At 42.5% G+C, this 950,369-nt stretch overlaps 5 protein-coding genes and 2 non-coding genes across 22 annotated transcripts; 3 read left to right on the plus strand and 4 right to left on the minus strand.

Moving 5' to 3' along the window:
- Nucleotides 1-4,465: 4,465 nt before the first annotated feature.
- SENP8 (SUMO peptidase family member, NEDD8 specific) lies at nt 4,466-20,632 on the minus strand. 4 transcript variants are annotated; one of them, XM_047861629.1, is made up of 2 exons: nt 20,512-20,632; nt 4,466-6,200 (listed from the first exon to the last, which is right to left on the minus strand). In XM_047861629.1, the coding sequence occupies exon 2, from the start codon at nt 6,162-6,164 to the stop codon at nt 5,526-5,528; it is 639 nt and encodes a 212-aa protein (XP_047717585.1). In that variant the 5' UTR covers nt 6,165-6,200; nt 20,512-20,632; the 3' UTR covers nt 4,466-5,525. The 4 variants fall into 4 exon arrangements, with proteins under 4 accessions (XP_047717585.1, XP_047717584.1, XP_047717587.1 ...); XM_047861628.1 differs by lacking the exon at nt 20,512-20,632 and adding an exon at nt 19,296-19,444; XM_047861631.1 differs by lacking the exon at nt 20,512-20,632 and adding an exon at nt 18,954-19,258.
- On the plus strand, nt 19,933-293,084 carry MYO9A (myosin IXA). Of its 7 annotated transcripts, none has more exons than XM_047861621.1 (43): nt 19,933-20,063; nt 66,346-67,256; nt 80,112-80,206; nt 86,909-86,971; nt 96,198-96,297; nt 97,771-97,827; nt 101,980-102,077; nt 106,561-106,687; nt 113,954-114,043; nt 119,406-119,522; nt 122,357-122,491; nt 131,425-131,546; nt 136,724-136,865; nt 142,597-142,792; nt 150,891-151,010; nt 162,051-162,126; nt 171,080-171,223; nt 172,805-172,844; nt 179,000-179,122; nt 181,970-182,050; nt 183,825-183,935; nt 184,826-184,948; nt 186,724-186,873; nt 187,699-188,018; nt 188,610-190,211; nt 194,138-194,237; nt 194,742-194,957; nt 204,268-204,380; nt 209,903-210,045; nt 212,668-212,891; nt 213,405-213,521; nt 215,036-215,224; nt 216,490-216,537; nt 229,480-229,591; nt 232,679-232,740; nt 242,447-242,639; nt 244,157-244,285; nt 245,103-245,208; nt 246,042-246,173; nt 247,154-247,277; nt 285,555-285,757; nt 287,557-287,699; nt 288,371-293,084. In XM_047861621.1, the coding sequence occupies exons 2-43, from the start codon at nt 66,417-66,419 to the stop codon at nt 288,832-288,834; spliced, it is 7,890 nt and encodes a 2,629-aa protein (XP_047717577.1). In that variant the 5' UTR covers nt 19,933-20,063; nt 66,346-66,416; the 3' UTR covers nt 288,835-293,084. The 7 variants fall into 7 exon arrangements, with proteins under 7 accessions (XP_047717577.1, XP_047717580.1, XP_047717583.1 ...); XM_047861624.1 differs by having other exon boundaries at nt 194,745-194,957; XM_047861623.1 differs by lacking the exon at nt 19,933-20,063 and adding an exon at nt 20,164-20,390.
- On the minus strand, nt 130,416-130,522 carry LOC125169159 (U6 spliceosomal RNA). The gene has a single exon (XR_007153491.1). It is a non-coding gene; the product is annotated as a U6 spliceosomal RNA (small nuclear RNA).
- Nucleotides 293,085-297,216: 4,132 nt separating the features above from the next.
- Nucleotides 297,217-302,845, minus strand: NR2E3 (nuclear receptor subfamily 2 group E member 3). Its single transcript, XM_047864292.1, has 8 exons — nt 302,738-302,845; nt 302,096-302,222; nt 301,814-301,917; nt 301,474-301,722; nt 301,179-301,354; nt 300,050-300,296; nt 299,683-299,788; nt 297,217-297,349 (listed from the first exon to the last, which is right to left on the minus strand). The coding sequence occupies exons 1-8, from the start codon at nt 302,829-302,831 to the stop codon at nt 297,217-297,219; spliced, it is 1,236 nt and encodes a 411-aa protein (XP_047720248.1). The 5' UTR covers nt 302,832-302,845.
- A 24,587-nt stretch (nt 302,846-327,432) lies between these two features.
- THSD4 (thrombospondin type 1 domain containing 4) lies at nt 327,433-892,373 on the minus strand. Of its 7 annotated transcripts, none has more exons than XR_007153141.1 (18): nt 857,845-857,920; nt 855,926-855,995; nt 808,136-808,509; nt 778,300-778,747; nt 763,630-763,732; nt 639,416-639,552; nt 427,212-427,416; nt 367,026-367,201; nt 364,546-364,642; nt 359,697-359,969; nt 353,062-353,191; nt 352,053-352,257; nt 351,300-351,473; nt 343,692-343,865; nt 336,822-337,001; nt 335,620-335,764; nt 329,050-329,404; nt 327,433-328,730 (listed from the first exon to the last, which is right to left on the minus strand). XR_007153141.1 is itself a non-coding variant. In XM_047863578.1 (18 exons), the coding sequence occupies exons 2-18, from the start codon at nt 867,961-867,963 to the stop codon at nt 329,262-329,264; spliced, it is 3,063 nt and encodes a 1,020-aa protein (XP_047719534.1). In that variant the 5' UTR covers nt 867,964-868,042; nt 892,133-892,373; the 3' UTR covers nt 327,433-329,261. The 7 variants fall into 7 exon arrangements, 6 of the variants coding, with proteins under 6 accessions (XP_047719534.1, XP_047719536.1, XP_047719535.1 ...); XM_047863578.1 differs by lacking the exon at nt 857,845-857,920 and adding exons at nt 867,935-868,042; nt 892,133-892,373 and having other exon boundaries at nt 327,433-329,404; XM_047863580.1 differs by lacking the exon at nt 857,845-857,920 and adding exons at nt 867,935-868,042; nt 871,597-871,639 and having other exon boundaries at nt 327,433-329,404.
- On the plus strand, nt 513,341-513,425 carry TRNAQ-UUG (transfer RNA glutamine (anticodon UUG)). Its single transcript has one exon. It is a non-coding gene; the product is annotated as a tRNA-Gln (tRNA).
- On the plus strand, nt 632,363-632,889 carry LOC125168447 (profilin-1-like). The gene has a single exon (XM_047863583.1). It carries the CDS (start codon nt 632,401-632,403, stop codon nt 632,785-632,787), a length of 387 nt encoding a protein of 128 aa, XP_047719539.1. The 5' UTR covers nt 632,363-632,400; the 3' UTR covers nt 632,788-632,889.
- Nucleotides 892,374-950,369: the final 57,996 nt, after the last annotated feature.

Here is a 950,369-nt window from a genome sequence, read left to right on the forward strand (position 1 = left end):
AAGTTGCTTATGAAATATCCAAGGGAAATGTCCAGTAAAAGGGTATACAGGTAGAATTTTGGAAGAGTTCAGGAGAGAAGTGTCCAACTCTATCATTAGCCTGGTGAATGGCTGGGAGAGCCTAAACCCTGAGAATCTCTAACAAGTTGAGAAGAAACTGGCAAATAAGAAAGAGTGGTCAGCGAAGTACTAGGAAAACTAGGTGTCACATCAATTAAAGGAAGAGTGGTTTGAAAAGGAGGGTTTAATGTTGCTAGGAAGACTAGTCAAATAAGAACCGTAAGTGATCTTATTGAGAAGTTTTTGTACAGTGGTGGGAGCAGAATCTAGATTAAAGTGGTTTGAGAAGTGGGAGGGAGGTGAGAAATTGTGACACTTTAGATTTGGCTGTTAAAGAGGAGGAAAGCAAAAGGTCAATATCTAGAGGGAGACATGAGGTTATGCTTTTATTTATTTTTAAAGATGGAGATATTTAATACATCTATACATCCAGGTGCTATTGGAAAGGAGCCAGCAGAGAAGAGTGGACATGATGACGATGGTGTGTGTGTGTGTACGTGTGTGTGTATGCCGTTTGCACAAGGTCCTGTGTACAGGTTAAGGGATTAGCCTTTTCCTTATGAGAGTCACTGCAATAGGAGTGAAGAATGCTCAAAAGTGGTATAGATACAGGTAGGTTCATAGATTTGGAGTCAGGAACGTTGAAGGGGTACATGGTAGTTCCTGTTTTCTTTCTGAAGTTGCAGAGTGCAGGAGGAGGTAAGGGCTTTGCAGGCTTGTGGAATGTAGACTGAGGTGGCAGCAGTGGAGAGCCGGAGTGTGAGCTGGCTGGGGAAGCACAGCCCAGTGCAGAAAACTTTGACCCAGCTTGTGTCATGGGGAGAGGGTTCCAAACAGGTTTCTTCGTTTGGGTATCCAGAAGGAAAAGAGGCACAAAGTAATCCTTCTCTCTTGTCTTTTAGCACAAACCACAGGATCTAATTATTTTCTTCTAGTTTCCTGATAACTCTTCCTACTGCTGACACTGAAGTTGGCTTCCATTTCCTTTGACACTCTGACATGTTAGCTTTTCCCTACATAAGAAAACTTCATTTACATGCATTTAGCACCAGATTTTTCCTTAGTGGAATTTCTTTTGTCTCATTTTCCCCACTTGCGTACAGAGTGCTCCATCTTTGCTTAGTTTTATTTGTTGGTTTTTAAAAAAAATTTTGTTTACATTTATTCATTTTTGAGAGACCGAGAACAAGCGGGGGAGAGGCAGAGAGAGAGGAAGACAGAATCAGAAGCAGGCTCCAGGCTCTGAGCTGTCAGCACAGAGCCCCACGCGGGGCTCAAACTCACAAACCACAAAATCATGACCTGAGCCAAAGTCGGACGCTTAACCGACTGAGCCACCCAGGCGCCCCTTTGCTCAGTTTTACTTGTATAAAATGAAATTCCTTTAAGCTCTTTTTTATGAGATACCCAAGGCTGCTGTTCTCTTTCTACTTCCCATCTTTCATATGCATGGAATGTGAAAGGAAGTACAATGTAGGGCTTTTAAAATGCATTAGATCGGTAGATCAATGTCAGGAGCTGATCCAAACATGACCTAACATATGAAGCAAAGCCAGTTATATAGGTTCTGCTACCCAGCAGTTAATTGAGATGACAATTTCTCAATATTGCTGTCTGTAATATACCAGCTGAATTTATGAAATGTATAAAGTGAGAGATTACTTAAAATGTTCAAGTAACGGGGCGCCTGGGTGGCGCAGTCGGTTAAGCGTCCGACTTCAGCCAGGTCACGATCTCGCGGTCCGTGAGTTCGAGCCCCGCGTCAGGCTCTGGGCTGATGGCTCAGAGCCTGGAGCCTGTTTCCGATTCTGTGTCTCCCTCTCTCTCTGCCCCTCCCCCGTTCATGCTCTGTCTCTCTCTGTCCCAAAAATAAATAAAAACGTTGAAAAAAAAATGTTCAAGTAAGGAGTTCTGGTCACTCTCAATCATGTGACTGAACTTCTCTGAGTTTGTTTCTTATCTATGACTAGAATAATGATACCTGGCAAAACATGACAATTAAGTGAGATTATATAATTATAATATCTAGTAACAAAGTAACTTGTACATTATAAAGTGATAGGAAGATTAGTTGTTGCCATTTACAATCCTTGACTAAGTTTTTAACTATCAGGCCATTTTTTATACAGCTGTTTAGTTACAATATAACTAAGTTTTCAGGTGCACCTGGTTGGCTCATTTGGTGGGAGTGTGTGACTCTTTAATCTCAGGGTTGTGAGTTTGAGCCCCACATTGGGTGTAGAGATTACTTAAATAAAATCTTAAAAAAACAACTAATTTTTTAAACTTGTTGCTAGACTTAAAATGGAACTCGGTAGTGAGATAGATGGCAATAGGTTTATTTTAGTGTCTACTGTATGCTTTACCTAGAATATTGAATCCTTATAGCACTTGCTTAAACACACTACTACTTTCATTTTGCAAATGAGGCTACTTAACCTTTTTTTTTTTTTAAGTTTATTTATTTGTGAGAGAGTGAGAGAGAGAGAAAGAGTGCAAGTGGGGGAGAGGGGCAGAGGGAGAAAGAGAGTATCCCAAGCAGGTTCCACACTAAGGCTTGATTTCAAGAGTTGAAATCAAGAGTTGGCTGCTTACCAGACTGAGCCACCCAAGCACCCCAAGGCGACTCAATCTTAAACCTGCCTGAGGCTATACATTTATAACAGATGGGGCTTGAATTTGATTAAAACACTCATGTTCTTTCCCATGAGCACAGCATGTAAATTTTTGTATTTTCTCCTTTTCTATTTTAAGTGATGGAAGAAAAAAACTTCAGTATCAGTAGATAACCAAGACTAAGAAATTCTATTTTGTCATTTTAATGAAATATGTTTTATTAAAACATATGGTTAATATGGAGATAGTAAAATTTACAGTAAAAATAATAAGGTATTCTGATTATATCAGAAATATAATCCACTTGTGGTTTTTTCATTATTCTGATCCAGTTAGGACTAGTGTTTAGGAACTTTAACAGCCATCTAACAAAAGAGGAGAAATATTTATGATTTGAACGGGATTAAATATCTGTATTAATATATTACCTGTATTAATATTAATCTGTATTAATATATTATCACTGTATACCTAAAACTAATGTAACATTATGTGTCAGCTATACTAAAAAAAAAAAAAAAAGCCCATTGATAATTTTTTATTTTTGACCACCATCTATAGCTGGGTTTATAAGTGGTAACTTTTCTAAATTCCAAGAGACATGGGTTGGACAAGTATGAATATACTTTTGGAGCAATACATCAGGGTATTTGAAAGCAGGGAAGTTCAGTGTAACAATTGCTCAATCCAGTTCTAAAAATCTTGCTTTCCTTTTGAATATTTTGAAGCTGCGTTTTGCAGACTGGATTCTTTTGACTCTGAGAAAAGGAAACAATACCACAAAAGATCTTTTCCCTATTTTGTATCACATAGCATCAATGGTGTATGGTCAAGCAAGTACATGACCTATGGCTATTAAAGTATCTAGTGAAATGTTACAAGTCAACTCTTAAAGTCTCCTGTCATTTATAATGCTAATACTTAAAAATGCCATACTCAAAAGTTTTATAGAAGACTAACTTGTGGCACAGTCCAATCACGTTATTCATTTGGAAAAGGAGACCTTAGATTTTTTTTTTTAAGACTTTACTAGTTTAGTTCAAAATGTAATTTATTTCTGGTATGACTTTTAGGGAGTCAGGAAAGATTGCTCTCATATGTATTAACTTATAAGAGGGAGACAATCTGACATTTAAACAGACATACTTTGCATTATAGAAACAACTTTTCCCAGAGAGCATTTGCCTTTTTCATAGTCTAGACTAGATACCTAAGTCAACAGTTACTAAAATAATATTGTCTTCTTATCTTTATCTACAATCATGGCTTCAGCATTCCATGTCACTTCTCTTACTCCCCTTCCCTCCCTATTTCACCTCTATGGCTGATTGCCAGTTCCTAATCTTTTTTTTTTTTTTTTTTTTTTTTGCCTGTTCCCATCTTCATTAGGTCTCCTTTTTATCCAAAACATACTGACTTGAAATGGAAACTTTTTCTGTAGCTTTCTCAGACTTTCAGTTTCAACTCATGTTCACTTGGGCCTGCTATGTAACCTGTATTACTTACACTGTGGTTTCCCCCCACTCCCCTGACTAAAAAGAATGGAGTTACTGCCTTTGTGGTTACTGAGTGGTGAGATTATTTTGGGCTATGAGGGCTGGGGGCAAGGTTAGGTTGGGGAGGGAGGTGAAATAAATTTCACAGCTGAAACTAATCTTTGGTTTTTAAGTCTTGTAAGCACTGCAATCTAGTTTTCATTAGGAATAGAATTAATGTGTGTACCCAACATATCGGGTTGTTAATTATTTGAAACAACTCAGAAAAAAACACATCAATGATTTAGGAGGGATAGCATTTCTTTTTATTCTTGGTTCCATATTTTAAAAATTACATCGTCTGCATTTTGAATTAAGTGAAAGGGTTGAGAAAGCTCACTTTATCTGCTTTATAACTGCAAAAAACAAAAACAAAAACAAGCCAACTTTCAGTTTGCAAGTTTCAGATATGATAATAGTCCTGAAATCACCATGGTTGAAAACAATTCTGCCAGATTATGGATAAAGAGGAAAGGAAAAACTATGACTATTAGAAAGCAGCAATATTTATTAGAAATAACAGGCAACCTTGGGAAGTTATTGGCTATGAGTTTTAAAACCACAGAACTTTGGATATAAAAGGAAGGAGTGTTGCATGGCTAACAGACAAGGTGAAGAAAAGCTGTTATCAATGCAGAGGAGCAAGTCAACCCATTCACTGAGCAAACTAAAAGGTCCAACAGCCATTTATTTTAATGAAGTTAAAGATTCCCCCTTTCTTAAAACACTCCAGGAATAGAGTGGGGGAAGATGGGCTAACATCATCTTTATCAAATATCTGCAAAGGTTACAAAGATAGCTGGGAAAGCCTCTGCACGGAGAATGGAAGAGGTATCACAGAACTGAATAACTGATTCTTAGAATATTTAGATCTTGAATTAGGTTAGATCTTGACCTGCTTCTAGCCAGTTGATCTCTTTAAATATGCAGGGCTGTGCAATAAGTTTTTGATTCTTCTATAATGTTCTTCTTGCATTCTTCTGGATATGACATACACTTGGTTTCTTTAAAGATCACTGCTTTTCCTTTGAATAAGCCAATGGGAATAAGGGAGACAAAAAGGGAAATAATAAATGTTCAGACAGCGTGGTTTTAAGGTTTTGATGCATAACTTCAAGACATTTTCACAGAGCATATTGCTCTCAAGTTAGGGTTAAAGTGAAACTTTCCATGTGGATAATGCAGAAGATGACATTCTTCCAGGGAAAAATAAGATACCAGGCATCTTCTTTCAGGCACTGAGATTACAGCCATCCAATAGATGGGGATGGGCAGAAAGAGGAGACTTCAACAGCCGCAAATATTCTTTGATAGCTAATTTTTGGCAAGTCTGGCAATGAGATCTTTCCATTCCCCCCTTTTCTTTGTGATGTATGTAGGAGTGAGTAGCTGCAGTAGTGATTCTGGTTGTTGCCTAAAGAAGTTCTGACACAAGGCCTCAGTGTTACATATCACATACATCCCACAGTCATAGCTGTTTTGTTGAGCAGGGGCTCTCTCTTCCACAAAGGCTAGTTTGTCTCCTTTTCTGCCTAAGAAAGCCTCCAGTTTCTCTGCTACCTGCTTTGCATGAACTGAGTTGCTTCTGCTATGGGAATCATAATGAAGAAAGCTATTTTTATCTTGGACATAAACCAACAAACTCCAATGGGTTCCCCCAGCTGCCTCATTGGAATTATCATTGATGGCTAAAAATACAACTCTCTTGTTGGGGAGGTCTAGGGGTTCAAGGAACATGGCAATCTCTGCTTGGTTGCTAGCGCACTTGATGAACTGGGTAACTTCGGGACTGATGAAGCAGACATGGTCAGAGCAGTCATGAAACTGACTGTTGGCAAAGTACTCAAAGGCAAATCCAATAATATGGTCATTGAGCCAGCTTGGAGGATCCAACAGCGAGACATCTGATTGCCGCAGTAGACTGTCCATGTAACTCAAAACTACAGGGTCCATCTTGTCCTGACCAGGGCTGATCAGAAATTCCAGTAGCTGAAGGAGAGGCAGAAGATAATATTTACTGTTGAATATGATACCTTGCTGTAAAATGGGGATCATAAATAGTAGCTACTCTTACAGGTTTTTTTAAAGATTAAATATAATTGTAAAGTTTTTAGCAATAATGCCTGCCTGAGAGTAAACATCCAACAGACTCTAGCTTCTGGATTGTGTGTTAACAATTAGTTAAAATGAAAACTTTGGAAAATTTTCATGCTGAAACAGTAAGCATGAATTTTTATCTTCCTCTTTAAATGCAGAGATTGGTTAAAATTATAACAGACATTTATCAAACTTCCTACCATTAACCCTATATTTGGTCCTTTAATGAATATGCATGATAACAATGGCAAGTTATTTTTACGTTAAAGTGAATTTTCAAAGAGTCTGAAGAAAAATGTTGCTTATTAACAAGGGAAATAGTTTCCATTTCAACATTTATTTTTGAGATAAGATAAAAATATTGCTTCCTCATTCCATAATGGAAAGTGACAGTGATTAGAGCTGTAGTTAAAAGGAACTACAGGGGTGCCTGGATGGCTCAGTCGGTTAAGCGTCTAACTTTGGCTCAGGTCATGATCTCATAGTTCATGGGTTTGAGCCCTGCGTCGGACTCTGCACTAAGAGCTCAGAGCCTGGAGCCTGCTTCAGGTTCTGTGTCTCCCTCTCTCTGTCTGTCCTTTCCCTGCTTGTGCTTTCTGTCTCTTTTAAAAATAAATAAATAAACTTGAAAAAAAGATAAATGAAATAACATTTCAAGAACAGAAAATCATGAGTTTTACAAATGAAAATCATTCCTGATTCTGCTCAGTTTTGAGTATGAGTGATCTAGTTTTCCTCATCCATTTCTCATCTTTAACTTCAAGGGGTAAGATAAAGACTATGTAATGTTTATAAGTTAGAAATTTTTATCATTGAAAGGTAGTTAGGCACAGGAATCAGGAGACCTGGATCTAGCCCTAGTTTTATCACAAAATTTAAATGATTTTGTCTTCGCTTTGTTGTCTGTAAAAAGGGCATATATCTGCTTACATGCCTCAGTGAGTTGCAGAAAGGCCAAATAATTTTACTTGAAGTTATTAAAAGAATATAAAATGTTGTTCCAATAGCATTTATATTATTAATTAAATGGTATTAGTAAGATGATCAGAACATCTACATAGCGCTCCACACCAGTGAAAGCAAATGAAGTTTGGAAGCAAATATTATCTTTTCCAAACAAAAGCATGACTAACTTAGAGTACAGCAACACAAAGTATATGATAAGATTAATATGCTCATGATCACCGAAGGTAAGGTGCTAACAAAGACAAGAAGTCTGATAAATGTGCAAGATAACATAATATTTAAGCCAGAGAGAGTTAACTGCTGTGCATTGACCTGACAGCATTACAACATCACTAAAAATCCAAAGCAATAAACGATCACATGCAGATTGAGAGTATAAAACAAAGCATATTATAATAATATCATTTCTGTGAAAGACTGGGCTAGAATAATCAATTAATTCTAGCCATTAATAATCAATTCTGGCCATCAGACCAGGTATTTTACCATTTGATTACACTACTAAAATAATAAAATTTTGTGGCACAGACATTTTTCTGTAATCAAAAGTCTGAAAAACCTGTAAGAAAAAATAAATATACCCCTCAAGAAAAAAGACCCTAAAGTAAGTGAGGTAATTAAGAAGCACCAAAGATGGTTTTATGTGCATATAGTATATAATAATCTGAACTATTTCAGGAACGATATAGGGCTGTTTATGAGAAATATATGTATATACACATACATATTAATATAAATATACAACATAAGATCGAATGAAAATATCTTAAGATTTTCTTTTCTTTAAAAAAAGGTTTTTTTAAAATGTTTATTTATTTTTGAGAGAGAGACAGAGTGCAAGTGGGGGAGGGGCAGAGAGAGGAGACACAGAATCCAAAGCAGGGTCCAGGCTCTGAGCTGTCAACACACAGCCAGATGCAGGGCTCAAACCCATGAACCATGAGATCATGCCCTGAGCTGAAGTTGGATGTTTAACCGACTGAGCCACCCAGGTGCCCCAAATCTTAAGATTTTCTTTTTTTTTTTTTTTTCAGGGGGAAGGAAGGGAAGGGGACGCCGGGTGGGGTGGGTTGCTGGTCCCTCAAGGCAGACCCCGGGTTTGGCCTCCGTATCCAGACCTGGACATTGGGGGCGACCAAGCTTTTAAGAGGAGCATTGAGGGTGGGCGGCAGCTGGGTCAGGGTTTGGGAAGGCGAGGTCTGGGGGCTGCAGATACGGAACACCCAGGGGCCAAGGGAAAGAGGGTACTCTAAGATTTTCTTAAGAAAAGAGAATAACTTCAGGAGAGACATAAACTAGAGCCTGGAACAAAGTTTAACGAGGCATAGAGCACATTTGCTATGGGTGGGCCACAAATTTGGCTCTAAGATTTTTGGCAGCTAGCCAGAGACTATAAAGTTAAACATTCACAATGTCCGTAAGGTAAAAACAAAGCAATTGCTCAGGAGAGGTAAAAACATTCTTTGTATTAAGGTTAGGCAGTTTTTTTTTCAAGCAATTTTCATAAAAGACAAGGTGTATCATAATGAATAATGTCCCTCAATATTCTTATGATAGATGAAGTTGTTTCTTATAACGATCCTTCATATCCAGTCTGATGGCAAATGAATTAACAGCAGTCTAGTAAAAACAAGTCTATGGAGGGTAGGTTCTCAGCTTGCTGCTGATGTGACTTAAGAGTAAATTAATATGAAAATGGAATGACTGCTTGTGCATCAAGCAAAGCTCCCCCAATCTCTTCCCCCTGCTCTCAATGAATACTATGTAGTGGTGAGTACCAGATTTTACTGTCTGGCAAATACCTGGAGACCTACTCTCTACACTGAAATCAGACCCACATATTAATAGCCAACCCAACTAGGGATAGAAGCCTATAAGGAGAAGAGTTCCTGAAAAGACAGGCATCTCACCTTGGAAGGAGTGACATAAGTGGCCAAGATTTCCTTCAGAATATATAGTTCTTTTTTTTTTTAAGGGCTTAAATTTTTTTTTTTAAGGTTTATTATTTATTTTTGAGAGAGACAGAAACAGCACAAGTGGAGGAGGGGCAGAGAGAGAGGGAGACACAGCATCTGAAGCAGGCTCCAGGCTCTGAGGTGTCAGCACAGAGCCCAACACGGGGCTTGAACCCACAAACTGTAAGATCATGACCTGAGCTGAAGTCGGACGCTTAACCGACTGAGCCACCCAGGCACCCTCAGAAAGTGGTTTTAGTGTTCTGTTTGATTTTGAAAATATCCAACATCCAGACAATGGGTCAGTCAAGGATCTAGGTCTATTCCACCCACCATGCTAGCAATAGTTTAACCCCAACAATTCTAAAGCAAATGGAACCAAAGGAGCCTTTGGCCAAAGCATTGTTAGCGAAGAAAAACTCTAAACTTAGCATCTGAAGACTTGAATTTTAGACTCAATTCTGTTACTCATTGGCCGTATGATCATAAATAAACTACTCAATTTCTTTAAGCCTCAGTATCCTCTTCTGTAAAGTGAGAATATTAATACATGACCTTTATCCTGGAGTATTTGTTAATATAAAATGAAGAAACATTGGTAACTAATATTTTAAAAAATATAACATAAAGTAGTATTTCCAGACATCTATTGTGTCTCAAGGAAATTTATATCCCAATAACTGATAACTGTGATGTATTTTATTTAACAAATGCTTACTGAGTGTTTCCTTTGTGCTAGGGGTTGAAAATACAGAATGGGAATGAAATAGTCATAGTTCCTACCCTGACTGAGCATAAGCCTATTATGTTATAATGAATACATAGTGAATATACAATTCTTTTTACTCAATAAGCACCTACTGAGTACCTAATAGCTGTTGTGGGAGATACCAAGATGTATAAGATGGCTTATAGTCAATAAGATCAGAAACCCACAAGGGGCAGAAATAAAATGTATGGGAATTCAGAAGAGTGAACAATCACCTCTGGCTAAGAAAGGGAAGGAGACTTGAGATCAGGAGAGACTTCCAGGAAAAAGTGGCATAAAAGCTGGCTCTTGAAAGGCATATAGAATTAGATGCATGGAGAAAGGCATTAAGAAGGTAAGAGAGGCAAGGGAAGTGCCCCTAGAGGCTCATTCCAGTCTGGCTGGAATGAAGTAGGAATAGGGGTACAGATGAAGGTCAGAGGAAAATTATTAGAAGCTAAATGGTAACAGACTGAAGTCCAGGTGAAAGAATTTGGAATTTATACTGAGGAAATGGGAATCCATTAATGGCAAGGCTGGTGCTTTAGGAAGTTTAATAATTCAGCCATAGTACATAGGATTAATTGGTAGGGAGAGCAACTGGAGGAAGAGATCAAGTAGATTTTTATTGAAAGTGAAAGTAGGAGGAAATGGCCTAAATCAGGGGAAATGGTAGAAATGGGGAGGCAAGGAGGAAAGGTATTGTAGACAGAGACTCAATAAGTGATTAGAGAACAGTTGGGTGAAAGAGAATCATTAGGAAATTGTCTGTGGGTTTTAGTTAGGGTGACCATAAAGGATGACGATCCCATTACTAATGGGGTGGGGGAAAAGGAGACAGAAGGGGATCCAGCAAAAGAACCAAGAACCATCTAGAACTCTCCTAGGGATATTTCCTTTCTATACAGGGAGCACTGTGCATGGCACATCTGAGGTACAATAAATATTTGCCAGATGAATGAAACATTTCAAAAAAGGAATCAGAAAATATAGATTCGGGGTAAAAAGAGAAATAAGTCCTCTTAAGACGTTTGCATTGTTTGTAACATCCCCCTTTCTGCTTTGGTTTTGTGTTTTGTCTTTTCTCCTCTTCACTTAATAGTAAACTCCTTCAGAAATAAGAAGACCTATGTACTTGGCCTTGGTGGATGGTAAGGAAGACTGAAGAGTGAACTGGGGAGACAATAACCTCCTCATAGTTCTATTTGTAAAGTTCTACAAAATATATTTTAGTTCTACGTTTTGGGGCTAGGAGGCTTTGGGTCCAGGCTTTACTTCACCACTTGCCTATCTGTGTGAATCTGGGCAAGTTATTTATTCTCTTTCTGGGCCTCATTTTCCTCATCTGTAAAATGAGGTAATAATAACACCTGCCTCATAGACTGTTACACAAAATAAAAACATGAGTGAAAACACTCAGCATGTCATCTGACATATATAGCGGACTCAAAAAGAGTTGTCTTCCCTGCTCCCTATATTTGGGGTGGTAATAATGGGCCTGAGAGATTTCTTGAAAATAAAGCACATCTGTCTTTTTTATAAGGCCACAAAGTCATCAAAGATAGATTTAGCTAGGGCATGACTCTGCTCTGTGCTTTACCTTTGGCAGAAGAAGGGTGAATGCTAACTCCAGAGAAAATTGTTCTCTCGACCTGAGTGGAGCAACGATGTTAATTGTGTATTGTCAGAATACACAAACCCTGCAGTAACAGTTTATAACATCTTCCAACTTCTGTAGCTAAATGAAGTTAATATTGAAATCATAGTATAGAACAATTCCTAAACGAAGGCTTAATTTTAGCAAAAGGAAGAGACTACTTTTTCATCTTAATCGTGAAATCCTTAAAATGTATATTACTGGAATATTTGTTGTAAAAAACAACAAGGTAATTACATAAAAGGTAATAAAAACTACCTTAAAGGGAAAATTTACAATTCAATGGAAGCCAATCTGATACAAGTAAGGGAAGAAGCTGCTGGTTCAGTAGAAAACCAATAGGTTGGGAGTCAGTTTCAATGAACTGTGTTCTAAAAGAGTGCTGTCCAATAGTACTTTTGATGATAATGGAAATGTTCCTTATTGGCAATGTCCAATACAGTAGTCACTTGCTACATGTGGCTACTGAGCACTTGAAATGTGGCCCATAAGACTGTGGAACTGAACATTTAATTTTTAAGTAATTTAAACTTAAATTTAAATATCTACATGTGGCTATTGGCTACTATTTTGGACAGTACACTTCCACAGATTTCAAAGGTATTTCTTGAAAGAAAAAAAATAAGATTATATGGTTAAATAAGTTAGGGAAATGCTTCATCCTAAAAGTCCTCATTGGAGGCTCATAATGCACACAATCATATTAGAGACTAGAAGTTTTGTAATAAGGAAATGTAACTTTTCTTGGTCTTATTTTTTCCCCCAAACTCATTTGACCACGAGACACTTTTTTTTTCCTTTTAAACAGAATATCTATTAACACCTTATTGGCTGTGCAGTGAAGTTTGGGACGTGCTTGCTGAGTTACTTAATAAATGGCAGTGAGGCAACATGTTAATCATTTGATAAAAAAAAAAAAAAGAAGTTAGATCTCTGCCTCATACCTTATATGAACTCATATTTTAAGTGTAATAACATTTAAATGTTAAGAAACAAAAATATTAGAAGAAAATGGAGCTTAATACACTTACGTGGCCAATAAATGCATGAAAAGATACTCAACCCTTTACTAGTAATCAAAGGAAATCAAGTTAAAGCAAGATTTAATTTTTTACCTATCAAATTAGCAAAGATGAGGAAAACAGGTAATAACTAGCATTGCTGAGAGACCATGGGAAAAACAAGCATTCTCATTGTTGACAGGAGTATATAAACATATGCAAGCTTTTTGAAGGGTAATTTGCCATTATATTTTAATTCTTAAGAAATGTCTATGTGAAGGTATGACACTTTCAGAAATTTATCTTAAGGGAAATATTAAGGATGTGTGCAAAAATTTATGAAGGATGTTCATCACAGCAATATTTATAAAAGAACTACTGAAACAATCTGAAAGTTCAAAAGAGGACTGATTAATTTTAAATAATAGATTTTCATACAATGAAATATTTTCAGTCATTAAAAAATAAAGTTGTAGATACCAATGTATTGACATGGAAATATGTTTATGATATGCTACGAAAAGGAAGTTTATATAAAAATTTATACAAGAAAATATACACGAAAAAAATCAAGAATGATAGCCAAAGTTTAAATATAGTTTTAAAAAGAGAATTATTAATGCTTCTTAACACTTTTTTCCTTCTACCTTTTAATACTGTTTGCTTTATATTTTTCCCCTTTCTTTTTATAATAAGCATATAACCAATAAATACAGCTATTTCCATTCAGGAAAAAAAAGGATATACCATCTCCCACTCTTACACTGACCTAAAATATGTCTATTCTTTCAACTCACTGGTCTCTTCTGTCCTCTGGAAAGAAAAGAAAAAACAAAACAGAGAAAGTCTAATATCTCTTCTATAAATATTCAAACACAAAGATGTAAAATTAATCTATTTACTAAAATTAGATTATGTCCAACTTCTAATGTATGATTCCATTTGCAATTTCACAAAAAGAATCAAATCCAAAGACCAAATGTGCTTTTCATGGCAGCATAAGCAGAAATATTTTCAGGAAGGAAGTTCAAACTTTTTTTTTTTGGTTTCAATTTCCCCCTATTAAACGTTTTCTTTTAATGCTAGCCTAAACCTAAATATATGTATAAAGTAGAATGTAAAAATTACCATCAAGATTTATATATCCCTCTTGAGGGCAGAAATTATTAGATTTTATGCATCCCTGTTTCTTTAGTGCTTGACAAACTGGAGAAAATTTAATAAATGTTTCTCCTGAATAAAATATAGAAGTAAAATACATTTTGAAAAACTCCTAAAAACACAAAATTGTTATAAACAGGAAGATTTCTCAATTGTATAAATTATTTATAAATTGAACAATATTCCTCTTGACATCAATATTTTACAAATAGAGGAATTCAGCTCTCAAAGTAGAAAAACTACTTGGTATGATGATGATGCCTGTTAACTCTCCTACCAGAATACTTAACTTTAAAGTATTTTAAGTATAAATTCCATTTGGTCCTGCCTTGGGCCAGGAAGATAAACTAGAAGACTTTCTAGAATTTCTTCTAGCACCAAGGTTCTCCATTTACTGTTCTGTTACTAGGCATGGCTATCAATGGCTAAGATGTCATTGACCATGAAAATAATTTTATTTTCAGTCTACTGTTTCTAACTCAAAGGTTCCAATTCTAATTGTACTACAATTTTTTTCCTTACTATAAACTTGATGTAAACACCAGCCTTTCCTTAAGCTGTGTTTTGCTTAAAATCTTCCGAGAAATGACTTTGTACAAATGCAAAATTTGAAATACCTGGGGTTGTAAAGACAGTGTGTAGGGAGGCCAAGAGGTTCAATGAGGGGTTTGAGTAAGATAACATTTTGTGAAGGAGTGGACAGAATTTTATCATACGTATTACGTATAAACAAATTAAAGCTAATAAGGTGTGATCAAGCTGAAGTTACGATCTGCCTGATTTCATAAATAACCACTGTGTTCAGCACACAATAGCTATATGCAGACACAGTTTGAAAGAGTATGAAAAACTCATCAAGTTTTAGTCTTATTTGTCCTGTAGATTTCAAAGCCTGGTAAAGTATTTTTTTTCATAGATAGTTAAGAGGTAAATTGTTATTACAAACTCCTAATTAATGAGTTTCAAAAATGTGCTTGGCACATAGTAGGGGCTCAATGAAAGTTTTTAAAAGTTTTTTTATATATTGCTCAGAGACAGAGCAAGTGGGGGAGGGGCAGAGAGCGAGAGAAAGAATCCCAAGCAGGCTCCACAACTGCTAGTGCAGAGCCTGACTTGGGGCTGGAACCCACGAGGCTGAGAGATCATGACCTGAGCTGAAACCAAGAGTCAGCTTGGTTAACTGACTGAGCCACTCAGGGGTTCAATAAATAATGAATGAATGAAAAAAATAATGAATTTATGTTTTACTGTATTGTGCTGATAGGAAAGCAGGATCTGAAGGGATCCAATAACATAGAGAATTTTCTGTCTTAGCAATTTGTCTTTAAATGTTAATTAATACAAAATATTTGTGAACTACCTAACCAAATTTTAATTATATGCTATTAAGTAGGGCTAAACATTTCCAGCAACTATTTATTTTAGCTGCTAATGTAAAGTACCAAGTTGCTACAACAAATAGTAGTGAGAAAATTAGAGCCAACTAAGGTCAGAAATCTCCAAGCCATTGCTTTGATGGAGGACTTGAACCTACCACTCTACTATGAGAGAGTATTCATTTACTCACTGGCCATAAGGGAAGGAAGTCCTCAAGTTTTTTAACCTGTAATCTAGACGCTCGAAAATAATAATTGTAAATGGGACAATTTTTTTCAGTATCAGGACTGTGTTTGGTGCTTTCATAACAGATAAAGGTGTGGAAGGGGTAGTAGTCACTTAATCAGAAGCCAGAGAAAGGAAATTTCAGAGATCTTTTGTAATAAAAATTCTTAAAAAGCTTCAAAAATTTCCAGTATTCTTTCTGCTTTCAGATAGACCTGTTTCCTGGTTCCCCTAAAAAGGAGACAGACAGATGAACCTTAGCCTCTACATAAACTTGATTTTCAGCCTGTTAAACCATATCACTGTCCAAATGTTCTCCAAAAGTTAGACGGACAAGATCAGTATAGCTAGTCATGCTGAAGAAAGTAGTCTCTCAGAGAATCTGGTTCAGAAAGTTAACTTCACATTACTTATTTGGATTAGTAATATTTGGATCCCATAATTAATTTTTTGAATATATTTAAAAAAGCACACAAGTTGGGAACTAGCTGAAATCTGCGCAGTAAATTTCACATAGTTTGGTATTGATCAATTTCTAATGAGACAGGTTATCTGGGCTTCAAGGACTTCCTTCTTGTTTGCTAATGCATTTTACTCATCCAAGAGGTTTAAGGGATTGACAAGGAGAGAGAAATCTTGACCTTAAAAAGTCAGAAACGTAGGATTTAACACGTGTAGATGGAATTTAACTAAGAAAGGCCTTAGCAACACCTGGGAACCTATATATGTGGTAAAGCCACTGCCTATCAAAAATACTAACATTATCACTTATAATACAAAAGAATGGGCTGGCCTCTTGACATGTAAAATGCTAATGGACCTCCACACTGGTAAGCACATCTCTGTAGAAAGGTATGTAATTTAGTTCAATCTATGTTTCTTTAGACTGGTCAGTCACACTGGGGAAACAAAGTAACTTAACAGACCCTTTAGAGATCACTTTATAGTAAAATTTAGTTAAAGATTATTTATTGGTCTAGTCTCTTCATTCCTATCTTCTGACAATCCAACCTACACATTACTTCTAGATTAATTTTTCAAACAGAACTCTAATAATTACATTATTCTACTCCAAAGATTTTAACATCTCTCCATTATCTACCAAATTAAGTTCAAATTACATCTTGACATTCAATGATTTCCACAAAAAGAGCCCCAGCCTATCTTTCCCAATTTATTTCCTAGTACTGCTCCTACATACATAGGCACAAGTACAGTACTCTCGCAGGCCCAAATTATTAGGCAACAGTGGATTAATTAGTACTGGTTGCTGCCCCTACCGTATAAGAGGAGAAGAAAATAGCCAGTTCTCTACTTCCACAGAGAGGCTGGGAAGTGAAAACTACTCTAGTATTTTTCTGAAACAGAGAAGGGATCTATCATGCTCTTGTTTAAAAAAAAAACTATTACAGTCAGCTTTTTATAAATCTAGGGTCCATGGGCCAGGATGCAGCTAGAATTAGGGTTCCATGAACTTGGACTGGGAAAAAAATTGCATTCTGGATTTTTAATAATCTCTAGCTGAAATTTAGCATTTTCTTCAATAAGTATAGGCAATAATCCACAGCAGTATTAGCAGTCCCTATGTCTTTGTCACCAATAGAAATATGGTATTTTAATATCACATTGAAGTTACTACGAGTATCTCAAAATATAATTTCTATGCATCACTATTTTGAAATTACATAATTAGGCCTGCTGCCAGATATTATTTAATGCATAAAGAAGCACATATGTAACTACATCATACAGTTGTTTGAATATTTTAAAACTTCCAATAAAATTGATTTTATTTCTATGCATTTTATTTTATATATTTAAAAATATTATTCTGAGATAGGGTTCATAGGCCAGGCTGCCAAAGAAGTCTGTGGTGTAAAAAAGGTTATTTTATCTTTGTTTTTTATACCTATTAATTGCTTATAGATTATCTAAACACTTTAGCATGGAATTCAAGGCTCTTCATAATCTATTCACACCCACTTTATCGCCTTTATCTCTGCCCCACCCCTACTCTCCATATTAAGCCCTAGTCATACCAGACAACAGTAACTGTCTTTTATCTGGAGGCAGATAGACTGGTTTTTGAATTAGCCCTAGTTAATAGTCAGTAGCCTTGCACTCACTGGCTTTGGCATTGCCTTATACAGACCTCTCTGCTTGCCAAGTGAATTATTCTTTTTAAAGATTTGTTTTCCCTAATACTATGAGGTCTTAATAGGGCTATATCTTTAAAATTTTTTAATTTTTTTTTTTCTTTTTGAGACAGAGAGAGACAGAGCATGAGCAGGGGAGGGGCAGAGAGAGGGAGACACAGAATCCGGAGCAGGCTCCAGGCTCCGAGCTGTCAGCACAGAGCCCGATGCGGGGGTCAAACTCACAAACCGTGAGATCATGACCTGAGCCGAAGTCAGACACCCAACCGACTGAGCCACCCAGGTGCCCCTGAATAGGGCTATATCTTAACTATCTTTATATCTTATTCCTTAAATGATTGATGAAATGAATAATAAAAGATTCTAAATTGGCAAGGCACTGTATGCAGTAATTTCCAGGGGAGTAAAGTTAGTCTTTGAATCTCAAATTGACTTAGCACTGATCTTTTTTGAGGACATAAATAAAGATACCCTTGATTCAGCCCTAAGGTTGGATCCCCAGCTGATAAATGCTGGATGGTAGGGAAAGGGAGAGTAAAGAGAGCCCTAACTGAGGTGGACTTCATTTTACATCCTCAGATTGAGGGATGTAACTGTGTTGAAGGGAAAGGCAAAAATGACACTTTTTTCCCATTTCCCAGAGTGGTTACCCAAAACTTCCATCACTCTGCTCAAGCTTCTCATTCCAGCCCCAACTCTTTCATCAAATAACTCCCACCTTAATGTTACAGAGCCAACACCATCAACTTCCTGCCCCTCCTTACTTTCCCATCCTTTATTGGTTCTCAACCGTCAGCGTTAGTCACCTCAGAAACTTTTTTTTTTTTTAAACACTGATGGCCTGGGCCCTAGTCCCGGTTTATTCAATTGGTCTTGGGTGGAGCAACAGCATTTTTTTTTTTTTTTTAACTTCTCAGGTTATTCTAACATGCATACAAGGTTGAGTTCCACTAGTGCTCCTGAAGCTATCAATCAGCCACCCTTATCCATGAATTGTCCACTTCGGGTTCCACGGTGGACCACTTCTATGCCTAAGTCTCCCATCTTTAAAGAAAACATTCTTGCGGCCCACATTCTCGCCCCTTAACTCTCTCACAATCTTACTATGATGCTTCTTTAAAGGGTAATCTACACCTATCGCTTCCGCCAGCTATATTCTATTCCTCTTTTTACTCTTAACAGCCAATACTATGATTGGCTTTTGTGCCCGTCATTCTCTCTGCTTGTCTCACGTTTCTCTGACCAGCTACTGCTCACTGGCCTTTTAACACAAGAGTGGCCAAAAGGTCACCTTGGAAAAGGTTTCCCCAAGTCGTTCCACACAAGCAGGGGCCCCTCTTCTATGCTCAAAGAGGACCCTGTGCCTTTTTTTTTTTTTCTTATAATTTTACTTTATTACCACTGCGGATTCTCTCAAAGTCTCCCATGTAACACAGCACTTCAGAAAGCTGAAACGGTTTCATTTGCTTCTGACTTCCTGGAGTCTAAAGCACCAGAAAGCACTCAGTGAAAAGTCTGAGGAATGAATGGAAAGCGAGACTAGGAAAAGGAGGTCGGGGGCGGGGAAATGCGAGGGGAGAGGGCGTGTGTGTGGGAAGGGGCGGGGGCTAAGAGGGGCGGCGCTGAGAATCCTGCACCAGAACTGGGGAGGGGGCAACACGTTAAGTCGGCTAGGGCCGCAAAGCAGCTCCCCGACGGGACACACCGCCTTACCAACCAAAGTGGGGAGGCGGCTTCTTACCTGCCTCGGGCCTCACCACCCCAACCAGCCTTCAGGCACCTCAGTATTGGCCGGAAAGCGAGAGCTACAGTCGTAAACTCAGAGTTTTCTACCCCAACCTTGCGACATTCCTCTCTAGTGGAGTGAGAATCTGAGGCAGCGTTCCGAGCTCTGCCGTAAGGTGAGGAAGAAAAGTTTGGGCGGGGCCGCCTGGGGCGGACGAATGGGGCGTGCCCGCGCAAGCGCCAGCCGTTCTCTCCGGCGGCGTCACGTGCGGGGGCAGGGCCGGCAGGCTGCCCAGCTCCGGTAGGGGGCGTGGGAGGTAAGTGCGCGCGCGCCTGCTCGTCTGCAGCCGAGGAGTCGCTCGGGGCGGGGCCGCGTGCGCGGGGTCGGGGGCGCGCGGGCCTGAGCGGACGAGGGACGCGGCGGCGGTTGGCGGTGGCTGCTGAGGGTACCGCAAGGACTGTGAGAGGCGGCGGAGGAGGCACCCGCGGCACCGGCAGAGGCGGCGACAGCGGCTGAGGCGACGGTCCAACGCGTGCTCTCTGGGCGGGGTGCGGCGGGGGATGTGCCCTCGCGGGCCGGGCGGAGTCTCTCTGACAGGGCGGGGGATGCGCGGCGGCCGCTCTCCCGGACCCTGAGGCAGCTGGGCCCACCCTCCTGGAACCGTTTGACTCTTGGTGGCCTCAGCCTCTGCGGTCTCCGGCGCCCTGACCCTGGGGCCGCGGGTAGGAGGTGGCGTTTCCCGAAGAGGAGGGGGCTGCAGTGGCCACCGCGGCGGAGCCCGAGGTAAGACCCGCCCAAGCCGCCCAGAGGCCCTGCCGCCCGGCCCGGCCCACGTCTCGGTCTCGCTCTTTGGCTCCTTTGGGGCAGCCCCGCCCCAGCGGAGACGCCCCGTGAGCGGGTCTGCCTAGGAGCCTCCCAGACACCAGATCGCTGCGCTGGGTCCCCGGTAGACCCCACCCATCGTATCTTCCATTGGTCAGACACCACTCCGGCCCGCCAGCTCCCGGACGGTTCTGTCACGGCCCCCCATCCCCAGCACAGCCCGTTAGAACCCCCTTCGGACTCTCTTAGGACTCCTCGTGGAGCCTCCAGACTCCGTTACGGCCTCCCGTAAGCTGACCCGGTCACAGTTCCTCTGACACCCAGGCGCGGCCGCCCCCTAACCCAGAGCGACCTTGCAGCCCACCCCCTGCCTGCGGACCCCTCCCAGCTCGCTTCCCGTCAACCCTACCCTCCTCGCCTTGCGGATAGTCTGTTCTTGATGCTCTCTCCTCCTAGTGGATCTGGTGTCAGCCCTTCTGTAGACACCATCAGACAGCAGCCTCTCCCCCAGTCCTCTCAGGCAGACCTTGTTATCTTTCTCTTTTCTTTGGTTGGAAGAGTTTTGCCTTTAAATCCTGGAGGGGTGTTTGCTTAACCTAGTGTACTCCCTACCCCCCCCCCCCCCCAGTGGGACCTAAGGGGACTAACTGACACCCAAAGGAGGGAGGGGACAGGGAAGAGTGCGGGCCCAGGGCAGGGGTGTGTGTGCTAATATAAGGTCATACATCCTGCTTCTCATCTCGTCTCTTCTGTAGAACGTGTGAGGTAGTCCAGTCTGACATTTAGGGACCTCTATAAGAATTAAATCACATTACATTAAGGGATGTGACTGTGTCTCCATGTAGTATCATTTGCTTCCCTTTCTGGAAGATTTTTACACATTTTTTTGTTTTGTTTTTGAGTGACACAAGGCGATTGTTTGTTTTTGTTTTTTTAACGTGTTTTTTGAATTTTCCGGAAAAATAAGACTTGTGGCTTTCCTTAATCCCTGAAGATTTTAATGTCAATTTAGTAATAAATTTATGCTACCTGGTGCTGCTCCTTTTCCAAGGAGCAAGTACAGTTATCATGCAGTGTTGACTGATGTCATTACCAACAGCCTTCTCAGCAGTAGTGAAATAGTGAATAAAATCTTGTTTGTGGAAGTTGAACTCCTGAGTTGTCAAGAAGGAAACGTAATGATGCACTAAGTGATCAGTACCTAGGGATGAAGTATATAGTGAGGTTTTTGTAGTTAGTACTTTAAAATTTTTTCTTTTGTGTGAAACTGAAGCGGGAGAAAATCATATTAAAATTACAGGTAATAACTAGACATAGTATACAAGTCAAAAGGTTCTAAAGAGTATGCAGCAAAAAGTTTCTTTTCCCCCTTTATCCTCCAACCACCTGTTTTTACTTTTTAGAGGCAACTATTTCCATCTTTATGTGGGTCCTTCCTGTGATTTTTAAATTTATATTCTCAAATATATTCTTAAAATGCACCACAAATGCTTGCAATACTATACACTCTATACCTCCCCTCACTGCCCCTCACTTGATAGTAGAGCCTAGAGCTCATTCAATTAGAGTACATATGGACATGCCACATTCATGGGCTGTATAGTATTCTCTTTTTATGATCTTGACATTATTTTTAGTCTTTGCTTTTACAAACGGTCTCATTTGCTTTTCTTTTAGTGTATCAGCTGTTACATGTATGTTGTAAATAATTATCAGGATTTAAAAAAATTTCCTGATGATTCTTTTGTATTGAACCTACAAAAAAGGGTATAACTAAAGTTCTCATTGAACCTCCGAGCTTTCACGGAGTGATTCATTAGCTTTGATGGTGATTACAATATTTATCAAATAAGTTATTGAAGGGTATAAAGTCGGGGACTGAAATGATCAGATTTGCATTTTTAAAAGGTCACTGGCTGCAGTGAGGAGGGTGGATTAAAGGGTGGTCTAAGGCTAAGGGCAGGAATATTAGGCAAATGATGATAGGGAGTCTGGATTTGGGTATTGGGAGTAGAGAGGACTTGGTGATTTCATTGGATTTGGAATTAGGGAGAAGGTTCATAGAAGATTTAGGTTTCTAGCTTTTGCCTTTCACTGAAGTGGGAATTGATAGAAGGGAGGAATGGGATTTTTATTTTTGTCAAAAAAGAATTTGTGACAGGTTGGATTTGGGTGATTATATTTCTGTCAGATACTGATGGCCAGGAGGCAGCTGGATTTGTGTCTTAAGCTCATTATCAAATTCTGGATTGATAGTAATAGATTTGGGGGCAAAAGGTATAAATGAGAGGAGAAAAGATTATAGGACAGAAATCCAACATTTACATACAGATAGAAATTGAATGTCTAAAGCTAGTAAAGTAAGTGATTAATTTTTTTTAAGTTTGTTTATTTTGAGAGAGAGAGCCCACAAGCAAGGGAGTGGCAGAGAGAGAGAGAGAGAGGGTGACAAAGAATCTGAAGCAGGCTCCAGGCTCTGAGCTGTTAGCATAGAGCCAGATGCTGGACCCGGCTTGGACTCACGAACTGTGTGAGATCGTGACCTGAGCCAAAGTCAGATGCTTAACTGACTTGAGCCACCCAGGTGCCCCAAGTGATTAAGTTCTTTAAAAAATCTTATTATGGTTTACGTATCAATAGTGAGGTTCACGGTCTAATGTGATTTAATAGTTTTTTCCCTTAGTTAACAATAATGCCTTAGTTTATGAGGGAAATGGGAGTAAAATTAGATTTTTTTAAAAAGTAAAACCTCAGTAGAAATTAGTACTATAAACCCATCCTTTCTAATCATTTGAATTTTACTATTGTAGATGTTTGTTCAGTCTTGTTTGTAGAGAAGTGTAGGATATTTGAAAATATGGTTTACCAAGAATAGTGTTTCCTAGTTTGCATGATTTTTTAGTTGTATTAACTTAATTTAAAATAAATATTAGTCAAAAAATTTTGGTTCATGTTTAAAAAAATTTTTTTTAATGTTTATTTATTTTTGAGACAGAGAGACAGAGCATGAATGGGGGAGGGTTAGAGAAAGGGAGACAAAGAATCTGAAGCAGGCTCCAGGCTCCAAGCTGTCAGCACAGAGCCCGATGCAGGGCTCGAACTCATGGACTGTGAGATGATGACCTGAGCCGAAGTCGGATGCTTAACCGACTGAGCCACCCAGGCACCCCTGGTGGTTCATGTTTTAAAATCTAACATTGACTTTTTTTTTTTAATGTATGTTTATTTTTGAGAGAGACAGTGACAGTGTGAGTGGGAGAGGGGCAGAGAGAAAGGGAGACACAGAATGCCAAGCAGGCTCCAGGCTTTGAACTGTCAGCACCGAGCCCGACGTAGGACTAAACCCATGAACTGTGGGATCTCACATGAACTGTGAGATCATGACCTGAGCTGAAGTCAGACACTCAACCGACTGAGCCACCCAGGTGCCCCCTGACTCTATGTATTTCTAAGTTTAGAGCTGCTGTATAGATCTCTAACTTTTCCTTATGAATCACTGCTAATGGATATCTCCTCTTGGATTCACATTTCACAAGCACTTCAAATGTGTGCAAAATAAAAACTCTTCTCTGCTTCTCTTTCTTCCAAAAAGGAGAGGGGAGAGGGAGACAAACTGCAACAAAAATTTTTGTTTTTGATTTCCTATCTTGGTGAATGGCACCACTCTCTCCTCGAGAAGTCTTCAGGAACCTGTGAATCATTGTCCACTCTGTACCTTACTACCAACGTCACTAAGTGCTCCACATTCTCCCTCATGATAATTTCATATTTATTGTTGTTTTTGTTGTTTCTATTTTATTTTAACCAGAAATGTCTCTGGTGCTCCTGTAATGTGTTCTAAGCAGTCTTGTTGCTTTCTCTTTTCTGCCTCTTGTTTTGTCTTACCCTCCAATTCATTCTCTGCACTGCTGCCAGATTAGGTGTTCTAAAATGCTCTTTTAGTTAGAGTCTTTCATTTGCAAAGAGACTCAAGTTACAGTAAGTAGTGGAGTGCTTTTTAAAAGGAAACATGCAGAAAGGAACCTAGGAAAAGTTAAACACCTTGGTCTCAAGAAGAACAGGAGTTTAATAAATAAAACTAAAAGCAGAAAAATACATATTTCACTCCTAGTGCTCTGTGGTTAATGTGTCTTAGATACTTTTACGATTTCTCTTTTTTTCTCCCTACTCCAGTTTTTCCTCTCACAGCTTCCCTTTATTCCCAATTTATGCCTCCTTATAACTACTGTGTTACTCCTGTGCCAACATTTTGCCTCCTGGATGCTGGCATTTTAACTTGAGCTGTTTGTTAACTTCTTCCTTTTCCCTAGGATTTTCTGGTTTGAATTTCTAAGAAACCATCTCTTGGGCTCAGCTCTTTTTCTCATGGGCTACTAGTAAGCCTGTGTACTTGGGACATGTGATCACTCCTGGCCATTTAGTGTTGGCCATGTGTTTATTTGTGCATGTGGGTGTGGGGCAGGATCATAATGGTGAAAAGCACAGGGCAGTGTGTGGGCTAATTTCTCACAAAATGGGATTGCAAGCATGGCAGACCCAAAGTTGACATTTGTAGTACAAATACAAATCTGATCATGTCCTTTCCTATTGAAAGATCTTCAGTGTCTTCTCATTGCTTTCAGGATAAAGCTTAATTGTAGCATGGCATGTATGTGAGATTCTTTATGACCTATTACTTTTCTAGGCTTTCCTCCCCTGCTCTCTTCCTTAAATTCTTTGATCCACCTTTATTGAACTTAGGCTTCCGCCCAGATAAGGTGCTTTTTTCTCTTGTCTTTGCATCTCTCTTCCTTTCCTGTCTTTCCCTTCACCCATTCTTTGCTTGGCTAATTCCTATCTGACCTTTAGGATTTGTTTCAGGTATATCTTCAGGAAGATTTCTTTTACTTCTTCTAGATTGAGTTAGATGCCACTCCTGTGTGCTCCTACTTAGTGCTTAGGTCTATCATAGCTCTCAAATGAAATTCCTAATTACTTGTGTATTTAACTTCTTTTTTATCCCTACTATATAGGAAGGAAGACTTAGATTGGGGATTTAAAAAAAATATGTATATGTGTGTGTGTGTATAATTTTTTTTTTATGAATTTGAAAGTATACAAAAAAGTACACAGATCCTAAGTGAATTTTCACCAAGTAAACACACCAGTGTAACCAACACCCATGGTAAAATGCAGAATATTTCTACAACTCCGTAAGCTACTTCATGCCCTTTTCTAGTTACTAATCCAGTTCAAACAGGATTTAATTTTAAATGGGAAAACTCTTTTAATGTTTTTTTCTACATATTTTGTGTGTATCTTTAGACATACGAGAGATAGGTATCGGGATTGTGATCCTGTAGAACGAATATAATTTGTTATATTACAGAAATGTAATTTTCACATACTTACACGCAACAGACAAATTTGAAATCACATTCTACTAATATTCTAATATTCTAATATTCAGTTGTGGGATGTTTATATTTAAGTAGATTTTCTTGTTTATAAGTTTAATATTTCAGAGTGGTAGAAAATAATATGATAGATCAAAGAATATTTGTTGAAAATAGCCTATTAATTTTGAATGGTGAACTTGCTGAAGATGTGTATAGTAAACATGTAAAGCACTTTCCAAATGGCGTTTGGCCTCTGAGTTTTAATGTGAATTATGTTGCTAGCATATTTTGGCAGTGGGGTCATCCAGCGGGCAACTGGAGTGTAATTTTACATGTACAGTGAGGAAAGTACTAGCTGTCCTATGTCATAGACAGCTGGCTTGCTAAGAATTTTTTTTTTTTTTTTTTTTTTTTTTACAACCAGCAGTCATTTTAGAGTGTATTTTTTCTTTTTCTCAGTTTTGATTTTTCTTTGACATTATGTAGCTCTTTGAATATGAAGGTATTCTTTTAAACATACTTTTTCCTTAGGTGGGGTTTTCTGTCTGTAAATATTAATTTAAGTCCATTAAGGCCAATCAAGTAGAAAGAATATGGACTTTCAAACCTGGATTTCCAACAACCTCAATTCAGTTTCCAGCCTCATCATTTATAAGCTGTCATTTATAGGCAAGTCACTTAACATTTCTGAGCTTTAAGAATGTGCATCTCTAAAATTGGAAATACTTACCTGACACAAGATTATGATTTAGAGTTAAAAAAACTTTGTGTAAAGCACTAGGCACATAGTTGATATTCAACAAATTTTCCTTTTCTCCTGCAAATATGTCTATTTCTTGTTATATTTAAATATGAGGTCAGGAATTTAAAGAATTCATTGTGTGGCATTTAGAATAAATGGCTAATCAAAGTTTGTTGCTAATAGAAGTAAATCATAGAAAGTCGGCTAGCTGTCTTTCAACTGTGATAATATTTTTGAATTCAAGAAGTTTCAAAGAAATGCTTTTCTTCATTTCTTACTATAAGTTTAATGGATGTTAGAATGTATTTTGATTCAATGTATTATGATACTTCAATTGAGGTATCATAAGACAATGTTCTGTTTGCCAATGACAAACATTCCTTAAATCATTGACAGATTGTAGTACTATTGCTATTTGTAATGTGTAAGTATTTGTTTGAAATCTGTTTACTTATATTGATTAGATTATAGTGGGTTGAGTAATCTCTGGATTTTTTTTCTTTAAAAAAATTTTTTTTAATGTTTATTTTTGAGAGAGAGAGAGAGAGAGAGCGAGAGAGAGCGCGCATGCACGCTACTTGGGAAGGGGCAGAGAGAGACGGAGACACAGAATCTGAAGCAGGCTCCAGGCTCTGAGCTGTCAGCACAGAGCCTTTGGGAGGCTTGAACTCATATCACGATCTGAGCCGAAGTTGGATGCTTAACAAGACTGAGCCACCCAGGTGCCCCTTTTTCTTTTTAAATATAAAGAAGAAAGTTCTTCAGATGACTGTGTGGATATGTGTTTATAAATGATTTTTAGATCGTATTTTTTCCTTACTTTCTTTTGAAACTCTACCTTCTTTTGGTTCTCTTCCAGCCTCTCCCCTACTTTTTTTTTAATAATAAAAAAACTTAGAGAATAATGAAAAAATTGAATGATTAGGACAAAGAACATTGATATGTCTGCCACCTAGATTCAGGTTATCAATGGCCCATCCGTATTTGCTTTATTGTTCTTTATATGTATGGACATGTGTATACTTTCACTGAGCCTTTTGAAAGCTGTGACTATTATGATGTTTATCTCAAAATACTTCAGCATATATCTCCTAAGAAAATAAATATTCTTGGGGTGCCTGGCTGGCTCAGTTGGAAGAGCATGTGACTCTTGATCTTTGGTTTGAGAGCCCCATGTTGGGTGTAGAGATTATTTAGATAAAACTTAAAAAAAAAAAAAAGATATTCTCTACATCACCACAGTGCCATTACCAACACCTAGAAAAATAAGTCATTTCCTAATAGCATTTAATATTCAGTCTATATTTAAAATTTTCCCATTTGTCCCATAAAATGATTTTTTCAAACCAGAATTCAGTCAAGATTTTTGTATTGCATTTGATTATCCTTTTAATCTCTTTTAATCTAGAAAATTTCCTTCCTCCACTCCTGTTTCTCTCATGATATTGACATTTCTTTGAGAAGACGAGATCATTCTTGTAGAATGGCCTGTTTTCTAGAGTTACCTGATTGTTTCTTTGTGCTTTTGTTTAACTTATTCCTTTGTTCACTGTGTATTTTGTAAATTGGAAGTTATATTTTAAAGGCTTGAGTTAGATGCATATTAAAGAAGTTTTGGCAAGAATACTTCATAGGTGATGTTATATTTCATGTTGCATATTATGGGAGGTACATAATGTCACTATTAGTAATCTAAGTTTTATGAAGTTTAAAGTTGGTGTTTGCTGACTCTCCATTGTAGAAGTGTATTTTTCCTGCTGTGATCAAATACAGTAATTTGTGGGGGTGATACTTTGGTACCATAAAAAATTACATTATTCAGTGTGCCTTACCTCATAATTTTAGCATCCTTTGTTGAACCTTAGGCAATTCAGTTATTTAATTGAAACTTGAAAATTAGTGATTTTTCTAATTCTATTATTGTTTTTACACTTACTAGCTATCATTCTTCAGTTAACAAGAGCTTTATAACCTTCCAGCAACTGGGAATGAACTATAGTTCTTCCTAAAGGGCAGAGTAAATACATGCTTAATTCTTTCTCATCTAATTTTCAGAGTGAGGAGTTGGTCTATGAGTTATTACAATGGTAACAAATGAATGTTGTTATGATCTCTTGGATTTTACTTTGTTGAATTACAATAAGTTACAGACATTGTTCTTTTTGGTGCTCAAATGGTCTCAAATAAGGGCATTGGGAGCCCCTCCAAGCATAGCCCTCAGTTCTTTTTGCATAAATGCATTATTAGTCATTGAATGAGTCCTTACTTTTGAGTATTAGATACCTTGGCTCACCATGGACTTTTCCTGCTTTAGAGTTCAATTAGCAGTTTCTCTTCAGGAGCTCTGTCTCCTTATAATGGAGGATGATATTTAGAAACCAATATCTGGATGCTAAATATGCTCCTTTTTATGGGGCTGTCACTACTTCTAGGCCTTGCCTTGTCTGGAGGGGAAAAAAAAGCATGAGGTCATATTGATAATTCTAATTCAAATTTAACGCTGTGGGTATTTCTTTCCTTTTTTTTTTTTTTTTAAGTTTAATCTCTTTTACATTGAAAACCTTAGTTTTTCTTAACCTTTATGTATATGTATATATTTAAAGTACACCTTAAATAGTTTCAAGATAAATAAACCTACTCAGCGAAGCTTAAGATTTTTTTTGCATTTCATTTTGTCCTTAGAATGTGTCCCAATAAGGATATACTTATTGTTAGTACTATATTTAAAAGTCACTTGAAATCATTATTTTCTCAGTGTGATTGTTACCAATTTGATAGGTATGTAGTTAGATCCATTTGTTTTTCATTTTAGGGTTTGCTCCCTCCCTTTTTTTGTTTTGTTTTGTTTGTTTAATATTACTCTTTGAATATATGAAACACTTACATAGTTCAAAGGAGAAATCAAATGAAAAGGCATATATAGAAATCTCATTTTTATCCCTGTCTCTTCTATTCTGTTTCCTCCTTGCTCCTGTAAAGGTAACATTTTTGTGAGTTTTTGATCAGTCATTCCAGTATTTTTTCTCTTTGAAAAATAAGATGTGTGTGTGTATTCTCCCTTCATATGCCAAAGGTGTGTGTGTATGTGTATGTGCACGTGCATGTGTGTGTGAGCAATATCTATATATACTGTTCTGTAGCTTTTTTTTTTTCTCCACTTAATATATTCTGGAGAGCACTTCATATTGGTACATTCAGATCTTTCTCATGGAGGCATAATCTGTGCTGATATACCATAGTTTTAATGAATCTGGATCTGATGGATATTTGTGTTTAATTTTTTGGAATTAATTTTATGGAATAAATTAATTAAAAAAAAAGTGTCTTCCCCAAGTAATTGAGAAGGAGTTGATTTGTTCCAGAGAGCTGTAGTTTGAGTGGGCTTTGTTGTGTTTTGTTGTTGTTGTTGTGAAGAGAATTTCATGGTATGTTTTGGGACATAGTATACTTTCTTCCCCTTATATATTAGGTCATTGGTGTTAATGTTAATCTGCTTTTATTGTTGTATGATACGAGGGTCAGACAATAGATGATTCACTTGCTTTTTCTTCCTCTGCTTCTTGGTTTCTTTTAAAGCATTGGAACTAAAAACCTGATGTCCTGGGTGTTTTCATGTAAGGATAATTCAAGTTTGTCTTCACTTTTTTTCTACAACTTCCCCCTCCCTCACTTTAGCCTTTCTTCTTCTTTTCTGCCTTAAATCTCTCAGATTTTGGGATTCCAGGCATTTTGTGACAGTTGCTTATAGTCTGATGTATAATAAGATGTATATTATGAGTATAAATAAAAAGTAAGAGATCAAGAATACCAAAGGGAGAGGGAAGGGCACCTGTTAGGATAGAAGGAATTCAAGCTCTGGGGCTTGTGAAATAGAAATTGGAAGTTAGGGAACCTAGCCATTCAGATCTAAATTGTCTTTTACTCCAGTGCTTGAAAGTAATGTTTCGTTTATTGTCTTTCTTTTTTAACTGGAAGTATAGTTAATATGCAATGTTGTATTAGTTACAGCTGTACAGCGTAGGTGATCCACTATTCTATGCAATTACCCATTAGGCAGTGTTCACCATGCTAAGTGTGTTTATCATCTGAATTTGTTTCATTTACTGAACAAAATTTTTCAGTATCTACCATAAGCAACTTCGGGGAAATACTAAAAATTATATAATTTAGTAGCCTTTTTTTTTTTTTTTTTGAATGAGCACTAGGTACCAGACTTACATAGGTTGCTTTATTGTTTTTTTTTAATTCTTTAAATGTGTTATTTATTTTTGAGAGAGAGAGAGACAGAAAGTGAGCAGGGGGAGGGGCAGAGAGAGAGGGAGGCACAGATTTGGAAGCAGGCTCAAGGCTCTGAACTGTCAGCACAGAGCTCCGTGTGGGGCTGAAACTCAGGAGCGGTGAGATCATGACCTGAGCTGAAGTCAGATGCTTAACCGACTGAGCCACCCAGGTACCCTGTGCCCCATAGGTTGCTTTATTGTATTAAATTACTATAGCAATGGTATGCAGTTTACTTTTCCTTTTATTCATATATATAGGAGAGTGAATAAAACTTGCAATTTGAAGAAAATTTTGAAGTAAATATTTGTGTTATCACCCAGGGCAACAAATCAGGATTGCCTCTCCTTTCCCTTTTAAAAAAAATTTTTTTTTAATGTTTTATTTATTTTTGAGACAGAGAGAGACAGAGTGTGAGCAGGGGAGGGGCAGAGAGAGAGCGAGACACAGAATCCAAAGCAGGCTCCAGACTCTGAGCTGTCAGCACAGAGCCTGATGCAGGGCTCGAACTCACGGACTGTGAGATCATGACCTGAGCTGAGATCAGGAGTTGGACGTTTAACTGACTTAGCCACCCAAGTGCCCCTATTCATTCTATTTTTGATGGACATTTGAGTTGATTTCATTTTCTTGCTGTTATACAAATAATTTGGTGGTAAGTGCTCTTCTACCTGTTTCATATTTTCAAGTGTATAAATGTTTCTCTAGAATTTATAGGAATGGAACTGCTAAGTTGTGAGGTATGCACATGTTCAGCTTTGATAATGGCAACGTGTTTTTCAGAATTATTTTAATTTATACTTCCTCCAACACAGTATATAAGTTCCCATTGCTCTGTTGTTGTTGTTGTTTTTTTTAAAGATTTTATTTTTAAGTAATGTCTACACCCAGTGTGGGGTTTGACCCATAGCCCCAAGATCAAGAGTTGCATGCTTCACTGACTAAGCCAGCAAGTTGCCCCTCCATTGCTCTACATTTTTAACACTTGGTATTATCAGACTCTTAATTTTTGCCAGTGTGAAGGGTGTGATGGTATGCCATAATTTTAATTTATATTTCCATGATGGCTCATTAAGTTGAACATCTTTTCATAGATTTGAGTTTTCTTTCTCTCTCTTCTCTTTTTATTTTTAAAGTTTATTTTGAGGGTGGGGAGGGACAGAGAGAGAGGGAGAGAGAATCCCAAGCAGAATCTGTGCTGTCAGCATGGAGCCCCACATGGGGCTCGAATCCACAAACCATGAGATCATGCCCTGAGCCAAAATCACGAGCCAGATGCTTAACTGACTGGGCCACCCAGACACCCCCATTTGAGTTTTCTTCATATGATGTGCCTGTTCAAGTTGTTTGCCCAGTTTTTTTCTGCTTTTCTTACTGATTTTTTTTTTTTTTTAATTTTTTTTTCAACGTTTATTTATTTTTGGGACAGAGAGACAGAGCATGAACAGGGGAGGGGCAGAGAGAGAGGGAGACACAGAATCGGAAACAGGCTCCAGGCTCCGAGCCATCAGCCCAGAGCCCGACGCGGGGCTCGAACTCCCGGACCGCGAGATCGTGACCTGGCTGAAGTCAGACGCTTAACCGACTGTGCCACCCAGGCGCCCCTTTTTTTTTTTTTTTTTTTTTTTTTTAATTTTTTTTTTTTCTCAGAGTGATTTTTAGGAATTCTGTATGTGTTTTGGAGACTGGTCCTTCAGTTATACCTGTTACAAGTTACGTTTTTGGCTTGTTGGTGCTTGTTGATCAACAGAATTTCTCAGTGTTAACATAGTTGAATTTATCAACTTTGGCTAGTACTTATTGAATCTTTTTAAAGAAACCCTTTTCTAGGCTATGTTAAAGATGTTCTCGAATATGATCTAAGAGCTTTCAAGTTTTAACCTTTCACAGATTTGCTCTTTATTTGGGATAGACTTCATGTATAATGGGAGGTCCCATCCCAATGGATACTTCCCATTCTTTCCCATCCCAAATGGATACTTGATTGTCCTAGCACTGATTTTGAACATTTCATCTTTTCTATACTGATCTCAATGCCACATCTGACCTATATCAAGTATCCATATTTGTGTAGGTCTGTTTCTGGCCTTGTTCCTCTGTTCTATTGGTCTGTTCCTGTACTTGTAACATACTCTTTTTTTTTTTTTTTTTTTCAAATTGAAATTCTTTTATTAGAATACTAATAATTGAAGATAGAAGAAAACCATACACACGGAAAAAGGAAAATACTCAGAAATGCTATTTATAGATTAGGCAAATTACAGAAAATTTCTTCAGTGTATGCAAAACATAAACATTTTCCCTGGGATTCCTCACAGATGGCACAGTCCACAAAGACTTATTTGGAACAAGAATCTATCAAGTAGTCTACAGTATAGCCTCTAAAATGTTTCTTGAGTAAGTAAAATGTCTTCTTGAGTAAGTTTTGCTGAGTTAAATATATTTCTAGGGTATTTTTTCCATTTCATCTGTATTAAAAAAAAATCCTCTTACTGTTGTAATGTTTGTAGCATTGGTAGTTTTTGTCCCTGTTGTCATTTCTGATCCCTTTCCCTTTCTTTTACTCAGCATTCTTGCCAGAGGATTGGCAACTTACAGTTTTTACAGAGACCCAACTTCTGGCTTTGTTGGACCTTTCCAATATATATTTTCTTTTATTTTTCATTTCTATTATTTTCCCATACTTGTTGTAGGTTTATTTTGCTATTCTTTTCCTATTTTCTTGAATAGACAATTCCCTATTTTTTTTGTTATACCTATTTAGGGTTATAAATTTCCCTGTCAAATATTGCTTTAGCTGCATCTCATAAGTGTCTTGTTACAGTCTAGTTCAAAATATTTTCTATTTAGTTATTTGTCACATGGTTTATTTAGGACTGTGTTTTATTTTTTATTTTTTTATTAAAAATTTTTTTAATGTTTATTTATTTTTGAGAGAGAAGGAGACACAGAGAGTGAGTGGGAGAGAGGCAGAGAGAGAGGAAGACACAGAATCCGCAGCAGGCTCCAGGCTCTGAGCTGTCAGCACAGAGCCGGATGCGGGATCGAACTCACAAACTGAAAGGTCATGACCTGAGCCGAAGTCAGATGCTCAATCGACTGAGCCACCCAGGTGCCCCAGGACTGTGTTTTAAAATTTACAACTCTTCTGAGGATTTCCTTTGTATGTTAATTATCTGTTGTGGCATAACAAGTTAAGCCCAGAGCGTAGTCGCTTATTACAGTTTTTGTGTGTCAGGAATTCAGGAGCAGTTCAGTTTGGCAGTTCTGCCTCAGTTCCTTTCCATGTGGATTTTTCCGTGGAGCTTTTAAAATGTTGTTATAGTATGACCACTGGAATTCCTGAGGAAGAAAATGCTAGGTAGCAGCCATGTTACTGTTTTTGAATTAATCTCAGAAGTCACACAGCCTTACTTTGTTGCATTTTGTTGATGGAGACAGTTACAAAAGTCCATCCAAGTTCAATGGGGAAAGAACATAGGGAAGAGTGTGAACATTACATTGTAGAAGGATATGTGGGATGGGATATATATTGGTGTGAAGGATACCATTTGTTACTCCTAGTCATCTTTTTATTACTGGCTTCTATTTGAAAAGAACATGATATTACAATTTCAGGAGTCTCTTCTTTTCTGGATCTCCAATTTACTTGTCTATTAACTTTTTTTCTTACGTGATCTTTTTAAAAATATTTTTTTTCTTTTATTATGGGTAATTTCTTCTTCACTGTTCCAGTTAGTTTCAACTGTGTTTTACAATTTTATAAGCTGTTTTCTGTATCTTCCAAGTCATTTTGTATAGTTCTTGTTCCTTTCAAATATTTTCAAGCATGTTTATTGCTTTCAGCATTAGTAAGCAGTTATTTTATGTTTTGTGTATGATCATTTACAATATCTGATATTTTAGTACATCTGGTTTTTTTTGATGAGAATATTAACTTTGTTGTTTTTTTTTTAAATATAATTTGTTGACAAATTGGTTTCCATACAACACCCAGTGCTCATCCCAACAAGTGCTCTCCTCATTGCCCATCACCCACATTACTCTCTCCCCCACCCTGTAGATCTGTTTCTAACCTTTGTTTTCTTGTTGTCGTTCATGGTGTTTTGCTTTCTTTGTGCTTGGTCTAAGTAATGCCCTTTCTTGGGACATTATTTGTGACATTTGCACAGGCATGTTCTAGATGCCTATAACCTGTTTTTTTGTTTGTTTGTTTGTTTGTTTGTTTTTGGTCATACAAGTGATGTGAATTAGGGCCACAAATCTGTGTGTGTAGTCTAGTGGTGCCTTAGATGGTGGTGTGTCTTATGGTTACAACTCAAGGCAGACTGTGCTCTGTGCCACCTGGTTTTTGTAAGGTTGAAAGCTAAGAATGGTTTTTACATTTTAAATGATTGGCAAAAAAAGAATATTTTGTGACATGTGAAAATTATATGAAACTCAAAATTTCAGTGCCCATAAATAAAGTGTTATTGGAATGTAACATGCTCATTTGTTTCTGTATCGTTTGTGGCTGTTTTCAAGCTATAACAAAGGAGTTTGAGTGGTTGTAGCCTCCAAAGCCTGAAGTACTTACATCTGGTCCTTTACTGAAGAAGTTATAACTTGACAGGAACTCTGCTTTCCCCTTTTCTGTTACAGTTCAGTGCCAAAGCAACTTTCTTTGCAGTTTTAAGGGGATGGGTTAGAATGGAACAGGTTTTCTTTGGTTGATTTAATGGGTTCCAGTTGTATGGTATAGGGTATCCTATCAGACTTACTGCCTTGGGTGGGCCCTGGGCTACTATCTTTATAAGACTGTGATAGTCAAAGTCCAAGTTTGGTTTTGATTAGCGGCTAACCTGGCTTCAGCACTCTGCTTTCTTCTCTGAATTCCTGCCCTTTCTTATGTTTTGACCTTATGGTTCCCTACTATCTTGTCACTTTTTGATACTTTTAAGAATATGTGTTTTCTGTTTTATTTAGTTTTGAAAATCTCATTGCTTTGTTCCAAATAACTGGCCATATTATTGGAGATTGATGTTATTTTTTATTTTTGGCTTATTTTGAGAGAGAGAGCGAATGGGAGAGGGGCAGAGAGAGGGTGACCGAATCTCAAGCAGGCTCTGCACTGTCAGCACAAAGCCCAATGGAGGGCTTGAACTCATGAATTGTGAGATCATGATCAGAGCCGAAATCAGGAATCAGATGCTTAACTGAATGAACCACCTAGATGCTTCAATATTATTTTTTGAATATGAAGAAATTAATGCTCAGAGAGCTAGGCTAGCTTGCTTCAAAATTATATTACTAGTAAGTAGCAGACAGAGACTTTGACTTTAGAAAGCTTATTTGTGATCTAGAGTGTGAACACTTAGGTTTGTACGTTCTTTTCCATGTTCCCAGTACGGTCTTAGGGATTTCAGCTGCTTGGGCCATGCAGGAGAAGTCTCAGTTATAGAGGACAAGAAAGGCATAAAATACTCAAAAGCTGTTTGTTGGGAGAAACTAACACCATATGTAGATACACAGAACTTAAAAATGTTGAAAAAGAAATGGAAAATTTTGTTGGCTGTACAAAAGGTGATAAAATTCAGCAAATATGCCACATTAACGTCTGTAAATCAAAGATGAAAGTACACCTTTTAATTGTGCACCTACTTTGTAAGAGTCATTGTGTTTTTTTGTGAATTTTTTTTTTAATGTTTATTTACTTTTGAGACAGAGAGAGACAGAGGATGAACGGGGGAGGGTCAGAGAGAGAGAGGGAGACACGGAATCTGAAACAGGCTCCAGGCTCTGAGCTGTCAGCACAGAGCCCGACGCGGGGCTCGAACTCATGAGCCATGAGATCATGACCTGAGCCGAAGCTGGACGCTTAACCAACTGAGCCACCCAGGTGCCCCGAGTCATTGTTTTTTTTATGTCTAGTATCACATTTAACTTCATAGCAACTGTGAATTAGGTGATCATGGTGATGTCTTTTAACTGCATGCAAACTTTTGGGGAAGATGGCTTATTATTTATCTAGGACTCTACAACTAGTAAGTGCTAAAAGTAGGATCTGAACCCCTGTGTGACTATAAAGCCCATATTTCCCCCATAAAATTATTTTGGAAAAAGTCTCTAAATGGTTAATGGAGATTTCATGAAATCTGTGGTTAACATTTCTGTACTTGTGTGACAATCCCTTAGGTTTTCATTTAGAGGTTAGTCTTATTTTAGACAATTCAAATAAGTATTTGGTTTCTAAGGCCGCATGGATTAGAAGCAGCAGTGAGAACAGAGGGGCATTTGTAGGTTGTTAGGCTGAAAGCATGAAAAGCTTTTCTAGGGGCGCCTGGGTGGCGCAGTCGGTTAAGCGTCCGACTTCAGCCAGGTCACGATCTCACAGTCTGTGAGTTCGAGCCCCGCGTCGGGCTCTGGGCTGATGGCTCAGAGCCTGGAGCCTGTTTCCGATTCTGTGTCTCCCTCTCTCTCTGCCCCTCCGCCGTTCATGCTCTGTCTCTCTCTGTCCCAAAAATAAATAAATGTTGAAAAAAAAATTTTAAAAAAAAAAAAAAAAAAAAAAAAAAAAAAAAAAAAAAAAAAAAAAAAAAAAAAAAAAGAAAAGCTTTTCTATAAACTAAAAGTAAGCCAATCTGTTGATACTGAGATAGGGACAGAGAACTTTGCTTATGTGTGTCAGTAGTTTTTATGAATATCACTATCATATAAAAATTGACATTTACTACAAGATTCCAGATTCTTAAGAAATGTGTGAATTATATTCAGTATACTCTGCTTTAAAAGATATAAAGTTAGAAATATGTTGTGGAGGGGTGTCTGTGTGGCTTGGTCGGTTGAGCATCCAACTTTGTCTTAGGTCGTGATCTCACGGTTTGTGGGTTTGAGTACTGCATCAGGGTCTGCGCTGACAACTTAGAGCCTGGAGCCTGCTTCAGATTCTGTGTCTCCCTCTCCCTCTCCCTCTGTCCCTCCTGTGCTCGTGCTTTGTCTTTCTCTCAAAAATAAACATTAAAAAAAAATATGTTGTGGAAATAATTTCATCCAGAGTATTTGAAAACAACTTCTAGTGCTTAATTAAAGAGCTGAAATTCCAGTGTTGGAAAAGTTGGATTTCTAGAATGACTTCTCTAAAAATTCAGAATAGCTGAGATTTTACTGATGTACTGGTAAATAATTTGTGACTTGCTATATATCTAATTGCCATGCAGTAAAATAATGATTAACTTGAACTTTTATTTTTACATAAAACTGTTAACTTACCATGAATACTTATTCCTTATAAGTTATTAATTTAGAATTGTTATCTCACAGCATAAAAAAAAAAAGAATCCCACTTAAGTCATTGGCACAATATGGTTTTTGACACATAGTGAATGAAGGCACCCTTTCAATAGGATCAAAACCTAATAAAACTTTTAAGATTAAACTTTTTTTTTAATGTTTATTATTTTTGAGAGAGAGAGAGAGAGAGAGAGAAAGAGATGGAGCAGGAGCAGAGGAAGGGCAGAGAGAGAGGGCAGAGCCTTCAGCACAGAGCCCGACGCAGGGCTTGAACTCATGGACCATGAGATTATGACCTGAGCTGAAGTCGGAAGCTTAACCGACTGAACCACCCAGTTCCCCAAGATTAAACTTTTCTATAAATGATCTGGCAATATTGTGTTGATAAAAGTCAAGATCTTGAAGGAATAAAAATGATACATTTTTCCGTAACGTTTGACTTTTGAGGCAATAAGGCAATATTTGATGAGTGCGTATTTTGAAGTATTAACTTAGTTGTTTGCTGTACTACTGTTCTAATGAGAACAAAATTTTAGGCTTTATTCTTGAGCAAGTTGGTAAGGGATGCTCTTATCTGAACATACTTGTATTTTTGGAATGCTATTTCTTTGTAGAAATGCACCACATTGGTCAGAGAAGGGAGACTGGATAACTATGGATAAATGAGCACAGAGCTATCAATGTAAGTAGAAAAATCAACTTGTAGCACATGTTTTGTTGATGGAAATCAATAAAGCTAGTCTCTTTGTAGATAATATTTGAAGAGCAGAGGTTTTCACTTTAATAAGCTTACATAGAGTTAAACATTTGAATTTTCCCAACTCAAGGAACAGTTGCAACACTCAGAGAAAATAGCCTACTGGTGTGGGCAAAAAGATAAATAATAGAAAGCACCATGTTATTGTTTTGTTCATGGACCAGAAGTGCTCTCATTGGTCAGTGATACTTCTGAATGCCTTATGTCAGTAGTGCCAAGGCTGAGAAGTGTATGTGATGCAGATTGTAAAGGGCTGGGTGAGAGAGGGGAAAAGGTGTCAGAGTGGCAAGTGACAAATATGTCAGGTTACATTTTTGAGTGTGCTGGAAAGGAGATGACTGACTGTGGTAAGTAAGAGTAGAAATCAGAAATTATCACAGTTGAAGGGATGGAAGAGAAAGGAAGTTGTGTATATTTCAAGCTCTGATGGAAAAAGAAAGCCATGCATATATTAGGCACAGAGGGATGGCATTGTATTTCTTAGGCAATGGCAGAAAACTAGAGTAAGTATCCTATAGAGTTCATTATAATACAGTGTCAAGTTTTAAGGTGTATTGGTAATTGTATATCAAAAACTGCTGTATAGTTGTACTAGTTTGCTAGGGCTGCCATAAAAAAATCCCACAGACTGGGTGGCTTAAATAACAGAAATTTATTTTCTCACAGTTCTGGAGGCTGAAGGTCCAAGATCAAGGTGTTGACAGGTTTGGTGTCTCCCGAGGTCTCCTAAGCTTGCAGATGTCTACCTTTTCACCGTGTCATTGCATGGCCTTTTTTTTTTTTTTTTTTTTTGGTGTCTCTTCTTTTTTTAATAAGGATGTCAGTCCTATTGGATGATCTCATTTAACCCTAGTTACCTCTTTAAACATCCTATCTCCAAATATAGCCACATTGGGGGTTAGGGCTTCAGCATATACATTTTAGGGAGATACAATTCAGCCCATAATAGTAGTGTAAATCCAAATATCAGAACAGATTAGAAGCTAAATCTTGTCTAGAGAAAGCCATAGTGGAAAAGAGTATAAGAAAGAGAAAACAAGTATAGGATAGTTTTGATGGATTGGTATATTAGTTTATTCATGTCATAATAGCATATCTCATATCAATTTTTTGCATATTCAGAAATAATGGATGCTGTTGAATGTTGTATTATAGATTCACTATTGTCTCTCAGGGTGTCAGACTCTATACTAGGTTTCTTTGTGGGTTTTTTTTTTTTTTTGAGGGGGTATCTAGGAATCAGCTAAGTAGTGAAAGAGGAGGGTGCAATGGAAATACCGTAAGCATTGTAAGGATAAAATTATTGATAAACAGAAATCAGCAAATAGTGGTTTTCTTTGCCCAATCACAGTTGAGCAACTTAAAATTTCTTATAGGTATGAAAATATTTGCAGATAAATATGTATGTCTAATGTTAATTTATGCCATGGCTGTGTACTGCTAAAGGTTTAGAAAACATTTTGAAATTTGAGTTAAAAAATTAAAGTTATGTTTGTTTTCTTCATTTGTACAGATTGAAAAGGTGGTATCCTATTAATTAAAAAAAAGTTTATTTATTTTTAGAGAGCTAGTGAAAGTGCATGCACATGTGGTTAAGGGGCAGAGAGAGAGGGAGAGCGAGAATCCCAAGCATGAGGTGCTCTATCCTACCAACCGTGAGACTGTGAACTGAGCCGAAATCGGGAGTTGGCCGCTCCTCTTAACTTACTGAGCAACTCAGGCACCCCTCTATTAATTAATAGTATTAACAAGTTTATTGGTGTGGCTGTGTGCCTTAAGCTTTGCTTTCATTCTCATTTCTAGTGAAGATGACATAAACTATATGGAACATGATTAATTTTTTATTATTGTACAGGAATGTCTAGTCAAATCTAAATTTTCATTAGTTAATTTTGGATTTCAGCTTTTATGAGTAAAGGGCAGGTGATATGAGGGTAAGTTTTTATTTACAGTTGTTTTTGGGCTACAAGGGCAGAGTTGGGTAGTTGGGAAAGAAACCATAGGACCTGCAAAGTTTAACATACTTACTGTCTGGCCTTTTACAGAAAAAAATTGTGGACCTCTGCACAGACCATGATTAAATGCCAATGAATAATATTGTGAGTTAAATAATTTGTACAGGTCACACAGCTACTTTATTTTTGGCTATCCTTTTTCTTAACTTTTTGGAGAGTCTTTTAATTTCAGCAGACTGTGGTACCAAATTTACATATTACTTGTCATTGTTGGCATTTCCAGTTTGTTGCTTTCTGTTAGAAAGCACCTCAATTCCATCTGTAAAAGGTCACCAAAATAGAGGAAGATTATATCAGTGCTGGGTTTTGTTTGTTTTTCTGGCTCCGTAGGGAGCTTTTGCTATAAAATCAGTGCCATGCTAGACTCTTGCTAAACAGCTAATCCCAGCTATAGTTCATGTATTTGTTTCAATCAAATGATTTCTTTGTCTCTTCCTCATCTAAATTTCTTTTTTCAGTTTTTATGAGACTGTCATTGATATTTTAATTTAGATTCCCTTGAGATATGAATAAAAGTGATACGTTGGCTCTGTGGAATAAATTTAGAAGAGCAGGGGGTATGCTTAGATCTAATGACTGTAGCCAAATGCATGACTTGGCTGTGCTTTTTTGATGTTCCATGGATCCTTATTGCAGTGGTAGTTGGTTGAGGTAAGTATACTTTCTAATTGATTCATCATTGATTTTTAATTATCTGTGGTAAATGTTGTAAGTTGTTGATCTTGATATAGGTACCTCTTTAGAGGTAAATACAAATTTATGTAAGATCACTCTTGTTGGGTGGTTAGTAGTGGCTTAGCTTTAACTTCTGGGAACAAATGGTTTGCTCTATCTCCATAACGTCTTAAATATTTATATTATTGGAGAATGATCCTATAAAAATAGATTACTAACCATGAATGATTTATAATAGGAAAGATGAGTTGTCTGTTTATAGGTAGGTAATGGAATACTCAACAATAACTTATTTATCTTTCACACCTCACCCCATGAGGAGATTGGGGTAACATGCCCAGATGCAACTAGTCACAAACATCAATCAGATCTAGAATGGTCACAGATGATTTCCATGGTTTCAAATCCGTAGGTCATTTCTCTATTCAACTTCATTTGCTGCTGCTTGAAATACTTTTCCTTCATGAGCCTTCATTTTTCTGGTGGTTTTCCTCTGCTTCGATATACCATCTAAAGCACGTTGTTTATCTGCTGTTCTTCAGTTTCTTCATTTGAAAATTGTGATAATAGTGCTGTTTAGCTCCACAAAATTGTTCTAAGATTGAATGACTAAAATGAATAGTTTGGCACATATCAAGTATTGTTTTTGTTTTTTTTTTAATTAAAAAAAATTTTTTTTAACGTTCATTTCTGAGAGACTGAGAGAGAGCCCAAGTAGGGGAGGGACAGAGAGAGAGGGAGACACAGAACCTGAAGCAGGCTCCAGGCTCTGCGTGCACTGTCAGCACAGAGCCTGACGTGGGGCTAGAAGTCACAAGCTGTTAGATCATGAACTGAGCCGAAGTCAGACACTTAATCAACTGAGCCACCCAGGTGCCCCACATATTAAATATTCTAAGGGTTAACCATTATTATTATTATTATTATTATTATTATTACTACTACTATTGCTGTTATTAGTGTGTTTTTAAGTCATTAGCTGCTCTTTTTTTGACTCTCATTCTTCTCTGCAGGACCCCTAACCACTGATGACCCACAGGCCTAGTCATAGTTCTTCTCTATCTGCTGTGTGTTTATACGTGAGTTCATCTAGTCTGATTGCCTAAAGTGCCATCTATATGCTGATGGTTAGCAGATGTGCCTTATCTTTAGCCCTTCCCTCATTTGTTTTCCAGACTTGTCTATCTAGTTGCTTTCATAATATTTTCACTTGCATATCCTGTTAGAGTCCTAGACTTAACATGGCCAAAGACATATCACAGCCCCCAGCCCCTAACAGCAACAAACACACCAACAACAAATGAACATGAACAAACCTGTTTTTTCCCCAGGTTTCTATTTCTATTTTAGTAAATAGAACCACTATTTACCTGGTCCCTTTCAGTCAGATGAACCTAAGTGTTGTCTTTGTTCCCACATCTAATCAATTCATCATTGAGTACAGAATACATACCCAATCTGTCCACTTCTTTCTATCCCCAGCTGCTATTTTATTCAACAACCATTACCTTTTGCCTAGACTGCTATAATAGTCTCTTAAATGGTCTCCCTGCTTCTACTCCTTCTTCCCTCCCTCCTCTAATCCATTCTCTTTCAAGTAACTGGAGTAACCTTTTAAAAACATAAATCAGGTTATATTATTCCTTGTATATAAACAATAAAATAAAACAATACCCAGAGGCTAGTACATTAGAATGAAATCCCAGACTGTGAGGTATGATCCAACTCCTCTCTCTGACCTCAACTTTCTCACCATTTTCCTTGTGGAATACTTTGTTTCAGCCATACTACCCTAACCTCCTTTCTGTTCTGCAACCATACCAAGTTTGTTTCTGATTTAAACATTTTGCATTACGTATTCCTCTTAGCCTGGAGTATTTCTCACATATGTTATCATAGTTGGCTTCTTCATTTCATACAGGTTTGTTACCACCTCCCTGAGGCTTCACTGCATGCTACTGATAACTAAAATAGCATACGTAAGTCCTCTAGTATAATGATAGACAAACTGCTGTCCACAGGCCAGATCCGGCAGGTGGCCTGTTTTTGTTCTGTCTGAGAGCTAAATATGGTTTTTACATTTTTAAACATTTAAAAGAGTAAAACAAAACAAAAACTCCAAATATGTGATCCACAAAGCCTAAAATATTTATACTCTGGCTCTCTATAGAAAAAGACCATACGGTTATCCAAAATTAGTTTGTTCATTTGTTTCTTTGTTTTTGTTATTTATTTATTTATTTATTTATTTATTGTTTTGTCCTCAGGATGCTTAATTGTTGAAGAGTTTTAGAACATTGGTTAAATTATCTGGAATGGAGGAATTGAGCAATAGTTAATACAAGGAACATTAGTATTATTGAAGAGTAGAAAAACAGGGCAAATAAAAAATGTAGTAGGGACAAAGACTAAAGAGACTGTGGGACATCTCCCAAAGTGGACAAGAAGAGATGATCTGTTAGAAGGGTCTCCTGCTCACATGACTCTGAAAGCCTCTCAGAATCATTCATGCAGAGGATTCAAATCTGAGTTTAAAGTATGCCTGTAAAACTACTCAAGTGATTAAGAGTATGGTTATCTGAAAAGTCATTCAGTACCTGAAAGATGTCATATTATAGAAGTGTGTTTCATAAACAGAGTAGTAGGGTTGAAAGATACCCCTAGGCCCACCCTTATAAATAAATGCTGAATTCTTATTCCTCAAGCTTAAGAATGTGGAAAGTGAGGCTGAATCGCAGCATTTTGTATTTTACAGTCATTGAGCTTATCTACCTTGTCAACAAGACCTTCAAAATATTTGGACATTTATGGAGTTTGTAGGTGGATCAACTCCCCAAGTCTCTAATTCTTATTGAAAATTAAAGGAAGAAGTGCTCAGAAGAAGGTTATCTTAACTGAAGGGATAAAAATTTATGAATGTGTAAATTAAGAAAAAAAAGTCTCTCTGCTTTGTTTTCATATTTACTACTGGGTATAAATAACATATGTTGCTACTGTCTTATATGTTTCTATTGTCTATCACTACCTTTCCCTGCTTTTTTTTCTACTTCAACAGCCTGATAAGTGGTTTATCACAAATTGTAAAATTGCTTCTGAATCTGTTTTATATTATTGATTCTATTGATAGTGGCTATTGTGAGGTAAAATACTTTATAATAGTTTCACATATTTATTCAACAAACATTTTTTGAGTACCAAACATTGTGTAGCAGATATAAAGACAAATACTCTGCTTCATCAAGCCTATAGACTGGTAGGGGAGACCACCAAATATGGACTAAGCAGTTGACAACACAATTTGGGAGTTCAGTGGCAAGGCTAAACTCAAACATCACTATTGCAAAGAAGCCTTCCTTCGGACCCCAGTGTGCCTCCTAGTCTCCCTTTATTATTACCAGTTCCTGTGCTAAAGAAAAGCTAATATTGAGCTGCAGTGGAGTCAGAATTGATCTCTGCTCCATAAACAGATTATGATTTCATAGAGGAAATATGATGTGTAGCTTTTCAACTATAACATGAAGCAGTTTATGAAAGGCAAAGTAGGATAGTGTTTAAGATCACCAAGTCTAGGGCTAGACCACTGAGATCTAAATCTTGGCTCTGCTGTGTAACTAGCCTGTAACCTGAGAAGTGTCAATCTTCATGTGCTTCAGTTTCTTGATTCGTAAAATGAGGATAGTAATATACATTTGATTAGGATTGTTATGAAGATTAAATGACTTAAGCACAGAGTAAATGCTGAGTGAGTGTGTTGCCATTATTGTCATCATCATGTTTCTTATTTGTGCTAAGTGTAGCATATTGGTTAAGAAATTGGGACCTGGTTTCTTTTTTTTTTTTTTTTCTTCAATATATGAAATTTATTGTCAAATTGGTTTCCATACAACAGCCAGTGCTCATCCCAAAAGGTGCCCTCCTCCATACCCATCACCCACCCTCCCCTCCCTCTCACCCCCCATCAACCCTCAGTTTGTTCTCAGTTTTTAACAGTCTCTTATGCTTTGGCTCTCTCCCACTCTCACCTCTTTTTTTTTTTTCTACCCCTCCCCCATGGGTTTCTGCTAAGTTTCTCAGGATCCACATAAGAGTGAAGACATATGGTGTCTGTCTTTCTCTGTATGGCTTATTTCACTTAGCATCACACTCTCCAGTTCCATCCACGTTGCTACAAAGGGCCATATTTCATTCTTTCTCATTGCCATGTAATACTCCATTGTGTATATAAACCACAATTTCTTTATCCATTCATCAGTTGATGGACATTTAGGCTCTTTCCATAATTTGGCTATTGTTGAGAGTGCTGCTATAAACATTGGGGTACAAGTGCCCCTATGCATCAGTACACCTGTATCCCTTGGGTAAATTCCTAGCAGTGCTACTGCTGGGTTATAGGGTAGGTCTATTTTTAATTTTTTGAGGAACCTCCACACTGTTTTCCAGAGTGGCTGCACCAATTTGCATTCCCACCAACAGTGCAAGAGAGTTCCCGTTTCTCCACATCCTCTCCAGCATCTATAGTCGGGACCTGGTTTCTAACCCCAGATCATCTGTATCATCTTGGGAACATCACATAACCTTTCTGAGCTGGTTTCTTCATCTTTAAATGAGGATAATAGCACACATTTCTTATTAAATGGGGTAATGCATATCAAGCATATAGCATAGTGTCTAACTGTATATTATCAATAAAGAGGCATTAGTCTTCCTAAAGCTGTGAATGAAAATGTTGTAGACTTTTAAAGAAATGAAGTGCTGCTGAGATGTAGCACATTCCTGAGCTCGTAAGAGTCATTAAGTGTGTGTTCACTTAAAACATTAATTATTTAGAGATTGGGAGCCTAGAGAGAAAGCTGTTTGATGTACAGTTTTCTTTCTGTGAGGACTGTGGAAGGGTAATTTGATAATCTTATAGGCAAATATCATTGAGCTAGTAAAATAAAATATATGAATAAATGATCTGGATAAAAAGCATGTATAGTTTTTTTTCTAATTACAAATAGAATTTTTTTTTTTTCCAGAAAGAGAGAGTGCAAGTAGGGGAGGGGCTGAGAGAAAGAGAGAGAGAGAGACAGGGGGAGAATCTTAAGCAGGCTCCACACCTAGCATGGAGCCCCGTGCGGGACTCAGTCTCCCTGACTGTGAGATCATGATTTGAGCCGAAATCAAGTTGGATGCTTAACTAACTGAGCCACCCAGGCACCCACAAATATAATTTTTTGTATTTTCATTAAGAATTATAAAGAATTGTAAGATTCTTTTTCTGTAAAACTTTGTGCATCATATTGTAATTTTGAGTCAACTAGTTGGGTTTTCTCAGAGCAGAAACTTTGCTGTGTAAAACTATATAAAATTTTTTTTGTAGCCTTAAAAGATTTTTATTAGAATGAATAAACATTTTGAAGCTTTTGGAATTTTGCTAAGTGGATAAAAGCACAGAAACATCATAATTATATCATCCATATTGGTGTATTAAGAAAAAAATCTGAAACTAAAAATAGAACTACCCTATAATCCAGCAATTGCACTATTAGGTATTTACCCAAAGGCTACAAAAATACAGATTCAAAGGGGTACACTATGGAGAGAGCCCAAGTGTCCTCTGGCTGATGAATGGATAAAGAAAATGTGGTATAGGGGTGCCTGGGTGGCTTAGTCAAGCATTCGACTTTGCCTCAGGTCATGATCTCATGGCTTGTGGGTTTGAGCCCCATGTCGGGCTCTGTGCTGACAGCTCAGAACCTGGAGCCTGCTTCAGATTCTCTGTCTCCCTTTCTCTGCCCCTTCCCTGCTTGTACTCTGCCTCTCTTTCTCTGTCAAAAATAAACATCAAAAACAAAAGAAGATGTGGTATATATGTATATACAATGGAATATTACTCAGCAATGAAAAAGAATGAAACCTTGCCATTTGCAGTGATGTGGATTAGCTAGAGTATATTATGGTAAGCAAAATAAGTCAATCAGAGAAAGACAAATACCATATGATTTCACTTGTATGTGGAATTTAAGAAACAAAACAGATGAGCATATGGGAAGGTAGGGGAAGAGAAGAGAGGGAAACAAATCATAAGAGACTCTTAATGATAGAGAACAAACTATGGGTTGATGGAGGGAGATTGGGGGGAGATGGGCTAGATGGGTGTTGGGTACTAAGGAGGGCACTTGTTCTGATGGGCACTGGGTGTTGTATGTAAGTGATGAATCACTGAATTCTGCTCCTGAAATCAATATTGCATGGTATGTTAACTAAAATTTAAATAAATTTATTACTTTTTTACATTTATTTATTTTTGAGAGAGAGTGGGGAAGGGGCAGAGTTTAGAAAGGGAGACAGAGGATCTGAAGCAGACTCTGCTGACAGTAGCAGGGCTTGAGCTCAATGCAGAGCTTGAACTCAAGAACCATGAGATCAGGGGGTACCTGGGTAGGTCAGTTGGTTAAGTGACTGGCTTTGGCTCAGGTCATGATCTCATGGTTTATGGGTTTAAGCCCTGTATCAGGCTCTGCGCTGACAGCTCAGAGCCTGGAGCCTGCTTTGGATTCTGTGTCTCCCTCTCTCTCTGCCCCTCCCTTGCTTATGCTCTCTCTCTCTCAAAAATAAATAAAATTAAAAAAAAAAAGTGTGAGATTATCACCTGAGTCGGGCTTGAACTCATGAACCGGGACATCGTTACCTGATCCAAAGTCAGATGCTTAACCAACTGAGCCACTCAGGTGCCCCAAGAAAAAAATACTATTTACAAACACTGGAGAGCTATCTTATAGAGGGAGTGATTTTAAGTTATTTATGTGAGATTATGTGAGATTAATTGTTGTTTGTATCAGCAGTTCTTTTTTATTGCTGTATTGTATTCCATTAATTAATTTTATTGTTGATAAGATTTTGATTGTTTTTATTTCTTTGGCTATTTTTGAATGAAGTAGCAGTGAACATTCTTGTATGTAGCTTTTAGTGGACATAGCCAATTTTGCTAGAGGTTTGGTAATATCCCATTGTGGTTTTTATTCTCATTTCTCAGATGACTAATGATGTTATATTAGTCAACTGATAATCCTAAACAGACAATTTGAAAATTGCCAGTGGTGTACAATAATATTTATTTGTTGGTCATGATTTTGTGGGTCTCCTGGCATAGCTCTTCCTTGTGTATCTCATCTTCCTACAGGGAGTAGTAGGCTAGATAATGCATATTTTCATAGTGGTGGCACAAATGCAAGAAGGCATACCTAACTGGGCAAGCATATTTTAAGATCATCACGTCTCCTGACCTCTCACTCTTGAAATTAAGTCATGTGGCTTAGCTCAGTTCAAGGGATGAGGAGGTATACTTGACTGGACTTGAGGATAGGTAGTGAATAATTTTTTTTTTTTTTTTTAAAGAAGCCTCCACACCCAGCACAGAACCCAGAGTGGGGCTTGAACTCACAACCCTGAGAGCAAGACCTGAGCTGAGAACAAGAGTTGGACACTTAACCGACTGAGTCACCCAGGCATCCCAGGTAGTGAATTTTTTGAACGATAATCTAATTCACTACAGATGTTGAATTCTTTTTCATATCTTTATTGGCCATTTAGGTATTCTCTTAAGAGCCATCTTCTTTTTTTTTTTAATGTTTGTTTATTTTTGAAAGAGCACAAGCGGGGGAGGGGCAGAGAGAGGGGGACAGAGGATCCGTAGTGGGCTCTGCTCTGACAGCAATGAGGCCAATGTGGGGCTCGAACTCACAAACTGTGAGATCATGACTTGAGCCAAAGTAGGATGGTCAACTGACTGAGCCACCCAGGTGCCCCAAGAGCCACCTTCTACATATATTACTAGGCACACTTACTCTATCAGCAACATTGATTAACTCCTTAGGAAAGAAATTTGATACTCATTTAAATTTTTAAATTTTATTTATTTATTAAATATTTTATTTTTTTTTTTTTTTAATTTTTTTTTTTTTCAACGTTTATTTATTTTTGGGACAGAGAGAGATAGAGCATGAACGGGGGAGGGGCAGAGAGAGAGGGAGACACAGAATCGGAAACAGGCTCCAGGCTCTGAGCCATCAGCCCAGAGCCCGACGCGGGGCTCGAACTCACGGACCGTGAGATCGTGACCTGGCTGAAGTCGGACGCTCAACCGACTGCGCCACCCAGGCGCCCCTATTTTTTAAGTAATCTCTATACCCAACGTGGGGCTTGAACTTACAGCCCCGAGATCAAGAGTCTCCTGTTCTACCAACTGAGCCAGCTAGGTGCTCCTACTTGCTCCTATTTTTAAGGCCAGATATTGTTAAATTATTGTTGAGAACAGCTCTTACAGGAAGTTAAATAAAGTGGTGTATATAGATGAAAATAGATGAGAAGGTAGGAAAAAGGGAAAACAAACTATTAATAAAATGACTGCCTTAAGCAGTAAAAATGATTTCTAAAACACATGAATTAATGCGTATGTGAATTTATTTCTTTAACAAATATATTTTTGAGCTGTGGATACCTATGAAGAAAAAGACAAAAACGTTTTAGTGGGGAAGTCTTCCAATAGACAAAAAAACAAATAAATAGTAATATAATTCTAGGTAGTGTATCAAGTTCTATGATTAAAAATAGATCAGGACAAGGAGAATATAGCAGGGAAAGGGGGTTATTTTACATAGGTTAGGAAAGAAAATCCTCTCTGAGGAGTTGGCATTTGAGCAGACACCTCAGTGAATGAAAGAAGGTCCAGGTAGAGGGGGCAGGAAGCAAGTGTAAAGGTCCTAAAGCAGGAATAAGCTTAAATTAAAAAAAAGACCAGTGAGGGTAGAGGTGGAGTAGAGTGAGGGAAAGATGAAGTTAGGCTACAGTAAGAGGTTACAGTTTTATTCAATTGTGTTACGGAGAGACATTGAAAATTTTGGTAAGAGAGTGACGTGATCTGATTTACCTTTAAGAAGGGTTGACTCCCCTGTTAGGTGTAAACTAGACTGTAGTGGAGCAATGGATACAGGCATATCACACTCTTTCACTAATTCAGATGAGAGAATGATAAGGGGCTTGAACTAGGTGGTATAGATGGGAATGGCAAAAATGGTTCGATTCGGGATATATTTTAATGGCAGACCAATAGTACTTATTGTTGGATTGGATATTGAAGAATTTCCTTATGGGGGAAGTTAGAACATTTCTTTAGTAATGTGTTAGTCAGAGTAGACTAACTGCTATTACTAAACAGCCTCCAAATATCAGTGATTCTACACAATAAAATTTTATTTCTTTTTCCATCATAGTCCAATGTAGATGGGTGAGGATGGGGTGATGGTGGGTGTTCTTTGTGTGGTCATTTGGGACCAGGGTTCTTCCATCTAGTGGCTCTGTATCCCATAGGACTTTAGAGCTTTCCCCTGGATCCTTTCCATTTTCTAGTAGACAAGGAAAGGCAGGCCCTCCCACCCCCTTTATTTAGGGGCTCTTATTGGCTTAGCCTGAAAGGACATCACCCCTGCCCACTTACCATTGGCCAAGGATTCAGTTGCATGGTCCCATATAATTAACTGCAAGGAAGGTTGGGAAATGCAGTCTAGCTGTGTGCCCAGGAAGAGGAGGAAATGGGTTTGTAAAAAGAGTAGAGACTTTTGAAAAAAAAGAGTATTGTAAAACACATAGTTGGAAAAGTTTAAAAATATAAATATTTACATATTTAAGTAAGTTACATATTTACTTGTAAATTCAGTTTTAAGTACTAAAATATGAAGAAACATGAATATTAGCTCTTGAACACCACTTCCTCCAAATTATTTTTCTAAAATAAGTTCAAAATATTTAATAGCTTTCTCCCCATGACATTTACAACTGTATACAAATCAGTATTGTTTTCTCGAATAGACCCTGCCTTGATAGTAGAATGTTCTCCTTTTAATATCTACTGGTGAGATTTTTGCTTTGAGTTATTTTCTGTGTAGTGAAGCTAGATTTTTATTTTTTAGATATGAATTTGCCTGATTTATTTTTCTCTTGTTACTGAATGTTAGTGTATGATCTTACTAACATTCATTTGTAGATCCCTGTGATAAAGTAAATATAAAGAGAAAGGATACTTCTTTTTTTTCTTCTTGGAAAATGACCTTGAGAACTTGGTAAAGAAGTAAAAGCAGCTTTTTTTTGAAAATTTTTTGAAAATTAAATTTTATTAGTACACAGATGCAAAATATGACATTAAAAATCTTTAGTTACTTCTTTTTTTTAAATGAACTTCTAATTTAAAGGAAGCTCTGTATTCCCTATTTTCATTCTTCACCACAGTTTTCCTCTATAATTAGTTTCTTCTCAGACCACTGAATAACAGCATAAGCTGGCCTATTCTGAACCACACCCTACTGACCACAGCAACTGTCTGACCGCATTGTTTCCCTCTGTTAGCATATACTTTTGAAATATTACTTTGGGATAGGGAAAAAACATATTAAATAATTTTATTTATAACTGGTACAGCTATGTGTAATTGCTCCATAAGTGCCAGTAAAGTGCTTAATTCTTTATATGCATAATATAAGTTATTTTATTCTCTCAATCATTTATCCATACTCTTTTTATATGCTGGTTTGAAATGCTATCTTTATCATAAGGTAAATTTACATAGACTTTTTTGCTCTGTAAGCCTTAATTTTCTTTTTTTTTTTTTTTAATTTTTTTTTTTCCAACGTTTATTTATTTTTGGGACAGAGAGAGACAGAGCATGAACGGGGGAGGGGCAGAGAGAGAGGGAGACACAGAATCGGAAACAGGCTCCAGGCTCTGAGCCATCAGCCCAGAGCCTGACGCGGGGCTCGAACTCACGGACCGCAAGATCGTGACCTGGCTGAAGTCGGACGCTTAACCGACTGCGCCACCCAGGCGCCCCTGTAAGCCTTAATTTTCTAATTTGACAGGTATTAACTTGTTACCTGTCTCAGAGATTTCCTGTTCAACTCAAATGAGGTAATGCACATAAAACTTATTTTTGATGAAAACTATAAAAAGGAATTTTGAAGATTACTCAAAAGTCTAATATATTTGTCCTTATTTAATATATATATGCCTTTATATGTAGTTTTATATTTTAAGTTTTTTCAGTTGACATCATATTATATATACATCCCTTGCCATATTTCTTCTGCATGACTGGCATTACAGGTATCATTCACCATCTAAATCTGTTTTACCCAATCTTTAGTTTGGATAGGGAATTTGGATGTCAGGGGGTGTTGCCCTATTTGAATCTATTTGGTTCCCCAAGTTTGGATAGCAAATAGCATGATTGTGAAGTAAGCACCTAAAAGTTTATTCAAATATATTTGGTTCCTGAGCTTAGACTGTGAAATTTAAATTAAAGAAATTTTTTTTAATGTTTATTTATTTTTGAGAGAGAGACCGAGACAGAGCACACGCGGGGAAGGGGCAGAGAGAGAGAGGGACACAGAATCTGAAGCAAGCTCCAGGCTCTGAGCTGTCAGCACAGAGCCTGACATGGGACTCGAACTCACGAACTGCGAGGTCATGACCTGAGCTGAAGTCAGATAATTAACGGACTGAGCCACCCAGGTGCCCCTATTTAAAATTTTTTTTTAATGTTTACTTTTGAGAGAGACAGAGTGTGAGCAGGGGAGGGGCAGAGAGAGAGGGAGACACAGAACTCCACATGTGCTTCAGGCTCTGCACTATCCACACAGAGCCTGATGCGGGCTCAAACTCACAAACTGTGAGATCCTGATTTGAGCCGAAATTGGATGCTTGACCAACTGAGCCACCCAAATGCCCCTAGACTGTGACATTTTTAGATATCAGTAATTTGGATAACAAGAGATACCTAAATTGTGAAAGGGTATTGCACTGAAGTGTTACCTATTAAAGTGAGTTCCTTTGATTGCAGAGAACAGAAACCCAGCTCAAAGTAGCTCAGGGTAAAAGGGAATTGATTGTCACACTTAAGGAAGTTCAGTGGTGGAGTTTATTTGAGGCACAGCTAGCTTCAGTAGCCCAAACAATGTTGATTAGGTTTTGCTGTATGTATTTGTTCATTTTCTTTTACTGTGTAAGGACTTCTGTGCATTCAGGAAAGATGGCTGCAAACAGTTTTAGATTTACATATTTCTGGATAACCAGCCCAGCAGAAAAGAAAATGCAGCAAAGTTCCAATATGGAATCTCTATGAGCAGCCGCTGGTGCCAGGGGGAATGGAATAATTGATTAGCTGGGTCTGGGTCACGACTAATACCACCCTTCCTCCCCTAGCTAGGGGATGAGGTTGGTCTATTCCAAGTGTGCTGTGTCAAATGGCAAGGGAGGAGTAGTAGTTCTTCAAAGGCAAATGCAGTACTGTACTTTCATTAGAAGGGCCGGATTACCTACTGCACAGATGAAACCGGTTAGCTGTTCATGTACCTATCTATAGTGTGTCATCTGGTAACTAATTTATTCCATCACCTTTTCTTTAGTTGAAATATTACAAAATGTATTTTCTTTCAGCACTCAATTTGGCTTTTACTTGGCATTGACCTACTATAAGTAAAACTGGGCTCCTAATGTGCTATCTAGTTGTGAAGATGAGCTAACATGCACATTTGTCACATCTTACCTAAAAAGCTTTTTCTCAATCTTTTTTTTTTCTTTAAATTCTTTAAGGAAAAGAAAAGAGTATGTTTTTTACTTTCTGAGAGATGCACCTGTCCATCTTTGACCTAAATCTCATTCTCATTTAGTTTGTCTTATTGAAGAACCTTGGCTCATCAGATAGACCTTCATTTTCTTAAGTTTTCAGTTTCTGCTTCTCTACTTGATTCTATTTATAACCATAAAGATGTGCTCCCAAGCCCCCTAACAAATGATTCACTCATACTTCTCCCTTTTTTCTTTATAGCAGATTTGACCAATGTCTGCTAATTTACTTGCCAATCTGTCTTCTCCCACTTCTTCCTTAACTTCTTACTTCCTACTTTTCAGAGTCCCCAGTAATATCCAGAGACCTTCATTTCAGGCCTAAACCTAGAATTACAGTATGTAAGGACTAAAAGGGACCTAAGAGATATTTAACTCCACTTTCTTTTTTTATTTTGCTTGATGTTATTTTGATTGTACTGACTTTTTTTTTTGTCTAGAATTTAGATGGTATATGGAATTTTTTTAAACTTTCAGATCTTGATCAGATCATAAATGCATGTTTATTAAAAACAATATAGTTGGATTTTAAAAATCTCTTGGTAATCTTTTTCTTTTAAGTGGAGCATTTCCATTTAATGTAGTTATTGATACATTTAGTTTGCTTTCCATTTGTTCCATCTGTTCTGACTCCACCCAGGATCCCCTTCCTTTTTGCCTTCCTTTGAATTGATTATTTTTTAATCATTCCATTTTTTTCACAGTGTTAGTTGGGAAGTTATACCTTTTTTCTAATTTTTTTAGGGGTTAGCCTAGAATAGAAGTTGGCAAACTTTTTTTTTTTTAAGTTTATTTATATATTTTTGAGAGCAAGCTTGGGGGAGGGGCAGAGAGAGAGAATCCCAAGCAGTCTCCATGCTGTCAGTATGGAGCCTGATGCGGGGCTCAATCTCATGAACTGTGAGATCACAACCTGAGCTGAAACCAAGAGTTGGTTGCTCAACCGACTGAGCCATCCAGGCACCCCTAACCTGTTTCATTTAAGGGCCATATAGTAAACATTTTTGGCTTTGTGGACCATATGGTCACTGTCATTGTAGTGCAGAAGCATCCATTGATAACAGGTAGTGGTATAAATTTCAGACAGTGGATTAGGTAAAGTCATTTAGATAGAAGAGCACTGGGTTGAGACCAGAAACTGGGAGATTTTGTTGTTGTTGTTGTTATTTTTTTTTTTTTTTTGAAATTGAGGTCATGGACAAGAAGCTCTGAGAGTGAATCAGAAAGAGAGTGAGCCTATCAGGAAGATTACAAGAAAAATAATTATCATGTGAGGGCAGTTTCAAGAACGAGAAGATGGCTTTCTTAGTCAAATGCTATAGAGTGCCGTGTTAAGATGAGGATTCAGAAGAGGCCGTTGGATTTGGCAACTTTATGGTAATTGGTGACATTTTCAAAGAATATTGGCAGAGCTTGCTATGTGGGAAGAGTGGTAAAGGAGTGGAGAGTGGAAACATAAACCATTGATTGTCAAATACTATTTTTTGGACCAGCAACAACAGAAGTGCCTAGATTTCCCAATCTCAGAACCATTATTGGGCTTAGAAATGTATATTTTTAAAACATTGCCCAGATGATTTTGATAAACGCTAATGGCTTGCTGTCAAGATGTATTTGTTAGTGATATTTTGAGGCAAACCCTCTTTTCCAAACACAAAGCTATGATTGATGAAGCAAAAAGAAAAATCAAGTTGACATAAATGGGGTGCAGAAAAGGTAAACATTCCTATGTTTCAGAAAGGCAGTAGAACACAAAGCAGTGAATAGGGCTGTGGCTGGGACCTTGCAGGTACAGAAGCTGAGGTTTGAGTTTCCTTGAGTGTAGGACTTATCTTCTGATTTGAACAGACCACCAGTAAGAAACATATTTATGAGATAACGGGAAATTGAACATTGACCAGTAATATTAAAATTGTTAATTTTTAAAGGTGTGATTAATGGTATTGTGGTTATATTAAAACAAAGTAGTAAATAGTAGGTTCTCAGTAAATGTTTATATGAAAAACAAAAAAAAATTTCCATCAGAAAGTACACCTGTACATCTAAATTTTCAAACAAATTAGCCATCTAGTGCCGAGAATGATATGAAATAAATCTGAAGAGCAGTTTACTTTGGATGACATTAAAATGCTTCACTGAAAAAAATAAAATTTTATATTTAGTATTTTCAAGAAGAAAAGTGAGTAATATCCCTTAAATTAAAACAATTATGGGGGCAATGGGGGGGCGGGGCTCGGTTGAGCATCTGACTTGATTTTGGCTCAGGTTATGATTCCAGGGTTGTGGGATCGAGCCCTGATTCGGGCTCTGTGCTGAGTGTGAAGTCTGCTTGGAATTCTGTCTCTCCTCCTTTACCCCTTTCCCCCACTTACGCTCTTTCTTTTTCTAAAATAAGCCAAACAAAGCAAAAAAACCCAGTTATGGCACTTAAGGTAGAAAAAAGATCAGATGGATATGAAAATGACAGAAACTTTAGAAGTGAAAGCTAGTGTAAAACAACAGCGTGATTTTCATGAAAGGGAAGTCAATAGGATGTCTGTTTTCCCAGTATTAATCTATGAAATCAGTGTAGTGTCAGTCAAAATATCAGAAGGTTTTGGGGGTGCCTGGGTGTCTCAGTCGGTTAAGTGTCTGATTTTAGCTTAGGTCGTGATCTCACAGTTCATGAGTTCCAGTCCCATGTCGAGCTCTCTGCTGTCAGCACGGAGCCTGGAGCCCCTGCTTCAGATTCTGTGTCTCCCTCTCTCTGCCTCTCCCCAGCTTGTGCATGTGCGTGCTCTCTCTCTCAAAAAAATAAACATCAAAAAATGTCAGAAGTTTTTCTTTTTCGTGGTAGTGGACATGCTGATCTTAAAATTCTTATGGTAAAGAATCAAAGTAACATTAAAGAAGAACAAATTGAAATGATATGCCTTCCATCAAAACTTATTATAGAGCTATAGTAATTAAGATAGATTCAGGGATGGACAGATAGACTACTGGAAGAGAATACAGAGCCCAGAACACCTTGATATTTATCTTTTTTTTTTTTTTAATTTTATTTTTTTTTAATGAAATTTATTGACAAATTGGTTTCCATACAACACCCAGTGCTCATCCCAAAAGGTGCCCTCCTCAATACCCATCACCCACCCTCTCCTCCCTCCCACCCCCCATCAACCCTCAGTTTGTTCTCAGTTTTTAACAGTCTCTTATGCTTTGGCTCTCTCCCATTCTAACCTCTTTTTTTTTTTTTTCCTTCCCCTCCCCCATGGGTTCCTGTTAAGTTTCTCAGGATCCACATAAGAGTGAAACCATATGGTATCTGTCTTTCTCTGTATGGCTTATTTCACTTAGCATCACACTCTCCAGTTCCATCCACGTTGCTACAAAAGGCCATATTTCATTTTTTCTCATTGCCACGTAATATTCCATTGTGTATATAAACCACAATTTCTTTATCCATTCATCAGTTGGTGGACATTTAGGCTCTTTCCATAATTTGGCTATTGTTGAGAGTGCTGCTATGAACATTGGGGTACAAGTGGCCCTATGCATCAGTGCTCCTGTATCCCTTGGATAAATTCCTAGCAGTGCTATTGCTGGGTCATAGGGTAGGTCTATTTTTAATTTTCTGAGGAACCTCCACACTGCTTTCCAGAGCGGCTGCACCAATTTGCATTCCCACCAACAGTGCAAGAGGGTTCCCGTTTCTCCACATCCTCTCCAGCATCTATAGTCTCCTGAGTTGTTCATTTTGGCCACTCTGACTGGCGTGAGGTGATACCTGAGTGTGGTTTTGATTTGTATTTCCCTGATAAGGAGCGACGCTGAACATCTTTTCATGTGCCTGTTGGCCATCCGGATGTCTTCTTTAGAAAAGTGTCTATTCATGTTTTCTGCCCATTTCTTCACTGGGTTATTTGTTTTTCGGGTGTGGAGTTTGGTGAGCTCTTTATAGATTTTGGATACTAGCCCTTTGTCCGATATGTCATTTGCGAATATCTTTTCCCATTCCGTTGGTTGCCTTTTAGTTTTGTTGGTTGTTTCCTTTGCTGTGCAGAAGCTTTTTATCTTCATAAGGTCCCAGTAATTCACTTTTGCTTTTAATTCCCTTGCCTTTGGGGATGTGTCGAGTAAGAGATTGCTACGGCTGAGGTCAGAGAGGTCTTTTCCTGCTTTCTCCTCTAAGGTTTTGATGGTTTCCTGTCTCACATTTAGGTTCTTTATCCATTTTGAGTTTATTTTTGTGAATGGTGTGAGAAAGTGGTCTAGTTTCAACCTTCTGCATGTTGCTGTCCAGTTCTCCCAGCACCATTTGTTAAAGAGACTGTCTTTTTTCCATTGGATGTTCTTTCCTGCTTTGTCAAAGATGAGTTGGCCATACGTTTGTGGGTCTAGTTCTGGGGTTTCTATTCTATTCCATTGGTCTATGTGTCTGTTTTGGTGCCAATACCATGCTGTCTTGATGATGACAGCTTTGTAGTAGAGGCTAAAGTCTGGGATTGTGATGCCTCCTGCTTTGGTCTTCTTCTTCAAAATTCCTTTGGCTATTCGGGGCCTTTTGTGGTTCCATATGAATTTTAGGATTGCTTGTTCTAGTTTCGAGAAGAATGCTGGTGCAATTTTGATTGGGATTGCATTGAATGTGTAGATAGCTTTGGGTAGGATTGACATTTTGACAATATTTATTTTTCCAATCCATGAGCAGGGAATGTCTTTCCATTTCTTTAAATCTTCTTCAATTTCCTTCATAAGCTTTCTATAGTTTTTAGCATACAGATCCTTTACATCTTTGGTTAGATTTATTCCTAGGTATTTTATGCTTCTTGGTGCAATTGTGAATGGGATCAGTTTCTTTATTTGTCTTTCTGTTGCTTCATTGTTAGTGTATAAGAATGCAACTGATTTCTGTACATTGATTTTGTATCCTGCAACTTTGCTGAATTCATGGATCAGTTCTAGCAGACTTTTGGTGGAGTCTATCGGATTTTCCATGTATAATATCATGTCATCTGCAAAAAGCGAAAGCTTGACTTCATCTTTGCCAATTTTGATGCCTTTGATTTCCTTTTGTTGTCTGATTGCTGATGCTAGAACTTCCAGCACTATGTTAAACAGCAGCGGTGAGAGTGGGCATCCTTGTCGTGTTCCTGATCTCAGGGAGAAAGCTCTCAGTTTTTCCCCGTTGAGGATGATGTTAGCTGTGGGCTTTTCATAAATGGCTTTTATGATCTTTAAGTATGTTCCTTCTATCCCGACTTTCTCAAGGGTTTTTATTAAGAAAGGGTGCTGGATTTTGTCGAAGGCCTTTTCTGCATCGATTGACAGGATCATATGGTTCTTCTCTTTTTTTTTGTTAATGTGATGTATCACGTTGATTGTTTTGCGAATGTTGAACCAGCCCTGCATCCCAGGAATGAATCCCACTTGATCATGGTGAATAATTCTTTTTATATGCCGTTGAATTCGATTTGCTAGTACCTTATTGAGAATTTTTGCATCCATATTCATCAGGGATATTGGCCTGTAGTTCTCTTTTTTTACTGGGTCTCTGTCTGGTTTAGGAATCAAAGTAATACTGGCTTCATAGAATGAGTCTGGAAGTTTTCCTTCCCTTTCTATTTCTTGGAATAGCTTGAGAAGGATAGGTATTATCTCTGCTTTAAACGTCTGGTAGAACTCCCCTGGGAAGCCATCTGGTCCTGGACTCTTATTTGTTGGGAGATTTTTGATAACCGATTCAATTTCTTCACTGGTTATGGGTCTGTTCAAGCTTTCTATTTCCTCCTGATTGAGTTTTGGAAGAGTGTGGGTGTTCAGGAATTTGTCCATTTCTTCCAGGTTGTCCAATTTGTTGGCATATAATTTTTCATAGTATTCCCTGATAATTGTTTGTATCTCTGAGGGATTGGTTGTAATAATTCCATTTTCGTTCATGATTTTATCTATTTGGGTCATCTCCCTTTTCTTTTTGAGAAGCCTGGCTAGAGGTTTGTCAATTTTGTTTATTTTTTCAAAAAACCAACTCTTGGTTTCGTTGATCTGCTCTACAGTTTTTTTTAGTTTCTATATTGTTTATTTCTGCTCTGATCTTTATTATTTCTCTTCTTCTGCTGGGCTTAGGCTGCCTTTGCTGTTCTGCTTCTAGTTCCTTTAGGTGTGCTGTTAGATTTTGTATTTGGGATTTTTCTTGTTTCTTGAGATAGGCCTGGATTGCAATGTATTTTCCTCTCAGGACTGCCTTTGCTGCGTCCCAAAGCGTTTGGATTGTTGTATTTTCATTTTCATTTGTTTCCATATATTTTTTAATTTCTTCTCTAATTGTCTGGTTGACCCACTCATTCTGTAGTAGGGTGTTCTTTAACCTCCATGCTTTTGGAGGTTTTCCAGACTTTTTTCTGTGGTTGATTTCAAGCTTCATAGCATTGTGGTCTGAAAGTAAGCATGGTATAATTTCAATTCTTGTAAACTTATGAAGGGCTGTTTTGTGACCCAGTATATGATCTATCTTGGAGAATGTTCCATGTGCACTCGAGAAGAAAGTATCTTCTGTTGCTTTGGGATGCAGAGTTCTAAATATATCTGTCAAGTCCATCTGATCCAATGTCTCATTCAGGGCCCTTGTTTCTTTATTGACCGTGTGTCTAGATGATCTATCCATTTCTGTAAGTGGTGTATTAAAGTCCCCTGCAATTACCACATTCTTATCAATAAGGTTGCTTATGTTTATGAGTAATTGTTTTATATATTTGGGGGCTCCGGTATTTGGTGCATAGATATTTATAATTGTTAGCTCTTCCTGATGGATAGACCCTGTAACTATTATATAATGTCCTTCTTCATCTCTTGTTACAGCCTTGAATTTAAAGTCTAGTTTGTCTGATATAAGTATGGCTACTCCAGCTTTCTTTTGGCTTCCAGTCGCATGATAAATAGTTCTCCATCCCCTCACTCTCAATCTGAAGGTGTCCTCAGGTCTAAAATGAGTCTCTTGTAGAGGGCAAATAGATGGGTCTTGTTTTTTTATCCACTCTGATACCCTATGTCTTTTGGTTGGCGCATTTAATGCATTTACATTCAGTGTTATTATAGAAAGATACGGGTTTAGAGTCATTGTGATGTCTGTATGTTTTATGCTTTTAGTGATGTCTCTGGGACTTTGTCTCACAGGGTCCCCCTTAGGATCTCTTGTAGGGCTGGTTTAGTGGTGACAAATTCCTTCAGTTTTTGTTTGGGAAGACCTTTATCTCTCCTTCTATTCTAAATGACAGACTTGCTGGATAAAGGATTCTTGGCTGCATATTTTTTCTGTCTAGCACCCTGAAAATCTCGTGCCAATTCTTTCTGGCCTGCCAAGTTTCAAAAGAGAGATCAGTCACAAGTCTTATAGGTCTCCCTTTATATGTGAGGGCACGCTTACCCCTTGCTGCTTTCAGAATTTTCTCTTTATCCTTGTATTTTGCCAGTTTCACTATGATATGTCGTGCAGAAGATCGATTCAAGTTACGTCTGAAGGGAGTTCTCTGTGCCTCTTGGATTTCAATGCCTTTTTCCTTCCCCAGTTCAGGGAAGTTCTCAGCTATGATTTCTTCAAGTACCCCTTCAGCACCTTTCCCTCTCTCTTCCTCCTCTGGGATACCAATTATGCGTATATTATTTCTTTTTAGTGTATCACTTAATTCTCTAATTTTCCCCTCATACTCCTGGATTTTTTTATCTCTCTTTTTCTCAGCTTCCTCTTTTTCCATAACTTTATCTTCTAGTTCACCTATTCTCTCCTCTGCCTCTTCAAGCCGAGCTGTGGTGGTTTCCATTTTGTTATGCATTTCGTTTAAAGCGTTTTTCAGCTCCTAGTGACTGTTCCTTAGTCCCTTGATCTCTGTAGCAAGAGATTCTCTGCTGTCCTGTATACTGTTTTCAAGCCCAGCGATTAATTTTATGACTATTATTCTAAATTCACTTTCTGTTATGTTATTTAAGTCCTTTTTGATCAGCTCATTAGCTGTTGTTATTTCCTGGAGATTCTTCTGAGGGGAATTCTTCCGCTTGGTCATTTTGGATAGTCCCTGGCGTGGTGAGGACCTGCAGGGCATTTCCCCTGTGCTGTGGTGTATAACTGGAGTTGGTGGGCGGGGCCACAGTCAGACGTGATGTCTGCCCCCAGCCCACCACTGGGGCCACAGTCAGACTGGTGTGTGCCTTCTCTTCCCCTCTCCTAGGGGCGGGATTCACTGTGGGGTGGTGTGGCCCCTCTGGGCTACTTGCACCCTGCCAGGCTTGTGGTGCTGGGGATCTGGCGTATTAGCTGGGGTGGGTAGGCAAGGTGCACGGGGGCAGGAGGGGCAGGCTTAGATCGCTTCTCCTTAGGTGATCCACTTCAGGAGGGGCCCTGTGGCAGCGGGAGGGAGTCAGATCCGCTGCCGGAGGTTTGGCTCCGCAGAAGCGCAGAGTTGGGTGTTTGCGCGGAGTGAGCAAGTTCCCTGGCAGGATCCGGTTCCCTTTGGGATTTCGGCTGGGGGATGGGCGGGGGAGATGGCGCTGGCGAGCGCCTTTGTTCCCCACCAAACTGAGCTCTGTTGTCAGGGGGCTCAGCAGCTCTCCCTCCCTTTGTCCTCCAGCCTTCCCGCTTTCCGAGCAGAGCTGTTAACTTATGACCTCCCAGACGCTAAGTCGCGCTTGTTGTGGGAACACAGTCCGTCAGGCCCCTCCGCTTTTGCCAGCCAGACTCGGGGGCTCCGCTTGGCCAGTGAGCTGCCCCTCCGCCCCGGCTCCCTCCCGCCAGTCCGTGGAGCGCGCACCGCCTCGCCGCCCTTCCTACCCTCTTCCGTGGGCCTCTCGTCTGCGTTTGGCTCCGGCGACTCCGTTCTGCTAATCCTCTGGCGGTTTTCTGGGTTATTTAGGCAGGTGTAGATGGAATCTAAGTGATCAGCAGGACGTGCGGTGAGCCCAGCGTCCTCCTAAGCCGCCATCTTGCCGCAACCTCACACCTTGATATTTATATGGAATTAGCTACATGACAGAGGTGGCATTATAAATCAAGGGAGAGATTGGACTCTTCATTGAGGTGCTGATTAAATTGCTAATCTGATTTGGCATGAAAATAAGAGCGCTATGAAAATAAATTCTGTATGGATTAAGTACATAAATGAGAAAAGAAAAACCTTAGGCCTTTTCAAAGAAAATGCAGGATGGATAACTTTATGTCTTCAGGATGAGGAGGGATTTTTAAAAACTATACCAGGAGATAACGCCATGTAGGTTTTATAGCCAGACGAACTGCTTCAAATGTCAACTTTCTCACATGCTAGTTATGACTTTGGGCAAGTTATGTAATCTTTCTTGTTTTCTCATTTATAAAATGAGGATGATAATGGTAAAAACAGCCCTCAGGAATTGTGAGAAATAAAATGTGAAATGCTTAGAAAAATGACTGGTATAAATAAACACACAATAAGAGTTAACTACAATTGTTGTTACTGTAATTTACTAAAAAAGAAATCATAACCTGTAAAGGATTGATAAATTTGACTATTAAAAACTCTATGACAAAAGACATTGTGAATAAAATAGAAAGCTAAGGCACTAATAGGTAGGAGATAATTATCACACATTTAACTGAAAATTGATTAGTATCCAGGCTATATGAAAAACTCATTTAAACCAATAAAGAAAAGACAACTCAAAAAACAGAAATGAATAAGCAACATAGTCCAAATGGCAAATGGTAAGTGTTGCTCATCCTCATTCTAATAAACAGGGAAATGCAAATTAAAGTAATGAGATACCTTTTTACACTTATACTGGCAGAAACTCAAGTCTGACAATACTTTTATTGGTAAGGAGGCAGAGAAACTTGAGCCCTTCCTACACTTGCTGTGAAATAGTTGGTACAACTACTTTGGAGAGTGTTTTGTTAATATCTAGTAAAGTTGAATGTGCTTAAAACCCAACGATTCTAGGTGTAAAGCCCAGAGAAATTCTAGGAAAGACATATAAAGAGACATGTGTGAGATCTGCAGCATTGTTTTAATAGTGTAATATTGGAAACATTCCAAGTGTTCACTAGAAGGACAGTGGATTGATAAATTGTGGTATAAATCATCCAATGGGATTTAAAAACAAAGACCTTGCTTTTAAGAGCAGTTTTAGGTTAGCTTCACAGCAAATTTGAACAGAAGATCCAGAACCCCCCAACCTCCCCCCATACATACATAGTCTCCCCCAATATCTATATCCCCCCCACCCCAGTACATTTGTAACAATTAATAAACATTAATTGGCATATTATTTGGCAGTTAATGAACTTTTACATGTATCAGCACTTAGAAAAGACAATGTTAACTTGAGATGCAGACTATTAAGTATGGTATGACACCATTTTTTTAAAGCCTAAAAGACTGAAACAGTACTATCTATAATTCATGGAGACCCACATGTGTAATAAAAATATAGAAACAGGACAGTGGTTCTCTCTGCAGAGCAAAAGAAGGAGCTTTATCTCTAATATGTTGTTTGTAAACTGATCTGGAGTAATTACAGCAGTTTTCAAACTTGTTGAATTCGGTGGTAGCTATATGACTGCTTTTTATATGTTCCATAATATTCTCTGTGTTTGAAAGGTCATCTAGGAAAAAACAAAACAGAGTTTCTTCATTTGAGAACTTTTACAAATATGTAATATTATGAGAGAGAAGTAACTGAAGGTATTTAAAAAAAAATAACAGCATCTTTGTATGTTAAAGGATGAAATAAAAAAGGAAAGTGGTAACATGTGAGGATGATTCTCTGATGGGGCAAGTTTGATGGAGATGATAAGAAATAGGTTTTATTAGCCCTGGAAAGGACATGGGATATATTTTCTTTGTAGACTAGAATGGAAAAACTAAGATGAGAATAAAATAGGGATACATTTTGAGTTGGAAAATGCTATTTTCTCAGTGGGATGCCAAAGTTGAAATCATTCTGGAGGTGTTATGTACATGGGGTTTGAGAAGATTGGAAGGATATGCAGAATACGTGTAAGAAATGAAATAAGGTTAGATAAAAAGGTAACCTTGAAGGAAAAGGGAAGGTTGAATAAAAGTTATAATAGTATCAGCTATATAATTTTATCAGCGAGCCGGGGGCAGGATCTTTTTGTTGTTAGGAGAGGTAGAGAGAGAGCCCAAAAGTCCTTGAAAATATATCTATTCTATAGCAGGTTTCTCTCATATTTTCTTAGTTATAATTTCATTTAGTTTGATTTTTTTATTTAATCTCATCTTCTTAATGGTTTTTTTCAAGCTTTTATTTAAATTCCAGTTAGTTAACATACAGTATAATATTAATTTCAGGTGTAGCTTTTTTGTGATTCAGTTCAATACCTAGTGCTTATCACAAGTGTCCTCCTTAATTCCTATCACCTATTTAATCCATCCTCCCCACCCATCTGTTTCCTGGTAACAGTCTATTCTCTATAGTTTAGAGTCTGTTTCTTGGTTTTCCTCTCTCCCCTACATGTTCCTTTGTTTTGTTTCTTTAATTCCACTTATGAGTGAAATCATATGGTATTTGTCTTTCTCTGACTTATTTCACTTAGCATAATACACTAGTTCCATCCACGTTGTTGGAAATGGCAAGATTTCATTCTTTTTTTATGGCCGAGTAATATTCCATTTGTGTGTGTGTGTGTGTGTGTGTGTGTGTGTGTGTGTGTGTGTGTATCTCACATCTTTATCCATTCATCAGTTGATAGATATTTGGGTTCTTACCATAATTTGGCTATTGCTGATAATGCTGCTGCAAACATTGAGGTGCATGTATCCCTTTAAATTAGTATTTTTTTATCCTTTGGGTAAATAGTAGTGCTGGATCATAGCGAAGTTCTATTTTTAATTTTTTGAGGAACTTCCATACTGTTTTCCAGAGTGACTGCACCAGTTTGTATTCCCACCAACAGTGTTAGAGGGTTCCCCTTTCTCCACATCCTCTTCAACACCTATTATTTCCTGTGTTGTTAATATCATCTTCTTACTGTTTTTAATTTCACAAAAATTTGGCTTCATTGATGGCATTGTTTTGTGTTTTTGCTTTATCCATAAGAGCTTTTGGGTGCAGGGTGATTTGTATGATTATTCTGCCCTTTATAATCTAGTCTTTGGCAAGTCTCTTTAAATATAAAGAAAGAACTTGACTCTAATCTCAGGTACTTTGGAAACATTTGAGATAGAGTACAAAATAATTTTTATTTGCACTCTGGATTTTGCGTTATTAGTATGATAAAACATGGAAAAATCTTTGGCAAGTTGCTTTTGGAGAAAGTGTCCAGATTTGGGCAATAAAATGTAATATTACGTGGTCTCAGACTGTTTTCAAGACTTTCTAGACTAAGAATTAGGATATTATGTTCTAAAAGATGTAATCAACATGATTTAAGCCTTTCTTTCTTGAGCATCAGAAGCTAAAGATTGTTTATGTGATTTCTAAATGTTTCACATCTTTTATGTTACAGTTCTTTTGCCATGAAAATGGTTTGCAGGGTCTTGGACACATACTATCCATGCTGATGGGACAGGATCCAATATGAATATAAATGATGGAGGAAGACGACGCTTTGAGGATAATGAACATACGTTACATATATATCCTGGGACAATTTCAGAAGGGACTATCTACTGTCCAATTCCTGCCAGAAAAAACTCCACAGCTGCTGAGGTGATTGACTCTCTTATAAACAGACTTCATCTTGACAAAACAAAATGTTATGTTCTTGCAGAAGTAAAGGAATTTGGTGGAGAAGAATGGATACTCAATCCAACAGACTGTCCAGTTCAGCGAATGATGTTGTGGCCCCGAATGGCTCTGGAAAATCGCCTGAGTGGAGAGGACTATCGCTTTCTTCTGAGAGAAAAAAACCTTGATGGATCAATCCATTATGGTAGTCTGCAGTCATGGCTACGGGTAACAGAAGAACGTCGTAGGATGATGGAGCGGGGTTTTCTTCCACAGCCTCAACAAAAAGACTTTGATGATTTATGTAGCTTACCTGATTTGAATGAGAAAACTCTCTTAGAAAACCTACGAAATCGCTTTAAGCATGAAAAAATTTATACCTATGTTGGCAGTATTCTAATAGTTATTAACCCATTCAAGTTTCTTCCTATTTATAATCCCAAATATGTCAAAATGTATGATAACCACCAATTGGGAAAACTGGAGCCCCACATTTATGCTGTGGCTGATGTAGCTTATCATGCCATGCTTCAGCGCAAAAAGAATCAGTGCATTGTGATTTCAGGAGAGAGTGGTTCTGGGAAGACTCAAAGCACAAACTTTCTTATACACCACCTTACTGCACTCAGTCAGAAAGGATTTGCCAGTGGAGTGGAACAAATTATTCTTGGAGCTGGACCAGTACTTGAGGTAAGTGTGTAGAAATACTTTTCTTACTCTTAAACATGTCTTTGAAAAAATTTTTTGTAAATGTGAGAAAATGTAATGAAACCACAAGTATAGATATCATTTTTAGTTACCAAGGAAAACTGGAAGATGGGAAAGCAAAAAAGGCAGCGTGGAAGATTAAAGGGTATGACAGTGGCAGTATATTTTTCAAAGGTGTTTTTGGGTCATAGTGATGAAGTAAGAGATGATTGGAGTCGTATGTATCCCCCTGTAAAGGGAAATAGCCAGCACAGGACTCCTATCTGTAATTGGGTTGTGGAATTAGGTGTTGGGGAAAATATTCTCATCAATCTATTTGTATCTTTGCAACTTTAACGTGTGCCTAGTATTGAATTCTAAGGGTTCAGAACGTTTTGAAAATGTAGAGAATATGGGAAAAAAAGTTTTAGTTCTATAATGTTTTAGAAGTAATAGTACCAAAGGTAGAAAGGAAAAAGAATACACTTTTTGTTTTAGAGTTGAAAGGAAAAGGTAGTATTACCTATTTTTTTTTATTAAAATAATTTTTTTTTATGTTTATTTTTGAGACAGAGAGAAACAGAGCATGAGTGGGGGAGGGGCAGAGAGAGAAGGAGACCCAGAATCTGACGCAGGCTCCAGGCTGGGCTGTCAGCACAGAGCCCGATGTCAGGCTTGAACCCATGAACTGTGAGTTCGTGACCTGAGCTGAAGTTGGTTGCCCAACCAACTGAGCCACCCAAGCGCCCCAATATTACCTATTTTTTAAAAGAGATTTTGTGAGGTATAACTGAGATACAGCAAACTGCACATATTGGAAATGTACAGTTTGATAAAATTTGACATGTATATATACTAATTAAGCCACTGTCACAGTCAAGATACCGAATACATCCATTATTCCCAAAGTTTCTTTGTGATTCACAAAGTGTAAGTATAGTGTAAGAAACCACTTACACACTTAAACTATAGATTAGTTTGTGATTTCTATAATTTTGTATAAATGGAATCATATACCATATACTCTTTTATGTTTGATTTCTCTTGGTATAATTATTTCAAGATTCATCCAGGTTGTATGTGTCAGTAATTCATTCCTTTTGCTAAGGTGGAATTCCACTGCATGGGTGCATGATGCTTTGCATTTATCCATTTACCTGGTAATGGACTTTTAGATTATTGCTAGTTATTCACTGTTGCATATAAAGCTTTATACAAGTCTTTGTGTGGACATACACTTTACTTTGGGTGAATACCTAGGAGTGGAATGACTGGGTTATATGATAGGTATATGCTTAACTTTTTAAGAAGCTGCCAACTTTTTCTACAGTGTTTTTACTTACATTTTATATTCCCACCAGGCAGTGTGTGACAGTTCCAGTTACTCCATATCCCTGCTAACCCTTGATATAGTCATTCTTTTAAATTTTAGCCATTCAAATATATATACAGTGGTATCTTACTGAGGTTTTAATTTGCATTCTATAATGACTAATGCTGTGAGCACATTTTCATGTGTTTATGTGCCCTCTATATATCTTCTTTGGTGAAGTATCTGTCAAAATTTATTGCCTAATTTTTTATTGAATTTTCTTAAATTTTTTTTAATGTTTATAATTTTTGAGAGAGACAGAGTGCCAGTTGGGGAGGGACAGAGAGAGAGGGAAACCCAGAATCCGAAGCAAGCTTCCGGCTCTGAGCTGTCAGCACAGAGCTCAGTGCATGAGATCATGACCTGAGCCAAAGTCAGATGCTTAACTGACTGAGCCACCCAGGCACCCCTCTTGCGTTTTTGATTTTAGCCATTCTGATAGGTGTAAGGTAATATCTCATTGTGGTTTTGATTTGTATTTCCCTGATGATGACTGATGTTGAGCTGGATTTGATTTGTATTTCCCTGATGATGACTGATGTTGAGCATCTTTTCATGGCCATTTGTATGTCTTCTTTGGATAAATAAAATGGGTCCTCTGCCCATTTTAATTTTATTTTTGGCTTTTTGTGTGTGTGTTGAGTTATATATATATATATATATTTTTTTTTAAAATATATTTTAGATATTACCTTATTGATATATTATTTGCAGATATTTCTCCCTCTCAGTAGGTTGTCTTTTTGTTTGTTGTTGGTTTCCTTCACTGTACAAAAGCTTTGAAAAAAAAATTTTTTTTTTATTGGTGTGGTCCCAATTGCTTATTTTTGCTTTTGTTTTCCTTGCCTTATGAGACATACCTAGAAAAATGTCACTTTGGCTGATGCCAGAGAAATTACTACTTGTGTTCTATTTTAGGATTTTTATGGTTTCAGGTGTCACATTTAGGTTTAATTCAATTTGAGTCTATTTTTGTGTATGGTGTTACAAGGTGGTTCAATTTCATTCTTCTGCATGTAGCTGTCCAGTTTTTCCAGCACTATTTATTGAAGAGAATGTCTCTCATTATATGTTCTTGCTTCCTTTGTCGTAGATTAATTGACCATATAAATGGTTTATTTCTCGGTGCTCTATTCTGTGCCATTGATCTGTGTGTCTGTTTTTGTGCCAGTACTGTACTGTTTTGATTATTACTCCTTACTAGTATATCTTGGAATGTGGAATTGTGATACCTCTAGCTTTGTTTTTCTTTGTCAAGATTGCTTTGGTTATTCCAGGTCTTTTCTGATTCTGAAGAGATTTTACTATTATTCTAGGTTTTAAAAAAAATCCTGTTGGTATTTTGATAGAGATTGCATTGAATGTATAGATTGCTTTGGGTAGTATAGACATTTCAACAATATGAATTCTTCCAATCCATGAGCCTGGAATATCTTTCCATTTGTTTGTGTCATCTTCAGTTTCTTCAATCAGTTATTTTGTAGTTTTTGAGTATAGGTCTTTCACTTCTTTGGTTAAGTTTATTCTTAGGTACTTTATTATTCTTTTTGGTGCACTAGTAAATAGTCTTGTTTTCTTAATTTCTCTATGTGCTGCTCTGTTATTAGTGTATAGAAATGCTACCAATTTCTGAATATTAACTTTGTATCATGCATCTTTACCAAATTCATTTATTATTTCAAATTGCTTTTTGGTGGAGTCTTTAGGATTTTCTGTGTGTAGTATCATGTCATCTGCAAATAGCAATAGTGTAACTTCTTTACCAGTGTGGTGCCTCTTCTTTTTCTTGTCTGATTGTTGTGGACAGGACTTTGAGTACTGTGTTGAATAAAAGTGGCAAGAGTGGACATATTTGTCTTCTTCCTGATCTTAGAGGAAAAGCTCTTTGTTTCACCATTGAGTGTGATGTTAGCTGTGGGTTTTTCATATATATAGTCTTTCTTATATAGATGTATGTGCTCTCTAACCCCACTTTGTTGAGAGTTTTTACCATGAATGGAATTTAAATTTTGTCAAATGGGTTTTGTTTTCTGCACCTATTGAGATGATGATATGATTTTTATCCTTTGTTTTGTTGATGCTGTGTATCACATTGATTTGCAAATCTTGAGCCATTCTTACATCCATGGAGTAAGTCTTACTTGATTGTGGTGAATGATCTTTTTAATGTATTGTTGTATGTGGTTTGCTAATATTTTGTTGAGGAATTTTGCATCTATGTTTATCAAGGATATTGGCCTGTAGGGGGGTGTGTGTGTGTGTGTGTGTGTGTGTGTGTGTGCGCGCGCGTGTGTGTGTGTTGTTTTTTGATTTTTATCATCAGAGTAATGCTGGCCTTGTGAATTTATTTGGAAGCTTTCCTTCCTCTTGTGTTTTTTGGTATAGTTTGATGAGAATAAGTATTAACTCTTTTCTAAATATCTGTGAATCTGTCCTGGACTTTTATTTTTTGGTAGTTTTTTGATTACTGATTTACTTGTAATTGGCCTTAGATTTTCTATTTCTCTTTTGTTCAGTTTTGGAAGATGATATGTTTCTAGTGATTTATAGACTTCTAGGCTGTCTAGCTTGTTAGTATATAATTTTTTGTAGTATTCTCTTATAATTCTTTACATTTCTGTGATAGTTGTTACTTCTCTTTCATTTCTGCTATTACTTATTTGGGTCCTTCCTCTTTTTTTCTTGATGAGTCTGGCTAAGTGATTTTCAATTTTGTTTACCTTTTCAAAGAACCAGCTCTTGGTTTTATTGATTAAAAAAATTTTTTTAATGTTTATTTATTTTTGAGAGAGAGGGAGACAGACAGCACAAGCAGGGGAGGGACAGAGAGAGACAGAGACACAGAGTTTGAAGCAATCTCCAAGCTCTGAGCTGTCAGCACAGAGCCTGACGTGGGGCTCGAACTCACAAACCATGAGATCATGACGTGATGCTTAACCGACTGAGTCCCTCAGGCGCCCCTACTGATTTTTTTTCTATTGCTGTTTTTAGTCTTAATGTCATTCATTTCTGCTCTGGTCTTAATTATTTCCTTCCTTCTATTTACCTTGGGCTTTATTTGTTGTTTTTTTTTTTTTTTTTTTTTTTTTTTTTTTTTTTTCCTGGTTCCTTTAGTTGTTAATGTAGATTGTTTGAGCTTTTTCTTGTTTCTTGAGTTAGGCCTGTGTTGCTATATATTTCTCTCCCTTTCTCTCTTTCTCTGTCTCAAGAACCAGCTCTTGGTTTTATTGATTTAAAAAGTTTTTTTTAATGTTTATTCTTTTATTTATTTATTTATTAATTTTTTTTTAAATTTTTTTTTCAACGTTTTTTATTTTATTTTTGGGACAGAGAGAGACAGAGCATGAACGGGGGAGGGGCAGAGAGAGAGGGAGACACAGAATCGGAAACAGGCTCCAGGCTCCGAGCCATCAGCCCAGAGCCCGACGCGGGGCTCGAACTCACCGACCGCGAGATCGTGACCTGGCTGAAGTCGGACGCTTAACCGACTGCGCCACCCAGGTGCCCCTTTAATGTTTATTCTTGAGAGAGAGAGAGAGAGAGAGAAGGGCATAGGGAGAGAGAGAATTTCAAGCAAGTTCCTCAGTGCAGAGCCTGATGTGGAGCTCTATCCAATGATCCCCGTATCATGACCCAAACAGAAGTCAAGAGTCTGATGCTCAACCAACTGAGCCACCTAGGTATCCCTAATTTTAAAAAATGGTATTCATCAGGCACTTATAAATATTTGTAGATTGCTTTGGGGTAGTGAGGACATTTTAACAATGTGAATTCTTCCGTGAGCACATAATGTATTTCAATTTATTTGTGTCGTCAGTTTTTGTCATTAATGCCTTTTGGTTTTCATTGTACAGATCTTTAATCTCCTTGGTGAAATTTCTCTCAAATACAGCCATCTCTCAGTAGTACCTTTTGAAGAGCAGAATTTTAAATTTTGATGAAATCCAGTTTAACCATTTTTTTTCTCTTATGGATTGTGTTTTTGGTGTCATATTTAAGAAAACTTTGACTAAACCATGGTTGCAAAAGTGTTCTATGTTTTGTTTTGTTTTTTCATTAGTTTTGTAGTTTCAGTTTTGCATTCAGGTCTATGATTAATTTTGAGTTTATTTTGTATATGGTGTATAGATCCAGTGTTTTCCTATGAGTATCTAATTGTTTCAAAACTATTTTTTGTTGAAAGACTATTTTTCCTTTACCTCGTTTGCCTTTGTGTCTTTGTCAAAAAAAATTGTACATATATATGTGGGTTTATTTCAGCATTCTGTCTCCTGTTGATTCGTTTTTCTTCATGACAATGCCATGCTACTTTCATTATGCAGCTTTATAATAATTTTGAAATTAGGTAGTATTAATCCTTCTTTTGCTTATTTTGGATATTCGAGGCCTTTGCATTTCCATATGAATTTTAGAACTAAATTGTCAGTTTTTCTATAAAAGTTTTTTGGGACTTTGGGATAGTGTTAAATCTATAGTTTAATTTTTAGAGAAGTGATATGGTAACAATATTAAGTCATCTGACCCATGAACAAGTTTATTTCTCTACTTATGAAGATCATCTTTAATTTCTCTGAGCAATATTCTGTTGTTTTTAATGTATAGGGCTTGAACATGTATAGTAAGATATATTTGTCAGTATTTATTGATGCTTTTATAAACAGTATTTAACATTTTTCAATTGTTATTTTCTAGTATATAGGGATACAGTTGAAATTGGTACTTTGATCTTGTACAAGCTGGCTAGGTACAAATATTAATTTCAATTTTTTAAAATTTTTATTGGATTATCCACATAAGAAGTCATATTTGTGAACAAAAAGGCAGTTTTATTTACTTTCTTCCAGTTGGAATTTTTTTTCCTGCAGATTTCACTAGTTACTCCAGTATGAAGAGATGCGGTGAAAGTAACATTCTTGTCTTGGGGGAAAGCATTTAGCCTTAAACATTAAGTGTGATGATAGCTGTTGGTTTTGTGTAGATGTTCTTTATTAGATTGAGGTCCATTCCCTTTCATTCTTACTTTGTTTAGAGTTTTTATCAGGAAAGGTTGGATTTTGTCAAATGCTTTTTCTGTGTCTATTTGAGATAGTCATATGGTTTAAAAAAGAATAGTTTGTTAATATGGTAAATTATATTGATGGATTTTTTAAATTTAATTTATTTTTTAAAATTTATATCCAAGTTAGTTAGCATATAGTGCAACAATGATTTCAGGGGTAGATTCCTTAATGTCCCTTACCCATTTAGCCCATCCCCCCTTCCACAATCCCTCCAGCAACCCTCAGTTTGTTCTCCATATTTATGAGTCTCTTATGTTTTGCCCCCTCCCTGTTTTTATATTATTTTTGCTTCCCTTCCCTTATGTTCATCTGTTTTGTATCTTAAAGTCCTCATATGAGTGAAGTCATATGATGTTTGTCTTTCTCTGATTTTGCTTAGCATAATACTCTCTAGTTCTATCCACATAGTTGCAAATGGCAAGATTTCATTCTTTTTGATTGCTGAGTAATACTCCATTGTATATATATACCACATCTTTATCCATTCATCAGTCAATGTGCACTTGGGCTCTTTCCATACTTTGGCTATTGTTGATAGTGCTGCTATAAACATGGGGGTGCCTGTGTCCCTTTGAAACAGCACACCTGTATCCCTTGGATAAATACCTAGTAGTGCAATTGCTGGGCCATAGGGTAGTTCTATTTTTAATTTTTTGAGGAACCTCCATACTGTTTTCCAGAGTGGCTGCACCAGTTTGCATTCCCACCAGCAGTGCAAAAGAGATCCTCTTTCTCCACATCCTCGCCAACATCTGTTGTTGCCTGATGTGTTAATGTTAGCCATTCTGACAGGTGTGAGGTGGTATCTCATTGTGGTTTTGATTTGTATTTCCCTGATGATGACTGATGTTGAGCATTTTTTCATGTGTCGGTTGGCCATCTGGATGTCTTCTTTGGAGAAGTGTCTAGTCCTGTCTTTTGCCAATTTCTTCACTGGATTATTTGTTTTTTGGGTGTTGAGTTTGATAAGTTCTTTATAGATGTTGGTTACTAACCCTTTATCTGATATGTCGTTTGCAAATATCTTCTCCCATTCTGTCCGTTGCCTTTTAGTTTTGCTGATTGTTTCCTTCACTGTGCTGAAGCTTTTTATGTTGATAAGGTCCCAGTAGTTCATTTTTGCTTTTGTTTCCCTTTCCTCTGGAGACGTGTTGAGTAAGAAGTTGTTGCGGCCACAAAGAGGTTTCTGCCTGCTTTCTCCTCAAGGATTTTGATGGCTTCCTGTCTAATGTTTAGGCCTTTGATCCATTTTGAGTTTATTTTTGTGTATGGTGTAAGAAAGTGGTCCAGGTTCATTCTTCTGCATGTCACTGTCCAGTTTTCCCAGCACCATTTCCTGAAGAGACTGTCTTTATTCCATTGGATATTCTTTTCCTGCTTTGTCAAAGATTAGTTGGCCATATGTTTGTGGGTCCATTTCTGGGTTCTCTGTTCTCTTCCACTGATCTGAGTGTCTGTTTTTGTGCCAGTAACACACTGTCTTGATGATTACAGCTTTGTAATACAGCTTGAAGTCTGGGGTTGTGATGCCTCCTGCTTTGGTTTTCTTTTTCAAGATTGCTTTGGCTATTCAGGGTCTTTTTTGGTTCCATACAAGTTTTAGGATTGTTTGTTCTAGCTCTGTGAAGAATGCTGGTGTTATTTTGATAGGTATTGCATTGAATATGTAGATTGCTTTGGGTAGTGTTGACATTTTAGCAGTATTTGTTCTTCCTGTATATTGATGGATTTTTGATTGGTAAACCATTTTGGCATTCTGGGAATAAACACCAATTGTCATGATACATTATCCTTTAATGTATTGCTGGATTTGGTTTGCTAAAATTTTGTTTAGAATTACTGATATGTGGTCATGAGAAATATTGTTTTCTTTAATGCTTTTTTTTTTTTTTTTTAAATCAGGATAATTCTGGCCATATGGGAATGAGTTGGGGTGTTTTATATTTTTGGAAGAGTTTGTGTAGAACTTCTTTTTTCCTCCTACTATCAGTGTTAGGATTGATATGATGGAATCCAGGCCTGGTGTTTTCTTTGTAGGAAAGTTTTATGTATTTATGTATGTATGTAATTATCTATTTAGAGAGAGAGAGCAGGGAAGGGGGACAAAGGGAGCAAGAGAAAGAATCGTAAGCAGGCTCCACACTCAGCATAGGGCTCCATGCGGGTCTTGATTCCACAATCCTCGGATATATTGGAAATTCAACTTACTGAACCATTCAGCTACCCTGCAGTAAAGTTTTAAACAAAGTTTGAATTTTTAAAGTAGATACAGATCTACTTTGAACCTGTTTGTGTCTTTGCACCTGAAGTATGTCTCTTGGGGAAAGCATGGAGTTGGATCATTTAAAAAAAACATCTTTTCTGCCAGTTACTTGCTTTTTGACTGGAATGTTTAAGCCATTTACAGTTAATGTAATTACTAATGTAGGATTTGTGTCTGCCATTTGATTTTTAATAATTTTTTTAATGTTCTTGTATTCTTCCATTATTATCTTCTGTTATGTTAAGGAGATGTTTTCTAGCATACCATTTTAATTTTGTTATCTCTTGTTTGTTTGTTTTAGCAGTATTCATGAGCATTCCAGTTAACATAACAATTCAGTTTGGATTACTACCAACATGTGTTCTTTTTCTCTTCATATAGATTTGCTTTATTAAGTGTCCTTTCATTTCAGCTTATATTACTTCATTTAGTATTGCTTTGTAAGGACCATTTGCTGCCTAATGGATTCTTTTGGTTTTTGTTCATTTAAATATCTCAATTTCTCCTTTAATTTTTAAAGACGGTTTTATGGGACACAGAATTCTTGGTTGACCGGCTTGTCTCAATGCTTTGAATATATAGCTCCACTCTCTTCTATTCTTGATGTTTTATTTGGAGAAATTCGATGTTATGCTTATTGAGGAACCTATATATGGTAATGTGTTGCATCTCTCTCACTGCTTTTAAGAAACACTTTTTGTCATTCAACAGTTTGATCATTATTTGTCTAAGTACTTATTCTTCATACTTTGAATTTGTGAAGTCGTTAGATATAGATTAGTGTTTTTCATGAAATTTTGGAAGTTTTGGGCTATTCATTGTTAAACTATTGATTCTGTGTTTTCCTCTCTATCCTCTCCTTCTGGTGTTCCCATTATATGATATATTGGCATGTTTGATGGTGATCCACCCGTGTCTGAAGCTCACTCTGTTCATTTCTTGTTTATCTCCCCCCTGCTATTCCTTAGGTATCATCTCAATTGATCAGTGTTCAAGTTTCGTGATTTCTTCTACTTGTTCATATCTCTACTTGAGCCTCTTCAGTGCATTTTTTATCTTAGTTAATTACTTTTCAGTACTGGAATTTTTATAATTTCTCTGCCTTCACTAATATTCTCTACTGTTAAGGCATCTTTGTCATATTTTCCTATAATTGTTTGAAAATATTTAAAATAGTGATGTAAAGTTTTGGCTTTGGAGGTCCAACATCTGGGCTTTTTCAGAGACAATTTCTGGTTATTGTGTTTATAAAATTTTTTTGTGTCCCTACTTTCTTTCTTTTTTGCATGTCTTATAATGTTTTGGTGAAAAGTGGGCATTTTTATTAATACAATGTGGCAGTTTTGGAAATGAGGTATTTACCTCCTCCCAGGATTTGTGGTGGTTGTTTTGTTTTTGCTGTTTGGTTGTCCATGACTTCTTTGAAATTAGTCTGTGAGGTCTGTTCTTTTTTTCTGTGAGGGCTTTACATTCTCTCTTCATTTAGCTTAGTGGTCAGGTAATAATTGGACAAAGATTTTAAAAAAATGTCCTGAAGCAATAAGGTTTCCAGTTTGTGTGTGTGTGTGTGTGTGTGTGTGTGTGTGTGTGTGTGTGTGAAGTTCTTAAGTTGTTTGGTTACCTCATTTTTTGCCCCATTCTCCTATTCATATCTTAGGCAGTTGCAGTGTTCTAATCTATTGCCTCTGATCGATTTTAACAAATATACATGGGTGAAAAGGCTGTTCCTTGTGAGTGCTTTCCAAGTCATTTCAAGTAAAGATAACCCTTTGAGTGAGGTTTTCCAGTGAAATACCATGTAGCTCAAATTCTGACAGTTACTTGTGGGATGGGGCTTTGGCTATAATCCTGTTTTGATCCTTCAATGGCTTTTAGGCTGCCTTTGAAACAGACTGTAATTATAGGGCATTGCTTTTCTCTTCAGCATGGAGCTAGGGAGAGGGAGATGGTAATTGGCTAAGTTAAAATGCCACAATGCCTTTTTTCTTACTGAGATTCATCTGTTTTCCCCTCAAAGGATTATTGCAAGCCTTTGGTTAATTTCTAGAGTTGTCAAAAAGTTGATTTGGATAATTTTTTTGGTTTTATTTCTCATATGAAAAAGAGAATTTTCAGAGATCTTTATCATTTCTCTGACCTTACTTTCAATGATCTTTTCAGGAGATTTAAGTAATAAAAAATTCTTTCTATATCTACCTTTCTGGTTACCATTTCTGCTGTTCTCCATTCCTTCCATATGTTGATCCATATTTGAATATGATATTTTCCTTTTGCATTAAGGACTTCCTTTAATGTTCCTTTTAATGTGGTTTGGCCTATGATGAGTATTTTCAGATTTAGATGTCAGAAATTGTCTTTCTTTGGCCTTTAAAATTAAAAGAATAACCTTATAGTAAAATTGTATGAATTTTAAAACCTGTTAATTTTTGTATTGTATACAATCTGAGTACCCATTACCTCTTGGAACTCCCTCACACATTCTTTATCTTCAAACCCTCTGACTTGCCTTCAATACTCCCATAATCCGTGAAGACTACGTGTCCCCTGTTGTTGTTGTTTTGAAAATGTCACAGAAATGGAATCACACGCTAAGTACAGTTTTGGGACTAGCTTCTCTCATTCAGCATTATGTCTTAAAGATTCATTCAAGTTGTTGAATATGTGAATTCAACCGGGGATTATTTCTTTTAAATATAAATTTTAATAAATTTTATTGGGATGTAACTTAGAATAAAATGTAGCCATTTAAAATTTATACTTCAGTGATTTTTGATAAATGTGTATACACTTAACGTAACCATCATTATTACACAATGAAGCTGTAGAATATTTTCATTACTCCTTGTGCCCTTTTGTAGACATTGCCTAACCACACCCTCATTCCCAGACAACTCTGATCTTCTTCCCATTACTGTTTTGCCTTTTCTAAAATTTCATATTACAATATGTACTCTTGAGTCTGATTTCTTCTATGTGGCGTAATGTTTTGATATTCATCAGTGTTGATGTATCATCTTTATTGCTGGGTAATATTCACTGCATTGTGTATACTTTGGTAACAGTATATTCTTTTATAAATAGTACTATAACTTTATTTTAAGTTGATGTAATAAAGTGCAATACATTATGTAGTGAAACCTTATTTCATTTATACTATTCCAAAATTGCGATTATTTTTTTTTAATGTTTATTTATTTTGAGAGAGAGAACACACGTGAGCAGGGGAGGGGCAAAGAGAGAGAGGCAGAGAGAGAATCCCAAGCAGGCTTTGTGCTGCCTCTGAGCTCAGAGCCCAGCATAGGGCTCTATCTCATGAACCATGAGATGATCATCTGAACTGAAATCAAGAGTGGCCACTTAACCGATCGAGCAATCTAGGCACCCCTAAAGTTGTAATTATTTTGATGTAATTATTCTGCTTCTATCTCCTTGTTATTTAATTTAGTTAGATCTAAAAAATTATATATTGAAATATAGTAAGAAAGTTTGCTGGCTCTGGGATGTAAAAGTTAATTTTAAGGAGTGTTAAATCTTTATAATTAAAATTTATTTATTAAAATTTTTAAAAAAATATTTATTTTTGAGAGAGCATGAGCTGGGGAGGGGTAGAGAGAGAGGGAGACAGAATTCGAAGCAGGCTCCAGGTTATCAGCACAGAGGCTGACGTAGGGCTCAAACTCTTGGACCGTCTGAGCCAAAGTCTGACAATTAACCGACTGAGCCACCCAGGCACACCTACTTAAGATTTATTTTACTGAAAAGCATAAAATACTTGTTTTTTCAAAAATTTTTTTCAACATGTATTTATTTTTGAGAGACAGAGCGTGAATAGGGGAGGGGCAGAAAGAGAGGGAGACACAGAATGTGAAGCAGGCTCCAGGCTGTCAGCACAGAGCCTGACATGGGACTCAAACTTGTAAACCGTGAGACATGACCTGAGCTGCAGTTGGACGCTTAACCAACTGAGCCACCCAGGTGCCACTCTTCCTACTTGGTTTTATTTCGACTATTAGTTTTTCTCTTTTACTTTACCTAAACCATAGGAGTCTGAAGTTAAAGAAAATTGCTTTTCTACTGTCTCTTGCATTTTGTATCTTTGAGCTGACCTAAGTAAGATTTTCCATTTTTAAAATGAAATTAACAAGAACTATTTATTTTGACAGGCCTTTGGAAATGCAAAGACAGCTCATAATAACAATTCAAGTCGTTTTGGCAAGTTTATTCAAGTAAATTACCAAGAAACTGGCACTGTACTTGGGTAAGTAGCAGTAATAGGCTTTGGAGTATGTTTGTATTTTTACCATTGTCTCTTCATAATCCGTAGATTATTCATTTACTCTTTTTTTTTTTAAATTTTTTTTCAACGTTTATTTATTTTTAAGACAGAGAGAGACAGAGCATGAATGGGGGAGGGGCAGAGAGAGAGGGAGACACAGAATCGGAAACAGCCTCCAGGCTCTGAGCCATCAGCCCAGAGCCTGACGCGGGGCTCGAACTCAGGACCGCGAGATCGTGACCTGGCTGAAGTCGGACGCTTAACCGACTGCGCCACCCAGGTGCCCCTATTCATTTACTCTTAATGAGCATAGTGAAACTGGTGTCTACTAAGTTTTTTCTTCTAAACTTTTTTTTGTTTTGGAAAAGTTCAAGCCTGAGAAAAGTTCAAAGAATAGTGTAGCGCTTATATACCTTTTTTAAAAAAAATATATAACTTATTGTCAAATTGGCTTACTTACAGCACCCAGTGCTCATCCCAAGTGCCCTCCTCAGTGCCCATCACCCATTTTCCCCTCTCCCCCACCTCCCCACCCACCCTCAGTTGGTTCTCTGTATTTTAGAGTCTCTTGTGGTGTGCCTCCCTCCCTCTGTGTTTGTAATATTTTTTTCCCCTTCCCTTCCCCCATGGTCTTCTGTTAGGTTTCTCAAGATCCACATATGAGTGAAAACATATGATACCTGTCATTCTCTGACTTACTTCTTTCACTCAGCCTAATATCTTCCAGTTCCATCTACGTTGCTGCAAATGGCATGATTTCATTCTTTGTCATTAGCACTTACATATCCTTAATGTAGATTTATTAATTATCAACAATTTGCTGCATTTGTTTTATCTCAGTGTGTTATGCATACATTCATTTTTTAAAATTGTTTTTGAGTAAGTTGGGCATATAATTTGACCCCACACAGGAATCACAGCCACATTTTCCTATATAATACTTTTTAAGAGAAATTAAATATGTTACAATAACATTAAAACAATTTTTTTGTAATGTTTGTTTATTTTTGAGAGAGAGAGAGAGAGAGCCAGAGTGCAAGCTGAGGAGGGACAGAGAGAGAGGGAGACACAGAATCCGAAGTAGGCTCCAGTTTCTGAGCTGTCAGCACAGAGTCTGATGTAGGGCTTGAACTCAGGAAATGTGAGATCATCACCTGAGCCGAAGTTGGACACTTAACTGACTGAGCCACCCAGGTGCCCCTCCAGTAACATTTCTTACATAGTGTGTAATCAGAGTATCTCTGGTTGTGTCAGCAATATACTTCCTAACTTTAAAATAACTAATAAGCTTTATTTTTAGAGCAGTTTTAGGGTCACAGCAGAAATGAGTAAAAAGTACAGAGTTCCCATATACCTCTTTACTCTATCCCCCAGTTTCCCATGTTAAGAACATCTTGCATTGGTGTGTTCCATTTGTGTTGTATATTCTGTGGATTTTGACAATTGTATAAAGACATGTATTCACCATTACAGTATCATATGGAGTAGCTTTACTGCCCTAAAAATCCTGTGTGTTTTGCCTGTTCATCCCTTTTTACTCACTAACCTTTGGCAACCACTTATATTTTTATAGTACCCCTAAGTTTTGCCTTTTTCAGAATGTCATATAGTTGGAATCATATAGTGTATGGTCTTTACAGTTTGGATTCTCTGCCTTATTCTTAAAAAAAATTTTTTTTAAATGTTTATTTTTGAGAGAGAGACAGAGAGAGAGGGCGGAGCTGGGGGGGGTGGCAGAGTGTGAGAGGGGGAGGAGCAGAGAGAGGAAGACACAGATTCTGAAGCAGGGTGTAGGCTCTGAGCTGTCAGCACAGAGCCTGACGCAGGGCTCAAACTCATGAACCTTGAGATCATGACTTGAGCCGAAGTCGGATGCTCAACTGACTGAGCCACCCAGGCACCCCCTTTGCCTTAGCACTTTGTATTAAAGTTTGTTCCACACCTTTCATGCTTGATTTTATTGGGCTAATGTTAAATGTATGTATTAATTTGGAGATAATTGACATCTTGGGCTATTTAGAACTGCTTTTAAGTTTTTGTATTTCTTATTTATTCCTAAGTATTTTAATGTTGTTATTAAAAGTGTGATTTTTCTCTTGCATTATATCTTCTAGTTGTTTGAAGATATATATGAAAGTTACTGATTTTTATATTTGTATCTTATTATCTTATTTTTTTGCATTTTACTGTCGTATCTCTTACCTTTTCTTGGTATATATGCAAAAATAGATATTTTTACCTTTTTTTCTGCTCTTACATCTTTAGTAATTTTTTCTCTTGTCTGATTCCAAGTAATTTTGTTTCAGACCTTTATATGAATGACTTTACTTTTTTCCACTAAGTAAAATGCTGGTTTTAGGACATTTTATCACATTAATGGATTAGTATCGATTTAAATTTTCTGTGAGTGGTTTTCTGAGTAACAAAATGATATTGCATTTTATCAAATGCATTTTTCACATTTGTGGAGATTAGCATAATCTTCATTCTGAGATATATCAGTGTTATCATTATTTTCCTAATATTGAATCATTTTGTGTTCCTGGGAAAACAGTCTCACTTGGTCAGTACAAAATGATACATACACACACACTCACATACATATGTACACAAACATATTTTTGTAGACACATATAAATTGGTTCTATTCTGTTTTCTAGTTTTTATTTATGATTTTTGCGTCCATATTAATAAGTGAGATTGGTCTTTTTCTTTTTTAGGCTATTTTAATTATGCTTACTATTTTACTTCTTTTAATTTTAAAATTTTGACCAAAACTATGTACATTCTCCCCCTGCCAACAAAAACAAAACAAGAAGGATAAATCCTTCTTCAGTGATAAGTTTCATAACTTATTTCCTTTCTTATTAAAACTATGTTTCCAAAGGTACAGTTGGTACTTTTACTAATAAAAATGGGATGCAGTCAAGTTGTCAAGTTGTACTTTTCTAGTATTTATGATTGTGATGCAGGAGAGGTTGATAATAGGTACAGTAGTATATATTGCTTTGTAACTTACAAAATATCATTATATATATTCATTGATTCTTTTTTTTTTTTTTTAAACTTTTTTCAAAGTTTATTTATTTTTGGGGGGGGACAGAGAGAGACAGAGCATGAACGGGGGAGGGACAGAGAGAGAGGGAGACACAGAATGGGAAACAGGCTCCAGGCTCCGAGCCATCAGCCCAGAGCCTGACACGGGGCTCGAACTCCCGGACCGCGAGATCGTGACCTGGCTGAAGTCGGACGCTTAACCGACTGCGCCACCCAGGTGCCCCAATATATTCATTGATTCTTAAGACAATTTCATGAAGTAGGAATGGCAGATGTTTATTTTCCCATTTTATGAATGAAATCCTGGCTCTTACATGTTAAGTGATTACCTAAAATGGTTAATCTCTTCTCTTACAACAGTGATGAACAAAAATCTTTATCTTGAGTAGTAAGTCAACAGATACATATTGAAAAAATTTTTTTTCATTTCAAAAATTTCTAACTCTTAGCAAATATATGTCAAACATTTTTCTTTCATTTTATCATTCATTGGGCAAACATTTATGGAATTCATTTCTAGTACCAGGCACTGTGCCAAGTGTTGAGGACAAAAAAAAATATATACACTTGTCCTCTGCCATTAAAATTCTCATAGTCTTTTTGGGAAGACATGTTTACATAAGAGGATTACAGTAAGTGAGGTAAGTACAGTGATTAAAGCACGCATCTGGGAGAGTTCACAAAAAAGGATTTTTATCTTGGGTCTTGAAAAATTACTAAGAAGAAAAAGTGGTAAATCACATTATTGATTGAGGAAATGAATGGAATCATAAGAGCTTGGTGTACTTGAGAAGTTCAGAGGCTATAATGGTCAATTGGTTTCAGATTCTGAATAAAGCTCCAATGTTTATAATTTACCCTTTTGACATTGGGAAGGAGATTTTAAAAATTTTATTATATAAAATGTCAAACATAGAAGTAAAGAGAATAGTACAAGGAATGCCCATTTGATTAAACAGTTATCCTGTCTTGCCATATATACTTCATCTATTTTTTTCTTTTTCTTTGCTGATGTATTTTAAAAAACAGTCCCAGGTAGATATAACATCAGTTTACCCATACATACTTTAGTATGACCAGCAGTGAAAGAGGAATAAAATGAGTAGATCTTATTTTATAGGTAAATAACTCTCAGAGCAGTATAACTTATGGATTGGAGGGGAGGAAGGAGAGATGTCTAGGAGTATGTTGGTATAGCTGAAAGAGAGAGGCTTTTAGTTAAAATAGATCTGGTATCCAGTCATAGTTCTGCTGTTTACTAGCTGCATGATCTTAATATCTTTGAGCATCAGTTTCTCCACTTATGAAATAGGCAGTAATATTTGCCATGCAGAGTGGGTGTAAGGATTTCATATACTATGTAGAATCTAAAACACAAATGAGTAAACAGAAAGCAGATTTATACCTATAAACACACAGAACAAATTGATGGTTGCCAGAGGGGAGGAGGATGGTGGAATGGGCAAAATGAGTGAAGGCTGCCAGTTATGATTGAATAAGTAAGTCATGGGACTAAAAGGCATTGCATAGGGAATATAGTTAATGATACTGTAGTAGTGAGGAACCGTAGCTACACTTGTGGTGAGCATAGTATAATGTATAAACTTGTTGAATCACTATGTTGTGTACCTGAACACCTGAAACTAATGTAACATTGTCAACTAAATGTTGACATAGTCAAATAAAATAAAAGAATTTAACATACTAGTTTATGTTAGTTCCCTTTGTCCCATCTTATACAGATAAGACCCTGTTTCAGTAGTTTAGAGGTGATGATGTTTATTCAGAGGAAATGATGCATTTTAATTGCTGGTAGTGGTAGTGATAATGGGCTTACAAAGAAGGCACATTTGAGCTTCATTTTCATTTTCATTTCCATCCAATGGATGGAACCTATTGGATAAAGAGTGGGTATAGACTGTAGAATTAAAAGTGGAAAGAAGAGCATGAACAATGCAGTCAGGAGTGAATGGTGTGCTTGTGGAAATAACCTGTATGTGGGAGTGACTGAAATACTGAGCATGCAGTGGGACGGAAGTGATGGCAATAAAAGCTCCAAAGTCAGATTTTGACCCCACAGAGGTTTGTGCTAAGTAATTTGGATTTAGTAGGCTAAAGCTTTTAAATTTCAGACCATAGGAGCCTCTTTTGCAGTGGGAGCTTAACTAATTGCTTCAGTTTGGTAATAGGTATTGAAGACTTGAAGTGGTGGGGTACAGGCTGGATAAAGAGAATAACGTATCAGATGTTTATGTTTCAATTCCTCATTACTTTTAGGGTAAAATCCATTCTTCTGGCATATGGTATATTGGTTCTTCTTGATCCACTCCACTTGTCTGTCTCATTCTTTAGCCATGTTAACTAATTATCTTCCTTGATGTTAAGTACCCTCCTTTTATGCGTTTATACAATGCAGTTCTCCTTGCCTTCTTCTGGTCAGTCTTTCAGATTTTAGAGTCATTTAGTCAGTCATCAAATAGTTTTTGTGAATGTTTACTATGTGCTGGGAACTCACCTCTATATGAATTGTTCCTTATGTAATTTTTTCCTTCTTGGATTGAGTCTTACCTATCTCTCTTGGTATATCCATAATATCGTGGTCATTGCTCTATAATAAACCCTATACCAACTCAGTATGATAGCTCCTTGTTTACATATTTCCTCCACTAGTTTGTAAGCCTCTTGAGAATAGATAGTACATCAGTATTTTCATATTTGAACAGTGCTTAGTACAGTGCCCAATTAATGAATACTTACTGAGTAAATAATAAATGAATAGATTCCAGAATGTGGTAGTAGCATGAGTATGTTAAGAAATGTGTCTTTGAGCCTTATTTAGGCATCTGACGAAAGTATAATATCTGAAAGAATGTGCAGTGGCATGGTATCTGGGTGGCTGAGTCAGTTAAGTGTCTGATGTCAGCTCAGGTCATGATTTCACGGTTCGTGAGTTCGAGCTCTGCATTGGGCTCTCTGCTGTCAGCACAGAGCCCGCTTTGGATCCTCGGTCTCCTCTCTTTCTGCCTACCCCCTTCCCTGCTCACACTCAAGTGTGTGTTCTATCTCTCTGTCTCTGTCTCTGTCTCTCTCTCTCAAAAAATAAACATTAAAAAAAACACAAAGGGTTGCCTGGGTGGCTCCGTCAGTTAAGCATCTCGACTCCTGGTTTGGGCTCCGGTCATGATCTCACAGTTGCTGAGTTCGAGTCCCATATCAGACTCCATGCTGAGAATGTGGAGCCTGCTTCAGATTCTCTTTCTCTGCCCCTCCCTTGCTCATGCTCTCTCTCTCTCTCTCAAAATAAATAAACTTTAAAATATTTTGAAAAGAATGTGTAGTGGTATATGAACCTGGAAAGAAAGTAAAGTCTATGCCATGGCTGGGTCTTCTGTGCCATGTTTTGAACTTGTGACTTTATTTTGATTTATTGACTCCCCTCTGCCAAAGACTTAACGAGTTTATGAATTTAACGCAGGTAACATTGCCAGCATTTATAAAACAGTTGTAATGGTAAATGTACTAAAATGATATGGATAGTATTCTTTGTACTTTTGCATCTTCTATGAAACAGTGTTTATCTACCTTAAGCTTTATTGTTTATATCAACCAATTTTATTTTTCTTCTAGTGCCTATGTTGAAAAATATCTACTGGAGAAGTCCAGACTCGTTTATCAAGAGCATAATGAACGGTACAGATTTTTATTAGTATAATTTAATTAAGTTAACATTTGTATTATGCAGATCAACTTTTAGGATGTTTGTATATTATGACTTTTAATTCAGTTTATACTGTGTAATCCCTTTGTGTATAATTGCTGTTACTATCACTGGCAGAACATTGCACTTTTTCAGAGGCTGCTAGGAGTTTTTTTTAAAACAAGGTATGTTTACAAGCATACCTTGTTTCATTGCACTTCATAGATACTGTGATTTTTACAAATTTGTTTGTGGCAACCCTGTGTTGAGCAAGTCTTTTGGCACCATTTTCCCAGTAGCATTTGATCACTTTGTATCTCTCTGTCTCAAACTTTGGTAATCCTTGGAATATTTCAAACTCTTACATTATTATTATATTTGTTACCATGATCTGTGATCCATGATTACAACTAGCTGAAAGCTTGGATGATGGTTAGCATTTTTTTTTTTTTTTTTGGCAATGCAGTGCTTTTAAATTAAGGTATGTACATTGTTTTTTAGACATGATGCTATTGCATACTGAAAAGACTATAGTGTAGTGTAAACATAACTGTTATATATACTGGGAAACAAAAAAAAAATTATTTGCCTCATGTTATTTTGATATTTGCCTTATTGTATGTAGTGGTCTGGAACTGAAACCCACAAACAGTTATCTCCGAGGTGTGCCTGCACGTGGAACTGTTGCCGTTTCTAAATTCTAGGCAAACTGTCCAAACAGGAAAACAGTGGTATCTCAGATTATTGCTTTTTGTGAGCATTGTGCCTTTGGGCTTTTCCCCATGTCTTAGTGTTCTATTTCTAATTTGAGAAAATTTTTAATAAGGCACTTAATTTTGTTATATGAAGTATACGGGACTTCAGAGATGATATCTGTAACTTTGTACGGATGAAGAAACCAAATGTCAGGGGAAAGAAAGACCCCAAATATAAGAGCAGTAAATGATTTGCTTCATGCTACAATGAGACAAAATAAAGTTAAGAATCAGAGTTTGAAGTTAAAGAGACCTACATTCAGGGGCACCTGGGTGGCTCAGTCGGTTAAGCATCTGACTTCAGCCCAGGTCATGATCTCACAGTTCGTGAGTTAGAGCCCCGCGTTGGGCTCTGTGCTGACAGTTCAGAGCCTGGAGCCTGCTTCAGATTCTGTTTCTTCCTCTCTCTCTCTCTCTCTCTCTCTCTCTCTCTCTCTCCCTCTCTCCTCCTCCTCTACTCATGCTCTGTCCCCCTTCTCTTTCAAAAATAAATAAACATAGGGGCGCCTGGGTGGCGCAGTCGGTTAAGCGTCCGACTTCAGCCAGGTCACGATCTCGCGGTCTGGGAGTTCGAGCCCCGCGTCGGACTCTGGGCTGATGGCTCAGAGCCTGGAGCCTGTTTCCGATTCTGTGTCTCCCTCTCTCTCTGCCCCTCCCCCGTTCATGCTCTGTCTCTCTCTGTCCCAAAAATAAATAAATAAACATTGAAAAAAAAATTAAAAAAAAAAATAAAAAAATAAACATTAAAAAAAAAAAAGAGAGACCTACATTCAAATATTGACTATGCCTTTGGCATCTGTTTCTTTGATATTTATTCCCATTATACAGATAGAAGACAAGAGTTATTTGGAGGAGTAAATGAAATAACATTTATAAAGTGTTTAGGAGCAGCTTGGTGGCTAAGTCAGTTGAGCGTCTGACTCTTGATTTTGGCTCAGGTCATGATCCCAGGGTTATGGTATTGAGCCCTGCATCAGGCTCCATGCTGAGCATGGAGCCTGCTTGGGTTCTTTCTCTCTCTCTCTCTCTCCCTCACTTGAGCTTGCTGTCTCTCTAAAAGTAAAAATAGGGACGTGTGGGTGGCTCATTCAGTTGAACGTCCGACTTCACCTCAGGTCATGATCTCATGGTTCCTGAGTTCAAGCCCCACATCTGACTCACTGCTGTCAACGCAGAGCCTGCTTCAGATCCTCTGTATACCACTCTCTGCCCCTCTGCCACTCTCAAAAATAAATAAATGAAACATAAAAAAAATAAAATAATTAAAAAAAATTTAAAAAGTAAAGTGCTTAGTGTGGTCCTTATATAATTAAAGTTCAGTAATTAATAGCTAAAATTATTGTAATGAGTACCTTCCAGGTTAGGACTAGAACTCAAGACTGTTAATTTTTCTGTGGCTAGCAGATGAGGAAATTTAAATTAGAAGTTTTTTGAAATGAGGGGAAGGGAGTTTTAGGAAGAGAATAGCTTCATAAAGATTTGTAGAGCTAAAAGATACTTCCATGAGAAGATTATTAGTAACTTTTTCTAACACATTTTAATGGAATGGTAGGGATATAGCATGGTTTCAACAATGGGAGGGAGATAAATAAGATCCAGAGTTTATAAACTAATTCACTATTATTTTGCTGGATTCTATTTGTGGATAGATGTATAATCTTTATTATGTGTTGCTGCGTTTGGGTTGCTAGTATTTTGTTGAGGATTTTTTTATGTCTGTATTCATAAGGGATATTGCTGTAAGTTTTTTTGTTTTTCTCCTGATGTCTTTGGTTTTGGTATCAAGATAATACTGTCTCATAAAATGAGATGGGAAAAGTTTGGGAAGGATTGGGTTAATACTGTTTTAAATGATTGGTAGAATTTACTAGCGAAGCCATCTGGTTCTGGGGTTTTGGGGGAAGTTTTGATTATTAATTCAAACACTTTAGTTATTATAAGTCTCTGTAGATTTTTTGTTTCCGTTTTAGCCAGGTTTGAAGATTTTTATCTTTCAAGGAATTTGTCCGTTTCATTTAGTTCATCTAATTTGTTGACAAAAAAAAATTACAGTATTCCCTCATAATATTTTTTATTTCTAAAAGACTAGTAATGGGGCGCCTGGGTGGCGCAGTCGGTTGAGCGTCCGACTTCAGCCAGGTCACGATCTCGCGGTCCGGGAGTTCGAGCCCCGCGTCGGGCTCTGGGCTGATGGCTCGGAGCCTGGAGCCTGTTTCCGATTCTGTGTCTCCCTCTCTCTCTGCCCCTCGCCCGTTCATGCTCTGTCTCTCTCTGTCCCAAAAATAAATAAACGTTGAAAAAAAAAAATTAAAAAAAAAAATAAAATAAAAGACTAGTAATAATGTTTTACCCTTTTCTTCTTGAATTTGAGGTTTACTCCTATCTTTGTTTGGGCTGCTATAATAAAATACCTCAACGTGGGAAGGGTATAAACAATAGGAATTTATTTCTTAGAGTTCTGGAAGCCGAGAAGTCAATGATCAAGGTGACAGCATGGTTGCATTCTGGTTAGAGTTCTTCCTGGTTCATTACTCATACCTTCTTGCTTGGTCCTCATGTGGTGGAATGGGATAGGGAACTCTGTAGGACCTCTTTTATAAGATTACTAATCCCATTCATTAGGGCTCTACCTGTCATGACCTAATCAACCCCAAAGGCCCCACTTCCTAATACCATTATCTTTTGGGGTTAAGATTTCAAGATAGGACTTTGAGGCGCACACATTCAGACCATAGCAATCTCCCCCACCTTTTGGGTCAGTTTAGATAAGAGTTTGTCAATCTTGTTGATTTTTTGAAAGGACCAAGTTTTGGTTGATTTTTCTGTTTCCTGTTGCCTATTTTATTTCCCTTCTCATGCTTATCACTTTGTTCTGCTTGCTTTGGATTCATTTGCTCTTATTTAAATTAAAAAAATTTTTTTTTAAGCTTCTTAAGGTGAATGGTTAGATTTGAGTTCTTTCTTCTGTTTTAATATGGGTTTACAGCTAGCTATAAAGACCCACTGAACATTGCTTCAGTGGTTCCCATGTTTTGGCATGTTGTATTTTTGTTTTCATGCATCTCGGTGTATTTTCTAATTTCCTATGTGATTTCTTCTTTGAACCCATTGTTATGTAGGAGTGTGTTTGTGAATTTCCTTCTGTATTTTTGAATTTTGGAAATTTGTTATTGGTTTTTTATTTCATTGTAAGGTCATTAGAGAACATAGTTTGTATGATTTCAGTTTCCTTACGTTTATTTAAACTTTATTAAAATTTTTTTTAAGGTTTTTTATTTTTAAGAGACAGAAACAGCACGAGTGGGGGAGGGACAGAGCGAGAAGGAGACACAGAATCCTAAGTAGGCTTCAGGCACAGAGCATGATGTGGGGCTCAAACTTACAAGGTGCAAGATCATGACCTGAGCTGAAGTCGGACACTTAACTGACTGAGCCACCCAGGCAACCCTATTTAAACTTTATTTATTTATTTTGAGAGGGAGAAAGAGAGGGAGGGAAGGAGGGTGGGAGGGAGAGAGACAGAATCCTAAACAGGCTTCGCATTGTCAGCACAGAGCCTGATGTGGGGGGCTCAAACTCATGAGCTGTGAGATCATGACCTGAGCCAGAATCAAGAGTCAGACACTTAATGAACCACCCAGATGCTACAATCCCCTTACATTTATTGAGACTTGTTTTATAGCCTAACATTTTTTTTTAAGTTTATTTATCTTAGAAAGAGAGAGTGAGTGCACAAGCACGCTTGGGCAGAGAAACAGGGAAGAGCAGAGAAAGCGGGAGACAGAATCTGAAGCAGGCTTCAGGCTCCAATCTGGCAGTACAGAGCCTGACCTGGAGCTTAAACTCACAAACCGTGAGATCATGATCTGAGCCGAAGTTGGACACTTAACTGACTGAGCCACCCAGGCACCCCAGATAGTCTAACATTTTCTAACCTGGAGAATGTTTCATGGGTATTTATCCTGCTGTTGTTAGATGGAGTATTCTATAGATGGCTGTTAGGTCTGGTTGGTTGTTAGTATTTTTCAGGTTTTCTTTTTCCTTGTTGATCTTTTGTCTTGTTCTGTTTATTATTGAAAGTGAGATGTTGGAATATCTCAGTACTATGTTGAATTGTTTTTTTTTTTTTCTCTTTTTTCAGTTCTTTCAGTTTTTGCTTTATGTATTTTGAAGCTTGTTTTTATATGTATTTATATTTAGAATTGTTACATCTTTTTGACCAATTGACCCTTTTGTCATTATAAAATGTCCTTTGCAGCTAGTAATAATTTTTGTCTTAAGGTCTATTGTATCAGATGTTAATATAGACATTTCAGCTTTCTTTCATTTATTTTTTTTGCATGGTATTTTTTCCATCCTTTTTACTTTAAGCCTTTTTGTATCTTTTAATCTATAGTGTGTCAGTTGTAGATAGCATATAGTTGATTTTACTCATCTTTGGACTCGAGTGTTTAATTTATACTTAATATAATTGCTAAGATAGGATTTATGAATGTTATTTTGCTATTTGTTTTATATATTTTTATGATGTTTTAGTTCTTCTATTCTCCAGTTACTGCTGTGTTTTGGATAAATAGATGTTTTCTGTGTACCGTTGGCATCTCTTATTACATATTTCTTAAGTTATTTTATTAAAAAAAATTTTTTTTACATTTATTTATTTTTGAGAGACAGAGAGAGAGCACAAGTTGGGGAGTGGCAGAGAGAGAAGGAGACACAGAATCCGAAGTAGGCTCCAGGCTCTGAGCTGTCAGCACAGAGCCTGATGTGGGGTCTGAACTCATGAACCGTGAGATCATGACCTGAACCGAAGTTGGATGCCCAACCGACTGAGCCACCCAGGCGCCCCTTAAATTATTTTCTTAATGCTTCCCCTGGCAATTACAGTTAACATTTTATCAATCTTCTTTGGAGTAATAACTTGATTTTGATAATGCACAAATAACTTTGCTCCTGTGTAGCTCTGTTCCTTTCCCTCTCCTTTGTACTATTATTGTCATGTAAATTACATCTTTATAATGGTAGACCCATCAATACAGATTGGTCATTGTTTTTTGGCTGGTGTCTTTGAGATCTAATAGGTGGGAAAAGAATGACAGACAAAAAACTTAAATACATGCTATCTTTTATATTTACTTACATAGTTGCCTTTTTAGTGCTATTTATTTCTTCATGTTTAATTGAAAATTGTCTGGTCTCCTTTCATTTCAGCTAGAAAAAGGCCCTGTAGCATTTCTTATGGGACCCATCTGCTAGCTATAAAGTCTCTTAATTTTTGTTTATCTGGGACTATCCTAATATCTCCTTTATTTTTGTAGGATAGTTTTGTTGGACATATAATTTTTGATTGATAGTGTTTTTACTCTCAGTACTTAAAAGTGTGTTATCCTTCTGGTGCCATGGTTCCTGATGAGAAATCTTTTATTAGGATTCCTTGATTAGCATATCTTTTCATGGTGCTTTGAAAATTTGTCTTTGTGTTTAAATAGTTTTGTCTAAATGTAAATCTCTTCAAGTTTTTTTCCCTGGAGTTTGTTGAGTTTCTTGGATGTGCAGTTGTTTTTTCATCACATTTGGAGAGTTTTTGAACATTAGTTTATCAGATATTCTTTTTGCTCCTTTCCTCTCTTTTTGGGACTCCTATTGTGCGTGTGTTGGTGTCTGCTTAATGGTGTCCCACAGATATCTGAAGCTCTGTTCAATTTTCTTCGTTAATTTTTCTTTCTCTTCAGACTAGTTTCAAATGACCTGTCTTCAGGTTCACTGATGCCTTCTGCCCCCTCAGGTCTGCTGTTGAGTGCTTTTAGGTAGTTTTTCATTTCAGTTATTATATTTTTCAATTCCAATTCCTTTTTGATTTTTTTAAGTTCTATATATTTATTGATAGGCTCTATTTGATGAGACACTATTCTACTTTCCTTTAGTTCTTTCACATGGTTTCCTTTGGTTCTTTGAACGTATTTAAAATAGTTGATTAAAAATCTTGTGTACCAAGGCTTCCTCAAGGACTGTTATTATTGATTGTGTTTTTTCTTTTGTATGTGCTATACTTTGTTTCTTTACATGCCTCATACATTTATTTGAAAATTGGACATTTCAAATAATAATTGGACATTTAAAATAATTGTGTGGCAGCTCTCGAAATGAGATTCTCCTGTTCCTACTGTTTGTGGTTGTTTTTGTTTATGTTTGTATCATGACTTTTTAACTAATTTCATGAAGTCTCTGTTCTAAGTGTGGCCATTCAAGTATCTGCTTGGTTAGCTTAGTTGTCAGCTAGTGATAGAACAGAGATTTGATTAAATGCTTGGAAACTAAATCTCTTAGTCTTTGCCTCAGGGCATTCTGTTTGTATTGATTCGTTCCTTTAATACTCAGGCATTTTTTTTTGATATCAAAGTAGATTTTATTTTTTTATTTTTATTTTTTAAAATTAATTTTTTAATTTTTAAAAATTTACATCCAAATTAGCATATAGTGCAACAATGACTTCAGGAGTAGATTCCTTAATGCCCCTTGCCCATTTAGCCCATCCCCCCTCCCACAACCCCTCCAGTAACGCTCAGTTTGTTCTCCATATTTATGAGTCTCATCTGTTTTGTCCCCCTCCCTGTTTTTATATTATTTTTGTTTCCTTTCCCTTGTGTTCATCTGTTTTGTCTCTTAAAGTCCTCATATGAGTGAAGCCATACGATTTTTGTCTTTCTCTGACTCACTAATTTCACTTAGCATAATACCCTCTAGTTCCATCCACGTAGTTGCAAATGGCAAGATTTCATTCTTTTTGATTGCCGACTAATACTTCATTGTGTATATATATACTACATCTTCTTTATCCATTCATCCATCGATGGACATTTGGGCTCTTTCCATACTTCGGCTATTGTCAATAGTGCTGCTATAAACACGGGGGTGGCATGTGTCCCTTTGAAACAGCACACCTGTATCCCTTGGATAAATGCCTAGTAGTGCAATTGCTGGGTCATAGGGTAGTTCTATTTTTAGTTTTTTTGAGGAACCTCCATACTGTTTTCCAGAGTGGCTGCACCAGTTTGCATTCCCACCAGCAGTGCAAAAGAGATCCTCTTTCTCCGCATCCTCGCCAACTTCTGTTATTACCTGAGTTGTTAATGTTAGCCATTCTGACAGGTGTGAGGTGGTATCTCATTGTGGTTTTGATTTGTATTTTCCTGATGATGTACACTCAGGCATTTTATAATTCTGCCTTTGCCGTTACTTCCTGCATGTGTATCCCTTCAAGGTTAGCCAGAGGTGAGAGTTCAGTACCCTCTTTGGTCTTTGCCGAGAAGACATGAAGCCCTGGGCATGTGCACAGCCTTACGTATGTGCATGGCCTTCTCGATTCCTAGGAATATAGAATTAGAATTAGAATATAGAATTAGAATATTAGAATATAGAATTAGAATATTAGAATATAGAATTAATTCCAATTTTAATTGGAATTAAAAGCTGGTGTGGAGATCACATTTCCCTTTAAATTTTTGTTAACCCGTTGTTTGCCCCAGCATTTATTCATTGTTTAATGTAGCTGATATGTTTCAAAAAATTGCCTATAATTTTCTACCAATGCCCCTGGAGAAAAGGTTTTCACACTGGGCTAAGTGTGAGTAATGTCAATAAAGGCAGTTTTGAACTGTCTGGCTTCTTCCAGGGAACCACCAGATAGTTTAAATAATGATATTTCTCAGAGAATGAGGCTTTTCAATGAGCTCTAACCCTGTTCTGCTCTCTTTTGAAAGCTGCCAGGCTATTGGGGTCCATCACCATTATAAGCTAGTGGTTTTGAAGGCTACCATGGATCTGGTGAACAGGAGATGGACTAGGGCAAGTTAAAAGGCTACAAAGGTTGGATTTTTTACCGAGATTGGGCTGTTTTTCTTATGTAAACACTCCTTGGATTGCTTTAAGCTTTAAGGTATTTTCTAGAGTTCTGAAAAAGTTGATTCTGACAAATTTGCCAGTTTTCTAATTGGTTTTATGAAGGAGAGAATATTCAGGTCTTAACCTTTGCCATATAGCTGCCTTCACTCCTCTCTTTTGAATTTAGCATCCAAAACATCATTTATTTTGTAATACTTAAAATATTGAACTTAACACTTTTGCATTAAAAAATGAGGCAAAGTCCAGGGCGCCTGGATGGCTCAGTCAGTTAAGCGGCCGACTTCAGCTCAGGTCATGATCTGACAGTTAGTGAGTTTGAGCCCTGCATCAGGCTCTGTGCTGACAGCTCGGAACCTAGAACCTGCTTCAGATTGTCTCCTTTCTCTCTGCTCCTTCCCCGCTTTCATTCTGTCTCTCTCTCTCTAAAAAATAAATAAACACTAAAAAAATTTTTTTTTAAATGAGGCAAAGTTGAAACACTTTATTAACATTTGCTCTTTTTTTCTGATAAATGACGACTATAGATCACGTCCATTCTAAAGCCATACTCTGTTTCCAACAGGAACTATCATGTGTTTTATTACCTCCTGGCAGGAGCAAATGAAGAAGAAAGATTAGCATTCCATCTTAAACGACCGGAAGAGTATCATTATCTAAATCAGGTGAGGATTCATGAAAAGTATTTTGAATGTTGGGCATTATTAAATTTTAGCTCTTGAGAAAAGTTTTTTTCCTAATACTTTGTTCTCTGAACCTGGTAATAGACATTAACTAGCATTTTCATACATGCCGCCTAAAAGTTTATGTGATGCGCTTCTCAAATTTAAAAATTATTATTACTTTCAGTTGTAAGAAGTTAGTTATATGTGTGCCCTTTGCTTTTTGTGAGACTCTTTCAGAGAATAATAAACTGTTTATATACATACCTACACCTTAATAAAATGGGTTGGTCTTTTCAAAGTGATTTGCCTTTTATCGACAAGAGCATGCTAAATGTCACTAATAATTAATGTTTGTCCTTCGCATGGGATTACTTGAAACCTTTTTTGTATGTTTTGAAGTCTAATACATATGCCTCTTTGCATGATATTATGATACTAACTTAAAGTATGATTTTTTTTAATTTAGTGAATGATCCTAATTAGTATGAAATTCATCAAAAAGAATGACTTACAGAATTTGTATCTTTCTCTGAAACTCAAATATTCACCCCTAATTAGGGAGTAATTTCTCCCAGTTTTTCATTACAGTAGTTTCTCCAATTTTATTACTTCTCATATTAACAAAAATTCTAGAACCAAAATCAATGAAATTGGTATGACAGTAGATCACTTAACAGAAAGACATTCCTTGTTTTTTTGGATCAAGACAAGATGTAATATCCTTGGAAATAAATGTCTTTATGGTAATTTTAAAAATGTTTATGGAGCTTTTGTAAAGAAATTGACATTTGATGATAGTTTGTAGTAAGGTTATGAAATGAGTATCCTAGACTTTTCCCAAGATACACAGCATGCTGTGTAATGATTTTTTTTTAGTTTTGAAACTACCTATTTTATATAAGCTAATATAACTTTGTTATCAAATATATCAGTTTCAAGATGATTTAAAATTTCACTTCTTGATATAAATACTAAACATTTCCACTGCATAAAAATTAAGTAGATTTAAAAAGTTACTGATTTAGCTTCTGACCTTTTTCTTTCCCCTGTTTAAACAATTTGCATATATTTGGGTGATTAAATATTTTCTTTTTAAAAACTAATAATTACCCATAAATGAGCTGATAGTATTATAGAAACCCAGAGCTTATTAATTCTTCTTCCAGATTTTTTTTTTTATCGGTGCCCATACCACACATATTCTTGTCCTAAAGGGGTCAGTATTCATAGAACGTAAGATTGATCTATTAATACAAATCTCAGAGTTGCTGGACAACAGCATGTATGGATTCATTGTAATGATATATGATCTCCCAGAATCTGAATGTTCACCTAGTTGTTTCTTGTTTTATGCTGCTACACAAAATAACTTTCTTTGGGTAGCAGCAGTGCTAACTGAATATTATTTCTAAGAGATAATTAGAGAAGAGTAATAACCATTACTTCTACCTAACTAATCTGCCTTACTTTCAGATAACAAAGAAACCCCTCAGACAGAGCTGGGATGATTATTGCTATGACTCTGAGCCGGTCAGTACAAGTACCTAAATATTCTGTGTTCCTGTTAAAGGACCCTCACTCACCTTGCTCATTTGCATCTATCTCATGACTTAGAAAGAAAATCAGCTGAAATACAAAGACTCTAGGAAAGAAGAGAAATTAATGTTTAATTTCTTTGAATTGATTTATTTGTATGTGTATAGTGTGTGGATTAAAAACCAGTCAATTTACTTTTTAAAACTTTATTCTTTTGCTGCTCATGTTTAGTCTATATTTATTTTGACAATAAATTGATTTGCATTCCTGATTTCAACATTGATGTGGATTCTTATGAACTACAGGGTGTTTTTCCTTGAGATATATTTTTTTCAGTATTTTTTTAGTGATTTCATTACTCACATGTTGTGAGTAGTATGTATTGTTTATTTTAAAAAGTTATAGTCTTCCTGTTTTATGTGTCAGTTAACAGTCTTTTCACATGATGGATGCATGTACATTTTTCTTTGAATTTTTTTTTAATAGCAAGAGAGGCTATCATTTTCCAAATATTAAGAATTGAAATTCTTATAAATAAGATAAATAGTGTTTAAATTAAGTGATTTAAGGGCATATATGATGTAGGGCATATATGATGTATGATTTAAGGGCGTAAAATGAGTAGGTAAATTTAATTTTATTTGTTACATTTTACAAAGGCAAGTTTGTAATTATAAAGAACATAAAAAATCTTTTTCCTGCCATTCCCTTTGTAATGAGGTCAGATATAAAAGGCTGAGAATCTGCACTCGTCTATATCTATTAACTAATGAACTAATTTATTAACTATTCCCTCTGGAAACATAACTTATCTTCATCCTTGCTTTAAATAACCATGACTTTAATTTTCACTGCATGTGTTTACAACCTCCAGTAATTATAAAACTGTTTCAGAGAGTTGAGAAGGATCAGGAATTATGGACATTAATTTTTTCCTTCATACAAAGTTTAATTGCATTACCTTTTCATTATATATCAATTAATTTATGGTTTCAGATTTAACATTATGGAAAATTAAATTTAGACATTTAAATTTATAGATTCTGATAAATTTTAGTAGAAAAAATTATGCTGTTTTGCCACTCTTGAGAAGTTTCCACCTTTCACCTATTATATCAAGTGACTGATCTGTTGGGAAGTAGGTAGGAGACTGGTAGACTCATATAGTAAATGTAAGACTTGATTGCCTGTAAAGAGCTTATTGTGACGTTATGAACTGATCTGCTGTTATTTAGTCTGAGTCATGCTTCAGGATTTGGGCTCTGAAGCAGACAGACCTGCCTTGATGACTGGCTTACCCATTTACTAGATTTGAGAACCTGAGCAGGTCACGTAACTCTTGTTTCCATCGTCTGTCTAAAGGGATAACAATGTTCTTTAACTTTTGTGAGTATTAAATTAGTGCAGGAGTGCCTGGGTGTTTCAGTTGGTTGAGCGTCCAACTTTGGCTCAGGTCATGATCTTGTGATCTGTGAGTTCGAGCCCTGCGTCGGGCTCTGTGCTGACAGCTCAGAACCTGGAGCCTGCTTCCGATTCTGTCTCTCTCTCTCTGCCCCTCCCCTACTCACACTCTGTCTCTCTCTCCCTCTGAAAAATAAACATTAAAAAAAATTTAAAAATAAATAAATAAATTAGACAGTGCATCTAATAAACAGCTTGATAGAGTGCTTCTTAGTACTTCATAAATGTGCAGTACATGTTCCCAATGTTGCTGCCACCTTTGAGATCATCATTATCTCCATCTTTTCTTTTTAGCATTTTATACCCAAATTCTTCTACTCCTTTTATATCTTTCTTCTTTTTAAAAAAATTTTTTTTTAACGTTTATTTATTTTTGAGATAGAGAGAGACAGAGCATGAGTGGGGAAGGGGCAGAGAGAGAGGGAGACACAGAATCTGAAACAGCCTCCAGGCTCTGAGCTGTCAGCACAGAGGCTGATGCGGGGCTCGAACTCACGGACCGTGAGATCATGACCTGAGCCGAAGTCGGACGCTTAACTGGCTGAGCCACTCAGGCGCCCCTGTCCTTTTATACCTTTCATCACTAGCCTCTTGCTGATGTTTTCAGTCTATTATAGTTTGAATAATTTCTGTTACTTTTTCTTACAAGTTAATTGATGAAAGCAAGCAGTCAATATGAGAATCTTTTGGTTTATCTTCCTAGCCCTCCTCAGAGTATATTTGGGGCCAAACTAAACTTTGTGTCCCTCTGAGTTATGAGAACTTATGTGACTTAGCATTATAAGAAGAGAGATGTTTTTTTTTTTAATTTTTTTTTAAATTTTTTTTTTCAACGTTTATTTATTTTTGGGACAGAGAGAGACAGAGCATGAACGGGGGAGGGGCAGAGAGAGAGGGAGACACAGAATCGGAAACAGGCTCCAGGCTCCGAGCCATCAGCCCAGAGCCCGACGCGGGGCTCGAACTCACGGACCGCGAGATCGTGACCTGGCTGAAGTCGGACGCTTAACCGACTGTGCCACCCAGGCGCCCCGAGAGATGTTTTTTTTTTTTAAAAATGTCTTATTTATTTTTGAGCCAGTGCAAGTGGGGCAGGGGCAGAGAGGGAGGGAGACGGAGGACCCAAGGCGGGGCTCTGTGCTGACAGCAGTGAGGCTGATGTGGGGCTCCAACTGGCAGAATCATGAAATCACGACCTGAGCTGAAGTTGGACGCTCAACTGACTGAGCCACCCAGGTGTCCCGAGAAGAGAGGATTGTTAAGGATTGTTTTGTAATGTGTTCTGTATTATCATACATGTAATGGAGTAGTATAAATGATCCTGAGGAGAACTGTGATGAGAAAATTGCTTTTAACAAGGGACCAGTTGTTGCCCATTTTATGTTGGTTTAATTCCTATTAAGAGGTATCCTATTAAATAAATAAGCTCAAGCAACTGGTGTTGCATGAGGGAGTGCAGAGGATTTAGAACTGGATAGATTTTCATTTGGCCACTCCTGTCATTTAGGTGAATTATTTAATCTCTGAGCCTGTTTTCTTCCCAATTGAATGTATATACCCCTAAATGCCTCCTTGTGTTTATATTTTAAACTATATCTAGTTTAACTCATTCTTACAGGGTTGAAAGCAGGGTGTACATGCTAGATACTTGATAGTCTAAAAATAATAAATGAGTACTTTCTCAAAAAGGAATATTTCATCTAATTCAGTACTTGTTCAGTAATTCACTGACTATATATTTACCTTAATGATTATCCACTTTTTTCTTGGCACTGACTTGATGCTAGAGATCTTCAGTGAATAAAACAGATTAACAGTTAATGCGTGTATTGAAAACTTGATGCAACCTTCTACAGTATCTTAAAAAAGTAAATATGTGTGAGGAGGTGTTTGAAAATGTAGGTGTAAGGGAATGTGAGCAAATACAGTAAAGGGCTCTAAAAACCTATTTGTTATTTTAAAGATACAGATTATATATATGTTTGACTTTTTTGGTAACTGAAATGCAAGGATTACCCGAAAAAAGTAGTATTTTTTTTATTTGGTAGTTCACAGCTATTTTTATGCACTAATATGTATTCTTTGCAGATTTTTAATTTTCATGTATACTTTTTTTGCTGATTGATAATCATGTTTATATTATTTCATTAGGAACTATTTTTATATCTAATACTGATATAAACATCTTTATATAAAACTAGGCTTCATTTCTCAACTAAATTACTGCCTCTTCTAAAATTTATTTTTGTGTCTCAGGATCTTGTTTAGCATCTTGCATAGGGATAGGCATTTAGTAAATATTTGTTGATTAAATAACATTTGTTTGTGGAATTGAGCTCTCTTAAATGCTTTGGATCTTCAGGACTCTTCACCATTCAAAATCAAACTTGATATCAGAACATTTTATATTGCTAGCTCTTTATCTTAAGTTGCTTTGAGATCCTTGCCTTGGTGATTTGTGAAAAGAAGAAAAAAAGGTAACTTAATTGTTATTTTGGTAGGTATGTGTTTAGTTTGCAAACCTGTCATAAGAGTTCTAATGAATTTGGCTGTGTCTAAATATTTCCCCAGCTCTAATTTTTATACACAGGTATACTTACCTAGAGTTACTATTATTTCTGAGTGGCCTACCTTATATTTCAATAGGTAATCTTGATTTCTTCCCCTTTTTTCTTTAATAAGCAGGATTGCTTCTCCGTAGAGGGGGAAGATTTGAGGCATGACTTTGAACGCTTACAACTGGCCATGGAAATGGTAGGATTTCTTCCCAAGACACGAAGACAGTGAGTTTATTTATTGTACTCTATACCATTGGTAGAGAACAAATCACAATGTATGGTTAAGAAGTTCCTCTTCCTTGGTCCTTTGAAAGAATTTTCTAATGGATATTGCTGAGCTAGTGCTTCCTTCTCCCTTGTTAAGCATTACTTAAAAGACCTGTTATGAATTCCTTTTTTAATTATAAATTCTTTGAAAATCTCTTAAAAGTTGGAGCTCTTCTTCCTGTAAAATGTGCATCCATAAATATTTGCATGCAATTGTGGGAATTCATGGTGCTCCTAAAGCCTGTCCATGGACCTTATTTAAAAACTTGCTTTATAATGCTATTTTTATAGTTTCTTATTTTCTGCGTCATTGAGCTCTAATCCTAAGGCATGTGTACCTCTCAATAAAACATAATTTCCCTGCTTTTCCTCTGTAAATTTATGTCTGTACTATTGTACTAAACATATTTTGTTCATTATAAACAAAATAGAAATGTAAAAAGGTTGAAATAAAGATGAAGCAAATTATATTTAAAATAAAACAAACTTTTTAAAATTAAAGACAAATAACCTGACTCTCACCAGAAAAGAAAAAGTAACAGAACTATTTTTTTGAGACAGGAATTGAATTATGTCAGATGTGATTATATTGTCAACTTTTAATCTTATACTAAAAGTAGAATAACAGCTCTGCTGTTTTCTTGCTTACTTGTGATTACATCATTAGTATGATCTTCAGTTAGATTATTTGCCAAAATGATTTTTTGCCAAATAGTACAATATGTAAATATGCAAGCCAATTTAATTAGTCACATAAACTGCATTTCACTGAAAGTTACTAAGTAAATGAGAGTACCACTATAGTTCCTCCATGCTATATTATATTCGTCCCTCAACATACCTCATGTGATACCTGATTGACATATATGGACCAAAGTGTCAGTCTATATATTAAATAATAGTGAAACTTAATTTCATTTTTTTAAAGGTAACATACATTGGAAATAAAATATTTCTCATACACCAAGGGATTGTGTGTCTTTTACACTTTCTGATATCACTGTATTTCATATTGGAAAACACTGGAAAAAGTAGGTTCTTAGTAGCCTGGCCTTAATTTGACCTTTCTTTATCTTTTAGTATTATCTTCAGATACTCCCTAACACAAGTTTTGCATTTTAACTAGGCTGATGGTGTGTCCTAAAACAGTATGTTGTATTCTGAATGTTCAGTATTTTCCCAATTCCTGGAAGGACCCATCTTAAAAAATTGTTTTCTTCATTTTATTTTAATAATAATAATAATGATAATAGTTATGTTTATTTATTTTGGGAGAGAGAGAGAGAGAGTAGGTGGGGCAGAGAGAGAGGGAGAGAGAATCCCAAGCAGGCTCTAAGCTGTCATCGTGGAGCCTGATGGGGGGCTCGATCCCACAAACTGTGAGATCATGACCCGAGTGAAATTGAGAGTCAGATGCTTGATTGACTGAGCCACCCAGGTGCCCATTCATTTATTTAATTTAGAGAGAGAAAGAGAGAGAGAGGGAGGGAGAAAACAAGCTGGGGGAGAGGGACAGAGGGAAAGAGAATTCCAAGCAGACTCTGTGCTGAGCACTGAGCCCAATGTGGGGCTCTTATCCCATGACCCCAGGATCGTGACCTGAGCCAAAATCAAGAGTTGGATGCTCAACCAACTGAGCCATCCAAGTGCCCTGAAGGACACATCTTTATCTCTTTTTCGGTCATTCACATACTTTCAGTTCTTTTTTTGATAACATATCATATGTACTGCTATTCCCCTCTCCTGTGACCATGATTAATTATCTGCTGATAATTCACAAAATTCTTTTCCACTGCACTCAGATCTAATCCAAAATTATTCTTTTTTTTTTTATCAGCAGCTTTTTTTTAACGTTTATTTATTTATTTATTTATTTATTTATTTATTTATTTTCAAAGTTTATTTATTTTTGGGACAGAGAGAGACAGAGCATGAACGGGGGAGGGGCAGAGAGAGAGGGAGACACAGAATCTGAAACAGGCTCCAGGCTCTGAGCCATCAGCCCAGAGCCTGACGCGGGGCTCGAACTCGCAGACCGCGAGATCGTGACCTGGCTGAAGTCGGACGCTTAACCGACTGCGCCACCCAGGCGCCCCTAACGTTTATTTATTTTTGAGAGAGAGACAGAATGCGAGTGGGTTAGGGGCAGAGAGAGAGGGAGACACAGAATCCGAAGCAGGCTCTAGGCTCTGAGCTGTCAGCACAGAGCCCAACATGGGGCTTGAACTCATGAGCTGTGAGATCATGACCTGAGCCGAAGTTGGTTGCTCAACCGACTGAGCCACCCAGGCGCCCCCAGAATTATTCTTAACACAGCCCTGTAGGCAGCCCAAAATTTGGTATATTAATTGAAACCTGTTTGCTTTAGAGTACTGTACATGTCTTCCCTTTTTATTTTTTTTAAAGTTTAAGTAATTTCTATACCCAGTGTGAGGCTCAGACTCATGGTCTTGAGATCAAGAGTCACACTCTTCCTACTGAGCCAGCCAGTCACCCCATGTCCTGTCTTTTTGGTGAAATTTTTCTTAATTGTGTATTGTTTCTGCCTTCAGTATTTTAGTATACCTTGCCTTACAGTTTTTGAGTCTGTGTTATCTCCTATTGCAAGATTATAAGCTTTCTGAGAACAGGAATTCTTATTCATATTTGTAAATCTTTTTTATGTTTAATCATTGTACATGAGATTGTTATGTAACATTTATTATTGGAGACTATGCATTATGTATTTGTGTGTGAGAAAACGTTAATATGCAGATTTTTGAACCCCATATTCTGAAACAATGTAATTAGCAACTATGTAAACTCCTACTAAAAATAGTTTTTAATAAATGGCCCATGAATTTGTGTTTTTATATTTTTTGGCTTCCATTAGTCTATATAATGATTCAGTAGATACTGAATTTCCTTTCTAACCCAGAGTACTTTTATAAATTATTCCTTTATAATTGACCTGTGTTTTATTTGGGTCGTATTAATGATTCAAACATTTAAAATTTTAAACTTTATTTATTTTTGAGTGAGAGACTGAGAGAGTGAGCAGGGGAGGGGCAGAGAGATAGGGAGAGAGAAAATGTCAAAGGCTCCATGCTGTCAGCACAGAGCCCGATGTAGGGCTCGAACTCACAAACCACGAGATCATGATCTGAGCCAAAACCAAGAGTCGGATGCTTAACCATCTGAGCCACTCAGGTGCCCCTCCAACATTTAAAATTTTAAATTGTTTGAAAAATTAGATCAACTAGTTGTTGATTCAGGGATTTTGAATGTATAGGTTAGATTCCTAAAGCAGTATCTTTATTTTATTTAGAACACTTAGTAATTTTTGGAAAACACACTAGTTAAAGTTTTACAGGTAGGACAGGTTTATTACAAGGAAACAATGGGACAAGCCAGAAAGATGTGTATATATGTATGGATTTCTAGGAAGGGCTTTTAGATGGAAGGTTCAGCTATGTTAAATGCCTTTGAGGGGTCAGGTAAGTTAGGACACAATATACTTTTCGTGGTTTCATGGAGGTCATTGGTAGCTTCAATGAGATATTTCAATGGAGTCAGATGCCAGAATGTGATAGTAAACAGGGAATGACAAAGTGAAGACAAGTGTGTAAGTTAACAGTTTAAAAAGCCTGTTTGTGAAGGGAAGGAGAAGATGTAGGATCTAGGATGGGTTATTTAAAGAGAAAAGTGAACATGACATTATTTTGGTAGGAAGTTCTTGTAGGTTCAGGTAAGATATAGGAAATAGGTATATAAAATTCCTGAGTCACCTGGAGTTCCCAGGATGTAGAGCACAAGTAGAGGTTTAGTTGTTGACTGGAGAAGGATCGTGTGTTCCTCTTAGATGGGAGGGAAGAATGGAAAGGAGGGCCAGATGTAGATGCTGTTTTTATAGGAGGGGCCTGATATCAGGTAATTTACCCTAATGCCCTCACAGTGTTTGTTTTAAAAGCATTTATCAAGGGCACCTTAGTATGATGTAGGAAAACATTTCAAAGATGTAACTAATAATGAAAGATCACCTAAGCTACTTAGTTAAAAAAATACAGATTCCAAGGACTTGCCTTTAAAGTTTCTGATGCAGTACATCTGAATTATACAATGTAGGGAAAGGATACAATTCCAGGCAGGATGAAAAACATTTAGAAAGGTATGGATTTTGAAACACTATAGCAGATTCAGGCAATAGCAAGTCCTCTTCTAACAACTATGTTTGAAAAGTGATATAGTACTGAAAGTAAGGTTATGTAAAGCACTTTGTGAAGTACCTGACATAATATACATAATTTTTATTATTATAATTAGTATTCCTATATTTTTTATTTTTATAATGATTAGATACTTCATATTTGTAGTGGTTAATGTGCTTGATTAGAATTTTGCAGTGAAGTAAGTGTAGAGAATGCACATAAGCAAGCTGTAATTTATGGTTTTATTTTCACAGGATTTTCTCTCTTCTCTCAGCAATACTACATTTGGGTAATATCTGTTATAAAAAGAAGACATATCGGGATGACTCCATAGATATCTGTAATCCTGAAGTTCTGCCTATTGTCTCAGAATTATTAGAAGTGAGTGATTATATTTTCAGTTGTCATTTCTCAAATACTGGGGTAACTGCTCACTTTTAATTTTGTGTAACTATTTGGTTAGGTGTAAATGGGTTAATGCTTTTTATTATGGTGTTTGTTGGAAAGATGGAATTTTTGCTATTACCAGAATCTCTAAAAGGCTTGGGTTTTCTTGCCTGTCTCCCTTTGGCCAGATATCCATAATCCCTCAATTTGCTGGATAGGATCAGTATTTCGCTCTAGACTGTATCATGTTCTAAGCCATTAATAGTGTTTCTCCCTCTATATTTGAGATTTGTTTCTCATACTAAGATTTTGGTTAGATTATTTATTTGAAGATAGAATATCTGGATGAGTGAAGACAAAACGGTACTTACCTTTTTTTCTATTCATGTCTGAATAGGAGCCAAAGGTCTTAATTTCCTACCATGCTTCTTCCTATAATCAAGGTCTTTATTGCCTCATTCTTCCGGGAGTGATGATTTCCCATGTTTTCCGAGCTCACTTCTCATCTTGCCAGATTCATCTCAAAATCATTTTACAGGCCTTCTCGTTTGACAGAGCAAGGAAATACATGTGTGTTTACTAATCCATGTATAGTCACATACTACAAATGTTTTTATATATCCATGTATATCTATATAAAGGTAAACCTGAGGTCATACTGATGTTTCTGACTAATACGTTATCACATGTATCATCCTAGCCTTCTCCCCTTGTATAGAAACTCCCACTTTAACAATAAGGAAGCTATCTCCTACCATCTGCCATTCATTTATTTAATTATTCAATTTCAGTATACAGTTGACCCTTGAACAATGCAGTGGTTAGGGATGCCAGATCTCCTGGGCAGTAAAAAAATCTGTGTATACTTTTTTTAAAAAAATTTTTTATTTTTAAAAATTTACATCCAAATTAGCATATAGTGCAATAATGATTTCTGGAGTAGATTTCTTAATGCCCCTTACCCATGTAGCCCATCCCCCCTCCCACAACCCCTCCAGTAACCCTCAGTTTGTTCTCCATATTTATGAGTCTCATCTGTTTTGTCCCCCTCCCTGTTTTTTTATTATTTTTGTTTCCCTTCCCTTATGTTCATCTGTTGTCTCTTAAAGTCCTCATATGAGTGAAGTCATACCATTTTTGTCTTTCTCTGACTCACTAATTTCACTTAGCATAATACCCTCCAGTTCCATCCATGTAGTTGCAAATGGCAAGATTTCATTATTTTTGATTGCTGAGTAATACTCCATTGTGCATATATATATATACACACACACACACACACACATATATATACACATATATACATATACATGTGTGTGTGTATATATATATATATACACACACACACACACACACACACACACATATACACATACACACACACCACATCTTCTTTATCCATTCATCCATCGATGGACATTTGGGCTCTTTCCATACTTTGGCTATTGTCGATAGTGCTGCTATAAACATGGGGGTGCATGTGTCCCTTCGAAACAGCACACCTGTATCCCTTGGATAAATACCTAGTAGTGCAATTGCTGGGTGGTAGGGTAGTTCTATTTTTAGTTTTTTGAGGAACCTCCATACTGTTTCCAGAGTGGCTGCACCAGCTTGCATTCCCATCTGTGTATAACTTTTAACTCCCCCAAAATGTAATAGCCTGTTGTTGACCAGAAGCCTTATTAAACAGTTGGTTAATACATATTTTGTATGTTACATCTATCATATACTGTATTCTTACAATAAAGTAAGCAAGGGAAAAGAAAATGTTAAAACCATAAGGAAGAGAAAATACATTTACAGTATTGTATTTATTGAAAAACACCCGCATGTTAAGTAGACCCATGTAGTTCAAATCCACGTTGTCAACTGTCCATGTATAGGAATGTACATATATGTATGTACACATACACTGATATGGGAAATGACTATCAACTAGAGTATGGTGTTCCTTCTGCTTTTAGTTTTTCTGACTCCATTCATCCAGAATTAATTTAGGTTAGCACCTTTTTCTCCCACTCCCTTCGTTTAGGTTGTTTGATATATTTGTCATACAGTTAGATTTTCTTGTCATGGTCTGCATTCTTTCCTAGGATCCCTCAGTGTCTGAAATAATTTTCTAAAAAATTTGTGCTTTGTGCTTTATGGGTTATGGCAAATGCATAATGTCATATTCTTCCATTATGTTACTATTGGTATAGAATAGTTTCATTCCTAAAAGCCTCTTGTATTTCACTTGTTCAACCCCTCTCCGCAAACTCCTAGCAACCAGTGATCTTTTTACTATGCCTGTAGATTTGCCTTTTTCAGAATGTAACATAATTGAAATTATACAGAATGCAGCCTTTTCAGACTGATTTGCTTCACTTAGCAGTATGCATTTAAGACTCATTCATATCTTTTTTGTGACTTGATAGCTCATTTCTCTTTATTGCTGGGTAATATGCCATTGTATGCATGTACCATAATTTGTTCATTCATTCACCTATTGAAGGACATCTTGGTTGTTTACATTTTTTTGCAGGTATAAATAGCCTGCTTTTTTATGTTAAAATATTACTTTCAAATTTTGGTTCATTTGCCTCTTCATAGAGATTAACCTTATTAAATGCTGTAAGCTGACTCCATCAGGATAGAACATTTGTGTCTGCTTAGCCTAATTTAATTTTGGTTTTGTAGCAGAAAGTTATTTAGTGGTTGGTGTTCATTATAAGGCGGCAGTGCTTTTTGAGGGCAATGGATGCCTCTTTCTTATTTATCTAACCTTAGAATGCTTATTTTGCACGTGCCTGGGTGTTGCTTATTAACTTAAGTGAAATTAGTTAGTCTGGCAGAAGGGGCAGAAGAGGATACACGGAGTTGAAACTAGACTCATTCATTGAATGAAGTTTTACTAGGATGTGGAGTGTGGTATTTGAAGGTGGTAATTTTGAAGGTCATGAGGTTGACAATAGGTGAATGAATAAACAATTTCAGTCAGGCATTTTAGGTGATATTTTAGTCAACATGTAGTCAGTAAAAACACTTATGAACAGGTTCTAAGAATGGAGGTTTGGTAGTAAGTAGGAAGAAGTTATCTTCAAAGTTTGAGGAGCTATAGAAGTACTGACAGGACCTACCATAGTATCATGCCTGTATTTAGTTCTTAGAAATTATTTTTAAGATGATTTCCTGTAATTGGTTAAAATTGGTAATAATAATTGCAACCTTAAGGCTTTTGTTGAGATAGAATTCAAAGATAGGAACAGTAACTGGTTTAATTAAAATATAAACTCTTTAGTTAAGATTTTACTTTAATTCTTCTCCTCACAGTGGTTCAGTTCAATGATAACTTTAGATTTATTTATTTTTTTAACTATTAATGTTTATTGATTTTGAGAGAGAGAGATGGAGAGGGTACAGAGAAAGAGGGAGAGAGACTTTTAAGCAGGTTCCATACTCAAGCTGGAACCTGAGGCGGGGCTTGATCCCATGAACCATGAGATTATGACTTGTGCTGAAATCAAGAGTTGTACGCTTAACTGTCTGCGCCACCCAGGCACCCCTATATTTATTTCTTTGGAGGAAATGTTTCTGAAATAATGATTTAATTTTATTTTTTTAATTATTTTTTTGTAGTTACCTCAGGCAGCAATGAATATTTTCAGTCATCTGTTTACTAAATTCTGTTTGGGATATATACTTGTGAAATTATTGAAAGGTGAACAAGCTCCAGTAGATTAATTGTAGAGCATATTTTTGAGCACATTAGAACAATCATCATTATCAAAAACTGTTCAGTTTTTAGCAGGTTTATGTGTTTTGAATATGTTTTAACATCTGTTAAAACAATATAAAGAATGGGTTTTTAACACACATATCAGTTTCTCAATTATGTGAATATGAGAAACATTGTAGACTAGATATTGAGCTATTCATAGTTATTTTGTGTTAATAAAACTAATTTTTTAAATTAAAAGTCATATGTACAATTAAGGATATTTGGGAAATTACAGAGATGGCTGATTAAAATATCGTGAATTCAGTCATTTTCTTCAGGATGTTTATCAAACATAAGCAAGATTTGTGTGTTTTGTGTGATTGTGCATATGTGTGTAGATCTGTGTACGATCATTATCATTACTAGGTTTTAGTGCCAGTATTAAGCCAGCTCCTTAAAGTGAATTGTGTAGTTTTTTATCCTTTCAAAATGTTTTCTGCACTTAAAAGAAGAATAATTAGCCAAGAATAATATGTTCCTTAAAAATTTGAGAGATATCAACCCTATATTTGTGATCAACAATATTTGTGTCCTTCCTGTTTGTTTTTCGTTAATTTTTTAGGATGTGTTTTTCTAGGAAATCATATATTGATTAAATGTTTAAAACTTTTATTTTGCATTCTTTGTAAGTATTCTGTTAATGTTTAAAAACATTTTCTCTATTTTGTTAGGTTTCTGTTTGTATTTCTTTTTATAATTTTTTTTTTAAGTTTATTAACACTGAGAGACAGAGATAGCATGAGTGGGGGAGGGGCAGAGAAAGAGGGAGAAAGATAATTCCAAACAGGCTCCCTGCTGCCAGTGCAGAGCCTGATGTGGGGCTTGAACTCATGAAACTTCAAGATCATGACCTGAGCTGAAACCGATAGTGAGATGCTTAACTGACTGAGACACCCAGGCGCCCCTCTGTATTTCTTAATGTTTTTTTGATTTGGTAAAAGTTGTCTTTCATTTCTTATTTTGAAATAATTGGCCTTTAGATTTATTACTTCTGCCATTTTACTTATTATGTATTAATTTCTGTTTTAATATATCTTCATTTTTCTCTGTTAAATTATGAATGGTTTTCTATATACAATATAATAAATACCTGTGTACTCACAACCGTACCCATGTAATAAAATACTGCATATAATTGTAGCTCATTTTGTACTCTGCCACACCATAAGTAAACACTATTATGAATTTGGTGTTTATAATTCTCAGTTTTGTTTTTATATTTTCAGAATAGATGGATGTTTACATAAAGAATATATAGTTTTTAGGGCACCTGGGTGGCTCAGTCAGTTAAGCGTCTGACTTGGGCTCAGGTCATAATCTCACGGTTCGTGGGTTTGAACCCTGCGTCAGGCTGTCTGCTGTTAGCTCAGAGCCCGGTGCTGCTTCGGAATCTGTGTCTCCCTCTCTCTCTCTGCCCCTCCCCCACTAATGCTCTGTCTCTCAAAAATAAATAAACATAATAAAAATTAAAAAAAGAATACTTTTGTTCTACATATTTTTGTACTTTATATATGTAAATGTTTTAATGTATCATTCTAAAACTTGACTTTCTCATTCTATATCCTGTTTTTGAGAATTTTCCATACTGATTTAAATATTCTAAATGATTCTTTTTAGTTGCTTTATAAAATTTCATTATATGAGTAAAACATCTTTTTTAGTGGAGATTGAGATTTGTAATTTTTCATTTATAGATAGTATTATAATAGACATTTTTGTACATGTCTCCTTGTTAACATGTGTGGGAATTATTCTAGAGTATAGTCCAAGGAGTATAATTTTTGGGTTATGGTATACTCACATATATAGCTTACTGATACTGACAGATTATTTCTATAGTGGTTGTACCAGTTTATACAAGTGTATGGAACTGACTTTTGCTCCACATTGTTGCCAGCTTACGTTTGTTTGTTCCTTTAAAAAAATTCCTTGAGTCTACTGCCTAGATCATCTATTTAATAATACTCACTTTTAGTAATAATTGCTTAACCTCACCAAACAACAGTGGTTTTTATCACATACGTTTTTTTCTTAGTTTTATTAGCTTTGTCATATTTGTGTAATCTGGAATTGTTTAATTTTTGTTTTTCAAACTATTTTAAATATAGCTAAAAGCTTGAGGTCTTTTATTTAAACTTTGGTTATTTATTTGTAGTTTTTCTGCATTTTGTAAAGGTAATGGTCCTCAAATTTTTTCCAATTTGTTTTGAATTTGAAGATTGAGCAGTGGATGCTCCAAAAGAAGGTATATTTCCTTTATGGTATCGTCACATTAAAAAAAAAATGATTGATCTATCATGAATTGCTGGTGGTAGGGTAATGCTTCACTCTGTTGTTTTGTAACTCAGTTTCTCTTTATAATCAAATCTTTTTTGCTTTTTATACTTTATATCACACTGTCTACATAAAATTTTGTGAGTGTTTTATCTTTTTTATGTATGGATGCTTTTATAAAATGCCCTTGTTTTGCCATTTCATGATCTCAGTGTGGCAAAAATCAGCAGTCTGATAATACCAAGTATAGTCAAGGTTTGAAGAAATAGGAATGCTCATTGCTGATGAGAGAACAAATTGGTGAAAACCACATGCAATAGTTTGGCAATATCCTTTAAAGATGAAAATGTGTATGCTACAACCTAGTAATTCCCCTTTTAGGCTTGTACTTCAGAGAAACTCTTGAACTCATATGCAAGAATATTCATTTCAGTTTACTTCCTAATAGTGCAAAATGGTGGATAGTGTAAACTCCTACACGTAGGATAATGGGTTAAACACTGGAGTAATTTATATACTGGGAATCTGTACAGCAGTTAAAATGAATAAGCTTGATGTAAATTATTAACATAGATTCAAAAACTTATGGGCAGTATGATGCCATAGATTTAAGAGTTAAATAAACTTGGCAGTATAATGTATTTACAAATATGTCTAATATATATAACGTCAACTGAACTGAATGATACTGAACTTAAATGATGACATGTCAAATTCATGATCATATTTGCTTCTAGAGAGAATGAGAACAAAGGAAGCATTAACTTTCTTTTAAAGTTTAAATGTGCAAATAAATATCAAACCTCTGAAACATAAATAAGTACTCACTGTAATGCTTTTTGAATTCAAGAAGTGTTCTCACTTTTTAGTCCTTGCCTGCAAGTTGTGGCATTATTGTTGACCATCTTAAAATGTTTTTTTGCACTATTCTGTATTTTCCATATTCTGCACAAAGAAACATGTTTTTCCATTATGGTCAGAAAGAAAACTTTAAAAAGACACATCTGTCTTACGCCCCTTCTCTTTTTGGAGGTGGGCACTGGGAAGTGGGGTGAGTGGAAAATTTAACTTTTACCATGGCCAATATTTAAATTACCCAATGTATTGTCTTTGTTTTTTCGATTGTATATTTGCTAATCTCATTAAGCATTTTTTTCTTTATTTGGCTTTTCAATAAATACATTGTCATAAATCTTATACATTGAATTTACTTTTCTGTTGTATAGGTTAAAGAAGAGATGCTATTTGAAGCATTAGTTACAAGGAAGACTGTGACAGTGGGAGAAAAACTTATTTTGCCATACAAGCTGGCAGAGGTATGAAAAGATTTTCTTCTCCTTTTTTTCTATTTTTTCTTTTTTTTTTTTTTTTTTTAATTTGAGAGAGAGTGTGAGTGGGGGAGAGAGAGAGAGACAGACAGACAGACAGACAGACAGACAGACAGACAGACTGGGAATCTTAAGTGGGCTCCATGCTCAGGGCAGAGCTGTCCTTATGATCCTGGGATTATGATCTGAGCCAAAATCAAGAGTTAGAAGCTCAACCAACTGAGCCATCCAGGTGCCCTTGAATAGATTTTCTTGAGATCAGAGTACTCTGAACAGTTTTAGAAGTTTGAGTTTGTTCTTTCTTTTAACAGAATGAAAATAGCAAAAAAGAGTATTGATTGAAATATCTTCTGAGCCCTTGAAATTTGGTTGTGAATTTTCCCTTAACTTGAAAACTTACTTGAATGTGATTTTAAGCAGTAGGCATATATTTTTCTCCAGAGATCTTAATTTGTTCACCATTCTTAAGTTTTATATTATTAATATAGGGTGAACTAGATAGTTACAAATGAGCAGTATTTGATCCAGTTGATTATTTCTTCTTCAAGCAGTTTATCTTCTAGTACATCATACTTTTCTGGTTCATTTTTTCATTGTTGGCCACTCATTTGTAATTCTTTTTGTTTGCTGTTTCTTTTCCACCTGACTTCTAAAAGATGTAGTGCTCCCTACACAGTCCTTGTCTTTTATTCTCTATATTCCTTATCTAGGTTCTCTCACCTAGTCCCATGGCTTTAAGTATCATCTGTATACTGAGTATTGCTGTCTTTGCCATTATAATTATAATAATATACTATTCAGGTGTATATGAGTGGGAAAATTATTGAAAAGCCTACTATTTTATAGTACAATTTAATGAAAATGATGAGAAATGAAACTATGACAGTTATTATAAAAATAGGACAGGAATGTGAGATTAGAAGACACAGAGGTGGGGAAATAGTAATAGAACTATTTCTATCTAGAGAATGCTTTTTAGGCTGACATTGATCTATTTATACCATCTTTTCGGGTCCTTCTAAATGTACCTTCAAGTCTGTATTTCTTCATTATGTCATGTATCTTACGTCATAGTCTCCCAACTTTTAGAGCTCTTTTCTTTTTTTTCTTTTTTTAATTTTTTTTTAATGTTTATTTACTTCTGAGAGAGAGAGAGAAAGCAGGGGAAGGGCAGAGAGAGAGGGAGACACAGAATCTGAAACAGGCCCCAGGCTCCGAGCTGTCAACACAGAGCCTGACATGGGGCTTGAATTTGCAGACTGTGAGATGCGGACCTGAGGTGAAGTTGGATGCTTAACCGACTGAGCCACCCAGGTGCCCCCAAAAGCCAGACCTTTTACAGGGTTTTGCCCTTCTTTTTGCATAAAGGTTTAGTACTTTTATATTTTGTTTTACAACTTTTTTCAATATAAAATATTTCCTTATGTTTATTTACATTTTTAACTTAAAATTGAACTTTCTCAGATAATTTTTATAGCTCCTGACTTATTTTTGTTTGCATTTGTTTAGTGTATTTATTTAGTAAATATTTGAAAATCTTATTTGTGTCCAGAAATGTATTACGCATTAAAGGTAAAATTAAGGAGCAGTTCTTAAGAATTTGTGTATTTTAAGGGGCAGCTGGGTGGCTCAGTCAGTTGAGCATCCGACTTCGGGTCAAGTCATGATCTCACGGTTTGTGAGTTCGAGCCCCACATTGGGCTCTGTGCTGACAGCTCAGAGCCTGGAGCCTGCTTCGAGTTCTGTGTCTCCCTCTCTCTCTGCCCCTCCCCGCCCCTGCTTACACTCTGCTTTCTGTCTCTCTCAAAAATAAATAAACATTAAAAAAAATTAAAAAAAAAAAGAATTTTTGTATTTTTTTTTTAACTTTTTTTTTTTTTTTCAACGTTTATTTATTTTTGGGACAGAGAGAGACAGAGCATGAACGGGCGAGGGGCAGAGAGAGAGGGAGACACAGATTCGGAAACAGGCTCCAGGCTCTGAGCCATTTGCCCAGAGCCCGACACGGGGCTCGAACTCACGGACCGCGAGGTCGTGACCTGGCTGAAGTCGGACGCTTAACCGACTGCACCACCCAGGCACCCCGAATTTTCGTATTTTAAGAGCAATGGAAACTTCTTAAAATGTTATCAACAAAAAAGGTGTCTTTGATTATTTTTTTTTTTAATTTTTTTTTTTTTCAACGTTTATTTATTTTTGGGACAGAGAGAGACAGAGCATGAACGGGGGAGGGGCAGAGAGAGAGGGAGACACAGAATCGGAAACAGGCTCCAGGCTCTGAGCCATCAGCCCAGAGCCTGACGCGGGGCTCGAACTCACAGACCGCGAGATCGTGACCTGGCTGAAGTCGGACGCTTAACCGACTGCGCCACCCAGGCGCCCCTTTGATTATTTTTTTAAAGGATCAGTCTCACAACAGTTTAAAGAATTAGAGGAGAGTGTATTGGTTTTCTATAATTTTGTAACAATCTTAGCAACTTAATGCAACACAGATTTATTTTCTGACAGTTTCCATGGATTGGCAGTCTGGGCACAGGTTTGTTTTGTCCTCTGCTCATGGTTTCACCAGGCTGAAGTCAGGATGTCTGAAAAGACTGTGATCTCATCTGTGACTCAGCATCCTAGTTCACAGGTTGTTGACAGGATTCAGTTCCTTGCAGTTATAGGTTTGAGAGCCCTAATTTCTTGTTGACTGTCAGGAGCCATGCTCATCAGAGTCTACTTGTGGTCCTGTATACAGTATAGCAGTTTGCTACTTCAGAGGCCAGCAAGGGAATCTCAGATGGAAAGGCTCAGTCTCTTTTAGGAGATTTCTCTGGATACTTTCTTTGATTAATTAAAAAAATCAGCTGATTTTGGGCCATAATTATGTCTTTTAAATCCCTTTGTCGTGTAACAAGATAGTTACTGGAGTGAAATTCATCATATTTACAGTCCTGCCCATGCCTAACAGGAGAGGGTTATTCAGAACGTGTACACAAGGGGATGGGAATCTTGAGGACCATTTTAGAATTCTAACACAGAGGACAAGAGTGAATGTGGAAAGATGAGTTGAGGAGAAAGAGTTTTATTGCTTTGTCTAAAATGGTGATATATTGATAGGGAGAAATGGATATTTAAAAAGAAAGAAATTTAGATGGTAAAATCAACAGCATCTGGTAGTGATTTGCTTAATGGGAAGCAAGGAGAAAGAAGGAGATGTTAAGGATAAATCCTAATTTTCTCGTTCACACAACTGTAAGAGTATTGGTACCATTCACTGAGATAGGAAACACTCGATGAGATCTTGTTTGGGTTGGAAAATGTTAATTGGCATATGGGTTTATTGAGATTAAGCTGTGAAAGGACCACATTTCAGAGAAAAAGGGCTAAAAGTATATTGGGAGTTATGGGGTAAATAAGTATTATGTTGGTATAATTTGGTATATCTGGATTCTGTCTGACTGTTACTTTATAAAAATAGTGGTTGTTTAATGTAAACCATAAGTAGATGGGTTGTAGTTTTTAATTTAATATGAAGGTCTGTCTTCTCACTAAAAAATTCAACCCATTTGTATATTTTATGCTAATATGTTTTCTTATTCTGTGTTTTTGCGATTTATGCTTGTGTATGTAGTTTTAAATCTTTTGGGGTGCCTGGGTGGCTCAGTCGGTTATCTCGCAGTTTGTAAGTTTCAGTCCCACATTGGGCTCTCTGCTATCAGCAACAGAGCCCACTTTGGATCCTCTGTGCACCCCCCCCCCCTTCCTTCACTTGTGCTCTCTCTCAAAAATAAATAAACATTAAAAAAAATAAAACTTTTTACTTTTGCTAAGCTAGATCAGATTGTCTTCATTTTGCACTCTGGGAAAAATTGAATGGTTATTCTCCCTGTATATTCTATTTGATTTTTTTGAATTTTAAAGATAACTTGCCTAAGTATAGAATTCTAGGGTCACAGTCCTTTTTCTTTCAGAACTTATAAATGTTTTCCAAGTATTTTCAAGTTTCTGGTGTTAAAGGTAGAGAATTTGATAGCCATCTTTTCTTTTCTTTGCAGGTAATGGTTTAGGTAGTTATTTTTTGGTCTAGAAACTTGAAACTTTTGTTTTTTTATTCACCAAAACTGAGAAATTAATTCATCATTTCATGTGGTAGATTGTAGTATTATCTACACTTTACAAATGCATAAGCTGTAGCTTAAGAGTTTCAAGTATCTTGGTCAAGGTTACACAGCTAGAATAAGTAGAGAAACTGGGATTGGATGATAGCCTAGCATTTAATCATTATTGTCTATTTCTTCTAAAGGTTAGGACAGATATATAAATATGTACCTGATTTAGCTTCAAAATAAGTCCCTAGATAGCAAATATATGTTATTAGGACTTACATTCTTCTAACTACTAGGACTCAATTCTCTATGATATGTGTCCTTCCTTTTTAGCCTGTAGTGCTTTCTAAATGTTGATTTTTTTTTGGGGCGCCTGGGTGGCGCAGTCGGTTAAGCGTCCGACTTCAGCCAGGTCACGATCTCGCGGTCCGTGAGTTCGAGCCCCGCATCGGGCTCTGGGCTGATGGCTCGGAGCCTGGAGCCTGCTTCCGATTCTGTGTCTCCCTCTCTCTCTGCCCCTCCCCCGTTCATGCTCTGTCTCTCTCTGTCCCAAAAATAAATAAACGTTGAAAAAAAAAAAAAAATATTAAATGTTGATTTTTTTTTAACTAATAGATGTTATTTTTTTACAATTCTGGACTTACAGAAAAATTGAGCATATAGTACAGAGGGTTTCCATAAACTGGGGAAAGTTTGAAGTGAGGGGAAATATAAATTGTATTACTCCATAATGAAATCATTACTTTGGTGATGGAGAAACCCTAAAGGTTAAAATGGGTGACAAGTTGAAGACGACTAGGAATGTCATTGTTTTGATTATGTTTTAAGAGTCTGACTCCGACTAGGATTCTACAGATAACTATAACTGATGCCTGTTTTCCAACAGATTTATTCCTCTGCTTGGAATAGTCTTCCCCACTTCAGCTGGCAAAGTTCATTTGTTTGTAAACTTCCTATAATACCTTCTTTACTAGATAAAATGTATACCCCAATTTTCAGTAAAACTGTTTAGAACTGACCTATATTTTGTTTCTTGTACCTTTTAGTCTACTTTACCTGAGTTGGACTAGGTAAATGAGTATATGTATATGGAAAACTTCAATTATAGGCTATTTATGTTGACAGAAAATTAAATTTCTTATTCAGGATAAGAATTCTTGGATATTTCTTGATTGATCGAGAGAAAAACACACTTTGTTATAGTATCTTAGATTATTGCCATTTTCATTTGTTCTCCAACCCTTTTTCTTTTTTTTCAGGCTGTGACAGTGAGGAACTCCATGGCTAAGTCTTTATATAGTGCCCTGTTTGACTGGATAGTTTTTCGGATTAATCATGCACTTCTGAATAGTAAAGATTTGGAGCAAAATACGAAGGTAGACATACACTACATTATTATATATTTTTCTTGGAAAGCTATTTTAATAAAATAATTAAAAGATGAAATTTAAAAACACAGAAGTATGTAGAGTAATAAGTAAGAATCTGTGTTTATATGTATTCCCTGCTCTTTCCTCTTTATTTCTGTTTTTATAGACATATAAACCCTGTTCAAGGAAACTACTGTTCTGTTGTCTTTCCAGACCTTTTTCTTATGTACATTTCTATGGATATAGACTATACAGAGTTGCTTTTCAACATAAAAATAGAATTATGCTATCTGTGTTGTATCTAACTTGTATTTTTTTACCTGGTATGTCTTGAAATATATCTGGACCTTATTATTTTTAATAACTTTGTAATATTATATAGTATGATACCTGTATACCATAAATTTCCCCATAAAAATGTTGCCTTTTTTTTATTGTTAGAAATTATGGTGTAACAAATATTCTTTGTGCACATTTCTCTAGGATAAAATCCTTAAAGTAAATTGCTGGATTAAAGAATATACATTTTCAATTTTTGGTAGCTACTGCTAAATTGCTTTTCAAAAAAGACTACACTCCACTGGTAGTGTATGAAACTGCCTGTTTCCCTACACCTTTACTCATATTGGATATTATCAGTCATTTCGTCTATGCATCTGATTAGGAGGAGTATCCCATTTTATTGTCTGTTTTTTCAATGATAGATTAAAATTGAGCATCTTCTCATGTTTTTTCATTATTTCATTATATATTTTGCCTTTTTGTTACTCCTTTTTTGGAGTCATTGTGGATATTGCAGAGACTTATAGTTTGATACATATTACAAATATTTTCTCTTAACTTTTATGTTTTATTTATGTTATATATCTGGGCCTGTATTTTTTTTTTTTTTTCTTTTTAGAGAGCCAGTGGCCAGGAGGTAGGGAGAGGGAGAAGGAGAGAAGGGGAGGGAGAGAATCTTAAGCAGGCTCCACACCCAGGGTAGGAGTTCAACGCTGGACTCAGTCTCACAGCCCTGAGATCATGACATGAACCAAAATCAAGAGTCAGATGCACAACTGACTGAACCACTTAGGTGCCCCTGGCCCATATGTTTTAAGTTTTTGTGCAGTTAATTCTGTCATTCTTTTCCCTTATTTTCCAGAGTTGTATTTATTTTTCTTACATAAGAATGCATCTTTCACCTCAAGATAATAAAAATATTTATTCTCATACTTTTAGAATTTAATTTTTTATATTCAGGTTATTTATCTGGTTGGAATTTATTTATTTATGTATTTTTTAAGATTTTATTTCTAAGTAATCTCTACACCCAATGTGGGCTCAACCTCAACCCTGAGATTAAGAGTCACCTGCTCCACCAACTGAGCCAGCCAGGTGCCCTTGGAATTTATTTTTTAATATGGCAGATTTTAGATATTTAAATTATTTTAAATCCATTTTTATTTCTCAGCAACTTTATGGAATAGTCTGCATATTCAGGGTAATTAAAAATATCATCTTTATTACTTAATTCTCCTGTCTTAAATGTGTAATTGCTTTTATATTAACTTTTTATGATTTGAGTAAGCCCACAGCCATAAAATTAATTGTAATAGTTATCTAATTTACCAAATTGACATATTTTTAAAGTTCATTACTTTCACTGTTTTTCATAAGGGCTTAGAATTAGAATCAAAGAAAATACTTTTTTTTAAGAGAGAGAGAGAGCATGAGTAAGGGAGAGGGGCAGAGGGGAAGACAGAGAATCTTAAGCAGGCTCCATGCTCAGCGTTGAGCCTGGTGCAGGGCTCGATCCCATGACCCTGGGATCATGACCTGAGCCAAAATCAAGAGTCGGACACTCAGCTGACTGAGCCACTCAGTTACCCCAAAGGAAATATTCTTAATGGAGAATTAAATAAATCTCTCACTATTTATCACTCATGACATTAGTTTGCCCAGTGGCTCTCTTAGCAGCGGTGGAGAAAAATTGTTTTCATTTAACCAAAATTGTCTTGCAACTCTATTTTAAGAATGAGGTGAGGTGGTGAGAAAAATGTTGGTTTGGGGGCATTAGAGCTGAATCCCTATTATCCATAGTAAGAAGTTAGAATATAATTTGTAGAAATAAAATATCAAGACATAGATGAATGAGCACTTGTATACTGTACTCTACTATTTTATACCAAATAGCTAAAAGATTTGAGTGTGTGGATTTTAGGGAGCAGAAGTTGACATTGAAGAAGGGATTGCTATTTTTTGTTACAACCTTTTAGAACTTTTTAACATCATGAACCTTGTATAATTTTTTTGATGAAAACTAAAATTTGAAAAAACCATATTCTGATACCCAGTTTCATTTTTAGTTTGCACAAGGCTGATGAAACATACTTCTTAGTTTGGTTTGTGAAGCAGAATTCTGTTAGGCTTTAGAAGTCAAAATAGTGGAACTTGCATGGTGTTCTTTGCATAAACATGAATAATCACGAGCAACCTAGCTTTAGGTTATTTTTTACTTCCCCATTGGTGGTTCTTTCTATTTCCTTGTCTCTTGGAGTTTAGGAATTTCTGAGATTGAGGTAACAGGTCACTAACCCTGCTTCAAGCATTTCTGTAAAGTAATCAATGTATTACATGTGTTAAAATTTTGTATGTATTTTTATAATTGGGATAAAAAGAAAAAAAATGAAGATAAAGAGAACTAAGATGCCCTTTATTTTGTGGAATATTTTGGTTGAACATTGGCCCCCCAGAATTTCCTCTCCACTGCTCTAGAAGAACTTTGAGCATTTTGTTACTTATTTTGTGGATATTATTTATGAAATAAATTTGAGCATATTTTTTTTCCTGTTTTATAGACTTTGTCCATTGGTGTTCTTGATATTTTTGGGTTTGAAGATTATGAAAATAATAGCTTTGAACAGTTCTGTATTAATTTTGCTAATGAACGTTTACAACACTACTTCAATCAGCATATCTTTAAATTGGAGCAAGTGAGTACCTAAATTGCATGTATGCTTGTCTTAACCACTTAACCTTCACTCACGTGTATACACATAACATTTTTGAGTCATAGTTACAGGCATTTTAAGTCTTGTACTTTCATGCAGATATTACAGTCTTCACATAAGTGTCAGCAAATTAATACTCAGAGCATAGTTTTTGAGCCATGTGATACAGGGTTTCCTATATTTTTTTTTATAAACCTCAAGTAGATTCAATAATATGTGCTTTCTTAAGTATACCTTTCAATGTAAAGATGCTTGGGTTTGGTTTGGTTTGGTTTGGGTTTCTCTTGATTTTTAATTGTTGCCATGTGCTTGGTCAATTTGTGTAATGCTAAATATGCTTGTTTGATTGCTTTGGTCTCTTAGTTTCAACGCAGTTGCTTGCTTTGGTCTCTTATGTCTTTATCTGTGGGGTGGAGGAGCTTATTAATAGAATCTTGAATCAATTTAGAGTATGGATACAGAGAAATGGGATAGTTTACAGAGACCAAAATAGGGAACTAGATATTTCTTGTGAAACACTCAAATTGATTTAGAGTTGAAAGTGCGATCCATCAGTTTCCCTGAGAATACTTAGAATAAATACAGGGTCAGAGAAAACGTGGTCTCTTTCTCCAAGCCAGATTTCAAGTTAGTAACGAGTTGAGTTGTGGCCAACAATTTCAGTTTGTATAGGAAGATACAAGCAGAAGCAGGGTTCACTTTGAAATGCTGAAGAAATGAAATGGACAAGAGGATGACAACACGTCTACAAAACAGAAAAAAAGAATCTTTCTGTCATTGAGGCTTTTTACATTGGGTCCTAGCTTTAAGCATATTTACCTTCTTAAAGGGTTAGGACAGTTGCACAAGCAGCACTAGTCCTGGCCATCTTGATGGTGCTTAAAATGTTTAGCATATTCAACCTTTTAGCTAGACTCTCTGACGGAGCTGTTAAAAGATAGTACAGTATTATTTGTTACAATGTTAGCTAACATTTATGTAGTACTTACTATTTATCAGGCAGGTACTATTTTTATTCTAGTTGTGCAGATGATACCTAAGCCTAGTATTCAAACCTTAACACTCTGGCTCCATAATTCTTGCTTTTAAAAAGCTGAGCTGGGATTGATCTACTAGACTCAGTCTAGTGTTCTTTTAACTAGATCATGCTAAATTAGTTTTTAAATGGATATATGTATTGGAGGGGTAGAGAAATGTGTTTTGTTGACTGTGTGCTGTATTTTACAAAGCAAAGCGTCAGTTGCTCTCTGGATCATTAAACAGAAGAGTAAGTAAATTGCTTTTGAAGAAAAAAGGTATTCTCTTACAATTATTGAAATTATTCTTACCTTTTCTAGAAGTGTAGGTTAGACATGGAGGAGCCACAAGAAATACTTTGACTAGAAACATGTATAAAAACATGCCTCACAGTTCATGGAAAATGTTTTTGGGACTATTTGGCTGGGGGTGATCTTTATGTATTTGCTACTCTGAATATCATAGTTTTGGGCAATGTGGTGGAATTATGGATCAGAAGATTTAGATTCAAAGATACAGCTTTTTCCTTTCAATTTTTAATATCCCCTTCTGTAATTTAGTGTAATGGGTATACTTTTGCTATAATTTATAGAAAGTTTGGAGACCTTACACCTCTTTGCCATCTCATCTATTTTATTCTTCCTTTCTCTCCCTTCTTAGATTTTTCCACTTAAAATGGATTTGCTGGGCCATAAGAGATTTAAGGCAGATTAAATATTGAGTGTTTTGTTGATTTGTGTATCATTGGTACCTAGAATAAGATGGGTACACAGTGACTGTTAAATTCAATTGAATACAACATCAGTTAAGTAGATAAAATTTGTTGAAAATGAGGATAGAAGTAAAAAGCTATCAAATATGCTTAGGGAGTAAACATCTGTACTGAAGTAAATTTTGTCTAAAAATTGTGTATGGACACATAGGATGGGAGACAGGTATAATAACTGCCCTGTAGGATGGTAAGTGTGAAAATCAGGTAGAAGGTTAAAGTAGCGATATAAAGGATGAAGTTGATTAGAACTTCATGAAAGTCTACAAACATTTCCCAGGGGTGATTCGGGTAATATAGTTTTGAATAGAAGATTGAGTTTACCAGATTGTCAATGGGGAAAAGATATTTTAAACAAAGGTAACCATCTCTTTAAAACTGTGAGGCATAAAACAGCATGGCACTTTAGAGGAACTGAAAATAGTTCAGTGTAAGCTAAAATACAGGATATAAGGATAGAGACAGGGAGGAAGATTAGTTTATGAAATAAAGGGTCATATACTTGTGAGCTTTATATGTCATGCAGAGAAGATTGGAATTTTTCTTTTGGAAAATTAGGAGCTATTTGAAGTATATTTAGCAGAGGATTTGAACTGTGTAAGATAGACTGGTGGAAGTGAAATGGAGGGAAGGACGTAATCCTTGAGTTAAAGTAGTATGCGTGTGATTCTGAGTTCTGAATCAAGTTATATGTAAAGATAATATGGAGTAGGAGACCAGAAAAAGTTTCTGTGATTTGAAAATATACTTACAGTTGTCATTTATAATACTGTTCTCTTATTTCCGTTACTTGCTCAGAATTATCCTTGAAGTCATTGGCTCATCACTAAATTGAATAACAGTTGTGTGTCACGCATTGTGCTAGCCACTGAAGACAGCAAATTTAGAGCACAGGGATCTTATCTGAGGAATTTATAATCTAGAGAGTTTTTCTCATCTCTGTTGCTTCTGGGGATATCAAACTAGGAAATTTGCCTTTGTAGAACACCTAAAAAAAATGAACAAAATATATTTAAAGGCATTGAGTTACATTTAAATAAGTGATATTCTACAGGGCTTATTATATCTGCAAGAGGGAAACCCAGAGAGACGAGACCAGCATTTTTGGACACCTTTGCCTCTAAAGATATTTTTCTATTCTGGTAGAGGGCTGCCCAGCCTTAAGAATCTGAGAAGCTGAACAGAGTTTCTTCAGATTTAAGAACAAGGAAGATACTCCTGGTAATTCCTACAGGCTTTATGCTTGAGACCTTAAGGATTATGTCTTAGAAGTAAAGATAAACCAGAAATAGATCATGCATCATAGGGACTGAAGCCCAGTTTAAGATATTCTTAGTTCCAGTTTGGTTGAAAGAGTATAGAATTCCTAATGTTCTCAGCCACGTGCAAAGAGCAAATTCACTCTCCAGTGGAGGAAGAGATCATCCAAGTGCTAAAATTATCTGTATGATTTTTCATATACAGGAACAAGAATTCAGTTTTTTTAACTGAGAATTCTTTTTTAAAAAACATACAAGGAGAGAAACCAACATGAATAAAAAACAAGAGAATGAATAGATTATTCCACAGGAGATCCAGGAAATGATGTTATCTGACATGATCTTTAAAGTAATAATGGTTTCAAGAAATTTTTTTTAAAAGCAATATTTTTATTGAAGAACTACAAAGATCCCAAGTTTAGGAAAATCTAGAACTAAAAGGGAGAGTGAAATTAAGAACATAATGATAGTTTTTAACAGTTAGATATAGCTTAAGAAAAGGTTAGTGATTTGGAAGATAGGCCAGAAGAAGATACCTAGTCTGATGAAAAAATAAAATACAAGTAATAAAAGGGACATATGGGGTACAGTGAAAAGGTTTAACATAAGTGTAAGAGGAATTCTGGAAAGATGTATGTGAGGAAAGAGAGAATATGGTAGGTGCTATATTTGAAAAGATAATGGTTGAGAATTTTTCCAAAACTCAAAACAAAAAACAAAAAAAATCCAGTAAGTGCACATTTGAAAAACTCTAAGAATTCAAAGCATGGCAAGTATAAAGACAGTCATATAGTAAACCAAAGACAAAAAATCTGAGAGGCAGTCAGGGGTTGAGGGCCAGGCATTAAATGCCAAGCGATAGAAGATTTTTTTTTCTCCCTCTGTTAAACATTGTTAAGTAAAGATATGTATTATGATTTTAGGATAACCACCAAATAGTAAATGAATATAAAATTGTCAAGTTAATATAGGGAACAAGTAAAAACTCCAGCAATCCAAAAGAAAGCAAGAAAGAAGAATAAAAGCAATACTGAAGCAGGACAGATAGCATATGGTAAAATGGCTGATTTAATCCCACAATTATCAGTGATTGTGTTAAATATACATGGATTTATTACTCCAAGTAGAAGTGAAATAGTGTCATACTAGATATAAAACAAAGGTAAATTGCTGCCTATAAGAGAGATTCTTTAAATATAAACATATTAAAAAGTTAAAAATAAAAGGATGGAAAAAGCTTTAATAAACCTGAACAAAAAAGAGCTAGTAGGTAAGTATATTAATATCATGCTTTAAGCATTGCCGGAGATCAAAAAGAATATTTGATAATGCAAAAGGACGAGTTCATCAGGAAGTATACAATTCCAAATTTATAGGTTACTGATAACATAAATTCAAAGTATATAAAACAAAAATTAAAAGTAAAAAAGAAACATGTAACAGACCTTCCTGAATAGCTAACAGAATAAGCACACAAAAGAAAAAAACAGTCAGGGTATAGACTATTTAAAGCACCCAGAGGATGTGGCAGATGCTTTTGTGGGTGCTCAGCCCTTCTTGCCTTTAGGTTTGAATGCCAGTTTACTTGGGCCTGTATCAAATAAGGATATAGAAGGTTTTTTGTTTTTATTTTTGTTTTACTTTTGGATATGGAAGATTTTTAAAGCAAATACTTATTTGACATGTATAGTTAACTAACTGCAAATTTACAAAATGTATAAAATCTGTCCTTGTACTGGGCCATAATAACAAAGGTCAAGTTTTGGGATTGAAATCACACACATTTTAGTACCATACAGAAATTATGCCTGAAACCAACAACCAAAAGATAACTGGAAAATACTTTTATGGGTAAAAATTAAGAAACGTCCTTCTGCATAGACTAGAAGTTGAAGAAAATAGAAAATATATTGAACTGAGTGAGCATGTTGCATACTAAAACTTGTGGGATGTAACCAAAGGTGTATTTAGAGGAAAATTTTATAGCTGTTAGAAGATTTTAAGATTGAAGAGCAATGATAAAAGTACCCCTCCCAACAAATTGGAAAAAGATATAAAGGAAGTATAAACCAAAGGAAAGTATAAAGAAATAATAAAGATAAAAGAGGAAATTAAATAAGAGTGAAAACAAATATGCCATGGAGGAAGATCAACAAAGTCAAAAGTAATATACTGAAATGATGAATTTTAAGACCCCTCAGAGGGGTGCCTGGGTGGCTCAGTCAGTTAGTTAAGCGTCCTACTTCAGCTCAGGTGGTGATCTCGCGGTTCATGGGTTTGAGCCCTGCATCAGGCTCTGTGTTGACAGTTCAGAGCCTGAAGCCTGCTTCAGATTCCGTGTCTCCCTCTCTCTGCTCCTCCCCCGCTTGCACTCTGTCTCGCTGAAAAATAAATAAAAACATTAAAAATGTTTTAAAAAAACCCTCAGAAATTCATCCAAGGGAGTGACAGAAAAAGAGAGGGATATAAATAATCAGAATTCCAGTTTATAAAGAGGACATCACCATGGATCTTACACACATTAAAAAGATAATAGGGTACACTAAACAACTTTATGTCCATAGGTAGACTTATCAAATGATACGAAAAAAAAATTTCAAAACTGACACAGAAGAAATGCAAAATCTGATTCTTATAACTATGAAAAAATTTCAATATGTAATTGAAAGCCTTTCCATAAAGAACATTGTAAGCCACATTGGCTCCAGTGGTAAATTCTGCCAATACTGAAAAAATTAGTATCAGTTTGACATAAATTCTTCTGTGGAGTAGAAAAAGAGACAATTCACAATGCGTTTGAGGGGCCCAAGATCTGTCCAGATCCAGATCTGTCAAGGATATTATTAGAAGTGGAAATTGAAGTGAATTTCACTCATAAACATAGATTCAAAAATTTTAAACACATATTATCAAATGAAATCCAGCAAGATACACAAAAGGATAATATAGAACCAAGTGGAGTTTTTTCCTGGTGTGTGTTACATCTAATCATCAATTGATTTAATTCATCTATAAACAAAACAAGAAAAAAAAACTTATGGTGATCTCACTAAAAGTATAAAAATCAGTTGATAAAATTACATAACCATTCATGTTAAAAAAAAGTCCTTAGCAAATTAATTGTAGAGGGCATTTACAAAAACCTATAGTTAATATTATACTTAATGGAAGTAGGCTGAATGCTTTCCCCTAAGGCATCTCCTAAGGGAGTTTTCCTCAGAGTTTTTTATTATGAATGTAGGCATGTGAGGACATCCAAATGGACTGACTGTAAACATAAGAAAAGATTTTTCACTTATTATCAGGGAATTAAAATGAAAACCACAGTCAGATACCCCTATGCATTCATCAGAATGACTATAATGAAACAGACTGATAATACAAGTATTAGAGATACTGTGCATGGGGGAAAGTCCCATTTACAGGTGGTGGTTACATAAATTAGTACATCTGCTTTAGCAAGCTGTTTGGCAGTATCTGCTGAGGTTATACATGTGTAGTTTATAAGCCTGTGTTTTCACTCTCAAAATGCATATACACATACCAAAAGTTTTGTGCGTAAATGTTAACAATGGTTAAAAACTAGAAATAACTGTAATGTCTATCAGTAGTGCAGTGGGTGAATAAATTGTATGTAAATACTTTACAGCCAATCAAAAGACAGGGTATCAGAATGGATAAAAAATCAAGGTCCATCTATATCCTACTTAAAAGAGACTCACTTTAGACCTAAAGACACCTACAGATTTAAAGTGAGGGGATGGAGAGCCATTTATCATGCTACATGTTAATGGATGTCAAAAGAAAGCTGGAGTAGCCATATTTATATCAAACTAGATTTTAAAACAAAGACCGTAACAGATGGAGAAGGGCATTATATCATAATTATGGGGTGCCTCCATCAGGAAGATCTAACAGTTGTAAATATTTATGTCCCCAACTAGGAATCATCCAGGTATTTACATCAATTAGTAACAAAAGTAAACAAACTTACTGATAATACCATTAAAGTAGGAGACTTTAAAACCCCACTTACAACAACGGACAGATCATCTAAGCAAAAATAAACAAGGAAACAATGGCTTTGATGACACACTGGACCAGATGGACTTAACAGATATACTGAGAACATTTCATCCTAAAGCAGCAAAATACACATTCTTATCAAGTGCACATGGAACATTCTCCAGAAAAGATCACATACTCGGTCACAAATCAGCCCTCCGCAGGTACAAAAAGATTGAGATTATACCATGCATATTTTCAGATCACAACACTATGAAACTTGAAGTCAACCCCAAGAAAAGATTTGGAAAGCCCTCAATATATGGAGGTTAGATAACATCCTACTAAAAATGAATGGGTTAACCAGGAAATTAAATAATTTTTTTTAATGTTTATTTTTGAGAGAGTGAGAGAGAGAGCACAAGCAGGGGAGTGGCAGAGACCGAGGGAGACACAGAATCCAAAGTAGGCTCCAGGCTCTGAGCTGTCAGCACAGAGCCTGACGCAGGGCTTAAACCCACAAACCATGAGGTCATGACCTGAGCCGAAGTCGGATGCTTAACTGACTGAGCCATCTAGGCACCCCTGTATGGTTCTATTTATATTTGTAAACATATGAGTCTTAACAGTGGTATGAAAAGTTAGGAAAATGGTTAAATTTGGCAAGGGCGTCTGAATTGTAATTGGGAAGAGGAGATGGGAAGGATTTTGGACTGCTATTAATGTGTGTAAGAATCCATATGTTCCTGTTAGGTAGCGTGCTTGTTAACCAAAAGAGAAGAAACAGAATCATACAACTCCTTGGGGGTGACCTTCATTTAGCAATTACTTCCTTGTGAAATTATTAATTAAAAGGAAATAATAAATTATCTTTTCAGATTTGCATGTCATCTTTGCACATGTGCCATGCTAATCTTCTCTGTATCATTCGAATTTTAGTATATGTGCTGCTGAAGTGAGCATAAGCATATGCCTTTCCCAATTAGCATAACTATCACTTATGCACTACCATTCTTCTTTACAGGTTAATAATAATAATAATAATAATAATAATAATACCCAAAGAATGATAAAAATCACAAAATCACCAATTTGCAAAACCACCATATTTGCAGAGAAGTGTGTGAATGTTATCGGTGTATTTCCTTGGTGCCTAAATACTGCTGTGTAGAAACTTATTCGGGGGCCTCATTTTGAAAAACAGTTTAAAAGCAAATATTTCCCAGTATAGAGAAAAAGTTAAAACCAATAGGGGCTTAATGACATCGTTTTAGTTGCTCAAGGCCTGCGCTTTGACTTTTTTAAGTCTTGAAATTTGAAACTTTTTTTTTTAACGTATTGTAGGAGTTCCCTCCCCCCCCCCAACTCCACCAAGGGTTTTATTTTACCAAAGTACATTGTGTATGAATTCCATATGATATCAGTGATCACTGTAGGTGATGGTTTTTTTCTTTTCCCAGACATTGCTTCATTAAATTCATTGTTGATAATCCAACAAATACTCAGTTCTTTTTGATGATTTAGGGTAATGTGGGAGAAATTAGGCTTCTTCGTTTTGCATTTTTCCTTAGTGCAGTCCACAGATAAGGTGGCTAAAACAAATTCAGCCCTAAATTTTCACCTGAGTGGTATTACAAATAGCATTCTAACAAAAAAATTTGGTTACATGTATGTTTTAATGAAAACAGACATAGCCTGTATGAAGGTTTTATACCACCAAAATTAAACATTCTTCTATTGTGTAGATTACCAGTTTAAAAAAGAAAAGTTTAGAAAGTTCTTTTAAGCCTGGCAAAAGCTTTCCAGTCTTTATTATATACCAATTATTTTCTGCGAGATGAATAAATTATGAATTTATTTCCTAGGAGGAGTATAGAACTGAAGGTATCAGCTGGCACAATATAGATTATATTGATAATACCTGTTGCATCAATCTTATTAGCAAGAAACCAACAGGACTACTCCATCTTTTGGATGAAGAAAGCAAGTAAGTATGATTCTTTCAGTTTTGCTGTTGGCCATTTGGTATTTTCATGTCTTTTTATTAACTGTGAAGTTTTCTTCTTACATAATGAAATAATGTGCCAAAGTTTCCCTTGTATGCATTTTATTATGTGTGTGTGTTTCTAGGAAAATTGGATGCACTTCAGCATTGAATGCATTCTTTCCTTGAGTTTTTCCAGATTTCTTCTACTGAGTTTCTTTGACGTTAAATTTGTTAGCATATTTTTTGTTGTTTTCCATGTTCTTCTCTTCCTGAATTGGGTTTTATATAAGATATGTTTGTAGTTTTCATGTTTATCAGCAAAGAATATCATGATAGATTAGTGATGTCTGTCACAGCTGTGCAAGTGTAAATAGCAATATAGGCCAAGTATTTGGCATCCTTTTTACCACTGTGTAGTATACCAAACTTATATATAAGCTTCAGAAATAAAACGTCATATAGCATCCTCCACAGTGTTTTCAGTGCTCTATAAGATATTATCTAAAGTAAAATTATCTTATGAGATGGCAAATCTAGAACTGGAGAAACTGAAGTGATGGGGAGTATTTAAGTTTTTTGTCACTCTTCAGTAAAATGTTTAGTAATTAGGTCACCTGATGTCTAGCTTAACATTATACCCATTGAACTAAGATCTAAAATATTGGGAATTCACTATCATAGATGGGATGACTATACATCATCAGGCTTGAATAGGACAATCTGAAGTTTATGCCTGTTCAGTTTAGTTACTAAAGGTGCCTACTTTTACTTACAGACATCCTGGTTTGTATGGTAGGTTGTAGGTTACGCTACTAATATGCCATAAACATTCAGAATTGCTATCTACCAATCTCATGGTCTTTAGATTGAGCCTGTGTCAGCCTCCAGGCTGAGCGTGTAACTTGTTAGGGATTCTCTATCCTCCTCTCTCTGCCTCTCTCCTGCAACTAAGTGTTCTCTCTCTCAAGATAAACATTAAAAAAAAAAAAAAAAAAAAGAATTGATACCCAAAAATATAAAGTAATACAGCAGATTGCAAAATAAATTGAAAAGGAGAATGTTTCCAGTTACATCTTCCTACTTTATCACTAGTTTGTTTCCATTAATTTAAATGAATTAAAATACAATTAACACAAAAATATTTTATATCCAAAGTTGCGTAAAAGTTTTTTGTATTGCTCTGTATGTCCTGAAACATATACTATCTTTTATAAAATTGTAAGGTCAGTGGTTCTTAGCTGTGCTGACATACCTTACCTCTGGTGTATTTTATTTTGGAAAGCTTCATAGGTGAGTATGATATTCGGTGTTGAGAACTACTGTGGTTGATGTTAAAATGCAGTTCTTTTTTTGAGGTATTTTATGATAACAAAAAGAACAAAGTGTAAGCAATTCTAGAAAAAGATTATACAGGTATCAAATGATGGATTTGAGATTCAGATACTCCAGGTATTTCTAACTAATTAGCTTGTGCTTTTAAGTATTGTCCTATAAAGCTTCTTCATAATGCTCAGGCTGTAGAGTCAGAATTTCAAGGTTGCATTCCATCTCTATTAACTGCCTTTGGCAAATCTCTGAATGTTCTTGGTCATTGTTTTCTTTTCATGTGAAAAGCAGATGATGATGAGAAATGATAATGCTTTGTGCTATATATCTTAAGGTGGTTGTAAGTAGCAGTTGAGATAGTGGATAATTAAAACATGGGAGAAAAGGGTTGTTGCCTGGCCTATCATTCTTTACTCATTTTGAGTTCATATCTTACTTTACAAAGACTGTATTTTCCTGGTCAGTTGCTACCTCCCATAGATATAAATATTACCCAATAAGAGACTGTCAACTCTTTGCCATTACTCAAAAGTTCCTGGGTGTAAGCCATGTGGCCAGAAATTACAGAGAGACGGATTTTGGCTCAATGTAAGGAAGAACTTACTAGTCAGTAGAGCTGATTAGCAGCTGCTTTATAAAGTAATAAAATTTCCCCAAATCATAATTATTTTGCATCATCTGTAGTTGGGAGACTGGACTGAATAACCTCTTAATTGTCCCTTCAGCTATACTTCTATATTCAGTCCTCCACAAAATTTTTTTATAAACCCTAGTATAATTTTCTTCATTTCTATATCAGTCCTGTTGTTCTTACCTCCTTTTGTAAATGGACCAACTTTGTCTCTATGCGTTAACATCCCAGAAGATGCAAAGGCATGAAATGTTTTCTCTCTGCCAAAATGGGTTGAAAACAGTCACATTTAAGAAGAGCTATTTGGGGACCACTTTATAGAGTAGTTTTCTTCTAAGAACTGTTTTGTTCTATAGGTAGCGTATAACTTGAAATCTATCCTTAGTGGTGTTTCTCCTTCATTCAGTGTTATTTTACTGCTTTAGGTGAATGGGTTTGAAGTCAGAAGTCTTGTTTAATTTTGTCTTGCTATCTCTGGGCTGTTTGACCTGGGCAAGTTATTTAAGCTTGATTGTAAAGGATGCAGTGCGAAGTTTAGAAAGAAGGAGTAGAATAAGCAAAGTTAGGTATGAGCAGGATGTTAGGAGTGTTACCAGTCTTTCCTACAGTATTCAAAGTGTGATCTGTTGATGGCAGGACTCGCAGCACCTTGAAGCTTGTTAGAAATGCAGAATCTGAGACTTCGACCCCAGACTCTTTTAACAAAATGAAGTTAAGATCAGAGCATTCATTTAGGACAGCATTTCATTAGTCTTGCCTGCCCATAAGAATTACCTGGAGAACTTGGAAGTAGTACTGATCATCACCACCCTAGGCTCAGTTCAGTAGAATCACAGGAATGGGGTCTAGGCCTTGGTATTTTTGCAAGCTAAAGACACAGAGAGGCACTAAGGCTATCCTGGCAGATAGCCTTTGGGGAACACTAGATGGAAGAGCTTTGACATGCACAATAATGTATGATATTTATCTCTGTTCCAAGCTCTTTTGCTTGATATTGTAGTGTGTATCCATAGGTGTGTATTGAATGCAGGAAATATGGAGAGCTTCCCTTTCTATCTTTCCTTGTTTGGAATAAAAACTGTTTTCATGTATGTTTTCCTTTGAAAAATTTTTTTCTCCATTTAAAAGTAGGAAAAAAATCATAAGCTTTTTGATTACCCAGGGGATTATCCAGAGACCATGAGGTGTGAGTATCCTTTCTGAAGAAAAGCATCCTGTGCTGTGGATAGTGAAGCATTAAGTTTGCAGAGTTTGAGTTTGTCTAGGGTTAGGAGCTTGGATTCTGTCTCTTTGCCTTGGTGATCCATAAATTTTCCTGAGTAGGGGAGGCACATGATTAAAGCAGTATTCTAGGAAAATTTGTTATTTTGGTTTGGTGACTTGAAACAAAGTTTAAAGTCACTGACACTTGTAGAGGCTGTTGCTGTACTCTCTGAAATTGTAAGAGTTATAGTTCATTCTAGAATGGCTTTAGAGTTCTAGAATGGACAGGAAGAGGTGGATGGTGGAGATGTTTTGAGGAAGGGTTGGTATTGAATGCAAAAGCAGGCCTAGGTGGATAGAAAAATGGCAGTGTTGGCAACTTAAGAAATGAGGTGACATTTGTGTCCTTCCTATAGGATGCCAAGCTAGTGTTAGATGTTTTTACTAGTTTTATTTGATTCTGCTAACACTGTGATACCTCATTGTACTCATATGTGGAAGCTAGCTGGTTCTTGAAGCTTACTGAAGGTCACTGACAGAACTGGTAATCTAAACAATGACTAACACCAAAGGCCATTCTCCTTCTTCATTTTAATACATTTACATAATTATTTTCATTATAATTTTGGAATCATTTTTACACATTAGATTTTGTATTCATCATCTTTACAACCTCATGTCACATTATTTCTCATTACTTCAGCTACTATTAAATGAAACTACTCTCTGAAAGATACTTGCTTTTTCCGTTTTGTCAGTGATATTTCCTTTATTAAGAAACTCCACCTTGGGGCTCCTGGGTGGCGCAGTCGGTTAAGCGTCCGACTTCAGCCAGGTCACGATCTTGTGGTCCGTGAGTTCGAGCCCCGCGTCGGGCTCTGGGCTGATGGCTCAGAGCCTGGAGCCTGCTTCTGATTCTGTGTCTCCCTCTCTCTCTGCCCCTCCCCCGTTCATGCTCTGTCTCTGTCTGTCCCCCCCCCCAAAAATAAGTAAATGTTGATAAGATATACTCAAATATGGAAAAAAAAAAAAAAAAGTAAAAAAAAGAAACTCCACCTTTAACATTTAGCTCATAATTGCCTCCTGTATCTTCGTTAAACCTTTCCATTATTTCCAACCACTAGTGTTTTTTTCCTCTTCTGAACTTTTATATTCTTGTATTTGCCATCATGTATTTATTTCTTTTTCTTTTTTTTTTTAAATTTAATGTTTATTTTTGAAAGAAGAGAGAGAGAGAGTACGAGTGAGGGAGAGGCAGAGAGAGAGAGGGAGACACAGAATTTGAAGCAGGCTCCAGGCTCTGAACTGTCAGCACAGAGCCTGACGCAGGGCTTGAACTCACAAACTCACGAACTCATGAACCGCAAGATCATGACCTGAGCCAAAGTCAGACGCTTAACCGACTGAGCCACCCAGGTGCCCCTATCATGTAATTATTTTTAATAGGTATCATTTGAATGATCCCTAGATATGAAATGCTCATCAGTGAGTATAAACCCATTGATGTGTATTTGAAATAATAATAGATATAGTATAAAATTATATAGTAACTGGTATAGGTATGAAAATTGCTACTTAATTTATATATCAAGAAATAGGAAAACAGAAAATGACTTACGGATTTAAAGGATCTATCAAAACTGGGAGATCATTTTGTTTTTGGAAGTTCTTGGCCCCAAACAGTGGATCATTTGAGTTTTATTTGGTGAGTTTAATGGTAGTGTCACACAATGCAACCTAAGCTAAAAGTTTAAAGACTTGAGTTTATTTCTCAGTTCTGCTACTTGCCAAGTGTGAGTTTGGGCAAATCATGAATTTTGATCCCTCATCTATAAAACATCAATCCTTGTTACATTCACTTTTTAGCTTGTTATAAGAATCAGATTAGAGAATATAATTTGCTCTTTGTAATTTGCTAAATGTGTTAGATGGCAATGTAATTATAAGGGTTTTTTTTTTTTAAGATTATTAACTGTTGCATCTTTCTTTAGTATTTTTGCTTTTGTTTTTAATTCAGCTTTCCACAGGCTACAAATCAAACATTGCTAGATAAATTTAAGCATCAACATGAAGAGAATTCTTACATTGAATTTCCAGCTGTGATGGAGCCCGCTTTCATTATAAAGCATTATGCCGGGAAAGTAAAATATGGGGTAAAGGTCAGTAAATTTCTCATTAAAATGCCTTCAGGGTAAAAGTGTGTTTACTGTATTATCATTCCTGTCACACTGCTTTCTTTGTAGTTTATGGAAGCTCTTGATACAATTAGAGACATTTTGTAAGAATACTACTAACCCTCGTATCCTACCTTGCAATATATTACTGTCTTATGTGATATTTTTCTTGGCTTCTTCCTATAGATAAATTTGATATCAGTCCCTTCAAATAGTTTTTTGAGTATAAAAGAATAGGTAGCATAAATATCTCTTAAACCCACTATTTCATTAAGTGGTTTGATGAATTTTTCTCTTCCCTACATCCATGAAGCTTGACAGAAGATTTTGTCTTCATGCACCATTAGGTATTTGTGAGTTTGCATTCCTAATGCATATATTGAAACTCTTAACTCCTGCAGAGGGGAACCTTCATAATTGTGTCCATTTCCTGTTTGTAATTAGTGAGCCCATTACCCTTCAACCACTTGATGTTTAAGCCTACCATTTAAGATAATTTCCCAGGCAAGGCAGTGATGTTTTGGAGAAAAGTGGAGCAATAAGCTTTCTCTTGGGTCTTGAGATTAGAGTCACAACTGAGATCACTCATTCATTCATCAATGATTCACTTATTTAGGAAGTGTTTGTTAAATACAGGCTATGTGTCAGACACTGTCCCTGGTGTTTGGAATGGCTTAGTAATAAACTAGACAGTTATTGGCTCAGTGTGTGTGTGTGTGTGTGTGTGTGTGTGTGTGTGTGTGTGTTTGTGTGTAATATAGATAAATGGGTATTGCTATAAATAAATGAATGAGTTCTATGAGAGATAGTAGTCATATAGTGGATTTTGAATTTGGAGATCCATGAATACCTCTCTGAAAACTTAAATATTGAGAGTTAACCTGAAACAAGCATTACCTTGGTGAGGAGTTGAGATGATGAATATTCTAGGATATGAGGTGGGAAAGAATTAGTATGTTAAAATAATTGAAAACAGGCTAGTGTTACTAGATTTTGGTAAGCAAGGGAGATAGTGGCATGAAATGAATTTAGAGAATGGACAGCAAGTTAATTCATAGCTTTTAGGACAAGTTAAAGGTGTTTGTTTTTTGTTGAACTTATTATGGGGAGCAATAAAAAGATTTTAAACAGGATGTGATTCGTGTTTTTTAAAGATTGCTTTGATTCCTTTGAGGAGAAGGAATAGCAGAGGATGAGAGAGGAAGCTGGGAGATCAGTTAGGAGCTTTTTTAAATAGTTGAGGTGAAATGTTAAGGTAAACTGAACCACCAGGGTGACAGTAGAGATGTAGGGGATCTAGATGATTAAGAAAAAATTTTGGAGGTGTAATCAGTAAAACCTGATTGATTTATTCTAACCTATCAGGTTGAAAGTAAGTGACTTCTGACTGTAACTGATGGGTGAATTTGAGGTGCTGTTTCCTGAGATGGAAAAGACAGGAAGGAACAGATTTTAGAACAAACATAAAGAATAACAGAATAGGGGTGCCTGGGTGGCTCAGTTGGTTAAGCACCTGACTTCGGCTTAGGTTATGATCTCACAGTTCGTGAGTTCAAGTGCTGCGTGGGGCTCTGTGGTGACAGCTCAGAGCCTGGAACCTACTTGGGATTCTGTGTCTCCCTCTCTCTCTGTCCCTCCCCTGCTCACACTCTGTCTCTAAAAATAAATAAATATTGAAAAAAAAGGAGTAACAGAATTGAGTGGTGGCTACCAGGGCTGGGGATGGAGGGATTGAGATGTTGGACAAAGGATACAGACTTGTAGTTAGAAGATGAATAAGTTCTGGAGCCCTGATGCACAGCATTGCAATTATAATTAACATTGTAATAATAGCATTGTCTTCAAAGTTGTTAAGAGACTAGATTTTAGATGGTCTCACCATAGAAAAGAAATGATAAATTAAATGACCTGATGGAAGTGTTCAGTAATGCTATAGCGGTAATCATACTGCAGTGTATAAATGTATCAAATTAACATATTATATACCTTAAACATTACATGTCAGTTTTATCTTATGTAAAAAAAAGATTTTAAAAATACAGTTTAGAACAAAAACCAGAAATCTTGAGCTATATATAGTGAGGTACATAAAATACATAAATCTAAAGTGTACAGATTTCTATCAGGCCCCTCCCCAGCTCATTCTCCCCCACTTAGAGGTAGCCACTATCCTCATTTTTTATCCTTTGTTTTACTTGTTATTAAATTTCAGATAAATGGAATTATATATACACTTGTATGGATTGTTCATCCATATTATCAGATAGGTTGAAATTAAAAGTATGGAAAAATATATACCACACAAACCCTAACTAAAAGAAAGCTGATGTATAATTATGTTATTATCAAAGTAGACTTTAAAGCAAGAAGTATTACTAAAGATAAAGAGGCACATTTCATAACAATAAAAGGGGCCAGTTTGACAGGAAGACACAGTCATCAAAAGTTGCATGTACCTAATGATTTGATTCAGTACATAAAAAGCAAAGTGAGAACAAAAGTAGAACTAGAAAAATCCATCTGGCTGTAGATTTTTATACATATCTCTTAGTAACAGAATAAGCAGACACAAAATCAGTAAAAACAGAAAAATTGAAAAGCATTGTTAAAAACTGACCTGCTTGGTATATTATAAGGATAAGTAGGCAGTCTTTGGGTGTTCAGAAATTAAGCACAGTCCTTCTATGTAACCCATGAGTCAAAAAAGAAATTACAATATAATACTAAGTTCAAACTGAGCATGAATGAAAATACAACATATCAAAATTTGCAGATTTGATAGTAATTGGTAGGATGCATTTAAAGCAGTGATTTATAACTTTAATGCATATATTAGGAAGAATGGTTGAAAGTAATTAACGTTCTGTTTCAAGAAACTAAAAAAAGAACAGGAAATTAACCCTACTCCTCCAAATTAGAAGGAAATAATAAAGGGAAGATCAGAAATCAATGCAGTAGAGAACAAACATACAAGAGGGAAATTACCAAAGCCAAAAATTAGTTTCTTAAAAAGATAACAGAAAATAATTTAAGTAAAAGGTAATAGAAAATAACTGATAACAGAAAAATATTTAAAAATTACAAATATCAGAAAAAAAGAGGACTTAACTACATACTCAACAGATATTAAAAATATCTGAACATATTTTGCCAATAAACTTGTTAACATGAAAATGGAAAATTCCGTGGAAAACACACATCATCAAAACTGACACTAAAAATACAGGCAAACCCGGGATTCCCACTTCTGTTAACAATTTAAATCAGTAGTTTAAATCTTTCCCACAAAGGAAATTCCAGGCCCACATGATTTTACTGGTGAATGCTTACAAACATTTAAGTAATACTAGTCTTGCTCATTCTCTTTCAAGTTTGAGATCCCTTTAAGATGTATAAGTGGATCTCAAACAAGAAAGATCTGAGGTAGAAATACAGATTTGGGCCTCATCATATAGATAGTGTTTAAGGTCATTATTATGGTTGAGATCAATCACCTTACATCAGATAAGAATTTCAAAAATGGAACCAGCAGTAGGGACTGAGAATGCACAGCACAAAAGGTAAGTAGTAAATCACAAGATGTGTTGTTATAGAAACCAAGAAGAAAATGTCAAGAATGATATGATCAGTTTGTGAATTGTACTTAGAAATCTGGAACTCTGAAGACATATGAGACCATTGCATTTGGAAAATGAAGGTCTCCCATCAATATTTAACAGTCATCATGGAAAAGATTTCTAGAATTTTATGTCGTACCATATAGTTATTAATAGGTTGGGATGGTCTTTGGTATAGAACAGACTAGTGTTTCAGTTCCTGTAGTTTGACCTTCTTTATCTATTTACTTATCAGTAAAGTGTGGTTTATAATTATTCTGTGTTATTAAGTACTTGTTAGAATTGAATAAGTTATGTATAGTCCTTAACTTAGTGCCTGGCATCTTGTCTCCCATTGTAGGTATTAGCTGCTGCTGGTGGTGGTGGTGATTTGAATTTGTAAATTCTAACTCAGTTTTACTAACTTTTATAATACATACTTTTGCTTAAAAGATGGTTAGGGGAAAGCCAAGGACCAAGATTTCTGGCTTGTTTTCCCTCTTCTATTCTCAAGAGAACAAAGAACAGGAAAAGAAACCCCTAAAAGTTAATAGGATGAGTCCAAACTGCCTTCTAGAAAACATCATACTAGGCGTGCTCCTCGTAGAAGTCTGAGTTAGAGCTGTTCTGTGAAGTTGCACCAACTCCAGGTGATTTACTCACCAAGTTTTAATCCTTTAATCTGGGTGTTTTGGACTATACATATCGGTCTAGAACCTTCTTCCATGAGTATAAGCTTTTTGTCCTCTTTATCTTTGTGTGGAGTGTTTTAACCCATTTTCTTCTGATATTCCCTCCGACCTCTATTGGCAGGTGGTTTTTACTGCCTGTTTATGCTCTTTAGGTAATACTATCCTGCTTTAAAAAACTCTGGATAATGATATCCATATGTATTTTCTGAAGTCTGTATAGGATTCGTAGATGCATATATTCATCTGCCTACTTGATGTCTGTATGCAGACATAGTACAGTGGTTATGAGTGGTTGTCTTTGAATCCCTGTTCTACTTATTGTGTGATAGGGACCAAGATAGTTAACCTCTCTGTGACTGAGATTCTTCATCTATAAAATAGGAATAATAGTAATATTCTCTATCTTAAGGAGTTGTTAGGTAGATGAAATGAGCTTAAATGAGATAGCACATGTAAAATGCTCAGAGGAGTGCCGTGTACATAATAACCATTCAATAAATGTTACTTACTGCTATCTTTATCCTCACCATCTCAGACTTCACTTGTACAAAACTAATCTCTTGGTCTCGTTTCCTTTCCCTAAACTTTCTCTTTTCTCTGTGCTTATCCATATCAATATGACACCTCTCTCCACCTAGTTACTTAAACCCAAAATATAGGTGTTACGCTTATTCCCTCATTTTCTCACTGGGGCCTAATCCCCCAGCAAATTACCAGCCTTACTTCCAAAACATATCCCAAATGCAATAACTATTTTCTCTTTACAGTATTACCACCAATGTAGTCTAAAGTCACAATTAGCTCTTACCTGGAATATTGTAGTAGCTGTTCTCCTTTTTTTAATTCTTTGCACAAATTCATTCCCTCTGCAACATCCAGTGTTGTTTATAAAACAACATTTAGCTTATGTCATTAGCCTTCCATTGGCTTTCCTTTACACTTGAATAAAACCCAAACTCTCAACTCAGGCTTACGTAACCTATTTATTTCCCAAATCTTCCACCACTCTCACCCTTGCCCAGAATGCTCCAGCCCCTGGTTTTACTGCTTATCTCCTAACTTGTCCAGTTCATCACCACCTATGGGTAGTAGGTGTTTCCTTTGCTTAGAACACTGTTCCTTGTCTTATGTCTGCCTCCTTTTTATTGTTCAACTCTCTGGTCATTTTATATAATACCCCTTCAGAGAGGCTCAATGTTTAACAAGCTGCAATAAAATAATTGAATATTCACTCTAAATGAAATGTATTATAGAATTCAGTAGTTTTAGGGTTGGATGGGACTTTATAGAAGGTATCTGATCCAGTTAGCTACCTAGAACAGAAATCACTTCTATAGTCCTTATTTAGCCACTTTTCAGACATGTCACCCATTGTCTTCTTGGTTTAATATTTTTTTCAGAAATAACATTGGTACTTTTTTCATGTAGGATTTCCGGGAAAAAAATACAGATCATATGCGCCCTGACATTGTAGCTCTTCTAAGAAGTAGCAAGAATGCATTTATCTCTGGGATGATTGGAATTGATCCTGTAGCGGTTTTCCGATGGGCAGTTCTCAGAGCTTTTTTCAGAGCCATGGTTGCTTTCAGGGAAGCTGGGAAAAGACACGTGCAGAGAAAAACCGGTAAGCAGTAGATATTAGTATTCTACCATATTTCATCTTTTAATTTTTTACCTTTTTAAAATAGAGATATCATAATTTTGTTCTCTTCTGTTTTCTTACCATATCCTAACATCATTTTCAGATCTTATTAGTTCTAGTGAACTTTATATGATTAAGTGGATATATGGTGTTTGTGTGTATATATGTGTTGGTACATTTTTATTAATAAATCCTGAGAGGAGTAATGTATGTAAGACACCTGGTATTTAATAGGCATTTAGTAAAACATTGGTAAAATTTTTAAACAAAAAAACAAAATGATACTTACCATTATTTATATAGAATTAAATATTGATACCTTTTTCTATTTTCTTCTTAGGCCATAGTTTTTACTCCAAATGAAACATAATTTAATGTGAAAGAATAAATCAGGAGATAGGAAAATTGGGATAGAGGTAGGGTAGTCTAGTTAGAGATAACCTGGCTTCAGTAATCAGTCAAGTGTCATTTCTTCTCTTGAAGAAGGTTTTGTGACTATTTGAAGAAGTTTTTCTTCAAAATATTGCCTTCAAAATTGTGGGGTAAAGTCAGATAATAATGATACATATAAAATACCTGTTTACAAATGTTAAATTTCTTTTCTTCCCACTCTTTAGTTCATTGAATTTTACTTTGAAATTTAGAAATGAATGAAGCAGGATACTTTTTCTGTGTCTTTTCCCCTTAAATCATAAAATGCCATATTTCACATTCTGTGGGAGGACATCTTCATAAGCACTTGCCACTTAATGGAAACCACACTGTTGCTTGCTGTAGCTCTAGCCTTAGATAGACCATTGCTGCATAGTGAGGATTTTCTAATATATATGTAGTGATTTAAAATAAGTTTTTCTGCCCAGAGAAGCTTCAGTAGAAGTTCTCTAGGACACATCTGTGCTTTCAGGACCCCCAGACTTACATATATGGCTTTTTGGTATGTGTACTAGCAGTAAAACTTTTAGGTTCAGCTTTTATATATTTCAGGTGAATACACATATTTGGGAGATTGTATTTCTAAAATGAGAGAAAAATGCTAATTGAGCTTAGCTTCTGTTTTTCAAATTATAATACGTGCAAACTGGCCTTTGTAGGTAGAGAAATACAGTTTTTTGGAAAATAAAAGGAATATCTTAAACCTGCTTTGTCTTTTACAAAATTATTTCTAAGAGGCTCTCTTTGAAAAACGCTTTAAGGAAAGATTTTTTTTCCTTTAAGATATGTTCTTATTTATTACAATGGATTTATTAATTTTGAAAATTTAAAAAATTGGTAAGTATCCTGCTAAGGTATAACTAAGTGAAGAAACTTTTCTTGTATTTACTATTGAAAATACTGCTTTCTGTAAACATTATTCACATTGTTTGTATGTTCCTTTGGCATTTAAAATATTATTTATGAAAGCTGATTGTAGGTTTATTATTATCAATTTGTACAAAGATATGTAATGTTATTAATGATCAGCAAAATGATACTGTGTTATTTCTACTTTGATCATTTCTAAATTCTTCTTGTTTTTTAATCTATTTTTCCTTTCTGGCCAGCACAGAGCTTCCATATAATAAACTTTTTGAAAGCTCTTTTATTTTGGGATATAACATGCATGCATACCGAAAAGTGTGCCCCCCAAAATGTATAGCTCAATGAATTATCACAAAGTGAAAACACCCCTGGAACTACCACCTAGATTAAGAAGTAGAATATTACCAACAACCCAGAAATTGCATTCGATTAACTTCTTAAATTTCATTTTTTCTCAAGAAAAAGAAATTCCATAGTTCATTTGTATTTTGAGGCAATGATGGAACAGACTTGTTACAGGAAATAATTGTATTACAGTATATTAGTGTCAGTGCAAATATTCAGCTTTTTTGCTCCTTCCACATCTCTCACCATTTACTGTTCTCTGATGGGTTTAGGATAAAAGGATGCCATTAAATTAGAACATTGTAGCATTGCAAAATGAAAACTATTGGAATAACTGAAAATGGATTAGTAGTAGATTCAGAACTTTTATAATGACCATAAATAGTGTGCAGACATGTGAAAATGAAATAGGAATTAGAGATTATTTAAGTAGAAGTGGAATATATGGATGGCAGAAGGTAATCAAGTTCAGATTCTGAATAAGAGGTCAAAGATAATAATACTTTAATGAAGAAAGAAGATGTAGACTGCAGAAGTACAATATATTTTTCACTTCCTTTGAGAGTATCTGTATAAAAAAGTTTTAGTGGCTCTTAGCTAAACTGGCAACAGTTTAACTTGATTGCCAACAATAGTTGATGGTAAACTAAAAAATTTTGGATTTTCTTATGGAAATCCCTGACATTCTTTTTCATCATCAAGCAAACCAAACACAAATGAGAATATTAAATTAAAATCTGCTTTTTGACTATTGTATACAGACTTCCAAATTAAAGGACACAGTGCTATTTGTTTAATACTTTTAAATAAAAACTAATTCAATTTATTCTTTTCAAGGATAAATTTGTTAAAATTGTGTAATGTATATTATGGTAATCAGGAAACCATAAAATGTCCTTAATGGAGTCATGTAAGTAGGCCATCTGAGTAAAGGTACATGTTGGCCCTGAGAAATAGTAATGATTTGTCTGGTCAGCAGTGAGGTATGAGAGAACAGACATTCCAGTAGTGTCATTCACCTTGCCTCTTCCTGAATAAGAAAGATTCTGGAAGAGAGTAGGAGAGATCATAACTTGACCATGAATTATGCTGTATGTAGAAGCGAGTGCAGTGATGTTTTATGTAGCTCTTTTGGAGAATTTTAATCAATCTAAAACAGCTAGACAGAAATGGGGAGTTCAGTTGTGGTATAGGGAAAAGAGGCAAGAACAAGAGAGTTCAAAGTGTCAGTTTTTTCTTCATCTACAGGAGAGAAGCTGAAGTCATTGATATAGTTTTCACAGAGAGCTATAATGGTTTCCACATAACCTGCCCCACATAACCTGTTCCTTTTCCCCACCCACTCAGTGGATTGCATGACTCTAATGTGCTATCATTTCTTTCTAAGTGGGAGAAGGGTAAGGGTTCCATGGACCATCTATTTCCAGAAATGACCAGGTACTAAAACTGATTTTGATATCACCAAGGGTCTAGGATCTCTATGCAGTACTCTGAACACAGTTCTTTCCCAAATTTAAATGTACCCTTAATTTAAGACAATTAAATGGATTTTTATGAACAAAATAAACTCTGAATATTTTTTATAAATCACTTCTGTATCAGGCACTGTAGTATGGTGGTTTAAGAGTAGTGTCTTAGATGGAATGTCAGTGAAATGGTAGAATAGGAACCTCTTCCATAAAAGCAACACAAATACTTGCAGAAAATGTCAGAATAACTTTGTCAGAACTCAGGAAATTTATCAAAGGCCTGTAGTAATCTAGAAAGTGTTTATACAAGAAAAAAGGCTGAATATTGGTAAAGACAATGCACTTTGTAGCCTTTTAATTTACACTGTTTGCATTCTTCCGTCCCCAGCTCCCCATGATAGCCTTGAAAACCAATAGGTCAGAAACACATTGAATATCAGCAGTTTGACAGCCATTACAGGTAGTAGATGGAGGCTGGAGGTCCTTCAAAAGCCCCATTTCCAGAGAATTATATTCAGCATATTAGGTGGTTCCCTGGAAAACCTGACACCCACTTGCTTCTTTAACCTGACTCAGAGCTTGCCCAGTGTGAATAGCCTTTTATGTAGGGGTGATGTCCAAAAATACTCAGAAGTACTTGTTGAATAGTGCAACTCCCTGCTAGTAGTAGATAGCAGTTGGGGCAAAAACTAACTAAAAAACTTAAAAGGAAAAGCTGGGAAATGAGGTCTCCATAGTAATGGCTTTGAAAATGTCCTGTATCTTCATGGAAATCTAGATAGTTGTGTACATACATAGGGCTGTGTACATGCCCAGTCCTATGCATATGCTCAGGAAAGACCCAAGAAGATCCTTCTCTCTCACTTCTATGACCTTCAGGCTCTGTGCAAGCAGGAAGCAAAGGTGAGATCATATAAGACAGTTGTAAACTGCCTAGCAGATTAGCAGGGTGTTGAAGGTGTGCCCCAAAACACATGCACAGTGAACTTTGACAAAGAGGGGGAGGTTTATTGCTTCCAGGCATGTAGAAATATCTGCCTTCAGTAGTTAGCCGAGCACCAAGCAGACTGATGAGAGATTTCTCTGTGGTCATATATGACAAAGAATACAAACTTTATAGAATTGGTTCAGGAAAGTCCCAGATGATAGCAACAGTTACATGAAACATTAAATCCTGGGAAGAAGGGAGAATCTGATTTCCAGAATTGCCGTGTTATATTTTTAAAAATATTTGTGTTCCTACTCTTAAAAGTGTGAAGATATAAAAATATGAAATTTGTTATAAATTTGTTGCAAATTAAATGTTTTAATAAAACTCACAAAAATAATTCCTGTTCCTTGAGTGACATGTAAATGTGAAAAGAAGACCTTAAATTATTAAGTAAATAATTAAAAATATTGTTCAAAAAAATAAAGATGTTTTTCCACTCTCAAAAAAAAATCTGCTGTTCTATACACAATTATGGGATGTGCAAAGAAAAAATATGACTATTTTAAATATGTTCAAAGGCAACCATGTCTGAAGACTAATGCAAATTTTGAGAACAATGTCTGACCAAATATAAAATATTAATTTATATATGTATGAGAAATTCACTAGATTCAGCAACAGATTTGAACAGGCAGAGGCCAGAATCTGTGAACTTGAAGACAGATCAGTTGAGATGATCTGTTCTAAGGAACAGAAAGAAAAAAGAATGAATAAGAATGAAAAGAGCTATGGGACACCAGAAAGTACACTGATTTCTGGTAGTCCAGAAAGATAGAGAAAGGGGCAGTAAACATTTCAAGAAATAATAATGGCCAAAAACTCCTCAAATTTGATGAGGAAACTAATCTATATATCCAAGAGGTTCAAACTACAATGGTGAATTCAAAGAGATCCAAACTTAGATACATCATAATTGAATTGGCCTGAGAGAAAATATTGAGAGCAGCGAGAGAGAAGTAATTCATCATGTACAAAGTATTCTCAGTGAGAGTGACAGTTGATTCATCATCAGGAACCATTGAAGCTAGAGGGCGGTGGCTTGATATATTCAAAGTGCTGAAAGATAAAAGAGAGTCAGTCAAGAATTCTGTATTCAGCAAAATTGCCCTTCAAAGTGATGGTGAAATTAGGACATTCCTGGATAAACAAATCCTGAGCTACTGTTACTATCAGATTTGCCTCACAGGAGATACTACAGTGGGTTCTTCTGGTGGAAATGAAAGGAAACTAGACAGTAACATGAAATACTAAAGAGCACATTAAAGACAACTATAGAGTTAAATAAAAAATATAGTAAAAGTATATTTTTTACATTTTGTAACTCCCCCCCCCCCCGCCCCAATCTGATTTAAAAGACTGGTACAAAGCAATAATTATAAATCTCTGTTGATGGGCATGACATTTAAAGGTGTAAATTTGTATGATAACAGCATAAAGGAGGAGGAAGGGAATGGAACTATATAGGGGAAACATTTTAAAAAATCAATCAATTAATATTTTTGAGAGATAGAGCATGAGCAGGGGAGGCTCAGAGAGAGAAAGACAGAATCCCCAGCAGGCTGACTCAGCATAGAGCCCAGCACAGCGCTCAATTCCACAGCCATGAGATCATGACTTGAGTGGAAACTAAGAGTCAGAAGCTTAACCGACTGAGCCACCCTGGTGCACCCTGGGAAACATTTTTATATACTACTGAAATTAAGTGGTTTTTAATCCAGACTTGATTGTTATAAGATGCTAATTCTATATTCCCTTGGCATTTGTTATGAAAATAACTAAAAAATGATGGTAAAATAAATGACAAAAAAGTAAGAATATACTAGAAAACATCTGTTTAATACAAAAGAAGATAGTAATGAGAGAAGAGGAGTGCAAATAATATGTCGTAAGACATATCTGGAGGGGCACCTGTGTGGCTCAGTAAGTTAAGTGTTTGACTTTGGCTCAGGTCATGATCTTATGGTTCATGAGTTTGAGCCCCGCATCGGGCTCTGTGCTGACAACTCCGAGCCTGGAGCCTGCTTCAGATTCTGTGTCTCCCTCTCTCTCTGGCCCTCCTCAACTCACACTCTGCCTTCCTCTCTCTCAAAAATAAATAAACATTAAAAAAAAGACATATGGAAACTCAACAACACACTTCTAAAAGTTTATTTTTATTTTGAGAGAGAGCACATGAGTTGGGGAGAGGGACAGAGAGAGAAGAATCCCAAGCAAGTTCTGCAGAGCTGGATACAGGGCTCAAACTTACAAACTGTGAAATCATGATCTGAGTTGAAATCAAGAGTCAGACGCTTAACTGACTGAGCCACCCAGGAGCCCCAAAGGAAGAGTTCTTGTTTTCTTTTTTTTCTTTTTCTTTTTAAAGTTTTATTTTGAGATGGGTTGGGGGGGGGGGGCAGAAAGAGAAGGAAGGAGAGAATCCCAACCAGGCTCTGCAGTGTCAGTGTGCCAGTCTCTTTGCCTAAGCATTCTTTCTTCATGTAGCCCATCAAACGTGGTGGGGAGGATTATTGGTAAAGTACAGGCTAGTCTGAACCTAAGCATTCTTTCTTCAAGTAGCCCGTCAAACATGGAGGGGAGAATTATTGGTAATGAGTGAAGAATATTTTTACTGAGGTATTCTTTGACCTAGAAATGATAGATAACTTGATAATATTTGTCTCTTTTTGAAACATTGAACATTTGCAGCTGTGGGCTATCCACAGTGGATGAGATAGTGTGTTATTCGTTTACTCTTTTAATATTGGATGTGAAAATAATTTTCACATCTATTTCATTTTTAAGAGCCTGCTATTTATGTGTTTATTCTTATATAATGTATTGTAAGATTCCATGTCTTCAGCTAAAATGTAGATGCCTTTTCTCTGGATCCAGTTTAAGGAATTATGGTTAGACTAAACCATGCTTTGCCAACTTGTTTGAACTACTCTGCCTCTGTTTAACTTTTTAAATGATCCTGTATTGAGAACTGTTCCTATATAGTATCTCATTCCAAATTATAGAGTAAATATGCACTAATGAAACTTTAGTTCATTGTGTTGCTTACTTTGCCTCTGTTGTTAAACCATTCCCTTTTCTCCCCCCTTTTGTTTTTTAAAGGCAAACCTACACAAATTTGAATATAACGTCTTATCTCTAGAGATGTTCTTTGAGTAAATGATACTCAACACCACCTCCCAAAATTGGCGGTGCCTATTCTCTTTTAAATCCGTCTGTTGCTAATATTAATGGTACTGACATCCCCCAAATCCTCATCATTGCTAGAGTGACTCATGGTTTCAGTAGCACTAATCTGGGGCTTTGGTCCTTATGTGAACATGCTCTCTTCCGTTTCCCACCAGTAGTTGATCCTGTCTCACTTGACTAAGAAGTGGTGGTGAGGTACATTTTCCAACTTTCTTTTCAGATTTATAAATACCAAAGTGCTGCTGGGTTTTCCTGCTCTGTTTTGCTTTTCTTCCTGCTCTTTAAACATTGACACACTTGTTGGAATTCCTACAAGTGTGGTTTATTGCAAGATTTGTGAAAGAATTGTTTAACTTTTGGTAAATTGTTTTGGGTATATTTCTCTTTGGTGTTCCATCATTGTTCCTTGCATTGTTGCCAACTATATGCTAATTATATTTCAGACCTGATAAAAATGGGTCTATTAAAAAAATAGCTAAATCATACAAATTGTTTTGAAATTTCCCTAATATTTTAAATTAGAAATTTTCAGTGTGATGTTATCTCACAACACTTTGAATACTGATAAGGATACTTGGAATATCTAAAAAATACCTTTATGTTTTCCTTTTATTTTTGTGTAATTTCCGCAAATCAATTTAGAAAAATTATTCACATTTAACTCCTATTACTTGATACACTTATATATATTCTTAAGATAGTTGGCAGCATTGTCCTTGAATCTCTATTGGTTTGGGCTTATGTAATCTTTTTCTTTTCTCCATTTTTTGTTTTTCTTTTGCTTCCTAAGGACATGATGATACAGCGCCATGTGCAATTTTGAAAAGTATGGATAGTTTTAGCTTTCTCCAACACCCAGTCCACCAGAGGAGCTTAGAGATTCTGCAGAGGTGCAAGGAAGAGAAGTACAGTAAGGCTGCAAATCCTGATAAACTCTGTGTCATCACATATCTGTTTGGAAATGGAAACCAGGAGCATTTTGCACCAGGGTGGGACATAAATTGCATAGGCAATGTCACCTCCATAATCGTTTGACCAGTCTCAGGATTCTTCCATTGAGACTTAAGTTCTTTCTTTTGAAAAAGTTGATATACCTCTTCTTTGAACTTGGACGACTCTTTGCCTGTGATCCATGAGTTGTTGATTATACTTGGTTATAGACTCTGAATTAGTTTCCACTTTTGTCTTTAAAGTAGCTGAGTGATGGGTAAAAATGAATAATGATTTTTTCCCTGCTAATTTTTAAAAAATGCTTTATTGAAATCTAGTTGAGATAAAATTGCATGCAAAAGCATAGAGTTTGGTAAATTTTGACATATATATGCACTTGTGAAATCATTAACATGATATAGATAATTACTATATCCAACACTACCAAAAGTTTCCTCTGCCTCTTTCCAATTTTTGGCTGATTGTTATGCTTGCTTATGCTTGAATTTCAACATCAGCAGTGTTGCTTTTGTGTATCATTGCTTAATCCACTTAGTTTGATTGCAGTTCTCCTATCAGACTTTTCTGTGTCTGGTTTAGAGAAAAACCACCATATTAATGTTTTGGATTAAGGAAGAATGATAGAATCATAGTGGATATTTCTTTTTTTTCTTTTTTTTTTCTTTTTCTTCTATTTCTTTTTTTTTTTTTTTTTATAAAATTGGTGTGAAAAGATGCCCGTGGTCTCCATTTCCTCCTTTCTATTTGTTATACTCATTCTGAATGAAAATAGATTGTTTTGCTTATTGTGGGATTATAGTTATTTTGCTACTGCTATAGTGAGAATAAAGAGATCCTTCAGAATACTCAAATACTCAAACCCCAATTTAGCAGTTTCCATATAATGGACCTAAATTACTTACAGATTCTGAGCTTTTTACAAATTACCACAGATTTACTTTGTTGATTTTATAGTTTTGTGATTGAAATTCCATGAAATTTTAGTATCTAATTATCAGTGAAAGGAGAATGTAAGTAGAATTTGTAAAAGCAAATGTTGTGGATTCTTTTTTCAGTTGTTCTTACTTTTGCTGTCTTGGTATAAGGAAATGTGTAATGCATTTTGAAAACTATTAAAAATGTTTTCTCATTTTAGAAAGAACAAAGGTAAGTATTTCATTTTAAAAAGACCATCCTTAAGTGTTACAATGAATTAATTGCTATTGTTTCTAAAAGGTGTACAATAAGTTTTATTTCAAGTACTCATCTTCCTTTTTAAATCTTTTAATCCATGGGACATTATTTAAACCAGTTTACAAATCTTTTTGGGAGTTTAATTCTTTTTAACTTTTAAATAGTTGCAAGTGGTTTATTTGCTTTGTTGATTTTCATCATGTTCTGACAACCCTAGGCCTGATTGTATTCCAGTTTAGTATATATGGGTTCGGGAATAGGAAGGCACCATGTACAGTATAGGCTGCGTGAGGAAATCGTACATTTGTTCTGTGTTTACATGCAAATTGATTTTTACATTTATGGAAGTTGGAGCTTTTCCATTATTTTAAGAAGTTTATTCCATTTTATATTATAGTACTACCAATAATTAGAATTTTATACTCTATAAAATTACAAATTGAATTTTGCGAGATTGTTCTTAAAAAAACAGGGGACTACCAGCTTTAGGTAATGGATAATTGGCAAGGTGAATGAACCCTTCCACAGGTAACAATGATAAAACCTGGAAAAATTTTTATTTTATTTATTTATTTTTTTCCTATGTAAAACTTTTTTTTTTCAGTATATGAAATTTATTGTCAAATTGGTTTCCATACAACACCCAGTGCTCATCCCAAAAGGTGCCCTCCTCAATACCCATCACCCACCCTCCCCTCCCTCCCACCCCCCATCAACCCTCAGTTTGTTCTCAGTTTTTAAGAGTCTCTTATGCTTTGGCTCTCTCCCACTCTAACCTCTTTTTTTTTTTTTTCCTCCCCCTCCCCCATGGGTTCCTGTTAAGTTTCTCAGGATCCACCTAAGAGGGAAAACATATGGTATCTGTCTTTCTCTGTATGGCTTATTTCACTTAGCATCACACTCTCCAGTTCCATCCACGTTGCTACAAAGGGCCATATTTCATTCTTTCTCATTGCCACGTAATACTCCATTGTGTATGTAAACCACAATTTCTTTATCCATTCATCAGTTGATGGACATTTAGGCTCTTTCCATTATTTGGCTATTGTTGAGAGTGCTGCTATAAACATTGGGGTACAAGTGCCCCTATGCATCAGTACTCCTGTATCCCTTGGGTAAATTCCTAACAGTGCTATTGCTGGGTCATAGGGTAGGTCTATTTTTAATTTTTTGAGGAACCTCCACACTGTTTTCCAGAGTGGCTGCACCAATTTGCATTACCTGGAAAAATTTTTTAAATAACAAAATGATTTGAAAGCATTGGAAAAAGACCAAAACACCCCCACTAAAATACCATAAAGAAGCAGAAACCAGAGGAGAGTTTATTCTTTGGAGTAAGTAAAGTAGTGGATAAGAATTGTGAATCTGTGGGTTTTTGTACAAGGTGCTTCCCCACTCTCATAGCCCCAGAGACGGAAAACCACAACCATACTGACTTGAGGTATCAGAGAACAAAGGTGAGGACTGGCAAAACAACTTGGAATTTAGGAGGAAAATCTGAAACTGAGAAAGCTGCCAGAGGGCTAAAACCCAAAGTTAGAGTATGAATTCTGCCAGCTGTACCTGGCTGACAGCTATGAGTACACAGGGAAGCCTGTCAGCAAAGCAGTGCAAACCAAATAGGAGACAAACTTCGAAACACACAACTGTAGTAGGTGAGATTTTCAAGTTTGCTGCTTTTTTGACATACACTTTTTGTATCTGTGTGTAGCTCCTGTGGGAGAAAAGCTGAATTCTTCCTGCCTTAGTTGGAATCCCATAGGTAGAGGGGGGGAAAGAAAGAAGCAGAGGAATATTTGAAGAAATAATGGCTGAAAACTTTTCCTATTTGTTAGAAACCTGGCTTAGAGATCCAAGAAGATTAATGATATTCAAGTAGAATAAATACAAAAGAAAACCATAATTAGGCACATTGTAGACAAACTGCTAAATGTCAAAGACAAAGAGAAAATCTTGAGAGCAGTGAAGAGAAAATATGGCCTATCAAATACAGGGGAATAATGATATTAACACCTGACTTATTAAAGCAATGGAGATGAAAAGATGTTGAAAAATCATAATTAAAATCTCACCCTGGCCCAAAATAAACCAGAACACAGCTGTCTCCTACCTCCCAAACAAATCCCAACTTTCAGGCAAAATTTCTATATTTTTAGTTTGGGTCCAGACAAGTTAACTATCTGTTGAAAGAAAAATCAACAGTCTTCAGAAGAACATAACAGAATTTAGTGTTGGCACAATGTATTATCCATAATGTTAAGCTATCAGCAAAAATATTCTTAATAAATGAACCTTAAATAAATATGTTTTCAGATAAAAAGTATCTGAGAGAATTTGCCACCATAATGTGTATTCTATGAGAAATAATAATGGAAGTTCTGTAAGCTAAAGGGAAATGTCACCAGGGTGCTTGGGTGGCTCAGTTGGTTAAGTATCTGTTGATTTCCACTCAAGTCGTGATCTCATGGTTCATGAGTCTGAAACCTGCGTCGGGCTATGCACTGACAGTGCAGAGCCTGCTTGGGATCTCTCTCTGCCTCCCGCTCTGCCCCTGTTCCACTTGAGTGTACATGTGCTTGTTCTCTCTCTCTCAAAAACAAATCAACCAACTTAAAAAAGTAAAATAAAGAGAAATGGCACCAGATGGTAATGTGGATGTGTAGTAAGTGTTGGTAAACTTTGCAAAGGGCTGGAAAGTAAATATTTTAGCCTCTGTGGGTCTTATGGTCTCTGTTGAAACAACTCAGTTCTACTGTGAAAGGAGCCATAGATAGTACATAAATAAATGAACATGGCTATGTTCCAATAAAATTTTACTATGAGCACTGATATTTAAATTTCATATAATTTTCACATTTCACAAAATTATTTTTCTATTGATAATTTTTTTCCTTAACCATTTAAAAATGTAGGGGGCACCTGAGTGCCTCTGTTGGTTAAGTATCCGACTTCGGCTCAGATCATGATCTCATGGTTTGTGGGTTTGGGCACTGCATTGGGCTCTGTGCTGAGAGCTTAGAGCCTGGAGCCTGCTTGGGATTCTCTCTCTCCCTCCCTCTGATATACCTCACCTTGCTGACAGTGCTTACCTTAATGTCCCTGACCTCAGGCCCACAAATGTGTGGGGTCCCATAAATGATTGAAAATTTAATCTGGCCAAATACAATTAATGGAATTCCATTGTGGAATTTCAAATGAAATTTAAGTCTTACAAAAATGGAATTAAAATAGAAATAAGTAATAGATATCTGAGAAATACATGTATATTTTTTAACTAATCTCTACACCCAGTGTGGAGCTTGAACTCACAACCCTGAGATCAAAAGTCACATGCTCTTCTGACTGAGCCAGCCAGGCACCCCTCAAGAAATCCTCAAATATTTTGAAAATAAACAACATGTATAAATGACTCATGAGTTAAAGAAAAATTTATAAGGGCAACTTGAAACTACTTCGATCTGAATGAGAATAGAAATAACATAACTTGCATAATGCAACTAAAGAAGTACCTAGAAGAAAATTGATAGCTTTAAGTCCTTATGTTAGGAAAAAAGGTCAAAAGTCAAGGATTTAAGCTTTTACCTTATGAAGCTACAACAAGAAGAGCACATTAGACCCAAAATAAGTAGAGAGAAGTGACGAACTACAACCCATGAATACAAAGCAGACCAACAGTAGAGAATATCAGTGGAAACCAAAAGCTGATTTTTCTTTTTTTCCAGTTTTAGAGGGAGAGAGAGAGACCACACATGTGCATGAGTAGGGGAGAGATGCATAGGGAAAGAGAGAATCATAAGCAGGCTCTACACTTAGTGCGGAGCCTGATGTGGGGCTTTATCCCAATTCCCTGGATCATGACCTGAGCCAAAATCAAGAAATGGAATGCTTAATCAACTGAGCCATCCAGGTGCCCCCAAAGGCTATTTTTTCAAAAAGAGCAATGAAATTTTTAAAGCTCTGGGTCAGTCCATTAGAACTTTCTATAAAGATGAAAATGTTCTCCAACCATGCTATCTAAAAGCCACATATGGCTGTTAAGCACCTGAAATTTATTTAAAATTGAGAAACTGAAGTTTTAATTTGATTCAGTCAAATCAAACTTGAAAACCACATGTGGCTAGTGACTGCGGTATTAGTGCAGTTCTAGCCATTCTGATCAAGAAATAAGAGAGAAGAAGACACAAATACTGTTATCTGGAAGGAGCAAGTGGACACAGTTATATATGATAGGGACCTCAAAAGACTGAGGAGAGATTATGTCAATAAATTAAGCAACTTAGATGAAATGGACAAATTCCTTGAATGTCAATCAAAATTGACCCAAGGAAAAATACAAAATTTGATCACTCCTATAAATGATATTGGCTTCATAAGTAAAATCTTCCCCCCACAAAAAAGTGTAGGCCTACATAGCTTCAACAGTAAATTTGATTTAAGAGATGTTTAAGAAAAGAATAATACCAGTTCTCTTCAACTATTTCAGAAAATATAGGAGCAAGTAACCTTGTACAAATCTTATGAGGCCAGTATTATTACTCTAATACCAAAAGCATACAAAAACATTACAAGAAAACTATGGACCTCACAATGATGGGTGTAAAAAGGCTTAACAACATAAGGGCTGACTGAATTCAGCAGTATAATAAAGGATAATACATGAAGCCCAGTGGAATTTAAGGTTGAATGAATGAATGAAAGGAATGAAAGTTTGGTTTGATAATAGAAAATCAATCATTATAATTCACTATATTATCCTTCTAAAAAAGAAAAAGCATATGATACCTCAGTAGTTGGAGAAAAAGATTTTTTCGTAATTTTTCACTCATTTAAACACCTTTAGGAGCCTTGGAATAAAAGGCAGCCTTCCTCAATTTTATAAAGAACATGCATGAAAATCCTACGGCAGACTTCATATGTAATGATGAAAGATTGAACACTTCTCTGACATTGAGACAAGGCAAAGATATCTGGTTTTGACACTGATATTTAACATTGTACTGAAAGTCATACACAGTGCTATAAGGCAAGAAAAAGAAGTAAAAGGTGCATAGCTTGAAAAGGAAGATGTAAACAACATACGATCCTCTATATACGAAGTGTTAAGGAGTTTGATATATGCTCTTTGATCTAGGAAGTAGATTCAACAGCCTCTCATGATACCAGGTAAATTTACAAAATTATACTATTTTAGCCATGAAGACATAGAAAATTAAATTTATGAATTTTATGTATACATCTTTGGCAGCCAGTCTCCTAGATATTCTTGTTATCCCCATATTATGGTATTTACAACCTTGTATAGTCTTCTGCATTTTTCCTGTCTTGGTCTGTGTGACTTATAGGACATGGCAGGAGTGATAGTATGTCAATTCCGAAATTGAGTTATGAAAGACTGCAGTTTTCATCTTAGGTAATTTCTTACTTGGTAGCTCTATCTCAGATCACTGTCTCTAGGAGAAAGAAGCAAACTGTCATCTGTGAGTCGCCCTGTTGAGAATCCCACTGAAGCCACTGGTCAACAGGTAGTGAGAAAATGATCTTTGCCACTAACTACATGAGTGAACTTGGAAGTAAATCCTTCAGTTCCATTCCAGTCTTTTTTTTTTTTTTTTTTTTTTTTTTAATTCAAGGTAGTTAACATACAGTATAGTATTGATTTCAGGAGTAAAACCCAGTGATTCATCACTAACATATAACACCAAGTGCTCATCCCAGCAGATGTTCTCCTTAATGCCCATCACCATTTACCCCATTGCCCCACCTGCCTCTCCTCTAGCAACCCCCAGTTTGTTCTGTGTATGTAAGAAGCTCTTATGGTTTGCCTTCCTCTCTGCCTTTATTCTTACTTTTCTTTCCCTTCCCTCTATATTCATCTCTTGTTTCTTAAATTCCACATATGAATGAAATCATATGATATTTGTCTTTCTCTGACTTATTTCGCTTAGTATAAACACTCTAGTTCTATCCATGTTGTTGCAGATGATAAAATTTGATTCTTCTTGCCCCTGAGTAGTATTCCATTGTATATTTATACCACATCTTTTTTATACATTCATTAGTTGATGGACATTTGGGCTCTTTCCATAATTTGGCTATTATTATAAAATAATAGCATTATTGATAGCATTATTGATAAACATTGGGGCGCATGTGCCCCTTTGAATCAGCATTTTTATATCTTTTGGATAAATACCTAGTAGTGTAATTGTTGGGTTATGGGGTAGTTCTATTTTAATTTTTTGAGGAACATCCATACTGTTTTCCAGAGTGGCCGCACCAGTTTGCATTCCCACCAACAATGCAAAAGTGTTCCCCTTTCTCTGCATCCTTGCCAACATCTATTGTTGCCTGAGTTGTTAATTTTAGCTATTCTGACAGGTGTGAGATGGTATCTCATTGTGCTTTTGATTTGTATTTCCCTACAATGAGTGATGTTGAGAATTTTTTCATGTGTCTGTTTGCCATCTGGATGTCTTGGAAAAGTGTTTATTCATGTCTTCTGCCCATTTAGTAACTGGCTTATTTGTTTTTTGGATGTTGAGTTTGATAAGTTTTTTATAGATTTTGGAAACTAACCCTTTGTCAGATATGTCATTTGCAAATATCTTCTCCCATTCTGTCAGTTGCTTTTAGTTTTGTTGGTTGGTTCCTTTGCTGTGCAGCAGCTTTTTATCTTGAAGTCCCAGTACATTTTTGCTTTTGTTTCCCTTACCGCTGGAGACGTGTTGAGTAAGAAGTTGCTGTGGCCAAGGTCAAAGAGGTTTTTGCCTGCTTTCTCCTTGAGGATTTTGATGGCTTCCTGTCTTGTGTTTAGGTCTTTGATCCATTTTGAATTTATTTTTGTGTGTGGTGAAAGAAAGTGGTCCAAGTTCATTCTTCTGCATGTCACTGTCCAGTTTTCCCAGCACCACTTGCTGAAGAGACTGTCTTGATTCCATTGGATATTCTTTCCTGCTTTGTCAAGGATTAGTTGGCCATACGTTTGTGGGTCCATTTCTGGGTTCTCTATTCTGTTCCATTGATCTGAGTGTCTGTGTCAAATTCCTTGATTCTCTTTCTGCGTTTTCATTATTGATATATATAAATGCAACCAATTGCTGTGTGTTGACTTTATATCCTGCAACTTTGCAGATTTTTTGTATCATTCTAGCAGTTTTTTGGTGGAGTCTTTTGGATTTTCCACGTAGTATCCTGTCATCTGTGAAGAGTAAAAGTTTGACTTCTTTGCCAGCTTGTATGCCTTTTATTTCTTTTTGTTATCTGATTGCTGAGGCTAGGACTTCCAGTACTATGTTGAACAACATTGGTGAAAGTGGACATCCCTGTCGTGTTCCTGACCTTAGAGGAAAAGCTCTCATTTTTTCCCTGTTGAGAATGATATTATCTGTAGGCCCTTCATATATGTCTTTTATGATATTGAGGTATGTTCCTTCTATCCCTATTTTCTTGAGGTTTTTTATCATGAAAGGATGCTTTTGTCAAATACTTTTTCTGAATCCAGTAAAGCAGCAGTACAAATTTGAGAGTATAAAATACCAGAATGATACTGAAAATAGGTATTGAACTACTAAAGCACACAGAGGCATAAAGCTAAATCTGTATGAGTTCAAAAAATAGGGGAAATAGCTGAAAATTGAATTACTGATATTGAAGAAACTTCTGGGATTATTATGTTTCAATACACGAAAGAAAATAATAAATATGAAGGATAGAAAGGGAGAATTTGTCATAGGGATAATTGGTGCTTATAACTAAACAACTGATTAAATAAAACAAAAACAATGAATTCAAATATATAAGAAAATAAAGTCATTCAAAGTTCTAAGAATTTGTTGATCTCAGGATATATTTCCAGTAATAGTTTATTGGAAATTCTCCTGGGGATTTACTTAGGAGTAGAATTGCTGGGTCATATGGTAATCTTATGTTTAGTTTTTTGATGAACTGCTCAAGTGTTTTCCAAGGTGTCTGTATCATTTCACATTTCAACAGTGTATAAAGGTTCCAATTTTTTCGTGTCCTTGGGAGCACTTATTATCTGTCTTTTTGATTATAGCCATCCTGGTGGGTGTGACGTGGTATCTCATTGTAGTTTTGATTTTCATTTCTCTGATTACTAATGATGTTGAGCATCATTTTGTGTACTTATTAGCCATTTGCATGTCTTCTTTGGAAAAATATTTATTCATATACTTTGTTCATTTTTAAATTGGGTTGTCTTTTTATTGTTCAGTTGTAAGAGTTCTTTTTATTTTCTGGGTTCAAGTTCCTTGTCAGATATTTGATTTACAGACATTTTCTACCATTCTGTGGGTTGTCTTCCTACTTTCTTGATATGGTGTCTTTTGAAGCATAATAGTTTTACATTTTGATGATGTCTTTTTATCCATTTTTTTTCTTTTGTTGCTTATGCTTTTGGTGACATATCTAAGTAATTTTATTGTCTACTTCAGTGTCAGAAAAATTTACTTCTGTATTTTCTTTCAAGAGTTTTATAATTTCAGGACTTATATTTTGATTTTTGGTCCCAACTTCATTCTTTTGCATAAGGATATCTAGTTTTCCCAGCACCATTATTGAAAAAATTATTCTTTTCCCATTGAATATCTTGACACCATTGTCAAAATTCAATAGATCTTAAATGTAAAGGTCTGATTTGTATTCTCAGTTCCTTTCCATTGATTTATTTTGTCTTTGTTTATGTCAGTACCATAATGTCTCAGTTACTCTGTCTTTGTAGTAAGTTTTGAATTCAGGAAGTGTGAGTCCTCCAATCATGTTCTTCTTTTTCAGCATTGTTCTGGTAGTCTGGGTCTTTTGCATTTCCATATTAATTTTAGGGTCAGTTTATTCATTTCTGCAAAAAAAAAATGCTGCTGGAATTTTAATAGAGATTGCATCAGTCTGCAGGTGAATTTAGGGAACATTGCCTTCTTAACAGTATTAAATTTTCCAACCAATAAGTTTGAAAGGCATTCCATTTATTTAGATTTTCTTTTAATGTTTTGTAGTTTTCAGTGTAGACACTTTATACTTTTTAAAATTTATTGTTTAATATTATTTTGGTCTCATTAATGGAATTGTGTTCTTAATTTTATTTTCTGATTGTTTATTACCATTGTATAGAAATAAAATTGACTTTTAAGTACTGATCTTATATTTTATAATTGTTCTGAACTCTTTTATTAGTCCTAATAATTTTTTGTGAGTTACTTAGGATTTTCTACATTTAAGATTGTTATCTTGAATAGATACTTTTATTTCCTCTCCATTGTATTTTACCTATATTAAATGTGTGTTGAAAATTTGTGGCGTTATGTGTATAGAGCATCAGTGTTTATCATATGATTTAAAGTAAATTATAACTTAAAAAATATCGGTAAAGGAAGTAATTTATTGTTTTTGTTTCTCAGTGTCTATATATAAGATTAATTGATCGCTAAAATCTATGGTCCATGTCAGCAATATAATTATTGCTGAAAAATGTTGCAAAGGAATAATTAGGAATTTTTTGAATATTAAAATAAATGAGCATATACATTTCTAGACCTTCAGCCCAGTTACCCTTGATTTTCTGATAATGTTTAAATGAGAGAACAATTAAAAAGATTTATTATTTAATTCCCTAATTGGGTTCATTGTTGATTAAGTCAGATTTGTAAGTAACAGTCATGTGCCTTGGTTCACGTTCTTATTTTGATATTTCTGACATGTTTAGCAAATATTTACTACCAAAGTACATTAATTTCATTTGCCCTTAGAAAAATTGTTTTATGTGTAGTTTCTTTTAGCATTGATTTGAAAATATCTGCTTTTTATATGTTAGGTATAACCCGGAGAAATCCCAGAACACCTCTTTCTGATCTCCAGGGCATGAATACTCTAAATGAAAAAAATCAACAGTAAGTATGTTTGGTTTGTGTTTTCAAAGAGGTATAGAAGAAATAGCTAGAATTCTTATTAATACTTATGTGGCTTTAAAAATATGAAGCAAGGTGTAGTTTGTTTTTCTTTCTTGAAGCTTTTATAAATGGTATAATAAGGTTTGAAACTGGACTAAATATGTGTAACTAGTCATAGTACTCTTTGCAACAGCAGTAGCTATAAGAGGTTAAGACTGAGAGGATTTGAAATGGTGTATAGTAAGTTTGATATACATGTTTAATGGGAAGCTCCTATTCAGTCTTTATACATTAATGTAGACTTTGCTATAAGAGAATATGCAAACACTCATATAATTAGGAAGCACACAAACAAAATGAACCTACCACCCAAGTTCAGAACTAGAAGATTATTAATATTGCTACAGCTACCTTTATATTATCTGATCATTCCCTTCCTCCCACCCCTCAGATAATTGTTATGTAGAATTTTATGTTTACCATTACTGTACTCTTAAAAAAAGTTTTACAGGGGCATCTTGGTGGCTCAGTTGGTTGAGTGTCTGACTCTTGATTTCAGCGCAGGTCATGGTCTCACAGTTGTGAGATGGAGCCCTGCATTCGGCTCCATACTGGGCATGGAGCCTGCTTAAAATTCTCTCCCCACTACTCCTCCCCCTCTCATACACGTTTGTACTCTCTCTCAAAAAAGTTTTATCATAAATGTATGTTTTTTCTAAGCCATAAATTGTCTTTGCTTGTTTTTAAGTTATACAGAAAAATTAGTATATAGTATGCTGTCTTCTATGATTTTTTTCCCTTCAGCAATATTCATCTAAGATTCATCCATCTTGTTGCATACAGTTTATTCTTTTTAGTTGCTGTATAATATTATATGCTATTGGGGGGATAGGGAGTTACTGTTTAATGGATGCAACGTTTCAGTTTGGCTAAAAATTCTGAAGATGGATAGTGGTGATGTTTGTAGAGCAATGTGAATGTACTCATGCCAATATACTCATATACAGTGTACACTGAAAATATTAAAATGGAGAGAGAACAGATTGGTGGTTTCCCATGGCCTGAGTAGGGGGTGGGTGAAATGGGTGAAGGTGGTCAAAAGGTACAAACTCCCAATTACAAAATAAATAAGTTCTGGGAAGTAACAGATAGTATGTATAGTTGCCATAGTTAATAATACTGTATTGTGTATTTAGAAGTTACTAAGAGAGTAGATCTCAAAAGTTCTCATCACAGAAAAAAATTTGTAACTGCATATGGTGACAGATATTAACCATAGTTATTGTGGTGATCATTTGGCAGTATATATAAGTACTCAGTCAGTATGTTGTAATATAATGTGTCAATTATTTCTCAATAAAAAAGTAATAGTTAAAATGGTAAGTTTTGTGTTGTGTATTTTTTAATCACAGTAAAAAAAATTATTTTATCACATTAAAAAAATTATTGTGTTGGGGCGCCTGGGTGGCGCAGTCAGTTAAGCGTCCGACTTCAGCCAGGTCATGATCTTGCGGTCCGTGAGTTCGAGCCCCGCGTCGGGCTCTGGGCTGATGGCTCAGAGCCTGGAGCCTGTTTCTGATTCTGTGTCTCCCTCTCTCTCTGCCCCTCCCCCGTTCATGCTCTGTCTCTCTCTGTCCCAAAAATAAATAAACGTTGAAAAAAAAATTATTGTGACACTAATATACCATAATTGATTTGTCTCTCAGTGGATATATGAGTGATTCTTTAACTATTAGAAATGGTGCTACTTTAGGGATGCCCGGATGGCTCAGTTGGTTGGGCATCCGACTTTGGCTCAGGTCATGATCTCATGGTTTGTGGGTTTGAGCCCCACATCTGGCTCTGTGCTGACCACTCAGAACCTGGAGCCTGCTTTGGATTCTGTGTTTCCTCCTCTCGCCCTTCCTGTGCTCATGCTGTATTGCTCTCTGTGTCAATAATAAATGTTAAAAAAAAAAATTAAAGAAATGGTGCTACTTTATTATTAAAAATTTTTAATTAAAAAAAATTTTTTTTTAATGTTTATTCACTTTTTGAGAGACTGAGACAGAGTGCGAGCAGGGTAGGGGCAGAGAGAGGGGGAGACACAGAATCCAAAGCAGGCTCCAGGCTCTGAGCTGTCAGCACAGAGCCTGACACGGGGCTCAAATTCACAAACCGTGAGATCATGACCTGAGCCTAAGTCAGATGCTTAACTGACTGAGCCACTCAGGCACCCCATATAATATTTAATTTTTTAATGTTTATTTTGAGAGAGAGAGCAGGTGTGTACACATGTGTGTTGGGGGGGTGGTGGGAAGAGAAAGGGGAGAGAGAGAGAGAGAGAGAGAAGCCAAGCAGGCTCCGTGCTGTCAGCACGAAGCCCAATGTGGGCTTGATCCCATGAACCGTGAAATCATGACCTAAGCCGAAATCAAGAATCAGATGCTTAACCAACTGAGCCATGTAGGCACCCTGACTAATGGTGTTATTTTAAACATGCTCATACCAGTCTTCTGGTTCACCTATTATTACATTGCTAGGATATGTACTTATTAATGGAACTGTTAATTCAGTGGGATATGTGCATGATAGTTTTGTAAGATAATCCCCAGTTTTTCCCCCAAAGGAGTTGTACTAATGTACACTAAAAGTGGCAGCTAAAAGTTCCCTTTGCTTCGTTCCTTGCCAGCACAACTCAGCTGACTGTCTTTTTAACTTTTGATAATCTGGTGGTTATAAAATGGTATCTTAGGATTTGCTTTTCCCTGCTTATTAATGTTGTTGAACAATTTATATATATTTCATGGCTATTCATGTATTTTGAAATATCATTTATTTGTCCATATTTCTTTTTTAAAAAGTATTCTTTATAAATTTTATGTACTGGTGCCATTTCACTTATGTTTCAAATGTATTCCCCCAATTTGTAACTTGTCTTTTTACTTTCACCATTTTTAGCAATCTACACGTCCATATATAGACTTTTGCAATTGTATCCCATATATACAATTATGTAATCAATGCCACAGTCAAGATACATACCTTTTTCATAATCACAAAAGAATTCACTAATGCTGCCTATTTGTATTTACCCCTCTCCTTCCCTGTCCTATCCTCTAGCAACCTGTGGGCCTCTAGGGCCTGTGAATTAAATTATGAAAGACAGATTAACAGGAGAAAAAGTATATAATTTTTATTAATGTTTTACATGCATGAGTATTCACAGAAAAGAAGTGAAACTTAAAGAAGTGGTGTCATACTTGGGGGCTCATATACTCTTTTTTTAAAGGAAAGATGTTTTGGGCTTTAAAAGGGATTATAAAATGTCGGGTAGTGACTAGGGAATAGATGGGGGAACTAATGGAAGATGAGGGTTATTTTAGTAAGGTTTATTTAAGCAAACTCCTTTCAGTTTCTAGTCTCTTATTTCAGGTGATAAAAGCTGCTCTTCTCTTCCTTATAGGGGAGATGGGGACACTTTTCACGAAGGGAAATTTATGCCCTACTTTTAGGAAGTTCAGGGGACGGGAGAGAACTGACTCTTCCTGTATCTGTTGATTCTTAGTTCCCTTATGTAGTGTAATTTGGGGTGACATGTCCTAATCCCCTTCATAACTTTGAGATTAGCTCTTTAACGTTAAACGTGGTGCTTAATTCATTAGGTTCTTAAATGTATCAGTAGTTCATTTCTTTTTTTTTTTTTTTTCTTCAACGTTTTTATTTATTTTTGGGACAGAGAGAGACAGAGCATGAACGGGGGAGGGGCAGAGAGAGAGGGAGACACAGAATTGGAAACAGGCTCCAGGCTCCGAGCCATCAGCCCAGAGCCTGATGCGGGGCTCGAACTCACGGACCGCGAGATCGTGACCTGGCTGAAGTCGGACGCTTAACCGACTGCGCCACCCAGGCGCCCCAGTTCATTTCTTTTTATTTCTTGAGTAATCTGTTTTTTAGTTGGGTTGTCTTATTATCAGGTTGTAAGAGTTATTTATATATTCTAGATCTAGGTCCCTTATCAGATACATGATTTCAAATGTGTTATTGGAAGTGTGAAGGTTTTAATTTTGAAGAAGTCTAATTTATCTATTTTTATTTTTTGCTATACTTTTGTTGTATTTAAGAAATCATTAAGCCTAAGTCACAAAGGTTTACTCTCTCTGTTTTCTTTTAAGAATTTTATAGTTTTAGCTTTTAAATTTAGATCTGTAATTGATTTTGAGTTGTTTTGTATATGCTAAGAGATAAAAGATCCAATTTCCTTCTTTCCCATGTGGATATTCAGTTGCCTCAGTACCATTGGTTGAAAATACTGTTAATTTCCCTGTTGAATTGTCTTGATGCCTTTGTCAAAACTCATTTGACCATAAATAGAAGTGTTTATTTCTGGATTCTCAACTTTATTCTATTGATTTGTATGTATTTCCTTATGCCAGTACCGTGTTGTCTTAATTACTATAGCTTTATAATCGGTGTACAAATCAGGAATTGTAATTCTTCCTAGCTTTGTTTTTTTCAACATTGTTTTGGCTATTCTGGATTCTTTGCATTTCCGTATGAATTTTAGGATTATCTTGTCATTTCTGCAAAAAAAAAAAAAAAAAACGGCTAGGATTTCGCTAGAGGTTATATTGAATCTATAGATTAATTTGAGGAATATTGTCATGGAATATCTTTTCACTTCTTTAGATCTTTAATTCTTTTAACAATATTTTTTAGTTTTTAGTGTACAAGCCTTACACTTCTTTTCTCAAATTTACTCCTAAGTATTAATTTTCATGCTTTTATAAATGAAAAATTTTTTTGCTTTCATTGTCAATTGTTCATTGCTGTTATATAGAAATATAATTGAATATTTTAACCTTGCTTAACTCATAAGTTCTCATAGTTTTTTAGTGGATTCCTTAGAATTCTCTATATGTAAGATCATGTCATATGTGAATAAATATAATTTTACTTCTTCCTTTTCAACTTGGATGTCTTTTATTTCTTTCTCTTACATACTGCCCTGGCTAGAAACTTCAGTACAGTGTTGAATCAGTGTGGCAAGAGCTCACATCCTTGTCTTATTCCTGATATTAGTGAGAAATCTTCCAGTGTTTTTTTGTTTTGAATCATGAAGCATGATGTTGACTGTAGGTTTTTTTTTTTTATAGATGCCCTTTCTCTGATTCTTTTTTTTAAAGCTTATTTATTTAATTTACTTAATTTTTAAAAGTCTTTTGATGTTAATTTATTGTTGAGAGAGAGAGGGGCAGATTGTGAGCAGGGGCAGGGCAGAGAGTGAGGGAGACACAGAATTTGAAGCGGGCTCCAGGTTCCGAGCTGTCAGCACAGAGCCCGACATGGGGCTTGAACTCATAGACTGCAAGATCATGACCTGAGCCAAAGCCAGATGCCCAACTGACTGAGCCACCTAGGCGCCCCAAGTTTATTTATTTATTTTGAGAGCGAGACAAAGTACACGAGTGGAGGAGGGGAAGAGAGAAAGGAAGAGAGAGAGAGAATCCCAAGCAGGCTTTGCCCCACCAGCCCAGAGCCTGAAGTGGGGCTCAAACCCATGAACTGTGAGATCATGACCTGAGCCAAAATCAAGAGTTGGACGCTTAACCAACTGAGCCATCCAGGTGCACCTGATTCTTGAGCCTTTGTAATACAAGTGACATCTCTCCTCTGTACTTAAGTACCAGAATTTTGTATGATCTGTCTAGAAACTCTTTTGTTAAGTCTTGAGTCTACTTGATTGATCTATTTTGGTAATGATTTTTCATGTTGTTTTGCTTTATAAGTGATTTCTCCCACTTCCTCATCTCTAAATCTTCTCTTACTGGTTTAAAATCTTGAAGTCATCCTTAATTCCCTCTGTCTCAGACACTCCCCATTCAATCCATCAGCAAGTTACATTGGCTGTACCTTAAAATGATATCCTGAATCTCACCATTTCTTACTACTTCCACTGCTATTGCCCTGGCATAGATTATTATAATAGCTTCCTAAAGTAATGTCCCTGCTTTTGTCCTTTGCCCCTCAAACAGTATTCAATATAGAAACCAGATCATTTTAATATAATATGTAAATATATGTAATATAAAATACATTTTAATATAAAAAAGCTGATTCATGTTTTGCTGAAAATCCTTCTTTGTCTTTCTTTCTCATTCTCATTAAAACCCAAAAATTCTTACATTTCCTAGAGGGTATATGTGACATGGTTTCCTCCTTCCTAACTCTGACTTGATCTACCATTTTTCCCCTGTTTACTCCACTCCAGCCTTGCTGATTTATTTAATATATCTCAGACTCATCAACAAAATTCCAGCCTCCCAAACTGTGTGTTTGCTCTTCTGAGTAGAGTGCTCTTCTTTCAGATAATTGCTTGAATTGCTTTTTATCTCCCTTAGATCTCTGTTTAAATGAAATCTTCTCCATCATGCATCTCCTTGACTTCCCTATTAAAAAGCCTCGTGTCCTGGCATTCTTCTTCTATGTTTAAAATTTCTCCTTGGCACCTATTATCTGACATACAATGTGTTTTTTTATGTGTTTGTTTTCTTCCATTTGAATTTAAGTAATATGAAGATGCTAGAAAAAATTGACACTATTTGGTGCTCAATAGATACTTTTGAATGAATAAGTATATTCTGCATTTTTATTGGCGTTACATCTTTAATTTTTAGGACATTTTTGTTACTTTGTTTTCTCAATTTTTTAATTTTTCATAGCATCTTATTTTATAGATGCAATATTTTCTCTCTTCTCTAAGAATAGTACTGAGGGCTTAAAACTTTTTTTTTTTTTTTCCGCCTGCCTGATCCTTTTTTCCTTTAAGTTGTTTATGTCATGATAGTTTGTTTTGGTCTCTGTTTTATGCTCATGGCTTTACTCAGATGTCTGATGAACCTTGGTTGACTGTTAATATTCATTATTGAAACACTGAAAGACTAATTGCAATCTGATTAATTGGGTGTGTTGGCAATGTATAGAACATATTGGTATCTTTGGGTCTTTCTTCCTGGGATGGCCACATTGCACACAAAAGTTTATTCCGATTTTCTCCCTGGAGGATATAGTCCTAGCTGCTAGCATTCTGGAGCCAGTGGGGTAAGAGGGTTGAGAATCTATTTTCAGTATTACCTTTGACTTCTATATGGTATACTCATCCTCTGTTGTGCCTGGTGCTGCCTAGTCCATGGTTCATGGACTCCTCTTTCATCCTCTTGCTTAGATAAGGGATGGCTATTAGGCTTCATGGAGTTCTAAATGCTTCTTTACACACACACACACACACACACACACACACACGCACGCACGCATATGTGTGTGTGTGTGTGTGTGTGTATGTATATATATATATATATATATATATATATATATATACACACACATATAATTTATTGTCAAATTGGTTTCCATATAACACCCCGTGCTCATCCCAGCAGGTGCCCTCCTCAATGCCCATCACCCAATTTCCCCTCTCCCCCACCCTCATCAACCCTCAGTTTGTTCTCAGTATTTAAGAGTCTCTTATGGTTTGCCTCTCTCCCTCTCTGTAATTTTTTTCTCCTTCCCCTCCCCCATGGTCTTCTGTTAAGTTTCTCAGGATCCACATATGAGTGAAAACATATGGTATCTGTCTTTTTCTTCCTGACTTATTTCACTTAGCATAATACCCTCCAGTTCCATCCACGTTGCTACAAATGGCCAGATTTCATTCTTTCTCATTGCCAAGTAGTATTCCATTGTATATATAAACCACATCTTCTTTATCCATTCGTCTAACTGCTTCTTTTTTTTTTTTTTTTTAATTTTTTTTTTTTTTCAACGTTTATTTATTTTTGGGACAGAGAGACAGAGCATGAACGGGGGATGGGCAGAGAGAGAGGGAGACACAGAATCGGAAACAGGCTCCAGGCTCTGAGCCATCAGCCCAGAGCCTGACGCGGGGCTTGAACTCACGGACCGCGAGATCGTGACCTGGCTGAAGTCGGACGCTTAACCGACTGCGCCACCCAGGCGCCCCTCGTCTAACTGCTTCTTAAACTGACTTTCAACTAGTGCTCTTGTTTTTAACCCACCTTTCCCACCACTTCCACAGGTACTTGATGGAACTCCAGAAACTCTGGAGCCTTTGAGAGTTCTGTAAATACAGATGCTTCTCATTCTTCCTCATAGCCAGTTTCAGATTGCTTTCTGTATTCCTCTGTTTTCCATATTTCAAAACTGTGTTACTCTTGTCTCTTAGTATATTTTCTTTATTCTTAAGTGTTTATTCCTTTAAAAGTTATTTTATTAATGTTTTTATGGGTTTTATTAATATTTAATGTGTTTATGGGTTTTTATGGGAGGAATCAAAAAATGTGGTCCATTTGCTGCTTTACCTGGAAAGCCCTCTATTAAGTCCTCATATTGTAATCACTGATAATTTTATCTGTTTTGTTCACTCCTCTATCTCCAGTGGCTAGAATATTGCTCAGCCCATAGAAGATACTTAGTAACTTTGGTGGATGTGTGTGTAGTGAGTGAATGTGTGAATAAGACCTCCCAGGAAGAAATTAAATATTCCATAGAATGGGACAGCCTATTAGGATTGTAAATTCCTTCAATAATATTTGGAAGTTCTAAAATCTAACAAAGACAAAAACCATTATATTACTATAATAACCTTATATTATTTACTGATTGTAAATAGTTAATGGATTAGATTTAAAGATATTAGCTGTATGATGTGCTCATCTACATGCACATTTGTATGTGAATGTGCCAGAATCCATAGAAATTCTTTGTTCTGAATGAGGAAAAGATTAGATTGATTGGTAATCTCTGTGCTAAAACCATTTTTTGCTGGGTTAGCTCTTTTTATAAATTTTAACTTCAGTGTTGAAAGTTTTAAAATTTACTTATTTAAGCAATGTGGGGAGTATTGTAGATGTCTCAGTTAACTAAAGCAAATTATACCGTATTTAACTTTTTACAGTGATACATTTGATATTGCCTGGAATGGCAGAACTGGGATTCGCCAGAGCAGACTGTCAAGTAGCACCTCCTTGCTTGATAAAGATGGGATATTTGCTAATTCAGCTAGCAGCAAACTCTTGGAAAGAGCGCATGGAATTCTCACGTTAGTATTGATCAGAAATGTGGATTGGTTTTTATGACTGGTTTAAAATTTCTGGCTAAAAAAAGAAGAGGGGTGATGGTGAATCATTATTTTCATGAGGAGAATTTTGAGTGAAACAAGTGAATCAAAAATAGTATTGAGAGCTGTGAATCTCCTGCATTAAGAAGCTTGGCGGTTTGTTTGTTTTCATCTCCCCAGGAGAATCATGGTTGGATGTACTTATGGAGATAATTCTTCATTAGTCTTTGACAGACCCTACATACAAATAGAGTAAAACTGTTCACACTTTTTATGATTCTCAGTCTTGAATTGCACTTGTCCTTTAATTTTGACAGTCCTAACAAATTGGGCAGTAAAATCCCCTATGAAATGGGGACTGAGACTATATATAGTGATATATAACCTTTATCCAGCCTGCCATTCTTCATTACCTAATTATAGGACTGCTTTGAGGGTATAGGTTTAACTATGCAAGGTGGACCAGTAAAAAGTTCTTAGCTACCTGTATCCATGTATTTCAGGCATTATTTCAAAACATATTTTTTGACCGCTAGCTGGTATGACTGAATTGGATTCCTTAATCCCTAAGTCATCACTTAACACTGCTAATAGGCTCAATTTATTTAACTTTTGCAATGCTTCAGAATTATAAATTAACTCATTTAATCCTCACAACAACCAAGAGGTTGGTGGTATTATGATCTTCATTTTACATTATTACATTCTATGTTATCACATTAGTGAAACCAAGACTTAGAGAAGTTAAAACTCCTACACTAGTAAGTGCTAGAGTTTTAGATTCAAGCTTTGGTCTTTCTGACTCCCCAGCTTATGCTCATGAGCTCTGGGCATTATTCCTTATATTTCTTTAGCCGTTAAAAAAAGTCTTGGTGTGAATATAATATTGGGTTATAAAGAAGAAAAAGAGCAGAAGAGAATTTTTTTTTAAATTTTTTTTTCAACGTTTATTTATTTTTGGGACAGAGAGAGACAGAGCATGAACGGGGGAGGGGCAGAGAGAGAGGGAGACACAGAATCGGAAACAGGCTCCAGGCTCTGAGCCATCAGCCCAGAGCCTGACGCGGGGCTCGAACTCGCAGACCGCGAGATCGTGACCTGGCTAAAGTCGGACGCTTAACCGACTGCGCCACCCAGGCGCCCCGAGAATTTTTAATTCAAAAGGGAAAGATAAGAATTTTTTGATACGTACATTTTAAAAATCTATGAAATTAGACATCTCTTTAAAGTCTTAAAATGACAGAAACAAAGTTTCTGTAGGTATAGGAAAGCAGAATTCTATTAACGTCCAAAAGGAAACAATTTTAGTTTTGAATGTACAACACTATGTTACTGATTATCAGGCTTGAATCTGTTTATACCTATATTGTAGAGCAGGTATCTCTTGTTCCTTTTCCCTGCTTATTTTTCATTCCTAAAGGTGCCTGCTTAGTTGAACTAGACAGTGTTTTCATATAGAGGACCAGTATCTTGGAAGTGGGTATATAATCTATTGTTTTACCAGAGACCTGGAAAGGATTCATCTGTACTGTCGTTATTTCTAATATATGATCTGTCTTATAGGAGAAGCAAAAACTTCAAACCCAAGCCTGGACTTCCAAAGGTGAGTATTATGAAAAAGAATTTTTCTGTTTGTGCCCTATTCTGTAATATTTTTTTTTATTCATGCAAACAATCTTTATAAACAATCCCAGATAAACAGTACCTTATTTGTACCCAAAGTAGGGATTAATTTTGTATATTCAGTTAAATCTGTTTTAGAAATAACACTGGATGTTAGGAAATGACCAGGCTTAATGGTTCAGGTAAATATTTGTGATATATCTCATATTTCAGTGTTTGAAAGGCTTTTGAATTACAACTGTTTTTTGTTGAGAAATTGCATCTTTACATTAGATCTTTTCATTTATCGTTAAGCCAGGCTAAGGTCAAATTTTGAATTTTACCTGATTTTAAATAGTTTCTAATTAGGGGCACCTGGGTGGCTCAGTCAGTTGAGCGTCCAACTTCAGCTCAGGTCATGATCTTGTGGTCTGTGAGTTCAAGCCCCGCATCGGGCTCTGTGCTGACAGCTCGGAGCCTGGAGCCTGTTTCAGATTCTGTGTCTCCCTTTCTCTCTGACCCTCCCCCGTTCATGCTCTGTCTCTCTCTGTCTCAAAAATAAATAAACGTTAAAAAAAAATTAAAAAAAATAGTTTCTAATTAGTGTTTGTCTAGCTTATCATCATTAGCATTAGTTAGCCAAGTTTTTCTATAAGGGCCCAGATAGGCTGCAGGTCTATGTTGTAACTACTTAGCTATGCTATGGTAGCACAAATGCAGCTATAGACATTATGGAACTGAATAAGTGTTACTATATTTCAATAAAAGTTTATTTTTAGACACTGAAATTTGAATTTCATATAATTTTACACATGCCCTTAAGTATTATTTTAATGTTCTTTTAACCATATAAAATCAGTGAACAGGATTTGGCCCATGGCTGTAATTTGCCCACCCTGATCTACAAAGTTTATGCTGAGATGGCATTCCAGAAGTATTTACTTAATTTACTAAAGAAAGAAAAGTCTTACTCTTTCTTCCTCTTGTACCCCCCTAAAGAAGTTCTGTCACTTGTAACCTTTTTGGTGAATTTCAAAATTTTAAAAGAACTGAGAAAGAGCTATTTATTCTCAGATTTTCTAGTTCAAAAAACAAAAAACAAAAAAATGAAGTTATTATTTCCTTCTACTTAAGCCTCTTTGGCTTCTAGAGAAAAGGTAATGCAATGCTTCTGTGGTTTCTGGTAGTGGTAAATAGTTTTAAAGCACAAAGAAAATTTATGTTAAGTGGTCTGTACTTTGTTCTTATCATGAAAAGATTTTATGTAGAGAAAAAGGCTACTACTTTCATTATCAAACATCTTTATCTGTTCATTTGTGTTTCCTTTTTCCTTCATTGTCTCTTTAGCCATTTAATATTTTGTTTTTGTTTCAAGTTTTTATTTAAATTCTAGTTAATTGACATATAGTGTAATAGTTGTTTCAGGAAAAGAATTTAGTGATCTATCACTTACATAGAACACCCAGTGCTCATCATAACAAGTGCCCTCCTTAATACCCATCACCCATTTAGCCCATCCCCTGCTTCCCTCCACTCCAGCAACCCTGTTTGTTTTCTATAGTTAATCTTATGGTTTGCCTCCCTCTCTTTTTTTCCCTTCCTTCCCCAATGTTCATCTGTTTTGTTTCTTAAATTACATGTATGAGTGCAATCATATGGTATTTGTCTTTCTCTGACTGAATGACTTCACTTGGCATAATACACTCTACTCTAGCTCCATCCATGTCATTGCAAATGGCAAGGTCTCATTCTTTTTGATGGCTGAGTAATATTCCAGTGTCTGTGTACACATACACATATATACAAGATTTATATATATACATACATATGTATATATGTACAGTGTGTGTATAAATATGTAAGTATATATATTATATATAAATGTATATATATACAATGTGTGTGTGTGTATGTGTATATGTATGTACTTTAGTATTTTGAATGCCAGCACTGAGTCTAGCTATTTGTACCATTCTTTTTACTCTCCTCAAATGGATAACCTCTCTTTAAACTTCATATGGTTTAAAAATATTCATGTTGGCTACACCTGAAATAAAAAATTCTATTCAATTATCAGTGACAGGAATCCCATCTATTTCTCTATTTTTATTTATTTATTTTTATTGATGTATATACAGTGTTATATTAGTTTCAGGTGTACAACATATTGATTAATTGATTCTATACATTACTCAGTGCTCACAACCTGTCACCAACAATGTTATTACAGAATTACTGACTATATTCTTTATGCTGTACTTTTCATCTGTGTGACTTTTATTTTATCACTGGAAGTTTGTATTTCTTAATCCCCTTTATCTATTTTACCCCTCCCCTCCAGCAACTATCACTTTCTTTTTTTTTTTTTTTTTTTCTGTATTTGAGTCTGTTTTTCATTCATCTGTTTTGTTTTCTGGATTCCACCTATACACGAAATCATGTGGTATTTGTGTTTCTCTATCTTACTTCACTTGACATAATACCCTCTAGGTCTATCTGTGTTGTCACAAATGGCAAGATCTCATTCTTTTCTATGGCTAAGTAGTAGTCCCATTGTGTGTATATGTGTGTGTTTGTATACACACACCCCACATCTGTATTCATTCATCTGTTGATAGACACTTGGATTGCTTGCATATCTTGGCTGTTGTAAATAATGTTGCAGTAAACACAGGGATGCAAACATCTTTTGAAATTAGTGTTTTCATTTTCTTTGTGAAAATACCCAGTGGTGGAATTATTGGATCATATGGTATATCTGTTTTTAATTTTTTGAGGAACCTCCATACTATTTTTCTTAGTGGCTGTACCAATTTAGATTCCCACCAACAGTGTGTAAAGGTTCCTTTTTCTCCACCACCTTGCTAAATATTCACTTGTTATTTCTTGTCTTTCTAATGCTAGCCATTCTTATAGGTGTAAATCAAAACCTCATTGTGGTTTTGATTTGTATTTCCCTGATAATGAGTGATGTTGAGCCATCTTTTAATGTGTCTGTTGACCGTCTGTATGTCTTTGGAAAAATGTCTCTTTGGTTTTGTGCCCATGTTTTAATTGGATCACTTATTTTTTGGCATTGAGTTGTAGAAGTTCTTTTTACTAACCCCTTATTAGATATATCATTTGCAGATATCTTCTCCCATTCAGTTTGTTGCCTTTTCATTCTGTTTATGGCTTCCTTTGCTGTGCAAAAGCTTTTTATTTTGATCTCCCAGTAGCTTATTTTTGCTTTTGTTTCCCTTTCTTGAAGAAACCTATCTAGAAAAATGTTACTATGGCTGATATCAGAGAAATTACTGCTTGTGCTGTCTTCAAGGATTTTTATGGATTCAGGTCTTACATTTAGGTCTTTAATCCAATTTGAGTTTATTTTTGAGTATGGTGTGAGAACGTGGTCCAGTTTCATTCTTCTGCATGTAGCTGTCCAGTTTTCCCAATACCATTTATTGAAGAGATGGTCTTTTCCCCATTGTATATTCTTGTTTCCTTTGTCACAGATTGACCATGGAGTCGTGGGTTTATTTCTGGGCTTTCTATTCTGTTCCATTGACTTATGTGTCTATTTTTGTGCCATATTCTTTTGGTAGTACAGCTTGGTAGTATATCTTGAAATCTGGGATTGCGATATCTCCATTTTTGTTCTTCATTTTTCAAGATTTCTTTGGCTACTCAGGATCTTTTGTGGCTCCATACAAATTTTAAGGTTATTTGTTCTAGTTCTTTGAAAAATGCAGTTGGTATTTTGATAGGGATTGCATTGAATCTGTAGATTGCTTTGGATAGAATGGGCATTTTAACAATATTAGTTCTTCCAATCCATGAGCATGGAATATCTTTCTATTTGTGCCACCTTTAGTTGCTTTCATCAGTGTTTTTTAGGTTTCAGAGTATAGGTCTTTCACCTTCTTGGTTAAGTTTATTCCTAGTTATTTTATTCTATTTGGTGCAATTGCAAATGGAATTGTTTATTTATTTTCTCTCTCTGCTACTCATTATTAGTGTATAGAAAGAACTGATTTCTGCATATTAATTTTGTATTCTATAACTACTGAATTCATTTATTATTTCTAATAGTTTTCTGTTTGGAGTCTTTAGGGTTTTCTATATGTAGTATTATATCATCTGCAAATAGTGTCAGTTTAACTTCTGCTTTACCAATATGGATGCTTCTTATTTTTTTTCTTGTCTGATTGCTGGGGCTAGGACTTCCAGTACTATGTTGAATAAAAGTGATAGGAGTGGACAGGGTTGCAAATATTTTTCTGTGTCAGTAAATACAGGTTACGGTATATTTATAAACTGTATAGAATTTAGTTGTGTGACTAAAGCATACTTTATGAAAATAATTCCTTATAATTACATATCTCTGTTGTTTTTCACTGTTTTCTGAAGCATTGTCAAAAATAACTTTCAGATCTTGTTTGATAATCTCCTTAAATAAATATCTAGATGTGAAATTGTTTATCAGGAAGGCTATACTGATTTGCATTCTTAAGAACAGTGCATAAATATGTCTTTCTTCACAACCTCATGAATATTGGGTTTTGTCAGTGTTTATTATGTTTGCCAATCTGATATGCAGAAAATCTCTTTAAAAGAAATGTGCTTTTTTTTTATTATAAATCAGGTTGATTGATTGTCATCATGTTATATGTCATTTATACTTTATTTGAGAATTGCCTGTTTCATGTCTTCTGTTCATTTTAATTTCAGGATGAATTTTTAAAGGAATTTTTACATTTCTTATGTACAGATAATAAGTCTGTCATTTCTAGAAAAATTTTATTTAGTTGTATCTGTTAAAATATGTATTGTACCTGTTGCCACTTGAAGGTTTATATTTTTAGGTGTTTATATTGTCAAAATTAATATTTTTAAGACTTTTAAATTTGTTGTTTTTAACTCAGTTCTGTGCTTCTCATACAATAAAATTTTTAGAGCTTTTTGAATAACATTATATAGTTGTACATATGTATATATATATTCTTTCCATGGGCAAGCTCACTTCCATAAATATGGTATGGTTTAAAAAGTTGGGGCGCCTGGGTGGCTCAGTCAGTTGAGCATCCGACTTCAGCTCAGGTCATGATCTCATGGTTCATGGCTTTGGGCCCTGCGTTGGGCTCTGTGCTGATTTGGAGCCTGCTTCAGATTCTATGTCTCCCGCTCTCTCTGCCCCTCCCTTGCTCGCACTCTGCCTCTCTCTCTCAAAAATAAATAATAAATATTAGAAAAAATTACTTTTAATTGTAATTGGCTGCAAAAGCTCTCAAATACTTTATTAACACCCCATTTTGTATTATTTGTATTTGCTTTATGTGTAACTCCTATCTTATTATTAAGATTGATAATTAATTTGCCAGGATCATGGTTAATAGGGTTTATGTTTTATTTTGTTTCTGTGTGTGTTTCTGGCATACCCTCTGTAGCCCTGGGATTAAATTTATTGTCTCTGTGAGTCAGGATTCAGTTACAGTTAGCAATAATAAGTGTAGATATTTTTAAGTAGAAAAAGACTTAATTCAAATAGGCACTTACAAAATCATTAGAAGTTTTAGAGTTTCAGAGTATTAAAATAGCAGTGCAGAACTGACCCCAGCTGTAATCAGCTAAGAAAGCAGGAAGCTGCCATTCCAGCTGCTGCTTCCAGGTGCATACTACCTGTGGTGTGATCCAGGAATCAGGAGGAAGCTGCCACAACTATTGGCTCCAGGGTTAAGGTGCATTTACTAGAGTTGCAGTAACAACACAAATTCCCTGTGCTCTGCCTCTCAACTCACAAAGGTGGTGCCTGGACATTAGGATCCATTTAGAAAGCTAAAGTACTTGGGTATATATGGTTGTCAGAAGAAACAGAAGCTAGTAGCCAAAGTCTGCCTCAGTTATACCTTCCCAATTTCATGCGTTAGAATTTAAATGATAAACTTAAATCCTATCTGGAACCCAGATGCAAGAGAGTTTGAGAAATGCAGTTTTCTTTTTACCTGGAAAGCTTCTGCGAGAAAGCAGGAGGGTGAGATGGATATGGAATATCAATTTCTAATATTCACCACAGTCATTATACATAGGTGATAATGAAAACTGGCTTAGAATTTTGGTTTCCCTGTTCTTTAATTAATTTATGTGAAGAATTTGATTTTTCTTGCTTGTTTTCAGCACTTGCTAGAGGTAAATTCTTTAAAGCACCTGACAAGACTGACACTACAGGATCGCATTACCAAGTCTCTTCTTCATTTGCACAAGAAGAAAAAGCCTCCCAGCATCAGTGCCCAGTTTCAGGTTATTTCTTTAGTTATCTTTTTATAAAAAAAGTTTTTAAAATCAGGAATCTGTTTCATTCAGATCAGCATTGAAAGGTCAAAATGATCTGCAAGGTACCTGAATGGAATATGATTCATATGACTTAAAAGCCATTTTATGGTGGTCATTTTGGAGAAAAGTTACAGTGGTGGAAAAAGTCAGCTGCCTTTCTTTTTCATTGTTGTATCTGTGGATAGTGGAGATCCCAAAGAGTAATTCATTGCTTTCAATGTGAGGAGACAGGCAGCAGGAAATTGCTATTATAAACAAAATCTTCCTTTTACCCTATGGCCCAGATATAGTCACTGTTAACATAAGGTGTATGTTTTTTTTCCTATATGTATTTTTAAACTTCATGCTTCTGCTACCGATATTTAACTAAATGAGATTGTAGGTTTTTCTGGTTTTATTTTAACTTTGTGTACATAGATCCATTTCTTTTTGTTGTGACTGGGCATTTGTGAATAAATATCACCATAAATTAAATAACAGTTATATATAATTGTCAAGCTGACTTTTATTCTTTGAACATACATCTGTGTCTTAAGTTTTTTACAGTACCTTCACATTGGTTTTATAATCAAAGGAAAATAAGTCTAAAATGGGCTATTTTTTTCAAAGATGGTTTGTTTATAGCAGCAGGAATCAGATTGGTGGTTTTCTGGGACTGTAAGCAGGAAGAGTTATTAATTGCATATGGGCAGGAGGGAACTTTCTAGGGTAATGGAAGATTTCTATATCTCATCTAATGTGATGTTTGCACAATTATGTAAACTTACTGAAAATCATTGATCTGTACACTTATAATGGGTACATTTTTATAGTATTTAATTTGTATTTCAATAAAGTTAAAAACAAAACATCACTCTTAAGAGAATGAAAGTGCAAGGTACAGGGTGTGAAAATATACTAGCAATATATCTGAAAAGCACCTTATATATGTAGAATAAATGAAGAACCACAAATCAATTTTTAAAAAGACTGACACCCTAATACACATGGTACAAAGCCTTGTGCAGTCAAAACTGTCTGAAATCAAAAGATGTAATCCAAAAGGCCAGTGAGCCTATTAAATACTGGCCCAACATTATTATTCATCAGAGAAATGCAAATTAACTACACACTTGCCAGCATGGCTGAAATAAAAAAGACTGATTATACAAAGTGTTAGTGGGGATGTGGAGCAACCAGAAGAACTTTCATACACTTCTATTGAAATATAAACTGATGCAGGTATTTGGAAATAGGTAAAAGATATGTTGAAGAATGTCCACAGCAACTTTATTTATGACAGCCCAAACTGAAACAAACAAATATCTACCTTAAATGGATTATTTAATTGTGGTATAGTCATATAATGAATCATTACTATATAGCACTGAAAATGTACATAATATATGCAACAAATACAAGCTAGTACCTAGTATATCTTTTTTTATATGAACTCATATAGCAGACAAAACTAAGTTGCCATCTTAGAGATTAGGGTAATGGTTACCCTTGGTTCAGGTGTGGAGGTAGGTAATTTATGTACAGTGACCTTGCTAAATTCAATGGGATGGGATAGAAGGGCTTCTGAATTTCTGGTAATATTTTGTTTCATGATTTGGGCTTTGGTTGTAAGAATGTGTTCCCTTTGTGAAAATTCATCAGACTGTATACTTATGATTTAAGCATTTTATGTATCTTGTACTACAATAGCATATACAAGAAAAAAGAACACTTAAAAGTAAAAAAGTTGTATGTTGCTTATATATGATGGTAATAATAGGAGTCTATATGGTTGTAAGGCTTTTAAGTTTTACTTGAAGTCATAAAATATTAACCCTAAGTAGACTATGACAAGTTAGGTTTGCATATTGTAATCCTTAGAGTAGCCACTGAAAAATACTACAAAGAAATATAACAGAGAAGCCAATAGATGGAATACTAAAAAACAAAATATGTTATCTGAGCATAAGATGGAATGAAACTAGAAATCAATAAAGGAAAGATAACAACCCCCAGGTATTTGGAAAATAAAAAGCAGACATCTAAATAATACATGAGTCAAAGAAGGAGGAAGATTTTAAAAATATTTTAAATGAAATGAAAATATCAAAGTTTGTGCAGTGCAGCTAAAGCAGTGCTCCAGGGTTCATTGATAACATTAAATGCTTTTAATGAAATGAGAAAGGTCTCAAGTCAATAATGTAAACTACTACTTTAGGAACCTAGCCAAAGAAAAATATGTTAAACCCAAAGCAAGCAGATGGAATGAAATGATAAAGATAAAAGAAGTCAATGAAATTGAAAACAGAAAAATAATAGAAAAAAATCAACGAAACCAAAAAGCTGGTTCTTTGAAAACATAAAAAAATTATAAACTTCTAGATAGACTAGTCAGGAAAAAAAAAGAAGTAAACTACAAATTATCATATTAAGAATGAAAGAGGGGATATCACTGACATGAACACTGAAAGTGGGAGAATATTAGCTAGTGGATACCCTACTGGATGATTTTCCAAGTTGTTCTAGGAATGCATGAGTTTGAATAAATTGCTTCATGAAATGTGAAGAAAAGTCTAGAATTAGGAGGTTATTCTGTAATATATATGCAGTATTTACTATTGCCAAGTTATAAGCTTTAAGATTAAACTACCATTCTTAAATTACTAAATTACCCTTAATCAGTATGGAAATAAATTTGCTTTTCAGAAAGAAAGCTATTCCTGTGTATACCAATCGTTTCTGCATAGTTTGCCAACATTATTTTTTGTACCTATAAATTATTTCCTGCCAGTTTGGAATGGGAGAAAATGCTAATTACATTGCTTTGTATTGCAGGCCTCATTAAGCAAACTGATGGAGACACTTGGTCAAGCAGAACCATATTTTGTGAAATGCATTCGCTCTAATGCTGAAAAGGTAAAAATGTCCTGTAAATGAGAGCTTCTAGCTCAGCTTACTTCAAATCAGGCTTTACATTTTTTTTTTTTTTTTTTAAGGAGAGCAAGTGGTAGGGAAGAGCTATCTATAATCTTTTTAAGGAAAACCAGGTTCTGTATTTTCTGTGGATGTCCTTTTATTTTCTGTATCTACTTGCCTATTCCGTGTTTACATGCACTTGATTCAGTGTTTCCTAGAATCTGAGAAGCAAATATGTTTTGAAATTCCATCATAAAAAAGAGTTTTATGCAACTTTTGTTACCCTGAGATTAATCTTTCTTGTTTGTATATAACCTGTCATTCTTAAAGAATTTGTTTAGAGCTTTTTGCCTCTGTAAAATAAGGAACGTACTGTGGACATTCTTGATTCCTTCTGCTTTCGATAATAGGTCTCCTAATTACAGCTTTGCAGAATATACCTAATAAATACAAACATTTGTCATATTCCTTTATGTTCATCATAGGAAAATATAGTTCCTAGGCTGAACAGCTAAAAATGTGTAGTTCTATAGTACTATAAATGTATAGTATGAATTGTGTCCAGCTTTCTTAATTTTTAGGAAGCAGTCTTCAACTGCTGTTTACAAGCTTTGTGAACTTAACCATTTCTGTGACTTTTAAAAGTTTTCCTCTTTGTAAGAATATACTATAATTATAGGACCAGACTCATAGTGTTTTGGAACTAGTATACCTGAGTCACTACCTGCAAAGTACTTAAAATGTTACTGGCCCATACTAATTGTTCAGTAAATGTTATCTGTTCTTTTATAGTAACAAAAAAGGACACCTTTTTATTTACAGTTAAATAGAACCTTTGAGTTCTTATTATTAATGAAGACCTTGTTATACAGAGAGTTCAATTAATGAAGTATTTCAGGGCACAGAATAAGTACTAAATAAACATTGACTATTATTAACATAAGTTGCATATTTGATTTTTTTTTCTTTGATAGCTGGTATGCCCCATTTCCCTGCAGGAAAATGTTTGGGATTGCCTTTGTGAATCATTAAAAATAGTATTTAGAGAATAGGGAGAAATATCAGAATATCCAAATATATCTTTTGAATATCGGAAAACATGCCTACTGAGATACCTACAAGTGACAGGGTGTTGTGACTGGTGATGAGTGACTGCCTCCCATTAGCTTCTTCCTTATCAATGCTTGTGCATTGAGGAGGTCAGTTCTCAGGGACTGTAGGAATTTTTTGTTTTTCATTGTATCCTACTGGTATTACTAGCAAAAAGTGTTTAGAGAAAAAACTGCTCTTAACCTTGTACTAGTCATTAAATGAAGAATCTGTCAGCTCTCCATTAACCAAGGCAACTGGTAGAGTGGAGTGGGTGGTTTCTGATTGAAATTATAGAGAGAAATCTTAATTAAAAACAAAAATACAGACACTCTTGACTACATATATGTAGATTAATCTTGTTACAGATTTTTATAGGGACTAGACTATGTCTGCTTCTCCTGTGGGTAACTACATTCCTTTTTAGCTTTGAAGGTCCTCTCCCTCTACAACTAGAGAGAAGCTGGAAGCTTGGTTTCTCCTTTTTCCCTAGGGTCAGGCATTTAGAACTTTTCTGAAGCTACCAGCTGAGGAGGTAGATTTTCCTGTCACCTCTGTTGTGTCTTAACCTGACAATCTCCAATTTTTAGATACTCAAAAGTTGACTATACTTATGAGGAAAACATTAATTTGGAGATCTCTTCTTCCGGGTTAATCTGTTTTTTTTCCATTTGCTTTGATTTAGCTGCCATTAAGGTTCAACGATGCTTTGGTACTTCGACAGCTTCGGTACACTGGGATGCTAGAGACAGTTCGAATTCGCCAATCTGGATACAGCTGCAAATATTCTTTCCAGGTTATGCTTTTATAGTGATATTTAAATTTATATACACATAATTAAGTGATTCCTGTGTCTTGTTTTTCATTTGGGGCTCACTTGTTTATTTCTCTTATTTCTTCCTTTCCATTCCATCTTTTGTATACAGAATTGAAGAGGGATAGAAAGTACTCACTTCCATTGAATGGCAGCAATCTTATTTATGTGTTGTAATCGAATCCAGTTCCTGGCTATTCTCATTTTATCTGAATGTTTACTAATACTAAGTTTACTTGTAACATAGTAGTTCCTCCTGCTGATTACTCCAGTAATGGAAATAGTTCAATCAGAGCTACCTGGTTCAAGAGAAGATTCTATTTAGGTTTATGTAAAGTTTTCTCAGCAAGATTTTCTTTTATAGTAAGCTGCCAGCAAGGTTCACAGTTATTCTCATCAGCTATTTGCTGCTATGGGTATAGAAATTATGTTGAAGCTTTTCAGCAGCTGAACAGATTCTTTGCTGTTTCTGGGCGGGAACGCTTTGTTCTCAGTTATACCCTGTAATAGCTGACACCTTTGCATGTTTTTTTGCTAAAAATTTCAATTCTTATTAAATAACTTTTTCTTTGGTCTTTAACACAACTTTCTCAAAAGGGATAGTTTCTGCTTTTTTCTTCTTCCATTCCCTTTTGATAACAAAATATGTAGAACTCACTATCTTCTCTCCACCCCACCCCCATTTTACAAATTAACTGTTTTGTAGTTTTTTTAATTAAATACTTCATTGGTTTCAGTCTGTTTAGAAGATGAGAAAAGGATCAATAAAAGGACAGCTAGCTAATTTAGACCCATGTTTACATTTTACACATAGTTTAGACATGTTTATAATTTTCTTGTGATTTTACAACATTTTTCTTTTCATTTTTCAGGATTTTGTGAGCCACTTCCATGTACTTCTTCCCCGAAATATTATTCCATCCAAATTTAACATTCAGGATTTCTTCAGGAAAATAAATCTTAATTCAGATAACTATCAAGTTGGAAAATCCATGGTAAATATAATATATACACTCCTTGTCAAATTTGAGTGAATTTTTATACTTAGATAATAATGGCGATCTTTGCCCCAGAGAACTATTCTGAAAAAGATACTGTACCAGTTATCATAAGGAAATTGATTAGGGCAAGATTTTTACTTAATATAGTCAGTATTAACCAAAGAGCTTCTGGCCAGTGCTCTAGGTCTGCTTAAGGTTTTTATCTGCCTAAAAACAATGACTCCCTAGGTATTCTACTGTAATCTTCAACTCAACTTGCCCAAAGTGAGCTTATCCAAATTACCCTACTGTCCTTAATTTTCATCTATTCTTTTCTCTCTCATCCTTCTTCTAGGTTCTTAGGCTAAAAACTGTAATGCTATTTGGCCTGACCCTTCACCTTAATCCTTTTACCAAGTTCTGTGTCTTGTCACAAATGATTCTCACGTCATGCCCCTTTTGTTCATTCCTGCTGCTGGCATTTTAGTCTGTTCCTTTGCTCTCAGTTATAGTTCTCTTACAGTAATTCCTCATCCGATTTCAGTCTATTTGTCATTCCATTTAAGTCACTCTACCCATAGTATCAAAACCATCATCTTAATATACTTTTCTTTTATGTTGACTTTCTGCTGAATAATAATCACCTGATAACCTCCCGTTAAATTCAAACATCTTTCTCTTCTCCAAGAACCTCCATATTGTGACTTCATATCATTTAATATTTTCTTTATGAAGATTATTTGGTTGTCTCCTGTACATGCTGCCATGTACGTGTACATTTGTTATTATTTCCTGCTCCTTGTTTTGCTTAGGTAGAGCCCTCTGTCTTTTGCCTTACAGTTTACTATTTTCCTATTTGTGTATCTAATATCTCTTCTTTTTTAAAATAGTGTTAAATTTTTGACAGAAGGGGGAGGTGATGGATATCAATTAGTTGGTGGTAATTACTTCATAATGTATACATACATCAAAATATCACATTGTACACCTTAAAGATACATATAGGTTTTAATATCTACCTGCTTTTAAGGGTGAAGTGCAAATTCTGTTTTCAGAGGGACTATGTTTAAGTTATATTTGTTTCCTCCTAAACCCCTAAAGATTTATTAATGGCATGAAATAGTAAATAAATTAATAGCTTTGGGTAGCAAGAAGCCTTTGATGCATACTGGGTTTCAAAAAGACTGTTATTATTGATTTATTCATATTATGATCATCCCCCCACCCTAACATCCTTGAACAATATGACCTTTTACCAGTGGTACAAGTGGTTCATGATAGCAGTGAATCTCTAAAACTGGGAATTTTGTATTTGTGTTCACTGTTTCATTTCCCCTTCTATGTTCTAATGTCTCTTTCTATATTCTAATGGCTATTTTTTTTTTTTAATTTGAGAATGACTTCTTTGGATATATTGATAGAAATATTTATCAGTACTGCTTTTCATTTCTTCCACTGTATTCTTCTCTAAAGAAGCTTACCACAGAGGGGCGCCTGGGCGACTCAGTCGGTTAAGCGTCCGACTTCGGCTCAGGTCATGATCTCACGGTTCATGAGTTCAAGCCCCGCGTCGGGCTCTGTGCTGACAGCTCAGAGCCTGGAGCCTGTTTCAGATTCTGTGTCTCCCACTCTCTCTCTGACCCTCCCCCGTTCATGCTCTGTCTCTCTCTGTCTCAAAAGTAAATAAACGCTAAAAAAAAAAAAAAAAGCTTACCACAAAAAGATGATTCATGAAATAAATTTCTCATTTCTTCATAAGCTGTATTCCTCATCTTTCTTCTTTTTGGTAGGTGTTCCTAAAGGAGCAGGAACGACAGCACCTACAAGATCTGCTTCACCAAGAGGTGCTGCGCAGAATCATATTGTTGCAGCGATGGTTCAGGGTCCTGCTGTGTAGGCAGCATTTCCTCCACCTGAGACAGGCATGCATCATTATCCAGGTGGGAAGTAAAGGATTTCTTGCATGAGATTTGCTAGTTTATTTGGCTTTTATTTTAGTAACTAGAATTTTACTGTGAAACATTTGAATAAGAATATAAACTTCTTCATTGATGACAATGTGTCCTATTCATTTTTGAAATGTTCATACCATCTAAAAGATTACCTGGCATATACTAATAGACCATTGATAAACATCGATGGAGTTGAAGTTAAATTGAATTTATAGCTGTAATGTCTTGTACACTATGGTTAGGGGCAAAGGAATTATGTGCCTTACTTTTTGTTGCCTTAGTTATTTTTATTTGATTGTTTCCTGAGTGATATTTGAGAGTTATATATACATTGCTCTTGCTCTGTACTCCTCTTGGATGATAGGTATCTTATTTCATATTTTATCTGTTTTATTTTTTCCTTCACTGATTTATATGATGACCGTTCTGTTCTCCTCCATAGGCCCTTTTCTTTTAATACAAGAAAATTTTTAGAATATTTATCTTTGAAACATGTGCATGTTGACCTTAAACCCATTAATATTGGCAAAACTATAGCCCGAGAAGATAATGTAATTTGTTAAAGCATCAAAAACTGTTAAATTATTTTAAGTTCTATAATTAACTTCATTGAGGTTATATTCTCTAAGAATTGTTTTAGCCAAGCATATCTGGAAAAGAAAGCTTTTTTTTTTCACTTTAATCAGGCGCAATTTAGCTATTTAGCCATTTAATCTCTAATTACAACACAATACATTTATTTTTTTTCTTTTTTTCTGTGAAAATGTGGTATAAGATATGACAGCCATTTCTATTGTTTTGTCTTCCTCACAGCGATTCTGGAGGAATTATCTAAATCAGAAGCAAGCCAGAAATGTAGCTGTGCAGAAGGATGCTTTAGTTTTGGCTAGTGCAGCCACGCTTCTCCAGTCTTCCTGGCGTGCTCATGTGGAGAGGCAGCGGTATTTGGAGCTCCGGACTGCAGCCATCATCATCCAGCAGAGATGGAAGGAATGCTATAGGCAGAGGCACATGGCTGCTGTCTGTATTCAGGCAAGATGGAAAGGCTACAGGGAAAGTAAGAGGTATCAAGAACAAAGGAGCAAAATTATCCTTTTGCAATCAATATGTAGAGGATTCAGAGCAAGACAAAGGTAATCTGTATTGTTTTTGATACTCCTTTTCTCTTCAGCTATTTTGTTTATATCTTTGCTCTTAACACTTGCCTAACTTGTATTAGAATTGGTTATGTACAATTTCGTCTTCTCCACTAGGCTGTGATGTTCCTAGCAGTTTTAACCCACATTGTATGGTCTCTAAAAGAAGCTAAACAGATACTTACTGAATTAAATTGGATTGAAAACCTGCATGGTCTACAGTTACAACCACTAAGAATTGATTTTACATTAGGTTGAGTCTTTAAAATTTGTCAATATTCAGTTGTTTTTATCTTCAGAAACTTTAATTTCATTATTAACGTTTACCTTAAAATAAAGTTATTTTTAAAATGAGAGCTTTACTTCTGAGTTAATTTATGTTTTGACTAGGGTGACCTATTAGGATTAATGTACTTAATAAAGTATCTCACTCATAGAAATAGAATTATGAAATGTGCATCCAAGTTAGTTTAAGAAGAAAATTTTGAAACTTTCAAATTATTTCTTAAATTCTCAGTAAAGTGTATTCTCTCCAGTAGTAACTAAAAAATCATTCTAACCCATTTTTTTTTTCCTGTTGTTATATAGATTTAAAGTTTTAAAAGAACAAAGACTGAAAGAAACAAAACTAGAATTTGGATTGGCAGATCCTGAGCCATATGGAGCTCTGGAAATTCAGGGCTCAGACCCTTCAGAATGGGAGGATTGTTCCTTTGACAACAGAGTGAAAGCTATAGAGGAATGTAAATCTGTGATAGAGAGTAATCGAATTAGCCAGGAGAGTTCAATGGACTGCTTGAAAGAGTCCCCAAACAAGCAACAGGAGAGAGCCAGAAGCCAAAGTGGTGTGGACTTGCAGGAAGAAGTGATTGTAAGAGAGAGACCTAAGTCCTTAGAGGATCTCCACCAGAAAAAAGTAGGTCGGGCCAAAAGAGAAAGTCGGAGAATGAGAGAACTAGAGCAAGCTATATTCAGTTTAGAATTGCTAAAAGTTCGTTCTCTTGGTGGCATGTCTCCTTCAGAGGAACGTAGATGGTCTACAGAACTGATGCCTGAAGGTCTTCAGTCTCTACAGGGTACACCTGACAGTGAAAGTTCTCAAGGAAGTTTGGAACATCTGAGCTGTGAGGAAAGCCAGAAGAGCAAACTTGAGTCCATAATATTAGATGAAGGAGACTTGCAGAGTCTGTCACCTAAAATATCTAGCAGTCCAAAATTTGATTCACAGGACAATGCCCTCAGTTCCTCAAGTGAGACTAACTATACCATGATTGAAAAGGGAACACCCTCTGACTCAGTGCATTTGAAGAATGGGACTGTGAAGGAAAAATTGGTTTGCAGTTCTGAATCTATTACCTGTAAGCCACAGCTGAGAGACCCCTTTATTTCAAATAGTCTGCCTACATTTTTTTATATTCCTCAACAAGATCCACTGAAAACAAGTTCCCAACTAGACACAGGTATCCAGAGAAACAAGCTATTAGAAAGTGAAGAAGCACTTTCAGCTCTTACTTTGGATATCAACAGGGAAGCCAGAAAGTACCACTCCTCCGGAGAAAATCAAGTTGTCATGTCTTTGAATACAGATTCTTCTAATACTGTGCTGAAGAAGTTAGAAAAGCTAAACACTGAGAAGGAAGAAAGGCAAAAGCATTTGCAGCAGCAGAATGAAAAAGAGATGATGGAACAGATTCGTCAGCAAACAGATATTTTAGAGAAGGAGCGTAAAGCCTTCAAGACCATTGAAAAGCCACGAACTGGGGAGTTGTTCCTGGCACCATCTTTCCATCCATCAAAACAAAGAGTAGAGAGGCCGTCCTCTCTCCTCATTCTGAATACCCCAAATAAGGAAGAACCCAATGTACTAGGGCCTCCATTAGTAACTGTAAAAGATGCAGTTCTTCCAAAAGACAGCGCTTCTGCTCACCTGTCCCAGAAGGACCGACCTGTCACCTTATTCTTTGAAAGGAAAGGAGGCCCATACCAATCTGCTACTACCAAGGAATTATCCAAGACAGACAGAATGTGTACCCAAATGAATGTAGCCTGTAAACTTTCTAATAATCGTGTTTCCAAAAGAGAGCATCATAGGCCAGCTCAGTCTTACATCCACAAATCTGATGGCCCTTCCAGAGATGGAACTACTAGGGTCATTTTCTTCACACCAAAGGACAATATGAGTATTTCCCTGTAAGTGAAATGATATTTATTTTCTGTGTAAATGGGAAACTTTTTGGAGAATTTTACTAAGTTGCTTTAATCTACCTCAACTATTTGTATGGGTGCTGCCGAAATGAGCCATTTTCTCTGTGTAAAAAAATTCCCTTAATGTTGACTCTAGCAGGGTTCCTGAAATTGGATATAATTATACCATAGGAATCTTTGACTAAGCATAGATGGAGTTTTTTGGTTTCTCCTCATTAAGTGAGAAAGCATTTGTGAAGGTCAATACAGTGCCTATAAACATAGTAGGCTAAGCATTCGGCAAATGCTGGTTGTCTTAGATTTTTCATGTGAGGCAAGTCCAGGTTTTTATTGTCACACTTTAAAGTTAATGTACTTTGTCCCAGCTCTTGGCCTATTGGGTCTTCACTGAGTACTTTATACATTTTTGGTGTGTAGTAAAAAACACAAAAAGAATAAAATTTACCATCTTAACCATTCTTAATTACATATGACAGTAGTGTTAACTATATGCACATTGTTGTACAGTGGATCTCTAGAACTTTTTCATCTTGCAAAAGAAACTCTATTACCTATCAAACAGCAACCAGCCCTTTCCCCTTACTCCAAGCCCCTGGTAACCACCATTTTTCTTTTTTCTTTTCTTTTCTTTTTTCTTTTCTTTTCTTTTCTTTTTCTTTTTCTTTTTCTTTTTCTTTTTCTTTTTCTTTTTCTTTTCTTTTCGTTTTTATTTTGAGAGAGTGTGCATGTGTACTTGAAAGCAGGGGAGAGGGGCAGGAGGAGAGAGAGAGAGAGAGAGAGAGAGAATCTCAAGCAGTCTCCTTGTTCAGCACTGAGCCCAATGTGGCTCAATCCCAGACACTCAACTGGCTAAGTCACCCAGGCGTCCCTCCTTGTGACCACCATTCTACTTTGTTTCTAAGAGTTTGACTACTTAAGTGGATGCCTCATATGGGTGGAAGTTCTTTATACTTTTAAGTTTTCTTAACTTGTGGTCATCATGAGAAAAGCACTTTTTAAGTGGAACATAAAAACAAAGATGATAAAATTTAAGAAATCTTATTAAGTCTTTGTTGTATAGTGGATTCTTTCAGTTCTCCTGGGACAATGTCAGTGTTTTGTTTTTAAATATTTTTTGAGAGAGAGAGAGAGCAAGCGCACAAAGGTGGGGGGGCAGAGAGGGAGAGAGAGAATCTCAAGCAAGTTCCACACTCTGTGTAAATGTGGAGCCCAACATGGGGCTCGATATCACAACCATGAGATCGTGACCTGAGCCAAAATCAAGAGTCAGATGCTCAACCAACTGAGCCACCACGGTGCCACAAGAATGTCAGTGTTTAAATGAAAGGAGGGTATATATCTTAGAGCTAAAAAACATTAAATGTCACATTAACTATGAAAATAACCTTTTCTCTCTTATCATAGCTTGAGCTTTTAAATATTTTTGTCTTTAAAATTACATACAGATTTTATAGAAACTCTTTGTAAATACGAGCAAAAAATCATTGGTATTTTTTTTTCCATTAGGGGTTTCTGTATGGTATTATGAAACGCAGTTGGACTAAATGACAGCTTAAGGTCCTATACCTGCCCATTAACCTAGAGATTGCCCAAAAGTTCAAAGACTTTGTATAAGCATATATAAGCCCATCAGAGTGTTAAAAACATTATTTCCTGTCATTCTGATTAAGTTTAGTGATGGGAGGTGTGTGTGTTGTATGTTTGTGTAGTTGTTGGATCCATGAATCAGTTCTGTGAAAGGCTTACTTATAGATTTCAAAAACATTAATCATTCTTGTGAATCCTTGTAAATTACTTTTGTCATTTTCCAAGATAAACAATCTTAAGGGTACTTGATCTAGTTTGTTTTGCCTCATTAAGATCTATTTATCTTCAAAATGATTATGTGTTAGGTTGTTTCTGTGAAAGCTTAAATAAAATTCATACTTTAAGTCTTCTTTTATTGTATAAGTAATACTATAAACCTTAGCATTTTATAGAATTGCAAATGCTGGTAATTCTAAACTATTTTGTCCAGTTGCCACACTATTATAGATGAGCTCACTAGGCCTATAGAGATGAAATGACTTGTTCAAAATCACATACTGAGAGAAATAGCTGGGAATGGAACTTGAGTTTCATGATTAGAAATCACCATTGGATTTCATGATTAGGAAGTAATTTTAGATTAGTGTTCTTTCTATAGAAAAGAAATGCACTTTCTATAGATAAAGTGCATTGTGGCCTTCATCTGGTTAATGAAAGAGAACAAAAAAGAAATCATGGAGAAATATAAAGAAAATGCTGTGAGTTTAAAAGTTGGCTAGGGCAGGGGCGCCTGGGTGGCGCAGTCGGTTAAGCGTCCGACTTCAGCCAGGTCACGATCTCGCGGTCCGGGAGTTTGAGCCCCGCGTCAGGCTCTGGGCTGATGGCCCAGAGCCTGGAGCCTGTTTCCGATTCTGTGTCTCCCTCTCTCTCTGCCCCTCCCCCGTTCATGCTCTGTCTCTCTCTGTCCCAAAAATAAATAAACGTTGAAAAAAAAAAATTTAAAAAAAAAAAGAAAAAAAAAGTTGGCTAGGGTGTTCAGATGCTATCAAACATTGTTCCTTGTTTTGAGAATAAATCAAAGGCCAATAGGCTTAACTGTGGCAAGACAGATTTTGATGAAAGGGAATCTTTTAGGATAGCCTAGGATTGCTAGGTTTGATCGTGCGTTGGTCAAAAAGGGAGATACCTGAGACGCCTTTAGCTAGGAAAGGTTGCCATCTATTTTGGTTTGTTTAGGGATTTATGCATAGGGTAAAGGACAGTATAACTTTTATGGCCCTTTGGTCTTATAAAAATTAAATGGAAGATTTTGCATGAGAGCAGTTAGTCTGCCAACTTGTATTATAAGTTAGTATGTACTTTAAACCCATCACTATGTTAGAAGGTAAGGTATGATTCTCAGTGAGCTTATAGTTCTAAGGAGAGGATAATGGTATGTTGATAAAGTTTAAGATTCATGGTTCTGAGTTAAGGTAGGTAACAGAATTTAATGATAAAGTAGTCACATCATGTGGTTATTCAAGCAAAATTAAATTTTCATAAACTAACACTGTGCTATCTGTATGGCATACCTCTTTTAACTTAATAACAATTTCTTATCCTTCTAGTGTTGACTTTGTTCTGTATAATAGTTAAAAATTTTTTTAACGTTTATTTATTTTTTAGAGACAGAGTGTGAGTGAGAGAGGGGGAGAGAGAGCGAGGGAGACACAGAATCCAAAGTAGGCTCCAGGCTCTGAGCTGACAGCACAGAGCCTCACGCGGGGCTTGAACTTATGAACCATGAGGTCATGACCTGAGCCGAAGTTGGATGCTTAACTGACTGAGCCACCCAGGCACCCCACTGTTTTGTATAACAGTTTTAAAACTAAGATAGTAGATGAAAGCTACAGAGGGATTTCAGAAAGGAAATTTGCTAACCAGGAGAAACCATCTCAGTATCAAACAAAGTAATGGGATCTTCATCACTTAGTAGCTACTTATCAGGTATTTTATAATGATTAGAATAAAAGGTCCCTTCTAAGACTGATTTTAAAGATTTGGGGATGTAGTATTTTCCCTTATCAAATCCATCTGTTTTCTTGAGCTAATTCTGCTGCTACTATTCTTAAACATATATCATAGTAGAATATACCCAGTGATTATCAGGGACAGGCTTCTAATTCAGTCTCATATGTTAATTCTTGATAATGCTATTAATTAGGATAGGCAGAAAAACATTGATAATGTTGTTTTAGGAATTGGATAAGATCTGGAAATATTTATGTGATTTTCTAGAATTCTTTGACTTGGCTTGTTAGGCTATATTTCATGTTGTACTTTAAGACTGTTGCCATGGGATGTCTGCTCGGAATTGAAATGTAATCCTGTTGTTTTATCTTAAGTGTCAACAAGGAAGCCTTAAACAGTGGAAATCCTCTACTCCATAAACAAGATGAGCCAAATTGGAAACCTGTGAAATTAACTGGGCCGGGCCAAGGAGAGGTAAGTATTGAACTTTATCTCTCTTATGCAAAATAGATGCACCTATTTTAGAAATTATTATTCTTATAAGTAGAGCACCTCATTTATGCATTTACTCCCAAGTGTTTATGGGAAAGAAGCAATGAGTTAAGTCTGTTATACTTAGGGAAGTGTACTTTTGGGAGGGAATGGTGACTAAAATCCCAGATTATGTTTACAAAAAAGATGTTGCTTAAAGAAAGAAGGCAATTTATGCAAGTGGCTTTGGTGACATATTATGGCGGTGAAAGATGTCTTCCTTGGCTATGGAGAACAGTGTAGACTTAGCTTCCATTTGTGTTTTGTCCAGAGTAATGTATATGGATTGCTTTTGGTTATCTCTGTCACTTCTAGAAGAGAGGATACAGTGGGGTGGAGGGATGTTTCAAGAAATTCATGAGCTCTCAGATGTCTTTCATTGGCATCGTCTCCAAAAAAAACCAAAACAAAACATTGTTGTGTTATTTGTTTTATCATTTGGTCAAGCAGGTTGCCAGACCGGCCCATAAAAAGAAAGCTCGAATGGCGCGGACGCGCTCCGATTTCTTGACTAGAGGTACTTTTGCCGATGGGGAGGGGGATACAGAGGAAGATGATTACGATGACATTATTGAGCCCCTTCTCTCCCTTGATCAAGCGTCTCACTCTGAGCTAGGGCCTGCACCCAGCCTGGGTCAGGCCTCTCACAGTGACTCCGAAATGGTAATTTTACAGCAATATAAGAAATATAGGGAACAAGCAAATCTGATGGGAATAGTGAGTAGTTTTTGCTAATCTAAAGCTAACCTTCGCGGCTTCTTCCTTGTATAGTGGTTTGTACACGGGAAACCTCAGTGAACACAGCAATAAAACTAAACTTTAATTTAATAGGACCAGATAAAGGGCACTTTAACAGCATATATCAAATCATAAATTAGGGGAAATTAGGGTTATTTAATTTAGCACTAATGTAGAGTTTTTCTATTATATCTTAAAAGGTCTAGATCAGGGGCCGCCAAATTGTTTTCTGTAAAGGGCCAGATAGTAAATATTTAGATGTTGTTGGTCAGCTCTGCTGTTGTAAAGTGAAAATAGCCATAGATAATAAGTAAACAAATAGGACTGTGTTCTAGTAAAACTGTTTACAGAAACAGTGGGCTGTATTTGACTTGCTGGCCGTAGGTTGCTGATTGATCCTTGTGTCTAGTGAATAGTAGGGTATGTTGTTAAATAATCCAATTGCTTTTAACTGAAATGGTACTCTCCTTTTTTTTTTTTTTTTTTGGCCTTTAAGCTTGCTTTCCCTCCACCATTATTTAGTAATAGAAAATAAACATGATTTTTTTTAAGTTTGTTTATTTTGAGACAGAGAGAGAGAGCACACACAAGCAGGAGAAGCTCAGAGAGAAGGAGAGACAGAATCCCAAGCAGGCTTCTCACCATCAGCACAGAGCCCAATGCAGGGCTTGAACCCACGAACTGTGAGATCACAACCTGAGCCGAAATTGAGTTGGACACTTAATTGACTGTGCCACCCAGGCATCCCTAAACATTAATTTTTTAAAAATGTAATGAACAGTGCCAAAAATGTTTTCTTGGACCAACCTAGCCAGGCCAGAAGTCTGTATGTAATGTGAATTTGAATTAATCACAAATTATAACATTGAAGTTATGTTTGAATGAAGCTACACTTAGTCACAATATTTGACCAGGAGTATAACTTTATCATCATATTTCATCCAAAATTAGGTATATATAGTTTGACAAGTATGAATGTATTTATGGATATAAAGTATTTGATTTTGGAATTATCCTGGAAAATATACTATATAAAGAGTCTGTTATGTCTAGTATGTACTAAAACATTATCACTTGTCAAGTGGAGTGATATATATAGTTTATTTCCATGCATATCCTTAATTAAGTTGGGTTTCTAATGTTATTCTTTAGTATATATTCATTACGGGAGAAAAATTTTAGGTTGGTCTTTTGACATATTAAATATTTCATTTTTGAACTGTTGTAAGCTGTTTGTGCCAAAGAATTAAATCTTCTGCTAATTTCTAGAATACCCTCCTTGTCTTTATCTTCCGTTAGATAGACCCCATTTTTAAATGATAATATTGATAATCTAAGAAGAAAAAATAAAATAAAAATAGAAAACTGTATGACTAGGTCTCTAATTAGACAAATGAGTCTTTACCCTGAGCTAAACCTTAGGGCTATAAAAGTTAGAAACAATCTGTGTATCTATTAATATATATATATAATATATATATATTATATATATATATTAATATATATAACTAGAGCCAAGGTAAAGTAACTCCATTTTGGAGGTGCCCTGTTTTTGAGTTATAAATAATGAAACTTACTCTACCATATGATTAGTGGTTAAAGCTGAAATTATGTTACAGAGCAACTAATTTTACTAAAAAGTATTCTTTTTTTTTTTAGTGTAAATAGGGAGCATACTTAAATTATTCTCTAAAATGTACATAGATTTTTCATTTGTGGAAGAACTTAGCATTGTAATTGCTGTTTTGTTCCTGAGAGTTTGCTTTGTTACAAACCTTAGTCCTTTTGGTGGTAGAATTCTTCCTCACTGAAAACTCTTACTGAGATGAGCTGGAGGTTGGGCTTTCTGCTTGGAGCATTTGGCCCCATTAAGGGTTCTAGCTGGTGGCCTCTGCCTATGATTCTGTTCACCTGCTTTTGACGGTCACTGCATGCCAGTAGTTGTAGAGCACTCTGTATCCCTGCACAGTGTATATAGCCCCCTTTCCAGCTTTCTCACTGTCCTTCTGTTTCATCACTAGCTATTTTAGGAACAGGTGGTGGTGTTTGTTTCTGTGGACACTTGCATGAAGCAGCTTTGCTTTCTAGAATATGCTGATAGATAGTATTGGGGTTGGGGGTGGAAAGGGTAGAGACAGTTTAAAATGTGTTTCTGTTTGTTTATCTTGAAAATATGCCGTGTTCTAATGTTATCTGATATGAAGATGAAGACTAATTGTTTGTAAATGGGAATTCTCAAAAATTCAGGTATCTCCAGGATTTTAAATAGGCTTGATTTTCTAGACACGTGGGTTTTTAAAAACTGGATTTTTTTTTTTTTCCTGGACAAAGTGATCCTGTCACTTGCGACATTCTCTAAAAAGAGTGTCATTCAATCTTGGAAGAAGCCGTCTTACCTTTCCACTTGCAAAATAACTGATCCAATGGGATAGAGACAGTTATAAATGAATTACCTGAAGAGGATTTGATAAGCACTACCTCCTGAATTCATCAGTGGTTAATTAAATTAACATTAATTAATTGTTACCTGCTAGGAGGAGTGGAAAGAGTAGCAGTTTCCTTTTTTTTTTTTTAAACTTTCTGCCTTTAATTCTGCCATTTGAATAACTATTTACTCTCTGTATGCTGCTCTCACTCAGTTCTTCTATCCGTTGTGTTGGCTTTTACCCAAGAAGAATATGTTCTGTCACATAATATTTAAAAAAAAGTTTATTTAATGTTTTTATTTATTTTTGAGAGAGAGAGAGAGCGCACAAGTGGGGTAGGGGTAGAGAGCGAGGGAGACACAGAATCAGAAGCAGGTGCCAGGCTCTGAGCTGTCAGCACAGAGCCTGATGTGGAGCTCAAACTTGTGAACCGTGAGATCATGCCCTGAGCTGAAGTCGGACACTTAACTGACTGAGCCACCCTGGTGCCCCTGTCACGTAGTATTTTTAAAACCAATTTTTATATAGTTTTTAGTTTCTCAATATTCTAGATGGTAAGTGAGTTAGTCACATCATTTCTATTCCTTATTAGTAGGGTTGGTATAGGTAACGTTATAGTTTCCTCTGTCATTCCCTAGATGGAAAATAATCATCTCTGTGGGCATGATTCCTAAATAGCTCTCCAAAATTTGTCTTCTTTATCTCCAGTATGATAAATTTCTCATTTTACCCCAAACCTGCTGTCACTTCCTGTTTCTGTTTGTTATTCTCTGAGATATTTACTAGTCCTTGTCTTTGAGAATTTTCCTTCTCACCACCACTCTCTCCGCAAAAAATTGCCAGAAAAACCTGTAGATAGAGCAATGCTAAGGTTTTTAGCTTATTTTACAGTAAAGGAAAATCTACCTTGGCTAGGCCTCAGAAAGGGGAAGCCAGGAGAGGATGTTTATAGAATTTTAGAACCTAGGCTGGTGATTTTGAGATGGGTCTTGCAAATTAGAAATCTGGTTGATATTGAACAGTTCATAACATGAAAGGTTTGGATTGGCAGTCCCAGCACAGCAGCCATACTGTTGAATATACTTAGTATTTATACATGTATTTCCCCTCCCAAAAGTTAGGGATGGTTCATAGCATCGCAACTCTCTGCTCTTTATTTTTTATTTATTTATTTTTTTAATTTTTTTTTCAACGTTTTTTATTTATTTTTGGGACAGAGAAAGACAGAGCATGAACGGGGGAGGGGCAGAGAGAGAGGGAGACACAGAATCGGAAACAGGCTCCAGGCTCCAAGCCATCAGCCCAGAGCCTGACGCGGGGCTCAAACTCACGGACCGCGAGATCGTGACCTGGCTGAAGTCGGACGCTTAGCCGACTGCGCCACCCAGGCGCCCCAGCAACTCTCTGCTCTTTAAAGATTTGGTAGAATTTCCCTATGAAACCATCTTGGATTGGTACATTTTTATGGTGTAATTCGTTACTTCCTATATTTCTTCTAGAGAAATTAGTCTTATAAACTTTCTATCTAAAGGGGTCAATTTTGGTAAATAATTTCTCTTATGAAATTATTCATTTCATCTAATGATTCAGATTTATTTGCATAGAGGTCTGGAAATAATCTCATGATTTTTAAAAATTTTGTTTCAATGGTTATTTCCCTTTTGTCATTTCATATTTTATAGAGTTGTGTTTTTTCATTTTTTTCTTTAAGTTAGCCAATCATTTGTCTTTGTTACTTTTTCCCAAAACAACAGGATTTTTATTTATGATACCTAGTTCCCCACCGCTTCCCCGTTCTCCACTGATTTCTGCTTTTACCTTTATTATTTATTTCCTTATATTTTCTTTTGGTTTACTGTCTTATTTTTCTACATTTTTCGTGGGGAATTTAATTCATTTATTGAAGTTATTTTTATTGATACAGGTTTTTAAGGCTGTGAATTTTCTTCTGATCACTACTTTAGTTATATCTTGTTTATTCTAATGTGTTTAAGTCTTCAATTACTTTTTGGAAATCTGTAATTTCAGTTTATGTTATTTTTTACCCAAAACTTGCTCAATAAAAATCTTTTAGTTTTCAGAGGAAGAACCTTTTTCTTTTTTAGCTTTTTTTTAAATTTCTAGTTTTATTGTATTGTGATTAAAGAGTATTTGTAATGCTTCTAGTTGATCAAATTTATTGGTTATATTCTTTGTTACTTAATATGTGGTTAGTTTTTGTGAATGCACCTTTTGCATTTTTTAAGAAGGTATATATTATGTGTTCAGAATGTAAAATTTCAAAATATAACCATAATTTCTTCCTTACTGATTAGGTTGTTTACCTTCTATATACTTACTATTGTTTATACAGCTATCTTTTACAGAGACTGTTATGTTAAAGTTTCCTATTATTCATTGTGAATTGTGGCTTTTGGTATCAAAAAGTGTCCTTTGTCACATTCAGTGCTTGTTGCTTGAATTCTACTTAAATAATAGTATTATAGCCTCTGTTTTCTTAATTATTTCCATTTGCCTAGAGTACTTTTACTCATCCCTTTATTTTTAGCCTTTCTGAACCCTTTTGCTTTAGATGTGTTTTGTATGTATTATAGTTGCTTCCTACTTTGTGAACCAAATTAAAATTTTTTTTACCATATCGATGAGTTAAATCTATTTATATTTATTGATACAACTGATAGCTTTGGTCTCAACTCTTATAATTTTATGTTGTTATTCTGCATTGTGTTAAATTTGCTGTTTGTTACTTTTTTATTTCACTTTTTAAAATTTATTTTGATATGAGGTGGTGTGTTCTTTTCTTTGGGTTTGTATATAACTTTTAAAAAATGCCCTTAATTTACCATATTTTATTTTATTTTTATTTTTTTATTTACTTTTTTAACATTTATTTATTACTGAGAGACAGAGGGAGACAGTACATGAGCACAGGAGGGGCAGAGAGAGGAGGAGACAGAATCAGAAGCAGGCTCCAGGCTCTGAGCTGTTAGTACAGAGCCTGACATGGGGCCCGAACTCACAAACCATGAGATCATGACCTGAGCCGAAGTCGGACGCTCAACTAACTGAGCCACCCAGGCACCCCTAATTTACCATATTTTAATCTATTATTCTCCAGTTAGTCATTTATAAAAAGTATTTTTTAATTCTCACCTGTTTTGGCACAACTATCAAATTATTCTGGTCTCTACCTTTCCTCTGTTTTTTAGGCTTTTACTTCTACTTTGTCAGAACATTTAATTTTACATATTCTTTCACTCTAGTGTCCATCTTTATTTTTTGTCTTAGATCTATTAAATATCTGAAATGATCACATCAAATATTTTGCTGAAGTTTCCATATTTATCTCTTGATTGGTTGTAGCTCTGCTCCTAATACTTTACTCAGGAAGGCTCATAGCTCTGGCATTCCCTTGATATTTGAAGGGACATCTTGGCTACATATAAAATCCTTGATTCATACTTTACTTGATTTATACCTGAGGTTTTGAAAATGCTATTTTATTGTCTCACTTTGTTATTTTTGGAAGTCTGTTACCAGACTAATTGTCTTGCTGTTTCAAAGAGTTATTGGCTCTGTTTACTTGGAGACTTCCAGAATTTTTTTTCTTTATATCTAAAAGTTAGGATATGTCTTCAACTTCATCATCACAGGTGAGTTATCCCATATACCTGCAGGACTTGTGTGTGTGTGTGTGTGTGTGTGTGTGTACGCATGTGTGTGTATAAATTCAGGTTTTGCCTTATTTTTGAAACACTTTCTTGGATTACAGTTTTAGATATTGTGTTCCATCCATTGTTTTGTTTTTCTTGTGTAGGGACCCCAATTATTTTTTCTTTTCTTGTCTTCCAACTCAACTACCTTCTCTTCTGACTCTTTTCACTCATTTCTTTATATCACTTTACATTCTTTATTATCTTTCTTTATATCAAAAACAAAAACATTTCACTCATTTCTTTATATCACTTTACATTCTTTATTATCTTTCTGCCTTTGTTCAGTCCCTTTTAAATTTGCATTTGTGTATTTTCTCCCTTGGGCATCTTCTAAGTATTCTTTACTATCTTTTTATTTCTTTCCTGAGTTCATTTGACTCTTTTCACTTCTTCCTGGTTTTTCTAGGAAGGGGGGAGCTCATTTCTGTTTTTAATTTTTGAATTTCTGATTAATATGGTATTTCATATATGAAGTTATTAAATTCATTTTTGATTTACAGTTTTCTACTTCATGCTTGGTTTTGGTCAGTGGGAGATGGGTTAATCAACTGCATTGTTTTGGTTTTAATTTTCTTTGTTTTCTTATTGTAACTTGTGTAGATTTTGTATGTCTTAATTTCTGCATGTTCATTTGGGATAGTTTATAAGTAACTTGATTTCAAAGGCTTCCTCTTCTGTCAGTGTAACAAAGAAAAATTTATTTTACAGGCAGCCTCTTTTGGGTCTGGTAGGTGTGTGAGTGCGTGTGTGTGTGTGTGTGTGTGTGTGTGTGGTGAAGGCATTGTTGTGTCTTTCATTTTTTACTTCTTTTTTGCCTTGCTAGATTCTAAATTTTACCCTTCTGCTTCTTTTCCTTTTCACTACTCAATCTCCAGAAGGCACCCCTTCCTTCTTTTTTACCTTCATTTTCCTCAGAAGCAGTGATTTTAAAAATATGTCACCTTGGTGGCACCTGGTGGCTCAGTTCATTAAGCGTCCGACTTTGGCTCAGGTCGTGATCTCGCGGTTTGTGGGTTCGAACCCTGTGTCAGGATCTGTGCTGACAGCTCAGAGCCTGGAACCTGCTTCGGATTCTCTCTCTCTCTCTCTCTCTCTCTGTCTCTCTCTCTCTCTCTCTCTCTTTTTTCTTTCTCTCTGCCCCTCCCTCACTCATGCTCTGTCTCTCATGCAAAAATAAACATTAAAAAAAAAAAAAGTCACCTTGAATCCCATGCAGTTTTAAGTCCTTTCTTTTTAGTCAGTTCTCTGATCTCCTAGTGCTCAATATTTGTCAGTTTTGAGTCACTATAGATGGATTGATTTTTTTTTTCCTCCTTGTCAGTCATATACTGTTATTTCTTTGCGTGCCTAGAAATAGACATTATTGGATGCCTGACATTGTGAGTTTTGTCTTACTGGGTGCTGAATACTTTTGTATTTAATTAATATTCTTGAGACTGTTATTTCCAGTAATGTTCTAGAGCTTGGTTCCAGAAGCAATTTGTTCCTAAGCAATCAGGTCTTCCTTTTAAGATTTGTTAGTTACACTGTATTGAATATTGGAAATTTTCTAAAAGAGTAGCTTTCAGGTGCTCTCACTGCCAAAAAACAAACAATGTGAGGAGGTGATATGTTAATTAGTCTGACTGTAGTGATTTTAATATTTATATGTAAATTGAACTATGTTCTATACTTAATATACAATTTTTATTAAATAAAACAAAGATTTGTTAGGCTTAAACAGAGCAATAGTTCACTTAGGGCTCATTATTGACTATTGAGGCAAGATCCTCTGTGTACTTCACCCAGTGCCCTGGGAATCATAAAGTTATGTATTCTGACTCTTGGGTACAGGCACTATTACTGGGATTTCATAGGTGTGGGATTCTATTTCCTTTAAACCTTTCAGGTGATCCTTTGCCTGGTCTTGGGTAGTTGTCTGACACAGAAGTATTGATAAGTACTCAGCTAAATAGTTTCTGAAGATCTCTAGAGTTCTTTATTTGTGCATCGCTTTCCTCTTCAGTACTCTGCCTTTTGGTCCGTAGTCAACCTTGGTCTTTCTGGACTTCAGCTTCATGTGTCCGACTCAGAGAGTCTGACAGGGTTCACCTGGATTCCCCCTCCCTGTGTAACAGCCTGGAAACTGTCTCAAGGCATTAGGCTGGGGAAAATGAAAGACTTTACTTCCTTTGTTTCCCATCTCTCAGGGATAACTGTCCATCATCTAGATAACTGCTGGTTCTTACTATTTTGTGGGAATTTGTGTTTTGTTTTTGTTTTTGGTTGTTTCAGACAAGAGGATAAAACAGGTCCCTGTTAATTCTTCTTGGCCAGAAGCAGAAGTCTGTTCTTTAAATTTTAGCAACCCATGTTATTTTCTATTTATGTTGATAAGGCCATAGTCAAGCAGACTAAAAGGCTAAAGAAAAGTACTATAATTATAGAAAAATGAAATACTAGGAAATGATTTGAATAGGTAACAAGAAATTTTCTCCTCCAAATTTTAAAGGGGCACATTGTAAACAAATGGAACAAAAATTGCCGATTGAAATTCAGGCCCCCGTTTGATAAAGCTATGTAAGTTGTTTGTATAGAGCATTAGTGGTGATAATGATCTTTAATTGTTTGGTCTTTGTTTTTGCTTTTGTTTTTTTTTTCCTTCTAGATTTTTAAAATCCTTGACTGAGTATAATAAGAATCTATAATAGCAAGTTAGGCCATAATAATTATTAACTTATAGGGACAAATAAAAGGCATGAAAGACTACTTAGTATTCTAGATTTATCAGATCCTGGATCTTTTGTCTGTATCTTTAGTTGGCTTTGACTTCTTTCATACCTTTCCATTTGATATTCATTGTTAAGTTGTCAGAAAACATGAGCTGGTAGGTCCTATTCAGCATTTCATTGACCCAAGTTCTTTTTACTTCAGATTAGGAAGTTAATAGAGTTTTTACTAGGTTCTTTTATTTCAATGAATTGCTAAATAATATGAATGTATTTGTATATATTTTTCATAGATATAATTCTCAAATTCTATAACTTGAGTTTTAATTACAGTGCTGTTATAGTTACTTGGTTTTAAAGTCTTCCATATATGTAATTATTACAGACATCACAGCGATTTTCTTCAGTTGATGAAGAAACAAAGCTTCATAAGACTATGTCTCAAGGAGAGATTACAAAATTGGCAGTGAGGCAGAAGGCTTCAGATTCGGATATAAGGTATATACACTGAGTTAATAGGGGTGATATCATTTTATTTACTAATCAACTATAGTTTATGCTTAGCCTCTTTTAAAAAGCATAGTTGATAGAGCAGCTAGTTTTGAAATTTATTTTTCAACAAATATTAAGTACTTACTATGTGACAGGCATCTGATAGTTCAGATTTACATGATGAGCTTTATGTTTCTGTATGTTTAGCAGTGTGATTTGGACAAAGTCTTTAAATCATTATACAACTTGTGATTTTTTTTGTTGTCAGAAAGGGAGATTAGACCAGATGAGAGTGACCATATTTTCCAGCTTTGGATTTGGATTCTGTTCTCTGAGTTAAAGTGTTTTACAAACAGAACTGGAAAAGACTGTCAGGAAATAATTCTATTCCCTTTAAGAGAATATATGGAGTTCTTATTTGACAAGTAAATATCTTTGTCTCTTATTGTGTTACAGAAGGCAATTGGGCCTTCACTGAACACCTGAAGATTACATTGAAATCTTTCTGGTTCTTAGTCCTACTAAAGACCACTTCCTTAATGTCTGTAGAGGCATAATCCAAGATAATGCAAATCCTGACCAGATTATGTTAGAGATCAAATTTTGGGAAAAAGATATACCATAATAGAAAGAACATATGGCTGGAGATAGCAGATTAAATATATAAATTTAATTTCTACTTCCTCCTCCAAAATTGTAAAAATGATAAAACCTGTGCAGGTCAAACAACAACAAACAATAAAACAATGAGAGACAACAATAGTAAAATTGTGGAATCCAAAAAGGAAATAGACAAATTTTAAATGTCTTAATAGAAGAAAGCTGAATCATAAACCAACTGGGTAGACCTGAGAAAGAAGCCTCTGGCTGACTGATCTTCCCCAATCATAGCAGAAAGCTGGAAATTTATTCTCTGGAAAGGATAAAATAGAAGATCTCTTTACTTGGAGTTCTCAGATACATTTGAGGACTGGGGTACATATTTGGAATAAGGAGATTTAATGAATGTTTACATACTGAATATTAAGATTCCACTCAGTTTCCACATTTCACATATCCCCTTGGCAAATCGTTCAAAAAGTCTTTGGGACATTTGTACAACTCCTAGGAAAGACCAGAGGTATTGGTATCAGAGGCTCGCCCTACAAAATGGACTAGCCAGATAACCATACAAGGAAGACCAGTTTGGAAGCTCCACCAATGCACACTAGAACTTCCAAATAGTGCTTTTTTTCAGCCCTGTATTTTATCACTGCATTTGAAGAAACATCTTAATTTTTTTTTTTTTTACATGTATTTATTTTTGAGAGACAGAAACAGAGCACAAGTGGGGGAGGGGCAGAGAGAGAAGAAGACACAGAATCCGAAACAGGCTCCAGGCTCTGAGCTGTCAGCACAGAGCCCGACGCAGGGCTCAAAGTCACAAACTGCCAAATCATGACCTGAGCCGAAGTAGGACATTTAACCGACTGAGCCTCCCATGCACCCCTGAAGAAACATCTTATATTAAAGAAACTAAAACTAATGGATATAATACAACTTGGAAGAAATAAACTATGCAGGGGAAAGGGAACTTCAAGACAGACAAGTGAAACTAATCAGCAAACCTGCATAAATAAATATAACTGCATACATGGAACCAAACAAAGTGCATGAAAGACAAACATTCATTATTAAAAGAGCCTTCGAAAACTAAAAATATGATAACATAAAGAAAGAACTAGAATAGTTGGAAAGAAAGTTAAGGACATATCTCAGAAGGTTGAAGAAAAAGACAAAGAAATGGAAGACACAAGAAAAGGTTAAGAAAATCGCTTTGGGCTGTAATCATCAAAACAATATGGTACTGGCTCAGGAACAGACACATAGCTCAGTGGAACAGATAGAGAACCCAGAAATGGACCCACAAATGTGTGGCCAACTAATCTTTGACAAAGCAAGAAAGAATATCCATTGGAAAAAAAGACAGTCTCTTGAGCAAATGGTGTTGAAAAAGCTGGACAGCAACATGGAGAAAAATGAACCTGGACCACTTTCATATCATACATACAAGAAAACCCAAAATTAGTGAAAGGCCTAAATGTAAGACAGGAAGCCATCAAAACCCTAGAGGAGAAAACAGGCAACAACTTCTTTGACCTCGGCTGCAGCAACTTCTTACTTGACATGTTTCCAGAAGCAAGGGAAACAAAACAAAAATGAACTATTGGGACCTCCTTAACATAAAAGCTTGTGCATAGTGAAGGAAATAATCAACAAAACTAAAAGGCAACCTATGGAATGAAAGAAAGTACTTGCAAATGACATTATCTGATAAAGGGTTAGTATCTGAAATATATAAAGAACGTATATAAAACTCAACACTCAAAAAATGAATAATCCAGTTAAAAAATGGACAGGAGAAATGAATAGACATTTTTCCAAAGAAGACATCCAGATGGCTAACAGACACATTAAAACATGCTCAGCATCACGGATCATCAGGAAATACAAACTAAAGCTATAAGGAGATATCATCTCACACCTGCCAGAATGGCTAAAATCAACAAGATAAGAAATAGCAGGTGTTGGTGAGGATGTAGAGAAGGGGGAACCCTTTTACACTGTTGGTAGGAATGCAAACTGGTGCAGCACTCTGGAAAACAGTATGAGGTTCATCTAAAACTTAAAAATAGAACTACCCTATGATCCAGCAATTGCAGTACTAGGTATTTACCTAAAGGATACAAAAATGCTGATTCAAAAGGATACATGCACCCTGATGTTTAAAGCAACATTATCTACAATAGCCAAATTATGATAAATAGCTTAAGTGTCCGTTGATGATTAGATAAAGAAGATGTGGTATATATACGCAATGGAATACTACTCAGCCATCAAAAAGAATGAAATCATGCCATTTGCAGCAATATGGATGGAGCTAGAGAGTACTGTGCTAAGTAAAATAAGTCAGAGAAAGACAAATACTGAATGATTTCATTCATATGTGAAATTTAAGAAACAAAACAAATGAGCAACAGGGAGAAAAAAAAAGGGAGACAGACTAAGAAACAGACTCTTAATTATAGAGAACAAACCAGTGGTTACCAAAGGGAAGGTGGGTGAGGAATGGGCGAAATAGGTGATGGGATTAAGGAGTGCACTTGTTGTGATAAACACTGGGTGTTATATGGAAGTGTTGAATCACTGTATTGTACACCTGAAATGAATATTGCATTGTATGTTAACTGGACTTTAAAAAAAGAAAAGATCAGAACATAGAGCAGTTCAGAAGATCCAGTGACCCACATTAATAGGAAGTTCAGAAAGACTGAACAAAGAAAATAAAGAGGACCAATCATTAATAAAGTAATTTAAATAAGTTTCATAGAACTGAAGGACATGGGTTTCTAGATTGATAGCACCCAATGATTGCCCAACATAATGGATGAAAACAGACCCGTACTAAAAGACATGTCATTGTAAAACAATAGGGACGAAAGGAATTTACATAATGATGATGGATGAAAGTAGCTTTTCAAATGATGTTTGTACAAGTACTGAGGGAAACCATGCCAGATTAGAGCAGATTAGAAGGCTCTGGGAGAGATTTCTTAAAGAAATGGAGTACTTACTGTGTTTGAACATGTTGAAAAGAGATGTACACAACTAGGAAAGCATTTCGAAGTGAATTGTATGTGGATAAGTGAGCAAATGTAAAGCAAAACATTAACTCTAGAGAAAAAAATAGGTTATACAGGGAATTACATGCCTTAGTTGTGAATATTATTTGTGTAATAAAAAGTGGCTGTTACTACAAGAAAATATTATATATTGAGCTAACTCAAATTGCCATTTGATTCTGTTGGGGGCATACCTGTCTGTGGAGAGTGTAGAACAGGAGTGTTGGAACATGCTTAATCATTACTTGTGGTCACAAGGATGGCAGCAATATAAGTATGGTAAATATTAAAAAGTTAAATCAATTCAAAAGGGTTGCCTCCAGGGATCAGAAAAGGAATGAGATGGCAGAAGGATGCTGTCCTTTGTAATAAGCCTTGTAGAACAACTTCTCTTTACAGTATATGGATGTGTAAGTTTAGTAATAGGCTTTAAAGAAAGGAACAAAAGAAAAAAGAATGTGGGTTTCAAAACCAGATAGACCTGTTTTTAACTTTCAGCTTCATCAGTCCTCTGAGCCTCAGTTTGCTCATGGGTAAAAAGTAAGGATGATAATAATAGCTATTTATCATAGTAGTTGTGAAAATTAGGTATATCAAAAAGGCATATCATGCTTGACTCCTGGTAGATGCTTATATTTATTTTGATTGAATGAACATAAAAGGTAAAAAAAGAAAAAACAAAAAATGAATGCGCAAATAAGCTCTTGGGGTATGGGGTTAGGACACATGATGTATGGTCAGTAAATGTGCACTGTTATTATCCTATGGTTTTTTTTTTTTTTATTTATATGATAGAAAGTATATAAGCAATAATAATGAGGCTTATATATAAGCATTAAGAATAAGGTAGTATAACAATCAATTATAGTTATGATTTTCAACTTTATTACTCACTGGCTGTGTAGTCTTGGGAAAGTTACCTAATGGTTAAGCCTCCAGTTTTTCACTTATAAAATGGTTTTTGTAGTTGAAAGTAAACTTGTTTTTATAATTAAATAAGGTAAGCCAGTGTAAGCACTTGTGCCTAGAGAAAAATAACTCAAATAAGTGGTAGCATTTGTTAAATAATAGTATTGATAACTTCTACATATAAATCACATTAAAATATTTTTTATATAATGGTAAGTGGAAAGGTTTAAAATTGTATCTTCATCGGGGCACCTGGGTGACTCAGTCAGTTAAGCGTCTGACTTCAGCTCAGGTCATGATCTCATGATTCAAGCCCCGCGTCTGTGCTGACAGCTCAGAGCCTGGATGGACCATGCTTTGGATTCTGTCTTCCTCTCTCTCTTGCCCCTCCCCTGCTCATGCTCTTTCTCTGTCTCAAAAAAATAAAAAATAAAAAAAATTGTGTCTTCATCATGATTACAGTGGTGTAAAAATAAATGGGCATTCTTATGGATAAAGACTTGAAGGGAATTAACAAAAAAAAAACCAAAAAACAAAAAAGGTAAACTGATACATTTTAGAGTGATGGGATACCAGTGAATTTTTAAAAGGTATTTTCTTTGTTGTTGTTTATGTGCTAAATCCAAGCTGGAAGGAGGACAAGAGTGAAAAGATACCAGTTTAGGAATCAGAAAACTTTAGTTAGAATTCTAGTTTTACTGCTTTGTAGCCATTTCATTTTCAGGAATTGTTTAACATCTCTGGGTCTTATTATTTCCTGTATTCAAGATGAGGAAACTATCTCCCTTCCAGAAGAAGTTTAAATGTGAAATTGAAGGTTAAATATGATTAAACTTAAGTGTGAAGGTTATATGAAGTCATACACATGAAAGGTTTATATGGGTTAAAGTGATATACAGATATTATCACTGCAACATACTAATTTCTTTCCATTTTTACCTTTATTTTTAAAAATAGACCTCAGAGAGCTAAGATGAGATTCTGGGCCAAAGGGAGACAAGGGGAGAAGAAGACTACCCGAGTGAAACCTGCCACCCAACCAGAGGTGTCAGCATTCTTTGCTGGCTCAGATATGATTCCAGCTCATCAGTTTCCAGATGGTAAAAACAGATAGAGGGTGGAGATTGTCTTTCTAATTTTCTACTCTTTCTGAGACTTTACTGTTCCTGTTGGTCAGATATTCTATGAGATAGGACCAGGATTGTTAAATCCTTCCTTAACTTTATAAAATTACATTGTACCTATAATAGAAGTTCCAAGGAAGTGTACAAAACGGTGAAGTAACAACTTCAAGAATGATGGTGAATCTTCGGTTAGCCTCAGTTTTCTACAGTGTAAAAATTTAGCTGATACTCATTCACTTAACAAATTTGTGTTTTAGTAAAAATTAAGATAATAGCAGCTAATATTTGAGTGCTTACCATATGCAAGGCACTGTACTAAGGATGTTGTATGTATTAACTCAGTTGATCCTCACAATTTTTTGAGGTTGGTATAATTATTATTCCCAATTTATAGATGAGAAAGCTGAGGCACAGAGAAGTTATTTGCTGATACACATATTGTAGTTGGCAGAGCTGAGATTTGAATTTAGGTAGCCTAGCTCCAGGGGCTAAACCCCTGTGCTATATATTAAGTATGTACTATACTGTCAATGTCTCGGACCTTATAAATGTAGCTGTTATTTTAACATTTTGGACATCAGTCACAACACACTTGGAAGTACCCAACAGTGAGTTCATCTGTTGAGAAAACTGGCCTTTCTAAATGCTAGAATTACTAACTTTCCAAGGATTCCAGTAATTCCAGCATTAGATGATTATGCCATTTCCCCCCAAGCCTTTGCTCAAGCACGTGTGAGAGTTTTTTAATCATTATGTAAAAATGCCAGCTATCTTCAGCAGTGATGGGCTATATACCAGAGATGAGTGTGTGGTAATGAGTGGATGAAATACCAGTGGGTAAGTGAAATATCAGGATTGAATAAAATAGAAAGTGGATCTAGGAAGAAAGTTATTATCTCTAAAGGAAAGATTGAGCAGACCCAGTTAAAATAAGTAGACAAAACTTCTCATATCGAGGGTAAGATAAAGGGACAAGGAGAAAAGATCATCAGGTTTCACATAGGAATGGATGAGCCCAAGCAGAGGCAGTTGTGCATCAGGGGAAAAAATGGTAGAGCTGTAGTTAGAGCCCTATTTTTGCATGTTGTGGCTTTGCTCCTATCAGTTAGCAAACTGATATGGATAAAACCAATAATAAATTAAATGAATACTACAAGTTCAGTTTGGAAATTTGGGAAATTCTTACCATTACATTACTAAGAGGTTCTCTTTCCTATATCTTATCTGGTTTATAGTAATCATTCTAAATTTTTCATTTTTCACAGCTCTATTCTCAATGGCTAATTCTCAGGAAGGAAGCATAAGGCTCTTTAGTTGATGCATATATTATTAGCAGGCTTCACTGTGTGTTGCTCCTTAAGGATATGTATATAAAAATTAAAATTGTAGCTTTTTACTCATCTTTGGGTAGCAATTTATTAAGGTAGCCCTTGTTTTTAATACTGAAATAGTATTATAATTTCTATAGTAATCATTATTTTATTTAAAAAAGATATTGACTTTGCTAAATGAAATAATTAGATACTTATATGTTTAGGTTATATAATGGAATTAAAGTCAATTGATACTAATTTGCACATACATATATCCTATATCTTTATAATTTTTATTGTGGTGCCATATCTTAGATTGGGTTTGCCTTTCTGCTTGAAGTGGCATTTAGCATGTAGGAGGCTACTTTTTTCTTTCATTATCAGAATTAGCTTTTAGAAGGAATGAGGACATACTATTGGATAGGTGAACATGTGTCAGACAAACTGAAATGTGAAGTGAGAAGGGGCCAACATTCTTATCAAGCCCCAGGTAGGGCTTTGGCAAACCCAGTATAGTTCTGGATTGTGATGGACTTACATGGAATCTAATTTCGCTGTTGTAAATAGTTATTAAGAAGATTTGTTGGGCCTTCCAATATTATATACAAATCTAATGCATTCCAGGAGATTTCTCAGAGAATTCTAGGAATCCTAGGATTCCTGAGAAATTTAGTTATTTGGGAGATATGTAAGACAGTCGTAAATACTAAAGAGACCAGGGAGAAATGAGCCAGTTGACTTACCTGGCTCCCTAGACAGGTTGCCAGGCTAACACCAGATAATATAACTGGAACATTTATGGCTTTAGACCCTAGTAATGAAATAATAATAATTAACGAATTTCACTGGTTTGCTGGACTCATATATATAGCTGAATGTTCATTCAAACTAATATAGTAAAACTATGACTGGGTTAACAGCATGTAATGTGCCAGGGTGATTACATCTTCTTTTTTTTTCTTTGGGACTGTGGTATCTGATTCCAGGCTTCGGTTCTACCAGACCCCTCTATCCAGGTTTTTGGTATCAGACCTTAGCCCCTTGGGAGACATGGTGGCATTTCCTTTCGAAAAGTGATAATTTTAAAATACATTTTCTGTACAAATATGCAGTCTGGATTTATTGCTTAATTGCCTAACCTCAGACATTAATGTTACTTGGCTTTTCAGATACTTACATATGTTTCCTTCAGTGACTTACTAAAGAAAGTTAAACTTAGAAGAATATGGAGATTTCAATATTTTCACTAAAAAATTTTTTTTTGGATACTTATCTTGAATTGTAGAATTAGTTCAGTATCACTCGACACCTCCTTTGAGCCCAGACTTGCCTGGTAGTTGCCGGAAGGAATTCAAAGAGAACAAAGAACCTTCTCCAAAGGCAAAGCGGAAGCGAAGCGTGAAGATCAGCAATGTGGCTTTGGAATCTGTGCACTGGCAAAATGACTCTGTCCAGATCATAGCAAGTGTCAGTGATTTAAAAAGTATGGATGAATTTCTTCTGAAAAAGGTACACTCTGCACGCTGAGTTAAGCCCCTGATTGGTTTTGACTATGGAATACGTGTATATATCAGAATATGGCCCTTATAGATCAAAGTTATATATGCTTCAGTAAGTTAGATGGTCTTTTCTTTATCAAAAGGTACAAATAATAGGATATACATTACTCAGACTGGGTGGACAGGATTTAAGGTTTTATGCTTTAATATTGACTTCCATTTTACTATAACTGTCCCATTATATTCCATTGTAAAGGTGAGACATGTCATTGCATACTTGGAGTTTTTTCTCAGGTGACAGAACAATAGAATAATACAGTGTTAGAAGGATCTTAGAAATCATCTAGTAGTAATAAAACATTTGCTTTCTAGTCATGATTTTACCTGGGACCCATAATAGCAGGAGCTTGCACTTTCAGAACCATCAGGACCATCATTGTTGAAGAACCAATCAATATCACTATTGTGTTCACCTGTTTTTAATTAGTTGATTATATGCAAAAACTCTTTCTGTGGCCTCCAGATGAATGACCTAGATAATGAAGACAGCAAGAAAGACACATTAGTGGATGTTGTATTTAAAAAAGCCCTAAAAGAATTTCGGCAGAATATCTTCAGCTTTTATTCATCTGCCTTGGCGGTAAGTTGGACTGTGTTAGGAGATACTCAATAGTTCAACATATGAAAATTTGGCAATGCTGTAGAAGATCATACAGAAGCTGTGTTCAATGAGAGATTTCTCAAATTCTTTGTTTTTGTTTTAGGAATAGGTAGGGAAAAGCATACCTATGGGTCTTAGATTAATACCTTCCTTCAATTTCCTTAAGTAGGTTTTTTTTCTCCTCTTAAGATATTGAATCTTCTTAAGATGATGAATTCAAATATTCTAGATGTGATTCTGTGGCTCTCTACTATTTTGACTTCTCATAATCCTTTTAGCTCTAGCTTTAGCTTTTAATTTTCACATGTGTGGAATTATATATTTTTCCCCAGTGGAATTAGAGCATTTATGTTTGCTGATTTATATATATCAGTTTATTTCACTTTCAGATTTACCTTATAATCTTATGTGATATTGGTTATGTTTTAGAAAATTTATTTTCATGCTAAAGTATATAATAATTCTTTGATCTCTACAATCTATGAATTCTCACATTGTATAAATAATTGTATTTAATCATTTTTCTTTGTTCAATCTGTAATTTATTGTGAAAAGAGAAACCAGAACTTTCTTGTGTACCCTCTACTTTTTCTTTCTCAATATAAGACTTTTTGATTTTTTAGAAACCTCAACCATGCAGTCTGAGAGAATAGGAATTTCAAGACCATAGTAAGAGTAGTAATCAGGCTATGGCAAATGACTAGGTTTGGGTGGAGACAACATTGGCCGTATTTTTCTAATCCTGCTCAACTGCTTATTATGCTCATGTCTTTCTCTGCTTCATACCTGTATTTCCTAGATTAGGGACTCAGCGTTGTTGCTCCAGTGCACTTAAATTACATAGGAAGAACCAAAATTATAAAGCAGAGCTTAATAGTGGTTTTCTAACCCTAGATCAAAAATGTTCAATTTATTTTGAGGAAGTGAAGGAGAAACAAATTCTAAATGTATTTAACACTTTTTGGTCATTTAAAGCCCCTTTCTTCTCATAAAGATTCCAGACCTTATTTAAATAAAAAAGTTAATTCCATGTAGATTTCTGTGCATGTAATACAGTGTTAGTCAGGGCATATCACTCTTTGGAAAAATAAAATAAAAGTTACCTAATGTATCATTAGACAAGGATTCAGGTATTCATTCTTTCAATTTTAGAGTGGAACTATCCAAACATGGTTCATCTTTGAAGCAATGGGTAATTAAAAGGGATGCAAATAATCTTTATAACTAAATATAGTTTATTGGAAAGTTTCCAGGACTTTTTCAGATTGTTATATTGTTTAAATTGTTAGGTATTTGACTCAAATTTAATAGGTTTTATTTGGCAGACATTCCAAGTAGAAGAGTTTACAAATACCACATGAGTTCATGGGCATGCCCATTAGAAAGGATCCTAATCTTTATTCTAAGCACTACCTAATACAAGTTCAATCAGCTTCTATATTTATAGAATTTCTTTATAAAACCTTAACATTTCTTCTCTTATTGCTTATTAGGTAGATGATGGGAAAAGCATACGGTATAAAGACCTCTATGCACTATTTGAACAGATTCTGGAAAAGACCATGAGACTTGAGCAGCGTGATTGGAGGGAATCTCCAGTCAGAGTTTGGGTTAACACTTTTAAAGTGTTTTTAGATGAATATATGAATGAATTCAAGACTTTGGATTGTATACCCACAAAGGTAAATATAATATGTTTTGATTTCTAAAAAGGATTCAGTTAAGAATTTTTAACAGTCTGTTTGACACAGTGTTTGAGAAGAACATTACAGGAAACATGTCAACTTAGCACTGCTTTAGATTCAGTAAACTTAATTCTGTCTTGTAAGTTTATCAAGCCATTTTATCTAAATCTTCTGCAATTAATATATTCTTTGCTTAGTTACAATATAATATGTGTCCTCAAAATTATACCTTCTACTTTGATAGAGTTCACTACATGAATTTCCTTTTGAAAAGTCGTGGTTAAAGACGTGATTCATTGTATCATTTGATGGCCTTTATGTAAAGAACCACAGGTTATATTTCTTCTTAAATTAGGTTTTGAGAGGATGTGTGTTGCTAGAAATCTATATAACAGTTAATAGTAACATTTATTTATTGAATTCCAGGAATTGTACTAGGAGTTTGATATTTAATTCTTGTTTCAGTCCTATTAAATAACTATTATGAAATCCCTATTGCAGAAAAGATAGCAAGCTTAGACAAAGTTATCAGTGTTTCATTTTAGTACCCCAGCTGAAATAAATAGGTCTCTAATTATTAGTTATCAGGAATATTATTAATCCTTTTTATTGATGGGGCCTTATTTCCAGTTATTCTAGTTTATATGTGTGTAGATTTATTAGCCATTTTAACTCATTTTTGAAGTAGTCAGGTATAAGTAATACCTTGAAAGTTCCTCTGTTCTAGGTCAAAGTTAACTTTATATTATGCAGAAGAAGATTTTTAGTAGGCTTATACTGCCTTTGTTTATAATTTTAAAGGTTAGGTTTAGATTGCTCTATACTGTAATTATCAGGAAATGTCATATATAAAAGAGCTTTCCATATCCCTTGTGATACCTTTTTATATTTAACTCTGAGATGGAGAGTTTTTTAGAGACAAAATATGGAAAGTACAATCTTAAAAGTTAATAATCATTCAGTTAATGATTAAAATAAAATTATCATTTAAATTAATATGGAATGGCTTCTGGACAGAACTAATGTTTAATAAGACAAGAATCCCTAAAGTGTCCTTTTATTCTGTTGTTTTTATGAGCACTGTGTTTTACTAAATTTAAAAGTTTTCTCACATTTGCTTACTAGCACTGCACACTTTGTCTTGAAGAACAAAGAGCTGCTTGCTCTACTACCTGTGAGCAAAAATCTCAGCATTTGCACAGAAGCAAGAAAGTATGTTTGTCTTTGTTGATATTACAGTTTCTGTATTTCTCTCCCATCAGGTGCCAAAAACAGAAAGAAAGAAAAGAAGGAAAAAAGAAACTGATTTAGTAAGTTATAATCTGTTTCTTATGTTAGCAAGAAATAATTTTTAGTAGTCTGACGTATATTTTACAGTATTTCTGTGGATATATGTAAGGAATGTTTATCAGTTGCCTAAGGGGTTATAATTTATGTCTTTACAAAAATTTACAATGGCAAATGTGTCTTGAATTCTGTGACTTGCTATTGGTGGTGGTTTCCTAAAATGGCAGAAAAGTGAAAATGTTTACTCATGAAAGGTACAAATACCTCTTCTCAGACATAGGAGCTGTTTAACTTCCCCTCATTTCTAAAAAAAACAAAAGCAAAAACAAAAACAAACAACTGAGGACTCTTAAGGGTTTTACAAATATAACTACTTCTAATTCAAAAGACATTCTCAAAGTCATTTCAGCATATTTTGCCATTGCTCATGTTCTTAATTTGTATAATGTATCTCTTATTAACTGTAGCCATCATACTGTACATTACATCCTCCTGATTTAATTATTTTGTAACTTTAAGTTTAAATAAATAATAAATTATTTTATAACTGAAAGTTTGTACAGCCTTCCCTGCCATATATTTTAGTAACAGGCAGTGTTGCCAGTCATCATCAATGATACTCTTGGTCTAGTTCTGTTTGCCAGCATAATCTCTAAAATTTTTAACTAGTTTTTATATTTGAGAAATTCATAACATAATTTAAAATGATATTCATTATAAAGGAAACTTCTTTCCCGGTCCTTTTTCCTTAGGGGCACCTGGGTGGCTCAGTTAATCCTCTGACTCTTGATAGCAGCTCAGGTCATGATCTCTCAGTTGTTGGATTGAGCCCCATGCTGAGTAGAGCCTGCCTGGGATTCTCTGTCTCCCTTGCTGTCTGCCTGTCCTCCGCTTGAAGTCTCTCTCAAAATCAGTCAGTCAATCAATTAATAGACATAAAAAATTAAATGTATATATTATTCCCCTTCCTTTTTTAGGATATTCTGACTGGAATTATCTTTTTACTTTATTTATAGTTGATTTGTTTATTATGGAAATACAAATTCACCAGTTTTTAAAAAATGTTTTAAATGTTTTTATTTATTTTGGAGAGAGAGAGAGACAGACAGAGCATGAGCAGGGGAGGGGCAGATAGAGAAGGCAACACAGAATCTGAAGCAGGCTCCAGGCTCTGAGCTGTCAGCACAGAGCCCCTTGTGGAGCTCAAACTCATGAATCATGAGCTCATGACCTGAGCCAAAGTCAGAAGCTTAACTGACCGAGCCACCCAGGCACCCCTCACCAGTTATTTTATGTTTGAGGTTTTTATCTTTCTCAGACAAATAATTATATAATTATTACAAATAATTTTTCACTTTTCCCTTGCCTTTTGCTCATACATTTATTGTTTCATTTGTTTCCTATAAAAATTTTTAATCATCTGGGATTTATTTTAGTCTTGAATAAGGTAGGGATCAAAGTCTGATTTATTTTTAAAAGCATGTCAATTCTCTGAACTGTGTTCAATGATGCATTTCTTTTGCAATGATTTGAAATATCACTTTTATAATATACTTCATTCCAAATGTATTTGGGTTTAATTTTGAACTTTCTCTTTTTATTCATTGATCTGTTTATACACATGTCAAATTTTTTAAATTACTTTTTATGTTATCAAATATATGTACATGTATACCCCCATATACACATGATATACAAGACTCTAAAGTCTTGAAGGCTTTTCTCTTACTTTGACTAAGTTTTTATTTTAATTCCAGTTCGTTAACACACAGTGTTACGTTAGTTTCGGGTGTACAATGTAGCGATTCAACACTTACATACAATAGCCAGTGCTCATCACAAGTATACTTAACCCCATCCCCAATTTAATCCAGTTACCACCCTTTCCCCGTCCAGTAACCATCAGTTTGTTCTCTATAGTTAAGAGTCTATTTCTTGGTTTGCCTCTCTTATTTTTTTCTTCTGTGTTCATTTGTTTTTAAATTCCACATATGAATGAAATCATATGGTAGTCGTCTTTCTCTGACTTATTTTACTTGGCATAATACTCTCTAGCTCCATCCATATCATTGCAAGTGGCAATATTGCATTCATTTTTGTGGCTAAATAATACTCCATTGAATATATACATACCACAGCTTGTTTATCCATTCATAAATTGATGGATATTTGGGCTCTTTCCCTAATTTGGCTATTGGTTGATAATGCTGCTATAGACATTGGGGTGCACGTATCCCTTTCGATTAGTATTTTTGTATTCTTTGGGTAAATACCTAGTAGTGTAATTGCTGGATCATAGAGCAGCTCTATTTTTTTTTTTAATTTTTAAACATTTATTTATTTTTGAGAGAGAGAGAGAGAGAGAGAGAGAGAAAGGGAAGAGGGGAGAGGGAGGGGCAGAGAGTGGGAGACAGAGGATGGATCCAAAGCAGGCCCCATGCTGCAAGCGCAGATCTCACACGCTGTGAGATCATGACCTAAGCCGAAATCAAGAGCCAGCTTCCCAACTGACTAAGCCACCCAGGCACCCTGGGCAGTTATATTTTTAACTTTCTGAGGAAGCTCCATACTGTTTTCTAGAGTGGCTGCACCAGTTTTTCATTCCCACCAACAGTGTAAAAACACCAACTCCTGTTGTTTCCTGTGGTGTTGTTAATTTTAGCCATTTTGACAGGTGTGAGGTGATACCTCACTGTAGTTTTGATTTATACTTCACTGACGATGAGTGATGGTCATCTTTCCATGTGTCTGTCTGTTAGCCATCTGTATGTCCTCTGGAAAAATGTGTTTATTTCTTCTAATTTTTTAACTCAATTGTTTGTTTTTTGGGTGTTTAGCTTTGTAAGTTCTTTATATATTTTGGATACTAATCTTTTGTCAGATATGTTATTTGCAAATATCTCTTCTCATTCCTTAGGTTACCTTTTAGTTTTGTTGATTGTTTACTGTGCAGAAGCTTTGTATTTCAATGTAATCCCAGTAGTTTATTTTTGCTTTTGTTTCCCTTCAGGAGACATCTAGAAAAATGTTGCTATGGCTGATGTCAGAGACCTTACTGCCCTTGTTCTCTTCTAGGACTTTTATGATTTTAGATTTCACATTTAGACTTTGATCCATTTTGAATTTGTTTTTAGTGATGTGTGGTGTAAGAAAGTGGTCCAGTTTCATTCTTTTGCATATAGCTGTCCAGTTTTCCCAACATTATTTGTTGAAGAGACTTCCCTTTTCTCATTGGATATTCTTTCCTACTTTGTCAGAAATTAATTTACCATATATTTGTGGGTCTATTTCTGGATTTTCTGTTCTGTTCCATTGATCTGTGTGTCTCTTTTTGTGCCGGTACCATACTCTTTTGATTATTACAGCTTGGTAATATAACTTGAAGTCTGAAAGAGTGATGCCTCCAGATTTGCTTTTCTTTTTCAAGATTACTTTGGCTATTTGGGGTCTTTTGTGGTTCCATACAAATTTAGGATTGTATATTCTACCTCTGAAAAATGCTGTTGGTATTTTGATAAGGATTGCATTAAATGTGTAGATTGCTTTGGGTAGTAGACACATTTTAACAATATTTGTGCTTGTAATCCATTTCTTTGTGTCATCTTCTATTCCATTTCTTTCATTGGTGTTTTATAGTTTTTGGAGTATGGGGTCTTTCATGTTGTTAGTTAGGTGTCTTACTATTTTTGGTGCAATTGTAAATGGGATTGCTTTCTTAATTTCTCTTTTTGCTGCTTCATTACTGGTGTGTAGAAATGCAACAGATTTCTGTACATTGATTTTGTGTCCTGCAACTTCATTGAATTTATTTTGTCAGTTCTAGCAGTTTTTTGGTGGAGTCTTTAGGGTTTTTCCATATATAATATCATGTGTCTGTGAACAGTGAATGTTTTCCTTCTTCCTTACCAATTTAGATACCATTTATATCTTTTTGTTGTCTGAATGCTATGGCTAGGACTTGTAGTACTATGTTGAATAAAAGTGGTTAGAATGGACATCCTTGTCTTGTTCCTGATCTTAGGGGAAAAAACTAAATATGATGCTAGCTATGGGTTTTTCATATGTGGCCTTTATTTATTATGTTGAGGTATGTACCCTCTAAATCTACTTTGTTGAGGGTTTATCTCATGAGTGGATGTTGTACTTGTCAAATGCTTTTTCTGCATCTATAGACATGATCATGTGGTTTTTTTCCTTTCTCTCATTGATGGGATGTATCACGTTGATGGATTTGTGAATATTGAACCATCTTTTCAACCCAGGAACAAATCCCACTTGATTGTGATGGATGATTTTTTTTCATGTATTGTTGGATTTGGTTTGCTCGTACTTTGTTGAGGATTTTTGCATTTATGTTTATTAGAGAATGCTGGCCTCATAGAATGAATTGGGAGGTTTTCTTTCCTTTTCTATTTTTTGGAATAGTTTGGGAAGAATAGGTATGAACTCTTATTTAAATGTTTGGTAGAGTTCACCTGTGAAGCCATCTGGTCCTAGACTTTGTTTGTTGGGAATTTTTTCATTACTGATTCGATTTCTTTGCTAGTAATCAGTCTGTTCAAATTTTCTATTTCTTCCTATTTCATTTTTCTTAGGTGATATGTTTCTAGGAATTTATCCATTTTTTTCTAGGTTGTCCAATTTGTTGGCATATAATTTTTCATAATATTCTCTGTGTATATCTGTGGTGTCAGTTGTTTTTTCTCCTGTCTCATTTGTGATTTTATTTGAGTCCTTTCTCTCTCTCTCTCTCTCTCTCTTTTTTTCTTAATAAGTTTGGCTAGAGGCTTATCACTTTTCTTGATTTTTTTTTTTGGAGAACCAGCTCCTGGTTTCATTCATCTGTTCTATTAATTTCTTCTTTTATTTTCTGGGTGACTGATTTGTTGTTTAGTAGCATGTTATTTAACCTCCACATATTTGGTCTTTCCAGAGTTTTTCTTGTGGTTGACTTCTAGTTTCATAGCGTTGTGGTCAGAAAAGATGCATGGTATGACTTTGATATTTTGGATTTGTTCAGGCTGATTTTGTGGGCTAATATGTGATCTAGTCCAGAGAATTTTCCATGTGTGCTTGAAAAGAGTGTGTTTTTCAGCTGATTTAGGATGAAATATTCTGACTATATCTGTGAAATCCATCTGTTCCAGTGTATCATCCCAAGCCATTGTTTCCTTCTTGATTTTGTGTAGATGATTTGTCCATTGATGCAGGACGCATTGTTAGCAAAATTGGCATTGGGCCACTAGTTTTATGATGGAACCATGAAATGCTGCAATGGCTGGGGACATGAGGCCTGGTGTGGCAGTGCACTGTGGCTGGGTGTGGTTGGGCCTGATGCTGGATGGTGGCTGGAGGTGCATGGCTGAATGCTGCTGTTGGGTGCAGTAGATGGTAGCAGCAGCACACCTGGTGGGTGGGTGGGGAGCATGCAGCTTTAACAAAGTGTGCCCTGAGCCCTGGGCGAAGGCTGCAAGTGTCTGGGTGTGCAGCTCCTCATCCTGTGGGTGGCTCTGTGTTTGTGCTGGGGGCCAGGGGAGAAAAATGGTGACTGCCAGCTCCCTTGTTTTCATAGAAGTCCCCCAGCTCACTCCAAAATCAGCTTTAATTTATCTGGCTCCCATTTGCCCCCCAGTATTGTGTAAACTGCTATTTTTGTGTCCTCTCTGTGCGGTTACTATCTCTTTAAGGGATAGTATCCCAGCTATCATTTGCCCTCCCAGCTCACCCCTTGCTGAGTCAGCTGACTTTTTTTTTTTTTAATTTACATCCAAGTTAATTAGCATATAGTACAACAATGATTTCAGGAGTAGATTCCTTAATGCCCCTTCCCCATTTAACCCATTCCCCCTCCCACAACCCCTCCACTAACCCTCTGTTTGTTCTCCATATTTAAGAGTCTCTTCTGTTTTGTCCCTCTCCCTGTTTTTATATTAGTTTTCCTTCCCTTCCCTTATGTTCATCTGTTTTGTACCTTAAAGTCCTCATATGAGTAAAATCATATGATATTTGTCTTTCTCTAATTTCGCTTAGCATAATACCCTCTAGTTCCATCTACATAGTTGCAAATGGCAAGATTTCATTCTTTTTGATTGCCGATTCCATTGTGTGTGTGTGTACACACACACACACACAACATCTTCTTTGTCCTATCATCTATCCATGGACATTTGCGCTCTTTCCATACGTTGGCTATTGTTGATAGTGCTGCTATAAACATGTTGGTGCATGTGTCCCTTCGAAACAGCACATCTGTATCCCTTGGATAAATGCCTAGTAGTGCAATTGCTGGGTCTTAGGTTAGTTCTATTTTTTTTTTTAACATTTATTTATTTTTGAGAAACAGAGAGAGGCAGAGTATGAGTGGGAGAGAGTGGGGCAGAGAGAGAGGGAGACACAGAATTCGAAGCAGGCTGCAGGTTCCGAGCTGTCAGCACAGAGCCGGACGCAGGGCTCAAACTCATAAACTGCGAGATCATGACCTTAGCCAAAGTTGGACGCTCAACTGACTGAGCCACCCAGGCGTCCCAGTTCTAATTTTAATTAAAACATTTTTGTTCAATGTTTATTTATTATTGAGAGGCAGACAGCGCATGAGCACGGGAGGGGCAGAGGGAGGGGGAGACACAGAATCCGAAGCAAGCTCCAGGCTCTGAGCTGTCAGCACAGAGCGTGACATGGGGGTCGAACACATAAACCGTGAGATCATGACCTGAGCCAAAGCCAGACGCTTAACCAACTGAGCCACCCAGGTGCCCCTATTTTTAATTTTTTGAGGAACCTCCATACTGTTTTCCAGAGTAGCTGCAATCACTTTGGATTCCCACCATCATTTGAGTCAGGTGACTTTTAAAGATCCAGGCTGATGGGGTGCCTGGGTGGTTCAGTCATTTGAGTGCCTGACTTCTCCTCAGGTCATGGTCTCATGATTCGTGGGTTCGAGCCCCACATCAGGCTCTGTGCTGACAGCTCAGAGCCTGAAGCCTGCTTTGGATTCTGTGTCTCCCTGTCTCTCTGCTCCTCTCCCACTCACATTCTGTCTGTCTGTCTCTATCTTTCTCTCTCTCAAAATAATAAATAAGCATTAAAAAAAAAAAACAACAACACTCCAGGCTGCAAGTCCCACTGGTTTTCCAAAGTCACTGAATTCAACTCCTCCTGGGTTTTAAAACCAAACATTATGGGGATTATTCTTCACCATGTGAGCTGCCTTGGTGTGAGGGCCCATTTCTTTGCCCTCCCTGCACGGGTAGCTCTTTCCCTACTGCAGGCAGCCTCCCTCCACTTTTCTGACTTTCCTAACCTTTCAGATGCAGTTTCTTCTGTGTATCTTGTTGTGGAGTTTGTTCTGCCTGTCTTCAGTTCACTCTCTGTTTATTGACCTGAATGTGGGTGATAACGTAGATGTAAATGTGGGACAGGATGAGCTCAGAGCCTTCCTACTCTACCATCTTCCCAAACTTTTTGTTTGTTTGTTTGTTTGTTTGTTAAAATTTTTATTTATTTATTTTTAGTTTTCAAATTTGTTTTTGAGAGAGAGACAGAGTCACAGAATCCAAAGCAGGCTCCAGGCTCTGAGCTGTCAGCACAGAGCCCAACATGGGGCTCAAACTTGTGAAACGTGAGATCATGACCTGAGCTGAAGTCTGATGCTTAACCGACTGAGTCACCCAGGTGCCCCTGTTATAGACTTCATGCAGATTAACCATCTTTGGTTAGCATATTATTTCTTGAGATGGAATAAATATAGTTACTAATATACAAGCTTTCTGAATTAAACTACAATTCAGTTGTGCTTCCCTGAATTTTAGCAATTAGATTTTGAATGATTATAGAACATTCCTTCTTTTTGTTTAATATTTACAGATACCCATTTATTTATTTTATTATTTGCTTTTATTTTATTTTTTAATTTACATCCTAGTTAGTTAGCATATAGTGCAACAATGATTTCAGGAATAGATTCCTTAATGCCCTTACCAATTTAGCCCATCCCCCCTCCCACAATCCCTCCACCAACCCTCTGTTTGTTCTCTATATTTAAGAGTCTCTTATGTTTTGTCCCCCTACCTGTTTTTATATTATTTTTCCTTCCCATCCCTGTGTTCATCTATTCTGTGTCTTAAAGTCCTCATGTGAGTGAAGTCATACAATGTTTGTCTTTCTCTGGCTAATTTCACTTAGCATAATACCCTGTAGTTCCATCCACGTAGTTGCAAATGGCAAGATTTCATTCTTTTTGATTGCCAAGTAATACTCCATTATATATATGTATATGTGTGTATACATATACATATACATATATATGTGTGTGTATCTACACACACACCCCACATCTTAAAAAAATTTTTTTTAATGTTTATTTATTTTTGAGAGAGACAGAGAGTGAGCAGTGGAGGGGCAGAGGGAGATGGAGACAGAATCTGAAGCAGGCTCCAGGCTCTGAGCTGTCAGCACAGAATCCGATGTGGGGCTCGAACCCATGAACCGTGATATCATAACCTGAGCTGAAGTCAGACGTTCAAAAGACTGAGCCACCACATCTTCTCTTTCCATTCATCTATCAATGGACATTTGGGCTCTTTCCATACTTTGGCTATTGTTGATAGTGCTGCTATAAACATTGCAGTGCATGTGCCTCTTCGAAACAGCATACCTGTATCCCTTGGATAAGTACCTAGTAGTGTAATTGCTGGGTCATAGGGTAGTTCTTTTTTTTAATTTTTTGAGGAACCTCCATACTGTTTTCCAGAGTGGCTGCACCAGTTTGCATTCCCACCAGCAATGCAAAAGAGATCCTCTTTCTCTGCATCCTCACCAACATCTTTTGTTGCCTGAGTTGTTAATGTTAGCCATTCTGACAGGTGTCAGGTGGTATCTCATTCTGGTTTTGATCTGTATTTCCCTGATGAGTGATGTTGAGCATTTTTTCATGTGTCGGTGGGCCATCTGAATGTCTTCTTTGGAGAAGTGTCTATTCCTGTCTTTTGCCCATTTCTTCACTTGATTATTTATTTTTGAGGTGCTGAGTTTGATAAATTCTCTGTAGATTTTGGATACTAAATCCTTTATCTGCTATGCCGTTTGCAAATATCTGCAACCATTCCATTGGTTGCCTTTTAGTTTTGCTGATTGTTTTCTTCGCTGTGCAGAAGCTCCTTTATTTTGATGAGGTCTCAGTAGTTCATTTTTGCTTTTGTTTCCCTTGCCTCTGGAGATGTGTTGAGTAAGAAGTTTCTGCGGCCAAGGTCAAAGAGGTTTTTGCCTGCTTTCTCTTCGAGGATTTTGATGGCTTCCTGTCTTATATTGAGGTCTTTCATCCAATTTGAATTTATTTTTGTGTATGGTGTAAGAAAGTGGTCCAGGTTCATTCTTCTGCATGTTGCTGTCCAGTTTTCCCAGCACCACTTGCTGGGAGACTGTCTTGGTTCCATTAGATATTCTTTCCTGCTTTGTCAAAGATTAGTTGGCCATACATTTGTGAGTCCATTTCTGGATTCTCCATTCTGTTCCATTGATCTGAGTGTCTGTTTTTGTGCCAGTCCCATACTGTGTTGATGATTACAGCTTTGTAATACAGCTTGAAGTCCGGGTGCGATGCCTCCTGCTTTCGTTTTCTTTTTCAAGATTGCTTTGGCTATTCGGGGTCTTTTGTGGTTCCATACAAATGTTAGGCTTGTTTGTTCTAGCTCTGTGAAGAATGCTGGTGTTATTTTGATAGGTATTGCATTGAATATGTAGATTGCTTTGGGTGGTATTGACATTTTAACACTATTTGTTCTTCCTATCCAAGAGCATGGACTCTTTTTCCATTTTTTTTTTTATGTCTTCTTGAATTTTTTTCATAAGCTTTCTGTAGTTTTCAGTGTATAGATTTTTCACCTCTTTAGATAGATTTATTCTTAGGTATTTTATGGTTTTTGGTCCAATTGTAAATGGGATCGATTGGTGTATAGGAAGGCAACTGATTTCTGTGCATTGATTTTATATTCTGCAACTTTGCTGAACTCATGGATCAGTTCTCGCAGTTTTTTGGTGGAATGTTTTGGGTTTTCCACATAGAGTATCATGTCATCTGTGAAGAGTGAAAGTTTGACTTCCTCCTGGCCAATTTGGATGCCTTATATTTCTTTGTGTTGTCTGATTGCTGAGGTTAGGACTTCCAATACTATGTTGAATAACAGTGGTGAGAGCGGACATCCCTGTCTTGTTCCTGACCTTAGGGGGAAAGCTCTCAGTTTTTCCCAATTGAGGATGATGTTAGTGTTGAGTCTTTCATATATGGCTTTTATGATCTTCAGGTATGATCCTTCTGCCCCTACTTTATTGAGGATTTTTATCAAGAAAGGATGCTGTATTTTGTCAAATGCTTTCTCTGCATCTATTGAGAGGATCATGTGGTTCTTGTCCATCTGTTCGTTCTTTCTTTCTTTCTTTCTTTCTTTCTTTCTTTCTTTCTTTCCTTCTTTCTTTCTATGTTTATTCTTGACAGAGAGAGAGAGAGAGAGAGAGAGAGAGAGAGAGAGAGAAAGAGAGAGTGTGTGTGTGTGTGTGTGAGAGTGGGAGAGCGTCAGAGAGAGAGAGGGAGACATAGAATCTGATGCAGGCTCCGGGCTCTGAGCTGTCAACACAGAGCCCGATGCAGGCCTCCAACTCATGAACGATGAGATCAGACCTGAGCTGAAGTTGGACGCTTATCTGACTGAACCACCCAGGTGCCCCTCTTGTCCTTTCTTTTATCGATGTGATGAATCACGTTGATTGTTTTGCAGATATTGAACCAGCCCTGCATCCCAGGTATAAATCCCACTTGGTTGTGGTGAAGAATTTTTTGAATGTATTGTTGGTTGGCTAATGTTGAGGATTTTTGCATCCATGTTCATCAGGGAAATTGGCCTATAGTTCTCCTTTTTAGTGGGGTCGTTGTCTGGTTTTGCATCAAGGTAATGCTGGCTTCATAGAAAGACTTTGGAAGCTTTCCTTCCATTTCTATTTTTTGGTACATCTTCAAGAGAATAGGTGTTAACTCTTTCTTAAATGTTTGATCGAGTTCCCCTGAAAAGCCATCTGGCCCTACACTCTTGTTTTTTGGGAGATTTTTGATTACTAATTTGATTTCTTTACTGGTTATGGGTCTGTTCAAATTTTCTGTTACTTCTTGTTTCAGTTTTGATAGTTTATATGTTTCTAGGGATTTGTTCATTTCTTCCAGATTGCCCATTTTATTGGCATATAATTGCTCATAATATTCTCTTATTATTGTTTTTATTGATCTCTCCTCTTTCATTCTTGATTTTATTTGGGTCCTTCCCTTTTTCTTTTTGCTCAAACTGGCTAGTGGTTTATCAATTTTGTTAATTCTTTCAAAGAACCAGCTTCTGGTTTCATTGATCTGTTCTACTTTTTTTTTTTTTTTTGGTTTCTATAGCATTGATTTCTGCTCTAATCTTTATTATTTCCTGTCTAATGCTGGTTTGGGTTTTTATTTGCTGTCCTTTTTCCGTCTCTTTAAGGTGTAAGTTTAGGTTGTGTATCTGAGACCTTTCTTCCTTCTTTAGGAAGGCCCGGATTGCTATCTGTATTCCCTCTTATGACTGTCTTTGCTGTGTCCCAGAGGTTTTGGGCTGGGTATTATCATTTTCATTGGCTTCCATGTACTTTTTAATTTCTTCTTTAACTTCTTGGTTAGCCCATTCATTCTTTAGTAGGATGTTCTTTAGTCTCCAAGTATTTGTTATCTTTCCAAATTTTTTTTTGTGATTGATTTTGAGTTTCACAGCATTGTGGTATGAGAATATGCATGGTATGGTCTCGATCTTTTTGTACTTATTGAGGGCTGATTTGTGTCCCAGTATGTGATCTATTCTGGAGAACGTTCCATGTGCACTGGAGAAGAATGTATATTCTGCTGCTTTAGGGTGAAATGTTTAGAGTATATCTGTTAAATCCATCTGCTCCATTCAAAGCAGATGACACATAATGGCTGTGTCATTCAAAGCCATTATTTCCTGTTTAGATGATCTGTCCATTGTTGTAAGTGAGGTGTTGAAGTCCTCTACTATTATAGTATTATTATCAATGAGTTTCTTTATGTTGGTGATTAATTGATTTTATTTAGGTGCTTCCACATTTGGAACATAAATGTTTACAACTGTTAGGTCTTCTTGGTGGATAGACTCCTTAATTATGATATAATGCCCTTCTTCATCTCTTGTTAAAGTCTTTATTTTAAAGTCTAGATTGTCTGATGTAAGTATGGCTACTTCAGCTTTCTTTTGTTGACCATTAGTATGATAGATGGTTCTCCATCCACTTACTTTCAATTTGAAGGTGTCTTTAGGTCTAAACTGGGTCTCTTGTAAACAGCATATAGATGGGTCTTATTTTCTTATCCATCTGTTACACTGTGTCTTTTGATTGGAGCATTTAGTCCACTGACATTTAGAGAGAGTACTGAGAGATACAAATTTGTTGCCAATATGTTTCTTGTAGAGTTGGAGTTTCTGGTGGTGATCTCTGGTCCTTTCTAGTCTTCCTTGCTTTTGGTCTCTCTCCCCCCCCCCCCCTTGTCTTTTCTCCCCTCAGGGAGTTCCTGGTAAAATTTCTTGCAGGGCTGGTTTAGTGGTCATGAAGTCCTTTAATTTTTGTTTGTCTAGGACCACTGATTTTTATAATTTAAAATGCTGATTCAGAGTCATGCAAAACAGCTCTTGTATGTTTGTAGCATTCCTTTCTGTTTTCATACAAGTTGATCTTGTTTCTCTACTAGATTGTTAGCTTTTTGAAAGTAGGGACCACATATATTGCCTATTTAGTTTCTCAGAAGATCATATTTACTCCTGGAGTAAATGCCCATTGAAGACTTAACAAGGGATTGAAGGATTTCCCATTGGCTGACTATGTTAAGACAGCATTTGTTATGTTGGCTTTAACATAAATGCTATGTTTTTTTTTTTTTTTTAATTCAGGTAGAAGAGCACAATGGTCACATCTTTAAGGCCACCCAGTATAGCATCCCTACATACTGTGAGTACTGTTCTTCCCTGATATGGATAATGGACCGAGCCTCTGTTTGCAAATGTAAGTATGAGTGATCTTTTTTTTTTTTTTTTAAAGGAATCCATCTATCTTTACTACAGTAATTCCAAACATTTCACCATGAACCTCATTTTTGCTATATAATCTTGTCACATGTGGCAGAACACATGTACTTTGTCAGACACCCATCTATCCGTTCTTTGAAGTGCAAAATAAAGTACAGAGACCTGAACTGACTTCTCTAGGTTCTCAGGGGTCCCACTTTAAACTTGTGGCTAAGAAGGGTCTGGGCCCTGCTGTCAGGACTCACATCGAAAGCCACTCTTCCAGAAACTTTTTATCTACATTTAGTAGCCTGAGGAACCAATTTGTGAGTGTCTCCAAACTGGAAGAGCTCTTCTGAGGGAAGACAATTACCCTCAGAAATTATAGTACTTTTATTTAGCCAATATGAGTGATCTTTGAGAATTTTTTTTAACCCCTTGATATTTCTATTTCCTAAGTTTACTTACATTTTTTTTAACATAAAAGAGTAATTCACACTTCCTGATTCTTTAACCTCATTTCACTGTACTCTTTCACCTACTCCCTGTTGCCAAACCAGATATTTTGGTGTTGTTTGGTCATTGTACTTGCAGGTTACTTTATCTGAAATGCTCTTCTCCCAGACGTTAGTATGATTTACTATTTCAGTTAATCTATGTCTTCACTCAAATGTTACCTCTTACAGAGCTCTTTCCTTACTGTCCTATCTGAATGCCACTCTGTCCCCTAATTTTTTGTCCCTTAATTCTCTGTCTCCTTCCTCAGTTTAATAGTCTTCATAGCACTTCTCGCCACCCAAGGTTATATTAAGTATTTGTTTTCTTGTTTGTCAGGCTGTCCCACTAGAAAGACATATAAGGTCAGGAAACTTAATTGTTTCTTAATACCAGATCACTTGAAACTTAATACCAGATCAGTTCTGGTATTACAAATTTTGATAAATATTTGTTAGGTAGATGGACCTATAGATGGATGGATGGATGAATTAATGCAAATATTATTAGGCTATAACCAAAAAAGTACTTTTTTTCTACTTGTAATCTTCTTTGTTAAACTTTTTTTGTGTGTGAAAGTTTATTTATTTTGAGAGAGAGAGAGCTGATGGGTAAGTTGCAGGGAGGGAGGGAGGGAGGGAGGGAGAGAGAGAGAGAGAGAGAGAGAGAGAGAGAGAGAGAGAATCCCAAACAGGCTCTGCACTGTCAGCAGAGAGCCCAGCACGGGGCTCAAACTCACCAACTGTGAGATCCTACCTGAGCTGAAATCAAGAGTCAGATGCTTTACTGGCTGAGCTGCCCAGGAGCCCCTCTACTGTAATCTCATCAGAATATATAAGTCTGTGAATGTGAATAGAGACTTTTTATAGGTCACCTTGGTTCTGGGTTCTGGCTTACAGAGGACCTTCAGATTCTTTTCCTGTCATGCCATACGTCTACTGTGGTGCTTTCAGTAATTCTTGGAGGTTTTGTTTCCTAGTGGCCTGGAATTGAATGACTGAAGTATTAGGAAGGGCTGTGTCCAGTAGGACAAGGATGAAAGTCATGGTCACCATTGTGGAATCACCATTATTAGATATGTTTATTTGTTCTGTCATCAACAATGGTTTCTTTTTGTTTTATTATTGATAATCTAAAAAAATTACAGTAAGAACAAAATAGGAAGTAGTTTGCCATTAACTTGACTGTTTGATGTTAGTCTGAGTCCAGTAGGCTTGGTATAAATGTCTCTGTGTTTTAAAACTGAAAATGGAAAAAAATCTGCTTGTTTATGACTTGGGTGGGCTTGGTTTGATTTCTAAATAGAATTAACTGACTTTGTGATTATACTGGTGGTTTCACCTGCACAATGAGATAGCCTCCCCTATTTGATCTCGGTCTTGAAAACCTCACAAGTTATGTTTTAGAAGCTCAAAAAAAAATACTTAGGTGTTGATATCAAGGGGTAGAACTGGTGTAGCAAAGTGACACCGGTCAGGTATGTTTTCAGTATTCTCTCACTGCTTCTTCCCACTACCAATTGCCTAACAACCCTTTTCTCTGCAGCTCCAGGGAATAATTTCTCCTCTGAAACTTTTCTTTATCTTTTTTCCCAGTCACAACTGATATTGTTTATATTCTGGTTCCTCAGAACTCTATTCTGGACTTTCTAAGATAGTAAATAAATAAAGCCTTTCTTAGATCTTAATGTGCTACCCAACGTACTTTCATTTCAGCAGGAGTCTTTGGTGGTAATACGTTTCTTCCTCCTTGGAATGATTCTTAATAGGTATTTTTGGCACTTTAATAGATTGCAGAGCCAGATATATTAGGAGAGCATAAAGACTAATTTGTGAGTCAGGTCAGAAAGATAGAAAATATTCTGTAGGAATATGGCAGGTGCAGGGAGGAGGAGTAGACAGTGATGAAAGATTAAAAGCTTTTTCATAGACAGTAGTTAGAAATTTTAGGCATGTTTTTCAGCTTCACTTTTCTAAATAGAATGGGTTAAAATGCTTTTTTATTGTTTTTTTTATATGAAATTTATTGTCAAATTGGTTTCTGTACAACACCCAGTGCTCATCCCAACAGCTGCCCTCGTCAGTGCCCATCACCCACTTTCCCCTCCCTCCCACCCCCTATCAACCCTCAGTTTATTCTCAGTTTTTAAGAGTCTCTTACAGTTTGGCTTCCTCCCTCTCTAACTTTTTTTTCCCCTTCCCCTCCCCCATTCTAATACCATATGAAACATATATATGATATTATAGCAGCCTCAAATTTAAAGAAAATATGTCTAAAACAGAGTTGTAAACTTTTTTTAAAAAATTTTTTTATATTTATTTATTATTGAGAGACAGACACAGAGTGTGAGCAGGGGAGGGTTAGAGAGAGGGAGGAGACACAGAATCCGAAGTAGGCTCCAAGCTCTGAGCTGTCAGCACAGAGCCCAATGCGGGGCTCGAACTCACAAATTGTGAGATCATGACCTGAGCCGAAGTCGGTCGCCCAACCGACTGAACCAAGCAGGCCCCCCTAAAGTTGTAAACTTTTTAAGTTCTTGTCATTGATGTACAGGCTTTTAAAAATACTGCATTCTTAATCTGTTTTTCAGTATGTAAATATGCTTGCCACAAGAAATGCTGTCTGAAAACCACAGCCAAGTGCTCTAAAAAGGTAAGAAATTATCACCTATGAGTAGTAAATAACAGATATATTGGCCTTTTCTACCTCATGAAAGAAAGCAAGTCCTCTTCAATGGTTTTATAGAGCAGTCGTTTTCAAACTTTTTGATCACAACTCACAGAAATACACTTTATGTCGTGATCCAGCATACATATATATATATAGGGATAGGTATATAATTGGATTGATTTTCCTGGAACTATATTTACCTTTACTATTTGGGAGAGCTATTAAACTGGTTTCACAACTGACAGTTTATTAAAACACTGCTTTTAAAGGTTTTCCACTTCATTAAATGCTCATAACTCTTACTAGAAATTGTCTTGAAAGTGGTAGGCTATAGCTAAAGATTTTAACATTAACAGCAAGATTCACCAGCCCAGTTGGTGTTTTTACATAATTCAGTTTGGATACACAGAGATCTAAAAGGTATTAAACATGTACTTTGACACTTTATTTTAAAGGAAGCAATGATTTTTGATAGATTTCAGGCTTTTTTTGCTATATAATCACATTTTTTTTTTACTTATTAGTCACATATGGACAGTTGTAACAATACTATACAAATCTGAACTGTAATATAAATGTGTGTGTGTATTGTTTACAACCCAGGTACAGTATTTGCATCTGTTCCAAATTAGTAGACAAATCATGGCAAGGTGTACAAAGAGAAATTTTATTCAAGGCTTAAAATACAATGAAGGTGGGACATTTGCTTTGAGCTTAGGTGGAATAGCTTGTGACAGACTATTACCCATGCCGAGAATAACTGAAAAAAGTGTTGCTGCACATCAGAGAGCTAGCTGCCCAGGAAAGTTGGACTTTGTTGGAATGTCGATCCTAGAGAGAAGATAATTGCATAGTAGTGAATCTGTGTCTGTGAGATGTTTTTCTCCTAGTAGGAATTTGTCAATTTTTGCTGTAGAACACGAAACCACAATTTCAGGCAGAGTTTTTAAGAGTCAGAGAAGTCAGCACAACTTTTAGGAATCTCATAGGGCAATGGAGGCAAAAGTTGGAATTTGGGATTGCCAAGACCAGGAATTTGGGATTGCCAGGATCATGATCCAGGTGTAACCCTTGAACTCAGAGGTTTTTCCCTCAAGAGATTCTCTGAATTCTTAAGCTATATGGGGTAAAAGGCTAAAAAGCTAAACTGGAAAAAAGATCAGAGTTTTCTGCAATTTCACACTGTTAAGGAAAAAAAATTGGAGTTCTGTGATCCACCTTCAGAGAGGGGCCCTACTGAATGTCCTACACTGGCACTGAGACCTCTGAAGAGCTCTACTCTCAGAAAGGGAGTGAGTCATTAATAGGCTGGACGTTATAAAAGCTGAAGACGAGCTTTAAGGCATTCTTGATTAGATTAAGATGATCTGTTCCTTAATTTGGCTACCCATCAAAGAGAATAGGGTGAACCCTCTCCAAAGAGACATAACATCATCAACGTTTATACTTTATCTATATATAATAACAGATATTAAGAAATGAGACAGAGAAAAAAACACATAGACAATGTCAGTAGACTCACAGATGACCCAATTACTGAATTTTCAGACCTGGACTTTAAAACCTTTTTTTTCAAATATGTTGAAATATAGATAAAAAGAAAATTTATTATTTTTTTTTAATTTTTTTAACATTTATTTATTATTATTGAGAGAGAGAGAGAGCACAAGCATGGGAGAGGCAGAGAGAGGAGGAAACAGAATCTGAAAGCAGGCTCCAGGCTCTGAGCTGTCAGCACAGAGCCGACGTGGGGCTTGAACTCACAAACTGCGAGATCATGACCTGTGCTGAAGTTGGCCGCTTAACCGACTGAGCCACCCAGGTGCCCCGAAAATTTATTTTTTATCAATATCTGAAATATACATTTAAAAGAGAGGCAAATGGAGATTCTAAAAATAAAAAATGCAATTGGAATTATAAACTCAAAAGATGGGCTCAACAGCATATTGGTCATAGGAGAAGAGAAGATTGGTGAACTAAAAGATAGGTCAGTAGAAATCTATAAGTGCAGAGAGCAAAAAAGAAGGGGGAAATACAAAGATAAACACGAGAAACATCTAGGAAAAGATGAAAGGTTCTTAAATGTGGGTAATTGGAGTCCAGGAAGAAAGGAAAGAGAATAAGGGAAAAGCAACATTTTAAGAGATAATGGCCAAGACATCAAGTCACAGGTTCATGAACCATTTTTAACCTAAAGCGGGATAAATACAAAGGAAGCCACACCAGATGGACACTTCTCCAAATGAAAGGAAGAAAAATTCCTTAAAAGCAGTCTGAAAGGAAAAAATAAAAAGCACTGCTAAAGCAGCAGTGAAAAAAAACTGACAACTGGCTTCTCAACAGAAATGATGGAAGTCAAAAGACAGTGGCCTGGCATGTTTTGAGAGTTATAATAAAATGAAGCTAACTCAGAGTTTTGTACCTTGTGACAATAGCTTTCAAAAATGAAAATGGGGGCACCTTGTTGGTTCAGTCAGTTAAGCGTCTTGATTTTGGCTCAGGTCATGATCTCATGGTTCATGGATTGAGCCTCATGTTGGGCTCTTTGCTGACAGTGCAGAGCCTGCTTGGGATTCTCTCTTATCCTCTCTCTCCCTGCTCCCCAACTCGTGCACAAGCACTCTCTCTCTCTCAAAATAAAGAAATAAACATTGAAAAAAAAAGTGAAAATGATGTGAAATTATTTCTAGACAAAGACTCAGAATATGTCACCAGCAGCCTTGCACTAAAAGAAATACTAAAGGAGGTACTCCAGGCAGAAGGAAAATGACATTGGATAGAAACAGAAACATAGGAAAGAATGAAGAAAAATGCAAAGAGTGAATAATATTTATAAATCTAAGTGAATATGACTAAAAATACAATAATGTCTTTTATAACGCTTCAAATATATAGTTGACCCTTGAACAACAGGGGTTTGAACATCATGGGTCCACTTATTTGTGGATTTTTTGATAAACACAGTTATGTAAATGTATTTTCCTTATGATTTTCTTTTTTTAAGTGTTTATTTAATTTGGATAGAGTGCACAAGCTGGGGAGGGGCAGAGAGAGAGGGAGTCAGAGAATCCCAAGCAGACTCCATGCTGTCAGCACAGAGCCCAATGCTGGGCTTGATCTCATGGATCATGAGATCATGACCTGAGCTGAAATCAAGAGTTAGACGCTTGGCCACCTGAGCCACCAAGGCACTCCTTCCTTATGATTTTCTTGATAACATTTTATTTTCTCTAGCAGTGTACTTCATTGTAAGAACACAATGTATAATACACATATAACATATAAAAATGTGTTGATTGACTGTTTATGTTATCAGTAAGGTTTCCAGTCAGCAATAGGCTATTAGTAATTAAATTTTAGAGGACTCAAAAGTTACATGCAGGTTTTTGGCTACATAGGAAATTGGTGCCCTTAATTCCTACATTGTTTGAAGGCCAACTATATAGAATTAAACTGCCTGACAACAATAACAACACAAAAGTTACTTGGGTAAATGGAATTAAACTATACTAAGGTCCCTGGGTTATCTGGGAAGTGGTTAAATTGTTCAAAATACATTAGACTTAAATATGTTATGGATATTTGTTTTAGTCTTTAACCACTAACAGAAAAGCAAATGAATATATGTCTTAAAAGCTAATAAAGAGGGGCGCCTGGGTGGGGCAGTCGGTTAAGCGTCCGACTTCAGCCAGGTCACAGTCTCGCGGTCCGTGAGTTCGAGCCCCGCGTCGGGCTCTGGGCTGATGGCTCAGAGCCTGGAGCCTGTTTCCGTTTCTGTGTCTCCCTCTCTCTCTGCCCCTCGCCCGTTCATGCTCTGTCTCTCTCTGTCCCAAAAATAAATAAACATTGAAAAAAAATTAAAAAAAAAAAAAGCTAATAAAGATGGGAGAATGGAAAAACGAAAAATATTTGATCTAAACGAAGACCAGAAATGAGAGGAACAAACATAAATTAGATCAGAAAAGAAAATACATAGCAGATTGGTAGGTATAAGTCCAAATATATTGGAGATTACATTAAATGTTAATAGGTAAGATACTTCCAGTTAGAAGACTAGGTTAAAACCAACTGAAAAATCAATGATATGCTGTTTACAAGCAACATTCTTAAATATAAAGATACAGAAAGGCTGAAAGCAAAAGGATAGATTTGTATGCAAAGACTAACAAATAGAAAGGTGGTGTACGTATACTAGTACTAAAGTGTATTTTAGGGCAAAAAACATTTCAGATGAAGATGTTTTGTAATGATAAAATGGTCATCCCATCAGGGAGATATAAAAATTCTAACCTTTTTTATTTTTTTAATATTTATTTTTGAGAGAAAGAGTGTGCACAAATGGGGGAGGGGCAGAGAGAGACAGAGACAGAGACAGAGAATCTAAAGCAGGTTCCAGGCTCTGAGCTGTCAGCATAGAGCCTGATGCAGGGCTTGAACCCATGAACTGTGAGGTCATGACGTGAGCTGAAGTTGGACACTTAACTGACTCAGGCACCCCCCAAAATTCTAACATTAGGGGAGACTTGATATTATTGCTTTAATACCTAGAGACAAAAATTTAATAAGGGTGCAAATGATAGGAAAACAAGATGAAAAAACTTGACCTAGTTGATGTGTAATGAATCTTGCAGTCTTTTCAAGAGCACATGGGGCATTTGAGAAAAATTGATTATATGTTGGGTTATAAAGCAAGTCCCTACAAATTTCAAGAGGATTGAAAATGTTGAGAGTACATTTTTTGACCCAAGTGATATTAAGCTCTAAATCAACATAAAGATAACTAGATAGTCTTCAAGTACTTGGAAATTAAGCAATACTCTTATAAATTACAATAAAAATGAAAAAATATTTTGAACTAAATGATAAAGTATGACTAGGTACAAAAGTGTGGGTACAGCAAAAGTTGTGAGTAGAGGACTAATTACAGCTATTTTAAATGCATACAGTTAGAAAGGATGTAAAGAAAGAAATGATCTAAACTTCTATCTCTAGAAGATGGGGAAAAGTAACCTCAGCAAATTTAATCCAAAGGCAGTAAAAGGAAGATAATAAAGAGAAATAAATGAAATCAAATCTACAAAGCCAAATTTTAGCGCTTTGGAAATACTAAAACCATGGATAATCCTGAAAAAACAAAAACCTGCAACCAAGAATATACAGCAAGGCTGTGATTCAGAATAGAAAGAGAGATAAAGAGTTTTCCGGACAAACAGAAATTAAAGGAATTCATCACCCCTAAACTAGCCCTATAAGAAATGTTAAAGGACAGAAATGTTTCCTTTCCTTTGTCTGGAAAGAAAGACCATAAGTAGTAGGAATAAGAAAAATAGGAAAAGCAATAAAAATAAGTATATCTGTAAAAATCAGTCAAGGAACTGACAAAATTAAAGATATAAAATGTGACACCATATACCTAAAACATGGTGGGAAGGAGTGAGGAATAAAGTGTGGGGTCAAACTTAAGTGATCACCAATTTAAAGATTGCTAAATGCATAAGATATTAAATATAAACCTAATGGTAACTACAAATCACAAACTGGTAGTAGATATCCAAAAAATAAAAGAGAAAGGAATCCAAGTATATCACTAAAGAAGGCCAGCAAATTGTGAGAGAAGAGAGCAAGGGACGAAGGGAACAGAGAACTACAAAACAACCATAAACAAGTAACAAAATGACAGTAAGTACCTACCTATCAGTATTTACTTAGAATGCAAATGGACTAAATATTCCAATCAAAAGACATAGAGAGATGGAATGGATAAAAAAACAAGGCCCATTATATGTTTGCTACAACAGACTCATTTCAGACCTAGAAACACCTGCAGATTGAAAGTGAAAGGTAGAAAAGCATTTATCATGCAAATGGAAATGAAGAGCCAGGGTAGCAATAGTTATATTGGACAAAATAGACTTTAAAACAAAGACTGTTAACAAGAGACAAAGAAGTACACTATATAATCATAAAGAGAACAGTCCAACAAGAGGGTATGATAATTATAGGGGTGCCTGGGTGGCTCAGTGGTTAAGCATCTGACTTTGGCTCAGGTCATGATCTCATGGTTTGTGAGTTCAAGCTCTGCGTTGGGCTCTTTGCTGACAGCTCAGAACATGCAGCCTGTTTCAGATTCTATGTCTTCCTCTCTCTCTGCCCCTCCCCCACTTGTGCTCTTTCTCTGTCAAAAATAAACAAACATTAAAAAAATTAAAAACGAAGATGTAACAATTGTATATATTTCTGTGCCTTTCTACATAAAGTAGCTGATAACAACCATAAATGAAGTAATTGATAGTAATACAATAATAGGGGGCTTTAACAACCCATTATATTAAGGGATAGATCATACAAACAGAAAATCAACAAGGAAACAGTGACTTTGAATGACACACCAGACCAGATGGATCTAAAAGATACATTCAGAACATTCTATCCTAAAACAGAAGAACACATATTCTTTTTTTTTTTACACATATTCTTTTCAAGTGCACATGGAGAATTCTGCAGAATAGGTTACATATTAGACCATAAAAAAAGTCTCAACAGATTCAGAAAGATTGAAGTCATACCATGCATCTTTTCTGACTACAATGCTATGAAACTAGGAATCAACAACAACAAAAAATCTGGAAAGAATACAAATACATGGAGGTCAAATAACATGCCATTAAATGATGAATGGGTCAACCAAGAAATGAAAGAGGAAATCAGAAAAACTCATGGATATAAATGAAAATGAAAACACAACAGTCCAAAATCCTTGGGATGCAGCAAAAGCTTTCTAAGAGGGAGGTTTTGAGCAGTACAGGCCTACCTCAAGAAACAGGAAACATCTCAAATAAACAACGTAACCTTATACCTAGGAGAGCTAGAAAAGAACAAACAAAACCCAAAACTAGTAGAAGGAAAGAAGGAAAGATTAGAGCAGATAAAATGAAATAGAAACTAAGAAGACAGCAGAACAGATGAATGAAACTGGGACCTGGTTCTTTGAAAAGATCTAAAAATTGATAAACTGTTAGCAAGACTCCAGAAGAAAGGACTCAAACAAAATCAGAAGTGAATAACCACTGACACCATAGAAATACAAAGGATTATAAGAAAATATTATGAAAAATTATATGCCAACAATTTGGGCAATCTAGAAGAAATGGATAAATATATAACCTCCCCAAACTGAGTCAGGAAGAAATGGAAAATTTGAACAGACCAGTTAGCAACGATGAAATTGAGTCAGTAATTAAAAAAAAACAACAGCAAAAAACAAACAAAACCCTCCCAACAAACAAGTCCAGGACCAGACAGCTTCATGGGTGAAATCTAACATCTAAAAAATAATTAATACCTATTCTTCTCAAACTGTTCTAAACAAGAAAAAGGAAAGCTTTCAAACTCATCCTATTAGGCCAGCAATACCCTGAATCAAAACCAGATAAAGACAGTACAGGAAAAGAGAACTACAGGTCAATATCTCTGATAAATATAGATGCAAAATCTCAACAAAATATTAACAAAGCAAATTCAGCAGTATATTAAAAAAATCATTTGCCATGATTAAGTGGGATTTATTCCTGGGATGCAGGAGTGGTTCAATTTTTGTAAATCAATTAATGTGATACATCACATCAAGAAAAAGTATAAAAACTATGTGACCATTGCAACAGATGCAGAAAAAGAGTTTACTGAAGTTATACCATCCATTCATGATAAAGACCCACAACAAAGTAGGTTTAGAAGGAACATACTTCAACATAATCAAGGCCATATATGAAAAATCTATAGCTAACTTCATAGTCAATGGGGAAAAACAGAGCTGTCCCCCTAAGGTCAGGAAGAAGACAAAAATGTCTACTCTCACCACTTTTATTCAACATAGTATTGGAAGTTTCAACCACAGCAGTCAGACAGATATGGAAATAAAAGGTATGGAAATTGCTAAGGAAGAGATAAAACTTTCACTATTTGCAGATGACATGATACCATATATAAAAAAAACCTAAAGAGTCCACCAAAAAGTTACTGCTAAATAAATTCAGTAGGATTGCAGAATACAAAATCAATCTATGGAAATCCACTGCATTTCTATACACTAAGTAGCAGAAAGAGAAATTAAGAAAATATTCCCATTTAGAATTCTACCAAAAATGATAAAATATCTTGGAATAAACTTAACCAGAGAAGTGAAAGTCCTGTACTCTATAAACTGTAAAACGATGAAAGAAATTGAAGATGACACAAACAAATGGAAAGATATTCCATGTTCACGGATTACAAGAACAAGTTTCGTTAAAATGTCCGTACTACCCAAAGCAATCTACTGGATTTAATGCAATCCCTATTAAAATGCCAGCAGCATTTTTCATAGAACTAGGACAAATAATCTTTTTTAAAAGTTTATTTATTTTGAGAGAGAGAGAGAGAGTGAGTTGGGGAGGGACAGAGCAAGAGAGTGAGAGAATCCTAAGCAGGCTCCACACTGTCAGCACAGAGCCCAATGCAGGGCTCGAACTCATGAACCATGAGATCATGACCTGAGAGCCAAAATCAAGAGTTGGATGCTTAACCAACTGAACCACCCAGCCACCCCACGACCAAGTTAGAAAAAGAGAATGATGCAAGAGAAGGAAAAGAGAAGAGATTTATAAAAAAAGATCTGAGTCTCAGAGATAATACCTGGCATTTTTATCTTCTGTGAATTACTTCAAATAATCTTCAGGATAAGCTGTTCTTTTACAGTCATGTAAACTGTAGTTAGTAGGATTATGATGTCAGATACACTATTTTTTTTAAATGTTTATTTATATTTGAGAGAGGGAGAAAGAGCATGAGTGAGGGAGGGGCAGAGAGAGAGAAAGAGAATCTGAAGCAGGCTCCAGGTTCTGAGCTGACACAGGGCACAAACTCCTGGACCATGAGATCATGACCTGAGCTGAAGTAGTAAGAAAGAGCTTGAACACTAATCATGGGTCAGTCTGTGTGTGCTTCTGCCTTTGGCTATGATATTGTTCAGTTAAACTTCCCTGAAGTTGGGGCGCCTGGGTGGCTCAGTCGGTTAAGCGTCCGACTTTGGCTCAGGTCATGATCTCGCGGTCCGTGAGTTCGAGCCCCGCGTCGGGCTCTGTGCTGACCGCTCAGAGCCTGGAGCCTGTTTCAGATTCTGTGTCTCCCTCTCTCTCTGACGCTCCCCCGTTCATGCTCTCTCTCTCTCTCTCAAAAATAAATAAACGTTAAAAAAAAATTAAAAAAAAAAAAACTTCCCTGAAGTTTACATAAACATTGAAGCATTGTTAAGCCTCAGAAATTACTGGCAGCTCTAATTCATATCTAATCAGACTTTCTATTGGTGCTTGGTAAATGTTTAGCACACAAAGTCTATTCCCTTTCTCCTTTGTCCAAATCCCAACTTTATGTGAAGAACTTTTTAATAGGAAGGGGAACAGTAGCCTGTTGCCACTGTCTTCATTCTCTACCCCATTATATTTTGAGGGGATTCGTAGTGGTAGAGGATTGAAAAGTACATCTCACTTGATATATATTGTCAGTGTTAACCAGAATTCCCTTTCCCTCCAAGTCCTATAACTGTGTTCATGAAACTTCAGGGAAATAAAAAGTAGTTCCTCTTAAGTAACTGGTTAAATATGTTTAAAGATGTTTGAATGTATTTGGAAACAGAAAATTATCTTCCATTTAGTATGATCCAGAGCTGTCATCTCGACAATTTGGGGTTGAATTGTCCCGTTTGACCAGTGAAGAACGAACTGTTCCTTTAGTGGTGGAAAAGCTCATAAACTACATTGAAATGCATGGACTGTACACAGAAGGTATTTACCGAAAGTCTGGTTCAACTAATAAAATCAAGGAGCTCCGACAGGGTCTAGATACAGGTAAGATAGTGCTCTCCAAATCAAGACCACATGCTTTTATTTAAATAGGTCATTTTACACTCTTAAAGTTTTCATTACATGTTGCCTTTTTTTCTCGTAGCCAAAAGAATGCAATCTTTTCTGTGGTGCTTATTCATTTTGTGGCTTTCTAAAGAATCTTTGTTTTTATGTGGTCAGTTCAGCAAACACATATTGAGTGTGTCATTTATACAAGGCATTATTAGGTACCTCAGACAGATCTCATTTAATCTTAACAATTTGGTATGGTCATGACATCTGTAATTTACAAAGAAGAAAATAATTTAAAGAAAATTACATAATGATCTGTTGATGATGATGTAGAGCAGTGTGCCAATGTTTTTATTCTAATCTTCACAACAGTCCTATGATTTAGGGATTATTATCCTACTTAAAGAAACTGAGGCTTACAGAGGATCTTGCCCAAAGACTCACCACCAATAAGTGATCAAGCTGGGATTTAACCCCAGATGTTCTGAATTCATAATCTAAACTATCGCCTATTAGTCTGTTATTTTGACTCCCAAGTGTGCTGTTTCTGATGCATGTTCTCACCTTCCTATATTGATGACATAATTATTTAGTGGATTAAACATGTACCTGTGTAGAACTGTAGCCTCAGCCCCAGAATATATCAGGAGTTTGACTTTGGTTTCATTGTCAACTTCTACTTTTTATCACTATTGGGAAGGAATAGATCATTTTGAACCAAACATAGATACAAAGCTTGTCTCTGTGTCTCCAGGAACCTATCTACATGCTTTTTCTTTCTAGTTGTTTTGTTTTGTTGTTGTTGTTGTTTTAATGGGCAAAAATCAGGGAGAAATTAGTATGGAAATAACAGAAAATGTTTGGTAAAACTCAAGCAGGAACTTCTGCCTACCAGAGACTCCATCTACTCCAGTTTAAAGGCAGTTTCCAACTTGTGTCTTGCACCTTGGGTCAGCACAAATGAAAAATCATTCATCCTGTATCCTCCCAATCATTTCCTTTGTATAACCTTTGGGAGTTTATAAGTGAAACAGAGTAAAGATATGTCCTTTACATTTCCTAAGTTCAGTTATTGCTGTCCTTTCATCTTTAAAAATGACTTAACATTAGCCTTATTTTTAGAAAATGTCTTTGGGCCTTTTCCCCATGTGTCATCCAAAGCATTGCTAATGAAAGTGTGGCTCACAGACCAATCTACAAGATAAGTACAAAAACTGAGTGTAAGCATTTAGAAATACTTACAACAGTATTTAACAGAGCTTTGACATGAAAGCATATGATCTTTTATTTTACTTATTTAGCAGTCTACAACAGATTTGGAAAACAAACAAAAAGCTGTTCCTTTACCACTGTTAGAAGTGCTTTTCTAGAGCAAACAATTAGATTGTAAAAGGTATTAGTTCAATTAAGAACATGAAGGCTTCCTTGGTGATGATAGTTTCTAAAGTGAATTATTTTAATTTCTTTGCATGTTTTGGCTTTGTTATCTAACTCCTGTCTATAAACAGATGCTGAGAATGTAAACCTGGATGACTATAACATACATGTCATTGCAAGTGTATTCAAACAATGGCTTCGTGATTTGCCCAATCCACTCATGACCTTTGAGCTCTATGAGGAATTTCTTCGAGCTATGGGTAAGCACAGGCTTCCTGGATTCCACGGAAGGGCTATACTTGGGAAAGGAATGCTATCTTCATTATAGATTTATTATGTCATCCTCTAGTGGTTTAGTCCATATAGGTCCAAAAGTAAGCTTTTGACAGTCAATACAGAACTGCCACTGTATTCTCACCTATTCATTTGTGGATTTTTGAGAGCTTCATTAAAATGTCAGGATCCCAAAAGTTTTCTGAGTAAGTCAGCTAGTTGCTTCTCACAAAGAGATTGAAAGACTAGATTAAAAATTATAAACACATTAGAAAACTAAATAGATTTAAGGGCCAGCTTATATTCATTTAAATTGTGAATCTAGGCAAGATCTCTGCTATGTATTTTATGCCAGGCCTACTAGATGATGGAGTTTAGTTTTTCAGCACTACAGGTATGTAGGGTGTTGCTGAAGGCCTGCCTAGACGTGTTTAGGCCCTGAGGCATTACTCCTCAAATTCCTATAAGACCAATTTATAAATTACATGGCAATTAATTAATTTTAATGGGGGAATCCACCTGCCACAAAATGCCTAATAAACTAGGCTGTCTCTTTCCCCTTGCTGTAATAAGGATTACTGGGATATAGATTAAAACCAGGAGACTGCTTAGTGAATATAGAATTCAAGCAAAGGAAGATTAGTAGTAACTGTGAGTTGCTTGTTTTCTGTCATACAGGTACAACTGTCTCTCCTAAAACTTTAAAATTTAGAGCCAGGCTGCCCTGCTTCTATCTGTTCAGGAGGAAGATACAGCATATAAGAGGGCGTATTCAATTTTATTTGCTGTCCTTACTCTTTCTAGGCCTTCAGGAGAGGAAAGAAACAATCCGTGGTGTATACTCTGTGATTGACCAGCTCTCTCGAACTCATCTCAATACACTGGAACGCCTCATCTTTCATCTAGTCAGGTAATTTCAAGGAGCAAGGAAAGATATGATAGTTTTGGGGTTTTTTTGTTTTGTTTTGTTTTTGATTCTTTTAAAAGGGAAGAACTCCTTCATTTGGAAAACTGACAGATCTTTTTTTTCCTATTTATAAAGTCAGCGACTCAAACAGGGGCTTACAGTTCCTTGGAGCAGAAAGCCTCAGCTGAGTTGGACTGCATGACAGGTGCTTCTCTGCCCTGTTTGAGCCATGTAACAACTTCAGCCTCATGGTGGCACTATGTAGCCTAACCTCCTTATCTCATTCCTGAACTAGGAAGTAGACATAACCTAATTCAAAGGAGGTGGGTTCAAATGGTGCTTGAGAATTGACTGACCAGAGACTTCAGGAGTGGTCTCTCTTCTCTGAGTATAAATATCTGCAGTAGTTGGGTAGAAAGTTATGTTTATTTTTTATTAGATAAATATCTGGTAAATACTAGATAAATGTTAGATGAATATCTAATATGACTATCTGAAAATGCCTTAAAGTCTCTGCTGTGCATTCTTCAGACACGTTTATCAGGTGTATGGCAGTGGGTCAGAAATTTCCCTTGATAAGCTATCTGCTAGCCTATATTGCTTCAAGTAAGGGACAGAGTAAAAGTGCATTAAAAAATTAAAAAAAGAAGTATATTTTCCAGAGGCAAAGGAATAGCTTTGGGAAAAGTCTACAAGTATCTTCTTTCAACTGATATGTATATCCTTCCAGTACAATGTGCTTGATGTCATACGTCATCTTTTTCTCATATCCTCTGCCTGTGTCCTTACTATTTACCCTTTTTTTCTGAACTTCACTTGGTTTTTTTATTCCTTAGGATTGCTCTACAGGAAGAAACTAATCGAATGTCTGCTAATGCTTTAGCCATTGTGTTCGCACCCTGCATTCTCCGCTGCCCTGATACCATTGACCCACTACAAAGTGTGCAGGACATCAGTAAGACTACCACGTAAGGCCTGTTGTTAACACCTCCACAAGACCCCAGAAACTTCTGAGTCAGTGTAGCCACTTTATCCAGATATCGAACATAGTGAATGATTTCTTAAGTTCAGATGTTTTTAAGAAGATTGTTAGACACCATTGGGTTTTCTTACGCTGAAGATGAAAATTTTTTTTTAGATTCTATTCAACTGAACACCATTTGTTTTGAAGGATCTTTTTAAATTTAGCTTTTCTTTAGCAATGCTTGTAATCTCTAAAAATATTTTAGAATTTCATTTTACCAAATTATGTATACTTTGTATCTTCCCATAATTAGTCTAACTGGCTCCGAATCCCTTTGGCCTTAGTACTTCAGTATTTCTGCATTTTACTTTAACCTTTTTTGGTGGGCCTCTGGTTTCCTTCTAGATTGATGGTTCTTTTTTTTTTTTTTTAAATTTTTTTTTTTTTTCAACATTTATTTATTTTTGGGAGAGAGAGAGACAGAGCATGAACGGGGGAGGGGCAGAGAGAGAGGGAGACACAGTATCGGAAACAGGCTCCAGGCTCTGAGCCATCAGCCCAGAGCCCGACGCGGGGCTCGAACTCACGGACCGCGAGATCGTGACCTGGCTGAGGTCGGACGCTTAACCGACTGCGCCACCCAGGCGCCCCTAGATTGATGGTTCTTAACCTTGACTGCAAAAAGAGCTTTAAAAAAAATCCTAGTGTTTTTGTCCCATCCTAGAGAGTCTAATTTAATTGGTCTGGGGTATGGCCTGGGCTTTGCGACATTTAGTCACTCCTCGGGTGGGTACTGAAGTACAGCCAAAGTTGTGGACCACCATTATATAAACCTTGTCATAGAGCTCATAAAATAAGGAATGTTGGTTTTTCTTTCATTCTCCAGCCATCTGCCACATTTAGCTGAAAAGCAGTCTGTGGATACTACACTTTATTTGACTTACTTCAGCTCCTAACAGTTTTCTCTTTTTCCTCCTGTTTCAGCTGTGTGGAGCTGATTGTTGTGGAACAAATGAATAAATACAAGGCTCGTCTCAAAGACATCAGTAGCCTGGAATTTGCTGAGAATAAGGCAAAGACCAGGCTGTCTCTGATTCGTAGATCAATGGTAAGATACAAGATGTGGAATCACAGGGGAAAATGGGAGCCTTCCTGGGGCTTTAAGTATGCATTTATGGTGTAAAGAGAGATTATTCTCCAAATCTTTTTCACATGGAATGAGTAAAAAGAAACCACTTTAACTCAGGGTAATATAGATGCCTCATGTTTGATATTTTAGCCCTCTTTAGTAATATGTACAGAATATATATAGTTAAATGTGTAGAAGTTTTTAAGTCAAGTATTTGGGTAAAATGCTGGTGGTTTAATAATCTGTCCTGTTTTCTTTTCCTGTCCTTTCTGTGAAAATTTAACCTATCCTAATTTTTTTCTCTACTTCGTTCCACCATCTGTTCCCACCCTCAACCATGTCACCTTTGATGTTCCTGTTAATACTTGTGTGATGTAGAGAACTTAATCATTTGCAAGAATGTGATTCATAAGGAAATGGAATTCCATCTATGAGTCTACTATTCTCAAATAAAGATTTCTTTAAGGATTTATTATTAGGTTTTGAGAAAAGCCTGGCAAAAATTTAATTTGTTTTCTCCATTTGCCTACTTTTCTGTTTAATATCTTCCTTTGTAACCAGTGACCTATAGATAGACAACTTCAGTTCTCACTGACCAGTAATCAGTAGGATCTGGGTAACTGGGATACTACTGCTGCATTAAAGTCCTATCATTTGCTACCATTCCCCTCAGCTGCAAAACAGAATTGTAGCAATGAAGACCCAGTCAGATTCCCAGTAAATCTCTAAAGGGAAGCAGGCTTCCCTGTCATCATGCCCGTGCTTTTCCAGGAGCCCAGCAATACTTCATCTATATCTTCATGATTTATACTTAGATTAACATTAAAATAACTCTGTTTCTTTCTTTAGTGCTTAAACTGCCTGGCACAGAATAAGTCCTAACAAATATGTCTGTTGATTTAAATTAGTGAAGGGTCTTCTCTAAAAATAAGTACAAACATAGACCTTTTCCAGGCAGTCAAGTTACTAAAGAAAGTTAATTGTAGGACACTATCTAAATCTTTTTCCTAGAAAATGAAAACAGAAACACTATTAAAAAGTGAAACCCTTTCTGGTAGTCTGAATTTTCAGGAGCTCAGTTCTAGGATGCCCAATTTAGCAGTGCCCATCTAAGAAGGATGGGGAGAGACCTTTTACTCTCAAACTGCTTTTCAAAGCAGCTAGACAAGCTGTGCTTTTTTTCCCCTGATGCTGCAGAAGACAGATATATTCAGTCCATTGAAAGATTAAACCTTCTCTTTTAATGGGGCAATGACATGTACATTCTAACCTTCTGCTTTCCTTTTCATGTCCTTCCTAATCCAGAAACCTGTACTAATTGCAGTTAGATTTATGAGCATTACCCGCAATTCAGTCTCGGTATGTATTAATATTGCAATGTGTCATAGCCACTTTACATTATTGTCTACCATCCATCCAGAGTTGTTCTGCTCTGTCTATCATCCATGCCTGTCCACCTTCCATGTACAGCCCCAGTTCAGGTCCCACTTCCTGACCAGCCTTCACTTGTTTTTCTCTTACTCTTTTTCTTTAGAACCTTCCCTTTTCTTCCTTTGTATCATGCAGCTGAACAGTGTCCATTTATAATATACTGGTTTTGCTCTTTGTCAGATAAGCCTCTTTGTAGATTTCTTCTTTGGTTGGATCATTAAAAGGTAACATTGAAAGCGGCTTTGAGGTATCAAATTAATTTCTTAAGAACTTTGTTCTCATTGGTCCCCTTCACTTCATTACTTGAAATACCTATTACTACTACTAGCATCCTCCATCATTAGTAATGCTTTTTTGTCCATTCATATCTGTGACTTTAATGGTGACTTCCCAGATATAGAATAATAGCTCTCATCTGCTTAGCATTTTTCAGACAGAGCAGCAAGCAAATGGTAGTGAAAAAATTGACAGACTGGTTTTAGACTTCATAGTATAAATATCATAGTATAATAGAGCTCATACCAGGATTTCATTTATTATACAAAAAAAGGAAAGGAGAGATGGAAAGCTAAGAACACCAGTATATGTGGAAACTAACTTTAGAGGCTATCCATCTGTGGTTAACTAGTTCATTGAGGATCTCAATTTGCTGGGATATAAACACCGATCAGTTTTGCTTTTTACCTAGTAACTGCCTGCCAACTCTACCATGTCTGACTCCCCTTTCTGATTGGATGTCAACTGCCTTCACGGTGTCTTGTCACTATTCTGCAATTTTTAAACACTCTTGTCTCATGGCAGTATTTAAGAATCAGTTTTCTCCATATTATAACTTGAGTCACAGACTTGATTCAGTTACTCTTTTCATTTTCTCTCAGGCAAACTAGACCTTAATCTGGGGCTGAAAACTTTTGGGGTGGATAAGTAGGTTCCTTTTATTACACATGTCGGCCGTCCCTTTTTCTTGTGGTTTTTCTTCCTCTAGTGTTGAAACTGGGAGGAGTGATACCGGGGGCAAAATCCTACGTGATATCCCACTGTTGAGGTGGCAGTCCTCTTTCTTGGTGGTTCAGCACTGCTGTTCTAGCTCATTGTCAATAGCCTAAATGTAGGTGAGTGGGAACTTCCATTTATCCTGCTAACAGATCAGTCCTATCCCATGTTTACAGGCATTGGCAATCCCTTGGAAGATTTGGTTACATCTTTGGACTAAACCTACTAATGGCATTCACACCATGGGACTCTGTATGTCTTTTTTTGCCTCAGGACTTTACAATCAAATCCACCTCCCAGCACCAGTTCTAGGGCCTACAGGCACATTAGGGGAAAGGTTACATTTTTCATACCTCTTGGAACCAGGTTCCAGGAACCAGGCCATTGTCTTTCCTGTCTTACTATCTCTCACTTCCCCCACCATACTCTCTCCTTATTTCTCTTTTCCCTTATGTATATAACAGAGGGGTAAATCAGTAAGTCTTTTGCCTATACAAATAACCAAATAGGGAATGAAATACCAGTCTGACTTTCTTTTAGATGACGATGATTCTTTCCCTCTGGATTTAAATATGACAACTTCTTTTTTCTCCAAAGAGGAAAGGAATGTCCTATTTTCATAAACTCTGTGTTCCCCTTAAAGTCTAGTAATCCTCTTTTCTTTTCAGCCTTTTTAGATTTACATTGAGGGAAGGTGTTAGGATATTGATGGTAGGAGCTGTCTCAATAAATTGGTATCTCTCAGTTAAACCCTTAGAGAAGAGTCTGGTACCAACTATGGTTGGCTTCTTAAGCTAGTAGATGGAATACTTCATTATCCTCAGCTTTGGGCCTTAGCCACAATTTTGAAACAGGAAGAAAAATGCAATGTACTATTGCATTTGCATTTAGCTGTAGTTAAGGCTGTATATAGGCCCAGTTCTTAAGAGTATGACTGTGTCGAGGGCATATTTGGTATTTAGTAAGTATCCGTGGAATTGAATCTAAGAATTAAATCTAGGGGAGATAGCAGTGAGTTTTTAGGGTAACCACTACAAATAGACTAATCAAAATCAATAGTGTTCATTATTCATAGATGAAAAAAATTACTATTCCATAATTAAATATAATAGTGACTTTTCTGAAATGAAGAGTGAAATATATTTATGAAACGTATGTTGTATTATTGCCAATGTGAACAGTCATTTTGAGTTGGGTGTTGAAAGATGAATAATAATTTAACAAATAGAGAAAAGGAGGGGAAAAGAGAATTCGAGAAGGAAAGAAGCATGAAACAACAATCTGTGAATAATAACTACCTTGTATAGCTAGAGCTGGGGCAGGTGGTGTGGAAGTGGCAGAATAATTTGGAAAGCAGATTGGAAACAGATGTGCAACATTAAGAATTTTTAATTTCTGGGGTGCCTGGGTGGCTCAGTTGGCTAAGCATCCAACCTCGGCTCAGGTCATGATCTCACGGTTTGTGGGTTTGAGGCCCGCATCAGGCTCTGTGCCAACAGCTCAGAGCCTGGAGCCGGCTTTGGATTCTGTCTGCCTCTCTCTTTGTCACTCCCCTGCTTGTGCTCTGTCTCTCTCTCTCTCAAAAATAAATAAACATTAAAAAACAATTTTTTTTTTAAATTTCTTGGGTGCCTGGGTGGCTCAGTTGGTTAAGCATCTGACTCTTGATTTTGGTTCAGGTCATGACCTCATGGTTCATGAATTCAAACCCTACATAGGGCTCTGTGCTGACAGTGCAGAGCCTGCTCAGGATTCTCACTCCCTCTCTCTGCCCCTCCCACACTCTCTCCCTCTCTCAAAATAAATAAATAAACTTAAAAAAAATGAATTTTGAATTTCCTGCTTTGAAGCATTTGGGAGCTATGGAAAGGTTTTTAAATGAGGGAGTGTCACCATCAGTGTGTCTTTTAGAAGATAACTGATAGCATTCTAAAGAAGAATAGATTAGGGGTGCCTGGGTGGCGCAGTCGGTTGAGCGTCCGACTTCAGCCAGGTCACGATCTCGCGGTCCGTGAGTTCGAGCCCCGCGTCAGGCTCTGGGCTGATGGCTCAGAGCCTGGAGCCTGTTTCCGATTCTGTGTCTCCCTCTCTCTCTGCCCCTCCCCCGTTCATGCTCTGTCTCTCTCTGTCCCAAAAATAAATAAAAAACGTTGAAAAAAAAAATTTAAAGAAGAATAGATTAGAGATAGGCAAGACTAGCAGTCATGTATCAGAAAGCTCTTGACTCATAAATCACTGAAATAGGTTGAATGCTGATCATTTCATTTTGAAATGATGTGGAAAATCTCTTTCTGCTACCATGCAGAAAGAAGGTCATTAGGTTTATGGAGCATAATCTTTGGCTAGGACACTCCCAGACTAGGATTTCAGAATATGATATGCTTCTAGTCTCATCCAACTATTCCTTTGCTATAAGAAGTGGTTTATTTACTTATTTATGGAATAATTCCAAACATAAATATTGATTTAGCACTATTTATGTTAATATAATATGAAGAATACAATTTGAAATAAATTTTACTAATCTGTAAAACTTACACAAATCATCATCTTGAAAGATGTTACACACAAAAGTTTCCATAACCAAACAAAGTTGGGGATATAATGGATAACACTTCCAAAACTTTGACCATGGAATTCTTTTCTTCATAACGTATCTAGCTGAACAAGCATTCTAAGAAGGGCATTTTAAAAAAATGAACATTCTAATTTTTAAAATCGTATCAGTTGCTACTTTATTTACTTAGTTTGAAATTTATAAATTGCTCTAAGTCTTTTCAAAGATTTTACTGCTGTACTCATAGTGGCAGACCTTGTGAATTTTGCCTTTGTAGGCTTATTAAAGAACTTACCTGCATGTCTCTTTTAGAAGTTAACATACCTTTGATTCTGTATTAACCCGTATAGGTAGATCTGCAGTGTTAAGTTTTGCAGTTGACTACACCAAAAGAAGCTAGAAATGTCCTTCCAAAAGTTAAGTATTAATAATTGGAAAGCCAAAAATCAATTGAAAATTGGCAGCTCTGAATGGTTCCAAAGGAAAGAAATATTCCAAGTGTGGACTTGCTTTCCTTCCAGCGAAGGGTTTTGTCATTTCTTTATGTTAATAATGTATAGTATCTAAGTCTGCTGTTCACATTCAGGTGACTTGACATAATAAGAATCGGATTCAGAGAGTGAAGATTTTCTCAGAATATAGAAGCATTCTTATTGTTTCTGGTACTGACCAGCAGGTATTTTTATATTGTTATCTTTTTTTTTAAAGATATAATTGACATGTAATGTCATGTTAATTTTAGGTATATAATATAACAATTTGCTAAAAGTATATATTGCAGACTTTTGTATGATGATTTGCTATATGTATATATTACAGAATTTACCACAACAAATTTAGGTTACATCACCACACAGTTATAATTTTTTTTCTTGTGGTGAGAACTTGTAGTGTTGTCTTTGATAACACCACACCCAGAAGGACCCTATTCTTTCTATTTCTCCCTAAGCCCTTTCCAGAGATCGTCATGGTATGCATGAGGTGCTACTTAGATCTCTGGAAAGGGGTTGGGGGAAATAGAAAGAGTAGGCTTAGATCTGCATGCAGTAAATGTGCAAGGCCAGTGACAAGGAGGATACACAGGACCTTCTTGGGAGAGTAGGCAAAAGGAGAACAGCATTTGTGTTCTTTGTGTATTTGTGAGAAAAGCACCTCTTTCAAAGCTTTGGAATCTTCTCTCAGATGGGGACAAATGAAAATTATGTAGGGAATTATTGTACATAGAATTGCATGGAAATGGAAGAACTACAGTAATATCTGGGAAGGGAACTTAACCCTTTTCAGGAAGCCTAACAATTAGGTTTGAAGAATAAAAGGCAGAAGATAGGAAGTAAGAAAACATTAAGGATTATTGTGGTTTGGAATGATGGGGTTATATGTGAGAAAAGAGAGGTGAGAAGTTTACAAAACAGTAGAGTGATCCTGGGGGGTTGTGGTTAAAGAATAAAAAGTACAGAATGCTAGACAAAAATGAATGCTGTTGGCTCCCTGTGTAATTTTTGCTGCTAGAAGGGGATTACCTACCATTTATATTCTAAAACTCGACTGTTAAATAGTCTCAGTTCACTCTTGTATCTCCTTTTTTTTTTTTTAATTTTTAAAAAATGTTTATTTATTTTTGAGACAATGCGAGAGACAGAGTGCAAGCAGCAGAGAGGCAGACAGAGAGAGACACAGAATCTGAAGCAGACTCCAGGCTCTGAGCTGTCAGACCAGAGCCCGATGTGGGGCTCAAACTCATGAACCGTGAGATCATGACCTGAGCTGAAGTCAGATGCTTAACTGACTGAGCCACTCAGGCACCCCGCTCCTTTTTTTTAAATGAGATTTGAAGCTTCATTCTAGTTTTGTGTGTGCGTAGTAATGTACTTAGTGCTTTTAAAGAAACTATTTTCTTTTTTCTCACAGAACTTGGAGCTGAAAGATAAACTATTTTGTGTTTACCACTTTCAAATCACTGAAAGGTTTTTTTTGGTTTTTTTGGTTTTTTTGTTTTTTTTTTAGAGAAAGAGAATGTATGCCAGTGGGGGAAGCAGGGCAGAGGGGGAGAGAGAGAATCTTAAGCAGGCTTCAAGCTCACCACAGAGCCCAACCTTGATCCTACAACCCTGGGATTTGATCTTAGCAGAAATCAAGAGTCGGATGGCAAGTGAGCCACAGAGGCACCCCTGGAATTCTTTTATAGCATGTAATGTCTTTTAAAATTAGCCATTTGGTATGTTTAAGATCATATATTTTTATATAAAAGAGATTCACATACTTTTTTCATGTTCATTGTGGAAAATTTTAAACAGGGTAGCGTGTAAAAGCAGGAAGCAAATCATAGATATCTATTAATATTTTAGAATATTTGTATTTCAGAGTGCCTGGGTGGCTCACTTGGTTAAGTGTCCAACTTTGGCTCAAGTCTTGATCTCACGGTTTGTGGGTTTGCAAACCCATTTGCACGAACAGCTCAGAGCCTGGAGCCTGCTTTGAATTCTGTTTCTCCCTCTCTCTCTGCCCCTCCCCCGCTCATGCTCTGTGTGTCTGTCTGTCTGTCTGTCTGTCTGTCTCTCTCTCTCTCAAAAATAAATAAACATTAAAAAAAAGAGAATCCTTTAGAATATTTGTATTTCCCTCGAACTTTTTCTTTATGTATATTTGATGAAGTTATGATAATACTAGGTATCATAGTTTTATATTTCTTTCATTAGGAAGACTTTCGTAGAGGTAAACGTAATCTCAATTCAGTGTTCTTAATCTATTTAGTAAACTTTTACAATTTTACTAAATAAAAATGAGACTACTTTCAATTCGTTTCTTTAAGGATACTTCTCTTTGTAGGCTGCATCTTAGACACATCTTTTTCCCTTCCCATTCTCTTCTGCAGATGATACCTATCCTCCTAATCCCACTCATTCGTCCTATTTCATTTATTCTTATGTTTTCAACAAAAATAGAACAGTTCTGCCATGTTTCAGGCACTGTGCTGGAGGTATAGAAATGACAGTATCTCTGCCTTAGATAAAATAACAATCTAGCAAACAAATACATAATTGCAGTTCAGTTTACTAAATCTCGTCTGTGCAAAAAGCTATAGCAACATAGAAAGCTGGTGACTAGTACTGCTTGTGAAAGTTGAATGAACATCAGAGGCCACAATGGAAGATTTCTTGTTAAGAATGAAGGAAGGGGAGAGTAGTAAGATATAATGAGTTAGTAACATTTTGGGCTCTTAAATTACAGAATCAGGAGTTTGGATTCAATCCTTTTTAGGTCTTGAGAGTCTGTCAAAGGTTTTTAAGCCAGGGAATAATACTACCAAACTTTTACCCATTACCAAAGACTTTCAAACCTTTTTAGGGAAAGGCAATGACTGTACTCAAGGGTAGCTTCCAGAATGTGACTATTAGGTATACATGGAGTAGCCTAAGTTATTGGGTGTTTTCAAAATAATCCTATATAAAAGCACCCCACAACTCATTGGCTTAATGCAAGCATGTATTTATCACTTACACATCTGTGGGGCAGCTGCGGTTTAGCTGATTTAGGGTAGACTGCAGGTTAGGTCCAGCTCTGTTCCACACATCTCTGATTCTTCTTGTACTATTGGACTATTTTTTTTTTCATGATGTCTTCATCACGTGAATTGGTAAGCTCAACTGTGCATGTTTTTGCTCCCATAATGTCTGCTAATAAATGTCCAACTGGTCAAAGCAAATCATATGACCAAACCCCAAATCAAGAAGGGGAGAATATACTTCACCTATCCTGAGGCCATGAGGAGGGTGCAGATATAATTCTATTCGGAAGATTGGAGAATTGGAGCCAGTAATTTAGTCTGTCATGATCTTTGATACTTCTGACAAGGCCAGGAGGAAAGCTCAGGAACATGTTTCTTTACAAAGAAAGCAGAGTTTTTCCTTCATACATCCCCTCAAACAACTTAGTCCTTTTTTCCACCTATTGTGCCTGCTCAGCATCTGCTCATGATCCAAAGCTGAGTTTCCTTCTCCTTCATAGAACGTTGGCCTTATGGAAAAAGGAGCATTAGTTCTGCTTTTACTAAAGGGAATCAGCTTATAGCTCTTTTAAAAATGCCATTAAGAGATGCAATCTTAATTCTTATTAAAATGACTTACCACTGGCTGTGGTGTCTGGAATGAGGGAAGATTTCACGTCTGGTATAGTCAATATACTTTTGATCTTATCCCTCAGATGATTTTGGATACTGTGGTCCTTCACCCAAAAGCAAGAGTTTTTAGTTTCTTACAAGTTAGTTGCAATATAGAATATGAAGCTACATCAACTAACATTTCATATTCTGGAATAAGATATTTGCAAATGACATCTGATAAAGGGTTAGTATCCAAAATCTGTAAAGAGCTTGTCAAACTTTTAACACCCAAAAAACAAATAATCTAGTTAAAAAATGGGCAGAAGACAGGAATAGACATTTTTCCAAAGAAGACACCCAGATGGCTAATAAATACATGAAAAGATGCTCAACATCACAAATGGCTAAAATTAGCAACAGAGGAAAAAACACATGTTGGCAAAGATGTAGAGAAAGGTAAAATCTCGAACTATTGGTGGGAGTGCAAACTGGTGCAGCCACTATGGAAAACAGTATGGAGGTTCCTCAAAAAGTTAAAAATGAAACTACGCTACATTCCAGCAATTGCACTGCTAGGTATTTACTCAAAGGATACAAAAATATGGATTCAAAGGGGTACATACACCGATATGTTTATAGCAGCATTATCAACAATAGCTGAACTATGGAATGAACCCGAGTGTCCCATCAACTGATGGAATGGATAAAGATGATGTGATATATATATATATATATATATATATATATATATATATATATATATATATATATAATGAAATATTACTTGGTGATGAAAAAGAATGAAATCTTACCATCTGCAGTGATGATATGGATGGAGCTAGCATGCATTATGCTTATTTAATAAGTGAAATAAGTCCGTCAGAAAGACAAATGTGATTTCACTCATATGTGGAATTAGGAAACAAAACAGATGATTATATAGGAAGGGGAAAAAGAGGGAAGCAAACTGTAAGAGACTCTTAATGATAGAGAACAAACTGAGGTTGATGGAGGGAGAGGGGTGGGGATGGACTAAATGGGTGGTGGGTGTTAAGGAAGGCACTTGTTGTTATGAGCACTAGGTGTTCTATATAAGTGATGAATCACTAAATTCTCCTGAAACCAATATTACAGTATATGTTAACCAAAATTTAAGTAAAAATTTGGGAGAAAAAGTATATTCTGTGACATTAAAATCCATTGGTTATTTTGTACTTTCAATGGCTTTATAATGTCATAGGTGGGTCATTTGGGAAATATTGGATCACTAAGTTAGGCAGATCTTCCAAAAATTTTTTTTGTTGAAGTATTGTTGACCTATAGTGTTGTATAGTTTCAGGAGTACAACCTTGTAATTCAGCAATTATATACATTACTCAGTGCTCAAATGTTTCCCAATACAGTATCAAAAATCACATTTGTTAGTATTACCACCAGTCTCTTCAGACAATCTTTTAAGTACTGGGTAGCTATCAAACTCACAGAGCAGTTACAAGTTTTCTAAAATTCTAATATTTGTTTGAAATCTTGAAATTTTATTATAGACAACAAATATGGTCATGTATTTCACTTGAAATGATGAGCTCTCCTCATACATTTTTAAAGTAAGTGTCTGCCACATATCTAAGTCTGAATAATCCTACTTTGTTGATTTTTATAAGCACTGTTTTATGAATAAAGCAGTTGTAATTCAGCTTGCATTTGAAACAATTGCACTCATATTTTTCTGAAGATAACTGGTCAGTATGTAGCAAGGTCCTTTATATGTACTTCCCATTTTATCACACAAAAAATAAAAAAAAATAGTGAACTTAAGGGTTAGGAGTTAATAAAATCAATTCATACTACTTGATTAATGAAATGAAATTGACTTTTTAAAAAAGCTGTCATAGTAGCAAAAAATACCATGATTACTAATATAGTTTGGTACTGCTGCCTTGGACTCATGCAAAAATGTTAGTTAGCAGTTTTACCTACAATTGCTTTTGTGCAGTTAGTGCAAATGTTAACAAGTGAGAAAGGCAAACAGCAACTTAGTATCTTGATTTTGATACTGCAGACCCTTTTAAATGGGCTTAGAGATACCACATAACCCCTGCCAGGGATCCACAGACTACTGCCTAGCCTTTGGGAAACCACTGCTCTACATACAATACTGCTGACACACTGCACTGTACAGAAATATTTGACGTGGGTAATTCCTTTTCATGTGCAAGATACAAATACAATCATATACTGGCTGTGTTTAAAGTACTTACTAATTCTTATGATCTGATGAGCCATAATTACAAGCATTGGGATTTTTGATCAGGCCTGTAACCTAATTATAATACCATTCAAAGTAACCAATATTCCAGAAAGCCTTGAATATAGGACCTGTCCTTATCAGGAAAGCAGACTCCTCAGGAAGAGGTCTGATAATTCACATCCTTGCTTCCTATTTTTGTTAAGATCACTCACTATTGATATTTCGTCTTGGCCCAAAGTGCTATTTTGGGGTAAAATTTCTTCCTAAGAATTCTGAAATTTTTGTTTTAGCTAGTTATATACAGTCCTGTCTAGATGATGCATATTTTCTTCTCCTTATATGTTCAACCCTTGGGTATATACTTTCCTTGGATCTTCATAAAGTATAATGACTCCATGGTGAGGGTAGTACATGTCTTTCCTTACATAGTCTTCAGGTTTTGTAAGGGCAGTGCAATCTAGTCCTTTATAACCACCACAAGTATCTCTATCTTCATCTGTCTTTAACTATTTGGGCTTACTTTGACTCAGCGTTGAATTTCTTTGTGTCTCATCGATTGTGCCTTGCCATTCCTTCTTGCATATTTCCGCCATCATGAACCTTAAAGCATTTTCAGAAGATATCAAAACTCTTTCATAGGCCTTATTCATTTTAACAGTTTGATGTACCTTCTAGTCATATTGTTATCTCTTCAAGCCTTGGGAGAAAATGGAAATGTTAGTATCTTTATTTAGATCCTCCACATTAAGGCATTTGGTTCTCAATATTTTTGTTATGGTAAGAAGCCTTTTACAGACTGGTCTCACAGAGTAAAGACTCACAGAATTCTGGACTCACAGAATTTTATGGACTCACAGAATTCTGATCCAAATCAAATAATTAAGGATTTTTATTTCAGAATATCATTCTTAGAAAAAGTAGATAGTAGAATCATATAGACTTTCTCAGATAAAATATGGCAAATGTATATGACTAGATGACTGAATTCGTGGGTATTAGAATGTTTTAAGGGGCTTTTGGGTGGCTCAGTTAAGCATCTGACTCTTGATCTCAGCTCAGGTCATGATCTCAGGATCGTGAGTTCAAGCCTTGCATTTGGTTCTGTGCTGGGCATGAAGCCTACGTTAAAAAAAAAAAAATGTTCTAAAAGAAGAGAGGGAGGGATCAGATAATACTGTGTATTATGTGGTGAGAGTACTGAGGAAGAAATATTTAATTCTGCCTGGGCATACTGGGAAGGCCTGTGAGCCAGATCTTAAGGGAAGGTACAAAGCATACATGGTATAAAATATTTCTTGTTAGAAATTAATTGAAATAATAAGTCTGTGAGAAAAAACCAGGCCACAAGAAAAATCTCAAAGGCACAGAGAAATTATTGAGTAATTTAAAAATAACAATAAAAACACTATCTGAGTCTCTGGGACATGTACCTAAAGCAATGTTCAAATGAAATTGTGTTGCCTTAAAAAACTTGTAAAAAGAAAAAGTAAATAACAAAATTAACTTAAGGAAAGCAGAAAGAAGAAAATAATGAAGGTAAAAGCAGGAAATAAATTAGAAACAACAAAAATGGTGAAACAAACTTGATTCTCTGAAAAACAAATCATTAGCTAATATAATTAAAATGGGAGTAGGCACAAATTTACAAGTAAGAAATAATGATTATCATGGATAACTGAAAATTAAGAGACATAATTAAGACTACTATTGTTTTAGTCATCTATTACTATGTAACAAATTACCAAAAAGCTTAATGGCTTAAAGCAATAACAAACATTTATGATCTCACACATATATTTTTGTGGGTTAAGAATTCAGGAGGCACCTGGGTGGCTCAGTCAGTAAGCGCCCGACTTTGGCTCAGGTCATGATCTCAAGGTCCGTGAGTTGAAGCCCCACATCGGGCTCTGTGCTGACAGCTCAGAGCCAGGAGCCTGCTTCCGATTCTGTGTCTCCCTCTGTCTCTGCTCCTCCCCCACTTACACTGTGTCTCTCTCTCAAAAATAAAGAAACATTTAAAAAAATTTAAAAAAAGAATTCAGGAGCAGGTTATCTAGGTGGTTCTGGTAAGATCTCTCATGAGCTTGTGTCAGAATGCCAGGGCTTCATTTATCTGAAGGCTTGACTGGGGCTGTAGGATTTACTTTCTGTATGTCTTACTCATATTGTTAGCTTATTGGTGTTTGTTGTTGGCAAAAACTCTTAGTTCTTTGCCATATGGATCACTCCATAGGGCTACTTGAATGATTTGACTTTTTCCAGAGCAAATGATCTAAGAGACAGCCTAGGCAGAAGCCTACAATGTCTTTTGTACTCTAGCCTCAAAAGTTACACTGTGCTATTTCTACGATAATCACACACATCAACTCTATTCGGTGTGGAAGGGACTACATAAGGAAATGAACACTGAGAGATAAGAATGATCAGGAACCATCTTGGAGGATAGCTAATGCAATTTTATTCAACTCTGAAATACTTTGAAATACAAGGTTTTCTAAGAAGCTGTCCTATGCCAAAGTGCCTCTAAAAGAAAGACTATCAATGGACCAGTTACCAAAGAAAAGATAAAGTTGTCTGAGAGTTTCCTCATATAAGAACACCAGACAAAAACAGTTCACAGAGGAATTTTACTAACCCTTTTAAAGACATAGTTATAATACAATTTAAGCTGTTCCAGAGCAAAAAGGGAAAAGGCCTTTTTTTGCAAAAAGAGTGTAACATTGGTATTCACTCCCACTGCCTCCCCCCCCCCCAAAGAAAAACAAAAATTGCACACAAAAGAATTAAAGGCAGCGGAGTACAGGATGGGCTCTGGACTACTTTTGTGTATAAATCCCAGCACCAGTGTACTAGCTATTATGTGATGGGCAAGTCATTTAATCCCCATGCCTCAGTTTTCTTTATAAATTGGGGTTAATAGTACCAAACTCCCAGAGTTAAATGAGTTCCTATTCAGAAATCCATAAGAACAGCACTTGATACATTGATATATAGTATGTATGTTTATATGTATGTATGTATGTATCAGTAAAATACTTGATATATAAATGTAGAACTGTGTCATCTGTTACAAGTTAATTGCAAGTTAAAATATTAGCAAGAGTAATTCAGTAGCTCATAAACATAAACCTTGACCAAGTGAGACTTAACCTAGGAATAAAGGGATGATTCTATATTAGGATAGCTATTAACATAACTCACCATGTTAGTTGATCCTCATAGATATTTAAAAGGCATTTGAGGGGCACCTGGGTGGCTCAGTTGGTTAAGCAGTTAAACTTCCAACTCTTGGTTTCGCCTCAGGTCATGATCTCATGGTTTTGTGAGTTCGAGCCCTGCGTAGGGCTCAGCACTGACAGTGTGGAGACTGCTTGGGATTCTCTCTCACTCTTCCTCTCTCTGCCTCTCCCCCACTCATGCTGTCTCTGTCTCTCTCAAAAATGAATAAATAAAAAAAAATTTTAAATAAATAAAAAGCATTTGAGGGGTACCTGGGTGGCTCAGTCGGTTAACTGACTTCAGCTCAGGTCATGACCCCATGGTTCATGAGTTTGAGTCCCACCAGGCTCTGCTGACAGTGCAGAGCCTGCCTGGGATTCTCTCTCTCCCTCTCTGCCCTTCCCCCACTTGTATGCACTCTCTCTCTCAAAATAAATAGATAAATAAAAAAAGGTATTTGATATAAGTATGTAGGTATTTTTTAAATTCTTATTAAAATAAGGATATATCTCTAATTCCTTAGCATGGTAAAATATATCTGTCTCAACCCCAAAGCCTGGATATTATTTAATGGAGAAACACTGAAAGTATTTTAATTAAAATCAGGAAAAGGCAAGAATGTCCATTATCCCCACTGTTATTTGACACTGATTAGAGAGGTACTAGCTAATGCAATTAGATAATAAAAGAGATCACAGGTATAAAATTTAAAAGAAGAGTTAAGATTATCATCATTTGTCGGGGCATCTGGGTGGCTCAGTCAATTGGGTGTCCAACTTCGGCTCAGGTCATGATCTCACATTTTGTGGGTTCGAGCCCCACATCTGGTTCTGTGCTGACAGCTCAGAGCCTGGAGCCTGCTTCGGATTCTGTGTCTGCCTCTCTCTCTGTCCCGCCCCTGCTCGCATTCTGTGTCTGTCTTAAAAATAAATAAACATTAAACACATTTTTTTAAATAAAAAATTATCATTTGTCTTCTGACTGTATATATGCAAAACTCAAGAAAACTAAAAATTTATAGGTTTTAAGAGAATTTAATAAGGTGGTAGGGTGCAATTAATAGTTAATAACTTTGGGGGCGCCTGGGTGGCTCGGTTGGCTAAGCGTCCGGCTTCGGCTCAGGTCATGATCTCACGGTTCGTGAGTTCGAGCCCCGCATCAGGCTCTGTGCTGACAGCTCAGAGCCTGGAGCCTGTTTCAGATTCTGTGTCTCCCTCTCTCTCTGCCCCTCCCCTGTTCATGCTCTGTCTCTCTCTGTCTCAAAAATAAATAAACATTAAAAAAAAATAGTTAATAACTTTGATGTATACAGCCACTTAGATGATATAATGAAAGAAAAATCCCCATTTGTATTAGCATATTTGTACACACACGCACACACACATACACATACACAACAGCAACGTAAAATACCAAGGAGTACACTTAATGAAGAAATGTGGGAAGAAGAAATAGGGAAGGTCGCACAAAGAAAGCCTTAAAACCCCAAGAATTACAAAAGAAGGCTTTAACAATTGCATTTGGAAAAGAAGACTAAATTTTATAAAGGTGTCAGTTCTTCCTAGTCTATTCCCATTCTATTGTTGTTCTAATACCCAACAGCACAGAGAAGGGATATCTTATCAGATGCAGCTTTCAGACTGGTAGGGCTACCATGGGCTACACTTGGCATCAGAATCACTTAGAAGGATGTGGGACAGGAAGCACAGTATGCCACCAGACAATTTAAGGTCTTCTTCTTCTGCCAGAGTCCTTGTAGCAGTCCATGCTGCCATACAACTATCAACGATTTAGTTATCTTTAGCCTCCCAAGTCACATCTCTGAGAAGAGAAGATCTGAATCTAGTGACTGAGACCCATTCTGCCTTAGAAGTTTCATTCCTCCACAGGAATCAATATCTTTTGTAAAATTCTATAGACATAGTTTCCAGGGTCCCTGCAAGGAATATGTCTGATTACAATATACTCTACACTCAGGGAAGTCCAAATGTGTGGCTTCCAACCAGATATTTATAATTTATTATTTCTTCTTCTCTAAATGCAACTTACCAATCAGGGTAATTTTTTTCCAGAGGCAATGTCACTTAATAACCTCATTTTCATGCTGTCTTTACCAGGATTCCAGGGATCCCTCACCTAGAACATTGACCAAAGATCAGATTTTCACAAATAAGGGAAGAGGTTGTTTTTGTTGTTGTTGTTGTTGTTGCTTCTTTAGGTTTTTATTTTAATCACCCAGTGGTCATCATGACAAATGTACTCCTTAATATCCGTCACCTATTTCACCATCCTCTACCCACATCCCCACTGGTAACCATCAGTTTGTTCTCAATAGTTAGAGTCTGTTTCTTGGTTTCTCTCTTTTTTCCTTTGTTAGTTTATTTTATTTCTTAAATTCCATATATTTAAATTCCAAATACTGTATAGTATTTGTCGCTGACTTATTTCACTTAGCAGTATACTCTTCTAGCTCCAAGTTGTTGCAAATGGCAAGATTTCATTCTTTTTTATGGCTAAGTAATAATCCATTGTATTTATATAATACATCTTCTCTATCCATTCATCAATCAATGGACAGTTGGGCTGCTTTGGTATCTTAGTTATTGTAAATACTGCTGCTACAAACATAGAGGTGTATGTATCCCTTTGAATTAGTGTTTTTTAATTCTTTGGGTAAATACTCCATAGTGCGATTGGTGGATTATAGGGTAGTTCTAATTTTTAACTTTTTGAGGAACTTTCATACTGTTTTCCACAGTGGCTGCACCAGATTGCAGTCTCACCAACACTGTACGAGGGATCCTTTTTCTACACATCCTCACCAACACCTGTTGTTTCTTATGTTTTTAATTTTAGCAATATAGACAGATGTGAGGTTATATCTTATTGTAGTTTTGATTTTCATTTCCCTGATGATAAGTAATGATGAGCATCTTTTCATGAATATGTTGACTATGTCTTCTTTGGAGAAATGTCTGTTCATGTCTTCTCCCTATTTTTTAATTGGATTATTTGGTGTTTGGGTGTTGAGTTGTACAAATTATTTATATATTTTGTATACTAACCCTTTATCAGATATGTCATTTATGAATATCTTCTCCCATTCCATAGGTCCCCTTTTAGTTTTATTGATGGTTTCATTGTGCAGAAGCTTATTTTTATGAAGTCCCAATAGTTTATTTTTGCTTTTGTTTCCCTTGCCTCAGGAGATATATCTAGAAAGAAGTTGCTACAGTGATGTCAAAGAGGTTACTGCCTGTGTTCTTCTCTAGGATTTTTATGATTTCAGGTCTCACATTTAGGTCTTAAGTCCATTTTGAATTTATTTTTGTGTATGGCGTAAGAAAGTGGTCCAATTTCATTCTTTTGCAAATTGCTATCTAGTTTTCCCAATACCATTTGTTGAAGAGACTTTCTTTTTCTCACCAGACATTATTTCCTGCTTTATTTAAGATTAATTGACCTTATAATTGTGGTTTATTTCTGGATTTTCTGTTGTGTTCTACTGATTTATGTATCTATTTTTGTGCCAGTCAGCTTTGTGATACAACTTGAAGTCCAGAATTGTGATGCCTTCAGCTTTACTTTTCTTTTTCAAGATTGCTTTGGCTATTTGAGGTTGTTTGTGGTTCCATACACGTTTTAGGATTTTTCTAGTTCTGTGAATAATGCTGTTGGTATTTTGATAGGGATTGCATTAAATGTGTAGATTGCTTTGGTTAATAATAGACAATTTAATAATATTTGTTCTTGTAATCCATGAACATGGAATATCTTTACATTTCTTTGTGTTGTTTTCCATTTCTTTCATCAGTGTTCTACAGTTTTCAGAGTACAAGGTCTTTCACGTCATTGGTTAAGTTTATTCTTAGGTATCTTACTATTTTGGTGTAACTGTAAATAGGAATGTTTTCTTAATTTCTCTTTCTGCTTCATTATTGGTATATAGAAATGCAGCAGATTTCTGTACATTGATTTTGTATGCTACAACTTCAATGCATTTATTTATCAGTTCTAGCAGTTTTTTGGTGGAGTCGTAGGGTTTTCTATATATAGTATTGTGCCATCTGCAAATACTGAAGGTTTTCTTTCTTCCTTACCAATTTGGATGCTATTTATATCTTTTTGTTGTCTGATTGCTATGGCTGGGACCTCAGTACTGTGTTGAATAAAACTGGCTAGAGTGGACATCCTTGTCATGTTCCTGATCTTAGGGGAAAGGCTTTCAGTTCTTCCCCATTGAGTATGATGTTAGCTGTGGGTTTTTTATACATGGCCTTTATTATGTTTGAGGTACCCTCTAAATCTACTTTGTTGAGGGTTCTTCTTATGAATGGATGTTGTACTTTGTCAAATGCTTTTTCTCCGTCTATTGGAATGAACATAGGGTTGTTATCCTTTCTCTTATTGATGTGATGCATCACACTGATAGATTTGTGAATGTTGAGCCACCCTTGCAACCCAAGAATAAATCCTACTTGATTGTGGTGGATAATTTTTTTAATATATTGCTGGATTTGGTTTTCTAGTATTTTGTTGACAATCTTTGCACCTATGTTCATTAGAGAAATTGGCCTGTAGTTCTCATTTTTTAGTGGTGTCTTTATCCAATTTTGGTATCAGGATAATGCTGGCCTCATAGAATGAATTTGGAAGTTTTCTTTCCTTTTTTGTTTTTTTAAATAATTTGAGAAGAAAAGGTATGAACTCTTCTTTAAATGTTTGGTAGAGTTCATCTTAAAACCATCTGGTCCTGGACTTTAGTTTTTTGGGAGTTTTTTGATTATTGATTCAATTTCTTTGCTGGTAATTGGTCTGTTCAAATTTTCTATTTCTTCCTATTTTGGTTTTGGTAGGTGATATGTTTCTAGGAATTTGCCCATTTCTTCCAGGTTGCTCAGTTTGTTGGCATATAATTTTTTATAATACAGTGAAACTTGGATTGTGAGTAACTTGTTCTGTAAGTGTTCTGCAAAACGAGCAAATATTTCTAATAAATTTTCACTTGATAAATGAGCTATGTCTTGCAATATGAGTAGTACGTGATGCCAAACATCTCATGAGCACAACTGAGCCAATGGTTCTTCTCTCTCTCTCCCCTGCCCACTGCGGGATTGTGGGTAATCGTCTCCCATACTTGGATGCTGGGTCTCAAGCTGCGGTGTTTGGCAGAAATCTGTGATTTTTCAGAACATTGGAAGGTGCCCACAACTGGCACTTGTGTATTTTTTTGTCACTTCAGATCACTTATAGACAGTCCTTTGCTTTTCCATACAAGATTAGCTTATGAATGCTTTGCTTCATTCTAGGTCAGGCTGCCTGCAGATATAGACCGTTTCCTCTGCTGCCTTATTGCCAGTTACATTAAATACAGTTTATGACAAGAGTTTATTAATACTGTACTGTAGTCAACATCTATGGGAGCATATACAATGGCCCCCCATGCAGAAAAAGATTGAAATGAAAGGCAGTTAAGAAGAAGGAGATGATTAAGGTGGAAGTTAAGGAAATTATGGAAAAGTATGAATGAGGTATGCAAGTGGCCGAAATTGCAAGATTTTATAAGAAGTCCACGTCTGCATCTCATCTGCAGAGGAGAAAAAGGAGGAGGAATGCTTCATGTGACGTGAGATTAGGGAGATTTGTAAAATGTGGGAAACAGTGAAAGATTTTGTGGAAAAGCACCACCCGAATAAGGCTGTAGCAGTGTGAGCAATGAATCTGTTTAATAACAATGCAATGCTATTTCCGTGAAATCCTTAAAAGGAGGTCAAAGCAAGTATCATTGGATAAGTTCCTTGTTAAAGTTGCAGGAAAAGAAAAAGATTCCATTGAGCCAATGGATAGCAATGATTCTGCTAGTGATAGTGAAAGTTGTCCTACACAATAACCCTCCTCTCTCTTGTCACCCTCACACTAGCCACAAAGGTTTTCAAAGGTAAGTGCAGGTTAATTTGTTTACTTTTCTTTATATTTTGTATTTTCTTTCTTATTTTGTATTACAGTATTGTAATCATTTTTATATGAATATTTTCGAGTTGTGGAGCAAATCATATGAGTTTCCATTATTTCTTATGGGGAAATTCACTTTGATATACAAGTGCTTTGGGTTACAAGCATGTTTCTGGAATGAGTTATGCTTGGAAACCTAGGTTTTACTGTATTCTCTTATAATCCTTTGGAGATCTGTGGTGTTGGTTGTTATTTCTCCTTTTCATTTGTGATTTTATTTGAGTCCTTTCTCCTTTTTTTTCCTTTCTCTTTTTTCCTTGGTAATTCTGGCTAGAGGTTTATCAGTTTTGTTGATCCTTCCAAAGAACCAGCTCCTGGTTTCATCCATCTGTTTTTTTAGTTTCTGTATCATTTATTTCTGTTCTGATCTTTATTATTTTCTTATTTCTGTTTGTTTTAGGTTTTGCTTGTTCTTCTTCTAGCTCATTTAGGTGTAAGTTCAGTTTATTTATTTGAGATTTTTCTTGCTTTTTGAGGTAGACTGGTATTGGTATAAACTTCCCTCTTAGACTCTCTTTTGCTGTATCTCAAAGGTTTTGAATTGTTGTGTTTTCACTTTCATTTGTTTCCATGTTCTTTTTAATTTCTTCTTTTATTTCCTGGTTGACTGATTCATCGTTTAGTAGTATGTTATTTAACCTCCACATGTTTGGTTTTTCCAAATTTTTTCTTTTGGTTGACTTCAGTTTCATAGGGTCAGAAAATATGCTTGGTATGACTTCAATCTTCTTGAATTTTTTAAGCATTTTTTTTACGTTTTTAATTAAATTCCAGTTAACATACAATGTGATATTTGTTTTAGATATATAGTGATTCAGCACTTCCACTCAACAACTGGTGCTCATCACAAGTACACTTGTTGAGGCCTATTTTGTGGGCTAATATCTCTTTTGGAGAATGTTCCATGTGCACTTGAGAAGAATATGTATTCTTCTGTGTTAGGATGGAATGTTCTGAATATATCTGTTAAATCCATTTATTCTAGTGTGTCATTCAAAGCCATTGTTCTCTTGTTGATTTTTTCTTTAGGTGATCTGTCCATGGATGTAAGTAGGGTGTTAAGGTCCCTTACTATTATTGTGTTAGTATCAATTAGTTCCTTTATGTTTACTTGCTGCTTTATGTATTTGGGTTCTTCTAAATTGGGTGCATAAATATTTACAATAGTTTTGTCTTCTTGTTGATTGTCCCCTTTATTATTATATAATGTCCTTCTTTGTCTTCCCTTCACAGTCTTCATTTTAAAGTCTAGTTTGTCCAATATAAGTATTGCTGTTCTGGCTTGCTTTTGATATCCATTTGCATGATACATTTTTCTCCATCCCCACTTTCAATCTGCAGGTGTCTTCAGGTCTAAAATTAGTTTCTTATAGGCAGCATATAGATGGACCTTGTTTTTTTATCCATTCAGTCACCCTGTGTCTTTTGATTGGAGCATTTAGTCTATTTACAAAGTAATTATGGATAGATATGTACTTATTGCCATTTTATTACTTGTTTTGTGGTTGTTGCTGAAGATTTTGATTGATCCTTTCTTATCTGTCTTTCATGGTTTGCTTATTTACTTTAGTGATATATTTGGATTTCTTGCTCTTTATTCTTTGTGTATTTATTAGTTCTTGATTTGTTATTATCGTTAGTTTGTATATAACCTCTTCTGCATATAAAATGGTGGTCATTTAGGTTTGAATCCATTCAAACTTACTCCTCTTCTCCCCATGTTTTGGTATATGGTATGATATTTTACATCCTTTTATTTTGTGAATGCCTTGACTGATTTTTTTTTAAGAAATATCCATTTTTACTGTTTTTGTGTTTCCTGCCTTCATACTGTCTTTTTGGTCTTTCCTTTCCACTCAAGAGTACCCTTTAATATTTCTTGCAGGGCTGGTTTAGTAGTGGTCATGAACTCCTTAAGTTTTTGTTTGTCTGGGAAACTCTTTATCTCTTCTTCTATTTTGAATGATAGTTTTCCTGGATAAAATATTCTTGGCTGTAGGTTTTTCCCATTTAGCACTTTGAATATATCATGCCACTCCTTTCTTGCTTGGGGTTTTTCTGCTGAAAAATTTGCTGATAGTTTTATGGGATTTCCTTTGTATGTAACTGTCTTCTTTTGCTGCTTTTAAAAAGGTTTTTTCTTTATCACTATATTTTGCCACTTTAATTACAATTTGTCTTGGTACAGGTATGCTTTTATTGATTTTGTTGGGGGTCTCTGTGCCTCCTGAATCTGGATCTATTACCAAAGTTTTCAGCTGTTATTTCTTCAAATAATCTTGCCCCATTTCTCTCTCTTCTTCTTCTGGGACTCCAAAAGTTATTATATTTGATGGAGTCACTGGTTTTCCTAAGTCTGTTAATCAATTTGCATAATTCTTTTTTCTGCCCCTTTTGTTCAGGTTGATTACTCGATTTTCTAGGTCTTTAATGTGTTCCTCTGCTTCTTCCAGTCTGCTGTCATTCCATCAAGTATACCTCTCATTTAATGGTCTCACTGATGTTCTCCACTCCTTTCTCAAGTCCAGTGAGTATCCTTATGATCATTGCTTTAAATTCTCCATCAAGCATGTTACTTACATCTGCTTTGCCCAGATCCCTGGCCATGGCCTTGTCCTATTCTTTCATTCAGACAAATTCCTCTGTCTTTACATTTTGTCTAAGTTCCTGTGCCCGTTTCTCTGTGTCAATAAAGTCAGCTGTATCTGTTCTTGAGGGTAATAGCTTTATGAAGAAGAGTCTTTTAGTCCCTGTAGTATAGTGTCCCCTGTTCCCCAGGGCCTGGTGCCTCCAAGAATTTCTCTAATGTGTGCTGCATGCACTCTGTTGTTGTGTGTTGGCCAGTCATCTGCAGATGCAGAGGTTCTGTTTGCCTGTTATAGGCAGTGTTTGTTCCCTGACGTGAGTGTAGCATGTTTAACTAGGTATGCTCTAGTCTGCTAGTGAAATGAGATCTGTAGCCACTGACATGGGAACCAAGGGGTTACAAAACTCCTTCACTGGGAGATGAGGTATTGCCAGGGATTTGGGCCAGTCTTCTGGAGGAAGAGGCCATCTGCACTGAGACAGAGGCAAGTGTGACTGGGTAGGGTGGTTCTTCTGGAGTGTAGAGTGGGTTGGGCGGACTTGATGTAAGCAACTTAGGTAGCAAGTGTTGGTGCTGCACTGGTTCTTGGTGCCCTGTGCTTATGCTGAGGGATGGGGGAGAGAAATGGCACCTGCCAGTTCCTTTGTTCCTGGAGGGGTCTCTCCATGATCACTGGCCCTCTTGGACACACTCGGAGATGAGAAACTGACCTCCCACTGTGTCCTGGTGCTTTTCAGAGTGCTGTCTCCCTGCTATATTTTCATGGGCTGTTTGTCCTGCCTTTTCTGCAAGTGCAGCCCCCAGATCCTCTGAGCTCTCCCAGAGGCAAGAATGTTGACCTTTAAAACCAGGCTTTAAGCCTCACTGGTTGCAATAACTTTAAAAACTCAAACCCTCTCTCTTTAGAAAGAGAGCCAATTGCTATGGGAATAATTTTCTTGGTGCACTCTCCTGTGTGTTAGTCTCTCTCTCACCCTTCACAGCCACAGCTCCTCCCCATTTGCAGCAGCCACAATCCATTTCTCTTCCAAGCTGTGTTTCTGCACTTCCTGCCTCCTTCAGTGTCGTCTCTTCTTTTCCTGTGGAGTTTGTTCTGCCAGTCTTTACATCGATTTCTGGGGATTTTGGATGATTTGATAGCTGTCTAGTTCTATTTGTGAGATGAGGCAAGCCTAGGGTCCTTTTATTCCTCCACCATCTTCCCTCCAAGGTCAAGGAAAGTTTTGTAACCCTTTACCTACAGACGTGATCTGAGTAAAAATAGCAAAATAATATCTGGGGAGACTTTAACAAGTTGATACTAAAATTCATAAGAAAATAAAGAAGAAATATCCTTAAAAAAGAAAAAGAACATTAAAGTGAGTGACATTTTAAAGATATATTATTCAATAAATAGGGAAGGAAAAATGGGTAGCCATATGGGGAAAAAACAAGAATTAAAATACTGATTCAAGTGAATCAAAGACTAAAAAGTACAAACTAAAGGTACTAGAAGTATATAGTTGAGGCATTCTAGTTTTTCAGGGCTGCTCACTGCCCTGCATCCTGCAGTTATTAAAGCATCCTACTCTTTACCTTCACACTGCCAAAATATCCAAGAGGAAATTCAATTCAGCTGAAAGGGTAGTTGTAGAAGAGCCCAAGAGGAAATCAGCAAGGTGGTCAAATAAAACCTCTTCCTACAAAAGTTGAAACCAAGCCATTAAAAGTGGCAGAAAAGGATCGATATTTGGCGGGGGGGGGGGGGGGGGGGGATGCAAACAAAAGGGAAAGGGGGAGCAAAAAGAAAACAGACTGAAGTGGCTAACCAAGAAACTGAAAACATCTTCAGAAAACAAAGAAACTGAGGCTAAGTACAATGAAATTGATAGCATTTATCAGGTAAGTGATCCCTGTATTACACTTCTTGTCCAATCCAGAAGAATTTTTTTAATCACCATTTTGTAAATGTGAGTTTTTTAGAACTCTAAAAACATGTGTTTTTGTTTTTTTCCTCCCCCCCCCCAGCTTTATTGAACTATAATTGACATATAACATTGTGTAAATTTAAGGTATACAGCACAATGATTTATGTATATATCATGAAATGATTACCACAATACACTTAGTTAGACATTCATCACCCCACGTAGTTACCTTTTATGTGTATGTGTGTGGTTACAACATTAAAGGTCTACTCTCTTAGCAGCTTTCAATATACAATATAGTATTGTTAACTGTAGTCGGCATGTTGTATATTGCATCCCCATAATTTATGCATCTTATAACTAGAAATTTGTACCCTTTGACCAGTATTGTCCATTTCCCCTACGCCCTCACCCCAGCCCCTGGCAACCACCAGTCAATCTACTCTGTTTCCATGAGTTCAGTTAAAAACACAGAAGACGGGACCCTGACTAGGACAATATATTTTCAAAACACATATGTGAAGAAAGATTTGCTTGAAAAATATTAAATTAACTGGGAAACTCTACAATAAGAAAACAAACTCTCCAAGTTAAAATAAATAGGGCAATATGAGTAGACACCTTACCAAATAATGTACATAAGTGGGAAATCAGTATGTGTATGTTGCTCAACTTGGGGAATTATTAGAAAATGATATGGATTTTCCATTAAGAAAAAGCAAATTAAAACACTGGTGAGATTCTCTATCCATCTATCAGAATGGCTAAATACCAAAACTGACAATACCACTTTCTGGTGAGGATGTGGGACAAGAAGAAATCTCATTCATTGCTGATGGGAATACAAATGGTACAGCCTCTTAAGACATCTTGCCAGATTCTTTTGAAGCTAAACATAGTGTCACCATATGGTATAGCAGCTGTGCCCCCAGTGCATTTACCCAACAGGCGTGGTAACATGCATCCACATAAAACCACTAAGAGCATATACAAAGCTGATTTATGAAAAGAAGAGAATCCCATTTCCTTCCATTTTGAAATCATGAAATCAAATGCTAGTTTATTTTTTGTATGAACTAATCATGGTGAGCATTAAGTAATGTAAAGAATTGTCAAGTCAATATGTTGTACACTTGAAGCTAATATTATATGTCAGTTATACTGCAAAAATAAAAAAAAATTATATAGTGTAAGAGGGTTCCATTTTCTCCACATCCTTGCCAACACCTGTTGTTTCCTGTGTTGCTAATTTTAGCCATTCTGACTAAAGTGGTGTGAGGTTATCAATATCTCATTGTAGTTTTGATTTGCACTTGCCTGGTGATGAGTGATGTTGAGCATCTTTTCATGTGTCTATTAGCCATCTGTCCTTTGGAAAAATGCTTTTCATGTCTTCTACCCATGTTTTTACTGGATTATTTGTTTTGGGGATATTGAGTTTTGTAAGTTCTTTATATATTTTGGATACTAACCCATTATCAGGTCATTTGCAAATATCTTCTCCCGTTCTTTAGGTTGCTTTTTAGTTTTGTTAATTGTTTCCTTCACTATGCAGAAGCTTTTTATTTTGATGGAGTCCAAATAGTTTATTTTTGCTTTGTTTCCCTTGCCTCAGAAGACATACCTAGTAAGAAGTTGCAGCTGCTGATGTCAAAGAAGTTACTGCCCTCTAGGTCTTTAATCCGTTTGGAATTTATTTTTGCATATAGTGTAAGAAAGTGGTCCAGTTTCATTCTTCTGCATGTTGTTGTCCAGTTTTCCCAACACTATATGTTGAAGAGACTCTCTTTTCCATTGGATATTCTTTCCTGCTTTGTCGAAGATTAATTTGATTATATAGTTGTGGGTTCTTTTCTGGGTTTTCTATTCTGTTCCATTGATCTGTGTGTCTGTTTTGTGCCAGTACTATACTGTCTTGATCATTACAGCTTTATAATATAACTTGAAGTCTGTAATGGTGACGCCTCCAGCTTCACTTTTTTTTTCCAAGATGACTTTGGCTATTTGGGGTCTTTTGTGGTTCCATACAAATTTTAGGATTGTTTGTTCTAGCTCTGTGAAAAATCCTGGTGGTACTTTGATAGGGATTGCATTAAATGTGTAGATTGCTTTGGGTAATATAGACATTTTAACAATATTTGTTCTTGTAGTCCATGAACATGGAATGTTTTTTCATTTCTTTGTGTCATCTTCAACTTCTTTAATCAGTGTTTTATACTGTTAATGGGAATGCAGACTGGTGCAGCACTCTGGAAAACACTATGGAGGTTCCTCAAAAAGTAAAAAATAGGTCTACACTGGGGTGCCTGGGTGGCTCAGTCAGTTAAGCGTCTGACTTTAACTCAGGTTATGATCTTATGGCTCGTGGATTTGAACCCCACATCAGGCTCTGTGCTCTGACAGCTTAGAGTCTGATGCCTGCTTCAGATTCTGTGTCTCCCTCTCTGCCCCTCCCCTACTCACGCTCTGTCTCTCTCTCAAAAATAAATGAACATTAAAAAATATATACAGCTACCCTATGATCCAGCAATTGCACTACTAGGTATGTACCCAAAGGATACAAAAATATTGATTCAAAGGGACACGCACCCTGATGTTTATAGTAGCATTATCAACCAATAGCCAAGATATGGAAGCAGCTCAAGTGTCCATTGATTGATGAATGCAAAAGATGTGGTGTATGTATACAATGAAATAATACTCAGCCATAAAAAAGAATGAAATCTTGCCATTTGCAGTGACATGGATAGAACTAGAGAGTATTATACTAAGCGAAATAGGTCAAAGGAAGACAAATACCATATGATTTCACTCTTGTGGAATTAAGAAATAAAACAAATGGATATGGAAAAAAAGAGGCAAATAAAGAGACAGACTCTTAATTGTAGAGAACAAATTGATGGTTCCTGGAGAGGAGGTGCGTGGGGGTGCGGGGTGGGGGGAGTAGGTGAAATAGGTGATGGGGGTTAAGGACTTGTGATGAGCACCAGGTGTTGTATGGAAGTGGTGAATCACCAAATTCTACACCTGAAACTAATATTATACTGTATGTTAGCTAATTGGAATTTAAATTAAAACTTGGAAAAAATTTTAATGAAAAAAATACATACTTTAAAAAAAAAATTAAAAACAGTTACCTGTCCATAAGTATGATAATGTCTTAAACTGTTCCCTGATCTATGAGAATTGTGTGTTATCTGTGACACCTTTGGTCCAGCTTTTCCTAGGAACTTGGTAGTGGTAGTCCAGCTTTTCCTAGGAACTTGGATTTGAAATTTTGAATATTATATATCATATTAAAACATGGATTAGTCGGATTTCAGACCTAACACTTAATCAACATTTGAAGATAATTATAGTTGATATCCTAATTTTAGGAATAATTTGTCCCTAAAGTTTAAGCTGGAAAATCACTGAAATAAGTTCTCCAAAAAGGACTACAATCTGACTTTGTATTAATTAAATAATAATTAATGCAAATGGGTCCAAATTGTTCATAAAGTATGTGATCAATCCAAACGAATAAAATTCCTTTCGTGATAGAAAAATACACTGTAACCTTGGAGTAGAGAAGGTTTTCCTATTACAAAAAAACATGAAAAGAAAAGTTGATAGGTTCATCAGCATAAATACAAAGTATTGTTACTGAATGATAGAAATGACCATAAGCAAGGCACAAAGGAAATGACACATCCTAAGAAAATAGTTACAACTCATATCACAAGGTCTAATTTTCCCTAATCAATAAGGAGAAACTCCTATAAATAGGAGAAAGACTGGCTACCTAGTGAAAAATGAGCAAAAGATTCTACCAACCACTGCTCAAAGCATTAACTGCTGACTGTTTGAAAGTACAGAAAAGTGTAGAGAATAAAGGATATTATTCCACTCAAGCTACTGTTAATAATGTGGTATGTTTAGATTAAAAAAAAAAAACAAAAGCCGACAGTATACAAATTTATGTCCAGTTTCTAACACAGTATTAGCATTTTCCAGGTTTCTAAAAGCTCTATGTAATCAACTTGAAAACTTAATTTTTTTTTTTAGGCATACACTCATTTGTAATTTTAATATTAAGCTTTGACCTTGTAGGACAACTCTGAGCTGTAGGGGCTTCAATTTCTACTTCATCTTTATTTAATACTGATTAGAGATGAGGCCTGTAAGGTTTGTTTGATTTTCTTCAGCTCTTCTAAGTAATTCCTAGCTAAACCATAGTGAGCTACTCAGTCAGCTAGGTGATGGTATAAACGCTGAACAAAGGCAACTCTTTTTTGAATATTGGTGTGTACCGGGAATAAGTTCATAGTTTTCAGCTTCCTGAGGCTTTTGTATCACATGTTTTAGTCATTCATTTGGCTTCATTAAAATAGTCAAAGTCAAGATGTCCTGGAATTTATAATGTGATTCTGACTGGTCATGGACTGTCAGTGGACTTTAGCACTGTGTTGATACTAACTCTAAACCCCGTTCTCTGCCTCCATTCCACAGTGCCATCTTCTTCCGAGTCATCCTTTGTTAAATTTACAGACTGATCTTCTGGTTTTAAGGGCCTTTTTCTTAATATATTCTTTACTTTTTGAACTCAGAACTGAAAGTGGAATAGCAATCTTGTAATGCTCTTGATTTTCATCCTGTTGTGTGTTTTAGAATGCATGAGTTTGGAAGAGTTAGCATGAATTTCCGTAGAGCTGCCCTCCACTTTACCTTAATACCTGGACTAAATCAGTAGTTTCTCTTTCTTAGACAGTATATCTTTCTTCTTTCTTCCCCAAATCAACTCAGAAATCTATCACTTATTGTCCTGTGCTATTCAAAAGATACTGATATGTTTGCATAAAGTGCTAACTTTGAAAAGGACCTCTTCAAATATCTTTTTTATTGTGAAATACAACACATATGGAAAAGCACAGAAACATACATCTATTAATGAATTATACAGTGAATATCCAAATACCACCCATAGTTCAAGAAGTTGATTTCTAGCACTCCCAGAAGCTCTCCTCTTTCTCTTTCCAAACATAATTCTTTCTCTCCGTCCCAGGGTAAGTGATAACCTGAGTTTTATGTTAATCACTTACTCTGTTTTCTTTGTTGTTGTATGTATCTCTGAACACTATAGTTTTGTTTTGCCTGTTTTAGAGCTTTATAAAAATGGATTCATATAGCACATATTATTTTATATCTGACTTATTTCACTCAATGTTATATGTGTAAGACTTATCTATATTGTTGTGTTTTGTTGTATCTTGTTAACTGTATAGTATTCCAATCCATGTGTATACCACAATTTATACACACAAATGTCCTAATGTTGAAGGACATTTGGCTTGTATTTGGGGGAATTGTGAATACTGCTATGAACATTCTGATACATGTATTTTTGCTGGACACATGCACATATTTTTGTTGGGAGTATATAGGAGCACAATTACTGGGCCATAGATATATGTATCTGCAACGTTAGTAAATAATAGCAAACTTTTTTCCAACATGGTTGTACTATACTAACAGTATATGAGGGTTCCCCGTTGTTCTACCCCAGTATGTATATTGCCAGATTCCTTCATTTTAGCCATTTTAATGGGTGTGTCAGAGTGGTCTAATTTGTATTTTTGTGCTGTGACTCTAATGTGCTTAAGCACCTTTTCATACAGAAATTGGCCATTTGGACAATGCAAACGGTTGCAGCCACTCTGGAAAACAGTATGGAGTTTCCTCAAAAAGTTAAAAATAGAACTACCATACATTCAAGTAATTGCACTACAAAGTATTTACCCAAAGAATACCAAAAAATACAGATTCGAAGGGGTACATGCACCCCAATGTTTATAGCAGCATTATCAATAATAGTCTAATTATGGAAAAAGCCCATGTGTCCATCAATTGATGAATGGATAAAGGTGTGGTGTACGTACACACACACACACACACACACACACACACTGGAATACTACTCAGCCATCAAAAAGAATGAAATCTTGCCATTTGCAATGACTTGGATGGAGCTAGAGTATATTATGCTAAGCAAAATAAGTCAGGCAGAGAAAGACAATTACCATATGATTTCACTCATATGTGGAATTTAGAAGACAAAACAGATGAACATATGGGAGGGGGAAAAGATAAGCAAACCATAAGAGACTCTTAATGTAGAGAACAAACTGAGGGTTGATGGAGGAAGGTGGGTGGAGGATAGGCTAGATGGGTGATGTGTGTTAAGGAGGGCACTTGTTATGATGAGCACTGGCTGTTATGTAAGTGATGAATCATTGAATTCTATTCCTGAAACCAATACTACGCTATATTTAACTAACTAGAATTTAAATAAAAATTTGGAGAAAAAATAAAGTTTTGTTTGCAGAGATTTTACACATCTTTAGTATGAATTAATACTAGAATTTTAATATTTTTAATACAATTTAAATGTTTAAAATATTTATGTTTTTTGCTCATTACATACAGTTGATTTTGGTATTTTTCACCTTGTATCCAGCAGCCTTGCTGAACTCACTTATTCTAATAATTTTTCTGTGCATTTCTTTAGATTTTCTACCTCTACAATCAGGTTGTTCATGAGTCATGATAGTTTCATTTGTTCTTTTATAGTCATTATGCCTTTTATTTCTTTCTCTTACATCAGCTAGAACCTCCAGTACAGTGGTGGTAAGGATCCTTCTTGGCATGTTCCCCAACTCACTGGGAAAGCTTTTTTTATAATTTTTTTTTTCAACGTTTATTTATTTTTGGGACAGAGAGAGACAGAGCATGAACGGGGTAGGGGCAGAGAGAGAGGGAGACACAGAATCGGAAACAGGCTCCAGGCTCTGAGCCATCAGCCCAGAGCCTGACGCAGGGCTCGAACTCACGGACCGCCAGATCGTGACCTGGCTGAAGTCAGACGCTTAACCGACTGCGCCACCCAGGCGCCCCGGGAAAGCTTTTAATAGAACTTTTGTAGTTTGTTTTTGAGATTCAGTACGTTCCCTTTTATTCTTGGTTTTCTAAGAGTTGTTACTATGATTTAATGTTGAATTTTATGAATTGCCATTACTATATGTAGTTTGGTGTTCATGAGACTTTTCTATTTTACTGACATGTATACAGTGAATTTCTAATGTTAAAACTATCATGTTTGCTAGTAAAATCATCTGGGCCCAGAGTTTTCTCTCTGGAAAGGTTTTAATTTTTGGATTGGTTCAGTCGGTTAAGCATTCAACTTCAGCTCAGGTCATGATCTCACAGTTCGTGAGTTGGAGCCCTGTATCCAGCTTTGTGCTGACAGCTCAGAGCCTGGAACCTGCTTCAAATTCTTTGTCTCACTGTCTTTCTGCCCTCCCACACTCACACCCTGTCTCTCTCTCTCTCTCTCTCTCTCTCAAAAATAATAAATAAATATTTTAAAAATGAAAAAAAAGATTATCCACATTTTAAAATATTTTCTTTAATGGTATTAATTACTTGGGTTTTAGTAGAAATTTCTCCACTCCTTATAAAATTTCAGATTTACTGACATAAAGTTGTTCATAGTAGCCTCTTAACCTTTTCATATCCTTTTCACTACTACATATTTATTAGTAGTGCCCTCTGTTTCATTCCTGCCTTTGGTCATTGTAAATTCTTAATTTTTCTTTCTCAGTGTTGCCAGGTTTTATGATTTTTCAAAAAGTTACATTTGGGCTTTGTTTTTCTCTGTTCTGATGTTCATTTACTCTTATCTTTATTTCCTTTTTTTCTCCTTGGGTTTATTTTTTTGTTCTTTATCTAGCTTCCTGAAATTGATGCTTATTACCTCATTAATATTTAGCCTTTCTTCTTTTCTAATGTATGCATGTAAGGCTATAACTTTAAGGTAGACAGTGTTAAACTGTATCTCATGTATTTTGATATTGTTATTTAGTTCAAAATAATTTCTAATTTCCTTTGTGATTTCTTCTTTGTTCATGGATATTTTAAAGTCTCTTTAAAGTTTCTTAATTTCTGAATATATAGGGACTTTTAGTTTTCTCTTTGTGATGACACTTACAGGAAATTATTTTAAGTTACTTTAAAGATAACCCCTTGGAAATATATTGTCTTGGTATATGTACTTTAAAATAATGAGTATTCTGAAGTCGTTAGATACTGAATTCTTGTATGTCTATTATATCACTTATGTTTATCAAGTTGTTCCTTTCTTTAGCTTTTATTGGTTTGTGTGTACACATTTGTTTTTTCTGTGCTGATTATAGCTTGGTCTGTTTCTTTGAGAATTTCTGTCAGTATTTTACTTTAAATTTTTGGAAGCCATTTCTTAGGTACTTCCAAATTTGGAAATCTTCTGTCTTCATAATTTGAAATTTTGTCATTGTGAAATACCCCTCTTCATCACAGGTAACACTTCTTACCTTAAAGTTTACTTTGTGTAAAATTTATATAGTTACACCAGTTTTCTTTTGATTAGACACGATATGTCTTTTATTCCCATATTTTTACTTTCAGACTTTCTAAATTTGTTTGCCTTATAAACTTCATATACTTGGGTTTTCTTTACTAAGACAATCTGACAGTCTTCAGATCTTAACTAGTACATTTAATCTGCTTACACTTAATGTAATCACTGATATATTGGGATTTAAATCTTATTTTATTTTGTGCTTTTTATTTTTCCTGCCTGATATATGTCCCTTTTCTTTATTGCCTTTTTTTGTTTTTTGTGTGTTTTTTTGCCCTTTTCTTCTTATTACTTTTTATCCCATTTTTTTCTTTTGTTAGTTTCAAGTTTTATACTCTTTTTTTTTTCAGTAGTTAACATAAAGATGACCACATAAATATATGACTATCAATTAAGTCTGTTAATTTGTGCTTTTATTTTTTTTCTCAGATAATGCAAGGACTTTAATGTGCTTCAGCTATTTTATGGTATAGTTGCTAATGTTGTTTTTAATTTTCTATATACCTTAAATCCAACACGTTATTTTTATGTTTTATGCAGTCAGTATTCATTTTAACTTGCTCATATTTTTACTCTTTTACTGTTTTCCTTGCTCTTCATTTATCCCCCGACTTCTCTTCATTTTTTATATGCCCTTTAGTGCAATTGTGCTGGGGACAGATTCTCTGTCTTAAGTCAGTCTGAAAATGTGTTTATTTCAACTTTGTTCTTGAAGGTGGTTTTGCTCTCTGTAGAATTCTAGGTTGGCAGTGTCTTTTTCCTTTCATCACTTAAAAATACCATCTATTGTGTTTGCCTCCCATTATTTCTGTTGAAAAGTAACCTTTGAATCCAGTAGTTTCTTCTTTTTGCATATGTGTATATATTTTTCATTTCATAATTCAATTTAAAAGTTTTTTGAGTATAATTGACACATAATGTTACGTTAGTTTCAGGCATACAACATAGTAATTCAACAATTATGTGTTGTGTTATGCTCACCATGAGTGTAGCCACCGTGTCTCATCATGCAGTGCTGTTACAATATCACTGACCAGATTCCCTATGCTGTACTTTCCAACCCTGTGACTTACAACTCCAAAGCTGGAAGCCTGTATCTCCTGCTTCCTCTGACCCATCGTACCCATCCTCCCACTCCCTTCCCCTCTATCAACCACCAGTTTGTTCTCTGTATTTATAGGTCTGATTCTGCTTTGTGTTTATTCATTTGTTTTGTATTTTAGATTCCACATATAAGTGAAACCATGGTTTTGCCTTTCTCTGACTTTTTCACTTACCATGATACCCACTAGAGCCATCCATGTTGTCACAAATGGCAAGATCTCATCCTTTTTTATGGCTGAGCAGTAGTCCACATATGTGCGCACGCGCGCGCACACACACACACACACACACAACATACCACATCTTCTTTATCCGTTTATCAGTCGATGGACACTTGGACTGCTTACATAATTTGGCTATTGTAAATTAATGCTGCAATAAACACAAGGATGTATGTATCTTTTCAGATTAGTGTTTTCATTTTCTTTGGGTGAATACCCAGTAGTGGAATTACTGGATCATATGGAATTTCTACTTTAAAATTTTTGAGGAACCTCCATACTGTTTTCCAAAGTGGCTGTACCAATTGACATTCTCACTCACCATCAGTGTAAAAAGGTTCTTTTTTTCTCCATATCCTCACCATCATTTGTTATTTTTTGTCTTTAAGATGCAAGATGATATCTCATTATGGTTTTGATTTGTATTTCCCTGATGAATAATGTTGAGCATCTTTTCACGTGCCTGTAGGCTGTCTGCCCGCTTTGGAAAAATGTCCATTCAGGTCCTCTGCCCATTTTTAAATTGGATTATTTTGTTTTTCTGGTTTTGAGTTGTATAAGTTCTTTATATATTTTGGATATTATCCCCTTATTGGATATATTATTTGAAAATATCTTCTCACATTCAGGTTGACTTTTTGTTTTGTTGCTGCTTTTCTTCACTGTGGAAAGGTTTTTTATTTTGATGTAGTCCTAGTATTTAGTTTTGTTTTTGTTTCCCTTGCCTTAGGAGACATAACTAGAAAAACGTTGCTATGGTCATTGTCAAAGAAATTACCGTGTATGTTCTCTTCTAGCAGTTTTATGGTTTCAGTTCTCACATTTAGGTCTTTAATCCATTTTGAGTTTATTTTGGTATGCTAGAAAGTGTTCCAGTTTTTTCTCTTGCATGTAACTGTCCAGTTTTCCCAGCGCCATTTGTTGAAGAGATTCCCTGTTGTGTATTCTTGCCTCCTGGGCTCTCTGTTCTGTTCCATTGATTTATGTGTCTCTTTTTGTGCCATTACCATATTCTTGATTACTACAGCTTTGTAGTATATCTTGAAATCTAGAATTGTGATACCTACAGCTTTGTTCTTCTTTCTCAAGATTGCTTTGGCTCTTTGGGATCCTTTATGATTCCACATAAATGTTAGTATTTGTTTTAGTTCTGTGAAAAATGCTGTTGGTATTTTGATAAAGATTACATTGAATCTGTAGATTGCTTTGGGTAGTATGGACATTTAAATATTAAATTTTCCTATTCATGAGCATGGGGTATATTTTCTCATTTGTTTGTGTCCTCTTCAGTTTCTTTCATCAGTGTTGCATACTTTTTGGAGTACAGGTCTTTCACCTCTTTGGTTAAATTTATTCCTAGGTACTTTTTTCTTTTTGCTGCAATTGTGGATGGAATTGTTTTCTTAATTTCTCTTTTGCTACTTCATTATTAGTATATAGAAATGCAACTGATTTTTTAATATTAGCTTTGTATCCTTATTTCAGGTATATATATTTTTCTGACTTCTTTTAAGATTATCTCTTGTCTTTAGTTCTTAGCCATTCTGTTTATGTATGGACTTATTTTTATTTATCTTTCTTAGGGGTTGAAAGCTTTCTTTCAGGTTGATAGGTTGATATCTTTAATGATTGGTTTTGAAAATGTTCTGCCATTATCTCTTTAGTGTTCTACAGGATCCTTTTCCTCTTCTGGTATTCTTTATATATATAGTAGATTTTTTTTTATTTTGCTCTCTCTTTTACCTTCTTTTCTGAATTTTTGCAGGAAAAGTTTTGTTTCGCGTTCTCTGCTTGATTCTTTATATTTTCTTCTGACATAATTAACTTCCAGTCTACTATTTTAGCGATGTCTTTATGTCTCCTTCAGCATGGTTATTTTAAGTCTGTCTGATAGCAACAGTATCTGGAGTCATTGAGGGTTTCTGGGTTTTGTTATTTTCACTTACATTGTCTTGTCTCCTTTTGTGCTTGGTTACCTTTGATTATGTGTCATACATAGTATTTGAAAAACTATAAAAATATTTTGAAGCCTGAGGTGATATTACTTTCTTCCAAGGTGTTTCTGTTTTTTCTCTCAGGTTCTAGGGTACTAGCAATCTGGGATTACTTTAATCCAGTTTTAGGAATTACAATTTTCTGGACCATTCAAATGACTGGAAGCTAGGCTACAATGTCCACAAAGACTGTTATTTCAGTTAACTCATTTAGGTTGCAAACATTGGGGATCCCAGCATCAGGCATGGAAGTTTTACCAGGCAGCAGTCCATACTCTTGCATGGGTCTGAACTCCAGTTTTTATTCTCTACCCCAGGGGTTGGCAAACTTTTTCTATAAAGGACCAGAGAGTAAATAATTAGGCTTTGTGGACTATACAGTCTTTTGATGCAACAATCAATGCTGCCATTGTTCTTGAGAAGAGCCACAACGTGGGAATTAATGAGCGTGAATGTATTTCAATAAAGCTTTATTTACAAAATCAGGCACAAGGCCAGATTTGGCCCAGGGCCATAGTTTGTTAACCCCTGCTATAGTCTGTCAAAAGCTCTGCTCAGATTCTCAGCCACCTCTTCTTAAATTTAGGTTAGCCCTGAATGCTGATCTAGCCTCTCTTTGGTCTGCTGTGTTAAATAGCTCTCTAATGCCTTCAAGAATATTTTGGGTTTTTTATGTTTTGCCGAGTTGCTGTCAGCAGGAGGTTTAATCTGAAATACCTAGTCTGTGATATTATCAGAAGCTAAAGTCATATACAAAGTTAACCAATTTAACAGCAGTGAGATTTTGTTTCCTCTTTGATCTCAGGAAGGAAATTTCCTGAGGTGTTCTCAGAGAATCTCTCTCACTGACATCCTTTGATATATAAATGACTTTTTCTTTAATGAAACTGACTTTTCAAGACATGTTTCTGTAGTCTTCCTAGAGTGATTGTGTATTCCAAGGTTAAATTTATAGAGCACTGTTGTCCATCAGAACTTTTCTGTGATGATGGAAATGTTCTATATCTTGCACTGTTCAATATGGTAGCTACTAGCCACCTGTGGCTATTGAGCACTTGAAATGTGTCTAGTGCGAATACCAAACTCCAATTTTACTTTACTTTTATTTAATTTTAACTAATTTAATTTTAAATAGCCATGTGTGGGTGGGTACTTAGTTTGGAGTGGATAAAGCTTAGATTAAATGAAGAATCTACTCTCAGTGCAAAATGTGTTCTTACAGTCTCACCCACCAAAGTGTCCATTTTCTAGTGCTTTTGCAAGAAATACTTAACCTAAATATATTCAATGGTCAGTAGTATCTCTCTAAATATCTTAGGCCTTGCAGAATGTTTCCATGTATTCCTACCATTCACCTGGTGTGATGGAAGTACACTTGCTATCCTCAACAGGCCACATAAAACCAATGCAGTCACTCAACTTAGTTTCTAACACATGTTTTTCTTTGCAGGGAAAGGGGCGACTTCGCCGAGGAAACTATCCAAGTCCATCCTCTCCTGTTGTAGTTCGGTTGCCCTCTATGTCTGATGTGCCAGAAGAGACCTTGACTAGTGAAACAGCTGTGGAGACTGACATCACAGAACAACAGCAAGCAGCTATGCAGCAGGAGGAGAGGGTACTGACTGAGCAGATTGAGAACCTACAGAAAGAGAAGTGAGTTTTCAGGAGGAAAGGGAGTGACCAGTTATTACCTGTTTTCCTTTCCTTCATTCTGTGCTTTCTTGATTTTTCCTTACTTAGTAAATATCTCCTATGTGTGAAGCACTGTATCAGGTGATACAGGGCATGCAGAGAAGACAAAGACATGTTACCTGGACTCGGGTAACAGCGTGAAAGTTGTCATTGTATTGACGGAAGCTCCATGAGCAGGGAGACCTGGAGAGGCTGAACTGACACACTGCAACACGGTGTGTCAGTCTTAGCCAAGATTCCTCACAGGTCTGAGCCCAGCCTCACTGACTAAATTGGTCTTTAAAAGGAGGAATGAGGATTCCTGGGTTAAGGCAGAGGCCCTTTCAAGAATGGGTATTACCCAGAACTCCCTAAAGGAAGGTTATTATCTGAAGATCAGTGTAGCCATGAGGCCAACAATTAGATGGTCAGGATAAGGCAGCAGCTCTAGTGGGCACTGGGATACTATGTAGGGAAATTGGTTGCAATTTAGGAGAGAGACAAATAGTCAATTCTGTGCCCTCCACCATCACTGGAGAAAGGGTAGGCAACAATAATACTATATTTGGGGGGATAATGTGGACAAGCTGTGGCTCTTTTTGAAGGTACTGTGTACTGGTTCTGGTTGAAAACGAAGACTCTTAAGCTTTAAGGGCATTTTTGTTCCTCAGTCTCACGATCCCAGGTCTGAGAGTTTGATGCATTAGGGAATATGGGAGTCTGTTGAAGTACTTTTTGCCTATCAGGACTGATTCTAGAATTTAGGCAAGCTAAAAAAGCAGCTGGGGCTCAGATATGCAGAACATGATAAGGCAGAAGTAGTATACATTGACCAGGGGCTGGTATTGGAGGTACTGAAGGATGAGTAGTTCAAGCTTGGTAGAGTAGAAGCAAAGCTAAGAAGGCCCTGAAGGAGAAGAGACTTGATGTAAAAGGGAATAAGAATTGGAAGGATAAGGAGGCTGTGGGCTGATGTATTTCCAGGTGTAAGATCTGCCCATTGGAGAAAGTTGCCCACATAATGTGGAGGAAAGCTGGTTAGAAGTAGCAGACATAGAGGAACTTTTGTCTTAGAGGACTGAAGTGAGCTTTTACGAAGACGTTAATTGACACAGATCTGGGTGACATCAAGCAGTAGTAAGAAAGCAAGATTAGGAGCCATGTACCAAAGACGTGAGAGAACAAGGGGGCTGAGAGGCAGGTGGGTGACTGATGAAGAGGAGCAGAGAATGCTGTGAGTGGGAGCAGCATAAGCTGCAAAGAACAGAAAAGATCAGTCAGCATTTGACTTCATCAGAGGCCTCTCTGTGTTTAAGGTGAGGATATCATCTATAGTGTAGTTAGTGCCTGTTTCATGGGAAATAGTTTAAGAGCTAGAAGGAATGTTAAGAGTTTATCTCATTAAATCTCTTTGTTTTGTGGATGAGGAAGCTGAGGTCCAGAGAGAGGAAAGTACACTCCTGCTGCATTATGTATGAGTTTAGAGTGAATTTAGAACCCTGATCTGATTATCAGTCCCAAGTTCATTTTACCAAAATATCTTATAGCTGCAGCATCTTTTCCTGCCTCACTCTTTGCTCTATTATAGGTCCCAGACTTTGCTGTTTTCAACCTTCATCATTACTGTGGCTTCCGGGTCTCCATCGCCACTTTGGTTGAGAACAGTAGGAAATGTGACTGTTTTTGCTACTTAAATTTCTTGCATCATAGGTCTTTTTTTCCTGTTGTCTTCGCTCCACTTCTTATCAAATGCTGGTGGATTTCTTGATTATATCTTACAGGGAGGAGCTAACATTTGAGATGCTTGTATTGGAACCCCGTGCCTCTGATGACGAAACCCTGGAGTCTGAGGCCTCCATTGGGACTGCCGATAGCTCAGAAAATTTGAATATTGAGTCTGAAGGTGCCATCTCTGAGAAATCAGGTAAATGAACATACTAGACCGAAGTCTCCAGATTTTTTTTGTGAAGGAGGAGTAAGGATTCCCAAGCTAATAAGACAAAATCCCTTTCAAGAATGCCTAACCTTATGTGAGAAGGTGACAAAGTCCTAAGGAGTTAAATATGTACTAATCTTTGTGAAACTTCCATTATATACTGTTCATTAGACCAAGCCTTTAATGCAATGCAGCTTTTTGTCAATTTTAATGTTTTCTCCTCAATTTACCACAGAGAAAAACCCATAGTAACAACACATGTCGTCTTACCCATGATCCATGTTCCAGAGGTGGTTACAGGCATTGTGCCCTGCTGAGAGATGGGGTTATACCAAAGGAGGTATTTAACCACCTGGCATGTCTCAGGGAGACGAAGAATTACTACATACCCTGGCAGTTTTTTAAATGATAGGAGAGGCAGTTGTAGGCCTCTCCTAATGGCATAGTCGAACTCCAGACTTCTTGGGGTTGATTCTGAAATGACCTACATAGAAATGGATAGCTTCTCGAGTTGTGACTGTGCACAAAGTAGGTCAGCTTGGACCCTTCAGACCTCAGCCCACCCAATTTCACATGGGAATGGTGAAACTGATTCATTATGGAATGATTTGCTTTAGAGAAAATTGTCATTTATAGCTTTGATCTCTTCTTTGAATTAGAGAGAAGCTTAGCCCTTAGCTCCCTGAAGGCAGCTGGCAAGTCTGAATCTTCAAGCAAGTTCCGAAAGCAGCTAAAAAAGCAGGAAGACTCTTTGGATTCAGTGGACTCTTCAGTCTCTACTTTATGTTCGTCTAGCACTGCATCTTCTCATGGGACCAGAAAACGATTTCAGATTTATTCTAAATCTCCATTCTACCGAGCTGCCTCAGCTGGGGAGGTCCTGGGAATGGAAGGGCCACTGGGCCAGAGCAGATCCCTGGAAGACAGGCCTCAATTCATCAGCAGAGGAACCTTCAACCCTGAAAAGGGCAAACAAAAATTAAAGAATGTGAAAAACTCACCTCAGAAAACCAAAGAGACCCCAGAAGGGACAGTCTTCTCTGGCCGCAGGAAAACTGTGGACCCAGACTGCAGCTCCACCCAACAGCTAGCACTCTTTGGAAATAACGAGTTTATGGTCTGAACTGGCAGCTGTATGTCCCGTCATGGCTACAGAGTGGTAAACACACCTCCTCTTCGGGGCCTCTTCTCATCACCTTGTCCACAATAGTCCATCTAATTGTGGTCCTGCCTCTTGCCCAAGCATACAACTGAGAACTTGTGTGCTAATTTCCTGGGCCTCCTGCAGAAGCAGAAAAGCCCCTTTGAAGCCTGCTGGGGATGGTGCCAGCTGTGCCTTGGCTGCTGTATTTGACTGGAGATTCCACCAGACAGAGCCACCAAGGGCCTGGGGATTTGGGCCAGTTGTGAGGTCTTTGTAGTTGCCTCTCCTCCGTCTTCTTTTCCTTCCCAGATGTGGGTGTTGAACTGGAGGGGACATGGTGGGCCTGAGGGACCCGCTGATTTCTGACATTGAAAGAAAACATATAAATCTTTCTTAACCATGAAAGCAAAAGCCTTTGGGTTTATTTTGGGATAGTTAGGAGCTGGAGCAGAATATAATTTTTTTCCAAGGATTTATAAACAAAAAGCCTAAGCCCTCTATTTTAAGATTTTTGAGAAACACTCCATGTTATATTTTGGGGAAAGTAAAAAAGTAATTGTTTCCATGAAGCCATCAGAGCATGCCTCAGACATCTGGTTACACAATGAAGAAGAGAGTACATGTTTTGTTTTTTGATGATGTTCAGTGTCATAATAATCAATGCTGGTTTCACTCCTGGTTAGTTCTTGCCAAACATACTGCATGGGCTAAAGTTTCAGTAGCCTACTTTTCTCATATTTCCTGGTCCTAGGATTAGGTTCCTCTGATTTTTTTTAAAAGTCTCATCAGAGACATGGTGATCCCTAAACATGAGGGTTTCATCCTAATCCACCCAGGCCTTTCTCTTCGTATAGATTAAATTGAAGATCACAAACGAACCTGTTCATTTGCTGGTGGATTTCCACCATAAACTCAGACAAATAATGTGACCATTTAATCACTTCTCCCAAAACATTTATACACAACACTGCATGAATAAGTGTTAACAGAAAGCTGCCAAAAAATAAAAAAGTTTTTAATATAACCATCTAACTATTATCTTCTTTTCCTCAGACCATCAGTATTAAATAGATGAAAGAAAAATCAAGGACTACTTGAAGCTATTTTTGTTAATATTCTGGTTACTGAAGTTTACTGTAAATATATATGTATAGTATGCATATTTCTTTTTAACTTTATGCTTCCCTCCTTCCCATGGAGTTTCTTCCCACAGATTAGGGGCCATTGGATAGGGGTGAGAGCCACTATCCCTGAGTTGAGGGAAAAATCAAACCATCTTTTTCACCACTGGGTGTCTCCACACACCTGAGCTATAATAATAGTATTTTAAGCTTCTTAGCATTTGTGGGATTAGAAATCTGTTTTTGCTATTTATAATATATGGAAAATGAAACATGATACTCTTTCTTGAGATAAGTATGTGAAAATGTTTATTTTTAAAGTTACTAAATGCATCTTGTCTAACTACCACATGCACTGTTCTGAAAAAGAGCCTTTACCATCTGTAACCTGAATTTTGGTTATTCTTTCTTTTCATACTTCTTCAATTTGAAGTTATGGAAATATTTAGACTTTTGTTAAGGCAGAGTCTCTCCTGTTACACAACACTGAACCTCATGTCACTGCCTCAGTGGTTATTGTCAAGCCCCAGAGGTCGGACTTGGAACATCATTCTGAGTGGCAGCTAAAGGTAGCAGGAGTCTTACCTCTCCCTGGTTTGGTTTCAGAAATGAGCTAGGGAAAGGAATCTTTTTAAATCTCCAGAATGATGATGGCTGTGAGTAAATGTTAGATTTTATATCCCGCAAACATCTGCCACCTTGTTTGTGCCGAGGAGTAATAAATTTAAAGCCTTTAAAAATCTGAATTTTGGAGAATCTCCTAGAGGAAAACCCAGCCCCTCAGCGTGGTCATGTCCAAGTGGGATTGCTGGAGCCTCAGGGCCCCTTGCCGGGCCACACAGGTCTGCTTCAGGATTCCGGGGAGAGGAGTGTCCTCCTGGGCATTCACAGCTACTCTCCACTTGCTCCAGAACATTGGTTAAATACTATACAAAAAAGATATTACCCTTGTCGGATAGTCCTTTGGCCCTGAGGAACAGCCTGGAGGACACATCTCAGCATATGTTCTCCCTTCTAAATCTTTGCGGATTTTGTTTGTTTGCAAAGTAAGTTTTTGGCAGTTAAAAAAGAAACTACTCATTATAGGTAGGTCACTTTATAGGAACTAGGCAGTGGATGATAAGAGACTTTATAATTTTTCTCAGGGACCTGAAACCTGAATTTGGATAAAATTAAATAAAAAATACTTGTTTTTCAGTTGCTAGATTTGTGGATTTCTAGTTATTTAACAAACTGCCAGAATGGAGGATGGTGGGGAGGAGAGATCCACACAAATGTTAAGAATGGAGAGCAGGTGTGGGACCCTCCCTTTGAAGGAAAGAAAGCTTTTCTTCTCGTAGGATAACAGGTGTTGTTGGCCTGATAAAGAGTTGAAGCCATAATTCTTAAAAGCTGTCAGAACCAAGTGCTGTATCTTCTTCCATCTGATCTTAACTGGTCCTCTCCATGGTTCAAGTTGTCACCACAAAGCGACGCTGTATTACAGTCACTTACAATGAAGATGTTAACCCTTAATATGTGTCAAAGTCATGCTTCCTATTGCTTCTCCTTTGCTTTTCTCTGCTCTCAGATGCCACAAACAAAATCCCTGCGTGGCATCAGTGGGGCAGCCCCCCATCTGGAGCCCGTACTCCAGAATACAGAGAAATTCTGTTCATATCACACATTCCCAGCCCCAAACAAAGCCCAGATTTTCACTTCTCCCCATTAAAGCCAACATATCCTTTATCATGGAAAATGTAATAAAAGCAGAGAAGTATAATTTTAGGGTTATGCTGTGTATCATTAAGTGAAGCAAATCTGTTCAACAGCAAGGATCAGGCAGGTGGCATGCTTAACGCACTCTGTACTTCCTGCCATTTTATTTACTTTGCCACTCTGGCCTTCTGGAAACACAAAGAGAGATAGAGAGTTCCCAGTATGGGCCTTGCACAGACAGGGACCTGAAGAAGGGATGGGATACCAGACCCCTACCTTCTCATGCTTTGGAAACCTGGTGCAGCTCTTACCCTGCTGGGAGGTTAGTGGAGACTTCCTGTGTTCCGTGACAGTAGGGTTGTTTTCATTGTCAAAGACCGAGGACGGGGGGCCTAGAAGAAAAGAGGAGCTCCGGCAAGGTTCTGCAGGCCCACTTCAGTGACTGTGGGCCACGATTTTTTAACTGTAACTAACGAATGTGTACCTTTTATAAGCACTTTGGTGAACTAGAGAAGAAAGTATTCTCAGGATGTGTTCAAAGCTAAGAGGGTTTTTATTTTAAAATGAAACACAGTCCAGATGGCTTTGCTAATCCTCCTCTCTTCTCCCCTATGGTGGGAGCTAGGCATGGGGCATGCGTCATTCTGTGTTGACAAATGTGTTATGTCTGTCCATATTTTGTGACAGTTCCCCAGCACTGTCCCCCAACAACACCATGCTAGCCTTGGTGGTAAAAGTCCCTGGTGTTTGAGGAAGTCCTCTGTTCTTCTGTGCCCCTAAAATATTTCTAACCACTTTTCTCTGGAACCACTCCCACGTTTGATTTGGTGTTAAAGGAAACAGCAAGATGAAGAATGTGGAGATGGATCTATTTGGTCTTGTTGGTCTCTTGGCTAAAACTGTTTAAGGGGCCTGTCACCTTGCTATCCATCTATATACTTAATGCCTGTTTATCAGCCCTCTTAGGTCATATAAAAGTTGCACCTTTTGAACCAAGTAATTGTATTTACTAGGGGAAAGGTGTGGATTACAGATTAGTATTATATTATTTTAATGGATTTAAAGTAATTTATAAGTATGCTGAGTGTAAATTTTTAAGACTATGTATTGTAAAAGGACATATCCTGTGAAATATATCATTTTACTGTTTAACAGAATAATTCTATAAAAAGAATGATTTATCTCACCCACGGAACTGATTACATTCCTGATGCAATCAACAGGCACTTTGTAATTTCCTTTTGGGTTGGTTGTTTTTTTTTTTTTTTTTTTTTGGAGGTGGGGGAGCAAGACATCATCTGTATGAAGTGCAGTTTGTGTCACTCAGAATATGCACTGTATAGCTACACAAAAGCAGCTTGATGAACAAATCACCCCGTGGCTCATTAAAGAACAAAGCTTCCAGAAGCAGCAATCCGTGTGGTTTGTTTTCTGACCATCCTGGCTCCCACCCTAACTCACTCCAGTCCCACTCCAGTGGTTTTTGTTTAAGGAAAGGACTGAGCAGTTGGCAACGTACAGAAACAGTAATTACTGGAACTCAGCTGAATTCAAGTGAAGGGTGAGATTCAAGCTGTTAGTTTTCTGTAATGGATGCTAGCTGCCAGCTGTTAAGACTTCCATGTAATCAGCTCAGAGCTAGGTGGACAGCCAAGACCGCAAGTCTACATTTAGGATCCTCACCAAAAAGACTGTGAAGAAGTAGCAATATCTGCTGTGGGCCCAGGAATTCAAGCCTAGATTGTGCTTTTTGTTCTGGCTGTGATTTGGAGAAAGTTGAGAGCCCTTTCTGGGTGTCAGTTTTCTCATCTGTAAATGAGTTCCCTTCCTCGGGTTTACTTCTCTGTATAACTCCTGCTGACTCTCAGGTGTCCGTGTAAAGGGAAGTTTGCTGGAAATTTACGCCTCCCCCTTGAACTGGGTTAGATGTCTTGTATTCTCAACAGAGCCCAGTATTTGTGCCATCAAAAATCTGTTTGATTAAGCTTCTCAAGGCAAGAAGTGTGCCTATCTTGCTGACTCTTAGATCCCCAGCACCTAACAAAAAGTGCCCTTGCTTAGATATTGGATGAGCAACGTGAAGGAGATTGGGGGTTCCCAAATGCCAAACCAGGTCGAAGGTGAAATAGAAAATTGTTCAGTTTTTAGTTAGAATTCTGAGATCATCTTCCCATTTCTTTTTGCATTGTTTATATTTACATTTTTGCAATAAGTTTACATCAAAATAAGGATGGTGAATTGTTTCTTAAAATGTCTTTCGTTGGCCAAATAAAACCTAGAAATGCCATTAAAAAAATTTTTTTTAATGTTTATTTCTGAGACAGAGAGAGAGAACATGAGTGGGGGCAGGGGCAGAATCCAAAGCAGGCTCCAGGCTCTGAGCTGTCAGCACAGAGTCCAACGTGGGGCTCGAACTCACACACCGTGAGATCATGACCTGAGCTGAGGTCGGTCGCTGAACCAACTGAGCCACCCAGGCACCCCAAGAAATGCCATTTTTGAGACATCCCCTGTGATAGCTGAATCTACAACAAACCTCCCAATTATGAAGAAAGCAGAAAGGTGTAAGGAGACAAGTTCTAAAGAGACCAGAGCCTTGTGTTTTTGTTTTTTGTTTTTTGTTTTTTTGGTTTTTTTAATTGCTCTTCTATATTGGGTAGCAGTACAGTGTCTAAGAGCCAGGGACATAACCATGAAAGCAAATCAGACCCATGTAATATCTGATTGTTGAGTCTGTGGGCATCTCGGATTCCTATCTGAGTATGTCTCCTCCCAGTTCTGGGTGGCCATTTATCCATTCATCCAACAAATATTTGCTGAGCACCCATAAACACTGTCCCAGGTATTTGGAGTAAATTGGTACAAACAAAACAAAGCTCCCTAACCCTGTGGAGCTTGAATTTTGGGGGAAAACAATGTCCACAAGATGGAGACTAGTCATCCACAACACCTGGATTCCACAATCAGGTTATATTTATTAATTTGAATGGTGCTTCTTGGCATCTTTGGGTCTTTCTCTGCCTTTCTTACCATGAAAGTCCCTTAAGGGTGCAGGAGGATGAGTGTCCCTCCAATCTGCAAACTGCAGTTGAAAAGAAAGGCCCAGATAGGCCCACAGAGACTACCTCCATGTGCTTCATAACCAAAGACATTTCTAGATTTGGGGGCAAAAAAGCTTTCACAGTATCCTCTTCCCTAGCAACAGCCCTAAATGCAATGAAGGAGAGCTCTTTTCCATCCAAATTTCAGTGGGGCCAATTTACAGCAAAATGTTGAGTAAATCCTTCAGATCAACTAAGCTCTATATTGTATTAGGAAAACAAGAGCCACTCAGTGTATTTCAGGTGAGAAGGATTTAAAAAGGAATCAGGGTTAAGTTTAACAATAAACATTGGAAGGACTGGGAAAACAAAGATCAGAGAAGCTCCTGCAGAAGGTAGAGAAAGCCAACACAGATCTCAGCCAAAAGATCCAAAGTTAAGAGCTTGCCTCGAAGCTACTGCAGTTCTAAGGAAGACTGCCTGAAACCTCCGTCTTCCCACACAGCTGGCTGCAACTGCCTCCAGAGAATAATGGCTTCCTCCTTTACCTTCCTAGGCCCCTGTGAGTGCCTGCCTTTCATGAGCGAGCCTTAGGCAAAGGGATCCTGGGAAATGTAGTTCCTGGCATCTCCGCAACCAAGACAAGACCTTAGAAGGGGGGGTGGTATTGATGCCGGTTGCCAGCAGATAATTCAGTTTATGTAGCTCCTCTAATTCTCCATGACTTCCTCCTGGAGATCTCACTCTCTCCCAATATAGAATTGCTGTGCTCACACATCCCAGACACCAGCCTGTGAACTTCAATAGGCCACCTCTGCACTCCTTTATGTTCTCAGGAGCATGACTACAGGGTACATGTCCGGGGCGTATCTGGTCCTATTTCATCCTTGTGTCTTGCTACAGTGCCTTTGCTCGGACTTTCTGTTTACAGGCCTTTTAAACCCTATGGTTAAAACTTTTGATAAGCAATTAGATAGTAAAATGACACTGTAGACATTAAATGGCCTACATAACTGAGGCATATCTGATGCTTTTAGAAGACCCAGAGTAGTTTGAGTGCTCAAGTGGGAAGGGCTTAAGCTGGGCAATATTTGCCATACTCTTTCCTCTCTGGGCACCGGCCTAGCTATTGTCATTTCCAGAGCAGAGTGTCCTGAACCACCTCCTTCCATCAAGGCAGGATATCTCTGCAAGCTAGAATTCATAACACAGGCCAAAGGGCAGGGAACCCCTAGGATTTCACATATTTCTCACATGACCTTTTCCTTCTTGACTTCAAGCATTTCTTCTGTGGGGACAGGAAATGCAACAGCGTTGTTCAGCGATTCCAGGAGTGGAGGGGTGTGGTGGGGCGGCAGTGCCGACTTCAGAGGAGTTGAGTCCCACTAAGGTTTGTGTTCCCTCCAAGCCTCAGGGTTTTCGTTTATCAATGGGGATGATAGGTCCCTGTCCCGGAGCTAATCTGAGGATTAAATAACACGGGCATTCAGCGTTTGGTTCACTGCCTGGTATAAAGTAAAGCAAACTTTACTACCATTTTGTAGGTCTTTTGCATCTGCCTTTGAAAAGGATGAGGCTTGGCTGAGCATTTCTCCCTAAGGAATTAAGAAGTGTTAGAGATTCCCCCTCCCCAAAAGTGCCTGTAGCTGCCTGGTTTTGAGTCAGATGGGCTCACCTTTGTTTCTAGAAGGGTGAGGAAGAACAGGAAGAGAAAGGCTGAGCGAGCCTGTGGGCTGGCGGGCCCCCATCTGGAGAGAGGCTGGCCTTTTTGCTCCTGTGGGAGTTTCTGAAGCTAGGCTTGAATTTGTTGCACCTGGACTCTGCCTTGGCATGGAAACCAGATGGAACACAAGTCTGTGCTCATTCCTTCCATGTCCTCAAAGGGAGAGCCTTTTCCACATGTGTTTTCTTTTTTGTTGTTGTTCACTTTTTTATTGAGATTTAACATAATACAGTAAAGTACACAAATCTTAAGTGCATGGCTCAATTAATTTTTATGAATTAGTAGATTTGTGAAACCACCACCTGGGTCAAAATAAAAACCATTTCTAGCATGCCAAAAGCCTCCCCTGGGTCCTTTCCCAGCCACCCACCTCCCTCCCCCTGAGGTAAGTACTATTCCAGCTTTTGTCACCATCCGTTAGTCTTGCCTGTTCTTGAACTTTGTATAAGCAGAACCTGTGCCTGGAAGGGTTCTTCGGTTCCACTTTTATGTCTGTGAAATTCATCCATGTTGTCACATGTGTTGGTAGTTCACTCTTCTTTATTGCTGTTTTCCATTAAATGAATAGATCACAATTTATTAATCCATCCTATTGCCAAAATACAGTTTGGGGCTATTAGGAATAAAGCTGCTATGAATATTCTTATAATCTCTTTTAGTGGACATTTCTGCCTGGTACGTGTGTACCTACAGGTGGAATTGCCGAGTCACAGGGTAAATGTTTGGCTTTGGTAGATTGTTTTCCAAAGTAGCGGTGCCCATGGTAGTTCCACGTCTCTCAGTTTTTGAACATATCACAGAGGAGCTTCTCCATTGGAGTATTCCCTATGGTCTTGCGGAAAAAGAGGAGCTCAACCCGTTCAGAAGTGATAAACCTCAAGGATGGGAGGAGCAGGAGCAACTTCCCAAACCTGAACGGGAGAGAGAACAACATCAGTTTTATCGGCAGCTTCTGAGCACGAGTCATGGGGGCGGTGGCATAAGAAAGAGTGCGTGAATATTGTTTATTATGTGTAAAGATTGGAAAGTGAGGAGTTATTTACATTAATACTATGTATGAATATATCAATCACATATATGATTATTATGATAGCTGTGGTCAATACTATAGATATTTGAGTAAGAACATAAATTCCCCTGTGTAAACCCGTTAGGATGATAGAGTAGCCATTAGTGAAAGTGTTCTGAAGTTGAAGCATCATTTTTGTGATGAGATACTCCTCCAGAAGCAAAACAACTGCAGTTTTCAGTAAGAACCATTTGCCAGGGTGAGGGTCCCCAGCGCAAAGAAGGAAGGTGGATGGCGAAGCTCCACAAGACAGACGGGAGGGATCAGCAGGGTTCAGTGCCCAACATCAAGGAGGCCGCTCCAAAGTGGGGCAGCTCCACCCTCAACTCCCACCATGGAGGTCTGTGGGAGGCCTTCCCTCATGGGCCAGGTATCCGTGGGACTTGTTCTGCCCACCCAACCCGAGGGCTTCCTTTCTCTTGCGGGCGCCAAGTGGGTGGCACCCCGCAGTCCTGCCCCTCTCCCTTGCTCCTTCCCTTCTTGTTCATCTGAGTTGGGGAGTTTCAGGAAGAAGTAACTAGAAAGTCAAGTTGAGAAACTGTTTTTCAAACTGCAGGAATTCATCCCCTAGTGGGTCTGAAATTAAATTCAGTGGGTCACCACAAGCCTTAAAAAAAAAAAAAAAAAAAAAAAAAAAAAAGAAACGGAGTAAATTACTGTCTGCAAAGTAAGTGAGGTACTTTTCGGTGGGACTTTGTTTCAGTGTCTGTGTGTGGACTGGGTTGTGATGGGAACTGTATTTCTTCCTGCCTATTGCAGTTTCTAAAAACTGAAATACACGGACTTAGAGAACCGAAAACCTCTCTGTCACTTCTGTCTGTAGTTGATACTGAACTGCTAAGAGGTGACGTAGGAAATCTTAATCAGAATTGGAAATCTGACACCAACCCAATATGCCCAGACATCTCTGGGAGCTGATCCCAGTAGAAAGTCTGGGAGGGCTACTGGATGTGTTGAGTGTCTGGGATGACTGTGCTTAGGACACTCTGTCGCACCTTAGGAACAGCTGTTTCTCCCCATGCTCATAGGCAGCAGAAATCTTTCTGGACACCATATATATTCCTTGTATACTTTGACTCCTTTTAAAGGGAGGTTACCTCCTAACATCATTTCTCAGATCAGAGGTGATTTGAAGATGTTCATGTTCACCTAACTTCTTCAGAGACAGCCACTGATCACCCCAAAAGAATGCAGATAATAAGGTCTAAAATAGCCAGTAGATGCCTGGAGGTCAAGTGGCCCAATCTATGCCGAGGCTCCACTGCATCTACTGGTGTTGAATGAACGTGGCCCCTGCCCCCACGCTCCCCCAGCCATGCTCTCAGCCTGGAGCTCCTGCCCCCAAACCCAGCCAGGGCCGGGCCATCATCCATGCACGTGGCTTAGCCCAGTGCATCCTGACAAGATGTTACCCTGCAGCTCCAACAGACCTGGTCATATTCCCTAAAAACTATCTCTGCCCGACGTCCCTTTTATTTCTTGACTCCTTCTTCTGCCCGATAGCACCTCTTCTCTGGCTCCAAGTCCAACCCATTCTGACTCCTAGAGGCTCCTGCCACTGTCCTCTCCCTTCCACTCCCTATGGCTACTTCTGGAGAGCAGGACCCCAAGGACTCCCCCGGATGAGGTCAGCGTGCACCGCCCTCCCCGATCATATTCTCTGTACTCACTCCAGCTCTGTGCACAACACCCTTCTGCTCAAACACATACGGTGGCTCCGTCTGCCCGCCAAATCACATATGGCCTTTGGCTGGCATTCAAGTCCTGGACAGACTGGCCCCAGAGCACTGTTCTGGCCTAATCTCCCACCTCCTCACTTGGCAGCAACCTGGTACACCTTCCGAACTGGGCTCCTGTCCTAGATACCCACATAGATACATACATAGAGATACAGGTATCTGAACTTCAGTATCTGACTAGGGTGCTTCTCGTCTTCAGTGTGCTCACTGGGCGGGGGGGGGGGGGGGGGGATCCTTGGAAGGCAGCAACTTTGTCTTACGCTCATTTTGGTCCCTACTCCTGGGGCCTGGCACATAGTGGATGTTGGATTCGGGCCGGATGAACTCAGACCTTTGGGCCATCTGATCAGTGCAGCCCAGAGATGATGTCAAAGCGGTGGGGGGAGGGTGAAGAGGAGAAGGGACAGGTGGGCAGGGAGGCACGCGCTCAGGTCACCTCACAGGCTGGCTGGGGTGGTGCGCCTTGCTGTGCTGGCTCAACATCACTTGGGACTGGTCCTGCAAGGCCTCCACGTGCTCAGGATCCTTCAGGCCTCGAGTTTCTGGAGAGAAACAAGCATCGGCAGTGAGCTCCTCTCCCAGCCTGCCCTCCGGTCCCTCCGCCCCCACAGTCAACCAGGGCCCTTAGGAGGGATGAGCCGGGCTGTGCCTCTCTCCTCCTGCCCCCCCAGGGAAGAAGCCTCCGCCCACCTGGGACTATGTGGGGCCATGGAAGCAGAGCGAGAGGCAGAAGGAAATCACTGGCATTGTCGTTCTTTGACCCCAACGGCCTTTCTTTAAGGCCTGGGCAAAGACTGGGCTACCTGGTTTGAAGAGGACCAGGGCCTTCATGCAGGCGAACTCCGTGGGGTCCACCGCCAGTGCTCGGAAGCGTGAGATGGTTTCTTGCAGCACGCGACTCTCCGCGCTGGCCAGTGCCAAGCGGCCCTGGGAGCTGCTGGCAGCGGAGGCCTCAGGTGCGGCCAGCAGCGGGCAGCTGTCCAGAGGCAGGGACCACTGTATGGCTCCGAGGAGGAAGAGTTCACTCCATGCCTCTTCCAGCAGGATCACCTGTGCTCAAGAAGCAGCGTGATGACTGAGAAATGACCTGTCCGGCTCAGCCTGCAACCTCCGCCACCTTCTCTGGGGCCCTAGGAAAGGAAGGGCTGGTCCCGAATGCCCAGACCTTCTCCTGACCTCTGCCCGACACTGGCCAGGGGCCCAGAGTTCTAGGATTTGGTATGATCTGGCCCAGCTGTGTAGGCTCCAAGACACTATAGCCTCCACCCAGAGGCTCAGCTGGAACATTTGGGAAGTTCCGAGAGCCGAGGGAAGTTGGGCCGCCTCGTGGGCACACCCCACGAGCATCCCAAGTTGAGTGCGTTCAGCAGGCTCTGCCTGACTTCTGAGCCGCTCCTTGCAAACCGCCGGCCAAGGACTCAGACCCTCAGTGTGCCTCCCTTCCTGGGTTTATCGTGACACCTCCGCTTGCCCTTGAGACGCTCAGAGGGAAGTCCTACAGGTGAAGAGGTTAGGCGGAAACTGGAGCTTTGAGGTCAGAGGCACTCGTGCTCCCAGGGAGCCCAGAGTCACCTGCTCACGCTGCTGACGGGAGGGCAGACTGCCCTGTCACACAGAGGGACTGTAGGACCTGAGGGTGTGTCTAGGGGGAGAGAGGACCCAGGGGGCCATAGGCATTGCCTTCAAATCCCTGGTCTCTGCGTCACCTCCTAGCTGCACGTCCCACCATCATCTCTGCCCAGAGATGTGAGCGCCCCCAACGGTCACGTCCCTGAGACGCGTATCCCTGACCAACACGGACCCAGAGACATGTGCCCCCACACCGTCACCACCATCCCCAGGTTTCAGGCCCCCCGCCCCCAACCATCGCCTGCACGACAGTGTATGTGCCCCCAACCCGGCTGACCCAAGTGCATCCCCTGACACGTGTACCTGATCCCGGAAGGGCAGGTTGGAGAACACGGGCAGGTTCTTGGCCCACTTGACGGCCATAAAGAGAAGGCGAGCCGATGTCTCATGGATGCTGTCCAGGCCACACGGGGATGAGGAAGAGTATGGGGATGAGGGAAACTCGGGATCATTGCTGGTGACATCAATATTCTCATCGGCTGTTGGAGGAGGAGGCTGCTCTGTGGCAGGGGCAGGGGGCGCTCAGGGCCACAGGGGTGAGGCTAAAGCCTGCTGCGGCAGCACCCAGCAGCCAGCACCCAGCCGTCCCCCCACTTACCGTCCTCTGGCTCCAGCTTAGCACACGTTTCGGCCGTTATAAGGCTGGCCATGAAGTGGTGGTGACCTGGAGGTGTGAGGGCCCCGGGCCCCAGGGCTCTGGCTGCAGAAACAGGCGTGGGGCCCCGTGGACTGGGCCCTGCCGGGGCCAGGGGGGCCCCCAGGGGCTCCAGCCGGCGCTCCGGATCTGACTCCATGCTGGCCAGCCGGACCTGGGCTGTGCTTCGCGGCTGGCGTTCATTCTGCACAGCTGGGGAGGCAGGAAGGGTCAGGACCCCCCATCAGTCCTGTGCCCCCGTCTCTTCTGCCATATAGCTCTCCGGGCCAGCTCCCCGACTCACCGTCCTGGTTCATGCCCTCCTGCAAGCACTTCTTCAGCCGGCAGGCCTGGCACTGGTTCCGGTGGGCCTTGTCCACCTGGCACATCCCTGCCCCCACCTGGCACCTGCAGGAGGAGGCGAGCCCCAGGGTGTCAGTGCCCCACCCAGGCCCTGGACTTGGCTTTGGGACACGTTTCCCCCAGTCCCTTCATCCCTGGACATCCTCCACCCCTTCCCGGCGCCCCCCCCCCCCCCCCCCCCGCAGGGCTCACCCCAGTGGGGGTCCTGCCCCGCCCCCCTCACCGGTAGATGAGCCTCCGCCTCACGCTTCTCTTGAAGAAGCCACTGCAGCCGTTGCAGGCGTAGATGCCATAGTGCTTCCCGCTGCTGCTGTCACCACACACGCGACACTGGAGCGAGGGGCCCACGCCTGAGGGGCAGGGGCAGGGCTGGGTCACACCCCTCCCTCCCACCTTCTCTGGGAGCCCTCCCCGCCTCCTTCCCTTTCTGGTCCCCACCCACATTTAAACACACTGGTACTCTCTCCTCCTTTACCTACACACCCCCCCACCCCCCCAGCCAGCTTCTGCCCTCCCACCGCCTCCTCTGGGGGCCAGTTGGCTCCAAGAGCACGCTCTCTCCCTTCACTGCCCTGGCTCCCATCCCTTCTCTGCAGGTGACTTCAGGCTCTGGCATCCCACAGAAACGTTCCTGACCACATCCCTGGGAGCTCGGCTGCCACACCCCAAGGCTGCTTCTCCCTCTTTTCCCATTAGTTCAGCTGTCCCATCCCGACTCTGCTGCCTCCCACCCCCCTCTTTCTAGGATTGTCCCCTCACTCTTGCCCACAGACCTTGGGGCTTTTTTTCGTGGTCTCTGCAAATCTCAGGTCCTCCACACTCCACTCCCCCAAGGGCCCAGATGCTGCCTCCAGGAAAGCCATACCTGCCGGCTCCTCTCCCAGGCCCCATGTGCCTGGAGACTCCTTCCGGGAAGCAGCCGCAGTGGCTGGCACAGCTGCAGCCATGTTGGCGCTCATCCGCAGGCAGTGGGCCTGGTGCTAGCGGGTCCCCCGCTTCCTGCCTGAGGGAGGCCTCCTGAGGGGGCGCAGCCGTGCTCCCCCTCTTTCCACCTCTGTCCCTCTCTTGGTGCCCCCGTCTCTCTTCTATTTCGACTTCTCTGTCTCCCTGGCCCTGGTGGTCTCCCTCTGTCTTTGTCTCCCTCCCGAGTCTTTCCTCTCTGTTCTGTCTGTCTGTCTGAACTCAGGAGCTGCCCCAACTTCCCCTCACAGCAGCGGCTCTGGATCTAGGAGATTTCTCCCAGGGCAGCACTGGACGCAGCTTATGATCCTCTTAATCTTTACTGTCTCCACAGGGGATCAACCAGCCACACCTGCAGCGTCACCAAGGTGCCCGCTGAGCCGGTCGATCTTGCTGCCCCCACACCAGCCCCCAGGCTGCCCAGGGTCCCCTGGTCCCTTCCCCTCTGTGCCCTCAACCTGCTCGCCGTTCAATGCCAAATCTTGAAGGGAAGTGTGGACTCCAGGTCCCCTAGGATTTTAAACCTCTTGGAGCTGCTTGGCATGTGTCTGGGAGCAAGTGTGTGTCTGGGAGGTGTGTGTGCGTCTGTGTGTGTGGCGCTCACTGTGGCTCCAGCCTTCCACCCTCATGATTCCCACCCAAGCCCTCGATAAGGGACTGTTATGGCCCAGAATTTGAGGGTCTCGGGCCCCCTAGAAGGGGGCTCTCCACACGTCCAGCACAGAGGTGGCTCCCGTCACGCATGGGAATGGCTCTAATGTAGGGTCTGAGGCTGGCCTAGAGGCAGGGAGGCCTGAGGCCCAAGGTGGAGAGTCTCCTTCAGGTCTGTGAGGAGCAGAAGAGGAGCCGTAAACATTTTCCTCACCCTCCCGGGGAGCAGGGCCTGCAGGTTGGGAGGTGTGAGGACAGAGCTCCTGAGCCTGGCAATGGCGTCTCGGGTGGCCTCTCCTCCTTTCCGACTTGGCCTCACGGTCCTAGGCAGGCTGGCCTCCCTGCTGTCCCCAGATCCAGGCTTCCCAGCTCGAGCCCAGTGTGGTTCTGAGGTGAGGAGATGGAAGGAGGGGTCTGCGCCTCTGTGAACCAAGCCTGGGGTTCAGAAGGAGCGTGGAGAGAGCCCAGACAGAGCCAGATGTAACCCCTGCTCCCGCACAGGCCAGCCATACGTCCCTGAGCGAGTGATCTAGGCTTTCTGAGCTTCAGATTCCTCGTCTGTGAAAACAGGTGACAAAACTACCTGTCTTGCAGTGTAGTGGGGAAACCAAGAGAATTCCCAACGTGTTTCAGTGCCTGGTACTCAATAAGAGCATAGTAAATGATGGGGGCTGTTATTATTATGATTTCTCTGAGGAGATCACAGAGCAATCCCCAAGAAATAGCCTTTCCTGTCCCCTGTCCCCACGTCCATTCTTGCCTCCTTCCTGGGATAGAGCAGAGAGCCCTGCATTGGTCTGGAGGGGACCACCCATCCTCAGCAGACCTGCTCACCTCTGGGGCTTAGAGCCCAAGGGGAAGGGGGACAGTGAGAAGTTTCTGGAAGGATCATGGAGTGAAGGGGATGGGGGCGGGGGGGCGGGGCCCTTATGTATGTGGGGTTAACCCTCACTGTGACAGAGAAGCACTACTGGGGATTTGGGAAGTCAGCTCGAGGGGCTTTGCAGGGTAATCCGCTTTCCCAGGCCTCAGAAGATCGAGGCCACCAGGCCGAGGCCCCACACCTGACCTCCTCTGCCTCTGTGCTCACCTGCACCCCTTCCTGGCAGGCAGCCCTCAGGGCCCTCTACTGCACAGTCTGCAGCTCCACCTAACCTCCAAAGCCACGGGCATCTCCCTTGAACTTGACTGACCGGTCTCTCCTTTGGAAAGCTTGTCTCTCCCACTCCAGAGCATGTCTTTACCATCGCCCTCCGCACCCTGAATGGTCATCACTCAGGGCGCCCCAAAGCACGCCCCAGCCGACCTTTCCACCCTGTCCTTGGGTGATGATCTCGCATGCCTGTGCAGCTTCCACGACCCCGTCACACCTGCCTGGATCTGGGCCTTCCACCCACAGACCCACTCAGGTGGGTCTGTTCAGGTGTGGAGACCGACTCCACACACCCCAACGGGCTCATACCCGGCTCGTCCACAGAGACGGTCACCGAAGGCCCTGGATTGAGGGCCTGCCCTGATCAGGCATGTGCAGGGAGGAAAGCACCCTAGGCTGAGCTGAGGACCTTTGACCCTGGAGGTTGGGGCCAAGGAAGAGCCCCTGGGAAAATCAGGACAGCGTGGGGTGTGGGGACCAGGGAAGGGGAGGATTCGAGGGTGGAGCCATCCATCCACCAGGCCAAGTGTCCTGTGATGTTTTTGCACCAGCGCTAGTGAGAAGGAGACAGCGAGCAAGAAGAGTGCTTGCACAAATGCTTGCAATATCCTATGCAACGCTCACAGCAACCTTCAACCCAGAGGTGAGGAAACTGAGTCTCAGAGAGGTTAAGCAAACTGCTTCAGGCCACACAGCTGCAGAATGGTAGAGGAGCCTGGGGAAGGAGACAGGGCTCTCAAACCGGTGTCAGGTCCCCACACTCCTGCTTTCCACCATGGTGCTCTCCAAGGAGACCGAGCGTCTCTTTGGCTTTAGCTGGCGCTGACGACGAGCGAGCGCTCTTCCCAGGAGAGGGAGAGAGGACCACCCTGGGCGGGAGAGAGAAACTCCAGGGCCGGATCTTGTCCTCACCAACACTGATGAGCAATAATGACCAACCGCAGGTCGTCTTTCTCTCCTCGCTCAGTCGATGGAAGATTCCAGGGACGGGGTTTGGAGCCACAGGTCAGCCGGGCATGTGAATGACAAGGTGCTTAAAGGACACTGGCTCATTTTTAACTTGTCTTTGCTTTCCTCGTATTCCGGAGCGAGTATGTATTACTTAGAATGGAAAAAATAAATCCATCAGAATAAAAGATACTAGCAATGTTTGACGTGCCTGTTCTTAACACTGTGTTGACACCTCACATTATTTTGGTTTCGGGCTGGCTCCTCCGTCACCCTGGCCCTCCGTTCTTCGGGTTCTTTAGCGGGTTGGCCCCAGCCGGAGCCGGCACTGTGCTGGGGGAAGTGTGGGGGGAGGATGACAGCCCAGTGGGGCTGGGGGCAGGGGCTCTCTCCCGATTTGTGACCACCAGCTGCTGGGGCAGACGCCAAAGGATTACCCGGCCCAAAGCCTCGAATCTGCTGACGAAGCTGCCAGGGGCCACCTTATCACTAATACAATTATTCCCCCAGGGAACAGGTCAGCAACTTCCTTCTGACTCCCTGGAGGTCTGGGGCAGGTGGGGAGGGGGTGAATGGTAAAGGCTGCGGAACTGACTTTTTCCAGGTAAAGCCCCCTGCCCCAGCCTGTCTAGGGCCTGCCATACCCTGTGTCACTGAGAGATGACCCGGATGTAGTCAGGAGGACGAGTGGCTTCTGGGATGAGGTCTGGTTGGCTGGGCTGAACGCCACGGTTCCAGGAGCCACGGGCTTCTGGTTTGGGGCAAGCTGCGCTCATGGCATTTGGTCCTGGGACCACGTTTCCTGGGAGTTTTCAAAAATTCTCTTTATTCCCCCACCCATGCGTCTTCATGACCTCAGAGAAGGGATAGCTAGTGATGTGTTCACAGGCTCAGGAACTCAGGACGCCAGTTCCACTTCCAGGAAACTATCCCTTGGAAAATTTCACAAAGAGTTAATTGTGGGGCTGTTCCCTGCAGCAACTGTCGTAAAACACCCCTCTGGAGACAACTGGCCGAATACAGTCTGCTCCATCCCGACAGCGGAATGCTGAGCAGCCTTTGCCGATGGTCACGTTTCTATATTCATTTACATGGAAATATGCCCAGTGTTTGAACTTGAAAGCCAGCTACAAAACAGCATGCACGGTTTGAGTTCATGTGTCTCGGGGGAATTTCTGGCCAAAGATCATGAGACTCCTTTCTCGTTGTTAGGACCTAAATTCGTCAATAGTTTCTTTTTCTAGAGCAGTGAGCGGAAGATTCAGGCCTTGGAGAGGCAGACACCAGCAGGAACGTTTGTCAACAAAGCCTCTTTCTTTTCTTTTCAAGATAACATTTAGAAATGATCAGATAGTTCTCCCAGCCTTTGGCTTGTGAAGTGCTTCTCCCAGAATCGTTTTAGAGGTCTGAGCAGAAGTGGAGAGGCTCCCTCTTCCGTCCCAGGGGAGCAGACAAAAGGCGGTCTGTCCAGGACGCGTCTGATCTGCAGCTCCAGCTAAGGGTGACCCCTTCCTCTGTCCCTGATGACCGGTAGTGAAGGATGCCTGTTTAACTTCTCCCCCTGGCTGCTGTGAGAGGTGGGCTTCTCCCGTCTCTAGCAGAGCTATTATAAAGATGCCACAACCAGAACTTCTCACCACAAAACAGAAGTCTGGCTGTTTTGTTTGAATGTTTAATAATGAACATGTATTACAATTAGAAGCAAGGTAAAGCTCTTTTCATTAAAAGAAAAAAAGAATGGCTAATTTGAAATAAATACTAATACTACCACTAACAATAATTAATAATAGGAAGTGCTTACGAAGAAATTGTTCAGCATTTCTATGTGTAAGAATGAAATGCTTCTCAGGCCCTCGATTTCGCTCCCTCATTACTGGAGGGGAAGGTTAAAATCTTGAACAGCAGGTTGGGCCTGAGCCCTGCCTCATCAGACAGCTACAGGTGGGTGCAGCCTGGTCCCGGAGGCGCCCTTTCTCTGTCTACACCTGCCTTAGCCCCATCCATGCTGTGCTGGGGAGGCACTGGAGGCTCCCTGCCCGGGCGGGGGCAACTGGGCTGGGGAGAGCTCTTGGAAAACCAGTACAAAAGTATTTTAAAAGTTTAACAAGAGGTAAAACCATACCAGTGTATTCCAGCTGACTGACTCCTGGTTCTAATATTTATCATCTCCGAGAAATGAAACAACCTAACACAGGGGTTTTCAACTTGGGCCCTATTGACATTTGAGCCAGAAAATTCTTTGTCGTGGGGGCTGTTCTGTGCGTTGTAGGGCATTTAGCAGCACCCCTGGCCTCTCCCCACTAGATGCCAGTGGCGTCCCCTTCTCCCCAGTTGAGACAATCAAAAATGTCTCCAGACATTGCCAAAAATGTCCCCCGAGGGGCAAACTTGTTCTTGGTTGAGAATCACTGGGTCTAAGCCATGTTATTTCCTGCTTTCCTGGAGACAGTTCGCCAAGTCTGTTTTTACAGATGCAGGAAGCACAGCCCAAGACAAATGTCCATGAGGAGCCCCAGGCCGTCGGGCATGTAACATTATCTTCGGTATGCAGACTCAAGAACTATCTGGAAGGACGCTCAAAGTGTTGACAGAGGTTTCTCTGGAGGAGAATTTTACTATTTTGTTTTCTTCTTTATATTTGTCTGTGTTGTTTGAATGTTTAATAATAAACATGTATTGTAATTGTAATCAAGATAAGGCTTTTCGTGTTTGTAAAAGAGACCAGCTAATTTGAAATAAATATGACCTGTAATAATAACAAAAATGGGAACTCTTTATTAAGAAATTGTTGTGTAGCAGCCAGAGTTCTAAGTGTTTTTATGTGTGAACTTTTTAAATCCTCCCAATAGCACCATCAGACCGATGTTATTGCTCTTGTCCTCTCGTTACAAAACAAGAATGACAGAGAGGTTTAGCGACTCATCTAATGTCACACAGCTAGTAGGAGATAGAGCTGGGATTCAAACCCAGGCAGATAAAGTGGTTATTTTAGGAGAATGTGTCTGCCCAAGGGTAAGGGGGGAAAAACACGGGAATATCGTATTTCCGAAAAAAAAAAAAAACCAAACCCCAAAACAAAAACCACCCTCATACATTTAATAAAGAAAATCTCCTCCAAGACACATTCTGTCTCCAGGTAAGTTGAAAGAATAAAGTAGATATGCTGGGCTATGGAAAGTCACTTTGAATTGGCACTTCTGTTCCCAGCTTTTCTATGGGATGCAGAGTCTTAGATTCAAACTACAATAAAAATCAAAGAGGAAAGTGAAAGAATTATTCTACAGGGAATGTCTTTTTTTTTTTTCTATGTTTGCTTTTAATACGATGGCTGGGGGGGGGCGGGGGGGGGCTTCACCAGGTATGACGACATGATTAGTAGTGCGCATGCGTGAAGGTGTGTGTGTGTGTGTGTGTGTGTGTGTGTGTGTGTATAGAATCCGGCCCTGCTGTGACAAAGGCAGGCTGAGATTTGCTATATGGACGCAAAGATGCTGTCTCTCCCCATGTCTGTTGTGGTTTATTCTTGAGGTCCCAGACAACGTCATGACAGCGGCACACGCTTCTAGAAATTTCCCCCAAAACAACTCTTCAGACGAGCAGCTGTTCAAATGTAAACTTGGCACATTTTCCTTCTTGACTTTTGATATGGACGGAAGCTGTATTTTCTGACCTTAGCTATACTTATTAATTGGTGAAAATGCTAAATTGAGGTAATAAATATCCAGTGTCTCTCCACAGAGACGAAGGAGGTATTCTTTAGAATGGCATCATAGAAAATGCATACGCTCCACGCAATTCTCCCTACGATGTCATGGTACAGGAGGGGTCCTGGAGTAACTGGCCACTGCCCAACTTGTCAGCTGGGCCGCGAAGGTCTCCTGGGTCCCTGAACACAGCACATTCCCTCACGGCCTGTGGTCTGTGCATATGCTGTTCTGGCTCCCCAGTTATCTCCGAAGGGGTTTGAAAGACCTGCCCTTTAGCAGAATTTCTTACACAGACACTACAACGTGATATGTCAAGATGTTGCTTTCAGTCATCATGCATTGGAAATAGCTCAATATATATATTTTAATGTAACAAATTATGGCACTTTTCCAAAATGGCTCTTTGCCACTGGAAGGGGTTATATGGAAAAATGTTATGATGAAATAGCAAGCGACAAAATGCCACAAACACTAAGGCATTTGTGAACAGAACTAAGCTAGTTCTGCTAAGTCAGAGGCATTCTGGTTATTAAATTTAATATATTTAAATTTTAAATATAACATAGCATTTAATAGAAATTAGCATTATTTTACTGAGCTTTTATGTTGTCATACTGTTTCTTCAGCATGCTTATCTATTTATTTGATTGTCTATTTCCAAAGGTAATTTCTTTAAAAACATTTTTTTAATGTTTATTTTTGAGCGAGAGAGACAGAGAGAGTGAGTGGTGTGGGGCAGAGAGAGAGGGAGACACAGAATCCAAAGGAGGTTCCAGGCCCTGAGCTGTCAGCACAGAGCCCGATGCAGGGCTCGAACTCATGAACCATGAGATCATGATCTGAGCCAAAGTCGGACACTGAAGTGACTGAGCTACCCAGGCACCCTCAAAGGTAATTTCTAACTAAGGCTGTGATCTATCATTTTGTTCCCAGACACAATTTCAAGGTGAGATTTCTGAATAAGACACTGAAATTTAAAATAACTTTTCTGGAAGTCTGAACTTATTTCAAAAATAAAATGTTAAAAAACACATATGTTAAGGACTTGTTTTAAATGTGGCTTGTTATGACAGGGGTATCGTGCTTATGCTTAATGAAAAAGCACCTTGGTCTTGGTTAGAAGCTATCCCAAAGTATTTACTGGTGAGGTGATTCAGTGTGTTGGGTTTGCTTTTTAAAAAATATAGCACAAAAATTTTGTTTCATAAACGAGTGAACGGAAGGAGGAAGTGTGTCAAAGCAGAACTAAAGTTCATGGTTGATGATGTGGGAGATGGGTCCGTGGTATTTCGTTGAACTATTATCTATAATTTTGTCTATGATGGATGTTTTATATAATAAAAAGTTAATTTAAAAACATACACACACATTTTTCAACACGAAAACTGAAACAAAAAAAATGTGGTTGATGGCTTTGGACATACCCTCCAGCCTAAATCTTTTTGCTTTCTCCCTTTGCTTACACCGCTCCCACCCTAAATCTGTCTTCACTGACCCTTTCGATCTCGCTATGTAGTTTTGAGGAGCTAAGTTGAAGGGGGTGATGCCATAGAGGAAAATTCCAGGTGCTGGCTTTGGATGAGGTTGGCTATTACACGCATCAGCGCCCCCTCCTGGAAGGAGAAAAAGGCAGCGGTACCCTTGAGCTTTCTCACTGCGTCAGAGTGCCTGGCTTTAAAAAGAAAAAAATATTGGGGCACCTGGGTGGCTCAGTCGGCTGGGTGTCCAACTTCGGCTCAGGTCATGATCTCACTGCTCGTGAGTTCGAGCCCTGCATCGGGCTCTGTGCTAAGAGCTTGGAGCCTGGAGCCTCCTGCAGATTCTGTCTCTATCTCTGTGTACCTTCCTTGTTCGCTCTCTGTCTCTGTCTCTCAAAAAAAAAAAAAATAAATAAATAAAAATAAAAAAATTAAAAAGAAAAAATATTATGGTGCAAGTTTGATTATTTATGTATTCATTATTAAATTTTTTCCAGCTTCGTTAAGGAATAACTGACATATAACATTATATAAGTTTAAGGTGTACCACTGTTGATTTGATACACTTATGTCTTGTGAAATGGTTACCACAGTAGTGTTAATGCCTCCATCACCTCACATAAGGACCACTGCTTTTCTGTGATGAGAACATTTGAGATTTATTCTCCTGGTCTTATAACTGGAGGTTTGTACCCGTTGACCAACATCTACCCTCTCCCTCGTCCTCTAGCTGACCCTTCCTCACACTTTGAGACACAGCTCCAATCCTCTTCTCAGACCAGACTCTCTAACATCTCTCCCCACGTCCCAGTCACAATCAGAAATAAGGAGAGCTTGGGTGGCTTTGTCGGTTGAGTGACTCTTGGTTTCAGCTCAGGTCATGGTCGTGGGATCAACGATCCTAGGGTTGTGAGGTCAAGCCCCACGTTGGGCTGAGCATGGGGCCTGCTTAAGATTCTCCCCACCCTCCCTCTGAAGTAAATATATTTAAAAAAAGAGAGAGAGAGAGAAAAAAAAAAAAAGAAACTAGTCATCTATTTGTTCAATTAGTGTCTGTCTTCTTCAACCAGAATGTAAGCTTTATGAGACCAGAAATCTCATGTATCTTGCTTAAGGGTTTGACACATGGAAGGAGTCTGATAATTATCTGCTGAACGGCCGACCGGATGCATCAGTGAAAGCTTCCCCTATCTCTCTGGCAGAGTTTGCTGTTCCTTTCAGGTATAGGACAATGGTTTTCAAGGTGTGCTGAGTAAAGGGGCTGGCAAGGGTGAGCCCTTCTGTGACTTCAACCAGAACACCTCCAGATTTGTGTCTTATAATTGGTAGAAACTAGTTTGAAGAAAGGTTTCTTCCTAAAAAGTGACCAGAGGATTGCAAGTAACCTCAGGTAAGATACTCTGTTAGCTGTGTGGCCTCGGACAAACCTCTTAGCTTCTCTGGGCTGTTATTTTTTTTTATTATTATTATTATTTTTTTAATTTTTTTTCAACGTTTATTTATTTTTGGGACAGAGAGAGACAGAGCATGAACGGGGGAGGGGCAGAGAGAGAGGGAGACACAGAATCGGAAACAGGCTCCAGGCTCTGAGCCATCAGCCCAGAGCCTGACGCGGGGCTCGAACTCACGGACCGCGAGATCGTGACCTGGCTGAAGTCGGACGCTTAACCGACTGCGCCACCCAGGCGCCCCTCTCTGGGCTGTTATAATAAAGTAATAGTGGTGTTCATAAGCCTTACCTGTTTGCAGGTAACTGAAATTAGACAGGAAACTGAATTAGAACACTTTTCAAGTCCTCTCCCAGATCTGCGATGGTAGCAGTAGTCAAAATATTAAGAGGCAGCTCGATCTACTTGCAATAACCAGAAAGACCACAAGATGGAGGTGTTACTCCATGAGAAAAGCTCTTCCTGCTCCCTGGAAATTCTAGCAGGAGCGAGAGATTTGGGAATTTCTTCTTTGAAATTACAGAAAAGAAGAAAAAACAATCATTAGCACTCTCAACTTCAGGCAGAGGATTTAAAATCTTTTAGCGATGAACCCTGGCAGAGTTACCCAGTGTGGAATGCAAAGTTTTGTTCTACCAAAGCATCCAAGAGGAGCTTCTGCGATGGAGGAATGAGCTAAATTTGGTTCCTCTGTGTTTTAGAGGCCATCGCCTCAAGAGTCTGGGAGGCACTGAGCAGGAAGGACATTTTCTGCATTAAGGTTTTGGCAGGAATCTTTGTCGTGTCATGCCGTATTGGTAGGAAAAGAAAGGGTGAAAGCACCAGATTAGGCAAAAATACAGTTGATCCAAGAGGACACGTCTCACTCAGCAGACCTTTGGGGCAGAGGCGGGATGATGCGGAGGAGACTAGAGTGTTGACTGCTTGCTGCCGTGGAGACAGGGAAGCTGGAAGGGTGCTCAGAACAGGTTCGGAAGAAGGCGATGACTGACATCCCCTGGGAGAGGGTCTGCGAGAGAATGAAGAGTGGAAGTGAGCCTGTAGATCTGCCTGTTGTTTCCCCCAGAATGTGGTCATCAGAATAAATGAGCTGAACATTCCTGAATCCAGGCCAGACCCACCTGTCAGGCCTGCTTGTGGATGGAGGAGGCTTGGTGACCTTCATGCGGAGACCTGGGCCCGTCTGCTACCTTGCCGGCTCTCCCACGTGCCTCCTGTAGCTGGGGAGCACCCCCTCCCTACCCCCCCACCTTCCCGAGGGCCCGGCCAGAGAAGGAGCACCAAGGCTGCTTGGAGTCACCCCAACATCCAGGCTGCTTGCACTCAAGTAACATGCACACAGCTTTTTATTTTATTTTAAAAATGTTTATTTATTTAGGGGCTCCTGGGTGGCTCAGTCGGTTAAGCAGCCGACTTCGGCTCAGGTCATGATCTCGCGGTCCATGGGTTCGAGCCCCGCGTCAGGCTCTGTCTGACAGCTCAGAGCCTGGAGCCTGTTTCCGATTCTGTGTCTCGCTCTCTCTGACCCTCCCCCGTTCATGCTCTCTCTCCGTCTCAAAAATAAATAAACATTAAAAAAAAATTTTTTTTTTAATGTTTATTTATTTATTTATTTTGAGAGAGAGTGTGAGCAGGAGAGGGGCAGAGAGAGAAAGAGACAGGAGAGAGACTGCCAAGAGAGAGCCCCAACACAGGGCTCGATCCCACAAACCATGAGATCACGACCGGAGCTGAAATCAAGAGTGGGGCGCCTCACCGACTAAGCCACCCAGCGGCCCCTAGACAACTTTTCAAAGGAACGTCACTGTTTCCCTAACCTCCAGTGTGGAATCAAATAACCTCATGTTTTATTATAATGCTATAAAAATTGAACTAAGTGGAAGGATAGAACTCTTAAAGAACTGTATAATCAAAATGAAACTGCTAATTACTTGAAAACACTGTTGCGAGCACACAGAATTAAAAGCAACAACACGGATAGGACGGATGATGCTTTGCTGGGACCCAGCGGCCGCTCAGGACGTAGAAAGAGGAACCAAGTGTATGATGGAGATTCTTTTGGGTTTGGTGTGGCTTGTCCAAGGAACTCGCTGCACTGCTGCGGGTCTTTTGCCTCAAATGGCAGGTGTTTGACACACTCTGGCCTTTGCTTTGTGGACATCCACTCTTTCACACCAAAAATGACCGCTTATTAGCTCCACTCGTGACAAAGCAATAGCACCTGGTCCCAGTGCTGGACCCAATGGCGGTGTTGGACTGGAGGGAGTCAATCAGACGATGGAGTATTTGTACGTGCCTATTTTTTTATTATTAATTTTTTTAATGTTTATTTATTTTTGAGACAGAGTGTGGATGGGGGGGAGGGGCAGAGAGAGGGAGACAGAATGTGGAGCAGGCTCCAGGCTCTGAGCTGTCAGCACAGAGCCTGATGCTGGGCTCGAACTCACGAACCGTGAGATCATGACCTGAGCTGAAGTCCGACGCTCAACCGACTGAGCCACCCAGGTGCCCCTGTACGTGCCTGTTTTTAAAAGATTATTATTAACATAAAAACACAAAATGAAAAAAATTACTATTGGAAACACTCCTGAAAAAAAACAACCACCATTTAATTAAGTTCTCTCCCCAGGATGAATTCCCAGTCATGGGATTAAGTGAAAGGGTGTGGTCAGCGTTGTGGCTCTTGTTACACTGTGTCAGTGGACTTCCTTAAATCAACATTTGCAGTGAAATGGTATTTCTCAGCTTGCCTCAGAGGCTGATGGCTTAACCCAGGAAAATAAGTGTTTGGGGCACAGTTAATGCACATGCACAGCTCGTGTCAGGCTGGAGACCTCACTCGAACCCCGTCACTCCTCCCCACAAATGTCTGATTGGCTTCTTCTCTCACCCAGGGTGAAACCAAAGTCTTCCCCAGACCCCCAGGGCACCTGACCTCATCTCCTGCTCCCCAAGTTCTCCCACTGCCTGCTTTGTGCTCTCCTGGAGGCAGAGCTCTTGCACGTTCCTCTGCCTGGAACATCCTTACCCAGGTAGCCACGCGGTGGGCTGGCTCCTGCACCCCCTAACCATCCCGTTTAAAATAGTACCTCCCGCCCATCCCTCCCGCTCCCCATCCATCTTCCCAGCTTTGCTGACATATCACTATCTGACATGCCACACATCAGTTACCTGTTTACGTCTTTTTTCTGCCTCCCCCGTGAGCACGTAACCTCTCTGAGGTCTTATTCCACTTGGTATACTGCTACATATTCAGCCCCTAGCAGAGTATCAGGCAAAGAGTAGGTGCTCAATAAATATTTGTTGAATGAGTGAATGAATGACTGTCATGACTGGGGAGGCATAAAGGCAGGTGATAGAAAGTTAATTTCACAAAAATGAACTATTGGGACCTCATCAAAATAAAAATCTTCTGCACAGCGAAGGAAACAATCAGCAAAACTAAAAGGCAACTGACGGAATGGGAGAAGATATTTACAAATGACATATCAGATAAAGGGTTAGTATCCAAAATCTACAAAGAACTTATCAAACTCAAAGCCCAAAAAACAAATAATCCAGTGAAGAAATGGACAAAAGATTGGAATAGACTCTTTTCCAAAGAAGACATCCAGATTGCCAACCAACACATGAAAAAATGCTCAACATCACTTATTATCCAGGAAATACAAATCAAAACCACAATGAGATACCCCCTCACACCTGTCAGAATGGCTAACATCAACAACTCAGGCGACAACAGATGTTGGCGAGGATGCGGAGAAAGAGGATCTCTTTTGCACTGCTGGTGGGAATGCAAACTGGTGCAGCCACTCTGGAAAACAGTATGGAGATTCCCCAAAAAATTAAAAATAGAACTACCCTACAACCCAGCAATCACACTACTAGGCATTTATCCAAGGGATACGGGTGTGCTGTTTCGAAGGGACACATGCACCGCCATGTCTATAGCAGCACTATCAACAATAGCCAAAGTATGGAAAGAGCCCAAATGTCCATCGATGGATGAATGGATAAAGAAGATGTGGTATATATATATATATATATATATATACAATAGAGTATTACTTGGCAATCAAAAAGAATGAAATCTTGCCATTTGCAACTAGTGGATGGAACTAGAGGGTATTATGCTAAGCAAAATTAGAGAAAGACAAATATCACATGACTTCACTCATGAGGACTTTAAGAGACAAAACAGACGAACATGAGGGAAGAGAAGCAACAATAATATAAAAACAGGGAGGGGGACAAAACAGAAGAGACTCATAAATATGGAGAACAAACTGAGGGTTACTGGAGGGGTTGTGGGAGGGGGAATGGACTAAATGGATAAGGGGCACTAAGGAATCTACCCCTGAAATCACTGTTGCACTACATGCTAACTAACTTGGATGTAAATTAAAAGAATAAAATAAAATTAAAATTAAAAAAAAAAAGTGAACTTCAGGGCGCCTGGGTGGCCCAGTTGGTTGAGCATCCGGCTCTTGATTTCAGCTCAGGTCATGATCCCAGGGTCATGGAATTGAGCTTTGCTTTGGGTTCCACACAGAGTGTGGAGCCTGCTTCAGATTCTTTCTCCCTTTCTCCCTCTGCTCCTCTCCCCTCTCATGTGTTCTCTCTCTCTCTCTCTCTCTCTCTCAAAAAAAAAAAAAAAAAAAAAAACAAGTGAATTCCAAGGGAGAATGCCTGAGTTCTGAGGTCAGGAACAGGTTGAGGGGTCTGCCTATGTCCCTTCCCTTGAATCTGGGTAGGCCTGTGGCAGGCTTTAACCAACAGAAAGAGGCAGGAGTGATGCCTAGCACTTCCAAGTCCAGGCCTTAAGAGACCTGGCAGCTTTCTCTTTCTCTTGCAGGCTCTTCCTTCTCCACCTGCCACGTTCGAGAAGCCCAAGTCCCTGTGGACATCACTCGGAGAAGGAGCCGTCCTCAGTGGGCCCTGAATTCTTGACCCACGGAATTGTGAGAAATAAGAAAATAGTTGCTGTCCGAAGCCACTGAGTTTTGGGGATAGTCTGTTACGCGGCAACAGATAAGACAGACAAGGTCATTACCTGAGAGTGTAAATTGGGTATGAGGGGCGCCAGAGTCCGAGCTCACGTGAGCCACGGGGCAAAGATGACAGAAGTCAGGCCCCTCCGGGACTCAGGTGAGGAGCCAAGAATTCTGTCTTGACTGGGTGAGAGTAGAGGCTGATTGAGGGTGTCGAGTTCAGGTCGATTTGATCTTTTGCGTCTCACTGCTGTGCCCCTCCGGCCCTGGCTGGCCTCCAAACAGGACTGACTCTGGGCTTAGAAAAACAAATGTTTGGAATCCACTCGGGAAAGCAGGACAGAGAAGTAGAAGTGCTTCCTTGGAGGCAATGGTGTGTGTGTGTGTGTGTGTGTGTGTGTCTTTGTGTGTAACTGTCAGAGAAGCATGTCCCCGGGCTCTCCACCTGGAGCCGGAGAATCTTTGTGAAGCCAAGGTCATCAGCAACAACCTCTGTGACGCCCACCACACGCTCAAGGGAGTAAGTTCTGGCCCACGTTTAGTTTTAAAGGGACTTTCGTCTCGCAGATGCGTTTATGCAATTCTTGCGGAGGGACAGTGCCACGCGGAGGAACAGGCACAAACAATGAAGGTTAGATGGACCTGGGTTCGAATTCCTCAGCCACCAGGAGCTGTGTGATGGTGAGTAAATTTCCTAAACTGGTGAGACCTGGCTTCCCCAGCTGTAAAATGGAGAGAATAGTACCCAGCTGTCAGGATGACTCCACGTATTAAATACTGCCGCGCGGAGGAGGCTGTTGCATCCACACGACTCCTGAAACAGAATGTTACGGGCACCAGTGACAGTCACAACAAAGTTTAAGAGAGGCAAGGCCGACCGATCGGGACCAACACTCTTGGTGAGAGTGCGGCCCCGAGCAGCTGGGGTACAGAGTTTTCATGGCCGATCACACCGTTTTATCATCACCTGGGAACAGAACAGAGAAACAGTTCCCAGACGAGTCAGAAACAGTTGCTGGATGGGGTGATTATTTTAGACTTTTTGCCGCTAAGTTGCAACCAGTGGATCTCCTTGACCTTGCCTCTGATGCTCTTTTCTTTGAGCTTTTGTTTCCTTCATTGGCGAAGCCTGATTTACAAGAGTATGAAGCATAATTTACAAGAGTAAAGCAAGGCTGTTATCTCTTGACCTTCAGTGTCAGAACAAAGCTGTTGTTTTTCAAGCTGCACGTTAGCCTTACGCTACAACTTAACCCTTACAAGGCTAAGCGTGAGTTCCCTGCCGGTTATTAAGTAGAGCCCGCACAGTAATACCTGTTACGGCTCTTAGAAAGCTGAGAGCCGGGGCGCCTGGGTGGCGCAGTCGGTTAAGCGTCCGACTTCAGCCAGGTCACCATCTCGCGCTCCGTGAGTTCGAGCCCCGTGTCGGGCTCTGGGCTGATGGCTCGGAGCCTGGAGCCTGTTTCCGATTCTGTGTCTCCCTCTCTCTCTGCCCCTCCCCCGTTCATGCTCTGTCTCTCTCTGTCCCCAAAATAAAAAACATTGAAAAAAAAAAATTAAAAAAAAGAAAAGAAAGCTGAGAGCCAAATCTGATGTCCGTTTATTTGCAGCTCGTTGCAGAAGTCTGGCCGCATCCACTCCGTCTGAACCCTGTGGGCGCCTCCCTATCTGCAAATGTTCCAGGTTGCACAGCATTTTGTAAAGTCCACGGGACTGATGTATCCCCAGTGTCCAAAGCAGTGCTTGGTGCACAGCGTGTGCTCAGGAAGTACTTGTTGAATAAACGAGATGGACAGCCTAAGCCCATTTGAAGGAGTAGCCCTCTAACAGGCCAGAGATGAGCTGAGGCTGTGTGTTTGAACTTCCATCACTACGGTCTGGAAGTCGGCACTCGCTAAGGGCGGACATCATTGGTGACCTCATCCATGTTTGGCCCCTCCTGCGTCTCTGCTCACAGAATCGCAATTGTGCCCAGAGCAGCGGTGTGTCCAGCCCCCGGTGGTGGATCCTGACTGGTCCACACTAGTCATGACGACCCTTCATCTTCCCAGCCTCCTTTGTGGCTAGGAATGGCCATGGAGCCTGTTTTGGCCAATGAGACCAAAGTGGAAGCCTATTGGTTATGGGAAGGGTTTCTGGGAAAGTGTTAGCTTTCTTGGTAGATGGAGGCCAATGCAATTGCACCTGTCCTTCCTCCTTCCTCCGCTGAAGGTGGATGTGATTGCTGGAGCAGGAGAAGCTGTCTTGTAACCACGAGCAAGAGGCCAAGAGAACTGCAAAGAAGCTCTGAAACTTTTTATAACTTCTTGTTATATAACAAAAACAATTCCCCAAGTCAGTATAGTCAGGTTTTCTTTTACATGTGGCCAAAGAAAGCCCAAATGATACACAGGTTGTCTGGTTGAAAAAACTGAGTCATGTATGACACATGAGCACGAGGGCTTAAAAGAGTTTCAGAGCCCTTACATGGCCTTGATTGAAGGGGTAAACTGGTAGATTAAGTCCAAGAAACTGAATTTTATAGAAGACTTTTATAAAGAGTGTCAGGAGTCATGTGCTCAGCTTGTCAATAAAAACAAGAAAATCTGCAACTTTCTTAAAGTGTTGATTACCTCATTTTCTAATCAAGAGCTTTCCCCAGGAACTTGTTAGAAATACAGAATCTCAGGTCCCACCCAGACTTCGCCGGCTCAGAATCCTAAATTTAACAAGAGCCCAGGTGATGCAAACACACGTTAAAGAGGGAGATGCGCTATTCTTGGGGGTTCTCGGCCCGAGCTAGAATTTCTTGCGAATGCCTTAAACCCACCGATGCCTGGTTCTCACCCCAGTCAACTGGAATATCTGGGAGGGGGGGGGGGGGGGGTCCCAGCATCACTTAAACAAAAGTTCCAGCTGATCTCATTACACAATGAGGTCTACAGAAAACCCGAGACCGCCCCTGGCCACCCAATAATCATGTCTTTGGTCGGGTTACTTATTCTCTTTGAATCCCAATTTATTTATCCATAAGGTGGCCACAAAATGAAGCGCTTGCTCAGCAGCGTTGCCATGGAGATTAAGTTATGGGGTGTGAAGGACCTAGGGGACGCGTGGCACACTGCAGGTGCTCAGTAAATGGGGGTGTCTCCCAGCCTCGGTGCTGATGAGGTTCTTTACCTGCACCCGTCTCTTTTAGAAAATTTCAAACCTCAGAGAAGCATAATAAGAAGAATACCTCATACCCTTCACTGCTACTCACCAAAGTGCATTTTGCTTGATTTGCATGTGCTCGCTCGCTCTCCACCCATGCGCGTGCACACACACGTGTTCTGACCTACCTGACAGTGAATTGCAGACATCGTGACCTCGATCCCTAGATACAGCCGCAGGCACCTACTCCTGCTTGACCAAACACTAACATCACACCCAAGAAGTTTTCCATGGATTCAACTGCATCATCTTAAATACACTCCATATTTGAATTTTCCCTACGCTCAAATGTTCCTGGTTGCTCTTTTTTGAGGGTCTCATTGTCTGTTGAAAAACCTTTTCCGATCGTTAAGCCTCCCTATCATGGAATCACGCCTGACTCGCTGTGCCTTCTCTTTGCTGACCTGCTGGAAGTATCCAGTTTCTTTTCTGCTCCTAACTGCCCTTGGGACGTCTGGAGAGGGCGGAAGACATTTTCCCTTCCAGATCCCTCCCACTGCTGTCCTGGTCATCATCATCTGGGCTCTTGCCTGGTGGTCAATGAGCTTGTATGGCATGTGGTGCCTAAAATTAGAGACCGAGGTTTCCAGCTTGGGTCTGACCCCCTTGAACAGAGCAGAATTGTTGCCTCTCTCTTGGTTTCATTTGTGCATCTTCAAATGTAGCCTATTATCCCGTCGGTCATATTGAGCCTGGGGATCCTACACTTTTTCATCAACAGCTAAGCACACCATCTAGTCCTTGTGCAGTTACGTCCATAGGTTGGAGTTGACGTGGGAAAAGAGCGGAACTAATATATGCTGGGACCATAGAACATGCCAGGCCCTGCAGAAATGGAGCTGGGAGAGACAGAGCCCGCCTCGACAGGGAGCTGACTGTAGAACCCTAGAGCCACCGAGGCGTAGCTGGAGACGGAACCCCTCTGAGTGTCAACGCTCTTGTTTCCAGAAGAGGATAACATTACAACTTCCTAGGTCTGCTGTGAAGACTTAATAAAAACCCTCACTCAGCTCAGTGTCTGGCACGTGGTAGACTTCTGGTTTTGGTGTTGAAGAAAAAAATGGAATTTGGGGGTTAAGGAGAATGTTCCAGTGATGGCTGTGCCACACTGTGACTGTATTAAAAATCGGTGAATTGTACACTTCAGAACGGTTGACATAGTGGGTTTTATGTTAAGTGAATTTTACCATAATCAAAAAGAAGAGAGGCTATACGTGGAGATGTTCCAGGCTGAAAAGGTGGGTGGGAGGTGTGGGAAGCACATTTCAAGGCAACATAGTAAGTTTCTGAGAGTTACTGATGCAATACTGTGCAGGACAGAGTCAAGGACAGACTCCTCCAGAGACTCTCTCTAGTCTGGGACGGCTCTCACCGGGCATTCTGACCTAAGTCATACTTCACTTTCCTATGCACCAAGAGAACCTGAAAGATTTTGTCAAACACTTGGCTAAACCCAAGACCAAGGTGAAGTCAGCCCAAGGGGAGCTGGAGGAGGGCTTATCCCATTGAGAGATGAGCCAGATGGAATCTGCCCAGTCGGCTCCAGTCTTTCCTGTCTCCTGGGGGGAGGTTTAAAGAAATACCCGCAAACGAGCAATCCTGGGTGGTGCACGTGCCTGAATATTTTATCTGAAGCTCCTCAGGCGATTCTAGCATACAGCCGAGGTTGAGGACCAGGGTGAAGCTAAGGTGCTGTGTAGCCAAGGTGTTCCCTGTGGCGAAGCGGCCCCGCCCTGTGCAGAGCGCTCAGAGCCATTAAGACAAGCCAACGGGGCCGCTCCAGGGCCTGGTTCTTTTTTAAAAGGGGCTGCTTGAAGCAACGTGAGCAGACGCGGAATCAGGCCCGAGAAGGCACAAATGTGTTCACAAAGCTCATCTTTTAACCAGTTTATTGCATCTTTACAATAATAAAAATAAATTAGTCATACACAAAAATAGTTGTCATTTTTGCCGAAAACAGACTGCATTTGCTCACATAATTCACCCTCTCCCCCTCACCTCCTTAAACAATAATTTAACACTTGTAAGGCCGACATGGTGACAGTGGAGTATTTATATTTAGTAGGTAGGTTCCTTGCTCCTGGCTAAGCAGGTGGCGGGACAGCCCAGTGCCCCTACCCCAGCGGTCCCAGCGGCCACCCTGGAGGTGTGGTCAGAGCTGTGAAGGAGCCACACCTCTTTAAGCCCCTCCCAGCCCCTGCCAGCGGACCCTGCCTCACCCACTGCTCTGACCAAGCCTCCCCGCAAGTCAGTGTTGGCGAGCCTACGAAGGAGGCAAGACGAAGAGAAGGGACGAAGAAAACCCTCCTGATTCCTTCTCCAGTTGGGACGAGGAGAGGGCAGATTATATGAGCAAACATAATATTTAAGATGGAAAGGTGGCGATGCAGACAGGCTTGTGTCAGGTACAATGCCAGGGGTAAAAGTCCCTCCCTGAACGAGTCAAAAAGCAGAGTAATTTATATTCGATCTTAAAACCCAAAGAATTTGGCTAGTCAGGATACTACATCGTAACTATGAACTTAGAATAAGGCATCATGTAGCAACTTTGCAGGAAGCTGGGTTAGTAGGATCAAATGATTTTACACAAATGTGGATTGCATATGTAAATAAATACCTATTAGGTCCCTTTAAAATTAACATATTCTAAATAATAGAACTATTTTGGTGTAGTGACTCATTCTGCCCATACAGTTCAGAATACACATTTCCTATAAACATCTTGTATTTACAAAGAACAAAATAATAAGTTATAACAAAGTATATCCTTCTGTCAAACTGAACCAGGGGTCAAGGACGTACGTGGAAGTTCGCTTATGTAACAGAATGGCTTTCCTCTCACTGAGGCAAGGGGCTCACCCTCTGGGAGATGCTGAGAAAGTTGGCTGCGAGTTCCCACCCTCTCGTGGCCACGTCGATTCTCCAACTGTTACCCACCGAACAGAACCAGGAGTGTGGGATGGTTCGGGGTGGAGAGAATTACTTTGCTCCAGTAAAGGTGCAGTAAAGTGAGGCGAGTTGAGAAAGAGAGCAGGTATTTGGAGGGTCCTAGTCTAGTCAAGATACTTCCCCAGCAAGGTGCTTGACCCTTCCTGGGCAGAGAACTAGCCATCGGAATGTTCGGTTACTCGTCTACAAAGCAGGACTTTACAGGGCAGCTTTGGCCAAGTTGCTAGTGGTTCTGAGATATGAGGCCACATTCAGCTCAGGTGAGGATGCACCACTGGGTTCAAAATGGGGGACCCAGAAATGGGAAGTCCACGTGCCGTGGTTCAAAATGGGGGACCCAGAAAGGGGAAGTCCACGTGCATGTACTTGCCATCCCAGACCAGGTGAATCATTCAAAGCTGCTCTACCGACAGAATCACCAAAGCCTAGACTCCGAAGGGACCTTAGACATCATATTGCCCGAGCTGAGCGCCTGAATCCCCTCTCCAGCATCCCTGACAAATGGCCATTCAACCTCCACTGAGACCTCCCAGTAACGGAAGAGCCCTCTACCTTCAGGGAGCTCTCGCCTTGGTTCTTCTCCAGGAGCTCAAGTCTGCTTTTACTTCCTGGTCTTAGGGTCACTGTCCTTATAACACGGCCCCATGTCTCTTCTCCAGGCTACATGTTCTCATGACGTCCTCTCCACCGTTCCTAACTGTGTGCACCCCTCCTCGGGATTGGGCGTGCTCATCTGAATGTTACACACTACCAATACTCTCCAAGTGTGGTTGCAGCAATCACAACGCAATGTGGCAGACGGTCACCAATGTTTTCTCCTCATGTAGCCTGAGTGTCTCATTTCGGGTTTGTGCGGGGGTGGGGGTGGGGGGTGGGGTGCTGGAGGGGAGCCTCCACCCCTTTCTTGACTCACTGAGCTTAGTCGACTGGAATTCTCACGTCTCCTCCACCTTGTATTTGTATAGTTTTTGGTTTTTTTGAAGTTTACTCATTTATTTTCAGAAAGAGGGAGAGAAAGAGGTAGAGAGAGAGGGAGAGAGAGAAAATCCGAGCCTAACATGGGGATCTAACTCAGGAACCAAGAGACCGGAACTTGAGCCGAAATCAAGAGCTGACCGAGCCACCCAGGCACCCCAGACTAGTTTTGTTTTGTTTTTTTTAATCCAAAGGTTGACTTATGCTGCTTCCTCGTGAATTCCTAAGATCCGGGTTTTGTTCTAGTCTCCCAGATCTCTTTGGATCCCGAGCCTGTCACTGTCACCAATTTCATGTCCTCTACCAATTTCATCAGTAAGGTGTCCATCTTCCCATCAAAGCCATTTAAAGATATGGCAAGGGTCAGATGTTGGCCTCCACCTGCCAGACTGATACAGGTTCCTTCAGGTTTGATTATTCAATCTGTTTTAAGGAAAGACATCTATCTTTTTATCGCTTATATTTATACCTTCTACACTAGAAAACCAATATTCAAATTCTAAAATGGCTATATTAAAAAACAAAACAAAACAGGAGAGCCACTGGTTTAGAAAGGTACTAGTCCTATCCGGATTTCTCTCTCTGTCACACAACTTGGTGAGAATAAACTTAGTATCTCCCACCCATTGTTCACCTCCTTGGTAAGGCCATTCTTTAAAAAAGTTTTTTTTAAATGTTTATTTAAACATTGAAAGAGAGGACAGAGTGTGAGCAGGGGAGAGGCAGAGAGAGAGGGAGACACAGAATCAGAAGCAGGCTCCAGGTTCTGAGCTGTCAGCACAGAGCCCAATGCGGGGCTCGAACCCACCAACCGCTAGATCATGACCTAAGCAGAAGTTGGACGCTTAACCAACTGAACCACCCAGGTGCCCCAAGGCCATTCTTTTTAAAGGCAAGTGTCAAATGCTAAAGACTTTGAGGATAAGCAGATGACATGTACTCAAGGAAATGAAGCAGTCACAACATTCCAAGAGCCCTGAGCAGAGAGGCAAGGGGAAAAGGGACAGATGGGGACAGTTCTGAGAGCTCCTGCCAGCAGTGTCGCTCCTCGAGGGTGGGGACAAGCCTCACTCCTCTTGGTTTCCTTACTAGCGTGAAGGCAGTGGCCCAGACGCACCTGTAAAGTGCTCAGCTGACTCCTGTCTCCACCTAGTGGCCAGGTTGACAAGCTTTCTTTAGTGTCTCTCATGCTATTCTGGGGTGGGGGAATCTGAGCGTGAAGGTGGGAGACTGGAGTGCATTGAATGTCCTTTGCCTGGACTGCAAGGAAAACACTTTCCTTTTCTAACGAGTGAAGCAAAATAGCAAACTCCTTCTGTTTGGAGATTGTTGGCTTTTGTGAGAAAAACATAGAACATCTTCGATTCGTCTAATTTTAAAAGTCAGGGCAGGGAACGAGGCGATTCAGTACACAGGAAGAAGAAAAGCAGAATTAAAATGGAACTTTCAATTCTGCACGTCCCCGGTTGAGGGAACATGAGTGGGCGGAGAAGGAGCCGGCAGATAATGGGAGAAGGGGGGTGAAATAAGGGAGTGCCAGGAAAGGGAGAAAGAGACCTATCTGCGGGGAGAGTCATCAAAAGGTGAGCTTTCCTCTGACCCCCTCCAGGAACTTTATCGCTGGAAACACTGAGGGACCTTATCATATGTGTTGTGCCAAGGACAAAGGCGTTCAGGTGTTGATACAATAAACCAGGAAATGAGCGAAAACTGGATTTCGAAGACAAATAAGCCGCTAACTCCCTGTTCTAGTAACTTATAACCTTTCCAGAGATAAATGAATTCCAAGAACAGCTCAACTATTTGTTGGAAAAGAAAAAAGACGCTTAGTTTAGGTACGTTTTCTCCCTGAAGACAAAGGACTGACCCATTTGCTCCTACTCAATTCCGCCAGAGGCAGGATGGCCATTCTCACAGGAAGATCACGGTCTCTAGCACAGCTATTAGGTAACGTTTGGGGGCCCCAGGACACCAAAGAGATGTCAAAGAGACAAAGCCAGCATTGATGCAGCCAGTCATGAGAATCTGGAGTTGGACCACCCTGGGGTGGTGACTTGCTTGATGAAGAAATCCCCGTTAGGACGGAACGTTGCCCATGTAGGGTGGTCCAGACCTCTGCGGGGCAGCCTGGATGGCTCCAACGTTTCCCCTCAATTTGAGTGAAATCAGCCTTTCTGCTCTTTGACCCACTGATCTTGCCCTCCACCCTCCAGCATGTAAAGAAAGCTTCCTCCAAGGGACCCTTCCAATCGGGGGCTTGTTCCTCAAGGTCTGAGAGCAGCTGCATGAAGGCAACACTTCTCTTGTGACAAAATGCAAAAGTAGGTGGTTACAGGGAGAGAGAGGGCTCTGGACAGAAACCACCCGAATGCTTGGCTTCTCTGGTCCTGCTCTGCTTGGTGGGCATGGGAACCGGGGTCTCTGCCCGGCAGCTCATTGCACGAGTTACACTGTGTGGAGATGAGGAGAGATGGGTGTGCTTTTGCAAAATGGCGGCTGGGCTCTCCAAGAAGAGAATAAGACCCAACAAAAGGTCACACAGAATTTCTGAAAGCCCAGGGGTAGTGGCAACTGAACACAGTGTGTCAGAGTGGGCTGGCCATACTGTTTCCAAAAGCTTTAAGTGACTGTCAAATTAGCAGATTTTTGGGTTAAAGGGCTCATGGGAGAAACTCAGTTACTGGGAATCCAGGTTTGCTTTGAAAGGGAAATAAGCCCAGGACCACGGTACTAAATAAGACAGATTTTCTATGAGCTTACAGTTTGTTTAAGCCTGAAGTTTTTCTTAATTGGTGAAAGAATATAAAACCCTTGAACAACATGGGTTTGAATTGCATGGGTCTGCTTATACAGAGATTTTTCTTTCCGATAAATACCGTACAGTATTGTAAATGTATCTTTTCTTTCTTGTGATTTTTCTTTTCTTTCTTTAAACATTTTTTAGGGTTTAATTTTGAGAGAGAAAGAGAGAGAGAGAGAGAGAGAGAGAGAACGAGTAGGGGAGGGGCAGAGAGAGAGGGAGACACAGAACCCAAAGCAGGCTGCAGGCTCTGAGCTGTCAGCACAGAGCCCGATGTGGGGCTTGAACCCATGAGCTGTGAGATCACAACCTGAGCTGAAGTTGGAATCTTAACCCACTGAGCCACCCAGGTGCTGCTCTTGTGATTCTTCGAAATGACATTTTCTTTTCTCTAGCTTACCTTATTGTAAGAATATAGTATATAATACACGTAAAAATATGCGTTGATTGCGTCATGGGTAAGGCTTCCAGTCAATGACAGGCTGTTAGTAGTTGAGTTTTTGGGGAGTCAAAGGCTACACAAGGATTTTTGACTGCACAGAGGGTGGCTGGCAGCCTAAGCCCCCTAACTGTTCAAGGGTCATCCATATATATATGTATATATATATATATATATTCTTTTTAATTGGCTTTTCAGGTGGTTTACCTTTCCCTATGCACTGCATCCCCCTTGCTGCCCGAGGCCTCTAGAACTGCAGAGTCAGGTGAAGGGCATTGGGGAGGATCCTGCCACTGCGGCCGTCACTGAAGGAGCCCACTGAAGGAGCCTCTTCCTGGCTGCTGTATGAATGCAGATCTTAGTGCTCAAGTCTGGGATGGTGCGTATAGGTTGTGAGTCACAGTGGGAGGGAGGGATGGGAAGTCAAAACAGAAACCCATAAATCCAACTGGAAAAACCAAAGGGAGACTCTAATATAAACACAGGTTTTATGCTGAGACACGTTGGTTAGACTCTCCACTGGGTGATGTGTGGTGAACATCCCAGAAGTGACTGCGAAAGGAGAGAAAGCCCAGAGCCCAGAGATAGGAAACAAGGGCTCCGTGGCCAAAGGGACCCTGGTGTGCAGTTCCCTGGGGGCGGGGGGGAGGGCACATATCACTGGGGAATGCACTCGGAATTTCAGGCATCACCTTGCTACCCCATTGACTTTCTTGTCTCATGGACAATTCCGTTCAGGACGGGGTTTCACAAAACCTGCGCAGGGTCCTGTAATGAGGATCTGTGACTTTGTCAGGGAAGGGACAGACGGAAACGGACTTTGGAAACAACAGAGTGCAGTGGATACAGTCTTGACCTTTGGCCAGAGGAAAGAATTCAGAAACTGGGTTTTGTTTGCTGAGCGGGGAAATTTCTCAGTCACTTGGTCTGAAATGAAGCCATGTCCTGTAGACCTAAGGCTTCTGGGCAGGCCTTGGGGTGACTTTTATGGTCAGATGACAGGGGTCGGACTCAACTCTGCCACCGAACGGGTGAGTGTACCTGGCAGGTCAGTTACACAAATTGAGCCTCAGTTTCCTTGTCAGTAAAATGAGGATGATGATTCATTCCCTGGCTTCCATTCTGGGGCTTCGTGGGCCGCTAATGATCTAGTACCTGTGAATACACCTGTGAAACAATAAAGCACTATATTGACATGAGATATTTGTGTCATAAGGCAGGAAAAAGCCTAATGTCTTTGAGAATAAAAATAGGCACAGCCAGGCTGAGGTAAGAGTGGGAAGCAGGCGTCTCAGCAAGGCTTGGTGGGGCTCCGGGGTGGGAGCTGCCTCTTCTGACTCTCCAAGGGGCCCCGATATTGAAAAGGGCAGTAGCACCATGGACGAGGCAGCGCCCCTCCAGTGACTTAGAAAGTGCTGGCACGGGAGTTGACTGAGAGCCACATGCACCCCGCCCCCCCCTGCGTGGTTTTCAGATGGCACCTTACCAGGTGCCAGGTTTCCCAAGGAGGGATCATCAGTTTATGGTGATGCTAAAGGACAACCGTGGCTTGGCTCCTGGGCACGACGTGTCCGCTTTGGCGAAGGTGGGGTGGTGACTACGCTGGCTGGCGGCCTGGAAGCCTCTGGCGGAGCAGCGGCCAGCCAGCCCCACCGCCGACAGACTCCCCGACCGCCCGACTGCCGCGGGGCGGGCGTGTTATCTGCTCCCCAGGAAGCCCGGGTGCCTGTTGGCCACACGCGTGCAGGAGGCACAGCAGGCCGTCTTGTAGTAGTTGTAGACACACAGTCGCGCCTGGACCACCACGTTGCAGTTGTAGTATCTGTCCTTGCAGTTTTCATCTGCAGCAGAAGAGAACAGAAAAGACCCTCTGAGCACAGAGCCAGCCCGGACCCATGGGAAGAGAAAGGACAGTGGACTTGGCTTTCCCTCCTGGTCCTGCTTTAGTACCCATGGGAGGTGCAGGGTGGGCGAGGAGCTTATGTTTATCTTTTCTTTTTAAAAAAAAATTTTTTTTTTAACGTTTATTCATTTTTGAGACAGAGAGAGACAGAGCATGAATGGGGGAAGGTCAGAGAGAGGGAGACACAGAATCTGAAACAGGCTCCGGGCTCTGAGCTGTCAGCACAGAGCCCGACGCGGGGCTTGAACTCACGGACCGCGAGATCATGACCTGAGCCGAAGTCGGACGCCCAACTGACTGAGCCACCCAGGCGCCCCTATCTTTTTCTTTTAAACATGGTAACAGAATGGACGGTGTCCTCCCTGCTCCCCAATAGAGACACAGTTCCCAGAGTTCACTCCGCGGCCACCTCCCCTTTCTTCTCACCTGCCCCCGAGGTCATCAAACCCCACATTTGGTATTTATTATCCCCAATCCTTTCTTCATACGCGAGCTGTGAATGATCGTGCCCCAATCACTATGTGGCATTTAAACTTCAAAAAAAAAAAAAAAAAAAGATACAGATTGTATATATTCCTTGGCAACGTGCTCTACGTCGACTTTGTGTGATTCGCTCATGTTTAACGAATGCTCTGCGGGAGTTCATTCTCATCCTACGTGCTGCAACTTACGGACCCATTTTCCACTGACAGTTGTTTTCCATTTTTTAAGGCCGCAAACACTGCTCCTTTCTTTATTTTTATAAATTTTTTTTTTCAACGTTTATTTATTTTTGGGACAGAGAGAGACAGAGCATGAACGGGGGAGGGGCAGAGAGAGAAGGAGACACAGAATCGGAAACAGGCTCCAGGCTCTGAGCCATCAGCCCAGAGCCCGACGCGGGGCTCAAACTCACGGACTGCGAGATCATGACCTGGCTGAAGTCGGACGCTTAACCGACTGCGCCACCCAGGCGCCCCAACACTGCTCCTTTCAACAACTGTTAACATCCCCTTCTCTGGGTCCTGCCGGGTCACAAGGTAGATGCAACTTTACTGGATCCCATCCGATGGCTCTCCCAAGTAGGTGCAACAACCGACATTTCTGTCAGTGGTACAGACGAATTCCCTTTGTGCCGCATCTTTTTGCTGATCTGGCGGATGTGACATTATCCCCAAAGGAGGTCGAACGTGTTGTCATCATATGCATAGTGGCCATTCGAGTTTCCTTTTCTGTGAATTGCTTTTCCCATCTTTTGACCAATTGCTAATTTGGTTAACTTAAAACAAATGATTCAAGGACATTCTTTGCATAGAATGGATCTGATCCTTTTTGTTCATTGTATGTGTTGCAAATATCTTCTCCACGCCTGAGGCCTTTCTTACCAGTTTGCCTAGTGTTGACTGGCAAATAGATTTTATTTTTTTTCCTTATTTTATTTTATTTTATTAAAAAAAAATTTTTTTTTTCAACGTTTATTTATTTTTGGGACAGAGAGAGACAGAGCATGAACGGGGGAGGGACAGAGAGAGAGGGAGACACAGAATCGGAAACAGGCTCCAGGCTCTGAGCCATCAGCCCAGAGCCTGACGCAGGGCTCGAACTCATGGACCGCGAGATCGTGACCTGGCTGAAGTCGGACGCTTAACCGACTGCGCCACCCAGGCGCCCCTTATTTTTAATATAATAGGCATTATAACATTTTACTTTGCGGTTTGGGATTTGTGTTTCTCATCGAAGAAATGATTCCCTATGCTAATGGACATATTTCTGCATATTCTCTTTTAAAAGTTACAAAAATTTCTCTTCACGTTTATTTCCCTAATTCACCCAGAATTGATGCGTGGGCATGTGCGGTGACAAGGAGGAATTCAATTTGGATTTTTTTCTCTGTGGGTAAACAATTGTTTCATTACCATTAACTGAATGTTCATGTTTCCTACCCAGATTCGTAATGTTAACTTTGCCCATGTATCACAAGCCACGCTATGCTCGGGTGTATTTGGGGAACTCTATTCCGTTCCTTTGGTTTAGTTATCTATCCTTGGGCCAGTATCTCCTGATACATCGTAGGATATGTTCCCCAACATTGGTCATTATCAAAATCACCTTGCCTATTATTACTTCTTTGCTTTTGCTCTTCTGTGTAAACTTTAGACACTGTTAGATTTTTCTATGAAAAGCCCTGTCTAGATTTTGATTAACGTTGCTTGAACTTACAGATTAATCAGGGAAATAACTGACATAATTTCAGATGCTTGCTTTTTGATATGCCTCACAAGTATATTTAATCCATTTATGCATCATGACATACAGCTTTACCACATTCTTTTCAAGACGTCAATTCTGTCCTATGTGCAGTAGCATAATTAGCCATTTCCTTCTCCCGGTAGAAATGTAATTGCTTCCGATTTCTATGAGTCACAAGAAATTCTACAATTCAGTCACTTATCAATTCTACACAATTTTCCCAGCCCTGTTACTCATGTATGTGCATATCCATACATTTTTGAGAGCAAAGCTTGAGTGTAAATTTCCGGAAGTAGAGTCACTGAGTCAAAGACACCGAATACTTTGTGTATTGAATGATAGTGCCAAAGTTCTCCTAGAAGATTACATTCCCCCCACAACTTTGCCAACAGCGAATACTGTCCAATTTTTAAAAGTTTTCCAGTCTTAGGGAAAAACACAGACTACCATTATTTTTAAAATTTGCCTTTTTGATGTGCTAGTGAAGCTGATTACTAACTCCGCCTCTTCCAACTATGTTTGTTCTGTTCGTATCTTTTATCCTTTATAAAATTGGATCACTTGTCTTTTCAGGTACACAGCAAAACTGAAGGAAAGGTACAGAGGTATAGGGATTCTTTTCTTTGTGAGACAGAGAGAGAGAGAGAGAGAGAGAGAGGGAGAGAGAGAGAGGGAGAGCACAAGCGGGGGAGGGGCAGAAAGAGAGAGGGAGACACAGAATCCTTAGCAGGCTCCAGGCTCTGAGCTGTCAGCACAGAGCCTGACGCGGGGTTTGACCTCATGAACCGTGAGATCATGACCTGAGCTAAAGTCGGATGCTTGACTGAGCCACCCAGGCGCCCCTCTTATCTCTTCTTTTTAAACTAATTTGTGTGAGTTTTATGTATATTAAGGATTTGACTCTGCTTGAGTGGCATTTATTTGATTCTTTGATTCTAAGATACGGTCAGTTGTGAGGTGATTTAGTAACGGCTCTCTGGAATTAAGTGAAAGATTATAAAAATGTATGTAGATTTCAAAAACCTGATAACAGCATACATTTGCCCATGTACTCACACACTATTTTCTTCTCGAGCATTATAACCAAATGTGCACCCGAGTCATCTTTGCTCTCCCAGTGTATACAGATTCTTGCTGGGTGCAACTGTCTGGGATACACTTTGTGCTTCATAACTCTGGCTCACAGCCTGGACATTTTTAGTACCTTTAGCTCTGATGGTATCGATCGGGATCAACCTGAGGCATATGAAAGAATACCACGGTCTTGCTTACATTTTCTCTTTTGTTAAATCTCATAGTTTCCCTTTTCCTGAATTGAATTTTCTATAATTGGAAACTAAACAGTATTTTTTTCGTGTCCTTGCAAAGACACCATAGACAAGTGGAAAAGACCAAAACAGACTGGTAAAAAATTTCTATCACATCAAATTAGTTAGAAACCTGGAGGAGATGTCTGCTAGCTGAGGGCTAGCCCTTCAGAATACACGAACCGTTTATGCCAATCACTCCCAGCTTGCAAACTGTACAATCAATTCTATGGGTCTGGTAATTTTGGCTGTCTTTAATTATCTTGGGCTGGCCCGAGACAAGTAGACAAGTTTATATACACAACTTTTCTTTCCAGTGTTGCATTACTTTTTTAAAAAAACAATTTACCTAACAATTTAGGATCCACATTTAAATGAATGCTTTAATTATGTGCTGCCAATGTAAGTAAGTTGATGGAGGCGACATCTAGGTGAACATGTTTGTGTGCATGAATCGGCAATGGTACTTCTGTCACTCTGGGCTCTGGCTCCTGGCTGGACGGTTTCCTCTCATATTGATTGTGTCACATTGCAGTAAGGTATATTTCACATTGTCTCACAATCGTTCCTCATTCTCTCTCTCTTTTCCTTTCTTCGCTTCTTTCAACTTGGGTTATGATGTCTGTGATGGTTCCTTTTGTGTGTCAACTTTACTAGCGATGGGGAGCCCAGATTGAAAGTGATTTCCGGGTGTGTTTCTGGATGAGGTTGCATTGGAACTGACGGGCCCCGTAAAGCAGGTGGCCCTCCCCATTGCAGATGGGCCTCATCCACTGAGGGCCTGAACAGGACGTAAAACAGAGGAAGGAGGACTTTGCCCCTTTTCTGTCTCACTGCTTGAGCTGGACATTTCACGTCGTCATCTCGGCTCTTGGACTGAGATTCATGCCATCAGCTCCCCCTGGTTCTCAGGCCTTCAGACTCAGATTGAATTACACCAGCAGCTTTCCCGAGTCTCCAGCTTGTGACGGGTAGATTGTGGGGCTTCTCAGCTTCTACAGTCATGTAAGCCAATTACTCATTTCTCCCTTCTTTTCTCTCTTTACCTATCTATCTATCCATCTACCTATCTATCTATCCATCTCTCTCTCTCTCTCTCTCTCTCTATCATCTATCATCTATCTATCTGTCATCTTTTGTCTACCTACCCACTTATCCACCCGTCTATCTTTCCTATTGGTTCTGATTCTCCAGAGAGCCCTAATACAATGTTCTTAACAGAAAAATGTTTTTAATTAATTATGTTTTTACATTCAGCAATGAGGCCTCTGAGTTTTGGGTCTAGTTTATGAAGACTTAACCAACTCTGAGATGTATTTTCTCTGGCATTTTTACAGTATGTTTTTTTTTTATGTAAGGATCTTCAATCCATTAGGCACTTGTGCTTCTATATGGCATAAGGCAAGATTTAAGATGCTTTTCTTTGTTTTTTCAAATGGATCTTCAACTATCTGAATACAGTGGAAATCTCTCCTTTCCGTACTTCCTTAATATTAGACTATCATACTTCACTTCCTTGGTATAAAGGAATCTGTTTCAGAATTCTGTATTATAACATCGATATGCCTGTCTCTTCCTGAATCAGTAGCATATAGTTTTAATTTATGTAGGTTTATAATATGTTCAAGTATATGATAAGGCAATATATTAAATTTTTTTAATGTTTATCTATTTTTGAAAGAGAAAGGGAGGGAGAGAGAGAGAGAGAGAAGCACAAATGGGGAAGAGGCAGAGAGAGGGAGACACAGAATCCGAAGCAGGCTCCAGGCTCTGAGCCGTCAGCACAGGATCTGACGCAGGGCTCGAACTCACGAACTGTGAGATCGTGACCTGAGCCGAAGTCTGATGCTTAACCGACTGAGCCCCCCAGGCGCCCTGGCAATCTATTTGAACATATTATTGCTGAACCCCATGAACCTTATTTTATCCTCTTTATAGTACTGAGGAACAGTTAGCCTCTCTATCCATTCACATTTCCTTTTATGTTCTATACCAAGGTTTTCTTACTTTTAATTATTATTTAACATTAAAAAAATAGGTTTAGACCTTTCTTATTAATTTTCTTCCTTACACTGACTTGTTCCTACAGTTAAAAGTTGAACTCTCACTACTTTGACCTTAAAGATAATGGAACCGAATCTCTGAAACCATTAGCATTTTAATCAGTTCACATTTAAGTTTGGAGGGTGTTTTGGATCGCCATCCCTGCTATGAACAGTCATCTTAAACTGTGAAACTTGGGGCGCCTGGGTGGCGCAGTCGGTTAAGCGTCCGACTTCAGCCAGGTCACGATCTCGCGGTCCGGGAGTTCGAGCCCCGCGTCGGGCTCTGGGCTGATGGCTCAGAGCCCGGAGCCTGTTTCCGATTCTGTGTCTCCCTCTCTCTCTGCCCCTCCCCCGTTCATGCTCTGTCTCTCTCTGTCCCAAAAATAAATAAACGTTGAAAAAAAAAAAAAACTGTGAAACTTATCACACTGAAAGTATTTTGACCCCCTGAACTCCATGACTATGCACAAGGTCATGGAGAGATCTAGATGGGCTTGGCATTTTCATACCAGAGAACTTGATGGAGTTTAAGAAGGATGTATCTCTTCTCCTAGAAAGGAATCCCTACTCACCAACTTCAGGGACACAGTCCTGAGGGTTACAAGATTCTTTCTCTTCTGGTTTCAACTGAGGGTCACAGAGATTGCTTAGGGTCATGTCATCTGACAGGCAGCGCACTTCCCGGACCCGGAAGCCACCCTGGCAGCTCTTGGAGCACTGCATGGCGACAAAAGGAGAGCGTTAAGAGATTTTTGACAGTCCATTAGCCTAGCACATTGGAGGCACAGATTTTGGAAGATTTGAAACATCTTCAAAAGGAGACCAAATACTAAAACAAACTCCCATGCGTCCAGCAGCATCAACAACCATCAACTCACAGCCAATTATGTCCCAACTATACCCCAACCACATGCCCTGTACAACAGCATTTCTCAGAATGTCCAAGGATACCTGCATCCAACTCACCTAAGGAACTTGTTCAAAATGCAAAATACTTGGCTAGGGTGGAGCCAGAATCCGATCTTTCCAAACAAAAGGCTGGTTGATTCTTTTGCACACACTAAAACTGATGGGGTGCCTGGATGGCTCAGTCAGTGAAGTGTCCGACTTTAGCTCAGGTCATAATCTCCTGGTTTGTGGGTTCAAGCCCTGCATTGGGCTCTGTGCTGACAGCTCAGAGCCTGGAGCCTGCTTCAGATTCTGTGTCTCCCTCTCTCTCTGCCCCTCCCCCACTTGCATTCTCCTTCTCTTTCAAAAATAAATAAACATTAAAAAAATTACTGGGGCACCTGGGTGGCTCAATCGGTTAAGCAACCGACTCCGGCTCAGGTCATGATCTCACAGCTCGTGAGTTTGAGCCCCGCGTCGGGCTCTGTGCTGACAGCTCAGAGCCTGGAGCCTGCTTCGGATTCTGTGTCTCTCTATCTCTCTGCCCCTAACCCACTTGCATTCTGTCTCTGTCTCTCTCAAAAATAAACAAACATTAAAAAAAAATTAAAAAAAATAAAAATAAAAAAATTATTAAAAAATAAATAAATCAAATTGAGAGTCACTGCTTTATGGCCTCTTCAGTTTAGAGATCAAGATGGTCCCAGCCTCTGGCTCCTCCCACCAAGCAGGCCCCAACAGCCACTGTCTAGAGTAGGTCACTGTAGGGAATCTACTCCAGGGCTGAGCCCAGTGCTTGCACACAGTAGGTGGTTTGGCTGTCTATGGGAGGAAAACAAAAGCGTGATGTACTAATGTGATGTCTATAAAGAGCACCATGACTTACCATGCTCCATTCTGTGCTAAACCATTTGGCCCCACAAGGCTTGAGGTGGCATGACTGCTGGCTGGGGGGTCTTTCCAGGAAGGAACATTCATATGGGTCCAACACTTCAAAGGTGTCTACGTTCTTCCTAACACAAATCACCTCCCTCTGTTGGGTCCCGCTCCCACACTCGATGGAACACTGGAGAAAAATCAGAGAAGGATGGGTGTCACATGGCAGAAAGGGGACGAGAACATCATGTGGTGTCTGTTTGAGTGCTTTTTATCATCAGTTCAGTGGGGATGAGCCCGACGGCACCTGGAAAATATTACTGGACGAAAAGTTGCAGATGGATTCCAATTTTCCTAACAGCTCTGTGTTTGGAATGGAGAGTAGGTGCCCTGGGTTATCACAGCGCCAGGGTCGTGGTGCCCTCTGTGGTGAGAGTGAAATGGTTTCTTTTAGACCACCTCTTTCATATAACCCCTCCCCGGGCGCACAGGCAGGAACACATCAGCCTGTCAGTTTGGTTGTCCCTGTCCAGTAGATTCTGACACTGCTCATTGTAAAACAATGAACCAACATTCTGATGGCTTTGCCAGGTCTCAGTGCGTGGATACTGGGAATGAAGTAGTCTCTTAGAGCCCACACACCTGTGGATGAAGGGCTAAATTAAAATTCTTCGGGATGCACGAACGTGAGAAGATCCAAGACTGGGGACAATGCCCCCTGTGGTCAACCCTCCCCTCCCAACAGGTGGCCAGCAGGAAGCTTTGATGTTGGAGTCCAAGCCTTTCACTTCCCACCTTGGTGGGAAGTGTGCAGGGGGTAGTCACACAAAGAGGTGGTCAGACAATTACATGCGTTGGCGTATTTTGTTAGTTTCCACGAACACGATGCATATAACTGCTCACCAAGTATTCTATTTAAGTATCTGTTACTTTGTAAAATGTTTTCTGTTCACGTTTGGTTGACTCTTAACACTTCTTGATTACAAAAAGTTTAAACTGTGATCTATATTCTTCTAGAGACTTTAAATAATCTACTACCTGTATAAGAGCCTCTAATAATTTCTTCAGTTGAAACTCTTAACATTACCTTTACTGTCTGTATGCAGGAACATAATCGAATTAAAAAAACGGGGGAAAACCCACACATATCTTCAGAAAAAAAAGACAACCCCCAAACCAACAGACTATGAATTAAGCACACAGGACATCATAAGCATCACCCTCAGCAATTTCCCCTTTGTGCCCTTTTTTGGGTGGGCGGGGCATCCTCATAAGACATGCAGAGAATACGTCTTCTTAGTTTGTTTTTCCTATTTTTTTTCCACGTTAGTTTATGATTGATTTGGAGTATATTCAGGTTTTGTCCTTGTCTTACAAATGCTGCAGACAATGACAGCACCGGAGGCAGGGGAGGAGTGACCAGGCTGCCAGGCAAAGGTCTGGCCTCCCCTGCAGGAGGAGTGTGTGTGTGTGTTAAAGCAAGGGTGGAATAGGAGACATGGAAACTAGTCCAGACATCGTCACTAAATAGCTCTGTGACTTTAGCCAAGATATTGCACTTCCCCATGGCTCTACTGTCTTACTTGCAAAGTGGTGGTTTGGAAACCTAATCAGAAAGACTCCTCCCCGCCATGACTGCTCTGAGGGTCTGTGTCTGTACTGAGTGCTTGGCAGAATAGCAGAGTACAAACCTTGACCAAAACCTGAAGTTATTTGATGCTATTTTTAGAAAGTCCTTGAAGAGATTAGGTAATTAAGGGAGAATGAGTACATAGCTCAGCCTTCTACCCTCAATGCCCAGAAATGGCAGAATATTTGTGTTAGGAACAAGTGAATGTATGTGTGTACGGCAGGGGCGGGAGGGGGTTGATATACGTGTGCATGCACGAAATAGCATTTGAAAACAGGAAAGGATACTCATCCTTGGTGGAACGGAAGTTATGGGGGATACTAGAATGGTGAAAGGCAGCTGAGACTAAATTGAAGAAGCCCATCATAGTTCAAAATGCACACGCAGGAGGATGCCTGGCAACGAGGAGAGTTCAGGTGCTCTGGGTGAGAAGGAATATGAGGAGCAAGAGAGAGGACTCAAGGCAGTGAGAGAGTGGCCGCTAAGGTACTGACCAGGAACAGCTGGGCTGGCCTGACTGTGCCCGGGTGCCTGACAGTAAAGACATCTGCCCCTACTGTCAAAGGGCAAAGTGAAGGCATTCTCAGCTTTTCAATGGCTCAGAAACTTACCACTCATGATCCTATTTGAAAGACTTACTGACTAACGGTCTCTAACCAGATAAAAAAGAACCTGGAAGAAGACACACCAGCAAGGACATAAAGCAGAAGTTGGCAAAAGCTGTTGTTAATAATGGTTTCCAGGGATGATGAAGATGTTCTGGAATCAGACGGTGGTGGTGGCTGTACAGTTTTGTGGATATACTAAAAACCACTGAATTGTATACTTTTAAAAGGGTGAATTCTGGGGCGCCTGGGTGGCTCGGTCAGTTGGGCGTCAGACTTCGGCTCAGGTCATGATCTTGCAGTTGGTGATTTCGAGCCCCACGTCAGGTCTGTGCTGACAGCTCACAGCCTGGAGCCTGCTTCGGATTCTGTGTCTCCCTTTCTCTCTGCCCCTCCCCCGCTCATGCTCTGTCTCTCTGTCTCAAAAATAAATCCACATTAAACAAATTTTTTTAAAGGGTGAGTTTTATGGTATGTGAATTATATCTCAATAAGAAGATAACCTTTGGGTGGGAGAAAGCTATTTTTAAACCTAAATTTTCTCGATTTTCAGTATTTTCTATAAAATTAGTTAACATTAATATGGAGCTGGATCCAGATGATCTCAAGATCTTTTGGGAGCTATTGTGGATTGAGAAAGTGGAGATAAATAAATGAGGACTTAAGGTTTCTGTTTTCTTTTGGGGGAAGATGTAGGATAACACAGATAGAAACATAAAACTTTAAAACTGCTAAATATTTGAATGTTATTACGAAATGAATAAAAATAGAATTTATAGCTTCCAAAATGTTAGAGGGAAAAATGGAATTAGAGAAACCTAATCCATGAAAATGTGCAGAAAGTTAAGAAGAAACAGACCCAGAAAGCATGGCAATAACCTAAACAGGAAACACAAGTTAAGATGGCAGGGGAAAGTCCAAACATATAATTGATTGCAATAAATGTGAATGGTTAAATTTTAACTCTTAAAAAAACAGAGACTTGCTTGGGGTGCTTAGGTGGCTCAGCTGGTTAAGTGTCTGACGGTTTCAGCTTAGGTTGTGATCTCACTGTGAGATCCACTGTCAGCATGGAGCCTGCTTGGGATTCTCTCTCTTCCTGCCCCTCCCCCACTCCCTCTTGTTATTTCTTAAAATAAATAAACATTAAAAACAACCCCAAACCAAACCAAACCAAACCAAACCAAAACTACAGAGACTTGCAGACTGGGTAAAAATAAAGTCTTGCCTACAAAACGCATACCTTGGAAAAGTACATAAGAAGATGACAAAAATGCACTAGGTGAAATTCGACAACGAGAAATGACAGTAATGCAAATATCAGGTAAAATATAATTCATGGAGAAAAGCCTAGAAGAGCAAGTGGTATTTAACAGGGATAACTACTTTCCACTGAGCAGTGGGAGCGATTATGTGTGTTTGTACACCTGAAGAATTCCTGCAGTTGTACATTGGTGGATCACTGATCCGAGACCAGATGAGAATGGAGATATCTGCTCAAGATGCCAGTGAAATCCAGACAGATAGGCAGACAAGAGGGCTGCTCTCAATGGCTAGAGACTGTGAAAGACCCCCCAGAACAAAGACAATGTACAGGTGAAGTAAACCCAGAACTGGTGGGGAAGATAGGAAACATCTGTGATCCGTCTAGGCACTGATCTAGATACTGGTGGAATACCCTGAGTAGGAGTTGGGCTACTTTGGCTGCAGGTAGAAAAGAGACTCCTTAAGCTTGACAGGTCTCCTTCTCTTGGATTGGCTTTCTCCACAAGCCTCAACAAGGCCGCTGCTAGCACCCGTGCTCACGACTTCCCAGGTAGTCTCTTCCCCCAAAGCCCACACTAAAAGTCCCAGAGAAAAACTCTGCTTGGCTTGGCTTGGGTTACACGTCCACCCTGGACAATTCACTGTGACCAGGCTAGTGGGGTGTTCCAGATGCAACTATCGTTCAAACCACATGGATGGAAGCAACATTTATTTTTATTTTAGTTTCAATAAATAAGCATGCTCTACTTCATTTTCTCTGGGGACAACATCAGATTCCCAGGGTATGGAGGTGCCCCCAGACTCCAACATCCTCATAAATCCAGAACGAAAACCTTGTCACATTCAGTCATGTCCTGACCCTTTTGGACAACAGGGCAATAAATTCTGTTTCTAATCCTGGCAGAAACAAACACTGCCTTCACCCAGATTCACATCACTCTCAGTTCTCTGAGTAGGTCAGGAGTCAACAGGAGGCCTGCCAGGAAAAAGGACCCTGAGTCCTGCTCCCCTCTCGTCTTGGGAGATTGGTAGACATTCGAGTTGAATTGTACTGCTCATCCTCACCATGTGAGGGCTGTTACAATTTCCCATAGGGCTCTTCCCGTTGCCTCGGTTTCTGTGGGTGCATTGTGTAATGCAGCTCCTTCTGAATTATCTTTGGGATTCAGGTCCCACGCCCTAAGTGTTTTGCTATCAATAATGACACAGAAATAGCCGGCAGACAAAATCATAACCATGGGGAGAAGGGAACTACTATTTACTAGCTGGTATTCTTATCCTCATGTTTGGATGGGGAAACAGGCCCACAGAGGTTAAGCTGACTGCCCCGAGTCAGAAGAACTACAGGGAAATAGGGCTGGGGTCAGTTATCAGGTGTTATCTGCCTCTGACGCCCACTCGGGTAGCACTGGAAGTACTTGGATTCTCTTTCTTTCTGAATTTTCTATATTTTACAGTTTGTGTTATAAAAACATGAAAGGAAACTCGAGAAGAAAACATTTCCCCCTGTTGTTCGTCTAAAACCCCATTCTTTGAAGCGGCTGAGATGACATTCATGTATTTTCATATTCTGGTTTTCACTTGCCACTATATCATGTGTGCTTTCTACGTCTCCCTAATTATCACTGTTGTTGTTACATGATAGTCTAATGAGTTGTGATATACCATAATATCCCTACGTGCCCTGCTGTCATGAACACCTCTGTCAAAAATGCCTTTTTTGCCCCCCTTCTGGTAATTATTTTCTTAAAAAGAATCCCCAGAAGCAGAGTGACTGGTTAAGGCAAATGAACATTTTTATGGTTCTTGACTTTTATTGCCAAACTGCTTTCCAAGGGGGTTGTATCAGCTTACAAGGACGGGGCAGTCCATTTTTTCAGGGTCTGTTTTTAAGGATACTTAAAAGAAATACAATTCTATATGGAGCCAGAGGTCCTGATAATGTATAAATCATGATCACCAGCCAAAAACGCCTTGGAGAACCAGCCAGCCCTGAGAGCCAAATGCTTAGGGGCCCAAGAACTCAAAGTACTAATGTTAATCATAATGGGGCAGTAAGAAGGAATGATCTTTTTTCCACATTTTCTTAGGGAGTCTGTGTTCAATTCTGGAACACTGAGGGGGGAAAAATCAATTGATCATTTCAGTTGCTTTCTTAAAGTATTTGGTATTATCTGTTCTTTATAAGGAACAGCCTCAACTTTTTCTACATGAGCTTCTATTTTCTCCTGTTATTGAGACATAATTGACAACAATTGTAATATATTTAAAATGTACTCATGATGGTTTGATGTACATATGCATTGTGAAAGGATTCCCACAGTCAAGTTAATCAACCTCCATCGCCTCCCATATTTCTCTCTTTTGTGTGTGAGAACACGTATATTGTATCCTCTTAGCAAATTTTGACAATACGGTATTATCATTATCCTCATCGTGTTATACGTTAGATCCTCAGAACTTTTTTTATCTTACAATTGAAAGTCTGTCTGTTTTACCCACCTTTCTCTATCTTCCCCACTCCACCCCCACCCCCAGGCCCCGGCAGCCACCGTTCTGCTGTTTCTCCAAGTTCCAGGTTTTTTTTCAGATCCCACATGTGAGTGACACCATGCACTGTCTTTCTCTGTCTGGCCTATTTGATGTCCTTCAGGTCTACCTGTGTTGCAACAAAGGGCAGGATTTCCTTCTTTTTTATGGTTGAATAATATCTATACTACATCAGTTATATGTATTACATCTTCTTTACCCATCCACGTCTCAACAGACACTTAGGTTATTTCCAGATGTTGGCTACGGTGTATAATGCTTCTACGAACACAAAGGTGCAGGTATCTCTTCGAGACACTGATTTTGCTTCCTTTGCATATATCCCCACAGGTAGTATTGCTGGACCTTATCTATTTGTGCTTCTGACACTCAAATACAGAAATACAGACAAAACTGGCTTTACTGACGATAATAATGGCAGCGGCAGCTATGATGTAGAGTGTATGTGTTGTATGGCAAGCAAATGCACTGCATTCTTTATATACATTTCCTTCTTCATTTCTTCTGAAAATAATCTCATACAGTGCGGTCATTAGCAGCATTTTATAGACAAAGAAACCATGCTAGACCATACTCTCCTGAGGGCGGGGATATTTGTTCTGTTCATTGATGTAATTCATGTGCTTAGAAGAGCACATAGTAGGAGCTCAAGAAACACTGTTGACTGAATGCAGCTCCAAGAGCATAAGTAGCCTCTCCAGGGTCACGGGCAGCACTGCTGGGATTCAAGCCCAGGATGCCTGGGCTACTCCCATTCCTGGTTCCTGACCCCTCTGCTACGGACGCTCTTACCAGAGACAGACAAACACAGCCAGTTCTGGCCACTCACCTGGCTCCAGCTCCCCGCAAACCATTCCACCTTGCCCGTGCAGGGCCCATTGTCACACGGGGTGGCCTCCGCTGGCCGGTTGTTCCCACAGCCCTCCAGGGGCAGGCTGCTGACGTGGTTGGTCATGCACACCACTGAGCGTGTCCGCACTCCAGCCCCACACTCCGCTGAGCACTGAGAGACAGGAGATAGTTCCATTAGAGGGGACACCCCTACAGGCTCGGAAACCACTTTCAAATGATGTGAAGGAGAACTGAACATCTCATTTCCCTACCAACTCTTTCCCTTCGGAGTCTCTGATCACTTTTCCCGCATAGCCTACTCCATTATGGTGTACCAGTACGGCAACCCCGCCCCCCCATCTTAGATTTTCTGGGACAGTCTTCTTTCCAAATATCCTGTCCCACTATTGCGATTCATATGCTTACACACTTGTCAGACTGCCTGTCTTGGCTTTTGCTTTTGAAAACATATCCAGTAGCAGAAGAATGAGAGCATGAACACTTGGGCCTCTGTCTACCTGCTGGTAGCCGACATTGGGCTAGTCTGGGGAGACTGGGGAAGTGAAGTCTGTCACCTCATCGTTGCCGCCTGCTATTAAGTCCCTGAAGGCCACAGCTGTGACAGTGTTAGGAGACAGCTTGGTATAGAGGGAGAGCTTGGCCCGGGAACCAGACACATCGATGTTAATATGTCTACTAGCTGGGTGGCCTGGGGCAAGTGACCCAGCCCCTCACGTGTTTGGCATACTCACCTGGACAGCTGGCATAGGACAGGTAACGAATGATGTGCTCTGCGTACAGCAGATGTCCAAAAAATGGTATAAGGGGCTTTAAAGAGTCAAGTCCTATATCTCCACTCTAAAATAGAGAAACTGAGGCAAGGTCTTCACTTACAGCCACAGAACCACCAGTGATTTGTCTCCTATAATCACACTGTTCTCATCTAGTGCCTAGTAAACACATTCCTGAGCCATACCCTAAAGCTCAAAGAGCGTTCTCCATCTGTCTTGAAATACTTTGGAATGCTGCCTTATTTTGCTTCTCATCCTGTACATGCAGACATTTTCTGGACCTCTTTGAGTGTTCCCCAGATACCTCATGTCCAGCATGTAAAATAATGGAACCCTGCCTTCACCACCAACCCCATTGCTACTCTTGGTTTTCCAAGTTGTGCTCAAATTTCTACCAGGATTCAAAAGTTGACTGTTCTTCTGAGTTCTTGCTTCCAACATCTAGCCAACCATCAGGTCTCACAGATTCTGGTTTGACCACATTTTTTCCTGTCGTGTTCCTTTCTGCCCATGGCTCCCAGCACTACTAATGTTCTTCCCCTGGACTGTGGTCACAGCCTGTTACTCAGCCTCATCACCCTTTCTAATTTGTTGGGCTTCCAGGTGTTGGGACTGCCATGCTGAAAGTCCCCCTGATGCCATCCCATTCCAGCATGGATTTCCCCACCTGACATCAAAGCTTTCCTAGAAGATGACCTCAGTCAACCTCAGCCAACCTCAGTCTTCTAGGCTAACTCACCATTATTCTATCCCACACACCTCATGCTGGACAGAGCCAGGGTCCTCCATTCGCCATCGCATGAAGGGCTCACTGGACCTTGGCCATGCTGTTCCTTCTATCTACCTAGAGCGCTCTTCCCCTTCCCCAGGACACACCAAAATCTGTTAAGGCTCAGCTCAGATGCCAGTGAAAACTCCCTGCATTGGCTGATTCAATACTCTCTTTCCAGCCTCAGGATTCTCAAGGCACTCTGCATTCTACCGCCTTTCTCTACTGTTACTTATGTCCTACTTTGCTTTATTCTTTCCTTTATAGAAGTAGGCTCAGTGAAGGAAAGGACTATGGAATCATCTTTAGTTCCTTCTCAGGTCAGCACCTAACTTATGGGCAAATCCATGAATATCAGTTGAAGAAATGAATACAGAGTTGGGTCCTTCCTTGCTCATTTCTCTTCTGTAACCAGCACCTTCCAACCCGGAAAGTGGCCCTTCAGAGCTCAACCAAAGCCTGTTCTAACGGTTTCTGCTGGGTCTTCCCTTAAAAACAGAAGGGAAATTTGTTTCACTAATGTTACTGTTTTAAGAAAAGAAGCAAAAGCGATGTGATTTAGAAAAAATTTGAGGAAAGAAAAAAATACAACCCTGTTTCCTTATCAAAATTTTCATTTTCTTTTTTTGTACATTGCTGTCTAGTCTTGCAAAATCACAGCCCAGGATGAATAATCAAACATTTATATGACCACTGCTGGGCTGGGCCTGACTCCTCAGGGAGGAAACTCTTTGTAGCTTGAAGGGGATTAGAATATGCCACCCCAAAATATGCTGCTTTGACCTATTTTTAATTGAAGGTGATTGAGAAACATCAGATCCAGGAAGGGCTCTCTGCCTTCCCCCTTCCTGCCTAAAAGCAGTGCATAAGTTTCCTGTGAGAAATTTCGGCCTAGAACCAGGAAGAAAACATTTTTTGTTTTTGAGGGAGGGTACAGAGACAGAGGGAGAGAAAAAGTCTTAGCCAGTCTCTATGCCCAATGTGGGGCCCAACGAGGGGCTCGATCTCATGATCCTGAGCCGAAACCAAAAGTCAACACCCAATCGACTGAGCCACCCAGGTGACCTAAAGAGAACATTTTTATAACTGCCATTGCGGAGCTAATGCCAAGAGGAATGTAGACAAACTTTACTAAAATAACTCTAACCCTCCATTAGTTTCCCCCATATACAGACAAACTTAACTAAAATAACTCTTATCTTCCATTAGATTCTCCCATATATTTCTCAGCCACTTTCCTACAATTTACTGTCCTGGAAGCCCCAACGCCTTTCCTTGGTCTAGTCACTTCTTCAAAATTTACCACTCTTTGTTAAAATGGTATATAAGCCCTCACGTCTAACTGCTTCTTTGGGATTTTCACTTCTTTCTTATTAAGCTCCCTGTGCCATGTAAAAAAAAAATTAACATTAAATAAAATTTGTTGGCTTTTCTCTTGTTAATCTGGCTTTTGTTAGTTTAATTTGCAGGCCTCCATTGCAGAACTCAAGAGGGTAGAGGAAAAGAGCCTCTCCTACAGGCTCACAAATGCTTTGCATGACTTATACCCTATCTGCACTGTTACTGGGAATTTGAGCTAATGAGTCAGTCCTTTTTACAAAAAAGAAAATCTTTTCTTAGAGTAATTGGAATATTCTAGGCTAAAGGGGTTTTTTTATTTGTTTGTTTGTTTCAGCTGTATATTATCTGGTCTCTTTCTTAGCCTCAAACACTCAAGATAGTTAAATCTTCCTGAAGAATACAAGGTGAATTGAATCTAAGTTATCTTCCTGTTTCAAACCCTAAGAATATTTCTTTCTATGTAGTTTCCATTTGCCCTACTAACTTAATTTCTGCTTTCCAAACCAAGTCATATACACGCATCTGGGAAAATGTCCTCAGACCCCCATGTGCTTAATTTAAAAGAAGAATGTTACGGGTCGAGCCAAGTACCCAATGAGAGAACATTACAGGGATGAACCGTGTAGAGGAGCTTGACTTTAGCATACAACCGCAGCGAAAAGCACATTTCAACTTGAAAGTAGCTACCCACCCCAAACCTGGCTCAGGAAGTCTCTCAGCAGGAATCAGGGGGAATCATGGATCCCTACCAGGAAGCACAGACTACCCTTCAACTTGAGGCACCGAAACACACCCACTCACTGTCCCTGAAGGATGTGCCTAAAAGGGCCAGATCCTCTTGGTAGTCAGAAAAGGACCTGACTCCTAACTGAACCTCTGGGCTGATAAAACACTGAGAGGCATCATGAAATGCCTAAACAGCCCTGTGGTGAGGACTGTCCTCTCTCTCCAGCTACAGCCGAAATGCTAAGGCTTGAGGGACTAAGAGGCCATAATGGCTATTCCTGAACTTCAGGTTCCTGTATCATCTTCTGTAACTAAGTAACAAAAAGCTCAATGTTTTGTTTCTTCTCTTGGAAAATATCCTTAAGATATGAGGGTGGTGGACTTAAAAAAGTTAAAAAAAAATTTTTTTTAAACGTTTATTTATTATTGAGAGACAGAGAGAGACAGAGCGTGAGCAGGGGAGGGGCAGAGAGAGAGCGAGACACAGAATCTGAAGCAGGCTCCAGGCTCCGAGCTGTCAGCACAGAGCCCAATGTGGGGCTCGAACCCATGAACCGTGAGGTCACGACCTGAGCTGAAGTCGGACGCTCAACCGACTGAGCCACCCAGGGGCCTCCCCCCAATTTTTTTTCTGTTGTGACTAAATATTGCACGTGTGTTTAAACTTGTCACTAAAGTTTACTTTTTGAATTAAAAAGTCAATGATGCCGATGTCTCATAAGGTCCACCCTCAATTAAAAGGAGCTGCAAGGATATTTTTAAGGTGAGTCAGTGAGTCAGAAAAACTATATATCCCTGGAAGTTTAAGAGAAGATTCAGATGTGAGTTTACAACCTCAATTCAATCAGGTAGAGATTAATTAACTTTATTTGCAATCGGGCAATAGGATGTGTTCTGGGTCCTTTAAGTGTTTGTAAACTTCAGTCACACTTTCTCTAATCTCTCCCACTTGAGCTAATTAAATGGAAGCTGGATCTCATTCATGCCTGGCATTATTAAGTGCTCAACACATGTTTCTTCCAGTTGCAAAAAAAATTGCGTGGTTGAGACTACAGCTCAACAGGGTTGATTGTGAGACAAAGCCACTACTCACATGTGAAAGACTGCCACCAGCTGGTCATTCCTGGGGTCTGACCCTTTTTGTGAGGCTAAGTCGTGACTCAAAAACCCACTCCAAGGTCCCAGTCTCATCTAGGTCATGGTTTCGAATATGTTACCTCTTAATGCTCATTCAGCAACGTTACCAATGAGGAAACTGAGGGTCAGAGAGCAGCTTGCTCAAGGTATAATGAGAAATAAGCCCTTGGGGGAAGTGATACCACAGCCAGTGCACTTTCCCTAAAGCCACCTGCACCCCCTTCCCACTCATCTACTCCAAGCACAAACATTCAGGAATAATGACACGTTCTAGGGGTAGATAAACCAAATTTCTTACAACACAGGACTAAACTCACATGGCTTAAAACATCTTTTCAAAAAAGAACAAAAAAGTTCTAACAGAAGAATGAAGTGGTCACCCCTTCCTCCATTTAGAATTTTAAGGCACGAGTTAGATCCATCAAGTACTTATGTTAAAATGCAAAGTAAATTTACATTAGAGGGAAATTTACAAGTCTTTTTTGGAGGGGAAATAAAGAATAGGGGTCGATTCAGTTATAGTAGACAAACAATAGCTGAGTCTAATTAAAAGTCATGCTTCAAAGGTTTCTAATGCCATCAACATGTTTATAATTAATACATACGTGAAAAAGGAAGGCTACCAAATTATACATATGTAGTATTATGATTTGTATCCTTCAAATATGAATGAGTACAAAAGATTTATGTATAGAGGGTGCCTGGGTGGCTCAGTTGGTTAAGCTTCTGACTCTTGATTTCCGTTCAGGTCATGATCTCACGGCTGTGAGACTGAGCCCTGTGTCGAGCTCTATGCTGAGCGTGGAACCTGCTTAAGATTCTCTCTCTCTCTCTCTCTCTCTCTCTCTTTCTCTCTCTCTCAAAAAAGAAAATTCTCTCTTTTTTCCCCTCTCCCCTGCTTGCATCTTCTTTCTCTCTCTCTCTGAAAAAAAAAAAAAAAGCTATGTATGTAAGGTATGTATGAGTAGGAAAAAGCTTGACAGTAGCTTTTTTTTAAGCTTACAACTCTTAAATTATTATCTGCTAGTGAAGAGATTATTGGTATACTTTTCTGATTTTTTTCATATTTTTTATAATAGTATATGTTACTGTATGACCAGAAAAAGCGAATGTTATTATTTTTTGTCCATAACTACATTAGCTCTTTAATTGGAAATACATATTATTTTTTTTAAAGTTTATTTATTTTTGAGAGAGAGAGAGAGCCCACATGTGTGAGCGGGGGAGGGGCAGAGAGAGAGGGAGAGAGAGAATCCCAAGCAGGCTCCACACTGTCCGTGAAGAGCCCGACATGGGGCTCAATCCCACAAACCTTGAGATCATGGCTTGAGGTGAAATCAAGAGTCAGATGCTCTGCTGACTGAGCCACCCAGATGCCCTGGAAATCCATATAATTTAAGTGAAAAACTCTGTGAGAGAAAATGTTGGCAAATGCACATTAAAAAAGCAGAAAATGGCATTTTTACTATTTTATTAAGTGGAGGTAAGTTATTAAGTGTGTAGTCATATAAGAACTTTGATTAAGGGGCGCCTGGGTGGTGCTTTCTCTTTCTCTCTCTCAAAACAAATAAGTGAACATTAAAAAAGGAACGATGATTAAATATTTTAGATTAAATATTTGAAATGCATTAGAAACTCAGTTGTCTTGCATTGCCTATCTTTGCATATATCCTATTATTAATTACATAGTTTTCTGTAAATAATTTTCTTTGCATTCTAGAATAATGATTGATCAAGATGAAGCATTTCCTGAGAAAATAATTTCAGCTATTTTAGCCTTTACACAAGCATTCTGAAACTTTCGTTTGCTCTAGGGAATGTGAACCTTCAGAAAAATTTCTAAGTTTCTAGTCTGTTTGGACATACAAGTCATTGGATATTCATAGAAGAACTTATTACCTTGAGCACTGCATATTCTTCATGAGGTTACATACAATGGATTAAGGATTAAAAGGGTTTAAGTGCTCCAGACTTCAAGCTATTTTGTTCCTTTGTTTCATAACTTAAATTGGTATCATAAATTCTGTGTTTGTATCATAAACTTTTATATTATAGGACACCGATATTTTAGCTGAAGGTTTTATGTATATTTGACAAAAATTATTTTCATCTAACGTTATTAAAAATTTTTTTTTCAAGTTTATTTATTTATTTTGAGAGAGACAGAGACAACGTGAGTAGGGGAGGGACAGAGAGAGAGGAAGAGAGAGAGAGAGAGAGAGAGAGAGAGAGAGACAGAAACCCAAGCAGGCTCCTAGCTGTCAGTGCACAGCCGGATGTGGGGCTTGAACTCACAAAACCGTGAGATCATGACCTGAGCTGAAACGGAGTCAGATGCTTAACCGACTGAGCCACCCAGGTGCCCCCATCCAACATTATTTTAAAAAGTCTTCCCTACAGAAAAATGAAAGCCCAGCGTCATTCTTTTTATTCATCTGCTTGTGCACTAAATTTGCCCACTTTACTCTGAACACAAAGGAGTTCTGGGATGGTTAGAAATCCAATAGTAAATTCACTATTTAATATTCATTGGGGTGCAAAGGAGAACTAATATTCTTTCACACCCAGTGCTCCCTCTTGGAGCCCCTCGGTCTTCCTATAAGGATAGAAAGCCTGCGAGAGGTTGTCTCTGGGCCTTTTCCCCAAAGTCAGAAATTACCCACGTAATTTTTAGTAATCCTAGTGATTTCTAGTAAGTCTAGTAATTTGTAGTAAGTCTCATGGTTTCTAGTAAGTCTAGTAATTTCTCGCGGGCGATTTGTCTTGGTGGTGTTGGGGCGCCCGGTAACACGTGGACCCCTGGGCCCGGCTCCAGAACCCAGTGTGCGGCCGCCATGCTCACCCTTTCCCCCCACTCGGTGAGGAACCAGCTCTTCGCGCAGGGCCCCATGTCGCAATTCTCAATGTCGTTGGGTCGCAGCTTCATGTTGCACTCCTCATCATCAACCACGTCCCCGATGTTGCTCACACACTTCACGTCACGAGTCCTCTGTCCCACCCCACAGGGCACTGAGCACTAAAACACAGCAAGATCACGTCAGCGGAATGGGTGGTGTTACCTCCGGGGGCCTCTCTAGCTGTGGTGCCCTCATCCTGGTCACCTGCCACCTGAGCAGGGGACCCACTGTGTGGCTGAGTTCCCCTTTCCCCCTCCCCCGCCACGCAGTGCTGTCCGAGGGGAGGGGGATCCCAGCCCTGAACACTTCACAAGTTTTTTCCCTAAGACCTTCTCGGATGTCCTGCCTACTCTGCTGCTCTGGGCCTCAGTTCTGTCATCTGTAAAACAGGGGCGCAAGACGGGAAGGACCTGGCTTCTCATGACACGCGAGAGCGATGAGACGTGTATGCACGTGACTCGCGTGGGTTCACCCTTCAGGTTGGCCGTGGGTGGCTGGAACACTCTCCCAAGCCATCGGTCTATTCTGTGGGTTGCACAAAAGTGCTTCTGGAACCACTCGGGACGGGTTCCCTCCAGGAGACCTCAGGGCTGTCCTGATAGGTCTCGGGGTGGGGGCGGGGCGGCGGGGTGGGGGTGGGGAGGCAGTGAGCGCTGCAGGGGGAGCTCTGGAGCGGCGCCCCGCCCCGCCCCGCATACCGAGGTCCAGTCTGTCCGGATCTGCCACTCGCTGCAGATCTTGAGCTGGCAGGTGCTGGTGGTCTCGGGCTTCTCCAGGTGCTGGCAGCGGTAGGGCTGCACCGTCAGGCTGCGGTTGGCATACACCTGGCGGCACAGAACCTGGCGATGCTGCATGCCCAGGCCGCAGGTCTTGCTGCACTCAGACCACTCTCCGATGTCCCAGCTAGCTCGGGAATGACAGAGAGCGACAGGGACGGGTCAGCGTCGGTCCGCAGGAAGACAGTCAGACCCCGCCCGAGCCAGCCTGCAAGGAACCGTCAGAATCCTTCCGGGTGAGGCTCGTCCTAGAGCATTCTTAATGGTCGGCCCAAGGGCCATTGGGCTCCGTAAAGGAAAGTAACCCACTTTGGAACTTAGAAATCTTTTTCCAGTATTCTTTTTTTTTTTTTTTTTTTCTAGTTACTCGTCAGTTTCACAATCCTCTCCTGTCCCCCTGCTTTGTCATTCAGTTAAATAAGACATGGGCGCATGCTCATTACCTATGAGAATGTATCTGTTACTTTGAAGATTACGTTTGGACCCTTCTTAGGGCCCTTCCCCTGTCCTTCCTTCTGCAAGTGTCCTATTTATCATTCAATAGCCAGCCCCGACCTCTCCTGAGACTCTACCCGACTCCTCCTGGCTGCTGTCTTTGTGACTCGCGTTATTCTGTGTACACAGCTCACCTACCACACTGACCACGCTGGACTGTAATTCTCTGCTTCCCTCTCTCCTTTCCTCACCGGGCTAAAACGTAATGGCTCCTGATTACCAAAAGCTGGCTGGTCAGGGCTGCAAGTTAACTGTGTGCATCCCGAGACAGGTGCGCGTGTTGAACAGACTGCAGCTTATGCACAGACCAAGTCTCATGTTCCTAAATCAGATGTACACAGATTTAAAAACCGGATTGTTCTGCGACTGAGGCCCTATGCACGAGCAAGCAGAAGTGACCCGACAAAAGGCCACCTGCACCGAGAGGCCATCTTACAAGGCTGGGCAAGGGAAGATGTTGCAGGGTTCCTCCTCGGGGGTCGGCTTCATGCTGGAGTCACAGTAGCTCTCGGGAACCTCTTCGTGGGTGTTTCTGTGTACACAGCGAAAAATCGGGAACTGCGATCCTGCAAACACAAGAAGAACTTCTGAGGGACCATCCTGCACACTTGAATGGTGGAGATGCACAGAGATACCCAGGTACCGATGAAGAGAGGCCACAGAAACGGAACAATCCATATGCACACACACGGGCCACCAGGCACTGTGGGTGCAAAGAAGGGTAGGAATAGTCACTGCCCTCGGAGAGCTTACGATCTCTTTGCGGACACGGCTGCTAGAGGCAGGCAAAAATAGTTTTCGTAACAGTTCAAGATAGCACTAGGCAGGAGAGAGATTGTGAGCACTAGCAATAACCGTTTGCAGGTTTTCTGGAGACATCACAGAGAAAGGGTCCCAGAAGCCCCAGCTGGATCCTAGAGAACGGTTGGGTTTGGGCAGCTGTGTGCACATGTGTCTTGGAGGGAGGGGGCCGTCCAGGCAGCTGAACCTGTGCCTGTATGATGAAGAGGCAGGCTGAAGCAGAGAAGTAGGAAGATTTAAGAGAGGCTAGAGGAGCAGCTGGCTTCCCCTTTGTAAAGCATCTCACACATTCCCCGAATAAAGTACTGATCCAATGGTATTTTTAGGTATTTGAGTGGATGTCTGCTTCCCATGAGACAGTGAGCTTCTCAGAGACAGAACTCATTCTTGTCCATCCCTGTAATCCCAGTACGTAGCAGAATAACAGCTGCTCAATAAAAATGCTGAGTGGCTACTTATCAGAGATCTAATATTTGTTTTTATTACTTTGCTACAAAAAATCATACTAACTTCCTCGGGGTTTTTGTTGTTGTTGTTTTGTTTTGAACACTTTTTTTTTCAACGTTTTATTTATTTTGGGGACAGAGAGAGACACAGCATGAACAGGGGAGGGGCAGAGAGAGAGGGAGACACAGAATCGGTAACAGGCTCCAGGCTCTGAGCCATCAGCCCAGAGCCCGACGCGGGGCTCGAACTCACGGACCGCGAGATCGTGACCTGGCTGAAGTCGGACGCTTAACCGACTGCGCCACCCAGGCGCCCCTGTTTTAAACACTTTTTAAAAAAAGTTTTTATTTATTTTGAGAGAGAGAGAGAAAGGGAGAGGCAGAGAGAGAATTCCAAGTGGCATCTGCACTGTCACTGAGGAGCCAGACTTGGGGCTCAGAGTCACAAACTGTGAGATCATGACCCGAGCTGCAACCAGGAGCCAGACGCTCAACCGACGGAGCCACCCAGACGCCCCTGTTGTTTTGTGTTAAATACATAGCTGAGTTTCACTGGCTTCATGTGGCTAAATCTGTCTTGGAGAGAAGGTCAGAATTTGTTAAGTGAGATCTGTCGCTTTCAAAAAAATCCCTTTCAATTCTGCCTTCCTCTCTCTGCTGCTCCCTGGTGGCAGCCCTGGAGTATTACTAGTGAAGGTGTACAAAGAGAAATGTCATCAGGCCAAGCAACGGTCTGAAAAATAAGATGCTTCTTCACAAATAATTGCCTGTCCCCACAGCCAACCCCCCAGTCGAGGCCACTACACAATTCCTGCTGGGCAGAACACTATCACTTATTCTACAGCTCTGTCTTAGCTCTGTTGCTAACTGGCCAGGCGTTCAGAGTTTCTGAACTTCCAACTTGCTACAATTTAATTGAAACTGGAGGGATAACTTTTAACATAAAGGCCCCAATATTTCATCAGCCGTGAAAAGTGTGTCAATGCTTGTTTCAGCTGATCTTGTGTGATGACCGAGCCAGAGGGAAGTTCTCGTAAGAAACTCGACAGTTTGTAAGACAGTTTTGAATCTGAAATGGTCATGTGTTTCAAAACCACTCTGCTAGTAAAAATTTCTAATGCGGCTCTTCCTTGAGACCATTATTTAAAATCATGTCTCAATTAAGTATAATTGTTAGCTCAGTAAAAAAGCAGTGCTGACTTTTCCCTTAAATTAATTTAATTAATAGGAAGCAAACAATTTTTGTGGAATTGAGTTTTGTCTAGTGACATACCTGCTTCCTTTAAGAAGAGATTTTTAATTAAGTTCAACGAACATGAAGCACATCATGCTCACTTCACAAAGATGAATAAGATTCCATTCACGCCTTGCAGGGTATCCATTTGGGACCCAGCCATTAAGGGATTAAGTAAAAATCTTATTATTTATCCCTTCGGACCATGTGGGTCTAACTTTTCTGCTAGCAAGTTTGTGAACTGCAAAGCAAAAGTAACTATTCCAACCCCACGGCACGCAAATGAGGGGGCAATTTAATATCTTCAGCTAGAAGGATGCAGGTAACCATAGGAATGCTCTGTGCCTCGGAGAGATGGGTTCTGCTTAGGGCTGTTAGCACATGGCCACTGCCTGCCTTCCCCAACCCCTTACGGCCTTTACAGAGCGCTTGTCCACCATGCAGCTCCCGTGTTCAGTCGAGGACCTGGGTTCAGAGGCTCTCTCTCTGATGGTGAGAAAGCACCAGAGCTCTAGTGACTCCAGTGACCACAATGGTTTCTTTCTTTGTTGATCTCCGCAGAGAGGGGGACTGTCACTCAAAATGGCACCTGGCCATCTCTTCACTGTACAGCGTGCCATTCAATTATGCCTCTAATTGCTGGCAAGCAAGAATGGGGTGGTGAGGTCAGGTGCTGGCTGGGCTTCAGGCAGCAGGGAAAATCCGGGATCGTTTTAGTTGGGTTTTGTGTTGTGTGTGTTGATCAAAACAGGACTCTGTTATCCTGGAGGAGGGGACGGTGCCGCAGGTAATCCAAAATGAGCAACTGAGGCAAGTCAGTGAATTCAGGGGACAGTATATAGAGGCCGGCAAGGCACTGTGGAGAGAGGGACAAAATACGGAGCAAGAAAAAAATTAAATCACCCTAGTCTTGGTACCTTAGGAATCAATGGGGCCAAGCCAAAATTTTGACCAGAGGTCTGGGCAAAATGCTGGATGGAGTACAAGCCATGTGGGATGCTCGGGGCGGGGCCCCTCTCTGTGATGGTGATATCGTGATGCTGAAAGCATTTCCCCAAAAGGGAGGTTTTCACATGAAACCTGTGGAAACGTGTGGTCTGGTGAGCTCCACCAGGACTGGAGGAGGTCTGTGTAGGGACAAGTGGTGAGGTTGCAGGGGGCGTGGATTTGTGTTGTGCATAAAAGAGCTGGGCGGCACCAGTAGGCTCAGAAGGTCCTGGTCCCAGCACATCTGTCACTACTGCTGAGCAAAACACTGCCGCATCCACGCTGCCTCGTCTGTCCTGCAGGTGTGGCCACTGCTGCCGGGAGCAAACCTTCCAGGGAGCCAAGGGAGGGGCACCCCCGGCTGCTGCCATTTGTCACGAGGGAGAGCAAAGGGGCTGGGAGTACAAGTTGTGGGGGTGGGGGACAGTACATCTCTGCTCTTGTTTGATTTCCGAGGCACGTCTTCCGTGTCTCTTTGACTGGACAAGCCGTGCTGTTTATCAGGGTAAAGAAGAGAATGCACACGTCATCCCGGGCATCCGAGGGGCAGATGACGTGTGTGTATGTGTGTGTGGGTCCACAATGCAAAAGAGAAAGACTCTATTAAGGACGTTAAACAAGATAATATGGAAATCTAGAGAAAAAGAGTCTTCAGTTTCGAATACATAAATCCACGCTCTTTCAGCTACGGATAAAACACAAGTAAGGCAACACTAGCCTTGCGTATCTAAGATATAATGAAGATGTAAAAGCCACTCTCACACGCTTTCTAAAAGCTGTCTACACCCCACTTGAGATGTGGTGACAATATATTCGTTAATTCAAGAATCACCTGAGGGGTGCCCCCGTGCGTGCTTGGTACGATCCCAGGTGCAGGCAACGCAAAGTGTGTGTACATGCGGAGGGTCCGCTAGGCCACACGGAGCTGGGACAAAAATGTGTCCCGAATTGCCGGGAGGTCCCATGGAATAAGTGGGACCTTGCAGAATTGGGAAGGGCTTCCCAGAGGAGATGTAGCTGTGCTCAATCAGCAGGTCTAAACAGTTTGCTGGCTCCATACCAGAGAATAATCAGGGAGGCAGATTTTTTATCTCCGTGCGGATCACACAGACTGGGGTTGGCTGGGGGGACGATAACCAGAATCTTTGGAGATGGGGTCCCTCCATCATGCCTGGTAGAGAGCAGATAAGAGACCTGTTGAATGACCACCAGGGTAAGTGGCATCTATTCAGTGAACACAGGACCGTGTGAGCAGCATGAAGGGGCAGCTGGCAAATGGCAAAGCTATGTCCTTATCCTATTAAGTCCCCAAGGCAAAACCGAAAGGTCTCTGGACAAGGCTACATCTCACCCTCCTGGAAAGGCTGGGCCAGGCGATCTTTACGGACGTGAAAGGGAAGAGAATCTCCCATACGTGCCATCCTTGATATAAAACCACATGACAACAATTTTTATTTTTATAACTTTCCCTCATTTTTACCTAGCGCAAATGTAAGCAGTTCCTCTAGTGGGTACCATACCACTAACTACAGAGTATTTGGTAAGAACACATTTGGACCCTGAGTTCCTACGTCACCTGCATTTTGTACTGCTCACCTCTTCAGATTCATGGCTGGGTCCTCACTAAAGTGGTTTTGGCCTTAATGTGTAATCATCTCTAGCTTTCTGCCTCTGTTAAGACACATTCTATAGGCATTTCATTTTTCCTCACAGAGCTTGAAAAAGAGCTTAGCCCGGCGAATCTCCAGTCCATGTTCTTTGCACATCAACTAAGTAAAAGCACGATAAAACCTGCACAATACCAGCCCCATAAATCAGTTCTCCGGTTGTCGATCATCATGGGACTGGTGGGGTTCCAGGAGGGAGGAGCTCCAGCTCCCGTGAAGAACACCCAAATCCCATTCTCAAAAGCCACTAAGCCAACGTGCTTGGGAAAAAGATAAAGGCTTTGAGGCGGTGGCGAAAGGCTTTTCCATGCACAAATTCTGTCAAAGTTTCCGGATTTTGTGCCTTCAGGTACAAGCCTCTTGAAGAAAAGAAAAAAAAAAAAAAATGTCCCCAAACCAATATTCTCACTGTGTCAGTTTCCTGTCCGCAGAAACTTTCTGAGATACAGCCTCCCCGTTTCTGTGGTAACCTCCCCTCAAAGCACAGCTCTTCCAGGGTCACCAATAGGACTTCATTACAAACAGAAGGCTATTACTATGCATTTGGTATCCCTGGAAAACAGTTCCTGGATGGTCACAGGCAAATCCTTGCCCTGGGGATCTAGGCCACCTTGAAACTGGGAAACAGCATCCATTTCCAACCAGGTGCCACAGGTTTGAGAAGGGGTTTCTGGACACCACATTCCACATCTACCTTAGCTTTGGGGCTTTCCAGAAAACAGGGCCCTGGATCGCCTTCACAGTTCAGACCGAGACTGATACTGACCCGCTCGCACACAGCCACGCTTTGTTTTGAGCCTATCACGACCAGCTTTACGTAAATTTCACCTGCACACCATCCACTCTTCTCCCCAGTCCTGTAACTCTTCTCTTTTCTTTGGTTTAGGGAGATGCCCCGTGTGCTCTCTGGTGTGCGGTCTCCCTTCCTGCCAGGAGTCCACAGAGCTGGCGACGTTGGGCTGCAGGCTTGTCCCTGGGGTCTCAGCCGACGGGGTCGGGATAACAGGATGATACAGGATGAGGATTTTACAGAAAGGAGAGAGCTGTGAGTGCTGGTGAGCCTGAAAGCCAGCTAACACCTCAAGCCCAGTCAGCATGCTTTTTTCTGGAATCTCAGATGTGAGAATGAGTTTTGTCTGGTATTTGTGTGACCTTACACTTTGTGAGCACATTCTGTGGCCATTAATGAGTGTGGCATGCAGGAGAGGGTTAACTCAGGGTGCTCAGACCCTGCACACTCCAAAGAAAGGCCCATCTTCAGGACCGGCCCCTTGAGCCCGTGGAATATCCGGCTGACAGGGGTGTTTCTCTATGTCTTGGGACCACGCTGTATCAGTGTGACAAGAGAGTTTATGCCAACAATGCGATTCGGGTGAGTGCCTGTTTTTCTGTGCCTGAGGTCTCGGGCCATGTCCTGTCTCTCAGTTTGACTTCTGGGTGCCAATGTCGGTAATGTGGGGGCTACGTGCCGATGCGACTGAGCCACAATAAGCCCCCTGGACACCAAAGCTCGAGGGGCTTCTCCGGTTGGCATTACTTGGCTCCTGCGGTCACCCCTCATTGCTGGGAGAATTCAGTGCATCCATATGCAACTGTCTTGGGATGGGACACCTGGAAGCTGGCCCCTGGTTTCTCCTGGACCTGGCCACACACGCGTTTTCCCTCTGACGATGCCCCTCTGTATCTTCTCACTGTAAAAGTTGCAAGCCTGGCAGCTTCTCTGAGTCTTGCATGTCCTTCTTGGGGATCATCAGGCTTGGGGGGGGGTCTTGGGGAGCCTCAACACAGTGTCACTCCAGTGACCAATCCCACAGTCAAGCTCAAGGAGGGGAGGGTTTGCCGCGTGCCTCGAGCCCAGCTACGCGTTCCTCACCGGGTGGCGGGGGCGGGGGGGCAGGGATCTGCGGACACCCTCCTGGCCCACACTCGAGCTCACCTTTCCCACAACTCGTTGAGCATTCTGTGGTCCCGAGCTGCTTCCAGTTGTGGTCCCGGCTTCGCCGTGGGGACTGCGGTGCCGCCGGCACCAAATCGTCCGGTCGATGGGGAGAAAATCCATCGGGATGCCTGACTGGGAAGGCCTGCGCTGATCCTGAGGTGAATACTTCAGGCGCCCCACCATCTCCTTCCTTCTCCTCGGTCCTCTCTTTCTCTTCTCGCTCCTCCTGGCTCCTCCCATCCGTTACCAGCTGGCCGTTGAAGGGCTCCCCTAGGAGAGGCAGGTGCACACACAGAAGAGAGATCGGTCTGGACACTGAGTCCCACGGAGGAGATCCCTTCAACATCAGAAATTATGCAGAATGCCACCGTTTCTAATTCACAACACGCGTGTTTAAAACATGCAGACGCTCATTTCCCTAATATCCAAACCATTATTAAAAGCGAATAAGAGAAAGACGGATGTCTCAGGAGGAGAAGCAGGCAAGGGCCAGGAAGAGGCAAGTCACGCAAAAAGAAATACAAACAGCCCAAAAGTCACACAACAACGCTCAACTTCACTCATAGTGAAAGAACCACATGGGAAAAACAAAAACTACCGCCACAACGTTATTAGCCTGACAGTAAGTATCAGAAACTTTGGAGACCCTAAGATCCCTAAACCCCTCATGGAAAGTACAGGGAAATACACCGGGGAAGGGGAGGGTAGATAGCCACAAATTTTTGGAGGGCAATTTGGTCACATCCACCCTTGTTTTACACGCACGTGCCTCCTGACCTAGTGATTCAGTTTCTAGGACCTTCATCGTGCAAATATTCCCATTCTTTCGCATAAAGCTGCATGTACAACCATGGCCAGTAAAGCGTTATTTGAAATAGCCCAACAGTGGAGTGGATTTAAGTGTCCACCAGGGTCCTGGTTAAAAACCATCAGGCTACAGCCATGAATGGATGCTAGGTTACCTTTTTTTTTTTTTTTTTTAAGAATGGAACAACAACAACAAAAAAAACGGAGAAAATATATGTTGTGATATGGAAAGATGACCGTATGTTGTGATATGGAAAGATGACCGATTTTTTTTTTTTTTTAAGAATGGAACAAAGGGGCGCCTGGGTGGTGCAGTCGGTTAAGCGTCCGACTTCAGCCAGGTCACGATCTCGCGGTCCGGGAGTTCGAGCCCCGTGTCGGGCTCTGGGCTGACGGCTCGGAGCCTGGAGCCTGTTTCGGATTCTGTGTCTCCCTCTCTCTCTGCCCCTCCCCCGTTCATGCTCTGTCTCTCTCTGTCTCAAAAATAAATAAACGTTGAAAAAAAAAATTTAAAAAAAAAGAATGGAACAAAAAAAAAAAAACGGAGAAAATACACGTTGTGATATGGAAAGATGACCGATCTGTTGTTTGACGAGAGGAAAAAGCACGGCAGAGTTTAGCCTGCATACACATACATGCTGAGGTGTGGCTGGACACCTCTGGAGATTAAATCTGCTTTCTGCCCCTTGCGTCTGTTCCTCCTCCTCTCCCAGTCCAAGTGGCCAAGCCCTTAGGTTTTCTGGCCTCGGAGTTTTGCAGGAGAGAGAGTACAAGCTGCTGAAAGTCAACAGCTCTTCCTTCCTACAGTGAAAGCCTGAGTTCTCAGGAAGGATAAGGAGGCCCAGATACCCAGCTAGTCGAGGGAAAAGAGGAAAAGAAAGGAGGGAAAGGTGGAGAGCATTTTTTGAGAGACACAGGGAGAGGGAGAAGTATTTCCAAGGCGAGGAGAGGGTGGAGTCAGGGGGCTGGGGCTTCCTGAGCACCGCAGACCTTACTCATGGTGACCTTCACTCCTATCGGGGGTGTGTGGGGGGCCCCCATATGGACTGAGATCGAATTTTCTACAAGTTTCAAATAGGTTTGCAGTTGAGGTGAGATCTCAGTTAGACTTCTGGAAAAGCCCAGCATGCAATGTCCCTTGTACACTTGGATTGCAGGCAAAGGTTCCAAGTGGCTGTAAGCGTGTTTCTATGTGCACAGGAAAGGGCTGTGTGGAATCCCACCAAGTTGTAAAGAGATATCCCCTCTTGGGATGGGGTGGGAGGGATGAGGTCGGGGCATATTACCTTTTCTTTTTTTTTTCATAGACCTTATTCTTTTTTTTAGAGCAGTTTTAGGGTCACAGCAAAATTAAGTGGAAAGGTTCCATATCCTCCCTGGCCCCACACACGCACAGCCTCCCCCATCAACATCCTGCACCAGAATGGGACAGCTGTTGCCATCCATGAACCTGCATCGACACACTATTGTCACCCAAAGCCCATGGTTTACATCAGGGCTCAGTCTGGTGACGTACAATTTATGGGTTTCGACAAATGTGTAGTGCTATGCACCCACCATTACGGTAGCATTGAGAATAGTGTCACTGCCCTCAAAATCTTCTGTCTGCCTATTCGTCCCTCCCTCCCCTTGCCCCCTGGGAACCTGTTTAACGTCCTCATAGTTTTGCCTTTTTCAGAATGTCGTATGGTTGGAATCATGCAGCGTGGAGGCTTTTCAGATCGGCTTCTTTCACTTTAATAATGCGCACTGACCTTTCTTCCACGTCTTTTCATGGCTTGACAGCTCATTTCTTTTTGTGCTGAATAACATTCCACTGTCTGGAGGTACCAGACAGCTTATTCATCCATTCGCCTAACGAAGGATATCTTGGTTGCTTCCAAGTTTGGCCAGTTATGGAGCACTTGTATCTTACTTTATATATTTCTATTTTGACCGAATATTGTTCAAGTTCGATACAAACTAAGGAGGCAGATCCCAGAGTTACTGTAGAATCCGGTTAAAACTTAGGGCTCTCCCACCCTTCACCCGTATTTCTTATTTAGTTGGCTACTTAAAATACTTCATGGCTTAAATTATATGCAGTTTAAATCAACAGAATCAAGACTAGTCATCCCGCCATAAGTGAGACTAAAATGCTACCAGACAAAAACATTTTAAAATCATTTGCGTACCTCGCATACACTGGGCACCGTGCCGGGATGGATACCTGATATTCAATCCTTTTCCACTGCCTGTCGCCTCCAAAAAAATCCTGGGAGTGTAGGGTTTTTTCCCCCTCACCATTTTGTAGACTGGAGATGTGCTCAGAGAGTTCCTGACTTGTCTGAAGCAAGCCAGCAGAAACCAGCAGAGCTGAATTTGAGTTCATGGAGGGTAAAGCCGACTCCCAGAATGCCCCTCCTCACCAACTTTCTACAACTGACTCCTTCTGGGCCTGCCTGTCCCAGGTCATCAATCCTATGCTACCGATCAGCTGAGACTCATCAGGCTTGTTATCAGTCATCATCACCTTATATGATTTCAAGTAGTCTGTCCAATCGCCTTATCGATCAGCATCAGACCTCAGTAACCTCAATATTCTGCCATCCGCACTTGGTTTCTCAGACTATGTGTCGTTCCTGCTGTGCTGATTTGCTGTTTGGACAACACGGGCACCCCATAGGCTGGGCACACACCCTGTTGTCTCCATGCAGCCAGGTGGTTTCTGCCTGACCTGTGACAATCCGATAACCCGGTTATCCATCTGGTGGGCTGGAGAAGGATGGTGGGCCGGGCCTCCTGTGCCCTCACTTCCCAGGACAGTTGTCAGACCAGGTAACTCAAAGAAGCGTAACAGTTACGTAGTCACACAGGCTGGCCTGAGGTCCCTGTGAGACCGGGGCAAATAAGTCAATCTAAGCTTCCATTTCCTTACTTTTAAAATGAGGCTAATAATAGCACCTTCCTCTGAGCACTATTGTGATAATGTGATGAGTTAATCTGTGTGAAGGGCTCAGCAGTATCTGGCACAGAGCAAGGACTCAGTGTGTGGGTGATGATACCATTAATATTTATGCAGACCTTCCCGTTCAAAAGATGGAAAAGAAAGTCTCCGTTTGGGTGGTGGGCTCCATTATCATTTGGTAAAGAAATATCTGTGGAGTCAGAGGGCTGCCTGCTGTGTCTATCAGCAAAGCCCACGGGAAAGAGGTAGACAGCTAGGCGTGAACTCATTATTCATTTCTTATAAGTCAAAGCAGTGTTGACGGAAGCAAAGGGGACCAAGAGAAAAGGCATGAAGTAGACAAGAATAATGGCCCTCTGAAGATGTTTGCATCCTAATCCCTGGAACCTGTGAATATGTTACCATGTATGGTAAAAGGGACTTTGCAGATGTGAGGAAGTTAAAGATTTGGGGATGGAGACTTGTCTTGGATTGTCTGGATGGGCCCGATGTTATCATTTGCATGCTCACGAGCAAGAGGCAGGAGGACGAGAGTCAGAGACGGAGATGTGATGATGGAAAAATGGGGTCGGAGCCCAAGATCCGAAGGTGCTACTCAGCTGGCTTTGAAGATGCGGGGGCCCAGAAGCAAGGAGTTCAGGAGGCCTCTTGACGTGGAAAGGGCAGGGCGACAGAGCCCCCTAGGGCCTCCCATAGGAGCATGGCCCACCGACACCTTGGTTCCCGCCCAGCAAGACCCGTTTTGGACAGACTCTGACCTCCTGAACCATGTGATAGCAAATTTGTGTGGTTCTGAGTAACTAAGTTTGCAAAAATTTGTTAGGGCAGCTGTAGGAACCTAATACGAGGTGCTTCCAAATGTCGAACTGGAAAGATAGATTCAGGATGTCCACCTCATTTTTGAATCAAGTGAATGAGACACACTCATCAGCAAAGGCTCAGACAAATAGTAAAGCATTCTCTGATATCAAGTGCGTGCCCATGGGTTTTCTCCATGTTGACTGAGAGACACAAGGGAGATGCACAGGAAGAGACAGGGGGGCTTTAGAAGGAAATAGCAGGCATGCTTGGCAGAAACACAAGAGATTTTACCTGGTCTCCTGTGAGGAGGCACCTGGGGGCTGATGGCGTTGGTCCCCATGATGACGTACTCATAGTGGACTCCAGGATTAGGCTGCTGGTGTATCATCTGACAACACAAAGGTCAATGTCACTGCACTGTCACACACACCTTGCCTGTGGGCCAAGTTTCCGTGGTATAAATGGCACTATCTATTAATGAGTGGGTTGATTCAGATCTAATCATATTAGTGAACCTGTGGCAGATTAAATGAAAGCTCTTCCTGGATTGTTTTTTGTTCTTTGCTTTTGAAGAATGAAGAACTTGGAAGAAAACTAGGGGGAAAGTCAAGATTTTATACATTCCAAATAGGAAGATGGGACCAGTGGTAGAAGAACCTTTCTGTTGGCTCTCAACCATCTTATACCATAGCTTAGTTTGTGCTCAGTGCTCTCAAAATAGCCCAGACAGCCATGTCTACGCTACAGGGGAACACATTTGAACACTAGGTGGCGAGAGAAAATCATGCAAAGAAGAGCCAGCCGCCTTGGGCAGAGCCAGCCTGGCATCCCTGAGGTTACTTCAAAGAACCCTATCTGGCCATGAGGCTGGCTCAGGAAAGGTCTGCCCCACCCTCTCCCTCGTTCACGCTCTGGATCTCATCCCCTCTCATCCATGGAAAGCTCCAGAGCCACAGAGAGTTGGGGGGGCGGGGGGGGGGCAGGAAAACAGGTGTAAGGCAAGTAAGTCTCCCTGGTTCCTGTTCTCTCAGGAACCAATGACAAAAGCAGGATATCAAGCAGGAAGCAGCAGAAGTCAGGAATTAAACACCATCTGGGACAAAAACCACAAAATCAATCAGCAGGCCTTTGCAGAAAAAATCCCTCCCTATTGGCTTTGGAACACAGAGTCCTTTGTGCCTATGGCCTTCCTGGCGAGGGGCAGGGCGCTGGGCTAAATGGAGCAGCAGAATGGGAATCCTCAGTGTAAATACAAGCCAGGCAAGGAGACACTGTCCCTACTGCTTTATAAAGGGGCTCTCCTGTTGGCCAGTTGTATACCCTAGAGCAAGTCCCATGGTCTCACGGTTTTTGATTTCTTCATCTGGAGCAAGAGGTTAGAATCACAGCTATCTCTTGGAATCTTTAAGCCACAAGCGTCTCCAAGTCACTCCTGCATGGTGGGACCTGTTTTGTTCATGAAAGTGTCCATTCTGCCCGCCATCATCCCTTACCTTCTTCCTACATGTGAAAAGGGGCCTCCATTCTACAATCACCCGTGGGAAGGCAGACATGAGAACCACTGACCTCCCTACACCCAGGAACCATGGTGGTGAGCACAGAGCCCCAAGGGGGGAAGTGGGGTGACCTCTGTTTCCCACCATCTACCCCTAATTCTCTCGTTTCTCTTTTAACAGTGGGTCTGAGGCTGGAAACCCTCCCTGCCTCCCCCATGCCTCTTCTGCATGAGCATTCTGCCAGTGCAAACCCTGTCCCATTTATGAAATTATTGTTGGCCACCGAATCCCAGACCACCCACACCGGGCCTTTAACAACCTGGGTTTTTACCCCTGATGCCATTGGAAACTTACCCAGAGCCCAACAACCAACTGGACAGTCTTAAAAAAAAATATTCAAAATTAACTATAACAAGGCTTCTTTTATAGTTTCTAGTCTATGAGCCACTAGGCCCAACAGGAATGAACATGTAACTGTACAGCTGGAGAACGAGTATTTATAGAATCCTAAGACAGCAAATAGCATGTAGATTAGCATGGCTTTAGAGATGGGAAGAGAGTACAGGTCTGTGGCTGAGCTCCTCTTTATCAAAACCTGATTTGAGTTTTATGTCTTGTCACCTTTTTTATTTCCTGAGCATTTTAAGAAGACTGGATTTTAGTGGTTTCTTTGAAAAATAAGGACCATTTTATACTCTTGGGCAACCTACTAATTTAGTTTCTTGTAAAATAAATCCCGAATTGTGTCTTCTGTAAGGCAAGGAACTTGTAGTAAACGTCTGTATTGTTCCTTCAAGCTTTATTGCACATCGTCTGGAGTACTCTGCAGTTCTCGTTTCTTCCTTTGCTTTCATAGAATTTGAAGAGGGCTGGGAACTTGAGCGGTCTTGTCTTGCCTTGGGCATTTGCTTTCTTTTGCCATAAAAAGAAAACATGCCAAATTAGCATTAGGAAAAAAGTGCCGGGAGCGGAGCCAATGCTCATGAAATAAAGGGTATGTTTTGCCTCTGATTTGGTTCAACAAGTAAAAATGGTTTTAGGGGGTCAATAAACTCTGAGGGTAATAAGCATCTGGCAGAGTTTAAGGTTTCTATGAGCTAGGTACATTCAGAGGTGAATGGTAGAGGTGAACGCCAAGCATTTAGGCACCTCAAAGGCTCAGCTCAAATGGTTTTATTGAGCACAGGCAATGATCTGTTGCTTATTTGCACTCAGGGTGGGACTTAGAAGAAGCAAGATGCAAAATTCAAACAGTCCAGAAACATCCAAACTCACATAGACATCCAAGATCTCATTAGTGGGGCCTTCGGCCAAAAAGGATTCTCCAGCGGTGCTCGAAATCTCATTTGGACGCTTGTAGGTGAACATGGTCCCTCCGCCTTCGTATTTTCCTGGCCGGTCAATTGCCCAGTTCCCGTTGATGATGGAGCGGCCAGAACGACTTCGCAAAGCTGTTGAGAAAAACGAGATGATTCCTCGGGTAAGGGCAGGGTATGCACAAGAAAGTGAAGTGACTCCACGTCAAGTGTTCCATTAGGACCCACTATGTGCTAGGCACTGATCTAGGCCTTGAGGGAGGTGAGGCATCTAGATCACATCCCTTCGGGTTTCTTCAACTTCTTGGTTCACTTCTTCAACCCATTCAATGCCTTCCACCCCTTGAACTTAGGATAGAAAAGAGGGGCAAGAGTAGTCAGGAGAGAAGAATGTGGAAATAGAGAGGGGGGTGGGGAAAGTTAGAGGAAGAAGAGAAAAGGATGGGGAGGGAAACCGTAGTATATCCCATTATCTAGGTGAGAGGTTGCACATTGGCAGCCCGTGAGCTGATTTTGGCCCACAGATAGGCTTAGTTTGGCCGTCATAGTGTTTTGTTTTGTTTTGAAATAATTGAACCCAAATTCAATTTGGGTTCTGTAGCTTCTAGCTTCTCTTGTAACACAAGAAGACATGTTACCATTGGCTCTACAATCTGTCATGGCAGGAACCAGCTGGAGCTGAGGAGGACCGCCCGTTAGATGGGGTTTGTGTGCTCTGCTTTGTCCTAACGCCCCACTCCCTAATACTCCCCCACACTGAGGCTGAGTCTCAGTGTACTGTCCATTTATTGACGGCTATGGGTTATTTATTCCATTTATATGATCATGCCCGCATTGTTATTTGTCTTACGGAAATAGAAACTTGCTTATAATTCTTTCGACTTGTGTGTCTACTAAAAGTGACAAAACTAAAGATAGGTCAAGAGGGTCACACGATTCTCTCCCACCTGATCACCTTCATTCATTTGTATGACCTTCCTGACCTCTGTGGGCTTTTGAGGCTGGGAGCCATGCTGACCCTCCCACATACACGGTTAAAATTAATCCTCATGACACAGCTAGGCAGGCGCATGTCCCCGTCAGAGCGTTGATCAGGGATGGGAGGGAACTTGTTCAAGTTGGCGAAGGTGAGAAGTGACAAAACTGTGTCTGTGCTCAGGAGGGGAGGTAAGAGAGGAGGAGAGTGGCAAGGAACAAGGTGCTTGTGTTTATGAGAGGACAAAGGACAGCATGTGAGAGCTGACTTTCCTCCCTTAGGGCATCTGACACCTTGACACTCAGAAGCCAATGGTGGATTGGGTTGAAAGGAGGCCCCGTGGTAAGTGTCATATACACAGTGGGCCTGTGATGGTCACTGGATCTCTGCACCCTCACTTTCACAGACTTACTAAATTTAATTTTGTACAATGTATTATGGAAAAATTTATATAGAAACAAAAGCAGTGAGAACAGTGTAATAAACCGTATACCCATCACCCAGCATCAATAATTATCAACTCATGGCTTATCCTGTTTCCCTCTGCAAATCCCGGACCCCCTTTACCCTTATATTTTTCAGGAGGTGTCTCAAAAATATAAGGACTCTTTGCTTCTTTTTTTTTTTTAATTTTTTTTTTAACGTTTATTTATTTTTGAGACAGAGAGACACAGAGCATGAACGGGGGAGGATCAGAGAGAGGGAGACACAGAATCTGAAACAGGCTCCAGGCTCTGAGCTGTCAGCACAGAGCCCGACGCAGGGCTCGAACTCACAGACGGTGAGATCATGACCTGAGCCGAAGTCGGCTGCTTAACCGACTGAGCCACGCAGGCGCCCCAAGGACTCTTTGCTTCTTAAACACATTTTCAGCAGCGTTTCTACAGTGGGTCTCTTGGGTCCAGCAGAGTCAGGCTGCTCCAAGGGGTGGCAGAACCTCCTGTTTAGAGGTGGGTATACCCCCATTCTCCCCACCCGGCACACTCCATCCCCGGTTGGCTGGTGGCCATGGCTACAGGGAGACCACACCTGTGGAACACCGAATACCAAATTATAAAATCAATTCAGCTTACTGAGTGGCAAAGAAGGTCAAGAGTAGAGACTAAGGAAGAATAAGTTTAGAGCTGTTTTCTCTCAAAAACCACACTTGAAAGTGGTCCATATTGCCTCTCCATTTCCTCACTTGCCATTCACTTCTCAACATCTCCAACCTGACTCCTGCCCCCACTATGCCACTGAAACAATTATAATTAATGTCACCAGGACCTCCATGTTGCTAAATCCAATGGGCATGTTCTAGGCCTCCCCTTGCTAGATGTTGCAGCAGCATTCGGTCCTACTGGCCTTTCCATCCTATTGGAAACATTCTTGGTCTGGGACACCACACTCAGCTTGCCGTCCTCTGGTTCTTAGGCTGCTCATCTGTTCTTTCATTTCTGTGTCATCTTTCTCTACTCAGCTAATGAATATTAGCATTCCTTGAGGATTAAGAGTAGACCTGATTTGGGTGCCATACTTTCATGGGCAAGTACACCGATGCCATGGCTTTAATTACTGTATTCCGCTGGTTTCCAAATTTCTGTTTCCAATCCAGACTTCTTTCTCTAACTGCCTACTTGACAGCTGCCCTCAGATGTCTGAACTCGCCCTTGACCTCTTCCAGCATTTTCTCTGTCAGTAAGTGGTACTACCATCCGCTTCATTAGAAATGGAGGAATTACCCTGGACAACTCTCCCTTCCTCCTCTCCTGTATCCAATCCATCATCAAATTTTACTTGACCTCCTCCATATTTCTTGAACCCATCTATTTCTCTCCATGTCCACTGCCATTATCCAGGGCAAGACTACCACCAGATCTCATCCAGACTAACTCAAAACCTTCTAATTGGTCTACCTAATTTCCCTTCTTCTCAGCCAGAGTAATCTCTTCAGAATGCAGATCTGACCATCAACTACGGCTCAACATCCTTCAGTGGCTTTCTATTTCTGTCAGGGAAGAAGCCCTTAATCCTTAATGGGTGACGTGGTCCACGGTGATGTGGTCTAGCTTCATTGTGCACCACTTTTATTTTTCTCTCTGTGCTCTGCTCCCTGGCCTTCTTTTAGCTCATCTAATACCTCATGTTCCCTCCACAATCTGTTCCTTCTTCTAGAAGTGTTTCTCTGAACCCCAAATCCAATTTGTTCTTTAGATGTCAGCTCTTCCCCAACCCCCAGTCAGGTCTGTCTTTTCTTTCACATGTTCTACGAGATGCGAAAGCCTCTCATCCAAGGCACTGAACTCTGTACATACATCCGTTCAGAGTCTGACTGGACTAACATTTGTCTCCCGGAACACTGCCGGCTCCAAAAGGTGTTTCCTCACTGTTACAGGTCTAGCGATCAGCAGAGAGCTTACCACCTAGTAGGAATTCATATTTGCTCAAGGCAAAGCTGGACAGCAGAGAAAGGCACCAGCTCAAAAGAAAGATAGGCAACGAATGATCAACAGGCAATTTAAAGAAAACCAAGTCCCGATATTTCATAAGCAAATGAAAAGCTGCTCTGCCTTACTTGTAATTTAAGAAATGCAAATCAAAACCACGATGGGATATTCTTGACCCACCAGAATGGCAAATGTTTGAAAACCTTTACTATTGCCGGAATTGGTAGGTGTGCGAGTGAGCAGGCATCCATAACATTGTTGGTGGGAATGTAAGCCAACTCAACCATAGTGGAGGGCAGTTTGGTTACATTGCTAAAACTTTAAGTGCCTACACACTTGGCCCAAGAATTGTACTCGCATGAAACTACTTTGAGGGATATACTTTTATAAGGACACAAAAGCGTTTGTAACAAGGATATTCTCTGCAGATTTTTTTAAATAGAGAAAACCCCCAAACAACCTAAATACCTCAATCCTCAGTAGAGGATTATTTACATAATTTGTCATACTGAATGTCCATGCAGTGGGATGCTAGGTGACCGTAAAAACGAGACAGGTCTGTGTGTGTGGGTATGAGAAGAACTCCGTGATAAATTTTTATTTAAACTTAAAAAAAAATTTTTTTTTTCAACGTTTATTTATTTTTGGGACAGAGAGAGACAGAGCATGAATGGGGGAGGGGCAGAGAGAGAGGGAGACACAGAATCGGAAACAGGCTCCAGGCTCTGAGCCATCAGCCCAGAGCCTGACGCGGGGCTCGAACTCACGGACCGCGAGATCGTGACCTGGCTGAAGTCAGACGCTTAACCGACTGCGCCACCCAGGCGCCCCTATTTAAACTTTTTAAATGTTTGTTTTATTTTTGAGAGGCAGACAGAGCATGAGTCGGGGAGGGGCAGAGAGAGAGGGAGACGCAGACTCTGAAGCAGGCTCCAGGCTTTGAGCTGTCAGCAAAGTGGGGCTCGAACTCATGAACTACGAGATCATGACCTCAGCTGAAGTTGAATGCTTAACTGACCAAGCCGTCTGTTTTGTTTAAATGAAACAAAATGCAACGTAGTGTGTTTGGTATGATCTCATTTGTATATACTTTTAAAAAAAGGCATACACATAAAACACATATGCCCATGCATAAAGCTTTTCAGAGAAAGTCATAAAACTGTTAACATTTGGGGACAGGAACAAGGGTTTAGGTTGGGATGGGAGATGAGAAGGGAAACATTTATTTCCCATTTTATATCTTTTTATTACCATTTAGAATTTGTTTTACCATATGTGTATATTACCTTCTTTAAAGCTTCAACATTTTTCAGTTAATTTAAGGGACATGGTACAAGCAGAAATACTCCCGAGGGATATACATATTTTCCCCCTTTTTACTGGTTCTTCTTAAAATCTCATTCAGAGCATCCAAAGCTCAGAACTGATGTAGGTTCTGGCTAAGGTTTTATTGCTCTTAATGGCAATATCGTAGAAGAGGTTGTTATCTGGAAACCAAAAAGTCCATTAAAAAACCATCTGAAATACCGCGTAGGAGGGAACTGTGAGGGTTTCCCAGGAACTAAAACATGGGGACCCCAAATCTTTTTACCATCTACTACTGTTACCCCTGCCCCTGCTCTCCGGGTTTAGGTGAATCTTTCACCATATAATAGCAAAGCATTAAAAAAAGCCATGTGAGGTTTTTGGCAGACATGGGCCTGATTCCATATGCCCACAGGTTAGCTTCTGAAACGGTTCCAGAACTAGTCCCACCTGGGCTTGCATATTGAAAGCAGCTGCACCCACAATTTACGTGCCTGTAAGCAGTTCCAGGGCTGCGTAAGGGTGTCCAGAACTACCCCACAAAAAGGTGCAGGTGACTCACGGCTCTCGCTAGCGGGTGTGTTCATGGAAGGTCAAGCTTTGGCGAAGCTTGTCGCAACTGTGTCAATAAGGGGAAACCTCCACTCTCGTTTGACATACGCCTTTCGTTCGTTTTAGCTGCCAACTCTGGGCATCTACGTCTGGCCTAAACTATCTGCGCCAACAAAGCCCTTCTCCAAGATTCACATAGGAATCGCTTATAGAACTAAGCCCTGCTTCTCAGGCACTTTATCCCACAATCTTAACGCCTGCTGCCGCCGGCCGAAATGCCAGGCCCTGCGTCCCAAGAAAGGTGGCCTCCTGACAGCCAACAGATCACTGCGAGCTTGTCGTGTTTCTCCCTTTGGGAAATGAGAACGGAGTTCCTCCTAATAAAGTTCCAAGCTTCTCGATGTTTCGGCAGTTCTAAGAAGCTGTCTGGGAAGTGGCAGACCAGGAGCAAGGACGAAAGGGTCAGACATCACCGGCCGCCTCGTGGAGGTCTGCGGCCCTGCCATCGTCGCCCTAGTCTATGGGCTTCCACGGAAGCTCACGTGTGGGCACAAACCCAAGTGAGTCTCAGAATATGCTTGCTCATCTGGATATCCTGAAAACGGAACACACCTACTCACCTCGCACTACCACCTTGGAAGGGTCAGTTACATCCTAAGTGTAGCTTTCCTTCTATGATAAATTCAGCCGCCAATCCTAACAGTATCAGCAGTACTTTGTGCGCTGTATCCTAATGGAATTAGCAGTTTCTCTGGGGACTTTGTCACCACTAGAAATCACCTATGCATTCATAGGACATTACAGATGTTACAGGTAGTCTGAAATATTGTTTAAAAACCTATCACTATCCTGCAACGACAGTGATGATTAGACTCCCCGTGAGATCTCCTATCTTAAAGACGCCCATGCTACTAAAAATTACTGAGAAGCAAGTCTTTTTCTAAAAATATTTTGATAATTATATTTCAGTGCAATTGGTTTCCGCTGTAGTCTTCTGTATCTTATTTTATGGATTTAAAATCAGTGGTCTGAGAGGGGATCTGAGAAGGGAGTCCCCGGCACAAAGAATTGAAGACCTTCTGGTCTAATGATTTACGGTTTTCAAAACAGAAAGGAATTCACGTAATACCAAAGCCAGTTGCATAAGGCAAACAGGACACATAGTACCTTTGTTACACAGAAGAGGAAAGAGGCTCAGAGAGATTAAGTTGTTTGCTCAAAGTCATAGATTATTAGTGGAGTTCAGGACTTGAGCTTTGATGCTCTGATTTCATATTCTTTCCATTCTACCGGTAGTTCTCAAAGTGTGGTCCTTGGACCAGCAGCACCAGCACCCCCTTGGAAGCTGGTTAGAGGTGTAGCTTCAGACTGGCTGAACCCCAGGCTCTGGGGTGGGGTCCAGCATATGGGTTTCACAAGCCCTCCAGGTGGTTGTGGTATGTTGAAAGTTGGAAAACCACCCTTACTTTATTATATTTTAATTTTTATTATAACCATCTCTTATTTTCGAGTCCTGATTAACAGGGAAAGCTTCTCGATCAAGGCAGGAATGGTTTCATGTCTCATATCTGGCTTTGCCTGGACAACAGGGCAGACGCTGAGAACAGGGAGGACAAAGGGCCAGTCTGGAGGTTGTGGCTGTATTCCACCCTACCAGTGAAGCTGTCACCACGACACCCGCCCTCCCCGTCTGTGGGCATTGAGGATTCCCAGCGCCAACCTTTCCAGGGATTTCGTTATCATTATTTGATCCTAGAGGGCACCTAGATTCATGTGACTTTATTTACAAGGCATAGGCCATGACGGGTTTGAGCGATGACTGGCCCTGGGTGGGGTACGGTGTAGAACAGAGTCCAATTCAGCTCAACAATCAAAAATTATCTCAAGACACCGGATAAGCCTACACACTGTGTTGTTAAATCCTAGGATGCACGATTCTCCCCATTCTTACATTATGGACATGGCATGCGTCTTACAACAGAAAAGCAGTAGCTGCCAGGCAGATGATTAAGCTCTGATGCAGTCGTCATTTCTTGAACACATGTGAGATTTGTTTGATTAATTCATTTCAGTTGAGCGAATTTCCAGCAACCCAACTGGTAGCTGTATCAATTTTTTTAAAAATTAGGATATAATTCATAGAGCAAAGTATTTAAATTCTATGTTTATAGCCCGATGACTTCTTATCTTGGTATTACAACTGTGTTACTACAACCCAAATAAAGATATAGACCATTCCAGACCCCCATAAGGCTCCCTTCCTGCTCTGTCCCCACAAGCCTCCAGGGTTATCACTACTCTGCCCTCTAGCACCATTAATTTTGCTCGTTTTTGTATTTTGAGTAAATGGAATACTATTCTTTTGTGCTGGACATCTTTTACTTAACATCATGTCCATGAGATTCATCCAAACTGCTGCATTTATCAGCAGTTCATTCGTTTCCACAGCAACTTAGTATTATATGAATATGCCACAATTTATTTGCTTTTTCCATTATTGACTGGTCTGGGGGTTGTTTCTAGTTTTTGGCTCTTATAGGTAAAGCTGCTATAGACATTTGTGTATGCTTTTGCTGGACATAAGTCCTCATTTCTGTTGGGAGATGTCCCCAGAAGTAGAATTTCTGGATCACGGGCCCATGTATGTTTAATGAGAGTTTGTACTGCCAAACATTTTTCCAAAGTGAGTACCCTAGAGTTGCTGTTGGAAGCCAGGGATCTCGTTGTGGAGAAGGAGACATAGATATGGAATGGGAGAAGGCCAGACAGAACACTGTGGGATGGATTTCACTTTCAGATAGTGTAAATTCATGATCTTGAAATTATGTACGTGCGTGTTTATATGTACTTGTGTGTGCACACATTTTTATGTGTGTGTATGCATCTGTACATATACATGCATATACCTCCTGGCTCTGTCTGTCAAGAAGGCTAAGAGGCAGAGACATGGGGCACCTGGTGGTTCAGTCAGTTAAGTGTCCATCTTTTTTTTTAATTTTTTTTTTAATGTTTATTTACTTTTGAGACAGAGAGAGACAGAGCATGAACGGGGGAGGGTCAGAGAGAGAGGGAGACACGGAATCTGAAACATGCTCCAGGCTCTGAGCAGTCAGCACAGAGCCCGACGCGGGGCTCGAACTCACGGACCGTGAGATCATGACCTGAGCAGAAGTCGGACGCTTAACCGACTGAGCCACCCAGGCACCCCAAGTGTCCATCTTTTGATTTTGGCTCAGGTCATGATCTCACAGTTCGTGGGATCGAGCCTCATGTTGGGCTCCGTGCTGACTGCGGGGAGCCTGCTTGGGATTCTCTCTCTCCCTCTCTCTTTGCCACTTCCCTGCTCATGCTCTCGCAAAATAAATAAATAAACATGAAAAAATTAAAAAAAAAAAAAGAAGCAGCAGAAACATGCTACTAGCAACAAGCATTACTGGTATTACTTAATCTTGATGACCCCATCTACTTTTCAAAAGCTTCAAGCTACCTTTTAGGAGATAATAGCTAGAAATTTGATTAAGGGAAAACAACGTGTATAATCAAACAAGAAATTGGGTCAAAGCCCCAGCATTCTTTGACATGCTTTGAATTTCTACTGCCAGGTATAAATATGCTAAAGGAAGGCCGTGTGCACAGCTCCCACAAAATCCTGCCACCCTGTCACTGTGATGCCCCACAAAACTGCCAAAGGCTGAAGGTGGTTCCGAATACGTTTTAGGATTTGAGTACGAATAAAGCTGAGAGTCCAGATCTGATGGGGACAGAAGGAAGTAGCATCTAGACAAACATGTATGTCATGGCTGGTTTCTATTATTAAGTTTATGTCCCTGCCTTTTGCTAGAAGGTGAGTGCTTTCAAAACAGATACTGTGACATATACATTTTTGCCCACTACTTGGTGCTTGGGTGGCACTTAATAAATGCTTGTTGAATAGAAGTAAATTATGAGCTGTATTCTTCTGATCTATCATATTTTAACCTTGGAGTTGAGATAAGAGATTCTTGGAAACTCCTTAAAGTCCTATTTGTGTCTGAATATTCCTGTTTAAGAATTCCAATCTCAAAAATGCCCTCCCTGCCTCCTGACCAAAATGGTAAATACACGCAGTGATGCATAAAAATGCTGTAAAAAAAAAAAAAAAGAAGCACAAATATTTCTTTTTAGGTAGGATCCAGGTCCAGCTTAATATAGTATCCAAATTACAGTTTCTGTTAAGCAGCTATAGGCACATATCACCCAGTAATTTTTCAGTTCAGATTTGCTTTGGCATTTTGGAAAGAATTGAGCCTGTGTGATTTTCTAGAACATGATGTAACACAGTTGGACTGAAAATCAGAGTATGAGAGAAAGAAGGCTGGCTCTCTCTGGCACTCTATGATCACAGGTTGAATAAAGGGAAATGCCAAGTCTTTGTTCTTCTTTCATTGCTAAATTATAGTAAGTAAGGTGAATTCTTGTTCTTTAAAGTATTAACATTTGATTTATTTTGACTCCAGATTTCCTTTGATACTTACTAACTATAAATAAACTTTATGTGTTTTTAGGTCTCAAATAATGTATGAAATAGATTCCGCCTATGGTTTAAGTAAGAAAATAAACTGGGCAAAGCACTGGGGGTGGGGGTTATAAAGCTAATACAGCCGACAGTTTCGGGAGCTCGGACACGTGCTGATACATGTGAACTGAGAGGCTGTCAAAATTTCCTTGGGAGTGTAGAGAATTTAGGAGAGGAGGTGACATATGAGCAGGAATTGGCATGGTGAGGAGTTCACCAGTCAGAGGACAGGGGAAGGGCATCTGGGGACAGAGAAAGGCATGGACAAAGGCAGGGACAGGAACGGGCCTGACCTTGGAGGGGTGGGGGACAGTGTGGGGGTGCTACAGCAGGGGCATCCTGGGGTGCTAGGGGCTAGAGTGGAGTGGGTGTGCAAGGAGTGCCCTTGGACATGAGGTGGGGAGGGGCGACTTTGGGCAGACTGTGGGGCTGGGTTGTGGGCACTGGGGAGCCATGGAAGGATTTAGATCAGTAGTGACAGTTGCCATCTGGTGCTGGAGATAACACTGGCTGTTGAATAAGAAGTCCCAGAGTTCATTCACACCACATTTCCTGAGTACCTATCATGCCTCTTCCCACCCCCAGGGGGCAGCAGGTCTGCCCCTGGGGTCTGCCCAGGGGTCTCAGGGCCACATTCCCCTTCTCGGCTCCACTGTCTACTCCCAGGAGCAGGGAAGCACCATGTTTAGGACCTTCCTTTAGAACTGAATTCCAGGAATGTTCACCATAGCTCAGTTTATCTACGGATAAACCCAGTATCTTTGTCATCCTAAATGATCCTGCTTCCTAACCCCTCCATTGAAAACATTATTCTCCCATTACTCAGATTCAAGTTTTGGCAACCATCTTCTGCTCTTTCCTAGCTGTCTTCCTGTTAGCTGATTGCTCATCAGGGGTATCATCCCCTTTGCTTCCCCTTTGGGCCCCTCCTTCCCTCTCCTGCTCAGCGGCCTCCTGTCTCATTCTCTGTTTGCCCCATAGCTGGACCACAGCAGAGAGTCAAGGATCTCCCTGCATGCTACTCTAGAGGTGCCTTGGTAGAGCCCCTTTCCTCCAGTCTCCCCACCGTCTCTAAATTTCCAACCTAAAGGATAAAGCCCAGCCCCCCCCCCGATTCACAGTCAAGATCTTGTATGATTTGCCCCTATCTGTAACCACTTCACAGACCCCCTTGTCTGCATTCAATCAAATGTGGGAAATACCAGTAATTTGTATGTCTGCTTTAAAAAAAAAAAATTCAGTTGTGCCCTGTCTTATTTATACCTGACAAAAAGACCCTCTGATGTTGCTGAGTATGGCTAGCAGCCCCCTGCTCATCCTGAAGTTCCCATTCGAGTGTTGCTATTTCCTCTCTCCAACCTCTTAACCCTACTCTTTGTGTCTATGCCCTGTTTTCTGAGACTTAATCCATTGCTGTCTTATTTATTTATTTATTTTATTATTTTTTTTAATGTTTATTTATTTTTGAGACAGAGACAGAGTATGAACAGGGGAAGGGCAGAGAGAGAGGGAGACACAGAATCTGAAGCAGGCTCCAGGCTCCGAGCTGTCAGCACAGAGCCTGACGCGGGGCTCGAACTCACAGACCGTGAGATCATGACCTGAGCCAAAACCAAGAGTTGGATGCTTAACCAACTGAGCCACCCAGGCACCCCCGTTTTACTACTCCAAACGCTGATTCTCAACTCTGCAAGATTTTTTTTAACTTCAGGAGCAGAAGGTTGAATTAATCAGACTCTGCAGCTCATGACACTTTTGCTTCACATGGCTTACTTCTCTTGCCTTATTTTGTTTTTCCCTTCATGCTGGATTCCCATTGCCGTCACCCTGCCAGCCCCAGCAAGAATCTACACTAACGTGACATATATGTGTATGCATAATTCATGAAAACATTACGGTGTTTCCAATAACCCTTTGCTTTTAAAATCTACCTTTGTTTCTGTAATGACTGTCATTGCTTTCTAACTGCTGCATAATATTCTGTGGTATGCACCTATGTCAGTTTACGTAGCCGATCTCCGAGTCCTGTGGGGACTGGTTATTAAATTTCTTTTTATGGTCCATAGTGTCAGCCGAGAGCTGGCACTTAGAGAAAACTCAATGAGTATTTGTTGACCAAATGCCCAAGCCAAGAAGGTCTATTTTTAAAGACAGCACCCCTATCAATAGCAAGAAGAGAAGCATTTTATCAGGGCCCACGTATGTTGGTAAAAGGCAGTAACGTGTTTGCAAGAATGCATCCTCCCCCTGGCACAGACGGGGAACACTGGAGCTGTCTGAAAAATAATTCTTCCGAGGTGAGATTAGAACCCAGCTTTTCCTGCCTCCTGGTCCTCTGGTCAGCTTTGCCCCAAAAGTTCTCACTAAGGAACATCTGCGGTGACCTCACGGAGTTGCATTAGGATCCTACATTAGGATTCCGCGTGGGTGATCATAACACACAACAAAGGAGCATCTGCATGTGCAGTGAGGGGTGGAACCAGCTTGGTCTGAGGGAGGAAGGCCACGGCAGTCAGGTGGATGGTGCTGTGTATGTAGGATGCTAGCCCGCCCGCTGGCCTGGCACCAGTCTAACAGCAGGCCGCTAGGATTTACAGCACTGGTCACTCGACTGCAAAATAACCTTCCCCCCTAAAACCACAACAAAGAAATGCAACGACAGCACAAGCACATGTGCATGCGCGTGCACACACACACACACACACACACACACACACACACACTCTATAAAACAGAAAGTACCCTAGGAACAAAGAGAAGAATGTAATGAATACTACTGGGCAGGTGGACATGCTTCACATTTGCACAGCCACATAGACAATGCACAGCGTCTGCCCAAAACTCATGTCCACCCAGAACCTGTGAGTGTGATCTTATTTAGAAATAGGGTCTTTACAGAATTAAAAATAGAAATACCGTATGATCCAGTCACTCCACTACTGGGTAGAAAGCAAAAGAAAACAAAAACACTAATTTAAAAGATACGTGTACCCCCCCATGTTTATTGCAGTATTATTTACAACAGCCCAGATATAGTAGCAGTCCAAGTTTCCAAGGATAGATGAATGGATAAATAAATAAATACACACACACACACACACATATATATGTATATGCACACAATGGAATATTACTCAGCCATAAAAAAGAATGAGATCTTGCCATCTGCAACTGCTAGATGGATCTAGACAGTAGTACACTAAGTGAAATAAGTCAGACTGAGAAAGACAAATACCGTGTGATTTCAATTACATGTGGAACCTATTAAACAAATGAACAAAGAAACAAAGAAACAAAGAGACAAATAAAAAACCAGAATCTTAAATACGGAGAACAAACTGGTGGTTGCCAGAGGAGAGGTGGGTGGGAGGATGGGTGAAACAGATAATGGGGACTAAGAGGTATAAACTTCTAATTATAAAGATAAGTCATAGAGATGAAAAGTACAGCATAGGGAATACAGTCAATAATACTGTATGGTGACACATAGTGCGTACAATAGCTTTGCATGGTGACAGATGGCGACTACGCTTATGAGGAGCACTGAGTAATGTATAGAAATGTTGCATCATTATATTGTACACCTGAAACTAATATAATAACATTGTATGTTAACTATACTTCAATAAAAGAGTTGGTGACCAAAAATAGGAAGGTTCAAGCATGACTTGAATCCAATGAAAAGATTCAAGAATGCAAGAGAAATTCCCAACAGCTGATCTGATGGCATTGTTGCCAAGGGTTCCAGGATGGTGGCACTAATTCATCCCTAAGTAGAGAACTGGTAATGGCAAAAGAAGTTAATCTAAAGAACACAGGATGTACTTAGATACTAATTTAGTCTAAGGGTTTTATTGTACAGAAACAAAGAAACATTGGTATGGTTTTTGAGTATGAGAACTCAGAGCAGTGACTGTATATCAGTTTTAATGTCCTTGGAGAGCAAACGTATGGAAAGAAACTCCTGCTTAATTATTTTGACTGTTGAGCATGATTCTTTCATGTGATACTTACTCTAAGACTGAACCACTTGTGCGTCTGGGGTTCTAAGGGTTACGTATCTAATGATGGCAGCTTGTCCATCCATGAGTTGAGTAGGTGCCCAAGGAAACATTTTCCCATGATGATAATAATTTAAAACATGATCTCTCGATGAAACTAACATTCCGATGTATGTTCACATTTGGCAGATAAAACGCAAAATTTCAAAGAAATTTGGACTTGCAGTAGAACAACACTGGGCCACTCCCTAGTCTCTAGAAAGCATTTCCTAGGCTAGTAGGGGCTTAAAGAGAAAGTCTAAGAGGCCCTGGTGAAGTGGGTTGTTCTCCAGCCATCTTGAGAATTTGAAAATAGCATTTACGTTCTCCTCTAGCACGCACACGTTCATCTTTTGCTGGGCCCCTCTACTTTACATTCTCAGGAGACTCTCTTAAAAAAAGCACTTTGTTTAAAAAAGTGGAAATGTCAAACAGATTAAAAATAAACAAAGCAGTACAATAAAATCTCATGTACCCATCAGCAAACATCAAGAATGATCAACTTAAGCCATTCTTCATCTGTGTCTCTCTAATTGCTTCCTTACCTTTCTTACTTTTCAACACTTCTCCTGCGGGGGGGGGGGGGTGATAGTTTTGTTCCTTCTTCCTGGAAGTAGTCACTCGGTTCAGATTCCAAGAATACAGTCGATTTTTTTACTTCTCTGCTTTAATTTCACTTCCAAATTGGGTTAAGGAATGCAGCAGAGAGCTCAGAATGGAATTAACCCCATTTGGTTAAGTGTCATTGTGCTTGGGGTATCGAGCACCAAGCGAAGACAGAGTCCAGTTTCGGTGGCACAGGTCTAGAGCGTGGTTTCCAAAGCACGATCCCCGGCCCAGCAGCATCAGCATCAACATCAGCTGGGAATTTGTTAGAAATGAAAATGCTCACGCCCACCACAGACCGCCTGAATTAGAATCTCTGGAAGCAAGGTGTCCAGGTGATTCTATTGCAACCTCAAGTTGGAAGAGCACTGCTCTAGAGGTTGGGTTAACTTGAGACATGAACAGCAGTAAGCATCAGGGAAATGACATTCAATCTACACTCTCTGAACACCTGTGTGAGTGTGTGAGTACACGCATGTGTACTCACGCACACCTTGCACGTAAGCATATTCTTATTTAAGATAGCCTAAAAATTTATTTCTACGTGAAAAATGGGACACAAGCTTGATATAAACAATGTGATGCAAACAGATGGAAATCCCTGGGCAAAACTTAAGCATCCTTGTTCTATATTTAATCTTATTAATTCTGCTTTCAGATTGTATTGTAAATTATGTGCAATAGACAATTTTGACACGTTGTGTTTTCACTTTCATTCAGTTCAAATTATTTTCTAGGTTCACATGAGACTTGTGGTGTTTCATTTCTATGCGTTGTTTACTTCAGGTATTTGGGAAATGTACAGATCTCTTTGTAACTAATTTCTAGTTAAATTCTATAATGGTCAAAAAAAGCACATTTTATATGATGACAATTGCACTAAATTTGTTAAAGTCTGTTTCGTGGCCCAGAATATGGTTTATCTTGGTGATTGTTCCATGTGTACTTGGAAAGAAAGTGTGTTTCTGCTGATGTTAGATGAAGTATTATATAGATGCAATGAGGCCAAGATATCTACTTATTCTATTAATTATCTTGAGAGGAATGCTGAAGTCTCTGAGTACAATTATGGAATTGTCTGTTTCTCCTTTTAGTGCTATCAGTTTTTGCTTCATGTGTTTGGGGGCTTTTGTTTAGGTGCATATGCATCTAATACTATTATGTTTTCCTGGCCATTTTCCCTTTCATTATTATGTACTTTCCCACCTTATCTCTGGTCATTTTTCCTCGCACTTAAGTCTACTTTGTGTAATGTTGGTATTGCCACCTCTGCTTTCACTTTCTTTTGATTAGTATTTCCATGGCACATATATATATATATATATACACACATATATATACACACATATATATATACACACATATATATATACACACATATATATACATATATATATACACATATATATATGCATATATATATGTATATATACATATATATATGTGTATATATATATATACCTTTACTTTTAGTCTACTTATATCATTACAGTTAGAGTAAGTTTCTGTAGATAGCATTTGGTGTTTTGCTAAAAATCCAATTGGACAATATTTATCATTATTTGGTATTTTAGGCTATCTACATTTAACATAATTATTGGTTGGATTTAGCTCTATCATTTTATTAGTGTTCTATTTGTTTCCTCTGGGTTTTGTTTTTGTTTTTGTTTTCTTTTGTTCTTCTGTCCGCCCTTTTCCTTCCTTCTTTCGGATTTGAATAATTTTTAGATTTCCATATAATTTATCTATTGACTGGTCGCATCTCGTGCTATTTTTTAGTTGTTGTCTAGGGATTATAATATACAAGCCTCATCTGTCACAGTGTACTTAAAGTAAATATTTACCACTTCAAGTAAAATAAATTGTACAGTTCTTGAAAGCATATAGGTCCTTTTATGCTCTCCTATTTATGTTATATGCGCCATAGGTATTACATCTACATACAATGAGATCCTTCCAATGTTACAGTTTTTGCTTTGAACAATTGTGCATATTTTACACAACTTAAAAGGATATGACCTTGGCTTTTTTTTTTTTAATGTCACACTCCGCAATAGGTAGCAGGTATTATGAGTTCCATTTTAGAGAGGAGGAAATGGATAAGTTAGGTGACTTGTCTGCATGTGTACAGTTGAATGATAGCAGAACCAGGACTCCACCCCTTTACCCCCATCTCCTATCCCTTTCCCTTCTACTAGGCTGCGCTTTGCCGTTCACACGTAAGTTCTAGCTTTGGTACAGAAACTAGAGTCTGCACAATGCAAAGCTTGAGAACTTCCAACAAATACTGTTTAAGCATTCCTCCTTTTGGAAACACCTCGGTGGGCTGGAGGAAGTGCCTCTTACATCTTATGTGTGGCACCAAGATAATAAGCAGAAAGATCTGGGTCTAGCTTCCAAGGCACTGCATTAACCACACACTGGCTGATGCCCCTCATGTTCCCAGCTAACAACTAATTTAGGTCCGTGGTCATTTACGTTGGCTCTCCTCCCTTTGGAATCTGCTTTCTAGCCATCACAATAATCAGGATTCCAGCTACAGATGGCTGAATGCAAATTTCATTTCTGTGGAAGTCCTATTTCCCTTCCCTTAAATTTGTGGTTTTTAAAAATTGTGTGTGTTCCCTGGAGTCCTAGAGATTTTCTTTAAGTTCCCAGATTTCCATGAAGTCTTCTCAGGGGTCAAATGGACTTGGGTAGGTGGATGGGGTCGTGGGGAATCCACTTCCTTCCTCTTTTGTTTATTTTGAATATTTTATTTCATTTGGACAAATAGTTCCTTGGAACTGTAAAAGGAATTTGAAAACCTTCACCTCAGACCCTGGACCCAGCAGCCTCTCAGGATGGAAGGGAATTTGAGGTTTGTCTACTTTAGCCAGCCATGGAAGGCTTGAGCTCATCACCACCATGTGACACCCAGCCTGGGTCTGAGCAGGGAATCTCCACATCTCTAATAGCTCACCTCTTCTGTGCTTGGTTCGGACGTTCTCAGCCCTTCTGTCCACCACCGCTTGGTGAACTTGGCTGCCCACTGCAATCCCCCGAAGAGTTTTTGAAAATACTCATGCCTGGGCCCCACTCCCAGAGCCTCTGATTTAATTGGTTTGGAGTGCAGCCTTGGTAATGGGAGATTTAAACGTTTCCTAGGTGATTCTCATTTGCAGCAAAGTTCAGGAAACACTGCCTCAGACGAGCTGAGACCTGTACCTGTGTGTGTGTCCCCACCCTCTCCTGGAAGACACCTGTCACCAGAGCCATCTTCCGGACTCCTGCTGCAACATGTTATCTGGCTGTTCCACGTATCTCTTAGTGAGGTGCCTCCCTGGAATGGGATAGGCTGGGATGGATCCGATCATCACACAGGAGTAGAACCAGATATCCCTCCTCCATACTCGACTTGGATTCCTGCGTTGCCTACGTAGCCCCAGCACCTGGGTGATTTGATAAAGAGCCTTTTTAAAAAAATTTTTTTTTTTATTTTTGGGACAGAGAGAGACAGAACATGAACAGGCGAGGGGCAGAGAGAGAGGGAGACACAGAATCGGAAACAGGCTCCAGGCTCTGAGCCATCAGCCCAGAGCCCGACGGGGGGCTCGAACTCACGGACCGCGAGATCGTGACCTGGCTGAAGTCGGACGCTTAAGCGACTGCGCCCCCCAGGCGCCCCATATAAAGAGCCTTTTTTTACGAAGATGCTGCTGCTAAGCTCCTTTCTCTCACCTCGCATATCCACATGAACTATTAGTTACTGACCATGGCCTGAGGATAGCCCCAAAACCAAATTAGCAGAGCCTGCAGCTAAGTGAGGAAATACATCTCGCAGCCTTTTACAGTTCACAAAGTGAGTTCACACACCTCATTTCAATCACTCCTCCCCCTCAGCTGCCCTTATTCCAGTTCTACTGTTCAGGTAAGTGAGGTGGTTGTCCCACAAAGAGACAGACCCCAAACTACCAAACCATGAGGTTAGTAAGTCGCAGAGCCGGGGTGGGGGCGGAGGGTGTCATGCAAAACGCCTGCTTCCACAGTCAGCAATCTGTACACCAGGCCACACTCCCATGCAACCTCACAGTCCACGGCAGGCCAGGAACAGGACCTCATGGAATGTTCGCCTCCGGTATCGCTGCTGCTTGGCGTGGCAGCGTTCCAGGGCCACCCACGCTCTCTGCACCATGAGTGTGCAGCAGCATAACCACAGGACAAGGGTCCCTGCCACAGCGCTGAGAAAATAAGGCCAGGTTTCAGGCAACATTAACATACCCCTCGCTCCAAATGCTGACAGAAATTACGTGGTGGCTTAAAAACCTCCTTGGAGAAAGACAGCCATATGCATGGCTGAACCAAAACCAGCACCAGATATAAAAAAAAATTCGCTCCCCGCCTTCCCCCCCCGCCCCCAACAAAAACCAGACCAGGCCAGAGAGTTGCAAACTGTGTGGCAAAAATTCATAATCCATCTCATGATGCATTACTTCCTGTATATACGTGTGATGCTTCATTCTTTTGGTTCCTGACTCACCTTTGCCCTGGGACTTAAAATCTCTTCCAGCAACTGACACTTTCACTATATACCCTTTTAGTTTCGGGCTCAGCTCCTACTCAGGACTTTGGTTTTCTTGTCGCTATTTGAATATTCTCAGGACTTTCTCCTTTCTTTTTTATTTAAAAAAAAATTTTTTTTTTTAAGTTTATTTATTTTTGAGACAGGGAGAGACAGCATGAACGGGGGAGGGTCAGAGAGAGAGAGAGGGAGACACAGAATCTGAAACAGGCTCCAGGCTCTGAGCTGTCAGCATAGAGCCCGACGCGGGGCTCGAACTCACGAACCGCGAGATCATGACCTGAGCCGAAGTCGGATGCTTAACCGACTGAGCCACCCAGGTGTCCCAGGACTTTCTCCTTTCAAACTCACACTACTGACCCAACTCTGGGTCTTAATTTTACCTATTTCATTGATTGGACTAAAGACAGTGGGACATCCGTTAGCTGGGCAGTGGGCAAGGTCTGTCCCAGGTGCAGGCAGTAAGAATGTGCATTGTCTGTAGAGGATTTGATTAAAAAAAAAATTTTTTTTTTAACGTTTATTTATTTTTGGGACAGAGAGAGACAGAGCATGAATGGGGGAGGGGCAGAGAGAGAGGGAGACACAGAATTGGAAACAGGCTCCAGGCTCTGAGCCATCAGCCCAGAGCCTGACGCGGGGCTCGAACTCACGGACCGCGAGATCGTGACCTGGCTGAAGTCGGACGCTTAACCGACTGCGCCACCCAGGCGCCCCAGGATTTGATTTAAAAATGGCAATGCAATGAAAGCATCTAGAAGTTGATGCTGTTTATCATTACCATGATGAAATGCTGCCCTCTGTGGGTGGGAGGACTTCCACTGTCCCTCCTTTCCTGCCTTGGTGTGCCACTGGTAACATTCAGTCACAGATGTCTATCCCAACCTGCCTTAGATGTCCTTCCCAACGTGGCCTCCATTTCTGTCCTGTCTGTTGGGCAGGACAGAAGTCACATCTAACAGGCTTAGGGGGCTACTGCAGAACTTCCTGCACAGTTAGTTGAAAGGGAACTCTGTTAATTCTGTTAGAAATAATATGCCCCTAGAAGATAGGGCAGCTTCTATGGCAGAAGTTGAAAACCAGAGAAAACGGGGTTTTAAACATCTCTGAGAACATAGTCTTAGATGACACTGGTTATTTCCAAGCACTGAGAAGTATCCTGCTGGAAAAAGAGGGCACGGAATTGTTTTTATGTGAAAGGCATTTGTTTGAGAAAACGATGCTTTCTCCAAGCAAAATGTTAGCTTGCCTGGTTAGAAGTTAATTACAGTATTTATTGCTTAAAGCCAGCCTGGAATTTTGGCTCGAATTCTTACAAGCCTATGATTCAAGGGGGGAAATTACCTATTCAACCCAAGGCTAGCGAGCTAAAGGTTGATCTGATAACTGCCCATTTCAAAAGGACCCAAGAGATAAGAAGTAAGACCCTGAGGGAGGAAAAAACAAAACTGAAGTTTTAAATCCAGGAACGTTATCTCCGAGCTACGGGAACGTTTGTTATCGAGGATGCAGATAAATGAAGAAATGACGTAAAGGAATAAAGTGATTAGCTGCCTTGGTTCTCGAATTAATAATGACCTTGTTCTTTTGATGTCTTCACTAGTCACATATTGGTTTAATTATAATATTTGGAAGTGGAAGTCCAGTGTAAGCAGAGAAATCATGCATTTCATATACTGCTATGGACTTGAGCTTTAAACCATTCTAACTTCACTCAAAAGCAAACGTCATCCTTGTTGGTCATCCTCCTTCAGCTCTGTCTTCAGGGCTGGGTACCACTGACTGACTTGTTTGTGCCTCTGGACACCACGACGATGTTTTCCAGCTGTCCCCTCCTTGGTGCCTATTTGACCTTGAACTTTGAGCCTTTCCCAAGGTTCCGGCCTCAGTCCTCTGATTTTCTTTCTGCACGACCGAATTGATCGGTGGGGCTTCGGTGCTCACCCCTGTGTGACTCTCCAGCCTCTCCCTCCCACCGCAGCTCAGAGACTTTAATTCCAAATGTCAACAGGTCATGTTCTTGACCTTAATCCCTCCTGCCTCCTTCCGCCCTCCACCAGGCCTTCTTTCTCCCTTCCATCTCTTATCTCTCCCTCTCTCTGCTAGCTCTCTCCATCTTCCAGGAAACATGTTTAAGTCTACCCTAGCCTTAAAAAAGGAAAGAAAACCACATCTTGCCTCAGCCCTGGCACCCCTTAATCTCTCTCCTCCTCTTCACTGTCAAATTTCCTAAATAACATTGACTCTGGCTGCCTTGCACCTGCCAAGGTCAGGGGTAATGTTCTAGTTGCTGGATCCAGCTGTGTGTCATGTTTGCAGCGTGTTAACCCTTTGTGCTAGGACAGAGACTGCTCCCTGTGGAACCTCTCCCATCCCTCACCTCTGGGGTTTCGTATCCCCTGACCCCTGCCTACCTCTGACCACGCCTCAGGTCCTCCTCTGCCTCCTGCTCTCCAAAGGGTGCTGTTGCTATATAGTCTTTGGTCAGCTTCCACTTGCCCTCCATTCCATCCCTTGGGCAGGCCCAACTCTCCACTCTGAAGAGATGACTCCCAATGTCTATCTTTGGTCCTGATCTCCTTCCTGAACTCCAGCACCTGGTTTTCCATGGCCTGCTAGAACTTTCTCTGGTATATTTCACGAAGGCTTCAGTTCAACACGTCTCAAATCACACACACCATTTTTTCTCCCAGGCCTGCTTCCTCCCTGTCCTGGCCCAGGTGTCCTCCCAGTCATGGGCTGGACCCCTTCATTTCCCCCCAGCTTTTCCTTTAGCCCTGGTATCTAATCAATTATGAAATCCTATGTTCTGAGCAAACTGCGAAACTTATTCTACCACATGCATCCAGAACTCTCACACCTCCAGGCCCCTGCTACACTCTGCTCTGTCTGGAAGGCCTGCCCCTTGTGTGGACAGAAGCTGCCTGGGCCTACTAAGCTAGCCTGGGGCTCAGACTCCCCACATGCAAGATAAGGGGTTAGAAAGACAATCTTAAAGCTTTGCGATTCTCTGGATGAAATTCCTCGTCATGTCTACATGTCCGCAACCTACTTCTCTTTCAAGATCCATGGCAGCTGCTGTCTCCTTCCAAAGCCTTCTCTGACTCCCTCCCTGCCCCGTCTCAACTAGAAGTAACATCTCCCTCTCTGGATTCCTGTAACACTTTATTATATATTTCCTTTAGGGAATTTATCACTGATTACTTCTTATCTCCCTCATTAGATTAACTGAGCACATGCTCTTGGAAGGGAAAGGAGAATGTCTAGTGTTTTCTACTTTAAATCCTTCTTGTGTATAGTAGGCGACCATGAAATAGTCGTTAAGTAAAGATATGAATGAGTACAGAATCCTTTCCCTTGGAGAAAACCCACAATAGCTTCTAATTTTTTTTTTTTCTGGCTGCTGTCCTGAAATAAGGCTGGAGTAGCCGGCCTGCCCTGAGAGCTAGAATGAGGACTGGGCCGGCCTGGCTGCTGCTCGGGATGTTAATGTACAAGGAGCTGGGAAACATCTCTAGGGCAGCAACGTCTTACCAGAAACGTAAAGAGGATGGGCACCCACCCTTCTGGCCCTGCTCCTTCCCAGCAGGAGCCTTCACTCACCTGTCCTGCCAGCATCCTGACTGCCCTTCAGTGGCTTTAGGACTGACTACCTGCACTCTTCGGCTTCTGCTTTTCCCTTCCAAATTCTCCCCTTCCTTCAAGGCTTGACCCATGTTCCTCCGTGTCTCCCCCTGCCCGCCCCCCCCCCCCCCCCCCCACTGACGATTACTCTACCGATCACTGCTTTCTTTCTTCTTTGAAGACCCAAAGTAGACATTTTATACCCAGGCCAGGCTCTTTAACTTAGAGCCCACGAAGATGGCATCACTATCCACTTCTCACTCGGAGCTTCTCTTGGAGTAAGAAGCTAATAACTAACAGGCATTGGGGTCTGGGTTCAAAGCCAGGTTTGGGGCCCAGCGCTCTTGTGACTTTTATTTACTACTACATCGTGCTTCTCCCGGTTCCATCACGTAAGTCATGGCACGTAGGGGCTGTCTCGAGCAGCCTTTGGATCTCCAGAGTCCAGTACCTGGTTCATAATGGTTGCTGGATAAATGCAGAATAACTAAATACTTAGCTCCCAATGATATCATTTGATTTAAACTTATGCACTACCTTCATCTTGTCGCTTGGCAATTTCACGGTAAGAGAACCGTGGTTTTTTTTTTTTTTTTTTTTTTTTTTTTTAACGTTTATTTATTTTTGAGACAGGGAGAGACAGCATGAACAGGGGAGGCTCAGAGAGAGAGGGAGACACAGAATCTGAAACAGGCTTCAGGCTCTGAGCTGTCAGCACAGAGCCCGATGCGGGCCTCGAACGCACGGACGGAGAGATCATGACCTGGGCCGAAGTCGGCCGCTTAACCGACTGAGCCACCCAGGTGCCCCTTAATTTTTTTTTTTTAACGTTTATTTATTTTTGAGACAGGGAGAGGCAGCATGAATGGGGGAGGGTCAGAGAGAGAGGGAGACACAGAATCTGAAACAGGCTCCAGGCTCCGAGCTGTCAGCACAGAGCCCAACGCGGCGCTCGAACCCACGGACCGCGAGATCATGACCTGAGCCGAAATCTGATGCTTAACCAACTGAGCCACCCAGGGCGCCCCGAGAACCATGCTTTTAAGGGTGAAATCACTTTAAATTATGTTAAAAACTTTTAAAAATTTTCATTAAATAATTTTGGCTAAAATTTGGGGTGCCTGGGTGGCTCAGTTGGCATCCAAAACTTGATCTCAGCTCTGGTTTTGATCTCAGGGTTCTGAGTTCAAATCCCGGGTTGGGTATGGAGCTTACTTTAAAAAAAAAAAATTGGCTAAAATTTGCCAAGATCCTTGCCCCTCACCAGAGAGGGCCGAAGACAGTACTGACAAGGAAGAAATGAAGGAACGACTCTAGAATTACAGCTTCTCCAACCCCTCATGCCCCAGGCAGTAGACACTTGACCTGAGGCTGAGGACCTGCCCTGACTTCAGACACACTTCTCTTGTGCCATCCGTCTACACTGCAGGCCCAATTGAGCTGTCTTCCGTGGAAAGACCAGCAAGAGGTCAAAAGGCAGGACTGGCTTTAGGCATCTGTCAGAGCACAAGCCCTGGGGACCCTGTCCCTTGTGCTACTTAAGACCTCCATCCCTTCCCTCTGCCACGTGCCTCAGGTTACACACAGTCGCACTCCCTGCAGACTCAGGTCACCACCCAGGAATGATTGAGTCAAACAGTCAGGTGTCAATGGAGAGCTGAGCAAAGGACACAGCTCATCGAAGCTTGTTCAATCTCCCTTGTAGACCTTCAAATTAAAATAATAAGGCTGTATCATCACTTTTCACTTCCCCCAAAAAATCAAATTATAATACACTTTTCCTGGACTACATGAGGAGACAATCCCATAAGAGCAGGAGCCAGAAACCTTTCCAAATGGGTATCAGGCTTGCTCATTCATTCACTTAGGCTCTTTCTGAGCACCTACGATGTGCCCTGTGCCGTGACGGCACAAGGGAGACTCGGAGTCTGTTTTCCTGGATGGTTAAGGGTTGTTGAGAGGGCAGGTCTAGTTCACATGCAGTGGTCAAGGAAGGCCTCTGTCAGGAGGAGCCTGCCTTGTGAAGAGCAGGGAAGTGCATCCCAGAAAGAGGGAATAGTCTATACAAAGGCCCCTGGTCCGAAGAACTTGGTTTGAAGAAATGACAAGAGGTCTGGCTGATGACTTCTGTTCTCCTGAAGAGAGGTGACTATGGTTACCTTTTTGGAGGTAGACAGGCAGGAGGGGGGCAGTAATGTTCTCAGAGGGTAGCAGACAGGCAGGAGTCGGCTCGCCTAAGAACCAGGAAACTTACAAGGCTGAGTCGCCAAATTCAGGGTCTTGAATTTAACACAACTTATTTTTTTTTTTAATGTTCATTTATTTTTGAGAGAGAGAGCAAGTGGGAAGGGGCAGAGAGAAAGGGAGACAGAGGATCCAAAGCAGGCTCTGGGTTGACAGCAGAGAGCCCGACACAGGGCTTGAACTCACGAACCATGAGATCACGACCTGGGCAGAAATCAGATGCTTAACCCGCGGAGCCACCCTGGCACCCCTTGATACCATTTACTAATGCTCCTTCCCTGGACCTCTGATTCCTCATCCATAAAGTGTTAGGATTGAACTAAAAGATCTCCCATGTCCCTTTAAGTGAAAATTTCCCTTCAAGATTAAATTTAATTAAAATAATGAATTTGAAAGGATGAAATGGATCCATTAACTAAGAGTTTATATATGACGTTGCCCTCCAGAGACTTACTGGCGGGCTCCTTCTGCCTTTTCCTTGGGCCTGTGACAGGCTGCAGTTAACAGAGGTGCTGGAAAGCCATGGGTGAGGCAGCTCCCTCAGTCAAGAACCGTGAATATCGGGTGAAGCAGTCCCTTGGGAAAGCCTGACCCTGGGAGGAAAGCCACAGCCAGCCGAGTTCGAGAAGACTGTCAGTTCAGAATACCTCAGACGGGGAGGAGGCCTGGCGGGGCGCACCTGGTCCGAAGATGCTTTTCAGATTTGATTTATCGGCTGTACATGAGTGTTACCTCTGGCAGTTTTATTTTCCATGTGTTTTTCATCAGAATAATTTGATTAAAAAAAAATCCCACAAGTAATTATTCATTAAAACAAAATTAAGCATCTTAAAAGTAAGAAGCCAATGTTCTCACTCCTCCCATTAGCCCCAATCTCACTTCACTCCATGAGGATAACCAAATGTAACAGCTTGGTGCATAACCTTCCAGACCTTTCTGTGCATGTGCAGACACAGACCTATATAAAATCATGTATAATTTCATACAGCACATTTTTTAATACAAAAATGGGACCCCGTTATAACTTTTTTTTTTTTTTTTTTTTAAGCCCAGCATCCTTTCAAGGATCTTCATTTCATGTCATGGAATGTAGAGTGACTCCGGTATTTTTAATGGCTGCAGAGTGTCTCAGAGGATGGAAATATAACATTTAATCACTTTCCTTCTGTTGGGTGGTTAGACTGCATTTAATTTTTTCAGCTTATGAAACTCATTGCAGTAGACATTCTTGCTCAGGTCTTTCTTTGTAATCTTAAAGGAATATTTTAATAGGGTAGCCAGCAGTGGAACCACTAAGTCAAAGGCTTGCACGCTGTGGTGTTACACACTCGAGAGTTACCCACTAGTTTGGCCTCGTCTACTACACTGTGTTTAAAATGTCTGCAATCTGCAAAAATTGTACTGTGGCACTTTGCATTCTTCTGACTGCTAATGGGGCTAGATATCTTTTCGTACGGTTTTTGATCGTTGGCGTTTTTCCCTCTGGAGATCACCTGTTTGTATCATTTACCGGTTTTGCATTGGGTTGTTTTATCTTTTCGTAGTGAATTGTAGGAGCTTTCACCAATATTAAGGATATTAGTCATGAGCCCTTTGCCATCTATCGAAAATACTATCTTTCAGTCTAACACTATTTTATTTTATTCTATTCTTTTCCATTCTGTTCTATCTTATTCTATTCTATTTTGAGAGAGCACATGAGAGTGGGGGAAAGGGGCAGAGGGAGAGAGAGAGAATCCCAAGCAGGCTCCACGCTCAGCAACAGGGAGGTGGGCACCTAGGTGCTTCCATTATATTCAGCTACCTGGAAGTCCCCATGTTCTTTTTTTTTAATGATAATAGCCACCAGGGCACCTGGGTGGCTCAGTTGGTTAAGCATCCAACTCTTGATTTTGGCTCAGGTCATGATCTCATGGTTTGTGAGACTGAGCCCTGAGTCAGGCTCTGTGCTGTCAGTGTGGAACCTGCTTGGGATTCTTTCTCTCTCTCTCTCTCTCTCTGCCCCTCTCTCACTCTCTATGTCAAAAGAAATAAACAAAAAAATATAATAGCTACCATAAAAGAACTGTTTCAATAGACCAGCTACTTATATAATAGCAGTAAAGCTACCTACCATTTATTGAGGACTTACTATGTGCCAGGCATATCCTAAATGCTTTCTGTGAATTAACTCATGTAATTATCCAACCACCATAACAGATAGACAAAGTAACTTGCTCAAGGTCACAGAGCTACTAAGGCGTGAAGCTGGGATTTGAACTTGGATCCAAAGCCATTCTCCCTCTTTGTGAAGGAAGAAGAAAGCAGCACATGTACTGGACCCAGTGGGTGCAGTTCTTAGACGTGGGGACTGTGACTCTCCAGACAGGGTGGGAGTCAGAACACCTCTCACCAGCCTCTGTTGTGGTCCCCAGCACCTCTCCCTTCATGAGAGGGCCCAGGCACAGTGGTAGAGATAGCAGAAGAGGGGCCTCCTTCCCACTGGGAGAGGGTCCTCTGCCTTTACTGAGCTATGGTCTGCGTTCTGTTGGGGCATGTCCAGGTGGGTCCCTCTCCTGGAAAGGCAAGGATGGGCAACAGACACAAGAGGGGGCTTCGAGGAGAGTTATGAAGGGGAGAAGCTACAGTTTGCCAGCCTCTTTGCTGAGCTTGATCAGCTAGAGATATACCAACATAGGAGCAGCATCTCACTCACGGCCCTGAACCTGACTCTAACCTAACCTTCGATCCGGCTGCCAAGTGGCAGAATGCAGAGTATAGAGGAACATTTTAAACTGCACCGTGACTGGGCAATCAGCAAAACTCACCACTATGGGAATCATGACAATCAAACACCCTGGGTCCCCAACAGCACATATACAGAAGAGAGAATCTGTACACGAAGAGATGCTTACAGGATCTAAATAAAAATGGGCAAGACTAGGAGAACCTGGGTAGCTCAGTTAAGCATCTGACTTCAGTTTAGGTCATGATCTCACAGTTCATGAGTTTGAGCCCTGCGTCAGGCTCTGTGTTGACAGCTTGGAGCGTGGACCCTGTTTCGGATTCTGTGTCTCCCTCTCTCTCTGCCCCTCCCCCACTCATTCTCTCTCCCTCTCTCTCTCTCTCTCAAAAATAAGCAAACATTAAAAAATTTAAAAAATGGGCAAGACTAAACCATAAGGTTCAGGGATGCACACTTGAGCAATAAAATTGTGAATAAATACAGGGAAGTGACTTCTATACAAGTTAGGAGAGGGAGTGAGGGAGCAGAGATTGGGACAGGGCATGTGGAGGGACTTCTAGTCACTGGCAGACTTTAGTTCTTTACCTTACAATAACTCACTAGGTTCTGTACTTGTTCTGTGGGATTTGGGGGGACAGGAAGGAAGTTATGAAGACAAGAGGTACAGAAGGAAAAGTTTAACTGTTAAAAAAATTTTAATTTATTTTAGAGAGAGAGAGAGCAGGGGAGAGGGGCAGGAAGAGAGAGAGAAAATCTGAAGAGTCTCCACTCAGCCCGGAACCCCACATAGGGCTCGATCTCATGACCCTGGGATCATGACCTGAGCCAAAATCAAGAGCCTGATGCTCAAACGACTGAGCCACCCAGGCGTCCCAAGAAGGAAAAGTTTAAATTAAGAGATGAGGGTGGCAATTACACACACACCAGCTCCTTAATATACCTCTCTGCCCGCCCCCTCCCCCCCAACCCTCCACTTTTGGGCTCTCCTGGCCGCCAGGTGCACGCACACTCTATGTGGATGCCATGGGGTGTTCTGCATGTTTTGTTGTGGTCTTGTGGGGGTCTACTGGGGTGGTCTTCAACACTAGGGGCTGCTCTGAGTTGGGCTTCTCCTGACAAACCGTAGTTCTGATAATAGGTAGTTACGGCAGCAGGTCCTGAAAACGCAAGACCAGGGCATATGCGTGTTTCCTTGGGACACGAGAATGCAGCTATCGTTAGACCCATCCATTTGTCTGGTTTTAATGACTCTTGTTTGGGAGCAAAAGTTTTCAGTCTGTTAAAAACTGAAATACCACTTGTAGCATATCTCCTGACTGAATGTGAATCCACAATTACTTCAACAGAAATGTCAATTAAACAGAGAAAAAGAAGAGTTGTGAGGAAACTTGTTGAATAAATCGAAGGAAAAGGTATAATTCTGGAAAAGCTTAACCACGTTGAAAGAAAATAAGATAACTTAAAGTTATGCTTACAGGGCTCCAGGCCTCTGTCGAAAGTCCTCAGGAACCGTGATGTGGAGGCCACCGATGAAAAGTTGACCAGACTGAAATCCGTACCGTCGGGGGAAGTATAAAGTAAAGAAAAAGTGCAAGAGGAGAAATGGAAACATTCGGAACTGGATGAATTGCCGTGACAGCACAAGAAGAATAAAGTCACGAGGACATAAGTGAAAATCCATTCAGTGGCGGATGGCTTTTCTAATGAGGACGCCTAAGGGACAGCCTCTCCCAGATGGTCTTCACCAAAGGGTCAGCCTTCATCTGAAAGGTCTTTGCCTGCGTCTCCGCGCAGAGTCCCAAGCTTGACACCTGCCGTGTTCCTCCCCGTCCCCCATCAATTCAAGATTGTTTGTTGCCAGCGGACCCAAGGAGACAGATCACGGGACTTGGACCTCCTTGGCTGCTGCACCACCAGAAAGCAGGTATGGATGTATGGATCGTCCCACAATGCTTCCCACTAAGGGATTTTTCTGGCCTTCCACATCTTCGATAGCGATGAGAAATTGCCTGGCTACTAAGAGGGGGGTGGGTTCTTGCTTTTCCTCTCCCATAGGCTGTATTTTCCTCCACCATGCCATCCTGAAATCAACCTTGGGTTAACAGCAGGATTGATCCAGTCTCTAAACGAACCTATGACCAAACATCTAGAACCACAGCAAGAAATCTGACACTTTTGTGTCGCTTCAAAAGCAATGTTGGAATTCCCTCTCATTATTGGTTTAGGAAACTGCCCTCTCTTCCTTAAACGTTTCTTCTTTGCCCAGTTGGAGGTTTTGGGAATTATAATTCCAGGGTATGGACTTGGAAATAAAGTTTACTCAACCACTTAAAAGGTAGATTTATTTTTTTTTTAATATTAAAAATTTTTTTTTTAATGTTTATTTATTTTTGAGACAGAGAGAGACAGAGCATGAACGAGGGAGGGTCAAAGAGAGGGAGACACAGAATCGGAAACAGGCTCCAGGCTCCGAGCTGTCAGCACAGAGCCCGACGCGGGGCTCGAACTCACGGACCGTGAGATCGTGACCTGAGCCAAAGTCAGCCGCTCAACCGACTGAGCCACCCAGGCGCCCCAAAAGGTAGATTTAAATATGAAATGTCACCCGGGTTAGCGTTTCCAAAGTGTCTTCTTCACTGGAAGTGAGTCCCTCCAGATACCAGGATTTAGCAGGGTTTCTTACTGCTGGGAGCTGAGCCAATGAACCTGGTCTGCAGCTACTGAGTATTACTTGTCTCCCCCCACTTTCTCCTGCTGCTTCTCTAAGATACCCTCAGATGTCAGAGCTGCACATGAACTCAGATCTCCGGGTCCGATCCCCCAGGCACAGAGGAGGCGGAGGGGGCCAGCTAGAGAGATTGGCTCTGACTGCTGAGCTGAGCTCACCATGGCCGGCTCCTGACCTCCAGCTTGCTAGTAGCTCCCCACATACTGAAGAGCTAAGTCTCACAACGCAGTGAGTGAAAAAAAAAAATCCAGTGGAAGAATACGGGTCCCGTTATCAAGTGCAGCTTTTGTCTACCTAAATCTCCTTGGCATCCAGCAAAGTAAAAAAGGAAAAAAAAAAGTTCTGAAGTGTTCTGAAGGATGGCCTGGGAGTATATTTCCAGTAAGATGACCTCATAATCTCTGTAATTCTCAAAACCCAGAGCAGCCATTCCATTTAGAATAATGGAAAAATAAAAATTAGACTCAAATGTTCCCTTATACGTGCACATAGATCCACGTGTCATTTATCAGTTTGTGCCTGGATGTTCTGGAACACTCATTTGTATATATCAATGTCCCGGTATTTTGTTACTTTTAAACAAATTATATGGGAAACTGACTTTACTGAGGCCCTGGTCACTTGAAAAGAGAACGCACCGTGTTACTTTGGGTGAAGGTCCCAGCCGGAATTTTGTTGCGATTTTGTTACCCCTCGTGGAGAGGTCCCAGCCCAAGCACACCACCACCTGCCCTTGCTTAGGTTTTCACCTGGACGGCATGTTCTTTGGGAATCTCGATCCTTGTTTGGTTCTGACCTTCCTGGGTACGTGCACTGCCAAGATTTCATGTGTTCACTGCCCTTGGAGAAGGGACTGTCCAGCTGCCCTGGGTCCAACTGGTGGTCCAATAACCTGCGGTGCTGTCACTAGGAACCCCCAGAGCAAGGCTACCCAGCGCTAGACAGGGAAGAGAATGTCAATTTCCCACACCCTAGTATAGACACTCTTCCAGGGGAGGGAAGGAGAAGAAGGCATGCTTGAAGGCCTCAGGAGTAGATGAGGTCATGTGTTGAGAGCCCACGAGGTGCCAGGTACTTCACTATGAGTGCCCGATGCAGTTTCATTCTTACGTGATACCCATTTTATAGATGAGGATAATAAAGGTCAGAGAGATGAAGTAATTGGAATAAGGCTGGGCAGCCAGGGAGTGATGACACTGGAACTCATCCAGCTCTGCCCGGATTCAATGTCTGTGCTCCTTTCTTTCCAGACAAGCTGCCTCTTAATGACGAATTAACACCTTGGCAGTCTCAGTCTTTAGCCAGGCGACTGTAAAGAATGACACTCCCACGGGGCGCCCGGGTGGCGCAGTCGGTTAAGCGTCCGACTTCAGCCAGGTCACGATCTCGTGGTCCGTGAGTTCGAGCCCCGCGTCAGGCTCTGGGCTGATGGCTCAGAGCCTGCAGCCTGTTTCCGATTCTGTGTCTCCCTCTCTCTCTGCCCCTCCCCCGTTCATGCTCTGTCTCTCTCTGTCCCCCCCAAAAATAAATAAATGTTGAAAAAAAAATTAAAAAAAAAAAAAAAAGAATGACACTCCCACAGTGGGAAGTGGGTTCAGATGATAATCAAGGAAGGGGAGTGTGTTAGTTTCCTACTGCTGTTGTAACAAATCACTATAAACTCAGTGGCTTAAAGCATCACACATTTTTTACCTTGCCCTTCTGTGGGGGAGGGGGGTCAGAAGTCTGAAATGGGTCTCATTGGATTAAAATCAAGGTGTTGGCAGGTGCTTCTTTATGGAAGGTCTAGGGGATAACCTATTTCCTTGTCTTTTCCAGTTTCTAGAGCCACATTCCTTGCACTCCTTGGCTCGGGGCCCTTCCTTCCATCATCAAAGCCAGCAGTGAAGCACCTTCAAATCTGTGACTCCAACTTGTCTGCCTTCCTCTTCTTACAAGGACCTTGTGGTTACATCGACCCACCTGGGTAATCTTGTCACAGAGCTTATTAAAATTTTTAATCCCATCTGCAACTTCAATGCCCATTTGCCAAGTAACCTACCAGGTACATGGGTTCCAGGGAATAGGTGGGGGCATCTTTGGGGGGATTATCAATATGACTCTCACAATCTTACTTGAGGCTGGGTGATGGTGGCCCTCAGGTCCCCATGTCTGTCCCTGGCATGTTCACTGACCCCTGGCTCCATCCTGCTAGGCAACTTTGTGAAAGTCTATAAACATAGATTCTAGCATCATCCCAGCAGGTGAAGAGCATGAACTATAGCTCCATAAAGACCCAGATCTTCAGCAAGGATTCTGAACTACTGAACCACATCCCAGAGAGGGAGCCAGCAATGCCAAAGAGGACAGTTCTGCCAAGTGGTCTTAAGAATGGGACATTCTCCTGAATAGCCAAAGCAATCCTGAGAAAGAACAAAGCTGGAGGTATCACAATTCCAGACTTCACGATATGTTACAAAGCCACAGTGATCAAAACAGTAGGGTACTGGCACAAAAACAGACACAAAGATGAGTAGAACAAAATAGAGAGCCCAGAAATAAACTCACACGTATGTAGTCAATTAATATATGACAAAGGAGGCAAGAATATACAATGGGGACAAGACAGTCCCTTTGATAAATGATGTTGGGAAAACTGGACACAGCCACACACAAAAGAATGAAACTGGGCCACTTTCTTACACCACATGCAAAAATAAAATCAAAATGGATTAAACACCTATGTGTGAGACGTGAAACCATTAAAATCCTAGAATAAGACATAGGTGGTAATATCTTTGGCATTGGCCTTACCAACATTTTTCTAGATATGTCTCCTGAGGCAAGAGAAACAAAAGCAAAAATAAACTTTAGGGCCTACACCACAATAAAAAGCTTCTGCGCAGCGAAGGAAAAGAGGAGCAAAACGAAAAGGCGACCTACTGAATGGGAGAAGATATTCGTACATGATATATCCATTAAGGGGTTCATATCCAAAATATTAAACAACTGATACAACTCAGCACCAAAAAACCCCAAATAATTCAATTAAAAACAGGCAGGACCTGAATAGACATTTTTCCAAAGATGACAGAGATGCTCAACAGACACGTGAAAAGATGCTCATCATCACTCATCATTAGGGGAATGTAAATCAAAACCGGAATCAGTTACCAGTTCACACCAGTCAGAATAGCTAGAATCAAAAAGACAAGAAAGGACAAGGTGAGGATATGGAGAAAAAGGAACCCTCATGCACTGTTGGTGGGACTATAAATTGGTGTGACCACTATGGAAAACAGTATGGAGGTTCCTCAAATATTAAACATAGAAATACAAAATCATCCAGTAATTCCACTACTGGGTATTTATCCAGAGAAAATGAAAACACTTAATTTGAAGATATATATATACCTCTATGTTCACTGCAGCATTATTTACAATAGTCAAGATATGGAAGCAACCTGAGTATCCACTGATAGATGAATGGATAAAGAAGATGTGGCATGCACACACACACACACACACACACACTATGGAATATTACTCAGCCAAAAAAAAGAGAACAAGATCTTGCCATCTGCAACAACATGGAGGGGCCTACAGGGTACTGAAGTAAGTCAGACAAAGAAAGACAAGTACCATATGATTTCATACATACGTGGACTCTAAAAACAAAACCAAAGTGGAAACAGATCCATACATACAGAGAACAAACTGATGGTTGTGGGGTTGGGCAAAATGGGTGAAGGGGAGTGGGAGATACGGGCCTCCAGTTATATGGTGAAAAAGTCATAGGGATGAAATTTATGCATAGGGAATGTAAGTCAGTGGTATTGTAGTAGCATTGCATGGTGACAGGTGGTTACATAGCATAATGGAGAGACTTACTGAATCTACGCCTGAAACTAATGTAACACTGTGTGTCAACTGTACTTCAATTAAAAAAAATAAAGGGACAGAAAAAGAGACATGCATGTATTATCCACCCATCACGAAGCTTCATTTACGTCACCAGGGCCAAGACAAAGGGTAAGGAGAGAGCCCTTCTGCAAATTTCCCTATGGCTGACCTTTTGATTTATTTTTCTCTTTATTTTTCTCTTAAAGATTGACTTCAGTGCTTAACTGAATCTGATTCAATTGGCATAAAAAAACCTTAACTGGAGAGCGGCTTGGGCATTTATCCCATTTTACGGATCACCAGTGGGAGGGTTAAAGAGGCAGGTTTTGGTTGCACACTGAGGGCTGGTCATGGTTAAAGAGGCAGCCTCAGGAGGAAGTCAGCTCTCTGCCTCTGTTTGTGCTCATGAAAGGTGGGCATGGGGGAGCAGGGTCCAAACAGCTCCAGACAGGATTCTAGACTCATAACCCAATGGAGAGCAGCAGCACCTGGAGAGTCCTCTCCAGATGAGGTGTGAACACTCCCACCCGCACCCTCTTCTTAGTCCCCATGACCTCAATGTGGGTGCTAGAATACCTGCTCCACTTTATGGAGGAGCACACTGAGGTGAGGCAGGGAGACTTGCCCCAGGTACCTAGCTTGTCCTCAGGCACTCAGCACTAGGTGGGCAGCCCGGTCTCCTGGCACCCAGGCCCCACACGCCTATCTGGCTGGGAGTGAAGCCTGGATGCCCTTGGCTCTCTGTCCTGGCTCACTGATTTTATGACAGCACCTAGAGTTATATAACAGCTCATTTAAAACTCGCCTCTTCTCCCATTCCCATGTGAGGAGAAGGAGAGTCACAGAGTTCAAGTAACGTGCCCGAGATCACAGAGCCGCCCAGGGATGGATGCAGAATTCCAAGACCGCCTGAGGCTCCACTTCTGGGGCTCTCTCCGCTGCCCCTTCATGGATGCTGCTTCTGGAAGCCCAGCGCTCCCCAGCACCCCAAGGAACCGGGTGGTGGCGTCCAGAGCAGGAAGTCCGTGCCAGCACCAAAATCCCTCCATGGTCTGACTCTACACATCCACTTGAGGATCCCAAAGGGATAAACACTTTGTGAGAGTTAAAAGCACTTTATAGAAACTTCCTGTAGGAGGAGGATTACTATTACTTTTTTGGTCGTTTCAGACACTTGTTTATCAGAATCCCAGTGAGGAGGAATTAAAATGAAGGTCTCTGCACGTCCTTATGGGCAGAGCTTCAGGGTGTATGGCCCCTGGCCCTGGCCAGTCACCCACCGATGGACAAAAGACTTTCATGTGCGCTATCTCATGGGCTGGCCGGGATGGGGAGATGGCAGTTAAAGGACCCTGCTCTCCAGAATCACCAGATGCATGTGGTTCTGGAACATCTGTCACCACTGGAAATGGAAATGTCAGAGTGAATGACTAAAAATAAATAAATAACGGACAGGGGGTGATTATTCCAAGATGTTCACATTTTGCCCTCGAAGGTAGGTTTTTAAAAATTACAGGCAGCTCACGGAAAGAAAAAAAAAAACAACTAAGAGTATTAAACAGGTAACTTAATAGAAAAGCGTTATTCTTTTTAATTATAAAGGTTTTCATTTCCCTCTTTCCCTCCATTATTTCAGCTAATAAGCTTGTCGATGGGGCTGGAACTGATTATGAAAGGCTGGGAACAGATTTTATTACCTGGAATAACCTTTTTTACACATTAGCATTTTACTTTCAGTTTTATGAATCAAATGCAATATGGAGTCTCTAAAAGTTAGGACACGATTCAGGTATTACCTCAGGATTACTTCATTTGAGCATGTAGTAGATAACACGCATCTTTAGGGTGAAGTCTGGGTCCTGGTAATTCTACACAAACCCTTAAAGGCAGAAAGGAAAATGGTCTTTGCAACCTTTGGGTACTATGGGGAACTTAGGGGAAGAATTCTGGATGGGGCTTAAGATAGAAGGCTGGATTCTAAAGGCTTCCCAGCAGCTGGGAACTCTGGAGATTCATGAAGAAAAGGGGAAATGCAGACTTTCACTCAAGGAGCTTCTATTATTAAAAGGGAAGGTAGAAGAAATTATTACATAGAATATGTATGAACACATGTGAACAAAACAGACATTTACAAGAAGCTATAACTGAAGTCATAACTGTCGCCTAAAGCAGACTTAGCTCCTAAGAGACTCAATAAATGTCTAATGAATGAATGAATGTGTAAGTGTAATCTGCATACAGGCACTCAAATATTTTTGACTGACTGATGGTTGATACAGATGAATTTCTAAGATGTTCATTAAGGTTAATTTGTGAGCTCTGTCCTTTAAGTGGTGATTCATTTTTCTCTGATGGCCTTTTCCTAAAAATAGAAAGTGCTGTCAGGAGGAAGCAGGAAGCAATATTGCCCTGGTTATGGCCTCCTGGTCCAAACAGGCAAGACCCCAGAATTTTGAAAAATTAAGGTAGATCAGCATAATTTTTTCATATAAAATAAAGTTCTTATTTAAAACAGCAGAATAGGGGCGCCTGGGTGGCTCAGTCAGTTGAGGTCTGACTCTTGATTTGGGCTCAGGTCATGATCCCAGGGTCATGGGATCGCACCCTGTGTTGGGCTCCGTGCTGGCCGTGGAACCTGCTTGAGATTCTCTTTCTCTCTTTCTCTTTCTACCCCTGTCCCTCTCCCCAAGTCGCATGTGCTCTCTCTCTCTCTCTCTCTCTCTCTCAAATAAAAAAAAAATAGAACAGCAGAACATAACGACAGTAAGAGGTAAACTAAATAGTCCTAAAGAGCCGCAGCAATTTCTTACTCAACACGTCTCCAGAGGCAAGGGAAACAAAAGCAACAATGAACTATTGGGACCTCATCAAGATAAAAAGCTTCTGCACAGTGAAGGAAACAATCAGCAAAACTAAAAGGCAACCGACAGAATGGGAGAAGATATTTGCAAACGACATATCAGATAAAGGGTTAGAATTCAAAATCTATAAAGAATTTATCAAACTCAACTCCCCCCAAAACAAATAATCCAGTGAAGAAATGGGCAAAAGACTGGAATAGACACTTCTCCAAAGAAGACATCCAGATGGCCAACCGACACATGAAAAAACGCTCAACATCACTCATCATCCAGGAAATACAAATCAAAACCACAGTGAGATACGACCTCACACCTGTCAGAATGGCTAACATTAACAACTCAGGCAACAACAGATGTTGGCGAGGATGCGGAGAAAGAGGATCTCTTTTGCGTTGCTGGTGGGAATGCAAACTGGTGCAGCCACTCTGGAAAACAGTATGGAGGTTCCTCAAAAAACTAAAAATAGAACTACCCTATGACCCAGCGATTGCACTACCAGGCATTTACCCAAGGGATACGGGTGTGCTGTTTCAAAGGGGACACATGCACCCCAATGTTTATAGCAGCACTATCAACAATAGCCAAAGTATGGAAAGAGCCCAAGTGTCCATTGATGGATGAATGGATAAAGAAGATGTGGTACATATATACAATGGAGTATGACTCGGCAATCAAAAAGAATGAAATCTTGCCATTTGCAACTACATGGATGGAACTAGAGGGTATTATGCCAAGCGAAATTAGTCAGAGAAAGACAAATATCATATGACTTCACTCATATGAAGACTTCAAGACACAGAATAGATGAACACAAGGGAAGCAAAAATAATATAAAAATAGGGAGGGGACAAAACAGAAGAGACTCTTAAATATGGAGAACAAACAGAGGGTTACTGGCGGGGTTGTGGGAGGGGGGATGGGCCAAACAGGTAAGGGGCATTAAGAAATCTAGCCCTGAAATCACTGTTGCACTATATGCTAACTTGGATATAAAGTTTCAAAATTAGAATAAATAAATAAACTTAAAAAAATTAAAAAAGAAACAGTCCTAAAGGACAAACAATTAAAGAAAACGAACATCTAAGATGTTGGCAGCTTAATTTTTGTTCCCTAGTGGTCGCTCTCCTTCTACCCGTATGCTTAGAATTGACTACGAAACTTTCTCAACCAAATGCTGGAATGAGGAATGAGCCCAGTTTTGGTACTTGTTGATAAGCAGTGTCTGCGATTGTCTGTTGCCTTGGTTCATCTGGGTGCTGGCAGAATTTTCCTTTAAGATGATCAGCTGAAGGTGAAGAATGAGATACTCCTAACTTGTAGCTAAGTTTTCAGCTGTACCAGGCATTAGTGTAGAGCAGGTTGGCAAATGAGAGCCCACTGGGCCAAATTTGGCTTGCTGTCCGTTTTCATAAATGATGTTTTATGGGAAACCTATCACTGCTTCTAACCTGCAACAGCAGAGTTGAGTACCTGTGGCAGAGACCATACGGTGTGCAAAGCTTAAAAATATTTACTCTCTGGCTTTCACAGACAAAAATGTAGTGTAGCGGTGCTAGGAATCTTCCCCTTACCCTAATGCCGCTTTTTTCTGCACAGAGTGAAACAATGGAATTCATATCACTGTCGCTACCACCCACACCAACATCCTCACTATCACCATCATCACCACCACCACCACCGCCAAAAATACAATTTCACTTTCTAGCAAGCATGGCTCCAGGGATTTTTCCTTCCTCTGTCCTTCCAACCTGAGCTTAGTTGCGCGGTGTTCGTGGGTTAAAAGACCACCATCGTCGCTCTCTCTGTCCCCATCGTGTGCTGGTTTCACGGTTTATACAGAAAGACAAGTACTGATGAAGTGATGAAGGAAGAGCCCTCTGGCCATCTCAAGACAAAGGCGCTCTGATGTAGAGGGTCGGCTGTCACCTTCTTGGTTTGGTACAAACCCTACAGCTCTGATTCAATCAGTACAGAGAAGGAGAACAGTTTTCCTACTGTTTTTACGCACTCCAACTCCTGAAATTATGCAGATCACCTTCTCCAAAGCAATAAAATCAGAGATAGACAGCACAAATGTAACCCTTACACATACAAATAAACGCCTTAAATAATTTGGAGTAAGAAGTAAATCGAGATTATACCTAATGGATAGGGAGTTTCAGTTTTGGAAGATGAGAGAAGTATTAGACCCGGATGGTGGTGGCTGTTGCACAATGACGTGACCACACTTAATGTCACCGGACTGTACCTTAAAATGGTTACAATGACAATTTTACTTTATAGATATTTTACCACATTAAAAAAAGCTACCATTAGGGAGGCAGGGTCAAGGGTATATGGGAGCTGTATTACCTTCCAATTCGTCTGTAAATATAACATTATTTCACAATAAAACGCTTTTAAAAATTATATATACTCCATTTGTTTAGAATAGCGTTTCTCAAAGTGTGGTCGCTGAGACCCTCCCAGGGGGTCTGTGATATCATGTCTACTTACATAATACCACTAACATGTTATTTGCCCTTTTATCCCCTCTCACTCTTTCATGAATGTCAAGGGCATAAGCAGGTTATTGATATGGTTTCGGATTCAACACTGCAATGAATCTTTAAGAAGCTACCACTTTTCTAGTCTGGCATAGTATCAAAAAAAAAAAGATCCACAATTGTCTGAAAAGAGTTTCCAACTACGTATCTCTATGAAGCCAGATTTCATTCACGTGCTTCAGCCAAAACACGTCATAATGGACTGAGCACAGAAGCAGTCATGAGACTCCAGCAGTCTTCTTTTAAGCCAGATAGTAAAAGAGATTTGCAAAATTGTAACATAATGCCTCTCTTCTCAAATTTCTCTCGGCCTTGGGAAATACTTTTCAAAAACATTCATTTTTAAAATGAATCGAGACATAATTTTTGAAGTTCAGTTTAAGTTTTGAAGACTAGAAGTATCAATACCTACAACTCATACACACAAAGGTTCTTTGGGGTCTTTGATAATTTTAAGTGTGTGAAGGGGTCCTGAGATCAAAACATCTGAGAATTACTGACTGACAAAATCAAAAGAAAATGGGTGCATACTGAATTTATGAGATGTGGTCAAAGCTATCAATCCTTGTATTTTTTAAAAAATTGCAATCAAGGTAGACATCTTAGTTTCTGAATGAAAAAAAATACTTGCATTAGAAACTGAGAACTGGTTCCTCACAACAGTTTTTGTTTTGAATTGAAGATTACGACTGGACCCATGTTTAAAAGCAAGGTATACATAATATTTTATTATGTTAGTTTCAGAGGTACAACATAATGACTAAATATTTGTATATATTGCAAAATGATCACCACAGTAAGACTAATTCACATCTGTCACCATGCACAGTTACAAAATTTTTTTCTTGTGATGAGAACTTTTAAGATTTATTCTCTATATGAAATACAGTATTTTTTTTAAAAAAAAATTTTTAACGTTTTATTTATTTTTGTTTGAGACAGAGAGAGACAGAGCATGAATGGGGGAGGGGCAGAGAGAGAGGGAGACACAGAATGCGAAGCAGGCTCCAGGCTCTGAGCCATCAGCCCAGAGCCCGACACGGGGCTCGAACTCACGGATCGCGAGATCGCGACGTGAGCTGAAGTCGGACGCTTAACCGACTGAGCCACCCAGGCGCCCCTGAAATACAGTATTGTTAACTATAGTTGCCACTCTGTGCATTCCATCCTCATGACTTATTTTATAACTGGAGGTCTGTACCTATTTATTTATTCATTTATTTTAAATTTTATTTATTTTGAGAAAGAAAGTGTGAGGTGGGCAGGGGCACAGAGAGAGGGAGAGAGAATCCCAAGCAGGCTCTATACTGCCAGCGTGGAGCCCGATGCAGGGCTCAAACCCATGAACCGTGAGATCACGACCTCAGCCGAAGCTGTATGCTTAACTGACTGAGCCACCCAGGTGCCCCTGTACCTTTTTAATAAGCAACTTTGAAAAAAGCAATAAAACTGAAACAGATGACATTACAACTAAAATATAACAAAGCATCAGGACATTTAAATTATAAGTGAATTTTACATGTAACTCTATACTATGACATTTGAAACTCTCCATGAAAAAAGATACATTAAAAAAATTATCAAACTGACCTAAGATGAACAAGAAAACATGACAGACTAGTAACCACAGAAGAATTTTTTAAAGTTACCAAAAATATGGGGCACCTGGGTGGCGCAGTCGGTTAAACGTCCGACTTCAGCCAGGTCACGATCTCGCGCTCCGTGAGTTCGAGCCCCGCGTCAGGCTCTGGGCTGATGGCTCGGAGCCTGGAGCCTGTTTCCAATTCTGTGTCTCCCTCTCTCTCTGCCCCTCCCCCGTTCATGCTCTGTCTCTCTCTGTCCCAAAAATAAATAAAAACGTTGAAAAAAAATTTAAAAAAAAAAAAATAAAGTTACCAAAAATAATTTCTTCCAAAAAGATTCTAGGGCCAGATGTTTTTTATTGGTGAGTTTCCATCAAAATCTAAAGGACTAGGTAATGATATAAACTTTTCCAGAGCATGTAAAAATTGGAAAGCTAACCTAACCTAAGCTTCAGAGATGTAGTACAAAAGAAAGCAACAGGCCAATCTCGGTGATGAATAAAGATTTAAAAAATCCTAAGTAAGGTACCAGCACACTGAATTCAACAAAACATTAAAAGAACCACTGAGCAAGACGAAGCAGGTTGTCTTGGAAGGCTGTATTCCAGGAATGTAAGGATGATTTAATATCGGAAATTTTTAGGAAAAAATAATTTAAATAGATGCCAAAATGACATTGAAAAGTCACCCTGGTAAAAACATTTATCAAATTAGAAACAGACTTTCTTAATCCAATAATAAGCGTGTAATCATAAAGACACTCAAAATATTTATTGAACACACATCTATCTTTCTTGATAGTGAAAATGAGAGGTATTCACAATAAAATCAGAGGAAGATTAAAGATGTCTGCTATCACTCATTTAAAATAGTTTTAAAAGTGTGGGTAAACTTTTGGTAATGTGTCACGAAAAAGAAATCAGAGGCATGACTATAGGAAGAAAAGAGGCAACATTACCATTATTTCCACACGATATAATCATATCATAAAATCATAAAATCATGAGAATCAATTGCTAATACTCAGAATTAATAAAAGTTCAACGAAGTGGCCAGATAGTGATAAATGTAAGAAATCTGTAACTTTTCTGGAGACGGATAATAATTTTGAAAATAAACTAGAAACGTATTTCAGTCTCCATCATCATCATCATTATCATCATCATCCCACAACAAAACACAAGTAAATACTTAAGACCAATCTTCACAACTAATACAGAAACTCTACATGAAAAACATCAAAATTTTACTGGCAGATATGAAGTATTTGAATAAGTGGAAATAAATGCTATGTTCCTGGCCTGGATGTTTTAATGATTTTAACTATTTTATTGTTTAACTAGTCCTCCCAAACTGATTTAGAGATCTAAAATTTATAGATTTACAGATCTCCCGGCATTCTGTAGGTGCCAATTTCAGTGTGAGAGACCTTCTCTGACCACCTAACTCGAGTAGCACCCTGCTTCTCCAGCTGGTCTCGTGTTCACCTTTGTCCCAGTTTTATTTTCTTGACAGCACAAATCCCCACCCGAAATTATCTTTTTGTTCTCTTGACTTTAGTCTCCCGGACTAGAATGTAAATCAACAAAGGTGAGTGTGCCTTTGTTCTCTGTGGTGTTATCAGTGCCTGGAGCAGAGCCCGGCAGACAGCAAGTGCTCAATACGTGCTTACCCAGTGGATTTAACACAATCTCACCTGAAAACGCTAATAGGATTTTTTTTCCCCTTGAATGTGACAAGATGGTTCCAAAACTGACCTGGAATAGAAACCTGCTAGGTTGTCTAAAACATTATTAAAAAGAAGCAAAAAAGGGTAACTTGCCCTGCCAAATATTAAAGCACATCTTAAGACTGCAATGGTCAAATAGTGGCGTAGAAATTACATGACAGATAAATGGAACAGAACAGTTACAGAATTGATCTAGGACAAATAGGAGGACCTAGCACATTCTAACTTTCCGGTGTTAAATAAACAAACTATTCAACAAATGAGGTTAGAAAATTGGCTCAATATCAGGGGCAAATCTTTATTCTCATTTTATGCTACACTCGTAACAATGTTCAGCAATCCCCCCACCCTAAATAAAGCCACATACAAAAGAGTGCACATAGTGTTATATACCATTTATGTAAGGTTTTTTTTAGAAACAGGCAAAACTAATCTATGGTGTTACCAGGGTAGTGGTTCCTTTTGGGGGTGGGGCAGATTAGTGACTGAGAGGTGGACACTCTAAGGGGCCCCTGGAATGTCAACAAAGTCCCATTTCTTGACCTGGGTATTAGTTATGGGAGGGCGTTCACTTCGTGAAAATTCAGCAAAGCTGTACAATTTTGGACCGAGGGCTTTTCTCTATGTGTTATACTTCATTCGTCAACAAAAAGCTTATTTTTTCGAAGTAAGTGAAATGAGTAAGTGTTACCCCAGTTGATTGCTTTGGTCAGAGATTAGGTTTTCTGCACTTAAACAAGCATTTCTTTTTCACTCGTGCTTTCAGAAGAGGAGATAAAGTTCTATGATGATAAGTTAAACTTATTTCATTGTAATCAATTAAGGAGACCGATAAAGACCTTGGGTTGAAAGGTCTCCATCCTGTCCAGGAGCTATCTGTATCATGGTCTGTCCCTATGCTGAGCAACCCTGAGGGTCTGTGTCTTTGGCTCTCACGCATTCACAGCTGAAATTGTTCTGTGGGTCTCTGAGACGCAGCTGGACATTTTATTTTTTTAATACACTTAAAAATTATTGTTAATGTTTACTTTTATTTTTGAGAGAGAGGCACACAGCATGAGCAGGGGAGGGACAGAGAGAGCAGGAGACACAGAATCCGAAGCAGGCTCCAGGCGCCGAGCTGTCGATAAAGAGCCTGACGTGGGGCTGGAACTCACGAACTGTGAGATCATTACCTGAGCCGGAGTCAGATGCTTAACCGACTGAGCCACCCAGGTGCCCCTTTAACATATATATTTTTTAAAGTTTATGTATTTATTTTGAGAGAGAAAAGAGTGGAGGAGGGACAGAGAGGGAGAGAGAGAGAGAGAGAGAGAGAGAGAGAGAGAGAGATTGAGAGAAAGAGAGACTCCCAAGCAGGCTCCATACTGTCAGCACAGAGCCCACTGTGGGGCTTGAACCCACAAACCATGAAATCATGACCTGAGCCAGACTCAGACACTTAACTGACTGAGCCATCAAGGTGTGCTGTCAGCTGAACATTTTAAAGAATCCGATGCATTACAGAACAGAAAGTTAGTATTCACATTAAAAGTAGACTGTCTAAAAGCCCAGTCCTTGTTCTTTGGCCAGACCTTATATACGAGCATTGGTCAACTTCTGACTGCATCTACGAACATGTTGGGAACACCTCAAGCCAGTGAGTCGAGTTAGGGGACACCCCAGTGACTGGATACAAGCCAAACACCTCTTCTCTAGTTCTAGTTCACTATCAGTTATAAAAGCATGTGCTAAAAAACTTTGATTTTCCTACTGGCTTGATATGGTTAGAAAAAAGTCTTTTGCTTTTGTAAAGGTATTTATTGTCCAGACAAAACCTCAAAGCACATATATGTGGCTCTATAACCGCGCAATCCTGGACTAGTCTATGTAATGGTAACAACCATAAAAATAGTAATAATAATACTTATTACTAATAAGTATACTAATTAGTATAATACTACTACTACTACTAATACTCATTGAGTAAGTTTTTCGTACCAGTCACCGTGCTAAGTGCTTTACCAGTAGTATCTTATTTAACCCTCTCAACGACCCTATAAGTATTATTGTCAGTTCATTTTATAGATAAAGAAAATAATATATGGAGAGGTCAAGTAATTGACTGGAGGCCACAGAGCCAGAAAGTTACATTGTACGACTTACACAATCCTGCTTCTGTTGAATTGTTTGAGATTTTGAGAATGTACGCTGGGCACTTTTGCCAGTCAAACTGGTGACTACTGATTTTTCTTAAAATTCCAGGTTAGTTTTAGCCACTCACATTTTGTAAGTAAAGAAGAGGCTAACCGCAACGTGGAGTATTTATTTAGAAGAAAACTTAAGTCTATGGATTAGATCCTTTTTCTTTGATGTACAAATTTCTACCATATTAATAAAAAGTTACCTTAAGGGCTGATATTGGTCTTCCCAGCAATTCTGGGAGCTCATTAGACATAGGATGTGTTGGGGATCATTGAAAATTCAATTTAAACAAAGCATTGATGAAGGACGGGGGTAGGTTCTCTGCTGCCCGATGAGAAATTGCTGTGTGGATTAGGTCATTGCCACAGGTGAAGGTCGAGATGACCACTGAGCTCTGGTGTCCCCAGAACTCACCAACAAGGACAATGAGACTGAGCTAGGTTTCCAGAATGCTCTATCAGAGAAGAGGGAAGAAACTTAGCTTCTCTCAAATACAACTCATTTGCATATTATCTACCCACCCCCAACCTTTGTCTTTTAAAATCGGATTGGTCACTTACATTTCCAACTCCTGAAAGTAACTCCTCTGTCTCCTCTACTTTCATTTGCTTCAGAGCAGCTCAAAATGCCAAGTGTACTTTATCATTCTGTGATCCAGCAATACTTTGATGTGTTGTATGTTTAATAAGATATATAAGATGCTTAGCCTACACTCCGGGATTAAAGAAACGTACTTAAATTCTGGTTTTTAAGCAAGGCTCAGTTTGGAATCACCGAGCCCACTGATATACTGATATCTTTGTTTATCCATCATTTCCTGTCATCAGACTCTTGGTATAGACCTGGCCTTTCTAGAACAGTCGCTCTGCAATTCCTCTCCTTCCCTACTGCTGTCTTTAGAGCAGAGGTATGATCCTGTTGCAACATTCCTCCTGTCCAGCATCTTCAGTGGCTGACTACTGCCCAAAGATCCATCCGAAGGATGGAGTTTGGAATGAAAGGTCTTCCATAGCCTTATCCTATAGCTAGCTGTAGCCTTAAAAGTCAAGGCTGCCCTCACTTTCTTATAAGATGCCATGTTCAGACATGCCTCACATTTCCTCCTTCTCTGTGGCTCATGTGGCTCCTTTGGACTGGAATATTCTTTCTCCTATTTTTTTCTGATAAAATCTTATCCATCCTATAAAACAGGGGTTGGCCAACTACGGCATGGGGGTCGAACTTGGTGACTGCCATTTTTTTGTAAATCAAGTTTCACTGGAGCACAGCCACACCCATTCATTCACATACTGCCCATGGTGCTTTCTTCACTAGGACAGCAGAGTAGACGCAGTCATGACCAAATGGCCCGTGAAGCCTAGAATATTTACTAGGTGGCTCTTTCTAAAAGCAGGTTGCAAACCCCTGCTCTAAAAGCCCAGTTTAAACACCACCTCCTCATGCTCCTCAGAGTATACTGTTAGAAATGATTTCTCCATCCTTTGTACTCCCATACTGCTGGGTCTCTTACCAAAATCATCAAAGGATTCTCAAATGGCTTACAAATGCCTGTGGGGCAGGGGCCGTGCACCGTTCAACTTTATGCCTCTGCAATGCACTGCACACAGTAGGTGCTTATAGATACTTGCTGAAATGTTTTAACTATTTTGCAGGAGTATTGAGTCAGATAAAGAGCAGTGTTTGACCTAATCAGATTATATAACTACTAGTTTTACTGATTGAGGAGATCAGTAAATTAGGCTCCCAAAGCACAATAAATATAAGTGTGACTGCCAGGCCACCAAAGAGGATGCGGTGGGAGGCTGGGGGGCCTATGTGAAAGTTTCTTTTCCAAGGAAGGACATGAATATTGACTTAGAACTCAGACAGAAGCAGGAGATCTTTTTCATACTGGCCTTTGTATGATTTTGAATCCAAGTGTCTGCCTTGGGAAAAGGGTAGAGCAGGATTAGGAGAGGTGGAAAGTTCTTCTAAGAGCTGTTGATGCCTGGTTGAAACAGCTGGAGGAGAGGTAGTAGGGGCAACCCGGAGGGGAGGGAGGAAAGAGGCTTGCCTTCAAAGCCCACCCCTTCAGGGATTTGTTAGCAAAAGGAAGAGCAGCTCTCACTGGAGATCTGCTTAGTGACAAAAGGGAAAAAAGATGTTCAGCTTCTCCTGTGGGAAGGCGAGACCCGGAGAGAGGAGGGGACGGTCCCGGAAGGCAGATTTCCCATTTCCGAAGCTCTAACCCTCAAGAGAAGAGAAGGGACATTCCAAAAGATGGTATGAACCTGGAGCGGCCAGGATGGGTGGCCTGGAGCTCCTGGGCAAGAAAGCCTCAAGGTTACTGTTTTTCTCAGCATCCCTTCACTTTGAGTCATATATTGAATAAAGGTTGTTTAAAACCTTAGATATGTCTTCCTTATCTTGTCTTAATTCCTTAACGTGGAGGCTCAGCGATCTAACACACAGCAGAAAGCCAGACTTTGATTCAGAGAGGGAAGGCTTAGCGGCACTTCCAAGTGGGTTAGGGAATGGGGAGATTTGGGACGACATTATCCACGCCAGACTCACAGACAATGGGTTCTGAGTTATTGCCCCGATCCAGGTAGGAGACCTGGGAGCGATTAACAGCCCTGCAGACGATCTTCTCCAGAGCTGTTGCTGCCCAGAGTGGGCTGGGAGAGAATCCTATTCTCCCTACAGGGACAGGGCTGTCAAATCACTTCCATAAAAATCCAAGACCCAGCCCCCACTCAGCAGCTGTTTCCTGCATTTGAGGAAAGCATCCCATTAGGTACAGAAAAGCAGGTGTGGGTGCTCCGCATATGTCTGCGACAGATGATGCAATTAGAAGGAAAAAAAAAAAAAAACCCAATCACAGCTTAACTATTCCCCATAAAACAAAAGGCAAATCTGAGTACAAACAGGCACACTCACGCTTACATTTCCAGGCAACTAGGTGCTACCTAAAAAGCAGAAGATGAGAAACAATAATGAGCATAAGGGGCAGTTGATTTCATCTTATTCCACCGTATCTGAAAGCTTTTCAAGGCAGAGTGACTGCAGAAGTGAAAAGAAAGTCCACGTAAACAGACACGAGGACATCAGAGCCTTTCGAAATCAAACGGATGCGAGCTGTCAGACGCCAGGTGGAAGGGTGTGATGCAAAATGAAGTCCAGGAGGGCTAAAACCAACAACAGCGTCTTCCCAAATCACAGCAAGATTGCACAGGATCTTTGTTTGCAAAGATTTGGTTTTGGACAGGAATCATAAATGCTTGCTGCTGAAGAAAAGGTCAGAGCTGAGTCCACATAACAAAACTCAAACACTCGGTGACAGCCTTTTCATGCCGTCACTACCGAGGAACATCCAGCCATGACGTGGTGTTTGCCGTCTGACCGTCTCCCGGGGCTGCCATTACGTGCAGAAGGTAACCGAGGAGGGTCACAAGCCTGTCTCAGCATCTTGTTCTTATGCCCGGACGCAGACCACAGAGGCATGTCTTACCATCTGCTTAAATACTCTTAAAGACACGCTTGATGTGTTGGCAAGGATGTGGAGAAGCTGGAACCCGTGTGCATGGCTGGTGGGGACAGAAAATGGTGCTGCCACTGTGGAAAGCAGTCTGGAAGTTCCTCAAAAGTTAAACACAGAATTATCGTACGACCCAGCAATTCCGCTCCGGGGTATATACCCCAAAGAACTGAGAGCAGGGACTCACACAGTTACCTGTACACAATAGCCAAAAGGTGGGAATAACCCAACCATCCATGAACAGATGAGTGGATAAACAAAATGTGATATTATACATAAAAGGTACAAGTTTCTGACGCCATCCAACATGGATGGACCTTGAGAACCTTATGCTAAGAGAAATAATCCAGACACAGAAGGACAATTATTGTATGATGCCACTTGTATGAGGTGCCTAGAATAGGCAAATTCATGAGACAGAAAGGAGAGGAGAGGTTACCAGGGATTTAGGATAGGGGGGAATGGGGCATTATGGTTTCTTAGGTACAGCTTTTGGGATGATGAAACCGTTCTGGAAATGGATAGTGGTGATAGTTGCCAGTAGCATGAATGTATTCAACGTCGCCCAATTAAATGTTTAAAAATCATTAAAGCGAAAAGTTGTATGTTATATATGCTTTACTACAATTTAAAAAGAAGAAAGAAAACCGCGATGTTTCATGTCTCCAAAATATTCTACTCTTTTTAAGAGGTGGCTGTTCTTTTAGATGCTGGTTTCAGAAGAGCTCTGCTAAGGCAGATGGTGAAAGTCTAGTGACTAAGGCATAATTATGGCAACCTAGCCCGTGGGCTCTTGGTGAGGGCAGGCCTGATGACTTTCATCAAGCAGGAGGTAGTAGTGGGGGGAGGCACGGAACAGTGTGGAGGGGACAAAAAGGCTGCATGGAGTTGGAATATATCTTTCTTCTACTGCTGGGGGGAAGGGAGAAGGCACAGTTTCTCCCCTACGTCTCATCCCCTGGCCACATTTTTCTTGCCAAAGGCCACGAGCAGGGACAATGCCTGACTCAGCCACTCATAAATTGTTCACCTCGGCAGGTCCCTCAACCACGCTGGGCTCAGCGTCCTCAGCTATAAATGCAGGTGCTGATACAACACCCCACCCCCCCTTCTCCAGTTGTGTAAGTGCTGTGTGACACAAAGAAGGTGGCCCCAGGATTCCAACAGCCTAGGAGCGAAACATAGGACTCAAGTGCCACGAAGGAGGTCTCGTGATGAAGGTAGGCTAACGATGTCTGAGCACAGGCCCCTAAAACAGGCTGCACAGCACATGTGTAGTCTCAGGAGAACCTTGATTTCTGTATGTCACCACTCAGCACGGTTGTAAGCACACAAAGGGTACTTGAGAGAAGGAATGTCTAAGGCTGGAATGTCTTCAAAGAGTACACAGACTAACTGAGGAGAACACATGCATAAATTACAGTAAAACATGGCAAGTGCCAAACTGGAGATACAATCAAGGTCTTACGGGACTTCAGGAAAAATCTAACTCTTTGCTGTTCCTTTTCTTGGTCTTTTATTCTTTTGCCATGTATTAAGAAAGCAAGCAAGGGTTCTGAATGCCGGAAAGACAGCCCGCAGGAAGGTGCTCTAAGCCGGGATTTCTGTTGCTGGGGTTGCATGCAACTCAGGGGCCCATGGCCAACAGACTGGGTGAAATATTGAAGGGAGATGGAAGGAAGGGGCTTAGATTGGAAACTAAGAATTCATAGTGAGTTGATCAATGCAAACTTACTGGTAGGTAGAATTGTCATCCCAGTAGCACCTTTGACATTTATTATTATTATTTAGACATCATTCTTAAATAACTGACCCATGAAACTTTAGCCCCAAAGGGATCTGGGTGAGCACACAGGCCAGGGGTTCTCCTCTCAGCACCGCTGACATTCGGGGCTGGACAGTTCTTTGTGTAGGGGCTGTCCTGTGCATTGTAAGATGTTCAGCAGCACCCCTGGCCTCTCTTTGGATTGGGGGAACAGAACAGCTCCTAGCTGAGATCCAGTGTAACACGGAACAGGTCTTTTAGCCTGCAAGGACATGGGAATCACCTAGGGAACTTAAAAATTCTGATACCCAAGCTGTGCCCCAGGCCAATTAAATTGGGAGGTAAGAGCCAGCCATTGGCATATTTCAAATAGGCCTCAGACAGCATACCTCCTAGGATTCCAGTGTGCATCCAGGATGAGAACCACTGATCTAGAAAGATTAGGGAACAAATAGTTTTTGAATACCTTTAAGATGGTAGGTGTTTTACCTACATCTCACTTAAAGTCAACAGCTCTGTGAAACTACAATTGTTTTCCTAATTAACCTGTGAGTAAAGGGAATCTCAGAAAGGTTAAGGAACTTGTCCAGGAGCATCCCAGGTGGAATGGTGGCTCTGCAAAGGGCAGTTTCAGTGGGCAGTGGTGGGCTATACATGGAAGACAAAGCCAAGAACTGGAAAGTGGACAGGAGCAGAGCAGAAAAATGCACTCAGAGCGCAGGATGTAGTCCGGGGCGGGAGGGGTAAGCCCATGGTTACAGATGTGGACCTCAGAGAAGCCATTTTCTGGTTAGAATGAGGTCAGCACAGGGGAGAGACGGAACACACACATCCATTCGTTTCCCTCTTTGTGGGGAAAAGGAACCAGAGAGACATGGACACAGAAGCTATGGGGACACAGCTAGAGCAATCAAGTGAGATCAGGTAGGCTTTGGATGTCTAAGAAGAAAGATACAAAATGTTATACTCGAGCTTAGATAATCCTGGAAGCCTCTAGCAGTGGGGTGGAAGAGAAGGCTGTTTCCTGTTGAGCCATTATAAGGAAAACTTGAGACTTGGTATAAGGTAGGTTAAAGGTTGATGGTTCATGTTTATTATCCTATTGAATCCTTGCATCTCTCCAAGAGACATTGGTTGTCTGTCTACTCCTTGTCTGCCCCCTGCCGATACACACTCAGAGGAGGCCTGTCAGACAGCACGCTGACACCAGAGTGCCTCTGCTCCATTTGAAGGAACGGCCTGTTGTAGAGACAGATTTAAGTCACTTAGTCCACTGGAGCTGCTATAACAAAATACCACAGACCAGGTGGCCTGTAAACAACAGAGATTTACTTCTCACAGCTCTGGAGGCTAGGAAGTGTAAGACAAAGGATTCTGCTTCCTAGATGGCTGTCTTTTCCCTATAACCTCTCATGGCAGAAGGGGTCAGGGATCTCTCTGGGGCCTCTTTTATAAGGATGCTAATCCCATTCATGAGGGCTTTGCTCTCATGACCTACTCACCACCCAAAGGCCACATCTCCTAAAACCCCCACCTTGGGGGTTAGGATTTCAATAAGTGAATTTGGGGGAGCCACTGCAGTAACTGGAGGAAATCCACTTAATAAGAAAATATCCACGAACTTCATAAATATAAATTGAGAAATAAGAATAATCAGACACTGGGGAAAAGAGAAAACAAGAGCAGGTTCTAATAAAAATTGTTAAAAGCTGGTTACAGAAAGAAAACTCCTTAGTCTGATAAAAGTTACATATCAGAGAACTCTGCAAACGTCTATTAGAAGCATTCCCAATGTTGGAACAAGACAAAAACAAAACAAAACAAAACCCACTGACATTATTATTCCAAACTTCTGGATTAGTCCAAAATTTTTTAGAGGTTTAAGCTGTTAAGTACCACAAGACAAGTGAATAATAAGAGGTAGAATATGCATTAGAAGATAACATTATTATTATCTATAGATGTCAAGATTTTCCACCTAGAAAAATCCATGTTAAATAAGTGAAAAACTATTAGAATTGTTAAAGGAGTCTAGCAAGATGTCCAGGTAGAAAATAAATACATGATTTGATACATGCTGGCATGACTAACTAGAAATACAGTGAAAAGATCTTATACTATATTAGCAAAAACTATAAAATACCTAGGAATAAACCTAATAAAACCTATGCAAACTCTAGATAAAGAAATTTTATGAAAGAACACAAAATGGGAAGATATGCTATACTCCTGACTCAAAAGAGTCAACATTAGGGGCGCCTGGTGGCTTAGTTGGTTAAGCATCTGACTTCGGCTCAGGGCATGATCTCGCAGTTCGTGGGTTTGAGCCCCACGTGGGGCTCTGTGCTGACAGCTCAGAGCCTGGAGCCTGCTTCGGATTCTGAGTCTCCCTCTCTCTCTGCTCCTCCCCCGCTCAAGCTCTGTCTCTCTGTCTCTCTTACAAATAAACAAACATTAAAAAAAAAAGTCAATGTTATGAAGCCATTTCTTTTATTCTTCAAATTAGTCCATAAATTCATTGCAATCTCACTTGAGAAGCAGAAGTTTTATGGATTTTGACAATTTTGAAGTATATGTAGAAAAAATGTACAAAAATACTCAAGGAAATTTAGGAAAAGAGCAAAGTGTTTGGGTAGGGAATTAGAGAGAGAGAAGAAAGTTGACCTACAAAAGAATAATACCTAAAACTACAGTAATGAAAACGATATGGTACCAAAACAGGAAGAGACAAATAGATCAGTGGACTTGAATCAAGAATCCACAAGAATACCTACATATATTTGAATTTAATATATGGTAGAGGTGGCATTTCAAATGAGTGGGGAAAATTTAATAAATAGCATTGTGACAACCCTACCTCACACCACACACAAAAATTAATTTACACAAATCAGTATTTAAATATACAAAATGAGTATAAGAATAATAGAAGAAAATACTAGGGACTAATTTTATAATGTGGGAGGTGGGCAAGTCTTCCTAAGTAAAACCAACCCCACAAGCCATAAAAAAAAAAATTATTGACATGTTTGACAAAAAAAAGATTAAAATTTTTCTCCTCAGAATAATAGATATGATAAGCACAGTTGAAACACAAGATAAAGACTGATATGTATATGAGCAGAAGATGGGTACTATCCATAATTTATATGAGTTCTTAAAACCAGTAAGAAAACCACAAACACAATTTAAAAATAGAATATTCATAGGAGTACAAATCACAATATAAATGAGTGGTCAGGAAAATGCAAATAAAAAAGATATAGTAAAAGTTAATAAGTACATTCACAATATTTTGTGTTGGTCCAGGTTTGGAGAAAGGCACTTTTGGTGGGGGTACAAATTGGTACAACCACTTTGTAGAGGAATCTTACTTTCTCTCTCAGTGTTCATTCCATTTGACCTACAAATTCTATTTCTAGGAATCTATCCTACAGAAATATTTACATAAGTATGAAAGGATATACCTATTAGGATATTCATGGAAGCATTACTTGTAAGAAGACCTTTATTTAAGTTTTCTTCTCCAAGAATTTGCTCTTTTTCTTCTAGAAACAACTTTTAAGTTATATATCTTGGCTTTTCTTTCATGGTCTAGGCTTAAAAAAATGTCTACTGATCCTTGGTTGTCCACTTATGTTATTGTCTATTGATGTTTAAGATGAAAGCAATGGGAAGGCTGCTTGAGAATTCTGTACACATTGGCAGAGCTTGTCAACAGGCCAAATTTTAGAGGGTGAAAAAAATGGGGCACCGGTCATTCACTTGCTTCTTCCTCCAATTCCACAATGGTTACTGAGGTCTTGGGGGCACCAATCCTCACAGCCACGTTCTCGTTCCCATCAGCTTTTGGATGAGGAGGTTGAGGCCAGCATTCTGAATGTGCGTGCCGGGGGGTGGGGGTGGGGTGCCCGTTCATATATTCCTCAATTTTTCAGTTCCATTCTCTTCTCCCACCCTCCATTTTATCTGCTGCCCTCAGACCCGGAGGCTGCTGGGCTCTGCATACGGGCTGCCCCTCCTCATTATTATCCCCTCAGCTACCAAGGCTATGATTTCCTCTGCTCTATTAGAGAACATTCTTCCATCTGCTTTCAGAAATGTGTTCCAGAAATTTGTTAAAATCATTTCACAGATGCCCCCCCCCTCTTCTTTTCTTGGTGGTTGTAGGTTATATCCTGTCTTATTCCTTTCGTATCATTTTGATGGAATCTTGGGAGGAAGGAGGCAAAAGAACCCTCATGTACTCAGTCTGCCATCTTGAACCACAAATCAAATGTATTATTTGCAATATTAGAAAATGAGACAATTTAAACATCCCTCAATAGGGAACTGCTGAACTAGATTACGTTACCTCTGTTGTATGGAATACTCTGCACTCAGAAAATAATGAATTAGCTTTATGTAGTAATATGAAAAGGTATCATGAAATAATACTAGAATAAAAAAGCAAATTGCAGAAAGTATGCATAATAACACCACTTTTAGAAGATATATTTTTTTTTGTACTTCCACAAAGGACTGATACACACCGAGCTGGTAAGGGTGGTCATTTATGTGTCTTACACATTTATGTGTCTTACACCTGAAGGCAGCGGACCCAGTATCTCATCTGTATTGTTCAAAATTTTTACAATGCATGTGACAGATCTTTGGGATTAACTATCATACGGATGTAAGACATTCTGTTATTTAAATACTCCAACCTTTCCCATATAGAGAGCAGCTCAGCTAAGAAATGAAAGGTTTGCAACCGACAGACGATCCATGATACTTGATGTTTTAAATGCTGGCGATTATTATTATTGTTTAAAACTTTTAAGAAACCATGCCTAAAAGTAAAGGTATTGCCAATTTACTTTTTGAAGCTTACAGACCTTTAACAAATTTCTTCCAAGTCTCAGGCTCTATGACATGTAGCATGTTGGCAGGTAGAACACGTCCTGTAGAATCAATTTTGCTTGGTATGCTTTTATGTCTGATTTCTGAACTGTTACATAATGACATTAGTAAGCCGAGCTAGCTGCACTAGCCAAACTTTGATATTTCAGGTAGAATAGTTTTACAACATCTTATTACTAAGGAAGAGGTAAGTAATATAAAATGTCAATCATTTTAATAAAATTAGGTTTAACTTTTTATTTCCACAGAGCAGGGTTCAGAATAACTCTCATGCAAAAGCACAATAGATTGCCTTTAGCAGATCCATGGATTCCAAAGCCTTTTCCATTAAAAAAAAAGATATCTATCTATCTATCTATCTATCTATCTATCTATCTATCTATATCTATCATCTAGGAATCTATAATGCACCAAATAGTGTATATTTTGGAGCATGTGGACAAATTCAAATAAACAGTAAAAAATGGAGCTTGGGACGCCTGGGTAGCTCAGTTGGTTAAGTGTCCGACTCTTGGTTTCAGCTCAGGTCATGATCTCACAGTTTGAGAATCTGAGCCCCACATCAGGCTTTGCGCTTGCTTGGGATTCTCTCTCCCCCTCTCTCTGCTCCTCCCTCCCTCCTCTCTATATCTCAAAAGAAATAAATAAACTTAAAAATAAAAGTGGAGCTCAGTTCTGCAGAAATTCATTGGTTTCCAATCTAAAATGAGACAAAGGGTCTATCTCCTGAAATCTGTGTATCATTAAAGGTCACAGTTTCTCCAGCTTTGCCCAGGGAAATAGTGGGCGTCACGAAGTGCTGAGCTGGCCTGTTGCCCCAGCTCCAGGTGGGTCTGTCCCCTGTGGGTTATGGCAGGACCAGGGCTAGAGCTCTGGCCTTCGGAGTCTGCATCCTAGCAGGACCAGCTCTTTTTTTTTTTATTTTTAATTTATTTTAGTGTTTATTTATTTTTGAAAGAGAGAGAGAGAGAGACAGAGAGACAGAGAGACAGAGAATGAGCAGGGGAGGACATAGAGAGAGGGCGACACAGAACCTGAAGCAGGTTCCAAGCTCCGGGCTGTCAGAGCAGAGCCCGACGCGGGGCTCGAACTCATGGACTGTGAGATCATGACCTGAGCCGAAGTTGGATGCTCAGCTGACTGAGCCACCCGGGTGCCCCTAGCAGGTCCAGTTCTTGATGGAAAAAACCAAACTCAGCGTCTGGTTGAATGCACCAAATTCAGCCATAAACTCAGCGTCTGGTTGAATGCACCATTACTATTTACATATTAGCCAAGATTTGGGGGATGTATGCCTCCTTCTTCCGCATATGTAGTTTTGATTTTTTTTTAAATTTTTTTTTCAACGTTTTTATTTATTTTTGGGACAGAGAGAGACAGAGCATGAACGGGCGAGGGGCAGAGAGAGAGGGAGACACAGAATCGGAAACAGGCTCCAGGCTCTGAGCCCGACGCGGGGCTCGAACTCGCGGACCGCGAGATCGTGACCTGGCTGAAGTCGGACGCTTAACCGACTGCGCCACCCAGGAGCCCCTGTAGTTTTGATTTTTAAATTTCAATTTTCACATCCTCACTCTATCATTGCATCTTCAGTAATTCTAGATCTTTCTCGAAGCAAGCAAAGTAAAGAATGCCCAATTTTAAAAATCAGAAGGCCACGTACATCAAAATGCTTGGAGACTCTGGTACTTACCATACATATAGCACGACTGTTATCATTAACTAAGCGACTGGCCTAGAAAAGGCACTTACGTATTAAGGGTTTTAAAATTAAAAACCTTTTAAAATGAGGTGATAAGACCATCTTTTCCAGCAGTAATAATATAAGTCCTTCTGTTTTCATAGAAAGCTATTTTCCGTTTCTATCAAGTTTGGAGAGTTAGTCATTAAAAAACACCAAGTGTTTCACAAGGAAAAGTTTGATTTGCATCACAAATAACTAAAGGTAATTCTGAGAAACAGGGCAACTGAAAAACTTTGAAAAGCTGTGCATGGTTTGAAAGCAATGACACAAATTTGAACTATTCCTTCCCTCTCTATTGCCAATTCTACAGAACAGCTGTACATGAACAGCCAAATCAATTTTGTGCATCAAGTCACATTTTTACACAAAATAGTTTTCCTAGCCAGGAATTACACAGTAAGAAAACCAAAACCTTCACCACTACCTGGAAAATTGTAGAGAAACCCACCACATATCTCTTCAAAAAACGTTTAAGTGTTTGAAAATGTGTAATGTAAAACACAGTCGTTGAACAGTTCAAAAATAGCTAGAGACACCTGTGTTCTAAAGGCTTCTACACAATCTCAGGCAATCCCATGCAATTTAACTTTTAAACTATACAGGCCTGACAGAATAGGAGATTTAGCAGGATAGGTGGGATAGCTAAAGAGAATACTTGTGATCAGAAAAATACCATCCGAACCACTGTACATTTTAAAAGGTTGAATTTCGAGGCGCCTGGGTGGCGCAGTCGGTTAAGCGTCCGACTTCAACCAGGTCACGATCTCGCGGTCCGTGAGTTCGAGCCCCGCGTCGGGCTCTGGGCTGATGGCTCAGAGCCTGGAGCCTGTTTCCGATTCTGTGTCTCCCTCTCTCTCTGCCCCTCCCCCGTTCATGCTCTGTCTCTCTCTGTCCCAAAAATAAATAAATGTTGAAAAAAAATTAAAAAATAAATAAATAAAAGGTTGAATTTCACGATACATGAATTACATGTCAATAAACATAAGAAAAAAGGAGGAAAAAAAAAAGCATTGCACGTAGTTTCAGTGCTGCAGACAGCAGGTCCCATTCATCACCTCTGGAACCTCCTTTCTCTGTGGCCTGTTCTTCTGTTTCCATTCTCCCTCCTTTGCCCACATGCCATCCTATAATATTGGCAAAGGACTCTGGATTTCTCATGTACCCAACTGCTCTCTGGGCATACAAGGTTGAATTTGACTTTCTGAATCATCACCCTTGCATTGAGACTTTTTTAGCGGGAGAGGGAATTTTGATTCCACGAAGCTCTGAGGTACCAAAAAGGTCTCGGAGACAAAGGAAAGGGAACGAACATTGGTCAGTGGCTAGTAAGTGATAGGGTTCTGCTGGGTTCTGAATATCTGTGGCGCCATTAATTGTCCTGAAAACGTACAAGGTCAAAATTCTTCTTCCCATACTCTAGATGCAAACACTGAGGCTCCGAGAGCAGTTTCCATTCAGACATCCAGTGGATATTCACCCAGGGTTTTCTCTTCAGAGGGCACAACTTAAAAACTGTTTCCCGAACAGGACTAATTTGAGCAATGAGAATTTACTAAAAACAACACAACGCTCGTGAAAAGTGGCATTGTTTTCTGGTGCACTTGTACCCAATGACGCTTCAACTAATCCCCTGAAGAACATTTTCCACTCTAGAAGATGGGATGTTTATGGAGATGTGATGTTCTAATATTCAAAAAAAAAAAAAAAGGAGTAAACACACACAAGGACCCTCTTCTCACAACTAAAAATAACACACAAACCACTCATTGGGAAAACTGGGCTTATTGTCACTTTGGTGGCTCCTGGGCTTGCCAGAGCCAATGGGTCAGCTCTCCACTTTAACTGGACTTGTCTCAGGGTCTCACCTGCCATTCCTTCCTCCTCCTGCCAGTAAATCCAGGTGAAGCTAATTTCAGTTGCATTTTCCTGGGTGCAGGGAGAAGAGCTGTGGCATTTGGAGTTGTCGGGTCTGGATTTATCTTCGGGGGTGTTCCTGGTACTTGAGATTTGCAAAATTAACCACCTCTCTCAACTGCTGCAACCACTGACTGCTGCATGGCCAATGGTGTACTAGAAGAACTCTGAGAACTGCTCATGGGTATTATATCTTGATAGACTGCTATGCTTGGAGATAGACTGCCTGGGTTCGAATCTCAGCTCTACCTCATCCTTGCTGGGTGATGTGGGCAAGTTACATAATCTCTCTGTGCTCATTTCCTTATCTATAAAACGGGGATAGGAACTGCTCCTATCCCTAGGGTCGTTGAGAGGGTTCAATAATTTAGCAGAGGCAAAACACTAAGAATGGTGCCTGGCACATAGTGTCTGTGCCATTTAAGTGAAAGACATAATTAAAAAATGAAAATGAATATTGCCTTCACGAAATGACTTTCAGGAATTGCTTTCCTTGTGTTATTTTGTTGGTTAATCTGCACATGCTTACCTAAAATTGGTAAAAATTAATTTGTATGGCCTGATTGGCTTTGTGTAAAATGCAATCAGCCAGAAACCCAGGAGGAAGTATCAACAAAGATCTAACTTTCAGCAGGACAATGGGTTAAAACGGCTTCTTGATATTGACGACATGGACCAAAATGACTGCAGCTGTTAAGAAGATACACACATGCTCTACACATCCTCCTGCCTCAGGCAGATGAAGCAGAAAGAAGAGAAAAAATGGTTTTACTTTAGACTTGTAGGGAACGAAGCTCCAGACAGGGTCATCAATGGCCCCTGGCCACCTTGAACTCCCAACAGAACAGACTGGCACATACCCTGGCTTTTTATAGAGCCTCCCCCATCTCAGAGAAACCATTTAGCCCATCACCTGTTTCATAACCATGTTGCTCTTGGAAGGAACAAAGGCTGGCTTAAATGTGTAGGTATTAAATATTTATTTGCAAGGACTTTTAAAATTTTCTCCACCCACGCTTCTCATTTCAAGGGGGAGGCCAAGCGGTGCTTTGGCGTGCCCCAGTGGCACCTTCTACGTGTCTACGGACCTCTGGACACTGCTGTGTCACGATCCTGGGAAGGAACGAATCATCTGGTAGTGACAGAGGGTTTCCTCCGGAAAAAGACCAAGCTTACCCAAATAGTTGTTGCTCTTGTACATCTCGGTGATGTTGATTTTGGTGGCTCCTTGGGGAATCTCGACAACTCGGTGGTAGCCCAGGCTCGTGAGGGCATGCTTGAACACGCCTGACACAACCTGACAGCCTGTGTTATCGCCTCCACACACCCCGCATTTGTCCACAACTTTGTCAGAGCCTAAGTAGTCGTCACAGCCAATGCTCTGTGGAGAGGTAGAAAACAAAAGACTCTTGTAGCATGTAACAGGAGTGCGAGGGGAGACGGGGCCAGGGGGTGATGGAAGATCTATTACTGGGTCTCGAACCGACCTCCCTCCTGCCCCCATTCAGCCCCTGCAGGTGAGCAAGTTCATTCTTCCCGCACTCGATGGATAGTCACAAAGCACCGACTCTGGGCAAGAAATGTATGAAATGTACACTCTAGGGGCGGGGTGCAGGCCCCAGACAGTAGACAAGACAAGCAAATCAAACAGTACTCTTGGTGGTGGCAAATTATAAGGAGAAAATTACGCAGAGAGAAGGAACAGGGAGGGTGTGGGGGCCGGTCACTTATTTATACTGGCTGGACAGTGAAGTTGTCCTGCACATCCATCCCCCTATGGGACTCAGAGGGGAGAGATCATCTGGGATTTCTATACAAAGTTCTTTGGCTCCATGATAAGTATTGCACCGAAAATTGGGGTTTGTCCCCAAGTCTTGTGTTCTAAATGACAGACCGTATAAATGCTTAGCAAAGTACCCTGAGAAGTGGTACTTCCAGGCTTAGCGTCTTAGGCCATTAGGTCAAATTGGTCGAGATCTGGGTCTCTGCTGGTCACTGTGGCTCTGAAGAGTTGAGCAGCAGGATTTGGCTTGGCTCCCCCAGAGCATTTTTCCTGGGGGAGAGCGGGGAAGGAGGCAAAGGCCAGAGACACCAGCGAGCTAGACGATGATCTTCCCATGACTCAAAGATTTCTTTTGCTTTATCTTTCCCCTCCCTGTTCATGTTTCTGTTGGGGCCATTTTATTTTGCACTTGGGACAAAGTGCAAGATCATTACCTTTATACAGTCTTTTCCTACTTCCGGGGCTCATGATCATGCTTCCTGCATCTAAGATGTGGGCATGTGGTTGGAGCAAAGAATTCTGTCACATTTCTATGGGCAGATGGAAGTGAGCAGATGACAGCTGGACAATGAAGCGCTGTGATGACAGGGCTCATTCACTGGGTTATGGGGATAGGGAACGGTACTTGAAATCAGAATGGTACTCTAAAACTCGAGACACATGTTTGCGGAATCACAGGCTTGTGTTGGTTCTTTGAATTCTAAAGAGCAATCATCAGACCCCATCCGAGGGGGGCAAAGTGGTCGGCAAACCATTCAAAATCCACTTGTGATTTTGTGAAATAACCCTGGGTCTGTTCATATGGGCCCTACAGGTCAAATCCTATATGCAGAGTCAAATCAGAAGGTTTTCAGGCTGTCCCCTCCAACCTCACGTTTGATTGACATCTTTCTGTAGACACTGTACCTCTGCATTATTACTTCCATATTCCTGAGTGCACATTAGTCCATCAATAATAACTGGTCTCTCTTCACAAATAGCTTCTCTGTAAAACATTATTTCTGACAATAACAGAACATCATCTCAATATGTTCATCCACATCCAATTAACCTCTCAAAACGCCATGTTTGCTGTGTATTTCTCCTCCCTCAAATATTTCTTGCCCCTGCCCCATGCACATTTTAGCAGAAAAATAAGGAAAATGTTTTCCATGCATGATTTCCATCTCTGACCCCTTGGGTTCTCCTTTGCTTTGAGAAAAGAAAAAAAAGAAACAAGCAAAATGCCACATTGCCAAAGCAAGATTCCAACCAAATTAAGGACATGCCTCTGATTGTCACTGATGGGGACGATGGATAGAAATGTCGGTCAGCACACAGTCCTTGCCCTGTCCAGCAAAATCCCACTCTCCTCCCTTTCCATTTCTGCCGTCCCTGGGCCCAGTTTGTCCCAGACTGAGCTCCTCCTCACGGGGGATTCCAGTAAAGGGAGCACTTCATACAAAGGCAGAGGGGTAGGAAAGCATGTTCACAGAACAACACGGCTCAAGTGTAGGGTTGCTGGGAGGCATGAAATCAGGCTGGAGAATTCAGCTGAATGGTTTAAGAATCTTGTTTGCCAGGATGAAGAATTAGAATTTTATCCGATGGCATCAACAAGCAACCCCTGGGTGTCGAGAAAGGGAGGGCCATGCTCAGATTTGTTTCTCAGACGATAACTTTGGTGTTGTGGAGAGGGTCCCGGAGTGAGGAGAACAGGCAGCCTAGCCCGTCTCTCTCTTCTAAATGGGGTGTAGGGGGGGCGCCTGGGTGACGCAGTCGGTTAAGAGTCCGACTTCAGGGGCGCCTGGGTGGCGCAGTCGGTTAAGCGTCCGACTTCAGCCAGGTCACGATCTCGCGGTCCGTGAGTTCGAGCCCCACGTCGGGCTCTGGGCTGATGGCTCAGAGCCTGGAGCCTGTTTCCAATTCTGTGTCTCCCTCTCTCTCTGCCCCTCCCCCGTTCATGCTGTGTCTCTCTCTGTCCCAAAAATAAATAAACGTTGAAAAAAAAAATTAAAAAAAAAAAAAGAAAAAAAAAGAATAAAAAAAAATTAAGAAAAAAAAAAATAAATGGGGTGTAGGGGACATTTCAAGGATGAATGAGAGCCTCCAAAGACAAGGAAAGACATCACATGAATCCTTAGCCCCCAGCCCAATTAGAGCGGGAGGACCAACAAGAAAATTACAAATTACACAGCCACAGTGGGCTTCAGACAACAACAGACACAGACTAAATGCCATTTTATCTTGTGAAACAGATATTACATTGAGATGTTCTCCACAGTCCCATGAATGCCACCCCCACATGCCAGATTTCCTATGTAGCACAGCCACTCTGCAGGAATCTAGAAATGGGAGGGAAGGTTGTAACCTTTTCTCCTGCCAGACGTCCAAATGGCCTACAGGTTGGCTTCGGTGAAGCGTGTAGCCACACAAGAGACGCCAAGAACTACAGGTGACATCCTGTTTCCTCAGGGCTTCATGGTCACTTCCTTCTGGGCTCAGCGCTGAAAACATCTCCACCACCCTCCGGGTCTTTCAGGGGACAATGCCCACAAGTGAATTGGGCCTGAATTCTGGCTTGCACTTTAGGAAGCTGGTCAGCTGGTCTCTGATGGGGATGACTTAATGCACTGGTCTCTGTTTCCAAACTCAGAGGCGCTACCAAAGTGCTATCACTAGGTGCTTAAAAAAAAAAAAAAAGGGCACTGGAGTCTGTGGACCCGGGTTTTGTGTTGGCTCTGCCTCTTAGGAGCGCTGATCTTTGGACGTACCAGTTAGCCATTCTGAGCCTCTGGTTCTTTTTCTGTGGCTGGGGTTGGTACGGTGTCTACCCGACGGCAATGTTGGGAGGACCTAAGCAGGTAAACAAGAAGGTGCCTGGCAGCATGGGTTTTGTTAATTACGGTCCTCATATACTGGTTTCATCTGGAATCCATCCACTTTGAAGTAAATTCCACCATCGTATAACCACAGACCCACTCCTATTTCTACAATGCTCTCTATTCCTTCTCAGTCACAGATACTCTCTTCCTCATTTGGAGAGAGTCAGAGACATCCAAAGAGCTGAGGAAAGGCCAGCGTTCACCGTAAAGGTAAGGCACGTTGCTGGGCCCCTTCACCCTTACCGCGCCAACAGCACCTCGTGAAAACGGACAGGATGAACATCTGCTCCTTGATCCACCTTTATTTCATGTTTTTTTTCTCACCATGTACCGCAGTTCAGAAGAGACATTTCTTGCTGTGACAAAGACAACTGGACAACTGGACAAATACCCTTAGTATTCTTCCAGTGAGTTTGGCAACATGTTGTAGGAGAATTTTACGCGTCGCAAGCCGTCACAGAAGAAATTGCTCAAGAATTGCCCCCAGTTGTGTGCCGAAATTAACCCAAATGAAGTTTCCTGAGGGAAATGAGCGATCTGGATGACATATCTGGTGGTGGAGTTCACAGGGAGGAGGCCTCTGTACATCACGGCAGGGCAGGCTGGTGCCTGGCGTGCAGATAGGGGAGCTTCTGATGCCCTAATGGGAAGCAGATGTTTCTATGTGTGCTCAATAAACACACCCGATAGGGTAACCTCCACTGGTTGGCTAGATGACACGGACAGATAGCACAACGCGCCTTAATCATCACGCTGTCACAACAGTGTGGGAGAACGTTATTATTAAAATGATTAGTAGCTAACACCAATTTGCTTTTGTTTGCAGTAAGCTAATTCGTGGAAATACATATGGATGCCAAAACTTCTATTCATGACATTCTGTTGAAAGAAATCCTTTGCATAATGATAAATCCCTCCCTCTGATTACGTTAGGAATGCACATCGATACCACCTTCCTGGAAAGCAATTTAGCAATATATACTGTTTGATCCTATTTCTTCTTCTAGGGATTTATGCCAAGGAAATGATAAATGAGGCGAACACTTTCTGTAGGAAGGAACTCATCACAGCCATTATTATTAATAAGAAACAATCGGAAGAGTCCTGAATGTCCAACACAGGAAAACAGTGAAACAACATATAGAAATTCTCTAGGAAATACTGGATGGATCTTTTTCCAGCCATTATTCTCATTAAAATCTGCTCGTACTTGCACCTATGTGATTGGCCCTCAACATAGTTCAGGAAATATTTTCTGAGGCAACCCCTACTATGTGCCAATAGGGTGTTAGGCAGGGAGACATGAAGATAAAACACACACAGTTCTTACGGTCTACATCAGGGTTGGCAAATGACAGTTCGCAGGCCAAATCTGGCCCATGACCCATTTTTGTAAACAGAGATTTACTGGAACACAAACACGCCCATTTGCTTGCCTACTGTCTAGGCTGCTTTTGTGCTGTAACAGTGGGGTTGAGTAGTTGCGACAGAGATAGTATGGTCCACAGCACCCAAGATATTTGTGGTCTGTGCTTTACAGAAAAAATGCCAACCTCTGGACTAAACTAGACGGCAGATGTGATCCCGTCATTCAACATAGTATATACTGGTGGGAGGGCAAGACTGAGGCTCAGGCTGAGGCTTCCAGATAAACCTCTGATTGCCCTCACCTGCTTTCTATACGCTGCCCACTTGACTCGTTCCAATATGTTTCAACCCTAAAACATAAGGCAAAGAGTTGTCATCTTCTACCTCAGTAGTCTTCAACAAGAGTTTTTTAAGGAAAAAAAACCCACATACTTTTTAAACAAAACCTCATGCAGAAATGCTGAACTCCAATATATAAAATGAGGCCGGGTTTGGAAGTTCAGCACGTCACTTCCTTACCTTCTTGCTCACGGCCATGGTTTCTCAATCATGGCTCTAGGGACATTTTGGGCCAGATGGTTCCTGGTTGTGGGGGCTCCCTTCTGCCCTGTAGGATGGTTGGTGACATGTGACACCCTCTCCTCAGTACGACAAATGAAAATGTATCTAGATGTTGCCAAATGTCCCCAAATGACCTCCAATTGAGAATCACTGCTGTAGCGTAATCTTCAGCTCATGGGATACCAGAGACGAACATGACAGGTCCCCCAGAAAGCATTAGAACAACGGCAGCTCCAAGAAAGTGCAAAAACAGCACTCTGTCAATGTCAGAGAAACTAATGAGCAGAGAATACTTAATTATCCAGTTAGAACAACAACAACAACGACAACAACAACAACAACATTTCCTCATCACCATCAACCAACCAGTAGGCTAGGGCTCTTTAAGCTTGCCATTTGGTCTAACTTCAGTCCGGACAAGATTATGTTCCAGAAAGAACACAGTGCCTAGTATACAGTAGGCACTTAGTAAGCGTTTGTTGAATGAAAGAGCAGCTGGCTGAGGCATCAGGAGATCAAAACTACAGGACCAATTTTCTCTCTTAACTGGATCATCTCTAAGGTATCTTCTGGTGCTAAAATGTTTCTGGGAAAAAAAAGGAGTTACAGCCCTGATGTGAGGAATCCTGCCATGTCTCAAGTCAGAGGAATTTTCTATACGTAGACAAAATTAAATTGGAAACAGGAACCGATGGGAAACAAACTGACAATGTCATTCATTTGAAGAGAAGAAATGGTCCACGGGATGAAAGGTATTTTGGCTTCCCTAACGAAGACAGTTGTGAAACTAGCGATCTGGTTTTAATCAAGCTCATGGTTGTCGCTTTTCAGTACCTCATCCTATTTCATTAGAGAATAGCACCTTACCAAGCGACTTAACTGGAAGAAAATGCTGGCACTCTTGTAGGATAAAATTGGATGAAGGTCAACTGCAACAATGCTTACAAATCTGATGAAAGAAGCCCCGAGAGGGAAACGTTTGTCACGCCGTAAGAGAATTACCACCCTCCTTGCCACCAGGGTCGTCTCTCCCTGGAGAGGGGGGATATTCCAAACCCTCAAATTCCCATGCTTTACTTTCATGGTTTTCCTCCCCGATGGCTTAAAATGGGGGGAGGGGGCATGAATGAATTATGACAATGATGACCGCTTTATTATAAAATAAGGTATATATATATTTGTATAGAATCGTAGAAACCTCTGGACCTCCATTTTACTCTTAAAATGTAAGGCTCTCTGGTGAATTCTCTATTGAAAGAGAATTCTGTTTTGGGGCACCTGGGTGGCTCAGTTGGTTAAGCATCTGACTCTTGATCTCAAGATCAAGCCCCTGTGTTGGGCTCTACGCTGACAGTGCAGAGACTGCTTGGAGTTCTCTCACCTTCCCTCTTTCTCTGCCCCTACCCCATTCATGCTCACTCACATTCTCTCTCAAAAATAAATACAGTTAAAAAAATTTAAAGAGAATTCTGTTTAAAATACTTGGTCGGATTGTTTGGAAACTCTATAGGGCCCCAGGAGGGGCTCATACCATGTGGGAGAGGTCTGTTAGGTGCTGTGGTTTTAGCAGCCGAGGGGTCAGGACTAGGAAGTTTCCTGCAGAAAGGAGAAGACACAGTCTATATTCTATACGGTGAAGTTCTGGAAGCAAGTATTAGCAAAAAGACAACCGTGAGTTGGGTTGACGAATGTGCCCCAGGATGGAGGCTGTTTGCACCTTGGCCTCATTTACACGGCCCCTCCTGGGCTCAGACAGCCTGAGTCTGCAGGTGTGGGTCCAACCAGAAGGCCCTCAGAGGACTGTGGGTGAATCCAGTGACCCACCAGAAGGCAATAAGGGAGACTCATGCTTACATTCTTTCCTTTCCTTGACACACAGCTTCTCTCCAAACGTGCCTGTTTGCATTTTTCTCCACAAGATGGCACCTACAGGCCTTCGTAAAAGGGTACTCACCTAAGCAGCTAGTTTAGGGACAGGAAAACGTGGTTAAACATTTAAAGAATGATAGTTGGGGAACACCAGAAGGGTGGGCTCAGCAACTCAGGCGGATTGCATATTTACTGTTGTTAAGATACGACTTTCACTTTCCCAAACATTTTTGTGGAGCATTTAAAAATGTGAGTGAACTAATCAGGCCTTTTACTTTCGCATTGTTCAAGGAAAATGCTTAGAAATCTGTGTAAATGTGTTAAACTTTGGGAGTTAATGGGCTTTTTGGATGTCCAGGGATGGCTGAGAAGACTGGCTGGTTAGTTGGTTGGGGTGGGGAGATGAAGAGGGAAAAGGCTGGCTATACTGAACATTAGGGGGCATGAGTCCCAGGGCTGTGGAGTCAGGCAACAGCACACGGAAACACGGTTTTCAGGAGATGCTTAGCAGACATAGGCATTCGGGAGACGTGGGGAGACTAGAGGCTGAGAAGCACAAAGACAGCTACATTTGGATGGGCGCAGAGGTAAGGGGGGCCTGGATGGGGAGAGGGAATTAGAATGAAGGGCAAAGTCACACCAAGCTACACTGAAGTAATGCCCTATGGACCGAAGAAGGATGCTCCATTAAAGGTAGAGTAGGGGAGACTTCTAGGTCCTGGGAGAACAGCAGTGTTGCCTGTTTCGGGCAGAAGCCTTACTTGGGGGGAGAGGGGGAGGCAGGCCTTTGAAGGAATCATCTTAGAGCAAGGATTGAGGTGTACATCTTGGTGGTCATTGGTTTCCTCATTGGATTCAGTCATATTAATTCTCTCTCTTTCATTGGAACTTTCTTCTAGCACCGTAAACATTTTCATTGGAGCTGTCTGGATGGAAATCCTTCCAAAGTTTATTTTTTTCCTCCTCTGTCTTAATTAAAAAAAAAAAAATCAAGAGTAATAAACATTAGTTGATCCTTTCTAGACCGTTGTTACTTGTCACTCAAAGTGTGGTCCGTGTACTGGCAGCCTAGGATCATCTGAGAACTTGTTACAAATCATGGCCCCCATCCCAGGCTTACCTGAATTGGAATCTGTGTTTGAGTAGCATCCTTAGGCGATTCCTGTGCAATCTGGGATTATTTGGCTTTTGGATCACTTTTTGTTTACTTCATGCTCTTTCTACTTTTCTCAAGGTGCACACCAACCCCCAAGTGACAGCCAACGCCCCGTCCAGGCAAAACAAAGACAGCGCAACACTATTACCCTTTTGGTTACTATTACCCTTTTGGTTGTCACCTCAAATGGTCCATCTTCTTTTCTTTGCGCTTATTATGTCCCCATAACCACACGAGGATGCTTTTATCTACCAGCCAGAATAGCAACTCCTTTTAACAAACTGTCAGTGTGTAAATCTTGGATAAACTGCTTGGGGGTGGGGGTGGGACCCTGAGGCCTGGGGTCAGCAGAAACCAAGGCAACAAGAGACAATGGCCATACTGAGATACAGCTAAATAGGAGGAGTCTGGTTTCGCTTCCAGGGCTGGAGAGAGAAGAAAGGGGCAAGGAAGAGGAGTAGGAGAGAAGCTAGGAGATGGTGGAGGGCTGATGAGAAGCCCTGAGTGGGTAGGAGGACCACTGATGACTGACCTTGCATCTGGAGCTCACTTGCGGACATTTAAGCCTCTCTCCGTTCCTGGCCCTCCCACATATTTATTGAAGTTCTACACCTGCTTTATGCCTATTTCCCTGCCTTTAGAGTTCCTGGTTTAGATTCCTTGAAGCTGCCATTCTTTCCATTTCCATAACCTGGGATGAAAATGTCTATGTTCCCCATCTCCAAAAGTCTTTTCTTCTAGACACATACAGGTTTGTTTGCCTAAGAGCATCCCCAATGCGCTCTATACCTGCAAGTGACATCATTTTTCTGAGCCTTAAACAAAGCCATGAAGGTATAATCGTCAAGTCTTTTGTGACGATTCACTGAGAACATGCAGATGAAGGCACCTCGTTCAGAACAGGCTTGTAGTAGGGGCTGGAAAAACGTCAGTACGTTTTCCTTCTTGAGGGCGTGTGTGCCCCACTTCAGTGATGTCCCTGGGCACGTGCAGGCATCCTTTCTCTCACATAAGGCACACACATTTCTACATTCACAGGGAAGCCTGGTCTGTTTGCACTGTCCACTGAAACCTCACTTCTATTTACACACGAGTCTCAGGCGGGGTTTGAAGCCACAGCTGTAATAGGTTAACTGCTACGATCATTTGCCTTTCCATGGCATTCTGGGACAACGGTGATCAAGATTTTCAGAGATTTTCTTATAACTTGGTTATCCCTCTATTTTTTTTTTTTTAAATGTGTTTCCTTTTATTAGTCTTTCCTGGCTTGTGTTAAAGACCAGCTATGAAAAACCTCAAGAACTGTAAAGGGATTATGTTCATTTTAGAAAGAGAGCAAGGGACGGAGCTTACAGCTTGGGCATGTTGGAGCCCAGTCTTATGGGAATTGTGGGTGGAAAACAGATGCAGGTAGGGGTGCAAGCAGTTTGCAGGGAGGCAGGCAGTAGGGAGCCCCATGTTATAAGTGACAGCGATTACGAAGAGAGCACTCACCACTCGCGAGGCATCTTCTACATGGTAGCCTGTTTAATGATCTTGACTATCCCTATTTCACTGAAGCTCAGAGAAGACAAGGTCACACAGAGGTGTGATAGAGGGTTCGAATGAAAAGGCTTTCTGTCTCTAATGCCCAGGCTCTCTTTCCTCTGCTGGTTGCATAGTCTCCTAGTCCAATGGAAACCTTTCTTGTAAGGACAGGGCCTGTGGCGCTGGGTCACATATACCAATGGCTAGAATGACGAAGAAATCAAATAGCGATAATTCCTTCTTATTGCCTCTATCACTGGGGGCTGCTCTCTGGCTTTCCCTAAGACCCTTCCAAGGGGGCCCTACCTGTAGTCTGTTGCCTGCTCTTTCACAAGGACTAACAATTGATTCCACGTCTCCGGTAGCTTCTCTTTCTTCTCCTGCTCTCCCATGTTGCCTCTTTCCAATCATTCAGTGTGCATTCACCCAGAGTCGGGAACATCTATCACACTACCCTTTCTTTTACAGCAAATTCCTCAGTGCAAAATTATTCATTGAGATAGTAACTATTTTTCTCACGTGTCTTCCTGGGAATGGAAACTATTGGTTTACCAAGCTGGGAAATATTTATGACTCAAGGAAAAGCATCATCCACAAAGTTATCTCCACAGAAGATAACGTTATTCAATCCAAGAGTTTGTTCCTTGGTACTAGAATGGCCAAGAAACCAAATAAGGATACCTTCTTAGTCTCCCTTCTAACCATCGATGCATCCAATATGAATATTCATTTCATTAGGAAATGAAGACATTGTATTCTATGCATGCTCTGAAGGAAGAAATTTGGCTGAAATATTTAAACATGAAGGCTCCTTCATGCTTCTTTTGAAGGATGGCTAAGAACAGGGTTATCTGTCAAACTCAATGTGTTCCATAACAATAATTCAGGTGGCAGCCAGATGAATAATTCTCATGCTTGCAGAGAAGTTCCCTCCTCTTGCAACTTTAAACCAAAAGGTAAGGCAAGGGCAGATGTGATACATGGCTTCCAAGTGACCACGTGAACAACATGCTCTTGTATATGTAAATATTTAGGACATGCAAACCAGTTAGATAAATACTGATTCTTCACCTTCTTTTGTGGAACCTTGAAATTCTTCATTTTCACCAGCCCCTTCCTTAAACAGATCGTATTTATGAGCTTTTAAATCACGCCCCCCAGATGCGTCAGCCTAAGAAAGGCTAAAGCTGTGGTTTCAGGTAATCTATCCTGCATGTGGCTGTGAAATTTATCTTCTCGAGATACTGCTGTCATCATGTCATTCTTCAGGCTCAAAAGGCTTCCTGATGTCAGCTGTCACTTAAACAAGCTGATTATTTCCTCCCAGGCATTATGCCTCTATTTGAGTCCCTGATTCCAGGTGGAAAGGAGAGCCTGGGGCTGGAGCAGCCCAAGAAAAACTCTACCCCAGGTGCCAGAAAACTGAGTGAAAGTGGGCTTTTGAAAAAGATCCAGCCTCCTTCTGTTTCAACAGCAACAGTACTTTGTTAAAGTGACAGTACATGTTAATTAGCAACACTAATCATTAATAATGTATTCTAATTTATCGGGTTGGTTTTGTGAGGCTAAAGGGAGATAAAGTTTGCAAAAAGCATCTGACACATGGAAGGTACCCAATACATGTTATGTTTTATTTAAAGTCAAGTTAAAGATAACATACAGGGCACATTCAATGAAATACAAATGATACTCATTCTGAGCTTAAACAATAGCCTCCTTGGAATGTTATTTAGTGAGAGAACGGCCTGCATGTACTTTAAAGAATGTGGAATGGCAGCAAATATGGAAGTAAAAAGAAAAGCATTTCTCTGGCACAGTAAAATAAACCCTAGTTAAAAGAAAGCCGGAGCCAAAGTCAAAAAGTCAAAAAATTCACTTTTGACAGTTGATGGGACTCCCTGGGTGCTATGAGAAAGGTGTGCTCTCATGACTCAGAGAGGTCTACAGAGGTTCTTATGAGCACCAAGAAAAGCAATAGAAAGAAAGGAAACTGGTGCTTGTTAAGGCTCTCTTAGGGTGAAAATATTTACTACCATTTTAACAGAGGAGGAAAGAGGGAAGTTAAGTGACTCACCTAAGGTCACATAGCCAGGCATCAGGATAGAGACCGTATCTATGGAGCTCAAGAACTCAGAAGCAGGGTGATAAGGTGGAGGCCAAACAGGTGAGGTTAGCACAGTGATGAGACAGGGACTACAGTGGTGAACCGTACATGCTGACAGGCGAGGAGCAGGGGCTGTAGGAGAAGGGGGTGTGAACAGCTCTGGAAGTGGGTGAACACGGTGACCACAAAGGCGAATGTCCACTGAATGAAGACAAGCAACCTGGGGTTGACAGGTGCTAGAGGGAAAGGTGGCTTTGGAGAGTTTGCTCTTCCCTGACATTTCATGGAAAGGAGTATCTGAATATCATCTTGGACTTCCCCTTCACACTCACAGAAAGCTCCAGTTCCCCAGAAGCATTGAGTCCTCTCTTGTCCATTGACTCTGTGTGCTGCCAGAAGCCTTGGGGCTAAAAATTCTCCCAACCACTTTTTCCTGTTCTAACAAAAGGATACGATGGAGGCTTTCAATCCAGCGCAGACCCAAGGGTCTGGGACATTAAATCCTTTGGACAGCTTCTGTTTCCTGTGAGGTTCGCTCAGTCTCAGTCTCCAGAAAGTTCTTTGATGAGCAGAAAGGGAGCCATGAGCATATAGGTCATGGTTTCTCCAAGACCACCTTTCCTTTGGGTTTATGTGATTCATCCTGGTGATCCTGGGGATTTTCAATCCCTTTTGAAATCTAAGGTCCCCCTTTTTGAGACTGCCTCCTATATGGGTTTGAGGGTTGTGAAGAAATCACTGTAAAACTTCAATTTTTTCAAGTTGTGTTTTTAAATGATAGGAAACAGCCCTTTAAGATAAAGAAACTTCTGGAGATCTTGAGCAGAGGAAGGCTATAAACCTATAGCTCAATAGGTGTTCATGCAGAACACTGATTTTGAGTTGTTAATGCCTCCTTTGGGTTCTGTGAGTTAGCCAAGGCATTAACCCTGAGATAAGGAGTGAATTGGACTGCTTGAGCAAGCGTCTACTTGAAGACTGGAAAATCCTTGCCTCAAGTAAGTTGGTAATGGTGACATGGTTAACACAAAGCTATTGAAATAGGAACTAGCAAAATGATTTATTTGCTTCTTAGAATGGCTGGAAAACCACGTCATTAGCTTAGGTGAGGATGTTTGTCTTCCTCTCTGCTGTGGCTCAAAGTCAACAATAAATTGAACCAGGTTTTTTTGATGGAAGCTAAAATGTCAGGGAGCAGAACACACACAAGGGGGGAAGGGTGCATAGGGCATTGATCTAGCTGGCCATGAAAATCAAATTTGAATTTCCTTATAGATTTGGACCTTACAGTTACCAATGAGTGTTAGCAAAAAACACTCACTCTCTTTGCTGTAGAAGACCGCAGTTCTCTAATTTTCTCAAACATCACTAAACTGGATTTGAAACAAAGGTCATCAATCCTTTTCAGAAAATCTAACTTTGAAATTTTTCATAACAGATTTCTGTCATAGAGAGAAGAATAAAATGGCCCAACTAGTAAGATGGGGAAGAGGCTCATCATAGTACAATCAGGCATATTGGCAAGTATTCCTGCCACGTACAGAATGCTGGAACCACAGAATCTTCGAGTAGAAGAAACCACAGAAGTCACGTGGTCTAAGCAAGGTCACAGGAAGTTCTGTTGGGGTCACGTTCCACACCAGCATCAGCCTAGGAACTGGTGTTCCCTGTGTAGACCCTGGACAGGTCACAGGACTAACTGAACTTATAAAATGTGTTTGCTGGATGAGATAGGTCAGTGGTTTTCAAGCTATTTTAAGGTTTTAATCATTTTTACAACACATTTTTAAAATAGGAAGAGCTAGAGAAACACCATCCTCAACTGTGGTTTACATCTAATAACACTGAATGCACTGTATGGACTTATTTTTATGCAGCCCTTGGGACAAACTGCTTCCATTCTTACTGTAAAAGAGATTACCCATCTGAAATTTGCAATTTGTTGTCTGCCTTAACCAAGGACTCCTCAAGAGTTGTAGACAGAAACAAAATTCAAAAATAAATTGGATGCTCGGGTATCTAAACCATTTTCCATATCCCCTGGGCTAAATTGTCTATTCAACAAAATAGCTACATGCTCACTAATTGCCAGTTAGATGTTAATGTTTTAATTAAAAATTGATTTATGCTAATAAAACACGGTGGGTTTTTTGCAAAATTTGGGTTTTATGTATTGGAACCACTCATGCCACTTTCTTTGGGAAAAAAGAGCATTTCTGCTAAAAAGCAAAGACTATAGACTATAGTCTTCCCAGAACCCCAAGAGGTAGATGATAGTATTATTCTCATTTTAGAGATGAGAAAATCAAGGCACAGGGAGGTTGAGGAAATGGTCCATGATGAACGGGCTGTCAAGCAGGGATGGAACCTGGGCAGTCCCAGCCCAGAACCTGGACTATTGTCAACGCTCACTGCATCTCCCATGACTTCACGGGTGCCTGGTAACCCTGACTTTGTAAAACATTTCCCTTCTTGGCAAGAGCCTTGTCTACCTGGCTTTGTTTGAGCTTCTCCCAGTGTCAGGGAGCTCCTCACCTGCTGGGGAAGCTTTCATTCATCCCTGAAAGGCTCTAACTTGTAACGAATCCTCCCTTCCAGCCACTGGAAACCTCTCTGTGTACTGTCCACTACTGTTCCCTGTTCTGATCTCTGGAGACCTCTGGACACTGGTCTGTGTCACTTCCTTTTTAATATTTTCCATTTGATTTGATGTATTTGCCTAAAACAGGTTTTTTCCTCCACATTATCCCTCTTTGTCAGGACTGTAGGATGAGACCCTGGTGCAAGGAAAGCCATGGGTTTCCAGCTCTAAAGCTAAATGATCCGGAATAACTAACTGTTGTGCACATATAAAAAATACGTTTCTAGCATTTGGTTTTCCTGAGAAAACAGTGGCTTGAAAATACCCCTTTCATGAATCTGCTTTCTATGATAAGGTATTTGCCTTTTTTGCTCTTTTATTAAACAGGTGACATAAGGAATTCTATTCTGTTAAAAAAGATCAAATCACCATTAAGTAGCACTGATACTGAGTAATAATTAGAAACTCTGTCTTTGGAATCATGCTCGCCTGGGACTACAGTTCTATTCGCCACTCACTGGCTGTGTGATGTTAGGAAAGGTGCTCAAGTAAGAAAAATTACAGTAACGTAAGCCACAAAAGGAAAATATTTATCAAAGTATCAATAAGTTTGTGACTGTTGTTAACAACAGCATAAGGGTCTGGGCTTTTAACAGACAGAAAAGCAGACAGACATGACGATGGCCCCAAATATTGGTGGCTCTGTCAGACTGAAGAGACACTTCCTTTCTGTGGTCCCAAGAGAATGGGCTGGGACAAGCAGGGGGATTGTACAGAGGAACTACTGCATTTACTGATCCCCAAATGGAATCCCGGCAAATGCTTGTCTCACCAGAATGCTGTGAGGGTTGAATGTTATAATCAGTGTAAAGGGTTTAGCACTGTGCCTGGAACATAACAGGCACTCAATAAATGTCAGCTATGTTCAGTGTTAACAGACAGAGTTGACTGAGGATGGAGGGATACGGAAAGATTTAAATCATCAAATGAGTTACGGCATTAATGAAAGATTAACTGAACACCTAGCATGTGCCTAGCACAGACCCATTCCTTTACAGACATCAGAAACGGCACTAGCCAGGGGGACAACATCCATGAGAAAAACAAACGAGACTGGCCATATGGTCGGTGAAAGAGAATCTGGTGAACGAACTGGGCAGCAGCAATGGCTAACGACTTTACAGATGGCTTCACGGCAGAATTTTATTTGTAAAATAAAGAATGGATTTTTAGATTCAAATGAAATGAGAAGAAATCAAATTTTAAAAATGTCTAAATGTCGAATGGAGTGACCTAGTTGAGTGACCTCAACTTACATCATGGAAATCAGCCTTATCCTGGGCAACCCCTGGGTGACCCTCGGCCCTCCTGTAGGCTTTGCCACTGTCTGCCCCTCTCTTTACTACACTGGATTGGAAAGGTGCCTTTGGTACCGGTTTTCAAACATGCCCACAATACTACTGTTTGGTGGCTAAAAAACAGTATCATTTCTTTCTTGACCTGTTCCCACTGAAACAAGTCAGTAATATATACATTGTAAGATGTATTATTCCTCGTGAAGCCAAAGTAAATTTTATTTTGAATAAGAAAAAAATGAACCTGAACACATTTTCAAATTTTTCTGGCTTGGTCTTTTTGCTAAATAGGTTACTCATAGTTGGCTCAGACCATCCTACAAGAATTTAGCAGATGAGACTCCCCAGGGATATATGGGCAATGGGTCAGGGTGGCACAGAGCCACAAAATAACGATCATAATTCTTTGTTGATTAACAGTTCAATAGCAAATTGTTTACGATATGTAAACTCTAACATCATGTGCCTTGTATCAAAGTTACATCTAAGTGTGTGGATCAAGAACACATAAAAGTCAACACTACATTCCTTCTAAAACTAGCACATATGAAGTGATAACAATTCTTGAATTAGGGAGAATTCCATGGCTATGGCTGGGCTTCCATTCCAGTTCAGAGAATGTCACATTTGAAGAATGAAGAGATTAGAGCCTGGTGGAGTGGAATTCTGTGGTTTAGTGCCTTTTGGATCTATATTATAAATGTGGTGTTTATTTTTTAAAAATTTTTTTTAATGTTTATTTATTTTTGAGACAGAGAGAGACAGAGCATGAACGGAGGAGGGGCAGAGAGAGAGGGAGACACAGAATCGGAAACAGGCTCCAGGCTCTGAGCCATCAGCCCAGAGCCCGACGTGGGGCTCGAACTCATGGACTGTGAGATCGTGACCTGAGCTGAAGTCGGACGCTTAACCGACTGAGCCACCCAGGCACCCCATAAATGTGGTGTTTAAATCAATGAGATGCTCTCCTAGCTTAAGTGAGTGTCACTCCTGAGGTAAGCCCTCACGGCAAGCCACCAGAAATTACTTCAAAAGTACAGCTTACAAAGTTGATCAAAGTGCTTATCTTCTCTTCTTAGGCAAAGGGAATGGTAGGACAAACTTCTGTTCAGCACTACTAATGTTTCTCAGTATCTGGTTCTTTGTACTTCTAAGTAAATGGAGGACTGCCGTTTCCCCTCTGGAGTTAGGTGTGACAATGTGCCTAGGCAAGGTCAATGGGATGTGAACGGGAGTGGCACCTGTCACTTCCAGGCTGAAGCATTTAACTGCTGGTGCTCAAACTCTTCACCCTTTCTTCCTCTGCCACAGCAAGTGTTGGGGACTTTGGGTGAGATTGCCGCTGCCCAAGATGTTGGAGCCAATGCCAACCTGGATTTGAGGGGCTGTGATGAGTAGAATCCCTTCTGGCCCTTTAAGGACCAGAAAGAAAAAGGAATCTGTTTGAAGCCACTGCTATTTTGTCATTGTCAGTCAGGTATAACACAGACTATTCCGACTGATACAGAACTTCCGGTTACATTCCTAAACCTACAGCCAAAACATTATGTAGAATTTCATGCTAGGTGACAAAGACTAGATCAGATGAATTTCTAATATCTGCCGTAGTCAAACTATCTTCTGAATCCTTTCTTCGTAAGGCCTGAATAAAAGTGTACTATGGCTGCATCAATATATCTTAAAGGAAAAGTGTTGCGACTAGGAGAATAATAAAGTTTTAAACTGAGTAGTTGGAATTGTTTTAAAAGATTTTTTTCTTCATTGTATAGAAAAGACAAACTGCTAACAGATACAGAAGGCTACTTGCCAATCTCATGCACACTTCATTATTTTCGTGTATCATGTTAGTCTTCAAGGGTTCACAACTGACCTCTAACTTGGTGCTTCTGGGTTACGGGATATAGTTTGGAAAGCCCCACAAAAGTCCCTGTGGGGTATCTACAGCCCATTTTATCCCAACTTTTATGTATCACGCAAAGTCAGAGTGAAACAGAGGCCCGTAAGTATCTAAATGGCCTTCAATCTTCTGAAAATACAACCTGGAGAATTCTGCATTCCTTTGTCCACCCTGTTTACTATGCGTGCAACATGATGGTACATAAGAGTATGTCCTGCAAACGGCGGTCAGGATTACTGAGGATCTTGACCTTCACCACAGCCCCAAGCTTGATGTCGTGTCACCACAAAGCATCTCAAATAAGCACCGATTTTCGGACTATCATGTCTCCTTACCCTTTGGCCATGGAGGTTGACCTCCATGGATGGTGACCTTACCAGGTTATGGAGATTTTCTCCCTCAATACTAATGACTTTACTTTCTCTGAAACAAATGGGGTCGGCTCAGTTCTTAATTGTTCACAAGGGCGTTGCTCACGCCTCGCCTCTTGAATTACTCTCTGCCTCTGCGTTCCATGACAGTGGCCACCTTGGCCTTCCATGTTCTCCTTCCTTCCTCGCCTTAACTTGTCTGCTAAGTGTGGGCTTCCAAAGGCTCGGTTCTTGACTGCACTTTCCCAATGCATACAGCTCAAGATGTTTTCTGAAAGTGAAACTTTTTAAAGAATTTGTTCATAAAAGGGTTTCAGTTTTCATCTAAAATTTCAAATGTGTTTTGGAAGTAAATGAGAGATTAAAAATCTGTAAACAACAGTTACAAAGAGTTCAGCAGACTTGAAAATAGCAGTGACTCCACGGACCCCCTTCTACGTCCTAATAGCAGGTGCTCTCACAAGAGCGCGGTTCGCCCTCAGAGTTTTCTATTTATTCTTTTGCCATCGGTAAACTCAGTGGCTGCCTTTCTCACCTGAACCCCTAATTCAAAAGACCTCTGTCTTAAGGAGTCCTTTATGTGTTTGTGTTTTCCAGCTAAAGTCCCGGGGTTATATTTGAAAAGCATTCTGTTAATTATTGTCTCTTGTCTTTTTCACTCATCCTCCAGGAGAGTCAGAAAAGATACTAAGGCAGGAATGCCTAAGTTTCTCAAGGAATAAAATCTAAATCTGGAAAGCAGTTTTGAGGGAGAAAATCGCTGTGGCTCAGAGCTCTCCTCTGAGGAAGCTGCTTACAGGTGAGAAATCCCTGATTAGAAGGGAGAGCTGGGCCAGCAATCAAGCCCGCAGTTTCTCCCTCCCAGGCCCTCCTTCGTTCAGTCATGTCATGGGACTCTCAGAGAGGTGGGAGCTCCTGATTCCTGGGGGACCAGCTGGGGTCAGGGGATGGAAGGCACAGCTGTAGGATTGCTAGGAAGAGCTAAGCAAAGAGAAATGTCTTTGTGTTGGGCTCCGTGACGAAGAGCCAAGAGAAAGCCAAGAATTCAGGGATAATGTAGCAGGAGATGGTGGGAGCTTCAGTCCAGTGATGGGACAAAGAAGTAACTGGAATGAAACGAAACGGAGGAGGTGGAGGAACTGACATTTGTTGAGTACCTCTGGAGTCTATTCTTCCGCAATTTCACTGAATCTTTATACTGCCCCGAGGCAGCCATTATTTTTCGCCATTTTGCTTCAGTTGAAGAACTGAGGTTCAGAAAAGTCAAGCAGTTTGTCGAAGGTCACCCAACAGACATGGATGAAACCCTGGTCTGTGTGCAAAGCCCATACCCTTCCACTGAACCAGGATAACAGAAGGTGGGAACTTCAGGGGAGACAGACCTCACTGAGATCCGAGTTCTGACCCTGCCCTTCCCCAGCAGGGTGACCTTAGGCAAATTCCTTAAGCTGGTAACGCCTTGGGTGCCTTATCTGCAAAATGGGCATATAATAGCACCTATTTTATAGAGTCAAATGAGTTCCTGCGTGAAAATTCATACATTTAAAACGCCACATGTAAAGCACCTAAAAACATTAACTTCATTAATATCACGATTGTGATTATTTTCAGTATCACCTCCGCCATCACGCTCCTGCTCCAAATCACACTGCTGGGAAAGAATTTATTTCTCTAATAACTGGCAATCTCTGTATAGTATGCTTTCAATTCTCTATTGACTAAAGCATTTGGTAACCAGAAGATCATGTGTTCCAATCAATCCATGATGTGTTTCCTTCAGAAAAAGGTAGATATAAGAGAAAATAGACAAGTCTTTCAGCCTTCTAGCAAAGTCACGTTTGTAAATTGGGTCCATTTTTGCTTTCACAGAAAACCGAGCTGTTATCATCAGACCATCTTCTCACATGATTACTTTTCCCAGAGAGCTTTTCATTTTCCAGGGTGCCTCAAATAAAGCGTGTGTGTGTGTGTGTGTGTGTGTGTGTGCGTGCGTGTTTGTGTGTGTGTTCCCACCCTATAAATCTGCTTGGCAGAGAGTGTTGATGGTTTCTGTGAAAGGGTCTTTGTATCCCTTTTTGTCTAAGAAGCTTTTTCATTAGAAGCCTGGAAGTCAAGGTAAGTGCCACAGGGATTCGAGGATCTCTTGGTTTTTCTCCGATGTCCAAATTATCTCCTGGAAAAATAAAGTCCTACATTCCCTGCACTCAGTTAATAGAAGTGACAGCTGTGAGAGCTTCAAATCTGGCCTTAATTAATGGACCCTGCACAAATGTGACCAAAGCATATTTGCAGACAAGAGGCTTTAAATAGCATCACATGTTTGTGAGCACGAGGCCATGCAACGGCAGGAAATATCTGACCATCTTAATGGGATCAGGCTTTTGTGTGCAAACAATGGTGAGCAAACCACAGCCCAGCTGCCAGCCATTAGAATGGAGTTCTCATTTGTGGTGTGTGCAGAGGCTCTTAGATCGCTACTAATCAAAACAGAGGAAAACGAACTATGTCGTGATACAACTATAATACAACAGAGTGCCCACCTAGGTGTTTGTGCAATGTGCATGGAGTGGTCTTCCCCTGGAACTTGCTGCTACCGTGGCCACAGGGGAGCATTACCTCCTTCAAGAAACTCTGCCCTTCGCCTCTGAGGCTAGTTTCTTTTCCCCTCAGTTCTGACCCATCCTTCCCCAACTTGGTCTTCCCAACCCTTCAGTCTCAGTGACTCAAAGTGACTGGTCAGTCTCCAAGTGACTGTTCTCTGCTCACATTTGCTGTGTGAATTATTCCCCCAAAGAGACTCCTTCTTTCGAATCCTATGGGGATTTAAAAATGTCACTTGTGGGGCGCCTGGGAGGCTCAGTTGGTTAAGCATCTGACTTCGGCCAAGGTCACGATCTCACGGTTTGTGAGTTCGAGCCCTGCATCGGGCTCTGTGCTGACAGCTCGGAGCCTGGAGCCTTCTTCTGATTCTGTGTCTCCCTCTCTCTCTGCCCTTTGCCTCTTACATTCTGTCTTTCTCTATCTCAAAAATAAATAAATATTTAAGAATTTGAAAAAAAAAAATGCCACTTATCCAGTTGTGGCCAAAGCACCAATGTGCCAATGGGTCGCAGACATGCTCATACTTATCTGAATACTTATAATGAAGACAGCAAAGACCTGAACATGTGGTCATGATGTTCATTGATTCATTTCAGACACTTTCATTTCTAGATACTGATCTAGACGCTGGCGATGCAGACAGAAGAGTCCATGCTCTCAAAGAACTTCTAGAAGCCATCCCCATCCCTGCTGGCTGAGCTGGGTCGGGCAGGCCACGCACTCTGCTAGGTGCTTTACTTATGTGATCCCACTTAGTCCCCGGAACAACCGAGCGCTGTGGCTACTATTATTCTTTCATCTGACAGACGACAAAACTGAATTTTGAGTGAGAACGCAATCAGACAACTTTCCCCCCCCGCTGGGGAGCTGCTGAGCACAGAGGCAGGACTGAAATCAGGCTTATCTGGTGCCTAAGTACCACATCCTTAAGCATTGTGCTGTGCTGCCTTTCCTCTCTCTTCATTTGCCTCCCAGTCTATGGAGGGAAATAGACAAATAAGTTCACGATTGTTGATCATTATAATCTAGCAGGAAACCGAACTAATAGGAAGACATATATTAAAACTCTATACCAATACCCGGGTGAGTTGTCATGCTCAAGAAATCAAAATTTGTCCCTTCAAGACAAATACTGTTATTTTTTTTTTAATGTTTATTTATTTTGAGAGACAGAGAGAGAATAAGAGAGGGAGAGGGAGACCAGGGGAGGGGCAGAGAGAGAGAGGGAGGAGAGAGAATCCCAAGCAGGCTCCACACTGTCAGCACAGAGCCCAACGCAGGGCTGGAACTCACGAACCATGAGATCATGACCTGAGCCGAAATCAAGAGTCGCATGCTTAACTGACTGAGTCACCCAGGCACCCCAAGAGAAATACTGGTCTTGATTTCAAGTCACCATGTTTCTCCAGCCACACCTGTCTTCACCCTCAGGGGGAATCATTCTCACAGGTGGGGCTTGTCATTTGTACACCTGCCTCAGAACATGAACCTCAAGAGTCCAACTTTTGGGGCAATGAAGCAAAATATTCCTGGAAGTCTTTTCCTGATGAGAGTCCACACACACCCAGGGGTTCCAAAGAGTTTGAGTTTGAAGAAGTTTGTCTTTTAGTTGCTTTTCTTCCTTAAGTCCTCTTTCCTTTCCTGTCTTATCTTGACCCCCAAAGAAAAGAGCAAGCTGTCAGGTAACTGCCAAACCGGGGAGATGTGGCGTGAAATGTCTGTTGCAGTAACGGGGAGACCTGGTGCAGCATGAGGCTTGGACAAGAGCTGAAAGAACCCAGGTTTCAATTCCCTCCCACTCGCGAACCAGCTTTTGTCATCGGCCTCCGTGCCCACAGGAGAGAATTTCACATGTAAGCTGTTTGTATAGTCTTCTTATTAATACAAATAAACAAGACCCTACATGAGATGCAAAAAAAGAAATTAATCAGGACCAGGCAATGTTTCCAAATCACTTACAGTACTTGCTGGGAAAACAAAACTTTGTATTTAAAACATAACAGGAAAAAAATGTGCAACACTTCAGGCCAAGATATATAAACTGTGGACAGGGGAGTTCATTCAACTAATACTTAGAGTGACTTGAAAACACGCAGACATTTAAAACACAAGCAAGGGAAGTCAGTCAACACTCTCTGGTCGTGGGAACCAAAACTAACAATTCTGAAACACTGGGAAACCACAGGGTGGCCAAAGAAGTAAGTTCTGGCCATATGGCTTTTGGAACTCACCCCGTTGGTGGCAAAGAACCCCTGGAAATTTTAATCAGGAGTCACATGAGCCTCGTGACTCCTGAGAGAGGTTAGCTGGGTGGCAGAGGAAGGTAGACCCGCCAGAAGGGGTGCCCAGAGGCACACGACTCAGGCCATACCAACAGAGATGGACTGGAGGGGGGCATATTTCCAAACGATATTTCCAAGGACTAGGTAACAGGACTTCTTGACCCACTAGATTTCGGGGCCACAGAATAAATAAGGACAGCAGCTAATATTTAGTGAGCCCTGCACTCAATGCTTTTCATGGATTATTTCAATCTAATTCTTCTTCCAGCTCTATGAGAGAGGCATGATTATTACCCCATTTTACAGATGGGAAAACTGAGGCCAAGGGTGGTCAAACAGGTTATTTCTCTAAGGTCTCTCAGCTAGTAAGACACGCACGGGGTCAAGAATCGAATACGACTCTTAGTCGCTCCTAAAGCTCATGCCTTTTTAAAAAAATTTTATTTACTTAAATTCAAGTCAGGTAACATATAGGATAGTATTGGCTTCAGGAGTAGAACCCAGTGATTCATCACTTACATATAACACCCAGTGCTCATCACAAGTGCCCTCCTTAATGTCCATCATCCATTTAGCCTGTCCTTCCTCCAGCAACCCTCAGTTTGTTCTCTGCATTTAAGAGTCTCTTCTGGTTTGCCTCCTTCTCTGTTTTCATTAAAAAAAAAAAAAAGTTCACGTCTTTAATCTCCCTGCTGTACTCGAAATCAGAATGCAAAATGATTGGAGACTTTCTAGCTTGGGATGTTAGGCAGGATGATAGCATCCTGAACTGAAGCCTATGCTAAAAGTCTGACATTAAAGCAGCCCATTGCTTTTCTTACCCCTTTAGCAGAGGATTCCTGTACCACAGGGGAAAGTGGAGGGACATTACGAGACCCCTAAGCCAACGCTGCTGAAGCTATTGCCCGACCTTTGGTGGACTAGAGCCAAGAGGCCAAGAAGGACTGACTTGTCCGCCCCAGGGCTGCTTCTCCTCCTGGCCTCTCTTTCCCTCTTCCCATAGGCCTCAAAGTCTCAGCCTACTTTTCCTTTGTAAAATCTCCAGGACCCCTTCTATCCTTTATGATCCCTCCTCTCCCAGCCGGCTGTGGGGCCTTACCGGCTGCGCCAGCCCTCCCCAGCACGTCTAAAGGTTCCAGCAGCCACTAAGGGAGACACAAGCCATCTCAGACTCAGGCTGGTTGTTTGTCCGTTCTTGGCCTTTTCTGCCTGACTCCCCCGTTAAAGACATCAATGAGATTGAGATGTCCCAGGGCCACAGTGCCTTTCACCCCTTCGATGGAGGTCATGAAACAGTCCCTCCTTACAAAGCTCTCTCTCTCTTAACCCTGGGTGTATTTTAGAGTCACTTGGGGGGCCTTTAGAAGCTACCGATTCCTGTCCTTATCCTCAAGACTCTCTGACTGGCTTGGTCTGGCCCGGGCTTGGCCACTGCAACTCGTTGAACACCTCGCGGGGCTGATAATGCTCTCCCGTGGGGACATTTGGAAACGTGTGGAGACATTTTTGGTTGTAACTGGTGGAGGCAGGGGGAGAGTACTATTGACATCTGGCATGTGGAGGCCGGGGAGGCCGCCAAACGTACTACATTGCACAGGAGAGCCCCCCCCCCCCCCCCGCCAAAATTATTGGTCCAAAATGTGAACAGTGCCACTGTTGAGAAACCCTGTTCTCAGAACTGGTGACACACACTAGCACATTCAAACGCCCTCGCGCCTCGGAGGGGATCCCCAGGGCCGCGGGAGGCCCCGTTTGGAAGGTCTCATTCTTTGTGAGGCTCCTTCTTTCCTGGACAGCTTGGCTGTTATTACTGTTCTGGAAACACTACAGGAAAGGGGGAGTTGGTGTTTTTTTTTTTAATTTTTCAATTTTTCAATTTTTTGCCATCTCCTTATGGACTCTGTGCCTGAAAGGTGGGAAGAAACCTTACTCCGTCCTCAGGGGAGGGAACCACGCTTTGTGTTTCTACTGCACAGAGTCATGCTAGAGTGCTCACACCTCTTTAATTCTGTGAGGAAAGTTCTCAAGGAAAGCATGACAAGAAACAAGAACCCTGAAATTGGGGGTAAAACATAAACAAATGTTTTGGCTGATGTTCTGCACATTTTTTAATCACAAAGTGTGTTTTCAGAGTGTACTGGGCCTTGGCTAGAATGGCTCTAATTAAAGATCAAAGGCTGTGCCGTGACAGCCAGAGCGGAACGCCGTGCCAATTCTGCACCCCTGCTCCTCCCTGGAAATATCCATGTGCCTCAGAAGCGCTTGTCTGAAGGGCCAGTTCGGCGAGCAGTGATTAAAGGGTTTTGTTTTGTTTTGTTTTGTCTGTTTGTTCTCTTTTTTTTGGGGGGGGGGTTGGTGCGGGACTTTAAAATGTGGTCAGACAGCAACACGTTTTTCAGAAAAGTAAGAAAGTGACTGAGAGCCAGAGCACAAAGACCTAAGTTGGGTGCTTGGAAGGTGTTCCCGCTTTTATCGAGAGATTCCAACGTAAAGCGGCAGGGAGGGAGCTGCCCAGGGGAGATGGCGGCCCCTCACGGGGCACACAGGGGAGCATGACCGTGTCGGCTTGGGGGCGCCAAGGCGCCAAGAAGGGTCCCAGAGCCCAGCCGTCACCTGTCACGCAGGCAGGGCAACTCAAGGAAGCAGGCTCCTGGGAGCTGACAATGGACGCGACGTACCCCGAGTGAGGGAAGTGCACATGAAGAACCCTCTAGCAGCTGCAGACAGCATGGATTTGCTTGGGGCCCGGGGAGGTAAACAAACAAAGAGAAGCTTACAGAGAGGCTGACACCCCAGTCTCGGTGTGGAATGTGAGGTGGGGCGGGGGCTGGACGAGGAAAAGGCAAGCCCAAGGAAGAATGTCACGAAGGAATGACTGGGAGGTCCTGAGAATCTTCTTACGTATCAAATCATCTAGAGCTGAGCTTCTCAAACTGCTGTCACAAAGAAAGACAAAAAGGAGGTACAACCACACAGGTGACAAGAGCTAAGAAGGAATGAAAACCCGGACGAGTGGTGAGAGTACTTGGGGAGGCCGCTTTAGCTTGGCTAGTCAGGGGGAGTGATGTCTGAGTGTGGCCTACAAGACAGGAGTCATCTCTGGGAGGACAACGGAAGGGGCTCAGAGGCGGAGGGACAGCTGGGGAAGGCCCTCAGCGTCCCTCGGGCTCTCCGTCTGGAGGCAAGATCAACGCAGTTCCTTCAACAGGGCTCGATATGACATGGTTCAGGTCTCCTCCCCTGTCTGGCTGCTGCCCCCTGGATGTGGCCCAGTTTGTCACCGTTCCCGCTGAGATAGGTCCCAGAGATCTGAAGCCAGTCATCCAGCTGTGGGCTGACCGGGCAGAGAGAGCTGGTTCAGGACACGTCTATTCATGCAGACAGAGCCTCCATTAGTTTTCTGGCAATTCTGCTACATTGTTTATTCATAGTGAGCCAACCTGGTGACAGATTGGACATAGCGGCTGACAGAGTGAGAAAAGTCAGGGTATTTCAAGGGTTTGGGCCAGGAAAACTGCGAGGTAGACACGTAACCAAACCCCATGATAACCGTTTTGGTTTGGGCTCACTCCACTGGGTTATAAAAGTGCCTTGTTTATCTTTGCATTTCAAGCGCCTCACTGTGGGCGCTCAATAAATATTAGTTGAACGATGGGATGACCGACCCTATTTCTGTCACTGCTGGCCCCGTAGGTAGACATGCACTGACACCAGGGAACATCTCCCTCTTTCTTTTGCTCTTCGTACCTGGGAAATAGAGTCGTCAAATCCACGTGTCAGCCCACTCCTGAACAACTTTATCAAGATCATCTATACCCGCAATACTCAGTGCCTCCTATAGACCAGCAGCATCAGCATTACCCGGTTCTGCTTGTTACATGCAGAACCTCACGCCCCACATGAGACCCCCTGAAACAGAATGTGCATTTTGACAAGCTTTCCAGGAGACTCCTGTCTGCGCACCCAAAATGGGAGCAACCCTGGTCTCTGTCCAAATGGGCTCAGCCTTGATGGACCTTGGTTCAAATCCTGGTTCTATTCCTTAGGTGCTGGGCAACTTCAAACAAACTAATTTTTTGGATCCCTGGTGTCTTCATATTTAGTATGGGGATAAGTACTGCGCGGGTTGTTAGGAAGCATGAAGGAGGCTGTGGGTATAAAACTATCCAGTGCAGAATCTGGAATATGGAAGAGTCCAGGGAATGTTCCACACGTGACCCTTTCTAAAACGCCTCTTTGCGTGCACAGGCTGCTAGCAACCCTCGCTTGAAATTTCAACTTCATTTTCAAAATTGAATTCCTGCCTTGCCCCAGGAGATGCTCTGCTTGAAACCTCCACATAAACTTTTCCAGCAATGGAGGACTCACAGCACAACTGGAAACATCTCTCCTTACTCTGAACTCAAATCCGTTTCCCCCTACCTTCTGGTACCACATAGTACACTGGAAACAGTCTATGACCTGGCCCGCTCCATGGGGATTCTTCAAATATCAGAGGACATTTGTCATGCCCCTGACCATCCTTTCCTGCCCAGCTCCAACAGGCAGTGCTCACATGAGATTTCTGGACCCTCACAACCCTGGTCAAGCTCCTCTGAAGGCCAGACACTGGCTATTTGATATATACATGTCCTACAAGCTACTATTTCTTAGCTAGTGAAGGGTTTACATGCAAACTCAGACTCTCCCTGAGGGGTTGTTTGAGTCTTAGCTGGTCCTCTGCTGCCTGAGGCCCAAGTCAATGATCCAGAAAAGGTCAATGCCAGGAGGAAGGACTATCAGCCCCAGTCACAGATAAAGATGTCAGAGAGTTCTCAGTCTGCACAAACCCACATGGGCTAAGTATTTTGCCTCTTGAGGCCCCCTTCTTAGGACAAGGAGGACACACTGGTCAGAGGAGGGGCATTTAAGTCCCCTTTACACTGACAGTGTATTCTAATAGTCCTCTGGCTCTTTGTTCTTGTATAAGCTCTTGGGGCACAATTCCTCCTCCTGTAACACCCAGGTGGACACCTTCCTTTTCTCCCATGAGCACCTAAATAAAATGGGTCCCAAGACCAACACACAAGAAACAAGACTTATCTAGACCAATGGCCACTAACTAAACTGATACAGTAATAAAGGAATCTCCCTCTGCCCCCCCCCCCACCCCGCCCCAAAGCACTAGGCCTAGATGATTTTATGGGTAAATTCTACCAAATGTTCAAGGAACAGGTAATTTCCACTTTATAAGTCATTCCTGAGTATAGAAAAAGAATGAAAGCTTCCCATTTCATTTGATGACCTTAGTACATCCTTGATTCCAAAGCTGGATAAGAACAATGAAAGAAGATAAAATACTAAGCCTATGTTCCCTACTTTAATATGCACAATCTTGAATAAAATACTAGCTAATGGAATCCAGTAGTGAATTAAAATGGTAATAGTTGTAATCAGATGATTTTATCCCAGAATGTAAGGATGACACAAAATTTGGTAAATCTATCAATGTATTTATTCCATCACTGGCACTAAAGAAAAAAAATCATACAGGCACTTCAAAAGATGTAATTTATTTTCTTTATTAAGTGTATTTATTTATCTTGAGAGAGAGACAGAATCCCAAGTAGACTCTGCATGATGTGGGGCTCAATCTTATGAACTATGAGGGCATGACCTTAGCTGAGACCAAGAGTTGGATGCTTAATTGAGCCCCTCAAAAGATGCAATTTATTTATTTATTTATTTATTTTCAACGTTTATTTATTTTTGGGACAGAGAGAGACAGAGCATAAACGGGGGAGGGGCAGAGAGAGAGGGAGACACAGAATCGGAAACAGGCTCCAGGCTCTGAGCCATCAGCCCAGAGCCCGACGCGGGGCTCGAACTCACGGACCGCGAGATCGTGACCTGGCTGAAGTCGGACGCTTAACCGACTGCGCCACCCAGGCGCCCCTCAAAAGATGCAATTTAAATAAAGCATTTGTGAAAATCCAATTCGTATTTAAGATCAAACGTTTCTAGAAAAACGAAGAAAGGTGCTTCCTGAACCTGGAAATGGTAATCTACCAAATCTTCCCAGAGAAAATATCACTCTCAAAAGAGAAAATCGAGACATTCTCTTTAGGGTCTGGGAGAAGACAAAGATGCCGACAATTATCGCTTCTCTTCAATAAGATATGGGGGTCCTGGCCACTGCAATAACCCACAGAAAAGAAATAAGAAATATAAGGATTGGAAAAGATGTGACAAGACTGCCATTGTTTGCAAATGATGTTTATCTACTATCTGAGCCCCTGTGCCTCTTTCTACCTTAGTGCTCTATCTTGTGTCAGTTTCCAGCCCCTTCGGCTGTGAGCTCCCTTCCTGTTTCTGCCCTGCTAACGTTTGCACAGTACTTGGAATACAGTAACTGCTCAATTAAGGCCGTTACATGAATGAATAAGATCCCTGCTTGTGTGCTCCCATTTATTTGCTATCCATCAAGGTAAACACAAGGATCATCTTCATTTAAGGGTAATGGGTAAGGTAATGAATGTAAATGAGAGGAAGTTACAGAAGATCTACGAATCTTCATGGTTTTTCATAACACCTATCCAGGTCTTTCGTTCCTAATTCTGTGACCTTTTATCCTTGTCTTTTATTTGAGTGCAGAGTTTTCAAACAACTCTTTACCTTCTTTCTTATTTCCAGATGATAGTTCCCAGTTCCTCTAAGATCTTTCTTTCTGAGATTTAGCCTATTGAAGAGCCCCAGCACACCCAACAGGTGGTCTCATCCCCAAAGACTCCCATAGAATATACTGATTTATCAAAGGTCTCCACTGGCACACTATAAAGGGTTCTCCAACTCTGGTGAATCTCCTAGGCTGTTAAAAAATAAGTACGCCTGGGGGGCGCCTGGGTGGCTCAGTCGGTTAAGCGTCCGACTTCACCCGGGTCATGATCTCGCGGTCCGTGAGTTCGAGCCCCGCGTCGGGCTCTGGGCTGATGGCTCAGAGCCTGCAGCCTGCTTCCGATTCTGTGTCTCCCTCTTTCCTTGCCCTTCCACCATTCATGCTCTGTCTCTCTCTGTCTCAAAAATAAATAAACGTTAAAAAAAAAAATTAAAAAAAAAAAAAGTACGCCTGGATCCCTCTCCAGCCACCAGATATCAGATTCTTTAGGGAGGTGAAGTCCATGTATGCATGTATTTTGTGTGCATGTATCTAATACTTATCAAGATCAGCAGCGGTATAATGGAGTGTTTCCTAGGTGACTCTAGCACATGGTATTGTCCACACACCTCCTCTCTGCAGGCAAGCCTGGTGAGGTCTTTCTGATGGACTTGAAGGATGACTTCATGACACTGTATGAGTTGGATTCCTGGCCAATGTTGACCATGCCTTTTCCTCAGTTTGAAGCAAGAAATCCAGACTAGACTTCTTTTATGAACAAGGCATCATAAAAAAGAGGGCAGGTGTGAAAGCAGTATTGGATTTACACATTAACACCAAATGGGTCCAAAACACAGTGTTTCAATTAAAACACACACGCACCAAATGCCTCCCATATTGATAATTTTCAGCTAGAACTAAGGCCACATCACTCCATGGCAAAGAAATGTACTGACAGATTTATTGGGTGTCTCCTTTCCACCAAAAAGTACTCTAAAAGGGAGTATTCCCTAAAAATGTGACTTAAGGTGTTTACATACTATACTGAAGGGCAGATAATTAAAAAAATATAATATGTTCTTATGTTTTGTTGTAGTGGCTGCTGTGGTATATTGTCCAGATTCCCTTCAGGGCTGAGGCTGGGGACTCATAGCTGGGTCCCTACCCAAGACCTGTCATCCGTAGAAGGAAGTTGCTTTGTTCAAAGGTGATCCTCCCTTCCAGGGGTAGCCAGCATCTACTGACTGCTTGATGAAGAAGCATAGAGGCCTGGCCCCCTTGCCTTATCGGGACAATCTGAAGGGCCAGTCTAGCTCTAGAACCCCCTATAAGATCAGTTGAAGCCTCTGTTCTATCTGCCCATTCCTGCATCCCTCACCTCTGGTAGATGTTGTTCCCAAGTACTCTCTCCAGTAAGCCTCCTGCACCCAAATGCCAAAGCCTATTTCCTGGGGACCCAACCTATGATGTCTCTCTGATTCATGTTGTAGGATTCTCTGGTTGGCTGTTAAACTCTTAAAATGCTGGGTCTTAACTACTTAAGATGTTGTAATAGCAAGACCAATGCAAAATAAATATTGGCTAGTCCTCATTTCTACCCTCCAAATGGTTCTAATGTCCTTCTCTTATAGCATGGGTTCAGGTATCAGGGAATTCAGGTCAAGATTCTCACTCTACCAACTACTTAGGGGAAATCATTTAATTTTTCTAAGTTTCAGTTCCTTCATCTGCAAAATGGGATCAATGATAGTTCTCATCTCGTAAGGTGGTTGTGACGCTTAAGTGAAGTAATCTTTGTAAATCACCTAGCAACAATGCCTGGTACAAAATAAGCCTTCAATGAATGGTAGCTGTAGTTATTAATGGCACAACACTAGTGTTATGTCTGGTTATGTCCGATGACCTTCATTGTTACATTGTTCAACCACCACCTTGCTTCTTGCTGTTATAATAGAAACTGGTTTTCCTGCACCTCAGTTTTCCTTATCCTTCCTTCTTCCTTCCACTTCTATCCAATGCTACTGAATTATTTCCTTCATTATTTGCTTTCATTATACCAATTCTCCATTTGAAATTCTTCAGGGGCTCCTGATTACCACGACCTTCCTCAACTGGCACTGCTATGGTCATCCAACCATCATTCCAATTCCTCTCATGTATGATTTTTTAATCAAGCCAAACCCTGTGTAGTTCAGAGTGGACCCCCTCAATCAAACTGCCTTTCAATTTAAGTCCCTAGCTACTCCTGTCCTGAGCCGTCACGTACCCTAACATTCTTCCACGCTTCCAATACTGAGTAGTTAAAGACATCCTTAAAGTTCGGGGTTTTCCTCTGGTTTCATAATTGGGTCAAAAACTGTCTTGATAAACTCTTTATCAGGAACTCCTACAAAGGCTGCTATTCTGAGGGTTCCGTTGGTCCTTAGGTACATTTCACATCATTAAAATTTACAAAAGGATGACAGTAAAAAATAGAGTGGACATCTCAACAAAACAAAACAAAACAAAACAAGATTTAGAAAAGACTCCCACCTATAAAGAATACACAAGACCAAATGCTGAGCTGCGATGAGGTAATAAGACATATGGAATTTGTCTACAAGGAGTCGACTGGCTTCCAGATTTGGAAGTTTGATGCCTCTGAGTTATTTTTACTGGTAGAGATTCCATTTTATGAGTAATATCTGGAACACGGTATCAACAGTCAACAGTTCACAAACTCTTTAAAAAGTCTCCCAGCAGAGAAGGTTTAATTAAGCTTGACAGAAACTATCTAGCAGCTTTTGTAAGTAATTGCTATGACCCAAAATAGGACCAACTCATAAACTGCATGATTTCAGAAATGATGAATCAATAAAAATGTTTATAGAAACAGCATTTTGATTAATTCCTTTAGACTAACAAATTCGTGGCACATGCGATAAACTGAGACTTCTACTGTCAATTAGGGAAACCCAGAAATCAAACCCAGCCCTCAAATACCTCCTTTTGGATAAATGATCCCAGATTCTGGCATTGGGAGTCACTTTTTAAGCAGCTCCTCCAAGATCGGCTGCACCACACCCCTGGGCCGCATTCTTGGGACAGTCGAGTTCAAAATCGCTTCAGTTCTCAGCCACGCTGAGTCACAGTGAGAGACTGACTACAGACAACACGTGTTGTGATCATTATGAAGGCTTGGTAAATGAAGCAACAAGTCTTCCATAAGTAACTAATGGGGTTTTTTTTTATGCAGACAAACTCAAGAGCAACCAAAAATCACTAGCAGTTATAATCAAGTAAGATCTCCTCTATTACTAGGGTAACAATTAACATGGAAGTTCCAGTTATCTAGAGTAGAAAGAATAAATATCTTTTGTTATATGACGCGATGCTCATAGCAAATGACCTTTGAGTTTCTGTAAGAATGTAAAAATGTTTTTAAGCCATCAACAAATACAGAATTATTTTCACTATCATTTTGGTGTCCAAACGTATTTGAAAATAATCAATATGTGATGATTATAACACTCAGCTGATCAGAATATCAGGAACTTAAACATCACCATGGAAATTCACATGTAATTACTTAATAGGTATTTTATATCTAATATGTTCTATAGTTACATAACAAGTACTCAAAATAACCAACCAAACAACTGAAATAAAGTTAGTGAACCAGAGAATCTCAGGGCTGAAAGGGACCTTCAGGGACACCCAAACAAATCCCTCCTGTGGGACAGCTGTCCTAGCAGCTCCTGGGTTGTTTTCTGTTGACAATCTCTACTGAAGTTACACGGGTTGTACACTCTCATTTTCAGTCAATATTTTGACAACAATTTTCAGTTTTTCCTGTGGAAACTCTTGACAAAATAGCACTTATTATGAGTACTTCTCCCACATTTAGTACCGTATTTCACAGCAATCTAAACTGCCATCAGTTGAATACTCTGGTTTCTCTTCAGATCACATAAATCTTTCACCTTCTAAATTACCATCAATTTTAAATTACATATCCTGACATCCTAGATGTTAAAATATGAAAAAAATGTGCATTTTAGAATATAACACATGGTCGTTTTAGTGTTTAATCATACTTGGAAAGAACAAGAAATCACAAACATGCAGGACACTGCAGGAAAAGTGTTCCAGAAATCATCTAGTCTAACATCCTGCATTCTCTATCCTTAAAGACCAAGAGATTTAGAGCCAGGAGGTTATTTGCCCAAGCTGACACCACGGTGGGTAGCTGATAGGGAGACTGGAAGCAAGCTGGACTTCCAGACCATGGACCTCACTGCTTGTTAACCTTTTCTTTTTTTTTTCTTTTAATGTTTATTTATTTGTGAGAGAGAGACAGAGTGTGAGTGGGGGAGGGGCAGAGAGAGAGGGAGACACAGAATCTGAAGCAGGCTCCAGCCTCTGAGCTGTCAGTACAGAGCCCAACGCAGGACTCGAACTCACAAACCGCAAGATCATGACCTGAGCCGAAGTCAGACGCTTACCGACTGAGCCACCCAGGGACCCTGCTTGTTAACCTTCTCAACCCTCATTCCACCTAAGGGCTACCATGTGCCCCCACCAGTAACGGGGTCACTAGGGCACAGAGTCCCAGCTGGAGGGATGGCACGACACATACAAATGTCTGAATTTGTCCACCTAAAGTTTCACTTCTCAGGCCTTCAACAAGGTTACACGCAGAATCCATAGATCTGTGTTCGTTTGATACCACAATCATCGCTAGGATTGCTTTCGCGGAGTTATTTGGCTAGAACACTGAGCTAATCCTGATGTCCTCCTGATGACAAATCATCATGCAAGAAGATGACCTTTGTTTCGTAAAAGGCACAGGGATAGTTACAGCCCCCAGGTAAAACCTGATATGCCAATCTGACCAAAGCTGGACCACCATGCTTGTTATATTAAAGCATTGTATGCAAATCACGTGTCTTTACAGGTAAGTGTGGCATTCACATAGCTCTACCTGCGTCTTGTGTCAGGGACAAGGAAGGGGAGGCTGCAATTATGCTTTCAAACACTAACAGTATGTCAGACACCGCAGTGAGCAATTTACATTACTGATGTCCCTTAACAACTCCATAAGGTAGGAATTGCTAACCTCACTTTCTGGATGAGGAAACAGAAGATCAGAGATGTTAGGCCACTTCGCCAAGGCCTGACAGGTGGTAAAGTGGCAGAGCTGGGATCTCAAGCCCCACTTGTCCAACCCCAAACACTGGTTTGTTTCCTCAGTGCCTCCCTCTCAGGACTCTCAAAGGTCCTGAACCTCAGCACCAATACAACGTGCAGTGCATCCAATGTTCTTCTTCAAGGTGACTCCTGGGAATTGCACATGAATTTCTCAAGAGCTCTGTGTAGTTCTAGTCTTATAGGCTGGTCACTCTTGATAGAGAAGATGCTGAATAGATACCAGCTAAACAGAAGTAATATTAAGTAACATTTAGAGAACCTCATCCCTTGGTCAGGATTTCCAATCTGAATTTGGAAAAACGAGCTGGAATTTCCAACTGAGTTGGGAAAATGAACTGTTAGGGTCAGACGGACCTCCTTCCATGTGTCGATATCTTTTTCCACTTAGTAAATTTCTATGTGATATAGACAGCCGGTTGTGCCATTCGCTTATATGTCCTGTTTGGTTCTATACATTTGAAAATAATGTACAGACAGAAGAGGTAACTTGAGCCCAGAGTAACAGAATAAATAGGAGCAATGGAAATTTCGACTTATATTATCACCAAGTAGGAATAAAACATCTGTGCCAGGTGAGTGGAACGTGACCAGGAAGTGAAGTCATTAAACAAGAAGCATTTATGGAGTCTTGGGAGCAGGCTGCTGAAAGAGATAAGAATAAATTGGTTTGAGCATAACTCTCCTCCTACCTCTGTCCTCTCCAAAGACTGGGGTCTCGGCTTATTTGCCCAGACGCCAACTATCCCTGCTCTGCTGGGTTTGGAGAGAGACCCTCTTGAGTGCTTGATAGCACTTGTCCATCCTTCTTGTTTAAATCCTAGTTTGGGCTTTATTTTTAATTTGTAGAACATGTAAAGCTGTAGAAAAGTATAGAAAATAATACCCAAGCACTCACTAAATTTTTTAAAAATTTGATATATATACATATATATAAATTTAATTTGCTATGTAATTATATATATTACATATTATACATATACGTATATATACATATATATCTAATATATGCATATATATATACACGTATATATATATGCATATATATACACGTATATATATACATATATATACATGTATATATATAGGCGTATATACGTATATACGCGTGTATATATATATATATATATACGTATATACGTGTATATATATATTTAGGGAAGCACAACATTATCGATACTATTGAAGAGGCTTTGATATCCCTCCCTACCCCCATCTCCTCTCCTCTCCCACCTCCTACCTCTCTGAAGCTGAGGTATCCCTGCTCATACACTGTATGTTTTGTGTTCTATTTAAAAATCTGCATGGTGGTGACAGTGTCTTTAGCAGCTTGTTTTCTTCATTCCGTGTTCTTGAAATCTATCCGTGTGGACACATATGCATCTAGTTTATTCATTTTAACTGTTGTTAAGTGTGCACATGTGGGAGAATTGCCCTAAAGTATATACCTAGAAGTAGAATTGCTTGCTTTTATGGTGTGTGCATTTTCAGTTTTACTAGAATGCGCCTCTGTCTTTAAATTGCGCTTATCAATACACGCTGTTTCTACATTTAAATAAAACTGCCTCCAACAGCACTAGGCTAAGAGAGAAGTTCCATGAAAATTTAAGTGGGGTTAAACGAGCATCATAATTTTCTTCAAAAGACCACTTTCGGTACTTCTTGGTTTTAGATCTTTCCATGACTGAATGTGTTTCCAAGCTTTGGGCTAGGACCAGAGATGGAAAATAAGGACCCTTGTTGTTCAGAGCTGTGTGCTGATTGTTTGGGGTCTGTGGACATCGGCTCATGCCAGCCGGGTAGGAACTGGTAAATGGCTCCTTTGAGGGAAAAGATAAACAGAAATAAATGTCAGAGCTAACTGGAAAATTGTTCTCATAATTCAGTGTTGTTTTACATAACCTTGCTCCCTAAATGTTAGCAATTTAGCTGAAAGAGCTATCGGTATTATTAAGTAGTCACTAAGTGTGGTGAAGAGACAGCTCAGCAAAACTCGTGGATGGAGAAACCGTTTTATGACCATTGTTTCACCTCTGGGGGTGGCTCGCCGCATTTTGTTCCAGGTCCCTAGGGCCCAGAGGTAATAACATCTGTATTTTTAAGACCCGCTTTGCGCCACACCTGCATATCAATTCCCCTTTTCGACTGCTGCCTCTAAACCAGGACCAAATGTTTGGCTACAGATTTGGTTTCCAGGGTTCGGCTGAGTATTAAACGCAGCAGCTCCGAAACTTCTCTGGTCCCACAAAAGTGTTTTTAAGTGATGTTAATTGAGTCCTGGGAAAGTTTAAAAAATTTAAATTCTTAGAGGAAAAGGAGATGAAAGGAAACGAAGGACAGGGAGAAGAAGAAAAGGGGCTGGAACGAGAAATTACTGACAGAAATAGAAATTAAGTCTAAATGATGGTGGAGAAATTTTAAACGAAAATAATTTAAGAAAAATTATTATAGTCTAATTTTAGTATAGTCTAATTTCATGTACTGCCACTAATTTATTTCTGGCTGGTATCTGATTTTATTTTACAAAGTAGAAGAAGTCAATGTTCTAAAAAACAACCGGAGGAGAGGAATACGAAATAAGGAATTTGAGGAATTCAGGACATCTCAGACTGGAGTTTATAGTTAGCTGATTTATTGCGATAAACTTCTGCCGACATTTGCCATGATATCATACGATGCAATGTAAATCAATTCTCTGACTTACAAATTATCTTCTAATAATTAGAAGTAATTAGAGATTGGTCACCCCCTGGTGACAGGTAGTACATTACTTAGTTAATGGCTAACCTCTTTGGAATCCCTATGATAGGCTTGGGTCACTCTGAGCGGTTGACCTGGAAAACAATGAATGGAGCCTCCAAGGGGCTTTGCTGCGTAGTGGCCCTCGTTTGGCAAGGTTTCTTGAAGAGAGTCAATCCTATTCATGATGAATGAAGTGGGACCGTCACGGGTCCTTGGAGTTGAAGACCACCCAGTTCAAATCTCTTGCCCAATGCAGAATTCATTGGCAGCAGCTTCCCTGAACAGGTCAGCCGGCCACTGCTGTGGAACATTTGCAGGGAAGGGAGCTCTCTGTAGCTGGAGGCAGCAAAATTCTGGTGTTTGAAGTTGGGCTCTGTATGACTTTCACCCATTGTGCCGTTATGAGGAGCAGAGGAGAGATCTACATCCATTTTCCAGAACTTTGAAGGTGGCGTTGTTGCTTCCTCCTGCCTACCTCCGCTGATGATTCCCCAGGTGAAACCATTCCAGCTCTCTCAACTGCTTATTGGACAGGGACAGTCATGACTGGTCCTGAGTCCTTAGGACCTTATCAGGGCCTTATGACCCAGAGAAGGGCCTTATCAGAGCCCTTCTTAAAATGAACTGCTCAGAGCAGAACATACTGTGGTCTGGCCAGCAAAACACAAAAGGACCATGATTGCTCACGACACTGTATTTCTATTAATGCAATATACAATTAGACTCATTTTTAAAATCTTTTCATTGCACTAGTGGTTTTTAATGAAGGTCTGTTCAAATTCATTTCTAGATGAACTGCAGATTTTTTTCAAATCAGCCATGTAAGTCTGTTCCAGATTTTTATTTATTTATTTACATATTTATTTATTATTATTTTTTTGGTAACTACTATCAAGGTCATATGTTTGTAGTTCCCAAATTTTACCCTTCTTCATTCTGAAAATGTAGACATTGGTCCGTCTCTAATCTTGGCCCATTCAACTGGCACATTTGTATTGTGTGTCTATTCTGAGCCAGGTGCTGTGCCCAGAGCTGGGAATGGCAGTGAACGAGACATAGTCTTTACCCCTCAGGAAACTTTATGCAGTAGAATGAGTCCTCTGAGCGAATAGAAGGTTCCAGCAGCCCAGGAACAAGTGGCTAAGGGAATACATGGTCATCCACACTGAAGGGGCATCCCTCCCTCCCTTCCATTTTAAAAGGAGGAAGAACTAATCCCTGAATTTCCTAGTCTCCAGTTACTGTTCTCTTCAAACACATATTCTCCTTCTCCACTCAAAATCCCATCTCTTTTAGGAAACTTTCACAATGCTCTAACCAGCACCGACCTCTCTCCCTCCTTTCTATACTTGAAGTATGTCTTCCAACTAAGCATTTCTGGATGTAATTAAATATTTTCAGAAACCGTTATTTAAACATTTCAGATTTACGACTCTTCTTTCCAGTGAGATGATCCTTTGTGAAGTCAGAACCAAATCTTACTCTGCTCTTCTTCTAAAAAACCCAGTACAAGGAGGAACCGGGCAGTGAGTTAACCTCTGTTCTAGGCTTACAAAATCTTTAACAGACGTGACCACTCACCACAAGATGGCTACCAGAATTGTAGGTAAAAGGAAGACTCTGATAAAACATGTATGTATTTTAGATGATAAAGCATACTGTAGGGGAGGAAAGCTTTTCCCTTCTTCCATTCTAGGCTCTTTGGCTGATCTAATAATGCAATCGATATAAGGCAGATTAATAGGAGAAAAGCAAATTTAATTTCGTATGTATAGGAGCTCCTAAGACTATAAGACTGTAAGTCTCATAAGTCTGTAAGACTCAAATAGGTGCCAACGCAGGCACCTATTATACCTTTACTTTTTAGACAAAGAAGCAATAAGTTTGTAAAGAATTGACAAGACAGGGAAGTCTGGGCTTGGAGTAGTAAATTAGGGGAGAAGTAACAAGATTTGTTTATACAGCCTTCTAGGTCCTTAATTCTCTATCTCTGGTGATAAGGATGTCTCTCCTTCTCCTGGTGCAGGGAGGGAACCATCCACATGGGAGATTTATTTCCTGCTTTCAGGGGGTCATGGGGGTCAGAGTGTCCTTCTTGTGTTGGCTCTTTCTTAAGTAACTTTAATTCAAAATCATCAATATGCCAAAGTGGCATATTCTGGGGAAGTCTGGCCTGAACTGCACTGACACGTATCAGGAAATCCAGGAAGCATCTTGAAGCAATGTATGAGACTATCAGAGAGCAAGGCAGCTTCACAGCATAAAAGCAAAATGAGTTAAATGAATTCCATTTATTTGAGCAGGGTACAAAAGAAATAAATGATCTTTTACAGATCTGCCCTCGTGCTTCCTAATTTATGACACAGTCACAAATGTCACAGGAGTTCAGGGAGACAGGGAAGTCAAAGCTAATCCTGATGTTTTAGGTTCCATTGTCTTGGGAAATCTACGATTCCATTTAGAGAAACAGCAACATTTGGAGGAAGCAACAGGCTCAGTTTTCTTGTTTGTTTATCCCCTGCAGCATTCCCAAAGGATCGGAGGTGGCATCACAACCAGCAGGTAGCTGGAATACATGAGATAAATGAATGGGAACATTCCATGTGGAAGATGGAGACTGGACGGGCTGACTTGAGGACAATGTGCGAGGACCTGGAGAACTCAGCGTCCTGTCAGCCAGGAGAATAAAATTCTCAAGAACTCTCCAAGGAGGTGGGAAAAAAACCCTGTGAGAATGGCAATCAGATACGAATCTCAGGCAGTTACCAGTGTCCTCGAGAGTAAAGGTGGCTGGTCCCAGCCTGGGATGGGTAAGAGAATGAAGTAAATGGTGGCAAAGAAATGCCAAGAGATGGATAGAGCTCTTCCCAAGCACTTTTGGGAAGAAGTGCTTTATCTGGAGCAGAGAAAGAAAAATATCTAGCCAAAGAGAAAAATATCTAGCAGAGTAGCTGGGTTTTGGGAACAAGCATTTCTACTTTATCATTCTGATGTCCAGCCCTCACCATAGAATTTCAATGTCTGAAGCTGGCCTCTATGGTCCTAAGTTGCATTAATAAATATTCCCTGGAGTATGGGGAAGACGGGGAAAAGGGTCTATTTATTCAGTGAGTTTATGGTCTGGTCTACATGCAGCAAACCCCCAGTCAGACCATAGATGGGTATCGGTTACACATACTCGAAGCCCAGATGAGCTATACTTACACCCCACATAAAAGGAGGTATATTGGTCAGCTGGGAATTTGGCCCAAATGTGATACTCCATTTCACCTAATCAGGACTGGTTTATTGGAGTACATAGATTCTGCACAGATTTAGTGGTTTAGATGGGGTCTAAACCACCTAAACTCACATGTGGGTAAAAGAACCCTTCAGAGCACAACAGTCAGTGTGGACATAGGTTCATAAACAGGTTGCAGAGGGAAAAACTGATCCAGTCAGGCCAGTGTTGTTTGGGTGGATGTGGGGAATTATAAAAACCAGAGGGTCTAGATAAGGAGCAGAGGTTTGGAGAGAGAGGTTATGACTCATTTATATATGTGTCTCCATATACATCTTCTGGCTAAAGATGAACTAGCCCAACCTTGTCAATAAATCCTATTCCTACTTATGTCTTAGTTCTCCAAATCAGCCTTTCCTAAAGTTGTTCTGAATATGCAGGATTTTAAAAGATGTTAAAAATGGAAGAAAAAAAAACCCCAAAATAATGGCTCCATGGACAACAAGTTTGGGAAATGTTAAATTATAAAAAGTCAACCAGGTTTCCTTAGTGTAAGTTATCTTAGAGTCTTTACTATGCCAGAGGGCCTTATGAATGTCTAAGAAGGGTGTATTATACACAGCATTTCTTGAATTTATTCACATATAAAACCCTTCTTGTTCAGGACTCTCACAGGACTGAAGGTACTGGAACACGCTTTGGGAAAGAAAGGCTGCTCTTCAGCAGCTCTGCTTATGCAAATGCCATGCCTGTGACTACGGCCATTGCAAGTAAAAGTGCATTTGCTTTTCTAACAAGTCAAGGTGAATTTCACCATGCTTCTTCACTAAGAAAGCAGACTCCACAAATGCTTCACCTTGGTTATTCATGCGACCAACTAACAGAGGCCTTCATGAAATAAACAATAGCCCTCAAGACAGAATTACTGCTAAAAGCATAATTTATGAGTTTGCTAACTCCTTCCCACTGATGGCGATAGCATTCATTTAGCAACAATCAGAAAGGAAACTTCAGAAAAGCCACAGCTATCGTCTACCTGGCTCTAAGCTCACTGGACAAGCCTGGATTGGGCCTTTGGAACATATCAGTGCTCTGTTGACTCTGTTGGGAAATAGTTTCACAGCTGGGGCCTCTCTCTAAGGGTGACCTTTTCAATTGTAGAATTCAGAAGGCACAGCAGATGTGATGAGAGAGGAAGTTGAATGGCCTCCTATCCCCGTCCCATAGCACTGTGTCAAAAGTTGAAGCAGCTGCATATCCCTCTTTTCTCTGTCAACAGCTGCAGCCACGGAACCACCCCTTTTCACGGGTGTTGGCCCAGAAAACGGCCATGTAAAACCTTGCACAGGTTCACACGCTAATAATCCAAGCAACCTTGCAGAGCCTGGGGCATCATTCTGGCTTCCTGCAGGCTGCCCTTTCAATTCCAGATCCTGCGTCTCCATGCAACTATTTTCTCTGTGGAATACCCATTTTCAGAAATTCTTCGTGTCAAGGTGCCATCTTACAGAGAAGTCTGCAGAAGAAGTTCTGGCATCAACCCCACTGGGGGATGGTTAGTTGAAACTGTGAGCTCATCCAACCTCAGAAAGCCTCATGGCTTTGTAACGACATGGATGGAGCTAGAGTATAATGCCGAGCAACATAAGTCAGAGAAAGACAGATACCATATGATCTCACTCATATGTGGAATCTAAGAAACAAAACAAATGAGCAAAGGAAAAAAAGAGAGAGAGAGAGAGGCAAACTGAGAAACAGACTTAGCTATAGAGAACAAACATGGCTACCAGAAGCGAGGGGGGTGGGAAATGGCGGAAGTAGCAAGTAGGAGATGGGGATTAAAGAGCACACTTACCAGGTTGGGGGCTTGTGGAAAGAAAGCCTCATTACCTCTTTTACAAAAGGCTTTAAGCCTCCTTTAGTAATGACACTGACAGAAACACAAAGATATTGGTCATTCCTGACCCTTTTCCAAAGGTCTTCCGACCTTCTGGCCCCTCCCTGGCCATATAGCTAGTGTTTCCCTTCTTGAAGCCTGTGCATTTCCAGAGAACAAGTTAAGAGGGGCTGCCTTTCAAACGACCAGCACTCCTGGGGGCCCACGTATCTTCGCCACAAATGCGACACAATACCCACGGACTCAATGCCTCTGTACAGCAGCTACACTCGGCCAAGAATGCTCACTCAACGTCTGCTCAGCTCAAAGCCTTCAAGACCTGACCCCTGCCTAATTTTCCAACTTCATTAATAGCCCTATCCCACTCCTCGACTTACGTGCCCCTCCAGCGCCCCCAGGGATCCCGGCATTCCAGACGATTCCCTGTCCTTTCACCCTAACATGCTGTAGGATCTGACTCAATTGCCCTCACTGGCCTGGCAAGCAAAAATCACCCCTTAAGTTTCAAATGTAATGTCATTTCCTCTGAAGGCTCCCCTGACCTTCTCAGGCAGGGTTCCTCTTTCTCTCTCCTCTGCACATGACATCGATGGTGCCCCTGTCACACCAGAATGGTTAGCTGTCAGTGATCTGCCTCGCCTACGTCCATGCTGTGAGCTCCTGAGAGTTCCCAGTGCTTAGCACAAAGCAGGTGTCTGTAGGATGCTCGCTGAAGAAACAGAACTGCTAACTTTCCGCTATGGCTGGGCACAGGGGATACTGAAGGAGAGTTAGCTTCCACAGGAAGTGTTGGGAAGTAGGGGACAGCAAAATGGAAAAAGGCTGGCCTGGACCACCCTGAATCTAGTTCCAGAAGGAAAATGGCAATTCCTTCTTTTCCAGTGAAAAACCCAGGGCCATCTAAACACCTGGTGCAGAAAACAGGAGATCAGCACAGCAATACTAAGTGACGGAAAGGCTAAGGAATACAGAAGGGCGATGGCATCGAGCCACTCGAACGAACTACCTACTTAGCCTATTTACTGACTGCACAAGTGGTAAGGGAGTACGACTGAGGCTTGGACCCAACAGTCCTGGCCGGACGTCTGATGCTTTTCCTTTCAAGGTGTCTAAGTGCACTTTTCAAATTGCCAAGGCCTCCGTAAGTAGTTGTATGCTCAGCACAGAGGTCCGCGTGTTGTTCATCCGTGTGCTCCTCCACACACCCCAGCTTTCTCTTTCACTCTCTCTACACGTACACACACACACATGCACACGTATAAATGCATATGCACATATATACATAAACATGCGGACGCATACGTACATACGCATCAACCCACCCAGGGCACCTCTCTAGCCTTACTCCCGTGACATAACTGTTCTGTCTGCCCTATGCTCTCTGCCCCCTTCCAATTTATATTTGGGGAATGACTGGTAAGTATTGCCTTGCCTTACACAGGCAAAGATGCAGGAAGACTGGCCAAGTGTCATGGATTATGAGAACTATGGGAACAGCCCAAGTATCCATGGATAGATGAATGGATAAAGAAGATGTGGTATATATCCCCCCCACCTTCACATACACGCATGTTGGAATATTACTCAGCCATAAAAAAGAATGAAATCTTGCCGTTCGCAACACAATGGATGGATCTAGAGAGTGTTATGCTCAGCGAAATAATTCAGTCAGAGAAAGACAAATACCACATGATTTCACTCATATGTGGAACTTAAGAAACAAAACAGATGATCAAAGGAAAAAAGAGACAAACCAGAAAATAGACTCTTAACTACGGGGAACTGTAGAAAACCAGCCAGAGAGGAGGTGAGCAGGGGGATGGGCAAAATGGGTGATGGAGATGAAGAGTACACTTATCATGATGAGCACTGAGTAATGTACAGAATTGTTGAGTCACTAGACTGTAACCTGAAACTAATATAACACCGTATTTAACAGATCAATTAAAATTTTTAAGAAGACTAGCATTTTATACAACATGGAGAAGGAGAGTCCATTAACATAGAAGTATATTCCAGGAAATATGTATAGAAATGCATGTAAATCACCTGAGTATATTCTTGAGCACAGAACGTGTTAGTAAATTCCCAGAACCAGAAGCATCCTGCACACCTCACCCTGCTAAGTGGAGCCTCACTCCCACAGTAATCACCCTCCAGCCGCAGGACAGACTGTTTCTCAAAGGGCAGTCCCTTTGCCAATTTGAGCCCCGTTTCCACATGGTGAAAAAAATTACCGTTGCCTTGTGCCTTCCTAAGCGCCTTCCCAAGGACTGCTGGTCTCTCAATGCTCTGTAGTTCACACGCACTTAGGAAGCGTGGTGTTTTAATGACAGGAGCAATGAAGAAAAACCAAGGGGGAAGGATGGGAGAGGGCAGAAGAGGAAGAGAATGGGCCTGCAGTGGGGGTGACCCATCCCTCTGGGCAAACTGCCACCACCAGGCTCTGCCTCTCTGCAGCATGCATTTCCTCTGAGACATGCCCGGGGTCACCATTACCAATTACTTGTCAGTCTGATGCTTTCCCCTATTTAACAGCAGTGTGCTCTTCTTTAAGTTAGGGAAGGAATGTGCGTGACTCCACGTGCCTTGAAACAGATTATTTCAGCCCCTTTGCAAACAGTTTTCACCTCTTTATTGCCAGTGACATTCTTGGACTCCATGCAAGGGCGCCTGTGTTTCTTTCATTTGGTTTGCTTATTGGGCCCCAAGTATGCCGGAGGGAGTTCATTTTCTCTAAGTGCCTGGCATACAGTAAGCGCTCAATACATGGTAGTTCTGATTGTAACTTTTCTTATACTCCCCGTGTGTGATGAAGTGAGATTACTGGCCAAGGTGGGTCTTTCGAGAGACCCAATTAAATCCACGTGGCTAAGCTGGCCACAGCCTGAGTTAAATCCTGAGGTGACCCTGAACCTGGAGGAGCGTTACCTCTGACCTGAAGGCCTGAAAAGGTGAAGAGATTCAGGAGGAATCAGAGATATGGCCGAGCTGAGAACAGCTCAACTTTGTTCCTAGCGAAATGACCCCTCTGCCATTATTAACTATACAACACCGTTTAGGAATGACTGTCGCGGGTCCTGTTCGTCAACTTACTTGTAGGAACTCACATAGGTGTTACTTATTAACATTAAAAACCCGCATTACATTTTCTGTCCTTTTTTTCCCTCTCTCCATGTAATCAGTCTTCAGCTCCTAAATGCCTGAAGAACAAGAAGCAGCATGTTAAGAAAGGGTTCTCTCGTGTCACTGGTAGGTAATCTTTAGCCTCATGACCACTATATAAGGCACAACTGGGTACAGCAGCCAGGAAGACGCGGGCACCATGCTACTCTCTGGGTTTAAAATCTCCAGCGGGGCCCCTTACCTGCCCGGGGAGAGTGAGGTGGGTCTCAGATGAGCCAGACCTAGTGCTGGTTCTATCTCTGTGCCTGATTAGCTATGTGATGTGGAGCTGGCAGCATAACCTGTGGGCTTCAATTTCCCTTATCTGTAAATTGGGGAGAATGCTCATTTCGTGAGAATATGACAAGGATTAAGTGATAGCAAATTTTTGATGACAACATCTACTTTTGGAGAGTATGTGGTGAAATGCTGCCAGCTGAAACAGAGGTGGGAAGGACTTTTTGGAGGGGCGCCTGGGTGGTTCAGTCAATTGAGCATCTGACTCTTGATTTCGGCTCAGGTCATGGTCCCAGGGTTGTGGGATTGAGACCTGTGTTGGGCTGAGCATGGAGCCTGCTTAAGATTCTCTCTCTCTCTCTCTCTCTCTCTCTCTCCCTCTCCACCACTCTCCCCTGTTTTGCACTCTCTCTCTAAAAAATAAAAGTAAAAAAATTTTTAAAAAAGGAAGGATTTTTTGGAAAGCCATTTGGCAACAGGGATCAGGTGGCCTAAAATGCTTGTGCCCTTTGACCGGGTCATTCCAATTATGGGAATCAATCCTAAAGGCATAATCTAAAACAAGGTCAAAGACCTATATACAAGGATGCTTATCACAGCTTTATTTATATTGACATAAAACTGAAATGACTCAGATGCATGGTGCCGGGGGGAATGACTAAATATGTTATTGCATATTTACGTGATGGAGTATTAGATAGTACTTACTGTGATGTCTATAAAGAATTTTTAATCTTTATAAAATCCCCTTTAAAATGTTCAGTGATAAATGGATGGAAGAGAAATTACAGAATATCAGGAAGAGGCACATTAAGGCGCTAACAATGGAGGATTGTGTTCAGTCCATTTTTGGTGTTTTACAATTTTTTTTTTTTTTTTTTTTTTTACAAAGAGCACTTTTTTTTTTTTAAGTTGGAAAATCACAACTAAACTTAAAAATACGAAACCCTTAACTGAGGGCATGTTACCGATGTAGACGCATAGATATCAGTCCTATTCTCCTCCCCCTTAGTATGTTTACTAAGCCGCTGCTAAGCTCAGTGCCAGCTGTGATCTGGACTCTAGGTGCTTCCATACCTCAACTCCCTGCACCTCCTCTGACCTTTCACACTCCTCCACACACCCTAGAGTTCGCACCTGTTGGAAAATCTTGCAGGTCTCTCCTACCCACACTGAGTTAAGTCCTGTTCAGCATGACTTTAACTGTAAAGCTCCACTGAGACTCGGGGTTTGGTTAGGTCTGTCCCCTCAGTACCCAGTTACACCACTTATCATGCTCTGTGCCGTAAGGATGACACCCTTCTGCTTCAGCAAAATGACAGTGAGGGGAGTACATCAAATATAGGTCCCATATCTTTCTCACCTTTGAATCTTCGGTGCTGGGCATGATACTTGGGTCTTAGCAGTTAGTCAAATGAACTACTATTATTCCAACACCTTATCTCCCTTTGGTCTCCTCTCAAGGTCCTTATCATTTAGAAATGCCATCTGTCCTCACCTCTGAGCTGTCTTGCAAGTTGGATCATCTGTCTTTGTTTTGTTTTAAATTTTTTTTAATCTTTTTTTTTTTTAAATTTTTTTTCAACGTTTTTTTATTTATTTTTGGGACAGAGAGAGACAGAGCATGAACGGGGGAGGGGCAGAGAGAGAGGGAGACACAGAACCGAAAACAGGCTCCAGGCTCCAAGCCATCAGCCCAGAGCCCGACGCGGGGCTCGAACTCATGGACCGCGAGATCGTGACCTGGCTGAAGTCGGACGCTTAACCGACTGTGCCACCCAGGCGCCCCTAAATTTTTTTTAATCTTAAAAAAAATCTAAATTAAAAAAAATTTTGTTTATTAAAAAATTTTTTTAATGTTTATTTATTTTTGAGACAGAGAGAGACAGAGCATGAGCAGGGGAGGGGCAGAGAGAGAGGGAGGCACAGAAGCTGAAGCAGGCTCCAGGCTCTGAGCTGTCAGCACAGAGCCCGATGCGGGGCTCGAACTCATGAACCGTGAGATCATGACCTGAGCCGAAGTCGCACGCTCAACCAACTGAGCCACCCAGGCGCCCCTAAAAAAAATTTTTAAATAAAGATTTCTGAGAGAGAGACAGAGGCAGAGAGAGACAGACAGACAGACAGACAGACACACACACACACACACACACAGAGAGAGAGAGAGAGAGAGAGTGAGAGCAGGAGAGGAACCAAGAGAGAGGGAGACACAGAATCCGAAGCAGGCTCCAAGCTCAGAACTGTCAGCACAGATCCCGATGCGGGGCTCAAACTCAAGGATGGTGGGATCATGACCTGACCCGAAGTCAGATGCTTAACCAACTGAGCCACCCAGGTGCCCCTGGACTGTCTGTCTTTGACCTTCCCCATTACTACTTATTCCCAAGACAGCTGCCTTTCTTTCACCTTTGCAATGGCTCCTAAATCTGCCTTTTCTATGAAACAGGACTTCCTCTGCCACTTGCCAGTCAGGACTCCTGGATCCACATGTAGCCACACTGGCTCTCTGGTCTCATTGTGTTCTCAGTGACAGACCATCTCCATTTGTATCTCTGGCAACAGTCCCAGAGTGAACTTACCATGTTGCCCTCAGCTGGCCCCTCTTCTTCCCAATACATTTCTGCCATGGCACTGCTCAGTCTTTGGCTCCCCCAAAAGCCTTGGGTGATTTTCGCTCTAATTTATCCCCCAAAGCCAAGCTCTCACCTAGCCCTGCCTTTTCTCCCCCCTCCAGAATGTTTTCAGATTTCACCTCCGAATTTTACAATCGCCACTTGAAATGTGTTACTTCTGGGAAGCCTTGTTCCTTTGTGCAGTTTCCCCTGTCTCCTCGTTGGAGGTTGTGTCCCCTGAATTGCATTCATTTGCCGCAAGAGCTTAAGTGACAAGGAACATAAAATGAATTATTGCACCCCCACAAAATGCCCCACCCCCAAAAGGAGCCAGGTGCCAACAATAGAAAACCATATGTTTTATATACATAAAACCATGTATGAAACATAGAAGAGGTCTCTTGGAGAAATTTCCCTTGTCTTTTGCTTTGCACAAGGACCTAGGAGAGTGTGAGAGAGGGTTCAGGAAAAACAAAAATAAAGACAAAACCAAAAAATGCCCCATAAAAACAGGCTAGTGCTTTCTCTTGGACTTGCTGCCATCAGGCTTCTGCCCTCACTGTGTACAGACATGTCCACTGTCACGGTCATCAGTGACTGCCACGTGACTAGATCTAATGGCCAATTCTGAGTCCTTGTCTTCCCTGACCAAACAAAAACACCTGACACAGCTGATTCCCCCACCTCCTCGAAATACCTTCTTCAGTTGGTCTCTGGCACTGTGCTCTCTCTTGGTTTTATTTCTGTCTCCCTGGTTGTGGCTTCTCAGTCTTATTTGCTGTCCTAGGCATTTCATTGCCCTCACACATCATAGCATCCAGGGCTCAGACCTTCAACCATCTTCTCTCCTCCATCTACACATGGTAGGTGCATCCAGTCTCTTGGCATTACATGCCACACTTACATCTCCAGCCTGAAGCGCTCCCTGAACCTCTGACTTCCATACCTGCTCACTCTCTGGTATCTCCACTGCAGTGTCCAAAAGGCACTGCCAACTTCACAATCCAAACCCTAGTCCCTGATCTTCCCTCCCAGGTCTGTTCCTTCCAGAATCTTCTCCATCTCAGCTGTGGGCTACTCTATCCTTCCATTTGTTCAGGCCAAAAACCTTGATGTCACCATCTACTCACCTCTTCTTTCCACACCCCACGTCCAGTAGGCCATTCTTCCTTCAAAAGACTTCCAGAATCCAGCCACTTCTCATCCTCCACTGCCACCTTGTGACCCAAGATTCCCTCCCTTCTCACTTGGTTAACTAACTGGCGTCCCTTCCTCTGTTCTGCCCACGTGTCATCCATTCTCCACAAGATAGTCAGATGATCCTGTTAGAGCTAGATCTCTGGCTGAAACCCTCCAGGGGCCCCTATCCCAAAGCGTGTAAGAGCAATGTCTTTAATGACCTATACTTAGGGTTACCATTAAGTTTCTCTTCCACACCAGGACATCTGTTAGAATAAAATAGTATCAAGACAATACGTATACATTTGATTTGTCCCAGGCAAACAAGATATATACTTATCCATCCTACAGTACCTCACACGATCTGATCCCCTGTCAACTTCATGAGACCATTGCTTCTCTTCTTTGATCCTTTGGCTCCACCCACACTGGTCTCTTTGCTGTTTCTTATACATGTCAGACTTGCACCCTTCTCATGGTCTCTCTACTGGTGATAACCTCTTTCTGGGGATGTTCTTTTCCCATTTGTTTACATGGGTCACCCTTCACCTCCTTCTCACCTTTCAACAATTGTCACCTTCCCAGGAATATCTTCCTTGACTATTCCGCTTAAAACGGAGGCCCCATTCCCCATGCATTTCTTACCAGCCTTTCTTGCTTTATTTTTTTTTCTTCATGATATTTATCCTGCCATCATTTCTAAAAAAAGTTTTCATTTTTTGTAGAATCAAGGTTGACAATTTTTTTCAGCACTTAAAGACACGCTTCTACTATCTTCTGCCTTGCATATTACGACTGACATTTTATACACCCTAAATGACTGAAATAAGTCAAAGACAAATATCATGTGATTTCATTCGTATGTGGAATTTAAGAAACAAACAAATAAAAAATGAGCAAAGGGCAAAAAAAAAAAAAGAGAGAGAGAGAGAGAGCGATAGCGAGAGAGAAACCAAGAAACAGACTTTTAACCACAGAGAACAGACTGATGGTTACCAAGGGGAGAGGAGTGGGAGGATGGGTTAAATAGGTGATGGGATTAAGGAGTGCACTTTGTTGGGGCGCCTGGGTGGCTCAGTCGGTTGAGTGTCCGACTTCGGCTCAGGTCATGATCTCACAGCTCATGAGTTCGAGCCCTGTGTCGGGCTCTGTGCTGACAGCTCAGAGCCTGGAGCCTGCTTCGGATTCTGTGTCTCCCTCTCTCTCTGTCCCTAACCCACTCGCATTCTGTCTCTGTCTCTCTCAAAAATAAATAAACATTAAAAAAAATTTTTTTTTAAAAAAAGGAGTGCACTTTGTTGTGATGAGCACTGGGTGATGTATAGAATTATTGAATCATTATATTGTACACCTAAAACTAGTATTATATTGTATGTTAACTATATTGGAATTTAAAATAAAATAAAATAAAATAAAATAAAATAAAATAAAATAAAGTAAAATAAAATAAAATAAAATAAAATAAAATAAAATAAAATTAGTAAATGATCAACGCTGAATAATACATACACATTTCCCAGCCTTTGCTTGCTAGAACTTTTCTGGAGCCCCCATATGTGTGACTGAGGCACTTGTTGATTTGATGCAGGTAATATACATTTCACCAGGCACCAGGGGGACTGTCTCATCTTGAATCCAAATATCCAGGGCCTTTCTGATTCTGCTTGGACTCCCCATGTCACTCAGCTGAGGTCATCTCTTGGATTTAAGTACAGTGGATCTGAAATCCTCCAACTGCTGACTGGAATGTCATGGTAAATCCAACTATGCAGGTTCACGCAGGGCAAATTCACCATGGGGGAGGGATTATGATAAAACTGTCACAATAAATCAAGTAAAAGATATCAATGTCATCTGTAATTATAAAGTATTACACAAATGCCCCGGTTTGCCAGCGTTACTACTCTTTTGTATTTCCTACTGGCACAGCATTTAGATCTCGCCTTTGTAAAGTGGAAGGAAGAGAAGAAAGGCTGCAAGTGTCTAGGCTGAGGACCTCTTGATACTTGTTCCTATGTCACTACCTCAGACTCATTAGGTCCCCAAATTATTTTCTTATCTTCGCTTCCTTTCTATTTCATGCCCATCCTGAGCACCTTCAAGTTTCTAGTCTTCTAGGCTATAACACCAGGAGCTAAAAAGGAGAGAAACTTAGTAGAGCTCTCTACCACTATGGCTGTTCCCTCTCCTTCATCTGTGGCAAAGGCTATCATTTGTTTTCTAAATATTATCCTGCTTCACTCCCCTTCTCCATTTCTACTACCAAAACCTTGAACTACAATCTTCCCAGCTCATGTCCGGATTGCTACAGCTGGCCTCCCTGACACATGATACCTTCATACGAACCCACTTTTTTTTTTTTGAGAGAGAGAAAGAGAGAGTGCAAGGGGAGGGGCAGAGAGAGAGAGAGAGAGAGAGAGGGGGGCAGAGGATCCGAAGTAGGCTCTGTGCTTATAGTAGTAAGCCCGATGTAGGGCTTGAGCTCATGAATGGGAAATCATGACCTGAGCTGAAGTCAGATGCTCAATCAACTGAGCCACCCAGGTGACCCACACACTAACCGACTCTTATAAATTGCCTGAAGAAGTTTCTGATAACGATTGAGTCTCTAATACACCACTACTCACTGACCAAATTATAATTTCCCCATTACAGGGGAGGGCATTTCAAACCTTTTGGGGTAAGGCCCCTCCCAAAGACCTTACCTGTCACAGCCCACCAGCTGCAGGCTCCAACAATACCCCATCACGAGGCCTAGGCTGTCCCCGGGTTCTCGGAGCCAGCATAGCAGGATCCTCATCCTGATGTCAGACGGGGTCCAGAATTGGTTTTGCTATCCTCAGAGCCAATATCTTGTGTGTTACCTCCTTCTCAAAACTTTACTATCTGTCTCACGACCCACAGCTTCTACACTGTATCTGTCAGACAGTATTATCGAATTTGTCGTAAAAATACATTTTACTCATTAATCAAAAGTTTGTGGCCAACCTCATGGTTGTGCCTTCACAGGGTCCTGAAATGACAGAAGGCAGCACCATCTAGGGGGATAGGGCACAAGCTTTGGAACCAGGAAGGCCTGGTTTCAGATCCCAGTTTGCTGACTGACCTCCAGGTTCCAGACCTTGAGAATGTCACTTGCTCTCTTCAAGCCACAGCTTCTGCCTCCTCTTTTTGAGGCATGATCATATCCTACAAATCATACCATTTACCATTTTAAAGTCTACAATTCAGTAGTATATTCACAAAGTTGTACATCCATCACCGTGACTTAATTCCACAACATTTCCCCACGCCAAAAAGAAACTCCATACCCATTATCGGCCACTCCCCATTCCCCTCTCTCTCAGATGCGGTCAACCACCAATCTGCTTTCTGTCTCTGTGGATTTGCACGAGCCTCAGTTTTAACGAACTCCACACTAAGCATAGCACTTGCCTTTTTTAAGATGGCCGTGGCGGGGGAGGCAATTTTCGCAAAATTTCTAGTTCAGTATTTGGCATCTAAGAGGACTTTAATCGGTTACTAATAGTGCGGTAATTATTTCTCTCGCTCCTTCAGATTCCTCAGTATGAAACCCTTAGCTGCAGCCAACTTATCTTCTTTATCACTGTCCTCACCTTGCCCTCTGTTCTTACCTCTTGGCTCCTTTCAGTCTCCCAGATTCCTGCCTCTGCAAACCCAACATTTAAGATCCAGCTGAAATCCTACCTCCTAAATGCGAAACCTTCCCTGGTGTAACGTCTGTTTTCATCCCCTGGTTTTCCTCAGCTACCATGGAGACAGGAGAAAAAACCTTTTCAGGCTTTTCAGCCTGACTTGAAACGTTTCCAATATAGTGAGATTCTGGCCACAACTCCAAGCTAGTCAAACTTGTATTGACTCTAGATTTTGCTTTGTGACACATACAGGGCTGCTCATACACACAGCTGCTTTGTCACAACAAAGAAAAACATTGCTACGGTATTTTGGGGAGAAATTTCTGATCTTGCACCCTAACCTCCGTTACGTGATGACGTTGAAGCAATAAATAGTGACATTTCAGTAGCCTGTACATGGCAGCTATATTTTTCCACGTTCTTAGGATTCGTAAATTTAGAGCCATCAAAGATTACACCCTCTTCAGAGTTTATTTGGTCTTGGAAACCTTCTTAATGAGTTTGACATTTTTATTAGGCTCAAAGTCTTCCACCAAAGCCTGGTGTAATTATAGTCATTTATAAAGTAGCCAACATGAAAAGAGCCTTGGCAGCCCTAAGACAATGCCTCGCGAAGTCCAGCAGCCTGGGAATATTCACCCGGTTCTCCATTCCCTGTCCTGGAAGCACCATGGAGGCCAGGGGGGTAATCACCGGGGCTGGGGTAAGAGTGGACGACCCACAATGCGCTTTCTAGCTGTGAAATGCTTTCACTCTAGGCTGACTTCACAAATGCATCAATTCTTCCCACCCACCACCCCCATCCACCCTTGAGGGAATAAAAGAACCTGCTCTCCCACACAGTAGGAATTGTTCAATGACTCTCTTTAGCATAACACAATAGTTAATGGATCCCACTCTGTAGCCAGATGGGGCTCTGTCCAAATCTCGCTTCTGTCATTTACTCCTTTCAGACTGTGGGCAAGGTATTTGTTCTCTTTAAAACCAAGTTTCCTTATCATTAAGGTGGCCATAATATGTAAAGTGATTATCACAGTGTCTAGAATACAGTAAGCATTCAGTCAGTGATGGCCATTGTTACTATTTTAGGTGTCATCCTCTTCTTCCTCCTCCTCATCAGACAACATACTGATGAACCAGGTGTGGAGGTCATTAAAAATGGTTGAGTATGGGTACATGCTTCCAGTTATAAGAAAGTTCCGGAATGGTGACGATAGTTAACAATACTGTGTTGTATGCCTGGAAGCTGCTAAGAGAGTAGATCTTAGGCATTCTCATCGTACACACACACAGTTGTAACTATGTGAGGTGAAGGATGTTCACTAAATTTATTGTGGCAATCATTTTCTGGCATATACACATATCAAATCATAATGTCATACACCTGAAAATAATTCAATGTTATATTTCTTTTTTTATTTAAAAAAATTTTTTTAACGTTCATTTATTTTTGAGACAGAGAGAGACAGAGCATGAACAGGGGAGGGGCAGAGAGAGAGGGAGACACAGAATGTGAAACATGCTCCAGGCTCTGAGCTGTCAGCACAGAGCCCGACGCAGGGCCCGAACTCACGGACCGTGAGATCATGACCTGAGCCGAAGTCGGACACTTAACTGACCGAGCCACCCAGGCGCCCCTCAATGTTATATTTCAATAATATTTCAATAAAGCTAAAACCAAACCAAAGCAAGCAAAATGGTGGAGTATGATTCATTCAAATAATTCCCAATCATTCCTTTTCTACCTCAATGTCCCAAATATTTAGAAGGTACCTCGTGTTAGGCACTGTACTAGGTACTATGGAAATTAATAAGATGTGACCACTTGAAGGCTGGCCGACAGGCACTCCAGGAAGAGGGCAAAGCTTGGAAATCCAGACAGAGCTTTCTGTGTGAGTGTCAATATCGTACAGAATACTGTCTAATCCACAGACCTGACTGTAGCTAATTAGCGGTATTTTCCCAAGGCCACATTGCTATAAAATCTTAATTGCTGTTTTAGTCTTAAAAAAAAAAATAAGCTTTTGCTGCTCAGATCAGTCACTTCAGAAGGGAAATTAAATAGGTTTTCACCAGACGGAGTCATAACGGAAAGATGACACTAACCAAGCCTGCATGTTGTAGAATTTGAGACGGGAGAGCTTTGGGGAAAACAGAGAGCCAAAGTATGTATCAGTGAGCTTTGTGGCTCAGTTGCTAAAAAGGACCTTCTCATACTGGGGTGCATTGTGGGGAAGACATTGGGGCTTTATGTGGCTCCCAGTCTTCAGGCACAAAGGGAGCCTCGCCACACAATGCAGGGAGACGACATTTGCCCTTGAATGCACACACATTCCTCCGGGCCTGCGGCCAGCGTCCACCAGAGCAGCTGAGTGGCAGAATGTAACAGTTCTTACTTGAAAAATGTTCTTCATCAGGTTGTACGAAGCCAATGGAGCGGGACCGTGCCCGGGGGCAGGGGGGTGCATGCCACCAGACCGATGGAGTGTAATCACCCTGCATTAGGATTTGGGCAGCGTTCCTGGTTTTAGGTCCTTCTTAGCCTTGAGAGACTCCACAGCATTTCTGTGACCACACAGGTGAAGAAGATCTGATCAGAACAGTAAACAGTTTGCAAAGATCTGAGCCTCAAGTTGAGGGTCTACGAGAGCACATAATGATGCGTATGAGAAGGGCCTGGCATAGCAGGGGCTTCGTGCATGTCTGGTGAGCATGTGACGATGTGAAGGAATGTATTGACAGAAAGCAGGCTCTGCATATGACATCAGCCTGGAGGCCTTGGACTCTCCCCAGGGACAAGCATCCATATTTTCACTCGGTTGGAAAAAACCTCAGCAAATGCTTCAATCAAGTATTTATCTTGTACATGCCATGCAACCAGCAGTGCACCACGCTCGCCTCCAATCAGAGGCCCAGATTGCAAAGAAATACGAAATGTGGTCCCTGACATCAAAGACTGACAATTTAGTTCGGGAGACAAAACTAAGCCACATGAGATAAACACTCGTACCCCGTATCAATAAGGGTTTCGCGAAGGTTTTCAAGTGGTCTCCACTGTAAATATTGACTCTGAGTACAAGTGGGATTCAGGGAAAGTAAAAAGGTTGGAGCGAGTCTGAGGAGTTGAAAAAGGTGTCACGAGGGGGAGGCGGAATTTCAGCTAGGCTGCCCCTAACAAGGGTGCCACACACCTTCACCAACCTTTAAAAAATAACTCGTGAGAGCAATGGGAAGAACTCTGTTCATTACATTGTCTCTAAGCACCGAGCAATCCTGTGAGATGGTTGCTGTCCCAGGTTGTTTGGTTATTCAGAGGTGAGAGGGCATTGGAACCCAGGGCTGTTCCTGCACCTCACACAGCTGCACAAGCAGGGTAGAATTTGCCTAAGCCCTGTCCTCAGTCTGTATGCTAAAAATATGGTCCTTTCAGAAGCCTGTTCAGAATACTGTGGCTTTTCTGGATCCTGCCTGAATTCCCTGGCTGGCAGGGAGGGAGCCCCCCCCCCCAAAAAAAAAGCAGCATTCAATGGAACTAATCTATCGTGCGTTGGCACTAAATTGAGAATTTATGAAGGAGGTTTGTTCTCCTGCTCGGGAGCTTAATGATGGAAATATTGTTCTTGGCATTGGCCTGAGGCGTCTGCCATCTTGAAGACTATAAGCAACTCGTTTAGCCGCGACATGGACTATAGAGACGCCTTCGAGGAGTCGCATGGTGCTCCTCAGAGCAGGTGGTGGGGTTCTCTCGAACGCAAACTCATGGGCCCGGTCGTTCTGGCTTCAAAAGACTATCTGAGTTACCGTTACGACCCCTGGCTCCCTGGGTATGAGTGGAAAACTCGAGCAAAAGCACAGGGGAAAGGAGAAGGGGTGAGTGCCACAGGGCAGGAGGGAAACAGACGCAACAAAATAACAACCCCTCTCCTCAACCTGCAGTCAAACCCCGGCCTTCACAATAATCACTTGGTTTGTTATACTTGTCATGCACACATTTCAGCCTTCCTCTTCTCAACACCCATCAACGCCTACGGATTAAAGGTCAGACTCTTGACCTGGGGATGTGTCCTGGCTGACCTCTCAAGTCTCCTGATGCAGCCCACCAGCCAAACCAGTATTTTGGGCTGTATCATGGGCTGGATATCTTCTGCCCTTGCTTCTTGCTCTTACTCCCTGGGCCTAGAAGGCCCTCATCACTGACCTACCTGGTCAACTCTTACCTGTCCTTCAAGGACTATCCCCACAGCGACCAGCTCTGTGAACCTTTGCTAACCCCCATGACTTCGCCCTCTGGCACAGCCCTTCCTACGTGTCTTTTGCCATTCTCTTTGCTCAGCTTCGATTGTTCTAACGAGCACTTGCCTCTCCCCAGCTAGGCCAGTGTTCACCTTGAAGGCCTAGATCATGATTTATTCATCTGGAGGACGCTGGGTTACAGGACAGGACCTGGCTCACAGCAGGCACTCGCTAAATGTCTGAGGGAAAAAAAGCAATTCAAGGGGGTGCCTGAACTCACTCCCATTGGAGCTGTTCCCTGGTGAGATGCCCTGCAGAGCCCCGGGGGCTCAGAAGCTTTGCCTGGGGTTTGGGTAGTGAGATCCGCTCTCCCACTCAAGGAGGCCATGGATGGAAGAGGCCGCTCTTACATGGAGCACTGAGCTTGTGAAAAACCCACAAGTATCATCCAATGACTTAGGGGGGAAAGTATGCAAGAGAAACTTGCATAATTCCTCAAAGCTCAGTGGTTTGACCAGTGAGATGTTCATCTTGGTCTTCCAAGTGAAATATGAAAGATGTATTCTCTGTAAACATGCTTTTTGTTGAAAACTCTTCTCTCTATAGATCTTGTTATCCTTATAGTGACTTCTCTTATTATGCTTCTTATAGTCTGTGTTGTCTACTGGAAGAACTAGCATAAATATTCTGTATTAAGAAGTCGGAAAGAGTGGCATCTATGTTAAATATATGTAGTCTATTCGGCGACCCTCTGGAAATTTGCAAAATGCATACCAGATGCTAAAGAGCCAAACTGTCAGTGTTTAGCCAGGTTGTTTTTACACATTCTTGCCTATTTGAGAACGGAGATTCTATGTAGCACCAAAGAAGGCCTATGATGGAAAGCATAGCCAGGAATCTGAGAAATTTGATGCTATAATTCAGGAATAATCTAAATAGTCTATGTTCCACCCAAAAACAAGATTAAAAGAACAATATTGTTGGAACATTAAGAAAAGAAACAACTTCAAAGCTAAACCTTCAAGCAAAGAATTTGGACTGAAAGAAAAAAAGTGAAATGTAGTCAAATATTTTGGTTTAGCAATAGTTCCTGTTTGCCTCGCCCAGCCCTGTTCCCTAAAGCTTGTGGCTTCAATGTTTCTTGGCCGCTTTCCTTCATCCCCACCCCCCTCTCTGGCGGCAGCTCTTAAACAACAGCATTCCAAGCCAGGAGGGCCAGGGTCACCCCAGGGCCCAACGAACCCCCACCATTCGTCCACCCCCTCCGCTGCAGCTCTCCCCAGACAGAGCATGGTTCCCCAGCTGGGCAGCAGGCAGGGTTCTAATGCCACCATGCGCCACAGGAAACGAGCAGAAAATGGTCCCATCGTTAACAGGTGGCCCAGACTGAGTCTGAATAGCACTGTCCAAACAAGAGTCCCCCTGGGCCTCTTCAGCCCCAGGAACCTTTAGAATTCAGAGTCCTCACAAGTGTCTCAATCTGAAGTAACTAGATAGAACTGGTTTTCTTAGCTGGCTCCCACAGAGCCAGCCTGAGGTAGGTACTATGGACCATCTGAACGGCAATTCACAGTTTATAAAATACACAATTCTCAGCAATAAGCTTTCACAGCACCTTCTGGAAGGTGGACTACTGGATGCATTTATTGGGTGAGAGAAACAAATGGCTACTTCTGGAATGTGGTGGAAGAATGCGTTCTTTTTTCCATTAAAGAAAAAGGACCTTCGGATAACTATCTTGTGTTTGTACTTGGAGAAAGGAATTAGAAAGAGAGAAGACCACAATAAGGCGGCGATTTTGACTAGGTATCTACCCATAGAGGGGCGGCCCACACCGTGTCATTCGTGAAAGGCCACTCTCCCCTCAAACCAGTCAGCAAAACAGAAGTCACCTCATCATTTTAACCATCGCTCAGCGATTTGTCAAAGACGTGTTTTTAATAAAGGATGGAATGAATACTTACAAGAAACGAAAACACAAACAAGGAATACCTCAAGGACATTCTGGTTGTGATTTAAGAAACAAAAATTTCTAAACAGAATCTCTGTTGGGAAAGGAAAGTAGTGATGAGGTTGGACAGAGGACTCATGTCCCTACTTTGAGGGTTAGAAGATGCTGAAACAGTCACCCAAAAAAGCTGTGCTGTCTCTCTCAGTGAAAACAACATGTGCAGTTATGCAAACACAGACTCAAACCTTTCTCTGCCACTTACACTGACCTTGGGCAAGTTTCTTAGCCTCTTTGGGTCTTGGTTTCCTCATCTACAGAATGGGTATAACTACCTTCCGTGTTTTTTTTTTAAAGTGTATTTATTTACATGGAGAGAGACAGAGTTGGGGAGAGAGAGAGAGAGAGAGAGAGACAGAGAGAGAGAGAGAGAGAGAGAGAGTAAGCACAAGTGGGGGAGGGGCAGAGAGAGAGGGAGAGATTGAGAATCCCAAGCAGGCTCCACACTGTCAGCGCAGAGCCCTACGCAGAGCCGGATGCAGGGCTTGATGCAAAGCCCGATGTGGGGCTTGACACCGGACTCAATGCGGGGCTCGAACCCATGAACCACTGTGAGATCATGACTTGAGCTGAAACCAAGAGTCGGACACTCAACCAACTGAGCCGCCCAGGCACCCGAGTACCTTCCATCTTTAAAAGGAGGGTACTGAACTAGCAGATCTTGGGGCAATGAGGGGAGGGGATTCTTCTGCTCTAATAATTCACGGGGAATGTTCTCCATTGCAGTACAGTTGCAATGGAAATACAAGCGGAAATACAATAACCAGGAAAGGATGCTATCTGCTTCCCTTGGACTTGCATACACGCAGATGTAATTTTAGGTACTTTGAACTTCCAAAGCTCTAACCGTACCACTTAGGATATAAGCAACTTTTTAAGATTCACACTGTCTGACTTCCAGGCCGTTCTTCTAGTGTCCTCCCAGCGTTGTCCAATATCTACACAGAGTTACTAATCCGGGGTGCAAGCTTCCAATCCTGATGTGATTAAAGAGAGAAGCCCATACCTTTAGTGTGGTAATCATATCACCCAGCTTTCTGAACCAAGCCGATTCCTGTCCTCTCTGCTCTGGCAATACAGACTTTTCTCGTTCCTACCACACCCTCCCTCTTAACTCCCACCATTGGGACTGTCCGTGTCCCTATACAGCTGGCAAATGCTTCCTCCACCTCCAATGCCCAGCTCAGAAGTCACCTCTTCAGAGAAGGCTTCCCCAATCCCCTCCCTCCCAAAGAGACCTAGCCACTGCCTCACCTGTTCCTAAGCTCTTTGTGCATCCCCGTTTACGTCTCTCTTTCCACTACGAGTTCTTGCAGACCATGCCTAGATCTTATTGTCCTTCACACTCCAGCACATCACACGACGCAGCAGTGGGTTAAAGCAAGGGTGCTAATGACCTGCGATATCAGCTTCACACGTCTGCTGCCCAGGCTGGGGACGCCACTGAGACTCCAAGGAGGAGGCCTACGATCTCTCCACCTGAGGCAGCATGGGAACCTCTTTGGTTGGGGAAGACTGGATCGCCTGGTCGTACCTGGCTCAGGTTGGCTCCTCCTGGACTAGGGCAGAGGCTGGTTCACAGAGGGGCAGAATCTAAGTAGAAGGAGATCCACGGACTGGATGTTAGGAATGGACGGGAGCAAATGGTAACAGCAATCGGGTGGGTCCCTGCACTTCAGGGCCGAGGGTGCAGAGGGAGGTACCAGGCAGGGACAGGCAAGCCCCACACTGCTGTGCTCAGCACCCGACAGAGTCCACTTCCAGCTGCCCACCTCACCACCTTCTCATGTCCCTCCCACCTACAGCACCTTCCCCTTCCCTCTCTTCCACTGGCCCCCCTCCCTCGGTGACCTTTAACAGTCACTGGTTTGGTATAAGAATTTCCAGCTAACCACAGAGGGCAGAAAGGGAGCGTGTGGCCGGATAGCGTGTCAGGGAAGGGGCAGGAGCAGGTGTGAGGGGTATTCCCACCCTGCTGGTGCCACTATTTTGTCTCGAGCCACTTAGTGTGGTTTTAAAAGGCTACCCACGAAACTTTCTTATGGGCTCTTTCTATCACAATGACGCTAAGGGACAAGGCTGGGGCCAGGAAGAGAACCTCCACTTATGTTTCCTTCGATCTAGATCTGATCTGACTCCTGCCAGAAAGAACTTGAGCTTCAGACCTCAACTCTCCCCAGCTGTGTATTCTAATGTGGTGGGGACCTCAGACGTGCCCAGAAAAGCCAATCGGCCCACAGGAGATTCTGTCAATGTTCTGCAAACCAAAGCCCAGACCTCAAGGAGGACATGGTTTCTGCAGGAAAACGTGTTCTGAATTCCACCTTGTGATGCCAGGCAAATGGCTTCTCCCCCTGCTCCTCCACAAAGATGTAACCGCTCGGCTCCCAGGATAAGCAGGGCCATGTGGTTGTGCACATGCTCAGATGGTTCCTACGGCGGCAGGGGGAGGGCTCTGCGGGACCCCCACAGCCTCCTGCTCTTGCCCCTCAGGCATTTCCCTGCTGGATGGAACAGGCAAGAACAGAGCGTTCACCTGGGCAATCCTCTGCTCAGGAGCCTTGAATGACTTCCTTGTCGAAAGATCTAAATTTCCTCTTCCAGTATTCCTGGTCCTCCCAAACCTACTTCTTCCCAAGGTAACCACATGCTGGCTTATAAATGCACGGTCTCCGCTCTTTCAGGTTTTACTGCCGCACGACCCAGAGGAAACACTGTAAGCTCTGAAGCAAAACCCTAGTTCAAATCCCAGCTATATCACTTGCTAGCCAGTAATCTTGGGCAAGTAAACGCATGCCTTAGCTCTCCTTTCTTTCTCTTTAAACTGAAGGATATTAACACTCGTTTCATAGGACTGTTGGGAAAATTATCTGAGATAAGGTTCACGAAAACCTGTCACGGGGCCTATCACACATGAGGTCCACACACACCTGTTTTTGTCTTTTCTTTCATGATTTATATAGTGAAACCACTTCTGACCAACACCATTCACATTTACTTGCCTTCTTATTACAACTACTTTTTTGCTAGTTCCTGGTATATGGAAGATGCCTGGCTTTGGGGTGTGTGTGTGTGTGTGTGTGTGTGTGTGTGTTTTACTAATGAAAACATCTGGCTGGAGCCTCAAGCTCTCTCCCCACAAAGGGGCTGCTTGCAAACATTCCTGCCGAAGGTTGCACCAGGTCTCCCTCCCCCAGTGACAGTCCCTGCCCTCTGACAATCCCTGATGCCCTGCCATCACATACCCCCCCACCCCGGGTGCTCGCCCTCAGAGTCTCTGTTTCGGCGTCATCTGTCACACATGGAACGTGCCACACGCCCAGCGGGGAAGCCCGGGTGATGACCCGCTCCTGCACCTTGACAATGGAGGTTGGTTGTCATCCAAGAGGATGGTTGCAGCAGTATTCTTGCTTCCACGAGAACCGAAGATGTCTCCACATCAAAAATCCTTTTCGCACCTGGTCACGTGTTTGTGACACACACACATGAGAAGCAGAGATTTACAGAATGACACCTGGGCTTCGGTCAAAGGTGGGCCAACGTTACCAGTCTTGAAAGACTGACAAAGCCACAGGCAGACCCGACTCAAGTGCCTGCCTTGCCACACGCTCCGTACGGCCTCCCCTCAGGCCAGCCTCGGTGTCAGTTTTCTGAGGTTTACGTTAATAAACGACTGTCCTGCCTACTTTGTGACAAGAAGATGAGAAGATGTCTATAAAAGGGTTTTTCGATGTTGAAAAGCCCTTCCATAATACAAGACCTCGTTCTTACTCCTCCTCTACACACTACTGTACAAGGGTCGCCAGTCCTCAGCCCCCACGCCGGGTCCAGGGCCACACTGCCTCCAGGTTACATCACTGCCTGTCTCCCAGTCAGTCTCCGCCCAGCGCTGGCTCACAAATTAGCCTCTGATTCGGTTCTACACAAATGCACTGAGGACTATCTCACACCTACAGACGAATCAAGAGACTCTTGTGTTCCCACCATCCAGACAGAGCACAATGTCCTTCTCCTGATCCCACCCTCTTCTCTCCTTCATCTGCCACAACCTCTCTCCTCGATTATGTGTTATTATTGTCATGCATAGGCTTATACACCTATTAATATTTACAGAACCATAGATAATGGTTTTTTTTTGTATTTTATGTTTTTAAAGTTTTTTTTTTTTAAATTTTACGTTAGAGAGACAGAGCACGCATGCAAGCAGGGGAGAGGCAGAGGGAGAGAATCCTAAGCAGGCTCCACACTCAACACGGAGCCTGACGTAGGGCTCGATCCCACGACTCTGGGATCATGACCTGAGCCGAAATCAAGAGTCAGATGCCTGACCGAGCCACCCATTTTATATCATGATATTTTTAAAATTTATTTTTAAAGTTTATATCATGATATTTTTAAAATTTATTTTTAAAGTTTATATCATGATATTTTTAAAATTTATTTTTAAAGTTTATATCATATTATACATACATAATTCAGAAACCATCTTTGTCCTTTATCTTTGATTTTTTTGTTGTTGTTCATGACGATACATTTTGAAGTGCTGCTCTGTGTTTCATTACATGCGTAAGCCTCAACTTACTGATCTATTCTCCCGAGGATGGACGTGGAAAGTGTTTCCAATTATTCACAATTATAAATGGTGCCGCTAGCAATAGTTTTGTACTTGACTGTGAGTATACATATGTGAGAGTTTCTCTGGGCAATAGTTTTCAAACGCTTTTGAGCACAGCCCCCAGTAAGAAATATCTTTTATATCACAGTGTACTAGACAAAACATAAAATATCCACACACACACACACACACACACACACACACACGTGGAGCTTTTTCCAGAAATAATATCCTTTCTGCGTCCTCATCCTTTAACATAAAACATTCCATTCGATATTTTAAATGCAGGTCAAAACCCACTAAATTGATTTCATGCACTTTTAATGGGCCTAGGGTACCTACCTAGGCGTGGAATTGCCAAGTGGATGGAGGGCTATGTGAACTTTCAACTCCCCATTAAAACATATTTTAAATCACTCTCCAGCTTAAAAAACACAAGAGTTCTCTAATGTCTAACACCCCACAGCAAATTCCTGGGTCTCTTTGACAGGTTTCCCTTTGCCCCACTACATCCTTTGCTTGTTCCTGCCTTTGTTACACAGCTCCACCTGCCTGCCCTTTCTCCCTCTCCCCTGCATAACGGTGCCCATCTCCCCGCCGAAGACCCTAGGCTACCCCTACCCCACACTGCCCTAGAACTTAAGCTGTATTAAAAACACTATTATGATATTTACTCTTTAATTTTCAACTGCTTTCTGTGTCTCACTTTGTCTCCAAATGACAAGATTCTTTTTTTTAAAGTTTATTTATTTATTTTGAAAGAGAGAGAGAGAACATGCATGAGTGGGGGGAGGGGCAGAAGGAGAGGGAGAGAGAGAATCCCAAGCAGGCTCTGCCCTGTCAGCACAGAGCCAGTTGCGGGGCTGGAAATGTGAGATCATGACCTGAGCCGAAACCAAGAGTCAGACGCTTAACCAAATGTACCACCCAGGAGCCCCCAAGATGACAAAATCCTTGAGAACGGAGCTACATCACTGCAAAGCTTCTGGTCTGAGAGCCAGAGGAGCTCGCCCTGGAGTTCGAAGTCCCAGCTCCAACTCACTGGGTTGTTATCTTGATCTTTTAACCTCTTTGAGCTCTAGTTTCCTAACATATAAAATGAAAATATGGTAGAACTTTTTTTTTTTAAGGGGAAATGATATCTCAGCTGTGGAAGTGCTTTACAAACTGTAAAGGGGCAGAGAAGGGCTGGTGTGCGTTTCACATCCTCCACAAGACCTCCGCAGTGGACATGATGCTTGTCGGTTGTGACAAGCAGCCTCCCTCAGGAGATGCACACAGCTCCATGAGGGAAACACAACAGAGTGGTAGGTAGAGTCTTACCTGAGCATGTGATAGATTTTACTACCATGATTAGGTCATGTTAAATGGCACGGCTGACTTTAAGATAGAGAGATTATCTGAGTGGCCTGACCTAGTCACACGAGCCTTTTAAAAGCAGAGAGTTTTCTCTGGCTGGTTGCAGATTTGAAGCATAAGAAGGATTTGTCATGCTGTTTCTGGCTGGAAGATGGAGAGGTCTCGTGGCAGGGAATGGGGGAGCCCCAAGGGTCCCCAGTTGACAGCCAACAAGGAAACGGGGACCTCAGAAATGAATTCTGCCAACAACCAGGGAGCTTGGATGATCACTCCAGGCTCCGTATGAGGACGGCAGCCATGGGGGACACCTTGATTTCAGCCCAGTGACACCCTGAGCAGAAAACCTAGGCATGCCGTGTCCAGACTTCTGAGCTACAGACATGATGATGCAATCAATACACAATACATACCATTCATGTAATACGCATGTATCTGTATATAATAGGGAAACTATGAAATAGTACATCTGTGTTGTTTTAGGCTGCTAAGTCTGTGCTAATTTGTTACAAAGCAATAGAAATCTACTAGAAATATACATAGAACCGGCAGGTTTAGCCGCTGGCTAGGTTTTCCATTCCTCTGCCTGTAAAATGGGTGCCTCTCTCTTGCTGTTCTACCTTCCAAATCGTGGTGGCTCAGATACTTTAAAAGTTATGAATGGACGGGCGCCTGGGTGGCTCAGTTGGTGGAGCGTCCGACTTCATCTCAGGTCATGACATCACAGTTTATGAGTTCGAGCCCCGCATCGGGCTCTGCGCTGACAGCTCAGAGCCAGGAGCCTGCTTCCAATTCTGTGTCTCCCTCTCTCTCTGCCCCTCCCCCACTCATGCTCCGTCTCTCTCTCTCTCTCTCTCTCTCTGTCAAAAATAAATAAACATGAAAAACATTTTTCTAAAATACATAAAAGCTATGAATGGAAAATAAAAACCAAGGTTGAGGGTAGGGAGAGATAAAGGAACAAATCTGAGGGGTATCCACCATGTGTTGGCAGGTACAACAGAGGAGAGGAGAATCATCACCCAGGAGTATAGTAGCAGTCTCTTTGGAGTGAAATTACTTGGATAAAATAACAAACGTTCTGAACTGCGTTCAGGGTCGGAAAATGAAACCAGATGGTTGAATTATTATTTTTCACACATACGCTTTCTCTCTTCCGGGCACTTGTTTACCTAAAGGTATTTCTAATTCCTTTTGTCATCAAGACCTCCACAGACTTTCAATGGACAGATCACCATGGGAAAAACTTGGGGCCCCTTTCAGAAGGACAGCTAGCTCCAGGTACGGCTCTCTCAAACGCCAGCTGGCCTCAAGCACGTTAACAGTAGGTACTGGGTGCATGTGAAGAGCCAGATCTTACGGAACACCCAAAAGAAATAACAGAGCAATATTCTCTTACCTAAATTCAGTTTATCCCCAATTTGTAAGGGCGAATGAGCTTAAACTGAAAACATAATTGCCATTAATTTCATAAGAGAAAAGTCAACACAATCCAGAGCCCGAAATTAAATCACATTATCACTAAAATGGTCTTAAGTACTGTACTAGAAAACATTAGTGTCGTAATAGAACTTAACCAAGTGCTTTTTTTGTTATGAGTTAGTCTAACAAACAACTGTTTATCTGTTCTTGGGCTATAACCCCCTGAATACTTAAGATGAGACTAAAACAACAAAACATGTACAAAGCACTGCAATTTTTTTTTTAATTAAAAAAATTTTTTTTAATGTTTATTTATTTTTGACAGAGAGAGAGAGAGAGACATAGCATGAGCGGGGGAGGGGCAGAGAGAGAGGGAGACACAGAATCTGAAACAGGCTTCAGGCTCCGAGCCCGGCACAGAGCCCGAGGCGGGGCTCGAACTCACGGACTGCGAGATCATGACCTGAGCCGAAGTCGGACGCTCAACTGACTGAGCCACCCAGGTGCTCCAAAGCACTGCAAGTTTAAATAATACAACCTTTAATTTAAGAAACGGTAAGTCAAAAGAGATCAATGAACACAGTGCAAAGGACATGGTGCTCGTTGAGCAAACCCGGCATCGTAATGAACGGCATCCTTGCTGTAACTAGTAAATCGGGACCGTCTGGAAAGGGGCTTGCTGAGCCAGATGTTGGTGCCATCTGCACCACTGCCCAGATGGCCCCCTGGAGGTCATAGCTGCTCACGAGGTGTACCAATCCAAACTGGCTTTCACAAATACGAAGACAGCCCCCTCAGGGCTAAATCGGGGGCCCAAAGTAGAAGTTTTAGTAAAGCCAAATGGTTGTAAACCGAAGAGGCATAATGATAATGGCACTTTACGGTTTGCAAAGCATTGCCCCCATCTTGAAAGCTTCTCTACACCACATTTGTTTTTACCTCCATGTGTCTGACAACTGTCATTCACCACCTTCTACAGCGTCTTGTACTCCTCCTTAACTAAGACTGTAAAGTCCCAGAACGTTAAGAGACCTTAGCCATCATGTTTAACATTTGAGAAGCCACAGATTAGGTGATCATGCTGCCTTCTGTCCATTTCCTTGCACCTCATCGAGAAAAGCTTTTCTGATTCCTCTAGAACACACAAATCCGTGAATTAGTCAATCAGCATGTATTCATCAAGCATTCCTTATGTCCCAGCACTGGTCTTGAGGGATTTAAAACAACATATTAAACAGAGTTTCTTGCCCAAACAGGGTACATTCTAGACCAGGAAACAAGGCTTACACATGTGATGATTTTGGGGCACCTGGGTGGCTCAGTCGGTTAAGTGTCTGACTTCAGCTCAGGTCATGATCTCGCGGTTGGTGGGTTCGAGCCCTGTGTTGGGCTCTGTGCTGACAGCTCAGAGCTTGGATCCTGCTTTGGATTCTGTGTCTGCCTCTCTCTCTCTCTCTCTCTCAAAAATGAATAAACATTGAAAAAAAATTTTAAAAAACGTGATAATTTTGAATAAAAGGATACTAAAGGGTTTTTTTGTTTGTTTCTGTTGTTTGTTTGTTTGTTTGTTTTGTTGTTAGGACAGTCCTGGAACATACTCTTGGGGCATTTATTTGCAGTTTATATTGACCAATCCAGTACTTTCCAAAAAAAAAAAAAACAAAAACAAAAAAAAAACAACCAACCAACCCATTTATTATATAAAAAATTCTATTTAGGTTTAAAAGTATTTGTATAGCACTTCAATATAGGCTTTGGCAGGGGTTATAATAAAAGACATTGTAAGGTTGATAAAAATTGAAGAAGAAACCAGGAAACTGAAAATATCAATCTTAAGTGGCTTTGGTTGAGTATAAAATCTGAATTTGAGACTACTGGCAGCCAAGGCAAAAAAGATAACATGTTACCTTGTTATCTGAAAGAAGGAGAAAAGATAGATCCACAAGGCATTGGGAAGGGTCCTAAAACATCCTTACATGGAACTTTGGGGTCTACTGTGCAGTATAAGAGGAAGTGTCCTTAACATCAGGTTTAAAATAAAACGAAGACAGAAGTGGCTTTTTAACTGATTGCTTCCGTCTTTTGATCTTTCTCACCGGGTGGACTCAGAATTCCCAGTGAGAGGGAAGGAAGGAGATTATCTTTTAGACTATTTTGCTAAATACAACCTTTTAAAAACATGGCTGGGCTGTAAATGATAGGAGATCAGATTTTCTGTTAAGGACCCAACACATACAAATGTAGTGAAAAGGATGATATTAAATAATTCTGTATCGGTTTCCTTTCTTACTCAACCACAGGTTTCAGAATTTTGGATTTTGTAGGATGTAATTCAAAAATTCCTAAAAAGAACTTGGAAAGCTCTATAGTCTGTTCACTTTTTAATATCAATTAAGATCAATTTTTGTGTTTTTTTTTTTACAAAAAATGGGAATCTGTCATCTAGTCTTTTTTTAAAAGTTTATTTCTTTTGAGAGACAGAGCACGTGTGTGTGTGCAAGACTGAGGGCGGGAGGGGCAGACAGAGAGGGAGAAAGAGAATCCCAAGCAGGCTCCATACTGTCAGCGCAGGTCCCAATGTGGGGCTCAAACTCACAAACCATGAGATCATGACCTGAGCCAAAGTTGGATGCTTAACCAACTGAGCCACCCAGGCATCCCGTCATCTACTCTTACTGTTATTCCTTTTTTTTTTTTTTTAATGTTTGCTTATTTTTGACAGAGAGAGAGAGAGAGAATGAACGAGAAGGGGAGGGGCAGAGTGAGAAGGAGACACAGAATCTGAAGCAGGCTTCAGGCTTCGAGCTGTCAGCACAGAGCCCAACGTAGGACTTGAACTCACGAACCATGAGATCATGACCTGAGCTGAAGTTGGATACTCAACTGAATGGGCCACCCACGTGCCCCCACCCCCCTGCCAAGAGACTTTTTAACACCAACGAACTAGAAAGGACAGAATACCCTAGTCAAAAAGAACTTTTAACAGTGAATAGATTTAGCTTCATGCAAAGCTTTCAATGACGGTCTTCGTTTCCACATATTGTTCAGGCACCCTGAAAATGGAGGTTAGGAGGGCTTTAGGAACCTCTGACCTAGACTGGAAGCATCTTGCAGGCAGCAGCCAGCCCACACAGGGACACCATCCCCTCAACCTTCTTCATGCAGTTGCCAAATATCTGCACATCCAATCCTACCTAAAAGAGACAAGTTTTATGCCTTAGTGGTCCATTCAGAAATGTCCCTCAGTTCTCTGCAGGGCCACCCTAGAGATGACAATGAAGGAGCGTCATCTAGTGGTATGAAGGGTAACTGCAGGCATTCTAAAAAAAAAATCTTTCTAGAAGATGTAATTTCCAGGTATGAATTTTTTTGACTCTGTGTAGGACTTCCAATACAACTTATTAAAAATAGATTTTAAAAACCCACCCTGATTTTTAGTACCTTTCTGGGTGTATGAAGGCGCTCTGCTGGCTCACTCATTCTTTTCATTTTATTTATCATCTACTATATTCAAAACTTTCAACTTACAAAAAATACACGATGCAATCAAATAAAACAAGTAAGTAGGGAGGAGGTACATTGAAAGGAACAGTAATATGAACTTGGAAGTGAAATCAGCACCAAAATATATGTCACAAGGTCTTTGCATTTGTTAATAGTGGATCACATATTCAGTTTTGAGCTTTGGAGCAGACAACTTAAAGAGCAAAGTTCATTAGTTGCCTGAGCCACAAATCTGTAAGATTTAAAACCAGCTCAGCTCTAGAAAAGCCCAAGTGTGCCTAGTACGGAGAGAAGACAGGAATCTCTCCCACATGTCCTAACATGGACAATGTCTTCAACTAGAAACTGGGAAGAAATATTAAATAAATATAAATAAAAGAAGCTATATAGTCCAGGTTTTTGTAATTTTCCTTGCATATGGCTGATGGTGTCACTAAAGCCCCATTAGTAAAAGTATAACACAACATAATACAACAACGCTACAGTTCAGGTATGGAATCAGTCTGGCTCGATCTGAAGATCTTCTAAGGTCTCTAGAGAAATGGGCTGACTAGATCAGCGTTAGGCAATCACCGTGGTTGCACTTATTCACGCTTCCCTGTGTCCGCGCCCCTGGCATTGTGACTTTGTAGCCCCTCCCATGAAGAGAAGGAGTCTATCTCTTTACCTCTTGAAAGTCCTGCAGGTAGCCACTCACAACCTTGGAATGCTAACACCGTCACACGAACAAGCCTGGCTAGCCTGGTAGAGGATGACGGCCTGGTCCATTTACCCTTGTCACGTTGGTGGATAGCCAGGCAATTGCACGATGTGAGTGTGAGGCTCTCTAAGCTCAGCCCCCTCCTGGCTGACCACACACGCACGAGTGAGCCCAGCTGAGGTCAGCATGCGCGACCCAGGTTGGCAGAACCCCCCCGGGCTGACCTTTACACTCGAGGACAATAGTGAATGGCTGTCATTTTTACAGCCCCTCTTTCCTGCCTCACCTTGCATCAATCCTCCCGGCCAGGTGATTTTCTCCCTAACATTCTTGTGTCGAGCTTCGCCTCTTCCTCTGCTCTGGTGCCTCTCAGCTCATCACCCTCACCTGGGCACTGCACTCCGAGGCTCAGAGACAAGAGGGGACTGCGGAAGGTCACAGGGCAGAAAAGCATGGGGCTTTGACATCCCGACATCATAGCCACCACGGCTTACTTAATTAGCGAAGCACTATGAATGTTTGCTATTGTGCCGGTATACTGTGGACGCTCCAGAAAGGCTGCGTACGTGAAAGGCTGCATTATTGTCTAAGGCACAGGCTTGAGCTAAGAGCACTGGCTCACCATCAGACATGGTGATGGCAAGGCTAGTCGGGCAGCAGACACCCATGGAGTGCGTACTAGGTGCCAGGGCACCGGGAGGAAGTGGTGTGTTAGAGCAAGTCCGTGTTACTTTCTCAAGGACTGAGTTGTGATGTCACCTCTTATATGTTCATGCCCCCCTGAACCGCACAGTTCACTCTGACCTCTCTAAAACTTCTCCAAGAAGCATTTTTGAAGGACTGGAAATCCTCCTTTATTCAATAGACATTTATTAGGCATCTTGCTTGCTCTAGGTACTCTAGTTAGTGCTACGGATACCGTGAAAATCAAAGGCAATCGAAGCAACACAATTAGTATTAAGTTACTCAATGAAGTCACGATGAGTGAGGTTGCAGGAAATCAATCAGAGCTCATATTGACATTTATTATAGCTCATAATCCTTCAGAAACAGTTGATTCATCACCTACCCTTACAGCAATGTGAAGCCTGTGAATGGAGTACATTGTATAGGGGAAATTAGATTATCCTGTTCCCGAAAGAGTAATTAATTTATACAGTGGATTTGAGGAAATATTTTTACATTAAAACAGTATGGTGTTTAACTTATTTCACAGGTGGTATTTCGGGGAAAAAGGGACCCATTGAATAGAACCAAAACTATGTAATTCACAAAGCAGAGATCTGAGTTCCGAAGGGTCTAGAAACATTTCATTGGTTGACTGGATCTTAAGTCAAATACTTTTTCAAAAACCACATTCTAGTTTTTGCTCAGGGATAAAAAAGAAGGTCTGTTGGGGTCCTTGGCTTTAAAATCAGTAGATTGGAGGCGCCTGGGTGGCTCAGTCGGTTAAGCATCCGACTTCAGCTCAGGTCATGATCTCGGGGTTTGTGAGTTTGAGCCCCGCATTGGGCTCTGCACTGACGGTGTGGAACCTGCTTGGGGTTCTCTTCCTCTCCCCCCCTCTCTCTCTACCCCTTTGCAATTCACATGTGCTCCCTCTCTCTCTCTCTCAAAACAAATAAATAAACTTTAAAAATCAAATCAAATCAGTAAATCGCATCCATGTCCCTTCCCATATGTCTTTCTCGTAGGACCTCTCCTTTCTATTATCACTGCTGCCAGCCTCTGCATTCCCTCCTGGGATCCCGCAACTTCCCTGAAGTGCATGTCTGCTGAGTGCAGGCCTCTCTGTGTAAACTTGGTGGCCTCACTATGTCTTTGGGATGAAGTTTCCTCTTTGGTGGGACATCAAGAGCCTCTTTGGACGTGTCTCCTGTGGGCATTTCCAGCTGCAGCACTGTCACACCCTCAGGGGCATTCCACGCTCAGTCCCGGCACATACCCAGTCCTGCCAAGCTCCCTTTCTTGGCACTGTTTGCCTCTCCTGGAACGACCTCTGCCTTCCTCTCCCAACCTTCTATCCCTCACCCGCGTCACTTTGTTCTTCAAGAAATAACTCAAGAGTCAGCTTCTCTTGGGGAGCTTTCTCCCCACCCCCCCTCCTGAGACCACTTTTCACACTTAGAAGACAATAAAGATTATACTGAGGGGATGGTTCCTAATAGTAAGTATCACATCAGTAGATGTGACATATGCCCAGCGTCAGTGCTCCTTACCCCCTTCCCTGGGGGGGAGGGGGGTGGGGGCAAGCTGGCGTCTTTTCTTTCTTTACCCCCAGATCTAGGCCAGTGCCAGGCATGATAATCTGGATACTCTGTAAGTGGCCACCATGGTATAGCTACAACCTTAAAGGTGGGTTTGAAGTAAAAAGGTGGAAACCATCTACAGGTCCAGCACAAGGAAAGTGTTTGAATGTTTATTTATTTATTTTTGAGAGAGAGAGAGAGAGAGAGAGAGCGAGAGAGAGAGTGAGGAGCATGAACAGGGGAGGGGCAGAGAGAGTGAGGGAGACAGAGAATCCCAAGCAGGCTCTGCACTGACAGATACGGGGCTCGAACCCATGAACTGTGAGATCTCATGACCTGAGCCGAACTCAAGAGTCAGTCACTTAACCAACGGAGCCACCCAGGCGCCCCACGAGGAAAATGTTTAAAATAACTCTTCACTTCATCCATACAACCGAATATTATACAGCTGTTAACAATCAAGGTTTTGAAGAGTATTTGATGATTCAGAAATATTGCTCGCTATATAACATAGTCACTATCCTCCAACTGGAGATCCCTATAATTAGCAAGCATTCGGGATAAATAACTTACAGGCAAGCATGATTTTGTAAATCCAAAATATTAACAGCAGTAAGTGGTTGTGGTGGGATTCTATTGTTTTGCTAAATTTCCCTCTGCAATTTCTTTCTGTTGCTATCTCTCTGCTACTCTCTCAGCAATGACAACAAATTGCTTTTTATAATAAAAGACAAACACTTCAGGAGGGAGAGCACTTTAGGGTTGGCAGAAACAAGAAGCAAGTGAAAAAACCCAATCTTTGAAGATGCTGGAAGAAAGCAAACACAATTCCTAGAGAAATTGCCAAGGCAGGTCCTCGATGTGGAGTTAGCTAGTGAGATAAGCTGTTTGCGGCCAATCACAGAGCTGAAACTTCCATCATCGTAGGGAAGGAAAGACAGCTACACAGAAGTGCTGCACTGCATAGTATAAAATATCCTCATGCAGGGCAGAAAGCTTGTCCGCAAGCTAATATGCTGAGACTTCCTACAGATTCTGATGCAACCTTCACAACTAAATTATAGGGTGGGCTTTGAGTCTCATTCGGAGACTCTGTCTCCTACAGGGCTCAGAGGAGAATCCTGTCCACAATAGGTACTCAAATGCATTCTAGGGGCTAAATATAGGCATTTTCAGAGAGCATACCAGACATCTGGGGATTTGGTGAGGCAAACTTGCCTTAATGCAATGGGAACATGGAAATCACATTTTGAAATACAAGCTCAGGGATCTCTTTTTTCCATTAAATAAGGAATTTCTTGGGATTTGCTAAACATTTCTGTTTTATTCAATACAGAAACGTTTAGGCAAAGGGATGCCAGAAACAAACCTGGAGCCTAAAGCTTAGGACAGGGTTTATTTATTTGGGCACAGGAAGCTAACACACAAGATTCTACCCCCCAGGGAAGCCCTCCACGGAGACATGGCTAACTTGGAAGAATCCAAGACGTGTACATGGGATCTCTGGGCTCAGAAGAGGCTTAAGAAGGAAGGGGGGTGGGGAAAGTTGAGTTCTTGGCCAGGCCAGGATCACTTTCCGCTTTGAATCTGATGAAGTATCAATCAGTAACATGAAAACACTGCTAATACTGTGGAAATAGCCTGTAGGACACCGGGAGCTCAAAAAGAGTTCCGTCTTCCTTCAGCCTGAAGGCGCAACCCGCAAGCCCAGGCCCCAAGCAGGCTGGGACAATGGCGAAGGTTCAATGGCCCACAGAGGTCCAGCCAGGCTACCGCAGAGCAACTGCTAATGTGAAAATGACTAGGAACACTCTGGAGTGTAGTCTGGGAAACCGCCTGGAGCCACGGAAACCCAGAGATGAACAGGCTGTCGCAGCTGGAATGAATCTTCCCAGAGAAGTCATCAACCTCCTTATTTTCCAGCTGAAGACACTGCAGCTCTGAGAAAAAGAAAAAGGAGACGTGCCCAACACCACACAGCTAGTCAACAGTGGGCTTTGGAGTATATACTTCACGTGAATTCAGCCTGAGATCCTAGAGCCACATATCCATATTTCCATCACCCTGGCTCTGCCCCCCAGATCAGGGAGTAACAGAAAAGCTGTATCTGAAAATCTGAATTTACATTCCAGGCCCATCGATTATTAGCTATAGGACCTTGCTGTCCTCGAGGAAAAATAATGTCTTTCTGACCAATATCTCACCGAGTTATTATGAGTAGTTGAGTAAGAAGGCAAATCGGAAGGTCTTTTGTAAGCCCTCGATTCTACTACAAATATAAGCAGTTGTACTGAACGCACAGAGTTCTTGTGCTATGGTTGCATTGGGGAGGGGAGCGCTTGGCATATAGGTACTCAGCTGGGGATAGCTATTATTATTATCACTAAAAATAACAGTAACCTGGGGTGCTTGGGTGGCTCAGTCGGTTGAGCATCTGACTTTGGCTCAGGTCAGGATCTCACGGTTCGTGAGTTCGAGCCCTGCGTCGGGCTCTGTGCTGTCAGTGCAGAGGCTTCTTGGGGTTCTCTCTCTCTCCCTTCCCCACTCATGCTGTCTCTCTCTCAAAATAAACAGATAAACTTAAAAGTTAAAAAATTTTTTAAAAACTTATTGCAGTGTTGACTGTATTTCCTATACTGTACTCTTTATCCCCACAACTTATTTATTTTACAACTGAAAGTTTGTGCTTAATCCCCTTAACCTTTTTGGCCTGAGTATTACTGTTTGTCTGAATGAATAGTGGCACTCAAGGACTTTCTGAATTCAAGGGCTAATATCTGTCAGCCTCTTTGTATATATTCTTTGCAAATACATCCTTCAATATCCCATCCCAAATGAATCACCTTTCTTTTTTAAACCTATGAGTCACATATTTGATTGTGTTTCCTTCTTTGCTTTGGCTGCTTTGACGACTAGGGAGAAATTTCTGACCTCCCCTCAGTAGGACTTAATGGCAGGGATTTTAGATGCCAGCCTTATCCCTCGTATTTCTCCCATCCCAAGTTTTCCCTTTGCTCCATTTTCTTCCCTTACTTGTTATCTTGTTTGTATATTACATCCACTAAACATTTAAAGGTTATTTTACATTCTCTTTTAGAATGAAGGAGTCATAAATAAATAACTTGGAGAGATGCTCAGTTAACACTACTGATTATTGTAACACACGAGAGCCTAGAATTCCTTCCTTTCCCCCTTCCTTCCTTCCTTCCTTCCTTCCTTCCTTCCTTCCTTCTTTCCCTCCCTCCCTCCTCCTTCTTTCCTTCCTTCCTTCCTTCTTTCCTTCCTTCTTCCCTCCCTCCCTCCCTTCCTTCCTTCCCTCCTTCCCTCCCTCCTTCCTTTGTTTTCACTGTGACATCTGGCTTAACATTTTCCTTGAAACAGGAAACCAAATGGCAAAGAAATACTCAGTGTGGGTCTCACTCACAACCATGAATATCAGAGGACAGAATCTTCATTTCTTCAGGGCTTCTGACCAGCAAAGAAAACAACCAAAATCTTAGATTTCTGAGTGGCAGGCCACATTTTACCTTGGATGCTTCTAGCAAAACGTCTATTTTTAGAGAACAAGACATTTGGGGGAAATGTCATGATTAAAGAATATTCAGATGAAAGGAAATGTTTTTTTATTTTCTCCCTATTTAAAGTACATGCTCATCAAAGAAAAGTTGTTATGTACTGTATGGACAAGCAGTAAAAATATTAATCAATAGAAATGCATAGGAGGAAATATTTTAAATATTAGCCTAAAAAAGAGGTACAAATAATAGCTATTAAAAGTTCTGGAGGCTGCTTCTGCTGTATTTGCCTTCATTTATTTTTTTATTTTCCATGGTATGAATAGGGTCCCATACCCTGACTCAGCAAAACTTTGAACCATGGGCTCCAATGTGGCCTTTGGGGACCTCTCATCACATCACCCATGTGATTCAGGAATCCAATTTTTTAGCATTGTGGGCAGGATGAACATCCTCTTTCTGTGGCCACTTTGAAGACACATGTAGTTTCCTTTGCTTGCAGTTCTCTGGTGACTCACAACAAACCTGACACAGGGGCAAGAATTCTGTGGTCTCCCATGCAGTCGGGACCTTCATGTGGAGACCATGAAGCTCTGATAAAAAATCTCATTGGGGTAAAACAGCCTGGCAGGTGCTTATGACTAGTCCCAGGTTTGTCTTTTTTAACTGGGTAGCCTGTTTTTGTATTTATTTGTACCCAACTTATACCAGTACAGGGATTCAAGGAGGGGGAGCTTTTTTTTTAATGTTTATTTTTGAGAGACAGAGAGAGACAGCATGAGTGGGAGAGGGCAGAGAGAGAGAGAGACAAGGAGACCCAGAATCGGAGGCAGGCTCCAGGCTCTGAGCTGTCAGCACAGAGCCCGACGCGGGGCTCGAACCCACGAGCCGTGAGATCATGACCTGAGCTGAAGTCGGACGCTCAACTGACTGAGCCACCCAGGCGTCCCAGGAGGGGGAGCTTTTAAAGGCATGCACAAATAGGATAAGAATATATATACCAAAAAAAGCTGAGGCAGAAGGAAAATAGATAAGAGAAGGGAAATAAAAAGGTAAAGTTGGTACAAAGATTGCATTCCTGTAAGGTCTTGTCCAATAGCTGGAGGGGGGTTATAAATTGGTCTGAGCTTCCAAATTGCCAAGACTGAGAAGCAAGCAGGATGGGCCATCAAAATCAGTGTGTGTAATTCCAACACACACACACACACACACACACACGCACGCACGCGCCCTGTGTCCCGGCTTTCCTGGTTCTGACTGCTGACGGAGAATCTTCTTGGGGACTGTTGCTGAGTCTGCCTGTGCCCTTCTTCATTATTTCCACACTCAGTTTGCTGCTCTGAAGGTGCTGTGCTGTGATGCCCAGTTGCTTTGTTCTCACTGGGAATGATCTGGAATGACCTGCAAGAGCTGCTGAAGCAGCCCTCAACTAATGATGAAAAGGAGGGCCAATGAGCCAGCTTCCTTGATCCTCTGTTGGATAATTCTGAGTTATGTGCTACCCTGACTCCCAGGGGTCCCTCCCAGGATGGAATCCCAGGTGCACACAGTAGTCACTGGCTCCATAACACAACTGTCCTGGGTGCCTCCTCTCCCCACTACTGGGGTTTCCTGAGGCCATCTGCCAAACAAATCATTTGCACTCAGGGTGCATTTGCTTGGCTCAGGGTCTGTACCTAGGGGAACCAAACCAAGATGGGGACGTGATGGGATCTAGTGAGATGAAGCAGACTCAATGACAATTGTCACATGCTGCCTCTTATAAGGACCTCTAATATAGCCAAGGGCAGTCCTGCACACTCAATGCCACGGCCACCCACTTACTGCTCTGGGGGAGGTCCACTTGATAGAACCCACTTTTGGCATTGCTGTGTGAGCCTGAGGCAATAACTATTTGCCCACAGATTTCTAATCCCTCACAAGACAGGGGTGGTCCATTGATCCCGTCTGGTTCTCAGATTCCTTGACATAAAATATGCCACACCTACATACGCTTAAGTTTTTAGGGAGAAAACAAATCACAGTGCTCCCTGCTGAAGTGGAATTTTTCAGAGAATTCCAGCCTGTGTTGTTCAAGCCCTCAGGCTTGGAAGACGGAGGGGTCTTGGAGGAGAGAAGAGTCAGTGTCTGGAGCAGCCATCACATCTCTCCATGTCATGACCAAAGAGGTGGGAAGGGCATGGGGACAGAGGGAGCAAGGACGAAGGGGGGCCTTCTAGGAAAGAGGACAATTTATAAACCAAAAGAGGAAACAGCGAGGCCTTCTGGAGGCATAGCGAGTCTATTATAACCAACAAGCTTTGGCTGCAGGGTAGGAAGGAATTATGTGGCAAAATGGTCTGAGAGATCAGGTCTGTATTACAGAAACTCAGGGCAGGATGGTCTCAGCCAGTGTGGCTGGGGAACAAAGAGAAATCCCCGTTGCAGCCTTTACAAGTTATGTTCAGCATGTTGCTGACCTGTCTAGCCCAGCTGTCTCATCCAAAAATGGGAAAATAATTCCTACCACAGAGGGCTCTGCTGGGATTAAATTGAGAGTCTCTAACACCCGAACACAAAGTACATGCTCAGTAAGTACTGCTGTGGCAATCTGTTGACCGATCCTGAATTAAAGAAATACACGGACATCTCTGATGACAAACCTCTCAACATTTAGAAAGTGGGCATCATTACTCAGAGCTATTTCAAAGCCAGTGTGCGTTTTTATTTGACTAAATCCCATAAAGGGAAAACACACACAACATTCAAACCATGCATTGTTAGAGAATGACAATGCCTGAAGGGTCCTTGAACTCACTATTGAATTTCAGCAAAGAAAATTCTAACAGAAAACTAAATGAAACGGTTTCCCTGTGACTTTTCAGTACTAGCTGTGGCTTTATCTCCCTGGACCTCAGATTTCCCATAACCAACACCGAGGGGCACTGGGCCAGATGCACTTGAGTAGCCTATTCATGTCTTTGGTCTGTTTTAATTCTAGGACCCCCTGGGAAAGCACAGAACGGAGTTCTTTGTGTGGCCACAGAGTTACTTCCGTCTGTCATCATGACGCTTGTGTCCTGAGCACCTCAGAGGCCGGCTTAGAGCATCTAAACCTTAATGACTCCTTTTGCTTTTCTTCCCTTGTCAATAAATTACAGGGTAATGTTTTTCTTCTTGTTACCATTCTCTATAATTTATGTCCTGTGGTCTCAGAGGTTCCTTTAAGGCCCAGGAAAATCTGCCTATTCTGTCCTCAAATTCAACGCTGGTTTGCAATTAAAGTTACAGTAGAGTCCCTGGAGCAGACACCAGAGACAGAAGGTCTCTCCCGTCACTTCCGACGAATCCTTCAGGGCTCAGCTCCAGCTCTCTGTTCTTGTGAAGTTCTGGCCTGTTAATGTCTCTTCCTTCTCTAAGTCATTTCAACTGATGGGCTTTCTGTACTCCATGCAATTAGCGCCTTATTATATACTTTGCTAGGTTCTAATTGTCTGCATCCTATAATTGAGCAGTGGGATGCATGGGGGTAGATTATTTTCACTGGCGTGTGCGAGCAACCTGGTCTCGTATGGGCTTTGGAATCAGACAGAAGGGGTCCGAGTCCTGGTTCTGCTCTTAGGACTGTGTGATCTGGGCCATATGATGTGGGCACATCTGTGATGTACATATAATGGACATCTGTCATTTTTACCTGCCGACTAGACGTGCAAGTCAGACTACACCTCCGGGGACTGGCGCATGGCTTCAGTACACATTTGTCACATAGGATGAAGAGTTTAGGCACCAACAGGATACATTTAAAGGAGACGGGAGCATTAACTAGGAAGAAGGAACACTGGATAGCAAGGATACTCTTTTTGAGGCTGGACAAAGCCATCTCTAGCTAGGTTACTGACAGATACACTATAAAACATGGAAATCAGAGGCCATGTAAGTACTTATGTTAACCCAATAAAAATGCGTGGACTTAAAAAAAAATGTACTGTCTTTCTACTTCAGTGCGCTTTCTTTCTCAGGAATGAAAGCCAAAATAATTAAGCGTTATTTGGCTTAACCATTATGGTGTGTATCCGGCTTTAAGCCTTGGCTTAGAATTCTGTTAATCATCAAAATGCTTCATGATTAGAAGGCTCCCTTCATCCAACAATCCCAAGTGCTTACTCATAGTTCTTAGATGTTTTCAGTGGCATTTGGGATTTCAATTCCCTTTGAATGGGTTTTCCAGAGCTTTTAGAAAATAGGGTTCCAAAGGAGCCGCCTCCGGGGTACTCGCTGGGTCTTCACTACCTGAGGCTCCGGGGAAAGATTCCTGGAGTGGTTTTGCTAGTGGGGCCCCCGGCAAGACTCTGCTGCGCCTCCTATCTCTGAAGGGTGCCCTCATCAGTCACGACACAGCTTTTCTACTCCAGTCTGACATGAAGGCTCAATGAATGTGTGCCACATACGTGTGCCTGGTGTTCAGTGCTGTGCTCCACAGGACGAAGCAGGACGCACGAATGGTTTCCCAGCCTTGGCTTACTGGGAGACCAGATGTTCATGGCGGAAACTTGGAAGAGAGCAACTGAGATCAAACCAGATCCGAGGCTTAATGTTACAGAATGTGCCAAAGCAGGTGGGGCTCTGGGACCAGATAGTGTGCAAGGGCATCCTGGAAGAGGTGGGATTGAAATGGGGTCGGGGGAGGTGTGATGAAATGGACACAGCGCCACAGCCAGTCACTGCTTCACTGCTACAATTCCAGGGGCAAGAATGCTCGAACGTGAGGTCAGGATCTTCGTCTGATTGGCTCGCTCACTGATCCATGCCAACCACTTAGAACGGTGGTTTTTTATTTTATATTTATTTTTTATTTTATATTTATATTTATAATATAATATATATATGTAAATATAATATATTTATACGGCAGGCTCTCTGTAAATAGAGTGTCGATGAATGCAGTAGACGCCTGGGATCCTCCCCTTTCCCCTAACTCCCCACCAACCTTCCAACAGACTCAGATGGTTGGGGTACAAATCCAACCATCCGTATGGGGTCAGCATACTTGGGGAACAAACTGTATACAGCTGAGGTCTCTTACAAATAGCTTTGAACACGTTTAACATGTCTGGTTTAACTGCTGAAAGCCACAACCGCTCTTTCAAGTTACCCCCAAGCTTTCACTGGCCCAGGCTCTCAGATGCTACAACTAGGCCCATCATGCTTATGTTGCTTCTAGACCATTTGCCCTCCAGCTCTGGGTTGAGCAACTGTGTGGTCTTGAGCCAGCCGCATAACCTCTAAAAGATTCATTTTCCTCCTATGTGAAATTAGTGGGTTGGACTACATTATCTCTAAGGTTCCTTCCCAAATAATGATTCAAGAGACTGGAATTTGGTATTTAACACCACTTTCTGGCTCTCGGGAAAAAAGCGTGTTTTTTTTTGTGGGTTTTTTTTTTTTTTTTTTTTTTTTTGAGCTCCAGATCCACCCTTCTGCTGAGAAAACCACAGGGACCTCCTAGCCCTCCTTCACGAGCTGGGAAGGTGTGGCCAACTTGTTCCGGCCTTAGGTATTCTGCGTTTGCTCTCTCTCCTTTTGCCACCGCCCATCCCCATCTTCCCATTTTAAAGCATCCTAGATCTTTTCTTCTCCTTTCTCTTCCACTCAGAGCCCCTGACTCCTTAAGATTTGGTTAAAGCATGGGGGCCACGTTTTGGAACCCTGACTCTAAACCTCCTGCTACTCTGTCTGTTTTCACGCTCTCCCCAGCTCCATATTCGTTCCCTCTCACTCCCCCTTTCACTTTATATCCTGCTTGCCTGTGAGGACTACCTCCTCATGGCTTTCCGCAATTCCTCTGGCCTGACCGAAGAACCCTCCTCCACTAGGCTTTAGAGATCGGATGTTTTTACAAGGACAGCTGCCGGGCACTGAGCATCCCCTGTGCCCAGAACGCTTTTTGGAGATTACCTCCTCGATCTTCGCTAAAACTGTATGATGTTCACATAGTCCTCACCATTTTAAAGATGACACAATGATGCTTAGGGAAGTAAGTCCCTCAGCCTGCCCACGTGAGAATAGGCAGGACTGGAGATTCAAGCTCAGGCTTGTGCGCCTCAAAGCCCGGGGGTCTTCTCACACTCTGCCAAAGACGTGAACCCCGTTCAGGCAGGGGTTTGCGATACGCACTTATCTTTTCATGGTCACTCCTAGATCCAGAGAATTTTAAAGTTGAAACATATTTCACAAATCATTTAGTGTTAGTGACTCCTAATAGAACCCAAGAAATATAAGAACATACCCACACAGAAAGAAGGAATGAAACAATTACATGGAAGAATGCACACAGATTATAGACATCTATAATAAAAATGTAAGTATATCTTTACAAGCTTCCATGGCACATTTATAAAAATTGATATACTGGCTACAAAGAAAGCCTTTTTCTACGGCTGAAACTGTACTGTGCACAATATATCCTCAAGCTGCATTATTTTCCGCTACATGCACTTGATGTTCTAGCCAAAAAAACAAAAAAACAAAACCACCAGTATTTACCATGACCTAAATATGCCCTTATCTTTCCCAACTGAAACACCTTTCTTTATTCATACTGTTTCTGAGACTTGAGATGACTTCATCCGCTATCTTTCTAGGGAACTCCTAAACATTTTTCAATCCTGTCTTAAATATGGCGGTTCCTAATCCTCACGATAGGGCATGATACGTTTATTAGAAGAATTTGTACCTCAGCTTTAACATACTTGTTGGTACCCACCTTTAGAGGACAGATTTGAGGATTTGAGGGGGGGGGTCTCGCCTCCTTATGAATACCACAGCACTCAGCACAAACCTTATACACAAAACAGCACTCAGTATACAGTTGCCGAATTTAATTCTCAGTTACTTACTTTGCCTTGGTGCAGAGTGGAAATAAAAAAATAACAATTGTAGATAGGCAAATTTGAGTACATTCTAATATCAAGCACTTGGTCTCTTACATCAGTTACTCATTCTGTCCCTTAAATACGCCTGGGTTGAAATTTTAGCATTCTTTCTGTCAGTTCATATGAACTTTCTAAGCTAAAGTAAATAAATTTATGAATATGCTGAATCAGGAAATATGGGTTTTTTTAAGTAAAAAAATGTTTTTAAAGGAGAAATGCCTAATTGAGTATGCATGCCAACAACACAGTACAAGAAAAGAGGGAAGAAAAAAAGACACCCACTATAGCATTAGTTTTGAGTCTAAATAGATTTTTCCATTTATTTTGTGACTTTCTATTAAGGCAATAATTTCTAGCAAGCAAATTTTCTCAAAAAGCATCAAATAAAATTTTGTTTGAGCCTCTCATCATATGCCAGCCACAATTAATCACTTTTCTCTAATGTAGCTGAGCTGCTTAATGACATTAGCTACACAAGAGGAAAGGAAAGTTAAAGGAAGGTGCTAAGGTCACCCTTTGTATTGGTACAAATCTTTACAGTTCTACAAAGCACTCGCATTGACATGATCTTATTAATATTCCTTATATGCCATCGAGATAAGTATTATTGCCATTCCCATTTTATAGATGAGGATATAGAAGTCTAGAAAGATTATTTTCCCAATAGACATATGTTGGGAGAAAAAAGGAAGAAAAGAAGACAAGATAAAACTGTATCTCACAAAGGGTAAAGATGACAGGCTGAGCAGAGGCATTTGTTTTTCTCTTTCCTTTCCAAAATGCCATTCAAATGGCAGAAAAGATTCATGTGTTGTAACAGCAACTATAAAACAAGAAAGCATACAATCAGCAGGTTAATTTTTTGAGGAATTTTTGGATATTAGAAAGTTTATGCTGGCAAGAGACCACAGCAGAAGAAATCACCAAAACACACTACTGCAGAGTTAGAAGAATTCTAAACTCAGAAACCACAGGTACAATGAGCAGGAGGAGGTGCTATCAAGTCAGAATGGTCATTAATGTCAAGGACAGGACTGCCTACAGAACAGTAAGGTGGGTCCCACCCCGTCTCCTCCAGAGGCCAAGAGAGCAGCTGGTGGGAGATTCAACATGTCTGTCTCAACTACTGACAGATGAAGCAGGCAAATGTTAGGTAAAGATACAACAGACTTGAACAACTCCATCCACAACCTTGATTCAACAGATAAAAGTCCCTGTACCCAGTTATCCGGAATGAACATTTTTCTGTTCTGCTCACTTGGAATGTTGACAAAGACTGTCCATATACTAGGCAACAGCATAAGTTGGGACAAATTTCTAAAAGTCAATCTCACAGATACCATATCCTCTAATTGTGATGTGACCAGATTAGAAATGAACTTGGGCCATACATCTGAAAATATAACTAAATAAAGCATGGGCCAGAGAAAATATCATAATGACAATGTTTAAAACTACTTAAAGCCAAATAATAATAAGACAGGCTACTCTTGAATATTGATTTTTAAAAAGTCCTCTAAACAAAACAGTCACATTTAGAATTCATTTAATGAAAATAGAAATATATTGGGATGTCTGGGTGGCTCAGTTGGTTAAGAGTCTGACTTTTTATTTTGGCTCAGGTCATGATCTCACGGTTCATGAGTTCAAGCCCCACATCAAGCTCTGCATGGGCAGCATAGAGCCTATTTGGGATTCTCTCTCTCTCTTTCTCTCTCTGCCCCTCCCCTGCTTGCACGCTCTCTCTCTTAAAAACAAATAAATAAACATTAAAAAAAATAGAAATATATCATAACCAAGTTGGATCCATCTCTGGAATGCAAGGATGGTTTAACATTATATAATCTGTGAAATTTATCATACTGACAGAGTATAGAAGGAAAGCCATATGTTCCTCTCAACAGAGAGAGACCGTGCATTATATAAAACTCAATACCTGGGGGTGCCTGGGTGGCTCAGTTGGTTGAGTGTCTGACTTTGGCTCAGGTCATGATCTCACGGTTTGTGGGTTCGAGCCCCACATCAGGCTCTGTGCTGACAGCTCAGAACCTGGAGCCTGCTTTAGATTCTGTATCTCCCTCTCTCTGCCCTTCCCCCTCTCATGCTCTGTCTCTCAAAAATAAATGTTAAAAAAAACTCAATACCTGATTATGATTAAGAAATAAATCTCTTGGCAGACCATGAATAGAAGAGGATTTGTCAACATGATAAAGTACACATCCAAACACTTGCAGCTAACTTTATTTTTTTTAGCTAGCTTCATTTTTAATGGCAAAGTATTAAAAGAATTCCCTTTAAATCAATAACAAAATAGCATTGCCTCTATTAAACATTTTACTGGAGGTCCCCACCAGAGAAATAAGAAATTAAAAAAAAAAAAAAGACCATAGGTGGGGTGCCTGGGTGGCTCAGTTGGTTAAGTATCTGACTTCAGGGCAGGTCATGATCCCACCCTTCCTGGGTTTGAGCCCTGTGTTAGGCTCTATGCTGACAGCTCAGAGCCTAGAGCCTGCTTCAGATTCTGTGTCTCCCTCTCCCTCTGCCCCTCCCCTGCTCACACTCTGTCTCTCTTTGAAAAAAAAGCATTAAAAAAAAAAGGCATTGGGTGTCTGCATGGTTCAGTTGGTTTAGCTTCTGACTCTTGATCTTGGCTCAGGTCATGATTTCATGGTTTGTGAGTTTGAGCCCTGCATCAGGCTCTGTGCTGACAGCATGGAGCCTGTTTGAGATTCTCTTTCTCTCTCTGCCCTTCCCCTGCTTTGAGAGAGGTACTCTCTCTCTCTCAAAATAAATAAATATTAAAACAAAATTTAAAAATTAAAAAAGGTATAAGAATTGGAAAAAAGAAAAACTCAAAATGGTCATTATTCACAGATGATATATAATTATGTACTTAGAAATTATAAAAGTTCCCATAGGCAACTGATTTATATTAATAAATGAGTTTAGCAAGTTGCTTGGGTATAATATCAATTGTGATTCTAAGCATTAGCAAAACAAAAAAATTAATTTAAAAATATAAACAAAACTTACAATACCAAATGATAACAAGATAGCTAGGAATACATCTAAAATTAAAGATGTACAAGACCTTTATGTAGAAAATTGTAAAATTTTATTGAAAAACTTTAAAGAAAATCTAAACTAATGTAAAGCTTATAGTATGCCCATGGATAGAATGGCTCAACATTGGAATGTTAGTGATTTCAAATTGATTTATATATTCAATACATTTCTGATAAAAATTTCTAAAGGATTTTTCAAGGGAAATTGGTAAGTTCAAATTTCACAAAGAAGAGCAAACGTCTAAAAATAGCTAACACACTCCCAAAGAATAAGTAGAGAGATTTCAATAAAGGGCTCTACAACAATTGATTACCAATATGAGGAAGAAATAAAATTACCCCCAATATTCACATTATTCACACATTATTCCTATGGAAAAAATTCAGTTCTAAGTGTATCAAAGACATAAAGGCAAAACTTTAATAATTTTATAAAAGAATATAGAATAATATCCTTATAACCTTGGAACCAATAATTTCTTATGTAAGACACGGAAAGTGTTAATATACGATAACTGTTAAATTCAAGCACGCTAAAACTGAGGACTTTTGTTTATCAATAGATAGTACGAAATTTTAAATTCAAGGCACAAACTAGAAAACATTACATGGAATAATAAGCAAAGGATGCATAATCAAAATATATAAAGAATTAAATCAGTAGTGAAAAAGAGAAGAACCACATTAAAATCAGGAAACAGACATGAACAGGCAACTCATAGGAGAAGAAACATGAATAGTTTGTATCCATGTAAATATCACACTACAGCAATATTTGTTCATCAGAGAAATGTCAACCAACATACACTAATAACATGTTATATCTAATGTACCAACAAAAATTAATCTGTCTGATGATGCCAAATATTGACAAGGAGGTAGATAACTGAGAACACTTAAACAGGGCTAGCAGAAGTGAAACCTTATACACCCACGTTATAAATCAATTTGATATTATCTTGTGGAATTAAACACATACTGTCTGACCTACTAATTCAACTCCAAAGTACACACCCTAAAGGAATCCTTGCACATATATGTGAACAGATGTTTTTTCTTTTTCAATATATGAAATTTATTGTCAAATTGGTTTCCATACAACACCCAGTGCTCATCCCAAAAGGTGCCCTCCTCAATACCCATCACCCACCCCCCATCAACCCTCAGTTTGTTGTGAACAGATGTTTTGAATTGCTCATAGCAGCGTCATTTATAACAGAAAACAAACCAACCAAGAAAGAACCCAAATATCTATCAACAGAAGAAAAGATAGTTTATCATAGAGAATACTACGTAGCAGTGAAAATGAATGAACTATAATCCTTGTGTTGAATAAAGGAAAACAAGATACTATGTTTATATAACTCAAAACCAAACAAAATCAAACAATATATTCATTAGAGATACATATGTGTATGATAAAATTACATATATATAAATATTGCATATATATTATAAAATTAAATATATATATATATATATATATATATATATATATATATATACACAATATATATATTCAAGGCAAGAAAATGACAACCATATTTTCTCTGAGAGAAAAGAAGAGAATGGACTGGGGCACTAGCATTGAGAATGTTTTATTTCCTTAGTTGGGTGGTCGGCTCAGAGGTATTTGTTTTATTATTTTGCTTCATAACTCATTTGTATGTTACGTGTAGTTTCCTATATATATTAAATATTACACTTTTTTCTATAAATAAAAAGGAGACTAAAATAGGTACTCAAAGACCACCTCTCCCCACAAGGGCTGGCCTTATGATGGAGTTCAACAAACCTTCAAGAAGACGCTGATTCTTCTGCTTTTCTTTTTTTTTTAAAAATTTTTTTTTTCAACGTTTATTTATTTTTGGGACAGAGAGAGACAGAGCATGAACGGGGGAGGGGCAGAGAGAGAGGGAGACACAGAATCGGAAACAGGCTCCAGGCTCCGAGCCATCAGCCCAGAGCCCGACGCGGGGCTCGAACTCACGGACCGCGAGATCGTGACCTGGCTGAAGTCGGACGCTTAACCGACTGCGCCACCCAGGCGCCCCCTCTTCTGCTTTTCAAACTGTTTCAAAGCATGCTAAAAGACAAGACACTTTTGAATTTCTTTCACAAAACTAGCAAAATCCTTGTCTAGCACAATAAGAGAGCCATGAACAAAAGCACTCATTAAAAAAAAAAAAAGCCCAAAATTCAAAATAAAATATTCACAAATCAAATCCACTAGTGAATTTAATGAATAAATCACCACGATTAAGATAGATAGTTCCAAGAATGTAAAGAGAATCCAACATTAAGAAATGTATTAATATAGTTCACTTTTTAAGTAGATTAAAGGAGAATACCACATCAGCACTTCATGAAGGTAAACAACGTTTAACCAAACTCAACAACATTCCTGATAAAAACTTAGAAGGGAAGCTGTCACTGGATAAAACTAATCCACCTACAACATCTGGCAGGCCTCACACTTAGTGATGAAATATTAGCTTTCCCATTTAAGTGTGAAAGACGAGAATGTTCACTTTCATTGCTCTGATTTAACACTGTATACTGGAAGGCCTAGCAATTGAATGAAGACAAGAAGTAGAGATAAGAGGTACCAGGTATCAGAAAAGCAGCAGCAGAATTGCCATTATTTGCAAGTTGTAGGCACATTCACACATACATATGTAGACATATACGAACACACACAGAGACACATAATACACACCCTTATGCTTATAAATGTGTAGGAATGGGTCCGGAAGAACAAATGCCAAACTGTTAATAATGGTTTCATCTGGGGAGGAAGGAAGGATTGGGAAGGGAGTGAGGGTAAAGAGGAACCTTTAACTTATGCTTCACATTTCTTGAATTTGTTTTTATAACAATAGCTTTCCTAATTTAAAAAGAAAATTCAAAATGTTGAAAGTCATACGGCTGGACATGGTAGACCCAAGGCTCAAACTCAGGTGTTTCATTGCCAAGTTAGTTCCACACAGTTGGTTTTTCATTTTAGATATCAGAAAGCTGGAGAAAGGTTGAGCCACTGAGAACTGTGCACAAAGAATCAGTAATTATGGGCATTACACTGATACTTCATTTCTATTTGCCACAAATAACCATCCAGGGACTAATAATAATGGCTAGCTTTTTATAAAGGCTATCACTGCTTACAAAGCAACTCTACAGGGCTGCCTGGGTGGCTCAGTAGGTTGAGTGTCTGATTCTGAGTCTCAGCTCAGGTCACGATCTCACAGTTTGTAAGACTGAGCCCTGCACTGGGCTCTGTGCTGACAGCATGGAGGCTGCTTGGGATTGTCTCCCTCTCTCTTCCTCTGACCCTCTCTCCCACTCACATGCTCTCTCTCTCTAAAATTGAAACAAACAAAGCAACTCTACATTCATTATTTAAATTATTTTAATCCTTAAAAAGTAATTTCAATAATCCATGAACATGAAAATGTCCCACAGTGTAATCTAAATGACATGTCGTTAAAGATAAGATTCTTATTAAGACTGTAGATACGCAGGGGTGCCTGGGTGGCTGGTTAAGTGTCTGACCCTTGATTTCCGCTCAGGTCATGATCTCATGGTCATGAGATCAAGTCCTGTGTAGGGCTCTGCACTGGGTGCAGATCCTGCTTACGATTCTTTCTCTCCTTTTCTCTCTGCCCCTTTCTCACTCCTGCTCTCTCTCTCTCTCTCTCAAAAACAAAACAAAACAAAACAAAAACAAAAAAAACAACAAAGACTGCAGATATGTCATTTCTGGGACTTTCAAAAGCACACAGGAAACTCCAACCCTAGGGATCCAGGTAACTGATAAACCTTCTCCCACCACATTCCCTCACAGTGTATGCTTCTGTAATCTGAACAAAGCTTTGTTTCCAGAATATGTCACGCTCTTTCTTATTTCTGGGGCTCTGTAGATGCTTTCCTTCTTCCTGGAATGTCCTCCCTCCCTCTTTTTCCACTTAAAATGCCTACTCATGGGGCGCCTGGGTGGCTCAGTCGGTTGAGCATCTGACTTTGGCTCAGGTCATGATCTTGTGTCCGTGGGTTCAAGCCCTGCATCTGGCCTTGTGCTGACAGGTCAGAGCCTGGATCCTGCTTCGGATTCTGTGTCTCCCAGTCTCTCTGCCCGTCCCCAGCTCACACTCTGTCTCTCTCTATCTCTCTCAAAAAAAAAAATGCCTACTCATCTGTGCAGTAAAGAGTTAACATAGCAGACCTGAGTGCTCTCCTTTAAAAAGATCTGCTTATGAGGTTGGTCACTGACTGATGTTTGGAAATGGATTTGGGGAGGGTTCCCACCACTCCCAGAACAGGTAAAAGTGGCTAACTGTGCTTATACTGTACTAATAATAAGGGTTTATGCTGAACACCGTATCTAGCAATCTGGACTGTTGGTACACGGCAGGCAAAGGGTGCTTATGTGGCCAGTCCCCCCAAAAACCATAAGTGCTGGGTCTCTAATAAGCATACCTAATTGACAATATTTCACATGTATTGTCACAACTCACTGCGAGGGGAATCAAGTGTGTCCTGTGCGACTCCACTGGGATAGGACCCTTGGAATGTTGCCTGGTTTCCTCCAGACTTTACCCATGGAGTTTGCTCTTTATCCCCGCCCTAGAGTGGATCATAGCTGTAAGTGCACCCACACGCTGAGTCGCTGAATCGCCGTTAATCACTGAACTTGGGGATTGTCTTGAAGGCCCCCCAAGACACAGCCCTCCAAGCCTCAGTACAAACACGACATTGCAGAGTTTCTCTTCCCTTTGTTAGGCAGGTTGCATTGCTTCTTTACCCCTTTGCCTCTGCTCTTGCAATTAAACAGAATTTCATATTGCATGATCATTAACTGTTTGCACTCTGGGCCCTTTTAAAAGTGTAAGCTCATCAAAGACTTTATCTTTTCCTTCTTTCCTCGGCATCCAGGTGGCACATCCTGGCAGCACCTGGACAGTAACTGTAGTGACAGCCAATCAGTGCTGTTGACTATGTGCCCAACACTGTAAGTAGGAACTCTGCACATCCTATCACATTTAGCCCTTCCAACCACCCCTTAAAGGAGCTACTATTATTATTCTCATTGTAAAAATAAAAAAAACACAGAGGTTCTAAGGTTAAATGAATGAATGAACCACCCAAAGAATATATCATTCTAGCCCTTAAGGAATCACTTTGCCACGTGGCACTCTAGTGCTATGGCTATTAATTCACATGCACTGTGTGCTATGAGCTTCGCCGGTGGTGTTATCTATTACATCATGTGTTATATGCAGTACAAAGTATTTTTTTTATTATAGCGTATATTTTGTTATTGTTGTTTACTGGCTAAGACAGGTCTATCGTACACAGTTCAAAAGGTACACAGGTGTACAGGGCAGTGGAAGTCTCTCACCTGCCTCCACCCCCAGCCACCCCCTTTCCTCTCCTTTGCTGTATATCCTTCCAGAGGGGGGATGAACAAGTATGTTAATGCCTTTTACACAAAGAGTAGCATCTCATACGTGTTGCTCTGCAACTTGCTCCTCTTACCTGACAAGAAAGACATCCTGGTGGTCATTTCTTATCAGTACATATAGAACTGCATCATTCTCGGGGCGCCTGGGTGGCGCAGTCGGTTAAGCGTCCGACTTCAGCCAGGTCACGATCTCCCGGTCCGCGAGTTCGAGCCCCGCGTCGGGCTCTGGGCTGATGGCTCAGAGCCTGGAGCCTGCTTCAGATTCTGTGTCTCCCTCTCTCTGACCCTCCCCCGTTCATGCTTTGTCTCTCTCTGTCTCAAAAATAAATAAGCGTTAAAAAAAAAATTAAAAAAAAAAAAAGAACTGCATCATTCTCTTTGATCACCTGCCTTGTGTCTCTTATTGAGGGACATTTAGGTTTTTGCAACAGACGGATAATGAAAAGTGGTTCAGAGAGCATTCTGCACACTTAGAGTGGATTTACATAGTGAAGTATTAGAAATGGAAAAGCTGGGTCAAAGGGCTATTTATCGTTTATTTTTAATGTAAAAAATCGACTTTAGAGTTTTAATTTAAATTATGGTTCGTTAACATGCAGTGTAACCATAAGTGTGCAATACGGTGGTTCAACACTTACATACACCACAACAGAAATTATTCATAAAGCATAACATTTGCTTTTTTAAAAGGTATAATTCCGGGTTTTTTTTTAGTACAGTCACAAGATTGTGCACCCCTCCCCACTATCTAATTCCAAAATATTTTCATTGCTACAAAGAGAAACCCTGTCCCCATTGTATTTAATTTTAATTTTTAATTTTGATAGGTTTTGCCAAATTGCTTCATCAAAGTTTAAAAAAAAAAACAAAAAACATTTTTGACCCACTCTTAGAACCGTGTCAGTTTCTAAGTTGCCTTTCCTTCCCCCTCCTCACATACAACAGTATCTCACTGGTCTCATCTGAGGAGGTTAAGTCCAAATTCAGGAAAGACAAGGCACACTCCCACCCCCACACACCATTCTGCTGCGTCCTGCAAAGAAACTGGATCCCGGCATGTTTCGCACACGGACAAAAGCCCCAAAAGTCCAGCTTGACTTCGTGGCCCTTCACATTCTTTAGGGAATGCGTGCAATCTCTACAAGTGAACGGGGCCACTCTCCTAATTCTGACAAGACCAACAGCATTCTAGTGACCTCAATGTTTTTACAAGGTCCTAAGAACCTAAATGCTCCTGCCACCGGAAAATCAAGGAAGGAACAGGCCTTCCCTGTGTTTGTTCTCAAACCCATGCACCAACCCCAGACCAGGTTGTTTGTCCTTGGCTCACAGTTACCGGTGCCGACAGTGTCAGCGACAGGACCCCAGATAAGGCTTGCTTGGCATAAGGCCCCCTCCTCCCACCACCTGCCAGCCCCCACTTATCTGGGAAACCGACCCTGAGCTGCTACCCAGAGTCCGCTGCGCGGCCTCCAGCCCCACGCTGAGCCACACCAGCTAAACAACACTGGGAGCACAATGCTTTCTTCCCCCTTTTTTCCTTTTCCTCATGCGTTTTTATGAACATCCACAGGGAAGATAATTAAAACCTGTAAGGAAACCAGCTGGCAGCGCAAAAGAAAATCTTGGTGACTTGGGGACGACGCCACATGTTTATGGGTGAGTTTTGTAAGCAACAGGCCTATAAAAAAAGGAGGCTCTTATAAATAAATGCCACATTCTTCAAAGCTCTGTATAAACTACATTCTTTTTAGGGAGGGAGGGGGAGCTACTGGCATATTCATGTTCCTGCCTCGTCATTTCAATTCCAACGAGGGGAAAGGAATCCTAATTGTACTATTTCCTAGGAGCACAGCAGTGATGTCGCCGAGGCTCTGCACCGGTGTGTGCACGGGTGTAGGTGCACACACACTCAGAAGAGGGACAACAAGGGAAGAGGAAGAGGCACAGGAGGGTCTTTATTTAGCAAAGCGGAACAGAACAAAGGAGCGGGAGAGTGGCACCGCGTCACCTCTGATTGGGTTTTCTGGCTACTAAGCGCATAGACCTTAACTCGAAAGACAGAACTTCCGCCTTCCTCTCCCGAGTGCTGAGTGTTGTCTGAACGGCATCAAGATTTGGGGGAGCCAGTGTAATCCCCTTTCATTTTTCATCTGCCTTGCTGACTGCAAAGAGAAACAGGGCCGCTCGCCTCTCCGCGTGTGACACCGGGCTTGAGGCACGCACATTCCAGAGTGGCCTTCCCCAGGAGCCAGCTGTGTGCAGGTAACTGAAGCCTGCCCTTAGCCTTGCTGTTAATAAGAGTAATTGGTCCGCCACTGAGGGGCTGCGGGAGCGCTGCGATTCGCTCTGCATGGGGGGGCTCCCCATACCATATGCGCATGCAGTGGTGATAGAAATATTTTCCATATGAGCTCTCCTCACACATGCTGAAGTGCTCCAGGCTGAGTTAGGCCGGCCCATTTGTCATTTACTCCACACAGTAAAAAACCAACAGGGAAGTCGCAAACTCCAGCCACAACTAGAGGGCAATGGTCTGCTCTCAGCTTTCCAGCATCACAAACCCATTCAGTCCCTCCAGCTCCCATTCAAGACCCCGACCCCCGCACAGGCCCAGAAAATATCTGCAGAGCAGAGGACACGGGTAACTAATAGGCTAAAAGCCTGAAACAAATGACCCATTGCCGCACACCTCTGAGCCACATGTCTGTTTTGAACCGACCAGCGAGCCTGCTGCTCATAGAGCCACGGCTCTACCCGAAGCCTGGCTTTGGGAGCATTCTTGCTTCCACTGCAGAGAAGGGAAAGTAATCACATTAAGCTTTCAGAGCCCGCTCTGTCCTGACAATGCCAACAAAAGGCAAAGCTGTGATGTGGCCCCTGGCCTTTTTAGGAGATGGACTTTTCACTTGGCTTTTCAAAGAGGAAGATGAGTTCGGGAAAGAGGCTGTCTTTTCATTCATTACTCGGGCACTGATCGGTCTTGGAGACCTTTCGTCAGAGGAAAGAGCAAAAGCAGCAGACGAGCACATTCGTTGCAGGCTTGTTTGCAGGTGAGGGTAGATACACCTAAGTGCTTCCCTCTCCAGGCTACACGGTCCCCCTCCAGTCTCTTTGCCCGCATCAAGACCTGGCTCCCAGAGCATCTATGATGTTCAAAGATGTATTCAGCACACATAGGAGCTAAACCCGTAAGAATAAATCATCCTGCTGGGCCTTAAACACGCCTTCCTGCCGTAGTAGATCTGGGCATAGTCCTAGCCCTGTCATGTATCGCTATTCCTCTTCAAACCTATGACATAAAGTTAAACACAGATTTTTTTTTCAAGCACATCCAGGCAGAAAGGGAGGAAAATGTGATGCAAAAGCAGTCAAGAAAAGCAATTCCTCTAGCATGCGTATCCTTTCTGCAACACTGGAGGAAAATTCTCAAAAGGTAACAGTCCCTATCGGAATCTGACACGCACATTTTTTTTTTTTTTCCTACAGCGGCAGGAGGAGAAACGTGCACGCTGCAGGCATCTGTCACCAAGGCCATGCCAACTCCCCAGTGGGGCAACTGTACAGACAACCTCAGAATGAGATTTTAGAAATGATGGGATTCTCCAAGAAGAAAAGAAGTCTTTCTGGAAGAAAAGGCAGAGCAAGCCTAAAAAAGCAATATAAAGCATTCCTCTTTGCACCCCATAAAAACCCAGCCCCTCTTCCCTCTTGGTAGATAGAAAAGGAAATACCGTGCTGACAAAAATACAACTTCTGACAAGATATTTTATTTGGCTTACCTCTCCCCCAGGTCTTGCTAACACTGCTGTTTGAACGTGGAGCAGTGTTAATATCAGGTAGCTGACAAACATTATTACCCAAAGTTAGAACCACCCTAGAGGAGAACTCCGTCTGCCAAGTGCTAACAGCTAGCAGATGCACTTGTGTCTCGGGATTCCAGCCCTGGAGTTCCGCTAGGCACTGTGCTGGTTCCCTCCGCTCTCCCTCACTGTACTACCCGGAGCTCCGAGCTCAGCCTCTGCTCTGAAGAAAACTGGTAAGCTGATCTCTTCATGTAATAACTTCTCCCGGCTGGGGGAGGGGACAGGAGCCAGCTGGGAGCTGGGGGGCTGCCTTTAACAGAAAGCAGAAAGGGGAGGGACAGAAATGATCAATGTGGAGTTCTGCATCTGGTCTCATTCATGAAAAGGGCCCCAAGGTAAGCACTCCGCACGCAGGGGGAAGACCCCTGCTTCATCAGGCGGCAGGGAGCTCTACAGCCGTGAGCTGGGAGACCTGAAGCCTTCCCGGTCCGGGGTCCGCTGCCGACCGACAAGCTGTCTGCCTGGGTACACTGTCAACCCATTCTGGGCCTCGGTTGGTTTTCCTCCCGGTATGATCAAGGGTTGGGTAGATGACCTCGGAATTCCCTTTTGGTTCTGATTTGAAGGCTGCAGGAATCCAGGCAGTCCAAGGCTGGCTGTGTTATCGAGGGCAGCCTCGAAGGGGAAACACGTCATAAGGGTGCTGTGTGTTCGTGCACTGACCATAGGGGCACGAACGGATGGGAACTGAAGAAGCCACTCTGTCCCCCTCTTGCGATCTCCCTGGGGCACTGTGCCCAACCAAGAGCTTGAGGAATTCTTACAGACTGTGTAAAAATAAATGGTTAAGGTGGGAATAATGAAGCCCAGGTGCTAGACGGCACTGGCAGAGAGCACGGAAAAGCATGATGGTTTTCGAGAAATACCTCTGGGTAGCAAGCATCAGCTTGACCGTCAACGTGGGGCTTGGGGACAGAGGGAGCATGGGAGCAGGCTGGGCAGTGGGTCTTGCAAAAGCCTACGGTCTCCTTAAGACGCACCCGAAGTGGCCTGTTATTATGAACTAACGGCTCATTGTTTAAAATAGGTTGAGAACCCACCAAGTATTAGATTCTGCTTAGCATGGTCACAAGAGCGCATTCTGATGCGGTGGAACAGCCTGGGCCCTGGAACCAGGGAGATGTCAGTTCAAACCCCAGGTCTACCACTAACTCCCTGGGGGGGGTCTGTGGGAGGGTATTTGAGTCCAGTGAGCCCCAGCTGCCCCACCTGTGAAATGGGGAAAGGCCACCTGATGGTTTTGATGACTATCCATGAGATCACCTAGGCCCCAAACTTGGCACAGCTCCTGATGCACAGTAAGGGCTGAAGACATCAGCTTTCTCTTTGATCTGAAATAAATATCGACATTCAGTCCCAGAAAGGAAATTCACTCAGGTTGTGGACATTTTCTTGCATTCATTAGGAAACTTCAAACCAACTGTAGTTTGTAATCACCTCGGAACGTTTATTATCTATCACTAGTCACGTGACAAATTACTAGTGGGGGGTTTTTTGGGGAGTTGGGTGAAGGGACTTAGAATCCCTTTTTCCAAGGCTAGAAGAAACAGAGAGTACGTTGGAGATAGTATCTCCAGTTAGACAAAGGAAGGATGGAATTTCTTCTCTTCTCCCTCCTCCTCTTCTTCCTCCTTCTCATTCATTATTATTATTATTGTTCAGCCTCGGGTGTGTTTTTTTGCTGCTGACCGAAGGGGCGCTGTCGTCTGCTCAACAACCTCATCAGAAATGCAGGCGTCGTCCAAGGAAGCTAAAGCTCTTGAAAGACCGGGGGGTCTTGTCCAGTCCAGGGTTTGGGAAACTTTCTGTAAAGCATTCGATAGTAAATATTTTTGGCTTTGCAAACCATGTGATTTCTGTGGCAGCTATTCAACCCTGCGGTCCCAGAACACAAGCAGCCATATACGAAATATACACTAAAGGGCGGGGCTGTGTTCCAGAAACACTTTACTGAAACAGGCAGGAGGCCAGATTTGGCTGTAGTTTGCCAGCCCCTGGTACAGACAACTTCCCAATCGTCCTTCAACCCACTGTAATCTGGCTTTTGACCTCTGCTCCACTACAAGGGCTCTGGAATTGTCTCCAATGGCCCCTGTGTCATAAAATGCAGAGGCTAATTTCATAGGGCTTATTTGACTTCTCTGCAGCGTGAACCATGTCCTCGATTTTTGAATATGATGGTAAAATATACACAACGTAAAATTTTACCATTTTAACCATTTTTTAGAGTACAATTCAGTGGCATTAAAGTACGCTCCCGTGGGGCTCCTGGGTGGCTCAGTCGGTTGAGTGTCCGACATCGGCTCAGGTCATGATCTCACGGTTTGTGGGTTCAAGCCCGGCATCGGGCTCTGTGCTGACAGGTCAGAGCCTGGACCCTGCTTTGGATTCTGTGTCTCCCTCTCGCTCTGCTCCTCCCCTGCTGACACTCTGTCTCTCTCTCTCTCTCTCTCAAAAATGAACCTTAAAAAAAATTCTTTTTAAAGTATGCTCACAATGTTGTGCAACCATCACCACCACCCATTTCCAGAACTGTTTCATCATCTCAGGCAGAGGCAATAACTCCCCAATTCTCCTTCCCCCAACCCCTCGTAATCCCCCCCGCCTCTCTCTCTCTTTTAAAGTGTATGTATTTATTTTGAGACAGAGACAGCGCTAGTGGGGTAGAGGCAGAGAGAGAGAGGGAGACAGAGAATCCAAGCTGACAGTGCGGAGCCCGATGTGGGGCTCGAACCCACAAAACTGTGAGACCGTGACCTGAGCCAAAACCAAGAGTCGGATGCCCACCCGACTGAGCCACCCAGGTGCCCCACCCCTGGTAGTCTCTATTCGACCTTCTTATCTCTCTGAATTTGCCTACTCTAGGTTCCTCATCAAACTGCAATCATACAATATTTGTGCTCTTGTGTCTGCCTTATTCCCCTTTGCGTAACCTTTTCAAGGTTCATCATGCTGTAGCGTGTATCGGTACTTCGTTTATTTTAGGCTGAATAATATTCCATTGTATGCATATGCCACATTTTGTCTATCCGTTCCTTTGTTGGCAGGTGGGTGGCTTGTTTCCACCTTTTGGCTCCTGTGAAGAATGCTGCTCTGAACATGAGTGTACAAGTATCTGTTTGAGTCCCTGCCCTCAGTTCTTTGGGGCACATACCAAGGAGGCGAAGTGCTGTATCATACGGTAATTTCACGTCTGACTTTTTCAGGAAGACCAAACTGTTTCCCACAGTGGCTGCATCATGTTCTATTCCCCGCAGCAATGCATGACGGTTCCAATTTCTCCATATCCTTTCCAATGCTCATTATTTTCCACTGTTCTGATAATAGCTATCTTAAGGGGTATGAAATACATGCCCTCCTTTCTGAACCACCTTCTTCCCTTAGCTCCCAGACCACCACCCTCGTTTTCCTTTGCCTCCAATTAGCCAACATTCCTCTAACACCAAGAGTCCCAGCTCTATTCTGGGAACTTTACATAGAGTGTGCCACATGCTCCTGACAACAGCCGTATTAGATTAAATAGCTTGCTCCATGTCACAGAATGGGCGGGTGGGCAGAGCCGGTCTTCTGGGCTTCTAGGACCTAGCCGTGAGTGCCTACGCTATGCTGTCACCACCTCTCTGGACACGCTCCAGTCCCCTTGCCCCATCCTGGGCCTACCCCCTCAATGGTTGTGTTCGTGCCCTCTCTTCTCTATCCCCTCTCCTTGGGTCATGTCATTCTTTCACTGGCCTCAAACACTCTTTACGTGCCAGTGACTCTCCACATCAGCCAGCTCTTCCTCCTGACCCGCCAGCCCATAGATCCCGTTGCCCAGTGGATACTTGGATCCCTCAAATGTACTCCAAACTCAGCAGTACTAAAACCAAACTACTGGTTTCCTGACACCTGTTCTTCCTGTTTTCTCCATTGATGACGTCAGTGGATGACATCGTTACCCATCTAACTCCCAGAAAACTGGGTGTCATCTTGAGCCCGCTGCTCCCTCACTTGCTTATCTAAACCATCACCTGGTCTGACTGAGTTTTCTCCGATAGATCTCTCCAGCTTGCCCATGGCCTCGGACTCCTGCTGTCGCTGTTCCCATCTGGGCCTCCATCATCTCTTCCTGACTTTTTGTAGCACAACCTGGCAAGGTCTCACGCTGGTCTTTCCCCTTCCAGCCTTCTTTTCCACCGCAACCATTGGGGTTCATCTTCCCAATGAATCTAATCATGTCACTCCTCTAATTCTTTTTTTTTTTCCCTTTTTATTTTGAAATAATTTTGTATTTATGGGGCAGTGGCAAGACAGCACAGAGTGTCATGGTAAATCTTCACCCAGCTCCTTCTGATGTTAACATCTTAAGCAGCTATGGTACATTCATGCAAACCAGAACATTAACACTGGTCTGGTACTAACTAAAATAAGGACTTAATGTTAATTTTTTCTCAGTTTCCTCTGAAAGTCCCTTTTCTGTTCCAGGACCCAATCCAGGATCCCACACTGCATTTAGTCAGCGTGTCTCCTCTGTTCAGGGACAGTTTTCTCACCCTTTGTTTTCAAAGAGTGTTTTCAAAGACACTTTCAAAGAGTCCTGGTCAGGCATTTTGCGGAACGTCCCTCAATCTGGTTTTACCTGATGTTTTCTCACAATTAGACTGAAGTTACGGGTTTGGGGGAAGCACGCTGCAGAGGTAAAGTACCCTTCCCACCACGTCGTCAGGGGTAAACTATATGAACATGACATTATGGTGATGTTATTAACCTTCATTACTTGGTGAAGGTGGTGTCTTCCAGGTTTGCTCATTGTGAAGTTATTATTTTTCCTTTTCTATACCCTATTCGTTAGAAGTGAGTCAGTGAGTCCAGAGGAATTAAGCTCCACTTCCTGGAGTGGGGGGGGTATCAAAGCACGTTTGGACAGATGTTAAAACCATCATGATAATTAACACATACTTTGGGGGAGATACTTTGAAGCTAGGCAAATATCCCGTTTCTCAGAGTTTTGCCCACTAATTTAAATATTCAGCAGCAGCTCTTTCCGGCAGGAATTATTACTGTAGGACTCTAAACGCTGATTTTCTGTTTCCCTCATGTCTTCTACATATCTACCAATCAGAATCCATCAGTATAGAAGATGTATTCCTCCTCTCGCCTTTATGCATTAATCCAATCATTTATTTATTCTTCCCTGCTTCTTACAATCTTTTGATGGCTCAGGTATGAAGTCCAAACTCCTTATTATGACACTTTGCAATCTAGTCTCTTCTTGCCTTTCTAGCCTCCTCCCCCTCTCATCTGTTCACACACACTCTACCCTGCAGACATCTCCACACACAAGACATTGTCCTCAAATGCCATGTGTCCTTGTGCTCTGTGCATTCATGTTAGTTCTTTTCTCTAGAATGTCATTCCCCCGTCCTCTGTGGGGTTAGCTCCATCACTCTCTGCCTCTTTGAAAATTCAGCTCGAGTTGTTTATAAGCACCGAATATTGGAAGCCACCTAAATGTTCACCAATGAAGACTAAATGAGTAATTTGTGACATCCATAAGACGGGATATTCTACAGCAGGAAAAGAAATAAACAAAACAGGAAAAACATGAACGTGCTTCCTTTGGAGTGATATGAAACATTTCCAAGATCTATTCCTTAGCGAGAAAAGGTAGGATGCACAGCAATGTGACTACTGTTCTATTATTTGCACATGTATGTTTACAATTGCTGGTATACCTATCAACCATCTGTGGAAGAACATGCTAGAGACTAGCGAAACATGGCTGCCTCCAGGGAAGGGAAGTCAGCAGCTTCAGGGCAGAGACGGGACGGAAACTGCTTACTATATAGTCACTTAGTCACATGTGGCTGTTGAGCACTTGCAATGTGGCTGTTCCAAATTGCGATGTGTTGTTGTATGTGAAATACACTTTGTACCCATTCTAAGCCTGGTACAAAAAAAAAAATAAAGGATCTCATTAATAGTTTTTATGCTGATTAGATATTGAAACGATAACTATATATATCTGGATTAAATAAAATATAGTATTAAAACTAATTTTACTTGTTTTGTTTTAATTTTTTTTAAATGTGGCTACTAGGAAGATTTCAATCACGCCACATTTCTATTGGAGGGCACTTTTATAACCTTTTCATACTCACTGAATTATCAAACATGTGAATGAACTGCTATTCCAAAAGTAAATAAAAATGAAAAAATAGGAATAATAACAGTTAATGATATAAATAAATGCACACATCCCCTCCCCCAATGATCTGCTTAAATGTCACCTTTTCTGGGAGTTGTGCCTTGCCGGGCTTCCTGCCAAGCTGTGGGCAGTGCCCCTGGCCTTGGTCTCAGGCATCCCCTGATGACCTACAACACTGTGTTTGTCCTACTGTATTGTAATTGTTAACTAACGTATCTGCCTTCATCTATAGAGAGCAAGGTCTTGATGACTGGCGACGTGTCCTTTTGTGTTCCCAAGACTCTGCACATGGACAGCCTCATACAGTGTGTGCTGAATAGGGAAAGGAGACAAGGGAAGGTCCAGCGGGAAACTCTCGTCAGCTTGTGACAGGTCTTCTGATGGTGCGTTTTAGAAACCACAAAAGGGAAAACGAAAAGGAGAAATTCTCAGAAGGTACATCCCTCAAGGAAATGCCAGTAATTTCCAACCTAACTTTTGGGTGACCTAGAAGAGGGAAAATATAAGTGATAGGGAAAACACATGCGAGAATCAGAAAGTCGGGAAACAAACATTCTCCTGATGCCACACATTTCACGTTCAATATAATCATGTCCTTCTGTCTTAATAACAGCAACAACGAAAGAGCAAACCTATAGCAGATAGCACCTCTAAGGCTATTTTATTTCCCTCAAAATATGTCTGTGCCTTTATGAAGGAAGAAGTGAGATGCAGCCCTCTCCACAGAGGTATATGCTGTATGGCTAAATTGTTAAAACTATGTCGATTTCCTTAAATATGCTTACATCGTGGGGACGAGGTGGGAAAAGTCTCGGTCAAGAAGTTGCCTATGGATCTGGGAGGAGAAGCAGGTGTTAGTAATTAACTCTCCCTTTGTGTGGACCAAGGAGCCATTAAATAGCCAAGGGAGCAGGAAATGAGGAAAGCAAAGAGGAGTTCTCTGATCCCATCGCTGGAGAACAGAAGGAAAGTCACGAGAGCCTAAAGCAAAGGGAGTCACTGCATTCTTCCCTTTCTCTCATTTCTGCCTTAAAGGGCCCGAAGCATGGCTGCACAGGCACCTGTCACCAGCGGGGAAGCTGTGCCATTAGGCTGAGCACCTCTCTGGGTCGCTGGAAGGAGGGCTATGTTCCCCTGGATCAGCTCTGAAGTAGTTCCAGGAGCAGGGCCAGAGCCTGTCACGGAGGTGCTCACAAAAAGCACACGGGGCAGGCTCATCTGACGTCTGAGGGCACACTGGGAAATTAATTCAGAGAAGGCATCTGGGCCACTCCCAGGTTGACCGTAGTCTTTACTCCATGGCAGAGGTTCTCAAATCGTGGTCCTTGGATCCACATCATCAGGCAACTTGTTAGAAACGCAAACACATTTACTGAATCGGTAACAGATGGGGGCCCATCGATCTGTGTTGGCACACGCCCTGTGGATACCCACCCAAGTTTGAGAATCGCTCTGAGCAACAGTTCTCTGTCTAGTAACCCTTAGTTCAAATCGTAGAACTTAAAAATATTACTTAATAAAAACGCATTTGCTTAGAAGGTGTGACTATCAGATATGAAAACATAGTCTAGAGTTACAATAATTAAAAATAATTTTTTTTAACATTTATTTATTTACTTTTAAAAAAAAATTTTTTTTTCAACGTTTATTTATTTTTGGGACAGAGAGAGACAGAGCATGAACGGGGGAGGGTCAGAGAGAGAGGGAGACACAGAATCGGAAACAGGCTCCAGGCTCTGAGCCATCAGCCCAGAGCCCGACTCGGGGCTCGAACCCACGGACCGTGAGATCATGACCTGAGCTGAAGTCGGCCGCTTAACCGACTGAGCCACCCAGGCGCCCCTAGAGTTACAATAATTTTAAAAAAAGTGGCAAACATTGCCAGTGTGGGAAAGACAGACTATTTACACAACTAAGCATGGAAAGAATTTAATGTGTAGTCAACGAGTCACCTTTGAGAATACTGCTAACCATTTGGCAAGAAAATAAAGTCATCTTCCTAGTTTATAGCATATGCTAAAAACAAATGGCAGGCAGATTCAGTATTTCAATGCCAACAAGAGAAGTATAAAATCAATAAAAGAAAATAGGTCAACATTTCTACAGTCTTGAAGCCACGAAGGACTTTTAAGCATGGCTCGAACAAAGGCAGAAACCATAAAGGAAAAGATTTATGCAAATTTTTAGGGTTCTGTGAATTAAAAATACCATAAACTAAATGAAAAGTCAAATACCCAGTAGAAAATGTGTTGATCTTGTTTCTTTGCTAAGATATCAGTACCTATCATGCGCTAGAACCCGGGGTGTAGATACCAGCAAAAGCAGAGTCCGCTCCTATCTTTATAGACCTCACTCGCTGGTGCAGGAGGCCAAATTAATGAAATCCACAAAGTAAATCTAAGCCTGCAGGTGGAAAGGGCTGAGGAGGGAAGATGTGTGGTGAGCTAGAGGCCTGTCCCCATTAGGGAGACTGCCTTGCGATGGCAGCAAGGGGTTTTCAAGAGGATCTGAGAGGAAGCAGGTGTGGACAGATGGAGTGAGCAAGTGGAGGCACCCCATGAGATTAGGTGAAGGCCAAGAGGGGGCCGTGACAAAGAGTTTTGTCCTTTTCCTACTGAGGATCTGTTTTAAGGACAGAGGTGGCAGTTACATGACTAGATTTGCATTTTCAAAGTCCACTCTGTGATGGAGAAACAAACTGGAAAGAGGCAAGATCGGAAGCTGGGAGACCAGGTGGAGTTAAGGCTGTGGCCCAGATGGAAAAAAGAAGAGCTTAAACCAGGATGGTGGAAAGAAGTGAACATTTTCAATGGCAATGTACAACATAGATAATGGAAAAGGGTTTATGCCCATAAAAAGACCCATAAATCAGATAAAGGCAATTTTAATAGTGACAGCAATGGAGAAACAATGTAAATTCTCCATGGTGTATTCAAAAAGTGAAATCCTAGTCAGTGAAGCATCTGCCTCTTGATCTCGGCTCAGGTATTGATCTCACGGTTCGTGAGATCGAGCCCTGAGTCGGGCTCTGTGCTGACAGCGCAGACCCTGATTCTCTCGCTTTCTTCTCTCTGTCCCTCTTCTACTTGCACACAACTGCTCTCTCTCTCTCTCTCTCTCTCTCTCTCTCTCTCTCTCAATACATAAACTTAAAAAAAATCAAATGACCATGTTATATATTGATGGATATGGGTACATTTTGATGTTAAGAGAAAAATAGGCCACATAAATGGAAGGAGAATCTTTTCAGCAAATGGTGCTGGATAACTGGATATCCACCTGCAGAAGAATGAAGTTGGACCTTTACTTTACACCACACACAAAAATTACCTCAAGGGGCAAATGGGCGGCTCAGTAGGTTGAGCGTCTGACTCTTGATTTCAACTCAGGTCATGATCCCAGGGTCTTGGGATTGAGCCCCGCATGGGGGTTCTGAGCTCCAGCTGAACATGGAACCTGCTTAAGATTCTGTGTCTCTCCCTCTGCCCCTCCCCTCTGCATCCATGTGTGCTTCCTCTCTCTCTCAAATACAATTTAAAAATTAATTCAAAATGGGTCACAGATTGTGGCAGATAGAATATTGAATATGTTACATTGCATGGCAAAGGGAGTTAAGATAGCAGAAGGAATCAAGGTGGCTAATCAGATTACTTTTTTTAATGTTTATTTTTGAGAGAGAGAGAGAGAGGAAGAGGAAGAGAGAGAGAGAGCACAAGCAAGGGAAGGGCAGAGAGAGAGGGAGACACAGAATTCAAAGCAGGCTCCAGGCTCTGAGCTGTCAGCACAAAGCCCAACCTGGGGCTTGAATTCACGAACCATATGATCATGACCTGAGCCGAAGTCAGCCCCTTAACTGACTGAGCCATCCAGACGCCCCTCAGATGATTTTAAAATAGGCATATTATCTTGGGAAATCCAGGTGGGCCCAATGTAATAACCAGGTCCTTAAATGTGGGAGACAGAGGCAGAAGAGGAAGTCAGAGTGATTTGACGTGAGCACGCAGCATGCCATCACTGGTTTTGAAGATGAAAGGGAGCCATGAGCCAAAAGAGGTGGGCCAACTCTAGAACACAGAAGAGGCAAGAAGGCAGGGATTGATTCTTCCCTAGAGCTTCCATATGGAATGCGACCTTGTCGACACCTTGATGTTAGCCTAGTGAGACCTATTTTAGACTTCTGACTTCCAGAGCTGTAAGAAAATCAATTTGTGTTAGGTTACTGACCCAAACGTAGAAGCTAAAACTATAAAACCCTTAGGAGAAAACACCAGAGTAACTTCATGACCTTGGGTCATAATTGGTTTCCTAGATATGACATCAAAAGCACAAGTGCCAAAGGAAACAAATGGGACTTCATCAACATTGAAGACTTTTGTGCTGCAAGTGATCACATCAAGAAAATGAAAAGAGGGGCGCCTGGGTGGCTCAGTCGGTTGAGCGAACGACTTCGGCTCAGGTCACGATCTTGCGGTCCGTGAGTTCGAGCCCCGCGTCAGGCTCTGTGCTGAGAGCTCAGAGCCTGGAGCCTGTTTCCGATTCTGTGTCTCCCTCTCTCTGACCCTCCCCCGTTCATGCTCTGTCTCTCTGTCTCAAAAATAAGTAAACAAAAAAAATTAAAAAAAAAAAAAGAAAATGAAAAGACAACCCACTAAATGGGAGAAAATAGTCACAAATTATATGTCTGATAAGGGATGTGTGTCCAGAATATATAAAAAATTCTTACAACTTAATAAATAATAAAAAGATAATCCAATTAAAAACAGACAAAGGAGGGGCGCCTGGGTGGCTCAGTCGGTTAAACGTCCGACTTCAGCTCAGGTCATGATCTCACAGTTCGTGAGTTCAAGCCCCGCGTCGGGCTCTGGGCTGACAGCTCGGAGCCTGGAGCCTGCTTTAGATTCTGTGTCTCCCTCTCTCTCTCTGCCCCTCCCCTGACCGCACTCTGTCTGTCTCTCTCAAAAATAAAATAAAAACATAAAAAAAAAGTAAACAAAGGACATTTGCAACTACGTGGATGCAACTGAAGAGTATTATGCTAAGTGAAATTCAGAGAAAGACAAATATCATATGACTTCACTCATACCAGGACTTTAAGATACTAAATAGATGAACATAAGGGAAGGGAAGCAAAAATAATGTAAAAACTGGGAGGGGGACAAAACATAAGAGTCTCTTAAATACAGAGAACAAACAGAAGGTTACTGGAAAGGTAGTAGGAGGGGGGATAGGCTAAATGGGTAAGGGGCACTAAGGAATCTACTCCTGAAATCATTGTTGCACTATACGCTAACTAACTTGGATGCAAATGAAACAATTAATTAATTAATTAAAAAATAGGCAAAGGACTTGAATAGACACTTCTCCCAAGAAGAAACACAAATGGCCCATAAGCACATGAAAAGATGCTCAACATCATTAGTCATTAGGGAAATGAAAATCAAGGCCACAATAAAACCACTTCATACCTCCTAGCCAAAAATATAGGTAGTAAAAAATGTTGGTGAGGATGTGCAGAAATTGGAGCCCTCACGCACCACTGGCGGTAACGTAAAATGGTGCAGCCACTGTGGACAGCAGTCGGGCAGCTGCACCATAAAGTTAAGTGCGGAGTTACCGCAGGATCCGGCAATCCTCTGTATCTATGCAAGAGAAATGAAAACACACGCCTACACAAAAACTTGAACGTGGATGCTCATAGCAGCAATATTCATGATAGCCAAAAAGTGGAAACAACTCAAATGCCCATCACACGACAAATGCATAAATAAAATGTGGTGTGTCCATATATGACATATTATTTGGCCATAAAGAGAAATGAAGTGCTGATACGCGGTACAACACGGTGGGCCTCGAAAATACCGCACTAAGTGAAAGAAGGTAGTCACCAAGGTCACTTGGTGAAGACCACCTGTTACCCATTTAGATGACATGTCCAAGAGAGGCAAATTTATAGAGACAGGAAGTAGACGGGTAGTTTCCTAGGCTTGAGAAGTGTGGGGAGGAGAGGGGGACAGGATTTCTTCTTAGGGGGATGAACATCTCTAAAAATTATATTGTGGCAATGGTTGCACAACTCTGAATATACTAAAAATATGGCATTGTACGCTTTTCATGGGTGCATAGTATATGTGAATTACTTCTTAAAAAATTTATTTATTTTAACGTTTATTTCTTTTCGAGAGAGAGAAAGAGAGCACAAGCAGGGGAGGGTCAGGGAGAGAAGGAGACACAGAATCCGAAGCAGGCTCCAGGCTCTGAGCTGTCAGCACAGAGCCCGACGTGGGGCTCGAACCCACAAAACCATGAGATCACAACCTGAGCCGAAGTTGGATGCTTAGCTCACTGAGCCACCCAGGCACCCCACTTAAAAATTTTTTTTAAGTTACTGTTTATTTATTTTTGAGAGACAGAGAGACAGAGCATGAGTGAGAGAGGAACAGAGAGAGAGGGAGACACAGAATCTGAAGCAGGTTCCAGGCTCTGAGCCGTCAGGACCGAGCCCAATGCAGGGCTCGAACCCATGAACTGTGAGATCATGACCTGAGCTGAAGTCGGACACTTAACTGACTGAGCCACCCAGGTGCCCCTAAGTGAATCATTTCTTAATAAAGCTGTTTTCCAAAAGTAGGCCATAATATGGCCCCTTTAATATAATTCTATTTGGGGTAAACAGAAGCGGTGATGTATGACATTCTGGTTCTGAACATTTTAGTCATGCTGAAGAAAATTTAGTTATTCTTTTTCTACCATGGGCAGCAGAAAAATAGAGTAACAAAACCAAAATTATTCTCACTTGGAAGAAATGATGCTTATAACAATAAAAATGGGAAGGACTGTGAAGAGTGAGCTCACAAATGAAGATATACAGATGCAATATGATAAAGGAATAGGAAAAACAATTTAGCATCGGTGGCAGCCAAAGTGTTCCAGAACCAAATAACTGGATGCCATGTTCACATAACACCCTAGGAAATAATTTTCATGAACGACAGTTATCATTGGCAAGGGAAGCAGGTAGTGTGACATAGGGCTGATGAGAATGAAAAGCAGAACAGGTGTCTGAGAGCTGGGCTCCTAAAGCTCTGATGCGCACACGAATCACCTGGCCGCCTCACTCAGCGAAGACCCACCAAAGTGACTTCTTACCCTGGGCCTCCTCTCCTGCTTCAGTCCCCACCCCCCCCCCTTGCCCTACCTCCCCCCTCTCTTTCTTCTCTCCCTCCCACCAGCGAAGGTGCTGAGCTAGCTGGCAGGAAGAGCAGCAAGGCCACACCTAGTCTGGGAGTTGTGACTTCTGTTAACCTCAGTTTGCTGGAACCAGTCGTGATCTTGGCATTGACTGCAATGGGCCCCCAAGCCGCTGAAGCAGCCATTCTGGTGGCTAGTAATCTGTTCCGCCAAACTATTCCCTAGCTTGCATACAGAGCTTGTCCACCTTTTAGCAAGTGTTTCTACCAGGGGTGTTTGATTTTCATCTCTCCGTAGAAAAAGATTGGAAGAGTAGGTGAAGGTGTCGTCAGTAAAAACCAGCAAGAAGAAGTCAGTAAAAATTGTAAAAGTGGAAACCACAGCTCAAAGCACTGCCGTCTAGCTCCAACTGATGTTGGGGTAAGCGGCCAAAGATACTTTACAAGTCTCTGAGGGCGAAAATTTATGTTCCTAAGTGTAATTCCAAAGCAAAATCCAATAAACCAAATCATTACGAAAGAGGTCAAGGTTTCAATAGTTATTGTGTGTATTATTTAATATTTATTGTGCCAGGCATTAGGCTGGGAGGTAGACATGATCCCCATTTAATCCTCAAATCCTGTGGATTAATAGTCCCTCATTTTATGATTGATGAAGCTGAAGAATGGAAAAAGTAAAACTATCTTCAGTATACTTTATTTAAGAAAACACGGATGTATATAGGATGCATTAGAAAAAAATTAATTTTTTTTTAAATTTTTTCTTTTTTAACGTTTATTTATTTTTGAGACAGAGAGAGACAGAGCATGAAGCGGGGAGGGGCAGAGAGAGAAGGAGACACAGAATCAGAAGCAGGCTCCAGGCTCTGAGCCATCAGCCCAGAGCCCGACGCGGGGCTCGAACTCACGGACCGCAAGATCGTGACCTGAGCTGAAGTCGGACGCTCAACCGACTGCGCCACCCAGGTGCCCCCAGAAAAAAATTAATTTTCTAATTTCTGAATTTCTAATAATTTAGAAAAACAGAATTATTTTATTTCTTCTGTCTTTATTAAGTTCCTCCTTCCTAGCCCAGCACCTGGCATCAGGAGTGTTTAATCTAATTTAAAACAGAATAAATGTAGTTAATCACTAACCCTGGCTTTCAGCTAAAACTATTAGGCAAAAAAAAAAAAAAAAAAGAAATCTAAGAGACCTCTTGTTGACAGAGAACTTTGTTCTGTATTTCTCGTGATTAATATACACCACCTGTTTTGAACAGAGACCATGTAGTTGGTTTTGAAGCAATTATGAAATTTGTTTTCCCCCAGTAGCAAAATACAAAACGGTGCTGTCATGTTCAGCAGGGTGTCAAATGCCAGCAGAAAGGAAAGTTTTAAAAATTTACCCCTTGTTTCATCAAGATTATTAGTTAAGGTGATGTTAGCTGCTGTAACAGATAAACCTTGAGGTTTTAATGGCTTAATACACAGAGAGTTCCTCTCTTGTTTGGGTGAAGTCCAGATGGCGAGGCAGGCAGTGCTCTGTTCCACACAGCCACTTACGGACCCAGGCTGTCGGGGGCTCTGTCCGCTTCAGCACGTGGTTTCCAGGGTCGCCCTGGACATTGACATCCATGTAGCAGATGGGGAGGGGAGAAAGTAGAGGGTCACCGGACCTGGCTACCTTCCACTGGCCACGTGCAATGGCAAGAAGGTAGGGAAATATGACCTAGCTGTCCAGGGCCCAGGAAAAATGAGTCATGGGCTTGGTAAACAACAAAACAGTCTGCCATCGTAGACAGGATGGGCTGAAGGGGAGAGTTCATCGCAGTTACCTGTATTATATAAACTGTGATATATGTTTATAGGAAGGTGACTCCAGAGAGCCCAGACTTACACCCCGCTATTTACACTCTTAATACCTGCTTCACATTCAGATTTGCCCCCCTGCCCCTGCTTCGTCTAAGACCAGCCAAGAAACCTGATGAACACGCTAAAGAAGCAGCATCATCCCCACCAGTTGATGTATAGATATTCCAGTTCCAGAAACAGAAGCTGCAGCCCAATGAGAGAGTTATTGCTCATATTATGGGGTAAAGAGACGCAAGGAAATGAACATTTACCAAGTGGCTGCGGTAGCTGGCGCTTGACAGACATTATCTTATTTGATTTTAATAACTGCGGAGGAAGGAATTTTATTTCCATTTTCCACAAAGGGAGGAGGCTGAGGCTCACAGAATAGGCAACTCTCCCAAGGTTGCAGCAGTAATAAGAAGGGGGCGGTGCAGCGGTGTGGGTGCTGCCTTATAGCGTGTGTACTTTCCAGCACAATCCCCCTCCTGCAGAGCCAGGAGCTCGTGGGTGACACTGTGGAGCTCCTGAAATGGGAAGTTCCTGACAACACCCTCCATGGCAGCTCCCCACGCGCCTAGGGGCCACAACTCTCAGTGTTAGGGAGCCCCACGTACCACAAAAATACCCACAACATATGGGCCAGGACACTTGTCTCTAATCCTCATCACTGACCTTGATAACAGCAGAGGGGGAAGGACAAGGGGGTGTTTCCAGGTTAGCTGTCTTCCACTTTCAATTTTTGCGGTTTCCAGGAATAATCGCTTTGGAAAGTTGGGTATATGCCTGAGAGCAAGAGAGGTTGGCTACTGTTCAGTCTTACTGAAAGCAATTTTCCTAGGCTCACGCGTAGGCTCTGTCAGGCAAAATATTATAGTATAAACAAAAACATGGGTGGAAATCAACAAAATCTGAAAAATCTCAATGAAGAGGAGCGTCACAATTTAAGAAAATCAGGGGCGCCTGGGAGGCACAGTCGGTTAAGCGTCCGACTTCAGCCAGGTCACGATCTCGCGGTCCGTGAGTTCGAGCCCCGCGTCAGGCTCTGGGCTGATGGCTCGGAGCCTGGAGCCTGTTTCCGATTCTGTGTCTCCCTCTCTCTCTGCCCCTCCCCCGTTCATGCTCTGTCTCTCTCTGTCCCAAAAATAAATAAAAAACATTAAAAAAAAAAAAGAAAATCCAAAAGAAGAATCATAAATGTGAATGGAAGCAGGTGTGTGTGTGTGTGTGTGTGTGTGTGTGTGTGTGTGTGTGTATTAGAGCCTAACTGATATTCTTGGGTACAGATCAGTGGTTTGTGACCTTTTCGTGTGTGTCTGTAGCACACTTTCAAATACCCAAATTTTTGGCTGCACATTTGAAGGGCTTTGAAGGTAAACACTGATGAGGAAAACCAAGCTTCAAGAAGTTCCAAACGCTTCCCACATTGTCGCATGATTTATTTGTGTCTCCGCCATTTGAGAACAATTGTTTACCACCCTGAGCAACAGGCTTCTTTACATTCCCAAGAAGTGTCTGCATATCTCAATAAAGGGCCATTTTCCGTACGTGCTACCTTGATGTGACGCTGTGGCTCTTATCTTATGGCACAGAAAACTGCCCCCTCATTCTCTGCCACGTCCCCTTTAGCCTGCTCACTTAAACACATCTGACGGACTCTGTAAGAGAACCCATTCGAGTTTGAAGCAAAAATGACTTTCACATCCAGATGAGCATTTGGCAGAGTACTTGGGGTGCCAATGCTGTGCGACAGCCCAACACAGGCTCTGGGGAGTCACATCAGCTAATTGGAAAGGCGTCCGGTAAAAGTCACGACATTTGCACAAGTGAGATACTAAGCCCCCTTTTGCACACACAGTCCTTCACCCAGCCCATAAACATGCCAAGAGAGGTTCAATGTCCTGTTTCAAGTACAGCCCTGAAGAAACAGTTTCTTTCAGGAAAAATAAAAACAAACCCAGCTTTAAAAGAGAATCTCTAAACTAGACCTAAGAACGGTGCAATAAAACTGCCAAGAACGACAGCATTTCTGTCTACTCGGTAGGCCTTCAAGGGACTGTCTCCTAACGAGAAAGAAGTCACTCGAAAATATTCTGCCTGTGCCAGTGATGTGTGATTTAAGAGAGGAAATACTCAGAGGCTTAAGAGACCTTTGCAGGGAGCCTGGAAGCTGGCTGTAAGTTTGAAGACATTTGCATTCCCTGGAATCCAGGCTCATTTATCTCTGGGAACCACCAGGATGTAGAGTCCATAAACTGTGATTTTAGAAGGTCCCCAAGTGAGCAATGAATCAGAAGAAAATGAAACTCGGCGCAAGTAGGTAGCAATTTATCGTGACTTTGTCCCCTGTATATGAGGGAAAATTCAGACATCTGCAACGAAATGGGGATGGGTCAGTGAAAACACTTTACACTTTGATAACGTATCCAGGAGCAGAATGGGGCTGAACAGGATTGGTTCTCATTTCCTCAGCTCAATCGACGCAGCTGTTTCCTGGGCATCTGCGGGGCATCCGTTAGAAGCTCCTTCAGGAGTGAGAGCCCTGCTCCAGGGTCTCTCGAGGGAGCAGGGAGGGCACTGAGTGTGAGGTCAGGGATGCTAAGGCAGAGCTACCGAATGTCACATCTCCTCACCAGGGCTCACCGACGACCATGGTTTTCTCCCGCACTTATGGGACCAGAGAGATTTCTGCTTCTCAAAAATCCCAACTGCTTCGGACTTTTCAGCATGATTTAGGACATATATTTCTGTGTCTGGGTTCCATTTCCTCAGAGTTGGAATGTTCTGTCCATGGACTGTGATAATAGTCAGTTATTTCTAACTCATGGCTTGGGAAAACATCCCATGAATACATAAAATGTTTGCATGACGTTCTTTCTGCGTTGTAAATCTGTGTAATTGACTCTCAACCTCATAGTCTGAATAAACTTAACCATGGGCACTTTTCAACCACCATCTCCCCCGATGGCTCTGAGCCCAGGCCTGGCCTCGTCCAGTTGTGTATCCTTCACTGCCTCACTGCCTTCTGCGAGTTTCCATTTCCAAGTCTTGCCAACATTAGAAATCCAAAACATCTATAATTAAATTCATAATCTGGTGGTTATGAATGTCAGTTTTAACTTTAGACTGCCTGAAGTCAAATTCTGGTTGTACCACACACTAGCTGTGCGTCCTTGGGCAAGTAACTCCAGCTCCACGTGCCTCGCATTCCCCGTCTAGAAAAATCTGATGATTGATGTTACCTATCCCTTAGGGCTATCATGAGAATTAAATGAGATATTACATGTAAAACACTTAACGTGGTGTCTGATGCACACTAAGAAGTTAGTAGATATTCGCTCTTCTTACTCTGCATTGCAAAATTGATGTCTATATTTCCGTCATTGGTACCAGCCATTCTCTACACGAGGCAGGGAATGCCGAAGACCGCAGAGTCCACAATTACCGCAGCGGTGGGGGTTCAGCTGTGCTCTTGGATGGTCCCTTTTCATACAAGGAGAGGGAGGGCGGGGCAAGTGGGAAAGGCAGTTGTTCCCCATATAAAGAAGGAAGGGCCCAGAGCTAATCCCCACCCTCCTCCAATGGTCACAGTCAACATTGCTAATCATCTATGCCATTCTTCCCCAGAATCCTTTCTCCTGGGAACATGAGAGTTGCCGTCTCCTGGGTCAGAGTTGGCACAATGGCTGAAACTTGTGCTCCACACTTCCTCTGTAGCCAAAGCTTCTCCCATCTAGAAGAAGGTACCATTGAGAGAAGAACCTATCCCACAGGACAGCCCCACAGACTATTCAAGTCGAAGAGGGTCGCGTAAGCCTTTGAGTGGCTTCTACCAACTGTTACCAGTCCCCGTGGCTCTCCCCTGGTGTTGGCAGGGGTCTGGGAAGACAACCCTCGCCCTCAACAATCTCCGGGCTCAGTTCTTCTTCACTCCATCCTTCTGGCCCTCACATTTTCTTTTCTCTCTGATCCCGATCTCAGAGGGCAGAGGGTCTAAGAGCAATAGTTTCCAGAGGTGTCTGGATTTCTTGTCCTCCAGGATAATCTAGGTCAAGCAGGTCCACAGTCAGATAGGCTTGGGAAAGGCTGTCCTCCAGAAACCTGCCTTTACAGAGGCACAATATATATGCACATGCTGAAGGCTTGGAGAAATCCTGCAGAGGAGAAGCCTGTTTGACCTTGTCTGATCAGTGTGTCCCCAACGTGTCTGTCTCTGGCACCGTTTCCCCAACGTGATACCGACTGATATGCCAAGATCCAGTGCCCTACAGCACACGTTTTGGGGAAACACGCTTTCCAGTCAAATCTATAATTTCTCTTTCTCTTATTCATCACACCAATTAGTGGCCAAGTCCTGGCAAATTCTTTCATCAAATGTCTCCTGACTCCACCTCCTCCCCTCTATTCCCGTGGCTTCCACCCTGATGTAGTTGTTCACTTGCTCAGTCCTGCACTAAGGTCTGAGCAGCCAGTGAGCCCAATGTCCCTCCCGTCCCTCCCCTTGCCATCACACTCCCCCTGTCAAACTGTCTTGCTAATACACCCATGTCATTGTAATGGGCTGACTGGTGGTCTCCTCAGTGATACACCCAAATCCGAATCCCCAGAAGCTGTGAATGTGAATGATGGGGTTGAGGACACACACACTACCTCGAAATATGGCACTTGAGCACATTGAGTGGAACTCCACACAGGGAACTTGAGAAATGGCAGATGCAGGAAGGACTCTGATCTCCTCCTGAAACAGGTCATAGGACCCTCCTGTGAGAGGTGCCCTCCCTCTACCCGGAGGAAAGGGGCACCTTCATCCCCAAGATGGAGGGACACCCAGGGCAATCTGAACAAACAGGCCTTGCTAAGTTGCCCCCAGTGTACCACTCTTGGACCCCTCGGTCCTGCATCAGTTCTCCACCGCTCTCCACTCTTCATCAAACCTGGTGTAGAGACACTCAGGTTGAACTCTTTCTTTGGGTCTTCATTTCCTTAAAGGCCTCCGTGTCACATAAAACTTGTGCTAAACAGGGGCGCCTGGGTGGCGCAGTCGGTTAAGCGTCTGACTTCAGCCAGGTCACGATCTCGCGGTCCGTGAGTTCGAGCCCCGCGTCAGGCTCTGGGCTGATGGCTCACACCCTGGAGCCTGTTTCTGATTCTGTGTCTTCTTCTCTCTCTGCCCCTCCCCCGTTCATGCTCTGTCTCTCTCTGTCCCCAAAATAAATAAACGTTGAAAAAAAATATTTTTTTTAAAACTTGTGCTAAACAAATACGTATGCTTTCCTCTCATGAATCTGCCTCGTTCAGCTGTCAGAGCTCACCGGTGAGAATTTAGAAGGGTAGAAGGAAAAGATACTTTCCCCTTCCCAACGTGACTGTACTTGGATAAAGGGACTTTACAGGTGTAATTAAGAATCTCAAGAGACGATCATTCTCGGTTATCTGTGTGGGCCCTAAATACAATTACAAGTGTCCTCATAAGGGATAGATAGCGGGCAATACAGAGAGAAGAGGAGGGCCAGGGGCAGAGCGAGGCAGAGATTGTGCCGTGATGCAGCCACAACCTGAGGAACGTCCAGGACCATCAGAAGCCGGAAGAGGCAAGGGTTCATTCTCCTCTAACACCTTTGGTGCAGTTCTGCTGACACCTTGATTTTGGGTGTTTGGTCTCCAGAACTGGAACAACAGATTTCTGTTGTCTTAAGCCACTGAGTCTGTGGTAATTTGTTACAGCCATAGGAAACAAATAAAATCATCATGACGTCTTTTCACTCCTCTCCCAGAATGAAGCAACACGAGCCAGTACTGATTAACCTTAAAGTGTGGACGGCTATGTTCCCGTCATATGCCGGATAACAAAGTGTGGCCATCATGGCGGTACATCCATGTGTGGTGCTGCAGTGCAAGGGAGGCTTCTAGAAGGCTGGCTGCCCTGGCTTCAGGTTCCAGACTGGAGTCTGATTACATTGTTGGCTCTTAAAGCCTCTGACTTTGGAACTTACTGGATCCTTCTTCTCGCCTCCCAGGTTTGCCCCCAGCATGCCTGTTCCCTCATCGAATAGCATTTGGAAGTAGACACCCATAAACTCTGCCATTAAATGCTTTCAGTCCCACTTGAAGACATGGGGGTGTTAAATCACATATTCCAGGGAGTGCACAGAAAGTAAATGAAGATTCTGGGTTTTCTTGTTGTCTTTGCTTGTATTTCTCTTCCCCACATTCATTCAACCAATGTTTACTGAGCACTTGCTAAGTGACACCCACTATTCCCAGAACTGGTTATGTTTAAGCATGACATTTTGAATACATCTTTCAGTCACTGAGCGACATTTTCTGCTTTTCCAAATGCTCAGGCTGAAACTTCACGTTCCTTTTATGAAAGCATATGTCCTAGACTCCCTGACCCTGACTCCTAACCCCACACCTTCGAAGAGAACTATTTTGTACGGGTGGCCTGTGTATGCCTTGGACTGGGGAGGCAGCCCAGAGGACAGCTTTGAGTTCACTTCTACCAAGACTTTACAGTACAGCATGTTGGCTAATCTAAATAAATACTGGCTGTCAATAATAAATAATAATAAATAAGTAATAATACTAATAAATTGGGAGAGGTATAAAGACGTATACAAAATGTACACCTAACACAAAGGGTTTTATTTTAGATGGGAAAAAGTGCAGTCAAGTAGGCATTTAAGGTTCAAAATATGGCTCTGCCATTTTCTAATTGGGTGGTCTCTCTGGATTCCATCACTCCATCTAAAGAGTGGGTAGGCCTCAATGACTGGCAAAGCCCAACTCCTTGGCAAGGGTAGGGTTACATTATTTTCACAGTCTGCCAGCAATGTGGATCTGAAAGTTATGTGAACGTGTCCAAGACGTTAGGCCCCAACTCTCAAGAAATTTGTCATACAAAGAGATACAGACTGGCTGTCCACACCGGTGGCTCTAATCTGCCCTTTACCAATTTTTGGAATAATTCCTTTGGACAATGATCCCCGAAGAACAAGGATCTCATTTTATCTGTTTTTGGAGGTTTGCAGTCTGGAACACAATAGGCAAGCAATGAACTTTTGCAAAAACAAGCTGATAAATGTCTACTACTAATGATCTTTCTCTCCAAGGAGCTCAACGGAATGTTTGGTGAGAGCAAAATCTGATCCACCAGGGGAATCAAAAGAAAACAAATTGATTTACAGATTAATGAATTTTTTTGTTTATTTATTTATTTTGAGAGAGAGAGAGAGAGAGAGAGAGAGAGAGAGAGAGAGAGAGAGAAAGCGCACTTTCGGGAGAGGCAGAGGGAGAGAGAGAGAATCCCAAGCAGGCTCCACACTGCCAGTGCAGAGCCCAATACGGAACTTGAACCCACCAACCATGAGATCATGACCTGAGCTAAAGTTGGATGCTTAACCAACTGAACCACCCAGCGCCCCTAATGAATTCTTTTAGAGTACAAATGAAAGACCCAGAGCGACCCATGAAGCCTTCTCCTTCCTTATGGCCACTTGGCAGAGACATTCATGGCTCTTCCACAGTAGCTTGCTGGTCCAGAAAATCTAGGTATTTTCAGGTTGGAGAAGCACACATATGATTTAAAAGTGTCTGTGCCAAGATCACCGAGCCTAAGAAAACTGAGATCAGATTATCCACCCGTTTTTTGGATAGGAATAGATGAATGTCGAAGAAAACATGTTTTGAAAAATTACAAAATGGATTCATTAAATATGATGCCTAAAGAATCTTATTTCATTTATTTAAACAATTTCCTTTTAAAAACACCCTGCATATTTGTTTTCTTTTTAAAATCATGGAAAACTGAAATAACTTACCAAGAATTATCCATAATCCCACCACTCTCCTTATTTGGGCGGGGAGAGTGGGGAGGTACGTAGCTTTTGAGGTGTTGAGTAGAATTAAAAAGGGGGAAAAGTGTTCTTTGAGTTCTGACACTTTCAGACTTAGTAGAAGACAGGTAAGTAATGATTTCTTTCTCTCTAGTCACATCAACTCCCCGCTTCCCAGCCCTGTTTCCCCCAAGTTTATCACTTTCAGGTGCTCTCTGATCCTGACAGCTCGTCTGTGGACATTTCAAAATCAGTGTGGTCATGGGAGACCTGAGATGTTCACCCTTAAGATCTCTCCTCCACCATGGTGTTGCTACACTCACTCATTCTTTCGGGGGTTTACGAAGACTTCCTGGGAAACACTGGCCCCAATCCAGCACAGGTATGTTCCTCACCTGAGGCAGAATGATTAAGGATTGACCTCTGGGGCGCCTGGCTGGCTCAGTCCGGGGAGCATGTGACTCTTGAGCTTGGGGTTGTGGGTTCAGACCCCACATTGGGTGTAGCGATTGCTTAAAAATAAAATCTTTCACAACAACAACAACAAAGAATTGACTTCTGGTACCAGATTGAAAGGGTTCAGATCTTGGGCCCACCATTCACTGTTAACTTTGGGCAAGTTATGGGCAAGAGAGCTCAGATAGTCCATCTGAAAAGGAGGGGAGCAAGAATAGCAGGTCTATCGAGACTGCTGTGTTTGGGGCGCCAGGGTGGCTCAGTCGGTTGGGCGTCCAGCTTCGGCTCAGATCATGATCTCGCACTCCGTGAGTTCGAGCCCCGTGTCGGGCTCTGTGCTGAGAGCTCAGAGCTCAGAGCTCAGAGCCCAGAGCTTGCTTCAGATTCTGTGTCTCCTTCTCTCTCTGCCCCTCCCTGACTCTCTCACTCTCTCTCTCTCTCTCAAAAATGAATACAGATTAAAAAAAAAAAAAAAAGACTGTTGTGTTTACTGAAGGAATAATACATATCTCGTGCTCATCATATAACCTTATAGGTAGGAAGTGCTTAATTAATCCTAGTCCAGGGATTATTATCTCCAAAGGAGAGTCACAGTAAAACATCCCAGAAATATGGAAGTATGAGCATTCTCCCCACCCAAGAGCAGTAGGATTAAAGAGGTCAAGACACCGTCTTGTTTAGATGATACTGTTCTTCCTAAAAGCTGCCTAAGAAAGCAATCCCAGGGAGGAGGAGGAGGCCCTGGCTCGCCCTCTGGCTCCACTCCATCCACAGGAGAGAGCGTTGCTCAGGGGCTGCAAGCTTCCAGTCTGTACGGATCAGGAAGCTTCTTCCAGTGTTAGGGCAGACGGCATCAGGGAACAAACTTGCTTACCCTCGTCCCTACCTCCCAGATCATCTTTGTCATTTGGGTCCCGGCTCCAGACCAGTCCACCCCTCTCTTAGAGAGCTCACTCTCCAACCCTCTCTGACAATCCCTGAACCTTGCCACTCTCCCTTCCGAAACCCAGAATCTGTCATGCCAGCCCTATGCAGCCCTAGTAGCTACAAGTGTCTTAACTCCTCTGTGTCTCAGCTTCCTGTGTAAAGTGGGGCTAATAACAGTACCTACGCTTTAGGATTACTGCGGGGACTAAAGAAGCTATTCCAAGGAAAGTGTTTAAAATACCGGTGGACACATAATACGTGCTCAATAAAACTGGCTCCGATTACTATGATTTGCCACCACTGTGTGAAGAAAGATCTTTACAGCTTCATCTTTTCTGAACGTTCCCTGCCCTTCAGCCCACTGATTGGACCTGGCTGGCCCCTGTGCCTCCCTCTTTACACCATGGGTACCTGAGGGCTGGGATGGAGGCAGAGTTAAAAACTGTCTTATAACCACCACTCTGCTGTTTGCAAGGCACTGTCCTTTTCCTTTGAAAACCTCCAGTCCCTCTGGAGTTCACATTCTTCTACATATCTCCTCCACTTCCTGTCTTGCTCCTGTACCCACTATTCCCCACACAGAAACTAGAATAATCTTTTAAAAACTTAATTCAGATCCTTTTCTTCTGCCGCTCAGAATCCTTCTGTGGTGTGTTACTATACTTGGAACAAAACCCAAAGCCTGTCTACATGTCTGACCTTATATTCTATCCCTCACTCCCACTGGCTACATGGCAACGTTGGCCTTCGTGGGTCTTGAAACACGGACACTCAGTCTCACCCCAGGGCCTTTGCACTTGCTGTTTCTGCTGTCCTCGACACCTGCATTCTGGATCCTTCATGTCATTCAGGTCTGAGTTCAGAGGTCATCTTGTCAGAAAATCCTTCCAAGAGCTCCCGGCATAAACAGCCCCACATTCATTATCCCTTTACGGCGTCTATTGTTCCGAAATGATCTAGATTCTTTTTTAACTTACTCTTTCTGTATTTCTTCTCTAGGATAGAAGTTCCATAAGATCAAGAATCTCTTCTTTACTGTTCACTGTAGAGGCCCCTGAGCCTAGAATAGTGCCCAGCCCACAGTAAAACCTTCAAAAAACACGATGTGATGACAAAATACAAAAGAACGGGGTCCAAAACCACAGAGCTCTGCCACTTATTGGCTGTGTGATCTTTGGCAAGTTGTTTACCTCTATTAGATTCAAAATTCCTCAAACTAAAATATGGGGGAAGTGGGTCCACACTATCAGGGCTGTGACAAGAATTAATGAGACGATGGGTCTACAGCAGCTAACACATCGCTGAATTCCACGCATTCAATGAATAGTTGTTAGGGTTATTATATACAGAAGACAACACAGACTTTAAACTTTAATAAGATTAAGGTTAGTTAAACTTGGATTCGTTTCTCTTTTTCAGAGAGTGGAGCAGTACGGAACCTAGCCAGAAGGAGGCTTCTATGACTCCCACCCAGGCAGGGACTCTGCATTTTGGACAGATGCCTCCCTTTGTCTGAGAAAGAGAACAGAGCATCACATCACCTTCCTGGGGATAATCAATCCCATATTTAAGGTTTAAAGCTGACAGATGAAGGATCCCAAGGTATCATAACTTCTTGTATAAATTAGCAAGAGAAACTAAATTTTCCATAGCCTAATTGAATGCATTTAGAATGAGGAAACAGGAAAAAAAAAAAAAAAAGGAAAACACATTTCCTTGCAAGGAGTAAGAGAAAGTCGCAACTTTGTCCACCTAAGGAAGGGTCTGTTTTATGCAATCAAGCAATGCATAGATGTTCTCCAGTGCATTCTGCACTTCTGAGAGGTCCAACTTCTCCTTTCCTCTCCTCTCTGAGGTCTCTGGATCATTACAATAAGGATAAAGGTGTCTGGTCTGTTCTCCTCAACATTCATGGCCAACACACAAAGCACACACATGTCTATGCAGCACTTCCCTCTCTTGGGGATCCTCTTGAAGCTTTCCAAGCTCTAACAGGGTCATTTTTTATTTTAAAAGAAGTTGCATCAAGCTTTTTAAGTGATTCCGCTTTTAGCCTGCTCAACAGAGGTAATCAATGCCACAGAGGGGGCTTTGGGCTGCTCTTCGATGGGCTGAAGAGAAGCATGACCAAAAATTCTCTTGTTCTTAAGTTTTTTTTTTTAACACTTATTTATTTTTGAGAGAGAGAGAGAGAGAGAGAGAGAGAGAGAGAGAGAGAGAATGTGAGCAGGGTGGAGCAGAGGGAGAAGGAGACACAGAATCTGAAGCAGGCTCCATCCAGGCTCTCAGCTGTCGTGGGGCTCTAACTCACAGACCGCGAGATCATGACCTGAGCCAAAGGTGGATGCTTAACCCACTGAGCCACCCAGGTGCCCCCTGCTTTTTAAAATTTTTCTAATTTTAATTAATTTTATTATTTTATTTTATTACGTTTTAAAAATTCTCCTGTTCTTTTAAAGATGGCCTTGGTACTCTGGAAAACAGTATGGAGTTTCCTCAAAAACTTCAAAAAAAAACCCAAAAACAAAAAATAGCACCACCCTATGATCCAGCAATTACACTACTAGGTATTTACCCAAAGGATACAAAGGTACAGATCTGAAGAGGCACATGCACCCCAATTTATATCAGCATTATCAACAATAGCCAAACTATGGATAGATATTATCTATATAACTATAACTATACACACACACACACACACACACACACACACACGCACAGAACAGAGTATCACCCAGCCATCGAAAAGAATGAAATCTTGCCATTTGCAACAACATGGATGGAGCTAAGCAAAGTAAGTCAGTCAGAGAAAGATACCATATGATTTCACTCATGAGTGGAATTTAAGAAACAAAACAGATGAACATAGGGGAAGGGAAAAAAGAGAGAGAGAAAGAAACAAACCACAAGAGACTCTTAACGACAGAGAACAATCTGAGGGTTGCTGGAGGGAGGTGAGTGGGGGATGGTCTAGATGGGTGATGGGCATTAAGGAGGGCACCTTGTGATGAGCACTGTGTGTTGTCTGTAAGTGAGAATCACTGAATCCTACTCCTGAAACCAGCATTGCACTGTATGTGAACCAACTAGAATTTACACAAAAGTTTACAAAGAGAAAAAAAAAGGTGGCTTTGGATGAGGAGTAGGGCCAAAGCAAGTAGTCGGGTGTTGTTACATCAGTGAGGGCCAGTCAGGAGTTTGCGTGGGAAACGGTTTAGTTTTAGGCATCCTGACAATGACATGCCGGTGGGCTTCCAAGCAGAGGCGTCCAGTGTGTGGCTGGTCACATCTCCACGGACACCGCTAGGAGGTATCCCTTGTTCATGTTACAACTGAGAATGCCCTTTGGTCTGAAATTATTGTAGTTGAAGAATAATTTACAAAACGAAATCCAAATCCACTCGGATTCTGAATGAGGGAGGTTTCTGGCTGGGAAGGTGAAAGGGAGAGAAAGGACAGAAGCCAAGAGTGAACGCGAGACTAGGACACAGGGAGATGGAGAGAGAGAGGCAGAAGGAGCAGGAAAGCAGAAAATACACAGAGCTGTGCCCAGAAAGGAGGGAGGCAGACTGGGAGGGCGGGGTGGGGGACATGAGGGTGACAGGGTTAGGGACAGAGGGGGCTGCGGGAGAGAGGTGGTTTACAGCATACGGAAGCCGATCTGTTACTGGAGTTCAAATGCATCCACCTGCCTTGCTGCCTACTTGGATAATGGTCAGTGGAATAAGCTATTATGTGACATTTTTGCTAGCAATTCCTAAATTAATCACTACTCACAGTCCTTTGGGTAACCTTACCGCATATTAGCTTAGCTTGAGCCAATGAACGCAGTCAACATGCCCCAGGCAAATCATAGCCAGAGGCATCCAGTACAATTTTCTCTGTCTGCACTGTCCCAACATGGCAACGGCCAGCCACCGCGGCTACTGAGCCCTTACAATGTGGCTGATTCAACCAAGGAACTGAGTTTTAACTTTAATTTAATGTTAATTAATTTCTCAGAGTATGGTAAGTGTATCAAAGGGGGTATAAACAAGACACAGTACTAGCATACAAATCAACATTTGAGAAATTTAATGGTTATGAAATTAGATGAACATTTAAAAATGACAGCTAATTATTTTAAGATATATTAGAAGACTATCTGGCCCGTCAAATGGATGATTTCACAGATACTGCAGGGCTTAGAATAAAAAAATGGTTTAGTCCATTTATTGGAAGACAAATATGAAATAAATAATAGGACATGTGGTACATGAACTTGGCATACATCCTGAAGGCTGAATGACTGAAGTCTGGGAAATGCTAGACTGGGCCATGTTTTCCAAGCACGTTATACTGCAGATTGACAAATGACTAATTTGTTACCACAGACTCACAGCAGAAGAAAGAAGAGATGTTTTTCAACTGTTGCCATAGATGAGTGAGACAGAAGAGGAAGGAGGTGAGAGACTGCAAAAATCTGCCAAGAAAGCAGAGATTCAATTCAGGTCAATGTGATTGGGCCACTTCCGCGCTTGCACCCGCTTGCTGGGTGGACTGGGGACAGAATGCCGGTGATGATATCCCAGAGATATCGCATAGAGTAAAGAAGGTAGATAAACACAGGCTATAGAGAACCCAGTGCCAATGTTACTCCATTTCATTCCCAGCTCACTTTTCTTAGCTGCCTCTCCTCTTCCGGGACCCTACCTGGACCCCATGTCAGTGGGTCCCAGATAACTTATTAAGGCATACTAATCAGTTTCTATGCTTTTGGCTCCCCTGTATCCTATACGTTGACCAGAGTGTTTCCACTTGTCCCAAACCCCTGCAGAGGCCCAGGGTCAGTGGTCCATTCTAAAATGCAGGTCTCTGACTACGGGTCCAATCTGGGTTATTAACTGAGGGTATGTGTCATCTTGCAAGGGGAGCAACAGCCAGCTCCCTGCATCTGCTGACCCTCTGAAAAAAAAAAAAACCCTGCCAGGGCTTTGCCAGAGTGTGCCCTGAAAAACAGCCAAGGCACAAATTAACACCCACTTTCCGGCAACGGGAACAATTCCTGAAAAAGCCACTTCCGCAAAACCCGAGGCAACCTGGAATAATCCGGGAGCCAAGACACAATTTATTACTTCACAAAGAACATAGGATTTCTGATCCAGCAGCAAACTAGCTGCTGGGTTTTTTCCTTTCCCACACAAGCTGCATTTCAAAGGCCTGACACTTACAATTTACAAGCCCAGCCTTCCTGAGGAATGCTTTAAATAGCCAAAGATGTAGAGAATGTCATAACTGAAGACAACACAGAGACTGGGCGCTCTTGGGTCCCTCATCTTAGACATGGGGCCACGAAAGCCTGGGCAAGGCAAGCAAGCCACCTGCCTAGGATCACACACCGCGACAGGCGATGATACAGCCAGCCCTGAAACTGAGGTATTTGGAGCCCATGATCTCTCCTCTCCCCAGCTCATCCAATGTTTCAACTCCATTTGAACACTGATCGTGTCCTCAAATTAACATTTTAAGAGCAATAGTTTTCATTTTCAAACTAGCAGAATCCAAAAGGGGATTCAGGCATTGCTTAGGAGATGGGAGCCAGACAGCATCACAGGTTAATTTTTAACCCTGACAGACCATGGTTCCATGAAAAGAGGTAGTCCCTAACACAGGGACTAAAGTTACAGTGTGCATTAGGGTGACCCAGGATAACACATGAAATCACTGCTGGTGAGAATGGAAATTGGTAAAACCATTCTGAAAACAAAAGATGGCAATATGCATTAAATGCCCCAAAGATATCCAAACCTCAGTTTTGACCCAGAATTCCTAGTTTTAGGAACTTTCCCCGAGGGAGTAACTAAAAAAGTGAGCAAACACACATGTAGGACAGGTTCTCCTGAACGACAGTAAACACTTGGAAACAATGTAAGTAATAGCAAGGCTTGGTTAGATATATTTGGACACACCCATCCATGGCATGTTATACACCCAAAAGAAAAGTTATCTATTTATATCTTCTAACAGAGAGATGTGCATGATGTGCTCTTTAAAAAGCACATTACAAAATGCGGCACCTACAGTACCATCCCACTTTTGTTAAACTTTTATTTGTTAGCAAACAATAAATCATATCTGAGATTACTGCAGGATAAAGGGGACCTAGGAAGCTTTGAATTCTTCTCCTTTTGTTTGTAGTTTCTGTTTTCTTGTCACGGAAATGTATTGGTTAATTCATAGGTTTTTGGTTTTTTGTTTGTTTTTTGTTTGTTTTGTTTTTGCAAGGTCTTAAAAATGAAATGAGTGTAGGGGCGCCTGAGTGGCTCAGTTGGTTGAGTGTCCAACTTCGACTCAGGTCATGATCTCACGGTCTGTGAGTTTGAGCCCCGCGTCGGGCTCTGTGCTGACAGCTTGGAGCCTGGAGCCTGCTTCTGATTCTGTGTCTCCTTCTCTCTCTGTCCCTCTCCACTTGTGCTCTGTCTCTGTCTCTCAAAAATAAATAAATGTAAAAAAAATTTTTAAAAATGAAATGAGTGTATTATTTACTACCCAAGGTGGATACCCATAAAGGAATAACCTTAATACCTTCTCTACGGGCAAGATCCACAAGGCGGATGGTGATGCTTATCTCCGCTCCAACATCTGTCAAGCCCTCCTAATAACTCCTGCAGGTGGCCAGATGGAACTGGCTCTTTCCATCACAGGTCATTACTAGCCGCCTCGTGCCCAGGATAGAAATGTGACCTCCGTGATTACTGCCCTTCCTTCCCTAGGTACAAAGAAGTCTTTTATCTGCTCCCCTGCAGACGTGCTCAGCTAGTTTTCACCTTCCATGTTCGCTCAGAGAAGGTGATGTGGCCAAAGGGGCCTAGCTCTGACAATAGGGCCCTAGCTGTCGTTGGCCTAGAGTTCAGGTACTGGCTTTGCCATTTATTTGCTGCCTGACTTTAAGCAAGCATCTTTCTCTCTCCCAACCTGAGTTTCTTCCTTGTAAAGATACAATTTACACATAACAAAATGCACAACCCTTAAGCGTACTGTTCCCTGAGTTTTGACAAACATTTACAAATATTAACGATATTTACACTCATGCATCCACCCCATAAATCAAAGTACAGAACATTTCCATTACCTGAGAAAGCTCCCTCCTGCCCCTTTCAAGTCAATTTCTGTAAACTGAGACCTCCACTTTCTGATTTCTGTTACCCCAGCTTAGTTCCCCCTGTCTTAGAACTTCATACAAACTGAATTCTGTAGATGAACTCTTTTGTGTCTGGCTTCTTTTGATCAACCTAATGTTTCTGAGCTTCAGCCATGTTGTTGTACAAGTAATATGTACCTTTTTGTTGAACGTATCTGCTGTGTGAATACATCCCGATGTGTTTCCACTCACCTATTGGTGGCTATTTGCTTTGTTTTGTGTTTTGGGCCATTAGGAATAGAGCTGTTAATGTTCTTGTTTGTGTTTGTGGGTGTGTGTCCGTGTTTTGGTTTCTCTTCAGTGAACACCCAGGAATGGAATTGCTGGATCAATTCTCCAAAGTGGTTGTGCCATGTTACACGCCAACTGGCAATGTAGGAAGGTTTCTGTCTCTGCTCCTCACCAACACTCTGTATCATCAAGTGGAGGTTTTAATTTGTGCGTTCCTGATGATTAACGATGTTGAGCATCTTCATGTAATTATTGGCCATTTATGTATCTTCTTTTGCTAAGTTTCAACTGAAACCTTTTGTCCATTTTCAGGGCGTCTGGGTGGCTCAGTTGGTTAAGCGCCTGACTCTTGGTTTCAGCTCAGGTCACGATCTCACGGTTCATGGGTTCGGGCTGTGCATCAGGTTCTGTGCTGACAGCGAGGAGCCTGCTTGGGATTCTCTCTCTCTCTCTCTCTCTCTCTCTCTCTCTCTCTCACTCTCTCTGCCCCACCCTGGCTCTTTCTCTCTCTCTCTCAAATAAATAAACTTCAAAAAATTAAAAAAAAATTTTTTTTTAAATGTTTATTTCTGAGACAGAGAGAGACAGAGCATGAACGGGGGAGGGTCAGAGAGAGAGGGAGACTCAGAATCCGAACCAAGCTCCAGGCTCTGAGCTGTCAGCACAGAGCTCGATGCGGGGCTCAAACTCACAGACCGCGAGATCATGACCTGAGCCGAAGTCGGACACTCAACCGACTGAGCCACCCAGGCGCCCCAACTTAAAAAAATTTTAAACCTGTTGCTTATTTTAACAGGTTGTTAGTCTTATCGTTATTCATATTATGAGTTCTTTATATATGCTGGGTATAAGTCCATTGTTATGTAAAATGGTTTTAAAGATACTTTCCTACGTGTCTCAAACATTCAACGTCAGTAGCAAAGTAGACAATGCTGTGATGGCCTATGAACGCCCAAGGATAGCCTTCCTTAACACGGAGATCACAATTCTATTTGTGAGGAACAGTAAAAGGAGGGCTAAAAACATTGCAAGATGGCACATCCTCCACGTACAGAGATGACAGGAAGCCCCTGGCTTTGTCTCACCACCTTGGAAAACCTCCGGCACTCTGGTCTACCACCCGGTTCTCTCGAGTCTGTGGCCTCCCGAACACTGCTTCTCTATCAACTCATGTCATGGTTATCATTCCCTTGTCTGTGTTTAGATTTTGGATCAATTTTTTTTGCTCGGATCTCTGACTGCTTTCCGTGTTCCTGAAATACTGGGTGGTGAGCTTCCTGCAACCACGGTTTATGTCATTTTCTTGTGTGACTTACTGCTTATCCTGAATCCTGTCTTTTGCTCACCTTCCTTCCCGTCCACCCTGTCTTGCTTTTATACCAAAAGTCAAAAGGTTCTTGTGGCCTGTTTATGTGGCTTCAGGCCCTTGTTCTGTCCTGGGTCCAGCCCACTCTTTGTTCCCTGCATATCTGGGCTTGCCCATGATCTACCGGACTTGGTTCCTCATTTCTTACCCTAGAAATAATATTGCCCGAATGTCTATGGGTAAGAGGTAGATTCTGTTTCCCAAGATAAAATATTAACATTGGCGTTGGCAATAAAAGTCTTTAATAACTGAGTTCCTATCATCTTTCCCTGTCTGGCTTTCATTGTTTTTAAAATAAATTTTCCAACAGGAAAATGTATTTCTATTTTCCCCATTAAATTAAAAAGACCAATATAAAATAATAAGCAAGGATCACAAGAGTTGACAAGTCATTGTTATTTTGATGACAAGTTACTCCTAGCTAGAAGAATCTGGGCTCATGGGATTTTTTTTTTTTTTTAACTCCTCCATTCATTCATTCACTAAGTATTTACTGATCACTTGCTAGATGTGAGTTTCTGTGATTGGAGCTGAAAATATAAGTAAGGGTCGGACACAAAGCCTTACTCTGAGGTGTTCACTGACTGGTGAGGAAAGCCAACAGGGAAAGAATCTTCCTTCTATAAAACGGGAAGTGTTCTAATGCAAGTACAAGGTGCTATAGGAGTTGAGGGGAGAAATGGAGTATTTATTCCAGAGGCCGTGGGGATTGACCACGGTGGTGATATTTCACAGAAAAAGTATATCTGAGCAGTGCATTAAAGGATAATTAGAAATTTCGCAGACAGACAAGGAAGATAGGGAACAGTGTCAACAGAAATGTATTTCACCAGACCCTTAATCTCCACCATGCTAGAAACAACCCGGTTACAAAAATGATAGCTGGCCAAAGAAGAATGTTTAAAAATAGAGAAAGGGGCACCTGGGTGGCTCGGTCCATTTAAGCCTCTGACTTTGGGTTTTGGCTCAGGTCACCATCTCACGGTTCATGGGTTCGAGCCCCACATGGGGCTCTGTGATGACAGCACAGAACCTGCTTGGGATTCTCTCCCCCTCTCTGCCCCACCCCTTGCTTGCTCTCTCTCTCTCTCTCAAAAATAAATAAAAAATTTATTTTTTTATTAAAAAAATAGAAAAAGAGGAAGGAATAAAGAAAATAAGTAATGCCTATTTAGCGATAAAAAAAAGAGATTATACCTAGGTCAGTCATGCTGGGGTGGTCTATCTCCCCCTGCAGTACTATCTGAGGTGAGACGGGGAAAGACAACACTAGCAAGGAACACATGGTCTCAACCACAGTGTGCCCGGTACTGTTCCTTCTTAACGCTGGCCGATCTAACATCTCCATTTTGCTCACTGCAATATCCCCCGCGCTGCGTCCCCTTCCTCCAGAAGCTCAGTATTTACTAACGGGATGGAGGCAGGAAGCCTGAACACCAGGCAGCCTGAGGGTGGCGCTGCTCCAGCAGGCAAATCACGCACCCTGCGTGGCCGGGTCGCCTACACCCAGAGTCTCGTCTTTGTTTTCGGCCTGTGTTAACATTTTGATTCTTCCGCGCATCGCTTAAAGCGTTTCAGTGTGAAGGTGATCTTAGGATATTCCGGGCCTGCTTGAGAAAAGACCGTTGGGGAAATTCTTTTGTAACAAGAGATTTTGAAAAGTGTTTCCTTACCAGCGGAGCTGCTCAAACCCCTGTTACTTACAGACACTGTTTGTAGGGGAAGGCGCTCTGCCTAGGAAGTGGGACCCAGAAAAAGGGTAAATGTATCTAAGATCTAACTGGACGCCAAATGGTTAAACGCTGTCGCCGCTGGAGTCCGTTCGTAGCTGTGCCACCGAAGTAACTTCTGTTATTTTAATTTTTGTAATGTTTTTTTAATTTATTTTTAAGACAGAGAGAGACAGAGCATGAATGGGGGCGGGTCAGAGAGAGGGAGACACAGAATCCGAAACAGGCTGTCAGCACAGGGCCCGACGCGGGGCTCGAACTCACGGACCGCGAGATCGTGACCTGAGCCGAAGTCGGACGCTTAACCGACTGAGCCACCCAGGCGCCCCAGCACAGCCTTCATTCTTATTGCTAAATCCCGTGCCGTTATATGGATGTGCTGCTTTCTTTATCCGTCCACCAGTTGATGGTCATTGGGTTGGGTTCGCTTTTGGGCTCAGAGCCTGGAGCCTGCTTCCGATTCTGTGTCTCCCTCTCTCTCTCTACCCCTCCCCCGTTCATGCTCTGTCTCTCTCTGTCTCAAAATAAATAAACGTTAAAAAAAAAAGAACGAAGGCTGTGCTGACACACGCAACTACGTGGATAAACTCTGAAAACATTATTTTCAGTGAAAGGAGCCAGTCACAAAAGACCACATCTTTCATAATCCCACTTACATGAAATGTCTAGAGTGGGCAAATGTATAGAGACAGACAATCGATCAGTGGTTGCCAGGAGTTGGGGGTGAGGGTTTGGGGAGAAGTGGGGGGGGTGACTGCTAATGGGGGCAGGCTTTCTTTTTGTTTTAATATTTAAAAAAAAATTTTTTTAATGCTTATTTTTGAGAGAGAGACAGAGCATAAGCGAGGGAGGGGCAGAGAGAGAGAGGGAGGCACAGAATCCGAAGCAGGCTCCGGGCTCTGAGCTGTCAGCACAGAGCCCGATGCGGGGCTCAAACTCACACACTGTGAGATCGTGACCTGAGCCCAAGTTGGATGCTTAACTGACTGAACCACCCTGGCGCCCCGGGTACGGGCTCTTTGGGGTAATGAAAATGGTGGCAAATTGATAACGGTGATGGTTGCACAACCTTGTGAATATAGTACAAACTATTGAATTGTACACTTTCAGTATGTGAATTGTATGTGATGTGACTTATATCTCAATGAAATTGTTATATATATATAACATATATATATAACATATATATATATATATATATATATATATATATATATATATATATAAAAGAGTAGGCAAGGTGGAATACAGAAGAGAAGCAGGGACAAAGTTCAACCATAAAGGGAAGGCCAGACTGTCCCAGGTCTTGGTGACAGAGAGGGTCAAGGTAGTATGAAAACCACTCTTGACTTTCGTTCTCCCTTTGTTCTGCATGTTTGGGGGGTATATGTATTATTAAGCTAACTCTTTGGAAACTATAAACCTGGTAGCCACTAGGACATGTGGTTATCTAGATGTAAATTATGAGAAATGAAATAAAATTAAAAATTCAGTTCCTCAGTGGCATGAGCCACATTCCAAGCGTTCGACAACGACATGTTCTTGATAGGCACACCGTGCAGATATGGAACATTCCTATCATTTAATTCTTATCAGACAACACTGCTCTCGATGGCTCATGTGGTTGCTTGGTGGGGGGTGTGGATTATTTCCCACCAATTCTTTTTGCTGTCTGTGATTTTTTTAAATTATTTATTTTTGAGAGAGACAGAGACAGAGCCTGAGCGGGGGAGGGGGCAGAGAGAGAGGGAGACACGGAATCCGAAGCAGGCTCCAGGCGCTGAGCTGTCGGCCCAGACAGAGCCCGACGCGGGGCTCGAACCCACGATCCGTGAGATCATGGCCTGAGCCACCCAGGCGCCCCCTTTTGGCTCTCTCTAAAGCCTGGAGTTAAAAGAACTCTTTCAGGTATTGTTGCCGGTAAGAATCTGTGCCCAGGCCAGGCAAAAAAGCAGGTCCCTGCAAAGAACAGAGCCACATCCAGGCCTACTCCCATAAGGGCGTGTCAGTGAACACATACGCCGTGGCTCTGTCCTGCTGGGGTACTGGATGCTTTTTATTTCTTAAAAAAACAGCACAGAACCAAGCAAAGAAAGACGGAAAAGAATTCCAACATTGTTTTTACAGTACCAGTGGAATAATAAACAACTATTTAATGTTCTGAGCTGTGAGATTAAGCCCCTCGGGGAACAGGAGGGAAGATAAATCAATATTTACCAGTAGTCCTTATCCTACATTAAATATTAGCTTAAACCGAAAAGCCCACGTTTTTTTTTTTTGTTGCTGCCTCTCCTTAAGCCCACATTTCACCGGTCTCTTGCTCTTGTAGAGAAATAATCATTTCAGAAGCAGTGGGGAATATTTGAACAATGACATGACATACGCTTTACTGTCATCCTGGATAGTTACTGTCAACGTAGGGGTTGCTGGAAAACATTGCCTGATTGAAACGGTTCAACCTTTGTACCACAGCAACACACAAATGTCAGTGGGAGTCAACTGACATTACGAATAAAGCCGTAGAGTGGGTAAAATGAAAAGTAATTGACTAGAGTTTTTGACAAAACCCCGTGAGCTGAAGCTGGGGTCTTGCCTTTCATAGATTTGCATTAACCCTCAAAACTAGAGGCATTAGCAATTGTTGTGAGTCCTACACGGACATAATCCAGATCTCCACAGCCGAGGAAGAACGTGCTGGGCGTAGAAGCTACCATTTGTTCAGCTTGCCCAGCCACACCCCTGGTCTCTCAGCTGCTGGGAAAAGAGCAAAATTCAGTCTCCAGAGAAGCCAGAAGAAGGTCTCAGGAGGGAACGTGGAGCCCAAACTCAGGTCATTATATAACATTGGCTGGATGGTCCAAGCAGCAGACTTCGTATTGCATAATAAAATATTCACGGGTATTGCCCTCCCTGGAGTCTCCAATAAATATCCTTTATAAACACTAAGTGAATAAAATTCCCGACACCATCTCCATGGGGGGTGTATATTAAATACCAAGCTTTTCTTATCAACGGTCAGGCTAAGCCCTGAGAGGTGAAATAACTTGCCTTAAATCACGGCGCGCCGGGAGGAGCCCAGGTGTGCTGGCATCTGAACGTACTTTGTAGAACCTCATTATAATTTGTATAGAATATGACAAGAAATACAATCATACAAAGAATTTGGGAAGTTTAGCGGTTATTTAATCAAAGTCACTTAAATGATTTATGGGTGGAAGGATCAAAGAATTAATGTTACAAAATGAAGCAAAAGCCAAAATGAAAGCAGTGGGGGCGGGGGGGGGGTGAGGGGATTTGGTTTTCCCACGTTTTAATTCTTTTGTGAAAGTGAACCTAACGGATGCTTGAATATTTGCAGTGAAAGTAAATCTTCCCCTGCACACCCCCCTCCCCGGGAGGAAGGGAAAATGACAATAAAATCGGTGTGGTTCAACCCAGTGAGAAGACCCGGGCCTTTTAAACGTCTCCTAATCCTCCCATCTTCTGCTAAGAAGGGGAGACATCTACTCCTCTTCCGTCAGTCCTCTAAGCCAACCGCTGAGAGACACAGGCTGGTGTTTCCAACTCCCGCCTCAGCCCAACACCAAGCGTCCCTGGCGATGCGCACCGTGGCCAGCCTGGTGGCCGGTTCCATAAACAATATACAGCCGGCATAACTTTCTTTTCCTTCCTCCTTGTCCCCCGCCCCCTGCTTCCCAGGATTTGGCCCTCTCTTCATCTGACTCGCTCCACTGGGAACAGAGGCCGTGTTTTATGTCTCCCCCCCACCCCCCAACACTTCTTACAACAAAACGTGACTCAAATCACACACCACCAAGCATAATCACACTCCTCCTCTGGTGTCAGAGCCTGGCATGGGGGAAGACAGATACTTATTCAGTTCAAATGGGAAGAAAACTTTCTGCCTCTTTGATGGCCACCTGTGGTAAATGACGAGGACTCGGACGGTCCATCCACAACGCAAAGGCTCTGCCTGCTGTCTCCATGCGTGAGGATCCTCCCCGGGGCTAGAGGTGAGTTGGGTCCAGAGAGAGACCATGGTCCAAAACAGAACATGAGGCTGGACTGCAAGGAATCCTGGTTCTTTTTCACACCGCTCTCATGTCTGTTTGTAATCCAAGCAGGATTACCCACACCTTCCCGAGATGCCATCTCTGCGCAAAGGCTTCCTCTGACCATGTAATTTCACAGACCATCCCCCACCCCCGCCCTCTAGCCGCTTCTTCCTGTTCAACTCTTCTTCAGAGCAGTTATCATCATTGCTACTCTGTCTGCCTCTAGAACATAAGCCACACGAGGGCAGGAACTCCTGCCTCGGTCTCCGCCATATCCCCGGTGCCTAGCAGTATCCTTCCAGCAGCCATGCAATCGATACTTAGGGAATAAATGTGTGGGATGAACAATTAAGTGTCATTCATTGGGAAAGCATTGACCAAGGACCTAATCATAATTTCTACCAGTTACTGAGTGTGGAGAGTACTTTTCGCAAGCTCATTGGGTATTCCATCAACACGATGATTTTCTGTCAACAGGCAATATTCCATTTTAATCAGGAGAAAGTCTCCTGCAAGGAGCCGTAATGTAAACTGTGTCCTTTGTGTGATAATGATGTGTCAGTGCAGTTTTATTAGTTGTAACAAATGTGCCACCACTTGGGTGGGGGGTGTGGATGGTGGGGGAGGACACGCGTGGGTCGTGGGGTGGGGTATATGAGAAATCTCTGTACCATCCTCTCAATATTGCTGTGAACCTAAATCTGCTTTAAAAAATGAAGTTTTAAAAAGAGTCTCTTGACCCAGGATAGCAACGACACATGTCTTTGGGGTTACTACCTTACCTTCTCTTCTCACCAGCCTGGAAAGCTGATAATTTCTGCCAATGTAGGCATGAGAATGATTCCTACTGTGTTCATTTCATTTTTAAGAATATCCATAATATTTGTGCACTGTAGCCTGCTGGAGAAAAACCTCTTTTTAAAGCCAATAAAACACCCCAACAACCAGATTTAAACGCTTTCGTTTAATCTAAATAAACCAGTTGTGCAGCTTGGTAGATGAATCCCCCAAATAGGTAACAGATGGTAAGCTTTCCGGGGAAAGTAACTTCAGACCTAACATCTAAGTGGGACCAACTACTTTTCTTCCATTTGAAAGTTCTCAGTTAATTTCATATCAAGTGGTTTCTATGGGCTAGAGGAAATGGTATGGTGTGTGTCTGATATGGTGAAAACAGCCAATAAAATATATGGGGTTTGGAATCCAACAGATCCAGGTTTGATTTCTAGCTCAACCCTGTAAAGTTAAGCAAGATGCTTAACTTCTTAGAGCCTAAGTGTCCTTGCTGCTCAACTGTCATCGTTTAACTAACGTGTAATAATTGTTTGGTCTGGGGTTGACTTCATCCCACTTACAAGCTAACGAGTTAAACTACTGCTGGCGGAAGATACATGATTCCCAAGTCAGAGGCCAAAGATTTTATGACTCGCAGACCAGCAAGCAGCATGGACACGAGCACTTCCATCAGTTAGCCTGATGGCCAAGTCCACGGGGACAAGGTGGAGGGGTGCAGACAGATAGTGCACCTGCAGTGGGTTTCCATTGCTACTGAGGGACAGTGCACTTGGGGAACACACTGTTGTTGTTTTTGTTTTTTAATTCATTTCGAGAGACACAGAGATGCAAGTCAGGGAGGGACAGAAAGAGGGAGAACAGAGAATCCCAAGCAGGCTCTGCACTGTCAGCACAGAGCCCCCAACTCATGAAACCATGAGATCATAACCTGAGGCGAAATCAAGAGCTGGATGCTTAACTGACTGAGCCACCCAGGCACCCCGGGGGAATACACTGCTTTTAAAGCAGGCAGTAAGCAAGCCTGCCCTTTGTTCTGGAGGCAGCTCTCACCTCATTTCTCAGGGCTGCTCACTGAAAACACAACCCTGAAGAATGGCTCAGGTAAAAAGCAGTCATGGCCTCATATATTCTTGGCACAGATGTGTAAGAGCAGAAGAGAACCATGGACTGTCTCCTAATATTAACATGATCAAACTATGCACCACAGTGCCTACAACATGGTACCCAAACATGCTACCTCTTTCTTTCCTCCCTTTCTCTCAGATTTTTTTTTTAAATCTGTCACCACTCAAAGAATTCCAAAATGTTTGAGCTGGAAGGCATTTTGGAAACCAAACGGTTGTGAAATTTTAGGAAGCTATTACAAATTACACACACACACAATTTTTTTTTTAATGAATACAGAAGTGTTTCATATAATGTTAGAAGAAAAAGCAGGATCCCCAATTTTTTAATATCCGAAAATACTTTACATATGCACGACATTTTTTCTGTATTTTACAAATTCTACAATGAAAAGGTGTTATATCACCTCTATTCAGAAAAAAAGATGCAGGGGCACCTGGGTGGCTCAGTCGGTTAAGCGTGCCACTCATGATCTCAGCTCAGGTCTTGATCTCAGGGTTGTGAGCTCAAGCCCCACGTTGGGCTCCACGCCGGGCATGGAGCCTACTTTAAAAAAAATGCAAAATGTTTTAGTTCAGCCCCTCCAGCTCACAGATGAGGAAATGAGAAGCAGACAGGTTAAAGGGCCTCCCCCAGACCCTTGGCAGGTCCTTTGCAGAGCTGATACTGGGCGCACACCCTCTGACTTCCAGTGCTTCAGAAGATTTGCAAGGGGCACGGGGCTGGGTATGCAGGGTCTGGTCAGGGTAACCATGACCCTCTAAACCTGGGCAAAGCAGTTTGTGGCATAGTGAACGACTGATGGAAGCTGGACTCAAGTTCATCCACCCATTACTATGGCGGACATGAGGGAGAAGAGGAATCCCCTTAGGCGCGAGCTTCTGATGGTAAGCCACTCGTTGTTAACAGTTGGCAGTGGGGCGCCTGGGTGGCTCAATTGGTTGAGCCTCCAACTTCGCCTCAGGTCACGAACTCGTGGTTCGTGGGTTCGAACCCTGCGTCGGGCTCTGTGCTGACAGCTCAGCACCTGGAGCCTGCTTCGGATTCTGTCTTCTTCTCTTCTCTGTTCCTCCCCAGCTCACACTCTGTCTCTCTGTCTCTCTCTCAAAAATAAAGTTAAAAAAAAAAAAAGGTGGCAGCCAAGTGAGATGTGGCTTAACCCAGGACAAAACAAAGCCCTGAGACTCCAGTAGGCAGGACTGAGGTTGAGCTCTGGCACAAACCCCTGAAGGGTTGGCTTCAGCCTGAGCTATCTGAATTACTTGTCTAGACAGTTCCCATTTCCCTGGGTAATTAAGTGGCCCTCCTTCTCCCTGAGCAATGTTCACGGCTCACATAACACATCTTTCTCAGTCACGTACTTATCTCTTTCCTCCCCCCACTATTATTTTCAAATGACATTTTTGTACCCTTGTACCTTCTATTTTATTTTGTGGTAGCCATGACTTTGCCATTTCCTATTTAGGAGAACAGCCCAACATAGGTTGTTAAAAGATCTAACTGGGCTATTGGTCAGCTAGCTCAGCTGAGTTAGAGGGGGCTGGCTGGAGCAAAATGGGGTTATCTCGTCAAGTCTTACAGTGCAATTCTGGTCCTGTTTCCATGGGGAGTGTATTTGGGGAGTGCTTTCTGACACCTGTTACAGACAACTCGAGTTAACATTCCAACACTGAGTCCGGGCTTTTCTCTAGGCACGAGGGATACGGAGACCAAAGATGTGATGTCTGCCTTCGTGGGCTTTGCGGTCTAGAGGGAAGTAGATGAAGTCCGCAGTGACAATTCATTGAGGTAAGTGCTGGGAACTGCATGACTCTTCCCCACTTCTCCTCATCCCCTACCTTTCAAACTTCAGGACAAAGGAGGGAGCAGTGAGTGTCCCCAGCTGAGAAGACCTCAGAGGGACATCTGAGTGTGGCTGGAGGAAGGCACACAGCTGAGTATAGGTTTCTGATACGCACTCCTGAAGAACCTTGTTTTCTGCCATAGAGTCCCCTAAAACTTGTAGCTTATGGAAAAACTAAGGACCAACCACTAAAACCTATGCAACTTTGTGACCAAAAGTCAGCAAAACCAATAAGCGTTCCCGGGATGTAATTTAACCCCCGAAGTGGGAAGCTCAGAGTTCCGGAGTCTGCCTCAGGGGATATTAAAAACCTACAAAGACCGGAGAGGGGCAGTGCTGGCTTGTGGGTGTTGAGGCAAGATGGGGAAGCAGAGCTCTGAGCCACAGTGCGGCCATTCGAGGGCACAGAAGGTGCACTTCTTGGGGAGGGGTCCTAAACCCATTTTTAATTTGCTAAAAATAGGCCTCAAAAACCTCCTGCCAATGCAGCATTCTACGGAAGGATTTGAGTTTTTTGGTTTTTGTTTTTCGTTTTAAATATATTTTGGTCCTGTGGAAGTTTATAAATCTGCTTCCATTAGCCCACATCCTCCCGCCTTGGAAAAGTCATAGATGGATCGATTTAACTTCCATGGTGTATTGACATCATTCCTCCTGTTACGAGTCGTGTGTGAACCGACCAAGGTCACAACAACATGACTGCTGAGTGTAGAGCACAACCCCCCAGGGAACTGGCAGAGAGGTCTGGCCACGGCAGAGGTCTTGGGCCATTTCCGGTCAGGAAAGACAACCTGCTCTTCAAGCAACCGTAAGTAATGGAAATGGGAAAACTAAGAATGATGGGGATGATAACGTGGGACACTTATGTCCTACATTCAAGCTGAGGGCTTACTGTATTCCACTGTTTTGTGCGGATCACACAGATTTTTTTGTGACCTCGTCTTGACACTCTCGCACGGGATAGAAGGTCCAGCGTGTGGCCCTTGTGCCGGATGGGACCGCCGTCTGGACATTGCTAGGCTTGTCTGGCATGGGAGTTACTGAATACAGGCATCCCATCAAGACACACTTGTTCATGGAAACACATGGGGAAATGAGAGAGAGGGAACCGGGACAACCAGTGCTTAACCTGGGCAGGGGGTGGGGGCAGGTGCTGAACAGGTTGCTCATCCCGATGGGTAACGCTCCGTCCTAAGCTGACACGGTGAATGATCTGGCCTACAGCAGGAAAAACAAAACAAAACAAAACACAAGCCCAAATCCTGCTTGAAAAAGAGATTTGACTCCCAAGATCTAAACCAGCAAAAGTGCAAATGGGAGGTAAGGAATAAAATGGATGGCTACTAACTAGACCATAAACCTGGAGCGGGGACCAATTCCTGACACTGAGCAGAGAAGATACACGATACATTCTTTTGAGTGAAAGAAAATATTCAATAGGACACTGCGGGCAGGAGCCACATTTAGAAGACAGAGTCATGCTTTCTTTCTCCCCCCTCAAAAACACACACACGAAAACCGTTCGACCAACTTAACTTTTTGTGAAGATGAATTTCAGATTTCTTTGTTGTTTGTCTCTCTGAACATAACGGTTCTGTTTATACAAAGAAAATAACAGGCCCACATTGGAGCCCTCTGGACGGTCCTCCTCGGACCTCGTCATTAAGCCCAAGCTGATCGTTATTAATCACTTTGGGGCTGCCAGAGGCTTCCTGCCCTTTCCAAATTGCAGTATTTCCCTTCTGTAAGATCAGATAACTGTGTTATTTGGCTGTTCATTAAAATTTGCCTTACCTATTTGAAACATATTTTTTCCATCTATGTTTCTGTTCCCATACAAACTCGAACCACTTAAATTTCCTCTGCTTTTGCAAAATTTTATTTTAAAGTTGGAAAGTCTTGATTTTTAAGCTTTTGCTTTTGAGCACTACTTTTCCATTTTTGCATTTGCTATTTTAATCACAAACGTTGCCCCTGTTTGATTTGGCTGTCGACTCCTGGCTGACATTTTTCTCTCATCTTTCTCTTTTTCTATATCTACTCTTGCATTTCTGCTCTTCGGTTTCCTTCCCCAAACCCTAAGAATATCTTTTCTAAGTGTATGTCTGTTTCATTCGCTCCCTGTCACAATGTTTAAACAGATACTCAACAAACCGCCAGAAAAGGACAGATTGTTGCTAGCAAAGCAAAAGAGAACAATCACGAAAATGGCATCTCAGTTCAATGGCAGAAGAGGGTTTTGAGGATGTCTGGAAGGGGCTTCCATACCACTTAACGTGAGCCTGGAAGGATGGGAGGTTGTCCATAAGGATGGGAATGTGTTGGGGTAAAGGCAAGAACTGTGGTAAAAAACCAAAAACAATAACAAAAAACAAAAGACGAATCAAGATTAATATCTCCAGGGCACCTGGGTGGCTCAGTCGGTTAAGCATCTGACTCTTGATTTTGGCTCAGGTTGTGATCATACGGTTTGTGAGTTTGAGCCCTGCATCAGGCTCTGCTCTCAGGCCTGGAGCCTGCTTCAGATTCTGTGTCTCCCTCTCTCTTTGCCCCTACCCTACTCGCACTCCATCTCTCTCTCAAAAATGAATAAATATTAAAAAATTAAAAACAAAGATTATTTGTGTGTCATGTGTTCCCCCAACAGAATGTGACGAGAGGGGCACTTAACCTTTGTGGCAGTCTTCCCCAAAACCTGGAACCCCACTTTAACCATGAAAAAAAATCTCAGACAGACCCATTTTGAGGGACATTCTTCAACATACTGAATCATATTCCTCAAAACTGTCAAGGGCATGAAAACCAGAAAAGACAGAGAAAATGTCACGGGACAGAGGAGGCTAAGGGGCCTGGGAGTCTGGTGCGATGTGGGATGCTGGAGTGGATCCTGGAACAGAAAAGGGGCAGTAATGGAAAAACTGGTGATCCAAATAAAGTGTAGAGTTTAGGTAACAGTGACGTACCAACATTGGCGTGTTAGTGTTGACAAATGTACCTTGGCAATGGGTCATGCAAGGTGTTAACATCAGGCAAAAGTCAAAATGCCTCAGCCATACACAGGCGCTCTCTGTACTGTTACTACAGTTTTTCTGTAAAGTCTACAATTTGTCCAAAGAAGAACTTCATTTAAAAACGCAATCCAAACAATAGGCTCTTCTCAAGCTCCTTGCACTTGGGTTTGAACCACTGGCTCCATTTTTTATCTTTTCTTTTCTCCATCTTCTATGATTAATTGCGTACTTTGTGAGATGGTTGTGATGTTACTGTTTGTGCTGCCAAGATTGGTTCGTCTGAGGTCACCGGACTTAATTAAGATGTCTTTTTATCTTTCATCAAATCCTCCGCATAAGTCACTGGCAGTGACAGCCCTCACCTTAAGTTGTCTCAGCTTCCGTAACCCTGCATGCCTACATTCATTCAGTCCCTCGTGCATTCATTTAGCACACACACACTGAGAGCCTTACGTTAGGTAGGGCCCTGAGTGACCCTCGGGATATGCTGGGGGCTTCGAGTCCAGCCCTCAAGTCATCAAGATAAAAAAAGGTGAAGTTCTTCACGACCTGGTCATCATAAAACAAGGGCATGTCCCAGGGGCCTGGCTGAATCTGAAATGCGGGATTTGCTCCGCTGTTCGCTGTTCGGAAAGCCTTCACTTTCCACTCCGTTTCCCACCATTCTTTCCCGCCTCTCTCTTCCCTCCCTAAGCCAAGACCATGCTTTATGCCCCCTAAAATCATAACTTACTGAGTCACTGGATTCCATAGGCTGTCTGCATGACGAGTGCCAGTATGAACTGGGTTTTCACGGTCACTTGCGTTAGGAAATCACAGAACAATGGCTCCATTTTCCTGTTTTGTGCATGATTTTCCTCTATTGAAAAAGATAGGAGGGCTGGCTCCAGATTCTGTGCTTCTCTCAGCTTTACGGTGCCATCTGTCCCTCAAAACTCTCAGTGCACGGCCTAAGAGCAAATTAATAGGCCATGACCCTGGAGGGTGGCATCCTGGGGGAGGGAAGGCTAGAGGGCAGTAGAGAGAGTCGTCCCCCCCCTCCCCGCGAAAAGGCACCACAGTCAGGGAGATTCAGCAGTGCCTCATCCTCATGTGTGTGGAAGACAGTGTGGCTCTGAGCTGGGGCCCAGGCAGGCTGATGGAGTTCTGCTGGCTCAAGGCCTTCCCAGCCTAAATGGGAGGTCTGCCTGATTTTCACGTAGGGACTGAACTCCTAACGGGTGGGCTTGCAATCCCATGGCAGGACAGCTCCACGGAGAGGCCAGGTCGTGAGGCCTTAGCCAAGGGGTCGTGGGGAGAATAGGAAAGAGTGGTGTATACCGTTGTCAGGGTGGAAATGCTCCCTGAGGAATAAAACCCTTAGGTCCTTGCTGTGGTCTAGAGAGCCCTGAGCCGACTCTCGTCTACACTCCCCACCCCGGCCTCATCTCCAACCACACTCCCAGCATTTGTTATGCTTCAGCAACACCTGTTCTCGATTCCTCAAACATGCTGGGATATTTCCTGCTGCCTTTGCATGTGCTGTTCCCACTGCCTGGAACAGTCTACCTAACAGACCTTCACAAGGTCTCGTGTTAAAGCTCACCACACACATGTCCTCCTCGGAGAGGGCTTCTCCCCTACCAGTCACAATTACCCTCCGGTACTATCACATGAACCTATTTCAGTGGTTCCCAAACTGTCCTGGCTTTTTGGCATTCTTAACAGGCCAGTAAGTTTTTCATGGCGAACCTAGACCAAAAGAAATATCTGATAGTTTCGTTTATGAAGTAGTTAGGTCCCAACAACGCAATACAACAGTTTTCACAGACTCTGAACAGATACTGTGTTTTGCTAAAGGATGACGATTTCCTATGGTACCCTTTGAGATTACCGCAGTACCCCAGGGACTGTGTGCCTTAGCACACAGTTTGGGAAGCATGGCCCTATTTTCTCTGCCTCATGGCATTTTTCTCTATCTGAACAACCATCTAACTTGCTCACTGGATTTTTACCTGCTTTTCTCTACTAGGAGGTGAGCAAAAGCAGGTATCTTGCCTGTCTTGTTCATCTACATATCCATAAAACTAGGGATGTAGCAGACACTTGTTAAGTATTGTCTGGGTGACTACGGAACAGAATGGGAGCTCAGGGAAAGCTTCCCAGCGAAGGGGACGTGTGACCTGAGCTTGAGTCAGGACGGAGAATGAACCAGGTGAGAGGTGGGTGCAGACAGCGGGATGTGGAGACATCGTGAGCCTGACACCTCTAGGCGCTTTGCATATTCTGAGGCACTGGCTGTGCAGCCCGCGGATAGTGGGGGAGCCAGATCATAAAACTCCCGGTGGGCTGACCTTCCGAATCTGCATGTGACCCTGCATGATGAGCCACTGAAGGGTGTCATGCAGAGGGAGAGCATGAGAACAGGTTGTTCTGAGATCTCCCTAGCAAGGATGGGGACCGCAGACTGGAGTGAGCAAGAGATAAAACCAGTCAGGAGGCCACTGGGACGCCTCCAAAGTGAAGAGAAGCAGCGTTCAACTGCAGAGGGCGGTGAAGTAGAAAAGAGAGAGTGCAGAAGGAGGCCTTAAGAAGTCAGAAGCCACAGGGCTTTGGGAGTCACTGGATGAATCCCATGGACGGAATTACAGGATACAATGGTAGGACCAGACGGGGCTTCCTGGCTGGTGTCTCAGGGGGACGACTGTACCATTCACCCAGGGAACTCCACAGGAGGAACAGAGTTCGGGGAGACTGTTCCAGGCAGTGGGAACAGCACATGCAAAGGCAGCAGGAAATATCCCAGCATGTTTGAGGAATCGAGAACAGGTGTTGCTGAAGCATAACAAATTCGTGAGTTTGAAATGGCTGTGGGACATACAGGCGAAGCTGGTCAGTGGACTGCTGGGTATGTAGGTTTCATGCACACAAGGGAGGTCTGGGATCAGCATCTCTAAAAGTCAATGAGACCTGGGCTAGCTCTGCAGATTCTCCTTTGCTCTCTGGGGGCGGGCATCCTGGTGGCTACAGAGGTTGAGCTGCGTGCTTAAAAGAGCCAGGCAGAAGAAATCAGGTGGGGGTAGACCTCTCCTGCCTGCATGAGCTCACGGCTTCCTACTTTACCAATTTCCAGACCCCATCTGCCTGGTGTCTGCAGGGATCACTCTGAGGGCCGAGACAGGATTCTCATAGAAGATGGTACTGGGGCATAACTTGTGGGCTGCCTGCATGAAGTTTAACTTGGATCAGAGGCTGAATTCTTACAGAAAATGCTGGTACTGTCTTACTCCATTTGAACTTGGGTTTGAGATGAACCAGTGGAACTCAGTGACATTTCCCTAGTCGGAGACCTCCTACGTCTTCATCTATGTAACGTGGGTGGGGTCCCCAAAGCAGCAAACCTCAGAGCAGAGGAAGATATCCCCGGTGCATGTGAGTTTTCCACAAGGCTTTGAAAGGCTGGCCTTCCCCCATGCCTGCAGGTTTTACTTAGGGCAAGTCTGGGCCTGAAGAAGTCTCCAGCTGATAAAGCCACACGACTCCTTAGGACCAGAGCTAGTCACTCCCCGGACTGTTGCCATTGGAGCCACAGGGGGAGATGCCGGAAGTAGCCGGGCTCAGGAGTCTGGGCTCAGATGCTGAGACGCAGAGAGCGCCTATATATGGCCCTGAGGTGGAACTTAATTACTGCACCATAAGCTGGGGCTGAGGAAGCAGAGAGGGCAGCATGCTACATTTAGCACATGAGACCAGGAAGATAAACGTGAGTCAGACCTTTACATAAATGGTGATGGTGGTCAAGTCAAGCCATGGGTCTTGAGCAGACGCTGCTATCTGCCTACACAATAACCTCTCTTGTCTTCTTCCTTCCCAACAGTGCACTACACTGGTCTTGCTGGTGCAGATCAGTATGTCTAGCCAAAAATCTACATTTCCCAGCCTCCCTTGCAGCTTGAGCCAATGACATATAAGTGAACATTGCTAAGTGGGACTTCCGGGAAAGATCTCTACGTAAGAACACACTTCTGGCAGCTACATTTTGCCCTTTCTCTTCTTCCCAGTGGGGACGCAGATGCAGGGCTATAGAGGGACAGCTGTCTTGCGATCACATGACACCAGTATGAGGACAAAGCTCACAGTAACTTGCATAGTGGTAAAAAAGAAAGGCACAAGGAATGCACCCTATTTCCTTTGTAGTGAAAGCCAGTCCTTAGCTGTGGTTGGCTCAGCTGTAACCACACAAGCTACCTGAAATCACCTGTTTGGAGCAAGGAAACTATGTCACCTGATGCCCATAGATGCCACCGCAGGTGAGAAATGTTAGAACCTTCTTCAGTCTGGGGCGTCTGGGTGGCGATGTCTATTAAGCGTCCAACTCATGGTCTCAGCTCAGGTCAAGGTCTCATGGTTGGTGAGTCTGAGACCCACTTTGGGCTCTGCGCTGACCATGCGGGGCCTGCTTGGGATTCTGTCTCTTTTCTCTGCCCCTTCCCTGCTTGTGCTCTCTCTTTCTCTCTCAAAATAAATAAATTAAAAAAAAAAAAAAAAAGAACTTCAGCCTGTGCCACAACTTTATGATATCTTCCCAAGGAAAGGGCTCCATGTGAAGACAGAAGCCAGGGCCCTCCACAAACCTGACATGCTCTCACTGATGCCCGAACAGTAGAACCTACCAGAAACCTGATTCTTGGCTTTGTTTTGCTTGATTTTTAGCAGCACTTGAATAGCACCCTTATTGAAAGACTCTCCCCCAGCATGCTGGGGTTTTGTTCACATCTCTTGTAGTTTTTGGTACCCTGTGCTTTTCTGAGCTCGAGGCTCAAACTCACGAGCCATGAGATCATGACCTTAACCGACTGAGCCACCCAGGTGCCCCCTACCCTCTTTCTATCTAAAGATGGACAGTAACTGGAAATTATCTTCTGTAAAGCATCTTGCCACTATTCAACATAAAATGTATATAACAGGGGTGCCTGGTGGCTCAGACGGGTGAGCGTCCAGCTTCAGCTCAGGTCATGATCTCGCGGTCTGTGAGCTCGAGCCCCGTGTCGGGCTCTGTGCTGACAGCTCGGAGCCTAAAGTCTGCTTTGGATTCTGTGTCTCCCTCTCTCTGCCCCTCCCCTGTTCACGTTCTGTCTCTCTCTCTCTCTCAAAAAAAAAAAAATAATCATAATAAACAAACATTAAAAACAATTAAAATGTATAGAACATATATTCTGAGCCAATCTACTATTTTTCAAGTCAACTGTTTCGGCTCTTATGTTTTACTCTCCAATGCTTTAATCATATTTGTCCTCTCCGACCCTCTCTCAAAGTTCCCTTCATTTCTCTATGAAGAGAGAAAACTTGTGAAGCATAAAACTTGATACATTATTATTGTACACAGCTAATTTCAAACAAGAAGATTTTTCAAAAGACTTTGGAATTGTTCAGTCATCCTCTGTACTTGCTTTTGGATGAGATAGTGTGTTCTTGTCCATCCGTGATCCGTGATGACCTCAAATTGTTTTCCGCCATAGAAATTCACAAAGAAGCCCATCCTATTATTTTCGTTCATTTCCCCACCCAAATTTTCATGAACTTCCGTACTCCTAGTTAATTTCGATAGCATGTAGAAAGTGTTGACATGTATTTTTAAATGCCTTCTGGACTTGACCTGTGTTATATGCAAGCACCTCTGAACATCTACAGTACTAAATGCACAGACTTGCCCTATGTGCTGTTCCTTTCAGTAATTACATCAACTCTAACGATCGCGCTATTTATCCCTGTACAATGGGGCTCTAATTAAGGTCCAGTTCCCACAAACGTTCTGGAATTTTATGAAAATATTTCTCTATGAGATCAGTATCGTGGATTAGTTCTACTTTATTCCTAAAATCAATCAATGTCAAAGGCCTCATTCTCAGTTTTATATTTAAACATGTTCCACATTCCTGGGCAGATCTCAAACACAGTTAAATAGGTGTGTTCTCTGCATGATTTTGTTCCTTCTTTGGTGGCAGAAATTATGTAACAAGAACTAAACAGAGGCTGCGGCAGAGATGGGAAGGCAAGCCACAAAGAGGACTCAATGACACCAAAACAAAAACGCTCCAGGAGTTTCACAAAGTGTCACAATGGGAAGGGTCATTTGCCTCTTAAATTCAAATCTGCCTTCAACAATCAGCTATTCAAAGCAGACTCACAAGATTTAGTGAATTAAGCCACTGGATACTGGATTGTTGCATCAGCTCAGCCATGAAATACCCTTGCCATGTTGAAATACCCTCATCTGTGGATGGCTAACAATGACCTTGGCATTCCCTTGGCCCTGGTATGAAGGCAGCCAACAGCTTACGTTGGCAGAGCTGGAAAATACCAGCCTGGAAGAGAGAAGAGGAGAGAGGGGGAAGGATGATGATAGTAGAACACAGGCTTGGAAGCCAGGCAAGTCCGCTTTGGGCAAACCCAGACTCCGTCACGTACTAGCAACATGGCCTTTAGGAACGGAAGTTAATCAGTGTGAGTCCCAGTTTCTTTCTTTGCCAAATAAGGAAACCAAAATTAGTTGTATGGAATAATCAAAATAGAAAGTTTTTGGTACACTGAAAGTGCCAAATATATGTGTTCCTTGCTTGCTTTCTCTCTCCTATCTCCTCGGAGAAAGAGAGAGAGAGGAAGGAAGGAAGGAAGGAAGGAAGGAAGGAAGGAAGGAAGGAAGGAGGAAGGGGAAGAAAGTTAAGAAAAAGAAAAGAAGGAATAACCCACAGCTTTGGTGATTTTTTTCATACCCTTTCATCACTGCCAACAATCTTATCATTATATATGAAGAATTGTGCTAGTCACCTAAGACATATAAACCTAGTCCTCAAATTGCTTAGAAAATAAATAAATGGGAAATATCATACATGGTATCCTATGTGACATAGCAACAATACAAAACAAAACAAAACGTCAGGGACAGTATGTACTTCAAAAACTCAGTGTCAGAGAGACCACTGCTCCATGGAAAGAGCAAAGGAAGAAGGCTTCCTCCTGCGACTTGAGGGAAGAACTGAACCTAGTAGAGACACAGGCGGGCTTCCAAGCACAGAGGATAGTGTGAGGCAAAACTGCAAAGAACAGACAGCAACTCTGGGCATCAGGAACTGTATTGATTAGACCCGGGTGAAGGGTTTGTGTTTGCAAATAATGAGAAGCAAGGTGGAAAAGGTAGGACCTGTTTGATCAACGCCAACCTACAGCACTTTGTCTGCCATCGGTTCAATACTCATGAATGTTTTTGAGCTTGGTAATGAGAGGGCCAAAGTCATGGCATGAGATTAACCTGGCTGCTGTGTACAGATCAATGGAGAAAGTAGGAGCCAGGGGAGAGGGGGCACTCATGGTGGCCACTGCCGTGTCTAGGAAGCAGTGATGACACATGGAAGGGGGAGGGGGATGTCTGTGGTCATGGGAGTGAGAGGAAGAAAGGATTCTAGAGAGATCCTAAGGAACAAGAGCATTCGGAGAGGCAGCCATGGGATTGAGAGAGAGACAGAGAGAAAGAGAGAGAGACTCCCTGGTTCCCAAGCAGAAAATACTGATCCCCCAACTACTATCAGTAAGATATTATCAACCTACAAGTACAACTGGGGTGAAAAAAAATTAAAATAGTCTAAAATATATTTAAGGCACTGTTCACATCAGGAATTCTGTGCGTCTCAACTTGCCTTAAAATGCTGGCTTTTTAATTAGGTGAGAAATAATCAGCTTTCTCAAGAAGAGTGTGTGGTTCTCCTCTTAAAGCATGATAAATTACAATACTATGTGGATTATTCCCATGGATTCTTTCTGCTTAGAGAGTGTTACAAAACTTAATATTGTTTTCAGTAATATAATCCACCAGCAGAATTTCTATCTATTAAAAGCTACTTAATTATGAAATTTGAGGGAGTATTAGATTTCTATCACCAACTCACGTTGGTTTCATGCCCTCCCCAGTTAGGATAAGCACCCACGTCATTATAAAATCAACCTAAAACACACTCTACCCTTGTAAAGAACTCCGTTTCTTTTAAATATAATTTAAACCCAACTATGTTTAACTCCTCACTCTGAAATTTCCACTGGTGGATACAGCCATTCTATCCACCAAGTATAATGAGTTGATGATCCTGAAGCAATAGTCTACTTTCTTAGCGCGTCAAAACTTTTTTTTTTTTTTTTTTTTTTGGATAATGGCATTAAAAACCCATTATGCCTATTTAACAAATGAGAAATCTATACAGCCCCACAGTGATATTCCAAGACTGAAAAACATATGCTGATAAACAGAAAGAAAATACTTGCAACAGACTGCAGTAGCCTGAACACCTTACAACCTAGTGAGACCCGTAATGCTCTTCCCTGGGCAATCTCCGTCCAAAGAGATTAAACTTGATCTCTGGAGACAGGACTCCTTGAACAAAGGAGCAATGTAGTATGCCTCGTAAAATGAATTGAAATACGTATTTTAATATGTTATCTATATTTATATACATAATTTCATGCACATATAAGCCTTCATACACATGGCCACACTCCCTTTCTCTTCTTATTAACAAAGAGGATGCTGAAAAACACTTAAACCTGTATAACTGCATCCTTTCAGAAAGATACCATTTCAGATGCAACACCTTCAGAACCTGTAAAACATGCTTCCTTTTGCAAAATACTCTTTGGGGGTTAGAGGGCAATGGTAATGCAAAGGCTGAAGTAGGCCCAGTGTTCACGTATTTCCTTCTCTCTGGTAAGTAATTCATCACGCTGAGCAGGGCACACAGCTTCCAGCAAATGCTCCAGGAGTGGTTTCTCTCATTTGTAGCTGCCACATCCCAGGGGGAAAGGGCTGAGGGCCATAGCACAGTCTTTTCCTTTCTCCAGTATTGCTTGTGACAGACACTCTGAATCACGAACCTATATTTATCCTCTCATTCTGCCTTAGGACAGAACCCCAGTTTTCTTTTATGCGTCAACTAAATGACTACAGTTTCTACCCTCTGTAGGGGTGTTGCTAGGGGTGTCCAACGAGATGTCAGTGGAATTTGTAGGGTGAGTTTCTGGGAGTATTCCTTAAGAGAAGCACTAGTATACTCTTTTCTTTCTCCCCTTCCTTCATCCTGCTGCCTGGCATGTATTTCCGTCAACAGGAGCTCCAGCAGCCACCTTGGACCCTGAGGCAGCCCAGATAGAAAGCTACATGCAGAAGGCGATAGAACAAAAAGACAGAGGAACTTAGGCTCCTCGCTACCTACATCCAGACTGCCTTGCAGTGAAGGAAAAAGAAAACCATCTTTGGGACTACACCATGGTTCTTCTGGGTCTTCTGTTCAGGCAGCTGACAGCTGATTCTAATCCTAATCAATACAATACTTCATCCCAACACCTTTCTATCATACACCAAGTCGATTTTTAATACGAAAGACTGATTTTTTTCATACCAGAGGCAAAACTTGTGTTCAGGAATCCTTACACATCCCTAAATTATCTCAGTTCAGCGAAACCAACAAAAATCTCAGATTCACCCAGGACAAGTGATGTTCTATACTGATCTGTAACTGAAGAAACCAAAAGATGGTAGTTAGCTACAAAGCCATCCCTCCTCCAAGGGAGAAGCCTCTGCTCCAAGTCAGGCAAGCCCCTAGCTTACAGTACAGGGAAGAGATGAGCGTGAATCCCAGTCACCCCTCTTGAGGATACAAGGACGAGGCTCTGTTCTGCCTCCTTCCAGAGCCCGAAGCTCTAATCAGCCCCTCTGGTGACTCTACCACAGTCTTAAACAAGATGCACATTCTTTTTCTGAAGTGAAGCCTCATGAAAAAACTGAGAAATGAGATGGATTGGGTCCTTGGGAGAGTCGCTGGGGGCAGTGAGATGTATTTGTAAAATAAGGCATCAGGCTTTCTCCCCTATAGCCCACGTGAGAGGTTTCTAAACCCAAGTCCCCTTCAGTTGCAATGACAATCATGTTAACCCTCATTTTAATCCTTTGCAACCTCTGCAGTCTCCAGGTTTCCCCACACCAGCGGCTTGGGCATGTCCTACTTGATTTGTTGGGTATCAGATCCCCTGGGCAAAGAAAAATGCTTCAATTTTCTTCTATATCATATTTCTAACAAAGAGACACTGTACTTTTGAGTATTTTAGTTCGATTTAGGCTGTAACTTGGGAGGGACTGGATATTGGGGACCATCAGCTAACCACAATGGGACGTTCGGAATCCATTCCTCTATTGGGGCAGACATCTGCGCTGGGAGAGGCTGGCTAATGGGCCATCCTTGTCATTGGATCTTCATACTGGAGGGGAGGGCTGGAACTGCTCCAAGCAGTAGGAGGAGGGGTGCTCCATTTTAACATTCTCAAAAATAACCCAATGATTCAAGTATATGGCGAGTAAAGCGAAGTTGGGTTACCATTGGCAGTTGTCAACTTGGATGGTTAGCAGTTTCTACCTTTCGAGGGAACTATGACTTAGGTCACTCATACCACTTCTTCTCCCGCTTTCTGAAAAGCAATAAATTGTCTACACGTCCCAGGCCTCCCTCCTCTCACCCGTCATGGGCCTCAGCCAGGTCAGCTGTATCAATACTTTGGAAGGTGCGTGGACCATTAAGTGGGGATTGAGTGGAGGTCTTTCTACCAGCACTTCATCAGAGCACATAAATCGCTTCCTAGGCCCTGAAAGGGAAACATATGCCAAAAAGATGTCGATTTACAAAATGTTTTCATATCTTTAGGGTATTTCATTTCTCCTGCTTCTTCTGACATAAATAGCACATAACCCTGACCCCAGGATTTTTTAATAACCAGCTGTGAAATTTCACTAGCACTGGCATAAAATCAAGAACTGAAAATAATTCATCCCAATGTATGGGGGCTTCTGTCCTCCTCTGATGGGGCTTTGATTTGGTAATGGTTTATAAAGCCACTCTTCTTCCTGAGCTGAAACAGAACTTAAAAGAAAAATATTGAATTCGCTATGGGCAAGAATCCAGACAGTATTTCTTTTGGGGTCCATGGTGTGGTGGGGGAGGTGCAGGGGGTCAGAATATGGAAGAATAAAGAGGAAACTATGTAAAACATACTGAGGTTGCTTGAAAGGTTTTTAAAATAGTTCATTAACAATCGGTGTCCTGTTGGATTGGAGAGCTGTTTGTGCTTTGTGTTAGCCTTTGCAGTGAGACTCTGGGGCTGACCTTAAACTTGGGACCTCTGACGCATTTAGGTCACAAGGTTTCCCAGCTTGGAAGGTGAGGTTAGAAAGGAAAAGGTGGGACAGAGATGAGTCCAGTCCTTTCTTTTTTTATGTTGGCCTTCGTCTATTTTACTATAATTAAAAAAAATAAACAATGTCCTCCTAACCAGCTCAGTTTGCAAATAAAAACAGTAGGTGCAAATTGAAAAATCGTTCTCCCCAATTTTTTTCATTTATAAAGGTTCAGTTGTAATCTTCAAAGCCTCTCCATACTGCTAGGCATGATTTCCTTAAAAACGCCCTCACAGGGGCTCCTGGGTGGCTCAGATGGTTCAGCGTCAGACTCTTGATCTCTGCTCAGGTCACGTTCTCACAGTTCGTGGGATAGAGCCCCATGGTGAGCTCTGCACTGATAGCATGGAGCCTGCTCGGGATTTTCTCTCTCCCTTTCTCTCTGCCCCTCTCCTGTTCTCTCTCTCTCAAAATAAATAAAGAATCAACCTAAAAAAATTGACCCTCAGTCTTTAATCAAATTAAAAGTTGGATTACATCTGGGGGTTTCATCAGTGAGATGCCACCTGAAAGCAATGCTGTAAACTAGAAAGGTGTGGGTCAAGGGTGCTAGGTACAGCCATGCCCTTGCTCCTAGCACTTACAGCATTAGCCTTACGCTGTCAGCACAACACCAGCACTGGGGCCACACAGTGCTGAGTTCACACCCAGTGCAACTTCTGATGGGCCGTGCTGTACGCCTGGGCAAGGCAACCACTCTGGGCCTCCCTACCCCAGCTATAATGGTGGCAATAGCCCTTTCTTCACAAGGCAGACTTGATACACCGTATGTAACACAGCTAGCAGAGCAAACAGTATATGGTGTGAGCTCAACAAATATTTGTCCTCTGGATGAAAGAAGCTGTCCTTAAGACAAGGAGAGTTCATGCCAGCAGTTTCAGGGCAATTCAAGTGTGTTCTCTGTTCACACGGAAGTGTATGGAGTTCTTGGAGTAAAACTAAAGCCCAGGTTTATATACTAATTTCAAGGCAGACTAGCCACAGGACTCATGTGCGATACATTAAGCTTCTTGGAGCTTCAGTTTACTCAGCTATAAACTGGGGACAAGGGTCAGCTCCATTTTCCTTGCAGACGATAAAGACCACATGAAGGAAGCGCATGGCACCTGGGGGGTGCTATACGAATTTGGGCTAATATTAAGCTTGACTTAATATTAAGTTTGAGTTAGGACTACTGAGGAAATTATCTAAAAATTATTTTAAAAAATCAAAAGAATATAAGAATGAGAGGTAGAGGGAGCACTGATCTGTCAGCCAAGTTTCAGAAGAGACCAGAGGTGGTCTCCCTGCTAAACGTCAACCTCTCTAGCTGTCTCAAGAAACCTGCTATCATCTCATTACCTCAGAGCACACAGAGTACAAGGAAGTGAGAGCTGGCTTAGTGCCGGTGCTTTTATGCCAACCTACCGAGTCTTCCCAGACCATTTTTACCCCGAGTAACCCAAGCAGGTTTGTTTACCTTAGGACTGCGGAACAACCACATGGTTCAGAAATATCTTCTTCCCAGCTGGGACGCCCACCTGAATTCACAAACTTTTATTTGGAAAGTCTGATGGCTCGTGTGGTTTTTTAGAGGGGCTACTTTACGCATTATAGTGATTAACCCTTTTTCAACAGTTCATTAACGGTTTCTGAAAAACATAAAAAAGACATTTCATGGAGGGCAAAGGGTTTAAACATGGCATGCTTCAGGAAGAATGCTTGCCACACGCAAATCAATTCCTGCTACCAGGCTCCATGAGTATGGAATTGATTTAGGGGCTTATTTAGGAACAATGGGGAATTTTTCCACTTTGAAGAAGACCCTGGGTTAATTCAGGGCCTGGGAAAATAAAAGAAAGAAGGGGTTTGCTTCCTAAACGGCTGTTTCTTTTCCGGAAACTTTCTTTCTCTCACTCTCCGGGAGATGAAGCCAGGTCTTTAGCAACTTTGCTTTCCCATACAAATATGCTTCCCTTTAGAACACAACCTAAGACTGTAAGAATTGCCACACTCCCTTAGAATAGTGGTGTATCACCCAGCGTAGCTGTGGCTGCTGAAAGCACACTGTTTAAAGAAAAAAACAAAGTTGTCAGTATCCAAAGCATTAAGTGTATGATATCTGTAGTCTTTAAATATGTCTCACAGATCATGAAGAAAAAGCAAACACTCCAGCAAGAAAACGTGCAAAGGACATGAACAGGCAATTCAAAAATGAGATGGAAGTCACAATTATGAAGAAATGTTCCACCTCACTAAAAATCAAAAACAGGCAAACAAAAATAAGATACCATTCTTCAACTTACAAAAATTTGTAGATTAAAGAAATATGATTATGCCCAGTGATGTCAAGGGTGTTGGGGAAAGGCACACTTTAATATGTTAGTAGTGGAATAGTGAATCAACCTTTCTGGTGGATGACTTAGTAAGTGCCATAAAGATGTTCATATTCCTTTGGTCAAAGTAGTTCCCTTTCTAGGGGTTAATGTTGAGAAAATGAACATACATGCATACAAAAATGAACATGGAAAGATGTTCACTGTAGTACAACAGGGTGGGAAACTATTTCTATAAATATTATAGGCCTGGCAAGCCAATCAGTCTCTGTTGCAACTACTCAACTCAGACACTGTAGGGAAAAACAAGCCATAGACTGTAATCAACAGGGCATGGCTGTGTTCCAATAAGACTTTATTTACAAAAATAAGTAGCTAGAGGCTGAATTTGGCCTATGGACTATAGTCTGCCAACCCATACAATAGCATTTATAATAATAATGATAATTTAAAAAAACCAGACTCATCTAACATATAGACATGATAAACTAATTTATTTTATGGAGCTATTACAACTTTTTTCTCTTCAATGACTTACAAAAATGCTTATTGCAAAAATATCAGGATACAAAACTGTAGGTTTAGAGTGATCCCAATTTTTTAAAGGAAAGAATATGTAAGCATGGAAAAAGGATTAGGAAGAAATACATAAGGATTTTAACAGTAATGGTTTGAATTTTTTTTTTTTTGTACTTCTCAGGATCTGAATTTTCTATAATGTATGTGTGCTTTACTTTTAAAATAGAAAAAAAATATTTTAAATGACAGAACTGGGTTTCTGGTGTGAATATAGTTGCATAAGCCAGCATTCTCCCCCTCTTGCTCGTGAAAATAATCCCAAAAAGAGAATGAAAGGAAAAAACTTACCATCTTCCATTTCTAGCAATACCAGACAAACACAACACATTTGTAAGAGGCACAAAAAGCAAACAGATTTTCTCTGGAGCTACAGAGGAGGAAGTATAGAGAATGGGAGGGAGAGCCTAGGGCAGCAGATTTCAGAGACCCCAAACAATGCCCTTCTAAAGGGGGATGGGCACTCCCGAGGGGCAAAGGCAAACCCCATCTTCTGCAAGAAGGGTTCACTGATGGGGGTGAGCTGGGCAGCAGCTAGGAGTAGATCCAGTGCCATGGGCCTGAAGTGCATACAATCTGTGGGTCCCTTTTATTAGGTACAAATGTATTTATTTAGAATGCACAAAGAAAGGGTATTAAATGTAAAATTTAAGCTGATAAATTCTACACACACACCACCCAAAATCCAGAAAAATAATGTTTCTAATAATTAACTACAACTATCTGCTTGACCCGCCTCTATAATAACCCCCTCTGTGACACCCCATCTCAAAATTCTTTCCCTGTATTTTGTGGCTGCATAGTCCTTGATCACCTCATCACAGGACAATAATTTTGTTCCTGTGAGCTTTCTGAAGAAATCTCTAGAAGAGGAACAACAGCCAACTAAAAGATGACTGGGGAAACCACATCAAAATGACCCCAGGGGCACTCTGAACAGCTTATCTAACATCTAAAACTGTAACAAATTTGAGTATTGTAAGTTAGAAAAGGAAAAAGAAACTAAAGAAAAGCAGAAGAAAGGAATTAATAAAAATAAAAGAAGTATTAGTTAGCTGGAAAATAAAACATAGTAGAACTAAAAGCTTTTTTTGGAAGGTGGGAGAGACGGTTAATCTGCTAGCTAACTCAATCAGAAAAACAAAACAGAAGAAACAGTAAATATACAAAGTAAGAAATATTATAGAGAAATAACTACAAAATCTAAGCAAACTAAAGGGACCCTAAAAGACTGCTTTGCTAAATTCGAAACAAATACATTTGTAAACCTAGATGGATAGGCAATTTTTGAAGAAAATGTAATTTACCTAAACTGATACCAGAAAAAGAGAAAATGTAAACAGACCAATTTTCATGGGGGAAAAAAAAAAGAGGAAAGTTGACAAAGAGCCTCATCTCCTAAAAAGTACCAGATCCAGCTGGTTGCCTATAGAATTTCCACCATATTTCAAAGAACAGGAAATCCCAATGTAATTTAAACTACTCTGGAACATAAAAAATGGAAGAACACCATATTTTCTGAAGTGTGCAACAACAAAATGTAACAAAGATTTCAAAAATAAAGTCACAGACCATCTCTGATGATTACTCGGGCAAAACCCCTCAATAGAACACCAGATCGTCAAGAGTTTAGCTGAACCGCTTCATGGTATTGTTGCCTTGGTATCCATTTGTTTGGCCAAGCGGCCTGCAGGGATTTTAAACGGACACTAGCCCCTCATGTAAGCAGGTGACCTAGATAGCAGCCTCAGAGTCATAGTTACATAAACGAATGTAAGTTCCCATTAAGACTTCCCCAATAGCCCTTGTCATCAACAGTCTCTCCTGCCTCCCAGTGCCCGTACGCCTTACGCGCCTCCTAGATAAGACCATTGTGGGGCTTACCAAACCCGCCGTAGCTTGGGAACCCCTAAGCATTCCATCTACGGACCCTAAAGAAGGCATGCGCCCCAGTCATGCCCCTGACTGTCTGTACTCTGCCTTGACCTCCTCCGGTGGCCTCTCAAGGCAAGCTATGCACTTCCTCCAGGACCTGTGAGTAATAAACGTCTCTGTTTTGATTTCTCTTGTGGTCTGTTATTGAACTGTGGCTCACCATCCAACACCCTGTGCTCCGCTTAACAAATGTTAATTTAATGAAGTCATAACACAAACAGAATCCGGGACATTAAAAGAACAAAGCATCCTAACCAGGTGGAGTTTTGCCAGGAAAACAGACAGCTTAATTTTAGGAGACACATTAATATAATTCATCATATGAACAAGTTTAAGTGGAAAAAGCACAATGCAACATCTATTCTTGATAAAAATGTTCATTGGTATCAAAATGCCCCCTTCACACGGTAATAAATCTATTCCTGCCTAAGAGCTTGCACCAAGCTGAAAAGAGAAATCCCAACAGCACCTTCAATTAAGTCAGGAACAAAACAGAGATACAAAGACTTAACTGTCATTTAACTCTGTACAGGAAGAACTAGCCTATATAATTAGACAAGAAAAAGAAACTAGGGCTAAAAATATCGATTAGGAGGAGGTAAAATTATCACTATTTGCAGATAATAAGGTTGTATACCTTGAACACCCAAAGACAAAAATAATTGAAAGCTACTGAAATAATAAAAGAATTTAGGAAGATAATAAAGTAGAAAAATTGTAAAGAGTTCAATAACTTTCGTATTTACAAACAATAACCAGATAGAAGATATAGTGGGGGAAAAGATCCCTCACAATAGCAATAAAAAAGATAAAATAGGGGCGCCTGGGTGGCTTAGTCAGATGAATGTCCGACTCTTGATTTCAGCTCACATCATAATCCCAGGGTTGTGGGATTGAGCCCTGCGTTGGGCTCCGTTTGGGGCATGGAGCCTGCTTAAGATTCTCTGTCTCTCTCTCTCCTGCCCTTCTCCCACTTGTGCACACTCTCTCTAAAAAAAAGAAAATAAAACAAAATACACAGAAATTAATTTAAGAAACATGATTATAAAAATCTTAAAAATATCACTGAAAGACCCAAAATACCATCTGAGCAAATGGGGAGTCACACCACGTTCTTGGATTGTATGTATTTAACATGATCTTATTATAAGTATCAGCAGTTTTTCCACCTTGGAACTAGGCAAAGATCCACATACAAGATACTGTGCCGAGCTTCAGGAAGACTGCAAACGTAAGTCAAATAAGAATTGTTCCATAACATGTTGCATGGGACCTCATACTCTTGCATCATGCTGGACATTGGCAATTTCTTGTAATTACAACTACCAAAATATTAAAAACAAATCTATATATGCTGAGATTCAGAAAAGGCCACTGGACTTAGTAACAGAGAGGTTACTGCAGACCTTCAGGAAAGTAATAGTGGGGCTGAAAACTAGCCTTGTAGCCCTTAGCAAAAGCCACTTGTTTCAATGCCAAAGGAAAGCAATGGAACTTTTCACCTGGTTACAGGGGTTTCATCTTCCTGCTCCAAACACATATTTAAATAAAGTAAAATAAAATACAGCTACACACACGCACACACACACAATCCCACATAACCAAATTCAGAAGGCATCAGAAGTAAGGAGGAAATATAAAGTCAGAATGTTGTGCTGGCCTAACGCTGAATTCTTACAGTGTTACCAGACCCCAATAAACCCTGCAGAGATGAGATTTGAACTCGGTTTTAACAGAGTCCACTATAGAGACTAGAGTGAACACCCTCTCCAGCTGAAAGGGAGCTGGACTTGAGGGGTTTTCTCAGCATAAAGTTGGAAGCTTTACGAACCGTGGGGAGCTACTCAATTGGTGGTGTCTTCTGAAACTGAGCTGTTAACATTAAAACCTCACCGGGGTGCTTGGATGGCTCAGTTGGTTAAGCGTCCAACTTCGGCTTGGGTCATGATTTCATGGTCTAAGAGTTCGAGCCCCGCATTGGGCTCTGTGCTGACAGCTCAGAGCCTGGAGCCTGCTTCGGATTCTGTGTGTCTCTCTCTCTCTCTGCCCCTCCCCCGCTCATGCTCTCTCTCTCTCTCTCTCTCTCTCTCTCTCTCTCTCTCTCAAAAATAAACAACCATTAAAAAATTTGAAAAAAACACCCCAAAACATCAAAACATCACCAAATGCTGGAGAATCTATAGCCTCCCCCGAAAGGTAACTTCAAAATCTTGAACCCAGGGCTAGTGGGCCTCTCCAGGAAAAGGACTCCCGTTCGACCAGCTCACACTCAAAATTGCAAAGCATGGGAGAAACACCCCACCGTGAACGGGCGTCAACACGCACGGCACACACAGGAGCTCACACCCAGGAACTGCAGATGAGAGGCCGATCTGAGAGAGGCTTCCAACAACTATTTCTAAAATGTTTATAGAGTTAGAGGAAAGAGTGGTAAAAAAACAAAAACCAGAAAGGAAACTTGGCATCGGGGAGGCAGACAACTGGTTCCAATGAAGGTTTCGGTAAGATGTGAGTGATACCTGCATGCCGTAAACCAAAATGGAAAAACAATAAGGAAGTGGGAGAATGAACACTTCTTACGAGCTGTTCATGTACCGGGCACCATCCTAGAATGTGACTTTCTTACAGAACTGCCACGACAACTACCCTAGGGGGCAAAATAATTATCCCTATATATATATATTTTGAACGGGGCCTCAGGGTGTTTAACTTACCCAAGCTCACACAACTCAATAGGAACTGGAACCCCAACTCAGGGGTTCCCCTACCTCTTTAGACGGAGGAACTACAGCTGCTGAAGGGGAAAAAAAATGTAAAATTGAGGGCTCAGTATCACCGGGGAGGCAGGAGAGGATCCAAGAACATTGATTGTAAAGGAAGGAGGATACTCCTTTTGCTCTGTCTGTGAGAAGGAGAAGTATTTCGAGATGAGCGAGGACGTTCAAGGGCACTGAAGGCTAAGTTATCATGCGATGTGTAACACTAAGAACGTCTCCGAACTGGAATCTTCTCCTATGCACGCAATTATTCCAGCAGGGGAGGGAAAAACTGATCTGACTTCAATTTGTTCAACATGCATTTTCTAAAAAAAGGGCATTTGCCACAAGTAATTACTGTGAAGTGGGAGCTATTCCTGGTTAGAAAGTTTTTAATCATGAAGTGGTATTTGACGATGTAATTATTTCCACGGGCCCAAAAAACAAGCTTGTCACTGAACTATAGTAGTAACTGGGTTTGACCACAGAGAAAAATGGTATGTGTTGCTGATAACACACGGTCACCAAGTTTATGGGAGTAACAGTAAAATATATATTAATGAAGGTTTGCCACTCTGTGAGGGGTATTGTAAAATAACGCTGGAAACAGTTTTATGCTCGATTTTGTTCCTAAAGAGGGGTGACCTTGGGCAAGTTGTCTGGGCTGCAGTCTCCCTTCCGCAGAAGGCGGGAGGAGTCCAGGATCTCCAGGCCCTTCTGACTCCAAATTCCACTTTACTCAGGCCTCCTTCTGCCCAGTAAGGCTGGTAACATCAAATGCTCTGGAGGCAACGGTGAGCTCAGTTTTCTCTTAATGGTCTCAAAACATTTTAAAGATGAATTTGCAATAAGTTCCTCTTCTACTACTGAACCACAATAATTTCGAGCCAAAAGTGGTCAATGATGGTGAACTGTAACTCTACCCAGGGAGGAAAATGAATCACTGAAAAATTCCTTAGAGGGTTTCTCGTTCAACCTCCTAAGCTTACGGATAAGGATCTGAGGTCCAGAGATGGAGAGCCGGATTGCCACTGAGGGCGGACCTTGGCCTGGAATCTGTATCTTCCAGGTCCTCATCCAGGGCTCCATACCATGCTGATGAGAGTCAGGTCAGCCGAATCATGGCAGAAGTACATATACAGCTGTTGAGCTAATGAGGCCTAGAAAAATCCACTAATGTTAATGAGGACAGCAGGAGCGGCGGTAGTGGTTACTCATCAGACACCCTTCCTCAGCCCTGCCCTCTCTTCCAAATCTGGAAGCACTAGCTTCTAGAGCAGCTGAAGAGAAAGAGAGAGGAAAAAAATGGCATACTGAAGACACGGACTGGCTGAAATGTTTGTTGAGGGCTCTCTGGACTAGTCAGCAATAGTCAGGAGGAGAGCAGAGGACTCTGGTCAAAGGTCTGTGTCTGTGAAGAGGGGAAGCCTTAAATGATTTCAACAAGAATGCCTATTTTTACCAGTAGAAGCTCAACCCTCTGTCTGTAACCCATGACCTCTTTTAAATTAAAATTTTCCTCAATGTCATGGAGGGAGAAACGTCTTACTTCCTCAGTCGTGAATTCCCTGTGGAGCCAAGGAAATGACACCTCCCTCCTCTATGCCTCAGTTGCAAATTGGGGCCAATAAACTCACAGTTCAGTGAACCTCAGGGTTGAGAAGAGGGTTACATATTTGATAAAGGGTATGCTTAAGGGATGAGTAGAAGGAGCAAGAGGAAGACTTTGGTGTTGATGATGTTCCCTTTGACTCCTGATTGGAGCTGGGGCGAAGAGCTCAGCCTTTGGACAAGGCGGATCTGGTTTAAAAGCTGGGTTCTGCGCAATCTAGGGCAAACCACATCATCTTTCGGAGTCTTGGTTCCTTCAAATTTAAATTTGGAATAACGATAGTACCTATCTCACTGGAAAAACAATTTGGGAAGAGACCCAAGGCCAGTGTATTCTTCTGATGTTACTCATGGAAACAATAGCATGTGGGGCTTTCTGAAAGCTAATTTGGAAAAGTAGAACCACTGTCCATGGATGTTCTTCATGATTAAACTATGCCAGTGGCGTCAGTAAAATCACTAGACAGAATTTCCCCCAGTGGTCAGAGCTTAGGAATTTTGCAGCTTCCTTCTGGAAATATGGTCTTGCTTCCATCTCAGTTTCAAATGCTGGGCAATCCCAGGTTCAGAGAAAAGCTGTTTGATGGGCCCAATATGAAACAGACACTCTGCTAACACACACTGGAAGAGCCGTTATTGTTTATGGCGCACTTTCTCATTTGTTGCTCACAACCCTAGCGGGTAGGCAGAGTGAATGTTGACTCCATTTCCCCAGAAGAAGACACTGAGGCTGTGCAAGTTCAAGTGAAGCTACTTTCCTAAGTAAATTGCCAACCAATGGAAGGCTCTTCTGATGACACAACACTGCCTCTCCCTCCACCTGACCAAGTTTGAGAATATTACTCTCGCCTAAATCAAATGTCCAGGCAGAAGCCAAATATGCTTAATATTAGTAATCAGTAACATTTTATCCATCATGATACCGACATATCAAATAAGACGCAGACCATAAGTTTACATATATTCACATACATAAAGTATGGGGGAAATTGAAGAAGGAGGTTCTCATAAAGTGAGCTATCTGATACCATGGAGCTGGTCTATGGGACTCGAGACCGCAGACAGCCAAACTCGATCTGTGTATTTTCCCTTTTGGGTCCCTCTGTGTTCCTGGATGGTGCTTTTGTGGAGCTGGGCTCGCACTCCTATACTGCTGTCATCACCATGCCAGGAGGGGATGAGAGACTGGTGGAGCAGAGTCTCCCCAACCCCCTCTTCATGTATCAGTGCCACACCCTCCATTCTACAAATTCACCGGCAAGATGCAAGTGCTTATTTCTGTAAAGCACTGAGATTTTGAGCTTGTGTGTTACGCAGCATTATTATGACTGTAGTTGACTATACACGAGATAAATGTCGAAAAATAGGGAGTTTGATAAATTGCAACACATATGGAGTATCAAAGTCACTATTATTAATGATAATGATCTATACACATATCAACGTGGAAAATATCTAAAATAGATTAAGAAAAAAGCAAGTTATAAATATGTATGTATAGTATGAGTCCTTTCTTATAATATATATACATATGTGTGTTTACATGTACAGGAAAGAGCCTGGAGAGAAATACAACAAGTTTCTCAGTGTTTCTCTCTAGGTGGCAAGAATATACATGTTTTCACTTTCTTCTTTATAAACATCTGTATTTTTTATATTAAAGTTTTTTTGTTAATGTTTATTTATTTTTGAGAGAGAGACAGAAAGAGACAGAGCATGAGTGGGGGAGGGTCAGAGGGAGAGAGAGACACAGAATCTGAAACAAGCTCCAGGCTCTGAGCTGTCAGCACAGAGCCCGACGCGGGGCTCGAACCCACGAACCGTGAGATCATGACCCAAGCCGAAGTCGGAAGCTCAACTGACTGAGCCACCCAAGCGCCCCTATATTAAAGTTTTTTATTGTTTATTTTTGAGAGAGAGAGACAGAGAGAGAGACAGAGTGTGAGCGGGAGAGGGGCAGAGAGACAGGGAGACACAGAATCTGGAGCAGGCTCCAGGTTCTGAGCTGTCAGCACAGAGCCCAATGTGGGGATTGAACTCAGGAACCACGAGATCGTGACCTGAGCCCAAGTTGGATGCTTAACCAACTGAGCCACACAGGAGCCCCTGTATTTTTTTGTACTAAAAAAAAAGTTTACAGCAATTTTAAGTCAAAATGAAAACAATAAACTGATTTCATTTAGAAAAGCAACGAAAACTTACACAGAATTCTGGTTATAGTTTGCCAGGTATCATTGGCCTTCAATAGGAAAAGAGTTTTCTTCTCCTAAAGAGTTAAGGATATATATTTTAAAAATCTGGCAACTGAAGGCTGAAGTATACTTCAAAACTTAAAGCAAATTCCCATCAACATGCCAAAAACAGACTAGCCTGTTCCTCAAACTTGTCTGTTTCTTGCATCTACTAATGAAAAGTCTTTGTTTCAGACTTTGAGTAGCATATTTGTAAATTAGCCCTCATACAGTTTCCCAAAGGTAAAGTTAACCTTCTCTCCCACCTTTAACTCTTGATGATATATCCTTGATTTTCTCATAAAATCCCCAATCCAGACACAACGATTAAGAAAGTGCAGACTCTAATGGAAATAATTTCATTAGTGTCAGGGAAAGAGAAAGCTTATCCAATTAAAAGGACTAAAGTTTGGTATTAGAAACAGAAGCTATGAACATGATCGATAACATGGACAAATGGGACATAGAGGATGGTCTTTAAGTCTACTGGGAATCTCTGCGAAATATGTCTGCCTAATACCTCTTTCAGGTGTAGGGGGGAGTCACTGAAAACATTTGACCAAAAAAAAAAAAAAAACCCACCCAACTCTGCCAGTGATCAGCTAGCATTTACAGATCCCAGACGTGGCTTGCAAAAAACGCTCTGCCTAATTTTCCTGCAGGTGTTTCTGTTCCCCTAGACTGCCATTGCACTATCGGGGGCCCACTGCTCTCTGGTGTTGAGGATTATGGTTGTTTTAGTCACAAGACACGAAGCAGGCCTGTGGTTTCAGGAAATATTAAAGACCTGTTCGCTTGCAGAAAAATGACAGAAACTTTCATCTCTGTTAACCAGCAAGTAGTCCCTTTCTCTAATGGCCTATTAGGAGAGCACAGCGAGGAACAGGTCCTCAGAACACTGTGCCCCACAGCCCGGTGCCTGGAAGAAGGCCCATATGGTTCTTATACCTGGTGATCGCTGATGTGGTTGCCAGGGACCTCCCATTATCAGAAAACGGTCCCCAACAGCTTTGTGTTACATGTTACATAATTATGGTGAGTGTGTGTGTGTTTGAAGCCACATAAAAGTGACTTAAATTTTGGTTGCTACCTACAACTCAAATTGTCTCTAGCTGAAATTCACGATCCAAATCTCTCTTCACAGTGCTTCATTATTTTATACCAGGTTTCTGAAAGTGCTGTTACTTTGATGTTGTTACTGTTATATATTATCCTTTGTGAAAAATCTATCAAATCATGTTCTCTACTAAAAGTTGCATCTTTCTACTTAACAAATATATCTCTACAGATACTATGTATGTGGGTTCATTTATAAAAATATGAGAATGGTGGGTAAAACTTTTAATACTTTATATCCCATCTTTTTAAAAAATGTTTATTTTTGAGGGGGGAGGGGCAGCGAGAGAGGGAGACCGAATCCCACGTTGGCTCCACACACAGGGCAGAGCCCGATGTGGGCCCCAAACTCATGAACCGTGAGATCATGACCTGAGCTGAAACCAAGAGTTGGACGCCTAACCGACTAAGCCACCCAGGCACCCCTATTTTGTATCCCATCTTAAAGGAGGCTTAAATGGATATACATAGTAATACAAAACGATATAAGTTAAAATACATAGATGAAGACACAACAAAGCCAGGAGTGGAGTTAACATACGACACCTATTGTGGCACCTTCTCATGTGCTTGCTACAGGTACCGAGCTTTCTGCTGTGAGCACTGATGTGACTTGGGGTTCACAGGACCAGGGGAGCAGAGGACCGGAGGAAGCCGCTTGCTTAGGACAAAGACGGCTACTTCTACTCAGCTAAACCTGAGGGAAGCTTCTCCCTGGGTCTTCATGAAGGGGCTGCTGTGGAATGCAACGAGCACATCTTCAAGGAAAACATTGCACAAAAAAAGCCGGCAGTATCCTGGGGCTGAGTCTTAACAATAAGACTGAGAGCATCAGCCCTGCTCCTTAGGGACCAGAACAATTTGATCAGGGCATACAGTTCTGCTGCATCTCGGCACCCGATCCGGGGACGGATGGATCCGGGAGCAAGCAAAATGACTGTAACTTTTTTAAAAGCTGCAGAAGGCCGTCTTGCAATGAAGACTTAGCTGGGAGTGGGAAACACAGGAAGAGGAGTAGGTGTGGTACAGCGGACGATGGGGGCAGCTTTAGGGATGCTGCCAGGGGGATGTGCAGCGGGAGACGCAGGGTAGGAGACTGGGACGGAGATCTGGGCTGGTCATGAAGACCAGAACCACCAGCAGGAAGGGCAGGTTGAAACAATGGGAGAAGAGCCAACCCGGCTGAGGGAGTGACAACAGAAGGGGCTGAGGACCCGCAGATGAGACAGCTGCTCAAGAAGAAAAGGAAGCAGCCGATTTTCTTCCTTTTTCCATAACACGCAGAGTGAGGCTCCCAATGTGGCCTCCACACCCCTAGTCGCGCCCCCGCACCTTTCAAGTGTCTCTTGCTATCCGCCCGTCCTTTTATCCTCTGGGTACAAGCGCTGCCTTCAGTGTGGGGAAAATGAATTCAAGACCCGGGGCCTGCAGGACAGCACGTCCGCTTCCTCCACCTCTGGGCTCCTCTGGGCAACTTCTACACGCCATTTTCCACACATATGCTCACAGCCTTACCATCTGCCCGCTCATGTTCTTCAACTCCACGTGACACACAAGAATGGGTCACGTTTGACGGGGGCCAGGCGGGTCCCCCCCCTTAGGCAGCTGGCTCCGGCTGGCCCGAAGCTGCTTCTCCATGCCGTGATGTCATGGTTCTGGGTTTTGCCATGTTCCGTTGTCAACCAGGATCTGTGCTACACATGAGTTGTGTGTTCACCTTGGGGGGGGGGGCGGGGGGATGAATTTGCATACATATTCTCGGGCTGAGGGGGTATATGCAGACAAGAGTGGGCATGGCCAAGTTCCCCAGAAACCCGAGTTTAGATACAGCTGGAAGTGAGGGGCTCTACCCCTACCCCAAATGGGAGGATGCCACTGGGAGTTCACTCAAGCTCATCCTGAAGAAAAGAAGGATCAGAGAGCTTGCTAATGGTTTTCGTTAGGACTAAGACCATCCTAAAGAAAAGAAGAATTCGATGCCTGGCGGGGACGGATCAGGCAGTTGGTGCTTTCAAGAACGACTGCTCAGCGGGCTTGGCAATATCATACTATAAGCTCCCTTCTAGAGGTGCCAGAGGAGAGTAGTGCTGGGTCCTGGGTACCGTCTTGAACTGGGGGCTGCCCTGAAGACAAGCAGGGCCTTCTGGAACAACTGCCAGGCAGGGACACTGGAAGCCGTTTGAGAGGAGCCAAGGGCAGATGAGTATGAGGAACAGACAGAAGGTGGGGCAAACAGCAGTGTGAGCTACCACCTGTGGAATGGCCATGATGTGTCCAGCCCTGTGCTAGGCATTGCACATGCGTGTGTTACCTGATTTGGTCATCGTAAAATACCATGCTCCAATCTCCATCTTATAGATGAAGAAACTGAGGGTCCAGATGATGAAGAAACTTGCCCAAGGTCTCCATTACGAAATGGTTGAGTGGGGATTTGAATCCCCAACCCCCTGCTTAGCCCTTTCTTTATGCTTATTCTCTAACCCCTTGTTATTCAGGACCAGCACAGAGCAGTGTCGGCAGGGAGCTTGTGAAAAATGCACGCCAGACCTCTCAAATCAGAATATACGTTCCAGGTGATCTGTGTGTGCCCAAGTCTGAGAAGGGTGACCCCTAACATTGCAGACACTGCAATCTCTGGTTAGTTCAGTGTCATGGGTAACACAATGTGAAATAATCAGAGACCAGTTTAGAAAACAGCAAATTGGGACAATGTCTTTGGGGGAATAATTTGGCAGTATCTATTGAAAATTTATTTATATTTAATGATTATTTATTTTTGAGAGAGAGAAAAAATGTGAGCAGGTGAGGGGCAGAGAGAGGGAGACACAGAATCCGAAGCAGGCTCCAGGCTCTGAGCTGTCAGCACAGAGCCCGATGCGGGCCTTGAACTCACAAACCGCGAGATCATGACCTGAGCTGTGATGCTTACCTGACTGAGCCCCCCAGGCGCCCCAGGCAGTATCTACTGAAATTTAAAATGTACATTCCCTTTGACCTAGAAATGCTACTTCAAGGAATTTATTCTACTTGTAAACTGTCACATACGTGCAGAGAGAAACAAAGATCACAATTGTGTAGAATTGCAGACCTAAATGTGTATCAACAGGTGCATCAGGGAGGCTCCCAAGAGGGAAAAAAATGGCATATTCAGATTATGACAATCTGAGAAGGGCTTAATAAAGGGATTATTAGCAAAGCTGTGTGTAAAGCAGAAGAGGAAAGCATAGTGCAATGGTTCTCAAACTTATGTGTGCATCAGAAGCACCTGGAGGGCTTGTCCAGATGCTGGACCCCATCCACAGAGTATCTGAGTCAGTAGGTCTGAGGGGCCTAGAAACCTGCATTTCTAAGTTCCCAGGTCCAGCAGCCATAGTCTAGGAATCGCTTTCACAGGGAAGTAACCTAGGACTAGTAAGAATGAAGGAGAAGCTTCCAGACCCAATGGGACATGGCGAGAGACAAACTGCTGGAACCCAGAAAGAGATGGTCATGTAGAGAAAGCACCCAAGATGACCTGTATGGAGCAAGGCAAGGGGATAAATATCCAACCTCACTCTCCTCCCTCCTTTCTGTCTCATGTTGGGCTTCCCAAGGCTGAACCCAACAAGATACCAGAAGGAAAGGAAGCCTGATGATCCATTATGCATTCCATATAGGGCCTCCTGTGTGCAGACAGAGGATGGAAAGGGTGGCTGAGGGGTCTGGAGGGGCAACAGGAAAATATCTGGCATGAGTGCAGACTGGTTGCATGAAGTCACGCAGAGCTCTGCAGTCATGAGCAAGAACAAAGCAGCAAAGGCTGAACGATGAACACTCTGATGCTGCCATTTATGTCTGAATAATGCAGAATATCCCTGCCAGGGCACAAGAGGCTACGAACAGTGGGTGCCTTGGCCTCTGGGGCCCTGGGATTCTGGGAGTGGGCAACGCAACGGAGGAGGTCAGAGGGGCCAGTTGGTGGGCCTGACCAGAGAACCACGTGGGGAGGAGCTGTCAGCATCCAGAGACTGTCCAGCAAGGTCCGGCACCAATGGGACCCGGGAGGGGACCCCAGGCCACCACTGCCCACCCTCATGTGAACCGTACTGAGGGACCTCATTGGGGTGGGTCTCAGCCTGGATATACATTCGAACTACCAGGGAGGCTTTGAAAACCGCCGCACAGGCCCTGCGGTAGACGTTCCAATTGACCTGGCCTGCGGTAGGGCTGGGCTGGTAAGTAGGAATGTCCCAGGTGACTGTGCCCTGTGCTGAGTGGTCACTTTCTGCTGACAGCCTTCCCTTGGTGGCAGCCAGCATGACTCTCTGTGTTGTGGTGGCATCCACAGAGGCTTTGCTGGCCCTATTCGAGCCACTCCAGGATTCACCGTCCTTTACTTTCAGTAGTCCCCCAAAACAGAGGGCAGGGTCCTTGTCACCCCATCTCCTGCCCCCCAGGAGTAGGGGCAATGGGAAGAGGATGCTTCCTACCTCTCTTCTCTGTGTAAGGGTTGGGGACACTGTGGGGACGATCACCTTCGCTACGGTGGGATGAGGCACGAGTACTGAGGCTGTTACTGTAATTAGAGAGAATAGTTACTATATTTAGAGAGAATAGTAATTTACCAGCAAATCACCTTGTGGATCTGAAGACCCGGAAACAATGAACACCTCTGAGTAATCCAGAGTCGGGGCTGGGGTGTGGCCTGGAGAAAAGGTTGTGACTCTTAAAACAATACTGAATGGAGTGAAAACGGAGATTCACAGATTTAAGATTCACAAAGCTGAATACGCTCAATAAAAATTGTGAAAAACTTTAGAAAACCGAAACCTCCCTAAAAATGTACTGTTTAAAACATCCCTCACCAGGAACAGCGTCTGTAACCAGCTGGCCTGCACAACCCAGGTATTCTCCCCACCAGAGCTACATAAAACAACTCCCACTGCCTCCTCCACTGTTTCAGAGGTTACGCTTCCTCCCAGTGCTGTTTTTCTAAATTTAGAATGTGAAGTTGACCACTCACAGAGCTTTAGTTAGGGTGACATGTGTTTTATGAGAATAACATACAGTCAACCTCCTGCAAAATCAGCCTTTCTTAAAGTCAAGATTCCTGTTTCCAAGCGGGTCAGCAAACAGGACTTCCAACGATGCATTGAGAGAGGGTTGCTTCTGGAACATTCATCCTGGAATGAAGGAAAATTCCTCAGGGAGACCATCCTAGTTTGTCGGCGGTGGAACTCTGCCTGTTAGGGTAGCCAAGCCTCTGTCTGCTAAGAAAAGCAAAGAAACCTTCAAGTGGGGGAAGTTCTAACTGGGAACTGTGAGCGAGAGCAGAAGTTAAGGCTTACAAGAACAGTCCGAGCCGTGCTGGAAAGGATCTGGGTCAGACGAATCTTTCACAGACCCTCACGATAATTACTCTTGAATGGATCACCTCCCACCAGCGGTGATGGTGATAATCAGTGGCAAACAAGAGAGGAGTTTTGAATGAAGTGCATGCTGAACACTTTACTGTGCTGAGTCCAAAGCATGAGATCTTTACAACAGTCCTGTAACATGGATACTACCGTTATCTCCATGTTACAGAGAAGCCACATGGTCACCAGTTACACGGTTGGACAGTGGCTAAACTGGGGTTCAAACCCACTGTGTTTGACTCCAGAGCCCAGGCTCCCAACTACCACATGGCTGACTTCTTGTAGCCGATGTTATTGAGCACTATGGATGATCTGACTCGAATCTTCATGACAACACTACAAGGAAGGTTTTATTGCCCTCATTTTATAGACGAGGACAATGAGAAAATAAGTGGTTTGGGGGACTTGCCCGAGGTGACATCCTTAGGTGTGTGGCTAAGCCAGTGTTTAAACCAAGGCACGTCTCCTGACCTTTAGACCAAACTTCTCCCTTCGTGTTGCAAAAGACAAATATCTGACTGAGGTCGGACAAAGGTGGGGCAAGGGCCAAGGGCAACGGCAAGGTCGAAACGGGGAGTGGAAAGTGATGGGCTAGAAGGCCTCAGAGGAGCACACTGTGTCACTCGAGACCAGTAGGTTACTTCGGGGCTGGCCGGGTGAGCAGGAGCGGCCACTTGTGAGATAGAGTGGGACGTATGCCCTGCTCTCAGGAGGTGAAACAGAAAAGGATTAAGCACGTTTACCATCTCAGAGGGGTCAAGACATCCTGGGGACTCTGTCCCCCACCACTTCCTCCATGGATCTGATTTTTGGATACTTTCACCTGCTTGTCCTAGTGTTTAGTTCTGAACCTCCCCGCTCAGACAGCCAGTAAGCTCATGCTCAGGGGCAGCTGGCACGGGGAGCGGGAGCCGGGATGAGCCATAGGGAAGTGGCCAGAGAAGGACGCAGAGGTGGAGAGGGGAGGAGGGCAACAAAGACTGGGACGCATAGCACAGGAAGGCAAGGGACTGCTCTGGATGTTAAGGTCCCGGGGCTTATTCCCAAACTGGCAAGTTCTTTCTGGTTTTGCCCATAATGTGTTCTTCAGTTAGCCAAAAAGCTCCAAAATAAATAACAAAATAAACAGCCTGATGACTTTAAGAACACGATCAAACTTCTGAACTGTATAAACAGTTTAAAAGTCCTGACTTAGTGGCTTTGAGACCTTGACCAAGTGACTAAATCTCTGTGACTTGGTTTCGTCATCTATGAAATGGGCATAATACTAGTCCCTCCCTAATAAGGTTATTGTGAAAATTAAGTGACTCAGCACATATAACACACTTAGACTAGTACCTGGCCCTCTGCCACATGGATATTAGCAATTGTTGTTGCCTTCTAGCTGTGATCATTGACTAAGTTTTAAAATATATTTACATCGAGATTACTGGAGCCCAGCATTCACAAGGCTCTAAGCAGTCAACTTCTAGGAAAGAAATCAACATGTTCAGTTTTACTGCTGATTCTGGCTGGGGAGCGGATAGAACGCTAACGAAAGACCAGATCCCATTCCATGAATTTTAAATGCAAATCATCCTAAATCAAAGCTCTGGGTTTTGATAAATTAGCAGTAATTACGACACACTTCTAGAAGAAAAAAAGTTTAGTTTTGCCCCCAAACGACTTTAAAGACAACAACGTCTTTAAGTCTGGGGACCTCTTAACGTTTATTGCCTGAACATGGGAGGATGTTTCGTGCCTTTACACATTTGTGCCAATTGGTTTCTCTGCCCCTAAGGCGTCCATCTCTACCTCCACAGGCCTCATAAACTCCTAATCATACATCAAAAGGCAGCCCAGGCATCTCCTCCGTGCTACTCCCACACTGTGTGTAGATTTACACTATATACTTTTCTCCATGATGTAATGGCTTATGGTTAGCTTCCCTCATGAGATTTTGAGCTGTGAGGACAAAGACTGGGTTCCAATGATCTTTGTGTCTCCATCACTTAGCATAGGGTGTTCATCCATTTGTTCCTTAACAAGAATTCATGGAAAGCCTGCTGTATGTCAGGCACCACATGAAACTCTGAGGAAGGACACAGCAGTGAGCAAGACCAGGGCAGTGAGGGACACCAGGGTAGAGATAACCAGGTTATGAATTTACTACCTTCCTCCCCAAAGAGGGCAGCCTTCCAGAGATATATTAAGATGACCTTGGGAATAGAAGCCAAGCAGAAAGGAATAGGATGAAACAAAGTCTCATATCGAGGACAATAAAACTGCTCTTTCACTCTCAGATTTCTTTAATGTGAGCCAGAAACAGACTCCTTTATTTTTATTTGTATTTATTTAAAAAAAAATTTTATGTTTTTTAATTTTAAGAGAGACACAAAATGTGAATGCGGGCGGGGGGCGCAGAGAGAGGGAGACACAGAATCTGAAGCAGGCTCCAGGCTCTGAGCTGTCAGCACAGAGCCCGACGTGGGGCTCGAACCTATGGATGCTTAACCAACCGAGCCACCCAGGCACCCCAGAAACAGACTCCTTCAGATCACTACAATTATTTTTTGTTTTCTAGGAGAGTTGAATTTAATGTAATGGGGAATAGGAAAAAGGGAGTGGAATAAAGGTTGAGCCCAGCTACTGGACCTATGGTCAATCCCGTTACAATCACCTCCCCCGATCATCCTCGTCTCCAGTAAAGTTAGTCTCTCCAGTAAAGTTAGTCGATTCCTGAAACCTAAACACAAGCCACGTGGATTTCTGTGGAAACTGGATTTGCGGGCTCGACTAAAGAGCCCAGAAACCAAGGCAGCACATGAGGATGTGGAAGTGAAGAGGCCAAAGCATGAAAAACAAGGCCCTGGAAGTCTCTGGAGATCATGGGAAATGCTTTGGTGTTTCCAGGCCTTTCCATTTGAATTTGAAAAGTTTCCTGGGTGGGGGGTGGGTAATTTGGGGCTCTGCATTATGAATGTGAGGGCAAAACCTGGGAGGGAACACCCGATTAAAGGTCTGGAGAAGGAAAGCTGTTTTAGTTGAGCCCATAGGACCTCGAGGCTCTAGGGCCAGAGGCTAGAGCTCTTTGTCCGGTCTGTCGTAGCTGACAGGGAGCTGGGCGGGGCCGGGGGGCATGGCTGAGAGATCAGCAGAGGCCAGGTCACAACAGGTCTCAGAGACTTAAGAGGAGGATACTTCATCTTAATGGCAAGGAGGATGGAGTCCCCGCAGGTTTAGCCTGAGGAGTCTGAGATCGGCGCTGCCTTCTGGAAAGACAGCCCAGGCTGCAGCACAGAAAGCAGCTCAGGGACGAGCCAGCACGAAGCAGGGGAGTCCGTTTCCAAGCCGCTGGGACAATCTAAGCCAGAGGTAGTGCTGGCTTCTCCCAGCGGACAAGAAGAGCAGCATTTGAGAGAGCCCCAGAGAGCGGGACAAACACAGAGTGAGGAAGCCCAAGGAAACTCAAAGGAGAGTGGACCTGGAGGTTTCTTCCTCAGGGTCAGAGAAGGGAGGTCTGACAGGGAAGGAACATGACCTTTTTGACCTCTGAGGGCCTCGAGCTGGAGGGCTCGGGGGGCTGGTGGGCAGAGAGGGTCTACGGCACATGTGGGTCTGACCCTGTTTCCCCTGGTCCAGCTTCTCCTTTCCAGGCCTCTATTCCCCACATCTAAGTAGGAGAGGGGAAGAAGAAGAGGAAGAGGAAGAAGAAATATCCTTAGACTTCTCAAGCCAGGGTAGGCCAGATCCTTTTCCCCTGCCATCAATTTCAGCCTGGGCCCTGCTTTCTGGACGGACCATTCCCTCTATTGTCGCAGGAAGCTTCAGCACCTCCCCCCACAACCCCCTGAAAGGAACGGCTAACAGACACTGTGAACAGGCATTCTCTTATTTGCCACTATTGTAAAACTCATGTAAAGTGACCAGCATTCTTTCCAGTTCCCTTCCCATTCCGGCCGATACCATACGCTTCACAAATAAGCGAGCAACAGAACAAATTTTGGGAAACTACCCATTAGATTCAGCTTCTCCCAACAGGGGAGGCGCAGCCTGACAATGTAACTGATGAAGTTTGGTTTATAGGTAGGTAACTTGGGTCGCCAGGATAAAAAACCTGTGCAAATACAAATCTTCAACTTAAATGCACATCACCCAGATTTGAAATAATGAGCCCCCTTTCCTTTGGGTTCCTTAAGTCCGAAGCCAAGGAGGGAGGCCAGGGAGAAAATAAAACATAAATCTATCATTTAGCTTTATAATGTAGAAAGGACTTGAAACTCCCCAAAAGGTAGCAGGAACTGCTTTTAAATCCTGCCTTTTTTCTGCCCCTGTCTACCCCTCACAGCCACCTTAATTAACTGCAGCACAAGTGTCAAACTATGGAACCACAGCCAAAATGCAGTAGGAGCCTGAACCGCGGAGTTCAAAGAGGGCTCATTTGTTTATAACTGTTAGGTAATGATGAGCAGTCACACCGAACATCCTGTGAGAGATCCCACTTCAATTAATAAAAGCCTTGTTTTCTTCAAAGTGAAATGCAAGAAAAGATTAGTACGTTTGAAACTGTGTCTGAACAGGCTCATTTAGTAACGGATAGCGGTGGCTAAAAGCTCAGGTTGCCGAGGGTTTAGTGGGCAGAGCCGGGGGCTTGAGTTCTATGATGAGTCACTCACCCACCAGGAAAACCTAACTCGGGTAAGGCCACACACAAGTACAAATTTTAGTCGATCCAGAACGTTTTAAATGTTCATTTTCACTAGGGGACTTGAACTGACATCAAAAATGCATACGTTCACTTGCCTAAACAGGGAATCAAGGATTTAAGGAAAGAGGTCAAGTTTTCATCTCTTACTTCAGTTTAAGGTTATAGGTTTGGAAGGCCATGGAACTGATAGGAAACTGGTAGGTGGCTACCTACGTGGGGCTTATGAACGAGGATTCCGTGAATTCTTGGGTAGAAACAGTATATATCTTACTCTTAGAACGCAGAGAGTAAGCTCCTTGACATCAGCCTTGGTAATGATTTTTTGGATTTGACACCAAGAGTAAAGGGAAAGAGAAAGAAAGGAAGGAAGAAAGAAAGAAAGAAAGAAAAAAAGAAAGAAAGAAAGAAAAGAAGGAAGTAAAAGGAAAGAAAAAAAAGAGAAAAGAAAAGAAAAATGAAACAGCTGGGACCACACCAAACTAAAAAGCTTCTGCCCAGCAAAGGAACCATCAACACAATGAAAAGGCAACCTACGGAATGGGAGAAAATCATGTGCAAAGCATCCATCTGATAAGTGGTTAATAGCCAAAATATATAAAGAACTCATACAACTCTATAGCAAATAAACAATCAGATTAAAAAATGAACAGAGATTAGGGCACCTGGGTGGCTCAGTTGGTTGAGTGTCCGACTTCAGCTCAGGTCATGATCTCTTAGTTCCTAAGTTCTAGCCCTGCCTCGGGCTCTGGCTGACAGCTTGGAGCCTGGAGCCTGCTTTGGATTCTGTGTCTCCCCCTCTCTCTCTGCCCACCCCCTCTCAAAGATAAATAAACATTAAAAAAAAAATGAGCAGAGACATTTTTCCAAAGAAGACACACAAATGGCCAATAAGAATGTGAAACGATACTCAACATCGCTCATGATCAGGTGAAATGCAAATCAAAACCACAATAAGATGTCACATCACACCTGTCAGAATGGCTGTCATCAAAAAGACAAGAGATAACAAGTGCTGGTGAGAACGTGGAGAAAAGGGAACCCTCATGCACTGTTGGTGGGAATTAGTAAATTGGCAAAGCCACTATGGAAAACAGCATGGAAGTTCCTCAAAAAATTAAAAATAGAACTACCATAAGATCCAGCAATTCCACTGCTAGGCGTGTATCCAAAGGAAACAAAATCAGTATCTCAAAGAGGTATTTATAATTTCATGTCCATGGCAGCATGATTTACAATAGCTAAGAGGTGGAAACAACCTAAGTGTGCATGGATGGATAAGTGGCTAAAGAAAACTTTGATGTGTACACACACACACAGGAATATTACTCCGTCATAAAAAAGAAGGAAATCTTGCCGTCTGTGACAACATGGATGGTATTTGAGGGCATTATGCTAAGTGAAATAAGCCAGACAAAGAAAAACAAATACTACATGCTCTCACTTGTATGTGGAACCTAAAAACAAACAAACAAACAAACAAACAAACAAACAAACAAAAAACAAAAACACTGAAGTCACAGAAACAGAGAACAGATTGGTAGTTAACAGAGGCAGGGGGTGGAGGATGGGAGAAATGGGTAAAGGTGGTCAAAGCTACACACTTCCAGTTATGAGATTAATAAGTTCTGGGGATGTAATACCTCAAAGTTGCTAAGAGAACAGATCTTATCACAAGGAATAAAGTTTTAGCTACATGAGATGATGGATATTAGCTAAATTTATGGTGATAATCATTTAATAATATACACATATATCAAATCATTATGTTACATACCTTAAACTAATGCAATGTCTACCTCCATAGAGCTGGGAAAAACAAAACAAAACTCAAAAAATAAAAAAAAAAGAAAAAGAAAAAGAAATAGTGTATGTCTCCCCAAGTGGGGAAAATATGGCAGAGGAATTTCTGATCTAGAGAGTTTTAAGCTTCAGCTTTAGAGCGGAAAACGTTCAGATGAGATTATGAGACTGTCCTAGAAGACAATGAATGTGTCCCAGGAAAAAGTACCAAAGCTCTGTATTTTCCATAAAGAAATAAGGGCAAGTTGATTGAGTATGCTGTTTATAACTGAAAGGGCTGGCAAATTAAGAGACACTGGGGTAACGTAGTTACCTTGCACTGTGACCCTTGATAGTGAGTACCTTTTCACAGGGCTCACCAAGAATGATGGTTGGGACTCATAACCACAAATTAGAAAAAGAAAATGTGCAAGTCAGGGCATGAAAACAAAAAGAACCAAGAGATCACAGGTCCTGGTACATAAGGCTGGAAGACTCGGATGGGGGGAACTGGCATGAGTTTGCAAGAATTCCTAAGGCAGAGAGAACACAACTGACGAGCATGGCTTGTTATGGATCCACGTCTGGGTAGTTTGGGTAGTTGCGCAGGTGCATTAAAAAGTACCGATGTGGCAAATTTGTGTACAGGAACTTACACTAGGTACTCAAATATTTGGGTTTCTGAATTTTGAAAATCCACGAACCTAAGGATCGAAGCGCCTGTTTGTAGAGAACAGACAAATGAAGTTAAAAGGGGAGGGTGTGATGAACCCAGGATAGCTAGAAGAGCAGTCGGTTGAAGTTAAGAAGACTGGATTCTGAACAGGTTTGTAATACTTGGTCTCCAGGTCTTAAAGGGTCAGGACGAGAGGTCAGTCAATAGATATATCTTCAGGAACCTGGCAATCCCATAGAAGGATGCAGTTGTTTGGTGATTGGGGAGAGCAAGCTGAGGACAGAATGGTTCCCATCTTGCCCGATTCCATTTCTTCCTGTGGAGCAAGAAGCAGGTCACTATAACTGACAACTGTGAATGTCGGAGACCCAGAATGTATTGATTAATCAAGGCATTTGGCAAAGTCTCTCAGGAAATTCTTGTGGACAAGATGGAGAAATGCAGACCAGATGATAGTATAATTTGGGCGACTCATAGTTGGCTGAAAACCTATTCTCAAAGAGTGCTGATGGAAGGGGGCAGGGAGGTGCTAGTGACCTGCCAAATAGCTCTGTCACTGGTCCTATCCTACTCCTCATTACTATGAGTGACTTGGATACAAAGATAGAGGGAACGCTGCAGACGACACAAAGCTTTGAGAAAGAACTAATACAACGAAATCAAGATTTAAGAGCTAGCAAATATCAAAATGACTCCAATGGACTGGAACAATGAGCTGGACCAACGAGATGGAATTGGATAGAGATAAATGTGAAGTCTTTCATTTGAGTTCAAAAAATCAATTACATGAAGACAGGGTTGGGAAGGTCTGAACTGAGAATAGTTCCCCTCAATGAAAACTGATAATCTTAGATGATCACAGCCAAAAATAATCCAATAGTTTGACATGGCTATAAAAACAGCTAATATAATCTTTGGTTACATCAATAGAAACAGAACATCCAAATTAATTGGAAGAAACAGTCCCACTCAACTCTGTCCCATTCAGACATCTGGACTGGCACAGTGCCTTGCCCCTAGACAGCATTCAACAAATACTTGTCACACAAATGAATGGATACCACATTTTCAAATGGACCTTGAAACTAAGATGGTAAGGGATCTGGACACTGTTCTCAGAAGAGAACGCTGAACAAACAGGGAAATGTTTAACCTGGAAGAGACCAAGGAGACCCACATGAGAGCGGTTTTCAACTATCTGAAAGAATTTCACATTTGGTTTTGCTCCAGAGGGGGGAAAAATGGAAGGCCAATGGTTAGAAGATACACAGAGATAAAACTTGGCTCGAGTAGAAAATGAGACCTCTTGGACAATCAAATGTAGAGGCAGTAAGCTCTCTCTCATTGCTGATATTAAAGCAGAAGTAGGCTGAATCATCTATCACATCCTTAGTATTTCAGCATGTATACCTGCACACGATGCAAGCTAGGTCTGGAAGGTCTCTCAGATCTCTTCCGACGACAAGGATGTAGGAGATCTGATCCTCCAGTGCTGCTGGTCTTGTTTCGTTAGCTCCAAATGAGTTTCCAACTCATTGGAGTTGGCTTGCCAACACCCATAGCTTGGTGCCAGGCAATCTTGGCTGTGGATTTCAAAGCAGCAGCTGACAAAAGAACCTGGCCTGCGCTGGAAGATGGCAATCCATGAAATGGTAACTTTATGAAAGGAGGTTCAGTTTTGATTTGTTTGTTTAACTTTCCTCAGTGCAAACGCTAGAGAAGAAAAGGAAATTGACAGTGCCCATATGGCTTCATCATGGTGGAAGAAAATCTTGCTTGGAAATTGTGATCAAAAGTGGACTCTAACCTTGACTTTTCTGGACCGTATTTTTGTTTCTTAACAAACATCAAATGAGATGTTTGGAAGTGAATACCTCTTTTAACAGGACTACATATGATACTGATACTCTTAGATGTATTTAATACTGATGGAACCTACAGATCCCAAGAGCGCCTTTTCGTTCTTTATTTGAAATGGCACTATAGGAATTTTCCTCTCAAGGGGATTGGAAGTTCTGAAAGGCTGTAGAGAATGTGGTAGCCCACCTCTAAGATGCCCCCACAATAATCCTGGCCTACGGATATTCATGCCTTTCTACAGTTCCCTCACACACGGAATAAGGCTAACCTGTGTAACCAATAAGATGGTGGAAATGTTGAGGTGTGGCTTCCGAGGCTGGGTTGTAAAATGCATTAGGGCTTCTACTTTGTGCTTTCTTGGATCATTCGGGAAAGCCAGCTGCCATACTGTAAAGACCTATAGAGGGCCTACAGAGGCCCATTCAGTGAGGAACTGAGGCCTCCTGCCAACGGCCATTACTAACTTAACTAGTCATGTGAGTGAGCCATCTTGGAAGCAGATCTTCTAGTCCCAGTCAAGCCCTTAGAGGACAGCAGAGCCAGCTAACATCCTGCCACCTAATGAGAGGCCCTGAGTCCGAAGCACCCGCTTAAGCCGCTCCTGAATTCCTGGACCACAGAAACTTTGTGGGATAATAAATTTTATTATTGTTTTTCAGTCACTGAGTTTTGAAGTAATTTGTTACACAGCGAGAGATAACTAACACAGGGAAGTTAGCACAGAGCTGCAATGAATAAAACTCAAGTTATTCTTTGTAGCACTTAAATACTAGGGACGTCATTAAGGGGACCGATATGGATAAAATGAGGACACAGGAAGCCACACAGAAGACACTGATTTCATTGGGTCGTTGCAGGACTGACTCCACTACACAGTGAATGATTCGCTAAGCATCTCTAGCAAACTGTACTCTGGTCATTTCCAGACCCATCTAGCTGGGTGGCAATTACCACATACCAGCAAGAAAAAAGGGACTGTGGCCTCAAACACTAAAGGTGGCTGCACTGTGCTCAAACAGGGAACATTCATCATTGTCATAAGGTGGCCTTTTCTATTTTCATGAAACAAACAGCCACCAGCCCGGTGAGAGAAAGGCCAGAACCCAGAGAGTGTAAAGTGTCTGCAGACTTTAAATGGTCCAGGATAAATCAGCTCCCAGAGAGTCACAGGCATTGCTATCAGATTCTGATGTGAGCTCAGGACCCGAGGTACCAAAACCAAGCTGTTTCCACAATGTGCAAATATGTCCACATGCCATCCAGCCCTGTTGGCAGGAGTAATAAATCCAATGGGGAATGCACTCTGGTCCATTAATTTTGGGAGAAAAGGCACGATACTTAAGTGCCTTTTAATATATCATTTAATCTACTCTTGGGGTTATCTGAGGCCAACGGCATGCTTAAAAAAATAGGAAACTTATATTTCTTCTCCTCCTTGCTTATCTACCTATAGATATTTTTTTAATGCTGGTGGGTGATTTATTTCTTCTATTAGCATGAATCGGCTGAGAACAACTGGCCTGGAGTTTCAACCTCTTAGCCATTCCCTTAGGGAATCCTTTGGGAATGTGCTCAAGAAAGAAAATTCCCATCAGTATTGTGGGCCACAGAGATCAAGGGGTACAGACAGGACAGCTCCAGAGAAGCACAAAAAAAGGGCACTTCTTATAGGAGAGACATCCGTGTGGCCAGAGGTAGAAATCTGGAGACAGCGCAGAGGTAGTCAGTGCTGGTCACTCTGGGGCCACAAAAGGTATGGCTAAGTATTGCAGAGGACAAGGTACAGATCCAGGCTGTGTGAGACAGACTACATGGTCTTTAAGAATATAACCCCAAAAATAAAAACATGTAAAGCTTACTGGCCTAAATACCTCTCCCAAATTCTTCAGTCCATTTGTCACTCTCCAGCTCACGATTATTCACAGTGAGCTATCCTTCCACAAAACTTAAATGTTATTCTGACATAGCATTAGTTTATTACATGAGTCCCTAGGTTATATATATTCACTTCTTATATACATTTATATTATGGGTGATTTCTACTTTTAGGGTACATGCATGTCTCTCTGAATTCTTCAAATTAGAAAGAAATCTAAATAAACAAGTCTCACTTCAAATAGTCTACTATATACAAGAGATATACCTTTCTGAAGAAAAATTAAAGAAGAAATGTTTCAGTCCTCTTTGAGCCAAGCAAGGTGAACAAACCAAAACCCAACCTGCAACAGTCCTGGGACACTTTTCTGAGTGCCCAGCTCAGAGGTCTGGTGACCAGGCAGAGAGAACAAGAGAAAATGAAAAAGGCTGTCCACCAGAGACAGAGACCCAGAGATAGCCGACACAGGTACAGTCAGGAATCCATGAGAAGTCCCCTGTCGACCCCTCAAATATAATATTCAAACAAAATACAAGACACTCATGGCAGTATAGTTAAGAATTCAACCAGGGGGAGTCTCATGTGAGCATCCAGCAAATGACAGACCTTGGGACTGGTCTTATCTACACTTAGTACCACTGTAGAGAAACAGTAGAGTCACGTTGTTTGAAGCATCTTAAAAAAAAAAAATTCTGGGGATAGGTAAAACATGAAGTTGCAGAAACCTCCCAGGAGAAGAGTGTCTCTCTCGGTAACGTGAATGCCTTTAACAGGTTTTCCAACAGCGAGTAACAATGAATGGAATATTTTCATCACCATGACTTTTCTTTTAGAAAGTTCAGGGACATCTAGTTTTTTGAAACGTGACAGTTACACAATCAGTTAACATCTGCATTATGTTTTATGGTTCGTGAAGTATTTTGGCACCTTACTTTTTTTTAAATATTTTTTTTTCAACGTTTATTTATTTTTGGGACAGAGAGAGACAGAGCATGAACGGGGGAGGGGCAGAGAGAGAGGGAGACACAGAATTGGAAACAGGCTCCAGGCTCTGAGCCATCAGCCCAGAGCCTGATGCGGGGCTCGAACTCACGGACCGCGAGATCGTGACCTGGCTGAAGTCGGACGCTTAACTGACTGCGCCACCCAGGCGCCCCCTGGCACCTTACTTTGAGCTTAATAGCAACCCTTCACAGGTGAAGAAATAGGTGTGTATAATTCAGGTAGTATTTATTGAGTGTCTAACAGGTAAGTACTTCACTAAATCCTTTAATATTCCATCACAGGTAGTCCTGACGACGTCTTGTTTTTTACTATACTCATTTTACACACAAGAACACTAAAGTTTGGAAAGGCAGGTGTGTTGCCTGTGATATTATTGTTATAAATATAATAAAATATAAGCTAAGACCAAATGCCAAAAATTAACCTTTTGACTCAAAACCCTAGGCTCTTTCCGCTATATACAATAGATACACAAATTAGATTTGAACAATTAAACCCAATGGGAAATGTAGTCTGATCCATTAATTTGGGGAGAAAAGGCAGGATACTTATATGCCTTTTAGTATATCATTTAATCTACTCCTGGGGCTATCTGGGGCCAATGGCCTGCTTAAAAAATCAGAAAACTTGTATTTCTTCTTACGTGAGTTTTGGCAACTCATTGTATTTCTCTGAGCTTCGGTTTTATCATCTGTGAAAAAGAAATATGATAAAAATGATAGTAATTTACCTACGGTCACTAAAAAGTTAACCGAATGCACATACAAGAGAGATTTATTATAACAAGATTAGATTTTCACAGGATTGTGTCACTTTTGATAATTCATCCCAGAACTAGAAATCCTCTGGGGTGAAGGATTCTGCTAATTGCAGATGCCACAAAATCCCTGAACTCATTGTTCATTCAGTGCGTATGTGCTGGGCACTGTAATGGTGCAGAGAATCCAATGGAGAGCAAGACAAAGACTCTCCGTGCATGGGGCTGACATTCTGGCAGGGATGCTAGGCCATAAACATAGAGTCAAATACATACATCACCTTGGGTAATAGTGCTGTGGAGAAAAGAAGGCAGTTAGAGGGAGCACAGTATGGCAGGGGAGGTAGACTGGAGGTAGGCTGGTTACAGAACACTTTGAGAGCAGGTGTGAAACAGGTGAAGGACTAAGCCCTGCAGACATTACAGGGCCATGTGTTCCGGGCAGGTGTCACAGCAAACGTCCAGCCCCTGAGGTGGGCACAGCTTGGCAAGACCCAAGAACAAGAACGTGGTGGTGGCTGATGCTGACTGAGAGCGGTGGAAAGGAAGGTAAAACAGGGGGAAGGGGGCAGACTGTAGATTACCGTGGGGTCCACAGTAGGAAGTTTGCATTTTCTTGGAGGTGATGAATCGCCACTTTCTAACCCTAGATTGAATGGACAGGTTGGAAACACCAGCACATCCTCAGCTCCTGTAGAGGCCGGGATAGGGTTCCACATACCTCCTGCCTTCATCCTCGTCCAAAGGATGTCCAAGGCTCTCTCCTCATCTACTACTGTAGAATCTTCCACATTACACCCCAGCTCCCTTTTGATTTCTAATAAAGGCTTGCTGAGAAGGAAGCAAATACTGGGAAACAGCGCAGACTCTGGATGGGGCTCTTGGACCCAGAAGACCCACAGATGAGGTCTGATCCCTGACTCAGCCACCAACCAGGTACCAGTCCTCCCTCGGGCAAACCGCTGTGAGCATCAGGTCCTCTATGCATAAACTCGGGATCATGACAGAGCCTGCCTAGGAATGCGCTTTAGTAGAGCACCTCAGTCATCTCCACTGTGCACGCAACAATGCTCTTCCTTTCTGTTTTAGCGAGTACGATCATTCCAGCATTTTCCCTATCTCACTGACACTGGAAGGCAGCTCCTTTTTGCTACTGGCAAAAATTCTCTCTGGAAATGGAAGAAATTATGTAGGAAAAAGAAATGCATAAGATTGCCTTAAAATCTGAGCTGAAAGGGAATACACAGGCTGGAAAATATATGAATAAACATGGCATGCTGCCTTGGCACTCCCTGGATGCTTAACTGGGGACATTTTCATCTATTTATTTAAGTAATCCAAAAGTAAACCACGAGAGGAAAAGAGAGGAAGAGAAAAGTTCTTTCCTCATACCCAAGCCAAACACCACAAAATAACACTGCCATTCATACGAAGGGATTCAAATTAAGGGAGGGGAAAAGCCTGACCTTATTTACAAAAGGGGCCCAGTCTAAAAAGTCAGAGGGTCAAACTGGGCTGAGCTTGACCCTTGACTCTCTGGCAGGCACAGAAAAAGAGAGAACTGACCTCCACAAAATGGGGCAGGCATCAACAGCCTCTGTTGCTCAAGGGAAACAATAGGACCTCCGCGAATTGTCGGGAAAAGCACCAAGAGTCATGCTCCTTCTTGCTTCAATCCAGGGCCACCCTGAGGTTCAAGAGGGCAATTTTGTCTCTGACACCTCCCACCTCCCTTTCAGCATCTACTGTGACAAATTTCTGCCCCCTTCCTCGGTCCTCCTAATTCCTCCCCCACTACCTCCCAACCAAATTGGGGTTCATCTGGAACGGATTACGTCCACCAATTCACTTTCACACGAGGCCCGGGTGTCATGCCGCCGGGGGGGGGAGAACAGCAGTTTATTACAGGCCAATTCTTTGGGTCAAAGGAATGAATGCCTAATGCTGGGCATGCCGCTGGCATATGGACCCGCCTGAAGGGCCCAGCTGCCCCCGAGGGTTGAGTGATGGCTGCTTACTGGGAGATGGGTCTCCCCCATCCACAGACTCGCAGGCCCAACAGGAGAGCTGGTGGGGATGACCGAGGTTACCTCCATCACTTCAAATCCTACCCACCCACCACACCTCCAGTTCAGCTGATAGTCTAAGCAAAACCCATAGGCTTCCCAGGACATAGAGCTGGAAGATGAGCCCAGTAACGCCGCCTTCCAATCAGGCTGCCACATCAACCTGATTTACTCACTGTGTTGCCAGTCCTGCAGCATGGATGCAAGCTTCGAGCTTGGACCGGCTCAAGGCTTCAGTGCAGGGCAGGCGGGGCGGCGGGGGGAGGAGGGAGCCAAGTTCTGCTTTCTTCTGGTTCTTACCCTCCATGTTCTGCGGACCTCCAACGAGCACACAGAGCCACGAAGGATGCCTTACCCAGAGAAACCAGTTAGGAACTTACTGATGGTAGAAAACCAAGCCCCGCATGATGGGCAGGGCAGGAAGCTAGTTTGGGATGGCAAAGGTGAGTGCGGGAAGGCAGAGGGAGCCTCCCTGACCCTCGGATCAAACTAGAGAAGGTTCTGGCTCTGGAAAGAGAGTGTACATATTCTTCCCGCCTTGATCCCTTCAACTGGGCTCTGGAGTTTTTATTTATTCGGTCAGTATAACATGTCTCAGTAATCCATTCTTGTTAATTTGGTTCCTCTTTGGAATGACCTGCGTATCAGAGAGAGATGACTGGAGGGAGAGGGGCAGAGGGAGGGGACTGGGCTGCCAAGGGTGCACTGAGAAAGCCTTCTTTTCAATTACCTTCCTGACCATTTAGAATGAATTTTAACGGGCTGTGCTTTTCCTGGGACATTTTTTCTTTGAACTCCCAGACTTCCCTTCACTGCAAGTTGCCATAATATGAACCAGATTTTTTTTTTTTCTCCCTCTTGTTTGCTTAAAAGGCGTTAACTATAAATTAGAGTATCTCAAGAGTGAGGTGTCACACACGGGGCCTCGGGCTCCTCAGCCCTGGAGCCCCACAGCTGGGAGAGGGGCCAGGCCGCCTCTTTCTTTGGCAGCCCGGCTCCAAGACCCAGGCCAGGGATGATCCCGCCCTCCTTTTCAAAGCTATCCGGTTACAGTGATCTACAGACACGGCCTTGTTTGACTTAAACATCAGGTTTTATTTTTCTTTCTTTCTTTCTTTCTTTCTTTCTTTCTTTCTTTTTCTTTCTTTCTCTTTCTTTTTATTTCTTTCTCTTTCTTTTTCTTTCTTCCTCTCTCTTTATTTCTTTTCTTTTTATTTCTTTCTCTCTCTCTTTCTTTCTTTCTTTCTCTCTCTTTCCTTCTTTTTTTTCTTTTTCTTTCCTTCCTTCCTTTCTTTTTTTCTTTCTTTCATTCTTTGTTTTTCATTTCTTTCCAGAGGAGAGGGAAGAGTGGTTTTAAATGTACATTTATCTTGAGTCATATTCCATGTGGTTCTTTCATTGTAAAGGGTATTCACCCACTGTGGGCAGGCCAAGGCTCATTTACAACAAATAATCAAATCTCCCACACTCCCCACCCGGTTGTGGCCATGATGGTCACTATGTAAGAAGGCAATGGCCACCACACCGGCCTTTTTTTTTTTTTTTTTTTACTGTACTATCCATTGGATTCCCATCAGAGAATCTTCACAACTGCACTCACCACACCCCTCCAGGTCCGAATATCATGCCTCCCAGGGACAGGGCCACCAACCAGCAGACAACCGTTGTTTTAGTGTAGTCCAGTTTTGGTTTTTAGAACGCTCAAGTTTACGTCTGTTACTCAATTGTCAAGATTCAGAAAACATTCAGAGTCCCAACCGTTTGCCAGGCGCAATACTAAACAATTTCACATCTGCTCATGTCGCCGAGTACAATTTAAAATTAGTATCCAATCGGGGCGCCTGGGTGGCTTAGTCGGTTGGGCGTCCGACTTTGGCTCAGATCACAATCTAATAGTTCGTGAGTTCTAGCCCCGCGTCGGGCTCTGTGCTGACAGCTCAGAGCTGCTTCGGATTCTGTGTCTCCCTCTCTCTCTGCCCCTCCCGCTCACTCTCTCTTTCTCAAAAATAAACATTAAAAAAAATCTAAATTAGTATCCAATGTATTGTTCCTCCGTGGTAGGGGCCACCATGTTGCTCCACGGCCCTCCAATCACTGAGTCACTGAAGTACAAAGGTGACAGCAGACAAGTTCCTGAAGTTCATCTCAGACACAAGAGTCTGACCGCAGAACATGCTGATGTGCGGCAACCAGGCGCTTCAGAATCAGAGTTCAGTTTTGAATTCCAAAAGGGCTGGGCCCGTAAGATCAACCAAAGTTGGGGTCTGAGCACAGGGTTCGTCTGGAAGCGAGAGGCAAACTCTCACATGGGGGCGGTGGGGGGGGGGGGGGGTCTTGCCACAAGGGGGCGGGGCGTGTCTCAGCCTGGGCTGTGGGACAAAATACCAGATTGCGTGACTTAAACAACAGACACTTTCTCACAGTTTCTGGAGGTTAGAAATCCAAGACCAAGGTCTCACACGGTCAGTTTCTGGTGAGGACTCTCTTCCTGGCTTACAGCGTCTTCTTGCCGTGACCTCAGAGGGCCTTTCCTCCATGTGTTTGTGTGGAGAGAGCGCACAAGCCAGCTTTCTGGTATCTTTTCTTATAAGGGCACGAATCCCATCATGAGATTCCTAACCTCGTGACCTCATCTAAACCTAAATACGTCACAAAGGCCCCACCTCCAAACACCATCACATTAGGGTGAGGTCTTCCTCATGTTAATTTTGGGAGAAAGGGGCAAAATGCAGCCTAGAACAGGCGTTAGTGTCTTTGAGAGCCGGGAGAGGAACGGGGGGAGACCGGGAGGGGAGGGGCTCAGGCTGCAAGTGTGGCACCCATTCCTTCACCACATGCAGCCCCCACCCAGCCCAGGGCAGGAACACTGGAGGAGGGCATAGAAACCTCTGGAAAGAGCTGGGAACCCAAGGCAGAGGAGATGATTGCTGTCCTCTCCACGTGGAAAAGTGGGAGCTGGGAGACCCCGTCACTGAGCGTCCTCAGCAACACAGAACGGCTGCAGGAGAGGATGGACAGTGGGGTGGCGGGTCCAGGCAAAGAAAAGACAGTGGTCCTGAGGCCAGCACCGGGCTGCATGAAATGCTGAAGCTTCAGGTGGACAGCCCAGAGCCTCATGGGCATGCGGGGGTCTGGGCGCATGTGCAGCCAAAATGAAGCTGAGTTAGGGAGGAGGGGCAGAAGGGAGGAACGGAGTCCACCAGCCCTGGGCTGTGAAAATAGCCCAGGAGTTACATCCATTGCCGTCAGAGCAGATACAGCGAGGGCGGAGGGGACACCCAGACAGCAGGCAGTGCGACAGTCAGTCAGCAGGCGCTAGCAGGGAAGGACAACAGGGGCCAAACCCTCCTTTACCTCTACTCTCTCCAGCAGAACAGACAGAGACAGCAGAACAGACAGAGAAGGGGGAAGACAAGGGGGTCCTTGAGAAGGTAGGAGGAGCCTGGAGAGAGAGGATTTTTCCCAAAGAGACTGGATGAGTCCAGAAGAGACTTCTAAACCAGAAACGACTAACTTTGACAAGATTAAATGCCACCCCCTCCCCCGGCCCCTGGTGTCTCTGCCCTTAAGTGAAAGGGAGGTCTTGTGAACAATTTGAGCTCAGTTATGAACAAAGGCATGTCTCCACAGACTCCCATTTGTGGCTGTCTCATTTGTACCTATTACACTGTGTTGGGTGTTACGGGATTTACGATTTCCGTCTTGCAGATGAGAAAACAGAAGCCCAGAGAATGGAAGCAACAACTATGGGCACACAACCTGGAAGAGACGGAGGCTGGGTGTGAACTTGGGTCTTCTGAGCACAAGTTCAATGTGCACTGGGTTTGTTGCCTGTTCTACTCTCTTCCAACCCTGTGAGAGGGCCCAGCTCTCCTGAGGGAAATTCAGGGCAAGAAAAGAGGTCCTCAGCTGCCTGCATCACTTTCGCCCTGGCCCGCAATCACTGGATGAGTGTATGCTTTTTCCCCCAGGCCTGAGTTTCCTACAGGCAGCAATGCCCCCCCTTCACCCACCCCCCTGCCGTTAGTGGAACATGAGAGGCCATGTGGACACACAACTCCCAAAGTCGTTAACTACAGTGACATGACCTGACCCCGTTTCAGAGAGAAGCAGCAGACCTGCCACCCCGTCAAGTTCGCAAACACACACTGCTGGACCGATAGATCTAACACCAAAATGCTCCTCTCTTTGGCTCTTCTTTCGATTCCATCCAAATTTGTACCTCACACCTCCCTTAGGGCCATCATGTCCACCTCTTTGCCTTGTCACGTGGCTTTAGTACGGGGAGCAATTTTTGTCCTACTTTTGAACCAAAATGGGGTTTTCCTAAGTGTCTACAAATTCTAGTATGCCTCTACGGTGAAAGCTACCCAGAGAACGAGGCACTGACTTTGGCCAACGAATCTTACAGATGCCGGTTGATGATAAAATGACCTACTTTTCATTTTCTAGTAGTTGGGCGTCACAATTTTTGATGCAAGTCAATTCCCTCCTCGTTAGATCTACTTATTTCTAAAATGCCATTTTAACTTGGACCTAGTAATAGGTTTCACTATCAAAGTTTACTGCTTTTGCTCTCCACACTTTTCCCAACTCAGGTTCAACTGATCATGAAATGTCTGTATCAATTGGGAACAACTGGTAAACCTCACAGCCCTTTGTGACTTTCATGAGTTTGGATTAACGGCAATAGTAATAGCTATTTTGGTTTTTTGAGCCTTGATGGTGTAGGCAGGTCCTGTGTTATGTGGCTGAGAGAGAGTTATCTTACTCAGTCCTCACACTGACTCTGGGAAGTAGGACCATTTCTCTGAGGCACAGAGATATTCATTGATCTACCCAAGGCCACGGAGTAGTGATAGAACTTAGACTAGAACCCAGGTCCCTCTAACTCCAAAGCCTTTGTTCTTCACCTCTCTACTGAACTGCCATATACCACATAGAAACAGTGTCCAATATACTTCCAGATAATTTGGTCAATAGAACAAGAGTCTGATGCCAGTGATGTTGAAGATAACAGCATATGTGCTTATGTCCTTAAGAGTAGTTTAAAAGCAATCGCCCTATTTACTAATTCAACCCCACACATAAGTCTTCTCCATGTGAAGCGATGACATGGCTTGGCAACCGAGTCTTTTCTGTGATGGCCATCTCGGAATCTGTGACCAACGGGAAGAGGCTCCCTGGGGTCCTCTGGGGTTTGTTCCGAGGCTGCCCGCTGGTCAGACACGCCCAGATAAGACTGGCCAGTCTGCCTCTGGGTTCGTCTGCTGTGGTAGGCCCAGCAGGGAACCGGGACTGGAAGAATGAACACAAGGCAAGCAGCTTTCTACGTAATCATCAAATGTGTTTACAGCCAGACCCTGGTTTTCACCACCTCTCCTTTAACCAATCCATTCCCCCAGCCACGCCTGAAAGCCACCTATATTTAACTTTTCACCACCTTGATTCAAAAATTTGTCAGTTTCTACCAGGCGGTTAGTATTACCAGTCAACCATTTTCTGATCAATGTATGAGCGCCATCTAGGTGTGGATGGAGGTAACTTCAGGCCACAGCGGGAACATGTCAACTGCACTGTTCTTTCCCACATCTTTCTAGAAGCCCTTGCAGAGAAAGTAGGAAGGACCGCATTAAGATGCTCATTACATGACTCTAAACTGGGCATTATATCTAGCAAGTCATGCAAATGTTGTTTCTGCTTTCGCAGACTTTGTTATGTACAACTGGAAGAAGAAGTTAATAAAGCTAATTTCTGTCACCTCAAGATCGTAGGCACTGAAATCACTAAATGCCCAGTATGTTTAGAGAGTTAAAACTGAGATAAGGATAGGTTATTCCATAAGCAATGTCTGCCACCAGATTTTTTAAATTTGGGCAAACAACATCTCCTGGGGTCTCGGTTCTCTCAACACTGCCCTCTAAATATTCTCCATGAGGATGCTGGACAGTGTGACATACGTCATTCTTACAAGGCCCAGCTCTAGGATCTAACAGTGCTTCCACTTGACAGCTTTTAATGGCTGCTATTTTGTTTCAAGCTGGCAGATGGAACAACCAATAAAGAATAAATTGTCTAGAGATGCTCTGGAGGTGACTGGGCAGGCACTGCCTAAGTGCATGCACATTCTCCCACTTCCCCATGTTCCTAACTAACAGAACCCTGGCAACGTTTGTGTTGGCAATGTCCCCATAAGACCAGACCCAGGTCTCACTAATGAGATGTAACCAGAAGTCAATTCAGTGGAGCTGTTGAGAGAGCTATTGCTGGAGGAAAAGTCACAGGCGTGGCTGACAAGTATGCATGGCCATTCTTCCTGCTTGGAACATGGGCTCAGAGGAACAGAGTAGGCAACCTGTGCCCATGAGAACATGTAGTCACATGCTAAGGAGAACAGAAGAAGACACCAGAAGGAGCGTGGGTCCTTGGCAAGCTGCAAGAGCATCTTCATTAGCTGAGGGCCTCTTCCTCTGGAGTTGGTGTTCCACAGGAAGAACACACCTTCATCCGGTGAGACCACTACTGTTGGGTTTCTCTTAGACGCAGAAAGCCATGCCTGGTACAACAGCTCAGGTTTTTGTCATCATTTTGTTGCTCAACAAAAACGGCCCTCAACTATGTGCCAGTAGCTGTGCCAGATACTAAATGGTTTAACCTTCAGGCACTTGTGCTCTGGTGGGATAAGTTCTACTGCAGTCTAACTCACCAGAAGGCATCAGAGGCAAGGGAGGTGGTCAGAGAAGTCTCCCCTACAGTGACTCCTTAGTTGACTATTCAAGAATCAGCCTGGCAAATTACTAGGAACCTGGTTTAAAAAAAAAAGTAGGAAGGGGGCTACGGCAGACACTTGTTCGCCAACCTGATGGGCTTCCCCATCTTTCTCCCTTCCTCCAATGCTGAAAATGCCTTGGTTCTCATTCCAGAAAGCGTCCTTCTCTTCTTCCCTTGTGTGACTTCACTAAATCCCTCTGCCAAAGATTGACTTAGGAGGGCGTGAGACATGGTCCTGACTAATAAGGCAGGGGAAAAATTCCACTATAAGGACATCTAGAAAAGTTTTGTTTCCTCTTAAAAAGAAGACACAGAAGAACAAGCAGTCTCTTCTTTCTTCTGCTGAACCTCACGTTTGCCTGAGATCTGCTGATGGCAGATACCCTCAAAGGGAGGGAAGCGAGCCCACGCAGAGTTCAGCAGAATGGGAAGATGAAGGGAACCCTGCCCTCAGTGGCAACACTGAATCGCTGCGTTAGTCAACCCCAGAACCACCAGGGGCTCGGGGTTATGTTCTGTGAGTTGGTAAGTCTTCTTAGGGTTTTAGTCTTTTGGATTGGATTTTCTGTTAGCCTCAGCCAAAACCAGCCTGCTACAAAGGCGTCCTAGGCAGAAGCAGCAGCATATACCTAGGGAATAAGAGCTACAACAGAAGATGATCTCTTCTAAGAACAGGAGGCATGAAAGGTCTACATCTACGGTGAGAGAGTCGTGTGATGAGACGACACTGCAAAATTAAGCAGAGACCTAAGGGGTCTTCCTCCCCGAGAGGGGAACTAGTGGGAGGTTTCCAGCAGGGGAGTGACACTTTCAGATTCATATTTTAGAAGAGGACACTGGCAATCTGGTATAAGGAGGGGCAATGCCAAAGACAGGAAGACCTTATTAATGTGGTTTCTCTACTTACCACACCAGCAATGATAAAGACTCGACAAAAGCAAGTGATGGTAAGAAGAAGGATGAGGAGCAAAATACAGAAACCTACCAAGGAGGTGGTTTCCTCGGGACCTCCCCGCCACCGGCTGTGGTGCAGGGAAGGAAAGAGGAATTGAAGATGGCATCCATATTTCTGACCTGGGTAACCAGTTGGGTGCTGTTCATGGAGATACATGAGAAAGTATCTGTGATGGTAAAGCTATTTTCTTTGGGAGGAGCTGGGGGGAATGATAAGAAAAGATTCCATTTTAATGATCCTGAAGTTTGAGGCCCTTGTTGGACATCTAGGTGGAGTTACTCCGCATGCAGTTGCTAAAGGGGGTAAAATATGGGCTGGTTTCCATGAACGAGCTTGGCCAAATTTCCCCATGCTTGATGTTTTGATACACAAGGAAAACACATTATCATAAGGAGCTTGTGCATTGTCATGGGTAACATTTTGAATCCTACAGTTTTTGAAAAGAACTTTCTGAGGCTTTAGCCATAAGGCTAAATCATTGCTTCTTCCCAGTTAGCCAAAATAATGATTCTGACCAGTCCTTGAACCTCAGACTCAGATATCTAGCTGTCTACTTGATATCACCATTGCAAATGACTGGAGGATCATCTGAGAAAACAGTGAACCTCCTGCTGATCAAGTCAACGCAGCTCAGAACACGGACCCTGGAGGTGCTGCTGTGACTTACCTGTACTGTGTAGCTGTGCATTCAGGGTATATCCAGGTAAGACGTGGTGAAGAATGAATAGATCACAGGAGGCCAGTAGCTCCAGATGAACAGTGTTGAACAATCTCCCGGCTCGCTAAATAATAGATTGATTTGTTCAAGTGAACAAGTATCTTTTGAGTAAGTACTATGTGCCTACTCACTGTGCTAGTCAATGGAGAGTCAAAGATTAGTAAGACAAGGCTGGTCACTAGTTCAAGGTATTTCTGGGCATATGGGGAGACGCACCAGTAAATCAAAAAGGGCAATAAAAGAATTACAGGTGTCTCGATAGAAGTCTCTTGGAGGTACATCAGGGAGAAACATCCCCTCTCTCTTGGGATAAAAAGTGAAGAGGAAATGACACCTAACTCTGAGTCTTGCCTGGTGAACAGCTATTTGCCATTTGTATAGGGAAGAAAGATGTTCCAGGCAGAAGAAGGAGGGCAAAGCCCAGAGGCATAAAACAGAGGCCCGGCCTATTCAGAGAGATGTACCTCGTTTGGTATGGTTGGAGTTTATGCTTTAAGAGAAGTAGGCAGGGAAGATCTGAAATAAAGCAATGGCTTCAAGAAGGCAAGGAAGAAATGGGAACAGGAGACTTCAAGGATGCAGAAGACAGAACCTGACCAGCACTGGATGTGGGGAGGCAAGAATGAGGAAGGCATCCAGCCGGTCTGGCTTGGGAGATGAGTAGAATGGAGGTGCCACTTGCCAAAATCAGAAACACACAAGAGGATAAGTGAGTCGGGGGAAATAATAATGAGTTTAGCTCTGATCGTGTTGAGCATCTCCAGATAGAGATGCATAGTCGTGAGTTAGTACGAGTCTGGAACGTAGGAGAGAGGTCTGGCTACGGAAGACACATCGACTCTCTCGGCAAATTTCTGTCTTCTGATGAAGAATTACACCGATTAACAACCAGAGGAGTTAGGACCTGTGGCCACAGAAGAGATGGTGTCAGTCTAGGACCCCTCAGGTTGGTTTGGCGCGTCAGGCTCTCCATTGACTTCCCTGGAATGTTTCATTTGCAGTATCTTACACAGAAAGGGATACAGAAGTGGTCTTGTCCCAACCTGCACCCAACTGAAGCATCCAGCAGCGGCTTATCAGCTTGTCCACACTTTGCCTGTATGTCTCTCTCTGTGCCTACGTGCCCACTATGCCCTGGTCACCACACATTCACTAGGCATCCACGCTGCTTTTAATAGGGAAGGCGTGACCACGCAAAATGGGCCATCCCAGCGTCAGAAAGTTCTGTTTCTTAAGAGCTTTTTTTTTTAAATGTTGACAAAAGACCTATTAGAAAACAGAAAATGCCACCTCAGCCTTGGATAATCATAGGAGAAACAGGTTTTCAACTGAGAAGAAGCATCTGTTCTTTAAGCAATCCGTGTAACAGAAGGGGAGTCTACTTCACGGGGCAGTCTTTACTTCGAGGATTTGCCTCAGGCACTCTCTTCTTTAAAAGGGTATGGGGCGCCTGGGTGGCTCAGTCGGTTGAGTGTCCGACTTCAGCTCAGGTCATGATCTCGTGGTTCACGAGTTCGAGCCCCACGTCAGGCTCTGTGCTGACAGCTCGGAGCCTGGAGCCTGCTTCCGATTCTGTGTCTCCCTCTCTCTCTGACCCTCCCCCCATTCATGCTCTGTCTCTCTCGGTCTCAAAAATAAATAAACGTTAAAAAAATTTTTTAAAGGTCAACAAAAATAAAAAGAAAAGAGAGCATTTTGCAGAGCATTTGTTATGCAGTTGTCATTTTGAAATTACATCTGCCTATTGTGCTTTAATTCAGTACAGAGCTTAACAGTTTAACCAATGCTTGCTGCAGAAGGGAATGGGATAGGCTACAGCTTTGAACACATATGCACCTTCCATGCTTTTCAAAAGCACAGGGTAAGGAATTTTTTACAAGTGAGCCGGGATGCTGCAGGTCTCCAAGTGTCCAGCAGGGGGACCTGCAAGTGACAACATCTAGTTTTTTTGTTTTTGTTTTTTCCTTCAGAACTAAACATGCACTTTCAAAAGGCTGTTTCAATGCTTCCTTTTTGCAAAATTTAACATCCTGCCCCCCACCCCGAAGTCCAAAATACATCGCGGCTTCCGAGCAACTACAGAAGTTTTACTCTGAATTCCAGGTGGAACGCCAGTTGATCAGAGCCAAATCAGGTAGAGGCATGCGGGCAGAGAAGAGAGCTTCACCCTCCGGACACAAATAGTAGTCATGAGCAGCCCCAGCAACCCAGGGAGGCCAGGCAAGGAAGGCGGAAACCTATGGCAGATGTCAGAGCCAGTCCGCTCTCCTCCAAAAGAACTGCTTTGAATGCAAAAAGGAAAGCAGGCGAAATCTTGCACCTTTTTGCCCTCCAAGCTTATATTTTGAAGAATGACAAACCTAAAGGAATAGTTGCACGAATAGTTCAAGAAACATCTGCACACCCATCCCCAAGATTCGGTGCACATTTTGCCATACTTGTTTTACTCCTGCTCCTCTCGTCTTCTTCCCCCTGGTATTCATCAATTTTATCCACATTTCTCAAGCACTTAAGCTCAGTCAGTCTGTTCTGGGGGCTCACTGTTTACCAGTGTTTACTCACATATGTAGGCAAATAATGACACTACATCTAATGAGAAGAGAAAGGGGTTCAGGACAAGGCACTATGAGGATTGGGGCCACAATATAAGCCGTGATGGTGATGAGGGAGCATAAGGCAAGCTGAGGGCAGAGCACAAGCAACCTTTCCCCCCAACAGGAGGGAGATGTGTGACATTCCTCAGGCACTCCTGGCTGCCCAAGAGCAAAGGAAAGGACAGAGAACAAATGGTTAGGGGTGCCTGGGTGGCTCAGTGGTTTAAGTGTCCGACTTCAGTTCAGGTCATGATCTTGTGTTTTGTGGGTTTGAGCCCCGCATCCAGCTCTGTGCTGACAGCTCAGAGCCTGGAGCCTGCTTCAGATTCTGTGTACCCTTTCTCTCTCTCCCCACCCCCTCCCCGACTCGTGCTCGCTCTCTCTCTCTCTCTCTCTCTCTCAAAAATAAATACATGTTACAAGATTAAAAAAAAAAAAAAAGAAAACAAATGGTTAAACTGATAGAGTCTCCATCAGTTTACAAATATCTTAGTGATATTAAAAGAAAAGGGCAATCTTATCAATAGCCTAAAGTCCAGGAACTCCCTACTATCTGAAGGTTAATGCTTTGCTAGAAAAATAACCTTGCCCTGACAATAGCTAGGTCTCCAGTAACCTGTGAGTCTTCTTTAGCATATGGAAATTCCTGTAAGAAACTTCTTGACTTTACCTCCCCCCAACTCCACAGTATATAACCAGTCATTCTTCACAACCCCAGTGCAGCTCTTTCTGCCCACGGGTCCTCTCCCTGTGCTTTAATAAAATCACCTTTTTGCACCAAAGATGTCTTCAGGAATTCTTTCTTGGCCGTCGGCTCTGAACCCCGCCATCACTCCAAAACCTCATCAACGGTGCCCCCCAGGGTCAGGGAATGCTTCCCAGAGGTGACCTATGTGGGGCACGGAGGTAGAAAAGGATCTCTAGGGAACAGGGTAGAAAGGCAAGGAGGAATCAAAGAGTCCTGTGACCAAGGGCTGAGCCATTTCTCTCCTTCTGCTTCTGTGTCCTGCCTTTAGATAGCAGCAAGAGTTCACAGTTATTGTGAGCTTGCTAATAATAAGCTATGCCAGGGCTTGTGCTGGGGATCTTACAAGCATCTTCTCATTAAATCCTTGCAGCCCTGCCAGGTATCCAATGGGGCTTGGAAAAGCCAAGAAATTTAGCCCAGGAGACCCAGCTGGTGAGTGGCTGAGGGGGTAATTGTTTCTGTATATCTTCCTAAAGCTCTGCTGGCGCCTGGCATTTCCTTCCATCCTTCTCTCCCACACCCCGTATCCCAGGTCAGCTGGGCAGCAGCTCTCTCAAACCCAGTGACTTTTCGGTCCTCGTGGTTCCCTTCATCTGAGCCTCATTCAATCCACATTTTCTGTTCATGTCAGGACATGGCTCCCGTTGCTCGCTACGCCCAAGGTCCAGCTCCAATTTCCTAGACAATTTCTGTACCTGGTCCCCGTCTGTCTTTGCCATCCCCAGACGTGAAGATCTGTGCAAATAAGCCCCCAGACACATCACCACACCATCACCATTGCCATCGGTCTTTACGCATGAAACAATATTTAATTCTCCCAGAATTTTATGAGGTCATCTCAGCATCTCTAATTTATATTCAAGAGAACTGACTCTCAGAGAAATTACATGACTTGATCAAGGCAATTTGCTTAGTGAATTCAGACCCATGCCTGGTTTTGCAAGAGCCAAAGAGATTGAACTAAACCAAGTGATTCAGAGCTAAGACTGAAAATAAACAGTTTACTTTGTGTGTCCATACACAATGGCCCTGGTATTACATAGACTTCTTGGTGTTGTCATCAAGAAGAAATCACCCTTCTAATTTACATTTGTCCCAGTTATTGCCCCCCATTTCTCCACTTCCACTTATTTTAATTTTGGCTTGTTTAGCCTATTGTCAGCTCTGAATTAAACCGTAATTTACGCTAGTTTATTTTAGGAGCTGCTTTTAAGAAGGACACGTGATTTCAACACTGAACACTAGGTGTCACTGTCAACCAGTTCTGCAAAAGCATCCTTCTTAAGGTAGTGGAAAAAGTCCTCACCGAGAAGTATTCGAGTCTTATTTACTTGATATTGTGCTACATAATCTATAAAAACTGGAGCACGGCAGTAAGACACGGATTTCCATGTACAAAATATTGCATGATCTCTAGCCTCACTCTGTGGGACTCCAATACATAGATTTTTTAAACGCCTGTTTTTCCCCAAGTGAAAAATAATATCGAGAACACATCAAGCACCACAGGAACACTAGGCGTTGTGAAGTATTTAGGTGAGGCTTTTAGAAACTAATTTAAAACCCAGAGGATACAAAGATCTTTCACCCAGGAAAAGCTAATCAGCCTTCTCACAGGGGGAGCATACTTTACAGCTTTGTCAAGTATGGTTTTGGGAAAACAAGGCGAGTATTTGAACACCAAATGTCTGACTGAGTCCAAGATCTTTTTACGCACATGATTATATTCAGTCCCTTGGCAACCTTGGCCATTACTGATCTTCCTTCCTTAGTCCATTTGGGCCAGTTTAGAGGGAGGGCAAAAAAGAATCTTTCCTGCCGGCACCCTCTCTAGGTTTGGTTAGGAAACCAGATCCGGAATATCCTTGAATGCTACAATTATTAGCATGTTGCTGATAACTGTGAAAATAAGACACAGGAAAAATAATTAGGATAAACTAAATTTCAAACTATCAGAGATGGGTTGATAAGCTTTAAGAAATTGATAGGATCTGTAAAAATTAAAACTTGTAGAAGATATTGCCAATTTACTGCCTGACAGAAGACAGTACCTCAAGAGCTGGGTTGCTCTTAGAAGCAGGAATTTTTTTTTTCCTGTCATATCCAGTTAATGATAAAAGTAAACAGCTGCTAAAGCTTTTATTCTGTGTTTTTCAATAAATCTTCTAATTCTCTTTTTCTTTCCCCCAACCATCCATGAGATCTTGACCTGGGCTGCCATGATTTTGTCATTGCGAGTACTTTTTATGATTGTCACTTTGGCTATTCCAGTCCTAAAAGTCATGGAACATTCACTTTTCCATTAAGTAAAAACGTGCTGTGAATTTGAAGTCTTGCTAAGGCCTCTAAACACAGATGGTTTTTTCCAAGTGATAGAGAAAGGTTTTCAGTCAAAGTCTGTGGGGTGCCTGGATGGTTCAGTCTGTTGAGCGTCTGACTTTTGATTTCTGTTCAGGTCATGATTTCACAGTTCATGGGTTCAAACCCCACATTGGGCTCCGTGCTGACAGTAGGGAACCTGCCTGGAATTCTCTCTCCCTCCCCCACTCTCTCTGCCCCTTCCCCACTCACACTCTCTCTTTCTCCAAATAAATAAATAAAAATAAAAATAAAATTACATAAATAAAATAAAATAAAATATAAAATAAATGGTTGTGAGTGCACTGGTTCCAAGCAAAGAGCAAGCTTACCGTCCATAAATGTAGGGCAACAAAATCTGCCCCTGCAAAATGTGTCTCTTTGACATGTGAATTATTTTAGGCTGACTATTTTTAAGAAACAAAAGATTCAGGGGGTGCCTGGGTGGCACAGTCGGTTAAGCGTCCAACTCTTGATTTTGGCTCAGGTCATCACCTCATGGTTCGTGAGTTCAAGCTCCACATCAGGGTCTGCACTGACCGTGCAGAGCTTGTTTGGGATTCTCTCTCTCCCCCTTTCTCTGCCCTTCCCTGCTTGTGCATGTTCTCTCTCTCTTTTCTCCCTCTCTCTCAAAATAAATAAGTAAATAAGCTTTTATTTTTTTTAAAAAAGGGAAGACTCGAAGGTTTTTGGTTTTGTTTGTTTGTTTGTTTTGCCTTCCCGCTAACTGCCTAAAAGGATTTAGATGGAGGACCTGTTCCATCACCACAAATCACTATAGTTTAATATACACTAGGTATGGTACTGGGAGGACCCTAGCAAGGCTTGTTTGAGCAAAGCCCTCTCTGTCCCATTGTTTCTGGATGGCCCAGCAAATACTTACTCTTGCCATTCTTCCTATCAATTGTCTTCCTTCTCTTTGAAGCCTTAGACCCTTACCCACTTCTCCCTGGCCCAGAATGACATATATATCTCATTTTGGCTGTCTTTGGAATCTCTCGTGTTTATGTGGATTTCCCATATGTACATAATTAAATTTGATTTTCTCCTGTTAATGTTATTTGTGACAATTTAATTCTTGTAGCAGGCAGAAGAACCTTGAAGGATAGAAGAAAAATTTTCCTCCCCAACATAAGTTTAAATGCTGCTATATTTTCTCTCTGAAAATGTATGTTCTGGTATTCATGTATGAATAGACATATAGACTAATGGAATAGAATATAAAGCCCCAAATATATGCTTACATGCATACATATACACAGTAATAAAGAGGGAGCCTCAAAATAATGAGGGAAAGATTTATTCAATTATGGTAAAGCATAACTGGGTAGCCGTCTGAAAAAAAAGTATAATTAAATCCATACCTCACACAACACACAAGGGCAAATTCTAAGTGGATTAATATAAAATATAAAGTAAAATATAAATATATAAAATAAAATTTATTTAAATTTAAATTAAATTTAAAATTTAAATTGAAATATTTAAATTAAAATTTAATTTAAAATTACAATTTACAATTTAAATTTAAATGTTTAAATTAAAATTTAAATTTTATGTAAATAAAAATTTTAAAACAAAATTTTTGTATGAATATAAAAATATAAAAGCATAGAGCCATAAATTAGTGAAGGAAGACACAGAAGAATGTTTTAAAGCTTCAGAGTGTAAGACGTCTTTCCATGACACAAAATCTAGAATCATAAAAGAGAGAATTGCTAAATTCACCATTTAAAAAATTTAAAACGGGGGCGCCTGGGTGGCGCAGTCGGTTAAGCGTCCGACTTCAGCCAGGTCATGATCTCACGGTCCGTGAGTTCGAGCCCTGCGTAGGGCTCTGGGCTGATGGCTCAGAGCCTGGAGCCTGTTTCCGGTTCTGTGTCTCCCTCTCTCTCTGCCCCTCCCCCGTTCATGCTCTGTCTCCCTCTGTCCCAAAAATAAATAAAAAACGTTGAAAAAAAATTAAAAAATTTAAAACGTCTCCATGGCAAAAAAATGACCAAAACCTCACGATCAAAGGCATAAGTCAAAAGGCTACTTGAAAAAAAAAAAACAAAAACAAAACCCTTGCAATCTCTATCATAAAAAAAAACAAAACAAAAAACTCTTTCATGTATGAAAAGCTCCTACAAAATAAGGAAAAGATCAACAACCCAATAAAAAAAAACATCACACAGAACGAATATAAATTGTTCCTGGGTCAGGAGGGCAGTACTATCAGGGGCAGAGAATAAAGCAGGGCAGGTGAGGTGCCTAAGGCTCAAAATTGAAGGAGGCCCTGAGAATTTAATTTCATTAAATGCGTCCTTAAATTCTGTACCCAAGGCACCTCACCCATCCTACTGCAGGCCCTTAAATAGTTCCTCAACCCATGAAAAGATGCTCCACCTCACTCAAAATAAGATAAATGCAAATGGAAACTACCCAAAATACCATTTCTCATTTATCAGATTGGCGAAAATCCAACGTAGGACAATGCACCACCCACAGATATCGCTGGTGGGAATGTTAGTTGTTCCAACTGCTCTGGAGAGCAATTTGCCACCCACTGAGCATTAAAATCACAAAGACACACGGACTCTCGACTCACTTCTAAGAGTCTGTCCTGCAGATACTTGCAAACATGTAAAACGACCCCCACACCAGTGTATTTGTTTCAGATTTCCTGGTAATGGTTAAGACTGGATCTATCCTAAGTGTGCATCCTGGTTAAATAAACCATGGTTAATTCATCCAATGCATTGCTATGCATTCCATAGTAAATGGAAGGAGGAGGTCCTTCAGATAGAGGAATGGAAAGCTTGCCAAGTTATGTTAAGTAAGAAAAGCAAGGTCCAGGACCATGTGTGTGGTAAGCTACTATACGCATCGAAAAGAAGGAGAAAGTAATATATCGTGGGCTTGCAGATGCATAAATATATCTGCCTTAAAAAAGAAACTACCGGGGAGCCTGGGTGGCTCAGTCGGTTAAGCATCTGACTTCGGCTCGGGTCATGATCTCGTGGTTCGTGAAGTCAAGCCCCACCTTGGGCTCTGTGCTGACAGCTTGGAGCCTGGAGCCTGCTTCCGATTCTGTGTCTCCCTCTCTCTCTCTGCCCCTCCCTTGCTTGTGCTCTCTCTCTGTCTCTCTCTCAAAAATAAATAAACATTAAAAAAAAATTTTTTTAATAACAACAAAAAAAACTATCGAACAATGGTTATTTTCTGTTGGCGCATGGGGAGCTGGGTAGATATGGGACAGGGGATCATACCGTTTGATGCCTGAGTCACATAAATGTATTATCTATTAAAAATATGAAATACAAAATGTAAGTATTTTCATCTGGCACTTTTGTCCTCCAATACCTATTTCTACCTAGATGCATGACACAATTGTGGATATCTCTCTAAAGCTTTTCTAACACACTAGCAGAGCTCCTCACTACTCAGTCTGACCTGACTTTTAGCAGAAATGTAAACGAGATGCCCAAACTTGAGGTTGGGATGGTGGGCTTCCCCTACATATCTTCACTCAGACTTCTAGGCTCTATTAGAGCCATCCTCAGGCTAAGCAGTCTACGTGAAAGAAGAAATCTGATCCCACATCAATATCACCAGTTAAGAATATGAGCTGACTCAGTGAGGACGTGCGGAGGGACCAAAGGGAAAGTAGGCGGCTGTTCCCCTCGGGCTTGTGAGTCTGAACAGAGACTGCCTGGTGTTTCTGTACGCAGCACAGCTTTCTGCATACTTTATAGGTTATCCAGGGCCTTGTAGAAAAGTACCTGTGGAGTTGAGCTTTTTGGAATGGGTGCGGCATAGCTCAGGAGTGTCTATATGTAACAGATCATATGCATGTGGTGCTTCTAGTCTGTGACTGGTTTAGGGGTGGCGATGGGTTGCATGGGGGCAGAGAGAGATATTTGGCCCAGGGGACTCTGCTGAAGCTTCCTCTGAAGTCTCAGTTACAAATGCCAGTCACCATTCCAGCCTATTTAGATAGGACACTTCTTTAAGATCCCTTAGGGGGAATGCTGCCCATTCCTTCAGAAAGCTAGGGGGAAGTGCCCTAAATTCCTCTCTCTGGTACAGACAGACCACCAGGAAGGGAAGGTTGATGCTCTGGATATCCTGACCCAATTTTACCTGGGCAGCCCCTCTTTCACTTGCTTTCATCTTGGAGATCCTGGCTGACCCCAAAACCTGCTCTTAGTATCATCCAGTTTCCAGGAGAGCCTTTCCGGCGGCACGGAATCACTTAATGGAAGCCTTTCTATTGCTAAAGCCAGAATGTGTTCGGGAAGACATGTGGGCTCTTTGGAAGACCGAAGTTTGGCACCATAAAGGGGACGCCAGATTAACCTAAGGGGCAGAGAGCAGGAAGAAGGCACAAAGGGTTCATCTCCATATCTATCAGCTCCGGAGTACTACGTGGGTCCTGGGTCCTGAGCTGCAGACTTGGTGTACAACTTCTCCCATCCCTGGGGACCTACTAGCACCACCTCCATCTGTTACCTCGACCCTTGCCCTCCCCTACAGTCCATCTAAGGTGGGCCTCCTCACCAGTTCTCCATCACAGTTCCCCCATTAATTTCATAATGCTCGTCAAAATTTGTAATTCTTTTGCCTGTTAACCAACCTTTCCTATTACTTTTTCCATTAGGTTTTAAACTCAATGTGGGGAGGAACCGTGTTAATCTTTTCTACTGTTTTATCCCCCAGGCCCAGCCCAGTGTACATCAGGGAGCAGTTAAGATTATTTTCGGGGCGCCTGGGTGGCTCAGTCGTGATGGCGGCCCCAGCAGCAGCGCCCAGAGCAGCCCCAGCAGCAGCGCCATGGCCGGGTGGAACGCCTACATCGACAACCTCATGGCGGACGGGACCTGTCAGGACGCGGCCATCGTGGGCTACAAGGACTCGCCCTCCGTCTGGGCCGCCGTCCCCGGGAAAACCTTCGTCAACATCACGCCAGCTGAGGTTGGTGTCCTGGTTGGCAAAGACCGGTCAAGTTTTTTCGTGAACGGGCTGACACTTGGGGGCCAGAAATGCTCTGTTATCCGGGACTCGCTGCTGCAGGACGGGGAATTTACCATGGATCTCCGTACCAAGAGCACCGGCGGAGCTCCCACCTTCAACATCACTGTCACCATGACTGCCAAGACGCTAGTCCTGCTGATGGGCAAAGAAGGTGTCCACGGCGGGATGATCAACAAGAAATGTTAGGAAATGGCCTCCCACCTGCGGCGTTCCCAGTACTGACCTCGTCCATCCCTCCCCCCCACCACCCCCACTGCTTTTGCACCCCTCTCCTTCCCATACACACACGTACACCATTTTTATTTTTTGGGCCATTACCCCACACCCCTTGTTGCTGCCAAAACCACATGGGCTGGGGGCTGGGGCTGGATGGACAGACACCTCCCCCTCCCTGTACCCCTCCTGTGTGTGGTTGGAAAACTTTTTTGTTTTTTGGGTTTTTTTTTTTTTTTTCTGAATAAAAAAGATTCTACTAACAAAAAAAACTTCGGCTCAGGTCGTGATCTCGCGGTCCGTGAGTTCGAGCCCCGTGTCGGGCTCTGTGCTGACAGCTCGGAGCCCGGAGCCTGTTTCAGATTCTGTGTCTCCCTCTCTCTGACCCTCCCCCGTTCATGCTCTGTCTCTCTCTGTCTCAAAAAGAAATAAATGTTAAAAAAAAAAATTTAAAAAAAGATTATTTGTTGAGTTAATTAATAATCATACCATAGTGCTTGGGCTGTTAATGCTTAATTAATAAGCATCCATCAACTAAGAAATGTAACCAGAGTTTTTATGCTAGTGGTGGTCCCAATGACTGAAAGTGAGAAAAATCATTGATAATGGGAAAGAAGCACACTTCGTCAGTTTTACTTGAGGTGTCAGTTTCAGATGTCAAGAGGTCCTGAGAACAGGGCTTGGGAGCTAACATTTCAATGCTTCTTTAATCCTATTCTTGATTATTTGTAGGAAAAGAGGTTTACACAGCCAGTTTCTAACTTGTTCTTTTCATTCATTCTTTCATATGATTTAAGAATATTTGCTGAATAATCTTAACATGTTAATTAAGCACTGAAGATACAAATACACAAGACACTTGTTCCCTCTACGGTAGGATTCAGACATGTGTCAAAATAACTGTAACATAATATGATACGCACTTTAATAGTCACAAATAGAACACCGTTTGCTGGGGGTGGGAATGCAGGTGGGAGCCCACAAAGTGTCCCATAAGCTCGGAATTCAAGCAAAGTAAAAGGTCTCCGCCTTATTTCAAGGCTGATCATGCAGACATCTGGCAAAGGGGAGAACATTTTACCCAACACAATTACTCTCTTGGTTCTATTCAGGTAGCTAAAGAACTATAAGCAAAGTCCACAAAAGAAAAAAAAAAAAAAAAAAGAAGCAACTTAGGGCAAAGGGGCAGAGAAGTGAGCAGGGGGTACCTACCCATTCGGCTCAGGAAAGCACAATATTGTGAATGATGGCCTGAACACACACGAGCGTGCACAAACCCCATTCTGTCATCCTTCCCGGTCAGGGCAGCACGCGGGTCCAGAGCTTATCTCTGAACATTTGGAAACAGTTACCTTGCTTTAATTTACTGAATAAATCTGACACCGTCTGCGGATGTGTCCAGATTGAAGGCGAGCAGTGTCCCGGCTGGGAGAGGAGGTGTGAAGGCCCCCGCTGAGTGCGGGCAGACGGTGGGCCTCAACCAGCGCCCTGCACGGGAGGTGATGACCCACCGGGGACGAGAGGTGGAAGTCTGAGGGCAGAAGGGGTGCTTTTCCCTCCACAGAAGGCACCTTCGGAATGTGTGTACTCACACTGGCTTCGTTCCTTCCTGCCTTTGCTCTGAAGGGACTCAAGAAATTCAGAATGAGCAAAATAAAACAGGACGAGGGATGGAGAGCTTGGCAGAGGCCAAGAATTTTCCCCGACCTTTGAGGCCTTGGGTTCTGGGGATCTGGCCAAGGGGGCTTCGTGTCCTTGTTTTAGCTGCACTCGATTGCCCATCCCAGCCAAAAAAGAGAAAACTCTGTGCTGGTTACAAGACTAATTTCATTTGTTGCAATCCAACAGACTGAGTCACCAAGACCTCAATTCATTTACACATTTATTTTAAGCACCTTTTCAATGGTAGGCATTTTGCTAAAGCAAAATGGCTAGAATGGCTCCCAGCTTGCTGGGTGGTAGGTGGGGGCAATGGGAACAAACAGTTACAAGCAGTGGGGACAGAAGAATGGAAACAGGGCTCAAGGGGGTCAGCCAGTACTCTGCCCAGACTCTGCTTCTGGGCAGAATCCACCAAGTGGACCAAGAGTGGACACGAGGCCGAGGGGACAGCATGTACGTTCTCTTGGACACGAAGCCCTGTCGGCCTGCTCGGTCTGGGGGGGTAACATGTCCCAGCCCAGCCAGCACTGGAGGCCCGGGGAGGCCAGGCAGGAGACAGATGATGCAGGACCTAGACTTGATTCCTATAGGCGAGGGGGAGCCACGCATGGAATTTAAGCAAAAGACAGACATGTCCTGATACACGTTTCGAAAAAGGAGCCTGTTTTGGAAAGAGGCAGTGAGGAAAATAAACTCAGAAGAGGAGACGTAGCTAAATAAAGCACATGGGTTTCTTCCCATCACATACAAACGACTCCTCCTATTCTGATGAACAGTTCAGCCTAAAAAACGAATTATTGGTAGTCAAACTGCCAAGTAGCCCTTATTGGCTGACTCAGCTCAGCGTTGTAACAGTCCTCTGTAAAACAGGGACTGATAATTCCCACTGACTGAGTTATTGTGAAGACGGGTGGATTAATGATATCATTTTTTTGGAAACAGATTCTTTAAAAAACTTTTTTTTAATGTTTATTCATTTTTGAGGGGGGGAGAGGGAGAGAGAAAGGGCTACCGGAAGAGGGGCAGAGAGAGAGGGAGACACAGAATCGGAAGCAGGCTCCAGGCTCTGAGCTGTCAGCCCAGAGCCCGACACAGGGCTTGAAGTCACGCACCATGAGATCGTGACCTGAGCGCAAGTCAGACGCTTAACTGAGCCACCCCGGCGCCCCAGATATCATCTTGAATGTAAAGCACACAGCGCAGCGTCTGGAACACAATACACACTCAGAGAAGGCTCCTAGCTAGCCATATCCTCTCCCACATGTTCCTCCTCCAAGGTTTTGCATCAGCCTATTTATTGCAAGGCATCCTCAAGGCCTGTTCCTTCCCCACCAAAGACTTTTTGTTGGGGGGAGGAGAGTGGGTCTTGGGATGGTTCTCACTTTCAGGACCACTCAAGTCCAGAAGTCAGAGGTTTCTGTAAGGCTGCTCTCTAGGGAGCTCAGAGTGTTTTTCTCTTCTAGTTCTTTCAAATGCCTGCTGTACCACTGAAGAGAAACTTCCATCTAGTTTTATTAAGTTGTGAGCAAAAAGAATGCATGTATCAGCAAACTATTAAAATTCAGAATTATTTAGACAGTTCAAAGCTGTGACCAAGCCAAAAAAAAAAAAAAATCACAGTACAGTTAACGTGATGCTTAACAGAAATGATTACTGTGCTCTGTTAATTATACGTAAATGCTATTTCGTTCCCATAAATGACAGTAATGACTGGGCAGGACCAGAAGTGCCTTAGAGACTTCTTTGAAGATTGGCCGGATATTCCTATTTGACGTCTACAGGGAAGGGGTCAAGTTGAGCAAGGTATAGGGTCTCTGTGGGCTTCAGATACATTCTCTTGCTTGAGGAAAAGACCGTTCTTTCCGCTCAAAGCCTATCCATATGCAGTCCTTAACCTGAAGACAACTTTTGGGATCCTTCAGTCCCTGTCAAGAAAAGAAAGCATCACCCAGCACTGAGGGACTGGTAAGGGACCCCCATTTTCTGCAGCCCTCCCGCCCCTCACCAGCCAGTTCTGGGATGTCTGCATTCTTCCTGCCCCTCTTCCAACTCTTGGATCTAAAACACAGAGGAGGTCCAGCAACAGTGTAAACACAGGCTGGCCAGGGAGCTCTCTGCCGGCATAGGAACACAGCATTCCAGCTTGCACGGGGTGGGCCTGGGGCCTTTCTCTGGCTTGGTGTCCAGGGGGACGACACCATTGCCTCTCAGCTACTCTTCTGTGGGTTTAGCTCGTACTCTTATTGAATGCTCATTGCCTTTCATTAACTTCCGTAGCAGGCCTGGCTTTGCATTTCAACTTTCTGTGGCCAGCAGAGGCCTTCTGGAGCTATTTCAGATGCGGACGCTCCTGTCCGTGAGGGACAGCTCTCTCAGCCACAAGTCAGTGAGGCAGAGATACCAGTGTGGATTCTGGGCTTCCAATCAAATATTCAGAAAAGGACACTGTACCCTTTGAAAGCTGCAAAGTAAACAGACCTTCAGCTTAGGAAGCAAACGTACTTCTGATTATTTAAATTTAAGTTCTAAAGAGGACGGGACAGTCCGTGATTCCAGCAACTTCAGTGAGGGAAGTTTCAGGCAAGTGCACAGAGAGCAAATACGTAGCGATATCAAAGCGGTCCTTGTAACATCAAATTCCTATTAATCTGCCCGCATGCTAAGGAATGTCTGTTTTGATCTTTTAGCAATTATCATCTACAAACTGTGCTGCCCTGCAGCCCTGATGGTGTTCGACAATCAGCGAGGATCCACACCCGCATCCTTATGAGTGTTTGTTTTTCCTTCGTATCATCAGGTCAGAGACCCTTAAGGCAGCACTGAGAAAACACGACGCCCCTGCCCCTCTGGTGGAAAGCTTCCTTCCAAGTCGCGACGCCACTCTGTATTTATGTTTCTGATTCTCTGTCAACCGTATTCTCATCAAAGTATCCTTTAAAACGGTTGCCACTTGTGGCCCAGAAGCCTTAGCATCCTGTTGGAAGGACAGACATTCAGGCCCCTCCCCAGCCCTGCCGAATCAGAATCTGCTGTCCCCTAGCAGCTCACTCTAGAGTGTGGGAACACACGCCAGCGTTCCCCTGACAGAATGTGAGTCTCATAAATCCATAATCTACCAACAAAAAAATAAACAAAGCAAATGCTTTTGCATAGGAAACTCAAAGCCAGTAGGACCTCTGTGGACATAAACAATCTATTAATACTAATCAGTGTCAGCTGCTTACTAAATGCAAGACCTGTTACAAGGGCCCTGCATGTATGGGTTCACAACTGTGCACCGAGACACAGGAGGTAGGTACCGCCCTCCTCACATTGCACAGGCACAGAGAGCTTTTATGACCTGTGCGAGATCAACACAGTAAATCACACAGTGGAAGAGGCAGGATTTGAATCCGGGCAGTCTGACTTCCCGAGGGCATGTGTTTAACCATTACCCTACACCACCCCCCAGCAGTGTGCACCTGTATTCAGGAAATGAACAGCAGATTCGGGGCCTGAAAGAAAAAGCTATGTTGCTGTAAGGGCCACCATTTCAGGCTCAGTCACGTTTAGAAGCAGAGACCAGCTGAGCTGGAGATCAAAACCTCTAACAGAACCCTCTTAGGTATTATCTGAAGTCAGTGAGGTGCGGAGAGGATATGTGGTTCTCCCAAAGGGGTGGAAAATGGAGGCCGGACAGGTCTCAGCCCCGACGGTTCTTCCCGCCACGCTCACTTACCCCTTCTGTGCCACGTCCTTCTTCTTTTGGGGTTTTGCTCTTCCAAAGCCCCTTCACACCCACCAGATACAAAAGTGACAGCTGTTGCCTTCTGAACTTTCATTCAACATCTGAGCATCTCTGCACTGCTTTAGTAAGTTATTTTGCAACCTATTTAAAGCCTCCTCATTAAAAAACGAGTCTTGGGGCACCTGGGTGGCTCAGTTGGTTAAACGTCCGACTTCGGCTCAGGTCACGATCTCGCGGTTCACGAGTTCAAGCCCTGCATCAGGCTCTCTGCTGACAGCTCAGCCGCCCCCCGACCCCGACCCCCACCCCCTCTCTCAAAAACAAGTCTGGAAAGGGAAGGCTGTGCTTATCGACCATCCTTTAGTAACTTTGATACTGAGCAATTACATACAGAGCGTAACAGGAACTTTCAGAGGTGATAACCAAAGAGCTCTTCCTTTGATGAAAGTCAAGCCTGCCAGCTACTGAGTGTTCATTAAGATGGAGTTTTAGTCTGGGCCCCAAAGAGTCATGTACCTGCTAGAGGCTTAGATCCGCCGATACATTGATAGGCGCAAGAAGGGTGGCAGTTCCAGGCCCAAATTAAAGCGGCTATGGAATCTGGACCACCTCATCTAAGGTGCCTATTTCTGACCAAATGGTGCTTTCCGTCACTGGTTAGCACCCCACAAGGACTCTCAAGCCCCGTGTATTTGCAGAATGCAGGGCAAGGAGTTCCCGGAACACACTTCACGGGTCCGAAGGGGCTGAAAATTCCCATTTGAGGTACTCCTCTGCTACAAAAGGCAGAGAACACCTTTCACTTGGAAGCCTGCCCATCTGGTGGCAGGCAAGAGATAGAAGACACACCATGCCCTTAAAATGCCACCCTCATGATGCCCACCGTTTCTTGACTGATCTGGCAGTGCCTTTCATCACCTCCACTTCAGAGGCGAGGAAGGATCGCCGAGTCCCTCTGGATGCACAGGGTGTACATATAAATCACTCAATACTTGAAATACCAGACCGAGCCGTGGCGACTCCCAAGGATCAAAAACACAGAGAGGACCAATCTGCCCTATCTTAGCCTGCTTCTCCCAGAGCTCGTGGTTCCGTGTCCCTGTGGGTTGTGGGGCACCAGCGGGTCACAGCTTGGCCACCCATAATGGAGTTGGCAGTCTCAGATCAAACACCCTGAGAACGTGCTACAGACACCCAGCCCGGGGCACTTACCTTGCACTGCCCAGACACGCAGATGGCCGTGCCATTCTGGTCACAGGGGGTACCGTCAATGACCTTCTCGGCTTGCCGGACATAGAAGCGGTAGCCCATCGCCTGGCAGTTCAACTCACACTTCCGATTGCCCTTTACTACCAAAAAAAAAAAAAAAAAAAAAAAAAAAAAAAAAAAAAAAAAGAAAGAAAAAAAAAGCATCTTTTTTTTCTTCTGGTATTCTGTACTGAGATAAAATTCACATGACATAATAACATAAAAATAAACATTTTAGCCAAAGTGTACAATTCAGTGGTGTTGAGCCTATTCCCAATGTTGTACAACCATCACCACTAATTCCAGAACATTTCTGTCACCCCCAGAAAACAGCCCTGGACCTGTTCGCTGTCATTCCCTCCGGACCTTGGCAACCACCCATCTACTTGCTATCTATGGATCTGCCTATTCCAGACGTCTCATAATCACACACTTTAAAAACACTGCATCAGGGGCACCTGGGTAGCTCAGTTGGTTGAGCATCTGACTCTTGGTTTCGGCTCAGGTCATGATCTCACAGTTTCATGAGTTCAAGCCCCACATCGGGCTCTATGCTGGCAGCACAGAGCCTGCCTGGGATTCTCTCTCTCCCTCTCCCTCTCTCTCTGCCCCTCCCCCACGCACGCTATCTCTGTCTCTCTCAAAATAAATAAATAAACTTACAAAAATAAAAAATAAATAAATAAAAACTTCATCCAAGTTACTAGATCTCCCCACAGTTGCTGGTCGAGGGAAGGGATTGTGTCTTGGTCTATGGGCATATAGTAGACATTCGATGCAGAGCAGATATCATAAAGGGATTCTTCAAGAATCCCACGATGCAAACAATAGACTCCACTTTTAGAAGTCCTCCCAAGTTTTAACATAGTCACAATTATATCTTACTTATCAGCAATCACAGTGAGCACACAATTTTTATGTTCTGCTTTAAAAAAATTGTTACTGAATATCTACGCAATTATATCATCTTTATGTTCTTTTAAACGGCTAGAGTTTCCTGTAATAATTCCTCCATTATGAGATATTTAAGTGGTTTCCGTATCACCTTGGGTTGAAATCCAAAGTCCTCAGCAAGAGATAAACCATCTGTCAAGAACTGAATCTTGCCTACCTTTATAGTCTCATTTCCTACTGTTTCTCCTTACATCCTTGCTGCGTACCCAACTAAGCACTTCCTCTCTCCAGCTATTGCTTAACTATTCTCCTGCCTTTGCCTTACTTGGCTAGTACCGGTTTCTACTTTGCTTTCGTTCCCAGGTCATGTCCTCTAGGAAGCCCTCCGTGGATCCCGACCTTGCCTGTACATCCAGCCATCTGATCTGGCCCCCTCTACAATAAGGTTAACCAAACTTCACTGAAGCAGAGTCTTGAGGGACCACAGGGACATGCCTGGCGTATTCACTTTTGTACCGCCAGCATCCAGTACAGAGGCGGGCACAGAGCAGATGCTCTACCAATCCCTGAGGAATAAGAGGAGGGATGAATAAGTAAATACTGGCCTTTTTAAAATTTTATATTTTGCCTTTCTCTCATCTTCCCCAATGAGATGTATTCCCTCACAGAGTCTTTCTCTGTATTTCTGTTATTTCACACCGAGCCTGGCACACAGCGCTCAATACATGCTAATAATTAATTACTGCTGCTACTAATATCTTCAGAACAATTTAGTTGCCTCCAAAATAAGAATGAGAAAAATTTTCAGGCAAGATGTATTTCCATATCCAAAACAGACAAGCCAAGTAAATACTGACTTTTTTTTTTTTAACTGTTTTTTGAGACAAGACTAACGCTTTGCTCAGTCATAGACAGCATGTTCCAGGGTCATGCCTTTGTCTGAAAATCTGATTACTGGATTGTATAACACTGACTCTTTCCTACACAACACAATACATCATATTTTCCCCAGTGTAGCTGCCTGACTGTCATAGCAATGAACTTCACTCCAAAGCCATTGAAAACCACTAACAGGAAATAACATGGAGCCTCTGGGACCACATGGCTTAGGGAACATTGAACCTTCTATGTATGTTAAGCTCTATCTTAGAAGTCAAGAGGCAGGGTTTTGTACCCTGGCTGCCCAAAAGATAGAAGAGGTGATCTTGGAAAAATCCAAGAATACCAAAGATGGAAGTGCCTTCGGGAATTATCTAAAACCAAGTCATCATTTCATAGATTAAAAACATACCACCACAAAGGCCTAAGAAAGGAGGTGACAAGTTAGAGGTAAAGTAGTCCCCAAAGCTTGCTTCCTCAGGTCATCTATCTACCTGGACCCTGCTTCTTCCTTCCCAGCTCTTCATTTTCTGAAGTGACAGCAGGAACTATCCAGGTGCATTGCATTTCAAGTAATAACAGCGTCTGAGAGGCAGCCTCAGGAGGGGCCAGAGTTTTGAGTTCTCACTTCTCCTGGCTCTCTCCCAACTACCTCTAGCCTTTGGGATACTAGCTTTTGCGGCCACAATTTTATTTCTCCCTATTCGTTACCATACTACAGAACAACATTCTGAGAACATTCTACATACTACAGGAGAACATTCTGGCTGAATGTGGGGCAATTATGGCAGAATCTCCAAAAAGCTACATGAAAGTAACCTGGAGGACTGGCCTGATGTCTGCACCTCTCCTGCCACTAGGTCTGACCCTCTACCACTGTGGCTCAGTGTCCCTGCTGCCTCAGACTTGCAAGAAGGAAAGAGGGGGCTCCTAGCAGATAATAGACCCCTGCGGACAACTGACCGCCTATCAGAACTATCAGACCGCCTGTTGCCTTGGCAATGCTCAACCTAGTGTGTCTCATAAAAGTACACAAGGACTCACTTCTTTAGGCCCTGTGTATACTCCCCAGCCACCTTAAAATTCCACATAAAAATAGGGGCGCCTGGCTGGCTCAGTCAGTTAAGTGTCTGACTTTGGTTCAGGTCACGATCGCGCCGTTTGAGGGTTCGAGCCCCACATCTGGTTCTGTGGTGACAGCTCAAAGCCTGGAGCCTGCTTCGGTTTCTGTCTCCCTCTCTCTCTGCCCCTCCCCCGCTCATGCTCTGTCTCTCTTTCTCTCAAAAATAAATAAACATTAAAAAAAAATTCTTTTTAAACTACATTAAAACTATATTTGTAGGGCCTCAGATTAAGTTTTCTCATGGATAATCACTTCATTCCTTTTTTTCCTCTGTGAATATAATTATACTTCTCTATAGAAGAGAAGCCAAGAGCCAAGAGCGTCTTCTCTAAGCAGATCTTGGCTTGGTTTTACCAGCAGAGAGAGAGGAGGAAAACAGAAGAGTGGCCACCAGCGGGGGGCAGTGGGCTGAGAGCAAAGCGGGCATCTCCTTCTCCCCCTGATTCTCTTATTGCTCTCCTTCTCTGTCCTCCCCACCCCCAAAGGGAACACCTTTATATTCCACACACTGAGAGGGTGATTCTGTGTCCCAGGACCAGAAGCACAGCCTCACCTGGGAACTTGTTGAAAATGTAGATTCTGAGGCCACGCCTCCTAGTCCTGCATCAGAGACTCAGGCAAGCTATATTTTAAATAAGCCCTCAGAGTGATTCTGGTGCACACATTTCACAGCCACTGCTCTAAGAAAAATCAAACAGTGAGAGAAGAGCTAGAAGCAGCTGACCATTCTTATTTTGAATCAAAGATGTTCAAATTCCACACCCAAGTTTCAAAGATAATATAAGCACTATCTGTAATTAAACTTAGAATTGCCAGGTATCTGGATCCATGATAGCTAAAAAAATCTCTCTTCTTATTAAACTCTGGAGATCACACAAAAGAATTCAGGTTACTTAGAATAAAACAGCTAACAGCTAAAGGATTTACTCTCAAATACGGTTCAATATTTAAATCACTCCCTGAACTGTGTCCCCTTGGAAAGCCCCCTGATATAAGAGTAAAGACATTTTTCAAGTGATAAAGGGCAAAGGAAATAGAAAAGGAATTAATAGTTACAAAATTTTGGAAGGTGGGAAGCAAAGGACTCATGGAAATGACGTAGCAGACCCAAGAAAACTGATCCTAAGCAGGAACTGAAGCATCGAAGCTATCTAGTATTGTTGCATCTCCAAGAGGTAACTTTGGAAATAGGGCAGAAAGAAGGCCTAAAAACGGGGGGAAAATCTGTAAGGGTGATTAAGAAGTAGTTAGCGATTCCATTTTCCAGAATGGTTAGCTAAAAGCCTCTGAAAATTAACTCCTTCATAAAAGCAATGAGAACACTGTCAAAAGACAGCTGGAGCAGGCTATACTACTATGAGACAAAACAGACTTTAAGACAAAAACTGTTACTAGAGACAAATAGTAGCATTTTATAATGACAAAAGAGTCAATGCATTAGGAAGACAACAACAGAGCTCCAAAGCACATGAAGCAAAAACTGACAGAACTGAAAGGAGAACTGGGCAATTCAATAAGAATAGTTTGAAATGTTGATACCACACTTTCAATAATGAATAGAATGACTAGACAGAAGATCAGCAAGGAAACAGAAGACTTGAACAGCACTCTGAACCAACTAGACCTAATAGCTATCTATAGAACTTTCTACCCAACAACAGCAAAACACTCATTCTTCTCAAGTGTACATGAAATCGTCTCCAGGAGGGAACAAATGTTAAATAATAAAACAAGCCTTAATAAATTTAAAAGGATTGAAGTCACACAAAATATGTTCACTTGCCGCAATGGAATGAAATTAGGAATCAAAACCAGAGAGGAGTCTGGGGATTTCAAAAATATGTGGAAACTAAACAACATATTTCTAAATAACTGATCAAGAAAACACACACACAAGGGAAATAAGAAAATACTTTGAGGTAAATAAAAATAAAAATACAACACACCAAAACTTATGGGATGCAGATATAGCAGTGCTTGGAGGAAAATTTATAGCTGTAAACACCCATGTTAAAAAAAAATCTCAAATCAATAACCTAATCTCCCACATTAAGTACTAGAGAAAGAAGAACAAACTAAACCTAAAGTCAACAGAAGAAAGAAATCTAGAATGGAAATAAATTATATAGAGCAGGGAGAGGCAACAGAGAAAATTAATGAAACTCAGAGTTGGTCTTTGTAAAGATAAACAAAATTGACAAACTTTTAGATCGACTAAGAATAAAAGAGAAGACTCAAAACACTAACATCAGGAACGAAGGGGGAACATTACTATTGATTTTATAGAAACAAAAAGGACTTCTAACCAGGGCAGTTAGACAAAAAAAAAAAAAAAAAAAGAAAGAAAAGAAAAGAAAAGAAAAGAAAAGAAAAGAAAAAAAAGCATCCAGATTGAAAAGGAATAAGTAAAACTATCTGTATTCACAGATGACCTGATCTTGTATATAAAACAATTTAAAAGCACCAAAAAAGTATCTGAATTAATAAAAAGTTCATCCAAGTTACAGGATATAAGATCAATATGCAAAACTCAATTGTATTTCTATACACTATCAATAAACAATCTGAACATGAAATTAAGAAAACAATTTCATTTACAACAGCATCAAAAAGAATGAAACGTTTGGGAATAAATTTAACACAGGAAGTTTAAGACTTATACACTGAAAACTACAAAATATTTTTGAAAGAAACTAATAAAGATCTAAATAAATGGGAAGACATTCCATGTTCATGAATCAAAAGACTTAAGATTGTTAAGATGGCAATACTCCCCAAAGTGATCTATAGGTTCAACACAATTTCAGTCAATATTACCAGCTGTCTTTTTTGCAGAAATTGACTGGCTGATCCTGAAATGGATAGGGAAATGCAAGGGACCAATAGCTAAAATAACCTTGGAGAAAGAAAAAGTGGAAGACTCCTACTTCTTGATTTTGAATACTACGAAAGTACAGCAATGGAGACAGTCTGATATATAAACTGATGGAATAGAATGGAGAGACCAAAAATAAACCTTCATATATATGGTCAATTGACTTTTGACAAAAGTGCCAAGACAATTCAATGAGAGAAAAATAGTCTTTGTAATAAATAGTGTTGGGATAGCTTTGCATATCTACATGCAAAAGAATGAAGCTGGACCCCTACTTCACATCATATATAAAAATTAACTTAAAATGGAACATCAACCTAAATGTAACAGCTAAAACTACAAAATTTTTACAAAAAACCTAGGCATAAGTCTTCATGATATTCAATTCATCAATAGTTTCTTAGATAATATGATATCAAAAGCACAAGTAACAAAAAAATAGCTAAGTCGGGCTTCATCATAGAACTCCATTGGGAAAATAAAATGACAACACAAGTAATGGGAAAAAATTTTTGCAAATCATGTATCAGGGACTTGTATCTAGAATCTGTAAACAACTTTTATAACTCAACAATGAAAAGACAATTCAATTAAAAAAAATGGACAAAGAATTTGACTAGACACCTCTCCCACAAAGATACATAAATGGCTACCAAGCACAGGAAAAGATGCTTAATATCATTCATCATTAAAGAAATATAAATCAAAACCACGATGAGATAACATTTCACACACACTAGGATGGCTACAATTAAAAAGACAATAGGAAGAGTCAAAAAGGATGTAGAGAAATCAGAACCTTTGTACAATGCTAAAAGGACTGTAAAATGGAAGGGCTTTTTTGGAATAAATTTGGCAGTTTCTCAGAATGTTTGACACAGTGTTACCTTATGACCCAGCAATTCCACTGCTAGGTATCCAACTATGAGAAATGAAAACACACGTCAAAAAAATGTGTACGTGAATATGCATAACAGCATTATTCACAACAGCTAGAAAGTGGAAGCAATATAAATGTCCCTCAACTGATGAATAAATAAATAAAACGTGTTTTATCCATATGTGGAATATTATTGGACAACAGAAAGCAAATATGTACTGATACATGCTACAACATGGATGAACTTTGAAAACAGTGTACTAAATGAAAGAAGTAAGTCACAAAAAGTCACCTATTGTCTAATTACATTTATTTATTTACTTATTTATTCATTCATTTAATTTTTGAGAGAGAGAGAGAGCACAAGCGGGGGAAAGGGCAGAGGGAGAGACAGAGAGAGACAGAATCCTAAGCACACTTCCCACTGACACGGGGCTTGATCCCACAACCCTGGGACTGTGACCTAAACTGAAATCGATTGTCACTCAATTGACTGAGCCACCCAGGTGCCCCTCATAACATTTATATGAAATATTCAAAATAGGCAAGTCTATAGAGGCAGAAGGTAGATTAGTAGTTGCCAGAGGACAGAATGCAGAGCAAATGCTAATGGGTATGGACTTTCATCTTGGGGTCCATACTGAAATTATTTAGTGGTAATGGTTGCACAATTTTCTAATTATACTAAAAACACTAAATTGTAGTATTTAAATTGGTGGCTTTTACGGAAATGAATTTTATCTCAATAAAGCTATTATTAAAAAAAAAAAAAGGCAGCAGCAGCAGCAGCAGTTAGTTTCGTAGATCTCCAGGAAATCAACAAATAAATAACTCAAAAAAAATTTGTTTCCAGAATGAAGGAGCCCATCAAGTGCCCAGGACAATGGTGTTAGGTGTAGGACTTGATTTTACCCTACTTGTAATTAATAAGTTAGCCTGTTATGTTTTATGGGTATAGACAGAGGATATGAGACTCCTGAGTCAGAGGGACACCTGGGTGACTTAGTCGGTTGGGAATCCAACTCTTGATTTCTGCTCAGGTCATGACCTAACAATTCCACTCACATGAGCTTGCTAGAGATTGAGCCCCGAGGCGGGCTCTATGCTGACAGCACAGAGCCTGCTTGGGATCCTCTGTCTCCCTCTTTCTCTGTCCCTCTCCTGTTCACGTGCTCTCTCTCTCTCAAAAATAAATAAATACATTTAAAAAAAAAAGACTCCTGAGTCAGAGATAAAGGACTTTATTGCTCTTGGAAGAGCGAACATCACAAGCATTGGCATGTTTGTGTCAGTTCCCCTTGCCCCCACGCCTCAAAGGGACATTACACACGTAGGCAAGGACCACTCTGCTTGAGGACCCGATGCGTCTACAGGAAGCAATAAGGAGCCCTGCTCTTTTGTCCTGGATGGAGATGTTGTTCATTCTTCAAGGTTGCTCACTGAAAACACAATCTTGAGAAATGACCTGGTTTTAGGGTGGGCAAGGCCTGGCATTCTTGGCATACTCCATAAGACCTATAGGAACCTAAGTAGTGTCTCCCAATGAATGGATGATAATGAACAACACCAAGGCACATGGTTGTGGAATTTTAAGACACTTGGGACAAAGAAAAGATAACACAGGCTACCAAAGAGGAAACAACTAAAATGGTGATGTATTGGATTTCTCAACAACCACTTTGAAAGCTACAACATAACCGAGCAATGGCTTGTAATTTGTGAAAGTCATTTCTAGAATTTTACATCAATCACCAGAATTCCATATCCAGTCAAATTATCAACCTTTGAGAAAAAATAAAGGCATCTGCAGAAATTCAATTCTTGCACAATTTTTCTCTCATGGACACTTCCTGGAGAATGTGTTCTACCACAATGAAAGAACAAACCAAGAAAGTAGAAGGTGTGGGATCCAGGAAATAGAAGAACTAATCCAGAGGGAATGCTCGGGACTAGGGTGAAAGGGGACCTTAACAAGACAAGGGTGTACGAGGCTAGGACTGGAGCGGATCAGAAGGGTCAAGGAGAAGGTGAAATGGAGACAATACTCAATTTTTAAGATACTGATATTTTAGGGGCATCTGGGTAGCTCAGTCGGTTGAGTGCCTGACCCTTGATTTCAGCTCAGGTCATGATCCCCAGGGTCATGGGACCGAGCCCCACAGTAGACCTCTACACTGACAACGGACGCATGTTTGGGATTCTCTCTCTCCGCCCCTTTCCCACTTGTGCATGTATGAGTGCATGTGTGCTCTCTCTCAAAATTAATAAAAACTTAAAGATATTGATAAATCAAATTACTGAAAGAAGGTTCACATAATTTCAAAGTGCCCGAGGTTAAATTAGTGTGAAGTACCTAGAAAAGAAGACAAGGAGAAAAAGGTGTTTATTAACAACAAAGAAACTAAGGATTTCAGGAGGAGAAAAGTAATCACAGCATAGGGAATGGATGCTACAATGTGATGCCCAGATAACCCACCAGCACCACCCAATCCAAGTCAGAATTCCCCCAGCGGCTGGGAGTGCCCCCTGCTGGTAGCTCACAGTTGTGTCTTTCTGGAACTTGCCCTCAGTCTAAGGGACCTGCCTCACAAAAGGTTGAGCCTCTTCCCCAGGGATAGCCAAAGACTGGTCCGTGTGCTGGCACAAAGGCCGACCCTATCTCAATTTTGGGTAATTACGCAAGCTAGCCCAGCACAGAGATGCGCCAATCTGCATCTTGCACCCCCACAGGTGCTGCTGTTCCAGGATCACTCCCCAGTAAACACTGGGCACGAATCTCCGTCCAGGCTCTGGATCCTGGAGATCTGACCTAAGCTAGTACACCATATGGCTCAGCTGTGAGGAGCGTGCACATAGTCATGCTGTAACTATTCTAAGGTAACTATTCAAAGGTAACTATTCTAGCCTAATTACATAATTACCTCGAGGGGGTGTGGGATGGGGAGTGTGCACACGTGGGGAGGTAGGAGAGGATGATGAAAGAGGATTCCATCCTCGTCTTCAACAGAACATATTTGAAATCCGAGAAGTTCACAAGTAACAATGTAAGCAGTATTCATAGATACGAAGGTAAATCAAAAGAACAGCTAAAACAGCTGGGGAGGAAGAAATACTGGGGGAGGGGCAACGTTTGTAGAACTATTTGTTTCTGTGAATATACACATGGATTAAATGATAAAAGCTAGGGGGCACCTGGGTGGATCAGTCGGTTAAGCGTCTGACTTCGGCTCAGGTCATGATATCACGGTTCGTGGGTTCGAGCCCCGCGTCGGGCTCTGTGCTGACAGCTCAGAGCCCGGAGCCTGTTTCAGATTCTGTGTCTCCCTCTCTCTGCCCCTCCCCCGCTCATGCTCTCTCTCCCTCTGTCTCAAAAATAAAATAAACATTACAAATAATAATAAATGATAAAAGCTAATTTTAAAAACGCGTAAAAAATTCAGGTTCAACAATTCAAGTTCGCAGAAACGGAGTCCTTGTGCACAGTTTCCGTGGATGGTAGGCTTCCTCCCATCTCTGTTCAGAATTAACACAAAACTGTCAGACTTCCCGCCGTCTTTTCGGGAACGTTGCCTAAGTGCAACAGCAAAACAAAATGTTGCTCTCTAGGAAAGCAAAACGTTGCTGCAGTGTGGAGATCCTCGATTTTAGCTAGCAGATCCTGGATTTAAGCTAGCTTTGCTACTTCGGAGGTTTGCATTAGCTAGTAAACAAGAGTGGCAGCAAACAAGATTCAAACCTTTGCCAGAACTGCACATTTCTCCCAGGGAGAAATTTTCGGGTGAGGAAAGAGGAGAGATTCTGTGACTAAACACATGAGGCTATTCTTAGAGAACGGGTAACATCTGTGCTCAGTTTCGGGTCTATTCAAACTTCACAAGTTCACTCCAAGTGTAGCACCAAAACCTTCAGTTCCCAGGCTCAAGTTCCGTGTTTTTTGGTGGAATATAGGATATCCCTGTTCAAGAAAAGCAGCCTCGTAAACACAGCTCATAAAACTCGGACGTGGCAGGGTACTTACCCAACACATGCTGATGAGTGAAGTGTAAACGAATTAGAAACACGTGGATGCAATGTCTTACGTGTAGGTGCAGGGTTGACATAAAATAAAAGGGGTTTGCTCAAAGCTGGGGGCAGGCTTTGCAGCACTGGCTGGCAGTGAATAATCCAGGGCACAGCCAAGCCAGACTTGACCTCTGCCAACTGCATTATCTATGCAGTATCTCTCTTGTTTATGACAAAGGATCTGCCTGCCCTTGAACTCCGCATTCTGGACTAGACGCGGGTGATTACTATTGAAGCTGCTTTCCCCCAGACTGCATTTTCCAGGACAAAGTTATGGAAAATAAGATGAGGAACATGTCTCTAAGAGCCCAGACGCTTCTCTGGAATTAGAAAACTGGTCTGAAAAAATCAGAAGAGAAGAGCGACGAGACTGTCTAATTCTTAGCCTTTCCTGTTCTGAAAGGGAAACTGTTTGGGGCGCATTCTGTCATTAAAAATTAAATGCAAAAACATGCAGCTTATCAATTGCTAATACCCCTAACCTTCTATCCCGCACTTGTAACTATATCATTTAAACTTCAGAAGTTCACATGCAGCGCCCCGTTCAATCTTACTTAACTGACAGCCTTGGAGATCTAAATGACTCACAGTGAACAGAAATGTCTTTTTGTAAATCCTGAAAAAGTATTGGCTCGATGTTCCACAGACGGTAAATTCCTCTTAGCATCGTTGCCCACACTTAAACACAGTTCGAGTGTGCGACACTCGAATGCAGTGGTTCTCAAATGCCAGCGTATTCGGAATCACCTGGAGGTCTCGCCAAAGCACAGACTGACGGACTGACTCCATGCCTACAGTTTCTGATTGATTAAGTCTGGGGTGGAGCCCCAGAATCTGCATTTCTAACAAGTTCCCAGGCGATACCACTGCTGGAACCACACTTTGACAACCACTGCTCTAAGTGAGGCTATTGAACCAGGAAGGAGAACCCAGCCAGCAACCACACCACTGCTCGACACCCTGGGGATGCACCGCCAAAGCTGCCATGCAAAATGATGCGCGACTGGCTAAATAAAAGGTTACAGTTCTACCCAGGCAAGCCGGCCTGTCAAGACTGCAACCTTCAGGAGGCCTTGCAAGAAGGAAGTTCCCTTCTGAGCTGTACAGCCCATGCTGGCAGAAGGCAGAGAGAGAAATGGAGCTTCTCTTTCCTTAGCATCTGCATTTGGATCTGGCTGCTGACCCTATTCCCATCTTTTATAATTTTTATATACCTACTGTTTATTGAGCACCTACTGAGTGCCACGCCCTTCGCTGATCCTAACTCAGCTAATCCTCACCTACGGGGGATGAGGGTCAGGCAAGCTCAGTGACTTGCTCCCGAAGCAAAGGTGGTAGGCAGCAGAGCTCCGAGTCGGGCCCAGGTCTGTGGGACTCCAAGGTGCCGGTGTTAACACTGCACCACTACCCGCCCACCCTGTGCTGCAGCCCAAACCTGTTCCAAACTGCTGCCCTGCCAATCGGTTACAGCTGTGAACCACTCGCCCCAGAGTCACCTACTGGTGGCTGCTAGCATTTCTTGGCTACCTGAGGACCTTGTGTCTCTCTCAGGATGGCCAGCTAAAGGAAGCCGGTTTCCTGCCTCACTCCAGTGGCTCCACAAAGTGGCCTCAGCTTCTATTAAGGGTTTCTAAGGCTGAGCACCATGAGTGACTCTCGGTGGGCCCTCTCTAACTTCAGGGTGGGAGCTGCTCACCAGCAAGACCAAAGTATTATTAGAGGGTTGGAACTTCAGCTCCACCCTGACCTCTGGGGAGGGGAAGGGGCCGGAAACTGGGTTAATCACCAGTAGCCAATAATTTAATCACTCGTGCCTACATAAGGGATCCTCCGTAAAAACGACAGGGTTCAAAAGTTTCTGGGTTGGCGGAACACGCCCTGGTGCCGGGAGGGTGGCGTGCCCACTGAGGGCCCAGAAGCTCTTCGAGGTCCTTCCCTCACACCCCCCCACCCCCCCGTGCATTTCTTCCATCGGGCTGTTCCTGGGTTCTATCTCCTTTAATAAACTGGTGACAGTAAGTAAGCTGTTCTCCTGAGTTCTGTGAGCCATTCTAGCAAATTATCGAACCTGACAAGGGGGGGGGGGGGGTCATGGGAATCTCCTGCTTGTACCCAAGTTGGACAGAAGTGGGTATAACGTGGTGACCCACTACTTGTAAATGGTGTCTGAAGTGGGGGGCAGGCTTGCAGGACAGCTCCTAACCTGTGGGGTCTACACTGACTCTGGGTAGTAGTGGCAGAACTGAATTCAATTGTTGGACATCTGGTTGGTGTCCACAGAGAATTAGAGAATTGCTTGGTGTGGAAAACTCACACATTTGGTTTCAGAAGTGTTGTGAGTAGAAGCAGATCTTGTGTTGTACCTGCCTTCTTCCCATGGCTTCCAGCTTCCAGTGAGGGTCTAAGCCTTCTGCTGGTGGAAGCCAGGCCATCGGCTGGGTTGACAACCACTGATACACCTTTCTAGGGCATGCAGTCACTTTCTTAGGGACAGGACACATTTCTTTCAGGGCAGCAAGCACTCGAGAAACCTCTTTCACTCCCTATATCTGCTCTGCCACCAGGCTGTCATTCATTCATTCTGGATTCTTCTCTTCCCCTTCACTTCTCCTGCCAAGCCCCAGCCCAGGTCCTCATCAGCCTGTGCCAAAAGGGCTTCACAGTCTCCTAACTGATTTCCCGGATTCCAACTCCCTCCCTCCCTTCTCCCCATTTATCCATCTTAAGCTATATTACCCCCCCAAACTTCCTTCTTCAGGAAAGAGGCATGACCCTCTCAAGAACCTGTCCTAGCCCTACACTCTTCTCCCACGAATCCTAAATGAGCACCCTCCCCACTCCAACTCCCTTTCTCCGAATGCTCCGTGCCCCTGCCCCCACCATGGCTTTGCACTTCATCTTGGTTGGTGTCTCTCACATTCTATTCTCTGCTTAAACAAATTCTACCTGACCTTCCAGATGTGGCTCAGTCCACCTGCTCCTGGAAGCTTCCCCGGACTATACTCGCCCCACTGATCTAAGCAATCTCTAAATAGAGTTTCACACCTAGAAAGAACCTGACTATCACTTAATTCTCTCAATTTACACAGTAGAAAACGGAAGCTCAGAAAGGGGAACACATTTGCCCAGAGTCATGCTGTTCGTCAATGACCTCAGCACACTTAAAATGCAGAGGAACTTCTCAATTCATAATAATGATGCCTCACAGGGCTAGTTAGGTAGTACCTGCAGCGTACCAAGTGCTGTGTGAGACACCGCCCCGGGCATTATTCCCCCTTATCCTCAGAACTCCGCAAAAGAGATACATTATTATTATTATTATTATTATTATTATTATTATTATCCCATTTGACAGGTGTGGCACCGAGGCCCAGAGAGGTTAAGTACCTTGCTAAAACCTGCACCACTAGAAACTGGTGAAGTCAGCAGGGTTCCAACCCAGGTTTGACCCAGAAGCTGAGTTCTGACTCATTGCCTACCGAACCCTGACTTCTTTCATCTGAGTACAAAATTATCTCCCTAAATAGAAGCTCACTTCTCTGAGGTAAGGGACAGCTCTTCACATGGTACCAGGTATGGTGCAATGCTCATGCATTCACCCAAAAAATACTTAGTAGGCACCTACTGTGTACCAGGCTCTGGGCCGGGATCTAGGTATGAGCAAGACAACGAGGCAGAGTCTTTGTCCTCATGGGCAGTCCACATCCATTCATTTTATGAATTCGTTCGCTCAGCCAATATTTACTGCGAGTCTACCTTATTCTGGTACTATCGACAGTGCCAAGGAAATGATAAGAAAAAGACACCGAGTCCTTGATCTAGTGCAAGTGCACGACCAAGTCCTTCCCTGGTCTCACAGGGAAGGCAGCCGCTCACTAGCCATTCACACAACCGTGAGACTGTAACCGGAAGGACGGTTTAGTGGGTGAAAGGGCGGGGAGGAGAGAAGGACCTTCAAGGCAGAGGTATACACGTCTGGCCACAGCCGAGGGGCAGGCGCATGGCCCCCTCAAGGGGTGAGAGACGTCTCCACGGCTGACGCAGAAAGCGAGGGCAGATGAGACGAGAGGGGTCTGTGGAGGCAGAGCCAGGCCGCGCGAGACCATCGTTCTCACAGAAAGAAGGAACACACACGTGCAGAGGTCCACGAAGCACCGCGGCTGGTGTTCCTCGCACGCTTCCAGAGAGCTGAACACAGAACAGCAGTAGCTTCCTGTTTGGAGAAAGTTGCTAGACACGTAGTCTCCTGGGAATCGGAGAGGCCTGAGTTGTCCGAGTTGCCCAACCTCTTTCTGAAAGGTTTCCTTTTTTCTCTCTTGTCACAGTAAATCTACGGCTGGAAAAAGTGACTGCAAACAAATCCCACTGTGGAAAAAACGGCACGCTGTTCAAAACTCTTCAAGCTGTGGGACACGTACTGTTACATCTTAACATGTTACATTTAATAAAAAAGAAACGTTTCAAGGGCATTCTGTCAGCAGAAGGCCCGGTCTGGCCAAGTGTCAGGAAAGCAGCCTGACAGCTGCCTAGAAGCAGGAGGTCATAACCGGTTTCTTACAGCCTGGGAAAACACACATCTATCGGAGCGGATATGGACACATTAATATATGGAATATACACATATCCTCCAGAAAAATGATGTGGCTGGGGTTTTTCCTTGTCAAGAACCAAGGACGTTGAGAGTTCTGAGAAGGAACTCAGGGCAGGGAACCCTGGTACAAATGCCATGGAGAGTAGAAGTCTCAGAAGACGGAGAAATCCAGAAGCAGAGGAAACGACACCACCTGTGCAAGTGATACCCCAAGGAAGGTGGCTTGACTTCCCATCTCCTGCTATTATCATCTTAGCAAAATATGCATGGGCGTATATGCACGTGTGCATATGTGTACATGTGTGTATATGCATGTGTACCGCATGTTATGTCGATGTGTGCATATAATGTACATATGTGGGTGCATGATATATGTATTATGTGTATGTTTGTGTATGTGTGTACCGGTTTGTGAATGTGTGTGTGTGTGTGTGTGTGCACGCACATGTATCTTCTAGTCTCATGGCACCAGGCCAAAGCAATCAAGAGTGATAAAAATGGGGTGCCTCGGTGGCTCAGTCGATTGAGCGTCCGTCTTTGGCTCAGGTCATAATCTCATGGTTCGTGAGTTCGAGCCCCATGAGTTTGAGCCCTGCATTGGGCTCTCGGCTGTCAGTGGGGAGCCTGCTTCAGATCTGCTCTTCTGCTTTCTCTCTGCCCCTCCTTCTCTCTCTCATGTTTAAGTAAACATTAAAAAAAAAACAGTGATAAGGACACAACATGGGCTGGTCCATAAGGTGGAAAAACTTCCTGCATGAATGTGTGGGCAGATGCAGAAAAATCCCCATGCCTGAAAACCAAGCAGTGGTTCTAACAAAAGCTCTGTCTTCTTAACACTTGAGAGCAGAGATGGTAAAACATTGGAAAGAGGTTTCAGCAGAAAGAAAGTTTTGATAGCTTCAGGGAAAGAATTAATTAGTGTGACAAATTCTCAGAATTCGGTGGGGGGGGGGGGACCACGAGGGACCCCAGCTTATCTCTCAACGTTTGACAGAAGCCAGTGAGCTGGGCACTGCCCCCTGTGAACTGCCCTTGCTCATTAGCAGATGCTTTGCGCCTGGGAGGCAGTGGGAGCTCAGCAGGTATTTCTTGAAGTGATGCTCTCTCATAGCATGCTCCTTCCCAGCTCTCTGGAGGGCTCTTGGGCTCAGCTCTCCCTGTTAGGGTTTAATAACACCAACCAAAGAGTGACTTTCATCGTGTTGCCATTCTTATGACAGCCTTCCTGAGTTCTTCACTGTCCTCGGAACATTCACCTAACATGGGTTTCAAGGACATGGTTCTCTACAATTGGATCGCTAACTACTTAATGGTTATTTTCACTGTTCTGGAAACACACCACAGGCACTCTCACCTTTGTGGCTCTCTTTCTTTTGTTTACCTATCCAGAATGTCCTTGACATTCTAATACGCCTACAGAAGCCTCACCTTTAGCATATGTTTGTGAAATGCACACACATAAACATTGTGGCAAGTACTGTGGAGGCAGAGCCCACGAGGGAATGTGGATAGGGAAGTGAGCTCTGAACTGGAATCTAAAGGAAGAGTTAGTTTTTTAGGGAGGGGATGGGAAGCAAGTCATCCTGAAGCAGTGGTACCAACCTATGCAAAGGCCCTGTGGCAGGAGGTGGAATGGAAAGAAGGTCAGTGTTGCTGGACAGCAGAGAGTAAGACAGCCAGCAAAGGTGGCTCTCCTTTAGGTCCACAGTCCTCATAACCTCTTTGGATTGGGCTGCTAGATAAAATGCAGAATGCCCAGGAAAAATTTGCATATATATAACATATATTGCATGGGATATACTTGTACTAAATAATTTTTTTAATGAGTCTGAAATTCAAATTTAACTGAGCCTTCTTCATTTTTATTTGCTAGCAGCCTTACTCTGGACACAACCAAAGGACATATTTTCTATATAACTCATTTGTGTTCTTCATCACAATGGGTCTTATTTTTTAGCGGGCTCGATGTCTTTCTGTCTCTGATGACTTCAATCAGGGAACCTTAGAGCAGGAAAGGTCCTTCTGGAAACCAGCCAACCTGACCTCCTAACTCTCCAGTCAAGAATAGGAGGCTTAGAAAGGTACCCGGAGCTGCTCGAGGTCATAGATAGAGACCCCACTAAGGCTTCCTTCATGCCTACCTGCCGTGCCTAGGACAGCCCTGAGCACATTACAAAAACAGCTTCATCAATTGCCCAGTTGAATTAACAAGCTCATTTACATGCCTCTGTACAGAAGGGGCTGAATAGGCACAACCCCAGACAGCCAGGAGCTTTCCAAACAAAATAAACAGCAAGCCAGACAGAGAAGGGGCCATTTGCACATGCACAAACACGGGGACAGACACAAAGGACCCCAGCAAGCGGCTGCTTCAACCAGCTACATTGCTGCCTTTTCCTGGAGATTCTACAAGAGCCCAGAACCAAGGCTCTCCTCCGCAGTGGCTTGGTGAATTCACTTCTGCGTGGTGGCCCATTGGATTTCCATGGCAAGTGTGAAAAGTGATCATTTTTAAGATGAAAACGGTGACCCTGAAGGGACTCACCAGCCAGCCTCATTTGTCCCTTTCAGGCCCCTGTTATTTGCTAAGAGACTTTTTTTTCAGGCTCTCTCTGCAAGCAGAACACGTCCTGTCCAAATATGCACAACCGCCTGGAGAAAAAGGCAGGGCGGGTCCCTCCACCACTATTTACCAAACGAATGCAGCCCTCCACATTCAACTCCACTGAATGCTGGGGATAATCCCCCTGAGTAAGCTTGGCTTTCATTCCGGGGACTTTAAAAGACGTCAATCCATCCCAATCACAATCAAATGCAAGCATTTCACTTTTCGAAGACAAACAAGGATTTGGACAAATGAGAAGCGGAGGTTCCCTTGTGGAAGCATGAAAAGGGAATTCAGCAGCCCCGGCTCCCTCTCAAAGGAAGCACCGGGAAGGATGTTCTTGCTGTGGCCACACAAAGTGTGGCATGAGCTCATCATGCCAGAACCTAATTGAAACCTCAGGCTGAAACAGTGTTTTGTGATATTTGGGGGGAAAGGATGGGCAAAGACAAAGAGGGAAAACAAAGTATGTGTACAGAGGCAGCATGCAAAGCAGCCCACTTCTTGACTGTGGGACAATTTGGACGGTGGCCACTGAGTTAAATGAGGTGTAGCCTTCTTCCTCTCAAACTCACTGAGACCCAAAGCCGTTTTGCAGAACTCGCTGCTGCCAGCATCATGGCTCCGCAGCCAAGGCCTTTCGGGCCCATTAGGACCTTCAAAATGCAGCCGTGTTCAGAGAAATGCAGCAGAAGAGATGCCGGTTAGACCTGTGGACAAACCGCCTAGCATTCGTGAATCTACCGAGAGGCTCCGAGATAAAGGAAAAGAGCAGGGATTTTACATATCCTTCACTGGGTCTGAATCTGAGTCCTGTCACACACTAAGCTTGGGCCATTGGACCCATTATGTCCCTGAACCTTGCGTTCCTTGTCTTTTAAAGCAGGTATGCCAATGCTGACCTCGCAGACTTGCCTGATAATCACGTAAGAGAACGCTTGTAAAAGCGCAGGCACTCAATGAACATTCACGTCCTTTCTTCTCCCCTGAAACTAGATGCCCAGGGAAGTGGTGCAATGTCTGCTTCTGGAAGCTTTACCCGAATCGCAGACACAGAACTAGCTACCTTTATCTCACGTGGCGACCCCTGGCAGGGGAAGCATGGGCTCGGCGGTAGTCCCCAGCGGTCCCAAGACTTTATTAAAAGTATGCCTTTGCTTGTAGGTCATTCATTGATGTTTGGCGGTCCCCAAACCAAAGCCCTTTCTGAGCTGCCTCTTCCGTCAGCGTTCTTTGATAGCTGTCTTAGAAGGATGGCCCCAAGCTACAAAATGCCTGGAGGAAGAGCCGCGAGGAAGGTCCCACGCTTTCTGGGGGCGGTGCAAGACTCGAGCTGCCGGGCGGCCAACCCTTGGGGTTTGCCATTCGGGATCTCGTTACCCCATTTTCTTATGGTTCTTGCAAGTAGCCACCGGCAAGTTGCATTTCGTTCCTGGATGTGCGCAGAAGAATGGTTTTAATCTTCCTTCTTCGGGGCGTCTGCTGGGCTCTGAAGGGCCCTACTCTCCTGCAGTTCAACCATCAGCCACTGACACACGCAGGTCTTGGTGGGTGAACTCTGTCCTCGGTAAAAGTTCTCACCAACAAGCACACTCTGCCTTAATGAAAAATTTGTGAGGACAGACCTGGAAACCTGGAAAGAATGTGCCCCAACTATAGCCATAGCCAGTAAACCTCTGTGATATTGGCTCTTCTCCTCACTGCCCTACTTTACTCTGACCGTGTAGCTATATCCTCACGCTCTGGTTTCCTTTGGATAGACTGAGCCATCCACAATTACCTACAAAATTGGGGGAGAGACCAGAAGAAGAGAGACTTCTCCTTAAATGCCCAATATATTTTAAATGAAAGGATGTGATCTTTTCGACTGAGTGATCCAAGTTATTATCTATCTCTGTCTCACTGTACTCTGATCAGGCTCCAAGAAAAATTCCCGGATAATCCAAGAGTAAACTACTCCTCAGGGCAAAACACTGGCAAATGGGCAAGCACAAGTGTAGACCAAGGACAATCAGACTGCTGCAGGCCAGGGGGAGGTTATAGGACGGAGTAGACACAGGAAAACACAACATGGTAAAGGTTACACAGTAAAGGAAAGCCAAATCTTCCACAGTTTGTCTATGCAATCTGGAAATTTTCCAGCGGTTCTACCCATATTTCTACATCCCCTCTATTTCCCCCCACCCTGCCTTCCTTGTCTAGATAAAGCCATACAAAGAGTTCACCAAAAACAGATAGTTTCATGAAAATCAAAAGAGATAACATAAACATAGAGGAAATGTGACATAAGCTCTCCTAAACCTTTGGCTTAGATTCCACTGTGCCCATCCTGTGTGGTTTTCGATACTGGGTGTATAGCAGCAATGCTAGCATTTCCTGATTTGTATCATTTTATCTGAAAATGCAGGGATCGCTAAGAATACATTGTTCACTCTGTTTTATTATTAAAAATAGACCCAACATCTCACACCCATTGGGATGGCTATTATCAAGAGAGGAAGAAAGAAAGAAAGAAAGAAAGAAAGAAAGAAAGAAAGAGGAAGGGGGAGGAGGAGGGAGGGAGGAAGGAAGGAAAGAGGGAGGGAGGGAGGGAGGGAAGGAAGTTAGGAAGTTAGGAGGATAGGAAGGAAGGAAGGAAGGGAAAGAAAGAAAGAAAGAAAGAAAGAAAGAAAGAAAGAAAAGAAAGAGGAAGGAAGGAGGAGGGGGAGGGAGGGAGGAAGGAAGGAAGGAAGGAAGGAAGGGAGAAAGAAAAAAGAAAAGAAAGAAAGAAAGAAAGGGAAGAGAAAAGAAAGGAAAAGATAAGAAAATAAAAGAAAAAAGGAAAGAAAGAAAAGAGCAAGTGTTGGTGAGAACAGAAGAAACTGGAACCCTGTGCACCGTTGATGGGAATGTAAAACAGTGTAGTCACTATGGTAAACAGAAAGGCGGTTCCTCAAGAAATTAAAAATAAAATTACCCCATAATTCAGCAACTCCACTTCTGAGTATATATCAAAAAAAAGTGAAAGCAGGCTCTTGAACTGATCTTTGTAAACTTATGTTCCTAGCGGCCATTACTCAAAAGAACCAAAAAAGTATCCGCAACCGAACGTAGAATAGTATTTCCAGGGGTTGGGGAGTGGGGAAATGGGGAGCTATCGTTCAACGTTGAATAGTTCTGCAAGACGCAAAGCGTCAGGAGAGGGGTTGCACAACAGCGTGAGTGTACTTAACACTATTGAGCTGTACACGTAAGACTGGTTAAGACGGTAAATTTTTGTTATGTGTATTTTGCCACCATTCAAATGTTTTTTTAATGTTTCTTTATTTTTGAGAGAGAGGGGGGCAGAGAGAGAGGGAGACCCAGAATCCGAAGCAGGCTCCAGGCTCTGAGCTGTCAGCACAGAGCCCGACGTGGGGCTCGAATCCACGAACCCTGAGATCATGACCTGAGCCGAAGTCAGACGCTTAACCGACAGAGACACCCAGGCTCCCCAACCACCGTTCTAAAAACATGGAGGCAACATGCCAGAATTCACACAAACCTTCCAAAGTCTGCCCCTTCGCATATGGCGTATTCCAAAAAAACAAATGGATGTGGAGAACAGAGGCAAACGAATTGTAGATAAAATTAAATTTCCTTATAACCTGCAGCCCCATGACACATGACACACTGGGGGCCTCGCAGAGTGTAACATTCCTCTAGGAACTCCAAACTCTTTTAATGTTAATGCTTTTCTGGAGGGAAAAAAATGACCTTAGCCTGACAACAGCTAGGCCACCAGGATCCACTGAATCTTTAACATATGAAAATCCTTTTGGAAACTTCCCCTTGTCTTTACCTCCCCCAGCTCCCAAATATATAACCAATTGCTCTGCACAATCCCAGTACTTTCTAGCCATGGGGTCCTGTCCCTGTGCTTTAATAAAACCAGCTTTTTGCACCCAAGACGTCTCAAGAATTCTTTCTTGGCCGTCAGCTCCGAACCCCAACACTTCTACATCAAAGTTAACGCTCTAATGAAACTATAAAGTTGTGACCAAATTCCAGTAACTGGGATGATCTCTTAGCAGACCACTCTGCCCTACATAGATTCGCTTGCTGGTTTCTATTCTTCCCCTCTTTGGGTGAGGCTGGGCAGATAGCAATAGCTGAATCACAGAGAACCTTTTGGAAGGGTGTGCATCCTGGTAGATGGAAAAATCAGTGGTTCTTTGCAAACAGAGAGGACATTACTGACCCCAAACCATTTTAAAGCGTGCCTGAAGGTTGCTGTGTTCCCCATTACTGGGGATAAATTTTCATCACTCCACCCATATCCCCCCTACTATAAAGGGCCTGGCACAGAGCAGGTACTCCATATGGGTTTGGTGAGCAAATTAATGAATCACGGAAAGGCTAAGGGGAGTGAAGCGAGCAGCTATACAGCAGAAACGTAAGAAGCCCTCAAGAGTGTTAAAAACACAAATTGATTGCCTCTTTCTGGACAAATTCAAGAGATGATTTATGTGAAACAAGGTAAAGTAAGTTCTTGTTTAAGTCTCAGGTTTTCCCGAGAACGTGTGATATCCTGAGTCCAGTTTTGATTTGTCTTCTGTGTATGCGTGTAAACCACAAAAGCAGTTAACTGTTGATGGGCAAAATCACAAATGCCTCTGCTTCTCCCAGGAGAGATTAAATAGCTCTGGGTTGAGGGGAAAAAAAAAAAAAAAAAAAGGAAGATCAAAAAAAAGATCCAGACATCCCTGGCCAGCAGGCAGCAATAGGTTCCCCCTGGCCAAGGGAGGGTAACCTTTGCTTGAACTTAGTGGAATGTGGGAAAGGGTTCCGGGCGGAGAAGAAAATCTCTACAACACTTCTAAATAGTGCTGACCAGGATTCTGAGCCACATGCCTGAAACTCCCCGACCAGACCACAATATTTACTTCTAAGCCTTTGCTGTGTACACTTCTAATTAACAACAACAACAAAAATGTTTCTTTTTTTCTTTTTCTTTTTTTTTTTTTCAAGGATAACACATAAAGCAAACTCGGGTCAAGGTGGCATCTTCGTATGACTGGTCCGATGCTTTTAGTAAAAGAATTTGGATACCAGGCAACACAATGCACGCCCACCGACCCATTCATCGTCCTCCACAAATTATTCTAACATCTAAACGAAGAGTAGAACATATTACGGTTTTCCTGAAGATGTCTTTGAATGAATTCTGAGTTCTTTAAAACAACAACAAAAATTAAAAAATAAAAATAAATAAATAAATAAAGCAACAACAACAACAACAACAACAACAACAACTCATTAGGAAAAAGACTTTGGGGAAATAAAACATTATGTCCTTTACCCCTAAAGCCACGTAGTCTATCTATGGCTACCCCCTACATAAGCCCTAATTCATGGGTACCACTTTCTAGGTTTGGAGGCAATCACCAACCTCAGCATCCTCCGCAGATCTGAAAATGTTTCTCTAATACCTGAGATCACCCAGACAACATTGTCTGTCAAAAAGATCCCATTCTGTAGCCACTCAGACAGGTTTTTTTTTTTCTAAATGTTAATGAGTTATGCCTAGCAGCTAGCTTGCAATGCACAGCTATTCAATGCTTCAAATGCAGATAAAAGCATCCTGCCCAAGTCCTCAGAAGCCTCAAACAAAATGCAAGCAAGCTGTGAAAACAACTTGACCCTATGCCCAAGGCCGCCAGGGAATCTCTAGGGACCAGGAAAAAAAAAAAAAAAAGACAACATAAACAAAAACACAAAACCCTGAAACCTTGACTTCTAAAGTAGCAAGTACTGTAATGCAAATGAATGTTGATTAAAAGGCAAACAGAACCCTTTTCTGCCTCTGGTTTCCAAACACAAAGCTTAGAAAACAGATGATTTTTGCCAAATCCTCCCAGATCCATAGGGAAACAACTGGCCAAGGCTTTCATTACTTAAAAAGCTTACCCCCCCCCACCCCCACCCCTGAATTAGGAACCTAGGTAATGCTGACATTTTCACTTCAAAAGTGTTATGTACATAAAGATCGATCAGTGTCTATGTATTTTAGGGGTTCTGTCTTGTGTCTCACTGTTAAGAAGCGAAACCAGGGAGTCTGGGGCTGGGTCCACCTGTCCCAACTTCTCTTTCACATGGTAACATCTCCATCTGCTGGAAAGTTAGATGCCTGCATTAAAGGCAGATAATGAGTGTTTTATTTACCTATAAATCTAGGTCAGATTTCCATTTCCATTTCCTGTTTGTCTGTAGTGCTACTTTATTTTATTTAAAACATCTGCCTGTTTTCCTTACTTCCGACACCCCCGGAGACTTGATCCCTATGGCATTTGCAGTATCTCCCCTGCCCCTACTTGGTCCTTTCCCCAGGGTCTGAGCAGGTCCATGAATCTTTCTTCAGCCGCACATCCATCCTTTGGTGAGCCCTGAAACCCTTCTCCGAATGTGGATACCACTGACCTGGAGGTCAGGGGTCCCTGTCACCTTTGGGCTGGGCTGGCATTCCTTTGAACTAGAATCTTAGCTGTTCACAGCATGAGCTCTTTTATTTGGCTGGGCGAACTATTAAAGAACCGCCTGTTTTGTCTTTGATTTTAAAAATAAATAAACCCACAAACATTTTGGCCCTGAGGACAGGGCTGTGTTTGCCACTCTCTTGTTTCTGGCATCTGCAAGGGTCTTGCTTTTCAGGACACTGGAGTTTCATCCCACCTTGGCCAGGCACCCACTCAGTGAACAGCCCCAGGAAAGGCTTGTGCACATTGGACACACACACACACACACACACACACACACACGACTTCTTCTCTGTCATTTCTTGTTCTTCATTAGCTCCTTCAGCAGCACTTTCCTCTTCTTCCTTGGGAGCTTCATCGCCACTTGGCCATTGCTCTCTTTAAGGTAAACTGAGGTACGAGTCTGTTTGTGAATTACTGCTTGCTGGTGTTAAAGGCACAGTATGAGCCTGAGCAGGACTCTGGGCTCCCATCTCTTTCTCTGTACAGTGAGGGCACTGGGAGGCTCTCGTAGGCCGATGTTATTCGTGATGGCAGAGGAAAGAGAGGTGCAGACGAGGGAAGAAGCCATGTGCTTTAGCAGTCTCTCGAAAGCTACAGACTTGACCGAGTCAGAGGTTGGCAAGGAAATAAAAGCGAGGCTAGTCCTGTCCTCCTCTTCAGAATGGAAGGCTGCTGAAGGACCAGCTGGGTACGAGAACGCCTGACTCTAAGAAGCAGTGGTCAGAGAAGCCTGAGCCTAACCTCCCTCCCTCTTCCCCGAAGAGAACTTACACATGCCGCGATGAACAGGCAGGCCTTCCGCTAAAATGTCCCCTGAGAATGGGACAGTGAGAAAAGCCTCAGACCGGCCCCCTTCCTCTGTCTCCCTGTCGCTCTCTGTCTGTGTCTCTCTCCATAGCTGCCAATTCAGGGAAGCCCTACAAAGCTTTTGATCCCCCAAAGTGGTATAAAACTAATTGTCTTCTTCTGCCTGGGAGGTTGATTAAGCAGGGGCTCCCACTAATAAAAGACCTATTAAAATAATGGATCGATTATGGCCAGTACTCACGCCTGTTCCATTAAAAACAGCAGGTTTCGAAGGACTGAGCCCCGGCCGCCAGCACTACGGGCACACGATTTCTGCGTGGCCCTGAACTCCTACTTGTGTGCCACTAAGATGCACAGTTCCCTGGGGGTCATGGAACCCTGTGTTTTGCATCGTTGTAGCCCCGACAGAGGTCCTCTCACACAACAGGTATTTGATAAGTGCGCGTCAAATTGAAATGGACTGGCCAGGGCCCACGCTACTGGTCCGTGAGGGGAGAGAAGATGGCTGGCCGACTACTTGTCAAAGTGCGGGCCCCTCATTCATCTGGTGGGAGCTCTCCGGGCCTCCCTCACGGTGGTAGAAAAAGGGCCCCTTCCTCAACACACCTTACTTCCCCTTGAGATAAAACTGTCATAATGTATTGATGTTGTAAAGTCCCTTTACCGCCATCTGCCAGAAACCTGTAAGAGTAAATACGCAAATCACTCATCTTTTGAGTCAACACGGCGTGATAAAAATACGGAAAAAAAAAAAATTAGAAAGATACCTACAACGTAAAATGCCGCTCCCTTAGAGTAACCTGTGCAGTGCACAACCTGAACAACCGTGAAGGCAGACCATTTCTTTCAGGCATCTGTGTATCTAGCCTTGAAAAAACGAGCCTACGAGTTGGTTGCACGTGGTAGAACAATTTACGTTCTGCTGCTTTCATATTGGCTTTCAGAAGAGTTCGTTATACAAAGAGGTAGGAGTGTGTTTGTATGTGTGGTTAGAGGGTTGGAAAGGGGGCAAAGGGGTGGTCACGAGTTAGAGCCCAAGGATTATAAAGGATGACTTCTCTCCCTCACAAAGTTCTCAGGCCCAGCAAGTCTGACCTGCAAACCTGTCTGCGAAAGGACTTCCCTGGAGATAAACTGTTAGTTTAGGTACTAAATAGCTGTGCTGACATATAATGGCCCCCCTGCACTCTGGGTGCTGTCCATCACCCCTGCCCCCCCAGGCATGCTCATCAGGTCTGCTCATTCCCTGGGCTCTCCACAGCCTACCGCTTCTCCCTCAGGGCTCCCCTGTCCACTGCTGTCCCTGCCACTGTGGTCCCCTGGTTGCTTTGCTATTGCGCTGTGCCTTCCCAGTTTTCCTTCCTCCGGCCGGAGGCAGACATTCTCGGAGGGTTGTGACTCAGAGTCCGAAGCTCCTTTTCCATTCCCCCCTTTGCACCAGGCTCCTGGGATGGGGAAGACCCACATTCCTATTAACCCCCACCTGGCACCCTACCCGCGGTCGTGGCTCAGCACCTGACCCTCAGCATCCCCACGGGGGTGTTGTATTTTCACCTCAGACTCAAACTCTCAACTTCCTCCCACCTCTGCTCTTCCCCAGCGGACTGCCCCCGTAAGTGCGGGCCGCTGTTATTCCAGTCACATAGCTTCAAAGCAGGGTCACCTTTGACTCCTCTCTCCCTTCCGCCCTGCGCGAAGTCGGCCATTCCCCTCAAGGGACTCCCCAGTCCAGAGCCAAGCTCCAGAACTGGGCGGTTAAGACCTTCCACGGTGTGGTCTTACCACTTGTCTGCCAGTGTTTCAATCCAGTGTGCCTCAGCATGGGTTCTAACCCAGCCAGGCTGGTCGCCTCCCGGAGCATGATCCTGCTTTTACATTCTGACATCTGTGCCTTTGTTTGCCCTGGAATCCCTTCCTTGGATATGTGGATCAGCATGCAGAGACAGCTAGGACTCAGAGTTCGTAAATATCAGCTGGCCTAGACTGAGAGAAGAGTTTGCAAATGAGGGCAAGGGGGAACGATTTGGTTTTTTTTTTTTTCAGAGCACATCAGAATTACGTATGTCCAAGGGCCAAACCGAACTGGTCTGACCCAGCCACAGGAAGACTTGAGGACAGCTAGAAAAGGATCCCAGCTCAGAATGAGGGGTACGGGTCTGGTCAAACAGTGACAGGGCAGGCCGCCAATCAAGACCAAGAGGGGTGCTGGTCAATATCGGGGGGGGGGGGGGGGGTCCAGTGGCTAGTACTGAAGGCCCAATCACAGAGACACTAGTGTCAAGGGTCAGGATGCCCAAACTGGGCCCTGAGGCTGGGTCCTGGAAAACCAGAGCATGAAGGTCAGAACAGAACCTGTCACCAAACTGTCAGCCCTAAGCAGTACTGTCATCATCTCCTACATAAATTCAGGAATGGCTCCAGATCGGAGATGGCAGATATAAGGGACGTGAGTACTCCCTACTCCTGTACCCACAGCAGACATCACTAATCAGTCATGGTAGGTCTTCACTCCAGGCACAGTCATAGCCTCAGAATCCCTCACAAAACATCTCCAAATAGCCACTGCCCATCATTGAAAGTTAGCACATAAATAAATTCTATCTGTACGTGAGAGCTCATGGCCCCAGATGCAAATAGTATGTTATCATAGCAGCAAGGTATTAGGTGAGTAGTTCTTAGAGTTGGACGTGCACCATGATCACCTGGAGGGTTTACTGAAACCCACATTGCCGGGTCCCACCTCCAGAGTGTCTGATTTAGTAGGTCTGGGCTCATCCCTTGGGGCCAGTTGGAATCCTTTCTCCTTGGCTTAAAATGCCCTCTTCCGACTCCAATCTCAGAGAATATCATCGACACAGTTTATATAAACTGGTGATCACCACGTATTTCGCTGGGAGTGACATAGACAGGAAAAGTCCACAAGCACAGAAAAGTCACGGCGTGGGGAAGGAAGGCCATAGACAATTTAACAGGTAAGTACAGTTCAGTGTGGGGGGGTGCTGCCTTGGGGAAGCACAAGCAGCTGTGGGTGCACATAGCCTGGGGACCTCACCCACCCAGGCCTGGAAGGTCAGAGGAGGCTGCTCGGAGGGAAGGCACAGGCTGAGCTGGGGCCTGAAGGGTAAGGAGAAGGTTGGGAAGGGGGAGAGGAAACTCACTTGCTGCCTTAGGTTGTTGACCTTTTATACACACACACACACACACACACACACACACACACGCGCGCGCAGAGATCTCCCCGTCTAGACAGTGACCTCCCCAGACAAAGAGATAATCTTTAATCTACACAGGCATTCCTCAGGTGCTTGGGCTCTAGCCCTCAAGGACATTTTTATTCACTGATTGAATGCATATATTTGCAACAGGCTGGAAGTGTTCTGTATTTAGGAAAGGAGAAGAGAGGGATGTGAGGACAAGTGGGTTTGGCTGAAACTACCTGTCTGCCCCCTGCCATGGGCTTTTGGTGATCTCTGTGGCTGTGAGGACTTCTCTCATACCAGCCATTCGGGGGATTCGACATCCAGCCCCTACCATAAACCCTGCCTGCGGCCCAGTATGTTCGTTTGCACCCAGCAACATATCTGAGGCCGGTGATTAATGGCCCACGGCCCTCTGCAACCCCCACCAGCCCACGCCACCATCTGTGAACGGTCTCCTGCTTGAGTAATAGCCGTGTTTGGCAAATTGTTTTGTACGTTCATAAACAGAGATTGGGCGTTTTCCTCCGCTGCCTTCATTTCAAGTGATTAGGCTGAGCTCATTCCTGTAAGCAACATCTTTCCTAGAATTCAAAGCTTGAGGGTCAGGGCCACTGCTCAGCCTTAAGACGCATTCTCCAGTGCAGCCTCTGAGGAAGCTGGAGGCAGGCCCAGCACTCTGATGAGGTCAAGGCAGCATTTTCTGACCGCCAAATTGGTAGACCATGACTCCTTCTCCACCGAGAACCACCATTTTTTGATTTGGAAATTTAGATGGCCATTTTCTTACCACGTCTCCTCTCTTACTGCACCCCCTTTATTTATATTTAGAATGCGGTTAGCTCATGTCTCACTTTAGGTGGGATAAGAAGTGACAAATATCCATCGGCCCTTCTTGTCTCACATCCGCCCTGGTCTCCCCAGAAGACAACACAACCTGACGCGCACTGAATGCTCAACGGATGGGAAATGATGCAATAATTAAGGCACTGAGTCAATGGTACATTCGAATGGAAGAAAATGAACCCAGGGTATTGTACAGGAGGTTACTTATGCTCTCCCTCTGCTTCTCCTATTTGAGAACCTCCCTCACCCCACAGTCAAGGGCATCAGGGGAGAAAGTGCAGCAGTGAGTGTGGAAACATTGTTTGCATCACCTGCGGGGGGTGGGGTGGGGGGTGTACACACAGGTCACCCAGCCTGTGTGCAGCAGCTGCTCCAGACAAAGGAAACACGTGCCTGTTCTTCCAGGTCTAACCTCTGACCTAGTCTGTATTTGAACTCAGTCTAGTGTTCATAGAACTTACTAAGGAAAGGGCTACGTTTGTTTTTTGTTTGTTTTGTTTTTTGTTTTTGTTTTTTGTTTTTAATAACTGATTGCAGACCACCAGCTCCAGCATTTTAAAAATAACGATTTTGGAGGTGGGGGTGCTTGGGTGGCTCGCTCAGTTAAGTGTCTGACTCTTGATTTCAGCTTAGGTCGTGATCTTGCGGTTCGTGAGTTCGAGCCCCGCTTTGTGCTCTGCACTGACAGCATGGAGCCTGCTTGGGATTCTCTCTCCCCTCTCTCTGCCCCTTCTCCGAGAAGTTTGATCTCTCTCTCTCAAAAATAAATAAATAAACATTGAAAAACATAAAAATAAAAAGAATGAGTTTGTAATTCTCAGGGACCAGTGTGTAGCATCTGCTGGTGTATTATGCTTTTTTTCGAGAAACACTCTCAATGGGAACATCCTCGTTCATAAACTGCCCATGACTCACAGGATGGAAAGTCAGAGGCCCACCGTGCAAAGTCTCAGACTTTGAGAAGCAGAACTGACCATGCCCATGAGAACCTCGGCCCTGACCCTTGCACTCCATGGGGAGGCAATCTGCCCAGAGGCAAGTTAGTGGCAGAGATGGGCCAAGAGCTCACATGTCCTGCCTCACATCCAAAGTTGTATTAGAGGTGGGCGGAAAAAAAAACCCACACACACTCACCACCAGATCTTATGGATGTAGAAACGACTCCCTGGTTGGCTGGGAAAGAAATAACAAAAATGAGTTGAGTTGCACGTATGCAAATGTTTTCCATTGTTTGCTAGTTTGGTCATAAGCATCTCCTGAAAGTTTTTGTTTTAGCCACTGGGATCTTCTGTGTGTAAAAGACCCTGACATAGGAGCCAGGAAAGTCCAAGTGAAGAGAAAGCCACAGAACTCTTTACCCAACAACGAAAAAAGCAAACACATTTCTCTTCAAATATCCATGGACCAGTTACTAAAACTGTCCATGTATTAGGCCACCATACAAACCTCACTATGTTCTAAAGGTTGGAACACCTTCAGGGCTATGTTTCTGACCAAAAAGGCAAAGAATAACACTAGAAAATTAATACTGTAGACTTATTTCATAATCTATCCACTTGAAAGTTGTGTTCCTTTAAATAACTCTTTTTTTTTTAATTTTTTTTAACGTTTATTTATTTTTGAGACAGAGAGAGACAGAGCATGAGCAGGGGAGGGGCAGAGAGAGAGGGAGACACAGAATCTGAAACAGGCTCCAGGCTCTGAGCGGTCAGCACAGAGCCCAACGCAGGGCTCGAACCCACGGATCGTGAGATCATGACCTGAGCCGAAGTCGGATGCTTAACCGACCGAGCCACCCAGGCACGCCTAAATAACTCTTTGATTAAAGAGGCCATCAAAACTGAAATTATGAACTATTTAGAAGAATTAGTTTCCAGTCCCTGTCCTAACTCTATCTGAACACTTTTGGAAAAGTCTTATAATATCTCAATTTCCTTCTTTCTGAAAGGAGGTTGTTGCAAGGATCGAGATAACAACAAAGAGGGTCTAGCATAAGGTAACTGTTCAACCAATGTGATAATAGCGGTAAGGCCAAGCTTTTGTAACTGGAAGTTTTGATTATGTAGACTGGACACTTTAAATAACTGAATTGAGACTATGTAGTCAACTTCTAGTGGCCCCAGGAATTTCTATTAACTGAGAGTGATCAGAAGAGTCCTGGGGCCTCCTGTGTTTTCAACCAAGGGCAGTGAAAGAATTTCTACTGAGTTGCTTTGAAAAGGACAGCGAGACAGAAAAAAAGTTGCTGGTAATTATATCCTGTGAGTCTCCTGGCCAACTTGCTGGATGCACTTCCAAGCTAGATGTCTATTCCAACTAGAACCCACTTAGGGATGCTATGACATCAAGGGGTCCAAAGGAATCCAAAAAACAAAGGAGACCACCTTCCATTTTATAAAGTCCCTTCCTTGTCCCCCTCCCAACTCCCCTGTATTTCTATGGAGTATTAGCAGCTTGTGCTGTTAAAGGCTATTGCTGGGAGAGAGGGAAACACACGGTAGAAGAAGGATCTGGAAGACATTACAAGGACGGAAAATGGCTTTTTACTAGAAGGGGAGACGTAGGGCAACTATGACTCAAGGACAACAGGGTAGGGATCCCAGGCAGAAAGAGAGCTTGACGGAGTGGAGAGGGCGCCCTGGAGTTAAGGCTCCTACTTTGAAGTCCTGCCTGGACCACCATTTTGGCAGCCTTATTACTGTTACTTCAGCAACAGCGACTTGAGGTACAGAAGACTGACCACCAGCAGGCGAGCTAAGAAAGCCAGGAGCTAGAGCTTTCTCTGATTCACCTAGAAATCCTCATGCAAATTACTGAAGTTGTTACACAAAGTGGGCCATGGTTGTTGAGCTGTCTCTTCTCTCTCTCTCTCTCTCTCTCTCTCTCTCTCTCTCTCTCTCCCTCTCTCGTGTGTGCACACACATACACACACACAGAAACAATTTCATGAACTTGTAAAGTGAGCATCGTTTCCAATGGTCTGATAAATGATTTTTGTACTGTTTTGGGGGAAAGACAAAATCTGAGAGATGTCATTTAAGTGCCAGAATAATAGAATTCCTAGGATGCCTTATTGTTTAGGTGGAAGCAATGGGTCAAAATATTTGTGACTGGGGCTGTCCCCCAAACCACAATTTAAGAGCTTGAAATAACCATGAATTCATATGTGCAATGTATGTTCCACTTATATAACCCACTGCCAAATAAGTTTCAAACAATTTCATACAGTTTCCCACTTACTATGTCCCTTACCAGGACATGCTTTAAAACTCCATGCGATACGTGGCTAAGAAGAAAACACAAATGGTCCCACATGATGTGATCAAAATAAATAAAATGAAACTGAATTCTATCAATGCTGATGATCGTGCTGCGAAATCTGGAAATGCTGATGTATTCAACATTTACTCATCCATCAAGACTTGACTTCGTGGTCATCTCCTCTGTGAGGCCTTCCTGAACCCCCAAAGGGAAACCAGTATTTCCTGGAAACGGCCACCTGCCAATTCTCTTAGCAACTCTATGAGGTAGATGCCACTCCTTGCATTTGAACAGATAAAGAAACCAAAGCTCCGTTTGCTGAAGTAACTTGCCCAAGGGCACACTGTCAGCGTCCAGTGAGTGTCCCACGCGGAAGGGGGGAAACTTAACATGTATTACAAACTGCTATGAGAGCCAAAATGCTAAGTATTAAGACGTGTGCTTTCTCATTTAACACAGCGGCCTCTGCGGCAGTTCATAATAGCCCCTAACCACAGGTGAGCAAACTGTTCCAGTCTTGTCCAACGACGCTGGAATGGTGAGTCGCGTGGCTGGGACTCAGAGGCAGGTCTCGAACTCCAGTCCTGTATGATTCCACGTCACCACACTGCCCCTTCTGAAGCGGCTCCAGAACTGTCCACTGCAAGCCCACCTCTGCTGGCCAGAGGTCAGTCCTCTCCTCAAGTAGTGCTGGGGAACTTCTCTCCTCCCACACTCTCTCCTTCCTCCTCCACAGCGGGCTCAAGAATCTGTCATGGCTGCCTACCACCCATCAAAGCGAGTTTGAAAACCTCCTGCCTAGATTTTAAGATCTTCTATAATCTGGAGTTTTCTGAATTCTAGTTCTTTCATACAACATTGTGAACAACTTTGGGGAAAAGAAGATTTCTCAGTATCTTTTCCAGCAAATAATGAGCCATTGTTTAATAACCTTCTCCAGATCATCTAATTTGATAGGTCTGCACCTTTCACTGTTTTTAGCTGAGCTGTTTTACAACTCAATAAACTGCAGAAAACTGATAGTAATGGAAATAGGTTTTGTCAGTGGAAATGCAAATAATAAGCCCTCCTTGCTCCCCACGAGGCCAGTTTTACATGGATAGCAAATTCCTTTCAGCACCCCTGACGGCCTTCATGTGTGCCTGCTTGCTCCTTTTCAAACAGTTGTAACAACATACCGACTCCTTCGCTAATTAATGAGTCACATAAAGTCTTTGACACATGTTCATTTCATATTTGAAAGAGAGTCATGACTTAACCTTTTCTTAAAAAGTTATTCCCTAACCTTTTCCTCTGCCTGAGCCACTCACTCTCTAGTCAGGCCTGGATCCCTCACTAATGTAGCAACACAATGTGTCTCTCTTCCTTCTTCAGTTCCCCCTTTCCCAGGGACCACAAATGTGCACATACCCGTACACAAATGAATGCACACACACCAGGAACATCAGCCTTTTCCCAGAGGAAGGCAGGGAAAGGGAAGAGAGCAAAAGGGAATATAACAATGAATTCAATGATAGAAACAGCTATGAATTAGGTGATAGCAAGCTATGGCCTTTGGGCCAAATCTGGCTCAACACTCCTTTTTGTAAATAAAGTTTTATTGAAACACAGCCACGTGCATTCATTGATGCACATTACGTGGGGCTTTTGTGCTACTGTGGCAGAACTGAGTAGTTACCACAAGAGACAGATTGGCCCACAACACCTACAATATTTACTGTCTGACCCTTTACAGAAAAAGTTTGTTGACTTCTGAGTTAGATACAATCTTTCTCCTTGACAGACTTTATACTCTTACGAAAGGAAGTGATGAGTATACACCGGTGAGAATACAAAAATGGCAATAAGTTAAGCGGGTTCGCAGGGGTGGAAGGTGGGGGTGATAAAACAGAATGAGGCGTTGAGTATGGATGAAAATGGAATTAACTGTCTTCAATAATTCTAATATAAACATCGAAGTCATGCCGTATAAATTATTATTTACTTACTACAATTTTTCTTTTTTTATTATAAAATATGAAATAAGCATGTTAGAAGATAGTACGAAATACTTAGGTACTGGGCTTAACTCAGTTTAATATTCTGTCACATTTATTTCAGCTTTTATTTTCCCTGTCTTTTTTTAATTTAGGAAGGTTTGGCTGGGTTTCCTCTCTCATTAATTGACTATAAAATGAAGGGGATCCATGGAATATTTATTCTACCCCCCGATCTGAAGAAACTCTTGGTGGCATAATGGGTTATTTGTTTGAATTTCCTGCTTTTGTTTTACCTCATTTTTATTTTTTTAAAAATAAGATTCATATGGTTCAAAATTCTAAAGTTACAAAGGATTAAGCAATGAAATAGTTTCCTCCTACTTCTGTGCCCCAGCTACTCATTATGAACCATATTATAAATTTCTTATGCTTCCTTCCAGGGACATTTTATATATAGTTGAACAAATATGTATGTATATTTATTTTTCCAGTTTCTTTTTCCATTTTTTTTCCCTATTCATCCAGTACTTTATTTGGGAATCCATCCAGATCAGTATATGGAAATTCTCATTCCCTTTTACCAAGATTTCATAGCATTCCTTTGTATGGATGAAAGATAATTTATTTGACTAGTTTTCTTTCCAGAGCATTTAGATTACTTCCAATCCTTTGCGATTATAAACAAGACTACAATAAACAATCATGTGCATTTGTTGCTTCCTCTAAATATAAGAACATCTGTAGGCTGAGAAGTAGAATTGCTAGGTCATTTATAATTTGATGTGCATTTATAATTTTGATAGGTACTGCCACATTGTTTTCCATGGAGAAGGTACCAAAATTACACTTCTACCAGCAATGTATCAGAAAGCTCATACCTTCACCATCTCAGGTGATATTAGCCTTTCTGATCTTTGCTGCTCTAAGATGTGACAAATAGTTATCTTAATATAGCTTAAAATTGCTTTTTCCAGGGCACCTGGGTGGTTCAGTTGGTTAAGCGTCTGACTTCAGCTCAGGTCACGATCTCACAGTTAGTGAGTTCGAGTCCCACATCAGGCTCTGTGCTGTCAGTGTGGAGCCTGCTTCAGATCCTCTGTCTCCCTCTCTCTCTGCCCCTCCCCCACATGTGTTTTCTCTCTCTCAAAAATAAACATTAAAAAGATTTTTTTTTTAATTGCTTTTTCGGGGCACCTGGGTGGCTCAGTCGGTTGAGCGTCCGACCTCAGCTCAGGTCACAATCTCGTGGTTCACGAGTTCGAGCCGCACGTCGGGCTCTGGGCTGACAGCTCAGAGCCTGGAGCCTGCTTCGGATTCTGTGTCTCCCTCTCTCTCTGACCCACCCCGTTCATGCTCTGTCTCTCTCTCCCTCTCTGTCAAAAATAAATAAAACATTAAAAAAAATTTTTTTTTAAATTGCTTTTTCCTTGGTATAAATGAAACTGAGCATCTTCTCATATAGCTAAGTCATTTGCATGTGCATCTCTAAGAACTATACATTCAAGTACTTTTGGTCCATTTATTTTGGGGTTACTGGTCTTTTTTATGGGGGGGGCAGGGTGGCCCTTTAAAATCCATCCAAAGTGGCACGGCCATGATACAGTCTGAAGACAGAGAAGGAAGTTAGTCAATAAGCTTTTAAACTCCTTCCCAGATAAATGAACTAGGCTTACCCTTCAGTGGTTCCCTATTACCTAAAGAATCAAGTCATGGCCCTTAGTATGACATCCAGGGTCCTTCATGTTCTAGAAACATCAAATAGCATGTACTACCCTACACCCCTACCCAGCTCCTGCCTCTTTACCTTTGCTTCTCAGGCCATTCCCTCCGTCCCAACATCCCTCCACTTCTTTGCCCAGATAACTTCAGTAGAATTGAAGATTCAGTTCAAGGGTCACATTCTCTAAGAAATCAAGGAAGATTTCAAATCTCTAAGAATTGATAACCGCAAATCATATTATATGCCTCTCTTCTGTACTCCTATGGGACCATGTGCGAACTTGTATTAAAATTATCTCTAAGGTATCCATCACTCCTAGTAATCTCTTCAAGGACAGGAATTGAGTCTTCTCTCCCCTTGTTCTTCTGGCTGAAGGGAGACAGTTTACAAACACTGACTGACTTGAAACTCCATAAAAAATTAACCATATAATTTTGAACATGCCCTTTTGGGGTCTGGGTTTCCTCCTCTGAAAAAGGAGAGGGTAAGATTGGATGACTTATAAAGTCCCTCTTGGATCTATGAATCTGTGAACCAATGGATGGAAGAGGCATCTGATGAGGTTTTGTATGCTAGCAAAATACACAAGGGATTAGGAGCTGGGAAGAAAGTCAGAACTCAATTAGGAGATGCTTGTACTGAACCAAAAAGATGAAGCACAAGAAACTTGGATCCTACTAAGGTGGTGGCGGTAGAATAGAATGGCTAAGAGGGGTTTTTTTTTCTTTTTAAGCAAAGCATAGATAGGTCCCGACAACTGGATAGATAAAGATGGCAATCGTCGATTACTTCCTCCACTGTGTTCATATGCTGCTTCCCATCTCGAGAGATCAAGACTAGTAACTGGTTCCACTGAATCTGGAATGACCGTAGTAACTTGCTCGACCAACGAAATGTGCTGGCAGTAAGGGTCTGGGATACCTAAAGCTGGACCGTAAGAAGCCTTGTAGCTTTCAATGGATCTTTTAGAGCTTGCTCCGGGGAAAGTCAGCTGCTCTCTCAGAAATCTGAGGAAGCCCAAGCTCACCACATGCAGGGGTCATGCAGGGAGAAAGACACCTGATCCACCATTTCTTCCTAGATCAGATGCCAAATATGCGAGTGTGGAAACCTTTGGATGACTCCAATGTCTGCCACCATCTGAATGTGAGTACAGAAGAGACCAGGCAAGAATCACTCAGTTGAGTGGAGACACCCCCAGAACTGTGAGTAGTAGCAGTGGTAGTAGCATAATAATCATAAATACACCGTCATTTTAAGTCACTCAATTTTGGAGTGGTTTGTTATACAGAAACAGCCAGAACCTAAAGAAACCAGCAGACACAAAACAGCAGAGCCGGAAGTGCAGAAGACAGACTCTCACGTACGTGGCTTTCAATCCCAGCTTAGCTTACTACTGAGTGGCCTTCAACAAGGTTCTTAACCTCCTGAAGCCTCAGTTTGTTCATCTGTAAAATGGGATGCTTACAGTTCCCATCTCCCAGGATTATGGTGCAAACCACTGAGATGACAAAGTGAAGTCACCCAGCATGGTGACCACGGCCTTCATTCAGGGTGACTGGGAGAACGGTGGCATGAATGATGCGGAGGTGGGGGTTAGGTGGTCAGGAAAGAGTTTTGGGCATGTTGAGCCTGACATCCAAGGAGGAAGTCTCAATCATCTCCCATGAGCTCTGGGCCACCTGGCGGTATCTCGGACGCATACGAGGTCCTCAAGACTAACTGCCTGACTGATTCGCGGCAGAAGAGAAGAAGCAAAGGGCAGACATAAAGGTGGGAAAAGGAGATGGCCGTTCAGACTGAAGATCATGTTAACTCGCACCGTATTAAAATACAGAACAAGGACTGTGCTTGCTACCGCGGAGCAAAATGGGTCCCTCCATCCCGCTAGCTGACGGCCTGTACCGAGGCAGGCTGGGTCGGACAGGACAAGGGAACCCATTTTCACCAGGTTTCCACTGGGTGTCAAGCCCTGGGCCAAGTGTCCTCACATCCATTCTCTCTGAATCCTCTCGACAATCCTATTAGCATCACACTCATTTTGCACGTAAGGTTCAGAGACTCAAAGGAACTTGTACAAAGCCCCCAGAGAGCGAGTAAAGATGACGATGGCCATGCCGACGATGTTATGTAATACCAGGGGGAGCAGCAGCTGGCAGTGTTCGAAGCACGCTATGTTTATCATTTCATTTAATCCGCACAGCAGCCAGAGAGGTAAATACTGTTTCCCCATCCGTTTCGCGGATGGGGAAAGTGAGGCACAGGAAGTGGCGTCTTTGCCAAGGCCATCCCCCTGATTGGTGGCTAAGCCGGGGTGTATATCTATGCCGTCTGGTTCCAGAGCTGAAGCTCCTGAAAGCCCTATGCTTGTTCGTGTCTGTCGCCCTGTGAAGCTGCCTCCACACGGACACCTATCCGATGGGATTTCTGTTGGACAGTTGCCCGGAGCCCCATCTTACCGCACTCCACCATTAAAGTACAGTTCTTAACAGTTACTAGATATTCCCTGGAGTGATAATCGAGAGATCTCACTGTAAGGGCAACCCTGTCGTGGGAACTCCCCATTAAACCACCGCCAAGAGAGGCCAGGAGCAGAATTCAAGAAACAGCTGAGTGGGAGAGGGAGGGAAATGAACAAGACATCGCGGGGCGAGACCGACACCTCTGAGGTCTGTGGCCAAATGTGACTAAGCCCTTCGAAACCCAGAGAAGGGAGGGCCGGGGGGAGGCCATGCTGTGAGGCACTTGTCTGGAAGAGTGGGAGGAGTTAGCCACCCCCTCCTCCGGGGAGGCCTCAAGGTTCTCCTTCCCAGTCTTGACAGACAGCGGAGCCACCTTTAGAGCCTGGCCCAAGTTTGAGGTATTTGGTAGGAATCACAGCACGGGGCCAAAATGAATGCCTTTCTCCCCCCACCTCTTCAAATCAGTAAGGCAATTGGTAGTGTGATGGGGAACAGGAAAAACCTCACAACAGATTATTTTACAGAATAACAGAACTCAATTGTTTTCAGACGGCAGAAAGGGAAAATCCATTTCTCGCCACATTTAATTTTCTCACTCTCTTTGCTTTATCCTTCCCAAATCTCTGTCCCTGCATCTGGAATGTGATCCTGATGTGCACTCCCCGTACTCTGCCAGAAAGGACTCCGGTGGCTAGATTCTGCAAGGCAGTCGATCCGGCCCCCGCCCATATTAAACTGCGGGCCCAAGAGCCAGGAGGAGAGAGGGAGCAAGGGCGTGGGGCCCTGCGTGGCCTCGATGCCTCAAATACTTTCTCAAGACCTGGCAGCGGCCCCCGCCGCTCTTGGCTGTGCAGCCCACGCCCTCTCGGAGAAGTGGGGCTGTAGGGCGTCCCCCCCCCCGACAGACTTGCCGAAACACACACCGAGGCGTGTGTCAGTTCCCGCCTGGGGCCGGGAGCTGTAGCCAAGGAAACGCACGCCTCCCGGGCTGAGCCGTAGCAGGGTCAGCAACAGCTTCATCACCGAGGCACAGATGTCCGGCGGCACACAGCCTGTCCCACAGGCAGCACACCCCAAACTGAGGGGCTGTGAACAGTGAGCCAGCTGGGGTGGGAGGCAGGCAGGCAGGAGGAGGGGACGTTCCTTTGTTTCTCTCCACCTGCTACGCAACAATAAGCAGGAGCATGCCGGGAAGTAATGGTCCTCGGCCCAGATGCGGCAGGACGCGAAGGGAGCAACTACCACGTCCTGTGCACCCGACTTAGCACTGGGAGTCCTGACATGGCAACGCTCTTCTCACCCCAAAGGCATGAGGATAATACTTGTGAGGTGGAGAGAGCGCAGGCTGAGCTGGGCAGCCCCACCCCTCCGGAGCTCCCCTAGGCTGGCCCGATTGCCCTCCTGCATGCGGTTCCTTGGTGTCTTTGACCGTATAGCACTGTTAATGTCCTGGGACACCCCAGGACACCCCAGAGGCCCCAAGCAGGGCACCCCAGAGCTTGGACCACTAGGGTCTCCTCTACCTCAGATTGCTCAATACAAGAAGAGTTACTGTCCCTGCTGAAACCTCCTCCCTCCCTCCTTCCCTCTCTCCTTCCCTTTCTTTCCTTCCCTCCACTTTCCTGTTCATCCATTCAACACGTTTTCTTTTTTTTTTTAATGTTTATCTATTTATTCTGAGGGAGAGAGAGAGAGAGAGCAAGCACACTGGGGTGGAGTAGAAAGAGAGGGGAGAGAGGGAATCCTAAGCAGACTCCACCTGTCAGCGCAGAGCCCGAAGTGAGGCTCAATCTCCTGAACCGTGAGATCATAACCGGAGCTGAAATCAAGAGTCAGATGCTTAACTGAATGAGCCACCCAGGGGCCCCTCAACACATGGTCATTAAGCACCTACTATGTACCAAGTATTTTTCCCAGGCTCTGGGAACACAGTAGGGAATGAGGTTGATGAGTCTCCACTCTCATCAAGTAATGTCCTATGGTGTCCCTACACACACACACACACACACACATACACACACACACACGTAGTAGGTGTGGTGGAAAGAGCTGGAACAGGGGACCAGACAGGGAGTTACTGCATGGCCACTTTGGTCTGGGTGCTCCTGGAACGTGTTTGGGCCCCAGAAGCAACTATCTGCGGGGGAGTCATCAGCCTCCCTGGAAGAGGACATTAAGTAGAACTAGACAGAAGAAACTAAATTAGAAGACTTTCCCCAGAAGGCCTTATGCTGAGACTTCATTTTTGGCACATGAAGAAAATACTTCTTCATGCCTTGACCCTGGGTCCTGCTGATGGAAACTCAGTCAAGCAAGAGCATCCTTCTTGGGCCCTGGCATCCGAGGCCCAGGCCTGGCCGCCCAAGAGCACATTCCCAGCTGAGCAGGGGCTGAGCCAGCACCTCGTGATCCTTCCCTCTTCCAAGGCACCACTGAACATGACATAATCCCGTGATCCTTGGGGCTATAGGTCCGCACTCGCCACAAAAACAAGAAACATATCTCTGGGCTGAGAGGGTGATAAGCCAACAGACATTCATTTAAAGCTTCTATTTTGAGTATGCACACACACACACACACACACACACACACACACACACACAGGAAAGAGGCAAATTTCAGACTAGCTGGAGGAAAGCATGTCTTGCCTGGAAAGTCATCAGGTTTGGAGGCCAGTTTCAAATAAAGAAGAGCTCCTTGGTGAGTTGGGTGTGAGGTAGCCAGGATTAACATTCAACCTTATGCATTAAGCAAGTTATATCAGTCTTTTATGGCTTGTGGTTTTGTTCCAGGAATACCTTTATTTGAAACATGATTTGGCCTGCAGTGCATGGAAATCTCCATAAAGAGGACTCTTACCCCAAACAAGGTCATGTATAATGAGAGAATCTAGCACAGGGCCCAGCTCGTGGCCGGCATTTAGCAAATGTTATTTTTGCTTTACAGAATATCTGTAATACTTTTGTGTTGAAACAAGAGGAGGAAAACAAGAGGAGGAAAATTCCCTGGGAGGAAAACAACTCTTAGATGCCATGCGTTTATCCATCCGCCAAGCACGGGGACAGGCACCCGACAGGCACAGAAAACACAAGGAAGAACTGGAGGAGTGTGAAGTTTATAGAAGGACATCCTACAAGATGATGGGCTGGAAACACAACCAGAGGTTTATATGTGAAAGGCATTTATTGACCAGTACCCCCTCCGCCATCTTGACTGGGCAGTGCTGTACGATTTATTTTAGATGGGGAAAACTTTACAGATAATCTAGTTCCCAAGCCTCAGGCCTGGAGAGATCATGTGGCCCACTCAAGGCCACGCGGTGGACCTACATATCGTCTGGTGGGTTCACCCGATGCTCATTAGCAAATGCAGGGGCAGAAATCACACTGGAGCCTCAAGTTTCTAAAGGTGAGATCTCATGGACCAAGCTCTGTAGCACTGATGGCTTTGCCAGGTACACAAGTGGCATTCAGTAGGTTTATGTTGAATTAACAGAGGGCATTCAGTAGGTTTATGCTGAATTCACCATTATGTTGAATTCTTTAGTTCATCAACTACTTTCCGAGCACAATTTGGAGGAGTCGGATCTGAGATCAAAATGAAAAGTCAAAGGTGCTTTCTGAGTCCTTATCACTTATCCAACTGGGTTAGTGTAAACCACTCTGAGCTCCTGGACTCCCTCCTGGTTTCCCTCCAGGGTTCCTGGCCTTTCCTCAGTCCCCTTTGTCAGTCCCTTCTCCTCAATGGCCCCTTGGATGCAGACACGCCCCCAGGGTTCCATCCTTAGCATCTTCCCTCCTCAATCATTCGGCAATCTTGCCTGCTCCATTACACGTGTGTGGATCTCATTGTCTGCTCCCATATTTCGCACAGGCCGAGGTCACATGAGAAGCAAATGGCAGAGGCAGGATTTGAATCCAGCCCCAACTGGTTCTCAACTGCATGGCTCCTGCACCAAAAAGCTGAGACTTTATCATCCAGGCATTGAAGAACTAGCTGGAACATTATATTCCATAGACAACCTACTAATCAGAGGCTCCTATTATTTCGGGGACCAACAGACCTTTTCTGAAATTGCATAAAAGCATGGACTTTCTCCATAGAGCTGACACATTAATGTGTTAGTATAGAAAACATTTGTATACAATTTAAAGACTGTCCTGGATCCCCTTGAAGCTCATTGATGACTCCCTTTGGGTAAGGGACCTCAATTTTTTTTATTATTTTTTTTAATGTTTATTATTTTTGACAGAGAGAGAGAGAGAGAGAGAGAGAGAGAGAGAGAGAGAGAGGCAGAGAGAGAGAATGAGACACAGAATCCGAAGCAAGCTCCAGGCTCTGAGCTGTCAGCACAGAGTCCAACGTGGGGCTTAAACTCACAAACCACATGATCGTGACCTGAGCCGAAGTCTGACGCTTAACTGACTGAGCCACCCAGGCGCCCCAGAGGGGACCTCAAATTTAAGAACCAATCTTGTAAAGACACAGAAAACACCTCTGAAGTACTTTTAAAAACACCACTAAATAAAACTGTCTTTCTCATCTGCTCTGACTTGCCTCCAGTAAGTGAATGGAAACTGTAGCACATCGGGGATTATTTTGTGATCAGATTAAGTGCTTTCTGATAAAAAAACGGACGCCTGATTTTTATCACCATGGCCGATTTGTTACAAACAAATGTCGCTAGAACCTAAACCAATCAAACAAGTTGTGTGACACGAAGATCTTATTTCCTTCAGGCCCCACTGCTCTTCCAGGTGTGACAATCCCTGGATGAAAATAGAGAAACACTGGTTCTGCTTCACATGTCGCGTGTCCGTTGATATCATAAGGATCTGGCGGAGGTGCCGTGATCGCTAAATGAAGTACCAAGTAGAGAGTGCTTAGCAAGTGTCTGGTGGCTGAGGTGGTGTTGAAGGAATGTGAGTTATGGCCTAAAGGTCCCTGGAAAGCTGGCCTCAGCCCACTTTCATAGCCTCCTGTCCTGATCCCCCTACTGACTCAATTTCTAGACAAGCCACACAGACTAAGGAGTACATTCCAGAGCTCTCAGACCTCTGGGCCTTCACCCATGCCATTCCTTCTTCCTGCAATGCCCTTCCACCAATGTATCCATATGGAAAATTGCACCAAGATCCAGCTTAAATGTTAAGCTTTCCGCTACTCCATGTATACCCAAACTCCGGTTGGAATTCGTTTTCCTTTCACTGGAGCCTGTAAAGCACGGTGGCTAAACCTCCATCATAGCACATATGATACCGTGCTACAATTATTCATCCCTTTGTTCTGGTATGTCAGCTCCGGAGGACAGACCCTGTCTCTAACACTTGCACCCCTACCACGACAGAGGACCACAGAGGATGTCCATACACACTCTTTGACACGAACTCCACCACACTAGCAAATCCTCTCAAGCTCTTTTCTAAGTCCCAGCGAGTCTAGAAGCTTTAGTCGAGTTCAAGTATGTTCCAATTTACCTGATTTTAAAAGACCCATGCCTTTCAATCATGTTCATTACTGCCCCCAGCGGAAACGGTAATGCCTGTTACTCGGTTATGGGACCATCCTGTAATTTATATCCATACAAAGTCATTGCCAAGGGAGAGACAGGTCTGCTCCTCAGAAAGAATGGCTGGCAAGCGTGAGGGCTTCAGATAAACTCAGACCATGTGTCTTCTGCCAGAAGTTTCCCTTGTGGACCCATCATCAAAGCTTAACCCGGCTAAGGACTGCACGTAAGAGAAACAGTAACACCAGGCCTGATGGTCCTGGAAGTGTCAGTCTTTCCACATGAACATTCAACATGTTCTTGGTTGGGAAAGGATGCTACAAAAACAGAGGACAGTAAAGTATCAACTCTGTTCAAATCACCAACCTACCAAAAATAAACGGACAGGGTAATCTTTGTTTGTTTGTTTAATTAATAGGCCCCCTCAGGAAGCTAAAGAGGCAAGGTATGAGAAGTACAGGGCTGTCATGATTCTTAAAAGGGGCTTTTATTGGTTAGCTGCACAAATGTATCAAGAAGTTCCAAAAAGAATCAGTGACGGCAAACCGTGGGTGGAAAAGTCAAATGACAGAAAGTAGCAGGCTTCCCAAATGCAGACCAGAGTCGGCAAGTTGCCATGACTTAGCAGCTGACTCCTGGCTCGGTAGGGCCGCTGGAAGGGAGCAGAGAGACAGAAGCAAAGGCATGGATGGATCGGGGACACACACTAGAAAGGAAACTGGCTTCCATGTTGTGCTGAGTATAGTCTGGCCATGGAGAAAACCATCACCGGCCCGGGAGAGGAACGAGGAAAACGCCCTCTCCGCTCCCTGGTGAGAATCACGCTAAGACCCTGCAAATAGCTGTGGCCAAGAACTTGCGGCCTCAGCACAGATCATGAGAGCAAGAGCGTGTGTGAGAAACGTTTAAGTATTATTTTGAGATTATAAAAGGGTTGTTTAGTGTTTACACAAGGTAGAACTACAGAGCAGATGGCTGAGAGAAGCAGTAAGGTTGGAAGTCTCATGAAATCCATAAACTAAGGGAATAAACAGTATTTAGAGGGTAAAATCAATCAAGAGAAGCAATGTAGTTTAAGGGATGATTGTACATGTCTGTCTTACTTAGGTCTACTTTCGCTAAAGAAGGGATTTTATTTTATTTTATTTTATTTTATTTTATTTTATTTTAATTATTATTATTATTTTTTTTTGTAACAGTGACATATATATAGAGTGTTACAGTGGGAAACGCAGACAGTTCAGTTCAGCACCAAGCAGCGGATTGGCTCTGTCCCTCACTGGCTGAGTTTGGGCCTTTCCTCCACAAAAGACAGACTTGGGCGAGATGATCTCTAAAGCCTCTTGCAGGGCTCACATCCTGCAATTGATTTTCCACGCAACATTTCACTGTGACGCGGGGCCCTTTTCCTGCGGAGTATACACAGACTTCTACTGCTCCCCAGCAGTTCCCCAACCACTCACCTGATACCCCAGGACCACAGATGGCCTTGGGAAGCACTTCCCAAACAGAGGTAATTGGTACCCCAGCCGGTACTCAACGCAAAGCTGTTCCATCTACAGCCTGTTGACAGGCTTGTCTGATTATGCTCCTTGAACACAGGGACGTGAGTGGCTCACGTATCAGATCAGCTTAAAGGTAATAAAACCACCAGTCCTCCCAGTGGTTATTTCTTAGATGAATTACCAACAGGCTTAATACAAAGGAAAGGATGCAAGTGTAGCCACATGCTCTGCCTGCAACTACGCACTTACAAAGGAGAGACTCGGGGCGCCTGGGCAACTCAGTCGGGTAAGCGTCCAACTTCGGCTCAGGTCATGATCTCACCGTTCCTGAGTTTGAGCCCCAACGTTGAGCTCTGTGCTAACAGCTCAGAACCTAAAGCCTGCTTCAGATTCTGTGTCTCCCTCTCTCTCTGCCTCTCCTCCGCTTGTGCTCTTTCTCTCAAAAATAAGTAAACAAAAAAATGTAAAAAAATAAATGAATAAAGGGGAGACCCCCCAAATCTGGGGGTGGCCCACCCTTGTCCCCATCTCTGTTCTTTTGTACACTTGCCCTTCCCTCAAGCCCTCAGGACCAGCCCTTCTCTCCTCCTTGCCCTCCTCCTCCTCTTCCACGGACACCTCAAGCTTGTTGGCCATTCTCAGTGGTGGAATTTTTTTGGAACGGAAGAAATTCAACTTTAGACTTGTGTAAAGGGTTATGTAGGGGAATTTTATTTTAAGGGATAAGAAAAGAAAAACTCAAGTCACAAAGCATTCATACTAGAAGTTATAGCACCTTGGCTCCGTATGTCACAGAAACCCAGAGGGAAGGTCACTTGACCAGTCAGCCAGCCCCAAAGCAGAGCTCAGGGCTCCGGATTCCCAGCAAAGGGTGCATTTCTGTTCCACTGCTCTGCTCAGCCGCGAATGACTGTCTGAATTCTAGGACGCTCGGCTCCCCACCAAGAATGCACGCTTCAAAGCAAAGGTGCCAAAAGGAAACATTAAACAGGCACCAAACTCCCCTCTGTTATATACTGGAAAGCGTAACTCCAGGGTATTTTTAGTGAGTGCATGTGGTCAAACTCAGGGACAAAATGAAGTTCAGCTTAAAATAATGAAGCTTAAGTTAATATGCCCCACCTTGTTTTTGGCATCGCGGTTCACTCCCCCCCCCTTTTTTGGGGACTTTGCAGTTTATATAATTATAAGACTGGAAATCTATCACACCAGCTGGGCAAGGTATACCATAAATGTGCTAGAATAAAATATTGACAGAGATTTAATTATCATGCTGCTCATGCTTTTTAAATAACAGCATGTCAGCACTTCCATAAACCAATTTGCATTATGTTAAAATTAATGGACTGTAAGCTCTGCTCCTGGTAAAATGGACCATACCCTCCCTGTCTTCCTCTCCCACCTAAATGCCTGCCTGAGACCAGCTGCCTTCCTAGCAGGTTCCCTGGATTGGTGGGCACCGAATCTCCCCTCAAGTACAAAGCCCCTGCCGCCTCTAAGAGTAAGGACCCCTGTCCTATTCCAAACAGACACAGCCTCGTCCCGTTTCTCCGAAAGCACGTGAAAGCACAACAAAATGAAAGGCTGGTCCTGTGCTTCATCTCTCAGCAATGCTTCTCTTTCGCAGCAGTTTTTGACCAGGGCTGGCTGTGGCCCACTTTCACCTGCGAGAGTGCCGTTGTGTGAAGAAAAGATGCCTCCTCCCGGGGATGAGCAGCTCAGAGAAAATACAGGACTGACAAGGCCAAGGACCTGGGCTGGGGCAGGGGGGGCGGGGGGCACGGTGTGGGTTTGGGGTCGCTGCAGGTGCTTGGCAGGCAGGGAAGTGTTGAGAGCAGTTAGTGGCCATGTCTTCAAGGAGTCTGTCAACAGAGGGAGGCAGGGAGACGGAACAGCATCTGGAGAAATGAGCAAGTTCAAGTCTCCAGTGTTTTCCAGATAGCGGACATGTGCACATTTGAATGAAGAAGGAAAGAACTGAGCAAGGGAGGAGTTAATACTAAAGAGAGAGCCAATTAAGAAAGGGGAACATCTTCGGTTGCTTTGCTGGCCTGAGCATTTAATCCCCATATGTCAGAGTAGACTCATTTTAAATCAGAACACCTAAGTTCAGAGAAGTTGAATATTTTGTCTATGATCTTATTGCTAAGAAGCACTGGCCTGGGATTTGAACCCAGGTCAGCCTGACTCTCATGTCCCGGTTTCCCTACCGCTCCATTCTAGAAAGCTCTGGGGGACGGGATAGATGTGAGCTCACGGGTAAAAAGGATGATCTAGAAAAAGAGTATTTATGTCTGAAATCCAGAACGGGTAGATACAGAAACTGCAATACAAGATATGACTGGAAAGGAAAGTAACTTTCATAGCTAAAACACGAAGACCTGTCTATCCATACTAGAGCTCTGCTCCCCTGTGGAGGGCCTTCCCTCTGGAGACTGGGCACTCACTCATTGCAAAGATGCTGTGGCCACTCCAAACGTTTATATGGCTCTTTGTTAAAATGGAGTTTTGGAACACATGGCACATTCCTTTAAATGGCTTGGTGGTAACAGGTTTTCATCCTTTGGAACCAAATCTGGAGCAAAAGGTTATAGTGGGAAGTGTAAATTTTACTTAAAGGCCATTGTGATTAGGTGTAACTACACAACAGAGAGACTGTATCTTCTATAGTTCCGCCTAGCTCTGAACACAAGCAAGAGCTAAGCTCTGAGCTGCTTTCTGGAGTAGGGCTGTCATTGGAGCATACACTCTCAAAGTATCTCTGTTGAAAGACAGAAGCATCAAGATTTGGTGCGCAGGTGTTCTGCGGGAAGGCAAAGGAAAAAGAGAGGAGAGCATCGACATTCTCAGATTCAGCAGCTCAGACATCCAGGACCTGTTGATGTGGTCCTCAGACCAGTCACAGCAGCACCTACTGGAGCTCAACAAAATGCAGACTCTCAGGCCCACCCCAGACCCACTGAGTCAGAACGTCTGTAGTTCTGCTGCATGTTAAGGTTTGACAAAGCCTAGAGAAGAAAGCCCTGTGCCAAGGGTTAGGTACTGAGGAACTGGAAAGACAACCTGGAATCAAGATGCCCAGGAGTGCCTGAAAAAGCAAGCTTTTCAAAAGCTCAGACAAGCAGGAGTTTGAGGACTCTCATTTTATAACTACTACAGTGATGAGTCCAAGAATGTCGATGACATTCTCTGTGTTGACATTCTGTTGCATTTGCAGACCAGGTATCCTAGATGGTCGGGGGCAGTGAGGATGCACCGATGGGTGTTGTAAATCAGTACTAACAGGTGAGATTAGTGAAGTGAAGTTACTGCCATGTGGGTATGAAGACAGCCTAGTTAGCATAAAGGACTGTCAAGTGTTTGGATGGTCCAGCTGATCATCTGAAGGAGTGACTTCGGCTGAAGTCAGGATGAGGGGCAATCAGGGAAGGATCAACGTTAAATTAGGAGAGAGAAAGAGTGGGTTTACATGTATATATACCAGACTAACAGAACTGTGATAATGGAAATGTTGCATACCTACACAGCCTGATATGGTGGCCACCAGTCACATGTGGCTGTTGAACCCTTAAAATGTATCTAGCACAACTGAGAAACCGAATTTTAAATTTTATTTAATTTTCATTAATTCAAGCCGAAAGAGCTGCATGTGACTATTGGCTACCATACTGAATAGCACAGGTATATATAAACACCGTGGATGAGAAACCAGCCCTTGTGCCTGCCTCAGGCCCAAGGAGAACCAGCAGGATCCCCACTTAGGAAAGGGTCATTGATAGGACCCTAAAGGAACAGGTCACATTATGAGAAAGGTTTGAATGAGTAGATTTAGACATACAAAAAATGGACGTCATGATAAAGTCAAACTCTTTGCCTTTAAGAGTGTGTGTTCAGGGGGCCAAGCAAGATGTCCATCTGGTGGGGGCCTGGAGTAAGGCGCCAGAGCCCTAGTGGAAGGAAGACGGTATTCACATGGGAGGGTGATCTGGCCCTGAATGGACATTTACACAGAGCAGGGTAATGGTGGCAATGGGAAACTGATTACACTCAGGGTGACTGAGCCAATAAGTAAATATATAAGGATAACTGGAGCTGGATTTCTTATCATCAAAGAAGAGAGTGACAAACATGGAAAGAACTTAAAATGAACCTTGTTTTGTTGGACTGCAACTTGAGTTTGAGTGTGAATGCACAATTTTCAGTATTGATAGATGTATACAAAAGTGAATATAGATGGAAATATGTGTGTATATTACCTAGTTCTGTCTACTGTGAGGGCCTGGAAGCAGCAACATCCCAATAGCAACAAGCGCACCCATTTTCCAGACCTTGGCTTCTAAATACCATTCTCCACTAAAATGAACCAGGTTTCCTTGGGGAAAGGACTGATTTCAGGGTTGGGACTCAAAAACAGTACCATATAAGCTTGTGCAAAATGTACAGTATCTTTTGTGCCAGAAAGTCGAGGAAGTACTTCTAGAATGATGGAGACATGTCAAAAAAGAACAGGAGCCACGCTTACAGGGCGACCACTGTGCAAACTGGGACAATTTGAGCCCCAAAATAAGGAATGATAGTAACAGGTCATAACCCACTTGAGTAAAAGGGAGATCCATGTGTCCATACTGATATAAGCAAATGACTGAATAAGGGAACAAATGGACATCAGGCACCACCTGTTAGGATACAATAAGAACACACCAATCCTTCTGTGATTTTCCTACCCAAAAAGCATAACCTGAATCTATCATGAGGAAACATCAGATGGACCCAAACTGAGGGCCATTGTACACAATAAAGGGCCTGCACACTTCAAATTATGTCAAGGTCATGAAAGTCAAGAAAAGTCTGGGAAAGTGTTCCGGATTAAAGAAGACCAAAAACATTCACTACTAAATATACCAAGTGATTCTGAATTAGATGCTTCTACTATAAAAAAAAAATTCTTAGGACAATTGGTAGAACCTGAATGTCTGATGTACCGATTTTGGGCCATTGGGGAAATCTTTAGAGACATCTCAGAAAGACGTTCTTCTCTGGCAAAAAGAGAACCATACGTGGGAATCTCTTCCCTTCCACCTGACACGGACCTGTGTATGCTAAGGCTGATGTCCACAGCTGTGGCGACCCTCTCGCACACAGGGAAATGCCACTAAAAACTCAGAGAAGCCAGGCTGATATTGTTGAGCTACTAAATTAACAAGCCCACAAACCGTCTACCTCCAGATTTCTTGTTATGGGTGATTTACTACCAAACCCAAACTGTTGGAAGTTAAAAAGAAAATGCTGCCATTAGGCAGCACTGGCTCTCCGGTTTGCAGAAAGGGATCAAATAGGGGCGCCTGAGTGGCTCACTTGGTTGGTTGGAGCAACCAACTTCGGCTCAGGTCATGATCTCGCGGTGTGTGAGTTCGAGCTCCGCGTCAGGCTCTGTGCTGACAGCTCAGAGCCTGGAGCCTGCTTCGGATTCTGTGTCTCCCCCTTTCTCTGCCCCTCCCCTGCTCACGCTCTGTCTCTCTCTCTCTCAATAATAAATAAACATTAAAAAAATTTTTTTAAAAAAGGGGTCAAATAATTTAGTGCTTTCTCCTACTATAGGCTGCCGTCCCCCCAGCCAATGTCTCCTTCCTTTATTTTAGCTTCCCATCCCCCACCTCCAGTGGCTGAAGACTAGAGTTGCTGACTGACACTTGAAACGCCCTTCCGACTGGCAGGTGCCTAGGGTAAGGCAGGTAAGGCAAGTACAGAGGTAACTGGGGGCTAAAAGTACAGAGGTAACTGGGGGCTAATAACCAAATACCCTAGAGGGTCGAGGAAGATTTCCTAGAGAGGGATGAAGTTCAATCTTGGTTTTGAAGGATGAAGGGAAGTTAAAAAAAAGAAATACATCAACGGAAGGCCAAGACAGAAGCAATAGTTTGGGTAGGCAGAGGAAAGAAGAGAAAGGAAGAAAGAAAGAAAGAAAGAAAGAAAGAAAGAAAGAAGAACGAGAAAGAAAGAAAGAAAGAAAGAAAGAAAGAAAGAAAGAAAGAAAAAGAGACAGTACAGAACATTGAAAACGTTTAATGGAGACCAAATACTAAAAATGTGAACGTGCTGTGTGGAGGACCACACGGTACACAGGGGCCGCGACACCTGAAGGCTGGAAACAAGGCTGACCAGAAGACGTGGGACGAGGGCTGGACAGGATGGCCCGAGAAGAGGTGAGACACAGAGAGGGACAGCAGCTGGAGCAAGGCCTAGTGTGGCTGCCCTGCAAGGAGCTCAGCTCCCACGCTCCATGCACTGGCCATGCAGGCTCCTGTGGCTTCTCCCTAGAGGAACAAAGGAAAGAGGCCCCTAGGACAGATGGCCTTTTACTGAGAGCCCAGTAAAGTGTGATAACCTGGGATTCCAGACTCTGGCTGTAGCTCTGGCCTCATCGCACTGGAGACCTTGGTCTTTGCCAGGCCCGCTCTGGTGGCTTGAGCTGGAGGGTTTTTTCTGTTTTGTCTCATTTCCCCCTTTCTCTTGCCTCCCACCAAGTGTTTCGTACCTCGAGAGGCTGCTTATGGGAGCCTTGCCTTCTAATAACCCCAGTTTTCAGTGACAGATTAACCAAACTCAAACAATAGAACTTGCCCCCAAACAAAAGACTAAACCCCGGATCTGCCCTGCTGAACACGTATGCCTTTGTAACTCCTCCATGAGCTGCCTCCTGACCTCCCTGCCTTTCTCCAAAGACACCATAAAAGGAGAAATCAGAGCCGAAGGAACCTCGCTGTGGAGCACATCAGCATATTAATTTATAATAGTTCACATACTCTCCGCATTACCTCACAGCCCGATTCTAGATTCGGCACGTGAGTATAAACTGGGACAGCGTGCAGCCTGATCTCTGAGGCCAGTTCAGACTCAGCTCCAAACAAAACGGCAACACGTAAGGAGACTCTCTGCTTTCAGATTCTCCTGTGCTACCGTCGAGAGCCCGGGAGGCTCAGAGCAGGGAGGCTGAGCCATCACCTAAGGAGTCACCTGTCGCGGGGCCTGCCAGGATTGCAGGATTGGCTCCGGGTCACTCTCAGCTTATGAGGGAAACTCGAGAAGTCAAAGCTCACACTTCTGATTCTTCAAGGTTAAAAACCATACCTTGAACCCCATTCTTAGGGAAATAAGGTATCAGGATTTGAGGGGGTTGAGGGAGTTTAACGACAGCACAAGGACAATATGAGCACCAGCCTTGGCCAGTACCACGGGGTGTTTTACACACATAGTCGTATTAATCCTCAGAGTCCTTCAAGGAGGTTATCAGAACCGCCAATTTATTTACACAGGGAGGAAGGAGGTTGGGAAAGGCTCAGAGCCTTGACCACAGTTAATCGGTGCAACGAGAGGCCAGATCAGAACTCAGTCATGACCCAGACTCAAATGGCTCATTCTGCCTACAGGAATCCCTTTACTAACCCTCGTGTCTTCCAGGGATGCCTCTGGGGTGTCTCAGCCCTCTCACGGGCTCATCTGTGGCACCCAAAGGCCTCCACGTGTCAAGCAGGACCTTATCTCCCAGCCTGGCTGGCGCCTAGACCACAGAGGGCCCAGGCTTCCGTGGCCCTCCCTGGGCTGAATAAAGACTTGCGGGTGGAGCCTCTGCCAGGGCAGAATGTCAGAGGGCTCTCTCACCCCAACCCAGGCTGGGAAGCCTTTTAGTTATTAATCAGGCCAGACCAGTTTCTCCAGCTCCCGGTTAGGACAACTTTTTACATGTCAACCAGTTGATTCTTGTAGGGTTTAGCTCACAAGGCAAGTATTTGTGGTGTTTCTCCTGGGGCAACACACACTGAACAAATAGGGCAGGCTTCCTCCCAGGCACCTGGCTCTGCCCGCTCCTCCCTGCCAGTCCACCAAGGGCCACGCAGCCTGGCTCTCCGCAGGTCTCACTGGACTCTGGCGTAGCTGCTGGTTCTCCGGGCCTCCCTGCTGGGGCCAGTGGTGATTCTACCTCTAGCCTAGCTGCTGCAGCCACCAAGGCCTCCAACAGTTCTCTCTTGGGCTGGGGACAGCCATTTCACTTTTTTTTTTCCTTTTAGCAGTTTTAGGGATGCAGCTAGAGAAGCATTGTAGTGTGCAGTCAAGCCACATCCATATCCACAGACGTCCTGACTGGCCCAGGCTCAGGCCCAGGGTGGTGATTATAGCCCTTCTTCTTCTCCTTGGCTGCCGCCCTGCCCTCACAGACACATGTGCGGCCCCCACACTCTGTCCTTAGGTCTGGAAGGGCTGGGCCCCCCAGGCAAATGAAGCCCATGCAAATAACGCCCTGGCAAACAGGGTCCCCTCTGTTTCCCCAGCGCATATGCTTAGACTTGACTGAAGCCACCTTCGGCTGACTTCAATAGACAGCTTTTTCCCCTGATGAAATTATGAAAGTCTCACCCATTTTGACGGGCTTGTGTGTCATTCCTGGAATTTCACTAACTTCCTAGAGAAAAATTAGATCGGGGTCAGATGTGTTTGTTGCTTCAGAAACTGTATCTGAATTACCAAACAAGAGGAAATAAGTTATGAATTGGAAAGATGTTTTCAGGAACAGAAATGATGAATTGTAGGCTGCGGTTTCGAAAGCATGTCTTACAGAAATGTAATATGCCTTTTAAAAATGTCTAATTCCATGAGAGCTATTGTTTCTTTGCCTATGCAGTACCTCAAAACAAGTGGAGACATGGTTAAATGTGGAATATAATTAATGGCCAGTGGTAACACCAATTGTTCCTAAGCCTGGTCTTCAACTTGAAGAAAAACAATCACACCCAAATGACCACTTTACTTTTCCCCTTAAATGTTAAAAGGACAAAGTATAAAATTCATTGCTATAAATATTGCTCATCGGAAATTTTAACTTTTCAGTGACTTTAGTTTGAATTGTCTTTTATGTTCAAATAGAAACGGAACTTCAGATTTAACAAAAGTATTAATACATTTATCAGATAACCACTTCTGTCCAGGTATCATTAGGCTCTCACTACTAAGGTTGTACATTTTATTTTTATATCAAAAGTTGAAAGGCAACTGCCCTAAATCACTGAACTGATTACGTAAGTTCTAGAAGCTTGTGCATTCGTGGGGGAGAGTATGCATGTGTCACACGTGTTAGAAATATGGCAGCCACAGCTTTATTTCTCCGCCCTAAAGGTTTACAGTGGAAAGGCCATCCACTGAGGTGATGTCACCCCAGTTTGAGAATTTTTTTTCCTTCTCATTGATTGCGCTTTGTTACAGTCCAGCTACTTTGTTCGGCTTTGCACACCATTCCTCTACAACCCAACCCCCCATGCCCTTCTAGAAGAAGGATGACCTCAAGTGGGAAACAATCTCCAGCATCTGCTTAGGGCTTTGATTTCGTGGGTTTATTTTACACATCCTAATTCTGCAGGAAACTCCCTGCAGATGTGGAGAAGCCCTCGATCACTGACCTCTTGTTAGAAGACAAACAGCCAGAAACCAGAAACATGACCGGGAAGATAAACAGCTGTGCAGGTCTCAGCTGCTTGCCGGAATGGCAACATCTTCAGAAATGAGCCTCATGTTCGTTTTCACCAAGGCTGGGCCTTCAAGTTCCTTTGTGTAGTGAGAGATCGTAAAAGCACGGCATACACACCTTCCACTCCTTTTCCACATCCGTGACAGACATCACTAGTCAGTTACTGTAGCCCATCCTTTTCCTCGGAGCCCAAAGTCCCAGCATTCTTAGCAAAAAGGAGTCCAGCCAGGCTCCACGGCACCGGGTTAAATCTACTTGCCATCCCGGGAGTCTAGGTGCTAAAGGATGAGGATTATACAAAAACCCTCCTGGGGTCCCAGGAAGGGGACACTTCATACAAGTCCTAAACAGAGTAGGAAATGCTGTTTCATTGGAGTACCATACCTGAACCCAACAACCTTGATTTAAGCAAGAAACTGTCAATTAAAAGAAGAGACCAGTGCCAATGACTGCATTCACCGGACGTCAGCTCTGTGCCAGGCACCGCTCTAAGCACCTCGCATGTGTTGTCTCATTTAATTAATAAAAGATGACTCTGATGTTAACATGACCCAGGATCCAAGGCTCATTTCTCAGATCCAGCATGTTTCACAAACGAATGTAGCAACGGTCACAGGACAGCTGCATGCCAAGAGTGCTCTCACCCTCCCAGGACCTGAGCTCCATTAATTCTGCTCGAGAAGGAGGGTCTTTCTGAAATCCAGTGAAGCCCTGGCCCATCTGCTCCAGTCTGTCACTCAGCCACATTCTCTTTCTGAATGTGCAGCTTCAAAAGGCAGCAGACTCTGTCACATAGTCTGTCTTTGCTCCAGATGGACAGTGCAGCTTCCAAGAAGAGTATACATTTTTCCTCCTCCATCTACCGTATCTGCCGACGTTTCTGAGAGCTCCGAGGACCACAAATCTATCTAGCCACAGATCCAGATGATGCCAAGGGCTTAATTTCAGAGAACTGGAGAGAGAAGGAAGCTATTGTGTTTCTTCTCCCAGGCCTGGGTCAGACCCTGGCCTGCTGAATCATTTGCCCCGATGGGCCAGCATTTGGCCATAGACTTGGCCAATGCCAATCCCAGCCCTCGGGGATTCTCCATGGATCCTGGGTAACAGCCTTGCACCAGCTGCCCCCAGAGCTGGGGAGTGAGAAAATAACAAGAATGATGAAAATAATAAAAATGAGAGTTACCAATTTTACTGGGTGCTTAGTAAGTGCCCAGGAAATGTGCCAAAATGCTTCACATACACTCTCATGCTTAATTCCCAAACTCTTCTCTGAACTGTTAATTCAGAAAGGCTGCTGTTGATTATCTCTTGGAGAAAGGGTTCTAGGGAGACCATGTGTTGGTCTTAAAACCAGGGTTCTGGCGACATCCTTTAGCTGTGTTTCCCCATTTGCAAGGAGCAAATTTTCCCCTTGTCTGTCACATGTTATATATATATATGTGTGTGTGTGTGTGTGTGTGTGTGTGTGTGTGTGTGTGTATATATATATATGTCATGAAGAAAAATGATCAGAGCACGTGAACACGCTCTGGACTATTTTGCAGAAAAGAGCGAGTTGAGTTCCTACTTTACGACCATTCCGGTTGTGGGCATTGTCCTCTGGCTTCCTGTTTGTTGGATATGACTTATGTTACTGTCTTCCATAATGTGAATTCTAAATCTTAAAAAACTGTCTTTGTGTAAATGCCTTCGCCAACTGAATCCACAAGGAAAAATCGGCTGGGAGGTTACGAGCTTCTTGAGGGCAGAGGTTGTGTCTTAGTCATCTCTGAGTTCCATGCGTTTGGCATAAAAGAACAGAGGAATGTTAGTTGAGGACAAAGGATCAGAGGGTGGGAGGGGAAGGAAGGCAGAAGCCACAACGTTCTGTAGCGGTATCTTGTCAACTAAAGTCCACGCTTTTTCAACAAGCATCGATTAAACCTTGCAAGAGAGAACGGGTGGTGTCTGTTTGGCACAGCCTTAAAAATCGGGTGTTTGATGCAAACGTTACCTCTGTAGAGAGGGAAACAGCACTGAGAAATGTCTGAACCAAAGACGTCATAAGTGTCCTCCAGGATAGCCACAATACCTAGCACCCTGGGTCTGGCTGAATCTTGGGAAAGTAAAAATGCCCACACTGATGCCATGGGAATGTCCCCTAATACCACTGCCCTTCTGCATGATACCAGTTGCCAGCCACTCAAACTCACACTTTTCCCGTCCAGAACTATAGATGCCAGAATGACAAGGCTCGTGGCCAAGGACAAAGCGAAGGCTCAGCCTAATAAGAGCAAGTGGAGGGTGAGAAACTCAAGCCTGAGAGGCCTGCACTTCAGTAATGGGAAGCAGAAACAGGCAGCTGTTTGGATTCTTGGTGGGCCATCTCCCACTCCCACGACACACTAAAGGTTGCAAGGACAGTAACAAGGGGACTTTAGGTTGGCTGGGACCCATCCCACAGAAAGCATACCTGAAAGCTCAGCCTAGGTGCACTCTTCCTGATGCCCTTGAAGCCTGGAGATCCCCGAGGAAGGAGGCTCAAGCTCTTGAGCAGATGTGCTAAAGCGTGTATCCCATCCTGCTTCCTCAGGCAGGATGCATGATCCGCAGTGGCTCCCTCCACCATGACCTTGCAGCCAGCCAAGAGGGACGATGTCCTTCTCACCCTAGCATCCCAGGCTCCCCCACAGGACCACCACTGTTAGGGAGGTCTAATGGCGAGGGGGGAGGAGTTAATCAAATGGAATCTGGGAGAGCTAGATGACACCCCAAGCTAACAGCTTTAGTCAATGGATTCATCACTGCCGCATTTAGTGGGAGTCTCCTGTGTACCAGGCAAGTTCTAGGTATTGACGAGATGGCAGACAAAAATCAGACAAAAAGCCCAGCTGCCATCAGGGATAATGATCCCTACCTTAACCTTGTGATGGCCACTGGGTCTCGTAAAATGTTAACGTCACGGGACTTGAACTGGGTTTCAAGTCCCAGGCATGGTGCGTTCTAACTGTGTGACCTTGGGTGCCCAACTTCTCTGGGTTGGTAGGGTGGATTAAATTAAGGAGTAATTTGAAGGACCCTAAGCAGGGTCCAGGCCTCCAGATTCCAAGCCTGGGGTTCCTCCTGCTACATCCTACAGCCAAGAGTTCCCATCCATTCCATACCCACGCACACGCATACATCATCCTGAAAATAAGACCTAATGTCCTCTACATCTTTGATCTCGGACCCTCACGGCCACCTGCAGCGTAGGCATTCTTGGTGCCCGTGAGAATAAATGTCCTGTGCAGACCTCCAACTCCAGGAGGCATGACAGACTAAAGGCCCCAGCTGCTGGGCTCTGAAATCCATCACTGAAGCAAGCACTGGCACTTTGCTGAGCTTCCCAGGGGCAATGGCTGAGCTAGCGGGGGTACTGAGACAAGTCTGTTCCCGGGAGGCACAGATGCCTCTGACAGCCAACTCTGACTCCAGGGCTCCCCACCCAATACAGCCTTGCTGAACACTCCTTGGAAATCCAGGGCCCTGCCCCCCTGCTTTCCCTCCTTTCCTCTTTCAATCAAGAACAGACCTGCGCTGCTGTCTGACCATTCTCCTCGCCTGCCCGTTTCCCCTAATAAATTCCTTACACATTTAATCTTGTCTTGGTGTCTGCTTCTTGCAAGACCCTGACAAACAAAATCTTATTATCCCTGTATTACAGATGGGGAGGCTGAAGTTCAAGGGGGCAAGTATTAGCCCAGTGTCACACAGGGGCTGGGAAAAGAGCAATGATTCAGGATCAGCTCTTCGTGACTTTGAACGACAGATGCCGGCTGCCTCTTCACAGAGAGCCCCGGGATTGGGCTCCAAGGTGTTATCTGTGAAGCTAACACCCCTCCCCAGGTCCCACAGCTGAGAGCAGCGGGCCAAGCCCAAAGCCTAAGTTTTCAGCATGCAAGTCTGGGATTCCTCCTCCTGCCCCGCCGTGCTCTGGAGCCAGACCGCATCGGAGCCATCCCAGCTAGCGCGAGCCTCTGCGGTTCAGCCCGCCCCACGGTGCCTGCGGAGCCACAGCAGGTTTTTGCATTTAGTAAGTGTGTTTGGAGACAATCATTTCATAAAAGCTAATCCACTCTGAGTCGGAGCCAGCCGAGACTGATAACTCCAAGTTTCCCCCAATGCAGAGTTCAGATGCAAAGCCACATTTCTTCCCAGTGATCTGGCCGCCTGAGACCTGACTGTCTTCAGATGAAACCAAGTGTGCGTGTGTCCGCATCCAAATTTTTTTGGCCTGCCCCGGCTGGAGATTTCAGGGCTGCTCCCCCAATGCCAGGAGCAGCCTGACAAAGGGCAGCAGCCCCTCCAACACCGTCACAGGCCAAACACCTAGGTGGCTGGGGGAGACGCCCAAACACCTCAGGAAAACCAATCAACACGGTCTAAATGATTGTAGCAGAGAGATGGCAACGGAGACAAACAGCTTTGCCAGGCAAGGGCCACTGAGAGGCGTGCAGGGAGTCAAGCTCAGGTCTCCGATGACACCCCAGGACACACACAGGTGGGAGAGCAAATTAGCACGGCCTTCCTCCCCACTCGCCAGGGCCAGACGGCGGTGACCCCTGCTAAGCAGGCTAGTTAGGGACTGGGCCGTTCCAACCTCTGATGCGTCAACTGATGTCTGTTTTATTTTAGGTTACTCACTGAACTAGCCTCTCTCTCACTCTTGGCGGCCAACAGAGCATGGCCCAGTGACAGCTGCAGCAGAGGCAGAGAGAGAAAGTGAGAGAAAGAGAGTGGGTTTATAAAACGGTATTTTAGATCTGAAGGAACGTAGGGCAAGCAGCGCTCTCTTCAACTGGAGAACAGAAGGAGAACAGAGGAAGAAGGAAGGGAAGAGCTAACAGTGAGAGGGCTTTGCTGTGCACCAGGTCCCATGCTAACCGATTTACAGGCATTATGTCCTCTCACCCTCACAGTGACTCTAGATGGCCAATGCTATGATCACTTCCACTTTACAGAAGAACAGGTTGAAGTTCACGATGGTAAACAGTCCTCTCAAGGCCTCCCAACTAACAACTGGTCAGGCCCAGGCTTTAACAAGTCAGTCTAACTTTAGCGCTTACTCTATTGACCATAATAACGAACCGTTCCCTGTGTTTACTGAACACCCACTGTGCGCGCTCCATGTTTCAATTACACGAGCTCCTTTACTTCTCACAATGACCTTACAAAAACTGCTGTCATACCCATTTCTGAGACGAGAGAACTAAGACTCAGAAAAAAGGGGTTTTAGTAAAGGCCATACAGTTAGTAAGTGGGGGGCACACTTGAAACCATGATGAAGTGACTCCGTACACCGAAAGTCCTTCTCGTGGGTGCCCCTACCTGAGGCTGCAGTCTCTCCCCATGTGGCCCAAGAGGGCATAATACTATTGACGATTATGCTGAATACCGACTGGGCATTTAAAATGTCCTCAGTACGAAACTCAGCACTTTGTACAAATCATCTCATGAATCACTGCCACAGCCCTCGTCAGCGAAGTGGCGTTACCTCAATGTCACGATCTGAGGCTCAGAAAGGCAGGGCCACCCGTAATCTGATCAGGGCTGGAGTTCTACCTCAGGTCCGCCATATTGCCTGCCAACGTGGCGTGTCACAGGAGATGACATCAGCTCTTTCACCTTTCCCCTCTAATTAAAGTAGGCCTGTTGGCTTGAGAATCCCTTTAAGGCAAGTTGTTAAGGAGACAGCAAAGGAAGTTTCTGGGTTTCATTCTGAACAGGAGTCCCTAAAAGAACCTTCTAGAAGTTACGGGCGTGTGGGTCACCCAGAGGCCTGGCCACCTTTGCCTCTAACTTGAACTTTTCTCAGGCCAAAGCCTCCCACAGTCAGCCTCAGATTTCCCGGGATGCGGCTCTGGCCTTTCGAGTCAGTGAGATTCTAGCCGAGCCCAGGCCTGAACTCACACTCAGTGAGTGTCGCCAGGCAGCCTTCTTTTTCCTCCCGTGACGATGAATACAACCTGTCAGGAAAACTAGGACTATTTTTAGCTCCTAACTGATTTTTATCTAAATTTAACTTTGGGCCACAGCACCAGCAGTTACGTCCAAAGGGCAGCCAGCGTTTTCATGGTGACACATCATAACGGAGCCTTCGTATTTGTCAGATGCCCTGGCTGTGCCTCAAGCTAAAATAAGACACACCGCTCTTCAGGAAAAGGATCCTGATCTTGCAGGGCTAGAGTCATCAGACCGCAGAGCTGGAGGGAGCCGTAGATATTACCCAACCCCCTCATTTTGCAGATGAAGAAGCTGAGGCCCAGAGCAGAAGCGACTGGAACCCCAAAGCTTGCTTCTTTTACCACGACGCCACATTGCCTCTAGGGAACACAGTGAGCAAATCTGCAGAGGGCCATAATTTTTTATTTTATAAATCGGAACATCAAAAGCTCAGGGTTTGTTGAACCCTGATCTCCAGTAAGCAGTGGTAACTGTCTGGTTCAGCATATTTAATAAGCCCATGGAAAGTGGACTTTTTCCAAGGTTCAGAGTTTAAAAAAAGTTCCAACTGAAAAAAGCCAGCATGGTATGTTGTTCTCTCTCCCCTGCTAGAATTTGGCTCCTGGGGAGAAGGGCATTATCACTTTTATTCACTGTTCCAGCTCCAGAGCCCAGAATAGCACCTGGCATACAGTCGACAAGTGATAAATATTTATTAAATGGCAGGCTAACTGAATAAACGAACAAATGAGTAAATATGAGAGAGATAAGCTTTAGGCCGGAACTGATGATTGACAGGTAGGGGAGAACAAAGCCACAGGCAAAATAAAGCGAGATTAACCTTTTCCCTTCTTCCCACCAAGGTATGCGGCCAGGCAGGTCTCCTAGGAGAATCAGATCAAGGGGGTTTGCACGGGCTGAAATAAAAGGCAGCCTGAAATGCCCAAATCGTTCACACAGATGGCCAGCCTGTATGACTGAGGATTGCGCTGGAACGAAAGAAGAGGGGTGCTTGGGTGGCTCAGTCGGTTAAGTGACTGACTCTGGATTTCAGCTCAGGTCACGATCTCACGGTTCGTGAGTTCGAGCCCCACGTCGGGGTGCGCGCGGACAGCCCAGAGCCTGCTTGGGATCCTCTCTCTCCCTCTCTCTGCCCCTCCTCTGCTCTCTGTCTCACAATAGATAAAATAAACATTAAAAAAAAAAAAAAGAAATAGGACAGAGATAAATTAACCAAGGAGAGTACAAGAATACACTGCACAGTCTGCCAGTAACACTGGGGTTGCAGTGGATTCCACAGCCGAATGCAACCCTGGAGGAGAGCCTCTCCCCGGAGCCGGAGTTCTCCGTGTTTTTAGAGACAGGTCATACCAGGGTTGGGGAAGGAGGATGCATGGCCAATCAGCGAGGCAGTTCAGAGCGCAGATTTACTTTGTTGTCCCTTTCTTCATTTGAGTAACTATAGACTGTATTGGCTTTAGTACATGCGTTTAAATTGAGAAACTGCCGTTCTCTCAAAGACGTGACTGAAGTAATGAATATATTCTGAGGCTCAAATGGTATCAAGTGTCCCAGGCCCCACACTGTAACACATTTATTTTCACAAGCAGGTCACTAAATATATAAACATGAAAGGTTGTATTTGTGTATATCTTAAGGCACACGATACGGGGAGGGAGGTGAAGAAAAAGCAGCAAGACAAAAAGGAGGATTTATAAAAAAGAAATCCAAATATGGCTTTATTTATTTGACACCCATTATATGTTCAGCACGACGCTATAAAGGATAGTGGGGGGGGCGGGGGGATGCTGGGATTTGGGGTAAGAGAAAGCAGAGGAGATTCAAAAAATAAATATAACAGAATTCTTGACTTCACAGAGTTCTAACTTATTAGGGAGATAAAACAAACACATTCAGGCATAAAATAAATATACATATTTAGCATAGTAAAGCATTAGTGAACCGATTTATAAATTATGTGATTCAGAAAGGTCCAAGAAAGTGAGCTCTAGGTGGGTCAGGGTCAGTCCGGGAGGGCTTCCTGAGAGAGGTGACCAGAATCTGGTGGAAGAAGGCCAAGATCTGGACTGGCAGGAGCTGCTGGAAACAATGGTGGGTGGCAGGACACCGCGAGCCCCTCCTCAAGCATGGGAACTCATGCATTTCGCAGGGGGACTGAAAGGCCACCATAAACAATTAGAGGGAGGACATGGAATAAAAAGAGTGGCCTGGAGGAGGGTTCAAGTTGTTAACTGCGTATCCCTTTCATGAACACAACTAACGTTTACGGGGCCTGCCCACCACCAGCTGCTTTCACGCATACTATCTCCTTTGACCATCACTGAAATCTGAGGGGAAGGTCCAGTTCCCACTTCATGGGGGACAACTGAGGACCGAGGAGACTGAACATCACAGAGCCGGTGCAGGGCAGAGGCAGAAAGCTGCTCTCGGTCCGTCAGCCTCCCACCCCTCTCCTGTCTCTGTGCTTTCCCGTTGCTGAGTGGGTTTCGTGCTGTCCAAAAAGAAACTGCTGTAGTCTTCCCCTGACCCTGCATGTCAGCTATAGCAAGAGGCACTCCTGATTCATATTAGCAATATCGTCTTTTACTTTCCCGTCATCCCCATCAATACCACCACCACCATCGGCATCGCTAACCACTATCATCGTCACCCATGATTTTTTGCGTGTTTGCTCTGGACAAGATACTGGCTCTGGAGCAGGTGTTACCATTAGACCCTTGACATGCATTCACTCACTGAATTCTCGCAACAACCTTGCATGGTACACGGATATCACTCATTATCGCCACTTTGTGGATTAGGAAACTGAGGCTTGGAAACGTTAACTCCCTTGCCCGAGGTCACATTGGTGGCTGGAGATGGGTTCAAACTGTGTCCTTCCTCCTCCCACGCCATCCGTTTCATGCTATACCCAACTGACTAAATTCTACCCCTGGCAGCTCTGCAGAGCAGTTACATGAAATTATCAAGCAGATGTTCTTGCTCGACCAGAATGCAACATTTATTACCAAGGCGGAAATTGTTAGAGGATTTGCCATAATGTATTTTACATGCATATCATTAGAATTACTCAGGGGTGAGAGGGAAAAGAATTCCCAGTGAAAATCTTTATTTATTTCTGGCTTTGATGTCATCATAAATCCACAGTGTCCCCTTGGACAAACCATCCAGAGTTTCTGGAGACTTTTTTGCTTAATTAATGCCACAGTCAGAAGTCAAATGGGCTCTAATTTAGCATTTTCTCTGACTTTCCTCTGATTTGGGCTTGGCATTTCAGCAGCTGAGCCCCAACTGCAGAAGATTTAAAAAAAAAAAATCCCTGTGCAGTCACTATTCCTAGCCCATTTTACAGATGTGGAAATTGAGGTTTGCAGCACTCATGAATCATGTGATCTTGTGCTCTGACCTGAGTTCCAAGGAGGACTGGCGCTATGATATATCCCACATTTGAGCCCCTTAGACCCTTCTGAGGACCTCTCTGGGTATCCAAGTTCCCTGCCTCCTTTTCATCCTCACATTTACCTCCTTCCTTCCAGTGGGCATGGGCGCTGGACAGATAAAATTGACTTCTCCGTCATCTATTACCAGTGCCAGACTCAGGGCTGGCCAGGACCAGGTAGGTACTCAGGTACCGCTGAACTGAAGCGTGAAGAGAAAACTCAATGTTGAAATCAAAAGGAAAGGAGGCGACCACACTGAGGTTATTGATAAAAATCTGGTTCCTCTGCATGAGAGCAAACCACACCTGAATATGTGTGAGGAGTTTGGCGCAATCTTGTATATAACAAGTAAAACATTTTCGGTGGGGGGGGGGGGGGGATGTTCTAGAAATTATTATACACTCAGATAATGAAACACCATAAAGCTATATACAATGTTGCTAGAATACATGCAGTGTCAAAGGAGGCAAACATTTGTTATTTGGAGGTAAAAAAAAAACATGTTAGATGTTACAATTAATTATTTATCCCTTCCAAAGGGCCACAATATATAAACAGATATACAGTGTGTCTATGGTATTAAAATTTCATGCTGGTGTTAAAAGGACTCCTTAGGGGAGCGGTAACAAAAAGAAGGTTGAGAAACACTTCTATAGCAGAATCATGCCGTGACAGGGATCATGCTGAATATGAGTGCTACATGAGAAAAGCAGGTTTTAAGTGGGAAGACACTACTTTGGTAAAACACATACACACAAGCCAACATCCACACACACACAGATGGGGAGGTACATACTCTCACTGGGAAAAACAGAAATTATAATTTTCGGTGGCATTCTCTGAGTACTGGGCTTACAGATTACTGTGACCTTCTTACTTACGTGCATTTTCTAAAGTTCCCATCGAAAATATATTCCTTAGGCTAAAAGGGGCACCGTGTGCTTTCCAGAAATCAGATTATTGTTCATCTTGTGCAAAACCAGAGGGAACGGCAGAGCCATATGGGCCCTTGATATTTGCTGCTTCATTCTTAATCTTTCTTCCTACCAACAAGCTTTTCTCTTGCCACCTGGGGACACGCATTCAACTTAACTGTAAGGACCACCTATGGCATTCCAAAGGCCAAAGCTTGCAGCGCGAAATGACCTTCCTGGGACCCCAACAAGCCTGAGGCTCTGCAGCCAGTTTTCAGGGGGATCGGAGAGAACAGAAGGGGTCCCACTTGCCACCCCTCTCCTGCTATAGTAACCCCCCCTGCCCCCCCCCCCCCCCCCCGGGCCCTGAGTTCCTTGTTGGCTGTCTGAATGATCCACCTTCTTTCCAACTGGCCTCCCTGGGATTTAGCGGATTCTTTCTCCTTTCCTAAGCTGCTACCATTTGTCTATCTTGTAGGCCTCCTCTCCACTGCAGGGCTAGAGAGAGCAGACACAGGCTTTCTCTGCTCTCTTCACGACCTTTAATTCTTTGTTGTGGTGGTCAGCCTCCCAAATGGCCCCCAATAACCAGGGCTTTCTCCTGTTTCCACCCTTGCACGGTCTCTCCACATACCAAATCAGGACTCATCTGCGTGACCAATAGAGAATGACGAAGGTAACAGTTTACGACTTCCCAAACTAGGTCCCTACGGAGGTTGCACCTTCTACGTTGCCTCTTTGATCGCCTGCTTTAAGGACAGCCAGCAACCATATAAGGGAAATACTCAGCAGCCCCATGAAGGCAAACTGAGGCCTCCTGCCAACAGCCAGCGCCTAACTGCTAGCCCTGTGAGTGAGCTACTTCAGACATTTACCCCCCAGCCCCAGTCAAGCCTCAGATGACCGAAGCTCCAGCCAACTTTGACTGCTGCCGTGTGAGTGACACTGACCAGAACCAGCCAGTCTAGCCACTGACAAATTCCTGACCCACAGAAATTCTGTAAATATACAAATCAAAACCATGATGAGATACCACCTCACACCTGTCAGAATGGCTAAAATTTACAACACAGGACACAACAGGTGTTGGTGAGGATGCAGAGAAAGGGGAACCCTCTTGCACTGTTGGTGGGAATGTAATTGGTGCAGCCGCTCTGGAGAACAGTATGGAAGTTCCTCAAACAACTGAAAATAAGGGCGCCTGGGTGGCTCTGTAGATTAAGCATCTGCCTCTTGATTTTGGCTCAGGTCATGATCTCATGGGTTGTGAGACCAAGCCCTGCATTGGGCTCTGTGCTGACAGTGCTAAGCCCGCTTGGGATTCTCTCTCTCCCTCTCTCTGCCCCTTACCTGCTCATTCTCTCTCTTAAAATAAACTTAAAACGCACACACACACACACACACACACACACACAGAAAACTAAACTAAAAATAGAACTATCCTATGATCCAGCAATTGCACTATTAGGTATTTGCCCAAAGGATACAAAAACACAGACTCAGAAGAGTACATGCACCCTAATGTTTATAGCAGCACTATCAACAATAGCCAAACTGTGGAAGGAGCCCAAATGTCCGTCAATTGATGAATGGATAAAGAAGATGTGGTGGGTGTGTGTGTGTGTGTGTGTGTGTGTGTGTGTGTGTGTGTGTGTATGTATATATATATATATATATGTGTGTGTGTGTGTGTGTGTGTGTGTATACGTGTGTGTGTGTGTATATATATGTATATATATATAGTATATATATCTGTGTGTGTATAAACATATGCAATGGAATACTACTCAGCCATCAAAAAGAATGAAATCTTGCCATTTGCAATGACATGTATGGACCTAGAACATATTATGCTAAGCAAAATAAGTCAATCAGAGAAAGACAAAAACCATGGGATTTCACTCATATGTGGAATGTAAGAAACAAAACAGATGGACATATGGAAGGGATAGGGAAGAGAGAGACAGGGAAACAAACCATAGAAGACTCTTAATGATAGAGAACAAACTAAGGGTTGACGGAGGGAGGTGGGTGGGGGATGGGCTAGATGGGTGATGGGTACTAAGGAGGGCACTTGTGATGAGCACTGGGTATTATAAGTGACGAATCACACTCAATTCTACTCATAAAACCAATATTGTACTCTATGTTAACTAACTAAAATTTAAATAAAGAAAGAAAATTTGTAAGATAATAAATAGTTATGGTTGTTTTTAAGCCACTAAATTTTGGGATAATTTGTTATGCATCGATAGACAGCTAATACCTTTGTGATTATAGAATTCTACTGCTCAATACCACCTGAAACAGACAGAGTTGCAAATTTAAGAGGAAATCACAAGGATTCATCAATACTAGTAAGTTATTCTGGTCTGTTCCTTGGACTAAATTCCTCACTTTTTCCTGACCCTTTTCTTCTGGATGGTTCCGATGACCAAGTATTCTCCAGCAGGCACTGAGTTTGTCCAGTCAGCCCACATACATTCTTAGCCTCCCGGTCTCTTGACCTCCTGGAAACCATCTCTGCCAACAAATGAGTCAGTGGGTACAAATTGGGCAGACTAGGGGCACAAACCCTCAAAGTTTCTAAGAAGTCACGCATGCCGTCCAGGCAGAATTCCACAGCACTGTTTGACCTGGCGTCCATTTTTAAAAACCATTAGTGGGTGCATTTTAATCAAGTCCACGCTTGATTTCAACTTAATCTGACCCATATTAAAACCCAAAAATGAAATCTATGTTATCATTTTACTCAGTTCTAAATTTGCTCTTTTGTTCTAATGGGCTTTGATGGCTTTGATTGTTATTAACATTTGCAATTGTTGACTCTGGCTTTTATTTGTTTTAGCTGCTTTTCAGGGTTTTATGAAAGTAATTTTTTTTTTGCCCGTGTTAAATTGACTATAATATTTTAAGATTCTTTTCAACTTTGCTCACATTAGCCCATTTGTTGTTTTAACAGATCTTAAGTTGTTTCAGCTGTTTTTTGGTTAAATATTTTCACTTAGAAATTATCATCTGGATGTTAAAGCATTTTAAGAATGCAATTACATTTACTTCAGTGCTTCTACATTCATATCTGCTTTTAATATTTTAATACCTTATTGAGTTCTAATCTGTTCTTGGAATATGATTACAAAATGCTGTGAGGAGAGGAAACACCATAGTAAGAGACTACTTTAACCTTATGTTTTAGTACAAAGGGCCAATACAGAAGTTTTAATGAGGATTCATGGAGGTTCAGGATACCTTGGTCCCAGCTCTGGCCACCCTGGCCAACTAACTGAGTCAAAGTCACTTCACGGCTCCAATCTGTTTACTCATCTGTGAAATGAGGCATCCTGTATTTGGGGCCAAGTTCGGAAGGTGACATGACAACCGTTACGGACAGCAGCTCCAATCTTCACCATTCTTCCCATCGCATGGGCTTCTAGAGGTTCAAAATTTTTTAAATTTATTTTCTAGAGAAATCTTATCTTACCATGGTAAGTGGAAAGCCTATGTCCCTTTCCATCAATAAGAGGTCATGGTAAAAATAAATACGAGAGAAAACCAGCAGGGTTACTAAATTCTAGCTAGGTACTCTGAAGGCTGGCCCAGTTTGAGAATTGTTTAAGTACTCAACCGAGGCATTTTTCTTGATGTTAAAAAAAAGATGTAGTGTGGGGTTGAAAGAGAACTGGGGAGCATAACTTTCTGACTCTGTGACTCAGGGTCATGTAATAAGGTTCCTGGTCTGACTTGAAGTCAAGGATGACTTACCACCAGCAGTGAGTCTCATACTTTCTGAAAAGCTGGTGTAAGGTATGTGGTGGAACAAAATGTTTACTAATATTCCAGGAACAGGTTTCCTGGCTCTTCAGGTCTTCTCTTTTATGTGTCGTCTCTTTACCCATCCAAGGTGGAATGCATTCTGTTAAGAGGCCAGAAATGTGAGCTGGCCTATTTTAAATCTTAGTAATGTCAGGTGGACCTTTGGGATGGGGGGTAATCGGGGATGCAGAGGAGAGTCCCCTCTGCTGGAAGGTGGTTGCCCCCGGGAAAGAGGCCAGGAAAGAGCTCGGGAGAAGGCGAATGGCTGCAATACAGAGACATTCGGCAAGTAATTTAGAGGTTGTTTTCGTCTGGGTTACCTGATGGTCTCTAGTACATTCCGAATATACAAAAGTGTCTTATGAATTCAAATCTTATACCAAACGTGAGGCATTACGGAATTATCCCCTTAGACTGTGATGTGGTAATTATGAGTGACAGCAGGATGACCCTCACACAGTTCACCCTGGTGCGGGAAGGCGATTCATTCAAAGGCCAACTTCAGGAAACTGGGAGTTCATCTAGGGGTGACCCAGTAAAATCTGAGCTCAGCAAACATGAATCCCTGAGTCAGCATTTCCCAAAGCACTTTCTCAAGAATGTCAGGGCTAAGAGAACTCCGTGAAAACGTTTAAAAATTTAAATTTAAAAAAGGCTCTGTGACCCTTTTGGTAAAGTCTACTTACTATACCATTCTCTTAAAAATCTATAGTTCACATTGGTACAGTAAGAGCTCTGAGAAGTCCTGTAATAAAAAATGCACTCACCTTTGTTCAGTCAAGTCTGTAATTTGTTGGCAAACAAGTTTTCATGAATAGCCTAGCAAAACTCGTATTCGGGGCCATCCTAACTGATTTCTTTGTTTCTATTTTTTTAATTTTTTTTAATGTTTATTTATTTTTGAGAGAGAGAGAGAGACAGGAGACAGAGCACGAGTGGGGGAGGGGCAAACAGAGGGGAAGACACGGAACCTGAAGCAGGCTCCAGGCTCCGAGTTCTAAGCACAGAGCCCGAAGAGGGACTCGAACTCATGACCCACAAGATCATGACCTGAGCTGAAGTCGGACCCTTAACTGACTGAACCACCCAGGTGCCCCCATCCTAAGTGATTTCTAATGGAGCACCAAGACCAACCCAGCACTCTGGCCAGGACAAAGGAAAATACTGAGTCAGAAACAATGTTCTATTTCCTCAAATGCTTTAAGGAAGGGTGGTTTTACTCTGGAATTAATGTAGAAGTATTCCCTGGAAATTCCTGGGACATATCAGGTATTTTGGTAATCAAGCACTTTGGGCGGCCTAATCTCATTTAATACCATAATAACCCCATGAGGATAGGCACTATGGTTTCCCCCATGTGTAGAGATGAGGAAAATCAAGCTCCAAGACGAGCAATTTGTCAAATGTCAGTGCTAAGCGGTGGATCCAGGACTGGAAGCCAGGCCATCCCCAGTCTTCAACTATTCCACAGGCAACCTCTCCTCTGGAAAAGTAAATTTCCAATTTTTTTTTTTTTTAAATTAAGGAAACTTTAAGGAATTTTTAAGGAAAGGTAAATTTCCCAATGGGCACATTTTACCATCTTCTCCCCAAATTCCATCCTATGTACACAGAAATGAGTTCACAGAAAACAAATACCCTTTTTCCTTCCTCCTAATTCTCTGGGTTACAAATCTAGCTAGTCACTTCCCAGAGCAGCTAGTTTGGACACCCAGACCCAACTCTGAAAACTACCCCTCGGCAGTTTATTCAGACTATTCTTACACAAAGCAAACACTTAGGCAATCTAATCTGTCCAAACATTTACATCCCACCCAATCTTTTAAAAACTTTGGGTTCTGCCAACACTTTTGGTCGGGCCTTGGAAGGCAGTTCCCATGGCTCATTTTGTGTTGCATGAAAATATAAATGTCAGGATCGGCAATGGTTTATTAGGTCCCACTGATAACTACAACGTACAATACTCTGGGTATTTTTCCAACATGGGCTCTCCCAGAACAGGCAGAAAAAAGGTTTTATCTGAGAGTCCTCAGATTTTGGCCCTATCATCCATTACACTGTCTTCTTAGAACTCCACTGGGAGGCGGGGAACATAAGGCTTCTAGCCAGTTCCTGTTGCTCACTGGGGACCCAGTATGGCCTAGGCCCAGGGAGCCCCACTCTGTCTGGTGGCTGGAACTGAAGGTTCTGTTCTATTCGGTCCTTCGGCCACTGGGAGCCAAGCCTAGAAGCAGGATGGGTCCCCATTCCTACCTGCAATGGGCTTAGACTGGGGTGTACAGCATTTAAAGAGCCAAATGACATGCAGGTCCCTGGAGTCACATTTCTGTATCACCCACCCTCATAAAGGTAGACCTGTGTTTGACCTAGAGACTCCACAAAAGTCTGGAACAATCACCTCAGTAACCCATTGGGCTTCCCTATTCATGCATTCACTCTTGTCAATCTTCCTTTCCTTCCTCCCTCCCTCCTTTCCCACCTCCCTCCCCCTTCAAGCCTCCCTCCCTCTCTTCCTTCCTTCTTACCTCCCTCCCTTCCTCCCTTCCTTCCTGCCTTCCTTCCCTTCTTCCTTCCTTCCTTCCTAATTTTCATTAAACCCTTACCATATGCCAGGCACTGTTTTAGTTGCTAGGGAGATGGGGGAGTACAATAAATATGGTCCTGCTCTTATGATGAATCACATCTGGCTCTGAATGAAGGGGACCCTATATTTACTTGTTGTTCACCTAATCCATTTCTTCTCAACCACACAGCTGGACTACATTTCCCAGGATCTCTTGCAGTCGGGTACAGACGCATGACTTGACTGAGTGCTGGCCAATGGAACGGCCAAGGCAGAAGCCATGTACACTACACCTCCAGACATGACAGATGGAACCTCCTACAATACCCCATGTGCGTTCTTTCTTCCATCATATACAGCCCTATGGCAGAGGGCCCACAAAACAGGCGTTAAGTGAGGCGTTAAGTGATAGCGAACCCATAAGGCAGAAGGAGCTAAAGTCCTTGAATCACTTTGTGGAAATGACCTTGTGGAACTCAGCAATTCCACCTACCCACCACCTACTCACACTGGTCTGTAATGTGAGTGAGAAGTACATCCTGGTTGGAGTAAGCCACTGAGATCTGGGAGTTGTTTATTACAGCAGTGAGCCTTCCCTGACCAATATTCAGTCATGAGATTAAGTTACTAATTATACCTTGTTTCTCTGGCAAGGATCCTAAAGAGGTATTTCTCGCAGGAGCATTTACATTTTTGACCAACCGAGAGGTCTCAAACTTAGCTTCATTCTTCACGTAAACAGCAACCAATAGGTAGCAGCTTAGGGTCATTTCTGCAGGATTTAACAAGGGTTACAGCTAACCAAATGGGTATAGGCAGAATCAGTGTGACCAATCAGTGAACGAAGGTGGACCACTCAATAAGTGGCTAGGACAACTGACCTACAAGAAGAAAATTAAAACTGGATTCATAGTGGGGCGCCTGGGTGGCTTGGTCGGTTAAGCATCTGACTTTGGCTCAGGTCATGATCTCACGGTCCGTGAGTTCAAGCCCTGCGTCGGGCTCAGTGCTGACAGCTCAGAGCCTGGAGCCTGCTTCAGATTCTGGATTCTGTGTCTCCCTCTCTCTGCCCCTCCCCTGCTCGCACTCTGTCTCTCAAAAATGAATAAACATAAAAAAAAAAAAAAAAACTGGATTCATAGTTCACATCACACAAAAATAATTCCAGGCCAACTGAAAACTGAAATGTAAAAAGCAAAACCTTAAAGCTTTTCCAGGTATAAACAGGACAAAGTATTTAATACAAGCACTAGGGAAGAACATCTTGAACTGGACACAAAAGCACAACCAAATGGGAAAAGATTGGAAGAAAACTGATTATATTCAAATAAAAGTTCAGCATGACAAAAGCCTTCACAAACAAAAAGACAAACAATAATCTAGAACAAGGGACAGCCAGCTATAGCCCATGGGCCCAAATCTGGCCCTCTGCCTGTTTTGTGTGAATGAAGTTTTACGGGAATACAGCCATGCTTATCTGCTTATGTGTTGCCTGCGGCTGCTCTGATGCTACAACGACAGAGTTAGAGTTGCACCAGAGACTCTGTGGGCCGCCGTGCCTAAAGTATTTACTATCTGGCCCTATGCAAAAGGGGTTTAGAAGAAATTATATGCAACACACATAACTGACCAAAAGTTAGCGTGTGCTCAATTCACTCACACATAGAAGGACACATGGTGTGCTGAGGCTAAGAAATGAAAATAGCACATATGGCCCGTCAGCCTGGGAACAGATAAACAAACCGTGAAGTGCTTACACACTCAAATATGATATAGTAGGAGTGAATGAGGTTTGAATGCATTGACAAAGGCAAATTTCAACTTCGAGTTGCGTACAACACGATATTTTAAAAATACATCGAACAAATACCACATACATTGTTTAGGGGCGTACACAAGTCATAAGCCACAAAAACATGCAGAGAAAAATATTCCTTGCCTTCGGTGCAGTAGTTTCTGTTGAGGTGGTTAAGGAAGACGAAGAAATGATGAAGCAGCTTTTGGCGACTTCTGTATCTTTAAACATTTGTATTAAATAAAAAAAAATGGCAGCATGCATTACATATCAGTGGTGAGTATATCATGTTGTATTATTTTCTGTACTTTGCTCTACATTTAAAATTTTCTACTTTAAGTAATAAGAATGTAAGAGTAAAAAGGTCCAGATCTGTGGATAAGTTATTCTATTGTATTCTGTTGTATTGCATTCTATTGCATTCTATTGCATTCTATTGCATTCTATTGCATTCTATTCTATTCTATTCTACTAAGTTTTTATTTTAACCAGTTGACACACAGTGTTATATTTGTTGCAGGGGTACAGTATAGTGATTGAACAATTCTACACATAACTCAGTGCTCATCAAGATAAGTGTGCGCTTAATCCCCTTCATCTGTTTCACCCATCCCCACGTGTCTCCCCTCTGGTAGCCATCTGTGTGTAGTCTATAGTTAAGAGTTTGTTTTTTGGTTTCTGGCTCTCCTGTTTTTTGGTTTTTGGTTTTTGGGGTGGTTTTTTTTTTTTTTGCTTGTTTGTTTTGTTTAAGAACCGAGACACTGCAAATTTAATAAGATTACGCAAAGTTGCACACTGTAAGTGGTAGGGCTTGGTTGCCAACTCACACTTCAGTTATCCTTGTTCAGCAAAACAGCACATGTTCATTACATCATATGCAAGGACAACTTGCTCTTCAAGCAGAATAATAACTGGCTTTCCCTACACGTCATTCCTCTAGGTAGAAGAATGTGGGGACGAGCTACCATGAGTCTTTGGGTCACCGAGTAGTTGCACGTACTACTCTCAATCATTTAGACGTCATGGAATCCAAGCCACTAACATCTGACGTCCGCCTCTGTAGAGGAGAACCAGACTCTGCGGTGCTGGGTTGGGACCAGCAACCTCTTTCTAGGGGTGCTGCCGGCGTGGCTACCCAGCCTCCCTCCCTCCTATTCTGACAGCGCTACTTTTTTCTGACCTTGCTGTATTGTCCAATTTCAGCACACTTACTATGAAATTAAGGCAACTGGAGAAAAGAACATGGTCCGCACAGAGAAAGCTGGTTTCACAAGGGAGTATGTGTGGCCATCACACAGCCCCGTCACTTAGCCCAGCAAAGCATATGACACTTGTAGGTTACGTTTGCACACCTGGCAGAAGCCTGACCAGGCAAACCAAAGAGACACTGCCGCCAGTTACTTGGCACAAGCATCGATGGGCACATCTTGTTTCTCCTTCAGCAGCTTCATAGGATCCCATTAGTGCTGAAGTCAAAAGGTAATTTCTGTTGGCCAGTGTGTTAAACAAAGGCTTTCTCATGGTCTTAATTCTATTTATTCTTCGCCCTGCTATCATAAAAAAAAAAAAAAAAAGACAATTCGGCCCAGAAATTTTCAGCAGGCTCTCGAAATATCTCTCCTTCCTATGCGTCTGGTCCTTTACTCTTAAAAACCTATTAAGAAGCCATAATACAAATTCCGGGGTTATTACCGAAAAGAATCTTCAAACAGTTATCATTGAAACAACAAACTGAAGATTTGTTGCAAGATGCCCTGTAAGTTTTTTTTTTTTTTAATTTTTTTTTCAACGTTTATTTATTTTTGGGACAGAGAGAGACAGAGCATGAACAGGGGAGGGGCAGAGAGAGAGGGAGACACAGAATCGGAAACAGGCTCCAGGCTCTGAGCCATCAGCCCAGAGCCCGATGCGGGGCTCGAACTCACGAACCGTGAGATCATGACCTGAGCCGAAGTCAGCCGCTCAACCGACTGAGCCACCCAGGCACCCCGCCCTGTAAGTTTTAATGTAACTAAACATCAGCCAATCGTGTAAATATTTAATCACTGTGTTCAATACAATCCTTTCTTGGAAAACTTACTCAGGGATTACAAGGGCTACAATATGGTGATCACCTAAAATATGGCGCCATCTTGAAAGTGTACAATATGATGGATGGAGAGCACATGATTCCTGCTCTAAACGTTTTTCACAAGGATGCAGAGGCCTGAATTTCCCAAAGAACAGAAATGTGGTGCTGGTAAAGTACACAGATATCCAACTTTGAAATGAAACTTAGATGTGAAATTTCAAAATGAAAGTCCTTTTGAACAGATCCCACAATATGTCAGTATCTCTCATTTGTATAGAGCCTTTAGCGAGAGCCATGTTCACAAACGTCATCAAATACGTTTTAAAACTGAAGGACTCTTCCAAGATCTTGTGATTAAAGCAGTGTTAACAGAATTCAAACAAGGAAAATATAACCTTCGTGTTGATTTCATGTTATTCCTTTTATGTAGACTCATAGGCCATTTTTAAGCAGAGACTGGTCTGGAAATGGGGATAAAACTCTCTGGGGACAAACCAACAGTTTTCCATACGAGGCAGAAATCATCCTTGGTGGTACAAAGCACAACTAACAAAGGTAGGCATTTATTGGTAAATACTTCCAATACATTTCTAAAATTCTCAGGTCTGACATTCAGCCTGTATGGGAATCCGGTTCCAAGACAAGCTCTTGGCTAGGACTGAAGCCACACACCCCCTGATTCTGCTAACAGTAATTTATCCCTGTTGCCATTCCTGGCCTCTATCCCACTTTTGGTTCTCACATCTCCAATTTCTGCTCAATCGTTCTTCTTTAATGTCCCAACTATACTTCCAGTCAAGTACCTCTACAACAAAATCCACCTCTTCAAAACAAACAGACACGCTAACAAACAATAAACAAGGCCTCCCTGCTCCCAACCTAAAGGGAGACATTCAATCTCTTTCCCAATAAACCGTGACTGTTACCAAACCTTTAAAAAGAGCTATGATCATATGACGAAGACGAGCCTTTCTAACTCATCCAAAAACATTCTTAGGGTCAATATTCTCTGAAGAAGATGGGAAAAGCATAGGACTTTCAGCAAGTTTTTATTCAAAACCCCTGCAGACAGAAGAACCCCTTAGTAAAAGCCTCTATATGCCTAGTCATCTGTATTAGGACACTTAGAGCGAATTTATTTTTTTTTAATGTTTAATTTTAATTCCTGTTAACATACAGCGTTACACTGACTTCAGGTGTATAATATAGTAATTCAACATTTCCATTAGGGCTAATTAAAAATTTTTTAATGTTAGAGCACCTGGGTATCTTAGTTAAGGGTCCGACCTCAGCTCAGGTCACGATCTCACATCACAGTTCGTGGGTTTAAGCCCTGTGTTGGGGTCTCTGCTGACAGCCCAGAGCCTGGAGCCTGCTTTGGATTCTGTGTCTGCCTCTCTCTCTGTGTCCCTCCCCCACTCATGCTCTGTTTCCAGCTATCAAAAAATGAATAAACATTTTAAAAAATTTAAAAAAATGTTAATGTTTATTTTTTGAGAGAGACACAGAAAGACAGAAAGAGAATGAATGGCGGGGTGCAGGGGGGGAGGCAGACAGAGACAAAGAATCTGAAGCCGACTCCAGGCTTTGAGCTGTCAGCACAGGGCCCTATGCAGGGTTTGAACTCACGAGCCATGAGATCATGACCTGAGCCAAAGTTGGACGCTTAACTGACTGAGCCACCCAGGTGCGCCCATTGGACCCAATTCAAACGATAGCTTTCATTTGCTTCTGTTAGAAACCTGTGCTATATTTTTTCTCGCTACCTGAGTCTTTGTTCTAGTAGAGAGAATTCAGCTAAAAAGAGAGTCATATAGAAAAATGAAACTAGTAATGACAGCAAAGCCTCAGAGAGCTGGGATCAGTACTAATCTGCTGAGATGGAGGGAAGTGTGTATACCACAGCCAGGAGCTGCTTGGGGGCAAGGGTAAGTATGACAAGTTGAAAAGCCAAAAATGACATGATTCTCCTAAGAAACTATTGCAAAAGATGGACTTATTCCTCCCCTGAAAGCAATACTTAAAAACTTCTGAAATTATCTGTATATTAAAACTAATTTGATCATGCACCTACTCATTCATCCCAATGAATATTTATGGAGCTCCCTCAAGTGTCAGGTGTTGTTCTAGCTGGTGGGGATATGGCAGTGAGCAAGGTAGAGGAAGACCCTGTTCTCATGGGGCTTTCGTTCCTGCAAATAAGTAAGCCTACTCAATAAATTTCAGACGGTTGCAAGTGCTCTGAAGAAAATAAACAGGGTGACGCGACAGAGTGGTGGGGTATGATAGCTAAGGCCTCTTTAAGGAGGTGACTTTGAAGTGAGGCCTGAATGACAAGGAGGGAACCATAAGAAGATCTGGAGGTCGGATCATTCCAACGGGCATGACCAGCAAGTGCAAAGGTCCTGCCAGGAGAATGCGGAAAGACACCCGTGTGGCTGCAGTGGAGTGAAAGAGGGAGAAGGTGGTATGAGGCCAGAGGCATCGATCATGTGTGGCACAGGAGGTTGTATTAGCGTGCTGGGACTGCCATAGCAAATGCCACAGACTGGGGGCCTTAAGCAACACGAATTTATTTTTCACGGTTCTGGAGCCCGGAAGTCCAAGCTGAAGGTACCGGCAAGGTTGACTTCGTCTGAGGCCTCTCTCCTTGGCTTGCAGATGGCCACCCTGTAGATGCCACTTTACATGGCTACCTCTCTGTGCACACTCATCCCTGTGTCTCTCTGTGTGTGTCCTAATCTCTTATCAGGACACCACTCAGACTGGATTAGGGCCCATCCCTAAAGGCCTCTTCTTAATTACCTACCTGTCTCCAAATACAGTCACATTCTGAGCTACTGGGGGTGAGGGCTTCAATATATGGATCTGGGGGGGGGGGTATAATTCTGCCCAGGACAGAGGTCATAGAAACAAAGAAAATTCTGGGTTTTCTCCTAAGCTCACAAGAAGGCCACGGAGGGTCTGAGGCAGGGCGGCATCACAAACAGTAACTGCCAGCCACACTGTGTGGAGAACAGACTGTGGGGGGGAGCTGGTGAAGGTGAAAGCAAGAAGGCCCCTTGGGAGGGTGTCTGCAGCAGCCCCGACAAGAACTGGTGGTGGTGTGCACCAGGGTGGAAGCACAGAGGTGGGAGAGGCCAGACGCAGGATGTACGTGGGAGGTGGAGAAGATAGGACTTGTGGACGGATTGAACATGAACAATGAGAGGAAGGCTGGCCTTGACTCCTAACTGCTGACTTCTAAGTGTTTGGCTTGAGCAACTGGGTAGACAGTGATGCCATCTACTGAGATGGAACCAGATTTTATTACAGTACACACACGCACAAAAGAGAAACATGACTTCAATACATGATGCTAGGGTCATCATTATAAGTCTTGAAAGCGGATGTGTGGAGATGGAAGGCAAGGCCAAGTGGCCAGTTAGAAAGCAAATCAGGAAATCCCTGGATTCGACTAAGAAGGGTAAGAGCACAGCACTTTTCTCATCAGTTCAAGCAATTTCTTGGAAGAGGCTGGATTCTAGGAGTTATTCAAATTATGGGTGTGTCAGAGAATGTTGGATGTCTTCCAAAATCCATGATCTTCCGTAATAACAGAATTTTTAGAAGAGCTTATGGCTGCCCCCTCGCAGGATTACGTTTCTGGCCTTCCTTGCAGCTAGGTGTGGCCACAAGATGCCTTTCTGGTCGATGGAGTATAAGTGGAAGTGTTATATGACAACTTCCTGGAGATCAGCATTAAAAAAGGCAGGTCTATGCCCTTTGCTCATTACTCTCCTTTCTTTGTCAATACCCTACTGCCTGAACTTAAAATGTGATGCCTGGAACTCCAATTGCCTCTTGGAATCTAAAAATTAGGACTCAATTCTAGGGATGGAAGAGTGATGAGGTGGAAGGTTCTGGATCTTGGGAGACTTTATGAAGCAGGGCCATCATGCCAGCATCAGATTATCTTCCTCTGGATTTTTAAGTAAGAAAGAAATCCACTTCTATCTTGTTTAAACCACTTTGTTTTGGGTCTCTGCTTCTTAACGCTGAACTAAACTTGAACTGACATAACGTGAGAGGGACAGTTGTTGGCATGCTGTGGTGGAGGACAGCCATACAATGTTCCAGCATCCTTTCAGCTTAGTGATACCTGGTTTCTAAAGAATCTCTCCCAATCCCATGGCATAAGATAGTCATAAAGTCTGTGTTGGGTTCTTAAAATAAAATCAAGCTAGGTAGATAGATAGATAAATATTTAAGAGCAGAACTATTTGGATTAAAAGACACAGAGCTCCAAGGACCACTATTTGGAAACCACTGCCCTAAATGACAGTGATTCTAGAGTTAGTGACTGGGCTGACAATCGTTCTATGGTCTATCAGCTACAGTTCTCCCTCAAAGCTGATAACAGTTGTATTTTAAGAGTTATATGAATAGTAAATATTTTCAGGGTGAAGACAAGCTACATAGGTGGGGAGCCATCAATAGCTGGGAGGTCTGTTTGAGTGTACATGCGGCAGAGAGCAAAGTAGGAGATCAGCATTGGGGCTGTTCTGGGTAGCCTACGTTGTTAGTGTAGCAGGGCCTGCATACCATCCATTAATCCATATCCAGGGGCAAGCATATCTTTTTGTTAAGAAGAAAGGAGGAAAAATAAAAAGGTGAAGTAAACCCACGTATCAATGATCAACGGATTATCAACAAAGGGGACAAAATCATTCAACGGGAGAATAATAGTCTTTTCAATAGATGGTTCTGGGACAACTGGATATCCACATGCAAAAGAATCAAGTTTGACCCCTTCCTCACACCATTTACAAATATTAACTCAAAATGTATCAAAGAGATAATAAATATAAAAATTAAAAGTAGAAAATCTTAGAGGCAATAGGTATAAATAGGTATAAATTTTCATGACCATGGATTAGGCAGTGGATTTTATTTTATTTTATTTCATTTTATTTTATTTTATTTTATTTTATTTTATTTTATTTTATTTTATTTTATTTTTAATGTTTATTTTTGAGAAAAAGAGAGAGAGAGAGAGAGAATGCAAGTGGGGGAGGGGCAGAGAAAGGGAGACAGAATCCAAAGCAGGCTCCAGGCTCTGAGCTGTCAGCATAGAGCCTGATGCTGGGCTTGAACTCATGAGCTGTGAGATCATAACCCAAGTTGAAGTTGGATGCTTAACCGACTGAGTCACCCAGGCACCCTGAGGCAGTGGACTTTAAAATATGGCACAAGATGCACATGCAGCAAAAGAAAAAAAAAAATGTATAAATTGGACTTCATGAAAAAAAAAACAAACTTCTGTGCTTCAAAGGACACCATAAAGAAAGCTAAAAGACGACCCACAAAATAGGAGGAAATGTTTGCAAAGCATATAACTGATATCTAGACTATGTAAAGAATTCTTACAACTTAACAATAAAAAGACAATACAATTTTTAAACGGGCCAAGTATTTGAATAGATATTTCTCCAAAAAAGACACACAAATGAAAGGTGTTCAACCTCATCAGTGAGTAAGGAAAAGCAAAATGAAACCACAATGAGATACCACTTCACCTCCACTAGGATGACTGGAGGTCCTGAGTGCATTTACTCAGCCGGCCTTAACGACTGGCTAGTGGAAAAGGGATTTCAGTCAAGAAAAGCAACTTTCCCAGACCACAACTCCAGAGAATCCTCAAGAAACAAAGGAAGCAAAGTTATCCCAAAGCCTGGAAGAAACATGGTTTCCTCAAGAGTAGGATCTGAGGGATGGCCACAGAGCAAGGCCCGGAGAGAGCGTGGAGCCATGCCATATTTATGGCAGGGAGCCTAAATATCTTTCCAGACTTGAAAACAGCACCAACTTAGAAATCTAAGAAATTTATGCTTGACTTCAAGACTCTTATCTCCAATTAGGAGACACCACAGGATATTAATACGTGTTTCACAGACCATACAGAGATCTACAATATGGTTGGAAGACATTGGATTAAACAATTACAACTCTTTTTTTGTTGTTTTGAACTGCGGGACATTCTCAGAGGCTTTAATGTGCTAATCTGCACTCTGAATTGTTAAGATAGGAAAATCACACACAGCACTCCCAACTGTATTTGACCACAGAGTTCCCTTTCAGGCAGGATTTCAGAGATCCACTCTTTCAAGCACTCCATTGAGAAATACTGTTCATTCAGGGAAACGGAAACCCATACTCAGCAAAACACAAGCATGTTTGTTTCAAAAAAAAAAACAAAAAAACACCTCTTTGTCCCGTGAACCTTTCTGCATGTGTGATGCTTTGCTTCCCTTATTGTCTTAGTAAAAGTACCTGAGAAGCAGGAAGGTATATTGGAATGGGCGCAGGCTTTTAAGGAAGATAAACTCGAGTGCGACCTCACTTTCCCCAGATGTGCTGATCATCACACACCTCAGGGTTGTTATGAGGATAAAAATGAGACAAAGTATTTGAATTATCTAGCAAGGGGCTGGCCATAAGAGAAGGCAACAATAAGTATATAATTCCCTCCACCTCCCTCCTTATCTTTAAGCCCTCAAGCTCTTATAGTTCTGTTCGAGGGGCAAAGTAGGCCATGTCGTAGGTCCTCCAGGTTAACAGGAAGGTGGCCACTGTGGCAGTGGTGGCAAACTGTCCAACTCCAGGACCCAGAGGACCAGGGACTCTGGGGATGACAGTGAGTGGGGAACTCCAAGATAGATTTGGAGCCGGCCATGAGGGGAGGCCTTTCTCAGCAGAGCAGGCCCTGTGGCTAGTGGCACGTGTAAGCATCCCTCTGCCATTAAACAGCTTTTCCTCCAAGCCTTCTCCTGGAAAACCTCATTCTGCATGGGTGGGACTCTTTTAGAGCTCCCACATTGTAGCTACATCCTAGGTGCTGGGCAGTTTATAGTAACAACCTCATTAATTCTCCCAGCAACTCAAAGTTCACGAGTAAAGTAAACGGAGTCAGAAAGATAGAAAACCTTTGGAAGTCACAAGATTGGAACCTATAGGTGTAACCCCAGTTAACCACTGCTCTTGGCTCACAATGAGCTCCATCTTCTCTCACACTGAGCCCCTCTGATATCCAGTCCTGCAGCCACCTCCTGGGGGTGGTCTTGGGAAGGCAGCTCACCCACATCAAGAATGCAGTGTTGGAAGGTAATTGCGTATGTCTTCATCTTTCTATCATTCGGTCCTTACATGGCAGATTGCAGGGGGTCCGCAAATACACAAGTGTGTCCTCTGAGGACTGGTAATGTCTTGGGTTGGAATTCGTTCTTTGATGTTTGGGGAAAGAAGATTAATAAGGAAAAACTTCTTGGTTCCAGGCTGGTAGATGATTTGCCATGTAATTTTCATTCCCCTATCATCCATCAGCTCTGGGTCATGGGGACCTGTCTCCTACCTCCTTGGGGTTTTCCCCAGAATCCTTATCAGAAAACACTTACCCACCTTTCACCAGCAACAGAGTGGTCGGGGATTCAAAAAAATATGTGTAGGACCACTGGTGATGGATGGAAGAAAGGTGTTACAAAAAAGCCTGGTGCGTTTATTGCCCGAGCCAAGGAGAGAAAATAGTCTTCATTGGACACATGTATCTGATAGCATCTGGATCCATTTAGTAGGCATATTTATTTCATAACAACATGAGATCATGATGCCAGGATGATTAATGATCTTTTATATTCTACCACTCTTTTTGCATAAATCCACAAGTCTGTTAGGGAGATTAATTATCTGAGATGGGGCAAGTATGCATTTTGGTTACTTCCAAATTATAGCACCTGAGTTCTTGGAAAATAATTTCAAGGTTCTTAGGTAATGTTCTTCCGTGTTCCCGAGGGGAAATACGGATATAATCCTCAAATTGAGCAAGACACAAAAAAAGGAAGAAAGAGAATTTGAGCTGAAATTTCAGTGATAAGGCTGAAAAATTTACTGCCAAACGCATTTTTAAATATGCAGACATTATAACCACACTGGAAATAGAACACTGGGAAAGAAACACCGTTCTCACTACGGCCAACTTCAGAATAGTGATGTTCGCCTTGAACTCCAGGAGGATGCAGGGTCTGGAGTAACAATTGCCAAGGCACCACCCAACCTCCATAGAAGCGCAAGGCTCTCTCCCTTCATGCCTCACGTGGGAGGGGTGACCTAGACAGTCACAGCCAGATGGGGCGGGATTTTCATGTTTCACAGAGCATGAGAGGTCCTGGCCTTTGCATGACAGTCCTTTTGGACTGCCTTCTAGAGCAAGTTCCTCTCCTGGGTGGTTTCTGGAATGAGCTGCCACCATGGGAGGCATCCTACCCACAGATGGAAAATATGGAACAGGCAGCTGGAGCCAGCTCTGCTCTGCAGCCCTGGAGTACTCTTCCCCAGAGACATGCCCTTCTCCACTCTTTACTGTCGGATCCTGAAAGCCCATCTAGAGCCAACCAGGCAAAGGGATCCAAAGGAGGCTGCTCTGGATCCAAGCAAAGGGGTCTTTGTGAACCAAAACGGAGCGGCCCAAAGTTTCTAGTATGAGAAGCAACTAAGAGGGATCTAGAGGTATTAACAGCCAGTGAGTGACAGAGGACCTTCCACATCTGCCTGGTGGTGTTCTCTAGGTAAATGTCGCTGCAGTCAGCACACCAGAGTCACAATGTTAGGCTAGGACCAACCTAGAACACCAGTAAAATATCCTCCCTGAGGTTCCCAGGTACTAGCACAGCACCCAGTGATGAGGCAGTGTCACCCAGATGAATGGCACTAAATGCAAGACTCCAGGGAAGGAGTATCAATAGTGACATGGAAAAACCTGAAAGGGAGGGTTCTGGAAGAGGCGACACAGTCAAGACCCAATACGAATTCCTATCAGGCCCACAGCCTTGGTTCTTCCTACAAAAACAGAAACAAGAAAGTAGAAACTCATCTAAGCTGTACTGCTTTACCCACAGAACTGGCTTGTATGAGTACCACATTTATGAGCTAGCACATATCATATTATTCATGACAACTTTAGAGGCGATTTATCATCTGCCTCCCCATTCCCTCTTTAGCCAAAGCAGACAAGAGTGTCTGCCAGAGATTTGTAAAAACAGCCCATGCTGACTGCCTGCCTCCTGCCCTATAGCTCTCTAATCTGAGTCTACGTGGGCCTTGCCAGGAGCTCAGCCACTGTCCCGGCTGACAGGGGACGTACAGGTGCCTAGAACCAGTGACGCCCATATGAGCTGACTGCCAGAATCACTTGGGGAGGCTTTCCAAACACAGATCCTGGTGTTTCTCCCAGAACTGGCAGATCAGAGTCTCCTCCTAGATGAGGGGGTTCAGGAACCAGAACAGCAAGAGTTGTAAGAGGTACACAACTCATAAATGCAGACCTTACGTCAGGGGTCAGCAGACCTAGAGCTGCATGTAATATTCTTCAAATGCAGACTGCCATCTCTAGGGCCAAACCGAGGCCTCGCAGGGAAGGGTGGGCTCCTGAGCCCCCTGTGCAATGCAGAGTGGTAGAGGAAGGGGGGCTGAATGAGGAGCCAGAAGGCATAGCAGATCGGGGGCCATGGTGTTCCAATAAGGGGGAAATGGGTACCATCTTGATCAGATGAAGGTAAGTGACTGACATCATTCAGTGTCACTTTCCTTCAGCCAAGGAGACATTGGCTGGCTCAAAGAAGGGATGTGCCCACTGGGCTCAGCACAGGTAGGAGTGTGTCTGGAGACAGCAGCCCTGAATCTTCATTACCTGTTGCCTTACCACATTCCCCTGGGCAGCCCCAAGCCCTCCCATTGGATCTTGGATGTTAGCAGGCCCTTGGCAGGTGGTGTGCACCAAGCAGCAGCCCCGAGCCTCCCCTTTGGATAGGACTGCTGGCCCTGCTCTTCTCACCTCCCTGACTATGGCCTTTCCAGCTGCATTCTGGCTTCAGTGCCTGTTTCTGGACCTTTTGGTTCTTGTGACTCATTGCCCATCCCTCTTGGGGTCATCGGAGTTTGACTTCTCTCTTTGGGTCTCAGCTCTGTTCTTGCCTACCTCCACCTTCCACCACTTCTGGTGTTCTCTCCAACCGGGTGTAGAGTGTATCTATGTATCCTCTGTGTCTGTGTATCCTCAGGCCCGTGGGATTCCATCAAACAAGGATTGAAAACCTTACTAGGGAAGGGAGACTCGGACAATGATACTTGAAAGCTCATGTCTTGTACGCAGAAAGATTTTCTGGGTTTGAACCTACCACTTTGAACCTCAGTCTTCGGAAGTATGTCCCCAAATAAATTAGTTCTAATGCTGCTCCAATAGACAGACCCTCCAGTTCTTGCCTGACCATAAAATCAAAGCATTCTGGAGTTGCTGTGGCAGATCAGTATGGATATCAGGCAGCAGAGGTCACATCCAACAAGCCCCCGCTGAAGGAGGGATCAAAAGGCACCCCATATTTCTTTAAATATTTTTTTAATGTTTATTTATTTTTGACAGGGAGAAAGACAGAGCTTCAGCGGGGGAGGGGCAGAGAGAGAGGGAGACACAGAATCCGAAGCAGGCTCCAGGCTCTGAGCTGTCAGCACAGAGCCCAACAGGGGGCTTGAACTCACAGACCGCGAGATCATGACCTGAGTCAAAGGCGGACGCTCAACCGACTGAGCCATCCAGGTGCCCCGGACACCCCATATTTCTAATGTCATGTACCGTAAACACTGAGTGGTGTTTCCTCTCCTCTTGACAAGGTGTACTGGCTACAGGAGTGGACAGTTAGCTTGCAGGTGTCCACGCAGAATGCAGTTCAACCACATTGATGCACACATTCAAATTGGAAACCCTGAGTTGCAAACTGAATCTCAAATTACTGGAGGAGATCTCCAGGTAGCCCCGAGAAAAGTGTTAATAAAGGGGATATTAGGGGCACCTGGGTGGTTCAGTTAGTTAAGCATCCAACTCTTTGATTTCAGCTCGGGTCATGATCTCACAGCTCATGAGATCAAGCCCTGCATTGGGCTCCATGTTGATGGTGGGGAGCCTGCTTGGGATTCTCTCCCTCCCTCTCTCTCTCTCTCAAAATAAATAAATAAACTTAAAAAAACAGATATTAAATTACTTCTCAAAGGAAAGAACAAGACTCACTCTAAGGTTAATCTGGAAAAAGGATAGCCCAGAAAGTAAGAAGAATCTTGGAAAAAGGCAGAGTAATAAAGGGTAATCAGTTGTTCTAGACATTAACACATATTACAAAGGAATTATAATGGAGTCATATTAGTAGGATACACTAACTTAAAAAGATATCTCATAAAATATAAATGTGAAAAAATATTTTATAAATACATATCTTTATGTTTATTTTTTAAATAAGTTACTGCCAATAAACTCAAATGGTATTGTGTAGGCCTCAAATGATGGCTATTACATAATGAAGCAATTTGGAAAATGGCTTAGGAGGTGATATGAAATTTTTAGAAAGGCAGAACAAAAGACAGACAGACAGACACTGAGTAAATTCAAGAAAAAATATAAGTGGAACAAACTGGAAAAAACGTATATCTATGGAAGCACGTATGATGAGTGATATTACTAAGTGCTGGCCCATCTTCCACCAACCAATCAATGTCTGGGAGTGGGGGCCAGGCTGCAGCAATTTGTAAAGGTCCCCCGGAAACTGATTTTCAGTGTTCTGGCATGTTTAGAAACTTCTGTTCCAGAGTTCAGAGCCAGGTAAAGGGGTCCAAAAAAAGAGCCTGGCTTCACCTCCCACCCCAATAAATGAGGGTAAATAAAAATTTTATAGAAATCTGAAGAGTTGTAATTATCAAAAAACATTAACAAACAATTCATAAAAGTAGAATATAAATGGCCAGAAAACCTGGCAAGGTGCACAAAATGAATCTAAGACATATCATTTTTTTTTAGAACAGCGAAGATAAAAAAAAAATTATTATCCTCAATGCATATAAGTATATGCTCAAAGCTCAGAGTATGCTCAAGTATATGCTCAATGTTTGCTGAAGCATTGTTTTAAAAACAGCAATATTCCACAAATAACCTAGATGGCCATCAGTAGGTGATTAATAAAACATGACGATCCATCATTAAATGGAGTATTTGAAGCAACCAAAAATCATGATCTTAGTCTCTCTCTGTTAGCCTGGCAATACAGGCTAAGCAACATTATAAATGATATGATCTCAGCTTTTGTTAAAAAAATTAAGTAATCCATACAACCAAATAATAATGGCAGTTATTTCTGAGTGGTGGAATCAGAGCTGATATTTTCTCTTTCACCTTCAGTCCTTGTTTCTGTTTTAAAACTTAACACCACCAACAAAACTCCCCAAACCTTAACGAAAAAAAAGTTTTAGGTAGTTAGGGAAAAACGACCTCGGGAGCAGAGAAGCAAAGGCACAGCTTACTTTAAATAAAACAAACTCTGTCCAGATTTTCCCTTTCCCTTTAGAAATACTCATGTCCTAAAAGGGGTTATCTAATTAGACAGATACTGTTTTGGACCATGGTCAACTTTCAGAGAAAGAGATTCCCCTGGCTGTGATTCAGAAGGTGGGAGATGGTTCTCTGGGAAGAAGATGTTTATCAAGGCACTTTGTTGCTTTCTCAGAACTTGCCAGCACAATCCATTTATGTTATTATCTGGCTTATGATTTCTTAATTTGGAACTTAATGCAGTTCTCATATATTCTCACTACTGCCAGACATTACACAAACTGAAAGCAGAAAACACAATAAAAAAGAACACATCATACTCTCTAGATTTTTACTGTTACTTCTTAGTCTTATACTAGTATCTTCCTGGAAAATTTGGGGCGACTGACAAGTGTTAGGGCTATGAAAAGCCAAATGCTGCCTAGAGCAGGCACTAAATGATTTACTGGGAGAAGTGATGAGAAACTTGTATGAACATAGCATCTGGCCTAGAAGTAACAACTCAGCCAATTTCTAACAATCAGCATTAGTAAACCATCCCGAGCTCCCTGCCATCCCTGTGCAGCTCTGAAAGCCTCTTTTAGACAAAAGGTCCTCGTCCTGGAGAGATACTCCTCTGATTCCTATTAAAGGTGCTATTTCTGGGCGCCTGGGTGGCTCAGTTGTTTAAGCATCCAATTCTCGATTTCAGCTCAGGTCATAACAGTTTGCAGGATTGAGCCCCACGTCTGGCTCCGTACTGATGGCGTGGAGCTTGCTTGGGATTCTCTCTCTCCCTCTCTGCCCCCCGCGGCTCTCTCTCTCTCTCTCTATCACTATCAAAATAAATAAACAAATATATTTTTTAAGTTGCTCTTTCTGTTCTTCTGTTAACCTGGGTAGTTTTTGAAGGTAAAAAAAAAAACCACCTATGAGTGGTATATCCTTAAGGACAGAGTAGATAAAAATAATATTTAAGAAAGGGTCTATTTTGCTAGGTATTTAGAGGGAAACACATCCACAGAGAGAAAAATTTTCTTTATAGGAAAGCTTGGCCCTCATTTATACTAGGGGTGAGAATTTATCAGTATGTTCCAGACTGCTCCAATGTAAGAATATATTCCAAAGAGATTTTTAAAAAACTATCACAAGGTACACAGGGGCACCTGGGTGGCTCAGTCGGTTAAGCGTTCGACTTTGGCTTGGGTCATGATCTGGGAGTTCACGAGTTCGAGCCCCACGTCGGGCTCTTTGCTCTCAGATCAGAGCCTGGAACCTGTTTCGGATTCTGTGTCTCCCTCTCTCTCTGCCCCTCCCCCACTCATACTCTGTGTCTCTCAAAAATAAATAAAAACATTAAAACATTTCATTTAAAAGGTCCCTACATGAAGATTCCATTTCTTATGCCCCAAGAGCGTGAGAGTTAACATCCATTAGCTTAGGGCTTTCTGGGTAGAGAGAGCACATACGCTCAGCAATTTTCTCTTACAGAATCCGTACCCCCACCCTGGGCCCTCAGCTACAACGCGCTTTAAAACTTGCTTTTTAAAAAGGTCAGAGTCTCTTCCAGTGCCAGATTAAGGGGCAGGCTAGCCAGGAAGTTGAAAAGATGCCAAAATATAAGGAAAACCTGACTGGAGAGAGGGAGAGAAAGAGAATAGTATTTGCCAGAACTTCTTTCAAAGAGGATCTGTAAATGGTTGAAACTTTTCAGATGAGGGGCGCGTGTGGTAGTCATGACAGCAGTAAGAGGTACACTTAAGTGACAGGAGCTGGTCACCAAAATGCTTCCTCGGGTAGGTGGTTCCTGTTAAGCATATTGTTTTTCTTTTGCTCAGTGTGGCCTGCAAGTTTGGGGCCAGAAGTGAAATGGACAGAACACCGAAGGAGCTGCTGTCCCCAGTGACATTCCTTATCTCCCCCATCACCCAGGACAGCTTTTCCTCTAAATAGCATGGAACAAATATTTGAAGAATATGAAAACATCTACAGTCCTTAGCCTGCCCCTATCGAGAAACCGAACATTTGAAATTAAAAACTGTAATGTGACCTAAGTTTTATAAATTCAAACTATGCTAAAACATTTAAAACCGTTCCATTAAAAGTCACCCAACTCCACTCCCACTCTTTTCATTATCATTCTGCTTTGTTTCTCATCCCCCATTGTCCAGCTCAGCAGGATGAAGGACAGCTCAGATCAGAGACTCCCAGAAGGCCAGAGCAGAGTCTGAGAGTGCCAGGCTGGTGCAGAAGGAAGGGACAATGAAGACATCGGGCACCAAAGTGGGCGGTGTCCAGGGTGAAGGCCATCTGGGAAGGAATGCAGTACTCGGGGAATTCGGAAAGTCCACACAATGGGGGGCATCACTGGAGAGGAGGCTGGAGGCTTTTAAAGATACCCAGCAGCTGTGTCGAGGATTCTGCTGGGTAGTTTTCATTCCTTATTTCATCTGATTTGAGTGTTAATCCCACAAAGTCAGCCCTGCTCTCCCCACTTCATAGATGAAGAATCTGAGGCTCACAGGGCTTAAGAAATATCCCCAAGTTTGTGCAGTTAGCAAGAGCCTTAGCTAGCATCAAACCTACATTTGTCTGAATTCAGTGTCCATGCTTTTCTCAACAGACAGACAGAAAACACGGCCATCTAGAAAGAAGACAGAGTTGACATCACGACTTGACATCACGACGTAAGTGTTCTGTCTTGGGTTTCAACTCTTCCTAACTGGGAAGGTCACCTGATCTCTCTGGGGAGACAATATGTACGTGGGTGAACTGGGAAGGTACAAGAGCAATGACAGTAAAATGACAATTCTGATTATAATAAAAACCAAGAGGCTCACTGAGATCTGACGCAGAGGTACCCAGACTGTGGGAGGACCCCCAATATCAGGGCACGTGAGGAAGGTAGAAGATGCTGAACAGGGTCTCAGACACCCTGAGAGGGATCCTGAGATAAGGGTCCCTAACCAGGCTGGATGGTCACAAGGGGACAACTGAGGCCTGAAGCCAACGTCATCCTCGAGACCCAACGACAAAGATTCTGCTTCCCCAACCATGGAGGGGATCAAAATGAAAAAGTCAGCACTGGACCAGAGGCTTAAAGAGAAATTAGGTGTAAAACTCCAGATTGAGGAGAGAGGTGGAGTCTATCATTTTGAAGGAGGGAATATCTAGGGGATCCTAGAGGAGAAGAAATGAAGTCTCGTCAGGTGCAAAGAAAATAGTGAGATCAGACATGGGTAGCTGATGTGACACTACACGTAACTGATAGCCTGGTTGGGCAGCAAAATAATGGGTGTGTTTTTAAGTAGGTACTGCAGAAGACTGGAATAGCCAGTTAGTAATGGAAGAGGATCTTGAAAAAGAACAAAACTGGAGGACTCAAACTTCCCAATTTTAAAACTTGCTATGAAACTACAGTAAGGAAGACAATGTGGTATTATCACAAGGCTGCACATATAGATCAACGGAACAGAATTAAGAGTCCAGAAACGAACCGGTATATACACAGTCAATTGACTGTGGACAAGGGTCCTGAGACCATTCCAAGAGAATAGTCTCAACAAATGGTGCTGGGACAACTGCAGAGCCACATGCAAAAGAATAAAGCTGAACCCCTAACTCACACTATATACAAAAAGTTATTCAAAATGGATCAAAAACCTAAAATTTAAGAGCTAAAGCTGAAATTCTTAAAAGAAAACACAGGGGCCAATCTTTATGTCCTTGGATTTAGCAATGGATTCTTCAACATGACCCCCAAATCATGAGCAACAAAGAAAAAAAATACATAAACCGGACTTCATCAAAATTATAAATTTCTCTGCACCAAAAAGATACTATCCAGATAGTGGAAAGACAACCTTCAAAATGGGAAGAGAAGGTATTTGCAAATGATTCACTCAATAAAGGTCTAATATTCAGAATATATAAAGAACTCTTACAACTCAGCAACAAAAAGGCAAAAAATCCAATTAAAAAATGGGCAAAGCGGGGAGGGGGGCACCTGGGTGGTTCAGTTGGTCGAGCGAGCATCCAAGTCTTGGTTTTGGCTCAGGTCATGGTCCCAGGGTCATCGGATCAAGCCCCTGGCTCTGCACTGAGTGTGGAGCCTGCTTGAAATTCTCTCTCTTCCTCTGCCCCTCTCCCCTGCTTGCTCTCTCTCTCTCTCTCTCTCTCTCTCTCTCTCTCTCTCAAATAAAAAAAAACACATTTTTTTTTTAATGGGCAAAGGACTTGAGGAAACATTTCTCCAAGATAAGATACACAAAAGGCCAAAAAGCACATGAAAAGAATCTCAATATCATTAGTCATTCAGAAAATGTGAATCAAAACCACAATGATATACCATTTCACACACACTAAGATGGCTATAATTTGTTTCAAAAGGGGAAATATGTGGTGAGAATGTGGAGGAAACTGCTTTACTTCAAGTTATGTGAATTTCACCTCATTTTTAAAAGTAATGGAAAAAAGAGAAGACTCAAATAAAATCAAATGGAAGAGGAGACATGACAATTGGTACCACAGAAATAAAAAGAATCACAAGATTCTTGTGAACAATTATATGCTAACAAAGTGGATAACCTAGAAGAAATGGATAAATTCCTAGAAACACAAAAATCAAGATTGAATCATGAAGAAAGAAAATGTCTGAACAGACCTATAACTAGGAGGAGATTAAAGGAGAATAAAAAACCTCCCAACCAAGAAAAGTCCAGAACCAGATAGCTGGTGTCACCAGTGAATGCTACCAAACATTTAAGAAAAAATTAATGCCAACTCTTCTCAAATCCTTGCCAAAAAACTAAAGAGCAGAGAACACTTCCAAACTCATTTCATGAGGCCAGCATTACCCTGATATCCAAAGCCAAAGATACTACAAGAATATAAAATTACAGGCCAATATCTCTGATGAATACAAATGTAAAAATCCTTAACAAAATGCTAGCAATATTTAAAGGACAATACACCATGACCAACTGGGCTTTATCCTTGTAACACAAAGCTGGTTCAGTATAAAACAGCCAGTTAATGCGATTCACCACATTAGCAGAATGAAGGATAAAAAATCATATGATGTCTTGATAAATGCAGAAAAGGTGTTTGACAAAATTCAACACCCTTTCATGGAAAAAAATCTTAACAAACTAGGAATAGAAGGAAATTACCCCAACATAATAAAGGTTATATGTGGAAAACCCACAGCTAATATCACATGCAATGTTGAAAAACTGAAAGCTATTTCTCTAAGATCAGGAATAAGGCAAAGCTGCTCACTTGCTACTTTTATTCAAAATAGTACTGGAAGTCCTAGCCAGAGCAAGTGGGCAAGAAAAAGAAATTAAAGGCATCCAAATTGGAAAGGAGGAAGTAAAACTGCCCCTGTTTGCAAATAACACAATCTTACAAAGACTCCACAAAATACCATTATAACTACCAAATAAATTTAGTAAAGCTGTAGGATAAAAAATTAATATATAAAAATCAGTTGCATTTCCATGAACTATGAACTAACAATGAACTATCTGAAAAGGAAAGTGGAAAACAATCCCATTTGCGAGAGTTCCAAAAAACATCCCCAAAACTTAGAAATAAACTTAACTAAAAAGGTGAAAGATGCATACATTGAAAACTACAAAATACTGATGAGACAAATTAAGGAAGACACAAACAAATGGAGAGACATTCTGTGTTCTGGGTCGGAGCACTTAATATTGTTTAGATGTTCACACTACTCTAAGAAACCTCCATATTCAATGGAATCACTATCAGAATCCCAAATTTCTACATTTTTATAGAAATAGAAAAAAAAAAGTACTAAAATTCACAAGGAACCACAAGAGACCCCAAACAGCCAAAATAATTTTGAGAAAGAACAAAGCTAGAGGCATCACCTTTTCCGATTTCAAAACATATTACAAAACTACCATAATTAAAACAGTAATGTACTGGAACATATACTAATAGAACAAAGTAGAAAGCCCCAAAATTAAACCACATATATAAAGTCATCTGGTCCTCCACAAGAGTGCCAAGAATACAGAATGGGGAAAGAACAGCCTGTTCAATACGCAGTATTAGGAAAACTGGATATTTACATGTAGAAGAATGAATTGGACCCTTATCTTACACCATACACAAAAAGCAACTCAAAATGAATTAAAGACTTAAATGTAAGAAGTGAAACTATAAAACCCCTAGAAGAAAGCATAGGGGGAAAAGCTACATGACATTGGTCTTGGAAATGACTTCATGCATATGACTCCAAAAGCACAGGCAACACAAAAGCAGAAATAAAGCTTCTACATAGCAAAGAAAACAACAGAGTGACAAGACAACATACAGAATGGATGAAAATATCGGTGAATCATATATCAGATATAGGGTTAATTTCCAAAATATATAAGGAACTCCCACAACTCAATAGCAAAAAAACTAATAACCCAATTAAAAATTGGAGCTGAAGATTCAAATAAACATCTTTTTCCAAAGAAGACACACAAATAGCATGTACAAGAGAAGATGCTCCACATCACTAACCATCAGGGAAATGCAAATCAAAAGCACAATGAGATATCACTTCACACCTGTTTTTCCAAAAAAAAAAAAAAGACAACAAGTATAGGCAAAGGTATGGAGAAATCGCCTTGCACCCTACTGATGGAAGCGCAAAATGGCATAGCTGCTAGAGAAAACGACATGGAGACTGCTAAAAAAAATTAAAAATAGAACTACCATGTGATCCAGCAATACTGCTTCCGGGTATGTATCCAAAAGAACTGAAATCAGGATCTCGAAGAGACACTAGCACCTCCATGTTCTCGCGGCGCCCTTCACCAATAGCCAAAATGTAGAAACGATCTAAATGCCCACTGATGGATGAGTGGATAAAGAAAACATGGTATATAAATACAATGGAATATTACTCAGTCTTGGAAAAAGAAGGCAATTCTGTAATGTGTGGTAACATGGATGAGCCAACCTTGAGGACATTATGCTAAGTGAAAGAAGCCAGTCGCAGAAGGACAAATACTGCATGCTTGTGCTGATATGAGATACCTGAGGTAGCCAACTCAGAATCAGACAGTAGAACGGAAGTTTCCAAGGGCCTGGAAGAGGGAGAAATGCTGGGTTGCTAATCGATGAACATCAAGTTTCAATTATGCAAGATGAATAAGCACACTGTCTCTGTAATTAATACTATATCACACACTGAAAAATTTAAGAGGGTCGATCTCATGTTATGTGCTTTTGTTACAAAACAAATAAAAATTTTAAAAATAATGGAAGATAGTCAAATGGCCCACAAGCACATGAAAATATGTCTAATGATGGAAAAGGGCACAGGGGAAGAAAGAGGGAGACCCCACAGTGACCTCACAAAAGACCCCACGATGTCAACATCATTAATCCCATTTTGCAGATAAGGAAACAGAGGCTCCGAGCCATTAAGAAACTAGTCACAGCTAATGAATGGCAAGGTTGGGTCAAGGCTTTACGATAAGTTACCAAAATGGCAGCACCAATGACTTAAAGGAATAGGACGCTTTCAGACACACTGAAAATTGGACCCTTGATTTTATGGCACTTTTACAGTGTGATAACACATAAAAACCTGTGATAAAAGTTTACGTCTATAAAGCCATGGACACAAAGCCTTGGCCCGTGTCGAGGATAATGCAGGACAGGTGCTGTACAGATTTATGCGTGTTGTTTGGCCAACTCCCTCAACCCTGCTCTGCATAACTGCTTCCCTGCTCCAAAGACAAACACCCAGAGAGACTTGGCAGAAATATGCATCTTGCCCTAGAGGCACAAACTAATAGAGACAACTGGCCTCAGGGAGGTTTCGGAGGTTACCTGGTCTTAGTGGGTCTGAACACCTTCCACTGACCAGATGCGCCTGAATCACTTAGGAAGCTTATAAAACACAAATTCCTGGGCCCCGCTCCAAACCTCTGGGGAGTAAGGCCCAGAAATGAGAATCTTTTAAAAGCTCCCCAGGGAACTCTTCTACATTGGTGGTGGAAACATAAAATGGAACAGTCCCTTTGGAAAACAGGTAGGCAGTTTCCTAAAAAGTTAAACACAGTATTACCACATGACCCAGCAAATCCACTTCTAGGTATAAACTCAAGAGAGAGGAAAACATGCATTCCCACAAACACTTGTACATGAACGTTCTCAGCAGTGCTGTTTGCTGTCGGCTAGGTTCTTCAACTGGGTCAAGGATCCGTGAACTGGTGAACTGGTACATTAAATGTAACGTACAGTGGAATACAAATGAACAATTAAAAGGGACAAACTGTTGATATCTACTGCAACACCAGTGAGCCTCAAAGACTTTACATTAAGTAAAAGAAGCCAGATGCAAGAGACCGTGTATTTATGGTTCTATTTACATGAAACGTCCAAAACAGGTAAGTCTCTAAAGACAGAAAGCACACAGATTACTAGTTGCTGGGGCGGGGGGTAAGAATGGGATTAATGTGGGCACGAGGGATGTTACTGGAGAGATAAAAATGTTCTAAAACTGATCCGTGGTGATAGCTGCTTGAGTTGTAAATTTATGAAAAAAATCATTGACCTGTATGATCTTAACGTGTAAATTTTATATGTAAAATACGCCTCAAGAGCGCTGTTTCATTACCAGCAGATTTGGGAACTGCTGAATTCCAATCCATTTATCTTACAATGAGGAAACTAAAACACAGAAGGGGAAATGATTCACCCACGGTCACGAAATGAGTTTACACAGAGCCAGAAGACCTCTGAGCACTGTCTCTATGAAAGGAAATGGGACGGCTGGGGGGTGACCTGCTAAAATGAACCAAAGTGGACAGCCAACCTCAGTGAGTCAGTCCCCACTAAACCCTTTTCTCCCCGAATAGCAGGAAGCCGGCTTGTTTTGTTTGAACGATCCAGGAAAGGGGCTCAGGAAGCAGATGGAAGGCCGTGGAAGGACCAGCGGCTTGGGAGTCAGGAGGCCTGAGTTCCAATCCTGGCCCCCAGGCCATTCCCCCTCCCTGGGTCTCATCTTGTTCATCCATTTATAAACAGTTGCTAATACCACACTCCCAGGATCACCGTGACACTGGTAAGGAAGATATTGAGTAATCCAGGCAAGAGATGATTCCAGATGATTTCCTTCCTGCTTAACTGAAACCACAGATGTCCAGCCTAATCTGCTTATCTAAACGCCACAATGAGAGCATCCCTTCCAGCCTTTGGGGCACTCGCAGGCCCTTTCAAGGTTCCCTGACGCAGGCACCGCTCTCTGATCTTGGTCCCAGCCTCGGCTTGATCCAAGATCCCAGGTGCCATAAAACTCTGGAGAGGGGAGACAGGATTGTATTTCTTTACAGATACGACAGCCCCAAACTGAGAACAATATATGTCTAAAAAATAACAACTTTCCGAGTGGCCACCGTTGCATCAGATACTAGATTGGGCGTGGTGTTATTACAAGACCAAGAGAATGTAAAACATCCTGTAATATAGCTCAGCAGAAAATGTTGGCCAAGGGAAAGAAATCTGTATTCTATCTAGGAGGAATGTTTGGTAATTGTTTGGGCCTCGGATAAACTCAGGCCATAAGTTTTGGGCCAGGCGTTTACATTATAGGCTAATCATAGGGCCCTGATGTGGATACAGGCTTTACAGAGCAAGAGTAGCGAGTTACCAAGATGGGCCCGTCAGCTTTGACGCTCACAGAGAGACGTGCGGCCTGTGTCAGGGTCGGGGAACATTTAGGCCAGGATGCTTTGTTGGAAGGAAAAATGTAAACGCTGGTATCTCCTGACCTGCCTAAGTGGATCCTGAGCTCCCAGCCTGCGCGATCAGACGAGAATGTCCATGTGGCAGAAGGTGAGGGGATGAAGGGATCCATCCAACTCCGCTTGCTTAGGCCACACTATGTTTGCTGTATTAGTTCTGAGGGAAAACTGACTTCTGGGAGGAACCTGTTTGTGTCATTGAGGAGTTAGTGCCTGGTGTCTGAACTAGATAGTGACTCACAGGCATTCTTTGCAAAAGGTCATCTGGGACAGGCCAGAAGACAAAGGGACACAGACGCGCACGCCCGTGACGGCAGAGCAGGCTTAGGCTGGCAGAAAGCAAGCTTCACTTGAGAGCATTTAGCTCAGAGAGGTGTTAGAGACTTGCTGAAAATGTAATTTTAAGCAGCAGCAGAGGATAAATGAGAACAGGGGGAAAGAAGGCAGGGAAAATATGAAGGAAAGCAAAGGATAGGAGGACAAACATCAAAAACAGGAATGGCAAATATTTAGCAAATGAGCTGCAAGTGACCCTGCCCAGGACTCGTGGTGGCCTCGGAATGCCCCGAGGAGCCCTGCCCCCACCGGCAGACACGAGAAGTGTGTTCCCCATGAACTTCTGGGGCCTGAAAGCCTAGATTTTTACTTCCAAATAAACATAGAGGAGTGCCCATCTGCCTTTACTTCCTCTCCCTTCCCAAACTCTACTCGAATGTTAGTAAAGCAATTACAAATAATTTAGACCACAAGGATAAAGGCCACAGAAGGAGACATCAGCAAGAAAAGGTTTCAGCAAACTTGGAGAGGGGTGGGTGAGAGAGGGGTAACAGAGGATGAGTTGCAAACTCAGTATCTGCTATGGAGGATGCTGCTGGGGCCAGCACCAACTGGCTGATGACCCAACAGCTCACTCCTTGGAGGCACAGTATCACGAAAGACGGGCCCCAGGCACGTGAAGGAAAACACTTATCGAGCATACTGTATGTGGCCAGACCACTTTGCAGCCCCCACCCTCCTCTCCAAATAGGCAAGATGCTTCTTCTCTGGAGAAACTGAGGCGAGGCTACAGACACAGTAAGTAGGTATGGTGGAGAACAGCGGTGAGGGCCAAAGGGCTCCCATAACACAGTCACACGTCCCTCTCTCCAGGCAGAAGACTGAAGGATTCTTCTCTGGAGAAAATGAACAGCCTCAGAGGAAAGATATCCATATGCTGACATCTGTGTGTGAGGTTTCAAAAACAAAGGCCAGCTCAAAATCTGTTCTCCCCAAGGAAGGCTCATCAGCCAACCACCCTACCCATGCACATAATTTCAACCTGGATTTTAGCACCTCACTGTCAAATACAAATACTCACTACCAGTGGACAGACATTCAAGGAAAGCCAGAGACATGAAAGGAACAGTCAAAACAAACAGAAAAATAACCTGGAGGTGAAGGAAATGCAAGGGAGGTAAAAAGAACTTTTAAAAATCCTATTATTGGGGTACCTAGGTGGTTCAGTTGGTTAAGCATCTGACTTCGGCTCAGGTCATACTCTCGTGGTTCGTGAAGTCAAGCCCCACGTCAGGCTCAGGCTCTGTGCTGACAGCTCAGAGTCTAGAGCCTGTTTCAGATTCTGTGTCTCCCTCTCTCTCTGCCTCTCTCTCTCTCTCTCTCTCTCTCTCAAAAATAAACAACAAAAAAAATCCTATTATTTTCTTAGAGAGTGAAGGCATTAAGTTATTGCATCCATGAAACAAGGACAGTATACTATGTTAAAGAAATAATCAGAAAACAGGAAAGAGCTCTTGGAAATCACATGATCATGCAAATCAAAAAGTGTAACCGAGAATCTAAAAGATGGTCAGAAAGTAGACCTAAAAATCACAACAATGGAAAACAGGAGAGGAGAGAAAATTTGAGACACTATCCAAAAGGAGCTCCAGAAATAAAGAACACAGGAAAGAAAAGAAACGCGTCAAAGACATTTTAAAAGAAACTACCCAGGAATGAGTTTCTAGGTTGAAAGATCCATCACAAGGCGTGTGCGAGACAAAACGGTCATACAAAGGCCCTCTCCAGGGCATTCTGTTGTGAAGCATGGAAACACCAGAGATTAAGAGAAGACACCTAAAAGCTTCTGGAGGCAAACCTCACATCATACACAAAGCAAGGAGAATCACCACGCCACCGGTCTTCCCTCAGGCAGAATGCTGGAAGACGTGATGAAATACCTTGAGAATTCTCAAGACAAATGATTTCCAACACTGATTTCTAAGACTAATTTAATCATAAGCCGACTGTGGGGTGGAATGAACACATTTTTTTTAGATAGGCAAAACCCAAAAACATCGCCCTTGCCACCCTTCCTTAGAAAGGTGCTAAAGATGTGTTTCAGCCAGGCAAGAAAACAGACCAAGAAAGCAGAAGACTTGGGACATGGTAGACAGGGGCTATCACAACAGATGATGCTAGCAATGCCCCCAGCCTAGAACATAACCAGTCCATACTGGAGCAGGAGGGTGGAGGACCAAGGAGGCTAAGAGCTCTGAGAGGAACCAAAATGTAAATGAGTACTTGGAAAAATAGACGTCAGAAAAACACTGCTATAGTTAATTTTACGTGTCAACTCATTTGGGCCATGGGGTGCCCAAATATTTGGTCAAACATTATTCCTGGGTGCATCTGTGAAGGTATTTCTGGATGAGATTAACATTTGAATCGGTACACTGAATAGAACACACTGCCTTCCCTTCCCTACTGTGGGTGGGCCACATCTAATCAGTTGAAGGCCTAAATAGAACAAAAGGGCTGACCCCCCCCCACTTTTTTTTTTTAACTTCTGTGGCAAAATGGAACCGCTCCAGTCTGACTGCCCTGAGCTGAGGCACCAATTTTTTTCTACCTTTGGAGCCAAACAGAAATATCAGTTCTTCTTGGGTCTTGAGCCATCAGCTTTCCTAGGTCTTCAGTTTGCCAACCACAGATCTTGGGAGTTGCCAGCCTCCATATCTGTGTGAGCCAATTCCTCATAATAAACGCACACACACACACACACACACACACACACACACACACACATATACGTACATCGTATTGGTTCTATTTCTCAGGAGAATCCTGACCAGTACAGATATAATATTTAGGAAGTAATATGGTAACAGAAGAAAGAACTATAGTGAGTAGTATTTCCATAGTCATAGTAACGTAAATAATGACTACTTAAAAGTTCACTTATAATGACAATGGAGCAGGTTAGGGAAAGGAAAGGAAGCTGGGGGTGGCTGGTATAAGACTGTTCAATCCAGTTACCTTATAACAAGTCAAGAAGGAATATCCAAACTGGATTACTCACATTGCCTAGAAATATGGAGTTAAATGCGAAAAGAAACAGCTCAAGAAATTGAAGAGTGCGCCCTCTGAGGAGTGGCTAGGATTTGGGGGGGGGGGCGGGGAATGCTGGTTTTCATTAGAAGCCTTTTAGGACTATTTGAGTTTTAAATTATATGCATGTGTTCATAAATAAAAGTTAAAGAAGGGGGGGGAAGGAAACCATGTTTTCAAGACAGATCAATTAAGATGTGATTATACATGTGAAAAATAACTTGATTGGAGTTGGCAGTAGAGAAAAACCTTCCTGCCACCTCTAACACGTGATGACAAGGTTACTTACTTACAGCCAACAGCTTTTTTTTATGCACTCAAGTGTTTTATGGGTTACAAACAAAATACAAAGGTAAGTGATCTGTATGTTATGACTAAAATAGATATTTATAGAATGTAAATGTTCCTGAAAGGAGGCACTAATGAATGATGTATCTCTGCTCGTCTTCGTCATTAGAGCCCGAAATAAATCTAATTACCACGCATTCGGCTTTCTTGGAATTCAGCTCTTGGAAGCAAAGAGCTTTTGCAAGTGTTGGGTGTCACTATAAACAGGATCATTTTTAAAAGCGGCCCAGTAAATTGATAGGCATGGCAGGCTCAAAGGGACATTATGGGGCAAATGGGGGCAAATCTAAAGGACATACAAATGAAAGCCTGGGTCTTAGAATAAAACCTCCAGTGGCAGCGTCCTTCCTGGATTTTAACAGTATTCTATTGCGCTGTTGCGAACACAGAGCCCGCCCTAGCTGGTTTAAGCAGAAAATGTATTTAAAGGGCACTGGGCGGTTGACAGAACCTCCAGAAGAACTGGCTTGGAAGCGGCTCAGAGGGGAACAGAGGACGTGCTGTACAAGCACCTGCTCCCAGGAAGCCGGAAGACCACGTGCCCGGACACTGTCATGCGCAGTGGGCACCAATGAGACAGGTACAAGGGGCTGAGGCAGTTTGACCCAGAGTGCTCTTCCAATGCCCTGGTCCCTACTCCCTCCCTGGCTGGAAAGAAAGAACTATTAAATATTTTGGGGGGTCTGAGGCTGCTCTGGGTGAAGGTGGGCGAGGACGTGCTCAGCGTGTGGATGCTCCCCCAGCGCTCTGGCACCATTCTCTCATTCTGGATTATCTGGCAGGGAAGCATCCTCCAGCCAGAAAAACAGAGTGAATCCCAGTCATCTGTCCCATCAGGAGGAAGCAAGAGACGTGTCTTGTGATCAAAGATGAGCCCCTGACGAGGGCTGAGAAGCCGTTGGGCTAAGGCAATGTCAGGCGGTTTAGAACTCTGCACTCCACTGTTCTTTGTTCTTAACATAGATCATTGTTTACCTGTTTTCTGAGTCAAGTAGGCATCTAGTTACTTGCCGTAATTAGGTCACTAAAGGGTCCACTTCGTGTCCTCCCCACTCATGTAACAGTTGTCTGATTAGTTCCTTTGAAGACTGGACCTCAAAAGGGAACCCACAGAGGTATGGCCTTGGTGTCTATTCTAGCCTAGGTTTCCTGAAACAGAACGACTACTTCACTCAGAATGAAGGGGTACGGGGAACGAGGCAGGGAAGGAGAGTGAGAGAATGAGATGGGGTGTGTTCCCAAGCTGACCTCTGCTTGCTGTCCGGTGCAATTCACCCTGGGATCACGCAGGACCGTATTCCCAGAGGCAGCATGAACTGCTATCTCAAGAAGATTCCCATCTCCCATCAGGAGAGGTTCACGGTAGGTACACTACCTTCCCACATCCCCCCGTGGCACATGCATGAGTGCCTAAGGGCTCCTTGGAGTCTCCTCCTCCTCCTCCGAGTCGACAGGGAAACCCCAGGGTGGCAGATGAGAGGTTAGGAGCTGCTGGGTTGTGTCCACAGAAGGCCGGCTATGGCAGTGACTGAGCCCAAAAGACCTTCAGAGTTAGATGTAGCCAAGAGGACCCAAGGTACACGCAAGTGATGCCTCACACGGTGTCTGGCTCACCCTCAAAATTCTAATTCAAAAACTGTGGTAATATTTAGCTATTTCCCTAAAAGACAGTGGATTTTGTTTTCAAAAAGCAGCTCTAACAAATAGAGGCCTACGCCAGCTGGGGATTTGCCCACTGAAATGTTCGTTCCTTTATGCAGGAATCCCCCATGCAGACGTCTGCAGTCCCCTAGAAGATCCTGGTATTACTGTAAGGGGAGCCTGAATTCAGGAACTGTCAGCAGACGGCATCCGTAACACATTTCACACGTGCGCAAAGGCACTATTTCAAAAGTATGCGGGCATTGTTGTGATTAATTAGATACTGAAATTTACTGAGTGAGCTGACTCACCATTCATAAGCGCTCTTTCCATTAAGGATGTAATAGGTATGCTGGTCATTCTGTTTGCCTTCCCAGACCCATTCTCTGCCTTTCTTTGCCCTGCTTTGTGTCTCAGGAGGCAACCCTTCTAGCTGGGCTTGACCAACAGGAGACGGGATGGTAAGAGAAGTGAAACTATTTCTTTTGACTTGCGCCTTCACTCTCACCTGTCCTTTGACCTTGGCTAGTCATTAGACACCTCTGGACTTGAGTCTCCCCATCTGTACAATGGAGGGGTTAATAAGATCATCTCTGAGGTGCTTTTCAGTTCCCGTTTTTACTTCGTAGATCCTCAGAAAGAATAGTTATTCACATCTGCCAAATCAAACAGGGATGAATTCCAAACTGATATTCTCTCCTTGCTATCAGGATGCCTCTTCAAAAATGTATCAAAACAAGATAAAAAAAAAAAGTTTCCGATTTGTCTTTATCTCCTTTCACATGAGGTGTTTACCATGAACTGATTCCTTTGGGTCATCGAAAGAAATCTAGCACTGCATTTAGTAAATACCAAGCAAGCAGTTATGCAGGATGTAGGATTCGTTTTTTCCTAAACATTTTATGTGTCTCATTGGGCATAAAGCTAGGGCATCTGCGGTAGGAAATATCACCCCGTGCACTGTGTAGGCGACCTCTCTGTATTTACAGGGCATGCTGCATATATTGTACGATATTGCCCAAATGTGAAAGCAAGTCGATTTCTTCTCAAAACGTTTTCCCAAGTTGATTGGAGGGCGTGCATCAGCCCTTGGCCATGGAAGTCATTCATCTTGAAACACAGAAGGGTTAAAAATTCCTTCTTGAACTCAACACCTCCTAACACAGTTTATCAATCTAAGAGCTGCACCCAACTCCAGCATCTCAGAACATCAAAGGCAAAAGAGGAAGCATCTGAAATATGCAAGTTCATCCTCTTGGCATTTGACCCCACAGTGGTTCTTGCCTCCTATGTAGCTGGAGGCTTGTCCTCATTTCAAAAGCGTGCAAGACGATTTTCCACACGTTATGTTTGCCTCTCTCAAAGCTGTTTTTATAGTCTATAGCTATCTGTTTCCCAGGGACATATTCCTACTTCTCTTCACCACATGAAGTTTGATTGTTTTTTCGGGTACTGTCTGGAACTGCTTTGGATATAAAACATCTAAATTTAAAAATATCTTCATGCATATCAAAGAAGAATGTAAGAACATTAATAATATCCCATAATGCTTATTACAGATAGTGCAATGAGTAAAATTCTAGACCTACAGGCTTATATAAAAACACTATGGTATAATAAGCACATTATTTTCCGTTTTTCTTGGATGCTATTATTATTTTCTAAATATTAAATATTAACACGGTATTCTGTGAGATTTGGAGTTTTCTTCCATTTCCTTTTGTGAATACGATATCTGACACGGCTGTAGTCAACCATCCAAAAGGGTACTTTTCCTTTGCTTCCTAAGTATTTCCTTTTCTCCGGTATAGTTTCCGGGCAGTCACAATTTTTAGTATTAATTTATTTGTGACTGTGGCTTTAACTCAAATGCCATGCTTCTCAAATGAGAGTCCGCAGAGCCCTAGAAATGGCAATCATTTGTTAAAAACTGGGAGTTTTCGGATCAAAATGATCTGAAATCAATACAAGTTTTGAAATTTTCTCACTACATAATCAAAAAGAAATAACAATAGCAAAACAACAACAACAACACTAACAATTTCGATGACCCCAAGCCCAACTTCCGGCAAACGAGTAACAATCCATCTACAATGCAAAGGATGCATGTATATGTCACATTTTAAAAACGCATCCAATGTCTATGTCAAATGCAAGTTTATTACCATGGCGGAGATACAAATGGGCCTAAACCTGACTTTTTTTTTTATTGTGGAAGGAAAAAATTAGAGTGTCAGCTGCGTGAAAAAAATTTCTTGCCATGATTTATTTAAAAAACCGTGCAAGTTTTCGAAGAAAAATCACTAGGATTTTTTTTCAATTTGACGGAGAAGCTGGGATTTGGAACAATCCACTGGAAGACACAACAGGTGAGGCACGAAGTTGCTTGACGCTTTCTTCAGGGTCAGTTTCAGAAACCACTTAGAAGAGAAATGAAGCTCGGTGAAGAGACCATGGGTGAAGCCCTGATATGTACACATAAGCTTCTCTTGTTTGGATCAAAAAGAGATAGCCAAATCAAAAATCAATCATATTACCAAACAACACACTTCAAACTGTTCAACAGACACAAGTGAAGGAGAAGTGAAGGGATTCTCCAGCCAGTTGAGAGGTTTGGCATGAACGATTTGTGCATTTAACGATTTGTGTTTCTTCGCTTGTTCTGTTAATAACGTGGTAAAGGCTTGTTAATGTGCAAAATGCTTAGCGGTGAAATATCTGATGAACTAGGGTTTTTTAAATTTATTACTTTTATTTTTTTAATTTGAGAGAGAGAGAGAGAGAGAGTGTGTGTGCGAGCAGGGGAGAAAGGCAGGGCAGGAGGTGGGGGGAGGAGAGAATCCTAAGCAGGCTCCGTATTCAGCACAGAGCCTGATGCAGGGCTTGATCCCACGACCCCGGGATCACAACCCTGGGATCACAATCCCAGCTGAAATCAGGAGTCAGACGCTCAACCGACCGAGCCACCCAGGCACCTCTGATGAAGTAGTTTTTAGTAAGATAAGATGATTTCATCCCATTCCATTCTGTACCATCCCACTCACAGCAAGGATGGTGCTCACATCTCTGAAAATGTTGAGAGGATAGCTGTTGAGAACGGCAACCTGGATGGGGGCGGGTGGACGTGCCCCAGACTGCTGTGGTTTCCACAAAGAACAACTCACCCTTAGAAGGAAAGGATGGAATGCAGACAGTGGCTGACTAGATGACTGTTCTAGACACACTGCTATAAAAAGTGCACCCAAAAACTTGCTCTGCTACCCAGCTGAATCCCAGCTTTTGGGGAAGGGGAGAACAGATCATGGGCTCGTGTTCTTAAACTTAATATTGAATCACTGCTTTTTTAATGGAGGAATAACTGGTCTCAAAGTAAAGGCTAAAGACCTGGATGCCCTGCATTATTTGGATATTCACAAGCTGACTTATTTAGGAAAATTCTTTTTTTACGGCTGAAGTCTCTCCAATCACCACTGCAAGGCAGAGCTGACTGCTCCAATAAAAAAAAGTTTGATTTATATGAAGAGCACGGATCCCAGAGACGATGTGTCTTTGGGACAGTTTATTTACATTAATGGTCAAAACAAAGAACACCAGTTTTTTCCATTACTGAACTAAAAACTGCTTTCGGTCCACCATGTTATAGAAGCAATCTGGTCTCTCAGCAAGAAGAAACGCTTACTGAAATTTCTATCACTTGCAGCCTGAAAATGTCACATGAAACCACTTCTTTGGCAACATTCTGGGCAACTCCTCCACCCCACAGACTGTATTCCAACTCTTATTGGTATGAGTTTGTGTTCTCAAAATATTAGAACACTAAGAAAGAGAGAGAAGCTGTCGGAACCCAGAACTTATTATTAAACATCATTAGCACTCTTTTATCAACATAAATTTTAAAATATCCAATCAAGAGTATCTCACTTTTACCGCAATGGTAAGCAATAGAAAAGTATTTTCTATGAAGACAAGCATGCATGCAATATTGTGTATAATGGAAAAACCCACGTGCATTTAGAAGAACGGATATACATGTCTGGCCTTTCTTTGTGTTATTTGGGGCCACACACCCAGGGCTCTCATTCATCCATTCTGGAATTAACTACTCTTGAGAGAAAAGGCATCAAAAGCACCGTACCTCTAGTTTAAGTAGAACACGATGGCACTGACATAATTCAACCCCACTAAAATGCGAAATTCTACTGAGTATCAATAAGCTGCTTTTTTTTTTTGAGAGAGAGAGAGGAAGAGTATGCTGTGAGCAGGGGAGAGAGAGAGAGGGAGAGAGGGAGAGGGGGGGGGGAGAGAGAGAGAGAGCATTTTAAGCAGGCTCCATGCTGAGCACAGAGCCTAAAGCAGGGCTCGATCCCACGACCCTGGGATCATGACCTAAGCCAAAATCAAGAGTCAGACGCTCAACCAACTGAGCCACCAGAACAGGACAGGAACCAAGGTCTCTTTTACCCAAAGTCTCCATTGACCATTCCTGGGTACTGTATGTTCAACAGAGCAGATCTTTAACACTGCCCCCTTCCCCAACAACACAGCAATTTAGCCCATTGTCAATGCTGATACTGAATTTTAAGCCATAGAGAAGTCTGAATTTGAAAAAATAAAACATACCTAAAGAACCCTCCCAGGGTCACAGTAATCTTTGTGATGAATTAAAGTGATTTACTGGCCCTGTGTGATCTTAGCAACATGCTAAACCTCTCTGAACCTAAAATTAACCTAAACCTAAAAATGGCACTTATATTATGGAGACATTCTGAGAGCTAAGTGAGATACTGCTCACACGATGCCTGACACACAGTAAGCATTCGCCAAACATTACCGTTGTTAAGCAACAGGTCATTAGCAAGCTGGATACAGGGTCAAATGCTACTGAGAGGTTCAGCAGTAAAAGACATTTCCCCTGACATCAAGAGTTTTACAGACTAGTTAAAAGGAGATGATATTAACATACAAGGAACAACAAAGTGCCGTAAAACCATGTTTGGGAAACAGGGCCGGTAGACATGGTGAGTTCAAATGTCTCACTGGCTGTATAAGCCTTGGCCAAGTGATCGTGTACAGTAGGGCTGAAAACACCTGACCTGCCTATCTCATGGAATCATTAGGTCATGGCGTCATTAGGTCATAGCGTCATTAGGAAGACCAAAGAAAAAATGCGAGCGAAAATGCGGGCTAGCGAATTTGATGTGGGTGTTTTGAAATTATTGCTGTGATTTCCAGTAATTATAATGGAGTATTCTGTTACGGGGCCCAGGCTGAAAAAGAAACACAAGCTGACTCTGGAAAAACTGAGTAAGGACTAAGGCAGTCAGGGAAGCCTACACGGATGTGGGTGGGTCCTGAAGACTGGATGGAATTTGGGTCAGTGGAAGTGAAGTGAAGGAGAGCCTAAGACACAGTGAACACGTGAGCAAATTCGTGGTGATCGCCTGGGTAGAGCAGGAATGGCAGGAAAGCAAGGGTGGGTTGGTTGTGGGTGTTAGACTATCTGGACCCTCAAAGTCAGGGAGCAGAGCTAGATTTGATACGTCAGAGCCAAGGCACCAGTGCACAAGCAAGGGGCTGTTGCTGGAGATACGACAGTGACAAACACTAGGATCAACCTAACATTTACATGAAGGTAACACATCTTCCTCGCTTCTTCTTCTCCTTTTCCTTTTTCCCCCTTTTACGTCCTTCTTAGGCTTTGGTACGGTTGCACAGGGACATCATAAATCAGTGAACCTTTAAAACACTTACATCCAAGTATCAGATAAGGCAGGGTCTCCTGATACTGCTCGACACCAGTCGTTTGAGATGCCAAAAATGTCCTCGTTTGGGGAAACGTACAACAGTTTAGCTATGGAACAGAAATTGAATAAAAAACACTCGTTTGGAAATAAAAAACTGCTCCACCTGAGTTAACGGATCTCATCTTTGGGACTGGGAAAATAACAGTGATAATATGACAGCTAACATTCATGTGAGTACCTACGATGTGCAATCTGCATGAATTATTTCACTTAATCTTCTCCAAAGAGCTTTGCGGGAATACTAGTCTTATCCCCATTTTTTTTCAATGTTTATTTATGAGAGACAGAGAGAGACAGAGTGTGAGTAGGGAAGGGGCAGAGAGAGAGGAAAACACAGAATTCAAAGCCGGCTCCAGGCTCTGAGCTGTCAGCACAGAGCCCGATGTGGGTCTCGAACCCACGAACCGTGAGATCATGACCTGGGCCGAAGTCAGATGCCCAACCGACTAAGCCACCCAGGCGCCCCTCTCACCCCCATTTTCTTGACGGAGAATCAGACCTTTGGTTCCAGAGCAGGTAACATCATCACAGTCAGGGTTTGAAGGCTATTCTACAGGGGCCTGAGCCGAAAGACAGTGAATATGGTGATGACTGAGCATAACAAGGAAGAACCTTTGTCATTAAACAGCTTTGAAAATTAGAACCATCAATACAGATTCCTTGTGGTAAAAAACAAATTGGTAATTCCTGAACAAATACCTTTCGTATGTACCAATTAATCTTTCAAGCGGAGAAACGATTATCTTAAAGTTTCCTAACACTAGGAAAACGGGATTCCACTTAACATAATACGTGTATCCAGAAACAGTCGTATGCACAGAATTTCTGTAAATCAAATACTAACTACATTCACCAAAGGGCTTTTCTACGGTAAATGCACAATAAGTATTTAATAAAATGAAAAATCGTTTGGCAATCTGAATAGTCATTCAATAATTTATCTGTTTTGTGAATTTGGATTTACAGCAGACTCTTGACATTCCTGAGGCATACATCCGGAACCTTCTCGAATTGCCAGATTCACAAATACAAAAATGTTTATAGAGGTTCCTAGCTTTCTTGCGAATCACATTTCCATGGAGAGTCGTATGAATTTCCTGTTCCTGGCCTTATGCTACACACTACGAATTAATCACACTTTCACGTTTCACTTGAGGTGCATCTCTCACTGTTGCCATTTTTCACAGAAACAAACAAAAAAAAATGTCTAACTGATTAATGAACACTCTTACAAACGCACACATAAGTAGAGCACAGCAAAGCAAAACGACCCTTCTCTCTGCATGTCTCTGGCAAGATAGACTTTTCGGATTTGCATCTCGGTCAAGCTTTGTGCCACGGAACCTCAGGGGAACTCACAAAGAGCCACAAACCTGCAAGTTAAATCCATGACCACCTGGAATCTACACACATTTATGAAGCTTGCATGGGCAGGGGCAGGGGCCGTTTCTACAGAATCCATAGGAATTCCACTGTTCTCGCTAACCCAAGAGTTAACAGAACTCTGCTGAGCCTTTTGGTGATGAGTCCAGAAAATGTGATTATAGAAACCTTGGCCACATGAATTATAGGAATTTGCCTACTCATTCAAAATACCTATACTTTGTGTGGTTGGGGTTGGTGGAAATCAATGCTGGATGATTTCTCTGCCTTCAGAATGGGGCCCAGTCACAGCTGGCACACTGGAGAGCCTTAGCAGCTGGACCTTCTTGAAGCACTGTCCTGGGACTCTCAATCTCTGGCTGGTTTTGAACCCCGCCCCCACCCCCACCTCCGGCGAAACACCACTAACCATGAAACGTAGATGGGAGAAAGGGAAAGCCTGAGTGAAAGAGAGAGACAGAGAGAGGCGGAAAGAAGGAACAAATGCAAAGATGAAACAAAAGCGAGAGAATGAAAAAAAAATTGGCTGCTGTGCAAAAAAAAAAAAAAAGACATTATCATTTCAAACTATATAGCTTATATATTTCAGAACATATTTGAAAACACTACTGCCAAATTTTCAAATTATTTATTTATTTATACCCCTTCTCGTTCCAGCATTTTGCTGCCAGATTAATTTTCCTGAAGCTCAACTCTGATCAAGTTACTCCCCTGCTTAAAAACCCCAATAGCTCCTCACTGCCTATAAAATGAAGTCCAATTTCCTTAGCCTCCTATTTGAGGGCCTCCATAATCTGGCCCCAAACTTCTAGCCCAACCTTATCCTGCACTTCTTCCCCATTATACACTCTTGGCTCCAGCCAAAATATATTCCCTGACGTTCCCCGGACACTGTCTGTATTCTCTGCCTTTGCACCTTTGCTCATGCTATTCCCTCTGCCCGGAATGCCTTTCCAGACATCTCCATATGCCTCATACTACTCACCTTCCCACACTCCACCTGGAGGATGCCAGGCACGTAACAGGCACTCCATTATCAGTAGCCGATCTTGCAACATTTAAACACCTGCTTTATGTGTACATCATGTCACCAGATCCTCACCATTGGAGGACGTAACTTCACACAGAACAAAAACTGAGTATAACGCAGCACAAATCAATGCCAACATGTTGCAGCAATTCTTTCTGAGGGGGAAAAGTGCACCCTACCATTTTGCGTGAACTCGAATGCACTCGTCCAGTCCTGAGGCACAGTTTCATTTGGTCGCCCCTACACAGCCCTCACCAGGCTCCATGAGGCAGGACACTACACTAGCTGATTCCAAAGGCAGAGGCCCCAGAGGTGCAGGGGGCCAGGGTGGGAGCTGAAACGCCAGACACCCCTCCATACTCCCCCCGCCCCGCGGAGAACAGCCATGGAAGGAGGGTGATAACTATCATAGATGTCAGTGGATTGAGTCTTACTCCTCTGCAACCTAAAACATGCTGAAGGGCTTTTTAAAGGTGACATTTATCACCAAGGGTTTCACAGTGGGCTGCTAAAGCTCCTCATACAACCTCTAGAGCCGGCTTAAACAAACACAGCAACCGTGTGTGGGACAAGGCATCACCACTGATGGATGGGGCTCTATGAAGCATGCAAAGCCGCCCATAGCTACACGCTCACCGGACAAGGGCCAAAGCTACTACATGATGAGTACTTGTGTAACCTTAAGTACAAATGGAATTTGGGCTGTATGCATCTGAGATGCTTCCCCTTTCTAATTTTCAGCATCAAGAGGTAACATATATGGACTGGAATGCTAGAGCCCTCCCCTCCGTTTTCTCCCCTCTCCTAGGACAGGCAGGCCTAATGATCACAGCAGACATCTCTCATCCCAGTTACTGCAAGTTAACCCCAAACCAAAAGCCCCCATGTCCTGTTGAAATCTGACCTATTTTTAATGGGCAGCTCAGTTAAAACAAAACAAAACAAAACATCCTTGGTTAGAGCATGACTTTAGATGAAACCTGTTTCAGGGATTAACCCAAACTTCAAATCACTCCCTTGGACAAAACTTGATTCGGTCCAATAAATAAATCATGCCTCCCTCCATAAAATTTTAAAGCAAAAGTTTATTCGGGAACCATGTGAAATCTATGATTGCTCTGCCAGCCTCTTGTCTTATCTGTTGTTGACTTCTGGCTTTGCTCAACTCAAGGCAGGGCTGGCGTCTCTGACCCCTGCCAGAGCCGGCTCTCCTGCCCTGCTCTGTCCTTTCCTCCCCAACCAGGGACTGCTCACTGCTGTCCTTGCCTCCAAGTGACATATCTGTGCAGCAAGGTTTAAGAGAAAAACACATCAGCCCAGTATAATGCAGAACTTTGTTTTCCTAAACTTTTCCTGTTATTAATTACTAAGTGGCAATCTTGAGTTAGAAATTCCATTGACCAGCTCCAAAGATGCTAATCAGTTATTACTCACTTACATTTACGAAACTGCTACTTGCTTTTAGCCATCTTTAGTTCAAAACTAGAATTCCTGGGGAGCCTTTCCTTGTTCTACTTCTGAACCATTTAAACATACCCAAACACTGGGTGGGCTCAGTCAGTTAAGTGTCCGACTTTGGCTCAGATCATGATCTTACAGTTCGTGAGTTCGAGCCCCGCGTCGGGCTCTGTGCTGACGGCTCGGGGCCTGGAGCCTGCTTTGGATTCTGTGTCTCCTTCTCTCTCTGTCCCTCCCCCGCTCACGCTCTCTCTCTCTCTCTCTCTCTCAAAAACAGGTAGACATTAAAAAAAAATTTTTTTAAAGAGTAAACATATCCAAATACAAGGTTGTCAACAAAGTTATATACAGCTTCTTCACCGGGGTTGTTGGTGGGTGGTGGAAGGTCCATCTGACAACCCAAAATGAGAATGAAAAAATCCAGATGAAAAACTAAGCACTGCTCATGGCAGGGCGAGCTGAACAGGCGGAATCTGATAAAATAAGGTAGTAATGACCACGTCTGCTTTGCCCTGGGGGAACCCACACCGTCTTAGTCCCAGCACCAAATGGCCAGAAAGGCACGTCTTCTTCAGTGGGCCGCCCAAAGATCACGGGACACTACCAGGGGCAAGAGTGGAGAAGCTGACAGTCACAGAACAGAAAAGGCAGGGAAAAGTAAAAATCCAGAATTTCTCCCACGTAAATGGAAATGGTTGTGAATGAACAAAAGCCTTATATTTCAGGGTAATGCGTATCACCATTAGCAATCGTAAAGAAAAATACATCCTGACATACACTCGGTTGCTAAGCATTTGGGTTGAAAGGACCTCGAATAGTTAGGTGTTAGTACAGCTTGGGTTTGCAGTACAAAAGTGTGATAATGACACACGTGAACTCAGGATGTGATGACAAGTACTTTCCACGGTTCAGGCTGGAGATAGCTGGGTTTGGAAGCAGAATAATTCAGATACAAATAATTGCCTCTGTTTCAATTTTGTTTTGCTGGTGGAGACACAGCCTCAGATGCAGGCAGGAAATACAGTTCCAAAAGCAGAATGAAACCTATTTAATATATCGATATCAGACAATTCCATTTTTAGAAATTATTCTTTTTTTTTTAATGTTTATTTTTATTTTATTTTTTTTTTAATTTTTTTTTTCAACGTTTATTTATTTTTGGGACAGAGAGAGACAGAGCATGAACGGGGGAGGGGCAGAGAGAGAGGGAGACACAGAATCAGAAACAGGCTCCAGGCTCTGAGCCGTCAGCCCAGAGCCCGACGCGGGGCTCGAACTCACGGACCGCGAGATCGTGACCTGGCTGAAGTCGGACGCTTAACCGACTGCGCCACCCAGGCGCCCCAATGTTTATTTTTATTTTTGAGAGCGTGAGAGACAGAGCACAGCGGGAGAGGAGCAGAGAGAGACGGAGACACAGAATCCGAGGCAGGCTCCAGGCTCCGAGCTGTCAGCACAGAGCCCCACACAGGGCTCGAACCTATAAACCATGAGATCATGACCTGAGCCGAAGTTGGATGCTTAACTGACTGAGCCACCCAGGTGTCCCCAGAAACTATTCTTGATTTAATTCCTCCACCTCGATATAATGCACCCCTGAAAGAATCCCTAATTTAAAGGATCAGTCTGGAAACCAGTCTTGCCCCCCACTATTTCAGCTATCTCCACGTCTTCCCTTGGAAAATCGTAATCACTTACCTATTGTTTGGTTTTTACTTGTTAAACGCAAACACATTTTAGGGAGAACATACAATGATGTGTGTCCATCATATATATTTGCATCATTTCCTTGATTACCCAGGCATTTGCAGCAACACCTATGCGATGCTCGGTAAACTTTATGAATCGTTTAAGGATCTCCTCTCTGTTCAGTAAAGAATAGGGACTCATCCCAAACTTTCAAGCAACTAAAAGGGTGAATTGGTACCTATGCAGCCACACTTTGAAAGACTGAAACACTGAACACTGTGCAGCCAGCAAAAAGGCAGCACAGGGGCTGGGCTGTTTTCTCCCTCCCCGTACCTATGTGAGATATTACTCATCAATCCCCATGACACCCCTCGGTCCTGAGTAGCACATTCCAGCTACACCCAGCCAGAGCTGGCACAGGCTAGGAGACCACTTAGCATGACCCATGGACTATGTTCTAGAGAGGACAGCCACCCTGAGAAGCAAACAGCATGCCCCAACACACAGGGGATCGCTGGAAGGAAACGGAGGTATTCAGCAGGCTGCTAAAACAAGGTCCCAGGTGACAAGATGGCTGCTTTCAAATATCTTGAAGGAGGAGATCGGACATTTCATTCAATGGAGTTCCAAAGGGTAGCCAGGCCATAAATATCATTCCTGGGTAAACAACAGTGGCATTTGAAGAACAGGTTGGGGCAGTGTGAGAAGTGTGAGGAGGCAGAGAAAAGAGGAAGTGCTGATGTAGGCCCTCTACCTTCTTCCCACGCAACCACAGATAATATACAACAAGTTCTTCCTCTAATCCTTTGTAAACAAGTCCCACTGGTCCATGAGATTTGTAAGGGATACAGACTGACACGTATGGTTGCTGTTTGATGGCTGTGGGGGATGGGCTATGCAGATGGCAGAGAATTTCTTCTATAAATTCTATAAATATGTAAAGGACGGGCTGAATTCGCAATTTAAATATAAACTTGCATATTCACGGATTACCTTCTAGCTCTAAACCCTCTAACTCCAAAAACCTCTTGATGTCTGCCCAAGACTAATTTCTTGATGTCCGCGCAAGGTGCAACAAAATGCCCTAGCTGCTCCTTCACAACACGTCCCTGCTGATTTACAAGAAGAGACCTCTCTGCTCAGAGGGCACAAGGGATGAAGACAGAGTCCCAGGGTTTCCTGGAGAAGTCTTGGTAGTCTTGATGCAAAAACACATTTGTTTGTTTTTAGAGGAAAGGAATCTGTCCCAGCTTGGTTACATAGAGTGGAGCGAGAAATTCTTCTGTAGCCCCTGAGGCAAATGACTGCTCTCAGCTCAGCAGGCTGTGGTTATGTAAGTCCTGGCTTAATCTGATACTTCTATTTTATTCTGAGCCCTGGGGCAGACCATCCATCCCTCAGTCTCAGTTCCTGCATCTGTAGAATAGGAACACCACGGTGACCCTAGACCTTGCCCACCCAGACCAGCCATACTTGAGGAGGGAGGCAGTCTTTGCAGAAAGCTGAGCTTCTTGGAAGACAGAAATAACAGGATTGGGTCTCATAATTTAACAGTTTGCAATGGGTTTAAGCTGTATACTACATTTCAAATCCTTAAAGTTATTCATATTTAGGTGAATTTGAATCTGCTTACTAGATGTTGCAATCTATCCTGAGGCTTTTCTTTACTAATTACTTAAAATGACATTGGTTCAAGTGCCAGGAAAGAAACTGCTTTTACAGGAATCATTTCCATTTTCTGGAATATCCCAAGCAGGAACAATTTTCTCCCTCAAACAATCTTTCCTTTTCGAAATTTTAAATTTCCCAGTGAAAAGACGAACAGAGAAGTGTGATTATTATTTGCTCCATTCCTACATTCTCCTGACTCTTCAGACAGAGAGAAACACAGTGTGGATTCAAGAACTAGCCAGAGGCAAGTTCCAGAGGCACATCGCATACATAATCCCAGCGGGGAGAGGGAGGGCTAGCCCAGTGACCTGGACTATGCAAATTGGGGGTAGGAGGACCACAGCCATTACTCCCTTTCATTTCTCCCTGAGATCATCCCTGACACAGGATGCAGTGGGCGTGGTAAAGGGCACCACAGAACCCCAGCCTCTTTCTCATGACCCTGTATAAATGCTCCTTAGTCAACTTGAATTATGCTACCAGAATGTCTAGGAGCAAAGAGGATCCACACAGTTACGGGTCATACACATATAAGGAAGCCTATCGGTAGCAATCTTCAGAAATGTAAACAACAAGAATGAAAGAGGGATACCCATATGTTATATTCTAATCCCAATAACCCCTCAAAGGTATTAAGAAACACTGTGTGCCTCTGGATGAAATGAGAGACGAGAATGAGAGAGAAATGACAAGCCAAGTGGGCAGCCTGATTTGTCTTGAGTTTCTGTTATGGACACTGGTTGGGGCCATTCAAGATCCACTCTCCATTCTTTTGGTTCAGCATCTGAATTTCCTTTTTAGGAATTAATTCTTGTCTGCTGTGTAAAGTCTTGGTGGGAATGTCAACTGGGGGACCCACCCCTCACCCCTCAGGCCAAGGGGTAGGCGTATGGCCTACACCGAGCTAATGGAGCTCTTACTTGTTTCCAGGGCTTTGAAACTTGGGTAGAGAAGCCTGTTGGATCTTACCCACTACAGCAGTAGAATACAAGGAAGATCGTCAATTCTGTCCACCTGGACCTCCAGAGCTTCCTCAATTTCTGTCCTTCACCAAGTCTGTTTCTGCACACTTCCCGTCGACTCTCTGACCTACTGGATACGTTCCAATAAAACCCTTTTGTTGTGACTTAGCCAAAATCAGTATCTATTGCTTGCGCAAAATGAATGTCAACTAATACAGATGTCCAGCTTCTGGACCTGAGGATTTCTAGGCCCAACAAAGCCCTATGATTCTAGATGATTCTAAAAGTGACACTATGCATAGGAGTTCATTCTCCCTAAAATTCTCTTGTTCCTTCACGGTCAGTAAGAAAGAGTAAGTAAAATAAAATGAGAAAGAAAGGAACTAGCAAGTCTTAGAATAATTCTACAATGGTGAAATTTATACTGCCTCTAAATGTCACCTTCAGGAACTGGACAGACAGAAACAGAAAAGGGGAAAGAGAATAATGGGCTTTTGTTAAGTATTATTTTTATATAATAAAATGCACAAACCATGAGTGTACAGTTCACTGGGCTTTGACAACTGTACACACCTGTGTAACAACCATGTGAAACGTCATACAGAACTTTGCCATCACTCTAGAAAGTTCCATTATGTCCCTTTCCAGCTGACCTTTCCCCACTCCCACAGCCAAACACTGGTCTGATTTCTATCACCAGAGCCTAATTTTTCCTGTTCTAGAACATCATGTAAATGGAATCAGACAGAATGTACTCTTGCATCTGGCTTATTTTGGTCAACATAATGTTTCTGAGATTCACCCAGGTTTTTATACAGATCAGTAGGGTGTTCCTTTTTTTACCGCTGAGTAATACTCCACTGTACGAACGTACTATAGTTTCACGTCCCACGGGTTTTGATAACACCATGGGTGCTTTAATCTGGCAGCCCTTGCCCCATGCCCGAACATGGTGTCCATGCCAGGGCAGACTGCTGGACCGGTGGAGGAACCAGCCGCACACCTGGGCACCTGGGCATCAGTGTTCCAGCTCTGCGCCTCAGAGCTTTAATCAAGGGAAAGAACTTGATCTAAATGGCTGGTGGCCTGTGGCTATTAGACGCTGTGTGGCACCTTTAATATTCCCTGGAGCAAAATCTACTGTTCTTGCAAGCAGCCTAATCGAAGTCATCTGAATGTCTAAGGAAGGCATCTGGGGAATTTTGTCGGAGCTTTCTGCCTGTGCTAGTCCTCGGGGTGGGCCACAGATACTCCATTTCTCCCCTTTTGAGCACACAGTGGCATGGCATCTCCCTGCTGCCCTTGAAGTTAAGTGTGACATGCAATGCGCCTTGGCCAACGAGATGTGAGCAGAAACAACACTGATCACTTCTGGCAGAAGCTTTAAGAATCCATGTGTGATTCACTTGTTCCCTTTCTCCGCCTCAGTGGGAACCTAAGAAGACGGGCAGCTTCTACCAGCCTGGCTCCCCAGATGAACAGAGCACACACTACATTACACATGGAGCATGAGCAAGAGACAAACTCTGGTTGGCAAAGTCATTAGTACAAGGCAGTTCTTTGTTACTGAAACATAACCTAGTCACTACTGACAGATATAGCGGCCCCGTTCATGCGGCCAGCTGGCAACCTCCAACTTCTAACTCAGCCTCGCCTCCAGCCTTTAGATTTCCACTCTGTTTTAGTTCACCCCTCGGGGCCACAGAGTGCACTTAAGCTACCCAAACACAAAGCTGTCCCCTGATTTGTGGATTAAGACTGATACTTACTGTTGGGTAGCCCACGGTGATCCAGCAAACCTCTAGAGCCTAGTGCTGCCCAGTCCCAGCGCCGTAGGCATGATACAGGTGCCATATTCCCCAATGTCAGCATCTACACAAGAGTCTTCCTATTGACGTGTCCCCCGCTAGCTGCGCTGACAGCATCATTTATTGTCCAAAATGGTTCTGAGGGTGAAAGGGGACGGGGCGACGGGTACAAATCTTTCCTGTCCTGGGCGCACAAGGACACATGGGCACCCTAACTCTGCCTCCATTGTCTTTACGATGTTAGGTCCAGGGCTACGCGAAAAATTCCTAGAGGCATTATCTAAGGACAGATCGCCATATCCAGGAAATGTGATTAAAGGGCTAAGAGGAGCCATGTGGTGAAATTAATGTGTTTATCAGAGAATACTCTGCTTTTACTATGCTATGTGGCATTGGACTGAGTGAGTACAGCTGTTTCCCTAAGCAGGTACAGGCGAACAGCAGTAGACATCCAAACAAAACCAAGAGCCCAATGCAAAATCCAGCCACAAAGTCTGAACACCCTGCAGAAGCATTAACGGCATCTTCCTCCCACAGGTCAGCCTGGGAGTCATTTAAGAGGAAGAAGGACAAAACCAAGAAAACAATCTTAGCAGCAAAAAGAAATATTTAAGCAAAGCCAAAGTAAATGCAATTTCGGGGACCATGGGCTCCTCCTCCTCTGGGCACCGGAGACATAGTAACGTCAGTAAATATTTTCAAAGAACGTTGAATCCTCTAGATAGGGTAACACGTTGTAGAAGACAGCTGATTTTTTAAAATCTGCTGCCATTCGGCATTTTCCTGGACTTTGTGAAACACCACGATTCGAAGTGGTTCATTTAAAATCTCACAGCTTATAGTCAAGAAGCCCGTAATGATTTTTAGTGGGTCTGTTTTTCTGCGTCCCGATCCCCACTCCCCTGCCTGTGCCTCCTGTGATGTGGGCCTCTCACCGAGAGCTGATCACACGACCTGAGCCAGCCCGAGGACCCCCAGCCCCCAAACTCATGAGACTGAGACAGTCACTAGGTGTGTCTGTTTCCTAGGCCTCCATAACATATCACGGCGAACTGGGTGGCTTAAAACATCAAGTTTATCATTCCCACACGGTTCTGGAGTCCAGGAATCAAGGTGTGGGCAGGGCCGTGCTCCCCCCAGAGTCTCTGGGGAAGAATCTTTCCATGCCTCTCCCCGGTTTCTGGTAGTTGCTGGCAATCCTTGATGTTTCTTGGTTCCTTGGCTTGTTTTAATCTCTGCCTCAGTCATCACATGGCTGTCTTCTCTCTGTGTCTGTGCCTGTGGCTTCACATGGGTTCTTCTTTTTATAAGGGCACCAATCATATTGGAAAAAGGACTCACCCTACTCCAGCATGACCTCTCCCTTGCAGCTTCATTATATCTACAAAGTCCCAATTTCCATAAGGAAAACAGGTACCAGGAATAGGGCTTCAGCATATCTTGCAGGGGTGGGGATGGAGACACAATTCACCCCATAACACTAGATGAGGGAGAGTCTCTACCACTGTGATTGCAAGCTCCAAGCCTTGTAAGCCTGCTCATACACCGGAGAAGTAAACGAACCAAGAAATGGAGAAAGACAGAAAAAGGCAGGGTCCTAGTATTACTGAATTGCTGGAATGCATTTCTGTCTGAAATCTAGTCCACCTCTCGGACTTCCCAGTAACACAAGCAACAAAATATCTTTCTGGTTTAAACATTGGGTTTCTGTCCCTTACGACTAAGAGCCCTAATCAATATATCTACTGAGGAATAATGCTATGTAATGTGAATTCAAAGAGTTCCCCATATTCTGGATGGGGAAGAGAGGGTAGGGTGTACATAAGAAAGATTGGCCATGAGCTGATAACTGTTGAAGTTAAGTGATGAGTTTAAGAAGCTCATTATTATGCCATCAAACTATTCTCTCTGTGACTACAGATGTTAAAGCAAGTGTTTAAAAAAAAAAAAAAAACTCACAGGCCTCACACTTTGAGTCTAGCACAAATCGGGACAAACCAAAGAACAGAAAAGATAGAATCAAACATAAACCAGACAACAGCAGACATGCACAGGGAATACCTGTAATACGTGAAAACCTTAGCACTCAAGTTCTTTGCAGCACACAGGGCTTTTGATACTAGACCTGAATCTATCGAGGGCCTGACAGGGTCAGGGGATCTTAGATAACCGTGCTGGCAGATGACCACCCCAAACTATGCAGAGAAGGGCCAGCACCGTGCTTCAGCTCCAGGCAAAACAACGGAGTGCAGAGAGCCCTGCTGGAGGAATTCTCTTTCCTCCCAGCTAATCACAATAAAGCAGCTAGTATCCACAGCCAGCAATAAAGCAAGGGTGTGGCTCAGACAAAAGACCAGGTTACTCCTTCTCTAAATGTTCACGGACAACTACAGATGTTCTGACGCAAGAATATATCTCACGGTGTATAAAAACAGTCATGATTCTGCCTCAATTTAGGCAAGAGCCACCACCACTTCTGAGATCATGCCTGCCTGTTGGATTAGAGGTTCTCAACCCCAGCCACCCACTAGAATAACTGGGGATCTTTAGAAAATCCCCATGTCCGGGCTGCACTCTAGACCAATTAAATCACAGTCTCTGGGAGTGGGGCCCAGGCCTTGGTCTTTCTGGAAGGCTCCTCAGTGATTCTAATGAGCAGCAAAGGCTGAGAACCACTGTCTCAGGTAGACCTAGCTCTGTAAGGTGCTCACTCACCGTAGATCTGTGCCTCGCTTCTCTGAGCATCTCCTGCTGCTGGTCAGACCACCCTCACTTTCTGATCTACTCATGCGGGTAGATCTCAATCAGTCCAGAACCTACTTCTTTCCTTTCTAGTAGTTTCCTAGGGCTGCATGACCAAATACCACAAACATGATGGCTTAAAACAACAGAAATAAACTCTCATAAATTCAGTTCTGGAGGCTGAAGTCCAAAAGCAAGGCGTTGGCAGGCCATGCTGTCTCTGAAGGCTCTACCCCAGGATCCTTCATTGTCCCGCCTAACTTCTGGTGGTCGCTGGCAACCCGTGGGGTTACTTGGGTTTGTGGGCACGTGACTCCAATCTCTGCCTTCGTTGTCACTTAGCACCACTCTCCCTGTGTCCTTTCTTCTTCTCTTACAAGATCATCAGTCATACTCGATTAAGAGCCCACCCTACTCCAGTAGGACCTCAACCCTTTACATCTGCAGTAACCCTATCTCCAAATAAGCTCACGTTCTGATACTTTTCAATCCAGCGCACTCTTCCTCCCCCATATAAAGCAAGTCTTAGTCTTGATCTTCATCAGAATCCATGTAGGACCTAGCTAACTGGGACCACGATGCCTTTTAAAGTAAGTTTTTATTTTGAAATCATTTTAGATTTACAGAATAGTTGCAAAGATCATATAGGGAGTTCCTGTATGCTCTGCACCCAGCTTCCCCTAATGTTAACACCCTGTAAAACCATGGTACATTTATAAAAACTAAGAAACTGTGGCTCCTGGGTGGCTCAGTTGGTTAAGGGTCCAACTCTTCGTTTCGGATCGGGTCATGATCTCACAGTTTGTGAGTTGGAGCCACAGCGCAGAGCCTGCTTGGGATTCTGTCTCTCCCCCCCCCCCGCCCCCCCCCCCCCCGCTCTATCTCTGTCCCTCCCCTGCTCGTGTTCTCCCTCTCAAAATTAATAAAGTAAACATTAAAAAAATTTTTTTCACTATTACCACCAGCATGATACTATTACCTTAACTATACACTTTATGCATATTTCACCAGGTATTCCGCCAAGGCCCTTGCCCTTTTTCTGTCCCAGGATCCAAATCCGGATACCAAATTGCATTTAACAAAATGCTTTTCAGAATGCAAAGGGTCACAGCCAAGCTCTGATTCACAGCAGCAAAACTTCACTTCAGGCTTCCTTCCCTAGTTTACCCTCCAGTCTCTTGGCCACCCTCACATTTGCATCCAGCTGGCTGTACGTTTCATCTGTGCCTCCTTCCTGTTTGGATCTGACCACCCCAATATTTTAGTCAAGCTAGTTCGTGACGGTTTTGAGGTCATGGAACCTCCTTGAGAATCCAAGAGAAGCTACAGACTCCCCTCTGAAGAACTACAAAGACAGAAACAATTTTGCATCCAATTTCAGAGCAGATATCGATACCCAATAACCCCTCCCACTTCCCCAAGGGTCCCCACCGTAGCATGACTTTCCACAGTCTGGCTTCCCCGGGCACTGATTCTGTAATGAAATCAGCATAGCTATCAAGCCCTCTCTCAAGACAATTTCTCCATAGCTCCTGGACACAGCAGCAGTGCTCTGTACTCTGGGTTTTGACCAACGCCAGGGGCCCCGGCCACTGTCTTGGGCTGGCAATAGACACTGAAGACAGCTGGACTCTCCCTTCTGGCCAACTTGACCGCCAGTATCGAACCTCACAAGTTTTGCTTAACCCATCACCTCTGAGGAGTCCACTTTCTCTGTGATAGAAGAAATATCCCAGAATGTAATACTTCTCAGTCCTAAGGGCATGTCACATCACCTCGGTTTCAACTAAGAAAAGTGACCCTGGGATCTAGAGCAGTATTGGCAAGTTCTATCAGAATCAGATCTTCTGCCATTTTGAAACGGCAAGAACCTCGGAACCAAGGCCAATGCCTGCCTATGGCGTTTCATCCTTGGAAACTGCACGTGAGGCCCTCCTTGCACATAAAAGCCGAACAACTGGTTAATACAACCCTACATGTCCTCTGAAGCCACCACATGAACCCTGGAGCAGGGTCGGGGGAAAGGGAAACTATCCCCGCTCAATCCTCTGACGTTGGTTTGAACCTCTTGCTTCCCACAGTTCTTCAAACCCTGTTCGGTCCCACTCAGATGCTGCTGGTTTCTATCAATCTCTCATCCATGTGATAATGGTCCACGAGTCTCCTGAGCTACACTACCTGTGGGCTCCCCCCGTGTCCTGGGGTCACACTTTGCCCCCTACTGCCACTCTGATGAGGCTCTCTCCAATTCTTCCAGCGTTGAGCAGAAGGGAGCAGTGTTGGAGAACAGACAGGCATAATTCCTATCGCCGGGGCTGTGTCTATTCTTACCTTCTGCAAACGGTTCCCACTCATAAAACCGGCCCATGAATGGCTTGTTGTTGTAGGATGCACACTGAACCTCCCGGATACTTCTACTGCTTTCTGGACACACCTAATAAAGCAGATATTAAACATGCGGTTAGTGTCCGTATCTCTTCACGGCCCCAGTCACACCCCAGGAGACCTCTCCAACTGTAAATGCCAGCTGTCCTCTACCAAAACCAGGGTTTCTGAAAATGTGCTGATCGCCTGCATTAAAAATTTTAAATGCAGATCTCAAGGCTTCATTCCAAGTTTACTAAATCAGAATCTTTGGAAGGACACTAAAATTTTAACAAGCTCCCCAGGTTAAGCTTTTGCACCATAATTTGAAAACCACTAACCGAAACCTTCTGCTCCTGACAAATTGGTCTGCTCACCTACTCCAAAAAGGCCATTCATTTCCATCTGCTTGACTTTGTTCATGCCATTCCCGCTCGTGGGATAATATTCACATAACCTTGTACAGAATCCTTACCATGTGCAGGTACTGTTTTAAACATATTACACATACTAATTCATTTAATCCTCATAGTGACCAATGAGGCCAATAGGAGAGTTCTGCAGATTTTTCACAGATGAGCAAACTGAGGCACAGAGGAACCGCTCAGCCAGTGAGGGCAGAGGCTGGACTTCAGGCTACGTGGTCTGGTGCCCATCCAGATGCATCTCAGTGTCCTTCCCATCTGGTCTACATTCTGGTCTAAATGCTCTCCACGATCTAATGCCAGAGCTCCCAGCCTTTAGCACACAAAAGAATCACCCAGAGATCTATGGGAAATACAAAGTCCAGGTCCCTCCCCCAAGGATGGCTAGTAAGTAAGTCTGGTGTGAGATATTTTATCAAATTATCCGGTGATCTATATTTTATCAAATTATCAGGTGATCCTGATATACTAATCAAAGAAAATACCCAGTTCCCTCTAGTTTCTTTCCTATTTACAAATGATAAATATGAACAAAGTGTGACATGAAATAAACAAGTGTGAAATATAATAATAAGATCAGTCTCTAATTCAAATCATGGATAAAGTGTGATCTAGCTTTTTTTAAAACCTAAGTACATTCTTATTTAAATGTGTGGGGGGGGTGGGGGGGGCGCCTGGGTGGCTCAGTCAGTTAAGCGTCCAACTTCGGCTCAGGTCATGATCTCACGGTTCATGAGTTCGAGCCCCGCGTCGAGCCCCTCTGACAGCTCAGAGCCTGGAGTCTGCTTCAGATTCTGTGTCTCCCTCTGTGTGCCCCTCTGCCGCTTGCACTCTGTCTCTCACATTGTCTCAAATATAAATAAACATTAAAATTTTTTTTTAATTTAAATGTGTGTGGGGTCAGTGTGTATGTTTTAATAATCAGAGGGAAAGGAATCTGGACCCTTACATATTAAAAGCCCTGTGTATAAGAAGTTTCTGGAATAAACTGCCAATAAGGCAGCTCAAACTCCTGAAGGATTTCTAAAGAAATGCACTGTACGTATCAGAAATGCCAGATCTTTTGGAGGAGGAGGGAACAGAGGGAGGAATAAAACCAGGCAGAAGGGAAAGCATCTCTTGCTTGAAAAAGGACAGTTGGGAGAGGCCGCTGGTACAAACACCCGGGGTGGTCATAACCTTGCTGCAGCCTGAGCCAAACCACATGGAGCGAGAAGCCATGTGAAGCAGAACGTGATAGAAACCGGTGGGGAAAAAAAGGGCCCGGTGGACAGACAGGGTGGGCTGAGCTCTGACAATCAGTGAGAAGCCGACAGGCCGGGGAAGGCTGTCTCCATGGGTTCTGGAAGGCAAGCCTCTGGTGGCCCCCGAGCCAGGAAGCGGGTAGGCGTCCAGCAACACCAGCTGTCTCCCTGAAGGATTTGGGGTTAAGATGCTTCTGACAACCCTTTGGCCAGAACTAGAGCTCGACGGGGATGTGATCAGTTGGGTGACTTGGGAGAAGCTGACATCCTTGCAACAAGAAAGAATCGCTAGGCAGGTTGTTAAAAATACAGGTTCTCAGCCTCGCCCCCCCTGGGAGGGTAGGGAAAGGGCCAGGAATATATGCTTGGAGATCTGGCTCAGCCACCCGGGTACCAGAACTCAGTGGCAATGAAAAGCCACACCCAAGCCTCAATCTTACTCCATGTTAGTTAATGCCCAATCACATTGTTAGAGCAGGGACAATCAAATCCAACCCTTTAATTCTGATGAGGACACTGAGGCCAGGAGAAGTGGTGTAGCTCCCCAGAGGTCGTAGTGACATAGGGACAGAGCCCAGAGCACTGACCGCCCACTCTGGCCATAATCAGAAACTAGAGATTCTCAGGGTGCCTGGGTGGCTCAGTCGGTTAAGTGTCCGACTTTGGCTCAGGTCATGATCTCACAGTCCGTGAGTTTGAGCCCCACGTCAGGCTCTGTGCTGACAGCTCGGAGCCTGGAGCCTGCTTCAGATCCTGTGTCTCCCTCTGTCTCTCTGCCCCTTCCCTGCTTGTGCTCTCTCTCTCTCTCTCTCTCTCTCTCTAAAAAATAAACATTAAAAAAGAAAGAAAGAAACTAGAGATTAGCTACTGGGTTGCATCTTTTCATAATGGAAACAGACCAGAACAAGTGGCCTCAATGTCCCATTCCTCAAATAACCACACCTATGTAAAGCCAGGCTGTTCTGCAATGAGGCTTCAGCCAGAAGCCTCCCTCACTCAACCTGGTGGCAGTTGCCAGAATTGGAAGCTACAGACCACAAACTCTTAGCCAGTCTGCTTAACCTCTTTCTCTTCCATCAGCAAAATATGCTAATAGGCCACACCAGGAACCAATGCATCTGTGGAATCATTCTGAATTGCTCAATACTTGATGGTCTAAATGTGTGTTTCATGACATGCAAAGCAGTCCACAACCCATTAAGTGAAAAAAAGTGCTAAGTGATTGTGTGTGTGTCTGTGTCAGTGTGTGCAGAGAAAGATTAAAAGCATTATCTCTGGAAGGTGGGTTATAGATTTTTTTCTTTTCACAAAGAAAACTTTTGGCTTATTGCACTAATTTTTCTGCAATATATATGTAACATTTATGTAATAAAAATGTATAATTACTGAATCCTTCCAAACACTTGGCCCTTTGCCAGCTTTGCATGTGCTTATAGTTGATAATCTTATGGTAGATTTTAATGTCCCACTAAAGCTCTCACTATGTCCATTTGCATCTACCAAGCCAATAGTCACCAGTGATAGATCATTCAGGACGCCCTGTCCCAGGTCACCAACAAGTTCCTTATATCTGAGCATGGCCCAGTTACTTCCTGAGGCAAAGGGGCTTCATGTGGCATCCGACCCACAGTGGGGGGGGGGGGGGGTCAGGTGCTGCAGCAGCAAATCCACTTCCAGTTGCCCAAAGGCAGCTGAGCCCAGCAAACTGCCTATGGTATCCAGCATGTGGCTAGCATGGGAAGATACAGCAGGAGATGACCAGGTGCCCTGCCACGGCCCTGGGTGTCCCTAGCAGGGACTCACATGATGCTAGGGGAGCTGCCAATTAGAGGGTAGGAGAGGGACCAAGTCAGAGAAATGCAAGGCTCACGGGGTCCAGCTGTGGATGTGGGTTACTGAGATGAAATTATAGTAAAGACGATCAAAACAGAAGTCTGGGGTCACAGTGATGTTAAGAATAGCTAACCTTGGGGCACCTGGGTGGCTCAGTCGGTTGAATGTCTGGCCCTTTTGATTTCAGCTCTGGTCATGATCTCGCAGTTCATAGGTTCGAGCCCCACATCGGGCCCTGTGCTGACAGTGTGGAGCCTGCTTGGGACTCTCTCTCCCTCTCTCTCAAAATAAATAAATAAATAAATAAATAAATAAATAAATAAATAAAAAAAACATTAAAAAAAAAAAAGAATAGCTAACTTTTACTGAGCACTTATTAAATGTCAAGCACTCCACCGCATGGTTTATGTATATTAGCTCATTTAGTCCTCACAACTATTATACCCATTTTATAGATGAGAAAGTCAAGGCAGCAAAAAGTTAAGTGAGCTGTCCAAAGCCATAGGGCTGACAAGTGGTGAATTCAGTATCTGAATAACACTTTGGATCCAGAACCCACGCCATTAACCACCACGCTATGGTGGCCCTCAAGACTGGGTGGGCAGCAAAGTTAATTTGTGATGGGTCCTCAGACAAGAGGGCCTTAACTCCTTGCCTGAGAAGTCCTGGATCCCAAGGTCGGATCCAGCCTCTAAGGCCTGGGGAAGGGGCCTCAGCTGTAAGGATCAGGCAGTTGCAGATTGAGGATGAAAACCAAGCAGGGTCAGGGAAATTCTGTTTCACATCTCTTGTGGGTTACATCTGTCGGTACTTGTCATACTTTTATCGGTATAAGATCTCCTCTCATTTCAACAGACTCCCTGAAGTTAAAACTTCCCGGTTACAGATCGTTTTACATTTGTTACATTTTAAGTGGGTTGCTTCCTGATGCCACAGACTGAGTCACCCCCACCTTATCAGTAATTGTCTCTATTTTACACAGCAAGTTGGCTTTGGGCAGATTTCCCGCAGCCACTAATCCTTTCCATGGGCAGAGATTCTTGTCATCTTCAGGCCGGAAAAGTGGGACAAGGGAAAAGCCGGGTAGATAGAGATCAGGATCACAGGATGGGGCTAGCAAAGACCAGAGCTCTATTGCCATGGAATGCCTCCGGGAGATAACCTCCCTTCAAATGACTTCCCTCCATCCCAAAGGGGGAGAGATGTTTCCACTGGTCTCTTATGGGAAAAAGAAAAAGATGTGCTTTAATATAATAAATCCTTATAAAGCATTTTAGACCCTGTCCAAAGTTCCATCTCGACAACTGCCTAGGGTTGCTATGCGTTACAAAGAGGATTATGGAAACTCGGGCTGTGTTGCTAGTGACCCTGGTTAATCTGAGGTGACTACTGCCTGCACCTAACTTCACCGTTCAAGGGGCCTCTTGGTGACCACATACTCACCTTCTGATAATTACTTTCAGCTCCTCAGTCAACTGAAGGACTGAAGGGCATCATCCCCAATGAAGGTGGCACCAAGGGACACGACCTTGAAGTCTTCCTGGGTGAGACATGCATTTTTTTTTTTATCCTTTGCATTGCTCTGGATTCAATCAAAAGACCAGTACAAACACACAACATGCGATGTATTTAACATCACCCCAGTGAAGAAATCGAAAGAAAGAAATCTGGAAAGTGTCCCTACACTGCCATGAGAAAGGGACCTTGGGCATGTGACTTGGGCAAACCTAAATTACTGCATTTCAATAACAAGCCCTGAACCACTCCCACCCCGCAGGGATTTTTGCAAAGATTAACTTAGTAATACATGAAAATTTCTAGCTCATAATAATGCCCACTAAATGTTAGCTGAACTGGAATCTAAGTAGACATCAAAGATGACTCCAGCAATGAGGCGCCTGGGTGGCTCAGTCCATTAAGTGTCTGAAGTCAGTTCAGGTCATGATCTCACGTTTTGTGGATTCAAGCCTCGTGTCGGGCTCTGTGCTGACAGCTCGGAGCCTGAAGCCTGCTTTGGATTCTGTCTCCCTCTCTCTCTGCCCCTCCCCCACTCAGTCGCTGTCTCTGTCTCTCTCTCAAAAATAAACAAACACTAAAAAAAAAAAAAGACTCCAACAGTTCCAGAAGCTTCAAGCGCCTGACAGGTAGGTGTTCTGAGCAAACACTCCCCTTTCTTTTCCACAGCTGTCAAAAGGGGCTTTGTTTTCCAGCTGTAGAATAATAGAATAATACAACCATGGATCAAAACTTCTTACAAATTATCCAGCACATTTTTCAAATATGTTTCATATCTGCTTTCTCAAGTCACTTGGAACAAATTCAACCTCGCAAAAACTTTTGCCACCTGCTACTACTTCTAGCACTCTCTAGACAGTCAGCAAATTGGTTTGTCCAAAAGAGTCGGGTCAGGGTTTGGATTTAAAACAAAAAACACAACCAAAAAAAGCCCCCAAATCCTGAGGTTTTCTTAGTTCGCAAACACCTTTTCTCCCCCATCCAAGTTCATAATGTTCTCCTAGAAAACGGAGCCAACGGATGTTAATGTGACTAAGCCCATTTATTCACCCAGGAAAACCACATATTTTTAAGTACTCCGGATAAACGTTCATACAAATCTAGACTTATCCCAGTAGTACTTATTACTTCTCCCTCCTTCGATGTATATATCTCTCTGCCTGTAAGAAGATCTAAAGGAGGGGGTGCATGGGTGGCTCAGTCAGTTAAGCATCCGACTCTTGGTTTCGGCTCAGGCCATGATCTTATGGTTCATGAGTCTGAGCCTCAAATCAGGCTCTGTGCTGATGGCTCAGAGCCCGCTTGGGGTTCTCTCTCTCCCCCCCTCTCTCTCCAACCCTCCCCCGCTCGCTCACTCACGCACTGGCTCTCTCTCTCTCTCAAAATAATTCAGTACGCTTTCATTTCATTTTTCTTTTTTAATGAACTTTTAAAAAAGATCAAAACAAGAACATCTTTTTTTTTCTAACTAATCAGAAAGTATATGGCAAAATGTAAACTTTTTTTTTTTTTTAAACATTTAAAACTTCTACTCCCCCTAGTTGCTACTTTCAGGATCACATTTATAAGAGTGGCTTCCTTCCCCTCTGCTATCTGCTAGAAGAGCGGGTGAAATTCCTTCAAAGGCAAATATTCAATGTGGCCCTAGTACTATGTGTCATTACTGCTGTGACCTCGCAGGATACAGAGGAGAACCCCTCATAATTAGGGATTTCACAGGCCAAGAAGAGAAAACTACATCAGTTAACACATGTAGTTCAGCAAACTGGACATTAAATTTCTAATCTTGCAAAACAAGGAGTTAACTGATCCTCCCTAATGTTGATAAATCAAGAGAACAAAAATTGTGAATATACTACATGTAATTAAAAATACACGGGGCACTTGGGTGGCTCAGTCGGTTAAGCATCCGACGTCGGCTCAGGTCATGATCTCACTGCTCATGGGTTCCAGCCCCGCGTCGGGCTCTGTGCTGACAGCTTGGAGCCTGGAGCCTGCTTTGGATTCTGTGTCTCCCTCTCTCTCTGCTCCTCTCCTGTTCATGTTCTGTCTCTTTCTCTCAAAAATAAATAAATGTTAAAAAAATTTTTTTTTTTTTTTAATATAACTGAGGGGTTGGTTAAGCGTCTGACTCTTGGTTTCAGCTCAGGTCATGATCTCGCAGTTCGTGAGTTTGAGCCCTGCACTGGGCTCTGTGCTGATAGCACGGAGCCTGCTTGAGATTCTTTCTCTGCCTCTCTCTGTCCCTCTGCTCTCTGTCTCTCAAAATAAATAAATTTGAAAAAAAATTAAAAAAAAAATATATATATATAATTGAAAATTAAAATGTGAATAGCAGATATCAGCACAGTGGGAGGGAAAGAGGGTCATTTCTCCTTCTTTTGGAGTGAGGAGTTGATGAAGGAAATTTGAAGTTGATGTATCAACAAGCAGAGGTATCAGTATACTATTAGACTTATGAAGAGAATGACCCTAGTAACTAAAAATTCAAAATGACTGACTGCGGGGTACCTGGGGGGCTCAGGTGGCTAAGCATCTAATTCCATCTCAGCTCAGGTCTTGATCTCAGGGTTGTGAGTTCAAGGCCCACACTGGGCAAAGACTTTACTTAAAAATAAAAAGATAAAATACCTAAAAAAACAAAAGCAAAACAGAACAAAACAAAACACCTCATTTCATGTTTTAAAGAAAAACCCGAGGGGTGCCTGGGTGGCTTGGTCAGTTAAGCATCCGACTCTTGATCTCAGCTCAGGTCTTGATCTTAGGGTTGTGAGTTCAAGCCTCGTGTTGGGCTCTGCATGGTATGTGGCGGGGGGCAGTGCGGGGGAGGAGGGTCGGGGGGGTGCGGGAGGAATATAATTGATTACGATTACATCTAGGGAGAGGGACTAGGTTATAGCTCTCTCTGCCACTGTGCTATTTCTTAGTATCTGCACTACTTTCTATAATTATTAAAGTGACAATTGTGAACAACTCAATATATATGTGTGACTCAAAGCTTTCAAATATATTTACATGAAACATATACTTAAATATTTATATTAAATATTTACATATTTAACAAATATATTTAATATTCACATATTTCATATATATGTATGAAAGGCCACTGATGGATCAAGAAAAGGTCAGTAAGAGGACTTTTTTTTTTTAATGTTTATTTATTTTTGAGAGAGAGTGCAAGCAGGGGAGGGGCAGAGAGAGAGGGAGACACAGAATCCGAAGCAGGATCCAGGCTCTGAGCTGTCAGCACAGAGCCCGATGCGGGGCTCGAACTCACGAACGGTAAGATCATGACCTGAGCCGAAGTTCGACGCTCAACCGACTGAGACACCCAGGCGCCTCAGTAAGAGGTCTTTCTATGGGAAATTCCAAGTGGTCGGAGAAGGTGGAAAGGAGAATGATGTAGAAAGCATTGACACCAGCATATATCCCCCAGATAAGGAGGCTGGTGACAAACTCATAAGAGAAACTTACGTTGAGCCCCCAGTTAGATGGAACTGGCCCCACAGTTCCTGGCGAGTTTTACACCTCACAGAATTGTTCTAAATCCTTGACCTGGCCCATTTGCTAAGTTCCTCCTTAAAAGTGCAGTCAGGAGGTTGTTTTTCCGCTCCTCTTTCCTTCAATAGGAGACTAGAAATGGGCAGAATTAGAATTGGCCTAAAGACATTCTAAAAGCTTAGCTTTATTTGAGATGTGTCCAACATCTTCCCTTTGTTTTCACTCACTTCGAGACAGAAACAACTTCACATGGAGAAATCCATTGTCTGAAGTCAGTCCCACTCTAGGGAAATTTACTGGGGAGTCACTGATACCAGAAGTCATCACATCCGTGTTTGCTAAAAGCTGCTTTTAGCCCCAGGGGTTTTTCCCCATCACGTTAAGTGCACTCTGTCTAAAGTCAGGATCATGTCTCCTTTGGCAGCGAAGCACTTTGAAATCATAACCCCGAAACTGCCCCTGCACCAGCTGACTCACTACAGCCTCCCTTCACCAGAAGGAGCAGGAGTGTCATTGTTCCCTGGGGAGAAAGCGCTGAATTCAGAGCCCTGAAGAGAAGGTGGGGAGAGAGACATCAGGCCTCCCAGACAAAGGGCATAGGTGTCTTGGTTGTTAATGTATCAGCAGTTAATAATACGAACCCCCCAAAACAGCTAGTAGGAAGGATTTTAACTGCATCCCTCAGGCACCAGAGGGGCTGCCCCTTGGTTCCCTCCTTCCCCTGTTTTACTCTTACCAAGACTCCAGGTCATTTGCTTCCAAGCCTTGGCCTTCGACGAACTTCCACGAAGAAGAAACCTACTTACTCGATTCCTTGAGCACTCATTATTTTTAGCCATAGCTGAGAAAGCGCAGGGCTGTGGATAAACCAGACCTCCCCATGTTGCCCCTTCACTCCTTAGGAGAAACTCGCAGGGGAAGCCACCGCTCACAGGAAAAGCTTCTGGCTCCACCAAGAGGTCTCCCGAGACCCCCTTCTGGCTCCTGAGCCCCTGTGGGAACCCCTGTCACTCCCTCCTCCCAGAAAATCCTCCCCTCACCTGGATGGCCTGCATTTCTCCAGAAGGCCAGGCCAGGCTCATTTCCACTGTCCAGGGATTTCAGAGTGTCGACCCAGCATGTGCAGTGGTGTTTACGCTCTATACTTGTCATTACCTATTTAGGAGTCTCTCTCTCCCACTGGACTCTTAGCCACTTACAGCCAGAGCTTACTTTAATCCCAGTGTCCCTGACCCACAGCCGAACACCTGATCCCACTGTCGATATCAATGCTGTGTTTCTGGATGCCAACAAGGACCTACGATAGTGAGTGATCTGACGTGTCGTACCAGTAGATGTCTAAAATTGACATCTCTAGCCTGCTCTAAAAGACCATGAGATTCTCCGGGCGCCTGGGTGGCTTAGTCAGTTGAGCATCCAACTGTTCATTTCAGCTCAGGTCATGATCTCAGGGTTGTGGGATCGAGCCCCGTGTTGGACTCTGAGCTGAGCACAGAGCCTGCTTAAGATTCTTTCTCTCTCTCTCTCTCTCTCTCTCTCTCTCTCTCTCTCTCTCTTTCCCTCTGTCTCTCTCCCCAGCTCATGTGTTCTCTCTCTCTAAAAAATAATAAAATTAAAAAATTAAAAATTAAAGACCATAAGATTCTATATCTACACTGGGGCTTGCAACTTCCTTGTATACAATGTAAACAAGAAAAAAAAGAAAAAAAACTCTTCCTTTTCTTTAAAGCCTACATTCCAAGATCCTTAGTACTGCATTTGCTATTGATTTTACATTATTTCATAGAGGAAATCTTACTAAGAGTCAAACAATCCTAAAGACACACTAGAATGCTTAATATTCCCAGATGACATCCCAAGGTAAGGCTTCACATTAAACACACTCGAGGGTGTAAAGCATTCACTGGCAGGAACTTAATCTAGAGCCCTACTTTCTCATTACTTCACACCTGACCCTAGGGTGATTATACCGAATCTACATCACAGTTGCCCTGTTGGGGCCCTCAGCAATTGTGTCTTATTGTTGGGGAAGGGAAAGAACTCTGACCCCCAGCTAATCCAGAGGACAAAAGGGGAGTCTGAGCAAGTCTGACCATTTCATCCAGTTTCATGACTAAGCACTTGGAAACTGACATGGGGAGACCGTGCTCCACTCCCAGCCTCCAGAGAGGCACACAAGTGCGTTCACTCATCCAGGTCAGAACACTTTATTTCCTAACAACGTGTCAGCTCCCTATGTACATGATCAACACTATGGAGTTGGTGTTATTATCACCCCGACTTCATAGATGGTCCCAGGGAGCTAAGCGCCCTTGCCCAAGGAAACTGAGGCTGACATCTAGCACGGCTGGCTCCTGAGCCCGCTATCCTAGACCGCCCTGCAGCCTAACACCCAATTGAACCAGTGGATTAGAATTGCTTTCTCCCTCTGCACTGTGTTTTAAAAGTTTTTCAAGAATCTATCTCGTGTATGAAAGTCAAGCAACACCCATGTGAAATCTCTGTATTTCGAGACGTCAAAGAACAAATTCCCCATTATTTGTTGATTATTCAGGGGCGCCTGGGTGGCTCAGTCAGTTGAGCGTCCGACTTCGGCTCAGGTCATGATCTCACTGCTCATGGGTTCCAGCCCTGCATCAGGCTCTGTGCTGACAGTGTGGAGCCTGGAGCCTGCTTCAGATTCTGTGTCTCCCTCGCTCTCTGCCCCTCCCCAGCTCACATGCATGTGTGCTCTTTCTCTCCCTCTCTCTCAAAAACAAATAAAAATTAAAAAAAAAAAAGATTGATTATTTGAAGCGGATAGGAGGATATGAGAGGGAAAGGAAGGAGGGTCTCTACAACCTGGCAAAGCATCACGGCACCTGAGATTCTGGCATAATCCTGCTTCCCCGTCTCTGTCCAAGCTGTTTCTTTTGCCCCAGACTGCCCTTTTCTCTTTTTTGGCCATCCTTAGAAGCCTAGCTCAGTTTTTTCCTCCTCAGTGGAGTCTTCCCCAACCCAGTGGCCTCCTCCTTTGTGCTCCCAAAGTTCTTCCCTCTCATGAAGTGCTCCAGCACCAAGTGCAATGATTTATACACTGCTGCACTGGTCTTCTTCACCATTGCACCACAAGGGTGTTGAGGGCGGACGGGATGGTGATCAAGTGATGAGACACTGTTCTGGAATCTGGAAGCCTGCAAAACCATTTCCCCTAATTCACACCTCCCCTTAGATGCATTACTATATACCTCACAACTGAGACCTCCACTGTGAGGGTAGTCTTAGAAAGTAGGACATTCCATTGAGAACCTGGGTGGGATATACTGGGCACTTAGTTTATGGGATGATGTTCTGAAATCAGGGGATGTTTCCAACCCACCCTGGCCTACTTTCCCTTCTCTTTCTTCTCCCAGGTACGAACTGGGAGAGATCTCTAAATGCACGTATTCCTTTTTAAATCTTTGAAGGACATAAAATAACCTGTATTCCCTATTAGACTCGTATGATTTTTCACAATACTGCCCTTTACCTCTTTTCTCTTTGAGTAGGAAGATGTGCACAATTTGTAGATCCATGCTATCTATTCATGTTGCCCATTGGGGCAGATATGTAAATATCCATGTGAGGTTACCCATGCGAAGGTGCCAGAGCACTGGGGTCCCACATGGGAAGTGTGCAGGTTAAGACTCAACACAGCAGGACTGAGACAGTTCTCTTCAGACAGGCCTGCTTACAAGACTGGTCCGTGGCTGGCATCTGGGAGCTTGGATTTCAGAAGGGATTCCATCACCCCCTAAGTGATAAGAGAGACTCACTATGCCTAAGCTATTTGGACAAGCGATATAGTTTATGCTGAACGCCAGCTTTCCTGATGGGAGCCTGGAATTTTGATATGTGGTAGGCAGAGGGTGCCTATGTGACTAGCCCCCAATAAAAACCTTGGGCACAGAGTCTCTAATGAGCTTCCCTGGTAGACAATAGTTCACGTGTGTTGTCACAACTCACTCCTGGGGAAATTAAGCACATCCTGTGTGACTCCACTGGGAGTGGACTAATGGAAGCCTGTGCCTGGTTTCCTCTAAACTTTGCCCCGTGTGCCTTTCTCTTTGCTGATTTTGCTCCGTATCCTTTTGTTGTAAAAAATCATAACTGTGAATCCTCCCAGCAAATCATCAAACCTAGTAAAGGTCTTAGGGGCTCCTAACACAGAGAGTTTTAAGGTGTTCATGATGTTTGGGGGATGATCCAAGTACCAAGAAGCCATGGGCTTATAAAAAGAAGATAGGCTCTCTCTCTCTCTCAAAAATAAATAAATATTTTTAAAAAATTAAAAACAAACACACAAACGGGGCACCTGAGTGGCTCAGTCGGTTAAGTATCCAACTTTGGTTTAGGTCATGATCTCGCAGTTTGTGGGTTTTAAGCCCCACGTGGGGCTCTGTGCTGACAGCTCAGAGCCTGGAGCCTGCTTCGGATTCTGTGTCTCCCTCTCTCTCTGCCCCTCCCCTGCTCGCATTCTGTCTCTCTCTCCCTCTCTCAAAAATAAAGATTTAAAAAATTAAAAAAAAAAGAAGAAGATAGGCAGTAATGGGACCTCTAAGGAATGACATCACTCAATCAGGGTAAGTGGGATGGGTCTCAGGATAATGGGGTGCACTGGGGAGGACACTGTGGGACATGCTACAGCCAAGAGAAGGGAACTAAAGCTGTATGATCCTCTGTCGACATTCACCTCTCTGTCCTGGGTTTGAGATGTTACTTTGCCAACTGCTAAAATGATGGCCCACGTCATAAATTCACCAGAATTGTCTAAGATTCCTCGCAGTTCAATGTCCTTAGTAGTGGAATCATCCCTGCACCCAGAGAGGACACAACGTCTACATGGAGAGAGGCAGCCCTGCCGCCGGCAGGAAAGGTCTAGCAAGACCATGCGTGCTTGAAAAGTGTAGGCGAAGTGACAGAAATACGTGCCAAATGCCCTCTCTCTGCTTCCGTCTCTTTCTGGTTTATGTGGTCTTCAAATTTAAGAAATATACAAGTCAATGGGATGTGTTCTACTTTAGAAATGAATTCATTTCACTTTAAAAGGAAAGCAAAGATATTCAAGAACAGGGGCCACGTCCGATCATGGACACAAATATTTCTGTTCGATTTATAAAGCCCTTTCTCAAGATCACCTCATTTGATCCTCCTAATTCTGTGAGATAGATAATACGACCTTCCTTTCATCTTCCATGGCACCCGGGCTGTTATAACACAAGCAACGATGCTTAATTAAGACTTAATGGTTGACTGATTAGTAATGGCTTTAGAAAAACGACTGCTTTACAAAAATTAATAATTCCTGAAGTCTGTCAGTGGAAGAAAAGCTAGAAAGCAATCCAGGCATTCAGAGGAATTATTAAAATCACAAATTAAGTCATTTCTATGGACTCTATAGCAGGAAATATATTTTTAATGAGAGAATTGAAGCTAATATATAACAGCTGTCCTGTTACCCAGTAACAGAATATTAAGGTAGATTAAATTATTAATGAAAAATATAGCAGCTTGGAAATTTAACCTTTAAATGTTCTCTTATCCCTTTCTCTTTTGTATACAGTCTTTAAACTGGTATTTTTTTAAAAAAACATATTTAGTCTTGTCAGGGAGTTTCCATTTAGAAGTTGCTTTGCCACAGATCAGCTATGCAATCTTTAGCAAGTTATTCACGATCAGACTTTCTCCGCATACAATATCCAGAGTGCTCACACCAGGGACGGCAGGAGACTTCCTGGATTGGTACTGATGTGAGGCAAAGCTCCCCGGACTCCTGACTCTTCAGCACCACCACCGTTGGCCCTGAGGTAGCCACCCGTTTATAGAATCTGGAGGTTGTTTGACATGCTTGACACTGTAGCAACATGATTGTCAGTGAGCAATTTAAGAAGTTACTCCTAAGTTACTACCGTGACAACCTGGTGAAAACGAGAAGTATCCACGGAGAATGCACGGAGAAAAAAAGGGAGAGAAGATAAAGAGGGGCATTAACATGGCCTAAAAGACCCTGCCTGTGCTGTCTTCCGTGTTTTCGCTGGCCAAGCAGAAGGGGGACCAGCAGCTGTCTCCTGGCCCAGTGTGAGGCAGTGCGTACTCACGTTAGTGTTGCATAGCTTGTACTGCCGATAGGCCCCGATGCAGGAAATGGCTGTGGACCGGGCAGGCTGTGAGAAGCTCTGAGCTGCCCCGTGGGCCCCCATGCCGTGGCCGCTGTTTATTTCCGGGCCATGGAAGAGACTCGAAGCTGCCGGAAAGCCTCCGTCGTGGGTCAAAGGCATCTGGTAGAGGGAGGCCTCGGAGGTCTGCAGTCCAGAGCGAGGGCCACTGTCACTCTGGTACAGAGGCCCGTGCTGGGGAGCCCGGTGGGCTGACGGGCCGTAGCCGTGGCTAGGACCAGATGCCCCCTGGGACCTGGAATGCCGGGCCGAGGGCCTCTGCCTCCGAAGCCTCTGCGGCGAGTGTTCAGAGTCCGTCTGCAGTGGTAAGATGTACGGGGCCTTGCCATAGCCGTACTTGCCAGGGCCGATGGGACCGCGGGTCCTGCTCCTAAAGAACGACACACAAGAGGAGAGGAACAGAGTCACAGGAAGTTTCATGTTAACCCAGATGCTGTGGTCCATGATAGAGGGGACCAGGTAGGGATGGAGCCTATGGTGGGAGAGGGAGGGCATTTGGGAAGAAGGGAGCGTCACAGAAGCTGGCTCTCTCTGTAGACAGGCTCTTACAGAGGCTGGAAAGTACAACAAAGGTGGGCAATGTGAGTGGCTGAAAATGAGGTTGGAACGGTAAGCTGTGGTCAGTGTGTGACTTACAGCAGGGACTTTGGGTGTGTTGGTAGGCTGTAGGGAGCCACTGAGGGATTTTTGAGAAGTATAAGGGTATAATTATAATTTCGGCCACAGCAACTTCCTGTTCGTTTGTTTTCTCTGAAAATAATCTGTGGATTTTTTTCTCACTCAACTGTGCCTCATGTTTCAGACCGGTTTCCATTACCATTCATGCCCAAATAGCTTTTCCAGGTAAGTGGAGCTTAGCTAAGCAACCACACTCCAGTGCAGTCCTGAGGCCTGACTTGCACTGGGTCAAACTTAATCCCTGAAGAAATTAGAAGAGGTTGAATAACTGGCTACTCCATCACTCTGGAGGCAACCCATGCTGCACGGTGGGTAAACGGTCATCTCCACGTTGGTATAATCTTTAGATCGTCAAGACCGGTTGCCTTGCGAGACCTGAGAAAAATCATGTAAACAGTTGTGTGCTGCTGAGTGTTTAATATCTGGCTTCCCGGGGGAGGAAAAGCCCTTATTTGTGCCATCTGTCTACATCCAGGGTGTAAGTGCTTCCACCGTGGCCGATTTCAAGCTGCCATTATGAAGACCCAGTCAGCTCTCGTGAACGGGATAAAGTAGCTCCTGCATATCACACTGCATGTAAATTTATTGTGCACCTATGGTTTACAAAATACAGAGCCAGGAACAGTCAAGAATACAGAAGTGAATCAGATATGCTTCCCAAGCCCCCAACCTCACAACGGCAAACAACCAGGACATAATGCAAGGTGAGGTAAAGGCCCCAGGAGCACCAACACAGGATGATTTGGGGATTCTGAGGCCAGGAGAAGTGCTCCCGTCTGTAGGGATGTGAGAAGGGTTTCGCTGTCACTGGTCTGAGCTCGGGAGCAAGGTTCCAATACGCTATTGAAGGACTTGAAGAAATCATCCAACTCTTACTTACTTCTAAAATGTCTGAGCTGGATCTAATAACCACGAAGGCCATTCCAGCTCGCAAATTATATGCTTCCATAGTAATTAATTCTACATTTCTGTAAAATTGGAAATGTGCCCAAGGGTTTCTGCAGGATGGCCCCATTAAAATAAGCACATTAAAATAGCAATCAAAGTGAAACATTAATTTCTGTCCTCATGAGGAAATTCTTTCTTCACTCTATGTAACCACTGAATATAAAATTTAACAGACCACAACTAATTATTAACATCTTTATCACTAATCGCACCTTCATTCTTGGCTGATATGGTTTTGAATTAAACTGTACTACAGTGTTTATTTTGCCTTTCGGCATTTCTCGATTAGTCTTGGCAACACTTGGGACTCTGTTAATGATTGGGGGGGGGGGGCTGGATTCCAGTGTGCTGCTTTGAGAGATGCAATTAAGAAGTTAGTCTTAAAAATATATAGCTTGGATGTAATTTGCCATTTTCTTTTTTGCGGCAGGCCAGGTAAAATGAATGACATCATGTAAAGGTGAGGGAAAGAATTTCTGTACGTGTGTGCATCTTTTCTTTTTAAGATCAGAAAGCCTACCAACAATTCCAGCCTCAAAGCCAGCGTTGGGTGGAGACCCCAGCTGAGGGTAATAGAGAAATGAGGACACGTGGAGCAGTGCTTCTCAAACGTGGAGGTGCACGGGAATCAGCGAGGGATCTTGTTGGAGGCAGATTCTGACTCAGCGGGTCTGGGGCCAGGCCTGAGACTCTGCATTTCCAATGAGCTCCCAGGGGCTGCTGGTCCAGAGACCCATACCTTTGAGGAATTGAAGTTCCAAACAAAAGGGTGAGAACGTGACCACAAAAGTGATCATTTTTGATGGAGGATGACGGCTATAAATTTTCTTAAAAAACCTCTGCTTTGGGGATATAGCCAAAGTCTGCTGGCCTGGGCCAGGTTCCCCGCTAGGGACCGACTTGATCCTGACCTTGGGGAACAGAGGCTGCAGAGGGAGAACATGATGACTTGAGTGAGCGTCTTTCCAAAGGCCGCCTATCACCCCGAGGAGGTAAGGCACACAAGTGCCAGTGGACATTTTTGTATTCACACCTTACGGGAGCCTCGGCCTAAACCACAGAGCCATCCCAAACCCACACAAACAGCAGCACCACTGGAAAGATGATGTTTCAAAAAAAAAAAAAATGACCAGCAAACTCTGATACACGGGCTAAAGAGAATGAACAGCCAGTCAGGGTGTGATTATGAGAGACGTGATTTCTGAATACTTGACTCGGGACCCTGGAATCAGGGGCAGACTCACCCCCACTGGGCTACGAGAGCATGTGTTTTCCTTCCAGCAGCCAGAGCTAATCATCCTGATGGTTCGGGATGGCCTCTTCCCCACCAGGACAGAGTCCATCTGGCCACTGGCAGGGTGGCCTGCAAAAACTAGGCAGATTTATGCCGAGTTGGGATAATAAGCACAGATGTGGCCAAGGGAAACCGTGTGGTCAGTTAGCTCTTCCGGGAGAATATGTGGTAGGTACCTGGGAGGCTGAGGTCAGTTAGTTCTGTTTGGTCTTCCCATAACCCATCCGTGGGATTTTTCTTTGGATTCCTCACTCGTCAAAGCTCTGGCTAATTTTGGAAACTCACGTTTGGGAAAGAGACGGAAAAGGCCCAGCTTGGACATCGAAGGCCTAGGTGGTTAATGACTTGAACTCTGAAGCCAGGTTTCCTGAATTGGAACCCCAGCTCTGCCATGTAATAACTAATGCAACTTTGGGGAAGCTACTCAATCTTTTGATGCTTCAGTCTCTTCAAACAGGGCCGGAACTAGAATGAGGTCAGGGAGGCACAGGATGAAACCTTTAAGGGTCGTCCAGGTGCTGGTGGAATATGACAGTGATATCTCCTTAAATGTTGGGCCCAAGGGCCCCACTCTAGGCCCGGTCCTGCCCTGTATGCATTTGTAAACAAAGATGATAATGATACCTTCCCTACAGGTTGCTATAAAGAATAAACAGCAAGAGCAAAAGACTTAAATAATGCCTAGCACAGAACATACATCATGTAAGTATTTGCTTTTTTAAAAAAAGTTCTAGCTTGACCATTTACTAGCTCTAAGAACCTTGGCACACAATGTACCCTCCGTTTTCTTACCTATAAAATACACCTACTAGGAGGGCTATAATAAAAAGGACAAGTAACAACAAATGTTGGAGAGGATGTACAGAAACTGAAACCCTCACACATTCTCGAAGGGACTGTAAAATGGTGCACTTTGGAAAGCTATCTAGAAGTTCCCAAAAAGTTAAATGCAGTGTTACCATATCACCCAGCAACTCTAATCTTGGGTATATGCCCAGGAGAAATGAAAACATATGTCCGCACAAAAACTTGTACATGAATGTACATAACAGCTTTATTCATAACAGTGAGGAGACAGAAACAACCCAAATGTCCATCAAGTGATGAATGGATGAGCGAAACATAGTATATCCAAGGAATGGGCTATTATTCAGCCATAAAAGGGATGAAGCACTGAGATATACTACAACATAGATGAGCCTCGAAAACACTGTAAGTGAAAGAGGCCACACATAAGAGAGCACATATTCTATGATTCCATTGATATGCAATGCCCGGAAGAGACAAGTCCACAGAAAAAGTAGATGAGCAATTGCCAGAGGCTTGGGGGAGGGAACAATAGAGAGTGACAGCTAAAGGGTATGGGGTTTCTTGCGGGGTGACGGAAATGTTCCGTAATTAGACAGTGGTGATGGTTGCACAGCCCTGTGAATATAATGAAAACCACTGAATTACGCACTTTAAATGATTAATTTTATGGTATGTTAATTATAAAAACTTAGGCCACGAATAACTCCTGTCTTATCTACTTCCAGTGATGTCGTAAAGAGCGAATTGAGGTTACCAATAGGAATGCACGTTTTGAATCTGAAAGCAGGATTTTTAAAATTATATTTAACGTTTATTCATTTTTTGAGAGAGAGAGAGAGAGAGAGAGAGAGAGAGAGAGACAGACAGAGCATGAGCAGGGGAGGGGCAGAGAGAGAGGGAGCCTCAGAATCCGAAACAGGCTCCAGGCTCTGAGCTATCAGCACAGGGCCCAATGCAGGGCTCGAACTCATGGACGAGATCATGACCTGAGCTGAAGTCAGACACTTAACCAACTGAGCCACCCAGGCACCCCTGAAAGCAGTTTTTATCATTTTGTTTTCTATCATCTCTTTCAACAACTGTGGACAAACCTGTGTGGAGCGGATTCTATGAGCATCTACTGAGCATCATGGGTAATGTTTTCTCTGCTAGTTGGCTTTTCAAGCCCTGACAACATAAGTGAATGCGGAGCCTCCCTCCCACACAGGGCGGCTTAATGACAAGAACTTGACCGTAAGGGCTCTGACACCAGGTTCCAGTCCTGATTCTTCCAATGACCTACTGTGGGTGTCTGGGGAAACTGTTGTTTCTTGAGATAACGGCTGCAAATAATGTTTTCCTTACAACAGGCTGGCTGTCATCCAGGGCCTCATTATGTGTGATGTTGTACAGCTTTGTGACGTTAGTCCTGGCCAGTGTGATGATTTGAGCACAGACTCCACCCCATATTTCTACTGCCTGGCCAGACCCCTCTCCTGAGTATCAGCCATATATACCCCACTGACCTCCAGACTACAGTCTGCTTCTCACCTGGGACATGCACACGAATCGCCTGGGGATCTTGTCAAAATACCGCTTCTGATTCAGGAGTTCTAGATGGGTCTCTGATTCTGCACTTATAACAAGCTCCCAGGTGATGCCGATGCTGTGGGTCTTGGGATCATGCTCCACCTACTCATTCTCACAAGACATTGCAAACTCAACACATTCTCAAACTCAACAAATTCATCAAATTTGTTGCAAACTCAACAAATTCATCACCTTTCACCCTATAACACTGTTCTCTTAGTTCTTCCTATAGTCTCCAGCTCAGCAATTCTCAAACCTGGGCAGCATCGGAATCACCAGGAAGTCTTGCTGAAACAGGCAGACCGATCTGCAGAGTCTGGCAGGGGAGATCGGGGGCCGGATCTGAGAATCTGCATTTCTAGCACGTCCCCAGGCAACGCCCATGCTGGTGGTCTGAGGACCACAAAGTGAAAACCACTGCTCTGTCTCACGCCCAAGTACCACACCATCCCCCGAAGCCGGCTGGCGCTTCCAGTCTCCCCACATCTCTGTTTGAAGTCCACACTCCTTGGCTTTGCCACCCAGCCTGCACAACACGGCCTCTGCTACATCTCCCAGGTCATGGCCCTGGCACCCCATGGACCACCCCCACCATGCTCCGGGGAGGTTCCCAGTGGACCAGCCCAGTTGATTCCCCATGCTCCGCTCATGCCACTTCCTCTCTAGGCCGCCGTCCCCACCACCATGTTCTGGACTAACTACCTCTTCCCCCTTCAGGACTCAGCTGAAGCACCACTTCCTGAGTCATGCCTTCCCCGGTTCAAACTCCACCCCATCCCTTCGCTGCATAAAATCGAGGTCCTTCTCTTTTGTCCTTCCACTGGACCCCATGGAAGTGTCACAGCACAATCATCTTTTACAAGGCTGACTTGTTTAGTCTGCCTTAATTTTCCAGGCTGTAGGCTCCCACAGGGCAGGGATACCTCTTATGTGTCTTGTATCTCTAGAACCCGGCACAATGACACGGTAGGTTACACAATGACACCTACACAATGACCCGGTAGGTGTTGAGTAACTGTTGAAACACCGAAATAACAAATGCACGAGTGACTCAAACCACTATTGCCAAAGGAAGGAAAATGTTTAACTTCTTCTATATGAAATATTATATTTTATTATATTTTATTAAAAGACTGTTAAACTATGGTGGCACTGAGGCTACGACCACTTCCCTCCACGTAAGAATAAAAGTCTCATCCACCGGGAGGGGTCATTCCTGGTATCAAACACCTGGAGAAGGAACAGGTTCTCGGAATGTCAAGGGGGATTCAGCAGGGGCTGGGACTCGGCCTTCATGCACAGAAGGAGGGAAGAATTACGGGGTCAAGGGTGTGCTATGCATGTCTGTCAGAGCTGGAGAGCCACCCAGGCAAGGCTGTGGGTCAGCTGCTTGTGGCTACAGGATGGCTTCCCACTTTTTTGCTCAGTACAGAGTGGGATGGGCAGAGAGAGAGGAGTCTGCCCTCCAGAAGCCAGGCTGTTTGTATTTCTTATACTCTCCATGTTTATTCCCCTTTTGTTTTGCCTTAGAGCTCAGACAAGTCCCTGTGAGGGGCTCAGCCTCTCTCAGCTGTGCTAACATGAACCACACAGGGGCCGCTGTATCCAGCAGACCAGCAGCCCCTGGGACTGGCCTGTGAGGAACCCCAGGAGTCTGAGCCTGTGCGCCCTGGGGAAGCTGGACCTCCATGAAGGGAGCACGCAATGAGGCCAACTGCCCCCGCTCCAGAGGAAGGTCTCCTTGCCCTGCTTGATCCTGGAGGCTATGGGTTTCACAGCATTGAGAGAAGTGGCATTCCTTTGCATCTAGGTACCTGAGTTGAATGGCCAGGTAAGGCAGAAATCAATTTCTCCATAGGGAGGATGGGAGGGAGGCTGGTGAGATGGGAGGTTATTTACTACTGGAGATGGTGGACAGAATCAGGGGTTGTTGGAAGTCCCTGCACCAGATGCTTCTGAGAAAGCCTGAGATCCTACTATATCTAATGAATAGTCTCCACGTGATTTCAAGGACTCCTTTATGCCACCTTTGCACTTTATGCTGCTATCATATATCAAAACCAAACTCTTACCAAGCCAATGTTTTGGGGGCACACTTAGCTGGCCTGTCTCCACACCTAAGACAGGCCTGAAGAAATACAAAGCTAAGTATCACAGACTCCTGGTTACAAATTGGGAGGGGGGGGGGTGGAGGGAGGGTGGGTCGGGTGCTGCATCTGATGTTTGCCTCCAAACGAAACCCCCAAATACGCACATTCATCCTCCCTTTCTCCCTTCATTGAGGAAACAAAGCATTTCCACTTGGTGCCTTTAAGCTGGGGGAGAGGGGAGGGCAATGTCATTTGCAATTACTATCAAGTGAAATGTTTTTCCAAAATCCATCGGTATGACCAAATTCATCTTTTCAGAGGTTTTTATAATCATTTTAAAAGATGCTAGGCAGTAGGAATCATACCTAGGAATTATCTTCTCTTTTTTTTTTTTACATGTTTTGTTTATTTTTGGAGAGTGTGCATAGGGGAGAGGCAGAGAGACAGCAGGACAAAGGATCCGAAGTGGCTCAGTGCTGAGAGCAGTGAGCCCGATGTGGGGCTTGAACTCACAAACCATGAGATCATGACCTGAGCCAAAGTCCGACACTCAACCAACTGAGTCACCCAGGTGCCCAGGAATTATGTCCTCATGTGCTTATAGAAGTACACAGAGCCAGGGGCTCAAGGGTCCACGGTCAGCCCTGGTGAGCCAGCAGGACACCAGAAACCACCCTGGTAGGACAATGCTTCCAGGAACCAGCCAGTGCATTAGACCCTCTTAGTAATCCTTTCTTTTCCACACAGTGCTTCTAGAATGACCTTGCTGAGTACAGCACTAGAGAAAACCCAAAGATCACCATAAGGGGAGAATCTGAAAAGCTGAGCTTGGTCAAGAGCCGAAGACTGGGGCATGGAGAGCAGGCTTACAGTTTATACTGTAGAATGTGAAGAAGGTGCTATGACCTTGGAATTATCTTCTCAAACCAAAGGAAATTAAGAGTTCGATTAGCAGGCAGAGGAGGAAGGAAATGAGAGGCAGTAACGAGAGACTAGGCCACAGTGCTCCGGCTTTGGGGTGGGGTAAAATAGAAACTCCAGATGCATGTAGGAACCTGAGACGGGAGGGACCTGCCAGCTTCGTGGGGCACCTGAGCAGGACGTGGGAGGGAGGTGTCACAGCAGAGGGGCTCACCCCAGGGGTCATCCCGGAGGAGCCTTTGTGGGACGTTAGCAGCACTTACTGCAAAGGGTGGAAGGCAGCCGCTGAGACACAGCAGACGCCCTGCTCCCCTCAGCAAGACTGCACAGGAGCCCCTCATCTGGGAGCCACATCCCCCCCACGCCCCGGGAGAAGGGTAGAATGCAAAGAATGGGGAGAATCCTGACTGAACTAAGCCTAAGCCCTGAACCGATCACGTTAAACATGCGGTGTCTGAGCATCCGAGTCTCTGAAAACTGGCAGCTGTCCTACAGCAGCAGACAGAGGGGCTCACGAACCACGTCTGGTTATAGAAAAATAAATGGCATTTTGCATATCTGTGTTGTAACTTATAAATTACATGCTTGAAGTACAATCCAGGCGTCCTTAAGTGGGGGAACGAGGAGCTAAATGACGGTGTGCGTAGACACTGGAGGACTATGAGGCTGTTTAAAAGAAGGAGGCAGATGCATATATACTGACACAGAATGGTCTCCAAAACACAGTTAGGTGAAAAAGAACAAGACACAGAAGACACTTAACCGAGGGTATCCATGCTCCTGTCTGTGTGATAAGAAGAAAAAGAAGAGAGAAAAAAATGTATCAAGTATATGAAAATGCGTATATGCAGGATACATTCCTGAAAGGTACAAACGAAACCTGGGGAATGATTTCCATTGAGAGGCGACCCAAAGGGGAGGAGTTGAGGCGGACTCATTTGTGATTTCTTATCCTTTGTACTACTATAAACAATGTTTTTCTGTAGTATCCAAAATATAGAGAGAGCTTATAAAACTCAACACCCCGAAACAACAAATAATCCAATCACAAAATGGGCAGAAGGCATGAACAGACATTTCTCCAAAGAAGACATCCAGATGGCCAACAGACACATGAAAAGATGTTCATCATCCTTCACCATCAGGAAAATGCAAATCAAAGCTACAATGAGATACCACCTCACACCTGTCAGAATGGCTAAAACCAACCACACAGGAAAATAACAGGTGTTGGCAAGGGTGTGGAGAAAAAGGAACCCATGTGTACTGTTGGTGGGACTGAAAAGTGGTGCAGCCACTTGCAGAAAACTGTATGCGGGTTCCTCCAAAAGTTCATAGTAGAACTACCCTACAATCCAGCAATCACACTGCTGGGTATTTACCCACAGGATAAATAAACACTAATTCAAAGGGATGCATGCACCCCTTTGTTTATTGTAGCATTATTGACAATAGTCAAGATACGGAAGCAGCCCACGTGTCCATCAACTGATGAATGGGTAAAGAAGACGTGATATATACACACAATAGAATACGACTCAGCCATAAAAAGAACGAAATCTTACCATTTGCAATGACATGGATTAAGCCAGAGTACGCTGCTAAGCAAAATAAGTCAGAGAAAGACAAATACTATATGATTTCATTCATATATGGAATTTAAGAAACAAACAAGAAAAGGGGAAAAAGGAGAGAGAGGTACAAATCAAGAAACACTCTTACTTTGTATGGCACTGATGGTTACCAGAGGTGAGTGGGTGGGGGAATGGGTGAAATGGGTGATGGGGATTAAGGCGTGCGCTTGTTGTGATGAGCAGTGGGTGATGTGCGAAAGTGTTGAATCACTCTGTTGTACGCCTGAGACTAACACTATGTGCTACCCACATTGGCATTAAAATAAAAAAGGTAAAAAAATGTTTTCTTCTGCCTTCTGCACAGGCTTTCAATATATGAAAGCAATATAAAAAAGAAAGACACTGAACTGTTTTTCCACTGCATTTTTAAAAGTGTGGCTGTGTATGGATGTGGGAGGATCGTTAGGAGCAAATACAGAAACCTCCCCTCACAACCCTCCCTGAGGCTATGTCTGCTAAATACACAACATTACAAAGAGAAAGGAAGTGAGGAACTTAAACATGTAGACATTTTGACGGGATATAAAATACACACTTATAAATAGGCCTTAAGCCTCAAAGACTGAGGGGGCAGAAATCATCAGGGGACCAAATGTTCTTCTGAAATGTCACTGTCAATAACTGACAGGTCATACACTCCCAGGAAGATCTGAGATCCTCGAAGGCCATCGCCAGCCTGATGTCCATGTAGGGAGTTTCTTTAGAGTCTGGACGTGCTTGGGCAACACAGTCTATGTAAGGAGTAGCAGTGACAGTGATGCCCAGTGTGGTACTTTCGGTGATGACAAACACCCCCGTGCATATTCCCAGGCTGCCTAACACCACTTCCACCCATCAGGTACCCAAGTCAGGATCAGCAAGCTCATGCACTTTGACTTCTCTCTCCACTGGATTTATGTTTCTTAACACAGCCCTGGCCATTACCCTCTATTTCAAAAAAACAAAAAAAAAAAAACAAAAAAAAACAAAAAAAAAAAACCCCTCAGAGTGCCTGGGGGCTCAGTCAGTTGGACGTCCAACTCTTGATTTCAGGATTGAGCCCCTCATTGAGCCCTGCACTGGGATCTGGGCCGACAGCTCGGGGCCTGCTTGGGAGTCTCTCTCTGCCCCTCCCCCTGCTCGCATTCTTTCCCCCCACCCTCAAAATAAAGTAGTAAACTTTAAAAAAAAAAAAATAACAACCCTCGTGGCTCAGCTCTGCCTAGAAAATAAAGTTCAAATCTGGAAGGTTTTAAGGAAAATCAGTAGGTCCTATGTCGCGTTCTTCATCATCTGGTCTCAGTCTTACCAGATTCAACTCCAATCTTCATGTCTGCCTCCTGCCCCCAACCCTCCATTTTCCAGGCACAACAGACCACTTAGTGCCTCCCAAACACACCGAGAGCTCTTGTGCCTCCAAGGCCCCACCTGGAATTCTACGCTTCCTACTTCTGCATCGGTATAGCTTTCCAAGCTCAACATGAATATCAGTGCCTCGTGTGCTTCCCCTGAGCTACCCCACACAGTTAGTCCTCTTGGGGGGGCAGCCCGCACACCCATCGGTGGTAGCAGGAACACTGAATCTTAGTAACATCCTTAGGTAAGGGCCCTGGCTCCCTCACGAGTCTTCTGGGTCTCCAGGGCAAGGCGTGTCACCTTCTGACCCTGTGTGCATAATCCCCGAGATCAGCAGCAGCCCCGACCCCAGGCACTCTGGGAACATCAGTCGAGATAACACACGTGAGAGACCACAGCTTAACTGCTCCACGTTCTAACCAATGGGCCAATAAAGCCTAGCTCTGTGGGTCAATTAGTAGAGATGAAAAGGTTCTGAGTTCCTCTAAGCAAGAAAGCAAGACAGCCCCACACATCTGGTGGGGAGCAAAGGAGGCTGGTGAAATTGAAAGTCAGTTACCACTGGCCACCACCTAGAAAGCTCCGCGAGCCCAAATTCCAGGGGAGGGAAAATGTAAGGGAACAGCAGCTGGAGAGCAGACCCGTGTGTTCACCAAGGAGCCACGTGATCCAAGGCAAGCTGGACAGAAAGGAGTCTGCTGCCTAAAACTGGAAAGAGAGCCCCGGGGTCCTGAAACTCACCCTGCTCCATTGTGAGCAATGCAGCCTGCCAAAGGGAGAAAGGATAGCATGTGCTAAGTTCAAAGAGGCTGGGAGCAAGTGGTTTAGGTTGAGTGCAAATGTCTTCTTGGAAGTTCAGAAGACTGAAACTCCTGCCAGAGCTGTTCCAGGCAATGCATTATCTGGGATCTGCAGGAGGTAAGAGGCGAAACTCTGACCGCTTAACGAAATAAAAATTAAGATGATGAAAACAAAAGCTTTCTTGGTTGCCTACTGTGTGGCACACACCGTCACGTATGTTAGCCAGTATGGCTGGATCTGTTGCTGCTCTTCGGAAAGCCCTTAAGGCCTGCATTTAAAGACCAGCATGAGAATCTGCGGACAGGTTTGCTCTGAGTCTTCCGGGAAGAAGGATCTGGAAGGCTTATAAATGGGGGAGGGATGGCAGAGGGAAGAAGAAGGAGAAGGTACACTTGCGCTAACAAGAGAAAGGAAAGAGGTCTTTTCCCAAATGGATTCAGGAGCACTACGAGGACCCCAGGAGCAAGCAACCCAGTAAAGGAAGCAGAGAGGTGGTTTTAGAGCAGCTTTGAGTTTGAAAGGTCTTTTTTGTACCAGGAAGCCAAGTCTCAAGAAGATCCCGTCCCCAGTGACCCATCTGCTCGCCTCCTAGGAGGTGAGGTCCATAGGGCTGCCCCACACACACCCCTAAAAATAAAACCGAGGAGAAGCCTTCAGAACAGACCCAGTCCTTCTGGAGCAAACCCGGGAGAGGACTTAGATTCTGCTTCAGATATCATCCCCAGGCTGCTCCGTCTTGTTTCGAGTATTGTGTTTGAAAATCAGCCAAGTGTCCCTAAGAATAAGTCATCATTGTGCTCACTGGTGCTGCTGTGCATCTGAGTGATCTTGGGTTTCCAGGACCAATCCTCAGGTGCTGTTTAGTCAGCGTGGGCTCAGAGAGGGTGGAATAAAGACAACTGAGTGGGTGTTCAAGCAAACCAGTATCAGACCAACGGAAAGCAACCGTGTCCAGTGGCCCCAGGACACCCCTTACAGGTGAGCAGAGTATTCACCGCACAAGGACATCTGGGGCTTGATATCCAGTGTGTTCTCCCAGTGGAGAGAAGAATCTGGCTAGAGGATGGGAAATCTTTTTGGACTCACATAAAAGCGAAAAATGCACTAGCGGAGGTCCAACAGAAAGGCGTTTCCGGCTAAGGCTAAGTTAACACTAGAGAGCTTGGAGCCAAGATGACGGCCCTGCCCAGTAAGGCAGGGCATCTGTGAGGAGTGAGGAGGGTAAGAAACCGACTACGACAAAAGTGGTAAGATGGGATGGTAGAAAGCCCAGGTATCCCGTCAACAAGCCAGATCAGCCCCCCTGTGTAATCATGGGCAAGTCCTTCCACATCACATCCCCAGCGCTAAAATGGGATAAAAGGGCCTACCTCACGTGACTGCCGTGTGGATTAAATGAAATAAGAAAGGTGAAGTGACTAGCAAAGGGCTCGGCCCTCAGTGGCACCCCGAAAACGGTGGTTCCCACGTGGCCGCACTTCCCGAAGGTGAGAGACACAGAGCCTCCGACCTTGCCATGGGAGGGCCACTGCAAAGGCAGAGAGCCAAGTGTGGGCTGAGTGGTACGGAGCCGGCTTTGCGTGAAAGAACAGTAAGTGCATTCATTTCTCCAGCGTAACTGAGAGGAGTCCTCTTGGGAGTCCAACCAGTTGCTGGTGTGGGATGTAATCCGAACCGGAGCAGTCCTCCAGGACTACAGGGGCTTAGGGGAAACCAAATGAGATTACCTGCGGGGCACGGTGCCTGGCCCCGGGCAGGTGCTAAGCAAATGGGAGCTCCTAACCCCTCTCCCCTGGGGACTCTCAAACAGCGCCCCCTGCCCCAGGGGCTGACCCCTGGCAGGTGGAAGCAGGCTGAAGAATGATTTGCTCTATGTCCTGCTGAATTCATTAATATAACAGCAATCACGATCATAATGCTACTTGCATTTCTTGACCCTCTTTAACGTGAAAGGCCCATGAAGGAAGCAACGGCATTTCTCTCCTATTCTAGATGCCTTTCCAGTGCTGTTAACAACCACTTTCTATGTACCTACGTACCTTATGCCACTTCATTTTTTTCCTTTCTTACGATAAAGAAATATGAACCATTTCAAGCGCAATAACCACGTGTGAAGATGCGTAACTTTCTTCTTTGCATGAGGGCGAGCGTTTGGCTGTAGGCCTGTCACTCTCAGTTAACTGGAAGAAAGAGGGATTTTCTCTGGAGTCTCACTCCAACCCCCAAAATATTCAGCATCATGTATTTAAATAAATTCAGTATTCAGATCTCGATGATTTACGGAACACCTGCCGAATGGTTCGCGTATGTTATCCCACTTACCCACCACCGCAGACGGAACGGTGGGTCATTACTGTTATTGTACACACAAGGAAACTGAGTCTACAAGACATGAAACAACCTGTCCGAGCTGTAAGTCTGCGTGAATGGATATTATTGTAATATTAACAAATGTTACTGAATGAATGAATGGTAAGCTCTTACGGAGCTCAAACAGCTGCAATATAGCCCAGCTTATAAATACCGAACGCCATTCACAAAGGATTACAGGGATGGATTGTTTGGAATGAGAATTTACTGGAAAACAGGGGGAAGAAATTACTGTTTCCCTCCAAATCCAGAAAGGAATCATTTTCAGCACCAGTCCCCAATGACCTGCGTTCCAATCACTGAGGGAAAGGGAAATCTTAGCTCACTGCTGCTGGGTGCGTGTGGCCCACGGGGGACTAAATGTTTCTGTCTGGAAAAGATTGACAAGGGAATACAGAGAATATCGTGTACCCGAAGTCCCAAAGTCAAACCATGAAGAGGAAAAGGAAGGTCCTAATCTTGACCCAGGCCTGACCTAGGGGGCATTGGAGTGAGAAAGGAGTGAGGGCAGGAAGGGAGAGTAACAAAATGGTGAAGAACAGGCTAGGAGCCAGACTCTCCTTGGAGTCCCTACTATTCTGCAGCCTACTAGCTCTGGGACCCACGGCTCGTCCTTCGTCTCTCTAGGCACAGAGTTCTACTCATATAAAAAAGGGACTATGTCGGGGCACTTGGGTGGCTCAGTCAGTTAAGCTTCCGACTTCGGCTCAGGTCATGATCTTGCAGTTCACGAGTTCGAGCCCCATGTCAGGCTCTGTACTGACAGCTCGGAGCCCGGAGCCTGTTTCAGATTCTGTGTCTCCCTCTCTGTCTGCCTCTCTCCCGCTCGTGCTCTGTCTCTCTTTCTCTCGAAAATAAATAAAACTTTTTAAAAAATGGAACATACGGACACTTTATGCATCAGGGCCTTTCCTTATATACCATGTTTACCCAGGGCTCCCATAACAAACTACCACAACCCTGGTGGCTTAAAACAACAGAAATTCAGTCTCTCCTACTTCTGAAGGCCACAAGTCCGAAATCAGCATCAATGGGAAGTCGGCAGGGCTGTGTGCTCCCTCAGGAGGCTTTAGGGGAGAAGGAATCTGTTTCCTCACCTCTTCCAGCTTCTGGCGGCTGGGCATTCCTTGGCTAGTGGCCCCAACACTCCAATCTTCCAGAACAGAATCCTCAAACCTCTCTCTGTCTTCACATCACCTTCTCCTGGCATCAAATCTCCCCCTGCCAATGTCTGAGAAGGACACTCTGGGTCGCATTTAGGGCCCTCCTGTACAATCCAGCCTGAGCTCCTCTTCGCAAGATCCTTAACTTAATCACACCCGCAAAGTCCCTTTTTCCAAAGAAGTTGGCATTTGCAGGCTCTAGGAATTAGGACCTGGTATCTTTGGGAAGGCCATTATTCAGCCTATGACACACTGGGAACCTTCAGTAAACATCGCTTGTGACTGTTCTTGTTACTGCTAACAGAGGGGAACCAAAAGCCCCTAAGGAGCTGTTAGCGCTTCGCCACGAGGACCAACAGAGAGGCCACAGACAGTACTTGTGCCCTAGACCCTCTCACGTACACGTGAATCACCCAGGTACACATTATGGGCTTGGAGTGGCAGTGAAAAGACTGGGGACACGGAGGTCAGGCAAGCCTGCATTCAGATCCCACTCTGCCCCTCTCAGGAGCATGATGCCAGAGACTTCTCTACCGCAGCCTGGAACCCTTAAGTGTAAAATGGGGCTGGCTGAGGCTCGAATCACACATGTAAATGACGTGGCACATAGTAGGTGCCGTAAGACGGTTATCGTCACAACAGCTGAATCAGCAATGTGCAAGGAGGATCCGAGAAGGAGACGACAGTAACCCACGCATCCAGAATGTGTCCCCCATCCGGTCCTCACACGAAGGCATCTCAAGTTGCCACCAGGCATGCATCCAAGGAGAAGCCCTAGGGGTCCCAGATGCAAAGTTGAGATCCCCTTTCTGGGACACACATATTGTAGTCAGATTTTTTCCGTAGCCCATCATATCTTTCTTCTGGAACCTGGAGTTATGAATGACTTGGAGGAAGTTCAATGCAGCATTCTTATGGCAAATGTGATCTCTGTTCTGATAACTAATGAAATACTTCTGACACTTAATGAAATGCCACAAGAAATGAACAAGGGCTCTTTGGAGCCTTGTCTGAGATCAGAGTAACTCAAGCTTAAAATCTGGCTCCAATCTTTCCTAACCTACAGGCAGAAACATACATACCAGTGGGCCCAGCTCTGCTACAAAGCTCTCTCACTGAAAAGGGCCAAGGTTTCTGATTTAGAAACCAAAGCGTATTAAAACACCATTTATCTGGTTAGCATCAACGGGTAACCTCTTGTCAAACAATTCAAGAACTAAGTGGAAATCCCGCTTCGGAAGGTAAAGAAACAAAATTTCCCTGCAGGAGGAAAAAAAAAAAAATGCCAAAAATGCAGAGTGTGCATTTCAAACAGATGTACCTGCTTTGCTCTGCTAACTGCCCAAGACCACGGGGGAGGTTTTCCAAGGAGAAATGCAGACAAGGCCAAAGATTTCCCTTCTCCCTGCCTTGTGGTTTCTGCCTCCCTGTATGTAACAAGACTCCCTAGGTATCGATGGAGGGTCAGGAGAATGGCATGTGGCTTCCCGAAGTTTAATTAATAGCAAGTTTGCCCATCCAGCATCACGAAGGGGTCCACTCGGCTCCAGGGGCCCTCAGGACACAAATAACATATTGCTCCAGAGTTATTAATGATGAAATGCAAATCGCCTCCAAGAAAGTGAGTACAAATGGAGGAGCTGAGAAAACAAATGATTCCTACCCACAGTCAGGGATAGTTCCCCAGGAAGGCAGGAAAGGGTAGGTAAAGCCTGTGATCTAGGCCTGATCCTGTCTGTCCTGTTTCTAAATGAATGGACCTTCCAAGCAAACACACACACACACACACACACACACACACACACACACACACACGCAGACACATACATACAAACACACATGCATACATGTGCACACACATACAAGAAATTACAGAAAGAGACAGAAGGCTCTAAAACCCAAAGATTATACTGTTTCCCAGAAAAACACAAGAGGAAAAACCACGCTTTCCCCACTCCTCCCTTAAGTGTTCTTCTTTGGACATTCGGTATCAATCAAGGACAGTGACGATAATAAAACTTTAGGTAATAGATGCCCGACACTAAAATGACAATGACAATAAAACAAGCCATGTTGTTTTAGAACACAGCTTACGTTTTCAAAGTACTTATACAGCTGTTACCTCTTTGGCCCTCTCAATGGGCCTAGGTGGTAGACAAGGGACATACAATTATCCACATTTAATAGATTAGATTAAGTGATTCCGGAAGGTCATCCAGTTAGCAGATGATGGAGCAGACAGGAAGTGGGATATAATGACTCCCAGCCTGGGGCTTTCTCCCTCTGAGGTAAGAAATGTGAATGCTTTCAATAGAAAAGGGCCGACCCCCAGGGGGAGACCACCAAGAGGAGGTCAGACATGTGGATGGCACTTTTACGAAAAACTCCTGCTATGGGGGTAACGATGTTGGTGTATCTAGAGAGAAGAAAAACCATCACATTCCTGAGCGTGTTTGGGAACATGGTTGAGGACTGTGTCTTCCAGCCGCCTTCTTCTCTTTCCATCACCCTAGATGAACCTCCGTAATGTGCCAATATTGAACGAGAGACCGTAACCGATGGAATAGGGCCCCTTTACGGCACAGACACGCAAAGTAAGGCTGAGGAGGTGACTGGCCCGAAGATGAAAGCATTCATAAGAATTGGGAACTGGACCCTGGACTCTGGATTTGGAAAACAGAGCTCTTTATTCAACACCAGCTGCCTCGGGCAACTATTACCTTCAACTTTATTGCTGTCACTGTCCTTGATTAATACTGAATGTCCAAAGAAGAACACTTAAGGGAGGGTTGGGGAAAGCCTCGTTTTTCCTCTCCTTTTTCTTCTGGGAAACAAGATAGCTAAATCTCCCATGGAAATTACCAGACACAATGTGGTGCAGTGGCCAGCAGTCCTGCTAGCATGGAAACTGTCCTGTCGCTAGGGTATTTTTGAGATGCCCAAAAGGCAAGTACATTACGGTAGGCTGGATAATGCTCCCCCCACCCCCCAAGATGCCCACGTCCTAGCTGCCAGAACCTGTGAATGTTACCTCATGTGGCAAAGACACTTTGCAGATGTGATTAAGGATGTCACAATGAGGAGATAATCCTGGATTACCTGAGTGTGTGCGGTGTAATCACAAGGGTCTTTCCAAGCAGGAGAGGAGGATGCCAGTTACAGAAGCTGGTGAGGGGTGCACTGATGGCCAGAAAGGCCCACCAGCCGAGGAAGGCAGGAAGACTCTAGAAGTCAGAAAGGGAAGGAAACAAATCCTCCCTTGAAGCCCTCAGAAGGAACCCAGCCCTGTTGATACCTTGATTTTAGACTTTTGGCTTCTGAAGATTTATTCTGTTGGAGAATAAATCTGTGCTGTTTTAAACCACTGATTTTACGGTTAAGTGTTACCGCATCAATAGGAAGCGAATGCAACTATCGCAAAACTAGAGAAGCAAGCCTTAGCTCCCGACCAGTAACCCTGGCTTCTAGGGATTTATGTACATGAGATAGGGGGTGGCATAGCCATTTGAAAATGACAAAGGCATTAAGGAGAGATTCAGAGTGACTATACACGGGAAGTATCGTCACGCTTTTAAGTGGAAAAGGGTTGGTCATCTGTACGAACAAGAACTGTCTTTCTCAAAGAAATTCTAGTGCAATCCCTTTAGGACTACTTGATTGATAGTCCCTCCCTGGAAAGGAGCCTGTGGACATTCCCTCATCCACAGCCTGTGCTCCAGCCCCATCAGACTGTTGACGACTTCCAGAACCTGACAAGCTCACGCAAGCCTCCAGGTCTCCGCCCCTACAGTTTGCTTTTTGGAGGAACGCCCTTCTCGCTCTTGAGCTCTGCTAAAATCCTTCTTCCTGGTTCAGCTCAGTCATCACTTCCTCTGTGAAGCCTTCCCTGGCTCCCTCCCTCCCCCGCTTCTCTCTCTTTCCCTTTCCTTTCTCTCCATGCCCTGGGCATCCCCCTTAAGAGAGCCCTGGGCTTGTAAATGGCTGTTTGCTTGTCTTTCTCCCCTCCCCCACCAGCATGAGCCCCTGGAGAACAAGGAGACTTTCTCATTCCTCTTGTGTCACCAAACCCCTGCCACAGCCCATCCATAAAGTACTCTCTAGCTCTTTCCCACCCGAGAAATGCAAACCCCTCCTTTAAGGAAGTACCTTTCCCCACGAAGTTCCCTTGATTCCCCAAGAATGAGCTGCCCCCCTGTGCTGCCATACCCTCTGCTCTCCGACAGGTGCAGCTCCATCATGGTGGTCAGCCGGGGGCTACTTCCTCAGTAAACACGGAGTCCTCAAAGACCACGCCTCTTTCACCTGTCGGTCCTTTTTGTGTCTAGCACACTGCCTGCTTCACAGCCGACACACAAAGAACGTTGATGCAATTAAAATGAAAGCAAAACACGAAAAGGTAATTGCTAGGTCATCTCTACTAATGAAGCCCTGGGATTTCCAGAGGCAGCCTTTAAAAGCAAATACCTTGGGGCCCCCCCGGGGTGGCTCAGCGTCTGACTTCGGCTCAGGTCATGATCTCACAAGTCATGAGTTCGAGCCCTGCGTCAGGCTCGCTGCTATCAGCACAGGGCCGGCTTCAGATCTTCTGTCCCCCTCTCTCTCTCTCTGTCCCTCCCCTGCTCCCGCTCATGCTCTCAAAAATAAACAAAACGTTAAATAAATAAAAAAATAATAAATAAATAAATAAATAAATAAATAAATAAACAAAAGCAGATAACTTTATGTTAAGGTTTTGCCTAGCCAGCTGCTGACTGTCCCCAGTTGGTGTTTCCCCTGGGCTTCCCACATAGACTTTGGAGCTCACAGTGGAGACACTTACAGTGTGTGTGTGCATACATGTATACATATGTGTGTGTGTGTGTGTGTGTGTATACATGTGTATGTGTGTGTGTATATATATTTACTATGCTAAAAACTTTGTAGACTGTTTTTTTAACATTTATTTATTTTTGAAAGAGACAGAGACAGAGCATGAGCAGGGCAGGGGCAGAGACAGCGGGAGACACAGAATCCGAAGCAGGCTCCGGGCTCCGAGCTGTCAACACAGAGCCTGACGCAGGGCTCGAACTCATGAACCGTGAGATCACGACCTGAGCCGACCTCGGACGCTCAACCGACTGAGCCACCCAGGCGCCCGTACTATGCTAAAATCTTTGAAGCGAATATTGGAGACAAATGTCCCTCATCTCAGAGAGACATTTGTTTGTAAACGTTAGCTTAAACAATGAGTGTTCCCTTTAATTTTGAAGCAGGCTTTCTAACAGTCCGAGTGTGAGAGGAGCAGGACGCAGCACAGATGGGTTTAAACCCTGACTCTCTCGCTTTCTTTCTGTGTGACCTTGATCTACGCAGGTTCTCTCTGACCCTCGAGTCTGTCATCGCTAACCGGGAACGATACCGGTCTACCACACGAGCCTGTGACGAAGGTGTGATGGAAAATGTCTGCCAGCGTGCCTGGCATGTGGAAGTGACTCTGCCACGTCACCTGCCTGCTGGCAGGTGACCCCACACTATGCTAAGCACTTTGTATGAATCGTCCAATTCGCGGCAGCCCAGTGGAGCAGGGGTGGAATCATCCCCTTGGGGGCAAAGCTAAGCAATGTGGCAGGACACACATCTAGGAAGGGGCAGGGTTGGGCACAGAGACCAGACCTGACAACTCCAGAGCTGACTTCTTCACTATCAGGCAGTCTGCAGCCTCTCCGGATGTGCTAGCTCCCACCACCACCCCCCCCCCACCCAGGAGACTGCAGTCAGATATCTACTGAGACTGAAGACCAACATCTGAAACAACGCGACAAAAACAAAAAGCAGCAACTGAGTACTGGCCACAAGCTGCTCCTGAGATGTGGGTCTGCGCAGTCCGGGCAAAGGCCTCTCGGTCCAGCCAGGCTACCTGCTGATGGGAAACAAGCTCCACTTCCCCGAAGAAGTTCTGGGAAGCCCACCCTCCCCAACCTTTCTGACACCTGAGGGCTATGACACACCGAGTGCCACACGCCCAATGGAAACAGCGGCCATGAGTTTCAAGGTTGTGACTTCCAACGTCCCAGGCTCTCACAACTGTCTCCAGGAGCTGGAAGTTCTCAACTTGGCAACACATAGTGGGGGAGGGGAGGAGCGCTCCCTATCTTGAAAAATCTCTGAATTAAAGCCATCAAACATCCCATTCCCCAGATTCCAGCTGGTCCACACGCGCAATGATCAGGAAAACTGGCTAATGTAGGCGAGCATGTGGAAGACCACCGGGAAGGAAGGCCTCCTTGTTAGCAGGCTCTTTGGCCACCAGAGCAGTGAAAGTTACTCGACGTCAAAGAGGAGTGGGGTCTATTCTCATATCCTGTCTTTGTGGAAGCTGAGTTAAACGGGCCAATAGACATTCACCACAGGTTTCTACTAGGTTATGCACTTGAACTCTGGCAGCGGGACTCTCTCTGGGTTTCATCATCACCAGACATGTCGGGAATGAGAAGAAAGCCAGTTGGTTTATGTGTTATAAAAGGGAAAATCCTACAGTAACAGGGCTCCTTCCAGTTCCCTCCAGCCTGTGGGTGCCCATTTCCAGAAATCAAGGGGGGGCGGCTTCTACTGAGGAGCGCCTTCAATTTCGCAGGCGAGCGGCGGCACTGTGGCACTGATGGCCAGGCTCACTTAGCACCCTCCTCTCCCCACCCCTCCCCCTTTAGCTATCACCAGGACAGACTTGGGCATGGAGAGAGGGGAGACTTGGTGAGTACCATCATGGAACCTGTTGGCCAAGACCTGCAGCCTCAACTCCCCTCCTCCACAATGTGCCGGTGCTCGGACTGAATCCCAGGAGAAGGCCACCCTTTGTGGAGGGCTTTTCCACAGGTCGCACCAAGACAGGGCAGAAGGAGGTGTGCCCAGGTCCTGGGATCCCGGCTGCACCCAGGCTGCACTGCCCAGAGGCCCACCCTCCTGGACTAGACCTCAGTGCCTGGCTCCCTGTTTTCCTGTGTGGCCCCAGTTCACCATCAGAGCCTTCCTGCAGAACCCAACTTCTATCTGGAACTCTCACACATGAACACTCAGCCTTTAAAGCCCTAAAGGGAGGTAGCACTACATTTTCTTGAGCACCTACTATAGGCCAGGAAATATGACCCTATTATTTCATTTAACCACTCCACAATCCCCTGTGCTATGGATTATTAGCCTCTCGTTTGAAAGATGAAGCCCTGGGGCTTCAGAAAAGTTAAGTAACTTTCCTAAGCTCAGATCCTCGGGAAACCTCCAATAAATACTGCCGTGGTTTCCAAGGCTTTTTAGAGCGTGATTTGCAGTATGTATGTGTATGCTGTAATGAGACAAAGGTGCGATATGCAAGCAAGTAGACTCAAGAGGTTCCCAAATATATTTCAGCTAAGTACCTTTTATTTGTTTTTCAAGCTTGGGTTCAAACCCTACCTGTTCTGTGTCGTCCGCCCTGACTGCTCCATCCCGGAAGGGCGTCCCATCTTCTGAACTCTAGTCCTATCTCTACGGCTTTCCAGCACGTGTAGTGTCTTGTGGGTTTGCCCCCCATCCACCACCACACGGTGTCGGGCACCCAAGGACAGGGCTGTGGTTTCTAATGTTTTGAACTCCCCTTGGTGCCTAGGACTAGCTGCAGAGAAGATCCCCCTGATGGCAAGAGGAGAGTTGAACCCTGCAAAGTTGAGATACACTTCATTTTAAGCCATGACTCCCATATCCCATCCACTTTTCAAGACATGACTCAAAGCATCCAACCTGTAGGCAGCTTCTCTGACCACACCTTCTGTGAGAGGGAGCAGCTTCGATTTCAAAATACCCATTTCGCAGAAGGAAAACCTTCAGATTCATTCTGTAAGGCCAGCACTACCTCGATTCCAAAACCAGACAAATATTCCACTAAAAAGGAGAATTACAGGCCAATATCCCCAAGGAACGTGGATCCAAAAATTCTCACCAAGATACAAGCAAATTGAATCCAACAGTGCATTGAAAGAATTATTCACCAAGGTCAAGTAACATTTATTCCTGGGCTGCAAGGGTGGTTCCATAATCGCAGATCAATCAATACGGTATGCCGCATTAGTAAAAGAAAGGATAAGAACCATATGATCCTCTCAACAGATGCAGAAAAAGCATTTAACAAAGCACAGCATCTATTCATGACAAAAGCCCTCCTCAACAAAGTAGGGTCAGAGAGAACATATCCCAACATAATAAAGGCCATATATGAAAAATCCACAGCTAAGAGCATCCTCAGTGGGGGAAAACGGAGAGCTTTTCTTCCGTGGTGAGATACAAGACAGGGATGTCGTCCACTCTCCCCACTGTTATTTAACATAGTACTGGAAGCCCTAGCCTCAGCAATAAAACAACAAAAAGAAAGAAAAGGCATCTGAATTGGTGAGGAAGAAGTCAAACTTTCAGTATTTGCAGATGACATGATACTCAATGTAGAAAACCCAAAAGACTCCAGCAAAAAGTTGCTAGAGCTGATACATGAATTCAGCAAAGTCACAGGATACAAAATCTGTTACATTTCTATACACCAATAATGAAGCAGCAGAAAGAGAAATCAAGTAATTGGTCTCATTTACAAAGGCACCAAAAACTGTAAGATATCTAGGAATAAACCTACCCAAAGAGGTGAAAAATCTATACACTGAAAACTATAGAAAGCTTATGACAGAAATTGAAGAAGACACAAAAAAAATGGAAAAAGATTCCACGCTCCTGGGTAGGAAGAACAAATATTGTTAAAATGCCTACATTACCCAAAACAATCTACACATTCTATGCAATCCCTATCAGAATACCACCAGCATTTTTAACAGAGCTAGAACAAACAGTCCTAAAATTTGTATGGAACCACAAAAGACCCTGAATAGCCAAAGCAATCTTGAAAGAGGAAAGCAAAGCTGGAGGCATCACAATTCCACACTTCAAGTTATATTACAAAGCTGTCGTCATCAAGACAGTATGGTACTGGCACAAAAGCAGACACAAAAATCAATAAACCAGAATAGAAAACCCAGAAATTGAACTATAACTATATGGTCAACTAATCTTTGACAAATCAGGAAAGAATATCCAGTGGAAAAAAGACAGTCTCTTCAACAAATGGTGTTGGGAAAACTGGATAAGCAACATGCAGAAGAATGGGAACAGACCACTCTTTTACACCATACGCAAAAATAAATTCAAAATGGAGGAAAGGCCTCAATGTGAGACCTGAAACCATCAAAATCCTAGAGGAAAACATAGATAGCAACCTTTTTGACCTCAGCTGTTGCAACTTCTTACTAGGCACATCTCTGGAGGCAATGGAAACAAAAGCAAAAAACGAACTATTGGGACCTCATCAAGATTAAAAGCTTTTGCACAGCAAAGGAAACAATCAACAAAACTAAAAGTCAGCCTATGGAATGGGAAAAGATACCTGCAAATGACATGTCTGATAAAGGGTTAGTATCCAGCATCTATAAAGAACTCATTAAACTCGACACCCAAAAAATAAATAATCCAGTTAAGAAATGAACAGAAGACATGCATAGACACTTTTCCAAAGAAGACATCCGGTTGGCCAACAGGCACATAAAAAGATGCTCCACATCACTCATCATCAGGGCAATATAAATCAAACCTACAATGAGATATCAACTCACACCTGTCAGAGGGCTAAAATGAACAACACAGGAAACAACAGATGTTGGTAAGGAAGTGGAGAAAGGGAACCCTCTTACACTGTGGGTGAGAATTTAAACTGGTGCAGCCACTCTAGACAACAGTATAGAGGTTCCCCAAAAAGTTAAAAATAGAACTATCCTATGGCCCAGGAATCACACCACTAGGTGTTTACCCAAATGATACAAAAATACTGATTCAAAGGGGCACATGCACCCCAATGTTTATAGCAGCACTATCAACAAGAACCAAACTATGGAAAGAGTCCAAATGTCCACCGACTGATGAATGGATAAAGAACATGTGGCATATATACACAGTGGAATACTACTCAGCCATCAAAAAGCATGAAATCTGACCATTTGCAATGATGTGGATGGAAATAAAGTATATTATGCTAAGTAAAATAAGTCAGTCAGAGAAATACATATATCATATGATTTCATTCATATGTGGAATTTAACAAACAAAAGAGATGAGGCGCCTGGGTGGCTCAGTCAGTTAAGCATTTGACTCTTGATTTCAGCTCAGGTCATGATCTCATGGTTGTGATATCAAGCCCCAAGACAGGCTCTGCACAGGGTGTAGAGGTTTTCTCACTCTCTCCCTCCACCCCTCCCCAGCTCATGTCATCACTCACACACTCTCGTTCTCTCTCAAAAGAAAAAAAAAAAAGAGAGAGAGAGAGAAACAAAACAGATGAACATAGGAGAAAGAAAAAAAAGAGGGAGGCAAACCATAAGAGACTCTTAACCATAGAGAATAAACTGGGTGTTACATGTAATTGATGAATCACTACATTCTACTCCCGAAACCAATATTACACTACATGCTAACAAACTAGAATTGAAACGAAACCTTGAAACATTAACAAAATAATAAGATTTATAAAAACATATATGAATGGAGAAAAAACCCACCTATTTCACAAATACCTATTTCTGTGAAAAGAACTTGAGTGCCAGACTCCAACAGACCCACTTAGAATTCTGGTTCTGTTGCTTCTGAAGCAGGTGATTTTGAGCAAATCACTCCGAGCCTCAGTGAGGTTCCTCCGAGCCTCAGTTTCCTCATCTGTAAAATGTGAATATACCCATCTGCCTCATAGGGTTGTATAAACTATAAATGTCATAATCCATTCGCTATGGTGCCTGCACATAAGCCATGGCCCAGAATGATAGCTAGCATCTTCACTATTATTATTTTATCACAGTACCTTGTATGGAAGACATTTACATCCATGTCTTTTCTAAGCTTCTAGATTAGTGGTTCTCAAAGTCTGGGGTACATCAGAATCTCCTAATCTGAAGCTACTTAGGGTCATACCCCAAACCTACAAAACAGAACTGCCATTAGGGAGGGGAGATCGTGAGGACTGGGCAGCTCCCCTTTGAACAAGCTTCCCCACCCACTGCATTTGGTTCGGATACGTGCTCACCCACCTGCAAAATTCTGCTAGACGATAGTCAATTCCCAAGTTCTTTTCCATAGAACTCTAAGGTCCCACAGAGGTACTTCCAAACCAATGGTTCCCACCCTCGGCCGGACAGCAATTATATCGATGTGTGCCCACAACCCCTAGAGATTCAGATGTCGGTTTGGGATGTGATCAGGGTGTTGAGATTTCGGAAAGGTGGTTGCAAGATTCTCGTGGTCAGCCAAGGTTGAAAGTCACTGGCCCATTGGGATGCCCTATGTGACAAACCGAGCCTCAGCCTAACACTGATTTTGCAGACAGGATTCTTATGCTGAAAGAAAAAAAAAAAAAAAGTAAGTTTCCAAACAGCTGCTCTAGCCTGTCAGTATGAGCCTTCAGCCCCAACCTAGCTTTTAATCACCTTTGTGTCTGTCCCAGGGCCTCACAACATGGCAAATACTTAAATATTTGTTGGAAGGTTGAATAGTTCTGTTTTGTGTGTTATCTGGCTCCAATTAAGTTTTCAGTTGCCTAGCATAACAACCTAACAGTTTCTGAAACATCTAAGCCCTAAGAGCCTTTGCCTCAAACCTCAAACCTGAAACAGAGAGTCTGGCAAGACAGCCATCCAGAGAACACGCGGACATTTCTTCTGGGGTCACATGTACCATGCAAGCTCCTAATGACTGATAAACATAAGCAAATGTGATTTCCGTCAGCTGGGAAGAGCGTGAGGTTTGTCGGCGGCGCAGGCCTCCCAGGCTAATATTTGGATTGTTTCATCTGAAACTGTCAAATTACAAAAGCATGATAAAAACTCGTAGGAACTTCATAGTAAACAGTAACTGGCCCCTTGTCAATAAGTCGGGAGAAAAAAATTTCCTGCTGCCAAAACGCATGGGCCAGAATGCCTGCAGTGCGGGCCTGCGGCCAACTGGAGCCTGTTCCCTGGGCAGCTCTTCTGGGCTCCCAACCACAGAGGCTGTAAGAGGAGTCCCTGAGTACTCCAGGAATCCGGGACCCAGCAGCACCTTCACATCTTAGCTCCTCCACGGCTCTGGGGCCCTGGGTAGTCCTTTAACCTCTTAGAGCCTCAGATTCTTCATGTATAAAGGCTCTTTAATCAGGTCCTTAGAGCCCCCACTGCCTGGGTTTGAATCCCAAGTCTTTACAGACTGGCTGTGTTGCTTTGGACAAGTTACTCTGCTTCTCTGGGCCTCCTTTTCCTCACCTCGGACCTGAGGATGGGATTAGCACTATTTCACAGAGTTGTCCGTGTAAAGTGACAAGAACAGTGCCTGGTATAGAACAGGCATTCAATGAACTCTAGCTATTATACATCTGCACTTCTCAAACCAGGAGTTTTGGTCTTTTCTTTTCTCTTTATGTTTTAGAACTGGGTTGGTGTCCAAGTTCACCGGGCGGCACACCTGACCTTAATGGACGTAGGACTATCACAATCTTTTTTATCCTCCTTAACATGAACTTTCAAATGTTTCGTGCAGAAATAATAATGCAGTTGATCATGGGATGCCTCCCCCTACCGCAGAAGGAGCGCCATTAATCTGCGAAATATGCCCTGAATTACCTTTCGAAAATCTGAGAAGTTCTGAATTCTAAAGGGCGTTGGTCACCAGCATTTCAGGTTAAGGGAATAGAGAGCTACGCTTATGACGGGGTTGTGGTCGATAAAAGGGAGGAAGCATCCTCCCAGCTGACCTCTCTTTCCTCTCCCACTGACAGGCCGTGCCTGTCTGTTCTGAGGAAGGCTCCTCAGAACTCACATATCGTCCCTTCTTCCTTCCATCTAGCCAAATGTGGTTTATCCTTCAGAATTCGGCTAAAGCACCTTCCCTGTGAAATGGTCCTCTCTGAACTCCTACCGACCATGTCAAGAGCATGCGGCTGGGGAGGGCGGATGGGCTGCGTCTCCTCCACGCCTCCAGGTTGCACGGCAGTGACAGTGACAGGCTACTACATGTGGCTGAGAAGGACGCTCAAGAAGCATCTAGCCGCAGTGGGCCAGGGTGGTCATCAGTGCTGATGTCTGAACCCCCAGTGACAAGAGGGGCTGGGCAGCGCCCCCTGATAGCTCATGCCTTTCCCCAGATGGACACTAATTTGGCTTGATGACTTCCTGTTCCTCCTGTAAATGTTTGCTTGTTTGTTGTTGTGTATTTAAAAACTCCCAAGAATCTATCATGGACCTAGAAGCACTGAACAAATACTTTCGAATGACCACGGAGTAATCTGGAAGCATCAGTGGATTAATTCACTGACAAGCTCTTCTCAGCTGCTGTATTCCTACCTTGCCCAAGCGCACAGCCTAATTTGGCATATTCATGCTGGGCATGAAGAACCATGAGAGGCGTTTTGGAGCTATACAACTATTTCGATGCTGCCATGCAACTTCTAGAATTCATATTTTATTAAGACTCTAAAAAAAAATGTCTCGGTCCTCCATCAGAGATAGCCTCAAAGCAGGGTGCTCACCCAAAATTCTGTGCAGAAACTTTCCAGAAAGAGTGCACACAATCCTGAAGTCAACAGTCTGGGAGCACGTATGACACCCAACATTCACTTTCTGCAAGGGCTTGAAATTTCCTCATCGACTCCCGGGTTGGAAGTCCCCTCATCTTATGTCCTCTGCTCACATCCACACAGCCTGCGGCCAGGGATCTCCCTTTCCCCCCGCTGCACCGGACCGGAGGTCTCCCCACCCCCCCTGCCCGCCTTGCCTCACCCCTCCACAGGGCCTCCCTAAGGTTGATGCCTAAGGGCCTGCTCAGAATTAGCTTCCCTTTGAAGACGATTCTGAAGCACAGAGTGGGGCGGGAGTGGCCTCAACGCTCTAGAAGGCTGCAAAATAAATCAAAAGATGAAAGGAAATACGCGGAGCCAAGAATTCCTCCCCAGCCGGCAGAAGCGACGCGTTGACCGCGCGATGCTATGGGTGGCGCGGGGCAGTGCGCGGCACGTCTGGGTAGGGGTAGGGGCAGGGGTGGGGGCTGCGGGAGGGGCGGGAACGGGGGCAGGGGCGGGCGCGCGCGTACCTTCTTTCCGCCGTGGGGTCGCGGCCCCGCGCCTGCGGGTGCCGGCTGCCCCTCGGCCCCGGGCCCTGGCGGCTGGCGTCGGGGCCGGCGGGGGCGCGCGGCTCCCCGCGGTCGCGGCTGCGGTGCAGCGGCACCGACGTGCGCACGGCCGACACCACGTGGCCCGCGAAGGCGCGCGGGGGCGTCCCGGGCCGCAGGGCCCCGCGCGCGCGGGAGGAGCCGGGCAGGCAGGGCCGCGTCTGCTCCATCACGCCGCCGCTGCAGCTGCGCGAGCAGGCGGACCAGGGCCCCCAGGCGCCCCACACGCCCTGGGCGCCGCCGCCGCCGCCGCCGTCTTCGGGGGCGCCCTGGGCCGCCGCCATCCGCTGCGGGACCTGCGGAGACAAGAGGCCGGTTAGGGGGCCCGAACACTCGCTCCTGCTTCACCCCCCCCCCCCCCCCCCCCGCCCCAGAGGCTCTGGGTAACCAGAAAGCCTTATCCGTTAGGCACTAGTAGGCACAGGGCTGGTTTTCAAATCAGAAGAACGAAGTGACTATAATCCAGCCTAGGTTATATTCGCCTTATACCAATGCACTCATAAAATATAACTCCAACCTTTTTTTTTTTTCTTCTTTTTTTAATGTTGGAAGGGACACACAAAGGTAGACGTGCCTAAGGCTCACATACGTAACTCGGTCCTCGCTTCCGGTGCCACGACCTTGGGGAGCTCAGCGTGGCACCCTCTCTCTTACTGAGGCTTATCCCTCAAGAATCCCCCTTAACCTCCAACTTAGGTCCTCGGGATTCAGGCCAGAGGGACTGGACTTCCCTTAAGCTGCTGGAGAGGCCGCGTGGCCCAGTCTCCGTGCAGTCCCGGCACTGGGGACACCGCAAGTTAGAGGCCCTGCCCTAGAGCCAGGCGCCTAGGGTCACATCCCTGCCACCACTTCTAGCAGTGTGACTAGGAAGGGGGCCTGTGTTCTACCTCACAGGGATGTAAGGAGATTTAAGTCAGGTCTTCCATGTGCGTAGCAGGGAGACTGGCACTAAATACATATTTGTTGGTAAGCCTAAAGTGGTGATTTTCCTGCTTCCATAGTAAATCGGAAGTCAGAAATGTCGGAAAGTTTCAAAGTTCTAACCTAGAGGGTGATTCTACACTCCTGTTCATTTAACCCATCATTTCACAGAGAACAGTGATGCCGGGCGCGGCAGGCGGGGCGGGTACGCAGTGTTCCTTCACGGTGCAGACATGCTCTGAGCACCAGCTATATGCCCATGCTGAGCTAGGCCCCGAGAACCAGGAGGAAAGCACCCCAGCTCCACGCAAATGGCCTAGACCCAGCAGAAGAGCGCTGTGCAGCTAGCACAAGACTGGGGGAGGCTCCTGGGGGGACTGGCTTCTCTGGCTGGGTGGGGTGGGGAGGGGAGAGGGATTCAGAAGGCCTCAGAGGAGGTGCCTGATTGGCTCAGTTGGGTTGAGCATCTGACTCTTGAGTTCGGCTCAGGTCATGATCCCAGGGTCACGGGATCCAGCCCCGTGTCGTGGAGCCTGCTTAGGAGCCTCTCGTCTCCAGCTGCCCCTCTTCCCAGCTTGCAATCTCTCTATCTCAAAAAAAAAAAAGAAAAAAAAATTAATCAATTTAAAAAAAAATTAAGAAACGGCGCTTAGGTGGCTCAGTGAGCTAAGCGTCCACCTTCGGCTCAGGTCATGATCTTGTGGTTTGTGGGTTCCAGCCCCGTCAGACTCTGTGCTGACAGCTCAGAACCTGGAGCCTGCTTCAGATTCTGCGTCTCCCTCCCAATCTCTCTCTCTCTCTCTCTCTCTCTCCCCCCGGCCCCTCCCAGCTCACGTTCAATTTCTCTCTCTCAAAAATAAATAAACATAAAAAAATAAAATAAAACAAACAAACAAACAAAAAAGGCGGCCTCAGAGAAGGAATCACAGTAATAGCTGTAATACTCAGGTGCCCACTCAATACCAGGTTAACACATGTCATCTCCGGCCCTCTCAGAGGTGTGGTTTCCCAACTGAGGCTCAGAGACGTGACCTGCCCGGGTCACGTTGCCACAGCAGGGTTTGGAGTTCAGTCTATTCAATTTCCAAGTCCCAGTCCTAATGTGGGACACTGACCAACACTATGACCTTCTTTAGAACATGAGTTTTTCAGTGAACCTCATGTTTCCATCTTAAGTGCAAAAAGCCATGATTAACTCAGCTTGTTGTTGTTGTTGTTGTTTTAGATCTTGGTTTTGGAAGCATTTTTTGGCCCAAAGCTCAAACACTTTTCATGGTTGTGTTCTTCCTCTGTCCCCACAGTGCCTCTGAGCAGTGAGAAGGTCCAGGGACCATCCTCCCCTTTGTGTGGCACAAATCCAAGAAGACTGAGCTCCTTCACACCACGTGGAAATGACAGGTGGAGCTAAGATGACCTCAGAGGGGGCCTGTGAGGACTTGAGGAGGAAACCTTAGTCACTGCTGTCGCTGGCACTGTAGTCACTAAAAGTGAGGGCTTAGCCCTTGGTTAGAGTCCTTGTCCCCAGGTAATCAGTCACCCGGAAGCCTTGGGGCTCGTTTAATTGAGGCCGTTTTCCTTCAACTACATTCCAGGGCAGAGTGGTCTGTGGATGACATCTGCAGCTTAAGTTGGGTTCCTGAACGATGGCAGGATGACACAGAGCGGAGGGAACCCAGGGAGCAAATAAGCATGGAATCAGAGGGTGAAGCCCAGAGGTGGATGTCGCCCAGCCAGCCTTTGGGAGCCATGTTCAGAGAGCCAAGGCTGGAGGTTGGAGGTAACATGGGGTGGAGCCAGTGGGCGACGGAGTCAGAGCAAGGGCAAGACAGAAGGTTCTGTGACAGGAGGGCTACAGTTCCACACGGCCAGTGCGTGAGCAGCAGCGGGTGAATGGGTACGTGAATAGTGAATACATTCAACTCATCGTTACTAAATGGGGGACCCAGGAGAGAAGGCTTTTTGCCTGTTTGTAAATACAAACTAAAATGAAAAAACACAAGCTTTTGTTCTTTCTCCTCTCTTACGTGCCCTGATTTCTTAACATCAAACTGCTCGTGGATTCACTCAGGTGGCTGGGAAAAAATGTGCTTAATCAGGCCACAGTCTTGACACATAACGTAATCCCTGAAGTGCGTGTAGTGGGTTAAATGGTGGCACGTCCGTGCCCTAACCCGGCAAAACTTGGCAAAAATATGACCTTATTTGGCAAGAGGCTCATTCTATAATACTGATTGAGATGAGAACATCCTGGATTTTCCAGGCAGGCCCTAAATCCAATGACAAATGTTCTCACCCGACACAGAGGAGAAAACGCAGAGGGAAGGAGGCCACATGACCACCGAGGCAGACTGGAGAGATAGAGCCATGAGCAGGAAATGCAGGGAGCCATCACAAGCTGAAAGAAGCAGGAAGGATTTATCCCCCCGTAACTGGAAGAAGTGGGGGCCCTGGAAACACCTTGAATTTGAGCTTCTGGCCTCCAGAGTTGTGAGGAAGAAATTCCTGTCGTTTCAAGCCATCGAGTTTATGGTGATTTGTTACAACTGCCCCACGAAACGAATACAGGGTTTAGTACTTTCAGGACAAGGGAGAAAAGTGGAGAGGCATTTTCTGAGCACCTTTTCTGGGTCTGGCATTGGGCAAACCCCTCAGGTAGGGACAGGCTCTATGGCCTAGGCACCACTTAGCTTCACATTACACTTTACAGGGCCCCTCAGCCACCCTGACAGGTTGGTGTTATTTTGTCCCCCCTACATGGAACAAGTGAGGCCTCTAGAGGCTACATGGCTTGCCCAGTCTCAGGCTGGTAAGGGGCACAGACAGGACTGAAACTGAGGCCTGCTCACTCCTGCTCCAGGGCTCTTCCCGCCCACGCCCCTGCAGCATGTTGCCTTTCTGCCTGCTTTTGGTGGAAAATAGAAGGGGAAAATGAGTAGAAATAAATCCACTTTGATAGTTCTAGCAGGATAATTGGGATAAACAAGCAAAGGCAGAAGTATGTGTCTGACACATTGCGGGACTTCAGTCATCCACGGCCTCCTGGGTTCTTATTAACGTTGATAAGGAAGGCACTGTCACTAACATTGGGATTAGACATGCAGCTATACTAAAAAGCCACTTCCTAGAACTAATCCCACCCTGAATTTAGCTTCCCATTGCCAAATTGGGCAGGGTCCCTGGGGGAAGAAAACACGAAACCACATTCCACCCTATTCTATTCACAAGAATTCTCTAATTTATAGTTGAATTATGGCGAGTGACTTTAAATTCCATCTCAGTCCCCATGGTGGGCATCCGACCACATACTCCAAAATTGGATTGTTATACTATGCAGCCAGAAACAAAGAAAAAAGAGACAGAAAAACAAAAGGAAGGAAGGGAGGGGGGAAACAAAGAAAGAGAAAGAAAGGAAGAAAGAACAAAGAAAAAATAAAGAGAGGGGGGCTTTGGAGGTGACAGCACCCCCGAGAGCACCAAACTCCTATCCTCCACGTACTCTTCCCAACCCTCCCGGTGACCTGCTCCCTCCTTGTTTCCCCACAGTCAAGGAGTTTTCTGTGACACAAGACGGGAAAACTTTCAAGTATCCTGAGACACAGTATTCCTAAAATCACGACTAACTAACAGGACCTCTGTTAGTCAGGGACAAGCATCAAAACCCAAGACTAAATCATGATGAGAGACCAGAACAAAGAAGGAATCGAAACTTAAAGGCTTGTAATCTGCCAGCACATTGCTCCTTCCCCAGGATACACATGACATGTTAAGACTGAAGCAGAAAACCTGAGGCGCTTCTAAAATACACCCCAAACTGCTGTCTTTTCCTCACTTACAAAGATGGCTAACCAATCAGTAAGGAAAACATGAACAAGCCAACGAAAATAAGGACAAAGGGCATAAGCGTGTGGTTTACAGTCATCAGGGACTGAATGTGTCCCCCTCAAAATTCAAATGTTGAAGCCCTAACCCTCAACGTGGTGGTATTCGGAGGTGAGGCCTTGGGAGTCAATGAGGTTTAGATGATGTCATGTGGGTGAGACCCCATGATAGGGCTCATGTCCTTACGAGAAGAGCAAGAAAGACCAGGAATCTCTCTCTCTCTCTCTCTGTCTCTCTCTAGCATGTGAGGACATAGTGACAAGCCAGTGTCTGTAAGCCTGACAGAGAGCCTTCATGGGCAACCAAATCTTGATCTTGGATTTCCCAGCCTCCAGAACTGTGAGACATAAATGCCTAGTGTTTAAGCCCCCTACTCAATGGTATTTTGTTACAGCAACTCAGGCTGACCAATACAACAGGGAAGTAAATACAATATATGAAAACTGTTTAACATCACGTATAATCAAACAAATGCAGCAACAGAATAAAACAAGAGAATCCCAATTTGTACCTGTTAGATTGGCAAAGAATACAAAGGATGACAAGATTGATATGACAGGGTAAGAACGTTCACTGCTGGTGGGACGCTAAACAGGGGCAACTTCTTTGGGAGGGAACTTTGCAATACCCATCACAGTTGTATTTTATTTTTGAAAATTTTTAACGTTTATTTCATTATTTTGAGAGACAGAGCCAGGGAGAGGCAGCGAGAGAGGAGGAAAGAATCCCAAGCAGGCCCCGTGCCGCCAGCATAGAGCCCAACACGGGGCTCGATCCCACAAACCATGAGATCATGACGTGAGCTGAAATCAAGAGTTGGCCGCTCAACCGACTGAGCCACCCAGGCGGCCTAGCAGTCAAAAGTTTTATACTGTGTTAGACGCATACCTAATCCCCAAACCAAATGGCGCTTGCTCTATTCCACTGGAGGTTCCAGGGTGGGTGTAGGGGTAAGATAACAGAATTAAAAGAGAAGCTTTTTCAAGTACACATGCCATGCTATGCCCCTTCCCCCAGAGATAATGATGTGTCCTGCCTGGAGTGAGGCAGGGGTCAAGGGAGAAATGTGTATTTTGGATAAAATCCCCCAAACCTTTTAATATCCCCTTTCTCACTTAAAAGCAACTATTTGATATTATGGTGCCTCTCTAAATAGTCCAGACTGGGGCATGAGCCAGGGAGCAGAGAAAGGGGAAGGCATTCCGAGAAGTGAGAGAGTCAGGGAAGCTACATTCCTATTGAACTCAACTTGAGCCATGCAAAAGACGAGGTGGTTGCCGAACCAGAGGGAGAATTGAAATCCCCCAAAGACTCTGGGGTTGGAGCTGGATGCTGTAACTAACAACATTTTGGGATCCGTCGTACGGAAGTTAATGTTAGGCAGGGATTTTTGGGTAAATGTGTATCAACAGTAAGACGTGTGTGTAGGGCAGCCTGGCAGTCATTCCCCTTTCCCTGGGTCCTTTAGGAAATCACCCCTCCACACTGAATGAAGTGTGGTGGGAATGTATTCAGGGGCCCTGCCAGCTGAATCCAAGGTAAGCAATGTGGGCCAATTGGACGCTCCCTCCCTGAAATCTGAATAGCCAGTAAAGGGGCCAAGAGACCACAAATGGCTTCGAGTCCTTCTTCCTGACCCCACTGTTTATTCTCTGAGACCATTTCTTCTGCTCTCTGGCATGCCTCAATGCCCACCTGCTTCCGTTGCTTGCAGGGAAGAACTCTAAATAATATCTAAATGGTTACAAACATTATCATATAAAGTGTGGTAACCAAAATAATGTGAAGTTAACTGGGTCTGCCTTTGGCACGGGATTTGGAGGCCAGAAAGCAGCGACTGGGATGACGAGAAGCCTCGGGGTTAGGGGAGTTCAGGGCTACAGGATTCATGGAGACAACAGCTGACCACAGTCTGCATAACCAGAGAACCAAGGTCTCCCTAAAACAGGATGGACTGATGGAATAGGAGGTTCACAGGGACGGCGTGGGAGCTCTGAGAAGAATAGGGTAAGCAATAATCTGAGCAGCAGTGGCTGTCGTATTTCATCATAGTTTTTTTTAAGGGGGATGAACACATCCCCCTTAGGATGGCCAAACAAACGAGGGCTTGACAGACTCAGTGAAACACCATAATCATGAACAATACAGAGCGATATGGAAACAGCCTTGGAATATAATATTAAGTGAAAAGTACCAAATAGAAACTTGCAACTATACCATGATCATAATGATGTAAAGATTCTGTAGGCATATAATAAACAAAGCCTGGAAGGGGATGTGGAAAAATGAAAACATACGACGTGTTACTGAAGCTGGACCCAGGGTAAGTTTTCTTGTAATTTAAAAAGAGTTCAGTGATGCTTACAATATTGCTTGCTCAATAAATACAAATAAATTGGGGAGCCTGGGTGGCTCCGTCGGTTAAGCGTCCGACTTCAGCTCAGGTCATGATCTCGCGGTTTGTGAGGTCAAGCCCCACGTTGGGCTCCGTGCTGACAGCTCAGAGCGTGGAGCCTGCTTCGGGTTGTGTCTTCCCGTCTCTCGGCCCCTCCCCTGCTCATGCTCTGTCTCTCTCTGTCTCTCAATAATAAATAAATGTTAAAAAATTAAATAAACAAACAAACAAACAAATAAATGAAAATTGATTCAATGAAGAAAGATTCCGAGCAGATTGTGCAGGGTGAGAGACACAGAGGAGTAAACCAAGAGTCAGTGGTAGTCCTTGTCAGAGAAAGCCCGAGAATTTCTCATCGCCATCAGATCTGTAACTAGGAACACAGCTCTAAATATTTTCAATGTATTTGGTTTTGGTACTAATGTAAAATCATGTAAGATTTCACTGGTTTCTAATTTTCTTTCTACAAAATTAAACCCAGCATCTGTTCTTCATAGAAAACGAGTCACATGCAAAGTCTGAAATTCTAAAGTCTCATTCTAGAAGAGACTGGAAAAAGTAGGTTTGCTTTTAGCCACATAACCAAGTCAACACCCTAAAGCAAACATTACGAAAATACACCTTGGATTTTGAGCCCAGGGAGCAAAGTTTTGGAGAGCTGAGAGCAAACGAGAGCAGGAACATACAGCTGGCAGCTCAGCTGGGACATCTGTTACCTGAGACCCTGTGTGGGAGCACGGGGAGGGAGGTGCACTTTGATAAAACACACACACACACACACACACACACACACACACACACACACACACAACTCCAAACTCAGACCAGATCTAAATGAAGGACCACCACCATGGTTTTCTCCAAGACATAAATTCAACCTTCCATCTCAAACACCTATCTTGACTCTGACACAATACACTGTAAAGGTCCTCTCATCTTACCTCTGAGCATAACGTCCATGCCAGCAGCTACGAGACCAAAGTGAGAACCTTACATATAGAGGAGACCGGAGCAAAACAGGCTCACCTTGACCATTGCATCAGAATCCCCCACTGGGTAATTTATATCTAAATGAGTTCTACAAATGCATTTCAGAACAGTTAAAAGGCTACACTTGCACAAAGCCATAACAAAGGAGGAGTCAGCGGAGGCCAAGGGAGAGACAGAGATATGTGGAAAGAGAAATACTAAGCCCATGCTAAAGCATGACCTGTTGACATGCAGTCACCCAAGAGCTAAGCAGGCGTGAGCTGGTTTGCTCTGCCCATTCCAGCTCTGTCTGCCTGGCCCTATGGCTCTCTCTCAATCCTGTGTCCTTCTAGTTGGTGAATCCTTAAGTAAATAATCTCAGACACATCAAAACTCTTCCATATTCACCCACATATGTGACGTTGAGTACATATTCTGGCCCAAACACTGAAGAACATGGACATACCCTTGCCCTCCGACTCCTGGCCTGTGTAGTTTCTCCATGTGTGACCCACAAGGTACCTACGACACAACCAACCTCACTCGCATCTAGTGACACTTGCAGATTCCTGGCTCTTATGCCAAACCTAGTGAATAAGAACCTCTAGGGTGGGGCCCAGGAATATGAATTTTAAACAAACTTCCCCAGTGATTTGAATGCATCCTCTGGTTGGAGAATCACTGGCCACTGAACACCCCTAGGTGAGACTCAAACAAGGAAGCACTCACCTGAGCTCACCCTCGAGGAATTGGACCTCCACCATTCACTGCTACTTCCTTAATCCCAAAATGCTCTGGCCACATTACTCTATTACCCTCAAACTGCCTGCTCTTTGGCCTACGTCTTTCACTCCAGCCATTCAGGTGGAGGCCAGCCTGGAGTTTTATCATATGAGGCAGGAAAATATTCACAGACGATAACCGCCTAATACAGGATTCACGTGTTACAAAGCAGACTCCATTTGAAACGTGCTTTTAACATCAGAAGTATAGCAGCAACACCAAGTACGGAAAGATGAAAGGAGAGGAAGGGAAGACTCGTGGGAAACCCAGGACTGGCCCCTGTGTTCAGGTCCCAAGTCTGCTGTTATTCACTCTGTGACTTGGGGCAAGTCCACCTGCGGCTCTAGGCCTCAGTTTCCATATCAGTAAAATGGGCCCGTTGGGCTTGATGAGGGCCGGGGCCCCTTCCAGTGCTAACAGGCTCTGATTTTTCCTGGAGGAGCTCTTCCATTCCTTGCCACGTACTGATTCGCTTCAAGGACAACGGCACAGGGAGGCAATCTCACAGGTTGTGCCCAGGGCTCCCCACGGCCAGCCAAGGGCAGCCTGTAAGCGCAGAATATCTTCCCTAAGTGCAGTGCACAAGAGGCCTGGATGCATTTCCACGATATTCAAAGGCAGGGCCCAGCCAAAATGATGGAATGAGGTAAATATTTGGATGTGATCTGCATAATCGGAAACAATCCCCCCTTATGAAATTGACCTGACTCTTTCATCACCAGCCACATGGAAATTGTCCTCAGTTGTAACTAGAAAATAACACAGAGCATGTGCCGGGTACTGAAGTCTGCCCCGTGTTGCTGCGCAGTTACCCGGGAAACAGAAGCAGATGTCTGTGCACAGTGCGTGTGTGTGTGTGTGTGTGTGTGTGTGTGTTTTGTTTGGTGGCTGGTCCGTTTGGCCGCATGCTCTCAACAGCGATTGCCTATCTACAACCCCAGCCAACCAGGGCAGTCAAAATAATGAGTAATGCACACGATAAAGAGTGGCGGCTTCTGGGCCCCGAGGTTGACTTGGGGATCAGCAACTTTCCAGCGGAGGATTCTGCCTGGTGATTTGGCCATCTGCATCTGGGTCGACAGCCAGCAGGCTCCTCGAAGACAGGCGATTCAAAAGCATTTTCCTGGGATATGTCAGCACCCAGCACAGAGCGGAGCGCACAGTAGGTGTTCTATGAATATTTTGCCGGTGAACGATGCTGCAGATGGACTGAGATGGGGCGCTACCCAGATTGCCCGCCTCAGTTTTTCCCTTGACCATCAAGGCTATTTTCTTGAAATCTAGCCCTACTGTGTCATTCTGTTACTTACCAATGTCTCTTAAATTCTCACTCTCCCAAAGATGAGGTGCAAACTTATTCTTTACCATGGCACTCCAAGCCTTTCATCACCTATGCTCACCCGTCCTTTCTGGCTTGAATTCTACCACTGCTCCCCCTCTGACCCCCAACATTCACACCATGCATAATGTAGGATGTGCCCTTTCTCCCCTCCAGCCTGCATCCTGCTGCGCTGTGACTCAAATGTTCTCTCCCTTCTCCCCTTCTCCTCTGCCTGTGAATTCCTACTCAACTCCAACCAGGTCCAAGTTTCGAAGACCAGCATCCAGGTCCAATGGTCTCTCTCTCTCATGCTCCAGGGCCATCACCACATCTCTCCGTAGCACTTACCACCTGGCACTAGAATTATCTGTGTATACAACCATCTCCCCAACAACACTTGGAGCTCCCCAAGGCAGGGATTATGTCTTCTTTGTGTTCCATCTACGCTAACAGTGCCTCATACAGAGTCTGTCACCTGGCAGGCCCTCAGGAAATATCTGACGGGTGGATCAGATGGGTGGATGAATGAATGACAAATGTACCAACTGCTTGGTTTCCTGCCCATTTGCTTTGTTAAATGTCAAACGCTTCCTCTGTCTCGCAGCCCACGTCCTGGCTGTTCAGCCACTTAGCTGGTCTCTGATGCCTAAATGTTCCATGTGCCTTAATGACAAGAGGCTGGCAATCCACAGGACAGTTCTCCCATCTCTTCAAAGTCATGCACTCAGTATTTGATCCCCTATCTCCTGCTTGTTGATACTTTCTCTCTCCTTGACTCCAGGACACCATACTGTCCTGGTTTCCTCCTAAACTTTTAGCTGTCTCATCCTCTTCTGTCCAGATAGCTCTTCTTCTGTCTGTTGGCTTCCCCTCTTCTCTCTGCTCCTCAGGTGTTAAGGTTCCATCATAGGCCTTCCAGTCTTATCCAAAGCTTCTTACAGAGAAATAAACTGTAGCATCAGCAATAATCTTCACGTTGACATCCCCCTTATTAAGATACTCCCAAGCTCCAGATTTACATTCCCAGTAACCGACTGGACATATCTACCAGGATGATGCATGGGCTTTCCGTACTCAATATGTCATGTAACGGGGACCTGAATACCCACTCCGTTTTCCGGTTCATCCAGATGTGGTCCCATCCAGTACTCCCTTCCTCCAACCGGGCACACAATTCAGGCACTTTTACCACAGAACCATCTCTGGATTCTGTCCCTTTTTGTCTATCCTCACAGCCCATAGTTGGGCCAAAGCCTCACTCCCATTTGCTCTTAGCTGGTCTCTATCCATGCAACACCCCCTCTCACACTATTTCCAGAATTACATTCTTAAAAAATCACATCATCCAAGTCCCATGTTCACTGACCTCCCTGAACTCCCTTCTGCTTCCAGGACTCAATCCAGCCAGCCTGCCGGGCTGACACTGCCCTTTACTTTTTGGTCCCCACAACCTCCCCTGCCAGCCCTCCTATTCTTAACTTCTCACTCAACCACACCAAGCCTTTACACCACTCTGTGCCTCCTACAACCCATGTCACTGGCCTCAAAAGCCCTCCCTCACCCTAACCCTACTTTACCTGAGACATTCCTGCTCCTTCTTCAAGGCCTACTGAAGATTGCGCCCTCTCTGCAGACTGCCTGAACTCCCCAGGCAAGGACAATGCCTCTGTCCTGTAAGTACCCACGGCATTTGAGGCACGCTTATAATTTGTTTTTATGTGTCCTACACCCCAAGTTGTGAAACAAAACCAGGTATAAATTTTGTACGCTGATTTACAAATGGAGTAACTACAAAACTTACAACCAAAAAAAAAAAATCAAATCAAGAATATTAATTTAAGGGGCGCCTGGTTGGCTCGGTCAGTTACGCATCCGACTTCGGCTCAGGTCATGATCTCGTGGTCCATGAGTTTGAGCCCCGCATCGGGCTCTGTGCTGACAGCTCGGAGCCTGGAGCCCGCTTCAGATTCTGTGTCCCCCTCTCTTTCTGCCCCTCCCTGCCTCACGCTGTCTCCCTCTCTCTGTGTGTCTCAAAACTAAATAAACATTTAAAAAAATAAAAGAATATTAATTTAACGTGATTGATGGTTAATGAGAATTTGAGCACAATGGACCGTAATTTGAGTTATTTTTCCTTTTGAAAAGTGAGCTTGTTTTAAGCCACCAATCCACGATGTTGATGTGCCATGCTAGAAGCCTGAACAATTTTAAATGCTGCTTAATGAAAACGGGTCACTACGGTGTACCAACACGTTTGCTGCCAATAAGCTACTATGAGTTGGGTGACAAGAGACAGAACCCACGCAAGACAACAGAAGGTGGACATGTTTCTGACCTCTACGGGAGAAGGGGTCTTTGCAGACTGGGACCCCATATGGTATCTCAATTTCCCCATTTATAAAAAAAAATTTTTTTAATGTTTATTTATTTTTGAGAGGGAGAGAAACGGAGGGCGGGCAGGGGAGGGGCAGAGAGAGAGAGAAAGAGACACAGGATCCGAAGCGGGCTCCAGGCTCTGAGCTGTCAGCACAGAGCCCGACGCGGGGCTCGAACCCACAAACAGTGAGATCATGACCTGAGCCGAAGTCGGACATTTAACCGCCTGAGCCACCCAGGCACCCCATCATTTTCCCCATTTTTTTTTTATGGATTCTCACCGAAATGGAGGTACTTGGTTAAGGAATTTCCATTCAGATTATCTATATAATAGACAAGTTAATATTTTTAGGTTATCATCAAAATCAATATCCTAAACAAATAATAATAATAATAATAATAATAATAACAATCTAACATATCCAAGACTCCAGGAGGCCATGGGGCCTCAGCTTATAAAACATTTTCATTTTAAAGAAAAATGAACTGATGAGGCTTAGAGCCAGGATTTGACCCCAGTAAGCACTGGGCTGATTCCAAACCTCAGACTCTTCTGTCTGCCCCATGGTGCTTAATTCTCAAGAATGCTATTTGAAGACCCAAATCCTGGGTACCAAAGGGCTTTGTAAACCGTAAACTCCTACACAGTTGTTGGTTTAGGGTTTGGTTGTTACAATTTATATATGTACAACTTCAGAAAAGAAGCTGGTACATTTTAGGAGACAGCTGTCTTGCCCAATATAACGGCTCTTTAAGGAGACAATATTTATACCAGTTCTTCACCTATGTTCAATAGGTTACAACTCAAACCTGATGCTATTTTATTAAGATGGTGAAGATCTTATCTGCATGCTCCATGGGAGCAGGTGACGGCAACAGGGGAGCAGAACACAGGCTTCTTGGGGCACCTGGGTGGCTCAGCCGGTTAAGCATCGGACTCTGGATTTCGGCTCGGGTCACGATCTCACGGTTTGTGAGTTCAAGCCCTCCATCAGTGAGGAGCCTACTTGGGATTCTCTCTGCCCCTCTCCCATTCCCAGGCACGTGCGTGCTCCCTCAATCTCTCTTACTCGAAATAAATAAATGACCATTTAAGAAAAAAAAAAAAAGGAAAAGAAAAAGAAAACTTAGGCTTCTCCACCAAAGAAAAAGATGCTGATAATCAGGGCCCCAGGGATGAAGGCGACAAGAAAAGCCCTCTGCTTCTGCAGGAGCGCCACTGAGCAGGTGTCTCTGGATGGGGTGCTAAAGAACCTGGACTGTATCCTGTCCAGAATCCACTTAAATTCCCTGGCTGCACGTTAGTCATTTCTAACAACTTATAAGCTCTACCTCCCATGTTTAAATGGTATTTCTTTGACTTCCTGAAAGAGAGGCAATTACTGTCTACGAAGTCCCTACCACGTGCCAGGCACTTTACTAACTGACTCTGTCTAATCTGCAAAACTGGCTTCCTCCTATCAACCGAATCTTAATCCAAACGTCACCTCCCTAACAAGGCCTCCCTGGCCACCGCATCCAGCGTTGAGCTCATATGGGCTCGCACCTACATACACCTCACCAGCACATTGCCTTATTGCATTTTCCTCGTAGCCATTAGTACAGTCTGAATTGTTCTTATTTGCTTGTTTATTGTCTGTTCCTCTCACCTGGAATAGAAATGCCTCACTTTCTGGGAGGGTCTTGTGGATCTTTTTTTCACATCTACCCCCAGCCGCATGCTCAGTGGTCGTTGAATAAATGCACCTCTGCCAGGGAGGAAATACTTTCCTGCTGTTTTAGCTGAGAAGCTGATAGAATCTGCCTAAAGTTAAGCTGCTAGGAAGTAATATAAGCAGATTTCAAAGTCAGATCTACCTGCTCCAGGAGTCCAGATGGCCACTACCCAGGCTTCTCTAACTGGGGTTGTTAGCAGTGCACCAAGGACACTGGGACACCCCAGAAAAAAATATGTGGCATCTTCCCGAGCTATTAATTTCCTCAAGGATTTTTTTTTATAAGGGAGGTATGTATATGTGAATTTTGTCCTGATGTTAAGTAATTTAAAGCATTGTTTTATAAATAAAACAATCAGGGAGCGCCTGGGTGGCTCAGTCACTTAAGCATCCGACTTCGGCTCAGGTCATGATCTCATGGTCTGGGAGTTCAAGCCCCGCGTCGGGCTCTGTGCTGACAGCTCAGAGCCTGGAGCCTGCTTCAGATTCTGTGTCTCCCTCTCTCTTTGTCCCTCCCCCATTCATGCGCTCTCTCTCTCTCTCTCTCTCAAAAATAAACATTAAAAAAATAAATAAATAAAAAATCAAACAATCACTTATATTTTGGGACAGAATGCCATATTTCCATGAGTGTTTATGGGAATAGCAGACCTCAAGGAAATTGTGAGACTGTGGTAGGCCGCTTTGGGCTACCCCAAAGGCTGCATGTGCACATGGGCATGTATGTGTGTGTGCATGCATGCACGTGTTCACACTCTTCTGCTGGTGGAATACTTGTGGGGGAGACATGTGGAAAGCCTGAACTATACTGGCCGCCCCCCAAAAGCACTGGGGCTGAAACGATTTAAGCAGAGAGGAAAGTCGTCGAAGGAGAGACACCCTCAACAATGATCTTTGCAACGAGAAAGATCAACAGACCTCCGCTAAAGAGGTTTGAGCTAGAAGGCAAAGCACAGACGTCATTAAAAATAGACTCTGTTTCCAAGGACGGTTGTAAAGTCTCCTCCCCAGAGCAGTTCAAAATAGAACAGATTCATCTTTCTGGGATGGCGTGGGTGTGGTCTTGCCTGAAAGAGCAAATCTCTGGAAACGATTTCCATCTCGAGAACTCTACGGTCTAGACCACCAGTTGGCAGCCGAATGGAGAGCTCCCCCCACTGTTTCTGGAATGATTTTTAAAAAAGGGCCTCTCTTTACAGTAGCTGGCTTGATGTGAAACTGCTGCCCCAGATACTCACAGACAAGGTTTCCTGGTCTGGAGCCCTTTGCCCAGGCAGGAAACACCGCACTCCAGCAGCGCCCGCCCCTCTAAATGAGCTCCTCCTGCCTGTCAGGTGAACGGGAACACCACCTGCCCAGGCTGATGCCGGTCATGTGTTCGGCAGAGAAGGAGCCCCTCTCTGCAGCACTCATAGGCTTCCCCAAACATTTGAAGTCTCCCTGGCTCTGAACCAAGAATCCCTCTCCGAGCCAACAGCTTACAGCCCATTAAAACCCTGTGCAAATGCAAACACTCTCTCCATTAGACAAGGAAGAAACAAGAACCACGTCTTGGGACCAAGCTAGCAGTTGTTGAAACTGGACTAGGGGCTGGAGTCTCTGAAGAGGAAATATCACTGTATTAAAAACCACAACTATTTCCAATGCTCACAGTCAATTACATGGGAGACCAAAGGCGCTGCTGGAAACCCCGCGAGGGCAAGCAGATTCTGCCACGTGCGGGCAGTACTGGTTTGGGGAAACTAGAGACGGGTGTGGATTTCAGGGCTGCTTGAGGCTTGAGACCCAGTGTGTGCATCGGTGAGAACGCTACCCTGGTCCACGCGTGAGGCCGTTTCATCCACACCCCGAGCCTGTGGTATCAGCATCGTCCTCATTTTATAGCCACAGGAGAGTTTGCTAGTCTAACTGGTTAGAATCCCAGCTGCCGACTGGACCACATGTATCCGTGAGCAGAGGTGCCGCCTTGCAACCCTCCACGCTTCTGGCTGTTCCCTCCACCCCACGGGGTCCCCCGTCTTCTGCGCACCCACTTGAGAGTGTCGGTCACTGCTCTGGGCTTCAAGAGGTCAGAGGCACCAGGTGGGCCTCAAGGCCAAGCTGTGTCATACACTTCAGCTTCATCAGAACTCTGCGTTGGGAGTCATTAGGCATTGATCCAGATAAAGGGTTTTCTGGCAATTTACTCACAACGTAAATCTTTATACCGTCAACTGGGTATAACAGGAACGATTCAAAGGGAGCAAAACCACCATCACACAGATATTGGCCAGGTGAGAGTCCTGTGGGAAGTCAGCCTGGGGCATCGGAGAAACCGCAGCTCCCATCACATGGCACCACTCTGCTCGGGGCTTTGCCACCAACATGGCGCCTCGCTCTTCTTCTGCTGGTGATGCTCATGAATGGAGCTGCGCTGAGGGTTGATTTTGTGCTCCCCACCCCTGCCATCTTATTTCAGTTTTGGACTTTCTTGATTACAGCGATGGATTATGATGACAATGGCCTGAAAATATTGCCAAAATAGACCTTGTGGCCATTAAAAACACTGTATTAATTACATTCTTACAGAGAGAAATTACTTTGTTATTGTAAAGCACAAAACTCTCGAAACTTAATCCTTTTCTTCCTTTGGGACAATGGCTTTGATCACTGAGGTTTAGCACAAGAACTTGCTGGGTCATAACTGATAGATTACCACAAGACACATTGTATTTTGTCTCCCATCTGCTATGTTCTCGGGGTCTCTCTCCCTTGGGAATGCCACAGGCAGGATCCAGGCATTTCAGGGTCCCTGGCTACAACATCATTGGGCGATGTGACAAGCTCACTACGACAGAGTGCTGACACGATACATCAGGTGCTCTAGGTCCCACCGCCAGTGAGAGCCAGGACACCAGCCCAGGATTTCTCCTGCTCTCTCCACCTCCCCTCCCCTGAGTCAGCCTGACATGGAAGGTCAGGGAGCTGCAGACCAGCCTGTCTGGGACAACAGGGACTCAGTCAGCCTCAGAACGATGTGAAAAGTGATGGGGTTTCTGGCTGAAAGGACAGTCACGGAAACGAAAGAGAAGCAGACTGGGCCCAGGGATGCGGTGAGAATTCTAGGAAGTGCCCTCCATCACCCTAACAGGTATTGTGCCTGAAACTCCCAACTGAAGGAGAAACCTGGGGAAGGTTCCAGAGGCCTCTGTGTCTCCTGTATGTGCTGCCGCTGCTGCTGGTTCTAGAACAATAGTTCTCAATGGAGGCAATTCTGCCCATCGGGGGACGTGAGATGCCTGGAGACATTTCTGGGTGTCACAACTGAGGGGTGGGGGATGCTACTGGTATCTGGGGGGTACATGCCAGGGGTGTTGCTAACAAGCCACAGGGTACAACATTGGTCACCCCCTCCCTTCCCCGCCCCCCCACCCCCAGTCAGTCATCTGTCCCAAAACGCCAGTGGTCCTGAGGCTGAGAAACCCTGACTTGGAGGAAGTCAGGGACACCTTGACACCTCCCATCCCAACCTTTTTCTCTGCAGAGGCCCATTTCTGGCATGTGCAACACCAAAGAATGCAGTCCCCAGAGCCGTCCGCATTATAACTGAGAGGAGGAAGGGGATGAGGCACATAGCGAGAGGGAGCAAAGGTCCAAAAAGAAACAGTCCAAAGCAAACGGGACCATGGGGGTGCGCTTGTGGGGACCCCAGGTCACACCCCTGGCCCTGCCTCTAATGGGTCATGACACCCGAGCAAGGGGCCTGTGTAGGCCAGGTGGCTCTTCGGGCGAGACTGGTGGATGTTGATACGGGCTAATTTCAAACAAGGCCATGAATACAATGACACATCAGAGGATTTCCAGTGAATCTATTAACAGGGGAACTTCTTGTGCCAGTTGACTAAACTCAACACTCCTGAGGTTAAACTGGGAAGATCCCCAGACTGGAGCTGGTCAGTTGGGATGCAAAGGAATGCCGCTCTCTCATCAGGTGGTTGAGGCAGGGCCCTTACCATGACTGGGTCGTCCATATCAGGGGACGGCCAGGTGCCCCAGCGTGCGTGGCCAAAGGGTTAACTCTACCGAGAGCCTACACATCCCAGTTGGCCTTCTCGGGGGCTAGGGATACCCAGCCAGGTAGAAGAGGTGGACCGTGCTCAGCTGGCAAGCCCCTTGCCCTGGATGTGACCGCCTTCTGATCCATACTGCCCTCCTCGCCCAAAGCTACTCTGTGACACGACAACGCTATGGTTTACATTCCTCCACCCATCTGGGCAAACTGAGGCAACTGTCCAACCGGGAGGAAGGGAGGGGGGGGGCAGGTGACCCCAGAAAGCCCTCCCGGCCTGACGTAAGAATCTCAGCATCCTGGACAGAGACCCAGGGGAGACTGGTTTCCAGTGTGTGGGGCAGAGCTGCCCGCCAAGAGGGGCCAGAGAAGGAGGCAGCGTCTGGGCAGCACGGCCTGTGCCAGCCTCACGGGACACACTTTGGTGGTTTTTCCTGTCCCTGCTTTGATGTCTTCCCCCCCACCCCACCATTTCCTCCAGCTTCTAAGTCACGCGTGGATTTCTCTGGGAGCCCTACATGTGGCATCAACTCTCCAAGAGTGCCTGACACCCAAAGGGCCATATTCCCTACCCACCTTTCCACCCCCAGTCCCTAGGGAGGGGACAGACAGGCAGCAGGTATGCAGCAAGGCCTTCAGGCAGATACACCCAGAGCCCTGCGGCCCCCAGTCCCCCAGAGGATAAGGAGCCGGTCCTCACAGCCCACGGTGCCTCCAGCTCATCTGTGCTATCTTAACATTCGGAGCCATCTAGGGACCCTGTCATCTGCCATGTCTTCCCCATGGTGTGCCAAGTGACAACCAACAGAAGGGGGCTCTGGTCTCTGTCTGAACTGGGAGAAGAAAAATGAAAGAGAGCTGTGTCAGAACATCCGGGCCAAAAAACACATTAAAGGACGGGAAGTTCTAGAAATAGGAGATTCTTTTTAGTACTGAAAAGCCACATGAGGCTGCAGAAATCAGGCATGATTGACTAAACAGCCCAGACCACACAGGAAAGGATGCCACTCCCAGGGAAGGCAGGCTTCCCCGAGTCTGGCAGGAAGACCCGCAGAAACTGCCCTTCATTCTCTTGTCATTATGGGTTCTTAGCGTAACCGAGCAAGCACCATTAGGCTCCAAGTACCGTGTAAGTGTTGTGCATGCATCAGTTCTGATTCCCGGAACAACCCCCAGCAACAATACCTGCCTGGGGACAGGGATTTGTATGCCCATTCTACATATAAGGAGACAGAAGCTCAGAGAATAACAATCTTGGGCCAGGTGGGAAAGACACATTTCACCTCAAGTCCATGTCGAGAAGGTCTCCTGAGACTTTGAAGAGCAGGGACTTGCCTTTCTCTATCCCCTGCACCAAATGCAAGGCCGGGCATATGAAAGCTTCCCAGTGAATGTGTAGCGGGTTGAAGTGAGCCCTCCCAAGTTCACGCAAGGGCATTCATCTTGACTTCTCTGACACGTAGAAGTCGCAACAACTCACCCGGAACCAACTCCCCTGCTGGTTTCTGCCGTGCGCACCATGACACCATTTTTTTTCCTTTTCCTGCTTCCCTGACAGCTGCTTCCACTTCCATGCTGCATTCTACCTCCTCCAGAATCTCCCTCAACAGAAGATGCTTTCTTTTTCCTGTTTTTGCTCATCCATACCGACGGCTCGTCTACAATGTGAGTCAGAGGATATGACTGACAATGGCTACCTGGCACGTCGGTCACTCTCCGATTGCCACCTTTCCAAAACTCATCTGAATACCTTCTACCTCAGCCCCTCAAGATCACCTCCTTCTGGTGGCTGGTGGCTTGTAACGCCTTTCTGCCAACCCCCAAAAGTACAAAATGGAGTCATTACTTTTCCCTCTGTGTGTCCTTTGCCCTGCAAACCCGGGTCAGTTCTCAAGCTTTATTGATTCTTCCAATCATCTCTCCCATCTGACCCTGCCTTTGAGTATAACTCCTCTAATTCGATTCCCAAATTCATAATAGAACCCCCCCCCCCCGGGTTTCTACAGAAAGCCCAAACCTGGGCTTTGAAAGAAGGCTATGCTGAGTTCAAATGTTGGTTCTGCCATTTATAAGCCCTATGACTCTGGGTGGCCATTCCACACAGATAAGCCTGAGTTTCTTTGCTGGTTAAAGTTACTCACTCGGTAGGATGATCAAGTAAGACAGAAATCACATAGGTACCATATCTAGCACCTAAGGGCTGCTCAATAATTGGTAAAAAATCATCATCATCACCACCACCACCACACCCACCACCGGCTTCCTTGCTCCAGTCTCTCCCCATCCCCATTCACCCCACATACACCACAGTTAACAAGATCAATGTCCTCCCTACCTGCCTCCATCTACTGAACCTTCCCGACTCTGCCCTACAAACCACTCCGGACCCCAGCAGGGAGGCTGTCCCTCACTGAACTCAGAAACACTCAGGTGTCTTTTTATCTTCTGGAGTAGAGAATTATGTCTTCGTATACATACCTACAGAGTTTAACATTTCTTAGCGTCGCGGGTGGACTGAGAGTACCGTTAGGTACGTTCACAAACATTATTATTGCCTTTCTACAGTGGATGAATGCAACCACTTTGCACGTACCAGGAGTCAATAAATATTTACTAATTGGAGAAAATAGCGCCTGTCAGCGCGGGGAAAGTACATCCACAATTTGGGTATGGCGGGGGGACAGCCCCAGCCCCAGCCCCATCCTGGGCTCCTGCATGCCAGGCTGTGTTTTGTTCCTGTTCCCGTCCCCCTGGCGGCCTACACCTCTCCCCAGAGCAGCTCCTCCCATTGGGGTTCCAGGTGTCACAGACCACAAGGGGACAGCTGTCCGTGGCTTCCATGCCTCTGCAGGGAAGCTGCCACAGCGGGTCTTATAACCCAACGGTGCTAAGTGTGAACCCCCTGAAATGGAGGTCACGGGAGACCAGGAACTGCTGGTGTCCAGAAGGCAGAGATACGCGTGTCTTTTGAGGCACTTAAAGGATACGAAAAAGTAGGTGCGACCTTGGGCTGATAGGTTCTCAATGGGTTTGTGGGGGCCTCTCCAATCGGGGCCTACATTCAGGGTCGGGCCTTGATTTCGGTGAGAAAGTAAGTGAAACAGAAACCAGGCCCAGCAGGGCAATAGGCCACCCAGGACGGGGCCACAGGGAAACTGTCCCCTTATACTCCCACCGGTGTCCAGAGCCCAGAGCGTGGAAACAGCGGAAGATTCATCCCCTAGGCCGAGAGCGTGGAAACTGCAGACTACTTCCAGACCCTTCCCTTCCACATGGCTCTCAGTGCAGAGCCCATGGGCGGGCTGTGCCCCTCAGCTGCCACTGCCAGTAGCTGGCTGGGCCGGAGCCAAAGGAGGCAGCTTCTAGCCAGTGGCGTGAGAAGCAACCCGAGCTTGTGAGAAAGGGATGTGGGCATCACTTTTCATCATCTACTAAAGGGAAGAGAGAAACAGGACACAGACTGCGTATGTCCTTTAAATGTCCTTCACGGTCCCTAAGCATTCTTACCAACCCCAGCAGTTGTTCCTTCGGGTACCTGGAGACTCCGTGGCACCGGCCTAGAACCATAGTCCCGGCGGTGCAGGATCTAGAGACGGCTAGCAGTTAGGGATGGTTAGAATTGTATCAATTGTGCCTACTTGTTTACTTCACGATGTCAGCTCTCTACGCTCTGTGCGTTAATACGGTTAATCTCATTCCGTTTAAGTGCTTGTTACCATAATTCACAGAGCTCTGTTCGAGGCACGTCCCAAGCTGCCAACCCGGTCCCCAGCTTGTGCCAGTCGGCGAGAGGCCGTCTGAAGCAAAGGTGGCCCTTTCTGACTGTGGACGCTCAGTTCACCCTCAGATACGGGGCAGGGAGCCCATCGGACGGGTGCGCTAATGCTCAGACTCCCCATGCAAGCCCAGGCCCTGATCCAGAGCAGCAATGGCGGCCTGTCCCCCAGGAGTCCCACCCGTTCCGCTACAAGCCATTTGTATTCCTGCGGTTTGCAGCCAGGTTTGGCGGGGGAGGCCCCACTGCTCATTTCTCTCCTAAACCTCCTTGGTGCACAGCCAAGTCTCCATTTTCTTCAAACTTTAAAAACAGAAACGTATGAAGAAAAATGATTCCCACGAAGGATGGAAAACTAATCTAACAAGCGATTATGGCTGTGCAGAGCGCCGGTGGGGGGATCAGGGCACCTTAGCGGAGCAGCTCCCGGAGGGTGGGCGGCACCTCACGGCCTTGCTCACGTGGCCCGGCACAGGCCGTGGTAAGGGACAAGAGATGTCAAAATGACCCAACGCGGATGTGAACCAGCGCTGCGCACAAGGAAGCGTGCTGGGAGCCGCCAGAGACTGAACCGGGTCTGAGACGTAGCTCCTGCCCTCAAGGGTTTAGAACCCATCGGGAGAGCAACCCTGACATTCCCGAGAAGGGGTCCACAACAGTTTCGCATTAAATAAAACACGAAAGTACACACACACACACAAAAGGCTTCTGAAATTCAGAGGGTCTGGAGAGGTCAAGGAGGCTAAGCTCGGGGAGTGGCGCTGCCCTGGGGACTGGATGTCACGGAGGAGCTGGACAAAACCATAGAGAAGAGAGTGAGTGACCTGGAGACCCAGGAGTAAAAAGAAGGTAAGACTACAAAGGTGGGCAACGGCCGATCCAAAGAGCTTGGTCTTTAGTCTACACTCACTGGGCAGCCGCTGAGGGCTGGGGGCAAAAGGAGAGGCAGCGGGGTATAGAGGTTAAGAGCGAGGGATCAGGGGCCCAGAGTGAGTTTGCATTCTGTTCCACGCTCATCAGTGGTTAGGAACCTTGGCCTGGTTCCTAAGCATCTCTGAATCTGTCTCCTCGCAGGTAAAAGAGAGATAGTAAGCGTTTACTGATTCCTAAGGTTGCAGTCAGGTTGAAATGGATACTAGACGTAGGGTGCTCAGCACTAGGCCTGGCACACAGCAAACCCTCCGTGGATGTTTGCAGCCAGAGAGAGGAGTAAGAGTGTACTGGACGTAGGCCTCTGAGAGCTGTGTGCAGACGGGAGGAGAGTGAGGCTGGAAAGCAGGGGCTGGAAGCTATCACAATAAGCCAGCACAAGGGAGCAGAGGCAAAGGCAAGAACGGCCATGGCGAGAGGCACCGGGAAGGCAGTGTGGACCAGATGCGGTTACGGAGTGGAAAACGGAGCTCAACACAGCTGAGATCCCGTGCCCGGGGAAGTCAGAAGAGACAGTGCTGCCTGGGATAAAAATAGGGGAGACAGGGCTGGCTTGGTGGGCACATTTCTGTTTACGGATGCTGTTGGGAGGATGGGCCTCAGCATATGTCGGGCCAGCGCCCTGAATCTGGGGAAGGAATCCCAAGGCGGGCAGGGAGGTGCTAAGGGACCAAGATGGCGGCCCTGGGGACACACTCCCATTTAAGGGGCAAGAGAAGGCAAAGAAGTTAGGAAAGGAAACAGAGAAGGGACAAAGAGGAGGAAGAAAAGTTAGGAAGCCGGGAGAGGAGAGGGTGGCCGACAGAATCGGGTGATGCAGGGAGAACGAACAGAATGAGCTTTGGGAGGGCACTGGTGACTTCAGAAGAGGGCAGGATGAGGGCAGCCCTGAGGGGGAGAGTGTCTTGGTGAAGGTGGCAATAGGAGCCTGGCACGACTGGAGAGACAAAACTAGAGGGCTAAGAGCTGGGGACTCTTCACGTGGAAACGCGTCCTCTCTGGGGGACCCCACGCATCCCCAAGTTCACAAAAGATAAGGTAACAGAGGAGAAGCAATGGCTCTCGGGTTGGGGTTCAGTTCCTGTGATGCTGCTCCAGAAACACACACCCCTGACTGCTCTGGGACAGCGGCCGCCACCCACTTTGGCCTCTTATCAGGGAGCCTCCAAAACAACAGCGGTGCCAGGGGGCCTTGGGCCGCTTTCCCTTCCGTTTTGTTTGGCAGAAAAATGAAGAGGTGTGCGGGAAGGGGTAGGGAGAGATGGGGCGCTCTGCAAGGGGAATCTGCAGGCAGCCGTGGGGGGTTCGCGTGACATCTGGTTAACGAGGTGCCTGCACAGCGCCGAGGCCTGCTGACCGCACCTGAGAATCACCTGCGATGCTCACAAGGCCCAGCCTCCAGACACACTGACCCAACTGGGCCGCGAGGGGGCCCAGCATCAATAGTTTCGTTTATTTTTTTTAACTTCCTGGGTGATTCTAGAGTGCAACCAAAGCTAACCACTCCCCGAGAAGTTGCTTCTAATGAACACACGGGGCACAAGTTCCAGAAACAGACAGACTTTTTAAGGCACTGGTTTGGGGAATGCCACTTAGGATGTCTAGCTTTAGCAAACAAAAAACAGGTCAGCTTGTGAGGCAACTCCGTTTGGCTGGGACTGGCAGGCCGCCGAGACAAGAGGGATAATGAACCGTCAGAGCACAGTGACCTTCTCAGGTTGGGGAAAAGGGAATGGCTGGTTACATAGGCATCCTGGGTCCAGTATCTCTAATCCTAGGACCACCTCCACAAAATAGACTCAGGCAATTTGGGCATCAGTCAGAGACCATGAGCCCCCCAATCCAGCAGCCCCTAGCCTGGATGAGCATGGGCGACCCCTAGACCAGACCAGGGGGCCAGCACCGTGTGAAATGCAAATTTTCAGCACCCTCCCACCCTCAACCACCTACCCCTGCAGATCTCCTGAATCAGAAACTCTGAGGGTGGGGCCCCACATCTGTGTTATAACAAGTTCTCCAGGAGATGCTGAAACGCCTATAGTCTGAGAGCCAGTACTCTAGGGAGCTTTAAAGACACACACACACACACACACACACACACACACACACATAGAGAGAGATCCCTAAGCTCACCAGCGATCCAAAATAGAAGCTTTGGGGGGTAGAGCCCAGGAACCTGGATTTTTTTAAGCTCCTTGAATGGCGCTGAATCACATTTGGGCTTGGGCACCACTAACTGGGCATTGCTTTCTGTCTGATGTTGAATTTCCTCAACAGCACCCCTGGAAATAATCAGACTATTCACCGACACCTGCTGGGCGATAATCATCCCGGGAGTGGGTTCAACAACACACACGGCTGGTCACCTTGAGCAGCTCTCTTTACCCCCTCCAAAGCTTCTTTTCTTCATCCGTAGAACGGACACGCTCTGATCTCCTAGGGTTGGGTTGTTGTTGTGACAGAGAAATGAGAACAGCAAGCTTAGAGTCCGGCCATGTTTGGGGCACTCAGTAAATGGTTTTAGTTGAAAGAAAGAAAACAGGAATGAAGAAAGGAAAGAGAAGCAGACGTGGGACCAAATGAATAGCTTTGTGGCACACATGGAGCCCTAGCTCGGACCAGAGTCAAGCCAAATTACTAGCACAATGATTACCCACATGGAACACAGATAAACACCCCACGGTGAGTCATTCTCTGATGGCCCCTGAAGGATCGTACCCGTCCTAACTGCACGGCCTGCTCCTGTAAATGTATGCTTTGGGGTTTTTGCCTGTCAAAAATCACGCTACACTAATTTAACTAATGTTAAAACAGCAAGCTCATGTCAGCTCTTGGCTGGAGGCTTCCGCTTAGAGGGAACAAAGACACCAGAACATCCATTTGCCTCACCCTGTCATGTGCAGAAATGTTAATTTCCCTAGTTAATCGTGCGGGACATGGGAGACAGGCAGGCAGAATGACATGATGGTGGAGAGTGTGGTCGAGGCGCAGCCTCCGCGGCCCAAGTCCCGCACCTGCAACTTGTAGTGGGGTGACCAGTTCTGGGGCAGGACAGCTTAATCCTCCTATTCACCTGGGGCTCTTCAGGCCAGTACCCGTGTCTCCCTCCAGCCTCCAGGACAAAGCTCGCATTCCCTGCCCGCCCTTCAAGCCCCCCAGATCTGTCCCTCCCACGCTCCTTGGAAGAAACCTCCGTTTCCGTGTCTCTGTGGCCCCCTGAGAACCCGGTGCACACACCTCTCCTCGTGCGGCTCCACCCCCCCCCAGCCCCCCCCCCCCCCCCCCACGCCTTCATCCAGGCCTCCTTCCGTCTTTGTCTGGGGCATTCTCGTCCTCGAGAGCCCAGGCCCGCATACGCCTCCGCTGTCAGTCCCAGCCCTGGGGTGGCAACCTACTTCCTCCACCAGCTCCACTCCTCTGCCTCCAGACTCCAGCTTGTTCTGGAATTAACTTCCCTTCACACTTTCCATCCCTTCTACCTTATGAGCACTTGACAGGCATGAGTGTAATTCATCGTTACGACTGGGTCACGTTTGCGAGTGAAATGGGGTACTAGTAATAATTTTATCAGGATAAGAGGCATAAACAAGGACTGTCGTCCCAGACGAGGCAGGATGTCTGGTGACCTTCAAATTAGCCCCATCTTATGTCTCCTTATATTCTCCTCAGCGCCTGGGCCTTATAAACATGAGTTGATACAGTGAAATGCTGGGAACCTAACTAGCTCTTGATGGAGGTTTAGGAAGATTAATCTGGCCGCGCTGTGCAGGGGAGACGAGAGCTAGAATAATAACAGCTCACAGTTATGAATAGAAATGAGTAAGTGACATGCTGCTTTTATTTCGTTCTCTATAGAAATGCAAATGCAGCCCAAGGGCTGATGTAAGGTTGAAACAGGCCTTGCATGAGAAATGCGGTTTGCATAGTTTAATACAATTTAATATCTACTCATGGCCAGCTAAGCATCTGTCTCTAATTCCCAGCCACGGTCCTTTCAAAGTCACTGCCTTTGGATGTAAGTTTCTCAGAGAGAATGAGCCTGTGTCCAATGCCTGGAAAGCAACAGCATTTGGCCACCAAGTTCCCCTCTATCCCCACCAAGCAGCCTTTCCTGTTTTGTTTTTAGCTCCAGGGGAAGGACAATGGACAAGTCAATCAGTGCAGATTACCCTGCACAGGGAGGAGAGACACCTGACAGCCATACCCTTCACGGAGTCGACAGGCACAAAGGCACGGGGTAATCGGGGCTGCATGGGGAATGCAATTCTCATCAACCCTTGGGGTCGCCTCATTGTTTTTGCTCTATTTTCCAGAAAGTCTTTAGAGGAGGAGAGAGGGTGTGGAGGAAGGCAGGGTCTTGCCTATTAGCAGATACTTCAATGCGGTCATCACCCTCCCCCCAACTCAGTGTCAGGGATCAGCTCCTGCAAAGAAGCCATCAGACAAGGCACAATCAGGGACTCTGGGCTTTTCTGTCCGGCTGCACACTCAACCTGCCTTCCCCTGCTGAAAAGGCTGCTTTTCCACTAGGCATGCCCCAGGTATGGAAAAAAGTTCCACCTCTGCTTTGCTCTCATTTGTACCCACCCGCTGTGAGCTAAAATTGCACGACGCAGAGGCCAAGATGCCTTTCCTAGCACAGCTCGAACCTCTGCCAACTCTACATATAAGGACTCAGATCAGTGATGACTAGTTAATTAAGGAATCTTGAGAAGTGAGATGATTTATTCCTTACCTTTCAATGAGCAGCTTAAAGGCTTCCATTTGAACTCTAATCAATCACCTGAAATGCCTTTCAAAAACTGGTATCCCCATTTTAAGGATTATAACGCACCAGTCTCTGCAGTAGGTTCTAGGGATACAGACTTGAGTATCCCAGGGATGGAGCAAATGTCACAGAGGTTAAGTGAGCTGCCCAAGGCCACTTGGAATCCAGCCTGGAAGACTGAGAACTCAGTACCCTTGGGGATCCTGCCAGCCCTGTGACTTTCCCAGAGAGGCCCAGCTATCCTTTTCCCCAAGCTCAAAGTCACATGAACAGCCACTTCAAGGTTGGAGTGGTTCATCCCAGTCACACAGGTTCATTACAATATGAAGTGGCCCCTCACTCGAGGGTGGAAGAAAGCCAGAGCAGGGGTGTCGGGAGGCACAGGTTGCTTTTCAGTGAAAACCGGTCACACAGTTAAAAATCATGTAGCCACGGGCAGGACCGGATGATGTGACCCCAGCTCCCAATGCCTCCTTGATACACAGAGATCATCTCACCACTTGTATCTGTCTGTCTTTGTCTTTCCTATTCCCCCATTCCAGAATCTCTGCCTTCTTCTTCTTCCTCCTACATAATTCTTACTTGGCTTGTATTTTTTTTTTAATTTTTTGTAACATTTATTTATTTTTGAGACAGAGAGAGACAGAGGATGAATGGAGGAGGGTCAGAGAGAGAGGGAGACACAGAATCCGAAACAGGCTCCAGGCTCTGAGCGGTCAGCACAGAGCCTGACGTGGGGCTTGAACTCACGGACCTCGAGATCATGACCTGAGCCGAAGTCGGACACCCAACCGACTGAGCCACCCAGGCGCCCCTTACTTGGCTTGTAAAACTCAAGCTTAGGGAACTTCTCTCGGAGCCTCAATTTCCTCATCTGTAAAACAGGGGTACTAGTCAGTACCTCTATCTCCCACAGTTGCGAGGATTAAAAAATAAATGTGCGGAAAGCATGGTGCCGAGCATGTAGAAGGTGTTCAATAACTGTTAGTTGTCACCACCAGCACATCATGCTGCTCTGTGATCCCAAGTTCAACGGCAGATTTGATCATGGCATCTCCCCGGCTGCAACCGGTTATTCTTGCTGCCTCCGTTAGGCTCTGAGCTCCTCAAGGGAGGGGCCCGGGTGCGGCCACCTCGTCCCCAGGGCCTCGTACAGTGCCTGGCACACAGCAAGCGCTCAGTAAGCCTGCTGCACCTGCCTGAATCGTGAACGATTCCAGAGTGAACTGTAAGCCCCCTCCTGTCGATCTGCGCATCTATGTGCCGTGTCTTTCCTGGGAAGGGTGCCGGAGGGGAATAAAGAAAGAGAACGGGATGTTCTCTATGTTACTCAGAAATACTCTCCGGCAAAGATTCTACATTACTCATTTGTACTTTGACATTTTATGACCTTCACTTTCTCTGAGTGCTTTCTACAGAGGCTGATGTTTTTTACGAAAACTGTTAGGACAATGGTCTTAAAGCCAAGGGTTTAAATACAAAGTGGAAAATTAAAGCAGATCCATGTGGCCTCGGTGGGGGGGGGGGGGGGGTGGAAAGCAAGGAAGGCCAAAAAGAAATCAGGTGATATATGGATTTCTGGCCCAAATCATAACCTATTAGCATAAACTATCAATGTAATGGGGGGGGGGGGGGGGAAGACACCATACCTCTCAATGGCCAACACAGTGTGAACGATATTCAATAAAGTAAGATTCTAGTGACGGCCATTTAAATTGTTAAGTTCCTTATTTTCGGCTTATACGGAGTCCTGTGTCTGAGACAGAACTGAAAATATATTAAAAGCGATCACTTTAGAATTAATGACTTTCAAGAGACTGGCACTAAGGAAATTTAGAAATTGGGACACCTGGTGCCAGCAAGGTAAATTCTGTGGCCTAAGGGCTCAACTCAAAAGTGCGAACCCTGCTCGCTCTCTCTCTCTCTCTCTCTCTCTCAAAATATATAAATAAACATTTTTTTTTTTAATTTTTTTTTTTCAACGTTTATTTATTTTTGGGACAGAGAGAGACAGAGCATGAATGGGGGAGGGGCAGAGAGAGAGGGAGACACAGAATCGGAAACAGGCTCCAGGCTCTGAGCCATCAGCCCAGAGCCCGACGCGGGGCTCGAACTCACGGACCGCGAGATCGTGACCTGGCTGAAGTCGGACGCTTAACCGACTGCGCCACCCAGGCGCCCCTAAATAAACATTTTTTTAAAAAAGTGCAAATCCAATTAACAAGGTTGGTTTACAGCCCAGAGAGACCTCACAGCAGAAACCCACAGTCAGCCTACACACTGGGAAGAAAAGAGTATGGTTTGCAGCGCAGGGAAAGCAAAGAAATAGGGCTGGGGGCGGGGCAGGTCTCGGGTATGACATCGTCACCGTGAAAACCAAGCCCCACTACGCCAGTCACAGCTCAGGTCAGCATGAGGCTACTGACGGACAGCTGTGTGTCACCAGGATGGCATCTAGGAATTAGGGCTCAGACAGGGGACATTCCGGGAACGAGCTGCTGCTTTCCAGAGACCAGGGGAAGGTGCAGCCTGAGCTGATATGAGGACAAGCGTTGCTGCTGGGCTGGAGGACTCTGGAATCCACCGCCCGGGGGTGGAATCTGTGCCCCCGCTACTTGGCACGTGGCCTCAAAGTTGACATTTCCTCACCTAGGAAATGGGAATAAAAATATCTGCCTTCGAAAGCCAGTGTGAACAATTACAGGCCAATCACTACCAAGCGCTTAGTGCAAAGCCTGTGTGCAGTAATTACCCTATCAAAGGACACAGGAAAACACGGTCCGAGGGCCCGGCCGTCCCATCTCACACGGTATGATCTAGCAACCCCGGCTTGCTCTGCACGGTGATAAGCAGGACATTCCTTTGGCTGCAAAGAGCCAGGGAGCTTGTTTTCAAGGGCAGCCCTGAACAGAAGTGCTGAGAAGACCGTGTCCCCCCTTCTCTATCGAAAGAAGCCCAAGAGACTGAAAAGGAGGATATTTTAAAGAGGAGCCCCTCCTGCTAAGGAGGCCTCAGTAACGTTGTCCCGAAGGTTCCCAACATGTGGTTAAGAGGCACAAGGAAGAGGGAGCAGGGATCTTCGAAAACAAGCTTAGGGAGAAGGCTAACCAGGCGTCGCCTGAGAAAGTGGGCGGAGCCACATTTTGCTGCCTCTGCAGGAGAATTTTCCAGTCTAAACAGTGGGCAATTTTGTCCTCCAGGTGACACTGGGCAATGTCTGGAGACACCGTGGGTTGTCATAACTGAAGGAGCATCTTTCCAGCGTCTAGTGAATAGACACCAGGGATGCCGCTCAACTTCTAACGGTGCATAGGGCAGTCCCACAGCAAAGAATTGTCGGACCCCAAATACCAACAGTGCCAAGGCTAAGAAACTCTACGCTAGATAAATCAGGCTTGGGTAGAGATAGTGGCCATGACATTAGAAGGAAAATGCTTTGAGAAGAAGCATGTTTAGGTACCCAGCCTGAAACACAAGGCAGCCCTTGGTCATAAAAACAGCAAACAATGATAATACCACTCATGTGGTATTTACTACGGCCCGGACAACATCCTAAACTCTTCATGTACGAGTCATAAAATCCTCTGAAACATCCCCATTTTACAGATGACAAAACCGAGGCACTGGATCTGCCCAAGGTCCAGGATTAAGTAAGCAACAGATACCAACTAGCCAGGGATATCGACTAGGCAGGCTGGTTTCAGAGTCCAAGTTCACATAACAGGCACTTGATAAGTGTTTGATGAGTTAATAGGAGGAAAACTGAACTTGGCCATGAGTAAAAACATGGACCGAATATATAAACAATACAAAGAGAACAGAGTTATGAACAAAAGGATACTGACTTCTCAATTACTCCAAACGAACCAAGGGGTGAGCATCCTGTGGTGGGGAAGGAAGCCAGGGGGCATGTGAAGCCTCCACTTGCCAAATTCCTCCATCATTAAGAATCAGGTAGTTATCATCATCGTTCCAAGAAGAAGGTGGGCTGAACATACACACGAGGACAGTGGCCTAAAGACTTTACAGATAATCCCTGACCTACAACTTTTCAACTTTATGATGGTGTGAAAGAGATCTGCATTCAGCAACTTTATGATGGTGTGAAAGAGACACCCGCTCGGTAGAAACTGTATTTTGAATTTTGATTTTGGATCTCTTCCTGGGCTAGGGATACGTGGCACAAATTCTCTCTCATGATGGTGCACAGGGGCAGCGGTAGCTCGAGATCACAAGGACAAACAGCTGAGACACTTTACCACCGTTCTGCACCCAGACAACCATTCTGTTTTTCACTTTCAGAACAGTATTCAATAAATTACATGAGATATTCAACACTTTCTTATAAAATAGGCTTTGTGTTGGATGGTTTCTCCCAAATGTAGGCTAAAGTCGGTGTTCTGAGCACTTTAAGGTGGGCTAGGCTAAGCTACGACTTTTGGTAGGTTAAGTGTATTAAATGCATTTTCGACTTAGGATGGGTTTATTAAAACGTAACCCCATTGTAAGTCAAGGAAGATCTGTACTATGATTTGTTTTCTTTTCCAAAGACCAAGATTTGTGGCCTAAGTGATAAGTTATTCTGTCTGTCAAAACTTTGTTTTAACTGTAATCTGGCCTGGAAACATAACATAGTGGGGAATTTAGAAGTTATTTTAAAAACACCTTTTTATGGTTTGGATTTTGTATGTGTAAGTATAGGAGGGAATGGAAATTTCAGGAAAAAAAATCAAAGTACATAAAATAGTCATTTTTCTTAGAACCATTTATAGTCCCAAAGTCACTGTTAGGGTCAAAACACACACACACACACACACACACACACACACACACACAAACCTATTCTGTATAACTGTTTGTTTAGAGTAAGATCACATTTGAGATATAGGTATTAGTTTTTCAGACAATAATAACAAATTTATAAGGCATTTGTTTTTAAGTAGTAGTACAAATGGAACTAGAAATTTCCAAAGGAAAGAATTTATAAATTTGGACTGTGTGTGTTTCTATGAAGCAGAAAAAAATACTTAGAACACAAGAAATATCCACAATATAGAAAACAAGGGGGTTTTTGCCCCTGAACTTAGGGGTAATTAAATACCAAAAGAGTTATTTAAAGAAATCAGAAGAGGTGGTGTCATAGGGAAGGAACACTCAAAACTCAGTGGATATCATTTTTGCCATTTAAAATGTTGGGTGGAGGGGCGCCTGGGTGGCTCAGTCAGTTGAGCGGCCAATGATCAGCTCAGGTCATGATCTCGCGGTCCGTGAGTTCGAGCCCCGCGTCGGGCTCTGTGCTGACAGCTCAGAGCCTGGAGCCTGTTTCGGATTCTGTGTCTCCCTCTCTCTGACCCTCCCCTGTTCCTGCTCTGTCTCTCTCTGTCTCAAAAATAAATAAACAATAAAAAATTTTTTTTTTAATAAAATAAATAAATAAATAAAAATAAAAATTAAATGTTGGGTGGAAAAAAAATGTGGGGTGGTTGCCTCAGTTTCCCCAGCTTATATTATCTATCCCCAGCATCTGCTTCCTCTGATGGTCCCTCAACATCTTCACAAACTTCTACAAACAGAATATGCAACCCAAGTTCTTCTAGGTCTTTTGTGTTTCATTTCTTGATTTGGAATTTTCCCTCAAGCTAACAATTCCTTTCAAATCAAGAGATGGAGGCATCTGAAGCAGGCAAAGTTTCACGAAAATAGTCGAAGGCAGAGCTACCATGCTGGGGAGGAGGATGGCTAGGACTTCCTTCCAGTCTTCCTGGCACCAGGCACGGATGGGTGATACCACGATGGCCAGCACCAAGATTGGAAGGATGAAAAACCAATTCACGTTAAGTCAGCCAAGGACGGAGAAGGGCAGAGAGGTTCCCAAAGGCCAGGCAGGCCGCTCTGTCACGGTCAAGGAAGTCAGCAAGCATTCGCCAATACGAAAGCCAGGTTCCAGGCAGAATTGTTTATTCTATGTTCCACCATGCCACCTACCAGCAGGTAATAAACATACTCAAAAAAACCCCAGAGATCTGAAGGGGAATCCTGGCCCTACACAAGGAAGAGGCTAAAAGGCCAGGACGGCCCCCACTGTGCCCCCACTAAAACCTGAAGCCGTTTCTCTTTCTGCTACATTGCAAAGGGCTTTCCAAACACGAAGTCTTAGGCTCACAGCTCCATGTGTAACAGAAGCAAATTTGATTTTTCTGCCCTTGGACTTGAATCCACAAGATTTGGCACAGCATGAATTAGTGAACATTGACATTCTTCCCAGTCCTTAATAAGGTCTTTTTACTTTAATTTCTTCATTTCTCATAAGTAGAAATACTCTTAATTTTGCAGAAGCACTCAGTTATACTTAGACCATTGGAAACAGAAGGCCTGACGAATACCAGCTGGAAACAACACAGTGCCTGCTTCAGTCAGCTTGCAATTCTGGAAGGGTTCTGTGCAGGACACTCGCTAATGAGAGCGTGCCCTATGCTGTTCTTTGAAGAGCATCTTTGTTTCACGGTTGCTCTCAAAGGATAATCCCACGCTGCTCCAAAGACTTCCATCACCAGTGCAGTTTGCTACACTGCCTTGTCTCCTTCTCTTTCTCCCTCCTTTTATTTTTGTATTGAGGTATAACACACATAAAGTGCATAAAGTATGCTTACTGTAAATATATGACTTTTTTTTTTTTACTTTGAAGTCCTAAATAACCACCACCTAGGTCAAGATGTAGAATATTTCCAACATCCCAGAAGGATTCCTCGTGCCCCTCACTGGTCAGTCTCACCCTGCCTCTGTTCGCATCCATTCTTCCGATTTAATTTTCACCACAAATTCACTTTGTTCTTGAATAAATATAAATGCAATCATACGGTAGGTACTTTTGTGTCTGGCATCTTCAGATCAACAAGACAAATTTATTCAGTGAGTTCAGTGAATGAACCCATGTGAAGTTCATTCAGCTGTTGATTGTATCAGTTTGTTTTTAGCAGCTTTATTGAGGTATAACTGACACACGATTAATTGCACATATTTGAAGGGTACAGCTTGATGAGATTACTCGTACACATTCACCCAAGAAACCATCACCATCGCCAAGATAATGCGCATATCCATCACCCCAAAAGTTTCTTTGTACCCCTGGGTTATTTTCCATCCCTCCCCTTCCCTTTATCCCCCACAAACACTGATATACTTTCTGTCATTACAGATTAGCTGACATTTTCTCGAAGTTTACATAAATGGAATAACACAGTATGTCCACTTTTTTGGGTAGGTTCTTTCACTCAGCATACTTATACTGAGATACACGCATGTTCCGGCATGTGTCCAGAGTGCGTATCTTTCCACTGTGCAGTAGTATTTCTTAGTATGGATGAACTAAGATTTGTTTATTCACTCACCTGTTGATAGACATTTGCATGGTTTCCAATTAATGGCAAATAAAGCTGCTATGAACATTCATGAACAAGTCTTTGTCTGGATGCAAATTTCCTTTCCTCTCGGGTAAATATTGGACCATACGATAGGTACGCATGTAACTATTTAAGAAACTGCCAAATGGCTTTCCAAAGTAGTTTGCCATTTTTATATCCCACTAGCAGTGTATGAGGGAACCCGGTCCTCTACATCCCCATCGGGACTTGGTATGGTCAGTCTTTTTAATTTTAGCCACTCTACTGGGTGTGTGGTCATATCTCACTACGGTTTCTGTACATTTCCCTAACGACGACTAAAGATGATTAGCATCTTTTCATGACCTTACTTGCCAACCATCTTCCTTGGTGAACGTTGTTTTTTCCTTACTATTGAGTTTTGGGAGTACCTTATGTATTCTGCAGAAAAGCCATTTGTCAATTATATGATTTGTAAATATTTTCTCTCAGTCTGTGGTTTGTCGTTTCATTCTCTTAAGAGTGTCCTAGAACAGCAGAAGTTAGTAGTTTTGATCATACATTGATGCATTTTAAATGTTAAACCAACTTTATTTTCCTGGAATAAAGCCCAGTTCCTTATCCATGATGTAGTACCATTTCCTATAATGCTGATTTCAATTTGCTAAAATTATATTTAGAATTTTTGTACTGATGTTCACGATGGATAATCACCTATAGTTTTCTCGGAGTAGCTTTATTTGGCTTTGGTATGTAACGCTGCTCTCACAATGATTTAGGAAGTTTTTCTTCCTCTTCAATTTTCTGGAAGAGTTTGTATAAAATTAGTATTATTTCTTCCTTAAATGTTTGTAAGAATTTACCAATGAAGACATCAGGACCTGGAGTTTTTCTTTTCTTTTTGCTTTTGTTTTTTGCAGGAAGGCTTTTAACTACAAATTCCATTTATTTAATTAATATAGAACTATCCTGTTAACCAACTTTGTCTCGAGTGAGCTATGGTAGTTTGCATCTTTCTAATAATTTGTCTTTTTCATCTAAGTTGTTGAATTCATAGCAATAAACGTATTCATAAGATTTCCTTATCATCCTGTTGCTGTATCTACAGAATCTATAGTGATAACACCACTCTGTCTCCTGGTAACAGTAATTTGTGTCTTCATTCTTTTTTTCCCCCCCTGATCACCCTGGTTCAAGATTTATCCATTTTATTGATCATCTCAATGAACCAGCTTCTGGTTTAAATGGTTTTCTCTATAGTTTCTCTGTTTCTATTTTATAGTTCACTGTTTTGATCTTTATTAGTTCCTTTCTTCTTGGTTTGAGTTTAATTGCTCTTTTCCTAGTTGTCATGGTGGAAACTGAGGTCATTGATTTGAGGTCTATTTATCTTTATAGGTATTGAGTTACATAAGTTTCCTTCTAAGTGCTGTGTGAGCAGCATTCCATAATTTGTTATTTTGTGTTTTCAGTTTCATTCAGGTCAAAGTACAGTCTAATTTTCCTTTCATTTATTCTCTGACCCAAAGATCACTTTGAAGTGTGTTATTTTATTTCCAAGTTTGGAGGGGGGGGGGATTTTCCAGATACCTTCCTGTTATTGATCTCTAATCAAATCCCATTGTGATCAGAGAACAAACTGTCTGCATCTTGAATCTTGTTACATTGAAGCTTGTTTGATGGCCCCAAAAATGACCAAGAACAATTGGTAAGTGTTCTTCATGCCCCTGGAAAGAATGCATATATGATTTTGTTTGAGGGAATGTTCTACAAATGTCCACTAGGTCAAGTTGGTTGATAGTCATGGCCAAGTCTCTTATACCCTTTCTGATTTTTCTGTCCATATGTGCTATCAAATATTAGGAAGGAAGCACTGAAATCTCTGACTATACTTGTGGATTTGTCTGTTTCTCCTTGCAGTTACATCAGATTTTGCTTCAGCAATTTGAAGTACTATTCTTAGGTACATAAATGTTTAAGATTATGATGTCCCTTGATAAATTGACTCCTCTTGTTATGAAATGACCCTCTTTATCCCTAGTAATATTCTTTGCTCCAAAATCTACTCTCTCTGATGGTGACAGGGTCCCTCCAGCTTTCTTTTGACTGGTTTTAAGATGATCTCTCTCCATTCTTCACCTTTTAATCTATTTATGCCTTTATGTTTAAGTGCATTTCTTGTAGACAGCACACAGGTGTGTGCCTTGGTTTTTTAATCCAATCTTTCAATCTCTGCCTTTTAGTTGAGGTGTTTTTGTGATTACTACAATCATATTTAAGTCTACCATCTGGCTATTTGTTTTTTCTAGTTATTTGATTCTTTTTCCTCTTTTTCTGTATTCTTTTGAATTATTTGAAAATAATAACAATAATAAATTACATTATTTCCCTATTTTTGACTGGTGTCACTTTAATGGTTGTTTTAGGGTTTACAGTATACATCCTTAACACATCAGTCTACCTTTAAGTAACCTGATACCATTTTACATATGTTATAAGAACCTTATAATATTTCCATTTAGCCTCCTCTGGCATTTATACTGGTGTTGTTATACATTTTGCTTATACATATCCCCCAAGATGTAATTTTTTATTTAAAGAGTCTATATTTAAGGGAGATTTAAATAATTTTTTAAAGCAATGGGGCGCCTGGGTGGCGCAGTCGGTTAGGCGTCCGACTTCAGCCAGGTCACGATCTCGCGGTCTGGGAGTTCGAGCCCCGCGTCAGGCTCTGGGCTGATGGCTCGGAGCCTGGAGCCTGTTTCCGATTCTGTGTCTCCCTCTCTCTCTGCCCCTCCCCTGTTCATGCTCTGTCTCTCTCTGTCCCAAAAATGAATAAACGTTGAAAAAAAAAAATTTAAAAAAAAAAAAAAATAAAATAAAAAAAAAAATAAAGCCTTATACATTTACCCACGTAGCTATCATTTCTGGTGCACTGCATTCCTTTGTAGAGGTCCATATTTCCATCTGATACCATTTTCGTACTGCCTAAAGAACTTCTTGTAACAATTCTAGCGGTGCAATTTGTCAGTACAGCATTGGTGTGTCTGACAAAATGTCTTTATTTAACCTTTATTTTTCAAAGATTTTTTTTTTCCTGGGTGGAGAATTCTAAATTGAGTTTTATTCTTTCAGTGCTTTAAAGACGTTGTTTCCCTGGGTGCCTGGGTGGCTCAGTCAGTTAAGCATCCGACTTCCACTCAGGTCATGATCTCATGGCTTGTGGGTTCGAGCCCCATGTCAGGTTCTGTGCTGACAGCTCAGAGCCTGGAGCCTGCTTCGGATTCTGTGTGTGTCTCTCTCTCTGCCCCTCCCCTGCTTGCACTCTCTCTCTCTCTCTCTCTCTCTCTCTCTGAAAAATAAATAATGTTTAAAAAAATGTTTTTAATTTAAAAAATAAAGATGTTGTTTCCCTGACATGAGTGACAGGAGACAAGGAATCTGCTGTATCCCGATCTTTGTTTCTGTGTGTGTAACCTGTCTCTCTTTTATTTTAGGAGCTTCTGAATTGTTTTCTCTTCATTACTAGTTTTGAGCGACTTGATTATGGTGTGACTTGGTTCAATTTTCTTCATCTTCTAGTTCTTGGAGCTCACTGATATTCCTGAGTTCATAGTTTTCATATCTTTTCTGTCACTCCCCTCCCACCTCTTCTCCTTTTGGTATTCTAATTGCACATAGATAAGCCCACCTGAAGCTGTCCCAGAGCTCACAAGTGCTCTGTTCATTTTTAAGATTCTTTTCTCATTCTATGTTTTATTTCAGAAAGTTTCTAGTGTTACATCATCAAGTTCATTTATCTTTTCTTCTGCACTGCCAAATCTGCCATTAATTGCATCCAGCATATTTTTCACTTCAGACTTCATCATTTTCAACCTGAGAAGTTTGACAAGGGCTTTTATATCTTCCATGGTTCTACTTAACTTTTTGAGTCTATGAAACACTGTCTTAATAACTTTTAATACCCTTCTTTACAAATACGAAAATCTGCATCAGTTCTGAGTTGGCTTCAACTGACTGTTCTCTTTATGAAGAACGGTGCCGTTCTTCTGTTCCTGTGTGTGCCTGGTAATCTTTGACCAAATGTCAGACATCTTGAATTGTACCTTTTTGGGTGCTAGATATTTTTATATTCCTATATGCGTGAGCTTTGTGCTAGAATAGTTAAGCTACTCAGCAACAGTTTGATCCTTTCCAGGAGTACTTTTACGATTTGTCAGGTAGGTCCAGAGCAACACAGAGTCTAGGGTCAATTATTTCCCCAGTACCGAGGCAAGAGCTTCCTGAGTGTTCTCTCTAACATCCCCTGGACTGGGAGTTTTTAAAATCTGGCTGCTGGAAAGAGTCACTGTTTCTGGTGCTGTATGAGGGCTGGACACTGTTCCCTTCAATCCTTTCAGACGGTTCTTTTCCAGACTCAGGCTATTGGCTCACATGCGTGTGCTCATTGGTCCTGTGTTGCACCCCTGAGGAGAACCCTTGGGGTCTCTGTGTCTTCCCTCACCGTCGCTCCACTCTCTGGTACTCTGTCCTGCAGACTCTTGCCACCGTGGCCCCACTGGGCTCTCAAGTCCAGGTACGCAAATCAAGGAGTCCAACAGGTTCCGCCCGGGTCCCCGTTCCTTCCTCCACTCCAAGGGTAGGAAATGCTATCAAGGCAGTTAGCTGGGGAAATTTTAGGGTTCAATTCATTTGTTTCCCATCTCCAAGAAATCATTGTCTTGTGCTGACCAATATCCACAGTTCTGAAACCACTGCTTCATATATGTTGTTTGGTTCTGTTTTGTTTTGGTTATTTCAGGGAGAAGGTAAAGGGGAAAACTTTCCTTTCCCTATTGCTCTATCTTGGCCATTTTGCTCTCGTTCTCGATGGGAGGGTAAATCCAACACCTATGGCTCCAACTTGGCTGGAATCAGAAGTTTATTTTTTAATTGTTATTTAGTGTTACCTTGTATGGAGATGCTATAATTAGCTATCCATTCTGTGGATGCATAAGGCTTTTTGCATTATTTCAAATTTTGAGCTATTGTAAATGAAACTAACTGCTTGTAACATTTTTATGCATACGTTTTGGTAGATACAGACACTCATTTCCCTTAGGTAAATACTTAGGAGTAGAACAGCCAGGTTTTTGAACAGGTATGTGGCTAGCTTTAAGAGATTGTGCAAAAACAGTTTCCAAAGGGGGCCACGGTTTGAAACTCCCACCGGCATCACATGGAAGTTCCAGTAGCTCCCATTCCTCATGAGCACTTGGTACTCTCAGCGTTTCTCATATTAAAGCTATTCCGGTGATATCCCATCTTAATTTGCATTTCCCTAAGGACTAATGACTTTGATTGACCACCTTTTCGTACGCTTATTGACCAGCCGAATATCCTCTTACATGATGTATTCAAGTCTTCAGTCCATTTTAAAGTCCGATTGCTTAACTTTCTTAATGATCACTACAGGATTTTTTTAACATGACCCTTCTGTCAAATATATTATGGTCAATATGCTCACCTGTTTAGGGCATATCTTTTCGCTCTTTTTTTCTTTATGGTGTATTTTCATAAACAAAAGTCATCGATTCCAGGGTAGCTCAATTCTTCTGGTGTCTTGTTTGAGAAACTGCCAGTGCAACTCATACGGATATATTTTTTTAAGTTTATTTATTTTGAGAGAGAGAGAGAGAGAGAACACAAGCAGGGTTGGGTCAGAGATAAGGAGAGACAGAATCCCAAGCAGACTCCACACCGACTCAGCACAGAGCCCGATGTGGGGCTTGAATCCACGAATGGCGAGATCATGACCGGAGCCGAAGTCAGACACTCAACCAACTGGGCCACCCAGGTGCCCCTGATGTGGATATTTTCATGTTTCCTTCTAAAAACATTATGATTTTTTCCTTTCTTCTCCTTGAATACAGCTGCAACGGTATGAGAAATGTTACACAGCTCAACTTCTTTTTGCCCTTCTATCGGCTTTCTGTTCAACATCCAGTCGTATGACACTGTCTAGAGGCAATTTGAAGGCATTGGCTGCACATCTTACTACATTAATAGCAGGTCCTAAACCCATCACAAGGTCCCCCGCTGTTCACATTGTGACTTGCTAATCAGTTAGCAAAACAAATATTTTACTTCAGCCTTCCTTCATTCTACAGTGCCTCTGTTCTTTTTGTTTGAAAGCTTCTATAAATAACAGGTTGAAGAGCTGGGGGCCCAAGGGGTGAGCTTTTATTTCCTTCTAGTTTTTCATTGTTTTCTAAATTCTTTATAATGCACGTGCATACTTTTAATTTAAAAAGTAAACTTAAAAAAAAAAACTCATTGAGCAGTTGTGAGTTAGGTATACGTATGTTTTTTCATTTGTAGGAAAAAACATGTTTCGCAGCTCTTTCCTAAACAGATGATGTTGACTATACATATTACGACTTAGAAAAGCAACTTGCTCAGTCAGTGTCTGTTGGGAAGACAGTAAAACAGTTTCATTAACTTAAAAGCTTTCCACAATCTACACAGTTTCCCTTATTAATAATAACATATGATTTTGATTAAAATCTCGGTCAAGTTGTTTTGTTTTTTTTTTTTTCCCGGCTCTTGGTCTTACCTTATCTGCAAATGAAGCCACGGAAAGTTTTAAAAATATAATCATTTGCCAAGGGTCATTAACAATTCCAAGAATAGAGGTTGAGCAATCCTTTGTGATAGTGTCCTTGTTGCAGGAGGAAGAGGAAGACAGCTGGATAGAAATACCTGGGGGCACCTGGGTGGCTCAGTCAGTTAAGCGTCTGACTTCGGCTCAGGTCATGATCTCACGGTCCGTGAGTTCGAGCCCCGAGTTGGGCTCTGTGCTGACAGCTCAGTGCCTGGAGTCTGTTTCGGATTCTGTATCTCCCTCTTCTCTCTGCCCCTCCCCTGTTCATGCTCTGTCTCTCTTTCTCTCTCTCAAAAATAAATAAACATTAAAACATTAAAAAAAAAAAAAAGTACCTGAAAAGGGTTACTTACACTCTGCCCCGGTGTCTGCTTTTTCCGCACTACTGTGGGACAATTTTTACAGAGATGTATCCAGTCACCCGAGCCGCATTTAGAAAAGCACAGTTTACTTGACAGCATTTACAAATCATGTCTTTTCCGCAGAATAACTTACACTGCAGAAATGCTTCCATATGCTAAAGTTGGACATGCTATTGTAATGAAGAAGAGAGATGTCTTTAAGCGGGTAGTTTTCACATACATACTAAACTGCCACATGCACAAATTAGTAATGCTGTCCCTTAAGAGTTTACCATAAATGGTTTTCTAATTCTTTCTGCCGTTCTCTGCCACAGACTGGGAGTGGATTTTGCCCCCAAACAATGGGTCAGCAGGACTTCAATTACGATTTATCTAAGCAACGAAAGCAATTTGATTGCAATCATAATTCCTACGTTTTAATGAAAAAATACACCTGTTTCTCAAATCTTTTCTGTTCCTTAAGAGTTCCAGGAGGAGACAACTTCCAACTTCAAATTCCAAAACACGTATACTTGTAGTTATCTCCTCTCTACCAGACTTTAGAGTGGTGGTCTGCAAAGTGGGAACCATGGCCCAAATCCAGCTAACCACCTGTTTTTATAAATAAAGCTTTATTGGAACAGAGTTATGCACATTCAGTTACCTATGGTCTATGGCCGCCTTTGTGCTGCAAAAGCAGAGTTGAGTAGTTATGACGGTAACTTTGTACCCCAGAAAGCCCAACATATTCACAACTGGTCCTTCATAGGAAAAAAAAAATTCTGACCCCTGTTTTAATAAGTACCTTCTTATTTCTCACACTGCAGAAATAAACGGATGTTACCATTGCCAGTACTGCTGCCAGGATTTTTAGGACGTAAGCAGGCAGGATGACAGTCACAGCCCCAGAAAGCTCTGATGAGACACCAAGAAGAAATTCAACACCCGAGAAAGCATTGAATCTTTTCTTTAGGGTGGATGACAATGACCTTGGCAGCCAAAATGCATATAATTATATTTGAGAACTGTCCTAAAATGTATGTTCTCCAAGTAATCTATAAATGATTCTAAAAAAGTTTTTTTTTTAATCTTTCTACTACAAAGTTCTTAAGAATATTTTGAGGCGGGCGGTACCATATGCCAAGATGGGATACTTTTCATTCAATTTTAAAATGCAACATTCCAGGGGCGCCTGGGTGGCTCAGTCGGTTAAGCGTCCAACTGCAGCTCAGGTCACGATCTCACGGTCCGTGAGTTCGAGCCGCGTGTCAGGCTCTGGGCTGATGGCTCAGAGCCTGGAGCCTGCTTCCGATTCTGTGTCTCCCTCTCTCTCTGCCCCTCCCCCGTTCATGCTCTGTCTCTCTCTGTCCCAAAAATAAATAAACGTTGAAAAAAAAAATTATAAAACGCAACATTCCAGGGGCGCCTGGGTGGCTCAGTCGGTTAAGCGTCCGACTGCAGCTCAGGTCACGATCTCACGGTCCGTGAGTTCGAGCCCCGTTGTCGGGCTCTGGGCTGATGGCTCAGAGCCTGGAGCCTGCTTCCGATTCCGTGTCTCCCTCTCTCTCTGCCCCTCCCCCGTTCATGCTCTGTCTCTCTCTGTCTCAAAAATAAATAAAAACGTTAAAAAAATTTTTTTAATAAAAATAAATAAATAAAATGCAACATTCCAAAGCAACTCATAAACCTTTTTTTTTTTTTCATTTCCCAGAGCATGTACTTTAAGAAAAATGAAGGCAATACTGATTTGTGAACCTTTTGTTCAGGTACGCACAGGCAAATGTGCACATGCGCTCCCTCTCTTGCTCTCTCTCTCATCAGGCTAACTTGAAAAATTGAGAGAAATAGCAAAGTAAATTGACCACTCATAAAATATTTTCAGTTATGATGGTCTGTTTTAGCAACAACAACAACAAAACACCGGAAAATTGATTCAACTATTAGAATTAATAGCCCTGACAGTTCCAAACAGTAATAAATAATATAACTTAATAATGAAAAGACAGTTGTCTTAGTCCATTCCAGCTGCTATAACAAAAATACCATAGACTCAGTGGCTTATGAACAATGCACATTTAGTTTTCACAGTCCTGGAGGCTAGGATGTCTGAGATTAAGGGGCCGGAGGATTTGGTGTCTAGGAGAGCTCATTTCCTGGTTCGTGACAGCAAGTTTCTCACTGTGTCTCCACCTAGCAGAAGGCGCAAGAGATCTCTCTGGGATCTCTTTTATAAGGGACTAATCGTCTTAGGACTGAATCACCTCCCAAAGGCCCCACCTCCAAATACCATCACACTGGGGATTCAGTTTCAACGTATGAATTTGGCGGGGGGAGGGGGGGACACATTCAGTCTATTGTATTCCATCCTGGTCCTCCAAAATTCATGTCTTTCTTGTATGCAAGACATCTTGTATGCATCGTCCAAATAGCCCCCAAATTCGTAACTGGTTCCAGCACCAATGAAGTCTAGGTCCAGTCCTATCTAAATATCAACCTAAATCAGATATGAGCGAGGCTCAGGTATGATTTGTCCTGAGGCAGTCTGCTCTCCAACTGTGAACCTGCGAAGTCAAGCATGTTATGTGCTTCTGAAATACAACGGTGAGACAGGCACAGGACAGGCATTCTCATTCCAGATGGGAGAAAGAAGAAAGGAGAAAAGACGGACAAGGCCTAAGCAAGTCCAAAACCCAAGGAGGCAAATTCCATTAGACCTTAAGCCTCAAGAATAATCCTCTTTGCCTTGATACTCTGCTCTCCAGACTCAGTGGGGCAGTGCTCCTGCCCAAGCTTTGCTGGGCTAGGTTGAGGCCCCATGGCTCCTGACTGCCCTGCCCCTACAGCTTTGGGCAGCCCTGTCCCCACTGTGGCTCCCCAGGGTTAGCACCTGGGACCATGGCTTTGCTGGGAGGCCTTGTCCTTTGAAATCAAGATGGAGGCAGCCATGCCCCCAAGCTCTGCCAGGCACAGCCCACGCCTTACCGGGCGCTGGAACAGCACCTGGGGCAGCCAAGGAAAGAGTGCTGGCAAGTGAGGTGGTCCAGGGAGAGTCAGGCACAAGCAAAGCCTTCTTTGCATTCTTCCATTGTCTTGGAAAATGGTTCCTGGCTTCTTTGAGATGGCTGACTAATCCTCCTATCAGTCGTCTCTTGGCCACACCCTACGTGTTTTCTCCTGAGGACTTTCTCATTCTCTTCAATACGCATACGGATACGCTCAGAATTTTCCAAATCTTTAAGTTCTGTGCTCTGCTTCCTTTCCGGTTAACAATTCCATCTTTGAGCTGTTTCTCTTTTTTCACATTTTACTAGAAGCAGTCGAGACAAACCAGGCCATTCCTTCAACACTTGGCTTCAAAATCGCTTCAGCTAAATCTCTTATTTCATCTCTTGCAAGTTCTACCTTCCACAAAACACTAGAACCCGAACACAATTTCTTTCAAGCGTTTGGCCACTTTGGAACCGGCACGGCCTGTCCTGCAGTTTCCAGTAACATGTTCGTCACTTCCGTCTGAGGCCCCATCCTTCACTAACCACATTCCACCATCTTTCTGTTCAGGATCCTTGTTCTCTGAGCAGAGTGAGGGCTTTCCCTACAGCCTTCCTCTTCCCTTTCTGAGCTCGTACCAGAAACACCCTTAAAAGTCCACTCGTGGCCTCTTCTAGAATGCACCCCCATCTTCCAGCCTCTGCCCACAACCCAGTTCCGAAGCCACCTCACCATTTAGCCATTTGTCATAGCAGCACCCCCGCTACTCGGTGCCCATTTTTGTCTCAGTCGGTTCGAGACTGCCACAAGAAGGTACCATAGACTGGGTGGCTGATAAACAACGGAAATGTATTTGTCACACTTCTGGAGGCTAGAAATCCAAGATCATGGTGTCTTGTTCCGGGTGGCAGACTTCTTATTGTACCCTCACGTGGCAGGCAGCAAGCTCCCTCCTGACTCTAATGAGGGCACTAACCCCATTCATCAGGGCTCTCCCTCCCCATACCCTAAGCACCTGCCAAAGGCCCCACCTGCAAATACCATCATGTTGGATGTTAGGTTTCAACATGTGAATCTGAAGGGGACGCGAACATTAAAACTATAGTAGTTGTCCTTTCTGATTGCTTGCAATTATGAATGGGGATGATGCAGTGGAGTGAGGGGGGTTTAAATCTCCAAGTGACTCTAAAAAAATGATGCTCAGAGCTCAGCCAGATTTTCTATCCGTTCCTTCAACCACTCATTCAACCAGTCAGTCATCCGACAAGTATTTTATTGAGCACCTACAACGCACCAGGCTATATTCCAGGAGCCGGGAAGATGGCAGTCTCATGGAGCCGACAGCCTAGTCGGGGATACAGTACAATACAGGATCATATCTGGCCCAGAAAAACAAAGCCAGAACATAATGCACAGACCTAAGGAAGTTAAACTATTCAGACGAGAACATCAAGAATCCTGCCTGAAGGGTCACATCCAGGCAAACCCTTGCACATACCTCTTGTCCGCTCCCCACCCTCCTGGACTTCCCCTATGAAACCCCTCTCTCAGGAAAGGTTTGAACCAAGTCAGTCACACTTCGATACAGATGCCTGACCCACCATTCCTCTCAGAAGCGTCTGCATTTCATGACGTGTAGACATGAGGAGTTCCTAGGCAGCAGGAAGGGATTTTAAGCACCTTCGCAGGGTCATGCATCTGTTTCTAAGGAAACATTTATCATGCACCTGTTCTGTTGCAGGAGCAGCATTTGGCCTGTTTAGGCAGCAGTGAATAATCCATTTGCTGTGAAACACACAGAGCCTGAAGGGAAGCATGCTTGATACTCTCTGCCCCCTCCAGATGCTCTGCCCACCCTTCTCCGTCCAGCCCTGTTGCCTAGGAGGCTGGCCTCTGACGACTGCACCGAGGGGCTTTTTTCTTTTTTGTGCGGTTCAGTTAAAGGGAGTCCCCAGCTGGAAATGGAGAAGGGGAGGAAAAGAGAGGGCCAGATCCTTATTTCTCTGCTCCCTCCCTGCCTGGCTGCTGGCTGGCAGGGGCTGTGTCCCCCTCCCAAAGATCGTGGCTTCCAATTAGGGTCCCCTGGCATACCTACAGCGACAGCTTTAGCTGGAGCTCTCTCTCATCTCTGCACACGGCCCCTGCAGGTGCCCCTCGAAGGGGTAAAAGGTCCATGCTGCTGTTCCACCACGCCTAGATGTTAGTCTCCTCCCTGCCCTCTCCCTCGCGGCCCCATTCTCAAGGACACAGCCAGCAACAGCAGCGATGCTCTCAGATCAGACACCGACTCTGGGCACCAGCTTCATTTGTAAGCTCCAAGGCTTAGGAGGGACAGGAGAACTGGTGAACGTTCTATAAATGGTGCTTCCTCTCGAGCTTAGCGGTGACTCACCTCCAAACAGAACCAAACCTAGGGCAGTTACCGGAGTGACCCCAGCCCCTTGTGCAGAGAGGCAAAGCCTCTGAGCCGCCATGGCTTACCTTTCTGTGTTCAGTGGAGGGCTGTGGGCAGACGAGCTGGAATCCAAGCAGCAGGAGGGAACCCAGAACACTGAGAAGGAAAAACAGCAACAGGCAGGGCTGTGAGTATGTTCCAGGAATCAGCATCCAGCTGAAGGCAGCAGCTCTGCCCCATCGCTGGAAGGGAGAGAACAGTCCAAGCCGGGCCCCGGGGACGTGACCCAGTGAAGGTGCACAGGGCCAGCAGCCTCGTGGGAGGGGAGGCAGCACGGGGCTGTGGGCTCGGCCAAGGCACGGGGCAGATCTGGGATCAAACCCTCTACCACTTACCAGCAAGGTTTCTGGGTCAGGATATGTAACCTCCTGAGCCTCAGTCTCCTCCCGTGGAAGATGGGGCGACGGACACAGAGAAAGTGCTAGTGCGTGCGTGGTCCCACTGGAGCTGGTAAGGTCAGGCTGGGGCTCTGAGCCTGGCCAGGGAAGCCCCTCTCCACCACGCCCTGCTTCCCTGGGAGCCTTTCCTCTGCTCGTCCTTGGCCCTTCCGTGTCACATATGTTCTCCATGGGCGGGATTAGCTGCGTTAAGCCTGACTGTCACCAGCCCTGATTAGGACTTGTCATCAAATAAAGGGAAGGTATGAACAGGAGCCAGCTGGCCCTGAGACAGCATGGTGTGCTAGGAGAGATGACGCTTTGGATTCAAACACATTGAGGCTGCAATCCCAGCCCCACCATCCCCATCTGGGGGATTCCGGGCAAGCCGATGTCTCTGACTCCCCACGTTCTCACCTTCTGTACGGATCACGGAAGACGACAGAGGTGAAAGCGCCCACACAGCGAGTTAATCACAGGAGACACAAGCACTGTCAGTTCATTTAAATCCCCGAAGTCCCTTGACTTGGAATCAGCCATGGCCTTGCTTTGAGCATCCCTGTAAAAAGGCCCCTTGTCCTACTTAGCTGTCTTCTGAATCCTTTTTTAAGCTTTAACCCCGAGGACAGGTAAGTGACCCAGTGGTTCTCAACCTTTTTGAGGCATCCAACACAACTATGAGATGTGAAACGCTGCCCCCAGTCCGAGCGAAACTCACCGTGTGGAGTCACTGATGCGGACATCAAGAACCTCTCGGGACGTGGAGGTTAGGGCTGGTGGAGTTAGAGAAGAGAAAGCTCCCCACCGTCTCTAAGTATCTTCAGTTCTACCCTAAGCCCCTCTTTGTATGAAATCAGCCAGACCCTAGCAGACCACCCAGAATGCCTGTGGACAGACCGGCCAGAGACAGCAACGGGACGGGAAGCCGGACGAAGGGATACGGAACGAGGTGTCAGATACATCCTTGTCATTGTTGTCTCAGAGTTGCAGCCAAGGCCCCAGAGCTGAGGGCCAAGAGCATTTATTACATATGTACGCACACATTTCAAAAAAGAGGGGCTGCATCGTCTATTCGGGACCAGAAAAGGAAGTGTCCCCTCTGCCCCGCCCCTGTTCCACGTTGTAGCCCCTCACCACCTCCACCTGTACAGGGAGAAACTGAAGACTGAGACAGGTTTGCCCTGCGTGAATTTCTTCGAATATTTACACAGAAGTGCTGAGCACAGCCCCCTACTCTCCTCCTGTAGGAGAGGAAAACCTGGGGCTCTCTCCCAAGCCAAACAAGGAGGACGACCATTTAGAGAGCTTTATCTGAGACCCCAAGTTCAGGTTATAAGGACTGGTGCCAGATTCTCCCCCAAAACCTAGCTGGGGTGTCTAGGAGGGCAGAGTGGACAGAATGGGCTGGAAGGGGAACAGCCCGTATTTCTACAGCAAGCAGGGCCAGAAGATGCGGGCTTTTCCCCATCAACTGTATACAGGCACGGTGGAAGGCTGGGCTTAGGTTGCCTAGAAAGGACCTCATCGAAGGCTGCTTGCCGGGTTAGGCGATGATGTGTGGCGGGTACCTGTGGAGTACAGGAGCTAGGAGGAGGGTCATAAGGGGATGTGCAGCAGGCGACCCCCAAGTGAGGACGAAGTCCTCCAAAGGACCAGCCCTGAGATTCGACCTGAGGGCAGCAACACCAGACCACCAAGGGCACTGCGCCCATGGAAAACCTTTGCCCCCTAGGAGCCCCTAACAACGGCAGAGGGAGGGGCTGGGAAGAGAACTGGGCGTGTGGTGTGAAGAAACCAGCCACGCCCCCTCTTCCTGCTACAGGTGTCTGAGGCCCCTCCCAGTCCGAGGAGAGGAGAGACTCTGCGGGAGGAAAGATATTACCAGTGAGAGACTGAAATTCTTCAAGCTGACTAGACTTCCTTTATAACGTAGCATATCTATATACAAAATCTTTTCAAGCAGGGTGTCTATCCAGAAAAATAGGGTATGAAATCAGTCGCGAAGAGAATCAAAGAGTTGGTTTACGACATGCTTGAGGATCTAGGCCAGGGCTGTCCAACGGAATTTTCTACAATGATGGAAATGTTCTATTTCTGCACTAGCCAACGCACAGGTACAGGGATCTGCGCTGTTCAGCAGGCACACGGGGAGCTGGTGGTGCAGGTCTAGGTGGTGAAGTTACTCACGTCGTAGCTTCATACCAAAAACTACTGAAGGAAAACCAGAGCTAAAGCTTCTAAAAGAACGGCCACTCGACCAATGAAGCCATCCCCTCCCACACATACACACAACTTTTTCCCGCTCCTTAGTTACACAACCTTGGCCAAATCATCCCCATACCTGTTTCCTCATTGGGAAAATGGGAATAATATGACCTGCCCCGTCTACCTCAAATGAGCCACTGTCTGTCATGAACTCGCACCTACAACCCTGAATCGTAGTAACATGTTCTGGCACTGTTTACTCGTTTAAAAAAGAAAACCAGGGGCGCCTGGGTGGCGCAGTCGGTTGAGCGTCCGACTTCGGCCAGGTCACGATCTCGCGGTCCGGGAGTTCGAGCCTCGCGTCAGGCTCTGGGCTGATGGCTCAGAGCCTGGAGCCTGTTTCCGATTCTGTGTCTCCCTCTCTCTCTGCCCCTCCCCCGTTCATGCTCTGTCTCTCTCTGTCGCAAAAATAAATAAACGTTGAAAAAAAAATAAAAAAAAAAAAAAAAAAGAAAAAAGAAAACCAGATGGGCGTGGTTTTGTTAAAAACAAAACCCAAAACAAACAACAGCTCCATAAATGTGTTACACCTCAGCCCAAGCCACATATTTGCGATGCAGTCGGGAGCCCTTCTGCATAACTACTCATCCCGGGCTGCCCTTCCCCGACTTGGAGGAGGGAAGATTCTGGGTCATTCCAAGACGCCTGGTCAACTCTACTCCCAGATACTTCTACAGCTCGTTCCCTCCCCTCTTTCAGGTGTCTGCCCAAAGCTGTCCCTTCTCCATAACGCCCTCCCAGCCTGTACGGAAGAACCTTATTTTTCTCCACAGCACTGACTATCGCACAGACTGCATCTTCATTCCTTGAAATCTCCCTCTCCACCCACTAGAACAGAGGCTCCGTGAGATCAGGCAGTTGATTTTGTCACTCCTTTATTCCCCGGCATCTAGCAGAGTGTCTTCTATACAGAAAAAGCTTAATTTAGCGAATTGACGAATGATGTCACATCATCTTGACAACCTATGAAATCTCAAGATAGATGGAAATAGTGTGAATTAACATATTCAAAAATGCCCAAAGTCACTTTGGAAGGTTTTAGAAGTTATTCTATGAAGGCTTTATAAAAATCAGCCATGCTTTCGAATTTCCGCGTGATGCCCCCCAAATTTACCGTCCTAGGATCGACACGAGGTATGGCAGCAAAATGTTTGCCAGTGCCTCTTGGTGTAAAAATGCAACTCAAATTATATTTAGATGTTCAAATACTTCTTTTCTTCATTGAGCTGGGTCCTCGTGAAGTTAAATACATAGGGGTACCCAATAAAATTCATTCTGGAATAAAATCTTAGTTATTAAATGGGCTCTGCTCTGAATGGAATAGAATAAATTCCCCCAGAGGGGAAATTATTCTTTGGGCTGTAATAACAGCAGCCAGAGCAATATATTACCCCAGAGGCCAGATGAAACTCTGCCAAGGGCTGGAAGTTTCCCACCCATGCTCAGTAGGCTCTGTTTTAGGATACCCCACCCTGCTCACACATACCTATCTAATTGGTAGTCCAGAGCTGTGCCCACACCGCTTCAAAACACCAACGATCTAGCCCAAATCCTTGTTCCTCCTGACCCAATTCAAAATTAATGTCTGGGGAATGGGACAGCATGTGTATGTCTGTGTGTGTGCAACTCGTGTGTTATTTCACTTTGATAGTTTGCTTTGGCAGACTGCTCCACGCTTGCAACGTTTTGACAGATTGAAGGCTACCAGGGCCTTTGGCAAACAAATCATACACTCCCCTCCGAGCGGCGGGGGAAGCCACATTCCTACCAAGACTTTCTGATTCACCTTGCAGTAGAAACAACCCAACCTTGCACACCAAAGCACACAGGGGGAAAAAAAAATGCCATCTACCCAGTGTCGTTGTAGATTTTAAACACTCCATCATTTCATTTCCTCCTGTAGAAAATAATACTCATTGAAATTCAGTACAAGATTTACATCATGGAACCAGGGCTCTGGTCTGGGCTTCTGGATTTTCCTTGGCCAACTGCTCCCCACCCTCCGCATCAACATCCTCAACTCCAGGGAGGATGCATCATGTCACAGCCACTGTGTTCCTAGGATTACCTCAATGAACTCAACACCACTTGAGCATATCAAGTAACAAAACAAGGAAAATGGGGCAGGGTGGGGGGAACCCACCTTACCTCTTTTCTTCTTCAGTTAATACAACCCAAGAGATATTTGGGGAGCAGTTGGGAAACTAATAAAATTATACTGACCTTAGCAAAAGAGAGCCAAAATCTTAGCACTGAAGTGAAATCTCTACCTACTGCTCTCTGGAGCTGAAAAAGTTTTGCTAAGCATGCATTTCACCAGCTCAACCCTCCGCCTTTCTCTGACAGCAGTTAAGAGTAAAGGCAGCAAGAGAGGGAGACAGGTGACAAATGACATTCGACCATGAAGACTTGATGGTTATCCATGAGCTCAACACTTATGAGTATTATTTCATTGAATCTCCACAACCATCCCGCCAGACGCTTTCGTTATATTCACTCTGCAGGTGAGGAAATTGAGGCACAGATAGGCGAAGTCATTTATCGAAGGGCACACCCACCTAAGTGGCAAAGGCTGATTTCAAAGCCAGCAGTCAGACCCTTGGCCTGGACCCTTAACCACCGTGCTCTGGGGCCTCATTAACACAACACACCTTTAAACCAAGCATTTGCATTTCATCACATCAATTTTCTTCCCCGTTCTTACGAGGCTGTGGCTTCACACATCTGTTTCACTTTCTGTCATGCTTGCAAAAATAATCAGAAAGTAAGTACATGTGATAAAACCTGGTTTATCCAGCCTCACAAGAGAACATTCTAAGGTTTAAAATAATGGAAGCCGACCATTTCAATCCCAAACTTACAAAAATGCACTCTATTTATTTTCCTGATTTCTTATACGGAGTATACTGAGCGTAAGTAACCTTTTTTAGACGGCTCAGAATCGCCAGCATGATTATCAAGCCATCTGTGGAGCACAAGGTGGTGGCCTTGGAGCTGAGGAGGTTGAAAGGCCCAGACGCCTGGGATTCTCTGAACCCCCAGCCTGCCCTTCGCTGTCTCCTGCCGGCCATCAGCCATCGCTTGCTGTGCCGTGGACAAGCCTGTGCCCTCTCAACTCGGCTTCCTTTAGGTAGGCCTCGGCCTCAGAACCAAGCTGAACCCAAAGTAAGACCGACAGGCTTGGCGCAAGGGCCTGCCTACCTTTCGTGGGGTGAATGTTTCCAATTTAGAGCATGGATTTACAGACACCTATTCTATGCATATTGGTTTTTATTGCTGATTTCCAGGTTCTCCACTCTTGCGGCCATTTGTGTTCTCTGGACCAGGGCCTCTGGCAAAGTGAGGTGTCTGTCACCGCACAGCTCTTTACCCATCATCCTTTGGTAACTTCCCCTCCTCAATGGCAGATTTCTCAAGGAAATGGTTGCTGATGCATCTTTGCAGCTAGTAGACAATCAGCAGAGCTCTGGTCCCACCTCAGGACCAATGAATAGCGAGTGAATGAAAGAATTGGGAGGATGGAATGAAGTGAGAGAGAAAGAAGAACCAGAGGGAGGGAAGAATGATGGCTCACAAAAGAGGTGCAAAGAGCTCCTGTCATAATACTCCAGCAATGAAGTGTTTTCTAAGTGCACCTCAGAATTCTCTGTTGGGAAAATAAAAGAACAGGAAAAAGGAAGACAATCCTCAATTAGGAAGATTTCCACAAGTTGGCAGTTACGGGTTCCAGTCCCCGGCAGGGGTGGGGGTCAATGTTAACCTGAAGCCTATAAATCCACTTGGGTCCATAAGGAATGGGTAGCTGGCAGCCCAATGATCACACCTTGACTCCACTGGATGCTTTTGGGTACAGAATGTTCTAGTAAATCCCACAGTCAAGTACGGAGTGATGAGGACATGCTCCAGGTGCAGGGCTGTGCCAGGCATAAAGAAAAATCAATACTGTCTGAATGCTTGCCATCATTTTATAGGTAGGGGTTTGCCAGGGCAGTCCTCCAAAAAACGATTTTATTTCCTCTTAGCCTCGCTGCCTACCATTCAGATGGCTCTCCTACCAGGCTTCCCCTAAAAGATTCCAGCAGGCTCTTCCCCGGCATACTCGCACTGTTCTGCTCCCACCAGAGGAGTTGTCTTCATACAGGGTCAACCGTGTTCCCAAACCTGTGTGTGCCCGTTGCTTTGGAATCACGTGAAAATATCCGAATAGTACACAAACCCATGACATAGAGCGCGAAAAGAAGGAGTCGTTGTTAGTTGTTTCTACGAAAATGAAGCTGAATGCTTTGGAAAGACTCAGTAAAGGCAAGTAGCCAAGAGAAAAAAAAAAAAGACTGTTGGCAAATTAGGTGTGGATGAGACAACTGTCAATGATTAGGGGCAAAAATAATAAAATCTAGAATCATCTGAACTCAGATTGCTTTGCAAATGTCTTTAAATTCTCACTCCGCGTTAAAGAAACCCAAATGGAAACCTTAGATAATGTTTATGGGTGTGGTTTGTGCAAGAAGGACAATCAGGGGTTCATGCTCAAAGAAAAGTCCTTGGCCCCGTCTCAAAAAATAGTGAGTGAATGTACATGTGTTTTAAGTTAAAAATAAACTGTTAAAGGTGTGTGTGTATCATTTGTATGATTTGCTGCTTTAACCTGCTTTTGTAATTAACTAACAATCCTCATCAGGAAAGAAAAACTTTCTACTTTCTTTCTTTTACCCAAAAGATCATTATCAACTCATTCATTCAATATTCAACAAATGTTCATTAAGTATTAACCGGGTAGTGGTTTAGATGCGGGCTACACAAAGTCTGTCCTGCTCTATTAACGTGATGGGTTTTTTTTTTAATTTTTTTTTATGTTTATTTTTGAGAGAGAGAGAGCGAGCATGAGTTGGGTAGGGGGCAGAGAGAGAGGGAGACACAGAATCGGAAGCAGGCTCCAGGCTCCGAGCTGGCAGCACAGAGCCCAACACTGGGCTCAAACTCACGAGCTGTGAGATCATGACCTGAGCCGAAGTCGGACGCTTAACCCACTGAGCCACCCAGGTGCCCCAAACACAATTAAGTTTAATACTAATAATCCAAACCTGACCCCTCCTCCTCTCTTTCCTCCCTCCTTCCTCTACCCTCCTCCTCCCCCTCCCCCACCTTTCCCCCTTTTTCCTTCCCTTATTTTCTCCTCCTCCACCGCATTTCTTAGTCACTGGCACAGGGACACTGATTGAGCCCATGATCCTTCCCAATGACCACATAGTCCTCCACCCCTGAGGGGAGTCTCCGTTTTCACTGATGGATCATATCTCAAATATCACTATTTTGGTCATTCTCTTTCTTACACACACAGACACATCTTCTCAACACGCTTCTTTTTTCCTTTCTGTATTCGGGATCTTTTTCAGTTGCCCCAAGAACAGCCACGTCTCTCTTTCTCATTTCCTCAGTCCCTTCTGGCTGTATTTCTGAGTGAAGCAGCTGACAGGCATTACAGTAATATTACTGTACTGAAGTGTGTATGAAGGCAAAGAAAAGCCTTACGTTTCAGAAGACTAAAACCAGACACTTGACCTAGGGCCACCAACCTGTAAACCCCTTAAAATGATCCAGAACTCCACTTCACAAGACCTATAAAAATCACCATCTACCTCCGTAATCTAATTACGTCTGTATTTCTTCAAACCCTACTCTTCAAAAACAAGGATCACCTAGTCAGCTTTATTTTCTGCCACTTTAACCACTTGTCTGGCATTTTCAACCATTGTGTTTTCCTTTCAAACATAAACACTGTCAACTATACTGAGGCATAGTACGAGGTACAAAATGAGCCCCCGACCATGCAGACCGGCTCTAAACAGATTTTGTTGGCTGGCCATGATACGTAGCCATCACCACCTGTTATACTAATTCTAGCAGAAAACTGGGTTTGCTTCCACTCAATCACTGAACAAACACATAGGCTGTAACTGTCATTTAAAAAAAAAAAGTGTACCATTTGGAGCAAGACTTTAAGAAATATATACACTTTGGTATCACTTAGTGTCTTTTCCTCTGTTAACCTGTAACAGGACAAAGACTTCCTAATGTAGCCTTGACTAATCCTTTGGTCCAAACGGATTTTTCCCTTGCCCTGAATGTTGCGTGGCCTCCAGGCTTGTCCAACGTTCAAAGACAACTCGCTAACCAGCTCCATCAAGAGTTAAAACTTCCGTGTTTTTTCTGCTGTGGGGTTTAACAGTGATTCTTTTTATTACTGCAGACATTGAGCAAGGCAGAGATACTCTTGCTATGCTAATACTCCAGGCTTTTTGGTCTTTTTCAATGAGGGGGAAGCTGGCTTTCTGCTTCTCTGTGGCTTGGCAAAAACTGGGGAGGGATTTTTAAACTAAATCTCTGCGTATCAGAATTGTGAATCCCCTTCAATGTTTTTTCCTCTCAGGGATTTTCTTGGCAGCTGACTTCTAATCTGGACCTGTTGCCCTATAGGTAGAGAAATCTGCCAGCTTTTCCAATTGATCTTTATGCACTTGGTTGCCTTTATAAATATTTTTTTTAAAAAACCTTAAAATTTGGGGGTGTGTGTGTGATCTACTAATGTTATCAAAGACTTCTAGCTCTTAAAGTAAACATAGCCCTTTCCCCAGAACATTTTCTAAAGCATTAAAACAAAAGTCATTCTAGTTTTTTTTCAGATTAAAATAGATTTATAAGGCCCTTGAAAGAGAATGCAAAATGGTTTATGAGTTTTAATGCAAAACCTGGCTTATGAAGAAGGAGACTTCATGGAATCTGCAGCTGAGCTCTTGCAAAGAATCACCCATCCTCAGAGCCCACATTTTCTCCCCCCACTCCATTCAGCAGAACTCTTGAAGAAACGTCCTGCTCAGTAGGCCTATTTAAACAGCCGCTTCAGGGGCGCCTGGGTGCCTCAGTGGGTTAAGCTTTCGACTTCAGCTCAGGTCATGATCTCACGGTTCATGAGTTGGAGCCCCACATCGGGCTCTGTACTAACAGCTCAGAGCCTGGAGCCTGCCTCAGACTCTGTCTCCCACACTTTCTGCCCCTACCCTGCTCACACTCTGTCTCTCTCTCTCTCTCTCTCTGGAGAATAAAATAAACATTAAAAAAAACCTTATAAATAAATAAAATAAAATAAAATAAAATAAAATAAAGTTAAATTAAATTAAATTAAAATAAACAACCCTTTCAGAAGGACCCTAATGCTGGAGACCTGTCAAGACTTCCAGAGTTCAATCCCAAGGGTAGCAAGGCCACATCTAGCTGTCAACTACTCCCACCCTGCTCATTTCCAACCATGGGCAATTTCTCTGAAATAACGCCCAGCCTGGAGGTGAGCCTCCCCTCAAAGGGAGATGGCTTCCAACCACCAATCAGATTAGGAGAGGTCAACTGTTTTCACAGAGGCATCAATGAAAATTCCAAAATCCCATCAAGGAAAAAACTTGGGGAGTTCTCCCAAGCAATGGCCTTCCTCGGGCAGCCTGGGTGGCCACATTTTTGAGGGTCCTCAGGGCTTGTAGAGGCCTTTCTGCTGCTGGCCAGGCTCCCACTTGGGTACCACCTGGCGAACCCACCTTTGGTCATCCTTTGCTGCCCTTTTCAATCCAGTTCAATATGCAACTGTGGCTTCCACTTCTCTGTCCCCCATTGGGGTCCTGGTGCTCAAATATGCTGTGGTTCTGAAGTGACCCAGTGGCCCAAGCGCACTTCTCACTCCCCTATGGTTGTACAGCATTATTTTGGAGTTTTCACAAACACGATGCATAGCTCATGTCTTGAAATATCTTTTAAATCTATTTTTTAAACTATGGTTTAAAAATGCAAACCTGCTAATTTAGGTTAGTTATCAAATACTATCCCTGAGCAGATCTGGGCTGCCCTGTTAACAGCTGGATTTTGCGGAGACCTCAGAATGGAGCTTTTCCTGACTTCGGTCTGACTGTGACACACTTGTGAATGACATTAATGAAGAAGGCTGTAGCTCTGCACGGGTCTTTGGACTTCAGGCCTGCACATGTCTGTTCATGTAAAATTATACAAGCAACTACAGACTAGGGCATGCGTGCGCGCACACACACACACACACACACACACACACACACTACACTCAATTAAATGCCAGGCATTGGCCTAAGAGCATCTGCCTAGCAAATGCTCTAGCCCTGGTTGGGCAATCACATGTGGCACCACCATAGTAACATATTATAAGCCATTTTGATTTTTATTGTAAGTTCTGAGCATTCAGGGCTAATGTATAGTTACAAAAGAAAAAAAAAGTACAAGATATCCTTAGTGATTCAACTTTTAAATAAAAAATTCTTCCTTCCCCGCTTTCTAGATTCTGAGTCTACTTATTTAAAGAGCATCTTGAGATTGCAAGATGAACTTCCTTCAGGAACTGCAATTACTTACCTTGTGGATCAAGATTTTAATTTTTTTTAATGTTTATTTAGTTTTCAGAGAGAGAAAGAGAGACAGAGCGTGAGCAGGGAGGGGCAGAGAGAGAGGGAGACACAGAATCTGAAGTAGGCTCCAGGTCTGAGCTGTCAGCACAGAGCCTGACACGGGGCTGGAACTCACAGACCTCGCGATCATGACCTGAGCTAAAGTCGGACACTTAACCGACTGAGCCACCCAGGTGCCCCAAGGCGCCCCAAGATTTTCTTAATGCTACACAGCTAAAGCAAGTGCAAAATAAGCTAGATGCTAAGGCTGATGTACAAGCCATCATCCATAAATCCCGATTCCAAATTTTGGTGTTTATCAACACAGACTCACTGATCTCATAATATGTAAATATCACAAATCCAAACCTAGGAAACAAATTTAGCTTAATAAAACACTACCGTTAACCATTTTGCATATTGTGTTGTTATAGAGCATTTGGACCGAAGACGTTTTCAAAGGGTTTATCGGGATCAAATAAAACACGCAGGTGAAGGTCACAGATGTTTTGAGCAGAAGGAACCAGAGATGTCCCTTTTTAAGTACACTGGATCAATTAAGTCCAAGCCAGAGGATAAAATTGGCTTAAGTTCTTCAGGTAATTCCATTGGGCAGCCAGGCTAAATATCCACGCATCCAGGAACGTCTTTATTTAAAAATAAGAATCTGAACCCCAGAGGTCTCCCAGGAACTAGCAGAACACCGGGTTGAACCCAAGTCACTTGGATCTCAGTCCGAGCACCTCTTCCCACAGCACACTACTCCCTAGGCCTCGAGGGCTCTTGTGAATAGCGGACTTATTATACACATGCACATAGTATATCAACAATATCACTGATGTGCAGACCCTCAAGGCTAGTTACTATAGAGACTGTAGAGGAAATGCAAATATCGAATTTCCTGTTTTCCTGTTGTCTTTTGTAAAGGTTCTCCACTTACCTGAGAGACCGCATGAAATAAGAAACCATGATGCTGGGCGTCCCGGAAGAAGCAAGGGCTCCTCTGAGATGTTACCAGTTTTCCGCAGATGGGAGCGATGTTCAACTCCTACGGAAGGAACAACAATACTATTTTTAGCATCATTTGCTTAAGAAGATCCTGGAGTCTAAGGGGGGGCCAATGAAACCGGAAGCGAGCAAATGGAAGCCATTAAAATAAAAACGCCGCTGTCCAGTTATGGTTACATTTCCCAGTTGAAATCCGAGTATACACGAACATGAGGTAACAGATTTATGGGACATTCAGCACAGGCATTGATCCATAAAGGATGTTCAATAAATTACTATTAGTATGATTATCTCAGACTGGCTAATATCAGAGTCGGCATTAGGCAGCCCTGCGTTGGAAATCTAGCTCCATCTATTAAAGGCTACATGACCACAGGAAAGTCACTTCGCCTCTGTGTGTTTTGGTTCTGCCAACTGTACATTTAGGGGTAAAAATACCGCCTAACAGGGGACGCCTGGGTGGTTCAGTTGGTTAAGCGTCCGACTTGAGCTCAGGTCATGATCGCGAGGTCTGTGAGTTCAAGCCCCGTGTCAGGCTCTGTGCTGATAGCTCAGAGCCTGGAACCTGCTTTGGAGTCTGTGTCTCCCTCTCTCTCTCTGCCCCTCTCCCACTCACACTCTGTCTCTCTCACTCAAAGATAAATAAACATTAAAACATTAAAAAAAAATCGTGGGGCGCCTGGGTGGTTCAGTCGGTTAAGTGTCCAACTCTTAGTTTCGGCTCAGGTCGTGATCTCACAGTTCATGGAATCGAGCCCCGCATTGGGCTCTGTGCTGACAGCATGGGGGATTCTCTCTTTCCCTCTTTCTCTGCCCCTCCCCTACTCATTCTCTCTCTTGCTCTCAATATAAATAAATACACTTTAAAAAAAAAAAAAAAGAAAAAACATACTGCTTAATAATAAAAAGAAATGATGTACTGATACATGCTACATCATCATGAACCTTGAAAACATTATCCTGAGTTAAAGAAGCCAGCCACAGGAGACTACATATTGCACGATTCCATTTACAGGAAATGTTGGGGGTAAGCAAATCTATAGAGACAAAAAAATACATGAGTGGCTGCCAGGGTCAGAAAGGTTGGGAGGGGATAAGGGGAGGTGCAAGATTTCCTCCTGGGGTGACAAAAGTGGTCTCAAATTACACTGTGCTGATGGCTGCCTGCCCAACCCGTGAATGTATTAAAAATCATTTAATTGGAGATGTTAAATCGGTGAGGTGTATGCTATGTGAATTACATCTCAATGAAACTGTTTAAAAAAATACTGCCTAAGGGATTGACACAGGTGGTGGGGATTAAGTGGCGGACATGTGCACCGGGCTTGGCCCGTGCCTGGCACCTGAGCGACACTCATCACCAAGTAGCTCTGCTGGCATTGGTGCAGGAAGAGGTCAAGCGACACCTGCAATGTGTCGTCCCAGGAAAAAGAGGAGGGTAGAACCCCCCACCTACAAATACACCTCTCCTCGGAAGCCCTTACTACACAGAATGTCTTAACACTGTCAGATGAACCAACAGTTTCAAAGGTAAACTATAAACGGCGTCAGAAAGCCCGGGATGGGAGGCTTGGTTGGGATATAATGGAACTTGGGAAGAAAAACCACGGCCCAGTCTCCCCTCTTCCTGTACCTCCTTCTCAGGGAAAGGCAACAGATGAAGCGAGGTTTCAAGGCATGCCCAGGGGTCCGCTCTAATAAAGCTAGTTTTCCAAAATCATCAGTTTCCCCTTCAGATTTCTTTCTTACCAGAAAAGGGGTGGAAGTGGGGATGGTGAGATAAATTATAAGGACTTAAGAAAAGACAGTGATGCGAATCAGAGCCTTCCACTTGCAGGGGAAAATAATCAAGATTTTAAAAGTTACCACCAGCCCTTTCTGGGGGCTATTAAGAAAGTAAAGCCTCTTAACTGTAATCACCCCTAATTAGCCATCAGCAACTCATGAAATTACTCATGGCATTGAAGACCCTGAAATTCTTGGGTCTCGGCCAGAAGTTACACTGAGATCCACCAGGAAGAAGGCCAACAAGCATAAATTGGAACAGTTAAAACTCCTCTGAATCCAAGGCATTGTCTTCTTGGCCGGGTAGTGGGTCTGTGTGAAGACAGAGAGTAGGATGAAATCTCTGCCAAGCTCCTAATAATGATCAACTAATCAATAATTATTTACTTATCATGAGACTCAAGAAAAGGATGAGTCAGTGGTCTCCCTTTACAATCTAGCTTAGGTGGATAAGATTCAGGGACTTGGAGCTGTCAGAGGAAAGGATAGCGTTGTCTAGAACAACAGGTGAATAGTGTTATACAGAGACCCTGGGCACAAACCAAGCTAGATCAAGAGAAAAATCGCTGTAGAGGGCTGGTCAGACATCAGCAAGGAAGATGGGACTTACGGTCGGCCCGTAGTCTACGCAGGTTACAAATGAGCAATCTAGAGTAGCCGGTAAAAAGTGCACACGCTGTAGCCTCAATGACCTAGGTCTGAGACCAGGGGCCTCATTTATTAAGCAGGTGACTTTTGGCATTAACACTTCTGTCTTTCAATTTCCTTGGCTGTCAGGCGGGGGGGGGGGGGGGGGTGGATATCGCTTGGAACTACCTGTAGGGTTGCTGGGAGTATGAAATAAATATTTATTAAGATGGCGTGAACTGGGTGATAGACACACACATGCGTGCACGCACATGGCACTGTAGGCACGCTCCTCAAGGAACTTAGAGTCTAGGTGTAGAGGACTATACACTTTAAACAAACTGAAACATAAGTATAAAAATAAAATTGTTGTTGGGGCGCCTGGGTGGCGCAGTCGGTTAGGCGTCCGACTTCAGCCAGGTCACGATGTCGCGGTCTGTGAGTTCGAGCCCCGCATCGGGCTCTGGGCTGATGGCTCGGAGCCTGGAGCCTGTTTCCGATTCTGTGTCTCCCTCTCTCTCTGCCCCTCCCCCGTTCATGCTCTGTCTCTCTCTGTCCCAAAAAATAAATAAACGTTGAAAAAAAAATTTTTTTTAAAAAAATAAAATTGTTATAGGGGGCGCCTGGGTGGCTCAGTCGGTTGAGGGTCATGATCTCGCGGTTCACGAGTTCAAGCCCCACGTGGGGCTCCGTGCTGACAGCTCAGAGCCTGGAGCCTGTTTCCGATTCTGTGTCTCCCTCTCTCTCTGCCCCTCCCCTGCTCATGCTCGGTTCCCCCCCCCTCTCAAAAATAAACAAACGTTAGGGGCGCCTGGGTGGCGCAGTCGGTTAAGCGTCCGACTTCAGCCAGGTCATGATCTTGCGGTCCGTGAGTTCGAGCCCCGCGTCAGGCTCTGGGCTGATGGCTCAGAGCCTGGAGCCTGTTTCCGATTCTGTGTCTCCCTCTCTCTCTCTGCCCCTCCCCCGTTCATGCTCTGTCTCTCTCTGTCCCAAAAATAAATAAACGTTGAAAAAAAATTTAAAAAAAAAAAAAAAAAAAAAAAAAAAAAAAAAAAATAAACAAACGTTAAAAAAATTGATGAAAATAAAATACAATTCTTACAAGCACCATGAAAGAAAGTCCGAGGTGCCTCAGGAAGTACACCGGGCAGTGGTCGGAGAAGGTCCCTCTGAGGAACTGACCTTTATGCTGGGGCTTGAAGCAGGCGACAGCCAGGCGTGGACCGTCGCAGGAAATGGGAATCACGTGTATACAGGCGTGGGAGGAACCGGAAGGAAGAAGGAAGCAGTGTGGGAGCAATGCAGCAATGGGAGGAGAACATGGGGAGACCCGCCCCCCTGTGAGGAGGTAAAAATCCCTGAATACGGCAAATGAATGGCTGTGGCAGGAGGGAAAGAGAAGAGTCACCCATGACTCCCTTCGGATTTCTGGTGGATGGAAGCAGCAAAACCAGGTACTGGGGAGCTTTTCTGGTTTTTTCGGGAAAGGAAGGGCGATGTCGAGGAAAGAAGGTCTGCTGCAAAGCAGTGGTTTCCACAACTGACAAGAAGCCAACCAGAAAAACATCTTAAATATCCAAACAATTTGAAAACAGATTGACAGCCCCTGCTGAGAACCATGGACCCCATCCTCTGGGCATATCTTGCCTTGAGGTATTTGCTGATAATAGAACGAAGCCGAAGCCGTCATGATTAGCCTCTCTTTTTTTTTTTTTTTAACGTTTATTTAATTTTTTTTGACACAGAAAGAGAAGGAGAGCACAAGCCAGGGAGAGGCAGAAAGAGAGGGAGACAGAGGATCCGAAGCAGGTTCTGCGCTGGGAGTGGAGAGCAGGACGCGGGGCTCGAACTCACGAACCGTGAGATCATGACCTGAGCCGAAGTCGGTCGCTTAACCGACTGAGCCACCAGGCGCCCTACCTGTCATTTTAAAATAGGGCTTTTTTCCTCTTTGCCTCACCTTCTTAGAATTTATATTTTGGGTGTACATCTTATGTGGTCACATCATACATTAGTTAAAAAATGATAACCAAACACTACGTGGGAGCTGTACGTGTAGACATTTTTTACCGACGGAGGTTGCCATCCAAAAAAAAGTTTCGGAGGCCACTGGTCCAGAATGTTTTTTGACCAACTTCTTAATCCGATTTGACTCATCACTTTTATTCGATCATACGGTTGAGGAGCTTGTTCCAGAGGGACTCTGCCATTTCCTGGTGTTCACCTGTGCTTCCGTGATCACTACTGTGTTATGTCAGTTCTGCTTTTCAAACCGCGGGCCGCAACCCCTGTCTGTTCTGTGGGTCATAACCTGCACTTTTTTAAGTGAAACAGAAAAGAACGAAGGAGAAAGGAAACGCTCTGGCGTCCGTCGCACACACTGTGGGCAGCCATGTCTCGCCGTGGCTCACAGAACAGTTTAAATGCCCTTTTTAAATGCACTGGAAGACCAGAAGGCACGGCAGAGTTCGAACTGGTCAGGGGGAGTAAAATCATGACGACGAGGCAGAGCCACATTGCCCAAGCCCCTGAGAAGCCGCACCGAATTTTGATGAGATGGCTGGGAAAGAGCCATCGTAGGGAGCAGGCAGAGACCTGATGAAAGCGAGGTTTCCCAAAAATTCATTTGGCGGCACTGTGCCGAGCCTGGGGAGCTGAGTAAGCATGCTATCTGTGGGGCTGATTCCGCTTTTTGAGGTTTGCGTCTGTGGATTTATAACTTTTCTTGACAGCGACCAACAAATCCAACGATGTAGTTGCTGTTAGAACATAGGCTCCCTGGGGGAAGCCCAGGGCCCGACTCTCTCTCCTTTCCACAAAGATCCTGCAGGAAGGCTGAACGGTCACCTGATTTGGGTCAGGCTAGAGTCACAGTCCCCACGTACCAGGAGGAAGTGGCACGGGGTTCCAAGGCTCAGTATGGCGGAGACAGAAAGAGGAGCCATGACAGACTTAACTCAGGGTGGAAGGTGGCTCCCAACTCCAAAGATGACAGGGGCACTATTTTGCTGCCCTTTACCAACAGGCCCACCTCTGAGCATGTTTCCTGCCCCTTCTCCTCATGGCCTGACCAGAACTCCTGGAAAAACCCACCTGAGTTCCGTGGTCCCCGGAAGAAAAGGCTCTGCTCAGCCTCCCATGCATGGGTTCAGAAAGGCCCACCTTGAGGCCACATCGCCACGACAGGAGCCATCTTCCCCCACCTCCTCCCCATCTTCCCCCCACACTTAGGCTTCTCCCCCTCTGGAACCGCCATGATGTAAAGCGATCACCCAGACAAACAAAAGCCCTACTCCCTGGGGCGGTGGAAGGGACTCACCACAAGAATGAGGACCAGACATTTCAGGAGGCAGTTCCAGAGCCCAAATCAGCACCCAGGAACGTGTGGTGGGGGCAAGTCACAGAAGCTGCCCTTCCTTTGTGAAAGCTGCCCCCAGAAAGTCCTGACAGAACAAGGGCCTCCACGCTGGGCCTATGCTCCGCCCAATCCCGTCTTCCCCAATATCACCAACATTTCTGCTCCACCGCCATTTCCGCCAACTTTCTTCTCCCAGAACAGTGGCCGACCCTTTGCGGCGCCCCCTACCTGACATGCAAATTGTCTGTGGACAAAAGTACCAGGCTGTAGGCTCCCAACATCGGTGTCCAACCCCCATCTGTCTTCCATTAACAGTAAAGCAGAAGAAGAGTCAGGAACCGACTTTCACTAAGCACCTGATGTGGGACATGATATTTAATCATCACAGCAAAACTGAGGCCACACGGCAGGTAGAGGGTAGGCCAGGGACAAACACAGATCGCCAACACCAGAGTTGGCCCTCTTTTCACTGTTAGACTCACTGCCTCTCACCTAGCAGAGAATCATGCTTAGCTAGCCATTTAGTAATAAACACGTGAATGGACGGATGGATGAATGGATGGATGGATGGATGCTTTCCTAAAGGACTGAAGGTGCCTCGTGGATGTGCTAGGAGGTGAAACAGGTCAGGACGTGGTTGTTCATTGTGCCATAAACATCACCTAGAGCAAAGTCAGCCAGGATGAGCCGTTTTCATACTCTATCATTTCTGATCATAATAGTCATGAGGCCAAGGATGCCAGCAAACATCTACTCAGTGGCTACCATGTGCCAGATGGCATTTGATATGCTTAACACACATGAACTCATTTTCAGCCTTACGACAACTTGCCATGGGGAAATGGAGGTACAGAGAGGTTAAGTCACTTTTCCAAGCCACCCGGTGAGTAGGTGGGGGAGTCAGGACTCAAAACCAGGCAGCCCGAGCCCAGATTTTATGCACTGAATCGTCATTTGACACTGTCTTCAGAAGAGAGGCACGTGAGTCCCACTTCTCAGAAAACAGAGCCCATGTCTGCTCTCTGCTATTGCTGATGTTCAGTAAGTGGCTACAGGCTGGCCTTGAACCAGAATGGAGGCGCTGACCCACCGCAGGCCTGTGCTGCCTCCACAGAGAGGCCCACCCTCCTAAACCCTCCGGGGGCCGTCATCACTTGCCTGCCCCAGGCAGCAGGGTATTCGGGGCCAGGCCCTGAGGAGCCCCAGGCCAGGTCACATTTCCAGCCTCTTCCAACTGGGTGAAGCCAGCCAGAGGAACGTCTCCCTCCCAGCCCTCTGTGCTCCATCCTGTCTCCTAGCCCCTTGCAGAACGTGTCCTTTTTCCTCTGTCATCGTCAAACTCGGCCACGTTATTCATTTCTTCCCATTGAACCTCCATTCTGTAAACTGGCTGGTTTACCCAGAGTGACCTGAAAACCCACAGAATCTGATCTAGGAAAAAAAATGTTTGAAGAGCCATTGAAACTCCCTGGATACTTCCAACCAAACACATTATAGCAGGTTTGGTTATTCAATTAGGAAAACACCTACCTCTCCTTTCTTACCTGGAGAAATTGGTACTCGGCACAGATTAGTTAAGGATCTCGATACAAATTGCATCATTTTTCATGGTCATTACCATTGATGTGGTTTATATTTGTTTTCAGTCCTAAAGAATGTTTCCCAGGTAACTAAGGAAAACGTTCAAGGTCAGAAATATCAGGAAGGCAAGATATTTGAAATAAATGGGCCATTTATTCCTGCTTCTGTATAAAGTCGGTTTTTCAACTTCAAATGGCCTCATACTACAGATCAAAGGCAGAAATGCATCTGGAGTAAGACCCTTTCTTTCCCCAAATGTTACTTAGTCATTTGATTTACAGCACTTGATAAACCTGGTTAAATGTCTTTACTTCTGTGTTAAGTCTCCAGCAGAGCTCCCATCTAGCAATTGTCACAGTGTATCAATGTGATTTGCATTTGTCTTTCAGCCCCCTTAGGTGGGACTACAGAAGAGTAAAGACTCTTCTCAAAGACTTGCTTTTTTTTTTATGTTCCTGAAGCCTAGAACAGGGCCTGGGGCACAGTAGGTGCTCTGTGATGACAGAAAGGATTTACATTCAGTCTCACTCAGAGGGCCTCTCTCCAAGCATGATCATACCATGTTTCCAAGGTACTGTTGCCCAGCCCAGCGTTTAAACAGTCACTTTGCTTCCACAGTAAATGTTAACACTTTCTGAAATTAACACTATTGATGACATTCTCTGCCCCTACCCCCACCCCAAAGCCTCCAACATGCAAATAAGCAGCTGTGATGGGCTGCAGGCCACCCTACCAAGGGATCAAAAACACCGAGACACCACACCGATACAGCCTTCCTCCCCACCCTGAGCACTCCATCTCTCCCCAGCACCCCCTGCCAAGAGTAGTTTGTAATCCCTGGGTTGCCATTAATCAAAGGAAACAAGATCAAACTCCCACAGCGGGGCTCTGCAGGGAGCTCAAATCTGTGGGAACCACAGATTTGCTGCCCAGGCCCTCTCCAAGATGATGATCCAGCCCATTTCAAAGACCAATACATTCTCCAGCCCCCTTGGTCAAAACAGGTGGCCCTGGGACTAATGGCAGCTTTGGCTCAGGCTGAGCCAACCTCCTGGTCCACCTCCTTTCCTTCTGATACAAACTCAGGTCCTGCCACCTGCGGATGGCCTCTTGCCACTCCAGCAAGCACCTGCGTACATCTGTGTGCACACGTGCACACACACACACAGGTATCGGCAAAGGAGAGTGTCCCAGATGCACTAACACTAAAAGAACAGATCCACAGAGGGCAAGACCACATTCATCTACAAAATGGGTCTAAGGTAAGACTTCAGGACTGGGAAGAACACAGCTAATGTGGTATTCTTTCAGGAAAAAAGTTATCTATAAAATTAGACACGTGGGGCGCCTGGGTGGCTCAATTGGTTAAGGGTACAACTCTTGATTTCGGCTCAGGTCATGATCTCAGGGTCGTGGGATCAAGCTCCGCATCAGACTCCGCACTGAGCATGGAGCCTGCTTGGGATTCTCTGCCTCCCCCTGCCCTGTCCCCAGCTTGCACCCCCTCCTCTCTCTCTCTCTCTCTCTCTCTCAAATTAAGAAAAAAATTATACATGTTTATATATGTTCTTAAGACAATCCTAGGAGGTAGGTGTTATTGATATCCCCATTTTATAGAAGAGGAAACTGAGGCTGTAAGCCCTGAAACAATATGTCTGCAGTCCCAGAGCTAGTAAGTAAGCAGCATGATCTGAACCCGAGCCACTTGACCACTGGAGTCATGGCTTGTCTTCGCACTACGTTAAACCATCTCGCAGGTCCCCCGGCACGCTACCTCAAACATACATTTCCAGGAGAGAGGCTCGCACTCACATTTACCTGGTGCACAACATGCAGACTGCGGCATGGGCCCCAGCCGGGGAAGCTGCTGTGCGTGAGGTTGTGCTCCGCCCGTTCACTCCACGGCGGCTTTGGCCTTGAGTCCAGGTTATTCCCTCAGTCCCCGCATGCGTTTGCCTGTCCAGAACACGTCCCGGCCCAGCATGCCTCGGTCACCATAAATCAGCCAGCCACACGCTCTGCCCTCGGTGCTTCTGAGCACCAGGGGAAAGGATTTGCCTCTTTTTTGCTTGGCTCTTACGGCTTCTGCATTGACATTTGAATTATGTCATTATTTTTTTACGTGATAGAAATCTAGCCAATGATCTGTAGCAATCGCTGCCGGGCAGCGTGTGCCAAAAGGCTCCATATATCCTTACAGAAGGCGGCAGAAGCCTAGCAATTAGCCTGACTTCCTTTACACAATTCTGTGATGGGCCGGTATTAGGTAAAGCTGACATCAGGTGCTGTGATTGAAAGATTACGATAATGTGAAACAGACAGCCATCTCATGAACTAGGAAATGTATTCAAGGCAACCAAGAGAAGCAAGTCGTTGGAGTCAAAGGTCACCCAGAGGTCAAGGGGGCAATCAAGGCAGTTGGGTTTAGCAGAATAAAACTGTTAACCATACCCTTTTTCTCTAGCGTCAATGGCCAGGCAAATCTGTTCTCTTCCTGTCACTTCTGTCCGCCTTGTCGACGCTCCCTGTGACCCAAACCAGGACTAGAAAAATATCACCAGTAACCCAGGCCCCACTAATGAGCTGCGCAAGCAGGGTAAGGACTCTTACCCTCTGACCTCTCTGATTATTATCTCATGCTCGGGTCTCCAAGGCTCCACATCTCAAGGCCTACCCCTCTCATTCAGACTATTTCCAGTTTCTGCCTGCCGATGACCCACCCAAGATGAATAATAAAAGGAGCCAGCCGCCAGCTCCACACCAGGTCCCCCTCCCACGGAGCCTTCCCATACTTGGGTGGTGATACCACCATCCTTCCCATGAATAAAAGCTCAAAGCTTACCGGGGCTTCCGTGACTTCCCCTCCCGCGTGGCCTAGGCCTGGCCTCTTGCCAACCTTCAAGTTTTCGTTTGTATTATCCCTCAGATAAACTTCCTTTCCATTCCATCGTCTACCAGCCTCCCCTCGCTCATCAATGAAATCATTCCAGTTGGCGTTTCTCCCATGTCCCTGTGTACCTTTGTCAAAAATCGGATGGGCGTATTTCTGGGTTCTCTCTTCTGGGCCACTGACCTGTGTGCCTATCCCGCTACACGGACTGGATTCCTACAGCTATAGAGGTCTCGAAACCCGGCAGACCAATTCCTCCTACTTCATTTTTCCTTTTCCCCGATTATTTTCGGAGGTTTGACTATGACGTACTGTGGTACAGACTTCTTTGGGTTTATCCTGTTGGGAATTCACTAGTGCTTCCTGATTCTGTGGGTTTGTACCTTAGCCTAACCTCAGGAAGTTCTAGTTCCTTGAGTATTTTTCAGTCCTACCTTCTTTCTTCCATCTTAAGATTTCAAAGACATTATTACAGTCCTATAGATCCCTGATGATCTCACCTTGTTTTTTTCCCTCCCCCAGTCTGTTTTCTCTCTGTTGTTCAGATCAGGTAATTTTTATTGTTACATCTTCAAGTTCGCGGATTCTGTCCTCTGTCATCTCTGTTCTGTGGTTCAGCCCATCCTCGTGAGATTTTATTTCAATTGTTATATTTTTAAATTTGAAGACTTTTCATTTTGAGGACGCTGGACGGTCTGTCAGTTAAGCATCCAACTCTTGGTTTGGGCTCAGGTCATGATCTCATGGTGTGTGAGTTCGAGCCCCACGTCAGCCTCTGGGCTGACAGCGTGGAGCCTGCTTGAGATTCTCTCTCTCCTTCTCTCTCTGCCCCCTTCCCCCTTCTCAATAAACAAACAAACAAACATTTTTTTTTTAAGAAAACTTTCATTTGGTTCTTCTTTAGGTCTTCTATTTCTTTTCTGAAACTTTCTATTTTCTTCTCATTTGTCTCGAGCACGTTCAGCACTGCTCGCTGAAGCATTTTATGATGGCTGTTTTAAAAGCTTTGTCAGATAAATCTCACATCTCCATCATCTCGGTGTTGGCATCAGCTGACTGTCTTTTTTCATTCAGCTGGAGATCTTCCTGGTTCTTGATACAATGAGTAATGTCCAATCACATCCTGGATATTTTAGGCATCGTGTTATGAGGCTCTGGATCTTACTTAAACCTTCCATTTTTGCTGGCTGCCTTTCATATGGCTTCAGCAAGGGAAGGAGGACCCCACCTCATGATGGCCAGGGGTGAGAGGGAAACCCAAATTTGCCACTTGGCCTCCACTGACTTTGGAAGGGAAGGGGGAGCATCATAACTGCTGAGCTCTCCAGCAGGTCCCATAGATACTTCTCTGGCTGGGGAGGTTAGGGATGCCTCACTACCGTGCCTCATCTGGCCTCCATTTGCACCACTGGCAGGAAGGGAAAGGGGATGAATGGCCTCATTACTGCCAGGCGGTGGTAAGAGTCTGGACTCTCCACTAGGCCTCCTCTGACCACCCCAGTGGGGAGGGGGAAGGATGCCTTATTGATGCTGGGTGGGAGTGAAAGTCCGGGCTCCCCACATATCTCAACTGAGAAAAGAGCCCCCAGAAATGGTCTAGGTTGTCACCATTCACTTAGGAACGAAGAATTCGTAACCCCAGAGAGTGTGGGAGAATGTGTTGCTGGAGGTTCTATGGCAAGTTCATGCAAAGTCAGGACTCAACACCCGTGCCCTTGGCCCCAAGATCACTTGTGCATAAACCAAAGAGCTCCTAAAGCACAGGAGGAACACCAGCCCCCAGCCAACGTAATAATGAAAAGTCTCCCTGGCCAAGGGATAGCGGCTGCCTCCTCTTACATCCTGCCGGACCCCAGGCCAGAAAGCACACGTGGTTATGCGCCATTATCCTCTAAACAACACAAACACACGTCTACTCAAGACAGGCCTTCCATCCAACACACACAGCAAGAGCACACTCGCGAGCCAAGAGCTACAGCATCACGGTCACCTTCGGGGCTGGTGGTCTTCCATCTGGAGAGGACCCTGGCTTTCCTACCGTTGGAATCCTTGAAACCAAGATACACCCAGGAGCTGCACGGCTCGGAGCGGCCAGCAGGCCAGGCGCCCCCCCTCCTGGCTGGAGAGCTGGGTCTGCACCCAGCTGGAGGCGCCTTCCTTGGACCTGGGGCCTCTGGTCTGGCCCCGGCCGGCGATCTCAGCAGAGCACTGCTTATTCTTGGGCAAGGGAAAGCCGGTGACCCGGGAGGGGAAACTGCTTTCTAACAGCCTTTGTTTTTGTTTCCATTGAAAAAAGTTAGTGACTTTACTGCATGTGGAAAGAACCAAAGTAACAATGTCAAAGAGACTCAGCATGTTTTGGAGCTGACCAAACACACAGAAAGTTTGGGTGGGGAGGAAAAGAAAAGGAAGCGAGGGAACAAAAGTTTATTCCACATTCACCGTGTGCCAGACATACGCCTTGGTGCTCCTTCCATGCCTTCCCCTGGCTTCTACAGTAAGAATTCCAGCCAAAATCAAGTTCCAAAGCCCCTACCATAGGTCATCAGGCTGTTGAGAGTCAGGCAGAATTGCTAGACTCCACAACAGCATACAATAATAAACAATTTCATGGTCCACAACTGGAATCATAAAATAGAATGATATAACAATATTAATAAAGTCATTTGATGCCTAAATTTTGAAACAGTATGATTAAAATTTTTTAATTCAGAATAACTACTTCAAGAATTATAGGGGCGGCTGGGTGGCTCAGTCAGTTAATCGTCTGACTTTGGCTCGGGTCATGATCTCTCAGTCCATGAGTTCGAGCCCCACATCGGGCTCTGTGCTGACAGCTCAGCGCCTGGAGGCTGCTTTGGATTCTGTGTCTCCCTTTCTCTGCTCCTCCCCTGCTCACATTCTGTCTCTCTCTCAAAAATAAACATTAAAAAATTAGAAAAAAAAAGAATTACAAATTGTGTTGAAGTAATTGCTATGTTGATATCACCCAAGATGGTAAACACCCACAGTCTTTTGCTAGAACTTGTGAATTAAGCTCTACACTCTTATGAACACTCAAACTTCTAGGAGTGATTTTGTTAACTATCGGGATATTTTAACATTCACTTTTTATAATTTAAAACAATTTTCAAATATTATAGTCACCTAGGCCAGGGGTCAACAAACTGACCAGTAGGCCAAACCTGCTCACTGCCTGCTTTGTCATATTTTTAAATAAATTTTTAAAAAAGAAAAAAATTAGGGGCGCCTGGGTGGCCCAGTTGGTTTAGCGTCCGACTTCGGCTCAGGTCATGATCTCGCGGTCCGTGGGTTCGAGCCCTGCGTCGGGCTCTGTGCTGACAGCTCAGAGCCTGGAGCCTGTTTCAGATTCTGTGTCTCCCTCTCTCTCTGCCCCTCCCCTGTTCATGCTCTGTCTCTCCCTGTCTCAAAAATAAATAAAACGTTTAAAAAAAGAAAAAAAAAGAAAAAAGCTAGCAGGATTCTATTTTATGACACAAAAATGATATGAAATTCAAACTGCAGTGTCCATAAAAAAAGGTTTTACTAGAACACAGACTTGCCCGCTTGTTTATATATTGTCTGTCACAGCCCTCATGCTCGAAAGGCAGAGGTGATTCGCGGCAACAAATCACCATCTAGCCTGCAAGGCTGAAATATGAACTCTCTGGCCCTTTAGGGAAAAGAGTTTGCCGACCCCTGATCTGGGCACTGTGTCGAATGTTGGTGCCAGATTAAAAACACACGAGGATGATGATGATTAACCACCACCACCACCAGCAAGGCTATTGGGGGAGCCAAAAAACCGTCATGAGATACTCAGTGAGCAATTTACGAGCAAACCCACTGAGCACAACGTTAGAGATAACCGCGACCCACCACGCGAAAAGCGACATTACAGCAAAACTACACTTTCTGAGAATTTCTCAAGCACACCGGCACTCTCTTTACATTCTGTTCTGTGGGAGCAAAGAGGGTCCGTTATGAGAGATGGGAATCCTGTGAGGTCTTCAAGAATGCAGCCCTGCCATTAAATCCAACAGCCTCCTATTTCCTTCCCTTCCGTCTACACGGTTTCCCCGTTAAGGTGTGAGCACCGTCAAGTCTCTGAATTCCCACCAATCGGAGTCTGATGCCCCTCGGCCGGGCCCCCAGCCTTCCTACTGCACAATGCTTATCACACCCATCATTCTCTCCGCTGGACCCCTCTCCCCAGGCTGTAAGTACCCCCCAAGGCAGGAACACCATCTTCTTTATCTTTAAGATGGACAGATGTTCCTGCACTCAGTAAGGCACGTGGGAGGCCCTCCGTTTCATTGTAGGGCTGAACAAACACCGTCTCCCCTGACTCCGGTGGCATCTACAGTGATTCCTGGTCCATTTCACAAGCGAGGGGGGGTGGGGCGGGGGCGGAAATAACAGCAAACTGAACAGTGATTGATATTGGTAGTACTAGATCTTTTTTAAATGTCTGTTCGTTTTGAGAGAGAGAGAGAGAGAGAGAGAGAGAGAATGTGAGTAGGGTAGAGGGGCAGAGGGACAGAGAGAATCCCAAGCAGGCTTCATGGGGCCCCGACATGGGGCTAGATCTCAGGACTGTGAGATCATGACCTGAGCCAAAATCAAAACTCTGCTGCTTAATCCGACTGAGCCACCCAGGCGCTCCTAATTTTTTGATTAGGGAAAAACAAGGAACAAACCCAGACCATTAACTAAAATGATGGAAACTGTCATTTATGCCTAAAAATGGGAAGCCTGACAAGGTCAAGAGGAATGTTTACACAAAATCACACTCTGTTAAAAAGACAGATGTGCAAATATCAAGCAGAAAACAGAATGCTGTAAACAGTTAGTATACTATGCAGATGTGAGGCAGGGAGGGGAAGAGGAGAGGGAGGAAGAGGAGGGGGGAAGGGATGTTTTGGTAAAGTTACATGTACAGTAAAAGTCAAGTTAAAAGATAACACATTTGTGGAATTATAAATTATACAGTCTTTCTGGGAGGCCAATCAGACCATATGTATCAAATACCTCTGGAGTATTTATATCTTTTGTCCCCAAAACAGCACTATGCCTTAACAAAAGTACAAAAAAAAATGCACAAGAGCAGTTTTATTTATAAATAATATTGAAAAACTGAAACCAACATGTCCCCAAATAAGCAAACATTAATGTTTTTTAATAAGGATTTTTTCTATTATTTTTTAATATTTATTTACTTATTTTGAGAAAAAGAGACAGCATGAGTGTACACGTCGGGGAGAGAGGCAGAGAGAGAGAGGGAGAGAGAGAATCCCAAGCAGGCTCCTTGCTGTTAGCCCAGAGCGCGACACGGGGCTCGATCGCACAAACCTTGAAATCATGACCCGAGCCGAAATCAAGAGTCAGATGCTTAACCAGCTGAACCACCCAGGCGCCCCCAAACATTAATGTTTTTAAAAATATTCTGCCACCATTAAGATAACCATGTTTTGCAAGAATATTGAATATTCAGTACCTAGGGGAAATGTTTGTGGTTTATTGTTAAGTGAAAAAAGTCGCAAACAAAACAAGATGTTCAGCAAGATACCAATTCTATAAAACTGTGTGTGTGTGTGTGTGTGTGTGTGTGTGGTGTGTGTGTGTGGTGTGTGTGTGTGTGTGTGTGGTGTGTGTGTGTATGTGTGTGTGTGTGGTGTGTGTGTATGTATGTGTGTGTGTGTGGTGTGTGTGTCTGTGTGTGTGTGTGGTGTGTGTGTATGTGTGTATGTGTGTGTGTATGTGTGTGTGGTATGTGTGTGTGTGTGTGTGTGTGTGTGTGTGTGTGTGTGGTGTGTGTGCAGAAAGACTACAAAGACACACATTAAAAATAATGGTTATCACTGGCTGGGGAATTATGGATAATTTTTATTTTTTTCTGTGTTTTTCCACATTTCCTAACTTTTCTACAATAAATGTATCTTCCCTTTGTAATCAGAAAAGAAAAAAAAAGCCTTGTATCTAGAAACTTAAGCAAATCCACGGAGCTGTCACCAGCATGCAGCACCTGCCACCACAGTCCCCCTGAAGTTAGAAGGGACGCAGCAGACTGTGCAGCCACTAAAATGTCCATGCGGCACCCACACTGGACAGACTATGGCAAAGAGCGCTCCCAAACCCCCTGCCTGTCTCTCGGGGGGTCGGCCCACTGCACCCACACCACCTCTGCAGGACGGATCCCGACAGACCTCGCCGCTGGCACGAACACCAGGGTGTCTGGAGGAGCGCAGCTGGGCACCCCTGCTACTCCCGGACGCAGGAACCCAGCCAGGCCCGCACCTGCTTCTGCCTCCACCTCCACACCCGGCAGGAGCGCTCGCTCCACCTGCCCCTACTTTTAGACTCCTCTCACGTCTGCCCACAGTAAAGACTGAGGGCCCCTTTCTTTGCGCTGCATCTGTTTTGGGACGGCAGCTCCACCCCTTTTCTAAGCAGAAGAGCCCTCTATTTTATTTTCAAAGTGGGTTACGTGGTGATAAAAAGGAACGAAGCACCGATCTGTGCTTCAAGACGGATGAAAACATTAATCTTAGTGAAAGAAGCGAATCACGGGAGACCACATATTGTAGGATTCCATTTATCTGAAATGTCCAGGATCCATGGAGACAGAAAGTAGATGAGAGGTTTCCAGGGGTTGCTGGGGAGGAAGGACGGGGAGTGACTTCGAAAGGATATGGAGTTTTTGCAGGTGATGAAAATATTCTGGAGTTATATAATGGGTGATGATTGCACAACTCCGTGAATACACTAAAACCACTGAATTGTATACTTTAAAATGGTGAATTTTATGGTATGTGAATGACATCTCAACTTTTAAAAGGTTTTAAGTGGGTTACAGTTAGACTTTTAAGTGGTTACCATCAGACTTTCCAGTGGGTTATGATTAGACTGAGGCACTAACCAGCCCATGAGTTCCCATGACGCTTTGGAGTCAGATGACTGGAAATTCAAACATCACTCTGACACCTACTTGCGGTGCGAGCAGGTGCAAATTCCTTAACCTCTCTGTGCCTTGGTTTTCCAGGCTGTAGAATAGGAATAATAATGTCTAGCTCACACGAATCGCTGAGAGAATGAAATAAATCAACGCAGGCAAATCCCAGGACCTGATACAGAGCTCTGTAAATGGCAGCTCCTTCTCTTTAGCTGGCCGGAAGATCCCTGGAACTTCAAGTAGAATGAAACCTGGGCCTTCGCTAAAACATCAGTGAAGTCAAGCAGGCCCCGGGCACTTGTCTGTTCTCACAAAGATACAAACGGGCTCGAGGGGCTAGATGTCAGGGCACACCCCGTTATCAGGCTTAAGGCCCGCCTTGTAACCAGCAGTAAACTCCCCACCACAGTCCAAAGGGCCTCCTGTCCACGGTCGGGTTTGACCTTCTCTCAACCATTAGATAAGTGTTACTATTATTAGCCTCGATCAAGGATGAGGAGGCAATGGGAACTGAGAGCAACCAGAAAAGGGGACAGCGCTGGGACTGGCATCCAGATCAGACTGTCTCCGCCGTTCCTAATTTTGCTCGCAAGGCAGCTGCCCTCTTCGTCCTCAGCCGTCAGGTCACGGCAAGGCTGGCCGTGGGCAGAACTGGTGCGGAAGTGGCCGTGCCATGACCGGACCAGGCAGGCATCACTGTCCTGATGCACCACATCCGGCCGCCGAGCATGGAGGCAGGGGCCAAGGGGCAGGGCAGTGTAATCCAAAGGGCAGCTGGAGGCCAGAGGGCCAACAGCGAAGGGAGGGGAAAGGAGGATCAGAATTCAAGGCACGTGAGGGTCAAGGGTCAAACAAGCGAGATCAATCAGAGGGTACGTCATCAATTCAGCCAAAGCAATTCACCCATTCTCAGAGACCCTGCAGAGTAGCTGCTTATGCCCTTCCCGGAGAAGGTCTGGTCTCCGGGGTTTAGCCAGAGAAATGAGAAAAAAACGACGGCACTTCTACAGGTCTAAGGCTGCTGTAAGCACCTCACACTCTCGTGACTCTCACCCGGGGTCTGTATTATTCTCACCCTCATTTCGCAGACGGGAGAACCACAGCACAAAAGGAAGCTGTCCGGGAACCCACCGCTTAGTGGGGCCAAGGCCTGAACCCAGGGAGCCGGCTCCAGGGGGCGCCCACCCTCAGCAGCACTGCGCTCCTGCCCGACCCAGGAAAAGGTGGATCCTACCACTAGAGCTGCGGTCCAGCCGGGGCCACACCCCCTCCTCTCTGCCCTGAAATGACATGTGACCCGAGGCACTGCGTTTCAGGAAGAAAGGTCTGTCTGGCAACTACCAATTTGTAACTCGCTGATACGATCGGAAGGTTTCCAAGAAGGAATCAGGTAGAGCGGCCTCCCAGCTGTCCACGTATCCATGTTCGCAAGAAATTAATCTCTCTTGACTGAGCCTCCAAGAAAAATGGTGAAGTCAAAGGCGTGGCTTGTCACCCCGCCCCCCACCCCCCTGGTAGTCTTGCGGCTGCATCCCCGCCATAAATCAAAGGCCGTGCTCCCCTTTCATCAGGTGCCTGCAGATAATTCCCTAGCGATTTCCCCGCTGGGGCTCAGAGGGCCATGGCCTAAAGGGTTAACATCTCATTTCCTCTGTCTTTCAAGCCTTAATCCCCATCCTGAGCTGGGAGCATTCCAAGCCCACCTGGAGCAGGTCACGACGAGCCCCAGCCCACGGCTGGCCCTTCATTTCCCCTGGCAGGAGATTAGATGGGGCGCCCATTAATCACTCATTACTTGGGTCCTCACTGCTGGCCAGCCCTCAGGCAGCCAGCCAGCTGGCTGGGCGGGTGGGGCGGGCCCGCCCGCTGCCCAGCCCAGGTCGCAGGCTGCCCGGTGTCACTAGACAAGACACCACAGCGTCAGCCCGGCTCTCTGTCCTCGGGACCGCGCCCAGGAGGAGAGGGGCCCAGGGAGAGCACTGTGGGGCACCGCATGAGTGAGCGGCTTCTGCCAGGCTCGTTGGAGGGACGTGCGCGGCACGTTCCGTGGAAAGATGAGGTGAAAAGAGTTGAGCAGGCAGAGGCCGCTCTGCTGGGACAACTAACCGTGAGGAGGACACTTGCTCCTTGTCTGGATCTTAGGTTCTTCCTTGAGGATTCTAACGGGAACCCGAGGAGGGAGCGGAGAGGGGAGAGGGGAGAGGATGTTGAGTGAACAACTCACTATTATTATTATTATTATTATTATTATTATTACTGCACAGCGGAAGGGGTTCATTCACTGGATTGGAATAAAAGGTTGCAATATTTGGCCCTTCAGACACAAACCCCCGGACTTGAGGGGGCCTGAAGTTTTATATATACACATATATACTACGTGTATATTTATATATATGTATATAGAATATATATATAATTTATATATATTATAAAGTAATATATATTATTTATATACATTTTTTTTTCTAGCACACAGTGCCTGCCAAGCCCTGACCGGGTACAGAGAAGGTAAGACAAATAGGATGTGCCCTGGCACTGAGCACCCAGGGCGGGTCCCCCCACCAGCCCCCCAGGCTTTGGCCATCCCTTTGTCACACGTGGCAGAGACCGAACAAGGGTGCAAAATAAGGGCTTGTAGAAGAAAAGGGATCTGTTGGTGAGCAGACCCCACTCAGAAGAGAGGGAGAGAGTGGCTGGCACGACACGGGGTCAGCCCTATCCGGGGAGTCCCAACCCACTTCCTACCCTAGGAAACTTGGGGCTCTGGAACCAACCCACCTGACCCTTCTCCCTCAGCACTGGCTCAGGCCCAGAAATAAATTCACAATGAGCCTCATGGGGGCTGGGCTTGCACACCTTTGCGGGGAGAGGTGGGGATCACGCTTCCAGGAGTGAACTCAAGACCCCTTTGACCAAAAGAGGGCTCTCTGCCTGGCCTGGGCCATGACAAACCAGCACTCCCTCCTTAGAGTCAAGGTCAGAGCTTCTGTTAAAAAGGACCATGCGACCTGGGATAAAGCGGCTAATATTATTAACTCACCACCTGTCCCTGGATCCTCATTGTTAAGGCAGCCGAGGGCAGGGGTCCTCAAAGCCAGTCTGTAGAACAATCACTGAGGCAGTCTGAAAAATGCCAACTTCCAGGCCCTGCCTCCACTCTGGAATCTGAGCGTCGTCCCAGCAGATCCTAATCCTGACTCAGATGTTCCAAACACAGCCCTTTCAGGAAACAGGGGTATAGTGGGAAGAGCACCTGGCTTAGAGTGCTGGGTGCTAAGGTTTAGGTTCAAAACCCGAGTTGTCGACCTAAGGCAAGTAAGCTGGAGTTTTCTACCTTGTAAAATGCGGATTATGCTCTCTCGCAGGTTGGTGGGAGGATTAAGGCACCAGGCGTAGCACACCCCAGTGCTCACGAACCGCGACGGCTCCGGAAACCGGAGAAGTCAGTTCTGAAGGGCCCCGGAGAGAGAAGAGAGGGCAAAGAGGCCCAGAAATGACGCCCCCAGCGTCAGTCCACGGGTCCTGCAGGAGGAGGGGAGAGGGGTACCCAAAGAGGGCAAGAGGCCGCCCAGAGCTTCCCACTGACGTTCCGCCTCCCCAGCGCCAGCCTGTGGTAGGCGGTAGCTCCTGGCCTAACACTGCCAATCCGTTATTTTCACAGAGAAGAGTCCATACGGACACGAGAAACCTTTGCATCCACACCTACGTACATAAATACCACAGTTCCGCACGCACAGAAAAAGATAAAAGGTGGGAGAAGTAGAGACAAGAGGACAAAGAAGGCAAAGTGGGACTGGAAGGTCCAACCCAGTTGCATTTCCAAGTCACCCGGTGCTGGTCGCGGGCTGGCACTGTGCTACGCAGCCCGGAAAGGTGGAGGGAAGAGAAGCCTCAGGGGGCCTGGGACAGGCGGCTGGCCTGCTAGATCGTGTCCAGGCTGAACACACGGTCTGTGCAAAGGCGGCAGGGGAGCGGGGCACCTGGGTGGCTCAGTCGGTTGAGCATCCAACTTCGGCTCCTGAGTTCAGCCCCGTATCCGGCTAGCTGCTGTCAGCCTGGCAGCACAGAGCCTGCTTCGGATCCTCTGCCCCCCTCTCTCCGCCCCCCTTCCCCCGCTTGCACTCTCCCAAAAATAAATAAATATTTAAAAAAAAAAAAAGGAGGCAGGGGAGCACTTCAGATGGGTTCAGGGAGGAGAGAGCCAGGTGTGTGCAGGAGGGGCTGAGGCACACTTACCTAGCAGAATTTAGAGGAGCAGACAGGAGGTATGAATTTCTGAGCGGCAGTTAGAGAGCATACAAGACCACCATAAAGACACTGGGTACATCAGGCAGGTAGGAGGTGGGCTGCTCTTGGATCAGCGGACTTGAATTAAGACAAATCCTAACTGTCCAGACGTAGCCTGGCCTTGTCCTGGTCTATCACGTCCATTCCAGCCCATTCACATCGCTAGGTCTTTGCTGGAGCTCTTCCCTCTGCCTGGCATGCCCCCTCTCCTTCCGGCTTTCCCATCTCCTTGAACTCCTCCTCAGGCTTCAAAGCCCAGCTGTAATTTTCATAGCTCCTCGCATGCAGAAAAAACTTCTTCCTCATCTGTGTCTCCTTGATATGTTGCACATCACCAACGTTTTGCATTAGTTTCGCGGTGACTTTTTTTTTTTAAAACATCTTTTCGTCTCCCCGGGTGGCCATTTATCATCTGTTAGCCTGTCAACAAATCCAGGGCAAGGATATTGTCCTGTGCTTGGTTTAAGTCTCAGCACATAGTAATAGTCCCTCGAACACAGCAGATGCCCAAAAACATCAGCTGGAGAAGAATTAAACAGAAGTGAATGCAGGGAAGGGGGGGGGGGGTCGTATTGTGATTTCTTGAGAGGAATGATGTGGCGAAATCAGAATTTTAGGAATATTAATCTGTCAGCATGGAAGGAGATGGATTAAAATGAAAAAAGTAACTCATGGCTGGGAGTCAAGAGGCGAGATGATTACTGTAATGTGGACAGGGTTTATGGAGGGGGCAGAGGGAACGGAGACAGGAAAATGAACCCCTGTGATATCACAAAAGAATGTGGACAGAACTTGGTAATGAATGTGCTCTAAACGTGGGGGACAGGATGGGGCTCTCAAACCCTGAGGCTGCCTGCCAACTGGGAGGAAGTGGTGCCATGGAGGGAAATGTGGGGGACCGAGAAGGATGGGGCAGTGCCCAGCCACTCTTTAGGATAATTGGATGCAATCACAATCAGATTTCCAGGCAGCACAACAAAACAAACAAACAAAAACCCCAAAAAGCCTCCAAGCCAAAATATCCAACCCTGATCTTACTCACAAACCCTGGACTGTATCTTATTTTATTCATTTTTTCCTAGCAGCCAGTTAGATTTCTTACTGAAAGAAAGACCTGCTGCCTGCTCCGGTCTGGGCGTGGAGGTGATCATGGGAGCTCATCTGACCAGCCCTCTTCACAAGACGGCCAGCCAGGTGGCTTGTTCAGTAGAGGCTCCAGGATTCTGATCACCCAAATTCATTTCCCAGGCCGGGACCTCTGGGAAATCCCTGCTCCAACCCTGCAGAGCTTTATAGGAAAGTCCCAGGACTCCCATCTGCTTCCTCGAATTAATTCCAGGGCTAGGATTTTGTTTTCTAAAGGAATTCAACTATGGTGCCAACAAAAATCTATAGGAATTGAGTAGTACTGTATTTCAATCACGTTCTGAAAATGTTTGCATCTTTGTGTATCGAGACCCAGTAAGATCCCATAAAGCCCTTCATCACCCCTTTATCAATGAAGTAAAGACATATGCAGGTTATGCAGGTTTTAAGAGCTGTGTGATCTTTGAAAAATCTTTAGATTATAATTCTGTGCCTGGGTGCCTTCAGCTGCGCAGGACGGTTGGACAAGATGATTCCTTAGACTTGCATGTCTCTTATTCCAAATTCCAACAGGCATCCCACAATCGCTTCAGCTACCCAGGTCCGAGGCTTCAGATTCACTTACTGAGCGGAACGGGGTGGGGGTCGGTCACAAAGGAGGCAGAAGAGACACAAGCATGCACATTTAACAGGCAGTAGGGAAGGCCGGTGGGAGGGGGCGGGGGGCGGGGGGGGGGGGGGCTGGGTGTGGGCTGCTTAGCAAACACCAGACCCGCAATTTCCAGATGCTAAGCGGGCCTGAGAACGCCCTGAAATCCCCTTCCCAAGTTAGGGCTGATGTTATTTAGAAGAAAGAAAAAAAAAAATACTAACTTCCAGATCTCTAAAGCTCCACGAGCTACTTCTGCAAAAGCCAATCCTATAAACGCGCCAAGGGGCTGCAGGTACTTGGGCTGCATTTGAGGAAGTGTCCGGAGTTGGCGGAAACAACCCATCCACTCCGGCTCTCGCTGGCTCAGGGCTGCAGCGGCTTAGCTCAGACACACACCAGGATTTGAGGCTTTCTAGAAAACGGCGTGGCCGAGGCCCCGGGCTGGGGCTCGATGCGCGCCGACCGAGACCGGATCAGCTCTCCGGCCCGGGGCAGAAGGAAGGCGAGGCAGGGGTCGGGGCGCACGGGCTGGGTGTGCACTCGCCGGCCCCCCTCCGCCCCGACCCGGGGAGCGCGGGGCCCCGACTACAGGACTGCCCAGGTTGGCTGTCTCTAGAGTTTCAGAGTTGGAGAGTGGAGGAGTGCGTGCTGGCGCCGGGACACAGCAGATCCCCCGGGAAGGGAAGAGAAGGGAAAGGAGGGAGAGGCGGCGCAGCCGTCGGCTGGGACCAAGCGCGCGCTGGCTCCCCAAGCCCGGTGCGGGCGCAGCCCCCCGCTCCCCGGACACACCCACTGCGCCCGCCGCCCGCGCCGTCGCCCCGAGGTCCAGAGCGGGCCCGGGAGGAGGACAGCGGCCGGGCCGGGTCGGGGCCGCGCAGGCGGGGCGCAGGGGGCGCGGGCGGCTCTGCTCACCTGGCGGTCCGCGTCCCGGAGCGGCCGGCGGCCGCCTCGCCTCGCCCCCGCGTGCTTCCCGGCGCCGGGCAGCCCCGAGCCCGCCGCATGGACGGCCGCCGCCTCCGCCCCGCGCCCGCCCTGCACGGGCTCCCGCTGCGCCCCGGTTCGGCGTCGGGCTGCGCGGGCGGCCAGAGGCTCGGGCGCGCGCGGAAAGCTGTGGCTCGAAGTTTGCGACCGGGAGAACCGGGATCCGCGCTCTCTCGGTCCCTCCTCCCTCCCCCACCGGCGGCCTCCCGCTGTCATCTGGAGCCGCTACTGCCGCCCCCTGGCGGCCGCCTCGGGAAGGAACGCCCCCCCCCCCCCAACCTCCAGCCGTGACCCCGGAGGGGGCCCTTACAAACAGGAGCGGGACTGAGCCCTGGGTCCCTGGGCACGGGGAGAACAGACGTCGTCCCGTGAGGGTGGCGAGAGTGGAATGGAGTGTGGTCCGGGCCGGCCAGGACCCGCTGAGGGAGAGGAAAAGGGCTGAAACCAGGAGGTAAAGCAGCGCCAAATGGTGGAATCCCTCTTTCATCTTCTCCTGGGGTTTCTGGGACCATTGAAGGACTGGGGTTCAGGAGGGACAGAGGCATCCTTGTGTTTGGAACAACCATTCCAGCTGCAGCAGCAGGGGGCTGAGGCTGAAGCAGGGAGCCAGCACGGAAAATTTCTCTGTAAACCAGAGCAGAAGACATGACTCTAAGGATAGGGAAGGAGGAGTGCCCTCCTCCAAAGGGCACACAGTCACACTCACTCACTGCTCACTCGCCAAGTAAGACTCGCTGGGCTCCTGAAGGCAAAGGAACAGGACAAGAGCCTTCAGGCTCTAACCAAAGTTCCAGTGCTCACTGAGGGGAGAGATGAAACATAGTCCGGACAGCCAGGGTGATTCAGCCTTGTTACTTGTCTCATTCAAGGTACTAGTGTGGGAAGGAAAAAGCTGGCGGCAAAACCATCATCATCGTCATCGTCATCAAGCTTTGGTCTGTGTATCCAAGCCCTTCTTTTTAGTAATTGGGCAATATTGTCCCAAGAAGGGCCTGAGGACAGCTACTGAACGGCAGGACCCGGTTTCTTGGTTCCTAACGCCGTGCCACGTTCTTTACATCAAACTGAGATGCTTATGGCTAGTGAGGTAGCGACTGAGAAAATGTCGCCTCCCCTCCCCTTCCCCGGTGAGGGTGGGATGACCTCAAACATCTGAAGAGGCTGCCCAGCTATAGGTAGTCTCCCTCAATACCAGTCGGCCTGTTTGTTTATCCCGCCTCCGAAGCCTGTTTGCAAGAGCTGTTTTCAAAGTGCAGGTGCACAGTGGGACAGTGACGGTGATGGCAGAAGCGAGCTGCCTGCCCCAAGCACCCTGGGATGGGTGCGGTGTGTGGGAGGAGAAAGGAGAGCAACAGGGCAGGGAGCCCCAGGGGAAAAAAAAATTCACCAGAAGAAAGTGGCAACCCAAGAGATCAGGCCAAAGAAAGGAAACCGACTCTGAGTGCCAGGAGCCTGGGCAGAGCCAGTCCTGACTGATCCGCACGGGTTCAAATGGGAGGAAACAATTTCACACTTGATCATACAGATTTTGATGGGAGGCACCTGGTGGGAGTGGGATTAAATTAGTTCTGGGTGTCACAGGTCCCACGGGTCCAGGGTAAGCAGCTCTAACAGCTCTAGTAAATTCTGACCAGTTTAAATCATTTAAAATGATAGAAAATTTAGACCATCTTGAAATGTACTTAATGCCATTGAATTGTATGCCCAAAAATGGTTAGAATGGTTATTTTTATGTAATGCATATTTTGCCACATTTTTTAAAGTTTATTTATTTTGAGAAAGACAGTATAAGTTGGGGAGGGGCAGAGGAGAGAGAGAGAGAGAGAGAGAGAGAGAGAGAGAGAGAATCCTAAGCAGGCTCTGAGCTGCCAGCACAGAGCCCAATGTGGGGCTCAAACCCATGAAGCCAAGAGATCATGACCCGAGCCGAAACCAAGAGTCGGACGCTTAACCGACTGCGCCACCCAAGAGCCCCTTTGCCACAACTTTTGAAAAGAAAGCAAAACGAATAAAAGTTGTTCACATTGGGTGGATCCATTTAAAAGACATGTACGGACTGCAGGAAGTGAAATGAAGAAAGTTCCAGTCCCAAAGAGGCTCAGAGTGAGCTGAGAGAGGCATCACACAGCTGGGAAATTATTCTAGTAGGTGGTGTACCTGGGGGATATGCAGAAGTAGGTAAAGACTCCTGGGAGGGGAGCACAAGTGTAGTCCGTCCGTCTGTTCTGCCTGAGCTGAGTCTTCAAGGCTGAGGGGAGTTTCTCAGGCAGGTATGAACAGGCCTGAAGGCCTGACCCAGCGGACCTAGGCTGGTTCTTCAGAACTGATTCCGATCCCCTTCAAACTTGGTCAAATCGTGGTGGCCGTGTTTTGCTGGCCTGTCACAGAATGTTCCCATTATTTAAAGTCAAGGCCAGGGGTGCTTGGGTGGTTCAGTCAGTTAAGCGTCCCACTCTTGATTTTGGCTCAGGTCAGAGCCTGCTTGGGATCCTCTCTCTCCCCATCTCTCTCTGGTCCTCCCCCGTTTGTGCTCTCTCAAAATAAATAAATAAACTTAAAAAAAAAAAAAAAAAGAAAGAATGTCAATGCCATACTGTGAAATCCAGTCTCGTTTTATTTTATTTTATTTTATTTTATTTTATTTTATTTTATTTCATTTCATTTCATTTCATTTTATTTTATTTTATTTTAATGTTTATTTATTTTTGAGAGAGAGACAGAGACAGAGAACGAGCAGGGGAGGGGCAGAGACAGAAAGGGAGACACAGAATCTGAAACAGGCTCCAGGCTCCGAGCTGTCAGCACAGAGCCCGACTTGGGGCTTAAACCCACGAACAGTGAGATCATGACCTGAGCCGAAGTCGGACGCTCAACGGACGGAGCCACCCAGGCGCCCCTCCAATCTCATTTTAAACAAAAAGGTATTTACATTATGCATAGGCACCAGTCAATATTAATTACATTAAAACAGCAAGTTTTTCAGCTTTCAGTCCTGCTGTAATTTCACTTGTATCCAAGTGTGGATGTATGTGTAAATCGGATTGTCAGGATTTGGTCCTCGTGTATGAGATAAGCTACTGAATCTCACCAATAAAGAAGGCAAAGGAGAGCAGGGGCCCCAGATTAGCTGGGGTCATCCTAGCCGGAGTGTCTCCTGGTGCGTCAGTGTCTCCCATATACAACATCTTGGAGCCTGAGTTGTTAGTTACGCTCTTGCGTATCTGCAGTGACAAAGTGCCCACTACTTCATAAAATAGCTCAGACTGTTAGTGGAGGCTCCCTGTTAGAAAGCCCCTTTTCATTTTGAACTGAAACCTTTCCCCTGTAACTATTGCCCGTACGTCCTATTGTAGGACAGTCCTCATTTATACCTGTTGTCCTGGCATAATTATCAATTAATAATTAACAGTGCCCCTTCACTCTGTGAGTCCCGGCGGTGATGGTAAATGATCCGGCCACCCTACGGAAGACCTCCACTGCCCCACCTCACTAAATCTGTCCCCTGCTAGAACCACATCTCGCGTGGGCCATTCCTCCCAAGGGGCCCCAGGCTGGAGCCTGGTCCACGGTAAAGACCCCCAAATGCTTGAGGAAGAATGGCAAATTGCTGAGAGCAACGTCCTGGGATTTCAGAGCATGTGGAACTTGAGTAAGAGCAGAGTGTGAACAGATTGCAGGAAGGCAACTCAGGACAACCAGACCTTTGTCGGGGAGACTTATGAGTAACACGGCTTCCGTACTTCGCTAATAAGCACCGACCACGAATCCTTTTACCAGCAGAACGTTTCTTGGGGCTAGAATTCCAAAAATTATGCTTTGAAAAAATACTGCTTTACGCTCTTGACAAACACTAGTGTTTTCACCCTAATGGCATTTCAGGGGGTTGTGTCCCAGCAGGGAAGGAAACCCCTGTATCATCCCTACTTTGTTAACATTTGGAGGCGAAGGGAAACAGACACATTTTCCAGCCCCTAATTTCAGGCTCCAGCGAGGTACCAGGATCCATTACAATGCTTATAAAAATGTTCCTTTTATTTTCTTGGTTGTAAACCTTTGTAGACTGTAAAGTCAAGGCAAGCTTGTGCCCAACGAACAATAAGGACGTAAGGGAAGCACAATAAAATGAAAACACAACACAACACAACACAACCTGTTGTGAGCTGGAAACTTTGTCCGATGTTTTTTTTTTTTTTTTTTTTTTTTTTTTTTTTTTTTTTTAAATTTTTTTTTAACATTTATTTATTTTTGAGACAGAGAGAGACAGAGCATGAACGGGGGAGGGGCAGAGAGAGAGGGAGACACAGAATCGGAAACAGGCTCCAGGCTCCGAGCCATCAGCCCAGAGCCTGACGCGGGGCTCGAACTCACGGACCGCGAGATCGTGACCTGAGCTGAGGTCGGACGCTCAACCGACTGAGCCACCCAGGCGCCCCTGTCCGATGTTTTAAGCTGTTTCTGAGTGCCTTGGGTGAGCGTTAAGGAGCCTTTCCTCCCCTGCCTGCCTCATTAACTCACTTCATTCTCTTCCTCCTCCAGGGGATCTGGGATGTCAGCCTGAAAACTGAGTCCCAAGTTCCCATGCCCCTGCCTGGGGCTGGCCCCCTACTTGACCTATGTATAACCTATAATTATGCAAGAGAAGGGCTGAGGCCACAAGCTTGGAGGACAGAGGCAAAATGGCTTCTAATGGCATATCAAGGTCTCCTATCAAACATCAGAGGTGACCGGCTCCGTTTCAGATTGCCCAATTCTTGTTCCCTCTTCTCCCTTCGCTCTTTCTTCTTCTTATCCTACGTCTGGTCAGAGGAGATAGGAAACTTCGTGTTACCTGGTACAAGACAACTTTTGGAATCCCAAGTATTCAGATTATTTCTCTTTTCCCTCTTTGCAGGTGATAATACTCACAGCTCAAAGGCATCACCCAGATCGAAGCCGCTTCTCTCTGGGAGTGGCAATGCCGAGCAAGAAGAAAAGTGGGCATCTTGGCCTCCAGGTTCACAGGCTCCCTTTCTCCTTCCGGCGCCGATTACCTAGATGAAGACAATCGTCATCTCTGGGAAAAGTCCACTTGCAAGTGCTTCCTCTCAAACACGATTGGTTGATCATCTTCTTCATCCAGCCAAGCTATATTGATTGAAGCTCACAGTGAAGGATTACAGGGAGGATGAGAAAAGTTAGCCAAAGGAAAAAGAGGACAGGGTGGGAGAGGCTGTTCTAGACAGAAGGAAACACACTTTGCAAAGCCCCCAAGAGAAGCGACACACACATGGAGCAGAAGGAAGGGGGATGTGGCCAGGACGCAGAACCTAAGACAGACAGAGGGAGGTGGAAGGGACGGGCTGAGGTCTGACTGCGCCGAGCCCTGCAGGCATAGTTAACAATCCTTTGACAACCACAAAAACAGGGGTGTCCCATCAGAACACATACAAGGAGTGGGGTCCTGGAGCCCCCTCCTGTCCTAGATACTGGATTGGAGGGTCTAGGGATTCCAGATCAGAAGAAGGGAGGTGACTTCTATACCAATATAGAAGTAAATCATTTTGTAAACGATTGGGAGAGCTGTCCTGTCCAAATCTGTTAAAGGTCGGTGATGCTTATGACCATTTTTGTAAGTTGGGTTATTTTCAAATGAGCCTCTGAGGGGGTTTAAGCAGCGGCTGACACCATCAGATCTGTGTTTATCCAAAAAGAGAGGGAAAAAAAATCCCCTTTGTTATTAAAAAAAAAAAAAAGGTAATGCAAAAACATCATTCCACAATTCTTTTGTAATGAAAAAAATAAATGCAAAATAAAACAAATCCATCATTCTAAAGGAATGCCCTGTGCTTCCCTTCCCCTGTTCCTGGGAGACTCTCCTAATACGGTCTTGTCCTTTGCCCATTGCCCATGCTGACCTTGTGACCAGTGCTGCAGGCCTCCAAGATGGCCTGGGGGTTAGGGGTCTCAGTGTAGGAAACGGCTTCTCTGTTTGAGGCTAATCACCTTACACGGTGCCTGAAATTGCCATCACCTTGACCTCACTGGCAGTTTTCCCTCTTTAGCAAACTGGCTTTCTTGTTGAATTAATTCATTTTTATAAAGTCTCGGAGATACTGCATAGCCACTGAACGCTGGCCAGATACGGTTTGTATATAAGCCCAGGGCACCACGGGCCACAAGGTCAGCCTCCAAGTTCATTGCTTTACCTTGCCTATTTTCATCTTGCCTCTCTTCAGTATACAGAGACCCAGCTAAGGTGCCAGTTGCGACATCTTGCCAGACTTTGCTGCCAAGATGTTTGTGGCTCCTACGTTCCTTTTTCCTTTTTTTTTTTTTCCTTTAACATTTCCTGTCTCGCTGCTCTCTGTGTGATAAAGGAATCTTCTGCCTACAAGGAGCAGTTCCATGCAGTAAAAGCAATCAGCCAACCCCCCAACCTCTACACCAGCATCATCCACTGGGCCATGTCATGATAGGAATCACCAACCTCAGAATGGCAGTGGCCTCGTCTATAAAATGGGAAGAACATATTTATACCTGTTGGAAGGAAAGGAGACTAACTGACTCACCCCGAGACTTGAAGCCCCTCCCAGCTCTCAGATCTCTGATTCTCTCAGAAACTCTGCACCAGGGAAATGATGTGGCTCATTTCGGATCCATCTGGGAAAAGATGACATACACAGAAAAGTATGTGACTTTTTTTTTTTTAATTTCAAGCTGCATTTGAAATGGTTTCTTTCATTTCCACCCCTCATAAGTCCATGGATGGAGGACACTGGGGGTCTCGTGCTTTCGGAAACAGCCATCAAAACCACGAACGTCATCTTGAGTTCCAAATCTCATACACACCGAGGCTGAGGATTTCAGGCCCTACTCAAAGCACGTTGAATCAAGTGGTGTTTTTTTCCTTCTTTGGAGTCAAAACAAGAACACGGCTAAGTGTCCTTCATGGGCTGGTACAGAGGCTCAGCCCAGCAGAACAGGCCCAAGTTTCTACGACTACCTATGCCTCTTCCTAGAACTCTTGTGTGGATTCCGGGTTTGTTCAGGAAGTGTTCTGAGACCCGAGAAGCATTTTTTCTAAAGCACTGGGGGAACTCCTACCTCCAGGGCCCAGCTGCCTGAGCAGTGGGGTCACTGCCTCACCTCTTATGTCTCTGGCGAAGGGCCACACCTGTTCTCGTAACCACCAGAGAGCAAGTCACGTGAAGGCAGAAGTCTTTAGACAAGGCAGAGCTCCCCCTAGTCAGCTGGTATACTTACCGGCACGTTTCCCAGGAGTTGAAGGACAAATACAAGGCTGCAGTGTGGAGTGGACAGGAAATTAAGCTACGATTCAGAAAAAAGAATCACAGCTTGTCGTTTTAATCTGGTTTAATCACTTACCCTCTCTGCGCCTCAGTTTCCTCATCTGCAGAGTGGGACTACGCACTCACTGCTGACTTCTCCCAAGTGGGCAAATGGGTTGCGAGTACTCTCATGCCCTCTACCTTCCCACTTAGAATTGTAAGTCTGACAGAAGTTGGGCTGAGTACTTGGTCTGTCCCTTCTGTCTGGCTAGCTGTATGGCCATTCTTCCATTGTCATGGGAACATTCCACAGGAGGAGTGAAGGGGACAGGATCAAGCAGAGAACAAACAGAAGCAAGAACCAGTGTGTAGATTAAGATACAGACTTCTTCTGGCCCAGTTCTGTGAGTGGAAAATACCACACAGTGAGAAAAAAACAAATCGCCTTGACATGCAATTAGGTATTGTGGTACGGGTCAGAGGTCCACCCAAAGGGCTCATTTTTTTTTTTATTCCTCTTTTTTTCTTTCTTTTTTTCTTTTCTTCTTTTTTCCCCCCTTCTTCCTTTTTCTTTTTCCTTTTTTTTTTTTTTTTAAACAGGTTGTTTGAAGAAGAGAGAGAAAAGAAACACATTGTCACAAGATTAACTTTAATCGGGGGTCAAACTTTTTACTTGTCAGCATCTGAAATTCCCTTGAAGCTAATAAGAACCATCTTCTGGGTAATGGTTTCCTGAAGAGGAGACATCCGACTTGTGGAAGGTGCGTGGGTTTTACAGTTAAACAAGTATGCACCTGGATCCTTGCTCTGCTGACTTATTACCTGTGTGACTTTGGAAAGGTGACTTAATGGAGTCCGAGTTTTTCAATTTGTAAGTCGAGATAACAACTCTTGAGGGTATGGTTTGGGTAGTCATCACCGAGATTCTCCATTTCGCCCTTAGGGGCAAGAGAGGATTTAACTTCCCTGTCTCCTTGTCCTCAAGTTAAATGTGGCCATGTGGCTTGCTGTGGCCAATGGAATGTGACTTCTCTAAGAAAGAAAGAAAGAAAGAAAGAAAGAAAGAAAGAAAGGGAGGGAGGAAGGGAGAGAGAGAAGAAAGAGAAGAGGAAAGAAAAGAGAAGAGAAGAGAAGAGAAAAGAGAAGAGGAAAGAGAAGAGAAAGAAAAGAAAAGAGAAGAGAAAAGCTAGCAGATGCTCTAAGTCTCAGTGTACAAATCATGCCCCCTTCCCACTGGCGCTGTGACTGTGAAAACAATGGCGAAGATGTGGCCTTGGTTAGCCTGGGTCTCAGAGGTCTCTGAAGAGCACAGCACCCACCACCCCTTGTTGTGTAAGCACGTGTAGCGTCTTTTGGTGTGTTAAGCCACTGAGATTTGGGTTTATTACTGTGGCAAAACCTGGCATGCTGGGATTCATACAGTGGTTGTTCCAATAAAATATGGCAGTGTGTCCAAACACAATTTGGCAAGGTAAAGTGTTTGAAAAGTCTTGTTACTTCACCATACAGGGGGAATTGTGCCGATTAGGAGGCCCAGGGAAATTCTCGTATGGGTCAGGCAAGCCACAGAAAGGTGCAAGTTCACCCCAGACTGTCTCCACTAGCAGCCAGAATCAGGGAGATCCTGAAAATCTCCCTCAGTGGATCTGCCATGGTGACCAAAATACCACCTCTGCCTTTGAATAAGCTCCAGATAGAGGGCCAGTCTCTGCTCTGAAAGGGGGGATGCTGAGGGGGAATTCACCAGGATCTGGGGGAGTGGAGTGAAACCCAGGAAGGGTAGGAAGGCACAGCGGTGGGAGAGCTTTGCAGGGCAGTGATACAGAAATGAGGCCAGCACCATGGGGGCAACTCCTGGGCCGTGGGAGGCTTAAGCACATCTCTGTACACGGCCCCTGCCTCTCCTCTCTTGCCACGCTGCATCGTCTCCCCTCCCATCATCATTTTCTTCCTCGCATCTTCCATGATAACTTCTTGGGGAGTGATTCTTGCTGCCACCTAAATCTGACCTCTGCCCCTCAACTCCAGGCTCCCGTTGCCTGGATATTTTGGCAGGCTCTTCCTGTCAATGGGTGATGAACGGAACACAGAACATATCCCCGTCCCTCCCCCCCCACCCCACCCCCACCCCCAGCCGAACCTGTTTCCCACTCTACACTCCCTGTCTGGGTGAAGGGCACCTTCTCCCGGCCACTCAAGCTCAAAATCTCAGAGTTTTTATGGCCTTCTCAGAGCATTTTTTCCCCCCATTAATGTGAAAAGGGAGGATGCAAACAAGGAAAAGCACTGAAAGTATTATGCAGGCCTAATGAGGTTGTGGTTCAATCTTCATGTGAATGTGTTCCTTTGAGAATTTGTCTTCGGGAAAAATGCCTCTAATTGTGGATTCAGAAAATAGAATGTGGACAGCCTAACTCTTTTAGGCCATAACAAAGAGCTATTACCGAAAATTTTAAAACGCAACTCTTTTTTTTGCAATAAATGCCACGTATAAAGATAGCATTTTCCACACAGCAAAAGATCAGTGATCTCAGAAGCGAAAGGAGATGCTAATTCCAGAAAAGCATAGAATAAGGGAAGACACACTGAATACAACTATAAATCCTGGAGAGAACAGATGGAGTAGGTATCTGAGGGCTCTGCCACATACACTGTAGCAGGCAGGTCAGGGAAAGAGACCAGAATGCAAAGGTCCACTAAACCAGCAGTGAGCTTGCCATTTTTCTTTCCCTCCAGTGTTGCCCCACCTGGACTCCAAGGCAGTCAGAAACTCAGAGGTGTGCACCAGAGGCCGAGAGAAAGAGCTCCAAGAGAAGTCCCCTCTTTCTGCTTCAAGAAACAAGAAAGGAGACTCCTAAGAGTTGGGGGGTGGGGGTGGAAATCCTCTGGGTCTGATTTCTTTTTTTCCCAGCCGTGCCCGCAGACAATATTGTGGCAGCAGTGGTAATGGGCAGGCACCTAATGGGTGGAATAGTTCTATTTGACCAGAGGAACGGTGATCATAATGTGCAGTATTCTTTTTGTGCTTCCAATCTTTCTTCCCACCACTTGGCTTTCGATACAGAAAGTTACAGGAAGCATGTGGCAGAGCAAGGAAACCAAAGCCCAAGCTTGCTGGCTGGAGGGCTTGGAGTGGAGGCTCCACAGAGCCAGACAGCATGGGGGAGAATGTGGAGAATGGAGGGATTAAGAAGGAAATCTCGCGAATTGATGTATGAACTCCTGGGCTTCCCTCCAAGCTGCACATGTGTGGATCTGACACTGAACAGCATACCATACAGATTTTGAGGACTGAACTATAGGATAGACCCTGATCCAGGCCCAAGACTGACCACTGGGTTGCACACACACTGGACTCATCGGAATGGCAATGCACTTTGAAAATAGAACTGACACTGAAACCATAGCCCATGGAGGCAGGTCAGAGCTTACAGCCAGAATATAACCTGGTCCATAGCCTGATTAAAAAAAAAAAAAAATCAATGTTCCTTTTATGACTTACACCAGACTCAGAGTCTCACAGCATAATGTTTGAAAGGTCCAGGATATAAACCCAAATCACTCAGCATATAAAGACCCATGAAAGTCACAACTGACAAGGAAAGAAACAAGCAACAGATATCAACTGTGAAAAGATTTTTTAAGGAGTGATTATAGCCATGCTCCAAGAAGTAAGAGCAAGCACTCTTGAAACAAATGGAAAAATAGAAAGTCTCTGCAAAAGAGAAGATAAAAAGATAAACCAAATGGAAATTTCAGAACTGAATAGCACAGTAACTGAAATAAAGTCTGTGAATGGAAATAAACTTAAGATAAATCAATAAAAAGTATCCAATCCAAATAACAGAGGAAAAAATTGGGAGAAAAAACCCAATAACTAACAGCACCTGAGGGATCCCTGGAATAATATCAAGACATTTAATATTTGTGCTATTAGACTCCCAGAAGGAAAGAAAAAAGAGTGTTGAATGGGAACAAATATCTGAATAAATTATGGCGGAAAAACTTCCACATTTCGCAAGAGACATAACCATACAGCTTGAAGAAACTCACTGAACTCCAGACAGGATAAATTCAAAGAAACCCAGATGTCATAATCAAACTGATGAAAGACAAAAACAAAGAAAAATTCCTGAAAGCAATCAAAGACAAATGATGTATTTCATACAGGGGAACAAATGTTCACATGACTGCTTGTTTCTCATCAGAAACCATGGAAACAGGAAGGAAGTAGAATAAAATTTTTGAGTGGTAAATGAAAAGAACTGTCAGCCCAGAATTCTGTATCCAGTGAAAATGTCCGTAAGGAATAAAGATAGATGAAGACATTCTCATATAAAGGAAAAGGAAGAGAATTCATTGCCACCAGAACTATTCTCTAATAAGTGCTAATGAAATTCTTCATAAAAGGAAATTACAGCAGAGGAAAATTTGTAAGAATAGTAATGAAGGCAGAACAACCAAAATGGAAGATATCTGGGAAATATAATAGGATTGAAGTTTTAAAAATATATATGACAGTTTAAAGCAAAACTTGTAGCTCTGTCTGATGGAGTTGTCAATGTATGTAGATGTAATACTATGACGTGTACAATACGAAAGGGGATGCCAAAGGCACTTACACGGTGATAAAGTTTCTATAGCTCACTTGAAATTGTAGAATAGAATTCCAGATAGGGTGTGAAAAGTTAAGTATGTATTCCTAGAGCAACTACTAAAAAGGTTTCCTTTCAAAGAGCTATAGTAAAATTCTCAATAGAAAATCAAAACAGAGTACAAAAATATTCAAGTAATACAAGGAAAGGTAGGAAAGGGAAAATGAAAAACAGAAGAGACAAACAAATAAAATGGTGATCTAATTACCAACCTATCTTATATTAAATATAAATGGTAAAACACATACATCAGTTATTTGTTGCTGTGAAACAAATTGCCACAAACTTAGCTGCAATAAATATTTATTATCTCACAGTTTCTGTGGGTCAGGGGTCAAGGCATGCATGGCTTAGCTGGGTCCTCTGCCTTAGTGGCTCTCGTGAAGCTTCAACCAAGATGTTGGCCAGGAATGTGCTCTCATATGAAGGTTTGACTGGGAAGGGATCTACTTCCAAGCCCACTTACATGGTCATTAGGATGATTCAGTTCCTTTTGGGCCGCTGGACTGAGGGCCTCAGTTTTCAGCTGGACATTAACTGTCAGCTGCCATCAGTCCTTTGCCATGTGAGTCTCCCCAAAATGGCAACTTCCTTCATCAAAGGCAGCAAGGGAACGAGTCTATCGAGATGGAAGTTATAACCTCAGGTGATGTAACCAAAAAAGTGACATCCCATTGCCTTTGCCACATCGTATTGGTTAGGAGCAACTCACAGGACCTTTCCACACTTAACCAGAGGGGATTAAGCAAGGACATAAATTCAAGATACAGGGATCACTGGGGCCATTTTAGAGTATGTCCATCAGGCCTCTCAGTTAAAAGACCAGGATTTAAAGAATGAATTAAAATAATAATAATAAAAACAAGACACAACTATATATTGCCTAAAAGAAACCCACATTAGATGTGTTGATACAGGTGTGTTCAAAATAAAAATAAGGAAAAAAGATAAACCATGCGAGCACTAATCAAAAGAAACCTATAAGGGCTATTTTTATATTAAAATAGGCATTGGAACATGAAAAATGACCAGGAAAAAAGAGGAGACATTGCATAATGACAAAAGAGCCAACTCACCAAGGAGGCAGCAATCCTAAATGTGTATGTACCCAACAACAGGATTTCAGAATACAAAGCCAATAACCGATAGAAACGGAGAAATGACAAATCCACAGTTAGAAATGAAGACTTCGAAACTCCTCTCTCAGTAATTGATAGTGAGAAAATCAGCAAAAATGTAGAACTGAACAACGCACCAACTGCTATTTATAGAACACCCGACAGCAGGACACACATTCCTTCCAAGTACACACGAAACCCGTTGGAGCTCCTGATGCACAAACAATTCTTTCCAAAGAAAGCCAGAGAAATAGAGAAGAGGTGGGTGGTAGGGTGCAGAAGGAGAGGCGTTCTCTTACTTTACCAGCCGGCTCCCTAGGGGACATCGTGGGGCCATGGTCAGTGCAGACTCTGAAGTGAAAAGGCAATTCTGATTTTAATCCAGTTTAATCTAGCAGTTTAAACAACTGAGAACAAATTTCACTTGCACAGAATTGCTTAAACAAGTTTGATCTGACCAGACCTAGTTTGCAGGCCTGTAGGTGTCCAGTTTTGAAACACAAATTCCAACATTTTATCTGGGAAATGTACGTGGTGTTTTTTTTTTTACATGTTAATTTCTTTTTGAGAAAGAGAGAGAGAGTGGACGCAAGTCGGGGAGGTGCAGAGAGAGAGGGGGACAGAGGATCTGAAACGGGCTCCATGGTGACAGCACCAAGCCTGATATGAGGCTCAGACTCATGAACTGCAAGATCACAACCCGAGCCGAAGTTGGACGCTCAACCGACTGAGCCACCAAGGCACCCTGGAAATGTATGTGTTTTAAATGTGGTTCACATAGACATGAATAGACACTTTTCCAAAGAACACATCTCGATGGCCAACAGATATAAGAACGTTGGCCCATCATCAGGCAAATACAAATAAAAGCCACACTGAGATACCACCTCACACCAGTCAGAGTGGCTAAAATGAATAAATCAGGAAACTACAGATCCTGGAGAGGATGTGGAGAAACGGGAACCCTCTTGCACTGTTGGTAGGAAGGCAAACTGGTGCAGCCACTCTGGAAAAAGTGTGGAGTTTCCTCAAAAAATTAAAAATAGATCTACCCTATGACCCAGCAATAGGACTGCTAGGAATTTACCCAAGGGACACAGGAGTACTGATGCATAGGGGCACTTGTACCCCAATGTTTATAGCAGCACTCTCAACAATAGCCAAATTATGGAAAGAGCCTAAATGTCCATCAACGGATGAATGAGAAAAGAAGATGTGGTTTATATACACAATGGAATACTACTTGGCAATGAGAAAGAATGAAATCGTGCCATTTGCAACAACGTGGGTGGAACTGGAAGGTATTATGCTGAGTGAAAGAAGTCAGTCCGAATACGACAGGTATCATATGTTTTCACTCATGTGTGGATCTTGAGAAACTTAACAGAAGACCATGGGGGAAGGGAAGGGGAAAAAAATAGTTACAAACAGAGAGGGAGGGAGGCAAACCACAAGAGACTCTTAAATACAGAGAACAAACTGGGGGTGGATGGGGGCGGCGGTGGGAGAGAGGGGAAAGTGGGTGATGGGCATTGAGGAAGGCATTTGTTGGGATGAGCACTGGGTGTTGTATGTAAGCCAATTTGACAATAAATTATATTAAAAAAAAATAAATGTGGTTCACGTAAATTACCTTTCCACTCCAGTTTTACTGTTCATTGCAGTCCAACTTGTATTCTCATTCATTCTCCACATCTTTTCTTTCTGCTTCTGTACTGGTTTGCCATTTGGATAAAGAAGTATGATTATGTATCAATTCAGGTGACTTCTAGGAGGTCAACATAGTTTTGAATTCATTCATGTTCACACTGTCCATCAGTCAGGAAATGAACTAAGCAAAAGTGTCTAATATCCCTATATCAAATAAGACTCAATTCAGAAATTCTTTGAGGAAAAATATGTAAAGGTGTTTAATTAGAGAGTTATATTCAGAATTTGGAAGGATGGTCAGCAGTTCATATAGTCAACATATTTTCCATAGAAGCAGTACCACCTGGGACAGAGCCCTCAAAGAACTGGGGACATCTTTTCTCTTTGAAAGTGTGTCTTATTGTGGTTCTGGCTTTTGATAAAGTAATTCAAATCTTAGTGTTGTCCCAATGAAAAAAAGAGGTTTCCCCAAAACAACATTGTGAGAAGGTCAGTCATGGTCATGTACAGTAGCCTCCCCTTACCCATAAGGGATACGTTTCAAGCCCCCCAGGGGATGCCTTGAAATGGTAGACAGTGCTGACCCCAAATATATTGTTTTTTCCTATACATGCATATCATATAATTAACTTATAAATTAGGCACAGTAAGAGATTAATGACAATTAATAATAAGATAGAAACACTGTAATAATAATATAGTATAATAAAAGTTATGTGAATGTGGTCTCTCTCTCTCTCAAAATACCTTATTGTACCGTACTCACTCTTCTTCTTATGATGATGTGAGATGATAAAATGCCTCCACGATGAGATGAAGTGACGTGAATGACGTAGGGGTTGTGACATAGCCTTAGGCTACTACTGACCTTATGACCTACATTAGAGGAAAGTCATGTGCTTCTGGACCACACGTGACCAGGAGTAATGGAAAGCGAAACCAGTGTGGGGGCAATAGGTTCACTCCCACTGATGGACTCTCATCTCTATATAATCAGAAAAAAAAAAAAAAACTGTTTTGTTTTTGCAAAGAAACTTCCCCAACGTGATTAAAACCTGGAACACTCAACAGTGTAAGAAATCACTTTTTAAAAATGCTTATTTACTTTTGAGAGAGAGAAACAGAGTATGAGCAGGGGAGGGGCAGAGAGAGAGGGAGACACAGAATGTGAAGCAGGCTCTGAGCTGTCAGCACAGAGCCGGACGTGGGGCTCAAACCCACGATACCGTGAGATCATGACCTGAGCCGAAATCAGATGCTTAACTGACTGAACCACCCAGAGGCCCCTGTAAGAAATCATTTTAAGGCTGGGGGTAAACTATAGATCAATGAACATTATAAATACTGTACTGAATCAGTAAAGAGCTTGCTTTGGATTTTTAAAAAATATGCCCTTTAATGATCTATATAAGCAAAATGTAAGATACAACAGGTAATGGCATCTATAGTCTGTCTCTTTTTTTCCCCCTCAATAAATAGTTAATATATTTTTGAAGCCGTCTGGCAATGCTGCCAGACTGATCAGGTTTAAACCGGCCAAAGCTGGTTTTAATCAGCAAACACAAAACTATTGACATTAAAGCTGATTTGATCTAGTTTGAACTAGGCTACTTTGACAAATGTGACTTTAAACTAGTTTGATTTAGTTAGAATCTCTTTGTTGAGAATCATTCATCATCCTGCCAAGAAGCTTTTTACACTATTTTCTCCTAACACAAAGCAGTGTCACCTGGCTGAATCCAGTTTCCTCCTTCTGAACCGTTGTGATCGTGTCGGTCTGACCCAGTAAGGACAAGTGGGAACCAGGTTTATCTGGTCTCAATCAGCATGAACTGCTCTCAATTTGATTTGTCCCAAGTTGGAGCGTTTTAAACTATTCATTTGAACGGGCCTTATCCAATCTGATCCAGCAAAGTTGGTTTTGACATGGGTAGAACCAGTTAAAAACTGATGTTGGGGCAGCTGGGTGTCTCAGTCGGTTAAGCATCTAACTCTTGATTTTGGCTCAGGTCATGATATCACAGTTTGTGAGTTCAAGCCCTGCATTTGACTCTGCACTAAGAGCATGGTGCCTTCTTGGGATTCTCTCTCTCTCTCCTGTTCATCCTCTCTCTCAAAATAAATAAATAAACTTAAAAAACAAAAACAAAAAAACCTGGACTGTAACCAACTTGGAATCCATTTGCTACTATGATAGCTACTTCCCCTTAGAAACCTGACATTCAGACATGGCTTAGCTAGTCTGAGCCTACTGTGAAGCTACTGCCCTGGATGAAATCAGTTAGAACTCTTCCATGTGGTCTGATACACCTAAAGAAAATGAGGATGGTAGAAATCCAGATTTCACAGGTTAGGGAGAAATCCAGGTTATGGAGAAAAGGCAGAGAGGGGGGAACAGAAGGTGCTCTATCTATACTCTTCTAGATACAGGTCAACATGGAGAGTCAGGATCAAGAAATGATTTTTTTTTTAATTTTTTTTTCAACGTTTATTTATTTTTGGGACAGAGAGAGAGACAGAGCATGAACGGGGGAGGGGCAGAGAGAGAGGGAGACACAGAATCAGAAACAGGCTCCAGGCTCTGAGCCATCAGTCCAGAGCCTGACGCGGGGCTCGAACTCACGGATCGTGAGATCGTGACCTGGCTGAAGTCAGACACTTAACCGACTGCGCCACCCAGGCGCCCCAGGAAATGATTTTTTAAGGCAATATGGATCAAGACCCCAGAAGAGATAGGAAGGCATAGAATAGAGGGACTGTGTCGGAAACAAAGTAGGGACAAACGTATATTGTAATTAAATTGGGGGAAGAGGAGAATCATATGGATGTGGTAATGGTTAGTTTTAATATCATGTGAAGAAAATTTTAATTTTTATCATGTAATTGTAACTTTGGTTAAGTAATTTATGTAGCTGACTGTAGTCTTTTGATAATTCTATCAACTTTCCAATCGTCATTCCCCCACTTGCCATGAGTCATTTGGAGAGCACATGCACCTCTGTGTCCTTCCTCACCATACCTTCCTCATCACCAAGGAAGGACGCGAAAACAAGCAAAAGGCTGGGGGGCTTTGCTAGCCAAGAGAAGACAATTTACAAAAGTTACAACAGCCCCTCTGAAGACCCTACCAAAAGGACACATGTTCTGGGCTATAGCAAGCGACCGCCTCTTCGCCACTTCCTGCGGTCATATAACACGTGTCAGGGCTGTGCCAACGGCAGTCATCACCCAACCCCTTCAACAGAGGTGACCCTACTGTTAGGTGACCATATGTGTGCCCAAGACAATCCTGCTTTCCATCTGAGGTCCCAATGTCATTATTTATTTATTTATATATTTATTTATTTTTTAACGTTTTATTTATTTTTGAGGCAAGGAGAGACAGAGCATGAATAGGGGAGGGTCAGAGAGAGGGAGACACAGAATCCGAAACAGGCTCCAGGCTCTGAGCTGTCACCACAGAGCCCAACACAGGGCTCGAACTCACAGACCGCAAGATCATGACCTGAGCTGAAGTCGGCTGCCCAACTGACTGAGCCACCCAGGCGCTCTCCCATGTCATTATTAATAGTGGCCCCTTTCTCTCTGAAACTTGTTCCATTTGGGGCAACAATTATATGATCAAGCTGCCTAAGGCCCAGTCTCCTCCTGTCTGTCTCCTCTCACCTTCTCTCTCTTCTCTTCCACAGAGATTGCATGCATTCTCGTAATTTAAAATTCTGTCTCTTTGAAGATAACTCCAGAATTTTCATCTCCGTCTTTTTTTTCTTGAGTTCCAGTTCATAATCTCCACTGGGATATTAAAATAATAACCCACTTAGTACTGGTGGAAATGAGACAGACTGACAGGTATTGCGTTAGCCTCACTGCCGTCATCCACCCCTGCCACCCAGAAATGTGTCACCTGAGTGGTTACTGAGAGCAGCCTCCACACCAAAGAAAGATAGGAAATACGTGTTCCCATGTTGGAAAATAAAAGGGTATTTGCGCATGTTGCCAGGGTTCCTCTGGAAAGCATCCAGGAATCGTTCCAGAAATTCCATTTCCAGGTGTGTGTTTCTTTAAGGAAACATTGTGCAGCTGAGAAGGAACACCCTGCATGGTGCCACTGTCTGTAGGCGTTGCTATGGCAGATCGGCCTTATTGTGGAATAGCAAAAGGAGTCATGGGGAAAACTCAACATGAACGGACAGAGCATACACTCCACCCCGAGGAAGCCACAATCAGGTAGCTGACATGGGTTTCAGAGTGAGCATGAAACAGATCGACTTCCCCGGCTGCAGACCCACAGCAAGGACCTGCTGGATGGGGAGAGGTGCTCCACTCTGGGATCAGGAGCCCGCCCAGATTTCTGTTTGGCCCCGGGATCCCACTCCTGGCTCTTTTGTTCCAACCTTACCCTTGAGAGAAGCGGGTGCCTTCCCTCTTTGGGAGCTTCAGAAGAACCTTGGAGACAGGTTAGAATCCGTGGTCAACAGAGGCTGACACTCCAGCCCCGGAGATGGGTGGCTTGTCCAGAGTCAAGGCTCGGGCTGGTCCATCCGTAAACCTCATCTGTGGGGAGAAAGGGGCGAACTGTGAAGAACCTCTGAACTATGTGCATCTATTCACCTAGGAGAAGGAAATGTTTGAAATGCATCTAGTTTTTTTTTTTTTTTTTTACGAAGTATGGGCCGAACTCCATTGACAAAATGATTTTAAGACCACTTACTGGAATAATAGAAGAAGAGAAAAGCAAACTTAGGTGGGTCAAACACTGTCTTGGGTGGGGTTTCCCCAAAGGCAGACCCCAAGACGAGGATTCCAGGACATGTAACTTGAGAGATAATCTTGGGAAGCACCGGACAGGGTGTCGGGGGGAGGGACAGGAAAAAAAGGAAAGCTGATGGAGGGTGTGTTGATGAGTAGATTACCACTGTGGACACTGGCGTTCAGCCCTGCTGGGGTCCCTCTGGGAAACTGAAGCACTCTGCAGAGTCCTCCTGCCGAGAGCAGTGGGGGAGAGGTTTCCATCCACCAACTCCCGTCCCTCAGGGGCAGTGGGTCATTCTTGTAGTGCTAACTCACTGGAACCTCTGGCCTGTTGCCCACCAGGAGGAAGTGAACTCCTGGGCTGGAAACTGCCCTTAGGTGGAGAGATCCAGGAACATTCTTAGGTGGGGAAGGACCTCTAAGGCAGACCCAGGGGATGTGATTGGAGAACCAAGATCGTCTCCTAAAGAGAACCCCCGCACCACCACCATCCAGAAGAGGACGAAGGGAGGGCAGCAAGAGAAAAGTAAAGTGGGAGGATGAAGACAGTAGGAAAACTGGTGGTGTTTGCCCCACATCAAAGCCTACACTTGGAAGATCAGACATTTCAGCTTCCAGGGTGAACTGCTTCTGTCCCGTTCCACTTGTGCTCCTCCTCTTCCCCTCCCCCGCCCACAACTGAAATATGAATCCACTTCCAGGGGCTGGGCAGGAGAACTGGAGGCTGAGAATATCCTCACGACTCTTCCCTAAGCAACGATGGCTCTTTCCAGTCCCGTTAGACTGGCAGGAGCATTATGGCGGCCACATGCAGAATTCATAAGCAGGGGATCTCAAAATGGTTTCACTGGGACTTTAACTGATAGGAGAGCAGCCCTCATCAGGGGCAGTAGAATCTCCTGCGGTGAGATGGAGCTGGGTGCAAGGTCTGCTCTCATCCCCTGCTCATGCAATTTCTCAGGCAAATTTCTTCATCTTTTTACGCTGATGTTTACTCACCTATGAAACTGAGTAAAATCATAGTAAACCTCTCATAGGGTTGCTTGAGAGTTAAATGAGACAAAGCATGGAAAGCCCTTATCACAGTACCTGGCACATGGTAAAAACTCAATAAATTCTAGCCATTATAATTTCTCACTCATTCAACAAATATTTATTAAGTTTCTCCCCTGTGTCAGATCCTATTTCAGTGATGTATCAGTGAACAAAACAGACTCAACTCTTGCCATGAAATGTGTATTCTACTGCCTTAGAGAAGGTGAGAGGGAGAGGCAGCTGTGATAAGGAATTTGGATTTCATTCTAAGTTTTGAGCAGGGTTTGACATGACTTGATTTGCACTTTTAAAAAATATCTCCTGGTGGGGCACCTGGGTGGCTCAGTCGGCTAAGCGCTTGATGTCGGCTCAGGTCATGATCTCACGGTTCGTGGGTTCGAGCCCCGCGTCGGGCTCTGTACTGACAGCTCAGAGCCTGGAGCCTGCTTTGGATTCTGTGTCTCCCTCTCTGCCCCTCCCCTGCTCACACTCTGTCTCTCAAAAATAAATAAAAACATTAAAAAATAATAATAGTAAAAATAAAATATCTCCTGGCTGGCCATGGAGAGAAGAGACTGGGAGAGGGATAGCAGGAGACGATACAGAGGTATGAGCTATGAGGCTACTGGAGCAGGTCCAGAGAGAGATGGGGGTGGTTCAGATGGGTGACAATAGTAAAGATCTGAATATGTCAAAATGTTGAGCTGTGGTTGAGTCTGGCATGTATTTTGTGGATGGAACCAACCACACTTATTGATGGTTGAGATGTAGAGTGGAGTGCAAAGAGAAAACTCGGTTAAAACATAGAGGCTTGGAGCCTGAGCATCTGGAAAATGATGGTACCCTTGACTGAAAGAAGGTCAAACTAGAGAAGACAGGTACAAGGGGAGGGGGGAAGGGTTCTTGTGGGAAATCCAGAATTCTATTTTGAACACGCAAACTTTGACCAGTCCAGTAGGTGTCCAAGCGGACATGGTAGGAAGGTAGTTGGCTTAGGAGGGAGGACTAGGCTGGATAAATGTTTGGAGACCCTGTGCACAAGTGGCAGGTTGTCCTGAACAGAGGCAGGGACAGGTCATCCTTTGCAACAGGAAGAAATGCAGAGGCTAGAAATACAGCTGCATGAAATATTCCTGGATGCTTAGGGCAACTGCTTCTTTTTTCTAGAAAATCCCCCCCAATTCAACTTAAGAGCTTATTAAATGGCTCAGCAGGGGCTGGAGGTTTTGTGCTGCCTGCCAAGCAACGATTTGGGGTTCACAGCCAATCCCAAGACAGTGAAAGCAGGGAACATGAGGTCAGAGAACACATTTTTTCCCATCCTTGTAGGCCTTCAATAAATATTGGATTGACTTGAATTATGAGAAATTAAAATTCATTTGTTGAAGACCTACTTAAAAGATACTTACAGATGGTGCAGAAAGCCATTATTCTGAGGAATTAATATAGCTTCCACAGTCTTCTGAGCAAATCTGTCCACAGATGGAAAATGCGGAAGGACAGCACCCTCTACCGTGAATAACTGGGATTGGTTCACTGGGCCTCTGTTAAAAAAATATATATATGGCATCTTTTTGGCTAGTATCCAAAATATATAAAGAACTTATACAACTCAACACCCAAAAAGCAGACAATCCAATTAAAAAATGGGCAGAAGACATGAACAGACATTTCTCCAAAGAAGACATACAGATGACCACCAGACACATGAAAAGATGCTCAATATCACTCACCATCAAATCAAAACTACAATGAGGTATCACCTGACACATGTCAGAATGACCAAAATCAAAAACACAAGAAACATCAAGTGTCGGTGAGGATGTGGGGAAATAGAAACCCTTGTGCAGTATTGGTGGGAATGCAAACTGGTACAGCCACTGTGGAAAACAGTATGGAGGCTCCTCTAAATGTTAAAGATAGAACTTCCCTACCATCCAGTAGGGTAGAGTCCATACCATCCAATTGCGCTACTGGATATTTACCCAAACAATACAAAAACATTAATTTGAAAGGATACATGCACCCTCTGTTTATGACAGTGGTATTTACAATAGCCAAGATATGGAAGCAGCCTAAGTGTCCAAAAAGATGAATGGGTAAAGAAGATGTGGTATATAGAGAAAGAGGGAGAGAAGGAGAATATCAAGCAAGCTCTTTGCTGTCAGCGCAGAGGCTGGTGCAGGGCTCAGTCTCACAGATCTTGAGATCATGACTGAGCCAAAATAGAGAGTCAGATGCTTAACTGCCACCCAGGCACACCTGCCAGAAAAATAAAAAACGTTGAGGCAAGATGGCGGCTTAGGAGGACGCTGGGCTCACCGCACGTCCTGCTGATCATTTAGATTCCACCTACACCTGCCTAAATAACCCAGAAAACCGCCAGAGGATTAGCAGAACGGAGTCGCCGGAGCCAAACGCAGACGAGAGGCCCACGGAAGAGGGTAGGAAGGGCGGCGAGGCGGTGCGCGCTCCATGGACTGGCGGGAGGGAGCCGGGGCGGAGGGGCGGCTCGCCGGCCAAGCAGAGCCCCTGAGTCTGGCTGGCAAAAGCGGAGGGGCCTGACGGACTGTGTTCCCACAACAAGCGTTGTTCCCACAACAAGCGTCTGGGAGGTCATAAGTTAACAGCTCTGCTCGCAAAGCGGGAAGGCTAGAGGACAAAGGGAGGGAGAGCTGCTGAGCCCCCTGATGACAGAGCTCAGTTTGGTGGGGAACAAAGGCGCTTGCCAGCGCCATCTCCCCCGCCCATCCCCCAGCCGAAATCCCAAAGGGAACCGGTTCCTGCCAGGGAACTTGCTCGCTCCGCGCAAACACCCAACTCTGCGCTTCTGCGGAGCCAAACCTCCGGCAGCGGATCTGACTCCCTCCCGCGGCCACAGGGCCCCTCCTGAAGTGGATCACCTAAGGAGAAGCGATCTAAGCCTGCCCCTCCTGCCCCCGTGCACCTTGCCTACCCACCCCAGCTAATACGCCAGATCCCCAGCATCACAAGCCTGGCAGGGTGCAAGTAGCCCAGACGAGCCACACCACCCCACAGTGAATCCCGCCCCTAGGAGAGGGGAAGAGAAGGCACACACCAGTCTGACTGTGGCCCCAGCGGTGGGCTGGGGGCAGACATCAGGTCTGACTGCGGCCCCGCCCACCAACTCCAGCTATACACCACAGCACAGGGGAAGTGCCCTGCAGGTCCTCACCACGCCAGGGACTATCCAAAATGACCAAGCGGAAGAATTCCCCTCAGAAGAATCTCCAGGAAATAACAACAGCTAATGAGCTGATCAAAAAGGATTTAAATAATATAACAGAAAGTGAATTTAGAATAATAGTCATAAAATTAATCGCTGGGCTTGAAAACAGTATACAGGACAGCAGAGAATCTCTTGCTACAGAGATCAAGGGACTAAGGAACAGTCACGAGGAGCTGAAAAACGCTTTAAACGAAATGCATAACAAAATGGAAACCACCACAGCTCGGCTTGAAGAGGCAGAGGAGAGAATAGGTGAACTAGAAGATAAAGTTATGGAAAAAGAGGAAGCTGAGAAAAAGAGAGATAAAAAAATCCAGGAGTATGAGGGGAAAATTAGAGAACTAAGTGATACACTAAAAAGAAATAATATACGCATAATTGGTATCCCAGAGGAGGAAGAGAGAGGGAAAGGGGCTGAAGGGGTACTTGAAGAAATAATAGCTGAGAACTTCCCTGAACTGGGGAAGGAAAAAGGCATTGAAATCCAAGAGGCACAGAGAACTCCCTTCAGACGTAACTTGAATCGATCTTCTGCACGACATATCATAGTGAAACTGGCAAAATACAAGGATAAAGAGAAAATTCTGAAAGCAGCAAGGGGTAAGCGTGCCCTCACATATAAAGGGAGACCTATAAGACTCGTGACTGATCTCTCTTTTGAAACTTGGCAGGCCAGAAAGAATTGGCACGAGATTTTCAGGGTGCTAGACAGAAAAAATATGCAGCCAAGAATCCTTTATCCAGCAAGTCTGTCATTTAGAATAGAAGGAGAGATAAAGGTCTTCCCAAACAAACAAAAAGGAAGGAATTTGTCACCACTAAACCAGCCCTATAAGAGATCCTAAGGGGAACCCTGTGAGACAAAGTCCCAGAGACATCACTACAAGCATAAAACATACAGACATCACAATGACTCTAAACCCGTATCTTTCTATAATAACACTGAATGTAAATGGATTAAATGCGCCAACCAAAAGACATAGGGTATCAGAATGGATAAAAAAACAAGACCCATCTATTTGCTGTCTACAAGAGACTCATTTTAGACCTGAGGACACCTTTAGATTGAGAGTGAGGGGATGGAGAACTATTTATCATGCGACTGGAAGCCAAAAGAAAGCTGGAGTAGCCATACTTATAGCAGACAAACTAGACTTTAAATTAAAGGCTGTAACAAGAGATGAAGAAGGACATTATATAATAGTTACAGGGTCTATCCATCAGGAAGAGCTAACAATTATAAATGTCTATGCGCCGAATACCGGAGCCCCCAAATATATAAAACAATTACTCATAAACATAAGCAACCTTATTGATAAGAATGTGGTAATTGCAGGGGACTTTAAAACCCCACTTACAACAATGGATAGATCATCTAGACACACGGTCAATAAAGAAACAAGGGCCCTGAATGAGACATTGGATCAGATGGACTTGACAGATATATTTAGAACTCTGCATCCCAAAGCAACAGAATATACTTTCTTCTCGAGTGCACATGGAACATTCTCCAAGATAGATCATATACTGGGTCACAAAACAGCCCTTCATAAGTTTACAAGAATTGAAATTATACCATGCTTACTTTCAGACCACAATGCTATGAAGCTTGAAATCAACCACAGAAAAAAGTCTGGAAAACCTCCAAAAGCATGGAGGTTAAAGAACACCCTACTAACGAATGAGTGGGTCAACCAGGCAATTAGAGAAGAAATTAAAAAATATATGGAAACAAACGAAAATGAAAATACAACAATCCAAACGCTTTGGGACGCAGCAAAGGCAGTCCTGAGAGGAAAATACATTGCAATCCAGGCCTATCTCAAGAAACAAGAAAAATCCCAAATACAAAATCTAACAGCACACCTAAAGGAACTAGAAGCAGAACAGCAAAGGCAGCCTAAACCCAGCAGAAGAAGAGAAATAATAAAGATCAGAGCAGAAATAAACAATATAGAATCTAAAAAAACTGTAGAGCAGATCAACGAAACCAAGAGTTGGTTTTTTGAAAAAATAAACAAAATTGACAAACCTCTAGCCAGGCTTCTCAAAAAGAAAAGGGAGATGACCCAAATAGATAAAATCATGAATGAAAATGGAATTATTACAACCAATCCCTCAGAGATACAAACAATTATCAGGGAATACTATGAAAAATTATATGCCAACAAATTGGACAACCTGGAAGAAATGGACAAATTCCTGAACACCCACACTCTTCCAAAACTCAATCAGGAGGAAATAGAAAGCTTGAACAGACCCATAACCAGCGAAGAAATTGAATCGGTTATCAAAAATCTCCCAACAAATAAGAGTCCAGGACCAGATGGCTTCCCAGGGGAGTTCTACCAGACGTTTAAAGCAGAGATAATACCTATCCTTCTCAAGCTATTCCAAGAAATAGAAAGGGAAGGAAAACTTCCAGACTCATTCTATGAAGCCAGTATTACTTTGATTCCTAAACCAGACAGAGACCCAGTAAAAAAAGAGAACTACAGGCCAATATCCCTGATGAATATGGATGCAAAAATTCTCAATAAGATACTAGCAAATCGAATTCAACGGCATATAAAAAGAATGATTCACCATGATCAAGTGGGATTCATTCCTGGGATGCAGGGCTGGTTCAACATTCGCAAATCAATCAACGTGATACATCACATTAACAAAAAAAAAAGAGAAGAACCATATGATCCTGTCAATCGATGCAGAAAAGGCCTTCGACAAAATCCAGCACCCTTTCTTAATAAAAACCCTTGAGAAAGTCGGGATAGAAGGAACATACTTAAAGATCATAAAAGCCATTTATGAAAAGCCCACAGCTAACATCATCCTCAACGGGGAAAAACTGAGAGCTTTTTCCCTGAGATCAGGAACACGACAAGGATGCCCACTCTCACCGCTGCTGTTTAACATAGTGCTGGAAGTTCTAGCATCAGCAATCAGACAACAAAAGGAAATCAAAGGCATCAAAATTGGCAAAGATGAAGTCAAGCTTTCGCTTTTTGCAGATGACATGATATTATACATGGAAAATCCGATAGACTCCACCAAAAGTCTGCTAGAACTGATACATGAATTCAGCAGAGTTGCAGGATACAAAATCAATGTACAGAAATCAGTTGCATTCTTATACACTAACAATGAAGCAACAGAAAGACAAATAAAGAAACTGATCCCATTTACAATTGCACCAAGAAGCATAAAATACCTAGGAATAAATCTAACCAAAGTTGTAAAGGATCTGTATGCTGAAAACTATAGAAAGCTTATGAAGGAAATTGAAGAAGATTTAAAGAAATGGAAAGACATTCCCTGCTCATGGATTGGAAAAATAAATATTGTCAAAATGTCAATACTACCCAAAGCTATCTACACATTCAATGCAATCCCAATCAAAATTGCACCAGCATTCTTCTCGAAACTAGAACAAGCAATCCTAAAATTCATATGGAATCACAAAAGGCCCCGAATAGCCAAAGGAATTTTGAAGAAGACCAAAGCAGGAGGCATCACAATCCCAGACTTTAGCCTCTACTACAAAGCTGTCATCATCATCAAGACAGCATGGTATTGGCACAAAAACAGACACATAGACCAATGGAATAGAATAGAAACCCCAGAACTAGACCCACAAACGTATGGCCAACTCATCTTTGACAAAGCAGGAAAGAACATCCAATGGAAAAAAGACAGCCTCTTTAACAAATGGTGCTGGGAGAACTGGACAGCAACATGCAGAAGGTTGAAACTAGACCACTTTCTCACACCATTCACAAAAATAAACTCAAAATGGATAAAGGACCTGAATGTGAGACAGGAAACCATCAAAACCTTAGAGGAGAAAGCAGGAAAAGACCTCTCTGACCTCAGCCGTAGCAATCTCTTACTCGACACATCCCCAAAGGCAAGGGAATTAAAAGCAAAAGTGAATTACTGGGACCTTATGAAGATAAAAAGCTTCTGCACAGCAAAGGAAACAACCAACAAAACTAAAAGGCAACCAACGGAATGGGAAAAGATATTCGCAAATGACATATCGGACAAAGGGCTAGTATCCAAAATCTATAAAGAGCTCACCAAACTCCACACCCGAAAAACAAATAACCCAGTGAAGAAATGGGCAGAAAACATGAACAGACACTTCTCTAAAGAAGACATCCGGATGGCCAACAGGCACATGAAAAGATGTTCAGCGTCGCTCCTTATCAGGGAAATACAAATCAAAACCACACTCAGGTATCACCTCACGCCAGTCAGAGTGGCCAAAATGAACAAATCAGGAGACTATAGATGCTGGAGAGGATGTGGAGAAACGGGAACCCTCTTGCACTGTTGGTGGGAATGCAAATTGGTGCAGCCGCTCTGGAAAGCAGTATGGAGGTTCCTCAGAAAATTAAAAATAGACCTACCCTATGACCCAGCAATAGCACTGCTAGGAATTTATCCAAGGGATACAGGAGTACTGATGCATAGGGCCACTTGTACCCCAATGTTCATAGCAGCACTCTCAACAATAGCCAAATTATGGAAAGAGCCTAAATGTTCATCAACTGATGAATGGATAAAGAAATTGTGGTTTATATACACAATGGAATATTACGTGGCAATGAGAAAAAATGAAATATGGCCTTTTGTAGCAACGTGGATGGAACTGGAGAGTGTGATGCTAAGTGAAATAAGCCATACAGAGAAAGACAGATACCATATGGTTTCACTCTTATGTGGATCCTGAGAAACTTAACAGGAACCCATGGGGGAGGGGAAGGAAAAAAAAAAAAAGAGGTTAGAATGGGAGAGAGCCAAAGCATAAGAGACTGTTAAAAACTGAGAACAAACTGAGGGTTGATGGGGGGTGGGAGGGAGGAGAGGGTGGGTGATGGGTATTGAGGAGGGCACCTTTTGGGATGAGCACTGAGTGTTGTATGGAAACCAATTTGTCAATAAATTTCATTAAAAAAAAAAGTTGAAAAAAAATTAAAAAAAAAAAAGATGTGGTATATAGATTCAATGGAATATTATACACCCCTAAAAAAGAATAAAATCTTGCCATTTGAAGCAACATGGATAGGTCTAGAGACTATACTGCTAAGTGAAATAAATCAGAGAAAGACAAGTACCATATGACTTCATTTATATGTGGAATTTAAGAAACAAAATAAACAAACAAAGTGGGGGTGGGGGTAAGAGAGGGACAAACCAAGAAACAGACTCTTCACTGTAGAGAACAAACTGATGGTTACCAGAGGGGAGGTGGATGGGGGATGGGTGAAATAAGCATTGGAGATTAAAAAGTATACTTATCATGATCAGCACTGAGTAATGTGTAGAATTGTTGAATCACTATATTATACACCTGACACTAAAAAACACTGTATGTTACCTACACTGGAATTAAAATAAAAAACTTTAAAATATCAGAGCAAAACATTTTGGTAATCAAATCACCACAGGTTGGAACATTTGATGATAATAAAGATATTTGTATTAAAAAATATGGCATCTTTTTAGTCCCACTTACCAATCCTAACGTGTTAGATTGCAAGCTCCCTGAAAAAAAAGAGGCCAGGTCTTAGTCAATACTCTTTGGCTTCCCTAACTACCCAGGTGCTTAGCCAATGTGTGTTAGTGGACATGATGGGGCCTGCTGCTCACAGTCATTAGAGATTTAGAGCAGCAGATCCCCCGGATACAAAAGGAGACCCTCTTCATATCACATTCCCTTTAAAGCTTATCACTGAAACCCCAAGCCTAGACCCCAAATGACTCTGATAGACTTTTGAAGTTAACAATGAGAAACAGCTTCCATATGGGAAAGTCTGGAGTTCTGGTATATTGCCCTGGCCATGTAATACTTCCCACAGTGGCAATTGTGAGGCTTCCCTACTAAACTCATTATGTTGGGAGGATGAGTAATGCTTCAATCCAAAGTTTTACTCTCAGCCTATCCACCACGCTGAGGCAGATCATTCACTTTGTATCTGAAGCCACTTAACAACAGCTCACTGATAGCAACCTATGAAGGTCCACACTGGGTCAACAATCATGCACGGTTCCTTGATCCATTGGGATGATAAGACTTTAATCAGGGTGGGGGGCGGGGGAAAGGCCCTGGGATTTCCTGGTCCCTTGAGAACTGTCTCATCCATAGACACTCTCTCCTTCCTTTTCCCACCACTCCCTTGGGTCCTGTTGCCACTTATAAACTCTGTTCCCTCATTCCCATTACCTCCACACCCAGAAGTTCCGTTTCTTTTTGGCCTTCTATGAGGGCTATCAGACCCATGGACGATTTTCTCCCAAGGATGTGCTAATGAGAGAGAGGAAACTTAGAAAACCAGCCCTCAGAATTAAAGGTCCACAAGATAATCAAATCTCCCAGACTTCCAAGAATGACCTCCTATGTACTGCCCAAGCTCCCTTCTCATATCTCCATGGGTATATGCTATGAGTGCAGAAGGGGGTGAGGCTGGAGAAATAGACCTGTAGCCCCAGGAAAACCTCCACATCTGAGGGACTGTATTTGCCCAGAACTGGGGACATGGCAAGTTGCTTTCTATGACCCTGAACAGCACATACAAACTTGTTTTTCTCTATGGGATGGTCCCAAAAGGGCACCAGGCATCAAAGCAATTCTGCATACATACTGAGCCAGGGGGATGGACACGAGGGAAAAGTGCCCTCAAACTTGGATCAAGTTGCTCTTCGAGAGGCAATTCAACACATCAGGTGAGTGACAGACACTGACATCTTTCACAAGGTGAAGCCCACAGGCCAGAGCAAGACTCTGAGTAAGCTGCCTATTACGTTAGCGTATCTAAAGAAAGAATGTGTCGAAATCAAGTGGAGGTAGGTCCGCGTGCAATCTAGAAAAACCTCAGTGAGAAAGGTACACTTAGAAGTGCACATCCAGGCCTTGCTCCCAGGAGGGAGTCCATCTTGAACATCACCTGTGGCCATTCCCTCACAGTCACCCTCCCACTGATGAAGGAACTGACCTGAAAACAGCTATGGAGCTCCCAGAATTAACCACTGACAGACCCAATTACTCCTTCCTCATCTCTGATCTGCCTCTGCTCCGGAATAAGAAAATCAAGACTGAGATCTCACGGTTTGTGGGTTTGAGCCCCGCATCGGGCTCCACGTTGTCAGCTGCTTGGGATTCTCTCTCTCTCTCTTTCTCTCTCTCTCTCTCTCTTTCCCTCTCTCCCTGCCCCTCTCCTGCTCTCTCTCTCTCAAAATAAGTAAAATTAAACAAACAAATAAAAAAAAAAGATTGAGAATGATGTGCACACAGGAGGGTAGGTCCTAGTACAGGGAAGCAATTACTCTATGAGATGGGACATGGGACAGGAACAGTTGGGGTCACCCAAACTAGGCTCAATAAAACTATCCAGACTGGAACCAACATCCCCCTTTAACTCCACCTGGTTAGAGAACTTTTTAAATTACTTAGTGCAGAGGAATCTTTGTCATTAATTTTAGAACCCGACGCTGGAGCATGTATGGTTTAGTGTTGGGTCAGAGTCCTCAAGACTACCTCCAGGGTCAGTGATTTGCTGGAAGGACTCACAGGACTCAGCATATGGTCTCATTCACAGCACACTCGTGGGATTTATTACAGTAAAGGGCTAACAGAGCAAAATCAGCAACGGGAAAAGGTTATGGGGAGAAATCTGGAGGAAACCAGGTATAAGCTTTCAAAAGTCCTCTCAGCGGAGTCACATAGGACGAGCTTAATTCCTTCAGCAATGAGTTAGCATCGCATAAGAAGCACTGCCTATCAGGAAAGCTCGTTAGAAATTCAGTGTCTAAGGTTTTCATTAGAGACTGGTCATATAGGCACTTAACTGTACCAAAATTCCAGACTCCCAGAAGGAAACCAGGTGTTCAGCATAAACCACCACTGTATAAATAGGTAGGTACATTTAGGGAAGGCTTTATATCAGTTCAGATACCTGTTTAGTGGCCACGTTCCCACACGCCAGCCAAGGGCCAACGTCACTCAACTCTTCCGTAGAGTAACAACATAAAGTTCACATTCAAGAGTATGGGTTCAAATGTCATCAACGAACCCTTTGCTGTCTTCATAAAGTCCTAAGATAAAGCACTGCTCCAGATATTGATGTGGACTTATTTTGCTACCGGGAGGACCCCACGTGCCATCAAGATTCTAGTGCTCTAGGCTGGCAGAACAGAACACACCCCATACCCAATCGACAGGTACCCCTTCCTTCCACCACTACCATGTGCTGGGAACCCTTACCGAGTTAAGCTTCAAAGCAGCCCGTTTGATTTAGAGTGCTAAATATTGTCACAAATCACCCATTTCTCACCCTTCTCCAAACCAAAATTTCCCAGCACGGTGGTCCCAAGTCCTGGTTCCCAGATGTGGAGGGGGTCACGATCTTCATCCTGGAGAACTGTTTCAGGGACTCACCTGGGGACCGCATACAGTGAAGCTCAGAGAGGAGCCCTTTCTTCTGAGTCACATTAAAGCACCTTCACGCATCCTCCTCCTTTCCCTGTGCAATGGTCTGTACTCCCACAACCTTCTACAGTGATATTATTTACTTATTTTCGCCTTTCTGAAGCAAGCTACGACCTTGGCTCAGGCTGGGTCACAGAGCAATTTTCTTTAGCCAGTTTCTCAAATATCCTGTGATCTATGAACTCAACTACCCTGAAGTCAACCTTGAATGTATGCAATGGTAATGACTCAATTGCGCTTAGATCAAGGAAATCCTCATCCCCAGACCCATTTGCCCAGTTCATTTTTCTTTTCTGTGTCAAAGGACAGAATTTAGGGAAGCAGTGAGAATAGATTAACCCTCTAAAGTCTACTGGCTCAATCAGTCCACTATGGAAGCCATATTTGGGTGCCTCTCTCTACACAGAACATGACCCCAGCAGGAATTCCCCTTCTGGTTTTTGTTTCCTTCCAAATTTAGAATCTGGGCTGTCTATGTGTGAGGCTGGCGGGAAGGGGTTGCTCAGGACAAATGACATCATGTAGGCCCACAGGAACAGATGTTCAGGCTCTCTGTGCTCCATGAACTTAGTTTCATGCCATCTACTGGAATGGAAACTCACCAGGCCATCCAGAGGGAGTTTCTAAGATGAGTGGGTGGAGCTACACTGCTTTCCTTTCATTAAGACAGGAAGGGCCTGGGCTGGAACATGTTAGTGAGGACATCCAGAAACCGGCATGGAAAGCCAGTGCTCAAACCCACGGTAGGTAAAGGACTCTGGTCCACTGAGCAGATTGGTAAGTGAGATGCTGAAATAATTTTTCCACTCCACTGCCCAACCCCCCCCCCCACCTCCAGAAAGGCACAGGATATTTTTAGCAGGAAAAATAAGTGCCCCATAAAAATGAACATAAAAATACCATACGGGGGACAGGGTACCCTCCCACCCGTTACCAAGAGATCCCTGGAGTGAGCATTAAATTAAATAGGCTTCAAAGCCAGTATTGGAGAAGTGGACAGGCGCAGGCCAGCCAGCACCGGTCTGAAAAGACCTGGTAAGGAAAATGGAAAAAAAGAAAAAAGAAACTGGCCCGAAGAACCCCGCACGTAAGCAGGGGGCCTGTGGGACTGGGCAGAAATGCACACTGCACGCTGCGCGCCTTTTCCGTGATCTCAGGGCCATTCATTTGCAAATCCTAGGACCTCCTCTCCAAGTTCACTCCCAGGCCCTTTCTGTGGGATCCGACGTTGTCTTTCTCTCCCCGGCCTCTGTGGAGCCGTCCTACCTTCATGTCTTCCTCATCTCTGCCCCAAGCTTACCCCAGGCCCTTGCTTTCCGCCCTCAGGGAGAGTCACTTCTGGCTCCGGCCCAAATCCCAGGCCTCTCGCACCCCATGTCCAATCTGCCAGCAAATCCTGTTGGCCCAACTTTGCGAATATGCTGAGGTCTGGCCGCTTTCACCCCCTCCGCGGCTGCACGCTGCTCCGGGCCACCATCAGGTGTCACCTGGATTACTGCCCCGGCTGCCCGATTCCTCACCCCGCTTTGCCCTTGCCCCTTTGGACCATGGACCCCAACACAGAAACCAGGCAGACATTGTTGAAATGGAAGTCAGATGAGGTCACTCTCCGCTCAGGAGCTTCCAAGGACTTCCGATCTCACATGGAGGGAAAGCTGTACTCGGTCGGGATGGCCTTCAAGGCCCTGTGAGGTCCAGCCCTTTCTCTGTTGCCTTTTCCCTCCCAGTTACCTGCAGGGGCTCCATGCTGGCTCTCTGACTCACCAGGTGCACTCCTGTCTCCCGCCCTTGCCCTTGCTCTCCCTTCTGCCAGAATTGCTTTTCCCCAGAGGTCCCCAGGTTTTCTCCTTCCATTTCTTCAGGACTCCACTCGAACGCCACTTTCTTGGTCACTCCACGTAAAACTGCAGCCACCTTGATGTCTCTATGCTTCTTCCCTTCTCTCCACAGGGCTTATCACCCTTTACCCTTCCACAGAGTGGATTCTTTATCTTATTTATTATCTGCACCTCCCCACTACGAGTAAGCTCCATGCGAGCACAGATCTTCTCTTTATGTTTGCTTTTGTAGCTGCACCTCTAGCAGAATCTTTTACTGAATAAATTGAATGAATGAATGAGTTAAAGTTCCACGCTAAACATCCACAACCACTCCTGAGTTCCCTGCTTTAAAGTACTGACACCACTACTTATCCCATGGTCCCGACCTGCTCACCTCTAAACAGACACTCAGTTGTGCTCTTTGCCCAACAGGGGTCTTATTTATGATGACTTAACTCAGTCTCTGCTCAAGTCAGAAAGCCATGACAAACCTCTCAGAGTGATGCAAGACAAATGGCTTTCACAAACGCCAACCCTTTCCTTCCTTCTTTGTGAAATGGGTGTAAAAACACCAACTTCCGTTAAGTTGTTGGGAGGGCAGTGAGGTGATTGGCCAATAGCACTTCTCCTGGCGCCTGATACAAAGCAGGTGCTCAGTTAACACCGTGTCCCTTCTCTCCTGTGTTTGTGTCTTCTGAATGCCCCGAAGGGCTGCTGGACTCTCTTGACGGTCCCTCCCTCCAGTTTCTTCACGGAACAATCGCTTTGTTTATGACTACACTATTTTTCTCAGGTTATGCTCTCGTTCAAAAATCCACACTTCCCTTCTGAAGAGGCACCATTTCATTAAACCCAACTGAACAGAGTTCAAATACTAGCAAACCAAGTGAAATCATTCCACGAGGCCAGCCTAAGCAAGCCAGTTTCTTCCAAAAGGCTTCTCAGTAAACACTTGAGTGAGGATGGGGGTCCAGCCCACCACGAAATGTGGCGTCAGTTCATCAGCCGAGCCCTCTGGACCACTTACTGACCTCTAAGCCCCACTGGCTCTTCCTGGTCTCTGAGCCATTGCGAAAGCTGCCTTCTCCCCAGTCTAGAATGCCTTACACCTCTTTTCCTCCTCCTCCTCACCCGTCACCTATAACACGACACCTTCAGGACCCTTAAGGCAGCCCTCCTTTGAAAAGCCCGTTATGCCCCCTGTCAAGGCGGCTTCGCTGCCCTTCTCCTACGCTGCCACCACATCATCTGCTCGCCACGGCATGGGCCACGTGGACAGGCATCTGCCTGTGTGGTCATCTGCCTCCCCAACCAGGGCTGTGAGTCCTGCTGGCCAGGAACCGTGTCCTATTCATCTGTGTGAACTCAGTACTTAAGACGGCACATGGCATGCGGTAAGTGCTGAATAAACGCTTATTGAATGAATCAGCAAGTGAGTAAGTGAAACGGTGGCCGACTCAATAATAACCGAAGAAATGCAACACACTACCGGCCCAACTGGAGGTGTGTGAGGCATGAAGAGGCTGGAGTCACACGCTTCTTAGGAACAGACCCAGGATGGCACCACCCCGCCAGCCTCCTGCCCCAGGTCCTCTCCCCTTCTCCGTGCACGCACTTGTTCTCGCTGAGCTGCCTCACCCATCCCGGAGGCTGCCGTTCTCTTCCCGGTGCCACTGGGTCCCAAAGCGATGGTCCTAAATTCTGTGCCAGACTTGAGGCAAGTTTTCCCTGCCTACAGCTTTTTCATTTAAGTTGTTATAGCCGTCGTCCCCTTCCTCCACGAGAGATCTCTTGCATCTCTGGATTCAAGGAGTGTTTGCATTCCAGGAACAAGCACCCTGGCCCAAGATGCATTCTGATCCTCCCCAGTTGAAAGGCCACTGCTGCTACAGCGTGTTCCAGAAGGATTTTTGGCAGGTTTGGTAAAGGTAAATGCATCCCAAGTTGCCATGGAGATGTGGCGTTTCATAGTCACCGAGGACAGAGAAGCAACAATTAGAGTTACTTGCCTTGGAATGGAGTAGAAAATGTAAAAGCCCAGAGTCTAGATGTGTAGGGCAGGTGTGGGGGAACTTCTGGCCTCCAGCTGTTGGCTCAGTTTTCTTCCAACCTTTGGCAAACACAACAAACTGTGGTTACATTAGCGAAGAAAGATGCTTATCAGTCAGATACCACTGTCTGGAAATTACCCAAAGCCAATCGGAAGGCACATGGGCGGTGACACATTTTACAAGCACCTTATCATTGTCCCACTCCATTTCAGAATTCATTTGGCCTTCTTACCTTTCAGATCAACTCTCTTTTTCTCCAGAACCTGTGCGAAGTTTGAGAGGAAGTCTTTTTGCTTTGTTTTATATTGTTGACTGAAGCCATAAAGTCACTAGACGTGCGAACTGGAAAGATCCTTAGAGATTATCTGGTCTAACCCCCTCATTTTATGGGTGAAGAAACTGTCAGTGCTGACTTTAACTTTGAATTTTATGAGGCCTATTTGTGTTGACAACATGATTGATTGCTCTGCTTCTGAGACTGAAGATTTGCAAGGGGAAATGGGGGGGGGGGGAATGTCAGAGCTCTTCCTGATGGGAGGGAGGGTAAGGTAACAGCTTTCCCAGCTGTAACCTTCCCTGGGCCACATCCACCGGATATAATGCAAGGTCTCTCCACCTGGTGTAAGCCAACCACCATTGGAATACCCACAGGAGGAAAGTATTGAAAGGTTAGAGGTAACTCCCTGTGACCTATGAGAAAGGACTGAAGAATTTTGAAGCAATAAGGTGTCCTGTCAGTGAGTGGCACTCACTATTTCCAAAGGGGGAATTCTCTCAGGGGTAATGGCTATCTGGACGTCTTGAAATGAACCTGCTCCTGTACTCTATAGCTGTCCAATCTCCCTCCCTATTGAGCAGGGAGGCCACAGAATGTGGCCAGAGAACGTTCCATGGCAGTGAGGCATGGCTTGGTTTAGGAACAGCATACACCTTAGGCTGTGTCAGATGACGTCAGGGGGCTGGAGCTTGAAGTCATTCTGGAAAAGGCACAGAGATCAGAGCTAGGAAAGTAAAAGTGAAATCTGTTTGCACAGCCAATGGAAAAGATCAGGAATGGAAAACCTGGTTTCAGATCAACTCTAGTTGATTGGTAGTGCCGGCCTGGAGTACCGTGTCTTGAGGGGTTGGGAGGCTGGGGGTCAGCGGAAAGGAGCGCCATTATGGATTCGTGATGCCTGCATTAGGCACAGGATGGGGGGGGGGGGGAGGTGAGGGGAGGAGCAAGCATACTGTGTCTTTTCGTTTTCGTTTTAGATTTAATTTTATTTTACAAAAGAGTTACATGTATACAGCTTTAAAAGTCAAATAGTGCTTCCAAGGTTTATAATGTAAAGCAGCGGCCCTCTTCCCACAGTCTTGTCAATGAACTTGGGTTAGAGAGTGCGTGCCATGGAAATAGTAAAGTATGGAGATTCCCATGTGAAAATTACGGGGGATTTGAGCATAAAAGCAAGAAAGCAGGTATTGACCCTGGAGCACATAGAAACTAAACCACAAACCCACTTTTGTAATCCATCCCGGATGACCAAAGAGTGGGGTGGGTTGAATGCTAAACAGTATTCATCTGTCTTAGCAAAGCCCTAGAATGACCACTTAGCCATTATCAAGCAAATGGGTAGGGGAGTATGTCAGTGGGGGGGGGGGGGAGGGAGGGGGGGTGTCCGTTCCACTGACTGGGGGAGAAGCACCTGGCTACCAGAAACCCTGGCTACCAGAAACCCTACCCTACTAGAAACCTTATTTGGTCATGTCAGTTGATGAAGCCACTAGCCAAAACTAGGGACTAAAACTCTGATGGACTAGGAAGCAGGTGGGGTCACCACACAGAGCAGGTCTGGAAGGGGCTGATAATGAGGCAGAGAGAAGCCCTCTCTGTTCACTCCCTGGAGCCAGCCCAGAAGCAAGGCCCCAGGAGCAATCTGGATATCTGTGAGGAGGGATGACTCTTGTAGTCACTCTGGAGCCTGTTAGGGTTCCTCTCCCCTGATGTTCCCCTGCCCCTGTCTGGGGACCACAGGGGAGGTGATGATGGCACGAAGTAACTTTCCTGCATCTACTCAGATAATCATCTGATTTTTCCTTTCTAGTCCATAATATGGTGAATTACATTGATTAATTTTTCTTTTTTTTTTTTGATCTTTTTTTTAATATGAAATTTATTGACAAATTGGTTTCCATACAACACTCAGTGCTCATCCCAAAAGGTGCCCTCCTCAATACCCATCACCCACCCTCCCCTCCCTCCCACCCCCCATCAACCCTCAGTTCTCAGTTTTTAACAGTCTCTTATGCTTTGGCTGTCTCCCACTCTAACCTCTTTTTTCTTTTTTTTTCCTTCCCCTCCTCCATGGGTTTCTGTTGAGTTTCTCAGGATCCACATAAGAGTGAAACCATATGGTATCTGTCTTTCTCTGTATGGCTTATTTCACTTAGCATCACACTCTCCAGTTCCATCCACATTGCTACAAAAGGCCATATTTCATTTTTTCTCATTGCCACGTAGTACTCCATTGTGTATATAAACCACAATTTCTTTATCCATTCATCAGTTGATGGACATTTAGGCTCTTTCCATAATTTGGCTATTGTTGAGAGTGCTGCTATGAACATTGGGGTACAAGTGGCCCTATGCATCAGTACTCCTGTATCCCTTGGATAAATTCCTAGCAGTGCTATTGCTGGGTCATAGGGTAGGTCTATTTTTAATTTTCTGAGGAACCTCCACACTGCTTTCCAGAGTGGCTGCACCAATTTGCATTCCCACCAACAGTGCAAGAGGGTTCCCGTTTCTCCACATCCTCTCCAGCATCTATAGTCTCCTGATTTGTTCATTTTGGCCACTCTGACTGGCGTGAGGTGATACCTGAGTGTGGTTTTGATTTGTATTTCCCTGATAAGGAGCGACGCTGAACATCTTTTCATGTGCCTGTTGGCCATCCGGATGTCTTCTTTAGAGAAGTGTCTATTCATGTTTTCTGCCCATTTCTTCACTGGGTTATTTGTTTTTCAGGTGTGGAGTTTGGTGAGCTCTTTATAGATTTTGGATACTAGCCCTTTGTCCGATATGTCATTTGCGAATATCTTTTCCCATTCTGTTGGTTGCCTTTTAGTTTTGTTGGTTGTTTCCTTTGCTGTGCAGAAGCTTTTTATCTTCATAAGGTCCCAGTAATTCACTTTTGCTTTTAATTCCCTTGCCTGTGGGGATGTGTCGAGTAAGAGATTGCTACGGCTGAGGTCAGAGAGGTCTTTTCCTGCTTTCTCCTCTAAGGTTTTGATGGTTTCCTGTCTCACATTCAGGTCCTTTATCCATTTTGAGTTTATTTTTGTGAATGGTGTGAGAAAGTGGTCTAGTTTCAACCTTCTGCATGTTGCTGTCCAGTTCTCCCAGCACCATTTGTTAAAGAGGCTGTCTTTTTTCCATTGGATGTTCTTTCCTGCTTTGTCAAAGATGAGTTGGCCATACGTTTGTGGGTCTAGTTCTGGGGTTTCTATTCTATTCCATTGGTCTGTGTGTCTGTTTTTGTGCCAATACCATGCTGTCTTGATGATGACAGCTTTGTAGTAGAGGCTAAAGTCTGGGATTGTGATGCCTCCTGCTTTGGTCTTCTTCTTCAAAATTCCTTTGGCTATTCGGGGCCTTTTGTGATTCCATATGAATTTTAGGATTGCTTGTTCTAGTTTCGAGAAGAATGCTGGTGCAATTTTGATTGGGATTGCATTGAATGTGTAGATAGCTTTGGGTAGTATTGACATTTTGACAATATTTATTTTTCCAATCCATGAGCAGGGAGATTAATTTTTCAAGTGTTGAAGCAACCTTACTTTCCTGGGATGAAATCTTCTTGGTCATGATATATTATCTCTTTATGTTGTATTGGATTTGATTTGTTAAAATATTGTTAAGAATTTTTAAAATCTATGTTCATGAGGGATTTTGGATTGTAATTTTCTTTCTTGTAATGTCTTTAGTTTTGGTATCAGAGTAATGTTAAAGAATAAATTGGGAAGTGTTTTCCCCATTCCAATTTTCTGGAAGGATTTATTTAAAATTAGTGTTTTTTTTTTCTTAAGTATTTAATAGAATTCACTAGTGATGGCATCTGAGCCTAGGGTTTTCTCGGTGGGAAGGGTTTTAAATAAAAATTCAGTTTCTTTCATGGATATGAGCTATATCGCTTATCAATTTTTTTCTTGAATGAGCTTTTGCAGTTTGTGCCTTTCAAGGAATTGGTCCATTTCATTTATGTTGTCAGATTTATGTGTGTAGAGTTGTCTGTAGTATTTCCTTATTGTACTTTTAATATTTGTGGAAACTGATTATGTCACTTCCTTCTTCTTGATAATAATGAATTGTATCTTCTCTTTTTTTCTTAATCTGACTCGAGATTCATCAATTTTATTAACTTTCTAAAAACCAAATGTTTGGGTCCATTGGTTTTCTCTTTGATTTGAGGTTTAATTTGTTCTACTTTTTAAAGGTGGAAACTGAGGTCATTAATGTGAAAGCTTTCTAATAAATTCCCTCTCAGTACTACTTTCCCAGAATCCTACAGTATTGATATGTTGTGTTTTCATTTAGTTCAAAATACTTTTTTTAAAATTGTTTTTAATGTTTATTTATTTTTGAGAGAGACAGAGACAGAGCATGAGCAGGAAGAGGCAGAGAGAGAGGGAGATACAGAATCCAAAGCAGGATTCAGGCTCTGAGCTGTCAGCACAGAACTCAACGCAGGGCCCGAATGCACGGACCATGAGATCATGACCTGAGCTGAGGTTGGACACTTAACCAACTGGGCCACCCAGGGGCCCCTAATTCAAAACACTTTTTAATTTCACATTTAATGTCTTCCTTGACCCGTGGGTTATTTAGAAGTATGTTAGTTTCCAAATATTTGGATTTTTTTCAGATATTTTTCTCTTACTGTTTTCTGATTTAATTCCATTGTAGGCAGAGAACATACTTTGAATGAGCTGAATTACTTTCAATTTATTGAGGCTTGTTTTACATCTCAGAATATTGTCTTTGTGAATATTCCCTGTGCACTTGTTAAGAATTATGTTATTGCGGGGAGTGTTCTATAAATATACAAATGCTTTGGTTTATAGTGTCTATTGTGTTTTTCAAGTCTTCTGTGTCTTTATGGATGTTCTACTTGTTCTATCAATTGTTAAGAGAGGATGTGGAAAACTCTGACTGTAATTATAACTGCCAATTTCTCCTTTCAGGCCTATCAGTTTTTTTAGTTGATGTGTTGTGATCCCCTGTTACTTGGTGCAAAAACATTGAGAATTGTTATGTCCTTGGGTGAAATGACTCTTTCATAATTATGAAATAATCCACTTGCCCCTTGCTAAGATTTGCTCTGAAACCTACTTGGTCTCGTGTTAGTATAGCTAGTCTTGCTTTATTTCGATCAGTTACTTTGGTGGATCATTTTGTATCTTTTGTTTTTAATCTATTGTGTCTTTATATTTAAGGTGGGTTGCTTATAGGCAGCAAATAGTGGGATGTTGTTTTATTATTCAATTTGACAGTTTCTGCCTTTAAATTTGGTATTTCCATCATTCTCACCTTATGCCATTAGTGACATGCTTCCGCTTCCCTGTTTGGTTTCTATTTTGTTCCATCTGTTATTTGTGAACTTTTCCCTATTGCAATGTTTTTTTTTAATGTTTACTATTTATTTTTGAGAGGGAGAGCGCTGACAGCATGGAGCCTACTTGGTATTCTGTCTCCTTCTCTCTTTGCCTCTCCCTGCTTACTCTCTATATCTCTCTCAAAATAAATAAACTTAAAAAAATAAAATTTCTTATGCATCTGCAGTTATTTCCTTTCTATCGTTTTGCATTTTGTTTCTTTATATGATCTCTCTTTTTAATTTTTTTTCATGTTTATTTTTGAGAGAGAAAGAGACAGAGTGTGAGCAGGGGAGGGGCAGAGAGAGAGGGAGACACAGAATCCGAAGCAGGCTCCAGGCTCTGAGCTGTCAGCACAGAGCCCGACGTGGGGCTCGAACCCACGAACTGTGAGATCATGACCTGAGCTGAAGTTGGATGCTTAACTGACTGAGCCACCCAGGCACCCCTCTCTTTTTTTTACCAGTCTTTGCAGAAGACTATTCTGATTTTCTTTGTTTCTTTCTTTCTTTTTTAAATCAGTTTTTAATTTTGCTGGTCTCCCTTGTTTGAGAGAGAGAGAGAGAGAGAGAGAGAGAGAGAGAGAGAGAGAGTCAGAGAGAGATCAAGCAAGCAAGCAGGGGAGGGGCAGAGAGAGGGGGAGACACAATCCAAAGCAGGCTCCAAGCTCTGAGCTGTCAGCACAGAGCCCGATGCAGCACTTGAACCCACAGACCTCGAGATCATGACCTGGGCCAAGTCAGACGCTTAACTGACTGAGCCACCCAGGTGCCCCTCATGAGTTCCTTTTTAATCTAAAGCTTGTTTAGTGGTACACTATTTCATATGCAGACTTCAGGGATTTGTAAAAGTTATTAGCTAGAGCTATGAAGACTTCTGGGTTTTACCCTACTTGTAAGCTAGTCACAGTTTCAAAAATGCTGGCAGACATGAGCCTCCTAGATCAGAAACAAAGGACTTAATTACTTCATTGTCTTATTGGCTCACCTTCCCTCCTAAGTCCCACGAGAGTGATGTATCTGTGGGTCCAGGAGGATGCTGCACCTGCACAAGTGAAGGGCCTTGAGATTAGGAAACTCTCATCTTTTATAAGGGGGTGTAAGCCAACCCACCCAATCTGTGCCCCCGGATGAGACATTATCTTCATTTTACTAGACAGCAGACAAACCTGCCCTGTACCAAAGAGGGAGATACTAATCTTTACTTGCCAACGCTGTTTGCTTATATGCACATCCTTGAAAATACAGTCCAGAACAAAAGCTGACAATGTCTCTACTCAGAAGACATACAGAAACATAAGAGACCCACGGAGAATCATCATCCAACAATTATTCTTTTGTAATTTGTTTCTAACATAATTGTGCCGTGATCAGAGAACATAGCCTGAGCATAGAGGAGGCCTGGAAAGCTCTCTGGGAATGAGAGCACCACACATCACAGACCGTGCAGACCTAACACCATTCCCAGTTCCTTCATCAGGCATTGCCTCCATTCAGAGAATCTCCCTTAAATTCTTGGGGGAAAAGCAGATTAATTTAGGTTGCAATCCACTGTCATTGAGGGGATGGGGAGAAAGGGAATGAGGAAGCAAATGCCTTAATGCAGCTAGTCATTATACATGTGTTCTCACCAGATTCTCAACCTGGCAGGGTCAGGAAGCTGCCCTGATATTCTCCACCCCCCCCCCCCCCCGCCACGTCTTCAACACTTCCCCTTCCCCCACATGCACACCTGACATCTGGACTGCTCTCGCTAATTCCCATTCTACAGAGGGGATAGAGCCACAAAAGAGCCTGCAGAATTTTCCCCACTACTGCCACGAGCTTCTGCGGCCAGCTCACAACTGTCTCTGGTCTCCTCAAGACCTTCTCCAAGTTATTATTATTATTATTTTTTAAAGACCTTCTCAATGTCTTTATGCTAGTGCCATAGACTCTGACTTCTCCTCTATCAATTTCTCAACCCTAGGGGCACATTAATTGGATCTAAAGAGTATTTTAAAAACACCAGAGTCCAGATTCTGTTTCTGAAATCAACCGGTCCAAGGAGGACCCCTGATTGTCAATAGTTTTTAAAGCTCCCTGGGTAATTCTAATGTGTAACGAATGTTTTTAATCACTGTCTCTAATTTTCTCCGGGATGATTTTGGGGGAAGGGACCTCGCAGCCCAGGTTTTTTAATTTTCCTGTCAGGACCTGGAACTTGTATTTTGTTTAATGTCCAAATTATTGAACTCATCTACCTAATAAACAACTATTAAAAAAACAAATTATCCTGGAAATTTGATTAAATTCTCTTAAATCATTTAAAATGCAATTACGTATTTACTATGGCTGACTTTTTGAACACTTCGAATATCATAAAACTTTCACAAATGCAGTGACTACAAAGCTTATTATTACACTTACACTTGAATGTATTCTAAATCCTCAGAACAATGGACTTATTCATTTCTTTGATAATTTATGTGCTTGTTTTATACCTTCCTAGGGGATATTAGTATACTTATTTTAATATCTTTCTAGGGTTTCAGTAATATATTTTTATTTCTTCCCAGGGGTGGAGTAATATTACTAGACCTGAAAGAAAAAGTACACTTGCTCAGCCCAGCCAAGGCTACAGGGTCTGAGTTACTGGCTGATCCCGTTTTGGTCTGGGCACAGGATTCATCATCAGCCTGCGTTAGCTTCCAGTGTTACCACCACATGACTTTTAAAGTCACACCTCCACTAGGGATTTATTTATTTATTTATTTATTTATTTATTTATTTATTTATTTTACAATATGGTGTCTTTCAGGAAATGATGTACCTTTAAATCTCACTTTGCCAGATTTACAAAACCCAATGCCTTACTGGTATGATATATTGACTTAGTTCGTAAACTTTAAAAAAAAAAAAATCATGTATTCCTTACTTGGTGTTTTGTTAAAATGAGTAGGGCCATCTAGTGGTTTCATTTCTTGTGAGATAAGGCATTGGGCATTGGGTCTGGGTAGTATATTCCTCCATTTGGGGACATTTGACTAATTCATCTTGTTGGAAGACCCTGTTGAAACTTTCTCCTACTTGGCAATTTCGTGTGATCACTGATCCTGATTAAGTGGTAGAATTTCTTTCCACCTAAATTAGTATAAGTTAATCCTAGTGCCAACCAAACAGTTCTCCCTCTTCTTGATAGAGTTTCTGTTTTTTCCTAGATTATTGGTTTATTTAGTTCCATAATTTTATTTTTTCCTTATTTTTGTACTATGTGCATAAATATTTATTTATTTAAATTTAATTTTTTATTTTTTCAAATTCACATCCAAATTAGTTAGCATATAGTGAAACAATGATTTCAGAAGTAGATTCCTTAATGCCCCTTACCCACTTAGCCCATCCCCTTTCCCACAACCCCTCCAATAACCCTCAGTTTGTTCTCCATATTTATGAGTCTCTTCTGTTTTGTCCCCCTCCCTGTTTTTGTATTCTTTTTGTTTCCCTTCCCTTATGTTCATCTGTTTTGTCTCTTAAAGTCCTCATAGGAGTGAAGGCATATGATTTTTGTCTTTCTCTGACTGACTAATTTCACTTAGCATTATACCCTCCAGTTCCATCCACGTAGTTGCAAATGGCAAGATTTCATTCTTTTTGATTGCCGAGTCATACTCCATTGTATATATATATCACATCTTCTTTATCCATTCATCCATCGATGGACATTTGGGCTCTTTCCATACTTTGGCTATTGTTGATAGTGCTGCTATAAACATGGGGGTGCATGTGTCCCTTCAAAACAGCACACCTGTATCCCGTGGATAAATGCCTAGTAGTACAATTGCTGGGTCGTAGGGTAGTTCTATTTTTAGTTTTTTGAGGAACCTCCATACTGTTTTCCAGAGTGGCTGCACTAGCTTGCATTCCCAATAAATATTTATTTTTATAAAAAACAGTAATTTAGTGGGAGAAACAAAATATCCATATACAAACAATGACTGTTAAAATCCATTAACAAGAAACAAATCCATAATTGGTTATCCATTTTTTGTGTTACAATATTTTTGTACTCATTATGTTAACTTTTCTCTTTTGAGAATAATGATGAAGTTCATGGTCTTTCATAGACTCAGCTTGCTCCAAATGGCCATAATAACAATATTATTTTGTGCTTAAATTGTTACAACTCGGTCAATGGAAACCCTTAAATTTGAGTCCTTTGGCCTTTTGATGTTGCCCCTAAACATATTTTAATATAAGATTCTTGCTTTCTGATGACAACAGGATATTCCAAGGTCATTCTGATTTTTTTCCCCCTTCCCAACACAAGGAGCTATCTGTCCTCTGGGAAGCCTTGTTTTCTTTTCCTTGACAATAGGATTAGGATAGTGGCCATGGGAGGGTGCATATGGAAGGCGAACAAAAGCTCCACCACTGCTGTTGAGCCGTTGGCCCTGGAAAATGTGACTTTAAAAAATAAACCATGGTTTCCAGTGATTTTCAAATTTAAAGATAGTAAATGGTATCTCCTGATACGAAGACTTTCTCCTCAATAACAACAACCAGTTCATTAAATATATGTACTCCTAATCCAGTCCAAACACTGTCCCTACTTTGAGGAATTCACAGTCTAGTAGGTGATAAGCTGGATGTAACTTGTCTCTACTCTCTTTGCCATAGGGCTTTAGACATTACTTGTCAGAATATTCCCTTTCCCTTGGCACGTGTTACTCCTGAGAGTAACTTCACAGAGATTGAGATCAATACAGAGATTTTGTTTTTTAATTTTTAAAGTCTATATTTATTTATTTTCCAAAGAGAGAGAGAGAGACCACAAGCTGGGGAGGAACAGAGGCAGGGGGATGGGGAGAGAGAGATTCCCAAGCAGCATGGAGTCTGATGCAGGGCTTGATCCTACAAACCATGAGATCATGACCTGAGCCAAAACCAAGAGTCAGACACTCAACCAACTGAGCCACCCAGGCGCCCCCGGAGATTTTTAAAAATAGCCACAGAGGTCTAGAAAGGCTGAAATAGAAAGAAGGTGGCTGGAGATATTCAGAAACAAACAAAACAGAGACACAAAGAGATTAATGGAATGAGAGGGAAGAAGAGGTGTGTTTTAGTGAGGAGTAGTGTGGGAAGAGAGAGAACACTGAGGAGGTGAGGCAGGGAAAAACAGGGAGTTCACAGAAATATTTGGAACAAAAAGCAACAGGAATAAAATGGAGGGAAAGAAGACAGATCTGAAGAAAATAATCGATTTTGAGCAAGGATTTACAGCAAGATGTGAGAAGTGGGGAGAGATATAGAGACGGTTAGGGGGGAAAATGGACAGGAGGCAGAAAGGTAGAAAGAAAAGCTGACTTAGACCATAGATATAAGCCATAGATTCATTGACAGAAAAAAGCCCCAGCAGAATTGGAATGGTTTTAGTTGAACCAAAATTAAGAACTAAGCTCCATGAGATGAGTGCCATTTTCCATTTCCATTCTCAGTTTTGCTGGATTCTTTTCGGCACTGGTCCTCCAGTCATCATGTTTACTACAGCATCTTCACGTCTACCTTTTGACCATCTTTTAATTTTATTTCTTATTTTTAATGTTTATTTTTGAGAAAGAGAGAGAGAGAGAGAGTGAGTGGGGAGGGGCAAAGAAAGAGGAAGACACAGAATCTGTAGCAGGCTCCAGGCTCTGAGCTCTCAGCACAGAGCCTGATGCAGGGCTCGAACTCATGAACCATGAACTCATGACCTGAGCCGAAGTCAGGCGCTTATCCAACTGAGCCACCCAGGTGCCCCCATCTTTTGGCCATCTTAGAGTAGTAGGTAAACTTTGTAAGTTCAGCTACTGGATCTAACTTCCCACAATCCGTGGTGTCGAAAATCTCCGCAACCATACATTAAGTGCTAGGATTAGCTGGAAGTCAGCAGTCTCACTTGCCCCACACCCTGGCTGTCAGTCCCATCCTGTCACCATTTCCATTGTGGCCAGCAGTCCATTCGACAGGGCAGAAGCCAAAGTGTTAACTATTCTCAAGAATACTCAAAGCCTTCAGTCTCTGCATTACAATCTTATTACATTACAAGGCTCTGCCCCTGGCCACCTGTCTCTTCCATTCGTCCAGTTTTCTATTCAGCCAGACTACGTGACCATGGCTGCAAGTAAGAATGTTGTTGGAAGAATGGCTACCCGGTCCTGCTATTCCGATGTCAGCTTAGGGAGAAAGGCAGAGACCTCGGACATTTGAAAAGGCATAAAGTTAGCATTTGCAAAGTCTATTACAAAAATTTTCCTTGGATTCTTCTTATTTTTTTGTTGTAAGCCATTTCTCCTTGTTAATATGGGCTCATATCACCTGGGGTCTGATCAGTGTGACTTTCTCAGGGTGAGGGGCTAAAGTGGATTCCTTTCCGGACTGCAGGCATAGGCCAAGGGACTCGTGGCTCCAATGTCAGCATCTACCAAAGCATTAGTCCAAAATTCTGGTATGAGGAAGAGTCATCTGGGAGCCTATTAATAACGCTGGGATCCATCTACAGTGATGTGGTCCAAATAAAGGGGATGGGGGCAGGCATCCGAATTGTAAGATTCCCACATGGGATTCTGATATGGGCATCTCCATGCCATTCTCTGAGAAATTTTTCCCAGAGTAATGTCAGTAGGTCTTTGCTTATGTTTTAGAAGGTATCTTGCCTGCTTGTTAGGCACAGATACATCAACTCTTCAAGTCTTCCCCCAGGCCACATATCCTGCTGTCGCCATATTCAACATCAGATCTCAGCCTGGATAACCTGTTAAACTTAACCTGCAGAGTTGCTATAATCTAATTACGAGCTTCACATCTTACTTAAGATAGGTATTCCACTCGTTTAGTACAGAATATGTCCCTATAAGTCTGCTAGAAAAGCAAACATTCAACAGGGGAATTTATATAGTGTGAGGGGCTTCATTCCCAGAATGCTTAAAAAAATTATAAAATCTATAGTAACACCCTGCCTTTCAGATTCCATCTTTGATGATATACTTTCCCAGCATTTTGTATATGTTCTTTACATGTTGTCCTTTTCTTGTTCTTTATGGCGCTTGCGTCATGCTTAATGGTTTCCATCTTTGACTCTGTTGTAGTAGCTGTGGGGTTTCATTTCTTATCACTAGTATTAGAATTAACATATTCTTTTCTGTTTTCACTCGCTCTGCTGTGCACACATGGTGATGCTTATAAGACTGAACAGTTGGCTGCCGAGCACAGCCACCATGAGGTAGCTCAGAATGTTCTTTGCCGTTCGGCTTATAAAAGTCTAAACTTTACATCTGGAAGGTGCATAGAGGTGTCAGAGCCAAGTGCTCAAAACTGCAGGATGTAAGGATATTAAAAGTCAGAGGTGGAGGGCTGTCACTAAAGTGAGGATCCAGTTTAAATGAAACTGGTTCACTACACAAAGCCCAAGATAAAGCTGTATTACTCATCTAACTATTTTGTTAAATACACCGGAGATACAGCAAGGATGACACGAAGGAAGACACGGTCAAGAAACTCACAGACTGATGGACGACATAGGCAGGTTAGTGAGAAGTAAACTCTTGCAGAAATACAGGGTGCTGTGCGCGTGTTTGTAGGGACACCTCACTCAGAGGTTGAGTATGGTTTAGCCAAGTGAAAAAGGTAGAGAGAAATGTTGTAAAACACCCAAGGCCTTAGAGACAAGAAATAGCATGATATGTGTGGCAAATGATAGTTTTCAAAATGGCTGCAACATTATTTCCCATTCTACGTGCTTCTCTGACAATGTGGCTTTGATATTCCACTGGTCCAGAGCTGAATCTATATGATCTCAGATCTGAAAGTAATGCCATGCTGCTGCTAAGGCAAGGTCAGAAAAGATGAGAGAGCTTGAGATGCTTGCCCTTGGAACCCAGCCCCCATGCTATGAGGAAGCCCAGCCAGCCACTTGCAGAGGACATACGTGGGTGTCTGGGTAACACCCAGACGATGTCCTGGTCAGTAGCTGGCATCAACCACCAAACACACGAATGAATAAGCCTTCAGATTATTCCAGATTCCAGCCTTTGCATCCTCCTCGCTCAGGCCCCAGATGCCATTCAACAGAGAAAACCTTCATTAATAGAGAAGCCTTCAAGGATGGTTTGAACAGGACTCCTTTTCTACTTCTCTTTAGTTTCTCAGCTTTCCTCTTCTGGGTGTGGCTGGATTATTTCATGGTATTAAATTGCTGCAGAAGCGCCAGACTTCACATTTCATATCTTGTATTCAGAGCAAGAGAGAGAGCTCTTGGGGCACCATGGTGGCTCAGTTGGTTAAGCGTTCAACTTCGGCTTGGGTCATGATCTCGTGGTTCACGAGTTGGAGCCCCGCGTCGGGCTCTGTGCTGACAGCTCAGAGCCTGGAGCCTCTTCAGAATCTGAGTCTCCCTCTCTCTCTGCCCCTCCTCTGCTCAAGCTCTGTCTCTCTCAAAAATAAATAAACATTAAAAAAAATTTTTTTTAAGAGCGAAAGCTCTCTTATGCCCAACCATTCAAAACAAAACAAACAAAACAAAACAAAAACTGCACTTCTCTCTGATTGGTCCTACTTAAGCCGGTTACTGGTGCTAGAGAAATTCCTTACACTGATCGGCTTAGGTCTTATTCAGCCCTCAACGATCGTAGCAAGAAGCATGCAAGCATGTTAACCAGTTTGTCAGTCAAGGCCCATCCCTAGGGCAAGGAAGTGAAATCAATCCTACCAGCCAAAATTCTGCTACACTGCTAGAGGGGAATATTAACAACAACAACAACAACAACAACAAGAACAACAACTATATGTTTATATATCCAACCATTGTCTCTAGACCGCTGGTGGACCCCAGCAGTATGAAGGAGCGGCCTATGGATAGTTTGGTAGTTTCAGAGAGGTCAAACTACTATAAACATTGTTTTTAGGGGCGCCTGGGTGGCGCAGTCGGTTAAGCGTCCGACTTCAGCCAGGTCACGATCTTGCGGTCCGGGAGTTCGAGCGCCGCGTCAGGCTCTGGGCTGATGGCTCAGAGTCTGGAGCCTGTTTCCGATTCTGTGTCTCCCTCTCTCTCTGCCCCTCGCCCGTTCATGCTCTGTCTCTCTCTGTCCCCAAAATAAATAAACGTTGAAAGGAAAAAAAAAATTAAAAAAAAAAAAACACTGTTTTTATATTCCACAAATTTGGAACATAAAATTAATTATTTTCACAGAAGTATAGACATGTTGCCATTTTTATGTTCTTAAAGATTATCCACGTTCCAATCAGTTGTTTTCTGGTGAGAATGAGAGTATAATTCTTTTGGGCTAATGTAGCTTCTCATCATTCACATTGTTTTGTCCACTCGACCACAAATTTGATGAGGCCGCATCTAATATTGCTTACTTTTACTTCCCTGGCCCCAGCACAGTGCCTGGCATTTACTCATAAGCACTAGGTAAATACTTGTTGAATGAATGAGTTTCCTTAATTTGCATACTTATCATTTCTATTACGGTGTGTTCAGCCTCAAATCGCAAAAATGGCTTATTGAAGGTCAAGAACAATGATGAACACGTTACATTAATGCAAATAACATAAACTTAAATAGGGAGCTGATTTCAGTGTAAATACAGGCTAAGAAAATGAATATGCTGGGCAAATAGAATCATGTAAAATAATTCGGCGTGAATAGATAAAAAATAAAAGTGTGAATATGAGGTGTGTACATTAGTCTATATAAAATTAGTGAATTGGTGATACTTTTATTCCTAGCTCTCGGTTCGTTGTCTATTATAGAAATACAAATATATTTATATTATATACGTTGAAAGTTCTTCGGAAATCACTAAAAAAAATAGAAACAGAATGTATAACTTCTAAATCCATACAAGGAAAATGTATGGCTAAAAAATACCCAGTAATTCAAAAGGAAGCAAGGAAAAAGGAAAAAAAAAATTACAAAATATGGAATAGGTGAAACAAGTAAAAGCACAAATTGAGGTGGTTAATTTAAACTCAGCTAGTTTTATAATTACAGCAAATGTAGATGAACAAAACTTACCTTTTAAAAGGCTAGATTGTTGGATTGGAAAGCAATATAAATTATTGGCTATTTAAAAGAAACACACCGCCTAACACTTATGGATATAGGAAGGTTGAAATTTAAAGCATAAAAGATCTCATTCAGGGCCCCCTGGTGGCCCAATTAAGCGTCTGACTCTTGATTTCAGCTTGGGTCATGCGATTGAGCCCCGCACTGGGCTCTGTGGTGACAGCAGGAAGCCTGCTTGGGATTCTGTCTCTCTTTCTTTCTGCTCCTCCCCGCCCCCCAAGACAAACAAACAAAGCTTTTAAAATCTCATCCAAATTTTAATAAAAAGAAAGCTAGTGTAGTTACATTAACATTGAACAAAATGGACTTCAAGGCAAAAAATATTTCTAAAGATGAGAGTTACCTCATAATGTCAAACACATCACCTCAAGTAAGATGTGTCAGTTTTTAATTTGTATGCATCTAATAACATGCCCTTAAGTATATATAGCAAAAATAATAGAACACAAAGATAAATGGACAAATCTACAATCTTAGTGGGAGACTTTGAGCCTTTCAATAATTGATAGACCAAGCTCGGGGGGGGGGGGGGGGGGGGAAGAAGATAGATGATTTGAACAATATGCTTAACAATTTTGACCTAAGCTGATATATATAGATGGCATAGTCACCTTTCAGAAATAAGATGGAACTATCAGCCAAACTTTGGTTCAGATGTTGATACTGATGATATCACACATACTAACAAAACATGAAAAGGTTTATTACTCACATAATGGGGCCACATACTTGGAAACCAAACAACACACTTCTAAATAACCTCTGGTGTCAAAGAATAAATCACAAGAAATTTTAGAATATATTTCAAAGAATATGGTTCTTCTCTGTGCCCCCCCTCCCCCCCACAGAAAACAGAGTAGAGGGGAATACTTTCCCACTTGTTTTATTAGGCCAACTTAGCCCTGATATCAAAACCTGAAAAAAGATACAACAGAAAAAATAGTACAGACCAATATCCTTAATAAACCTAGACACAAATACCTTTAAACAAATACTAGCAAATAAAATCTATCAGTATGTTAAAGGATATAATTCTATTATTCCAGTAATGCAAGGTAGGTTTAACATTAGGAAATTGATCAATGTAATCAATAACACGAATAGAATGAAGGAAAAGAGCCATATGATAAGGAAAAGAACCAGTTGATGCAGAACAGTATTATACAGAAGTCAATATTTATTCATGATAAAAACTCTCAGAAAACTAGTAATAAAAGGGAATTTCCTCAGTATAACAAATGCAATCTATATAAACCCACAGCTAACCTTATAATGGTGAAATATTGAACACTTTTACTGTAAGATTAGTAACAATGATAAACACTCTTACCATTTCTGTTAAACATTGAACTGACAGTACTAGCCTGTGCAATAAAGCAAGAAAAAGAAAAAAGGGTATAAAGACTGGAAAGGCAGTTGTAACACCACATTTGTAGACTAAGTGCTTTTTCATGTGGAAAATCCTAAGGAATCCACAAAAGAAACTGTCAGAGTTAATAAAGCATACATATGAGGTCAATATAATATATTCTCATTGTTCACTGTAGTTATGTTCTACAAAGTTGCTGGGAATAGCAAATTAGTTATTTTCTCCTAAGGAAAATAGAGGGTTAGATTCCTGCGAGCCTCTTAGCAAATTTTTGTCAATCAATCAATATGTAACCTTATTTTATTTAGGGGGTTTTTCTTGTTTGAAGACATCTTTTAAAATGTATATTGTTGATTTATTAACACTGAACTCATGGCCAATAGCATTATAACTTATGCCTGAACAAAGCTTATCTGACACATGTATTTTCCCTGTAAGGTACATCACAACCTTTTTGTGCTTAGAAACATGAGAAAGCAGTTCAGCATGATCCGTGGGGCCATTTTAAATAACAAAGTTACCAACAAAAAAAATAATAATGCAACAAAGGTGACACTAACTATGTCATGAAAAGGACACTTGTTTACATTATGACAACCAAAAAGAGAATGTTACCTTCCTTGACATTAGCTGGAAACATGTGCTCATGTTGGATGGCTCAAATTTTTCATCACTCTGCTCATGTCTGTGAATGAACATGAAAATACTGTGAGTATTGATTTTGGGGTTACAAATAAACTTTAGCTAGGAGGTAAATTTGCAAATACAGAATGAGGATCAACTGTAAATGAAAATAAATTGTATTACTATATGTTAGCAAAATAATTAGAAATGAAAATTTAAAATACCTTTAAAATATTTTTAAAATGAAATTCTTATGAATAAATTTATTTCAGAATAAAATTTAAACTGAAACCTAAACAATTTTGCTGAAAAAAATGATAAAGAAATATCTTGTATATGAATAAGATTCAATATTATGAAGATGTCCATCTCCCACAGTTCATTTATTGATTCAATACAATCCCAATAGTAATCCCAAGAATCTCTTTCTTTAGAGAAATTGACAAGCTAATTCTAAAATTTATATGGAAATGCAAAGACCAAGACTAGCTAAAACAATTTGTTTTTTTTTTTAAGATTTTTTTTTAATGTTTATTTTTGAGAGAGCGAGAGCGAGAGAGCGAGCAGGGATGGGGCAGAGAGAAAAGGAGACACAGAATCAGAAGCAGGCTCCAGACTCTGAGCTGTCAGCACAGAGCCCAACATGGGGCTGGAAGCCATGAACTGTGAGATCATGACCTGAGCCAAAGTTGGATGCTTAAATGACTGAGCCACCCAGGTGCTCCTAAAACAATCTGTAAAAGGACAAAGTTTAAGGAGTTATATCACCTGATTTCAAGACTCACTACAGAGCCACAGTAATCATGACAGTGTGGTATTTATGTAAAAATAGAAAATAGAAACAAATAGTAAGTTTAGGAAGAGACTCATATATATTTAGGTCAGTTGATTTTCAAAAATAATTGTCAAGGCAATTCAATGGAAGAAAGGTGCTCTTTGCACCAAAGAAAATGAAGTTTGACCACTGCTTCACAGCATTCCCAAAAATGAATTCAAGAAAGATCACATTTCTGAATAACTAAAACTATAAAGCTTCTAGAAAAAAAAGCATAGGAGAATATCTTTGCAAACCCGGGGCAAGCAAACCATTTTAGAAAGAACATTAAAAAGCACTTGCCATAAAAGAGTTGATGAATTGAACTTTATCATAGTTCATAAAAAACGTAGTATGTCTAGAACATAAAAATAATTCATAGAATTCAATAATAAAAAGACAATTCAAATTTTAAAGATGGGTACCGGACCTGAACATTTACTCCACAAAGAATATGTATAAATGACCAAAAAGCCCATACAAATGTGATCAACATCAGTAGACATCAGGAAAAATAAAATTAAATAGATAAATAAAGGTGGCTAAAAAGCCACACTAGACATCTAAAAATTAAAAAAAAAAACAAAAAAGCTTCACAATAACAAATGTTAGCAAATATGTGGACGAGTTGGAACTCTCTATGCATTGCTGGAGGGAGTATAAAATACAACTACTTTGTAAAAATGTATAGCAGTTCCTTATAAAGTTAACTTTAAAACTGTTCAGGTCCACTGAACAAAAAGTCTCGTGTAACAATGTCTTTATTCGTAACAGCCCTAAGTTAGAGACAGCCCAATAGAATGCATAAACACATCATAGTATCTTCATACTATGCTATAAAAACTCATCAATTACGAACATGCGAAACTATATGGGTGATTCTCAAAAACACTATGTTGGGTAAAAACAGCCTGGCACAAAAAAGTGTACATACTCTATTGTTACATGTATAGAAGTTCTAGAACAAACAAAATGAATCAATGGTGAAAGAAATTAGAAAAATAGTTGTTCATGGGGAGAGGCAACGACTGATTCGAAGAATTTTCCTGAAACAATTAAAATGTTTTATATCTTAATCGAGATGTTAAACATACTTTCAAAATTAATCAAATTATACACTTAAGTGCATTCCACTGTATAGAAAATTCATCTTTTAAAAAAGCCCTAGAATAGTCTCTTCTGGGCAGACACACCCTTTGCATAATATAATCAGACTGCAAATATGAAAATCTAATTGTCATTGTTGTATGTGGAAGCACTGGAAGTTGTATTCTCTGCTATGGGAATACCAGCTGATACAAATCACTTCAGAGAGCAATTTGGCAATATTTAATATAGTTGACTGTGTGCATATGACCCAGAAATTCCACTAGTAACTGTGTACTTCCTAAACTCACACATATATTCAAAGTATATTCAAAGCATATATATTCAAGTATATTCAAAACGGCATTGTATGTAATAGTTACAAACTAGAAATCAGTCAATACTCACCAATAGGAAAATGGATATATAAACCCCATATGGGACATACAACTGAGTAGCAAACAGCAGTAAAAAAAAAAAAAGGATAAAATAAAGTAGGATTACTCCCATCATTTATGTTTCTGAGTACCTTTACTCAGAAACAGAAAACTGAATTGGGGAGGGGGGGGGAAGAAGACACAGAAAAATATACACTGCGTGATATCATTTGTATAAAATTTGAAAATAAAAAAATTCAATAAACTCCCTATGCATAAATGCACAAATACAAATGCTATGAAACATGAATGAATAATGAGCATACAATTCAGAATAGTGGTTACCTCTGGGGAAGGAATGAAGTACACAGAGGCTCTATCTTTACTTGTGAAGCTTTATTTTTATTTTTATTAAAAAAATTTTTTTATGTTTATTTATTTTTGAGAGACAGAGACAGAGTGTGAGTGGGGGAGGGGCAGAGACAGAGAGAGAAAGACACAGAATCTGAAGAGGCTCCAGGCTCTGAGCTGTCAGCACAGAGCCCGACGTGGGGCTGGTACTCATAAGCCATGAGATCATGACCTGAGCCAAAGTCAGACGCTTAACCAACTGAGCCACCCAGGCGCCCTGTGAAGCTTTATTTTTAAAATCTAAAGCAAGTGTGGAAAAATATTAACATGTTACAATTGGTGGTGGATACAGGGTATTTATTTGAGATACTACTACTCTACATGCATGTCTATATGTTGAAATATTTCAAGATAAAGAAAGGGAAGAAGTCAACTTTCCAACTCAAGCTTCCAGAGACTGGGTAAGGGATAGATACATAGTTTCATTGTCTCCTGAAGAGAAAGTGCAAACTATCCCATTCCAAGAAATTTAGGAGTCATGTATTCTTTTGAGCTTTGAGTATACTTTAGCTCATTTATATACCCTTACTCTCTTTCCACAAAGGATTTAAGGTAGCTTGCAACAAAAGACACAGACATTGAGCCAGGAAAACATAAACATAACTAGAAAATCAGGATCAAAGATAACAAATATTTCACCCATACTGGTTAACCACGGTTGCTGTGATCAAATTTCAAACTTGGCTCTGAACTTCTTGGCAATAGCACCCAGCATCTATAGCTGACCCAGAAAAGCAGGTTACAAAAACTAACCTTTGTTCTTCGAGATTTAAACTTAATATTTTCCTAAGCAGTCATTCTGTATTGTTTTGCATTTTGCCTCGCTGACTAGTCAGGTTCTCCTTTCATTTTTGTTCTTTTGTCCTCCCTGGCTCCCATCCTCCTTCCCTCCCTTCTTTTCTTCCTTTCCTTCCTTTCTTTTCATTCTTTCATTTATTTGGTTCAGATGCCAGATCCTTACAACGACCAGTGGTTATGAAAGCGGGTCCTATCTATTATTGGTTGGCTGAAATACCCTTAGGTGAGGTTTTCAACCTCTCTGTGCCTCAGTTTTCAGATGTTCATGGGATAATTATCACATGTATATGACTGTTGGGAGATTAAATGAGAGAATGCATGTAAAGAGCTTAGAATAACACAAGATCTTAATCGATCTGAGTTGTTGTTATGATTATTGTCGGTCAGTGGAGTACCTGAATCCCAGTGGGTGGATTCCCTGCCCTGGCCAGGAATAGATGAGGATCAGGGTAAGGCTTTGTGGTCTCACTTGCCAGGCCTTCAGTGGAGGGAAGCTCAGGAAGGGGGAGGCTGATACCAGCACCATCCTCAGACGGTAGCACGGTTAACTAGCCTCAGATCCAACGGTACCCCTACCAACCATCCCCACATCTAGCAGCACATTTAACCATTTAAGTGCTGAGCCAGAACATGGGGGACAGTATCTCTCCAAATCGGGGGATACTAGCCACTTTTTGCTTCTGAGGCAACCACAAAGTTGTTTCCGCTTGAGAATGCTTTTGGAAAAAAGGAACCCTTCGGCACACACTAGCCTAGATAGCCTCAGACTGTGGGGTGTGCATTTCCTCCTTCCCTACAGACCCTGGAAAGCCCCACGTAGAGAGGACGACTCGTTCCAGGGATCACCACTAACAACATAAGACCCTCTCTGGATTC

This window comes from Prionailurus viverrinus, chromosome B3 (genome assembly GCF_022837055.1).
Source record: "Prionailurus viverrinus isolate Anna chromosome B3, UM_Priviv_1.0, whole genome shotgun sequence".
NCBI classification, from domain to species: domain Eukaryota; kingdom Metazoa; phylum Chordata; class Mammalia; order Carnivora; family Felidae; genus Prionailurus; species Prionailurus viverrinus.

Bases quoted from the DNA above. Each gene is read 5' to 3' on its own strand.
- SENP8 (XM_047861629.1), bottom strand. From the start codon at position 6,164: ATGGACCCTGTAGTTTTGAGTTACATGGACAGTCTACTGCGGCAATCA.
- MYO9A (XM_047861621.1), top strand. From the start codon at position 66,417: ATGAATATAAATGATGGAGGAAGACGACGCTTTGAGGATAATGAACAT. The intron at 86,972-96,197 runs GTACAGATTTTT...TGTTTCCAACAG, and splicing joins TATCAAGAGCATAATGAACG to GAACTATCATGTGTTTTATT. The intron at 151,011-162,050 runs GTAAGGCTGCAA...TTTATATGTTAG, and splicing joins GTGCAAGGAAGAGAAGTACA to GTATAACCCGGAGAAATCCC.
- NR2E3 (XM_047864292.1), bottom strand. From the start codon at position 302,831: ATGAGCGCCAACATGGCTGCAGCTGTGCCAGCCACTGCGGCTGCTTCC. The intron at 302,223-302,737 runs GTATGGCTTTCC...CCTGCCCCTCAG, and splicing joins CCTGGGAGAGGAGCCGGCAG to GCGTGGGCCCCTCGCTCCAG. The intron at 297,350-299,682 runs GTGACCTGAGCG...TCTCCCGTTCAG, and splicing joins CACCCCAGCCAGCCTGTGAG to GTTTGGGAAGTTGCTCCTGC.
- LOC125168447 (XM_047863583.1), top strand. From the start codon at position 632,401: ATGGCCGGGTGGAACGCCTACATCGACAACCTCATGGCGGACGGGACC.
- THSD4 (XM_047863577.1), bottom strand. From the start codon at position 857,876: ATGACCCTCCTCCTAGCTCCTGTACTCCACAG. The intron at 763,733-778,299 runs GTGAGTACGCAC...CTGCTTTATTAG, and splicing joins ACAAGCTATGCAACACTAAC to GTGTGTCCAGAAAGCAGTAG. The intron at 351,474-352,052 runs GTATGCGGGGCG...GCTGTGTTTTAG, and splicing joins TCCGGACAGACTGGACCTCG to TGCTCAGTGCCCTGTGGGGT.